The following is a 1,148,725-nucleotide window of genomic DNA, read 5'->3' on the forward strand; positions in this document are numbered from 1 at the left end:
ATGAAACGATTATATAAGCCGAATGACAACAAATAAAGTAGTAAAGACGGCAAGAGACGCTCCCCAATAGGAAGTCGATCAGTAGAAAGACCACAAAAACGATGGAATGACAACTTACTGGAGACACACTGAAAAACAGACAGGGTCGTGTCTATATGAAAAGAAAATATAGAGAAAAAGAGCAAAACTCAAAACCGTTTAATTTCCATGTAATATTTGTAAGTTTATCTTGGGATAGAAGATTTTATTTTTCTCGAAACTGAAAAAGACACTGCACAAAGAGCCGAGATAACTGATATTCCAAAAGAAAGATTCAGTGCTTTCACCAGTCTTAGGTTTCTACTGAAACATTTAGGCGTCGAATGTCGCTGTGGACCGAGCGCCGGCGACTGGCTACTAACTGAAGGTTTTTTCTAGAAACCATTTACCAGCTGTCTGTAAGCATCTATAGGGCCAGATTTTTAATTTAGGAAGAACGACAAATTGAAACTTGTTTTATTTAATATTATTAATGACGAAATAAGAAGAAAATGCCTAAAATAAGTTTATTCAAAATCAGCGAGTACTTTTAGAAACAAGAAACAATATCGCAACACCACTTCAATTAAACCACCTAATACTTTGTCATAATAATTTCTAAAATTCAAGCATAACTAGGCAAGAAATAGAACAGTAGTATGAAACGATTATATAAGCCGAATGACAACAAATAAAGTAGTAAAGACGGCAAGAGACGCTCCCCAATAGGAAGTCGATCAGTAGAAAGACCACAAAAACGATGGAATAACAACTTACTGGAGACACACTGAAAAACAGACAGGGTCATGTCTATATGAAAAGAAAATATAGAGAAAAAGAGCAAAACACAAAACCGTTTAATTTCCATGTAATATTTGTAAGTTTATCTTGAGATAGAAGATTTTATTTTTCTCGAAACTGAAAAAGACACTGCACAAAGAGCCGAGATAACTGATATTCCAAAAGAAAGATTCAGTGCTTTCACCAGTCTTAGGTTTCTACTGAAACATTTAGGCGTCGAATGTCGCTGTGGACGAGCGCCGGCGACTGGCTACTAACTGAAGGTTTTTTCTAGAATACCATTTACCAGCTGTCTGTAAGTATCTATAGGGCCAGATTTTTAATTTAGGAAGAAGGACAAATTGAAACTTGTTTTATTTAATATTATTAATGACGAAATAATAAGAAAATGCCTAAAATAAGTTTATTCAAAATCAGCGAGGTATTTTTAGAAACAAGAAACAATATCGTAACACCACTTCAATTAAACCACCTAATACTTTATCATAATAATTTCTAAAATTCAAGCATAACTAGGCAAGAAATAGAACAGTAGTATGAAACGATTATATAAGCCGAATGACAACAAATAAAGTAGTAAAGACGGCAAGAGACGCTCCCCAATAGGAAGTCGATCAGTAGAAAGACCACAAAAACGATGGAATGACAACTTACTGGAGACACACTGAAAAACAGACAGGGTCATGTCTATATGAAAAGAAAATATAGAGAAAAAGAGCAAAACACAAAACCGTTTAATTTCCATGTAATATTTGTAAGTTTATCTTGAGATAGAAGATTTTATTTTTCTCGAAACTGAAAAAGACACTGCACAAAGAGCCGAGATAACTGATATTCCAAAAGGAAGATTCAGTGCTTTCACCAGTCTTAGGTTTCTACTGAAACATTTAGGCGTCGAATGTCGCTGTGGACCGAGCGCCGGCGACTGGCTACTAACTGAAGGTTTTTTCTAGAATACCATTTACCAGCTGTCTGTAAGCATCCATAGGGCCAGATTTTTAATTTAGGAAGAAGGACAAATTGAAACTTGTTTTATTTAATATTATTAATGACGAAATAATAAGAAAATGCCTAAAATAAGTTTATTCAAAATCAGCGAGGTATTTTTAGAAACAAGAAACAATATCGTAACACCACTTCAATTAAACCACCTAATACTTTATTACAATAATTTCTAAAATTCAAGCATAACTAGGCAAGAAATAGAACAGTAGTATGAAACGATTATATAAGCCGAATGACAACAAATAGAGTAGTAAAGACGGCAAGAGACGCTCCCCAATAGGAAGTCGATCAGTAGAAAGACCACAAAAACGAGGAAATGACAACTTACTGGAGACACATTGAAAAACAGACAGGGTCATGTCTATATGAAAAGAAATTATAGAGAAAAAGAGCAAAACACAAAACCGTTTAATTTCCATGTAATATTTGTAAGTTTATCTTGAGATAGAAGATTTTATTTTTCTCGAACCTGAAAAAGACACTGCACAAAGAGCCGAGATAACTGATATTCCAAAAGAAAGATTCAGTGCTTTCACCAGTCTTAGGTTTCTACTGAAACATTTAGGCGTCGAATGTCGCTGTGGACCGAGCGCCGGCGACTGGCTACTAACTGAAGGTTTTTTCTAGAATACCATTTACCAGCTGTCTGTAAGTATCTATAGGGCCAGATTTTTAATTTAGGAAGAAGGACAAATTGAAACTTGTTTTATTTAATATTATTAATGACGAAATAATAAGAAAATGCCTAAAATAAGTTTATTCAAAATCAGCGAGGTATTTTTAGAAACAAGAAACAATATCGTAACACCACTTCAATTAAACCACCTAATACTTTATCATAATAATTTCTAAAATTCAAGCATAACTAGGCAAGAAATAGAACAGTAGTATGAAACGATTATATAAGCCGAATGACAACAAATAAAGTAGTAAAGACGGCAAGAGACGCTCCCCAATAGGAAGTCGATCAGTAGAAAGACCACAAAAACGATGGAATGACAACTTACTGGAGACACACTGAAAAACAGACAGGGTCATGTCTATATGAAAAGAAAATATAGAGAAAAAGAGCAAAACACAAAACCGTTTAATTTCCATGTAATATTTGTAAGTTTATCTTGAGATAGAAGATTTTATTTTTCTCGAAACTGAAAAAGACACTGCACAAAGAGCCGAGATAACTGATATTCCAAAAGGAAGATTCAGTGCTTTCACCAGTCTTAGGTTTCTACTGAAACATTTAGGCGTCGAATGTCGCTGTGGACCGAGCGCCGGCGACTGGCTACTAACTGAAGGTTTTTTCTAGAATACCATTTACCAGCTGTCTGTAAGCATCCATAGGGCCAGATTTTTAATTTAGGAAGAAGGACAAATTGAAACTTGTTTTATTTAATATTATTAATGACGAAATAATAAGAAAATGCCTAAAATAAGTTTATTCAAAATCAGCGAGGTATTTTTAGAAACAAGAAACAATATCGTAACACCACTTCAATTAAACCACCTAATACTTTATTACAATAATTTCTAAAATTCAAGCATAACTAGGCAAGAAATAGAACAGTAGTATGAAACGATTATATAAGCCGAATGACAACAAATAGAGTAGTAAAGACGGCAAGAGACGCTCCCCAATAGGAAGTCGATCAGTAGAAAGACCACAAAAACGAGGAAATGACAACTTACTGGAGACACATTGAAAAACAGACAGGGTCATGTCTATATGAAAAGAAATTATAGAGAAAAAGAGCAAAACACAAAACCGTTTAATTTCCATGTAATATTTGTAAGTTTATCTTGAGATAGAAGATTTTATTTTTCTCGAACCTGAAAAAGACACTGCACAAAGAGCCGAGATAACTGATATTCCAAAAGAAAGATTCAGTGCTTTCACCAGTCTTAGGTTTCTACTGAAACATTTAGGCGTCGAATGTCGCTGTGGACCGAGCGCCGGCGACTGGCTACTAACTGAAGGTTTTTTCTAGAATACCATTTACCAGCTGTCTGTAAGCATCTATAGGGCCAGATTTTTAATTTAGGAAGAAGGACAAATTGAAACTTGTTTTATTTAATATTATTAATGACGAAATAATAAGAAAATGCCTAAAATAAGTTTCTTCAAAATCAGCGAGGTATTTTTAGAAACAAGAAACAATATCGTAACACCACTTCAATTAAACCACCTAATACTTTATCATAATAATTTCTAAAATTCAAGCATAACTAGGCAAGAAATAGAACAGTAGTATGAAACGATTATATAAGCCGAATGACAACAAATAGAGTAGTAAAGACGGCAAGAGACGCTCCCCAATAGGAAGTCGATCAGTAGAAAGACCACAAAAACGATGGAATGACAACTTACTGGAGACACATTAAAAAACAGACAGGGTCATGTCTATATGAAAAGAAATTATAGAGAAAAAGAGCAAAACACAAAACCGTTTAATTTCCATGCAATATTTGTAAGTTTATCTTGAGATAGAAGATTTTATTTTTCTCGAAACTGAAAAAGACACTGCACAAAGAGCCGAGATAACTGATATTCCAAAAGAAAAATTCAGTGCTTTCACCAGTCTTAGGTTTCTACTGAAACATTTAGGCGTCGAATGTCGCTGTGGACCGAGCGCCGGCGACTGGCTACTAACTGAAGGTTTTTTCTAGAATACCATTTACCAGCTGTCTGTAAGCATCCATAGGGCCAGATTTTTAATTTAGGAAGAAGGACAAATTGAAACTTGTTTTATTTAATATTATTAATGGCGAAATAATAAGAAAATGCCTAAAATAAGTTTATTCAAAATCAGCGAGGTATTTTTAGAAACAAGAAACAATATCGTAACACCACTTCAATTCAACCACCTAATACTTTATCATAATAATTTCTAAAATTCAAGCATAACTAGGCAAGAAATAGAACAGTAGTATGAAACGATTATATAAGCCGAATGACAACAAATAAAGTAGTAAAGACGGCAAGAGACGCTCCCCAATAGGAAGTCGATCAGTAGAAAGACCACAAAAACGATGGAATGACAACTTACTGGAGACACACTGAAAAACAGACAGGGTCATGTCTATATGAAAAGAAAATATAGAGAAAAAGAGCAAAACACAAAACCGTTTAATTTCCATGTAATATTTGTAAGTTTATCTTGAGATAGAAGATTTTATTTTTCTCGAAACTGAAAAAGACACTGCACAAAGAGCCGAGATAACTGATATTCCAAAAGAAAGATTCAGTGCTTTCACCAGTCTTAGGTTTCTACTGAAACATTTAGGCGTCGAATGTCGCTGTGGACCGAGCGCCGGCGACTGGCTACTAACTGAAGGTTTTTTCTAGAATACCATTTACCAGCTGTCTGTAAGCATCTATAGGGCCAGATTTTTAATTTAGAAAGAAGGACAAATTGAAACTTGTTTTGATTAATATTATTAATGACGAAATAATAAGAAAATGCCTAAAATAAGTTTATTCAAAATCAGCGAGGTATTTTTAGAAACAAGAAACAATATCGTAACACCACTTCAATTAAGCCACCTAATACTTTATCATAATAATTTCTAAAATTCAAGCATAACTAGGCAAGAAATAGAACAGTAGTATGAAACGATTATATAAGCCGAATGACAACAAATAAAGTAGTAAAGACGGCAAGAGACGCTCCCCAATAGGAAGTCGATCAGTAGAAAGACCACAAAAACGATGGAATGACAACTTACTGGAGACACACTGAAAAACAGACAGGGTCATGTCTATATGAAAAGAAAATATAGAGAAAAAGAGCAAAACACAAAACCGTTTAATTTCCATGTAATATTTGTAAGTTTATCTTGAGATAGAAGATTTTATTTTTCTCGAAACTGAAAAAGACACTGCACAAAGAGCCGAGATAACTGATATTCCAAAAGAAAGATTCAGTGCTTTCACCAGTCTTAGGTTTCTACTGAAACATATAGGCGTCGAATGTCGCTGCGGACCGAGCGCCGGCTACTGGCTACTAACTGAAGGTTTTTTCTAGAATACCATTTACCAGCTGTCTGTAAGCATCTATAGGGCCAGATTTTTAATTTAGGAAGAAGGACAAATTGAAACTTGTTTTATTTAATATTATTAATGACGAAATAATAAGAAAATGCCTAAAATAAGTTTATTCAAAATCAGCGAGGTATTTTTAGAAACAAGAAACAATATCGTAACACCACTTCAATTAAACCACCTAATACTTTATCATAATAATTTCTAAAATTCAAGCATAACTAGGCAAGAAATAGAACAGTAGTATGAAACGATTATATAAGCCGAATGACAACAAATAAAGTAGTAAAGACGGCAAGAGACGCTCCCCAATAGGAAGTCGATCAGTAGAAAGACCACAAAAATGATGGAATAACAACTTACTGGAGACACACTGAAAAACAGACAGGGTCATGTCTATATGAAAAGAAAATATAGAGAAAAAGAGCAAAACACAAAACCGTTTAATTTCCATGTAATATTTGTAAGTTTATCTTGAGATAGAAGATTTTATTTTTCTCGAAACTGAAAAAGACACTGCACAAAGAGCCAAGATAACTGATATTCCAAAAGAAAGATTCAGTGCTTTCACCAGTCTTAGGTTTCTACTGAAACATTTAGGCGTCGAATGTCGCTGTGGATCGAGCGCCGGCGACTGGCTACTAACTGAAGGTTTTTTCTAGAATACCATTTACCAGCTGTCTATAAGCATCTATAGGGCCAGATTTTTAATTTAGGAAGAAGGACAAATTGAAACTTGTTTTATTTAATATTATTAATGACGAAATAATAAGAAAATGCCTAAAATAAGTTTATTCAAAATCAGCGAGGTATTTTTAGAAACAAGAAACAATATCGTAACACCACTTCAATTAAACCACCTAATACTTTATCATAATAATTTCTAAAATTCAAGCATAACTAGGCAAGAAATAGAACAGTAGTATGAAACGATTATATAAGCCGAATGACAACAAATAAAGTAGTAAAGACGGCAAGAGACGCTCCCCAATAGGAAGTCGATCAGTAGAAAGACCACAAAAACGATGGAATGACAACTTACTGGAGACACATTGAAAAACAGACAGGGTCATGTCTATATGAGAAGAAATTATAGAGAAAAAGAGCAAAACACAAAACCGTTTAATTTCCATGTAATATTTGTAAGTTTATCTTGAGATAGAAGATTTTATTTTTCTCGAAACTGAAAAAGACACTGCACAAAGAGCCGAGATAACTGATATTCCAAAAGAAAGATTCAGTGCTTTCACCAGTCTTAGGTTTCTACTGAAACATTTAGGCGTCGAATGTCGCTGTGGACCGAGCGCCGGCGACTGGCTACTAACTGAAGGTTTTTTCTAGAATACCATTTACCAGCTGTCTGTAAGCATCTATAGGGCCAGATTTTTAATTTAGGAAGAAGGACAAATTGAAACTTGTTTTATTTAATATTATTAATGACGAAATAATAAGAAAATGCCTAAAATAAGTTTCTTCAAAATCAGCGAGGTATTTTTAGAAACAAGAAACAATATCGTAACACCACTTCAATTAAACCACCTAATACTTTATCATAATAATTTCTAAAATTCAAGCATAACTAGGCAAGAAATAGAACAGTAGTATGAAACGATTATATAAGCCGAATGACAACAAATAAAGTAGTAAAGACGGCAAGAGACGCTCCCCAATAGGAAGTCGATCAGTAGAAAGACCACAAAAACGATGGAATGACAACTTACTGGAGACACACTGAAAAACAGACAGGGTCATGTCTATATGAAAAGAAAATATAGAGAAAAAGGGCAAAACACAAAACCGTTTAATTTCCATGTAATATTTGTAAGTTTATCTTGAGATAGAAGATTTTATTTTTCTCGAAACTGAAAAAGACACTGCACAAAGAGCCGAGATAACTGATATTCCAAAAGAAAGATTCAGTGCTTTCACCAGTCTTAGGTTTCTACTGAAACATTTAGGCGTCGAATGTCGCTGCGGACCGAGCGCCGGCTACTGGCTACTAACTGAAGGTTTTTTCTAGAATACCATTTACCAGCTGTCTGTAAGCATCTATAGGGCCAGATTTTTAATTTAGGAAGAAGGACAAATTGAAACTTGTTTTATTTAATATTATTAATGACGAAATAATAAGAAAATGCCTAAAATAAGTTTATTCAAAATCAGCGAGGTATTTTTAGAAACAAGAAACAATATCGTAACACCACTTCAATTAAACCACCTAATACTTTATCATAATAATTTCTAAAATTCAAGCATAACTAGGCAAGAAATAGAACAGTAGTATGAAACGATTATATAAGCCGAATGACAACAAATAAAGTAGTAAAGACGGCAAGAGACGCTCCCCAATAGGAAGTCGATCAGTAGAAAGACCACAAAAATGATGGAATAACAACTTACTGGAGACACACTGAAAAACAGACAGGGTCATGTCTATATGAAAAGAAAATATAGAGAAAAAGAGCAAAACACAAAACCGTTTAATTTCCATGTAATATTTGTAAGTTTATCTTGAGATAGAAGATTTTATTTTTCTCGAAACTGAAAAAGACACTGCACAAAGAGCCAAGATAACTGATATTCCAAAAGAAAGATTCAGTGCTTTCACCAGTCTTAGGTTTCTACTGAAACATTTAGGCGTCGAATGTCGCTGTGGATCGAGCGCCGGCGACTGGCTACTAACTGAAGGTTTTTTCTAGAATACCATTTACCAGCTGTCTGTAAGCATCTATAGGGCCAGATTTTTAATTTAGGAAGAAGGACAAATTGAAACTTGTTTTATTTAATATTATTAATGACGAAATAATAAGAAAATGCCTAAAATAAGTTTATTCAAAATCAGCGAGGTATTTTTAGAAACAAGAAACAATATCGTAACACCACTTCAATTAAACCACCTAATACTTTATCATAATAATTTCTAAAATTCAAGCATAACTAGGCAAGAAATAGAACAGTAGTATGAAACGATTATATAAGCCGAATGACAACAAATAAAGTAGTAAAGACGGCAAGAGACGCTCCCCAATAGGAAGTCGATCAGTAGAAAGACCACAAAAACGATGGAATGACAACTTACTGGAGACACATTGAAAAACAGACAGGGTCATGTCTATATGAGAAGAAATTATAGAGAAAAAGAGCAAAACACAAAACCGTTTAATTTCCATGTAATATTTGTAAGTTTATCTTGAGATAGAAGATTTTATTTTTCTCGAAACTGAAAAAGACACTGCACAAAGAGCCGAGATAACTGATATTCCAAAAGAAAGATTCAGTGCTTTCACCAGTCTTAGGTTTCTACTGAAACATTTAGGCGTCGAATGTCGCTGTGGACCGAGCGCCGGCGACTGGCTACTAACTGAAGGTTTTTTCTAGAATACCATTTACCAGCTGTCTGTAAGCATCTATAGGGCCAGATTTTTAATTTAGGAAGAAGGACAAATTGAAACTTGTTTTATTTAATATTATTAATGACGAAATAATAAGAAAATGCCTAAAATAAGTTTCTTCAAAATCAGCGAGGTATTTTTAGAAACAAGAAACAATATCGTAACACCACTTCAATTAAACCACCTAATACTTTATCATAATAATTTCTAAAATTCAAGCATAACTAGGCAAGAAATAGAACAGTAGTATGAAACGATTATATAAGCCGAATGACAACAAATAGAGTAGTAAAGACGGCAAGAGACGCTCCCCAATAGGAAGTCGATCAGTAGAAAGACCACAAAAAAGATGGAATGACAACTTACTGGAGACACATTAAAAAACAGACAGGGTCATGTCTATATGAAAAGAAATTATAGAGAAAAAGAGCAAAACACAAAACCGTTTAATTTCCATGCAATATTTGTAAGTTTATCTTGAGATAGAAGATTTTATTTTTCTCGAAACTGAAAAAGACACTGCACAAAGAGCCGAGATAACTGATATTCCAAAAGAAAAATTCAGTGCTTTCACCAGTCTTAGGTTTCTACTGAAACATTTGGGCGTCGAATGTCGCTGTGGACCGAGCGCCGGCGACTGGCTACTAACTGAAGGTTTTTTCTAGAATACCATTTACCAGCTGTCTGTAAGCATCCATAGGGCCAGATTTTTAATTTAGGAAGAAGGACAAATTGAAACTTGTTTTATTTAATATTATTAATGGCGAAATAATAAGAAAATGCCTAAAATAAGTTTATTCAAAATCAGCGAGGTATTTTTAGAAACAAGAAACAATATCGTAACACCACTTCAATTCAACCACCTAATACTTTATCATAATAATTTCTAAAATTCAAGCATAACTAGGCAAGAAATAGAACAGTAGTATGAAACGATTATATAAGCCGAATGACAACAAATAAAGTAGTAAAGACGGCAAGAGACGCTCCCCAATAGGAAGTCGATCAGTAGAAAGACCACAAAAACGATGGAATGACAACTTACTGGAGACACACTGAAAAACAGACAGGGTCATGTCTATATGAAAAGAAAATATAGAGAAAAAGAGCAAAACACAAAACCGTTTAATTTCCATGTAATATTTGTAAGTTTATCTTGAGATAGAAGATTTTATTTTTCTCGAAACTGAAAAAGACACTGCACAAAGAGCCGAGATAACTGATATTCCAAAAGAAAGATTCAGTGCTTTCACCAGTCTTAGGTTTCTACTGAAACATTTAGGCGTCGAATGTCGCTGTGGACCGAGCGCCGGCGACTGGCTACTAACTGAAGGTTTTTTCTAGAATACCATTTACCAGCTGTCTGTAAGCATCTATAGGGCCAGATTTTTAATTTAGAAAGAAGGACAAATTGAAACTTGTTTTGATTAATATTATTAATGACGAAATAATAAGAAAATGCCTAAAATAAGTTTATTCAAAATCAGCGAGGTATTTTTAGAAACAAGAAACAATATCGTAACACCACTTCAATTAAGCCACCTAATACTTTATCATAATAATTTCTAAAATTCAAGCATAACTAGGCAAGAAATAGAACAGTAGTATGAAACGATTATATAAGCCGAATGACAACAAATAAAGTAGTAAAGACGGCAAGAGACGCTCCCCAATAGGAAGTCGATCAGTAGAAAGACCACAAAAACGATGGAATGACAACTTACTGGAGACACACTGAAAAACAGACAGGGTCATGTCTATATGAAAAGAAAATATAGAGAAAAAGAGCAAAACACAAAACCGTTTAATTTCCATGTAATATTTGTAAGTTTATCTTGAGATAGAAGATTTTATTTTTCTCGAAACTGAAAAAGACACTGCACAAAGAGCCGAGATAACTGATATTCCAAAAGAAAGATTCAGTGCTTTCACCAGTCTTAGGTTTCTACTGAAACATTTAGGCGTCGAATGTCGCTGCGGACCGAGCGCCGGCTACTGGCTACTAACTGAAGGTTTTTTCTAGAATACCATTTACCAGCTGTCTGTAACCATCTATAGGGCCAGATTTTTAATTTAGGACGAAGGACAAATTGAAACTTGTTTTATTTAATATTATTAATGACGAAATAATAAGAAAATGCCTAAAATAAGTTTATTCAAAATCAGCGAGGTATTTTTAGAAACAATAAACAATATCGTAACACCACTTCAATTAAACCACCTAATACTTTATCATAATAATTTCTAAAATTCAAGCATAACTAGGCAAGAAATAGAACAGTAGTATGAAACGATTATATAAGCCGAATGACAACAAATAAAGTAGTAAAGACGGCAAGAGACGCTCCCCAATAGGAAGTCGATCAGTAGAAAGACCACAAAAATGATGGAATAACAACTTACTGGAGACACACTGAAAAACAGACAGGGTCATGTCTATATGAAAAGAAAATATAGAGAAAAAGAGCAAAACACAAAACCGTTTAATTTCCATGTAATATTTGTAAGTTTATCTTGAGATAGAAGATTTTATTTTTCTCGAAACTGAAAAAGACACTGCACAAAGAGCCAAGATAACTGATATTCCAAAAGAAAGATTCAGTGCTTTCACCAGTCTTAGGTTTCTACTGAAACATTTAGGCGTCGAATGTCGCTGTGGATCGAGCGCCGGCGACTGGCTACTAACTGAAGGTTTTTTCTAGAATACCATTTACCAGCTGTCTGTAAGCATCTATAGGGCCAGATTTTTAATTTAGGAAGAAGGACAAATTGAAACTTGTTTTATTTAATATTATTAATGACGAAATAATAAGAAAATGCCTAAAATAAGTTTATTCAAAATCAGCGAGGTATTTTTAGAAACAAGAAACAATATCGTAACACCACTTCAATTAAACCACCTAATACTTTATCATAATAATTTCTAAAATTCAAGCATAACTAGGCAAGAAATAGAACAGTAGTATGAAACGATTATATAAGCCGAATGACAACAAATAAAGTAGTAAAGACGGCGAGAGACGCTCCCCAATAGGAAGTCGATCAGTAGAAAGACCACAAAAACGATGGAATGACAACTTACTGGAGACACATTGAAAAACAGACAGGGTCATGTCTATATGAAAAGAAATTATAGAGAAAAAGAGCAAAACACAAAACCGTTTAATTTCCATGTAATATTTGTAAGTTTATCTTGCGATAGAAGATTTTATTTTTCTCGAAACTGAAAAAGACACTGCACAAAGAGCCGAGATAACTGATATTCCAAAAGAAAGATTCAGTGCTTTCACCAGTCTTAGGTTTCTACTGAAACATTTAGGCGTCGAATGTCGCTGTGGACCGAGCGCCGGCGACTGGCTACTAACTGAAGGTTTTTTCTAGAATACCATTTACCAGCTGTCTGTAAGCATCTATAGGGCCAGATGTTTAATTTAGGAAGAAGGACAAATTGAAACTTGTTTTATTTAATATTATTAATGACGAAATAATAAGAAAATGCCTAAAATAAGTTTCTTCAAAATCAGCGAGGTATTTTTAGAAACAAGAAACAATATCGTAACACCACTTCAATTAAACCACCTAATACTTTATCATAATAATTTCTAAAATTCAAGCATAACTAGGCAAAAAATAGAACAGTAGTATGAAACGATTATATAAGCCGAATGACAACAAATAGAGTAGTAAAGACGGCAAGAGACGCTCCCCAATAGGACGTCGATCAGTAGAAAGACCACAAAAACGATGGAATGACAACCTACTGGAGACACATTAAAAAACAGACAGGGTCATGTCTATATGAAAAGAAAATATAGAGAAAAAGAGCAAAACACAAAACCGTTTAATTTCCATGTAATATTTGTAAGTTTATTTTGAGATAGAAGATTTTATTTTTCTCGAAACTGAAAAAGACACTGCACAAAGAGCCGAGATAACTGATATTCCAAAAGGAAGATTCAGTGCTTTCACCAGTCTTAGGTTTCTACTGAAACATTTAGGCGTCGAATGTCGCTGTGGACCGAGCGCCGGCGACTGGCTACTAACTGAAGGTTTTTTCTAGAATACCATTTACCAGCTGTCTGTAAGCATCTATAGGGCCAGATTTTTAATTTAGGAAGAAGGACAAATTGAAACTTGTTTTATTTAATATTATTAATGACGAAATAATAAGAAAATGCCTAAAATAAGTTTATTCAAAATCAGCGAGGTATTTTTAGAAACAAGAAACAATATCGTAACAACACTTCAATTAAACCACCTAATACTTTATTACAATAATTTCTAAAATTCAAGCATAACTAGGCAAGAAATAGAACAGTAGTATGAAACGATTATATAAGCCGAATGACAACAAATAGAGTAGTAAAGACGGCAAGAGACGCTCCCCAATAGGAAGTCGATCAGTAGAAAGACCACAAAAACGATGGAATGACAACTTACTGGAGACACATTGAAAAACAGACAGGGTCATGTCTATATGAAAAGAAATTATAGAGAAAAAGAGCAAAACACAAAACCGTTTAATTTCCATGTAATATTTGTAAGTTTATCTTGCGATAGAAGATTTTATTTTTCTCGAAACTGAAAAAGACACTGCACAAAGAGCCGAGATAACTGATATTCCAAAAAAAAGATTCAGTGCTTTCACCAGTCTTAGGTTTCTACTGAAACATTTAGGCGTCGAATGCCGCTGTGGACCGAGCGCCGGCGACTGGCTACTAACTGAAGGTTTTTTCTAGAATACCATTTACCAGCTGTCTGTAAGCATCTATAGGGCCAGATTTTTAATTTAGGAAGAAGGACAAATTGAAACTTGTTTTATTTAATATTATTAATGACGAAATAATAAGAAAATGCCTAAAATAAGTTTCTTCAAAATCAGCGAGGTATTTTTAGAAACAAGAAACAATATCGTAACACCACTTCAATTAAACCACCTAATACTTTATCATAATAATTTCTAAAATTCAAGCATAACTAGGCAAAAAATAGAACAGTAGTATGAAACGATTATATAAGCCGAATGACAACAAATAGAGTAGTAAAGACGGCAAGAGACGCTCCCCAATAGGAAGTCGATCAGTAGAAAGACCACAAAAACGATGGAATGACAACTTACTGGAGACACATTAAAAAACAGACAGGGTCATGTCTATATGAAAAGAAATTATAGAGAAAAAGAGCAAAACACAAAACCGTTTATTTTCCATGCAATATTTGTAAGTTTATCTTGAGATAGAAGATTTTATTTTTCTCGAAACTGAAAAAGACACTGCACAAAGAGCCGAGATAACTGATATTCCAAAAGAAAGATTCAGTGCTTTCACCAGTCTTAGGTTTCTACTGAAACATTTAGGCGTCGAATGTCGCTGTGGACCGAGCGCCGGCGACTGGCTACTAACTGAAGGTTTTTTCTAGAATACCATTTACCAGCTGTCTGTAAGCATCTATAGGGCCAGATTTTTAATTTAGGAAGAAGGACAAATTGAAACTTGTTTTATTTAATATTATTAATGACGAAATAATAAGAAAATGCCTAAAATAAGTTTATTCAAAATCAGCGAGGTATTTTTAGAAACAAGAAACAATATCGTAACACCACTTCAATTAAACCACCTAATACTTTATCATAATAATTTCTAAAATTCAAGCATAACTAGGCAAGAAATAGAACAGTAGTATGAAACGATTATATAAGCCGAATGACAACAAATAAAGTAGTAAAGACGGCAAGAGACGCTCCCCAATAGGAAGTCGATCAGTAGAAAGACCACAAAAACGATGGAATGACAACTTACTGGAGACACACTGAAAAACAGACAGGGTCATGTCTATATGAAAAGAAAATATAGAGAAAAAGAGCAAAACACAAAACCGTTTAATTTCCATGTAATATTTGTAAGTTTATCTTGAGATAGAAGATTTTATTTTTCTCGAAACTGAAAAAGACACTGCACAAAGAGCCGAGATAACTGATATTCCAAAAGAAATATTCAGTGCTTTCACCAGTCTTAGGTTTCTACTGAAACATTTAGGCGTCGAATGTCGCTGTGGACCGAGCGCCGGCGACTGGCTACTAAATGAAGGTTTTTTCTAGAATACCATTTACCAGCTGTCTGTAAGCATCTTTAGGGCCAGATTTTTAATTTAGGAAGAAGGACAAATTGAAACTTGTTTTATTTAATATTATTAATGACGAAATAATAAGAAAATGCCTAAAATAAGTTTATTCAAAATCAGCGAGGTATTTTTAGAAACAAGAAAAAATATCGTAACACCACTTCAATTAAACCACCTTATACTTTATCATATTAATTTCTAAAATTCAAGCATAACTAAGCAAGAAATAGAACAGTAGTATGAAACGATTATATAAGCCGAATGACAACAAATAAAGTAGTAAAGACGGCAAGAGACGCTCCCCAATAGGAAGTCGATCAGTAGAAAGACCACAAAAACGATGGAATGACAACTTACTGGAGACACACTGAAAAACAGACAGGGTCATGTCTATATGAAAAGAAAATATAGAGAAAAAGAGCAAAACACAAAACCGTTTAATTTCCATGTAATATTTGTAAGTTTATTTTGAGATAGAAGATTTTATTTTTCTCGAAACTGAAAAAGACACTGCACATAGAGCCGAGATAACTGATATTCCAAAAGAAAGATTCAGTGCTTTCACCAGTCTTAGGTTTCTACTGAAACATTTAGGCGTCGAATGTCGCTGTGGACCGAGCGCCGGCGACTGGCTACTAAATGAAGGTTTTTTCTAGAATACCATTTACCAGCTGTCTGTAAGCATCTTTAGGGCCAGATTTTTAAATTTTTAATTTAGGAAGAAGGACAAATTGAAACTTGTTTTATTTAATATTATTAATGACGAAATAATAAGAAAATGCCTAAAATAAGTTTATTCAAAATCAGCGAGGTATTTTTAGAAACAAGAAAAAATATCGTAACACCACTTCAATTAAACCACCTTATACTTTATCATAATAATTTCTAAAATTCAAGCATAACTAAGCAAGAAATAGAACAGTAGTAGGAAACGATTATATAAGCCGAATGACAACAAATAAATTAGTAAAGACGGCAAGAGACGCTCCCCAATAGGAAGTCGATCAGTAGAAAGACCACAAAAACGCTGGAATGACAACTTACTGGAGACACACTGAAAAACAGACAGGGTCATGTCTATATAAAGAAAATATAGAGAAAAAGAGCAAAACACAAAACCGTTTAATTTCCAGGTAATATTTGTAAGTTTATTTTGAGATAGAAGGTTTTATTTTTCTCGAAACTGAAAAAGACACTGCACAAAGAGCCGAGATAACTGATATTCCAAAAGAAAGATTCAGTGCTTTCACCAGTCTTAGGTTTCTACTGAAACATTTAGGCGTCGAATGTCGCTGTGGACCGAGCGCCGGCGACTGGCTACTAAATGAATGTTTTTTCTAGAATACCATTTACCAGCTGTCTGTAAGCATCTTTAGGGCCAGATTTTTAATTTAGGAAGAAGGACAAATTGAAACTTGTTTTATTTAATATTATTAATGACGAAATAATAAGAAAATGCCTAAAATAAGTTTATTCAAAATCAGCGAGGTATTTTTAGAAACAAGAAACAATATCGTAACACCACTTCAATTAAACCACCTAATACTTTATCATAATAATTTCTAAAATTCAAGCATAACTAGGCAAGAAATAGAACAGTAGTATGAAACGATTATATAAGCCGAATGACAACAAATAGAGTAGTAAAGACGGCAAGAGACGCTCCCCAATAGGAAGTCGATCAGTAGAAAGACCACAAAAACGATGGAATGACAACTTACTGGAGACACATTGAAAAACAGACAGGGTCATGTCTATATGAAAAGAAATTATAGCGAAAAAGAGCAAAACACAAAACCGTTTAATTTCCATGTAATATTTGTAAGTTTATCTTGAGATAGAAGATTTTATTTTTCTCGAAACTGAAAAAGACACTGCACAAAGAGCCGAGATAACTGATATTCCAAAAGAAAGATTCAGTGCTTTCACCAGTCTTAGGTTTCTACTGAAACATTTAGGCGTCGAATGTCGCTGTGGACCGAGCGCCGGCGACTGGCTACTAACTGAAGGTTTTTTCTAGAATACCATTTACCAGCTGTCTGTAAGCATCTATAGGGCCAGATTTTTAATTTAGGAAGAAGGACAAATTGAAACTTGTTTTATTTAATATTATTAATGACGAAATAATAAGAAAATGCCTAAAATAAGTTTATTCAAAATCAGCGAGGTATTTTTAGAAACAAGAAACAATATCGTAACACCACTTCAATTAAACCACCTAATACTTTATCATAATAATTTCTAAAATTCAAGCATAACTAGGCAAGAAATAGAACAGTAGTATGAAACGATTATATAAGCCGAATGACAACAAATAAAGTAGTAAAGACGGCAAGAGACGCTCCCCAATAGGAAGTCGATCAGTAGAAAGACCACAAAAACGATGGAATGACAACTTACTGGAGACACACTGAAAAACAGACAGGGTCATGTCTATATGAAAAGAAAATATAGAGAAAAAGAGCAAAACACAAAACCGTTTAATTTCCATGTAATATTTGTAAGTTTATCTTGAGATAGAAGATTTTATTTTTCTCGAAACTGAAAAAGACACTGCACAAAGAGCCGAGATAACTGATATTCCAAAAGGAAGATTCAGTGCTTTCACCAGTCTTAGGTTTCTACTGAAACATTTAGGCGTCGAATGTCGCTGTGGACCGAGCGCCGGCGACTGGCTACTAACTGAAGGTTTTTTCTAGAATACCATTTACCAGCTGTCTGTAAGCATCCATAGGGCCAGATTTTTAATTTAGGAAGAAGGACAAATTGAAACTTGTTTTATTTAATATTATTAATGACGAAATAATAAGAAAATGCCTAAAATAAGTTTATTCAAAATCAGCGAGGTATTTTTAGAAACAAGAAACAATATCGTAACACCACTTCAATTAAACCACCTAATACTTTATCATAATAATTTCTAAAATTCAAGCATAACTAGGCAAGAAATAGAACAGTAGTATGAAACGATTATATAAGCCGAATGACAACAAATAAAGTAGTAAAGACGGCAAGAGACGCTCCCCAATAGGAAGTCGATCAGTAGAAAGACCACAAAAACGATGGAATGACAACTTACTGGAGACACACTGAAAAACAGACAGGGTCATGTCTATATGAAAAGAAAATATAGAGAAAAAGAGCAAAACACAAAACCGTTTAATTTCCATGTAATATTTGTAAGTTTATCTTGAGATAGAAGATTTTATTTTTCTCGAAACTGAAAAAGACACTGCACAAAGAGCCGAGATAACTGATATTCCAAAAGAAATATTCAGTGCTTTCACCAGTCTTAGGTTTCTACTGAAACATTTAGGCGTCGAATGTCGCTGTGGACCGAGCGCCGGCGACTGGCTACTAAATGAAGGTTTTTTCTAGAATACCATTTACCAGCTGTCTGTAAGCATCTTTAGGGCCAGATTTTTAAATTTTTAATTTAGGAAGAAGGACAAATTGAAACGTGTTTTATTTAATATTATTAATGACGAAATAATAAGAAAATGCCTAAAATAAGTTTATTCAAAATCAGCGAGGTATTTTTAGAAACAAGAAAAAATATCGTAACACCACTTCAATTAAACCACCTTATACTTTATCATAATAATTTCTAAAATTCAAGCATAACTAAGCAAGAAATAGAACAGTAGTATGAAACGATTATATAAGCCGAATGACAACAAATAAATTAGTAAAGACGGCAAGAGACGCTCCCCAATAGGAAGTCGATCAGTAGAAAGACCACAAAAACGCTGGAATGACAACTTACTGGAGACACACTGAAAAACAGACAGGGTCATGTCTATATAAAGAAAATATAGAGAAAAAGAGCAAAACACAAAACCGTTTAATTTCCAGGTAATATTTGTAAGTTTATTTTGAGATAGAAGGTTTTATTTTTCTCGAAACTGAAAAAGACACTGCACAAAGAGCCGAGATAACTGATATTCCAAAAGAAAGATTCAGTGCTTTCACCAGTCTTAGGTTTCTACTGAAACATTTAGGCGTCGAATGTCGCTGTGGACCGAGCGCCGGCGACTGGCTACTAAATGAATGTTTTTTCTAGAATACCATTTACCAGCTGTCTGTAAGCATCTTTAGGGCCAGATTTTTAATTTAGGAAGAAGGACAAATTGAAACTTGTTTTATTTAATATTATTAATGACGAAATAATAAGAAAATGCCTAAAATAAGTTTATTCAAAATCAGCGAGGTATTTTTAGAAACAAGAAACAATATCATAACACCACTTCAATTAAACCACCTAATACTCTATCATAATAATTTCTAAAATTCAAGCATAACTAGGTAAGAAATAGAACAGTAGTATGAAACGATTATATAAGCCGAATGACAACAAATAAAGTAGTAAAGACGGCAAGAGACGCTCCCCAATAGGAAGTCGATCAGTAGAAAGACCACAAAAACGATGGAATGACAACTTACTGGAGACACACTGAAAAACAGACAGGGTCATGTCTATATGAAAAGAAAATATAGAGAAAAAGAGCAAAACACAAAACCGTTTAATTTCCATGTAATATTTGTAAGTTTATCTTGAGATAGAAGATTTTATTTTTCTCGAAACTGAAAAAGACACTGCACAAAGAGCCGAGATAGCTGATATTTCAAAAGAAAGATTCATTGCTTTCAGCAGTCTTAGGTTTCTACTGAAACATTTAGGCGTCGAATGTCGCTGTGGACCGAGCGCCGGCGACTGGCTACTAACTGAAGGTTTTTTCTAGAATACCATTTACCAGCCGTCTGTAAGCATCTATAGGGCCAGATTTTTAATTTAGAAAGAAGGACAAATTGAAACTTGTTTTGATTAATATTATTAATGACGAAAGAATAAGAAAATGCCTAAAATAAGTTTATTCAAAATCAGCGAGGTATTTTTAGAAACAAGAAACAATATCGTAACACCACTTCAATTAAACCACCTAATACTCTATCATAATAATTTCTAAAATTCAAGCATAACTAGGCAAGAAATAGAACAGTAGTATGAAACGATTATATAAGCCGAATGACAACAAATAAAGTAGTAAAGACGGCAAGAGACGCTCCCCAATAGGAAGTCGATCAGTAGAAAGACCACAAAAACGATGGAATGACAACTTACTGGAGACACATTAAAAAACAGACGTGGTCATGTCTATATGAAAAGAAAATATAGAGAAAAAGAGCAAAACACAAAACCGTTTAATTTCCATGTAATATTTGTAAGTTTATCTTGAGATAGAAGATTTTATTTTTCTCGAAACTGAAAAAGACACTGCACAAAGAGCCGAGATAACTGATATTCCAAAAGAAAGATTCAGTGCTTTCACCAGTCTTAGGTTTCTACTGAAACATTTAGGCGTCGAATGTCGCTGTGGACCGAGCGCCGGCGACTGGCTACTAACTGAAGGTTTTTTCTAGAATACCATTTACCAGCTGTCTGTAAGCATCTATAGGGCCAGATTTTTAATTTAGAAAGAAGGACAAATTGAAACTTGTTTTGATTAATATTATTAATGACGAAATAATAAGAAAATGCCTAAAATAAGTTTATTCAAAATCAGCGAGGTATTTTTAGAAACAAGAAACAATATCGTAACACCACTTCAATTAAATCACCTAATACTCTATCATAATAATTTCTAAAATTCAAGCATAACTAGGCAAGAAATAGAACAGTAGTATGAAACGATTATATAAGCCGAATGACAACAAATAAAGTAGTAAAGACGGCAAGAGACGCTCCCCAATAGGAAGTCGATCAGTAGAAAGACCACAAAAACGATGGAATGACAACTTACTGGAGACACATTGAAAAACAGACGGGGTCATATCTATATGAAAAGAAAATATAGAGAAAAAGAGCAAAACACAAAACCGTTTAATTTCCATGTAATATTTGTAAGTTTATCTTGAGATAGAAGATTTTATTTTTCTCGAAACTGAAAAAGACACTGCACAAAGAGCCGAGATAACTGATATTCCAAAAGAAAGATTCAGTGCTTTCACCAGTCTTAGGTTTCTACTGAAACATTTAGGCGTCGAATGTCGCTGTGGACCGAGCGCCGGCGACTGGCTACTAACTGAAGGTTTTTTCTAGAATACCATTTACCAGCTGTCTGTAAGCATCTATAGGGCCAGATTTTTAATTTAGAAAGAAGGACAAATTGAAACTTGTTTTGATTAATATTATTAATGACGAAATATTAAGAAAATGCCTAAAATAAGTTTATTCAAAATCAGCGAGGTATTTTTAGAAACAAGAAACAATATCGTAACACCACTTCAATTAAACCACCATATACTTTATCATAATAATTTTTAAAATTCAAGCATAACTAGGTAAGAAATAGAACAGTAGTATGAAACGATTATATAAGCCGAATGACAACAAATAGAGTAGTAAAGACGGCAAGAGACGCTCCCCAATAGGAAGTCGATCAGTAGAAAGACCACAAAAACGATGGGATGACAACTTACTGGAGACACATTGAAAAACAGACAGGGTCATGTCTATATGAAAAGAAAATATAGAGAAAAGGAGCAAAACACAAAACCGTTTAATTTCCATGTAATATTTGTAAGTTTATCTTGAGAGAGAAGATTTTTTTTTTTCTCGAAACTGAAAAATACACTGCACAAAGAGCCGAGATAACTGATATTCCAAAAGAAAGATTCAGTGCTTTCACCAGTCTTAGGTTTCTACTGAAACATTTAGGCGTCGAATGTCGCTGTGGACCGAGCGCCGGCGACTGGCTACTAACTGAAGGTTTTTTCTAGAATACCATTTACCAGCTGTCTGTAAGCATCTATAGGGCCAGATTTTTAATTTAGAAAGAAGGACAAATTGAAACTTGTTTTGATTAATATTATTAATGACGAAATAATAAGAAAATGCCTAAAATAAGTTTATTCAAAATCAGCGAGGTATTTTTAGAAACAAGAAACAATATCGTAACACCACTTCAATTAAATCACCTAATACTCTATCATAATAATTTCTAAAATTCAAGCATAACTAGGCAAGAAATAGAACAGTAGTATGAAACGATTATATAAGCCGAATGACAACAAATAAAGTAGTAAAGACGGCAAGAGACGCTCCCCAATAGGAAGTTGATCAGTAGAAAGACCACAAAAACGATGGAATGACAACTTACTGGAGACACATTGAAAAACAGACGGGGTCATGTCTGTATGAAAAGAAAATATAGAGAAAAAGAGCAAAACACAAAACCGTTTAATTTCCATGTAATATTTGTAAGTTTATCTTGAGATAGAAGATTTTATTTTTCTCGAAACTGAAAAAGACACTGCACAAAGAGCCGAGATAACTGATATTCCAAAAGAAAGATTCAGTGCTTTCACCAGTCTTAGGTTTCTACTGAAACATTTAGGCGTCGAATGTCGCTGTGGACCGAGCGCCGGCGACTTTCTAGTAACTGAATGTTTTTTCTAGAATACCATTTACCAGCTGTCTGTAAGCATCTATAGGGCCAGATTTTTGATTTAGGAAAAAGGACAAATTGAAACTTGTTTTATTTAATATTATTAATGACGAAATATTAAGAAAATGCCTAAAATAAGTTTATTCAAAATCAGCGAGGTATTTTTAGAAACAAGAAACAATATCGTAACACCACTTCAATTAAACCACCATATACTTTATCATAATAATTTTTAAAATTCAAGCATAACTAGGTAAGAAATAGAACAGTTGTATGAAACGATTATATAAGCCGAATGACAACAAATAGAGTAGTAAAGACGGCAAGAGACGCTCCCCAATAGGAAGTCGATCAGTAGAAAGACCACAAAAACGATGGGATGACAACTTACTGGAGACACATTGAAAAACAGACAGGGTCATGTCTATATGAAAAGAAAATATAGAGAAGAGGAGCAAAACACAAAACCGTTTAATTTCCATGTAATATTTGTAAGTTTATCTTGAGATAGAAGATTTTTTTTTCTCGAAACTGAAAAATACACTGCACAAAGAGCCGAGATAACTGATATTCCAAAAGAAAGATTCAGTGCTTTCACCAGTCTTAGGTTTCTACTGAAACATTTAGGCGTCGAATGTCGCTGTGGACCGAGCGCCGGCGACTGGCTACTAACTGAAGGTTTTTTCCAGAATACCATTTGAGAAGAAGGACAAATTAAAACTTGCTTTATTTAATATTCTTAATGACGAAATAATAAGAAAATGCCTAAAATCGGTTTATACAAATTCAGAGAAATATGCTTTAGAAACAAGCAACAATATTGTTATGCACTAGTTCTAAGACCACTTCAATTAAACCACCAAATACTTCATAATAATAATTTCTAATATTCAAACACAACAAAACACAAAAATAGAAAATCACCAGGAGAGGACATAATACCGAACAAACTTCTAAAGTAAGGACGACCAGATCTGACCAAATAACTATTAAAAATAATCCAAAATATATAAGAACAAAACAGAATTCCTTAGTAATAGACATCAAACATCCTAATGCCTATAATTTTAATGCGGAAATTACAAAAGAAATCATTAGAATATTACAAACCGCCATATCTATGTTTTGTGGATTTTACAAAGGCATTTGACCAAGTCAAATTAAGAGACTATACCCACTTACTGTATGTAAGAGATATACGTCTAGGAATAATCAAAACGATCAAAAATATCTACCGAAACAACACAATAAAAGTAAAAGTAGAAGAAGAACTAACCGACCCTATTGAAGCTGGCAATTAGATAAGACAGAGAGATTCCCTGAGTCTTCTATTGTTCAACATGATAACGGATGAAGTAGTAAAAAAAGTAAGAACTTAAAAAAAAATAAAAATGGGAGAAAAACAACTTAAAATAATCTGCTATGCAGACGACACAATACTACTCTTTCGAAGTGAAGTTGATTTATAACGTATGCTGCACCAATTTAGTAAAACCGACAGAAAATTTAACAGGACAATTTTCCCAAAAAATACAAAATGCATGGTTACAACAGCAAATTTACTAAGATGTAAGTACGAGCGGGGGAGGTCGAATAATAGAACAAGTGATCGAGTTTAAATATATCTAGGCATCACATTATACAGCTACGGAAAGCTCGAAATCAAAGTGAAAGATCAAATAAGTACAGTAAACAGAGCCGTAGGCTGCCCAAATGAAACAATATAAAAAAATAAAAATATCGGGAACGAAACGAAAAGCAGAATTTACAAAACATCATCAGACCAATAATGACCTACGCGACAGTACCAAGACCTGACACAAAGAGGACAAAAATATGTTAGAAATAGCAGAGATGAAAAAAGTTAGAAACATTGATGGTAATACACTATGAAACATAACTAGAAGTGCGGATATACGACGTAGATGTTAGGTGAAGGACATCACAAACTGGTTAAGAAATAGAAGAGTGGAATGAAACGATCATATAAGCCGAATGACAACAAATAGAGTAGTAAAAACGGCAAGAGACGGTTCCCCAATAGAAAGACGATCAGTAGGAAGACCACGAAAACGATGGAATAACAACTTACTGGAGAAACAATGAAAAACAGACAGGGTCATATCTATATGAAAAGAAGAAAAAGAGAAGAAGAGCAAAACACAAAACCATTTAAATTCCATGTAGTATTTTTAAATTTATCTTAAGATAGAAGATTTTATTTTCTATCTATATGAAAAGAAAATATAGAGAAAAAGAGCAAAACTCAAAACCGTTTAATTTCCATGTAATATTTGTAAGTTTATCTTGAGAAAGAAGATTTTATTTTTCGCGAAAATGAAAAAGACACTACAGAAAGAGCCGAGATAACTGATATTCCAAAAGAAAGATTCAGTGCTTTCACCAGTCTTAGGTTTTTACTGAAATATTAAGGCGTCGAACGTCGCTGAGGACCGAGCGCCGGCGACTGGCTACTAACTGAAGGTTTTTTCTAGAATACCATTTACCAGCTGTCTGTAAGCATCTGTGAGCCAGATTTTTAATTTAGAAAAAAGAACAAATTGAAACTTGTTGTATTAAGAAAATGCCTTAAATAAGTTTATACAAAATCAGAGAGGTATGTTTTAGAAACAACAAACAATATCGTTATGCATTAGTTCTAACACCACTTCAATTAAACCACCAAATACTTCAACATAATAATTTCTAATATTCAAATATAACAAAAAGCCACAATAGAAAATCACCAGGAGAGGACAGAATAACGAACAAACTCCTAAAATACGGAAGACCAGATCTGACCGAATGAGTAATAAAACTATTCCAAAAAAAAAAAATTGAACAAAACAGAATTCCTCAAGAATGGAGATTAAGCATCCGAATACCTTTCTTCAAAAAGGGAGGCAAATCGGACCATTAAAATTTCAAAGGAAATAATTTATTAAACACAACAGTAAAATTAACAACCAAAATGACAACAAATAAATTATAAATAAATAAGTAAAAATAAATAAATTGAATGAGATTATAACTGAGGGTTTTTTCTAGGATACCATTTATCAGCTGTCCGTGAGCATCTATAGGGTAAGAGTTTTAATCTAGGAACAAGAACAAATTGAAACTTGTTTTATTTAATATTATTAATGCCAAAATAAATAGAAAGTGCCTTAAATAAGGTATAAATTTTCAATTATCAAACATAATAAAACACAAAACTTTTCCATATATTGTGTCCAACGTGACAACGTGATGGTGCAACAAATATACCAAAGATATACATCAAAGTTTTAAGTTAAAAGTAGAGCTGAAATATTAACAAACATGAAAAGAAATTCAGGTATATTGAAGACTCAGTTATATAGAGGAAATAATTTACTCAAAATTTGTTGATCTTATCACTAAAACGTTTTGCTAGAATACCATTTACCAGCTCTCTGTGACTATCTATAAGGGCAGAGTTTTAGGTAGGAAGATAAATTTAACCTTATTATAGGGAATATTTTAACCGGAAATAATCCATAAAAAGAATGATATGCAATAGAAAGATGGACAATAATAGAAATCTTTTGTAAATACGTATTTCTGACTCATTGGTCGTCATCAGTACGGTGTAGCCAACTAATAATAGCAGAGAAAAGTTAATAAAACGGGTGAATGAATAAGTATATATTTTTAAAAAATAAAAAAGAATTAATGGCCAAACTTGTTCAAAAAGAATTTATAAAATTTAATAAAAATATTCTAGGCAACCGCAAATACATATTTACTAAGATTATGCAGGTTTTTTGCAGTTGTTTTTCAGCTGGTCTTCATTATTCATGTTCATTGGTCCTTTTTAACTAAACTGTGAAATAATTTTTTCCGTTGCTGTACAGGTTTTGCAAGTACGGTACAAGTGTTGACTCCGCATTCAATAAAGACCCTTATCCTACAATAAATGTAACCTATCTGTAAAGTTTTATGATTAGAAAATATTCTTTGAAAAAAATGTGTAAAAATACGAGAGAGAATGAAGAAGAAGAAGACATGACGATACCAAACTTAATAGGGTTCTAACACCAAATAGAACCTATATGATAAGTTTTAAGGAAGATTTAAAAATATGTGAAAGAATGAAGGAAAAGGAAAAGAAGACAAGTCGATCGCAAAATCAAAAGATCATTATTACACCATGAAAAACTTATGTGCCAAGTTTTAAAACCCCAGAAGTTTGCTTTCAACAAAATTAATAGGCCTTAGAAAATTAAGAAGAAAAAAAAAACATGTTAAACCAAAATTAACAAAAAGACTGAGAAGAAATTGACGCCAAATTTACTAGAGTTCCAATATGCTTATACCAATAGAAACGTACGTACCAAGTTTTAAATACCTAAGATTTTCGTACAAAACACAAAACAATCTGAGAAGAAGAAGAAAATAAAACAGTTTATTTATAATATATTATTTATATTACATTACAATAATCCAACTAACTTTCTTCTCAATATTTAGTTTAATACACAAACTGACCTATAAACTATAATAATATTAAAATTTTTAAAAACTCACCTGAAAAAAATTTCTAGAAAAATCTTCACTGGAATTCCTTACCTGCCAGCGAATGGCCAATAACTGAGGGGCTCCTGGAAGGTGCGCTGTATATATTCCTGATTTGCATGCTGGATTTGTACCGGTTTGTTCTGGTTCGATATTGGATTTTTCTATGTGAAGGATATGGGTAATGGAGGTGATTAGATTGAACATAAGGAGCGGGAATAGAAATGGTTCATGAAGGTTTGAGGATGGGAATAAGAAATGATAAACGAAATAGTGTGATTCACTTTGCAGTGGCATGGGGTTTGGCTGTCATTAACGTTTTTTATCACGTTCTTTATGAAGACTGAAGACCAATATGTTACCTATAGTGGCGGGGGAGGGAAAGTGAGATCGATTTTGTTCTGGAGTGGAAGGATGAGTGTGTAACTAGTCAACATCGATTGTTGATAGTGAATGCGGAGATAAAGTTAAGGCGGACAGGAAAGCAAGTAGGATACCAGAAAGTGAAGTGGTGGAAGTTAAAAGATAAGAGTAGAGTGCTGGAAGAGATTGAGGAAAAAAGTAAATGACTGGTAAGATGCGAACGGTAAAGTTGTGGTGCGAGAGGGAGAGGAAATACTAGATTAAACATCTGGTAAAGGACCTCCTAGAGACAAATAAACTTGGTGGTGAACAGTGTAATAGAAGGTTAGAGAGAAGAAAAAAGCTAGAAAGCGGTATGGCAGATCTAAAAGAAAGGAAGATAAGGATATATACAGGTAGCAAAGCGCGCTATAGTTACTACTAAGGAAAGCTAGTCTGCACAGCTCTATGAAGAGTTTGAGACACACGAGGGAATTGCTAAAACAAGGGACCAGTCATCAAAGGACTTGACCCTCGTGAGGCAGATTAAAAGTGCAGATGGAAGAGTGTTAAGAACCGATTAACACTTAAACGATATTGAAATAAAGCAAATGAGTACTTTAGATAGTTGCTAAATGAAGAAAAATAGAGAATAGACAGAGGATGTGGGTTCCCAAATGTAAATATATTACCAGGGATAGCTAGACACGCAAGTTGTTGAGGGGTTAAATAGGATGAAAAATGGTAAGGCAGTGCGACCTGATGAAATACTTGTAAAAGGTTCTTCGAGAGGAAGCTGTTGATATTTTGTAGCAAACCATGATTAGGATATATGAAGAAAAAAAGGATGTCCAATGCATGGAGAGAGGGTGTGATGATATCATTGTAAAAAGATAAAGGAGACATTTAGGACTGTCAGAACTATAGAAGGATAAAGTTAATGTCGCATACAATAAAAAACTGAAAGAACACTGTAAAGTAAAGGTTAAGGAGAGAGACATCCATAGGAGAAGAACAGTTTGGGTTTGTGCCAGGAAGAAGAACAACGGATGCCTTGTTTGCTTTGAGACAGTTGAGTTGAAAATTGAGCGAGAAGAGAAGAGAGCGAGAAGAAAGAGAGCTATATTTGGTATTTATAGATCTTGGGAGGGCGTACGATACAGTTCTTAGACAAGGTCTATGGAGATTTATGGCAGAGAAATGGGTTCCCGAGAAGTACATAGGGCTCGTGAAGGAAATGTATGAGGGAACATACACCAAAGTAAGGACTTGTGCGAATAGACGACCGAAATCTTACCATTCACGGTTGGTTTGCATTGAGGCTTATTACTAAGTCCTACCTGTTTAATGTTATTATGTATGTACTGACAGAAAAAGTAGGGCAAAGAGCTGCTCGATCAATGCACTTTGCATTATATCGTGTTAGTAGACAAGAGCAAAAAAATGTTGAGGGGAAGTTGGGGTGTTTAAGAAAGGCTATTGAAGAGGGAGAACTACGGGCTGGTTGGTTTAACTGGAAGCGAATGAGCGAGTTACTTTGTGATAGAAAAATTAAGGAAGAGCTGAAAGGAAAGATATAAAGGAGTGTGGTGAGACATACGTTGGTGTAGGTTTAAAAGATTCAGGAAAATAAGATGGAGGTAGCTGAAATAAAAATATTACGGAGGATGTTGAGTAAGACTTGAAATGACAGGATCAGAAAACACTTAATTGGGGAAAGAGCCGAGGTGACTACAGTTTTAAAAAATACTCCAGAAAAAAGGCTGTGGTCATGTCAGACGTAGACATGAAAACTATGTGGGATGAAAGATCAAGCTGCTAAAAGTTGATGGAAGGAGATGTAGAGGAAAACCGAGGAGAATATGGAAGGACTGTATGGAAGAGGACTTGAGAGAGAAAGATTTAGATGAAGAAGAACCGGTAGACAGAAATAAGTGGCGACGAAGAGTAAGGAACAGCGACCCCTGGAAATAAAAAAAGCTAAAGAAGACGAAGAAAAAGGATAAGGATGGTAAAGCCTTATTTTAGGCTACTTGCTCCAAGCATTCCTCTTCTTGGAGTTTTTTTGTATGTTTGGGACGATTTTCTGTTAATGACTTAAGACCGACGTCGGAGTCGAGGTGGGAGTTTGATGGAGTTTAACGTTGTACAATGAGTTTGCGAAACCACAGAAAACCAATCTTCCCATGTCCTTGTGTAAATAAAATCGACTATGAAGGAGTTATGTAGTTTTGTCGATGGCTAGTGGGTGCATTATAGGAGCTAGAGCGTAGGTGAGATATAACGGGATTAAAATCTGGTTTGTATAAATCTTTGATTTATAGAAAAGTTGAAGATTGACACTACGATTGCGTGTCCGTACATATTTCGGAAGATCTCATTAGAGATATTGGTAGGAGTTTTTTCAGGTAAGACGTAGAAAAATATCATGGGAATGAGATTAATTATCGATTTTATGTCGGAAGTGAGTTCGTATGAAAAAATTTGTTTAGGGTAGTGACTGTAGGTGTGTGTTTCTATGTTGTGGAAGCACTTTTTCTGGCGGGACATTTGTGTGAATATACCGAGTATGTGCCGCAATAGTTTAATCCGGATGGTGCATCTGCCATTTATATTTGTGATTTTGTTCGCAGTTTTGAGAAATAGTGGCTCTTTGTTGGTATTCTGTATTGTGACATTCGCTTTGGCAGCATCTAGAACAATATTTTAAGCGCAGGCGGATGACGTTATTCGATCCAGGGATCTCGCAACGAATAATCTTCAGTGTTTCAGTGCTTCTACGAATTTCTGTTCTCAGAAGTTCTCGAGTTTAGAGTTCTCGAAAACTTGGACAAAGTGTACAGGGATGTTATTTTAGCGGACAATTATTCTTACAATTTAAATGTTAGGGAAATGGCCTTGTGACTAATGGTCTTCAATGTTTTTTTGTGAAAAATTTTTATTACCGCCTGTCATGACGAGATGGAGGTTTGATTGGATTTTGGTTGTAACTTTTGTGGAGTGTTATTAAAATATATAGAGTCAATAGTGATTACCACGATATTGCTTCTTAGTTTTGTCTAGAATTCGTGGATATTTAGGGGTTAAGGTTTAGGGTTATGTGTTGAGGGATGCTGTTATGTCTAATGAATAGACTTTTAAGTGGGCTATGTTATTGGGAAGAAGTTCGTTTGATTTTAAAATATTGTTGAGAAGTGTTTTTGTTGGCAATCGTTTGGTGGGATGTGTTCTATAAGGTATTTGCTTTGTTGTTTTGTTGAGTTGTCTTGTGTTTTTTTGTTGCTGTGTGTGTGATAGTTGTAGGAGATGGATTTGATGGGTTGTTTGAGTTGATTGTTGTGTAGATTGAGTTGTATGTGTTTAGTTTTGTGTTTTTTGATTGTAAGGTTGGGGGTAAAGATTCAATGTTGTGTATTATGTGTAACTGTAATGTTAATGTACTGTAATATGGAATATAAGGTATAAGGGGTGATGTGTTGATTTTGGATTTGGTTGTAAGTGTGGTGGATTTGTATTTGTAAGGAGAGTAGACTGTAAGTGACTTAAATTTTGATAAATGGGTAGATTTTGACTTTTAAATAAATAATCGGTTGAATCTGTCTTGATTGCGGAATTATTAAGGAATGCGTGCGTTTATATTTGTTTATGTGATGTTTTCTGGGACTGGACGGCGGTGTGGGATGGGTGTGTTTTGGTTGGATTTGTTTGTGATGGTTAGGTATTTGGCTCCGGGTAAAACTTTGAGTTTTTTCTGCAGAGGTTTGGTATTAATGGGGTTCGTTGTATAAAGGTAGGCTATCTTATTCAACTTGTTCACGTAGACTGCAAAGAAATTGTTTTCGTCTTCTATCATATGCGAAATGATTAGGATTAGTGGGGTTTGACTGCAGAATTTGGTTAGAGATGTGGTTTATCATGTATTTTGTATCGTATTAGTGTGCTGCATTTAGTGATACAAGGGAATCTCCGTTCTACTAATCCTAATAGTTCCGTATACTCACCACTGCTTCCCTAAGTTCCTCTGTTGTTTAAATCGGGCGTCCATCTATATTAATGGTCACTCGGAACAACTGGGATGACCGTACGTATACCGACTTGTTGTTAATCTCCTTTAACAGGAGATTATTATTCGGCTATTAATAACTCGACTAGTCTATTTGTATAAGTTTTAAGTTGAGATCCTTTGATGGTTTTGTTACATAAAGTTGTTTGTGTAGTGTGTTATTTTTTTGATGTCATATTTTAAAGAGTTGCCTAAGTTTGTCTGTGACTGTTTTGAATGTCACTTGATGTGTAAGTTTTTTGAATATCAGATCTGAAATGATCCAAACTATGACCTAGAGGATGGTAATTGTTGTGTTGTGTGTTTGTGGTTGCGTTATATGTAAACAGAGGATATAGTTTGTTATTGGAAGATGGCTATTTTTAAGTAAAAACTTCTAAAGCGATGTTGAACACTTTTTTGATGGGAAACAAATCATTACATACGCGACAGATTTTTGCGACCGTCATCAATACGTAAATTGTTCGCAAAGTGGCACAGCTCGAGAACTGTTATTCGGATCGTGACATGTAAGGTCTTGTCGGAAAGAGAAAAAGGTAGCTAGTACAATTAAGGAAAAAACAAACGTATCGGCAATTCCAAAGGGGCATTACGTTAGATCTCCGTTTTTATTGGTCCTATTGCAGCATGTGGTACATTAAATGAAAGAAGAGGGGATAAAATTATATTAAGATAAAAACAAACAAGACGACTACCAAAAAGGCACTGCACAGTATCTTGGTTATTAATAAACGTATAATTACATACGATATATAGACACTACGGATGAAAATAGATCTACTAAAAACCTACTAAAGTCAAAAAATTTTAATTTATTGACTTTAAGACTCTGTTTGAAAACAAAATAAACAACGGATACAATTCTAACATGTGATATATAAATAAAAGAAGAGGGGATAACGATTATATAAAGAAAAAATAACAAACAAGACGACTACAAAACGAGCACTAGGCATTATCTTCAATCTTAATGAGTGTAGAGTTACAAACCAGATGTCATAGGTTACTATGCATAAAAATAAATTTACTATAAGACAAGTTTTGAGTTGTTGACTTAAAGAAGGCCTCGGGCTAAGTACAAAATAAACAACCGATCGAATCTTAATTTGCGACCTAAGATATAGCAAATATAGGTATTAAGATAGCAAAAATAAACCAAGCGAATCAAAAAATTGCACTACACAGCATCTTCGATATTATTGAACGTATGGTTATGGTTATTGTAGATCGGAGCAGGGCCGAATTGTGAGCCCTTCAGACACTTAGACCTGACTAGTACTAAAGGGCCCTCCAATCACAGGTTTGAGTCCCACAGGCAGAGTAGATGAGCCCTGTATTGTCAGGGCGTCGGCCCGTTCGTACCCCTCCATGTCTGTGTATCTATTGGTCACCGCATTATCAGTAAGTGCTCTTTAACTTGCTGATGATCGTTTTTACACTTTTAAACTCAAAAACCAGCTTAGAGTATCCTAACCGATGCTAGAATGCATCCAATACATTTCTTCATGTTTTTCAAGAATTTAATATGGATTCTTCGATAATTTTTTGCCTTAGCTTTGCAACACTTGCTGGTTTAGTTTTATAAATTTTACTTTTAAAGTATGCCAAATAAAAATAGTTTTTAGGATAAAAACAAGTGAACGAGAAAATATACGGAAAATGCCTGATCTAAAGAAGGCCGAACAGTTACACAAAGATAAGCTAGAGCTTCATTTTCTTCAAACCGCATCTCATTAAGATTGGCTCCAAACTTATTTTTCAGGGCACATACAATTTCATTACTAAATAACAGTTCATAATTATTTAAATTTCCTTTTATAAAAAATGACCCAATTAACTGAGTACTTACTATTTCCGATCATACATTCAGTTCTGGTGGTCTTTGAGTATTGTTTTCACGTATCTACTGTGGATTTACCTCACTTCAATATTTTAAATTTGCCCGATTTACATTCCCACAGAGTGTAAATATTGCTTCGTCGGAAAAACATTTCTACTGAAGTTCTCGTCATTTTTATTACACCATTAAAATGTAGTCTTCAGTCGTAGTCAACTTCATTTAATTCTTGTAACAACTGGATTTTGTAGGGTTTAAATTGATTCTAATGTAAAACACGTAAGTCTGAAGAATGACCTACATCATGTATTTGTGTACTTTTGCGTAAAGATGTATGTGGATTTTTGTCGAAACTCTGCATTCAATCTAAAGATTTTATAATTTAAATGGAAATAAGCCACAATTAAAGGTTAAAGTAAATAATTTATTGACGTTTCAATTTCCACTTCAGAAATCGTTCTCAAAATACAAACATTTCTCAATACTTATATTTGTAACAAGGAAAAGACAGTTAAGACTTATATTTGTATTTTGAGAACGATTTCCGAAGTGAAAATTGAAACGTCAATAAATTTACTTTAACCTTTAATTGTTGCTTATTCCTTTTAAATAATAATTACTTTAAAATGTAACAAGAAAATAGCTTCAGAACAATATCTAAAGTTTTATTGTAATGTATAACACTTCATGATCAATCTGTTCGAATGCCACCTTTTATTCGTTCAGTGTCCTCAAAGCGCTTTACAATTTTTTGTACCGTCGTCTTATGATAGAAAAATAAATTGGGAGAGTATTACTGAACAAGTTAGGTACTTTACAATTCGCTCTTTTTTATTAAAAACTTTCTTTATTGTAACTCATAAAATAACTATTAGCTTTAGTTATTAGTACAATTTATTTTTCAAATCTTTTTAATAAACGTCAAGCTATTGTTAGTTTTAAAAATTATTGTCAAAATCACAGAACTCTCACTTTATTGAATTACTTTAAAACTCTTTGGCACTAATAAGTTTTATTTATTTATTTAAGACCTTCACGACCAGACAAAATACCAAGTGTTAGATATTGTTGAACTCGTATTGAAGTAGGAATTACAATAATAATACAATCTACAGAGTATTTTATATAGAAAACCAAAGTGATTAATAATATCAAAAAAACCTTAATGCTGGCAACATTGCAAGAATCACATTTAAAATCTCTATATTACAGAATAGGCGTATCTTAGTTCCTGTACAATTCGGACCATCCATGAGATAATTAGGCGTTTTCAGACTTTTAATCCACTCTGTATATACAGAGTTGTGAATCGTCAAATCGGCCATAGGAAACCCAGTGGAAAATTCTAAATTATTAAATTCCTGCTTCCTTAATTATTTTACACCAAAAGTCAACAGAAACTGTTTGTAGGGGACTAAAATATGTATCGAAAACAAATATTAAAATTGTTCTACGAATTAAACGTATTCCAAATTTTTGCAAGAATATAATATATTTTTCAATCCACCCCTTAAAGTCAAGCCACACGCTGTGCAAGAATGTGTATGACATGTTGCGTGTGGTCATATTGATGTTACTGATATTTGACAATATTTAAATTGCCATTGCAATAAATCACAAAATATTTATTTTGTGATTTATTGTTTAAAAAACAATAAAGTTGATTAAAAATGTATTCAGTTTAGGAGAAAGTAGCAATAATAAAAATGTTTTATTCAAGCAATAGTGCGCGAATTGTCAGTTCTTTATTTTGCTTAAGATATCGCAATAAACTAATTCCAAGTCATTCAGCAATTCAAAGGATTTTACAAAATTTTGAAAATACTGGGATCGTGATGTCTAATTGTGCCTTTACAAACAATATTGCTGAGGTACCAAGAAATTAAGAAAATCAAAATTAAATAAATGTATCTCGGATCATTGAAGACCAGTTTAATATTCATAATTCCATGGTCTTAAAAATTTTGAAAATGAATAATTTCCTTTCATATAAATTTCAATGTCATCAAGAACTTAGAGAAAGAGATGTTGAGTGACGAGCGGAATTTTTGTTATGAAATTTTAGAGAGGGCTAATGCAGACAGACAATTAAAAAAACATTTTGTTTAGTGATGAATGTACATTTAGTTTCAATAATAAACCAAATGTTTAAAATTAAAGGATTTGGTCGACAAGAAAGCCTGAGGATATTATTGAAAGCCATACCCAATATCGTCTACAAATAAATGTCTGGTTAGGAATAAACAATATTATTGGTCCATTTTTCTATGAGAAAATTTTTAATTCAAAAATATTTTAAACTTGCTACAAGAAGAGATTTTACCCGGACTTCTATACCCGGAATCCTATTTTTATCACAATCACAACCAATAACTGTGGTTTAATTCCATAAAACATAATATTTATCTTCACCATGCTACATGACGGTACACTGAACGAGAAAAAAGTAGCCATCCTATAAATTCCCAAAAATAAAAATTCGAGCAGTAAATGCAGTAGTTCCATTTGGTTCATTTACTGAGACAATTTTGACTTAATGCATGATAATAACAATTATCAATTAAATGAATATGAATTAAAAATCGTAACAACTTATTTAAGGAGAAATAGGAATTAATACTCTAGAATGGCCAACCTGGAGCCTTATCTGAATATCATCGAACATCTTTGGGATAAACTTCATCGTAGGGTTAGAAGTCAAACGGGCCAGCCAGAAAAAAGAAGAAGCTTCCTGAAAAAGCATGTTTTTATTTAAAATTTGTTCCTTTTCCTCCTAAATCGTATGCAAACGGTTATTGATGTTTTAGGGCATAATACCCGATATAAGACAATGTTGTTCAAGTTCACCCTTAATTTTTGTTGTTTTTTAATTCGTTTCGATATTACACTATTTTCTTTTGAAGCCTTCTAATTAAATAAATTATGCTAAAGAATCAAGCATTAATGACTATTTTTTGTATTAAAAACAAAAAGATATTGAGTATACAATATAAAACAGTGCATAAAACTTCTAATGAATTTTTATTTTTAGAAATTTATTGAGTAGCCACTTTTTTGCCGATCAGTGTAATTTACAGATCAGTATACAGTATTTACAGAAAATACGTAACTTAATGTCTTATTGTTATCGCAGTCTAGTAGCTTCTTCTAGAGAAGCTTAATAAACTAAGTCTATCAAGATACTATAAGAGCAGGTAATTCCAAAACTATAGTGGATTTGCAAAAAATGCCAACTTACGCCAAAAATCAATTGCCGACTAAATTTTCAGAGTACAAAAATCAAAACTGATGGTTTCAAATCACCACACAGCTGTATACTAATTGTGGTATTAATTGTGGATTTTATCACGACTTAATTGAATTAAAAGTATAAATACTGCTTATATAAATACTATAAAAGAATCTGTAATTGTTTTGGTTTGTCATTTGTTACCTCGGAAACCTTTTTTGGATGATGCTAGAAAGGTCACCAATGGAGACACTGCGGACGGCAGCCAGATGGTTGGTGGAGAGCGAGTCGTGGGTTTGGAAACTAGCTTTTGAAACCGGGAATGGGTCCAACGGACGAAATAAATAAAGATAGGATAAGAAATATTAGAAAAAATACAGAAATAAACAAAAAGATAGATGGGTAAAATTACCAAAGATACGATAAGAAAGGGAACAGGGCGCCACTTATTTTTTGGGGTTTAAGGAGAAAATTAAGAAACCTTAGCAAAGAAAAGAAATAAAGAAAGATATTTTGGTTCTGAGACCAAATCGGAGGAAAGATACCAGCAGTTAATTATTAAATTAATTTGGTCAACACACTATATAAACGAATAATAAACATATAAGGTGGACTCCGTCCATCTACTTACCTACGAAACTTAATCGGCCTGATTTTTCTTCTGGTCGAAGTTATAATAATATTTAAAAGATAAAAAGCAAATATTCAGAGTTATTATTGTATTAGGAAACTTGTTAGGAGTCGACAAATAAAATACATACATAAAACAAAAACAATATATTCAACAACACAATGATGTCGGTAGCTGAATGTACATACGCTGAAGTAATAAAAATTGACCATCAATTATGAAATGGTGGTGTACATACAAAAATAAGCAGTAATATGAATAATAAGTACCTTTACAAATACCACAATGTAATAATGCACACATTCAATTATCAACGAAGAGAGCCTGATAGTGAGTAAAAAAAATTCAACCAAAGTTAATTAAAGAACGGTCCCTCTTTGCTGTTTAATGGGCATATCTCGAGACACTGGGTTAAAAATGTATAACAATTATAAGTTGATTATCTATCTCACACTGTTATTTAATGATGGAAAGTTCGTAAGAAAATATTAAATGTTCTTTAAATTGAATGCAAAAATCAGTAGTTACCCTCAACTACAGGTGAAGACATGTATGAACTTGGATTCGCCCAGATGATTGAAAAAATATGATACCATACCATATTATTCGCCCAGATAAGTGGAGATACCAAGATTATGGTAACTTACAGTAATTCCTGATGACTGTTGCACTATTTCACTGAAGTTAATTTAATTTTCTATATTACTTTAGTTGTATCAAGCACTGAAGTTAATTAAAATTAAAGGTACTTTATACCAATATTTAATATAATATGATAGTAGATCAAAAAACTCAAATATACAAGAGTATACACACTTAGAAAGAAAATGCACAGATAAGGTAACACAGAGACGATAATGAGCGAAGCGCCCCACGAGAAGTAGGTCTTTTCTCAACGAGTGTCCAACAAGAAGTAAAGTTCTTCTCTCCAAAAATTTGCGATACTACCCAAGAAGGTGGAATATCTCCCACTCAAAAATGATAGGACAGTATCCATTTCTGAGAAGGTAAAGTTCTAACGACTATCGGAAAATTCGAGGTAAATACAGTACTAATAACTTGAAACGTATATATACTTCGGCGATATTTAATAAATATATCAAAAGAAACAGACGAAACCGGAATGAAATTAACTAAAGATTAACCGAACCGTCGTCTTTAAATAAGTAAGTAGATTCTTTCGTAATATTTCGGTAATTTTCAATAAAATTTCCTAATGTTCAACACGACCACCCGCGTATATACATATTTGCAATTACGGCCATCGGCGTTTCATCCACAGGTGTAAAGGGATTAGAAATAATTTAATATATTAATTGTAAAAAAAATGTTACACATTATTATATGGGACTTAACCACAATTGATTATAATGAGAAATAAATTTTACATATTTATGTTTGATTTTTCGAGTTTGATTCAGAAATCGTTTTTTACTTTTTTTAATTCATTCCTTGACTTTACTGTAAACATTTTTGAATTTCTAATTACAATTTCTATAAATATCTAATTTCTCATTGGTTTGTTTATAAAGTTTTATCCGTTTTACGGGACATTTCCCGGATTATTTTCATAAGTACTCATCTGCTGACTAGAATTAGACTGTCGTTACATTGTCTCCATTCTCGATTAGATCGTTTTTGATCTTTTTAAACTACTAGAACCTTCTGCTGGTTACACAACTTCTTCACTATAAAATATTTTAGCAACATCGTTAATCTGAGAGTCGCAAATTTTTAAAATAAGTCATAAATAGTCTGCACCAAAAACAAAAAAAATATTTTTTTTTAAAAAGACAAGGTTTTTTTAACTTGGCTAAAGTGCTAACCTCACCCAAGAACCTTCCTCCTTTTTCCGGGATTAGGACCGGCAACAAGATCATTGAGTTAGTATGTCAATGATCCTGTAGGCGGAGTTAAAAAACCTGGACTTACCGAGATACAAAACTACTTCGCTAAAATTAAAATTTTCAACAAAAAATAAAATATTGCCTTTTAAAAATTAACAAAAATTAACAGAGTTTTATAAACCTGTCTATATGTTTAATTTATTAAATAGAACTATTTAATTGGTATCATTTGAAAGATATCATCCTTATACTAAAACAGAAAAATTCCGCAGTACTTTCTCAACACGCCAACGTATTAACATTATAAAAACTAATTTACAATACAAAAGATCTAAGTGAAATTAAACTCCTCTATAAAAAAAGAAGAAAAAAAGTGTTGAAATGGCTAACTTGCTGCTCAATTAACTTCCAATATATTATATTAAACTAAACAACTTGATTTAAACACAACGAATGATCCCACAAAAGACATATCAAAGATATAAGGTAAAAGTAGAATTGACAATTCACAAACAAGAAAAGAAATTCACATATTTAAAAGACTTAGAACAAATTAGTATAAATTCTAGAAAACTTTCTTTTTCTCAAAAATAAAGAAGAAACTACACAAAGAGCCGAGATAACTGATATTCCAAAAGGAAGATTCAGTGTTTTCACCAGTCTTAGGTTTCTACTGAAACATTTAGGCGTCGAATGTCGCTGTGGACCGAGCTCCGGCGACTGGCTACTAACTAAAGGTTTTTTCTAGAATACCATTTACCAGCTGTCTGTAAGCATCTATAGGGCCAGATTTTTAATTTAGGAAGAAGGACAAATTGAAACTTGTTTTATTTAATATTATTAATGACGAAATAATAAGAAAATGCCTAAAATCGGTTTATACAAATTCAGAGAAGTATGCTTTAGAAACAAGCAACAATATTGTTATGCACTAGTTCTAAGACCACTTCAATTAAACCACCAAATACTTCATATTAATAATTTCTAATATTCAAACACAACAAAACACAATAATAAAAAATCACCAGGAGAGGACATAATACCGAACAAACTCCTAAAGTAAGGAGGACCAGATCTGACCAAACAACTATTAAAAATAATCCAAAAAATATAAGAACAAAATAGAATTCCTTAGTAATAGACATCAACCATCCTAATGCCTATATTTTTAATGCGGAAATTACAAAAGAAATCACTAGAATATTACAAACCGCCATATCTAAGTTTTGTGGACCTTACCAAGGCATTTGACCAAGTCAAAATAAGAGACTATACCCACTTAGTGTGTGCAAGAGATATGCGTCTAGGAATAATCAAAACGATAAAAAATATCTACCGAAACAACACCATAAAAGTAAAAGTAGAAGAAGAACTAACCAACCCTATTGAAGCTGGCAATTGGATAAGACAGGGAGATTCCCTGAGTCCTGTATTGTTCAACATGATTACGGATGAAGTAGTAAAAAAACCAAGAACTAAAAAAGGATAAAAATTGGAGAAAAACAACTTAAAATAATCTGCTATGCAGACGACACAATACTACTCTTTCGAAGTAAAGTTAATTTATAACGTATGCTGCATCAATTTAATAAAACCGGCAGAAAATTTAACAGGTTAATTTTCCCAAAAAATACAAAATGCATGGTTACAACAACAAATTTACTAAGATGTAAGTTCGAGCGGGGGAGGTCGAATATTAGAACAAGTGATCGAGTTTAAATATATCTAGGCATCACATTATACAGCTACGGAAAGCTCGAAATCAAAGCGAAAGATTAAGTAAGTACAGCAAAGAGAGCCGCAGGGTGCCTAAATAAAACAATATAAAAAAAAATATCGGAAACGAAACGAAAAGCCGAATTTATAAAAGAATCATCAGACCAATAATGACCTACGCGACAGTACCAAGACCTGACACAAAGAGAAAAAAAATATGTTAGAAACAGCGGAGATGAAAAAAGTTAGAAACATTAATGCTAAAACACTATGAAACAGAGCTAGAAGTACAAATATACGACGTAGATGCTAGGTGAAGAACATTTAAAACTGGTTAAGAAATAGAAGAGTGGAATGAAACGATCACATAAACCGAACGACAACAAATAGAGTAGTAAAAACGGCAAGAGACGGTTCCCCAATAGAAAGACGATCAGTAGGAAGACCACGAAAACGATGGAATAACAACTTAATGGAGGAACATTGAAAAACAGACAGTGACATGTCTATATGAAAAGAAAAAAAAAAGAAGACGACCAAAACACAAAACCATTTAAATTCAATGTAATATTTTTAAATTTATCTTAAGATAGAAGATTTTATTTTTCTCGAAAATGAAAAAGACACTACATAAAGAGCCGAGATAACTGATATTCCAAAAGAAATATTCAGTGTTTTCACCAGTCTTAGGTTTCTACTGAAACATTTAGGCGTCTAACTGAAGGTTTTTTCTAGAATACCATTTACCAGCTGTCTGCAAGCATCTATAGGGCCAGATTTTTAATTTAGGAAGAAGGACAAATTGAAACTTGTTTTATTTAATAAAATTAATGACGAAATAATAAGAAAATGCCTAAAATAAGTTTATTTAAAATCAGCGAGGTATTTTTAGAAACAAGAAACAATATCGTAACACCACTTCAATTAAACCACCTAATACTTTATCATAATAATTTCTAAAATTCAAGCATAACTAAGCAAGAAATAGAACAGTAGTATGAAACGATTATATAAGCCGAATGACAACAAATAAAGTAGTAAAGACGGCAAGAGACGCTCCCCAATAGGAAGTGGATCAGTAGAAAGACCACAAAAACGATGGAATGACAACTTACTGGAGACACACTGAAAAACAGACAGGGTCATGTCTATATGAAAAGAAAATATAGAGAAAAAGAGCAAAACACAAAACCGTTTAATTTCCATGTAATATTTGTAAGTTTATCTTGAGATAGAAGATTTTATTTTTCTTAAAACTGAAAAAGACACTGCACAAAGAGCCGAGATAACTGATATTCCAAAAGAAAGATTCAGTGCTTTCACCAGTCTTAGGTTTCTACTGAAACATTTAGGCGTCGAATGTCGCTGTGGACCGAGCGCCGGCGACTGGCTACTAGCTGAAGGTTTTTTCTAGAATACCATTTACCAGCTGTCTGTAAGCATCTATAGGGCCAGATTTTTAATTTAGAAAGAAGGACAAATTAAAACTTGTTTTATTTAATATTATTAATGACGAAATAATAAGAAAATGCCTAAAATAAGTTTATTCAAAATCAGCGAGGTATTTTTAGAAACAAGAAACAATATCGTAACACCACTTCAATTAAACCACCTAATACTTTATCATAATAATTTTTAAAATTCAAGCATAACTAGGCAAGAAATAGAACAGTAGTATGAAACGATTATATAAGCCGAATGACAACAAATAAAGTAGTAAAGACGACAAGAGACGCTCCCCAATAGGAAGTCGATCAGTAGAAAGACCACAAAAACGATGGAATGACAACTTACTGGAGACACATTGAAAAACAGACAGGGTCATGTCTATATGAAAAGAAATTATAGAGAAAAAGAGCAAAACACAAAACCGTTTAATTTCCATGTAATATTTGTAAGTTTATCTTGAGATACAAGATTTTATTTTTCTCGAAACTGAAAAAGACACTGCACAAAGAGCCGAGATAACTGATATTCCAAAAGAAAGATTCAGTGCTTTCACCAGTCTTAGGTTTCTACTGAAACATTTAGGCGTCGAATATCGCTGTGGACCGAGCGCCGGCGACTGGCTACTAACTGAAGGTTTTTTCTAGAATACCATTTACCAGCTGTCTGCAAGCATCTATAGGGCCAGATTTTTAATTTAGGAAGAAGGACAAATTGAAACTTGTTTTATTTAATAAAATTAATGACGAAATAATAAGAAAATGCCTAAAATAAGTTTATTCAAAATCAGCGAGGTATTTTTAGAAACAAGAAACAATATCGTAACACCACTTCAATTAAGCCACCTAATACTTTATCATAATAATTTCTAAAATTTAAGCATAACTAGGCAAGGAACAGAACAGTAGTATGAAACGATTATATAAGCCGAATGACAACAAATAAAGTAGTAAAAACGGCAAGAGACGCTCCCCAATAGGAAGTCGATTAGTAGAAAGACCACAAAAACGATGGAATGACAACTTACTGGAGACACACTGAAAAACAGACAGGGTCATGTCTATATGAAAAGAAAATATAGAGAAAAAGAGCAAAACACAAAACCGTTTAATTTCCATGTAATATTTGTAAGTTTATCTTGAGATAGAAGATTTTATTTTTCTTAAAACTGAAAAAGACACTGCACAAATAGCCGAGATAACTGATATTCCAAAAGAAAGATTCAGTGCTTTCACCAGTCTTAGGTTTCTACTGAAACATTTAGGCGTCGAATGTCGCTGTGGACCGAGCGCCGGCGACTGGCTACTAGCTGAAGGTTTTTTCTAGAATACCATTTACCAGCTGTCTGTAAGCATCTATAGGGCCAGATTTTTAATTTAGGAAGAAGGACAAATTGAAACTTGTTTTATTTAATATTATTAATGACGAAATAATAAGAAAATGCCTAAAATAAGTTTATTCAAAATCAGCGAGGTATTTTTAGAAACAAGAAACAATATCGTAACACCACTTCAATTAAACCACCTAATACTTTATCATAATAATTTTTAAAATTCAAGCATAACTAGGCAAGAAATAGAACAGTAGTATGAAACGATTATATAAGCCGAATGACAACAAATAAAGTAGTAAAGACGACAAGAGACGCTCCCCAATAGGAAGTCGATCAGTAGAAAGACCACAAAAACGATGGAATGACAACTTACTGGAGACACATTGAAAAACAGACAGGGTCATGTCTATATGAAAAGAAATTATAGAGAAAAAGAGCAAAAGACAAAACCGTTTAATTTCCATGTAATATTTGTAAGTTTATCTTGAGATACAAGATTTTATTTTTCTCGAAACTGAAAAAGACACTGCACAAAGAGCCGAGATAACTGATATTCCAAAAGAAAGATTCAGTGCTTTCACCAGTCTTAGGTTTCTACTGAAACATTTAGGCGTCGAATATCGCTGTGGACCGAGCGCCGGCGACTGGCTACTAACTGAAGGTTTTTTCTAGAATACCATTTACCAGCTGTCTGCAAGCATCTATAGGGCCAGATTTTTAATTTAGGAAGAAGGACAAATTGAAACTTGTTTTATTTAATAAAATTAATGACGAAATAATAAGAAAATGCCTAAAATAAGTTTATTCAAAATCAGCGAGGTATTTTTAGAAACAAGAAACAATATCGTAACACCACTTCAATTAAGCCACCTAATACTTTATCATAATAATTTCTAAAATTTAAGCATAACTAGGCAAGGAACAGAACAGTAGTATGAAACGATTATATAAGCCGAATGACAACAAATAAAGTAGTAAAGACGGCAAGAGACGCTCCCCAATAGGAAGTCGATTAGTAGAAAGACCACAAAAACGATGGAATGACAACTTACTGGAGACACACTGAAAAACAGACAGGGTCATGTCTATATGAAAAGAAAATATAGAGAAAAAGAGCAAAACACAAAACCGTTTAATTTCCATGTAATATTTGTAAGTCTATCTTGAGATAGATGATTTTATTTTTCTCGAAACTGAAAAAGACACTGCACAAAGAGCCGAGATAACTGATATTCCAAAAGAAAGATTCAGTGCTTTCACCAGTCTTAGGTTTCTACTGAAACATTTAGGCGTCGAATGTCGCTGTGGAACGAGCGCTGGCGACTGGCTACTAACTGAAGGTTTTTTCTAGAATACCATTTACCAGCTGTCTGTAAGCATTTATAGGGCCAGATTTTTAATTTAGGAAGAAGGACAAATTGAAACTTGTTTTATTTAATATTATTAATGACGAAATAATAAGAAAATGCCTAAAATAAGTTTATTCAAAATCAGCGAGGTATTTTTAGAAATAAGAAACAATATCGTAACACCACTTCAATTAAACCACCTAATACTTTATCATAATAATTTCTAAAATTCAAGCATAACTAAGCAAGAAATAGAACAGTAGTATGAAACGATTATATAAATCGAATGACAACAAATAAAGTAGTAAAGACGGCAAGAGACGCTCCCCAATAGGAAGTCGATCAGTAGAAAGACCACAAAAACGATGGAATGACAACTTACTGGAGACACACTGAAAAACAGACAGGGTCATGTCTATATGAAAAGAAAATATAGAGAAAAAGAGCAAAACACAAAACCGTTTAATTTTCATGTAATATTTGTAAGTTTATCTTGAGATAGAAGATTTTATTTTTCTTGAAACTGAAAAAGACACTGCACAAAGAGCCGAGATAACTGATATTCCAAAAGAAAGATTCAGTGCTTTCACCAGTCTTAGGTTTCTACTGAAACATTTAGGCGTCGAATATCGCTGTGGACCGAGCGCCGGCGACTGGCTACTAACTGAAGGTTTTTTCTAGAATACCATTTACCAGCTGTCTGCAAGCATCTATAGGGCCAGATTTTTAATTTAGGAAGAAGGACAAATTGAAGCTTGTTTTATTTAATAAAATTAATGACGAAATAATAAGAAAATGCCTAAAATAAGTTTATTCAAAATCAGCGAGGTATTTTTAGAAACAAGAAACAATATCGTAACACCACTTCAATTAAGCCACCTAATACTTTATCATAATAATTTCTAAAATTTAAGCATAACTAGGCAAGAAACAGAACAGTAGTATGAAACGATTATATAAGCCGAATGACAACAAATAAAGTAGTAAAAACGGCAAGAGACGCTCCCCAATAGGAAGTCGATTAGTAGAAAGACCACAAAAACGATGGAATGACAACTTACTGGAGACACACTGAAAAACAGACAGGGTCATGTCTATATGAAAAGAAAATATAGAGAAAAAGAGCAAAACACAAAACCGTTTAATTTCCATGTAATATTTGTAAGTTTATCTTGAGATAGAAGATTTTATTTTTCTCGAAACTGAAAAAGACACTGCACAAAGAGCCGAGATAACTAATATTCCAAAAGAAAGATTCAGTGCATTCACCAGTCTTAGGTTTCTACTGAAACATTTAGGCGTCGAATGTCGCTGTGGACCGAGCGCCGGCGACTGGCTATTAGCTGAAGGTTTTTTCTAGAATACCATTTACCAGCTGTCTGTAAGCATCTATAGGGCCAGATTTTTAATTTAGGAAGAAGGACAAATTGAAACTTGTTTTATTTAATATTATTAATGACGAAATAATAAGAAAATGCCTAAAATAAGTTTATTCAAAATCAGCGAGGTATTTTTAGAAACAAGAAACAATATCGTAACACCACTTCAATTAAACCACCTAATACTTTATCATAATAATTTCTCAAATTCAAGCATAACTAAGCAAGAAATAGAACAGTAGTATGAAACGATTATATAAGCCGAATGACAACAAATAAAGTAGTAAAAACGGCAAGAGACGCTCCCCAATAGGAAGTCGATTAGTAGAAAGACCACAAAAACCATGGAATGACAACTTACTGGAGACACACTGAAAAACAGACAGGGTCATGTCTATATGAAAAGAAAATATAGAGAAAAAGAGCAAAACACAAAACCGTTTAATTTCCATGTAATATTTGTAAGTTTATCTTGAGATAGAAGATTTTATTTTTCTCGAAACTGAAAAAGACACTGCACAAAGAGCCGAGATAACTGATATTCCAAAAGAAAGATTCAGTGCTTTCACCAGTCTTAGGTTTCTACTGAAACATTTAGGCGTCGAATGTCGCTGTGGAACGAGCGCCGGCGACTGGCTATTAGCTGAAGGTTTTTTCTAGAATACCATTTACCAGCTGTCTGTAAGCATCTATAGGGCCAGATTTTTAATTTAGGAAGAAGGACAAATTGAAACTTGTTTTATTTAATATTATTAATGACGAAATAATAAGAAAATGCCTAAAATAAGTTTATTTAAAATCAGCGAGGTATTTTTAGAAACAAGAAACAATATCGTAACACCAATTCAATTAAACCACCTAATACTTTATCATAATAATTCCTAAAATTCAAGCATAACTAAGCAAGAAATAGAACAGTAGTATGAAACGATTATATAAGCCGAATGACAACAAATAAAGTAGTAAAGACGGCAAGAGACGCTCCCCAATAGGAAGTCGATCAGTAGAAAGACCACAAAAACGATGGAATGACAACTTACTGGAGACACACTGAAAAACAGACAGGGTCATGTCTATATGAAAAGAAAATATAGAGAAAAAGAGCAAAACACAAAACCGTTTAATTTCCATGTAATATTTGTAAGTTTATCTTGAGATAGAAGATTTTATTTTTCTCGAAACTGAAAAATACACTGCACAAAGAGCCGAGATAACTGATATTCCAAAAGAAAGATTCAGTGCTTTCACCAGTCTTAGGTTTCTACTGAAACATTTAGGCGTCGAATATCGCTGTGGACCGAGCGCCGGCGACTGGCTACTAACTGAAGGTTTTTTCTAGAATACCATTTACCAGCTGTCTGCAAGCATCTATAGGGCCAGATTTTTAATTTAGGAAGAAGGACAAATTGAAACTTGTTTTATTTAATAAAATTAATGACGAAATAATAAGAAAATGCCTAAAATAAGTTTATTCAAAATCAGCGAGGTATTTTTAGAAACAAGAAACAATATCGTAACACCACTTCAATTAAGCCACCTAATACTTTATCATAATAATTTCTAAAATTTATGCATAACTAGGCAAGAAACAGAACAGTAGTATGAAACGATTATATAAGCCGAATGACAACAAATAAAGTAGTAAAAACGGCAAGAGACGCTCCCCAATAGGAAGTCGATTAGTAGAAAGACCACAAAAACGATGGAATGACAACTTACTGGAGACACACTGAAAAACAGACAGGGTCATGTCTATATGAAAAGAAAATATAGAGAAAAAGAGCAAAACACAAAACCGTTTAATTTCCATGTAATATTTGTAAGTTTATCTTGAGATAGAAGATTTTATTTTTCTCGAAACTGAAAAAGACACTGCACAACGAGCCGAGATAACTAATATTCCAAAAGAAAGATTCAGTGCTTTCACCAGTCTTGGGTTTCTACTGAAACATTTAGGCGTCGAATGTCGCTGTGGACCGAGCGCCGGCGACTGGCTATTAGCTGAAGGTTTTTTCTAGAATACCATTTACCAGCTATCTGTAAGCATCTATAGGGCCAGATTTTTAATTTAGGAAGAAGGAAAAATTGAAACTTGTTTTATTTAATATTATTAATGACGAAATAATAAGAAAATGCCTAAAATAAGTTTATTTAAAATCAGCGAGGTATTTTTAGAAACAAGAAACAATATCGTAACACCAATTTTAGGCGTCGAATGTCGCTGTGGACCGAGCGCTGGCGACTGGCTACTAACTGAAGGTTTTTTCTAGAATACCATTTACCAGCTGTCTGTAAGCATCTATAGGGCCAGATTTTTAATTTAGGAAGAAGGACAAATTGAAACTTGTTTTATTTAATATTATTAATGACAAAATAATAAGAAAATGCCTAAAATAAGTTTATTCAAAATCACCGAGGTATTTTTAGAAACAAGAAACAATATCGTAACACCACTTCAATTAAACCACCTAATACTTTATCATAATAATTTCTAAAATTCAAGCATAACTAAGCAAGAAATAGAACAGTAGTATGAAACGATTATATAAGCCGAATGACAACAAATAAAGTAGTAAAGACGGCAAGAGACGCTCCCCAATTGGAAGTCGATCAGTAGAAAGACCACAAAAACGATGGAATGACAACTTACTGGAGACACACTGAAAAACAGACAGGGTCATGTCTATATGAAAAGAAAATATAGAGAAAAAGAGCAAAACACAAAACCGTTTAATTTCCATGTAATATTTGTAAGTTTATCTTGAGATAGAAGATTTTATTTTTCTCGAAACTGAAAAAGACACTGCACAAAGAGCCGAGATAACTGATATTCCAAAAGAAATATTCAGTGCTTTCACCAGTCTTAGGTTTCTACTGAAACATTTAGGCGTCGAATGTCGCTGTGGACCGAGCGCCGGCGACTGGCTACTAACTGAAGGTTTTTTTCTAGAATACCATTTACCAGCTGTCTGTAAGCATCTATAGGGCCAGATTTTTAATTTAAAAAGAAGGACAAATTGAAACTTGTTTTATTTAATATTATTAATGACGAAATAATAAGAAAATGCCTAAAATAAGTTTATTCAAAATCAGCGAGGTATTTTTAGAAACAAGAAACAATATCGTAACACCACTTTAATTAAACCAACTAATACTTTATCATAATAATTTCTAAAATTCAAGCATAACTAGGCAAGAAATAGAACAGTAGTACGAAACGATTATATAAGCCGAATGACAACAAATAGAGTAGTAAAGACGGCAAGAGACGCTCCCCAATAGGAAGTCGACCAGTAGAAAGACCACAAAAACGATGGAATGACAACTTACTGGAGACACATTAAAAAACAGACAGGGTCATGTCTATATGAAAAGAAATTATAGAGAAAAAGAGCAAAACACAAAACCGTTTAATTTCCATGTAATATTTGTAAGTTTATCTTGAGATAGAAGATTTTATTTTTCTCGAAACTGAAAAAGACACTGCTCGAAGAGCCGAGAGAACTGATATTCCAAAAGAAAGATTCAGTGCTTTCACCAGTCTTAGGTTTCTACTGAAACATTTAGGCGTCGAATGTCGCTGTGGACCGAGCGCCGGCGATTGGCTACTAACTGAAGGTTTTCTCTAGAATACCATTTACCAGCTGTCTGTAAGCATCTATAGGGCCAGATTTTTAATTTAGGAAGAAGGACAAATTAAAACTTGTTTTATTTAATATTATTAATGACGAAATAATAAGAAAATGCCTAAAATAAGTTTATTCAAAATCAGCGAGGTATTTTTAGAAACAAGAAACAATATCGTAACACCACTTCAATTAAACCACCTTATACTTTATCATAATATTTTCTAAAATTCAAGCATAACTAGGTAAGAAATAGAACAGTAGTATGAAACGATTATATAAGCCGAATGACAACAAATAGAGTAGTAAAGACGGCAAGAGACGCTCCCCAATAGGAAGTCGATCAGTAGAAAGACCACAAAAACGATGGAATGACAACTTACTGGAGACACACTGAAAAACAGACAGGGTCATGTCTATATGAAAAGAAAATATAGAGAAAAAGAGCAAAACACAAAACCGTTTAATTTCCATGTAATATTTGTAAGTTTATCTTGAGATAGAAGATTTTATTTTTCTCGAAACTGAAAAAGACACTGCACAAAGAGCCGAGATAACTGATATTCCAAAAGAAAGATTCAGTGCTTTCACCAGTCTTAGGTTTCTACTGAAACATTTAGGCGTCGAATGTCGCTGTGGACCGAGCGCCGGCGACTGGCTACTAACTGAAGGTTTTTTCTAGAATACCATTTACCAGCTGTCTGTAAGCATCTATAGGGCCAGATTTTTAATTTAGGAAGAAGGACAAATTGAAACTTGTTTTATTTAATATTATTAATGACGAAATAATAAGAAAATGCCTAAAATAAGTTTATTCAAAATCAGCGAGGTATTTTTAGAAACAAGAAACAATATCGTAACACCACTTCAATTAAACCACCTAATACTTTATCATAATAATTTCTAAAATTCAAGCATAACTAGGCAAGAAATAGAACAGTAGTATGAAACGATTATATAAGCCGAATGACAACAAATAAAGTAGTAAAGACAGCAAGAGACGCTCCCCAATAGGAAGTCGATCAGTAGAAAGATCACAAAAACGATGGAATAACAACCTACTGGAGACACATTGAAAAACAGACAGGGTCATGTCTATATGAAAAGAAATTATAGAGAAAAAGAGCAAAACACAAAACCGTTTAATTTCCATGTAATATTTGTAAGTTTATCTTGAGATAGAAGATTTTATTTTTCTCGAAACTGAGAAAGACACTGCACAAATAGCCGAGATAACTGATATTCTAAAAGAAAGATTCAGTGCTTTTATTCAAAATCAGCGAGGTATTTTTAGAAACAAGAAACAATATCGTAACACCACTTCAATTAAACCACCTAATACTTTATCATAATAATTTCTAAAATTTAAGCATAACTAGGCAAGAAGTAGAACAGTAGTATGAAACGATTATATAAGCCGAATGACAACAAATAAAGTAGTAAAGACAGCAAGAGACGCTCCCCAATAGGAAGTCGATCAGTAGAAAGATCACAAAAACGATGGAATAACAACTTACTGGAGACACATTGAAAAACAGACAGGGTCATGTCTATATGAAAAGAAATTATAGAGAAACAGAGCAAAACACAAAACCGTTTAATTTCCATGTAATATTTGTAAGTTTATCTTGAGATAGAAGATTTTATTTTTCTCGAAACTGAAAAAGACACTGCACAAAGAGCCGAGATAACTGATATTCCAAAAGAAAGATTCAGTGCTTTCACCAGTCTTAGGTTTCTACTAAAACATTTAGGCGTCGAATGTCGCTGTGGACCGAGCGCCGGCGACTGGCTACTAACTGAAGGTTTTTTCTAGAATACCATTTACCAGCTGTCTGTAAGCATCTATAGGGCCAGATTTTTAATTTAGGAAGAAGGACAAATTAAAACTTGTTTTATTTAATATTATTAATGACGAAATAATAAGAAAATGCCTAAAATAAGTTTATTCAAAATCAGCGAGGTATTTTTAGAAACAAGAAACAATATCGTAACACCACTTCAATTAAACCACCTAATACTTTATCATAATAATTTCTAAAATTCAAGCATAACTAAGCAAGAAATAGAACAGTAGTATGAAACGATTATATAAGCCGAATGACAACAAATAAAGTAGTAAAGACGGCAAGAGACGCTCCCCAATTGGAAGTCGATCAGTAGAAAGACCACAAAAACGATGGAATGACAACTTACTGGAGACACACTAAAAAACAGACAGGGTCATGTCTATATGAAAAGAAAATATAGAGAAAAAGAGCAAAACACAAAACCGTTTAATTTCCATGTAATATTTGTAAGTTTATCTTGAGATAGAAGATTTTATTTTTCTCGAAACCTAAAAAGACACTGCACAAAGAGCCGAGATAACTGATATTCCAAAAGAAATATTCAGTGCTTTCACCAGTCTTAGGTTTCTACTGAAACATTTAGGCGTCGAATGTCGCTGTGGACCGAGCGCCGGCGACTGGCTACTAACTGAAGGTCTTTTCTAGAATACCATTTACCAGCTGTCTGTAAGCATCTATAGGGCCAGATTTTTAATTTAGGAAGAAGGACAAATTGAAACTTGTTTTATTGAATATTATTAATGACGAAATAATAAGAAAATGCCTAAAATAAGTTTATTCAAAATCAGCGAGGTATTTTTAGAAACAAGAAACAATATCGTAACACCACTTCAATTAAACCACCTAATACTTTATCATAATAATTTCTAAAATTCAAGCATAGCTAGGCAAGAAATAGAACAGTAGTATGAAACGATTATATAAGCCGAATGACAACAAATAAAGTAGTAAAGACAGCAAGAGACGCTCCCCAATAGGAAGTCGATCAGTAGAAAGATCACAAAAACGATGGAATAACAACTTACTGGAGACACATTGAAAAACAGACAGGGTCATGTCTATATGAAAAGAAATTATAGAGAAAAAGAGCAAAACACAAAACCGTTTAATTTCCATGTAATATTTGTAAGTTTATCTTGAGATAGAAGATTTTATTTTTCTCGAAACTGAGAAAGACACTGCACAAATAGCCGAGATAACTGATATTCCAAAAGAAAGATTCAGTGCTTTTATTCAAAATCAGCGAGGTATTTTTAGAAACAAGAAACAATATCGTAACACCACTTCAATTAAACCACCTAATACTTTATCATAATAATTTCTAAAATTTAAGCATAACTAGGTAAGAAATAGAACAGTAGTATGAAACGATTATATAAGCCGAATTACAACAAATAGAGTAGTAAAGACGGCATGAGACGCTCCCCAATAGGAAGTCGATCAGTAGAAAGACCACAAAAACGATGGGATGACAACTTACTGGAGACACATTGAAAAACAGACAGGGTCATGTCTATATGAAAAGAAAATATAGAGAAGAAGAGCAAAACACAAAACTGTTTAATTTCCATGTAATATTTTTAAGTTTATCTTGAGATAGAAGTTTTTTTTTTTCTCGAAACTGAAAAAGACACTACACAAAGAGCCGAGATAACTGATATTCCAAAAGAAAGATTCAGTGCTTTCACCAGTCTTAGGTTTCTACTGAAACATTTAGGCGTCGAATGTCGCTGTGGACCGAGCACCGGCGACTGGCTACTCACTGAAGGTTTTTTCCAGAATACCATTTACCAGCCGTCTGGAAGTATCTATAGGGTCAGATTTTTAATCTAGGAAGAAGGACAAATTGAAACTTTCTTTATTTAATATTCTTACTGACGAAATAATAAGAAAATGCCTAAAATCGGTTTATACAAATTCAGAGAAGTATGCTTTAAAAACAAGCAACAATATTGTTATGCACTAGTTCTAAGACCACTTCAATTAAACCACCAAATACTTCATAATAATAATTTCTAATATTCAAACACAACAAAACACAAAAATAGAAAATCACCACTAGAGGACATAATACCGAAGAAACTCCTAAAGTAAGGAGGACAAGATCTGATCAAGCAACTATTAAAAATAATCCAAAAAATATAAGAACAAAACAGAATTCCTTAGTAATAGACATCAAACATCCTAATGCCTATATTTTTAATGCAGAAATTACAAAAGAAATCATTAGGATATTACAAACTGCCATATCTATGTTTTGTGGACCTTTCAAAGGCATTTGACCAAGTCAAATTAAGAGACTATACCCGCTTATTGTATGCAAGAGATATACGTCTAGGAATAATCAAAACCATCAAAAAGATCTACCGAAACAACACAATAAAAGTAAAAGTAGAAGAAGAACTAACCGACCCTATTGAAGCTGGCAATTAGATAAGACAGGGAGATTCCCTGAGTCTATTGTTCAACATGATAACGGATGAAATAATAAAAAAAGTAAGAACTAAAAAAGGATAAAAATGGGAGAAAAACAACTTAAAATAATCTGCTATGCAGACGACACAATACTACTCTTTCGAAGTAAAGTTGATTTATAACGTATGCTGCATCCATTTAATAAAACCAGCAGAAAATTTAACAGGTTAATTTTCCCAAAAAATACAAAATGCATGGTTACAACAGCAAATTTACTAAGATGTAAATTTGAGCGAGGGAGGTCGAATAATAGAACAAGTGATCGAGTTTAAATATATCTAGGCATCAAATTATACGCTACGGAAAGCTCGAAATCAAAGTGGAAGATCAAGTAAGTACAGCAAACAGAGCCGCAGGCTGCCTAAATGAAACAATATAAAAAAAAAAAAATTTCGGGAACGAAACGAAAAGCAGAATTTACAAAACAATCATCAAACCAATAATGACCTACGCGACAGTACCAAGACCTGGCACAAAGTGGACAAAATATGTTAGAAACAGCAGAGATGATAAAAGTTAGAAACATTGATGCTAAAACACTATGAAACAGAGCTAGAAGTACAAATATACGACGTAGATGCTAGGCGAAGAACATTTCAAACTGGTTAAGAAATAGAAGAGTGGAATGAAACGATCATATAAGCCGAATGACAACAAATAGTGTAGTAAAAACGGCAAGAGACGGTTCCCCAATAGAAAGACGATCAGTAGGAAGACCACGAAAACGACGGAACAATAACTTCCTGGAGGAACATTGAAAAACAGACAGAGTCATGTCTATATGAAAAGAAAAAATAGAGAAGAAGAGCAAAACACAAAACCGTTTTATTTCCATGTAATATTTTTAACTTTATCTTGAGATAGAAGATTTTATTTTTCTCGAAAATGAAAAAGACACTACATAAAGAGCCGAGATAACTGATATTCCAAAAGAAGTATTCAGTGTTTTCACCAGTCTTAGGTTTCTACTGGTGATAAATACCATTTACCAGCTGTCTGTAATCAGCTATAGGGCCAGATTTTTAATTTAGGAAGAAGGACAAATTGACACTTGTTTTATTTAATATTATTAATGAAGAAATAATAAGAAAATGCCTAAAATAAGTTTATACAAAATCAGAGAGGTACTTTTAAAAACAAGAAACAATATCATTATGCATTAGTTCTAACACCACTTCAATTAAACCTAATCTAATACTTCGTCATAATAATTTCTAATATTCAAATATAACAAAAAGCAACAATAGAAAATCACCAGGAGATGACAGAATAACGAACAAACTCCTAAAATACGGAGGACCAGATCTGACCAAATGAGTATTAAAACTATTCCAAAAAAAAAAAAGAACAAAGAGAATTTCTCAAGAATGGAGATTAAGCATCCTAATACCTCTCTTCAAAAAGGGAGGCCAATCGTACCAGGAAAATTTCAAAGGAATTAATTTATTAAACACAACAGTAAAATTAACAACCAAAGTGTTAACAAATAGATTATAAATAAATAAGTAAACATAAATAAATTGAATGAGATTATAACTGAGGTTTTTTTTTTAGAATACCATTTACCAGCTGTCTGTGAACATCTATATGGTCAGAGTTTTAATCTAGGAAGAAGAACAAATTGAAACTTGTTTTATTTAATATTATTAATGCCGAAATAAAAAGGAAGTGCCTTAAATAAGGTATAAATTTTCAATTATCAAACATAATAAAACACAAAACTTTTCCATGTATTGTGTCCAACGTGACAACGTGATGGTGCAACAAATAATACCAAAGATATACATCAAAGATTTAAGTTAAAAGTAGAGATGAAAGATTAACAAACATGAAAAGAAATTCAGGTATATAGAAGACTCAGTTATATAAAGGAAATAATTTACTCAAAATTTGTTGATCTTATCACTAAAATGTTTTGCTAGAATACCATTTACCAGCTGTCTGTGAGTATCTATAGGGGCAGAGTTTTAGGCAGGAAGATAAGTTAAACCTATTATAGGGAATGTATTAACCGGAAATAATCCACAAAAAGAAGAAGATGCAATAGAAAGATGGACAATAATAGAAATCTTTTGTAAATACGTATTTCTGACTCATTGGTCGTCATCAGTACGGTGTAGCCAACTAATAGTAGCTGAGACAAGTTAATAAAACGGGTGAATGAATAAGTATATATTAAAAAAAAAATTATTAAAAATATGCTAGGCAACCGCAAATACATATTTACTAAGATTATGCAGGTTTTTTGCAGTTGTTTTTCAGCTAGGTCTTCATTATTCATGTTCATTGGTCCTTTTTAACTAAACTGAAATAATTTTTTCCGTTGCTGTACAGGTTTTGCAAGTACTGTAAAAGTGTTGACTCCGCATTCAATAAAGACCCTTATCCTACAATAAATGTAACCTATCTATAAAGTTTTATGATTAGAAAATATTCTTTGAAAAAAAATGTGTAAAAATATGAGTGAGAATGAAGAAGAAGAAGACATGACGATATCAAACTCAATATGATTCTTACACCAAATAGAACCTAGAAGTTTGCTTTCAACAAAATTAATAGGCCTTAGAAAATTAAGAAGAAAAAAAAACCATGATAAACCAAAATTAACAAAACGACTTTGAGAAGAAATTGACGCCAAATTTACTAGAGCTGCAATATGCTTATACCAATAGAAACGTACGTACCAAGTTTTAAATACCTAGGATGTTCGTACAAAACACAAAACAATCTGAGAAGAAGAAGAAAATAAAACAGTTTATTTATAATATATTATTTATATTACATTACAATAATCCAACTAACTTTCTTCTCAATATTTAGTTTAATACACAAACTGACCTATAAACTATAATAATATTAAAATTTTTAAAAACTCACCTGAAAAAAATTTCTAGAAAAACCTCCACTGGAATTCCTTACCTGCCAGCGAATGGCCACTAACTAAGGGGCTCCTGGAAGGTACGATTTATATATTCCTGTTTTGCATGCTGGATTTGTACCGGTTTGTTCTGGTTCGATCTTAGATTTTTCTATGTGAAGGATATGGGTAATGGAGGTGATTAGAATGGACATATAGGTAGAGAAGGAGCGGGAATAGAAATGGTTCATGAAGGTTTGGAGATGGGAATAAGAAATAATAAACGAAATAGAGTGATTGACTTCGCAGTGGCATGGGATTTGGCTGTCATTAACGTTCTTTATCACGTTCTTTATGAAGACTGAAGACCAATATGTTACCTATACTGGCGGGGGAGGGAAAGTGAGATAGATTTTGTTCTGTGTAGAGGAAGTCAGATAAAAGACTTTACCAACTGTAAAGACATAAGGATGAGTGTGTAACTAGTCAACATCGACTGTTGATAGTAAATGCGGAGATAAAGCTAAGGCGGACAGGAAAGCAAGTAGGATACCAGAAAGTGAAGTGGTGGAAGTTAAAAGATAAGAGTAGAGTGCTGGAAGAGATTGAGGAAAAAAGTAAATGACTGGTAAGATGCGAACGGTAAAGTTGTGGTGCGAGAGGAAGAGGAAATACTAGATTAAACATCTGGTAAAGGGCCTGCTAGAGACAAATAAACTTGGTGGTGAACAGTGTAATAGAAGGTTAGAGAGAAGGAAAAAGTTAGAAAGGGGTATGGCAGATCTAAAAGAAAGGAAGATAAGGATATATACAGGTAGCAAAGCGCGCTATAGTTACTACTAAGGAAAGCTAGTCTGCACAGCTCTATAAAGAGTTTGAGACACACGAGGGAATTGCTAAAACAAGGGACCAGTCATCAAAGGACTTGACCCTCGTGAGGCAGAATAAAAGTGCAGATGGAAGAGTGTTAAGAACCGATTAACACATTAACGATATTGAAATAAAGCAAATGAGTACTTTAGAAAGTTGCTAAATGAAGAAAAATAGAGAATAGACGGAGGATGTGGGTTCCCAAATGTGAATATATTACCAGGGATAGCGAGACACGTTGTTGAGGGGTTAAATAGGATGAAAAATAGTAAGACAGTGCGACCTGATGAAATACTTGTGGAGGTTTAAAAGGCTCTTGGAGAGGTAGGGGTTGATATTTTGTAGCAAATGATGATTAGGATATATGAAGAAAAAAGGATGTCCAATGCATGGAGAGAGAATGTGAGGATATCATTGTAAAAAGATAAAGGAAACATTTAGGACTGTCAGAACTATAGAAGGATAAAGTTAATGTTGCATACAATAAAAAACTGAAAGAACACTGTAAAGTAAAGGTTAAGGAGAGAGACATCCATAGGAGAAGAACAGTTTGGGTTTGTGCCAGGAAGGAAGACAACTGATGCATTGTTTGCTTTGAGACAGTTGATAGAGAAATAGATCGAGAAGAAAAGAGAGCTATATTTGGTATTTATAGATCTTGGGAAGGCGTACGATACAGTTCTTAGACAAGGTCTATGGAGATTTATGGCAGAGAAATGAGTGCCCGAGAAGTACATAGGGCTCGTGAAGGAAATGTATGAGGGAACATACACCAAAATAAGGACTTGTGCGAATAGATGACCGAAATCTTACCATTAACGGTTGGTTTGCATTAAGGCTCATTACTAAGTCCTACCTGTTTAATGTTGTTATGGATGTACTGACAGAAAAAGTAGGGCAAAGAGCTGCTTGATCAATGCACTTTGCTGATGATATCGTGTTAGTAGACAAGAGCAAAAAAATGTTGAGGGGAAGTTGGGGTGTTTAAGAAGGGCTATTGAAGAGGGAGAACTACGGGCTGGTTGGTTTAACTGAAAGCGAATGAGTGAGGTACTTTGTGATATAAAAATTGGAAAAGAGCTGAAAGGAAAAATATACAAGAGTGTGGTGAGACATACGTTGGTGTAGGTTTAAAAGATTCAGGAAAATAAGATGGAGGTAGCTGAAATAAAAATATTACGGAGGATGTTGAGTAAGACTTGAAACAACAGGATCAGAAAACACTTAATTGGGGAAAGAGCCGAGGTGACTACAGTTTTAAGGAACAGCGACCCCTGGAAATGAAAATAGCTAAAGAAGACGAAGAAGAAGGATAAGGGTAATAAAGCCTTGTTTTAGGCTACTTGCTTCAAGCATTATTCTTCTTGGAGTTTTTCTGTATGTTTGGGACGATTTTCTGTTAATGACTTAAGACCGACGTCGGAGTCGAGGTGGGAGTTTGATGGAGCTTAACGTTGTGCAATGAGTTTGCGAAACCACAGAAAACCAATCTTCCCATGTCCTTGTGTAAATAAAATCGACTATGAAGGAGTTATGTAGTTTTGTCGATGGCTAGTGGCTGCATTCTAGGAGCTATAGCTTAGGTGGGATATAACGGGATTAAAATCTGGTTTGTATAAATCTTTGATTTATACAGAAGTTGAAGGTTGACACTACGATTGCGTGTCCGTACATATTTCGGAAGATCTCGTTAGAGATATTGGTAGAAGTTTTTTCAGGTAAGACATAGAAAAAGATCATAGGAATGAGATTAATTATCGATTTTATGTCGGAAGTGAGTTTGTATGAGGAAATTTGTTTAGGGTAGTATGTGTGTGTTTCTATGTTGTGGGAGCATTTTTTCTGGTGGGACATGTGTGTGAATATACCGAGTATGTGCCGCAATATTTTAATGCGGATGGTGCATCTGCCATTTATATTTGTGATTTTGTCCGCAGTTTGGAGAAATAGTGGCTCTTTGTTGGTATTCTGTGTTGTGACATTCGCTTTGGCAGCATCTAGAACAATATTTTAAGCGCATGGGGATGACGTTATTCGATCCAGGGATCTCACAACGAATAATCTTCAGTGTTTCAGTGCTTCTGAGAATTTCTGTTTTCAGAAGTTCTCAAGTTCAGAGTTCTCGAAAACTTGGACAAAGTTTATAGGGATGTTATTTTAGTGGACAATTATTCTGACAATTTAAATGTTAGGGAAGTGGCCTTGTGACTAATGGTCTTCAATGTTTTTTTGTGAAAAATTTTTGTTACCGCCTGTCATGACGAGGTGGAGGTTTGATTGGATTTTGGTTGTGACTTTTGTAGAGTGTTATTAAAATTATAGGGCCAATAGTGATTATCACGATATTGTTTCTTAGTTTTGTCTAGAATTCGTGGATATTTAGGGGTTTTAGGTTTAGGGTTATGTGTTGAGGGATGCTGTTATGTCTAATGAATAGACTTTTAAGTGGGCTATGTTATTGGAAAGAAGTTCGTTTGATTTTAAAGTATTGTTGAGAAGTGTTTTGTTGGCAATCGTTTGGTGGGATGTGTTCTATAAGGTATTTGCTTTGTTGTCTTGTTGAGTTGTCTTGTGTTTTTTTGTTGCTGTTTGTGATAGTTGAAGGAGATGAATTTGATCGGTTGTTTGAGTTGATTGTTGTGTAGATTGAGTTGTATGTGTTTCGTTTTGTGTTTTTTGATTGTAAGGTTGGGGGTGAAGGTTCAATGTTGTGTATTGTGTGTAACTGTAATGTTAATGTACTGTAATATGGAATATAAGGTATAAGGGGTGATGTGTTGATTTTGGATTTGGTTGTAAGTGTGGCGGATTTGTAAGGAAAGTAGACTGTAAGTGACTTGAATTTTGATAAATGGGTAGATTTTGAGTTTTAAATAAATAATCGGTTGAGTTTGTGTTGATTGCGGAATTATTAAGGAATGCGTGCGTTTAGATTTGTTTATGTGATGTTTTCTGGGACTGGACGGCGGAGTGGGTTGGGTGTTTTTTGGTTGGATTTGTTTGTGATGGTTAGGTATTTGGCTCCGGGTAAAACTTTGAGTTTTTTCTGCAGAGGTTTGGTAATAATGTGGTTCGTTATATAAAGGTAGGCTATCTTATTCAACTTGTTCACGTAGACTGCAAAGAAATTGTTTTCGCCTTCTAACATATGCGGAACGATTAGGATTAGTGGGGTTTGACTGCAGAATTTGGTTAGAGATGTGGTTTATCATGTATTTTGTATCGTATTCTTCTTCACGTGCCATCTCCGCGACGGAGGTTGGCAATCATGGCTATTCTGATCTTAGATGTATCGTATCGTATGTATCGTATTAGTGTGTTGCATTGAGTGATACAAGGGACTCTCCGTTCTACTATTTGTAATAGTTCCGTATACTCACCACTGCTTCCCTGAGTTCCTCTGTTGTTTAAATCGGGCGTCCGTCTATATTAATGGACACTCGGAACAACTGGCATGGGCGTACGCATACCGACTGGTTATTAATCTCCTTTAACAGGAGATTAATATTCGGCTATTAATAACTCGACAACTCTATTTGTATGAGTTTTAATTTGAGATCCTTTGAGGGTTTTGTTACATAAAGTTGTTTGTGTAGTGTGTTATTTGTTTGATGCCATATTTTAAAGAGTTGCCTAAGTTTAACGTGTCTAATAAAATTTGTAGTTGGTTGTAATACAGTGTGATTTATAGAGTGACTATGAAAGATTAGTTTTGATGTGTATTTCAATGTGTGTAATGTCTTTGTTGTATGTAGTTAGGAATTTGTGTGTTGTATGTCGTGTGAATGTTTTGAATGTCACTTGATATGTAAGTTTTTTGAATATCAGATCTGAAATGATCCAAACTATGACCTGGAGGATGGTAATTGTTGTGTTGTGTGTTTGTGGTTGCGTTATAATGTAAACGGAGGATAAAGTTTTTAATTAGAAGATGTCTATTTTCAAGTAAAAACTTCTTAAGCGATGTTGAACACTTTTTTGATGGGAAACAAATCATTACATACGCGACAGATTTTTGCGACCGTCATCAATAAGTAAATTGTTCGCAAAGTGGCACAGCTCGAGAACTGTTCTACGGATCGTGACATGTAAGGTCTTGTCGGAATGAGAAAAAGGTAGCTAGTACAATTAAGGAAAAAACAAACGTATCGGCAATGCCAAAGGGGCATTACATTAGATCTCCGTTTTTATTGGTCCTATAGCAGCATGTGGTACATTAAATGAAAGAGGAGGGGATAAAATTATATTAAGATAAATACAAACAAGGCGACTACCAAAAAGGCACTGCACAGTATCTTGGTTATTATTAAACGTATAATTACATACGATATATAGACACTACGGATGAAAATAGATCTACTAAAAACCTACTAAAGTCAAAAAATTTTGATTTATTGACTTTAAGACTCTGTTTGAAAACAAAATAAACAACTGATACAATTCTAACATGTGATATACAAATAAAAGGGGAGGGGATAACGATTATATAAAGATAGAACAACAAACAAGGCGACTACAAAACGAGCACTAGACAGTATCTTCAATCTTAATGAGTGTAGAGTTACAAACCAGATATCATAGGTTACTATGCATAAAAATAAATTTACTATAAGTTTTGATTTATTGACTTAAAGAAGGCCTCGGGCTAAGTACAAAATAAACAACTGATCGAATCCTAATTTGTCCTAATTTGTTTGTTTGTGTATCTATTGGTCAGCGCATTATCAGTAAGTGCTCTTGGACTTGCTAATGATGGTTTTTTCAGTTTAAAACTCAAAAACCAGCTTAGAGTATCCTAACCGATGCTAGAATGCATCCAATACATTTCTTCATGTTTTTCAAGAATTTAATATGGATTCTTCGATAATTCTTCGCCTTAGCTTTGCAACACTTGCTGGTTTAGTTTTATAAATTTTACTTTTAAAGTATGCCAAATAAAAATAATCTTTAGCATAAAAACAAGTGAACGAGAAAAGATCCGGAAAATGCCTGATCTAAAGAACGCCGAACAGTTACACCAAAATAAGCTAGAGCTTCATTTTCTTCAAACCTTATCTTATTAAAATTGGCTCCAAACTTATTTTTCAGGGCACATACAATTTCATTACTAAATAGCAGATCATAATTATTTAAATTTCCTTTTATAAACAATTACCCAATTATCTGAGTACTTACTATTTCCGATCATACATTCAGTTCTGGTGGTCTTTGAGTATTGTTTTCACGTATTCACTGTGGATTTACCTCACTTTAATATTTTAAATTTGCCCGATTTACATTCCCACAGAGTGTAAATATTGCTTCGTCGGAAAAACATTTTTACTGAAGTTCTCGTCATTATTATTACACCATTAAAATGTAGTCTTCAGTCGTAGTCAACTTCATTTAATTCTTGCAACAACTGCATTTTGTAGGGTTAAATTAATTCTTATATAAAACATGTAAGTCTGAAGAATGACCTACATCACGTATTTGTGTAATTACTATTTAAATTAAAAAAATTCCGAGAACAATTTTCGAAGTGGAAATTGAAACGTCAATAAACGTACAACTTTTAATTGTGGCTTATTCCCATTTAAATAGTAATTACTTTAAAATGCCACAAGAAAATAGCTTCAAAACAATATTAAGAAACCGTATTTGTGTAGTTTTGCGTAAGGATGTATGTGGATTTTTGTCGAAACTCTGCATTCAATCTGAAGTTTTTATAATTTAAATGGGAATAAGCCACAATTAAAGGTTAAAGTAAATTTATTAAACATTTTTCAAAAACTATGTTTGTATTTTGAGAACGATTTCCGAAGTGGAAATTGAAACCTCAATAAATTTACTTTAAAATTTAATTGTTGCTTATTCCTTTTAAATTATAATTACTTTAAAATGTCACAAGAAAATAGCTTCAGAACAATATCTAAAGTTTTATTGTAATGTATAACAGTTCATGATCTATCTGTTCCAATGCCATCTTTTATTCGTTCAGTTTACTCAAAGCACTTTACAATTTTTTGTACCGTCGTCTTATGGATAGAAAAATGGTTTGGGAGAGTATTATTGAACAAGTAAGGAAATTTATAATTCGCTCTTTTTATTAAAAACTTTCTTTATTGTAACACATAAAATTACTATCAGCTTAATTATTAATACAATATATTTTACAAAGCTTTCTAATAAACGTCAAGCTATTGTTAGTTTTAAAAATAATTGTCAAAATCACAGAACTTTACTAAATTACTTCAAAACTCTTTGGCACTAAGAAGTTTTATTTATTTAAGACCTTCACGACCAGACAAAATACCAATTGTTAGATATTGTTGAACTCTTATTGAAGTAGGGATTCGAATAATAATACAATCTACAGAGTAGAAAACCAAAGTGACTAATGATATCAGAAAAACCTTAAACCTGGCAACATTGCAAGCATTACATTTAAAATCTCTATATTACAGAATAGGCGTATCTTAGTTCTTGTACAATTTGGACCCTTCATTTAAGAGATAATTAGGCGTTTTCAAACTGTTAATCCACTCTCTATATACAGGGTGGTGAATCGTCAAATGGACTATAGGAAATGGAAAATTCTAAATTGTTGAATTCCTGCTTCCCTAATTATTTTACGCCAAATGTCAAGAAAAACTATTTGTAGCGGACTGAAATATGTATCGAAAACCAATGTTAAAATTGTTCTACGAATTAAACGTATTCCAAAATTTTGCAAGAATATAATACATTTTTCAGGCCACCCCTTAAAGTCAGGCCACACGCTGTGCAAAAATGTGTATGACATGTTGCGTGTGGTCATATTGATGTTTCTGATATTTGAAAATATTTAAATTGCCAAAATTTTTATTTGGTGATTTATTGTTTAAAAAACAATAAAGTTGATTAAAAATGTATTCAGTTGAGGAGAAAGTAGCAATAATAAAAATGTTTTATTTAGGCAACAGTGCGCGAATTGTCAGTTCTTTCTTTAGCGTAAGATATCGCAATAAACTAATTCCAAGTCATTCAACAATTCAAAGGATTTTACAAAATTTTGAAAATACTGGGACCATGATTTCTAATTGTACCTATACAAACAATATTGCTGAGGTACCAAGAAATTTAGAAAATCAAAATTAAATAAATGTATTACCAGCAGTTTTAGAAAATCCTAAAATAAGTTCTTGGACCATTGCAGACCAGTTTTTAATATTCATAATTCCACCGTCTTAAAAATTTTGAAAATGAATAATTTCCGTTCATATAAATTTCAATGTCTCCAAGAATTAAGAGAAGGAGATGAAATTTTAGAGAGGGGTAATGCAGACATTAAACAACATTTTTTTTAGTAATGAATGTACATTTACATTAAATAATTAACCAAATGTTCAAAATTATCGGATTTGGTCGATAGAAAAGTCTGAGGATCTTATTGAAAGCCATACCCAATATCGTCGAATAATAAATGTTTAGTTAGGAGTATTTAAACATAATATTATTGGCCCATTTTTTTATAAGGAAAATTTAAATTCAAAAAAGATTTTAGACTTGCTACAAGAAGAGATTTTACCTAGACTTGCAGAAATAGCTCCAAATGAAGAAGAAATTTGGTGTCAAATGGATGGATGCACGGCACACAATAACTGGGTGGTTAAGGATTTGTTAATAATAGCTTTAATAATTGTTTGATTGGACCTGGCTGTAACATTAAGTGGCACCCGAGATTGGGAGATCTAGCCCCAAACGATTATTTTTATCTTTGTTCTGGCTAACGTTAGACGAGAATTTGACAATCGATGGAGATACTGCTTAGTACAAAATGGCTTATTGTTTGAACATTTGTTATAGTTTTATGTTTGGAAATTATCATAAATTATTATTAGGAAGGATCATAGTAAAACTATATTGAAATTCTTTGAATTGTTTTACAACCTTAAGTTAAATTGTAGTGTATTATAATATATTACATTAGATAAATATCTGGCAGTGCTTTTACGTGAACTGAGTACATTTTATTAACTTTATTGTTTTTTAAACAATAATATTTATTGCTTACAAAATACCATTTATTGTTAACTAGTAGTAGTACTACCTTTTAATGCTACAGATCTTTTAAAGGTAAGATCATTTACTTAATTGTTTTTCATATTAGATGTATCGTTAATAACACTCTTTTAGATGAACTGATGATGCCCATTGAACACTGGACGAAACGTCTTTAATCAGTAGATAAAGTAGCACAAGTCTTGTCTTTTTTATCTCTAAATTGACCGAAAAACATCCCATTCACTTACGAGTGCACTTTATATATATATATATATATATATATATATATATATATATATATATATATATATATATATATATATAGATATATATGTATATATATACATCCACACATCAGGCTACTTCACTAATAACTTTTCAGTTATTAGTGAAGAAGATGTGAAGGTTAGTATAAAAAAATTAAAGCCAAAAAAGGCCACAGGTAGTGATAATATCCCTGCCTATATATTTAAAGGATGTTCTGATATATTTCAAAAGCCATTATCACATTTATTTAATCTATCTCTTAAAACTAACACCTTTCCAGACAAACTCAAAGAGGCTACCATTACTCCAGTTTTTAAATCAGGTAATAGAAACAATATAGAAGACTATCGTCCTATAAGTATCCTTAATTCACTGGCTAAAATATTTGAATCTATTCTCTATATGAATATACTGAACAATTTTGAAAATGATTTTGCTCCAGAACAACATGGTTTCTTGCCTGGGTTATCCACAACTAGTAATCTATGCATTCTGTCTAATTTTGCTAGTGAGGCAATAAATAATAAACTCCAATTAGATTTAATAATGACTACTGATACAATCACTGATAACATCATCCATGACATAGCTACTTAGAATTTATAATAAATTAATATATATATATATATATATATATATATATATATATATATATATATATATATATTAATATATATATATATATATATATATATATATATATACATATATATATATATATATATATATATATATATATATATATATATATATATATATATATATATATATTTATATATATATATATATATATATATATATATATATACATATATATATATACATATATATATATATATATATATATATATATATATATATATATATATATATATATATATATATATATATATATCTTCTCTTCCAACCTTTGAATTGGCATGGCCTAAAATAATTTTAATATCTTGTCTGGGCATTTCTTCAGACAATGACTCTAATATTTTATAAAATTCATCTTTCACTTCTTCTCCTTTTTCTTCTGTTGGAGCGTATATATTTATCAGCGATATCATGTTCTCTTTTCCTTTAATTCTAATTGCACACACTCTGCCAGATTTTGTTACAAGTTATTTTACCTGCTTCACATGTTCATGTACCAGAAAACCAACTTTAAAATTCCTATTATCATCTCTTGTATAAAACGTATATGGATTAATATTTTCAAGGTTCTTTTCAGTTAAATGTGTTTCTTGTATTGTTATGGTGTCTATTTTTATATTTTTTAAGTTCTTCTATCAGGTTAATTAATGCTCCCTGCTGGTAATGGCTCTTACATTCCATGTCGCACTCATTTTCCAGTTCATCGCTAGGGTCCTTTGGCATAATGGGTCTTCCTTTTTTTCCACTGCTATATGCCGTTTTTTGGGTTCGTATTTCTAAAATTTTTTCGTTTCAAAGTACCATTTCCGACCCATTCCCATTTTATGCCATCCACAGTTAGTTTGCTATACCCTATTTTCACGTTTTTACCTTCTCTTAATTGCTTGCCTTTATTTACAAGTTCTTGCCTCGTCTATCTTTCCTTTTCAGTCATCAGGTCATCGTTGATGAATATATTTTCTCCAGTAAAAAATCTGACTTTGCTTATTTCTTTCATTACCTTTTTTTTGCCATAATCCTTCATTTGTACCAGATATTGTTTCTCAGCTTCATTGCAGATTCTATTTCGACATCCTTTTTTAGGTGCTTTTGTTTCAAATATTTCACTTTATTTTTTAAGAGTAATTCATCTCTTGCGACTATTGATTGGCCCATAATTACTATGTTATTTCTTTTCATCTGCTTTTCAAATATTTCTACTTTGTTTTCAACCTGGGTTAATTTGTTTTTTGTTTCTTCCAATTCTTGTTTTATCTTTTTATTTGCTTTTTTCATTTCTTTCCTATATTTCTCATTTTCTTTCTCGATTTCTTTCAATATCCCATCATCTTCTTGAACTCGTAACGTCGTCCTCATCCTATGAATCTTTTTCTCTTGGTTTTCTTTTGCTTGGGGTCCTAGCAGTTTTTTGTTCTACAGGAAAGGTGAAGTTAATCCTCTATGTTTTCTCCTAGTATTTTCTGACACATAATAATCACTGTTCGTGTGCATTATATCTGTTTCTAAGGACCGCGAAAGAAACTAGATTCGCTCAAAAATCCAGTCATATCAATCCTCAGTTAACAGAATTATTTTTAACTTTGGCAACTTTGCAAATCTAACGGACAGTGTTCCACCGATATGGCTGTTTCGAATTGTAAATAGCCTCACTTACTCATATCACTTTATACAGTGTTTACTGAGAGCGAGTTTTTTTCAGAAATTTTTCACTGAGCTATTACGAATTCTTTTTAAATTCACGTATGTAAACAAACCGTAAATTATTTTTCGCTAATAATCGCGATATTTGGGGTTTTAGTCGGAGAAAAACAAATTTACTTTATAATAGCTTAGTACACCGTTGCCAGTCATGACAGTTCAAGGCTATGCTTAAATGCTTCGAAGCCTTTGAGGTTTGAGTATACACACAACTACAAAAGATAATTTTTGTTGGCAGAGTCAAAAATGAGGAGTGTTTTAGACGGCTGAACTATACAACACAACTGATCAATATAATAAAAAAACTCCAGCTGGAATATTTTGGTCACATTATGAGGCACCCTGTAAAATATGAACTATTGCATCTCATCATACAGGGATATATCCAAGGTAAACGAGTTTCTGGCAGAAAAACAACATCATGGCAAGTCAAGATGATGGTACGTAAAACTTACTAAATCATTATTTACAGCTGCTAGCAGTAATGCGATCATAGCGAATATGATATCCAGCATGATATTCAATTATCCAAGCATCGATGACGATCATGGAACTAGATGAAGAAAACTCAGTTATTAAAGCTCGTGTAGGACACATTACAAACTACAAAAATTATGTTTAAAAATTTGCAATTTTAAATTCTGTGTAAAATTCTGAAAAAAATTTATATTAGGCACCATAGATCAAAACTTTATATTTTTTGAATTATCATCTTTTTTCAAACAATATGACAGATTTTTTAGACAGACATTTTCAGACATTTACAAACATAATGTCTTGAAAACTTTCACACAAAGAATAGGTAACGTTATTTAAGGAATTAATATCGAAATCGAATTTCTAAATACAGGTTGTTCACGAATAATACGCCATATCTTTAAACTTCAAACCATACTAAGTCAATAATTTTAAATAAAACACCCTGTATTGTATAATTTTAATGAAAAAAGAAATCAGTTTTCTTTCAAATAGTATAGGAGTTCTCTATACCTCAAGGTTAATACTTTTTAAGATAATTGTGGTTTAATGTTAAAGATAAGATATTTATTGTTTTATTTTATATGTATATATATGTCATAATTATCATTATTTTTCGTTAATGGCATTTTTACAAAGTGATATAAATTGCTCGTCGAAACAATCAGTCCAGTCGTCAGATAGTTGACCCTTAAAAACCATACCAACAAGCTGAATTTTGTAGAGAATATTTATTTTGGGACCTTAAAAAAGATGCGAAAAAGTTTAGCACTTTTATCCCCGGACTTCCTCCTAAAGCACGGGGGTAAAAACCCAAAAAAACCATTTTCAAAGAATCTATACACCCTAGAAAAAAATAATTTAAATAAAAAATGTAGCTGAGATAATTCTAAACAAAAATGTTTATAAGCATTTTTTCTGTAGAATAAACCGTTCCCTTAGAAACAACGCTTGAAGCGACCGTCGATTTTGCATATCAGTTACTTGCGCGAAATCAATGTTCAATAAAATTTGTATCAGCTCGACGGTAAAAATTAGATATCTTTTGATCCAAATGTCCTATCGACAAAAATCAAGATTCGTTTTAAAGGCAAAGAGTGCAGCTTTTGTATGCAGGTTTTGTATTTTGCCGAGAATAAATTTGGCACCTGTATAAAGATTTTATACAGGTGTTAAATAAATAAACGTGGCGCAATTTTTGATATTTTTTATGATTTTCACGAGATCAATACAATATATCTCTTTCATTGAACAGTTGTAGTAAAATTTCCATTTTTAGATATTTATCTTTAAAACCTATGACATAAAATTTCAATTTTGAGTTGTGGTAACAAATATGAGGCATTCGAAATATGAATAAAAAACGCAGAATTTAATTTTTTACATTACAAATGATTACACGCCACGGGAAATGCATGTAAGAAGACGGATTTGGGTGTAGTTTATTGCAAATGTTCTGTTCTTTTGAAAAACGTACCAGTGTAATTGAACAAAAAAAGGTTTAAATGTTTTAGATCGTTTGTTGTGTGTAAGTTTAAATCTAGCGTTTTTTAAGCATATTTCAAAAGCCTCACATTTGTTGCCAAAACTCAAAACTAAAATTCCATGCTATAGGTTTTAAAGGTTGGGCGCTAGCAATCGAAACTTTATAGTGACCAGTCAATAAAAGGGATATATTGCATTGATCTCGTGAGAATTATAAAAAATGACAAAAATCGAGCCACGTTTATTTATTTAACACCTGTATAATATTTGAGTTTATTTGCGGAAAAATGCAAAAACTGCATACGGAAGATTCACTCTTTGCCTTTATAACGCATCTTGATTTTTGTCGATAGGACATTTAGATCAAAAAATATTATATACAAATTTTATTTCACATTGATTTCGCGCGCGTAAGTACCAAGTAAAAAAGACGGTCACTTCAAGCGTTGATTCTAAGAGGACGATTCACTCTAGACAAAAAATGCTTGAAACATTTTTGTTTAAAATTATATCAGCTACATTTTTTATTTAAAATATTTTTTTCTAGGGTGTATAGATTCTTGGTAAATTGATTTTTTTGCGTTTTTACCCCCTGCGAGGCGGGTTTTAGGGAGAAGCCCGGGGGTAAAAGTGGTAAACTTTGTTGCGTCTTTTTTTAGGTCCCAAAATTAATGGACTCCGCCAAATTTAGCTTGTTCGTATGATTTTTAGAGGTTCACTGGCATTTTTGTCTCTGACGACCGGAGTAAATTAAACAATAAAGAATGCTTAAATTTAATTTTTCCGTCGACCGTCCATTTTTGATCAATTTTAACACTCTTAAAATCATTGATTAATGACCCCTAATAATGAATTATTTTCTATTAATGAATGATTTCATTATAAGCAACACAACATACATTGCTTGCATAAATTAATTAAACGCTCTGTGATTGGCAGTGACCTGTGGTGTAGGCAACCAAACATATACCTATTTATATTCCCACTAAAAAATTTAAAATAAAGTAGCCGCTGTTAGTACTATCTGTCATTGTATGTCATTCTTTACTTTATTGTTTAAAATTCTGTGTATTTTAAAAATCAAAAGATAGATATTGACGAAGAGTTTAATTTAACTCCACCAGAAGTGGCAGAAACTGCAAATGAAATATCTTTTATTTTACTGCCTCAAAAAAGCAGCGTGTTGTACGAAAAAACATAAGCTGAATTTATTGCATGGTGTGATGAGAGAAAAATAATACGACATTCAGAATCTATATTGACATATTTTTCAAACATTGCCGAAAAAGTACTAATAGCAAGTTTATGGCCCAAATATTTGATGCTAAAATGAACCTTAAGTTTAAAATCAAACATTGATATAGCTAAATATAATAAGTTAATTATATTTATCAAGAAAAAAATAACATGTTATGTACCAAAGAAATCAAAAACACTTGAAAAGAGCCCTTGAAGTCCAGAAATTGATCTCTGATGCTCCTAACAACGTGTTTCTAATGATAAAGGTAAACCAGTAAATTAAGTTTATATATTTAATACTCAGATGTTATCAATACTACTCATAAAAGTCAGAGTAGGCAAAGAACTTTCGAAGGAAGTAGAGATAAAAAGAGGCGTAAGGCAAGGTTGCATACTCTCCCCCTTATTGTTCAATCTATATTCGAAAGAAATAATTAGAAAATCACTAGAAAATGTAACAATTGGAATAAAAGTCAACGGCAGACCCATTAACAATATCAGATATGCCGATGATACTATACTAATTGCAGAGAATATACAAGATCTACAGACACTTTTAGATAATGTAGTAAATGCTAGTGACGAAAGCGGACTAACGCTTAATGCTAATAAAATAAAATTTATGACAATTTCCAAAATACAACAACAAGACATTTTAAACATAAGAGGGGTTCCAATACAAAAAGTAAAAAAATACAGATATCTTGGTACAATTATTAATGAAAATAATGAGTATACAGAAGAAATAAAAATGAGAATTGGACAAGCTAGAGCAACATTTAATAAGATGAGAAAAGTATTATGCAGTAGATACCTTAGTTTGCAACTCAAAATAAGAATATTACGTTCATATGTGTTTTCAGTGCTGCTGTATGGGATGGAGGCCTGGACCTTAAAGAAAGAGGTGAGCGATCGACTTGAAGCATTCGAGATGTGGACATACCGAAAAATATTAAAAATAAGTTGGGTAGACCGAATAACAAATGTTGAGGTCCTCAGAAAGATGAAAAAGGAAAAGGAAATCATGAATACGATTAAGATAAGAAAGTTACAGTATCTCGGCCACGTTATGAGAGGGGATAAATATGTGTTGCTATAAATCATAATGCAGGGAAAAATACAGGGAAAACGAAGTATTGGAAGAAGACGCATCTCCTGGCTCAAAAATCTGAGAAAGTGGTATAATTGCAGTTCCGTCGACTTGTTCAGAGCTGCAATCTCAAAGGTGAAAATAGCTATGATGATTACCAACCTCCTTAGAGGAGACGGTACCTAAAGAAGAAGATTTAATACTCGTATTTTATAACATTTCATTTTGTAAGTTGCATTGATTTTCGTTGCGTTAAGAAAGGATGAACTATTGAAATTAGAAACAAATAACGTTCAAGACTTGGGGTCAAAGTTTCTCGTCACAATAAAAGTATCAAAAACACACACAAACAGAATATTTACCATAGTAGATAACAAAGCAAATACTATTCTCAATGCGATCAAAAACTATATTTCTTTAAGATCGGCACACACACCACATAAACGATTTTTCATTTTTTATAAAAATAACAAATGTTTCACACAGTCAGTTGGCATAAATACGTTTTCCAAAATTCCTTCCGTTATTGCTAAATTCTTAAAATTAGAGCACCCGCATCTCTACACTGGGCATTGTTTTAGACGTTCCTCTGCCTCAATACTGTGTGAGAGTGATGCAGACTTTTCAGCTTGTTATATAGATAATTACATGCAGAATAAACTTGAGACGGCTGAAAAACTCTTGGGACAAAATACCACTAAACCTTTTCAAAGTACTTCCTTCAGCACCACCACTTCTTCTTCTATCACAGAATTTACAGAGGTCCAAGAAGACTTAAATATAAATTTGTCAAAATGCTATACAGCAGATAATCATTTATCAATACCTTCCTTTAGTTTCAGTAATTGTACTATCTCGAATATTAATGTTTACAATAATAAAACTACCACGAAGGAAAATTAAACATTAAATAAAGTTAATGAAAGCTGAAAAAATTGTTGTTTATCGTTAAGTTAATAAAAATTTAAACTAAGATATCTTTATTTCTGAAAAGTACGGTTGACGAAAAAGTTTTGTAACGAACTCGTGAATTAAAATGGCGATTAACAATCTCGAACACTAACGCGCTCGCTCCGCTCATACGTTAAACTATTTTAATTGTTAATCGCCCTTATTAATACACTTGTTGGTTAAATAACTATTAATACATTGAGTTATTACTATAACATGTATATTATATATTATAGATTATTATGTAAACATTATGCAACACGTGTTTTATTTGCTAAAAGATATCCAGTTCGACCACGACTTACTCGTGACACTGTAAAAAGATTAGTTACAAATTTAACACATTTTGGTTGTTTTCAACAAAAAGTTAACAAAGCCAAGCATATTGTTGATAATAATAAGCATACCATTAATGTTATTGGTTAATATGCTGCTTATTTCGAAACGTCATTATGTTGAACATAATATGTTAAAAAAAAAACAAAAATTTTATTCCTATTCTACCAACATAGCTCAAAGATTAAAGAAAACAGACTATAATAAATGAATAGAATTTGTAACGATAAAATGTTAAGAAGAAATGAATTTTTGAAGAATATTATATGGTGCGAGAAATTAAAATTTACAAATAACGGAAGGTTTAATAGACACAATTCGTATTACTGGAGCGAAGTAAATCAACATTTGACAAGAATAAATGGGTTTCAGGAGCGATGGAACTTTAGTGTCTTTTGTGCGGTCAAAGACAACCATGTTGTCTTTGACCAAACTTTGTTCCACTTTTATGATGGTGACTTAAACTACTTTTTTTAGGTGTAAGATATCTTAATATACCTATTTAAAGTTAATTTTATTAATGTTTATTGTTTCATTCTAAACGAGTCTATCACTTTACAAAAGTGCCAATAATAACAATTAATGACAATTATGACATTTTCACACGGCCTGATAAAATGAAACAATAAATATCTTACATTTAAAATTAATCCACTTTCATTATACCTATCATCGAATACAAGGCATGCATCTACACCTCCCTTAAGACCTACCAAATCAATGCCTCACGGCTACCGAAAGACAAATTCTCAGATTCTGCATGAGGCAGAGCAGGCACTATCAATTAGCACACATATACATACTGGCAAATATAACACCTATTAAGGACAGAATCCTATCCCCCAGCAGGAGGTATTCGATCCATTCGAACCAGAGGTTCCTTCGAACCATTACAGGCTCGAATAACAGAGCAAAGCAAATATTAAAGACACCTTGCAATCGCCGAGGGCAAATACTCACCAGGTTTCCTCAAAGAAAAGTTCCGTTCCCTCCAGCTAAACTTCTTTACAACACTGGACACGAACTTCCTGATGAGTATTTTGAAATTTTAGAAACATTCCCCATTAAATATCGCAGCTAACAACTGCACGCCAAAAATGCTGATTAAGAGCCGTTCCTATTATATGGCTGGTAACTTTCTAACTAACTGAAGTACCTCCTGCGACATGTTTGGCATATCTCACCTAAATTCCTCTTGTGCGCTTCTCAACACATCGTCCACACATACACTCCACCTTCTGAACCCCAGCTCCACAGCTCCATTACTCCGGAAAAAAAGGGGTACCCCTTCCTTGAAGAGGCGTAAAACATAAAGAAGGTTAAAACTGGATCCATTAATCCACAATTATCTCCAAAAGTATTAACTTTAGTTCTAGGGAACCCTAATACCAACCCTAAGACAATTGATTTTTGTTTTTACTAAAATAATAAAATTTAGGGTGTCTCATTTAAAATTATCGACTTACTGTAGTTTGGAATTTAAAGAAATAGCGTATCATTTGTGAACACCCTGTATACAGAAATTTGATTTCGATGTCAAGAATATTACCTACTGTTTATGTGCAAAGGTTTTTAAATTATTATGATTGTAAATAGATGAGATATTAATTTTGAAGAGTTTGTCATCTCCATCTGTCAATATTTTTGAAAAAAGATTAATAATTCAAAAAATATAAAGTTTCGAACTACGGTACCTTATAAAATTTTATCTAGAATCTTACTCATAATCTAAAAATGCAATAATATACTGGGTGTTTCATTTAAAATAACAGTTGCTGTTTACTTTCGGTATAACGGTATATGAAGTGAGAAGGCGAGGTGTAGGCCTCGAGACCCTAAAATCCGGTCACTTGTTTTACTATCACGGAGAACAACATGAGTCAGTAGGAGGTGTCGGATTCTTCATAAACAAACAGCTAGCAGGAAATCTAAAAACTGTCCACTAGAGTATCCACTAGAGTTACATATGCCACGTTCAAAATAAATACTAGATATAATCTAAAAGTTATCCAAGTCTATGCTCCAACAACAGAATATACAGACGAGGAGATCGAAGTCTTGTATGATCATTTAAGCACAGCCATCACAAACAACCGTACATATTTCACAGTTATATGTGGAGACTTTAACGCCAAAATAGGAACAGAACTGCATCCAGCAGAAACTGCTCTTGGAAATTTTGGAAGTCAGGGACAGAACGACCGTGGCGACACTCTTTAAAACTTCCTGCTAGAGAAAAACCTATTCCTAATAAACAATTACTACTACAAGAAACCTCACCGCAGATGGACGTGGAAAAGCCCAGATGGGAAGACGACAAACGAGATCGCTTACTTTATCACTGATAAAAGATACATATTTACAGATGTGACAGTGCTAAATAAATTTGCGAAATCAAGCGACCATCGTATGGTGAGAGCCACCATTGTGTTAAATACCAACTATGAACGACACAATATGATAAAAAAGAAGCAAATAAACATATGGACACATCCAAACAACGAACAAAATTTTGAAGATCATATCGGTAAATTCCTTCAAGAAAAATCATCAACAAATGATATTAACATCCTAAATGACATAATAGTAGAAGCAATAACAGAAGCTCAAAAGAAATGCTGTCCAAAAAGCGTCAAGGAAGAAAAAATCAGTCTGGAAACACAGAGAAAAATGGAACAAAGAAGAATACTGAGAAGCGACGAAAACTCTAGTAACGACGATATAAATAAAATGAACAAGGAAGTATCAAGAGAAATCAGAAAAGACCTAAGAAAATACAAAGATATGAAAATTATCAAAACCATTGAGCAAAATAAGAGTATGAAAATAATGAGATGCAAACTCACAAATGGAAATAAACAAATAGTCAAACTCGAGGATAGAAATGGCAACATCACATCAAACAGAGAACATTTATTACAAATTGTGGAATCATCCTATGAGACATTATATAGGAACCAATCGACTCTGGATATAGTTGAATATCAGCAGAGGAAGGTTCAAAATCAGGGTTCCGAAGATATCCCAGAAATCTCCTTGGACGAAATTTACAAGGTTCGGGAACAAGCCGGTTTCCGCCCTAATTAAGGCACAAACGATCACCTGCAGTGCCTAAAAACCCTGATACAAAAAAACTAACCAATATAACCGTTCCTTGGCATTGATATTTGTAGACTTTAAAAAAGGCGTTTGATACAGTGGAACTACCGTCCATCTTAAGAGCACTACAAGATTGCAGGGTCGACCACAGATATTGTAATATAGTTAAAAATATATATGAAAATGCCACAACAACCATAAGTCTACATTCAGCAACTAATAAAATAAAGATAAAAAGGGGAGTCAGGCAAGGTGATACCATGTCACCAAAGCTGTTCATTACCGTTCTTGAGTATGCATTTAAAAGACTAACATGGCAACAGAAAGGAATATCCATCGATGGAGAAAGATTAAACCATCTACGTTTTGCGGACGATATCGTGCTTCTGACAGATAATCTGGGAGAGATCAAAGACATGCTCCAAGAACTGAATGACATACTACAAGAAACTGGGCTGCAGATAAATTTCGAGAAAACCAAAATGATGAACAATATGGTGCCCAGCGAAGAGATACAGATCAATAACAACAAGGTAGAATTAATCGATAAATACACATACTTGGGTCATGAAATTAGAATAAACAGAGACAACAAAACTATTTTATAATAATAATAATAAAGACATTTTTAAAACAAATACCCCAATTCACCTGAAAAGGAAGGCATTTAACCAATGCATCTTACCAGTCTTGACCTACGGAGCAGAGACCCTAACTTTAACGAAAGCTACTGCCGAAAAACTGAGGGTAACACAAAGGCGAATGGAGAGATCAATGTTGGGCCTGACCTTGAAAGATTGCGTGAGAAATGAGGAGATACGCCGACGAACTGGCGTAGTCGATATTATACTGCGAATCAATAAACAAAAGTGGATGTGGGCTGGACATGTTGCTAGAATGGAAGACGGAAGATGGACAAAGAGATTATTGGAGTGGAGACCAAGAGCCGACAAGCGAAGTCTAGGCAGACCACCCACCAGATGGACCGACGACCTAAAGAGAATAGAAACAAACTGGGTTGCAGCAGCTAGAGATAAAGAGAACTGGACACGTTTGGAGGAGGCCTATGTCCAACAATGGATGTGAAAATGGGGCTGGATGATGATGATGAACGGCAAGTGGTATGTCTGTCAAAATATTATTCATAAGTTCTTCATAACTTATAATCCACATAAACCAATTTTCATTAATATCGTGTAAGTAGTTTCTGATATAAAAATAGCTTAAGCTCATCGTGAAGCACCCTGTACACTTACGTTCATTTTCAAAAGAAAGGATAAAAAATTAATTCATTTAAACGATATTTAAAAACATCCCTGAATTTTAACGAGTAATTTATTTAAAATAATATTTATATCAAATCCAATATTAAAGCCGTTTAACACAAAATTTTTTTGGAAGCCGGGTTATTTACAGAGCTATTTTAATTTACTTTATTAAAGACATTATTAGTTTTCTGCACACATAACTTCAACTTATTGTTTTCGTTTTCGTTTTTGTTCATAGCTGACCGCTCAATGCACATTTTAATTTGAAAATTCCAATCTCTAGCAATAATAATTATTATCTTAATTTCAATTCTTTATCGGAGAGTAAATTAGATATTATTTCCTAAGGAATTTTTCTTATGTATGGCCCTGATCTAAAAATAATATTGATATATTTTTCAAATTATATGACATTCTGTCTGTGTTTCTATTTATATTTTTATGCTTTTCTTTTAACAAGGATATAAAATTTAGTATACACGGTTAACTGATCCCAGTTCCAACTATCTAGTAAATTTAGTAATTTATTTTTTGCTACTTTGGCAGTTTTGCCATCATGATCAAGAAGAAATAGGCGCGATCACCAGTTATTTATAATCATTTATGTTTTTTTAAATAACGTACATATAAAATCAGAATTTGGTGTTTATCGAGAGTACCTAAAGTAAATGTAAGGCCAAATACTTACCATGTCGGGATAGTATTATGAGGTTTTTTTCCTGGTTTTCTCCTCATGACTTACTATGGAATCATTAACAGGAGAATTTTACAATCATCATGGCATGTGGTTGTCTTTAAGACGAATCCGAATTTTTCTAACGTATATTCTCAAGTTAAAGTTCTTCTTCTTGCAGTACCTTCTCCTATCGGAGGTTGGCTACCATCACAGCAATCTTTACTTTGTTGGCTGCAGCTCTGAACAACTGTATTGAACTGCACCCATACCACTCCCTTTAATTTCGCAACCAGGAAATCCTCCTATGTCCCACATTTCTCTTTCCCGAGATTTTTCTTGGATTATGAGTCTAAGCAGAGAGTACTTTTCTTCTCTCATTATGTGGCCCAGATATTCCAGTTTTTTCGTTTGTATGGTTTTTATGACTTCGCATTACTTCCCCATCTTCAGTAGAACATCTTGATTTGTTACCTTTCTGTCCATGGTATTGTCCACATTCTCCTGTAACACCACATCTCGAATGCCTCAATGTTAAAGTTGATTTCATGTAATCGAATGAACTATCTTACAATAAAGTCGTCCCAGGAAGACAGCACAGCAATATTGGCAATATCATTTTAAAGTCGTCTACTTTGAAATGTATAATATGTGTCTGAATTGTTAATATAAATAAGTCAGATGAAATTAAATTATTAGAAGAATTTTTCAGCAAGTAACAAAAAACAAAATTTGTTTTATTTATTAATGTTTGTATTTTGAGAACGATAATACGACTTTGAGAACGACTAATACAGTAGAGAAGTTATTAACGCTAAAATATTAACCATCGTAATTTTTACGACGTGAATGATATTGTTGTAGGATATTGTTAAAGGGATATACCAGTTTTACAAGTACAGTTACGCCTATATATGTTAAGTGAAGTGCCTACAAGAGGGCACAACTTCGTAAATGTTTCGAAGGTAAGTAATATTTTTTTATAGTGTAATACGAAAAATAAAGACACGCACAGAGCTTGTCGCCAGATGAATTGGATAACAATTCTGATAAATAAGAAAGTGGATCTGAAACAGAAGATAACGTTTTAGAAGCATTCAGTCCATCTGAATCAAAGTTCGAACCATTAAACGAAAATGACTCAGATTGCGACCAGGACTTGCCATTCAGTAGTAAAAAAAGAAAATGAAATTCTAAGATAAGTATGAGTCGGAAAAACAGTTTACATTACTTCTAAAGTAATGGCTCTAGACATGAAAAAGAAATGTCCTGCTCAGCAAATTCCACGAAACGAAGAAGAATCTCCAGAAATTGCAGCTAAAGAGAAGCAAACCCGGTTACCATCGAGTCTAAAAGGTAAAAATGGACACAGATGGTCCACTACTAAAACTCCAAAACGTAACTTCCTACAATTTATTCAAGGTCTCACTAATAACACCAAGGAAGCACAAACTCCCTTAGATGCTTTTCGTTGTTTAGGAGTCCAATTTCTCTGGACAAAATTGTAGGATATACAAATATTGAAATGTTTATATTGAAATTTAAAAACATATAAAGTCGAAAAGTTTAAAAACTCGAAACCCAATATTGACGAATTGCATGCACTCCTAGGACTACTTATTTTTGCTGCTGCCCAAAAAGACGAGCAGCTACCGACTTTTAGGGGAAGACGTCCTTTCCGAATGTACATCCCAAACACGCTAGCCAAATATGGACTGAAAATAGATCCAGTAGAATGTGATCCAACAGAAAAGCCAGATATCATTATATTTTTTAATGCAACTGTCATATACTTGACATTTTGGTGGTTCTGTGACATGACACTTGGACGTTGTCAGATTTCATGGGACGTTGCTCACTTGATTGCTTACCACACACATGTTTTTAATTAGTGAAATAAAGGAACATAAAATACATTCAATCATTTGCATTACATTACACGTACATATGCAACAGCTTGGCGACGAGGACGGCCAAATCTACAAGGAAATACAAATATTAAGACCAGTATACATACATAACCTCACTGCAGCGTGGTGACCTACAGTGAAAATTTACAAATAATCTACATACATAATTGAAATCCTGTCTAATTTACAATTACATATACATTTAAAAGATGACTGAGACTACAATCCATACAGTTCACACCGTACTTAGCATTGAACCTTACGATACATCCAAGAATTTTGACCGGTGGTTACAACGTCTTTAGAGTGAATTCAATGTCTTTGCAGTACCTGAAGCCAAGAAAGCTGCATATCTTCTACACTACATGGGTCCAGTGCATATGATATTCTTCATTAGATCTATAGGGGAACATAGATCTGTATACATTAATATACAACCGACACATTTTGACCTGGGTAATAATCCAATTGTTACAAATACTTTTGCGTCAAATGAAGCAGCACCATGTTCTAGTTCAGTGCAAGATACAGATGTGCATGATTCAAATAATACTTCAACTTGCTTACCACAAATACTAGATACTACAAATACTGCAGCCAGCTCAGATGACGCCCCCGTACTACGAAGGTCCCAATGGGTGATAAAAAAGCCTGTAAGGCTGGACTTGTTAGTATTATGTTTTTGTTTTTAATTTAATAACCTTACAAGTTTAGTATTTCCTTACGGGGAGGAGAGTTGTCGTATACTTGAGATTTTGGTGGTTCTGTGACATGACACTTAAACGTTGACAGATGCCATGGACCGCAATTAAAATACATTCAACACGTTTGAATTAAAATACATTTAACACAGTAGACACATTTGACCAAATGTGCGGAAACATGAACATCTCTAGAAAAACAAACGGATGGCCCCTTTGCCTGTTTTATAAAATATTAAATATAGCTTGCATAAACTATTGAATAATTTACAATCATAACCAATAATGAAAGCAGAAAAATACTATCACCAGAAAAAAAATTATGAAAATTTTGTCTAAACATCTGACCAAACCTTGGCTATAACATCGTGTAAATTGGCCAACTTTGAACCGCTAGGTAAAGTTGCTTATTAAAATATTTTTAATATGTAGCTGTAGCAAGAACGAATATGCCTTACTGTGTCAAAACGTGCCATGTGTAAATTTTGTCCGTCTAGAAAACGTCGAATGACAACCCATCATTGCGAACACTGCCAACGTCCATTTTGTGGTGAACAACTCTTTGTTGTCAGCCGTTCAGTTCTAAAATGTAGAATTTATGATTCTTTTTGTGATTTTTAGGTTTTAGAAATATCTCCTTGTTTAAAATAACTTGTAAAATTAAGTTACATAAAATAATTTTTCAGCAACCACATTTTTTTTCTTAGCGTAGTAAATTTTAAGATGGTTGATGTAAATGAAGGTAAAAATAAGGTTAGTATTCTAAGGTTAAACATGAACTTCGGTAATGCGATACGTGCCACTACAAATAGAGATAGATTTAGAGAACGTGTAAAAAGAACAATAGGTACCATCCCTGGAAGAAACGCTACACTCATAATCACTACTCATCGGTTAAGATGAATAAATTGGAGGGAGGTATTTTAAGAACTAACCACAATTTGTGATAAAATAATAAAAGTTATACATCTATTAAAATAAATAAATTATAAAAGTCTTACTTTTCAGATAAAAATTAACCTGTTCGAGTTTTTTTAATAATATTGTAAAATAACCCTTGTCGCCCCTGACCAGATAGTTGAATTAATCCAAAAACGTTACTGGCTGTTAAACTAATATCCAAACGTAGGTGGTCATAACATTCAATTCAATGTAAGCTTACTGCAAATATGCAGTATAATAGTTACACACACTTTAAATTAATGTGTAGTGCATAAAACATATTTTGTATTGTGACAGTTTTAAAATTAATGACTCATTAAAATTTCGTTGGCTTAAATTCATAGCGATAAGCTTCATTAGCTAATGAAAGGGTTTGATGAAAGCTAAATCGTTTTTCAAAACATACAGATGATTAATGAAATTTAATTATAAAATACACATAATAAAACTGCATCGATACGGACGTCTTACATGATATGTTGTAAGTGATATTTTGCGTTGTTCAAAATAAAATAATAGAAATTTAAGACTAGATATTAAGTGCTAAAAATTTAATTTTTAATTATTTTATCATTTGTTATTTCGATGAAAAATTTTCGACAAAATAACTATACAAAGCGATAAAGCCATAGTTTTCTTCTAGATGGCCGTTGAACATTCTATCTGAAGATCCTTCTCAAATATATACCTTATACTCTCCAAGGCCTCCATAAAGGTACTAACGATTCGACAAATTCTGTAGGTCTTAGTTCGAGTACTTCAAAATCCTTGAACTTAAATTAATTTTATTTTAATACTCTTGTCCGAAGCTATACAAAGTTGAGATTTATTCGAAGGAATGATTTTTCTAAATATTTCAAAGTCTGCTTATGGGAGCACTTTAGTTCACAGGCAATGGAGTAAACAAAATTATGAGTGTTTATTTTCTTTGGTCCAAGTTAAGATCTTATTTAAGTTGCTACAAACAATTACCGTTTTCCAAACTACGTTTTAGTTAATATATACGATTGGGTGCTAGCTATCACGAGACGAATCTGACTTAATTCTTTCGGCAAAAAGCCGACTTGGGAAATTCACATCGCCACTTAATACTAAACTTTTGTGTAAAGTGTACATACAGTGTGTCTTCACTTCATCTCAGTCCACCAGAAGGGGAAAATATATAACACCTTGTCTATTTCACTAATATTCCTTCTGGGACAAGCAAGCAAGCAATTTAAGTAAACCTAGCCAGTGAGACATGTTCCCCTAAGAATTACGCTCGGGTGTAACAATTCATTGGAGTGATGTGTATTAACTCGAGTTAAAAACAGGAGTCACTCCACCGCGCTCCAATACTCTTGGCCATCCCTTTCCCCTATAGCACTCTGATGCGCGATAGGGGCACAACTATCAGCCAAGTGCTTTTCGTGTGGAAGTCCTGGGTACAAGAATCCAACACGATATTCTAACCTGATTAATGCAGGCTAGGGTGACGCGCTATTTTCAGCTATTTTCAGCCTTAACCTGATATAATTATTTCAACACCATGTTAAATGGTTTTAATTTCTTACTTTTTGTTCAGTTTTTTTTTAATTTGTGTAAAAATTATAATACTTTATTAGGAAATATGTAAGATGCTAGCTCATAAAGAATAATTTAATTAGGTAACATCTGTTAATACATATTATAAATCACATAATACTAAAAATACAGTAATATGTTGTTCACCAAAGTGTATTTGAAAAATGAAGATTACACCGAACTTCTTCTTCTTCATCTTCAGCCTTAAGTAATCCAACTTTGGACATAGGCCTCCCCCAAATCAATCCAGTGTTTTCCATTTTGCGCTACTTGCTTCCAGTTGTGTTCTCCGATCTTCTTAATATCATCAGCCCATCTCATTTGTGGTCTTCCTCTGCTTCCCTTTCCTAACCATGGTCTCCATTGTTGTATTTCGTGGTTCCATCTTTTATCCTTTAGTCGGGCATTGTGTCCTGCGAAGCTCCATTTTAATTTGGCAGCATGCCACCGAACCGTTTACACCGAACTAATACGAAAAATGAATAATAAAATTATAAAATCCTTTGCGAAAAATTTATCTCAGGCGGAGATTTTAATGCAAAGCACACCTACTGGAGCTACAGGTTAATCAGCCCCAAAGACCATGCACTATATTCTGCAGCTAGAGAGAATAACTGTAACTTTTATTCGATTGACAAGCCAACGTACTGGCCTACAGATAGAAATAAGATACCAGACCTATTAGATTTCTATATTGCTATAAAAATCCCTCAAAATGATATTAAAATAGAAGAGGGACTAGACAGTGTATCAGACCACTTCTTAGTAATAATGACAGTATGCGATACAATAATTATAAAGAAAGATAACCCAACATTGTCTAACAAGATCGTGGATTGGATAGGCATCATACAGGAAGAAAACAGAATAGAACTAAACGTAAATTGAAACAAATTCTTAAGGGGGCTTACCTATAAAAAAATATAGTGATTATTCATTATACAGATGAATATGTTTTCTATTCCTTTCTCTTTTCTATTTATCTATTTTTTAGCGTCTGCATTAATTTTGCATGCTGCAATTTATCGAAATTTTTGTAATAGAATTATTACCTCAAAAAGTGCCTCCCTAGTTCCTATATAATTTCTAAAACCAAATTGGGTTTCTTCGAGATCTGTTTCGCATTTGCATCTGCATCAATTCTGTTGTGAAGTATTATTAGGAAAATCTTGTGTGACTCATTAGGTTAATTCATTGGGATTCTGGGCATTTCCTAGCATTATGTTTTTTTAGGTATTGCGACAAAGATTAACTTGATCCAGTTTGTGGCAATTACTCCAGTGTTATATATTATATTATAAAGTTTTACTACTACTTTTATGTTATATTCATCTATTAGTTTCTGCAACTCAGTCGGTGTACCATCCTGATAACAAGCTTTCCTAATTTTAACATGTTTTATTATTTCTGTACCGTAAGAAAAATTTATTAAAGTAGAAGAGGGACTAGACATCGTATCAGACCACTCCTCAGTAATAATCACAGTAAGAGCGATACAATAATTATGAAGGAAAATAACCCAACATTATCTAACAAGACCATGGATTGGATAGGCTTCGTACAGGATTAAGAAAACAGAATAGAACTGAACGTCAACTTGAAAACAATTGAAGAATTGAAATAAATTATTAAGAGAGCTTACCTATGAAAAAAAAAAAAAAATAGTGATCACTCATTATTGAGACAAATATCTTTTCTCTACTCCTCTATATTTTAGTATCTGCAATAATTTCACATGTTGTAATTTATCGAATGCCTTTCGATATCTACAAAGCGTGCAAAGATGCTTTATCACGGAATTTTTGGAATAGGATCATTAGTATCAAAAAACTGCCTCCCTAATTTCTATATCAATTTTAAAACCAAATTAAGTTTCTTCGAGATCTGTTTCGCATTTGTTTCTGCATCAATTCTGTTGTAAATTATTATTAGGAAAATCTTCTGTGGCTCATTAGGTTAATTAATTAATATTCTGAGCATTTCCTAGCACCAATTTTTTTTAGGTAGGTATTGCGACAAAGATAGACTTGAGCCAGTTTGTGACAATCACTCCAGTGTAGTATGTACATTGCATTATAAAGTTTTACTGCTACTTTTATGTTTTTTTCATCTATAAAGAATCGTTTCTGCAACTCAGTCAGTGTACCATCTTAATCACAAGCTTTTCTAATTTAAGCAAGATTTATAATTTCTGGACCGTAAGTAAAATTATTTAGGTAGAATTCAATATTATTATTTCTGTCATTATCAAACAACTCTGATATAAATATATAAATATACAGTTAAATACTGTTAAATATAGCAATGTTAATTAAGCACAGCAATTTTTCACAATAAAATTTTTCCGTTAGTTACTGAAGTGTAACCAACACATCTTGCGTGATAAATAGGATTTTTTAAATTTACAGCTGTTCCAATAAATTAGCTATATTATTTTTATAATTCATTTTCGGATCTTTCGTAACACTAACGGTATATCTTTTTAGTTATATCGGTATTTACTAGTCATTCTACAGGGTATTATCAATGGATTCGTAAGTTGATCAGTTTATCAGTATTGTTTTATTATTTCGGTTCTCTGGTATTCGCATAATGTGACCAAGCCATCTACATATTTTTGTCGTAGTTATTGGTTTTCCATACTGTAATATTTTTAATAATCTAATTTATTATCTTTATTTATTATCAAGGGTTCTACATTTATAACACTTACAAGTTTATTTAAAGTCTTTATTTGTACAATATAACTAATTTATTTAACACTAATAATTATATAATTTATTTACATTTATTACAATACGCGTTACAATTTGAAACTCGGCGCGATATTATTTTTTAGACCAACTGTCCTCAACAAAATTCGCTCTTTAAATATAAAATGCCGTTAATCGAGAATTCCGGCGATTCCCTTCGAATAGACGAGAAGGTAACTCGGACTGGTTTTGTTCGACCTGCTACTGGAAACTTCGACCCATCAGAATTTACCTGGGGTTTCTGCCGGCTAGTGTATGATCTAGAAAAGACTTGAATGAGAAAGGATTTTTACAGTTTAGATATTATGCGTCATTATTTATCGTAACAATACATTCTCATTATTTTTGTATTTGTTCGTCTTCGTCAAATATTCTGAAAGTTACAATATCTCGGCCACGTTATGAGAGGGGATAAATATGTATTACTACAAATCATAATGCAGGGAAAAATACAGGGAAAACGAAGTATTGGAAGAAGGCGCATCTTCTGGCTCAACAATCTGAGAAAGTGGTATAATTGCAGTTCCGTCGACTTGTTCAGAGCTGCAATCTCAAAAGTGAAAATAGCTGTGATGATTACCAACCTCCTTAGAGGAGACGGTACCTAAAGAAGAAGTGAAATATTCTTTGCCTCCTTTATTCTTCCGAAGATTTTTCTGAGCACCTTTCTTTCCCAGATCTCTACTTTCTTCTCTTTCTTCTGGTTTATAGTCCACGTTGCGCTGATCTATAAATTGACTGCGAGTCATATTACTGTCTCGAAGACTCGCAGTTTAGCTGTTCCTGACACATTTGTTGCTTTCAGGATTAAGTTTAGTGACCCTATCGCTCCGCTTCCCTTTATTAATATTTTGTATATCTCTTTTCCTTTTTTTACCGTATTTTTTAAGTTTACTCCGAAGTATTCAAATTCTGACACTTTTTCAAAACTATAGGCAGCCTCTACCATTTTCATTGTGATATATTTGCTATTATTTGTTAAGTCTTCTCTTATTTCCATATATTCTATTTTTGTTTGGTTTATTGTTAATCCGTATCTTTTCACTTCTTCCTCAAATTTCTGAAAAATTTTTGTAGATGTTTTTTTTGTTCTCGCTAGTATCACCACATCATCCGCGTACGCTGTTCCTTGCTATCGAAAATAGTCCTGTTTGTACCCATATTTAATATTCTTACTATGTGTCTTAATAATAGGTTGAATAAATTCGTTAAAAGAGGATCCCCTTGTTTTAAACCTCTATTCACTGTGAACTGTCTTGAAAAGCTTTCCTATGTGACCTTATTAATAGTGTTCCTAAGCGTCGTAGCTATTATTTTGTATTAATTAATTTTAACATACTTATTTAATCAGTACAATAATCTCTTCCTAATAATTTTTGCAAGTATTTTATAAACTACTTTTAATGGTGCTATACCTCTATAGTTTTCGCACTTCGTTTTGTATCCTTTTTATAGATGGGACAAATAAGAGCAAAATTCCATTGTTTCGGCATTTCTTCCTTTTGCCAAATTACTAATCTCAAGCGAAATATTCTTTCCTTTTGCAACTTTCCTTAAAAAACTTGTTATTTTTTAGTTTTCTTATTATTTATTTGACTTCATTCAAACTTGGTTCCTCGCACGTCCCTTCTTCATCTTATTGCCCTCGTGTCTCCAATTCTTATTTCCCTCGAATCCTCTTGTTGGTTTGTATTTAATAGATCTTATTCCGCTCATATGTTTAATTTTTCTGTCCTTTCTTCTAGAAGTAAACCTTCTTTGTTTCTGCATTACTATGAATAATTGTTTTTAGAAACTTTTTAGTTTCTTTGGATTTCTTAACTTTTGTGAAAATTTTTTACCTCTTTGTTTATGTAGGCATCTTTTATGTTTTGCAATTGCTTTTCTAGCAATTTTTTTATTTTTTTTTCTTTCTGCCAAAACATTACTATATTCTTCATCGAACCAGTCTTACCGTCTCTTTTTATATGCTCTCTTCCTATACACATGATTGTCTGTATGGTCTGCCATTCTTCTTCTATTTCCTATTTGACTGGATTCTCTAGCTTTTTATTTATTTCTTGCTCTAGTCTGTTTACTACCTGCTTCTCTTAAAGGGGCTCTAGTTAATAATTTAATCTATCTCATAACAGGTTTTGTGTTTCGTTGTATTCGTGATAAAGTGTTTCGAATTGGTAACATCTGAGTAAGATTTCTTACAAGGTCCGCTTTTCTGTGTTTTTACTCTATGCATTCCATTACCAATCAGGTACGCTCTACAACCTTCCGTTCCAACCAATTTTACTTACCGTCATATATTGAAACTTGCACATGATTATCACGCAAAAAATGCTTAACAGTCTTTGAATTATTATTCTGTTTTGTCTAAATTAAAGATCAACGAGTTCACAATGCTCTTCCAAACATAAAGTTACAAGGAGCTTTGCGTGTTAGTATGTGTGGAGCTGTTCTACAACTTAACAATCAAGATAACAATTTCTGCTCATTTCATCAGAATCAAACTTACTAGATAACAAAGCTTTCATAAAAGATTAAACTGCATATTTAGCAACTGTACGTTCAGCTTAACCATTACTGGTTGAGCGGTATGGAGCAGTACACATATCCTTTATATTGTTATTTTTAGAAAAATTACTGAATTCCTCTGAAATCCACAAGCCCAACTTACTAATAATTGATTGATTTCTCAACCCATGGACAAATTTATATCTGAGCTGAAACTTTTAGAGAGTCAACAATTCTGGAACATGGCTGCTGATAAAAATTTACTGATATAAATAAATTTGACATTTGATATTTTTTAAAATTAAAAAGAAATTAGTATTTATATAACAATTGAGATTGTTTCGTATGTTCATATACAATTTAAAAAGCTAATATTGCATACAAATTTCCACGGCACTGTTTAATTATTAAATATTTTGATATTTTGTAAAGAAGCCAAACATATTCAAAAACATTTTTGAGAATCTGATGAAACCGACATATTATGTATGTATTAAGTCTCGTACGGTGTCTGAACTGTTTAAAAATAACTACTAGTCTACGTCGCGGGGAGGAGAGAAAAATGAGAATAAAATAAATGGACTCTGTTAGACATTTATATCTTCGATGACACAATGAAGGCACGCTATACCATAATAATAGCCGCAGAAGTATTATGATATAAAAACATGCAACTAGCTTCTTTTAATGTTTGTGTATAATGTTGTACAATGTAATTATATAAAAATTACTTACTTACTCCAGAATCGTTATTTTGTTCGAAAATTGCCTTGCGAATCAATACTAGGGTTGTTTGGAAGTCTTTGCCCCATTATTTACCAATGATACCTCCTGCACCCCAATATCGTTTACTAATTATATTAGTTTATCTATCTTTAAGGCCATCCAGACGAAGCTGCCAAATGACAAGTAGGGGAATACTCATACCGGTAGTTACTCGGTGAAATTTTCGCCATATCTAGCTATCCTCACTTAGTTTAACCTACAGACCAATGCAATTGCCGGTGTGTGGCACGTAATCATAAGTGAGAGCTACATGTCTTATGAGAAGCAGTGAAGAACATTCACAAATAGTGCCCTTATTATCTTGCGGCCTCTTAAAAATGATCGTAAAGTAATGAAAAAGGACCGACTTAAATCCTAATTAAATAATTCTGCAAATTTTTGAGGTTGTCAATTATAAGAATTTGAACTTGGTAAACTACTTTAAATTAAATCTTCACTTCCTTGCTGTTAGGAATAATTTTGGCGTTTTCAGTGAATTAGTATTTAAAGATATACAGTGCTAGTCAGTTTTTCTAAAAGAAAAACTGGAAAAATCCATCTCAAATAAAATCGGACAAGATCAGGCGGGGTTCACGGCAGGAAGATCTTGCATAGACCACATATATACACTCCAACAATTAATTGAAAAAAAATGGCAAAAAATAGACCAGTACACATGGAATTCATAGATTTAAAAAAGGCATATGACACGGTCCCCCCAGAAAACAACTATGGAACACGATGAAGGAAATCGGAATAACTCAGAGGTTAATAGAAGCCGTAAAAAACCTTTACAACAACAACAAGGTAAGAGTTAAAACCGGCAATAAATACTCCAACGAATTTAAGACCACAAAAGGCTTATTGCAGGGATGCTCTACATCTCCGACACTGTTCAAGATATTCCTAGAACAAATATAAAAACCATGGAAAAGGAAATGTGAAGAATTGGGAATACCAATCCGGGACAACTTCTTATACACATTAAGCTTTGCAGATGACCGAGTGGTAACGGCTCAAGATGAAGAAGATCTGTGCTATATGCTCCAAAAATTAGAAAAGGAATACACACTGGAAATAAATCTAGAAAAGACCGAATATTTAACAACAGAGCAAGAACCAGTGAGAAACTTGGAAATGGACGATATTAGGAAAATTAACGGCACTGACAAATTCAAATATTTAGGATTCATACTCTCAAAAAATGGAACCACCGAGCAAGAGATAACCAGCAGATTAGCACAGACAAGAACATGTATTAAACAAATGAACGGGGTACTGTGGGATAGACAGATTATCAAAAATACAAAGAAGAGAATTTATAACACCTTGGTACGCAGTATAATGATCTATGGAGAAGAGAATTAGGTAATAAATAAACGAAACAACAAAATCACAGCAACTGAAATAGAGTTCATGAGAAGAAGCTGCAGAGTGACAAAAATGGATCGCATCAGAAATGAGGAGATAAAACGAAGAATGCAGTAGAACAAGACATACTCAGCTACATCGAAGAAAAACGTTTAATTTGGTATGGACATGTGAGAAGAACAGATCATACAAGGTGGATAGCAAATATTTCGGATTGGAGCCCAATAGGAAGGACGAAAAGAGGTAGACCCCGAAGATCATGGAGGGATGAAGTGGACAAGGCCATGGAGAGACGAGACCTTAGAGATGGAGATATCTCGTATCCTTTAAACGGTTATACTTATAATAGTAAAATTTGGATGGAGGTAATAAACAGACGTAGGCTTCTTAACTAGTCATAACAAGTAACCATCGGGTTAGAATCTATGAAGAGGGCATTACGTGACTAAAAACGACCTCACTTCGGTCATGTTGTTATGATCGTTTTGACAGATCGTGTATGATCGTTTACGTTTGTTGTTATTCGAATATTTTTAGTTTTATAATACTTTTATAAAAACTGTAATATTAGATATATTGTGATAGTGCATAATAATGGTTTCTTGTTCTCAACGTAGTTGCAGTAGCAGAAGCAATGTTAATAAAAAATCTTCAGGAATAACGTTTCAGGTTAGTATACAAATATGTAAACAAAGTAATGGCCCGTACTTCAGAAAATAAATTAATAGTATTCATAAAAAATCTTATAAGTAAGGTAGATCGTGCTATTCTTGAGAATACTCAAATATCTTCATCATAAATATCTGAAAATTTCTTATTAACTACTGCAACATAATTATTTTTATTTCTACACAATATTTCCATTGTGATATTCGGCAGATATTCAATTTTGGGGCAATACGCAATACAGGACACTCTAACCTAACCAAGCTTTTATATGACATTTAACATACCCTTAAATGGTGTCAGAGTTGCCAAGTCTCCAGTTTTTTCATACTCTCACATAATATAGAAATGCATATAAAAATTCATATATTTTAGTTAAAATAAGGATAATAATCAAATGCATATACAATAAAATTGAATAAAATGATATAAAAAATTAATAGTATTAATTAAATTACCGTATATAATAGAAATGCATTGACATTATATAAAAATTCATAGATTTTAGTTAAATTAAAGATAATAATCAAATGCATATATGTACTATAAAATTGTGCTAATTTACAATGTTTAACTGCATTTAAAGTAACAGAAAATATTTTTTTTATACTTATTCAAAACTTGTAGCTTCTCATAATACAAATTATAATTTCGTAAAAGTAACTTATATTTTAAACCTTCATATACATTTTACAAAAAAATATGGCAAGTTTTATACTTATGTGAAATTTGTAGCTTCTCAAACACAAATTATTATTTCGTAAAAGTAACTTTATATTTCTAACATTCATATACATATTTTACTAAAATAAATACGGCAATACTGTGACGCGGTGCCTTGAGGAAAATATATTTGGTTAGGTTAGAGTGTACTAAATTGCATATTTCCCCAATTTTGTTTTTTTTAATAATAACTTTTCTAACTTTGTTAATTGAACTAAATTTTTAAGTGTCAGTTAATTTGTAGTTATCAAATCTATAAGTTGTAAAACGAACGTATTGCTTTCATTTCATACCGCCTATTTATTTTACCCTTTAAAATATTATTTATATTATTATGTCTTTCAGATACACCTTGTTATTTGACTGTATTAATTTTTCTTTATGTATAATATTTCGTGTTTCTAGTGTTTACCGCGGGATAAATAAATCATAGTTTATTAAAAATGTGTTGCACTTTTTTAGATTATGATTAAATCTTCTGAATAACTAGTCATATTTGTATAGTAGTTTTAATAATATTGAGTCAGGCTCTGATTCCACCGCCATATTGGTATGATCGTTACTACACCCACACCCACTAACGTCGTTTTTAATACACACGTTAACGTTAAAGCGCCACTGTGACAGATAATTTTAAATAGGACCCCGTAAGTCATACCTCGTTTGCAAGGTATTGAAAATACCTTTTCAATCATACTAATTTTATTTGAGTTTAAGGTCATTTTGATGAATATATTAAATAAATAATAAAATTATAGTTTCGCATTTAATTAATAAATATTAAAACCTCCGCCTCTGTTTTTTCTCTCTCTTTTCAATTCTCTAATTGTTTTTACGTCAACCTCAACTTTTTTGACAATTAAAACCAGAGGCGAACGTTAGAATATTTATTAATTAAATGCGAAACTACAATTATTTTAATATACGTATTCAATCATACTAATTTTATTTGGATTTAAAATGGTTTTGACTAATAATTTTTTGATAATAATTTTGATACTTTGACGAATAAATTAAATAAATACTAAAATTCTAGTTTGGCAATTAATTAATAAAAATTCTAACGTCCACCTTTGGTTATTTGTCAAAAAAGTTGACGTTTGTCAATTCTCTAGTTGTTTTTAGTTTGCGAAAGTGTTTCTAGCTCAATATTTACGCGTTTATACCTGAATATTTAGTTTCTGTTTCTGCTTAGTTTGGTCAATTCAAGTTTAGTCAAGTTGTTTTTAGTTAGTTGTTCTTAGTTAATATTTATTTTAATTATTGTTTAACGAGACGTTTAAATTTTTACAAAGGCAGAATGGTACGTACTGTGGTCGACAAAGTAGCAGCTGTGTTAATAATTGGTGAATGTGGAAATAATTCCCATTCAGCGAAACGTCCTTTTAATGAGAGGTATCGATCGTCTTACATCGAGAGCTTATTTGAGGAAGCTTCTTCGGAAATTTAAACAAAGAGGTAGTGTTCAAGATGTCAAACTATCTGGTAAACAATTAGTGATGACAAAAAAATTGACATAATTTCAGAAATGGTAGTGAACCCTACTTCTTCTACAGCCCAACTTATATGTATCTATGGAATCAGTCAAAAGACAGTACACCGACTGTTGGTTGAAAACAAATTTCATCCATACAAATTAAAAATTGGGCACCAACTTTCAGATGATGACCCCGACTGAAGACTAGAATTCTGTAAAAATACGTCCAATAAAATTAACTAACAGCCCGATTACATAAAAGCAATTTGTTTTAGTGACGAAAGTACCTTTTCTCTCAATGGAAATGTTAACACACACAATGTGAGGTATTGGAGTGACACAAATCCTCACCTCTTTCATGAAACACATACTCAATTTGGGCAGGTATTTTGGGAAACCACATAGTTGGGCCTGTTTTTCTCAATACTAACTTAATCGGTAAAGTGTATCTAAAGATGTTACAAAATGCAATTGAACCGTTAATACTTGAAATTCTGGAGGATAATCCAGATGGTGCTCCTGCACACCATTATGGTGCAGTAAGACGTTACCTAGATGAGGAATATCGTGGTAGGTGGATTGGACGACGAGGTATGATAGAATGGCCAGCTCGGTCACCGGACCTCACACCATTAGATTGTTTTCTGTGGGGATGCTTGAAATCTAAAGTTTACGCTACAGTACCCGACAATATTGACATTTTGAAACGAATTGTTGACGAATGTAAGGGCAATTTCGCCCGACACATTTGAACGCGTACGGCAATAGTTTAGAAATATGATGCATTACTGTCAGAAAGTAGATGGAGCACATTTTGAACACTTACTATAAGCACTGATTGTTAAAATATTTATTAATTAAATGAGAAGCTACAATTTTAGTATTTATTTAATTTATTTATCATAATGAGCTTAAACTCAAAGAAAAATTAATATGACTGAATAAGTATTTTCAATACCTTTTAAACGAAGTATCATTTGCCATAAGGTTGTATTTAAACTTATCTGTCACAGTGGCGCTGTAACGTCATCTGTCACTATTACGTCACCTATTATGACTAGTTAAGAAGCCTACTTCTGTTTATTACCTCCCTTTGAATTTCACTATAATAACAATAACCGTTCAAAAGATACGAGGGAGGGAACAGACTTTTGAATACCACGGTGTAAAATATATAAGTAATATAATAGGCGAGTCTTTTTCAGCTGGAGCCGTTTCTCGCATCCTAATTTCCAGCGTTTTCTGCCGAAGCAATCTTCAGTTTTTAAATCTCTGGCGGTCGTTCGGCATCTTCAACATATCCTTATGACCGTCTTGATCTACCTCATTTTTTTTAGTGGGCGGAGTCCATTTTTATATATTTTTTGGCCATCTATTTGCAGGCTTTCCCTGCAGTTTGGTCTTTTAGCTTCGATATTGTTTCTTATGTCTACGTCAATTTCCATTTTTCTCCTAATGTCTACATTCCTCATCCCATCAAGTCTAGTGAGCCAGCAACATCGTCTACAATAGTTCATTTCCATGGCCTTAATCTTTAAGATAGGTACCATTAATCTGTAAGTTTACATTTACATTTACATTAAAAACAATCAGTTGAAAAAGAGTCTTTGTATCAACAAGCTGTTAGAAGTTGTGATATTTAGCGAATTGTTCTTACAATGTGGAGTCCGTGGAATTGTGATAACGATAACACAGAAGAAGCTCTTGATGAACATGCCATTGAAAGTTATCATTTAAAAGAAGCTGCCCCAATTCAAGGACAAGAATTAGAAATGTGCCAAAGAATCCATCCACTGTCATTTAATGCAAAAGAAATAGTTATTAATATTTTTTAACTTTAACCGATAGAAATATGCAGGACAATTGGTACGGACAATGGACAATCTGCTTAAAACACTCAATGCAGATGACACAGGAATTAAGTGCGACAGGACAAGTATTTGGGGTGCATAGGATTTAGGTTTAAGAAAATAAACAAAAGGTAGACAATTAGAATAGGAATATTTAACGAGAATGAAACAGTACCAGAGAATAAATAAATCAATTATTTGTATACATAAGACGTGGTTCGATACACACGAGACTCCATCAAAAGGTTGGTTTGACAACAGCGAACACTTTTCAACAAAAGCACCTTACAATAAAGGAAAATGTGTAACGATGTTCCAAGCCGCATCAGTAGACAGATGGGTTCCAAACGCTGTTTTTACCTACCAAAAATATTGGGGAATCTTGCGTCGATTATCATCAAAACAAAAACGCAGATTGTAGGTATTTAAGACTAAGACTAGTTTAAAAATAATTTAATACCAATTATACCACCAAACAGTATAATTGTTATGGACAAAGTGTCTTATTATAGTCGGCAATTAGATAAAGCTTCTTGAGGCAATGATATTAAAGTTACTATGCAAAATTACATGTTCGATAAAGATATTTATTTTGAAGACACGCATTTTTTTCGTATAAATATACGACTAAAGATTTCTTGCAAATTTTGAAGATATTATCTATAAAAAAAGAATATGTTTTTGATCAGTATGCAGAAAGCATGGGTCATACACTTTTAAAACTGCCACCATATTATTGTATTTTTAATCTTATAGTCTAAGCACTTTTGTAATTTAACTTATTATTAGTGAAGTACAACATATTAATATTAGCAGCTGACAAAATGGAAAATAGTTGAAAGACCCTTCTTATAGATAATTATAAAGTATTGTAAGTTTAGCAGATGATAGTGATAGTGACACTGACGTCACACATTATATTTTTGTATAGCTGTATTTTAATTTTGTGAATAAATAGTTACTTGATATTAATTAAATATTTCATATGCTTTTATTTCTTCAATTTTGTGTTCATGTGCCTAACTTTTTAAAAAAAATTGGTATTAATTTTATAATTCTAATTATCTATGCAAATCGGGATATCTCATATAAAATTCGTACCGTCCTTGGGCTTAGCACGGGCCTCTAAAAGTTCAAAACTAATAAATTTCCTTCTTATACTCCGCTGCGTTTATTGCTGGGTTTACCACTGATTTACCAAAGTTATGCATAGGTCAAAGCACTATATTTGCGGATTTACCTTAATCAGTAGCACCAATAATACAACCCTACATCCTACAAGTAAATAGGAGTAAGAATATTTAATTATAAAACATTGAAAATATCTGAAATAAAGAAATGAATAAATAGTTATAATATACAATTATATATATTTTGTGTTTAGTATTTCTGAACCGTAAATTTTCAATTAAACCATTTAAAATTCCTTCGTTTATCGGTCTGGAATTAATGAAATAATCAAATTGTAGCTGTAATTAATCTGGAATATTTACAGAAATTTTGGGAAATTGTGGATTAAAACCACACTATTCTAAAAACAAAAATATAGTATTTTAAAATCACGTCACTTATATTTAAAATTTACAGAACGTCAACCTTAGAGTTAAAATTTTCCAAACACAGCTAATAATACGAAACCATCGAGCAAAAAGACAAAAGAGGGAATGTAAAGGTAGTGGGGGCAAAAATATTGTTAGACGGGAAGTGCCATCTTGAGAGGCCAAATTAAACAAGGAAAGAGAGTCTTTCCTTGTTTAAGAAATCAAATTTAGTTGGGTTATGTTATTATTTATCCCAACTGTCACATGAAATCTTATTTATATTGAAGATTTTTAACAATTGTTTCACATTTTAGACTGTTATCGTTAATATTTAATTAAAATTTTCTCGTCTAAGACACATTATGAAAACTATTTTATAGCTACTGTTAATAAGTGTCGGAAAATATAAATTTGGCGCATTCGCATTTCCGGATATGTCCGTCATCAGAGGCCACTTTTTTGGTCGCCTTTTCATAACGATTAGATTCCCTCTTTTGTCTTTTTGCTCGATGTACGAAACCCATACGGTATAATAATCAGAAAAATGTAATCATCATTATATTGGGAATTTTAGAATTATATTGATTAAATAACCAAAAACATTTGTTATTATTAATAATATAAATTTTATGAAATAACTCTTTAAGTCTAATATTCCACAAAATAATAATTTTAATTAAATATATTAGACAATTGTACGCAACTGATATGGGAATACTTTAAATTTTTTGACAATTCAGCGTGTGGCAAAATTGTTTAAGGTATTGCGGCTTTTTTAAAGTAAGAATTTTGTTTATGTTTCGATTTCTTACACAATTTGATCATAATAAATTATATATTAATAAATTGTATTTATAAATACATATTAAATTTAGATTAATAGCTTTAAAAACTAATTATTGTTGTGTATTGTGATTGTGCTATGATAAAACAACTAAATAGTGTATAGAAAGCTCATAAACTTTCATATAAGATAGATTATTTTGAATAAGAAATAATGGCGGGACGTTTTTACTATTAATGCTCTAAATAGAGGTAAGTTTAAAATTTAGAATATATAATTTTGTGTTAAAATATTTTCTTATGTATTTTAGTGTGTTGCAGTAGTTTTAAAACTATGTGTATTTACTGTTTATATAATAGTTTGGCAAATAGTTGACATTTTAAAAATTCCTCACTTACTAACTATTCTGTGGGGTTTTGAGGTCGTAAAACTTGAATAATGTGCACGCATTTTTATATGAAAAATACTATATACATATATCATATTCATCTTAAAATAATCCAATAAAACAGACAAACAATTTAATAACTTCTTTATTAGTCCATGATATGATGGTAAAAATACTAGAAGACCTCTGATAGATGATTTTTAAAAACAATGCGTTCCTTAGTTTAAAATATATTGTGGAAAGTTTCTCTCGCAGAAAAATTCAAGTCTCGCAGTCTCTTTGGTCCCTTCTATTCTTGCATAATTTCTATTCCAGATGATATGCTGTTTCTGATGTAAACAACTATTTTTTATTTTTTTATATATAATATATTATATATTATAGAATTATATATAATATTGATAACTTTGACTTAACAAGGTTATTGAAAATTTGGCTTAATCAGAAAAATGATTATATTTTTAAAATAATCCTTATTTTGTGTTGATGTTCATTGTCTACTTTGGATTCTAGTAAACCTACATAGATTTATAATTTATAACCGATACCAGTCTCATAGTAAAAGAAAAACGGACAAAAGGAGAATTAATAGATTTACTAGCGGACCAACTCGACATCGACCGGAAGTAAAAATATTTTTATCAATAACTCAAAAACTATAAATGATAATTTCGTGAACTTACATTTTTGAACTCTACGTTGAATTCTCTATTGATTTGACTAATAAAAATGAAACCGGAAGTCGACCTCAAAACCGGAATGTAATTTTTAGTTCATCAAATGTCGACATGGATATCATTTAGCAGTTAATTTTGCATGCTGATCACGAATCCGGTGTCAAATTTGCTCTATCTAGACGGTTTATGCGCGTTTCGGGTCACTTCCGGTGTCGGATCGCAACCGGAAGTACATATTTAGATTCGTCTCGACGAGACCTTTCGATCCATATATACATTGTGGGGTCTAAAACTTAAAGTAAATTTTAACTTCCGGTCATCTCAAAACCGGAAGTGAATTTTTGTACCAAAAGTATATCTTGACAATCTCATACGTAATACTAATAATATTCCGAAAAAATATTTTAATTATCTAATATGGTTTTTGAGTAAAGTGGTGGACAAGAAAAGGGCTTAGCGTTTTAGTATATAAGATGAGATTGAAATTTTCACCGTATGATGCAGAGTCATCTTGGCCCATATATCTTTGACAATTTGAAAACACAGGACAAAAAAGAACAAAATTAAACATATTTAAGTTCCAAGAGAAATGTTATTAGACCTTGTTCTATCAATTGAAAAAACGTTGTGGAGATGCCCAACTACAAGTATACAAAGCACGACTGAGAAATAGAATCTGATCTATCTTACTCATATGGTGCGGTAAGCAGTAGATACGTTCACTTAGGCGAACACTGTTACAGGTGTGTTGTAGATAAGGTGAAGCACTTACTATTAAAAGAAAGATAGTTAAGAATTATTTTCACGTACAGTACCTCTGTATATTCGCTTATAAGTATTTCATCCTAACAGTAATCATCAGAGCAACTTGTACAGAAGCTCTAAACGTGTAAATAAATATTTCCCGTCGAAAAAAGCAACAATAAAATGGCTTCAGTATGGACGCTGTTTTATTGTTGCTTCTTTCGACGATTTCTTTCTTGAAATACGTACAAGCGAACATACAGGGGCAATATACGTGTAATCTGAACTATCTTTCTTTTATTTCGATATACTCTTTATGAGTATTAGAAACCAATTCGTCAACGATTTTTACTTAGATAAAAAGATATGTTGTAGAATGCAACTTTTAGATTCTCCATATCTTTGTTCCATCTTTTAGCATCGTCTGTTTTACCTTGGAATTCTTAAAAGGTACAGATTAAAGCAAAAATCTGAATTTTAATTTCGTCAATAGAAATCTTTGGATTTCTACTTTTGCCACATGAACATAAAGTAATTAATCAAATTTCACAAACAACATGGAATAAATACGAGGGCAATAAGTTAGAACCATTGAGGAAGGAGGAGAAGATACAGCTCCCTTGGTTATTAATTCTATCAGCTGATTTCAAGTATCCCTCGAATCTAATATTACCCCAAGATACTTTACTTTTAACCATATTTATATGTTTCTATTTAGGCTTAGAGGACCCAGTCTCTCTCAATTCCTCCTTCTGGTAAATTTTAGTATTTTGGATCTCTGGGAGTTTATAAAAAGCCTTATATTTGAAGTCCATTTCTTAATAATAGTTAGAGCTTATTGAATTTTATCTCCGACTGTACCATTAAATTTACCGTAAGTTAAGACAATCAGGTCATTCGTATAGTCCAGGATATGATGCCTGTCATTGCTGAGTCTAAAGATCAGCCGATCCATGTCCAGATTCCATAAGAGAGGAGATAAAATTCTACCCTGCGGTTAGCCTCTGGCTACTTGAGCTGACAAGCTGGATTTCCCCCAGTAATCTTGCGTACAGCACACGGCTTTATTAGTATTCAGTCTATTTTTTTCTAGAGCCATAAGTCATGGTTTCCACTTCAGTCTGCTGATATATGTTTAATGGTATCACTTTGGTTTTAGACTCTACTAAAAAGGGCACCCTAAAAAGTTGTTTCAGGGACGAAATGCTTATCTGAGGGTCCTTTGGGAGAAGGTTATGGAGTATTAGCATTTCTGCATTCTCTTCTATCTCCTTGAATTGCCTTCTTTATTATATTATATTTGGTAATAGATCAATTTTTGACATTTAGTAACATACTAAACCTGTTCAAAATTTTACGAAGAATCTAAAAGTGTAATAATATGCAAGATGTTATTAAAAATAACAAATTGGATTGACAAAATCACCGGAAGTAACAGTGACCTGTTAATATTTGTTCCCTATAGATTAGCTACAATTATGTTGACTTCATTTTGATCTTAAATCAACACGCTACAACCAGAAAGATTAAGGTCAGCCCTTATTGCCCACATTAATATTGTAGATATTCCAGCTCTTTGTACAATAAACCACTCTTAAATATTTAGATTGATGATCCAGTCAAAGTTTTGTTAAATTCACTTGTATTTTCTTCGTAAGTTGCACTGGGTATTTTAAATTTATTTATCTTCAGATCAAGACTACATTCTTGTGCTATCGAGAAAATTGTGTAACATTTATTGCTCATTATTATTGCAAGGCATCAGCATAATATGTGATGTAGCTATACTCGAGACTAATATTTATGCACCTGAATAATCCATACATGACATGAGACAGTCCGTCTGTGGACAATCTCTTTCTGTGGTCACTACAATTCACTCAGTTCCAAGTATGGTTCTTATCTAAAGTTGTTAAATAAGCGAGAAAACGAAGTAACGAATCTACCAATTTTTCGTAGCAAGATGAATTGTTGTAAAACTTTTTGTATTGGATTAGGGAAATTATTAGGAATAAGATAGTACAATGAAAATCTCATTTTATGCATAAGAAAAATGCATTTTCCAAATGCATAGAAAATAAAAAATTTGCAAGTAAAAAAATATTGACAGGAATAAGTTTAATTTTAAAGGTCTTCTTAAATTATATTCCTGTCACCTCAGCCAGTTGGTCTGTGTCGTCTTAACTGACAAGAACCACGTGTTAAAAACCGAGCAGAGAGACATGTAGTTAATCAAGTATTAAATTTATCCATTGTCATCGACCTAGAGTCAACATATAATTTAAGTTTGGAAAGATGTAACCCATATATGGATGTCATAGCCACAAATTTCATTGTTAGCTTCAAGTACATAAGGCACTGAAGAAGATCTGATTAGATCGAAAACGTTATGCTGCTACTGTATACATTTTGACGACACTTGTAAAAGTTTTAACTACATGTTTATTTTATATACCTTAATACAATGGTGAAGTGTTTTAACTTCTGTATGTTTTTTTAAACGACGGTATACAGCCAACTACTGGGATTTTCCCATTAATTTTTATTTTTTTTAAGTTTAATTTTGTTACACAGGAGTTTTCGTGGTCGCTGAACACGAATATGGTAACAATGATGGCCCTTGAGCTGTTTAGTGCCTAGGACTATGGGCACCAAATACCTCATCTTCTGAAGTGTGTTAATTTCATTCTAAATCAGGTGATAGTCATAACTCGTGGGTTTTAGAGGTCGCTGAATATAAATATAATATCAATCACCAGCTACCTGGTTCCGAGAGTGGCCCTCATCTCCTAAAGTTTTTTGCTAATTTGGTATTTCAGATTTTTATAAAAGTGTGGTATCAAATATTAGTTAAAATATGATTTTTTGAATATAGACTGATCGGCAAAAAAAGTGGTTACCTTATAATTTTTGAAAATAAAATTTCATTGGAACTTTTATGCACTATTTTATATTGTATACACAACATTTTTCGTTAAAAAAAATGGCCATTTTTGCTTGATTCCTTATATATAAATTGCATAATTTATTTAATTAAAAGGCTACAAAAGAAAATAGTGTAATATCGAAACGAATTACAAACAATAAAAATTACGAGTGAACTCGAACAAAATTGTCTAATATCAGGTATTATGACCTAACACATGAATAACCGTTTGCGTACGATTTGGAAGGGAAAGGAACAAATTTTGAATAAAAACTTGAGGAATACGTTCATATTCTTCACGAATCATGTTTTAAAGCTCTGCAAGATTTTTTGGCTGGCCTGGTTGACTTCTAACCCTACGGTGAATTTTATCCCAAAGATCTCCAATGCTATTCAGATCAGCGCTGCAGGTTGGCCATCCTAGAGTATTAGTTCCCACTTCCTCCAACTAATTTGTCACGATTCTTGCAGTATGCGGCCGTGCATTATCATGCATAAAGACAAAATTGTCCACAATAAAATTTTAAATTTAAAATTTTTTCTCTGGGGCATGCAAGCTTGGGCATATCTTTAATTTTTTTATCTCCAAACCCTCTCTCGGCCATGGCCAGACTTCAAACAGAACCGCGATTCTGTATATCCTGTATATCCCAGTGTTGATGTTGTTGAGCAAAAATTAACCGATTCCTACAATGTCTGGGTTATAATTCGGGAACAATTGCCATTAGTTCTTTTATTAAGGCGACTTCTAACCGTTCTCCCACCCACATTCACATTTCGAACCTCCTGCAGACGGTTTCTAGCAGCAATTGCAGTAGAATGGCGATTTCTTAACAGTTGTATTACAATAAAATGATCATCTCTTTGCAAGGTAACTCTTTTACGACCGGAACCAGGTCGGCGTGAGTATGTACCAGTCTCCATAAAGCGATGGAAAACTCACCGTACTGTGCTTCTCGGAATACTTAAAAATTCGGATACAGACACTTGACTTCTTCCGTCTTGTAGCAATGTAATATTTCTAGAAACATCTACTGTAGATAACACTATATTTTGATTATTCACTTTTGAAATCCACATTTGAAAAGCTATTTAGTGTTTAATTAGATGTTTTCAACTTAGAAGATAAACAGCGACTACAGAAAACAACAACATAGACGTCAAAACTGTCAAAGATAAGCATACATGATCGCAATAATTATTTAAATTGAGACGCAATATGAAACAGTGCATAAAACTTCCAATGAATTTTTATTTTCGAAAATTTATAGGATGGAAACTTTTTTTTGTCGTTCAGTGTAAATATAACAAATATTTATATTAAGTTGAAAAAGGTGATTAGCAAATAATCTTATCATTCAAATTAATTTCTTCTCCACCTTCTATTCTTCCTACATCCACATTTTTATATAAAGAAACAGGGCTTTTCATAATGATTTACAATTGAACAGAAAGAAGAAAAACGCACTTAAAATATGAAACTTGGAGGATACCTGTGTACTAGTACGTGTGGGAGAATAAGTATACGAGCACATGTAAAAGTAAAAGGTGGGAGTTGTTACAGGGTAGGTTATAATATGTATCACCTGGGACTTCATCAGTAAAGCTCGGATTATAGGCAAAATGCCTTTTTTGCCTATTTTGCCTATTATAATTCGTTTTTGCACTTTTTGACTTTTTTCGTAAATTCTGCCTATTTGTGCCTTTTTTAAAATTTCATGGTACTACCCATGATATTATTCTATTCCTAAACCACTCTATAATAAAATTTTGGGTCAATAATAAAATATTAATGGTTTGTTTATATAACAGATTTCTAGGAAAATGTACCTGATCGAGACTTGAGGGTTAACTATTTGGAAATCCCTAAACTTTATTAGTTTATTTTTAGTTGTACAGTCGGTTACTGTATCAGAGTTTAGTCACAAATTGCTATATCCTAGTTTAGTTTTGTTGCGTATACCGAAAATCAAAGAACACGTTTTAAAACGTTTTAGACATTTGTGTGAAAAGATGACATCTAAATTAAGGCTATGGATCGCACCTTATTCGGAACTTTCTCTAGAAGGAGATGGAGCATTTTGTAAACCATGCGGCAAATCGGTAAGTTTTATTTTTCTCTTTTTTTCTTGTCCCACAACATAACTAAATTCTAAAGCGGTTTTAGAATTCTAATTATTTTTTTTTAATTCTCAGATTTCAAGTAGAAAAAAGTACTTTATTGACCAGCATTGTGGAACCCCACTTCATAAACGTAATTTGGAAAAATTAAATTCCTCCAAATTCGCCCAAATATCTCTGCGGGATAGTTTAAGCAGTTCAAAAAAAAAAAGGAGGAAGACGCATTTAAATTTGATTTATGCCAGATGATGATTGCATCTAACATTCCTCTATATAAAGTTAATAACCCTAGTTTTAAATGATTTTTCGAAAAATATCTTAATAAATTTTTACCGGACGAGAGTACATTGAGAAAACATACTGTGGAAAAATGTTATGTGGAATGTATTTCAAAAATTAAGCGGGAGTTAGAGGGCAATTTTTTGTATATTGTGGATGAAACGACAGATGTATGCGGCAGGTATATAGCTAATTTAATGATTGGAATTTTAAATGAAATCTTTGCGAGAAAACCTTATTTAGTTTTCGTTAAAGAATTGCAAAAAACAAACAATTTAACAATAGGTCGATTTATACAAGATAGTTTAACAAACCTCTTTTTACCCAACGCTATACCAGTGAATAAAATAGTTTTAATGCTTTCAGATGCTGCGGCATATATGTTAAAAGCTGCTGTTAATTTAAAGATTTTTTATCCTAATTTAATTCATTGCACTTGTGTAGCCCACGGGGTAAATAGAATTGCTGAAGAAATAAGAAATCTGTTTCCGTTGGTAAATAATTTTATAAATTTTATGAAAAAAGTTTTTGTAAAGGCTCCGTTGAGGGTGCAAATATATAAAGAAAGACTTCCCGGTGTCCCTTTGCCACCCAAACCAGTAATTACAAGGTGGGGAACCTGGCTCGAAGCAGTTTTTTTTTACTTTGAACACTGCAATGAAATAGAATTAGTTATGTCAAAATTTGATGATGATATTTCCGAAGCCATTCGAGAAGCAAAAAAAAATATTAAAAACTCCCAAATTGAAACAGGAACTCGCTTATATCAATGACAATAATTATAAATTAATACTTACCACAATTACCTTATTCGAAAAACAAGAGATAAATTTATGTGAGTCAGTAAAATTAATAGATAATTTAAAGTCGAAAATGAAATCGGCACCTGAAAGTTTTCGACAAGAATGAAGGTTTTTATCTAATGTTGCTAAAGTTTTGAATGGGACATTTTCCGAGGAATTTCAAATTATGCCAGATTTATTATCCGCTCTGAAATATGCTCCAATTGCATCTGTCGATGTCAAACGTTCGTTTTCAATGTACGTATGTAAGTGATCGAAGATATAGTTTTAAGACCGAAAATATTGAAAAACATTTAGTTGTTTCCATTAATGATAAAATTTTAAGTGGTTACAATGTTTAATTATTAATTTACAGTTATTTAGTTACTAGTTTATTTATACTAATGTTATGATTATGATGTGTAAATATACCTGCCTTAAGTTAATATTACGTTAATTCACTTTGTACAATAAATAATAAGTTATATTCCTTTATTGCCTATATTTTGCCTAAATGTTATATTCCTGCCTTTTTTAATAAAAATCTTTGCCTATATAGGCGCCTTTTTCTTCAATTTTTGTTGAAAACTAGTTGCTACCAACTGCTTAAGAGTGCCAAACTTAACACATAATAATTTGGATAATTTTTGAAGTTTTATATAAATTAACATGGGGTTTTCTGAGGTCATTTATCAATGAAATATTCGTGTTCAGCGACCTTGAAAACCCGCAATAATGTATGTTGACTGATTTAGAATGAAATAAGCATAAAACTCCAAAAGATGAGGTCAACTTGAGAACTAAATACCGTTTACGACCATTTTCGTTGTAATATTCGTGTTCAACAGCCCCAAAACCCCCCAAATAATTTTGACTGATTTTGATTGAAAATAACATACTATGTAACCTCAAAAACCCCCGAGTAATGGTTGTCTATTGGTTTAGAATGAAATTAAGACGACGAGGTCCATCCTGGGCACCAGGTAGCTCGTAGTATATCGTTGTTATCATATTCATATTCAGCGACCTCAAAAATCCCCGAGTAACAAAATTGAACTCATTACTGTTGATATTTTATGAGTTGCAAATTTTTTCTTTTCTATGTACTTTGGAAATGCATTTTCCTTATGCACAAAATGTAAGTTTCATTTTACCACCATGAATTTTGTTCGCAAACATTCCTGACACACTCCTGAATCGAATACAAAAAGTTGCACAGCGATTCGTCTTGCTGCGGAAAATTGGTAGGTTTAGCACTTTGTAGTGCTTTATTTTCTTGCCTTAAAACAATTATCCAGACAATTACGGCGAAAGTACAAAAAAAGGAAAAAACAATATGCTTTACTTTTTTCTAGCTGGATCATAAATTTTGACTTTTATAAGTTAACTATCCATTCACACTTTTGTAATTTTATATTTGCGTTTAAGATGTAGATTCTATATAATTTAATCATTAGAAAACATATTAACCAATAAATTATTACATTAAACTTTACAAAGTTTAATAGGTTAATAAACTTTATGTCCTATATTAACATTTAAAAGGATTTATCACCAAATTTGCATAAAATACAGATACAGTAAATGACCGGTTCTAAAACGAACTTTATTTTATTTTACTACAGCTTTAATTTAATATAATTTTATTGTGATTGAACTATAAATTTGGATTTCACGTAATCAGAGCAGTTACAATTACAAACACCATTTTCATTAAATTAAATCCGTGCTCACATCAAATAAAGTTAGGTGACATAAAATGCTAATTTTTGTAAGCATGGGCGTCGTATGTTTTTGTATTTATACGAATCTGTGGTTTTTAAAAAGGATTTTAGTTAAATTTTATTTATTTTAACTTAAATCGGGATTTATTTTTTATGCTGGTAATTTGTTGTATCCCTGGGACATTCATTTGTTAATCGGCGTAATATTTTTACTCTCGATGTAAAAGTGAAAGTTTTTTATTTGCTTGGATAGCCATATAGCCCAGTCTGGTTATACAAAAATTTTTCGCAGATATCTGAAGCTTTTAGGACATAAGTGGGGGTTACTAGATGACGAATAGATGAAAAAGTACTCGTATTTTTACCTTGCGTTTTTTAAACAATAATTTATGGTCACAATTTGATTTTTTGTCTTTAAGTTTTTTTCCTTATATTTTATATAAACAATATTTATATCATGTTTTATATCAAGAATATCTTTATTTTCCCGTTTTTTTAAGTTAAAATTGATAAATAATTTACGGAGATATTTGCAAAAAGCAGTTTTTTTGCACTAATTTTTAAATTTTAATAATTTTTTTATTAACAAAATAAAATGTTATTAATACATTTGAACAACGAGGAATTACCGTCTTTTAAATTTGTGCGAAATTTTCCCCCTATCGGTCAAATATTTTAAAAGTTATTTAATTTATTTATCCCTGATGCTAAATATTTAAACTACGGAACTTGCTCTATTAATGATGCTAGACACATTTAGCAAATTCCATAGGATTCTTTAACACTTAAACTATCTCAGAAGTTAAATGCATATTGCGTTTTCATCGAGATTATTTACAGAATAAACGTTTGAAAAAGGGGTATGTTTTTTACTTATAAACAATTGTAATATCTTCTATATTTTTCCTTTTAATCCTTTTTAAAAGGTTTTCATCTAATTAAGATATCTTAATCTTATTAAAATGCAATACAAGTGAAGTAACAAAAATTTGTAATATCTCTGATACAACGCTAATATGGTATATTCGAACTCTAAGGTTCTTACCTTTACTCTGCTTTCAGTTTGTAGAGTCATCATTTTAATTTGTTTTTATTTTTAGCAATAAGACATATATCAAACTGCTAATCTGACTTCCTAAAAAAATGTAAAACTATGCTCTGATTAGAGATAAACAACAATTGTGCATGTGGTAGTATAAAAAGCTGTAATTATTTTATTAAACACATGGAGTTGATTTTACTGCTATTAATGAATCATCGCACGATTGGTTAATGAAAGTAATAAAAATGATGATTGAAATTAAATTGCATTCTAACGAATTTAAACTAGGAAAAATTTATTTAGTTTGGTAACTTCAAACAGTAGTTTTATCAAAGAATTATTAATAGTTGTTACAAATGTCGCTTTATCCTTAAAACCAGAAAAATAAAAATTTGTTTTTGGTTTGAAACTTACTTACTTTTACGTTACGTCTAACATTTTTTAGGCAAACAAGCTATAAACTAAATCGACTATACATAGAATATAATCTCACACTAAAAGAGATATAAATACAAAGAAAACTTACGAACATAGCCGGAAACGAAAGGGTACAAACGATATTGGAAAACAGAAACTTACTAAGATATAGTGGAGTAAAATAAAAAAAAAAACTCAGACAGGGTTAGAATGCACGATAAAAAAAAATATCGTCAACAAAGCAATTAATTGGATATATTTTAATGAGCATATACTTAGAGTCACCTTAGGGTCAAACTCATAGAATTTCTTCTGCAACACAGGCTATAAATATGTCATGAACGTACCTTGAATACCAATAATTCCAATAATTTTCAATAATTTCCCTTGGATAAGGGTATTAAACTATTCTAAGCGTATAATAACTCTCCTAAACTATTTACCGCTTTATTACAGAGAGTCATGAGAAACAATAATTGGAAAAATATTGGAGTCAACATAAATGGAGAGTTTTTGAACAACTTGAGGTTTGAAGACGACATAGTCCGTGGTATATCATGCCTATCAACTTGTTCAAGACATTCTGAGCTGTTGTATACGAGTTGACCTTAAAATTAACTTTTCTAAAACACAATACTTGACTAACCTTGTAGTGCCAAAAACATTTCAACTAATGGCACGTAAATTGAACAAGTTTAGATCTATAAGTATCTGAGCCACGACATTAAATTAGGAAGAGACAAATTAAACAACAGAGTTAAATAAGAGAATAGGACTAACATGGGCAGCTTACGGAAAACTGAGGGAAGTCTTTAGATCAGCTATTCCCATGTGCTTAAAAGGAAAGGTCTTTGATCAAGGTGTTCTTTCAGTTCTAATATATGAAGCAGAAACATTGACCTTACAAGAAAAGTAATCAATAAGATACAAGTGGCACAGAGACCAATGAAGAAGCCAATGTTGAATCCCTCAGAGACAGAGTTTCAAATTAAATAATTGTGTTACGGACGCAGTTAAAAAACTTACAACGTTGAAATGCAATTGGGAAGGACATGTTGCCAGAGTACGATATGGAAGATGGACCAAGAACATTTTAGAATGGAGACCTAGACTCGATGATTATCGTAATCGAGCAACCTTGTCTTTTAACAAGGTGGTTAGACGACATCAAGCCCTTCCAACACGGGAGGCCTATGTTAAGCAGTGGACTCAAAACGACTAATGATGATACTTAGATATAGAGATAGGCACAAAGGAAACGAAATAAAAAATAAAAAGAATAAGCTTTGAGATAAATTGCAAGAAGTAATAAATGATTAAATATTTATAGCTGGTTGCATTTCGATTCAATTTGAGTCTCTTACCATTCTCCTATACGTGTTTTAACTTTTAAGTTTCATCAGGTCTTTGCAAGTAGCGTGTACCGCCACGGGTAAAGGTGCGTGCGATCGCTGGCAGTTCAGTAGTATATGTGTTGTAATTAGGCAGTGAACATTCGAGCTGAGCCGCGACGTGCAAGCTACAAGCTACCACCAAGCGACTTGCAAGCGGCGTGGGCCGGAAGGATACCAGTTTCTGCTACGCCGCCACGTGAACGCGACTTCAACAACAATACAGGCGGTTTGGCAATCAGCGCGTACACATTAACGTCGCGATGGATTTCAACGTGGATACAGAACTGTTCATTGCTGCTGTTAAAAACCAGCCTGCCATATGGAATACAACTTCGGAATATTACCATGACAGGATTAAGAAGAGATGAATCTGGTTCATCGTATGTGAGATCTTCGAGGGATTTAATGAGAAATTCGACCAAGAAAAAAATGAAATATCTATTATATAAATACTCATACATAGTAAACGAAGATGTAACACGTTGCCTATGATCATACATGCTGCTTGGGAGGCGTAATGAGGCAAGTGAAAAGAGTGTGGTAAGCTGAACCAGTAGGAAAACACAATAGGGACAGACCTTTAAAAGAGTGGAATACCCACTTTGAAGGGATATTACAAAATAAGGTTAAATCTTGGCAAGAAGTCATACAAATACCGCAGAACAGAAAATAATGGAGAAAATTCATCAAAGGGTAACCGCACCTCCCTAGACACCTAAAGGTAGAAGAGAAGCAAAAATATATGTATGTAAACAATATGAGGTAATAGATACAAAACATAATCTATAAAATACAATAGAGTGGAAAGACATAATAAAAAAATACAGCTTTGAGATCGAAACAAAGTACAGTGTAAAACTAGAATAAAATCGTTTACAAATATGTAATCTAAGAAATGTATTTATTTAGATAAGAAATAAATATATTTATATCTTTTTAGGTAAAAAAATTGTTCCGTCAATGCTCTACTAAATATGAAACAGACAAAACTCCATTTAAACTAAATTTAATTCCATACGACAAAAAAGTATATTTGTCAGATGAGTTAACTTTTACATATTTATATCTTTTTATACATAGTAATATAATTTGCCAAACAATGACCAAAATTTGCTTCCTACCAAGTATCAGAGCCCCGTGGTTTAGAATTGTTCCATAATATATACTTATTGAATTTGTGAGGGAAAAGTTTCTGAAGTATTGGCATTTAGGGAAATCATGCACAAATACAGTATTTACTGGAGAAATCATTGACGGAGACAGGTTTATTACAAAGAAATATTGTATTGTATTCTTTTTGTATAAGAAAAAGTTTCTTTTTGTACCATAAATATACTTATATTTTTTTTTGTTGCAGGTTTGTATAAAGTTTAAATATAATAACAAAGTTTGGTAAGTAAGCCAAGACTTTTTATAATAACAACAAACAAAACAAGCTTTGAACCGTATTTTAAACATATTCTAATCGATTATGATGTTATAACGAATCAACAAGAAACCAAATAAATCTACAGGATACCTTCCAATAATTGGAATTTACCGAGAGGTATGCTGTACAACGCGACGGTAACATTAAAATAAACTATTTGAGCTTAAATTGCTTTATCCAAAAGTTGTTGGTTTTTATTTGAGAAGATGTTTAACAAACATGTCTAAGGAATATCATTATTATTTCACTTATTTCAATAAAAAATTTGTAAGTGCTGTGTAGAGTTATTTATTTAACTACATAATAAATACAAATATTGTTTGTAGCAAGTCTAAAAAAAATTCATAGTATATTAAAAAGAAATACAAAACGTAACTTATAACATATAGAAACAGGAACACATATTACACAGAAAAATATTCATGGCAAAGTTACGGTAATGTGGTTACAGTCAGTGGATGTTCTGCAATGAGTCATATATTTTCAGAAGATATTTTTTTAAAACTTTATCGTAACTATTACAGCTTACCTGTTTAATACTTTTAAGACGTAATCTACAGTGATTTGTTCGGTAGTAACACTTTCGCGTATTGTGAACTTGGACATCAGACTGCTTTTTTAAATGGGCATGTTTTCTGTGAATTTCAGTTAGAACTTGAAATCTCAACAGAGTAGGTTGCAGCATAATTTTGAATTTCATAACGAAAGGTCTGCAGTGTTGTATACAGGTAACTAACCCCTAGTTAAGTGAAATAAAGAAAAATATGTCATCTTTATTGTCTCAAAGTTGACAACCCCTGGCTAGTTGGCGAATAACAAGTAATGAACTTGATAGCTTTTTCTTAAGTTGTGAGAACAGAGAAACAGTGACTTTCATCAGGTCCTCGTAGACACATCGTCTCAGGACCAGCAACTTCACGTGGAGTCATACGTCGTCATGTTACCAAATCCACTGGTAACTTAAACAACATAGAATTTATCACCATATAAGGTAAACCAAAATTAAAAAACAATTTTTAACGGGTTTTTACGCACATATTTAGTGGTTCAATACATGTATACCCATCTAGTGGACTGATGATGGAATATGGATTCGGAACACGTTTTGTGATATAGCCCGATTGGGTTTTTAAATTATATACCTTTTATAAAAGATTTTTAATAAATTTTTTTGGGCAATTAAAGTTTATATGGGTTGTTCAACAAGGGAGGGGAGAATTTAATGCGTTTTTTTTTAAATAGGTTTATAGAGAGTCTCTGACCCGACTCATTCTATTACATATTTTATATAAATATCTTTGTTATAGTAATTGATATTTAGTTGCTATTCGGACACATATTAGTCCTATCGGTGAGTACCTCACCCCTTTGCGTTTGCTAGGTAAGGTATTCATTTATTGTAACCAAAGTTATTCTTTTCTTACCTTTAGTACCTTACCTAGTCTAGGTTTACTTTGTATTTTAATACTAACCTTTAGTGTTAAAATATTTCGCTTTTCTCCCGGACTTAAGATCATTATTTTACTAATATACTTGTTACTTACCAGCACAGTAGTGGTGGTATTTTATTTGTTCGTGGCTATTAGGCCGTATACACCCCCACCACTACTGATATTTTAACTTTTCTTTTACATGTAGGTAAATTATTTAAATTGTGTTTAACAAAATTTATAAATATAGGGCCTGCGTAGCGCAAGCGCTAGGATGCTTGCCTCGCAAGCCGGTGGTCCGGAGTTCGAATCCCACCGCCGGCAAGAACATCTAGACATTTTAAAAATGTCTATAGGCCCCAGGTCGACTCAGCCTGAATAAAAATGAGTACCTTGGGTAAAACCAGGGGTAATAATAGACGGTTGAAGCGTAGCACTGGCCATGTTACCTTCCTTGTATACCGTAGGCCCTAGATATAGCAGACTACCCTGCTATACTCCCAAAGCCGCGACAGCGGTATAAAACGGGAGACTATTATTATATAAATATAGTTGTCAGTAGTAGTTAGCTTTTTATTTCAGTGTTTACTAACCAGTATGTTATAGCAATAAAAGGTAAATAGGTTTTTTTTAAAGTAATCCCAGGTTATGTATTAGGTATACCTGTTTCTTGTATTTTCTTCATTTCTAAATTCTCAATCTAGTCTTGAGTGGCGCTCACATTCAGTACCTTAGACAACTTCATATATTTACTTATAGTGCCTTCAATAGAAGAATAAATTCCAAGTTGTCCTACCTAATTTCATTGTTTGTGTTATAAGGTCTCATTTTCTCCCTTGTTTATATAATTTTATCATCCCATATATTGGTCTTTTATCCCAAAGCCAATCCTAAGTGTAGAAAAGTTTGACTGAATTCTCCCTTGAGATTTGGTGTCTCTTTTGCCTTCTAAATTAATTCCTCTAAGCTGAGCCATTCTTTATTAGTACATTCAATAACTTTACTCCAAATTCTCCTTTTTGCAAATTCTTATTCTTAAAATTACAATGCCCCAGAGTATTGGAATTTCAGCATCAAACCTTCGTGATGACCTGTTGAATTTGTATTACAGGATTTTGTGTAGTAGCTGATTCTTTTTGTTTGTCTCTTATGAGGGTGAAATTATACACAACACTATGCTTCATCGGTTTATTTTAATTCCACGATATATATTTAACTTATAAACTTTCTTTCAAGTCTTGAGCAACTTGACTTAAATAACCAAAGGTGACTATTTTTAAATACAATTACAGGTACTGGTTAGTACCTACCAAGGGGTGTGCGGACTGGAGAGGTGTCAGGTATGCTGACGATCATCAGACCTTTTACCCGCAGTTGTTGCACACCACAGTGGCCGCGTGAGCTTAAATTGGAGTAGTGACAATTGTAGCTCAAGATATAGTTGGTTTTCCCATAGTCACCAAACTTTGAGAAATAGATAACATGAAACTGACCTGCACGTTAGACATCCATTGAGGGTTTCCATGTTACTTCATGGAAATCGTGGACTCAGATTCAGGTGGGCACAATAACATGTCAGTGGGGCTTACAATATTGCAGTTTTATGTTATTGACAGATGAAAAGTGAGAGTTCGGAGAGGACCTGGATATTTATCATGTTATATTTGATGTATAAATTAGACTGACATACTGATATTAAAGTATTTTCATTCATTTATCTTACAATTTTTTATTCGATTAAAAATGACTCATACAGTTAACATCAGATTGAAGCTAGTCTATGGAATCTTACTATCTAATTTAAATTTAAAATGCACGTACATATTTCTATTATATCTAATTTTATTTACTCGTCATGATTGACTGACTATTGATTAATTCTTCTGTACTACTCAAATACTTGTCCATATAATTGTCTATATATAATGCACTAATAGTTTAGTCTTAGTTTCTTGAGGACCTGAAGATGCTGTAAAACTTTATAAACAGCGAAACCGGTAGCCAATTCTCTTTTTTCAACTTTAATAAAACCTATAACGCATGGCGTGTAAAAGAATTATTTCCCTAACATTTATTATTAATTTATAAAACAGTTATCAAACCAATATGGACATAGAGCTGTGGGTCTGTAGGAGTAAATCCAATATTACTATAATGAAAGATGTCAATCAAAAATCTTAAGAGTAATTTTTGATGCACCCTAATACGTAACCAACCAAAGAATATATGAATATCTCAACATCTTAATAGTAAAAGAAATAATTTACCACAAGAAACCACAATACATTCAATAAGTGCATATACACTCCAATCCATTAATTTCCGCAATACCTCAACATCCAGTTATCAGAAGACTAAAGCGACGTTGGCTAACAGACCAGTAGCATGGACACGTGATTCTCTCACTGGAAGGGATTACATCACGCCAGAATCAAGGGACAGGACCTAAACTCATCACAATAATTTATAGAATACATTTTTTATTCTGATTGTTAATTTATTAGTTATAATAAAAAATCTCCACTTTGAAAGATTAGTATTGCATCGTCTGCATAACAGGTTATTTTAAGCAGTTTTTCTTCCATTTGGTATCCTTTGTTAGTTCTTATTTTTTTTATTATTTCATTTATAATCAGGTTGGACAATAGAGGATCAGAAAATCCCCCTGTTTTATCCCATTGCCAACTGCAATTGCGTCAGTTTTTCTTCTATTTTTACTTTTATTGTGTTGTTCTGGTAGATAGGATTTTGATTATTTTTATCTACTCTTAACGTATCTTCTATTGGAATAACCACTTTTTAGAATTAAGCACTTTAAGCTAAAAACAATAATTTTTTAAGTTTTATTTAATTAATATTTTTATAATTTCCATATAAACCAAAATTGGAAACAAAATCTAATTAAAATAATAAAAAGAATAATAAAAAATCTTTAACAGATTTTTTTAACGTTAACGCCTATTAACAGGTTGGATGCCGCTATTTTGTAACTTACTTTTACGTGGTCCCAAATTACAAAAATAGAAAAAACGGTATGCTATTGCTAACCATTATGAATAATAATGTTTTATATGTAATTGATATTTTAAATATTTAAGAAAAGGAAAAACAAAAATTTACTCTCAAAAGCGGCAGTGGTACTGAGTCTCGGCGTTCATATCCGTGTACTGTTGACGCTTATAAGCGTTGCCTATACTCTACAGTAAAATATTATTTATTTCAAAACATGTAACAAAAACAAACCTAAATATTAATAAAACTTTGGCTGCTATATTCTATTTGTGATTTATGATGCTGCAATTTAAACAATATCCTGGATTTCCAGGACAAGTTTCGCATACGTATGTTGTATCCGTCCGTTTTTTTTCTTTGGAACAGCTTTAACATCTTTTTCTTTCGAGTTGCTTTTTACCTGGAGTCGCTTCCCTTTTTATTAGCCTATGTTCCATATTTGATGCTTTTTTTATTTAAATTCTCATAACGAGGCAAAAGTTCATTTATGATTGCCATTCTAAAGTCAAATGATGACATTTTCTGTCCAGAATATATATTTAAGTGAAAAACATTATTGGGCATCATGTCCATAATATGGAAAAAAAGTTTCTTTGGTCATCTTATTGTTTTTCTTTCGTGAAGGTAGTATGAAAGCATTTGATCAAGGTAATTTACACCTGACATATGTTTATTTATTCGGCGACAGGCAATGGTTTAGTAACTTTTTATTTTCTTTTATTTTCTACTTCAACCATTGTATTTACATATTTATTTAAAATATATAAAACATCCCTCTTATCCTTCCACTTTCCTATCATTACTCTTTTAGAATATTGTGCAATGTTTTCTCCCTTTTTCAGCTTAGTTGAAATATCAGCTTTGGGTTTCATTTTTCTATTAGACCGAAGTGTGCTGGTGCAGTGAGTCTGATTCTTAATTAGAGTTCTGGCTAAAGAAAAACTGTTGCAATAGTTGTCCATATAAATATAATGGCCAACATTTAATAATCCATCCACTAAATGTAGGACAACTTTTTCGAAATGTCCTTTACCGCCAGTATCGTCTAACATACCAATATATACAGCCAATTTCTGAGCAATACCTCTAGGGTTTGTTAATAAATACAACTTAATCCCATATTTGTGTTTTTTGTTTCTAATGTATTGCTTGATCATAAGCCTGCTGCGAAAAAGAACCATGGATTCATCTAGGGATAACTCACATCCTGGATAAAATATTCTGCCATTTTTTAGTTAAAGAAATTTATTATCGGTCTTATTTTGTAAAGTCTATCTTCAGGTCTAGATTCACCTGGTGGGGGATTTCTGGGGAAATCAAGTGCTCGCAGTATCAACAAAAACCTGTTTCTACTCATACTAGAAGAAATTCTGGCATTATTGAATAAAGAGTCTCGTTTCCAATAATTCTTGGTTTCCTTGGTTGTCGTACAACACCCATATGTAAAAATATTCCAAAAAATATTAACAACTCTTTCTTCAGAATCAGATATTACTTCTCCGATTTCATTCTCACTCTCCGAGTCCGTTCCTGTCCATCCGCGAATAAATTCCTCCTCCAATTCACAATCACAAAACTCTTCACTATTTTCCAACATTTCTAACAATTCTGCTTCAATGTACTTATGATAACGACTCCTTTTAGGTCTGGAAGGACCAGCCTCAACTGATTTTGCATGATAATAAAACAATAAACATATTTGAAACATTAAATCACGTGTATTTATGAGTAATAAATATCCTTCATTGAGTGCCTACTAAGAAAGATGAATCCGACTAGGAAACGTAAATAAATATATAAATACGTACTGTTATAAGTAGACTTCGGCAAATATGCAAATAAAAATGTAGAAAATATGCGCATAAATATGCACGTGTTTACCCGAAAATATGCAAATATTTTACAAAATATGCATACAAATAAATAAAAAAATCGTAAAATAGTAACAATTTTATTTACAAAAAAAAGTGTACATAACTAAATATTTCCTACTATTCATTAAGATTTACATTTATTTTAAGTAACTACATCATTTTTAAGTATGAATAAACTTATTTAGAATTATGGTAACAATAAATGACCAAGTGGTGTTCAAAATTTTCTAACAAAAACTTGTGGCTTCTGTCTGAGTACATATATTTATATATGGAAAAACTTCGTTCAACATCAACTGATGTAACGGGAGCATTTTTCAAACTAACCAAAACATTTGGTTCTAAATTAATTGTTTCCGAAATATTTCCAGCTAGAACACTGACTACTTCAGAAAGAATATGGTAACCTTTATTTTTTTCCATAGTAGCTTCAAATTTTTTTAAAATATCTTTTCCAATATTACCTCTAACGTTCCGACAACATGACGCAAATTCTTTTATTAATGCTGTACTTTCGAACAATGACAGTTTTGGTGATTCTAACTGAGTAATTGTTTTTTGAACAAAACTAAAATTTGATTTTATAAATGAAAGTTCTTGTTGAAGCAAGTTACTCTGAAAAGTTTGTTTAGAATCCAAAAGAGATTGGGAACTTTCATCTGTTAACGTATCAATTATGTTCTTTATTTTAACAAAATGATCTGCATAAAAATTAGCTGCTTCTAACCATGTTCCCCATCGCGTTAAAATAGGTTGTGGTGGAAGAGGAATGTTAGGTAGCATTTCTTTATCAAGTTGAATTCTTATAGGAGATTTAAGAAATACTTTTTTGACACTGGATATCATGGTATTTTCAAGAGGAAACTTTTTTCGTATTTCCTCTGCAACTCTGTTTAATCCATGCGCTACACAAGTAACATGTATTAAATCTGGGAAAAATATTTTTAAATTTTGTCCTGCTTTCACCATATAAGGAGCAGCATCCGATAAAATAAGCAGTAATTTATTAGAAGGAATACTTGTCGGAAGAAAAAAAGTTGCTAATGTTTCTTGTATAAAACGCGAAATTGTTAAAGCATTTGTTTTCTCAAGTTGCTGGCATGAAATAAGATGAGATTTTGGTAAGGTATCTTCTTTAAGAACACCAATCAATAAATGAGCAATATACTTTCCTGAGGAATCAGTGGTTTCGTCTACAGATATGTAAAAATAATTATCTGCAATTTCTTCCTTAATATTAATTAACACCGACGAGTATAGCCCGTTCACATTATTTCTTCTTAGAGACCGATCACTTGGAACATTAAGTTTGCAATATTTTTTTAGAAACGAACTAAAATTTACATTTGCTAATTTTGAAAGCGGTACGTTTGCAGACACTAATGCGCGACACAAGTCTTCATTAAAAGTTTCTTGCTCATCTAATTTTTTTGAAGTAGATTGGAAACATTTAGCCATTGAAGTTTGATGTTTTCCTCCTATTTTTCCTTTTTTTGCAATGTGTGAAGCAGTTCTCACATGTTGGTCTATCTGAAATTTCTTCTCACATGCTATCTATAAATAAAAATAAAAACCTTTATTTTAACCCAACCTTTAAAATATAAAAATATACAAAGTGTTTTTGGTTAATCAAATAACTGGTTTGGAAAAAAAACACTCGCTAAGTGTTTTAAATGCAGTATTAATCCACAAATTAGTTTTTGTTACTAACCATTAGTACATCATATAACTTATTTTAAAATTCAACAAAAGTTTTTTTTACAATAAAAATAATTGTGTTTTAGAATAGCTGACTTCATAAAAAAAAGTAAAGGTGAAAATTTTTTCTAAATACACACCATTGTATTGTACCATGGACAATTTTTTCTCACTAAAGGAAGCTATTTTTCATTTAAAAACAACCTACGAGTACTAAATTTCAAGTAAATACGTTTATTGGTTTTAAAGTTATTGTTGTTATTAACTAAAAGAATTTAATTTTTTTTTTAATTTTAACACCCTGTATCTCGAAAAGTAAATAAGTTTGACCCCTCATTAACTATATCGTTTTGTTCAATTTTTCGAGAAGTATCTACAGTCAAACGTTGTAAGTGTCATTTGAAAACACCCTGTATGTATGAAATATATATATAGATATATAGATATTTATATATAGATATTTAATAGAAAATATTAGATACTTACAATTTTGCCACAGACTGAACAGTAGATTTTTCCCATATCCATAGACAGCTCTTTATAAGGTTTAATCCAAGTTGAAGCACTGGTTGTTTTAGGCATTATAAAATTACAATCTTCCTTTTTGTTACGCACAACGAGTGTTTACGCTTTGAATATCAAAACAAAAATGATTTACAAATCTGAGCATCAAATTAGAAATGTTTAGGTACCTAATTCAATAAACTGGGAGATTTTGGAAAATCCCTAAATTAGGAACAAAACTATTAACCGTTTACCTGCTGTTAAGATACAATAAATTGTAGATAGATTTGGGGATTAGATCATAAAATGCAAATGAGCGAACCCTTAGCGATTATCCAATTACTGAATGCCTCAGTGACGGAGACTTTCTAAGAATGTTGAGGGCTACTTAAATTGATCTTCTTTGAAATTGTAAATGTTTTGTACCTGTAGAGATTACGTACTTAGATCATTTCTTGATTAAAATGACTACAAAATTTTATACAAGAATTGAAATAAATTGGTATGTTTAAAAATTTTCAAATACAGTATAAAAATCTGAACTTTTATGCACTTTATGCAAACTTTTATACAAATATGCCAAAATATGAAATATTTGCATAAAATATGCACAATATGCAAAATATGCAATATGCATATTTGCCGAAGTCTAGTTATAAGCGTCAAAGGCATTCAACCTGTTAAAAGATCTCTAAAGCTAACATAGATTATACGCCACTGAGAGACATGGAAAAAAATCTATATATTCAAATCCAATAAGTTCGAAATATTGTTATAGTAGTCATCGAGGCTTTATTTTCCGATTTCCTTCTCTGAAATTTAATTCCGAAAATTCGCAAACTTTCGTTGAATATTGACAAAAATTTACCGGGGTTTTGCATATTCCACAATTCTCGTTTCGAATCCTGGATCTTTGTGAATAATTTACATTACAAATGAGTGCCATTGCATGGAATAAACTTGAGGTCACATGGGTCGCAAATGGATTGTGAATGCTCAAGAGGATGCTAATGTCGTGTACCGATTTGAATTTTTGTCCAGTTGACTAGAGGTGTGCTAAATTCTTACTGAATGTTTTATAAGAATAAAACCACAGTTTGAGACATCATGTAGTTAATGACTTCGTTCAGTAATTTTAAAAACATACGAATTTTTAAATTCATTTCAGGGCTCAGGTAAATGAAGGTTCTTTTTCTCTTGGCAGTGAAATCATATGAAGATATTAATATCATATTTATCATAATATAAATTAGTCATTCCAAGTTACTATAAATTCTCTTTTGCATTTCCATTTTAGAATCAATGTAGTTATTCTACCGATGTAATGGCAGATCTAGTACTTTCTGGAATGAAAATTTTTTTAAACCAAACTCCTTCCTTTTTTATTTAAATTCTTACTCAACTGTGACGGGCAATGATCAACATAGCCATGTGATATGATTACTCGAGTCGCAGGATCGCTATGCGTTGTTATACATGGTTTTTCATGATCGGCATAGAATGCCGTCGAGCATGAAACATTTCAGGGTAAAATTGTAAGTGGTAAGGGATAAGGGAAGAATACACTGTAAACACAAAAACCAAAAACTTATTGACTTGTATGTTATCACTTACAAATATCAGAAGCTTGTATTATTTTTTACGTTAGTTTTTAATAAATTCGTTTCAAACTATACTCAAATTTTATTGGTAAAAATCTTATCTAGTTTATACATATATTGATTAGGTTTACTATTAAATGATATTTATTAATATTTTATTAATAATTTATCATTTACAATTCGTCCCAAACCCTTCTTTCAGTGCGTCATAGTTGATCGAATTCTCTCTAACACATTAAGCTAGAAGTGACAGAAAAAAACGTAAGTCTGTGATTATTATACATGGAACTTAGAAAATTATTTATCGTAAGCTAATTCTACTTACGGATGTATAATTGGTTGGAGTTTAGAATACGCTAAATAGATATCCAATCAATGATGCGCATAAATATAATTTGATGCAGATTGTCTCGATCGTGACAGTACTTTCACAATGTCAACTGATAAAATGATAATTGACATTCCAGGTTAGTATTTTCAGACATTTTACAGTGAAAATTTAATTTTGTATTTATTTATTGTATAATAAAAATATTTTAAATATGCCGAGATATATCGAGAAAGAACAAAGACTAATATTAAAATTATTAAATTATTTTCAATTATAAAAAGACAGATTCGATCCACAACTGTCAAATTTAACTAAAATGTCATGCAATAATTCTCGACATTCTTAAAATCTTATATGACGTCAAAATTAGTGACGCACTGAAAGAAGGGTTTGGGACAGACTGTAGTCTGACTTTGACGGGTCTGTCAGAAGTAAACTACGTGTGCTTGTGCTTGGCAACAATACGTTTATTTGTTAATACGTCTGTAGGTGGCGTTGCAAACATAATAAATAATTGAATTATTTTAATTTAACATATTGTTTAACGTTCTGTTTAAAATCTAAATAATAAATAAATAATAAAATTATTCTCTTCAATTTTAAAAATATTATTTAAATTTTAAAAATAAAGAAAACATAGTATGACGCTTTGTGCTAGTCTACAGTATCGCATACTGTACCACCTTTTTTATATTTCAAATTAAATTTGCTAGTTTTTGAGATACAAGCCGCTGAATGTTTGGAAAACCCGAAGATTTGCTATTTTCAACTCCGATAAAAAATGCAAAAAACGAAAATTTTAATATTGGCAAAGTTGTTAGATATTCTCTAAACATGGAATAACAAAAATCCTGACCGTTTTTTGCAATTATATATCTCAATTTGTTTTTAATTTTTAATTAGGTGCGCGAATCGATATTCTTGACCGCAGTCTACCGCTTGTATGCTGTATCTCTCTCGCACTCGCACTTACAAAAGCGAGATTAACCTGTGTTATTACTTTAAAAAAATATCTCTATCTAAAAATATATGCATGATGTTTATAATAATAATTAATAATTATTATTAAAATCTCAAATATTTAAAAAATAATTGGAACCTGTTATGCAACAAGGAACCAACTAGCATTTTTTCGAAAATGAAGTTCTTGTTTCGAATAGACTGTAAATAATATTATTCTTTCTTTCTTTCTTCCCTTCCTTTTACCCTATCAGGGTGTCGGATTTGGGCTAGCTATTTTAATTTTCATTTACCCACCTCTTCCATTCTTTTCTGTTTCCTGCCATTATTTTCAATTCCTCGAGTGATTTTTGTTAAAGTTTTCACGCCTCTACTACTTGCTGTATCCATTTTTTTTTTGGCCTGGCTCTTTTTCTTTTTCCGATGCTTTTTGCTTCATAAATTTTTCTTGTTATTCTATTGGATTGCATCCTCATCAGATGCCCATACCAGTTCATTTGTCTCTTTGCTATTTTGTTAATTATCGGTTCCTGGTTGGCCATTCTCCTAATAGTCTCGTTGCTTAATCTATCCCATTTTTTCTTTCCAACTATCCTTCTTAGATGTCTCATCTCCATTGCGTTTATCCTGCTCTTATGTTTTTCCAGAATTGTCCAGTTTTCACTTGCATAGAGCACAGTCGGTATCACTATTGTGTTATATATTTTTATTCTCTTTCATTTTTTCCCATTATTGGGCCTTACGCATAATATAACTTGTTTGATTTCTGTGCTCTATTTGTTATTTCCCAGTCTATTTTTCCGTCATTAGTTATTATACTTCCCAGGTATTCGTAAGTTGTTACTATTTCCAATTCTGAGTTTTTACATTTTATTTTTTTTTTGATTATCTTCCTTATCTCCTTTGCCGCTGATTATTATTATCTTACCTTTTTCCTCGTTTATCTCCATTTTTAGTTCTTCTATTTGTTCTACCCATATATCCATTAGTTAATGCATTTTATTCTCGGAATCTGCTATTAGCACTATGTCATCTGCGTACATTAAGAACTCTATTGTTACCGGTTGTAATCTGCGGTAACCTATTATTATTGTCTGTAGTTGATTGGTTCTGACTCTACTATTTCTTATCAATTCGTTCGTTACTATTATGAATAGCAAAGGGCTGATACTATCTCCTTGTTTAATACCTCTCTTCCAATTAAATGCTTCCGATCTTTTCCCTGTTATTTGTACCCTTCCTTTTACCTCTTTGTAAGTACTTTCTATAATTTTTATCAATGCATTAGGTACGTTTATTTTCCTCAAGTTTTTCCATAATATGTCTTTCTATCGTGTCAAATGCTATTCTTAGGTCTATGAATGCTAATACTAGTTTTCCCCCCGTATCTATACTTCTTTCTATTAGGTTTCTAATGATATATATGTTTCTCCCAATACCATTTCTACTTCTTGTCTCAGTCTCTTCTCTATTATTTTCGTATATATTTTAAAGCATACCGATGACAGACATATTGCTCTATAGTTGTCGCAGTTTACATGTTCTCCTTTTTTGTATATTGGCACGATGACATTGTTCTGTCAGTCTTTAGGGATTGTTTGTTTTTCCCACACCTCTTTATATATTTTCCATAGCCAGTTTATTCCTTTTTCTCACATGTATTTTACTATTTCCGGTTCAATTTCATCATCTCCACCTGCCTTGCCTATTTTTATATTTGTAATCCTTCTATTACTTCTTCTCTACTTATTTGCTCTGGCTCTGCGTTTTCTTCGCCTTCATTGATTATATTGTCTTTCTTTATCACTTCGGTATCAAATTTTTTCTCATAATATTCTTTCCATACCCTAGCTACTTGTTCTGGGCTTATTTGTATTTGGTTTGAAGTATATCTTACTGCGTTTATTTTCTTTTGTTTTCCTTGCCTTAGGTGTCGTATTGTCGTCCAAAAGTTTCTATTATTTGTTATATATTCTTTCTGAAATTCTTTCCATGTTTTTGCTTTTGCTTGTGTGACTGTCTTTTTTACCAATCGTCTCTGCCTATAGTATTTTTCTTTATCTTCTTCTAATCCCGTTTTGATGTATTTATCCATGCTTCTTTTTTATTTCTGTCTTCACTTCTTTATTCCACCATCTTGTCCTTTTCAACTGTTTATTATATTTTTTGATTCCACACACTTCAGTTGCTGTTGTCTTTAATACTTCACTGTATGTATTCCATATTTCTTCCATTGTCCATCTTTATTTTTGGCACTCTATTTGTCTCAGTCTTTTGTTAGTTTCTTCCGTGTAAAATTCTCGCACACTTTTTATCTTTAGTTTGTTTACATTTACTTTCTTGTACTCTTTTCTTTCCACTTCCTCCATTTTTTCATCCTCCAGTTTTAAAGTGACCATCCTTTGTGGTGTAGACAGTTCCGGTTCCTTTTCCGTTAAGATGTTTTTTATATTTTGTTCTAGGTTTCACAAATCTATATTTGTCGTTAATGATTTAATCACTGAATGTGTTTCCTATTATCAGGTCATGGGTTTGGCAGAATTCCAGCATTTTAATTACATTTTTATTTAATGTTTCTTCCCCATATTGTCCAATGCATCCTAATCCCCTCTTAATGTCCTTACCTACTCTTGAATTCCAATCGCCTAAGATTATTATTTTTTCTCTTGTCTCTCTTTATTTGTCTAATGCGTTTTGGAGTTCGTTGTAGAATTCTATCATTATCTCTTCTTCATTATCTTCTGTTGGTCCGTATATTTGTATTATTCCTATCTTGTCTTGTAGTTCTATTTGGGCTGTGATTATTCTAGATGATACTGCTTCGTAGTTTGTTATTCTTGATTCTATTCTTTTATTCACTATTATACCGACTCCTTCTTTTGCTCTGTGATCCTGTGGTACTCCGGAATAATATAGACTATATTTCTCATTGATATTGATGTATCCTTTCCCTATCTTTTTTGTCTCGCTTATTCCCATTATTTGTACCTTCATTTTTTCCATTTCTTCTGTAGCTTCTATTTCCTTGCCGATCAGAGATGTCACATTCCATGTCGCTCTTCCTATATGATTTGTTTTGTTAAGATGTATTTCCTTATTACTATATTCTTCTTCTCCATTATTGGTGTTCATGCTCCCTGGTTTTTGTATTAACATTATATCCGTTATTTATTTTATTACCGTTTTTATTTTTAATGGTAATATTTAATTTTTCCCTACCTTCATTACTAATGCTATGCCCATTTTTGGTATTCCCCCTAACTATAATATTATCACTACTGTTAGTATGCCTAATACCCATTTTCTTATCACAAGTCATATTTCTAATGGGATACTTATCATTTACATTTCTAATCCTATTCCTATTACTAGTTAAAACTAAACATTACTTATCAGTATATGCAAGTAAGCATAAAAAAGGAAACAGGAAGAGAATCTTCAACTGGGTCATAGTTTGCCACGTATTTGGAACCATTGTGACCTAAAGGAAAGCCAGTTTAGGAAGCAAAACTTAAAGATATACAAAGGTATCTTCACTTAATACCCTTAAGTTTCACGATTTCTATACAAATCTTATAGCAGATAATACTATAATCGGGGATATAGACGGATTTAACGGAAATCCAGATTTCAAACCAGATAAGGATTGTTAATGTTATATTTAACAACAAAGAACCACGTGATTTTTTTCTTACTTAGGAGTTAATTTTTTAGTTGTTAATTTGATTATAGCATTAATATCCATAAGTTATAATAAACGTGTTTACTTTTGAGTCGTTTTTATTTTTATATCCAAATAATATCCTCAAATAAATAAAACATTTTTCTTGATTTTCTCAAAACTAAGTTAATGTCAGTTGGTTCCTTGTTGCATAACGGGGTCCAATTGTATTTATGTTAACATTAATTTTTGTTATTATATTTGTACAAGTACAAATTGAAATTGGATTTAAAAAATAATTTGCAGTATCTTCACTTAATTATTGGTAAAAAGCTGAGGCGAGCGTCACGGAACTAGCGCCACGAGAAGGCGTCACGGGTAGCGTTACGAAATAGCGGGTTTTCACATTGATTCACTACTCTTAATCAATTCGTTTCTACTCATCATATATTAACCTACTCTAAGCAGGATTCAATTAAAAACTGCATAAAATATAATTAACAAAATACAGATAATAAATGAAAGGTAAAAAATTAAAATAATATATATGTCAATAAAAGATTCGTAACGATTGTCAAAATTCAAAAGTCATTAATGTCGTCCAATGAATAACAATACTGAATCATTTGTTTATACTTTTATGACTCACCTCAATTTAAAATAATTTAATTAAAATTTTTATTTAGTTTATATAATAATTAAATTTACTATTAAATGATATGTAAACTCGGTTCGCTACTCCCAGTCCGAACTGTCTAGTACATTTAGTAATTATTTTTTTGCGAAGTTAGTTACTTTTTGACAGACTAAAAGTGGCTGGAAATTACTATACAACAAAGCACACGTACTCACAGCCAATATTAATAGTAAACAAACTAAATAGTAAATAAAATAGAACTTTGCGAATTACCGACAATTAATATTTATTTATCTGCACCATATAATAAATGGTTATGTTAAATTATAACGACTAAAATATATTTTTTAAATATATACTACCCAAAATTTGATGATTAAGAACAGCTTAGCTATTTGTAGATAGTTTCACTGTAGAAGCGATTCGCGTTGATAAGTTTTGTGTAATAATACCCACGGAGGAAGGGGCAGCTACCTAAGTAAAGGAATGCCTAACGTGAAAATGTTTGAAACAAATAGAAAAGATTAATGCGAGTAAATAATAAAGATAAAATCTAATGTTAATGTAATTTACTCAGGTAGCTGTAGCTGCCTTCGTGGATATTGTTAGTTGTTGGTTGATGGTTTCTAGGGCCGTCTAACTCCTTCATTCAGTCTTCATTGCTCCTTGGTGATTTTTTCCATTAATTATTTTGTAATTTGACTGCACCGTACTGACGACGACCAAATAGTCGTGAGAAATACGTGTTTACGGTTGCCTTCCTTGCTATTACATTTTACCTTTACTATTTACTCGCAGTAATCTTTTCTATATATCATCATCATCAGTGGTGCTACAGCCCTATAAAAAAGCCTCGACCTTCCCAAGTCTATTACGCCAGTCAGTTCTATCCATTGTCAACTGTTGCCAGTTTGCTGCGCATATTTTTCGACCACCCTCATCTACACCATTCCTCCATCTGAGTTTTGGCCTACCCCTACTTCTACTTTTCACAGGTTATGACATAAGGATTCTTCCAGGAGGGTTGTTCTGCTGTGATGTTGCCAGATGTCCTGCCCATCTTATTATTTTTATACGGAATACTACGTCTTAACCACCAAATAAATGTTTATATCTGTGATATATCTCGTAATTGTACCTCCTTCTTCAAACACCATCTTCACAGATGCCACCGAATATTGTCATATGTCAACCATATGTCAACACTGGTTGTATAAGGGTTTTGTATATGGCTATTTTTGTTTTTTGGCTTAAGTTTCTGCTTCTCATATGTCTACTCAGTCCAAAATAGCATTTGTTTGCTAGGATTATTCTTCGCTTGATTTCTTCCGTCATGACGTTCTCCTTGGTAATCAGGCAGCCTAAGTATGTGAATTTGTCCACCACTTCCAAGGTAGAGTTATCAACTGTGAATTGGTGGCCGATGTTTCTGGCTCTGGCTCTTTCTATATATATATATATATATATATATATATATATATATATATATATATATATATATATATATATATATATATATATAAACCCTATACAAAAAACTAAAAATGTAAGAAATATCCATATACAGCAATCATTTAATTTGAAACTTAAATGTACCACTCGTAATCCCATTAACATAATAAGAAAATTTTGGTTGAAACAACTTGGTTACACAACAAAAAGTTTTTTTTATTACTTCAAACCATCTTCGTAGTCATCATCATGCAACCTCTTCTGTCCACTGCTGGACATAGGTCTCTCCCATTTTTCGCCACTCTTCACGGTTCTGTGCTTCTTGTTGCCATTTCTTGGATATTCGTCTAATGTCGTCCATCCAGCGTGTTGGTGGGTGTCCTCTGCTGCGTTTGTCTTCTCGTGGGCGCCAGTCAATTATTTTCGGGTCCATCTTATGTCTTTCATCTATGGAAGAGAATAAAAGTCTGAAAGTCCTGAGAAGACGACTAAACAATGGAAAATGCGAAATACACAAACTAAAGAACAAAGAAGGAGTCCCCACATCAAATAGAGAAGAACTACTACACATAGTTGAAGACTTCTATCAAGAACTATACACAAGCCAAAGAGATGACCAAAAGAACTTGGAAGCCGCCGCATCACGCAAAATTATCAATCAGGGTTCAGAGCTCATGCCAGATCTTCGTAGTAATCATTGCAAATTATTGTGGAAAGTTTAAACGAAAGTAGACGATTGCATCTCTTTTTATTTCAAGTTCTACCATTGCTCTACATCTGTTTTAAAGTATTCACCTCTCATCAGGAACACTTGTGTTAGCTTGAACTGAAATGAAGTGCCCGTAACTATGTGGCCGTTATATTATTCATAACATGCTGAGTACGCTCTAGTAGTGAGCTTTATATAAAGCAACGAGAAGTTAAGAGAAGCCAAGGGTAAACTTTAGAAGTATTGTCGGAATAAAGGGATATTTCTAATATCGTCCAACAGCTTCCATCAAGTTTGGATTTGCAGTTCACCCAATTTGTCATCACAGAGAAGCCTCCTGACGTCAACTGTTTTAAAAACTGACTTAAGTCTGAGTTGTGAGCATATAGCTAAGCAACTCGAATCGTGAGTCATTATTTTTTTAATCGACAAAATATACGAAAATTAAAAACTAATCAAAAAGTAAACAGCTTTGTTAGATTATTTCTATAGTATAAAGAATTTATATTAACTGAACACTGTTAAATAATTAAATGCAACTCATTATACAATCATTATTTTGTATAATACTCCTCCAGTTTGCACGCAGCTCACGTCTATTGGTGTCCTGGGCGTGTCCTATACCTGATAAACTTGTTTTGAATATCGCGTCCAAAATTTAGTTGTGTTATCAATATTACGAAAAAAATATTACTACTACTACTATTACTACTAAATATTATTATTTTATACAATATTTACGCAAAGTATATAATAAAAGTTAAATCCTTACTTCAAATCTACAAATTGTTATAATTGGTTGCTACATAAACTATTTTTCTTCTTCTTCTAATGGAGCTACAACCCTTTGTGAGTCTTGGCCTGCTTAATAATGTTCTTCTATTCTGCCCTGTCTGATACTTTCCTTCGCCACTGCCGGATGTTCATGGTTTTAAGATCCCTCTCTACGGCATCTATCCATCTTTTACGGAGCCTTTCTCTTGTTCGGTTTCCTTGGGGCTTCCATCTCTGGACTATATTTACAGCTCGATTATCTGGCATTCTTTTTAGGTGACCAAGCCAGTATTCATCAAGTACAAATGCTTTTGACACCCAGGGATTCTCAATTGAAATGACGTTATTACAGTTTTTTATCATTCCTCAACGTCATTTAACTTAAAGCCTACATTTCTTGTGCCAACGACATTTTTGATTGCAGCCCAAACTAGTTCGTTCAATCAGATTTGCATCTGGATGGTACGATGGTAGTCGTAATAACTTAATATGTGCAAAACTTTAAATAAAATGGTCAATTGAATACTTAACTAATCGAGGATTATGTACTTTATTCAACTCGTATAACTACAGAAAAAGCATTTTATCATTGTATAATATATTATTTCCCATAGTTCCTTTTTTATGTGTAGAACTTGGGTGTTTAGTTTGGGGTATGGCGTAATGTCTAATTACTATCTTACCTCAGATTTCTATCCTAATACATCGATTTCAACGAAATTTTAGTCTACTTATCTCCCTATTTTAAGTCTACCCTATGCCGATATATACTTATTACTTTTTAGGGCTAAAAACTACCCTTTATTTCCAAAAGTGAATAAAACTAGTTGTAACCTGATAAAAGTACTTTTTAAGCTTTAATAGCATTTGATAAAGTTGAATAAAGGTATTTTTATACTTTATGATTGTTAGGTGTCTGAATAATTTAACCCTTATAAACCATAGGGCTTGCCGGGCTATAAGATCCGGCAGAGGAAGATCATAGGACCCGGTCGCTAGCAAGCGAAATCCCTCGCGAGAAAAATTCTCTTAAGTTAAATAAACAAAAAATTAAAATATGCACGTGGAATGTTAAAACGTTATATGAAGCAGGAAAGCTTAGAAACCTCTTACTTGAAATGGACAGACTCGATATTTCTGTATTAGGAGTCTGCGAAACAAGATGGCCAAACAACGGGCAGTACAATTCTCAAGACTATCGGATTTATTACTCTGGGATAAACGATGAGTCACATCAAAACGGAGTAGCGGTCATACTAAAGAAATCACTTGCAAAGTCTGTAAGAAAATTTGTCCCATTATCAGACCGAGTAATGTTAATTCAATTAGCTGCATTCCCAGTGGATATAAATATAATACAAGTATACGCACCTACTGCGGACAAAGAAGATGCCGTGACTGAAACATTTTACCAACTTATATCGGAAGCCTTAGCTATGACAAAAAAACATGAATTTACTCTTATCATGGAGGACTTCAATGCAAAAGTGGGATCAGAAAGCACTCTCAATATTACTGGAAAGTTCGGTCTAGGACAACGCAGTGAAAGAGGAGAACGGTTGGTGCAGTTCTGCCAAGAGGAAAAATTAGTAATTATGAATACATGGTTTTCTCGACCAAAACGTAGACTATATACTTGGAAGTCTCCAAGCGATCGAGGAGACAATATTGTAAGAAATCAAATTGAGTATATAACAGTCAATGAACGATTTATAAGCTGCATAAAATCGGTCAAGACTTACCCAGGTGCCGATATTCGGTCAGACCATACTCTACTGTGCTCTACAATCACAGTTAAGCTAAAGAGAGTCTGTAAAAATCTGAAAACCTCCAAAATATCACTAGATGCACTCCAAGACCCATGCACTATAAATAAGGTTTCTCAAGAAATTAACGACAAGTTCCACGAAATTAGACTAGAAGATACCAACAACATAAATGATTGCTGGGAACAAATGAAAACGACAATAACCACTGCATCTCAAGAAAATCTTCTAAGACGACCAACAGTTAAAAATGACTGGATGACACAAGACATCTTAGATCTAATGGACGTTCGGAGGCAGTATAAATCCATAAACAGAGAAAAATACAATGAAATACATAAAGAAATCCGAAAAAAAATTAAAGTAGCAAAAGACCGATGGCTACAAGAATCCTGTTTAGAAATTGAGAAACGGGAGCACCAACACGACAGCTTCCATTTGCATAAAAAACTAAAAGAATTAACAGGCAAAAGCAGAACTTATGGGCAAAATATATTACAAGACTCTGGTGGTAGAATTTTAAGTGATAAAAAAGAGCGCTGTAGCGAATGGGGAAATTACATAATAGAATTATTTAACGATGGCCAAGGAATCTACCAAGAAATAACATCTAACCGAGATACAGGCCCACCGATTCTAATCTCAGAAGTTCAGAAGGCTATCGACCAAGCGAAACGAAGGAAGGCTTGTGGTCCTGACGAAATACCTGCAGAATTGTTAAAACTATTAGATAATGAGAGTGTTGCGATTATCACATCCTTCTTTAATAAGATATACAGCAGCGGCACATTACCAGACAACTGGTTAGAATCGATATTTATAAGTATTCCCAAGAAAAAGAATGCCAGACAGTGTAGCGACTATCGACTTATCAGTTTAATGAGTCACACGCTCAAAATTTTTATGAAAATATTGCATTGTCGCATATATAAACTTTGTGAGGGGATAACTGGTGATGAGCAGTTTGGTTTCCGAAACGGTATGGGTACTCGAGAAGCTCTTTTTTGCATGCGAATACTCTTACAAAAGAGCATTGAGTTTAGGAAAAATATTTACGTATGTTTTATAGATTTCGAAAAAGCCTTTGATAGAGTACCACATACATTATTATTTCAATGCTTAGACTCAGTTGGTCTGGACACGTATGACATTAGATTGCTTAAAAATCTTTACTACAATCAGACCGCTTATGTTAAGGTGGACCAAGAGGTTTCAGCTAAAGTTTCTATTAAGCGTGGTGTCAGACTGTGATGTGTTATGTCACTGATGTTGTTTAATACCTACACTGAACCAGTTTTTGAAATAGCGTTAAATAATCGCCGCGAAGGTGTTAAGATCGGTGGTGAAATTATTAACAACATCAGATACGCCGATGACACCGCAATAATGGCAGAGAGTCTAGAAGATCTTCAAACCCTGTTGAATGCTGTAAACAACGAATGCACTGAAAAGGGTTTATCAATCAACGCAAAAAAAAAACAAAATGGATGGTGGTTGGAAAAATTAATATCGAAGATATTAGTGCTAAGTGCTAAGATTAGATAACAAAATCCTGGAAAGGGTGGAACACTTTAGATATCTGGGTAGCTGGATTGACTGCAGGGTTGAAACTGACGAGGAAATTTCGACCAGAATAGAACTCGCACGGAAAAACTTTATCAACTGGCGTTCTGTAGTATGCAGTAGAAGTCTGTCGTTGACCACACGTCTAAGAGTATTAAAGTGCTACGTCTGGTCTACTTTGTTCTATGGATGTGAAACCTGGACAACAAAAATAAAAAATCTCAACAAATTAGAAGCGTTTGAGTTATGGTGTTACCGTCGCATGCTCAGAATCCGGTGGACAGCACACATATCTAACGAACGCGTGCTAGAGATCGTGCACAAAGAGCGAGAATTGATCAACATCATCAACATGGGAAAGGACCAATACTTCGGTCATATAATGAGAGGACCTAAATATCGCTTACTCCGGTTAATCATTCAGGGCAAAATCGAAGGAAAACGTTGGGTCGGAATAATACAACTGTCCTGGCTGCGTAACATTAGACAATGGACAGGTCGAACGGTCGAGGAACTGTTTCATCTAGCTGCCGACCGAGAATCATTTCATCAGCTTGTCAATATGACGATAGCCAACTCTTGAATACAAGCACGACACACAAAGAAGAAGAAACGATAACCTTTGATGATAAAATGTGTAAAAAAGTAATTTATTAATCTTTTTAATTAACTTAATATCTAATTTAAATCAATTTTTAGTGTCAGAGTGTGTATTTTTATATCAAACTTTTACTAAATTCATTACTAGAAATAGTTCTCTTTTGTTCAAGAAGAATCGGCTTTTCAAATTATTAAGTCTCAGCGAGTTGGTTTTTCAGAAAGAAAGTTGCAGAAAACTCTTAAGTGCACAATAAGCGTTTTCTTTTCAGAACATTGTCTGCGTATATGTAAACTGAGAACAATGGAAGAATGTTGATGGAAAGTCAATTTTAGATTTAAAGTAAATTACAGCTCGCAGGCGGTCTGCCATTCAATAACAAGATTTTGAAAAGAGGTTCAAAATAAAATTACTTTAAATCACTTTACAAGTGATTACTGTTGGAGGATTCAAATACAAATTTAGTTGTTTTATTTTTTGGGGATGGATGTTTCAAATTGAATACGTCTTTGAATAATGAAGGTTGGTACACACAGGGTGAATCACTACCAAAGGGACATGTTAATAAAGTCTACGTTTTTAAATTATTGAAGCGAAGCTTTTATACTGCCGTTGTAATACATTTTTCTCTATAGTAAAATGCTGAGGCTAGACGTCACGGAACTAGCGCAACGAGAAGGCATTACCGGTAGCGTCGCGAAATAGTGGCTCTTCACATCGATTTATTTCTTTCGATTAATTCGTTTCTAGTCATCTTATATCTATTTTAAACAGGTTTAAATTGCAAAAAGATTAAAAACTGCATAAAAAATAACTAACAAAATACAGACCTTAAATGAACAGTGAAAAATTAAAAGAATATCTGTCAATAAAAGATATATTGAAACAAACAGAAAAATAAAAAGATTGATACTAGAATTCGATTTGTAACGATTGTAGAATAGTCAATATTTAAAAGTCATAAATGTCATCCAATTAATAACAATATTGAATCATCTGTTTAAACTTTTAAGACACTTTTCATTTTTTTAAATGAAATTTTTAAATTTTTCATTTTTCGTTTTTAAAATAATTTCATATAAATATAATGTCGTATTTTTACAATTACCAGTTCGACTATTGTATTAATGTGCAACAAAAAGAGTTATTAATTAGTTAAACATTTTATGTTGAACTTTCATATTTATACAGTCATAGCAGACAATTGGAAGAGTCCATTTAGATAACAAAGGAAAGTCCGTTATACAAAATATCGAAACTGGCCATAATTTGTTATTTTAATTTTTGAAATGTTTTATCATATTTTACTTAATAAATAAAATATTTATTTATATTTTATTATTAATTTAATATTTAATTTGACTTTGACATGTTTGTCAGAAGTAAACAACGCATGCTTTGTTAATAAGTTAGCAAGTGGCGTTAGGAGCAAACATAATAATTTATTGAAATATTTTAATATAATATAATTTGTTTAAATTACAAATAATAAATAAATAATTAAATTACTTTCTTAAATTTTAAAAATATAATTAAAATTTTAAATATATATATATATATATATATATATATATATATATATATATATATATATACATATATATATATATATATATATATATATATATATATATATATATATATATATATATATATATATAAAGTAGTTAGGTATTATTGACTGACACGTTATGTAAAATAAAGTTTTATTTTGAGGTTGCAGTCATTAATAGGGCAGGAAAGTAAAACTCCTTGTTCTTTAATCAAGCTTTCGCAAAATTTATTTGCTTCTTCAGGATATGCTAAAATATGGTATCAGTAAATACAACGAAATTAAGTTTTAATGTTTTGTAAATTTGAAAATTTAATGGATTAACCTCATGTTGTAAGTTTTTATACTAGTTTTATACAATGCTATTTAGTTCTAATTTCGTTGTATTTACTGATACCATATTTTAGCATATCCTGAAGAAGCAAATAAATTTTGCGAAAGCTTGATTAAAGAACAAAGAGTTTTACTTTCCTGCCCTATTAATGACTGCATCCTCAAAATAAAACTTTATTTTATATATATATATATATATATATATATATATATATATATATATATATATATATATATATATATATATATATATATATATATATATATAATAGGTCTGCTATACCACCTACCATACCACCTTTTTTTAACTATGCACGATGTACTAATATACTGTGGTGGCTCAAAGTTTCTAATGTTTCTGTGATATACTTTCGAGATCCTCTTTGATGTTTACTTAAGGGGTTCCGAGGTCTCAGTCTCCCGAGCCCCCAGATACTATTACACTGATTACTAATCAATGCATTACTGCTACTGGGAACAGAAGAGGGTTCGGCGCGAATATTTTTGACAATAGAATTTTGATTGGCGCGTGGAGCGGACGATATTTTCTTAATTAGATGTCTCCATGTCGAAGGTAACCGTATGTCGTCATTTCTTTTATTGCCAAACAAATTCCAAAAACCACAACGTTGAAACCCACTGCAGTGATAAATAACTTTTCTCATACCCCTATTTCGACCATTGTTACTTGATCATTGCCACTCAAGCTTTAGCAAAAGGTTCCCTTTCTACAGACAAAAATCAATTAGAGGCAAAATCAATTCTACAGACAAATAAATGGTGTCCCAATGGCTCCCCACTATCTCCAGTAATTGCCAATATCTTTATGGAAGACCTCGAGACTCCAGTACTATCCACATCAATGCTCAAATCCACATATCGGCTACGATATGTTGACGATACTTTTGCCATTTGGCCCCATCTGAATGGTATACATCCTACTATCCAGTTTACGATGGAGGTGGAAACTAATTTATCCCTACCCGTTAAAACTCCAAAACCATAGCACCCATCCGCTTCTATAAACCAAGAAACCACTTTGACATAAGAAAAGTGCCGGGGATCTTTGTCATAGATGTTGTTTCCCTCTATTATACACGCTGCCGCCAGAGCTCCCGTCCTATCATAAGCGTATTAACGATTAAAAACAACGTTTCAAAATGAAATAAACCAAAAAAAAACTTATCGCGAGATGATAGAACAATGTTTGAACTTGAATTAAGGTGCTTGGTGAATTCAAAAATATTATTTCTTACTTGGGTTTTTAATCCATAAAAATTGTAACTTTGCGTGTTTTCAGTTATAAATTGTTTATAACTCGAAAACAATTAAGATTACAGAAAAATTACAAGAGACCTATTTGGCTAAGAATGATCCAAGAAAAAAAATGTTAGGGTCAAACAAATTAATTGTTACGATTTGTTTAAAAAAAAGTGTTTAAAAAAATTTGAACAACTTTTCGCCTGATCGACCTCTTGAAACTTATTTTGGGGTATCTTATGAAAGTGATTATACAAAAAAATCTTATAGGAATATTTTTCTGAAGGAACTTTTTTGCGTCTTGTCCATTTTTAAACTTTACTTATATCAACTAAAATTACATGTTCTTGCTAGTTTTTTTTTTGATATTTTTGTAAGCTAATTAATGTACTTTTAGATTGAACTGATGATGTGTATGGATTTATATATGAAAAATTTTCAGTAAAGGATAAAGCAGCAAGAACCTTTGTTTTCTTTTCTCCCACCTGTATCCATGTAAACTAAATATTTATTTTAAATTGATAAACTTCGTATCCGTATTCTTCGTATTCGTAATGTATATTCTTCATCTATTTTTCGCAGCCCATAGTGGATATCATCTTGATCTTCTGCAAGTATTACTTGCTCATCCACAAAATGCAAGCTGTACAGTTTATTAGCTTCAATTTTAATATCCATAGGTTCACATTTTCTTTTTAAATATTTAAAGCCCACTCTAAATAGATCTTAAAGAGCGTAGGTGCAATGTAGCAGCATTGGCTAAGTCCTTTGGCATCGTTATCTTTTTTGTCGCTTTTTGTCCAATCTTTTGGTGGAATTTATTCCAGCAGTATCCTTATGAACTAAATATTTAATTTAAATTGACGGTCGTACTCCTTAAAACGTTAAAAAAACAAAATTATAAAGTACAAGATGCCACAAGAAAACAGCTAAAAAATAAAAGCGATTTTTTTTTTCAAAAGCTGTCTTTAATACGTTGTAAGGTCTAATTTGTGTACTTTTTTTAATAAACCTATATTATTTTTCCTTATTTCTTTAAATGAAACTGTCTTTAACGTTTTGCTTTTAATGGTTATTTAAATGTCAAAGTCTTTTCTTGCTTGACGGGCAATAAATATAAATAGCATCAAAGGAAGATTGCGGTATTATACTATTACCTAGTTTCTTGCAATATTCTATAACTGAATCAAACGTATATTTTGGGACTATTCAGTCGTCTTATCACATGCATCACCAACCTAGTTATATTTTAAAGAACACGTTACCTATTTTATTTCTGACGCAAAATTGGATTCGTGTAATGTAGCAAAGGCCCGAGGCTGTCAAGCAAAAAGTATATTATTGGCAATATCCGTTTCTATCTTTCCGCTATTTTGACTTGCTCAAGGAAATTCAACTAATTTGACGCCATGTGTCGCTTGAGCTTTTATTTGAAATGATGTCAGCTCATTGATACAGGTGAAAAGTTTTATTATGCATTTTTATATTCATACATTATAGTATACTAATTAAAAAAAACAGCGGATGGAAATAAAATTAAAAATTTTTAATTATAAGCAAAATGAAATAATTGTTGTTAAATATTATGTTTATATGGGGTTAAGCCGCAATTTATTGTAATTAAAATTACATTGCTAAACCATTAAGGCCTACTTGTTAAAAACATAATAAAACCAATGGTTTTATTATATTTAATTAAACACAAGTAAAGATAATTCAAAACACTACATGAAGAAAAAAAAACAAGTTGTTAAGTTGCGTTATGTTTTTCAAAACTGATTCTTCACTTAATTGACCTCGATTCGATCTTGTAGGCAGTAGCCTTCGTTTGGTTGACAAATATCTAAGGGTGGTATTTTTACCCTCCAAGTATTAAAAAAATATTGGATTAACGATGAATGCAAGAGTGCACCAAAAGAAAAAATGACGCCTACAGAAAGATGCTTACCCGACAAACAAGAATAACTGTAGAGAATTACCAGACAAAGAAAAGAGAAGAAAAGACAAACGAAAAGAAAAAAACGAAACTAAATAAGGAGCTTAAATATATAGAAAACCACAACAGAGACAGTATTTAGAATATTCTATAAGAAATTTAACATCAACAGAAAATAATTCAAGGCAAAATGGTGACCTATTAACAGCAAAGAAAGATGTATTGAATATTTGGGTGGAATAAATTAACAAGGTATTAAGTATAGAGGAGAAAGACGAAAATCCGAAAGACGAAAGAGATGAGGTAAGCACAACAGATGAGAGATAAAAGGAACCACCGACGATTCTGCAAGTACAACTTAATAAATAGTGTACCTATATTAATCGAATTGTTAAATGATGTTAACTGCGTAGATAATTTAGGGAAGGAGATAAACCTATTAGAAATCATTATATCTAATATAGTTCCAACTAAAATTTCAATCTATGACCAACTGAAGCAAAAAGGGTCACAGTTTTATAGTATTGCTGTAACGAACGTGCTTAAGACCATTAATCAAATCTTCACATTCAATATTTGAAATACTTTAATGTCACTTTTCTGTAAAATCAATCAAATATAAAAAACTCCCCTTTATTAATGCTCTAACTCATTCTATCATATCCATATTCAAAAATGTTCCCAATATTAGCATAGCTAAATATATAATACCATGAACAGCAAACAACTATTTCAAAAATCAAAGACCCAGTACCAACCTTATATAAAAGTAATGTTGTTTATGAAATACCGTGTCGAGAATGTCAAAATAGCTACATTGGCCAAACATCACAATGGCTGAAATAATGCATCACACAACATAAAAGTGATTGCCGCTTGGGAAAAAATACTTTTGCAGTAGTTGAGCACTATGAAAACACCGGTCAAATGCTTGACTATAACAAAGCTCCACATTTTGGCATAGACTGATAACTATAAAAGTAGATTATTTCTTCAGATGTATCACAGAACAAAAAATAAAAACACTTTAAATTATAAAACGGACACTGGACAGTTAAGTAACATATATTGTAATATATTGAACAAAATTTATAAATATTCAAAATAGCTAACATTCCCCTTAATAACAACTAACCTTAATAATTCATCAAAGAAATATCATTCTTCTAACGTTTCTTTTATTGTTATTTGTATTTTTACATTTGAAGTAATTTTAATTTTTTTTATAGTATTGCTGTAACGAACGTGCTTAAGACAGTTAATCTTGATATTCATATTTTACATACTTCAATGTCAGTTTTTATTTGTGAAATCTTTTAATTTCTGTGAGTGTTTTTAAATCTATTTGTACATAATTTTTTTGTAATGTTCAAATTGTTTTACAGTTTACTTCTGATGAAGCTATCAAATAAATAGTGAAATATTGAGTCTTAGAAATAACAAAGATTTTATTAGAGACCACTGTACCTGATAATTCCTACATATTTATTATATATATATATATATATATATATATATATATATATATATATATATATATATATATATATATATATATATATATATATATATATATATATATATAAAACCTAGAGCTAAGATTAATACCATTAAAAAAATTAGTATTATTAAACTCAAAGGTCTTCCGGGTTGAACCGCGTTGATTTCCATTGCGCCGGGTTTTCGACATCCTCTCTGATGTCTTCCTCAGGGCTTCCGAGGTCTCAGTCTCCCGAACCCCCAGACACTACTACACTGTTCACTATTCACTTCACTACTACACTGTAGTATAATAGTCTAATATTAGTCTAATATAAACATATTAGAATAGTATTTTACAAGAGTTAGCTTAGATCGATATTGTTATTGTCTATACGTTCCCGGCCGATATTGTAAACAAGTCAGTAACCTAGTGTACAGAAATAAATACAGTGTCAAGATGTAATTAGTGCCAAATTATTTACAACCCTTAACAATATCTATCCTTTGATCTACCACATGCTCTCTTTTCCGGCTTTCTACTTTTACATTAATTTACAGACACGTAGAAATATGCGATTTACTTCTTAAATTCCGATTTTTTTAGATGGATCTTTATAACAAGGTCTATTATTTATGTATTGAATAATCTATCTTGAATAAGTTTCATTTTAATTTGATATTATTTACTTAATTTTATGAGAATAAACTACGAATATAATTACATATATTATATATTTAACGTTTTGATATACTAGCTGGGAACTGAAATCTCAAATATCAATTATTTTAATTACTATGGTTCATTTGCATAAAATTAAACAGTTAATAAGTTAATAGTTTTAATTTTTTTTATGTACCTATGTTCAATAACGCCGCTGTTGATACTGCGTTGTTGCATCGGTGATGACGAGAATTTAACAATAATGTGATCAAATTGGTATTCTGCATTTAATCATGTGTTGAATAAGCTGCAGGATATAGCTGTCGTTGAATTAACTATGCGATTGTCAAACAAATTTATGCGAGGGATTCGCGTAACAGATTGTTGCAGACACAGAAAACGCCAAATAATTGGAAATTATTTCCACTATACAAAATAGAAATTGATCTGTTTTTCCTTTGGTATAACAAATTTCAAATTGTTGCGGACACAGAAAATGCCAAATAAATGGAAATTATTTCCACTTTACAAAATACTAATTGATCTAGTTTCCTTTGGGAAATAACTGAAAACTTTTATAAATTAGCTTGACCAACTGTTCAAAAGCGAAAATGCAGCAATTAATAATTTCATCACATTCTAATTTAAATAGGATTGAAAGTTTGGACGGATGGTGAAATTATTTTAAAAAGAGACTTCGTTTTTCTCAAAGTAATCGTTCTCAAAGTAAGTTTTTATTTATAACGTTCCTAAGTACTCCAAAAAGTACTTGGAATCGTTATCACAGGTAACTAGTATTTTGTGAAAAATTTCATCCAGAGGTAAATTCATGGTTAAATTAGTATTGGACGAAGAACATCCGATTTCAAGGAAAGTAGACCCAATCCTGATAATTTAATTCCATCGAAAAGGTATCAGATAAAGATACCGTTAACTTGGTTAATACTGTTAGGGCCGTAGGAGACTGAGGGCCATTCAGTAGTTTCGTCTTTCATGGAAAATAACTTTTGGGGTTTTAAGTCATTAAAACACCACACTTGGCTACTGCGTGTTAGCGAGTTGGTTTGGAAGTGGAGGGAGGAAAGGGTGGAGATGAATTCTTTGGGTTTGGACATGCTTTCCCAGGGGTTAAGAGGCTTGGGAAATCCATGAGCTTACGTGGACAGGTGTGCTATTCCTTAAATAGATCTTTTTCCTGCCGGGATTGTAGAGAAGTATCCACCCGTTACCCTCTGTTTGGTATAATGTTTAGTAAATAGATATTATATATGGTTATTGGCTTTTCCTCTATCAAACGTCTTCCTGTAGTCGAAAAAAAATATATACGTTACAGTTGACATCTCCGCATCTCTGAATAGGAACTGTTACAGCGAAAAGAGTCTCCCGTGTAATTAATGCACCGCGGAATCCAAATTGTGTCCATAATACTTGTTCTTCGAATTTTTTGTATAGCCTACTATTTATTACTCTTAAAAATGTCTTAAATAAACGGCTTTATTATATACAAGAAGGCGTATTAGTCAACGGAATACGTCTAAACAACATGAGATATGCCGACGACGCAGTAGTTTTTGCAGATAGTCTGGACGGTTTGCAAAGAATAATGTCGCGTATATGAGATATAAGTAGAGAACACGGACTTGATCTTAATACGAAGAAAACAAAATATGTACATGGTAGTCAGTAAGCGCGAAATATTAAATACACAGTTTTTGGTTAACCAACATCCAATTGACAGAGTGGACAGCTACACATACCTTAGTACCAACATTAACAGCCAATGGGATCACTCCAGTGAAATAAAACAACGCATAGGAAAAGCGAGATCGGCGTTCATAATGATGAAGTCTTTTTTCAGAAGTCACGATTTACCACTTGCTACCAAAATCTTTCTCATTAGATGCTGTGTATTTTCTACGTTATTATACGGAGTAGAGGCCTGGACACTTTCCGAAGCTTCTTTAAGAAAACTCGAGGCATTCGAGATGGGGTGTTACAGACGTATTTTAAGAATTTCATGGGTGGATCGTGTGACTAATGTTAAGGTCCTACGTAGAATAGGCAAGGAATACGAGATTATTAACAATATCAAAGAGCGCAAACTAGAATATCTTGGCCATGTTATGAGGAATGAGCAGAGATACGGCTTGTTGCAACTCATTCTTCAGGGCAAGGTATTTGGAAAGAGAGGACCAGGGAGAGGAAGAATATCTTGGCTTCAAAACCTGAGAAAGTGGTTTAATACATCGACAACCGGACTATTCAGAATAGCAGCAAGCAAAGTTAGGATAGCCATGTTGATCGCCAACATCCGGAACGAATAGGCATTGTAAGAAGAAGAAGAAATAAACGGCTCATCAGACTAATTATTCTATAGTCTTCGCATGTTTTCACATTTGGTTTTTTAGTATAGTTACGAAGGTCGAATTAAACCAGTTTTTTAGAATTCAACAGTTTATTTAACCATTTTATTCTTTGTTCATCCATAATTTTTATGAATTCTATACAAAACTTGTCAGCTGATACAGTATTACTATCTTTAATCTTTCTTATAGCAGGTATACCTTCTTTGATTGTAATTGTGGCTACTGTTTAACATTCTGTCTCATTAACAGCTGAAATGCTGTTCCAACTAGACTATAAATGTTTATACTTTTATCCGTATTTGGTGCATAAAGTGTTATTATCAATTCCCCATATTAATTTTACCTAAATGTAGCCTCTATTGTTGCCGCTCGATATTCTATAACAGTTTAGTCTGATAAATCAATTACCGTTAATGATTTTATAAGCTGACCAGTACTAGTTATCTATATGCACAGTAAAGGTTATGGTAGAATTCGTGTTGTTGAAGATAATTTTAGGATAATCTGATCACTTCGATTTTGTGCGTGTATTAGTAGTTGAATGTGCTGGCCATTAAATTAACCCTATTATTGTTAAACCATAATATCTAGCAATCAATAGAAAGCATATAAAAGGACCAAAAAGCAATTAGTGGGAGCTGAAATTACAGATCAAATTGCATTGGGAAAACACGTACAACAAGGAGACTCACTCTTTTTGATCATGGATGTAATAATAAACAAAAAAAAAAATAGCAGATAAGGCATACAGAGATATTCGAAATAAACAATATTGGTTATACTGAAGATATGTTTTATGATGAAGCTCTGGAAGGGTGCAAAAAAGAAATTTTTATGAATAGTGGCTAAATAACATCAGATACGCAGATCACACCATAATTTTTGCAAATAGTTTGGGCGATTTCCGTACATTAACGAATTGCATAACTAAAGTGAGCAATTTGCCCTCTCCCATATATTTCGGTATAAAAGTGTCCACCGAAATACAAAGATGAGAATCTATAAAACTTTAATTCGGCCAATAGCATGTTATGGCAGCGAAGCATGGGTCCTGAAAGAAACATCCAAAAACAAACTCGACACATTCGAAAGAAAAGTACTGAGGAGAATACTAGGACCTGTGAGGGAAAACGGAATCTTCAGAATTCGATATAACAACGAGCTCTATCAACTGTATAAGGAAACACCCCTGTCAGACTTCATTAGAATACAAAGATTGCAATGGGCCGGACATGTGATACGAATGGGAGAGGATAGGCTACCAAAACGAGCACTGAACGCCAGAATGCAGGGAAAGAGACCAGTTGGAAAGCCAAGAAAGCGCTGGGAAGACACAGTAAGCAGCGACGCACAAGCACTTTTAGGAGTCCGTGTATGGAGAAGAGCAGCCACAGACAGACAAGGGTGGAGGCAAAAAATAAAGGAGGCCAAGGCTCATTTTGGGCTGTAGTGCCGTAGAAGAAGAAGAAAGTGAGCAATAGATACGGGCTAGATCTTAACATAAAAAGACCAAATTTATGATAATTACTAAACGTCCAATCTTAAACAGTCAACTAGTAGCAACAAAAATTTAAAAAAGTCAAGTATTATATATATTTCGGAACCAATCTAAATAAGCAATCATTCAACAAAACTTACTTTTTCGTATCCGAAAAACTATATTTTTTGAGTAACACTTGGTGTAATTTCTATTCTGCAGGCCCCATTTGAGAAGGTTTGACGTGGTCGGTGCTACGCCAATTCATAACCGGTTAAGCATGTGCACATTGACGAGTCGCTTAAAATCAGGCTTTGTGAAGTTTCTTTTAGTACGTAACCAGCTGGGGGTTCATCTAGCAGGGCGCTAAGGAAGCGCTTTCTTGATTTTAATCCGTTAGGATTCAGTTCCTAGCCAAAAAGGGACTGGCGGTAATTTACGGCAGTAAAGATGCGAGAAACCTGAAGCATTATAGAGTTTATCCAGAGGACTTGGTTTCATGTAGCGCGTTTGTTTAGGTTAACACTTACTTTCTTAACATTCGCAGATCCGCATCCACCTTCTTTGCTTTTTCGGTGGGTACTAGCATGTTGCTATATTAGTTGATGTTCAGTTTGCGTTTGGCTTATCCGGACTAAAGGTGGAAAGTGCAAACCTCAGTTTTAGTTGAATTTGGTTTTCACCAATTTATTTCATAATAATCTGAAATCAAATTTAGGGCAGTTTTCAATTTTTGTTCCAATTCTTGAAAACTTGAACCTTATATAACCTGGATAGGTTAGGAAATCCCACACAAAAAATTTAAAATAAATATATATTACATAAATCCACAAGTAAATATTATATAAAGTTTTATTTAAAAATCCTTTATAAAAGCTATATAATTAAAAAGCCCTTTCGAACTACATCAATATAGAACGTTGTCGAACTAACTAGTCCATCGTCAGTGCATTTACCAGGTGAACATGAGTCAAGCCACTAATATGTGGGTAAAAACCAATAAAATGGTACAAAATTTGTTATTTATCACATCTTTGCTAAAAAGTTTGTGTGATGTTAAAGTTTTTAACAGATACCCTGCTTGGCAACGTCAGACTCCCAATTTGGAGGTTGCTGACCCTGCCACGATGTCTCTGTACGGGTTATAGATAGCAACTGAGCCCATACAGAGTTAGCCCATACACATTTCAAAGAGTTTTTACAAACTTAAAAGAGTTTGAAAGAGTTAGCCCATTCACATTTAAAATTGTGTGAGAAACATACAATTTTAATACTTGGAAGTAATTGTAAATGGAAAAAATAAGAGAAATGAAGAAGTAATGGAGCAAGCTTTAGCAGGCAACAAAACATACTGAAGATACCATAGACTAATGAAGGACAAGAACTTATCCAGAAATACAAAAGTGAAAATATACAGAGTTACAGTCAAACCAGTAGTTACGTAGATGAAGCAGTAGATAAAAAAATATTAGGAGTATTTAAAAGAAAAATCCTAAGAAGATTTGGGGGCTCGATAAAAATGCAAAACGAAGAAATAAAAAGAAGAATAAACCATGAAATAAGAGACATAATGAAGGGAGAAGTTATCATCATCATCAGTACCATTACAACTCGTTATGAGCCAAAGTTGTCTTCAGAACAATCTTCCACTCGCCCTTGTCTCTGGCAACTCTTCTCCATGCTTTAACTCCGATGTATTTTAGATCATCGTCTATGTTATCTTGATACCTAAGTTTTGGTCTTCCTGTGGCTCGTCTTCCCACTGGTCCTCTTCGGTCGAAAATTTTTCTGATCATTGCATCTTCATCTCGTTTAATTACATGCCCTATCCATCGAAGGCGTGGTAATTTAATACATTTTACAACGTCAGGTTCCCCAAAACTTCTATATAACTCAAAGTTGTAGCGTCTACGCCACGAACCCTGTTCTTGGATTCCTCCATATATTTTCTTTAGAATTTTTCTCTCGAAATGTTTAAGCAATTCTTGGTCGTTCTGTATAAGTGACCACATTTCTGACCCGTATGTTAACACTGGCCTTATTAGTGTTTTATATATGGTAACTTTAATTTTTCTGGATAGTTTTGGGGCCATCTGTTTCTTCAAGCCTTACTAGCACGTGCTTGGCAAGCACTATTCTTCTTTTAATTTCTTCGCTGACATTGTTTTATTTGGTCAGCAGCGAGCCCAGATAGACGAAGGTGTCCACACCTTCTAGTTCCAGATCATCAATTAATAGTCTAGGTATCTGGTTGCCTGATCTAGTACAATACATATACTTGGTTTTCTGTGCGTTTATTTTTAATCGCATTCTCAGTGCAGATGCCCTTAGTGATCGAAATGCCTCGATAAGAGATTCTGTGGACGTAGAAATAATGTCTATGTCATCTGCATATCCGACCACTTGTACAGATTTATTAAAGATGGTACCATTCGTATTAATATGGCTCTCTCGAATTACTTTTTCTCGACTTCGAACTCAAGCGTTTTCTCAAGAATCTGCCTGACTGTGAAGATTTGATCCGTTGTTGATTAATTGGGTCGGAAACCCTACTGGTAGTTCCCAACTATTTGTTCAGCATAGGGGATCAATCTTCTGTACAATACATTGGACAATACTTTATATGCCACGTTAAGTAGAATGATGCCCCTATAATTATCACATAGCATCATATCTCCCTTTTTGTGAAGAGGGTGCATTACACCTAATTTTCAGTGCGCGGGCGTTTCCTTTCGTTGCCATATTTTGGTTATAATAATTTATGAATGTGTTTAAAAAGGGTATCACCACCATTTTTAAAGAGTTCGGCAGGAAGATTGTCCAAACCGGGAGCTTTGTTATTTTTCAGTTTTGAAATTGATTCTCTTCGGTGGAGGCGGCTCTTGAACGTTTTCATCCATTTCAGGCAAAGTAATTTCTATTTGGTCTTCTTCACGACTATCGCTAAGCAGTTCTTCAAAATGATTCGCCCATCTGTTTAGTATCTGTTCTTTGTCACTAATTATGGAACTATCTCTGTTTTTACATGCTGTTATTCTGGGTTTGAATTCTTTTCTGTAGCTGGAAGGAAGAAGTTATAGTTATATTTATTAAAGCGCAGAAACTGAGATGGCTCTGACACGTAGAGAGAAGAAAAAACGACCTACTAATTATGAAGGTCACTAGATGGTAGCCAGAATATATCAGACTAAGGGAAATACCTAGAAAGAGATGGGAGGACCAGGTCATGAGAGCTGTCTTGAAAGTGAGAAACTGGAGTGATTTATGCACAGATCGAAATAAGTGAATGAAATTGTAATGAAGGCCGAGTCGTATAACAAACTTTTAAAATACATAAGAAAAATGTGGAGTGATTTAAAGCAATGAGCGAATCATAAAACTCTAAGTTGGAGCGGCAAATGTTCCATCAGTAATGAAAGGTCTTGATGCTCATGATGATTATCGTCTGGAAGTGTCTGGAATATTTGTTGTCTGGAAGTGCAAATGGCACTCTGATTGAAAAGAGAAAGGTAAATTCGACAGATCATGTTTCAAAAAAAATCCTTTAATAAGGAAAAGGAACATGTTCGTAAGAGGTGTACTAAATATAACAAAAATAAAAAGACGGCCTAAAAAACACGTTTCTCGATTTTTCAAACAAATTTATATATTTATTTAGTTATGGTTCAAATGTATTATTTTACATTAAGATGTACTATTTCTCATGATGCTTTTCGATGTCATCTACCTCTCCACAAATTTTTAATTACGAGAGGGTGAAGATATCTAGAAACGTCATTGTCCTTATGACACTAGTTTTGTTTTTTTTTTTTAACAAAAATAAACAAAACGTCGTCACCACAAAATTAGTCAAAACTCTCATTTTTAAAAAAATAAACACTTCCTAAATAAAGTAGTAGATTATGGGTCAAACCAACAATGAGACTTAAGTTTTATATTTATATTGTTATTATTTTAATTAAAATTTATGGCTGTCATTATTGTATACGCTACTGAAATCTGTTTAACCGTTTGTTCGGTGCCTATGATTGGTCGAACTTTCAGAATTCTATCGATACTGTTCTATACTTATTAACAGTTTTTTAAATATTTTTGATTGCTTCTTGATCATAATTTGATTCTAAACGTTTACTGCTCTTCCATTCTTCTTTAGAAGAAAGCTGGTGATAGCTACTGCAAATTCTTCCCTATTTGAGAGTTTATAAATTATATAATCAAATTCTTTTTTCACTATGAAAACTGTTACAAGAGATGGTTAATAAATACTTACTATGCTATCTAGAAATAAATAATATTATCGACCCATTTCAAATATGCTTCAGATCAAATCGAGGTAAAATGGATAACTTGGTCACTCGATACACTGACATTGTTAACGTATTTTCGATTATAAGTGAAAACATATTAGTAACTTTGGATATCCAATGTGCCTTTGACACTGCACAAATCCCGCAACAATATTGTTTTTCTTGGTAAACAATTCAATGGTCCATACCATCATATCTTGAATGTAAGACCGTGTTGGGATTATGTCTTGTTGGCCGCATTTGGTGCCTTTTTTTGTAGGTTTCTAGAAGGTTCCAAGCTATTTGCCTTCTAAATTCAAGCTGATCAAGGTTTCCTCCGTCTTTTCAGTTCAATTGCCACGCATTTTGACTAGCCATGTCAATTCTATGTACTATCAACGGAAAGTACCAATTTTTCTTTCTTATAGAGATCCGGTAAAGATTATTGTTTTGGTCACAAGCGGTCTACGCCACCCATAAACTAATTGTTTTCCTTTATAATATTTGGTTGAGAAACAAAAATCTTACTGCATTGAGTTGCCCTGATACGGTGTAAACCATACAATATAACCTAGATGGAGTGAACCCATCTAGGACTTATAACCCCAGCAAATAGGTTTCTTATAAATTGTTCCGTAGAATGCCTTTCAAAATATGGTACCATAGCTTCATTTAGGCTCTGTTCTTTTTCGAAAGCAGCGCGATTTAAAAAATTGTATTCAATGCATCATATACTGCCGTATTTTGGCAAACTTGTTTGTTTTGTCCTAACGACTATTATCACATACATAAAGAATTTTCATTATTTGGAAAAATCTATCTCTCGATAGAGCTCCAGTGACTTTTTCATTACGATTTTCCCAATACATATATATTTTTGGTAACACCACGTAGCCACTCAAAATAGGCACACAAAACACCTAACTTCATTATCTGTAACATCACTAATCAAGATTTTTTGTGCCGCGTATATATTTGTTTATGTATTTATTATATTGAATAGGTCCATGTCAAAAAATAACATGAAGAGCTGTAATGGCGTACTATTTTGTTTAGGCCCGATTTCTGGTCTCCAGTATACATCTTTAGGATGCTGGTAGAATTACATATAAGCCATTGTGCAGATCCTAGTTTTTCGAAAATAATCGAAGGTTTTGTTTCTTGTTTGCGTATTGTTACAAGAGGTATATCGTCTTCATCTGTCTCAAGTTCTACAATTAACTTATGCAATTTTAACGGTCTCCTAAAAAGTAACCATTTTATAGTACTTATTACTACTGTCCTTTTAAAAGAACAAAAATGTCCATACACAAGAAAGTAACAAAAAACTCAAACCAATATTTCAAATATAATTACACGTAAGTAAAGTAATGACTAGCAAATCATGTAAAACGCCTAAATTTGATCTGGAATTTAAAAAACCTTAAATCCAATTAGCAATATCCATGTTTAATTAAAACTAAAAATAATTAACTAATTAAAAATAATTGTCATCGCAGGTTAGTATTTTCAGACATTTTACAGTGAAAATTTAATTTTGTATTTATTGTCATAAAAATATTTTAAATATGCCGATATATACCGAGAAGGAACAAAGACTAATATTAAAATTATTAAATTATTTTCAATTAGAAAAAGAGGCTGAGACAACTTTATTACCAGTTTCTGCCGTTCATTAACTAATAACTATGAACATGTTATTAGAACTCGTGTACCTATACAGAATGTTTAGTGAAGGTTTGTATCAAAATATAGTTTGCCATAACCTACTGAAATATCACTAGCGTCTTTAAATTTTTTTTTGTTCATTTTAGGCCAACATGTTACCCTTCATACAAAAATACCAAATTCAAGTTGGACTAAACACTCTTTAGTAGAATGGTTAAAAGGTAGACATATACGTGTTCAGCTACACCACTAATAATTGTTAACACCAAATGTTTGTACTTTTAATATGGATACTGTTGTAAACTGTACCCATGCCAATGACCACAAGCTTTTTGGACACGTTACTTAATTACAAATAAAACAATTTCTATCTATTTATTGATCTTACTGAGGAGAGTTCATTTGTACTCTGCCAACTGTCGTTAATTCTTTTATATTTAGAATGTATAGAATAGTTAGCCACAGAAAGCTTATACATTAAAATAAAGGTATATTTTTAACGCTAATATAAAACAGGCATATTTTTTAGTTAAAAATCTAAAATTACGTCCTAATACTTTAAAATATACACATGACTATCACATATCGACCTGGAACATCCACACGGTTAAAATTTAAATATTTAATACACGTTATTCTGTTACTTCTTTTACTCCAAGCCGCGTCAAATTATTCTCTATAATTCAGGTATGTTTAAAAATGTAGCAAATTAGGTTTTTAAGTACGTCAATGGTTCTTTATTTGATTTAGAGACTAACCATTGCAAGCAAGAGAAGCCGTAGACCATTTCAAATTTATGCAAATTATACATGTACGTTCAACGTGGAAAATTGGTACATTACGGCAACTTGCAGGGCACGAAGAGGCGTATACGTACCTATATAAGTTTTAAGCTAAACAAAATTGTTGAATAAGATAAAATGCAGGACGAATACAAAATTACTTTAAAAAGATTTTACTTTTCAAAAACGTGCCTGCATGTATGTAGTTTTTTAATAACTGTTTATAATTAAAATAGGTGTTTTATTCAAGGAAAAAATAATAATATTCCGAGAAAAGTATTAGAAAGGTATAAATGAGTTTCAAATCATTAAGTGATAAAATAGCTTCCCAACTAATGATTTACAAGATTAATAGTGAAATATTTCAATGATTTATGTCAACTGTATGATTTAACTTCTTTTAATTACCAATAATAAAATTACATTCACACATATCAAAGTAGATAAAGAAATTTATGGTTTATAGAAAAATATAAAATTAAAATAGCCCTTTCCAAAATTTTTATATAACAACTACTGGACTATTTCGAACATCGGTGAATAAGATACGAGTTGTCATGTTAAGTACCAATATTCGAAACGGAAAGGCATCGAAGGATGATTCTAAAACTCATCATCATCATCAATGGCATTACAACTCGTTAGGGATCAAAGTTTTCTTCAGAACAATCACTCGGTCTCTGACTACTCTCCTCCATGCTCTAACTTCAATATATTTTAAATCATTCCCTAGGTTTTCTTGATACCCAAGTATCGGTCTTCCTCTGGCTCGTTGTCCCATTGGCTTCCTTCAGTCAAAAATTCTTCTGACTTTTGCATCTTCTCCTCGCCTGATTAAATGCCCTATTGATCTTAGGCGTACTACCTTAATGAATATTACAACGTCTGGTTTTCCAAATTTTCTTTACAACTCAAAGTTGTAACGACTGTGCTACAAACCTTGTTCATTTATTCCTCCATATATTTTAAGGATTTTTCACTCAAAACGTTTAAGTAGTACTTATTCATTCTGTGTAAGTGACCACGTTTATGCTCCATATGTTAGCATTGGTTTTATTAGTGTTTTATATATGGTCACTTTAAATTTTCTGGGTAGTTTTGAGGACATAGGTCTTCTTAAGCCATAGTAACACTATTATTTTTTAAATTTTTTTGTTAACGTTCTTTTCTTTAGTCAATAGAAGGCATAGATATATGAAGGTACAGACCTCACAGTACTAAATCGTCAATTAATATTCTTCTTGGTATCTGGTTGCTTAATCTAGTACAGGGGTCGGCAACACGTCGATCGCGATCGACAAGTCGATCTTAACCTAAGTTCGAGTCGCTCGTCGTGCGAATCGAATAAAATAAAAAATAAATCCGAAAATTATCCGATGGTCCACGAAATTATCCGAAAATCGGATGATTATCTGGACATTGGCCACACTGCGTGCGATGACCCCGGCCATCTCGATCCCCGGCTGTCTCGATATCGCTAAAACGTGCCGGGACTGAAAATACTTATCTTTAGCACAGTTGCGCAATTCTTAGTCTTCACTGGCGGTTGTCGCTTAAACGTGCTTATCGGCTTAGTTACTATTATTTGTTAGTCCCTTCACGAGTGCTAGAACATAGTTTTAATCGTGACGTGAACCCATTATTTATAAAAATGAATCCTTCAATGAAATCAAAACTTTATCAAATCAATTTCATATAGATTGGGAAGACGATTATTTTTTTTACTTAAGTGAAAGGCAAGTGTATACGTCTATTGTGCCACGCAAGTATTGCAGTTGGAAAAAAAGGTAACGTCGAAAGACATTTTAATAGTACTCATCCGAAAATAAACACAGAATATCCCGCCAAACCACCAGCCACCACTCTAGCTTCTTACAAAGTGTCTCAAGTTATTGCGAAAAAGAAGAAACCTTTTGAAGATGGCGAGTACATCAAGGAATGTTTTATAGAAGCTGCAAACTGCCTATTTGAAGGTTTTAAAAATAAAATGAGAACTTGTTAAAATTATTCTTTAAAAGGGCGGACTCGAGGTCAAGACCAGCCAGCGTTTACTGGAGTGAATAACGGATTCATTGCAATTTGTCGCAAAGATAACACGTTTCAAAATTTTTTAACATACCACTGCATCGTGCATCAGCAAGCACTTTGTGGTAAATTTTTAAATACCGACAATGTTATGAGAGTCGTTGTTAAACTTGTAAACCAAGTAAGAGCTCATGATTTGCAGAGAAGACAGTTCCGAACTCTAATTGTAGAAATGAATCTAGAATACGGAGAATTGCTTCTGCATACAGAGATACGCGGGTTAAGCAAAGCGAAGATTCTTCGGCGCTTTTATGAACTTCTACCAGCTTTAATCGCTTTTCCTAAGGAGCGTAAAGAAGACTACTGAACATTAGAAGAACCCGCATGGTTGAAAGATTTTGGATTCTTGACCGATGTCACAGGAAAGCTAAATGAACTAAATTTGCAGCTTCAGGGTAAAGAACAAAGTATTCTTCAAATGATTTCCAAAGTAAAGTCATTCATAGCAAAACTTGAACTAAAGGGAAAAAATCTACTGGAAGGAAATTTAAAACATTTTCCTTGTTTAAAAGAAGTATTCGAAAAAGAAGTAGTAAACGTTCAACCTTACACAGGAGAGGAGCATATAGAAATGTTGACCAGACTGAGGCATGAATTCGATATCCGATTTAGTGACTTTAAGAAAATTGAAGCGATTGCTCAGTTTGTATCTTATCCGTACATGCCCCTCGATGCAGAAAGCTTATCCCAAACCATCGAACAGCAGACCATTTCAGCGAAAGCAGACCAGAGACTGAATTAGAAATAGTCACATTGCAGAATGATTTGTGTTTGAAGAGCGTTACCGGAAAAGAAAATTTTTGGTGTCTAGTGTCCAAACAGAAATACCCAATCCTAATCAATGTAGCTTTGAAAATTAGTGCCCTGTTTTGTTCCACCTACCATTGTGAATCAACGTTTTCAAACATGAAGTTCATTAAAAACAAATACAGAAGCCGACTAACTGATAAACATTTGGACTCGTGTATTAGACTAGGAATAACAAACTATTAACCGGATGTTAAAAAACTAACAGACATGATGGACTGTCAATCCTCCCATTAAAACAAAATATGTATGTATTTTTTTTTACCATGTTTAATTTTTACTTCCTATTCTCTTAAGTGTACGTCTATAATAAAGGTTTTTAAAACAACGTAGATCTTTGGTGCTTGGGATTTTTTTAGTAGCTCTTTCCTGTAGTGCGGTTGCCGACCCCTGATCTAGTATAACACATATATTTGTCTTGTGGATGTTTATATTCAGTCCCATTTTCAGTGCGGACGCCCTTAACGACCAGAATGCTCTCTTCTGGTCAGAGATTCTTAAAATTATTACATTAAAAAAGTGTGTATCTTTTGTTTAACGCATTATATTAAAAAAGCTAATACCGGTGATATATTCAGCTTACTAAAAAATATAAGAAAACACATTGTTTACGAATATTAAATAATGCTTTAAATATCTATTACAAAACCCGTCAAGAATAAAAGCTCTAAAGATGCGTAAGAGATTTTTTGAAAATTTCATTTTTTTGAGTTTTAAAAATCTGCTGACGTATAGGGCTAATTTGGACAGCATTTTTGTGTTCTACAACCCAAAATACATATAGAAGCCACGGTCTGGTTCATGAGACATTCCAGTCTTAAAATTTTGTTGTTGGATGTATTAGTAATATTTTAATCTCTTAATCTCTTAATCGCTTACTGCCTTTTGTTTTAAATAGAAACGTCATTAAAAGTCAACACGGAAACAAATATTTGGCTTAAAGTTTTGTAACATTTTATATAATGCTTCGTTTAAGAACTCTAAATCAATAATTTGAAGCGTTGATGAAAATCTATCAGTTTTACACAAGACTAATTCAATTAAATATACTTTAATTCAGAGAACTAAAACTCAATTATCATTTGAAATGATGAGATTATATTGCCAATTTTCCTTATTTGTTTTGTTGTCTTTTTACTTTCAACCTATGTTAATAAAAACGAATCACCGAAAAGTTTATACGGGAGCACTTCAGAACGACTGCACGAAATTAGATAATTATGTATTGTTGTGTTTGGTATTATCAGGAGAAGGTTTTTGTAAAAGATAATTTTCAAAAAATTGTACAGAAAAACTTCAAAAATAGTTTTTCTATCAGTTTAAATTGTAATATAATAATAGATGGCCACATACTATGACTTACAAAGGAAGCTAGGATTAACAAAATAAATGTCAGTATTGATAGATTGTGCAACAGCCATACCACACTGAATATACCGGTTCAATTTGATCACCGAAGAAGTCAAGCAGTGTCGGATGCGGTTGATAATTGGATGGGTGACCGCTTGGGAACACCGCATGTTGTTGCTATATGAAACCTTCCTTCTCCGAAAACGCTGGACCGATTTTAATGAAATTTTACATGTGTATTCTGTAGGTCTGAGAATAGGTTGTTATCATTTTTTCATACTATATTTCCATAAGTGGTAAGGGTGGTTCAACCCAAACATTTTTTTTTATTTTTTAAACAAAATTGTTTATTTTGATTTTTTTATGATGTGGCATTAAAAATACATACAGCGCTTAATTTTCACTCGATTTTTATAAAATTTTACACATATATTTTGTAGGTCTGAAGATAGGTTGTTATCTATTTTTCAGCTCTATCTATTTATATCTCTAAGGAATAGGGGTGGTTCACCCAAAACATTTTTTTTAAAACCCTTAATTTTGATTCTTCTAGCTCCAACTCCTTTTTTATAGCGAAATTCGTGTGCCAGAATAATTAGTGTCACAGAGATAGTTGCCACACTCCTTCGAAATTGCTTGACAGATTTTAATTAAATTTTATATCTATATTCGGTTGAGTATACTACTCTGAATTTTCTTTCGGGCAAGTTGTTTTTATTTAAATCAGTTGACACAGTTATAAATCAGGATTACGTAGTCAACTATCCTACAGAGTTTTTGAATTTATTGGAATTGCCTGGACTCCCACCTAACAATTTACAATTAAAAGTAAGATCATTTGTCATTATGCTGTGTAACATTAATCAACCTCGACTATGCAATGAAATGATTTTACTGTAAAAAGACTAATAAATAATGTTATTGCGACAGCGATGATCAAGGAAAAATACAAAGAAGAACGAAGGAGGTTTCAACGAACGTACCATTTGATTTTAAACGTTTAAAATTTCCCGTACTATTGGCTTTTGCAATGACAATAAAAAAATCACAAATCCAACCGTTGGAAAGTTTGCGGAATTAACTTGGAGTTTCCATGTTTCGCTTATGGACAATTATTTACGTGTCGGAAAGCCGTCATCGTTGTATATTTATTTAACGCAAAAAGTAGAAATATTTTTATCAGAAAGCATTAAATTGATTCAAATTTTTCGTTCATAATATGTTTAGGTGCTTGTTTTTTTTTTTTGGTTTATTTTCTGTAAATTTTTAAGACACATTATTTAATTCTAAGGTGGTACGAAGTTTATCGAGTCAGCTAGTACTTGTATAAAAATTAAAAAGGTTTTATTATTACTAAATTGAATTATTTAATTTCAAACATAACTGCAGCTTACATATAAGTAAAAATTGTTGTGAGAAAATGTTTTTACATTATTCTGAGGAAAGAATAGTAAGACTGATATGGGAAGAAGTCCCAATTGAAAGAAGACCACGAGGACCCCCTTGACTCCGTTGATGAGGTAATACGGCACGGAACTTTAAAGCTATGGGCATGGAAAATTTATTGAAGATTACACAAGACAGAAAGAAATGAAAACTTTTGATAGCAATAGTGTCATATTTTATTCTCTATAAAAAATTTTCTTTATGCTTTTTGGAGAAGGTATGCTATAAAAAATGCACGTACCTTACTAACAATGTACAATTCATAATAAAGAATGCGAAACTGACGTTCCCAAAGTACTCAGTAGCTGTAATACAAACTTGCAATATTGTTGACAAATTGAATATACCACTACCAGAAAAATATACAGCAAGTACAAATAATTTTCTCTTTGGGGATTAAAAGAATAAAAATTTTTTAAACCTAAAAACTTTTGGAAAAACTTCGGTTGCTTTAAATAGAAAATATTTTTTTAAATTTTAATTAATATTATTCAGCTTTTTTATTGGTGTATCAAAATAGGCTTCAGTTGCTTTATTAATCAGCTATTCTAAGGTTTCCCTCCTCTAAGGTATGTTTCTAAGACAGGAATGTAGTTTTCTTGCCGGACATTTTCTACGCTCAATGTGAGTATAGGTTTTAAGAGGCAGTACCTTGAGAAATATGAGACATAAATAAGAAACCTCGCACTGTTTCAACACACTCAACAGTTCCTGGACTACATCCATCCCGTTCCTATTTTAAGTAATCTACTCAAAATACAGATTTCGGATGCTTCAATTCTATTTACTAATTTTACTTTTATTGACCATGTCTCTGTAGCATACAGTAATATTGGCCACATATAGTAATTTTAATATAATGATCATTAACAGCAATCATAAGATCGGAACTGTCATTTGGCGTTTCAACTTCTAGGAGATATCCGATTTTAAAATGCAAGAATACGATTGTAAATGCATTTCGATCTGGAGGCAAGCCTAAATATAAAATAAAATAGTTTTAATTTTATAATTGTGCTTAAGTTCTAGTAGCCGATATATATGTAAATTACAAAAAAAATAACGATAGCGGCTACACATACTTAATTTGTTGTACTGAAATTGACAACAGTATAAATAATTGGATTTCAACAAAAAATTGATCAATTTCTTGTTTACATACATTCACCCAGATTGACTGAACTGATAAAAAAGCCCATTACCGTGAATCATCATCCGTCTAGAGTTCGTTAACTTGCGAAGAAAAAAATGGTAGAACTGTGGCGGCCTAATGTAATCCAACAAGGTCAATTTGATGCAATTTTTACGCAATTCTGCTTTCAGGAAATTACATACCATAAATATGTAATACGTGGATAATAATCTTTTTCGCATTTATTTCATATTACAGTAAATCATCTTTTTATTAGTAGTCATTATACAAAAAATTACAAAGCAAACAAAGGAATATATTTTAAAATTAAAAACTGTATTTTGATTATTGTTATAGTCTATATTAATACGTTATTGGTACAAATATAATATATTGGAATAAATTTGCACAAGGTGTTTTTATATTATTAGAATACATTAAACACTGAAGCATGTCTCATTGGAATCTCTCACACTAATGAAAATAAATAATGTCATGATCACCGAGTCCTGATATAATCCTATTCTCTCACAAGAAATGAATCAGAATTTTCTATATTTGTCCTAAAACCAATTAATAGTTTGTTAGTCATAGAGGTCACAATTTTGAATTACTTATCAAACCTTTTTTCTATTTAGTACCTTTCACAAAATCTCTCGAGTTATACTATAAGACACTTTCGCTAGATCAATGAATACTATATTTTTGTTTCTATATTCGTATCTTACTTCGTTAATTTCTTTATTTTCGTCTTAATCTCCCCCATCTCTCCAATTACTTCCTCCAGACCTTTCTGTGTTCTCTTTTTAAATCTTTCATCTAAATGATGTTTAATGTGATAGTGACCCCGTGACATTTCAGATTTTTATGTCGTTGACTATTCCCTAATAATTTTTCGGCTTTTAGGGTGAAATTATTTGCCTTAGGACAAAAGGTGCAATACCACTTTGCAGGTCCTCCTTTATAGCTGTCGGCTAGTAAATGGAGGATTGCTTCTACGTAGCGAAAAATACAGTACGAATATGATCCAAATTGCTTCGTTAAAAACATGTAACAGCAACTTGTTTCAAAAAATTAAATAGTAGTAGTTACTTAGTAGCAAAATAAACCAATGAAAAAATAATTTTTTTTACGAAATAGCTTCTGAACAATAGTATTAAAAAAAGTTTTTTTAAAGCGAAGCTTTTATACTGGCGCTGTATTTCTTTTTTTCTTTATAGTAAAACGCTAAGGCGAACGTCACGGAACTAGCGCCACAAGATAGCGTCGTTACGGATAGCGTCACAAAATAGCGGTTATTCACATCGACTATTCTCTACTCTTAATTAATTCATTTTAGTTATATATATTTATTCTAAACATGTTTAAAATTAAAAATTCCGTGAACAATAATTAACAAAATATAGATATTAAATGAGAAGTAAATAAAATAAAAGATTCCATTCCGTCAAAATTTAAAAGTTATAAATACCATTCAATGAATAGCAATATTGAATCATCTGTTTAAATTTTTATGACATTTCTGGTTTTAAAATAATTTCATATAAATACAGTTATTATTTTTAAACATCTTATTTATTTTATACAATAACTAAATTTACTTTAATACCAAATGATATTTAATTCTATTTTATTATTAATTAAATCTTTTGTCTGAAGTTTTGTTGACAAGTTTTTTAGAAGTACACAACGTATGCTTTGTTAATAAGTTACCAGGTGGCGTTACCAGGACTTAATGATAGCAACTCCTCAGTTGCTATCAGTCCTTATAGACACTTTGTCTCAGGACCAGCATCTTCATGTAGAGTCGTACGTTGCCATGTTATCAAATCCACTAGTAACTTTAACATCTTAATACATAAGATAAAATAATGTAAACCTAATTTTAACCTACAACTTTTAACGGGTTTTAACCTAGATATTTAGTGGCTTTAAAGTGGAAAAGGAATTGACCTATTGGATCTCCAGACCTTCGTGGAGATCAGATAGGTTTTCTTATGTATACAAATGATTACAACAGATAAAGAGATGCAAAACCTACTGACATTGCCGAAATCAAAGCCTTAATTGGTCTTCTTCATCGTGCTGCTATTAGAAAAGCAAACCACATGAATTTGGGGGATCTCTGAAGAACAGATGGCATTTCCATTGAAACTTTTCGGCTTGTAATGAGTAATGAGATTTCACTTTCTTTTGCAGTGTCTGCGATTTGATAACATTTACACAAGAAATGAAAGAATACAATTAGATAAACTAGCTAGAATACAAACATTTCTAGAAAAATTTAACAGCAACATTAAAAAAATGTATACTCATTCTGCTTATGTTACCATTGACGAGAAACTAGAAGCGTTTCGAGGAAAATGTAGTTTCCGCAGTACATCTCTAGCAAGTTGAATAAAAATGGCATAACAATTTTTGCTATATCCGATGCCAAACAGTTTATACCAGCCACTTAAAAGTATACGTCGGAAAACAACCAATTTTCCCCTTTCAAGTTAGTACAGCGACACAAGACGTAGTAGAAAGACTTTGTAAACATATTTATGGGAGTAACAGGGATGTTACTCTGAATAATTAGTTTTGTAGTGTCCCTCTAGCTGATAGCTTTAAATCAAAAAAATTAACTGTAGTGGGTACAATTCGAAAAAATAACAAACAGTTGCCATTAGAATTTGTACAAATTAATGGCCGGTGCATTGGCTCCTCAATGTTTGGTTTTTTACGACGAAATCACCTTAGTTTCGTATATTTCGTAACTCATCGAAGAGAAATCGAAACATCCTACTCATCTCTACAATGCACCATGGAGATGATATTGATCCTACCACAAATAAACCTGAGATAATAATTACATATAATGAGACGAAGAGCGGAGTAGATGTGGTGGATAAATTATGCGAGTAATATAATTGCACTTGTGCCACAAGACAATGGCCTAAAGTTCCTTTTTTAGTTTGTTCAATTTAGCAGGAATAAACTCTTTTGTAGTTTATAGTAGTCTAAATGAAGAATCTAAAACACCACGTAAAGAATTTTTACTGCAACTCTCGATGTTACTAACCAGAGACTATCAAAAAGTACGGGGTATGTCTACCAACTCACCCGAAACCATCAGAATGAGGGCACAAATTTCAAAAAAAAAATTTAAAAATATTACTGATCCATATTTTTGGACCCGGTCTTGTGCACCGTGTGCGGGTATTGGATTAGAGAAAATTGGCGAGAGTAACGGAAGATTAATTGAGTAGTCAGGGATGTTGTAAAGTGTACGGCGTAGTTTTAACCATCGTATGACTTGTTGTATTGAAGTAAATGGAAAACATTTTGAGAATCTGCTGTAATCGTCTTTACTAATTTTCCAAAATTCTTAATTTTTCTACTACTCAAATATTGACATACCACTAACATTTCATTTGTTTTCAGCTGCTGTAAGTTTTCTGTGTTCTGATTGCGGTAAATCTTTTACTGCATAAGCTTCGCCTAATTTTGTAGTAATTTATTGTTAGTAGACCTTGTTATGATTTTATTAAGATATAAATTATTTAAGATTATTCAAATTAACAGGGTTTATTTATCTAAATGTCGTAATAACTTCAAAATTATGGCATTAAAGTGTATAGAACATTACATGAAAAATATTCATTATTTCTTAGAAACAAAAGGCAAAAAATATACAGGGTAATCTTACTCATACTTACTGTTCGTCTCACGATTAGTTTACCGTGAGATCTATTTGCTATAAAAATACTATTTTATCAAATTAAAATAATATACGACGACAATTTTGATAGGACTTTTATTGACTAAGCTAAACGTGTATACAGAACTGAGTTTCGATTAATACTCCTAAAAATACATTACAAAACGTCTAACAGAAGCTCCTAGTGGAGGGGAGGGCATTTATAAAAACTATAAAATTTTATCTTGGGAAAGCACGAATTGTCCTTCTCAGAAATACAAAAATACATAGCGGGCACGAAAACAATGAACCGCTTGATTCGATTAAAGATAGTTCAAACACTCCTGACCATGGAGCTGCGCGAAGGCGGAGTCAAATTCACGTAAAGGCAGAAAGGTTCTATTGTAAGTGGAATTATACAGTGCATAGTACAATGCGCTTCGCATGGAAGTGGGGACTAAACCAAATTTCGTCTACTGCGCCGTGGTCAGGAGTGCTTGCACTATCTCTAACTGTAAATGTTAAAACTACCTAATTTCTAAAGACAGGGATTATTATCTACAAATTTTCCCCAGAAATATATAAAACTGATAAACATTTTAATCTTTTAATATATTTCTGGAAGCTAATTTACCCAAACTTTAAGAATTACCGATATCAATCTAAAATAATGAAGTAAAATCGACAAACAACATGAAGTAAATTATAATGGGACGGAATACTTACCTAAAACTTACCGTGTAGATTAGGAATAAAAAAAATGTTTTAAAAGTATAAAATAAGACTAAATTTTTGTTTTTTAAAAAGGTATGTAGGTGCTATTGAACATTTACAGTGATTTTAAGTCGCCACATTTTTACACTCCAAAATCACTATTATTTCTCCCATTCAATTTTTGAAAGTTCACAAAAAGACATGATTACCGGCGTTCCGGGTGGCTGCACAATTTTTTTCTTTAGTTTTAATCACAAGACTCTTTCACGCTAGAATCTATAAAAATTGTGCAAGCCGTTCCCGAGATAATTTACGCGTTCCATACTTAAAACTCACACTGTAGATTAAGAATGGAGATAAAACAAAGGCATTATTTAAAAAGTATAAAAAGTCTTTCATTCTTTCTTTTCAAGAGTTTTTAAAGAGATTTGTAAGTGCTTTTGAACAGATTCCACCGTGATTTTAAGTCGTGACATTTTACACTACAAAATCACCATTATTCGCTTATTAAGTTTGTGAAATTTCGCAAAAAATACATGATTGCCCTCGTTCCGGGTGGTGGCACTATGGTTTCTTCAGTTTTAGGCACTAAAGAACAAAAAAATGGGTCCCAAGAGTGTGCACTCAAAATACAAAATCAATGCTTTTGGCATCAAAAAAGTGGATATTTTCTGTGGAATGTGACATTATTTTCTTATCTGTCTTCATGTGCCCTTTAGCTTATGTTCAAGTTTATTTTTTGTTCTTTGCAATTTTTATTTTTATTTATTTCCTTTATCTTATCTAAAATTGTTTTTATAGCTCCGATTTTTAAGTTTTTACCCTTTATCTATGTAGTGATTTACACATTTAAAACATTTTAGACAACCAACTTTTCTGGTTGCATCAAAGACAAAAAGCAAAGATAAAAGTTAAAGGCCAAGATAAAAAAGAACCTCCAAATATCTTAAAAAATGCTCATTTAACTAATAGTGTTTTCTTTCAAACACTTATCTAACCCATTTTATTACTTATTTCTTATAAACCTTGCGAAACAGAATCCCGATTTCAAATCACAAACTAATGAAACAGTAAAAACATCCTAAATCCGAAAAGATCCTCTAAGATCGTAAAAGTCAAAACTAAAACTTCCTAATCCTCCCAGGAATTCAGGAATTTATCGGAAACACGAAATATTTCCCGATTTCCTTAATCAAATTCTAGCTACACAACAGCAATACAAAGTATTAAGCCAGCCCGGATGGACGTGAAGCTTTTATATCGTTGTTTTAGTAGTTTTCAACGGTTTTTCTTTGTGTGAAAGTTTCTAAACGTGTATAAAGTAATTTTTAATTTGATTCCGCAGTCAATGGGGTTTGTGTAAAGTAGTAGCAAACAATATAAATGAGATTAAAAATAAGATTGTTTTTAAAATTATACAGTTATAGTTTTATTAAACAGCAACAATAGTTATCATTTTACTATCTTATGAAAACAATTTATTATAACTTAACTAAAAATGGTTTTTATTTATTTGAATAGCAGGAGATTATGTTAAAATTAGGATAAATAATAGTTAAATTTTAAAATTTAACCTATTTTCTAAGTTTTTTTTTAACTTCATTCGTACTACGAATTTTAGACGTTTGCTTGTCTTTACCTAATCTTACTTTGTGTCTTATGTACAAATTTACCATAAATCTGTACATTGTAAAAACTTTTTATTTTTATTCAAATATTCCTCTTATTTCTAAACTTAGACTAGTCCCTCAAAACCAATCCATTCTCGGCCCTGAATGATTAGCAACGAAAGACAAACAAGTTCGTCAAAAATAATACAGTCGTCAAGCAACCTTCGTAAGGAAAGGTCCGACAAGCAAGAGCTTGTGACCAGTCAGTTCATTTTTTAATGTTACACTATTTCTCTATTACCTAGTTTCGTGGCCAGTATTGTTGGCAGTAAGTGAGTGTGCTAAAAATAATTAGATGCTGTCCCTATTGTAAGTAAAAAAGTTTTTTTTCGAAAGTTCATAAAACGAATATACCACTTAGACCTACTTGTAAACCCTATTCATTTTACAAATTCGCAATCGTCAATAGAACCACGTGTAAGCCAAACAGGGTCGTACTGATATACGACCTATGTATCATATGATTTTTAAAAATATTTACTTTTGAAACTGATAGTGTAAGAATTTCTTGAAATTTAATCATTTTATCACAATTAAACTAAAATCTAAAAAATAACACAACCAGTAAATAACTTAACAATAACTAATAACATAAATATAACACAATATATTAACTTAAAAATCAACACGATACAATTTGAATTTAAAATGCTCGCAAGTTGGGATCTGTAACATGAGAATCTGGCTGGCTTAATGTAATAAATTATATTTAATAGCCTCTTAATGAGACGACGAATATCAACACGTGCTCATATTTACTGATGGGAATTTGCTAAATGGATGTACTTTAGTACCATGAATTCTCCTTGTATTGAACTATCAAAATTTTTATTAAATATTTTAAAACCAATTGCAAATAAAAATGACACATTTATAAAAAATAAACAACATTTTTTAAATAAATCATCCAATATTGAATTTAATTCAAATAATACTTTGGTAAGTTTTGACATAAATAGTTTATTTACGAATGTGCCATTAGATAAGACTTTAAATATAGTCAAGACAAAATTAGAGAATGATGATACATTGACAACTAGAACAAGACTAAACATATCAGCTATAATGGAGTTATTAACATTATGTACTGATAATACATATTTTCAACTAATTAATGAATTCTATAAACAAAATTTTTTTTCTAGCAATGGGCTCTAGTTTTTCTCCATTATTAGCCGATATATTTATGGAAGATTTCGAAACAAATATTATTTCTAAACAAAATTTAAAACCCACAGTATGGTGGAGATATGTAGATGATATATTCTTAATACGGCCTCATGGATCAGAATTGTTGGACACATTCCTTAATGATATAAACGATAAAGAAGAGACAATAACATTTATCATGGAAAAGGAATATAATAACACACTACCTTTCCTGGATGTTTTAATCTCTAAGAACGATATTGGATATGAGACTCAGGTGTATAGAAAACCAACACACACCAACAGATACTTAAATTTCAAATCAAATCACAATATTAATATTAAAAAGGGAATCATTAAATCCTTATATGATAGAGCCAAAATTACTTGTTCTAACGAAAATTCGTTCTTGGAGGAAAAACATTTGTTAATATCTGTTTTAATAAAAAATGATTATCCCTTATCGTTTATAAATAGGGAGTTTTCAACAATCGATCGAATAGAACAGAACAACTTAGAACGAGATCCTACAGCATATACAGTATATAAGGAATAATACGAGGAAAATAACAATACCATACATAAAAGGATTATCAGAAAAACTTAAAAGGATAGGAAATAAATTCAACATTTCAAACAACATTTAAAACAACACGTTGAGATCTATTTTGTCCAAAATCAAACCTAACAATGAACAAGGAATGACAAAGAATAGCATTTATAAAATACCTTGTGAATGTGATCAGTTTTATTAAGTTGAAACATCAAGGCCATTAAATGTTAGAATAAGTGAACATCAATCTTACATTAAAAATAGAGAATTTGATAAATCTCAAATATGTAAACACACATGGGATAATGAACATAGGATTCAATGGAATGATTCAAATATAGTCCTAAAAGAAACGGATGGTAAAAAGAGAAAAATCAAAGAAGCGGCTCTAATTATGCTAAATGAGACCAATTGTGTCGCAAATTCCTCGGCAGAATGTCGTAGGATCTGGTTACCCATATTGAAAGAGGAAGTTATTAAAAGGAAAGGAAAATACCAATATTAGTAAGTCAGTAACATATAGAGCATACATCATTTATGTTTTTTAAATAACAAACATATAAAATCAGAATTTGGTGTTTAATGAAGGAAAACTAAATGCACGACCAAATATTTACCATGTCGGGATAGTATTATGAGGTTTTTTTCCTGGGTTTTCCCTCATAATTTACTATGAAATGACTAACAGGAGAATTTTACTGTCATCATGGTATGTATTTGTCTTTTTAAAGACGAATTACATGCTATGACCTTTTCTGATGAATATTCTCAAGTTAAAGTTGATTTGATGTAATCAAATGAACTATCTTATAAGTAAAGTCGTCCCAGGAGCACAACTCAACAATATTGGGAATATCATTTTAAAGTAGTCTACTTTAAAATGTATAATGTATGTCTGAATTGTCAATATAAATGAGTCAGATAAAATTAAATTATTAGAAGAATCACTAAATAACAGAAAAACAAAAATTTGTTTAATTTACTAATGTTTGTATTTTGAGAACGATTTCCGAAGTGGAAATTGAAACGTCAATAAACATAATTTAACCTTTAATTGTGGCTTATTCCCATTTAAATAATAATTATCTTTAGGATCATCATCATCATTGGTGCTACAGCCCTATAAAAGAGCCTCGACCTTCCCAAGTCTATTACACCAGTCAGTTCTATCCATTGCCAACTGTTGCCAATTTGCTGCGCCTATTTTTCTACCATCCTTATCTACACCATCCTCCCATCTGAGTTTTGGCCTACCCCTACTTCTACTTCCCACAGGTTGTGACATAAGCATTCTTCTAGGAGGGTTGTTCTGCTGTGATCTTGATACGTAGATAATACGTCTTTACCACCAAATATATGTTTATATCTGTGATACATCTCGTAGTTTTACCTCCTTCTCCAAACACCATTTTCACAGATGCCACCGAATATTCTTCGTAGGATTCTTCGTTCAAATATAAGCAGGAGGTTTTCATCTGCCTTCAAAATGGTCCATATCTCCGATCCATATGTCAACACTGGTTGTATAAGGGTTTTGTATATGGTTATTTTTGTTTTTAGGCTTAAGTTTCTACTTCTCTTATGTCTACTCAGTACAAAATAGCATTTGTTTGCTAGGATTATTCTTCGCTTGATTTCTTCCGTCATGACATTCTCCTTGGTGATCAGGGAGCCTAAGTATGTGAATTTGTCCACCACTTCAAAGGTAAAGTTATTAACCGTGAATTGGTGGACGATGTTTCTGGCTCTATTGTTGAGTGTTGATACCATTACCTTAGATTTCTCCTCATTTACTTGCACGCCCATATCTTTTGAGGCATTTGACATGGTGGTATACATTTCTTCTAGCTTGCGTGTTGTGCGGGTAACTAGATCAACTGCATATGCCAAAATTTGGGATGATTTATTAAAAATGTTTCCTCTGTTGTCTATTTGGGCAACCCTAACCGCCTTTTCTAGAGCTGTGTTGAAAAGGAGATACGCCAGCGCATCTCCCTGTCGCAGCCCAACATGCGTTTCAAATGCCTGTGATTGTTCGCCCTGTATTTCGACTTCAAATAACTTTACGCATTGTAGCCTTAACCAATCTTATCAGAATTCATCCATGGCTTCAAACAATTTATTTCGTAGGACACTATCATAGACCGATTTAAAATCTACGAAAAGATAGTATGTGTCGATATTGAATTCATTGGTTTTTTCCAGTATTTGCCTTAACACAAAGATCTGGTCTATTTTTGATCGACCAGGCCTAAAACCACTTTGATATTCACCAAGAAGCTCCTCTGAATATGCACTCAGGCGACCATATAAAATACTTGAAAATATTTTGTATGCTGTATTAACACATTTAGCGCCATGCTGTAATTGGTTGTTCACTCCCTGGGACCAAATATTTAAAATGTTTTTTTTTTCTAGAAACCTGCTTTTTAAATGTTTATTATTGTATTTTAAAAAACACTTTTTTTTAGCTTTGTTTTTTGTGATTTTTTTAGTGCCCATAGGTGGTCACGCGGTCCCAGGTTGTAATTTTACATTGTGGGAACAAATGTCCACCAGTGGTCATGAATTTCATTATTTCTTTTGTTGCAGATTTTAAACAATAATGGCAAGAAGAGGACTTACAGAAGAAGAACTGCTTTGGGGGTTGGAAAATTTGTCTGATGTTGAAGCAGCAGACTATTCCGAGGATGACTTCATTGCAGATCGAGATTACTTATATAATGAAGGAAGCTCCGATTCAAGTGAGGATGAATACCCCAGACCAACTGGGAGCCAGTGGCATGGGACAGATTGAAATTTAATTTTCTTTATGCCTACACCGGTGTACCCGAACATATAATCCAGAAACTTCATGGAGCCTCTTCTATAAGTTACTTTGAACACTTCATAGACGATGAAATTATCTCATTGTTTGTGGAAGAAACCAATAGATTTGCTGCACAAAGAAATACTGCGAATGAGCCTGCCCCAGCAGGAAGCGGAACTCCAAGACTTAGTAAATGGGTTGACACTGATCGTACAGAGATGCGCAAGTTTTTGGGCATTGTCTTGTGGATGGAACTTATGCATTTGTCAAAATTGGGGGATAACTGGAGTAAAAACAGAATTTATAAAAATGGAATTCCAAAAATATTGGGCCGCAATAGATTTGAGATGTTACTTTCAATGTCTCATCTATCAAACAATGAGCAACCATTAGATCCGGAAGAAAGACTCCACAAAATCTCTAAATTTTTAAACGTATTAGAAAAGAAATTCAAAGAATCGTATATTACCGAAGAAGAAGTTTGTATAGACGAAAGCAACGTACCATTTCGAGTACGTATTTATTTCCGACAGTATATTCCCAATAAAAGACATAAGTATGGGGCAAAGGTTTTTAAACTCTGTATTGCTGGAGGCTAGAAAGAGCGGACGATATATCAGTTGCCGAAAAAATTGTCACAACACTGATAGAGGGACTTTTGGATGCAGGTAGAACTGTATATACCGATAACTGGTACACTAGTGTTTCACTGTAATAGTCTAATTCAACGACAAACACATTTAGTAGGAACCCTAAGAACAAACAAAAAATATAATCCCCCAGATGTGGTAAAAGCTAAATTGAGAAAGGGTGAAGTCATAGCCCAACAAAACGAAAATAAAACAGTTGTCTGCTAATGAAAGGATAAAAGTGATGTTGTTATGCTCAGTACTAAACATGACGACTCTATAGTTACAGCTAATCGCAGAGGACAAGAAGTTCATAAACCAGAGATGGTTGTACATTACAACAAAGGAAAAGCTTTTGTCTAGACTTCTGTCCAGATGGCATCTTATGGGGTATAAGCGACTCTTTTTAACTTTTTTTACTTCAACAGCTATGGTAAATGCTCTGCATCTGTATAACAAAATTAATAACAAGAAATTGGAAATAATAGAATTCAAAGAAAATATCGTCGAGGCTCTGGTTTATCAAGATTTAAATTCAATTCCAATACAATTAAGGCCCTCCAGTTCCAAGATAAAACACTTCTTGAAAGAATACGAGGGGCAAAAGAGGGTTACCAGAAAAAAGGTGCAGCCCATGCTACAAGACTATGTCTCAGCGACAAAATCCAGTTTATGCTCGTAAAAATGCGAAAAAAATTAATACGTATTGCGATACCTGTAACCTGCCAATGTGCCTCGAATGTTTTCAAAAGCATATCTAGCAACTATCTCATTTCCAGAAATTTAATTTTTATTATTTTTGTTGTATTACAAATACGTTAAGATTACTTGTTTTTTAATAACATTTATCTAGGTTTGTTCGTTTATTTTTATTTTTATCAGTGTAGAATTCAATTTATTTTTTTAATAAACGATGTAAAAAAAAGACATAATTATATTAGTTTTTGCCAAAAATCACAACCTATACATTCATTTTACCCAGTCCACGTAAAATTTTGTTGTTTCCTGGGACCACTGAATACCTCACCATACGTAAAACTAATATAAACCGTGCCCACATATGGCCACAGTGACTTGAAGTAAGTAACATCAAATGTCCACGGGTGGGCACGCGGTCTTAAAGGAAACATTGAAACTGCCCACCGGTGGACACATGGCGCTAAAGAGTTAAGGAGGGTTATTCCTCAACAGTTTCTTCATTTCAATTGATCACCCTTTTTGTGTAGCGGGCAAACGATCCCAATACACCACTCTTCCGGGATTTGTTCCTCATTCCAGGCTCTTAGTATGATTTTATATATATGATTAGTCAGAGTAGCACCTCCACATTTAATGAGTTCCGCGGATATACCATCAGTTCCTGGAGATTTATTATTTTTTAGGTGTTTTATTGCATCCCGTACTTCCTGAATTGATGGAGGCTCCAATGGTGTATTCTTGTTTGCTCCTGGGGGTGGTTGATTTGAATCTTCTACTTCGATAGTAAGTAGTTCTTTATAGTGTTCCACCCACCTTTTCAATACTTCTTCTTTTGTATTGAGTATATGCCCCTCCTTATCCTTACATAGTCCGATCCTTAGTTTAAATTCTTTTCTTGCATTATTTAGATTTTTATAAAGTTTCCTTGTTTGATTTTCCTTTTTTAATGCCTCAAGTTCTTCCAATATTCTATTTTCTTCAGGATATATTATCTTGGGATACTTGTTTATATATAACTCTCTGTAGGACTCTTTAACAGTTTATTTTATTTTATTTTTTGACGTTACTATTCTCTTTTTATATTTAAGTTGAATTTTTGTTTTTTTACCATATCATATACGTGTTTTCTTACATCTATTTTTATTTCCTTAGATATTTCCTTATTTGGCCTGCTTGATTCTTGTTTATTTACGTTACCTGGCACATTTACTGCTCATAAAATACAAAGAAGTGATATTTAACCTTTCCGAAATAAAATAAAAGATGGTAATAAATTTTCAAAGACTACAAATTAATGCTTACAACTGATATTTCACATGTATTAGTATCATATCATTTACTTGGTGTGACAAATGTGATAAAAAAAAGGTGACTAATTCTTTTATATTTTTCTCAAAATTTAGACATTTTTTACTAGCTCTTTCCCTTTTCTAGAAGATGCTGCTGCCGAAAAAGGTCTTCTGCCGCTGTTGCTTTTGAAAGCTTGAGCACGTTCTTGCTGTTCGGTTTTTATGGCTTCTTTTAGATTCCATCAACTTCTGAATGACCAACTTAAGATAAACAGTTCTCCCTTCCTTAACCTATTTCGTAATGACTATAAATTGTAAATACATTCAAAAATAGATCACTTGAGAAAGGCACTCTGCCGAAACAGCTGTAGTGATAAAATATTATAATATATTTTGTAGAAGTTTTGAAAACAAAATTTTCAGTGTTTTATTGTTATATAAAATGAATTTACATCAAGTAGCGGTAGAATACATCACTTATATTTTATAAAATTACCAGACTTTGGTACACACTGCAGACTGAATAGTTTTCCCATTATCAAGAAAAGTAACAATCCTTAACCCATCAAATTTATTTGTTGTTCATAAATTCTATTTTCTTTGAGAGTAAGTAAATACCTTTTTTCCTTATCTAATGAATGAATGAAAATCCGTCCTACTCAATTTATACATGATTTATCATCATTCGATATTAAAGGAGTTTTGAGCTACTGCGGCTACAGTTTATATCCCCTTTACATGCAGCCATTGCTGCTGCTACTCGAGTTGCCCAGTGTCCTGCCCGAAATAATTCCACGTCAGCATTTAAGGCAAATAACTGTTTACATACAGCTATCACAGTGCTGCATCAGTGTACCATCAGAAATGAAGAGCATAGAAATTACTGCGGCGACAGCTATGTGTGTTTTAAGTTTACAAAATTATTTTAACATTTTAAAAACAAATGAGGTAGAAAAATAACGTCGATGTCGAAAAAGTCTTATTTTGATGATAATCTGGAAATGGCTTCTAACTTTTTTTACAGAGGAAATATGACAAACTTTTTCAATGAACTGGCTTGTGAGGAGTCCGGAAAATTTTTTAACATTTGCAGAATGTCACGCATAGATTTTGAATTTTTGCTTTAGAAAATTGTGCCCACGATAAAAAAAACAGACTAAAGTAAGAATTCCAATACCATGAAAAAATACGCTTGGCAATATCATTAGGATATTTGGCTACTGGGGACAGTTAGCAAAGTTTGCATTATTTATTTAAAGTATCATCACCAGCAATTTCGCTGATTGTGCGGGAAGTGAGTAAAGCAATTAATATCGTTTTAAATGACCAAATTTAAATTTAAAGGCCAAACCGCATCCGATACATTGTGCTTTTTGTGGTCTTCATGTGAAGAATCCCACAACAATCTCTCACTAGTATATAGCCATAAAAACTTCACTTGGTCATTCCTCCACTCAACCATAGTTAACGAAAAATGTACAAAACAATAAACAAATAAGTCCGTGCACCGACAAGACAGCTAAAATAGTCACTGTCACTCGCACTGCAAGTCCTTTGATTTCCGTTAAAAAAACGAAGGGACCGTACGACAGTGGCAGTGACATAAGTAATGGCAGCGCGAGCGACGTATTTACATACTCAAGCTGCCAACTTCCCTGCTTAATTCCCTGCTCACTGCCGCGGAAGTGAGCTGCACGTAAAGGGGGTAATTAAATGCAGTCATCTGATTAAAATAACGTTAATAGAACGATTAACTATGAGTATGTAAAAAAAATTACAAACAGTTGAATTCTGAATAATGTTAATAAACTTAATACATGAATTTTTAAAGTCTAGTAGTAAGATGTTTATTGCATTCAATAATTCGTATCTTTTATAAAATTATCATAATTGGGTAGACACGGCAAACTGAACAGTTTTCACTTTACCAAGAAAATAAACGTCCCTTAAACCGTCAAAGTCGCTTGTTTTTAATGAACTCCATTTTCTTTGAGAGTAGATGTCAAAACAGATTTCGATCCGACTTTATAGTTTTTTATTTATTATATTTATCTGTAAGGCTAAGAAACGGAGCTTCACTCCGTCAGTGTGAGTCGAGAAGAGGCGACTGAAAACTCAATTTATCTCCTTTGAACTGCTCTCATCTTCCAAATACGGTTGGATATTAGATCAATTATGTGTAGAAATGCTGTCGGGATTACTTAATCTCATTGGGATACTTCCAACATTTTTTCTACTATTCTTTGACAGATTTCTGTTTGGAAAATTCAAGAAAAAGATTTGTCGATCCTAAAAATTGATAAAGAATTTTATTCGTGCAATTAAAAAGTATAAAAAAAATTTATGTAACAGTTTTGTTTTGTTTAATTTCGAAATAATGCTCCATACTGCTTAGAACGAAGCAGATCCATAATAAGATGGAAAAACCAGATAAACAGCAAGATTGGTAAACTTGGAAATATTCAAATCATTGAAATCAAGGAAGAAAAAATGTAAAGACAGAAAGGAAAGATTGTAGAGAAGCAAGTGAAGCTGGATTGCTTCCAGTTAACAAACGAATTAGAACGGCGCTAAAGGCAACAAACATAATATTTTGAATTTTTTGACTTCTCAATTTGAAATTCTCAATCGTGTTCTGTAATTGTTTCCATATTTCTGTGTCTTGTGCAACTCTAAAAATGGTTTACTGGGGCTCCGATTTCGTTTGTAATGTGGTTAACATTCCTTGTTGGTGTTCTTCCCCAGATTTTCGCTCCTTGCAGCATTCGCTGCAATGTCAGCTTCTCCAAACCATATCTATGCACTACATGACCAAAGTAAGAAGTAATTTTATCGGTAATAATGTTTAGGAGCCTTTGTTCTTCTTGCGATCCAGGATATTCGTAACAATTTTCGCCAGCAAAACATTTTAAACGCATCTATAGTACGTTTATCAACTTTCTTTAAGTATCAGCATTCAGAGCCATTTAAAAAATGAAAAAAAAAACATTGTTTTACAGTAATTACTATTTAAATGGAAATAATCCACAATTAAAGGTTAAAGTACGTTTATTGACGTTTCAATTTCCACTTCGGAAATCGTTCTCAAGATATAAATATTATTAAATTAAGCCAATTATGTTTTTTTGTTACTTGGTGAAAAATTCTTCTAATAATTTAATTTTATCTGACTCATTTATATTGACAGTTCAGACATACATTATACATTTTAAAGTAGACGACTTTAAAATGATATTGCCAATATTGGTGAGTTGCGTTCCTGAGACGACTTTACTTGTAAGATAGTTCATTCGATTACATGAAATCAACTTTGACTTGAGAATATCCGTCAGAAAAAATCATATCATGTAATTTGTCTTTAAAAAGACAAACACATGCCATGATGACAGTAAAATTCTCCTGTTAGTGTTTCCATAGTAAATTATGAGGGAAAACTCAGAATACTATCCCGACATGGTAAGTATTTGGTCGTACATTTAGTTTGCTTTCAATAAACACCAAATTCTGATTTAATATGTTTGGTTTTTAAAAAACATAAATGATGTATCCTGTATATGTTACGGACTTACTAAAACTGGTATTTTCCTTTTAATAACTTCCTCTTTTAATATGGGTAACCAGATCCTACTATATTCTGCCGAGGAATTTGCGACACAATTGGTCTCATTTAGCATAATTAGAGCCGCTTCTTTAAATTTTCTCTTTTTACCATCCGTTTCTTTTAGGACTATCATTCCATTAAACCCTCAAAAATAAACACGCATGGGATAATAAACATAGGGTTTAATGGAATGATTCAAATATAGTCCTAAAAGAAACGGATGGTAAAAAGAAAAAATCAAAGAAGCGGCTCTAGAGCAATTGTGTCGCAAATTCCTCGGCAGAATGTAGTAGAATCTGGTTACCCATATTAAAAGAGGAAGTTATTAAAAGAAAAAATACCAGTTTTAGTAATTCAGTAACATATAGAGGATACATAATTTATGTTTTTAAATAATAAACATATTAAAACAGAATTTGGTGTTTATTGAAAGTAAACTAAATGTACAACCAAATACTTACCATGTCGGGATAGCATTATGAGGTTTTTTCCTGGTTTTTCCCTCATAATTTACTATGGAATCACTAACAGGAGAATTTTACTGTCATCATGGCATGTGTTTGTCTTTAGGAATTATATGCTATGATTTTTTCTGACGGATATTCTCAAATTAAAATTGATTTGAGAACAATTTCCGAAGTGGAAGTTGAAACGTCAATAACTTTAAAATGCCACAAGAAACTAGCTTCACAACAATATTGTTTTTACAAGCCTAATCTTTCCATTTATAATGATGTGACTATTCTATATTTTGGAGAGCTTCTTCATTGCTCCATTGGCCATTGCGGATATTCTCTTGATTTTTGGGTGCTTTCTCCAGAGTGGGTTATGTAAGTCACCACTTCGATGTCATTGATTTTGACAATTTCTAGATGGTAGTTATTTCTTATATGTAGGATCATAATTTTTGGTTTTAATTTATTGATAGACAGTCTGCTTCAAAACTACTCGTTTTACTCGCTCTAGTAGCTCCAGTCAATTCTTCCATGGATTCGACGAAAAGCGTTGTATCATCTGCGTACTGAGTGGAGCCATAATAAATAAATAAATAGACATTATCGAACAAAAAAGTATCTACACGATAATAATAGGTAGCTGTAATAATAAAATGTAAGATATTAAAACATGTATAGGGGCATTTAGATACGGAAAGAGAGATGAAGCAACTATTAATTGACATATAAAAAACAAAAAAATATATACGATGAACTTTTTTTCTAAGGAAAAACTACAACTTAAAGGGACGTGGATGTTACAAGACAAAAACACTAATTAAAAAAGACCACATATTAACAAACCACAATAACTTGATGTCTCAAACATGTCAGTAATAAACTCAATCTCTGCAAAAACCAACCACAAAATGGACAATATAATGCACTTCATGAAAAAATAAATACAAACAAACTAATGGAAAACATAAAACAATATCAAAATACATTAGGGCTACTAGGGAATTTAAAACTAGCAGATTTAAATCTGGAAGAGCTAGATAAAACAATTCCTTAAACAAAATGCAAACAGTAGAACAAAATCTAAGAAAGAGCAGAGATTTCAAAACGCTTCTTAAAACTAAAATAAGACAATAAAATAAAACAAAATCTGAAAAATAAGAATAACAATTTAGCAAGAAATTACTTATTGGAATAACACAGTAAGGTAAAAGTACCTATGAACGACCTATACAAATTCGTGATGTAAATCCAGCCTATTAAAAAAATTCAAATTCTTGCCTGCAAATTATTACAGAAAATATTTTTTTTCCTACATAAAGTAGATTGTTCATTAGAAATAGTTAATTATTGTATTTGTTATTAAAAACGTTAGGTTTTAAACCAACACAAAGCAGAATTTACAAAAATAGTAAGCCGATCTTAGGGCACAATTTTAGTAGGTAGCTAATCTAATTCCGGCCCATTGGGCTGTAATTACAAATGTTGGTGTTTTTTTTTTCAATTTAACTTTTTGTTCCTCAATATCAAAAATTATTAAAAAAAGTAATATATTTTTTTTAAATATTGCGAAAAACGTACTATCAAATTCCGTCCCATACTTTTTTTTTAAACAAGCAAAAAAGAAAGTTTACAAATATGTAAAGTCAGGTTTTTTTAAATTACTTAAAATAAAATATATATTGTCTGACAATTTATTAATTAAAAAAAAAACATTAAAATAATTTTATTTTATTTTGGGCGATATTAGATTTTATTATATTTGGCATGTGCTCTAATTCCGGCCTAACCCAAATTTATCTTGACATGGTATCTACAACAAAAGACTCATTTATTCACATTTGATTTTTTTTCTAGAATCATGGACAGAACTAAAAAGACTAAAAAGCCAATGCAAAGAAAAAAATATTCACAAGAGCTACTGGATCGGGTCTTAAATGATATAAAAAGTGGCATATCTACCGATAAAGCATCCAATACTTAAGGTATACCAAAAAGTACATTGGAAGATAAAAGAATGCAAAAACACGTGGACGCAAATATTGGAAGACAACCAGTTTTACCTAGTGATGAAAACCAACTAATTGTAAAACTGATATTTTTTTGGCTGTCGCCGGTTTTTCCGTGACTTATTAACACCGTAGAAGTGCTGATTTAATATCTAAAGAGAGCCAATCAATTTAAGAATAGAATTGCTGAAAATTGATGGTACCAACATTTCCTACCCCAACATCCAGAAGTAAGACCTCATGTATCGCAAAATCTGGCAGCTAACCGTTCCTCCGTTACAGAGGAAATGATATGAAATTTGTTCTGGAAAGTATATAATTATTTCTGTTAAACTGGCAACATCCAACAATGTCATGTCCAACACAGATGTGTTGAAAGATCGAAGCCGAATATTCAACTGCGACGAGACAGCCTTTTTCATGCCTACACAGAACAAACAAGTGTTAGTTAGAAGAGGGTGTAAAACTTAATATAACAGAACTGCTAATGACGAAAAAGAGTGTCTGACCGTAATAGCAACAAAATTCGCTAGTGGCGATATCCCACCACCAATGGTTTTCTTTCCCTTTATAAGGCTACTAAAACATTTACTTCCAACTATGCCAATGGGTTGGGGTATCGGATAAAATGAAAGTGGATGGAATACAGAAATGTCCTATGAATATGTCGCAGTGTTTTAATAAATGGTTGAACGAAAAAAACAATAAGCGAGTTATCGTGTTATTTTTGGATGGACATGTTAGCCATATATCTCTGGCATTGAGCGTGTTTTGCTGTGAAAATTGAATTGTTTTGGTTGCACTAGTTACAAATGCAGTCACTTGATGTTGCTGTATTCCGACCTGTCAAATCTATACGGAGCCAAAGAATTCATGATTTTAAAACAAAAAGCAATAACTACAACAGAAACTCAGGACAATTCAGGACAACCAAATGGAAGTCTCAGCTCATTAGTAAAAGGGGTCTTTTTTCTATACCTGAGATAAATAATTTGTAGGTCTTTCATAGCTCTTTGCGCTTATGCAATAATTAAAAAAATACTGTTGGCAAGTAATTTATGAAAGTATTTTTTGTTGTTTTTTTATTTCGAAAACATTTAATTTAGGTTTAAAATGTATTAAGTACGTACATCGTTTTATGTTATTTAGTTTTTCTATGCCTATTCATATAAAAATGATGGTTTTATGCTTCTGTATTTTTTATGCCTCTTTAAAAATGTTAAAATCAATATTTAGAAAAATTGTGTGTACAGTAATATTTATTTAAAACAAAAAAAAAATTCTTTTGGTATACAGGCCAGAATTAGATCAACATTAGGCCGGAATTACCACTAATTTTTCAACATAGGTCGGAATTAAAGTTTTTTGCATGTTAGTGAAAACAATTTTTTTTGCGAATAAAAAACACATTTATCATACTTTAATAATTATTTTGATAAAGAAAACGTCAAGCCATCAAATATACTTTAAAACCATTACTCTATTACAAACCTATTTCTCTATTATTTTGTGTCTTTTATATTTACCTCTAAAGTCAAATATTCCTTAACTGGGCCGTTATTACTTCGGTTTACCTTAACTTAAGAATAACTTGGGCCAAATTAGGAAACAATAAAGTCATAGAGATAGATAGAACCATTTATATCGTCCGTCGTTTAGTCGTCCATAAATGTTGCGGGATTTGAAAGTAGTCCAGCAGAACCTATCACTTTTATACTACATATTAAAATGTTATTCGAAAAAATCAATAAATACTTTCCGACTATACCCAGCATTCACTGTCTACCAAAATATAACTTCGATATCATACAATACCATAAAACTAAAGATGAACCAGAGAAGGAATGATATGAAGATAGAAGAAGATTTAACTATGATATTAATCTTATAATTGAGGAGAAGACAAAGACTTATCAGGGATAAAATGGAGACTGATTTAGATCAGTTACTGAGGGTTTTTAACTCCGAATTCTTTATAACTGAATCGATTCATTTGAAATTTTGTGTCTTGGTAAATAATTACCCAAGGAACAAAAGTTATATAGTGCCAATGTGCGCTTCCACCCTGGAGGTGTTTGCCACCCCTTTTCGAGGGTGGAAATTTTTTCACTCAAAATAACCACGCTATTCGATAGAAGGACAAATTTTTAACAAAAAATGTGGTTAACATTTTTTTCGCTAGATCGATACTTTTTGAGTTATTCGCTGTTGAAAAGTGTCATTTTTCGTTAAAAAAACATGTTTTTCAAAGGTTTTTTAAGAATAGCTCTGAAACTAAGAGTTTTTTTATAAAAAAAGTGTAACAATTAAAATTAAATCTGATAAAAAAACAAAAAGATTGGCTTTTTTATGAATATTTTCAGTTCAATATTAACTGAGTTATGGCTGTTCAAAGAAGGTTTGTTTGTGTTTTTGTCTTTCAATACAAGTATTTAACGTTAAATAACGGAAAACGGGTACATTTTTCGACAAAAACTCATATATTTTTAAAAGAGCTTGAACAGGCCTTTAAAATGAGTGGTGGTAAAATTCCTCTGCACTAACTGTACGTGAGATATGATCAAAAAAACGATGGGTTTCTCAAATTTTTGTAAAAAAAAAATCAAACTAACTTCATGTTCACTAGGATTGAAATAAATTGTTTTCCTTATGGAATTCGCTTTATTTTAGTGTTTTTTGTATGATCCAAAAGTTTAGCCACTTTTAGAATACCCAGTTTTTGAAAAAAGTATGATTACATTTTGTTTTTTTTTTGTAAATATTAAAAAAAATCTTTTTTTTTAGAATAACTTCAAAACTATAAAAGATACGTAAAAGATAATACAATACAAAAAAAATGGTTTTTTTTTTCAACAAAAATTTTCATTTATTAATTTTTTTTGTAGCTTAAAAAATAATGGAGATATAGTTGGTTGAAGTTTGCTTTATAGCGCATGAACCACAGGTCTCCGACCGTTTGACACTTCACCCTGTAAAGATGAAGGACTTTAGAATGTTTTAACATTCCTATGCTTATAGCCCGTTAAATCACCTGTAAAATCGGTTTTTTATGCATGTTGTAGCATCAAAATTAACCTTGTTATTGTAAACCTTAAGTTATTGTAAAAAAAAAGGTTGCGGATCAGCGTGTGGCTGTCGGAGGCTGGGATTATTTTGTAATGCAACATGCGGAACATGCTGTGGTGACAATTGTCAAAATTGTCCTCCAGTAAACGAAGACCAATTGAACGGTGAAAATTATGATTCCGATGATGAATAGATATTCATTTATTTTATACCTCGTTTTATATAAATATTATTTATTTTTAGTATTTTGGAAAAAAAAATTGTAATATATTATAAACTAAATTTTTTCTATTTATGTCCATGTCTAAGTTAAGGATCTAAGGATTTTATTTTCATCAAAAGGGTTGCTTGTAAGTGTTGAAAAAAGTGGGCTCATTTTATAAGTAAAAAATTAATTTTTGTCTACAAACAATGCACTCTAAAAATGTTTCAAATCGTTAAAAATATTTTTTAATTCATTTTTAATTCATTTTTGTCATAAGGGTGGTTGTAAGGGTTGAAAATTTCCAATAAATAAAATATTATTGTATAGCTAGGGTATTAATTTATATTTGTATTTAAATACATATTTGAAATGTCTCAAGCTGCTACGACTTTTGTTTTTCGTATTATTTTTATAAAAAGTATTAGCTTTTAAGGGTTTTTAAAGGGTTTTAAGGGTTGAAAATTGTGAATAATTAATTTTCATATTTACCTTATGCGAATAAACAAGATTTAAGTGCATAAAGTAATTAAATCCGTGTTTTTCCCAGTTTCTTCAATAAGGGGTAGTTTTCACCCCTTAAATACAAAAAGCGCACCTAGAGCGTATATAACTTTTGAAGTGGAGGTTAAGATAAGCTTAATTTGAAATTTTCAAAGAAATCGATGCAGTTATAAAAAATTTGGAGGTTTTACCATATTTTAAGCCTCAGTAACTGGATTGATTGGAGAAGCTATATTCATAATACAAATAGATAATGTACTATAGATTGGTACATAAATAGATAGAAATTAAGATTATAAAAATTTATAGGTAAATCATTGCGAAAATTACCCTTTTACTGGCCTATTTTTAAGCTGTCACAAATTATAAGCGTAGGAAGCTAGCAGCATATTAATTATAGTTCAAATGAAAAATATTGTTATTACCTGAGGCGTCGCATTTGGTCTCCTGTTCACAATAAAAACAATATAAAGTCATTCATTACTATGATAGACAAACGTGAATGAATTTGTAAATGTTTAAGGTTTAAATTATTGCGTAACATATACAGTGTGCTGCAAATGTCCACAGAGACATCAAATAAAATATCTGCTAACTTCTGAAATGTAGATAGAATGTGATTCATGCTGGGTCAAATGACCCATTAAAAATCTCCCACGGGCTTGTAGTCTATAATAAACAATACGGTTTTCCTGTAATTAGTAAAATTAATAAAATAATAAATATAGTAACTTTGTTAAATAACAAATAGAATACGGTGCTTTTAATTTTTTAATGACATAAATATCTACAAAGAAAGGTTGGTTGTACAAAAAATGTTGTTTTTTTATATATACCTATATTAAATTGACTTTGGATTTTAGAAATGTAAAAATCTATAGGGAAATTGCGCAGTATCGAAATTTGTGCCGTAATACCATAAGCCTATTGCGTAAAAAACCGCAGGTATCCAGTCACCGTTGAAAAGGGTCTACTACAAGGTCAATAACAAATATACAAATTAAATTAAAATATATTTATAGTCCACTTCGCGGTTTTTTTTTCGATGAGTGACATCATACTCGAGGCATATTTGGAGTTAAAGTTTGTTTAACAGTAAATGGTTAACTTCAATTAATATAATATTATACCGATTATAGAACTATACTATAAACACCCTGGGTTAACCGATAATAGTATAAAAGGCCCTGTTTCAGGTAACAATGATTTACCTAAGGTACAAGGCCTTAACAATGGACCAAGTCAGATTAATTTAATAATATTTACGACCGCACTAATTGAAGTCAACCATTTTCAGCTAAACAAACTTTACATCTTTGTCAGATACCGGCAAGTTAAAATTTTAAACGCGGACGTAAGTTTTTTAATTTTTGTTCTAGGCAATGGACTACCTAAGCTCTAACGTCACAATGAGCGGGGTTTTTAAAAACCTTTCCAAACATTTCTTTGTCCCATAAAAAGCTGGAAATATCGGTTTTTTAAATTATTTGAAGAATAAATAAGAACTTTTGGCTATGAACGTTCATTGTGTGTGATAGGTATTATTTGTTGTTCGTGAATTTGTGAGGTAAGAATATTAAAGGATTGAGATATTTACTATGAATGTTTATATTTTAAGGTTATGTTCTGGTTTAATTAAAATTTTAATTATTTTTTACTGCATTTCACATTTGATTCACAAGATCTCCTAAAGGGGATGTCCAAATGCCTGTGTGTATGATTTTGTGGGGAAATATGGTAGAACTGATTATCATGTTTTTACTAGCTGTAAAGTCAATAAAATATTAGCCATTTTCATTCGTGTTTCTGTGTAGGCTATGCCTCCCAATTATTTTGAAGTATTTTTTCAATTCCTTACTTGGTTTTTGTCTCACCTATAACGATTTTAATGTCGTTTTTTAGTGTTAAGTCATATGTTTGCTCTAGTAATTGGTAAAAAGTTACTTTGGTGTTTTGATCTTTATCATTCTTGGGGCAGTCAAAGTTTTTTAGGGATAAGTTGAAAAAGTGATTCTTTATTCGTATCCTACAAATTCGTTCACTAACTTCTTGAAAATCTGTTGTGATAATTTCACTGCAGGGCATCTGCATCCACTTTCATGTATTGCAACCTTATTAGGTATTATCAGAGCGACATATGCAGAGGCTCTGATGCATAATGTTCTGTTATGGAGTGTTTAAATTTATTATCGACTATAAATGCTACCCCAAATTCCTTATTTCCAGTATCTTAACTACTGGACAAGATGGTTTGCATTTTTGTGTCCCGGATACCCTTCCCTAGTCATCTTGTTTTCTGAGTGGTCTGTGTAGTCAAACCAACCTTAAATCTTTTTAATTCACTGAGTAGGGCGCTCAACACTAGCTCAAGGAGTCTATTCAAAGTTCTGACGTTCCAACTCCCAAAAGAGAAATCCATGTGCCGTTGCCAATATCTTTGCCTTAATATCCATCCATTCCAAGGCTTATTTGTAGGTTTCGTAGTAATGGTTTTTTTCCGGGGATGGATTACTAGCCTGTCGTCCAACCCTCCTTCTTTATCCGGGCTTGGTAGTTACTGAGCTACTCAATCCGCTCAGCATTTGTTAAAACCAGCAGGACCAAATGAAATATACATAGAAGTAATATAACTGCTAAATGATTAGAATATGGATGCACTGTTAGAAATATTCAACAACATCTATAAGACGGACGATATACCGCCTCCTTCAAAATACCGTTGTACCTATTCCGAAGACCCCTTAAGCAAACAGTTCTGACCGGTTTCCAATGATCAGTCTATTAAGTTCAAGCCCAAAACTGCTTTTAAGAATAGTAATACAAGAATTTATAACAGATGTGAAACAGAGATTAGCCCTACTATTTCTACTTTGTTTAAATTCAGACGGCTTTGACACATGTGACGCACGTGTTTATCGCTCAAAATGAAGAAGAGCTTACGTTAATACTTAACATATTAAACAGGTATCGGGCATGGATTATGAATTAATATAACAAAGATAAAAGTAACAATTACGGGTATTTAAAATATTTCTGGATATGATAATTATTTTTTATCTCTTGGTAGTGCCATTAATAAGGAAGAAAAAAAAAACAGTGGCAAACTACTAAATATAAACTTTGAGTGCATTACGAACAGCCTAAAATAGAGAAAAATTAAAAACCAGCTCAACGATAAGAATAAGAACCCTCTAAAAAGATTAGTATTTATAATTACTTCATTTCTTCATATCTTTCATTATCATTCATATAATATGTAAAGAACAGAAAAAGAATATTAACGTAATGTAAACGTCAGAATGATTGTGTTAGGATGAACTGGGCTGTAAATAGCCTCTCGGCTTTTATACTACAAATTAACAGTTATTTATTTTTAAATAGTTCACCATAAATTTATTGTATGAAGTACCTTGTATATATTCAACAGATGTTATAAATAATGAAATAAACGCATTTTCTGCCGAATACGATACAATTAAGTTACAACCTATATATCTAACGATGTTCCGTTTACTGCCTTCAAACTGCCAGTAAAAATAAACGGAAACCCATTGCTTTTATTAGTTGTTACATTTTATTGGCATTTAAAAATTTCTCGTCTTCTACATCCAGTTTACGCGCTACATTACTGCTGTTCGTTCCTGAGACAGAATCGACAGTGATTTCGGGATAGATTTTCTTTATGTAGTTTTTATCAACAGCTGGTGAAATGGGGAATATTTCAGACGCTCGTGGAAAAAAAGGAAATGGTTGGAATTTCGTTACGTATACCAGGATAATAAGTAAGTTTTGATTTATTTTAATACAATTTCTGATTTTGCTTTAAAGTGATTTTGATTATCTTCACTTATTAAATAATATAATGTTTGTGTCTTCAACTGTCAAAATAAGAATAGATAAAAGTGTGTTTTAAACTGTTATTTACAAATTAATTCAGTATGTTTTTATTACAAAATATCAATAAGAATTAATAGTCACAGTCAACTTAAACAATCTGCCATCTTCTTCCATGCAATAAACTTGTTCATATTTTTATTTGATTCTAAAGTCTCTTTTAATGAAAAAATATCATAAAACATTACTCTATCTCCCACGATAAGAGATCATCAGATCTGTCTCTTACGTTTAACGATGCAGCGCTTAAACTCTCAAATAATAACTTCTCAATTACACATCCAACTAAACCTATCATAAATAAACAAACAAGCTGTACTGCCGTACTAAGGAAAACCACAGCATCTGCAGTACTTATAGTAATGAGTATAAATGGACTTCAAAGAATCTGCAACTTTTTTACTTTATATCAATAGATCTGTAGATAAACTATGTTTAAAAAAAGGAGCAGTAGTTTCTCCTAATTTTATACTTACTATGGCAGATACTGGGAAAACATTGTAAGTAATATTAGGCATTACTAAGTAAAACCACAGCATCTACGGATATTGTTTATGCGATGTTTTTTCTTACCATAATCCAGAAAAAACCCTTTTCTTACCATACCAGAAAAAATAATTAAACAACAAAATAAGTTTTTGAATAATTTATTAAAACTATATATTTAATATTTTAAATTTTTACATATTTTAGAAAACCATCTAACAGATATATATCTCTAAAAATTGCAACTTTCAATGCAAGAACCCTGCTATCAGAAGAAAAATTCATAGAAATGGAATCTGAACTTGATAAAATCAATTGGGACATTGTTGGAGTCGCTGAGGTCAGAAGAAATGGAGAAAGCCTAACCACTTTAAAATCCGGTCACATTTTCTATCATGTCGGAGAAAACGATGGGAATGAAGGCATTGGGCTCTTTATTAATAAAAAACTAGCTGAGAATATCATATCAGTAAAAGCAGTTGCCACAAGAGTTATACTTGCAAAATTACAACTAAACACCCGTTACTCCATAAAGATCATTCAAGTCTATGCACCAACATCGAGTCACGCTGACGAAGAAATAGAACAGTTCTATGATGACTTGTACACAGCTGTTTCAGAAGACCAAGAACATTTTACGGTAATATGTAGCGACTTTAATGCCAAAATAGGAATAAGCACTGACCCAGCTGAAAATGCCCTCGGAAATTTTGGCACACCAGGTAGAAACGAAAGGGGCCAAATACTCTTAAATTTCCAATTAGAAAACAATCTATATTTAATGAATAGCTTCTTCTATAAGAAGATCCATAGAAGATGGACTTGGAAGAGCCCCGATGGTAGGACAAAAAATGAAATCGACTTCATCATTACTGACAAAAAACATATAGTCAAAGATGTTACAGTCTTAAATCAATTTTCGGTTGCAAGCGATCATAGAATGGTCCGAGCAACTGTAGAAATCAATATTAAGCAAGAAAGACTGAAGATGATAAAAAGTAAAACATTCAAACCTAAATAACCTAAACGAAGAAATAGTAGATACATTAACACAAGCTAAGGAAAAATTTGGTCCTAAACATGGAAAAGAACAAAAAATTAGTAAAGAAACGAAACAAAAGATCGTAGAATGCTGAAAAGTCAAGGAAATGTTGACTCGCAAGATATAGATAACATCGATAAAGAAATCTCTAAAGCCATCAAACGGGATATTAGAAAATACAACAACAAAAAAATTATAAAAACTATAGAAGACAACAAAAGCATGAAAGCATTGAGAAGAAAAATGGAAAATGGCGAAAAAGAAATCTTCCAACTTAAAGACAAAAATGGAAATATTATCTCAGATAAACCAAGCATATTACATATAGTGGAAAGTTTCTATGAAACATTATATAAAAGTCAAGTTATTCCAGAGCTCATCGAACAACCAATACAAAAGGTACATAATGTAGGATCGGAAGATATACCAGATATATCACGAGAGGAAATTCAACATGCCCTCAAAAATATGAAAAAAAAATAGAGCTCCGGGGGAAGATGGTGTAGTCATTAAGACAATTAAACTAGGAGGTCCACTTTTGATGTCCCGAATCCAAACACTTTTTAATCTATGTCTGCATAGTGAAAACATTCCAAGTAAATGGAAGAATTCGGTTACAATCCTCCTTCACAAAAAAGGGGATAAATCAGATCTCGAAAACTATAGGCCAATTAGTTTGCTTAACCGCCTATACAAGCTCTTTACTTGAATACTGACAAACAGATTAGAAGCAAAACTCGATTTCTATCAATCAGAAGAACAGGCAGGATTTCGAGCGGGACACGGAACAAACGACCATTTGCAATGCCTTAAAACTCTAGTTGAAAAGTCTATCGAATATAACAGACCCCTTGCTTTTATCTTTGTCGACTTCCACAAAGCATTTGACACGGTCAAAACAGTTGCTATTTTAAAAGCACTATCAGAATGCAGAATAGATCACAGGTATGCAAATATTATTCGAAATATATACGAAAATGCGACAACAACCGTTAACCTCCATTGCATGACTGAGAAGATAAAAATTGGCAGAGGGGTGCGGCAGGGAGATACCTTGTCGCCAAAACTATTTATAACAGTTATGGAGTACGCATTTAAACGGCTAGATTGGAAATCAAAGGGTATTAGCATCGATGGAAAGATATTCAATCATCTCAGATATGCCGATGATATTGTTCTTATAACAGACAACTTAGGAGAAGCCAGAGTTATGCTACAACAACTACAGCAAGTAACCCAGAAAGTCGGTTTAAAAATAAACTATGGAAAAACAAAAATGATGACCAATCTCGTCCCCAATGAGCTAATAGAAATCGAAAAGTCGCCCATAGAACTTGTGGAAAAATATGTGTATTTGGGTCACGAAATAAGGTTGGCGCGAGATAGCCAAACATGCGAGCTGCTCAGAAGAATAAGTCTGGGTTGGGCTGCATTCGGAAAAATGAGAGACGTATTTAAAACAAATATACCGATCCATTTAAAAAGAAAAGCTTTTAACCAGTGCGTTCTACCAGTCCTCACATACGGAGCAGAAACCTTAACTCTCACAAAAACATCAGCCGAAGGGTTGAGAGGGACACAACGAAAGATGGAGAGATCAATGCTTGGAATAAGCTTAAGAAATAGAATAAAAAACGTAGACGGACCGAAGTGGAAGACATTATCGAACATATTACAAGGCAAAAATGGAGATGGACAGGACATGTTGCAAGAATGAAAGACGACAGTTGGACAAAAAAATTGCTTAAGTGAAGACCACGGGCTGACAAGAGGAAAGAGGAAGACCCCCAACGTGATGGACCGACGACCTCAAAAGAGTCGTGACCAGTTGGATAGCAGAGGCGCAGAACAGAAGCAGATGGAAAAGTCTAGAGGAGGCCTATGTTTAACAATGGATAACTCAGGGCTGATTGATGATGATGATGATGATGATATATTTAATAAAAAAAAAACACATTTATTAGACCGGATAGGCCCTAACAAACAAAATTTTATACAATAGAAAAAAAATTAAATATAGAAAGAAATTATCTTATTAATCCTTATCTTCCTCAAGGTTTTGCCAAAATTGTAATCTATTTGAAGGCACTATAGTCTTGAAATTTTTAATAAGGGTTTCTTTTTTATTTTTTGATACCCCACATGGAGATGTAAATGTCTGACGGCTGGGAAGTTTTTTATTTAAAACTTTATTTTAAAGGAAATTCAATTTCAAACATACTCTCGGAGTTATATTGTTAACTTGTACTTTAGAGAAAATGATCCCATGCTGGCAACAATTTCTGTTATTTTCGCCAAGTAAGGACGAGGCTCTAGGTTTTAAACTTTTGATTGTGACGTGAAATCTTGACACTAAAAACAACTGTATACTGCATTGTTTTTATTGTAACCTTTTTTTGGTTAGAATAAAAACAACTTGTTGGTGGAACCTATCGACGGACATAAAGGTGTGTCCTGGTTTGAAATACTTAATACAAATATCTTGAGCAAATATAGCGTCAGAATTTACAATATATACAAGGAAAGATAAAAAACTCCAATTTTTATTTTGACCTGAGCAGTTATCAACCCAAAGAACAGAATGTTCAATATTCCTGTAAAGTAAAAAGAAAGCATTACATGAGCTAATTATTTCTTATTTTCCCCGTCCAGCAATACCGTCATGCCATAGACATGCAAAAGTTTTTTGTTTTTTTCCTTTACCCAGGGCTACAAAGCTTTCATTGAATGTCGATATTTTTTGGGTAAATAGTGCTTTCTTAAACATATCGATCCTTGGTAACATTATGACTTTTTGTAAGTCAACAAGGGTCGTAGATGTATCTGGTTGAGGTATCTGGAATTTGCGTTGTTTTTTGATCAATTTTGCAGACAAAAACTAACACAACTGCACCATACACAAGTTAAGAAGAAACTAAATTAATAAATCGCGCTAATTACATAGCAAAAACACCGCGATTGTGTACTGATTAGAATAAACACAGTAACTGCAGGCTCTGTCAACTATAGAATTTATCATATAAAAAGAATTGCACGCCATTCAAGTTTTACGACATCAGAACCCCACAGCGTTGCCAAAACATCAGAATTAGTAAGTGAGGAATTTTTAAAATGTTAACTATTTGTCAAACTGTTATACTAACAGTAAATACACTATTGTAAGACTACTGCAACACACTAAAATATATAAGAAAACATTTTAATATAAAATTATATATTCTAAATTTTAAACTTACCTCTTTTAGAGCATTATTAGTAAAAACGTCCCGCCATTATTTCTTGTTTAAAATAATCTATCTTATATGAATGCTTATCAGCTTTCTACAGACTATTTAGTTGTTTTGGCATAGCAAAATCAGAATACACAACAATAATTAGTTTTTAAAGCTATTAATCTAAATTTAATATGCATTTATAAAAACAATTTATTAATATATAATATATTATGATCAAATTGTGTAAGAAATCAAAACATAAACAAAATTCTTACTCTAAAAAAGCGTCAACACTTTATACAATTTTGCCACAAGCTGAACTGTCATTAAAATTTGAAGTATTCCCGTATCAGTTGCATACAATTGTCTAATCTATTTAATTAAAATTATTATCTTGTGGAATATTAGACGCAAAGAGTTATTTCATACAATTTATATTATTAATAATAACAATCTATTTTTTTTTAAATTTTTGTTAGGAGTGTTAGGTGGAATTTTAATCAATAGATTGACGACAAAATTCGAGGGATACCAGTCGAAAGAACAAGCTGGTTTTAGAAAGGGATTCAGCACAAGTGACCATTCACTAAGTATGAAAATACTTATAGAACGAGCAAATGAATACCACATTCCTCTATATCTAGCGTTTATAGATTTCGAAAAGGCTTTTGACAGTTTCGAACATTGGGCAGTGAAAAGTTCTTTGATTAACAGCAGAATTGACCACAGATATACGGAACTAATAGCCAATATATATAAGGAAGCCAAAACAACAATTAAAGTATATGAAGGAACAAAATCAATACAAATAAATAGAGGCGTGAGAAAGGGTGACACAATATCACCGAAACTTTTCAATCAGGCTCTGGAAGATATTTTTAAAAGATTAGAATGGGAAGAAAAATGTATAAAAATTTGTGGACAATGCTTGAACCATCTAAGGTACGCTGATCACATTGCATTGATAACCGATAAAAAAGAAGAATTATTTGAAATGATGAAAGAACTGGACGTAGAAGCTGGAAAGATAGGCCTTAATATGAATTACAGCAAGACCAAAATCATAATAAATACAGATGAAGACATCACAATGAGGATCGGACAAGTTAAAATAGAACAAGTTCAGGATTATATATATATATATATATATATATATATATATATATATATATATATATATATATATATATATATATATATATATATATATATATATATATATATCTGGGTCAAACTATAAAACTAAACAAAGAAAACCAAACAGCAAAGATAAAAACACGAGTAAGACTGACATGGGCGGCATTTGGCAAACTAAGCTACATTCTTAAAAACAAAAAAAACAAAAGATATCCACAGCATCTTAAGACCAAAGTATACAATTAATGCGTACTCCCTGTTCTCACTTATGGTTCCCAAACGTGGACATTTACAAAAGTAAACATGGACAAAATCATAAAACCCAAAGAGAAATGAAAAGACAAACGTTGCACATAAGACTAATGGATAATAAGAGAAATGAGTGGATAAGAGAGAAAACAAAAGTGAGGGATGTTAGACAAGAAGTTGCAAAATTAAAATGGAGATTTGCCGGACACAATATAAAACAAAAGGAAGACCGATGGAACAAACTTCTCATAAGTTGGAGACCGTGGATATATAAACGAAGCAGAGAAAGGCCCCAAATGAGATGGCAGATGATATCAAGAAGCACATGAGCGCTAGGTGGATGACTGTGGCGACAGACAGAGAAGAATGGAAAAGGATTGGGGAGGCCTATGTCCAAAGATGGACCGAAGAAGGCTAATTATATAGATAGAATAATAACAAATGTTTTTGGTTATTTATTCAATATAATTCTAAAATTTCCAGTATAATGATTACATTCTCCCTAATGATGATTATTATACCATGTTGACGCCTATGAAAGATCGAGCAGTTCCGTATGGGTTTGGTATTATTAGCTGTGTTAAAAAAATTTAAACTCTAAGATTGACGTTCTGAAAATTTTAAATATAAGTGACGTCACTTTATATAAATTGTGACGTGCAACGAAAAATGGTATATATGCGGGGTTTTAGCTAAGTAATGTTGTAGTTGCGGGGTTCTTCCTTAGTTCCACGCATGTTTTTCTAGATGTTAGGTTTAATATTTATTTCAGAATATATATTTGGGATTGTAAATATTGTACTTTTCTTAAATAATCATGTAATATAAACTCTCTAGATCTAATTTTCGCGCCCAATTAAATTTTCATAATTTTTGCATATGCGGTGTTTTTTATAAGGAAGACAGTATAAAGGTCCATACTAGAAAATTTTTCTTCACCTAGCGATCATATTAGCATAACTGAAGAGATTTCCCAGAACGAACCAACTAAAATTCAGGTCAGTTTCTTTAACAACAAATAAAAAAACAAATACAACTGTACAAACTCTGATTAATCTTTAACCATAATGACAATATCTCTAATACATTAACTTGATAAAAAAAACCCAGAAATTTTCACGATTCTTGTAGATAATATAACGGCTTTTCTCAAAAATGTTTATGGCATTAATGATCCATATACAGAAGCGCTGCAAAGAATATGAGAAAAAGATCATTTTCCTGAAGAATGGAATATTAGGTAGCTGACCACTACACAAGAAAGTCTAGATTGAATGTGATAACTGCAGATGCCATATATTTACTCCTGGCCATCATCTGAACTCCTTACACTAAATAACTGATGATTAGATACCGGAATATATGCAAAACGCATTTTTTTGTATACCTGGCATATTTTATAATAAAATAAAAATAAAAATAAAAATAAAAATAAAAATAAAAATAAAAACGTTTATTGCCTAATAAAAAATTTACATGTCATTCATTTCATTCATTTTAGCCTTCTTTCTTCTTCGGCGTCCCGCTCTTGCACCGCCAGCTTCTTGATGATTTGACCTCTCGGCATCCTGAACATCTTTGTGTGGATATATCCTCGTCTTCTTCTGTAGGTACTAATTTAAGGCACCGTACCTACTTCCCTGCATGGCTGTTTTCCGGCAACCATCCGGCTAGACCCTGATCAGATGGTCGATCAGTCTATGGGTAGATCTATGCATCCTCTGGATCCTGTTATTCTCGAGGATGCCCCTGGTCTTATGGAGTCTTCTTGTGGCCTGGTGGAAGAAATATCTGGTCCTTTTCTCAGCCACCTCCCTCAGTGGTGTGTACTGGAGCCTTTCTCTGATGGTTGCGTTCGTGATTCTATTCTCCCATGATGTTCCGTCGATGATCCGGTAGCATGATGTTTCCGTGGCTTCTAATCTTCTATAGTGTGTCTCTGCTGTGGAACTCCACACTGGTACAGCATATAGCATCACCGATCTAACATAGGCCTGGTATAACTGAATCTTCTTGGCCTTGGACAGTGGACTGGTCCTAAAAATGAAAGGGAGAATTAGTCTTTTAGCTACATTAGCTTTTACCTTACTCCTAGGTACTTGACTGAATTTTCTTCCTGGATCCTGTTGCCTCCTACTCTGATTTGGTTTCGTGGTGGTCTGGAACTCTGGCTGAAGGCTATGAATTGCGTCTTTTGGGCGTTGATTTTTATCTTCCATTTTTCGGTGTATCTCGTGATTTTGTCCAAGTGGTTTTCCATATCCCTGATTATTCTTCCTTCGTCTGTTCCGGATGCATATACTGCTGTGTCGTCTGCATAAAGTGGCATATTTTGCATAAATTTTATAGTTTTATAAGAAATTCCATGCATCTGTATATTTTCACAAAGAAATTAACACTGTCAATATTTTCCGAATGTGTCGACCTTTTCTCGAAATTGTTGATTCAAATCCCCTGAGTAATAAAACCTCTGATTGTTTAAATAATTGTGGACGTACTTGCTATTGTAATAAAAAGTTATAGGTAAACTGGTAAATAACTAACAACCCCAATATACAAAAAAAAATAGAAAAGACGTAAACACTTTTAGTGGGACGGGTTTTTCCAAAATCCAAAATGGACGGAAGTGTTGGTGAAGCTTTTTAGGAATAGGTAGCTGCATGAATCTCAGAAATTTACATTAATTTCATTTATGGTTTTTGGGTCAAACCGTGTAAACGTGTGTATTAAGACAAATTTTAAACGTGCATTTATAGTGCAATTTTATAACGTAACCCGTGACTTCGTTAATTTGTTTATATAGCGATATCCAAAATAAATGCTTGGATTCAGCCATATCCTGAATTAAAGCTGGATGAAGGCAAAGCATTTTGTCGAGCTTGTCCTTAAAATTTAAATAACCTCACCTTAAAAAGTGTGAAAAACTCTTTAAGGGCCTAATTTAAAATATGGTAATTGACAATGGCGTACTGCTTAGGGACTTTTAAAAACCGAGCAGCAACTTTTTAACCAGGACCTTTTCGATGCCTTGTTATCTTCGGAAATTCCAATTTCAAAAGTGAACAATTTTGCAAAAAATGTTGCCTCATTTTTGCAGAAATATAGTAAATTTAACATTCCCGATGAAAGTACTTTAAGGAAAAAATATATGGAGATTTGCTACGATGAGACCATAAGAAAAATTTGAAAAATTGTTGCCTATAACTCCATTTTCTTTATAGTTGGCGAAAGTACTGAATCACTTATTCCGTCAAAGCAATTGGAAAAAACCATCAATTTGACCTTTTAAATCAAAGCAAACACAAACCAAAAAACGTGTGAACAATGGATATAACACAGCGAACGAATTCGTTGGGAAGTACTATTTTTAATGCTAATTTACTTACAAATTAGTTTGGGAGGGCTGTTTGTTGTGTAGTGCTGAGAACTTGTATGCGTAAATAATTTTATAGTATGGAATGGAGGATAAAATTACACTTTAATTAATCGAATTAAATAGAAACGAAGAATGTTTATGGAATCCGAAGTCGAAATTATATGAAATAATATACAAAAAAACTGATGCCTGGAACAAAATTTCTACTGATATGAATTGTGATTTCTCTAAAGAAAAAAAAGATTACTTTACTTCTGGCATCGTTTAGACGAGAAAGAGCTTAAAAAACTCTTCAAAAAAGTCAGGTAGTGGGACTGACACAATTTATAATTCTACGTGGTTTGGTTTTAAATTTCATTTCAAAATCATCCATAGATATTTTACAAAAATTTGTAACTTGACTTAAATTGTCAGTCGTTAAATCAATTAACCAGACATCATTTCCTCTTTTTTTCTCTTTTTTAATAAAATTGAACACCACTCTCTCTTCTTCCTTTTTTTTAAGTCCTGCAATAACTATAAAACTCGCAGCGCTAATGATTACATCTTCATCTTTAGATGAAAAATCGCCATTACGAGTTCAATTTTACCAAGAACGTCTGGGTAATATTCCATTACCCCCTTTACCTATTATCACGAGATGGAGCATTTGGTTACAAGCAGCATTTTTTTATGCGGTGAATTTTCAAGAAATAAAAAGTTTTATTACAGAAGTAATAGATTCCACTTCAGCAGCTCTGGAGGAATGCACAAATGCACAAAAACGCAAATTAGGTACCCTCTTAAATCACAATAACAGGGAAGCTACATGCGGATGGGGGACTAATTCAAGTGTGCCTCTGACTATCAACAGCAGAATATATTTGCTCCGTTGGGGAGTAAAAAAGACAAACTTTTCAAATAGATAGTATAATAAACGAGACATGTCGACTGATTACCGGCTACCTGAAGCAACAAGAGTTTAACACCTTTACTCATTGTAAGGCATCGTTCCCCCGTTATAAGAAGAAAGACGTACAACATGACAGGGCGAACTAAACAGATAAATGATTACCGCCATCCCCTATTCTGCCATATTCCTGTAACTAAACGACTTGAATCCCGAAGATTATTCATTGACAGTAAGCCATAATTCCACAACGTAGAAGCCACGAAATCGATTAATACTTCAGAAGTACTTTCGCCAGGTACAGAACCTAACAAGCAAAGATGAAAGATGCTGTTAAAAAAGATAAAGCTGTGCATGCGGAGTGATCCCCAATCAATAACACACCAACTACTACGTTTCGTAAACTGTGAGCAAGAGTACTGCGATGAAGACTTAATGGCATGCAATGACGTAGCATTAGCTTACGTCAACCGCTGGATAAACGAAATATGAAATTTTATTGTTTTCATTAATTTTTTATGGACTTACATCTATTTGAATATTTTTGATTTATAAAACTTTATTGTGCTATATTTGATTTGGATTTTAAGTTAATTTAAACTGTAAGACTTTTGAGCAATTTAGTTTCTACACGAAATAAATAAATATTTTGTGGTACATACACATTACATAAAATCGTAATGAAAAGTATCTATCTAATGTGGTTTGTAAAATAATACAATTATTAATTATAAGTAAAACCACAAATTGTAAAAAACAATCTTTATTTTCTAACACATACGTAGGATGCGTTTCGACATCTCTGTCATTACCAGCTACAAATATAATATATGTATAGTATATAAAAAATAGGTGTATAAAAAATTATTTAATGTATAAAATTTGCTACTTACAGAGTAAAATTAAAAGAAACTAGCTAGGTTGTCAACGCCTTAGGGAATAATTATTAAAAAGAACTCCAAAAGTCCAATCGTTTTTCCATGGGTACTATTTTGGAGAGAGAGAGGATGGGACCAGAATTAGTGACATGTGTTAGTATTGTCATACCTCCTGTTAATCGGAATCAAAACTATTCAACAGTACAATTGGTAATTATGATCTCTAAAAGGGTATGAAAATTTATGTAAAACCTAATGGATGTTAACAATATGTGAGACAATTACAAAAGATGGTAAAACCAGAAGTGCAGCTATGTGGTTTTCGAAAGGGAATTTAGTTGCAAACTTAGACAGGCAACCAACACTTTTACTTTTACTTTTTTAAATTTAACAAAAGACTGGTAAAGAGGTAACGGTAGCAATTATTGAAATTCTTCCTTTTGAAGGTTAAATGGTGTGATGAAAAGTGTATGCCAAGATGGATATAGTACTATTAGGAATTAACCTTCTTTCAAATCATTGTGTACTCCGGCGCATCCCACGCCATAACTAGGTATTTATAATAAGTCTGTTAACAACACCGTTCGAGCGATGTAATAAAAAGCACACATTAAGTAATCTAGTAAGGTAAGTTCACTTGAACTACCGCATTTAATTATCTTAAAAGTTTATGTTGATGGAAATGGAAGGCTTTAATGACAGAAGCTGTTTGTTAAAAACTATTTTAATGTCATAGAAAGATGGTTTTAGATTTATATGACGCTCTGATAATACCTACTAAGGTTGAAATACGGATTAACGGATAGCAGATGCCCTGCATTAAAATTAAATCTAAAACCGTCTTTCAGTTGTATTTCTTTACTCGGTTTGGAGTACTAGAAACTAATTCACTAAGAATTTTTGCCGTGTGAACCACACGTGGAATGCAAATTGTAGATTCCCTTGTCAACTAATTTATTAATCTGTCTGCTTTGCAATTTTTAGAAAGCTCAGTGGTAAAAATTAGAATTTAGTTTCGTTAAGTAGGAAATCTTTAATTTTTAATTTCAATATTATTTGATTTAGCTCCACTAATTTTATAAGATTCCAAAATATTCAATCTATTACTCTTCTTGCACGTCTGTAAGAGTTTAACATCTAGATAGGAACATGAGTGGTTTGTTGGCAGAATATGGTTGCAGAAACCACAGTTAGTATTGCAAACGTCTGTGTTTTGTCTTTAATAATTAATTTTAGATGTTTTGAAATGCGGGTCTCTATTTTCCTGCCACTAATGCCGAGGTAAACTGCTTTTAAAAAAAGCACAACAAAGCTTATAAACTCCAAAAAATTACATAAAATGAAAATATATGCCACTTACTGTGTGTGCCTATAATGTCACAATACTCTTTAACCATTGCCAAAAATGGTTAAATTACTTTGTAATTGGACGTGTTTTACTGAGAGTGTGTTTTGGAAATTAAAAATTTTCAAGTGGTTCATATCTTCATCCCTTATTTGTTCTCCTTAAAACGTTTTAATATTTAAAGTTGGTAAATCTGTAAGTATTGATTGCTAAAATTACAAGAACATCACGTTTACCTTAATAGGGTAAAGCTATATTAAGTATTAAAGTGAAAGTGTTAGACAACGATGACGTGCAGTTCGTGTTAATTTCAAAATTATTTTAATTAAATCCTTTAAAATAATTTCACGGAGATGGTTTATATCGCAGTAAAATGAGAGACTGGTAATTAAAATCCTTGAGACGGATTCAGTTAAATTGTGGTTAGGAATAATGGAGGTAGAGAACATGCCTTAAATTAATTCATATAGGATATATACACAGTTTTTATAATATTATTACACTTCTTAAAAATAACTCTATTCAACACCAACTTGTTGACTTATCAACAATACTTAAATACCATGACAACTATAAACTTCAAAAACCTAATTACCACTGTTTTCCAAACTGTCAACAACATAATATATGTTTATATACATTTTCATATAAACTTCACTAGACATTACAGGATTTTTCGATGTCATCTTCAATATTTTAGAAATTTATTACTTCGTCTTTTTCGTCAAGGGAGTTCTTTTATGCGAGATAAATCTTACGGAACTGTCATAACACTGCTCCCTCATTTATAGTTATTCGCCTCAAATAACTGGTCTATCAGGGAACGATTGAAGCTTACAGGGTGGATCAGTTCCATGGTATGTAGCTAATCTCTTGATATGCACTACCTTGATTTTTCTTCTAGATGAAAACTGGATGCAGTAGATTATATCGTTTAGTTTCTGGAGGACGGTGTACGGGCCTTCCCAGTTTGGTTAAAGTTTCGGACCAAGCCCTTTCTGACGTGTAGGATTGTATAACCAAACTGGGTCACCTCTTTTGAATGTTATATATATGCAGCATGCAAGTCGAGCCTGGCCTTGGTTTTATTACGTTGAAGCTTCAAACTTTTACGAGCTAATTCGTAGACTTTTTCCAACTTTTCTTTCAAATTTTTGATATACGTCAGGGATGAACATTCTTCTTCTCAGAGAAGCAATCTTCCAAAGATCTATAAAGAATAACCGGTTGATTCATGTTAGGAACTTCTGTAAGTTAACAGAAATAGAGGTATCAAAGTATCTCAATATTTTTAATTATTAGCGACAAACATAGAAAGGTATTGACAAACAATTCTATTATGTCTTCTGACAATTCCGTCTGATTAAGGATGGAGAGGCGTAGTGCAAGTTTTCTTAATACCCAAGATTTTCATTAATTCTTGCCATAATTCTAATCCAAAATTTCATTCTTGATCAAAATGTAACTCTAAAGAAACTTTCTGTTTTGATACGACGTTTGTTATGAATGCTTATGCTACTGTAGGCGCTTCTTAATTAGCAAGGGGTGCACTTTCAGGCCATTTTGAAAAATCATTTATTGCATGAATTAAATACTTGTTTCCTCTCTCTTTTATTGAAAGTGGACTAAGAATATTCACTACAAGTCATTGAAAAGGCTTTCCGAAAAGATATTGTGCCAGTTTACCACGACTTTTTATTCTAGAGCCCTTTTCTACCGATACATAAATTGCATGTTACAAAAATCTTTTACATCCGATGACGTGGTCCAGTAGAATCTGTCTCAAACTCTGGCCCATGTGCTTTTGACTCCAAAATGCCCTCCAAAAAGACTGCTACGAAGTTCACACTTTTATTGTGTGATATTGGCAGTACCACTTGTACGGTACTTACTCCATTGAGACTTTCCCACTTTCGAGCTCATTGAGCTCAGTACGTCTTTATACTTGTACGCCACTGTATTTTGATTATTTCCTGCCAAATAAGTCTTACTCCATTTTTATAACTTTTAAGTCATTATCTTTCTTTTGACTCTTTTCCAGGAGGTTTTCCAGGAAAGTCTGATCATTATCTTCTTCATGTTTAATTGTGGTGCTCCGGAGACTTACTTCTTTGGTTACATTATCTGTCTCTTCAAGCTGACACTGACTTTAAACCTGTAATTTGTTCGACGCTTTTTGGAATTCTTGTAAATGTTCGTTCTGCAAAATTTACACCGGTCGTCTTAAGTTTTCTATTTCATTTTTACTAATCGCTGGTTGCTCCTTCAGATTAGCAACTTCAAATTCCAGAGTACTTTTTTCACTTCTGTGGGCACTTGTGGAAAATATATTTCTTGGAGACATAGGTATATCTACTAGTATTTCTAGTAGGATTTTGAAACGGGCTTCTAAATGTCGATCTGAGCGACCTTCTGACCTCATTATTTGGTTGTTTTGTCCTCGCTCGGGATCAACTTCTGCAATTATTTTGCAAATGCCCTATTTTTCCACAATTAAAACATTTTCTGTTTTCGTTTTTTGTTTTTTTTTTGTTGAAAATTTTGCAGTATGTTTAAAATTTGGAATAAGATAGGTTGTTGGTTATCTGCTGTCCTGACTTCTTCATTTTCTCAAAATCTCATTTCTTTTATTTTTGGGCAAGATCTGTAAATGCTTTTTGCCGCTTCATACTCCTGGTCTGAGATTAGTGCACCATGCTCCATTTTGCTCAAGAGCGTTTGGTGATGCTGTAATCGAAGGACTTGTTGCATTTTAACATCCTGTAGTCCATCTATGCATACCTGTATACCAATTTGTTCCTAGCGTCTATATTCTTTGCTATAACAAACGAGGTATGCTCACTTGCTGTTCTAATTTTAATCGACTTTGCGCATGACGTCATAGCGAGACAAAGCCAGGGGACTTGTGTGGATCTTATTTTAACGATGCATCATATGGCAACGTTGTTCCATTACTGTAATGAACAACTTCGAAACAATTAACGGTAAGTATACCTCGATGCCATATCTTGCACTAAGAAGTCATAACAAGTTACTTTCTGTGAAAACGTGGTTTGAAAATTAATTAGTAATTTGTAAAATTAATTAAAGAAGTATATGAATCTTCGATTTGATTGTGTGTATTACAAACAAAATAGATATTGCTACAAAACATAAATTAAATATAAAAGACCGGTAAAATGTAAATAATTTGAAATATAAGGAAAAGCAGGTCATACTTCAGACTTTATGAATATCATTTAGACATTTATTTTACAATCTTCGTGATTTTTCTCTTGCGGATATTATAATTAGCTTTAACATTTTTATTTAGAATTAGTATTTTAAAATACATTTTACATATAAAAAAAGTAATTTTACATCTTCGCAACATTTACATATTTTGCAGCTTCTATTAGGTTTTTTAAATAATTTTTAGTTATTTTTAATTTGTTGCCATTATAACTACTAAAAATATGTTCCAGTTCACTACATTTAGTTACAAATTCCAGTGTTGGTTTGAGTAAACCACCCTCAGAAACGTGGTTTAGCCAAGTAAACGATTTATCGATTTATCGATTTATCCGGAATATATCCAAGTATTTCTTTTTTTTTGTAACTTAAATGCAATGAAACCGGCTAAATTTTCCAATCCATCTCATTTCAGGTCTTTTATATTTGAATTAATAAAATCTTGATGACTGTAATTAAATCTTCAGGGTTAATTTCTGTATCACCACTAGGAATGTTTAGCGAGGAAAAGATCTCTTCAGTGACAATTTCATAATTAATTATACTATTAGTAGTAATATTCCACTATAGTTTATTTTTTTAAACAATAGTCAGCCTCTGTAAAATGTTTTGATCATATTCTCGCGGTTTCTACATTAAATTTGTCTCGCTGAAAACACTTGAAGACCCATACTTTACGCATTTGTTTGTCTCTAGGAAACACAAAAAAACGACACTTTGAAAAAGATTTACTTTTTAGTAGTAATCGAGAGGAAGTTGCGTACGATATATAAATTAGGTGATATTAACACAGTAAACTGAATGTTTTCACCACAAAATTTATATAACAATATAATATACAAAGTCTTTACTACATCAATGAATAAATAAAAATCTCATTCGCTACGTTTTGAAGCATACAGGATAGCAACAGATAGAGCATTTAACTTGGCATCATTAAAGTTGTCTCGGGTTTACGTCACAGGTATGCGAGAGAGATGCAAGAACATGCCCGTTGACTTATCTTGTTAGTTATAGTATCATGCTATCAATATTATTATCTTCGTCTTACACACGATGCGCGAACTTGCGCGCAGAACGCTAAGTGCACTGCAAGGTATACCATATGAGTGCTGCCCACGATACACAGAGACATACACGCTGTGTGTGTGTGTGTGTGTGTGTGTGTGTGTGTGTGTGTGTGTGTGTGTGTGTGTGTGTGTGTGTGTGTGTGTCGTGAGCGCTGTCTACTTAATTTTGTTCCAAACCTTGATAAGATAATATGTACTCGGTTTCTTTTTGCAATGTTTTCTAGTTTTTGTAATGTGACGTACCAAATTAGTATTATTATAATTTTGTTTCCATAATTTCTTAACATGGCATTGCAAAAGTGCAGAAATTCACCTCACTATCTGTTTTATTTCTATCAACAACTCAATATAACAGACTTTTTAAATAAAGTGTATTTTGCATATGTTAGCCTGAAACTTAGTAATCAACACCAAGTCTGGGTTCCCCATAAAGTTTGCAAAAGATGTGTCGACAACCATCGAAACTGGTTTAAGGGTAAAAAAAACTTTTGGTAACATTACCATAATGAACATTCTTTTCAAGATCTAACAATATGTCATTTTTAAAATAAACAGATGCCAAATAGTATTAAAATCGGGTAAAAAAATTATAAATGGAAACGAAAAAGGTAATAAAATACAGTGTGTCGTATTTCGTAATAATTTTATTTATAAAATGTGGAATCAATAAATTAAAAATAATAATTAACTTTGAACCAACAATGAACAGCTAAGTATTTACTTTCCGTTAAAGTAAGGCAGGTACTGATTTTATTTTTGCTACATGAAACTGTTAATGATTTGTGTATCCTGATAATATAATGTTAAAATGCGTTCCGAGTGTTATATTTTTAAGTGCCTTTAACATGATGTCGACTAATAACATTTTATTTGCAGAGTAGCTCCTACGACTAAAAATAGTATTATAATATGTCATATCAGGTAAAAGAGAATTAAAAATATAAACGAAAAATGTCAAAATAAATAGGGCCCCATAAAAAAAAAAACAAGTTGGTATTACAATTATTTCCTAAGTGGGACTCACTAAATGTTTGTACTCCACTGATCCCTTCTATCTATATCTATCTATATCTTCTATATCTATCAAAAGTTAGAATAAAGTTGTTTAATATTTTTCTCAATAAAGATGCCTAAGCCTGTAGTTTTCGATATTTTTCAATACTCACCCTGTATCTCGCTAATGTGGGGAGCTGATGATTTGATTGAGCAATCTTTACTTTAACGAAAAAGACTTCATGATAGTTTAACTAGTTTTTTTCTATTTCTACTAATTTTCGGTGTACCTATACCAAAACATACCAATTCGGGACACCCCGTACATTAAGCTTTTAGTGTTGTAAAGTATATTGGTAGTAGATTAAATTATTGTAGTTATAAACCTGTATGAATATCAAAATTACCTGAGTATATTTGCATAGTACTAGCCTCCTAAAAAGTATTTTGCTAATCTTGTGGACCTCTGTCTAATGCATTTAAAAACTTTACCTTTTAATCGTTTTCATTTTTTACACAGTACAAAGCATACAAAAAATGCTATTTCTTATCAAATAATTCGTCAACGGTGGAGACGAGGAATAGGAAGGACAAAGTAATTGCAGCAAAACAATTCCGGCTTGCTGATATTCTATTGGCATAAAAAATTCTCGAAAAAATAAACGACGGAAGCAGTAAGTCTACTGAGAAAAACGACGTAAAAGTCAATTGTCAGCAATATGTAAATTTTTTCAAAATAAGAATGTAAGGAAAATAAAAAGGAAGTATATATTTTATTCATCCAGGAATTTCTTTTAGTGTTCATTGAAACGAAAAAAGGTAATTGTGATGAAATAATTTGTAAAGCTTTTCAAAATGAATAAAAGAAATTTTTAATTAAATTTATTATTTGAATATAGAAATTTTTTCATTATTCCCAAAACTATTTTATAGAATCCATATCTGTTGATTTTTTGCATGTGTTATCATTCAGTTTATACCAACGATGTCATATACTGAGGATAGAACATGCTGATACTTTTATATGTACAGATGGTTCCTAAAAAACTGATACAACACTTAATAAGATTTGATCATTCTGAGCAGTGTAGTGGATTGGTCTGACATTATATTATAGTTATTATGACAGACAAATAATAAAATAAACAAACAACAAACAATTGATTACATATGTTAATTCATAAATTGTAATAATTATTAATGTCTAAATTTTGATATTATTTTGAATTCCTGCATTTTATAAAGAGTATTATAAATGACAGTTTTTACATAAAATAGGGTTGTTATTATTTTTATTAATATTAAGGAATAAAACAAACAACTTAACTCAACAATATATTAAAGCAAGAATTGTAACCAAATTAAAAGATAACTAACTGAGCACTATCACAGGCAGTAAAACATTTTAACTTAAGCAGAACCAGTTTCTCTATTAATAAAAAATGGAGGGAACAAGAAACTCTCGAAAGAGAGCGAGGGTCTGGAAAACCAAAACTATACTAAATTTAGGTATGTAAAAATAAAATTATTATTTTGTAATATCTCCATCAGCATTGATAACAGCTTGTAGTCTTCGGTCCATCTGCGTAAAAGGAACTATGAAATTGTCTTCTTCAGAGAGCTCTTCCCAAACCTGTTGTATACCGTGCTACAGCTCCTTAGCATTTTGAGGTATAAAATTACGCCGATACAACCGTTTTATAATAACCCCCCACACATTCTCGATTGGATTTAAATCTGGACTGTAGCTGGGCCATAGTAAGGTTTCGATGTTGTTATTCTGGAGCCACTGGTTTATTATATTTGCAGTATGAACAGTACAATTATCTTGTTGGAGGATGAAATTATTTTCTGGATACAACTGTTTTACACTGGGAAACATGATGTTTTCTATAATATTCAGATAAGTCTGCCCAACAAACCTGCCATCAATACGCCATACCATTCCCATTCCTCTGGATGAAATCCATCCCCATACATTGGAGCTAAAATGATCAGCTGTTCGATATCTATCAACATATAGAGGATTAAATCTATTATTGTCTGGTCTATACACCCCAATTTTGCCAGAAGATTGAAAAAATTTCTCATCTGTAAATATTACCCTGTCCCAAAAATCTTGATTTTGTAGCTGATGGTTTAAAGCAAATATAAGTCTTGAGTGTTTCTGTTATAGTGTAAGAGCTTGTTTTTTTGCTGGAGTTTGGTACCTCAGACGCGATGCTTGGATTCTGCACCAAGTTGTTGTCTTTCTTTCTAAAAACTGTGACATAAGTTTTGCAGTTTTTGAATCTTCAAAAGGATTGTCTTCTTATCTCTCCAAAAGAGTACGAACTTCATGAGCGGTAGATATTTTTGGTCGTCCAGAACCTTGTTTTCTTTCGAGAGTTTCTTGTTTTCTCCATCTTTTATTAATATTAAAAACTGTTGTTCTGCTTACGTTAAAATGGTTCGCTAGGGCAGATTGTGACCAACTATCTTCTAATTTCGTTACAATTCTTGCTTTTAGTTATTTGCTAGCATGTGGAGCCATTTATTAAGGTTGAACAGAGTAAGTTATCTGACAAATTTTAGGGTTTGGACAATATGTAAATAATAAGTATTTATCCTTCAAAATACACTGCTTAATTTTCTACAAAATACGCTTTAAGCGTCGTATCAGTTTTTTTAGGAACCAGTTGTAGCTAATCAACGACGGAACTGACGTCACATTGTCGCTACAATATTCGAAGTGAATTTGACAGGTGACTAATTTGAATACAGTTATCCCCGATATTTTAATTTGTTTTAATGTTAAACAGGTAACATTATATGTTAAGTCAATAATTTAATGTATTCTTTTTGGTTATACAATAAACATTTATATAATTTTGGTTAGATAATATGCAATAAGTTCGTTAAATTTTTAATATTTTGCATCCAGTCACATCTGTGGCGTGGGATGCGCAACTACGTACCTGTAAAATATATGTTTCATATGTTTTTATGCTATAAAAGTAATAATTTTTTAATTGTACAATATTACACGTCATTATATATTTTACTCAAATGTAAATAACAACGAAAATAAATATATATTGTACATATATAAATATGTTCCAAAAGAATTTTTTTCGTAAACCACTGATATTCCGTAAACAAGGGTCGACCATTGTTACTAGCTACTTTGAACGCAAGTATTTATTATTTCTAGCTTCCATCCTTAGTATATTACATCGTCGGTTTATAAGAATTAAATCCATACCGTTAATCGAACGAGTATGGTCAAGGTAAAAATTACGAAATGTCTAATGTATCGCTGAACATTTTTAAAGTTTTATTTTAAAATACTCTATAAGATTTTTGGGATAGGTAGTAGAACTTGGTACAAAATTAGAAATGTTATTTTTAAATTTACTAAAACACAAAGGTTATCCAAAAATGATACCAATAGAAAATATTTATTTAAACTATAATAATCAGAATTTTAGTACTTGAGTTTACTTCAAGCACCAGCAAGTCCACTCCTCTCTTTTGTCCCGGGGTTAAGAAATTTACCCCTAGGGTGGAGGATCCAAAAAATGATCAACGGCATAAGGATGTAGAAAGCAATTAGGGACCACTGCATTAAAGACTCATAGATTATCCTTAGTTATATCAGCATGCCAAAAATATTACGTTATAGTACTATTGATCATGGAAGTCAGATTCCAAGATCCTCTAGAGGAAGAAAATCAGCAGACTACAAGGCTTCCTTGGCTTAAAAATAAACAGAAGTGTCAGACAGGGTGACACACTATTACAAAGCTTTTTATAATTGCCCCAAAACGTGCTGCTTTTAAAACTTTTTACTGGGATCATAAAGGGATAAGTGTCAACGGGGAACGTTTGCACCACCTGAGCTAAGCTGCTGACATAGTTTTGACAGGGATGACCTAGGTGAAATCAATAGCTTGTTAGAACTGGAAATGGCCTGCAGAGAAATCGGTTTAAAAATAAATATCGCCAAAACAAAATACATGACGAACCTCTTGCCCAGTAATAATTTAAAAATTCGAAAAGACGAAGTAGTCCTTGTTGATAAATACGTATACCTTGGACACGAAATAAAAATAGACAAGTCTAAATAAATGTGGAATTAAAAAGAATAGCACATGAATGGGCAGCATATGGAGCTCTTAGAAACGTATTTAAAGACGGTAACATACCGAATAATCTGGTGTCACATACGGTGCGGAAACACTGTTTCTAACAAAAAACAATGCTTCAAAACTAAAAATAGCACAAAGTAGGATGGAGCATTCAGTGTTAGAAGTAACAATCAAAAACAATACAATACGTAAGGGTAAAGGATGGAAGGTGGACACGCAAGTTAACCAAATAAAGACCAATAACAGATAAACGAAACAGAGGCTACTGACCTACACGATGGCAAGGTAATCTGCAAAAGATGACGAAAAATTGGATCCATACTGCACAAGACCATGCACTCTGGATACAAACAGGGGAGGTCTATATTCTACAGTGGACTTAAAACGGGCTGATGATTTATTTGAAAATGAGGCTGAAAATTGTGTTACCGTTAATTCTGAGCATTAGGTTGCAATAATTCAGAAATTCCTTATATCGTAACTTGACCACTTTCCAGTCAATGAAAACACACTTTTTCAACTGCTTAGGGTAACAAGCCACATTGCAAGAATTTCAATAAATGCTCCCAATGTTTTGTTTCCAGGGCATATTGTTTATCGAAACGGGAATATCAGTTGGCCCCTTCAGTCACCCGATCTAACTGTCTGCGACTTACGTGGGGATACACAAAATCAAAAGTGTTTGCAAGTGAGTCACACTCTGTGGGTACAAATTCAGCCCACAAAAAATGAATTCTTGACGAGATTGCGGCAGTACCGATCTATATGCTGTAAAGAGTTAAGCCAAACTTTCAAACTCGACTTTAACAATGCATAAATAATAACGACAACCATTTGGTGTTTAAAAGTTATTTTTTTTACATTGGTTCAAATAACTAGTCTATTACTTCCTATTAATGTATTAATAGGTAATAAAAAATAATTCTTTAACAATTAAATTATTTACCAAATACCTTCGTTTCATTGGAGGACCCGTTACCTTAGAAGAGGTGATGAGACCAAAGAGGACAACATGTCACTGTCATAATGGAAGATTTTAATGCTAAAGTAGAGCAACGTAAAGCTGGAGAATATATCGGAAACTATGGCCTTGGTGACATAAACGGGAATATCGATCTATTAGTATAATTTTGCAGGTCGGAGTCAATTTTCTGCCCTGACCACCGAGATCCTCAGATTTATCCCGAATTAAACACGTATGTGAAATGTGAAGAGGTCAGTGGATGGAGTCAGTTTGGTTTCAAAAATTTTTTGTATGCAAACATTATTACAGAATTGTTTAGATCAAAGAAAGGATGTTTTTGTCTGTTTCATCGATTATGAAAAAGCATTCGATAATGTAAAACACGAATTGATGATAAAATACCTACAAGAGTTGGGATTGGACGACAAGGATATAAGAATTATTGCCAATCTGTATTGGAACCAGAGAGCAACAGTACGTCTTCAAAATTCAACGAAACAGAAGATTTCTCTATTAAAAAAGGAATAAGGCAAGGTTGTATACTGTCTCCAATGCTGTTTAATTTATACGTAGAAAAAGCCTTCGGAGAAGCAGTGGCAGACTCTAATAAGGGTATTAAAGTTAACGGCATATTTATTAATAACATCAGGTATGCCGATGATACAGCCATAGTGGCAGATAACATCGAAGATCTTCAATGCCCTTTAAATGATCTAACTCTTGCAAGTGAAGCTCGGGGTTTGAAAATAGATATAAAGAATACAAAAACAATGATTATAAGTAGAAATAATTACCCCAACGCAAAGATATATGTCTCTGGAGAAGAAATCGAACAGGTCAGGCAATTTAAATACTTGGGTTGTTTGCTAAACGAGGGTTGGGACCCCGAGAATGAAATAAAGAGCAGAGTTGAACAAGCCAGAAATGCTTTTATGAGGCTTCTTAAGTTTCTGACTGATCGCAAATTGAACTTTAACCTTCTTACACACAAGATGCTTAAGTGTTAAGTGTGGCCTATTCTCTTGTACGGAATGGAAGCATGGACGTTAAAGGCCAGTTCCATTAACAAACTTGAAGTGTTTGAAATGTGGTGCCTGCGTCGAATGCTTAGAATATCATGGACGGACAGGGTCAGAAACGAGGAAGTACTCAGAAGAGCGGGCTTACAGGATAGGAAACTTTTTAGTTATGTAAAAAGTAAGAAGACTGCATACTTGCCACACATATTACGAGGAGAAAGATATACTTTTCAGTAACTGATACTCGAAGGGAAGATAGAGGGTAGGAGAGGTCTGGGACGTAAAAAAATGTCATGGCTGCGCAATTTTCGACAATGGACAGGAATCCACAGCTATAAAATGCTTCGCAATGCTGCTAAAAACAGAATTATTTAATCCTGATTATTTAACATCTCACCTGACAAGACAATGTACTGTGGACGCCTACGCAGAAATGTACGGCACCTTAAGAAGAAGAAGAAACTTTAATTTAGAGCATCCTCCTCAAACTTCACTAGCACTTCGGAAGGAGTTAATTTATGCATGAAACAAGATATCCCAGGATATATTAGAAGCGATCCAAACGCATCCAATAATATATTATTCACCGAGGTGCATCAACACATTATTAATTGATTTACAGCTGTAAGTTGTTTCAATCACATTGAAATTTTGATCGTTTATGTATTTTGCTACCTTGAATAACTTTTATTAGTTATTATTTAACGTTTTGTTTATTATAAGCAAATATTTTCAAATATAACAGTTTATGATGGGTGTTCAGATTTGTTTCTCACCGTATATAATATCTACATTTCTGAGAGCAAATATATTGCATATTACTTACTTTGATATATAGAGTGATATAGGCATTAAAAAAATTATTTTAAAAAAATAATAAATTTCAGGAACGAAAATTAATTTTAAAATTTAAATAATACGAAAATTAGTTGTCGAGAAATACATGTTCAATCACTGCTGCGTTTGTTTAATATATTCTAGAGTATAGAGACAAAAACTGCTTGATTTTATGGTATCTGTAGTACAAAGAGACATAATATAAAATATAATTAATTAATAATACCTTATTTATGCAAAGAACAGGGGGAAAATTAAAACATTTATCTTAAAATTCTAGAAACGGTGTTTTTTACTTTTATACGACCTTAAGTGTTGTTAAATTAGTTTATTAAAGTAGCATACTTACTAAGAATGTGTATCGAGGGGATATTAAATCGAAAGCTCATTCTCTTCCTGAATCTCACTAACAACTTTGTCAAACTCTATACCTGATTATGAATAACCCCACACTAGACATAAAATCCTTGTAATAATATCAGTTACGACTCATATATAACTTGTTGATTACAGGAGTTTAAAGCGAGGGTTACTTCTCGACTTTATTCATCCCTCGTTACAGTAAAGCTCACAGCGCCTTGTTCTACAATGATGTGTCTTTATAAGGTAGGGCTTTGCATGGAGCGGCTCTTTTGATTTGAAACTTTGATATGAGGTATATTAAGGGTAGCAAAATGCCTGAAGATATTCGATGCGTATATAAGGGGTAAGAATAATGTGTTGTTTTCTGAAGAAAACATCATAAACAAGAGTTAGATGAAGTTTAACTTAATAAACGTTAACCAAATTATACGGCTTCATAATTAAGATTTTGTTATTAAAAATACTTTTTATATTACAAACAATAAAGACTAATTTATGTCACTATTCACTTATTACAGTTATATTATATAGTACAATATTTTTGATTGTATATCAAGCGTCCCGAAAAATCAAAAACTTTACGTTAAAGTATGATATTCTTTTAATATAAAAATTAGATTATAATTTTTTATAAAATTAAAAAAAATAATGAAAATATTATCAATTTAAATTTAAACAGGCGAGATGGCGAAAATGCGTCAACCAGCGTACGATTATTTGATAATTGGAGTCGTAAAAGTCACCGAAACAATAATAAATAATCATAACAAGCAAACTTCCAAATGGACTTAACAACTACGCCCGAGATGCAGCTACTCCAAAGAACGCCACAAACGACCGAAAATAGAATGCAACCTACCATGATACAAACAAAACAGTATAAATCTCAAATAATGCAATTCGCACAACCACAGATGCTCACTGAACAACAACATATACAAGCTAATGCACCAAACTTTTCTTTTATAACTATACCATACAACCAACAATTAACCCAACAACTCCAAAACCTTAATCAAGGTCAAACAGAAAAATGGGAAGCAGTTGCAAACAGGAAAAAGAACAAACAGTTCTGATAAAAGAACTGTGAAGCAAACGAAAATAAATGATTATTGGTTAAATTCATTACTTTCAGATTTCAAAGTCTAGATAATCATTTATAGAACAAAAAATACAGCAATTCACTGACAGGTGTTACTGAAAAACATAAAACTGCCAAACCACCTTCAATATTTATTAGTTAAGTTAAGAATGTCACTCCTTTAATAGAATTGCTGAACGAAATCACCAAACATAACTACGAAATACACAATTTTATACATATAAACTAGAAGAAGAACTTAGCTTCCAAGTAGTAAAAGAAGCTATAGAAAAACATGGACACTGTGTAGAGAACGTTTGGAATGTCAAACACTACAGAACTAAAAATCTAGTACCCATCTTAATCTTAAACCAGCACTAAACAACAAAACGATATATCATCTAGAGCTTCTGCTTCATCACAAGATAAAATTTGATCCGCCGTGACAGAAAAGTAACACAATGCACTAGGTGCCAAAGATACGGACATACAAAGAAATATTGCAATTAAAGGTTACGCTGCGTCAAGTGCACCGGGACCACGCGACAGACAAATGCCCAAACAAGGAAAGGTCAAATAATGTGAAATGCATACTATGGGAATTCAATGATCTAGACAACTAAAAGGGCTGCTGAATATACAAGGAATTACAACAGAAAAAAATATTCGACACTTCGTTCAAACCAAGTTAACTCTACCAGTATTAAATAACCAATATCTAACAACTCTAACCAATATATTCAACCCAGCATCATATGCTCAGGTAACATCCAACAAACAAATGGAACTCCCTAGCACAAGTCTGCAGCAACATCAAAACCAGATATCACACGAAATCAAAGGCGATATGTTCGAACTACAATAAATGATGAAAGGACTCATTGAACGTTTGAGTACGATCTTAAACCTTTTGACAACAGTAATCGCTACAATGCCCAAATCACCAGGTTTCTCAAAAGTTCTTCAGGATTCTCTTTTTTAGGTTTTCCTTGCCTGGTTGACTACACGAAGGCTTTCGATAGAATCAGACATGAACAAATGATGGAAGTACTAAAAAGGACAGGGATTGACAAACCGGACCTAATACCAATGGCTATCCTGTATTTTAACCAATCAGCGGAACTTCGAATAGATGGAGAATATACAGATCAGGTCAAAATCTTAAGGGGAGTGAGACAGGGGTGCATAATTTCACCATCTGTACAATTAATCTGTACTAGAAGCACATTTTTGAAGAGGCTCTAAAAGATATTGATGAAGGCATTTCAATAAATGGAGTCCATCTCAATAACCTGCGGTATGCAGATAATACAATAGTGTTTTCCCATACCATAGAAAGGCTGCAAAACTTAATGAACAAAATAACGGAAACAAGTAGAACATATGGACTGGATATAAACACCAGCAAAACCAATCTAATGATCATCAGCAAGGAAAACTTAATCAAAACAGGTAAATCTGTATGTGAACGAAATGAGAATTGAACGTGTCTCACAGTACAGCTACTTGGGAACTACAATCAATGAGTCATGGGACAACACCCAAGAGATTAAATGTCGGATCAAAAAGGCAAAAAGTGCATGCTTGACTATGAGCTTTGTGCTCAAGAGCCATGACCTCACACTAGAATCAAAAATAAGGCTCCTTAAATGTAACGTGTACTCAGTGCTTCTGTACGGAGTAGAAACGTGGACATTGAAGCGGAAACTCTATAAAAACTTCAGGCTTTTGAGCTATGGTTAAACAGAAGGATCCTGAAGATACCATGGACAGACAAAGTCGTCAATGAAGAAGTCCCACGGAGAATGCACACAACCGCAGATTTTATCAACATATCGTGAAGTACTTGGAATATCTAATGAGAAATCATGGCAGATATGAGCTACTTCAATGCATTTTGCAAGGTCAAATTGAAGGAAAAAGCGACCCAGGACGAAGAAGAATGGTTTGCTAACCTGAGAGCATGGTATAGAAAGACCTCAACACAGCTGTTCCGTATAACAACCAACAAAGTGATTATAGCCAGAATGATTCGCCAATGTTTGGAACGGACAGGTATCCTAAGAAGCAAAAGCACTCTAGAATGCCAACCCAACATGCCCAAGAGGTCAAAGCCTTTATGATCAACAATAACATTGACATAATGCTGTCGCAGTATTTCAAATACATGTATAGAAACTTTTTAATTCTTGGGTTTGTCGGTCTTTCATAAATAAAGCTCCAAATTCCTGCATCACCATTTTAGGTAAATAACTATAACAATTTTATAATTTATTCATTATGAACTTACTTAATTTTACGAAGTTTTAATGTTAGAGGTAATTAGTATGTACCGAATGTCAATACTTTGGAGATTAGCATAAAAATCCCTTTTTAGTTTAATTTGATTAGAGTTTTAGTATTATTTGTATTTTCTATTATATTTTTCTGACTACACTCAACCATAGAAACCAATCTTAACTTATAAAATATATACATTCCCTACCGAAATCAATCCAAAATCTATGCGCTTGATGGTTTTCAATTACTTTAGAAAAAAATACATGTTTTAAAAAAATACATTCCCGATATATTTTGCATTTGAAAATTGCCCACCCCTTTATAATAAACTAAACTTTCAGCAGACAGCGAAACATTTAGGATCCAGACTGGAGTTACAAGCGTATATAAAGTGTGTATTGTCTGTAGCTTGCTTATTTATGAGGGTAATATCTGTTATGGGACCACTTTTAAGAGATTTTCATTTACGGTTAAGTTTACACCAGAGAGTGTTGGGAAAGGTTTTACGATCAAGCGAACTGTAATAAATTTTATAGGGACAACGCCGTTTTTGTGATTACATGGAACAATGTTACAGAAACAGTTTTTGTCTTAGAATTGATTCTTTAAAAAAATATATTGCTTTGTCAAAGTTGATGCTTGAAGATGACCTCGAATTTTTGGTTGCTCTATATTTTGTCGTTCGTCGTTTGTTTCAGTCTGCTGTTGGCGTATTAATTCATAATTCATTTGAAAATATTGCTCAATTTTTGGCGATTAAATTTATTATTTGCTAATCATACATTGGTTATTATAATAACTTTTAATTAATGCAACTATGATCCTTAGAAGTATTGTGCTTACGTAGGCATATTTTGGATGCGTTTGTCAAGAAACAAGAAGATATTTTTGTTCATACCTTCGATAGTAAGGTTCATGATTGGTTATACAGATAAGACATAATGTAAACGAAATTTCAATTAGTAATTTTTAAAGGGTTTTTACCCCGATATTTAGTGGCTACATTCATGTATTAACCTGACACTGATGATGGAATATTTATTTCGAAAACGTTTTGTTTATTGAACATAGCCCGACTAGGTTTTTATATACCTTTTTATAAGGGATTTTATTAAAAAAAAATTATTTTTTTTAGTTTATGTACAAAATAAATGTAGTATTAAAAACTGGATTTCGAAAAATTTATCATAATTTATCTTTTTAACCCCAAACGGGAAAGAAAGGAAAAAATCTAGTATTGACAAATCAAGTTTTTCATGTGGAAGAGGATGTTATTAAAAACAGTAATAGTAAAAGTTAAGCTAAAGTCATCAGGCAGTTAGCTTAAAGCCTTATGAAGTATCATTTAAGTAAATGATTTGAATTTATCCTATTTCAATTGCATAAAAATGAAATTATGTGATATTTACTTTTTCATACTAATAGCACGAATCAATTTTTTTCTTTTCTCTAATTTATATGTAATCTTTGAAAACCTATAAAAACTACACTTACTATTTTTGCTATTATTAGCACAATTAGATACGCAATCTGTATTTGCACCCATTTTTGATAAAATTTATGCGTAAAAAGATAGGTCCAATTTTGTCATATTTCGCCGCTACGTACGCTGGCATCGTTTCAAGGTACCCCTAACATGGTTACGCACGGAGCTAATAGAATATAGAAGGTTGACAGTTCATCTTTTGCGCATGACCAATACTTTTTATTTTTTTTTAACCTTTTTTTTCTCTTTACTATTCACTTGTTTATATTTTGTACGTTACATTTTCTTGTGTATTCACTTCTTTTACGATCTCTCAGAGTATTTCCTATAATTCCTATCAGTATGAAAGAAAAAACCAAATAAAATAGAAATGATAACAATGTACATACTAAGAAACAAACAAATGGCAACAGTATTTTAGATAAAAGCAAACAAAAAACAATAAAAGAAATAGAAGGCAATAGTGATATACATAACCCATGGAATAACTATAAAAATCTAAGAAATAAAAACGCAAGTAAAAATGAAGAAAAAAAAAGAAAACTATAATTACAATAACCATAAAAATGAAAGAAACAAGGTAAAAATATTAGTGACAGCAGCAAAGATAATTGCATAATTGGGAAAGATTCGGAGATAAAATGGAAGAAGATAGCTCAAGTAATCAAAAGTTATTCTACAGAACCCTGAAGATAATAAGAAGAAAAAAAACATAAAATATAGACTAATGAAGATAAAAAAAATTAATAATAGAAACAAAAGAAATAGTAAAAAGATGGAAACATCACTTAGAAGAAATATTAACGGATATAAACCAAGATTACATTAATAAAGAACAAACTAATATATTGGAACATAACACAGAAAACTTAATAAACGAGGAAGACTAGAAGAATTAATAAAAACGCTGAAGTATGGAAAATTACCTGGAGTAGATAGAATAGTAGTAAAAATTATAAAAAACATGGGCAAAAATGGAGAACAAATATTACTAAAATATCACGGAATACAAAAATGAAAATTTTCAAAGCAGTTTATAGACCTGTTCTGACTTTTGGTAGCAAATCATGGGTACTAACCGATCGGCAACAGAGCAAGATACAGGCCATAGAGATGAAGTTTTCAAGAAGAGTTAAAAGTGCTACCAAAGGTGAGTTGGTGAGATCATTTACACCGAATGAAAAATACCATACCAGGTGTTTCCTGACCCGGGAAACTAGTACCTGCTCAGGGTCCCTTGTCCAGGGTCACGGATGAAGCCCACAACGGCATCCAGGGCGGAGAAGAAGATCTCTACAACGGTCTGGAAGGCGGAGGTGGCAGCCCAATGGTTTTAGGGCTTGTATAAAATCGAGGGGAAGATTGATCTCTGAAGTCCAGAAACACAGTCAATCTAAAGGATGAAAACCTTAAGACAAATTTTCTGGCCCTCCAGGCTGGGGGTTAAATCAATGAGCTAGCTCCTTAATATCTAGAAAAAAAAACTACTGCTAAAAATCCCAAACCAAGCCTCGGAAATATAAACAGATCTAAACAAAGACGAAAACGGCTACGAAAAAGGACCATGATGATAGGTATATGGAATGTACAAGGAATAAGGGGTCAAACTGAAGAGATCATTAAAGAAGTAAAACAACTTGGCCTCAACATAGTGACCCTCACTGAAACAAAGAAGAAGGGCGTTGGATCAGTAATGATAGGAGACTACATACACCTGTATAGCGGCGTACCAAAGGAAGAAAGAGCTAAGAGAGGAGTATCCGTAATTATTAACAAAAAGTTTAAAAGGAAAATTACCAGCTGGACTGCAATGGATGAAAATATCCTGCAAGTAAATATGACCCTACACCATAAAAAACAACAATACTAACAATCTATACCCCCTCAGAGGGTGAGAATGCAACCACAAAAGACGAATTCTTTGCAAAATTAAACGAAGTTATTAATAGAGTTGGAAATAACCGAGAAATATTTTTATTAGGCGATTTTAATGGAAGAACAGGAAACAGGCGCCACAAAAATGTAATTGGACCTTATGGTGAAGACGTCGTAAATGATAACGGAGAAAGACTTATCAATCTCTGTAAAAGTAATAGACTCAAAATAACTAACGGATATTAACGTCACAAAAACATACACAAATATACATGGTTCCAACCAACAAGGAATCTTAAGTCTATAATAGATTACGTGATAGTTAAACAAAATTCACAAATACTCATTAGAGATATTAGAGCTATGAGAGGAGCAGTATGCGGATCAGATCACCACATGGTCAGGGCAAAAATTGTTTTCCCATATAGATTAAAGGACAGTGTTTCATCAAGCCAAGACGAACAACTTTTAGAAAGAATTGATCTTCCTCAATACAATCTGTCCAGTTTAATTCATGAGAGCACCCGCACACTATATAAGACTCGAATGGACTCCAAACTTGACGAAACACTAACAAATACCAAATGCATATATGAGAACAAAATAAAATTAGTAACAAGCTTTGGTGGAATGAAGACGTCGAAAATGCGGTAACAAAAAAGAAAAGATTATACCATAAGTGGTTGAATACAAAAGATGACGCAGACAAAGACCGATACAATGAAATGAAGAAGAAAACTAGAAAGATAATTATGACCTCCAAAAATGAGATATGGGATAGAAGGTGCAGAGAGATAGAATCTTATATTGGAGGACGACAATGCACTGAGGCGTGGAAGTTTATAAACTCTGTTAAGAAGCCGACTAACGAGAAAGTGATTCTAAATCCCATAAATCCCGAGGATTGGACACATTATTACAAACATCTATTAAATAAGAACAGAGACGAATTTAAAGAAGATATGAATTCATCAAGAATCGAAATTCTGGGAGAGCATATTACCATAGATATCAACATAGTTCAAAAAGCTATAGCAGGGATGAAGAATGGAAAAGCAAGTGGAGTAACTACGGAATTAATAAAGAATGGCTCAGAGAAATTACACAGAATGATCACGGTGATATTTAACGAATATAATAATGGACATCCAACACCAGATAAATGGAAAACAGCATATATGACCCCAATATATAAAAAAGGTGACAGGAGAAATTGTAAAAACTATAGAGGGATATCGGTCACAAGCTCAATGAGTCGACTATACGGTCGAATACTACGGGACCTGATAGAGGAAGATTATCAATCGTCCGAAGACGAAGAACAAGGAGGATTTAGAGCAGGTCGTTCATGTACAGATAACATCTTCTGTCTTAAACAAATTATAGAAAAGAAAATTGTGACAAATAGAGAGTTACATATGACTTTTGTAGATCTTGAGATCTACAAAAAGAGTATCTCTAGATAAAATTAGTAACAAGCTTTGGTGGAATGAAGACGTCGAAAATGCGGTAACAAAAAAGAAAAGATTATACCATAAGTGGTTGAATACAAAAGATGACGCAGACAAAGACCGATACAATGAAATGAAGAAGAAAACTAGAAAGATAATTATGACCTCCAAAAATGAGATAGGGGATAGAAGGTGCAGAGAGATAGAATCTTATATTGGAGGACGACAATGCACTGAGGCGTGGAAGTTTATAAACTCTGTTAAGAAGCCGACTAACGAGAAAGTGATTCTAAATCCCATAAATCCCGAGGATTGGACACATTATTACAAACATCTATTAAATGAGAACAGAGACGAATTTAAAGAAGATATGAATTCATCAAGAATCGAAATTCTGGGAGAGCATATTACCATAGATATCAACATAGTTCAAAAAGCTATAGCAGGGATGAAGAATGGAAAAGCAAGTGGACCAGAGGGAGTAACTACGGAATTAATAAAGAATGGCTCAGAGAAATTACACAGAATGATCACGGTGATATTTAACGAATATAATAATGGACATCCAATACCAGATGAATGGAAAATAGCATATATGACCCCAATATATAAAAAAGGTGACAGGAGAAATTGTAAAAACTATAGAGGGATATCGGTCACAAGCTCAATGAGTCGACTATACGGTCGAATACTACGGGACCTGATAGAGGAAGATTATCAATCGTCCGAAGACGAAGAACAAGGAGGATTTAGAGCAGGTCGTTCATGTACAGATAACATCTTCTGTCTTAAACAAATTATAGAAAAGAAAATTGTGACAAATAGAGAGTTACATATGACTTTTGTAGATCTTGAGAAGGCATATGACACAGTCCCGCTAAATAAACTATGGGAAGTCCTGGGCACATCAAACATACATCAAACATTGGTTAGTGCTCTCAAAGATCTATATTATGGTTCAAACTCCCAAATGAAATTCGGAAACCTCTTAGCTGAAAAATTTGCAGTTACTAAGGGTCTCAGACAAGGATATTGTATCTCTCCGACTCTATTTAAGATTTATATCTCTGCAGCTCTGAAACAATGGAAAAGGAAAGTCAAAGGAATGGGTATACAATTGAATGATCAGGATTACATATATACTTTACAGTTTGCAGATGATCAGGTGGTGATCTCAAATGACAAAGATGACATGGAATACATGTTTAGAAAACTAATTGAATAATACCAGAAATGGGGATTAAATTTCAATTTAAAAAAGATAAAATACCTCTCAATTGGAGCTGAAGCAAAACAACTCGATATCGATGACAATCAAAAAATAAATCCATGCAACGAATATAAATACCTGGGCGTCATCTTCGACCGTAGTGGAAAAGACGAACGAGAAATAGAACATCGAATTGTACAAGCACGAAGAGCTATAGCATATAGCTTCTTTAGCTATAGCTAAAGAAATATCAAAGAAAAGAAAATGGAACATCTATGAGACAATAGTTAAAACTAGCCTACTTTATGGAGCCGAGACATGGAGAATAACCGAAAAATATAAGAAAAAGATCGAAGCCACGGAAATGGATGCCATCAGAAGATCGATGAGAATATCAAGAGCCGACATAATACGGAATGAAGTGATAAAACAACAAATGGGTATAGAGGGCACTATAGTTGAGGATATTGAGAGAAAACAGCTCATATGGTATGGGCATGTGAGCCGAATGGGGGACGAAAGATTGCCTAAAAAAACGATGATGTGGCAACCCCCAGAGAAGAGGAAACGAGGAAGACCACCACAGATCTGGAACCTGGGAGTTGGAAAAGCGATTAGCGCTCGAAATCTGGACGAAGACCTAACTCAAGACAGAATACAGTGGCGTTTGGGAGTCGGACAACGTCGTAAGACGTTATAAAAAAACCGAATATATATATATATATATATATATATATATATATATATATATATATATATATATATATATAGAGAGAGAGAGAGAGAGAGAGAGAGAGATACATTGGATGAAGTAATCGGAAAGCTATTTGAGGAGTGACACGGACAGACTCAAGGATGTTAAGACAAAATCGCAATGAATAGAAGAAATTTATTACGAAGTACACCAATAATAGACATACTCCTCTGAACCGGCTAAAACGATTGTTATGAAATTTTATATGTGTATTTGGTAGATCTGAGAATAGGTTGTAATCTATTTTTTATACCCCTAAGTGATAAGAGTGGTTCACGTTTAACGTTTTTTATTTTTAATTTTTTATGATGGCATTAAAAAATACATACAACCCTAAATTTTCACCCTTCTATCAGCAACCCCTACATTTTAATAGCCATATTAGTATCACAGAGTTAGTTGCCATACTCTTTCAAAACGACTTAACCCATTTTTATGAACTTTAATATGTATATTTGGTAGGTCAGAGAATAGGTGGTAATATATTTTTCATTTCCCTAAGTTATAAGGGTGGGGTATAAAATTATTAATTTTTATTTTTTTATTATGTGGAATTAATCAACCTTGAATGAAACGAAACTGACTATAAAAATTCTAATGAAAAGTGTGAGGCAACGATTATCAAGAAAAAATACGAAAGAGAGAATGTCTTAATCCCGCGTATACCGATGATTCCAACGAACGTACCATTTGATTTTAAACGTTTACAATTTCCCATGCGTTTGGTTGTTGCAATGGCAGTAAAGAAATCACAATGCTAACCGTTGGAAGTTTGTGGAATAGATCACATGCATGTAGGTGGCGCTGGCGTCAGGGTTTGGTAATAAAACATATAATTATTTTATTCTGCCATTTATTTTCATTGTTTGGTACTCGTTTCCTAGTTGGTATCCAATTTTGTGAATAATTTAAGTTTTGATAAGTTATTCAGGACATTTTAATTGTTTTGACACTTTTACTAAAACTTTACAGTATGACTTACAATTGTTGTGTGCCACAATGCAATTCAGTTTCCAATAAAACTGATAATGTTAAGTTTTATAAATTCCCCTTGAATAAAGCTTTACAAAAACGATTAGAAGTATTAGCAAATACACAAAAATCTGTTCCAGGCACTTTTCAAATGAAAGTTATACCGTTACAAGTTAAAAAATACTTATCATAATTTCTTGCATTGTCATTGTCTTGGGTTTCTAGGACAATGGAGGATCCTTAAAAAAGATGCAGTACCTTCAGTAAATTTACCAAAAAGAAAGTTCCAGTAAAGGACTCTGGGAGAAGTGATAGATATAGAACAATACTTTATGCAGCAGTATTGCCAGCAAACAAATAAAAAGAGCAAACAGAAACAGAATTATTACAAACAGTTAAGAATGGTACACAAATGCGTGGTCCAACAGAGACACCTTCTAATGAAAGTAAATCAGAGAGTTCAAAAACATGTATTACAACTCAAACCCTAATAACATGGAGTCGAAGTCAATTCATTTCTTATGACCTTTTGCCAGAAGAAACATTTACTGGTTTTTCAAGAAAATTATTTACATTTTTTTGGTGAAGTTTTTGGAAAATCATACATTAAAATTCATAGTGCTCTTTCAGTGGAAAATGAACTGTTAATAACGCTTATGCAATATAGACTTAATTTGTTTTATTCTACATTAAAGCATTTTTTTGCAATAGACATTCGAACTGTCCGAAAAATATTTGTTAAGTGGACCAAGCCTATTTACACTTGCTTAAAAAAATGAACTTTTGAAATATTGCAACAACTTCAGAAGACCAGTTCAAGCAATGACCCTATTATACAATAGGTGACATATTCTAGGCAGTATTTCAGATAGACAAATTACAGTAGAATGCGGAATTTAAGGACTTATTGAAGAAGGAGAATTTATTTAAGCTTATAGGGGCTTTGATATATCAGATCTTTTAGGGGAAAAAGGAATACATTTAACTAGACCTCTATTTAAAAAGGTGCTCAGTTAACAGAAGAAGAAGTAATAAAAACGAGGGCCGTTGCCCATCGTAGAATCATTGTTAAAAATATTATAGGATTGGCAAAAAAACATAAAATACTGAAGGATAGAAAATAGAACAAGTAACACTATGTGAAAATTATTTTCCTATCTATAGATCGTCTTATATCGACCAATTGAATTCCTGGTGGGACAGCATTTATTTTTTTATTAGTTTTACATATTATAATATTTGTGACTTGTTACTATTTATCAACTATAATTTGTTTTAAACTTCGAAAATTAAAGACTTAAACACGATTTAATTTGCGTTATTTTATTGGTTAACTATAAGACAGAAAATAAAAAAAATAAAGAAATATCCATTATCCAAAAATGTTCAAACTAAAGATTAAATAACTCACTAATTTCACAAATTTTAAAAACTGTGAAACTATTGCTGAAAATCCGCAAAAATGTATTGAAATGTATATCTAAATCTGAGGAATAATATGAGGTTCTGATTTAATACCAAACCTCGACGTAAGCGCCCCTTAGGGATATTTTTTTAACTGACTTATGGCATGTGATCTATTAATATTTCTCGCATGGTTGCGCGCAGGAAAACCGTAATTGTTATATGCTTATATCGTAATACGTTAAAAATAAAAATATTGTTTAACAAAAAACATTAAATTAATTCGCCATATAGTTTTACTAAAAAATCCTGCCGGTCTATTTGGTTTTTGTACTTGATGTCTAGCTTATCTCTTTAGCGTTCCATATAATATGTATTTACATTCCAAATATTTTACTTTCATTGCTTATTTAATGCTAATGCAATCGATATCTAATTTAGGTTATTTATTTTTTGTGTTCATTGGAGTTTTAATATATCAATTTACATTTTTATAGAAGGTAAAAAGCCAAACACATATGAGGCACCCCATCTAAAACGCAAATAAAAATATGCTAATATTTGGGTCTTTTTATGTGCAAAATACAATTCAAAACAACCATAGCCTTTCAATAAAATCTATATTTATTTGATTTAAATATAATTTAATGTTTTTCGTATATAAAAAAAAACAATAAAATAATGTTTCTTCTCACGTTCGTGTTTCAATACAAATATATCAAAAAAGCTATCTGGTACCTACAATTCCCTCGAGAAATCTTATTTTTCGTGTTTCTTTTCATTTTAGGTTATAATAGTATCAATGTAACATCTTCCAAAGAAAGTGTCGTTTTATTTCCCACTTGAATTCCCAAAGTGACATCGACCTCGACATAACTTTGTGAATAACCTATTTATTGACCAATCTATTTATGAAGAAAATTGCACGAAAAGGAGTAATTTGATAGCTGTTTTCGATTTATACAGGATGCCTCTTTTTTCTTGTATTACGACTAATAAGAAATTTTAATGTTTTATATGTAGTATATTTTAATTTATATACATCTTTATGGAATTCGATTTTATTTCCAATACAAATAAAAAAGTGAACGATTAATAATTTTTTGCCGTTATGTAAATATAAAGATAATGAATGGATACTATTAGCACAAGGATTTTACGTGGAGTCAACCAATGAAAAAATCAAAATCAATAATCTATCACTGCATATGCAAGGAAAACTCCAAAATAAAAATGAATACCATTAGAGTGAACTCGGCGGTAAAAATTCTATATCCAAGTAGGGGAGAGTCACCCAAGTTGGGACAATTTTTTTTATAACAAATACTTGAAAATCTATATATATATATATATATATATATATATATATATATATATATATATATTAAAAAAAGTTGAGGTAATAAAATGAAACTTTATTCTAATTATTAACACATTTTAGATATAAACTAAATAAAAAATAAAAAATATGCTTCGTTTTTTGTTATTAAAAAAAAAGTGTGAATGTCCCATCATGAGAAACCGGAATCCTAAGATGGTCCGTTGGGTTTCTCAAAAAGGGACATTACTCTATACAACTTCGACAAATAAAATAGAGATCATCCATTACTCCACAAGACTCATGAGCCCAATTTGAACATATTTTGCAGTTGTACCAGTCTTCACTACTCTCTGCGTACTTCTTTCCACATACAATGTAGTTTGAATCATCTTTAGGGTCCATAACTACAGTTCGTTTCACAGATTTAACCTTGTTAGTAGGGATTGTGGATTGCAACGTCTCTAATATATTTTTATACGGCGATTCTTTGAGTATCGTGGATTTCAGAGAATGTCTAGAAAAGGTCTTACCTTTCTTTTTCTGTGCCTTTGGTAGCGGACTAATATCAGTCACTTTTACCTTGGATGTCGGAAATTGGATAGGAATGATCTCTATCGGTCTGTTATCTTCGGAATCGCCATCTTTAGGTGACCTTAAAACAGACTGTTTTGAGGTTGAAGGAATCGGATTATCATACATTTCAACTTGATTTACGCCTTCGGTATGAGCCATCATTACGGGTAATTTATTGACCTGTGATGTAGTTTCATTGTCCACTGATTGTTCCGTCGTTTTAGAGGGAGCGAATTAGCAGTCTTGAAATACGTCTTCGTTAAAAGGCCAAATTCCGGTTACTCGGAATCCATTTGTCGCTATCTGTACAGAAGATGCCTTTGAGAATGCTTCTGCAACAGCCCCTGAGATTTGATATATTCCAAATGTACGACCACAATGATTTTTTAGCCATCTAGTAAGGTACAAATCATAATAACTCATAAATGATTTAAAATACGAAACATCTAGGGGTTGCATTTTATGCGTACAGTGTGGTGGCAGGCATAATAAAATAATACCATTCTCGCGACAGAAGTTTATAACGTCTAAACTTTTTGTATGTGAACAATGGCCGTCCAAAATAATAAGAATTTTGCACTCCTTCGAAGGTCTGGTTTGTTGTGCAAAATATTTTATGAATTTTAACAAAACATCACGATCCATCCATCCTTTGTCCTGTGGAAATGCCGGACTACCGTTAGGTGCATTGTCCATCAGCTCTGGTTTTATTTTCTTTCTGGTTCCATTTCAAGAATATGATCTCAAATTTCGTGTTCCTGTTCAACTAAGAATATTTGCCTAAACCGACCAAGATATTTGTCATTTTCGGCCACGATTTTATTTTTGTTTGTAATTCGTCTTTGAAGAGTACTTTTAGGAATATTATATCTGTCAGCAGCTTCTCGAAGCGATAGTTCGTTATTCCGAACTTTTTGTACTAGAATCATATTTTGAACGGACCAGTTTCCACGATCAGTTTTTCTTTTGTAATAGGAATTTGGATTTCTATTTGTCATCTGTAAAAGAAAAATATATCAGTGCCACTTACGAGATATAGAGTCCACTGAATAAAACATTTTTTAATGACACATTATCTTTACTTAGCTATAATCAAGGTTAGAATATTATGACCTCCTTGGGTATAATCTAATTACTGAACCCCTACTTATAAATGTTTTTAGAATGAATTACCGTTATATGTAAGAATTTATGAGTAATTAATGATTTAATTAGTTAAAAGTAGGCAGGTATAAGAAGAATATCTGTAGCCATATTTTAGTTCCTAAGAATGGGACGTCCCGACTTAGGAAGTTTAACTTTGTCCCATCTTAAGAGATTTGCACCCATTTTGTAAAAATCTTAACCGATATTAAACAAAAGCTTTAGTGGCAAATACTTTACAGTGAAATGCAATGACTATAAACTCTGTTATTGACTAATAACGTTAAGTTTCACAGATACTTACCATTAATGCCATATTGACTATAATGTTGTACGTAAATAAATTTAAAAAAATATGTAAACATTAACAACTTGTTCTGACGAACGCTACCGGTATGCTAGCCTCGTGTCGTTTACGTGACAATACGACTGAATGGCGAGCTTTCATTCTTCCAGTGCAGGTGTTGCGACTTGTTACAGATTTTCTAGAATTGCTAGTGTCCCTACTTGGGAACCGTCCCGTCTTAGGTAACTAACTCTCCCCTACTTCTCAAAAAACGTATGCGTTACTACATAAGTACGAGGATTATTCGTAAAAACAAGGTTCTTTATGGCGCTGAGAAAGAATGCGACGTCCTGGGAGAAATCTGACAACACTGCCTTATGCATCAACTATTCCTCTCTTACTCCACCAGTTACGTCAAGCTGCATTGCTCAGTGTCGGCCTAGCAGTCTTCGAAAATGGATCTCCCGGTCACTGTTACCGCCAGATGTGAAATTCGTGCTGTGATACGTTTTTTAAATGTAAAACTGATTTTACATATTGACAATCATCGTCAGTTAATCAAAGTTTATGGTGAAAAGTACATATCTATTCAGCATGTTCGCAAATGGTGTAGAAAATTCCGTGAAGTCCGAACGAAAATTCACGATGAAGATCGGAGCAAAAGGCCTTTAGTTTTAGACGAAATTGTCTAAAAAATTGAAAAAATATTGCTTGAAGATCACAGGTTCACCATTAACGACGTTGCTTTGCGTATTTCTATCTACACCACAATTTATAGGACATTAACAGAAAAATAAGACTATCACAAAGTGCTTGTGTGGTGAGTATCGCGACTGCTTACAGAATATCACAAATAGCAACGTGTCGAATGTGCCCAGCAGTTTTGCAACAATGTGAAGACAACGAGGAAGAATTTTTGGATTCCATTTTACAGGCGACGAAACATGGGTGTTTTACTTTACCTTCGAAACCAAGCAGCAATTACGTAAATGGCGTCACTTAATTTCACCGAAGCCGAAGAAGTGTAAACAACCGAAGTCTGCTGGGAAGGTATGGCAACCGTTTTTTTGGACAGGAAGGGCCTACTGTTCATTTGCCTCATGGAAGAACAGTTAACTCCGAGAGATATTGCGAGACATTAAAAGGACTAAGACGTGCGATCCAGAACCGCCGTCGAGGACGATTGTCCAGTGGTGTGAGGCTTCTCTATGACAACGCTAGGCTTCATGTCTTACATTAAATTAAACAACTGCTTAGAAGTTTTGTATGGACTGTTGTGCCATACCCACCTACAGTCCGGACCTAGCACCAAGTGATTATTACGTATTCCCAAAATTAGAGGAACCCTTGGGAAAAGTTGGAGCATCGTCTGCAAAAGTGTTTGGACAGAAACGGAGATTATGTAGAAAAATAGCGTAAGGTTTAAGTTTTAAAATGATATATAACACTAAGAACAAAAATAATAAAAATATTTTACGAATAGTCCTCGTATTCTGAGGACGATTTTCGAAGTGGAAATCGAAACGACAAATAAACTTAATTTTAAAGCAAAATTGTGGTTTATTCTCAACAAAAATAGTAAATTATATTTATATAATTTATTTTATGACAAAAAGTATATTAGAAACAGCAGAGATAAAAACACTTTTGAAGGTAAATAGAAAAATTGATGGTAAAATACTATGAGACAGAGCTAGAAATATAGATATACGACGTAGGGGCAAGGTGGAGAACATCAAGGACTGGGTAAGAAATAGAAGAGTAGAATAGAACGATCATATACCGAATGATAACAAATACAGTAAAAAAGACGGCAAGAGACGGTTTCCCAATTGAAAGACGATCAATAGGTAGACCACGAAAACAATGGAAGGACAATTTCCTGAAGGCACATTGAAAAACAGACAGAGTTATGACTTCATTAATTCTCTATTATTTCAATTGTTAAGAAGTTACCCATTTGTCTTTTTCGATTATTACGAGTATATTATGTATAATCTGGGTTGATTATTATTACGTACGAACCAAAAAGGTTTTTCGGTGAACAAATTTCGGTCCATAACTCTTTATTTATAATTTTTGAAATTTTAAGTAACAATGAATTGACGCACAAAGAAGTTTGTCCTAAAGACAATCGAACTAATACTAAATAGCGTGTGAGTAAGACTGCTGGAATACCATTATACACAGAAGAAAGAATCATTCGAAAAAGTAAAATATTAAGAAATAGAGTCAAAAGGTACTAGTACTTTTTGCTACAACAGTTTCTAAAAGGGAAGTAACTGTCCAGGAATATCTAAAATACTACGGAAAGCGAGTCATTAGAAACACGATTCAGTGTTTTTGCATTTGCAAAAAATATTTAGTTTTAGGACAACCTTAAATATTACGGGAGCCAAAGTAAGCTAATTGTATATGTTGATGACATTTATGTACATAATATGCATGCACAAATAGGTGGTAAAAATGAAAGGGAATTGTTTGAAAATATTTTGAAAAAAAGGATAGTAATGAAAGTTGGAATTTTGGTTATCGCGTACATCGTGGTGGTGAATTAAGTTTCATACCAAATACTCTTTTAAAGTAAATGATATTGCTCGATATGACAATGTACAAATTAATAGAGCATCTACCAGTAATTCTACAGAAGCAGATGATGCAGATGATATCTTCAAAACTGTAAGAAATTAGAAAGTTAAAAAAATTAAAAAAAAATAGAGATGAGAAACAAAATATTTAACTAATTAACAGATTTATTATTTAACTCCTATATTTTTTTTGATATAATCAAAAATAAATACTTTAAGACTTTTTGAAAGGATTACACAATAGAAAAAAGTTGCTTATATGACTGTTTATTTTTCAAATGACTATATTTTAAAATTAAATTGTTTATTCTTCGTTGAACTTGTTATATTCTTGTTTAGTGTTAAGGTAGTCATAGCAGGGGATGCTTAGTAACATTGTCATGGTAACAATTGACAGAAGGTATGTCATACTTTTTGGGTAAGGGTTAAGTAAGCTAAGAAGTAGCGAACGTTGTATTCCACCATATAAAAATGATTGTAGTACCTACTTTATGTTAAATATAATTGTTAAATCGAACCAATAATCTTTATTTATCAAGTAATATACACAACATTTAGCGGCGCGGTCAGTCTTAAGCAATTTAAAGTTCAATAAATGCACTTCGTTTTAAGGTTATGGTCGAGATTTGCGCGATAACTACAGCTTTAAATATTGTATAGTCTGTCAGCGATCGGTGACAAATAATCGTGGTGAGACTTCTGTGTCAATAAGGTTAAATAACCTTGTATTTGCCCATACATGGGAATCCAAGCAGAAATTCATGGTACTAATAGGAAATATGGAGCAATTTAAAAGGCGAGGAATATTTCATTTCGTATTTATAAAGAGTAGAACACCTATTCACAGTAAATCTTGTAGAAGAAAACGTAAAGGTCTCGCTGTTCATTACACTTGCAGGTCCTATTGTGGCAGATTAGTGATTACATGGTGGAACTTAAGAAGCTATCATGTCACCTCGGAGGAACAATTACGGGTCTAACCACCTTCTGATATCCCCGGGTGCTCTGTAGAGGGCTTCGGAGTAAACGTCGGGAGCTCCTGTACTAAGTCCATTTTCAGGTTATGGACTTGTAAATATTGCGGTGTCTTGCCTTGAAAAAGGCAAGATATTTTTTACATGACAATTTCTTCGTCGAAATAAAACACCAAGTTAAGTTGAACCAATTCTCAGCCACAGAGTATGGAAAATAAATGCAGGAAGCAGAGGCCCGAGAGCACTAAGCTCTCGAAGAGCCCGTGAGGGACTGACCTGGCTGACCTGAAAATCGCCAATATTTATATGCGCTGTTCAAACGATAAATAGGGATTTCCAGGTCAAGAGCCAATGGGAAAATTCGAGGCAGGGCGATGCGCATCGAAATGCGTACTAGTCCACAGACTATGGCATTCGATGACAATCAAGCACATGTAATTTTGGACAATTTTTAGAGGATGCATTGAGGGGTAGGTTTGTTTGTGGCATTATGGACAAACAAATTCAGAAAAAGTTTCTTGCAGAAGTAGATCTTAGGTTTGCTAATGCGTGTCAAATACCCCAAGCATCAGAAGTAGTTCAAAAACAACTTATAAATTTAGCTGACACATGCAGTAATGGTGTCAATATTCTAATAAAATCAGGTTTTAACCAATTGCAGCAGTCTATCAGTGATAAGGTAAAATGTCCTAAGTGTGGAAGGACGCATGAGAAATGAGATTGTCCAGGTTCTAGGTGGAAATGTTATAATTGTTCTAAGGTGGGACATGTTAAGAAATTGTGTCTTAACAAGAACCGAAATTCATCTACCATAGATATTGTAGAAGAGAGTCGAAATAAATAAATACTTGTGGAAGTTAAATAATTTAAAAGGTGAAGCTTCAACACCACGCAAATTAAAACTTTTAATAAATGGTGAGTTGTTTATTGATTTCGAGGTAGATACTGGAGCATGTCAGTCAGAAATATCTGACGATGGTTATAAAATAATTTTTGGTTATCAGGTACAATTAATTCCACTAAGTTATAAGTTTAATGTAGTTTCAGGACAAGGCAATAAAGCTATTGGTGAATGTAAGTTTAAAGTTGAATTGGATAAAACAATTTTATTTTGCCATTAACAGTCCTATGTAGAATCTCAAAAACAATTTGCCCCCTTATTAAGTAAAAATTGGCTCGATATCCTGTTTCCTGGGTGGCAACAGAAGTTTTCTTCTGAATCTGCAAATTTTCTTCGGGGCTCAGATACAATCAGTGAGTTAAAAGTTAAATTTCCCGTAGTATTTGACAACAATTTTTAAAACCCTATTATTAAATTTAAGATTAATTTTGGTGTTAAAAAGATACTATTCCTACTTTATTAAAACATAAAGTAGAGGAAAAATTGGGTCAAATGAAAAAAGTTGGGATTCTAAAACAAGTTAGTTTTTCAGAATGGACTCCACCCATAGTAATAGTTCCAAAAAAATGTACAAATAATGTAAGAATCTGTATGTATTGAGTCACTGTAAATAAGGTATTGAATGTAAATCCTCTTTCTGTGCCAGCAGACATTTTTGAAAGCTTGGCAGGGGGAAGGATTTTTTGTGTCTAAGATATGTCTGGAGCATATTAGCAACTTCAGACACATCAAAATTCTCAAAAATATCTTACTATTAACACTCATATGGGTTTGTTTAGGTCAAATTTTCTGTGGTATACAAGGTATTAGTGTATACCTGGATGATGTTTTGATTGCTGGTAGTTCTTTGAAACATGCAAAAGAAATTTAGGTGAAGTATTAAGTACATTATTTGAATTTATTGTAAAATTTAATGTAGACAAGTATAGCTTTTTTTAAAATCAGGTCGAGTATTTAGGGCATTTAATAGATAAAAATGGTATGCATCCAATACAAAAAAAAGTCAAGGGCCATTGTGGGTGCACGAGAACCTAGAGATTTGACACAGTTGCGTTCATATTTCAGTTAGTCAGTTAAGACCGTTGCATAAACTTTTGGAAAAAAGTAAAAAATTTTCATTAAATGGGGAGTGTATTGAAACATTTAAAAAAAGTATAGTTATAGCATGTGATGCAAGTGCTTATGAAGTGAGAGGTGTTGAGTCCAAGTCCTGATTATCAAAACAAAGGAAATATGATACTGGTAAAATCTTCCAGCCAAACAGAGGCACACCATAGTATTAGCCTGACAGAATCAGTTAGTAGTGACTTTATATTAAACTCACCTACAAAGAAAAAGCCCTAAGACGTAGTTTCAGGATATGCAAAGAACCTCTCAGATTAAATCTTTAGTTTAGGTTCAAAGTAAATCCTTATTTTTTTGGTTTTTTTTTGTTGGGGATGCAACGTTATATACCTGTTTAGTGTTAAGTTAGTTATTGCTGGGGTTGCTTGGTAATATTGTCATGGTGTCCCCAACAAGAATCCGTACATCGTAGAAAAAAATATTTTCAATAAAAAATGTACCTGAGATAATTTTAAACATAAATGCTTATAAGCATTTTTTGTGTAGAATGAACCGTTCTTTTAGAAACAGCGCTTGAAGCGACTGTCGATTTTGCATGTCAGTTACGCACGTGAAATCAATGTTCAATAAAATTTGTATCAGCCAGACGGTAAAAATTCGATATCTTTTCATATAAGTAACCTATCGACCAAAATTACGATGCATTTTAAAGTTAAAGAGTTCAGCTTTCGTATGCAGTTTTTGTATTTTGCCGCAACTAAACTCAGATTTTATACAGGTGTTAGATAAATAAACGTGGGGCGATTTTTGCCATTCTTTATGATTCTCACGAGATTGATACAATCCATCCCTTTCATTGACTGGCCACTATAAAGTTTTGATTACTAGAGCTCAACCTTTAATACCTTTAGCATGAAATTTTTTACCCCCGAAAGCCCGGGTGTAAAAGTGGTAAACTTTTTTGCATCCTCTTTGGAGTTCAAAAATTAATATTTTCTGCAAAATTCCGCTTATTCGTATGATTTTAGGGGTCAATTCTCTGGCGACTGGACTATATTTCGAATACAAGGTACAAATCTACAGCAAAAATAAATAATTTTTGTACTTATAGTACCTGCTAATAAATTAGTAGGTACTATAAAAACATGAAAGCTTATACACAAAAATAGGTCACACATAATATATTCAGTTTCAACTAAAAAATCTCACATACGTTATTTATTTTATTAAATATAATTTGAACTCGAACAACACTGTGATTTGCTCAGCGTGCTTTGGTGTTTAGGGTTTAGCCTTAATAAAGCCCCGCTTAATTAAATTTTTCGCCCTTTAAGCCCCGAAGAGTTTGTTTCGCCGCATCTGACAGATAATTACGTTTTACGTTTTGTGAGTCAGGTTGCTCTGCTCTTATGACTGATTAGACCCTATCCGTTATAGAGGTCAACGCTGAGATTAGCCAGAAAAAGCGAAAACAATATTGGTTATGTGAACACACAAAGCAGATCTGTCAGATTCATTCAAAGCGCGGTCTAAAATTAAAAGCCTAAAATGCTAAACAATAACTTTAATGGTGAAAACGTTCTAAAAATAATTCCAAATGATTTATGACACACGAATTTTATATTGTGTTTGTGAATAACCTATTTATTGACCAATCTATTTATGAAGAAAATTGCACGAAAAGGAGTAATTTGATAGCTGTTTTCGATTTATACAGGATGCCTCTTTTTTCTTGTATTACGACTAATAAGAAATTTTAATGTTTTATATGTAGTATATTTTAATTTATATACATCTTTATGGAATTCGATTTTATTTCCAATACAAATAAAAAAGTGAACGATTAATAATTTTTTGCCGTTATGTAAATATAAAGATAATGAATGGATACTATTAGCACAAGGATTTTACGTGGAGTCAACCAATGAAAAAATCAAAATCAATAATCTATCACTGCATATGCAAGGAAAACTCCAAAATAAAAATGAATACCATTAGAGTGAACTCGGCGGTAAAAATTCTATATCCAAGTAGGGGAGAGTCACCCAAGTTGGGACAATTTTTTTTATAACAAATACTTGAAAATCTATATATATATATATATATATATATATATATATATATATATATTAAAAAAAGTTGAGGTAATAAAATGAAACTTTATTCTAATTATTAACACATTTTAGATATAAACTAAATAAAAAATAAAAAATATGCTTCGTTTTTTGTTATTAAAAAAAAAGTGTGAATGTCCCATCATGAGAAACCGGAATCCTAAGATGGTCCGTTGGGTTTCTCAAAAAGGGACATTACTCTATACAACTTCGACAAATAAAATAGAGATCATCCATTACTCCACAAGACTCATGAGCCCAATTTGAACATATTTTGCAGTTGTACCAGTCTTCACTACTCTCTGCGTACTTCTTTCCACATACAATGTAGTTTGAATCATCTTTAGGGTCCATAACTACAGTTCGTTTCACAGATTTAACCTTGTTAGTAGGGATTGTGGATTGCAACGTCTCTAATATATTTTTATACGGCGATTCTTTGAGTATCGTGGATTTCAGAGAATGTCTAGAAAAGGTCTTACCTTTCTTTTTCTGTGCCTTTGGTAGCGGACTAATATCAGTCACTTTTACCTTGGATGTCGGAAATTGGATAGGAATGATCTCTATCGGTCTGTTATCTTCGGAATCGCCATCTTTAGGTGACCTTAAAACAGACTGTTTTGAGGTTGAAGGAATCGGATTATCATACATTTCAACTTGATTTACGCCTTCGGTATGAGCCATCATTACGGGTAATTTATTGACCTGTGATGTAGTTTCATTGTCCACTGATTGTTCCGTCGTTTTAGAGGGAGCGAATTAGCAGTCTTGAAATACGTCTTCGTTAAAAGGCCAAATTCCGGTTACTCGGAATCCATTTGTCGCTATCTGTACAGAAGATGCCTTTGAGAATGCTTCTGCAACAGCCCCTGAGATTTGATATATTCCAAATGTACGACCACAATGATTTTTTAGCCATCTAGTAAGGTACAAATCATAATAACTCATAAATGATTTAAAATACGAAACATCTAGGGGTTGCATTTTATGCGTACAGTGTGGTGGCAGGCATAATAAAATAATACCATTCTCGCGACAGAAGTTTATAACGTCTAAACTTTTTGTATGTGAACAATGGCCGTCCAAAATAATAAGAATTTTGCACTCCTTCGAAGGTCTGGTTTGTTGTGCAAAATATTTTATGAATTTTAACAAAACATCACGATCCATCCATCCTTTGTCCTGTGGAAATGCCGGACTACCGTTAGGTGCATTGTCCATCAGCTCTGGTTTTATTTTCTTTCTGGTTCCATTTCAAGAATATGATCTCAAATTTCGTGTTCCTGTTCAACTAAGAATATTTGCCTAAACCGACCAAGATATTTGTCATTTTCGGCCACGATTTTATTTTTGTTTGTAATTCGTCTTTGAAGAGTACTTTTAGGAATATTATATCTGTCAGCAGCTTCTCGAAGCGATAGTTCGTTATTCCGAACTTTTTGTACTAGAATCATATTTTGAACGGACCAGTTTCCACGATCAGTTTTTCTTTTGTAATAGGAATTTGGATTTCTATTTGTCATCTGTAAAAGAAAAATATATCAGTGCCACTTACGAGATATAGAGTCCACTGAATAAAACATTTTTTAATGACACATTATCTTTACTTAGCTATAATCAAGGTTAGAATATTATGACCTCCTTGGGTATAATCTAATTACTGAACCCCTACTTATAAATGTTTTTAGAATGAATTACCGTTATATGTAAGAATTTATGAGTAATTAATGATTTAATTAGTTAAAAGTAGGCAGGTATAAGAAGAATATCTGTAGCCATATTTTAGTTCCTAAGAATGGGACGTCCCGACTTAGGAAGTTTAACTTTGTCCCATCTTAAGAGATTTGCACCCATTTTGTAAAAATCTTAACCGATATTAAACAAAAGCTTTAGTGGCAAATACTTTACAGTGAAATGCAATGACTATAAACTCTGTTATTGACTAATAACGTTAAGTTTCACAGATACTTACCATTAATGCCATATTGACTATAATGTTGTACGTAAATAAATTTAAAAAAATATGTAAACATTAACAACTTGTTCTGACGAACGCTACCGGTATGCTAGCCTCGTGTCGTTTACGTGACAATACGACTGAATGGCGAGCTTTCATTCTTCCAGTGCAGGTGTTGCGACTTGTTACAGATTTTCTAGAATTGCTAGTGTCCCTACTTGGGAACCGTCCCGTCTTAGGTAACTAACTCTCCCCTACTTCTCAAAAAACGTATGCGTTACTACATAAGTACGAGGATTATTCGTAAAAACAAGGTTCTTTATGGCGCTGAGAAAGAATGCGACGTCCTGGGAGAAATCTGACAACACTGCCTTATGCATCAACTATTCCTCTCTTACTCCACCAGTTACGTCAAGCTGCATTGCTCAGTGTCGGCCTAGCAGTCTTCGAAAATGGATCTCCCGGTCACTGTTACCGCCAGATGTGAAATTCGTGCTGTGATACGTTTTTTAAATGTAAAACTGATTTTACATATTGACAATCATCGTCAGTTAATCAAAGTTTATGGTGAAAAGTACATATCTATTCAGCATGTTCGCAAATGGTGTAGAAAATTCCGTGAAGTCCGAACGAAAATTCACGATGAAGATCGGAGCAAAAGGCCTTTAGTTTTAGACGAAATTGTCTAAAAAATTGAAAAAATATTGCTTGAAGATCACAGGTTCACCATTAACGACGTTGCTTTGCGTATTTCTATCTACACCACAATTTATAGGACATTAACAGAAAAATAAGACTATCACAAAGTGCTTGTGTGGTGAGTATCGCGACTGCTTACAGAATATCACAAATAGCAACGTGTCGAATGTGCCCAGCAGTTTTGCAACAATGTGAAGACAACGAGGAAGAATTTTTGGATTCCATTTTACAGGCGACGAAACATGGGTGTTTTACTTTACCTTCGAAACCAAGCAGCAATTACGTAAATGGCGTCACTTAATTTCACCGAAGCCGAAGAAGTGTAAACAACCGAAGTCTGCTGGGAAGGTATGGCAACCGTTTTTTTGGACAGGAAGGGCCTACTGTTCATTTGCCTCATGGAAGAACAGTTAACTCCGAGAGATATTGCGAGACATTAAAAGGACTAAGACGTGCGATCCAGAACCGCCGTCGAGGACGATTGTCCAGTGGTGTGAGGCTTCTCTATGACAACGCTAGGCTTCATGTCTTACATTAAATTAAACAACTGCTTAGAAGTTTTGTATGGACTGTTGTGCCATACCCACCTACAGTCCGGACCTAGCACCAAGTGATTATTACGTATTCCCAAAATTAGAGGAACCCTTGGGAAAAGTTGGAGCATCGTCTGCAAAAGTGTTTGGACAGAAACGGAGATTATGTAGAAAAATAGCGTAAGGTTTAAGTTTTAAAATGATATATAACACTAAGAACAAAAATAATAAAAATATTTTACGAATAGTCCTCGTATTCTGAGGACGATTTTCGAAGTGGAAATCGAAACGACAAATAAACTTAATTTTAAAGCAAAATTGTGGTTTATTCTCAACAAAAATAGTAAATTATATTTATATAATTTATTTTATGACAAAAAGTATATTAGAAACAGCAGAGATAAAAACACTTTTGAAGGTAAATAGAAAAATTGATGGTAAAATACTATGAGACAGAGCTAGAAATATAGATATACGACGTAGGGGCAAGGTGGAGAACATCAAGGACTGGGTAAGAAATAGAAGAGTAGAATAGAACGATCATATACCGAATGATAACAAATACAGTAAAAAAGACGGCAAGAGACGGTTTCCCAATTGAAAGACGATCAATAGGTAGACCACGAAAACAATGGAAGGACAATTTCCTGAAGGCACATTGAAAAACAGACAGAGTTATGACTTCATTAATTCTCTATTATTTCAATTGTTAAGAAGTTACCCATTTGTCTTTTTCGATTATTACGAGTATATTATGTATAATCTGGGTTGATTATTATTACGTACGAACCAAAAAGGTTTTTCGGTGAACAAATTTCGGTCCATAACTCTTTATTTATAATTTTTGAAATTTTAAGTAACAATGAATTGACGCACAAAGAAGTTTGTCCTAAAGACAATCGAACTAATACTAAATAGCGTGTGAGTAAGACTGCTGGAATACCATTATACACAGAAGAAAGAATCATTCGAAAAAGTAAAATATTAAGAAATAGAGTCAAAAGGTACTAGTACTTTTTGCTACAACAGTTTCTAAAAGGGAAGTAACTGTCCAGGAATATCTAAAATACTACGGAAAGCGAGTCATTAGAAACACGATTCAGTGTTTTTGCATTTGCAAAAAATATTTAGTTTTAGGACAACCTTAAATATTACGGGAGCCAAAGTAAGCTAATTGTATATGTTGATGACATTTATGTACATAATATGCATGCACAAATAGGTGGTAAAAATGAAAGGGAATTGTTTGAAAATATTTTGAAAAAAAGGATAGTAATGAAAGTTGGAATTTTGGTTATCGCGTACATCGTGGTGGTGAATTAAGTTTCATACCAAATACTCTTTTAAAGTAAATGATATTGCTCGATATGACAATGTACAAATTAATAGAGCATCTACCAGTAATTCTACAGAAGCAGATGATGCAGATGATATCTTCAAAACTGTAAGAAATTAGAAAGTTAAAAAAATTAAAAAAAAATAGAGATGAGAAACAAAATATTTAACTAATTAACAGATTTATTATTTAACTCCTATATTTTTTTTGATATAATCAAAAATAAATACTTTAAGACTTTTTGAAAGGATTACACAATAGAAAAAAGTTGCTTATATGACTGTTTATTTTTCAAATGACTATATTTTAAAATTAAATTGTTTATTCTTCGTTGAACTTGTTATATTCTTGTTTAGTGTTAAGGTAGTCATAGCAGGGGATGCTTAGTAACATTGTCATGGTAACAATTGACAGAAGGTATGTCATACTTTTTGGGTAAGGGTTAAGTAAGCTAAGAAGTAGCGAACGTTGTATTCCACCATATAAAAATGATTGTAGTACCTACTTTATGTTAAATATAATTGTTAAATCGAACCAATAATCTTTATTTATCAAGTAATATACACAACATTTAGCGGCGCGGTCAGTCTTAAGCAATTTAAAGTTCAATAAATGCACTTCGTTTTAAGGTTATGGTCGAGATTTGCGCGATAACTACAGCTTTAAATATTGTATAGTCTGTCAGCGATCGGTGACAAATAATCGTGGTGAGACTTCTGTGTCAATAAGGTTAAATAACCTTGTATTTGCCCATACATGGGAATCCAAGCAGAAATTCATGGTACTAATAGGAAATATGGAGCAATTTAAAAGGCGAGGAATATTTCATTTCGTATTTATAAAGAGTAGAACACCTATTCACAGTAAATCTTGTAGAAGAAAACGTAAAGGTCTCGCTGTTCATTACACTTGCAGGTCCTATTGTGGCAGATTAGTGATTACATGGTGGAACTTAAGAAGCTATCATGTCACCTCGGAGGAACAATTACGGGTCTAACCACCTTCTGATATCCCCGGGTGCTCTGTAGAGGGCTTCGGAGTAAACGTCGGGAGCTCCTGTACTAAGTCCATTTTCAGGTTATGGACTTGTAAATATTGCGGTGTCTTGCCTTGAAAAAGGCAAGATATTTTTTACATGACAATTTCTTCGTCGAAATAAAACACCAAGTTAAGTTGAACCAATTCTCAGCCACAGAGTATGGAAAATAAATGCAGGAAGCAGAGGCCCGAGAGCACTAAGCTCTCGAAGAGCCCGTGAGGGACTGACCTGGCTGACCTGAAAATCGCCAATATTTATATGCGCTGTTCAAACGATAAATAGGGATTTCCAGGTCAAGAGCCAATGGGAAAATTCGAGGCAGGGCGATGCGCATCGAAATGCGTACTAGTCCACAGACTATGGCATTCGATGACAATCAAGCACATGTAATTTTGGACAATTTTTAGAGGATGCATTGAGGGGTAGGTTTGTTTGTGGCATTATGGACAAACAAATTCAGAAAAAGTTTCTTGCAGAAGTAGATCTTAGGTTTGCTAATGCGTGTCAAATACCCCAAGCATCAGAAGTAGTTCAAAAACAACTTATAAATTTAGCTGACACATGCAGTAATGGTGTCAATATTCTAATAAAATCAGGTTTTAACCAATTGCAGCAGTCTATCAGTGATAAGGTAAAATGTCCTAAGTGTGGAAGGACGCATGAGAAATGAGATTGTCCAGGTTCTAGGTGGAAATGTTATAATTGTTCTAAGGTGGGACATGTTAAGAAATTGTGTCTTAACAAGAACCGAAATTCATCTACCATAGATATTGTAGAAGAGAGTCGAAATAAATAAATACTTGTGGAAGTTAAATAATTTAAAAGGTGAAGCTTCAACACCACGCAAATTAAAACTTTTAATAAATGGTGAGTTGTTTATTGATTTCGAGGTAGATACTGGAGCATGTCAGTCAGAAATATCTGACGATGGTTATAAAATAATTTTTGGTTATCAGGTACAATTAATTCCACTAAGTTATAAGTTTAATGTAGTTTCAGGACAAGGCAATAAAGCTATTGGTGAATGTAAGTTTAAAGTTGAATTGGATAAAACAATTTTATTTTGCCATTAACAGTCCTATGTAGAATCTCAAAAACAATTTGCCCCCTTATTAAGTAAAAATTGGCTCGATATCCTGTTTCCTGGGTGGCAACAGAAGTTTTCTTCTGAATCTGCAAATTTTCTTCGGGGCTCAGATACAATCAGTGAGTTAAAAGTTAAATTTCCCGTAGTATTTGACAACAATTTTTAAAACCCTATTATTAAATTTAAGATTAATTTTGGTGTTAAAAAGATACTATTCCTACTTTATTAAAACATAAAGTAGAGGAAAAATTGGGTCAAATGAAAAAAGTTGGGATTCTAAAACAAGTTAGTTTTTCAGAATGGACTCCACCCATAGTAATAGTTCCAAAAAAATGTACAAATAATGTAAGAATCTGTATGTATTGAGTCACTGTAAATAAGGTATTGAATGTAAATCCTCTTTCTGTGCCAGCAGACATTTTTGAAAGCTTGGCAGGGGGAAGGATTTTTTGTGTCTAAGATATGTCTGGAGCATATTAGCAACTTCAGACACATCAAAATTCTCAAAAATATCTTACTATTAACACTCATATGGGTTTGTTTAGGTCAAATTTTCTGTGGTATACAAGGTATTAGTGTATACCTGGATGATGTTTTGATTGCTGGTAGTTCTTTGAAACATGCAAAAGAAATTTAGGTGAAGTATTAAGTACATTATTTGAATTTATTGTAAAATTTAATGTAGACAAGTATAGCTTTTTTTAAAATCAGGTCGAGTATTTAGGGCATTTAATAGATAAAAATGGTATGCATCCAATACAAAAAAAAGTCAAGGGCCATTGTGGGTGCACGAGAACCTAGAGATTTGACACAGTTGCGTTCATATTTCAGTTAGTCAGTTAAGACCGTTGCATAAACTTTTGGAAAAAAGTAAAAAATTTTCATTAAATGGGGAGTGTATTGAAACATTTAAAAAAAGTATAGTTATAGCATGTGATGCAAGTGCTTATGAAGTGAGAGGTGTTGAGTCCAAGTCCTGATTATCAAAACAAAGGAAATATGATACTGGTAAAATCTTCCAGCCAAACAGAGGCACACCATAGTATTAGCCTGACAGAATCAGTTAGTAGTGACTTTATATTAAACTCACCTACAAAGAAAAAGCCCTAAGACGTAGTTTCAGGATATGCAAAGAACCTCTCAGATTAAATCTTTAGTTTAGGTTCAAAGTAAATCCTTATTTTTTTGGTTTTTTTTTTGTTGGGGATGCAACGTTATATACCTGTTTAGTGTTAAGTTAGTTATTGCTGGGGTTGCTTGGTAATATTGTCATGGTGTCCCCAACAAGAATCCGTACATCGTAGAAAAAAATATTTTCAATAAAAAATGTACCTGAGATAATTTTAAACATAAATGCTTATAAGCATTTTTTGTGTAGAATGAACCGTTCTTTTAGAAACAGCGCTTGAAGCGACTGTCGATTTTGCATGTCAGTTACGCACGTGAAATCAATGTTCAATAAAATTTGTATCAGCCAGACGGTAAAAATTCGATATCTTTTCATATAAGTAACCTATCGACCAAAATTACGATGCATTTTAAAGTTAAAGAGTTCAGCTTTCGTATGCAGTTTTTGTATTTTGCCGCAACTAAACTCAGATTTTATACAGGTGTTAGATAAATAAACGTGGGGCGATTTTTGCCATTCTTTATGATTCTCACGAGATTGATACAATCCATCCCTTTCATTGACTGGCCACTATAAAGTTTTGATTACTAGAGCTCAACCTTTAATACCTTTAGCATGAAATTTTTTACCCCCGAAAGCCCGGGTGTAAAAGTGGTAAACTTTTTTGCATCCTCTTTGGAGTTCAAAAATTAATATTTTCTGCAAAATTCCGCTTATTCGTATGATTTTAGGGGTCAATTCTCTGGCGACTGGACTATATTTCGAATACAAGGTACAAATCTACAGCAAAAATAAATAATTTTTGTACTTATAGTACCTGCTAATAAATTAGTAGGTACTATAAAAACATGAAAGCTTATACACAAAAATAGGTCACACATAATATATTCAGTTTCAACTAAAAAATCTCACATACGTTATTTATTTTATTAAATATAATTTGAACTCGAACAACACTGTGATTTGCTCAGCGTGCTTTGGTGTTTAGGGTTTAGCCTTAATAAAGCCCCGCTTAATTAAATTTTTCGCCCTTTAAGCCCCGAAGAGTTTGTTTCGCCGCATCTGACAGATAATTACGTTTTACGTTTTGTGAGTCAGGTTGCTCTGCTCTTATGACTGATTAGACCCTATCCGTTATAGAGGTCAACGCTGAGATTAGCCAGAAAAAGCGAAAACAATATTGGTTATGTGAACACACAAAGCAGATCTGTCAGATTCATTCAAAGCGCGGTCTAAAATTAAAAGCCTAAAATGCTAAACAATAACTTTAATGGTGAAAACGTTCTAAAAATAATTCCAAATGATTTATGACACACGAATTTTATAAAATTTTAACGATATAAAGGTATAATTAAAAGAAGTTATGTTTGTTCATATATATCATATACACCAATTATTCTCTGATAAAATCTGCAGAAACTGAAAGTGATTTATTTCGATGAATCGTAAATTCACTAAACAGCAATATTTTGCAACCAAAACGTGATTTCTATATATGTTTTCGGTCATAGAACACAAAAATACTGTACAAATTAATCCTATAAAATTTATTAGTAGATGTTTTAAATCGCCAAAAATTGATTTTACAAATTATATTATACTATAATTCCACTATTTGGAAGAGTGATTTCATCGTTTGAAGGCAGAGAAGTAGGGAAAGACGTATGAAAATCCAGTGGCGTAAACTCACTTTTATTTCAACGGTAATTATATTATACTTTTTAAATATTATTTGGTCGAACTAGACCACAATATAAATTTATTTACAGGTTTTTACTGACGCTTCGATCTCTATATCCAAAGACCGTTTTCAAAGAAATATACCATAGTTACATTTATTTTATTTATTTATTATTATATATGTATATAATATTATTTATATAATCTTATATTATTTATTTCCTTTTTTTTTTCTAACTTTAAAAACGGTCTCTGGAATAGAGATAGAAACGTTAGTAAATTAAACATTTGAATATATTTTGTGGCTTATTCCCTACATTCCCCTAAAAATACAGAATGCCATAAGCAAAAAGCTATAATTGATGAATTAGACCGTTACTTGATGGAAATTCATTTTATGTAACAATAAAACACTGAAAGCTTTGTTTTCGAAACTTCCACAAAATTTATTATAAAATCTTATCACTACAGCTGTTTTGGCAGAGTGCCTTTCTCAAGTGATCTATTTTTGGTATGCCTTTATACTTTATAGTCTTTAACGAAACCACTTTATAGTCTTTAACAAAACCACTTTATAGTCTTTAACCAACTTGAGACAAACAGTTCTCCCCTCCTTAACCTATTTGGTTAATGGAACCCAATATATTTAAAAACTCTCCATAGACTTACCCTGGAAATTTCAAATGCATTTCTGTTTTTTAATGTTTTTCAGTTGTTTAACACTGTCTCTAAAAAAACATGTTCTTTCTTTTCACCCATTTTATATATAATATCTCGAATTTTAAACTTTCAATCCTCAGGACGATCTTTAGTCTTAGGGTGTAATTTAGGTTTAGGTATATAGTGTGACCTCCACTTTACTATTACCACTTTTTTTGTTTTGCAAAACTAATTTGAGTTTTATCTCACTGTAACAAAATAAAGTTGAATTTTATTGGAATGGGTCGTTGGTGCATCAATATAGCAAACTATGAGAAATGTAATTTGATGCATCAAGGTAACAAAAATGTGTGAATGTAACAAAATCTGATATTAGCTAGTCAGTAAACTTACTGACAAAAATATACCTACCTACCAACAAAAGCTTTTTTGTAACCAATAAATTTTATGAATTAAATTATTACCTCAAAGTGAATTTCCTTTAGTGTTATTTCTTATTATTATTGTGTTATTTCTTATGTTGTTATTTCTTTAGTACTTTGCTCCCCAAAAAATTCTTCCCTGTTAGAAAATACCTAAAACGTGAATCATAAATTTTCCACACAAAATAGAAAAGTAAATTAATAACAAACAACTAGAAAGGTACACAAATAGTTTATTTACTTTCTCATTTACTAGGAGTTAAAGGACGTAATGGCATTATATTATTATTGACGATTAAGTCAGGGGAAACACAAATTGCGGACGTTAATTTACTTGTACTAGCACCTTCGCTAACTAAAGTAAATCAAATATAATAATTTGTATTTTTACAAATAACAGTAATAACTTACCATTTTTAGAAAACAATCTACAGTTTTCTAGTATTGTTAAAGTTCTTTTACTCATATTGTACAATAATATGCCCTTAGCAAGAAATGCAAAACATTACACTACAGCCTAATAAATTTTTTGAGGTTAGAAAAACAACTGTCAGAATGTCTTAGGGCCAATGTCCACGAAAAAAAATGAATAAACGGCCAATTTTCAGCAAGGTAGTCATTGGCCCTGTTTAAAATAATAATTAAAGGGCCAAACTCTAGTGAGATTTACATCGGCCTTTTTTTATTTTAACGGAAATGGACTTTGGCCAAATTATGATAAAAATAACTTGAAAACTAAATACAATGTACATACTTTGCTGTGCGAAGTACGTACTTACTACGTACATAAGACGTACATTTTCCAATTGATGATACATACCTAGTACGTACTGAAGGTACATACCTAGTCCATATTGAAGGTATGTACCTAGTACATACTATATACATATTATGTACATACTATACACACTTATGATGATTTATGTAAATAAAAGTAAATATAAGTGAATATATCTTTATTATTTTTTTTAAAAATAAATTCAATTTTAATTCCGATTCCTTTTCCTTGAAAGTTTTTAAGCGATCCCCGGCTTTATCTAACTTCCTCACCCACAAAATACATTTTTTGTCAGTATGACTATATAAGTTAAAAATCACTTGACTGAATAAGATAACAGGAAACCACATTATAAGCACCAACACCAAAAATAAGTAAAAAAAATCTAAATGAAACTGCCTTGCAATGAATTATAACATCAAAACTGTACTCGAGGTGGAAAATTCCCAACTAAATAAATTAGGTTAGGTTAACATAACCTAACATAATAAATATGCTTTAGCTCTTCTTTCTCATGGTACATACTTAAGATGTAATAGTACGTACTTTTCTTTTACTTTACTTTCTACTTCCTTTCTACTTTACTTTTCTGTACGTACTTATATGTACCCTAGTGTACGTACTTAAAACTTACATTTTACATCATGTAAGTACAGTACCAAAATTGTACGTACTCGAAACGTATTGTGCTGTGCTACACAAAAGTCAGAATTTGATATCATTCTGAAAGTACAAACACCACCGCCAGAATTTTCAACTAAAATTGCATGGGTATGTGCATACAAGATCGAGGTCAAGTAAGTCATCTTGTCAAATTTAGGCCAAACAAAAAGCGCCAACTAATTCAACAACTCCTTACTTTAAAACAATCTCGTTTTTAAGACGTGGAAATGTGGAAATCGAAACGGCAAAAGAAACGCAAAATGTAATTTTGATTACAAACAAATGTGGTTTAATCCTATATATAGAATATATGGAAATATTAAAGTATAATAATAACAACGGTAACTCGCAGAAACGTTTAAACCACAATAATATGTTTTAATAATCCCAGAACGAGAAACCAAGGAAATTCAGATAAAAGTGTTATTGAAAATTCACGGTCGGAAATACAATAAAAACATTGTTTAAAATTTTTTTTATTGATTTATCAAGTTAAGCCCCATGTGCGCAACACTGGTGCACAGCACGTTTTTACCACAGACCTTGTGTACCGATTTGGCCTCAGTATTTATTAGTATTTAAGACACTGTAGACACGTCAGGGACGCAGTTTCTGTATTGTTATATGATAAATTAGAAAGGTTTGGTCTATAGAAAACGGAAATCTATCTTGGTCCGGTAAAACCTGCCTCCAGTTTTTGTATGTTAGTATTTTTGTTGACATTTGTATTTCACTGTGGTATCATCAATTATAATATATCAGATTATGACTCTGATACTGATCCTGCTTATCGAGAGAATGACAGTGATTAACTTTATTCGAGTGGTAATGAAGAAACTGGACCCAGTAATTCTATTGATAAAGTGGTATAGGTAACTGATTTCACTCACAGTACAGATTGGTATCTTGATTGTTTTATTACTTTATAGAAAGGGGTGACGATGTTAGTAGACCGAGAAAGAAACAAAAGTTGTATAACAAAGTAGGTCCTTCTAATTTAGTCGATGATTTAGTAATTGGTAAGATGTCTTATTTGCAATTTTTTTATTTTGTATTGATTTGTTGATTATTTAGAACCCAAAGAAACTGAATGAATCGTTAACATAGACGATGTTAATTTCAGAGCAGATAAAATAATGTGGAAAGAAATAGATGCCGCGGAAGAACTAAATAAATTTGAATTTACTGACAGTTCAGAAAGATTCAATATTGACGAAAAGCAACTACGTCGCCATGAACCGATTGATTTTTACTCCGTATTTGTTGATAATGAAAATCAAGACTTTTTAATAACAGAAACAAATAGATATGGTCAATAGAAAGTAGTTGAGGGGATTGTAAATGAAACTTTGAATTACTTCGTTTTTTAGCAGTTATAATTACGGGATTAGACAAGAAACCAGAGTTGAGAGACTATTGGAGCAACAATCCACTTTATAAAAATGCGATTTCTTAAAGTTGAGGTTTTAGCAGGAACCGATTCGAGGCCCTTTTACATTTACATTACTTTTTATAATGAAAAGATTGCACTAAATAATAGACTATACAGAATCTCACCTCTTATAACAATCTTGAATAGTACCTAAATTTCAGAAAATTTGTACTGGTGATGAGACAATGGTGCCTTTTCGTTGAAGATTAAGTTTTCTTTAATAAATACCTGAAAAAAGCTTAAATATGGAATCAAGCTATTTAAATTTGTGTATCTGAAGGTTATATATCAGCGGTGAAACTTTACGGGGAAAAAGAAATACCATCAGAGAAATCCTTAGCTTCTAGGGTAGTTATGAAACTCATGTAACCTTTTTTAGGTACCGGAAGAACAATATTCAAGGATAATTTTTATACAAGCGTTGAACTAGCACAAAAGTTAAACAGAGGAAGTACACACCTAGTTGGTACAATGCGCGCCAACAGGACAAGCAATCCAGAAGCTGTCATAAATATTAAGCTCAAACGAGAAGAAATTAAATCTTTACAGAGCAACACAAAAGTTATTGTCAGCAAGTATAAAGATAAGGGAGACGTTATCTTTCTAACCAGTAAGGATCCTCCTTCAATGATCGAAGTAGAGACTAAACGTGGACCTGTTACTAAGCCATCGACTGTTGTCGAATAAAATACAGCAAAAGCCTTCATTGATGTTTCGGACCAAAAATCGGCATACAGTTCTCCCATTCGTAGAAGTATTAAGTGGTACCGGAAAGTCGCTATCGAACTTTTGACTAATACGGCAGTTGACAATATGCATGTGCTTTACAAATATGTTACGGGTAACAGAATACCTATTACTTATTTCTAAAAAAAAAAAAATAGTTTTATCATTGCTGCACACTAGGGGTGCTCCCGAACCATAACAAGAACAATCTGTCTGATACTGCATTATAGAAAAAGAGAATAGAGAAAGATGCCCACTTTGTTATAAATCTTTTCAGAACGCGATGGAAGGCAATCCGCAATAAAAAATGCTAAAAAAGTACATACGTGTTGTCCAGGCTGCCCCTCAACTACTTTTATTTACATGCCGTGTTTTTTTGATACCCATACAAGTACTGTTAAGAAGTTAATGTAATGTAATAAAATATATATGAATATATTTTGTTCATGAATTACAAACTGTGTGGAACAACCTGGTGCACATGGTCTGGACTAAAACCAAGAACAAAAAATATTATCCGTAGACCGTGCGCACAAAAAGTGACCACAATGATTTTTCCTTGTCAATTAATTGTCAAAACGTCAAATTGTCATGCACGCACAAAAACTATTAATACAATTTTGTTATCGGAAGTGCAAAAAAATCCTTTGGTTCAAAAATACGGAGCGCGTTTATGATTTGGGGCTTAACGTGTTAAAAATCTTTATTCACTTCATTAAATATTCATGTTTAAACGAATTTAGATCTTATCTTATTATTCCCTTTTATTATATTTTCATTTTTAAGGAACAAAACGCACTAAATTCGTTTGAGGACATTTCCATTTGGACTAGATAAGCACTTTAGCGGTATAATGACAGGTTAATATTAGAAGGCGCCTAGTTGGCATAGTTCCCTCAGAACCAACAATGCGATCAGCATGAGAAAGCAAATTAACCAACACAATCATACTGCGAATCGAGAGACGTCGCGTCGCCGATCTTAGTGGCTTAATTAAAAGTTAGAGAATTTAGTTCCTCTAAAGTTATCTCTATTGCCAACTCTATAAAACGATATTGATATTTTATAAGTTGAGGATAATTAGAGTTGTCGCCTTGTTAAAAAGCTAAGTCGTAAGTTTATTTGGCTCAAAAGCCGGTTAAAGGAGTCTAATGCACGGAATCCGGATTAATTCATCTCCAAAATATTTAAATTTAACTTCTGCTATCATTTTCCTTATCACAAATTAGAGAAAGTAAATGTTAACTCGATTTTATTAAGTACCGAATAACTGCAAGGATAATGAAAATAACTGATTATCTTAAAAATTCATTTCTTGTATTTTTGATTATTGGTAATCTACACTTAAAGTGTGAGATTGCAGACAACTGAATAGTTTCAAGGAACATATATCAATCTTATATTTTTTTGTACAAAACCAAGTTTAAATATCATTCGTTTATACAAAATTAAAAACATTAATTGCGCTTAATTAATTAATTAATATAAGGCACAATAACGATAAATGTATAAATATATGTATAACAAACTTACTCCAGTCGTCAGAGACGAAAATGCCACTGAACCTCTAAAAATCATACGAACAAGCTGAATGTTGCCGAGAATATTAATTATGGGACCCCAAAAAAGGTAAAAAAATCGATTTACCAAGAATCTGTACACCGTACAAAAAAATTTTTTAATTAAAAATGTTTTTGTCATTTTTTGTGTAGAATGAACCGTTCTCTTAGAAACAACGCTTGAAGCGACCGTCGATTTTGTATGTCAGTTTCGCGCACAAAATCAATGTTCAATAAAATTTGTATCAGCTTACATATATATGTGTATCAGCTTTTATAATAATTCAACCTATCGCTTGACGGTAAAAATTCGGTATCTTTTGATCCAAATGTCTTATCGACAAAAATCTAAATGCGTTTTAAAGGCAAACAGTGCAGCTTTCGTATACAGTTTTTGTATTATGCCGCAAATAAACTCAGATTTTATACAGGTGCTAAATAAATAAACGTGTCGCGATTTTTGCCATTTTTTATGATTCACACGAGGTCAATACAATATATCCCTTTCATTAACTGGCCACTAGGAAGTTTCGATTACTAGTGCCTAATCTTTAAAACCTATAACATGAAATTTTAGTTTTGAGTTTTGGTAAGAAATGTGAGGCATTTGAAATATGCTTAAAAAACGTTGGATCTTTCCACTTTCACACAACAAACGATCTAAAACATTTAATACTTATTTTTCAATTACCCTACTACATTTTACAAAAGAAACTTTTGCAATAAACTATACCCAAAACCGTCTTCCTAAATGCATTTACCGTGACGTGTGATCGTTTGTAATGTAAAACATTAATTTGTGTGTATTTCATTAATATTTCAAACGCCTCATATTTGTTAACACAACTCAAAATTTAAATTTCATGTCATAGGTTTTAAAGATTGATCTCTGAAAATGTAATTTTAACTATAACTGGCCAATGAAAGTGATCAATCTTATTGATCTCAGGAGAATCGTAAAAAATGGCAAAAATCGCGTTAATTTATTTACCACCTTTAAAAAACTGAATTTATTCTCGGCAAAATACAAAAACTGCATAGGGAAGCTGCAATCGTTGCCTTTAAAAGGCATCTTGATTTTTGTCGATAGGACATTTGGATCAAAAGATATCGAATTTTTACCGTCAAGCTGATACAAATTTTATTGAACATTAATTTCGTGCGCGTAACGGACATGTAAATCGACGGTCACTTCAAGCGTTGTTTATAAGAAAACGGTTCATCCTACATAAAAAATGCTTATAAACATTTGTGTTTAAAATTATCTCAGCTACATTGTTTTTTTGCGTTTTTACCACCTTGCGAGGTGGGTTTTAGGGGGAAGCCCGAGGATAAAAGTGGTAAACTTTTTTGCATCTTTTTTGCGGTTCCAAAATTAATATTCTTTGCAAAATTCAACTTGTTTGTATGATTTTTAGTGGTGAACTCTCTGACGACTGGACTTATAACTATATATACTTTGGAACAAATCTCAGTATTATACCAGGAAAATCCATGTAGTATTTATGGATTTTAAAAGTGTGTTCAGCACGATAAAAAATAGAGAATTTATAATGAAACATAGATGAACTTATAATAAACTAGATATAAAACTCGAAATAAAGCAGTTTTTAAAGCTTAGTGTGCATGCTGTCCGCGAGGTGTCTACAAATAAAGGGATAAAAAAATATAAACAATGTTTGAAATTTTATTTGTTCCCCGTGCCATTTACATGGAAATTTTGTGAAAGTGGTTTTTAGAAAAGAAAAACGTTTGTCAAAGTTGATTAATATTATATATGTTTGTTAGCCTTAAGCCTATTCATTAGATTGTATTACATTATTAGTATTTTAAATACTATATATATATATATATATATATATATATATATATATATATATATATATATATATATATATATATATATATATGTGTAGGTCTAATTAAGTTTTTTTATTATTTGAAGAGGAATTAACGTTATAGTAAAAGTCCGCGATCTATGCGAGAAGTCTTTATTACATAAAATAAACTGTAATGATGTTATTTACATGTACCTACACAAAATTACGGATAATTGTCTGCGAATTAAAATATCGAACACCCCCGTCGTTAATTGGTTTCGTCTTTCGTCTTTTTCGGCGTGCACGATAATTTAAGTCTACTCAGTTCGGGCGACAAAAATCGAATCCTATTTAGCTCAGGAGGAATGTGTGTTCTCGTCTACATATCTCCTGTTCCCTTCGCCCCTGAATCCCGTCTCTCTTATAGCGACTTAAGCATATTGTTTAAGTGGTATCTTGCAGTGGCGTAACTAATGAATAAAACTATGCTAAATACTTATACTAAGAAATATTCCTATATATATATATATATATATATATATATATATATATATATATATATATACATACATATATATATATATATATATATATATATATATATATATATATATATATATATATGTATCTGCAGTTATACTCATCTGAATATTTACTGTTCATTTTATACACCTCTCCAAATAATATTGCAATATATTAATGATTGGAGTTGATAGCGAAACAACTTGCATCAACCGAGGAACAACCAACCAGGCTCTTCGTGGGACGAGTTTTTACTTGACGACTGGATAGAGAAAAATTATCTTGGGAAAAAAGATAAAATTATTATTTTAACAAATTTGACAATAAGATTTAAAACTAGAAAATTTCTGAATCTATTTATATAGGAATCATTTTTTTTATAATTAAGTTTATTTATAATCTATATCATTACAGAGTATTAAGTAAATGTCTTACAGGTTTTGGGCGTGAAGGAGAGACGTCAAAAGATAACCTTATTCTATTTTGATTTAGTTTTGAAGTAGGTCTTGGGGCCAGGTTCTATCTAGTCTTCTTGTGGCTAGATCATTATTGAATAATCCCCTTACTAGCTCAGTTTTATGGTGGCTCCGTGGCTCGATGGATTTCTTCTCTGATGAAAGGAATCTTTAAGTAGTAGTGAAGTGTTTGATTACTTACATACGTACCATGGTGCATCCACTATCGATCTTAGCACTTAAGACTGGAATTTTTGGATAATATTCAGAGACGTTGGCTTTGCACAGCCCCATGGATGTAGTCCGTCGAACCAGATAGGTTTGAGTATGGCTTTGCATAGAAGAATTTTGTTTTGGATGTTAAGTTTTAATTTACGTCCAAGGAGCCAATACATTTGCCGAAATTTTAAGTCGAGCTACCTTATTTTGATCTGGATATGTTTCTTCCAAGCGATACGTTAGTCAAGATGGGGGCCAAGGTATCTAGCGTCTGTTATTGTTGGTATTCTTACATTTCATTCTTACAGGTAGGCGTATGTTGTGACGGTTTGTAAATGTTATTTGTGTTGATTTTGTTTTATTTACTTTTGTTCTCCATTTCGTATACCAATCACTGAGTATGCTCAGATGATGTTGCAGGTTTTGTGAGGCTTGTACGGGATCTTCATTTACAGCTAATATTGCTACATCGTTACCAAAGGAAGCGATTGTAGTATTATTAGTCTCTGGTATATCGGCTGTATAAAGTAAGAAAAGCAGTGGCATTAGAACACTACCCTGCGGGACTCCGGAGTTGATAGGACAGAGGTTGGATTGTTGGTCTTTGAATTTTTTAGAGAAATATCTACTTGATATGTAGGATTTAAGTAGAAGGAAATAGTTACTGGATAGTGCTATTTTTACTTTGTAAAGCAGACCTCTGTGCCAGACTTTGTCAAAAGCTTGTGAGATGTCTAGAAATACAGCGTTGCAGTATTTTTTTTCTTCAAGTCTTTTTAATATTTCATTTATCATTCGATGGACTTGTTGGGTAGTGAAGTGATTTTCGCGAATATCAAACTAATGTTTTGGAAGTAATGTTAGGAATTTATGATCTGCGTATATTCTTTGTAGCAGTAATCTTTCAAAAACTTTGCTTACGGTTGGGAGTAGGGTGATAGGTCACTAAGATGTTACTTCGTTGGGTTCTTTTCCTGCCTTGAGGATCATAACCACTTCAGCAAATTTCCATATTTTTAAATATAACTGTTAGCAAAGTAATGGTCTTGCGAGGAAGTTGTTTTAGTACTTGTGCCGAGATTAAATCATAACCTGGGGCTTTTCGTAAGTTGAGTTTGTTTATTTCTTTCTTGACTTCTATAGGAGTAAAACTTTTAATTGGGAGGGACATTTGATATGCTGCGCTAATTAGTTCTTCCATTTCTTCATCAAAGTCTGATGGCTCTGTTTGAAATACGCTTCTAAGATGTACAGCAAAGACGTCCGCTTTTTCTTTTTTGAAACAGGCCCCTTCGCCAATTTGGTTAACGAATGGGAGGGATAGTTGTGTATGGTTTCTTAAGCTTCTTGGTCACCTTCCATAACGTCTGGTCATTTGCTGTAAGGTTTGTAATGTAATGTTCGAAGGTTTCGTTGTTTGCGGCTTTGATGGCTACTCCAAGTTGCCTACGTAGTCTATTGAATATAATATGTAGATCTCCTCGCACGACGTTTTTCAGCACTGAGTTGGCGAATGCGCAGGGGAACTATTGTGGTATGTGTTGGTTTGCGTTCAGTTCGTGGTATAGATTGCCATGCCGCTTTTTGCATAAATTTTGTAAAGTATTGAGCTGCTGTAGCTATGTCATGTGTAAATTTGATCCGTAAGATTGGTGTTTTCTTCTAGGTAGGATTTAAAATCTGCCCAGTTGGTGTTTTTTAGTCGAGGAGGTGGTGGGTTGTTTATAACTGTGATACTCAGGCTCATAATAACCGTTGTATGATCCAATGAGAGATCATAGCTGGATTCTATTAGACAGTTATGTATTAGACAGTGTCCAGTAGATTTTGAAGTTTTCTGGAATCACTCAGCCAGTACGTAGGGATTCCGTTGGTGTTGCAATCATAGTTGTTGTCGGTCATTACTTTTAGAAGATTACGAACTTTTGTTGTTGTGAGTCTGGAGCCCCAATATGTGTGTTTTGCATTCCAGTCTCCCCCGGCTACGAATTTACTGCCAAGTAATTGAAAGAAGGCTTTGTATTCATCTGTGGAGATTGCGTGATGAGGTGGCAGATATGTTAAAGTGCCATGGCGTTGCATTTACTTGAACGATTGCTGCTTGTATTGTTTTCTGTTGCATATTTCGGCAATACATGATATGATATGCAGCTGCGAATGATTACCGCCGAGCTACCATGAGCTGTACCGTCAGGATGAGGTGTGCTGTATGTGGTATAGAGCGGAAAATTGAACGTAGTTAGATCGGTAAGTGGGTTTCTGAAATAAGCAGAACATCAATTTTATTAAGGTTTCAGAAAGTAAATACTTAACCTTATAATAATTTTTACCTTCTTTTACAAATTTCAATTACAGACAAAAAAATATATCCTACCACGTTAGAAAAGCTGATTGACAAAAAGTAGGGAGTGACTACAATGAAGTATAGTACAGATACCATAGTACGTATGCCTATGATGGAATTAGCTCTTCTGTCAATATAGAACAGAATATTTTAGTCTACCAGACTGAAAGAGAAAGGGCGAATATTTATTCTACCGGACAGAAAGAGAAAGGCTGCCAACTATTTTTTGAAGAAAAAATAGTAAAAAAGAAACTGAAGTTTAAGGAAGTTTTGATGTAAAAGGTGTCATCGCCTTTCATTACTTTAATCATTTGCATGTCCTTCAAGAGGATGAATGAGCTTCATCTTCGTTGTTTTGGGTATTACCCTTCATCAGACATTTATGCGTAATTAATTTTATGTTTGCCAATGTCGAAACCGCATATTTTTACACGGCCATCACATAGTTTTTTTGCTGTCCGCAACAGTTGTCACTATAAAAAATTACTGCAATTGCGCTGCCAGCTTTATCATTTAACCTTCGGAGTACCAAGATTATTTGACTTACTTAGATTACCATGATGGGTCAAGCGTGACCCATTCTCATTTTATTTATAAGGATGTTTTAAATAGTCAGTATTGTTATACAGTATCTTTAATTTAACAAAAAACAAAGAAACAAAATAATTATAATACTAAATTTTTGTATTTAAATTTTTAAGATGGTTCACCATCCTGGTCTTTTTGGCAGTAGTTGCATTTAATTTTGACAATATGTACTTCTTCGCGTTTTGAATAAGTATTACAAATAAATCTTTTACACATGTCACACCGTTTTGAATATTTATTGTCACTATCCCTAAAATAATAACAACGACCTCGTTTTGTTGCAGATTGCGGCACTTCTATTTGCTTTTTTACACTAACACCGGTGGTCTCTATTGCAGCGATTACGGATTTATGGTATCCGTGGGGTTCTTCTTGTATTGCTTCCGCTCTTCGTTTTATATTGGGTGAGGTTAATTGTTTTCCAAGCTCCTCCAGAAATAGTTTTCTGCGATGTTTTATATTTACTTGGTTATTCCATTCAGGATTTTTCGTATTCCATAGAACGAAAGCATTGTAGCACGCAATATCCAAAAAGTTGAAAAATATACGTAAGGGCCATCTTCTTGTTGCTCTTTTACATGTGTACTCTCGAATCAATTTATCTAAAATATCGACTCCACTTTTGGTTTTGTTGTAATCCAAAATAATCCTTGGTTTAAACTTTTGGTTTTCATCAGAAATTTCATGTTCATTGTGAAATTGGTTACATATGAAACTAAGGTAATGTTTTTAGTGAACAAAAATTTTGAAGAATACAGTAAGCGATCTGTCATTTCAAGCAATGATTTGGGTAAACTCTTCCTATTTTTTCTGATAGTACCCAAAAGAGTTAAATTTTTGGATAAGAGTTCTTCAGATAAAGCAATGTCGGTAAAAAAATTATCAGTTGTAATATTTCGACCAGACCTATACCAATGTTCTGCAAGTGTTTTGACAACTCTTGGGCCTTGGTTACGTTCACATTGATCACCAATCTTTCCAGTATATATCTCAAAGTTACAGCAATAAAAATTTTCAGCGTCACATAGGGTCCAAGCCTTTATACCATATTTCTTCGGTTTACTTGGTATATAAATCCGAAATGGACAACGTCCCCTAAACTCAATAAGCTGCTCGTCGATAGTACCAACAGCAGATGGTTCATATGATTTCCTACAATTTTGGGCAAATAGATTAGCGATTTCTCGAATAGGAGCTAATTTATCTCGTTCTCTTCTTTCTGCTCTCGTATTCAAATTATCAAAGCGAATATACTTCAAAATACTTAAAAATCTATTACGGCTTAGAGATGCTTTATAAATAGGACGCGTAAATGCATTATTTGTATTGGGCCATAAATTCTGCACTTTCTCATGGGACTCTCTGAACCTTCCACATAATATAAGTATACCAAAGAAAGCACGCAGTTCGACTAGATCAACTTCAATCCAATCCTTCATGTTTTCCTCGTTCTTACTGTTATACGCAGCTATGAACTCAATAGCTCTCTTATTGGTATACTCGAGAATCATTGACATAATACTATCAGAAAAAAATAAATTAAAGGCATCCATGCATGTCTCAATATTTTGACTTTTCTTAGTTAGACCTACGTTTTTCTGTAATAAATTACATGCCAATGTCTTACCCTTTTTTGGAGCTAAATAACGCCATGTTCGTCCTTCGCACAAAACATCAGATACGTTAGATCTTTCACTATCTATATTTTCAGAAGTTGTCGCTACAACTTCCTCGTTCTCGAGTTCAGTAATTGATAAATTACCTTCATGTGCTTCTGGCTTACAACCGTCATTATCACTCGCTTCACTATTGCTTTCATCAAGCTCTGCAAGGCCATCTTCTTCACTATCTGATAGGAGTAAGGCATACAACTCAGCTTCACCCAAAGGTTTATTCTTTTTCCACATTTTGATATAATACTGCACACTTCAAGATCGATGCTTGATTTCAATTTATAAACAAACGTGAAATACCGCTTTACACCAAAGTTGGACCTCTCGTCTCGGACTTTCTTGTAGAATATGCCTATTAGACACTACATTTACTCCCAAGGTTAACTTCTATCGACTAATATTTCTACAAACATAATCATTTGGCCTTGAATACGTTCACTGGTAAACAGAGACGGCTGCGTTTTACGTGTACCTACAAACATATTGAAAAATCCTTCGAAATCCCAAGAACGGGTCAGGACTGACCCGGCATCATAGATTTTACGTAGAGGAAAAACTGTAATTTGCATGTTCACGAATGATTCACAAAAAAATAGATTGAAACAGATAAGGAGCACTTACGATCAATAGGATTTGTAAAAAAATTATTTCAGGAAATATTAAGAAATAAGTGAATTTCGGGTCACGCTTGACCCAGTCTTGGTACTCCGAAGGTTAAGCAACGCAAATATTTGAGCACACAGCTTGTAATTTTTGTCAAATTTAAATTTTTCCAAAATTAAGTCATATTTTTCTTTCTTTTTCACCCAGGTGTAGCATTGCACCTCATTTTGTTACCTTTTAGGTTCGGAATCGTAAACTTATAAAAGACTAGTTTAGATATGTATTAAAAGGATGAAGCTTTCTCCTACAGACAAGAAAGCACTGCCTGAAGGTCGTAGACTGTAACGATTGTAGAATCAGTTGATTTTTTGTCATTTTCCTTTTCGTACCTGGACAAGACTTTGTCAATAATATTCCAAATTAGACAAACTTCGCATTGGTCCTTTTTGAGTTTGTAGAAAATTAGACTCTATGATTGAAAAAGAGCTTTTTATTTTTAGGAGCTGACTACTTGGAGGTTTATTATAACCCACCAATATACTCTCGTGAATTCTTAACTTGCATAATTTTTTCTATGTGAACTTTTATAATATTCATGAGTTATTCATCTAACTTTCAATCGTTTCCTTTCTTGCCCGTAGTTTCTACACTCAGCACACATGAGTTTTTTTATTTATATAACACTTTTATGGTATATTTTTCCCTTGTCATATTTATATAAATATGTACTTTATAACAACGCTGTTTCGATTTTTCTTTCCTATGCTCATAATTCTCAATACTTCTGTTTGATATATCAAAACTGTTTCGATATTTGACTGTTTTTATTGCTTACAATATTTTATTTATTGTATATTCGATCTTTTATGTTCCCGGTATAAACTTTTTCTCGTAACTATATACACAATTTCTATCGTAAAACAGAGTGTGAAATTACATAGAAAATGTTACACATACATCACATTCCGTCAAGCATACTTACTGTGTGCGGAATACAACACTCAAAATCGTTATATGTAAATGAGAATAGGTTTACATTTAATGTCAGAAGATTTTATGCAAAAAGACTTTGTAACACCTCTGTTATATTGACCTAATTTGAATGTTTAATTTTCTTCCATCCAAAATTCATTTTATAACATTATGATAAAAAAATCATAAATTAATATTTATTTATATGTATTAAGAAAACTTCTAAAAAAACTGAAAAAGTCTAGACGCACCAAAAATTAAGTTTTCGTCAACTTTTAAAAAATATAATATTCATCATAGGTACCTACATATCACACCTGCATATTACAGCTAAATAGGAGTAAGACAAAGATCATGATAGTAGACAGAGCTCGGAATAATCTTCAACACATTAAAGAAATTGGGGGCTTTGAAGTAGTAAATAGTTTCATATTTCTGGGGTCCCTAATAACAAATGACGGAGAGTGTGACAGAGAGATACGTAGAAGGCTGACTATTGCTAGAACAGCTATGATGAAACTGGTAGCAATTTGGAAAAATTCTAGCATAACAATACACACAAAACTCAGGCTGGTTTTCCCATAGCGACATATGCATCCGAAACGTGGACCTTAAAGAAAGCGGATAAAAATAAACTGGACGCTTTTGAAATGTGGGTATGCCGCCGCATGTTGAGAATATCCTGGATTGATCATCGCACTAACGTTTCGATACTAGAACAACTTAAAGTGAAGGATAGATTGCTTAAACAAATACAACAGAGATATTTGCAGTATTTTCGGCATATTGCTAGAAGAACAGGTACGATGGAAAAACTGATAGTCGAGGGTAGAGTTGGGTAGATCAAACAAAAATACTGATTAACCAAGGGTTACATGAAGCCGAACAACTAGCCCAGAACAGAGAAGGATGGAGAGAAATCGTAAAAAAAATGTAAAGGTCTGATGGTGTCACCATATCCCAAAGGAGATTAGGGCTGAGGAGGAGGAGGACCTACATATCCTATAATGAACTTTATAAATATAAAATTCATTATAGGTACAAATTCAAAAGTAAAAAAAAACACCAATAATATATTTATATTGTAACTTTTACCACATTATATTACAATTCTCATTTTTATCAAATAGAGTTAAGTTTCTGTGAATTAATAAGAAATACAATCATTCATACATACTGGATTAAAGGAATGCCGATACAATAAAATCGTACAATCAAAGAGCAGGTATAAACTTTCTCATTTCTCGGTATTGGCGTCCGATTCAAGTAGAATACCTTCACAGCTTCTCCGTTTGCAGTAAATGGTGACTAGGAAATCACTGAGAATGAACGGATAAGCATACGGCAGGCGGCTATACATCATTCTAATATACCGCCACGCTATCCCAATCTTAAGATGTAACACTACCGTACCTAAGGGGAGCACGGCAGATAGAGAAAACTGGATGTCAAGCGATGCCCAAAGAGGGCGACAAACTGGAGGGGATTATAGACCTGGCGGAGTTTGAACGCACTGACCCGCTGGACCGAAGAATAGACAAATATAGTAATAGAAGATTCTATGGACGATAAAGCCAAAAAGGGGCTGGCACCAATACAAGAAGATTAAGAAAACGACCACCGGAAGAAGGAAAATAATAAGACAAAAGAGAAGAAAAAATGGAAAAACGATGACACATGTAAAACAAAGGAGATATAAAGAAAACGGAAGATAGTAATGATGAGAGTAAATGGACGACAAATAATAATTGAAAAAGAGAAAATCGCACTAAAAGCAATAAATAGATGCGGATGGAAGTAAAAATGAAAGTAAAATAAATCAAAAAAGTAGAGAAACAGAAAGAAATGTTAAAAATGTAGAAGGAAACCACCAAAGAATTAGTAAATATAACAAATGCTGTGACGAATGCGAAGAATGAAATCAAACAGAAAGTCACAAAGGGACGGCAGATGGTGCAAAATAGAAAGAAACATTAAACCATTAATGGGTAATGGTATGTAGGAAACTAAGTAAAGGGAAAGGATAATGAGATATGTGACAACAGCAAAAACACAAAAAAAATAACCGTGAGCTAACTACACGTTAATAACTACGTGGAGCCTATGGACATAGGTAGAAATAAAGGTGGGACGTAGGGACATAGGAAGAAATAAATTAAAAAAAAGGAGGGAAGAAACTACAGAAGTAAATGGGGGCGGCAGAAAGTATCAAGGTAGTAATGTAAATATTAGGCGAAAAATTGCCATAGGTCGCAGCTAACGCAAAGAAAGTAGAATTTTTAATGCGGAGGTGAATTAGAAGATAGGAGACTGCTTCGTTTTATCGTTTTCGTGGTCTTCCTACTAATTGTCTTCCTATTAAGAAACCGTCTCTTGCCGTCTTTACTACTCTATTTATTGTCATTCGGCTTATATGATCGTTCCACTGTACTCTTCCTACTCAGTCCTTGATATTCTCCACCATGCATTTACATTGTCTATCTGTACTTCTATCTCTGTCCCATAGTGATTTACTATCAATAAATTTTTCTCATCAAGGAAATTAAAAAACAGAAAATCACCAGGAGAGGACAGAATACCGATCAAACTCCTAAAGTACGGAAGACCAGATCCGAACAAATAACTACATAGACTAATGCAATAAATAATAGAACAAAACAGAATTCCTCAAGAATGAAGATCAAGAATCCTAATATCTCTTTTCAAAAAGGGAGAAAAATCGAACCCGGAAAATTACAGAGGAATTAATTGATTAAACACAACACTAAAGTATTAACCAAAGTAATAACAAATAAACTGAATGAAAGTATCACACTAGCAGAAGAACAACAAGGAATTAGGTCGGAAGATCATGCACCGACGCTATATTTTTAATGAGGCAAGAGCAAGAGAAATCGTTAACACACACACACACACAATCACGCTAAGCGATCAACCCAACCTCTAGGAACATGTGTATACCATACTAAGCATGGGATCCACATGTCCGAAGATCAAACCGGTCACACTTCGCTAGTCGAAGTGGTACCTATCTGACCCCCAGGTTTTTCCACCACCCCTCCTCATCGTGTGACATACGTGAGGAGGCTTATGATCTTGAAAGTTACTAGAGTTGCCTTGGGTAATGAGACAACTCCCGTTTTTAATTATTGTGGTTATGCCACCTAACTGTAGGGGTAGCCACATCTAGGCTTTTCTCCCTAATTACTTTACTGATTCGATACTCTGATAAAGAGTGTGGGCTCGATCACTCAGCCGCCGATTTGGCAAAAATAAATTTTGTTCTCCTCGCCGGCTGGGTGTCCGATGTGGGTCCGGCCACTGAGCCCATGTTTGCCGCACATGACCTCAGTGCTCGGGTGTCGCGAGAGGATCAGTATCACTCGATCCGCCTTAAGGGCCTATTCCGCATCAGCGGTATATAGAAGGCCTGAAGGGTCTTCTATATGGAGAAATTAGAGTGACTGTACGTTAAAACGTTTAATGATTAAAATTGATTAAAAACTAACTGAATTTAAGAGAAAACAACCGATTTTTTTTTTTTTTTTTTTTTGTGGGGTCTTCCTTGGCGTTGGGACTTTAAAATGCCGGCACAATTCTTACCCTTTTATTTCTTACATGCTAAATTGTGTGGGTGGGTTGGGGTGTGCATTGCAGGGTGTATACGGCCTCCACACACCCCGGTGTATAGTGTCCTTAACTAAGTGCCTTGGCACCTGTATCCTCTCGCCAGAGTCCTAAAAGAGAAGGATTTTTTTGGGTGGTTGTTTTCTGATGACTGCATTCTTTTATTTAGACGTCTTTGCGACCATCTCATTCTTCATTTATTGGTTTGGGACCCTATATCCGGCTATTTGCTGTTTAGGTCTTCTGTGTACCGTCCTGGTGTTTGCGTTGTAGTTTGTCAGCTCTCTCAACATGCTGCTTGGGTGGTTATTTAGTCCATTGAAAAGTTCGTATGCCTTTTTGTCCATTGTGTGTAGGATCCTCGTTTGTCCTGAGTCTCTGTATAAATTTCTCAGAGGTACATATCTTGGCAGATTCAGGGCGTCTCTTATTAATTGATTTTGCGCTGTTTGTATTTTCTTCCTGTTAGTTTTACAGGTGTGTCCCCACGCAGCGGAGGCATACGAGAGGACTGGTAGGATAATGCTATTCGCCATCCTAATTTTGGTTTTGAACCTTAATTTGCTTCTTCTGCCAATTAGCGATGAGAGCTGACTTTTCAGCGCTTTGGCTCTATACGTTTGCTGATTTATGTGCTGCGTAAATGTAAGCTTTTTGTCGAGTAACACTCCTAGGTATTTGGCCTCATTTGTCCATTGTATTGGGGTGTTTCCAATTGTTAGTTCTTGATTCGGTACACTTTTTCTGTGACTAAACATTACAGCCTGTGTTTTATCTGGGTTTATGGCTATTTTCCATTTGATGCACCATCTTATGAATCTGTTGAGTGCTCTCTGCAGATGATTAGCTGCATGGTTTGGATTTCTCCAGCTAACAGCTATTGCCGTATCGTCAGCGTAAAGACTTAACAGGGATCCTGGTTCTTTTGGCGTGTCGGCCGTATAGATGGTGTACAAGTAGGGCGACAAAACAGCTCCCTGAGGCACACCTGCCTCCAGGGTCCCGACCTCGGACAGGGTTGCCCCTGTCCGAACTCTGAACCTTCTGTTGGCTAGGTATGATCCAAGGAGGCATGTCATCGCCTCGCTGTATCCCATGGTGTTCATTTTATAGATGAGTCCATCATGCCAGACCCTGTCAAATGCTTTACTGACGTCCAGAAATGCTGTTGCCGTGTACATTTTTTCGTTATATCCTTTAGTTGTGAATTCTGTGAAACGTAGAACTTGTAGTTCGCATGAATGTTCGCTTCTGAATTCAAATTGAGCTTCTGGTATGGTGCCTAATGCTTCCGATTCTTCATTGAGTCTTTTTAGTATAACTCTTTCCGCTATCTTGCTTATTGATGATAATAAGCTGATAGGTCTATAGTTTTGCGGAAAAGTGCCATCTTTCCCTGGTTTTTTGATCATAATTATATGTGCCTCCTTCCATCTGTCTGGGAAATATCTTAATTTGAGCATGTTGTTTACTATGTTCGTTATGTAGACAATAGCTTTGTTGGGTAGGTTTTTGAGTGCCCTGTTTGTGATGTTGTCAGGTCCTTGGGCTTTTTTGGCATTAGAGAGTTTAATTAGCTCTTTAATTTCATCAGGAGATGTATGAGTTATTACTATTCTATCCTTTCTTCTCTTTAATCTTCTAGCTGTTCTTTCTACCTCTTCTTCGAAGTCTATGTCTTCATTGGGATTTTCGTTGTTTCTGCATGCTCTTTCTAGTTCGTCCTTTAGGACTTCAGCTTTATCTCTCTCCGTATGAACAATCCCGTTTTCTCCGTGTAAGGGAGGTATGGGTTTCTTGTCCTGTCGGAGTATTTTCGATAGTTTCCAGAAGGCGGATTTGTTTGGGTCTAATTCTTGGATATAGTTGTCCCAGTTTTCGCTTCTATGTTCTCGTAGTTGTCTTTTAACTTCCCTGTCTAGCTCATTTGCAATCCTTTTATCTTCTAGAGTTCTAGTACGGTAGGCTCTTCTTCTTTTTCTATTTTTTTCCTTTATTAGGTTTTGTAGTTCGAGACTAATATCTCCGAATCTTCCTTTTTGTCTGGTAGTGTTTTCGATTTTTGAGCTGGCATCGATAGCATTATTTATGGTTGTTTCTAATTTAGTTACACTGTCTTCTAGTTCTGTGATGTTGTTTATTGTTGGGATGTTACCGATGTTTTCGCTAAAAACCCTTCTGAAGTTTGACCAGTTTGTAATCTTCTTTTGGTGGGGCTGCAAATAGTTTAGTTCTATTGCACCCAGGGTCAGGACGATTAGATTGTGCGTTGAATCGCCTTCATTTAGAGATTGTATCTCGTGTTGTTGACCCACGTTGTGTAGGATTGCAATGTCTAGATGTGTTGGGAGTTGTCCGTGAAAACAGGTCGGTCCTGTTGGTCCGATCACGTAGGTGTTTGGTCTGTTTTCGAGATGGCCGCAGAGTCGTCTCCCGTTGTTATTGGTTGCTCTGTCGAACCATAGGGGAGATCTCGCATTAAGGTCTCCTATAATCACTGTGGGCTCTTCTGTATCGAGGATAAGGCTCAAGTCTTCATCGAATATCAAATCGTTAGGTCTGACATAAGCTGACACTATTTTTAGTGTTTCGTTGTTGGCCTTTAATCTGACTAGCGTGGCTTCCATTGTCACCAGTCCATCTGGTGTTGGTATGTGTTCATGTTCTAAGCCTTTTTTAACTAGTATGGCTGTTCCTCCTGATATCGCTCTATGGTCAGTTCTATAGATATCGTAGCCTGGGAATTTGGTTTTCTTCCTTTCCACTAATTTGGTTTCTTGAAGGGCTACGATATCGAGCTCTAATCTATTGATCATCTCATCCAAAAGGTTGAGTTTTTTGAAAATTCCACCGGAATTCCAGGACCCTATGCGTAGATCCTCCGTACGGTTCGCTAGCATTGTCGATTTATTTCTCCGAATGCAGTCATCATCTTTGTAGCTCTATCCATCATGGACATCATCTCCATCATTTTTTTGTTATATTCCGTGTGGAATGTAGCAATAAGAGTAGCGGCGTCATTCATTGTGGAAGCTGCTTCTTCTGGGGTTGTTTTAGCTGCTTGAGCGTAGCTAAAGCTCGTGGAAGTTGTTGCTGGTTTTATTGGCCTGCTCGCCGGTTTTACTGGGGCAGGGGTCTTCTTTTTAGGAGCTTTTGAGCATCCTCTGTAGTTAGCCGTGTGCGCTTGATCGCAGTTGGCACATTTGGGAGCCGTTTCTCTACTCTTCTCGCAGTCGTTGCTGAGATGATTTTCACCACACTTCACGCATCTGGAGCTGCAGTGACAAGCCTTGGAACTGTGGTAATATCCCTGACAGTTAAAGCACTGTAGGGTGTCCTTCGTTATTTTAAGTTCGTCTTCGAAACGAACCCTCATGTAGCACAGGTTTGTAACTTTTCTTATTTTCTGTATGTCATCCTCTTTGAGGGTGATCATGAAGAAAGGCAGTATTTGTTTACCTTCTTTTTTGGAGTACATGTTGCTGACTCTTGTTACGTCAACATCCTTTTGTTTTAATTCATTTAGAATTAATTCTGTATTTGTGCTTGCAGAAAGCCCTTTTAGTATCACCCTCTTTAGTTTCTCACTGTCTATTGGGTAGGCAATATACTCTACCTTCGGTGTGTATTCTTCTAGTATTTTAACTACTCCTAGGTAGTCTTCCCTGGTTTTCGTATTTATTACGATTGATCTTCCGGATCTGGCAAATTTATTGTCAGAAAAGATACCTTGTTTAGCCGCTTTCTGCAGGATCGCTTGGTGTTCTGCGACTGTCTTTAGTATGATCGCAGGAGGTTTAGGTCTTTTAACCTCTACAGGTATCTGAGGGGCATCGTTGATTTCTTTATCAACTTGGGTTACCTTTTGTGGCTCCAAGTTTTTCTGGGCTTTTCTTTGCTCACTTCTTCTTTGAGTGTCTTTGGCGGCTTTAGTGAGCGCTTCGTCGTTCCTTTCTTGAATCTTTTGAGTTTGTTTTTCAACAACACTCAAAGATTTTTTTGGATTCTCGCTACTGTTTGTTGGTTTATCAGTAACGGTGCCTTTTTTTTGCTTTTTCTTTTTTCTGGACTTTTGTCCAACCTGCGTCGTTTTTTTCTGTTTCTTTTACCTGTGCTTTTTCCTTAGGCTTTACTGCACCTCCAGACGTAGAGGGAGTGGTTTTTTCCATCATTTGTGGGGTTTCCTTTGGTTTGTGTATCACCCACATTTCTGCATCTCTTTTCTTTTCTGTTTCCATCATTTTTTCATTCCTCTCGGTCAGAGCCATTATATGGCCGACCAATTTCTTAATTTCTTCGTCCTTTGCCTGATTTTTTTTTCTTAACTCAGTCATTTGAGTTAAGAGGTCTTGTATTTGGGCTTGTGCCTGTTTTTCTCTTTGGCGGCTCTCTTTTTGGAGCTGCCTGATTTGCTCTGTCAGTAGATCTACTGACTTATAGAGGCCACTGTCGTCCTTCTCTTTTGATTTTTTACTTGCTTCCTCTTCTTCTGAAGAGTCAGCGGTAGCAGGCCTTTGTCGCTTCTTTTTTTTGCCTACCTCCGGCTCGGCATCGTTGTTGGTGGAGATGATGTCCACTTTGGGGTCTTTCATTTCGATGAAATCTAATGGGGGCGGGGCTTCTACGCTTAAATCTGCGTCAGACTTGGCGTTCAGTTGTTCGTCCGTCTGAACGTTCAGGGCTTCGTCCGACTGGACGTTTAAGGATTCGTCCGACTGGACAGTTGTTTCGGTCGATTCGGTGGCCGGGCTCAGCTCCTCGTCGGGGGTGACCTCCATGGTGGTTGAGACGCTATCGTCTGTTTCCACCTCGCTGTAATTTTCTTCTTCGTTCGGAATGAACGATTCATCATCTGAGGTATCTTCGATGATCTCGGCTTCAGGGGATAATTTAGAAGTGAATTCGTTATAAAGTTTTATTGCTGAAGCAACCGTAGGGGTGAGTGACTCGGGATAGTTACCTTCTTCTTTTTCTTGTGATGTCACCTGCGTGACATCACTTTTTTGGGGGGGAATTTCACTCATCTTGCCGTAAGGCAGTGAACATAAGTGTTCAAAACTAAAATTGGAGTTTATTACTCAGACGACTCTGTTTTTTTCTCTCCGCCAAGCCGCTGCCTGACGGTTTTCCTGGGTGTCGTCCCAGCAACCTCACGGTAGTTCACTCCCTGATTTCTCAGGGAGGGATCCTCTTGAAGTTTCTCTCACCTCAGAGGCAGGGGCCGTTTCTGTCCGACTTAGAATACAAATTACTAAGCCTTACAGTGTCATCCCTGTCGACCCACTGAGATGAACCCGAATTTTTCGTAAACACGAAGCTATCAAAAGCCTCCTACGAGGAGCCCATAAAGGCAACCCCTCGAGGTTTAACTTAATGACAGCCTCGCATCCACTCTTCGCTTATTTGAAAAACAAGTGCCTGTGTCACGCACGGTGTCTTACACACCGGGAGCTGAGAAGCTCCGTTGGCAACAGGTCAGTTGTCCCCACCTAAGCACACTTCGCTGACTCGCGTCCGTATCGTCCGACTGCTAGAGCCGAACTGAGAAATCGTTAAAATAAAACAAACCGGCATATATATGTTTCGTGGCCCTATGAAGGCATTTGACGGAGTCAAATTAAAGGACATTATCTACTTATTGCATATATACATTAAAGTTTAAAAATAAACTGACTTATCGAAGAAAACCCAATGATAATTTTAGAGCGTGAAAAATATACGTATTTTGGATCTCTCACACAACTAAAGTACGCATAATAGTTTTGTTGATGAATATTTCGGCACCAACAAATAATATTAAGTGATTCGTACTGTTATTAGCATAGGGGGTAGTTCCTAGGGGTTAAAAAAGTTGCAACCTAAAAAATAATGTTTCATAAGCAAGGAACCATTTTTTATTGGTTTAAATACATAAGCTTAAAATTTTAATGTATACAAAACTATTTTTGTCTTTGTGGGTGATTTTTATGCTTTGAAGAGTTTAAATTAAAGAAATATCATTTCATAAGCAAGAAATGAATTTTTAGTTATTCAAATGTAAAATTAAAACACTTTAAAATATAAATAGGCTTTTTAAGTATTTTTTTCATAGAGGTATGCTTTCTGGGGGTTAAAAACTTGAAACCAATGAAACATAATTTCACAGGCGATGAATGAATAATTGTTATTGATTTGAATTCATAAGCTAAGCATTTTTCAACGTAAAAAATAATGTTTTAACATTATTTACTTCATAAGCGGTGGTTTCCAAGGGTTGAATATGTTTATTTTACTTAATTTAATTAGATTTTAATGCATGAACACTGAAATATGTTTTTATTTTTTTTTACTTAGGAGCAGTTTTTACCCCTTAAAAACAAAAAGCATACTTTGTCCATACATAGCTTTCGCAAAAGACAAGCCTAAATCCGAATTTTCAGCTAAATCAGGTAGATAAAAATGACATTCGAATTAATGAGAATCCTTCTTTCTCAGATTTAAAACGTAGCTTAGGCTCTGAATGCTTATTAAATAAGTTTATAAATGTTTTTGGGAGTTGAACATTTGTATTAAATAATATTACGTACACCTTCTAGATTAAGTAGCAAATGTTTATTTACTTTTGTAAATTAATATAAAATATAATTTTTCATTATTTAAACGTGTTATTTAAATAAGGTTTTTTAATTAGATAATATAAATAGAATAGAACACAAAATTTATGTTTATTTAAATTTGCTTTTAATTTATTATTTTTTCAGTAATTTGTTATTTAACCCTAGAACAACAACGTGAAAGTAGGGTTACGATACTACTTGGCGTCGTATATGAGTCCAAAAGAGCTGGCCGGAAAGCATAACAGAAGTACATTATTTTTTAAATAAAGTGTTTTTATTTTTGGTTATAAAAGTATATATTCACAAATTTTATACAAAAATGTTTTTGCATGAATATCAAATGAGAAACTTAAAACAAAACTGTGGTACTGGATAAAAGTATAAAATCATAATGACGATAGTTTTTTAACAAAATGCAACAAGTGAACACATTTTTTTATATGTAATGGCACATATACTAGGTTCGCTATTCGCAGTCCAAACTGTCTAGTGAATTAAGTAATTATTTTTTTGCGGAGTTAGTTACTTTTTGACAGACTAAAAGTGGCTGGAAATTGCTGTACAACTAAGCACACGTACTCATAGCCCATATTAATAGTAAACAAACTAAATAGTAAATAAAATAGAACTTTGCGAATTACCGACAATCAATATTTATTTATCTGCACCATATAATAAATAGTTATGTTAAATTATAACAACTAAAATATATTTTTTAAATATATACTACCCAAAATTTTATGGGTTTAGTATCCACTTCCACTATTTAGAATAATTCTTCTTTTTTTAAAGAAAGAAGTCTGCAATAGTAGTGTATTTGAGCTATTAATACTAGGAAGTAGGAATTTTTGTGATGTAGGTTTCCGACAATGAATCTGTCAAAATACGCCCGAGCTAAGCGAATGGAGTATAACAAACCAAAGGATACACTTTTATAAACAAAAAGTAATTTACTTGCAGTCACTGTAAATGCACAGGCGGTGTTCGGAGCAGACCATTTTCGGGCAGTGCTCACATTTATCATGCGCTTTTCGGTTTTTGCTGCTTGGGCAGAAGTCACATCGACCCATTGAACCTTGGGGCTTTTGTTCTATTATTTCTTCATCTTTACAATTTAAAATGTCGTTGATACTGCTGCGGATTTGTTTTGGAAAGTGATTATTATACATTTTTTCTTTTAAACAATCTGTAACCAAAATGAACGACAGCTCCTTTAGAAAGTTTGATCGAGACAGTGGTTTATTGACATTTAGTTTATGTATGACGTAACTGCTGACTCTAAACGAATGACACTAAAGTGTTTTTCTCATCAAAAGCAAATAGAGATGATAAAACTTGTTTTTCTTTTGTTTCAATTAGTTGTAGTGGTATTTCTGGCTTGTTTTTTTCTAAGGGTTTCCACTACAGTAAGGCCTTTTTCTCTTAACGCTTCTGATACTTGATACAAAGTTAACCAGTTATCCATGGTGAAATTCCTATTGGTTCCGTATATATCACTTGTACTATGTAAGATGCAGTACATATTATGTTGGAATTGAATATTGTGAACAACGGACTTCTTTTCCCCCGTAAGGCTTGGCTGAACACATGTAATAGGTCTTGGCATCACACATTGTTACTATTTTGAGCCCATATTTGTCAGGTTTATTAGACATGTACATTTTAAATGGACATCTACCTCTAAAACCTAACAAACTTTCATCAATGGTGACATGTTCGGACGGGGTGTACATCTGTCTACACCGGCCCTCGAAGATGTCCCAAACTTCTCCAACAGCAGAAAATTGCCTTTCTTGTTAATCTTGTGGTTTTATCATCAAATCTAAGGCATTATATTAAAAATTTAAAACGATTTTTGCACATCGTAGCTCTAAAAACAGACGGACCAAACTGCTTAGACCATAAATCGTTAGTCGTAAGATTTGAAGATTTCAAGACACCACTGAGATAAAGCAATCCTAATAAAGTTTGTTTGTTTGTTTGTTGGTTGAAGATAACGTTGTTCAGAACAAAAGCGAGCTTTTTTAATGCCCATTTCACAATTTGTGTACGTGACAACAATTTTTAGCAGATTGTCTGTAAAAAATAACTGCCAAAATTTGTCTATATTCTTTTCATTTCGAGCTGCTCCTTTTGGTTCAGGAAGATCAGTAATTAAATTGTGCCGAGATGTTCTTGTATTCTTAGAATGAAAAGGTTTTAGATACCATTTGTGAACGTTCGTTGAATAAATTGTTGTGTTACGGCTTCTTCGGACAAAATTTCTAAATTACGTGCTTCAAATTCATCTTCCGCGTAATCTTTAGTTTCCTCCAAATCTTCAGTCTTGCTTTCTTCGCTGTGAATACATATGTCGCCATCGTCAGTGTCGTCCAAAAGCAATTTCTCAAGTTCATCATGAGTTAAAGGCCGCTTTCTTTTATAAAGATTGTTCATGTTGGGGTTGTACTAGTATTTACCTAATCAAATACCTCTTAGTTTTTAGCAAAATAATAAAATAACGTGGCATCGTCTACGACAAACAGCTCAGATTTCACAACTTCAAAAATTTATTTGCACGTACCCTCTTCCTGGGTGATCGTTGTCACTAAACTAAAAGGTACTGGAAATGCAAGCGATGTATGTACAGAAGCGCGTGAGTACAGAGTGATTACATTTTTCACCATTCATCGGTGACGCCACGTTGTTGTTCTAGGGTTAATATTAAAAAGGCACTAGACAAAACAAGTTTTTTTTGGTAAAAAAAATTACTCTCAGTTCGTTTATTTCGATCTCATTGATACAATACACACCAAATTGCCTATTATACAACCTTTAATCACTACCTTTTCATTCTTTCTTTTACAACCCGAACTTTATTTTAATATAAATAAATCTGTTTCAATTTATTCATGTGAAAAAAAAATAATAATATATAAAAAGTGACATAGGTATTTTATACGAGTACTTTGCAACTATCTATATATAACTCAGAGGTGACCATAAATTTTCGCACATCCTAAATAAATATGTTTTAGCCGGATTGTTATCGTATACGGGTATATTTTATTTATGATTGAGTACGTTTAAGGGTAAAAAACCAATAAAGTATTGAAATAAGTTTAAAATAAAATTTTTGCCCCAATCTAAAAATTTCCAATCCACTTTCTTAAAGTTTAAGGAAATTGTTGAACCATTAATAAATATTCCTTTAAAAAAACTCGGAAAAAAATCATGAAAATATATTAAATTATCAAAAAACTGACTAATAATACTCAAACAGTACAGATGTAACACAAAAACCGGTTATTGCGAAAGTTAAATTGGATTTTATCGTGAAAATTAAACACGAACATAGCAATATTTTAATTTTGTAGGGTATGAATAAATTCATAATAAATTTTAATAAAACACCCTTTAACACCTACCAGATATAGATTATATTATAATATAAATGTGGCAGTTTTTTTAATCCTTTGATGCTCAAAAGTAAAAAAATAATCAGTTTTTGAGTAATTTTTTTATACATACTTTTAAATAAGCTTAAACGACATTAATTTTTTTTAACTTTTTTATTTTCTAAAATATCTTTGGTATTTCTTAAGGTAAAGGAAGAGAAACATTTTGTATTAAAAGTCATCTTTATTATGGTTTTCTCAACTTATTTCAAAGTTCAAAGGATGAAAATTTACAAAGTATATACCGCGAAGTTCTATACTGGCGTTGTATTTTACTTTTTTCTCTATAGTTAAATACCAAGGCAAGGATCACGGAACTAGCGCCACAAGATGGCGTCGTCACGAGTAGTGTCATAGAATAGCAGGTCTTCACACCGTTCCACTACTCTTGATCAATTCGTTTCTAGTCATCATATATTTACTCTAAGCAGGTTTAATTTAAAAACTACACGAAAAATAACTTACAAAATACAGACATTAAATGTAAAGTCGAAAATTATAAATATATCTATCTGTCCATAAATGATCGATACTAAAATTCGATTTGTAACGATTTTCGAACGTCAAAAGTCATTATAAATGTCAAAAGTCATTAATGGCATCCCGTCCAATTAACAATATAAAATTGTCTGTGTAATAATATTCGATATTATAATTAATTTAAAGTGAACATTAAATAAATTAAAAGTACAATTTAAGTGTAAATTTCAGTTTTATAATACCTATCTACTACTACCCAACTTTAACTTAAATGGTAGAAATCTGTATATTATATCCTCAAAATTCTAACAATCTTCTTTGTTTTAAGTTTTTTTAAAATGTTATTAAACTTCGTAACAAAGAGATAAGTAATATCATTAAAATAATAAAATTTTTCATCATATTAACATTCGTGGATATAAAAAAAAGTCCGACCAACATTAATGTTCTAACGTATATATGTTTATTTACCATATTATTTTTATATTTAAGGTTGCCCTATACATACATAAACAAAAATTGCCCCTATTTGTATAGTTTACAAAAAAATATTATTTATAAGCTAAATGTCAAATATGTTACCTGTCACTTGAAGGGCTGTCATCAAAAAGACCAACGCTTTATAATTTGGGGATAACTATTAATATTTTTTTGATAGCAATAAGTTCTTTTTGTATTGCTTTTTTTCTAACAGTTACCAGTTTGTCTTATATATCATAAATAAAGAAATTATTCTAAAAATTCTTAGTGTCACCCCAAACATGGTCAAATATGTTACCACTGACGTTATACGATTTTTGTAAGACTTGGCAACATTAAGATTCAATGTCAGTTTACCGAATGCAAGGGTAACGTTTTTCGTTTTTATTTGTGAAAAATTAGTAGTGTTTTTTAGTAAAATTTTACAGTTTTTGGCAACAAGCTATTGATATCAGGTACGTACGCTTATTATATGTCAAATATGTTATTATAATAATTACTTTAAATCATTCTAAATCAAATTGAGTACATTGTCGCAAAACTTAACCTTACATATGCATGCTTCTATTGGTTAAGCAACCGTCAACATCTGAATGAATTTGGCGACAATTTTAAAATATATATTGTAAAATGTCAAATATGTTACCGTGAATTATGTTACCACATCCATGGTAACATATTTGACACTAGGTAACATTAATAAAGATTAACCAAGAACACAACCAGAGCGACGAATTGAATTTCTAAGAAAATTGCAGGAGCATGCAAAACGATGGAAAGACCTTAAGATTGATAAACCCATAAATGAGTTATTGGAGCGAGAACAGAGACGTAAAAAAATACTGGAAAGAAACTCAACGAAAATATCGTGAAAATAAGAAAGTTCGTGCAAGAAGATTGGAAACTATTGTAAAGAATACACCACCGAGTAGCCCATCCTGCCAATTACCACTTTTACAAGTCAATGCATCTACAAGACGCTAAAAGAAAGTAAGAAGAGATCGAACAGGAGCTTATAGAAAAATAGCAAGGCTAAAAAAGGAATTAGAAGATACAAAGTCTTCTCTATCTAAATTCAATTGAAAACTTAAAGACCAAAAAATTACAAAATCGGTAAAACAAAAATTGTTAATAAATAAAGAAGCCATCCCTTTCTGCCACAACTGCAAGACACAAATCACTGTGAAACATATTCTATTAGAATGCAAAAACATACACCCCAGAAAGAAGAAAAAATAACCTCTCTACCAACATGAAGGATCTACTAAGCTGCCAGTTTAACCAAGTGCTGAAATATTTGAAAGACATTAACTTTTACAATATTTAATAGAATATATTTAAGTTATATATACATTGTAAGAAATTGAATACATGTAATTTGTGTTTGTACCCCCTGCTAATAACTCTTAGTAGTTGATGCAGGGTCATTTTTGTTTAAATAAAAAAAAATTGTTATTTCAAGACATTCTTGTTGTAGAATTAAAAACGACTTACAAAAGAAATCTTACTGTAAAAAGGACTGCAGATAATTTTGTTGCTAGGGGATACGATGTAAGGGATACTAAGGCTTTCTTTCAACTGGTACAAGATCAAACCAAAGCCATAAAAATGTTTTTTTTACTAAGGATGACATAACATCTATAGAACACCAAATAGCTCTTAATCAAATAATGAAAATTTCAGGAATAATGAAAGTCCATCATTTTTTGTCAGTTGGCAATAAACAAAATCTCTACATTCGAGAATACTCATGTTTTTGCAAAAAATTGTCGGTTTTGGATTTAATGTGTTTTAATTGCAAAGAAGTTAAAGTTTTTGAGTCGAGTACGCTACCAATAGAAAATGAAGAGAAAGCAACTGTTGGAGAAGTAAATCATACTCCGCTACACGAAAAAAATACAGCTGAGCTTTTTGACTGGGAAGATAATATTCCACTATCATTAATAAAAGACCTAACCAAGTACCTGACCGTGGGCAAATTTGTTGTTTGCAGATTCACTTATGATGAAGGAACAAAACATGAAAACAAAAAACATTTCGTTGGTGCTATTCTCGAGGTCAATGATGACACTTCATATTTTATAAGCTGTTTAAGGAAAAAAGGAAATGAATTTGTTTTTCTTAATATTGAAGACTGATTAAAGAATGTTGTTACATTTGAAAATATTATTTGTGTTTTACTACAAGCTCATATTAGGCGGGGACGTTACAGTTTTGGAGAAATACTTCCGGAGAACATACAGCTTTTTGAAGGTATACTTCTATACGCGCGTTCGACGTTGGAAATTTGTACGGGAGTGAATCGGCAAAATCATTACATATGTAAGATATAGGTAAGAGATAGACAGAAGATATATTTTCTTTCTCTTTCTCTCTCGAGAATAAAAATGTTCTTTTTGTAAATATATTTAATATTTATTAAAGATAGTTCAAACACTCCTGACCATGAAGCTTCGCGAAGGCACAGTCAAATTAACGTAAAGGCAGAAAGGTTCTATTGTAAGTGGAATTATACACTGCATAGTACAATGCGTTTCGCATGAAAGTGGCGACTAAACCAAATTTCGTCTACTGCGTCGTGGTCAGGAGTGCTTGTACTATCTCTAATATTATTACTATTTTTCCATTCTGTTCAGATTTGTCTTGAGCCTCGTTAGGCATGTTAAATTATAAATTAAAACTTGTAAATATCTCAAGAAAGTTCAAATGTGTACTTATACACAACAAACAACAATTAAATTTTGTATCTGTCATGACAGTTATATCACGAAACAATATGTTTATTTTATTAATATTATTATCATGATAAATTAAACATATGCGTAAGTAAGTTATGTAAATTGTCATTTTTAAATACTTGCATTTAATTTAAATGAATATTGCATTTTAATTTGTATTGTATTATTATATTGAATTATGTTGCAGTGTATTGCATTGTATTTTTATACTAATATTATTTTAAACTAAATAAACAATGAATTTTTTTGCAGAGTATGTGTAAAAAACATTTTTTTGCATTCAACTCCTTTCATACATATATGAAAACGAAAAAAAATACATTTTAATCAAAATATTGATTTAATCCATCACTTACTATACTCGTATTACAGGTCAAATGTTGTTTATATAGAGCAAACGATGCACCATATACCTATATACCTAATTTTGTTTCTCTTTCTGCTCTCTCTTACCTTTAGCATTACATATGTAATGATTGTGCAGATTGACTTCCATATAAATTTTTAACGGCGAACGCGTGTGTAGAAGTTTAACTTCTCCCGGCAGTCCCACTGGACTACCACACCGGTTTTTTTTAATGTTTTCACAATTTATGTTACTTTCGCTCACTTATGTTACCACTTTTCAAAATCAGTATATTTCATAGATTTATAAGTCCATTTTTAATTGCCAACGTATTATTTGTTTTTAGAGATAAATAAACCATATATTTTTAGTAGTTTTACGTTTATTTAGTGTGCGTTTATACTTCCTTTTTTAATCAGTAACATATATGATCGTCATTTATATTACGATCATAATAATAAAAAAAAAAACAAAATTATTATAAAACCTCACTTCTAATACTATATTTGTGGTCTCCTATTAAATTACTTTTGTCTATCACCAAATTTAACAAGAAAGAAAAAACAATTTCTTTCTATTTTTCTGGTTCAAAATTTCAAGTTATCTTGGAATTACCCATATAGACAAAATACTAATCAGCACATATTTTTAGAAAAGAAGCTATTACACCAGTATAATAGTTATTTTTTTCATTAATATTTTTTACTTCTGGAAAAATGCAAATATGGGTACATCAAGGACAACAGCTTCAAGAATTAAAAATATATCAAAGAAATGATGAAATGGTACAAGTTGAAGAAGAGTTTTGTATCATTCTATGATTTCCAAGATGCATAGCTGCAGGTATTTGTACTTTAATATGAATTGATTCTTAGAGGTGCACATGCAGAAATATATCGTTCAGAAAAAGAATTGTTTCGTTAAATGTCCAAAAACATCAGTGACTACTTTAAAAAATAGAAATATTATTGCAAAATCGCTGGGTTTTGTACATGATCAAACAACATTTAATAATAGTGGCTTACAAAAACTTGAAGCTGGAGACTTTGTTAGGTTTGTACTATTTTTTATTGTTCGTAACAAAGCAATTTCAACTGTACGTCTTCACGGATTTTTCATCAGCTATCTCTCATATACCTTTTGGAACCTACAAATATCTGTATACGATTTTTACGTTAAGTCAATGATTTTTTCCCAGAGAGCCTAATGGATTAGGTTGTATTCAAAAAAACAGAAAATCAAAACCCTAAAATCTTTTTTTGTTTGTTCAATTTTTTTGTTTAAATTCTATTTATCTGATAAAATTATTGAATTGCTGTAATATTACATAAGAGATACATTGCCAAAAATACTTTCGTTTCTTTGGTGGCGTTTCCAACTGATTCATTCTTTTGCACAATTATTGGTGGTATCCTTTAATTCTTATATAAAGAATATAAGCGTAAATATATTGTTGACTCTGCATCTCTGCTCTTGTTATGAGTACATTTTTTTGTGGCATTGACTTTCGATATGAGTACATGGTATCTTCTAGTTATGCTTGCCATACTTCTTATATATATATATATATATATATATATATATATATATATATATATATATACCCGGTATTTAGGCGTTCCACGCCCTTCCGGTAGGGATCTATGGAGGAGTATCACCTAGACGCAACCCCTAATCTCTTGCCGTACTGCTCCACCATAGACCGATCAGATACCAGCATATTCTAGACTAAGCCGCAGATCCATTTTAGAATTTTAAACTACTGCGTTAGCCTTTTTGTTTTCTATTCACCGGGCCGGGGATTTGAACTGACATCTCTCGCATTGAAGCGAAGGAGAAGCCAGCCGCCCAGCCCGCTTGGCTATCCGATCGCCATACTTCTTAAATTCTGCTAATTCTAGTACACTTTTGTTCATTTTATTAATATACTTTATCATTTATAATGTAAATGGTAATACATATAAATATAATAGATCTAATGCAAATTGTATATCTTCTGATTTTGCTCTCCGCTGTCATGTATTGGTTATTTTAAACTATGTCAATTAAATATATTGATAAGGTTTTTTTAAGTCTACTTATAAGCGAAAGTTTAATTTCTTTTTAAGCAATAAATATAAAGCAGTGTATCAATGGGACCGAGTTATGCATAACTCGACCAAGCGCCACCTCTACATTTTTTGAGAAAAATGAATTTAAGTTTATGGTTTTCTGAAAAATCTATTTAACATTTTGAAAATTTGCTATATCATCTTTCATATTTGGATCACCAGTCAATTTTTTATGAAACCCTTTGGCATTTTTGGAATAAGGCTAAGCAAAAATTTTAGATTATCAAGTTTTTTATCTGGTATTTGCTTCTCATTTGGCCATGGCAACACAAGTAATTCTTTAAATGTTTGATAAAGTTATGATGATGGTCTTCCATGTTTCTTTTCTAGACTTATCTCACGAGCTTCTTCGTGGAAAGAATATTTTACAAAAATCTTTTCGCGACATTCTTTTCTGAGTTCAATCTCTTTGAATTTAAGCCAATTAATTTTATTATTAAATACATCCACTTTCCTATTTTCCCAAATTACAAGTACCGAAAAAGTGTTCCTTCTTCATTTTATGAACGATTAGAGGATTTTTTTTCGGCACGAACTCATTATATTCGTATAGTCCATCGGCGAATACATTCTTTGTTGGAATTTTAAGGCGCATTCGATGTCCCAAAATCTGCATCATTTGACAGATTTTGAATTCATTGAAGTCTTTGAAGCATCATTTGAATTCTTTGAAGTAACGAATGCACATCAAAAATGGCATTTAACATCAAAACTATTTTAATGTTTCGGTTCTGCCCGACCACAAGATTAAATGTTTACATGCCTCCATATCTCTAGCTTCCAACACATGTCTAAATAAACAAGAGCCAACTTCTTGAGCCCCTCGGCCAGCTTCGCCTTCTAACCAAACATAACAATTGCCTTTATTATGTTAAGCTGTATGTATACCTAGATTATAAAGCCAAAGTTGGTGTTTGTAAAAAACTACATTTGTTAGGTATAAGGGAATAGGTAGTGTTTTTTTTATCAAAACACAATACTTCAAGTTGTTCATCAAATTTTGCACAATTTCTGTCTGCATTTAAAGCTTGCTTCTTTAGCAGAATCGATGTGGTTATTTCTCAGTTCTATATTTAAATTGTTCTTCTGTGGTGCTGTTGTTTATTAGAATTTCTAATTTGTCACAAAGATTACAAGTATCTTTTTTTTAGTGGTATTTTTTTGAAATTAAAATGACTTAAAAAAACGTTTTTGTACTTCGAAAACACCACAGGTGAATGCACTTGCTGCTTGCACAAATCTTACATAATGGGCAATGTAATGTCTGGTCGTACATGGAACTTGTTTGTTCCCCTGCATAATGAGGCTTATATTTTGGAAATTGTTCAATATGTTCTAAGATTTCTTGCAATCGTTCTTCTAATATTTTATTTTTTCCGTCTGCTTTTCCTCTTAAGTCTTTAATTCCTTCTATCCTTTTTATATTTTAATGCATTATCTTGCACTCGAAATTCTTAGGGTTTCCAACAAAAATGTTTTGCAAACTATGTGGTCATTAATATTGTACACCCTGGAGTGCATTTTTTTATTAGAATTTTGTTTTCTTTTTTTTTATTGGACCTTCTTAAACCATGGTGCAAATTAAGGCACGTTGAGCATCATGCATCAAGCATCATCTTAGTTTATAAAATTTGTCGTATTCTTTTTTAGCATTTTTAATGCCAACTTTCGATAGACAGTCGCATTTGCATAAATAATGACGAAACTCTTTTTTTAGTTTTATTTCTCCTTTTAGTGTGAAGTATGATTTATTTTGAATGCATTGTTTTTTACCGATTTCTTTATTCTGACTAGAGAACTTTCTTTTTCTCCCTTTTTTGGACCGCCCTGATATTTTTTTTTCTTTAGATTTTACACCATTATTTTCCCCATCATTTTCTTCTTCATCAGATTGCTTCATCTCTACTATATTGTTATCTCCATTAATATCTCTGTTGACAAAATTCAAATCTGGACGATATTCTTGCCGACCCGACTGTCTGTCTTCTTCTTGATTTTGATTATCATCCATTACTCTTATGTCACCTATTTGATTTTCCTTGTTTGAATATCCATCCGAATTATTTCCTCCCTACAAATAAAGTAAATGAAAATTTAGAAATCTACTGTTTATTTAGGTTTTTTTATATCTCAAAATTTGTCTTGTAATTTTGTAATTTTTGATTAAATTCCACTTGCTGTTGTAAATCGCTGTAAATCTTTGGGGAAACAGCTGCTTTATGAGTACGTTCTTCCTATAAATAACCATAAATAAAAATTAACAAAACTTATAATAATATACCTCACTTATATTTTGTTGCTGAGTTAAAACCAACTTCCGGTAACGGTTCTAAGTTGGTATAAGTCTTAAGCGAACTTGTTTTTTGACGAATACCTTCTTCCTATAAATAAAGTAAATAAAGATAAACAAAACCACTATAAAAATTAAAGTTTTTAAATTATACCTCAAAAATAATGTCTGGTAATTTTTACAATACAAGATAACTTAATAACATATAATAACGCGACACTTCTTAATTATTGCTCAACAGAACTAAAACATTGCTCAAACTGAACTAAATTAAAAAAATTAACAAAACGTAAACAATGCTGTCAAAATGGCGCCGATTTCCGTTTTTGCATAAGGCGACCAAGCGCCAATAATATGTCGCATAGTCTTATTATGCTAAATCTAAAAGTCGCTTATTGTCAAATGTTTACACACACTTAGTCAATTTGGTGTTTAGCTAAAAGTAAACTATTTTTAAAAATACAGATTTCTAGGCTTTGGTGATTTTTTCCCAAATAGATAACGTCATCACGTGATAGATGGCAGCAATATTTCAATAAACTTGGCGCGAATTTGGCGCTTAGTCGAGTTATGCATAACGCGGTCCAATGTAATGTGAAGGTAAAATGAAGGCATACTCATGATGACCACATACATAAGAACATCCCAAAGAGATGAAAAGGGTGTAAATAATTCAGCTTAATTATTTGTTCTAATTGATGTTTACGCTTTGGTTAAGTCAAAGAAGGATAAGTAGGGGAAAATATTTTTATGAAAAGAATATAATATTTTGGGTTTCTTTATAGGTGTTTGAGAGCAGGATGTGGCGAGAGAGACAAGAACATTAAGCAAGATTTTAAGTTTGTTTTCCTTTTATATATACATTTCTCTTCTTACTAGTAGTATTACTAATAGGCGAGCGGTTTACCCCTATAAGCAGAGCATCAACCGACTAAAATTCTTTTTGCATTTCTAATGCACCAAACCTTTTTTATTCGATTCTATATATTTTTCCAAGATGAAATGTATTTTTTTTTTAATTTTTACAAGTGGGCCGGAATTGTTATTAACAAATAACTTATACAAAAAAACAATTTTACCGAATTGTTTCAGAATAAATTTTTTTTAGATGTATCTCATCAAAATAAACACTTTTATCTCTTGATAATTTTTCGAAAAATGCTTCCTTTTCGAGTTATTTGCATTTTTTTGTTGAAAAAATGCCTTAATTAGTGATTTTTGGGATTTTTTTTCTAAAAAACTACTAAATGAATTGCAATTTTACAAATAGCTTTATAATCTTTAAACCGTCGAGTACAAGTTAGAATATTTTGACAAGGATAAATGGTTTTTATCTCGCTAAAAACGTGGACCCAAATATTTCGAATATGCCTAAAAAAATTACATTATTATAGCATTGTAAAAAATTAATTTTAATTGTTTTAATTATCATATGTTTATATAAAAATAATTAGAAATATCTTTTTTTTTAATAAATTGTACGTAATATTTGTATTGAATTAATTTTTTAAATTTAACCAAATATTTCTACGCGCCGCACGCCTGTATCGCCGCAACCGCTGTACACACTATATTCGAAATATTTGGGTCCACGTTTTTAGCAAGATAGAAAAAAATTATCCTTGTCAAAATATTCTAACTTGTACTCGACGGTTTAAAGATTATAAAGCTATTTGTAGAATTGCAATTCATTTAGTAGTTTTTTAGAAAAAAAATCCCAAAAATCACTAATTAAGGCATTTTTTCAACAAAAAAATGCAAATAACTCGAAAACGAAGCATTTTTTGAAAAATTATTAGGAAAGAAAAAGTGTTTATTTTGATCAAATACACCTAAAAAAATTGATTCCGAAGCAATTCGGTGAAATTGCTTTTTTGTATAAGTTATTTGGTAATAACAATTGCCGGCCCACTTGTAAAAATTAAAAAAAAATACATTTCATCTTGTAAAAATATATAGAATCGAATAAAAAAGGTTTGATGCATTAGAAATCCAAAAAAAATTTTAGTCGGTATATTCTGTTTCTAAGCGTCTTTTGAGGGGTAAACCGCTCGCCTATAAGTATTTATTCAATTTTGCATTTAATGTAGTATCCGAAAGAAATTTAGATTCTCTTTTTATATATTGAATTTAGATATTTTTTATTAACGAATGCGGAACCCAAAGGATACAATTATATTTTTACTTATTTAACTGTTTTTTATAATGTTAATAATTGTCATTATTTGTTACAGTGGATGGGATGGAACTGGAAACGCTTTACCAGAGATATTGCATACGTTTGAAACATGCCCTATATCTATCATGTTTAACGGTGGCCAGTATTACAAGCGGTGGATTACTAATAGCGACGTGTGTTTTGCATGTACAGGTAAGCATAATTGATATACGGCAAACGTAACAATGTTTCCACGTCAAATCAATGTGTAGTATATCCTGGAGTTAACCAAAACCTGTGGGAGTACATGGCACCAGATTTATGAGAATTAAGTGTCACGGTGTTACTTATTGTAAACAGTTTTAAAAATTCCATTTTTAATCCAAAAAGTTTATTACAATAAACGGTATGTAATATTAAACAGTTTTTTATTAGTGTAAAACTCATAACCATAAAACATTGTGATAACTTTAATTAAATTATAAACAAAGTAAAATTCTAAAATGATTTATCCATTTTTTTAAATTTAAAATCCAGAAATCGTTCTAAAAAATTTCTAAGAATTTCTTACATACTTGATATAAACTGTAAATATTTGATTAATATTAATAGATTATATTAATACTAGCATGTTGCCTAATTCTAATGCATCGAGATTCTAGAACTGTTCTACTAAAATGCTTTATTTTGTCACACCAAAAATATTCTATACAGATGTATTTTGATATTATTAATTAATATGAAAAATGCAAAATAAAACGTTTTTTAAGACGCACAAAACGGTACACCAGAAATAAGCTTTAGTATCGTGTTCGCCACTTAGTAACAAACAGACTTCGGTCTAATAGTCGTCATTGTTTCTCCACGGGTGGTAAAAACTAAAAACTAATGGATTTTTTCTATCTTAATATATTCTTTATTATTTTCACCCCTTTCATTTTCTATGTCACATGTTAGGATTCAATCGGTTGTTTATTTTGAATTCAGCCGGAGGCATTCTTTAAGTCAACAGATCAAAATATATCTATTTTTATTTATAGTGCCCTATGATATCTCGTATGTCGCTATACGTTCATTAATAATAATAATACTGTGTAGTCCCCTTTCGCCTTGTTTGTTTTTTCTTACTTAATATATTCGTTATATCCTTCTATTTTATTTGCTATGTCGCATGTTAGGATTCGATCAGTTGGTTATTTTGTACTTAGTCTTCTTTAAGTCAATAAATTAAAATTTGTCTTATAGTAAATGTATTTTTACCAATAGCGTCCTCTGACATCTCGTACGTCGCTATACGTTCAATAATAACGAAGATGCTGTATAATGTCTTTTTGCTAGTCGCCTTGCTTGTTTTTTCTATCTTAATATATTTGTTATATTCTCTCCTTTCATTTGCTATGTTGCTTGTTAGAATTCGATCAGTTATTTGTTTTGTATTAAGGCAGATGCCTTCTTAAGGTCAATAAAGCAAATTTATGTTATAGTGTGTCTATTATCTTCCATACTGTCATGTGGAATCTCTTATGTCATTATAAGTTCATTAATAACGAAGATAAGATGTAATTCCACTTTGGTAGTCGCCTTCTGGTAGTCTGGTAGTTCATTATTTCTGTTTTCTGAATATATTTCTTATTCCCTTCCCTTTTATTTAACGTATCACACGCTCTAATCCCACAATAATAAGATGTAGTGCCCTTTTGGTAGTTGCCTTTTTCCTTTTTTGTGTCTTTTGAATATATTCCTTATCCGCTCCCCTTTTATTTAATCTATCACACGCTCTAATGCGACAATAATAAAGGATATATAATGTTATGATGGCGTTGAGTTTTCATTACGGACAGACAGACAGACAGACAAAATAATCAAATTATATATATTGGTACTATCATGTTATATTCTCGTATATCACTATACGTTCATTAATAGCTAACATAATGTGCAGTACCCTTTCGCTAGTCGCCTTGTTTGTGTTTTCTGTCTTAATACAATCTTTATTCTCTGCTCTTTCAATTTAACGCATCACACGCTTCAATCAGAATAATAACAACAGAGATATGATGTTATGCCGGTTCCTTACGGACGGACAGACAGATGGAATAAGCAAATTATATTTATATATATATATATATATATATATATATATATATATATATATATATATATATATATATATATATATATATAGTCTTCTTCGTCTAGCCATTCACGTCCACATCTGAACATAAGCCTCTTCAAGTCTTCCTTTCCATTGTTTTTTATTGTACGCTACTTGTAGCCAATTTTTCCCGGCAGTCCTTTTCAGATCATCTGTCCGTCTCATAGGAGGTCTGCCTCTGGGTCTTTTGTGTTGGTATGGTCTCCAGGTTAAAATTGATCTGTGCCATTTGTTTACATCGCTCCTAGCTACATGTCCAGCGTATTCCCATTTTAACTTTAACGATTTTTGCACCACATCGGTGACTTTGGTTTTCTGTCTTATCCATGTGTTTGTTTTCTTGTCCTTAAGTGATATACCTAGCATTGCTCTTTCCATCGCGTGTTAAGTGACTCTAAGCATATTCATATTCTTTTTTGTGATTGTCCATGTTTGTGCCGCATAAGTTAATATCGGAATAATGCATGCATCAAAAACTTTAGATCTAAGATGTAATTGAATTTGTTGATTTTTGAGTATATAGTTCAGTTTACCGAATGCTGCCCAAGCTAACTTTCTTCTTCTTTTTATTTCTTCAGTTTGAATTTCCCTATTTAGTATTATTTTTTGTCCTAAGTATATATTCTTCAACTTTTTCTATAACTTTATCGTTTATTATTGTCACGGTGTCTTCGGAGTGCATGACTTTTGTTTTGTTTTATATATATATATATATATATATATATATATATATATATATATATATATATATATATATATATTGAGATGATTATACATCATAATATATATATATATATTATTACTGTTATGTGATATCTCGTATGTCGCTATACGTTCATTAATAACGAATAATAACGAAGATAAGGTGTAGTGCCCTTTTGGTAGTCGTCTTGTTTGTCTTTTTTACCTTAATATAATCCATATTCTCTCTCCTTTTATTTATTACATCACGCGCTCCAACCGGACCAATAACAACGGAGATATGATGTAATACATAGATATGATTCGAAGATGAGCATTTGACAGTCTAATAAGACTAGATCTAATAGAAGATATGAAAAACCTAGATATCTAAATAAAACTTATAGAGCTTACAAAAATCACAATGGAGGGATCGACGGCAGCAATCATAACACATGACGGCATCTCCAAAAATATAGAAATAGCAACTCCAAATATATAGAAATAGAACGACATAGCACTGATTAGTAAAAACCTTAACAATTTAAATAAAATAAAATACCTAATGTGCTCAAGAAAAAGTACAGTTAATGTGACAAGGTTAAATATTGAGGAATATGAGTTTAAAAAGGTAAAACACTTTAAATATCTTGGAGTCCCTGTTAATGGAACTAATGAAAGAAGCATAGTAACCAATGAAAGAATTCTGGCGGGAAACAGAACTTACTGGAAATATAACAACTTACTCAAAGATAAGAAGCTTACTTAGAATACTAAACTGAACATTTACAGAGCAGCCATTCGACCAGTAATCACATATAGTGCTGAAGTAATGTGCCTGACATAGAAAGATGAAGAAAGATTGAAGATCTTAGAGAGAAAACTCATTCGGAGAATAGCAGGCCTACTAAAGTTAGGTAATAATTTGAAAAGAAGACTTTTGAAAGAAAAAGACATCGTCAGATTGTAAATTGCAACCAATTGTAAAAAAAAGTTAATGCGGACTGTTTTCCCGCGACAAATGAATCGGAAGAGCTCTACCCAAATAGCAAATGATGTAAAATGTACGTTTTAAGTAAATAAACTGGGGTACATACCAGTACGTACAGAAGAGTACGTACTATTACGTCTTAAGTATGTACCATGAGAAAAACGAGCTAAAGCATATTTATTATGTTAGGTTATGTTAACCTAACCTAATTTATTTGGTTAGGAATTTTCCACCTCGAGTACAGTTTTGATGTGATAATTTATTGCAAGACAGTTTCATTTAGATTTTTTTACTTATTTTTGGTGTTGGTGCTTATAGTGTGGTTTCCTGTTATCTTATTCAGTCGAGTGTTTTTTAACTTATATGTCATACTGAAAAATGTATTTTGTGGGTGAGGAAGTTAGATAAATCAATTATTAAATAAAAAATAAGTATATTTAAACAGCGGCGGCTCGTGGCCTGAAAAAGTGGTGAAGACGAGGAAAGCTTGCCGGAGCCAAAAGAAGTTTTGGTACCTACTTCGCGCCCAAATCTCATTAAAAATTCGTTAAAAAAAATGTATAGAGTTTAGGGCCCTAATAACTTGAAAACAGTTTTTTGAGGTACTTATACTAGATACGATTCGTTCTGCTTGCCTGGGGTACTTTAGTTCTAAACCTTGACATTTCATTGACGGTTTTTTGGCGATTAAAACGGATTGATGAGTTTCGATTCAGCCGCCCACTCTAAGTCAGATGTTGATTGCAGCCGACCACTCTAAATCAGACGCAGATGTTTAAAATACTGGTTGGTCGACCATGTAAAAGAACATCCTTTTTATCTTCATTTTTCCAATGCCTAAACGGAGTCTCTAATATATTACACACGAAGTCATTAATTTAGCCACCATTTAGTAATAGGTAGAAAGTGGAAATCATGACTGCGAAATATTCGAGACTGAACAAACATAACTGTAGACGAATTATTCCACGTTACAAAAGACTTAGACTACAAAAGTTTAGAAATGTGGTCGCCAACCTCCGTTAATGGAGATGGGATAGGAAGAAGAAGAAGTTATTAATTGGATTTATGTCTGTCTAATATTATTTTTCGAACGAAATCCACGAGAACACTTTATATGCGAAATCCGAAACAAACCACAGATAAATGTATTAATAAAGTGCACTAAACAAATAAAATTAATACTGTGACTAAACTAAACTAATAAATACTATACTATACACTATACTTTATAAAAAATATCTATATCTATATATCTATATAATAGACCAAATTTTAAAATATTGTCGCTGAGAGAAATTTTCGAAAAATAGGAATACCAAATACACAGCCAACAGTGGGTGAAGACGGATAATATATTTTTAGACGGAACTGCATTCACCAGTTTTCTCAGCTATCACTAAGGATAGGCTGACGTCACGTTCACGCAACCGTGAACGCTTATGCAGATGGATTTCGCATTTCAAAAATGATATTCACTCACCTATTCCTGAATCCTACACGGCTAGTGACACAGGTCAACAAAGCTAGTTGTTTTTTTTTAATTTTTAGATTAATTAAAAGAGAGTAAATAATTGATTTCAGAATTTAGATATGTTGCTTTCATTTTTTATTTATTTGTCTCAATTTAATTATGTTTTTTGGTGAACCTCACCTTCACCTACTTCACCTGGCCGGCCGCTACTTTATTTAAGACAAAACCATTTGGTAAACTTTAAGATTTATAAGTTTTGCTTGTTTTTGTACTTCAAATTTGCATAATAAAGATATATTCACCTATATTTACTTTTATTTACACAAATCATCATAAGTGTGTATAGCATATACATGTGTATATATAGTATGTACTAGGTACATACTTTCATAGGTACGTACCTTTAGTACGTATGTACCATCAATTGGAAAATGTACGTCTTATGTACGTATTAAGTATGTACTTCGTACAGCAAAGTACGTACATTGTACATACTTTATGTCCCATCAGTACGTACTTAGTTTGTCTTATGTACGTACTTGTACTTACTGGGAAGAGAGGGGCAATCACTCTGCTGCAAGTGTAGATGCCATGACGATGATGATGTATGAAAAGGAACAACGAAGCGATGTCGTTATCGAGTATGTAAGAGTAATAAACGCTCTAAATCATTAAAAGACAATACATATTATTTTACAAATTTTGTAAAGCCTTTATTTCTTTATAAAGAATGCTATTTTTTTATTAAATAAAAAATATTTATTCAGTCTATCTTCTACTATCAGTACAGTACTATCTTCCTTCAGTGGTTTTAATTTCCAAATCGGCAAAAAGGCTGAAAAAACCAATATAATGGTAGATTTTTAATCCGCGGGTTTTATTTGGCAATTATTAAAAGAATTAAATCCACTTTGTGTGATATTAGTGAACATTAAACTTATGGTAACGGTGCATTGTATTTCTAGTGTATATGCTCTGTTCTGTAATTGTTTCTGGCGTTTCATGCGCATTTGGGCAATTATTATTAAAAGCACTGTATGAGCAGACGTAGACATAACTTCAAGTCACTCCGCTTTATAGTGAAACTAAACAGAATGGAGCGAAATGTAGAATTGAAAATATATACAAAATATACGACAATAAAAATATAAACATAGTTTGATAGTAGAACAAAAATAGAAGGAAAGAAAAATTTAAATTAAATACATAGAAAACAAAGACACTACACGAAATAAAAAAAGAGCAATACCGGGACGCTATGTAAAGTATAGAAATTATTCTCCAAAGAAAATTCAGCGTCGGACTGTTAATTTTTTGTAAATTCAATATCTTAAATATTTTCAACTGTTTTATACGTTAATTCCTTGAGTTTATTAGCTGGTCAAATCAGCCGTATTATACAGTGTGTTCCAACGAAAATTTGACCCCTCTATAAACCAAGAGTTTCTTTAAAATAAAAAAAAAAACCCGTCAATTTGTATTTGAAGGAGACTAATTTTCATGCAAAATTCATGTTCTTAGATGTAACGCTCTACTGCCCCTCATCAATCCCCAGTTTTTTTTTTTAAATAGCAAGTATGATCGAGTGGCACTTGAAAGGTATTTTTTTCTCTACACGACACTCTATTTTTTTTTAATTTACGGAATAACTTTGAAGATAATTTTGGATTTAAATAATTTATTGGTTGACATCAGTAATAAAAAAAACATAAAATTTCATCAAATTTTTTAACCAATTAAATGTTTGAAATGACCCGAAATCAGTAACCTCTATAGAATAATACAGTCTATTTTCAAAGCCTCTTCGTACATTTGCAAATAACTCCATTGTCAATAATTGGCATTCTGTCACAATTATTTGTCGCAAGTCTGCAAGATCTGCAGGCGGAATGGCTTATATTTTTGATTTTAGCTATCCCCACAAAAAAATCCAAAGGCGAAAGTTCCGGTGATCTGGCCGGTCACTCTATTGGACTTCTTCTGCCAATCTAACGCCCTGGAAAACGTTGATTTAAATATTGTCTTAGCGTATATCATAATGTGGAAGTGCCCCGTCCTGTTGTAAAGTCAGTTCATCCTCTAAAAGAATATTACCAGATTCCAATGTGTCAGTGATCAACGGATCAATAACGTCTTCTAACATTTAAATAGGTTGTTCCGTTGAAATTATCTTTAAGAAATCTATGGTCCAATAAGGTGATTCCCTAAAATGACAGCCCATACATTTAATTTCTGAGGTATTTGTGTATGTGTCTTCATTAATAAATGAGGATTACTGTTACTCCAATAACGACAATTGTCTTCATTATGACAATTAACTTCACCATTTAACATAAAAGTACACTCTTCGGAAAATCAAGTTTTGTACAATTGATGTTGGTTGTTATTTATGATTTCATCAAATTCTTCACAAAATTGAAGCCGACGATCAGGATCATCTTCGTTTAATTGATAGAGTAATCGTATTGTATAAGGGTAAAATTTATGAAATTTTTTAAGTCGATAAACACTAGATGCACTAGTCTGGTAGACTATCGATTATCCATTTGTAAATGATCCAATACCGTCACTTCAACTGCTTCATTTCGTACTCGACAGTCTACTTCATGCTTTGTGTTGTTAAATGTTTAACGTATTGGTGACTTACGTTTTTTTCTGGGTGGTTCGTATTAAAGATCCTTGCCGTAGCCTTAGCACAGTGACTATTTTCATAGTATAGCTTAACTAACTCTATTATTTTTTCACTAGAATATCCCATTTTTGTGAGGCATTACAAAAATATCTCTAATTAATCAATCGTTGACAAATCTCAAATCAAAGATAACCTGATAAACACTAGAGAAGATAACTAGGATTCATTATCTTTAAAAAAAATCATATAGAAAAGTAATATTTTTACAAATACCGATATTAACACAGTGGCGTGTCAATATCGATTTGCAGGTTGATTGAATTATTGTATTGGAGGTCATTAAGAACATTTAATTGGTTAATTTGGTGAAGTTTTATGTTTTTATTGTTATTACTGATATTCAACCAATAAAATAGTTAAATACAAAATTATTATCAAAGTTATTACGTAAATAAAAAAAATAGAGCGTTGTGTAGAGAAAAAAATTAGCTTTCAAATGATGTATCACTCGTCCACACTTGCTATGTAAAAAAACTGGTGATTGATACGGGTCTGTGGGGGGTTACATTTGAGAGCATGAATTTTGCATGAAAATTCGTCCCCTTACCAATAAAAATTGACATGTTTTCTTAAATTGTACTTACACTATATATTTCACATTAAAAAGAAAACCTTAAATAATGCTGCAATAAACAAAGACTTAAAAAAAGAAAAATAGAGGTAAATATACTATACAACTTATTATAGAATTAATATTAATATGATAGATATTCATCCCTAGACATGAAGTCTAGGGAGGCACTGATTGTTCTTAAGATGAGAGAGCATATGTTCAGGTGGTTTGGTCATGTTCAACATCGAGACGTTAATCACCGAATACGACGAATTGCTGGTCTGCCGATCCCTGGCAGAAGTAGAAGAGAAACACCAAAGGAGTACTTGGGAAAGACGATTAGACAGGACATGTCGGTAAAGGCGATTGAAATTGGTGTGATCCAAATATTCAATTTTTCACATGCCAAATAGAATGTTCTATTTTACGCTATATTAATTCCTATAATTCTCAACCTAAATATTAAAAATCCTTACCTAAGTAATAATTCCTACTCCAATCATTAGTAATATTTCCTACTCACACTCTAACCCCACCCTCAAGAAATACAGACATACCTTAGAAAATTAAAAATAAACTAACTCTACGACTAACTCTAACGACTGTTGACTCTCGATAGCAACAGACTCTCTCTCATCTAGCTGAGTCCATCGCGAACGGACTTTTTCATAATTTCTCTTTGATAATGATTCCGAAAAATACCACGAATCCTCTTGACTTTTAAATCGTAAAGACAGCGGACCCAAATGTGCTCTTCTCTTCGGTCTTAATGCTATTACCGAGAGACATGTGTGTAAAAACCGCTTAAGACAGCTCCCCATAAGAGAAACAACTCCCCGTACGAGAAACAACCGCGAATAATATCGCGAATAGAACAATATGTACAAAAAAGGATGTACATATAATTTCAGGGTATGGAAACTGTAGTAAATATAGCTGGTTAAAAATAATTAGGAGAGGTAATAAAGGGATATACAGATAACAGCCAAATCAGGTTTATAAAAAAAGTATTACCAATATTTATATACGAGGAGCTGTCTTTAGCAGTTTTTACACACGTGTCTCGTGGAAATAACACTAAGACCTAAGAGATAGAGCACGTTTGTGTTTATTGTCTATAAGATATAAAAGTCAAGAGGATTCACGGTGTTTTTCGGAATCACTATCAGAGAGAAAGCTTATTAGGAGTCGGACTTATTACTAAGGGTAGAAGTAGAAATAATTACTAAGGTAAGAATTTTTAATAATAAGGTTGAGAATTATAGGAAAAGGTTATACACCGAAATATATAACATGATTTTTGGTATCTGAAAAATTTAACTTGTTGAATTTATTTGAACAGTTATAAGTCTAAATCAGTATGTGTGTTGATAAAATAAAATGTTCAGATTGTGATCTATCTACATAGGAAGAACATATAGATCATCTTCATGCTCTTTAGAGCACACAAAAAGAGAAAACACTTTATCATAACATCTAAAAGAACATATTCCCAAAAAAACTTTCTTAAACTAGACTTATATAAAGATCTTGAAATTATCAAAGAAAAACAAAAAAGTCCAAATTGTGTTAATCGCCATGTCTCATTCATTCGAGACGAACTTTCACTCCATCGCCAACTATTTTCATGAGCCACACCCTCAATTTCTACTATTACATTAAAATTTACATTAATCATTCTTCTCTTGTTATTTACTCATCTTCCTCAGTTCACTCCAAACCTCTCTTTCAATGCATCTAACTTTCCATCTTTCCCCACTTCTTTCTAGGAATCTAAACTTCAAGTCTGACCCCCTATGCCTAATGTTCTTTGTGCTCCTTTTTGACAAAACTAAATTCAGATCAGATTATTTTACTTTGACCTTTCAAACCATTCACAGTCATACATCTTCACCTTCATATCCACATATCCAATAATTTCATGATCCACCTAAAGTCTAGCGACACATCTGAATCTCCGCTTATCAATCATAACTCTTTAGTAACATAGTATTTAAATCAATCAATCTTTCTGAGTACCTCCTACATCAATTAATATAATTACACACAACATTCAATCTTTCACTCGGTAAAAATACAGACAATTCACAATATACAGTAATCCCCACACATTTGCTTAACTAGATCATCACCTGTTCATCTTTATAACACACTTTATTTTACGTATCCACATATACTACCCTCAGGGTATAGTTTCGGATCTTTGGAGATCTCAGCCTCTTGTAGACTGAGATCTTTACTCTTTTCACACCAATATTAAAACATCACATATAAGTATAAATCCATTGTCAGACCTGTAATAACATACGGAAGCGAAACGTGGACCATGACCACAAACCAGTATAAGATCAGAACCAATCTCGAATTAAAAGCACTCTACAATGACGCCGATATTTTCCAAGAAATTAAATCACAGCGACTAAGATGGGCAGGCCACGTGCACAGACTGCATAACGATAGACTTGTAAATCTGGTATGGGAAGAGATTCCCACAGGCAAAAGACCACTCGGACGTCCCAGAATGCGATGAAGAGATAACATCCAAGCAGATCTCCGGAAAATGAACATTCCATTTGACCCTAGGTTGATGGAAGACCGAACAAATTGGAAAAAAGTTTAAACTTAACAGAGCCACCTACAGCCTATCTACTTTTGCTGTTTTTACATATCATGTCAATACACACCAACATTAATAACTTTATCTATCCTCCTTATACTCACGAACTTAAAACTTATACTTCTTACATTTTTCAGGTACCAAGTGTTGCTTTTTAACATATAGGGCCTTTTCTTCTTAAGTTATAAGTTGAGTAATATATGAAAAATACAAATTACAAAACCACCTCTTGCCCATCAATTTTTTGTTTGTTTTTATATATTTTGTTAACACACAATAACATTTAACTAACTTTATCCTTTAATACTTAATTAGTTATTTATGTTCATGAACTTGTAACTTATATTTTCATATTTATCAGGTACCAAATGTTGATTTTTAACATAGAGAGCCTTCCATGCTTAAGTTATAAGTTAAGTACTACATGACCAGTACATACTTTTTGTCTAACCTACGGAATCCGATAGATTCTTTTCCTTTTTCTCGGTTATTGCGAGCTGTTCCGACTTCTAATAAATCAATATCATTTGTAGTGAGATGGAGATTATTATTACCGTGTGATGAGGATGTTTCATCGATTACGAGAAAGCATTCGATAATGTAAAACATGAATTGATGACAAAATACCTACAAGAGTTGGGATTGGATGCAAAGGATACAAGAATCATTGGCAATCTGTATTGGAATCAGACAGCAACAGTACGTCTTCAAAATTCCAACGAAACAGAAGATTTCTCCATTAAAAAAGGAGTAAGGCAAGGTTGTATACTGTCTCCAATGCTGTTCAATTTATACGTAGAAAAAGCCTTCGCAGAAGCAGTGGAAGACTCTAATAAGGGTATTAAAGTTAACGGCATATTTATTAATAACATCAGGTATGCCGATGATACAGCCATAGTGGCAGATAACATCGAAGATCTTCAATGCCTTTTGAATGATCTAACTCTTGCAAGTGAAGCTCGGGGTTTGAAAATAAATATCAAGAAGACAAAATCAATGATTATAAGTAGAAATGATTACCCCAACGCAAAGATATATGTCTCTGGAGAAGAAATCGAACAAGTCAGGCAATTCAAATACTTGGGATGTTTGCTGAATGAGGGTTGGGACCCCGAGAATGAAATAAAGAGCAGAGTTGAACAAGCCAGAAATGCTTTTTTGAGGCTTCGTAAGTTTCTGACTGATCGCAAATTGGACTTCAACCTCCGATACAAGATGCTTAAGTGTTATGTGTGGCCTGTTCTCCTGTACGGAATGGAAGCATGGACGTTAAAGGCCAGTTCCATTAACAAACTTGAAGTGTTCGAAATGTGGTGCCTGCGTCGAATGCTCAGAATATCATGGACGGACAGGGTCAGAAATGAGGAAGTACTCAGAAGAGCGGGCTTACAGGATAGGGAACTTTTTAATTATGTAAAAAGTAAGAAGACTGCATACTTGGGGCACATTATACGAGGAGAACGATACACTTTTCAGCAACTGATACTCGAAGGGAAAATAGAGGGTAGGAGAGGTCTCGGACGTAAAAAAATGTCATGGCTGCGCAATATTCGATAATGGACAGGAATCCACAGCTATGAAATGCTTCACAATGCTGCTAAAAACAGAATTATTTAATCCAGAATATTTAACATATCACCTGACAAGACGATGTACGGTGGACGCCTACGCAGAAATGCATGGCACCTTAAGAAGAAGAAGATGAGGATTGATATTCGTCTGTCTTTAGGCTGCTATTACTTTTGCGTCTGGGAGTAGCTGAGGGTTTAAGCTGATTAAGCTGATTATACGTCTGCAAACATTCCAGTAGTTCATCGGAATCATACAAATTGTCTTCATCCGAAACTGGGTTGTAATCACTTCCACTAGACATCTTTTTCCACAAGATATTTCAATGTTCTGTAAAGACAAAAAAGAATAATTGGATTATTAAAAATATAGGTAGAGATTTAATATGAATAATACACAATAATTAATTTAAAAACCAATCAATCAAACTTACTATATTATTTCTTTATCTCCAATTTACCATACAACACACTGTATAATTTAGATTTTGTTTAACTGCCAATAACGTCGTACTAGCGCATCTAGAATTTGCCTCTTGGGGGGGGGTTTATGATGTTACCTCCATTTTGAGTCCTTAAAATGTGTGAGTAACAGTGTCGGAATAGGGTCCTATGGGGAGAGGTTTTAACCCCCAAAACCCCCCCTGAGTGCGCCACTGACCTTATTGTCAATTTGGGTTGTATGTAACTTCCCGTAATGTCAAATTACGAACTAACGATTTAAAATAAATGAAATTATGACCATCACAAACAGAAAATATATCAAAATTAATTGATTTTTTATGGAAATGTAACAAATTTAATAAATTAATCTTAAAATAAACTTTGTACTTACCAAAATTCTAAAATCTCGATGCAAAACTCAGATCACAGCAAATAATGAACAGAAGCATGGAAGTAACTGACGATATGGTGTGTTACTGACCAAATGACAATGTGGGCTATTACATTTGTTAAGGTAGAGCGCTCTCTAGTGGTTATTTTTTAATACTTGTAGCACTGGTAAAAGCGCCTTCTCAATACGAATCCAATAATAGGCATAACTCATATTCGTTAAAAATGACGTTAGGGTATGTTGCTCTGACGATGACGATATCACATGTAGGTACTAATTCTGCGACTTTAATGTGGCACTTTTGATTACAACTTTTAACGAAAAGTAATATAGAAATAATATAGAAACCAAAAGTATAAATATTACTTGTCCTCTTGCTAATAGTAATATTGCTTTTAAACAGTACTTCCCATTGCAAATCTGGAACAGTAAGTCCGAGGTCAAATTGATTATCTTTAATACCATCTTTGGGTTATAGGCTCTAATTCGACACCTCATTTGTCATATCTGTTTAATTAATGGAGGAGTTGTGTTCACGGACGATGTATAAACAGACAGACATGGATAATTCAAGGTTTTCACATTTTAATGTTGTAAAATGGGTGAAAACACTTTTGTCAATTAGCTACAATATGCCAATTTTAAAAAGATTTTTGCCCATTATTTTTTTACCGTGTAATATACGTCTAAATAATTCCCTGTGTGGGATATATAATACATTTCGTAAATCATGGTCTATTTTGTGACTAAACTTAAATTATCCCATTACTTTTGTTATAAAACGCAATAGAACTGATTTCTCCATGGTGAGTAGAATTCATGCCAACACTTCATTAGGGTGGTGTGTACGTTGTAACTCAATTAGTTGATAACTTCATCAATGGCGCTGCTCGCTGCCCATCGGAGCTCGAAGTTAATTTGGTTCGATACTATGTAGCGCCAGAACCATGATTGGCAGGAGAAATTGCAAAGGTAACAGGAAATGGACGTGATGGAGTTCTGTATGTTTATCGGAATATGTACATGTCGACATAACATTGATGCTGACATAAATCACAACATTAACTAGATTGTTGTGCCTAGTTTACGAATCGTACTGGTAAGAATTAGAATTTTAAAAAGGCAGGTAATATTATGAAAAGTAAAATGAGAAACAAAAAGCAAATTTATAGCTAGGTAAAATTATGAGTAGGGAAACAAGTTCGGAAGTAAAAAACATAAAAAGACAATGTGTAGCAAAATTAACGAAATCGTTAATATTTCGAGTCTTCGTTCAGTACACACACAAGGAAATTACAAAAAGAGAACGGATTCTGCTACATGAATATGTGATCCTTAACAGATAAAAGACAAATTCCAATATCTAGAAATTTCAAATCGAACTTTTTCTTCATATTAAAACAGTAAATGATTGAAGAAACGTTGACAAATTTTAGCGTTCATCTTCAAACTTACGAAGAAGACACAAAAGACTATAATGTCTGTCAAAGATTTAAGAGAACCTTTTTCTAGTTTATGAATTTACCTTATTTACGGTAATTGTGTTTCAGTTTTTATTGGAACAACAGTACGTAGTACCCCGTTTGACAGAACACTAGAGAAACTATCGCCTTGGTTACTATGAAAGATCAGCTGTTACACAACACAGAACCACATAAGACTACCGTCTGATTTTTACTTCAAGAAACATCTTTAAACCTACGAAGAAGATACAAAAGACTATAATGTCGGCCAAAGGTCTAAGAAAACCTTTTTTCAGTTTAGGAATTATTTAGAACCTTATTCATGGTAATTGTGGTTTAATTTTTATTAGAACAACAGAACGTAGTACCCCTTTGACAGATAACTATAGAAACTATCGCCTTGGTTACTATTGTAATAAATACCGCTTCACTTATGGTATCGTATGGTACATTTATTTAAAACACTACAGTACACTCTTACAAAGTTACTTATCTTAAATGTAATAGTACTTAGTTGACGTTGTGCTAATATGTGATACATTAACTTGCCATCTTGACGTTAATTTAGTTCTGATCTTAGAGATAATAATTGTTGTCTCTTTTAAAATAGTCCTTGCTATATCAGCAGTCATTCATTAGTGGGTCAAGTTTGTTTTATCAACCTACGATAACAATACGGTCGCGATTCACAATTCTGCTGACTTACACATTCTAATCGAGGCTATTTTTATGAATGTTCTCAATTCGAATTATTAAACATATTTTATATAAGCAAATGCGAAGTGTGTTACACGTTCCTCTCAGCTTCTTCTTTTTATATATTGTAATATTTTAGGTATAATACCACACTATGAAAGATCAGCTGCTGCGCAATACAGAACCATATAAGACTACCGTCTGATTTTTACTTCAAGAAACATAAGTCCCTAGTTGAACATCAAACTACTATCCACGTATGTTTAGATGTGCGTGGTGACACTTTTATTTTCAGCCAATTTTTTTATCTTCAAGGAGGATTTTTTTGTAAAACGCTTTACCGTACAACGACAACAGGCCTCTTACGCAAGGTCGGCTAGATCTTTTACGATCACTTACTCCTCCCGTATACACGCGTAATATTTAACGGTTTAAGTAATTCCAAAATATTTCTCCTTTTCCTTCTATTCCACATTTAAAAAGAATGACTGTAAGAGTAATGACTGCAATACGGTTCTCTTTGTCTGTCAGCTCTACCGTAGTGGCTCAAACTAGACTGGAATGTTTTGGCGTGTTTATATTGTACATGTCAACAGTGTCAACATAACTTTTAGCTGCGTTAAGTATGTCAGCCAAAAAAAAAAGCCATGGTTGCACTATCAATATTTAAATGTTTCTAGAAACGCACTGCGATCTTAAAAAGAATTAAAGCTAGTTTAATATTATTCAAAAACATTGTAATATTATATAACGATAAGAACTTGTACTAGAAATCCTTAAAAGTTTTCAATAGTAAACAATAGTAAACTGTAATATATTTAGTTTTATGTCTATTTTCAGAAAACGACAAACAAAAGTAAAGTTGGAAACCGTCTACATAATAATAAATACTTTTTAGATCTCAAAGGGATCGTTTAGCCCCATATACCTTTCCGTACTGCAACCTAAACGATTTTTTTGTCATATATACTTTGAAAACTTTATAGAAATATTGGAAAATTTTATAGAAATAGAATATTAGAAAAATGTAACAATATAAATTCTTTCAACACGAAAACTACTAACTTAATAAGAAAATAATATTTTAAGTTTAAATCAAACTTTAACAGACTAATATTTGTTATCATATGTATACTTACGTCAGAAAACTATAACAACTACTACTAAACTCCTACTTACGTCAGAAAACTATAACTAAACTGTATACTTACTTTCATTTTGTTTTAACTACCTCAATGTAGGTAATTTATATAGTTTTTTTCTCCACTATAAATACGAACCTAACACTATAGCCTTAGATAAACATTCATCGGAAAATACCATTCTTTTCAATCTGACAACTACAGATTGGTAAAATACGTATGCTGATTAGATAGTATCCAAGTAAGGACTTTCATGATATCTTCTTGGGAATTGGTCTTGGTTCTTGGTAAAGCCATCACCATCAATTAACCAATATTTGTTCACTGCTGAACGTAGGCCTCCCGTAAAATTGTCGACCTATTTTTATCTTGAGCTTCTTGCATCCAGTTTGTGATGATGCGCTTGATATCATCCGTCCATCTAGTCGGTGGTCGCCCTCTGCTTCGATATGCCTCTTGCCTTGGTCGCCATTCCAGAATCTTTCTGGTTCATCTATCATCCGTTAATCTGAAACATGTTCGGCGCAAGCCCATTTAGCCATGTCTATTTTTTCAACTGCATCTGTGACTCCTGTTCTTCTTCTTATTTCTAGGTTTAGTACTTTATCTCTGATGTTAATACCTAATATTGATCTTTCCATAGAGCGTTGTGTAACTCGTTTTTATCTGTTGTTCTTTTTGTCAGAGTCAGTGTTTCTGCACCATATGTAAGAACCAGTAAAACGCACTGGTTAAAAACCTTTCTTTTTAAACAAACTGGGATAATAGACTTGAAAATGTTATTCAATCTACCAAAGGCAGCTCATGTGAGACCTATCCTTTTTTGTATTTCAGTTGTCTGATTATCTCAGCCTAAGCGAATCTCATGCCCTAGTTATTTTTAAGCTATTACTTGGTCGATGCTATGGCTCTCAATCAGAATTTTACCGCTGGCTACAAAGTTGGTCATAAATTTCGTCTTTGAGGTGTTAATTTTAAGAACAATTGTTTTTGATACTTTATAGAGCGTGTGCAGCATTTTTTTAGCTTTTTCAACTCTATCAGATATTACTGATAGAGTATCTGATAGAATATCTGATATATGAATATCTGGTAAAGCCATACTGGTAATAAAATACTTGTAGGAGATCTCCCTCTATTTTTTTTATAAATCGACATAGAAAAACTTAGTGTGGCTTTATTTAAAAAAATATTTTTAGACAACTTTGAGAAAAATTAACTTTTTTAAGATGGCGAAAAATCGGGCGCAGTTTATTGCATTGGTATTGGCCTTTCACAAGTCATCCACGGTCTACGAGAACGGGTATGGTTGCACTTAAGTAGGGGGTTCCTGTAGAGGGTGTATGTATAAGGAGCTATTTTAATCGAGTTGACTCCAACTTGCTCTGTTAATCCTCATAGCGGCAACGTCCGATCTTGTGACAAGATATTAATATATTAAAATTCATAAATAATCTTATCATAAATATTATTGTTTTAATTAAAATTGTTTTGAATTGGAAAACTGGGGGGCACGTAATTAATAACAGAGTGTGTTAATTTCAAAATATCTGAGTTGCATTCCAAAATTCAAACTTGCACCATCAGCAATATTGATTGTTATTTTAAACTAAATAATTAGAATTAAAGCGTCTCTGCTTAATGTTATATACACTTTCGTCCAAAATAATGAGTGTCATAATAGAAGGTATACATTTTCGTCCAAGCCCCTAAAATTGAGGTATACAAGTTCGTCCAAAGGGTCAGGTAAATTTTCGTAATGCTTTTCGAAGAAGCAATTAATAAATATTAAATATATAAATATGTATAACGAATCTTCGAGTTTACTCATTTGTGAAAATTTTCTCAAAGTGTTTATATTGCTATAGTCTTGAATTGTGTTATAAAAATCATTTATTCTTGAAACGTTATGGAGAATTTCGACAAACGTCGGTGAAAAAAAGTGCAACCAAAGGAGGTGCTCCCCTTTTATTTGTGAATAACTTTAAATTCAATTTTGCCGAAAAGATGTATCAAAGGTTATAACGCTGCCGTCTACACAATTGGGGATAACGTAGTAATTTCTAGACAAAACTTAAATCATTTTTATGAAAGTCTGGAGGCCAACTGCATTCAAAAACACTTTGTAAGAGTAGCAGCTAAGCGTAAAGCTGCAGAAGATATAAATACTCAACCCAGGTAAATTTTACATCGCGTTTTAAGTGAAGAAGAATATACCAATTTAACTATTATGAATTTGAAATCAGTGAAACGAAGTATTTATAATGTAAGAAGAAAATTACTCCCAGTTTTACCCAAAAACGATAGAAGAAGTACTGGAATCATTGGAAAAATTAGAGGACCCCATCATCACGTCTAGAAATGAAAACTTTTTATTGGTAAATGATAAGAGTGCAAAATTGACTATTATATCTTGTGAGATAGTTGTATTCTAGAATATATATGTATGGTACATTTAAATGTTGCCCAAAATTCTATTATCAAATGTTTACAATTCATGGATACTACAATGGCCATTACATTCCACTAGTATTTTGTTTATTGCCAGATAAATTATCATCTAGATATGAAACATGTTTCAATTTGATAAGGGCCAAATGTTCAGGGCTAACTTTAAATTTTCTTCCAAAAGATTTTGTCATTGATTTTGAAAAAACAGCCTTATGGTTAAATCAGTTTGGGGTCAATCTAAAATAATCGGATGTAGATTCCTCCATCTTTCGCAGGCTTGGTGGCCTAAAATTCAAGAAGTTGGCTTAACAAATGATTACAAAAACAGAACTGAAGTGGGAAAATGGATTGGTCATTGCTTTGGTCTTCTTTTTCTAGATCACCAAGAAATCGGTGATTGTTTAGTTTTTGATTTGATCGAAATTATACCCGAGAGTGTTGAACTAAATGCTTTTGTTGATTATTTAGTTCATCGACATTTGTCGATGAAAACTCAACATTTCCACCGATACTCTGGGCTTCAAAATCATCAGAAACTACGAGAACAACAATCAATATCAAAATGAGGTCTACATTAGAATTCAAAGTATTCATAAATGTAAAAGACCTAATAACAAAACTGTAGCTCGTGAGAAATTTTTGAAAAGTAAAATAGAAAATTTTAATAGAAATACTATTACTAGGCTGGAATATGTTAAATATACATCCCACTATTTTAGTTTTTAAGTAAGTTTATTATTATTTGCTATTTATATTGTAAGTTGTAAATGAAATTCACTAATCTAAGATAATAAATTTTATAACGCAGTAAGACAACTTTTTTTTGATCCCCGCGGACCTCGACCCCTGGACGAAAGTGTATATGCAAAAATATTTAACTTGGACCAAAGTGTTATTTCTTCAGGTAAAAATGTAAGGCAAAACTGAACTCATTACGATATTCTGGACGAAAGTGTATCTGCTCCTTAAACGGACCAGCAGTCGGACACATTATTCATTCAGTCATTACACTTCAGTCGTGTTTTGTAAGCAATTATAATAAATAAGTAACGTCATCGATACTCTATTCTATGTATACAGGGTGTCCAGAAACTCTCGTGACAAATGAAGACGAAAGATTCCTCAGATAATTTTAAGACAATTTAACCCAATTCACCTAGTCCGAAAATGCTTCCTAAGGGAGCTAGAGCTCTTTGAAGACGGCTGCTTGCAATTAGTTTTTTTTAAATACCTCCAGAGCGGCTCTAGAAAAACAAAAACTGGTACAATTATTTATCCATCAGATTTAAATCGATTCCATTAATTGCTAATTTCTAGTACTGGTCATAGGCGTCCGTTTTGGGTAGGTCAATGGTTATTTTAACGCATAACTTTTAAGAATTCTTGATACTAGATTTTTAGTTTTTAGGTATTCTAGTACTCAAAGGTACCCTTATTTCAAGTTGGAAGGATACACCATCTTCGAGAAAAATCTTTCGTTTTTTCGTCATAAAAGTTAAATTAATATTTTTTGCACTAGTTGGCTTTGAATTGCCAACAGAAGTGTAAACTACGTTTTTCATTGTCAAATTGTTGTCAGTTCGTGAAGTTTCTCTTTTAGTTTTTTACTTTGTGGCTTTCAAACATAACAATTTCAACTCAACAAAAATGGTTTTTACTAATGAGGAATACGCTCATATGCAAGCAGTTTATTGCAAAATGAGGTGTAACGCTCGAGCAGTAACGTAGATACTATGAAAAATTTGCCGATCAAGAGAAACTAGTTCAGTGATCCCAAAAAATTATGAAACAAGGCGACATAGTGATCACATGAAGATGTTATTTTAATGAAAGTTTGGGAAAATTTAGAAATTAGCGTTCGAAGACTATCTGCCGTGTATGCCACAATCAAAATTTGCCCGCAAGAAATATCTTACACAGCGAAAATTTAGATCCTTTACATTTAACAAAGAAACAATCACTGCTACAAAGAGATTTTACTGCTCGTGAAGAAGTCGCTATATGGTTACAAAATTAGAAAAATCTAAAAAAAGATTTTTTCAGATACATTTTGTTTTGCGACGAAGCTACATTCACAAAAAATGTAATTTTTAATACATACAAGTACATAATGCACATTGTTGGTGACAATCCCTACGTTGGTTAAGAATTTACCCATCAGTATATGTTTAGCATAAACGTCTGAATGGGAGTAGTTGACGATTATCTACTTGGACCCTTGGAATTGCCTGCTTGTTTTAATGGGGCTGATTATTTACATTTCTTGCAAAATATTTTACCTGATTTGTTAAATGATGTGCCTTTAAATATTCGGCAAAACTTATGGTTTCTACATGACGACTGTCCAGCCAACTTTAGCTGGAGTGTACGAGAATTTCTTTGTAATAACTACGAAAGCCACTGGATTGGCAGAGGCGGTCCAGTTGCTTCGCCAGCAAGGTCACCTGATTTGAATTCTTGCGGTTACTGCATTTGAGAATATATAAAAGCATTTGTATATTCCACTTCAATACAAATCATGCACAACTTTGGCATCGAATTTAGAAATTTGAAAAACAACTTTGTAATTTTTGCAAGAATTCGGCATTTTCTAAGTAAAATGGGAAATTTATACATAGATACTAATGGTTATCACATTGAGCATCTCTTGTCACTATCTGCCTTTGATACTTGTGCTTTTGTGTTACTCGTAGTTTTGTTCCATCGTAATAAATACTTTGTTTTTAAAAACCTTTAAATAAAATTTTGTTTCAAATTGATTTTTTGCTTCTTTTTTAAAAATTTTTTTACAAATTGTGTACAGCATTTATTGAAACAAAATGTAATTTATGAAATTAATTTAAAAGATAACTATTAATTTAACTTTTATGACGAAAAATCGAAAAATTTTTAAATCGATTTTTCTAGAAAACGGCGTATTTTACAAACTTAAAGTAAGAGTACCTCTTAGTACTAGAATACCTACAAATTTAATAATCTAGTATTACAAATACTTAAAAGTTTAAGATAAAAAAGGTATGCGTTAAAATAACCGTTGACCTACCCAAAACAGACGTCTATGAACGGTACTAGAAATTCGCAATTAATGGAATCGATTCAACTCTGAAGTAGAAATAATCTTGTTAGTTTTCATTTTTCTAAATAGAAGGGTTGTGAGGGTATTAGAAAAAAACTACTTACAAGAGCTCTAGCTCCATTAGGAAGAACTTTGGGACCAGGTGAAAAGGATTAAATCGTCTTAAAATTATCTGAGGAATCTCCGGTTTTCGTTCGTCAGGTGAGATTTTGGATACCCTGTATAAGTAGTGAATAAATCGATACATCACAAATTTAATAATGTGATATGTGTAAAAATAACAAACATGTGACGTTTATAACATATGTGTCCGTTAATAAGATAAAAACTATGTGTGGACAGATCAACTGATTTCATCTTCTTAACAATGTGGTCACCGCAGCATGAGGTAAGATGATTTATAGTACAAAATATTTACTATTATTCCAAACGAGTAAATTTGTTTATTCTAGTTTTATCTTTACAAAACCAGAGGCACAGGGTGCCGGTTTCATAATTTTTCTCTGTAAAAATTTTGTTGCTGAATTCGAATCTGTCATTGGTGTTTTAAGCAAAGATCCTATACTAGCGTTGTATTACTTTTTTTTCGCTATAGTAAGATGCTGATGTGAGCGTCACGGAACTAGCGCTACAAGATGGCGTCACGGAGAGCGTCATAAAATGGCGGTTCTTCGCATCGATTCACCACTCTCGATCAATTCGTTTGTAGTCATCATATATTTATTCTAAGCAGGTTTAAATTAAAAACTGCATGAAAAATGACGATAATGTCGGTCAGATAGCCAAGCGGGCCAGGCGGCCGATTCTCATTCGCTTCACTGTCGAATGGTTCTGTGGATGTGGGTTCAAGACCCAGCTCGGTGTACAGAAAAATATAAAAGAGTAACGCAGCAGTTTAAAATTCTAAAACGAATCTGCGGCTTAGACTAAAATATGCTGGTGTCTGATCGGCCTATGGTGGAGCAGTACGGCAAGAGATAAGGGCTTGTGTCTCGGTGATACTCCTCCATAGATCCCTACCGGTAGGGCGTGGCGCCTAAATATCGCTGTATATATATATATATATATATATATATATATATATATATATATATATATATATATATATGTATATATATATATATATATATATATACATATATATGAAAAATAACTAACAAAATGCAGACATTAAATGAGAAATAAACAATTAAAACAATATTTGTCAATAAATGATTCGATTCGCAACGATTGACAAAATTTAAAAGGCATAAATGTCATCGAATTAATATTAATATTGAACTTTTTGTTTAAATTTTTAACAATCTTCTCGTTTTAAATAATTTCAAATAAGTAAATACAATTAATATTTTTAAACATAATATTTAGTTTATATAATAATTAAATTCACTGTCAAAATGATATTTATTTATATTTTATTATAATTTAATAATTTCTTTGAATTTGACAGGTCTCTCAGAAGTAAACAACGTATGCTTTTTTAATACGTCAACAGGTGGCGTTAGGAGCAAACATAATAATTTATTAAATTATTTTAATATAATATAATTTAATATTGTTCTGAAGCTATTTTCTTGTGGCATCTTAAAGTAAGTACTATTTTAATGGGAATAAGCCACAATTGAAGTTTAAAATAAGTTTTCCAAAGTGGAAAATAATTTCCATTTCGGAAATCGTTCTCAAAATACAAACATTAATAAATTAAACAAATTTTGTTTTTTGTTACTTGGTGAAAAATTCTTCTAATAATTTAATTTTACCTGACTCATTTATATTGATAATTCAGACATATATTATGCATTTTAAAGTAGACGACATCAGAATATAATTGCCAATATTGTTGTTGCGTTACTGGGACGACCTTATTGTAAAATAGTTCATTCGATTACATGAAATCAACTTTAACTTAGAATATCTTTCAGAAAAATCATAGCATGCGATTCGTCTTTAAAAAGACAACCACATGCCATGATGACAATAATATTCTGCTGTTAGGGCTTCCTTTTAAAGTCAAAAATATGTTTTTTTGACAAAAATATAAAAAAGTAAAAAACAGGAATACACACGAGGGTGTAGGTATAAGCATTACTTTACTTAAAATAATGTTTATTAGAAGTCCTTAATATTATTTAATTCCAGATACGATTTTTCAAAGTTCGCCACTCATACCATTTTTTGGATATTTTCTCTATTTTTTCGCAAACCTTGTTTTATACTTTTTTCTAGGCAGTTTTAGGTAGGTATATCAGTGGTATATTTAGTAAAAAAAATAATTTTCTTTAAAATGGTCTATTGTAGAAGGGTTTAGAACTAATTTTAAGCAAGATACGGTTCTCAAACTTTTTTCTAGTACATTTGGGTATATGCATTATTAAACAGAAAAACAAACTAATTTTCTATAGCTTTTAGTACTACTACTAAAATGGTCTATTGTAAAAGATTCTAAGACTAACGGTAACCAAGATATAATTAAATTGTGATACTTGCAACAATTTTTATATATACCTAAATGTACAAGAAAAGAATACTATAATCGTCAGAGACAAAAATGAAACTGAAACTCTAAAAATTATAGAAACAAGATGAATTTTTGTGATAATGTGAATTGAACGATCCCGAAAAAGATGCAATAAGGTTTGCTACTCCTACCCCCGGGTTTCCCCGTAAAACCCCCCTCGTAAGTGGTGGAAAACGGAAAACATTGATTTACAAAGAATCTGTACGCCGTAGAAAAAAACCATTTTTGACAAAAAATGTAGCTGAGATACTTTTAAACAAAAATGTTTATTAGCATTTTTTATGTAAAATGAACCGATCTCTAAGAAACAACGCTTGTAGCTACAAACGATTTTGATTGTTAGTTTAATTCGGCACACGTGAAATCAATTTTTTAAATAATATTTGTATAAACTAGACGGTAAATATTCGATAGCTTTTAAACACAGTGTACTATCTGTTGCGTGTTACAATAAACCCGAGGTCATAACATCTATAAAGATCGGACTTCTGCGCTGGATGGGCCATGTGGAACGGATGTTGGAGACTGAAACACCAAAACATTTAATGAGGAAAACACCAGTAGGGAGAAGGTCAAAGGGGAGGTCCCAACTTAGATACATGGAACAAGTGGAACAAGATGTGAAAACACTTAAGATTACCAACTGGAAAAACAAAGCAAGGGACAGAACAGCATGGCGAAAAATCACAGAACAAGTCAGAACCCAGAAAGGGTTGTCGAGCTACTGATGATGATGATAACTATCTGTTGCGTAACAAGAACATTTAATATTTTTATTCCAATTTGTATTATATTATCATATCACACTGTATAGTAGTTTTAAGGTTTAGATTTGTGAAATTCTTTTGTACCATTTAATAATCTGTACGGGCGCCGATAGATTGTATTCAAAAGAACTTTCTAGACATAAGCTTCTTAAGTCGTCAAAGAATCATAACATTATCGATCTGATCAACTATATAATGCAAGTTAAAAAATAAACTTTTCTATTGACCATAACCCTACTCAGGTAATTTTACCAATGAAAGGAGAGTTGAAGGTTGCGAAATGTAAACAGATCCTTCCTATACGTCGAGGTGAGTTGATCCACAATGAGGTGAGAGATCAGTTTCAATCCAGCATTGGGTGAGCTTGAAGCTCCTGTTCGCGCTAGCCCCACTTCATAAAGTTTAATCCAGTCGGAATATTAATTTTTTTATTTAATTTATGTCAATCGTATCAGCTGCAAGTTCTCTAGTTTATTTTTGTTTATACATACATTCAAGATGACTAAATTTCGTGAATCAGCTGCCGTAAGCAAATTATCGACGTAAAAAATACGCAGTTGTAACTGTTTAAATAGACTTGTTAAAACGTTATTTATGAAGCTTTCGTTTATTTCAGATTTCTAGGCGGTCCTTTAAAAAAGTATATAAAAGTGAACCTATTTCCCTTGGCCAAACCTTGTTCCCAATGAAAAAAGCAGCGACCTATGACTGCTGCGCTAAACAAAGGCATTAGGACGAGGTGTAAGGACAAACACACCTGCATCTTGGCACACTATCGACATCGACAAAAATTAAAATGGGTTTAAAGGTGAAAAGTGCAACATTCGTAAGCAATTTTTGCATTTTGCCGCAAATAGCAAAAAATCGTTAAAACGAGAAAATTTTGAAAAACCATATCTTGCTTAAAATTAGTCCTAGAGCCTTCTAATGCAGATCGTTTGAAATATAATTTTCTTTTCTTTCTTTTTAATGTACCTTTGCATATACTTAAAACTGCGTAGAAAAAAGTTATAGAAGAATGTTGGCGAAAAAATGGGGGAAATTACCCAAAAATGAGTGACAAAGTTTAAAAAATCGTATCTCGGGTAGTGTGAATACGGGACTAATTCATCGCTTTCTTAAAAACGCACTCCTTCTTAAAAACGTTTTAGCATATTTTGGGGATCCATTGACCATATGAAATAATAAAACCCCTTTAACATTGTAGTTACTTTCTAAAGTAGATAATCCATACCCTATATCTGTTGTAGTTTTGTTAAAATTAATTCGTATATTGGCTAACGGATCGCAAAAAAATTAAGATCAACATTTTTTCAATATGTATTTCTATCCCGTAAGGAGCATCCACACTGTATTAAATTAAGTTGAAACATTCTCATTACTAAATTATGTTATCTAAGATTATTCTGTCACTCCATGAATAGTTGAATGATGTAGAAGGAAATATAAAGGAATATTAATTATCGTTTAATACTTTCATACAAATTGCGAGATATTAATGAAAGGATAAATAATTAACGACTCTCCAAGTATGCTGAAATTGCCCCAAATTATTGATAGCTTGATTATTGTGTAAATAACCAAGTAGTAAATTATTTACTCAAAGAAATTTGTCTAAATGATCAACCTGTTCGTACAATTTCTAAACATTTCAACATCAAGGGAATAAAATCGAATAATTTTATTTCGTTAATAAGCACTGTTGTCAAGTAAGAATAAGAGATATTCATTGCCATAATTTATATATCCAAAGTTCTGAATAAAAAGTCGTTTTGCTTTGGGAGAGTTAATCTTTTATTATGTGCACTAAATTAAGCTCTAAGAGCATATCGATGTATTATATTACATAGATAATAATAGAGTTTATTATATACCATATACAGTAAGTGGTGATAATAGCTGTTTTGATATTAATAGAGAATCTAGTTTCAAAAAATCAGTTTCCAAGAAAAAAAAAAGCATACTTGTAAACTCTTAAAATAACACAGTGTTAAACAAAATAATAAATTATATACATTTATATATATATATATATATATATATATATATATATATATATATATATATATATATTTATTTATTTATATATATATATATATATATTATATATATATATATATAGATATATATATATATATATATATATATATATATATATATATATATGTATATATATATATATATATATATATATATATATATATTAGGGTGGTCCTTAAGTAATTGTAAAAAAAGAAACAGTAGATTCTACACTTTAAAATATTACGATTTAAGCCAAATTGCTTTTATAAAATGGTGATATTAAGAAAGATACAGAGTGTTCAAGTTACCGGTATTAGTGATAAAAACTATTAAAGATACATTATTTTAACAAAAGAAAGGTATACCTGTAAATAACTTTAAAACTCAACAGTTGTCGAGATAATCGCATTTTACAGAGCTGCATAATTCTGATTTAACGCAATTACTCCAGGCAACAAAGAAATAGACAAAAACATCAAAACTTCTGAATTTTTGAAGTCCTAATCAAAACATTTTATTTACAAAATAAATTAAAAAATAGATAAACCAGATAGGTAACATTAAACTTTTCGTTAAGTCGAAAGTAAGTGTTAGATATGTTCACTATTTTCTTTATTTTATTTGGCAATGCATTCCATAAAAGATCGTCTCATATTAAATAGCATCATTGATTCTAAAAAAACTGCTGCAGTATTTATTGTAAGTATTATAAGTATAGTTGGCACAAGAATTCGGGCTAGAATCTCAAATACGAAGAAGGAGAGAAGTACCAAAACAAGGCGCCTTAATATTGAACTCCTCAAAAACCCGCAAACGGTAGAAAGGTTTCAAAACTAATCGAAACTAAATACATAACTAAAGAGAATCTAACAATTAGTGAACAATGAGAAATGTGTAAAAATTACATTAAAGATGCAGCAAATAACATTCTAGGGCCGCAAAGACCACCACCACGCAATGAGTGGTTCGATGCTGAGTGCGAGGACATTACAAGAGTAAAGAACAATGCATATAAACTGATGCAGCAAAGAAGAACCCGAGAAAAAGAACAAAAATATAAAGATCTCAGAAGAGAAGAGAAGTACATCCATCAGAGAAAAAAGCGAACTTATGAAAATATAATATTGGAAGAACTTGAGGCATTAAAAAAGGAAAATAAAACAAGAAAATTCTATAAAAATTTAAATAAAGCAAGAAAAGAATTTAAACCAAGGATCGGACTATGTAAGGATAAGGAGGGGCATATACTCAATACAAAAGAAGAAGTATTGAAAAGGTGGGTGGAACACTATAAAGAACTGCTTACTATCGAAGTAGAAGATCCAAATCAACCACCCCCAGGAGCAAGCAACAATACACCATTGGAGCCTCCATCAATTCAGGAAGTACGGGATGCAATAAAACACCTAAAAAATAATAAATCTTCAGGAAGTGATGGTATACCCGCGGAATTAAATGTGGAGGTGCTACTCTGACTAATCATATATATAAAATCATACTAAGAGCCTTGAACGAGGAACAAGTCCCAGAAGAGTGGTGTATTGGGATCGTTTGCCCGCTACACAAAAAGGGCGATGAATTAGAATGTAGAAACTATAGGGGAATAACCCTCCTTAATACAGCATACAAAATATTTTCGAGTATTTTATATGGTCGTCTGAGTGAATATTTAGAGGAGCTTCTTGGCGAATATCAAAGTGGTTTTAGGCCTGTTCGATCAACAACAGACCAGATCTTTGTGCTAAGGCAAATACTGGAAAAAACCAATGAATTCAATATCGACACATACCATATTTTCGTAGATTTTAAATCGGCCTATGATAGTGTCCTAAGAAATAAATTGTATGAAGCCATGGATGAATTCCACATCCCGATAAACTGATAAGATTGGTTAAGGCTACAATGCGTAAAGTTGTTTGCAAAGTCGAAATACAGGGCGAACAATCACAGGCATTTGAAACGCATGTTGGGCTGCGACAGGGAGATACGCTGGCATGTCTTCTTTTCAACATAGTTTTGGAAAAGGCGGTCAGGGATGCCCAAATAGACAGCAGAGGAAACATTTTTAATAAATCATCCCAAATTTTGGCATATGCAGATGATGTTGATCTAGTTGCCCGCACAACACGCAAGCTAGAAGAAATGTATACCACCTTGTCAAACGCCTCAAAAAATATGGGCCTGCAAGTAAATGAAAATAAAACTAAGATAATGGCATCAACACCCAACAATAGAGCCAGAAACATCGGTCACCAATTCACAGTTGATAATTCTACCTTTGAAGTGGTGGACAAATTCACATACTTAGGCTCCCTGATCACCAAGGGTTGGTAATAGAAGGGTGAAAATTAAGGGTTATATGTATTGTTTAATGCCACTAGTGGTCATAAAAAAAGAAAAATAAACATTTTGTCAAAAAAATAAAAGAATGTTTGGGATGAACCACCCTTAGGGGTATGACAAATAGATCACGACCGATTCTCATACCTACCGAATATAAATATAAAATTTCGGTAAAAATAAAAATTCAGCATCGGTGACGCGGTTTCGGAGGAATATGGCAACTAACCTTGTGACGCTAATGTAGCTATTAAAAAATAGGAGTTAGTAATAGAAGGGTGAAAATTAAGGGCTGTTGCATTTCTTAATGATACATCATAAAAAAGTAAAAATAAAAAATTTTGTAAACAAAATAAAAAAATGTTTGGGCTAAACCACTCTTACCCCTTACGGATATAAAAAATAGATAACGAACTATTTTCAGACCTACAGAATAGACATGTAAAATTTCATAAAAATCGGTTCAGCTAACTCTGTGACACCAATATGGCTATTAAAAAAAGAGGTTAGTAATAGAGGAGTAAAAATTAAGCTCTGTATGTAATTTTTAATGTCACAGCATAAAAACATAAAAATAAAAAAAATTGTTTAAAAAATAAAAAAAAATGTTTGGGTTGAACTCCACTTACCACTTAGGTGTATGAAAAAAAAAATAGATGAGAACCTATTCTCAGACCTACAGAATACACATGTAAAATTTCATTAGAATCAGTCCTGCCGTTTCAGACAAGGAAGGCAACAACATGCGGTGTTCCCCATCGGTCACTTGTCCAAGTACTAACCGCGCGTGACGCTACTTGACTTCGGTGATCTAACGAAAACTGATCTAATATTCATTGTGTTATGGCTATTGCCAATCTATCTACACTGACATTTATTTTGTAAATCCTAGTTTCCCTTGTCAGTCATAGTATGGCGTCATCTCTTAGTTATATTGCGATTTAAAATAAGAGAAAAACTATTTTTAAAGTCTTTCTGTACAATTTTTTGAAAATTATCTTTTACACAAACCTTCTCCTAGAGGTAAAGTTGTATATAACATTTTGTATAAAAGTATAATGTAACTACTTGTATGAAAAATAGATTTGTTGCTTCTACTATTGCCTCACCTATTAGATCTTCCTAGGACTCATTTTATTATATGGATACACCAGTTCCAAAGTGTAGCAAGTCAGAAATCATTAGTTACGAGAAAACAGGGAAATTCTATTCTCCAACATGTTTATGTCAGAAAATTTTATTATTTTGTTAATATATTAACAATCGACATATTTTTTAATGTTTCAAGAGATACAAACTAAACTATGATGCTATTAAAAAAGAATTATACACATATACAATAAGTAATTTGAAGGTATTTGCCTAGTTGTTATACTTTGTAACTAAAGTTTTTTCATATTTAATTGAAAGTTCAAATAAGATATGAGATTTGTTTAAATAAAACCAAAACATACGTATGGTGCTATATTTATTAAATATACTACAAAACCTTAATTTATTAATCTGATAATATGTTTTCTTCGTCTACCGTTGTAAAGGCTACCGGAAAGCCGTAATAAAAATCCCAATATACTCCTAATCCTATTATAATGAAATGGTTCTATTTCATTGAATAGATTTTTAAAATATTCACAGAAACAACATGCATCTTTTCTTGACTAAAAAAAAAACGAAATAATATATTCAGTATTAAAAATATTTTCATATAAATGCTTTTTAATAGGCTGACAATTATTTTCTGTACACTGCTTCAAATACAATCGATACATTTCAGATCAGTTTAAGTCCCCCTGTAAATATGTTATTTGTGTGTGTACTCAGCAGTAATAAGATTCTATTACAGGGAAAGAATCTATGTGCCTTCTTGCAAAATTCTTTCTTTCATCATATATCCTTGGACGTCTAGCCTTTTCATTACAACCTTTTCTGTCATTTTCTATAAAACCTGTATTTGTAATCTTCTTTAAAGCTTCGTGTATAACTCTGTTGATTGTATTCAATATCATTTTTATGTAAATTGAAATAGTATCCATGATTGTTTAACCTTATAAGTAGTAACCTTGTTTAACTTGTAGAATCTTTCATTTTGGCGAGCTAACTGTAAAATACACTCAGATCTTGTTAGAAAATCTCGTTTTTGATCCATATTATTCAAAATGTTCAAAACACTCAAAATTATGCAAATAACTTTGGAAGAACTCATTGTTCTCAAAAAGTCAACCAAGTCTAAGCAATGTTGCCAATTTTGAAGTGTAAAATTTAGAAATCTTACGGTTTGGAACTGAAAAAATATATCGCTTAGGAAAAGAAATCAGTTACAAAATAAAACAACTCGAATTGTTACACTTTGGAACTCGTAAATATTGGTTATTGAAGCACTTCCCAATACTTTACTTGAAATCACTAAAATTCAGACTTGTTACTCTTTGGAAATAATGTATCGATCTGTTATTATAAAAACAGTTATAAGAACATTAAATGACATTTGTTAAATGCCATTTTCATAATATCAAAATAAATCTCCATAAAATATTTTGGTGTGACAAAACATCATAAGTTCTAGAATCCCGATGCGTTAGAATCGGGCCACATTTTATAATATACATTACTATTGAGATCAAGTTTTTTTTCTAAACCATTTGTCATAATCCAACAAAATTCCTGCCAGATTTTAATTGTTTATGGTTGAAACAAATTAGCAAACTTTATTTTCTCATTCACGAGTTGGAAAATACCTCATGTTTATAATTCGGTCCCCAGGAAACACGCAAAATCCTTATAAGTTAATCAACTCCACTCAAAATTAACATTCTATTTGAGCGGTTTCCTTTCTAATTACGTTCTAAAAGGCTGTGTAACACAACACAACACGAGACTCGGAAAGAAGAGGAAGGAACAAGGACGAGCCGAAGAATCTACTCCGAAAAGCTTTTATTGTACGGGTTTGTTTTGGAGCCTACTGGTGTGATATATAAAATCTCGTTCGGGATGTAAACTGATCGGTTTAGCGAGTAATTATATGGGTCACTGGTATTAAATGTAAAATCTTATATGCAATTTTAGTGCAAAATATAAACTAAAAACCAACACAACATCCAATTAAAACGATAATCAGCTATTATCTTATGGGTAAAGGATATGGGTTTTGTGTCATGGACAAGCAATAACATAATGTAAACTAGGTGTTTTTTGCACATTTAGTAATTTTTCGTGAAATCCGCCTATTTGTGACTTTTTTTTTAAATCGTATGCTACTATCCATGATATTATTTATACTACTATTACTAAACCTTTTTATAATAAAAATTTTAGGTCAATTAAAATAAATAGATTTCTAGGAAAATGTACCTGATCGATAATTGAGGTTTAACTAATTGGAAATCCCTAACCATTTTCACTTAAGAGGGGGAGAGTAGAGTATTTATTGCCTTTTTAAATTTTTTTTATTTGATAGTATATGTAACTTTTCAACAGTATCCAGTTAAAATTTTAGAGTGGCCGGAGCAAAATTGATGGAGTTATAGGCATTTAGAAGTGAGTGAGTTGAGAATTGTTTATAAAAATGCTTACCAATATTACTGTTATATAGATAGTAGGACAGAGAGGTAATAAACAACGTCTGTTATATATATTATGAGAACAAAAATCAGAAAGGCAAGCACAGCGTCTATTGTCTCTGGGAACAAACAACAGAGAGAGAGAGAAAAAGAGAGAGAGAGAAAGAGAGAAATAAGTTTATTTGTTACGGGCACCGAAATCAGAGAGAGGTGAGAAAAAAGCATCTGTTGGTCTATGGGAACCAGTAATAAAGAGAGAAATTTTTCATTTGCATTATCCAAAAGTGTCTGTACTTGGGTAGGGGGAATTGTATTGTTTGTATTGTTTTTCGCGTGTGAAAAATTGAACAAGAACTATTTTCGATTGTCTCAGTTTTTGTAATTTTCTCTAGTCTTTTTAACCCTTTCAGACCTGATTGTTTTTTTGTTTCTACAATGTGTTAGGGGCAGTGGTCCTAAAAGTCATATCATATGTATATTTTTTAAAATTTTCATTTAGTTTGAAAAAAAATATCTGTGCACTATTATTATGCACATTGGGGTCCTAGCGTAAATAAATTTTATCGATAGAGGTAAATAGGTAGTAATATGAAAATTGAAATGTAGTTCTACTGTAAAAAAAACTCACTTCTCAGAAGTGAGTCTTTTTGTTACAGTTGGCATGCTTACTTACACCTTTTTCCTTCTTTGTTTCCATCCAGCTGGGGCATATGGTCAACGGAGTCGTATTGAACTTTACGGACTGGTCTAGTTTCTTCAAGGTTATATTTTAATTTTTTTCGTTATTTGGTGATGTTGAAGTACTTGGCCTACCTCTTTTGATGCGAGAAATTGGTTTGTTTGCCTCGATCTGACTTTCAGCAAGCCTCATTTTGAAGTCTAGAAGGGATAATCGGTCCTTTTTTGGAATTTTTAGTGTGCCACATTATTGTCGATATTTAAACCAGCTATTTACTGCAGCCAAGTCTACGGCATGAAAAATCATTCGAAGTGTCAATTTTTTTGAACGAATTTAAATTCTGTATATACTGATCATTTGATCTAATAGATCAACGCCACCCATCGAATGGTTATAAAGCTTTAACACCTCAAGGCTTTCTACATCCATATACTTTTTTCTTTCTTGTCCCACCGCTTAACTACATCCGTATTTGAAATTCCAACAAAGTTAGGAGCCTAAAGCATACTCCGATTATCCATCCATTTGACTAAAACTACAGTGCCATCTTTATTTGTTACTTGTTCTGTAGTTCCCCTACCATTTTTCGACATTTTTTCTTTATCGGTTTTCACAGAAGGATTGTTGAACGTATTGCCTCGAATTGTTCCAGCTGCTAATATTTTTTTGATTTAAAGACTTGAAAAAGTTGATACAAGGAAAAGTAATTTTCTTAATATAACTTGTGGCATTTGTTATTTATTATTTCTGTAAGATAAAGAATTATTGTAGCTCCAAATCTAAACCGTTTGGTTTGGATTTGGTCCTACAAAAGACTTTCCGCATAGTACAATTTTTTTTACCCCCAGGGTATTGGTTTACCCTTTGAGTATTGAATTACAGACAAATGGCTTCTATATGCTACCATTTGTTCATCAATACATAGGTTTTCTTGTAACTTTAACTCTAAACATCGTGTCTTGATACCATCGTACAAAGGACGTACTCTATAAAACTTATCGGTACAATTATTGGGGATTGTCACAATGTAAATTTGATCGAAGTTGAAAAAATAGGCCTCTTGCCATTGTTTCAGTAAATATATTGATATGAAAATTTTTGTGTCAATATAAAAAAAAATACTAGAACTTTTAGACAACTGGAAATAATGTGTAATCCAAATAAATTTGTAATTTCATCTGCATATGTATTCTTGAACTATATTTATTTGTTATGAAAAGTATACATATTGGTAAAAGTGGCCATCTGCTTAAACTGCTGTTCGTCTATTTAAAATATATATATATATATATATATATATATATATATATAAAGGATCATGAGGCTCTTCACTTGGGGCCGTTGTAGGGGTAGGTTGTTGTTTCTTATTCCAAACCAAATCTGGAGGTTCGCAATCTTTCTTACGCCATTTAACAGTTTTTTGGTTGTTAAAAAGCTAAAATTGCCTTCTTTTGAAGTAGATGGTCGATCAAATTATACTAAGCCCCTTTGTGGGCCCTGCGTGATCAGGTCCTACACGAACTTCTTTTTTCTTGCCGGACAAGGGCTCTGAAATGTCAGCTTTATCTTTCTCCTCATTCCAGTATGACTCAGATAACTTATCAAGAGTGGGTACCAATTTATCGACACCTACACAAATTTTTATTTTACTTAAGAAGATTTTCGAAATATCTTCCTCCTCATCCTCGTCACTAATTTCAATATCAGAAACGGTATCCAGTAATTCCAATAAAATAGCTGCATCTTTTTCATTTTTTTGATCGTATTTTCCCTCTGAAAATAAAAATAATTACATAGACTTTTCTAAATCATCTACTAAAACCCACATTTAAAATAAAAATATGTAAAAAACAAAAATAGATACTTTTTTTAAAATATGTGCATCTATATTTCGGTACCTCGGAGGTAAAGGACACTATGTCCATTTTCTTACTTTTTCAGGAGAGCAGTTTTAAAATTTTTTAAATTTGTAATCAGTAAATACTCAAATGTTTCTTATATTTAACCAAGATTAATATATTATTATTGTGGTGTGTATAATCGTTTTTCATTCCATGAAGTGTTATATACCTGAGGTTTACCGTTCATTATTTAAATTTTTTTAAAAAATGTGTAGTTGGACATAGTGTTGTTTACCTCTAACAACTTTTTTAAATAATATGGCATTGCATGTTAAGGTCTTTACGAAATAAACAATACAAACACATTAAACAGCCGATACTATTATTTTATTAGAGGTAAATATTATACTGTTATAATAATTAAGTAAAATTATAGACGACAAGTTTCAAAATTGTTAAAGATGCTCCATATCATCTTCATCTTCTTGCGGGTAATCGTTTGTGGCTACATCGCTGTGTTAAATTTTGATAAAACGCATGACAAACTGACGGAACAAAAGGCAGTAGTGCAATTAAGTCATTGTACTTTAGTTTTGTAATTGGTGATGTGATTACTGAGACTTGATTTAATTGGGCTGGAAACGTTACTTGCTGTCTTCGATACCTCATGAAGTCCACTTCATACATATTTTGATCATTGATATCGGTCTTATAAAAGAACTTTCCAATTTTTTTTTTTTATTTACAAAAGGAGGATTAAATGACAATTTCTTATCGAACAGCGTTTTGAAGTTTTTAAAATCTGCAAGTTCCATATTGTGCACTGTGTATTTACCTGATGTTTGCCTAACTAGCTGTTGCCAGTTCCATGGTATTAAAATGGCCAAATTGGAGAGTTTCTTTCTTTTTCTTTCGATTATAGCATGAACAGTGTCTTCTGCCATATGTGTGCCCTTTCAGTAAAAACTTTTGAGTGATCGTCTTTATCTGCAGTATCCAAAAATAGCACATTTTAATACTTATATTTTTATTTTGTCCATAGCAGTTATCGGTCCAAAGAGTGATGTCCTCTACTTGACTACCTGGAATTGTATTGTCAGCCCATTTCAAATTTGACGAGGCAATTTCAGTCGCACCTCGGGCCCCTTTCGATTCGTCCCACATTATACATTATGCAGAAGAATCACTGGCATCATGTAATGTAAAATTTAATGTCCAAAGCTTCCTTTTGTAGAAACTAATACAATTGTTTGTTAGTGGTGAAGGCAAACATTTTTGCAAATCACCAGATAGTACTTTGTATTTTGGTGACTCTTTAGCTATTATAAAGTCCAATTGTTTTAAGTTATACCGAGTTTTAGATTCAATTAGATGAGCATCATAATCAGCCTGTACACTGGTTAGTTCATCTGCAGTAAGATTATTTTTTAATTGAGCGGTGAATGTACTGCATGTATCGCAAATGTCTCTTTCGGGCGGTTTAAACGACAACTTGAAGTCTTTATTAAAAATATCTGCGTACAACCACTTTTTTGCTCTGAGCTTTGGATCTACATGTCTTGCATTGCATTCAGTAATGTACAGTTGATATATCTTTTCTAGTGTAAGTCCTGTGCCCAGATAATCTATCTTACTCTTTTCTCTGGAATAATGACTCTCGTATTTTGGGAATGATTTAATATGTTGATGTATACTATTTTTGGTTTCGGTATGAGTTTTATTGGTTGGCGTGTGTCTACCTCTTTGATCAGTTTTTAATAAAACTCCTGGCTCAATATTTTTCAACATATTTACTACTACTAAATTAGATATACAAAGTGTGTTTACAAACATAACCTTGCACACCTTCAATAGCTGATTGTTCACTGTAAAATGGTAGTGTAGTGTATTATTTTTAGATTTGGAAGAATTTAGATCTTTTTTTCTTGATCGAAGAGTAGGTTGGATGTCGATACATAAGAAGATAAATTGCTTTTTAAGATCTGAAACGTTGGTATCAGTCCAGTATGAGTTGAAAATTTTTTGTCTTTCGTATTCTGGCAATCTTTCAGAGCATTTCATGCGACACATGCAAGGAGGCTTTAACATTTTTGCAGGCATGTCTTTGCCTCTTTTACAGAGATACTCTTTTCCACCAGCTATTTTTTGTTTGCGAACATTACAGGCCCAATTTTGTTCATTTACTACACGTTTTTTTTATCTTTTTGTTTGCACTTAGTTATATTTTGTACCTTTCTTTTAACACTTTTCTCTTCTAAAATAACTTCATTACGTTCATTGAAATTGCCTGCATCACTGCTTAGGGATAAATCTTCCTGAAGAAGATTTTTTTATTGCCCCACTAATCGTAGGAGTAATAATAGCTTTCTCTTTTACCTTTGTTTTCGCTCGTTTACTTATACGTCTCATATCTTTGTCGTCCGATTCTGAGCTTTCACCACTTGGAGGCTCATAGATTTTATCAATATCCGAATTTTCATCACTAAACAAATTATCATTTTCATCCACTTCTTTCTTATAACGAATATATTATATCAAACCAGCTAAAAGAAGGACTTGAATCGTGTTTTATTATAATTTATGAAAATATTTTAATTCAAAAATAATGTTAAAAAATAAAAAAATTAGACATGACTTTAAATTATTATGTTTAATTTCAAATCAAGAGCTGTCATTCGTTTCTCGTAAAGTGTAGCACAAAACTGTATTGAGTTGTGACATACTAGAATAAATAAAACACACTGGAAAAATTGAATTTGAAATTAATACAAAATAAATAACTTTTACAGTGAACAAGTATGGAATTTAAATATATGTATTATAATTCGAAACTGCTGAAATAATAGTATTTTGTCATATCTCCATTATTAAAAAAATTCTCCAAACATTTTGGACATTAACTTAACCGTCTATCTGGTTATTAAATTTATTAGATACCGTTTTTTGTTGTTAATAATAAAAATAATATTTATCTAAACACATTTTTGAACGTTACTTTTGTATTTAGATTTAGTGCAATTCCGTTATCTGTGATGGCAACAATGAATTGTTTCACGAACCATAGTCTCCAGTCTGAACCAGATATATGTAAGAGAGGCTCTCTTATATATCTCTGGTCTGAACACTGGTTTACATTGGGAAAAAAAAGTGTACCATTTTTATATGACGGGAAGTGTGCAAGGGTACATATTACTATGTCCGGATGGTAAATGACGGTGCACACATATAGTAGAGGTAAACAACACCAAGTCCACATGGTGTTGTTTACCTCTGACTGGAAGTGGACTTGGTGTTTATTAAAAAGTCGGTAACTTGCCGTAAAATTGTCTCTGAAGATAGTATGGTTTACCTATGTGTAGAGCCAGAAAAGTTTTATTTAAAAGAGCAATAATCTAAATTTCGATAAAAATGGACATAGTGTCCTTTACCTCCGGGGTACACATTTATTACTCCAAGCTCAAAAAAAAATTAATTTGGATATATATGAAAATATATTGATTTTCATTTCAGTCCAATCTTAATGTTCATAATTAAGTCCAACAAATAATAACCGATTTTTTATTGGTATAAATAGTTTTTTTCTACAAAATACATAGGAACATCAATTCTTTTATCGTTTTACTAGACAATGAAATTATAAAATGATAAAATTTTATAAAAGCAAGCGGATTTTCTTGAATTTTTATTTACTTACCATGAGAAAGTTTTCCAGCGTCCGACATTGCCAATAAACTATAAAATAAGTTCTCGTTACAACCACTGTTGCGTCGCGATTATGATTTAGTTTTAAAATAAAGGCTCCTACAAGTGGTCTACGATAGTTTCTCACATTAATATTCAAGATTTCTTATAGGTAGCTGAAATAACTGTGCATAATTATGACCGGAGGGTCTAAAGGGGTTATTGTTTGGTGTTCGCGATCCAGTTTCCTTTTGATTGGTTCCAACATTATTGCTAACGTTATTTATTCCGTAAAAGTGTTTCTCTCCCACAAAAGATGTTTTTTTCATATTTTTTGGCCGATTTCCTTTGGCTCCACTCAGGTATTCCCATTACGAAAAAATACAGCAACGCCAAATATACTATAATTATTATAAATTTAATATATTTATCTTTTTTATTTTATACTAAATTCTAATTTTTAGTTTAGTTGCTTTTTTAATTGTTTATAAACATAAAAATAAATATGTACTTCTTAAACATTTTCATTTAACTGGCCTATAATTCAATCCCAACTCGACAGAGTTCTGAGATAAGCTCAATGGTTTTCTTCAGACTGGAGGCAGAGCGTGGAGTGTCGTATCGTTGTGCTGTTAGTGACATGAATTGCAAATGTAATTGGGGCTTCCATTAATTGGATGGATTAGTTGGTACACATACCTACTACGGTTTGATACCTGCTTATTTATTTGTACCAAGGGCCTTAATGGAAGTTTATCCGCTCGAGATTATCCTTGGAGATAATTTTGTAAGTTTTGAAAAAGAGTTATAAACGACTTTTTTCCTTATTACGTTTTAAAGACTAAATAAATAAAAAGTATGAAGCCTAGTAAAGTAAATATAGCCAAAATTGAAACGAAGGTTTTAATTGTAAAAAAGTAGTAACTCACCAAATAAAATTAGGTTTGTTTACGAATTTGCTGTAAAAGCCATTTAAAAAATATCACTTTAAATAACGTAACAAAACTTTTGGATCTAATAAATGTTTCTCCTTCTTTTTGGATTTTTTAACAAAATTATTAACCAAAAAATACAAATAACTCTTAATGTCATGAATGCCAACTTTGAGAGAAATTGAGAAATTTAGTTTGTAGTTTAATTTATTTTTGACAATTATTTATATTGCCAACATGAAAATTATTTGTTGTTTAAAATGTTTCATAAAATTTGTCTTTAGGAAGTGCCAAAACTAAATCATTTACATATCTTTTTACAAATAATAACATTTATATATTTAGATCAATCAAAATCCTTTTGACCATCATTGAGTGGTATGATTATTGATTTAATATAAAAAAATAAATCTTAATCAGAAATTCAAAATCTAAGTAAAATTTATAATTATTTTATTTCTTTATAATTCATTCATAAAACCAAAACAACATATTTGTATTTTTATTTTCCATATACTTGTTACGTGTTTTCGGGTATCTTTGAATAATAAATAAATCTTCTTCTTTCTTATTAAAAACTTTTTAACAAAATTTTCATGTTGGCAATATAAAATGCCAAAAATAAATTAAACTACAAACTAACTTTCTCTTCAAGTTGGCATTCATGAGATTAAGGATTATTTGTACTTTTTTATTGGTTGCTATTCTAATTTATTTATAATTTATCAAAATTAATTTTTTTTTGTTTAAATAATTTTTTTGAAAAATTCAAAGAGAAGGAGAAACAATTGATGGATTCGACCGTTACTTGATGGAAATTCATTTTATGTAACAATAAAATACTGAAAACTTTGTTTTCAAAAACTTTCACTAAATTTATTATAAACTCTTATCACTACAGCTGTTTCGGCTGATTGCCTTTCAAGTGATCTATTTTTGGCATGCGTTTACACTTTATAGTCTTTAATGAAATATGTTGAGGAGGGGAGAACTGTTTGGCTGAAGTTGCTCATTCAGAATTATATTTGTGTTTTTTAATTTTTTAATTTCCGTAGATTCTAACGAAGATATCTTAAGGCCTTTATTTTGAATGTGAAGAATTTTAAATTCGTCATTTAAGGAATGATTATGATCTAGAAGGTGAAGTGCGTACGTAGAATCTGTTTTTCTATTATTGAAGGCCCTTTTATGTTCTGCTATTCATTTATTAAAATTTCTACCAGTTTGACCGATGTAAGTTTTTGGACAGTCGCCACATTTAAGTTTATATACACTACTGTGTAAGTGCTTTTTATTTTGGCTCTTGTTGTTTTTAATATATTTGACTAAGTTGTTATTTGTTCTGAAAGCTGATGTTATTCCTTTCTTTTTTATGTATTTGACTATTTTTGTTGATATTTTGCCTATATATGTAATCGAGCAAAAGGTACTGGGTTTTTTTGTGATCAGTGGTGGAAATACTAATTTCAATGCTTTCTTGTGTAGTTTTTGATTTAAAATTTTATTAATTGTTTGTTCGTTGTATCCATTGTTTACTGCTATTTGCTAAATGTTATTTAATTCTATTTCGAAGTTGTATTTTGACATCGGAATTTCTGTTAATCTATGTAACATACTATGATAGGCTGCCAGTTTATGTTGTGTGGGATGGGATGATGAATTGTGTATAGTTGTGTCAGTCTGGGTAAGTTTATGAAATATGGAGAAGTCATGTTTGTTTTTAAGTCTCTTAATTTTTAAATCTAAAAAATTATTGGATTGATTTTGTTCTGTTTCTATTGTAAATTCAATAAGACTATGGAGTGAATTAATATACGATAAAAACTGGTCGAGTTGCCTGTTAGTTCCTTTGAAACATACCAGTACGTTGTCTACATATCTCCACCAATATAAAAACTGTTTGAATATGGGATGTTTTGAAATCTTTGTCTCTAGATTATCCATAAAAATATCTGATAGTAATGGGCTTAGAGGATTGCTCATTATAAGTCCTGTCCTGTTATTTGTATATATTTGATTATTAAATCCAAAGTGGTCCTGGTCAAATATATTTCTGAATGACCGACTTGAGATAAACAATTCTCCCCTCCTCAACCTATTTCATTAAAGACTATAAAGTGTAAACGCATGCCAAAAATAGATCACTTGAGAAAGGCAATCAGCCGAAACAGCTGTAGTGATAAGAGTTTATAATAAATTTTGTGGAAGTTATTGAAAACAAAGTTTTCAATGTTTTATTGTTTCAGAAGGAGAAACATTTATTAGATCCAAAAGTTTTTATAATACTGCTTTTTAATTCGTTTTGCAGAAATTTCGTTAACAAACCTAATTTGTAATTTTTACAATTATTTGTTTCACTTTATCAGATGATTTGTATTTTTATTTTAAATTTGAAAGCTCTTGAAAATAATTTTAACCACAATTGAAAGCTCGAATAAGAAAAAATAGTTCTCTAAGAGCCACTTTTTATTGACTCCAACCCATCCAAACATAGTTGAAAATGAAAAAAAAAATTGTTTATAACTTTAAAAATTCCTTAGGCTCTCCTAGTTAACCGATTTCATTTTCTCAAAATGCGTTTGAAATCTTAAGACTTTCTTTATATGTAAAAAAATCATCGATTATTGAAATTACTTATTTTGGGCCCAGCAAAATTTTAAATATGCCATGATCCTGAGAAATTTAGCACATGTTTCAGTGGTATGATTAAATTTTTCTAGGCGGAAAATAAAAAATGTAAGTTATATTTAGGGGTCTAAAAAATGTTAAGTAAAAACTATTTTTTTCACTTATTTCCCACATATTGCTATTTTTTAAACAATAAACATTACAGTTTTAATTTGGAGCTAGTCAAATAATATGTAAAACTAAAAAACAAAAACTTTCACTTTGTATAATTCTTTTGTAGGAGTAATATCTCTCGAGTTATATGCAAACATATGGTGACAAAAAGCAAAAATTTTTGATTTTTTTCAGATTTAGTTAAATAAAAAATTAAGCACAAGCTAATTATTGGTAATTATTGGTACAAGGTACATCCTGAAGTAATTCCAGCAAAAAAATAGACTCATGGAAAAATCCATTATGGTCTGCTTTTCGAAAGATCCGGCCTGGACTATGTTAAATGTTTCCGACAACGAATCCGTCAAAATATTCCCAAGCTGAGCGAATGAATTATAATGGGCTAAAAAACAAACGTAAAAAGTTGTTATGTCAGTGAAATTTGAACTTGTTAGAAAAGTGCTGAGTGTGTATGCACCTCAAATCGGGCTAACTAAGGATGAAATATTTTTTTATTATCAATAAGGAAATACAATTACATATATTTTAATAAAATAGATCAGAGGGGAAGGGAGAATATTTATTAAAGATAATTTAAATGTATATTTAGGTCACCATAATTGCGGAAAAAAGAACAAACCAGAAAAATAGGTGATTTTCTCGTATAGATCCCTACAAGGAAAAATATGGCCGGCGTAATTTACCCACATTTTACCTGTCTATTATTTACACATGTATGACATGATTTATTAAATGAAGACAGCACCATTATCATTGAGATTTGATTATCATTAGCACTGGAAAATTCGTGGTTTTAAAATGTCAAAATGACAGCGATCTTGTTCATATCCAGGTTGCGTATTATTTAAATTTTAAATTTATTTTGAGGAGTTGAAGTTATTTTATTTGTTAACAATAATAATATTACAACCACAGAATACATCACCAAACAAGAAGCGAAACGAAGGGCTTTTTCGCAATCCAAATTTTTGTGACAGTCCGCCATGTTCTAAATAGTTTATCTGTCAACCTATAAAAACTGAAGTTTGTTATTTATTTACCTATTGAGAAGTGTTGTTTCATGTGTGTTGTTTAATAGTAAAAAGAATAATACTGTTATACATATTTTTGTAATAAACTCATTGTGATTACTGTACGAAAAGAAGGATTTTATTGTGTTGTTCGTGTGTGCTCATCTAAATCTGGTGAGGAAAAAGGTAAGTCTCTCTTCAATACCGAGAGATCGTAGCAGGTAAACAAATTAAATTTGAAATTAAACGCGTTACAAAAGTTATGAACATTTATATTTTAGTCAAATACACTTTTTTAGAAAAAAATACAATTTATACAAAACAGATCTACTTTAAAAACATTAGTTTTAATCATTACTTCGTTTCTCAGTGTAACTATTCCTTCCTCATTACTTTTCTTCGTGTACTAGATAGTTTAACTGTCGTTTTCACTCCGAAATTTCTGTCATACGAGCATCAACGGTACCGACAAAGCTTTCGCTTTTTGTTAGGTGTGGAGTATTCTGTGTTACAACGATTAACGGTTACATTAGAGTTCGATTTCGTGAGTTAAGTACTTACATATTTATAAACTAATAATGGATAATAACATTCTAAGAACTAATTAATATTTTAAGGTCTAATTAATTTGAAATATCATAACTCTTACAGCGACCACATATGTTTTACTTACCGTTTTGATTTAATTAGCAGAAATTAAATGATGACGCATATATGTAATGGCTGATATGATAAGGCCCATGTCGGATCGAGGCAAAAAATGATAGCCATGATCGAAAATACATACAAAAATACTGTGCGTATTGTTATTCAGTTTTAGCAACTGAAGATTGTCCGCCTTCTTGTTTTTCTTCTTCTTCTTGTGTACATACTACGTACGTATATTTTTCAGCCACGAAATCCTTCGCCTTCCTGGTCATCGTTTCCCTTCTACTTTTCCCTGTAAAATTAGTTCCAGCAGTCAATATCTTTCGCTGTTTCTCATCATATAACCGCGGTATTCGATTCTGGCAGTTTTTATTGTAGTTAATAGATCTCGTTCTTTTTGTATTCGTAATCAAAAATCCTGATTATAATGTGGTTAGTATAGAATATCTTCAGGGTTCGACGATAAAGCCATAGTTCCAAAGCCTCAATTTTCTTGCAGGTAGCGTCTGTGAGAGTCCACAACTCAACTCAGTACAATACTGTAGAAAATATATAAGATCGTAGTAATCTGATTTTTAGGGATATTCATAAATCATGACATTTGAATAGCTTAGCCGCCATTTTTTGAAATGCAGATCTTGCTTTCTCTATCTTACAGTAGATTTCTACGGAATGGTCCCAATTTTAATTGGGGTTCTGATATTAATACGATAGGTAAAAAGAAAACTTGCGAAACAAAAAGTGGTAAAACACTTTTAGGAAACACAGTGGTAAAAATTTGAATTCGGTTTCGCTAGGTAGAAATCGTTTGATTTCTCTTTTTGTTTTTAGATGGTGTAGTTACGTCCGTATATAGTTATTTTGATAACTATTGTCTAGGACGGGAGAGATTTTTGTTTTGGTTCAGAGCAGTGGCTATACCGTTCTGAGGAGACCTAAAGAGGTCGAAATACGTATAAGCGGCTGTCGCTGTCCTGTATCAAAAACAAAAATCTAATACCGTCATTATGTTTAATTATATTAGTTTTTGGTTTTTTTTGTTGGATTCGTTTTAACCTTAGTTTAATATCTGCTACAAAGTGGGTGATCCGATTCAATATCTGCTCCTGGAAATGTAGCGACTTTTTTGACGGCATTTTCGAAACGCTCACTTACATGTATATAATCTATTGGGTTTCTCGAAGAATTAGGACCGCTACCATCATCAAATGAAGCTTTCCAAGTATATAGTCGACGTTCATACAATCTCTTGTCTTCGATCGTTAGGTTGTCCAAGCCCAAAATGACATACAGTTTGAGCTAGTTGATCTTTCGCAGTGTTAGCATTGAATTCGACTATAATATATAAAATTTCATGTTTATTAAGCTTCTGTAAGATGTCTAGGAGTTGATCATAGAGCTTTTCGACTTTATCGTGATATTTCCTATCTGCAGTCGGGGCATATATTTGACATGTAGGGAGTAAATTTAAAGTGAAATAATACTTTATTTCTTTCACTAATGGCAGACGATACAACATATGTTTCTACACTTAGACGGTATCGGTCCTTCGTTTCTTTTTTGACGGGAAAATACATGGGTGATTTTAGGAGTTTTTAAGTCTGGAAAGTCAAGATGCTGGTGTTAGGACATTTTTAGAAAATTAGTTTAGTGCGGCAACATAGAGCCTGTCATATGTCTGTGCGTTTTATGCTCCAAGATCACACAATCTGACGGGATCAAGTCGGCAATTGACAATTTGACATTTAATCAAATAATTTCCAAGAAGACGCCACGTTTTTTAGTATTTTCACAAATTCACATGTTATAATAAATAGTTTGTATAAAAGTTAATAAATAATTCTATTTACTCACACAAAAGATAATTTACAGTCCACACCATTAATTACTATTATCTACCACAAGATAATCCAACATATTTTGGTCAATTCTAGCCGGATAGTGTGAGTAAAATAGAATCCATAGTTGTAACTAGAGGCTGTTCAGAGGTCGAAGACAGTCCCATTTACCATTTAGGGGATCCAAAACCATCAGTACATGTGAGTTTGTTCCATTTCTATTATCTTTAAGATTTGATCAAACAGTGTATTTGAATTTAAATTACCATAAACAGATTTTTCCATATTTTGATTGTATAACGCCATAGATTATCAATCAGCTAGTATTAGTATTCTAGCAAGGTATTTCTTATTATTATTCTTAAGTGTTGTTTTTGAAAGATTGCCATAAATCTTAAAAATGAGTAGCTTAGCCAACAATATAAGAATCAGAGGTTCTTATAAAGCCAAACTAACAAGTTTAGAGAACTTTGTGAATATATTAAAAAATGCTACACCATCTAGCAAACCTGAAATATCAGAAGTTCAGTTAAGACATGACTCTGGTAGCAATTTGTTAGTTGAATTTGATCAGATCCAACTACAAATTGAGATTGCTACCAGTGAAGATAAACTACAAGAACAAGTTGATGAAAGAGATGCTTTTGAAAATAGGTATTTTAAAGCAATTAGTTTTTTAAAAGATTACATTAACACTAATACAGTAATTAATACATTGCCTCCTAGTTCTACACCACATGTAGACTCATTAAATCATCTCTTGATGCCAAAAATGAAAATACCTGTTTTTAAAGGTGATTTTGAACAGTGGTTGGAATTCAAAGCCACATTTACCAGTGTAGTTCATTCAAATACCACACTTCCAGATATTCATAAATTTCAACTCTTGAGACAATCTGTGGATGGATATGCCAAACGTATTGTAGATAAAATTGAATTCTCAGGAAATTATTATCAGACTGCATGGGATGCACTCTGTATGCGGTATGATAATAAAAAATTATTAGTCAATAAACATATTAAAGCCATTTTCAATTTAGATTCCATCCAAAAAGAATCACCTAAACATTTAAGGCATTTATTAGATAGTGTCTCAGATAGCATGTCATCCATTGACAGTTTACAGATTACAAAAAGTAGTTTAACTGACCTTTTATTGATTTATATTATTTCCAATAAATTAGATAAACAAAGTTATAGAGAGTGGAAGGAATGTCATATTAAAGAAGAGCTTCCTACTTTAACTGAATTTTTTAATTTTCTAAAAGTAAAAGTGGACACTTTGGAAGAAATTCAAGACCAAAGTAGTCAAAAACCTAATAACAATTATAGTAATAATTCTGGTTTTAATTATAAACATGCAAACCGTGATAGTCGAGGTGAATATCAAAAAAGAGTTTTCCAAGTTAATGTTGCAGAAAGAAAGTCTTGCGTTTTGTGTAAAGGTAACCATTTAATATATTCATGTATTGAATTCCTAAAATTAGATACAAAAAATAGATTGTCTAAAGTCAATAATTTAAAGTTGTGTCATAATTGTTTGAGACATGGACATAAAGCTGCTGAATGTACTTTAAGACCATGTATAAAATGTAATTCCAAACATAACTCATTAATACATTTTGAAAATAGTCAGCAACATTCAACTGACACTGCTTTAAAATCTCCATTAGATTCATCATCAGTTAACTGTGTACAAAGTGATGAGATGCCACCAACGGTAACCCATCAGTTTTCTGCACAAACAATGAATATTAAACATACCCAAGTTCTTTTATCAACAGTGGTTTTTAATGTTAAATCCAATAATCATGAATTAATTCCATGTAGAGCAATTTTAGATAGTGGTGCTCAAACAAACTTAATAAAAGAAAGTTTTTGTAAAAAATTAAATATGTCCATGATTCCTACTAACCTAGCCATTAGTGGTATAAATCAAACAGTATCAAATATTACCAAAAAATGTCAAATTACAATATGTTCCAGAGTTAATAATTTTAGTATTTCATCCATATTTTATGCTGTACCAGCTATTTCAAATCAAATTCCTTCAACCAGTTTTGATATTAAAAACTTTAATATCCCATGCAATATTCAATTATCTGATCCTTTGTTTAATGAATCTGGTAGCATTGATGCTATTATTGGTGCCCACCTATTTTGGGACCTCCTTTGTGATGGAAAAATCAACCTAGGAAAAGGTTTGCCAAGTTTACAAAACACTAAATTGGGTTGGATAGTAAACGGAGCTGTCCCCTATGAGACAACTCATGCAGTGTGTCATTTCACTAGAACTATAGCCGAAGATGAGCAGTTAAAACTATTTTGGGAAATTGATTCAATCCAAGATCCCATACCACCATCAAAAGATGATATTTGCTGTGAGCAAATATTTGAAACCACTACCACTCGATCAGAAAATGGACACTTTATTGTTCAGCTTCCATTTAAGTTTTCACCTGAATTATTAGGAGAATCCTTAGATACAGCAATTAGCAGATTTTTGTTACTAGAAAAAAGATTTTCGAGAAATAAGGAACTTAATGATTTGTATAAACAATTTATTAAGGAATATCAAGAACTAGGACATATGGTTAAAGTTAACCCCACTGTTAGCTTACATCCTTCTAGAAAATCATATTTTTTACCCCACCATGGAGTACTAAAAGAAACCAGTCTTACCACAAAACTAAGAGTAGTTTATGATGGTTCATGTCCCACTACATCTGGATGGTCTCTTAATGACCTACAGTATACAGGACCAAAAATCCAAAATGATATTTTTGACATCCTTATTAGATTTCGGCAGTACACATATGTGGTGTCTGCAGACGTGTCAAAAATGTATCGACAAGTATTTGTACATGAAGAAAATAGACCACTACAACAAATTGTCTGGAGAGACAATCCAACAGATAATATTGATGTGTATCAATTAACTACTGTAACCTATGGCCAAAAATCAGCTCCATTCTTGGCAATGAGATGCATGCGTCAGTTAGCCTTTGAACATGAATCTCAGTTTCCTTTAGCTGCAAAATCCATATTAGAAGACTTTTATGTAGATGATCTGTTGACAGGATCAAACAATTTACAAGAGTTACAAATGAGATGTAATGATATTTTTAAAATTTTAGAGTCTGGAAAATTTATTTTGAGAAAATGGATTTCCAATAATCCTGAAACCATTCTTAACATTAATTGTAATGATATTTCCAACAATGTTATTAACATAGGAGATTCTGATAGTTTTAAAACTCTTGGAATCCAATGGATGAGTCAACAAGATATTCTTTGCTTCAAAATTTCTCTTACTGAAAATTCCAATCATTTATTTACTAAACGCCAAATATTATCTATCATTTCCAAAATTTATGATCCTTTAGGTCTGCTAAGTCCAGTCATATTAATTGCTAAACTAATAATTCAAACTCTATTTCGACTTCAAAAACCATGGGATGAAATAATCCCTCCAGAATTAAATAACAGTTGGACCAAACTGTATAATCAACTACCATATCTAAATAAATTACACGTTCCAAGACCAGTACTTGGATCAGGTCATAAAATTACAAGTATCCATTGCTTTTGTGATGCTTCAATGCATGCTTATGCAAGTTGTATTTATGTATGCAGCATAGATCCAGAAAGCAAATACCATTCTCACATTCTGTGTTCAAAAACAAAGGTCGCTCCTATCAAATCAATAACAATACCTAAACTTGAATTGTGTGCAGCTTTGTTAGGGTCCCAATTAATTGACAAGGTCACCAAATCTTTATCAATTCTAAATATGCCGATATACATGTGGTCTGACTCAAAAATTGTATTAAGTTGGCTAAAACTGGAACCTAACCAGTTACAAGTATTTGTTGCCAACAGGGTAACAAAAATACAATCACTCACCAGTAGTGATAGTTGGCATTATGTCAATACAAAGGAAAATGCCGCAGATATAGCTAGTCGTGGAATCTTTCCTGAATCCTTTCTTGAATCACAACTGTGGTTCCAGGGACCGCAGTTTTTAAGACAACATCCTGATTTGTGGCCTAATGATTCAACTGATGAAGTAATTGAATTACCAGAGCTTAAACGATCTGTTCATGCATCACTTCATTCCACTGTTCAGAACAGCTGGATTACTAATTTTATTACCAGATTTTCCAATTTGCATAAAATGAAAAGAGTTTTTTCATATGTAATGCGTTTTATTAGAAATATTAAAAATAAAACAAGAGCCCCAAGCTTACTTTTAACTGTCCATGAAACCAATGATTCGTTTCTGCTATTAATCAAACTTGTGCAGGCAGAATCCTTTCATGATGACATTTTCTGTTTGTTAAATGATAAACCATTGAGCAAAAAATCCAGATTGCTTCATTTGTCTCCCATATTAGATAAAGGATTACTTAAAGTAGGTGGTAGACTTATGCATTCAACATTGCCAGAAAATGTAAAAACACCAATCCTATTGCCGAAATTTCATGTATTAACCAAGTTAATTTGTACACACTACCATGTCAGTAATTTGCATCCTGGGCCACAGCTTCTATTGTCATTAATCAGACAACAATATTGGCCTATTTCTGGCAAGGTATTAGTAAAGCAAATTGTAAGACAATGTGTTAAATGTTTTCGTGTGAAACCTCCTCACAATTGTGTAAAAATGGGACCTTTACCCAATGAACGCATTATTCCTGCCTATCCTTTTGAAAACGTAGGACTTGATTATGCAGGTCCATTTCCACTGAAAGAAAAAAAAGGTCGTGGAAGTAAAATTTTAAAATGTTATGTTTGTGTATATGTTTGTTTTGTAACAAAAGCTGTACACTTGGAATTACTCACTGATATGACAACTGAATGTTTTCTTGCATGTTTTAAGAGATTTTTATCACGAAGAGGAATTCCTACCAATGTTTACTCTGATAATGGTTCAACCTTTAGAGCCGCTAATAAAGAATTGAGGTCTATCAAAACCTTTTTATATGAAAACCAAAATAAAATTAATGATTTTGCTTTAACAAAAAATATAATTTGGCATTTTTCCCCACCTTATAGCCCAAATTTTGGGGGTTTATGGGAATCAGCAGTGAAACAAATGAAGTTTCATATGAAAAGAACGCTTAAGAATATAAATTTGACATATGAGGAATTTCTCACCTTGCTTACCCAAATTGAATGTATTTTAAATTCGAGACCATTGTTTGCCAAATCAGAAGATCCATCTGACTTGGAACCAATAACTCCTTCCCACTTTTTGACATTACGTCCTTTAGTCTCCATTCCTGAACCAAATCTCTTACCTATCCCAGTGAATCGACTAAGCAGATTCCAACATGTTCAACAGCTGCATCAGAGATTTTGGAACCGCTTTTCCAAAGAATATATCAGCCAGCTACACCAATCTTATAAATGGCACCACAGTTCTATCAACAATATTGTACCCGGATCCTTAGTTATCATCCGTGATACCAATCTACCTCCATGCAGATGGATTATGGGAAGAATAATTAAATTATTTCCTGGTAAAGATGGAGAAAATCGAGTAGCTGAAATCAAAACTTCCAATTGACTCATCACCAGATCTACACGACATTTGTTTCCACTGCCAATAGAAGATTAATAGTGTCGCAGTGTTTTATCTCGGGGCTAAGTTTTTTTGCTTTAATATTTACTTTTTTCCTACTATATTTTGAAGCATACTTCAACGCCGGGAGTATGTTAGGACATTTTTAGAAAATTAGTTTAGTGCGGCAACATAGAGCCTGTCATATGTCTGTGCGTTTTATGCTCCAAGATCACACAATCTGACGGGATCAAGTCGGCAATTGACAATTTGACATTTAATCAAATAATTTCCAAGAAGACGCCACGTTTTTTAGTATTTTCACAAATTCACATGTTATAATAAATAGTTTGTATAAAAGTTAATAAATAATTCTATTTACTCACACAAAAGATAATTTACAGTCCACACCATTAATTACTATTATCTACCACAAGATAATCCAACAGCTGGTAGGATGTCGATTACCTGTATTTTGGAACAAATTGATCTTATTTTAAAATACTCGCCCGAGAAATTAATTACATAGATTTACGACGGCGACAGTGCTGCTGTAATGCGTAAACAGTTGCGGGGAGTTTATATTAAAATCCAAAAAATTTACAAAAATACGTTTTATTTATACTGTTATTCCCACCAATTTAATAAATTATTGAAAAATGCGATGTCAAGCACTCATACTTTTCGTATATTTTTTGGTAATATAGGCGGCATATCTGTATTTTTTTTAATTCTTCGGAAATAACAACCTCGTTAAAACAAGTGATGAACAAATGAATTAAAAAAGCTTCGAAACACGATGGAATTTTCAGTTTAGAGCAATACAAATTGTATTTAAAAATAGAGACAGCAACCTAGAATGTTTAGAAAATATTTAGTCCGGAAATCGTAAAATATATAACATAGAGACTACTGTTCAAACCGCCGGTTTCGTCAAATCGGTAAGAGATCCTATATTCCAGTACTCGCTGGATTTCTTTTACAAAATAATGCCACATATTTACAAATGATTTAACGAATTGTAGAAAATTAAAACGGACTGTGTGAATGTGAAATTAAAATTTGCTATTGAAAGTTTTAAAAAACTAGTTTTTAATATCAGAAATAGCCTACCTTATGTAACGGAAAATATGCAAGAATCGAGGGGACCGAAAACACGAGTACGAAAACATGTGAATTAAATTAAGGATTGATTTGCTTTTAAAAATCATTTATCCGGTGCATATTTGTTTCAAACTGAAAATTATAAACATTTTAGAAAGAACTACCATTAGAAGGCATTGATATCTTCCACAATGCATTTGCAATGGTTGAAAAATGTGCCCTGAAATTAGAATTGACAATTTTACTCACAGCCAGAAATAACCAATAAAACATAATCGTAAAAAAATCTAATCTGTTGCTTACGTACTTTAATTTCAATAGTGTCATATAATTTGTATTCAACATTTTGTAAAATAAGCACAGTTTTAATTATTTTAATAACGATGCCAATGACAACTGCAGCAACGTTAAGACTTTTCTAAAGAGTGCAATATCGTAACAAAGACTGAGGACTCTTGCCATGTTGACCACCAAAAAAATTTTAGTTGGGAAAAAACTGACTTCAACAAAAAGGTGATTTTTGATAAAAACAAAAATGTAGTAAGTAAAATATAGTAAGTAATATAGTATACAGTGTAGGTAAAAGTTTATGGTCGGCATGGACCTTACGTGACATGGAGTAAGAAACACCTGTTTAAAAAGAGAGAGGTATATTAGGTCCGCCCTTTAAATATCGCCGAAAATACATGAGTGGAAATAATAAAAAAGAGGAAATTCAACGTTGCAAAACTTATTGGTTTTATTTGACCTGTTGTCTGTTTAGCATTTGAACAATGTTCTAAGATAATTAAATTTGGGCGAAATGGATTTAAATGTCAGCTTAATGTTTTTTATTGGGAATATGCCACAATTTTACTTTACAATAAGTGTTATTTAACATTTTGATTTTCACTTCGGAAATCGTTTTATATAAATAAAATTTATTAGTGTTTCGTATTTTAAGTACGATTTCCGAATTAAAAATCTAAACATCAAAATAAGTTTATTGAAAAGTCACATTGTGCCTTACTTCCAATAAAAATAATAAACGGCATTATAACGCCAACAATAAAAAAAGCTTCATACAAAATTATTTAGCAACGTCGCGTTACAACACCAATACCATTTTGGCAACAGCTGAACCGGTATTCGACAGGCGATAACTAAGAAACTAGAGGAAAGACATTGACATTTTTATCGTTAACTAAACTGAATCATTTTTCGTAAACAAGTAACTAGTTGATTGTTACCAGTAGTTTCAAATAATCGAGTACATAAACAAACATAATGGTTATTATCGTTTATGTGTATATTAATCGAAGTGAAAAAAACTAATGAAGGATATATTTATTATAACTTGAAAAATAAACTAAACAATACAAATAGTAAATCGTATTTACATTTACATTGCACGTTATTATTAAATCGCGAATCGTCTAAATTGACATTTAAAAACATAAGTTTTTCTACCTTACTTCTTGTTAACCGTGTTCTTCTTTTATTTAAAATTAAATCAAATTTTGAACATGTGTTCATTTACAATATTTTGTGAATATAGTGGTTAAGTTAGGATATACATGGCGATGGTTTTTCCACCATTGTAATGGACTCTCGATACAGGTCTACGTTTAGATGAGTCGTGTACAATTAATTGATCAAAAATACTTAAGTCATCTTTATCGGTTTCTTTTTCTTGTACTGGTTGTTTTTCAATAGTACAATCTTCTTGTTCTTTAATTATAGAAGTAACCAGCTTCTTAACTCTTTATTTTATTTTTTTAGCGTCATTTTTGTCAGAAAATCCCTGCACTTTAAATCGTGAATCCATAAATGTACATAATGATAATATGCCACTCTGTTCTATCCCTCTAAATCTTTTTGCTAAACCCGATATTAGTAATTGTACTACGTCGAATACTATGGATGTAGGGTTACCGTTTGCTAAAATTTTATTGCAAGATTCTTGCAGGCAGCGTACCATAACAATCACTGAACTACCCTTCAAGTATTTTTGGCCACCCTTTAAAAGGCCGTAAAATTTGGGAAAGTTGATAACAAATAATCCAGTCTTTATTATTTAGATTTAGTCTAAGTCTAAGTCTGTATTAACTAATACCAATGTGGAACGGATTGCCTCTTCTAACTCGGTCTTTCTTTTTAACATGTAATAGGTAAAGTTCTACCTAGTTTCCACGTCTTGGATTGGCCGTTTGGGAACTTTATTATGTTGTATTTGATATTTCAAAGCCTTTCTGAAGATGAGGTACTTTTTTGAAATGTGTTTTTTGCCGAATTGTCGAAAAAAGACATTTATTTTATCTATTTGTACACGACAGCATTTAAGTGCGTCCTCCACCAATAAATTTAACGTATGAGCAAAACAATTTAAATGTTTTCATTCCAAAACATATTTAATAGCTTTGACCATATTTGAGGCATTATAAGTTACTGCAAAATGTACTTTTCGTTTTAAACCCAACTGATTAATAATTTCACTAATTTCAAAAGCGATGTTTTCTGAATTATGGTTTCCAGAAAAATGGCAGCAGCCTAATAAAACCGTTTTAAATTCTAAATTTTCGGTTAAATATTGTCCTGTTAATGCGATGTACCTCTCAGTTACTCCAGATGTCCAGAGGTCAGTAGTATTACAGATATTTTATACTTCTTTAACAACTTGTGATCTAATAATTTGCTCAGTTTTGATATAACATTCCTGAAGTAATGAATAAAGTTTTTCTTGTTGGCGGTTTATATCCAGGAATCCACCCTGCAAACTTTTAAAAAGCTCGTTCTTCAACTATGGAAAACGGATGAAACGAGTCTTTGCATAGGGTTAGTAAATCCATATCTATTTGTTTCTGGGAGTATCCATCACCTTCTAAAATGCAGATAAGTCGTAAATCGAAACTCATTCATTTATCAGAATACCTAGTTATTTTATTTTCAACGTTAACCGATAGTCCGACTGTCCACTGTCCCGAAAGAGTTATTTTTAGTTTTGTAGTCCTTTAGATCAAATAATCGTCCTCGTCGACGTAAAGTGTTCGTTGCTCCTCTGTTTACGTCTACACAAAACGTAGTTTTTTTGAATCAACCATCAACTAGTTGGCTTACCAGTGAGAAACCGTAGATTCGTAAATGACAAATAATGATTCAAAATGCAGGGATTTTCTGATAAAAATGAAAAAAAGAAATGAATTGAAAATCAACCAGTACAAGAAAAAGAAACTGATAAAGACGACTTAAGTCTATGGTGTATTTTTGATGAATTGGACATGACTCATCTGAAGATACACCTGTATCGAGAGATATAAAAGAAGTCGGCATGTATTTGTCTGATGATATTTTACCCACAAAAAAATTCGAACGGAGATTGGAACTATCCATTACAGTGGTGGAAAAACCATCGCCATGTGTATCCTAACTTAACCACTATATTCATAAAATATTGTAGTATTGTAACAAAATATGTTCGATGTGAACACATGTTCAAAATCTGGTTTAATTTTAAATAAAAGAAGAACACGGTTAACAAGAAAAGTGGAAAAACAAAAAAATGTTTTTAAATGTCAATTTAGACGATTCGCGATTTAATAATGTGTAATGTAAATGTAAGTACTATTTGTATATTTAAAATGTCAACGACCCACCGCTAGTTTCTGAGGTATATTAGGATCGGAACCAGAGATGTAAAATATCTCTGATCGGAACTAATAGGAACTAATCGTCTCACTAATGGGCAATGGGCGTCAATAAGAAAGAAAGAGGGGAGACCAAGGGGAAATATGATTGTTATCTTTGTCTATTCGCTGAAAATATGATTTTATATCTGTGTTAGATATCCTGTTAAATTTTACCATACCGACCATAAACTTTTACCTACACTGTATAATAAGTTTTATTTTAAGAAGTAGGCTTTGGGTAAGTACCAATTTTTTTTGTATTCTCGAAACAACGGCCCCCTCAACAAAATTATTACCAGGCGCCACTTTTACTCGGTTGGTCTATTTTTATTATTTTTTCTTTTTTATTTTCCAATGTCAATTAATTTAAAAAAGTTGAAAGTTAAAAAATATTTGAATTTTTAAGTTTTACTAAAATAAACGACTATAAAAACCGAAATCCCGTACATGACACTTTTTATTGACGCCAATAAAAAGTATTTTTTCCCTTAAATCTGACGAAATCCCTCGAGTTCTTAAGGATTCCAGCTCTCGCGATCTGAATAATATCGGAAATATGCCTATTGTCACTCGAGCCGTTAAAGAGCGGCGATATTTCTCTTGAATACTGAAAAAGGAAGCAGCTTTGTCACTAAAATTCCATTTAAGATATTTCATTTAAGCCCGATTTGTCGTTGTGGTCGTACGAGTGACTCTTTTTCGATATGCGTTGAACTTTTCAGCTTTAAAACTCAAGGTATCACAGGAATACTCAATAGAATTAGGAACAAGTTATAATCTGTAGAAATAAAAGCAGCTAAGTTTATGTAATAAACATCAAAAGCTTATGTGTTAATACAGATACATATTTAATTGATGTTTTACAAAGGTGGAACCACTGAACCTATTTCAGTAAAATTTTGTGAAAGTGTAATTTTTGGTTCAACTTAAGATATAGGAAATTTTTTATCTCGATGAATGACCCTTAAATGATTTAATAGTAAATTCAAAATGTTTTATACGACGCCACCTCTACAGTTTTGGTTCATATAATCCAAAGATAAACATAAAATGACGTTTAACAAACGGCGAAAAAGGAGAGTCTGTTAAAAAAACATAAACATTTCAGTTAATAAGCTACATTACATATATAGTTAATAAAATTTACTACCAAATGATATTTATATTTTAATATTAATTTAATATTTAATCTGACGTTGACATGTCTGTAGGAAGTAAACTATCAGAAGTAAAAGTTTGTTTGTTTACGTTAGCAGGTGGCGTAAGGAGCAAACAATAATTTATTAAATTATTATTAATTATTATAACGTATTATTTGTTTAAAATATACATAATAAATAAAAAAATAAAATAAATTTGTTTAATTTAAAAAATATTATTTAAATTTTAAAAATACAGGTAACATAGTATGAAGATTCGCTCTAATCTATAGTATAATCTACTATACCTCCTTTTTAGATTAACTCGAAAACTACTGGATCCATTTGGTAAATTTTGATTTTAAAATATTTATTAAAGTCCAAGGGAAGGTTTAAAAGGTGAGAAAATATGATGGAATTATAAAGAAAATAGTAGAAATAACTAATTTATTTTCCCATATAAACAGTTCCTTTAAAATCTTATACAAAATGTTTTATACAACAGTAGTAGTTTATTTAAGTATACATAAACATAAAATGATGTTTACCAAACGTAATTTTTTGAAATATTGGAATATTTGTAGAAGACTAAAAAAGGTTTAAAAGGCGAGAAAATATGATTGTAAGGAAAATCGCAGAAATAATAGTTTTCTTTTTCCATACAAATACTTACATAATACTCCATGGATTGAAGTCACTAAAGCCGTGCTTGTCTCTTTACTTTGTACGCGAATTGGACGAGTTGGACGAGTTACGAGTATACATAATATATATACATAATCTTACATATACAGGGTGTTTCAAAAAGGTATGTCATAAATTAAATCACGCATTCCGGGGACAAAAATAAATTGATTGAATCCAACTTACATTTGTAGAAAAGTGTACACAAAAAAGTTACAGCCCTTTGAAGTTACAAAATAAAAATTGTTTTTGTGCATTATCTCCTAAACTACTTGACATTTTGTAATAAAAATGGACACTTTATTTTTTATTCTGAAAGCATTTTTCATACAAAAGAAACAACAAAATCTAAGCGCACAGAAAAATTTTAAGGAGGGTGTGCAGCTCTAAATCACTCCAAACTTTTGACTACGTTCAAATCAAATGAATTTTGTAGCATAATATTAACACATTATTTTTAAAACTTTTTTGCCTCTTATCACTTTTTTGAAAAACTAGTTTTTTCCTAGTTGGCCATAAAATTACAATTAGTTTCTACGAATACAATAATTACAAACAGTTCCATCAATAATAGTGAATAATTTGAAGCTATCATTTATTGTGTGAATAAGATTAATATTAAAAATTTTGATGTTACAATGGCCTACACATTTCAGGAAATGGCAGATATGCATTTAACTTTGGGTAAGTTGGATCAGATTAAATTATGATTTCAATAAACTATCGGGAATATCGTAGGTGAATGTCAAAGAAATAGTGCAGCAGCCGCAAGGCGTTATGCAGTAAAATACCCCAATCGAAATACACCCGATAGACAATTATTTCTGACCATTGATCTTCGTTTACGGGAAACGGGTACATTTCAACCGCAAGTTGCTGGCAATAGTCGTCGTCCAATAATGAATGCAACTGATGAAGACATTTTAGAAATCATTAAAGAAGTCCCTGGAACAAGTACAAGGGTAATAGCTGCTCAACTAAATGTTCCTCACGTAAGGGTTTGGAGCCGTTTGAAGGATCAGCTGCTTAAACCCTATCACTTAACAACGGTTCAAGAGTTATTGGTTGAAGATTATCCTAAAAGGATTGGATTAAGCGATTGGTTGTTAATGAAAAACATTCGAAATGTTAATTTTATTAGAAATATTTTGTTTACCGATAATGCTACCTTCAGTAGAAATGGAATAACAAACCACCATAACAAGCACATTTGGGCCGACGAAAGTCCTCACGCCAAAAAAGACGACTTATCACTAAAGGATATCAAAGTTAATGTTTGGGCAGGAATTGTGGATAACAATCTAATAGGCCCAGTATTTCTTCCCAACAATTTAAATGGTGATACTGATAATTATTTGCAGTTCTTGGCAAACGATTTACAGGAGTATTTGGAAGAAGTGAATATTGTAATAAGGCAAAATATGTGGTTTCTACAAGATGGCGCTCCACCGCATTACAGTAATGAAGTCCGGGAATACCTTTGCAGGCAGTATCCTGGTCGGTGGATTAGAAGGGGTCGTGACGCACCTATTTCTTGGCCGCCCAGAAGTCCAGGTCTTAAACCCATGGACTTTTGCTTTTGGAGGTTTATGAAAGAGAAAGTGTATTCTGTAACAATAGAGGACAAACAACAATTAAGGGTTAGCATAATTGAAGCTGCAAATCAATTTCGTCAGAAAAATATGTTTTTTCAGCGCATTCGATTTTCCTTATTCCTAAAACGATACCGAATGTGTATTGAAGAAAATGGGTCATTTTGAACATTTATTATAATATCCTATTTATAGAGGTTATAAACATTTTTTGTACTTGTTAATTCATATAAGCCATTTATTTAGTTGCACGTAATTTTTTAAAGGTTAATGAAAAGGACCGTAACTCAATAAAAACTGTTTTTTGAAAAGAGTGATAGGAGGCAAAAAAGTTTTAAAAATAATGTGTTAAAGTAATGATGCCACAAAATTAATTTGATTTAAACGTACTCAAAACTTTGGGAGTATTAAGATCTGCCCACCCCCTTTAAAATTTTTCTGTGCACTTAGATTTTGTTGTTTCTTTTTTATGAAAAATGCTTTCAGAACAAGAAAGTAACATGTCCATTTTTATTACAAAATGTCAAGTAGTTTAGGAGATAATGCAAACAAACAATTTTTATTTTGTAACTTCAAAGGGCTGTAACTTTTTTTGTGTACACTTTTGTACTAAGGTAAGTTGGATTCAATCAATTTATTTTTGTCCCCGGAATGCGTGATTCAATTTGTGACATACCTTTTTGAAACACCCTGTATATTACCCTGATCATAATATATAATATGTGAGTGTTTTTGCAGCAATTATTGTCATTTTGTGTATTCGAAGCAATCCTTAGAAATTGAAAATGGTAAGATCGCTATTAACACATCGACCGGATTAATTACCCACATATTTTAGTTACTTCACAGACTCGAAATATGAGCTTATTGAACTTTTGAAACGTTATCTAAGGCGGTGCGAAGTTCGCCGGGTCAGCTAGTATAGGTAGCTATAGTATATATATATATATATATATATATATATATATATATATATATATATATATTGTTATGATTGTTTATTTTGAGTTCAAACTTAGTTTATTGAGCCAATAAAAAAAATTATAACTTATCTGTTATCAAAAGTAAAATAATCCTTATATTACCTGTGTTCGATGGATTCAAAAGATTTTCTAGTTGTCTTTTATCGGAAAGGAGAAGAAAGGATAATAATACAAATATATTATATTACAAAGATTTACGTTTCTTTATTTTATATGAACGAAAAAAAACAATTATTAAATTCTGTCGTTATCTTATCAATCAGCATACAAGAAAATAAATCAAATTACTATGATAATAAGATTATAAAGCTACATACATTCATATTACGCGAAAAACCAACTTTACTTAAAATTTTCTTTACTTGAAAAAAAAAGAAACCACAAAACTTTAAACCTTTGATTAGCCTAACAAAAACTTCAGTTCTTAAATTTTAATGCTAATGACCATGATGTCGAAACGATCCTTCACAGATATAAAATTCAATTGTACAAACACTTACAGTTTATTTTCTTCTTGAGTTGTATGTTGGAACATACCCAGAAAAATCCAGTCTCCTCCAAGATGTGATCTCCCCTCTTTGGCACCTCGGCTCCTTCTTTACGTCTCTGCAAACCTCCTTCAGACTACACAAAAAACACCTGATTCACTTCTCCAAACTCCGCTACTTATTTATGACACCAGGACTTCCTTTTGTCAACTTGATGCCGTAAGAATACTTTCACATATACTTTATAAAATGCCCACGGTAGATACAAGGACCTCTTTTTCTACTTGTGATCTCCTTCTTCAAACTATTCACTTCTTTTCGTTACGCCGGTATCCAAACTCACGAACCACACCTCTATCTTGAGAAAAACGACTGTTTCCTTTCGATGACCAAAATATGACTGACTTCTCCTCTCTCATGATCGACTCACCAAATTCCCATTTAAAAACGACCGTCCAATCAAAAAGCTTAAATTGTGTTTACCATGATTTTGGAAAAGCCTAATTTCGGTTTCAGAGAAAACTAAATAGCTTACTTTAAAATTGGTTTTTTTCAATACATCATTTATACATATTTCAAAAGATTATCTAAATTAAGGTTAAAGATTAAATATGGTCATTTAATACTCGACTATACAAACAATAAAGAGATTAACTTACAGGTAAAATGTCTTCTAATTCTAAACAGAGGTTTTTTTGATAATTTTGTTTGCAACGGAAACAGGTCGTTTGCCAAACAAATTTCTATTCTTATCTACACTAAATCTTATCTTAAATTAATATATACATTTTTGTTTATAATGATTTCTTAAAATTTTATTCCGATGGATATTTTATTTATTTTTCTTTGGTTGGGAAAGAAAAAGTATGACAATATATATAAATATATATATATATATATATATATATATATATATATATATATATATATATAAGAAATACTGGATATTAGTGACTGTCGATATAAACAAACAACACAGTTTATTAGGATTGCAGTCAGAAAATTGGCCGGGATGTTAATGAAACACTCTTTTGACTTTTTGTTTAGCTTTCGGAATGGTTTTATTCCTTTTTCAAGACACTATAATAAGAAAAATATGTAAATATTTATAAAATATCACAATTCTTCAGTGCAAAAAACATCCAAAATAAAATAAATATTTACCTGTACATAAATTACACTTGTATGCATAACATGTGGCATACCATTAAGACATGTTTAAAAATTAAAAAGTAAAATCACCCAAGATGGGCCTCTAGTATTCCTTAAAAAGAATATTAAGTACACCTAATTACTTTTTAATCATAGGGTTTTTACTTTCTGTTCTCTATGTGTCAGAGTTAAAACACACCAGTAAAAGATGCCATAAAATAAGTTTTACTATTTTTACCTAAATTTTAAAAATTTTAGAATGTATTTTCCATTATTTTATATTTTATGTGTGTTATTAATGTTGGGTGTCAATTCTTTTATAAATAATCTCAACGACTAGTCAGTTGCACTGAAGAATTGTAATATTTTATAAATATTTACATATTTTTCTTATTACAATGTCTTGAAAAAGGAATAAAACCATTCCAAAAGTTAGACAAAAAGTCAAAAGAGTGTTCCATTAACATCCCAGCCAATTTTCTGACTGCAAACCTAATAAACTGTGTTGTTTTGTGTATATATATATATATATATATATATATATATATATTTATATTTATATTTATATTAAACCTAAAGCTAAGATTATGACTATTACAAGAATTAATATAAAACTCAATGGGCTTCCGGGTTGAACCGCGTCAAACGTTCTTTATCACTACGCCAAGCTTTCGACATCGTCTTTGATGTCTTCTTTAGAGCTTGCGAGGTCTCAGTCTCCCGAGCTTACAGACAATACCACACTAATCAACTAATCAATGCACTACTGCTGCTAGAAACAACGGACGGTTCATTTATACCGTCGATATTGACGTGGTTCGAGTAGAGGTTGGCGTGTGTATTGGCGTGGGCGTTGGCGCGAATATTTCTGACGGCGGATTTTGATTAAGAGGGTGGAGAGGAGGATATTTTCTATATACGAAATCTCCATGTTAAAGGTAACCGGATGCCGTCATCTCGTTTATTGAGACAATTTGGCCTTTTTTTAATTTGTATGACTAGAAGTATTATATAATCAAAAGGGAACTAGTACATAATTAAAAGGGTTTTTTGACCTCGGGAGCGAACTAGTATGCTCCGATCAATGTTGTGTATTACTAGTATTATTTCGTTATATATTTTCAGTTTACTTAAGGTATTTAAGTTCACTTACGTTATCTTAAAGTGTCGTAAGGTAGCTATATAAGATTGTCTGATTAATCTGTCTTGATTACGTATAGTTGAATTATATTGATTTAATTGAGAATAAATCCTCTTGGAATAAACTCTAACATACAAAACAACTGGATGAAAGCCCACATAGGTATCAAACATAATGAACACGTGGATAAACTAACAAAAGATAGTATAGAAATAGAAGAACTAAAAACTGAAAAGAATTGTAAATCAAACTATATAAAAATGTATAATAAAATATTAATCAAAAATGGACAGCTTCTTTTGTAAATTATTGCCACAAAAATAAAACACAGTAGGTATATATTGATTCAAAAAAGTATCCCGAGAACCTACTGGTACAACAATTGATTAAAGAGCAATTGATCAATTAAAACGCAATGAATACTGTTTTTTCAGAATTTGAGTTAAATTAATACCCAATAGCTTTGTCATAAAATCTATCCAGTAGTCACAACCAATTCCTTCCAAACGCAATATTTCCAATACAAAATAGCTAACGAAAGTGTGCAAATCAATTAAAAGGCAATAGATCCATTTGTGTTCCTAGCGCCAATCCAAAGTGCCATTAATCCACCATAGCTACATGTATTCAAAGAAAGTAATATGGATCTAATCCAATATAGTAATATAGATATAATCTGGCATTTGTCTACTAGATGGGGCAAGTACTCCTTAATAACTTGTGACGATATTCTGTCTCTATATTTCTAACCTAAAACTAATTTAATATGAGACGTTGTTTTGGTTTTTGGTGTTAATATTATTTTTGTAGCTTCATTTTGTTTATAAAATAACCGATTCTAAGGTGTTAAATGTGGCTGTTAAAGAAAAAGGTGGTTGGATAAGGAGTGACAGTGTTTCTAAACATGTGAGTAGGAAACGCCTAAGATAAAATGTTTTTTTTTATAACATAAGATGTCCAGTTTAGAGGTATTTCTTTGAATTTTTAGATATGGTGATTCAGATGTAGATTTGAACAGTTTAAAATGACCATGTAATCATGACGAGAGTAGTTAAGGGTATAATAATATTACACTGGGTGATATTAAAAGATATAAGGAATACAGCTCAACTAATAGAAATGAGAAAGTTAGCAGTAACATACTGCTTAATCAGTTTATCCAAAAAAAATTTTATCTCAGTTATGGGTCTATCAGCACGGCGCGTAACCAGAGTTGCAAATACCATTCATGCAGGGGAAGTACCAAAAGACAAGAAAGGAGGAGATCAAAAGTCAAAAAAAAACAATAAGTTATAAGAATTGCGTTAGAGAGTTTATCGGCAATTTGAGAGGTCTAGAAAGCCATTGCAATAGATCAAAGTCTTAAAAATTTTATTAAGACAGCGATTTAAGATTTAAGTATTGCAAAGAAGGTATATAACACAAAGTTCAAGACAAAACAAGTTTCACTGTCAATTTTTTCAAGAATTTTCAGAAAAGATTTTAATTTAGGCTTTTCCTCACCTGCTTCAGATGTATGTGCCACATGCATAAGAATCACGAACCAAATTAAAATAGAAAAAACTGCAGAAAAAAGAAGAGAATTAATTGTACAAAAGCGCACATTGTACCAAAGAGTTAAAGCATTCTACGAGTTATGTAAAGATCGCCCAGAATTTTCACTATGTTTTTGTTTTGACTTGCAGCAGGTCCAGCCACTACCTAAGACGCCCATCTCTGACGAATTTTATGCACACCAAATGAGTTTTTATGTTTTCTGGTGTGTTGATATGGGATCAAAGAGTCTCAATTTTTATGGACTCACTCAATCTAGATGGAATAAAGATGCTGCGACTTTTTTGTGACAAATACGAAGGACAAACTAAGAACTCACACATAATCCATGCATTGTATTATTGGCTTAAAGTCAATGTACCTCCAGAATAAGAACAAATTAGAATAACTTTTTCGGTACGTGGCCACAGTTTTTTACCAGCAGATAGGGTGTTTGGTGGGGTTGAGCAATGCCTAAGAAAACAATCTGTTGTAAAAACAAAAGAGGAATACATTATGTTGATAATCATTTGGGAATCATTTAGTAAAGAATCTTGGAACATTATCCTTTATGATATTAAGTCTCTTTAAAAGAACTTACAAAAAATTGGTGAAATACTCGATTTAAAAAGAATTTATTAAAAAAAACTAAAAGATGATACAATAAAAGTTTGGTGTTTGCAAAACTTTCGATTAGAAAGTCTTCTAGAAGTTGGAAAAACATTGATAAAGGCGCGAAAAACTGATCAGGGTATGGAACTGATTCCGCTGAATAACGCCCTTATTAAAAAGAAGAAAAAATCTCTAAAACATCTTTTGGAATAGAACTTTGTCGATGACTGGATGAACGATGAGTCTTTAGATTGGTATAAGTAACTCTTAGTAACAGAAGTCTGCAATAACGAAGAACAACATCAAAACCCATGTGACTGCCTGAAAGACAACATATCTAGTGTAAAATTATTTTTTACTTTTGTAACTTTTTGAAAATACCAATATATGGTTTTATATTGCTAAGTTTAATATTATTTAATGCTCTCTGGGACCTGCAGTACACATATTATTATATTATTATGTTTTAAAAATCATTCGTATCGGTACAAATCTACTTTTTCTTTTTTTACATATAATGATACATATTGTACGTTTAATATTTCTATTGACATATAATATTAAACCACCTTTGTTCTTTAAAATATCATCAGATTTAAATTTTGTAACACAATGTCCCACAAGAGATAACATTTCTGCATTTAACTTCTAATCAGTTTTAGTGGATTTATTGCGTTTTGATTGATCGCTCCTCAATTGTTCCTTTAGCCTAAGATAAATTGTCTTATTAACAAGAATAAAATTTAGTCATGCATCATACCCAACCCATCTGAACAAAATAAGAATACTAGCTACCGATATCTGCGGAGGATGCAACGAAAGAGCCGAGCTTAATCACGTATTCCTAAATTGTAGAAAACATTTCACCCATATTAACGACCTAAAGGAAAACCGGAAAACCTTGCAAAAATTGGCATTAAATTTCCAACAAATATACTTTGTCTTTTAAACAAGAATAGAAAATATGTGTTTGAATCTATAGGATAGGGACCTTTCAATATTGCATTTAAGACACACTGGGCGGGGAATAACATGGTTTAAAAAATATTAGGATGTTATGACTAGCTACATAGCACAATTTTTTTTTTATTTAATAAAACCCCAACAGGAATCTTATGATTATTGCTATCTGATCATTCACTATGATCAATAAGCAAGTTAGTTCTATATACAAAATATTACAAAAAACTTATCTAAGGTTACATTCAGCAATATTCCTTAGGCTCTAATACATTATAGTACTACTAGCTAACGTGTACACTTTAGCCGCACTTTGCTCTGCTTTTTTACTTTCACTCACTTATAGCACTAACTCAAACGGCTTCGTTCTCTTAAGTCTTCTTATCTGGTTGGCGTTATCTAGAAGTTCGATGGCCTCGACATTCACGTGGTTGGTGAGCCTTTGTTCACGACTCTCGGCAAACTTACTTATTGTCTGGATAACCGTATCCATCTGGAGGTCTCGATAAAGATCACAGTTTTTCGAGTACCATGGAGCGTTAACGATGTTCTTTAATAATTTATTCTGATATATATATATATATATATATATATATATATATATATATATATATATATATATATATATATATATTGTGACGATTATGGTTTATAGAAAATAATTTATAAGTTATATACTACATAATATTAGATATTTGGTTGTTTTAAATAAGTTATATACTAGAGAATTTAATAAAAATATATTTATGTGAGGGCATTTTTAATAAATTAGTATATTATAAAATAATAATTGTAAAAAGTTGTATTTTAATATTGTAAATATATATAAGTGAGCCATGTGCTTAGGCAACCAAAAATACTCTCGGAGATTGACAGATATTTATACTCTGAAGTGACGTTTAAGAATATTTACGAATATAAGTGGGTTATAATAATATATTGTTTGAAATGTGTATTTTATTAAATTAGAATGTTAAGTTACTAATTTAATTATATATTCTGATCTGAAAAGCCTAAATGTAAACAAAATTATTAATAGAAAAGAATGGAATTCTCTGGATCTCCGGAGATGGCCATGTTTGCGAAATGGTTTGTTCCAGAAAATTCAGACATGTATTAAATAGAACTGAATAGAACATGATCTCTTACGAGATGGTTCTAGAATGTCCAAAAGATATAAATACCCGTGATTTGGATTCAAGATGGCAGTTTTTGGCAGTTTTTGAAAGTTTTTAAGTTTTTAGTCAGAAGTCAGGCCAGTTTATTATGAAAGTTAGTAGAAAGATACAATTAGTTAGTGAATATTGAAGTAAATTGTTCAGAATTTTCAAGAAGTCAGTCAGAAAAGTTTAGTAAGAAATATGAAAGTTAGTTGGAGTCAGTGAATCAGGTACAAATAGTCGAATTGTTTAATATAGTGAGTTAAATGAAGATTAAAAATTATGCATATAATTAATGCACATTTATAATGATACACAAATAATTATTGGAGATTATAAAAGTATATTGGAAGAAATTAAATTATATTATGGTTGGAGATTAGTATAAATCAACTTATAATACTTGGATATTGGTATATTGAAAAGAAGAATAAATATAAATGGTGTTTGCTGGTGGTGTATAGATGCTGGTGAAGAAAACTATATCTTAAATTGGTAGAAGCTGATAATTGAAAAAAGTAATTTCACAAAAACAAGGATAACCGAAGTACGAAGACTTTCAGTGGTGATTAGAATCTATATACTTAGTGGAAAATAGTTCATTTAGGCATTCAGTGAAAGAAAGGTACAAAATTTTGTTAATATAATTTAGTTAGTGTCATAACAATTTCAATTTTGAAGATAGTTTGTTTAAATTTTAGATTGTCTATAGAATTTAATTAGTTTTATAAGAATATCAATTTAAAGATAGTTTATTTTAAATTTACATTGGCTAGGTTAGATATATATATGTGTGTTTCATAATAGTTATAATAAAGATAATTAAAAAAAGTACTTACAAGCTAATTCTTTGAGAACCGCGATAAAAACCCTATATATTATATTATTAAAAATACTCATTGCTCATCATTCAAACAAAAAATACATCATAACAATTTGGCGCCCAACGCGGTGGCTCTCTATTTAAAAGAATTAGTTTGGGAAGATAAGTGCTCTTATATAAATAAATTAATTATCAGTAGAAAGGAAAAATTATAGATTTTATTTTTAATTATATTTGAACAAGTAAAGTCTCAAAATGTCTCAAGGAAAGAAAGGTACAAGAAGCAAAAAGAATGAAGAAGATGTGGAAGTAGAAACACAACCTATACAAGAGGAGAGTTTAGTTCAAGTTCCACAAGATACTGCAGAAATGAATCCAGAAAGAGAGGAAAATGTCAATATGGCAGCTTTGATGTCATTAATGATGCAGATGAACAAGACAATAGAAGAGAATTCAAAAGAAATCAAAGAAGACATGAAAAAAATGGAACAGAAAATGGAAGAGAATTCAAAAGAAATCAAAGAAGACATAAAAAAATTGGAAGAGAATTCAAAAGAAGTCAAAGAAGACATGAAAAAAATGGAACAGAAATTGGAAGAGAATTATAGAAAATTAGAAAAGAAAATAGAAGATAATAATAATAAAATTGTAAAACAAATGGATAAAAAACTTGAAGCTGCAGAGAAAAAAGTAGCAAATGAAATAAAAAGTATACGGAATGACTACAAGAAAAGGATAGACAATGAGAGGACAGAAGTAAAGAGGATTATTCAAGATAATAAGATAGATATAGAACAGAAGATAGAGCTACAGAAATGTAACTTAGAAGTAAAAATTAACGAAGACAGGAGAAACACAGAAGAAAAATTAGACGATATACAACAAAATATCCAAATAAATAGTAATCAAATAAGAAATGTGGAACAGAGAATAGATGATATTTCACAAATGAGAGACATAGGGAGACCTTACTTAAATTTAACAAATGAGACTGGGATTAAATTCTCTGGTAATATAAAAAATTTGCATCCTAGAGTATACATAAATAGTTTAAAACATAAATTAAGATTTGTGAATAATATTAATGATATTAAAGATTATATTAGAATGACATTAAATGACAATGCAGCAACTTGGTTTGCTAGTATTGAAAATGATTTAGATAACTTTCAAACATTTGAAAATAAATTTTTAAATTATTATTGGGGTGAATTAGAGCAAGCAAAGTTTAGAGAAATTCTATATTTTGGAAAGTATAATCAAAATTTAAAATCAAATATGGTAGATTATGCATTGAAATTGATAACAGTTGCAAAATATTTAGAACCACCACTTAGAGAGGATGAAACAGTCTTAAATGTATCTAGACATTTTGATGCTGATGTTGTGCAAACCGTAACTGTACAAAATATTCAAACAATAGATAGTTTTATTAATTTTATTCAAAGAATACAAAGAGGCAATATGACAAGTAATAATAACAACAGAAAAAACAACAATACTTTTCAATATAATAAAAATGATAATCAACAATATAGACAATCATATAACAATAATACTAGGTATGGTGATAATTTACAAAATTTTAATAATACTAACACTAATCCAAATAGACAGAACTTTAATAATAATACTAGTTATAATAGACAAAATTTTAATAATAATACTAATTATAATAGACAACATTTTAATAACAGTACTAATAATAATAGACAAGATTTTAACAATAGAAGAAATACAGAGCGACCTAACTATAACAGACAGGTAAATTGTGTTCGAAGGAATAGGAGCTGCGAAGACAGGGAACGAAATCGTACAAGGCAAGAAAATGTGAGTAGAAGTCATAGTAGGGAAAGACATAGTACATCAGATCCAAGTGGTCAGATACAATCTGAAAATTCTAATAATCAAAATTTTGTGCAGTAAACTTTCTGAATTACAAGGTAGGCCATTGCTATTATGAAAAACCTTCTGAATTTATTTCTTTAGATGAAGAGAAAATTATTGAATCTATTAATTTAATTTATATAAATGCTTTGGCCAAAAATAAAATGATTAAGATTATGATAGATACTGGTTCAGAAAGTACTTTAGTCTCGGAGAATTTTATTTTTAATACATTAAAACTATCAGATATAATAAAGATTCCAAAAATTAAAATTATTGGTGCAAATAATAAGAAGTTGGGTGAAATTGATAAACTAGCCAATTTTAAAATTAATATTCTTAATAAAGAAATTAATATGCAAGGATTTATTGTCAAGGATTTATGTGTTGATATATTAATGGGAAATGATGAATTGGAAAAGAAGAAAGTAAAGATAGATTTTGAAGAAAAAATGGTAACTTTGGAAGGGCAAATAATTAAATTTATGCAGAAAGATGAGGTAGAAGAAGGAATAAGAGTTGATAGGATATTATTAAAAGAAAATAATGAGGTTTATGAAGAAGAAATGTATTTTGATGATAGGGAAATGTCCCAGAAGAATGTAAAGAATAATTATTGTAGTGAATATTTAAGGAATGGAAATTTTAAGCAGATGGATGCCTACGAGGCGGAGTGCGTAAAATTGGAAGCAAGGAATAATGAGTACATAATAAAGAATAATTTTATTTGTAAAGAAGAAGATGTGATAAAAGTTTTAAATTGCCCTGAAGAATATAAATCAATAGTCATTTCCATATTGCAGCAACACAAGGGACTTGTCAATAAAGAAAATAGAATTGCACAAAATTATATCCATAGTATAAAAGTTAAAGAAGAAAAAGATTTTAAAACAAAATCATACCCAATACCATATAAATACAGAGAAGAAGTAAACAAAACAATTAATAATATGTTAGAAGATGGGATCATTGAGAAGGCAGACACACGTTTTATTAACCCCATAGTAGTAGTACGAAAAAGATCAGGTGAAATCAGGTTATGTTTGGATGCAAGGAATATTAACAAGATTACTGAAAAGCAATTTGAAGCACCAATGAGTATAGATGGAATATTAGGAAGAATTACAGGAATGTCATTTTTCACTAAAATCGATTTACAGCATAGTTTCTGGTTAATACCTCTAGAAAGAAAAAGTAGACAGTATACAGGATTTCAGATAGATGGAGTAGTATATCAATTCAAAGTAGTACCATTTGGACTTCAATCATCTTGCAGTGCTCTATGTAGATGTCTTCATGATATTTTGGATCAATATGAACATTTTGTAATTCACTACATTGATGATATCTTAATTTTTTCTAAAACGGCTGAAGATCATGAGAAACACCTAAAAATTATAATAAATAGATTAGACAAAGTTGGACTAAAAATAAATCAAGAAAAATGTACATTTTTTCAAAAAGAAGTAATATATTTAGGTTATAAACTTAATACTAAGGGAATCGAAATGGATCCAGAACGGACACAAGTCATTCAGGAATATAAAACACCACACAATTTAAGAACTTTAAGAGGATTTATTGGAATAATTAATTATTATAAAAGGATGATACCAGATCTAAGTATAAAAGAAATTCCATTACTTGAACTACTGAGAAAAGGTGTAAAATGGAGATGGGATCAGAGAAGAGAACTAGCATTCCAAGAAATTAAAAACATTTTTCTGTCAAATTTGAAAATATACTATCCTGACTATACACAGCCATTCATATTAAGAACAGATGCATCAATAGAGAGATTATCAGGGGTATTATTACAAATACATGATGGGGTCGAATACCCAATACAATTCATTTCAAGAATCACAAAGCCACATGAAAAGGGTTACTCAGTTTCAGAATTAGAACTAGCAAGTATAATACACTGTGTCACAAAATTAAGATTTTATTTGTTGGGTAATGAATTTACAATAGAAACAGATCACCAAGCTTTAACGTCTATATTAAATAACAAATATGGAAACAGTAGAATACATCGGTGGAGTCTAATACTTAGTGAATACTGCTTTGAAATCAAATACATTTCTGGAAAATCCAATATAGTGGCAGATGCTTTATCAAGGTTAGAAAATACACCACAAAAAGGGCAGCGAACAATAAAAATTGGATTAAATCAATTAGTAGAAAATACTGGATTATATTCTAAAGAAGAAATTATAAGAGATCAGATCAATTTGAATGAAAAACAAAAAGTCCTTAGGAAAGATGGGGTATATTATAAAATAATAAATGGCATAGAAGTATATGTAATAACTAGAACTTTAGCAAAGAAAATATTGAAAAATTTACATAACAATTATATGCATATTGGTTCAAGAAAGCTATGGATGCTATTTAGGGACAATTATTTTGCAAAGAATGACATAAGTATAGCAAAGGAAATTACTACCCAATGCCCAATATGTCAACTAAACAAAGAAAAGAATTTCAAAAATCAGAATGGACTAAATAGTTATGTGTTAATAGATGCAGAGAACAGACTAAGAGGCATATTTCATATCAACGACATTTTTCAATATCATGAAGAGATTGAATAATGATTTCTATACCTTTAACACAAATATAATAACACTAATAACTTACTGATAGATCCATTTCATAGATAGATGGTAGATTTCTTTGTTGTGAATAAATTTAACATCATACTTGTTGAATTTTGTACATATGGAAATTGTTTGGTACCCTAAAAATCATAATTTGGGGTTAGATACTATAATTGCTATAAAAATGTCTTTCTAATATAATAAAGTGGAAAAACTTACCAATTTATATTGATGAAGTTATTTTGAATGGAAATAATTCCTAGATTTTGTCTATAAATAAACATAACATAATATAGATTATATTTTTAATTAAGGTTATATTTTATTCTCTCCATTTGACATGACAGTTTGACCATAGAATAGCCGAACTGTGATCCATTGTTCTCTGTTTTGATATAGACACCGAACAGGGATGTATTTAACACACTTTAAATAATAAAAAAAAATTGAATTATTAATTTATTAAATTTAATAAGGTATGAGAAAATTAATATTTAAAAAAATAATAAGTAAATTATTTATTTTAAATATTATTTTTGGGGTATTGTGACGATTATGGTTTATAGAAAATAATTTATAAGTTATATACTACATAATATTAGATATTTGGTTGTTTTAAATAAGTTATATACTAGAGAATTTAATAAAAATATATTTATGTGAGGGCATTTTTAATAAATTAGTATATTATAAAATAATAATTGTAAAAAGTTGTATTTTAATATTGTAAATATATATAAGTGAGCCATGTGCTTAGGCAACCAAAAATACTCTCGGAGATTGACAGATATTTATACTCTGAAGTGACGTTTAAGAATATTTACGAATATAAGTGGGTTATAATAATATATTGTTTGAAATGTGTATTTTATTAAATTAGAATGTTAAGTTACTAATTTAATTATATATTCTGATCTGAAAAGCCTAAATGTAAACAAAATTATTAATAGAAAAGAATGGAATTCTCTGGATCTCCGGAGATGGCCATGTTTGCGAAATGGTTTGTTCCAGAAAATTCAGACATGTATTAAATAGAACTGAATAGAACATGATCTCTTACGAGATGGTTCTAGAATGTCCAAAAGATATAAATACCCGTGATTTGGATTCAAGATGGCAGTTTTTGAAAGTTTTTAAGTTTTTAGTCAGAAGTCAGGCCAGTTTATTATGAAAGTTAGTAGAAAGATACAATTAGTTAGTGAATATTGAAGTAAATTGTTCAGAATTTTCAAGAAGTCAGTCAGAAAAGTTTAGTAAGAAATATGAAAGTTAGTTGGAGTCAGTGAATCAGGTACAAATAGTCGAATTGTTTAATATAGTGAGTTAAATGAAGATTAAAAATTATGCATATAATTAATGCACATTTATAATGATACACAAATAATTATTGGAGATTATAAAAGTATATTGGAAGAAATTAAATTATATTATGGTTGGAGATTAGTATAAATCAACTTATAATAATTGGATATTGGTATATTGAAAAGAAGAATAAATATAAATGGTGTTTGCTGGTGGTGTATAGATGCTGGTGAAGAAAACTATATCTTAAATTGGTAGAAGCTGATAATTGAAAAAAGTAATTTCACAAAAACAAGGATAACCGAAGTACGAAGACTTTCAGTGGTGATTAGAATCTATATACTTAGTGGAAAATAGTTCATTTAGGCATTCAGTGAAAGAAAGGTACAAAATTTTGTTAATATAATTTAGTTAGTGTCATAACAATTTCAATTTTGAAGATAGTTTGTTTAAATTTTAGATTGTCTATAGAATTTAATTAGTTTTATAAGAATATCAATTTAAAGATAGTTTATTTTAAATTTACATTGGCTAGGTTAGATATATATATGTGTGTTTCATAATAGTTATAATAAAGATAATTAAAAAAAGTACTTACAAGCTAATTCTTTGAGAACCGCGATAAAAACCCTATATATTATATTATTAAAAATACTCATTGCTCATCATTCAAACAAAAAATACATCATAACAATATATATATATATATATATATATATATAAATATATATATATATATATATATATATATATAAATATATATATATATATATATATACCCGGTATTTAGGCGGCACACGCCCTTCCGGTAGGGATCTATGGAGGAGTATCACCGAGCCGCAAGCCCTTATCTCTTGCCGTACTGCTCCACCATAGGCCGATCAGATACCAGCATATTCTAGACTAAGCCGCAGATTCATTTTAGAATTTTAAACTACTGCGTTAGCCTTTTTGTTTGACATCTCTCGCATTGAAGCGAAGGAGAAGCCAGCCGCCCAGCCCGCTTGGCTATCCGATCGACATTTATTTCATTTATTCTGATATCGTTGTATAATTTGGATGTTACTTTCTTTTGTACAGCCCCATAGCTGTATCCCATATCGGTTTAAGGACTTGCTTATACAATAACAATTTGTTATAAGTAGACAGAGTGGATTATTTTTTCCATCAACCAGTACATCTTTCTGAACTTAATTTCCAATTCCTCTTTTTTTTCTTAATATGTGCTTTCCAACGTAGCTTGGAATCTAATGTCATACCCAAATATTTGGTTTCTATGTATACTAACTGGGATATGTTGTCCTATTTTGTTAGTAAAATTGACATGAACAGATTTTGTTTCATTCAATTTGATACGCCATCGCCTGGTCCAGAGGTTAATTTCTTCAACAGAGTTCTGTAGCATGGTTGCTGCATCCTCGCGGTTTTGTACGACTGCTATAATGCATGTGTCGTCTGCAAATGTCGCAATTGTGTTAGGTTCTAATAATGGAATATCGCTGGTAGGTATTTAGTTCTGTATCCCATTTCCTGATAGTGCATAATATTTTCTTTGATTATTACTGCAACTCCTTTGGCTGAATTATCAGGGTGAGTAGTATGATAAGTTTTATAACCCCTAAATCTAATATATGACTTATTCGTAAAATTTGTTTCAGAAATGAGGCATATGTCTATTTTTTCTACATCAAGTATTGCTTGTAGTTCTTGCTGGTGTTTCAAGATGCCATTTCCATTCCATTCTACTATTCGTAAACTACCCGCCATTACTAAGTCTTTTAGGTATAGCTCCTTTAAAGCTATATTCTATTCTGGTTATACCTACAAAAATAATTTAAAAAGATAAAAAATAAAAGAAAATAAAAAAAAATCAAACAACATAACAAAGGATAATAGTGCAAAAATAATATGATACATCTATAACACAAAATAATTCCATGAAGCTATATTTCCCTGTTTACCCTGATGGAATCAGTCAATCAATCATAGTAATTAGTACAGATAACATTAATCCTAAGTAGATAATTGTGTCTAACATTGTTTATTTGCTAACTAAACACTCTACAAATATCTACCAGTACTATTCAGCCTAATCAATATATTATTACAATTAGTAACAGTGTTCTTAGCTGTATGGATCCACTACTAATGCCAAGAAAATAAAAAAAAATTACTTGGGTGAGTATTATTGTGTTGAGTATTGGGAGAAAATTACTGTTATATTTGTTTATATGTTTACTTAAAATTATATCTACGCCATATATATGTCCCCTTCAGTGTTTCCCTATTATATATAAAGATATTCTATACCTACTTATTCTACTTCCGACATCAGCCCATCATATTTTACTGATGGTAGTGATATTTATTTTAAGCCTAATAAATATGTTTTTGTTCTAGGATCTCCACAAAAGCATCCTTCCAGTAACGGCAATGTCAATTTTAACTGCAGCGTTAATCCTGATTCTCCTAGCTTCCCACTTTCCTCCGGTTTTGGAATCAGAAGCTTGGGCACTTCTCTCATCACTCGTATTAACAGCTGGAGTCACTGCAGCGATGCTATTATTGGCAGGACGTCATGCACCTCTGCCTCTTTTTGCTCTACTGATTGCTATCCACACAATGTTGCCGCTCTCGAGAGCAGTGGCTATGGCATTGGCAACGATTGTTACTGTTGCACATCTTGCTACTTCTATAGCCTACCGAATTAATGATGGAGTAATAACTAATTACATACAGGTAAGCAATATATAGGGTGGAAATCACTTATTAATAAAATAAAATTATTTCTGTCCTTGTTTTAAAACATTATAAAAAACGCTGGAACCCGTCGACTTTTATATTATAAATATGCGCTTTTAAACATAAATTTATATCCGTAAAATAGTTTCGAAACACAATTCAGATAACTGCCTTAATCTGAGCCTCCTATAAATTGCAAGCCATAGCCAGACGTTGATAAAGATGTTAATAGAGACATGGGGAATCTAAAATTTGCATTCCACGACATGTCTCCCCAACTAAGCAGAAATCGTTAGCGAATTGGTTTCTTCTACTCATACAGAGTAGATCCAAATAAAATGAAAAAGACAGTAAAGATTCCATTTCACGTACAAATCGTCTATGTATCTGTTTATAGGTATTTCGCTTTAATAAAGCTCATCAGAACAATTATTCATAGGCGTTCTCAACGTGAAAAATAGATCTTTCCTGTCTTAAGAAGCAACAATAAAATGGCTTCGAAACGGACGCAGTAGCGACATCTGATATTAAATCCGTAAAATAGTTTCGAAACACAATTCAGATAACTGCCCCTTAATCTGAGCCTTCTATAAATTGCAAGGCAAAGCCAGACGTTGATAAAGATGTTAATAGAGACATGGGGAATCTAAAATTTGCATTCCACGACATGTCTCCTAAACTAAGCAGAAATCGTTAGCGAATTGGTTTCTTGTACTCATACAGAGTAGATCCGAATAAAATGAAAAAGACAGTAAAGATTTCATTTCACGTACAAATCGTCTATGTATCTGTTTATACGTATTTCGCTTTAATAAAGCTCATCAGAACAGTTATTCATAGGCGTTCTCAACGTGAAAAATAGATCTTTCCTGTCTTAAGAAGCAACAATAAAATGGCTTCGAAACGGACGCAATAGCGACATCTGATATTAAATCCGTAAAATAGTTTCGAAACACAATTCAGATAACTGCCTTAATCTGAGCCTTCTATAAATTGCAAGGCATAGCCAGACGTTGATAAAGATGTTAATAGAGACATGGGGAATCTAAAATTTGCATTCCACGACATGTCTCCTCAACTAAGCAGAAATCGTTAGCGAATTGGTTTCTTGTACTCATACAGAGTAGATAAATTTATATGTACAGGGTGACTCATGCAAGTCAAGTATAGTCCGAAAGCTTTATTTTTAGTGGAACACCCTGAATATTTTATCTAGAAGTTATTGGAATATGTGTTGTTGACTCCTACGTTTACTTATTTATTGTGTTGGTTGACATACAGATAATTAGATGTTCAGGGTGCCTACTTTCTTTACTATGCGTCACATTGTATGCCACTTTACATTGTCGAAGACTTTCGAGTAGTCGATGAAGCACAAATAAGTTTCCAGAATAAATTCGCTAGGTAGGCTTAGTTGAACCTGATATTCCTGAAGAGTTATGGACGGCTTCATAAGAAACAAAAAAATACAACTACACAAATACTCAATATCAAAGTCACAGGAAGTGGATGATCTGTTTCGATCTTAATTCTTTAATTTCAACTCATAATTTTGGAAAGAAGTAGGAGCTGGTTATCGATTTCACGATTTCAATATAAAATATATGGAATAGCTAATAAAGTATTCGGATGTAGATCTGTTCTGTTTTTTTTTCATTGGCAACCTTGCTCAATAATTGCTTGATTCAAGCAGAAGTAGCAGTCATCAGTTAGGTTTTCAGATTCTTGCCGCCAAACCATAAGAACCACACAATATATAGATCGTTTTTTAGTTTTCAGATATTCTCGTAATATATCTGAACAATATATATTAAATATGTAGCCCAAGTCTTGCTCTAACCTAATACCTAAATAAAGGTATTAGGGAGTTTTTACAGTAAAGGTAAGGTTTCGTGTCTTTCGTATCACCACATATATAACAGATATTTATTGAATTAACAAACTTCGGTGAGATGTTGAATTCCACAACGCGTTCACAACTTACAACAAGGAAAGCATTCTGAAAATAGAAATGTTGCTATAGCATGCCATTTCTTGCTATTTCTATCCTTGCTCTTATTTCGGTTGTTTGATCATTATTGTCTGAAATCTTTAGGGATCTGGATAGGTATTTATATTTATCAACCTTTTCTATCGGTACATTTCCCAAATGTATGTTTGTTGGTATATTTGTTTTCTTTGTTATTATCATGTATTTGGTCTTTTTTATTTCATTTTTAGTCCATATTTTTCACAGAAACTGTTTGTTTTGTTTGTCAGTAATTGGAGTTGTTCAATAGAGCTTGCTATAATTACGGTGTCATTTGCATATCTTATGTTGTTAATAGATCTTCCGTTAATTATTATTCCTTCACTTTGAGTTAGTAATGCTTTTTTAAAAATGGCTTCACTATATACATTAAACCTTGTCTAACTCCTCTCCTGATTTCAATTTCTGGACTGGGTTCGTTATCTATTACGATTTGTGCTCTTTGATTTCAGTAGAGGTTTGTTATTATTCGTATTTTGATTCCCAGAAAATATAATTCTGCAGGGGGACGAATATACGTATCAACAGTGCCTACTAAGCTGACTAGAGCTCAGACTGATTACCACAAAAGCCACAATTTCGATAAAACCTCAGTCCATTATTAGGAGAACATAGCATATATACTTGTACTAGATCAATTATTTTTCATATCTTAAAATGATAAAGCTCAGGTGCCTATTAGTGTAATTGAGGCAAATAAGCAAGCGACTTTTCTAACGCACATAAAATAAAAAATCAATACATCGCTCTCCGAAGTGGAAAACATAGTTCATCTACTGCTAATACTTATGCTCAGGATTTTGAGATGCTAGCAATTTAATTAAACCCAGCCTGTGAGGCATGTTCACCCCTAAGAATTACGTTCGTGTGCAAAAATTCATTAAAGCGAGGTGTATTAACTCGAGTAAAAACAGGAGTCACTCCACCACGCTCCAATGCTCCAGACCATCCCTTTCCCTCCTATAGCACTATGATGCGGGATAGGGGCACAACTATCAGCCAAATGCTCTTCATGTGAGAGTCCTGAGTAATAGAACTCCAACATGGTTTCCTAACCGAGATCAAACTCAGGACAGCGCATTGTCGCTATGATCCTATTATCTTAATGTGGCTTATCCGCGAACTAAAAATTGCTTTCTTGAGCCTCAAGTCTCCGCCCTGAGCTAGGCTCAGTTCGGAGACTTGGTGCTCAAGGGGTTGGGCCCTACGTGCCGGGATTTTGGGGTTTTTGTTCATATTTTTTGTTGGCTTGCGCCGGTTTTTGTAAGTATTTTTTAAATTTTTTTGGTGACAGAGGCTGTGTTTTTATGCGTTTTTTGGTTTTTTTTTGTAGGTTGCCTGAAACAGAAAAATCTTAATTAGTACAATGTTTATATTATAATATTGAAAAGGTATGACAATATAAAGTTTCTCCACTTAAGGCAACTGGGCTCACAATATTTGTTGCGGTTGTCCACGTGTTTTTTCAAGCTACAAACTGTCTTCTTCGTGTGCAGTTATGTTATTTTTGTATGTTTTCTCTCTGGTGAATTGTTTCTCTGTGGTGTTTTGTTATCTTTTCTCTACTATATGTTTGTTGTTATTCGATTATTTGTTGTTTCGGTCTTTTGTGCTTCCATCTGTGGAAAACGTCATAAACCTCATCATCTCTCGCATTATGTGACTTGGATGGTTCTCTATATCTGCAAACTTTGTTTCTCTGAAGAGGAATCTTTCTGCTACGTATCTACGTTTTGCACAGTCTCTTGTTCTTCTGGTTACTCATGTCTCTTTTTAAAAAGTACAGCCTGCGTCTTTTCGGTGTTTAAAGCTATTTTCCATTTTAAACTCCATTCTTCTATGTCGTCTAACGCTGTTTGTAGATTATTTACCGTTATGTCTATGTTTCTATGTTTGGCTTCTATCGCTGTGTCGTTGGCATATAGATTTAGTAATGTACCTACTGTTCTAGGTATATCTGCTGTGTATATTGTGTATAGTAGAGGTGACAGTACCACTCCCTACGGTACTTTAGCCTCCGGGTTTTCGAGTTCGGACAGGACTTGTGCTATTTACACTCTGAAACTACTATTGCTTAGGTACGAAGAGATGAGTCTTGTCATTGCTTGTCATTGCTCCACTTTAACCGTAACCCCTTATTTTATAAATCCTTTATGCCAGACTCTGTCGAAAGCTTTGTTTACGTCTAGGAATGCAACTCCTGTGTAGTGTTTGTCGTTGGATCTAGCTGCTATGTATTCTGTTAATCTGAGTACTTGTAGCTCACTGGAGTGCTCTGACCTGAAGCCGAATTGTGGTTCGGGTATGATATCTAGTCTGTCTGTTTCAGCTTGGAGTCTGCTTCTCTACAATCTTGCTGATTGCACGTAGTAAGCTTATTAGCCTATAATTTTGCGGGAATGTGCTCTTTCCATCTGTTTGGGAATTTCTTAAATCTTAGCATCGCTTTTATGATATTTGTTAAATCACTATGATTTTGTTAATAAACGATGATTCGTTGAGATTTTCAGGTCTTTCTCTTTATCTTTTGACTTCTTCTATGAAGTCGATGTCCTCGTCTGGGTGTCAATTTAATGTATACTCTCTCTCGAGTCAGTTGTGCTTTCGTTTAATGTTTGTAATTCTGTTTGTAGCCCTAGGTTTCTTGCAACTGCAATATCTATGTGTGTAGGAAGTCCGTTTCTTGGGTAGTGTGTCGGGTCTGTGGGGTCCATTGCCATAACGTCGTCGTTGTTTTCTAAATATGTATTTAGTAATCTTCCATTTCTGTTCTTAGCCCTGCCGTTCCAATTTGGGGATCTTGCGTTTAGGTCTCCTATTATAATTAAGGGTTCGTCGTTTGGGAATATGTTTAAGTCATTTTCGATCAGTGGATCTTGAGGTCTTACGTAGAAGGAGGTAATTCTAACTTCTCAAGTCTTTTATTATTTATGGTATATCTTTAAATCTACCCGTGTGGATTTCTACTTTCTTTTCTGTAGTGCTGTTTTTAAGTGCTTGTTTGATAATGTTTTCCAATTCTAGGACTCTTGTCTTCTATTTCTCGTGGGTTGTCTCTCACTGGAACTGTGTTTATTCCAGTGCTTACTAGTCTTTTGAAATTTGTTCACTTTGTTTTCTTTTTACTTTTTTGATTATAGTTTCTTCTTCCCACATTCCTAGTTCTAATAGGATGGGGTTGTGATCCGTTATGCCTTCGTTTAATGTTTGTAAGTCTGTTTGTAGCCCTAGGTTTCTTGCAACTACAATATCTATGTGTGTAGGAAGTTTATTTCCTGGGTAGTGTGTCGGGTCTGCATGGCCCATTGCCATAACGTCGTCGTTCTTTTCTAAATATGTATTTAGTAGTCTTCCATTTCTGTTCGTAGCCCTGTCGTTCTAGTTTGGGGATCTTGCGTTTAGGTCTTCTATTATAATTGGGGGTTCGTCGTTTAGGAACGTGTTTAAGTCATCTTCGATCAGTGGATCTTGAGGTCTTACGTAGACGGAGGCAATTCTGACTTCTCCTTGCCTCATTTGTATTCTTACTGTTGTTGCTTGCATAGTATTCAGTTGTGGTGTTAGAATTCTGATGTGACTTATGCCTTTTTTCACTAATATTGCTGTGCTACCTGATCTTCCTATGTTATCGTTCCTGTCTTAGCCCGGAAACTTGATATTAATGTTGTTCGTGAGCTTTGTTTCCTGTATTGCACTACATCCATTTCGTACATGTTGACCAGTTCGTCCAGTATATTCTGGTTGGTTCTTATGCCTACTGAATTTTAGAAGTATATCCTCAAGTATCCCCTATTTGCTTGCACTAGTTCAGTGCAAGCTTTATATCGGCGATCGCCTCGTGGACTATCCTAGTAACCAGTTCTTTTACTGAGTTTACTAGGCCGTCTTGTTGTTGTTTAGATATGAGAATTGTATTCTCAGTGTTTTTCCCTTTGGCTGTCTAAGCGTATGAAGGCTCGCTGGGTGTATTTTGCCGCCTTCTTGGTGTGGCTTGTGGTCTTTCTTTTTGAAGTTGCTGTTGGTGACCCCAGGTTGGACATCTGGGGCACTGTGTAAAGCCGGGTGCTGTCCCTGGCAGTTTACACATTTTGCCCTTTGTTCTTTAGGCATCTGGCAGTCTCTGCTTTGGTGGCTTTCGCGACACCTTACACATTGAGGTATCTTAAAGCATTCTCTTTGTGCGTGATGGTATCCCTGACAGTTGAAGCACTGTGTGGGCTCTGTTGCCTTTCTAAGGTCCTCGTTAAGGACCTTCATGTGCATCAAGTTTGTGATGCGTTTTGCCTTTTCAACGTCTTCCCTTTCCAGTGTCATGATGAACATAGGAAGGTGTCTTTTGTCACTCTTCCTAGGTATCATATTTTTTATTGAGACACATTCTATATTGTGTTCGCCTCTTACTGATTCGAACATCTCCGTGGTATTTGTGGTAGGAGGTAATCCTCTTATTACTATACGTGGTTTGATGTCTTCCTCTAATGGGAAGGCTATCCACTGAATCGGCGTGGTTTCGTTGAAATTCTCTATTATTTTATTAATTTTCCTGTAATCTTCAGGACTTTTTGCCTAAATAAGTGTCTCTCTTCCGCTTCTTGACAGCTTGTTTGCTGTAATTACGTTTTGTTTCTGGGCAATATTTAGAATTGCGCCAGTTCTGTTCACGCTCGGTAATTTAATTACAGGCGGCTTTGGTGACCACGCTGATTTTGCTTTTGGAGTTTCTCCGTCTGTTTCCATTTGACACGGAGACGAAGGACGCTGAGCGGTTTGCGCACCACTCTCTTGTGCATTTTCGTCTGCTGTTGACTTTGGGGTCGTTAGTGGAGGAAAATCTTCTTTCTTCTTTCCTTTTTTGTCTCTTTTTTTTTGTTGGTTTGTTTTGTCTCTGGCTGTGTGCTTGTTGTCTTTTTGGCCTGGTTTTCCAGGTTATCTTTGAATTTGGAGTCTATATGGCCAATGATTGACTTTTGTGAGGCAACCATTGTTTCTTGCAATTCCTCTATTTTCTTCTTGACGGCCGTAATTTTGGCATCCTTTTGCTTTAATAGGATTTTTAGCAATTCTAGTTCGGACTTTTAATCATCACTACTCCTCTGTATTAATCTCTTTGTGGCAGGACGTTTGTCTATCGGTACGTCGTCATCCGTTGTGTTGTTTTCTGTTCCGCGGTTTTCCTCCGCTCTGTCTTTTGTCCTTTTTTTCTTGTTTTTGGAACATTTGAAGTCCCCAAAAATGACAGTACGTTGGTAAAACCAGTATTCATGACAGTTTTTGACGGAGGGTCAGGTGAAAATCCGCGATATCAAGAAGTTGTATGGTTTGCTATACAACACTGTAAGCGACATCATCTCGATGTATTGCTTTTAGCTACCAATGCTCCTGGTAGAAGTGAGTATAACCAGAACAGAGTGCAGAATGACTCCTCTTGATCGTGAACAGACTGGTTTAATATTGCTCTATGACCATTGTGAATCTAATTTGGATGGACGTGGCGTTATAATAATTAAAGAACATTTAGAAAGATCCAATCTCGAGTTTGCAGGAAATGTGTTAGCTGAAGTATAAAGTTTAATAGAAATTAATGGTTATCATATTACTGCAAAATATGTTGGTCCAAGCAAACAAGATCTTTTTGATTTCTCAGACATAAAATAGTATTCAGAACCTGTTCGTAAAAGCCAGTACTTGCTTTAAATTGTAAAATGTAGAATTATAGAATGCTGTTATCTAAGAGGTGGCCTATTTAGATTACTAGAAAGCAGGTTTCTTCTACCACCAGTAAAAGTTAAACAAAAAAATAATACCTTAGTTTTGGATGATGGAGGGCAAAATATTGCAGTCAATTTGGCTCTACGATTAAATGCTTTACTTAAAGATTTCCTGCAAATTCCCTGCGATTATTTTTATCCGACGGGAAATTTGAAGCTAAGAAGTCGAAAACGCAAAACGTCTGGTGTTAATCATGCTTTTATCAAGTCCAACACGCAGACAGTCTTCTATCAAGACCAAAAAATCCAACACGCAGACAGATTTGAAAGTTAGGTCTATAAGAGTGGCTGCTCGTCGTGCTAATGAACTAATGTGCTTATTTAAATATCGTGAGTACCACGATGTTGAATGACTCGATAAGGACGATGTAGACTTTCCAAGATTGGACGAAAGTGAGTAGAGACACAACACTGACAGCAAACATCTAATATAATCGAAAGCTTATAATCATGCATTCGGCTGTCATGGACTTAAGACTGTTAATGGGAATAAACATATATACCAAAAATTTAAAATAAATTTGTTTTGTTTGTAATATTACTTAAGATTATAATATTATTTATACTTTATTCTGTTTTAAATACCGTGTCAATAAAATTTGTTTAATTGGATATTATATGCGTTTAAGTCTTCTATCCCAAATCTATTTTCTTATTTTTAGAATTATAACTGCTGTTCCTGAATAAAAAAATAGAATACAGTAAAAAAAATGCTGCGTATAACAATGCTTACATTACGTGTAAGGGGGGAGGCGAGTAAGAGCTTTGCATACTTCTGCTAAGAAGGGAAATGGGGGAGGGCAAATAATTGTAATAAATCTACGTAATACTTGAACGGCCCCATGTAACTTTATCTTTTAATCAAGAGTTAATTCAACAATTTTATGATGTTCTCACCTCATCATATATTCTCACCAACCAAAAATATAAATCAGCTATTTTCAAGCCAGAAGCAATAAAATTGTTGGGCTGTATTATTCATAAAACTAATACACCAATATAATAAAAGTTTAACAAATAAATATTTTCAACATTTATGTATTATATTTTTAAAATTTCCATCTCTTTTGAATAAAAACAAATCTTAATCCTTTCTGGTTTATCTTCATTCTCATTTAAACAAAACATGTCTTACTCCTTTCTATTTCTGCGTTACCTTACCAAACAGTATATGCTTAAAACAAAAACGTAAAAACAATAGCATGGGATGTATTGTTCCGCTAACTAACCGAGAAGATAACATCTCTGTTAATCCAACAAATTCTAAATAAGGAAAATCCTAAACAGGGATCCTTTTTGTGTTTTCTTAAAAGACTTCGTAAAATATTATTATTAGATTGAAGATAATTTTAAATCCGGTATCTAAAAGTTAATTACTGATAAGGAAAAGAATGAAAAGAAAAATGGCAATTCTATTTTAAAAAGGTAATTTTTTAAGCCAGTTTTAAAGGCAAACTGTTTAAATATATAAGACTGAATACATTAAATAAATGTAAATTTTTTGAAGATATGCGAAGTTTAGAAGTCCGTGTGATGTTAAACAGTTTTTTTAATTTGCAAAAATAGACAAATACATGATAGTTGCTCGTATATACTGTCGATTACTAAGTTACTAAAAAAAGTAGATTTGTAGAAAAGTAGAGTGTGTTGTGTACTAAAACGACTGAAATTACTTGTTCTTAAAAAGAAAACGTATGTGAAATAATTCCTTCTTACACTCTTATATATGACAGGCACGTCATTTTCGTCTTAAATTCACTTTAAATATTATTGCGAACACGCCGAGTATCAACTGTCCATTGACTACCTGTATCGGATCATATTACTTAATTATTTCGTCTCCCTATTAGTACTTAAAAATTGGTTATTATGGCGAAGGATTGTATTATGTGGTAATTAAAATTATTTTCATTTCGTCTCGAGCTAATCTGTTCATATTAGGATGCAGGGACGCAAATAACAGAAACTTAAATAATAATATGTAATATTTGATGTCCTACATTCAGCTATCCTGTTAAGAATCCGACTCGGACTCTGCGTAATTCTCTATCATTGGCTTCATAAATTTTGCACACGTTGCTGGACTCCAGCAACGTTATTAGGAGGTCCATTACGACGTAATTCTTTTACCTTATACGTTGTTTGTATTAATTTTTACTACCACCTACGGTGCTAAATATTTCCTTATTATCTTGAGTTCTCCACAAAACTGTGTTATATTGAATGCAACTTAATCCCCTTGTTTATACTTTCTTAATTTTTTTTTCCTATGTAGATTCGTCTATTCTCCACATTGTCTGTTTCTCCATAACCTATGTATTTTTCCATTCTCATTTTCTTTTGTCAGTAACATTTTTATTTCGGATCTGTTTTTTTTCATTTCTTTTAAGTCATTATTCTCGTTTCCTTGGTTTGGATTTGCCTTCATCTTTTCGCTATTTTGCTCTATTGATACATCCTGACTATCTTTTTCCTCTGTTTTAGTATTATCTTCCAGCTGTAAGCTGTCATCTGCTGTATATATCTTATCAGCTGTAGTTTCTTTATGAGCAAAATTTACTTCATCAGCTGTTGTTACCTCTTCATAATCTCTTCTTTCTTCTTCATCTTTTACACTTACTGGATTTTCATTTTCTATTTGATCCTTTTTATATTCTATTTCATCGTAATTTTTATTTTGTTTGCTACAGTTCTTGTTATAGACGTTAATTTCCAACATTGTCATTAAACAAAGTTAGATTATTTTTTCCCCGTATAATAAAATTTATAACCGGAAACGTCGTAATTGTAGTCTCTTTTACTTTAAAATTTGATTCAAATTTACTATAATATAATAAAATTCCAGTGATTTATCATATAAATTATTGCAAAAATAAAACAATAAAATTGTTACCTCAAAACAACAAGTTAATCATTAAATAATTTTAAATAGTTCTGTCTTAAAATTCACAGTTTATAAAAGAATTAATTGAAAAAGACAGTCAAGATTTGATTTGACGTACAAAGTGTCTATGTATCTGTTTATACGTATTTCGCCCTAATAGGGCTCATCAGAACAGCTATTCATAGGCGTTCTCAACGTGAACAATAAATCTTTTCTGTCTTTAAAAAGCAACACTAAAATGGCTTCGATATGGACGCAATAGTGACATCTAGTAATAAATCCGTAAAATAGTTTCGAAACACAATTCAGATTTCTGCCTTAATCTGAGCCTTCTAAAAATTTCAAGGCAAAACAGACGTTGATAAAGATGTTAATAGAAACATGGGGAATCTAAAATTTGCATTCCACGACATGTCTCCTCAACTAAGCAAAAATCCTTAGCGAATTGGTTTCTTGTACTCATACAGAGTAGATCCGAATAAAATGAAAAAGACAGTCAAGATTTGATTTCACGTACAAAGTGTCTATGTATCTGTTTATACGTATTCTGATAAGCCCTATTAGGGAAAAAGGGGGTAACTAACTTTGCAAAAAAATAATTACTAAATTCACTAGACAGTTAGGACTGGGAATAGCGAACCGAGTATATCTATAGGTTTAGTGATTTACAGTTTTTCATTGCATTACCCATTACTGCAACTCATTAAAAAGTTCGTTTTTTTTTTGTTTTAATAATTTCCCATTTGTTATAAGTTAATTTTTTTAATTTTCTCTGGGGACTAAATTATTGTTCCACAGTAAAATCTGTGTAACCCGGAACTTATCTAACACTTTGTGTATCACGGTAATTTTGATAACTATCTGTATATTGTTATGTATAAAAATAAGATAGGAGGAAATCCTGTATATGGCAAATTTGATGACGACCGTGTGTTTTTGTTTTAAGTAAGTTTATCTTTATTATTCTTTCGTTAATTATTGTTTTTCCAATTAATTTTACTTAAAACGCAAACCATTTGTATTAACCTTCCTTTAATATAAAAGTACTTATTTTACTAAATATTTAGCACTGTCCCGTAATAGCTTGCAGCTATTTGAAGTTCAGTGTTTATTTAGACGTAAAACTTGGTTATCACGCCGGTATCCCGCAGGATACTGCATATATACACTAATATACCGAGCGTAAACCCTGATAATCTGGAATCGACCATGTGCTAATAATTGGTCACGTTTTCTCAATTTATATGAAATAGAAATTGCCAGATGCTGGACTACCATAATAGTTGTGTGCTCAGAGAATGGTATTTAATTATTAGGAGTGTAATCTTGTGGGGATTCTCTAGCTGAAAACTACACTGATATATTTGATAATACCACTATCTTCCAGAATAAAATTTCTGTCATCCGTTACATAATTATGTACTAGAAAGCATAACTATCTGCAGTCTCTCTTTATAAATCCTTGGATGTTATGACACGTTTTGTCTTTGTTGAAAACTCATTAGGTAGAGTTAAAATTAACGCTATTAGGGACACTCAGAATATCATTTGCTCTGATGTTCCATGGTGCAAGCTAGCTTATTTTGAGTTCACATCTTCTTTGTCGATCCACTTTCCTGATCGTAATGAGTGGATAAAACGAGAACTAGCACTACTGTAATTTACAGGTGAGCCCAAGATCGACAAGCGAGCAGGCGGTAAAATATCTAAAACTTTAATCAAACTTAAATCGAGCCAATGCCTTAGTTGCTATGAATCAGACTTTTAGAGATCAGTCTTATCTCTCATAAGCTTTACTACCATCGTACATCCTACATACTAATATCTTATGATTAGAAGAATGAACACAAAATAGGAAATCTTCATATAAATGTATAAAAAATACATATTCCTAAAAACTGAAAATGTAAGTTGAAGAGTCAAAGATATGTGGAACATACCACAAGTTACAAAATAACGGTTATTCGAGCTTAATTAAATTCTATGCTAGATATGTAGATCACACTATAGCCTTTGGGACAGGTAGACGAGACCTCTTATTAAAATTTCTTAATCATAGTAATACAATACACCAATCCAGTATATTCACTTTCGAAACACAACATAAAAGGGGTAGCTAGAATTTTAAAGGCAGAGTTTTTAAAAATTCGACATATACAGCTACTGTTATCTATCTATATAAAAGGCTAGGATGACACGTCACGCAGTTTGTCCTGGACGATAATTCCTAGTATTACCTAGTAAAGAAATCTGAACTACCAACTGACATTTAAATCATATTCTGGTTTAGAAACGATAGGGTTAATTTATTGCTAATTCATTCTACAAATTGATGATTCAAATATCCTTTCTCTGACATTTTACTACTTCATCAGGAATTAATTTTTTCTCAAAATTGCAAAAATTATAGGTTACTTGTAATTGTAAGGTAAAATTTATTAAGCAAAATAATTTAAAACTTTGTGTTAGAAGTAAAGAGGCTACCGTTTCTGCATCATTTCCCATGTAAAATCCCATCAGAAAATGGTAAGGTTCATTCTGTTCTTTTTTTTGACCGTTTTGTGGTGGGGGTAGAATAGTTCGTTGGATCGTCACGTATGATGCATCCTTGAAAAGGAGAGGGGACAGCAAATATGTTGAAATAAAAAAAACACACATGGCGACATTGCCAAAAGCTCATTACATCATATCTTCGTTGGTATTGGTCCGATTGGAGCGTATGATGCGTTAAATGAAAGGGAGGATATAACAAATATACTAAGATAGAAAAAACAATTAAGGCGACTGTCAAAAGGGCACTACATAGTATATTTAATACTAGTGAACGTATAGTTATATTCTACATATCATAAGACACTATGGATAAAAATACATTAGCTGTATGACAAATTTTAATTTATTGACTTAAAGTAGGCCTTTGGCTGAGAAGAAAATAAACAACTGATTGATTTCCAACATGCAAACTATCAAATAAAAGGGAAGGATATAACAAATATATTAAGATAGAAAAAACAAACAAGGCGACTACCAAAAGAGTACTACACAGTATCTTCATTATTAATAAACGTATAGTTACATACTAGATATCATAGGGCAATATGGATAAAAATATATGTTGATTAGCATAAAAATGTGTGCTAATACTGTAGTTTTTGTAGGAAATACTAAATAGATTGAGACGCATGCAGGATGGATGAACTGCAAGGAAGCGAGTGGTGCGTTGTGTGACAAAGATTCGAATATAAATTAAACGAAAATTTTATTAACCTGCCTTAAAATCAGATATGATGTATATAACTAAATGTTGGAAATTTAAAAAGAAAGATGAACATGCATGTGATGGAAATTAAAATTCTTAGTTATACAAATGAAAAAATAATTAATATGATTCGGACGTGTTTAACGCCGAGACATTAATCACACAATATGAAGAATTGCTAATTTTCAAGTTCCTGGTAGGGGAGAAGTAGGAGATGGAGACCAACGAACATCTGGAGGCAGATGCTTAGGCAGGATATGTCGGTAAAGAGGATTTATATTGGTATGATCCAAGACAGAAACTTGTCAGAAAAAATAAATGTAAAAAAAAACAATATAACTTTCACGAAATCCATATTGTACTTTTTTTCTCGTTTTTAGGATACAATGCTTTTATAATATTGTGTATTTACATTGAGCAATTACATTAACACAATAGTAAATTTTGGCTAATCAAAACGACTTAAGAATTATTATGCATTTATATACCATAAAAAAAAAAGAATTATATTACAAACTTACCTTTTAATCAACTTTAGTTCAACAAGTTTTTGTTAACCTTTCTGGTACTGAGCCCGCACCCCACGTTGTATATTTTCTTTGATATATTTAGTCCTAGTTAGCCGAGCTTCATGGTATCCAATTACATTGTTTTTTGTTATGTTTGAAACAAGATAAAAAAATAAAAAATTGAAAATTTTTTAAACGGACCGAAAATGCGTGTGGAGTACGCTCGCGCCCACCCGAAACTGGTTGTACGTCAAAGTTGACCACTAATTTTGTTTAAAGTTTGATATATTAACCAAAATCCAGATTTTTGCTTTAATCTGTTTAATCTATGCCTTCTAAGACTTGCAAGGCAAAACAGACGATGCTAAAGATGTAAAGAGATAAAATGGGGAATTTCCTTCTGATTCCTTAACTAATTATTTTCGAAAATCCAAAAGCGTTATTAGTGTTTTTTTTTATTCTTCGTGAAATTTTGGATCATTTTCATACTGTTACTGTTCATTATGATATTTAGAAATATGACCTATCATTCCCTTATCATCCTTATTGTGTTAACATTTCTGTTTGTTGTTATGTTTTGTATCTTGGTCACAGCATCACCACAGACAACTGCTTCACCCCTTAGAGTTAGCCGAGGAATTGGTTGAAAGAAAATTGACAATAAGTGGAACTGTACGACGCAATAGGAATTACTTTGCTGTAGATTTTTTGCAATCTAGAAATCGACCTTTATATTACTCAATTTTTAGATTTCAATCAGAAGTCAGTATAGTATCGTATTTACCAAAAGTAAATAAGGACTTTATATTACTATCGTCAGAAAATCATGATATGTATATTTCTAATGAAGAAAAAAGGAATCCAGAAATTATATTACATTATAACGCTACCAAGGATGCGGTAGATACCCTAGACAAGATGGTAGCAGAATATAAATGAAATAGACAGTCTTAAAGGTGTCCAGCAGTGTTGTTCAATATTAATCTAGTTGATATAGCGGCAGTAAATGCTTTTGTGGTTGGTTAATCCATTATTCAGATATTTGACGTCTAAAAGCCATACAAACAAGCTGCATTTTGTTTAGAATGTCAATTTTGACACCAAAAAAATGCAAAAAATTTTAGTACTTTTACTCCCCGGCCTTTCCTTAACCCCCCTTTATAGAAGAAAAACGGAAAAAATCGATTTACCAAGAATATGTATGCCGTAAAAATTCAAAGTATTTCAAATTAAAAATGTAGCTAAGATAATTTTGAACAGAAATATTTACTTATTAGCTTTTTTTATGTAGAATGAACCGTTTTCTCGTAAAGAACGCCTAAAGCAGCCAGCAATTTTAAATATCAGTTCACTGGCATTTTTGTCTCTGATGACTGACGTATATGGAAAAATCTTAATCTGAAATGGAATTTAGCAAATTTATATAAGATAGTAGCTGTTTCTTTTGAAATTGGTAAAGGAACTACTAGAAGCCCATATAAGAAACAGCATTAGAGATCCTGCTATATGCTCCAGACTAACTAAGAAGACAAAGGATAATATAAAGACTGTATAATATACAATGTGACCAACAAACACGAAATCCTGAAGGACCACATTCAACCCAATGAAGAGTAGCCAAAAAGTGGAAGGTGTTACGAGTGTCCAAGGAGCAAAGACAACAAAGTAAAAAAGAACATGTGCCCAGTGCAAGAGGAACGTATCACTACATAGCACAACTGTTACAATGTGAAAAGATTGTAAAAACTAATCATAAGTATGTATATGTTGTATATTAGACGAATTTTGTAGATACATACGATCTTTTTTGAGTAATGTTTTATAATTTATTACTACAAACATTAAAGTTAAATAAATAAAGGGGAACTTTAGCACAATTAAACATTAGTGACAAAGTTGCTAGACATACGGTGCTAGACGTTTTAGAATTCACATGATATAAGGAACGTTAAATAAAGGCTTTTAATACTTCAAAAGCTCCATATAAAAGTCTTCCACAGAGCTTTAATGCATCAACCCTTACTAATTAGTAAACTACCACTTTCTGTATAAAATTATTCTATTCAAGTCACAGTGCCACTTAAGAATTAACTGCCCGTAGTTTCAACAGACAAGAACAAAATAGTGCACTTATCACTAATTTAATAAATTTATCCCTATTTATATTTTTTTATTTACAAAAAGCTACATCAACCGTAAAAGGTATTTAGCGGATGTTTAAAGATTAGAATATATGTATGGTTGTGTACACATAAAGTTAACATAAAAATTTACCACCTAAAGAAATTATTACATTTTATGAAATACGTTAATGTACTTAAGATATTTAATTGTATTGGATAAGTTATAGTTCAATATATTTTTAAGCTGACTTGGTTCATCAGGAATGTTGTTGATACTTCGTTCATACGAGTGAAGTGGACATTCCATAAGTATGTGCCGGACTGTTTTTGGCATCTACAGTATGAGCATTCTGGTGGTAGCTATTTCGTTAATAACTGTTTGTGGGTTAACGTTGTATGACCAATTACTAGACGATTTATAACCACCTGTTCTCTTCTTTTTTTTGTAAGTTGAAGCCAGACACTGATAAAACGTTTAATCACTTTACAATTTGAGGTATTCGAATCCCAACAACTCTGCCACACTGCTGTACAGTGTTGTTTGATATTAAGGTAGATATTTGTAACTGGATTATTTTTTATATCAAGGCTTTATTTGACGTTGATTTAACCGCTAAGTCGTCGACCTTTTCATTACCTGAAATATCTATGAGTATATATGATGGTATGCAGAAGTGAATGCTTACATTTTTGCTTTGTAGATAATGTAGCATAGATTTTATATTCTAAACGATTTTATGCTTTAAAGCACTAATTAAAATCTGAGATAAACAGAAGATTAGTATTTATATATTTTTGACAAAATTCAAGTGCTTTTAAAATTGAAATAGCTACACTATTTCTTGATATGAGGTTGTAACGAGGGTAAGATTTGTGGTATTCTTTGAATGAATCTTCTTCTTCAGGTTCCTTCTCCTATCGGAGGTTGGAAATCATCATCGCTATTTTAATTTTATTGGCCGCCCTTCTGAATAATTCTAATGAGCTGCAACCGAACCACTCTTTCAAATTTCTTAGCCAGTATATTTTGCGTCGTCCTGGGTCTCTCTTCCCTTGTGTCTTCCCTTGCATAATTAACCTAAGTAATACGTACTTTTGCCCCTCATTATATGACCCAGATATTGAATCTTTCTAATTTTAACAGTTTTTATGACTTCACATTCTTTCTTCATTTTTTGTAACACCTCTATATTAGTTACTTTTTCATTCCACGATATTCTGTGGATTCTCCTTTAGCACCACATCTCAAACGAGTTTAATTTTTTGATTTCATACTGTTTTATTGTCCACGCTTCCATGCCGTATAGTAAAGTAGAAAAAACGTAACAACGTAGCATTCTTGTGCGGATCTCTAGATTAAGGTTACGGTTGCAAAGTAAGTTCTTCAATTTTATGTACGTGTTTCTTGCCATTTCTATTCTAAATCTGATTTCTTTTGTTTGATATCCATCTTCGGTTAGCCACGTTCCTAAATATTTATATTATTTTGTTACTCTTTCGATCGTATTATTAATGATCAGATTATCTACGTTTTGTGGTTTTTTTGAGAATATTATTGATTTCGTTTTCCTGAGATTCATTTGCTTTACCTTTTACATGCATTGTATACATGTTGTATTATGTACTGTAGATCTTCCATGTCACTTGCAAATATGACCGTATCGTCCGCATATCTAATATTATTAATGCTATTTTTCCGTTGACCACAATACCTTCCACAATATTCAATAAAACTTCTTGAAATATCACTTCACTGTAGACGTTGAATAAGAGTGGTGGAAGTATGCACCCCGTCGAACTCCTCTAAGTATACATTTCTAGTAGCTTATTCTTATGAATATGTCATCAAATTGGTGTTATATCCATAACTCAGCACATTGCTTAATCTCATTTACTACGGATAAGTGACTGATATGAATATAGCAGAGTAGTTGTATCAGAACCCCAATTTCTATTAGAAAGTATTTTAAGGAGGTTTATTTTTGACTGACAGGATAAGGCATATTTCTAGTATGATCTTTAATATGATCTGTCCATTACAAATAACTGTCAAATCTCAATCCTAAAAAGTCTGTTGAATCTACTTGTTTTATGTTAATATTATTTAGAATTGGGGCTAACAAATCTAATATTTAAGAGTTTTCCTAAGTAATTTACAAATATTATTTGTGAGAGAAATTGGTCGGTAAAATGAAGGGTCAAATTTTTTTCTTATATGGTTTTAAAATAGGGATGATTATAGATTAACACTAGATTATAGGAAAAGTTTTTCTAATGAAAATATAATTTACCTCTATTTAGTTTTCCTGAAAGTGGAAACTCTTGGAATTTGATATGCAAATTTAATTACTCATTATTTTCTATTATTGGGATATTTTTTTGTCGCTCTCTAATTTAAAATTTAAAAATTTAGAGTTAAAATTTGTACTGCTAGAATTTGTTTTATATATTTTTGCTAGTGTATTACTGATTTCCTGTTTGTATGTTATTAAAGTTTTATCATTAAGCAAGGTACTAATTTGAGTTGTTTATGTTCTCTGAGTTGATGAATTCATAGACAAAACATATCGCATCCAGGTTTCTTTTTTACTTTTTTTTTATAAGATGTTTAGTTTTAGCTCTGAAACTTAGATTCTCAGAAGTTTTATGTTTTTTTTTTAATATTAAATGCATTCTTGCTAGCTTTCATAGCAACAGATATTTCTTGATTCCACCATGGCACCGGTTTTCCTTTACATAATTTTGTTTTTCCTATGGATATATCAACAGTTTTTGTAATAATATCATTAAAAGATTGTATGTTTGTACCTGTTCAAAATCAGGGTTCCGAAGATATCCCAGAAATCTCCTTGGACGAAATTTACAAGGCTCTAAAAAAGATGAAGAATAACAAAGCTCCGGGGGAGGACGGTGTCGTCACGGAAGCGATAAAGATAGGAGGCTCAGTACTGATAACCAAAATTCAAAAGCTCTTTAATCTATGTCTATGGAATCAAAATATCCCAACAAAGTGGAATAATTCAATAACTGTACTCTTACACAAGAAGGGAGATATAGCAGACCTGGAAAGATACAGACCAATCAGTCTCCTTAACCATCTTTATAAATTATACACCCGAATAATAACGAACAGATTAGAGACAAAGCTGGATTTTTACCAACCTCGGGAACAAGCCGGTTTCCGCCCTAATTACGGCACAAATGATCACCTGCAGTGCCTAAAAACCCTGATAGAAAAAACTAACGAATATAACCGTCCCTTGGCATTGATATTTGTAGACTTTGGCTACAAAAGGCGTTTGATACAGTGGAATTACCGTCCATCTTAAGAGCACTACAAGATTGCAGGGTCGACCACAGATATTGTAATATAGTTAAAAATATATATGAAAATGCCACAACAACCATAAGTCTACATTCAGCAACTAATAAGATAAAGATAAAAAGGGGAGTCGGGCAAGGTGATACCATGTCACCAAAGCTGTTCATTACCGTTCTTGAGTATGCATTTAAAAGACTAATATGGCAAAAGAAAGGAATATCCATCGATGGAGAAAGATTAAACCATCTACGTTTTGCGGACGATATCGTGCTTCTGTCAGATAATCTGGGAGAGATCAAAGACATGCTCCAAGAACTGAATTACATACTACAAGAAACTGGGCTGGAGATAAATTTCGAGAAAACCAAAATGATGACCAATATGGTTCCCAGCGAAGAGATACAGATCAATAACAACAAGGTAGAATTAATCGATAAATACACATACTTGGGTCATGAAATCAGAATAACCAGAGACAACCAAACCTGCGAGCTAAATAGATGAATCACGTTGGGATGGGCGGCATATGGAAGGATGAGAGACATTTTTAAAACAAATACTCCAATTCACCTGAAAAGGAAGGCATTTAACCAATGCATCCTACCAGTCTTGACCTACGGAGCAGAGACCCTAACTTTAACGAAAGCTACTGCCGAAAAACTGAGGGTAACACAAAGGCGAATGGAGAGATCAATGCTGGGTCTGACCTTGAAAGATCGCGTGAGAAATGAGGAGATACGCCGACGAACTGGCGTTGACGATATTATACTGCGAATCAATAAACAAAAGTAGAGGTGGGCTGGACATGTTGCTAGAATGGAAGACGGAAGATGGACGAAGATATTATTGGAGTGGAGACCAAGAGCCGACAAGCGAAGTCGAGGCAGACCACCCACCCGATGGACCGACGACCTAAGGAGAATAGAAACAAACTGGATTGCAGCAGCTAGAGATAGAGAGAACTGGAGACGTTTGGAGGAGGCCTATATCCAACAATGGATGTGAAAACGGGGCTGGATGATGATGATGATGATGTTTGTACCTATATTTTCTTCTGAAGTATAGCCTAAAATGTAATTGCTTTCAAGATGTTGATATAATTCCCAATCGGCGGAATCTTTTTTCCACTTTTTTCCCCGGTGTTTGGTGGGTCAGTTATAGTGGTTTTCATTGTTATAGGATAGTGATCACTATTATAAAGATAATCCAGACTATTCCATGAGAGGGAGGTTGATACTGAGGGGGCACATAGGGAAATATCTATGGTGGAGGAAGTACTATTCTCAGAGCTGAAATGTGTAGGTTTACCATTATTCATTTGTATTAAATGTTGGACATCTATAATTTCCATGAGCAATCGACCATTTTTATCTATTTTTTTGCACTTTCGCGCGATATTGTGAAAATTCATATCACCTACTATTAATTTGGGATTAGGAATTTAGTTAATTAGATACTAAAGATCTTTTAGTACAGTTTTCTTAGGATAAGGTAGATAAATATTGCAAATATTGATGTTTTTGCAGTTAATATTACATAATACTGATACAGCTACAACTCCTAAATTGGTAGGTTACTTTGTTTGGCCTGTATGTGATTTTTACAAAAATATTAACACCTCCAGTAGCATAGGTCACGATTTTTAAGGAAATTGGAACAATTCATATTCAAATTATTAGTTTTAAGGTGACATTATAGGTGATATTATAAAAGGAGATACATCGTTTATAAGTAAATTAGGAGATTTTAAGCTAACCAAATTAATTAAATAACCATTAAGAGTCCACTGTAACATAAATATATTATCCATTTCATTTTACAACGTGGTAAAGGGATATATCGCTTTCAATATCCGATGATGAATCGATAACTGTGGATTGTATTATTTTTCGGAAATTATATCGGTTGTGTAATTTTGTACTATGAGGGTAGGATATTTTAAGTTTAATACATTACATATCGTGTCACAAAGAAAATGCCGGGTATTTAGACTCGATTTTACCTTTAATTGATTCAAGTAATTTAAGAATATCAGATGGTAATAATTTTGGCCGCTTAACCATATTTTTCGGTTTGGTATAATTTTTTGGATTATCTGTCATTTCATGTATGTCAGGAGAGTCACTAGATATTTTTCTCTTTCCACAAGGAAACAAAGTTCCTGTATTTGGCTGTATACTATATATTAAAATTTTTTGAATAAAATCCTTTATAAAAAGGTATATAAAAAACCCAGTTGGGCTATGTTGAATTGACAAAACGTTTTCGGAATAAGTATTCCATCATCAGGGTCCTAAAATAGTATTTAACCACTTAATTAAAAAGAACATGAAATAATTTAAGTTTTGACTAAGGTTAATGTAAAATGTGGTTAATACTTACTAGTTAATACATGGATGTAGCCACTAAATATGTGGGTAAAAACCCTTTAAAAATTATTAAATAAAATTTAGTTTACATTATGTCTAATTTACAGTTGAGATGTTAAAGTTACCGTTGGATTGGTAACATGGCGACATATGACTCTACATTAAGTTGCAAGTCCTGAGACGGTATGTCTACGAGGACTTTGTCAAAGCAACTGATTGAAATGACAATCTTGGCAGGTTATGACGGAAGTTATGACAGAGCAGTCAGTGTAACTGTATATGTCTATTTAAGACAGAAGCCAACGTTGTTTAAAATTGTGAAAGTTGAAATAAAATAAAATTATAACAGTATCAACCATCAATGTTATTGTTTTAAATTATGTATGTGACATGAAATTGTCACAATTTCATTTCTCTGCGGTAGTGTCATTTTCAGTATTGACGAACGTTCCCAGGTATACAAATTCGTTAACTGCTTCGATGACGTCATTTTCTATAACAAGTGGCCGTAGTGTTTGTGGTTGCGTACCTATTTTCATGTATTTTGTTTTGTTGGTGTTTATTATTAAACCCATTTTTTGTAGCCGCTTCCTTTAATGCTACGTACGCCTCTCGTGCTGCGTTTTCCGTTCTCCCAACAATATTGATATCATCAGCATATGCTAAGATTTGCACAGATTTGTTATATATTGAACCGGTAGTTGTGATTTGTGACGTACGTATTACTTTTTCCAGAGCTAGATTGAATAGTATACAGGAGAGTGGGTCTCCCTGACGTAGCCCGTTATTTGTTTTAAAAGGTTCAGAGAGTTCCCCCTGGATTCGTACTTTGCATTCAACTTTTTCAAGGGTTAGTTTGGTTAAACTTACCAACTAATTTGGTACTCCTAGGTCTATCATTGCTCTAAACAATTCTCTTCTATTTACAGAGTCGTAGGCTGCCTTGTAGTCTATAAATATGTGGTGCGTGTCTACACCGTATTTCAGTGTTTTCTCTAGAATTTGTCTTAGGGTTGAAATCTGATGAATTGTTGATTTACCACCTCTGAAACCAGCCTGGTATTGTCCTATTATTCGCTCTGCATATGGTGCCATACGATGGCATAGTATATTGGAGAATATTTTATACGCTGCATTTAGGAGCGTAATTCCTCGATAGTTAGAGCATTCAAAGATATCACCCTTTTTGTGTATGGTGCAAAGTATTCCAATATTCCAATCATTGGGAAGGGACTTCTGTATCCATATTTTTTTTATAAGCTGCTGTAGGGCTATTATGATATCGTGGCCACCTTCTTTATATAATTCCGCTGGGAGATTATCTATTCCGGGTGATTTGTTTCTGGCTAGTTTGTTTACAGCGTCTTTAACTTCCAGGATCGTTGGTGGATCCTCCTCCCTCTCGTCTGCTCCGCTTACCTCGCAGCTTTCGTCTTCCGGGTTTTCTTCTTCCTCTATATTAAGTATCTGGTTAAAATATTCCGTCCATCGGTTTAGTACGTCTGTTCTTGTTGTTAAGAGATCGCCATTTAAACTTCTACATTGATTTGTGTTTGCCTTAAATTCTTTTCTGTTGATGTTAACTTTCTTATAGAATGTTCTGAATTCTTTCTCTCTGTTGAGGTTTTCTATATATTGAAGTTCCTTTTTTAAGTGGTTTCGTTTCTTCATTCTGTGTATTTTCTTTTCTTCTCTTCTCTTTGTCTGGTAATTCTCTATACTTGTTCTAGTTCGGCGGGTAAGCATTTTTGCATAGGCTTCATTTTTTTTTCTGTGTTGCGTCTTTGCATTCATCGTCAAACCAGTGATTTTTTCGGGTACAAGTTTCTGTTCCTATTTCATTTTGTGCTGCTGACTGAATATCTTCCCTTATCCTGTTCCGGAATGAGTCTATATCTCTCTGGTCTTCTTCGCCTAGACTTTGATTCCTTAACCTATTGGTAACATTTTCCCAGTACTGTTTTGCAACAGTTGCATCTCTCAGCTTCTGTACATTCCATTTCTTTCTATTTATTTCTTTTTCTTTGTTGGAGTTGTTGGAGTTTGAAATTCTAGCCCTTAGTGTTGAGATCACTAAACAATGGTCTGAGTCTATGTTTGCGCCTCTATAACTTCTGCAGTTTATTATGTCCGTTCCGTGTCTTGAATCTATTAAGATGTGATCAATCTAACTAGTTGTTCTTAAATCAGGGGAGGTCCAGGTTACCTTGTGTATATTCTTGTGTTCAAAATAGGTGCTAGCGATGGTCATGTTCAGTGCTGCTGCTAAGTTTATCAGTCGTAATCCATTATCGCTACTGATGTTGTGTAGGCTATGCCTTCCTATAGTCGGCATAAAAACATGCTCTCGTCCTATTCTTGCATTCATGTCATCTAGCACTATTTTAATGTCATTTTTGGGGCATCTTCTGTAGGCTTGTTCTAGGTCTTCGAAAAACTGTTCTTTAATGTCTTCTAGTTTGTCGTCGGTCGGGGCATGTGCATTAATTAAACTGTAATTAAAGAATTTACCTTTTAAGCGTAAATAGCACATTCTTTGACTGTAGGCTTTAAAATCAATAACTAGGCCTTTTGTTCTTTGGTTTACTATAAATCCCACTCCATCTATGTGTTGGTTTTCATTGCAGCTGTAATATATGGAGTGGGTTCTCTTATCAAGAATGCCTGTTCCCGTCCATCGCATTTCCTGCAGTGCCAAAACATCTAGTCTGTACATGTTCACTATGTCTAGTAGAGATGCGAGTGCTCCAGCTCGGTACAGGTTTCGGGTGTTCCATGTTCCTAATCTTAATTCCATTTTTCGTTTGCAGTGTCGTCGTCGTAAGTTCCGTCCGGCTAATAGTCCTTGAGGTTCCGTAACATATGATTTTTACAGGAAGAGGTTGTTAGCCTCTAGCCTAACCCCCAACCTGGAGGGCCAGGGACTCTGTTGGGTTGCCATGCCAGTCTGTTTTGGTTCACGGGTGGTATTTTATTTCCCACCTACCCGCCAGTCCTAGGACTGGTAAGGGCGTTCCCCTATCCACCACCTGGGGACGCGTCCGATGGGCGACAGACAACATCCACACGGAGTTGAATTCTTCTATCACCATATTTAGGTGCTGTAATGGATTTTTGGCTATATAATCAGCAATAGTATTACCCAAAATAATGTCCTTTAACCCATACAAATTTAACACTATATGGATCTGATAGTTTTAGTAACTGTTGAAAAATTTCTAATATGAATATAATGCTATTGATTGTATATTTAAAGTTTTGTAAGGAGTGTAATACTGACAGTGAGTCACTGCATATGACAATTTTGTTTCACTGGTTTTCACAGCACAATTCAAGGGCTTTGTTTATAGCACATGCTTCAGCAGAAAAGATGCTGGATTAATTATTTAAAATAAATGATTTTTTAATTTTCATTTTTGGTACAAAGTAAGCACTGGTTGTACATGTTGGTGATTTTGACCCGTCTGTATAGATCACAATATGGTTTGAATAGCCACTTAAGATTTCTTTATGAGTAGTGTAACAAAATTCGTTTTGGTATTAAGCAATAATAATATTTGTAGCTAGAACATTGTTAGATGTGGTATATCCAACGATTCCCAGATTAGATTAAAAGGGGAATTTGTTAACTTAAGTTCTTTGCAAATTATAATTGCTCTTGCAAGTGATGGAGAGTTTTTTTTAATGAAGTATGTGGATGTTAAACCATCTGTATTTAATTCATTTATTATTTTTGCATTAAAAGTGCCACGATAATGTTGGTTTGGGAAATATTTGCTTGTCAGATATTCTCTGCGGAATAAGAGTGGGTTTTCAGATGCTAGAACTAGGGTGGCTTTATTTGGAGTACTTTTCATCAATTCTAACACAATTCTTAAAGCTTTAAATTGGATTCTATCAAGTTTACGTAAATTGATTATGCTAGCTGACCCATATACCAAACAGCAGGAATCTATAATAGATCTTATATAGGCTTGATTAAAATTCAATGCAATGTTTTGATCTGCACCCCACGATCTCTTACACACCATTTTAAGAAAATTAATACCTTTTTAGCAGCGACCAATTGTACAATTAATATGTTGAGTCTAAAGCCATTTTCTGTCAAGTACGACACCAAGATATCTAAATTCCGAAACAATTGGAATATCATTGCCATGTAAGGTTACAGCGTGATCTTTAATAGGGTGTTTTCTTGAAAAAAATACTACGGCACATTTTTGGTACGATATATTGAATCCATTTAATCAAGTCCAATTATCCAAGTTGTACATAATATGTTTGCAGTCGATGGATAAATTCGTTAATTGGTGTTGTCAAAAGATATAAATCTGGGATAGTGATATTTTCAATAGAACTTATAAAAATTTGCCATCGAAAGCTTAAAACGTATCAGTGTCCGGCATTTCAACTCGCAGAAGAGTCATCTGGGATACAGCATAAAGCCCTAATTTTTTCAGCTCAACTTGTAGTACCGAATTTGGTATTGTGGGACAAACATTTAAGATGACCAGTCTTGTAGCAGAAATATTTAGACGTCTTACTTTAACGTGAAACTGAAATTGTGTCTTCCTGTTTTAAAGTATCTCCATTTATATTAAATACTACTTACATATTTTTTTCAAAGGAGTTCACTTAGTTCTAATTAACTGGCAATTGAACAGGCCTGTTAACGAGAAAGGTTCGATGTAGATTCCTCAATAAATGTGTTAAAATATACTTTTAACTGTATATTATTTATTTAATTGGAATTATTGGAATATATGGAAAATCATATTTAAACTTTGATAGATTTTTGACAATTCCCTATTTGAATTTAAAACGTATTAAATGTTTAAAATTAAATTAATCAGGCACAAAAACTGTTAATGGATTCGAATTAAACTCTGGCTAATAAAAATTATGCAAGTCGAAGTTTTTATTTAAAGTTCTGAGAAAACTAAAAAATTATATTTACGCGTAAACCTTGCGTAATAATTAAATATATGTGGGGTATTTTGCCGAAGTTGTGGTTATATGTAAGTGTATGGATTATTCGAGTTTTGTATAAACTTGAGCCAAATATTTTACAATTTTTTTTTTAATTTTTTATGCAATTTTGGAATGTAGTCGCTGAAGATTATTAAATTTTCTATTTTATTTAAATTAACCGAATTTTTGCCATTTCATCCACTACCTCAATATTTTTGATTTCGATATGTCCTTTTACCCAAATAAAGACCAAGTCATTGCTACTATATTTAAATTGAGCGATTAAATTAATCGCTGATACTTAATACGCCGATCAAGTAGTAATCGATCGGCCAACTCTATCCTAGACTAAGTATTGAATAGTCTTCCCCGGATTTTGAGTATTGACCAAAACGTCGTCCTTTGCTACACCATCCTAGAATCGTTTATATTTATTCTTATCAGGTATCAACAGTGACTCGTATTTTTATTTTATCGTATTGATGTCTAATAGAGCTACCCGTCACATGTATCTAAGCATGGGATTATTGGTCCTTATAGTGTTGAAGATGAGAACGAGCGTCCAGTTACTGTTAACTAAGGGCGATAGAAATAAAACGTTATTACACCTTTTTTTTACGAAATCTTTGCCGCGCATGTAATCTACAGATGCACAGGTAATGGTTTTAACAGGATGGCGCAACGAGAAATACGGCTGTACGCTCCTTAGTCTTACCTCACGAACATTTTGAAAACAGAGTAATTTCTCATGGAACAGATTTCTAGTTTTGAGCTCACTCACCTGATCTGGCAACATCAATTTGGGCCATGCTAAAAGAATGAGTATATCAGTCAAAAGTTCCACCAGCAGATATTGAAGAACTACGACAAAAGATAATAACCTGATTTCAACAACTGCAGCAACCACTATTTATAAATATATTAGATAATCTGCAAAATCGTTATGAAGCATTCAGTTCACATTTTAAACATGTAAATTGAATTAAATGTTCACATTGTAAATTTAATTGAAATGTTAACTTTCGGTATTGTTTATTTTCGCGAATACTTTATAATCCTGATAATAATTTAGCGTTATGGAATGCAAATTGTAGATTCCTCATGCCAATTCATTTACCGTCAGTTTGCTTTGTAAATTTTAGAAAGAACAGATTTGTCATTTTTTAAAATTGATTTCAAACGTTAAAGAAATCTTCGAATTTCTATTAGTCTTTTAAACAATTTAACCTGTGTACATTTTTGTTTTATTTTTGTTTATTGTTAATATAATTCGTTTTTTGTTTGTTATAGTTGATACCCGAAACAGTGATGTTGATCTCAGCAAGTTGTACAGGATTGTACTACAGGCATATGACGGAGGAAGCCCATAGAAGGACTTTTGTAGGAACGAGAACTTGTATTGAATCTCGCGTAAAATTAGAGTGCGAAAAAGAACAACAGGAACAACTATTATTGAGCGTTATTCCAGCGTACATAGCAGCAGAGGTAAGTTTAAGACAAATACTTGCAAACTTTTAAAGTAACTTTGCATAAAGTGAACCAATTTAATCTTTCTCAGAATAGTTTGTGCTGCTGTTTCTTAATTATTAAGTATGTTAATTTTAAAAGAATGTTATTTTAACAGGTAAATATTTTTGTATAATACTTTAAACCGTTTTATTATTATTAATTATTATTAATGAATAATAATTACTATTAACTACTATTAATGACTATTAATTATTATTAATTATTACTAATTATTAATCTGGAGACACCTGTAGTTTATTATTTTTGCTTATGACTACATCGTTTTATTTTTGCAAATTTAAATTTAACAACATTTTACAAATTTATGGTATGCTATTAACGCATTATTTATAGAATTAACAATATAACACCAAAAATAATTTCAACAAACTACAATATTCAGGCAATATGGAAATAGATGAAACAAATGTGGTTAAGTTAACACAGACAATGCAGTCACTCAAATTAGCAAATAGAGGATTGCCGTCAAAATGGTTTATTTGACCCACTTTAAGATATAATTTATCCAAATTTTTAAATTCTATTGGAATATCCTGATATTGTTGAAAGTTCCTCCATTCGTCTTTGATCTTTTGCATTGTTTTTAGGTGATTTTAAAGATTATAAAGTAGCTTACAGGGGCTTAAAGTAGCTGTTAGTAGCTTTAACAAAATAATAAAGCTACTAATATTTTATTTAGAATGCGTATCTTGCTCATAACTACATCTGCCAAATTATTTTATCATTTTGTTTTACTTCCATACAAGCTGTAATCAAGAAACGCCCGAATGTTTGTAAAAATCCTATTTTAATTCATAGTCTAAATCACTAATATTTTGCGTCACCTAAATTTCTTAATACATGTTGTAAATGTTGACAAATTTTGTAATATCTTCGAGGATCAATTGTTTTAACATTAGTTGGTCTCAAATATTGTGGGGCCATGTAAGTCAGCAATAGATCCTAATACATTGTAATCATTTCGCAAGGCAAATTTGTGATAACTAGGTACTTTATCGCTTTGGAAAAAATCATTCCAAAAATAGGTAATAAAGTCCCCATTTCAATTTAACCATTAATTTTAATTTTATTTTACTTGCGCTGCGTTAAAATGTTGAACGATACTTGAGATAAATATTAAAGAGGACGATAATAGCATCAACTGAAATTAGCGTATACCTATTTACTATTATGGATACGTACCAACGTTAAAGTTATCGCATAAAACGATAATTATCGTACACTTGGCAACGCCGGACGGTATTTTAAACAGTATTCAATTGGAAACATTCGGGAGACTGGGAGGAAATATAATTGTGATCTCTCTCTAATAAGTGGAAATATAATACTAGTATCTCTGTATCCCAACACAATGCATTACAATAGCTAATAGGGAACGTCCTATGTATAAATGAAATAGGTGTGAATAAGATATAACTAAATCAACACCCGTCGATCAACTGACAACATAGCGAGTCGCTGAGTATGTCTCCAATACTTGCCAGAATGTAATCCGAGAGCAGACTCTGTGCTAGTTATAAAAAAACACCTCTCTGAAAGAGAGGTCTCGTCCAAAAGAGGACGAGGAAAAGACATGTAGCAATGTCACAAAAGTATTCAGGATGGCGGTGGCGCAGAGACACCAACCTGATACTCAACTAGATCAGGCTCAAGCAAACCTGATTATTAACAAACGGGAAAAAGCAGTTAATGAGGCTCCTATTGGAAGTCAGAATCAACTTCTGCAGTTCAATAAAACAATGTTTAGCTCAGGAACACTGGGGATTAATTGTGCTAATGTGTATACAAAAAAATAGGTTTAGTATGCGATACTGTAGACTGACGCGAAGCTTTATATTAATCAACAAAAGTGCTGTGTTTATTATTCTCTTTACAATTTCATAATATTTTCAATCAAATTTCTATTCAGCAGCAGTTTTTGTAGGTGTATATTTTTTAACCGTTTTTTATTAGCCAAAAAGTAGCTAGCATACATTATCAATGTATTGTTCTACTAATTTTAATTGTATGTAAAAACGTGAGTTTAATGCACTGCGTCATGAACGTAGTGATCCTGCAGTGGGGTCTTGTACCAAATTATAAAATATAAATAAATATCATTTGATATTAACTTTAATTATTATATTAACTAAATATTATGTTTAAAAATAATAATTGTATTTTATAAAATGATTTTAAAATGAGAATTATTATAAAAATTTAAACAGATCATTCGATGTTTTTATTATTCGGATGACATAATTGACTTGTAATAAATTTTGACAATCGTTATGTATCGAATCTGTTAGTGACAGATATTCTTTTAATTTTTTACTTCATTTAATATCTATATTTTGTTAGTTATTTTCCATAAAGTTTTTAATTTAAACCTGCTAAGAGTAAATATAAGATGACTAGAAACGAATTTATCGAGAGCAGTGAAGCGATGTCAAGAACCGCTATTTTATGATGCTGCCCGTGACGACGCCGTTTTATGGCGCTTGTTTCGTGACACTCGCCTCAGTATTTTACCTTAGAGAAAAAAAGGTAAAATACTGAGGCGAGTGTATAAACGCTAGTATAGAAACTTCGCATCAAAAATAACTGCTGAGGTGGTGAAGACTATCGAGGGCCTGTGAGAAAGAGAGGAGAAATACAGTCGATCATTATAATATGCCCCCGTAGCCCACGCCCACTTCCCAAAAAAACACCCTAAACAAAGGAGTTATCAGGATTTATAGGAAAACAAAATCAAAACCTGGAAGACTTGTTATTGAAAAATCGGAAGATCAGGGACTTCGCACAAATCCTAGTCTGCACGATCAACGAGACTTTCTACAACTTTGAAGGACTACAAACTTTGAAAAATATTTTTCAAACCTATCAAAGGCCTCGACGGCTCCAATCAGAGTCCTGTCGACATATATACAGCATACTAAGCCAGCTTATTTTGTGGCGCTAGTTCCGTGACGCTTGCCTCAGCATTGTACAGTAGAGAAAAAATAAGTAATACAACGCTAGTATTAAAGCTTCGCTTCAAAAATGACTACTCAGGTGGTGAAGAGGGCTATCTAGGGCCTGTGAGAGGGAGCGGCAATGCAGTCGATCATAATAATATGCCCATGCCCCCGTGGTCTACACCCGCTTCCTCAAAAATACCCCAACAATGGAATTATCAGGATTTATCTAGGAAAACAAAATCAAAACCTGGAATACTGTTTATTGAAAAATCGGAAGATCAGGGACTTTACAAAAATCCTAGTCTGTACGATAAACGAGACTTCCTACAACTTTGAAGGACTACAGACTTTGAAAAATATCCTTCAAACCCATCAAACGCCTCGACGGCTCCAATCAGAGTCCTGTAGGCGAAAGTCTAGCATAATAAGCGAGCTTATGTATAGCCGATCATTTAAGGTTCGAAAACCTGTATATATCGTCTATTAAAATAGTATCGTCTATTAAAATAGTTAAAACACGTATTTACGTAAATATAGCTATTTTATTAAATTAAATTAAACTCGTTCACAATGGTCATAATTAAATCACACCAAATTATTATCTCTCGTTCCGCTGTGTTTATGTGTCATCACCGAACTACTCGTGACCATATAAGGCAATTAGTGACCCAAGCCAATCACCGTATTAGAAGTTGAGTGTGACTTCACAATGTCATAACAGAACTACCAGTATTCCATCTTAAGCTGATTAGGACATTAGGAAGTTAGTGACTTAAGCTGATCAGCGTATTAGGATAATAGTGTGACTGCATCGACCATCCTGACGTCACGATCGTCTTCGATCGTACAACACCTATTAAAAAAAATAATATGTTCTTTATAAGAATGCCAATTTATAGAAAGGCTCCATCATTCTGCAGAATGACATAGTCTAAATCAATTCGTTTCAGATAGCTACAACTATCCATACAAGCTCATTTTTAAACATTAAAACATTTGTTTCGAATAGCTACGGCTATTCAAACAAACTCATTCAAGACATTAAAATATTTGGGTGTCATTTTACAGAATGGTGAACTGAATATCCATTCAGAACATTAAAACATTTATTTGTCATTTTTCAGAATGACGAACTGAAAATCCATTCAGAACATTAGAACATTTATTTGTCATTTTTCAGAATGACGAACTGAAAATCCATTCAGAACATTAAAACATTTATTGGTCATTTTTCATAATGACGAACTGAAAATCCATTCAGAACACTATAACATTTATTTGTCATTTTTCAGAATGACGAACTGAAAATCCATTCAGAACATTAGAACATTTATTTGTCATTCTGCAGAATGACGAACTGAAAATCCATTCAGAACATTAAAACATTTATTTGTCATTTTGCAGAATGACGAACTGAAAATCCATTCAGAACATTAAAACATTTATTTGTCATTTTTCAGAATGACGAACTGAAAATCCATTCAGAACATTAGAACATTTATTTGTCATTTTCAGAATGACGAACTGAAAATCCATTCAGAACATTAAAACATTTATTTGTCATTTTTCAGAATGACGAACTGAAAATCCATTCAGAACATTAGAACATTTATTTGTCATTTTTCAGAATGACGAATAAAATAAATTTGCTTCAAATAGTCAGAACTACTCAAATAAACCCATTCAGATCATTGAAACACTTTGTTGTCATTTTTCAGAATGACAATTAAAATATATTTTTTTTTTAGTTCCAGCTATTCAAACAAATTCCTTTTAAACAATAGAATATCTTTATGTCATTCTACAAAATGACTAAACTATCATGTAACTAACCTGAATAATTTTAAGATCTTTGAATCTTAAATCTCTTGATGTTTTCTCCACCAACAACTCCTTCATAAGGACGCCTTGTTCTTGATGAATGTACATCTTCTTTTACACGATATCTATCATTTGGTAGAACCTCAACAATCCTGAATGGCCCTCTATACTTTTCTAAAAGCTTCTTACTTTCATTGTTTGCTGGAAAACTTGTAACTTTTGTCAATACCAGGTCACCAACAGCATATTTCACTGGAGAGCATCTTTTTTTATTAAATTCGTTATTCTGTTTGATTCTGTTTTCTTCTAATCGTTTAGCTACATCCTTTCTCAATGATGTTACATCAATAATGTCCATATCATTATCATCTATGTATTTGTCTCCATCAACTCTTAATTTGTACCCGAAAAACACTTCACTGGGAGAAGATTTAGTTATTCGGTGTTTTGTCCCGTTTATTCCTTGTTGAATGTTTTTTAAATCCTTATCCCACATATCGGACTCAAAATTTGCACCCATTGTGGCCATGGTATCCAGTAATGTTTTATTTGCCCTTTCTACTTGGCCGTTGCCTCTTGCCATTCCTACTGCAGTTGTAAACACTCTAATTCCTCTCTCTTCCATATAATTCAAAAATTCTTTTGAAACAAAAGCTGATCCCGCGTTTGATATCATTCGTTTGGTGTTACCAAATATTTTAAAAATTTCTTCTAAAGCACAAATAACATGTTTACTTGATGTATCTGGGACAGCTTCAACAAACACAAATTTAGAAAAGGCATCAATCAAAACCAAGACGTATTTATTTTGAGATTTCGTTAACACAAATGGCCCTAAATGATCGGCATGGAGTGTATGAAACGGTCTAGCATATTTTCGAATGGAATGTAGATAGCCAGGCTTTTTTCCTTCCGGTTATTTATGGTATAAACAGGCAAGACAAGCCGAAATGTATTTCTTAATAAATCTTCGCATTCGTGGAAACCAATACCGTTCTTTTATTCTTTTAATTGTTTTATCCAACGCAAAATGTCCAATATCGTCATGATTCATTTTGACAATTTGCCAACGACAATTTTTAGGCACATATCATCTTCTACCATATTCCGTTATTTTATAAACTTTGTTTCCTCTTAAATCATATTTCTTGAAAGTATCCTTATGATTTTCCTGATCTCCTGACAAAAGAATAATCTTTTTTTTATTTATTTCCGTATCTGTATCCTGTGCTTCTCTTAGATAGTCGTCTTCTTTGATGAGCATCACTTTAATTTCAAGACTTTCCTCTGCTTCAGTTCTTTCAAAGTTCCTACTTAAGGCATCTACATGTTGTAGTTGTACTCCTGATGTATGTTTTATTTCAAAACAAAAATCTTGTAAACACAAAACCCATCTTGCTGTTCTTGGGATTATTGTTTGTTTTAAAAATGCATTTTTAACGGAATTGCAGTCTGTTATTACAGTAAAAGATCTTCCTGCCAAATATTATCTATACCTTTCTAAGGTTTTGACAATAGCCAAAAGCTCTAGTTCAAAAGAATGATATTTCTTTTCTTCTTTTGTGGTTTGCTTGCTAAAATAGGCAATTGACTTTTCACGACCATCAACAATTTGAGTTATTATGCCTCCAAATCCTTCTCTACTTGCATCCGTGTAAACTATTATGTCATGTTTCGGATTAAATATTGTTAAAATTGGTTCTGAGACTATAACTTTCTTTATTTCGTTAACAATTTTTGTTTCTTCTTCTGTTCATGTCCAATTTACATCTTTTTTTATCAATAAGAAAAGAAGGGCTTGCGAACGATGAATTACTCTTTTGAATAATATTTGCATCCAATAATTCTTGTATTGTTTTTTGTAAAATTTCTTTGTCAGCTGCAGGTGTTCTGTAGGGACGAAACTTAAATACATCTGAACTTGTAATATCGATTCTCATAACAACAGAATGCGATTTTTTTAGAGCTTTCAAATTTGTATAAAAACAGTCCTCGTGATTTAGCAAAATATTTTCCAACATCATTTTCTCGTGTTTAGATATATTTCCGGTACTTATTTCTTTATCTAAGTCTTTCTTATATTTAAATGTATAAATATTTTTAAATAAATATTTACATCTTCTGTAAAATTTCTTCCTATTAGAAGGTCATTAACCCAATCTTTATCCATGACATACAACATAATATTTAATTCTACAAAATCGATTTTTATTTTAGCAAATACATAATATTCAACTGATAAAGAATTTCCCAAAAATCCAGAAAGTTTTACATCTTTAGTTAATGATTTTATTTCTAATTTAAACTTATCTGCCAATTCTTTTGAAATTAGCGAACAATCGCTGCCAAAATCAATGAATGCAGTATGGCTGTGCTTATTTAAGAAAATAATTTTATTAAATTTATTTTCGGAAGAATCAAACTGTATTTGTTTAACAGATTTATTTTTTTCTAAATTTTTGTTCGTTTTATTTACTTTTCTCTCTTGACATTCTTTGTTCTTTTTAAAACAGTATTGTTCAATATGACCTTTAATTTTACAAAACCTGCATATTTGGTTTCTGTGGTGACAATCTTTTTTTAAATGACCCTGAATTCCACAGCACATACAAGGTTTATTCTTGTTAAATTTGTTATTAACAAATTTGTTATTATGTAACTTCAATAGCAGATTTAATATGTTCGTCTCCAATAGCACCAATTATTAAACAAATCTTATCTGACTCGGAAAAATTTACTTTAAGTTTATTAATTTTTGCTAAATGTTCAAAATAAAATTCATATAATGAAGAACCCTCTGTTGGTGTATGATGGGCTACGTCCATAAAAAGTTCATAAGTATTTCGTGTACTTTGAAAAGTATTTTCTAACACTGATCTCCATTCTGCCCAAGAAAATTGAGACCATGCAACTTCATTTTCAATAAAACTAGCGTACCATGTTTTAGCGGTACCTCTAAGCTTAGAAATCGCTTGAAATATAATGTAGTTATCAGACCAACTATATGTCTAATAGAGCATTGTGCTCTATTATTTCAATCCATCGATCTATTTCTCCAATTAGTGGATCAAATTCAGGAATAAAACTGACGGATTCAATGTTTCTATTCGTACAATTATAAGATGCAGATGGTGAATTTATTTATGTGGCATTTTCTTTAATTTGCGGCAAAGGCGAAGACATATAGGTTCTATTTATTTTTGAATGTTTAGATCTTTTTCTTGACTTACGTGTTCTTTTCGTTTTCGTATACCTTGACTCCCTTCTTGGCGAAGAATCGGTAGACGAAATTGTTGTGGTTTTACTACTGGAACTACTAATTACTATTTAACTGGGAATAAGCCACAATTAAAGGTTAAAATACGTTTATTGACGTTTCAATTTCCACTTCGGAAATCGTTCTCAAAATACAAACATTAGTAAATTCTATTTAAATTCTATTAGTAAATTGTATTTTGAGAACGATTTCCGAAGTGGAAATTGAAACGTCAATAAACGTATTTTAACCTTTAATTGTGGCTTATTCCCAGTTAAATAGTAATTAATTTAAAATGCCACAAGAAAATAGCTTCAGAACAATACTGGAACTACTATTTCGCTTGGACTTTTTCCTTTTCGGCATTTTGGACACTTTCAATCACTTAACATTAAAAACAGTTCACTAAATTCTACCGTAGGTTCTTTAACACACTTCTGATATCGTCTATTAAAATAGTATCGTCTATTAAAATAGTTAAAACACGTATTTACGTAAATATAGCTATTTTATTAAATTAAATCAAACTCGTTCACAATGATCATAATTAAATCACACCAAATTATTATCTCTCGTTCCGCTGTGTTTATGTGTCATCACCGAACTACTCGTGACCATATAAGGCAATTAGTGACCCAAGCCAATCACCGTATTAGAAGTTGAGTGTGACTTCACAATGTCATAACAGAACTACCAGTATTCCATCTTAAGCTGATTAGGACATTAGGAAGTTAGTGACTTAAGCTGATCAGCGTATTAGGATAATAGTGTGACTGCATATAGTAGTCAAAAGATATAAATCAAAACACTGCCGTTCATGAATATTTTTCCCTTCTTTGTTCAGAATATATTTTTAATATGAAAAAGTTAGTATACAAATTACACTAAGCCACTAAAATGAATACCCATTAATAAAATATTAGATTGTTGCATTAATAAATGAACAATAAAATATAACTTTTAATTTTCAGTTTACTTTCTACGTTAGGTATAATGACTATTGCATACTCTTATATTGATTATATTAAAAATTTAAAACATAATGAGACTCTTATCGCACTGTACTTTAGACTACAGTCTTTTTAATCATATTATTTTTATGTTACTTCAGCACACATCAATCTAAACTACTGCTGTAGAATATTAACGAATCATTTAATTACACGATGCATCAAAGCATTCTCAGAATGAGAGTGACTCACGTCTGGAATCGTATGTGAACTAAAAATATTTCTTAACTAAAACCGTTGATTGAATACGCTAAAACACAATTAAAATAGATTAGAAATGTCACTAAACATTGATTTTGTCTTCCATAGTCATCGATATAAAATATAAAAGCTAATGTCCTACTATTACATATATTTTTTAATAAAATAAATAAATTTAATTTGCAATTCACAAATTCAAAAACAATAAATTCGTTAGGTAATTTTTGTAGGTCTGTTTTACTTGTATTTTATCCTATATACCTAAATAATTTTTTGCAGATAAATTATCAAATATAGTACACTTTAAAAATTATAGCAAAACAATGATATTTTTTTTCTTCTTCTTCTTCTTCTTCCCCCTCTTTAGAAGGAATTCTGCTTGTTCATTGGCAGATTAATACCTCTATGGAAGGTTGTCACTCCATTTTTTGCGAGGTCGTCTGATATTTCTTCTGCCGATTGGTTACCTATCTCTTGCTATTTTGACGACGCGAGTCTCCTCCATTCTGCTTATGTGGTTATTCCATTCTTTTTTTTTTCTATTTTGTGTTCGTTTATTTATACACTGTACGTTACATTTTCTTCTAATATGTTCACTTCTCTTTCAATCTCTCAGCGTATTTCCTGTAATCCTTCTCAGTACTTTCATATCTGCAGTTTCCAGTAGCCTTTGCGTTGTGGCTGTGTTGGGTCTTGTTTCTGAGGTATATGTCATTATTGGTCTTATACTGGCTTTGATATTTTTAGTTGATACAAAGGCTTCCTTCAGAGAAATCTTATCCCCTCTCCTTTTAAATCGTGTCATAGATGGGCTGATAGCTAGAATCAGCAACGATAGACATTAAAACCTGGGCTATGTAGATGACCTGGTTATCTTAGACCACAGCAAAGTTAATGACACAGTAAGAGACATACTGCAACAGTTTTTGACTGTAATTACAGAATAAACTTTAAATATATAACATAACATAAGTCTCAGAACTCCAAAATCATAAAATTTACCAGAAATAGGAATTTAAAGAGATTTCTCTGAACCTTAATAGTAGAAATCTAAATCTGGTAAATAAAGAAAAGTAGCCTATAGTCTATTTAATATTAGCCTCGAGACTCGTAAATACCTTCATTCTAGAGGTCATAACTTAAATTATGCAAGACGCAAAGACCTGCTTACTCTTAGGGACTCTTAGGAGATTTATAGAATATTGCATTGTGTATGAGGGCTTTTGAACTTTAACGAATCAATATAGGCATAGATAGCAAAGAGCCTACAGGGGTTTTATAATTCCAAAAATTAACTCTAGACTAGCTTAGCTTCAATAGTGTTACCGTGGGATGAGTGCTAGGTCATTGAGGAATAAACGACAATGAAAGACCTGATACACTTGCCAAAATAGGATTAGTTACAAAATAATTCGGTCCACACCTGGTGCGAAAACGGCCAAAAAGCACTGGAAAAAACCTGGATCCACATTCTGGCCTCTCACTAGAAACTATACCCAGTCAAGCACATGATAAAATCTATACTGGATGAACAAGCGCTACTACAGCTAAAATACAGCAAAAAAAGCAGGAATTAGTTTAGAATCATAACAGACTCCCTTACTGGATCTGGTTAAGTCAATAAACACCTGTATACAATTGAGACTTAGTTGCAGACTCGATGGTAGAGAACGTGAAACAGTCATTCAACTTGCAGTCGGAAAACTAAAATATCTCAGCTTTACACCACTGTGTATCTATTTATTGTTATCTAAATTCTCTATATTGTAATACCACTACGTTAAATGTTTTTTTTATTTCTCTCTCCGAGCCTGTCTTCAATTCTGGCACTACCTGATTAGTTTTAGTAAAGAAGAAACATCTCGTGTTATAGTGTAAACTAAGCAAGTCAAATTTAGGACACATCTACAAATTAGATATTTAAATTACATTTTTAGGTCATATTTTGTTTGATATCCTTAATACCATTAACACCATGTAAAGATCAATTTGTGATGTAATAATTTTTATAGCACTCTAGATGAAAATGCCAATACACAAAAATACACAATTATTTTATAAATTATTTCTTAGGTAATAACTACAACCGACAAAAGGACTTCTACAAGGCTGTGCTACGTCCCCTACTCTGTTTAAAATATTCTTGGAAAAGACACTCAAACCATGGAGGAGAAAGTGCGAAGGAATGGGCATACCAGTAAGAGACGAATACCTATACACCTTAAGTTTTGCCGACGATCAAGTAGTCATCGCACAAGATAAAGAAGATCTCAGCTTTATGCTCAGAAAACTAGAAGAAGAATATAAAAACAACGGAATGGAAATAAACTTAGAGAAAACCGAATACCTAACAACAGAAAACAAGGATATGAGAAACCTAGAGATAGACGAGGGAAGATAAATAAATGGAACAGATAAATTCAAGTATTTAGGAACCATAATATCTAACCAGGGAACAACAGAAGAAGATATAAACAACAGACTGAGACAAACAAGAAACTGTATAAGACAACTAAACTCAGTGTTGTGGGATAAGAACATTACGATAAAGACAAAAAAGAGAATATATAATACCCTGACAAGAAGTATCCTGACATATGGGTCCGAAAACTGGACAATAAACAAGAGAAATAGAGGTAGAATAAGAGCAGTAGAAATGGAGTTCCTGAGGAGAAGCTGTAGACTTACAAAAAGAGACAGAATTGAAAACGCAGAGATTAAGCGGAGAATGGGAGTGCAATCAGACATAATCGACTATATAGAGGAGAAGAGACTATCCTGGTACGGCCACGTCAGAAGAGCGGACAGAGGACGCTGGATAAACAAAATCACAGAATGGAGCCCGATTGGAAGAAGAAAGAGAGGAAGACCCCGAAGGTCATTCAGAGATGAAATCGACGAGGCTATGAAGAAAAGAACCCTGCGAGATCGAGACTGGAATGACAGGGAAAATTGGAGAAAACGGTTGAGTGAAGGAAGACAGTGAACACTGTGGAAATCCTTAGTAGTAGTAGTAGTAACTACAATCATCACGGATGTCAAAATTTTTTGGAAATATTTTTAGAGATATCTACAATAAATGCGAGAAATATCAAGGAGACACAGTTAGGTTTCCGTAACGGATTTGGAACGAGAGGGGCATAGTTCTAGATGAATGTCTTATTCAGAGACATTCGTATAATTGCAAATTTATATTTAAATCAAACATCAGTTTTAGTAGACGGCCTGGAATCACAGGCTTTTAATATTAAAAGAGTACAGCAGGGATGCTTCTTGTGTCCCCTGTTTTTCAACGTTTACTTCGAAAGAATTTTCAGAAATGCACTTTTTGAAAAACAAGAAGCAATATGCTGACGACACACTGCTCCTAGCTTCTACTCAAGAAGATCTGTAAACATTACTTGACAGTTTCGTTGAAAGGTATAAGAGAGCCGTTTTCAGACGAATGCCCATGTCCATGGTATGTATGTATTATGGAATACCATAATATTGTGGTATTACAAGTAATCAGAAGCTGCTTACACAAAAGTATAAGCAGCTAAAACAGATGAAGATGGCGAAGAAGTAGAATACTTCTATGCAGACGCAAAAATCATAATATTATTCAAAACCAAACAAATTCTCAAGACATTACAATTATTATAACAGATTATAGTGCTAAGTTTGGACAAGAGAAATTAAAAAAAATATGTAGGAATTAAGATCTCCTAATTATAGATGCGACTTGCGCTCGCAACGCGAGGCGCCTTTCGAACAGGTTGGGTTCCGCTCCAGATACGGAACAAATGATTATCTACAAGTTATTAAAACGCTAATAGAAAAAAAAACAAAATACAACAAGCCTATCTTATTTATATACGTAGACTATGAAAAGGCGTTTGATACTATTGTTGCCGAGAGGGGGCATTTGGGCCTGTAGGACCCATCGCCGGCTCTTCGAACTTTTTCCTGTCTCCGGAATTGGAACGGGTGTTTACCATCTTCGTTTGTCGCCAGTGAAATGGGTCAGTACTGTTGCCGTTACAGAATAACCGTTACAGCGACAAGTATCTGTTACAGATAACGGTTCCAAGGAACAGTTACAAAATAACAGATCAAAAATGGAAAACAGAACAGGTAAAATAATCTAAGTATTCCTTGACTTACGGAAGCAATAACTTGGTAAACAATAAAATAAAATGGTATGATAAATGTAGTGCAAAGAATATGTTTCTAAGTGTTTCCTGACTTACGGAAGAAACAACTTAGAATGAAAAGTAAAAATGTACAAGATCAAAGAATAGAAAAATGCAGAAATATGAGTAAAAATACACAAGGTAAAAGAATGCAGAAATGTTCTTAAGTGTTTCTTGACTTACGGAAAAAACAACTTAAGAGAGGAATATAAACAAATGAAATAAGTAAATATAAAACAATATGTGAAAATATGTCTAAGTGTTTCTTGACTTACGGAAGAAACAACTTAGAACAGAAAAACAACAAGAGAATCAAATATGCAATAGAAGAATATAAATATTTACAAGTGTTTCTTGACTTACGGAAGAAACGACTTGTAATATAGAATAGAAAAAAATAAAATGCAAAAATAAGAATACAAATATTTACAAGTGTTTCTTGACTTACAGAAGAAACAACTTGTAATAGAAAATAAGAAAATAAAATGCGGAAAAGATATAGAAATATAGCTAAGTGTTTCTTCACTTACGGAAGAAACGACTTAGCGTGAAAATGAAAATAACAGAGACAAGTATACGAAATATCAGAAATAAGAGTGCAAATATGGAAATACTTCTAAGTGTTCTTTTGACTTACCGGAAAAGAACGACTTAGACACACAATGAAACACAAGTGAAATATCAGAAAAATATTTCTAAGAGTTCTTTAACTTACCGGAAAGAACTACTTAGACACAAATACAAGAAATATAAACACTCAAAAATAATCAAATAAAATAGTAAATAAATCAATACATGAACAATAGTAATATTCTAGCCTGAAAAGGTCTGAATATACGACAAATGCTAAAATAAAAAGGTACACAGGAAATCAGAAATAAAACAATAGCTCAAGTTGATACAATAAAGCACCGACTAGGTCTACAGTAAGAAGAGGCAAGCTCGACTGACCGATGAGAGAAAATCTACCTGCTTTTATGTAAAACAAATCCTTTGTTTTACGTAGCGAAAGTGGAATTTCCCTGCATCGAATCAATTAGAAATTTGGATTTGGCCAACCTTGGAATTCCCAAGTATTTTAACCGATATCCAAATTCCTTGATGCGTCGAGGACACTATAGATCATCAAAAAATGCTTCGAGCACTGGCTGACTGCCGCGCCGACTACCGATATATTGCCTTGATTAAGAGTATCTACGAAACTGGTACAGCTTGTGTTCGACTTCATGAAGATACCAAAAACTTCCGAATAGAACGTGGAATTAGACAGGGTGATACTATCTTCCCGAAATTTTTTACAGCTGAACTCGAATATATGTTCAAGCAAATGGTACGAGAGGATAATGTGGGAATTAATATAAATGGAGAAGATCTGAACCACCTAAGATTTGCCGATAACATCGTTATCTAATAGAGTTGATAAAACTACAAAAAATGTTGGAAACGCTCTATAAAGCATTAAAAACAATTTTTCTTAAAATTAACACCTCAAAGACAACATTTATGATTTACCTTATAGTCAGCGAGTAAAAGCCATAGCATCGACCAAGTAATAGCTTACACATATCTAGGACATGATATTCGCTAAGGCCGAGATAATCAGACAACTGAAATAGGATAGGTCTCACCTGAGCTGCCTTTTATAGATCGAACAATATTTTTAAGGAAAATTTCAGTTTGTTTAAAAAGAAAGGTTCTAAATCAATGGGTTTTACAGGTCTTGACATATGGTGCAGAAGCACTAACTCTGACAAAAGGAACAATAAATAAAATAAGAGTTACACAACACGCTATTGAAAGATCAATGTTATGTATCACCATCAGAGATAAAGTACCAAACCTAGAAATAAAAAGAAAAACAGGAATCATGGATGCAGTTGAAAAATAACCATGGCTAAATGGGCTAAATCACCACAAGAAGCTTAAAATAGAAATAGATGGACAATTTTACGGGAGGCCTACGTTCAGCGGTGAACAAATCGCCTCTGGTGATGAATTAGAGGGGCGACTGCATGATTAAATGTTTCCAAGGACACGAGAATATGATTTTTAAATCTTTTAAATAAAGATTTACACCTCGACATTATCAGATAGACTAAAAATAAAACTTTTTTTCTTTGATTGTTCTTCTTTTTCATCTAATTTCTGCATTAATTCCTCAATAAAGTGATTGTAACAGTTTTGGCTTCAATCTTTTATGCATTTCCCTTTCAGTTTTTCTACAATATCCAGGTTTACCGTTTGTATGGTCTGATTACTGTCTTAAGAGCCTTATTTTAGATTTTCTTGTTTAATGGTTGTACTTTGTAATATTCGCCCGATATTTTTGTTTTCCTTTTGTAATTATGACCTTTATTTTTACTCGTAAATAGATAGGGGATCGTAATAGGGTAGCTTTACTAGATATCAGACTCAGTAAAATGCAAGTTTAATTTAAATTAAAATATATTCAAATAAATAACAAACAAAATAAAATTTACTTCAATATAATAAAAAAAAGACAAATTCTTTAAGTAAAACAAACTGACTGGGGTCCTCAAGGCTGGTATCGGTGAGAAATAAATGTTAGTGGCGTTTGGATGGGTACGATGAAGAAAGATCTTTGATCAATACCCAAACACCGGAAACGACCGATCAATACTCGGTTGAGGTGAGGGGCGGTACGGAAGAGATTGATCAACACTCGATCGCATCAACGGGAAAGGACGGTGGGCTCTGCTCAATACTTAGAAATCGGAAATTCTTGACAGATCAATACTCCGGATCAAACTTAGTTCTCCTCGCTCCATGCAATTTTATAAACCTAACCGGTGTTCCATTTCCAGTGCGCATCGATGATAGTAGTCGGTTGTTGGTGGGAGTGTGGGCACACAGAGAGTTGGCAAGAGATAACGGCTTTATCGTTACAAGGTGTCGTGTAATGACCCGTGTTATTGTTTAAGTATATTCCAGCCTATTTATTCTTATAACCGCTATTTCCTGGTATTTTACCTGTGATATATTCTTTCTTTATTCCTTAAATATCTAGAAATATCTAACTTCTAAAAGTATTCATGTATCTATAATTTGGGTGTTGTTTTTTTAGATTTTAAATATGTCTTTTTATTATTTCTTGTATAATGTAATAAAAGGTAAATCCCACTTGTTCTTCGCTTTAATTGTGTTTGTGAAGTTTATTTTATATATAATAAAAGTATATTTATATTTAAATTAACTTATTAACTTAATTGAACATTATGCTAATTTTAGTTCCAATGCAAATTCCAAGTTTCTGAATTAAACAAGTAAACCTAATTTTATGTTTATTAAATATCTAACAAATGTTCAAAATGTTTGTCGTTTGCAATTAGTGCTTCCAATTAAGAATGTGTTTAATTTTCTTCCATCGCGACATAATGTCCTCACATTTAGAAAAGTTTCGCCGTTGTCTTGAAAATTAAGCACCACTTTAATTAAAGTCCATCCAATCTAGTCCTCAATTTTCTCTAAACGCTCGCAGCTTTTATCTCATACACTACCTAAAGTTGCAGGTTTAAAAATAAAAAGAAATGTATAAGTTACAGCAGAAACTAGACACTGCCTTTTAGTTTTGTTAGCGCTTTTATCAGGAAAATCATTTTAGGAATACGGCGACCAATGTAGGTTATAAGGGCGGTTTTCGTCTAGAGAGGATTGTTAATGACAGCACACTGGCCGCATGATGAAATGCACACAGTAGTCTCGTTAGCTATGTATCATGACTTGTATTAATTATATTATGTATATCTACGAGATTGTGGTAAAGTGTCTAATGGAAGTATAAAAAGTAGTTTTAGCACGATTTTGATGAACTAACCTACATAGTTGGGGAACTAAAGGCCCAATAAACGAAATAAACTATGATCTATACATATATATATATATATATATATATATATATATATATATATATATATATATATATATATATATATATATATATATGGAAAAGGATAATGCGAGTGAATAATAAAAGTAAAATGTAATGGCATGTCTCGCAAAACAGAAAACCAAAAAAGGTATAACGATGGAAGGCAACCGTATATACGTATTTCTGACTCTTGGTTGTCTTCAGTACGGTGCAGCCAAGTTAGAAAAGGAGCATGTTAACTTGGGAAAGGATCACTACAGGAGCATTGCGACCAATATGTGGCGTTAGAGTTAGCAGACCCTGATGGTTTCCAGGGCAACAACTAAAAATAACCACGGAGAAAGCTACAACTACCTGGGAAAAGGAATGCCAAACGTTAAAACGTTTAAAACAAATGGAAAAGGATAATGCGAGTGAATAATAAAAGTAAAATGTAATGGCATGTCTCGCAAGACAGAAAACCGAAAAGGGTATATCAAGGGAAGGCAACTGTATATACGTATTTCTGACTATTGGTCGTCTTCAGTACGGTGCAGCCAAGTTAGAAAAGGAGCATGTTAACTTGGGAAAGAATCACTATAGGAGCAATGCGACCAATTTGTGGCGTTAGAGTTAAAAGACCCTGATGGTTTCCAGGGAACAACTAACAATAACCACGGAGGAAGCTACAGCTACTCTTAAAATTTTTCATATTAATTTTTATTGTAATTGTAATACATTTTAATCGTAATTTATAATCATTTACAGTCGTTGATTTGCGCCAAATGTAGGTAACTTAGAGTTGTTGATTCAGAAAATAGTTAGATGGTGGGCGAACAGTACATTCAGTACTCAAGCTGCCATTAGACGTTCATAACAAATTAAATGCAATATGTAACATTAAAAGGCAGCAAACCACTGTAGGCTGTAGCACCAATGATGATGATGATGATGTAACATTAAAAAAAGAAGTGTAATGATTACAGTGGCTCATAAAGATTTACTCAAAACATGACATAAAAGTATAAAAGATTTAAACGGCAACGACATCGGTCAACTATTTGGTGATGCTGTATTACTACTGTCTGGTGACTTCCCACAGATATTACCGGTTATGCCTCTGTTTACATATGCGGATAAGATTAATGCATGTTTAATACAATCGTTTTTATGGCGCAATGTCAAAACAGTTCGGTTGGCTATTAAAATAAGAGTACAAGTGCAAAATGATATATCAGCGCAATATTTTTCAAATATTTGCTAAATATTGGATTCGGTAAAATAAAATTGCATCCAAATACATAATGCATTAAACTTCTAGATAATTTCTGAACTTTTTTGTGACCAAACATAAATTAATTGTATGTATCTTCCCAACTATAATGAATAATTACTTGAATCATAATTTCCTCATTAAGCGCGCAATTTTGGCAACGAAAAATGTTGATGTTAACGAGACTTCCATATTCAACAGTTGTTACCAGGTGATCTAATATCTTTTAAATCAAGTAATATAAGGGTGAATGCTCGAATTAATAAATTTTAATGAAATAAAAGGCAGATATCGAGCACAGTTCTTAATAAATCTTGCCCAAGTGCTTTCGCTCCTAGAGCATTTTCAGGGGCATTTCGTCAAATTAGGCTATCCAACAACATATAGAATGTCATACACATTAAACGGTACATTGACACAACACGATACAAGGACAAACAGTTTAAAAATTATTGAAATCGACGAAGCTACATGATGGGTGGCATCAGGAGAGAGAATCTCATTCTAAAGTTAGTAGGTATCGGCATAGCTCGCAAAAAAAAAAAATTAATAAAATATGTGTAGAAGATGGAAGACATCCGTATATACGTATGCGGTTCAATAACTTAAAATTAACAGAAACCCAAAAATATATGGAAAAATACTCAAAAATATATGGAAAAAGTTAAATTAATTTAATTCTTGCTGATAAACACGCGACTTATAATTGACTATGCGCGACACATGGAAACTTGACCATGCTCGAAATCAGCTCGGTTGATTCCGCAAACTTCCAACGATCGACTTTGCGATTTGTTTATTGACAATGCAAAAGCCATACACGGGAAATTGTAAACGCTTAAAATCAAATTGAAAGTCCCTTGGAATTATCGGTATACCCGGGGTCAAGAAATTCTCTCGTTTGTATTTTCCCTTGATGATCATTGTCTCAATAACATTATTCATTATTTGTTTTACAATCATTCGTTTCATTTCACAGTCGAATTTGACAAATGTTACGCAGTATAATAATGACAGCTAATCCTACTTTTAAGAAGTCCATGCAATTCCAATGATTTAAAGACTGTATACGCTATTTGAGTACGTCGTTCTGGTTTATCATTTTATCAACCGATTCGAACGAAAACAACTTTCCGGGTAGAAAATTCTCAATGTTCGCCTTAAGATCATCGATATCTATATTTGACCAGATGAATCCGGTCAAGGTGTCAATACAGTATATAGAAATAAGCATAGTATATAAAAAATAGACACTGTCTGGGACTGTGCCAAATCCAGATATCTGAAAATTTTTTACTTATTATAGGCCTATACAAAGAAAGTTTTTAATTATTAACAATTTAGTGTCATTTAAATTGTTCATGTTAAATTAAAAATTTAAAATGCCACCTTTTCGATTTTTTTGCTTACCAAAAAAAGCTTAATATTTAAGGCACAATTAAAAAACTTTATCTTTTAAAAAATAAAAAAGCTTTAAGAGGGCGATTGATAAAAGTTTAATGCTAAATTAATTAATTTTTGCTTCGAAAACTGCAAAATACGGCAAAATCATTATATAAAAAATTAATCTAGATATTTGTTATGCCCAAATTTGGGTATTGTGGTCGTTCCATCTATATAGACGTATTTAGTTAATTTATAAAAGATACTACTTACAGTTAGGTCATGTTCTTGACCTAGTAGTCTTGAGAGGTCTTGACATTTTAGGACTAAGAAATTTGGAAGTTCATTTTTTATATTGCTTCAGATATCAAAAGTGTCATTTAGATAACGGACCCAACACAATTGTTCTAATTTTTTCTATATAAAAGTTTGCAATAACCGTACTCAACATAGCACAAAGTACATTGTCACCCAATAAGTACGTATGTAAACGGAACTTTTATTTTAATTAAATAAATTTGGATAATTTACTTTTTAATTTTAACATGTTTATTATATCCTTATTATTTCTAATCATTTTACTAGAAATATTTTCTATCGGTTTTTTTCCAAAACGAAAGATAATAAAATATATTTGCGGAATTCTTAAAGCCATCAGATGTTGTCTTTCGGTTCAAAATTAATTTACTAGCACTAGAGCTTTAGCAGTAATTATTATTGAAAGTGCTTTGTTAGAAAAATAAAATTGTAACATTTAAGGATGCAATGATAGATGTTTTCACTCGACACAACAAAATCTGAATTAGAGAATTACACGTTAAAAATTAGATTAGAATATTTTTTTTCTCTGCATATATACATTTGGGATAAATTTTGTTTTATTTTACACTTTTGTATAGTCTACTAAATCTAGTTGTCATTTCTTATTATATTTATCCTTATTATAGTTATTAATTTCTTCACATTTTATTGCATCCCTTACTTGTTTTCTCCTCTACGACCCTGAATATGATCGATAGTAAACTCATTACTTAGGTCAGTAACTCACTTGGTTAATAATTTTATAAAGAAAGTTTTGTCATTGTTAGGATTTGTCTACGGATTATAAAATAAAACAGACACATCTTAAATTATCGATTTATTCGACACGTCGGAAAGGAAATCCGTCCTTAGAAATCCTTTCATAGTTTCTAGGGAAATAAACTAAGTATATTATTATTATTCTTTTCTTCTCCTCCTTCGTCGTTGGACATTAATGATCATTTTGGTGCACATAAATTTGTTTGTAACGCAAATTAAACCTATACTAGATAGGTAGAAATGATGCCCAGAAGTTGGACATTACTTTGGGTAAGGTAAAAAGTTACCCAAGGGAAAGGTGTGTATTGTTGAATTTCTTTATTACGTGCGTGTATTTTTTGTTAACTATGTCTTAGGATTATTAATTTTTATCGCTTCAAATACGTATGAGTGTTTAAAATACCGTGAAACTTAAGAAAACCATTTAAGTAATAAATTTTTCCCACAACACTTTATATCAATATGAAGTACAGTAACTGTCAACTCTAAGGTTGATATTATCGAAATTTTAAATACACGTACCATCACTTTGTATAAATCGTGACGTGAAATGATTTTAGTATAAAAAATATACTATATGTCGTCTTTTTTCCCTTTTCCAACTTTTCTATTAAAATCTCCCATTAAATGTTACTTCTATTGTTTTCGTATTTTTAAGAGATTTCTAAAGGTCTGTATAAAATTCTTCTATTTGATCTTTTTCACATATTGCTGTCGAAGCATACACTTCAATATGTAAATGCTGCTTACACTTTAGAATAGCTACTCTATCTGATATTGGTATGAATCCTGTAATTGACCTTTCCAAACAGCCACTCCATTTCGATTCTGGCCGCTGTTATCTCCAGAAGAGAAAATCTCGAAATCGAAAACTATAGATCTTCTATACTGTGGCCATCTTACTTTACTACATCCAACTACTTGGAACACACTTTGCACATTCCAAGTAACGATTTTTAAGTTGGTGTTGTAATAATATATATATTGTTGCTGGATTCTAGTTGAATGACGACCCTGGAGTCTGAAAACTATATTACATTGGAGGCCCTGTATTATAGTTGTTTTTTTCTCTCCCCAGCCGGTCTTTGGTCTCCAATAATCATGGACCGTATTTTTTTCTTCAGACTCATGTCTTATAGTTGTGCTGATCACACTAAGTTGCAAGCTTTTAATGCACAGGTTTCCTGTTTCCTTCTGCATCCTTATGATATTCACCATATTTTTGGCTCATCTGTCTTCGGGGCCAATTTCTCAAGTCTAGAACAAAAGGGTGCCATCCACTTACTACTTCATCGGCTCGAAGCCGTTGGTCATTAAGTGGAAGATTGGTTATACCGAATAAATCACAGGGTGAATTTTTCACCATCTCTGTCTGTCTTAACTTAAGTTTAGCGTGAAACCAATGTCATTGCCCAGTATGTAACACGTGGAGCATTAAGTGAGAGTTAGGTGTGTTATGAGGACCAGTTATTAAGAAGCACTTCCAATCTATAACCCTCAATGATGTGGTCGTTCCGATTAAAGGTGCTACCTCTATAACACAGCGCTACACACTTGATATTGTTTTCTTGATATGTTTATATTATAAAGTGCTTGAAAATTAAATCCTCTAAATTGTATGGGGTAAGTGTGTGGATTTAAAAAAAAGGTCAAAATAATTTCCGTAATTGAATATTTTAGTTTAACGTCTCAGGACTAATATAAATAAACTTATTATATTAATTTGACATCATGACATACATCTAAAACATTAAATAGAGAATATGATTCGAGGCTTGGCCGTCATGAGTATACCATGGCGGCCATGTCACCGAACAAAGAATATTAAGTTTATTTCAAATTATCTTAAGCCTCCTTATAGAAAAGTAATTTTTTAGTTAAAGTCTGTAAAAACAAAGCTCTTTACTGTGTTTGTTTAGTGGAATTATTGAAGTTTAACGTTATTTGTGAAAAAAAAGTTTTTTAGTATTGCAGCATTGCTTAGAGCAGCGGTTCTCAACCACCGTGTCGCGACACACTGGTGTGCCGGAAGAACCTATCAGGTGTGTCGCGAGATTTACGAATACGATATTTTTATTTATATTTTTTTACTTGTTCTAATATACCAATCATGAATTCAACTATTTTTTTAACTATTAAGTATATACCACGTTATACTAATCAATAAAGTGCCAATCCGTAATTGTTTCCTCTCTGTTTTTAAAATTTAACCGACATAACTTGCGTTATGAATAGTTGCGCAAAGCGAGAGATCTTGTTTCTTATCTTTAAGACGAAGCAACACGTGACGTACGCCGACGCGATCCGATTAACCAGTTTTTGCTTTACGCTTTGCATTTGGAACAAAATCATCAAAGCGTTTCCCAAAAACCGCGCTAGTATTTTCAACGTCTACGTTGTTCCATTCAATCATCCTCAGTTATAATGGAAAAATGAATAAAACTCCCAGATAAGGCACTTTTAGCATCATATAAAGTTTCTGAATTGATTACCAAAAAACAGAAAGCCCATACTATTGGTGAAGAGCTTATTTTACCGGCATGTGAAGAATTAGTTGCTACAATGTTAGGTCCGGAAGCTGTTGAACAAATATCAAAGGTACCTTTATCAAATGACACAATCCATCGATGTATATTAGTTATGTCAATCGATATTCAAAGTAATGTTAGGGAGGTATTGGCAAATACACAATTTGCTTTACAACTGGACGAAAGCACGGACATTTCGGGAAAGGCCCAATTGATATATTTTGTAACATTTGTGTACGGACCGGAAATTATTTAACGGTTCCTATTCTGTCGTGAATTGGAAACAACAACCACTGGAACTGATATATTTTCTACTGTTGACACCTTCTTTCAGGATCACGGACTTAAGTGGACGGATTGTATTGCGATATGTACAGATAGTGCTGCTGCAATGACGGGAAATGTCAGAGGATTTTTAAGTTTCGCACTAAAGAAAAACCAGTTGATAATAATTACTCATTGCTTTTTACATCGAGAAGCTCTGGTAGTAAAAACTACGGATGGAAGCCAACTGGGTGAAGTTATTCATACTGTTGTTTCTATGATCAATTATATCAAAACTCGTACGGTGAAATCAAGGGTGTTTGAGAAACTTTGTAAAGACATGGGCGCAGATCATAAAGTCTTGTTATTTCATAATAAAATTCGTTGGCTTTTGAAAAAAAAATACTAAACAGAGTTTTAGAACTTAAAGACGAACTACTCGAATTTTTTAAAACAGAAGATGGCTAAAGTGGATTTTGTAAAAATCTTAAAAACCTTCTTTGGTGTGCTAAGTTGGCTTACCTTTCTGACATTTTTAATAAGCTAAATTCTTTGAATGCAACTATGCAAGGACGAAAGGAAACCATAATATCATCAACTGAAAAAATAAGTGCGTTCTCCAAAAAACTTACATTCTGGAACTCGGTTATAGAAAAAAACGATTTGACTGCTTTTCCCAAAACCTCTATAACTTTAAATAATTTTAAATCTGAAGAACAGACTTTACTAAAGGAGAGAATAAAAGTGAAAGAGCACTTATGTAAGTTGCAAGAAGGGATAACTAAATACTTTCCCTCTGTCTTGAGTGCTAACTGTGAATGGTTGATTGCATTTGACGCGAACAACGTAAGCAAGGCAGAAATAACCTATTATGAAAAGTAACAGCTTATTGAAGTGTATTCTGACACAGTTTTAGAATCAAAATTTAGAGAAGTAGCTCCGGATGATTTTTGGATTTCAGTTAAGAATGAATATCCAGAATTAGCAAAGAAAGCAGTATCCCTTTTACTGCCGTTTTCGACGTCGTACTTATGTGAATCTGCATTTTCTACTATGAAAAATATAAAATCTAGCTACCGGTCTTGACTACTTGATGTGGACAGCGAGATGAGAGTGTATCTGTCTACAATTCGTCCTCGGATAGATATACTTTGCAAAAGTCATCAGGGTCAAATTTCACACTAATTTTATGTATTCTTTCTGTTTTGTTTTTTGCTTGTTATGTTCTTACGAAATAAAAAATAATATGTTTAATATATTCATCTGTACTTACCTACCACTAGCAAACATTTGTACATATAAGGGTGTCGCGAATCTGTAAGGAGAACGTTAGTGCGTCGCTGAGTAAAAAAGGTTGAGAACCGCTGCCTTAGAGCAAGACAAACTGCAACACTACAAAATGCGCTGGCAGATATACGAGTATGCAAACCAATAAATAGAAAAAAGAAGATGAAAAAAATAGAGAATATAGAAGAGGATATAGACCTTTTATTATTCTTTTGTTTACTACTTGTACTTGACTATTTTTATTATTTAAATTATAAAATCCATGATAACTCCTGGAAAAAGACGAAAATTGACTGTATCATTTTAGTTATTGTTAATATACTTTTAAAAAAAGAACCAAATCCTAAAATCCTATAAATAAGTCATAATCGTAATTCAAATTAAATCATCATCTGTTACAAATCTAATCCTTAATGATTCAATGCGGCAGTTATATATCGTGTTATTCTCTGAGGTGTAGTAGCCACAAACATTAATTTCGGCAACTGAATCTCGGTGTCGGTTAAATTGTAACTAATGACCAAGCTGCAGTAATTAAATCTTTTATTTTGTGAAATTAAAGATATTATTTGGCTTTCAAAAAGGTATATTGCGACCGAAATTAGGAGTTAATTAGAAGTAAAGTAGTTTAAAGTGGATTTTCTAAATTCTTGAAAAGAGCACGGACTTGTTAACACAAAAAAAGGAGTAATCATAATTACAAATAATAATGCTTATATTTTTATACGGGCATGGAATATTAAAAATCTAGTAGACAAAAAGCGTAGTTATTGGCTAATTATCAATCTCTCTAAATTGCTTTTTTCTGTTAAATGCCATATTCTTTTATTTCTGGGGCCGTATGTTTATCCCTACATTTGAAGCCCATTCTGTAACTAACTCTCATTACTGAGTGTAGGTATCAGCCTATCCATAACCAAATTTATTAAAGAGAAGACAGCTCCTTGCTGCGGAGGATCTCTTGCTTCCTGTACTGTTTCCCCCAATATCGTTGGGTATATCATACGGCTCCCCATCATTCAGTATTGTTATCTGAAGCTTTTGTTAATTAACCACCTCTTAGGAGGTGTTGTCAAGTACTCCTTCTTAATTGAGAAATGCACTCAGTCATCCCTTGCTTTTCCAGAATGTATTCCATCCTCTGTAAGAGATGGTGCAGTACCATTTCCATAGGAAGTCTTGCTTAATACGCATAACGTTCCCGGTGTATCGGACTTTTAACCAATACACCTTCCCCAATGTGCTTACTGGTCAGTTGTTCTTCAGTAAGAATGTCATTAGACTTATCTTATGGTTTTCTAGAACTTTTTTATCTCCTGTTTTGCCAGTTTTGGTATAAAAGCTACTCATAAGCTGTGTTTCTTCTTCTTATTTTTCTTTTTAAGTAGACATGACTCTGTCTGTTTTTCAATGTGCCTCCAGTAAGTTGTCGTTCCACTTTATTCTGGTTTTCTGTGTTTATATCTTCATTCTAACCCAGTATAATCGAGGAGCTGAATGAATATCCACTTTATTCTTAAATCTCTGGATGATCTGGATATTACTTGAATTGGCACAGCTCCTTAGTTGGCAACCATGTGTCCATACCGGTCTTGGTATTTGTTTTTATAGCAGTTGTTTGTTATTTATGGACAATCCTGAGTTTCTGCTCATCAGCCAATACATTTTTTTTGGGTTACCCAGTTTTTCCCTTTTCTTTTTGATATGAACTCTCCAGCATCAAGTATGATATCCAAGTATTTTGCGAAAGACGCATATGGTATTTGGGCATCATTTATTCTAATTGGAATGTTTTGAATTTTTTATAATTGTAACGTAAATTGATTAAGATTAAATTAGTTTGACTCCGTTTTTTAGTTCAATTATGGCTTTTATTTATTGACAACTGTAACGTTTCTGCTGCTTCTTCGCTGGTATCACCTTACTTATTATTATAATAACAAGAATAACAATCAAACTAACATGGTAAAGAAAAACTATATCCCTATATAAAAGGTTTATTAAAATAACTTGCAAATCGTCTGTGTAAACATAACAGTACAGTTGCTCATAAAGGGCACATTATTTTAAAAAAAATTTACAAAACTAAAACCAAAAACCCCACAATTAAAAAAATCGTATATGAAATTCCCTGTTCAATTTGCAATGGAGTATATAATCGATAAACCAGTCAACTACTTAACTCAAGAATATTTACTCATAAATGTGACAAAAATACTCAACCGCCCCCACAAAAAACATGATAACCAAAAGAAACATAAATTTGATTTTGACAAAACTAAGATGCTAAAAAGTGAACATAACAGAAAAAAGAGGGAGCTCCTGGAGTCTATAGAAATAAAAAAAAAATAATGCAATTAATGATAAAAAAATATGTCATTACACAACATTAACAAACAACATATTACATTTTAAAATAAATTTTACATGTGGTGACTTAGTGGGTCATAAGTTATAAGTAACAAAGTAAATTTACCGGCCAAGGCACGAGGTCAACACTTCAAAGGTTGAATCAGAAGAGATCTAAGACTTTAAAAGGTATTAGTTTAAAAGTTTATCAACACACGTTGAATGTATACTAGTAGCCAAAATGATCGATTTCACGGCAAAATGTTTCGCAGATATCTGAAGCTTTTAAGACATAGGTGGGGGTTACTAGATGACGAATAGATAAAAAGATACTCCTATTTTTACCTTGAGATTTTTTTAAACAATAATTTATGGTCAGAATTTGATTTTTTATCTATGAGTTTTTTCCCCTATAATTTAAATAAACAATATTTATACCATTTTTTTATATCAAAAATATCTTTATTTTCCCGTTTTTTTAATTAAAATTGATAAATAATTTACGGAGATATTTGCAAAAAAGCAGTTTTTTGCACTAATTTATAAATTTAATTAATTTTTTTATGTTATATTTTTTACTTATAAACAATTGTAATAACTTCTATATTTTTCAAGCTACAGACTTGCACGTACAACCATTAGATATATATATATATATATATATATATATATATATATATATATATATATATATATATATATATATATATATATATATATATATATATATATATATATATAATGGCTATACACCCCAGTGTGGGGTTAAACCGCAAATGCTTTCTAGATCCGATTTCTTAAGTGGATCAGTCTTTTTTGTTTATCTTATCTTCTTGACAATATCTCTCCATTTTTTCCTGTCTCTAGTTCTTCCTCTCCATTCTCTGACTCCTGCCCTTTGGAGGTCTTCTTCAACTTCTTGCAGCCACTTTGATCTAGGTCTTCCCCTTCTCTTTTTTCCTCCTGGATTCCATTCCATCATTGCGTATGTCACTGCCTCATCGCCTGCTCGCCAAATGTGACCTAACCATCTAACTCTGCATTGCTTTATTTTAGTTACGATGTCTTCCTTAAGTTCTTCCTTAATTTCTGCATTTGTTCTGCTTCTATATTCATTTTGCTCTGTTCTGATTGGTCCTAGTATGGTTCTCATAATCTTTCTCTCTGCTATTCTTAAGTCTTCTTCATCTTTTTTAACCATCGTCATTGTTTCTCCTGCATATAATAATATTGGCCTAATTATGGTGTTATAAATGCTCATCTTACTTTTTTTAGTCAGTATTTTGCTTTTAAGTAATGTTTTGTTTGCAAAATAAGCTTTATTCGCTGCTAATATTTTTTCTTTTATTTCGGATTTCCTTTCTCCGGATTTACTTATTGTAACTCCTAGGTATTTGAAGTATTCTACTTCTTCAAACTCAGAACTTCCTATTTTGATTTTTTCTTTCATTGGTTTTTTCCCTAATCTTAATATTTTTGTCTTTTCTTGATTTAATCTTAGCCCCATTACCTCCCCTTTCTCTCTTATTTCTTTTAGCATTTCTTTCATTATTTTTCTGTTCTTTGCAATAATAGCAATATCGTCTGCATATGCAATTATTTGACCACCTCTTGTTCTGAGATTTCCTTTATTTATATTTCGTAGTACATATTCTAATGCTAGATTAAATAGCGTTGTTGATAAGGCATCTCCTTGTTTCATCCCTTTATTTATAATGAATTCCTCTGTCTCTCCTCTTTGTGTCTTTATGCTTATTTTTGTAGTTCTCATTGTCATTTCTATTAATTTTCTGAGCTTATGTGGAATTTTTAATTTTTTAAGTGCTATCATTAATCCGTTCCTTTTAATTGAATCAAATGCCTGTTTGAAGTCTATGAATAACATTTCCAATTCTAATTTATACTCGTTTGCTTTTTCCATTATTTGTTTTATTGTGTGTATTGCATCTATTGTAGATCTTCCTTCTGTGAATCCACATTGGTACTGTCCTACTGTCTTGTTTGTGATCTTTGATAACCTCTTTTTTATTATTGATGTCAATATTTTATATGTTGTATTTAGTAACGTTATTCCTCTATAATTTTCACAGATTTGTTGGTCTCCCTTTTTATGTACTGTTATGATCTGCCCTACCTCCCAGTCCGCTGGCATTTTCTCTTCTTTCCATATATTTTTCAATAGTGCCAGTATTTTTCCTCTTAGTTCCCTTCCCCCGTATTTTATTAGTTCCATATTAATGCCATCTTTACCAGGGGCTTTTCCATTTTTGCTTCTCTGTATTACTTCATCCAATTCCTCTAATGTTGGTTCTTTTGAAATTTCGATATCTACTTCATCTGCTTCTTCTTCGTGCACCATTTCCTCCTCATTATGCATTTCTTCTTCTGTTGTTTCCTCTGTCAAGAGCTCTCTGTGGTAATCTCTCCATACTTGTTTGTATTCTTGGTCCTCTATTATCACTATTCCCTCTCTATTTTTTATTCCGTTTGTTTTGCCCTTGTATTTTTTGTTTTGTTCTTTAATTTTTTTGTAAAAACTTTTCGTATTTCTGTTTGTTCTTTCCTGCTCTATTTCCTGCATTTTTTTGTCTACCCATCTTCTTTTATTTTGCCTTATCACTTTCTTAGCATTCCTTCTTAATTTTTCATATTCTTCTCTGTCTTCCTCTTTATCTGTTCTTAGCCATTTATTTCTGGCTTGCACTTTTTTTCCTGTTATTTCTCTACATTCTTGGTTATACCATTCGTTTTTTGTTTTAGCCTGACTTTTACCTATCTGCATATTTGCACCTTCTTCTATTGATTTTTTGATCGTCTCCCATTCTGTGTTTATATCTTCTGCTTTATATTTCTCTTTTATTTGAACTGTTACTGCCTCTTCATATTTTTTTCTTACTTCTTCATTACTCATTTTATTGACATTCCACTTTTTATGTTGGTTTTTTTGTTTTGTTTCAATTTTAACTTTTTGTCTTATAGTGGCTGTGACCATGTAGTGGTCTGAATCTGCACACGCACCTCTGAACGTTCTTACATCTTTTATTGACGATTGCTTTCGTTTATTAATCATTATGTGATCAATTTGACTATATGTTTTCTGATCTGGTGACCTCCATGTTACCTTATGTATTTTAGGGTGTTCAAATTTTGTTGAGCTTATTAACAAATTTGTTCTTGTTGATAGGTTACATAGTCTTTGCCCATTGTCATTCGTGTTTTCGTGTATTGTATGCTTTCCTGCAATTTGTTGTAAAAAGTCCTCTTTTCCAATCTGGGCGTTGAGGTCTCCTAGTACAAATATGACATCTTCTTTGGGTATTTTTTCTATCTCCTCTTCGACCCTATCATAAAAGATTTCTTTTTCGTCTGCATTGCTTGTTTCTGTGGGGGCGTATAAATTCAAGACTGATATATTAAATGGTTTGCTGTTGACTCTAACATAGGCCATCCTTTCGCATATTGGCTTGAAATTTATAATTTTCTCTCTTAGGTGCCTTAGTATCATGAATCCCACGCCTTTTTGCCCTTGTTTCTTTCCTCCTGAATATAACATTGTAAAGTCTTGTTTGTCAATCTGTCCCTGTCCCTCCCAGCGTAATTCTTGCAGTGCTGCAATATCTATTTTATACTTTTTGAGTTCTTTTTCTATTTCTAGCATTTTTCCTGGAGTTAGCATGGTTCTTATGTTCCATGTGCTTATTTTCAACTCTTTATTTTTTTTGTTCTGTTGTCTTCGTTTTTTATTTTTGTTTTCTTGTCTATCTTTCTTTATTGCACTTTTGTTGTACCCGGGTTTATCTGCAGTCATTTCCTGTTTCTTTGCCTTGTCCGTCAACGAATAATGCATCGTCTCATCCCTTGCTAGTTTTTTGAACCACCTCCATGATGGTCCTCCAGCTGGTTGGTGTTTCTATTCCATCTTCTTTCTCGACCATCTATTATAAGTTTGTTGGCTTTAATTTGGACACGTTTACCTTTCTTTATTTCATCTTTTGCTATTCTTCGTATTTCCTTCTGTATTTGTAATTCCTCTGTCGTTAGATCATTGTTTATATATATTTTTTCTTTTTTCACTTCTTTAAGTTTACTTTTGTTTTCCATAATTTTTGTTTTTTCTTCTTTGTTTGGCAGTCTGACTAAACATGTTTTATCTCCTAGTTTCACTGCTTCTTCTATATTTACGGTAATATTTAGCTCTTTTGTCATAAAATTTCCTATTACTTCTTTTAGTATTCTTCTATCTCCAGTTTCGATTGTCATTCCCTGTATTATCACATTATTTTCTTTTCTTATTCTATCCAGCCTTTCAAGGCGTCCTTTTGTCTCATTCAGATCCTTTTTGATTTGTTCATTTTCTTTCCAGATTTCACTATTCTCTTGTTTTAGTTCTGCTAGTTCAGTTTTGAGTTCCCTCATTTCTTCTCTGTATTGTTTTTGTTCCGTTTTTACTTCTTTTATATCAGTTTTTAATTCTTGTAACTCTATTGTTAAATTTTTTATCATATTTAGTATTTGATCTATTTTGCTATCATCTTTGTGACTTTTAACTGGACTTCTTTGTACTTTTTTACTGGGACCAAATAACAGTCCCTCTTCTTCTCTATTTCTTTTCCGATTGTCATCGGATGTATTATCATCTGAATCCATATTTTTACTGCTACTACTCGCGATAGAGCCAACCTCCCCACTCAACGCGTCGAAGGAAGATGGTTCTCTCAAGCAGTAGCTTGTAGTACTTTATTTTCACGTTTTCTTCCTGAATAAATTAATTTTCAATTAAAATAATTGTCAGTTACTTTGGAACGGTTTGATGTGGCAACGCCCACCTCTAGCTTTTAAAACTGATATAGCGTTAATTACCTGGGCCGGTTTTGTTCTTAGTTTTTTGTGTTGAGAGTAAATAAAATTTCCTTCGCCTTCCTAAATTTATCGAGGTTATGCACTTACCTCTCTTCCGATGTCTTTGCTATAATTACCATTAACACTTTTATTCTTCTATTACACACTGCACGCAAAATCAGCAAAATTATCGACTCACAATAACCAAAAATTGAAATTATTATGGAGCAGAATTTACACACGTCTATTTCTTACACTAGAGATGTGGAACAACCATTAGATAGCTGGTAAAAAAACTCACATTTAACAAAAAAAAATAAACATTCTATGTACAATAGGAACCAAGTTAGCGACAATTTTTTTGTTAATTATATCTCCATTGTTTATAAACATTAAGAAGTAAAATTTGCAAAAATTTTGAATGAAAATCTAAACTTTATATTGAATTTTAGAGCTATAAAATTCATCCAATTTTTCGAAACTTAAAACCTTTCGAAATGAAGTTACTTTCGAAAGATCGACATGGGAAAGTGGAGGGGAAACTGTTTTAGCTCCTCGCTGCAAAATTTAATATTATGGTAACGGATTTATCATTCAAAAGCTTCAACAGCTCTGTGGGAATTTCATCAGGTCCATTTGCTTTTCCATTTTTAACGTTTCTTATTGCGTATTCTACTTCTTCTTTCAATATGTGTGGCATAGTTGCATTGATTATCTGAGTTAAGTTGTTTCTATCGTCTTCAAATAATTCATTCAGGTATTCTGTCCAACTTTTTATTTTATTCTCTAGATCTACAATAAGATTTCCATCTTTGTCTTTAAGTTTACCTATTTGGCATTTCTTTATGCTTCCTGTTATCTCTTTTACTTTTTTGTGCATATTGAACGCATCGTACTTTTTCTCATAGGTTTCCATTTCTTCACATTGTTCTCTAATCCACTCCTCTTTGGCTTCTTTAATTCTCTTTTTTATGTGTTCATTTATTTCTCTGTATTTGTCTGGGTAATTCTTCATCTTTCTTCTTTGTTCCATCAAGTCTAGTATATCTTGTGTCATCCACCCCTTATTCTTTGTTGTTGTTTTTGTAAGATGTTTCTTTCCTGCTGTATGTATAGCTGTATTTATGTACTTTAATTTTTGGTTAACGTTGTTTGTATCGTTAATTTGTTGCTGCACTGAACGGAGGTTTTCATTTATTTCTTCTCCTGTTTCTTGTCGTATATTTTTGTTTCTAAGTTTATTTAAATCTAGTGCCTTTCTGTGTAATCTTTTAATCTTTTTTGGTCTCGCCTCTATCACAGTAACTACCGGGTTATGATCTGAGCCTATATCAGCTCCTGGGTACGTCTTAGTACATTTAACAGCATTATGATACCTCCTTGCTATCATATTGTAGTCTATTTGATTTCTCACTATTTTTTATTTGGTATTTTGTGGAGATGTCCATGTATATAACCGTCGAGGAGGTAATTTGAAAAAGGTATTTGTTATTACGAAGTCTTCACTTTGGCAAAATTGAATCAATCGATCTCCTCTGTCATTTCTGTTTCCAAGCCCATATTTTCCTACTTGTTCTCCTACCTTACCTTGACCCACCTTGGCATTAAGATCGCCCATTATTATGTTAATGTATGGAAAGACTGACTTAATAAGTGAAGATAAACAACCTGCAACAAAAAGGTTCAGACCTGACAGTGAAGTCGAATTAATGAACCAAATTTTAACTTTTAAACCAATGTATGTAAAGAAAATAAAAAAAGTAAAGTTCAATAAACATTGCAAAATTTAATAAGGCAAGTGATGAAAAAATCGACTTATTTTATCAAAGCAGTAAGGCAGATTAGATTAATATTGTATATCATATTTGTAAGAAAAATAGAATAAAAATCAATATTGTTAATTATAAAAATACAAACAATTATAATTAATATAAGGAATATAACAATATAATCTGTAAAAAATTACCTGAAATTTAATTTATAAAATATATAAGTATTATTACATCATTGATATAAAATGAAAAAACATATGTTGATTTTCCGGGATTTTCCGAGATTTATGGGGGGTGAAAATTATGTCATCATTATTAATACTGCGACAGACTATTCGAGCAAATTAAAAAAAAGTAAGTATTTAGGGTGAATTTCAAATGGACTCAATTTTTCCGAGTTTCCCATATTTTCCGGCCAGTGAAAACTATGTAGTTATTCATATTTCGACGAGCTACTCCAGAATAAAAAAAAGAGGCTTGCAGCTCCAAAGGAAGCCGAGATAATGTAAATTTTTCCTACGTGTTGCAATTTGAAGTTCCGATGCCGAAAAAAAACGGAGCTGAAACAGATATCCTCTCCACTTTCCTATGTCGATCTTTCGAAAGTACCGTCGTTTCGAAAAATTAGATAAATTTTATAGCTATAAGTTTCAATATAAAGTTTAGATTTTCATTCAAAATTTAAAGATTCAGTTTTATTCAATGAAGATATGATTTTTTTAAAAATAGTAACTAACTTTGTTCCTATTGGTCATAGAAGGTTTTTTATTTTATAATGTGAGCTTTTTACCAGCTATCCACTGGTTATACGTACAAGTCTGTAGCTTGAAAAATATAGAAGTTATTACAATTGTTTATAAGTAAAAAACATACCCCTTTTTTAAACGTTTATTTTGTAAATAATTTCGATGAAAACTCAATATGCATTTAACTTCTGAGATAGTCTAAGTCTTAAAGAATCCTATGAAATTTGCTGAATGTGTCTAGCATCATGCATAGGGCAAGCTCAATAGTTTAAATAATTAGCCTCAGGGATAAACAAATTAAATAACTTATAAAATATTTGACTGATCGGGAGGAAATTTCGCACAAATCTAAAAGATGGTAATTCCTTGATGTTTAAATGTATTAATACCATTTTATTTTGTTAATAAAAAAATTAACATTAATAAACAACCAAGTATAATGTGTGTTAAATCCCCCAGTTCACAACAGAAATATGAAGAACCGTCACATTGCATGATTTGTTCTAATTCTGTTTATAGTAATATTAAAGTTCTTATTGTCTTGATTGTGGAACCATATTAGTATTGGGATTTGGACTTAACATCATTTATACTTTACTCCTGTTTGTTTGCTGTCATACAATTCTTGCCATTTAGTTTTTAGGAAAATTTTAAGTGTGGTTTTTGAATCTTTATCCTGTGCAAAGTATTGCACAGGAACTATTGAAGTACGAAGTAGACATAGCAGCCCGCCAATAAATCAGATTTAAAGGGCATGGTTGCATAAATAAAAAAGAATACAGTATGTACTACTGTGGAGCAGAAAGACAAGGGAACTTTGGAGTGGGTTTTATGGTAAACCATAAATGCCGCAGATCAGTATTGGGTTTCACTCCAGTTAATGAAAGAATATGCAAAATACGTCCAAGGGGAAAATTTCATAATATTACAATTATTAATATTCATGCCCCAACAGAAGCAGCAGATGAACTAGTAACCGATCAATTCTATGACCAACTACAAGTAGAATGTGAAAATGCACAGAAGAGAGATTCAGTTATCTAGGTGATATGAACGTGACGCTGAGAAAAAAACCAATATATGTATAAGCATAGTTTAGATGATATTACCAGCAACAACGGTATAAGAGTAAGAGTAAGTCTCCTATGAAAGAGGAGAACAAAACAACATTGAAGAAAAATGGAATGTCATCCAAACGACAATTACAAATATGGCAAAGGAAACATTAGGTGAAACCTCAAGCAAAAGAAACGAGGAATGGTTTGACCAAGATTGCCAACAAGTAATAAATAGCAAAAATATAGCTAGACAGAAATGTCTACAAACGGATTCCCGATTGAATAGAAGGGCATTTGAAGAACTCAGAAAAGATGCAAAGAGAATATGTAGAAGGAAAAAGCAAGAAATGTTGAAATGAAAAATGCAACAAATTAAAGATTATAATAACAGAAGAGAGACTAGAAAATTTTACAAGGAAACCAAGCAATACACCCAAGGATAAATGACAAGATCAACAGTTTGCAAGGACAAAAATGGGGTAATTATCAGCGAGAAAGAGGAAATAATGAAAAGGCGGAAGGAGCATTTTTAAGAGCTATTAAACCCAGAAAAAGAACAAAACGAAGATAAAGAAATTCATCACACAGCAAAACAGCTAGTTGAGCAACCAACATTGGAAGAAACGATAAACGTCATAAAACATCTGAAAAATAAACAGCTGGCATAGATGCAATAACTGCAGAACTGATAAAGAATGGTGTACATTCGCTATGGAGGCGTATCCATAAACTAATCGACCGCATATTGACGTTAGAAGCCATTCCAGAAGATTGGAGAGTAGAAATCATACTTCCTATGTATAAAGAGGGAGACAAACGACTCTGCAAAAATTATAGGGGCATAACAGTTTTAAATGTCATCTACAAGATATTATCAGGAATTATATACAGCCGCCTGGAATCGTTTTCGGAGGAGATGATTGGTGACTACTAATGTGGCTTTAGACCAAAGAGGTCAAATATAGACCAAATACATATGTTAAGAGGTATATGTGAAAAATGTGTTGAATATAACATACGTATTTACAACTTGTATATCGATTTCAAACAGGCGTTTGATGGAGTAGATCGACAAAAGATATTAAAGCAACTATCTATGTTAGGGATACCCAATAAGTTGGTTAAACGTATACGAATGACTCTGGAGGGTTCCAAAGCTATGTTGAGAATAGATGAAGATATGACGCAGGACTTTGATATTGAAAATGGAGTTAGACAAAGTGATGCCTTATCAACAACACTTTTTAATCTAACTTTAAAAGCTGTTGTTAGAAAACTGAATATAAACGGATGTATTAATACAAGATCAATCCAAATATACGCATATGCGGATGATGTTGCCATAATAAGCCGCAACAAAAAGATATTAAACGAAAAAGTTGTGGAACTGAAATGAGAAGCTGCTACGTTTGGTCTATATATAAATAAAAGCAAAACAAAATATATGGAGTGCACAAAATCGAATTAACATGAGAATCTGAAGGTAGACAACCATACCTACAAATATGCCTCCACTTTTCCCTACCTAGGCTCAATAATAAATGACAACAACAACATCAGTCAAGAAATACAAGCACGGATTTTAAGCGGTAATAAGTGCTTTTATGCATACATAAGACTTAATGAAAAATAAGTTACTGAATCGTCAGTCTAAGCTTAGAATCTACAAAACAGTAATTAGACCAGTGGTCACATATGGATGTAAAACGTGGACCCTCTCAATCACTGATGAAAATCAACTGAGAATATTTGAGCGCAAAATACTAAGAAAGATATTTGGACCAACCCAATGCAGCGATGATTCATGGAGAATTAAAATGAACCACGAGCTGGATGAACTAATGCAGAGCGCAGATATTGTTAGATTTGTAAAGTTACAAAGACTAAACTGGCTTGGCCACCTAGAAAGAATGCCAGATAATCGAGCTATAAAAGTAGTCCAGAGATGGAAGCCCCAATGAAACAGAACAAGAGGAAGGCCCCGTAAAAGATCGATAGACGACATAGAGAGGGATCTTAAAACCATGAACATCAGGCAGTGGCGAAGGAAAGTATTCGATAGGGCAGAATGGAAGAACATTGTTAAGCAGGCCAAGACTCACAAAGGGTTGTAGCGTCATTAGAAGAAGAAAAAGATTTAAATATTTATATGGAATACACTGGTTTATAAAATCACTGTCTAAGTCTGAGGCGGATTTTGCAAACTTATCGACAAGTCCGTTCCTTGAATGCCCGAATGTCCTTTGATTCCAACTATTATCACCTTTTGTTGCGAGCTAAGTATTTATCTTATATTTTTTAGTCCCTTTGCGACATCTTTAAAATCTGTAAATACAATACTTTTGGGTTTATGAGTCCTAAGTATTATTGTAGAGTTCAGATTATTATTACGCTCTGAAAATGGTGAATCTTCATATTATTATAAAGATATTCGGCAACATTTAACTACCATTTTCACTTAGGGATGGATTGGTCAAAGAGGTGTGATTGAGAGGCTGGAAAAATTACCTAAATTGACACAACTTGATTTTTTCTCTGTGATTACCTCAGTATGTTAACAGAACAATTTAACTCGCATTCGTCGTGATTTGCAGCGAATTATTGTAAAAATGATCAACAATTCTATTCGGAGTTTATACGGTATATTGTATTATCCCCAACACACGAATGGACAGCATTTTGAAGATTTGTTGTAAAAAGTAAATCGTAATTTAGTTGAATTGTTCACTTTTATTTTTTGTAAAATAACATTTGTTTAAAATTACACTTTGTATAAATTTCCTTAAATTATTTAATTCTTTTATTATACTGTTACATAACTACCATTTTAAAAAAATGGAAGAAGTAAGCTTTTCTGGGATATCACTTAACCTACGTTGCCTTTTAATTAAAAAAATATAAAATTTCGGCGATACAGGAAACAGTGACGCCATACAAACTTAAAGTATTCCCTAAAAAATCCAAAACACAATATCATTTCGTATCTCACAATTTCATAATTATGAATTTATTCATTTTAACAACAGCTTTGTGTTTCCAATTTTTTTCGCAACCCTGTATGTATTTATATATTCCTAAAACATTTTCTGTTGGTTTAGGATAATATCACAAACTCTTTATTTCTTATTTATTCGCTTGTTTTATCTACACTCATGTACACCTGGCATTCCTAAACTAGAAAACCGGTGACCTAACTCTTTTAAGATATTTTTTATTTATCTTCGTCCGTGTATTACAGTACGGTTTTACTGTTCTATCGCTCATTGGACAGCGCAATATGAATAAAGAAAGCTAAAAAAATAATTTTCTGAATACTCTCCTTAAATTAGAATAAAAGATTTTGCAGCGTCGGTTAATTTTAAAATCAATATTTTATCAATCACAATATTTTCGATTTTTTTATTATACCAAGGTTATACTATTAATAAATTTAAGATTAAGAAATTCTAATACAAGCGTAAAGACTTAACTTCCTTGTCTCAAAAATAAAATTAAGGGAAAAAGATAATAAATTCCAAAAGTTCTAAGGCCAAAACTCAGTTACTTAGGATAAACGTGCTGAGGCTTCAACTTGTATAAAACAAGAAATGGAAAGATGAACATTAGAAATGATATGATGCGTAACACTAAGAATGTGAACAATATATAGAGCAAAATCAAAGATTCTGTTGGAAGTCACACAACTAACTCTACAAAAGAAAGAGAAAGACACAGACCTTGTATGATTGAAAAATACTGGAAATTATGGAACAAAGTAGAAAATATAAAACCAAAATCCAGATTTGTACAGAGAAAAACATAAATTAAAAAAGGTAAAGGAAAAATGGATTTTGAAAACACGCAATGAGATGGAGGAATTACTGAAAAAAATAAGATCATTATCATAAATCAAAGTTAAAGAATTATCTAATAAATCACTAACAAAAATACCTGGAGCTACCTGGACCTAATACTGGAGTGATGCTAACCCGCATCGATTCAGAGAAGGTCACACTCAATATCCTGAAAAACTTAATGTTTGGTCAGGAATATTAGGCGATGCTATAATTGGTCCCTTGTTTATACCAGGCAATTTAAGTGGCGACATTTTTCTCGATATGCTGGAAAACACCATCGAACCTTTAATTGCGCAAGAATTAGAGAACCAAAGGGACGATCAAGGCAACCTAGCTCTAGACGAAGATTTGCTGCACTTCCAAGATGGAGCACCTCCTCACTATGCAGCTCTAGTTAGGCACTGGTTGGATACTAATTATCCGAACAAATGGATTGGAAGGAGAGGTCCTATTGAGTGGCCACCGAGGTCACCCGACTTATCGCCACCTGACTTTTTTCTATGGGGTTACCTCAAGTCAGTTGTTTGTAAAACTCAACCTGCGTCACTTGGAGAATTGCGAGAAAGAATTACGAAAGCATGTTGCGCTATTACTAGAACAACATTTGCCAAAGTTCGTACAGAATTTGAAAATTGACTGTATTATTGTTTATAAAACAAAGAAACCCACTTTTAAAATTTACTTAATTGACAAATTTGTAGTTCAATAAAAATTTTCCAAAGTCAAAATTTCGCAATTATTGCTTCACACTGTATAATAATTATTTATACTATTGGATAGCATTTTTATAGTCTTTTCAATGATGTATCTCAAGTAGGGGTTTGCAATAAACTTTTTTGGTTGTGGTAGGTGGGGCCTAGGGGGTTGATGGGGGTGAGTTCTCTTTCATGTTATTTTAGTTCCCCCTTACTATTCTAGAAACGATTTCCAGCATTTTTCGATATCAGATTTTGTTCGTAAGATATAGCCCATTGTAAGTTTTAAAATTGACACACTGTATATGTAAAGTATAGAAATAGAAAGTGTAGAAACTCTAAATAATATTCGTTATGTAGAGGATTATCGCTGAAAATGAGAATCAGATGCTACTAAAGGGAAGCGATACTGGTGAACAGTTTGGTTTAATAATAAATATAAAGAAAAAACGTAGCTAACAAATACTAACAATACTTTTTAAGATTCTCTAATTAAAATAAATAACATATATTTGAATGGCCAATATGGTTATGTAAGATAAAATTAAACGGTTAGAAGAATTTTGAAGCGAAGCTTCTGTACTGCTGTTGTATTACTTTTTTCTTTATAGAAAAATGCTAAGACCACCGTCACGGAACTAGCGCCACGAGAAGGCGTCACGGATGGCGTCACGAAACGGCGGTTCTTCACATCGATTCACTACTCTAGATGAATTCGTTTCTAGTCATCATAATAATTTATTCTAAGCAGATTTAAATTAAAAACTGCTTAAATAATAACTAACAAAAGAAAGACAATACATGAGAAGAAAAAATAAAAATAATATATGTCAATGAAAGATTCGATTCGTAACGATTGTCAAAATTTAAAAGTCATAAATGGCATCAAATTAATAACAATATTGAATCATCTGTTTAAAGTTGTATGACACTTCTCGTTTTAAAATTATTTCATATAAATACAATTAATATTTTTAAACATATTATTTAGCTTATATAATAATTAAATTTACTATCAAACGATATTGATTTAAATTTTATTATTAACTTAATATTTCGTTTGAATTTGACATGTCTGTTAGAAGTAAACAACGTATCCTTTGTTAATACGTTAGCAAGTGGAGTAAGGAGCAAACATAATAATTTGTTGAATTATTTAAATATAATATAATTTGTTTAAAATGTAAATAATAAATAAATGAGGAATTTTTTTTTCAATTGTAAAAATATTACTTAAATTTTAAAAATACGTAACACCTATGCAGCTTCGCTCTAGTCTACTGTACCGATTACTGTACTATATTTTTTTTTATTTGCAGTAACAAAACAGAAAAAATGTTTAATTTATATTTTAAAGCGATTTTCAAAGTGGATTCTCTTGGCAATATTAGCTTTTCTATAATCACTATTATGTATTTATGTAGGTATTGTTGTTTTAAATTTAAACATTAATACCTTATTATCAAATTTCACACAACAGGATCAATTACGTCTGGTCGTTAAACAACGTTGTATCGTATAATGAAATTCCAACACCATGAGGCGGTTAAGAGACCATGAAAGCCATCTGGAATTCTATTACGCACTATATTACAGCATCTAATCGATGCAACAGTACTATATCACACGATAATTTTACCAAACGTTCATATAGTCAAGGGTAATAAGGTTTTTGTCGTGACACTAAAAAGCCAGGGTACTGAAAGATTTCTATGATCTATAATACTTATACAAACATATTTGTTATACAAACTTATGTGTTGTTGTGATCTTTCGGTATAAGTTATTTTAATAAACTGTTAAGAAATTGTATATTCTTGTAGGTTAAAAATAATTCAGTTAATAATTATTGTAAATTTTTTTGCTTTTCTAAAGTAATAACAAGTGTTATATTTATAATTTTTGAGTCCTTTTAATTAAAAATTAGAGATATATTAGACAAATTCAAAACAAGTTACTTAAATTCAGGGTGTTTCAAAAAAGTATGTCGTAAATTAAATCACGCATTCCGGGGACAAAAATAAATTGATTGAATCCAACTTACCTTAGTACAAAAGTGTACACAAAAAAAGTTACAGCCCTTTGAAGTTACAAAATAAAAATTGTTTTTTTGCATTATCTTTTAAACTACTTGATATTTTGTAATAAAAATGGATACTTTACTTTCTTGTCCTGAAAGCATTTTTCATAAAAAAGAAACAACAAAATCTAAGCGCACCGAAAATTTTTTGAGTACGTTTAAATCAAATGAATTTTGTGGCATTATTAGTTTAACACATTATTTTTAAAACTTTTTTGCCTCTTATCACTTTTTCGAAAAACTAGTTTTTTCCTAGTTGGACATAAAATTACAATTAGTTTCTACGGATACAATAATCACAAACAGTTCCATCAATAATAGTCAATAACTTGAAACTATCATTTATTATGTGAATAAGATTAATATTAAAAATTTTGATATTACAATGGCCTACACATTTCAGGAAATGGCAGATATGTATTTTACTTTGGGTAAGTTGGATCAGATTAAATTATGATTTCAATAAACTATCGGGAATATCGTAGGTGAATGTCAAGGAAATAGTGCAGCAGCCGCAAGGCGTTATGCAGTAAAATACCCCAACCGAAATACACCCGATAGACGATTATTTCTGACCATTGATCGTCGTTTACGGGAAACGGGTACATTCCAACCGCAAGTTGCCGACAATAGTGGTCATCCAATAATGGATGCAACTGATGAAGACATTTTACAAATCATTGAAGAAGTACAAGGGTAATAGCTACTCAACTAAATGTTCCTCGCGTAAGGGTTTGGAGGCGTTTGAAGGATCAGCTGCTTAAACCCTATCACTTAACAACAGTTCAAGAGTTATTGGTTGAAGATTATCCTAAAAGGATTGGATTTTCCGATTGTTTGTTAATGGGAAACCATCGAAATGTTAATTTTATTAGAAATATTTTGTTTACCGACGAGGCTACCTTCAGTAGAAATGGAATAATAAACCATCATAACGTACATAAGTACAGCAATATACTGAATTCTCAGCATGATATGCGGTGTGCACTTTCCATAAACTTACCTTCACGTTTAAATTTCCTTTGCTTAAAAATACAACATCAGAGTAGCCACTAATCACAATTAGTGATGCTAACCCTCAGGTATATGCTTTTTACGTTTGAATACTGATTCAAAAATAAAAAACACATTTGTAATATGGATCATGGACAAACCACAAACTTTTAGTTATTCCTATTATTTGGTTATCACGCTTCTTTTCAGCTTTTCCAGTTTCAAGGGTTCGCTGTTCCTTACTCTTCGTCGCCCCTCATTTCTGTCTGTAGCGTCTTCTTTCCTAAAGCTTTCTCTCTCAAATCCTCTGTAACACAGTCCTTCCATCTTCTCCTTGGTTTTCCTCTACCTCTTCTTCCATCAATTTCTAACAGCTCTATCTTTCGTCTCACACATAGTTTTCATCTCTACGTCTAGCATGACCAAACCATTGCAGTATTTGTTCTTGAATCTTTTTTGAGACCTAAGTCACCCTGACTCTTTCCCTAATCAAGTCGTTTCTAATCCTGTCCCTTCTAGTCATACCCAACAACCATTATAACATTTTCATTTCAGCTACTTCTATCTTCTTTTCCTCGATCTTCTTTACAGGTTACACTTTACCGTCGTACACCGACGCAGGTCTCATCACACTGTTGTATATCTTTCCTTTCAGCCCTTCTATAATTTTTTAATCAAAAAGTACCCCGCTCATTCGGTTCCAGTTAAACCAACCAGCCTCTATCCTCTATCCTGTAGGCAATTTCTCGATATAATGTCCCATTTTCAATATGTAGGAGCCAATGTATTTAAATTCTCCTACTCGTCCTAAGTCCTCCCTCTTTAATAGCCCTACTCCAACTTGTCCTCAAACATTTCTTTGTTCTTCTCTACAAACACGATATTATCAGCAAAGAGCATTGACCAAGTAGCCCCTTCCCTTACTTTCTCTTTCAGTACATTCATAACAAGCTTAAATAGGTAAGAACTAAGTAAAGAGCCTTGATACAAACCAACCGTCACTGGAAAACTTTCGGTCAATCCGACAGCAGTCCTTACTTTAGTGCTACCTGGTGCTTTACGCTCCCTCATACATATTCTTCACGAGCCTTACGTACTTCTCAGGAACCCATTTCTCTCTTATACATCTCTATAGCTCTTGTCTAGGAACTCTGTGGTACGCCTTTTTAAGATCTATAAATATCAATAGAATATATTTTCTTCTCGCTGTATTTTTCTATTACTGCCTTAACACAAACAAGGCATCCGTTGTCCTCCTTCCTGGCATAAACCCAAACTGGTCTTCTCCTATCGATGTCTCTCTCTTTAACCTTTGCTCTATAGTTCTCTCCTAAATTTTCATTTTATGCGACATCAACTCCTCCCCCTATAGTTCTTAGTCCTGAATATAGGACTGTGAGCATCCTCTGTCTCTCCTCTAATATTCTTCATTTAGCAACTTACTAAAGTACGCATACCATTTTTGCTTTATTTCAACATTGGTTCTTAACATTGGCCCTTTCTTTCCCACGTGCACCAAAATTTTATGGTTGGCTTCTCACCAGTCATTTACCGTATCTTTTTCCTTAAGCTCTTCCAGTACTCTACTCTTAAAGACTATTGTCAAATGCTTATCCTTTAATATTGTTCTGAAGCTATTTTCTTGTGGCATTTTAAATTAATTACTATTTAAATGGGAATAAGCCACAATTAAAGGTTAAAATACGTTTATTGACGTTTCAATTTTCACTTCGGAAATCGTTTTCAAAATACAAACATTAGTAAATTAAACAAATTTTGTTTTTTAAACAAAAAACAAAATTTGTTTAATTTTCTTTAGGACTATTTTTTAAACAAAAAACAAAATTTGTTTAATTTATTAATGTTTGTATTTTGAGAACGATTTCCGAAGTGGAAATTGAAACGTCAATAAACGTATTTTAACCTTTAATTATGGCTTATTCCTTATCCTTTACCTCCACCACTTTACTTTCTGGTGTCCTACTTGCTTTTTTTTTCACTTCTTCTTTATCCCCGTATCGACTATCACTGGTCGGTGTTAACTAGTTACACACTCACCCTTTATTACTTTACAGTTCGTAACCTCTTTTAGCTGACTACTACACACCAGAAAATCTATATGATTTTCCCTTCCCTCGCTAGTAAAGGTAACATACTGGTCTTCAGTCTTCATGAAGAACGTATTAATGACAGCCAAATCCCATGCCACTGCAAAGTCAATCATTCTATTTCCTTTATCATTTCTTATTCTCATCCCCAAATATCCACATAAAGTCTCTGTATTTCTGCTCTTTCTGTACCAATAGGTCTATTCAAATCACCTCTAATAAAACACTTTTCCTTTTCTTTACACCCTACCTGTGGGGCCTAAGCACATATGATGTTTACGTTGGTATTGCCTGTATTCAGTTGGCAACTCATCATTCTACCACTTCTTCTGGCTACCCTTACAAGATTTTCCTTCCATTCATTATTCAAAATAATACCCAGTGCATTTCTGCCGTGACTGTTCGAAACACTAAATATATTAATTTGCATTCATATCCAAGATCTCACGACTTATTACCTTTCCAAGTGGACTAGCTTCTTTCATCTCTTTCGTCCTCTAAGGGGTAACCCTAGCTCACTTTTCGCAGCGGTCAGGCGAAGCCGCAACTGCAAGTCGTTTACGGGGAACGCCCTAGCCTCTGAACTGTTTATCATATTCCTTCTTTCCATGGTTTTAGCAAAGTTTTTACTGCCGAATACCCGTCCTGTCGTAAAACTTTCTCATTTATCCAGGTTTGGAACAGGCACTGATAGTTACAGAGCTACTCAGTTCACCCAGCAACTACCAGAGGCGAAGTTTTATTTTATTTTGATTATCATTGAAAGATAAATAAAACGTAATTTATTTATTTTTGAGTCGCCAGCTAAAAGTGTTAAGATTAAGATAAACTGTACTAGTTCATCCTTGTTATAGAACAACGGTTAAATGATTTTAACTATAAATATTTTTAATTTTTAAACTTCGAACTTTTAAACTTCGGTGTGACATTTCGATTTTTTAATTTTACCATGATAATACTTTAGAAAATCAATTTTTTTATGTTAAATAATAATTTTATCATATAATCAGAATTCATATAGTGCGATTGGATTATCATACGGAACGGCTGCTTACTTTACCACAGCTTTTCTTCTCAAATGGTAGCTAAGTTCTTTTAACGTTAAACTTGGGAAATAATAGTGTTATTTTTTACCATGTTCAAGAAAACAAAAGACTTTGCTTGTTTGCTGTATAATATTGTATTGCTTTCTAGCGATTCACTGAGTGAATTCTAGTCTTTTTGAGTTTAGTAAGTAAACTGAAAAGACTTCCGCAACAGCACAAGCGTAACCTACTTGATTAAAATTTCACATCCGACTGCTTCCAAACAAACAAGTTCGGCATTTTCCACCAAAGTTGTTAATTCAATAACATAATAGATATTTATTAGGTCGAGAATTATGTGATTATTATGACATTATTATAATATTGATAATGGGGTTTATTAAATTTAAAGCCTAAGAAATCGAATTATTTATACCTATACATATATACATATTCTAAAAATTGTTAGAAATATAACGCTTCACATTTACATTGGTTTGATTAGTAATGATGTATAAAGTATCCGTCATTTATTATTACAAAGATTACCATTTCTGTGACCATATAAACCGTCCAAGCAACTTTTGGTCGATAAAAGAAACGTTTTACTCTCTACTACTTTGCTTTTCAAAGTGACAGCTGAGCTAGAATTCTTGAAAACGTTAAGAAACGTGATTTTAATCATCACGCTATTGTAACACTATATGATATGGGGAAATATTTCGCATTTTCATTGTATATTATTGCCTACCCATTCGCTGAATATCATCTTGTTTTTTGTTCAGTATAACACTTGAACTAAAAAGACGTCCGCCTTAGCATCATCGGAACTCAAGCGTAAACTACTTGATTAAAATTTTACATCAGAAAGCGTTCAAACAAACAACTTCGATATTTTATATCGAACTTGTTGATTTAATATTAAACTAGGTGTTTATCAGGTCGTAGCTTATGTGATTATTACAATACTGTGAAAATATTTTCCACCGTTTATAGTTATATAAATAGATTTATTAAATTTAAAAAATAATTCAATAATAGTTTTATAAAGAAGTCTTCCATAATAGGCTCTTCCAAATCTTTGACTATTTCGGAAATATTAAGTAAAATGCAAAAATCCACATTTAGAAAAGAAAATTATCTATTTGCCGAAAGTCGCTACAACATATTCAAAAACTTCTAAATAAAATCCAAACAATAACGTCAATGTAGATGTTTAAAATTCTCCCCACGATTGTCTTGGCAACACCCTAACCGTGAATAGAAATTTCTTCTAACATTACTCAACATCTCAGATGTGATCGATCTAATCGCAAGCGCTATTCGTCTTCGTAAATCAGCTAAGTCAGTGAGTTTAGTTTTGTATACAATACTTTTCACATATCCCCATAAGAAAAAGTCTAATAGCGTCAAATCGGGGGATCGTGGTGGCCATTTCATCGATCTTCGCCTCCCTATTCACCGATTTGGAAATATTTGGTTGAGGAACTGCCGGACATGGGGAACTTGTAGGTTTCCTGGATCATGATAATACAAGTTGGCCAACGTTGGCACTACATTATTTTGGAGCAATGCTAAATAATTGTCGCCATTCAAATTGCCATCTATAAAAAAGGAACCTATGATCTGATTTTCAATAATCCCTGCCCACACGTTAACCTTATCAGGATATTGAATATTGCCTACTTTCATCCAGTGAAGATTTTTCCTGGACCAATAGCGGCAATTTTGCCGATTAACATGACCGTGAAGAGTAAAGGTGCACTCATCAGAAAACAAAACATGTTCTACTTGGATCACATTGCTGTCTAACATTACCATTATTTGTTTAGAAAATTACGTTTTTTTGTAATATTCGAATAACCTATGAATAGCTAATATCAAATACTGGGGCTGGTTTTCGAACAGATGTATGTGGGTGTTCCTCAAACTCAAGCATAACAGCCAATTTGGTATCGTCACTTACTGCATTGGCAGCTTCTTTTTTTACCTTCCTGACATGACCCAGCTCGTGAAATTGCTTCTCTCTACTGACAACTACTTCTGTCATGGAACAATAAAACATTAGCGTTTTATAGGTATAGGACATTGTATTCAAAAAATGTCTAAAATGATCTGAGGAATTTAAAAATTAATTAATATACAGAGTGTTCGATTTAAAATAAGCAAGTTGGTATTGTTCACTGTTATTTGATACACCCCGTATAAAAAGTTTTTATGTAAAAAAATGCGTAACTATAAATACTAATCGACATGTTCGACCGTTTTTTCGAATAGTCCCTCATTTATTTATTAGCTAATTTATTCCATTTGACTGACACACAGTGTATATTGATTGAAGAATTTAACACATGTGATCTCATTGCGTATGTGAAACAGCATATTAAATTTAAATTGGATAGACGTTGGATTCAGTTCTGTGAAACTACAGGCACTAATTTGTTTACATTACAACCAACAGTAGCTGCCAACCAATTTTATAAAGCTGTTGCACTAAGTAGAAATGCAGTGTCGACTATCCTAAGATTAAAAATAGATCATGGATGTTTTCCGAAACATCTACATAAAATCGGAGTTTTCCCGACAGACATATATGTGAGTGTGGAATGATCATAGCTGATCTAAATCACATATTCTTAAACTGTCATTAAACTTAAATGCACTATTGTGTGAAGATAATATAAAAATTTTTAAATTGATTATGGTATTTCTGCAAAAAATTAAATTAAAATGTGAATGAAAAATTGATCGTTTGAATGGATACTTCCTTTGTATGTGTATCTATTTGTTGCTCACCTATCTTACCATGGTTTATGCCGTGTGTGTTATAATAAAATCGCTCTGATGAACTCCTCAGCATAAAAAGTGTCTTCCCTGTACAATCGTGAATAAATGAATACTAATATTTGTATGTAATTACTTGGCTAAACCAAGGCTTATATCGAAAAAATTAGACTAGAAATATAAAAATAGGAGATAAATCATCAGCTGGGAGGAAAGGACGATAAGGCTTGGAAAACGATCATAAGACTTTTTCACAAACCGAGGAATAATCCGAAGAATAATCATTCAGATAGAAATAATAAAAAACGGGTGTGGCAGTCCAGTGGGACTGCCGGTAGAAGTTATACTTCTATACACGCGTTCGCCGTTAAAAATTTATATAGGAGTCAATCTGCACAATCATCACATATGTAATACTATAGGTAAGAGAGAGCAGAAAGAGAAAAAGAATTAGTTATATAGGTATATGGTGCATCGTTTGCTGAATATAAACGTTTGACCTGTAATAGGAGTGTAGTAAATGAAGGATTGTATCAATATTTTAATGAACATATATATTTTTATTTTTATACTACTACTACTACTAAGGATTTCCACAGTTTTCACTGTCTTCCTTCACTCAACCGTTTTCTCCAATTTTCCCTGTCATTCCAGTCTCCATCTCGCAGGGTTTTTTTCTCCATAGCCTCGTCGATTTCATCTCTGAATGACCTTCGGGGTCTTCCTCTCTTTCTTCTTCCAATCGGGCTCCATTCTGTGATTTTGTTTATCCAGCGTCCTCTGTCCGCTCTTCTGACGTGGCCGTACCAGGATAGTCTCTTCTCCTCTATATAGTCGATTATGTCTGATTGCACTCCCATTCTCCGCTTAATCTCTGCGTTTTCAATTCTGTCTCTTTTTGTAAGTCTACAGCTTCTCCTCAGGAACTCCATTTCTACTGCTCTTATTCTACCTCTATTTCTCTTGTTTATTGTCCAGTTTTCGGACCCATATGTCAGGATACTTCTTGTCAGGGTGTTATATATTCTCTTAGTATATTATTTTATTATTTTATATTATTTTTATATATGTATAAAAGGAGTTGAATGCAAAAAAAAATTTACACATACTCTGCAGTACAATTCATTGTTTATTTTGTTATTAATATAAAAATTACAATACAATAAATACACTGCAACATAATTCAATATAATAATACAATATAAATTAAAATGTAATATTCATAAGTATTTAAAACTGCCAATATACTGTAACGATGCTCTGATCGTTTAACAGTTCGAACCGTGGGAGTGTCAATATTTGCGCATCCACTTCTACAACGTGACGGCGAAGTGGGATTCAGAACGGCTATTTAAGGCGTGTGAATAGCGGAATTAGACAGTCTTGTAGCTAGCGCTCTAGGCTCCCTGACTCGCCGGTGTAGTGAACCTGCGAGCCATCCCGGACAGAGAGATTTCTGTATTGAGGATCATACTCTGTCCTTAACCAAGCGGAACCCATCGGTACTGTGTATTGAACATTACCGTGGATCTGCACAGAGCCAAGCGGGACAGAGAGATTTCCGTATTGAGGATCATACTCTGTCCTTAGCCAAGCGGAACCCATCGGTATTGTGTATTGAACATTACCGTGGGTCTGCTATTTCATTTCTTTATTAGTAATAACTAGTTTCTTTTCTTTTATAGACGTTCGCCGGGGAATTCATTCCTCGTGGGACCCAGACGGGAACGTAGAATTTATTTTATTTCTGTTTTATAAGTATACAACGTAGAATTCCTTTTTTATTTTTTATTTATTGTATATATACTAAATAGATTTATTTTTATTTTAAACCTGTGTTTTACTGAGTCTGTCGCTCCGAAAAAGCTACCCATCACAATACATAACTTACTTTACGAAGATAAAAATAAAAAAACCAACAACTCGGATTGTTGTAAATTTTCATTTTATTTTAAAATTTATGTTTTTTGCGTATATTACATATATTTAATAAGATTAACGTGAGGTTTTTAAATATTGTAAAAATAAAAAAGGAAATTCATATTTGGGATTCGAACTCACAACCACCAGCGTATGAACCAAACACGTAAAGGATTTGCCAATTAGACATGACACTAACAGATTTTAAAATTGACAGTTCTCAGTAAAACAGTGATTATTTTGAAATACAAAAGCCTAAAATAAAAACGTTTAATTTTAAATAATACAAAACATATCACATAAATAATAATATTAATACATATTATATTATATATAATATTATATATATATATATATATATATATATATATATACAATATTATATATATAATATATATAATATTAAATATATATACAAAAGGAATATTTTTATTCTCGAGAGAGGAAGAGAGAGAAAATATATCTTCTGTCTTTCTCTTACTCATTTTCTTACATATGTAATGGTTTCACAGATTCACTCCCATGCAAATTTCCAACGCCGACCGTACGTATAGAAGTATAACTTCAAAAAGAAGAAATTCTTCTTTGTTATCAACCAGTAAAACTTTTCTACTAACCCCTTTTGTGAAGGAATATGCTCATAGAATTCGCTATTATCCACAAGTTTCATAATTGGGATATGTAGTGATTCAGAGTCTGTACGGTTCTTTGCGTTTGACAAAGCACGGTCCGACGACGTGGTCTATTGACCATGTTGCACCTTTTGACTTCTTGCTACTACTAGTACTAGTTTTTTACATCATCAATATATTTGATATTAGTCTGACCAATTTTACTTTGTTTCAGGTAAAACGCAGTATAATGCTGAAAATGGCCGATGCCTGCCAAGAACATTCCAATCGAAGTTTTCACGAAATGTACGTGCAGCGTCACAATAACGTTTCGATCCTCTATGCAGACATCGTGAATTTTACTCCTTTGTCGGAACAATTATCAGCTTCAGATTTGGTTAAAACTCTCAACGAACTTTTCGGGAGGTTTGATCAAATTGCGCAGGTAATATTTTATACGTTTCTTACAAACACGTTATTATATGGTGATTATGGATTTTGATTTTATAAACATTTCATAAGGAAAATATTAATGATTTCCGTACCAGAAAATTTTAAAATTATGTAAAAACGTAATTTGCATTTTAATATTTCCGCACACACACCTTCCGTTTGGATTACATAAATGGTAAATTCAATGAAACTCTTTAAAATAATTAGTAGGTTCATTTGTACATGTGAACAAATGTTGTGTATAAGGGTTAAGGATACCATTTTTATATCTACTACAATTGTGCGAGATTTTAATGACACTCCTTTACAGACAAGCATATAATATCACCGTTAATCGACTGTATAACCTACTTTGTACAATGTCAGTACGTCTTCTTTAATTTCGTTTTGACCCAACTTGCGATATGGTAACGTAAATTAAACCTGAATGGAAAGAAAGGATAGCCTAGAAGATTGGTTCTATTCAAGGGTAACGTAAAAATTATCCCAAGGGAAAGTTTTGTCTTGGAATTTAAGTTAGGAGAAGGATTCCACGTTAACAAACGTTCACTATGCAACGGCTTCTAGGGGTTTTGAAGAGCACAACGGCGAGCTTTAAAAAAGTGTGAATATTGAAGTAAGAAACAAAGTAAAAAAAAGTAAACCGTACCAACTGAAAGAAAAGTAGATATAAAATAGAACTAAATAAAAAGTAAAAAAGGTCGTCACCTTATTTTTTCTCTGAATGACAAGGAAAACTCAAGGGTTCTATATTTTAGAGGATTCATAAACAAAAAATATAATAAAGCAATAGAAAAAATAGGTTAAATTGTTTCCTAAAATGTTCACAGTAAAAAGTAACAATCACATTTAACTTATTTGGAGTTTATTAAAAATTATTAGATTATTTATCAGTTGTACAAGAGAATTTTAGTTTAGTAGAGGGAAAAAATACAAATTGGTTACCTACTAACTGTATTTATTACTGGCTAAATTATAAAAACTCAGTTTAACTCAGTTTATTTTACAAAAACAAAAATGTCCATTACAAAATGATACCTTTAAACATATATTTATATAAACATTTAAATTTTATTTTTCTTGGTGACCTGGTAAAATATTTGTTTTTAAAAATGCTCTCAATAATAAATGTTACTTAAAAAAATGAAAAATTAATAAAAAAATCTAGAATTTACCTTAGATAATATCATATTTCAAGATATGTCGGTAACAGTAGGTAATTTATGTCCTAATTTAATCTACATACAAATTTAGTGTCGTATAAAAAAACATTGATTATTCAAGCATACAAATAGAATTACGAAAATACAACCCATCCAAAAATACTGAAATACTGCACTGACACTGGTTATAATGTTGAAAAATAAAAATAATAACAAGTGATTTTTTGCATCTATCATCATCAGAAAATATTCAGCTTTGTAATTGGAATAACTGTAGCAGGTTTTAATTGAATCTGCTGTAGCAGGAAATTAAAACGGATAAAAACTTACAGTGAATTATGTCTTCACCACAACTGAAAGTAAAGCATACTGCCCTTTAATTTTTATTTCTTGTTTCATATTTTCTTACTGGGTGTTACTGGATAAAACAACAAGTTATTAATATAAATTGATTTTTCGTTTTTACAAATATTGACTTCAATCTTATGTGACAGACGGATTAAGTGCCTTATAAGGGCGTTGGATTATAACCACTGACGCCGGCCTGTCGACACTTTTAGATAAAATTTGTTAAAGCAAAGAGTTTATCGCAGCTGTGAATGTGAGTCTCAAGTTGCTAGCCGAATGTGCGGTCTCTCATCGTCTCCAAAAATGTAGTAAAAAGTGCATCAGTTTTCGTTATATCCATGAGCCACAAAAACACCGGTATAAATAATAAACAATGTGGTAAAGCAAACTCTTTAATTACTAATAGTTTGTAAATATTATATCGTTATTAAATGTGTAGTATCGATCGATTACGCTTTATTTTTCTCTAAGTAGAACCCGATGAAACCATACACACGCAAGAATCATCGCCTTGAAGTCTGCTCACGTACCTATATAAAAGTAATACCTTTAACATTTCCATGGCCCTAAAATATTTGGAACTGTACCCTCTAAAGAAAGGAATTCAATAAGCCTTCCCCCAACAATTGGTGGAGATTACGGCAAAGTTCCACCACTAGTGTTGCTACATACTTTAATTTACTTCAAACTATTTTATTTACTGCATACTATTATTAACACCACTGCCAGACATTTATAACCAATAATTCCAGCCTCTATAATACGTCGCTTATACCGGGATGATACAAGCCGACACCGCTTCACTGGCGGACCACCAAATTCAGAATTCGACGTCACGATGTGAATAGGAATATCTTTCCTATTTTTGTATATTTGAATATTTGTAAGACGTAAATTAAAGCCTCATATAGAGTAGAAGAAAAAATGTACTACAATATTAAATAAACTTTTGCCTCGTTTGATGTCAGAATCTTTTTTATGGATTGCCTTAATACCATGTACATTATATCCGTGGCTATGGATGATTTGCTACAATATTAGATGTCTATGACTATCGTTCATAACGGAAAGATATATAAATCCATTCATTCGGATCTTTGGTATATTGCGTTCATCCAGAAATTATTTAACAGTTCACACATCTCACTTCTCATATCTACATCAATTTTGATTACATTATAAAAAGTGATATACCGTTATAATGCTTGGTTACTCAGCAAATAATTCATCTTAAATTCAGTGTAATATAATTTGTCTACGATGAAATAATCAAACAAAAGTTAAGAAGTACACTAATCTAATGTAAATTTTTAACATAAAAGTCAATATAAAACATAAAAAATCGACAAATATGTTTAATAATATGTGTTCCCTTCGGTAGCATTAATCACAGCTTGACACCACCTTGGAATGCTAAAAATTAAATTATCAATTTCGTTTTTAGGCAATAGGATCAATTCCTATGTAAACAGATCTTAAAGACCTTGTCTAGTATGACCATTGGGCAAATAAGGAGACATCCATCTCCTCATTTGCTCAAAATATATGCTCGATGGTATTAAGATCTGAAGATTGTGCTGGCTACGGTAAAAGTGTGATATCCTGCATATAAAGCAAATTAGGAGCTGTAGCAGTGGTAAATGAAAGAACAACAGATTCTAAGATACGATCAATATATTGGTATTGATTCAAAGTTCCTTCCACAAAAACGAGAACAGTTTAGTAATGAAAAGTTATTCCAGCCCTCATCATAACTTGTAGATCACTATAATGGACAAACACCCTGTATATGGCTGAGTCTCTCTTCTGAGTCGACTAGGTTCTCTTCAAACTTTTACTCTTTTGATTCACGAGAGACAAAACCTAGCTTCATCTGTAAATAACACAGAACTCCATTTTTGTAATCCCCAATGCACTGTTGCCCACTTTGATCTGCGCCCACGATTCATATGACTTAACATGGGAACCCTCAATGGACATCTGACATGCAGGTCAGCTTCATATAATCTATTGTAATATTTATATTAATCTAATTTATTGTCTTTATTTTTTATCAAAGGTTCTACATTTATAACACTTACAAGTATATTTAAAGTCTTTATTTGTACAATATAACTAATTTATTTCACACTAATAATTGTATAATTTATTTACATTTATTACAATATGCGTTGCAATTCGAAACTCGGCGCGATATTATTTTTTAGACTAACTGTTCTCAACAAAATTCCCTCTTTAAATTCAAAATGCCGTTAATCTAGAATTCCGGCGATTCCCTTCGAACAGACGAGAAGGTCACGCGGACTGGTTCTCATCCGACCTGCTTCTGGAAACTTTGACCTGTGGGTTATTACCTGGGGTTTCTGCCGGCTGGTGTATGATCTAGAAAAGAATTGAATGAGAAAGGATGTTTACAGTTTAGATATTATGCGTCATTATTTATCGTAACTCTATTCTATAGTCAAAGTTTGGTCACACACAGTAATATTGTGGGTATTTTATTTGACCCCACAGACTTCACGTACATTTCCAGAAGCTACTCCTACCACATCTCGATTCTGTCGAGGAGTAGTTTTACGTTGACTACCTTCATGTCTTACAGCGAAATTACCACTTTGTTCATATCGACACCACAATCACGAAATCTTACTTCGAAACATATCAAAATCACGTGTTACATCAGCTTGTGAAAGACCAGCCTCAATCTTAAAGACTATCGTTGCGTTTAGTAATCTTATTTTAGTAATATTTTAAAATAAATGCAGCTTTGTGAAGCACTGTTTTTATAATTAAAAGCAATTAATCTTACGTATTTGAAGCGCAGCTACTATGGCCTTAATAAAATAGTGCAATTGACAGATTCATTTTCATGGAATATCTTGATTTGTAGAAAACAAGTTTATAAATCGAATGGTAGTGTTAACAAAAACGTGTTTTATACAAAAAATATTAATTTTATTTTAAATAATCGGAATACAAAATTTGTTGCAATAAAAATAAATACAAATAAAAAAATAATACAATACAAATACATAAGTAAATACAACAAAACATCAAATCCTGTCCTAAATTGAACCTTCGTCACTTGTAAATTTCAATCCAAAACTTGTAAATTTCATCTTGAGAGCCGGTAAATTCAAATTTTAAAATAGAATTTTTATAGTGAAAGAATTAAAAAGAACATTTAAAATCTTTTTAAAATCACTACTATTGCAAAATAATTTACTACAAAATAAAAGTCTTCTAACCTTCGTTAACAACTATTCCGAATTTGGAATACAATTGATATATCTTTTATTTTGTTTTAGCCGAACATTTTTGACTTTTCCAAAAAGACTAATATTGCCGTTCGAAAAATGCTTCAGTTTTGGATAACCGGCAATGTTATCTTTTTTTGTAATTGCAGGATTGCCAGATTTCAGTAAGAGCCTAAGAAGGTATCCATTGAATTCTGGCAGGCAGCGGTAGAGAAAACCTTTTTTAGATATCTAACGTCACGGAGCAAGACACCATGTCATCTTTCGGCCGAATAGGACACCAGGTCAGAAGAATTACCAAAAGAAATCAGAACAAAATTTTTTTCGTGAGGTCATAAATTTTGGTACTTACCATTTCTTAGCTCTTGAGAAAAAAGAAACTAGATTTCAGATCCCTAGACAGTGTACTTCTCTTTATTCTTTCTCTCCTCTTATCATTACGTTTACCATGTTTCTTCCATCCAGTCTAAAACTCATTCGCCCCTCGAAGTCTCCACTCTCATTTGCCCATCTCTGGCAGTTAAAAATATGGGAGGAAGCGTCCAGCACCCCACAAAAAGTACAGTCCGCCGAGGCAGATTTGCCTAACCTATATGTGAAGGTGCCAAAACTACCATATCCAATCAGAAACTGCGCCAAGAAGTAGTCTAGTCTAAAATTACATTCCCACCACGGCCTCACATCAAGGATAAGCTCCTTCGTCCAGCTTGCCTTTCTGCTATCATGCCCCCATTCTCTCTGCCACTCCTTTTTCGTTCTTTTTTTCTCTTCCTTATCTGTATTTCCATCCATTCTCATCGCATTCACCCTCGCTTGCTCTTTATACAACAAGACGATTGATATCGCCTTCATTTGATGCCGTCCTGTAGGCGCTAGATACTCTTAGGAGCATTCGCTTTTGCGAAATTTCCATCAGCTTGGCGTAATTTGCAGTGTTCAGTGCGCTAGATTAACACGGTTAGTAGTTAGGCAAAATTACCTAGTGTTTAGCACATAGCACGCTTATAAAATAACCATAATGTGGAGAACTTAAACCAATCTGTTAATTGTGCTAAGTAAACTAAAAGCAAATTTTCTGCAGGCTTTTATCTTGTTTCAAGAATGTCAGCACATCAGCGTTTCCCAACCCTGCAGTATTTGGTGCCAAAATTTTAATTACACTTTTTATGGCCACCCTATCTTTATTTTTCATTTAATAGTATAATATGACGTATATTTTATATCGAAAATTTTAAACCTAGTAATTTCCTTAAGTGTAGCGTCTTGTTAGTGTCTAGTTAGTGACTAGACTCTAGTCCTACAGACCTTCAAAATTATCGAGAATGGGTGAATTTATTAAAACAATGGCAATGCTGCTGCGCTACATCCCACATAGATAAACTAGTGTCTCCTGGTCACGTATTATGCTAGCCAAATGTTTCTCATCTGCTCCTTGTTATTTATGACGAATATCGAAAATCGTCGCGGCTTACCGTCCCTACGAAAAGTTTTGATTGTGGTTTTCGAACAACGCAGCTCCCAGTAAAAGTGTTAATGTTAGTGATCGTTAAGAACTTTCATAAGATTGGTAGTGTGTTGTGTCGGCAGTAATTATTTGTCAAAAGATAAAGCACGAACAAAATATTATATTAACTAGATTTAGTAGCTATATCACCAAGTACAAACAATACAAAATATAAATATCGAAAAATTCCAATAACTGCAACTCAATGAAATATTACATTTTAATGTTGGTAATTGTTTGCATATCAGTTAGTGAACAGGCGAGTTTACGTGTACAGTTGGTACAGTATAAATCCCGATGCACGTCATTATCTACGTCAGAGTTCTAAGTTGACATTGTTGCCAAATCCCAAAAAATTCATGAATTCATTTTAAATCAAAGATATATCACATAATTATTTGAGAAGTGAATACAACAAAACAAAATAATATTCAATGTAAATAAATGAATTGTTATTTCGATGGAAAAAAGCCACAATTGTAGGTTAAAATAAGTTTATTGACAAATAAAAAAATATATAAAATTTTTAAAAAATTATAAAAATTAAAAAAAAAACTGTAAAAAATTAAATAAAATTATAAAAAAGTATACCAATATAGAATTATATTTTTAAATAAAATTAAGTAAAATTAAATACAATTGAAAAAAATTAAATACAATTAAGTAAAATTAAGTAAAATTAAGTAAAATTAAGTAAAATTAAACAAAATTAAATAATATTAAGTAAAATTAAGTAAAATTAAGTAAAATTAAGGAAAAGTAACATTAAAACTAAGTAAAATTGCGTAAAATTGCGTAAAATTGTGTAAAATTAAGGAAAACTAAGTAAAATTAAGTAAAATTAAGTAAAATTGGGTAAGATTAAGTAAAATTAAGTAAAATTTAGTAAAATTAAGTAATATTAAGTAAAATTAAGTAAAATTAAGTAAAATTAGGTAAAATTAAGTAAAATTAAGTAAAATTAAGTAAAATTAAGTATAATTAAGTAAAATTAAGTAAAATTAAGTAAAATTAAGTAAAATTAAGTAAAACTAAGTAAAATTAAGTAAAACTAAGTAAAATTAAGTAAAATTAAGTAAAATTAAGTAAAATTAAGTAGAATTAAGTAAAATTAAGCAGAATTAAGTAAAATTAAATACGATTGTATACAATTATATAAAATTAACCAAAATTAAATAAAGATAAATAAATTACCTATATAAAATTAAATATAAGTAATTAAAATAAACAACAGTTTCTTTTAGAAATTTTAGAGTCGTTTATAGATAAGTATTTACAATTGGAAAGCTTTTAATAAAATTAATTAACATACTTTCCCACTATTCATGAATATTTTTAGAATATAATGATAAAGAAAATAAAATAATTAAGCATAAATACAAGATAATATACAAATAGTAATAACACGCTATAGGAAGTATTCACTTCTATCGGCACTCCTCAAGTCACAGCTGCTACTGGAATCACTGTCACCGTTTATATTAATTATAATAGGTAGAATTTCCTGTCCATCTAGTGTATGCTTTCGCTCGTACCACTTTCTAATTACATTTTCTGTGTTACTAATAGAATTTTGCCATATCTGGGGACTAACAGTTTGTAAAGTTTCTTTCCACATGTTTAACATCGCATTCTTCATAGCCATCTCTACCAATATGTCGGTTACAATATTTTTTGGCATTTTCCCATATTAATTCTATATGGGAATTATAATGAATATAATGAATCAAAGAAGCTACCATATGTGACATTTTGGAATTAAATCACACTAATTTTGTTCTAAAAAGAAAAGAATTTAACTAATAAAAAATAATAAAAACAAATCTGAAGTGTAAACACCGCAACCGTCAAATAAGTGTTACCTACCAGTGTATGCCAATTTATGTCACCTTCGATCACAGTTAAAATGTGATCCGAACAAGTGTGCTTCATAAAAACGCTTCATAATCCACGTATATAAATTAAATGAAACAAGTTGTGGTGTATTTTTTTTTAAATTTACATTAATAGCAATCTTCAAATATTATTTCTACGCGTATATAATAAAATATGTATTTGGATAATAGATTCTAAGAAGGAATAGACCCAAAACTTAAATATTTTGTGTTAAATAATGGCTATCAAACCCGAATTTTAATATTTCATGATTAGTCAGCATCTAGGTATTTTGTTTATATGTAAAATTAACTAATCAAAAAAGATAACTATGTTCAACAGGTATTTAATTAACGTTTGTAAATAATTAGTACGAGTATATCTTTCTCACTAATAATAAATTTGACTAATAAATTATTTTTCATTACCGTGAGTCGTCGTAAAAACACATTATATATACTATTTGCATTTAATGGCCAATAAGATGCCCATATTCTCTGCAAAACTTGGCAAAGTACCTAGGGATTCATGTAGTTTAGCTCTCATAGTTGCACCTTAGTTACTATTATTAATACTGGTTGCATCATAATAACATTATTTATTAAAACATCGTGTGCGATTAATTTTCACGTGAAAATCAGACACTCTTTTAATCTTGATAATAAAAAAATACTCGCCAGCATCAATGAATATTATATCGAAAATAAACTATACATTAAACAACAATTAAGCGTTTACATGTCAAAGGACTTTATACTAAAAAGTACGTTCTATAAATATTCAGGCCCATCCTAACAATAGTCCGGTCCTTGGTCTTTCTCGTTAAAGTTTTATAAATATTTCATAAGTTTCGGTTGAGGGATTTCCATCAATAAAATGCCTCTTTCTCTTTGTGGGCAATCGTTTGGAAATTCCGTGTTCATTTCATTTAAGCGACGATAATTTTGGGCTGATTCACTTTAAATGGAGAGAAAGGGAACCAGCAAACGGACAGAGAGAGACACCGCTATCAACACATAAAATTTTCAGGCCGAATTAATCATCAGCTGGAAAATTCGTCAAAACACGGCCTCGTATGCGCACCTGAGGGATAAGACGGTTAATTAGAGTAGACAATATGTTTATGCCAAGTTTAAAACACGGTATTATCGAGGGAAATTAGAATCGATAATATTTACACGTTTAGAAAAGACATTTGTTTTTCCACGCAAGATTCTTAGTAGTTGCACTATTCGAAGTGTTTTTTTAAACTACATAATACATAATAGTAAACCTGGCTACATATTAAGTTAAATTCTTATATATAAGGTAAATTTCTTATATATATATATATACATATACATATAAATGTATATATATATATATATATATATATATATATATATATATATATATATATATATATATATATATATATATATATATATATATATATATATATATATATATAAATGGAGCTTCGCGAGCCACACTGCTAGACAAAAAGACCAACGTTGGAATACTACAATACAACATTGGAGACCTTACGAAAGTAAACGTCCAAGAGGAAGACCACAGATGAGATGAGTTGATGACATTAAAAGAATAGCTGGAACAAATTGGAAATATGTTGCTCAGGATAGAGACCGATGGAAGGAGTTGGGAGAGGCCTATGTTCAAAAATGGACGACAGAAGGCTAAAAGAAAAAGAAGATACAGGGTTACGTAATTGAACTGTTACCAACTTCACATCAATATATCTGGCAAATCGATAATGACAGCTACGTCAAAGTTGGCCTGATAACACTTCAGTATGTTTATAAGCCGTTAAAAGCATTTGCATTTAAGTTTTATACATACAAAAATAGTTATTTGCAATGGAATTTAAACGTAATAGTGTGATTGCATTATATTTGGCTGGAAAATTACAACCAGCTATTTTTGGTTAGTTCAAACACCTTAAAGTGAATAAAATGTTTATGTATCGCACCATAGCTCGTTATAATCATACTAGTAGCATTGCCAATCGCTATGGTGGTGGACGAAAAAAAAACAGCAACATCACCTGAAATGGTTCGGAAAGTGAAGGCTCGACTTCCACGTCGTAGTGGTAATCAAATGGCCAATGAACTGAAAATATCCCAGCGAAGCATGCAACGAACATTGAAAAAGGAGCTCAAGGTCAAGCCTTACAAGTTCCAAAAAGCACACAATCTTACACCAAAGTGTTCTCTGATAAAAAAAATTTCCCTATTGAGCAGTTCATAAACTCTCAACATGATCGTGTTTACTTGACCGAACGCACCTACGAAAGTTTGAGCTTACGAACGGCCACCCGAAGTAATTTCCCATCTCAAGTAATGGTAAGGCAGCTGTAACCGCCGATGGACTCTCTCCAATCTTTTTTATTGAATCTGGTGTCAAAGTCAATGCAACTTATTATCGGGAAAATGTTTGAGAAGCTACTTCAGAGCCGTGCACAGGCAAACATTTCGGTTGTAGACCATGGACGTTCCAACAAGTCCCGGCACCGCCTCATAAAGCTAGTGTGAACCAAGAATGGTTAAAAAACCATGTTCCACACTTCATTTCATCCACACAATGGCTTTCTAATTCGCCAGTCGCACATCCGATGGAATAATCTATCCATTCTATAGTCCATTTTGGAGAGCAAGGTAAACGTTTGAATAGGTAACAGTTCAATTGCGTTATATATATATATATATATATATATATATATATATATATATACATATATATATATATATATATATATATATATATATATATATATATATATATATATATATATATATATATACTATCATCATAATCAGCCCGTTTTAAGTCTACTGATAGACATAGGTCTCCCTGTTTGTATCCAGACTTTTTTTTTCGTCTTTATAGAGGGGGGGGGTCTAGAATCTTCAAAAGATATCTCAGTCCAGGACTCCGCCTGACTGACCTCTTAGTGCAGGATTCGTTCTTCGTACTCCCGGCGATAGTTCTCGAGGTACTTTAAAATGCCCTCTCGTCGCCAAGTCTACGCTGAACGCCTACCTGCTAACTGCTAAACCAGACCATCCTCTGTGATCTAGCGATCCAGAAGCGGAATGGCCGCTATAAGGCCGGCATCACTTCCAAAGCATTACCTTCATTTATTTATTCTCCATTCATCCACATCTACACTCCAATCATCAACAAGGAGGCTCCCTGTCTCGTTCCAGGTAGCGCGTAGAAGACCCTCATCGCTCCTAGTACGGCATCACTCCTAGACGGGCATTTCCTCCTTCCCCACAGTCTGACTCAAGCGTTTGTGTCCAAACTGCACAATCTTATGCAACGTGCAGTATGGATTCAATGTTTCGTCATCTTTTTTCGCAGATTATCACGCCATCGTGTAGGTGGTCTTCCTCTGTTTCGTTTATCTATTCTTGTCTTCATTTGGTTAACTTGCGTGTCCACTTTCCATCTTTTATCCTTACTACGTAGCCAGCCCACCTCCCTTTCAATCTGTAAGCTCTCTCCACAACATCTGCAACTCTGGTTCTATTTTGTAGGTGTTCATTTCGTAAAGGGTGTTTTTTTAGAGGTTTAGAACTTTGAAACGGAATAGAACAAACATTAGTTTTTAAATTTTCATGAAATTGCCGTTATTCAAAAGATAATCTTTTGACATTATAATTTATATATGATTTCTGACATATAACTGCAACGGCTAGCTCTGAAGTAGTCTAGTCGGAGGTCCAATTTTCGATAACTGTTTCCAACATTTATGGCCGTATATCGGCAATAACGCGGAGAATGTTGTCCTCCAAGTGGTCAATCGTTTCAAGTTTATTGGCGTAGACTAGCGACTTCACCTGCCCCACAGAAAATAGTATAGCGGTGTTAAATGACACGATCTTGAATGCCACTTTACGGGTCCGAAACGTAATAAATCAATTGTGGCACGAGCTGCGTGAAATGTTGCGCCATCTTGTTGAAACAACAGCTTTTGCACATTATGGTTGTTCAGTTGAGGAATGAAAAAGTCAATAATCATGGCCCTACAGCGATCATCATTGACTGTAACGTTCTGGCCAGCATCGTTTTTGAAGAGATACGGACCAATGATTCTACCAGTTCGTAGAGCACACCACACAGTCAAATTTTCTAGATGTAATGATTTCTCAACATACACTTGAAGATTATCGTCACTCCAAATATGAAGGGTTTGTTTGTTGACTAGATATTCAACCAAAAGAGAGCTTCGTCGCTAAACAAAATTCGCTTATGAAAATCGGAATCAACGGCAATCACGTTTTGGGCCCATTCACCGCATTTACGCATTGCTAGATGATCGTGTAGCTTTAATTCCTGCACGAGTTACATTTTGTAAGCACACAAACTAAGATATTTTTACAAAATCTTCCATAAAGTGGATGGACACATATTATCCAACTGCTGTGCATGATGCCAGATAGACTGATTCGGTTCTTCCTGTATGCTACGCTCAACAGCAGCAATAACTTCTGTACGACGTGTCTGTGGATGCATATTATCATTTAGAGTAAACATGATGCAAAAACGTTCCATGGTTAATCGAACTACTTGCTCTTATGGACTATTATGTTGATCCTAAAATGGAAGTAGTGCGCGATACGTATTTCGAATAGAACCATAATTTTTTTCATTATAAATTTGCACAATTTGGAAGCGTTGTTCAGGCGTCAAGTCTATTGATGCTGAAATGCCAAACCAAACTTAATATAACTTAACCGCTCTCAAAATGGCCTACAGTTAAACAAGTGTTGCTAACTTAAATTTCTATACCTCTAAAAAAACACCCGTTATAATGGTATATATGTAGATACATATATACATATATATATATATATATATATATATATATATATATATATATATATATATATATATATATATATATATATATATATATTATATATATATATATATATATATATATATATATATATATATATATATATATGTATATATATATATATACGTATATATATATATTATATATATATATATATATATATATATATATATATATATATATATATACACCATTATATTGATTAAATTTTTCTATGTTCATAAAAAAACGACAATTTATTCAACTAGTCAGGATATTTCAAGAAGTTTTTAGCATATAATTCCAGAAAGTAATGAATATTATCATTTGAAAATTGGGAAATGCCAAATGGACCTACAATACTATCAATTAATATATACATATGATCTGTGAAGCAGAAGCTGTTTCTACATGAAACTGTTTAAGAAGTTCACGTGTACATGCCGCATGTATCATCTTAGGCATAGTCAGGGTTACTTGTCTTATTTAATTTTTTAAATATCTATATATGTAGATTAATCGATATAAACGATTCCTTTTAAATAGCCCTATATAAACAAATCTAGGAGTGATATCACAGACGATCTTTGAAGCCATCGAACGGGTTTGTTAGTTCTAATCCATTTGTTTAAAAATGTCGCAATAAGTTATTGATTACAATATCGCTGTTATGTGGGAATACGCCATCTTGTTGCCATACCATTACTTCTTTTTTGCGTAAAGGAATATTCTCTAGTATACAAAGGTATATTTTTGACCATTTAAATATTCTTCAAAAAAATATGGACTTATTAAACGCCCAATAAATAACCTACACCAAACATTAATTCCATATCTAGTTTACTTAACCAGTGCGGCTTTTCCACTGAACGATAATGGGAGTTATGGTGATTTACAATCCCATTATTATGGAAACGAGCTTCATCAATCCGCAAAATTCTAGTTAAAAAATCATGAGTACTTGTATTATGGCTATGAAGATTAGTCTTTAATCCTCATCAGTGAACGATGAATCAAACATAGTTTAAATGGATGGTAATGCTGGTTTTTTACAAACCTTTAAACTGTAGTTGAAAACACACCAGTTTCTAAAGCAATGAATCTTATAGATACATGTGGATTAATCATTACATATTTTGCTAAAACATTCAACAAGTTTTTTTTGGTATTATTGATTTGACATGATTTCTATGTTTACCGTTTGGAAATAACCTTGCCTTGTTAATTTTGGAAAAGAGTTCCGTGTATAAAGCTTAAGCATTTCGAGCATTTTTTCTACATTCACCATAAATCAACAACATATCTACGTATTCATTAGGTGTAAATACGAAAGGCATTTTTACTATTGTATGAACTCACGATATTGCAAAATTCTATGTTAAAACTACTTACAATGAACGTATAAGGAGTGAGTGAATGTGAGCATTCAGTGAGTAAAACAAAGAAATTATAAGAGATTATAAAAGAAATTATATATATAAATTAAGGATCACTCAAAGAATGGTTGGTTTTTCGGTCAAAAAATGGAGAAAAAAGACAAAGAAGTTGGCTACTTCATCTATTTATTTGAAGACGTTTCGCTCTCTAATTAAAAAGAATCATCAGTTCATCTATGAAGAACAATATGAAAAACCAAACATCCATAAAAAAGTCAATATAAATGTGTTACCTCAAAAAGACATGTAGCAGTAAATGGTATAATATGTAAAGAAGATTAAGATATTAGACATTAAATAGTTAGGTTGTATAAACAATTAATTGAAACTAAATACAGTTTACAATTTAATTCAAACATAGAACAGCAACAGACCATGTGGTTATTGTACATGTAATTTAAAAAAGTATATAAAAAAAACTTATGTAAAAAATAAGTATTTGCCGAGAACTAACAAGATCATAAGATCACACTTCAAAAGTATCATATTAATTTTATTTTATTTTTACTTTAGGTAACATTATTGAAATGATTAAGAGTTTATTATGGTAATATTATAAAAGGTGTAATGAAGTTATCACAAAGGCGAGATACCAACCGCTAATGCAATAAAGCGGTAAGTTTAAAAAATATGAAAAAGTAGGCGAAAACCTTGTCTGTACGAACCATTAAATGAAAGAAAAAGATGGTTAAGAACACCATCTTCCCTTCAGCGAATGGCTCGGAGAAAAAGAACAAACAAGTGGTGTCGTTCTCTACATATCATATATAAGTGTCAAAATTGTAGCTGGTTGGCCAGCCACAGGTGCAGATTTAATTCAACTTCCAACAGTCCAAGGTTCATAATAATTTGGAACTGAAGTTCCTGTAGTTGGCTGTATACCATATATCACAAAAAATTTGATTTAAAATCCTTTATAAAGACAAAGAGAGATCGAAAAAGAGTAGAATGGATCAGCCAGAAAACCAAGGTTACTGATGTAATCTATAGCATTAAATGCTTAAAATGGCACTGGGCTGGGCATTTAGCGAGAAGAACTGACAATAGGTGGTCCACTAGAATTACATTTTGGTATCCAAGAGGCATCAAGAGACCAATAAGACGTCCAAATTTAAGATGGGACTATGACATAAGGAAACAAGCCGGTACAACATGACACAGAAAAGTGAATTTTTGACAATCGTGGGCAGATATGAAGAATGAATATGTAAGGAAGGCTACACCATAATTGGTAGAATATACTGAAAATGATGGTGATGATGATGATATAAATATATATTTAAATTAAATAATATTAATATTAAAAAAATATATAAAAATCTCAAAATTTAGTGTATTTAGTAACATTAATACCCTCATTGTGATATACCATTGAATTTGGGATAAAAAGCCTTTCAGTTCACCTAATTTTCACCCCCAATATCCATTTAATTTTTTCCATTGTCATTGAAATCACAACGCCTTATGTATTTATACATTAATTTATAGTATTGTAATCATCCCAATTTTCAAATAAAACTATTCGTTACTTCGTGAATTATAGGCTGTTAAAAATATCTTGGAACACCCTGTCTTTAGCGAAAAGACTAGATTTTTATTGTACTTGTGCAATAAAAATTTTATTGTGAGTTTTGTGACATTGTTTTATGTTCTAAGATCATAATTATATTTGTTACATCATGTTAGCATTTTATTCATAATGTCGTTGGTTACTATGATTGCAAATTGTGAACACACATGTAACTGACTTAGGCCAGGTTTCTCCAAAAACAGTATTTTTTTAAAATATGAAATTAAACAACAGTTCTACAACTAAAAAATATCAAAATAAAATAAACTCACAAACATATCCTTTAGCAGCTTGAAAACTTCTAAAGAATTTTCCGAAAAATATAATATTTTCTTTTAGATTATCTAATAACCGCATATGTATATACTTATCTAATAAATAAATGGTGGATAATTTTATGAATAATCATGGCCAAATATATAGTGAAATTGTCAGAGCAAGAAGGTTAGTTACACCAGCGGAACGACTTGTTCTCTCCAACGTATGCCCTACAATACCTCACGACTTGTTTGTCAATGAGTTAGAAAAAATCGATGTAATTGCTGTTTTCCTAATAATATTCCTAAAAATTAGTGTTTTTATGCCGGAAAACAATCACATTCTTAGATTTAGAAGACATATTTAAATCAGTTCCCACAGTCTAACACTACCAAAGTCATTTACGTTTGTTTTTGACAACAAGTCATAAAGATTATTCATCTCTTAAGATGACTTAGTATGCTACAACTGAAAAAAGTCAGGTCACATAGCGCCGCAGTACTCAGAACCACCAGCTTAATTAATCCCCAATCATATCAATGAAAACTCGTTATCCAGCACAACAGATATTGTTTGTAAAAACCCAATTTTACAAACCTATAAAGAATAGGTTAAAACCCAGAGATACCGAACAAAATAGATGCAGAAATAAGAACAGGCACATAATTAATCAACCAAAATGTAGCTTTGATGAAATTATTTCACCTGAAGCAAATCTATCGTCAAAATAATGTAACACTTTGCAAACATCTAAAATCCAATTAAAATAAAAAAAAAGTAAAGTTAGTTCAGTAAACGCTTCTGACTGGTGAGTATCTCACTCGCTTGAATGTGATAAAAACTTATAATAGAAAATCACTCTTCATCTTTCATTCTGAACTTTGACCAACTTAACATGCTACCGATGAATATTACTGGATCAACAAATCCTATAAGGGTGATTCAATAATATATCACAGACGTACGACCGCTATGCTTAGTCAAATTTACCCCCATTTAAAGGAAAGATCCGTAAAAGGCAAATTCAAGTTTATAACGAAAAAATCTTTCATTATCTTGGTAATGATATGATGCATCAGAGAGGAAAGGGGACACATCTCAATTAAGCCAACATTAAGTTTCAAGTCTATTTCAATGGAATATTGATGGATTTTTCCATCACCTTTCTATGCTCCAACATCTATTTAATGAACAATCTACTGATGTAATATGTCTACAGGAAATAAATTTGAATCCCTAAAAACAATACAATTCCAATCAATATAACTGTTGTCGCAAAGATAAAATAAAATAATAATTTTTCTTCAGGCGCCATTCACTTCAGCCACATTAGTAAAAAATCACTCTCAGTATATCACATTAACTCCTAATCTGAAAGCTGTAGTTGCAGAAATACAATCTCCATACAGGTATTTTATTTGCAATGTTTACTCACCTAATTAATATCAGAGATTATTCAGCAAATGATTTAACTATTTGTGACCCTTCACTCACACCGCGATTATTTTGGGAAGTTTTTCAGTATATTTATGGGAGCGGCCAACATCCAATACATGGCCATGAGATTTTCATACACAGATGAAAAATTAAAAACGCCGATTGGTTAAAATTCAAAAATTATATCGACAAGTCCATGCCGTACTGAAAACATCAATGAATCCTTAAACGACGTAACAACATTATTATGAGTAGTGCTAAGGAATTTGTTGAGAAACCAAAAAAAGACAAAAAAATAATTAAATTCCTTTACCTTGGTGGATCTCAGAATACGAAGCTGCTATTAAGGCAAGTAATTTAATAAATATAAGAGACATCAAACACCTAAAAATAAAATTATATTTAAAGCTAAATCACAGCTTATTATAAAACAAGCTAAGAAGTCCTCCTAGTCTAAGTATATTTCAGAAATAAATTTCTCAACTCCTGACAACGAAGTCTTCTTCTTTGTCAACCATTTTCCATCCACTCCTGAATGTAGGTCTCTCCCAATTGCTTCCATCTTTCTCTATCTTTTGCCAATCTAATCCACTGTTTGCCTGCCACTGTTCTTGTGTCATCTACCCATCTTTTTTGAGGTCTTCCCATGCTTCTTGTTGTCGTCCTTGGTCTCCATTCTAGAATTCTCCGTGTCCAACTGTTGTCATTATATCGGGCTACGTGACCTGTCCAGCGCCATTTCATTTTTGCAATTTCTTCCACAATATTCCTAATCTTCGTTCTACGTCTTATCTCGGTGTTTCTAATCTTGTCTCTTAGTGATATTCCAAGCATGATTCGTTCCATTGCTCTTTGCGTTGTTTCTAATTTTTTAGCAGATTTTTTGGTAAGGGCTACTGTCTCCAAGCCGTAAGTACAAACTCGTAGTATGCATGTGTTATACACCCTTTTCTTTAAGTTTATAGGAATGGAGGTGTTTTTCAAGATATATGCTAATTTGCCGAAAGCGCCCCATGCCAGTTGTGTTCTTCTTTTAATTTCAGCATCTTGATTTGGTTTTCCTAGTTTGATAACATGACCTAGATATACATAATGTTCAACATTTTCTATGGTATGATTTTGTATTATTATATATGTCTTATTATAAGCTTACCGCTCCTGAAACTGCATTTAATTGTTGTAACATATCATTTAGTTCTTGGATATTATCGGCTATTAAAACTATGCCATCTGCGAATCGCAAGTGGTTTAAGTATGATCCGTCGACGTTGATACCCTTATTGTTCCATTCTAGTTTCTTAAAAATGTCTTCTAGAGCAAGGGTAAATAGTTTGGGAGAGATGGTGTCTCCTTGTATTGCTCCCCGTTGTAGTCTTATGGGATTAGTTTTTGTGCTTTCGTCCAGCTTTATCTGCATGTTGGCATTTTCATATATGTTTTTAATTATGTTAGTGTATCTTGAATCTATATGTGCATTTTCTAGAGATTCAAGCACTACCCATAATTCGATGGAATCGAATGCTTTATGGAAATCGACGAACGCCATATGAATTGGAACATTATACTCGGTGCATTTTTCTATTAGTGTTCTTACGGTATGCAAGTGGTCTATGGTACTAAAATGTTTTCTGAATCCAGCCTGCCCGATAGGTTGATAGAAATCGAGCTTATGTGTTAGGCGGTTGGTTATGATTTTAGTTAGTAATTTATACAGATGTGAGAGCAAGGCTATTGGTCGGTAATTCTCGATGTTTGCTTTGTCTCCTTTCTTAAATAGTAAAATGACTTCGGAGTTGTACCATTCTTGAGGAATCTTTTCTTCATCAATTACTTTATTAAATAAAATATTTAATACCTGTTCTATTTTTCTTCACCCGATTTTCAACATTTCGACTGTAATTTTATCCTCTCCCGGACATTTATTCGTTTTTAGTTGGTTTAGGGCCATTCTTATTTCATAGTCGGTTATGTCCGGTATTTCTTCTGAGCCGGTGTTAATTATTGTTCGTTCAGTACGTCGTTGTTGTGGTTGTGTATTTGCCGAGTATAATTTAGTGTAGAATTTTTCAATGGCCTTGCTTATTTCCTTTCTGTCTCGGACGGTGACGTTTTTCTCATTTTTTATTTCTATGATTTTTTTGTGCCGTTTGAGTTTTTTGCTTTGAGTACTTTCATATTGTAGTTATCTTGTATTATATTTTTTATTAGATTATTAGTATAGTTTCTATGATTGTTCCCAATTTCTTTCTTTACGTTTTTGTTTAAACTTTTAAAGCTGTCCGAAGTTCGATCTGTTCTGTTTCGTCTTTCTTTTAGTAATTTAATTGTGTTAGGTTGAAGTTTAGATGTTTTGGCTGTTTTCGTGTTTGAGCATATTTTCTTAACCGATGTTGTTACAGTTACTTTTATTTTATTCGCTAGTCCGTTTATATCCATTTGTCTCAGTGTCTCTACTGATTTTAGTCTTGTGCTTACCTCTTTTTGGTATTCCGTTTGTTTTTAAAATAGGACATCGGTGGTTGGGTATCGTTCTCGTTTAATAAGTTTGTTTCATTCTACTCTCGTCTGTATTTTAATATTCGCTCTAACCAATCTATGGTCACTTCCGGTATAGAATTTGTTTAGTACTGTCACGTCGGTGCATATGTTTTTGTTATTGGAGAGTATATAGTCTATTTCGTTCTTAGTTTTCTTGTCTGGGCTGATCCATGTCCATTTACGTTGTTTAGATTTTTTAAAGAAAGTGTTAAGACAAAATAAATTTTTGTTGTTTAAGTAGTTGTACAACATCTCACCCCTTTGTTGTTGGACAACGAAGTATGGAAAATAATAAGAAAAATCTTCAAATAGTAACTACAATGATACATTCCGTGAAAATAAAATAATAACAAAATACTAACCTCTTTGTATAGTGTATTTTTATGTATGAGAGAGTAATAAAACAATAAATTATGTATGCAAATCCCTAAACTGTTGATACGGGTGACTCAATGAAAAACAGATATTTGTCAACAAGTTTACAGAAGTATATAGGAAAACAATTTTAAATTGAGTATGACCACCAGGTATAAAGGTTGGAGCAGAATAGAATACAATAGTTGTGAGGGTTACTAATCCCTAAATAAGGTTGCCAGTGTCGGAGTGATGGAGGTTAACAGGTACTAATGAATTTGCAAGAAATGTAAGATGTTTATTTTATTGGTTATATATAACCAATAAAAGTTTAATAAGTACCTACCTATTTGCAAAATAAAGTTTAATCCTTTAGATAAAATAAAACGTTTTATTTTATCTATTTGCAAAATAAAGTTTAATTCTTTGCCTATTTGCAAAATAAAGTTTAATTCTTTAGATAAAATAAAACGTTTTATTTTATCTGAAATGAGTGCATTCCACGAAGTAAGGGTTTCAACAATCAAACATTTAATTCTTTAATTCCAGGAATCTACGACAGTAATTGACTAGATAATTACCTTCTAAACTTATTCCACAGAAAATGTGATAGTGGGTTTTTCCATTTTGTATATAGGAAGGTCCAAGTGGCGTATTCAAAATTCTTAACAGTTCACTAAAAGTAGGTACTTCAGTTGCAAGGTGCAGTTTATTGTGTATACTAGTGTTATGGAAAATTTGGAAGTGCCGTGTAAACGCCGAAAAATTGGTCCTCTAACAGTTAATGAAAAAACATTAATATTTAATTGTTTTAAATCATTTACAGACAAATGTTTATGTGAAAGTGATGAGACCGTTGAGTTAGTTAGCAGTACACTTGGTGTTGGGAAATCTACGATTTACAGAGTTATTAAAGAAGAGAAATGTGGTAGTTTTCAAATGCCACGTAATGCTCCAGGGAAACGAAAATTTCAAATAGAATATCATTTTAAAGAAGGACTTCGACGGAAAGTGCATGAATTCTTCTTTAGACAAGAATTTCCAACATTGGATAAAGTTCTTGTCTCAGTTCGAGATGATAAGGATTACCCAGAAATGAGTCGAAGTACGTTATGGAAACTTTTAAAAGAAATAGGCTTCCGCTGGAAAAAGAATCCCAGAAAGTCTATTTTATTAGAAAGAAGCGATATTGTCATATGGAGAAGACATTTTCTAAGAACCATAAAGGAAATGAGAAACCAAAAAAGAAAAATATTTTATCTTGATGAAACATGGATCAACGAGGGTCATACACCAAATAAATTTTGGCAGGATGAAACTGTTACAAGTCAAAGGCACGCTTTTGTAAATAACTTATCTACTGGTTTAAACCCACCATCAGGAAAGGGACGCAGGCTGATAATAGTACACATTGGCAGTTCAGACGGTTTTGTTGAAGGTGGTTTATTAACTTTTGAATCAACTCGTACCGGTGACTACCATGAAGACATGAACGCTGATGTCTTTCAAGAATGGTTCGAACAAATGATAGATCTTCTTCCTAAGAACTGTGTAATAGTAATGGATAATGCAAGTTATCACTCCAGACTTATAGAAGGACTGCCCACAACCAAGTGGTTAAAAAAAGACTTGCAGAATTGGCTGAGTTCAAAAAATATTACGTACCATCCCGGATCTATAAGAAATGAACTTTATTCGTTGTGTGCCCTTCATAAAGAAAAATTTAAAAAATACGAAATTGATGAAATTGCCAAAAATCGTGGAATGACAGTACTTAGATCCCCACCATATCATTGTGAATTAAACCCGATTGAACTGGTATGGGCACAGATAAAGACTGAAGTTTTAAGAAAAAATACCACTTTTAAAATTCATGATGTTAAACAGTTGTTTTTGAAGGCCGTAAATAATGTAAAACCTGAAAACTGGGAAAAGGCAGTAAATCACACTATTAAAGAAGAGCAAAAAATGTGGAAGCTGGACAATATTACTGATAAAATGATCGAGCCAGTTATTATAAATCTTGGTTCTGAAAGTTCATCTTCTGAATCTGATTTGGATTTGTAACAAGTAGCTGTAAGTTTTATATTAATATTTTTATTCATCTATTTAACATACCTTAGACGGTTTTAAAAACTCTTTTTCTTTTTGTAATTTTTAAAAATTAAAAAAAATGTGAATTTTTTAAAACCCTTTTTAATGTAGGCCAGTCAGTTCTAATATAGTGTGTGATAAAAGAGGTCACTTTTGTTTACATACACATAACACTTTATAACACTAAAATAATTCATTTATTTTTTACAATTATTCAAAGTAATTTTTCAATTAATCTTGAGCACGCCCATGGAGTGGTCGGAGCTACCAGTAAAAATTATGCTAATTACTCTCTCGTTCATAAAAATAAACTATAAATAATAATCTAATCGATTCATTAGATCTACCTTTAACTATTCAATAACTGGAATACACTTCTGAGTGAACAATTACTGACTGAGCAATTACTGGGCAGGAGATAGCGTAAGCAAACAAACCGAAACGTTTGCGAACGGCGCTCTTGTTTTGGTGGAAGAGCTGGGTCGTAAGTAAGTATCTTTATTTGAGGGACTGGAAAGGGTAACTACACATAAAGAAATCAAAAAAATACTTAATATATTTCCTGGGCAACAAACACAAGAAGGTTCCTAAATTATTTGAATTGGACGCTGGTTAAAAGAATCCTCTTGATGAATAGAAAGAAAGGCTTTTCTTTCCTAAAAAAATTTAAAAGGGTGAGAATTTTGTTAAAGGAGATAATTTTATAACTCCTGGTTTAGAGAGAAACATTACATATTTATTATTACTTCAGACACTCTTCAAAATTCGGCCGCTCAAACGCTCCTGCTTTAAACCATGTGGACCTCTCAAATTGTTGTAACGCTACTTACAAACTCCTCACATGGGACACAGCACGGCAAATCAGTGATTGGGTGATTAATTAACTCATCAAAGACTGCCAAATAGCATCTTGAGCTCAAATTCCTGTCTACAAAAAAATTGCCGGCTTTGAAGAACTACACGCCATAAGCTATTTTTTTCGAATCTAAATCCTAACCTTCACGACACTTCACTATTTTTTGATGACAAAAAAAAACAATAACGAATTTGAAGAAAATCTGGACTAAACAATGAACCCGACTCCTATCGTGGTCCATAGTATAGTCATTTTATCATTCAAAAACCGGAAAGATTCCTGTTTATTTGACGCGCAATATTCAACAGGCGGAATCCAGATTAAAAGAAAGCAATTAGTGTTATTATATACAAACCAAAAAAGTTTATCGGTGTTTTACCATATACTAGGGGAAATAGAAATGCTACAGCAGATTTAATAAGCAATTTGATGGAAAAATGGTAAATCTCAGATTAACGTGGACATTCGAATCATCAAATTGCTTAATTCCGGAATAAATTGGTTTTAGACAAAATCAATCAAACAAGTCTAAAACTATTGACAATTTTCTTAATATATTTTTATTATCTGTTGTTTGTTTATCTGTTGTTTCAATTTCTCAAGTATTAGTCTTATACTACTACATTTCAATTTGATTTAACTTTTTGTCATTTATTTTTTTTAACAGTTAACATTATAAGCAGCCGGATGTGGTATGTACAATAAAGTAGTACACAGAAGTAGTGTGTGCATACCCATAGTAGTCAAGGAACTAGTGTATTCCCTAATGGCAATATAAAAGTTATAACTATAACGGCTTTCAGAAACTAGACGCCCAACCTTTAAAATTGTTGTACTGAAAAAATTTTTTTAACGCACCACATGTGTCGTCTGTGCCATCGGTATGTAGTTTGATCAACAACTTACATGGTACGAACATATAAAAAAAACAGTCTTAACATGTCACAACAAACTGAATCTAATGAAAACCTTGGCAAATCTAAACTGGGGATCGGATCAGGAAACTCTGTTGAATATTTATAAAACATTAATTAGATTTAAATTAGACTATGAATCAATTGGAAAACTTGGTAGCATACACAACGCTGGTATTAGAATTGCATTTGGAGCCTTCCTGACAACTCCCACCGAAAGTATACTGAGCGAAGACGGCGAAACACCAAAACACTATCGAAGAATATACTTAGCTCTAGCACATGCCACATCCATAACCTCAAATATAAACAAACTTTTCTTTTGTAATACCTTTAAGAGGTATATCAATTATTATAATAATAAGCCCTGTACCCCAAACATTACTACGAAAAATCTGAGTATATAGTTCTAGCCCAAATATTCCTTGGACTATCGAACAGCCCAGTCATGATAGCGTTATGTATGTATATACAATAAACATAAAACTGAATAAAATATATACAGATGCATCCAAATGTGAACTTGGAGTCAGAGTAGCAGTCGTAACCTCAAATTACTCTTTTCAATTTAAACTTTCTTAAAATTCCAGCATCTATACTGCAGAACTATTTGGTTGTCTGGTCCTTTCCGACTCGCTCAGTGTAGTCAAAGCTATACAAAACATAAACCCTAAGCATCCAATTGAAAAAATAATTTAGGCCGAACTAATTCGTGTTCAAGAAAATTTCAGAAGAATCCACTTCCTGTGGATACCACCTTATATCGACATCGAATGGAATGAACAAGCAGATAATAGTGCTATCACCAATGACATACTAGAAATCAAGTCTCGCAGTGTCGCTAGCGAAAAAAATTGCACAATGTAGGTATACTCATTCGTATCTCTTATCAAATAGTGAACCTCCAAAATAAGAAACTTGCAGTGCAGTAGACAGTATACAGCACTTCCTGATATACTGTCTTAAATATGTAATTTAAAAACATTCTTACAATTTTTCAAATAACATGAAAGCATTACTTGATAAAAAATGTTGTTCCGGACAATTTATTAGGTTACTTAAAATATATAAACATGTTACATAAAATTTAATTGTTACAACTGTCGCAGGAACGTCTCTAATAACCTTCAGGTGGATACGACTTTGTTCTTTAAATAAAAAAATGTAAAAATTCTGCGTAATAAATTACTGTTGGCCAAAAACAGTCTATACCAGCGGTTCTCAAATTGTTTAGTGGCGGAACTCTTTTAAAAAATTAAATTTTTAATGGAATCCTTAACCATATAACTAAAATTAAAACCACTTATAGGTATATCATTTTTTAATAATTACATAAAAAAGGACTTACTCTGTAAGTAGTGAGTTAATAAACAAATGTAAAAAGTTCATTTTTTGGGAGACATGAAATTCCTCATCAACTGGGTAATGTCAGGTTTGATAATAGAAAGTTGAATTTTCATTTCTGGTTAACTCTACTGCAGTTCTTGCGATTAGTTCACACTATTGCGGTATTTTGTTTTTGTAGCTGAATATGCTGAAAATCATTTCTTCTACTTTTTATGTAGACTTGAATCTGTCTGTTTTTCAATGTTCCTCCAGTAAGTAGTCAATCCATGATTTTCGTGGTCTTCCTACTGATTGTCTTCCTATTGGGGAACTATCTCTTGCCATCTTTACTACTGTATATGTTGTCATTCGGCTTATATGATCGTTCCATTCTACTCTTCTATTTTTTACTCAGTCCTTGATGTTCTCCACTTTGCATCTACGTCGTATATCTGTACTTCTAGCTCTGTCTCATAGTGTTTTACCATAAATTTTTCCATAAAAGTGTTTTCATCTGTGCTGTTTTCAACATCATTTTTATCCTATCTGTGTCATGTCGTGTTTCTGCCGCGTATGTCATTAACAAGTACGTTATTGGGACCGACAGAAGAAAATTCAAAACCTTTACAGGATATTTAGTCAAATTGTTTTGAACAAGGATTTCATGCTTGTGTCTGATTCATAGATTTGATATATTATTAGGTTTCTACAAATTGATGAAAAAGTGTTTTAATTCATGAGTTTATTTTCAGTTCGGATTATGTTTTCTAGCAGAGTAATATTCAAAAGTCGCTCACGGATCATTAAGATTTTGCACGATTCAACAAATATTTAATTTCGAAATATTCATATATCACTAGGACTGAGGTGATTAAGAAACTCAATATGTTTTCACGTAGCTCCCACGAAAGGATTTTTGCCTAGAAATTATAAAATCTTCATGCCAGTGCATTCCGGTGCATTCGTAGTCTGTTTTGTTTTGCAACGTTTATAAAACACAGATTTAGGCTGAATCCTGCATTAGATTTCCGATTTATATACTCGTTAGTAAATGTAGCTGTAGCGTCTGTCGGTAAATATTTTAAATATTAACTTTTACGGATGGAAAAGTTTTTATTTCCTTAGAGCTTACTATGAATTCGCTCTGAGGATGGCAAGAGGCAGAAATGTGCATATCAGGAATGGTGGTACGTGGTACCGAAATTAATCCTTAACTACCTATTACATTTTTATATTAACAATTTTATATTTGCTGCAAAACATACAGAAAGGTGAGTCGTTAAAATCAACAAATCCGAGATTAACGTATAATTCATCATACTTTAGTTATTTTGGCTTTACTGTATCATTAGATGTTCTACTACTGAACTTGAAACCATAGAACTATAACTTGATGCCGTCTTAATAATATTGATTCAACTCCATTCTTCTTCAACATTAATTAGATTTGGCTTATGTGGAAAATAGAATATCTTCACGCACGAAATACAAGACTTTACAATTACTACTACCAACACAAGCGAACATAAAATACTGAGCGCAATGCAAGTAAATTTTGCGTTAACTCTTGTTATACATGTGTACATACTGTGTTAAAATATACATTTATCGGATCATATTTAAAAAAGAACCAATAACGATGACAATAAGTCGACACAACATGCAGATGATCTTTACAGAATTTTTTACTCTCATATGTAAATTAATTTTGGAACATACGCTTTTCCTGAAGCAATAAGAAAACTAGAAGAGTTACTCAAAATTTATTAGAAAAATAGGAAAATGTTTTTAATATATCATATATTATAAGATTTTATAAAAGTAATACAGAAATACATTTAATAGTTAAACAAAGAAACCAGTTTTAGAACGCAAACCACTGCATTTTGTTTTTTATTCTGTAATTGCTAACGTTGCGTTGGTTTGGAATTACGTAACCGCACAAATTAAAATGAATCACGTTTTGAATACAAAATTTTGCCACAATAGTGAATTATCGAAAGGAAAGTTTAAAACCAATTTAGGTACATTTCCCGGCGTAAACAATTTTCAATTTCAAAGGTGTCGCTGGCGGATGCATATAATTTGTTAGTTATACAAAGGTTATACGTAAAACTTACGAAACAAAACAATTGATCAAAACAATAATGATTGCAGCCAGTAATAGAGTTGGAGTAGTAATAGAGGTATATCGTGTATATTCAAACTACGAGACGCTTTTGTTCTAACTCAATACTTGTGCGGCAAACGAGCGACCTCACTTGTCAACTTAGTTAGACGATCTCAATTGATTAACTTTTTCGGTAATTGATAGAAATTTGTTTTATTTAAACTTTATCATTCAATTTTTTAAGTGAAAATAATATACAATTATTGGATTGTGCTTTTTACTGGAGAGGTGAAAAATGATTTGAAGAGTTAATAAAATGGTTGTTTTGCAAAATAGTTGGCTCAATTTGTTTAAAATTATACCAAAAACATTGTCTAAATAGTTTTTATCGCATTATTAGGGTATTTTTTGTTTTGCATGACTTATATGCTGCTCTACTACTAAGCGAAAAGGGAGTATCTACACTTTTTTCCAAAAATGGAATATTAATGTCTAGTCAATAAATACACCTTATTCTATCTGATACTAAAGCGAATTGGTCGTATCTACTTTACAAATATTATATTTTAGGCTATATATTTAGGAGTATCTACAAAGCATACGTTATATACTAAGCAATTTGGCGGTAACTACTGATACTAGGCAATAATGGTTGTATCTACAGGAACTTATGCAGTTACGGTTGGAACTGCTTAGTACACGTCACTTATTGCCAAAATCGCTTAGTAATTGTATATAATAAACTAAGCACATTCATTCATCATGTCTAGACATAGCATACACAAAAATAGTATTTCTTTTAGTTTATTTGTTTATTTTTGGTGTAATACAACCTAGTAATATTAAAGTGTGTATTTAAATATTGAATTTTAAACATTGAAATATTGAATAGTGAGTGATTTACTACAGATTTAGAGGTAAGTTGTTTATTTTTCTACCATAACGTCAAATTAAAACGTGTAGACTGATTTGTTTTACACGACAAAAAAGCGAATTTACTTATTTCATTTAGTTACTGATTCTTTGCAATGTTTTTAGAAATTGAAGATACTTAATAACGAAATAATTTGTCATTTATTAATGCATTTTATTACAATCTAATTTTTGCGATTATGAATAGAAAGTCGTGTAAAACATTTTTTTTTATTTCAGATGAATAAAAGTAGAGGAAAAAGGTTGTGTGACTTAGCCAGCTTATGGCCAGCTCAACATACATTAGTAGTGGTGTGGAATAAGAAAATATTATTGAAAATGTGCCAATTGTTTTATTGGAGAATAGTGATATTCAAATTCCAGCAAATTCTGTTGATACAACAAACATTACAAATTTTCTTTCAGATTCAGAAACTTTCATAAAAGCTGAAGTAAATACGTTGGAACTACCTGATTTGGGAACAAATATGATAATGGAGGTCGTATTGGAGAATAATCCTGAATTAGCCATCGATAATTGTAAAAATGAATTTGAGCCTGTTAGTTTAGAAGATGGTGGAAGAGAAATCGAAGAAAGAGATGAAAAAGCAATAGACACACGCTTTACTAAGAAAGGGGAACAACGAAGACGTAAAAAAATTAAATATTCAATTAGAGAAAGAAAAGTAATTAAACAGAATAAACTAAGGGATTCACATTCTGTTAAGGATGGATGTGGTAATAACTATAAGAAAACATGTAACACAAAAATAAATCAGGAAAGAAGAATTGATATAAACAATCAGTTCTGGAATCTAGACCGTCAACAACAGCATCAATTTATGTTGTCCAGCATCAGCCAGACAAACGTAAAACGTAAAACTGTTGGATTAGATTCTCGAAGATCGAATACTCTAAGCTACTCTCCGTCTAACGGCAGACGGAGAATATAAGTCAGTTTGTAGAACCTTTTTTCTTCGATTAGATTCTCGAAGATCGAATACTCTAAGCTACTCTCCGTCTAACGGCAGACGGAGAATATAAGTCAGTTTGTAGAAACTTTTTTCTTACAACTCTAGGGTTTCACAAAAATAATGATATAATCCTACAGAGGTTTTGTAATTCTTCGAACTCATTACTCTCTCCAAAGCCACATAAAAACCGTGGAAGTCTACCTGGAGTGATATGGAACAACACTCTAACCAAAGAAAACAAAAAGAGGATCTTTCAAAGCATAGTGATGAATATTACCCTATATGGAGCGGAAGTATGGCCAATGACAACAACAATACGAAATAAAATAAGAACAGTTGAACTGGACTTTATGAGAAGATGTCTACAAATCACAAGAGCGGATAGAATAAGAACGAAGGAAATATGGAACAGAATGAAAGTTAAATGCTCAATTACAAAAAAGTTGGAAAACAGAGCCCTGCAGTGGTACGGGCATGTACAAAGAATGCCAGAGCATAGGTGACCGAAAAGAATATTAAACTGGGACCCGCCGGGAAGAATACGGAGAGGAAGACCTGCTACAAGATGGAAAACATACGTCGGAAATGCTATGATAGATAGAGACCTCAGAGAAGGTGACTGGGAGAATAGAGTGCTGTGGAGGACGAAAACGGCGAACTCATAATGGGAAAAGCCGAAGAAGAAGAAGAAGAAGTTTATATAATAAACTCAACTGATATTTCTGCTGAAGTAATAGAAATAAATTACTTCGAATCAGGTCACACATTTATGAGTGCCGACGCATTCCACCATCAAGTAGAAAAATCTCTACGAAAAACTAAGAAAGTTTACGACTTTCCAAATTTTAAAAAAGTTATTCTACAAGCTCATTCTGGAAGGGTTATAGTTTTGGAAATGGAACTACTTTTCATCCGCTTATAAACTTAAAAAAGCACATAGTTAGCGGCCATATATTTAGGATATAGTTCAAATCAATGTCACTAATTTATAAAAACAATTTTAGTGGCCCTGATTTAACATTAAATTTTTTGAATGCAAAAATTACAAAGACTGGAATAATACCAGCTCCAGGAACAAAAGAAAACCCAAAAGGCATCACAGAAGAAAGACGAAATAATATTATCTCAAAGCTTTTAGAAGCCGACAATGCCATCATGCAAAAAAAAAATCGTCTAAATTTTTGGAAAGAAATACCTACCACTCAGTGCCTTGAGCAAAATAATGATGATGATTAATAATTAATTTAGTATTTGTGTTATTTTGTGGAAATTACTTGGTTATTTAAACCAAATCATTTAAAAATAAATGTGTACATGTAGATACTGTGTTTTTATCTTAGTATCTAACCTATAATCGTTTCTTAATAATGGGGGTAACTACAATTTTTTTAATAAAAAATTTAAATGGCCTAATTTTATTATTTTTATAAAAATAAACAAAAAACTACGTATATTTTCAATTTAAACTTAAATATTATACACAAAACAACAATGCGAATAAACGAAATCTAAATACCTTCTTAACTCAAAACAATGTAAATTACAGATACCCCCTTTTCGCTTAGTAGGGCAGTATGGTTAGGCATGATATGTTTGTCTAATTTATATGCTTATGATCAAAGAAAAGGTGAGGAATGAAAATGTATTTTAAACTTCTATAATCATTTATTTGTATCATAAACAAAAAACTAAACTAAAAATTATTAAAAAAAATATAATAAATAAACATAATAACAAAATTCAAAAAATTAATCTTACGAATTTTATCATTTCACAAAAAAATACAGTGCACTTGGAAAAGTTATTTAATTATTTAAAATATATTTTCATCGCTTAAAAAGTTTGGATCGGTATCTCTATTGACTGTAGCAGATGTTTTTAAGTTTGTATAAAAAGTATGAAAAATATTTGGAATGAGTGGAAGGAGTGACATCATATCATCTTTTTTTCTTTTGAAATAAGAAATGTTTGATTGGATATTATTGGTATATCGGCTGAAAGTTGACCATCTCGTCTATTTAACTCTTTAATGTGGAATGGTTCTTCATTGAATAGTGTTTTCTTAAACTGTATAATACTAAATTCATTTGTGCAACGTAGTCATCTAGTTTTCAGCCATTTAAAACTATTTCCTTCAGTATCCTTAGTCCTTAAAACCAAATGTACTTTTAATAAAGAAGAGAAACTAAAAAAATCTTGTTTTTTCATTTCAAAAACTAAAGTTTTTGCTGCTAGAGCTGACCAACTGCATCCAGTCATGTGGATGGAAAATCTCTAATTCAGTATTTTATTTCTTTTTCTCAAGAATGCCATAATCCGTATCTACGTCTAGATGGCTGTGTCCAGTTGTCCAGGTATCATGAACTTCTGGTCTTTAAATTTCAAATTGCTTAAATCTTTCATAAATCAATGTAAACATGGATGTCACATGGGAATGACGATTCTGTCCACCGCATACCTCAGAATTGTAAATAACATGCTCTACTTGGGAGGGTACAATAGTCTTGAGATGGCGATATAAGCAAGAAGCAATGTGATTAGCACCCCTGCCGGCTATTGATTCATACTACATGTAGCATATTGCTTTATAGGTTGCATTGTCGTAGACCGTTAGACTGTATGTCCACAGCTGACGCTTATAAAAATTACAGAGGGAGCCGGTAGGCATTGCTGCAAATCAAAAGCATATGTTTTAATCAGACTGTTAGTTTTGGATATCTGGGTATCTTTTCTTTTCTCTTCATATGCAGTGTAAGCGGCTCTTTGTGCTCTTCGTGTTCTTGAGAGATGCTTATTTTTTTTGTCCCATCTGTACAATTTTCAATCTCATATTGAATTTATCATAAGTGAAACAAGTATCCACCTGAGGTTTTTTAAATGATAAATTAAATTTTTAAACTCCTATGCGTATATTCTCATTGAAACGTGAGATGAATACGTTTGTTAATAGTTGATGCATTTTTTGTAGTGTGAGGTGTGAAGGAAGATATTTTTTTTGAAAACCTACAAAACCAAATAACTGCAATTATATGATTTTGTCGATCCAGTGGTAGAACAAAACTATACGAATAGTTTTGTACATCGGACATTATCTTAACATTTTGTATAGATTGACTTATATGGTTTTGTCGGTCGAAGCAACGCATTTTTTAGGAGTCTGTATAAAAAACTTAATATCACCATTTTATAACTTATTTGTATATGTCGCCCGATCATTGAATTTACAAAGAAACATCAAGTTTTTAAAAGGTTGGCACATATTTTTTAAAAGTTATTTAATAAATATATCGTGGGATTTACCGATTAAATAGAAGAATCTACCCAAAAGTGGATCCCAATGTTGTTTTTAAGTTTTTGTTAAAATAGGTATAGTCTGAAATTCACGCTTGTGAGCATTCCATGTATACTTTATTTAGTTGTCCATAGCTTCAAGTGATGTTTTCAAGAGTTTGAAATCCTTTTCATATTTAAAAAAAAATTCAAAAATAGTTTTCACTTTTTTATTTTGAAAAATGGTTGCTAGTTCGAACCCCTTATAAAAATATTAACAGCCGACTGATTAATTGTACCTTTAGTTGGGCTAAGTTGACCATCCTTTCGAGTAGGGAAGATGGATGTTCCCTTCATGTTAATGACCTAGACTCTTAAATGTATTAAAATTCACTATGATTTTCATCTAAGAAAAGGGTTTCTACATATGTTTATGTACCTATGATGGTTCGACTGGACAAAAAACGTTTTGAAGATTTGTAATCTTTTTGGATAATTTTTGAAGTTATACTTCTATATGCGCGTTCGACGTTGGAAATTTGTACGGGAGTGAATCGGCAAAATCATTACATATGTAAGATATAGGTAAGAGAAAGACAGAAGATATATTTTCTCTCTCGAGAATAAAAATGTTCCTTTTGTAAAGATATTTAATATTTATTAATATTATTATTATTATTTTTTATTAATATTATTATCATGGTAAATTAAACATATGCGTAAGTAAGTTATGTATATTGTCACTTTTAAATACTTATGAATATTGCATTTTAATTTGTACTGTATTATTATTTTGAGTTATGTTGCAGTGTATTGTATTGTATTTTTATATTAATAACAAAATAAACAATGAATTTTACTGCAGAGTATGTGTAAACAATTTTTTTTGCATTCCTGTCCTTTCATACATATATGAAAATAAAATTATACATTTTTATCAAAATATTGATTTAATCCTTCATTTACTATACTCCTATTACAAGTCAAATGTTGTTTATATACAGCAAACGATGCACCATATACCTATATACTGGCAGTCTCACTGGACTCTCACACCCGTTTTTTTTTAATTATTTTCAATAAATAATATAGCCATTATTTACAAGAAGTCCTTACTTCTATGTAAGTTTTTTAAACTATAGTTTACAGACAACCACGAGGATTTTCTAGGCTATTTTGTTAGGCTACATCCGCCTAACAAAAACCTGAGTGAAAACCTGGGTATTCATTTGGACGATAGTTTTACTGGGGTACTTCTAGCTGGAACACTTAAAACAGATAGAAAATAAATATATAACATTTAAAATAACCAAAGCACTGATATACAGTTAATTTAAAACAAAAACTAGCAACATACGGATAAGATAAAAGAACTGCACATATAAAATACTTTTTGAATTGAACAACTTTTACCTGGGAAAAGCTTCTATACCAGTAGGTGTAAGGTGTAAGGATAAATAAGCAATAATCTCACATTCAAAACAGATATTTTAATATAGTAGATATGTTAACACGCTTAGGACAATGAACACATGAATCTAATGAAAGGGTCAAAAGTTATGGTTGAAACAGGTACTAAAAAGAGAAAAATCTAAAATCTACTAAATAAAGCACATTGTGGAGCAGAGATACCAAAAAAATGTAACAAAATCTAATTAACAATACTTAAAGACGTTAGCAGTAAGAATATAACAACACCAAAGAGTTAATATCAGATCAGAGAAACATCTATAATCACTAGACTTCGGCAAATATGCATATTGCATATTTTGCATATTGTGCATATTTTATGCAAATATTTCATATTTTGGCATATTTGTATAAAAGTTTGCATAAAGTGCATAAAAGTTCAGATTTTTATACTGTATTTGAAAATTTTTAAACATACCAATTTATTTCAATTCTTGTATAAAATTTTGTAGTCATTTTAATCAAGAAATGATCTAAGTACGTAATCTCTACAGGTACAAAACATTTACAATTTCAAAGAAGATCAATTTAAGTAGCCCTCAACATTCTTAGAAAGTCTCGGTCACTGAGGCATTCAGTTATTGGATAATCGCTAAGGGTTCGCTCATTTGCATTTTATGATCTAATCCCCAAATCTATCTACAATTTATTGTATCTTAACAGCAGGTAAACGGCTAATAGTTTTGTTCCTAATTTAGGGATTTTCCAAAATCTCCCAGTTTATTGAATTAGGTACCTAAACATTTCTAATTTGATGCTCAGATTTGTAAATCATTTTTGTTTTGATATTCAAAGCGTAAACACTCGTTGTGCGTAACAAAAAGGAAGATTGTGATTTTATAATGCCTAAAACAACCAGTGCTTCAACTTGGATTAAACCTTATAAAGAGCTGTCTATGGATATGGGAAAAATCTACTGTTCAGTCTGTGGCAAAATTGTAAGTATCTAATATTTTCTATTAAATATCTAATATTTCATACATACAGGGTGTTTCCAAATGACACTTACAACGTTTGACTGTAGATACTTCTCGAAAAATTGAACAAAACGATATAGTTAATGAGGGGTCAAACTTATTTACTTTTCGAGATACAGGGTGTTAAATTTAAAAAAAATTAAATTCTTTTAGTTAATAGCAACAATAACTTTAAAACCAATAAACGTATTTACTTGAAATTTAGTACTCGTAGGTTGTTTTTAAATGAAAAATAGCTTCCTTTAGTGAGAAAAAATTGTCCATGGTACAATACAATGGTGTGTATTTAGAAACATTTTTCACCTTTACTTTTTTTTATGAAGTCAGCTATTCTAAAACACAATTATTTTTATTGTAATTGAATTAACAAAAAAAAACTTTTGTTGAATTTTAAAATAAGTTATATGATGTACTAATGGTTAGTAACAAAAACTAATTGGTGGATTAATACTGCATTTAAAACACTTAGCGAGTGTTTTTTTTCCAAACCAGTTATTTGATTAACCAAAAACACCTTGTATATTTTTATATTTTAAAGGTTGGGTTAAAATAAAGGTTTTTATTTTTATTTATAGATAGCATGTGAGAAGAAATTTCAGATAGACCAACATGTGAGAACTGCTTCACACATTGCAAAACAAGGAAAAATAGGAGGAAAACATCAAACTTCAATGGCTAAATGTTTCCAATCTACTTCAAAAAAATTAGATGAGCAAGAAACTTTTAATGAAGACTTGTGTCGCGCATTAGTGTCTGCAAACATACCGCTTTCAAAATTAGCAAATGTAAATTTTAGTTCGTTTCTAAAAAAATATTGCAAACTTAATGTTCCAAGTGATCGGTCTCTAAGAAGAAATAATGTGAACGGGCTATACTCGTCGGTGTTAATTAATATTAAGGAAGAAATTGCAGATAATTATTTTTACATGTCTGTAGACGAAACCACTGATTCCTCAGGAAAGTATATTGCTCATTTATTGATTGGTGTTCTTAAAGACGATACCTTACCAAAATCTCATCTTATTTCATGCCAGCCACTTGAGAAAACAAATGCTTTAACAATTTCGCGTTTTATACAAGAAACATTAGCAACTTTTTTTCTTCCGACAACTATTCCTTCTAATAAATTACTGCTTATTTTATCGGATGCTGCTCCTTATATGGTGAAAGCAGGACAAAATTTAAAAATATTTTTCCCAGATTTAATACATGTTACTTGTGTAGCGCATGGATTAAACAGAGTTGCAGAGGAAATACGAAAAAAGTTTCCTCTTGTAAATACCATGATATCCAGTGTCAAAAAAGTATTTCTTAAATCTCCTATAAGAATTCAACTTTATAAAGAAATGCTACCTAACATTCCTCTTCCACCACAACCTATTTTAACGCGATGGGGAACATGGTTAGAAGCAGCTAATTTTTATGCAGATCATTTTGTTAAAATAAAGAACATAATTGATACGTTAACAGATGAAAGTTCCCAATCTCTTTTGGATTCTAAACAAACTTTTCAGAGTAACTTGCTTCAACAAGAACTTTCATTTATAAAATCAAATTTTAGTTTTGTTCAAAAAACAATTACTCAGTTAGAATCACCAAAACTGTCATTGTTCGAAAGTACAGCATTAATAAAAGAATTTGCGTCATGTTGTCGGAACGTTAGAGGTAATATTGGAAAAGATATTTTAAAAAAATTTGAAGCTACTATGGAAAAAAATAAAGGTTATCATATTCTTTCTGAAGTAGTCAGTGTTCTAGCTGGAAATATTTCGGAAACAATTAATTTAGAACCAAATGTTTTGGTTAGTTTGAAAAATGCTTCCGTTACATCAGTTGATGTTGAACGAAGTTTTTCCATATATAAATATATGTACTCAGACAGAAGCCACAAGTTTTTGTTAGAAAATTTTGAACACCACTTGGTCATTTATTGTTACCATAATTCTAAATAAGTTTATTCATACTTAAAAATGATGTAGTTACTTAAAATAAATGTAAATCTTAATGAATAGTAGGAAATATTTAGTTATGTACACTTTTTTTTAAATAAAATTGTTACTATTTTACGATTTTTTTATTTATTTGTATGCATATTTTGTAAAATATTTGCATATTTTCGGGTAAACACGTGCATATTTATGCGCATATTTTCTACATTTTTATTTGCATATTTGCCGAAGTCTAATAATCACCAATCACAGAAAGATAAATATAGCTGATACCTTTTAAGATCGAGGCCAAGTAGGTCAAATTTGTGTCTCTCCTACCGGCAATCATAAACATTTATGGGTTAAAAATCATTTTTAAAACCTCAAAATAAAATAATAAAATATAATTTTCATTACAATTATATAATTTAAATAAAAGTAAACTTAATAAATGGTTTTGTTTATTTAATAAAAATAGACAAAAGTTAAACATGAACAAGTATTTCAGCAATCTTTGCCAATATTAAGCCAAAGATACATATTTATGGATATTTCCAGTGCTGACGTCTCGAAGAACTGAATAAATAACATAAATAAATTTTGATCTAAAAATACGTCGGATTAATTCTAAGCCAAGTCAAGTGGAAAAAATGTGTTTGCAGGCACAAGTTCGATCGATTATGTAAACACGAACAAATATCCAGATCTCTTACGTTTTTATCTTCCTCCCCCATGTCTATCTAGATATTGCTCGGGAAGTTGATTTCCATGATTTCACCTATATACATGCCTATACATATACGTATATATATATTTATATATATATATATATATATATATATATATATATATATATATATATATACATATGCATATATACAGTAAACGTAAAGGTTTGCATCGATTCAAAATTTTTATAACTAAAAATATTTTGATGAAATCCTCGGATAGGTCGATTTATATTTTGGATTGCGCTTGGCTTGTAAAATTCAAAATACTGATGACGTCACCATTTTCATGTACGTGACGTCATCGATGTTTTTTCAAATGAAACGATAATATTCTTTTTTCGTTTTTGAAATTTGCTTTAAAAAACCATTTCAAAAATGTAAGACACTTTTGTTAACTCTCCCCCTCCCCCTATTAACTTATTTATTTAAAAGGAAAATGCTTGGATAGGTCAATTCTTAAAATAATTAAAGTATATGATAACATGAATGATATGAACTTTACGTGATCCCTCTTCAGGTGACAGTCATAGCTTTGATTTTTTTAATGGGAAAGTACATCATGTTACACCTCATTTAAAAGCTTGATATGTAATGATTTCAAAAATGCATAATACTTGTAAGTATACTTGTATTGGTAAGAAAATTAACAGAATATAAATTGTGCGAGAAAGACGTTTAATGTACCTACGTACCTCTAGATCTGGTCTAAAACTTACCTAATGATCTTCTTTCGATATATAGCAACTAAATTGTTTTTGGCAGCTTTCATAAATAAACAGTATTAATAACTTTGGTTTTGTTGCTATTTTAAAAGAATTTTTTTTTCTTGATCATCGCGTATTTCTTCGTCTGGTCGCCTTAAAAAATTCCCTGACGTCGCGGCATTTAAAGCTTTTACATAGGGTAAAACAAACGGTACTGTATCTGTTAGGTAGTAAGGCTTTTTTGATTTATCTGAAGAGCCAATTGTCGTTGGTTTCATATGTCGCACAAATACAGTTCTTAAGTTTTACCATTTTTCCTTGACTTCGGTTTCTGAAACAAAAACATATTTATAAACTATGTATTGCTTTCAGATGTACCTATTTTACTTATTTAATTTTTTTGTGCCATATCTGTAAAAAAAGAATAAAAGAACAAAATCGTGGACAAAATTATTAATATTGAATGTTTTTCTTCTTCTTCTTCTATATATGGACACATGATTCTGTCTATTTTTCAATGTACCTTCAGTAAGTTGTCGTTCCATCTTTTTCGTCTTTATTACCCTATTTACCGAAATTCTACTTTTTTATTTTTTATTCAGTCCTTGATATTCTCTACCTTGTATCTACGTTGTATATCTGTACTTCTAATGCTGCCCATAGTGTTTTACCATAAATAGTGTGTTCAAAACGTTTTCATCTCTGCTGTTTCTAACATCCTTTTTCTCCTCTCTGTGTCAGGTTGTGTTTCGGCCGCATATGTCATTATTAGTCTGATGACTGCTTTGTAAACTCTGCCTTTCATTTCCTTGGTTTGTTAATTAATTTCAAATTATACATTTTACCACCACTTAACATTCGAATCACCAAATAATGACATTGAAGTGAAAACATACTGTGTCTGTGGTGTTATATGATTTGAGTGATCAGATGTTATCGAAGATGAAGAATAATGTGTCGATACTGTCACTGTACTCGAATTATTAAATGACGTTGAAGCTGGGTCCTGCGACCTTGGGATAAACAAATTAAATAACTTTTAAGCTCTTTGATCGATCAATTTTGATCTTATTGTAAGCACCACAAGACCCAATATTGTGTGTAATATAAAGGTTATAATTTTTTTTTTTAAGTTATTAACATTTATAAAAAACCGAAATTTTTGACTTATTTTGCCACTTTCTAAGCAACAAATAAGGATAGGAACATTTAGAAAACGCCATTTTAAAATTTTATGACTTATAAGTTTCTTCTCTTCTCAAATTTGTTTCAAACGCTTTAATTTTTGCTGATTTTTGTAAAAATTTACCGTTTTTGACCTTAATTTGTTAATAATTAATTAAGTCCAAAAAATCTTGCCGGAAACATATAGGTTCTTGTCATAGGGGTCTATACTACTACAAAACAACTGTCAGTTGCCTGGCCGGGCGAGTATCACAGGGTACTTTTTTTGCTTATTTTCCTGATCTAAGAAGTTATCCCGAAACTCCAACAAAGCAACACACAACGGCAAATCATCCTAAATCAGGATAATGAAAGTGCTCACACTGCCCCAAAGGCTGGGTTTTTGGAGTTTCAAAACATCGAATTGTTAAATCATCCACCGTATATCACCGACTTAAGTCCCAATGACTTCTTCACGTTACCAAAAACTAAGAATTCAATGCGTGGGCAGCGATTCTGGTCGCCAGAAGAAGCCATCTAGGCCTTTAAAACAGAGATTTTGCAGGTGTCAACTGAAGACTGGAATAAGTGTTTTACCAATTGGTTTGAAAAGTATACCAATCTTGGTGACAGATATTTTGAAAAGCAATAAAGTACTTCAAGTATATATATTTTTTGTCTTTATGCCTATATGTAAAACTAAAAAGACAACCGTCGTATTTAGAGGTCGATACAATAATACTTCAGGTCAATACATTGTATTTAAACTAATCTCCCTACTTGGTAATTAAATAGAACATCTCGTGACATATATAATATCTTTGTATTGAACCATTTGATTTCATAAGCTGATCATTTTTTGCTTGTTACTTCTGGTAAAATTGATTACAGATAAAAATGGGAAAATAGAAATACATCAGAAGTTAAGCTATGTACAGGGGTACTTACAATATATTTTTCAAATGAATTTTGTATTCAAATATTACAGATAATAATTATCGTCGTAAAGATAGTTATTGGGTCGTCATTAATATCTATATATATTTAGTTGTTCGGCTAGCTTTCAGAATCTGAATAGTTTTGTATTTAATTAATAGATCACCGTTTTCAATAAAATGCCCTGACATATAAATGAATTGAGGATATTTGTTTGCACTAGATACATGCTATGCTTAAAAATTAAGTTGTAAATACCACCATCCTTGAAGAGACGATGTTGGCCTGGTTTGACAGGGGATGTTCACAAGGGGAAGTTCTATTCGCACTGCTGTCAAATCTGATGATGGACAAACTAATAGAGATTTTAAAGGAAAATGTTAAAAAATCAATTGGATATGCGGATGATTTGGTAAGCATCCCGCAAGGAAAGTATCATGCGGTAGTTAGGGATCGTATGAACGAGGTCCTAGAACTAGTGAGACTATTGAAAGGCGCTAAATATAAGTCACATAAATACAGTTGCAAGAAATTCAGTTAAGAAAAGAGGTAAAGTATCTTGAGGTTATTATAGACTCAAAACTTACCTAGAACCAGCAGTTAGAAAAAATAACAATCAGCGCAGTGACAACCGTTATAAATGTCAGACGCATTGGAAATTACTGGGGATTAACACCAGATATGGTCCACTGGGTATACACCATGGTGACCAAACCTTCAATTATCTATGCAGCGACGATATGGTGGACTAAGATATTTCAACCAGCTGCAAAAGCCAAACTCAGCAAGATGCAAGAAATTTCGTGTATGGGGATAACTGGTGCCATACGTACCACACCTACAGCAGCTATGGACGCTCTACTAGTCCTGCCTCCCTTGCATTTGATAATGCAAGGAAAGGCAATATGGAAGTATACAGAATAAAACAATCACTAAATCTTCGCAATGAAGGGACAGGGCATATGATTATCGCAAGGACTGTAAATGAGGACATCTTTATTAAAAAATTAGAGCATATGACAAGAAGATACAATTTTAAGAACTTATACAGAGTGTCTATTCCAAAAATGTATGCAAAAATAATAGGTACTATAACCAATAGGCAAATATCTGATACACAGATAGATCTAATACTAGGGAGGGTGTGTGGATAGTAATATACTTCAAAAATCCCAGAATTGGCAAAATCTTAGGGAGGGGCTGCACCATTTTTCAAGTGGGAAGAAAAGAGCAGATCCATATATTGTCTGAGACTCACTCAGCACTGGATTACTGGTATATCAGGAAGTGACCTTCAGACTGGTGTGTGACTATACATCAGAGAACTGAATAAATTTAAAGACTGAAGCAAGCTTAAGCTTCTCTAAGTACTTGGCCATAGGGCATAGAAAGCAACGAAAAAGCATAGCAACTTGCTAAAAGAGGATCGAATAAATTAAACTGACCAACTGTGACCGTGTGAGCACGAAAGGTTGCAGTGCATAGAGCTGTAGAGGACTATATTCGAGGAAGTCATGAGCGCTATTGGGAGATAATCCTAAAACAAACACATGGGAAAATCTTCATTGGTGGACCATGTACAAAAAGAACAGAGGGACTGCCCCATATGCGCAGGAATAAACTGAGAACAGTAACATGTTGACCGGGTTTGTACCAGTAAGAGAATTCCTGAACAAAATAAGTATTTATTATGGAGAACATAACCGCAGACTTTAAGGTACAGGAAATGCTTTAAAAAATTGAACGGTATGATAAACACAATCTTTTGAAAAAATAAAATATAGGGTTTTACATTTAAAAAATATGAGAAAATGTAATTTTATTTTGTAGTTTACCCTGTATACGAATATTCGACAATGATTTCTGTTACACCTAATTTAAAAACTAGAATATACTGTGTACCTTATTATGTAAAATTAATAACTATTAATGTATTCCTTCTTGATATACCAACAGTGGGTTTATTTCATAGTGATCTCTCGAAAAAAATGGTCATAACTCATTAAATACCTTGTATAGTAGTATGATTTATAGAAGTGTAAATTTCATATTGTAAAAGCAGGGATTATCAGAGTAATCCAAAGATGTGAAAGTATACAGGTTGTCCTATTTAAAAAATTATATGTTTGCTTCACCACGTAGTTATTATAGCCCAGGGAAATAAGCATTTTTTCATGACACTTGTCCGGCCAAGCAAACGACAGTTGTTTTGAGTAGTATGGACCTCTGTAACCAAAAGCTATATGTTTCCTGCAGTCGTTTTTTTGGACTTAATTAGTTATTAACAAATTAAGGTCAAAAAACGGAAAATTTTTGTTTTTTTCGTCCATCAGCAAAAAGTGAAGCATTTTAAACAAATTTTACAAGAGAAGAAACTTTTGAGTCATATAAATCTTCAAAATGGCGTTTTCTAAAAGTTTCTATCCTTATTTGTTGCTTATGAAATTGCAAAATAGGTCAAAAATTTCGGTTTTTTATAAATGTTAATAACTTTTTTGAAAATAGACTTATAACATTCATATATCATGAAATGCTGAGTCTTGGAGTGCTTAAAATTTTGTTAAAATTTCAAAGTGATCGGTCAAATAGTTTAAAAGTTATTTTATTTGTTTATCCTAAATTAATTTTTTTGCAACAATATAAGTCAGAAAATTATATAGTTTTAGTAATTGTAATGATAGTTTCTGGAAGAAGCAGACTTGTTCTCTTATTAACACTAAAAAAAAATTAAGGTTTTTTGACCTTAATTTCTTACTAACTAATTAAGTCCAAAAAAATCGACTGCAGGAAACATATAGGTTTTTGTTACAGAGGTCCATACTACTCAAAACAACTGTCGTTTGTCTGGCCGGACGAGTGTCAAAAACAGGGTACTTTTTTTTTGCTTATTCCCCTGGCCTATTAATCATTATGTAGAATTTCAAATATTTTCCAAAACTGAAGAATATGATTGCCTACATTTTTTCTAAATAACTTTTTTGGATTTTCTGTACCATCATGAAATTATCGACCAATGTCACACTAAAAACTAACCCTGTAGGTATATTGAACCCAAATCCTTTTTAGACATTTATGAAACAGAAGACTAGAAAATTCCTAGATATTTAAAACATTTCAGAGTAAATCATAGTTTATTAATAAAAAAAAATACGTAAAAAAGAATCCAATAACTGGAAATCATTTTTCATTAAAGTATTGTCAGAAAAACATCATGACAAAAGAATATTATTGTTGTAACAATAAAACACTGAAAACTTTGTTTTCAAAACTTCCAGTTTTCAGTGTTTTATTGTTACATAAAATGAATTTCCATCAAGTAACGGTCGAATCCATCAAATATTATTGTTATTATAGAGTATGCAAACGATGTTTAAATTTTTAATTACAGTATAATTCGGATTTTAGTCAACAAAGTATGAATATACGTTGTGAATTCCAATGAACAACAAGTAAGTAGACACTCAAGAAGATAATAAAGGTTTAAAGCTGTGGCATTAAAATTTTAATGGTTTAAATCGAAACCTCGTGTATGGTGCACAATAAAAAGAAAAGATTTATGTACTTTTTCGAGCATACAAAAAAATAAATCGATGTAATTTATATACCTCAATTAAAATAAATTTTTCAATGTCCGCAAACTAGGACAGCTATTCCATCTTTCAGTTTGATTCAAATAGAATGTGACTGATTAAAAAAGCGTCGCAATCAACTGTGCCAATAAAAGAACCATTTTAATTCCCACTAGATAATTGAAAATAAATTTGAACACGTAACAAACTCCAGTCTTAATTAAAATTTGCATCTTTTTCAAAAGAAGCGCGTGTCCAATTCATGACCAAATGTTTTTCACAAAGTTTTAAGCTTTTGTAGGGTTGTTGTTTAACAATTTTGAAATTCTTTATTTTTATTTTCCATTACAAACAAAACGAATTCAAGCCATCAATGCGATGTTACGATGAAAATAATTACGAAGAAAAAAACATTGCAATATTCTGAACACATGGGGAAGTAATTATGTACTATTTTAGAATACTGCATTACAAAACTATTGATAAAGGAAGTATCAGGAAAATATTAGTAATGTATCTTTGAAGTTTTTGGTTTTTGTGACTAGCTTATTAATAATTCAGTGTAGCTCTTTAGATCTGCAATTTTAAATAAGGGTAGTTCATAATGATTATTGATTTTAATAAAATAGTTAGATATTGAATAAAATAGTTAGTTAAGAATATTGAAAAAATCTGGGTGATTATGAACTTTAACACCATGATAACTATAAACTTCATAACTATTAGTACTGTTATTAAAACTGCCAACTTCCTCTGTTTATGTATATTTTCTGACGTTCCAGACATTACTACCTATATATTTCTGGATTTTTCGATACCATCTCGAATTTTCTAGATATTTTTAGTACTTCTTCTTTTTGTCAAGGAACTTTTTCTATGTGGAATAAATCTCAACGAACTGTTGTAAAACTACTCCCTTCTTTATAGGTATTCGCCTCGAATATCTGGTCATCCCGAGACTTACTTCTTTGGTTACACTCGTTTTTCTTTAAGCTGACATTGGCTTTGAACCTGTAATTCGGAAAAAGCATATTCTTTGTCATTCTGCAAAATTGACAAGTGTTCTATTAACTTTTCTGTATTTCTCTGTATTTTTACTAATCGTTAGTTGCTCCTTCAAAAAAGTAACTTCAGATTCCAGAGTACATCTTTCTTTTCTGTGGTCAGTTATGAGAAACTGATTCTTAGAGACATATCTCTACTAGTATTTTTAGTAGGACTACATCACGGGTTTTTGGATGTAGATCTAGGCAACCTTCTGACATCATTCTTTGATTATTCTCTGCTTGCCTGGTGATCATCTGCGGTTGTGACTTACTTCATTTTCCCAAAATCCCAATTCGTTTAATTTTCGGCGAGACCTGAAAATGATTTTTGCCGCTTTATACTCCTGGGCTGAGATTAGCGCTTCATTTAGCGTTTTGTAATATTGTAATCAGAGAGCTTGTTGCATTTAGACATTCTGTAGTCCATCTATGAATACTTGTATACCAATTTATTCTAGAAAATCTATAGGTGCCTGAGGGTAAGCCAAGTGCAATAATCTTAAATATCGGCTTCAAATTCTTTCAGGTTTTGATTATGCTTTTGATATAGAATTTTCAGCTGACTTTGAAAAACCTGCTTTAGATGCTGCTGGCCATATCGTATCTCTAAAGCTTGAACAAGGAAGGTATAACTAGGTGCATTTCTGGGAAAGAAATTGTAAGACCGTCGCTACCTGTCCTCGAAGCGACACTATCAAGAAAGCTGCCATTTGTTTTTCAGTTAAGCCATTTGCTCTAGATGCAGCTTCGAATTGAAAACGATAAGTTTCCCATGCTATTTGATCACCATCGAATGTGGCTAGTTTTAAAATTTTGCTAATTATAATTGTGCCTGGTTCAACTATAAATGATGATGAAGCTGTTTGTTCAGGTTAAACATCAGTTACTAAAACAAAATAGTAGATGAAGAAGCTTGTGAATTAATTTTTCTTTTTAACTTAACTATTTGCTTTCTAAATTAAATATTAAATCGTTCTTTTAAAGTTATACTTCTATACACGCGCTCCACGTTGGAAATTTGTATGGGAGTGAATCGGTGAAATAATTACATATGTAAGATAATGAGTAAGAGAGAGACAGAAGATATATTTTTCTCTCTTCATCTCTCGACAATAAAAATCTTCCTTTTGTATATATATTTAATATTATATATATATATATATATATATATATATATATATATATATATATATATATATATATATATATATACATATAATATAATATAATATTTATTAATATTATTATTTATGTGATATGTTTTGTATTATTTATTAAATGTTCATAATTATTTTAGACTTTTGTATTTCAAAATAATAATCTCAATAAATCACTGTATGACCGAGAAGAAAGAGTTCGAATCCCAAAAAGGATTTTTTTTTTATTTTTGAAATATTTAAAAATCCCACGTTAATTTTATTAAATATGTGTAATATACGAAAAAATGCTAAATTTTAAAATAAAATGAAAATTTACAACATAATCCGAGTTGTTGTGGCCGAGGTAACCCAGGTTCTAATTCTGGTCACGGCAATGTACTAACATGTCACGGTGAGGCAATTTTTTGTTTTTTGTTTGTTAAAAAATATTTAAAAATATTAATTACTGTGCTTAAAATAATAAAATGTATTTTGAACAATTTTTTACAAACAGGTGTATATAAAAATACTCTAACCCGCTCCAAAAAAAATTTGTTTTGAAAAAATTTTTGTTGGAAACGAAAAATTCGATAATAGGGTAGGATTAAAAATGATACTATTGTCTATCTATATAAAAATAACGATTTTACAAATTTTTAGTGAAGTTTAGAATAAAAATTCAGCGATTCATTGCTCAGTTTTTGAAGTTATATGCGTATATTAAACATATGCGTAAGTAAGTTATGTATATTGTCATTTTTAAATACTTATGAATATTGCATTTTAATTTGTATTGTTTTATAATATTAAATTATGTGGCAGTGTATTGTATCATATTTTATATTAATAACAAAATAAACAATGAATTTTACTGCAGAGTATGTGTAAAAAAATTTTTGTGCATTCAACTCCTTTCATACATATGAAAATAAAAATATACATTTTTAATATAATAATATTAATATTTTGATGAAATCCTCCTATTACAAGTCAAATGTTGTTTATATACAGCAAACGATGCACCATATACCTATATACCTAATTCTGTTTCTCTTTCTGCTCTCTCTTACCTATAGCATTACATATGTAATGATTGTGCACATTGACTCCCATAAAAATGTGTAACGGCGAACGCGTGTATAGAAGTATAACTTCTACCGGCAGTTCCACTGGACTGCCACACCCGTTTTCTATTTTATTATTTTAAATCATTTTGTTGAAGTTTGAAATTAAAGTTTTTTTGTTTTAACTAAATCACTTTTCATATCGTTCTGTAGTGGTTCTAATTTGTCTATTTTATTAGTAAGTTGACTTACCTCCAACTTAAAATTTTCGTATACATATTTGAAATAAACTATTTATGATTATGCTTTCTACCTCTATTTTCTACGCCTCTCTTTCTCTTCCTCTTCTGATCTTCGCTTATTTATCAACTCTTTCTCTTCTTACCTACGGTTCTGTTCTTCCTTTTCCTCTTCCATTTTTTGCTTTTTTACAATACTTTAACACAATGACAACTATAAACATAATTAGTACTGTTATTCAAGCTGTCAACTTCTTTCTATTTAAGTATATATATTTTCTGACATTCCAAACATTAGTAGACAATTTCAGGTTATAGATTAGAATTTATTTACTTTACTTGCAAATTTTTTATTTGTTCAGAGTTAAACAGATAGTAAACATTCTTTACTAAATTTGCATACGGAAATGTGCTTTCTACAAACATCTTTATAAATGAAGTATTCATAATGGCAGTTCTTAAAACTATCTGGATATTATTCGTTAAAATTTTTTATAAGGGGTTATTTTAGCTCTACATCCGATTCAAGAAATCGATTAAGTTCTTTCTAATACGAGTAAATAGCAAAATTTTAAATGAAAATTTCGCAAGAGTTAGCTGTATTCTATATGTGTGTGTGTGTGTGTGTGTGAGGATCTGCAGCATTGACGTTGATTCTGAAGCCTTCCTTGGACCACCAACACCTCCACTTTGTGATCACTTCGATGTATATGACCAAAGAACTTTAAAATAGATCTTTCTAATAAAAAACTAAATGGAACTTTAGATTACCTATTAACTGTTTAAAAATATAAATTGAAACGACACCACACACCTGCATATGGGTTGTTCAGAAGACACCAGCCATATTACTAGTAGAGGAGTTCATTTCTTGACGTGTTTTTAGTTTCATCAGATACAGAATGGTTTTTGTAGAAAAGATTTTTTCAGTTTTTAAAGTAGAGGATATCATTAGACATGATTCTTTGATAGTTAACCTTTTAAGGACTGTGTCAGTCAATAACTATTCTTTATACTGCAGGTTATGTAAATTCTGTCACCACGCCAAAGTATATATTGGACACGACAAGAATCTTTGCCGCTTGCTAAGAAAATATGGCATTTTAATAAAAAAAAAACTATTAAATTATATTTATTTTTTTGGAATCTTCTAAACTTAGTCGAAATCTGCGGATTACTCGGTTTTTATTTTGGTCATTATAGTTGTCAGAAAAAAATCTAAACTTAGTTAAAGTATCCCTTTATTTTTTATAGCGTCACATAAAAAGGTACATACTTTATTTTGACCGTCATTTTCATGGTACATATAAAGCTGTGGTTTTGCGATATAAAATGTACTTATACTACCTACTTAACGAAATAAAAATAGAGAAGAAAAAAGAAAAAATATTTAGAAATAAATTGCAGAATACCGCGCATGTTACTTTATCTATGAAGTATAAATATCCACACAATTTGCACATACATTTTTCTCTAAATTTCTAAATTTCATTTTATAAAAGTATGTTTCCATAAAAAGAAACAACAAAATACTTAGTGATTAAGTCAGCAGTAAGATCACCATTCTCTTTGTCTTTATTAAAACGAGAGGTCGGCTTCACAAATTATATTGGTTATATTGAGCAGCTCTTTTAGACAGTAGACTCAGTAAAAATAGGGTTTAATTAAAATAAAAATAATTTTAGAACAAATAAACACTGTTTGATACCTGCGACAAATAAACCACAATGTCAATACACTCACCTCGATAAAAGGAAAGGACAGGTCAGAGAAATACAGATGGAATCGACCAGTCAACACTCGGTCCGGCGGAGATAGGAAAGCGACTAATCAGTACTTAAGCACGGGAAAGAATAGGTCTGTCTCAGATCAATACTCCAAAATCGGATACGGAACTGCCACTAGATCAACACTTTAGCCGAAGCGGTTGGCCTTCAGTCAATATCCTATGGCCAGTGAAGTTGTTATCAGATCAAGACTCTGACGGAACTCTGGACGGTTGGACTCCAGTCAATATCCAGAGGCCCGGTGGAGTTCCCACTAGATCAGCACTCTAGCGGAACTCCGGTGCTCTCGCTGTCGTACGATCGACGCCTACGCTGTCGTATGATCGTCGGTCTTCAATCTCCTCTAGCGCGTATAGATCGAGGTGGAACTTGCGGTATAATTGCATGTATACGGAGAGTTGACGGGACGGAGGCTGTGCATATCGTTATATATTTTTGCTTTCATATATTTTTTTTAATCTGCTCTAAATCTATTGCATGCTTTTCCATGTATTTCCTCATATCTCTTTCTTAACAATAATGTTAATGTCTATCTAAGATTTTGTTCCAATAGATGTTTTACAGTTTTATTTAAGAGCATGTCTCCACTGTTGCATTCTGCCGAAGAATTTGCGACACAATTGGTCTCATTTAGAATAATTAGAGCCACTTCTTTGATTTTTTTCTTTTTACAATATGTTTCTTTTAGGCCCATACTTGAATATTTCCATTGTACCTTATGTTTATTATTCCATGCGTGTTTATATATTTGAGGTCTATCAAACTCTCTATTTTTAATATATGATTGATGTTTACGTATTCTAGCATTTAATGGTCTTGATGTTCCACCTAAATAAAAATGATCGCATTCATAAGCTATTTTATAAATAAAATTATTTGTTCTTTCTTGTTAGTCATTTTAAAAACGAATCACATGCTTTCTGACGAATATAATCACGATAAAGTTAATTTCATGTAATCGAATAAACTATCTTATAATAAAATCGTCCCAGAAACGCATCTCAACAATATTGGAAATATCATTTTAACATCGTCTGCTTTAAAATAGGTCTGTACTGTCAATATGAATGAGAGATAAAGTTTAATTATTAGAAGAATTTTTCACCAAGTAACAAAAAAAAATTGTATTATATTATTAATGTTTTGTATTTTGAGAACCATTGCCGAAGTGGGACCCGAAACGGCAAAATAAACTTATTTTAAACTTAAATTTTAGCTTATTCCCAATAAAAATACTAATTACCAATATATAAATATATATGTATTGTATCTTAAATATCGCTAATAAGGTAGGTAGTCGTTACACAAAATAAAGACGAATTAAATTGTATGATTGGAAAATTAAAAGTGGCAACATTAAAACCTGAAAAAGAAGTCTTTTCCCATAGATCTACTAACGGTCCTTCAACATTTAAAATTTTACATATCTGTCATATATCCATAAAGATCAAAAAAATTAATTTTAGAAATGATTTTCTAATAAAGTCAAGAATTTAGACCTTAAAATAATTTTTATTTTAAAATTGTACATTTTTGATTAATTTTCAAATCTATTGGTAACTAGAAGGAAACTTACTTCCCTACAATAGAAACTGATAGTTTCTTCTCAAATGAAGTTTAATGTAAAGAAATGTTGATTTTTTGAAAACGTGATATTCAAAATATTAAAATGTACGACCCACGAAAATAAACTTACATTGTGTAAATGCTAGTTAATTGGAAGTAACTTTTTTGTTTATTTTGCAATATTTAAATATGTTTATTTAAATATGTTTATATATATATATAAATATATATATATATATATATATATATATATATATATATATATATATATAAAGCAATAAATACGTGTTTTTATTTATAACAGACCGATATATCCAGGAATTAAAAAAGTTTCTATTTAGAAATTTACGGTCAGGAAATAACACACAATTTTGATTATTCATGGGAATATTCATGGGAAAAACCTTTAACTTGTTTTGCAGGTAACTTGTAAAGTTAGTTATGCAGGTTCTATTATTGGTTTGTTTATCGAAAACAAAAATAAGAAATTTCAGTGATTTTTTGAGAACTCTGGAAGTTTGGATGTTTTTGAAAAACTAAAAAATTATTGGTTTAAAAGAGAGGGTGAGAGGAGATTTTGGTGGGTGATAAATTTTAAAAGTCGAGAAGAGGGTTATCTGTTGCTAACTGTGGGAAGAAAAACATCCAATCGTGACAAGTGAAGTACTGCCGGTAGTTTTAAACGGTGTAAAACTAATTTGTGAATAAGAGTATAAAATCTGGTAGCATTTTTATGAGCTTATTGGGAGTAGTTTGCAGTAGTTGAGTTTTGCAGTATTTGTAAGTCCAAATAAATTTATCATTCAACGAGAGAATGATAGCCAAGGATATTTTAGCAGCCAAAAAGAAATAGGAAGGATTGTTAGGATATTTGGTTTCGTGTGAGCAGTACAAAGAAAGTAATGTAGTTAGAGATTTTAACAAAAGACTATCAGGGACATTTTAGAATAGAAAAAAATTGAAAGTTAATGGGATGTGGAGAACAAAATTATAGAGGCATAAGGTTTTGAAACGGAGCAATAAAATAAAAGTAATTTGTATTAATTTTCTTTGTTAATTATCTGTAAAATAATATTTATTTTCAACGCTAGTTTAACTTGGGCTGCACAGTTTAATTTATCAGGCTAGGATAACATTAATATGTCTAATTGAGTTGTTTATACGAGTAATAATTTTCCAAGGTATTTTACCACAATATTTAATTGTGTATGTATCATTTTTGTTTCAGGATAACCAGTGCATGAGAATTAAAATTCTAGGAGATTGCTATTATTGCGTTTCAGGATTGCCAGTTTCAAGACCAAACCATGCATATAATTGCGTCAATATGGGTTTGCAAATGATAGAAGCAATACGGTAAGATAATATTTTATTAAAATAAGTTTTTAATTAAAAGTGTCATTGTAATAAATAATTTAATCTTGCATGTAGATAGTCAGTAACAGAGTTCTGATTTAAAAGCATAAAGAAACGAAAAAAGCGCTTAAAAATATAACGATTTTATGAAAAAATGCATTTTATTAAACCAAAAAGCATTAAAATAAGCATATAAATTTTGACAAACTCATCTTTACGGCAATTAGCCTCAAACATATTATATAATAATTTCTAAGCTTAGATCAAGAACTGGTAGGTACCTATTTTAAATTTAAAAATAAAATATGGGGAATAAACAAAAAAAATAGATGCTTAGCTAAAACAATAATAACCTAATTTTTTATCAACCCACCTTTGGTAAAAGAAAATATAACACATTTATTTAAAGCATGAGATATCTAAATACTCTCAAATCCGTGTTGTTAAGGAGCTGGATGGCCTCAACATTAACATTTTGAAGAAGTCGTTGTTCGTGACTCTTGTCAAATTTTTCAAATGTCTTGTTAACCATATTCATTTGGAGATCTCTATGGTGGTCACTATTCCTATAGCACGAAGGAGCATTGACAATGCTTATTAGCACATTGTTAAATCACTGGATAATGTCTAAATTACTCTTCCTAGCAAAACTCTACAGCTGGATACCATGTGCCCATATAGCTTTAAGAATCTGTTTATACAAAAGTATTTTGTTGTAGATTGACAGGGTGGATTGTCATCCCATTGATCAGCCAATTTTGTTGGCACCTAATAAAAAAAGAAAACTTGAGAAAAAGTAATGCCACTAGGGTGAAAAAGCATTGTAATTAGGATTTCCACAAGTTTAATAAATTCTAGATTATTTTTATATTTACCTTCCTATAACTTTTTTTGTTTTACCGTTTAACAACTTTTTTACTAAAGTAAAAAATAATTCTCTTAGTAAAAAGGGAAGCTTAAAAATTTCCAAAGAAAGAAAAAAGAATTAATGTATAAAATAAATCACATGTTTATAAACTAAAAATAAATTCTCATTCTTAAAATTTAAAAATGTTGCTCGATAATGATCGAGTCTAAAAAAGTACAAATCAAAACTAATGAACCAAAAAATAAGAATTATTCTAATAACACCTCGATGATTCACTCCCCTGTTGCTTGTTCCAGATTCGTTAGAGAAGCAACTGGTTTCAATGTAGATATGCGAATCGGAATCCACACGGGGAATGTGCTGTGCGGCGTGCTGGGGCTCAGGAAGTGGCAGTTCGACGTCTGGAGTGACGACGTTACCTTGGCTAACCACATGGAGTCCGGAGGGATTGCAGGGTAAGTATGTCTGTGAGAAATATAAGCCGGAGAGAATTTGAAGTAGGAACATTTATCGCAACGGTAAACTTTTGTATTTGGGGAGATTTAGACTAATTAGTTTTAAAAGTTCATTTAATTGGAGAATTCAAATTGAGAATTTTGTAATCTCATTACTGAACAGATCAATAAAAAATGTTCTATTGTTTTTGAATTAAAAAAGTTGGGTCAAACTAGTAACAATCCAAAATTGATTTATTTGTCGTAAGACATTATATTCACATCATTAAACACAAAATTGAACAAAAAAAAGCGTAATTAAATCATAAACAGAAATCTAATTTATTTAAGTAATAAATTGCTTCATTCATAGCCAACACAAGATCGAGATATTTCGAATGTCTAGTTATCCCTGATAGACCAATCAAGTTAGTAAAAAATAAACATCTATACGAAGAAATAAGAAGTCCAGAGACCTCTCTGATAGTAAATTAGGTAAACCGCAAATTCAAAGCCTCTTACTAGAGACATTTAACGACGCTAGAAGTATCATTTTACTTCAACATGCATCTACGAATCACCTTTGAAAATTACTATCTTTTTCACTCTTTACGTAGAGAAAGACGTTTAAATGAAAGTAAAAGATTGTATTTCATTTCAATCGGAACTCCACCATTGCTCTACACGTGTTTCGAGTTATTCAACTCATCATCAGGAGCACTTGTGTAAGTTCAACTGAAATGAAATGGAGTCTAGTATTTGGTTATTATAACCAAAATAACAGCCAGGTACGCTAGCAGCGACATCTATACGAAGTAACAAGAAATATAAAATTACTTAGTTCTCGGGATGAACCGCGTTGAGAATTTATTACTCGATGTTTCGGCACCCATTTTGGAGCCATTATCAAGAGTGATACGGTTCCGTTCGAGTTCGGGGTCTCAATCTCCCTCACTCGAGACGTACCAGTATCGTGTTCTGTATAAATACAAGAACTGTCTTTCGGCACCGAGGTCTCAATCTGCTTACTCCTCAGTGTCGAGTGACAACCGGTCTTACCCTGTGTGGCTGCTTTTATACTCGCTGTATGCGCGGGAACGGTATGCGCTGACGTGGCCTGAGCGGTGTGGGCGGGAGGTCGCTGAAGCAGGGGTCGCCATGTTGCCGGCAATCGTTTCGCGTCATCGCGCGTATTTAAGCTGTTAGGCCGTTTTTCGATTTCGACAGCTTCACGAATTATTCTTGATTTTAAGGAGCGGATGGGGGCGATGGTTTTTACTTTTTCGAAATCTATTTTGTGGCCTGTTTGAATATGATGTTGGGCTAGGGCTGAAGTAGTATCGGAATGTTTGACAGATATAGAATGTTCGTAAATACGGTTATGGATTCTTCGGTTTGTCTGTCCGATGTATGTACGTGGGCAACTGGAACAAGGTATCTCGTAGACACCATGGTCTTCATTAGGGATTTGGTCTTTTACGGATCTTCACTTTAGTAGTGAAGATGGTTTTGATATTTAGAGGAAGAAGAGTTCTACTAATCTTGTCAGTGACACCTTTAATAAAAGGTAGGAAGATTTTGGGTTGATCCGGCGGCAAGGTTTCTTTTTTGGATGGAATGGGGTTTAGATGTTTTTGAATGCTCTTATTGATTTGGGTTTTGTGGTAGCCTTTTTTGTAAGAGTGTTTGCCTTATTGAATTAATTTCGGATGACCTATGATTGTTGTCGCTGTCTTATGGAACGAGAAATGAGAGTGTTGACAACTGAATTGAGTTGGGCTGGGTGATGATGTGACTGAGCATTAAGATATCGGTTTGTATGAGTGGGTTTCCGGTACACGGAATAGGAAAAACTATGAGGTAAGTTTTTCTGAATAAGAACATCAAGGAATGGCAAAGACGCTTCAGACTCAACTTCCATCGTGAATTGAATACTAGGATGTATTCCATTCAGGTGGGAGAGGAAGAGATCTAACGTGTCTTTACCATGAGGCCAAATGACAAAAGTGTCATCAACATACCGTAACCAGCAGGTGGGTTTGAGATTTGATGAGGACAGGGCTGCTGTTTCGAAATGTTCCATGAAAATATCAGCTATTACGAGAGAGAGGGGGATCCCATTGGGGCACCTTTGATTTGACGATAGAAATGATTTTGGAATGAAAAGTATGTATTAGACATGCAGTGTTTTTCATGCTAAAGACACGTTAGATCTCTTCCTCTCCCACCTGAATGAAATACATCCTAGTATTCAATTCACGATGGAAGTTGAGTCTGAAGCGTCTTTGCCATTCCTTGGGGAATATATAGGGCGCCACCTAGTCCCTTGTCTACTTGAAAACTCTCGACACTTGACCTTTAAGAAGATTGGTTTAAGAAGGATAAAAAATAGACTAAACCTCTAAAAAAGCAATATGCATACCTACAGTGGTGTAGCTAGCGTGAGAGGGGCGGGGTGGCGGTCTGAACCGGGCCTCTGATATGTGAAGCCTCCAAATTGGCACAAAAATTATAAAATAAAAATTACGAAATACCGAAAACAAAATTTTTATAATATAAAAATACAGTCTGGTACATAACATAAAATAGTTTTAATGGATACTTTATGTTTTCTTTTATAAAAAATTAGTACACATTGTAATATACGTTTTAGTCACATAAAAAGCTTATTCAAATATTGAATAAGCAATGATATCATAAATGCACTGGAAAATGATGGATTGGATCTACAATTCAATTGTGAAGGAGTCAAAGCTATGATAATGAAATTCACTAATTCAGGCGTCCATACGGGTGTCCACGCAAGGATCAAGGAAATAATAACAAAATCATGTTTGTGCCTTGTGCAAACCATTCTCTTAATATGTGTGGAGTTCATGTATTTAGAATCAACTCTAGCTGTGTAACGTTTTTTTGCAACTTTAGAAAGTGTATATAATTTCTTCTCGTCCCCTCCACATAAAATTTTAAAATTTTAAAAGTTATACGTATATCTGTAAAACAGCTATCTGACACTAGATGAAGTGCCAATCACGAAGCTGTGAAACCTATTTTACAACATTTTGATAAATTAGTTCAAGTTACAGAAAAACTGTGTGACGCCAAATAAAAAATATTATAACAGGGGGCTCTGCTGAAATTTTACTTTCAAATATCTGTGATTTCAAATTTCTTGGATTCCTTTATTTATGGGGTACATTCTGCAAAAAATAAACAGTCCAGAGAGGTATTTACAGATGGAGTGTTTAAGCATTGAAAACGTCGTAATAAAACTCTGAAGTTTGAAACTCCTTTTTGAAGACAGTCGATATGATTTGGTCACGAAGGCTCTCCAGTTTGCTTCATAGAAATATGGTGAAATGGGAATCCCCCTTGAAAAAAAAAATGGAGACGTTTAAAAAAGATAATGCCTGGAGAAACAGCCAAAGATGCTGGATTATCTCTCGAAGATGAAACTAAAAGATGTATGCTTGAATGTTAAGACAAGCTACACCAAGAGCTTCAAACTATAATGTAAAGAATAGAGACTGTATTCGAAAAATTCAAAATCGTTTAGGTCGAGCATTTACTCAATGATTGTGAAACAGAATTCGATAAGTAAGAAATTGTAAATGAAATCAAAAGAGGTCAGAAATTAGACTATATTGAAAATAGCACACTTTATTCTTGATATGGAACTGATGGAATCTGTTCCAAATGTTATTGGAACAGTATGTATCTCCATTGCTTCTAATGAAAGGACCATTTGATAAATAGTTTATCAACACTCTCGATTAAACGTGAAGTAGCAATCAACATCAACTTCGACAACGTAATAAAACAATTTTTAGAAATAAAAATAAAAAAAAATGTAAGTAAAACTAAATAAATTAGAATATAAATATTAACAAAATAAACTTGTGTTATGGTCAAAGTCAGAATACATATTATAGTTAGAACTCTTTCAACAATACTTAATATTAATTAATATTAAAGTATTTATCACAAATTCGTTTAGTAAAACTGGTTAAAAACTAAGTAGTGTGTAAACTTCGGCAGTAAAAAGGTAGTAAACTTATTGGAGAAAATCTTTATAGTGCTACCTTCAAGTCAACCGAGTAAACGTTACTTGAGTACCAAAAATCACTTCATAGTATTGATATTAATATTAATATAACCTATAACGTTCCGAAGAAATAGAAACAAATCCAGTTTTGGGTCAAAATCCACACCGGTTTTCGAACCGGTGATAGTGCCGGACTTATAATTAATCAACCATGACTTCGAATAAAACTATGAATACTACGCACTCTTCATCTCACGTCTCATATTCCAGTGTTGTCAACACATTTAAAGATCCAACAAAAGAACAAGCTAAAATACTTTGTATTGAAGGAACTAAAGTTCATGACTACATCATCGCCGTTGGTTCACTAGTTGGTCCACGTAACGTATCCTTCGCTTCCAGAATTGCCAACAATAGAATATGTCTATATCTATCATCTAAAAATGCAGTAGATTTACTACTACATTCCCACAAATATGTTAATATAAAAGAAACTCAAATAGAAATAAGAAGACTTATCTCTCCAGCTCAAAGACTAGTCATATCAAATGCTTGTCCAACTGTTCCAAACTCGTTAATTGAACAAGAACTACATCAGATGGGTATAAACTCCGTCTCAAAAATTACTTTTCTAAGAGTAAGTATGCCTGAAAGCGAATACAATCATTTCTTGAGTTTTAGAAGGCAAATATTTATTACACCTTTAGACAATATATCTATTCCTGATTCTTTCATTATCTCTTATGATAATACCAATTATCGTTTATACCTTTCTATAGAAGGATTTAACTGTACAAAATGCAAGACTATTGGTCATCAGGAAGCTGAATGCTCTAACCAAGCAAACCCCACTACTTCTAATGTACACTCAGAAACTTCTCAAAACATATTACCTACAGTAAATACATCTAATAACCATCTAATAACCAAACAGAACTACAAAGTTCTGACAAAGCTAATTCATCCACTGCTAGTGCACACCCAGAAACTTCTCAAAACAGATTAATTACAATAAAATCCTCTAATAACTAAACAGAACAAATTATGGAAACTAACAATAACCTGACAAGATCCATAAGTAATAGAAGTGAAACACCTTCCTTAAAAATTCCAACATCATCAACCTCAAACAACATCAGAAATTATACTCCAGTAGAAATAACACCAAATTCAATTAATACAAACGTCCCTAATCAACTAAAAAGGTTTATCTCATCTTCTTCAGACACTAAAGAAAATACCCCACAGACCGATTTACAGATATTTACTTCTCCTGTAGTAAGCAAACCAAAAAAAAAGTCAACCAGAAATTCCCGCGAAGAACTTTTACTTTCACTAGAGTCAATTAAAGTCAAAATAGAAAACAGATCACCACCGTTTATCCTAAATTATAATGAAATATGTGACTTTCTAGAAAATACAATATATGCCAAACACCCTGAAATAATTTCAAAAGATTACTCGAATGAAACTACCGAGCTAATTGAGATCCTTAATTTTGTTCACGCTTATACCCACAATTCAAAATTAAAAAATAATATAACTAGATTAAAAAAGAAACTAAAGCCCAATAATATCTCTTCCACAGAAGAAACAGATGAACAATTATCTCAGGCAGAATTCTAACATGTCCAATTCCTTTATTTTACAGTGGAATCTTAATGGGTTTTATACCCATTTGGAACAGTTAAAACTATTAATAAATGAATTATGCCCAAAGATCTTATGTCTTCAAGAAACTCATTTTAAACAAGTTAATATAAATCTTCGAAATTATCAATGTTTTCCAAAAAACAGAGTAGCACAACAGGCCAGTGGCGGAGTAGCTATCTTCATGCTCTAACCCACTGACTGTGAAACACATCCTGCTTGATTGTCCTCAATTCAAGGAAAAAAGAAGATCCCACGGATTCACAGATGATTATCTCAAGACAGTTCTTACCAAAAAAATTTCGACAGTGTTAAGCTATTTAAAAGACATTAAGTTATTCAATTTTATTTAATGTAATATTTCATGTATTTATTATATCCACTAATAACCCTGCGCGGTTGATGTGGTTTTATGTTTAAATAAAAAAAAAACTTGTGTTATCAATGTTAACCCTTATTTTAATGTTTGGATAATGAATAGAACCAACCCGGTTTAATTCAATTAAAAGTAATTTTTAGCATAGCATAGGTATAAATTTTATTTTTAAATTTTAAACACATTGTATTTAGGTAGTTCCTATATAGAGGTAAGTCTTAGCTTTTGCTTATATTCGGAGAGGGCTTCTTCGGTTACTTCCGCCTCGGGCTTCCTGAATTCTCTCCTTATAATATCTCTCTATATTTTTATCAGATTAACCTTCTTATTAGTTACCAGAAGAAAAAAAGATTATATGAGAGCATTTAACAGATGGCTACAAATTATAAATTTTCTAAAATTAGGTGGAATACCTTTATAACTGAGTTAAACTGCAACATGAATTAAAATAGCAAAATTTAGCAAAAAACTTAGGTATCATCTCAGTTATAGCATACTATCATTATATTATAGGCATTATATCTTATTATCCATAAATATAAATTTTACATATTAATTAGCTGAATAAAGGGGCACAACATTTCCCTTTGTTAAGCTGTATTTACAAACAAAGATTATTACGGGATACGAGAAAAAATTAAAAGTACATAATACCCTGTATAAAAACTTTGCACTGCACTAGATATGTAGGCAATAAAAGTTAACATTTGTATTTAATCAGCTGACAAGAAAGAAGACATTTAGCAATATTATCTCCACCATTCGGACAAGTTTTAAAATTAATTTCAAGTTAATATTACTGTTATATATGTCACTGACTAATATTTTATCTTGGTTTAACTATTGTATTTTATTCGTACTACTGCACTACATTCTCGATTTTCCCATCTTTCTTATGGGCTACGTGCCCAATTGCAACAAAAACTAAAAACATACCTAGCCTGAGCGGCACTTCATGTACTCCGTCGTACCTTGACCAACATCGATGTCTACGATGACAAAATTTGGTCCTCCACAATGAAAGCTACCGTTTTTTACTTCTGCTTCTCCTAGAAGTGAAATCGTCACCTAAAAATCATTCTCTTGCCAGCATAAAAGATAAGATTCTTATTTATTTCCTGCCTAAATATCTAGGCGAAACCAAGATCAAACAAAAGAGCAATTTGTGTATTATAAACAGACTCCAAAATGTTTAGATTATCAATCTCAGAGACGCCAAAAGATTAAGAATCTTTTTAGGTTTTTATGATATACGGGATAAAACGAAAATACTGCAAAGTTATTGTTAAAAACTCTTCGGGATCTTGTAAAATGGAGTAACTTAGTATTTTTTTTTTCACGTGGTTATCGAGCCTTGAAAATGGGTTATAAAAGGACTATTTCAAGTAAGATTGTGCGAAAATATGAAATTCGAATTTCTTTGCAAACCTTTAAACCAAAAACTGGATAAGAAGCCTTGAAATTGATCTTCCCACCACCAGAAAAAACCCAGTACGATCTGCTCGATTACATATACAGGCAAGATATAAACAGCCATAGCCAAACACATAAAAAAGAAAGCAACAGCATCAGCTTTCAGAACAAACAACAACTTAAGCAACTATATTAAGAACAAGAGCCAAAAGAAAAAGCACTTAAACAGTGGTTTATACAAACTTACATGTGGTTAAATGCTATGTATGGTTCATATTATTATACGGCATGGAAACATGGACGTTAAGAGTACCTTCCATTAATAAGTTGGAGGCCTTCGAAATGTGTACGTTGCGAAGAATGTTCCGCATACCATGGACAGATAGGGTAACAAACGAGGAAGTCTTAAGAAAGGCAAATACTGAGGGAGAACTACTCAATTTGATCAAAGTACGAAAAATTGGATACCTCGGCCATATTCTGACAGAAAAAAAATACGCAATCCCGCAACTAATCATCCAGGGAGAGATTGAAGGCAAGAGAGGAGTAGGTCGCAAACAAATGTCGTGGCTACGGAACATAAAGAACTGGACAGACATAAATATTACTGGCGATCTTTTGCATGCCGCCAAAGACAGACGTCTGGCCTTAAGAGCGTAGTTGCAAAATTTCGGGCCAATGCTTTTTAAATGCATTCATTTTTTTCAAATCCTAAAAAAACTAATAAGTATTTTTGAAAAATTTAAACGCAGAATGAAAGAATACATTATTACTGAGGGCCGAAAGTCACTGAAAACTTCTATAATGTTTATTTTAATAAGTTACAGGGGTGAAAAAAAAAGAGAAAATTTAGTGTGATTTTTAATTTTAAATATCTCATTCAAAAAAACTTTTTGTTTATTCTAAGGGACTTTAGGCCCTCGGTAATAATGTAGTCTTTCATTCTACGTTTAAATTTTTTAAAAATATTTGTTAGTTTTCTCAGGATTCGAAAAAAATGATTGCATTTAAAAAGCATTGGCCCGAAATTTTGCGCCTACGCTCTTAAGATAATTCCCCAACGAACTATAGGTGCACGGCACTATAAGAATAGAAGACATGTGGTGAACGCCCCAAAAATTAAATTGGTCAAACTGGTAAAACCTTTAAAAAACATATAACAGAACACATAATGGCTTTCAGTTATAGAAAAACAGATTCGACGTACCAGCTTCACCTTCTAGATTATATTCATTATTTTAATGATCCATTGAAAATTCTCCATATTCAAAATAGATGCCGTAAACTATCTTTATTAAATTCTATGGAAATTAATAAATTTAAAAATACAGATATTGTTCTGAATGACCAACTTGAGACAAACTGCTTTCCTCTCGTCAACTTATTTAAATCTAGTGTAAGTGTATACTCGCAATAAAAAGACATCACCTAAGAAAGGCACTCTGCCGAAACAGTCGTACTGATAATAAATTATACTAGATTTTGTGTAAGTTTTGAAAACAAAAGATTTCAGTGTTTTATTGTTAGATTTTAAATTATCTTTTATTTGCAGAATACGCTTTATTGGTTGCCAGTATTTTTTCTTTTATTTCTGGCATTCTTTCACCGGTTTTGCCTAGTATAACTCACGAGTATTTTAACTGTTCTACTTCAAATCCTAAACTGCCTGTTTTGATTTTTTTCTTTTATTGGTTTTTCTTTTCTAATAAAGCAAGGAAAATGATATTTTTTTAAACATGTAGTTAAATTTGCTAAACAGAAAGATTTAAGTTGAATATAAATATAGCTAAATATAAGTTCATGCTATTTCTTCTGTTTATTGTGCCATCTTCTAACGAAGGTCGGCGATCACTTCTTTAACCCTACGTTGGTAGCGTATAGTGTACTAACGTTGTTGGTCGCGTGGACTACAATCGCAATCCATTTTCTTTTAAATGTAAGATGTCTATTTTTTGAAGTAAAAAGCTTTTTTTAGTTAATAAGAATTTATTTACATAAGCTTTGCAAAACTATATTTAACTTATGTATACACGGTGTCCCGGAAAATAGTGCGTTCCTTAAAGGTATGAGTGTAGCATTTAAAATAAAAAAGTCATAACATTTTTTTATAAAGTCAACCGTTTTAAAAAAAAAATATATATTAAATTAATCCATTTGATTAGTGTCCACAGAAAAGCAAATACATCCGGCAACGTTGCGCTCCAAAAGGTATGGGCAGAATGCGATAGTTTAATTTATTTTGATACAGAAAAGGTACATTATTTGTAAACAGTTGTAATTACCCGTAGCTCAAGAATAAATAGTATTGTCATGTTTTCGATTCGTGAGTATCACGATATGTTAATTACGTACGGTGAAGCCCACTGTGACAGTAATAGGGCTGTTAGACTTTATGTTGAACGCTATCCCGAACAACGACATCCTAATGCCCGAAGTTTTGTGAACGTGTCCCAAAGGTTATTAGAGACGGGTTGTGTGAAAAAACTAGCGGTAGAACACGAAGTAACCGTAGACTAAATGCAGAAGATGTGATTTTGGATATAGTCAGTAATAATCCAAGAGTAAGTACTCGATCTGTGGCTAGAATGGTTGGCATTTCAAAAAACATTGTTCACAAGACATTTACGGAACAACTGTTACATCCTTACCATTACCAACGAGTGCAAGATTTACACCAAGGCGATTTACCTCGAAGATTAAGATTTTGTAGATGGTTTCAAAACAAAATCGCCAGAGAACCCGAATTTCCGTGCAAAGTGTTGTGTGCAGATGAAGCTTGTTTTACGAGAAATGGTGTGTTTAATTTTCACAATTGTCACGTGTGGAGTGATGAAAACCCGTATGCTATACGTAGGACAAATTTTCAAAAACAATTTAGTATAAATTTATGGGCTGGGATTATTGGTAATCATCTGATTGGACCGTACGAACTTCCCAGAAGATTGAATGGAGAATCCTATTTAAATTTTTTGCAGCATATTCTACCGATACTTCTTGAAGACGTTCCGTTACAAATACGCTCTGAAATGTGGTTTCTTCATGACGAGGCTCCAGCAAATTTTACGAGACATATTAAAGATTTCCTCGACATCACTTTTCCTCGTCGTTGGATCTGTAGAAATGGACACGTTCTGTGGCCACCCAGAACACCAGAATGCAATATTATGGACTTTTATTTTTGGGGACATCTAAAATCATTAGTATACGACAACCAGGATGAAATTAAAACAGAAGCTCAATTGCGACAACGAATTTTTGATGCTGCTGAAATAATCAGACATAATTTACATACTTATAATATTACGAATAATTGGATTCGTCTAATAAACGCGTGTATCTGTGCAAATGGTGGCCATTTCGAACACTTATTGTAATAATAATTTTCCATGTAAGTAAAAACAGTATTCAAACTTTAATTATTAAATATTTAATAAAAACAAATACATGCTTTTTCTCTATCACTGTTATCAGTATCAATACATATTATGCTTAACGATCGATGATAGCTGATTTACAATAATTAACGAAGAATAACAAGGAACGCAACGTTGCCGGCTGTATTTCCTTTTCTGCGAACAATAATCAAATGGATTAAAATTTATAATTTTTTTTTGAAAACGGTTAACTTCATAAAAAAATGTTATAAGACTTTTTTGTTTTAAATGCTACAATCTGCACATATCGTTAAGGAACACACTATTTTCCGGGACACCCTGTATACAACATTGTAATTCACGGTGACAGCAAAAACAAAATCTTTTTGTATTTTTAGACCTTTATTTACACTTTGTTATTAAATAGGTGAAAAATCAAACGCAATTTTAAAAAACTAAACAACTTTTCCTTTTTTTAAACTATAAGCATATACAAATGAAAACATAAACTCGTTTGACAAATAATATATACATACATATACATAAAAAACTATGAATGGTAAATATATCAAATAGTTAACTCTGATAAACATGCCGGACAGACATCTCGCATATGTTCTCTGCAAGCATGCTTGCCACATTGTTGGCAAATTTTTCTTGTCGATTTATTACGACTTTTTGACATATCGGGATGGGGTTAAGGGGGCAAAATGTCTTCGAGCCCAAGTATTTGACGCGCTTGACGTCGAAGTTCCTTTGGTGTAAAAGAAATAGTTGACCTTTGTTCTATTTGGGGTTTGATAAGTTCTCACGCAAATGTTTCAATAAAGTCAGGGGTGGTGCAAAAGTCTTCATCAGAAGATGAAGATGAAATTTCTTACAAAAATTCGTCATCAGATAACAAACAAAATGAGAACATAGATGCCAATGAACAATGCGATTTTGTTATCTGTAAAGTGTTTGGAAAAGCAAAATAATTTAGATATTATGTAGCAAGAATCGAGGACATATCAGATCGTGGTTATTGGGTTTGCTTTTTAAAGGAGCATACGGCTTCTATCGGATTTAGGACCTCTGAGGAATCTCCGGCATTTGTATTTTCTTCAGAAATAGTTCTTAAAGTTCCAAAACCTCTTTTTGATGCGAGAACAAGATTTTTAAATATTATGCTTTATTTTAATGTAGACTAAATAAATATAGTATACAAACAAAAAGAGAAATCAAACGATTTCTACCTAGCGAAACCGAATTCAAATTTTTACCACTGTGTTTCCTAAAACTTGCGAAACAAACAGCTGGATAAATTACTCGGCAAGGGAATCTAAAATTGCCTTCCACATGCCGTTCATCCTGGTCAAAATTCGTAGTGAATTCAGTTTCTGGTACTCCAAACGAAGTAAGTAATAAAACATAATGACGGTATTAGACTCATACGGATTAGACGGATTCATAATGACTAATACCGTCATTATGAATATAGTTTATTTTAAAACGTTTTCAAAATTTCTATTGGCTTCTTCAATCTATTATTTTTTATTGAATCTTGGTCATTAACCGTTTAATTTTTATTTTCCGATATTAAATAAGATGTATTATTGCTTTTTTAATTTAATTTATATGTGTCCAAATCCTTCCCATGTATGGGGTGGATCTGGACAAATGATATCCTGGCACATTTATTCTCGCACTATCACGATTATTGAGCTTATCTTTTCCGAATTTATGTTATAGTTAAATGAGATGCTATGTAACACTTTCAATTGAAAAAACAAATTATTTGCCTTAAAATTTATTTGAAAAAAATATTAAGCAAAAAACTGTTCAGTCCTCCCCGACCTCCCCTACTTATCGCAAGAAATCAAACACTTGGACAATCGGTTTACCATCGCCTCTTTGAAAGAAATTAAAACTTTAAGGCATAGAAATATTTTAAAAATTTAATTAACAGGGTAATTATACTTCATTCACAATTATAAGAACTGACTTATGCAGAATTTAAAAGTATCCCGCTGATAAAGTGGAAGCCATAAAGGGATTTGCCTCTTCAGGTAAATAGTAAAAAGGGCCGGCTTAACGAATTTTATATTTTATTTGTCATTTACATTACATATTTAATTTAAATAAATATCTAGATAATTAAGGGAAAAAATACATAAACTGATGGAGTGTGAGAATTAATTAATTATTATATTTTCTGTCTCGATTCTTTATTAAATATATCAAAATTTTGAAAGTCATAAACAATTTTTGTTTTGTTAAAAAATTGCAAGTGAAATAATAAAATGGTGAAGTAAAAATTAGTTGGCAACAATGGCCTTTTAATGATGTATCAGTAGGTGCATTAATTTTTAATTTTATTTCTAATTTACCTTATTCAATATACAAAATCAACAAATGCAAAAGTATTTTTTTATTTACTTTTTACTTTAAATATATTATTTAATTATTAGAAGGCCATGAATCTAAACTTGTACATAATTTTTAATAGCTACAAACATTTTAAAATTACATTTTCTTGCATATCTAAATTTAAAATCACTTTCCTCTTCAGTATTAATTAATAATTTTGATTTTTCCTATCTACCACTTAATATTTTATAATATTATCTGTTAATGATTTCTATGTGATTCATAACCTTTAATGAAGAATAATTTTTTTTCGTAAAATTATTAATAAAGAATATTTCCCATTTTTTGCCAACTTTTTCAGACATGAAACGGAAAACTTAAAGATAACAAGTCAACATGAATAAATATGAACCTTTTAAAACGAGTAAATTGGTACTCACCGAAGGGACCTCAGACGTTCAGATACAATTAGCGTCTCTTTGTAAAGACAATGAAGTCGACTTTACTAAAGTAACAAGACATTTACTTAACACAGACACTACACAGTACTCCCCTGAGTTAGTGATAAGTTATAGTCTAAAAAAATCATTATGAAATTGACTGGCCAGTGTGAAAACTAGTGCCAATAAAACACAAAACACACACAAAACATTTTCTTCGTTGAGACTTAAAATAATGATTAATAACAATAATTATGGGAAATTTGTATGTTTATAAAAAGAGTTTTTTGACATTATGCTTGAATGATAATATTTGATCTGATTATATATACCTATATACAGTCGTGCTATGCTTGGCTATTATGCCGGTCCTGGCAGCTTTGGTAGCTGTGATAATTATACAACAATAGAGTATTTAAAAGGGATTATTCAGTTTTACAGCTGTTATTAAAATAACTTTTATAATGAGACACTAAATTTCTGGATACAGATACCTTTTGTTTATAAAAAATAATTCGTAATGATGGTCATATAGATACAAAAAACCAGGTTTCAGACTATCTATTAATCCAGTTCTAACGCAGCATAGACTACATCACATGAAATTATTGTATTAAACTAATAGTGCTTACATACTTTTTGTAAACCTCGTATAAAATCATTTGATGTTGAAAACCGTCTTAAAAATATAATCGTAAAAAGGGACAGAACAATTTCCGTTTGATCATGCAAACAGCAGTTCCATAAGTGGTCGGATATCTTTCAACTTTTTAAAGCCCAAAGTGCGATTTTCTATAAAGCTGGATAAAATACGATGTCATCGACTGTTGAAGCCCATTTGTGTGGCACTATTGAGGGCATGGGCCGTGCAAAGGACATTCAGGCATGCTCTGATGCCCTTACATTATAGTTGACGATTGAACCATCAATGTTAATTTAGCTATCAAAGGTAACTGGTGATTAAATTTAGCTAGCAATAAATCCAGTCATTTGGCATTCAGTGCGGCAGGTGAGGTTGCTAAAATTATTTCCGTAATGTATAACAATTTTATTGCACAGGGTTGCCACACGTTTTAATTTTATTAATATTAAATCGTAAATAAACTAACTGGTGTTAACGTTTTATTCTGACAAATATGTTATCGTCGTTTTTCTATTTAGTAGGTGGAAAATGCAATTATTATTGGGGCAAAGTAAACGTGTCTGCCAAGATAACGTGCTTGTAAATTGGCACTATTGTATATGTCCGCTATCAATATTTAGTTCTCATGCGGGTTTAATAGTGAGTTGAACCTTGACATAATCGCATTAGTGACACGTAAACTGCTAACAGGCACATCAGTACCATACAAATAAGAATACAAGAATTATAAAGGCTTATATTTAATTTGAAGGTCTTTCTCGTAAGCTTTTTATGTGATTCAAATCAATAAGGTAATAAAGAAATTTTTAATTTCCTAGAAGTGTTCACATTCAGAACAATAATTGTCAGTTAATATTACGACTACGACTAACATATAGGGGTGGGGGGGAAAATTTTATGCATTGGATAATTATAAGCAGAGGCGATTCAAATATAAAAGACCTTAGCTGATGTCATGTGCACAAGTCCAAATATCTAAGAGAGTACATGTACTTACAAATTGCAGTTGGTATTGAAACGTCAATGACAGTATACATAGGATTCTATAAAAAATAGCCGTGCTTACAAAAGGACCCCTCACAAATCTGTGGAAAAATGCCCTCGATTAATTCTGCCCAAACCTAACCATGTTGTAGAATTCGATGTATAAAACAAAAGTCTCAATGCGCAAAGGATACAAAAATCAAAATTTGAGGGCGATGTTTGTAGGTCGTCAAAGTGGTTTTTTAGTGCAAGAATTTAATGGCGTTCGCTCGTTCTCGCGGATGATATTACCAGTCAACAGTACCAAGACAAAAATAGCCCTTATTAATTTAATTAGACTTTGAAAATGTAATCAGCCGTGGAATTTACTGCCCTTGAGATTTTTACAAAGGTCATTTGGAGGTCAAAACGTCTTCTTTGCAAAAATCGGCATTTCTCTTCATTTTTTTAAAGATGTATCACAAGATTTGGTAAAATCATCAAGTTCTAAGATATTTTAAGCTTTATCTAAAGTTACCCGAAGATCCTCTCAATGCTATATTGAAAATAAATAAAATCGAAAAATGTATACTTTATCCGCAACCTGAAAACGCGCTCTGTAGCTTTGGACTAGCTTCCATGTCTCTCGGCAATTAAAGATCATATGGCAGAGTTTCTGGTATGTGTGTGTGTGTGTGTGTGTGTGTGTGTGTGTGTGTGTGTGTGTGTGTGTGTATATGTGTGTGTGTGTGTGTGTGTGTTCTTGTGAGTGAATATACAAGTCTATAGGAGTGCGACTGAACATTTAGGTATGTGTGCATTTGTTTGAACCTGTGTTTAAGTTTATGTATCGGTTACCTTAAAACCGTAATTATAAAGTCTATACTAATGACTCGTTAACAAATCATTAAGGACATATAAAGAACTGATAAGAATCATTTCCGAAAATTTTTAGTCACTGAATTTAAAACAAGTTATTTTCTCATTATATAGTTAGGTCTCAAAAAGAAAGGTGCTAAAACGCGCATTAGAACTACAAGTATTTTGTAGAATAGAGATGGTTAAGTGTAGTATGAGTAAACAGATCAGATTGACACTAGAATTCAAAGGAATAGTTTACAATGTATTTAAATATACATAAATACTATTTCCTGAAGATAATCAAACCAATATTAAACAACGTTTGAGCTAAGCTTATTGGTGTATCTTTATGTACAGTAGAAAGGATCATTCAAGAAACGAATATGTTAACAAACGCACAGTTAAATATTTCACTTAAATTTCCAGCTACAACACTTACTAAAAGGAAAGCAACCGTGACAGACTTGAGGGAGTATGACAAATAGTTCAAAAGAAATACCATTCACCATTTTCATGAGAGTGAACGTTGTGATGTATCATTGAAGCTTTAGAAAAAAAAGCTTGAAGAGATATACGAGTGGACTGGCAGTGTGAGTTCTCTCTACAGAATTGTGAAAGATTTGAAGAAAACTAAAGATAATAGACGTTTATTATATAAACGGAATGACATTTGTGCTCTATGTATTAAGTATTTGGACAAAATTAAATATTATAGAAGCGAAGGTAAGTCGATTTTATATGCTGACGAAACCTACATACATGTAGGACACACTAAGCTAAATAGCTGGACAGATGACAGTGGTAAAGAATTGTTTAAAAATATTTTAAAAGGAAGTAGGTTGTTTATCCTACATAATAGGAGCCAAGATAGACAATTATAATGATGATATAAATTTGATTGAAAATGGATAAAAGAACAGTTAATCTTCAATTTGCCTGTAGGATCTGTTGTTGTTACTGATAATGCGTCATATCATAAGTACAAATTAATAAAGCACCCACCAGTAATTCTAAATAAACGGATGTGATATATTGGTTGACAAAAAATATTTACCATTTGTAACATCAATGTTAAAACCGCAAATTGTATGAACTCATCAAACGACTTAAAGAAGATCATATTCAATATAAATTTGACAAAGTACTTCGCGAATATGGACATGTTTCTTTAAAACTCCCTCCATATCATCCAGACTTGAACCCCATAGAAATGGTTTGGGCGCAACTAAAAAATAAAGTTTCAAAGCAAAATGTTTATTTTAAGTTAGAAGACGTAAAAGTGTTGGTGGATTAGGAATTTTCTAGAGTAACTGTAGATAACTGGAAAAAAGTGTGTGAACATGTTGTTAAGGTCGACGATAAGTATTTGGAAAATGAACGTCGCATAAATGTAACTACTGAAGAATTAAGAATTGATTTAAATGATTCTAGCATCGACGGCAGTGCATCTGATTATGAAAGTGAATAACATAATTTAACATTATTATGTAGATAGATAAATATACGTTTTTAAAACTGTCCCATATGTATGTATTATTTTTTACTTTATTACCATCATTCCGTATATTCTTCTAATTAAAATCCTGAAGTCACAAACCAGTCTTTTTAATTAATATTTATTAATACTGTAATACACATCTACCGTTTCACATTGACAAATATAATCTAATATTATTGTTCAATACATTTTGTTTACCTATCTTTAACAATTTGATTTGAATCATTAGTACTTTGTGGAGCGCCACTGCTTTGTTATCTCAGGTTTAATGTTCCGAGAAATTTCCGCCACTACCTTTGAAATCTTCTTCTTTTCTTATCCTTCTCTCATAAATTTTTGGACAAAGGCCTCTCCCAACTCCTTCCATCTTTCTCTGTCCTGAACAACATACTTCCTATTTGTTCCAGCTATTCCTTGAAATTTAAAGTACCCTCTACCAAAAAAATAAAATAAAATAAAATAAAAAATGAAAATAACAAAAAAAAAAACTTAAAAGTGTCTATGTAAAACGTGTAGAATTTAGCATTATTCTGTGTGTTTATTATATTGAAATAATAATGAAGATGGATAGAAATTAATACAAAGAGTTTTTTCTTTTACACCGCCAGAAATTATAGAGTAGCAACAATTCTACCTTAATACAGAAAACGTCCATTTATGACAAAACGTAGGCTATCTTCAAAGAATGGTATTTCCGTAACGATACAAAACCATTTTTCGAAAATATTCTGGCCTATTTCATCGAATTATATACAAAATATAAACCATCTCAATGATGTTCACTCTCTGCAATAATTAAATGTATTTTGAGAATATACCATGACGTTGATGTGGAAAAATATAACAAACTACCAACGTTTTAAAAAGAGAATCTGGGGGATTTCAAGCAGAGAAGTCTGCCACAGTAATCTTGGAACAAATTAGGACATTTATTGACAAAACTTCTGTTTTTGTATAAAGTAAATTCATATACATATTAATCTGATTTATTTAAAAACTTATTTAAAAACAGAGTTATTTGTAGCAATATACCCAAGACTAAGGCCAACATTGTATGAAAATTCGTCCATCCATCAAAAAATCAAATTATTATTTCTAAATTCCAAGACATCAAACATCAAATTTGTAGATATTGGTAGATAAATTGCAATATATTTAAAGCTTCTCATGCTTAATTATACCAGCCATTTTTATAGCATATTATATTTGTCCCTCTATACGTACATGATGGAGGAGGCGATATAAGTGGATGAAAGCGTCATAGAGGCTAGAAATGTACAGAAGTATCTGAAGAATATATTGATCAGTCTGTGAGGAATAAGATAACTACATCAAATAATATCACTAAACACAAAAGTAGTAATAAAGCATGTTCTTCCGTTAAAGCAATCAAAATTCAAAATATTTGTATTAAAATCTCTTCCAAAATTGTAATTATTATTAGTGCTAATTCAATTTATTAATTGTAATATTACTAATATTAGTCCTATTGACAAATAAAGTTGTTTATTGAAAATATCAAACTAATAAATTAGTGGCAGATAAAATAAGTATATTACTCGCAATAATGGCTATTATTCTCTCGTAATAATACTCTCTGGAAGCTAACCTGGCTCATTTTGTAAATATTCATCGGGAGTAATAGCTATCATTATTAACTCGTTAGTATATTCAGTATAGTATAGTAGTATATTCAACTGTTACCAAAAAAGTAACCAAAAACTAACTTTGATATACTTGTAAAGAGCTTTTTCAAGGGTAAAATAGAAAGAGCAGACTTCATTTAGTTTTAAGCTATATGCACACTTAAGTTATTTTAAATAGTTACTGAGAGATTGGTTGAGAAAAATTTTGAAAAATTAGTACTGATGGATTAATATGTATAATAGAAAAACATATATATGTACACAATGTAAAAATAATGCAGATGACAAGCAGCAGCTTTATTTAAAGTATCTGTCAACTAAGATATTTTTGCCCATTTTAATTCTTCGTTTTCCTATAAATATTATACACTGCTCTCATATATGAAGAATATATGTTTGTTTGCCTGACTATCTGAAGTTACTTCTTTAATGGGACGCTATCTTACACCTTTTCAATTTCTTCGAAAAAAAGATAAGTATCTCTGATTATTTCTCATCGTTTTTAAATAGGCATTATCAACCGGATCGAAAACTACTTTATTCCTGAATTCTTTTCACTATGCAACAATACAATTTCGCTAAATGTAGTAAAAGTAACACCTATAGAGTTTGCATAAACTTTTTTGTTTGTTTGTGTATTGAACAATTGGAATTGATTTTTCCGAGTCTGGGGGTTGTTGAATAAAATCAACTTTTGTTGGGCTCTGGAAATTAGGTTGGTCAGATCTTTTGGCGTAGCCTGATTGGATACGAATGGCGATATATTAGAGTACGTGCCGATGTACGACACATTGAAATCAGAAGGGGATGGGATGCTTGTTAGAGAGAGATGCGGAGGGGAGTTTAATCAGACGCTGAGTCCTCCGCATCATAATGCAAGGACCATTCTCTAGCCAGAAAGCTGTGATATCTTAATGATTTTGAACTACTGTTGGATAAGATTTTGTCTTTTTTTTTTTCTACTGATTGGCAGTTGCCTGCCAATCGATTTCTGGATGCTTAATCTCAACTATGCCTACTTGTGTATAACTTTACGTCATACGCGTTTCACTGTCGTTTCGTCGACAAAAAAGGATCGGTTTTCCAGTTCTTGCCTTGTATGTTCGGTCTTTGACAGTCTTAGATGAAAAATCCTCTACTCTCAATATATCTATGGGTGGATTTGTGCTTTAGAGATAGTCTTGAGAAAGATCATTTATTCTTATGTTTAAAATAAAACATAATTTTGTTGGAACAGCAAAACCAGGCTTAGAGTCTAGGCTGAACTGGAAGATGGCCGGAGCCGAAGCTCTGAGTGCTCATGGACTGGGTCGGGATGATGACTTAAAAATCACCTATATTTATATACGAGAGTTGCGTCCATTTCTAGCAATATTGAGATTTTAAGTCCAATAGGCCAATGGGAAGGTTTTCGTGGCGGAGCGATACATATCGGCGCGCTACTAAAAGTTTGCGACGACATTCTCCTCTTCTAGAGATCCTGTAACTGTGTTGAAATTTTTTGAAAAAAAATCCAAAATATTACAAAATATTCAGAAAAATATCAAATAAAACAACAGCTTTCCGGTGGTGGTATCATTTTCTTCTCCTGTAGTTGCCGTCATTGGCCAATGCATAACCTCCTTTGACGACTTCGTCATCTCCTTGGTCTTCATGTTGTCTATCGCTACTGTTCTTAGTCGAGTATATTGGACTTGAGCAAAAAGGGTCTGACCTACTCCGTGGACTTGCGTAACTTCTGGGACTCCCGACTTTAAAGAACCCTGCCTCGTCGAAGATATCTGGTGTATTGAAGGTATCTGGTCGGCAGAAACTCTCGATGTATATATCTATTAGATGATCTATTTTACGGTAGCTGCTGGTGTGGAATCTTGAAGAAACTTGGATCTTGGGTTCATGTCAGCAAAAAATGAACTGTTCTCGGTTCTTGCCTTGTGCTATTGATCCACTTATGGATGTATTTGTGCTTTATTTATAGATATTCTTGAGAAATACTATCTATTTTTAAATTTGAAATAAAAAACAATTTTGTTGGAACAGCAAAATCAGTCTCGGAGTTTAGGGTGAATATTGAGGTCAGGGATTTGTGCTAGCTCTGGAACGAAATATAGTAATACCCTCGTCTATCAATCAGTTTAACATTTTACTTGTGACATGTGGATAAGCATTATCATGAATAAGGTGAAGTTTTCGCCCACAGCACCTGGAAAATTAATGAACAAAAAGTTAAAGGATGAATAAAACATGTAATTATGTTACATTTTTATTTTATATAAATATCATTTGCTTTCACAAATACGTTTTCCTATCGAAATCGTCTGCTATAAGCTCTTGAGTTGGTATCATTTTACAGAGATGCATTTTATTATCTTTTAGTGATTAAATTATCGATAAGTGACCAACATCGAACATTGGGGCTGCTTTTTGACTAGAAATATGTGAATTTTTCCCAACCTACAGCATTATATAAAATTTGGTATCATTATTTATTTCATTTTCATTTTTCTCACATATCCAAGCTCATGAAATTTATTTCTGTGTTACTAATAATTGTCCCTTGGGATATATATGAGAAATTTAGAAATTATTCATAAAATTAAGCAAGCAACTTCCATTTTTGTCCGTGAGTTATCTCCGTAACAAATTGTCTGTAGAATTGTTATTTTGTAAATTTCACTTAAATGAACCATTTTTCTGATGTTATTGTGCATTATCAAGTCCTAAATGGGAAATAAGTAATGACGTGTCTTGCAGCGAATAAATACAATAATTTTTTTTAATATTAATTTTTAAATCCTAAAATATTTAATATTTCCTTAATATTTCGGAAACATGTAAAGATAATGTTACGATAAATATGACTCATATTTAACCCGTAAACATTTTATTATTCTAACAAGTATTTTCGAGTAGGTTCTCCGATCCGCTAAAAACCTGTCTGGCGTTCCATCCTATTCGAGAACGGTCAGCACAGGTCACCGTCCGAATTCAAGGGGACTCCAGAATAACATAACGGCTATTATATATATATATATATATATATATATATATATATATATATATATATATAGACATTTTTATTTGACAAGTAGTTATTCTGAATAATGGTATCGAGTCGTCGAATTGTAATTCGGAAATAAATTAGTGTAAATAGTCTGAAAATAAATGTTGTAAATAAATAATATAAATTAAAGTAGTTGTGTTCTAGTTTTTAGTGATAAGTGTAAGAATAAATATATAAATATATATATATAAATTTAATAAAGACGTTAATAAACTAAGTGTTAGAACATCATTTTATAATAAATTAGATTAATAAAAACAGTTCACTAAGTATATGACCTTGTACATACAATATGTCTAGAATATTCTGAGGCAGCCAACAATTAGATTATTAAGTATGTTGTATTTAAAATAATAAAGATAGTATCGGCCACTATTACATAATATATTTGTAAAAAAATTAATCGTTGAAAACAGTTTTTCCAAGATTAAAGTTTGCATATTTCTATATAGTCAAAATTGAATTTAAACTTTCTTTCTTGTACCATAAAAGTTACACAAGAACTTTTCTCAATCGTTTTTTCACCAAAAACAACAACTATTGTTCTGTTGTTACTTTAAGTCTTTTACGTTTAATTTAAACTTTGATATTAAGCAAACGCTGTTTTCATATATATTTGAAGGTGTAAACTTGTAACATTTTTATGTATGTTTAACCAATTCATTTATTATTGTTCTGAAGCTATTTTATTGTCCCATTTTAAAGTAATTACTATTTAAATGGGAATAAGCCAAAATTAAAGGTAAAAGTACGTTTATTGACGTTTTAACTTATTATTTTTAATTTTAAATCATTTATTAACGCAAACTACCTACTTTAATATTGTTGTATACATGTTATGCTTGTAGTAATCTGTGCTTTACTACTTTTATTGCTTCGATTTCTAGTTCGTCTTTTTTTGATTGGTTTGCTGTTTTTCTGTGATGTCGGCTAGTGTAGTATTTTTGACAGAGCGAATTTGTCCTCTAATCCTTGATTTCCTTCCTATTTATTACTATTTTGGTCCAGTCGTCAGAGATTTAACCACTAAAAATTATACGAACAAGCTGAATTTTGCCGAGAATATCAATTGTGAAACTTAAAAAAGATGCAATAAAGTTTTTCACTTTAACCCACATGCTTCCCCCTAAAACCTCCCTTATAAGGTGGTTAAAACGAAAATAAAAAATTGATTTATCAAGAATCTATACGCCGTAGTAAAAATTGTTTCAAATAAAAACTGTAGCTGAGATAACTTTGAACAAAAATGTTTATTAGCACTTCTTGCGTAGAATCAACCGTTCTCTTAAAAACTTGCGTTCAAATGCGACAAAAATCAAAATGCGTTTTAAAGATAAAGAGTTGAGTAATTTTTGTATTTTGCCGCAACTAAAGTCAGTTCAATTTATTTCAAAAAAATTTATCTCTTTCATTGACCGGTCGTAATAAAATTTCCATTATTGGAGATCAGTCTGTAAAACCTATAACATGAAAATTCGATTTTGATTGTGGGCAACAAATATGAGGCATTTGAAATATGACTAAAAACGCAGAAGTGAAACTTTTACATTACAAATGATCGCACGTCACGGAAAATGCCTCCAAGAAGACGGTTTTGGATGTAATTTATAGCGGAAGTTAAGACTTTTAAAAAACGTACTAGTATGATTAAAAAAGAGCAGTTTTTAACGTTTTAGATCGTTTGTAATATGAAAGTTTTAATTCAGCGTTTTTTAAGCATATTTCAAATGCCACATTTGTTGCTAAAACTCAAAATTACAATTTCATGCTATAGGTTTTGAAGATTGGGTTCTAGTCATGGAAAGTTCATAGTGCCCGGTCAATGAAAGGGATAAATTGTATTGATCTCATGCGAATCATAAAAAATGGCACAAATCGCGCCACGTTTATTTATTTAACACCTTTATAAAAACTGAGTTTATTTGTGGCAAAATACAAAAATTGCATATCAAAGCTGCACTTTCTACTTTTTAAATGCATCTTGATTTTTGTCGATAGGACACTTGTATCAAAATATATTGAATTTTTACCGTCGGGCTGATACAAATTTTATTGAGCATTGATTTCGCGCGCGTAACTGACATTCAAAAACGCAGATCATTTCAATGAATGTTTCTGAGAGAACGGTTAATTCTGCACAAAAAATGCTTATAAACATTTTTGTTTAAAATTATCTCAGCTACATTTTTTATTTAAAACATTTTTTTGTATGACGTACAGATTCTTGGTAAATCGATTTTTTCCGTTTTCCCCTCTCTACGTGAGGGTTTCAGGGAAAAGCCCGGGGGTAAAAGTAGTAAACTTTTTTGGATATTTAGCGTTCTAAAATTGATATTTTCTGCAAAATTTAGCTTGTTCGTATAATTTTTGGAGGTTCGGTGGCATTTTCGTCTCTGACGACTGGAGTATTTGTCCTCTTGTGTTCCTTAGTTCTCTTCATTCGACAAATTACTTATTGGCATCTTTTGTTTCTGTCACAATGCTTTTGTTAAGTTTTTTTTTTAATTCACAATACCATTTTCATGTACTGTACATCGTTTTTGTGTTTTAGGAAATCTATCTTTTCTATTATTTTTTTTAGTTACCGTTTTGGATAAAGCTTTACTTTAAAATATTTAAACGATTCTATAGTCGTAAGCACGCGTAAAATTTATCAAATTATACAAAATTCTTGCCCTTTTAACGGCTCACCGTTTTAATCATTCGTTTGTTAAATTCTATTGTATAACATTTGGTTGTTGTTCATTTGAAATATAATTATTTTCACTGTTTGCACAAACGTACAAGTATATTATTTTGGTATACATTTGTAATTAATTTGTAGAAAACACCAATTAACCTCATCCCTTGGGGATATTTAAAAATCATCTCATGAGTCTTTACTAACTTTACAAACATATTCAATTTACAGCGTTACGGTTACAGCGAATTTTAATTTGTTGCGTGTAGAATCGGAAATATCTGTGTATACAGAGAAAAGCGGATCTGAAAAATAACATTCTGAAAACAGAAACTACAAGCTGTTAGACATAAGAACATTTATCACAAGTTATGGAATTGCCTACCAAGACAATGTCTTCTGTATGTCTTCCGAAGCGATTTACAACATGGGTGGATTATAATTTGAATTTTGATATACATAAGTTACTAAATCATTTATGTTAATCACACGTAATCATATGTTGTTTGAAATACGATTTATTTTAAGTTTCTTACCTTAATAATAAAGAGCCCCATCTTAAGAGACAAAACTCCAACGAACATAAACAAAGAAGCACAACAACCTTTAAATCCAGGGTTCACTTACGCACAAGCTACATCTCAGCAAACACATGCTGCTAATAATACAAATCAGTAACCAGCACTTAGATCTCGCTGACTTGCAAGTAATGATGAGAGATCTTATAACACAAATAAGAACAATGGCCACAATTTCATCCTGATTACAACACTTGCAGCTAAATTATCGAAATGACGATACGGCTATTGAAGATAGTAGAATGGAATTCCAACGGAATAAGTTCACACGCACATGAAATCAGATCATGTATCATTAATAACAATACTGATAATTTACTAGTTGCAGATACACACTTTACAGGTAACAATTACTTAAAAATACCGAACTGTATTTCATAGCCATCCAGATAATACAGCCCATGGGGGAACAGCAATAACAATACGCAATTATATAAAATAATATGAACTGGGAGGTTATAAGAAGAAACATACAAGCCTTATCAGTAGCACTGAAAAGTAATACAGGCACACTGATAATTTCTGGAGTGTATTGCCCAGCTAAATTAAATGAATATGAAAGCTATATCCAAACGCTTGTAAATAGATTTATAAGCAGCGGGCACTTTAACGCCAAGAACACACTACAGGGATCCCAATTGACAAACACAAAAGGCAGAGAACTGATGCTCACTATCATTGACAACACCTTAAACTCGACAGCAACAGATGAACCTTCATACTGGCCTACAGATTTTTAAAAAATCTTGATGCCATTGACTTCTTTATTACAAAGAGTTTTAATACCAGACATCTAAAAATAGACTTCAACTTTGATCCGATCATTATCCAATTCTGCTAACCTATTTCGCTTAGTTACTACAAAAAACAAAAAACTACATCTATTCATCAAAAACACAACTTGGGTTGCTTTTAGAAAGTGGAACAAGAAAACATAACATTAAGAATCCAAACTGCTGCTTGGTATGCAACTCCATATATGAATAACGATACATATAAGGAAAGAAACCCAATTGTCGTTTGAGAAAAATTCGCAGAGAAAAGAAGACTTTGCAAAAATTACAAAAATGCAGAACTTCAACAAATAAATGAAACTATAATAAAGCCACATTAGAACTAACTCAATTTTACATACGAATAAAACACAAACTATAAAAACATACTCGGAAAATTTAACATCAACAGAAGCAACAGTTTATTGGCGTAGAACACAAAAAATCAAGCAACCTACGCAACAAATTCCCCGATAAGAGACAACACTGGACTTTGGGCTAGAAATATTAGGAAAAAGGTAAATGCATTTAAAATGCTAAATATTAAAAAATGTTTGCTGAATATTAAAAAAAACCTACGACTACGTATAAACAGAGGAAGATAACGAAATACATTGATTCCTCGAAACACATCATCAGATGGATTTGCCGATTCAAAAATTTACTTGCAAAGAAATCACTCATGTAATAATCGAAAGGCCCCTGGAGTAAGTAATATTTAGGTCCTCTCATTATATGGCCGAAATATTGGAACTTTCTTATTTTGATGATGTCGGTCATCATCTCGCTCCTTGTGCATGGTCGTTACGATCGTTAGATATGTTTGCTGTTCACGAGATTCTAAGATTGCGACGGTAACACTACAACTCGAACGCTTCTAATTTATTAAGATTTTTTTATTTTTGTTGTCCAGGTTTCACATCCGTAGAACAAAGCGGACCAGACTTAGCACTTCAATACTCTTAGACGTATGGTCAATGACAGACTCATTTTGCACAATACAGAACGCCAGTTTTTTTGTACAATTTCTATTCTGGTCGAAATTTCCTCGTCACTTTCAACCCTCCAGTCAATCCAACTACCTAGATATCCTAAGTGTTCCACCCTTTTCAGGATTTTGTTCATGATACTAAAACCTGCAGAATGTGCTATTGAGTTGACATTGGTAAAATAGATAGATAGTAGATAATTGGTAAAATACTTATATGGCATATAAGTATTTTACCAATTATCTCTAAAATATTTTAAAAACTTCCCATAAAACGGTTGGAGCCGATCCTCTTAAAGCAAAACTTAATCCCACAACATCAATTTGGTTTCCGCAGCAGATTGTAACAAAATTTATCTTACTTTACTTTGGGCGCTACTGTAACGAATATAGTAGGCAGATCCCTTGGGACTATGTCCCTGATGTTATAAGATCTGTAGAGTAGTGTGAAGATAAGTTTGAAACTAAATTAAAATAAGAGTTGAGACTGAATGCAGTTCGGCTAGCTGGGTATGCTTGAGACTGGCCCGTGGATACTCAAGGTAGGGTTAGGCCTATTTGCATGCCCTGAGAAAATAGTAAAGAAGAGGAAAGATGTATATTAACTAAGGAAATATAAGAATAACCAAAACGGACTAAGGGTAAGTACTGACAACAGGAATATATGAGAGAAGAATGATTTGGGCGCCAGGGAAGATGTTTACTGGACTCTTAGTCTAACAAACACTTCACCTAGTGACTTTATTGCTGCTGCTAACTATGTTTTCTGTAACTGGATATAACTTTATTAAAAAAAAGGTTGTTTAATAAAACAGATTATTACTTATAACCCAATTTAATAATAATAAAATAGAAAAACCTGTAAACCGTAATATACAATTTAAAATAAATACCCTATCATACAAAAAACCTATTGATCCCTATTTACAATATATTTACACCCTCTAATATGCTAGAAAAGTAGGAACTTTTATTATGAAGTTTTATTCATTAATTAAAACAAAATTTACTACAACCAACCTATTTATATATTCAAACAATTATTACCCTTCCCTATATTTAACACAATGTATCAGTTCGACAATTTCTAAGTTGATTCCAATCAGATAACCTGTAGATATATTTCAATTGGTCTGTTCAGAAAGGAACAGATCCAAGATGAATCAGTGACGTTACCAGTAGGGCTGTAAAAATACAAAATGGACCTTTGTGCACAAATGACCTTACAAAGTGTATTAAAATCCACCCCTACCCTGTTATTACTAATACATATATATATTTAAAATATTTAATGACACAAAAAAAAATAAGCAAATGATGTTAAGAAAAATTGAATGTAATATATATAATGATACGCAAATATGAATTATGAAAATTGATTAGAATTATTTTTAAGTTTTGGTTCGTTCACTCACTAAAGTTTAAACAATATTTAAGTAACTTATTTTTAAGATATTACAAAAAACAGGAAAAAAAAGAAAAAAGAACCTGTCTACTCTCAAGCCCAGAAGGTTCTTCTTCCGGACGCCTTACGCCGCCGGGACTCGTTCGGGTGAAAGCTGTAAGCCCACTGTTCTAGCACCAAACTGAACCGCTATTCCAATATTCGGGAAAAACCAAAAAAAACTCCAAACTAAACTCAACTGAAAGCTATTACCCCAAATCCAAAATAATGTTTATTGTATTGACTTTATATTCTTTCTTCCTCCAACGACTAAAATAAAATCAAAGAAGCTCTCATTAGCTTTATTCAGAGTTGATAAACAACAAGGCGGTTAGGACAAGAAAAACTAGTCAGAAGATGATAATTAGTGAAGGTTTCGTACACTTTTTGTGACCTTGGAAAATTAATCGAAAACTATGTATTTAAAAAAAATGTTGGGAATTTACTATGAATATTTCACTGAAGAACTAAAATTTAGCTTATCACGAATATATTATAGGCAAATAGTAATGAAGGATCTCCTTACATTACCGAATTGCTTGGATATTGATGAGAACGTGTACTTAGGAGAATTTCTAACAGAAAGTATTCTGAACGTGATTTGACTAATATAATTAAGGTAAAATTATTGAATAAATGATTTTAATATGAAACTAATAATGGTTAAAAAAAAATGATGTACTTTAATTAAAATGAAACTCACCCAACGCAACAATATTTCAACAATTGAACCAAAATCTTCTTTTTCCAAAACTTCTAATATAAAAAAAACGCCTTCTTTAACTTAATATCACCTCTGAATAACTTAAAATTTCTTTTCTGATAACTTGAGCCACGCGGCGTTGGTCGTTGAAGGATTACTCTTCTGACCCGTTCGAAGGTTGGATATAAAGTGAGCTCTTACACTTTTAAAATCGTCGGCTTCCGTCAGTTCCAAGTTAAACGGAAGCGGCAGGTAAGCAGTTTGACCAATTGAAAAAGAATTGATAATACGATTACATGTATAGTTGGTTGCATACCTTACAGGCAGAATTAAGTTATTTTAAATTTCTCAGTAACGATAACGTAATCTTATCGTTACAAGATATGGAACCATAGAATAAGTTTATCGTTTAGTGAAACAGATAAATAATGACCAAGAGGATAATAGGTACTGTAGTGCAGCCTTTTTGGACATCAGTCAAGCTTTCGACACGGTTTGGCACACCGGAATTATATTTATATAAACTCACGACACCGTTATTGAATCTTATAGTATTACATATCTGACCGGTATTCTGTAGATGAGGATGGTAGACAAATAGGCGCAGCAAACTGGCAACAGTTGGCAATGGATAGAACTGACTGGCGTAATAGACTTGGGAAGGTCGAGGCTCTTTTATAGGGCTGTAGCACCAATGATGATGATGATTCTGTAGTTAAAGAGCGCGAAGTCCGGTCCGAGCTATTCGAAGTTAATTTGTCTCAAGACAGTGTTATAGGCCCTGTTTTATATTTGTTATCTACTGCTGGCTTACCAACTATCAGATTAGAGACAGCTGATACATATACTGATAACCCGGGTGTTCTTGCGTCACATATAAACCGGCAAAGAGCATCACAAAACTTGCAAATGAATTTGAACAAAATTCAAAAATAGCAAAATCATATCAGATGACATTGGCAACGTGACGGGAAACTTTCTCCAGTTTATGTAAATACTAGTCAACTAACACTAGCAGACACCACAAAAGATCTAGGTATACATTTGGATAGAATAATGACTTGGAGGAAACACATCTTTACAAAAAGGAAACAACTTGGACTCAACCTTCATAAATTCTACTGGATAATTGGAAGAAAATCACAACTAATAACAGGAAACAAAATACTTATCTAGAAATCTATAATATGGGCTATGTGGATAATAGGATACAATCATGGGGTACATCCAGTAATTCTTACTTCTTTAATTGAAGAAAAATTCTTCAAAAATTTCAAAATAAAGTTCCACGAATGATAGTAAATGCCCCGTGTCCAATAAAGTGATGAGAAGAGATCTAAAAGTTCCTACTATCAGGAAAGATATCTCAAATTTTAGGAAAAATTACATGGAGAGACAACTAGGCACACATGATCATCGAATTTTTACGGTCGATAAAAGTTTAATCGAAGAAATTTCTTTGATGACGCGAAGAAACGGCTCGATCTTTGTCGACCGACCAGAGGACCATTTGCGTTTTTTGGACACTGCTCAAGGTACGTGGCTCCGTGTTGCTACGTAGTTCTGTGTTGTTCATTGTAATTTTGTGTAATCCACCTAAACTTTGTGGATTAACAAACGTCATCGAATAAATGTCGTGTAGTGTGCGTACAAAGCTTCATGGGCAAAGCCTAGTCTTAGTGTACATCCCAACGCGCTCGAGAGTGAGTTGTTTGACCTCAGTGGTGAAATGCGCAGACTAAAACGATATATACAAACAGACTTGACAACCAGATTTTAAGATCAGGGGTTGAATAAAAAAAACCTTAATAAAATCCTCTAGAACATTGAGAATGGCTTTGCAAACTTAAGGTGTTGTCAATGATATGTTACAAGGTTGTTCTGTATATCTCCATAGGAGACTTAGAATACCTACTAAAAGAAGTGTAGCTAGGTAATGTAAAGTGATTTGCAGCTTCAGTTTTGCTGATAATACTGCCCTGAAGACTATATAAGCCATCTGTATTGTGATGTAGGACTAAGAGCTTCAAAAAAAAATCAAACTGATTTTCAATAATTCTGCTCAAATGTTTCCGGTACGCCTCAGGATCTTGCCCAGCTAATTCGGTTAATAATTGTGATGATGCTCCTAAATGTTTTCGGAGCTGAATCCATGGCTATATGTTTAACCGACGATGACGTCATGTTTTTTTGGCTTAAAAATTGTCCTACATTATAATAGGGCTGAACTGTTTATTTCCATTCCGACACTTGATAAAATGGATGCAAAATTGAATAAATTTATTAAATAACTGGATTTTACTGTTACTTTAACCCAATATGAATCATCCGTAGCGTACATCAAAAGTGCATAATGTAAATTCGCCTTAACCTGACTAATTAATAAATGTAAATCATTTTTTAAGAGTTTTAAGATTTAAAGTAAATTGTTAATATACTCCCTGTAAAAAGAATAATTTGCAGTGGTTTTCATGCATTACCTTGTATAAAAAAGAATTGATCATTTTCTCCGCTATTATGGTAAAAAGAAAAAAGGTTATAAAAACTCTTTTATATAAAGTACCAAGTGCTGATTATCATTTTGGCTTTTGTTCTGCTATTCTCTTCAAGATAACAGATTAATTTTAACCATCAAACGAGAAAATTAGCCCAGATACAAAAAGACTGATTAAAAACGTTCCTTTTACGTTTAACATATTTTTTTCTATTACTTTGATACGATGAGAAAAAGTATTAAAAAGCGAAAAGATTAAAAAATTATTTAAAAGAAAAAAGAATTTTATTGTTTTGCATGCAAGTAAAAATGAAAGTTAATCTTATTTTACCATGCATTTATTTATACTTGACATAATATTAAAAAGCAAAAATTTTAACAGTGTTAGTGTTATGAAAATTATATTTTATCTATATTAGAATCAAAATGTCAAATATCTACAGTGAAGGGGTATTTAAAAAAAAAAACGCTCTTAGATTCAATAAAGAGTATATATATATATATATATATATATATATATATATATATATATATATATATATAATAATATCAAATATCTAAATAAAATCAAACAAATATGTCATTTATTTAGATATGCCAAAAAAATTTAAATTTTCATTCTTATAGTTGTAAGTATTAAAATATTCATTTTTGTTTACATATAATCATTAATTATTCTAATAAATTTACAGTTTTCTCCTGAAGAAGTCACAAAATCGTGACGAAATATTGTTGAACAAATAGAGTTTTATTTCCTGACCGATTGCTGATACTATAAATCAATATTTAAAACAGTACGGTCGAAAAAATAATTTGAAAAAAAAAAAAAAAAATACATATATATATATATATATATATATATATATATATATATATATATATATATATATATATTTCAAATTATTTTTCGACCGTACTGTTTGAAATATTGATTTATAGTATCAGCAATCGGTCAGGAAAAAATAAAACTCTATTTGTTCAGTCTCAATATTTCGTCACGATTTTGTGACTTCTTCAGGAGAAAACTGTAAATTTATTAGAATAATTAATTATTATATGTAAACAAAGTGAATATTTTAATACTTACAACAGTTGTAAGAATAAAAGTAGTTAGTTAGTTAAAAGAATATAGTAACTATAAGAATAAAAATTCAAATTTTTTTTAGCATATCTAAATAAATGACATATTTGTTTGATTTTATTTAGGAGTTATGGTAACCGCAATATTTTATAGAGTGAATTCCCATTGTACAATTGTAAAAACCTACTCACTGAAAATTGTACAATAGGAATTCACTCTATAAGATATTGCGGTTACCATAACTCCTAAATAAAATCAAACAAATATGTCATTCATTTAGATATGCTAAAAAAATTTAAATTTTTATTCTTATAGTTGTAAGTATTAAAATATTCACTTTGTTTACATATAATAATTAATTATTCTAATAAATTTACAGTTTTCTCCTGAAGAAGTTATAAAATCGTGACGAAATATTGAGACTGAACAAATAGAGTTTTAATTCCTGGCCGATACTATAAATCAATATATACATATACATAATATATATATATATATATATATATATATATATATATATATATATATATATATATATATATATACATATATACTGTACTATAATATGATCTTATTTAATGGTATATTCTAACGACTTATTTACTTTAAAAATATTATTTTCTTCTATTCACTAAAATCTCATTGTCAAACTGGCTAGCACATACAGTCTGTTTTTAAGTTCAAAGAAACTGATTTCTCTTTTGTTATTTGGAAATTACGTCGCAAGCACCGAAAACGGTGTAAAATATCATATATCTGCGATCATTTAGTTAGATTATCGCCATTCAAAAGCCATAAAATTATTCACTGTTTTTCTGTTACAAAAAACTCACTCCTTTGTTAGCTTTGAACACCAGTCATCTGCGTGAACCTTCCGCAATAAATCCAGTTAATAATCATAAAACCTGTGTTTAATTATCAATGGCTAGTTAAATTCAATTTATTCATCCATGTAACTTGTGTGTGATCGCCAATATTCTGGAAGTGTATTTTCGAGTCGAATCGAAATCTAAAGCGGTGTGATTACAAAGTTACATAATTATTAATCCACGATAATCTTCAGCATCATCCACTAGGAGATAAAATAGCAGGGTTTATTTCTGCCTCAAAACAGTTACAGACAGCAGGTATTTATCCAACTTATCAAAATATACAAACATATCGAAAATAACAGGAAACAAATATTTTTCATTTCTACAAATTAATTTCAAGACAAGTGTACCTATTAATTAAAAGGAACAACGTTATTGTGTATTAATTTAAGTCATTTTGTAATTTAGTTAGTAATAATAATTGTAATCATTTCTCCCATTTGTTAATAGTACCTAGTTATATAAATTTATAAAAGCAATTCAACTGTTTCAATTATCTTTTTCACGGTGAACCCCCTATGAAGTAACAAATTTACTCATCAAGTACAGTGCATGTGTGAGGGAGGCTAGGCGCAGATGAATTTGAACGGTCGATAAAAGTTCGATCGAACTTTTATCGATGATGCTTTGCACGCACACTACACGACATTTATTCGTTGTTGACCGATGACGTTTGTTAATCTACAAAGGTTTGTTAGGTGGAGTAGAAGCAAATTTGTACGAATTACGTCAAAAAATCATTTAGGATTTTCAAAGTATAACACCCGAAATGTTGTCGAACACCCGAAGGCAATTAATTATACAATAGATTGGGCTACTGCTTGGCTGAACGTAGTGGACTTTTTGAAAATTTAATTTAAAATAATTTTAATTAAAATTATAAAATTGTTATTTTTTGGAATAAATTGTGTTAATTTATGCTGTTAAGGATTTATTATGTTATTTTTTATTAATTGAGATTAAAGAAACTGTTGATTTAATCTAAGATATGAACCTTCTTTAAAATCTTGTAATCACATTGTTGAAATATTTCCCCAGATCATCTTAAAAATAAACTTTCTTTCTGCAACAATGTACAGACAAGACTGCCCGTAGTGCTTACAAGTCTATTAACAGACATATGTGGTTACATATTATTCTCTCGGACATAAAAGTCTATATCATATTTTTTCTCAGTTCGTTGCGTTGTCTTAATGCCCTATGGTCAGATAATTTTTTTACATACATGTATATATAAATATATATATATATATATATATATATATATATATATATATATATATATATATATATATATATATATATATATATATATATATATATATATATATATACTGTTTTGTGTAAAACTTAGAGGTCGCTGGTTAAATGAAATTATAATAATAATGAAGAAAAATGCAATATTTGGATTGTAAATAAATTAGCAATTAATTTAAATATTACGAAAATTAGCTAACTTAACTCATTGCTGTTATCTGTACAAAAAAACACTTACCCTTGAAATTAATATTGGTGTATTATTCATAGCAGGCAGTAGAATAGTAGCTGCGCGTCGCGACGCTCGGCGCCGAGGCACAAAAAAGGGACGTCCCGATAAATTCAAGATGCTCCTCGTACGCTGTCTCGATCTAAAGTATGTCGAGATTGCAGAAAACCCTCTGAAGACTCTTCTTAGGTGGTTGGTAGGGCAAGTGAGTCAAGTGCATACCCATAAATCAATTCTATATAATGGCGCTTTTGAATGGCGATAATCTAACTAAATGATCACAGATATATGATATTTTACACCGTTTTCGGTGCTTGCGACGTAATTTCCAAATAACAAAAGAGAAATCAGTTTCTTTGAACTTAAAAACAGACTGTATGTGCTAGCCAGTTTGACAATGAGATTATATTATAGTACAGTATATATGTATATATATATATATATATATATATATATATATATATTATGTATTTGTATATATATATATATATATATTATGTATATGTATATATTGATTTATAGTATCGGCCAGGAAATAAAACTCTATTTGTTCAGTCTCAATATTTCGTCACGATTTTGTGACTTCTTCAGGAGAAAACTGTAAATTTATTAGAATAATTAATTATTATATATAAACAAAGTGAATATTTTAATACTTACAACTATAAGAATAAAAATTTAAATTTTTTTAGCATATCTAAATGAATGACATATTTGTTTGATTTTATTTAGGAGTTATGGTAACCGCAATATTTTATAGAGTGAATTCCCATTGTACAATTGTAAAAACCTACTCACTGTCTGTAACTGTTTTGAGGCAGAAATAAACCCTGCTATTTTATCTCCTAGTGGATGATGCTGAAGATTATCGTGGATTAATAATTATGTAACTTTGTAATCACACCGCTTTAGATTTCGATTCGACTCGAAAATACACTTCCAGAATATTGGCGATCACACACAAGGTACATGGATGAATAAATTGAATTTAACTAGCCATTGCTAATTAAACACAGGTTTTATGATTATTATACTGGATTTATTGCGGAAGGTTCACGCAGATGACTGGTGTTCAAAGCTAACAAAGGAGTGAGTTTTTTGTAACAGAAAAACAGTGAATAATTTTATTTGCAATTAAGGACGCAATGCTTTTTTTGAAGTGTATTGTAAATTGACTACGTAGTTGTTTTTATTAAATTTTATTCAGTGGGTTTCTGTGGTTACCTATGGAGTAGGGCCGAATTGTTGTATTTTACACAAGTTATTTTATTCTATTCAGTTTGTACCATGGACGTATAGTTTGAACCTTTTTTATACTATAAACTTAAAAAAGAGAGATTGAACGGAGAGCATAGAAGATTTGAAGATTATGAAATACCAGACAATACTAAGCTTGAGAAAAGATTAAAAATAAAACCAAAAAATTAAAGAATAAAAAGATATAAAAATCTCGTGTCACGATGTTTGTCCAAGCTTATATTAAAAAACCACTGAACCGATTTCAATAAAATTTTGTGAGAGTGTATTTGTTGGTCCAACTTAGGAGATAGAATATTTTTTATTTCGATGAATTAACCTTATTTTTTTTTTAATTTTAAATTTAAAATGTTTTATACGACTTCACCTCTACAGATTTAGTTCATTTGATCCATTTATTAAACGTTATCTTATGAAATGTTATAACTACATATAAAAGATCATAAAATGAAGTTTAACAAACGTCATTTTATGTTTTTATAACTTTTTTTATAATAAATCGAGAATGATTAAATCGATTTGGCTTATTTGGTTTTGAAAGAATTATTTGAAGTCCTAGGAAGGTCTAATAGGTAAGAAAATATGATGAAATTATAAGGAGAATAGTAGAAACAACGTTTTTATTTTCCCACAACAGCAGTTACATTATACCCTTATACAAAATATTTTATAAGACTCTACTCTAGTACCTTCTACTTCAGTGGTAGTTCATTTAACCATACAATGACGCATAAACTCGAGAAAATATGATGAAATTGTAAGGAAAATAGTAAAAGCAGTTTTAATTTCCCATAAAAACAGTTATAATATACTGATCTCTACCATATATCATCAGATATTAAGTTTTGTTAGTTGTATATAAAGTGTTTTAGAAAAATGTGATTTTTACTCGAGAGTAAAATATTTTTATTTTTGACAGAATTATGTACGAAATAATTTTAAAATGTTCCACATTGTTTATTTACAATAAAAAACGATTTTTCAACATTTTCTCCGCAAATAAAATATAAATTTGTGTATTAATTCAATACATTTTAACAATTATAAATTTAATGAAAGAATTCTAAATAAACTTAAATTTTAAAATCTACTGCGAATGTTAAAAAATGTTAAAATTTAATTGAGTATACTAAATCCATAAAATTTTCCATATATGTTTTTACCGTAATTGTAATATATTTTAATACTAATTTATGATAATTTAGTCTTTGGGTTGCACCAAAGGTAGGTAACTTACAGTTGTTGATTCAGAAAATTGTTAAATGGTGGGCGAACAGCACATTAGTATTCAAGCTACCATTAGATGTTCAGCAACCAAATGCAATATGTAACATTAAAAATAGTTGCAGTGTACTAAGGCTCATAAAGATTGACTCGAAGCATTACATAGAAGTGTGCAAGATTTAAACGGCCACGACAAACTATTCAGTGATGCTGTACTACTACTATCTGGTGACTTCCGACAGACATTACCGGTTATTTCTCTCTTTACAATGCGGATGAGAATAATGCATGTTTAACACAGTCGTTTTTATGGCGAAATGTCGAAACAGTTCTATTGACCATGAAGATAGAAGTATAAGTGCAAGATCTATCAGCGCAAGTTTTTTCCAAACATTTGCTGGATATTGGAAACGGTAAAATAAAACTGCATCCAAATACACAATGCATCAAACTACCAGATAATTTCTGCACTTTTGTTGAGACAAAACATGGATTAATTGTAAGTGTCTTCCCGGCTATACTGAATAATTACTTAAATCATAATTGGTTTATTAAACGCGCAATTTTGGCGGCGAAAAATGTTACATAAAAATAGTTAAATTAGCTTACAGATTCAACAGTTGCTACCAGGTGATCTGATATCTTTTAAATCAGTCGAGAGCATTGTTAATGAAGACGAAGCCGTAAATTATTATCCAAAAGAAATTTTTAATTCTCTGGATATACCGGGAATGCCATCACCGATTTCATGAATATTTATTTAACTGTTAAATAAATTGAACATAATATTAGTCGTATAATAACGAAACCACAGCAAAGTGTGGCCGGGTCAACTAGTTATTTAATAAAATACTTGAATACGCTGAGCTACCGCAAGATTAGCACGCAAGGATAAATTTTTCTATCTCTCTCTCTCTCTCTGTCTCTCTCTCTTGTCTCTTGTCTCTTGTGGATGTCCAATTACTAACGACAGTGATTTTCCTCAATACATTTAACTAGATAGTTCCACTGCTACCTCTATAGTTTTCGCAATTGTTGCAATCTCATTTTTTAATCAGTGATATAACCTGTACAGTTTGTCGTATTTTAGAATTTTAAACTCAAACCAACATTGGTGTATTAAATGCAGTATTTTTTAAGTGCAGCAAGAGATCTCAATATTTCAGAAGTTCTTATTTTATTTTTTTAGTTCCGGTTCCTTTTCTATGCTTTGATGTTGTAATTTCCTTCATACATATACAAGTAATAGGGTTATACCACAGTTACACATAGTGTTGCAGCCATTTCAGCACAAATATAAATGAGTACTAGATTAGACGACCACGGAGTCTCAGTTTCACACTTTACAGGCAAAGAATTTATTTATGTGTAAAACAATGCAAGAGAACATTACGACAGTTTTTTACAGAATCTTTAATTGTAAGTTGAAATAGAGAATTAAATTCCTATTACGCATGTCTAAGACTATCTAGGTAGACATGCAAGCAGAACGACCTAAGGACTATGTAAGTAGACGAATTAGAGCAACAAAAATTAATTGCATGTTACCATTTTAGAGTAGTAGGAGAGAAAAGTATACTTTAAATGAAAAAATACGTGCTTAAGAGTAACACGAAGTAAATACGATAGAAAGTCTTAGGTATATAAAACCATCCTGCAGAAAATTAGGGTTTTTTAAACAATTTTAAACAAGTAAATTGTTGTAATATTATTTAAATTAAACCCATCTTAAAAAACAGTACTAAAAAATACTTAAAAGAGGAACTTTAATTTCTGTGCAAATAATATAATTTGTTTTAATTTTAATTTGGCTGCTCCTGGTAAGAATTTGAGTTCGTTATTACCTCCCTTGGTAGTCGTAACTGTAGAACCCCGTATGCAAAAAATATTCATTCTCCTCCATTACCGATTCGCACATCTTTCGTTCATTTTTAGCATCGGTTTGGATTACACTGCTATCTTAAGCGGTTTTTTCATGTACTATTCTCAGAGGTGTTGTATCCCTTAATGGAAGACATCCTGACTTGTGATGAACACGATAAATAATTCAAAATTGATGCATTGCTAGTAAATTTGTTTCGTCTTTTTGATAGATTTTCGCATTCAAGACGAAAGATTGGATTTTGATTCAGATTGTTGGCGGAATTTTATGCCTGACATGTCAGCTTATTGGAAACGAAGAAACGTGACACGACGGTTTTCGAAATCGGTTTTTTAGGTAGTATAGTCAATTATTTTTCTTTAAGTTCCTAGAAAAATCTGCACATTCATTTTTTTTTAATTTACTTTTAAGTTGTATGTATATATTATGAGATATAAGTTTAATTTTTATATGTAATTTTTTTGGGTTATTCTGGTACCATTTCATAAAAAAGCTTTGATGTTTACAAAAAACTTCAGCATATTGTTTTTAACATAGTTCTTATAATTTTGGAAGAGTCGTACAATACTATAGTTGAAAATAAGCTAAAGGGCGCATTATTCCATTATTTACACTTAGTATAGGGTCCGGCACTAAGGACGGGCGTTTTTAAAAAAATCACAAAATCGGTAATTTTTTCTCAAAAACAAATTTATTGACAGATTAGGGTTAACGATGCAATAGCATTTATCACAATTAAGTGTGGAAATTACGTAAGTTATAGGGTAACTCTTTTTGACGATGCATTGATAAATGCGTTCTTGACAGTTCGCGTAAGCGCTTTCCAACTTTGTTCTCTAAACTTGGACACAATTCATTCTAATTGCTTCCTTCAAGTCGTACAGAGTTTAAGGCTTGTGCTCTCATAGCTTGTTTAATAGGCTTGTGCTCTGAGCCTTGAAGTAGTCTCATAGGAAATAATCGGAGACTGATAAATCTGGGGACCGCGGAGGCCAATGAACATCACCAAACCTGGAAATAAAGTGACCACAAAAGGGAGTGCGAATAACGTTTATCATTGCTCTGGCTGTGTGGGCGGTCGCCCCATCCTATTGTACTTAGATACGTCGGAATGTAACACATCGGTGGTCATCGTAATTTAGGTGAAAAGAAGTTGGTGATCATTTCAACACAGCGCTCCGAGTTTACGGTAACAGTATTGCCACTACCGTTTTCAAAGATTTATTTCTCACCTATACCAATAATCATCGAACTGATAAATACAAGGTCCCACGACTTTGGTCTCACCAGACGTAACTATCCAAAGTGAGCTCTTTGCTGTCAAAACGTGATCGTCGAAATAAGTAAAGGTCCGGAAGGGACTTATTCCGCAATCCTTGACCAATCTAAGAGTCGACACTCTGCCGGTATTCCTACGTATTGAAAAGAGTAATCTCGATTATACATCGATGTCTGATTAACCGACATCTCTGTTAACAATCGAAGTGCCTTCTGTGCATAGAGTACTAATAAACCTTTAATGTAAGATATATGTAATTAAATTTATGAAATTTTGAACTGACAAAGTACTCTACATTGCCAGTAGCACCTTGTTGACAATAGAGCCCCCGATGAACATCTCGTTGGTGTAAATCGAAAACATATTATTTCTCAATTAATAAGAAGATGGAATACAAGAACCTTCGTTCATCCTCACTAGCGGCAGCTGGCAATCATCCTTAAAAACCAGGCATAATACTGAATGATCTAACCATACTACAAAACGTTGTCATCTCTTCTTATGAACGATGCTAAACGCATTTCTTGATGGTCAAGGTTATGACAATCTCAAGACAATATTGTTCCTTATAAGTAAATATGATGAGTGATTTACTTACAGCGCGTGTAACGGCGGGTTAAATCACATCCAAATAGACTATCTGAGATGTAGTGCGAAGTTTTCAATATTTTAAGAAACGAAATTATTGTAAGCCAAAGGAGGAGCAACGGAAAATTTGGATAGAATAAATACCAGAAGGCTATATTATTCGGCTAGCTATTACCAATGCCAGCAGAAGGATGCCCAGCAGGTATATATCATTGAACCAAATCCAAACAAAAAAGACGCCATTCATGAAACTTTGCATGCAAGTACAATAACACATAACGCAAGTTACAGTACAATGACCGCTACCATCCAGTAAGTTCCACCACGTGGATTCCAACACGGGGCTACCGCTTGAACATTCTGGACTAAATTGCGACGTATTGAACAGCAAGATCAGCAATTAATAAATTATAAAAACACCATGTTAAAATCAATATTTTTCAGTCTGATTAATTAAAAGTCTGATTTAAAATATAGTCTGATTTAAATTATTATTGTTGTTACTAAAATCTTTGTAAGTCGAAATAAAAGTTTTAATTGTGAAGTTCAGTTTTTAAAAAAGTGTTTTTCCCAAGAACATTCATAATTGGCGCAGAGTCAGTACGGAAGTGGAAGAGTCTTTACAGATCCTCGTCACTTTTAAGTGTTTGTCCACTGTTCCAAGAACCAGCCCCAGGGAAACCGTCTGCAGAGTTCACCCGAGGGAATTAGAGAATTAGAATTTAGAAGAAGCCTTCAGGAGCAAAGGAATGCACATCGGCATCGTCTTTATCCTGTAAGCGATTTTATTATTACTTAGAATTAAGAAGATTAGATTTTGAAAGAATTTTTAATAAATCAAACTCCTCTGAGTCCTTAGATTGAATCAGAGCTAAATTAGAAGATAAATAAAACAAAGATTTGAATAGATTAACAAAGATTAAAGTAATTTAAAAATATCTCCTCTAAGTCCTTAGATTGACTTTAGAGTCAGATTTAGACAAAATTGAATAGCTTAATAAATACTATATATTAATAAACATAGAGATTAATAGATAGAAAATAAGTAGATTAAGATTACATATTTATATATTGATTATTGAAAATTACTATACCGATTTGACTATTGACTATATATTATATTGAAAATTTTTAAAATATGGCAGTTCCACAATTTGACGTTAAAAATTTATGCATTCTTCCAAATTTTGACGGAAATCCAAATGAATTACATGAATTTATTAAAGTTTCTACAATACTTCTAAACCATTATTATGACAGACTTAATGCAGCTAATATACAAAACAAATTTTTGCTTCATGGTATTATCAGTAAATTAACAGGTAGAGCCAAGGAAGTTATATCTGTATATGGATGCGAAAGTTGGGACGAAATAAAAAACGCATTAATTCAAAATTTTGGAGACCAGAGAGACGAAAATTCGCTTACAAGGGATCTAGTAAATTTAAGACAAGGCTCAACAGAATCTATTATGCATTTTTATGAAAAAATCATGGGACTTTTAAGCTGTATTATATTACCTAGAATTACATACGATAAATGCCGATATTAAAAGGAGCAAACAAGAATTTTTCCGTCAACAAGCTCTTACAACATTCTTAGCAGGCCTACGAGAACCAATGGGCTCTGTTATCAGAGCAATGAGACCAGGAAGTTTAGCCACGGCAATACAGTACGTACAGGAAGAAAATAATGTTCGATATCTTCAAAAAAATCAAATAAGTCAACCTTCAACATCAGGAAGAAGCGAAAATTATCAAGAACGCCGACCTCAGAGACAGCAGATGCCTGTACAGATCCAGAAACCATTGTACCAACAGACAAATTTTGCACCTCCACGATGGCAGCAACCAATGAGATAATTCTATCCGCAGAATCAGTTTCAGCAACCACATCGGCAACAAAACTTCGATTAATTTAGACAAAATTCAAATCCTCCAGCATTCAGGACCCAGAACCAGTCAAATGTATGGGCACCCAAACCCGGACAGTCAAAGCAGTCTAGACCAACGCCTATGAGTGGAATATCAGAAGCCACAACCAGAGGCCGTCAAAATTTTACACCAAATTACCGGGTACAGCCAAAATTCACCGTAGAAGAACTTTACAATATACAATGCCACGGAGATGAGCAAGAAGAGAATGCCAACTACAATGATTACTACGAACCCGAATACGACAATTTTCTACAAGATACATACGAAAATCAACCAACCGAATACGAAGAAAACGTAAATTTTCGAGAGGACCCACCAGAAGCAATCGGAACGTAATTGAACTTCATTCATTTCCCGACAAGAAGGAGCTACCCTACATCGAAATCTCTAAGCCTTCTTTACGACTTTTAATCGATACAGGATCCACAAAGTCATTTCTTAACCCAGAAATAGCTTCTTCATATTTTCCAAGTTACATAAAACACGAACCCTTTGTCGTCACATCAATTTTTCAAAACTATTCCCAAAAATATTGTGCCGAAATTCCTTCATTTTCAGAATTTAATTCTGACAGCAAAATGAAATTCTACCTCTTTAAGTTTCACAAAACTTTCGATGGTCTTATTGGCCTCGACAATTTAAAACTCTTCGAAGCCCAATTAAACTTCCCTAAATCGCTCCTAGTTACAAAAGATTCTACAATCCCCATTAAATATTACGAAACAAATAAAACACAATTTTATTCCATTCATTTGGAAGCAAATTCTATTAGCCAAGTGAAAATTCCTGTCAAAGAAGAAAAAGGAACCATCATTATTCCTACCCAAAAAGTACAAGGCGTCGTAGTACGAGAAGCCCTTACTAACGCCGAGAACCACCTCGCCTGGACCGAAATTGCCAACTTCACGTCAGAACCCATTCATCTTTCTCTTATGGAACCACTCGAAAGCAATAAAATAGACATTCAAGATTTCCATATATATTCCATGGAAACAACCCCCGGACCAGACTACAGACAAGATATCGACGACTTAATTAAAACCGAACATCTTAACGAGGAAGAAGAGGAACAAGTTCGCCACCTATGCCGAAAATTCTCCGATATATTTCACCAACCAGACACTCCTCTCAGCTTTACTAACGAAGTTAAACACCACATCAGAACCAAGGATGAAGAGCCTGTATATACGAAATCATACCGGTATCCGTATGTGCACAAGGAAGAAGTAAAGAAACAAATCTCTTCAATGTTAGAGCAAGGGATCATTCGACCAAGTCAATCGCCATGGTCCTCGCCTATTTGGGTCGTGGCAAAGAAACCAGATTCATCCGGTAAAATAAAGTGGAGAATAGTGGTAGATTATAGAAAGGTCAACGAGAAGACAATTGACGACCGATACAGAATTCCTCACATTAGCGATATTTTGGACAAATTGGGAAGATGTCAATATTTTACGACCCTCGACTTAGCAAGCGGATTTCACCAAATAGAGATGGCTGAAGAAGACATTCCCAAAACAGCATTTAATGTGGAAAATGGACACTATGAATATTTAAGAATGCCTTTTGGACTTAAGAACGCTCCGTCCACGTTCCAACGTATGATGGACAACGTATTGAAGGGACTTCAAGGAGAAATATGCCTCGTCTATATGGACGACGTAATAGTATATTCAACATCACTACAGGAACACATAGTAAATCTCACAAAAGTATTTCAACGACTAAGAGAAGCCCGACTAAAAATCCAAGTCGACAAATGCGAATTCTTAAAAAAGCAAGTTAATTTTCTAGGACACGTAGTCACACAAGAAGGCATAAAACCGAATCCAGCGAAAATTGAAGCAATAGAAAAATATCCAATACCGAAAACAGCGAAAGAAATAAGAGCATTTCTTGGACTACTGGGATATTACAGGAAGTTTATTCGAGACTTCGCAAAAATCACAAAACCTCTAACAAGATGCTTAAAAAAGGATGCAAAGATCGAATATACACCCGAATTCGTAGAATGCTTTGAAACGTGCAGGAAATTATTAATGAATGAGCCATTATTGCAATATCCAGATTTTTCCAAACCGTTTAACCTCACAACAGATGCCAGTAACTTCGCTATCGGTGCAGTACTTTCCCAAGGACCAGTTGGCAGTGATAAACCAATCGCCTTTGCTTCCAGGACACTAAATGAAACCGAAACCAAGTACTCAACAATAGAAAAGGAAATGTTAGCAATGGTGTGGGCAACTAAGTATTTTCGACCTTACCTATTTGGAAGAAAATTTAAAATACTTTCAGACCACCGTCCTTTGCAATATCTATTCTCCCTAAAGGAACCCAACTCCAAACTAGTACGTTGGAGATTAAAATTAGAAGAATTTGACTACGAAGTAATTTACAAAAAGGGCAAAGCTAATACAAATGCGGACGCACTTTCTCGAATCGAAATACACACAAAGGAAATTAAGGACATCGATTCACAAATTAAGGAAGTCTTTGATGATTTAGTAGACATGGAAGACGATGGATGGTCAACGACTAATAATCCAGATGCAGATCGAATAATCGACGAGATTGTAGAAGAAAAAGCAACAGAATTAATTCCAGAAAACATCCCAAAAGATACTGTTGAAAACGAAGATCAAAACATGGACGAAGACGGAGATGAAACAATACATACAGCAGTAGAAAACCCAATTCTTGGTATACCTATTTCGGAAAAACCACTTAACTTCTACAATAACCAAATTATAGTCAAAATCGTCAACTACAATCCACGACCTCCAGCAATTATACAAACCTTTCCGAATAAAAGACGTTATCATATCCAGCTGTCGAAAGATCAGTTAAAAGCTGATACCATAAAAATTTTTAAGGAACACCTCAACCCGAAAAAGAAATATGCAATTTTATTTGAAGCAGAAGAAGAAATTTTTGCAGAAATTTGCGAAATTATCAGGAAAACTTTTAAAAACAACGCATATGACTTAGTAAAGTGCAATCTTTTATTAGAAGATGTTAACCTAGAAGAACAACAAAAAGAGATTATAAAAAACTATCATGAAGGAAAAACGAACCATAGAGGAATAGCTGAAACAGAAAGTCAAATAAGAAAACGATATTACTGGCCTAATATGAAGAAGGACATAGAAGATATCATAAACTTTTGCGATATATGTCAAGAAAATAAATACGACAGACTTCCTCCCAAACCAAAATTTATGGTTACACCAACTCCCACTAAACCACTGGAAATAGTTCACATTGATTTATTCCAGGCTGATGGACAGAAATTTCTAACCATAATAGACGCATTTTCGAAGTATGGGCAAGCCTACCCAATAAATGGAGGAAATGCAATCAATGTACTCAACGCCCTATTGATTTTTATAACACATCATGGACTCCCAACAATGATAGTAGCCGATAATGGTACGGAATTTAAAAATGGAGTAATACAAGAATTTGTAGACTCTCATAAAATCTCAATCCACTATACAACACCAGAGAATCCGCAATCCAACGGGATGATTGAGAGATTTCATTCTACGTTAATCGAACATCTTCGAATCCTAAGGAACACCAAAGCAAAGCTCTCGATTAAAGAACAAATGCTATACGCTATAATTGGGTACAATAATTCCATACATTCAGCAACGAAGTTAAGACCCATCGACATATTAAACGGACATATCGACGCAAAAGATCCCTTTGACGTTGACATACAGAAAGTAATACTGAACAATTATATCCAAAATCATAGAGAGATAACAAAGGAATTATACAAGGAAGTAAACCAGCAAATACAAGACAATAAAAATAAAGTCATTGAAAATAGAAATAAATCGAGACAAGACCCTATTACGTATAAACCGAGCACAAAAATCTATACACGAAAAACAGTTACCAGAAATAAATTACTTCCGCGATATTCCGCAAAACATATAAAAAGAATCGGAAATTATGGAACCATAGCCATAACCATTTTTGGATGACTCCTTTATATATCTTTATTACAATAATCTGCCTCTATATATGTTACAGGTATAAAACAAATAACAAAAAAACCCAACTCTAGCGACGAAACTCCAGAAGAGGCCAACTCAACAGTTCTGTTCGTCCCTCACAAAACTTCTTCAGGGGATGGAGTAGTTACAGTACAATGACCGCTACCATCCAGTAAGTTCCACCACGTGGATTCCAACACGGGGCTACCGCTTGAACATTCTGGACTAAATTGCGACGTATTGAACAGCAAGATCAGCAATTAATAAATTATAAAAACACCATGTTAAAATCAATATTTTTCAGTCTGATTAATTAAAAGTCTGATTTAAAATATAGTCTGATTTAAATTATTATTGTTGTTACTAAAATCTTTGTAAGTCGAAATAAAAGTTTTAATTGTGAAGTTCAGTTTTTAAAAAAGTGTTTTTCCCAAGAACATTCATAATTCGCATCTGATGCCATACTTTTTATTAGTACACTACTTCTGGTTTTACTGGAAATACCCTTAACTTGTTTAATTTAAATGGGATACTCCCATTTGCAACAAATCTCCTGGTTCTGGCGGGGTCCCTTACGAATTCTTAAAACATCTACCTAACAACTGGATCTTATACCTAACTTCACTTTTTAATGAAATGCTTGAGGAAAAGCAATTTCCTTCATCCTGTGGTAATATAATCACAAGAGTGATACATAAAAAAAGACCAAAGAAAGACCCTAACAATTACCGAGGCATTGCGTTATTTATGTAAACTGTTTGTGCACAGTTTATATAACTGTCTCATGCCATGGTGTGCATATCATACAATGATACATAAAATAAGACCAAAGGAAGACCCTAACAATTACCAAGGCATTGCGTTAATAAGCTGTTTATGTAAACTGTTTATGCACATTTTATATAACCGTCTCATGCCACGGTGCGAACAGTTTTCTATACTTCCAGAATATCAGTCAGAGTTTCGGCCAAATAAAGGCTGAACTCACAATCTATACACACTCTCCTCCGCTATACACATACGGCTCCATCGTCGAAAACGTAATGTTTGAGCCATATTTGTTGACTTTAAACGCACATTTAAAAAAGTTAAACACTCTTTACTCTGGCATAAATTGTATAGCTGCTTTTATTCTCAATATTTCTGCCTGACATAGAGTATTACTTTAAAGACAAAGGTTGCCGCGGCATTCCTATACATGAAATACTGAACTATTAATGGTATATGCAGATGATATTGGTATCCTCGCAGACTCGGAAATAAATGTCAGAAATAAACTCAATATTTTGCATAGACACAAGTATGTAGGTTCAGAATGTTTCTATCATCATCATCAATCAGCCAATCCCGTCCACTGCTGGACATAGGCCTCCCTCAGTTCTTTCCAGTGTTCTCTACACTGGGCCGCTTGTAGTCAGTTTCCCGCTACTCTTTTTATGTCGTCGGTACATCTAGTCGGTGGTCGTCCTCGGCTTCTTTTATAATTTCTGGGCCTCCATTCCATAATTCGTCTTGTCCATCGTCCATCTTGTGTTCTGGCTAAGTGTCCTGCCCAGTTCCACTTAAGTCTCGTGGTTCTTTCGATGACGTCTTGAACTCCTGATCTTTGCCTGATTTGTCGGTTTGTTATGTGGTCTCGGAGGCTCACATTCAGCTGAATGTTTCTATAAAAATCATAAAATCGATGTCACTAATAAGTTCACCTATCTCGGTGTTGTTTTTACCTCTTCAAGTCCATTTCGAGAAATGGCAATAACCTCAAAAGTAAAAATTGTCGTCGTTTCTGTTTTACCACTTCTTATAAGAAGTAAAATACGTTTTTATACGTCCATAGTTTATCTCTTTAAATCACTAGCTTTAAGTATTGTTGCTAACTGTATACCAGTTTGGGGACACCACTATTATCACATCGAGGAGAAAATTCAAATCCAGTTTTTTAAAAGAATTTTACTTCTACTTTTGAACACACCAGATTAAGTTATTAGATTAGATACTGGCCGTGTTAAAATTGTATAGAATGTACTTAAATGGTGCTTGAACTGCTACTGAAAATTCTGAATGAAATACTGAAAATAAATAATAATCGACTTCTTAAGATTTGCTGTCTACGTCAATGAGCAATTACTAATCTCCGATTGCACTTTAATGGAGAGATCCTTCTTTTTAACTTTTTACAATAATTTTTCCGTTCTCCCTTATGCCAAAAGCTGCCTTCTCTTAAATTTACCGATCCCTATAACCCCTATAATAGCTCAGTTAAGAGTCTGCAATAACCACAAATTGAAACTTACTCTTGGTCCAATCCAAATGAAATTTGCACTATTTGTAATAATAATAGTAAAAAATTTAAGACAATCGAACGTCTTTTATTTAATTTTCCAATATATGCATCAATGAAACCTGAAAGTGGGGACTGTTTATCCAGTTGAAATAATTTTGTTCTTTCTCTTGACAATTCAACACCCGATTCCACTTAAGCAATTTTTAATTTTATTTCGAAATTGCTTAAATTCAGGTTATTTAAAATGAATGAATGATATAGGTACTTTATTCTGTATCTAAAATCTGATTATTATAAAGTTTTGTTCTTTATTTTTTAAATTGAAGATATTGATACGTTTTGTGTTTGTGTTTAATTGCATTAATTGCACCACTGTTGTAATGTAACTAGCTATTAAAAGCAGTAAAGTAAATAAAAATCAAAACTGATTGCTTTACTTTCTTTCTCAAGCTCTGGATATCTTGTGTCAAGCTAATGATTAGACATTAACTATTTCTATTAAAATTATAACTTCAAGGCACTAAATTAAATTAAAATTTCAATAATTAATCAGGATCATTCGTCCTTCTTTATATTAATTTATTTATTTAATTTATTATTTTGTTTCGGTAAAATAAAATTAATTTCATGGTTTTAGGTTCCTTCGATGGAAAAAAAATAATAAAAATATTATTTGTAAATAATATCACCACACGTGTTCAAAAAACCTACGGCAACGGAGTGATTTTGACAGTATAGTTATGATATTGACCAATCTCTCAAAAAATGCTGTAAATTAAGAAAAAGTATTTAGTTCTTAGTGAGAAACGAAATTATATAATTAGGTGAAGTAACCACTAATCTCTTACTAATTGTACAAACGGCTTCAAATTGAAATGGAATATTCCTTTGAGTACAAATCATCATTTGGGTGTGAGATACGAAACTTGCGATCAAATTAGGTTGCAGAATAGGAAAACGAGATCCCCGCACACGGTAGAATCGGATGTATATAAATAGATCGATATCAATTTACACTATGGCACTTGGAGTAAGTGAAGCGAGACGAGTTTCGATTAACTATAGATAAATAGTAAACACGCCAATGGTCCTAGACAAACGTTGTTATCAAGCGGGTTGTATGCTTTAGACATGTAACTGTCTATAAAGTGTAGAACTCAAAGTTATTTCATGAAAATGCGTTTAACAGTTTAATTAAGTAATATACTGACCAAAACAGTTATTTTAAATAAAACCAGGGGCGGCTGGTGAAGAGTATAAAGAGTTGTCATTGGCATCGATATCCAAATAATCAAAACGTTACTTATTTCATAACATGTTGAATCCAAACCATATGACACTATTACATTTAATGTATGTAAGCAACCGAGAAAAATTTTGTTTTATTGTGTTATGTCTGACCATAAGTAAAATATTATTAAGTAATTTCAATTTCAGGGCATATTTGTCAACCATTGGAAATGCATTTTTTCTTTGAAACAACTTTGTACCAGATAAATGATTTTTAACCCTTTCGCCACTATCGGGACATATATGTCCCGACGTATATTTCAAAATAAACTGTTGGACTATATTCTCCCAAAAATACGTAAAAGTTGATGTATTCAGTGTTTCTGGGGGAGGGGGTAGTTAATACAAAATACAACGTATATTGTAATTCATTTTGAGTTGTGGCGGCAGAAAAAATAGTACACGTGTTATATCGCTGAAGTATAAAAGTGAGATTATTGTAGAAATCAAACTGCTGACGCTTTGAAAAGCCAATTCTATATATATATATATTTATATATATATATATATATATATATATATATATATATAATATCCTCTAAAATAACAGCTGAACTGGTAGATGAAAAAGGGGGGTTGAGGTTAATTGGGTATACAGCTGATTAAAAGCCAAGTGTACTCTGTTTAACAATTCCTTATATTTCGCCAATTTTCATTGGCATCATCAGATGAGAGCTACAATTATTTAAAACATGGTAAAATACAATTTAATAATAGTTTGTTGTTTATATACTTACTTAATTGAGGTTAATGGCAGTGCGATTTATTTTAATACCATCAAGTAAAAATTTTTTTGTTGGAATAATGTTGATTGTAGTTGATGTTGATTACAAATTAAAATAATATAATTACTTACTAAAATACTATTCAACACAACAAATGATACATTATCTGTAACACAAACCATCTCTAACCACACACCACAAAACACTACACCTACACTAGACACAACCCCTAACACTAATTTAACTCCTTTTAAATACTTTAAATTACCCTTCATACAAGACTTAACACCGAAACTTACACGAATTTTCAAATCAGTTGACGACAACATAAAAATCGCTAATTACACAGTGTTAAATATTAATTCGATATTCACCAAACTAAAAGATAAAACACCTACTGATCAATTATCTAATATAGTCTATCGTATCACTAAGTCGCATCACTTCCCACAAGAGTGACAGCAGATTATATCCTGATAGATGTTCCCTTGCAAAACACGTACATGATGAACACCACATAATGAACTACAGTGAAACAAAGATTCTTGCAATGGAAAATAATCTCAATAAAAGACTCTTCCTCGAGATGGCAGTTATCACTCAAATGGATAATTTAATAAATAAGAAATCAGATGTTGAACATCTGAGTGAGATTTTTGCTTATTTACTACACATCGAAAAACAAACATTATAAATAGACACATATAACTATTAAATAATTAATACAACACATAATGTAATTTAAAAAAATTTTTCAACTATAACACACCTTACAGTAAATATTAATCAAATAAACAACTACTACGTCAACACCATAGAACTAATCATCTTCACAAAAGTCAATTAATAACATTCGATATTTGATAGTTCTAGTACTTAACCTTAATGACATTTACCGAACTAAACGTTGTGTCTGTTTTATTTTTAATTTAAATTGTATTTGTTTCCTATATTTTAATTTGTAATCAACATCAACTACAATCAACATTATTCCAACAAAAAAATTTTTACTTGATGGTATTAAAATAAATCGCACTGCCATTAACCTCAATTAAGTAAGTATATAAACAACAAACTATTATTAAATTGTATTTTACCATGTTTTAAATAATTGTAGCTCTCATCTGATGATGCCAATGAAAATTGGCGAAATATAATGAATTGTTAAACAGAGTACACTTGGCTTTTAATCAGCTGTATACCCAATTAACCTCAACCCCCCTTTATATATATATATATATATATATATATATATATATATATATATATATATTGTTATGATGTGTTGTTTGTTTGAATGATGAGCAATGAGTATTTTTAATAATATAATATATAGGGTTTTTATCGCGGTTCTCAAAGAATTAGTTTGTAAGTACTTTTTTTTTAAATTATCTTTATTATAACTATTATGAAACACACACATATATATATATATATATATATATATATATATATATATATATATATATATATATATATATATCTAACCTAGCCAATGTAAATTTAAAATAAACTATCTTTAAATTGATATTCTTATAAAACTAATTAAATTCTATAGACAATGTAAAATTTAAACAAACTATTTTCAAAATTGAAACTGTTATGACACTAACTAAATTATATTAACAAAATTTTGTACCTTTCTTTCACTGAATGCCTAAATGAACTGTTTTCCACTATATAGATTCTAATCACCACTGAATGTCTTCGTACTTCGGTTATCCTTGTTTTTGTGAAATTACTTTTTCCAATTATCAGCTTCTACCAATTTAAGATATATTTTTCTTCACCAGCATTTATAAACCACCAAGCAAACCAGCAAAACAGCATTTATATTTATTCTTCTTTTCAATATACCAATATCCAATTATTATAAGTTGATTTATACTAATCTCCAATCATAATATAATTTTAATTTCTTCCAATATTCTTCTAATACACCTTTTTAATCTTCAACAATTATTTGTGTATAATTATAAATGTGCATTAAAATATATGCATAATTTTTAATCTCCATTTAACTCACTATATTAAACAATTGGACTATTTGTAACTGATTGACTGTCTTGAAAATTCTGAACAATTGACTTCACTAACTAAATGAGTCTACCTTCTACTAACTTTCATAATAAACTGGCCATCTTGAATCCAAATCACGGGTATTTATATCTTTTCAATCTTCCAGAACCATCTGGTAAGAAATCATGTTCGATTTAGTTCTATTTCTTCTATATGGATGTTCTCGAAAAAAGTATCTATTCGATCCACCGACATAATCATTATTCCAGAATGTTCCAACATAAACACAGGTCAAATTCTGCATTCTGGAGAATTCGTTAATGTTCTATTGATAATTTTGTTGACATTTAGGCTTTTCAGATCAGAATAAACATTTAAATCATTAAATATATATAAATTAAACATTTTAAACTAACAATATTATTATAACCCCACTTTATATTCCTAAAATTCTTAATTTCTGTCAGTCACTTACTGTATAGTTGGTTGCCTATGCACATGGCTCACTTAAATATATTTACAACATTAAAATACAACTTTTTACAATTATTATATGCTAATTTCTTAAAAATGCCCTCACATAAATAATTTTTATTAAATTCTCTAGTATATAACTTATTAAAATAACCAAATATCTAATATTATTCTATCTATATATATATATATATATATATATATATATATATATATATATATATATATATATTAGTGGATTTAACAGTTACCTACAGGTGTGTCACTATAGATAAAAAACATTTAGTTCTTTGTTGTAAATGTAAGTTTTTTTTGCATAAAAATGTATGTGGGACATATACGTCCCAATAGTAATATTAAAGGGGATTATTTGTCCCAATCGTAGGGAAATATATTAAAATGATTTCTACATTTTTGCTGTTATTACGTGTTTTGTTGATTTGTTTATTTTTAGTATGGACCGCAAAGCATTAACAGAAAAAGAATTAGTGGAAATAGCTGGTCATTTGAGTGATATCACTATATCCTTTGAATCCGATGAGCCATTTGATGGTTCTGCTGAAGATAGCGACTTTGAGTTGTCGGATAATGACATTACAATAGATGAGATAAGTATAATGGATGAAAGTGAAAGCAAAACTGTAATAGATCCAAAGGTAACTAACACAACATACTTTCAACTAACACAAAACCAAGGTGATAATTCTAGCAAGAATGTTAAAAATTTTAAGAAAGTTACATGGAAATCTCAAGAAAAAAGCTTTGTACCTAAAAATCAAATTCCAACTGAAGCAAATGGTGTAGTTTTGTTAGATTTGGACAGATCATCAACAGAGTTAAATTAAATTAAATTAAATAACATCTGGGAAACAATTTATAAAATCGTTTCCCAGAAGTCTACTAGTTCATATAGCTGATTGTATGAATGTACGAAATAATGCTTGTTCTTGGCTGCACGTTAGTAATGAGTTATAATCGTGTACTCAGTTTTTATGATTACTGGTCGTCTAATGAATCTCTTTCCAACTGTTTTATAAAGCGGTCTATTAGCAGAGACCGATGTACGTTGCTTTTGTCCAAAATGTATTATACTATTCCGCAAAAACCAGAATATTGCTCAAAAACTTATTACTTGGATGACCTTGTATCTTGCTTAAAAAAACATTTCAACAAGCTCGATCTAAAAGTTCTCACCAATCATTAGATGAGACCATGACATAATTCAAAGGACGATCTAGTCTAAACAATATCTTCCAATGAAACCGATCAAAAGAGGAATAAAACTATGGCAAACATCAGGCGCCAAGAATGGATATATCTATGACTTTGATATATATGCAGGTAAGGAAGTTTTACACTCAGAGGGCATCCTTGGAGAACGAGTGGTCAATAAGCTGGCAGCAAGTATCCGATCTCCAGCAGTGTGTATCTGTTTCGACAGATTTTTCCAATTTGATGCAAAACTTACCGTTTGCATGTGTCGGAACTTATATGAAAAATCGACAAAACACTGTTGTTTTCGAAAATAAACTTGCGAATAGAGGTAGTAGTGAATTCTTAGTCACTGAAGATGGCATAACTGCTGCAAGGTGGTTGGATACCAAGGAGGTATTACTCATGTGGAATTGCCATTCTACTGCAATTGGTGTCACTAACAGGACATTGAAGAATGACAATAAAGCAGAAATTACATGTCCTGAATCTATTATATTTTATAATAGTTTTATGGGTGGAGTTGATCTCGCAGATTAAAAAGTATCAACCTATGATCTGGACAGAAAATCAACCAAATGGTGGAGGAAGGTTTTTTACAAACTTATAATGACAGCAATTGTTAACTCTTGGATTATTTATCAAGAAATCCAGCATAAGAAAATACCTCTTATTTCATATCTTGTGCCACTTGCAGAACAGATGATACAAATAAGTAAGGAAAAGGCTATGGTAAAGAGACGCCTTAGTGCAAAAAGTGCTCCCAGAACAAAACGTCAAAAATCAATGAATAATGTGGGGGAAAAGGAAACTAGAACAAAGACAATTTGTGTTGCATGTAATTTACCTGTAACGATGTGCTAAACGTTCAACAGTTCGAACCGTGGAAGTGTCGATAATCACGTATCCATTTCCACGACGAGACGACGAAGTGGAGTTTTGAGCGGCTATTTAAGGCGAGCGACTGGCGGAATTAAGGGAGTCTTGTGGCTAACGCTCTAGGCTCCCTGGCTCGCTAGTGTATTGAACCTGTGAGCCGACCTGGACAGAGAGACTTCCGTAGTGAGGATTATACTCTGTCCTCAATCAAGCAAAACCCGTGGGTATCGTGCATTGAACGTTACCGTCAACTGTGACTCAGAGTATAGCGTGGATCTGCACAACCAAATATTTCGATTGCGAGTGCGTTTGGCGCTTCCGCTGGATTGAGGTGGAAGCGAGTATAAATCTGCCTGCAATTGAATTCGCGTATTCCATTTTATTTTTGTTAGTAATAATAATTGTTCTTTTACAGGCGTCCGCCAGGGAATTCATTCTCGCGGGATCCAGACGGGGACATAGAATATATTTTGTTTTTATTTTTGTATATACGTTGAAATTAATAGATTTATTTTTATTTCAACCTGTGTTTTACTGAGTCTGCCGCTTCGAAAGAGCTACCCGTTACATACCTTTGTGTAAAAAATGTTTTTTACCGTTCCATTCGTAATAAATAAATATTCTTCCTAAAACATTGAATTTATTTTGCTTCTATTCTATAACTAGAGGGACAAATATGGTCCCAAGGAAAAACACTACTGGGACAATAGATCCCACCGCCATATTGGTTTTCCAAATTTTTTCGAGAATTTGTTACCAGTTTGAAATGTTTGTATACTTTTTTTAATAATTTCTACTAAAAACATGTTCAGTGGTGAAAGGGTTAAATAAGTTCTAATTCATTAGTCGATGTAAATAGACGTGTTCGAGTTTATAGTGAATTAGCTGGTGATGAAGCTTTTGTAAATTATAAATATAATTAATTATTGTTTTTGATATTTGTATTTCCGGAGAGTATAATTGAATTTTAAGGTTTAAATAATGTCATTAGATATGGAGGCGATAAGCTGTCCGATGAGAAAAACACATTTAATAATAATGATACATTTGCAGGCAATTAATAGATTTTAATAATAGATGTTAACCAGGTGATAATGGGCTAGATAAGCCGCTAAAGACATTTAGCGGCTTATCTAAAACAATCTAGAATGGATTAATAAAATCAATTAGTTACATTTTGAGTAACGTTATTGAATCTGAGATTCAGGAAACCATTTGCTTTTCACTAGAAGTAGATGAAACTACAGATAATATATCATGTCATTTATAATTATCAATTGTTGTTGTGTTTTAAAGGACAGATTAAAATTTTTTGTTATCAAAAATAAATTGGTAAGGCAAACTTATGACGTGCGCTGCCGTGATGTCTGGTGAATTGAATGGTCTAGGGATGGCGGTTTTTGACAAAACACCGTATTTCGGTTATACCGTTTTTTTTTGCTTACGGTTTAACCTGGCGGTTATAACCGGCCAAAACAAAACCGGTTTTTCAAATAACCGGTTTTCTGTTTTTTTAATCCAATAGGTTACAAAGTTACAACAATGCACTTTAGTTTGCGATACTTCATTCGACTCAATATCAATATGATCAAAATTATTCCTATCAAAAGAACATCAATATCAATATAAATAAAATACAATTTTTAATAAAACCATTTTATTCTATTAATTATTATATTTATTTATTATTATTATTATATATTTATTGATTATTATTAAATATAATATAGCGTAAGATTAATATATACATATTGCAATAATATACAATAAAAGTATATTATAAGTAGAATGAAGTAATATTTTAAGTAAAAAAGTATAGGTTAGATGTTAGAAGGTTACGAATAGGTTATATTATATGAAATAGATTTAGCATTATGTTGGCCAGTAATTTTCATGAAGCCTATTGAGAAAAACTCGTTCATATATATGTTGGTCGGTTAAGCGATTTCTCTCATCTGACACAATATCATTCAATGATGACACCAGTCTTTTTGATGCCACCGAACTTCCGACCAACGACATGTATTTTTTAGCTATAAAAGCCAAGCCTGGCATGCAGTTTCTGTTCTGCTCCCAGAATGAAAACGGGTCACTTAATCTCGGCAGCAAAGGCTGCTGCAGATATAGAGTCAGTTCATTTAGAAAAGAACTTTGAATCCGTGTGTCCTGAGAACTTGAACTGGAACCACTGTTCACCAACTCCAGATTGTGTAAAGGCCAAAGAGGGTTTGATTTTAAACTCACTTTGCCTTCATCATTCTGGAAGGAGCAGGAAGGAGTAAGTTTTCCGATTTCGGTAAGGTACGTCCTTACTTCCGAGCCTAAATTGGATGTGACTGTCTCCGCTGTAGACGGATTCAGATATAGTTTTTTAAACCTCGGGTCCGTGATTGTAGCATGGCAAAGCAGAGGGTTTCGTAAAAGCTTAGTGCCCCTCTCTTGAAGGCTAGTTATAAGCTTTTGGCATAACTTTTGGGCTGTACTAAGGTTGGACTTGAGGTTTTTTAAAGATCTTTCAATAATAGACACAAGGGGGATAACAAGGCTAGAAGTAATGTACTGGGAACCCGAGATCTCCTTTGTGGCCTCATCAAAAGAGGATAAAATGGCTAATCACCGTAAAAACCTAATAACCGGTTTTTACTTTAAAAATAAAAAACCGGTAATAACCGGGACAAAAAAACAACCGATAAAACCGGTTATTGCGAAGTAAAAAAACCGGTTTTCGGTTAAAACCGGTAGGTTTTTCCCATCCCTAGAATGGTCGCCAGGCAAAAGTTAAAACTATTTGCTTTATTTTTCTCAAGCTCGCCTAAACGGACTAATTTTTTTAACAGTTTGTTTCTAAAAAAATGCAGTGTGATAGAATTTTAAATCTCGGTTAGTTTTCACTGTAGCAGATTTTCGTGAACAGCTTTTGGAAGTTTTTGATTTTATTATTAAATGCGACGATTTTGGAAGTTAAATGATTACTCTTCTAATATACTTTTAACTATTTTTAATAAAGTGTTTATCCAAATCGATTTAATATTCAATGTTGTTCAAAATTGGTCAACTGACATTATTCGTTCCAAAAATAGAATAACAAAACTGGTGCATAATCTCAAAGACTTTCGTAATGATAGTAATTTCCAGAATATACGCAGTAACGTTTTGGACTCGCTTGATATTTCCGAACCCCCCAAAAAAAGACAAAGGCATGACACAGACACAGATCTCGAGAAACGACTATATTTTGAAATTTTGTTACTATTATTAGGCAAATAGATACTCGTTTTTCGAATTTTGTTAGATTCTTGTTAGATTTTTATGTTTTTTTCTAAATGTACCCTACGTAATTTATGTCGTTATAAAGAACGCGACTCAAGCACAGAAAAAAAAGAAAGACAAAAACGACTCAAGTATTCTTAAAAAATTCTTTTCTCCCAATTTTATAAAAATATTTTTGATAATATTGTGTGACCATAAAAATAGCTATACCTACATACATATATCGATTAACTATAAACTAAAAAAAGAACATTACCTAATTGCCTTAGACGCTGGCAGTGTACATAATAAAATTAGTAACGAAACAGCAATAGAATAACGACTCTATTCAATGTTTTGCCCTGGACAATAAAAATATCCTCCGCTATTCAAATATAGAAATATATTTTTATAATAGAGCTATTGAGTATTGAGTATCGATTAACTTTTAAAGATATATGTGTTTTAGTTTGTTTTATTATAAAGAAAATGTAATTATTCACATTTTTAACAGTTTAAACCCCATTAACAACCGATACAATTTGTTCATAAATTTGTTAGTATTCTACGGTAATTGCTGTATAATAGTTAGTATAGTAATTGCAAAAGTAGTCCAGGATATGACGGTAAAAATACTGGAAAACCTCTGAATTTTTTTTTAGATGCATCGATTTTCTTGAAATAATAGTAGTTAAAAAAATCAAAAAAAGCTTAAAGATCAAAGTCTACCATATGCCAATGTGTGCTTTCTCTTTAGGGGTGGTTACCAGTCTAACTCGGGGGTAAAAAAACAAATTACACATCAAAAAAGCATGTTTTTAAAGTACCGATAATCTATGCGACTTTCCTACAACGCTATCATTACGCTGTTAATTTCTATCGATTTGTGAAAGTCTACGAACCACCAGTATAGGTGGTCGTTGGCTGCGTTTTCTTAAAACCTGTCTGTTCCCTAGGTTGGTAATAATCTAATCTTGTTTCCAGTCTATTTTTTATTGTTCTTGTCTCTTTGTGAGTGCACTGTGCCACCTTGTAGATGTTTCACTTTGGTGCAGACATAAATTAAACAATTTCTTTATATTATCTAAAAGTTTGTCTCCTCCAATCTTTACGGTTTCTATAACGATATTATATTTTTCCCACGCTTAATTTCTTTTCATTTTCTTCAGTGTGTTCCTTATTTTGTCTGTTGATACATCAGGCATTAATTCCGATCCTTGGTTGACTTGACTAATCTTTTTCCTGAATTTTCTACATTTCTATCTTCTACTACCCTTAGTAATTCATCTCTTTTGGTTATGATATTTCCATCTTTATTCTTTAATTTCATTATTTCTTTTTTTATCGTTTTTCAATTTTTTCCTGAAAACTTTAAGACTTTTGTTATTCTCAATCGTTTGTCAGATTTGTTTACGTTTATGCTTTAGGTTTTTGTATTCTTTTACTTATTTCTCTACTTCTCTATCTTACTGTTGCTTCTATTACTTTGCATTTCTCTCTTCTCTTCCATTAATGCTTATGTATGGGAACTTATTCTTTCGTTATATATTTTCTTTTGGCAGTGTATCTTCTGGCTTTCCTCTATAGCTACTATTATAATGTCATTCAGTGTGTTGATATTCGTGTCTGTATTCTTATTGTTTTAGAGAATGCTATTGATGTGTTCTTCAAATACATTTAGATTCTTAGGTTCTGTTCAGGTATGTGTAGATTTCCTTTTGTTCCCTCGATGTTCTTTCTTGTAGAAGAAGCTGGAAAAACATTGGAAAAACAATCAGGGACTTCAGTAGGTATAAGAACAACAACACGAATGAAGCTATGGTAGACTAAAAACGACGTCAGCAGAAGTTAGATATATTCTTAAATAAATGCAGGAAAATATTATGGCAAATATTTGTTATAAGTATAAATAAAACTACACCGGCAAATAAATACCTTTTCTAGCAAAATACAACAAAATTATAAGCAACCGAAATTAAATTCTAGCTATTCGCCAGTGAATTTTAATCAAATTCAAGTAAAGATAGCTATTCACCGGACTTTAAGCTTGAAAAATAAACCGCAGAAAAAAACAAGTTGTACTACTACCCTCACGAGTATAACATACTAAATGCACCGATTACAATTCAAGAACTTAGGGATGCCCTAAGATCAACTAAAAATTTCGCTCCAGGTCAGGACAGTGTACCATTAATTTTTTTGTTAAACCTACCAGAAAGTGGAAGGTCTAGGCTGTTAAAATTATCCGATTTTATTTTGACAAAACACGGTATTTCCATCTGTATGGTTAGACAGCATTATAATTCCTCTGCTGAAACCCAACAAAGATAGAACAAACATAGACTCGTACCATCCTATATCACACACTAATGTATCATGTAAAGTTCTAGAAAACAATATACAAAAGACTATTGTGGTACTTGGAACAAGAAAAATATTTAATTCCTCAGTAAAGTGGCTTTTCAAAATAGGTTATGCGTAGACAACTTACTAGATTAGCATTTGTCACTCCACCACACTCATCTTTCCAATTTAAATTAATATCAGCCACCTCTACTCGTATATACACAGCAGAATTATATGCAACATTATAAGCCCTAATGCATATGAAAAGTACAAACCGTTCTTCCTCCGTCATTATCACTAATTCTCTAAACTCGTTAACAACAATTGGTCAACTATACACTAAGAGCCATATAGCCTTACTTGTCAAGAAAGAACTTGCTGACTTACAAAAATCTGGTTCTGAAGTTAAATTATGTGGATTCCATATGATATTGCAATACAAGGTAATGAAAAAACAGACCTCCAAGCAAAAGAGGCTACAAAATACACGACACGATCATGCTACGATAGTGTCAAAGACTATATTTCGTGATAAAACAGTTTGTCAAAGCAAAAGTGATCTGTGCGTGAAAAATAAGTGAGACTTATCGGAATCTAAATTAAAATAAATCAAATCAACAGTGAAACCTTGGCGCCTAGTAAACCTAAAAAGAGCTCACAAAGTCAAAATTTCTCGACTTCGATTAGGTCATACCAATATTACGCATAAGTACCTAATAACTAATGAAGACATTCCAGTGTGTGGATATTGTTAAGTCAACATTACTGTTAAATACCTTCTAATAGAAGGTGGACAATATACAGTGAACAGACAAAATAACAATATTTCCAGTGATTTAAAACTTGTATTAGGTGAACATTTAAATACCAAAATAGCTTTCTTAACCCCTTAAGAAACTATCCCAAGATAATTCGTCTTGCACTTGTTGTACCTAAAATAACCAAATCGAGATATCTCGTTGTGAGCTATTTAGTGGGAATTTAAGCGATTTATTTCGTTCTTTCGAGTTAGGATTTCGGAATTTGTACGAATTTAAAAGGAATAGTCGTTACAAGTCCTGGCTGTGTAATATTAGACAATGGACAGGTCGAACGGTCGAGGATTTGTTTGATATACCTTCTGACCGAGAAATATTATTTCATATCTTGCGTACGACGATAGCCAACGCTTGAAAACAAGCATGGCACACAAAAAAGAAGTTATTACAATGTTGTATTGCTTCAATAAAACGGTGGAAGGGGAAAGGAAGCTTGTAAACGACCTCAGAGTGTAAACAACACGTGCTGCGTCCAGCTGTGTCTACGTAAAGACATTTTATGAAATTAAATCGTTATTTTATTCACTATGAATTCTAGCCAGGGTAGTGAAGATTCAGTTGATAGTTTTGAACTAGATGTATCCGGGACATCAGAAAGTGACGGTAAAAGTGAAATATTATCAAGTGACTCAGATTCCAATGAAGATGATGATGGTGCAACCGATTTACTTCAAGCAGTCCGGCAGTGGGTTAGATTGGATGTAGACCGGCTAGGCCGAGCTCCACTGAGGTCTCCTTTAACCGAGAAATAGGAGTGTCATTTGAATATGCAGGATGTTGAAAATAAGGTCGAGTTTTTCAATATGTTCTTCGATGGTGAACTAGTGGACAAAATTGTTCAAGAAACAAAATTGTTTTGCTAATTAGAAAAGGCGATCAGGCTTTCGCAGAGTTATAAAAGAGAACAAATGGACACCAACAGATAGGGATGAAATGCGAGTATTTTTGTAATTATATTACTGCAAAACTTGGTGAAGAAACCAGTGTACTGGATTTATTGGTCCAAAAAACCAATAATTGAAACGCCTTTTTTCCGTAAGATTATGAATTATAAAAGGTTCCTCCAAATTTAACAATACCTGCACTTCTCTAATAATGAATCTTACGACAGAAATACTCACCCAAGTCCGAAACTGTATAAGATCTGGGAAGTTTATGAATACCTAAATGCTAAGTACAAATCTTTGTATTATTTGGAAAGGGATGTAACAATTGACGAGAGCTTACTTCCCTACAAAGGCAGACTCGGATGGGTTCAATACATTCCAAACAAAAAATTACGATTTGGTATAAAGAACTACAGGCCGTGTGAATCCTCCTCCAGATATATTTGGCATAACATAATTTATACGGCAAAGCATACAAAGTTTGACGAACAATACAAAGATCTTCCAGTATCAACACGTATTGTTATGTCGCTAGTGAAACCTCTACTGTCGAAAGGTCACTGTTTGACTACAGACAACTTTTATACATCCCCTGAACTAACTGACTTTTTATTAGCAGTTCGCACAGATACGTATGATACTATTAGAATGCAAAGAAAGGGTCTACTACCAGAAATAAAGAACAAACTGAAGAAAAACGAAGTTATCGTGTTTCAAAAAGAAAAGGCAATAGTAATGAAGTGAAAAGATTAACGGGAGGTTTGTGTGCTGTCAACGCTGCAAAATGCTGTAATTGGTGCTGAAGAACGGCGAGGAAAGAAGATAAAAAACCTAGGATTGTTCAAGTCTACAACAATACTATGGGTGACGTCGACAGAATCGACCAACATCTTGCTGATTACCCTATAACCAGGAAGCGTGGAAAGAGGTATTCCAAAAAAATATTCTTTCACCTTCTCAAACATGCTGAGTGGAACGCTTTTGTGTTGTACAAGAAAAGCAGATGACTAGAAACGCATCTAAAATTTCGAATGGGTTTGATATCGCAACTGATTGAGGTTTGCTACAAAGATAAAGGTGTGTCAAAAGGAAGACCTTCAATGCTTCCAAACCCACTTAGACTTACCGGTCGACATTTCCCAGAAGTTGTTCCTATCACAGGGAAAAAAGCTCATCCAACTAGAGTGTGTGTTGTGTGTAGTAAGGCGAAGGATATATGCTGAAAGAAGTTGATGCGCGAATCAAGGTACTACTGTCCTGATTGCGATGTGGGACTTTGTGTGACGCCCTGCTTCAAGACGTATCATACGGTAACTAACTTTTAGTTTCTCTTGTTTGTGTTCATTACTCTTGGCGTGCATGTGCTCTTAGAGCGTCATTTGAGATTTTGATTGGGGGTGGGCAAGCATTATATGTACAATACATTATATATGCAAACATGATACAAATAAATCAGGGGGGGGGGGCAAATGCCCCCCTGACCCTATCAAATGACGCCTCTCGTTTGCTAGGAATGGCTTTTAGATGAAAAACTAACATACAATAATGCTCGAGGCTAGCAAGGCTTGCACTAGGAGATATCTCGGGATAGTTATTACACATATCTTCAACCGTTAAAAAAATTTAAAAAAAAAAGTAAAAATAAATATTGTATTTTATAAATAATAACATTTTTGAATTCTGTACAAAGTGAAGAAGTAAGTGCATTAATAAAAAAAAAATGGGTTTTTTGGGACCGTTTTTGGAAAAATAAATGGTTCGTTAATCGTTAACGGGTTATAGATACATTTTTATATATTTTTTAATATAATTTAATAACTAATATCGCTAATGACTCAGGTCGACAATCAACTATTGTTTGTAAATAGTAAAAATTGAACTACTTGAAAATTGCTTCATAGAATATTTTCTTAATTCAAATAATTTTCTTAGAAATTTATTATCTAATTCTTTTTCTTTTGGTATAAAATATTGTGAACTGTAAAATAAAGAGGAATAATTCCCTTTTGAATTGATTGAACTGAAAAAGCTAATGTATAGGTCCAATAAGAACATCAAAAAGATAAAAGGTCAATATCCTTATATCGTCTCTTTGTACTAAATATTTATTAACGAAAAAATGAAATTACGCTCTAAAACGTGTTGCTACTCATCCTTTCAAAAAGTGCCAATATTCTGAGTCTCTCCGTTTATTAAAATTATACGAGATGGAATTTTGACTGACAGAATATAAGATGGAATGTGATTTTTATTTAAATATATATATATATATATATATATATATATATATATATATATATATATATATATATATATATATATATATATATATATATATGTATATATATAATTTAATCATTAGCACAGAAAATAAATAATTTATAAATACATATATTATAATAAATTATAATTTACAGAGAAATACAATGAATTGGTAAAACTATGAACGTAAGCTATAAGAAATTTAAGATGTGGTACATTTGTTCTTCGGAGTATTGGAAAAATAGAGCGAAGAAAAAAATATATTTTAATTTTTCTTTGTTTTAATATAATAATATATAATAATATATTATTTTAATTATTGATCCTTCTTATCAAGCATTTGATACTTAATCTAACATTTTATCCACAATTTATCTTACTTAGGTAATCCACAATTTAAGTTTAAAATAAGTTTATTGACGTTTCAATTTCCAATTCGGGAATCCTTTTCAAAATACAAAACATTAATAAATTAAACAAATTTTGTTTTTTGTTACTTGGTGAAAAACTCTTCTAATAATTTAATTTTATTTTACTCATTTATATTGATAATTCAGACATATATAAAACATTTTAAGATGTTTATATAAATGTTAAATATCCGTCAGAAAAATCGTAGTATGTGATTCGTCTTTAAAAAGACAACCACATGCAGTGATGACAATAAAATTCTCTTATTAGTGATTCCATATTAAATCATGAATAAAAATCTAGGAAAAAAACTCATGATACTATCACAACATATTAGTATCGGGTCTTACATGTAGTTTACTCTCAATAAACACCAAACTCTGATCTTATATGCATGTCATTTAAAAATATAAATGATGTATCCTCGATTTGTTACTGACTTACTGATAGTGGTATTTTTCTTTTATTTACTTCCCTTTAGGGATTAATACATCGAGAAAAGGTAGTGTGTTATTATATTCCTTTTCCATGATAAATGTTATTGCCTCTTCTTTATCGTTTATATCATTCACGAATGTGTCCAACAACTCGGAATCACAAGGCCATATTGAGAACACATCATCCTCATATCTTCACAATACTGTGGGTTTTAAATTTTGGTTAGAAGTAATATTTGTTTCAAAATTTTCCATAAATATATCTGCTAATAATAAAGATAAACTAGAGCCCATTACTACATTAGATTAGATTAGATTAAGAGAGGTGGCCTTTCGGCCTATTCCACTGCGACCTTTTCAGATAATATTGTGGTCCTCTAGTCTTAGATAACAATCTCTAGCCTAACCCATTTTATAAAGTCTAGTAGTTTCGAGACTGTACTTTTTATGTAGCTATTTTCCGGTGGATTTTCTTTTTCTAATGCAAAGAATCACACATTTGCCAGACTGTCACACTGACATAAAATGTGCTCTGCTGTTTCTTCTTCGAGGTTACAGAATCTGCACAGGACATCTAAGATAATCCCATCAGCTTTAAGTGCCTATTCAGCTTACAGTGCCCTGTTAGAAGACCTACTATGGCTTTTACTGTTTTCCTGTCTTTGCTTATTAGGTCTGCCGTAAATTTTGGCAAATGTTCTGTAATGAACTGTTTCGCCTGTCTTTGTCCTGGTGAATTTCTCCACCATTCTAGAACGCAATCCCGCAGAAGGGTTCCGGTCCAATGAATGGCATTGCTTAGCCTTGTTTGGCAATTTCATCTGCTTTTTCATTGCCCTAATTACCGTCGTGCCCCGGTACCTAGGCTACCGTAACCTTGCTAGTTTATTTAGGGCACGCACGCAATCCCATACTAGCTTATAATTGACTTCTACAGAATTGAGTACGTTAAGCGCTGCCTGACTATCTGTGAAGATAGCAACTGAACAAGAACATTCTTTCCTGCCTTTCTATTTCTGTCACGCAGTGATGGATTGCAGTTATTTCCACCTGGAAATCTGTCACATCCTTAGATAGACCTACCGGGAAATGTATCCCTTGATTTGTCCCTACTATGCCGGTTCCCACACCCCCCGATGTTTTTGAGCCATCCGTGTAACAGGTAGCAGCAGCTTGTATGGGTACACCTTTATTCCAGTCTTCCCTGCCTGGTATCTTAATTGTGAACTTATTGTTAAAGCTATATCTCGTAGCTGTTGCATCGATAGGTTTCTCCATCACAATTTTAGACTAAAATTTTGTTTAGTTAAAAATATCTATTATTATTATCTGTATTATCTGTACATAATGTCAATAACTCCATTATAGCTGATATATTTAGTCTTGTTCTAGTTTCCAATAAATCACCATTCTCTAATTTTGTTGTGATTATATTTATCTAATAGCCCATTTGTAAATAAACTACTTATGTTAAAACTTACTAAAATATATTTTATTTACAAAATATTCTGTATTTTTTTATGAATGTGTCATTTTTATTTGCGAATGGTTGTATAATATTTAATAAAAATGTTGACAGTCCACTACAAGGAGAATTCATGGTACTTCAAATAGGTATAAGTTGTGTTTTCGTTTTATTATCTTTCTAAAGTCCATAAAAATGAGATGTCTTGCTGTAATGAGGTGTAATTAATCTTCTTTGATAATTCGTTAAATAATCTTTAAACTTAAATAAGTTCTATATATTTTGTTTTCCGAAGGCTTCGTTGGATCCTTTGTTAATTTTGTATAAGGTCCGTTTGTTAATAGATTTTTAATTTTGTTTTCGTATTGAATTTTATCGTAATCGTAATGGTAAGATAATTAGGAAGTGGTTATTTTTTAAAGTTCTTACAGCCTTTAGTTGCCCTTTGCTTATGTTTTGTTTAATTTTATTAGACCAAGAAAAATAGTAATTGCATTAAGATGCCACAAGAAAGTGACTTCAGAACAATATTGATATAACATAACTATTGCCTTTCCTGCCCAACTGGTTTCTTATGTAGTTGCTACGTCGATATTAACGTTATATAGCTGTTTTTTTAGTTCTCTTAAGCGGTCCCTAGATAGTCAATATTAGCGTCAATATTATTGTACCATATATTGAACAATAATATTAGTAGGCCAATACACACGAATCAATATTATTGCACCATAAATTAGTTCCCAACTGAAACTTGTGCTATCAATATGTGGAATAAGAAAACGGCGAGTTGTGTGGCTATCGCATTAGTTGTAGCTTCACAAGGGACAAAAAAATAAACGCAGGTGGATGAAAGAATGGTTCAAAAAAAGAAATAAGTACATTCATGAAATTTTTTTTAAATGATTTAAGAATTAGCGAACCATGTGATTTTTAAAACTTTCTGCTACTAGATAGTATATTCTTTGATGAACTATTAAGAATGGTTATACCTGAAAATCAAAAAAGGGATACTGTTATGCGAGATGCTATCTCACCAAGTCAGCATTTATCAATAACATTACGTTACCTAGCTACTGGAAATACCTTTGAAGATTTAAAATTCACAAGTGCTGTGTCACCACAATCCATAGGAATAATTGTAATGGAAACTTGTTAAGCTATAATAAACTGCCTGAAGTATTACAATAAGATTATTTTAAACACAAAACAAAATTTATTTTAAATATCTCAGTTTACTATACATTTTATAATTTTATTGAAAAGTTGAAAAATAGTTACAAACAGTAGGGGACTCCGACTTGTTCATAATCTGTTGTTCAATTAGTAGTTGATGTTGCCCACTGTCAAAATAGACATGACTTGGTTGCCTATTTCTATATGAAGTAGATGTAGGAGAAAAAGTATTAATTTGCACAGAATTCATATGCAGTGTTCCCATTTGACCTTCAAATAGTATGTTAATGGCCTCTTTCGCAAAAATGTGCTGAGGCGTAATTTTTTCAAGTTCTACTGCCCAAGCAGAAGCAATTTTTTTATAATCCGTTTGTGGTTTTTCAAGGTGTTTACGGTCTAAGGCTCCGGTCTAAGGTCCTAGGTTATAATTGTTTGAACTCATAAAGTTTTCTTGCCTTCTTTTTTGGTGGTCTTCCTTTGTGCGCTGCTGGAAAGAAAAAAAACATTTATTAAATTTTTGTTAGTAGTTGCCAACAACAAAAGCTGTATGGAAAGCTATTGCCAATGGATTCAATCTTCAATGAAATTTTCCTAATTGCCCAGGAGCTACAGATGGAAAGCATGTGGCAATCAAAAAACCTCCACATACAGGTTCATATTATTACAATTACAAAAAGTGTTTTAGTATTGTAATGAAGACAGTTGTAAATAACAATTATGAATTTATTATGGTAGATGCAGAATAAATGGACGAATATCAGACAGAGGTGTTTTGAATTATACTGCATTTGGAAAAGCATTATCAGATAAATCACACAAAATCACAGAACCTAATCTGTTGCCAAATAGTCAAAAGATACTACCCTTTGTCTTTGTTGGAGATGATGCTTTTGCACTGACAGAAAATTTTATGAAACCCTACAGCCAAACAGGATTAACGATGGAAGAATTCTTTTTTTAATTATCGACTTAGTCGTGCGCGTCGCATTGTGGAAAATGCATTTGAAATATTAGTATCAAAATTTGGTTTATTTTAACAACCTATTGCATTATCGCCTGAGAAAGTGTAGCACTACGCTACCTTAACCGAAGCCATTTCCATATCAATTAATGTATCGAGCATAAAAAAAAGAATTCTAATTATACGGACTAACTATTGAACTGAACGCCTTGTTTGAAAATGATGCTAGTTGGCAAGCGATCTGAAGCAGAACTAGATGGGAATAAACACAAATGATATTAAGTAGATAATTTTTTGACTGTTCTAACAACCATTCAAATTTCGTCATTTTGTGTCATGTGGAACAATTTCACCCAATCATGTCAACATTAGACTGATAATTGCATTCATTCAGTGCAATTTTCAATCCCTATGACAACACGATCGAGCTTGACAACTTCATCCAAATAAATTTATAGATCTTCTATAGTAGAGAACAGCAACGAATCTAATGTTAACTTAAATTTTAATAATTGTACTTTCACAAACTGTACTTTTAATAAATAAATGTTTCGTTATGATTTTTTTTTTTCGAAAAATTATCCGCCGAATATCTCTCGGACATTGATGAATGCCTCATAATTTCATGACAAATTTCTCAAGCTCGTTGCTTGGTAACAGCACTCAGACTTCGGCTTCGTGCTGTTACCAAGGAACGAGCTTTCGATTGTCATGAAAGTATCTCGTCTGTTATCAATGTCCTAGGGATATTACTACTGAAAACAAAACCGGCAGATGAGAGACACAATTAATAAAATGGATTAAATAAGGATGTTATATGCTTAGTAAATAGAAAAAACACAAGTAAGCCTATATAAAATAAACTTCAGGGACAAACTTTAACGTCAGTGTTAGTAACTCATCTATTTGAAGTTTAAATTTTTCTTCTTTAGTTCGCATCAACCATAAGGATTTAAATCAAATTTATCTTTTAATTTCACTTCATATTCACCGTTTTATTTGTATAATTGAATTAATAAATTACACGATATTGTTTTGCATCACCGAATACATGTAAAGGGGTATAACTAGTTATCGACCTAAGCATTGGTATTTAAAAAAAATGGTATTAAGCTAATTAAGTATTGTTATAGCTATAATTTTTCATAGTACAACCATGTATGCACTAAGTCACTAGCACTCAAAATTTTCTGTCTGTATCTTGTTAAAGGTTTGGTATGGAATCACTGAGGTTTTCTGTTTGTATATTATAAAAAAAAAATTTTATTTAAAACAAAGGGAACAATTTAAAAAAAAAGAGTATATCATATATTTTTCATTCTCTATACATTATATATTATATAGCCAAGCCATTTTTTTTCATTTTTCTATAATAAAACCACATATTGTACATATTTCGTTTTACTTTACCTACACCTGGTATCTCTTAGCTACTTGGGTTTTAAATAGTTTTTAGGATTAAATCATACTTTTATCGTTTATCACTAAACTTTCTAGCACTCCAACTGTAATATCAACGGAGTAGAAGTTCCGACAGACCTTTACTCCTGGCGCCCATCCTTCTTTTTGTTATCAACTACTTTCCTCTTCTGCGATCTTCGGTTTTTATCTGTTGTTTCTTTATCATCATCTATTTTCTTCTAAGACGGCACGAAAAGCCAGCCGATCTCCATTCCCTGAATATTTTTGTCTCATCCTCTTATTATTGTTCTCTCTTTCTTTTTTTTTCTTTTCTCTCGCCGATCCAGTCTTTTATCTTTATTACCAAAAAAATAACCTTACAACCCCAAGTTATAAGGTTATAAATGCTTAAACCATCGTCTTATCATGTTGCTATTTAGACAATTATTTAACAAGAAACCAGCCTCAGTCATACATGTACAATAATACTGTGGATGTAGAAGATTTTAAATCAGGAAATATTGTTGAAGGAATTTGGAGAACAACTGGACAATCAATATCCCTTTATACAACTTATGCCAGAAATTCAGACACTGCACCAAAAAGTGTCAGAAATAGTTTTTGTGATATTTTTAATAATGAGGGGCAGGTTTCATAGCAACATAAATTTGCTTAAAATATAAACTTGAATTATTAAACTTCATATACTTACACTGATTGTTGAAATAGTATTTGAATTATTTTTGTCCACATTGTTTGTATGATTATCTTCTTTTTCCTTATCATTATCCCCTTCCTGTATAGTACTTTGTAAAGCACTAGGTTCATACTGACCCACGAGCCACGAGAAATTTCATTTCGCTAAAATACCATAATTTTGGTTGAATTACATCGTCTGTCCCTGCACCGCTTTTTTTAAAGTCTCTTATACGATGAAATTTCTTTTTCAAGTTTGTGCGCAACGGATTGAATTTTTTCACTAAGTGCAACTTATCAGCATCTGGATAATATTCTCTTTAGTCTGTTTATTGAGCAATTGATCGTACTGTTTATTTTTTTAAATGCCATTACTATAATATTTACTCTTAACATTCCACAAAGCCGGTAACGACCGATACACATCGATGCACTCTATAATAAACTTTTTTTCTTCCCATTTTCCCGTTACAGACAGATTTCTTACCGTACCCCGATGTTTACATCAAGGAGGACCGAGAACGGAGATTGGTACCGCTTGAATGACTATCCCACGTGAGGATCGAGAGAGGAATCTATCAAATGTCGCTTCAATCCAACATTTTATAGCAAAAAGAGCCGCCAAATTTCAATGGGTTCTAAAAAGCCAAATTTTTTTATACATTTACGAAGAAACTGCAGAATAATATTATAATAAAACTAAAAGATTTATTGCCCTTTTAAAAGTTCCGAGAACAAATAAACATTATTGACCCAGTTCTAGGTAGATAAAAAACTTGTTTTTTCGAATTAATTAGCGAAGCATTTGATACTAGGAAAAAAATATATGACCAGTTGTCGTGAAAATAATAACTTTTCTATTCACAAAAGGAGAATTGGCGGTAACATAATATCGAAGCGTGTTTAGATACCAAAAGAAACAACCTGTTTTAGCAGGCATCTCAACAGAAAACGGATGAGACAAAACCTCTTATTATTCGAGCTGAGATATATCAAGAATTAATAAAATATATTTTCGAGTTTTATTAATAATTGTAACAAAAATAATGGGAGATTATTGGTAATATTTTAAGACTTTAACACCTTCTATTGTAAAGTAGTTTAGAATAGTATGATAGGACAATAGCAGGGAATGTTGGTGTTTGTGACGTTAATCTTTCATTTTCTACCCCAAGTCAAATTATCAAGAAAAACTTGCAACCTAGTCGTAGAAGATACAGGAACTCGGATTATCTTCTCTCTCGTGAAAGACTTAAAAGTTAATCGCAATTAGTGGGGCAAAAGGCACAAATTCTCGCGTGCCTCATCTCGTAGTGTGAATTATATCACGAATCAGAAAGTTTAGAAGTTACCTCGATCCGCTACTAACAATAGCATCCGGAACTCGTAAGTGTACGTTTAAGTTGTACATGGATGCGTAACAAGATGCAATATATCTAGGCAAAAGATACCCAAGGACCCAACAGATAAGGTAAAGGCATATGACTTATGAACTGGTATAGTATCTACCAGTAAAAGCCTGGAGCAAGAGAATATCAGACTTTATTAGTGAGCGGTACATTATACAGATACGCTATCAGTTTTATTCTTCATATTGCGCAGTCTTCTTTCGAAGGTTGGCAAGCCAAATGGCAATTGTAACTTTGGAAACTGATGCACCAAAGATTTCTGTGGATGAGCGGTCAAACCATTTCCTGAGGTTTTTCAGCCACGAGTTCTGGCGTCTTCCAATTGATCTTTTGTTTTATACTTTACCTTCCAATATGATTTGGAGTAATTCATATCTTTCATCTCTCAACACATGACCCCAGTATTGTATTTTCCTCTCTTTGGTTATTCTGAGTAATTCTTTTTGTTTACTCATGCGTCGGAGTACCTCACTGTTGGTAACTTGTTGTACCCATGGAATTCTCAGCATCTGTCTGTATATATACATTTCAAAAGCATCTATTCTTTTTTCTGTTTCAGAGTCCATTGTCCAACATCAGTGTACCTGATGTTGTCTATGCGGGTTCCATTAATCTTAATTTCAGCTTGAACCTTGTCTAATGCTTTTCTGAATATACAGAGTGGTCCTTAAGTAATTGTACAAAAGGAAACAGTAGATTTTACAGTTTAAAATATTTCGATTTTAGCCAACTTGCTTTATTAAAATATTGATATTAAGAAAGATACAGGGCGTTAAAGTGGAAATTTAAAATTCTATTTTTCGCTACAACTTTAATGTTTGTGAATATTTATGTATGAAAATTTACAACTGAGTGCTCATGAGTATGTGAAATTATAAGTTGATGCACATTTTGATGTAGCTGGTGGAGGGCGCCACATTTGCCAGATATGTGGCATAAATTTGCTCTTTAAGTTAGCGCTATTTGTGTTAAAACATATTAAAGATACATTATTTTAACAAAAAAAAAATGTATACTTGATATTAACTTTAAAACTTAACAGTTTACGAGATAATCGCATTTTACAAACCAGCTGCATAATTCTGATTTAACGCAATTACTACAGGTAACGAAGAATCATCATCATCATCTTGGTGCTACAGCTCTTAGAGGGCCTCAATCTTCTCAAGCTTTCTATGCCATTCTATTCTGTCCCTCGCTTGCATTTTCCAGTTGCCGACTTCGATCTTCTCGGCATCTTGTGTTACCCCGTCCATCCACCTCAGCTTTGGTCTACCCCGTCTTCTCATTCCCACGGGTTGCGCTGTTAGAATCTTTTTTATCATGTTTGACTCAGGGGCCCGGGCTACGTGTCCTGCGCACTGTAGGCGGTTTCGCTTAATTATAGTGGTAATATCTTTACCACCAAACGTATGCTTGTAGATATTCTGCAGTTCAAAGTTGTATCTACGCCTCCATATTCCCTTCTCACAGACCGCTTCGAATATCTTGCGTAGCACCTTTCTTTCAAAAATGGATAGAGCGGATTCATCTGTTTTCGTTAGCGTCCATGCCTCTGATCCATATGTGAGAACGGGGACTATCAGTGTTCTATACAGCCTTATACGAGTTTTTTGAAGTAACGAAGGAAGAATAGACAAAATACCTTTAACTAAAGAAAATAGTTAACAAAAATATTAAAGAAAATAAATATATCAGTTGAATAATTAATAATAGAATTTGACAAAATAATAGAAAAATAGAATTTTACATCAAACATTTTATGGTTTATATTAAATTGAAGTCATAATCAAAACATTTTATTTACAAACCATATTAAGAAATAGTTAAACTAAAGAAATTAAACTTTTTGTCAAAGTAAGTCTTCGATATGTCCACCATTTTCTTTGATGCAGTTATCAATACGTTCCAAATAGCATCGTTGGTTTAAATGAAACTGCTGCAGTATTTATTTCTTCCCAAAGTTGGTCGCGAATGTTATGGGGTTCTTATAGACACGCTGTTTTATTGTGTTATATACACCAAAATCGAGAGGATTAAATTCTATGCTATGTGATGTCCAAGGAAAATGACTACGAAGTTGGCATTTAAGTATGTTCTCACTGTCCTCGTATAATATGGTGGTGCACCATCTTGTATAAACTACACAGTTGTTCTCAGAATTTCGATCATCTTTTGATGATTAACGCAGTTAAATGATTTTCGATAATCAATAAAACATGCATATACATCTACATTCATGTCTCTGCATCGTTGTGTTAACACATTTAAGGCGAAAGAAAAGGGCTTCTCTTGTTCCCAATTTATTTCGAAATCCGAATAGAGTGTCCCTCATCTGAAACTTACACTTCTTGTAAATTCGTGTATGAATGATTCTGAGAAAAGTTTTAAGGACATGAAACACAATGCTAAATATTCGATAGTCATCGCAGTATAAGGCATTGGATTTGTGTGGTAATGTTACGAATGTTGATTTTAGCCAATCTGATGGTATTTTACCTGTCATACCTTATTGAATAGTGCTGAAGTGGAGGATTTTACTTTCGTTGTCTGCAATTAATTTAATTATTTCGATTTAATATTTAAGTATTTAATATTTTTCATTGTTATTTAGCTTCCTTATATATTAACGAATCCCTTTGTTAGGTTTTTAGTTAGAATAAATGTGTTAAAATCACTTCTCTTTTGACATTTATTGGGCTAGATTTAAGCATTTTAGCAAGCACTCTCGCTGGTACATTAAGTACACAGCTAGTTACTTATTCTCAGTGAACCATTATCTATAGAACCTTGGATAAATTAATAGTTTTATACTATAATATATTATAATTATCCAAAAATTATCTCAACAGATTATTAACAAATGCAAAAAAGAAATATTTTAATGACTTAATTGATAAAAATACTGGCACTTCAAAGGCTCTTTGGATTTGTGTCAAAGAATTGTATGGTAGTATAACATATGGTGTATTATAGTATAACAGTAGTTAAAACAGCAATTGAGCAGATAAAGACATATGATAATTTAATAACAGATCATGGACAAATTGCAGATCTATTTAATAACTATTTCAGTGATTTGGGATAAAAATATGCTGAGAGAATTGACACACCTCTCAATTATGTTGAAGAGATTGAGTATGTAAAAAATAGCATACATTTATTTCCAACGAATGAAGATGAAGTCATTAAAACTATACATACACTAAAAAATAAAAAATCGCCAGGTATAGATACCCTCAGATCAGAATTGTTAAAAGAAGTTGCAGAACAAATTGCTAAACCATTGACCTATATAATTAATAACTGTTTCAGATTAGGTATATTTCCCAATGTATTAAAAACAGGTATCATTAAACCGCTTTTGAAAGGTGGATATCGTAGTGAACTTGGAAACTGTAGACCAATAAGCTTGACTTCCAATCTTAGTAAAGTAATCGAAAAAATTATAAAATCTCGTCTAAATAATTTTTAAAGAAGCATAATATATTATCTAAAAGTCAATATGGCTTTAGAGAGGGAAGGTCTGCGGAAGATGCAATTGGTAAATTGGTAAAACATATTTACAATGCTTTAGATAATAAAAAAGCTTATTTATGTATATTTGTAGATCTCTCTAAAGCATTTGATACTGTAAACCACAAAATACTGTTACATAAACTAAAAAATTACGGCATCAGAGGTGTGGCCTTCAAATTGTTAGAGAGCTACTTAAGTGACAGACAGCAAAAGGTAACTGTAGATGGTAAAATCGGCATGACCAGAACTGTGACTTACGGAGTCCCGCAAGGAACGATGTTGGGGCCGATTTTATTTACTATTTATATAAATACATTACTTACATTGCAGACTTCAGGCCAAATCATAAGTTTTGCTGACGATACAGCTATTTTTTATAGCAATAATAATGACTTTGTTAAAATAAAAAAATGGTTTCAACATAACCAGTTAACATTAAATATTGAAAAAACTAAATACTTGCCATTTTCGTCATACACCACTGGGTTACCAAATTTCAACCAACTTGAAATTGACAACGATACAACAATTCCAGAAGCAGAAAATATTAAGTACCTTGGTATTGTAATAGACAGACACCTAAAATGGGATCATCATATCAAATATGTAGTCCAAAAAATAAGAGGTTTACTCCCAAAATTCAAATATCTTCTCGACTTCTTAGATGTTCACCACTTAAAGATTTTATACTATTCTCTGATACAATCACAATTAACCTATGGGATTATTGGATGGGGTGGAGCGTACAATGTTCACCTTAAAAATCTAAACGTTATACAACATTGGATAATTAGAATAATATATAGAAGGGGTATAAGATCTTCAGTGGACCAATTATTTACAGACAGTCATTTTATGGATTTAAACCAGTTGTACTAATATAAATCATTAATATATTTATACAGAGAGAAATTATTTCTGAATTGTACCCACCATACATATCAAACTAGAAATAGAAACTTAACGATATTAGTACCAAAAAAAGGAAAAACCATTGGCCAACGTTGCATTGATTTTTGGAACCAAAAATATTTAACTGCTTACCATCTACCATCAAAATAATACATAACTATAAAAAATTTAAAAAAAAATTAAAACAATGGATCCATGGTAACAGATATAAATTGCATGAAGTCATGAACAGCTATTAATGAGGTTTAATTTCAAATAAATGTTATATTTTTAAATATTATGTTTTACTAATTGTTATTTGTCAACAGTTTGTATGTTACTACTTTCTTCTTCTTCTTAAAGTGCCCTCTCCTCAATGGAGGTTGGCTACTACAATTTTAAAATCTTCTCTATCTTCAGCTGTTCTTATTAGATGTTCAAAATTTATCCCTGTCCATTGTCGGATGTTTCTGAGCCACGATAGTCTTTTCCTTCCTAGGCCTCTCTTTCCCTCGATTTTTCCTTTCACTATAAGTTGGGCATATTGGTACTTATTATTTCTCAGTATGTGGCCTAGGTATGATGTTTTTCTAACTTTTACTGTGTTAAATGTTAAATGTTAAATGTTACTACTTTAAAAAATTTATAATTGTAATTTGTGCGAATATGTTAAAAAAATTCAACCCTCACGTACAAGTTGTAGTCCATGTGACGAACAACTTCTGTGAGAAACTGGGTTTATTTATTGTATAAAATATGTAAATTTATATTGTAACGAATTTTTTTGTTATAAATAAACTATATTATTATTATCCCAGATTTAGCCATACGGCTCTCACTCCCTCTAAGGGGAAAATTCACTCATCCCAGATACCTACGGTATCAAAAGGATTGAGCTCTGGTGGGACTCTTTCCGTGTTATCGAGCCCTAGGTGACTTGGTATGCTGGAGTATCTCCCAAAAATTTTCGTACACATCTGGATGTTGAGAGAAGTACAGCTTTCTGCATGGTCTTGTAGAGATGTTCATTCAGACCTAGCTTTCTTATGTTTTCTAGGAGGTTCTTCGGAATAACTCCAGTAGTAGAGAGAATAATAGGTATTGTCTGGGTACTTTCCATTCTCCACTGTCTTCGTATTTGAATTTCCAGATCCTTGTATTTGGCGATCTTTTCGTTTTGTTTAATACGAAGATTATTGTTGTTGGGTATTGCCACATCAATTAGTGTTGTTTGTCTCTTTAGTTTATTAACTAGTATGAGATCTGGTCTATTATGTGCCACTGTTTGGTCTGTGAGCACAGTGCGGTCCCAGTATAGCTTGTAGTTATCATTCTCAAGTATACTTTCAGGAACGTATTGATAATATGGGAGATGGTTTGTTTGGAGAAGTCCCAGTTTGATGGCTATCTCTTGATGAAGGATCTTTCCTACTGAGTCGTGCCGTTCCTTATATTCAGTTGCAGCAAATGCCTAGCAACCCCCGGTAATGTGTTGGATGGTTTCTTGAGCTTGACATCCATATCGGCATTTGTCATTTTGGACCTGAGGGTCTTTGACGATATATTTCAGGTAATTTTTTGTTGGTATAACCTGATCCTGAATGGCGAGTAATGAACCTTCTGTTTCAGGGAACAACTTTCCTGATGTCAGCCAATAGTTCGACGCTTTATTGTCGACGTGGTCTTGACTGACCTCATTAGGATGTCGCCCGTGAAGAGGTTTACCCATCCAGGTGCGCATTTTTTCATCCTTAGTAAGATGGTTTATGCGCATTTCTGGTTCCCTCAGTTTGATCGGTGTTGTATCATCTACTGCACAAATCGCGCGATGTAGAGTAGATGTCTCAGCCTGCACCTGAAAATAAGTTCTTAAATTAGTAATGTGTTTTTCTAGTTGCTCACTTATATCCATAAGTCCTCGTCCTCCTAAATACGGCGGTAATGTCGTTCTTTCTACTGTACTTCGAGGATGGTGTTTTTGTGCCTTTGTGAGGTGTGTTCGTACTTTTCGCTAAAGATTTTCTATATCCGTTTTTGTCCACTTAACAATACCAAACGAGTAGCTAAGCGCGGAACATGCATAGGTGTTTAGTGCCTTAAACAAATTTTTACTATTAAGGTGTGAACGAAGCAGCTGTTTTACCCTTCGTATAAACTCAGTTGTTATCTTAGTTTTCATTTGCTTATGGTCAATCTTCCGCGCTTGCTTTATTCCGAGGTATTTATACATATCATTTTTACCCATAGCCTCGATGTTCTGGCCGTTTTGCATATCGAATCCACCGGGCTGAACCTTTCCTTTAATTAAATTTAAGACACGGCACTTATCAAGGCCGAAGTGCATACTAATGTCATTAGAGAAATTTTCCACTGTTTTCAGCATCTGATCCAGGTGGCATCGAGTAGAAGCCAATAGTTTTAAATCATCCATATACAATAGATGATTAAGCTTTGCCACAACAGTAGTGTTATTTTTGATGCTAAAACCTGTGTCAGTTGAGTTCAGTAGCTAGGATAGGGGGTTCATCGCTAGGCAAAACCACAGTGGGCTCAACGAGTCTCCTTGAAATAGGCCCCGGTTGATTGCAATATTTGCAGTTTCGATATTGTTTTCACCAGGTATTTGGAGGTGAATTTTTGTCTTCCAATCTGACATTATATGTTTTAAAAAGGTCACTATGTTATCATCGACTTTATATTTTTTAATATATCTACAAGCCATTCATGCGGCACTGAATCAAACGCTTTCTTGTAGTCGATAAAAAAAGTAAAGAGATTCCTTTTTTTGCTATATGCTTGGTTAGAAATGACAGAGTCGATGATAAGTTGTTCTTTGCAGCCCATGGAATCCTTAGCGCACCCTTTCTGTTGGGGCTCTATGATATTGTTTAGAGCACAGTGTTGGTAGATACGCCGGGCTACACAGGATGTGAGCAATTTATACAGAGTTGGAAGACAAGTAATTGGGCGATATTTGGTTGGATCTTGGGTGTTATTTTGATCTTTTGGTATTAAATAAGTTGTTCCCTGGGTTAGGCAAGATGGTATTTCCTGCGGATTAGAAATACTGTGATTAATTAATGCTGATAAGCACTCATGAACACTCCAAAACTTCTTAAGCCAGAAGTTTTGAATGCCGTCTGGTCCAGGAGATTTCCAGTTATGAAGCTCTTTGATAATATTTGAAACTTCTTCAGTAGTAAAGGGTTCGTAGGGAGCAGTAACGTAGTGTTGGCAGTTGTGCGCCGTATCTTCAATCCATCCAGCATTGGTGTTAAGAGCAGCTGGTGTGGAAAGTTGATTTCCCCAACACTCATGGATTTCTTCTTGGCTTGGGTACGATTTATTGGCACTTTCTGCAGTAGAATTGAGTTTCCGATAGAACGCCTTCTCGGCATTCTCAAAAAGCATATTGTCGGATTTTCGTTTGTTACTACTGTTTGTTACTTGTTATTATTATTATAATTATTATTATACACATAGGGGTCTAATTATCAGCCTCCCAACAAAGCTAATGAAAAATTATAGGAGATTATACTATATATATATATATATATTATACTATAGAAGATTAATATCATGATTGGGTGGTATAAATAAGCTCTCAAATAAAAAGGTCTAAAACTTATATTAAAATTTAAGTTCCAACTGATTAAATTTTATAACTTTATACGTAATTGTTAGTCTTTAACCGTCTTGAGTTGCAGTATAATAAAAATTTGCTTTGCTAGGGATCTTAAAATAAAAATTTTTCTTACTACAATAATTTCGGATATACTAAATTAATAATATCCAGGATTGAAATAAGTCTCAGAAAAATATCAGCAACAGTTTATGTTCGTAACGCGCCATGCAGACGAACGCTCCATAAAATTGCTCGGTGAATATTTTACTAACAGAATAATTTCTTATTCAAGAGACTTTTAGTATCTTCTTCATTCACCGGATATAACGCCACCTGATACCTACATTTGGAGTAGTATGAAGTATTCAATGTTTCAAGCAGAAAATCCACTAAAGAATATTAGAGAATAAAGAAGATAACGATTTAAAATTAGTTTTATTCAAAGATTAATAATTTAAGTATTCGCCGTGTCATCATTCAATCTCTACAAACAAAATCAAAATGTTTAAGTCAAACATGTATTGTTGATGTAACAATTGAGAAATAGCCCTGTGAAGGTTTTTCAATTTTTTTTTTATAGATGAGTCAAGATCGACCAATTTATGGGTGTTAAGGTGTGGATAATAAACAGTCGTACTTTAATAATATTAAGGCTTTATTTCCTATAACATACATACTACTCACTAACCTAACTTAAGCCTATATCTCCATGATTCTTACATCTTCTACTACATGACACTCAATTTCATTGACATTACTGTCTATCATGTCAACCCATGATACTATGGGTGCGTTCCACTTACACTCACACCAATATACACTGCATATACAATATAAATGTATTACATTCTCAACACGCCTCCTTTCATTTACATTGTATTTACATTAATTCAAATTTAACATACTTCGAAATTTTTCAAATTTATCTTGGCACAAGGACTTCGTAAAAATATCTGCAATATTATCATCAGAATCTACTTTAACCACATTTATAATATTTTACATAATCATTTACATAACGATAATGAATTTCAACATGGTTAGAATTTTTTGTAAAATTGCCATAATTAGCTATACTAATCGTACCAGTGTTATCTTCATAAACATCAATTGGCTTTATTTTTTCAATATCAAATATTTTCAACAATTCTTTTACAAATATTAATTCACTTACTGCTTCTGACAATGCTACATACTTTGCAAAAGTTGAAGCTTTTGTAATGCTTTTTTGTTTTCTAGATTTCCAATAAATTACATTACCAAACAATCTTATTACAAAACCAGTTGTAGATTTTCTATCTAAATGATCACCTGCCCAATCGGCATCCACGTAACAATCAATAATACCTACTTTTGTTATAAAACAATTTTAAATCTTTAGTTAAGTATAAATATTTCAAAATTCGTAAAGCATATTTAAAGTGCGTTTCATTATAGCAATTTTGAAATCTACTTAGATAATTTACGCTGAAACTTATATCAGGCCTTGTTGCCGAACTTATGTATAATAGTGCACCAATTAAATTTCTATATTTAATATTTCTTTCACAATGATCAGATTTATCAATTTTTAAATTGACTTCCATAGGTGTATTATACAGTTTACCTTTTTCTAAATTATATTTTTTACTTAATGATTCAATATATTTATTTTGATCCAATCTCATTTCATGTTTACTAGAATCATAATCAACAGTAATACCAAGATATTCTTTAATTTCACCAATATCTTTCATTTTAAATTTTTCTGATAATAAAATTTTAATTCTTTTAATTTCATTTAAATTTCTACCACAAATCAATAAATCATCAACATAAATTAATAAGTAAATAATATCATTTCCATTTTTATAAACATACAAACAAGGATCAATATTACTTCTTTCAAAACCTAAATTTATCAAAAATTTATCTAGGCACCCATACCATGCCCTTGGACTTTCTTTTAAACCATATAAAGCTTTAACTAATTTACAAACTTTACTTGATCTATCTTCATAACCCTTATTTTATTTAATATAAACTTCAGAAATTAATTTACCATTTAAAAAGACTGTTTCAATATCCATTTGTTCAATTACCAGGCCCATTTGACAACAATATGACAATAAAATCTTTAATGTTTGCATTTTAGCCACAGGTGAATAAATATCATCAATTTCATCAGGTTGTTGAAAACCTCTCACAACCAATCTAGCTTTATAAATATTATCAGTATATATCCTTTAGAGGATTTAGAGGATATATCCTATAGAGGATTTTTGGCTCTGTGAGATCTAGGTAACTCAGATTCATTTTTATTCACACTATCATCCATACTTTCATTTGTACTTTCAAAAGTTACTATTGAGTCATTTTCAGAGCTTTCATCAATTTTATCAGGGTAACACTCTTCATTAATATCATTATCTGATTCGTTAAAATCTAAACCTATACACTTTTCTTCAACAATATCCACGTGTCTAGCAACAATGACTCTGCCATTTAATAATACACGATAACCAATATTACTATAACCAATTAAAATTCCCATATCAGCTTTCTTATCCCATTTAGAGATTCTCTTCTGTTTTGGTCTTCGTACAAAAACTTTACTCCCATACAAACGCAAATTAGAAACATCAGGTTTTTGTCCAAAAAATATTTCATATAGAGTTTTCTTTTCAATTGTATCAGATAAAGTACAATTTTTCAAATAAACTGCAGCACAAACTATTTCAGGCCAATATTTTTTATCGACATCTGCTTCAGCCAACAAACATCTTGACATATCCATTATAGTTCGATTAAACCGTTCTGCACTTCCATTCAATTCATGTACGTATGTAGGATAATTATCAATTACTATACCCCTTTCTTTTGCAAATCTGTAGACTTTGCCGTTTAAATATTCTTTCCCATTATCACATCTTAAAATCTTTATTTTCTTTCCAGTCAAATTTTCACTTTCATTCGTATATTCACTCAAACAATCACATACTTCTGCTTTTGATTTTATAACATGTACTTTAGAAATCTTACTATAGTCATCAATAAAAGAAACAAAATAATTTTCACCTTTAAACCCAGTAGTTCGAAAAGGCCCACGAACATCAGTATGTACAATCTCTAAAATATCTTTAGCTTTTTTTCTACTATTTACAAACGGAATATTATGCATTTTACTTTCAATACAAATCTTACATTTTATAAATTCAGATTCAAACTCTTTAGGAATTCCATTCAACAGTTGATCTTTAGATATAATATTCAAATATTTAAAATTTACATGACCTAATAAACGATGCCATTTTTCCTTTTGATTCATATTATTCATATCTTTATTTGCAACATTTACATGTAATTCAACTGATTTTAATTTACTTTTCATAACATATAAGCCATTATTTTTTAAAGCAACTGCTGTTATATTACCAAATTTATCAAAATTTTTTGAAATATTACCTTGAGAAATAATCTTATTATTTTCTGTTATTTTGCTATAACTTATCAAATTTGAGTTGATATCTTTAACATAAAAAACATTTTGCACATCTACTAAATTCTTTTTACCAAAAACATCAAAGTAACTTAAAACATTTCCAATTTTAGTAGCTTTTACAACCCTATTATCTCCTAAATAAACATTAATTGGATCTTTAAGTAATTTACATTTATCAAAAAATTTTTCATCATTAATAATGTGATCCACATACGTCAAATAACTGTCAAAGTTAAACTTGATAATTAATAGTTCTCCTATTAGTTTTTAATAATTGTGTGTATATTAAACAGTATTTAATAGTTATATTACAATTAATAAGTATTCAAGATTCCCATTAAGGTAGCCAACGGAGTGGTACGGTGGTTAACGTGTACGGAGTGTAAATAGCTCCCCCCTAAATGGGGGAAGCTTTAAAAAGAAAGACGCCGTTAGGTGTAACTATTAACCAGACAATGAGTGCAAATAACTCTAAAAGTGATGCGGAGTCAGGAAATTATTTATCGGTCCCTGTACAAGACATGGATACCACTTTAAGTTCTGAGACAACAGCTGAAACCAGTCGCCAGGTCATTAGTGATAAAGAAAAGGATATTTATAAACAAAATAAAACACCTAAAGTTTTTAATCTAAGAAATGGAGATAAGTATAATTTGAGTAATATTTGTGTTTTTATCGAACGAAAAAATATTGAAAATGCCGGTCGTCTTCATCCCTTATTTGTGGGAGATATCTTACACAAAAAACTAAATGTTAACAATATTAACCAAATTAGATCTGTTGGAAAAAATAGAATAAAAGTTAGTCTAAAAACATGTTCTGATGCCAATGCTTTAGTAAACAATCCTCTTTTATCAGAAAATGATCTTGTAGCGTTTATACCAAATCATTTATTAGAAATTAAGGGTTTGATAAAAGATATTGATACTCAATTCGATACGAAATATATTTTAGATAACATAAAATCTCCTTCAACAGTAGTTGATGTTAAACGTACACATCGTAGAATAGAAAAGGATGGTGATATACAGTATGTCCCCAAAAAAACCATTATTGTAACTTTTGAAGAGAACACTTTACCTAATTATATTTCAATAAATAGTGTATATTTTTCAGTGGAGCGGTTTTTTAGCAGAGTTACACAGTGCTTCAGATGTCTACGCTATGGTCACATTTCTAGGCAATGTAAAAATATTGAAGAGTTATGTATTAAGTGTAGTAATGTAAAAGCTGAAAATCATGTTTGTCACGATTCAGAAATTCGCTGTTTATATTGTAAAACAAATGACCACGTTTCTATTTCAAGAAAATGTCCTCATTATGAAAAACAACGTAAAATTAAGAATGTTATGGTTGAACTAAATATTTCCTTTATTGAGGCAAAAGAATATTGTGAAATGTCTTATTCTGGTATATCTGTAAACAATAGTTTTTCTATTTTATCCAACTCCAATTTTCCGCCTTTACCAGCGATTGAATCTAAGTCTGGAAATTCTAACTCCCTTTTACACTCAAATTTTAAGAATAATAGCAATTACGTTTTGCCCACCCATCCTACACGAAGTCCTACCGGCCATAGCAATAAAAAACGTCGAATTTCTAATGACACTCCTCCTCCACAACCGATGTTTCCGTTTCAGTTTGGCCCTAATCAACCACTGCCTCGAAATAATAATCCACCAAATTATCAAAATTTAAATAACAAAAACATTGTAAAGTCAATTGCAGATTTTATAGTTGAATTTTTAAAAGGTATTCATACCATTGAAGATATCAAAAATTTGAATAATGATTTAATTCAAACAGGAATAAATAAAGTGTTGGAGGACACATGTAAAAAGTAACCTTCACTCCATTACCAAAGACATTAAATATTTGTCAGTGGAATGCACGTTCTGCTGTTTCGAATAAAAATAGTCTAATGCATTATCTTGTAAATAATAATATTGATGTAGCAATAATAAGTGAAACATGGTTTAAACCCAAAAAAGTATATAGTTTCGTAGGTTATAATGTAATTCGTAAAGATAGACAAGATGGTTTTTCAGGAATTTGCATTTTGGTCAAAAAGTCGATTTCACACCAAGAATTAAGCATAGTTTCCAATTTTAATGTCGATCTTCTTGTTTGTGGTATTAATATCAAATTCAACAATAAAACTTTAAGTATAATTTCCGTTTATAGGTCACCGGATATTAAAACCAACACAACTGATTGGGTAAATATTTTTTCGCAGTTTTCAACTCCATGTATTATTGGTGGGGATTTTAATGCGCATCATGCTACTTGGGGATCCCATAAAAACGATTCTATTGGTAAACAACTCATTGAAGCAAGCAATAATTGTGATTTTGTAGTTATGAATACTGGCGAACCCACGTGTATTACCCGGCCAGGATGCAATGATTCTATGATAGATGTTACCTTTTGCTCCTCGGACGTAGCTAGTGATATAGATTGGGCAGTTTACTCTGACACACTTGGATCGAATCATTTTATGATAAAAATAATTCTTGCAAGGCAGCAAATTCCGCAGGACATCACAATTCCGCGATATAGATGGAACCTAAAAGGAGCTAATTGGGAACAATATAAAGGGTTTGTGGAAGACTACTTTTATAACTTTACTGATGCAGAATATCCAACCACCAAAGAAAAATATGCATTCTTAATCAATTGTATAAATAATGCGGCACAAAGAACTTTAAAAGAATACAGACCGTTTAAGTGCAAAAATCGAACACCTTCACCTTGGTGGGATGCAGAATGTGACAACATAATTTCTGAAAGGAAACATGTACTGCAAGTATACAAAGCAAACCCCACAAAAGATAATTTTCTTGCATACCAAAAATGCATGGCACTTACTAAACGAACATTAAAAGAAAAAGCTAAAAAAAGTTGGATTGAATGGTGTTCCAATCTCAACAAAAATACTCCAACTAGCATGATATGGAAACAAGCAAAAAAAATGAATCGTAAAACAATAAACATTGGTAAGCCACATAATGATGATTTAATAGATGAGTTTTTTAATCATGTAGCTCCCCAGACTGTTCCTTTCACTGTAAATATCGAACATACGATCTTAGATAAAAAACATTTTTTGGCAAATAATTTTTACATTAATGAACTAAATTATGCTTTAAGAAATAAAAAAAGTACTGCCCCGGGTTTTGATCAAATAAAGTATCCGATGTTAGAGAACCTACCAATTATAGCAAAAAGTTTTCTTCTACAAATTTTTGATGAGATGCTTGCAGGTGAGTGCATTGAAGATTTTAGGAAAATTATAATCACACCGATTCCTAAACAAGGTAAAGACCCTAACTTGGCCCATTCTTATAGACCAATTTCTCTGCTATCATGTGTGCAAAAAACTTTCGAACGTATGATAAAACATAGGCTGGAATGGTGGCTACATAAAAAAGACCTGCTTACGCCCTGTCAATTTGCATACAAAAGAGGAGTGGGTACGCTAGATGCACTTACAACCTTAGTAACAAATATTCAAAATAATTTCTCTAGAAATAACTTTCTTCCAACAATTTTTATTGATATTGAGAAAGCATATGACACCTTAAACTTAAATATTTTGAGTAAAAAAATGATTATTGATTTTAACATTCCTAAGGCAATAGTGTATGCTATTATCGGATTATATTCAGAAAGACATGTTTATGTCAGGGATTTTAACAACCATTTATTAGGCCCAAGATATGTTTTCACAGGAATTCCACAAGGAGCTGTCTTAAGTCCTTTTCTTTTCAATTTATACACAGCTGACCTACATAAATTAAAGTTGGAAAAATATCCTTTTAAGATCATCCAATATGCAGATGACTTCTGCATTTACTGTGAAACAAAGAAGAGAGATGAAGCTTTTGGATTTTTAATGGATACCTACAACGTTGTAGAAATATGGTTGGAAGAAAATCACCTTCAGCTGTCGGCCACAAAATCAGCAGTGACCATTTTCAGTAGACATAATATTCCCAATATCGAAACATTTATAGTAAAACAGCGAGAAATTCCTTTTAAAAAGGTAATTAAATATTTGGGCATTATACTGGATCACAAGCTCACATGGAAATTTCACATAGAATATATGTTAAATAGATGTGAAAAAGGCCTAAACTTTCTGAAAATGACAACTAAAACTTGGTGGGGAACAGATGTTCAGACTTCCTTACTTTTTTATAGAACTTACATTCGCTCTATCATAGATTATGGATGTTGGTTATATGGATCTGCCAGCAAGAACTTACTAAACAAATTAAACATATTTATAAACCAGTGTTTGCGTATCTGTATTGGTGCCATGAAGACAACTCCTATTGAGCCCCTTTATGTTGAAGCACGTGAGCCTCCAATTTCTCTTAGAAGACATTTCTTGGCCGAAAAATTTTTACTGAAAATTAAACACCAGAACACTTTCCTTTATACCGAATTAACAAATTTAAACAATTATGATTTAACGAATAAATATTGGATTAAGAAAAATTCTCCAACCCTATGTGAAGCTCTTAGAGAAAACACAGTTTGTGCCGATGAAGCTATTAATTTAAAATCACACACAGATATAAATGATTTTGAAGCTCTTTTTTATAGCGTTAAATTTATTAAACCAAATTATGTTAACACTGGAAGAGCAAATAACAACATTATAACAAGCATCTTATCCAATTGGGATTACTACAGTACTATCTACACGGATGCCTCCAAATCAGAAGACGGTACAGGATGTGCCTTTTACATCCCCATGGAGAAGGTAGAAAAAATGTTCAAATTAAAAGCAAATATTTCCATATTTAGTGCGGAAGCAATTGCCATATATCAAGCCCTACTTTTTGTTTCTAACAGAGATTCCTCCGTTATTATTGTTTCAGATTCCATGTCAGTTCTCACAGCCATTAACCAACCTTTTTTTCCAAACTCATACTCCAATCCCTACATAATATTAATTAAAAAATTAGTTAAACACTTTAAGGAAAATAAAAAAAATGTGATATTTATATGGGCGAAAGCACACAGTGGAATTAAACATAATGAACATGTGGACCAACTAGCCAAATTAAGTATTTATTCAGTGGATACCACAGAATTTCTACCCAGTATTTCTGATTTGGTTGCTTCACGCAAGGCAGTTTTAAAATATAAATGGAGTGACCTATGGTCTGAGTTTTGTTTTACCAACCCAAATAGATACACTTCTTTACACACAACTGTCCCTGTTGCACATTGGCACAGAACTTATAATGTCCCTAGGCGTTATATAACAACCATATTTAGGCTTAAATTTGGACATGCTTGTTTTCCTGCTCATCTTGCAAGGATTCATGTGATCGAGAGTAAAAACTGTTTGGAATGTGGAGTAGAAGGTGACCTAGATCATGTAATTTTTGGTTGTGCCAAATATAATTTGGAGTCCACCTTATTATATAATAATATAGTTCGTATTACCGGTAAATCTCCGTTTAACGTTTTATCTGCCCTAGCGACTCAAAATAGATTAATTTACGATTGCATAATCGATTTTTTGACCAAATGTAATATTTTTCTTTAGTTAAAAAAAAAAATTTTTTTTGTTTTACTTTTTACCTTTGTTTTCTCTCCTTTATATGTTTAATCCTATTTACTGTGTATGTAATATATTATAATGTCCTGATGGTCCCCTGGACGTGAAACGAGTGACCCATGTTAATTGTATATGTTTGTGGATATATATGTGTATGTATTATTTATATTTTTTCTCTTCTTTTTGTTAAATGTTGTAAATTTATCTATTTTAGTCTATTCGATTGCAAATAACTCAAAAACTTTTTACTGTACCTAATGAGATTAAAAGATCATGTAACTGGCTGTATGGCAAACTGCCGAAGCCATAAAAATAAATAAAAAAAAAAAAAAAAAAAAAATAATGTGATCTGTACAACCACTATCTAAAAGCCATTTTATTTCAATACAATTATTTACATTACCTATTTCAGTATTTTGCGCATTAACTGGCATATCCTGAGCAAGAGCAACTGTTGTAAGCCAACAAGCGCTGTTCCGCTCTTCGTTCTTCTGTCCTTGTCGGTTGCACCGCTGTGCACTTGTTCCATGTATTCCGCGCTGCCCACGTGAATGGCCATGTCCCCTGAAGTAGCTTCCTCTTCCGGCATGTCGACCTCGCGTTTCTCTCCACGAGCCACTGTTTGTCGTTTGTCTGCCATTACCCGACGCTTGATTTGCGCCATGTTTGCAATCTCGCTTGAAATGACCAACTTCGCCACACTGGAAGCATGATCGATCCTGTCGAACTTTATTCACCACAAATGTACTGGATTTTCTTCCAAAATCATTCTTTTGATTTTTTAATTCGGACATCATAACCTTAGTTTTTACGTAGTCTGCAGTTTGATCCTCTTCTTTTAATGTAGCTATTAAATCACCAATATAACTGTACGACTCTGGCAACGTGTTTAACATATAGTTCAATTTTTCCTTTTCAGATACACTAGCACCCGCGCTTTTTAACTCGTTTATAGCTTTTTCGAAGTCACTAAAAAATGTTGCACAGTCTCCATAGATGTTCAATTTTAATCTCTCCAAGTTATTTCTACATACTATCTGCAATGCCGTTGACTCTTTCAAATATAAATTATCAAATTTCTTTATCATCTCATACGCCGTAGTTTTTTCGTCGATATACTCCATCTGTCTATCCGATATTGCACCACATATATAATTCATTGCTTTTACATCATCGTCATCCCAGTCTGTATCATTTTCATTTTTCGGTCTGGTTACCACAACATCACACTTCTTCATTTTTAAAAATAGCATAAGACGTTTTTTCCACATTTTATAATTTTCCCCATCAAATATAGGTATTCTAAAATCACTACTACCGGCCATCTTGTGTCACACCTTTTTTTATAAACTGTACCAAACTTGTTCTGTTGTAAAAGGTACGACTTTTTAACCACGGACCTCTGCTTCCATGTTAAGGTGTGGATAATAAACAGTCGTACTTTACTAATATTAAGGCTTTATTTCCTATAACATACATACTACTCACTAACCTAACTTAAGCCTATATCTCCATGCTTCTTAGTTCTTACATCTTCTACTACATGACACTCAATTTCATTGACATTACTGTCTGTCATGTCAACTGATGATACTATGGGTGCGTTCCACTTACACTCACACCAATATACACTGCATATACAATATAAATGTATTACATTCTCAACAATGCGCAATACCTTTCAATGTTTTCGCTGATAATCAAAAAGATTGGAAAACTTTGATAATGCCTGTTATGAAAAATTCTGAATTGTCTAGTGAAGTGTGGAACGTTAGAGAATATATATTAACAGATGTTGTTGACATTTTGTAACAGTTGTAATTGAAATTTTAAAGTTTACAGTTATCAGTTTGTTAAAGTATTGTAAACAAGTTGGTGTTTGAATAAAGATATTTTAAAGAAAAGTCACAATAAAATGTTTCTCCATGCGTCTAGCATTTATCCAACTTCCATAATGCATTAATTAAATCTTACCACACATCCTCAGAATATAATGTGGTCCAACTACTTTTCCTTTCTTTATTTACTGAAGTGCTTCCACGTTCGTATATTATTCTGGTGACGATGACTGTTACTTATCTGTTAACTTAATTGGTTTTTTTTTGTCAAATTCTTCACTTAATAAACTGTTAATTAGTATATTAATGTTTTCATCTTGGATATATTTAATCTGATTAAAATCTTTAGTAAAAATCTATTATTATAATATATATATATATATATATATATATATATATATATATATATATATATATATATATATATATATATATATATATGTAAATACTTTTTTCTTTTTGGGTGTGGTAGTCAATAAAAAATAGAGCTTTGCTAAGGCGTACTATTTATTCTGAATCCAAGCTTTCGGTGGTTTTTTGCCACCTTTATCAAGGTCTACAAAGAAAATTACTATGTTGTAACAAACTGAATGGTGCCAAAAAGGCTGTAAAAAACTATAAAAAACTTACCCGAATGTAAGATTCGTGGCATAAACAACAACGTTAAATAACATGATAAAACTGAGGTTGCAACTAAACTTAAAAATGTTACTGTTAAAAAACACTTTAAAAATTACTAAAAACGTTAAAAGTTAAAAACAAAATGAAGGACGACATGTTGAAACAGTCGTCGTTGCAGGCTTGATTTCAGTCACATTTCACGAGCAGAAAGAGAAAGTGAGTGGATAATTATTGTTTAAATAGTTTGGAGAAAATACAAAAAACAACTTTGAAAATAACGTCTAACAGAATACTGTTAGTGAATTTTTAGTACTGCCAACTGTATTACCAACTTGAAATTAAGCGGGAAATTAAAAATGTAAATTATAACATAAGCAATCGAAAGAAAATAGTATTTAGTAAATAGGTTTAGAAAAAACAACTCAAAACAAAACAAAACTGAATTAGTAATTGCAGTTTGATCGTAAATATTCAATTAATAATGAAATTTCAAAAAAAGGAAAGAACCAAAGAAAACTCTGAGATGCAAAATAGCTCAGTCAAAAGTCAATATAAAATTGTAAATTTTGCTAAGATTCTGGATCTCAGATCTCTTATTAAGATTGTTATTATCACTCTTGCTGATATGTACCATCTCTAAGAAAGTTCTCTTGAATTTATTTTTCTCTCTGGCTAATATTTTTACATTGTTGAAATCTATCTTATGGTCTAGATCGATAGTATGCTCTGCCAAAGCACAAGTAGGTTTGTTTAATCTACAATCACTCTTATGAGAAATAATACGGCTAGACAGATTCCTTCCAGTTTCACCAATGTACGTGGATGGACATTCAGTACATTGAATGCAATAAACAACATCTGTAGTCTCTAGAGTGGTTAGGGGTTGTTTTATTTTGCTATACAGCTGACGTATGGTTTTGATGTTCTTGTTAGCTATTTTGATATTCTTAAAGTCTTTAAAAATCTTAGTGAGTTCAACGGTTAGTTTCGGAATATATGGAAGGGCATAAAAATACACACTTGTTGGAGCAGAAATATTTTGTGCTGAGGGCACTGATTGTGACATAGTAAGTATGTTGTTTCTATTAGCAAAGGGGACATTAAAAATTAATTTATTTATCAGTCTTAGAGGATATGAATTTTCAACAAAAATATTGCGTAAGAGGTTGAGATCATGTTGGAGATAATCCGGATGAGACAACCTTTTGACACGTTCTTTCATCGCTAGGACTAAATTAGTTTTCATCCTTGGGGGGTGGTAGGAGTGGTAGCTTATGAATCTATTGCTACATATGGGTTTTCTATACCATTGTGTTTTCACAACATTATCCTCACATCTATGCAAACTCATGTCAAGGAAAGGCAAAGATCCCTCCCGCTCCTCCTCGCATGTGAATTGCAAGTGTGGGTTTTGTTGGTTGAACACATTTAACGTAGAGTGTATGGAGTCTGCAGGTAGTGCCAAGATTAAGTCATCCACATATCTCTTTATGAACGGTATTTCAAAATTGATTTGTTGCAAACTATCTTCAATCAAATCATCTAAGACATAATTGCACAGTATTGGTGAAATACTGGAACCCATTGGAGTACCAAAGACTTGTTTGTAGTAACAGTCATTAAAAATAAAAACATTAGAGTCAAAAACAAAAGAAATGAGTTTTTTGATATTAGCTAAGTTAAGGGTTGTGTGTATTGATATGTCATCCCAGTGTTTCTCAACGCTAACCAATATTGTGTGTAATGGTAAATTAGTGAACAGAGACACTACATCAAAACTAACGAGCTTATAGTTCGTAGGTAATTTAAAGTTATTAATAAAAGAACTGAAACTGAAAGAGTCCTGAATGCAAAACTCGCTGTTATTACTGTACGTTTCTGTGAGAATATTAGTTAAAAAACTTGCTATGGGGCCATTAGGTGTACCTATTGAGGACACTATTGGTCTCATAGACAGAGTAGGTTTATGAATTTTTGGGAGAGCATAAAATCTAGGAGCAATTGCATTGTAAATTTTCAAACTTTTACCAACTGATTGATCTATTTGATTCTCCTTTACCAAATCAGAAACTAGTTTATTAGCCTTTTGTTGCAAAGTACACACGGGATTATTGTTCAACTTTTTATAATATTTAGTGTCAGTGAGTAAGTCTTCACATTTTTGTATATAGTCCCTAGTGTACATTGCTACAGTGACATTGCCTTTGTCGCTCTGGACAATCTTGATCTCAGGGTGATGTTTCAAAAAAGTTTTGCATTTGATATAATATTTATTTAAGAAATGGTCTTTTTCATCTTTGTTGAGAAAGTTAGTAATTATATTAGTGCATTTGGACCTCAGAATATCCTTATCGACATTCTCAATTGGTCTTAAAATGTTTTCGATGTCTGCCAACAAAGAGGAAACTTTAAAATCTTTTTTGTTAGGAAGTAAAGCAAACTTAGGGCCTAAAGCCAACAACTTTTTAACTTCTACAGGAAATTCTAAGTCTGTGAGGTTTTTAAACCAACTCTCCCTGAAATCAATACTGTCAAAACTATCTAATCTGAACTTATTAAATTTATTGATATTGGTTCTCTTAATTTTATGAAAAAGATTGTTATAAATTACTTGTTGTCTACGTTTGAACTCAACATATGTGTAATAATTAAGTATAGATTTTGATTTGGCCTGGAGATCTTTTAGCTTATTTTCTAAATGATTAATATCAGCAAAAGTAATCTTAATTTCTAGATTGAGAATATTTTTTCCAAACCTTTTACTAAGTCCTTGAGCACGAAAATCTATCTCTCCTCTCCTATGATGAAGTAAATTATTCACATTTGTCAAGCTGTTCGTGATATGGTTCGGAAAACAATCTGCATTTCGACACTTAATTAAAAAAGTCTTTCTGTTCCTTAACGCTGCCAGTTTGGTGTTCACATTAGCCCATTCCTTTAGATACGACACAAGTAATGGTCCGTATTGGAGTCTGATGTCCTCATAAAAACCCATACTACAAAGTAAGAAAAAGTAGTCCAAAGTTTTTTGACTAGCCAACCACCGAAAGCTTGGATTCAGAATAAATAGTACGCCTTAGCAAAGCTCTATTTTTTATTGACTACCACACCCAAAAAGAAAAAAGTATTTACATATATTTTTTCCAAACTAGTCAAAAAACTTTGGACTACTTTTTCTTACTTTATATATATATATATATATATATATATATATATATATATATATATATATATATATATATATATATATATATATATATATATATATATATATATATATATGGAATAAATTCATTATTTCAAAAACAGACGACTTTTAAACTTTAAATCTTAAAACACGTCAATTTTAATTTTTGAATAACTATCAACTGATATATAATTATGTGTTGGACATTACGTCATCAGTGTCGGCGTAATGACGTAATCGACGATTATTTTAAATACAAACCGAGGTCACGCGACAGTTCATTTGAAAGGTCTTTGCAACGATGTAATCACTTGAATATTTATTTCTACAGGGTTGACCAAAATTATGAACTTTGTTATTTAACATGGAATTACAATAAATATTCATTCACTGAACTAAAATATACTAAGAAACTCCACTGGGAAGAAAATAAAATAGTTTTTTAGCTGTTTCCAAAAAATACATTGATAAAAAACAATGCTACATTATAATCTGAAATAATTATTGTAGTAAGTATTTAAAGTTATTTTTCAAAAATTAACATTGTCATTGAGTCGTCTTTATTTGTCAATGATCTGTGAGTCTGTCAAATAAAAGACGTCAAATTTTTACTCTTAAGCATTAAAACAGTATTTACAAAGCTGAAACTAACAGAAACAGAACGAATCCAGATTTTAATCATGATTGGTTATGGGTATAGCGGAAATTCGTAACTTATTTAATGCTAAATGCCCTAATCGCGAAATAATTACTTAATCAACAGTAAATAAAATTGAAAAAAAAATTAGAGAAACGGGCCGTGTTAAAGATCTTCCCAGAAGAGGTAGACAATCAATATCCGAAGCGAAGAAACTGGACGTTGTACTGGCGCTTCAAGAAAATCCCCGTACCAGTTCTAGGCAGGTCGCACTAGATAATAATGTCCACCGATCAACTGTTGTAAGGGTGGTAAAATAGGAGAAGTGTCATCCATACATAGTACATCTGGTCCAGGAGCTATTAAAGGTTACTTTGATAGAAGAATCGAATTTTGCGAAACGGTTATGAAAAAATGTAACAGAGATCAGGATATAAGGGGGCCCATCGAATGACCACCAAGGTCTTCATATTTAACTTTGTTAGACTTTTTCTGTAGAGATATTTAAAGAGAAGAGTGTATCAAAATCAACAGAATAATGTAGAAGAGTTGAAAAAACGTATCAGAACGAACATTGGACAAATAACACCTGAAGTCATCGAAAACGTTAGGAAAGAATTTATTGCCCATCTTACACCTTCTACTATTGCTGAAGGTCGTCAATTTGAACATTTGTTGTAATTTAATTGTATTTAAGTAAACATTTATTGTAAGTTAATTGTATTAATAAACCAACAGTTTTGGTGAACCCTGTAGAAATAAATATTCAAATGATTACATCGTTGGAAAGGCAATAAGGAGACCTTTCGAATGAGCTATCGCGTGACCTTGGTCATATCTTTATATATATATATATATATATATATATATTTATATATATATATATATATATATATATATATATATATATATATATATATATATATATATATATATATAAAGATATTTTAAATTTTAACATGCTTTTTATTAAATGTACAGTGTCATCAACAATAATGTTATTTTAGTATTAATTTTATTTATGTGTATAATCTTCCAATTTCTGTAAGTATTGTAAATCTAAGTGTACGTCAGTGTTTTGAAATGTTTGTTTTTTACAGTACTTCCGATGAAGCCATCAAATAAATGGCGAAATATTGAGATTTAGAAAAAACAAAGATTTTTTATTTAATAGACCACATACCCGATATTTCTAACATATTTATATATATATATATATATATATATATATATATATATATATATATATATATATATATAGACGGTTGAAGATAACCGGGAACGACCCAATACTAAGGAAGCAATAAAAAACGGGCGCTTCTTAGTGAGTGTCTTTCATTAAGAGTCAAGCTTTCGCCACATAATTTTGGGCTTCATCAGAACTTGCTGTAATGGAAAAGCATTCTTTACAATATCATAAGTAGAGATGTTATTTTAATCTTACCTTAATGTCGACATTATCTCTTAGTGTTTTACGTTTTTTACATACTTTTTTTTTTAATTACAGGTATAATAACCACATGGTTCTTCTGCTGTTCTAAGTTTGTGTTAAATTGTAAACTGTACTTAGTTTCAATTTATTGTTTATACAACTTAACTATTTAATGTTTAATGTGTTAATGTTGTAATGTATATGTATATATTTGGAATATATTCAATGGTTGAATAGGAGAGGTTTTATCGGTCAATAATTGGCAAATAAAAGTCGTCAACTACTTTATTGATTTATTCGAATACGTTTCGCTTTTATTTTTAAAAGCATCATCAGTTCACTACAAATAAAAAAGCTTTTAGAATATAAGTAAACAACCAACAGGGTTCATACTTACAAAAACAATTTGTAGGGTTTTTTTTATAGATGTTATAAAACCTCTACGATAACTATTAAACTACATCGTATGTTTTGCTATATATGTATATATATATATATATATATATATATATATATATATATATATATATATATATACTTTATTATTCAAATTATCCACAGAGAATTATTTGAAATCATAATTAAAATTTAATCATAAAACTGATTGACCAGCTTTGTCATTAACAGAGAGTACAGAATGTATTTCCATAGAACACTAAATAGTGAACCAAATATCAAATATAATTTTTGTATTTTACTTTCATAATATTTACAATGAAATATAAAATATTTAAACGATTGCGATTCTGTTAATGGTTTTACTTTTTAATATGAACGTCATATTATGTCCTATTATGTCATATTATGTCCTGTAAAAACATTAATCATTTTTATTACTTTTTTCAAATAAAACTCGAGTGGTTTAAAATTAGCTGAATAAAAGAATCTCATATTTCATATCACTTGACGTTTTCCCGTGTCCGGTTCAAAATTGCAAAATATTCCCTTGAAGGGAAAGAGAAAAGAGTACAAACACTCAGAAAGTAAAATAAATAAAGCTGAACAACAGACACCGACAAAACTATTAATCTTCACAAAGGCATTCAAATAGAAAAGAATTATTTGTGTTTGTTAAATAAGGAAAAGCTTTAAAACTGAAGCTTTAATTATTATTAGGTATATAACTAGATAAATGGACTAGAATTTTTAAAGTAAAATATTTTTAAAGTAAAAGGAAAAAAATATAAAAACTGTGTTTATGAAAAAACTAATGTGTTTAATATCTGCAACGTTCTGCTGGTCTACATGTCTGTAGATAAATTGTTATTTATTTGAACTAAAAAATATAATTTTCCTTATTTCTGGACTTCAACCAATATCTATGGTTTCGTGGTAGCTGAAATAGCTGAAGTAGCTAGACAGCTGAAAGCTATAAACAGAAACGAACCTAAGACCTTTATTATTAATTTTAGCAAAAATTTAAAGAAATCAAAATTGTATAAAATATAATTCTCTTCATTTTTATTTATATACAGTTATGTCTAAAATTATTAATAAACGAGACAATTCAATAATTTATGCTTCCCCCTTCCTTCCACTATTTTCTTCCTTCTTAACTCGGAAAATATTGACCGCACGAAAAAAAATGTAAGAAAAGTTGTAGAAAATCGCATTTGCAATAATTTCGGTCGGTACCATTTTTGTGGAAAAGTAAAAAATGGAGTAAATGTTAGTCAAAAACGGTTGTCCTTTAAATTTAAGATGGCGGCTAACACAACGGCGGAATTCAGTCGCGATTTAATTTACGATTAAATTTACACTACTATTGTCCCCCGCTCTAAGGGTATAATATAGACCCATGACTCTAGGTAGAGTAGAGGTTCACTGGTTTCTGCTTCTATTTTTGCCATCTACGAACACCTCAAGTATTCAAAGTAATCGACCCCCTGGAACTTATTTTCACCGATTTTTATTTATGCTTTTTATGATTTTTTCTCTCTCTGATCTCCTTGTCTTACGCTACGTTCTATATTGATGTCATTTGTATCTCCTTCGGTTGTTTTGACTCTTGCTGGTGAGTCCTTTATTATCTCTAGTAAGTCTTATTAACTTTGCTGGTATTTCCATTCTTTTCATTTCTTTTAATAATTGTTGTCTGTTTATGCTGTCGAAGGCCTGTTGGAAGTCGATGAATAATATGTGTAATAATATAAATAATAAAATTTGGAGTAGCTCGCCATGCAAGGTCAAATTTCATCCCAACTAGACTAATATGAATATATAAAATAATAGGACGGGTGTGGTAATATGGGGTCGATTACTACTCTCGCCAACCCCGAGGTGTAAGACCGTCATTATCGGGTACGTAGCACAGGTAAAATACGTTTGCCTAAGCGATGCCACAGAGCTGAAAACTTTTTGAGTTGTTATAACGTTGGTATGGAATGGTCGCACTGGTGTTTAACAATTTTTCATCTCAACTCGTGGAAATAAAATAGACATAGCAACAAAAAGAGATGACCCAGAAGAGTGACTCACAAAGGAGTGAATCTTCTGGATCTACAAGTATAAAGGGTGGCCACCTCAATCGTGAACTCTGTCTTTGCCTCAAATAGGTCTTCATACGCAATCAGGGTACTAAAAGTAAACCTTCAGCAGAGTAAGGCCTTGATACAAAAGACGTGAATATACTAAGGCCAATAAAAGATCTATCGGTAATTGGAGGCGAACTTGCATGTTAATGAATATAACAATTATTATAACTCGTAAAATTTTATAACAAACAAATTTCGCATAAAATAATTATAGGCAAATTTTGGTATGATTTATTGATGATGATGATGATTTATTTTAAAAATATTTACAAATAAAAGTTTTTCAGAATTCATTTTTAAGTTTTTCTATTTTTACAGCCGTGTCCATATCACACGAGCCACGCTTAATCAACTAGGCGATAAATTCCAAGTCGAAAATGGCGAAGGAGCAAGCAGGGAAAATTATCTGTCAGATCATAAAATAGAAACGTTCCTTATAGTACCACCAAAGGTAAGATGTATAAGTTTTTATGTTGGCTTTATTACTAAGTGTTAGGCATATTTTATTTCTTTTGTCATCTATCAAAATATTTTAGCAATTATAAAAAGACCGCCCAGCAAAACTAACCGAACACTAAAGTTTAAGTAAAATTAAAAAGCAATAGAAAAGGAGTATTTCCTCCTCGAGTTCGTATAATAGCTTTCATCCTTTCTGGCACAGATTGGATCAAAGCAGCATTACCGTTTTGCGGTATTAGTCCTTTGAAAAATTAAATTAGGATTGCATTTTTGAGAGGACGCAATTTAATTTTTTTTATGTGGGGGGGGGGGCGGTAAGAATAAGCTTGAGTTCTAAGTTTGTGGGGGTCGCCCCATGCTTTCTGTTTTGTATACTGTGTATCTTGGGATAATGTTGGTACGGTGATCTTATTAAACTGTATCTCTTTCGATTGGTTCTTTTTCGTGCAACGCAAGTGCACGAAAAAGAACAAATTTTTATTTATTTTTATAACTTTATTTTCCACTTTACAATAAAAGTAATAGAAATAGAGTTGTAGACAATTTAATTTGCTACAAATAATTTTTAATATCATTTTCTGTAGAGCTGCTAGTTTACGAGATACAGCGCAAAAACCCTTTGCACCGCTTTTTTCAAGATGGCGGCTGAAGGACCAGGATAGCGACGCCACAAACTTGAACCTAAGCTTATACTTACCCTCCCAACATATCAATGTCCTTAAAAAGTTACATTTGGGTGGGCTATATTTATTCACTTTTGTTTATCAGCGACTGTTCTGAGCCTACCACAGTTTCTAATTCGCTATAATTTTGCCCAACTTTTATCTCAAATTGTCACACTAAGGTTCTATGGGGTTAAGGTCGGAAATGCTAGGAGGCCAGGCTAGTATCCGAATAGCAACATCTTTAAAGTTATTGTTACCCCGGCTATATGCTGCCAGATCTGTATGTACTTCCAAATACTTGCCGCTCCATACCATTATACCTCCACCCTCATTCTGTAGTCTACGAGAAAAGCAGCATTGGATATAGCATTCTCCAGACTTTCCCTACAATTTTTGGCGACCATCAGATAAAAATTTTTAATAACGAGACTCGTCTGTAAACAGAACGTTTCTCCACCTTTTCATATCCCAATCTGAATAAGCACGAGAGAATTCCAAGCATTGTTTTCGATCAGTCACGTCCAATAAAATGCACGTAACGGATACATAAGATGATACATTTTATTCGCTTAATTCTCTGCGTATGGTATCTAGTGAAACTATGGTACTATGAATATCGCAAGTATCCTAGTCAAAGCTGTAGCAGTAACTATCCGCTCTCGAAATACGTGCAGTCTAATAAAACGATCTTTCATGACGTTTGTTGCTCTTGGTCTTGTCTGTTCAGGTCTTCAGAAGTAAGAAGTCCATCCATGTAGAGCAAAAGCCTCTGCATAATGGTGCTCTAATCTGGCCTCATTGTAAATTATTCTTTAATATTAAAAACACTTTTATACGAAGTAATTCAACAAAACTAAAAAAATGGAATTTCAAGTATCTGATTAATTTTGTGGGCAGGGTTAATGCAAGATTAAAGATGGGAACAAGAAAATTTACGAACTTCTAAAATATATGTACGTAAATAAAAGTTGGAAATAAGAACAAAACTTGGATAAAAAAAACAAAAAAATTGTTCAATGACTAATATAAACAAGCCATACAAAAAAGAAATGAAAAACACTAAAAATATGTGGAAACAAGAACCAGAGAAAGAAGAGCAAGATACGATGCCGATAAAATATGCTGAACAGAGAGAAGAAAGTACGAGAACGCTAATATACAGAAAATGGCAGAAAATCTCAAAAGCAACGATATAAGGAAAGCGTATAGATATCTACGCAATTTAAGAGAAGAATACAAGTCCCGAACAAAGCTATGCAGAAATACAGAAGGGCAAATAACCAGTGATCCAAAAGAAATAAAATCAATCTGGAAAACCTGTTTCCAAACTCTCTTAAGCACGCAAGAAAATGAAGAGCATATGGACATGCATCACATTGAGGGAGACACAGAAAATATAGAACCCTTGACCATGGAGAAAGTAAAACAAGCAAGACGAGCACAGAAGAATAACAACGCTCCAGGTATTGACAACGTCCCCTCTGAGCTATATAAATGAGGTGGCGAACACCTAGTAAAACAAATGCATATGAACAAGATTTGGAATGACGAAAAGATTCCTAGCGACTGGAAAACCGGGATTATATGCTCAATCTATAAAAAAGGGGATAAACTGAAAATTAAAAATGATCGCGGTATAAGCCTCTTGTGCATAGCGTACAAAGTTTTTACCTATAATCTAAATAAACGACTCCAACAATTAACTGAAAATATTGTCGGAGAATATTAAACCGGTTTCCGACAAAGAATATCTATAACTGATTAGCTATTCACAGTGAAACAAATTCTAAACAAATCGTGGGAATACGATATTGACGTCCACAACATATTCATAGATTTTAAAAAAGCCTATGACTTAATTACTTAAACAAAAGTTTTATCAAATATTGCATAGCTTTAACGTCTCCCAAAAATACATCCAACTAGGAAAGACAACAATGGACTCGTCAACAGCAACTGTTAGAGTACAAAATAAGCTCACTGAGAACTTTTCAATAGTCAAGGGATTAAAACAAGGACACGGGCTGGCACCGATACTATTCAACCTGACTTTTGAATATTTGATAAGACAGCTGAATATAGGAAGTGGTAATCTCCTAACAAATAAATCAATGCAGATTGCTGTCTATGCCGATGACATTAGCGTTATGTCCCGCTGAACAGAAGAGGCGATAGAAATATATTCACAGTTATAAACAGTTGCAGAAGAGACCGGACTAAAAATAAATATTTAAAAGACAAAAACAATTAACACAGACAAGAGCTAGGGGAAACAGACGCACAGTTGAATTAAAGGACAATATTAAATTTGTAGAAAGCTTCACATATCTCGGAGTTATATTAAATACGGATGGAACAGAAGTACCAGAAATTCAAAGAAGAATAGTAAAGGGACACAAAGCTTACTGTTCTCTCGCCCATGAGTCCCGCTCCAAAAACACACACTGGACATCTAAAATTAGGGTCTACAAGACTAATATCAGACCTATAGTATGTTATGGATGTGAGTCATAGGTAATGCAGAAGACACAAAACGAAAGCTGGAAGTCTTTAAAAGAAAAGGCCTAAGGAAGATATTTGGACCTATTAACGAATACGAAGTATGGAGATTTAGGTACAACCATGAACTCGACGAACTGTTCAAAAATGACACTGATCTCAGAATTCGTTTAACTTTAGAGACTAAGATGAGCTGGTCATGTAGTGAGAATGGAGAACGGAAGATTGCCATAAAGAACCCTATATAGTAAAATACAGGGCACAGAACCAAAAGAAAAGCCACGGAAAAGGTGGGAGGATGAAGTGGCAGCGGACGGGCAAAATTTGCTAGATATTTGGGTCTAATAATAATAGTCTAATAATGGACAAAACACATTCTAAAATTTTTAAAATTTAGGTACAGATAGTAAAACTTAGTTTGCCATCTTTTACTGGTGTGTTTTAACTCTGACACATAGAGAACAAAAAGATAAAACCCTATGATTAAAAAGTAATTAGGTGTACTTAATATTATATTTCTTTTCAAAAAATACTAGAGGCCCATCTTAGGTGATTTTAATTTTTAAACTTGTCTTCATGGTATGCAACATGTTATGCATATAAGTGTAATTTATGTAGGTACAGGTAAATATTAATTTTATTTTGGATGTTTTTCCAGTAAGTAACAATAAATGTTGTTCAGTTTATCTATGTCTGACTTTTTATTGATACAAGGCGTACTAGATTTTATGGAACACATTTCTAAGAAAACACGTTTTGATAAGGTTGAATCATGCGATGATTTTGTCGAAAATGTAAAATATCTACCTATTGTTAGTACTGATTCGAGAAATTCGGCTCAGCCGTTTAGAAGTTATAAACGGTTAAAAACGCATGATTCTTACCTTTATTATTTTCGCTGCTGGAGGATTCACTGGTGGAATCGCTTTCTGCAGTAATATGCTTGTTTTGGAACTCACGTCTGTTGCTTGTGATTCCAGAACAACTAGGAGTAGCTAGTTCTACTTCTGTAAAAATCATTAAACAACTTTAGATAAATAACTAAATCCAAAAAAGAACCAAAACACTTACCTCCTGTATTTTTCTGGCCAGTATCACTTCCAGTCCAATACATAATCAGGATCATCATCACTATTATCAAAAAACAGGATCACTTTCGCAGCCGAAAACACTCTCAAAACTACTCATATTTAATTCTTAGTTAAACAGAGCTAACATCTTTAGCTCTCACTACCTACTAGGAGCTGCATGTGCAGCACCTACTGTCTGTGTCAAGTTAAGAATTCATAAAGGAGCCTTATGGGAAGCGGTGATGCCAGAACTACCGATAGACTGAGATAGGCGAGAGTAGTGGAGTTGCAGCGAAAAAGCAGGGCCGAACTGCATGTTATATTGCACATTAGACGTTTTTTCACTTAGGTAACTTTAAATTTTTTTTGTTTTTTTGAAAAATAAAAATTAAAGACATGTCTTTTTCTCACAACAGTTATTTATTAAATTTCGGCTTAGGTCATCATCAGACTCTTAAAAATATTCTTAATTGTTTAATGAACAAATTGAGTGAGTATTGTGGTAGATATTATTAGTGTCAGTAAAAAACATAAAAAAACAATAAAAACTTCTGTATATTTTAAAAAAAATACAACAGAACCATAGAAATGTAACAAATTATTTGGTTTTTTAGTTTGACATTTATATATTTACAATATTACAATTATCAAAAACTATGTACATTCTTCGTCCATATCCAAATCGGAATTGTCACTACTATCATATAAATCTATAACTATGGGAGTTACGTCTTCCATTAGACCGTCCACTTCCCAAAATTTTTTCTCCAGAGTCATTACATGTTGAATATAGTTTTTCCAGTTATCAGACGTAACATTTGAAAACGCTTTTTTTATGAGGTCCTCCATATCCTTCGCTTTGAAGGTGCTGTTATTTACGGCCACATGCCTTTTTACTTGGCTCCATACCATTTCAATTGGATTTAATTCGCAATGGTATGGAGGCAAACGAAGCACTTTGACATTATTTTGTTGTTTACAAAGTTCTTCAATTTTGTAATTATCAAAATTTTGTTTAAATTGCGCGACTACCTCCAAAAGCTCGCACTTCAGATAATTTTCTTCAAAAAATATGTCTTTTTGTCTTAACCAGTCCATAATGTTATTCTTATTCCACGATTGGTTAGGCAACAACTCGGTTTTTACACTATGATATGGAGCATTGTCCATAACAATAACCGTTTTTCGAACTAAGTTGGGCAACAGTTTGTTTTCAAACCAGTTCTCAAAACACGGACCGTCCATTTCGTCGTGATAATCAGCGCTGTTTTTTTTTTGCAAGGAAAAACATTTCAGCACCGTTTACAAAACCATTTTCACTTCCGGCATGGACAAGGATGAAACGTGGTCCACGCTGAGTGGGATGCTTTAGTCCAGTACTTAGCCCTTTTATGAACGCATCTCTTGCCGAGGTGACGGTTTTGTCTTTCCATTCTCTGGAAACCGAGTGCCCCACATTGACCCATGACTCATCCAAATACACAATGTCATAGCCCTCAGCCCGATATTGTTTAATGGCCCTTAAATATCCATGCCTCCATGCAATTATATCAGGACGTTCTATTAGCACGGCACTTTTATCACGTTTTGCATAAACAAAGTTCATGTCTTTTAACAACCTGTACATTGTACTGCGGGTAAAATTTGGCAAGTTTTCGTCTTGGTTCACTTTTGGCAGAAGACGATTCAAAGTAGGAGGAATGTTTTCAAAAAAAAAACTATGCACTGTTCGACGAACGCCGATACGAACACCTTCATCGTAAGTATAGTCTCTGGAGTTGTTTCGGCAACGGGTTCTTTTTCTGTTTGTTTTTACCTCAGAAAGCTCACCTTCTTTGTCTTCCTGTACGATTTTTTGAATCGTACGAACTGACACTCCTGTCATCGCGGATACTTTGTCGAATACAATACGTTGACTTTCATCTCGAAGCAAATTAATGTGGTATCTCACTACGTTTAAGATCACTTTTTTAGCACTCAGATGTAAAATTTGACCACTTTTAAACGGCAAAACTGGATCCATTTTAACAATATAATTTTTTACACTTGAGATTTGAGTGCGCGATGGTTATGCCTTAACCCTTGTCCGGGCAGAAGAATTTAAAAACGTAATCGGGCAGTTTGGGCTTATGTATACAGACAAACATATAATCTCCACTTCACCTAATTACACTATTTTGAAAAACATACCGCTCATTTATCTATAACTCATAAATCTGTCTGCTTTCCAAATGACACTATTGTTTGGAATGACTAAGTACATAAAGAGAATTAGAAAACTATTAATAGTCAATTATAAAGTAATCAATATTGTTTACTGTTAGGGCCTGTTAGCCCGGCTTGCCCGATAATGGAAGTTTAAGCACAATATCTTAATTATTATTGCTTTCTATTTATTAACTATTGTGAAAGTAATATTTTATAAATAATTTTGAGAGTTGACACCTAAGCTGTCAGAATTACCTGTGCCATAATAATTAACCAATTGCGTAAAACCTAATATTTTAACCACTAATAAAGACATTTTTCTAATAATCTTTAAAATCACTTCCCTGAAAATGTAACCATATTTATAAGTAATTGTAGTCGTTAAGCTTATTAAATAGATACGTACCTATCTTTTTAAAATAAATTTGATTAACATTGGAAAATATAAATAAAAATTTGAATATAAATAAAGAATGGGTTATTTCGGCCGGCCCTGCATAGTCCCGTGAACTATTGGCAACATACGCCCGTAAGAAATGCACTGGCCTATCTGTTCAGTTGTGAATTCTTAACTTGAAACAGTCTGTAGCTGCTTTTTCTATCAATAGGATCGATTTTCTCAATAAAATTACAAACCGCTTGGCGCAAGAATATGACACTTAAGGATAGGTAACCAACTATACATTATACGTTAAAGGCTCATGCAGCAAACAACGCGGAGTATTTTTTTGAGTAAAAATCAGCGAAAATCTCATTTTTGGAAAAAATGGTCTTTAGCCGGATTTTGCACCAAGGCAATTAACAGTGTGTTATTAACGGCCAACCAAAAGGACCAAAGTATGTCTCCGAATTATTGTTTCTTCCTTATTGGAAGCATGTATATATATATATATATATATATATATATATATATATATATATATATATTATATGTATATAATATATATATATATATATATATATATATATATATATATATATATATATATATATATATATATGTATATACAGTGTGGAAAGCACTTACGGAATAAAATTGTTTGTGTTCTTATTTTAGAAAATAATAAAAAACGTTGAGATACCTTAACTTTTAAATTTAAATGTGCGCTTTTTAAACATAAATTTAAATGTACAGGTTGATCCACCCAAGTCTGGCATAGTCCATAATCTGTATTTTAAATAAAACACCCTATATATTTTTATGTTTTTAAAAGCTCCTTAACAGCCTGTTCTCAACGAACTATATCATGTAGGGCCTATTATGAATAATACAAGGTGAAATTGTGAAATTAAGTATAACTATCTTCAAGACTTCATAGAATACCCGAGGTAATTGATTGGATTACATTAAAATAAATGCTCAAAATGTTCTTCACTTTGTTGTTGTTTCTTTGAGGTCTTCAATGCTAGTTGGTTGTATTGCATATACTTTGTTCTTGAGATAACCCCACAGAAAAAAATCCAAAGGCGTAAGATCTGGCGACCTAGCTGGCCACTCAATAATACCCCTTCGTCCAATCCATTTATTGAAGAAGATTTCATTCAAGTAATTTCTCACCATTAAAGCATAATAGGGTGTTGCACCGTCCTGCTGGAACCAAACAATTTCGTGCAGAAGGGTTAGATCTATTGGACTGGGATATATAGTCCGTCTAGAAAGTATCCGGAAAAGAGAAAGCAGAATTACAGTTTTACGGTAATTATTTCTATCACTTAAAATATAAAATTTCAACGAATAATTCATCACATTTACTTATACAACCTCCATTTAAATCTAAACACTTAACTAAATGTCCAGATACACCCGAAACCAGGTCAAGGCTATAATTTTTGGTAATGGTGTTCCAGGCCTGTAAAACTGACCTAGTCAAACCTTCTTTATCTCGTGGCGCTGCTCGTTCCACTTCAATCTTCATCAGTCCCTATATGTTTTCAATGGGGCTAAGATCTGGAGATGCTGCTGGCCCCGGAATTGATGCTAATTCGTGTTATTGCATCCAAGCTTGAGTATGAGCAGAAGTATGGCATCTTACATTATCTTGCTGAAAACGCCACCCCTGAATATAAAACATGAGCCGTTTCAAGAAGAAAACCATTTAGGATGTCACAATATGTCGCACTATCAACAGTATCATTAACTATACAGAGAGGTGTAGCACGATGCTGAGATATTGCTCCCCAAACCATTATTTTAGTGGGAAATTTGGAAATTTGAACGGTAACATTTTCTCTTGATAGGATTTTTAGATAATTTGCACCACGATGGAAACAATTTTCATCAGATATAAAGACATTATTAAAATTATCTTCTCGAAAACGTTGACAAAAATCTATTCTTCGTTGCCTTTGCAGAGGTGTCATTGTAGGGATTTTTTTTTTGATTCCTTGATATGTAGCCTTGCTTTTTCAGTGATATGCGGACAGTTTCTGGGCACACTTTATTCTTCGTTGATTTCCAAATCTGTTCGATAATTTTCGAAACCCTAGGCGCGGATTTTGTCGTCCTTAAGCCACTAAAGCATTTAAATTCTTTCCGCGAATCTTACGCGGTCTACCCGAAACTGGTCTATGTCTTATATCTATGCCATTTTTTATCCTCTTTATTGTCTCATACACTGCACTTTTTCCGAGTTCAGTCACTTGCAATAATTTTTTAACGTTTCGGACACTCTTTCTATACAAATATTCCACCCTATTTCTTTTTTCTACTTGCGATATTATTTCACAAATCTTAAGTCTGTTTACAAACAACAATATTTGACAGATGGTGTTGTCATGCGATTTTGTCCATAACCTACTGACGGCACAACCTACTTGATGCATTACTTTTGTCTTAAAATGTTACAAAAAGAAAATCTATTATAATTAGGAAAAATATAAAATTCCGTATACTTTCTAGACGGACTATAAGTTAGCCAACTGAGAAAGCACATGGTCTCTTAACATGCTTAAATATTTTTCCGCTGTCAAATTACCATCTACAAATATAGGACCAATAATATGATCTCCTATACTTGCCCAAACATTCAACTTTTGAGGATACTGAGTGTGTGTCTCACGCATCCAATGAGGACTCTCCGCTGACCAATATCTACAGTTTTGTCGATTTACCTCTCAGTTCAATGTAAATGTGAATTGATCAGAAAAAAGAATTGTGCCAATAGCTATTTCATTTGTGTTACTTTAATCAATCATTCTTTCACCGAAATCCATTCTACGATCTGAATCGTCTTCTGTTAGCTCCTGCACAAATACAATTTATATGGAAGTTTTTCTTCATGGAGACACCTTAAGACAGTTGTGCAACTCACATTATTTGGACGTGAACTTGACGGTGGATTCTCTACGACACTTAACAAAATATCCACTTTCACCTCATCTTCAATGAAGTTCGGTTTTATTTTTAATGGTTTTTGACATGTCCAAGTTCCCCGAATTGTGCATAAATTTTAGACACAGTACCTTGTGCAATATTAGGCAACTGAGGATACCTCTGATTAAATAAGTTTGCTACTTCAACTTGACTCCTACAATTCTCCCCGTAACCGATCATCATTAAAATCAATTCGGTGGGTCTCAGTTAAATATTTCATTTATATTTCTGCAAGAAATTAGCTTTTAATTAGGAATTTATTATTTTAATGTAAAATGTCAACATACCAACAACTGATTGATAACAATCCGCATCATTTACCGATTTAGTTTAATTAGCAGACTATTTAGACAGTTTTTACCTATTCATGACAAAAAATGTTAACACGATTACTAAGCAGAAATTTTCCTCCATATACTGATTCTTAGAAGTAGAGTAGAAGGAGAGTAGAGGAGAGTAGAAGTGTATTGTCTGTATTTGGCTAATTTAAAATAATACCATAACACGTGATAAGTTATTAATTTCAAAATTTCACCTTGTATTATTCATTATAGACCCTACATGATATAGTTCGTTGAAATCAGGTTGTTAAGAATCTTTTAGAAACATAAAAATATACAGGGTGTTTCAGTACAAATAAGGATTATGGACTATGCCAGACTTGCGTAGATCACCCTGTACATTTAAGTTTATGTCTAAAAAGCGCACATTTAAATTTAAAAGTTAACGAGTCCCAGATATTTTTTATTATTTTCTATAATAAGGACACAAACAATTTTGTTCCATAAGTAGTTTCCACACTGTATTATACTCCTTTATTTCAGTTATTCTTATTTGGTTTCACTATATTGACGAAGACCAATACTTTTATACTTAATTTTTTTATCCTTTTTCCCAAACATGCTGTTATTCCTTTTACCTAGTTTACTATTTACTTGCAGTAATCTCTCTTTCCCATTTCTATAGATATGATATTTCCCTCTTTCTCTCCCCTTTCCCTCTTTTTCTATTTCTCTCTCGGTCTCTCTTTCTCTCTCTCTCTCTTACTTTTTCTCTATCTCTCTCTAGATCAACACTAAACGTGGTGTCATAAAAACAGAATCTGGTGTAGTGTACCAAATGTTTCCGTTATTAGACTGATCAGTAGATTAGAGTGAAATAACAAGCATGCGTGACCACGTTAACAGGTTTTGTACTCTTTTTATTTCATTTTATTAACATCTTTAATATCGTTAATAATCCTATAAGTGATATAAACTTGTATGTAAGCCTAAATTGATCATTCTCTATACTAAACATTCTAGCCTGAGGTGCCGTTTTAAAAATAATTGGGTATCTAACAGTATCGCGTACCAATTATGTCTAGTCGTTTATAAAAATTAGGGAGGAGAAAGCATGTGATGTAACGCAGTTACTTGGCCATGCTTATGATAGATATATTATAGGATCTTAGTGAGGCTTTGTAGCATCTTACAAAGCCATGACGAGTGTTAATGGTGGACACAAAGAGTAAGATCAAAATCTGTAAAGCTATAAAAAAAAAGTGTGGAAGCCTATACTATTACATACTACAGGATCCAGAACCTAGAAATAAAAAAAACTAATCAGAATTGAAAATATTAAGAGCTGTCAAGGGAGTAACACTTTGGAATAAAATACGAAGCCAGAATATTAGACAAGTATAAGTATAAGATGTAGTCATGTGGGCTAGAGACGTAAATAATCATATTGATAATATATTGGAAGATAGATGGACCAGATGGGCTAAGACCAAAATGACGGGACGATAGTTTGAACTAACCACTACTGGAAGAGCTTTGAGACATGTTAAAAATAAAGGAATAAACGGATCTAGTCCTATTAACAGAAGAAGAAAAATGAAAAATCGATGGTTATAATGTCTAAGGTTAAAGGTTAAAAATAAAAAAAAAAGTATTTATTATTTTTACAGTTTGACTTCTTCTTCTTCTAGTTCCATGACCGTTATCGATCGTTGGATATCATGTTGGCTACCATATTCGCTATCGTGACTTTATTGACAGCCATGATGTTCTTCTTCTACCAGGACCACGATTACCTTGGATCTTTCCCTGAATGATCAGATGTAAAAGATCATATTTTTCAGGGTGTCTCATAATGTGACTGAAGTATCCCAGCTTGCGTTTCTTTATTATATTGACCAGTTGTGTTGTTTTGTTCAGCCGTCTAAGGACCTCCTCATTTCTAACTCTGTCGACTCAGCTTATTTTCAGTAGTCGTCTGTATACACATCTCAAAGGCTGTCAAGCATCTAAGAATAGCCTCGGTTAGAGTCCACGCTTCCCTCCATACAGCAGGACAGGAAATATGTAGCAAGATGTCATTCGAACTCTAAGGTCAATGCTAAGATCGTCCTGCAAAGTACGTTTCTCATTTTTACAAAGGCAGCTCCGGCTTGTTCTATTCGGCTTTTAATTTCTGCGGTTGGATCCCAGCTCTCATTGATATTACTGGGGAGATACACGAGTTTCTCTACTCTGTCCAGTGTGGCATCTTCGACTTTTATACCGTCATTCTGTATATAATTTTGTTTGCTATCATATATTTACTTTTCTTAACGTTAAGTTTTAATCCATACTGATCACAAGTCTGTTTCATTTTGTTCATTAGATTTTGAAAGTCTTCTCCGCAATTAGCAAGCACTAAGGTATCGTCGGCATATCTAATATTGTTGACGGTTACTCCATTCACAATAATACCTTCGGTTGTCTCCATTAAGGCTACCTTAAATATTTCCTCCGAATATAAGTTAAAAAGTAAAGGCGACAATATACAGCCTTGTGGTCACTCCTCTTTTTATATTTATTTCATCCGACAGTTCTTGTTCAACCTTTATTCTTGCAACTTGATGCCAGTATCGATTTGTAATTATTCGTAGATTTTTATCGTCCAATCCAGCTGTTTCCAATATTTCTAGCATTTTGTTATGTCGGACTTTGTCAAAAGCCTTTTGAAAATCGATTGCACAAATGTACACATTTTGATTTATATCTCTACATCTCTGTACTAGCACCTGTATACTAAACAAGGCTTCTCTTGTACCCAAGCCACTCCTAAACCCAAATTGAGTATTGCTAATTCTGTCCTCTAACAGCGTGTAAATTCTGCTGTGTATTACTCGCAGGAAGATCTTCAAAACGTGACTCATCAGACTTATTGTCCGAAAATCACCGCATGTCTTTGGACGATGTTTCTTAGGTATTGTGACAAATGTCGACTTTAACCAATCAGTTGGTAGTATCCCAGTGTTATAAATTCTGTTAAAGAGATTAAACAGAGCTTTAATTCCATTTTCTCCCAAAAATTTTAGTATTTCAGAACTTACTTCATCGGGGTCAAGTGCTTTTCCATTTTTTGCCGTTTGTATTGAACGTGTAACCTCACTTTCTGTTATAGATGGACCTGATATAGCAATCGGTGTATAGTTTTCTACTCTCTCATCTTCAAATAATTCAGAAATGTAGTTTTCCCATTCTTTTAACTATTCATTGATGTCTAATATTCTGTGTCCGTTTCTGTCTTCTAAACTTTGGGATACTTGTTTCTGTTTCCGTTTGTTTCCAGAGACCTCTTTTAATTTCTTGTGCAGATAAAATGTATCGTGTTTCTTTTCATATTGTTCAATTTCATTACATTCTTTACTATGAAATTGTTTTTTCGCGTGTCTTATTTTCTGCCTGATTATTGCGTAAATCCTCTTGTATTCGTTTTTATCTTTATTTCTGACTTCTCTTCTTCGATCCATAAGTCTCAGTATTTCTTTTGCCATCCACCCTTGTTTTTTTTTACTTTGAGCGCACTCAATTTTGTTTCTTGAACAGTCTTTAAGATGTCTTTAGTTCTCGTCCAGTTTTCCTCAGTACTTTCCTCTTTGCTTGATGTTAACTTCATTGTTTGTTCTAATATACTAGTTATTTCTTGTTTTACAGTATAATTTAACATCTTTTCTCTATCAATAGTAACTGTTTGCTTATTCGTCCTTGCAACTCTTTTTAATCTCAGTCTTATTGTTACTACTAAAATATTGTGATCTGTTGGTACATCTGCGCCTGGATATGGTTTTACTGCTAATACTGAATTTTTTTTATACATATGAAGTCTATTTGGTTACGAACAACTCGTTTAGGTGTATCTGCTGGTGATTTCCAGGTGCAAAGACGACGTTTTGGAAGTTTGAAAATTGTGTTTGTTATTACTAATTGCTTTTCTACGCCAAAAGATGCCAACATATCTCCTCTTTCATTTCGTATTCCCAGACCATATTTTCCTATGATATCTTCCTGTTCACCTTCACCAATCTTTGCATTAAAATCTCCCATGATAATATTGAGATCGTGTTTCTTTGTAGGTGCTAATACTTTTTCTAAATCATGATAGAATTTTTCAATTTCTTCTTGTTCATAGTCTTGTGTGGGTGCATATACTTGTAATATGTTCACATTGATTGTTGTTGATTGTATTTGTATCATCAGTATCCTGTCTGACAATAGGACGACGTTTTTTACAGCTTTATCTGTTTCCTTCGACACAATAAATTCTTTATCATTTTTGTGTTTTGAGCTGTCTTCTCCCGAATAGTATACAATGTGATCATCTACACTTACTTTTCCAGACCCTGGCCATCTCATTTCACTTATTCCAAGGATACTTATATTTAGACGCTTCATTTCTTTAATGGTTCGTACATGCTTCTTACATTCCATGTACCTATTTTTCTTTCTTTAGAAAATGTGTTCATGTTTCTAGCTGATCGGGAGATTCTTAGCACCCCTGCTCGATTTAAGGAGCGCCCGTACTCGGGGCCGTTGTATTTATCAGCCATTTCCATGATTTTTTTCAGTTTGACTACAATATATTATATTTAAAAAACAATATTTAACAATTTGTTATGGTGTTATATATCTATATTACATTGGTAAATATCAAGAATCAAAGTGTAAAACCTGCAATAGAGTTAAACTGGCAATAGAATAGAATTTACCATATAACCAATTTCATTCACAAACGAGCTGGAGTATATATTACTTTTTTAACGCGACCACAAATCCGTATCGCTTTAAGCGAAAAAGCGTGTAATGACTACTATTCCAAACAAAAAAGAAATTTTTCAGAGCTTTAAACTTCCTATTTGTTTTCGACGTCAAGAGACAAATTCTGCGGACCTATTATGTTTGTCGGTAAACAACATTTTTCAGTGACATTTTCAATTTTCGTGGTGTTTATTTGACCATAACGTTATTTGCCAAGAAGAGCTTCAAAAATGATCATTTCTCAAAAAGATTAATGTTTTGCCATCGTTGGAGCGCATTGCTTTGTTTGAAGACGTTAAGTTAATCTTCTAATAATTAGAGTAAACTTTTGGAGAGAGCTTTAGAGTAACTTATTATTTCAGCTAGAATAAAATCCCCTTCTCTATTAAGACTTGCATGTAAATTATGATTAATTTTAGAATATATCACATTAAAATTTTTACTGAAACTCTACTGCATTCGACTTTAACTAAGTTAGTATATTCGATAATGAAAGAGGTATTGTGTCTAAAAATTGTAATGTGCAACCACTTCATAACACTCTTGCCTCTTGCACTAATTAATTTTTTAAACGAACTCGGTACTTGTCCTTGTATAAGGTAAATAATTACAAAATAAGCTGGATAAAACATATATTTAGATACTAGAGATAAAGTATTTATTAAAATACTAGACATGCAACGCTAGTCAAGTTTATAAATAAACACCTTCGTTAACTCTTGTATATTGTTGGGTTTGGTTTTGAATAAAAGAGATCTTAAAATGTTGATTGTTTTATTGTATCTATTTCCTATTTTTTTAAGTTCTTCCCATAAGTCTTTTATGTATCGTATTGTTGTTTTCTACGAACCGTTTCTTTTGTTGAATTTTTTTTTAATATGTGTTGTTTAATTTTCTCTATTTTGTAAACATACTTATTTCTTAGTGACAACGGATAATTATTTTTTTTTTAAAGATGGATATTAACATTTTTTAATATGTTTGTAAAAAGGCGTTTTCTCCGTTCCTTTACAAAGCCGGCTTGTTGAGTAGCTATTGGACATGTGGTAAATGGATCTATAGTATATTTGAAAAATAAGCTGGAGTAAATTCTCAGAAAAAAAACTAAATTGTTAAGCATATTGTAGTACGTGTGCTTTTCGTACAACGTCAATATTATTTTAGCTTATTTTACGTTGGGTTTAACTATTTAGATAGAAATTTTTCCACGTCACATGGACTATCGTAAAATTCAGTTACCTCCTATTGTTAGAACAGTAGGCTAGGGATTATTCAGTAAGTCATAGACGTACTTTAAGGGAATTACATTATTTGTTTCGGTTTATTAGATATTTAAACCATTTTCAAAGCATATTATATTTATATAAATCTGTTTATTTTAATAACCTTATTTATGGTTATTTTTGTCGTTTTTTTTTGTCCTTATAATAATGACCTATTAAATAGCAAAAAATAAAGAAACTTTTAAAATAAATAGGTATTTAGTTAATGGTCTTTTGATAGTTTAGATAGAAAAAGTCGATATAGTCGATATAAAAATAGTATAAATTTCGATTTTGTTTGGGAGACCAATGATTAATAAAATGGTTAATTGTCTTTAAATAGTCGTTCATTAATATAAGAATATTTTTGTTTAGTCGATTATAAGCGAGTGAAGAGATCTGACATACTTAGTTGTTTTTTGCAAGAGTGAATAGTGAGTTTATAGAATATGGAATTAACGTGTGATTATACACCAGTAAATGGCCGCTACCTCAGTAATCTACGATTTGCAGATGACATAATCCTGATAGCTACTGACCTACAAGAAATGCAAACCATGCTTTTAGGACTACATACCGAATCTTCTAAAATGGGACTGAAAATGAATTTAAACAAAACAAAAGTCATGCACTCCGAAGACACTGTGACAATAATAAACGATAAGGTTATAGAAAAAGTTAAAGAATATATATACTTAGGACAAAAAATAATACTAAATAGGAAAATTCAAACTGAAGAAATAAAAAGAAGAAGAAAGTTAGCTTGGGCAGCATTCGGTAAACTGAACTATATACTCAGAAATCAACAAATTCAATAACATCTTAGATCTAAAGTTTTTGATGCATGCATTATTCCGATATTAACTTATGCGGCACAAACATGGACAATCACAAAAAAGAATATGAATATACTTAGAGTCACTCAACACGCGATGGAAAGAGCAATGCTAGGTATATCACTTAAGGATAAGAAAACAAACACATGGATAAGACAGAAAACCAAAGTCACCGATGTGGTGCAAAAATCATTAAGGTTGAATATTGAAATGAATGGGAATACGCTGGACATGTAGCTAGGAGCGATCTAAACAAATGGCACAGATCAATTTTAACCTGGAGACCATACAAACACAAAAGACCCAGAGGCAGACCTCCTATGAGATGGACAGATGATCTGAAAAGGACTGCCGGGAAAAATTGGCTACAAGTAGCGTACAATAAAAAACAATGGAAAGGAAGACTTGAAGAGGCTTATGTTCAGATGTGGACGTGAATGGCTAGACGAAGAAGAAGAAGAAAAATACACCAGTTAAAAAATTAAAGTTGAATTATTTATCACTTAACGAAAAGAGTGTTATCCTCAATGTCTACAATTATTTTAAGCAACACAATCCTTCCAATACTGTGGATAGTATAGTTGAAATTTCGTCTAAAGTAATGGGACATTCAAAATCAACTGTATATAACATTTTAAAAGAGGAAAAATCAGCTAGTATAACCCCACCCAAACCGCTAACAGGAAGACCAAAATTGTCGAAAGCGAATGTGGATGAATTTTTCAAAAATGCAATTCGTAGAATGGTCCACTCATTTTTTTTAACAAACAAATACCAACTTTAGATAAAGTTTTACAAGCCATTACCGATGATCCCGATTTACCCACAATAAGTAGAGACAAACTTTGAAAAGTTTTGCATGAGTTAAACTTTAAGTATAAAAAAGTTGGCAGACAGTCAATGCTTATCGATTCCGAAGAAATTGTGTGTTGGAGACGAGACTACCTCAGAAAAATAAAAAAAAATGAGAACAGAAAATAAGACCATTTATTATTTAGACGAAACGTGAATTAATGAAGGGCATAATGTAGGGAGAGTTTGAAAAGACAAAACTATAAAAACATGTCGACAAGCATTTCTGGAAGGATATTCAACTGGTTTTAAGGAACCAACAGGTAAAGGTTGACGGTAGTATAAATGGATTTCTTAAAGAGGGTTTACTTTTGTTTGAATCAAAAAAGACCTGTGATTATCACGAAGAGATGAACGGAGACGTGTTTGAAGAATATTTCGAACAGATGATTAAATTCATACCTAAAAATTCAGTTATTGTGATGGACTGCAAGTTACCACTCTAGATTAGTTGAACATTTACCAACTACTCAATGGAGGAAAGATGAAATTGCAATGTGGTTAACTTCTAAGAATTTAATCTTTGACGATACAATGACAAAAGCAGAATTATTAGAGCTTGCTAAAATTAATAAACTAAATTATAAAAAATATGTCATTGAAAAGATAGCCAAAAAACGAGGAATTGAAATACTTTGCCTACCACCGTATTATTGCGAGCTAAATCCGATTGAATTAGTATGGGCCGAAGTTAAAGGTAACGTTGCTCGAAGTAATAAAACTTTTAAATTGTCAGATGTTACTAATCTTTCATAAATCAATATCCGAAGTAACGACTGAACATTGGCAAAAATGTATTAATCACGTTATGGATATTGAGAAAAATATGTGGGAGCTTGATCATTCAATAGATAGCAGTATAGAACCTATAATAATTCATCCTGGATCTGATAACACTTCGTCTGAAACAAAATATGAGGAAGCTTAACTTTAAAGTGTAGCTCAGAAGTTTATTTTACATTTGAACTAATTACCGTCAACTTCATTGTTTATTTTTTATTTATTTATTTTTTTATTGCTAATATAATTTTCATTCTTATTTCCAATATTATTAATATTATTAATTATTAATAGGAATGTATAAAAACTTACAGTTTTTGTGTATGTATTTTACGTTTCAGTATAATTTATTGTATTTTATTATTTTATATTAACTGTATGTTTCACAATTAATAGAATTTTTATTCTTTTTATGTCTATCTTTTTATTCTAAACCATTATTGGATTGGATTAATTTTTTTGTTCAAAATATCCAAATAAATTTAACGCAAACTTTTCTTTTAAGATTACGTTTTAGTTAGAAGATGTGCAAGCCTATGTATTCTGAGAATGTACTCCAGCTTATTTTTCAAATATACTATAACCTATATCTATAGGTTATCTATAGATATATAGTTATATACTATATAACTATAAATATCATAGAAGGATTTTATTTAAGTGATTTTTTTCTCGTCTTAACTTTATCTACCAAACTTGGCATATCTGAATTAAAATCTAAAAGTTTTTTAACACCTGCAAAAATATACAGGATGTCCAATTTACTTTTACTTTACTACTACCAACCTTTTATTAAAAGAATTTTTGTTGGATGCTCTTGAAGGGTATGACCAGGTTGATGTCATGTACACCAACGAAGCCATTTTCGAAGGCATTCGGTATAGTTAATCATACTCTTCTAATATCTAAACTTTATAATGCTAGTTTACATGAAAGATTATTAGGCTGGATGAAGAGCTATCTCACAGATAGAATTCAAGTTGTAAAAATTAATCAATGTTTGTCATCTACTATCAATGTAACCTCTGGTGTTCCACAGGGTAGACATTTATCTTCTCTGCTTTTTAATTGTTTTGTAAATGATATAAAAAATTGTTTTTATCATAGTAGTATTTGTCTTTATGTTGATGATCTAAAAATTTATAGTCATAAAAAATTCCAATGACTTTAGTTTATTACATAATGATTTAAGTAGATTATTGGATTGGTGTAACTTAAATGGTTTGAATTTGAACATAAATAAATGTAAGGTAATGCGATTTTTTAGAAAAAAACATCCGATTACATTTGAATACTACATTGGACCGAATATTTTAGAAGTAATCACTTTAGTCATAGTAATACGTATCACGTAATGTAAGTAAAAACAGTTTCAGTAGGAGTATTTTTTTATCCAAAATTAAAGTATTGATCAAAAATAAACTATGATTTGAGACGTCGCATACACTCTTCTCAATACAGAATAATTATCATAGCTTGTTATTCTGTATTCGTCAACACAGAATTAATTATTAAATGACTACTAATTAAACTGTTTATTTACATTTGCTTTATTTTTTTCAATTAGTTTTTACTTTATGCGAAATTTAAAATATGTTAATGTTCGACGTCATACTTGTAATATTATGACTGAAGTCAACTAGCTCATAAGCTAACGTCTAAAGGTGGGAAACTATCGATAGTCCCAATATAATGTAATGTAAATTAGAGGTTTCTATCGATAGTTTCCCACCTCTACTACTTTCATCTCTTTTTATTTCACAACTTATTATGTTTTCTATCTTTTGCGTTATTTTGCCGGTTCTTAAGGCACTCATCACTATATAAATTAATAAGAGGAAAGGTTTACTTTACTTCCTATAGAGACACCAGATCCCAAGCCTTATTTTATTTAGAATTTCATAATCGAACTTATAATGTAAATAAACACTTACAGAGAATATGTAGAAATGCAAACAAGTTTAATAATAATGATTTTTTTCATTTATCGCTAAGTAATATTAAGAATAAGATCGAAAATACCTTCGAATACCTCGATGTAATCACATTGTGCTTTAATAGTATAAGCTAAATTTAAGTTGATTTGTAAAAAAAATGGCAAGTCCGTAAATAAACATTACATTATATTACATTTAAATAAAATAAATGAAACCAAAAGTAAAGTAGTAACATAAAATATGGCATTAAATACGTTACTGTCATTCCATTTGCATACAACGTTTCATGGATATTATCTTTTTAGTTTCAAAAATATTTATTTGGTTTCATATTTTATCCTAAATCCACTACAGCTGTTTCGGCTGATTGCCTTTCTCAAGTGATCTATTTTTGGCATGCGTTTACACTTTATAGTCTTTAATGAAATAGGCTGAGGAGGGGAGAACTGTTTGTCTAAAGTTGTCCATTCAGAATTATATTTGTGTTTTTAATTTGTTAATTTCCATAGATTCTAACAAAGATAGCTTAAGGCCTTTATTTTGAATGTGAAGAATTTTAAATTCGTCATTAAAATAATGATTATGATCTAGAAGGTGAAGTGCGTATGTAGAATCTGTTTTTCTATTATTGAAAGCCCATTTATGTTCTGCTATTCGTTTATTAAAATTTCTACCAGTTTGACCGATGTAAGTTTTTGGGCAGTCGTCACATTTAAGTTTGTATACACCACTGTGTAAGCGCTTTTTATTTTGGCTCTTGTTGTTTTTAATATCTTTGCCTAAGTTGGTATTTGTTCTGAAAGCTGGTGTTATTCCTTTCTTTTTTATGTGTTTGGCTATTTTTGTTGATATTTTGCCGGTATATGTAATCGATCAGAAGGTACTGGGTTTTTTCTCTGATGGTGGAAATACTAATTTCAAGGCTTTCTTGTATAGTTTTTGATTTAAAAGTTTATTAATTATTTGTTCGTTGTATCCATTGTTTACTGCTATTTGCTTAATGATATTTACTTCTGTCTCGAAGTTGTATTTTGACATAGGAATTTCTGTTAATGTCTGCCAGTTTATGTTGTGTGGGATATGATGATGAATTGTGTATAGTCGTGTCAGTATGGGTAGGTTTATGAAATATGAAGAAGTCATGTTTGTTTTTAAGTCTGTTAATTTTTAAATCTAAAAAATTTATGGATTGATTTTGTTCTATTTCTATTGTAAATTCAATATGACTATGAAGTGAATTAATATACGATAAAAATTGGTCGAGTTGCCTATTAGTTCCTGTGAAACATACCAGTACGTCGTCTACGTATCTCCACCAATATAAAAACTGTTTGAATATGGGATGTTTTGAAATCTTTGTCTCTAGATGATCCATAAAAATATCCGATAGTAATGAGCTTAGAGGATTGCCCATTATAATATATAATAGGAGATAAGGGATAATATAGCATACTATATTAAGGATAAGAGTTTATAATAAATGTTGTGGAAGTTTTTAAAAACAAAGTTTTCAGTGTTTTATTGTTACACATTTATATAAATTAAGAACCGCTCGTTTTATTTAAATACGCTACACTATCATGTACCTTTGTAGGTCAGCGAAAGTTAGAGGAACTGGTCTGTTCATTTTAGATTGTTTTTTAAAAATATGTCGATAAAACAAATATATTATTGATAGATGTACGCCCAGCCACAGAATAAATAACAATCACAATGCCCACTCTCAGATGCCGCCTTTGAAGTGTGTCAGCATGCGATCGCCATATTTTAAATGGAAACATAGACTCGAATCGAGAAGTTTGTGACAAGCTACGACAGAACTGTAATTTAAATTTTTAGAGAATAATAATTTAGTACATTTGAAATAATTTAATCTATTCTTCAACTAAAAGTACGAATAAAATAGTGCATATTATGTCTATGGTTGCCCTGAAATAAATTAAACCGGGTTAATTTTGCTATCACATCAAATAAAATTTCACTAAACAGCACTGGTTCCGTTTAAAACATGGCTGATTCCGTCTGCGCGAACGAGATGCGCGTACTTATCTTGACAAGCAGAGCGGGCATTCTGATTGTTTGTTATTCTGTGGTCCAGCTATGGGCGTAAAATCACTTTGCTCTTCGCTTTTTCTCATATTATCTTCTATTTGAGTTTTAATAATTCGTTCATATAGACGTCCAATCAACCACAAAACACGGATACCTCGATTACTGCACTTTGACCTAATAGGTTTAAGTTTTAGGATTAATATAGCTATTAATATGAATATTGTAAGACCAACCGAAAAAAAGAACGTTAGACCATTCACTCTACAATTCACATTTATCATATTTCGTTTTCTTTATACTAATTTATTGACTTAATTTTTATTTATTTTAGAAAGCAGAAACCGAAGCTCAAAATGGTAACCTTAAGCCACGTTTATCCAATGTGTCAGAAAGAGCGAACAGCATTTGCGACGGCAACTTAGGATTGTCAATTCCTCATGCAAGAACTAGGCCATCAAGTAAAATGACCAAATACGTGGAATGTTGGGGTGCTGACAAACCTTTCGCAAACATCGCAGAATCTACTCTGGCAAAAAATATTGAACTAACGGTAAGGAGAATTTTCGTTTTTAACCCAGTTACCGATATAGCGATACTTAATTACAATGTAATTAGATTTACTGGCAATATTGATTTTATGTTTAACTAATAATCAAGTAATAATTGATTGCATTATCTTGTTAAATTAAAATTTTCGTTAGAGAGCCACGATCTGACTTAAAAACAATAAAACACAAATTAAGAAATGTCAAAATGTAGATGTGAGCTAAGATCATTCTTGAAACATGTCCTGTACGTACACAAAATGGCAGAATTTGTTATGAAATAATTGTTCAAATTTTAATATATATCTTTGTATATAAAAATTTCGTGGCACGATGTTTGTCCAAGCTAATATTGAAAAGCCACTGAACCGATTGCAATAAAATGTTGTGAAAGTGTATTTGTTGGTCCAACTTAGGAGATAGGATATTTTTTATCTCGATGAATGGCCACTATTTTTTTTATTCTAAATTTAAAATGTTTTATACGACTTCACCTCTACAGTTTTAGTTCAGTTGATCCATGTAGTTATCAAATATCATTAAATGACGTTTAACAAACATCATTTTATGTTTTTATCACATTTTTTATAAACTATTTGGTCAATCGAGTTGGCCAATTTGGGTTAAAAGACACCTATCTGACTAGTCCTTTTAAGTTGGAAATGCTATCACTTACCTTGTTTTACCTGTAAATCTAAATAAATCAGTTACTCTTCAAATAACATATTTAACACAAATATAATAAACCATGTACAATATTTTCCAGTTTTGTGATCGAGATATGAGGCTTTTACTAGGTAATCGCAATATTTTAAGGTATTAGTCGATATTTATGACATTTAACTGGTTTTCCCTGAAAATTATATTAACAGCTATTTGTAGTTATAGTTATTATTTATATGAATTATAGGCAGTTTTATAGAAAAAACAAATTTATGTCGAATATAATAATAACAATATTATATATTATAATAACAATATTATTATGAGGCTTCCTCGTCCGATTCACTGAAAGCAGGCTCTGGCAAGATGTCTGTTATATCATTTCCCGTTTTCAAATTACGATACTACCCGTAATATTCCTCCGGTATCACTTCCTTATCACATAGCTGTACCAAATCTCTAATTGCTCTAATTGATAAATGTGCACCATAAAGTCGCTTAAGTTCTTCAAGATTGCTTGTTTGTATTAGTTAATAACTTGGCGTGCTTTTTTCTTGTTGATTGCCGTGCAATATCAGTAAGAAAATAATTGAAGCTTGTTGACATGTCATAATTAAAATAGTTTCTGTTTGCCTCTCCTTTCACAAATCTTATTCTTTTTATTTTCAACCACATTATTTTTTCGCCGTTTTGGTCTTTTGTCAGGTTTTTAATTAAAGTGTGTGACAAATTTTTTAAATCATAAAAGTCGTAGTATTTAAATTCTTTACATTTGTATGGTTCTATACATACTTTTTTATCATCAACCTTGATCTGTGATTGATAGATCTGTGTTTTTTAGCGGTTTCGATACTACTATGCATAGAGTCAACTTCCATATAGGAATGCCCAGACTCTAAAAATTTGTGTTTAATAGTATTTAAATGGTCTATGTTTTGAACATCCCATAATAGTAAGGCTGCAATATGCTGATTACGATTCTGTCCTCTGTAGGTATCAGAAAATAAACTTATTTCACTTACATAGTCTGGAACACATTTTGATAAGTAGTGGAGTATAATGCTTCCTATTTCAGAACTTCCTCGTCTACTGTTAATTTCCGACCAGACAAAACAGTAAGCTGCATTTGGTAATGCGGCTTCATATACACACAAATTGTAGAATTTCATTTTTCAAGATTACATGCTTCTTTTCTTTTCTGATGTTCTCTGTAACTGTCTTCCTAATTCGATTTGTCAGTTGGATTGGCCCTATCATATTTATCACAAACTAAACATTGATCTTTTTTAGGAACAAAAAAGCTTAAATTATAGTCGCTAGAAAATATTCTTTGATATGTAATTTCGCTAAGACCTTCCAGTTTCTTCTGTCCACAGTCATTTATATAAAGTTGGTACATTTTTCTTATACTTAAATTTTTGTCCAAATATCTACGCTTTGAACTTTGGCGAATATAATGTGGGCCCATGGTTGGAAAAGACTCAATATGAGCCTTCACGATTTTCCGGGTGTTACTGCTTGTTTTATTTGGCGGTGTATGCTTGCCTCTTTTATCCGTATCTGCATAATAGCCTAGAATATCAGTTTTCTTACAACATCTTGTATTACCGACGCTGATATACAAAATGTCTTACAAAAAAATTTCTCACATACCTGTATGTCTTGACCACTCAAAGAAAAGTAACACTTTTTGGAAAATGCACGTGGTTTTTTTAAACTTCGACAAACTGCAACGACTCTCTTTGGTGGCTCCATTTTAATACGTCCAAGAAAATTTTTCTGGCCTATATATTCTAACGTCCAATAATCACGACATAGTCTTTGTGTGTAATCTTCGCTGAAATAACTGGCACATTTGTAAACGCACTCTGAACAATTAATTGGTTTGGCAATTTTGCTGGTCTATTCTTTTTTTTATCTCATAAGTCAAACCCTTAGCACGCCTCCTTTTTACGACATTTATTACCCATTCTTTGGAGTTAGCTTTTCTCCGTTTTAGTGGATGTACGTCTTTCCATACTTTGTCAAAAAGTAGATATAATATCCAACTGGCTATTTCACTTGACACTAAATTGTTCGTGGGGGCACCTATTTCAGTATTTTCTTTCTCATCATTTAGGCTATCAAGGTCAGCTATTTGTAATTCATATAGACTTCCTAGAGAGAGTGATCCCTCTTCACTTGGCTGATATGTGGGGTCTACATCTAAAAAATAGATTCGATCATTGAGACTATATTGTTCTTAGAATCATCAAGGATTGAACTGCTGTCTTCAGTTTCAAAGAAATCTAAAAAACTCAAGATATTTCACAACAAGTAACTAATTAATACCTATTAACAAAGTATTTCCAAACTTTCTTCCTAGTCACAAATATAGAAGACGAGCAATTTTATTTAATAGTCTGCTTAATTTTAGCATATTCTTTTAACTTAACACCATTAAGATCATTTATGGTTTTAGCTTAGTAATCATTTCTAAATTTTAACTCAACCCGTTTTCAGGTACAATGAAGTAAGTGTACTTAAAGGTTTTTACTAGTCGACATGAAAGAGAAATTTTAATAATTCATACACGTAAAATGTATTTGAGACACTTGATCACCTTTTTACTGAATATGGTATGCAGTAGTAGAAATATATTGTTGTCCGGCATAATAATATATGTGGGCTTACTTTGTTTTACATGCAACAGAACTTTAATTTTATGGAAGTAAGTAGCTATATATTGTTTTATTTGAAAATGAAAAGTTGGTTAGGTGTAACTTATTTGTTTATTACACAAATTATTTGCTGAATGGTAAGTCGTATCATTTATTGGGTTTTACCTGTATGTAGAGCGGAAAAAGCTGAGAATTTTGGTATACCTACTTAACTCAATATTTTAAAATTTGTCATTTACCTGGTTTTCGCAGTATACCGACGATATACAGTGCTTTTCAGATAAAACTATCCACTTTAAATAACTTTTGAACTTCTTATTTTTTGGAAAAACGCAAAAACACGTCAATTAATATTTGAAGGGGGAGACATTAAATCATATTTAAGGTTGCTGGGTAATGCACCCTCTCACCCCCCGTATCATCCCTTTATTTTTTTTTAATTATTTCCCAGTTTTTTATTTTATGTTTGAATTCTCCTTTTCGTACTGATTTCAAAAATGTATAATACCTGGACTTTAAGTGATTAGCTTATGAGGAAGACAATTTTTCTTTTAACAAGATGGTATCTCTCTCAACTTAATTGACTGTAACAAAATAGGTTGTAGCATAATTTAAACTTTTTAAATATTTAACGTTACTATTTGTAGTTCCTTCAAAAACCAAAAAACAAAAAACTTCACATTTTTTTAAAGTTTGATCAAAGGTTTTCGATATTATTTGGACGTTTATTTTAATCGGTTAATAGCCAATGACAATTTGTTATTATAACTTGTAACAGCCTATTTTGATACGTATGCAATATGATCGCTGAAATGATTTACACCTTGCAAGAAGAATCGAAATTAGGTTTATACTAAAAAATAATAATTGTACAAGAACTGCTGCTAGAATTTTTAATGAAACACCACAATAGACATGCAACTCATAAGTATGTGATTGAACTGATGCAAAAATTTAGACCAACAGGGTCAGTTTGCAATAAAAAATATAACCGACAGGAACTTGTAAATAACGAAACAATCCAAGTAGTTGTTTTAGGTTAAGTTAACTTAGAGGATGAGAAATCACAGTCACTGTCAACAATAAGCAGAGGAATTGGTGTTTCATCTTCTACAGCGTTCCGAGTCGTCTATAAATTTAAGTTTTATCCATATAAAATTAAATTAGTAGAAGAGTTAAATGAAGAAGATTTTGATCGTCGTCTTTAATTTTGCGAATTAATGACACAATGCATCATTAATAATCCACAATTGTTAAGCAATATTTGTTTTTCCGATGAATGCTGATTTTCATTAAATGCCTTGGTGAACAGACATAATTGTCGATACTGGGCTGAGAGTGGTTCGCTACGCATATTGTGCGTGAATTTCACACACAGATCACTCAAAGGTTAAACTTGGGGTGTGGTATCTTAGGAGATCACATTATCGGACCCTTTTTTACCATTGGAAACTTAAATGGTGCATCGTGTCTTGAATTATTTAGGCAAGTGGTTGATCGTATTATAATAATAGTAGAAAATGATAATAACCTTTTCCAAGATTTGGTTGTATTTCAGCATGATGGAGCTCCTCCACACTTTGCTTTACCTGTGCGACAATTTTTAAACGAAACGTTTTTCGGTCATTGGATAGGTAGAAGAGGACAGATGATGGATTGGCCACCTAGGTCACCGGATTTAACACCCCTAGACTTCTTTTTATGGGGGTATTTAAAAACAAAAATGTATGCTACACAACTAGAATATCTAGATGATTTACGACAAAGAATAGAGGATGAATGTCGACAATTAAATACAGACGTATTAAGCAATGTCAGAGAAGAATTTCAAAATAGATTGTACTATTATATGGAAGTGAATGACAGTCATTTTTAACAATTATTGTAAAAATTTTTGGTAGTGAAATATTCATTCTAAATGTTTGTAATAAAATTGTTAAAAAATAATTTTTTTTTAATCCGGTTTTCTTGCTTGTGTGTTTATTTTTCTTATAAACTAATCACTTCAAGCATCATGTGTTATACATTTCTGAAATCAGTACAAAGAGGAAAATCCAAATGTTAAATCAAAAAAGAGGAACTAATTTAAAAAAAAATAAAGGGATGATACGGGGGGTGAGAGGGTGCATTTCCCAGTAATCTTAAATATGATATATCTTCCACTTTAAATATAAATTAACGTGTTTTTGCGTTTTTCCTAAAAATTAGAAGTTCAAAAGTTATTTAAGGTGAATAGTTTTCTCTGAAAAGCACTGTATACTGATTTACACCATATACCATCAGATATCAACTTTTATTAATTGTATATGAAGTGTAGACATGTGTTTTTTACTAAAGAGTAAAATATTTTTGTTTTTGACAGAATTATTTTTGTCTAGAATTAAAAATAATTTTAAAATGTTCATCATTGTTTATTTACAATAAAAAAACTATTTTTCAACATTTTTTCGAAAGTTAAAATTTTAAGTTTATGTGTTACTTCAATATTAAAATTGAAAATTAAAAATATTTAAATCTACTGAAATGATAATAATTTACAGTCGTTGAGTTGCGCCAAATGTGGACAACTTACAATTAGGGAACGCTGCGAAATTATTTCACTTAATATTTCCTTAAAGTAACGAATAAAATTCAATATTATTCAATATTAACATCTCAAATTCAAAGTAATGATTCGAAATATTTCATTGTTTATTGAAAATCGAGTAACACTTTTTTGTGAATTTATTATTTGCTCAATTGATCAATACATTATGTGGTGTAAATAAATAAATTTTGATTGGCGGTAATTAGTTTGACTATACACCAAACAAAGAGTGATGGTCCAAAACCTATTTTGTAAATAGTAATCTTTCTATTTGTAAATCCAAATCTATAGACAATAACAATAAACCAGAACAATAACAGAAATAACCACTTATATAATTTTAAATAGGTGCATAGCTACAAGAAATGTTCAAAATTACCTCCCTGAAATGTGACACAAGTTGCAACTCTTACCCTCTTTAATTGTTGTATTCGTGCAAATATTCCTAGTGTTTTCTTATTTACCTATATAAAAATGTGTCAGTTAAATTGGCTAAAACTTTGCAAAAAGATAGCTCTGGTCATGCTAATTATCAAAAGTTCTCATTGCCACAAGGCTCAGAAATCATTTTTTTAAAATAATGAATTTGGAAACGTAGGTACCGGGATATTCCACCGGAATATCCACGTGGATATCCTACCAAGTACATCCCAGTTTGTTGTTGACAGAGAAACATTAAGAAATGTCATTCCGATATCATATTCGTGTTTATTAAGATTCAGATGCCGTATATAAAATGTGTAGGGTGATATGTTTCCAAATGATTTTAAAAAATGGACCAAAAAACCGATACTCTGAAGCTCCATAAGTCCGAAACAATTTATTTCGGAGTCTTTGGTCACATTTGATCAGCATGACCAAAACTATCTCTCTGCAAAGTTTTAGTTAATTTAACTTACTTACACTTACACTAACTTACACTTAATAAGAAAACACCAGCAATATTTGCACCAATCCGACAACCAACGAGGCTAGAGTTGCAACTTGTGTCACGTATTAAAGAAATGAAAAATTCAAAAATGACTTTTAATTTGAAAAATCTCAGTGTCGAGCCTACCATTTTTTTCTTAAAAAAAATTGAAACTCTTACTCGTATGCACGCCAATGAATATAAAATTTGTAATTTTTGTCAAAAAATGCACAATAAACAACTCTTAAAACCGTTCAAATTCTATTAACATATCTTAGCCAGTTTCAGAGCAATAAATAAATCGTTAATTTGTAAGAAAAATTTGAACACGCCATATCTCGGAAAAGGAAGCATTTGAGGGCATACGTTTATATAGCAAATTGGCAAATTGTTTTTCATGCAGAATCGCTCCCTGCAGTTAGTTGCACGTATTTATTAAAATTCTGTATATTTTACAAATATGTATGACACTTTGAACTCTATACCTTAGAAACAAGAGATTTCTGAGTCTTGGCGCAATGATAAATTTTGATCAGCATGACTCTCTGCAAAGTTGAAGCTCATTTAACTGAAACTACTTTGGTGTTAGAAAAGTGCTGGGGTCTTTATACCAATTAGACCAAACCAAGTCAAGACAAAAGTTTTCACCAAACAATAAGAAGAAACACTTCCAGTACGACGCACATATTTTTCTGAAATTCAAGGAGTAATCAAAATGAAAAGTTCTCACAATGCTCCAGAATATGACTTAGTAGTCGGTGAAGTTTGTAAAATTTACCTAAAAAATCAATAGTCTAACAACACTCTTTAACCGAATACATTCACTTTCCTATTTTCCATTCAATAGAAATTTGCCGAAATCATAATAATGGCTAAACCAAAGAACCACCTAGTAAAACTACCTCGTAATATCACTATTGAACCTATAAGTAAGTTACCCTTATTACACATAATATTCGAATTATTACTTTAGAAAAAAAAATAAATGAAGCAATTCTACTTAATAATCCAATGTCTGCTCCCACTTTGAATTCAAAACCACCAATTCACCGTAAAATAATGTCTTAGAATAGTGAATTTAATTCAGGATGAAATAGAAAATCAATAAATGTGTACTGCAGTATTCTTTTATATAGAACATGTATTCCAGATTGTGGCATCAGGAATTATTATTTAAGATTAAGAAGACTATATCTGATTAGATGTACTTAATATTAAATATTTATTTTTTCTACATATATTTCAAAATTTAGATTAATAATATTAATTACAATTACTATCCGACACGTACGGGAGTACCACCTGGGGCCACATTTGTATATGATATCACACAATCAACTAAACGGACCTGGATACCTTCGTAGAGAAGTATCAGATAAACCTCAGAACCTGAATCTGAATTTGCGTCAAAACTGCCTTTCTAAGTGGAAAATTTTCAAGTGAACGCTGGTAAATTGACACAAATAACTTTGATGACCAGACAAACCTTATATTCACAAGTTAGAATAAATGAATAAACTACACAATATACCAATATGCAACCAAACACAGTATCAACAATTTAAACTGCAACAATCAACTAACCAAAGTACTGATTAACGCTCCACCAATAATGTAAAGATTGAAAAAACAGTGACCTAAAGTCCCGATTAGGTAAAATAAGGTAAACTGGCACTGCTTGGTAACACCAACAAAGAATGTTGTATAAGCAAAATTCACTAAATACTCTAAATGTTATAGATTATATATACAGTATAGGTAAAAGTTTATGGTCGGTATGGATCTTACATGAGATGGAGCGAGAAACAGCTGTTTAAAAAGAGAGAGGTATATTAGGTCAGCCCTTTATATCGCTGAAAATGAATGAGTTGAAATAATAAAAAAGGGGAAATTCAACGTTGCCAAACTTATTGGTTTTATTTGACCTGTTGTCTTTTTAGCATTTGAACAATGTTCTAAGATAATCAAATTTGGGCGAAATGGATTTAAATGGCAGCTTACTGTTTTTATTGGAAATATGCCACAATTTTACTTTACAATAAGTGTAATATAACATTTTGTTTTGATTTCCACTTCGGAAATCGTTTTATATAAATAAAATTTATTCATGTTTCGTATTTTAAGTACGATTTCCGAATTGGAAATCTAAACATCAAAATAAGCTTATTTTAAAGTCACATTGTGCCTTATTCCCATTAAAAAAATAAACTGCATATAATGCCACAATAAAATATTCTTCATACAAAATTATTTGGCAACGTCTCGTTTCCCGATCTCTCGATTCGTCAAAGCACCGAATCAAAGTAAGGACAGAGGTGGGTCTTTAAAGTTTTTATCGTAAACCGATTTTCGTAAACAAGTTGTAAACCTATGATTGTTTAACAGTAGTTTCAAGTAAGAGAGTACCTACATAAACAAATATAATGGCTATTATCGTTTATACACAATATTTATTGAAGTGAAAGAAACTAATGAAGGATATATTTATTATAACTTGAAAAATGAAGTAAACAATACAACCCGATATTAGTAATTGTACTACGTCGCATACTATGGATGTAAGGTTACCGTTTGCTAAAATTTTATTGCAAGATTCTTGCAGGCAGCGTACCATAACAATCACTGAACTACCCTTCAAGTATTTTTGGCCACTCATTGTACTTGTTATTTCTTTAAAAGGCCGTAAAATTTGGGAAAGTTGAGAACAAATAATTTAGTCTTCATTATTTAGATTTGGTCTAAGTCTAAGTCTGTATTAACTAATACCAATGTGGAACGGATTGCCTCTTCTAACTCGGTCATTCTTTTTAACATGTAATAAGTGAAGTTCTACCTAGTTTTCACGTCTTGTATTGGCCGTTTGGGAACTTTGTTATGTTGTAATTGATACTTTAAAAGCCTTTCTGAAGATGAGGTACTTTTTTTAAAATGTGTTTTTTGCCGAATTGACGAAAAAAGACTTTTTATTTTATCTATTTCTACACGACAGCATTTAAGTGCGTCCTCCACCAATAAATGTAACGTATGAGCAAAACAGTTTAAATGTTTTCATTCCAAAACATCTTTAATAGCTTTTGCCATATTTGAGGCATTATCAGTTACTGCAAAATTTACTTTTCGTTTTAGGCCCCACTGATTAATAATTTCACTAATTTCAAAAGCGATGTTTTCTGAATTATGGTTTCCAGAAAAATGGCAGCAGCCTAATAAAACCGTTTTAAATTCTAAATTTTTAGTTAAATATTGTCCTGTTAATGCGATATAACTCTCAGTTACTCCATATGTCCAGAGGTCAGTAGTAATACAGATATTTTCTACTTCTTTAACAACTTGTGATCTAATAATTTGCTCAGTTTTGATATAACATTCCTGAAGTAATGAACCTGACGTAATGAACAAGTTTTTCTTGTTGGCGGTTTATATCCAGGAATCCACCCTGCAAACTTTTTAAAAGCTCGTTCTTCAACTATGGAAAACGGATAAAACGAGTCTTTGCATAGGTTTAGTAAATCCATATCTATTTGTTTCTTTTGTTCTAAACTAATATTTTTATTAATGGAAGTATCCATCACATTTTGACGCTTGGGTGGCGATGGCAGTATGTCAGTACTTGTAGTAGAAGTAGTCGAAACGGACAGAAATGCGTTAGGAGAAGTTTCAATCATTGCAATATTCAGAAAGCGGACCATAAAAGCTGCATCTTCTACAAATGTGCATTTTTTGAAAATAAAATGATTATTCTTATACTAGGTCAATAATTTTGACTAAGAAAAATAATTCCTAATTGAATATTTACAATAAATAAATCCTTTGACAAACTATCAATAAAGATTTGAAATCGAAAATGCAGATCAATCGTAAATCGAAATTCATTCATTAATCAGAATACCTAGTTATAAAAAACAAAAGAAAGAGTTAAGAAGCTGGTTAGTTCTATAAAAAAAGAAAAAGAAGATTGTACTAGTGAAAATCAACCAGTACAAGAAAAAGAAACTGATAAAGATGACTTTTGTCTGATGATATTACCCACAAAAAATTTCGAACGGAGATTGGAACTGTCCACTACAATGGTGGAAAAACCATCGCCCTGTATATCCTAACTTAACCACTATATTCATAAAATATTGTAGTATTGTAACAAAATCTGTTCCTTGTGAAGACATATTCAAAATCTGGTTTAATTTTAAATAAAAGAAGAACACGGTTAAGAAGAAAAGTGGAAAAACTTATGTTTTTAAATGTCAATTTAGACGATTCGCGATTAATTAATGTGTAATGTAAATGTAAGTACTATTTGTATTGTTTAATTTATTTTTCAAGTTATAATAAATATGTCCTTCGTTAGTTTCTTTCAATATAATAGCCAATATGTTTGTTTGTGTACTCGCTTATTTTAAACTACTGGTAAGCAATCAACTACTTACAGTTTACGAAAAACGGTTCCGATAAAAATGTTAACGACCCACCCCTAGTTTCTTAGGATCGGAACCACAGATATGTAAAATATCTCTGATCGGAACTAATCGTCGCACTAATGGGCAATGGGCGTCAATAAAAAATATGGAGGGAAGACCAAGGGGAAATATGATTGTTATCTTTGTCTATTCGCTGAAAATATGATTTTATATCTGTGTTAGATATCCTGTTAAATTTTACCATACCGACCATAAACTTTTACCTACACTGTATATATAAAGTTTAATAAAAAAACCTTTGTTTATAATGAATGAATTTTCAATAATAGTTTGAAGAATAGGATAGGGAATAAAAGAGGGACTAGTTAAATGTGCTTGCTTAGTCTTGATTGTTATATTACATAATGTTTTCCTTTTAGTATATAAAATCTAATTACATGCATTACTATTTATAAACGCAGCTATTTTTATTTTTCTTGCAAATAAAATAGTATAGTCTTTCGCAAGGAACATTATTCCAAGAAAATCCGCCTTTATCTAGAGTTCGTATTTCCACACATCTTTCGTTTGTATCTGAACCACTGGCGCCCAAATTCGGTTCTCCTGGATACCAGTTCGTATATCTAAATAGTTTTCCATTAGATAACCAAGACCATTCTTGAAAATCATGGAGATTGTTGCCTGATGTCCAAAAGTGGTCATGTCCATATCCTATTCAAAATCAAAATGAAATAAGAGTACAATTTATAAAATCAAAATGTAATAAATTTGAAAACTGCGTTACAAAAATATTATAATATATTGTTCTTTATCCTAGTAAGTTGTATTCGAAATGATAGCAACAATATTAAACACCAATATAAAGTGAAAATTTACAGAGTAAACTACTGAAAATAGTTCAGCTTGGTATTAGCTAATGTTCATTAGCCCATTAGTTCCCAAGAGCAGAGGAAAAACAAATTTTGTTTTTTTTTTATTGCATTTTATTGCTAAAATTATATCTAAATACTCATTTATCAAGTTAAAAAAAAAATAAAAGTTCTTAGTTTTTTAATAACAAAATGTTGCTCATACGCAACGATGGGATTTACCAAAACAAAAAAATTTTAATTTAATTTTTATTTACTGTGAAATGATTCAAAGCAATTTGGATGTAGATGTATTTTACACTTCGCATATATATATATATATATATATATATATATATATATATATATATATATATATATATATATATATATATATATAGTTGTACTTTTCCACAGTCTGCATCTTCTTTTCTCTACAATGAAGTGACCAACATTCAGCCCTATTCTGTAACTACAAATCGAATAGAAATGATGCAAATCGAATAGAGGTCAGCAAGTCGGATCGGAATTGTAGGAATCGGTATTCTGTAACTCATCTCGACCTCTACTATCGGAATGTTGTGTAGAAATTGATTTCGACTAGATAAGCTCTGTCGAGAACAAGTTTCGACATCGAAATTGGTCTTGACGCGTGCGCATTGGTATCATTATTGTTTTGACATATTTTTGTTGACTTGTTGATATAAATTAGCAGTTAATTCATTTCTGTAGCTGCTTCATTTTTTAATCTGTGGTGTTATTTATTTAGATTTATTTAGATAAAGTTTACTAAATAATTTAATTGCTCAGCAGTTGTCTTTTTCTTTAGTGTTCCGATTGCCATTTTGTATTCTTGTAACGAACTTTTTAAACTTAACCAAAACAAATCAAAACTACTTGACGACAAGCTTAAAATATAATCTTCTTTTTTGATGAATTTTTCGCGCGCACTAGCCTTTCCAGTAACACAGAATACTTATTTCTCATTTTAGTGCGGGGTTGCCACCAACTTCTGACCGCGTCTAGTAGAAGTTGGCGTTTTCGATTTACACCCATTACGATGTGAGTTACAGAATACCAATCCAAATACAAAAACGACGCGATAGATATCCAACATTCCGATTTCGAATAATTACGATTCGACTTGGTCATTTCTATTCGATTTGTTAAAAGTTACAAAATAGATCAGATTATTACCAAATATAACTTCTGCTAACAAACTGTTTCTGGATAGTCGTCTACAATTGGATCTTGTAGATTGTTGATTGGATCATTTGAAGCCAATATACCCTCTCCTTGAACGTTATCTTCGATGCGCAGTACTTCCATTTTCATAAGGGTAACTGCTATGTAAGACTTAAAATCTAATTGTGACATTTTGGTTTTATTTGCCACGTTATATATTTTCCACGCATTAACAATAACACTATCAATCACATTTATAAAAAGGGGCCACCACCATTTCTTTCCTTTTACCTTTATTCTCTAATTTGATATGCTGTTACCATGCAAATTAACACCACCCATGTGTTGATTATATTCAGCTATCAATTTTGGCTGAGGAATTAGTTGGATTTTCTATTCTTTCCTGTTATATCTTTTTGCACTTGCAAGAAGTTCAATGGTACAATTATTTGTTGCAACTGTCACTACAGAATTGTCATTCCATCTAACTAACAATACACTTTGTTCAGAACCGTAAGAAAAATCGTAAGTAACATGATCTTGTTTTTTAATATTTTTTACACTTTCCATTGTACTATTACAAGTACGGTTTTCACGGATCGTCCCAGTAGCGTAAAATCCTTTTTCTTTTAGCAAACCGAATAGCTTGTAAGATGCGAAAAAGTTATCAAAAAGTATACGATGATTAGATTTTCGTTCAATCACTGACAACAAATCCAGCACAACGTTTTCTTCTAGACCCAACTCGTTTTCATAAGCACTTGTTTTTCCACCATAAGATAAAATTTAAATAAATAGCCATTTGAACTACATAGACACCATAGTTTCAACCCAAACCTAATTGGTTTTCCTTTTATGTACACTTCCCGTCATATAAAACTGGTACACTTTTTTTTCCCAATGTAAACCTGTGTTCAGACTAGACACAATGGTTTTTCAATCAATTCGTTGTTGCCATCACAGACAACGGAATTGCACTAAATCTAAATAAAAAAAGTAAAGTTCAAAAATGTATAAAATTTTAAGATAAGTATTATTTTTATCATTAACAACAAAAAACCGTATCTAATAGATTAAATAGCCAGAGATAGGGTTGAGTTAATATCCAAAATATTTGAAGGATCTTTAAACCGTATTGGCACAGGGAACATTGCAATGCATCTACTGTAATTTTATACTTCAATTACCTACCAAATACGAACTGTATTTTGTGTCAATAAGTTTTGTAATAGGCAAACTACCAAGATTAATTTATTATTTATTAGAAGAACGATAAAAAATGTGTAAAACTAACATTATACTTTATCCTACGTATTATAAACTATAAAATATTCGGGGCGAAAAAACGCTTTTCAAAACGTGACAGTTACAATCCAATATCTCACAGTAATGTTTTATTATAATAATTTAAAGTTATGTCTAGATTGATTACTTAATTATCTATCATTACTTTTGAGTTGAAATATTTTCATAAATTGTTATAAAACACAAATCGATGTATGGGTACTTAATTGAAATGATGGAAAATTACAAAATTAATAAGAGAATTTTTTAGGATGAATGTTTAAACAAATTTAATTAGACTGACTGATCGAGAATGCTCGATAATGTTTTAGTTTTTAGTATACTCAAAACTGGCGGTGTGTCACACAACCCTGCTTTCAGTTGGTTTCATATAATATTTTCGTTGAACTGACAACGGTGCCCTAGAAATTAGAATGACACATGTGACAAGATCAACGTACACAACTTAAAAAACATGATTTTTGATTATAAGAGTTGTACCAGTTTTTTATGACGCGAACGGTACATCTTACGACTGGCTTCCAAAATATGGCACCATTTCCTCATCTATGGATAGATTATGAGAAAATACTCCAATTACATGTTCTTTTCATTTATCTAATCAAATTAGAATTATTGTACAAACAAAAATGCAAAATCTAAATTTTATTATCTAAATCCGTTATTCTGTCAACTTAGCGGCGCATATTACAGGAAATCTCAACGTACCGTAAGTGCAACATTAATGAAATCAAAAACTAAAAAAGATTTTTGAAATATCTACACACACTATCTTTTTTACTAATAGATATATCAATATAAATTGATCATTTCAGAAATATAATTTTATGTTTAGTACGGAAATTACATCGACAAAAATATAAAAAAAGAATTTTCGATTTTTTCAATATTCACTAAATTAAAAAATATATACCTTTTTAATTATTTCAAAATATTTTATTAGATTCGTATTTTATGTCCCGTTTTAAATAAAATGTAGCAATAAAAATTATATTTGAGTAATGATACATTTAAAAAAAATACAATTAAAAATGTTGCGTTTACGCAACGTTGGGAACTAATGGGTTAGATATTGTGAAAATTCTTAAACTCGTCGATTTTTATTTTACAGGAAATACCTTTTAATGGTATTTTAATGATATGAAAGATATCTGTCATTCGTCAAATTCCTCCCTTTATCAATAGGAAAATACCATTTGTGGCTCATTACTAAAGATATAAGTACTACTTTGAAGTTTTCTTTCTGTGAACTAAATTTTTGTGAAAAACTATTAACTTTGTAGGATAAAAAAAAATTTAAACATGATTAATGGAATTTATAAACTGTAATCTATTTACTTATTAGTCATCTTTATTGGAAATCATTTTGACCAACTATGTAATCACAGATAGAAACATATATTTGGTGGTAAAGACGTAGTATCCTTTATAAAAATAGGAAGACTAAGATGGGCAGACATCTGGCAAGATCACAGCAGAACAACCCTCCTAGAAGAATCCTTATGTCACAACCTGTGGGAAGTAGAAATAGGGGTAGACCAAAACTCAGATGGAGGGATGGTGTAGATGAGGATGGTAGACAAATAGACGCAGCAAACTGGCAACAGTTGGCAATGGATAGAACTGACTGGCGTAATAGACTTGGGAAGGTCGAGGCTCTTTTATAGGGCTGTAGCACCAATGATGATGATGATGATGTAATTAAGTTGAGAGACTTTAACATTTAATAAAGTTCTGAAACTGTTTTCTTGAGGAATTTTTAAGATAATATTGTGTTTATATGGGATTAATCCACAATTGATTGTAATGAAAATCACATTTTAACTGAAAATTTAATGTTTTGATTTCCACTCCGGAAATAGTTTTTAAAAAGATTATTTAAGGATTGTGTGAAAATGCGATAACCGCCCTAAGAAATAAGCTTCACCAAAAGATGATATCGTTATGGAAGCCGCAACAAATGGAGAAGACAGAGTTTGAGAGAATATAAAGAAACTGCAACATATCTGCACCAAAGTGAAACGCCTCCAATCTGACAGAGTGCACGTACACAAAAAGGGCGATAGAACAGACTTTCATAATTACAGACCCATAAGCATGTTAAACCACCTCTACAAGTTATTCACAAGAATAATAACAAATAGAGTGGAAACAAAATTAGATTTTTACCCACCATTGAACAGGGAAAAAAATTTAAGAAAAATTCATAGAATACAACGTAAAGAAGGTATTTTCTTGTGGCATTTTAAAGTAATTACTATTTAAATGGAAATAAGCCACATTTAAAGGTTAAAGTAAGTTTATTGACGTCTTAAAATACAGAACGATTTCCAAAGTGGAAATTAAAACGTCAATAAACTTACTTTAACCTTTAATTGTGGCTTATTCACATTTAAATAGTAATTACAACGTAAAGCATTTGATACAATACAAATTAACAGAGTAATGAGAGCGTTGGAGAAAAGTAGTATAGATTATCGGTACTCCAAACTGATCGATTTGGAAAAACAAAAATAATGATCACAGACAGTGCAAATAATAATCTACCACACGTATATTAAGTGGCGAATACAAGCATAGACTAGCAAAGGCCTGAACTGCAACAGCTAAACTGATTAAAATATAGAAATACCGAACAATAACAAGAAATAGTAAGCTCAGGTTGCCCATGTTCTTCTTCTTATTGCTACATACGCAGCTGAAACATGGACTCTGAAAAAAAAATGTGGGTCTATGGAAGAATCCTGCGCATAGCCTGGACAGAACATAGAACCAACCTGACAATTTTGGAAGAGCTTCATATAAGGCTATTAAAAAAAGTAAACCGAGCATACCTAATTTACTTCGATCACATAGCTAAAAGAGTGGGAACCATGGAACTATTGATAGTAGAAGGAAAAGTAAAAGGCAGAAGACCAAGAGGAAGATCTCCAATACGATGGGTAGAGTAAATGACGACTCTGTTGGGAAAATATCAACCATATCGAAAAGTCCACTGAAACGAAATAGCATTAATAAATAATCATAAATACTTGAAATTTATGAAATTCAAATTGCTAGGGACAACCAAATTCATTGAACTGCAAAGAAGAATCACTTTAACATGAACCGCATATCGAGATCTATCAGACGTCTGTGGCCCAGATAAGAATGGAATAGTCGTTACTTAGACTGACTCTCAAAGACCTGGTTAAAAACAAGGAACTAAGAAAAAGGACATGCGTCGCAGATATAATAAAACACATAGTATGGCTGAAGTGAAACTGGGTGGGCCCGCGGGCAAGAATGGACCCAAAATGTGAAAGGACCACGAGCACGTAGAAGAAGCAGAGGTAGATCACTTACACAATGGAAAGACGATGAAAAAAAAATCGCTGGAAATTAGATGCACGAAACCTCAAGACTTACAGAGCTGGAAGAAATAAGAGGAGGCCTATGTTCAACTTTAGATGTTGTGGGTTTGAAGATAAACCTTCAACAACTGCAAAAGTTGCTAAAAGTGCAAAAAACTAATAAGTGAGAAGATTTAGAGTAAACGTATTTCGCGAAATTGATTACAAATATTCCACAACATTCTTGATGTGACTAAAGCAAGAGGAACCTATATTTATGAAAAATTATTTTTAATTTATAATATTAAATAGAAATTCATTCAAACAAATTCGAAAAAACTTTCACGTTACTTTATATATTATTTTTATTGATTTAAAAAAAAATGAAACCATAAAAATATTTAATTCAAATATATATATATATATATATATATATATATATATATTTGAATTTATATATATATATATATATATATATATATATATAATATAAAATTAATTCTTTAACAGGCATTAATATGATTATGAGTGCGTTGTGGGTACCTATATAACATAAATTTATGATTTTTTTGTTTTATAGAATGTTTGATTAGGATGGATGATTCTGTAACTTACCTATTTGAGTTGCAAATATTCCTAATCGCTCATTTTCATCAAACGTATCAACATATAACAAGTCCATTCCATATAATTTACATAATCTGTGAGCTTGAAAAAAGTTTACCTAAAATAAAATTGTTATGATGTCATTTCAAGAAGACTATTCACAACACCGAAGTCTACATAAATTAAAAAGGTTTCGTAAATCATTGACAAAACAAGAGATCAAAGATATATACATTGGGGTTAATAGTGAATAAAATACAATACAAAATACAATATAATACAATAAAATATAAAATTCTTTAAGATATCCTTAATTTAAAATCTGAAGAAACCTAGATATTTTTGTCTGGACTCTAAATCTTTTATTGGAATCCAAAAGGATAACCTTAAAATTTTTTGTGAAAAAAACAAAATATACATACAGTAGACTCGCGATTATCTGAGTCCCGATTAACCGAGCCTCTGGATTTACCGAGGTAATAATTGAAAAGAACAAAGTGTCACTAACGAGTGTTATTGTTCTAGCCACCATGCTTCTACTGGCCGCCTTACCAGCCACTTCTTTACCCGTCAGTTTGAGTCATAACAGCTAGCTGTTCGGTTTGTCCTACTGTAAGCTCTTAAAAGTTCATGTCTTCTCTTTGTGTATTTTCTACGTAACTTGAAGTGCAATATAAGTTTAAAATATAAACTAGTTGTGGTTTTTTTAGAAACAAAATTGTGTAGAAAGTGCTATAAAACGCTTGGATAAGGGTGTCAGGAAATAAGGCTGCTGTTGATCTAGATGTTGGAGAAGTGACTGTGGGAGATTGGAGATGTAAACAAAAAGATATTGAACAATATGTTAATAAAAATGTGAGTATTGGAAATAATTTTTTGAGAAAAATTATGAAGAAATGAGAATACGAACAGACTTCTGAAGCCTTATTTTTAATCTTTGGGTTTGGAAGTCCAATAAGGCTGTCGAATTTCACAAACTGTTTACGGATTGCGAGGAAAATTTTACTGCAAGTGATGGTTGGCTCGACAGATGAAAGAAAAGGTATGGTATCTGACAACTGAACATTTCGGGTGAAAAAGTTTCGGCCGATTCAGCTGAAACTGAGCCGTTTTATTTAAAATTGAGAGATCTTATTTTAGAGCATGGCCTCACGTCAGGACCCAATCTTCAATTGTGACGAAACGGGTCTCAATTTCAGAATGCTTTCAACCAAAACACTGGCAGCTCGAAGTAAAAAAACTGCGCGTGGATACAAAAAAAGCAAAGAACGAGTAACTCTTTTGATGTGTAGCAACCCTTCTGGATTCTTAAAATTAAGACCATTGGAAAATCAAAGAATTCAAGGGCTTTTAAAAATATTTAAGTAAACTGCCTACCCACCATGTACAAAAATTAATGTAGTGCGTGGATGGATTGCCAAATTTTTAGGATTGATTTTTTGATGAGTTCGTTTGCGTTGTTGAGGCCTACTTAAAAAAGGAAATCCTACCAAGAAAAGCTATTCTTTTTTTGGACAACGTACCATCTCATTCAGATGCAAGTTCGTTGGCTAGCGGTGATATTAAAGACACTAAAACTGTTTTCTTGCCACTAAACATTACATTCTCATTCAACATTCGACCTGGTTGGATTGACTATGACAGCAGCATTTAAAAAAAAATCACCTTTAGGGATGTGTCTTAGCTATAGCTTCAGCGTGGGATGATGTGACAGTAACAACTTTGCAAAAGTCATGGCCAAAGATTTTTCAAATTGAAGCGACAAGTGATGGAAAAGATAACAATAACTGTATTGCTATAACAGTAGACCTCGCTAATCAGTTACCAACTGAACTGCCGATAAATGATAAAGACGTCAACGAGTGAATTATGCAAGACCAGCTAATGGAACTGATTGGTGATGCAATCGGCGACATGGTTATCAACCCACACAATGTCACTTAGGATGACACAGATGTGATAATCGAGAAAATATCTCACTATGAAGGATTAAAGATGATTGGAGCTGCCCTCGCCTACATTGGGCAACAGAAAGAGTCAACCCCTACCGATGTCCTTTATCTTTGGCATTGGCGCAACATCGCAGCGTCAAAAGGAGGCCGGAAGTTGACGCACAAGACTTTTTTAAAACATGAAGATGATCCAGTACGTTCTATCTGTATATTTTAACTATGTACTCTGTATACAGGTTTACATACTTCAATTGTACATAATAAACTAATTACATACGTCATAACTTTTAAATTTTTCGTTTATTTTAAGCAAATATCCAATCTCCGCGTTATCCGAGTTTTTCGGATAACGGGGAGCGTTATCCGAAATAATCCCATAGCCCATAGCTCGGATAATCGCGAGTAGTTTACATTGTATATAGCGAATACTTCATTACACTTTATAGATGATATTTAGAAGATACAGTAAATATCCGTTTAATCTGACCATAAATCTATGTTAGATATATATATATATATATATATATATATATATATATATATATATATATATATATATATATATATATATATATATATATATATATTGATATGATATAGGAGAAAGAAAAATAGTGATAATATTAGATATTAAAAGTAGTTGGTTATTTTAATAAGTTATATACTAGAGAATTTTATAAAAATTATTTATGTGAGGGCATTTTTAAGAAATTAGCATATAATAATTGTAAAAAGTTGTATTTTAGTAATTATGATTTTGTAGATATATTTAAGTGAGCCATGTGACTAGGCAACCAAAAATACTCTTTAAATTGACAGACAGGAATTAATAATTTGCGAATTATAAAGTGGGGTTATAATAATATGATGTTTAAAATGTGTAATTTATTAAATTAAAATGTTTAATTTATATAAGTTACGGATTTAAATGTATACTCTGATCTGAAAAGCCTAAATGCCAACAAAATTCTCGATAGATAAGTAAGGAATTCTCTAGATCACCGGAGATGGCTTTGTTTGCGAAATGTATTGTTCCAGAAAATTCTTTAGATATAGATGGAACAAATCGAACATGATTTATTGCCAGATGATTCTAGAACATGAAAAAATATATAACTACCCGGTGATTTGGATTCAGTCAGTCAATCAGTGATGAGTTATCAGTTACGGTTCAGTCAGATGTCCAGTTTTTAGTATGAAAGTTAGTTAGAGTCAGTCAATCAGTTCAAATTGTTCAATATAGTGAGTTAAATGAAGATTAAGAAACAGTATAAAGAAAATAATATTGAAGATTAAAAATTATGCATATATGTGTTAATGCACATTTATAATTATACACAAATAATTATTGAAGATTAAAAAAGTATATTAGAAGAATATTGGTTGGATATTGGTATATTGAAAAGAAGAATAAATATAAATGCTGTTTGCTGTTTTGCTTGGTGGTTTATAAATGCTGTGAAGAAAAATATCTTAAATTGGTGGAAGCTGATAAGTGGAAAAAGTAATTTCATAAAAACAAGGATAACCGAAGCTGAGAAGAAGACATTTGAGTGGTGATTATAATTTATATAGTGGAAAACAGTTCATTTAGGCATTCAGTGACAGAAAGGTACAAAAATTTTGTTAATATAATTTAGTTAGTGTCATAACAATTTCAATTTTGAAGATAGTTTGTTTAAATTTTACATTGTCTATAGAATTTAATTAGTTTCATAAGAATTTCAATTTAAAGATAGTTTATTTTAAATTTACATTAGCTAGTTTAGATATATATGTGTGTGTCATAGTAGATCTAATAAAGATAATTTAAAAAAGTACTTACAAACTAATTCTTTGAGAACCGCGATAAAAACCCTATATATTATATTATTAAAAATACTCATTGCTCATCATTCAAACAAACAATACATCATAACAATATATATATATATATATATATATATATATATATATATATATATATCTACGGCATTAAGTGAACTCCGCCCATGTTAAAATTCAGGTTCAATTGAGCTCCGTGGTCAAGTGGATACCGATATACGGAGCTCACTTGACAATTCCGTAATATTGGTTCAGTCGATTCATTAACATGTAGAGTTTAATAATTTATAAAAAATTTTTGGAGCCCGTAAATACCCCTGTATCATAAATGTATATCGTTTAGTTCACGTGTATATATTATAGGGGTCGTTCAGATCTTTTTCATTGTATATTTGAACCATACGTTTATCGGTTTAAGTAAGCTCTGAGAGTTTGGCAACTGTGCGATTATACCGTATATTTTCAACATATACCCTGAACGGTTTATATGGGCTCCTTATTTTTATCTACTATTTGTAGACAGTGTAATGTCATATGCATTACACTGTGTAACAGAGGATATCTTATTACCTGGTATAACTACGTACTAAAAGGTAACTGGTTCTTTAAAAAACAGGTATATAGATACAAAAGGATTTCGGCTTATTATTTAATGGAATATTCGCTTGCATAGAAAATTTTATTTTTTCTGCATTTTTAGAAATGTTGTTTTTTTATTTAATATAATTTTATTAGTTCAATGCCGAATTCGATGCTTTTTTTTATTACAGAAATTTCGTAATGTATTTTGTTTACGTGAGTATGTCTTTGTACGTTTTATGTAAGCACCCGATTAATAAAAACTACTTTTATTTCATCTACTCTTCTGCGATATCTTGTATAAAGCTTTTTTATTATTTTAGTTCTGGTCTTATTTGTATACTCATATGATATCTCGATAGAAGGTTATCTCAAAATAAATATGGTTAAGTGCTGCAATAGATATTTTTGTGTTTAAATGGGTAGTAGTGTGCACAAAAAAAAAGAATGGTTAATTTGTCTATCAAGGTATATTCGGCAGCAGAAGCATATAGTGCAAGCGTCTATGTTTTAAAGGCGGAAGGACGTACGCCTCATTTTTAGCTGACAAGCTTGCGAAGAATATTATTTCTGGTCCTCAATTTACCTTTTAGTTTTAAACAATGATCTGTGACTGATCCCGTGGGATACAAACTATTTTCAAGAAATTTATAGGAAGTCTACAGTTTTACAATTTCATGACATTATTGGATGTTCAGTTTGTGAAAGCGTCTATGTTAGGGAAATTGAGGAGCGCACATGAGTTTTTCAGGGGTTTTGGCTGAAAATTGATTCATAGTTTATTTTTATTGTGCAATAATAGGTGTATCGTCTTTATAATATTAGTCCTATTATCTACCGGTATGAGTTGATCGTTTGGGTAAATGTTATACAGTGTAGGTGCTTTTATGCTACCCCAAGCGAGACCGTTTTTCATCTGCTATTCTTAACATTGAGTGATACAAAAAATATTCTCTTGTGTAGGCATACGCAAATAATATAAGTGAGTTTGTTATCTAAGGGGATATCATATAGTTTTTTGAGAAATATTTGGTAATTTAAGGTGTTGTAAGCGGCATTTAGATTGAAAAATACCACCCCTGATACCCGATATTTTTCGTACCCGTCTTTGATGTGTTGGGTAAGATTTAGCATTTGTAATCTACATGATCTTCCCTATCTATAGCCACTTTTGTTTACAGATTTCGTAATAGTGCTCAGATCCTCAATGTCGGTAGTTGTATTATTTTTCATTAAATATGTAGATGGTGGATCCAAGCTGAACATCGTTGAAAGGTTCTCTGAAAGCTGACTGGTGTTGTCCTTTCTTACTTTGAGTTATTCTTTGCTTTTTTTCCGACAGAGATAGCATGTCTATATCTATAATGTGGTTTTCAGCGATAAGCTTTATACCAAATACCCTACGTTAGGCCCTATATGTGTTTCCTGCACTAGAAATGAGACAGATTCGTATTTAGCGCATATGATAAGTTTAATAAAGTAAAGTTTCTTGATCTCTAGATATACCCTTAACAGTTATATACATATGTTATTAAAATAGTTGGTCCTAAAAAGGACCAATTTGACAAAATCATATTAAAGGGGTGACTGACGAATTAGCCGATTAATTATTTAATCATTACCCTGGGTATGCCCGATTGTTCTGATCTTCTTAGTACTTAAATTTTCGTAAAGGCTCGTTCTTTGAACCCCGTAAGTAATGCCTAATATTTTAGTTTTTATTGAAAATTTAAATTTTACATGCCGTGTATTACTTTTTGACGATATTTCGAATCAGATTTGTATAGTAATAATTTAAGGTATTAAAGAGCCTGTTTGTGGAAAATAAATAAGTTTGTGATATCGTTCGTAACTCATATATAGATAATAAAAAAATAAACAGTTAAAATAGGTGTAAAAAATTTCAACTTCATACATGGCGCCATTGTTCAGGTGATGATGTGTTTATCACAGATATCAAAGGTTACATTTTAATTCAAGGTTCTATTTGCGTATTTTCAATATTAAAAGAGTAGGAAAAGACATGTTTATGCTTTTATTTATTTTTTAAATCTATTCTATTTTCTTTCTAGAGTTCCGTCTTCTTTGAACGACCTGTGGTCTTTTTTCAATTAGGCACTTGTCTAAGGCTATGACAAATACTCTGTCCTCTGCTATTCTACATTAATATGACTGATTCATTTTCTCTTTCTTGGAGCTATTTTATTGTTTATCCTGTCAATCCTGTGTATCTTTTTCTTCTTCTTCTTCTTCTTTTTATATAGATATTACTCTGTCTGTTTTTCAATGTGTCTCCAGTAAGTTGCCGTTCCATGGTTTTCGTGGTCTTCTTGCTGATCGTCTTCCTATTGGGTAACCGTCTCTTGCCATGTCTACTACTCCATTTGTTGTCATTCGGCTTATATGATCGTTCCATTCTACTCTTCTATTTCTTAACCAGTTCTTAATGTTCTTCACCTTGTATCTACATCGTATATCTGTACTTCTAGCTCTGTCCCATAGTGTCTTACCATCAATTTTTCTAAGTGTTTTTATCTCTGTTGTTTCTAACATCCTTTTTGTCCTCTCTGTGTCAGGTCTTGTTTCTGCTGCGTATGTCATTATTGGTCTGATAACTGTTTTGTAAATTCTGCCTTTGGTTTCTTTCCCGATATTTTTATTTCTTCATATTGTTTCATTTAAGCAGCCTGCGGCTCTGTTTGCTCTATTCAGTGGATCTTCCACTTAAGTTTCGAGATTTCCGTAGCTAGATAATGTGATACCTAGATATTTAAACTCCATCACTTGTTCTATTATCTGACCTTCCAGCTCCAATTAACATATTAGTAAACTTGCTGTTGAAACCATGCATTTTGTCTCTTTTGAAGAAATTAACATGTTAAATTTTCTGGCGGTTATATGAAATTGGTGTAGCATACGTTGTAAATCATCTTCACTTTGAAGGAATAGTATTGCGTCGTCTGCATAGCAGATTATTTTAATTTGTTTTTCTCCCATTTGGTATCCTCTTTTATTTCTTACTTTTTTATTATTTCATCCATAATCCGGTTGAACAATAAAGGACTCAGGAAATCTCCCTGTCTTATCCCATTACCAGCTTCAATAGGGTCGGTTAGTTCTTCTTCTACTTTTACTTTTATTGTGTTGTTTTGGTATATATTTTCGATTGTTTTGATTATTCAATGAAATTGACATTAATTTGATAGTTTTCATTTTATTAGTACTGATGGTATATAATTAGCATCTGTTGGTACTATATATCAATTTGAACATGTATAAGTAAGAGCACTCTCTTGTTAGTAATTTCAGTGTAAATTATGACGAAACCAGAAATAACCCATAATATTATCCCACACCTCAAAGGTCTGCCTCGCGGTATCTGGGAGACGCAATAATTCGCTTTTGATAGATAAAAACAAAAACCCACTAAGACGAACACAACATAAATAAAAAAAATCCGTCAACCTGTCAATAGGGACATACAATATTAGATCAATGTCTACGGATGAAAAAGTACATGAATTGGAAGAAGAATTAACAAACATAAAATGAGATATCATAGGCCTATCAGAAACTCGACGAAAAGAAGAAACCCGAATACAGCCTATGTCATACTTAAAATAAGAAGAACATCAATTAAAATTATCCAGGTATATGCCCCCATGACAGCTTATGATGACGAAGATATCGAACTATTTTATGAAGATATATCAAAGGCTATGGAAGAACATAAAAATCGTCTTATACTACTAATTCGAGATTTCAATGCCAAACTGGGTAGAAAACTAAACAAGGAAGAAACTAAAACAGGAGATTTCGGGTATGGTCAGAGAAATGATAGAGGTGCTACTTTGATGAACTACCTAGAAGAAAAGCATCTATACGCAATGAACTCCTTTTACAAAAAGAAGCCCCAACGAAAGTGGACATGGATCAGCCCTAATGGATCCACAAAAAATGAGATCGACTACATACTGTCCACGGAACGATATATCATTAAAGTTGTAACAGTTCTTAACAGATTCACAACAGGTAGCGATCACTGGATGGTCAGAGCAAAAATTAGTGTTGACGGTAACTACGAAATGAAAAGAAAAATAATTAAAACCTGGGATCTAGTAGATAGAAACAAACTAGGGCAATATAAGGAGATATACAAAGACCTATTAAAAGAACAACTTACTTAAAAATTAGACAGTGATGACAAAGATATAGATGAAATAGACAACATACTTACAGCAACGATGATTACATCAGGAAAAGAAATAGCAAAAAAGGATCTAAAAAAGAACAACTATATATCAACAGAAACAAAGAAGCTTATGGATAAAAGAAGGAAGCTATAGAATATGTAGAAATCAATAAAACAATAAGCAGAATGATAAGAGAAAATAAGAGAAAAGAACAAGAAATAAAAATAGAAAAAGTAATACAAAACAACAAAAATATGAAATGCTTAAGACCGAAATTAGGTAAGTGTGAAATAAACAAAATAAAAGATGAAAACGGACTAGAAACAAACATTAAAGATGACATTATAAATATTATCCACCATTTCTACTCAGAACTATATAAAACAAAAAAGGAACCACCAGAAACAATTAAAAACCAACTTAAAGCTAAAGTAAAAAATGTCAACTCAGAGCTACAGCCAGAAATAAGCAAATCAGAAATAAAGAAGGCATTGAAAGAAATGAAAAACAACAAATCGCCTGGAAAAGATGGAATAACTGCAGATATGCTGAAATATGGTGGAAAAGTGGTAATTAACACTCTACATTTCCTTTTTAACAAGATATTAAAAGAAAAAAGAATCCCAAACAACTGGAAGGAATCCGTAACCATTATCCTACTTAAGAAAGGGGATAAAGCAGATATAAAAAACTACCGTCCCATAACACTCCTCAATGTAATATATAAACTCCCAACAAAAACTTTAACCAATAGATTGACGACAAAATTCAATGGAAACCCAACAGGCTGGTTTTAGAAAGGGATTCAGCAAAAGTGACCATTTACTAAGTATGAAAATACTTATAGAACGAGCAAATGAATACCATATTCCTCTATATATAGCGTTCATACATTTCGAAAAGGCTTTCGACAGTGTCGAACATTGGGCAGTGAAAAGTTCTTTGATTAACAGCAGAATTTACCACAGATATACGGAACTAATAGCCAATATATATAAGGAAGCCAAAACAACAATTAAAGTATATGAATAAACAAAATCAATACAAATAAATAGAGGCGTGAGACAGGGTGACACAATATCACCGAAACTTTTCAATCAGGCTGTGGAAGATATTTTTAAAAGATTAGAATGGGAAGAAAAAGGTATAAAAATTTGTGGACAACACTTGAACCATCTAATATACGCTGATGACATCGCATTGATAACAGATAAATGAGAAGAATTATTTGAAATGATGAAAGAACTGGACGTAGAAGCTGGAAAGATAGGCCTTATTATGAATTACAGCAAGACCAAAATTATAACAAATACAGATGAAAACATCACAATGAGGTTCGGACAAGATGAAGTAGAACAAGTTCAGGATTATATATATCTGGGTCAAACTATAAAACGTAACAAAGAAAACCAAACAGCAGAGATAAAAAGACGAGTTAGACTGGCATGGGCGGCATTTGGCAAACTAAGCTACATTCTTAAAAACAAAAGATATCCACAGCATCTTAAGACTAAAGTATACAATCAATGCGTACTCCCTGTTCTAAATTATGGTTCTCAAATGTGGACATTTACAAAAGCAAACATGGACATAACCATAAAAACCCAAAGAGCAATGGAAAGACAAATGTTGCACATAAGACTAATGGATAAAAAGAGAAACAAGTGGATAAGAGAGAAAACAAAAGTGAGGGATGTTAGACAAGAAGTTGCAAAATTGAAATGGAGATTTGCCGGGCACAATATAAGACAAAAAGAAGACCAATGGAACAAAATTCTTATAAGTTGGAGACCGTGGGAATATAAACGAAGCAGAGAAAGGTCCCAAATGAGATGGGCAGATGATATCAAGAAGCACGTGGGCTCTAGGTGGATAACTATACCGACAGACAGAGAAGAATGGAAAAGGATTGGGAAGGCCTATGTCCAAAGATGGACCGAAAAAGGCTAATTAGATAGAGACAGATTCTCCCCGTGTGATCTTAGTATTTCCGTTGATTGAATAGTATAGGGTATCCAATATTTTAATTAATGGTATGTCAGAGTTTTATAAATTTTATATATATTTGCAAAATGAAGAAGAAAGTTAAGCACAGGCAGTTAAACAGCTGATCTGTCAATTTAGAAGTAAGAGCAAGTACCAACTTGCTGAAAAGCATACCATACACAAAAGGGATAATAAAATGTACTACACAAACTATAGCGATATAAGCTATATATAAGCTATATATCTATTAATTATTAGGATATACAATATTTTTTCTAATACACCTGGAACGATTGAGTGAATAATCAATTATTGACTATTAAGCAGTTAATTAGAAATGTTGGGAATACAAAAAAAACATTAAACTAGTTATTTATAGATTTTAAACAAATACTGATATAATCATAAGAATAAAACTATGAGATACCATGGCAGAACTAGGCTTACCTAATAAACTAATTAATAAAGTATCTTACTATCGACTGATTTTCAAATGTACTGCAAAGAGCTTTAAAAAATGTGAACGAATTATTAACAGCTGTTTTGAAAACTAAATATTATGAGACGAATTGGGGATATTATATTACACAAACTAAACCGCTTGCCTACAAAAAATATTAGGAAAATATGATACGACGCGAAAGACTAATGACTTTACAGCTAATTGCCACATAAGTATCAATGTAACTATAGCTCGCAAAATGGGTTCAATTACATTGCAATTTTTAAATTTTTCGTGATAAAATGAAGTGATTGATTGTTGTTTTGAAAAGGTAAGTTGTTTTTTATTTTTGTATTCCTATCATCTGGTATTGTAATATCAACAACATTTTTCATAATATATTCTGAAATGCGCTTTCTCTTACTGATAACGAACAAAAGTTTTATTAACTTCTCGTTAATATAATTATGTAGGAATTAAGAATTTTATCTTGTTCTGACTATAGTGCTAAAGCACAAATGTAGTCATAGTCTACCGTATTTTTTTCATAGTGGTCATAGTTTTTAATTGTAGTATAGCTTATGTGTTTATAATCACTAGTGCAGAGAAAATAATAAAAATTTTTACCCTGTCCTTTATGTTTATTATCCTTTATTGTATTGGAACATCTAGAAGTATAGCAATACATTTTAATTGTTGAACAAAAGAGAAAATAAAAACACTTTTTGTGGTGTGCCACTTAACCATACACAAAATTGTACACAAATAGTCAAATGGTAGTAAAAGTTTCCGATATAGGCCGCCAGACGGTAGAGGCACCGCCGCGCTCTATGTCTATACTATGAGATGTTTTTCATACAGTTTTCGGATCAGATTTTTTCAAAACATCAAATTACATTTTCTTTTTGCCTTTCTTTATTTAGGCTAACCGCTACTGTTTTTTTCTTCAGCGTTTCTTCTTAATCTACATTAATGTTATTATATTTACAATTCTTTCTGGAACGAGCTATAATTTTTCTCAAATAACCATTTTGTGTGGTTTAGTCGCCTTAAGGTTTAGCATGCTTTGTCAGATGCTCTTTAAAGTCCCTTTTAATATTAATATCGTTTGAGAAATTTTTGCCAGATACTTATATTTCGTTTTGATTTTCAATCTTCTTTTAATGTTAGTTTAAATGGTCCAGTAGTGTGTTCGTACAGTTCAGTTATAAGCAAAATTAGGTGTTGTTGTACACCTAATTCTTTTAGTATCAGTCATAAGTGTATCCATTTGACTCTGTCGAACGCTTTACGATAATCTATAAAACAAATCCATAGTGGGGTATTGAATTCCCTAGACTTTTATACTTTTTTTTGGACTATTATAATAATAGCTTTAAAATTAAATGTTTAGTGAAAATCTCTACGCGACTTTAATGCATTAAATATTTTAATTAAAAATCGACATATCTATTGAAATTAGGCAGTAAAAAAGTATGTTATTAAAGATTTACTTATAAATTATTGTAGTTTAAATTCAACTACGCTATAAAACAAACATTGCATGTCATAAACTGCAGTAATCCAAAAACTACAAAGATCTCCCTGTTGTTTGAGTTTTCTTTAATTATATTAATAGGGTAACAAGCATTATAATCCTACCGAAGGGGCTTCTACTTTCATAAACTGTTACACGATTACTCTATCCGATGTACGTACATTTATATCTACGATAACTAAATGTTTTAGTGACAATGACTTTTAATAAAAAATACTAATTAATAAAAATGGAAACTTAACTTTTCCACGTTTATAATAGACACTTTCTTATGTTTAAAAATATATAAATCAAGTAATATAAATTACCGCCTTGTTTATTAAAACTAAAAAGTAAAATAAAGTTATGTGTCGGTTAACAATTTATATTTAACTACATTAGCCAAATAATCCTGAAATTCCTCCATGACTAAATTGATGGATATTTAAATAAATTTCAAGTTCCAAAATGTACCAGCTGTAAAATTTGAAAATCTACTACTAATACAATTATTGGCAACATCTCAGGAGATTAGAAGTATACGCAAAATGGTAAATACGGATCCCACAAATGATTTATCCTGTTGTGGAGTCCACTTAATCCTACATGTTGGTCGGAGTCTAAATAAAGCGCTACTTAGATAATACTATACACGGTGTATATTCTACTGGAGTTAGTATGATACCGTTTTAGAACGGAGCTCAGATTAACCGCTAGATGTATATATATATATATATATATATATATCTAACAAGATCTACAATTCCAAATTATGAGATAATTTTGAAAGATTTCAACCAAACAATTAAAATGAAATCAACCTTTCCATCAATTTTTGTCAAAACCTAAAGATATCCATAAAGTAATCGAAACATATCGTGACCACTACATTACAAGAGACAATAATAAAAAAGCAAGAAAGTAGGTCAGAAAAATAATATATATATATATATATATATATATATATATATATATATATATATATATATATATATATATATATATATATATATAATAAACTGTCTGGCAGCTTTAAAATCAACAGTGGACTCAAACAGGGTGATGCGTTATCTCCATTACTTTTTAACCTTGTATTAGAGAAAGCCGTGAGGTCGGCCAAAATAAAACAGAATTGCTATCGGTTCAAGGTCCCAAGCTATTACTGCAAATGACATAGATCTCGTTGGAGACTCCATCCTATCCACGAAAGACATCTTCAACAAGGTGGAAGAAGCAACAAGTGAAGTAAGACTGAAGATTATTGAAGAGATGACGAAATATATGTGTATAAATAGAACAACACGAAGAGACAGAATAGGACAAAATGTGACGATCAACACCTTCAATTTCGAAAGAGTACAACGTTTTAAGTATCTGGGGGCCATAATTACAGCGGATAAAAGACAGAATCCAATCTGCAAACCGCTGTATATTCGCACCGGATAAGCTCATAAAATCAAAAAATCTTCAAAAAAGAAGTTCAAAGATCAAAATCTATAAATCCATCGTCAGACCTGTAATAACATATGAATGCGAAACGTGGACCATGACCAAAGCAAACGAAGAAAAGCTCAGACACTTTGAACGAAAAATACTTAGAAAAATTTTCGGACCTCACCATGACACCACCACAAACCAGTATAATATCAGAACCAATATCGAATTAAAAGCACTCTACAATGACGCCGATATTGTCCAAGAAATTAAATCACAGCGACTAAGATGGGCAGGCCACGTGCACAGACTACATAACGAGAGACTTTTAAAACTGGTATGGGAGGAGATTCCCACAGGCAAAAGGCCACTCGGAAGTCCCAGAATGCGACGGAGAGATAACATCCAAGCAGATCTCCGGAAAATGAACATTTCATTTGACCCTAGGTTGATGTAAGACCCAACAAATTGGAAAAAAGTTGTACAAGTTATTCAATTAACTTTTATTTGTCAGTTCATTAATGTCTGAACATAAAATTAGGTTTCACATAAAATTAGTTCTTAGGTTTAGGTTTAATGAGTAATATTAATTTTGGAACTAAATTTTATTGTGCCATTACATTGCTCACAAAGCCAACAAGCTTTTAAATAAATATTTTATCATACTAAAAACAAAAACTCCAAAACTCAAAAATCACATGTTGTTTACGAGATACCATGTACTATTTGTGAAGGTGTCGATATTGGGCAAACCAGTCAACTGCTACAATCCAGAATTTGTTCTCACAAATATGACAAGAACAACATAACTGCTCTCACAAGGCATGAGAATAAAAAGAAGCATATATTTGACTTCGAAAACATCAAAATTTTAAAAACCGAGCAAAACAAAAAGAAGATAGGGATATACGAATCAATAAGTATAGGGATATACAAATCATGTAAAAATAATTATATAATAATGAGAGTAAACCATGAGATATTAGATATCAATTTTTACTCTGTATCAATTCATTAATTTCAGTGTCTCACTTTACGTTTTGGTAAGATTTTTTTTTTCTTTTTTACAATAACCTTTTGTTCTCAATCTTGTACATTTTAGAATACTGACAGAGGCAAAGTTTACCTGCAGAAACGTTGATTTCACAATATGGTATGTATTTATAAACAAATCGTATGGTTAAAAAAATAATTTAGTAAAAAAAAATTGCATATTCGCAATGTAAGCTAAAAGTAGATATTAAAATAAAAAATATTAAAATCCATCGAGCCGTTTCAGAGATATAAGCGACTGAAAATTTAGTATTATTTTTGAATAAAAATAATGCACACCAATAAAATACTTTCCCTTGCCCTTCCAAGAGGTCAGCGTTTGTACTTTATTTTGAAGCTTTACCGACGACTATGTTGAGGTGCAAATTAAACAAATTTTTTTACATAAAGTTTAAATATTCAAAATTAAAATGGAGCAAATTACTTCTCTTAACTGTTATAAACAAATAAACAGTTATTATTTAAAAAAATTTGGCTAATTTTTTCCCTAATTGACCTAGATAAAATATTTTTGTTTTAATTGATAAAAAATATACGCTTTCCGAACAAGAACAAGAACTAAAAGGTTATTCTATTTGATAATAAGTAAAAAATTAGCATATTTTTGTAAAATTGTTTTCTAATAATAAATATTCTGTTTCTTCAATTTTTTTTTACTATTTTTAAAGAACAATACTTACTGTTTCATTTTGCGAAGCAAAAATTGTTCTAACTGTATTTTTTCTGAATTGTGTTATTGTTGCAAAAAACAGCTTTCTGTGATAAACAAACGGAATAAAATTTAAACAATTTAACGAATCGCTCTGAAATTTTGATCACACATTAAGCACTACAAGATCCAACTTTGAGCAGTGTTTCAAAGCCTTAGAGCGATTTTTGCAATAGTTATAAATTAATTATTTTTTTCGAAATTTTGCTCTATTTGCATTTATCAAAACAACAAGTACCTAGGAACAAAAATTTTTACAAATTGTTATTTTGAAGCTGTTTACGTGCTCTAAAAGATGGTTATGCCAATAAAACTTCAAACCACCATGTTTTTCAAAATATAATGTTTAAATACCAAATAGTACATTTTTTTACACCAATTTGTTTATAAATAAAAATTGTCAATAAATCTCACGCAGGAATGGTTAAAGTATGTCTGTATACGTATTATACATAAAAAACCTTTCAGTAACCTAGGTTTTTAATTGTCACAAATTGTTGGGTATATTTTTGTCTTATTATCCTGGACTATAAGCTAAAACTTTATATCCTCCAACATTTTAAACATCAAAAAATGCCTTATTAGGTTCGTGAACAAAAATGAAGTAATGAAAATTAATGAAATGAAATATTTTTGACAAAGACAAATTTATCTTACTTTTAGCGTAGTTTCGTAATAGAATTCAATTCCTTGGAAGTTTAAGCTATTAGTATTGTTTCGTTTTGGTAAAATTGGTGATGTATATGGCACTGACTCTGCTTTACATTTAACGACAATAAAAAGCACCCACAAAACTGAAAACAACAACATAGTGAATCCTTATCTTAAAACACAAATAGCAGCAAATGTTTGCTACTAAGTATATTCACCTAAAGTCTTCGACTTGTTCTTGTCAAACTGGTCTTCATGTTTTATATCCCACGGCCCTGCATTCCCAGGGTATAAAAAATATTGATGTCTTATAAATTGTTTCAGATAAAATACACTTCACGATATTTTCTAGTTAATTAAATATATTTTTTTGTTATTTTAAATAGCAACGAGTAGGATAGGTATTATAAAATATTACAAAAATTTAACAACGAAAACAAAACGAAAGAGTAATTAAAAATTAAGGTTAAAAGATTTTTAAAAACAAAAAAATTAAATGCTTAGTGTATGCAAAAACTACTCTGCATAAAAAATACTACTAGCAAGCGATGACTAAAGAACATAATATAATAATCAAGACAAAATAGAAAGAATGTGAGTAGATACTAAAAGCAAATTAGCATAAATTTGCTATATATCTAAAACTACTATCGAAGAAAGAGTAGATATGAGTTTTTTTTTGAAGCCGTTTGTTGTACGACAGCGTTTCTGTGACTAAATTGTGGAAATCACTACAAGAAACTAACATTAGCTACACTCTAATTAAAGCTTTAAAAAATCTATATGAAAATTCTACATCACAAGTAAAAATTGGCAACAGACCATCTAAAAAGTTCATCATTAACAAGGGTTTGCGCCAAGGATGCTGTATTTCGCCAACGTTGTTCAAGATATATGTTGCAAAAGCACTAAATCGGTATAGACCTCGAAGAGGTTTGTTTACATACCTTACAATTTGCTGATGACCACGTCGTCATAACTAATGATAAAGACGATCTAGAGTATATGGCAAGGAAACTAAAGGAGGAGTATGAACAGTGGGGTTTGGAAATTAATGTGGAAAAAACTAAATACCTACCGATGAGTTTAGTTATCCAATATCGAACTGGAGAATAATAAAGAAATTACATCCTGTAGTGAATACACGTCCCTGGGAGTAATCTTCGATAGAACGGTAAAAGACGATAAGGCAATAAAGAAAAGGGTAACACAAGCTAGAAGAACAATTGGCTGCCTAAATGGAATACTTTGGAGCTCCGAAATAGGAATAAAGCGAAAATACAATAGATATGAAACACTAATTAAAAGCAGCCTACTTTACGGAGCAGAAACTTAACGAATAACCGAGAACAACAGAAAAAAATTAGAAGCTGTAGAAATGGATGTGTTTAGAAGATAGAAGTTTAGAAGAAAAGGATGTGTTAGGTATAATCCGCAGGGAAAAAGTTCGAAATGAGGAAATAAGACGACGAATTGGAGTAGACGGTTACTTAACAACGGATATTGAGAGAAAACAGTTAATTTGGTATGGTCATGTTCAAAGAATGGAAGACACAAGATTGTCCAAAAAGATTATGCAGTGGGTACCATAAAACCGTAAAAAACGAGGAAGACCTAAAAAGACTTGGAAAGAAGGGGTTCTAAAACCGATATATATATATATATATATATATATATATATAGATATATATATATATATATATATATATATATATATATATATATATATATATATATATATATATATATATAGAACCTAGAAAATTTATGGATTGATTTTGTTCTGTTCTATTGTATTTTCATTTGTATTTTCATTCAATACGACTATAGAGTGAATTAATATACGATAAAAATTGGTCAAGTTGCCTGTTAGTTCCTGTAAAACACACCAGTACATCGTCTACGTATCTCCACCAGTATAAAAACTGTTTGAATATGGGATGTTTTGAAATCTTTGTTTCTAGATGATCCATAAAAATATCTGATAGCAATGGGCTTAAAGGATTACCCATTATAAGTCATATACTGTTATTCGTATATATTTGAATATTATATTCAAAGTAGTCCTGGTTTATACAAATTTCAGGAAGATGTAAAATTTCAGATGTAATGATTGGATTTCTAATATTATGGTCTAAAAGGTTTTTTACTAGAACAAAAGTTTCTGTAGGAGGAATGCTAGGAAAAAGATTTTTTACGTTTTTTTTAAGTTTATATAACGAAGCTGTATAAATAGAAACTACAAGTCTTATTGGGTGATCAGGTTTGTGTAGTTTAATAGATATACTTTAGGAAGCTGTGGGTTCATGATATTGAGGTATTTCTATTCTATTGAATATAATAATATAATAGAATTTTGAATTTTCTTAACGCCAGTTTAATTTGTTTATGATACCTTTTCGTCGGATCTTACTTTTTTGTTTAAATTTTTTGATTATTTAAACAATTCCATTGATTTATTATATTCTAATTGATCTATCGTCTGCTTCTGTATACACTGTTACTATTTAAATGGGAATAAGCCACAATAAAAGGTTAAAGTACGTTTATTGACGTTTCAATTTCCACTTCGGAAATCGTTCTCAAAATACAAACATTAGTAAATTAAACAAATTTTGTTTTTTTTTTGTTTTGTTAAACAATACTATGTTGTTTTCTATTAATTTATTTTTAATTAAAATGGCTGTTTGATTCTCTTTGTAACAGATCTTTTTAGTTTCACTACACACATCGATAATATATTTTGCAATGACATTTTTTTCGATATTGTTGGCAGTTTTATTTGATGCTATTTCACATTCTATACCTACCTACAATTTTTAGGAAATTGTACATAAAAAGTTATTTGTTTATCTGAAAAATATTCTATTAGGCGGTATTATTTTATTGTAACGTATTTCTAAAGGGTAATTCATTTAGAGGTACTTTTTTCAACAAGAAAAAACAATGAAAAAAATAAATTTTATTTGAAAATATTTATTATCATACAAAAGAACCATTTTTTACAATCACTTCTTAAAGATAATTTCTTTAAAATGTTGGCCATGACTGCGATTAAGTTAGTTCATTCTGAAGTTCCAATTCTCGATGACCCGTTCCAGCATTTCGATTAGTATTTTACCAATGACTCGAGTAATATTGGCCTCCAATGCCTCAATCGTATCTGGTTTATTCATGTAGACTTCGGACTTTAGGTAGCCCCAAAAAAAGAGTCTAGAGGTTAGATGTCACAGGATCTAGGCGGCCAATTCATTGGTCCAAAGCGTGAAATAATTTGTTCACTGAATCTTTCTCTCAGTAAACCCATGCTTTCACATGTTGGGTTGTATGGCAAGTGGCGCCATCTTGTTGGAACCAAATGTCGCCGAGACCACGAGCTTCAATTTCAGGTACCAAATAGTCCGTTATCATGGCACGATAACGGTCTCCATTCACAGTAACATTCTGGCCGGCCTCTGTTTTAAAGAAATATGGATTAACGATCCATAGTTGTTAGAGCTACTGCCTCAAAATTAAAATAGCTATGATGATTGCCAACCTCCGTAGCGGAGATGGTACCTGAAGAAGAAGGACCAACGATTCCACCAGCCCATAACCCACACCAAACAGTTGATTTTTCAGGATGTAATGGCTACTCTTAAACCTCTTTGGGTTGTTCTTCACCCCAAATACGGACATTTTGTTTATTAACCTACCCATTAAGCCAAAAATGGGCCTCATCTGAAAACAAATTTTTTCTCGAAAACAGTGGATCTTCTAAAAGCTTATCAAGAACCCATCGACTGAAACGGTGACGACTCGGAAGGTCGGTCGGCTTCACTCTTGCACTAATTGAATTTTGTATGCTTTTAAACCAAGATCCTTACGTAAAATACGCCAAGTTGTTGAGAACGGATTCCTCACTATTTTCGAGTACACGGTCCGTTACCGCCGCTATATTTTCTTCAGTACGGGCGGAATGTGGTCTATTTGGTCGCGTGTTATTCAATAATGAAAACTGGGTTTGAAACTTACTAATCGTAAAGCGAATTGTACGTTCGATAGGCCGATTATGTGGACCATAAATTGCTCTAAGCGCACGAAATACATTCCTCACAGAACTCCGATTTTCAAAATACAACTTAATAATTTCTAGACGCTGTGTCGGGCTAAGTCTTTCATCATGAAATGTCAAACAATACTGAACAAAAGCGAAATGTCAGTTTGACAGTATTCATGCACGATCTCCAATCAAATCCCGAGCAAAAAAGTACCTCTAAATGAATCGCCCTTTATAAACAAATAAAATTAATAACGAGTAAACAAATTTCTATTCCTTAAACCGGGATATTTAAATGTCAGTTACGCGCTCGATGGTAAAAATTCGATATCTTTTGGTGCAAGTGGCCTATCGTCAAATCAGGATGCATTTTAAAGGTAAAGAGTGCAGCTTTTCCATGCAGTTTCCGTATTTTGCTGAGAATAAACTCAGTTTTTATAAAGGTGTTAAATAAATAAACGTGGCGAGACTTTTGCCATTTTTTACAATTCTCGTGAGAACAATAAAATTGATCACTTCCATTGACCATTTGTAGTAAAATTTCCGTAAATTAATCTTCAAAACTTATAACACGAAATTTCAATTTTAAGTTGTGGCAACGAATATGAGGCATTTGAGATATAAATAAAAACGCAGAATTTAATGTTTTACATTAAAAACGATCGCACGTCACGGGAAATGCCTTCAAAAAGACGGTTTGGGTGTAGTTTATAGCAGAAGTATGGTTCTTTTGAAAAACGTACTAGTGTAACTGAAAAAAAAAGTTTTAAACATTTTAGATCATTTGTTATGTAAAAGTTTAAATTCAGCGTTTTTTAAGCATATTTTAAATGCCTCACATTTGTTGTCAAAACCCAAAACTAAAATTTCATGCTGTAAGTTTTAAAGGTTAGGCTCTAAAAATGGAAACTTTATAGTGGCCAGTCAATAAAGGTATGGATTGTATTGATCTCATGAGAATCATAAAAAATAGCAAAAATCGCGCCACGTTTATTAATTTAACACCTTTATAAAATATGAGTTTTTTGCGACAAAACACAAAAATTGTTTACGAAAGCTGAACTCTTTACCTTTAAAACGCATCTTGATTTTTGTCGATAGGACACTTAAATAGAAAGATATCGAATTGTTACCGTCGAGCTGATACAAATTTTATTGAACATTGATTTCACACGCGTCACACGTTCAAAATCGACGGTCGCTTTAAGTGTTGTTTGTGAGAGAACGGTTCATTTTACACTAAAAGTGCTGCTGATAAACATTTTTGTTTGAAATTATCTCAGGTTCATTTTTTATTTAAAACATTTTTTTCTACGGCGTACAGAATATTGGTACATTGATTGTTTTGCGTTTTTACCCCCCTACGAGGTGGTTTTAGCGCGAAGCCCAGGGGTAAAGATGGTAAACTTTTTTGCATCTTTTTTGAGGTCTCAAAATTATTATTCTCGGCAAAATTCAACTTGTTCGTATGATATTTAGAGGTTCAGTGGCATTTTCATCTCTGACGACTGGAGTATAACCGGTATTCTAATAAGTTCGAGTGTAGTACGTAAAATTCTTCGTATGGTACAGTTAGTACGAGTATGTAACTTACTTTACTATAATTTAAAGTTTTAGTAGATAAAAATTCGTATAAATAGATTATATACCTTTTTCAATAAAAAAATAGTGGTTTATAACTGTTATACCGTTATTATAGATATTATTTTAATTATAATATTAATTTTTAGTTTTCAAGCTGGTAGGTTTTCCTTTAATTTGAGATAACATAAAGTTATTTTAGTCAAAACTCAATCGAGTTACAGCTGAAAAATCGTCTAAATGTAATATTTTTGCACTAATTTTACAATATCTCCGGTTTAAAGTATTATATCAATGTTTATCAAACATCCTTTAGTAGATTTTTATTAAGGAAACAAACTGGATTTTGCAAAAATTATTTATATTTGTTAGTTTACGAATTATAATAATCTAAACAAATAAATTGTTTATAACAAATTCTTGTCACTTTCGACGAAAAAGCAAGTTTGAAATTCGAATTCAGCTGGTCAAAATACATAAGAATGCACTCTGAAACTCCGTGGACTTTGATCGGCCACGAAACAGCCCTGGCCGATATAATATACATATATTTTTATCACAAAACTTTTTTTTTTATTAACGCATCAACCACGCAGGGTCATTAGCGTAGAGAAAACTTTAAACAGCACTTTAGTCGTTTATTGTACTATAATTGTAATATGAAGTTTACACACGACACACTATGTCGAATGGTGTCGTTCGACTCGGTCAACCGACACTGTCGAACAAGTATGGACATGTCCCCCGGTTTTGTTGAACCATGTCGGGTCGAATCGAACGCAATCCGAATCAAGTCGGTACGGATCAAAGGAAGTCGAGCGACATGTGTGGACGTGTTGAAACGTGTCGGTCAACTTTTTCAGTAAATATTTAGGCTGTTTATTTGTGTTTATATCAAAATTATTCCATTTAGCTGTTTATTTGTGTTTATCAAAATTATTCTATTTAAAATAATTTTATTTTTAAAACATTTTTATAAACACGTATTTATAAATGGAGTTTAATGATGAACAAACCATTTCATTTATAGAAATGTATAGAGAACGTGATTATTTGTGGGATCAAACTAACTCCCTATACAAAAATCGGAATAAAAGACATGATGGTCTTATGGAAACTGCGGTTTCTTTTGCAATTAAAAAATCTGATGTTGAAAAAAAAAATTAAAAATTTGCAAAGCCAGTTTTCCAGGGAAAGAAAGAAGGAAAAGTGTACCACTGGGATGGGGGCAGACGAAAAGTACATTAGCAAATGGTTTGCATACAAAAGTATGATGTTCTTGGCTGATAAGAACAAACCAAGAAATACTCAGGATAATAAACTCTTTTGTACTATACTTTTCCTGCCTCGTACAAGGCTGAGCCTTACCCAAAATCGCCTTGGGCGACGACGACAGCGTTGTTGTTGACTTTCTGCAACTGCAATGATAATTGCAGCAGCCGCAACTGCAGCATCTTCAGAGTCACGGCTTAATGATATTTAATCGTGTGAATACTAGATTAATCAATATGCTCAAATTTTTCCCTTTTTTAATTTGCATATTTAAAAAAGTCTAATGAAATAAAAAAAAATTATTTAAGTAAAATATAGTTTTTATTGTCCCGCTTTAAATAAATAATAAAAACTTAGCTATAATAAATATTTTGTTTATCTAATATATAAATAAACCAAAACAGATCGTACACACGGCTCTACATAGACGAAAATCATATAACGTAGTTTAATGAATAAATTACCCTTATTTACCTTCGGTTAAGGCACAAGAATGAGCTCACAAATTACGAAAATTATAAGAAAATATTTGTTTTAATGGCTTTTTCCTTGCCATCTCCACCTTAATGAAAATTTTCATCAAATATTTTTGTTTACAGTCGACGTCGTATCTTCAGGTTAGTCTCCTAAATAAAATTGCGAAATACACGTTTTTATACTAACATTAGCGTATGCCTTTTGTTTTGTGTTCTTACTTTTATGTTGCTTAGACCAGTCAACGCTAAACTTGTTTTTGTTTATTAATAATATGTTGGGTCCTCTTCCAAGGACTCGGACATATATGCTTTGTTTTAAGTAGAATTAAGGGTTTTGCAATTAATCATATTAGGGATAATACACACCACTAGTAATCGTTGTGATATATAATCCAGACTAGAAATTAAAAAATGATCGATTTTCGCGAAGATTTATCAGATATCTGACAGCTTTGAACCATAGGGGAGCCCTATTTTTTAAAAAGAAAGACAAAGTTATTCTATTTGCATTTTGTTAAGCAAAAAAAATCACTTTTTTATGGCTCATTTAAAGATACTTTTTGCATAAATATTTTTTTTACATTTCTTTATGGTTTTATATTCAGCAATCTATTGTTCTTTATTAAATAACTGTAGAAGCTTACCACTTATTGTTGCTTTTTTGATAATATTTAACAACAATTAACGAAAACTTGTTAACTTACAAAGCGATTTGTTTGAAATTTTGCTTTATCATCATGGTATAACGTTAAAAGTTATTAACATTGATTCAATAGCGAAATAAACAGGTTTTTACAATTATCTTGGCAAACTATTGATGGATTTGGACTTGTAGAAATTCAAATTACCTATTTCTTCATAACACTAACAATTTCTTAATATTAAAATTGCCCCTAATATAAAAAAAAATGCTAGAGGTAAAAAAGTACATTTTCGGACTTTGGCTTTTGTTTACAAAAAAAATAGGGCTGATTTGACAGTATATCGATACGTATTTTTCATTTATTATTATAACCCTATGACTTAAAGCTATCAAATATCTTTAATATATGAGACCTATTTTTGCAAAACAACCAATCCCCACCCTGGCAAAATTGCCGTAAATCGTAATTTTTTACGTACTAATTTACGTAAATTAGTTTTTTGTCGCTAGTTTCTTGGTTGTTATTAAAATACTCTTATAATTAAAGAAAAATATTTGGAAATTTTCTATTTTGCAACTAACAAGTAGATACTTGCTATTTTGAAATGAACAGACCAGGAGATTGGTTATTTTGTAGTAAAAACACAAATGTTTAATAACAGTACTTAATACATTAAAATAATTATTAATACTAAAATTATATACTCTAAGACTTCTTCGTCGTTGTCATTATCGAGTGGTTCGCAATAAACGTCGTCTTCTTCAGGGACGCTTGAAACATTTTCGTAATGTAGGACTTTTTGGAATAAGCCATATTCCTGACTGCTATTTCATTTGGATTGATGTTAATAGTCGATCTTTCTTTTTTAATATACTTCTAAACAAACCGATGCTTGAGTTCTAGCTTTCGTCCCCTTTAACCAATACATTATTTTGTTTTCTTGATCTTGCCAAAAGTTCTTTTTATTTTCGATATCTGAAAGTGCCAACCCTGCAGTGCTTTGAATGTAGACAACGCTTGGGTTTTCCAATCGTAGAACTTGAAATCCATATTGGGGCGCTGCAAAGTTGTACTTTTAGATATTATGTTAAAATAGTCCTCAGGTGTCTGAATAACTTGCATTTTTTTAAGTTTTTTCTCGATCGTCCCAAACACCCTGTCCGACGGCAAGAATGAATGCCCTCGAACGGATTACACTATTTCAATATATTTTATGTTTTTTGGAGCTTGTATCAGCCAGTGACTTGCCATGGATAACATTATTTGGTTCTTATTCTGGCCTCCAACATCCGTCACACATTAATCTTCTTCTTCTTCTTAAAGTGCCTATCCGTTCCGGATGTTGGCGATCATCACGGCTATCTTTACTTTATTTATTGCAGCGCGGAACAGTTCAGTGGTAGTCGTGTTATACCACTTTCGTAAATTTTGAAGCCAGGAAATGCGTCTTCTTCCCGGTCCTCTCTTACCATTTACTTTCCCTTGGAGAATCAGCTGGAGAAGGCCGTAACGTTCTGGATTTCTCATTACATGTCCTAGATATTCCAACTTTTTAGTTTTGACGGTCATGAGAATTTCACATTCTTTCCCCATTCTACGCAGGACCTCCACATTAGTAACTCTGTCAACCCAGGATATACGTAAGATGCGCCTATAACACCACATTTCGAAAGCTTCGAGCCGATTCATAGATGCAACAGTCAGTGTCCATGCTTCCATTCCGTAGAGCAGAACTGTGATCATTAATCTTACGACACTGATATCTTTTAAATCAGTATTAGATAGCCTGTGATACATTGCCGAATCCACTTGATTAGAGCCCTTGCCATATTCATTCCCTGACCATACATAGCTAAAACAATTTTCCTTCGTTAATGGGGCTTTAGAATGTCCCACTACAATTATCAAGTTATGTACATATATCTTGAGAACTTATTGAGAACTTATTAACAGAGAGAAGAGAAAGGTTTAAACAGACAAATGAACAAGTGGAAGTAGAAGGAAGAATCGAAATATCAATAGAACAAGTGAATGAAGCAGTTAAGGGAATGAAATTAAAAAAATCTCCAGGCCCAGGCGGAATAAATCCAGAGTTGATTAGGTATGGATCATCAAAACTGTTTGAGATGATCCGAAAATTATTCGAAAGATGCTTAAACGGAGAAGAAGTTCCAGAAGAATGGAGACAATCGTATATCTCTCCAATACACAAGAAAGGCACAAAGATGGATCCTAAAAACTATAGAGGGATCGCAGTGATTGCTACTATAGGCCGACTATACTCAAAAGTACTACGAAACCTGATAGAAAATGATATTAAAGACAAACAACCCGAAGAACAAGCGGGATTTAGGGCCGGACGCTCCACTATGGATAATATCTTCACATTAAAAATTGCAATGGAAAAACGAGTGCAGAGAAATAGAGAAACTCATATAGCTTTAATAGATTTGGAAAAAGCATATGACAGTGTACCGATCTCCCAACTATGGATAGAAATGGGTAACTTGAAAATAAACCCAATTCTTATTAACGCCACTCAAAAATATTACGAACAAAACTTTGCAAGAATTAAAATGGGACAAGAAATCACCTCTCCTTTTCAAACAACAAAAGGACTAAGACAAGGCTGCTGTCAGTCTTTCACCTTATTTAAAATCTATTTGGACAGATCCTTAGTGAAATGGGTAAAAAAATGTAGAAACATGGGAATAACGGTGGAAGAAAACAAGCTATATACACTTTTCTTTGCGGATGACCAGGTAGTAATTGCCGAAGACAGCTACGATCTTAGCTATACGGTAAGAAAACTGCAAGAAGAATATGAGGTGGCAGGTCTAAACATGAATATGACAAAATGTGAATATCTTTCAGTGGGAACAGATGAAATATGTGACCTAGTCTTGGAAGACGACAAAATCAAAGGCGTGCAATTCTGCAAATATTTGGGGGTCATTTTCAACAAGAAGGGAAATAGCGCAGATGAAATCAGGGAAAGAATAAACAAGGGCAGAGCAGCGACCCGTGCCTTAAACTCTCTTCTCTGGCAAAAAACAATTCGACGAGAAACCAAAAAACACATTTACGGTAGTATAGTCCAAAGTATTACACTTTACGGTTCGGAAGTATGGGACGTCACCAAAGCTAATAGAAACAAACTTATGACGACAGAAATGGATTATCTGAGACGAAGCTGCGGCAGATCGAAACTGGAGAGAGTTAGAAACGAACAAATAAGAAACGAAATGAAAATGGAGAGAAATATCAATGATGACATAGAAAGAAAACAATTAATCTGGTTCGGACATGTTAAAAGAATGCCAGAGTACAGATGGCCTAGGAGAGTACTGGAATGGATCCCTCCTGAAAGAAGAAAGAGAGGACGACCACGGAGAAGTTGGCGCAACGATATTGATGAAGCAATGGCGGTAAGAGACTTAGAAGAGGCAACTGCATATGACAGAAAAAGATGGAAATTGGGGGCGGAGAAGCGGCGACAGCCGTAATAAATCCGTTATTATATATGTACATATATCTGTCTACTGTAGTACGCTGCTTGATCCGGGACTTTATGCAGCGGAAGGTTTTTTTTGCAAGTCGAAGGATAAAGTCAATAATTCAGGCTTAGATTTCTTCAATAATGCAACAAATGCTTTCGATCTAAGTTTGTGAATTCTTTTGGGGACCATGAGGGATTGCTTCACCGCTAGTGTCGTTTCATTTGAGATTTTTTAGTAAGTGAAAGGCATGTCGAACACATGTCCGTGTGTGGCGCCTTAAATAAAATGTTGAATTTTTTATTAAAAATCATTCTAAAGTATCCTTTTTACCTGTGTGTCTGGTTTGGCGTGAGCATTATAAATTTTCCAAAGTTTATTAATACTCAGATCACCTGATGCATACTTGCGCTCACTTTGACCCTACGGTAATGAGACTCCACACATTTTATACATTTAATACATTTGACCACGCTTCTCAGTTTCTCCTTATAGAAATGCGTTCGTTTGTCTCCTGTTTTATTCTCGCATGGAAGATTACTTTCCCCTCTAAAATTATTTAATATAGTTCGTAGTCGGCCTCTTGTGACCCTTAAGGCATTAGTGAAAGTCTTTTGGCAAATGGATAACTTGCCATCTCGACCTTTTATGAAACACTTGCATGTAGTCGTCTTATTACAGTATTATTCCAGTTTTTGGGCGACGTCTGTGAACAGGATTTAACTCAGGATACAGGAACAGGATAAAAATTGCAGTATAAAGGTGTCTTGTTTTACTTTCTCTTTATTTTTATGAAAAGTTTTATAAAATGCCATCACATCCGCCATATTAAGTTTTGTGCACTGGTAGGCTCTCCCGTCGGGCTTGCATGTTGGCATTTTAGGCGCCTTGGTTTCCCCATACCCAAAAATAAATTAAATTCATATTCTATTTTAGATATCTAGTAATTATATGTAAGTCAGTTTTTGAATATAAAAAACAATTAAAATTATACATGTTTCCTGCATTTTAAGAAAACTGCCAAGCATGTTACACTAACGACAGATGAGATTTTTTCTTCTTTGTAGATCTAAAAATATACTAACCTCAGCGGTTTCCTTACATTTCTCGCCCATTTCTCTGGCTGTGCGACTCTTTTTCTACACTTTGTAGGCGTTAATACTTCTGGTGTTGTCTCCATTTATTACTGAATTGCAAAAACTTTAGAGAAAAATGTTTCTTTTCTCAGCTTTGACACTAGTATGACCGCCATCTTAAATATCGCCGACCACGTGATACAATCTATCGCCCTGATTGGTGCAGATGGATATTGGTTGTTTTGAAATCTACACGACCTTGTAGAATGGTTGTTTTTAAACAATAACCAATTTTCTCCATTTAATTTCAATGGGAGTTTGGTAGTATGTTACGAAATTTATGCATAACTGGATGCGTCTTTTTACAACGCATCCAGTGGTGTATTCAGGTCAGATTGTCCAAAAAGTGGAGATTGGTTGTTTTGCAAGTAGAGGTCTCATATTCTTTCACATATTTCGTTTTATATTCAGTGGTAATACACAACGTAGAAACCACTTATGGAATAAAAACGTTTGTGTCATTATTTTAAAGAATTCTAGAAAAACTCAGAGATCGGTTAACTTTTAAATATAAATGTGCGCTTTCTAAACATGAATTTAAATGTACAAGATGATTCATGCAAGTCTAGAATCCTCCATAATCTTTATTTTTAATGAAACACCCTGTATATTTTTATATTTTTAAAAGCTTATCAATTTGATCACAACGAACTAGGTATATTATCTATGATCTATTATGAATAATACAGGGTGAAATTTTTAAATTATACAGTGTGGATAACATTTATTAAATAAACTTTTATCCAATAAAAAATTATAAAAAACGATGGGACCAGTAAACTTTTAAATTTAAATTAGCAGTAATATATAGGTAGAATTATCAGAACTATCAAAAGAAATATGTGTAGTATATCAGAGAGACAATTGATTCAAAGAATCATTGCAAAATAAATACTTATTGGGAAAAACAAACTGAAAAAATTCAGATTAAATACCAAAGAAAATTATATGGTACTTCTTATAGTCCTCCAAAACCAAAACAAGAACAGATATATCAAAACGTTCAGATTAAGTTTAATTATGGTCCTTTTTTCTTATATACTGTCTATCCGATACTTGTCTCCATTATCTCAAATCCAATCTCATTACTCTTGATTTGTCCCCAATGCTTTTTCTGTTATTTTTCTTATAATTCTCATTGTATATGTTTCTTCATGTTGTGCTAGTTCTTATTTCTGCGGTGTACGTTATTTGCTCTACTTACCTGTACCATAAGAGCTCCTTTTGTTGCTTCATCCATTATTGTGCCTTCTATTCCCATTCGCTTCCTCATTTCTCTTCACTTCTTATTTTTTTCCTTCTCTATTGTGTTACATTTTTATTCCAGATAATTCCGTTAAGGCATCTTATAGTTTTCTTGGCTTTTAATTTCTTCTAAACAATACAAATTCTTTTCATAAAATTCTTCTTTATTTTTGATACTGACATCCCCGCTGGAGGCGTACAAAAAAATATAACTGGGTTATGGTAATTTTTAACTATAGGATAATAACTTGCTCCTCAACTTCTTGCTAGCTTTTTGTAAATTATAAATTCTTTACACTTCGTTGTGCTCCAAGCTTAGAGTACCAGAGTTTTCTGTTTGAAGGAGCAGAATATATAGATCTAGCCGAAATGTTTTAATATTTAGACACCGTAGACCAGACTTTCAGCCCCACTCGTCTGCTGCATAACGTTCATCTATTTTGGGCCATACACCCAGTGATTACGCGACATGGATATGAGAGTAGCATTTACTGGAACAGCTCAACTGTATTTCAAGAACCCCCGAAACTTTCTGAAACATTGGACATTTCTCTTTGTTGTTGAAGTATGAAGTTCAACACGTCATTGATTTGGAGGTCCAATATCAGCATCACAACCACCAATACATAATAATATTTCAGAAGATAAAATAACTTTTCGGGAATTCACAAAGGTATTTAACAACGTAGGTAAGATGCTATACATAATTATATGTTTAATGCGAATAAGTTTTAATACCTAATATATAAATAAAATTCGCCTTTGGTATAAGTTTTTATCAGAATATAATTAATAATAAGGTGTGGGAATTTAAACGTGTCTAAAAAAGTTAGTAGTTACATGTTTAAAAATAAATGTAATTATAAGATAACTAACACTTAAAATTATAGCACCGATTGACTGGTCTAAACAAGCTTTGGGCTTCTGCAACGTTTTTAAACAAATTTTGCCGTGTACATGTCACATACATTCAACTTACAGCGTGCTTTAACCTCGACAGCTTCACATTAAAGTGTGCGTTTGTGTGTGTGTGTACTTTATAAGACTAACCTTTTGACCGAAAATTCCTTTGTGGCACTTTTCTGTGATAAATGTTTCCTTAAAGAATTGTATAATAAATACTGACATCGAAAACATCACAGTTATAATGGTTAAACTTACACGTTATTTTTAAATGTAGATTTAGCACATATATGGGTTATAAAAATTAAATTTTTAACCTAAAGGTAACTTTTTATTATTGTTTATGTAAATAGGTGTAAATACTTGTAAAGTAAAAATCCAAAATAGCTTCTCTAAAGAAGTCAGTACAAATAGAGGAATGAGACAGGGGAATGCGCTGGCGTGCCTCGTTTTAATACTGTCCTTGAAAAAGTTATAGAAGATGTACAACTAAACAACCGAGACACAATTTTTAATCAATTTACCCAAATACTAGCACATGCAGATGACGTCGACTGTGTCGCACATACGAACTGTGCACACGAGATGTGCACTGCACTTGCCAACGCGGCAGGAGAGATAGGTCTGGGCATTAACGAAAATAAAACTGAGCTCATAGTATCAAGGAGAGGTCAAGTTGTTCAACAATTCTCTTATCTTGGAAGCGTGGTAAAAAGCATTTTCAAGTAGGTTTGGTGTCAAATATTAGTCCTAAAATCTTTATTCTGCATAAGATAGGTAGACAAGTGCCATTTATAGTTATTTTAGGATATATGTATAGCTCTAGTTGTCCTGCTAGAGTTATCATTCCTGTCATGTGCCATAATTTTTTTCCAAGTATTTTTTCCTGAACTATTTTTTGCTCTTTTTTATTATGTACCTAGATTTGGCGCTCAGTTTTTTTAAGTTGATCAGATTTTCTTTAGTTCTGTCCCTCCGGTATTTGTTTAATGCAACCTTACTTTGTTGTATGGTAAAAGAGTATCTTTCATTCCACTAAGGTGTTGATTAGCGAGATGAAGAAATTACAGTTTGTCCTATATACTTTATCAGTGTAGATTATTTAATTGTTTAATGCAGCAACACTTTTATTTTAATATTCCAAAAACTGAAGCTGAGTTAGTTTGCTTTCTGTATATAACAGAAAGCCTTCCCTGTCGAACTGTTTTTTTAGTTTTTTTAGATATTAGAATAAGGAAATGTTTACGTTCATAAAGATAGTCGACTAGTTCTATGTGAAAGTAGGAAGTATTCTTGGATGGCATAAGCTTAAATCTATTGAGGAGAATACTTCGGTAGTAATAATAAAATGAGTTTTGAAATGATTATTCATTATGTAAGTGTCGATATATAATATTCAATACATTCCCGAAAGTTTTTTCAGAACCACACATTATGTTGTGGCCAATGAAATCTCCAACGAAAAGGAAAGGTATATGGAAGTTCCACCACTAGCTCTAAAATAGTCGGTTCTCAAAAAATGGTATAGACTACAATCCCATGTGACATTTTTAAGGGGTCATTTGATCCAACATGAATCACATATAAATCAGTACTACTATATGTAATAACAACTTTAGAAACTATGCCGTCAATTTTTATCGGTACAGGTGACTACACAGGTAATGTAAACTTACCACCCAAGGGGGGTCATTTTGGTTAAACATATTTGTAGGGCATTTATAACTTAGGTTTGTAATACAAAAATCTGCGACCTAATGCCGTACAAAAATATTGGTAGTAGGAGCAGGCACACTCTTTGATTTTCGGAATATTTGGACCCCATTTTCGGCAATTTGATACAGTACGACATTCATACACAAAGTTTCGGATCGTTATTAAGATTACTTTCTTTTGCAGTGCCATACATATCGGCTGGTAAAGGGGTGACAAATCTAGGGCGCAATCTTTGATTTTAACCTTCATTCGTTGAGGTCCTTGGAAAATGTACGGCATCAATTCCAAATGATTCCTTGATGAAAATATGACAAAAAACTATCAAACTAATTTATTCTTCTTAGCCTTCTTTTGTCCATTTTTGGACATAGGCCTCTCCTAACCACTTTCGTAGATCTCTATCCTGAGCACCAAACTTTTGTTCAATTCAACACCAATTTGTTCTTTTGACTATGCTTAGCTATATCTTTTTGGCTATTCTTTTGATGTCATCCACCCATCTCATCTGTGGTCTTTCTCTTGGTCGTCTACCGTTGTAAGGTATTTAATGTTGTATTGTAGCGTTCCAACGTTGGTCTTTTTATCTAGCAGTTCATTTGAGTTTGGCAATTTTTGTTGTGATATCTTCAACTTATGTTTTTGATCTTACCCAATCGTTCTTCTTTTTATCCGATAGTCTTATACCTAACATTGCTCTTTTCATTGTCCTTTCTTTTGTGACTAGTTTATTCATATTTGCCTTGGTTAGGGTACAGGTTTGACATCCATATGTCATGATAGGATGGATGCAATGGAATACTTTGCTTCTCAAGTATTGAGTTATTTTGCGGTTTTTCAGGATCCAACCGAGTTTCCAAATCCTGCCCATGGCAGTCTTGCTCTTCTAGTGATTTCCGCACTTTTTGGTTTTCTTTGTTAAGTTTCAGAATTTGGCCTAGGTAGATATATTCCTGGACTTGTTCTATCTCACTGACATTTATAGTTATACGTCTGGGATCGTCTGTGTTCATTGTTTTTGTTTTTGTCATATTCAGTTTAAGGCCGACGTATCGTTAGCTGTATGTTCCTTTATCATAATTTCTAATTCTTCGAATGTGCTCGCTATAATCACGGTGTCGTCAGCGAATCTGAGGTGGTTTAACTTGTTGTCATTAACGTTGATGCCATATGTTGACCAATTTCTAGTTTTGAAGACGTCTCCTAGGGCTAGATTAAAAAGCTTTCTTCTTCTTCTTCAAGTGCCATCTCCGCGGCGGAGGTCGGCAATCATCATAGCTATTCGGACTTTTGAGACGGCTGCTCTGAAAAGTTCATTTGATGTACATCCATACCACTCTCTCAGGTTGCGCAGCCATGACATTCTACGCCTCCCTATGCTTCTCTTTCCTTGGATCTTTCCCTGCATAATTAGTTGGAGCAAGGTGTATTTCTCTCCACGTGTAATATGTCCGAGATATTCTAATTTTCTTGTTTTTATTGAATTTAAAAAGCTTTGGAGATATAAATTAACCTTGTCTAACTGCTCTCTTAATGGGGATGGGATTTTTATTTAAGTCTAGTTGACTATTATAGTTGAGTTTTCATATATACATATATATATATATATATATATATATATATATATATATATATATATATATATATATATATATATATATATATATATATATTATGTATTAGTTGCCCATATCTCAAATATATTCTACAATTATTAATAGCTTGTTCTATATCCCACATCCAGTTACTATCAAATGCCTTTTCATAGTCTATGAAGGCAAGAAATACGGGTAGTTGGTACAAACTAATTCATAGCCGGTTATAATAAATGGTACAAATGAAAAATTTGAAAAAAAAAAGAACAAAAAAGATAAGGTCCACGAAACATAGATATGCCGGTTTGTTGTATTCTAATGATTTCTCTTGCACTTGCCTCATTATAAATATAGCGTCGATGCATGATCTTGCCGACCTAAAACCTTGTTGTTCTTCTGTTAGTGTTATTATTACATTTAGTTTATTTGTTATCACTTTGGTTGTTAACTTTAGTGTGGTTTAATAAATTAATTCCTCTGTAATTTTCCGGGTGCGATTTGTCTCCCTTTTTGAAAAGAGGTATTGAAAAGGATGCTTGATCTCCATTCTTAAGAAATTCTGTTTTGTTCTATTATTTTTTGGATTAGTTTTAATAGTTGTTTGATCAGATCTGGTCCTCCGTATTTTAGGAGTTCCTTCGGTATTCTGTCCTCTCCAGGTGATTTTTTATTTTTTATTTCCTTAATGCTTACTTTACCTCTTCCTCCTCAATATTTATTTCTTCGTTTGTCGTCACCTCTGGTGTTGGTGGTTCATTATTGTCACCTTTATCAAATAGAAATCGAAAGTCTACTCATGTTTTCTTTTTGGATGTGTTTAGTTCTTATTAGTTCGTTCATCCTTTTCTCTGTCCTCTGATCATTCTCCATATTTCTTTTTGTTTTTTGTAGAAGACGTGTTCCATCTGTTTTCCCTTTGAAACTCTGCCAGTGTTCCCTTTGTATTTGTCTAACTAAAGTATACGTTTCATATCTTATCATATATCATATCGTATACGTTATCTTCAGTTTCTCTTTAAACCATGGTATTTTCTTTTTTGATATGTTAGTGTTCATTACTTTTCTCTCTCCAAGTAATTCTGTTGCTCCTTTAATTATGTTATTTTTTCTCAGTTTCCTAGACTTAATTGTTTTCTAATATTTTATTCCCAGCGATCTTCTCTGATATTCTTTTTCTGTATAAGTATTCTGTGGATTCCGTATTTAGTCCTTCGACTTTGATTTTTGATTGTGTTGCCATTGCTCTCTTGAGTACTAAGTATTTCGGGATGATTTTTATTGTACATAAATGTAAATTTCTGTTAGTTATAACATAATCGATTATAGATCTTTATCCAGGGGTGTTATTAAATGTATATTTATGTTGTTCTTTGTAGTCAACAAGTTTTTGTTGATAATATGTTATGCTACTTAATTTAAATCAGTGAGTTTTACATATTAACTCCGAGAATTATTGATTGTCAATGCTCCTGATACCAATATACAAATATGTTTTGGCCAAAACACCCCACCTCCCTTGAGTGGTAAGTTTACCTTAGGAATGTAGTTACCTGTAACGATAAAAATTTTCGGCATAGTTTCTAAAGTTGTTATTACATATTGATTGTAGTAGTATTCTATGGGCTTGTAGTCTAGTATTCTACAAAAGCCTTAGAAGTTTATTGCGATGAGATTTGAAATAATTCGTTTCTTGTAAACAGACTATGTTGGCAGTAACATTAAGGATTTTTATTATTTAATCAGTAAATAAATGCGCAAAATTATTGTTGTAATATATTTTTGGAATTACATTTCGATAACCCGTTAGGTGAAACGCCACATGACCAATTTGCTGTTAAAAAAAATACAGCAAGTTTTATTTTCTGCATTTTATATATTTCAATAAATTTTAAAGTTTGGTATTTTTAATTCCCTCTAATTACTCGTATTTATAAATATTTAACGTTGAATGATAAAATATTATAGAGAGTCCAGAAAATTATATTCCATTTTATTTATTCTATTTCAGTATTTTAAAAAATGTCAATACCACTATATCCACTTACATAAAGAGAGTCATTAAATTCAAAGCAGATATCGATAAAAAAATATGTTAAATATATAGTAAAATTTGTTGCGAGACCAACAATATCTCTATAAAAGAGTAAAATAAAGGTTATAAAATATGAAAATGAATACAAAATCATGTATGTTTAAAAAAATAAATCATTGTGAAAGTTTTATTACGGAAATCACATTATGAATATTTTTTTTTTTATTTTGATTTGTGTGTCCCGACTGTTGGGGTAAATCGCTTGTTTGATAACTCGCTTGCGTAAAACTGATACACTAGTAGACTTTATTGTTATTAAAAGAAACTTACAAAAATCTCATTACACAAAATTATTTTTAAACTCAAATTAAATCTGTTTCTAACTTCATTGTCTTCTTTTTTCATCTGCTGTCACTTCACAACTAAAGGTGTGGACAACTGCACCCACTCTCACCGCCAACTGCACTTATTGTTTTAATTCTCCGTAACACCAACTACCCTAGTCGAAGACTGCCTTACATTTTCTTCTACAATTTTCTGTTACATTATAGTTTACGGTATCCTTTTCTTGGCAAAGTTCTTTATACAAATGGATGCTTTTTAGAAATTAAAAAGTTTTAAAAATTAGTTAAGAGTAGGTACCTAAGTATTAGTTTTTTACAGAATAATGAGATTATATTGGGATTTTTGTATATTGTAGCTCCAGTTTTGAGTTTAATAATTTTACAATATAGAAGTTTAATTCAAATACATATTAATTAATTAGCAAGAGCCGTAGATATATTGGTTTTATGTGTACTACATAAACAATCTTTTTTTTGTCGTTTCCCATTTACTGAGGATCGTGATTTCTTCCAATATTCCTAACAATTTTTCTCCATTGGTCTCTATCTTCAGCTGCTCTGAGAGCTTCGCAGAATGAGTTCCCAGCTGAATTCTTAATTTGGTCGGACCATCTAGTTGGTGATCGTCCTCTTGATCTTCCCCCCGGAACGTTTCCATAAACAATTAATCTCTCCAAACTATCGTCACCTCTGCGAACCACGTGACCGAAAAATTGCAGAATACGTTGCAGATATATTGTGGACAGCCTTTTTTGTTTATCTCGAGTTGGTTAAGAATGGAAACGTTTGACCTATGAGCTGTCCAAGGTATGCGCAGCATTCTTCTCCAGCACCACATCTCAAAGTCATCAACTTTTTGACGCTTGCGTCCTCTGCCCCCTATAAAAATATTAAGAGTACAAGGCACTCACCAGTCTTATCTTGATGTTTTGAGAGATAAATCTGTCTTTCCAAACTTTAGTTAGGCGACTTAGATACCAATACGTCTTCGAACTTCTGCTTGACATTTACCATCGTTAGGTTATACTAGACCCGAAATGGACAAAACTGTCCACTATCTGGTATTCCTGTAACATGTTAGTCAGTTGAATAGTGTAGAATCTGTCGACCACCATTATTTTTCTCTTAGCTTTAATGATTTTCAGACCAACTTTATTGCTTTCGTACTCAATTCTTCGTGGGAGATTAAACATTTCTTGCTCATTTGCTGCTATAAGTGTAGTGTCATCAGCAAATTTTAATTTGGAGATTTTTTACACGCACATTTTTTTTAATGTTGACAGTCAACGACCTTGTCAGTTGGTCTGTGTCGTTAACTGACAAGAACCACGTGTTTAAGTCGAGCAAAGAAACATGTTGCTCTTTAAGTATTAGCATTAGCATTAACATTAAGTGCAACCATTGTCATCGACCTAGGGTCGCATTATAATTTAAATTTAAATATGTAAACCATATATTGATATCTCCACTGCAATTTTAGTGTTAGCTACAAGTACCAAAAGAAGGCACTGAGAATGATCTGAGCTAAATCGAAAACGTTATGTATCTATAAATTTTGGACGACACTTTTTACAAGTTTACTTCTGTATAAGTTTTTTAAAAAATAATGATGTTATAAATTATTAAATTTACAGAATTAAGAGTATTTTTAAACATTTGCATGTTCAAAATAGTACATATATATATATATATATATATATATATATATATATATATATATATATATATATATATATATTGAGATGATTGGTGTTTAAAGAAAATAATTTATAATTTATATACTAGATAATATTAGATATGAAATGTATTTGGTTATTTTAATAAGTTATATACTAGAGAATTTAAGAAAAATTATTTATGTGAGGGCATTTTTTTAAGAAATTAGCATATAAAAAGTATTTTTTTATAATTATAATGTTGTAAATATATTTAAGTAAGCCATGTGATTAGGCAAGCAGATATACATACTCTCCAAGTGACATTTTAAGGAATGGTTGCGAATATAAAGTGGGGTTATAATAATATGTTGTTTAAAATGTGTAGTTTATTAAATTAGAATGTTAAGTTACTGATTTAAGTGTATATTCTGATCTGAAAAGCCTAAATGTCAACAAAATTCTCAATAGAAAAGAAAGGAATTCTCTAGATCACCGGAGATGGCCTTGTGTGCGAAATGGATTGTTCCAGAAAATTCAGACATGTGTTTAATGGAACAAATCGAACATGATTTCTTGCTAGATGATTCTGGAACATGAAAAAAGATATAAATACCCGGTGATTTGGATTCAAGATGTCCATTCAGTTAGTCAATCAGTTATGAGTTACAGTTACTATGGTCCAGTTTAGTATGAAAGTTAATTAGAGTTAGCATGAAATAGAAGTCAGATCAATTATAGTCAGACAGAAGGTCCAATTGTTCAATATAGTGAGTTAAATGAAGATTAAGAAACAGTATAAAGAAAATATTATTGAAGATTAAAAATTATGTAATGTATAAATGGTGATTGGATAATGCAAGAAGTATTAATTGAAAATTAAAATTATATAATATATTTGGTGATTGGATATTGGTATACTGAAAAGAAGAATAAATATAAATGCTGTTTGATGGTTTGCTTGGTGGTTTATAAATGCTTAAGAAGAAATATTTTTTAAATTGGTGGAAGCTGATAATTGGAAAAAGTAATTTCACAAAAACAAGGATAACCGAAGCAGGAAGACATTGAGTAGTGATTAGAATCTATATAGTGGAATACAGTTCATTTAGGCATTCAGTGACAGAAAGGTACAAAATTTTGTTAATATAATTTAGTTATTGTCATAACAATTTCAATTTTGAAGATAGTTTGTTTAAATTTTACATTGTCTATAGAATTTAATTAGTTTCATAAGAATTTCAATTTAAAGATAGTTTATTTTAAATTTACATTGGCTAGGTTAGATATATATGTGTGTTTTATAATAGATATAATAAAGATAATTTAAAACAGTACTTACAAACTAATTCTTTGAGAACCGCGATAAAAACCCTATATTATTAAAAACACTCATTGCTCATCATTCACAAACAATACATCATAACAATATATATATATATATATATATATATATATATATATATATATATATATGTATATATATATATATATATATATATATATATATATATATATATATGTATATATACTCCAACCCATCCAAAACATTTATATATTTTTTCCAAACGAGTCACAAGTACTTCTTTTTTCTTACTCATATATATATATATATATATATATATATATATATATATATATATATATATATACATATATTCATATACGTGAATCGTAAATGCATGTTGAAGTAAAAGGATACTTCTAGCGTCGTTAAAAGTCTCTAGTAAGAGGCTTTGAATTTGCGGTTCACCTAATTTACTATCAGAGAGAGGTCTCTGGACTTCTTGTTACTTCATATATATATATATATATATATATATATATATATATATATGCTGTCACTATTTTTCCGGGTTTGACTCCGCGTTGTAAACGCGGAGTCAAACCCGGAAAAATAGTGACAGCACATATAGCTCCCGCGGAAACCTCAAAACAAACATATATATATATATATATATATATATATATATATATATATATATATATATATATATATATATATATATATATATATATGTTTTTCACAATATAAAATTAAACGACTACTACACAAGAAAGTCTTGAAATACTAGGTATACAAAACAAATAAATATGGCCAAATATTTGAGGATATTTGAGTTTAATTTTTTTTGCATGTCATCTTCACTCAACAAGTAAAAGTAACAGAACGTTTTATTACATAAAGTTTATTTTACGCCACAAAAATTAACATTCCTATCCAAAATCCTTCTAAGATAATTAAAGAAGGGACAGTAATTGAATTTATATTTACTTTCCAGACTTTGGCAATGATCGAATCCAACCTGCTGCCGAACCGCACGACGTGTCTAGAATGCAAGTAAGTTTATGTTACTCTCATTTTAAACAGCAACCGCAGAGTCCAGAAAGAACTCGTCTGTGGAAGAAATTTATTCCAAGACTCTGGTGTCTGCGCACTTGCAACCAATTACTTTAGAATGTTTATTTCCATTTAATTATCATTACAATGCAAACATCTTTGTTTCAACATATTAATAATAAGTTTTAGTAACCCTGACATTTCTTTAAACTGCATAGAAATGGAATATTATTTAATATTTTCTTTTAATTTTATTTCATTACCGAAATATTAAAACAGTCACGATGTTGATATTATTTTACTATAACGAAGAGAGGTTTGAGTCGAAAAGATATATATATATATATATATATACATATATATATATATATATATATATATATATATATACATATATTCAATTGAATATATATATATATATATATATATATATATTTCAAATTATTTTTTCGACCGTACTGTTTTAAATATTGATTTATAGTATCAGCAATCGGTCAGGAAATAAAACACTATTTGTTCAGTCTCAATATTTCGTCACGATTTTGTGACTTCTTCAGGAGAAAACTGTAAATTTATTAGAATAATTAATGATTATATGTAAACAAAATGAATATTTTAATACTTACAGCTATTAGAATGAAAATTTATATTTTTATATTACTATCTATTACTATTACTATCTATTACTTTCCTTAGCCCCCGCACTAATATTTATAAGCCGGGACATTTTAGGCAAAGGATGCCCCTTTGCCTAAATGATGCTCTTCCTATGGAATAGATGAAAACCCATTTTGCAAAATATAATTTAAAAAAAAAAAACCTTTAACCTTTAACTATTTACGGCAGACGTTACGTATCACAGTATTACTTTAGAAAATAAAAATAAATCACAGAAAGAAAAGCTAGTTCGTGCAATCAATATCAATTCACTTCACTAACTAAGTTCTTAAGTACTTATCCATCCCGAAATAACATTTCATCTCGCGCTCGCAAGGTACAGTTCGCGACCAATCACCAATCCAAACGAAACATCGGCAAATTTAAATTTGCCGAATTTGGTAAATATATTTATATGGAAAGAATGTTTAGTTGCTCATCAACTAATATTCCGTTGATTTTTACATGTAAATCGTCAAACTTGGGATCGGCTTGTCGAAACCCCGAAACGTCTCTTTTTAAGAATTCACAGGCGGATGGATGTCTCCGATGTCGGATCATTAATTTGAAAAGTGTCTTACACAGAATGCACTTAACGCTCAGATTGGACGAATTCTTTTAAAGACCATGAATAAAATTTCGTCTGGTCGAAATCTTTTAAAACCCATGAATAAAATTTAGTCTTTATTATCTCACAGATATTTTATTTATTTCACAGAAACAAATGACATCAACTTATTACCTGCCACAATGAATTATTGAAATAGTGATTAAATTAAATATTAAAAAAAACCTATAATATCTATAAAGGTGTGGGTCGGCACTGCCGACTTTGCCGCCCCTGACCGGCCGCCACTGTGACGGGCTTCTAAATGTCGATTCGGCCAACCTTTTGACTTCATTATTTGGTTTTTCTATCCTTGACTGAGATCGGCTTCTGAGTGAAAGGTGAAGAAATCCTTGTGAAGAAATTTCAAAAACGGTTGTTGCCTGTTCTCGAAACGACACCACCAAAGAAGCTGTCATTCTTTTCTTATTTCAGTCATTTGCTTTAGCTGCAGCTTCGAAGTAAAAACGATAAGTTTCCCAGGCTGTTTAGCCATCGAATGTGAATGGTTTTAAAAATTTTGGTTTTGGTTTTTAAAACTATGGAAATGGTTTGTTCAGATTCGACAGCTACTGAAACAATATTAGATAAAGAAGCTTGGGTATTAATTTTTATTTCTAACTGAACTATTTGTCATTCTAAATTAGATTTTAAATCATTTTGCTGTTATTTTAAATCGTTTTGTTATTGTTTCATTTTTTATTTTCAAAATCGTTTTGTTTTTCTTCTAGTTTTGTTTTTCTTTTAATTTGTCTATTCTACAAGTCATTTGACTTAGCTCTTAATTAAAATCCTCGAGAAGTTGAGATAAACTATGCATGATTTCTACCTCTGCCTTTATACGCCTCTTCTATTTCTCTTCCTCTTCTTGCCTACGTTTCTCTTTATCTTCTTGCCTACGCTTCTCCTTTTCCTCTTTCTCTTTTTGTCTACTTTTTGGATTTTGCTCTTTGTCTTCTTGCCTACGTTTCTGTTCCTCTTCTTTCATTTTTAAAAACCATGCGGGGGTCCAAGCGTATCCATTTCTGTATCAAAATCTGTGGATCTTGTATTGATCATTAATAACTGCTAAATCTTTCTTTGATTCTACCGCTATCACCAATGTCATACTTCCTGAAAATTAACTTTATTTAACACCAACAATATAACAATATTTGTTTACAAATATCTCAATGACCACTATAAACAGTAAAACTTAAAATACTACTGTTACGAACTGTCAACAACATCTTTTTATATACATTTTATAACAACCTAAACTTCACTAGACAGTTCATAATTTTCTTCGTCTTCTTTTTCTTCCTTTATTGGATAATTTAGGGGGGATATTCTCAACTTGCTCTAGACTAGACAATCGAATATCGCCCATATAACACTTATTGTTTATTGAATAAACACTATGTTGAAACTTCTTCTTCTTGGGCCAAACAGTTAATATAGGAAAGACAATACAACACAGGATAAAACTTTTCTCGCTTGAGGGTAGCAACCAAGCTGAACACATACCAGAAATGCTACCAACGGCAGATATTCAGAGAAACCTGGTGTAAAAAAAGACAGGAATTTATAAGGTTATGTTATGGTAGAATATAAGAAAGGAATATGTATTATAGATTGATTTTAGCTAGATTAAAAAAAGTAATCAACAAATTTAGTCTTTGAGGATTAAGATTGGATAGGAGAGAGCAAATCTCTATAGAAGTTTGCAGTTTTGTTTTAACCAATTCTTTGTAGAAGTCAAAATTTGGAGAAACGTTTATTGGACACTCTAGGATAATATGATCCAATTTGATCACATTTACAGTATGGGTTGTCCCGAATACTTATGCGAAATAAAAAATGAACTGGAGTGGAGCAATGTCCTGTTCTCATTCTAATTACTGTGGTGATATGCCTTCTATCTTTATAAGGAAATTGATTGAACCATGGTGATTTGTTCCATTCCATCCATAAAACGACACTTTTGATCTGTTTAAATTCCATTCTTGTGCCCATATTTCATAACCATATCTTTGTTAGCAAATCTGCAACTAGTTCATAATTTTTCTATGACATATTGAATATCCTTGAAAATACTTCTTCGGTTTCGTCATGGGACTTCTTCTATATGGAATAAATCTCACGGAACTGCGGTAACATTACTATAAACAGAAAAATAACAAATCATGTAATGTTACCAAGCTATATATATATATATATATATATATATATATATATATATATATATATATATATATATATATATATATATAATATATATATATATATATATATATATATATATATAAACTCCTGGACAAAATTAACGCACCACTTTAATTAATATAAATATTTACAATATGAACACAAAATAAAACTAAGTTACATTGAAATAATAATAAACACCTACAAATAAGTTCAACATGACTTTATCATGACCTTAATTTACCTTATTGTTTCTTTAAAAATTTGTTTTTGTTGGAAATGCGTAAATAGGCTAGCATAACTCCAAATTGCAAAAAGAAAATAATCAGTAAAATAACAAAATAAAATACATCTGGGTCAACACTAATACCGTGTAGGCCCTCCTCTACTTCTTATGACTGCATGTATGAGTCGAGGCATGCAGAGAAAAGCTTGCAGAATATTCCCCCATTCTTCAATAACGGCCTCAATGAGTTGGTTGTGATTGCCAATAGGGGGTCTACGACTTCGTATCTTTTTTTTGAGATAGTCCCATAGATGCTCTATAGGATTCATGTCCGGACTGTTAGGTGGCTACTCTAATAATGGAATATCAACATCATTTTGTTAGCCAACAACCTGTCGAGCCACATGAGGACGAGCGTTATCTTGCATGAATAAAAAATTAGGTCCAATAAACGGAGCAAAAGGCATTAAATGTTCGACAATAATGTTGTCGTAGTAATAATGGGCATTCATAGACCTCGTACGTATGGAAACCAACTCCGTACGAGCTTCAAAACAAATTCCCCCCCAAAACATTTTAGAGCTACCACCAAAAGGTACTTTCACTTACTAGGAGAGATATTGCAGCTGGCAAACCTTTCTCCTCGCCTTCGCCAGACACGCTCACAACCATCTGGAGCTTTTAAACATACTCTAGTCTCATCGGAGAAAAGAACTCGTTTTCAATCATCAATGGTCCAACTTTGATGCAATCTTGCAAAATTCAATGTCTGAACCCTGTGTTCTCCGGTAAGCAAGGATTTTTTGGCCGGTTTCCTGTTGCTCAATTCTGCTTCATGTAAACGTCTTCTAACTGTTCGAGATAATATCGCGACATTTCGAACATCTGCTAGTTTCTTTTTTAGCAAATTGTTGATGACTCTCCCATCTCTGAGAGCACTTTGTCTCAAAAAACGATATTCAATTTGATTAGTGCAACGTTTTCGCCCTTGCCCTGGTCTTTGATGGTACGGCCCTGTTTCATTATATCGCCTCACCTTGCGACTGATGCTGGAATTATGTCTTCCTAACAAACCTGCAACGTATCGCATTGAATATTCTTCATCTAGGAGAGTCAATGCTCGCACTGCCTCCTCCATTGACAAATTTCTTTGGCGGTTCATTTTTTTATTTGATTTTTATGCAAATAAACTTCCAAACATACATGTGATGAAAAATATCACAATAAAAAGCTTGTTTCTCACAAGCACTTTGGTTTAATCGGCACTTTTTATGAAAATTTTAACTCACTTTTAGTCTAAAACGAACTTTAATACAAATTATTGTTAAAACAAGACTATTGTTAGCTAACATAACAACTGTCACTGTCAAACAAGGTCCATAGGCAACTTGTTGTACAGTACAGTATCAATAAATAAAGATTATTGAGAAAAATATGAGTGGTGCGTTAATTTTGTCCAGGAGTTTATATATATATATATATATATATATATATATATATATATATATATATATATATATATATATATATATATATATAAAATTAATTTAATAACTTTAATTGATGATGATGCTCCTACAGCAAAAAAACCAGAAAGAGAAGTACGAGAATTCTACCAAGAGATCAAACAGCCAATGAAGATCACAAAGAAAAACGCTGTAAACATTATTATGGGAGATTTTAATGCCAAAGTAGGTGAAGGGCGGTCCGAAAACGTAGTAGGAAACTTTGGTTTGAGCCAAAGAAATGATAGAGGAGAATTACTGATCCAATTTTGTCAAGAAGAAAATCTAATGATCGCAAACATCTGGTTTAAACAACCAAAAAGAAGATTATGTACATGGAAAGCACCTGGCGATAATCAAAACCGCATAATAAGAAACCAGATTGCTTATATATTAATTGACAAACATTATAGAAATGGAATCAGGGGAGTTAAAACATATCCCGGGGCGGACATCGGTTCCGATCACAATCCTGTTGTTGGTAAAATTTCAATTAAACTAAAGAAAATCAAATACAGAGAGAAGATAAAACCTAGCCTCGAAAAACTTAAAGATCCAATAGTGCAGGCAGAAAGAGAGAAAACATTCAATGATACACTCAAAGAAAAGTTCAATGAAGCACCCGCGGAAGCAGAAGAAACAATATAAAGTATTTGGCACACCTTCAAAACAACAATCACAACTATACAAAGAGAACAACTACAAGACAACATCAGAAAAACAAAGAATACATGGATGACAGAAGAAGTCCTAGAACTGATGGACATAAGGAGATCTTACAAAAATCACAATGAAGAAACATATAAAGAAACCCAGAAAATCATCCGAAGCAAAATCAGGAAAGCCAAAGAAGAATGGATGAGCAACAACTGTGAGGAACTCGGAGATTTACTAAAAAAGCATGACTACTTTAATGCATACAAAAAGATTAAAAAAGTCACAAATATGAAGAAAAAAATCACTACAATAACTTTAGTAGATGATAACAACCAAATAGTATCTAGTCCAGAAAATGTAGAAGATATCTGGGAAAAATACATCAAAGATCTGTTTGATGACGAGAGAACAGAACCACAAATGAATACAGTACAAGAAACAATACTTGATATATTAACATCGGAAGTTACAAAAACAATCAATACCCCAAAGCCACGAAAAGCCTCAGAATTTATTATGAAATATATTTATGAAACATACGTAGAGATGATAAAACTTATCAATGAAGAAAATCTTCAGACGTTAACACTATTATTTAACAAAATATGTACCACTGGAATCTTCCCAGAAGACTGGTTTAGGTCGACATTTATACCTATACCCAAGAAAAATAAAGCAAATAGATGCTCACAGTTCAGATTAATTAGCCTGATGAGCCATTTTCTGAAAATTTTACTCAAAATTGTACATCAACGAATATAGAGAGAATGCGAAAGAAACCTGAGCGACAATCAATTTGGATTTCGTATGGGGCTTGTTATAAGGAAGGCATTATTTGGCCTCCAGATATATTACTACAAAATTGCCGAGATCAGCGAAAAGACGTTTTTCTCTGTTTTATCGACTACGAAAAAGCGTTTGATCGAGTAAAACACACAGAACTTATAGAAACCCTAACACAACATGGTATAGACCATAACACTGTAGCACTTAACACATTACACCATTAAAAAATACGACCATAACACATTAAAAAACTATATTGGGATCAAATGGCGTCGATCAAAATAGACAATCGTCTGACAGCAGAATTGCCAATAAAAAGAGGAGTTCGTGAGGGCTGTGTACTTTCTCCACTGTTATTTAATATATATTCCGAAAAGATCTTTCAAAATGCTCTCGAAAATATTGAAGAAGGAATAAAAATCAACGGAGAATACGTAAACAACTTAAGATACGCAGACGACACCGTCATTATTGCGGACAGTGCTGAGGGTTTACAACGACTTTTGAATGTCATAACCAGAGAGGGAGATAGCTTGAGACTAAATATAAACACAAATAAAACAAAAGTAATGGCTGTTACACGTGCACCAAATGTCGACATTAATATTTCTATTTATAACAAACATATAGAACCAGTACAAAGATTCCAGTATCTTGGTTGCTGGATATCAAACGATCTTGACCACGAGGTCGAAATACGTGCTCGTATAGAATATGTTAGGTCCGCATTTCAACGAATGAAAAAATTCCTAATAAACCCTACGTTATAGTTAGATATCCGATACCAATTTGTAAAAACCTTTATTTATTCCATATTGCTATACGGAGTGGAAACATGGACTCTCGGAATTACAAGTATGATGCGTATAGAAGCCTTTGAGATGTGGGTTTTTCGAAGGATGCTGAAGATCTCTTGGACAGAGCACGTGACCAACAACGAGGTGTAAGAAGAATGGTTACTGAGAGAGAACTCCTAAATATTGTACAAAACAGAAAAACGAGTTATCTAGGACATATTTACAGAGAAGAAAAATACAACTTCCTACGACTTATAATGGAAGAGAAAGTATAAGGAAAAAGCGGTCCAGGAAGAAGAAAATGCTCCTGGTTGAAGAATGTAAGAGACTGGACAGGCATGGACACACATTCAATACTAAGAACAGCTCAAGATAGAGAGCAATTTGCTGTAGTTATAGCCAACCTTCAGTAATGGAGAAGGCACCTTAAGAAGAATTGATGATTCCTTATGTTTATGGAGTGAACTGGGGGACTTATACTTGGCTGTTTATTAAATAGTTAAAGTAATTAGCAACAAAATTTGCTTACCATAAATTTGAAATGTATAATTTTCAATAAGAATAATTAATATACTGTACTGCGTATATAATCACACCAAGAGGTGCAAGATGAAATTGTAAATTACTAACCAAATCTTTGTTAGCAATTTTGCAACTAGTTCAAATGTGTAAGCGAGTACCGAAAAAAGAAACACAATAAAAAAGAATAAAAAAACTTATTATAGTTAAATAAAAAAATTGTTTTACTAATTGGTCTCTACCAAAGTCATTTATAATTAAGTAAAAAAAAATGTAAAGGACATGATTAACAATTTCTATGATACAGTGTATACTTTCTAGCTTATTCCACTTAAGAAAGTTACTAATTTCATTTTTAATCTTTATATTTTATTACGATCCTGGAGAAGTAACTTTCCGTTAATCTTATAAACTCGGTGTAGGTAAAGATATTGGCGGATTATTGAAATTCTTAAATGGGAAGAACCGCGAAGAAAAATCCTTAAAGGTCATGTTTTACTAAAATATGAATGATTCATGAGTAACTCAGTCTTCCTCCATATTTTTCAATTTTACTTCTCGCGTTTTATAAAAAGAGCCGCAATTTTTGCTTTGATATAAGCGGTATCAAAGCGGACATTTTAAATTACATTTTATAAATTTTTGATTTGTATTCTCTATAGAACAAAAGGATGAATAATGCTATTTAACAGAAATTTTTTAACTCTAAATTGTGTTCACTGTCGATGAATACACAATAATTTTTATTCTCTTTTTCAATAATAGAATTACATTGAACAATAAACCTTAGTTTACACTCAATAAACTTTTTTTTTAATAAATCTAATTTTATTAGGTGCACCCATAATGGGCATATATTATTTGAACAATTACTTAAAATAAATTGCAATAACCACAAATAATGACAACTACAACATATTCACACACGGCCTGCTAAAATAAAACAATAAATATGTTACCTTTAACGTTAAACCATAAGTATCTCCAAAAATATTAATTTTAGGTATTGGAAACTCCAATACTATTTGAAATACAACAAGACAACTAATTTCTTTTTTTATTAAAATTATAATATATATACAGAGTGTTTCAAAAAAAGGTAACCCCGTCTCTAGGGTAGGTAAAAAACTGAAAAATAATTGGAGTTTGCTTAGTAAAAAATTTGGCGTTGAAGAAAAAAAAATTTTACGCATTTTTTACGATTTTGCCGAAACTACTGGCAACACTGTAATGAAATTGTATACGAATATATTTTGGAAGCTGATACATCTCATAAATTTGTTTTTATATCTGATTCTCATAGAGGGCGCTAGTTACACGGATCGTACTAAGTATTAGTCAATATAACTTTTTTAAGAGTATAATTATTAATCAAAATTTCAAGTAAACTTAAACATCATTCAATTTTACACGAAAAAGGTACTCTTGGTAAAACTCGATACTGTGTACCGTTTTCGGAATATTTTGATTTGAAAATTATGAAGTAATAATTGATGCTGGTAGTAATGATAAAGTTCTTATAGCCTTTATTTATACCTTTATTTTCTCCAAGTGTGCCATGGAAATCTGTTATTAAATTGATTGTTATGACGATAAATCAACAATAATTAGAGTTTTGAAACCTTGTTATATTTGTAAAATCAAATCAAAATGTACTCAAATGTTGAATACACTGACCTGTTATTAACCTTAGGCGAATGTTTAGGATGTTCTAGTGCAGCTGTGACACGTTATGCAGAAAAGTTTCCTATAAGAAACTTACCAAGTAAAAAAACATTTAAAGCCGTTGAACGACGTTGTCGAGAAACTGGGAAGAGACCAAATAAAATAAATTCTGGTAGACCAAGAACAATTAATAAAGAAAATAATATTTTAAATTTACTTGATCAAGATCCAACAGTTAGCGTAAGGAATATAGCAAGACAAACAAATACTTCTTCTTCAAGTACTTGGCGGATACTGAAAGAACAAAAATTACATCCTTATCATTACAGACAAGTCCAAGAGCTCTTGCCAGATGATCTACCGGTTAGAGTGGATTTTTGTGAAACATTGCAACAAAGGACAACCCGCAATCCAATTTTTTTAAAATGCATTCTTTTTACGGACGAGGCCATCTTTACGCGACAAGGTATGTTTAACTCCCATAATGCACACTACTGGTGTGATGAGAATCCACGAGTCAAAAGGGTATCACATTACCAACACTCATTTAAAGTTAATATTTGGGCAGCAACTTTAGGTAACAAATTAATAGGTTATTATATTCTACCTGGAAATTTAAATGGTGATATGTATCTTGATTTTTTAAACAATTCCTTATTCGAGATATTAGAAGATTTAACGCTAAACGAGCGAAGATCTTTATTTTTTATGCACGATGGAGCTCCACCACACTTTGATAGAAGGTGTCGCAGTTGGTTGAGTAATCATTTTCCGAATCGATGGATTGGTAGAGGTGCAGAAGCTCCGATTCATTGGCCTCCTCGGTCATGCGATTTTAACCCTTTGGACTACGCAGTTTGGTCGTATATTAAGGAAAAAATCTATGCTACAGGGGTAAATTCACGCCAAGAATTGGAAGAAAGAATTCAACGTCAATTTAATGACATCATAGCTGATCTCCTACCGTTTAGAAGATTAATGGAATATTTAGAAAAAAGAATAGACTTGTGTATTCGCGAAAACGGAGGGCATTTTGAACACTTATTGTAATTGAATTTTATTTTATGTTCTTAGTCATTAATTTAATTATCTTCTTGTGAGTTTTGTTTAATTACTAACTATTTTATACCAGCATCAATTATTACTTCATAATTGTCAAATCAAAATATTCCGAAAACGGTACACAGTATCGAGTTTTACCAAGAGTACCTTTTTCGTGTAAAATTAAATGATGTTTAAGTTTACTTGAAATTTTGATTAATTTACTCTTAAAAAAGTTATATTGACTAATACTTAGTACGATCCGTGTAACTAGCGCCCTCTATGAGAATCAGATATAAAAAAAATCTTCCAAAACATATTCGTATAAAATTTCATTACAATGTTGCCAGTAGTTTCGGCAAAATCATAAAAAAATGCGTAAACTTTTTTTTCTTTAACGTCATGTATCTTGAAAACGGATGACGTTACAAAAATTTGTTACTAAGCAAACTCCAATTATTTTTCAGTTTTTTACCTACCCTAGAGACGAGGTTACCTTTTTTTGAAACACCCTATAGAGTTTCATTTAAAATTATTAACTTACTATCGTTAAAAGTTTAAAGAAATGGCGCATTTGTGAACACCCTGTGCTTAGCAATCTAATTTAGATACAAATTTCTGAAAGATCGTTATCTATTCTCTGTGTGTAAAAGTTTTCAAGATATTATGTTGAACTTTGTTAAATTGTGTAAACTTTGAAGTTTGTCTTTATTTTTCAAAATTTTTGAAAAAATATAAATAACTCAAAAACTATGAAGTTTTGACGTATAGTAGTTTTTACCATTTTTTATAATTGTTTTGCAAAATATAAAAATGTAATAATATTAATATAGTGTGTTCTAGTTAAAATAATAAAGTTGCTGTTTACTTCCCATATAACCGGAAGTGACATGTCTATCAAAATATTGTCTTTAAGTTTGTCATAACTTGAAACCCCCATAAACCAATTTTCACAAATATCGTGTAAGTATATTTCCGATATATAGGTAAGTGTACGCTCGTCGTGACACACCCTGTACAGCAGAGGACATGAAAAGATGCGCAAAATAATTTCAAAACGACGGCGACGTGAAAAATTAGCAATAATACAAATGCGACGAATACAGGAAATAGCAAAAAACAAATAATACAAGATCCAAACGAAGATTAGGTAAAAGAAGTAATAAAGGTAGAAGTATAATAAATTTTAAATAATAAAATAATTAACACCCAGGATCAGTTCGAATATAATTTACTGAAGTAAGTTTATTATTACTACTATGGTTTTTGGAGTCACTGAACACGAGTATCATGACGGCGATCGTCTCCGAGATACCTGGTGCACCTGGGCCCTTTCACCTGAAGTTTTGTGAAAATTCGATACAAAATCAGTGCAAATTCGTTACTCGGGACTTTTTGGGATCGCTTATCACGAATATGATAATGGTGATGGTCTCCGATTCCCCTGGTGCCCAGGACGAGCCCCGTCTCCAGGAGTTTTGTTAAATTTGCTACAAAATCAGTGCTTACTCGTTACTCGGAGGGTTTGGAAGTCGCGGAACACTAATATTATAGAATAAGGGCATCTTCCCCTTTAGTTTTATGGAAATTCGATACAAAATCAGTGCGCACCCATTACTCTGAGGGTTTTTGGGGTCGCTTATCACGTATGTTATGACAGTGATCGTCGCCGATGCCCCTGGTGTCCTGGAGTTTTGTGGAAATTCGATACAAAATCAGTGCAAACTCGTTACTCGGTGTATTTTGCGGTCGCTGATCACGAATACCACAACGGTGATGTTTTCCGATGCACAAACTCCAAGGCCGCGGACACCATTGCCGATATGATATTAGTGTTCAGTTACTCCAGTAATAAGTTTTGCACTAATTTTGAATCGAATTTCTACAAAACTTTAGAATCCGAAGACGTCCTGAACACCAAGTGCCTCGCACATCATCGGCGACATGGTATTAGTATTTGTAATTTCCATAAAACTCTAGTAGAGTGCCTTGTCATTGCACCAGGTATCTCGCACAGCATTGCTAACATGGTATTAGTATTTAGCGATCCCAAAAACCCCTGGTTATTGAGTTTTTACTGATTTTGTTTTGAATTTTCACAAAACTTTAGGAGCAGATGCCGTCCTAGACACCAGGTGCCTCGCACATCATCATAAACATGATATTATGGTTTAGCGACCCCAAAAATCCTTGAGTAATAAGTTTGCACTAATATGGTTTCGAATATTCACAAAACTCTAGGAGCAGATGTCGTCGTAGGCACCAGGTGCAGGCACATCTGTAAATTAGGTGCCTCACATACCATCGCCAACACGATATTAGTGTTCAGCGACTACAAAAATCCCTGAGTAATGAGTTTGCTCTGATTTTGTATCGAATTTATCATTTTTCATCACTTAGAAATGAACTTTGGGAAATGTATTTTCCTAGTTTAATAATGTAATTTTTATTTTTACCATCATCATTATTGTTCACAAAATTTCCTGACACTTATACGTATCGAATGCAAAAAAAATCTGCAAAAAAATAAACTGCAAAAATTTGGTAGGTTTATTGATTCTTTGCCTCGCCTCGTTACCACGTGCTACGGCTCTGTCCTATACACTTAATGATACCTCCTACTCCATCAGCTGAACTTTTTCCGTATCCGGGTATTTTGAACTAATTATGCTTCTTTTTATAATTTTAATCATGAATTTCTACGAAGTGAACTCCGAAAGCATCCGAACCACTTCTTTTTTTATTAATTCAATCAGCCCACTCACCAGAACATTACTCATATTGCTTTACCCTTACTTACGCTATAGCGATTTTTTTTTAAAGATATACTCTTTGATTTTTTTATTCTTATGTTAAAAATGACCTACCCACAAAATTTCGTGAATGTGCGTCAAAAATTGTAGAATTAATAAAAATGAAACCAGAATAATGTTAAAACAAAAAAGGAAAATGAAAGTCAGTACCAACATACAGAGAATATAATACACAGAAATTTGTAAAACAATAAGGAAAAATAGTAAGGAAGACATAACAAATTACAATGAAAGACTAGTAAAAAATGCAACTAAAAACCGGAAAAACTGTAAGAAAACAATAAAAGCATTATTCATTGGAAAGAAGCAAGAATTACAGACAGAAATTTAATAATACAACTGGTGACTTAACTCTACAGCTAACTATACAAAGCTCCTGAAACTCTTGAAGAAGCAATTAATAACCAAAAAGATGTAAGAGAAGTTCTTCCGGAAGAAATAAAATCTCGCCGATTAGAAAACTGAAAAACGGTAAAGCAGCTGGAATAAATGGCATAATAGTGGAACTGCTTAAATACGCTGTCAAAAAAACCTGGAAAATATTGGCAGGCATATTTACGAATTGCCTAAGATCGAGATGTATAGCAGATCACTGGAATACAGCAAATATAATTATCATTTATAAAAAAGGTAGCAAAAAGGATATGAAAAATCATATACAAGATATTCACAAAGATCATCAACAGCAGATTAACAAATATATTAGATAGAGCACAGCCAAGAGAGCAAGCTGACTTCAGAAGTGGATTCAGTACCCTGGATCATATCCATACGCTTCGAGAGCTAATACGTAGAGCTAAAGAATATGAAATACCGCTAGCATTAACCTTCTTAGTGTGCGTTCATAACGAGGCGCCGACCCTCGATCGGACCATAGGATGGTATTATATTATCATCGCCACGTAAAATAAATGCATTATTTTAAATGCGAGCGTTCACTGTCAGTGCTATGCTCTAGGCGAGGATACCATGCCATGGTCTCCGTAATGAACGCACCCTTAGATTTCGAGAAGACTTTCGATTCTATTGTTACGATAAATATACTGGCCTAACTTTTATGACTAATTATTCTGTTTTATTGTAGAAATTTTGGTGGAAGTCTAGATTCAAATTATGGTGAATTCTCCAACTTGATGTTCTCGACTATTCCAGTATATCAGGATTTCGTATATAAATACAACACTTTTATATGGAGGGCCAGTTAATACTCAAGACCCGCGCTCGCGAATTTGTACGTACGGATATAATAAATTATTGTCAGATAAGTTAATATAAATAAAGAAATAAATTAAATCCGTAAGTGTTATAAATATTGAACCTTTTAATAAATTCACAACAAATGGTGTCAGAAGTGGGATCGAACATAAATTAGACTTATAATAATAATACAAGTGAATATAAAATAAATTGTGAAAATGACGACGATTTATGAGCTGACAGTGACTACTTTAAGAAGACATCTAGAAGACAGAGAATTAGCTTCTACCGGAAAAAAGGCTGAGTTAGTCCAACGACTAAAGAACGCTTTGCTAGAAGAAGGACTAGATCCAGAGACTTATATATTTGAAGACAAACATGATGCTGTCATCTCGTCGATTTCGAAATTAGAGAACAAAGTTTCTGGCGATATTTCGAAAGTTTCCGGCGACATCGCTTCTTTAGAAAGCAAAGTCACTTCTGAGATGTCTGCCCTGGACGATAGAATATCTTCGTTAAAAAACCAAGTTGCTGCCGATATGTTAGCCTTCGAAGAAAAGATTAAAGAGATGGAAAGGAAGATGGAAGAAACAGGGACAGCAGAGAGAGGTAACAATCCGATTACAGTGGAGATAAAAGAAGACGAGACAAAATTTAAGTTGGAGACACGGCCGAAATTTGAAGGAAGTGGAGGTTCTATTCATGTTAAAGTCCCAACTTTCGACGGAAAATCATCATGGAACAACTACATGAAACAGTTCGAATCAGCCGCAAGAGCAAATGGATGGTCTGAAAAAGAAAAGGCTGTAAACCTGACTATCGCTCTTCGAGGAGGTGCCTTAGATGTGCTTCAGACCATAGCCATAGAGGAGACCGATGATTTCGAACAACTGAAGAAGAGGTTAAATATGCGATATGGCCACGAACATTTGGAGCATGTATATCAGTCACAGCTTAAAAATCGTAGACAGAAGAAAGATGAGGCTCTTCAAGAATATGAGGTAGATATTGCCAGATTAGTACGATATGCTTATCCAACAGCTCCCGAAGACATGATGGAAAAATTGGCCGTTCAAACGTTTATTGATGGTCTTCGTGATCATGAAATGCAGAGAACACTACGATTAGCTCGCCACAAGACGCTGGTTGATGTCTTATCCGCCGCCCTCGAATACGAGTCAGCTACGCAGGCCTCTGGCGGGTACAGTAAAGTTAGGACTGTAAAAGAGGAAGGAGATGAAGATAAACTTGACCAGCTCGTTAATATGATGAAAAGTATTACATGCAAGAAAACGAAGACCATAAAATCAAGAAACTCACCATCAGGAAAACCAGAACGAGTCGGCTTTAGGGGAGCAGCTTCAACCCGGAACTTTTCCAAAGACCCTCTTATACTAATAGCTTCTTTGAAATGTCGTGAAGATAGTGTATATGTAGATGGAGACATAAATGGTAAAAAGCATACGTTGTTGGTGGATACCGGAGCGACCAGAACCATTATACGCCCGACAGTTATAAACAGCCGAAAGAAATTGTTACCAACGAGGTTACGACTTCGGACCGCTACAGGTGAAAATGCCAACGTTCATGGAGAAATCCAGGTACAATTGGGAATTGGGGCAGAAAAGTTTGTCCATACTGTTATAGTTGCTGACATCGAAGAGGATGTTATATTAGGAATGGACGTAATGAATATGCATGGATTCCAATTGGATTTTAAGAATAAGGTAATCAAAGTTGGCAACGAGGAGGTATTTCTCCATCCACATAATGACAACACTGTGCAAGCAGCCATTACAGAAGATACAGTCGTGCCTGCGAGAAGCGAAACGATCATAGTAGCGCGACTACAGGGAATTGTAGACGAAGGGAGACCTGTTATGATGGAGCCTTGGAACCACGACGATGAGGTTGGCCGTGGAATCATAATTGGAAAGGAATTGGTGACTTCGGCTAAAGAAATTCCTGTGAGACTTATCAATGTCAACGACTACCCAGTGACCATAAAGAAACAGACAAAAGTAGGAACTTGTGTACCTGTGACATCCATAATTCGTCAGGCGACAACATCTGATAATTCCAACGACAAATTCGACCAAATGGTTGCAGTTGCAGGACAGTCTCTAAATCAGATGGAGAAAAGGAAATTAAGGGAATTTCTTCGGCAGTATCGTGATATTTTCGTACCGAAAGGAGGAAAGACGGGAAGAACTACCGTTGTTAAGCATAAAATTGATACTGGTAATGCTAAGCCAATTCGTCAAACAGCTCGACGATTACCACAGGCGAAGAGAGAGGAAGCTGAAACGATTGTTCAGGAAATGAAGAAAGACGGGGTGATAGAACCTTCTACGAGTCCATGGGTCTCTCCGGTGGTCCTGGTTAAGAAGAAAGACGGAACGACGAGGTTCTGTGTGGATTACCGTTTGCTGAACAACGTTACCAAGAAAGATAGTTATCCTCTGCCTCGGATCGATGACACATTGGACACATTGGCTGGAAGTAAATTGTTTTCTACTTTAGATTTGAAGTCTGGATACTGGCAGGTAGAAATGGACCCAGTCGATAAAGAAAAGACAGCCTTCACCACAGGATCTGGATTGTGGCAATTCAACGTTATGCCATTTGGACTTTGTAATGCTCCTGCGACATTTGAGAGGCTTATGGAAAATGTGTTGAGAGGGTTATCTTGGAAAACATGCCTGGTTTATTTAGATGACATAATCGTCTTGGGGGAGACATTCGAAGATCATTTGAGGAATTTAGAAAACGTTTTTAATCGACTTAAAGCTGCCCAATTGATGCTAAACCCCAAGAAGTGCCAGCTATTTCAAGGTAAAGTCAATTATCTGGGTCATATAGTCAGTAAAGAAGGAGTGGCCGTGGATAAGGGAAAAATCGATTCCATTAAGGAATGGCCAAAACCAACTGACAAACATCAAGTGAGAAGTTTTCTTGGACTATGTACTTACTACCGGAGGTTTATTAAGAAGTTTGCAGATATCGCTAAGCCATTAACGCGACTTACGGAGGAAGCAAGAGATTACCGCTGGGATACAGACTGCCAAAATGCCTTTGAGACCTTGAAAAAGCATTTAATAACAGCACCAATTTTAGGGTATCCACTGCCAGAAGGAGAATTCATCTTAGATACAGATGCAAGTAATGTGGGAATTGGAGGAGTGCTGTCTCAGATTCAAGGAGGACAGGAACGAGTCCTCGGATATTTTAGTAAAGTTCTTTCAAAACCTGAGCGGAATTATTGCGTCACGAGAAGAGAACTTCTGGCAGTAGTGAAATCAGTAGAGCACTTCTATCAATACCTCTATGGAAGGAAGTTTTTAATCCGAACCGACCATGCCGCCCTTAAGTGGTTGATGCAGTTTAAGAATCCAGAGGGTCAGATAGCCAGGTGGATCGAACGACTCCAAGAATACGATTTTAAGATTGAGCACCGAGCCGGAGTTAGCCACAGAAACGCTGATTCTCTTTCCAGACGGCCATGCCCAGCAGAGTGTCCCCACTGCAACAAAACGGAATCCAAGGAAGCAGCAGTGCTAAGAACGACGATTGTCAACGACGACTGGACGCCTACTAAGATAAGGGAAGAACAAGAGAGAGATCCAGTTATAGAGAAAATCCGAAAATGGAAAGAGGAAAACCGTCGACCACCTTGGCAGGAAATATCAAACCTATGCTCAGTAGTTAAGACGTATTGGGCCCAGTGGGACTCATTTATCATCGAAGATGGCTTGCTTAAACGAGTCCTGGAAAATGATGACGGTTCAGAGAAGAGAAGACAGTTGGTGATCCCAAAGAGCAGAATAGCCGAAGTACTTCGTCAGTTACACGACAGTCCATCGGGAGGGCATTTTGGTGTAAGGAAAACCCTTCAGCGAATTCGGGAACGGTTTTATTGGATGAACAGTTCCGACGACGTAAAAGACTGGTGTAAGAAATGTACTATTTGTGCTACGAGTAACGGGCCTCACCGGAAAAGGAGAGCTTCTATGAGACAATATAATGTTGGAAGCCCGTTTGAAAGAATAGCTTTGGACATTGCAGGGCCATTTCCAGAAAGTGAAAATGGGGGCAAGTACATGTTGGTAGTAATGGATTACTTCACTAAGTGGGTCGAGATTTACGCACTTCCAGACCAGAAGGCCGCCACCGTTGCAGATAAGTTGATCCAAGAATATATCAGCCGATTTGGAGTGCCTTTGGAGATCCATAGTGACCAAGGCAGGAACTTCGAAAGTGATCTATTCCAAGGAATATGTGATAGACTAGGCATGAAGAAAACAAGAACTACCGCGTATCATCCGCAATCGGATGGTATGGTAGAACGAATGAATAGGACAGTTGGCAAGTATTTGACAAAGATGGTGTCCGATCATCAGCGAGACTGGGACCAATACCTTCCGTTCTTCACAATGGCCTACAGATCTGCTGTTAACGAATCAACGGGCCAGACACCAGCCAGAGTCCTATTCGGACGCGAAATGCGACTACCCTGTGATCTAGAATTTGGGTGTCGACCTGGAGAAGATGTAGCCGGTGAAGATTATGTGATCGAATTACGAAGAAGAATGGACGATGTACATGAGTTGGTCCGTTCCCACCTTCAGATCGCTAGCGACCGAATGAAGAAACGGTACGATACACAAGCCGAAAAGGGTTGCTTTAAGAAGAACGACAAAGTATGGCTGTATAATCCCAAGAAGCGAAAAGGTTGTTCTCCCAAATTGCAGCAGTTTTGGGAAGGTCCATACCTCATCATGGAGAAGATCAACGATGTCATCTACCGAATAAGCAAGATTCCGAGGGGAAAGCCGATGATAGTACACCATAACCGGTTGGCATCTTTCGAAGGTGACCACGACGTAGATGAAGAAGTGGAAGTAAACCAAGTCCAAGATGTGTCTGACCTCACGTTTGAGGAATTCATGGGTGCCTATGGAGGTACCGGTAAAGCGAGACATGGTGTTACCACTGAAGAAAAGCAAGATCTACTCGCGCTCCCCGATGACTACTCGCTGGCCCTTACCATCCCGGCCAGTATCAAAGACGCACCAGGGTTGGCATCCGTCTTTCGAAGGAAGTTTGGTCGAGTTGCAGAACTTCAATGCCAAGTGCCAGCTCCCGGTAAAACCTTGAAACTCCAAGATGCATCACGTTACCTTTTCTACCTGGTAACAAAAGACACTGCCCGTGACCAACCTACCTACCGAGATGTATGGGAAGCCTTACTTCAATTGAGAGGGCACGTACTAGAGTCCGACGTGCAAAAGTTAGCCATGCCAAAGTTGGAGTGCCGCCAATTAGATTGGAGGGTTATCCGAAATATGGTGGAGGAGATCTTTAAAGACACCGAAGTCCAGGTGTTAGTCTGTTGCAATCCGCATAGTTACTGGTGCGGAGAGAAAACCGTCCCTTGTCATTTTTATACAACTGGAAGTTGTAAAAGAGGGTCCAGTTGCCGATACCAGCATACAGTTCCGGTTCCAGTCCCGACAAGGTTCCAGGAGGAACCATCTTTTAAGAGGGGGGCAATGTTACGATAAATATACTGGCCTAACTTTTATGACTAATTATTCTGTTTTATTGTAGAAATTTTGGTGGAAGTCTAGATTCAAATTATGGTGAATTCTCCAACTTGATGTTCTCGACTATTCCAGTATATCAGGATTTCGTATATAAATACAACACTTTTATATGGAGGGCCAGTTAATACTCAAGACCCGCGCTCGCGAATTTGTACGTACGGATATAATAAATTATTGTCAGATAAGTTAATATAAATAAAGAAATAAATTAAATCCGTAAGTGTTATAAATATTGAACCTTTTAATAAATTCACAACACTATATATCCCAAGATAGTAGCTTTTACCAAATAAATTGTTCTAGACGCACCGTATTGTATTCACAAACCGTACATAAAGACTTTAGCAAATATATTTAGATAAGCAAAAGTTAAGGTAAAAATTTATGAAAATACTCCAGAATTTCCCACTATCAGAGGCGTCCGACAAGGAGACGCAATATTATCAAAGCTCTTCACTGCAACTCTAGAAAATATATTCAGTAACTGGGAAAAAGGCTTATTTATTGATTCAAAATACCTCAGTCATCTAAGATTTGCTTGATGACATCGTTATGATGTCATCAGATCGAAGGGAACTTGACAAAAATAATAACCATGTACAATGAGCTAGTGGATGTGAAATATATAATGATAAACAACACTTTACTTCAGACAGTAAACAAGTATCTATACCTGGGACAATTATTACATTTTAAATACACATACATATTAAATTTGGGCAGATGACTTACTCCCAGATCTCAACAGAAGAATGAAACTGGCTTGGGCATCTTTTGGTAAAAAATGCAGTTATGTTCAAATCCAGAATGTCACTCACAGTGTATACTATCAATCATGACATACGGCTGCGAAACTTGGACCTTAAAGAACGAGATAATAACGAACCTCAAAGTCACTCATTAGTCAATGGAGCGATGCATCCTAGGTATAACAAAGAGAGATCTAAAAAGAATAGAATGCATCAGATATAAAACCAAGGTCACTGATGTGATAAACATAATTAACTCTTTAAAATGGCAGTAGGCGAGACATTTAGCAAGAAGAACTAACAATAAATAATTCACTAGAATTACACTGAGGTATCCAAAAGGCGTCAAAAGACCAAGAAGAAGTCCAAACTTAAGATAGAACTATGACATAAGGAAACAAGCCGGTACAACATGACACAGAAAAGCGAATATTAAACAATCGTGAGCAGAAATGAAGAACGACTATGGACCACAGGGCAAATAATTCAATTCTTCTTCTTCCTTCCTGTATGTAGGCTTTAAATTTAAACCCTGTTTCTTCTTTAATATTAGCCGCCTAAATCGTTTAAATTATCGCACTATTTTTTTCTTGGTCTGCCAATACTTCTTCGTCCATTTGGTGACTTATCTGCTGCCATTCATACTATCCTATCCTCCACCATTCTACTAATGTGTTCAACTTCTGTTTCAGTTTTGTCACCCATTTATTTATGCCTTCTGTATTGCATGATCTTCTTATGTTTTCGCTTCTCTCCCTATCCAACAGACTTTGCCCTAATATTCATCGGAGTATTTTCATCTCTGTTGTTTGTGGTAGTCGTCTCGTTTAGATGTGTCAGGTCTTGTCTCCGCCGTGTATGTTAATGTAGGTCTAATTGCTGCTTTATAGATTCTTGTTTTTGTGTCTTGTCTTAGGTGTTTGTTCTTCCAGATTGTGTCATTAAGAGCTTTAGTTGCTTTTAAGCTTTGTTTTCGTACTTCTTTATCATCTCCATAACTAGTTATATATGTATTCCCAGATATAAACCTTGATTGCTATCAATTTTGATTTTTTCGATTTTACATCGTAGTGGATATTTAGATGTTGTCATACATTTGGTTTTTTTCTGCTGATATTATCAGATTATATTTCTTGGCTGTTGTACTGAAGATGTGTGTAAATCTTTGGAGCTCGTCTACTGTCTCGGCGATTAATGCGGGGTCGTCTGCATACCATACTATTTGGATTTCTCTGTTTCCCATTCTGAAGCCATGAACTTTACGTACTGCTTGTATTATTTCGTCTATTATTATATTAAAGAAAAGTGGGCTTAACGAGTCTCCCTGTCTGACTCCGTTTTGTACTGGTATACACTGTGTCAGTTTTTCCATTTATCTTTGCCTGTATTCGATTATAGGAGTAGATGTTTTCGATAGTTTGTACAATATTGATTGGTATGTTTCTTTTATACAATAGGTGTAAGACGTCTTCGAGTTGAATGCGATCGAAAGCCTTTGTCAAGTCTATAAAACATAGATATGCTGGTTTATTATACCCAATGGCCTTTTCTGTGATTTGTCTTAGTACAAATACGGCGTCTACGCAGGATCTTCCTAATCTGAAGTCTTGTTGTTCATCTGATAAAGTTGTTAGTTTATTGATTTTGTTGATTAGGACTTTTGTGGTAAGTTTAATTGCGGTGTTCAGTAGATTTATACCTCTATAATTGTTGGGGCCTTCTTTATCTCCATTCTTGAACATTGGTATCATTATACTGTTTCTCTATGCGCCTGGTATCTTGTAGTGCAATATTAGTTTTTGTATAAGTTTTGTCATCTCTAGGGTTATACTTTCTCCTCCGTGTCTTAGAAGCTCGTTGTTATTCCGTCTGGTCCTGGTAAATTTCTATTTTTGAGTGAATTTATGGCTATTTCTACTTTCTGAAAACTGATTTCTATTTCGTGTCCTAATTCAGGTACGTTATTGTGTTGATTATTATTTATCCTTTAAACAGTTCCTTCAAGTATCTTTCCATTTCATTTGCTGGTATGTTATTGTATTCCTTCAATTTTGCCATTTCTTTCCGTTAGTTTTTTATGAATCTCCATATTTGTTTTTGTGTACCCTAGAAGTCCCTTTCCATTCTTTTTGTAAACTGTTCCCAGTGTTCATTTTTTGTTCTTCTTGCCAACTGCTTTGTTTTATTTCGTATTCTTTTATAGGTGTCTCGGGATGGTGGAGTATTTTATGTTTTGTACTTCATGTAGGCCTCTCGTTTCTCTTCAATTCTAAATGAGCTAAAATTTCGCAAGCGGCTATCCAGCAAAGTTTATCTCCAAAAATTAAAATACTCTGAACATGTTATGAGATTAGACACAGAAAACTTGGAAAGACTTTGGCTCCAAGGAAAGGTAGAAAGCCGAAGATCACGAGGAAGATTTCCAACAAGATGAATCGATCAAATTACAGGATGCAAGAGTTTAAAGAAATGGCCAGAGACAGATCGTTGAAAACGAACAATACTCATTATGATGACCACTGCGCTCCCTACAGAGGTCAGGATTAAAGAGAGAGAGAGAGAGAGAGAGAGATACTTTATTTAAAGCGTCTTATTATTATTTATTATTATTTCAGGCGACTTTCGTCTTGTATTCTTCATACAAACCATACATGTTACAGGTCATGATTTTCAATTTAATAAAGAATTTTCAAAAATATAAAATTATAGCGGTGTCCCTTTATCATCCCTTTAAAAAAATTATCGGCACACCTAGACTCACTATATTAAGATTTTTGTTTCAAAAACTAGTATTGAGTTCTAAAGTTGACCGGTTGCAGCGTTTATTAATTTTTTTTTAATATGACCAAAAAACCTTATATTCCATAAGTGATTTACTCACTGTATATTTAAAAATATAATACAATCTATCAATTTATCGCTATGGAACATTGACCATCTGGTTAATACGATTCTTTCAATAAAAAAGCTACTGATACCAATAAAATAAACAAAAATGCATAAAATAATCGCTTTAATATTACATCATTAGGTTTCAATAACTTTATAATATTTCCTTATTCTGGTAAAATTTCTATTCATGTTTTCATACTTACGGTATATCTACAAATTGGATAAAACAAGTGTGTCAATTTTATTCCATAAAATATAAACCTATCCAACCATTAATTCAGTTTTAAACATAAATTTTTGAATTAATCCTTGTCATCGTTTCACAACTGTACTTCCTTTTTTGCAATTTATTGCTGATATTTGTCAACCGAAAGGGTTGCGTATATGGGGTCTGGCTATTATCGATAAAATATAATAACTAGAACGGGAAATTAATGGTGCTGAATTATTTTATATTTTAAAAAATTTCAACAATTACCTATAATTTTTAGAACTTTATAACTAACCAAGATTGTTTATTCTCATATTGAACGAGATACTTAATAAAAACACTGTGACTCGGCACGGTTTAAGCTAAGATATCGATGGCGTCACGACAAAAAGGCATAAGCGCCAAAATTTATAAATTTATGTTTTGGTATCAAAATAAAATACATTTTACGTCCTATCGACTATTAAAATGACGCAGCTGTAAAAAATTCCAACTCGACTAAAACAAGCTTTGAATTTTCTAACCGCCAAACGAGTTTCTTAAAAGATGAGATACCGAAATCAGTAAGCGACAAGATCCGTAGTGGAAGGTGGTGCTTACGTCTTGGGTCTGAAAACGTGGTTATATCAATAAGGTAAACAATAATTTGAAATATTATTAATATTTAATGTTTTGTTAAGCGTTTAGTTAGATTATTTATCTTGAGAAATCATAATATACCATAAGAATGTACAATTTTACCAACTGTCGGTTAGGCCTTTTCAGAAAAAATTTTTTCGTTTATCTAACCGCCATTTGGCCATTTAAAATACACTATGACTTAGATTTGCCATAGAAAAGTTACTACTTAACCGACTTAAATAAGGTTTGAAGCTAAATAAAATATATATTGACTTTGTTGTATATTTTTCTTTTTTTTAATTTTAAAGTTATATTTTGGTAGTAATATTATTTTAAAAAACTAACATTTGAATGGCGCTTACTTCTTTTTTTTTAATGGTTTTTAGAATGGTTTCTCGGGGGCATAAAATAATGAATCTTGCATTGCAATCCATTTGGGAAGATCAGGAAAGCAATGTGCAGGAAATCCAGCGAAAATAATAAAAACCATGGTTCATTTTCCACTAAAAATGAGGTCCTCAATGAAGCGCTAAAGCATGATGTTCTTTTAGAGCCTGTACTAAAAGACTATGAACAAGAACTCCAAATGCCTAGTTCTGTTCTAGATGATGATGCCATTGTGGATTTCAGTTTTCCTCTAAGTCCAAATTTGAATATTGACAGCCGTTTATTTTCGAATATTGATGAAACTGCCGAAGAAGAGACTGATTTATTAACCTGTGATAAAAAGCTTGTACCTTACTCAGATAGTGATGATACTGATGATAGTAGTAATAATGCCGCAATAGTATTTAGTTCATTAGTTGATGATAAGATAGGTTATAATGATTTTATACAACAAAATGATTCTTTAAACTCCGAATCAGATTCATCATCCTTGACAGTATTTTTTAAAAATGAGACTGAAATTGACAGCATTAGTTCTAGCTCATCAACTGGTTCAATTTTCTGTTATATCGGTCCTTCGTTTCTATTAGTTTGTTTTGTTATTGATAAATGTTATTTTCTGTTATCAAATTTTGATTTGTATTTTAATTCTATTAGTTTTATAATACAACTTACTTAGTTATCAATGTAGAAAAAATGGTACGTTTTAATAATTTTTATTGTTTTTTACTTAATATAACGTGATAATTATATTAACTTTATTTTTGTATTTTTTTACACTAATATAACTCTAAGAAACTCATAAATATATTATTGTGTATTGTTTAATTTGTATTATTTTTACTTAATTGTTATGCTTAAAAATGAAAAGATTTATTCTCCATTTTTGTTATAATTCCGTAAAATTAAAAGGCGTACAAGTTCCTAAGCGACATTTTTTGATCAAAATAATTTTTTCCAAATATGGTAACCGCCTTTCAAAAAGGCTTAAACACCACAGAACCTAACATTAAAGGCGTAAGCACCAAAATGTTAAATATCTCATGTTTATAATAATTGTTTTATAACTAACATATGGTAAGTCAAAATGCCTCAGTTCGATAATAATAAAATGCCAAAAAATGTAAAAAAAAGAAATATTAAACGTTTTTTGTCTCTCCTGAAAAAAACTGTCAATGGCGCTTATGCCTTTCTGTCGTAACACCGTCGATATGAAGATTTTTTAAATAATTTATTTAACTTATTTGCCCTAAATGTACTTACTCAGAGATGTTTAAATGGTATTCAGAACCTTTCTGTTTACTTTATAGGTTATAACAAAGATTTTTATATTGTTCACCACGATAACTTAACAAAGAAAAATCTTGACCATTTCAACTCTGTAGTGTGACCAGCAGGTCATAATAAAAATTGGAACAAAAAAATATCATAAAATAAAAATACAAAGGGGAGGCAGTGAGAAAAGGATGTATACTGTCACCTTTACTTTTTAATATACATTTTCTGACACCTTCTTTGAAGGTCACTAAAGCAGGTTACCTTCTCTTTCTAAAGGTGCCTATCTTTTAGAGATATGGGCGACCACATTGACCCATCTTATTCTTGAAATACATCAGTTGACTAGTCCATTGCTTGTAAGCATTGTAAGATTAGCCATTGATTAGGATATAGTTCTGCATCCAGGGCCTCAATACTGCCTTGTAGAATCAATTCAAGTGAGTGCTTCATATAATTTAAAACTCAATAGTTTTTTAATAGTTTTTTTCTTAAAATCTTAAGCAACAATTTTTAAACTATTTTCTCTTTTACTAGACCCTGTATGCTTATGTATTTGGCAATATTGCAATAATGAGAGCATATTTGAATTTTCCGCATGTTGTCATAGGAAAATTTTGAATTAACTAAAATATTTCCATCCATGCTGTTTGAGCTCAAAGTTAATGAATATTTAACATAGCTGTATAAGCAGAGTATAGAGTTGTCGTTTGTTATAATCCCGAACACCAGCACAATTTACTATGTTAAATGTTTATAGTTGTTGAAAATATACTCGTATAAGGATTTGTCTTTTATGTATATTTTTTCGTACTTATTTTTTTTCCGTCACTAATTTATATATCAGTAAATTTTCTAATCCAGTTGAAGAGCTTATTACTAAATGATCTTAAACTCATGAAATAGCGAAAACCAAATATCACTTTTTTTGGTTATAAAAAAAATGGCTTAATATAAGTCAAATATTATGTTTATATGGGATTAAATCACATTTTTTTTAATTAGTTTATTGTGTCTCAACTACAAGGTTATTGTTAAAGGGTCTATTTTGTTACTATACATTTTATATTACATAAGGTATAATTTACAATAAAAAGAATATGTAAACGAAAAAATAATAAAAAAGAAAACACTAAATTTTGTAATACAAGTTCGTTTCTCGAAGGAAATCCAGTACATTCTGAACAAGTTCTAATTGGCTGAGGATCACATTTGTAAGACCTTGTATAAAGTTTTTTTTTTGTTCTTGCTCGTATTTGACACACTGTGTAAGAATATGTTGAATGGTTAATGATTCACTACACTTTTTGCAAACAGGTGATTTCTCGAAAGCCATTAGGTGTCCAGGTGTCAGCCGTGTGTGACCAATTCTTAGCCTGCGAATGATTAATTTGTCTCTTCTACTTAAGTTAGGTAGCTGAAAAGTTTCAATGGTAGGTTGTATTTTGTGTAATTTCGAGGTTGAATTCTTCAATTGATTTTGCCAGGACTTTTTGATTTGGGGCCTGAAAAGGGGTTTTAGATCTGATGCTAGTTGATTAGATTTGATGTCTGATTTGGTAATAATTGCTTCTTTTGCAGCAGTATCATCAGTCTCATTACCTAAAATGCCAATGTGTGAAGAAATCCAGATTAATGTTATGTTGGTTCTAGAAGAAGTGAGACAATTTGTTGCTTCATGTATGGCATGAACCAATGGATGTTTGGAATATATATTTTTAATCGAGTCGATCGAAGACATCGAATCTGTACATATCAGTGTTCCTGGCTTTAGTTTGGTTACATAAGCTTTTTAATGCTTGTAGGATGGCGGACAGCTCTCCTATATGGATAGAGGTGGATTGTGGAATGCAGAACTTTTGAATGATACTATTTGAAGTTGTTACAAAACATTCGACGCCTGTCTCAGTTTTAGATGCATCTGTGTAGAGAATCTCGTCTTATGAGTTTGTGTTGACCAGCTCTAGGAAAGATTGCCTCAGAATTTGGCTGTGATTTTAATTTTTGTGATAATTATTAAGCGAAATGTTAATTTTTGGTATGTTATTAATCCAAGGAGAAGTTGATGACAGTATATGAGTATCTGTTATTGAAAGATCAACAGGTCGTGACAGGGAAAGTAAAATTAGAGGTAATGTCTGGTATTTATTGTAAGGCTCACAATTATAGGGTATGTAAATAAGCTTATATATAGAAAAATTTATTTAAAAATTCCTTTATAACAGATGTAAAATTAAAATACCCTATCGGGCTACATCAAGAACGTTTTCGGAATTAATATTCCATCATCAGTGCTATCTGGATGTACATGTTTGAAGCCACTAAATATTAGGGTAAAAACCCTTTAAATGTTGTTGTATTAAATTTAAGGTACATTATTTGACTTTATAAACTAGGATGTTGAAGTTACAACAGGAATAGATAACATGTAGAAAGTCGAAGTAGAACGTAATAGAGTGTTGAAGGCGCTCTCAGTGTCAAATTACGTTCCTATTAAATCTTGCTTATTTAAAAGGCGGTTGTGATCTCTGTTTGTAACCTTACTAAGTTGTCAGGCGGGCTTTGGATGGAAAGAATCCAGATTGAGTGAAATTTTGTGTTTTTCTGGATACCTCTAAGTCTTTTGTTTATTAGTTTTTCTAGCAACTCATACAAGGTGCATGTCAGTTAAATAAGACGGCAGGAATTTGGATTATTCGGGGATTTGTCCTGTTTCTTTATTGGCGTAACGATACATTCCCTCCATAATATTGGAAATTTCTGATTGGATCATATTATGTTATACAGTATAAGAAGTTTTTTTACGGCATATATGGCAAGATTTTTGAGGAATGTGAAGGAATTGTTATCTAGACCTGAAGCTGAATTTTTGCAAGTTGGAAGAATATTTAATACCTCCTGTATTGTTAATGGAGTATTTAAGACAGTAGAGTCAAATTTAAAAGATTGGGAAGGATATTGTATAGGAGGATTTGTTTATTTGAGTACATTCTTGTTTTTAAATGGTTGATAGAAATTTTCGGCGTTTAGATTAACGTTTTTTTTTTATCATCGGTTACTAAATTACTTTTATGTAAAAAAGCCGAAATTGCCGCTTTATATATTGTAAAGTTGTAAGCACACAATTTGAGAAAATAATACATTTTCGACACATCTGAGGATGGTATTTGAAATATACTTTGTAAATCAAACGAAGTACTTAAAAATTTTTTTCTTCAGCTGCTCGAAGTTTGTCAGATTTTTTTGCATCGGCCTGTTGCAAATTTCACACTAGTCTTTCTTAGGATTAAAAAATGACATTATAGTGTTTTCCAAAATTCTACTATAAGTAACTTCAATAACATGAGCTTCATCTTGATTTTTGCACTGTTCCATTTTAAGCTCAAACATTTTGCTGATGGAAAAATTGGGATCCAAATATAACCTTCTTAAACTTTTCGACAATAGGGTGATTCCATAGTCGGAAAGCTCTCAATGTGGTACTCAACAAGTTTATTTGAAGTTTTATTGTAAGAAGCCTGCCTTCCCCTTTTATCCTTCATATTAAATATCCTGAAAAATTGTTCTTTCTTCTTAAGGTGCCATGCATTTCTGCGTAGGCGTCCACCGTACATCGTCTTGTCAGGTTAGATGTTAAATATTCTAGATTAAATAATTCTGTTTTTAGCAGCATTGCGAAGCATTTCATAGCTGTGGATTCCTGTCCATTGTCGAATATTGCGCAGCCATGACATTTTTTTACGTCCGAGACCTCTCCTACCCTCTATTTTCCCTTCGAGTATCAGTTGCTGAAAAGTGTATCGTTCTCCTCGTATAATGTGCCCCAAGTATGCAGTCTTCTTACTTTTTACATAATTAAAAAGTTCCCTATCCTGTAAGCCCGCTCTTCTGAGTACTTCCTCATTTCTGACCCTGTCCGTCCATGATATTCTGAGCATTCGACGCAGGCACCACATTTCGAACACTTCAAGTTTGTTAATGGAACTGGCCTTTAACGTCCATGCTTCCATTCCGTACAGGAGAACAGGCCACACGTAACACTTAAGCATCTTGTATCGGAGGTTGAAGTCCAATTTGCGATCAGTCAGAAACTTACGAAGCCTCAAAAAAGCATTTCTGGCTTGTTCAACTCTGCTCTTTATTTCATTCTCGGGGTCCCAACCCTCATTCAGCAAACATCCCAAGTATTTGAATTGCCTGACTTGTTCGATTTCTTCTCCAGAGACATATATCTTTGCGTTGGGGTAATCATTTCTACTTATAATCATTGATTTTGTCTTCTTGATATTTATTTTCAAACCCCGAGCTTCACTTGCAAGAGTTAGATCATTCAAAAGGCATTGAAGATCTTCGATGTTATCTGCCACTATGGCTGTATCATCGGCATACCTGATGTTATTAATAAATATGCCGTTAACTTTAATACCCTTATTAGAGTCTTCCACTGCTTCTGCGAAGGCTTTTTCTACGTATAAATTGCACGTATAAACAGCATTGGAGACAGTATACAACCTTGCCTTACTCCTTTTTTAATGGAGAAATCTTCTGTTTCGTTGGAATTTTGAAGACGTACTGTTGCTGTCTGATTCCAATACAGATTGGCAATGATTCTTATATCCTTTGCATCCAATCCCAACTCTTGTAGGTATTTTATCATCAATTCATGTTTTACATTATCGAATGCTTTCTCGTAATCGATGAAACAGATAAAAACATCCTTTCTTTGATCTAAACAATTCTGTATCAATGTTTGCATACTAAAGATCGCTTCTCTCGTGCCAAGTCCATTTTTGAAACCAAACTGACTCCATCCACTGACCTCTTCACATTTCTTAAACAATCTAGTGTGAAGTATTCTCAGGAAAAGTTTCAAAAAGTGACTCATTAGGCTTATTAGTCGGTGGTCCTTGCAGAAGTTCGCACGTGGTGTTTTTGGTAGGGCGATAAATGTAGATTGAAGCCAATCTTTTGGAATCTGGCCCGTATCGTAGATGTCGTTAAAGAGCTTGACAATAATGTCTAGGTTTTCTTCATTAAGTAACTTGATTGTTTCTGCGTACATATCATCTGGTCCTGGGGTTTTGTTACTTTTTAATAGTTTGATAGCGTGTACAATTTCAGCTTTCAAAATACTTGGGCCATACAAATGGTCTCCCAGATGTGGTGGTTTTTGTGTTCTGTCATCATTGAACAAATTGGCTGTGTACATTTTCCAAGTATTAAGTATATCGCTAGGGTCCGTTATTAATTCATTTTGGTCATTATGTATACCAGTGACTTGTTTTTTCTTGAAGACACCAGCAATTTCCTTAATTTTCTTGTGAAGATTGAAGCTGTCGCCGAGTTTATATAGGCTTTCAGCCTCGGCGCAAAGTGTAGTCATCCAGATCTCCTTCGCCGCTATAATTTCTTTACGAATTTCACTGTGTATATTTCGGTACCCTACTTCGTCCTGCCTGATCTTACACTGCCTGCGTTGTTCCATCATCTCTAATATTTCTTCTGTCATCCACTCATTCTTGGTAGTTGTTTTACTCTCGAGTAGAAAAGTGTTGTTCAATTCGTCAAATGGTCGTCAAATTGTTCGCATACGTGAATAATTTACTAATGTTAGAATTTACTAATAATTTTTGCACTTTTCTTAAAATGGCATTTGCGGCTGGATTCTTTTCTAGTACCTGTGCCGGTACGAATTGTGTGAACTTTTGGCAAGTAACTTATAACACATAATAAAATAAAGTCTTTTAAGCATAAATAATCCAGTTTCCAATAATTTTAAGGAATAGAAATTCTGTCCTCTTAAGTAAATTTGGAAGTTCTCTTAAATTTGCAATTTTTACAATTCACAACTTTTATACTTTTGGCTGGTTGTATTTGTTTTTGCTATTATACGGCATATACAAAGTTCTTTTTTCCTTACTTACGTCTGTTTTCCATTTTTCTGGTTCTGATTTTCTCAAACGTGATCTTTTCTTTGTCAGTGGCTCATCACCTGATTTTTCGTCGCCTTCTGAAACATATTCATCGCTGCTCTTTAAACACAATTCCCTAGTAACTTCCGGTTCACTATACTGTTCATAATTACCTTTTTGGTGATTACTTGTAGAAAGTGTTTCGTTATCGGTAAATGTAGTGAAGTTTTCTGAAGATTAAAACTCTACAGCTGCTGTTCCTTAAATATAATGTAAAATTAAAAAATCTAGAGGTTTCACCTTTAATATATATTTATTATTAAATTCCTACTTAAAGGTGGCCACATAGAAACTAATAAGCACTAAAATTGTAACGAATATTTTACCTAGCACATATGGTATTATTATAAGGGGTTGAAAATTGGGGACAGAAATTATTGGGGTTAGAGATTGGGCAAGCAAAATAAACAAAACTTATGCGAACGGCACTCAGGGTTTATTTGGAGTAGCTGGGACGTGGATAAGTAAATGGCAAGGAAATTGGATTGGGGCAACTACAAAAATAAAACAAAGGGGTACTTACGTGAATCTCCTGGAACAAATGGACAAACAAAACAACAGGAAGGACCTCTAGCTTTTTAAAATAAGGACGCCGCTTCGAGGTGACAAATTATAACGATTACAACAACTATTTGTAACTATTGAAATAATTATTAGAAATGCAAAATATATATTTTTAAATGAAACTCAAAAAAAGGGTTATAAACATTTTTCTAAATAAATTTAAAAAATAGTTTAGAGAAATAAATCAAACATTAATTGTTGTCTCACCACAAACAGTTATAAAAATAAATGGCACAAATTACTAGATCAATAGTTACAAAGATAAATACCAAAATAACAAAGTAATACTTTAAAATGAAACTATTCATAAAGAGCTTAACCTTCTTTAAAAAACCAAAAACAAATTAATAAATCAAAAATAATAAATCGAGCTCTCATATGTCAACATTAAATTTAAAACAGAACAATTAAAATGACAGCTAATCACGCCCTAAGACATATATTTTTAATTATTACAAATTCATAAATTTTAATGAAAGCAATTATTATTAAAAAACGTCTATTTTTACTTTGAAATTTAAACACAAAAAAAGTTACCTTGATTGCACTAAATTGCACTTTAAAAGATTTCTGGGGTTACCTTCCCTGCTACACGGTCAAATCCATCTCCAAACTGTGAAAGATGCTCTGAGACGGCTTCTAAAAACAAATACAAACTTGAGGTTGAAAGTTTGGCAAACAAACTTTGGACTGGGCTTCTTAAACAACTGTAACAGTTAGAATTAGACTGCAACTACACATTGAACGTTACAATGTGTAACGTAAAGAAACAAATAAAAAACATTTACGAATCTGAAGAAAACTCGGACTAAATACTAGAAGTAGTTGTCTCTGACAACGCTTCGGCGAGAGTGAGTAAATTCTTTAAAATCCGTCGCTTAACTTGGTATAAACTAAACACTAAACGGGAATATTTATTTAAAACGCAGTATCGAGCTGCTTAACGATCAAAGAATACCGAGGAAATAACCAGCTGTGAAATAATAAACAAACTCTAAAATGGACTATAATCGACCTCGGGAAGCAATCAATATCAACGCAAAGAGGATTGAAAATATTTTTGAATGTTTTAACTCGTATGATAGGAAACAAAAATACATGGAAATTATTCTTCGGTGTTTTAATACATATACGAGGGGATTTCAATTTATATCAAGGAATTTAGAAATGCTACAAAATAGGTGAAGAGTAATACGGAAAACGAACCTAAACTCAATTTCTTAAAGAACGTCAAGAATTACTTAATGTTAATATTTACCAGCAGTCGCATGCTCTTCAGTACTATTAACACATAAGGACACTAAATATTTTCCTCTGGTCATCCTTTTTTTAATATCTTACACTTTTTGAATTGTAAACAATTCTAAACCATAAACTAACAACCCACAATAAACGGACAAGTTCAATCTGCTGAGAGCCAAAAATGACCAAATTGAGTTGATCAGTTTTGTAAAAATTGTCTTATGCACATAGTCATTATAGGCGAGTTTTGTGTGACAGTTGTATTTCATTAAATGACTTGGTATATTTTTCTGGTAGAACTAACAACTTCTCTTAGTGACTTGGTCAAGTTAACTCAAAACTGAGAGGATATGTCACATCCTTGTTTGAGACCTTCTGTTACATCGACTGTTTTGTTAATTTGTTACCTATCTTTGTTTGTGCTTTTGTCGCCTTAAATAATCTTTGTGTTATATTTATCCATTTTCCCCGACGTTCATCCTTCTCATAGTTGTTTCCTGGGTATACTATCATACGCTTTTTCCAAATCTATGAAGTCATTTAGATCAATATATAAGTGTCCTCATTTTAGAAATAAGGGGGCACTCTTCTGTAACGATAACTTGAAACTTCAACTTCGAAAATTCATAATTAAATGTCAAATATGGTCAGTTGTCTTACTTGGTGTAGAAGCATGGACCTTAAAAGTATCTACTATTAACAGCTTTTAAAATGTGGTTGTATGGACGAACACTAAAATGCCGTGGACGGCTACGCAGATAAATTAAGCAGTTCTCGATAGATCAGAAACTACTCGTCAGTAAAATATTTTTCGACTATTATGATGGGTGAAGCCAAAGAACGCATGGAAATTGGAAGAAAATAAGCCTCGTGGTTGAAAAATATTAGAGAATGGACCGGGACACTTAGAGTCAAACAATTGTTTAAAATAGCTTAATACAGAGAGAGTTTTGTCGTGTAATCACCAACGTCAAGGGATTTGATAAGGAACGTTAAAAAGAAAAAGAACGGAGGACACGTGTGTTTCAATGTTTCTCTTTGTTTATTCTGGATGACTGGTCCCATAATAAATAAATTATCAAACCATGATCTGGCTTTCCGGAATCCAGATTTTTCTTTACTGTAGTTATCCATAGGTTGTTCTATTTTATCTTTTAATATTTCAAAAAAAATTCTTGCAATTGAATGCAAAACAATAAAATTGAAACAAAATTTTATTTAAAGGGTTTTAAAAACAAAGTATTTATTACGATGGAACGAAACTTACACAAAAGAACAAGTATCAAAAGTAGTTAGTTACAAAAGATGCTCGATGTTGATGACCATTAGTCTCTATGCATAGATTTGCCCTTTTCCTTAGAGAATTCCAAATTCTTTCAAAAATCATAAAGTTATTTCTAAATTCGTTGCAAGCATCTTGAATCCTTAGCCAGAGTTGTGCACGATTTTGTATCGGAACGGAATAAACCCAAGGATGATCGCAAGGATTAAAATCCAACGCTGGTCAAGCAACTGGATAGACTCTTCCAATTCAGTAGTCTTCGTAGTTATTGTCAAGAAAGTCTCGTAATTCCTGCTAAAGTTGGCAAGACAGTCATCATGTAGAAACTTAAGTTTTGCTGAATATTTGAAGGCACATCATCTAACCAATCAGGTGAATCAGTTTGAATGATATGTAAGTAATCAGCACTATTCAAACGAGCAGGCAATTTCACAGCTAGTAGATAATCGTTAATTACTCCTATCTAGACGTTTCTGCTAAACCTATGCTGATGCTTAAACGCTTGAACAACGTGAGGATTGTCACAAACGTACGCAAAAATCATCATTTTGATTTTTCTCATTTTGTAACCATCTAGCGAATTCTTCACGGACAGGAAGATCTCCTTGTAGCAGTGCTTGTACAGTATCAGTGCTTTGTAAAATAAAAAGGATATAAATTTTGGTTGTGTAAAATATTTCCTACGGAAGATTTTTTAAATTGTGGGAGACACGTCAGTTTTCGAACGCTAATTTCTGGATTTTTCTCAATTTCCATTAAAATAACATCTTCATGTGCTGATTTATTATTTGTTGGAACCACTGAACCTGTTGAAGTGCTATAAATGTTAAGTGAGTGAAATCACGAATGGGAATTTTTCCAGGTTATCTACGTTGTGCTATTAAATGTGCTGCTTTTTGTTAAATTAAACTTGTTACATTTGAATGTTACCAGAGTAAAAAATAAAAAAGTAAAAGATAACCTTCGCGAACTGACCACAATTTGACAATGAAAAATGAAGATTATTCTTCTGTTGACCGTAACTAGTGCAAGAAATGTTAATTTAACTTTCATGACGAAAAAAAGAAATATTTTAAAATCTATTTTTGTAGAAAACGGTGTATCCTATCGACTTAAAGTAAGAGTACCTTTTATTACTAGAATACCTGAAAATTTAAAAATTTAATAATCTATTATAGAAAATACTTAAAAGACAAAAAGTTATGCGTTAAAATAACCGTTCACCTACCCAAAACGGACGCCTATGACCGGTACTAGAAATTCCCGGTTAATGAAATCGATTCAAATCTGAAGAATAACTAATCGTACCAGTTTTCGTTTTTTCAAAATAAAAGCGTTCTGGAGGTATTTAACAAAAACTAATTACAAGGCGCCATCTTCAAAGAGCTCTAGCATTTTCGTACTAGGTGAATTACCTTAAAATTATCTGAGGAATCTTTGGTCTTCGTTTGTCAGGACAGTATCTGGACACCCTGTATTTGTGAATTTAATGTATATACCAAATAATTATATTTACGGTGTTGCTCTTTAATGATATTCTGTCATGTTTTGCACATTATTCCTAATAATTTTTCATAATATTTCGATTAAAATAAGCTTTACTTCTTCGTAGCAAACGTCTATCATAATAAAACCAATAGGCCCACTTTTACTAACTTTTGTCAATTGGCAGCAGTTTCTCAAAGCTGCAGCAAGATTTCTTTAATATTGCAAGTGTGATATTTTATTTTCAGGATGCCAATATTGCATTCCATGTGTGAACAAATTCTACCAATATTTCTTCGGCGTCAAGCGTGGACGGCAAATTGAGGCAAGGCACTCTATTAGATCAACATCACTAATACAGCGTAATTAGATCAGTCTGTTGAATGTCCTTTGTGTTCTCACTTTCATCGTTGCACACTGTACAATGTATCATGTCACCATCAGAACGTTAATGAAACCACATGCTATGATATTGAGTTCAGCTGAGGCTACAAGGAAATATATTTGTTCGATTTTCTCGTGCTTTGCCGTATACTCGTAATTGTAGGTTATTAAATCCTTTATTAGGGAAGGGTATTTTCGAAAAACAAAGAATGGTGTAACAAAATATATATTGATTAATTTAATCATAAACAATACATTCCTTAATTTTGTATTTAATTATTGATGTTTTAAGGTTTTTTGAATTTTACTTTTTAAAATGTTAAACAAACTAATTTTAACTTTGGATAGTAAATACTCTCCTTAAAAATATTTTTTAAAAGTTATTATATACAGAGATCCCAATTATATTTGTATAAATGTAAAATATTAACAATTATGCACATTTTGTCTAAACATTTGCTCTCTATTCTAGATAACTTAAGAGCATTAACGCAAAGAGTAGCGTGAAATAATTAATTAAATCTATATTCTTTTCGTCATGCCATCTTCTGCAAGAAGGTTAGCATGAATTTCGTGAAATAGTTACCAGATTGTTAACTTAAACCGGTAAAATGTCTTATATTTTCGAGCCATTAACATTGTTTTCTGCCCAGATCCCTCCTTTCTTCGATTTTACCCTCTATTTTTAAACCAAAAATTTGTAGTTTGTAAACATTTTTGGAGCTTCCATTTTGGAGCCATTATCAAGAGTGATACGGTTCGGTTGGAGTTCGGGGTCTCAATCTGCCTACTCCCCTCACTCGAGACGTACCAGTATCGTGTTCTATATTGCAAGAACTGTCTCTCGGCACTGAGGTCTCAATCTGCCTACTCCCCAGTGTCGAGTGACAACCGGTCTTACCCTGCGTGGCTGCTTTTATACTCGCTGTATGCGCGGGAACGGTATGCGCTGACGTGGTCTGAACTGACGTGGCCTGAGCGGTGTGGGCGGGAGGTCGCTGAAGAAGGGGTCGCCATGTTGCCGGCAATCGTTTCGCGTCATCGCGCGTGTTCAAGCTGTTAGGCCGTTTTTCGATTTCGATAGCTTCACGAATGATTTTCGCTTTTAATGAGCGGATGGGAGCGATGGTTTTTGCTTTTTCGAAATCTATTTTGTGGCCTGTCTGAATATGATGTTGGGCTAGGGCTGAAGTGGTATCGGAATGTTTGACTGATAGAGAATGTTCGTAAATACGGTTATGGATTCGTCGGTTTGTCTGACCTACGTATGTACGTGGGCAACTGGAACAAGGTATCTCGTAGACACCATGGTCTTCATTGGGGATTTGGTCTTTTACGGATCTGACGAGATTGGACAATTTGGAATGAGTGGTGAAGATGGTTTTGATATTAAGAGGGATAAGAGTTCTACTGATCTTATCAGTGACACCTTTAATGAAAGGTAGAAAGATTTTGGGTTGATCCGGCGGCAAGGTTTCTTTTTTGGATGGAATGGGGTTTAGAAGTTTTTGAATGCTTCTATTGATTTGGGTTTTGTGGTAGCCGTTTTGTAGGAGTGTTTGTCTTATTGAATTGATTTCGGATGACCTGTGATTGTTGTCGCTAAGTCTTATGGAACGGGAAATAAGAGTGTTGATGACTGAATTAAGTTGGGCGGGGTGATGATGTGACTGGGCATTGAGATAGCGGTTTGTATGGGTGGGTTTCCGGTACACGGAATAGGAAAAACTGTGAGGTGGATTTTTCTGAATAAGAACATCAAGGAACGGCAAAGACGCTTCAGACTCAACTTCCATCGTGAATTGAATGCTGGGATTACTACTGGGAAGGCTACTGTTTCGAAATGTTCCATGTATATATCTGCTATTACGGAAGAGAGGGGCGATCCCATTGGGGCACCTTTGATTTGACGATAGAAATGATTTTGGAACGTGAAATATGTATTAGACATGCAGTGTTTTATAAGAGATAATGTGTCTTGGGGAATTTGATGTTTAGAGTCCAAGATGGAAATGGTTTCATCGATCGGAATGTTGGTGAATAAAGAAACAATGTCAAAACTGACTAGTATGTCTGAAGGTGAAATAGAAAAGTTTTTCAGAAGATTAATGGAATGAAAAGAGTTTTTGACAAAGGACGAGGCGTTTTCGGATAATGGTTGTAAGGTTGTAAGTGCCGAAACGTCGAGTTTTAAATTCTCAACGCGGTTCTTCCCGAGAACTCAGTAATTTTCATATATATATATATATATATATATATATATATATATATATATATATATATATATATATATATATATATATTGGTGGAATTTCAAATGCCGCTTCATCTTGTTCAACTAACGGAACATACACTCACAGATGTAGAAGACGTAGAGAGTGTAATCAGAATCCAAAACGACTTTTCATGACCATTCCATTGTAAAAATGGACTGAAATAGGGAAATGGACTGTCGTGTCTCTTATTTAACCTTGCCCTAGAAAAAGTAATTCGAGAGTGCCATGTTAATACGAATGGCACCATCTTTAATAAATCTGTGCAAGTGGTCGGATTTGCAGATGACATAGACATTATTGCTAGGTCCACAGAGTCTCTGATCGAAGCATTTCAATCACTAAGGGCGTCTGCACTGAGAATGGGATTAAAAATAAACTCACAGAAAACCAAGTATATGTATTGTACTAGATCAGGCAACCAGATACCTAGACTATTAATTGATGATCTGGAACTGGGAGGTGTGGACACTTTCGTCTACCTGACAGCAATGGCTGACGTGGCTTTCTTATGGTAAGAATATCTTAAAAAAAATAACAGTGAAATTTGTACACCCCATTAAAATTTTGTGGAGGTTTTGTTCCTTTATGCCCCCCCCTAATATTTGTATACGTTCTAATTAAATTATTATTGTGATACCATTAGTTAAACATATTTTTTTAAACTTTTTTGCTTCTTAGTACTTTTTTGATAAGCTAGTTTTTATCGAGATGCGGCTTCTTTTTTAATATGTTTCAAAATTTCAGAGTACCTAACAAAATGTAAAATATAAATAAATTTAGATATTATTACCAGGTCTCTATAATCTTGCTTAACCATTTACAAATGTGTGGTGGATTATATAAATGTTTAAAATGACCTCCATTATTTTGAACACACAAAAAGGAAAATTCCATGATTATATTCCTTAGTTGTTGTCCGTTTGTAATTGGTACGGAATATACGTACCCTTTTATAAAATCCCAGAAGCAAAAGTCAATTGGGTTAAGATCTGCACCTCTGAGTGGTTAAGAAATAGGCGCATCCGGGCCCCTTCAAATCCAACATCCAGAATACTAATCGAAAAGATATTCTCTTATTTCATTATGGTAATGCGCTTGTGCGCCATCCTGTAAAAACCACATATTTTTCCTGACTGCCAGATTGGCCTCGTCTAAGTATTCTGGTAACACGTTTTCTAGAAAGTGTAAATAATTTTCACTGTTTAAGTTTGGAAGAAATACTGGCCCTATTAAGTAATTATCCAAAATTCCTACCCAAAAATTGTCTTTAAAATTTCTTTGGTGATGAGAGACTTTTTTGCGTAGGGGTTTCTTTGTCCCGTAGCTTCGTCGGTAAACAAAACATGATTAATAAAGTTGACATTTTGTATGTTATATATATATATATATATATATATATATATATATATATATATATATATATATATATATATATATAAGATATTCCTGCCATAAGAAAGCCACATACCTATTTTTAATATAAAATATCTAACAGTTTTCGATATGTTGGAAACAATTGATTTTTATTTTGTAACTTCTTTTGTACTTTTGTAACAAAAATATAAAAAGACATATAAATTTGGTAAAAATATTTTTTAATACATACACTCACCGGCATGAAAAACGGAACAATTGCATTTTTAAAATTAAAATTAAAAATTTTAATTCTCATTAAACTTTTATTATTATAATAACGAAAACACAAACGAAACAAACTGTTTTAAGTAATTTCTAATAAAATTTAAGTGCTTATCTAAAAAAAAATGCATAAAAAATCAGAAATAAAGAATACACTCCTCTTATCACTTTTAAAAGTTCAGATGTAGCTGTTGGTATTCTATTGTTATTCTTTTGTTTTTGTTGATGTGAGTAAACTATCAAGTGAAATCAAGTATCAGACACAATTTAAAGTTGAATTGCGTTGATTTATTCTCAAGAATTATGGTTGTAAATCCCGAAACAGCGGCTGCTATTGTTCAGTTGCTTTAAGACGGAAGAAGTGAGCGATATGTTGCTCAAAAGTATCAAATATCCAATACTGTATTTTCACACGTTTCTTGGCAAGTGGAGCTTACACTAGACGACTTGGAACCGCTCCCCAACTAAGAACTAGTGCCCGTGATGATCGGTTCATCATTTTACAAAGTCTACGAGATCGTTGTGCCAAGGCTGTACAAATCCGAAATCAACTTCGGTACGTCTGGAATACTAACGTAAGTGAACGAGCAATTAGACGAAGAGAGAAGCAAATTTAAGCAGTCGCAGAGCTGCAACGGGCCTACAACTTCTCAGGCGCCATCGAGTTGCGCGGATTTAGTTTGCCAGAAACCATGCTCATTTTCCATGCTCATTCAAAAAAATCACTCGAAAATGTAACAATTGGAATAAAAGTCAACGGCAGACCCATCAACAATATCAGATATGCCGATGATACTTTACTAATTGCAGAGAATATACAAGATCTACAGACACTTTTAGATAATGTAGTAAATGCTAGTGAGGAAAGCGGACTAACTTCGACTTGAAGCATTCGAGATGTGGACCGACCGAAGAATATTAAAAATAAGTTGGGTAGACCGAATAACAAATGTTGAGGTCCTCAGAAAGATGAAAAAGGAAATGGAAATCATGAATACGATCAAGATAAGAAAGTTACAGTGTCTCGGCCACGTTATGAGAGGGGATAAATATGTGTTGCTACAAACCATAATGCAAAGAAAAATACAGGGAAAACGAAGTATTGGAAGAAGACGCATCTCCTGGCTCAACAATCTGAGAAAGTGGTATAATTGCAGTTCCGTCGACTTGTTCAGAGCTGCAATCTCAAAAGTGAAAATAGCTGTGATGATTACCAACCTTCTTAGAGGAGGCGGTACCTAAAGAAGAAGAAGATGCTCACTTTACTGTAAATAATAGGCACGTTTTATTTACCGATGAGTCAAGCTTTACCTTGCGTTTTCCAGATAGCCGTAAGAGAGTATAGCGAAGATCACATGAGCGTTTTGCAGAATGTTCCTTCAGTCTGTTTCTACGTTAGGGTATCAAGGGGTCTCCATTATGGTGTGGGCTGGAATTTCTCTAGAGGCACGTATATAATTGTACATCGTTCCGAGAGGCTCCATAACAGCTGCCAGGTTTATTAATGAAATTCTATAAGATTTTGTTGTGCCTCATGCTGGTTTTGTTGGAAATGACTTTGTTCTGATGCATAATAATACCAAGCCTCACAGAGCGAGAATCACTTAACAGTTTTTAAATGAAGTAAACATTCCTGTAATGGATTGGCCAGCATTGAGTCCTGACGCAAACCCAATGGAACTTGTTTGGGCGAAGGTTACAAAGTCGTATTCCTGCCCCTTTAACCTTAGATCAGTTACAAGAAGCCCTTTTAGTTGAATGGGAACTTATTCCTCAACAGGACATTTCTCATTTGATTTTAGGCATACCAAGGAGTATTAAGGCAATAATTCCAACACAAGAAGGAAACATCATCATCATCATCATAAGTGGCTCGACAATCCGTTGTGGATCTTGGCCTGCTCACAAAGAAGTCGCCACTCCTGTCGATTCCTGGCCACTTCCCTCCGTCTTCTAACAAGAAGGAAACATTAATTATTAAAATCAGTTTGTCCGGACACATGATTTAAGTTTTCATTAATTGATTGTCATTTTGTTATCACATTTACTTACCATTTTTTCCTTAATTTTTAAATTGTTATCTACTGAAACAGTTCTTTGTTCAAAAGTTAAATTTTTATTAAAAATTACTTAAAACAGTTCGTTTCGAGTTTTTAGTTTGTTTCGTTTGTGTTTACGATATTATAATAATAAAAGTTTTTCGTGCCGGTGGGTAAATATTTTTTTTTAAATTCACTTTAACAGCATAAGCGATACGCTACTGGTTATTAAATGAACGCCAAGAGTGAGTGATATATCTCTCTCTAACTTAAGGCTTCGATGATGTACTGTTCTTTTGTATTAATCAGTGTTGCCATATTTTAATAGATATTTCAATTTAATTGTTAATACAGAAGTTAATAAATTATCTATAATCACAGCTTTTCAATATCAATTATCATTTCTCAGAATTAAGTGCCTATAATTTTAAAACTATACTATAGATAACGTAGAAATGCCACAAAAATATAACTTCAATACTATGGAGGTATAATTTGTCCTACTCTATTTTGTCTGACTCACTCTGTATAGTGTAGAACTCTCAGAAATGTATTTCCTTAATCAAAAATAAATCTATATGAAGATTAAAGTCCTGCAACATTTGTTTAACATAAATCATCATTACAATCTGACTAGCTTCTTGATAATGCTCATAATTCAAAAATTATGGGAAAACTTTAAATTAGATATTTCAACATGTAATAAATCTCTCCCAAATATGTAGTAATAACTTCTCAGAAGATGAATCTGCATTTACCATTTAGCCTCAAAATCTGATATCGGTTTTTGTTTGTTTTTCGCCGAAATATAATTTTCAACTTTATCATAAAATCAAGCAGTCGAGAGAAATGGAAGGAATGAATTGTTCCTCTAAGTTGGGAAAATATGTCGTTTGGTACATACCACTAAACATAAAGAACTTCCTATGTTTAATGTTTCTGAACATCCAGACCTCTAATAATAGCAATAACAATAGTACCAATAAAACGTAATCATGTTAAAAAATAAAAAAAATTCTAAACGTCAACTTTCTATGCTTTCTTTCACTGTATATCATCCAAACATCTATTTTTTCAGTTTTTAACTCGCTTAGAATATACTTATTCATTATCTTGTTTTATATCACAATATATTAGGAAAAAGCTTGGACAGGATGTTTCACGTAGATTGCTCATTCGACAGCAAATCCACTGCTTCTCGGGGTTGAAAAAACATACGTTTGAAATGAGTTTGGGAGTGGATAAATTGACATTATAAGTAACTTTTATTCCGTCTTTTCACTAGTCAATATATTTTGAGTTAATTGCGAGTGAACATGTTTATTTTCCAAAATAAAAACCACGTTTTCAGACGGTTTTTTACAAATAACTTAAAGATTAGGTATTTATCGAAAAAAATATTCTTAGTAAAAATGTAGCTTATAAAAAACAAAAAAATGGTGTACTTATGAAGTCTGTACACAGTACAAGCAGAGTTGTAGTTCATGAAAAGTAAGGTCTTATTTGTTTCTAATTTATCTTAAATTACAAATCAAATATTTCACGTGAAATAACAAAAAAATTAAGCACTTTTCGGAGAAAAATCATCAAAATTTTTTGAAATTGTTTAAAAAAGCTTTATCTTTTTATTTAGTTTCGAGAGTCAAAGTTAAGCTCAAAATAAAGTTGATCCTTTTTTTTGTAAAAACATCGTGAAAATCACCCCCTCATTAGCACCCTAAATAAAATAAATCATTACCGATTTACAATTTACTTAATTTGTGTATTGTTTATAAGATCTGAGAGGAAAGAGAAAATTTTTTGAAATTTAAAAAAAATACCTTTTTTTTAAATAACTTAAAAAATATTAGTGATACAAAACATTTTTTTAATTTAAAAAAATATAGCGTTTGTTTTTTTTTTTCTTTAACGTTTCGTTTTTTTTTTTTGTTTTTCTGTAAGAGTAAAATTTGTTAAAATATTGCTTTTTAAATACACCATAATGTGCTGTTATGACACAGATATACTTTCACCCATCCTTACAGACTAATAAGGGTCGTTTTTTAAGTTAAAATAAAATAAATAGATAACATTTTGATTAAAAAAATTATTGTATTTACATTTACAATGAAAAAAAGACATACTACAACTATTCAAATTCCGTCGCAAGGAGTGGTTTTTATAAGTGTGGAAATTATGTGGTAAAAATTAAACCCATAACGAAATATTAATTTGATGTCACTGCGTAATTAAATAATTTCAAATTGCTTGAATTTACAACTATATGATTTTTTCTGATAGGAGTGGTTTTCACTCCTAAAAAATAAAAATCAACAAAGTCCAATTTTGAAGTGGAAAGTAAGTATCATCTAAATCTAAATTTGCATGCAAATCAGTGGGGACAAGGTTTTGATGACTTTGTTTGAATTATAACTAATCTAGGGGGTGAGATTTGGGGGTTAAGCTATAATTAAATCTTAAATTATGTTGTTTAATGTTAATTGACATCCATTCGCTTTTTTAAAAAAAGATTTGAATCAATATTATACGATTTTTTTCTAATATGAGTAGCTTTCATCCCTAAACATGAAAGGCAACCAACGGCACAAGTTCAAAAGTGAAGTGGAGGGTAAATAGAAGCTAAATCCAAATTTTCATGCAATTCGGTGGTGATACGGAAAATAACAGAGTATCGCCGTATTTCACGTTCATTTACTACAGTAGAGGCTCGAGCTACAATATTAGAGAGTGTTTGAAACCGTAAAATATAAGGCGCCTTTATTAACCCTTAAACACCCAAGGGTGAGAAAAAAATGTTTACCTAATGCGTATTTGTAACATATTTATTACGTGTTCCAAAATTTCCCAAAAATATTTTATGCTACAAGTGCGGCCCTCTATCGAATGTTAATTTGGTTCTACCGGTATTTTGAAAATGAAAGTAATGTCTTGAGTTAAATATGGGTGGGCACAGAATTTCCATCCTTGGGAAAACTTGTTACTAAAGGTTTCTATATAATTTCTCGTGCAGGAATTTGTTTAGAGTTGCCTCTCCTTTTAAAGGAATTGGACTCGTCTTCGGTAGAATTGCAGTTGCCGCGAGCATCTTGGGCTTCGCTTATTTATTTTGTAGGAATGCGTAGGAGCTGTTAAGTGCTTATTTATATTTTGAGCTAGGAAGTAGTGAATATTTGACTAAAATTGATTAAAATTGAGCAAGTATTTGTCAGAACGCGAGTTGGAGTTAGAAATAGAGAAGATACAGAAATAGTGTTAGTGATTCAGACATTGAGTATGATGATGATGATTCCGACGTAAGCGAAACAGATTGTATTTTACCAGATCCTCACAACGAAGATTTCAAAATTGATGATTATCAGAATGACAACTCGGATGTAACTTCTGTGCATTAGTACCTATCTAGGTAAAATAGGTAGAGCATACTTGGCTTACCCTCCACGAATTAGTAGACGATCAAAGCAGAATATCTTTCGAGAACGAAAAGGTCTTCGTAAAGAAGGTATTATTACATCTATTACAGAGTCACTTTAAAAATTTCTCCACGATGACATAATAGCAGAAAAGCGTTAGCAGAAAAAACTATATGAAGATTTCGGACTTACTATGGTTGGTACAATGCATCAAAACCGCAAACATATAACTGACGTAATCAAAAGATCTCAAGATAGGAAACTATACTCAAATATGTTAGCCATTACAGATTTCCAATCAGGAACTCCACCAGTTACCCTTATTTTTTATATCCCTAGGATAATGAAGCTAAATCTGACGACAGACCTCATACTACAAAATCACGATGTTCCATCTGCGTCAAGGAAGCTATTATAGAGATTAAGATGTAAAAAACTGTCAAAGGCGACCATAGTGTGTGCGAAGTGCAATATATATATAATATAATATATATATATATATATATATATATATATATATATATATATATATATATATATATATATATATATATATATATAAAATGTATTAGTTGCCCATATATATTGAAATGATTTCAATATGTTAAAAAGGATACAACTTAAATGGATTTTTATATGAGTTTGTTGTTCATGAATTTCATGAAGCCATCACAATGTGGGTTCGACTCTGAAATAAAAGAGAGAAAAAGATTAGTAAATTGTTAAATAAATTAATTTTGACTTACCTGGTATGGTGTTAATAATTTATGAATAGTATAGTTGCCTAGTGTATAGGTGAATCGTCTAAACCTTAAAAAGAACAAAAAAAGAAGAATTCTTAAAAAATATTTAAACATAGAAATTTAAAAAAAAAAACGTCAGAAAATAAACTGTCAAGCAAGTCTGTGGGAGCTAAATTAATAGGGGTTTTGTTAAATAAGAAATTACAATGATGTGGAGATGAAAATAATAAATTGTATTAGCATTGTAATAGAATAAGTTTTATATCTGAACATTTTTTTTATAAATTCCCAAATTAGATGTGATTAAAGTGATTATGAGAAATTAATGTGGATTGACAAATGTGTCAGAACAGGACAGTTTTATGGTTTAAAAAAAATAGAAGAAAAAAAGAAAAGAACGTTGGTTGCTGTTAGCAACGAATGATAGATTTTGGGAGAGGCCGACAAGAAATTTTGAAAGGAGAGTCCTGAAATTGTGGAATAGGTCGGGAGTGTTTTTTTAACTCGTCTAAAGAGAATTTTAGTTTTTCCACAGTTTCCACAGCAGAGATATCCAGAATTTGTTCCAGAGAGTAAGAGAAACAATTTAACTTATAAATTATTATTGGGAGTACAGAAATGTCATTTAAATTGAGAAAATTAAAATTCATGAATTAACATAATTGCGATAGGCCTTAAAAAAATTGAAAATATTAATGATCATTAAATTAAAAATAGAATAGTACGTACCTTAACTTCCGAAGAGAGGATTGATATTCCAGTTTCACCAATTATTTTGCGAGTAGTTAGTTTTCTTTAAATAAATCAGAACTGTTTTAAAGTAAGGTTGGATAATAATTTTGGGGATCATTTGAAATTTTGATTATATTTGAATGCAAGTTAAAAGTCAGCGGAATAAAGTGTTCATTTTCTTTTCTTTATAGTTCATTTAAACACTTTATAAAGTTGCAATATTTATTTAGTTTTTAGGTACTTGTATAGAGTCTCCACATTTTGTAATAAATTTTATTGTCACGACTCTAAACCACATTAAGATTTATACGATTCCTATTTTTGTAAATTTTTAAAGGCAACCCAAGTTGCAGATGAATTTTATTGTTTATATTAAATTTGTTCAATATTAATAAATAACGTGCTTCATTTGGGTTAATTTATCAAAGGTCTAAAGTAAATTTTGGTTTAATTTCTTTTTGAACTCTACCAGGAGACTACAGAGTCGACGTCACACAGTGACAGATTGCTTAGAACACATAATTGAGCTAGCTGAGGTATATATTAAATTAAACAACGAACCACAGATTTTAAAAATTACAACATTTATTATAAATAAAAATAAAATTAATAAAATACAACTTTTTCAATATATATATGTGTGTGTGTGTGTGTGTGTGTGTATGGCAAACACTGTGAAAAAACCAATGTCTGTTTTTGTTGCAGAGATGCATCTGCAGTTGTACATTGTGAGTCAGATTAGCTTTCTTATTTCAGACTGTTTTTTTAATAGTTCGTTAGTCTCGTAAGGTTTGTACATCGTTTATACTAATATTTCAGAAAATGCTCCATTTACTACGCATAAGATTCTTAAGTTCAATCCATTTCTAACATTTGTAACAAATCTTAATAAAAAAGGTAAAAGAAATAATAAATTAGACTTACTCACAATCAATTTAATTTAACTATCCAGACAAACGGTTTCGCTTTCTACAATATGCAAAGCATCTTCAGGTCTCGATACAAAGTTAAATAAATGCTGAAATAATAAACCCATATTAGGGTGTTGTCTAATAAAGATAAACAAAGATAGATGATATAAATTACAGTAATTATGCCAATATTACATGTCTGTGGTTTTTCAAAATGAATAAAATGTTTAAGCAGACAAGTGTTTATTTGAAAATGTTTATTTTACCAATTTGTGGGTCTTACCTTGTCTGCTTAAACATTTTATTCATTTTGAAAAACTACAGACATGTAATATTGGCATAATTACTGTAATTTATATCATCTATCTTTGTTTATCTTTATTAGACAACACCCTAATATGGGTTTATTATTTCAGCATTTATTTAACTTTGTATCGAGACCTGAAGATGCTTTGCATATTGTAGAAAGCGAAACCGGTCGTCTGGATAGTTAAATTAAATTTATTGTGAGTAAGTCTAACTTATTATTTCTTTTGCCTTTTGAAATGGACTCACACAAGCAACACATTCAAAATCTTAATAAATATATTAACAATTTTCGAGTTATTAAAGGATACTTTAATAAAGTACAATATACTACATGTTAGAATAGAGTTATCGCTAACATTTTAGAGAAATTTATTATTTTGATAAATGACATTAAATATTTTTGTATAGTATTAAAATAAGCTATAAGCTCCTAGATTAAAAATTAAAATAAGATCATTAAAAAAACGTTAAATTTAATTATTTCGTCATTTAAAGAATAGCATAATCCATAATACTCATCTTACAATATGGAATAGCAATTAAAAATAGCTATTTAAGCTGATTCAAATTACGAAAAGTTGTTACTTTGGCATAATAATATCGGTACAGAGTAAAACAATAATCATAAAGATTTAATAATTGAGAATAATAATAATACTAAAAATAATAATCTTTGAACAAAACAGAACATCCAACCAATCTGATCAAATATCCAAAGATACACACAAAATGTGATAAATAAAAGTGAAGTTAGACTTTTTCTTTTTTCTACACATATTTTGGCAGGTTACGTTAAAATAACATCCAACCAATCTGATCAAATATCCAAAGATACACACAAAATATGATAAATAAAAGTGAAGTTAGACTCTTTCTTCTTTCTACACATATTTTGGCAGGTTACGTTAAAATAAGGGTATACTCAAATAAAAGTTTTCTGAATTTTATTTAATTTAAATATAGGAGACCTTTATTTTAATAAAGAACAGTAATAGATTAATAAATAAAATAATCAGTACTAGAAAGAATAGTTGATTGGGTTTAGTTTCATCTAGAACCAGGACATTCGTACTGCAAGCAGTGTGTGGAATTCGAAGCAGTCGTCTCCATGTCCACATTTCAAAAGTGTATATGCGTCGGTCGTCTATCTGATTCTTTGACTGTATATATCTCGCATGCATAGTAAAATATGCAGAAGACCAAAGTTGAAACGAGTCTCTTCTTGTTTGTCATAGTAATCCGATGATCTCGCCATACCCCGTTTAGTTCGGTCATTACTGCTCTTGCTAGCTTTATGCTTCTTCGAATTTCGGGTTCACAACTGCCTACGTTGTCATCAAACGTAGCTTAATATAAGTATGGAATTAAAATATATTTTAAATCCAGATGCTCAGCAACAATATTATTTTCCTTCGAGTTAGGATTTTGGTCTGCTATCCTACATACATAAAAAATAGTAACTTTTTGTATAATCTAATTGGATTTCTAGAAGAATATCAATGACTTTTAGATCACCACAGAGTTTCCACTTGTGTTTCTCACATTTGATTGAGTCTAGAAGTTCTTTTAACTATAGATCTTCTTCATGCGGGCTGTATAACCAACGGGAATAGAAAACAGATGGTTCTAATTTTAAAATAATACATCTTTTAAACTCAGTTTGGACGAATCTAGGTATAGCCTTCTCAAAGTTGGATTATAGTCCAAATTTAGACATTTCATCAGATCATTAACTTCTTTAGAAACAAGGTTATCTTTTTAAGTCAGCAGATCCCGCTACCAATGTATTTAATTTGATACCCTGATATCACGTTGGAGAAGATTTCATAGCTGTAGTCTAGACGTCAGAAGCTCTGCTTCTTCTGTGAAGTCAAGATCTGGAATGAGGGTACTCAATTCTGTCTTACTCAATATATGCGGTTTATCATCGTTTCCATTAAAATTAGAGCATAGAATGTGGAAGATTTGTTTGGTTCTTTTTCTTCCATAATTTCTTCTTTTTTAATAATATCTTATTCATATGTAGAGACCAAGTCTTATCCTGGTTATTTATTTCAATACCAAAATAACGGTAATATGCAGTTTCCACAACAAGGGTAGGGATACTGCTCTGTGACGAAAATAGTATTTAATGACATATATAACAGAAATTGTTTAATATAATCATTTTATAAACATAACTTTCTTGGCATATTGAATTTCATACAAGCAAACCTTTCTGATACAAGAAATGTTACCACTCACATAAACTTTTCACGAATCGAAACAAACAATACCAAACTCATAAATATGAAATCAGCTGTGATGTTTGTAAACCACTAACAGCTTGAAAACCTTCTGTTTTGTCATTTAGTCCGTATGTTAACGTCCAAATACTAAATTTCGCACAAACTGAAAACATGTTTTTTAGCAAATAACATGTAAGTTTATCTTTTAATCAAGCTAATCTGTATGGGAATTAGCTGTTTTGGATCCCTAAATAATTACATTGTTATGCAGTGTTATCTGCAATATTTATTTATTTTCGCGAGACTATTAGTGCAACTAAAATGTTGTCCCAATTATCGAAGTATTTTCTCCCTGACCAGGAAACATCTGGACTGAAGTGAGTGGCGGTTCATATAAACTCAAAATTTTTGAAATCTATCTTGTAAGCGCCGATTTGTTCTATATGCACAGAGTGATCTAGGTTTGTATTCATCTCTACTCGTTTGTACTCATTCTTTAAAGATTCCTTTAATTTGTTGCGGATTCCTTCTTTTATAGTCAAGAGAAAATAAATAATATTTTAAAAATGTAAACATTTGATATGACAAAGCAAATGTTTTAGTAAACGGATTTTTAAAAAACGTTTTATTGGTGAATGATTGTAGACAAACCTTTATGTGTGTATTTATTGATGATAAGAAGATACCGGATGTACAAGTAATCCAAGGTAGATTCCGTATAAAAACAAACAAATCAATGGAGCTCCTAAATTTTGTTTTGGAGGCGATTAAACATTGTGAATGCAAATGATAAAAATACATAGGACAAAACAGAAATAGTATTGTGTGAAAAAAACAGAAAAAAATAACAATAAAAAAAGAATAAAAACAGAAGTAATAAAAAATTCAAAAACTTAATTATTAAACTTAATTAAAAAGATAAGTTAAAATTAAATAATAAAAATAAAACAAAAGATTCATAAAGATGCATAAAAAATATTTTAGTTAAATAAAAAAATTGTCTAGCTAATTGGTCTTTATCAAAGCCATCTAATTAAGTAAAAAAACTCTTTAATAAATAAAAATAACTTTCAAAAGAAATATCTACGTGCTAGTCAAAAGTCCGCTCCCCCTTGTATCTTTTGAACGGTTTTACTTATAATAGTGAAATTTGAAGGGAGGTAATAAACAAATGTAGGCTTCTTAACTAGTCATAACAAATGACGTAATAGTGACAGATGACGTTACAGCGCCACTGAGACAGATAATTTTAAATAGGACCTTATAGCAAGTAATACCTCGTTTGAAAGGTATTGAAAATACCTATTCAGCCATACTAATTGTATTTGAGTTTAAGCTCATTTTGATAAATATATTAAATCAATACTAAAATTGTAGTTTCGCATTTAATTAATAAATATTAAAACCTCCGCCCCTGGTTACTTGTCAAAAAGTTGACGTTTTTTAATTATCTTATTGTGTTTGCGTCAACGTCAATCTTTTTGACAATTAACCAGAGGCGAACGTTAGAATATTTATTAATTAAATGCGAAACTACAATTATTTTAATATACATATTCAATCATACTAATTTTGTTTCAATTTAATATGATTTTGACAAATAAATTAATACTAAAATTTTGGTTTGGCATTTAATTAATAAAAATTCTATCGCCCGCCTTTGGTTAATTTTCAAAAAAGTTGACGTTTGTCAATTCTCTAGTTGTTTTTAGTTTGCATGAACGTTTATAGCTTAATATTTAGTTTCTGTTTCTGCTTAGTTTAGTCAATTCAAGTTTAGTCAAGTTGTTTTTAGTTAGTTGTTCTTAGTTAATATTTAGTTTAATTATTGTTTAACGAGATATTTAAATTTTTACAAAGACACAAAGGCTACGTACTGTAGCCGACAAAGTAGCAGCTGTGTTAATAATTGGTGAATGTGGAAATAATTTCCATGCAGCGGAACGTCTTTTTAATGAGAGGTACCCCGATGGCCCTACATCGAGAGCCTATTTGAGGAAGCTTCTTCGGAAGTTTAAATAAACAGGTAGTATTCAAGATGTCAAACGATCTGGTTGACCAACAATTAGTGATGACAAAAAAAGTGACATAATTTCAGAAATGGTTGTGAACCTTACTTCTTCTACAGCCCAAGTTGCATCTATCTATGAAATCAGTCAAAAGACAGTACACCGAGTGTTGGCTGAAAACAAATTTTATCCGTACAAATTAAAAATTGTACACTTTTTAGATGATGACCCCGACCGAAGACTAATAAATGAAAATATGAAAATATATCCAATAAAATTAACCAACAGCCCAATTACATAAAAAAAATCGTTTTAGTGACGAAAGTACTTTTTCTATCAATGGAAATGTTAACAAACACAATGTGAGGTATTGGGGTGACATAAATGCTCACGTCTTTCGTGAAACACATACTCGATTTCAAAAAAAAAATAAATGTTTGGTCAGGTATCTTGGGGAACCACATAGTTGGGCTTGTTTTTCTCAATACTAACTTAACCGGTGAATTTTCAATACCTTTCGAACGAGGTAACACTTGCCACAAGGTCACATTTAAAATTATCTGTCACAGTGACGCTGTAACGTCATATGTCACTATTACGTCACCTGTCATGACTAGTTGAGAAGCCTACGTCTGTTTATTACCTCCTCCAAATTTCACTATTATAACAATAACCGTTCAAAAGATACGAGGGGAGGAACGGACTTTTGACTAGCACTATATTTCTGTAAATCTTTTACAAATTTCTTACAGCTCAAAAAAAATAGAAAGTGATAGTGGTAAATTGTTTTCGTTTAAGGCCATCAAAATACGCATTTGGCGCATTTTACAGCTTATCACTCGAGAAGTGGGACATAGCAGGACAGTTCGTGTAAATATATTGTTACGAAGAGCAAGCAGTTTGAATTAATCTAAAAAGTGTTTATTATTGTATAAATTACAATATTCATGTACAAATAATATAACAAATATACGAAACTAAAAGGAGAATCAATAAAAATGCTATCCAATATCTACTTTATAAAATGTATTTAAGATTTTCATTTTTATTTGAAATGAACCTAGTCTTACTTCGCCATGTTTGTTTTCTATTTAGTTTTAATATATTTTCCACATATGCCCAATTTTCCTCTTTTAAATCAGAATTTTCTATTTTTGTGATATAGTTTTTATTATGTTCATGATGTACCGAATTCTGATAGGCTATTTGTTTATATTTTTGTAGTTTGTCACTTCAAACAGTTCCTCAAGACCAATCGGATAGGCTTTTTCAAAAACAATTGTGCTGGGCTATATCCGGTTATGAAGTGATCAATTTGATTGTATTCATCCATATATTCGTCGGCTATTTTTGTCGAACTGAATGTAATGGACAAACTAAATTCCACATAATCATCATCATCATCAATCTGTATGCGTCCGCTGCTGGACATAGGTTTCCCTCAGCTCTTTTCATCTGTCTCTGCCTTGTGCGGCTTGCATTCAGTTATTGCTAACACCCTTCAGGTTGTCAGTCCATCTAGTTGGTGGGCGTACTCTGCTCCGTATTGCTTCTTGCCTTGGTCTCCACTCTAAAATATGTTTTGTCCATCTGTTTTCTGAGAATCTGGCGACGTGTCCTGCTCAATTCCATTTTAACGACCCGATTTTTTCGATAGCGTCTGTTGTTTTTGTTCTACGACGTATTTCTTCGTTTGTGATTCGGTCTCTCAAGGAGACACCCAACATCTGATGCTCCGTAGCCATCTAAGTCACGCGAATCTTATTAACTACCTTTTTTCTAAGTGTTAATGTTTCCGCTGTATAAGTGAGTACAGGTAACACACATTAGTCAAAGATTTTCCTTTTGAAGCATGTGGGTAGATTCAATTTAAATACATAGTTTAACTTACCAAACGCTGCCCAGGCTAATCCTATGCGACGTGGAAGCTTACATGTCTGGTTATTTCTGCAAAACCGAATTTCTTGTCCTAGATACTAATACGATATAGTCTGCACAATATCCCTTCCATCAACAGCAATATTTAGATTTAGCACCAGAATACTCATTATTTGCATCTTGTTCATATTAATATTTAGTCCGATCTCCAAGAAAGCGTGATATAATTTTTCAAAAATTATTAATGCATCATCCATACGATCGGCTATAAGGACGATGTCATCTGCAAATTTCAAATGACTGAGCTTCTCTCCATTTATGTTGATACCATGCTCGTTCAGATGTGCCTTCTTACAAGTATGTTCTAAAAGCGTCGTGAATCGCTTTGGAGAGATGTGTCTCCTTTCCGTATTCCTCGCTGTATACAGAATGTATTTGTTTCTTGTTTCCCACAATATGTCTCAAGTAATTTATTTCTTGCAAAATTACAGTTTTAGAATTAATCCCTCTTCGAAAATTGCTTCCATGCGTCTTTCTATATGATCTAAGTATTTTTCAAATGATAATAAAAGTATTAAAATGTCATCTACGTAGTTTATATAAAATGAATTTAAATGATGTTTTCTGATAATAAAACGTAAAATTCTTTGAAATATTGTAAGTTTTTGAGCTATTAGGTATGCATTGTGATCATCCAGTAGTATTGTTTCATTCATTTTCTAAAAGTAGATATTAATTGTTACGATCAAGGAAAGTAATATTTTATCAAATCTCAATAACCGAGAAAAATAAACCGTTCTCACTGGGAAGTAAACACAATAAGTGAGACAAATCTTTCTTCCTGTCCTCACACATATCCAGTAACAAAGTTAATCCATCACCGACCTCGCCACCCTTTTAAATAATACACCAACTGACGCTTCTCGGCACAACAATCGTCTTTACATAATTCAGCACATTCTCGTAATTCCTCAAGAAGAAAATTGGTGTATGTTTCAGGAAATGGTGGAGTAGCGAAGAACTACATCCCGCGCTGTTGTGGTTCAGGAACAGAAAACAAGAGCAGGAATATCGTGGCCAACCCGATTCAGAATTCCGCTGTTACGTCACTTGCGCTTCGTTTTTGTTTCTGGCGATGTGTATTATGCAGATTACGACGATTCCCAGGTAAGAACAAAATTTATCGTTCGTCTCTCTTACATTTAATATACAAATTGATTAATTAACATAGTATATTATTAAGAATTAAATTAACTGGCACCAAATTTTAGCACGGTATTATTTATGAATCCATTAATAAAATATTTTTTGTGTGTTTTTGACGTTAATTATTCGTAAATTATTTAAACAGCAAAGAAAACCGTTTTCGTTTTCTAATGGGTGGGAGTATTTATATAGATAATTCTCTGTTTTATCATTGATTTGATTCAGAAGATCTTCGTATTTTCTCTTTGATATCCCGTTACCTATTTTATTTAGCAAAATACCTTTCTATTCTACGTGACCAGGACTGGCCACTCAAAAGAGGCCACCTAATATTTGGCAATATTAATTGAGAAGTTTGCTGTAAGAAGGATGCAGCTCCATATTTGGTAATTGTTGGGAAATTGAAAAAAACTGTTTTACTGATATAATATCAATCGATAACAAACAGATTTAGTCAATACTTGAGATTATTTTCAAGAAGATAATTTTTGAAAAAATAAGAAAAAAATTGAAAAGAAATTGGACCTGCATCTTTCTTACACCAAACACGTGAACTAATGCTTCTTTACCATTATTTTTGAAAAAAAAAACAAATTCCCAACAAAGACTTTTTTATTCGGTTACAACAATCAAACGACTATGGTTTGCCTACTACACAAATACGAAAAAATCTGTAAAAAGAAACAGGTTGGTGTCAAAAAAATAACATTCAGAAAAAAAAAACATTAAACACACGGGCAAACACACCCTTCATTCATCTACCTGGTCGTCATCATCCGTTCCAGATGATTCGGTTTCCTGGTTCTCTGCCATGGCTGCATCACTTGTGAGACGGGTGTAAAAAGCCATTTGGTCTATAGGAACGAATCGTGTTGCCAACTGCATTACATCTGTATATTTGGTTTTGACGTGACAACGTCTTAAATTAGGTTGTGGCTCGGAGTCACTCATGAAAAAGTGTAACGCCCGCTCACGTCTGTTACGATGAGTCACCGAACGAGAGAGAGGCCCGCCGGACCGGCGAATGCCTTGCGTCTCTCTCCCATTCAAACATGATCGGTCCGCTGGTGCGATGCTATTTGTCCTATCATCGTCCTATCCTCAACAAAATCACTCAAATAGAAATTAGTTAAGTTTAAGTTTACATGTACAATGTTTTAGTAAACAAAATATATTTCTATAGTTAAAATTTGTGCAATTCTTATTTTCATTCAATTCCTTGTTCCTATTGTGCAATTTAATAATATTCATATCAATAAATATTCTACCGAGAAAAAGACGTTGTCACGTAAAATCTTCGCCCGTAAAACCGACTTTACAGGCAACCGATTTTTTTTGACATGTATAGGATTGCAATAGACAGGAATATCAGAAGAAACTGAGAGGTCGCTGTCAAGGTTTCTCAAGATTTGGAATAAGTGAAAACTCGGAAGGCCAGTATATATACTGACTTTAATACCATCTAAATGTTCATTGCTGTACTGGAAAATTAGGTATTTGGAAATCTGGAATCTTTGCTTTTCTGCATCTGAGATAACTTTTTTAAAATGTCCTTCATAGTGACCACTAAAGTTCAGGATCATATTTTGTTTCACCAGAATGAAAATCCAAAACTGTTTGGATGATTGTTTAACAAAATCAGCATATTGTTGCACAGGGAAGAAAGCTATGTCCTGGCTCAGGAAAGCGGTGCTCTATATTGTCAATAGACCTAGTTCTCACCAGCAAATACAAAAACTTAATCATTACTCAGTTTTTGTTTTGCGCAGCAGCGTTATCGGAAAAAAGGTATAAAACTTTAACATTTTTAGGGAGTATATTTTTTATATAGTGGTACAAAAATGATACTACCTCGTTTGGTGACTTTCGAGCCGTAGTTTCATCATACATATAAAAGTGTGCTTTATTGGTCTTACCAGAATGGACGCAGAAGTTGTATGTCCACAACTGGCGTTTGTAGAAAGCTTCCCCAGCAGGAATTTTTGGAAGTGGAAGGTTTTGTTGAAAATCAAAGGTCAGAACCTCCACTTCGTCGCTATGCTTGCAAAATGTGGTTTTCTCCTTCAGCTCCTTGAAAAACAAATCGGCCTTAATTTCTTGCAACTTCTTTTCTGCTGCTAAAACTTTTCGTTCATTTTCGTCGAGGGTCACTTCTTTGAGTTTGTTATCTAAGACATCAAATTTTTTGCACGTATCTGATAGAGGTGAGCCAAACCTGTAGTTGAAGTTTTCTTTGAAGTATCGATATAAGAAGTCATGGGGAACTTTAGGTTTATATCTAGGATTGCTAACACTTTCTAGTTCGTAAATTTCTAAATAGAGTTGATGCATATTCTTTACATTTAGATCTGGAGATAAATAGAATCGACGGGATTTATTTCTACTATAATGCGGTTCGCGCCTTGGAAAGCTCTGGATGTGTATGTTTACATTTTTGAGTGTTTCGTTAGATTTTCGGTTGAGTCTATTTGTATGCTTTCCTTTGTTACTAGGTGACGCTGCAATATATTTGTCACGAAAAGTTTGAGCAATGAGATCTACACGCTTCCTTGATATGCCGTGGATTGAACGAAAAGCATGTCTACAAACTCGTTTGGATAGCTTACCCAGCTTTATAAAGTATTTGTGGGAACAAGTGCGGTCTTGCCTTTCATTAGTCTTTTGTCGAGTTCTTTGATTAGAAGCAGTTTGAATCAACCCTACCAAATAGGTATTTTGCAAATCTTTGTCGCCTATTTTGTTAAACTTTTGTATGACAACTTTTCTTGTTTCTTCGTCCACATTCTGAAAATCTTATTTTCCACGTCCACCTGCAGTTGCAGTTCGATCTAGTTAGTCTCGGTCCCTTCTGTGTTCTTTCCAGTTGGTATACATTTTTCCTTCTGCAATAGGTTTTTTTCATATTTCTTTTCCAGAGAGTGGGGTTGGCACTTTTTATATTTTTGGTTACAGGGACAATCTCTTCCGTGAGCTCCATGTTAACAACAGGTTCAATGTGTTTTTTTTTACAGAGGTACGTTTCTTCTTTGGATACTTCCTCCTGGTTGAAGGTCCTGCGACATCACTATTAAAAAAACTTTTATCAGAGCTTGTAGGTTCATAGCCTGACTCACTAGCGCTTAACGGATCTGACTCAGTTTCACTCATTTTTACACGATGTTAAATTTTTACACGAACAATTAAACCGCATAATAACGCACGCCACGCAGTAATGATAGCGACTAACAAGTCAAAACAAAACAGCTGCCCTGGTGGCCCAGCGCCAACAGAAGATGACCTTGCATTCCACGAAAATCACCGAACATTTACAATCGTTTGGTGCAAAAAGGGTGCAGGTCCGGAGCTGCACCCTTCTTGTACCAAATGAGTAAGGAGTCAGATCCATAAAGATGTATAATTCCTTTATTTATTATCGGATCTGCATCGTTCTTATACCAGTCAATCCGCCAATTTTTTTTAATTATGGCATATGTTTCCTTCCAAAATGGTCTAAATATGAAGTTGCATCCTTCTTACAGCAAACTCCTCAATTTTGTTTTGTTAATTTTTATAACAATTTAATTGCTGTCCAAGGTAAACGATTTTATCAACTTGCTCAAGTTTGGTATTATTTACATATCTAGACGGTTTTATATGCTGTTGTTTACTTATTATGAGTATTTCGGTTTTCCGTATGTTCAGATCCAGACCTGCCTCCCTACAACTCTCAACGACACTATCAAGTAGTTTTTGCAAATCTTCTTGACTATAAGCTAGGAGTACTGTATCGTCCGCATATCGCAAATTATTGATGACTTCACCGTTCACAAGTATTCCTTCTTGTTTTTCAGAAAGTGCTATTCTGAAAATTCTTTCGGAGTAAACGTTGAAAAGCAAGGGTGACAAGAGGCATCCCTGCTGTTCTCCTCTTTTAATATTAAGAGCCTATGATTTCACACCATCTACTAAAACTGATGTTGTTTAATTCCAATATAAATTTGCAATTATTCCAACATCTCTGCCATCCAAGCCAATGTCTTTTAGAGCTTCGATCAATATAGAGTGCTTAACACGATCAAATGGCTTTTGGAAGTCAATAAAACAACAGTTTATGTTTACAGATATATATATATATATATATATATATATATATATATATATATATATATATATATATATATATCGACATATTTGAGCAAGTACGTTCATTCCAAACAGTGCCTCTCTCGTTCTAAACGCGTTACGGAAACCAAACTGTGTGTCATCCAGGTATTCCTCGCATTTATTGTAGATACGACCATATATTACCTTCAGAAAAATTTTCAGTAAGTTGTTTAACAAGCTGATGGTTCTATACACCAATCTGATGGTTGTAGAAGACAACAGCATAAACTTTATGCTGTTGTCTTCTTAGGTAGAGCTATAAACAGTGAATTAGATCAACCATTAGGTAGTTATCCGCTGTGTTTGTTTCCTGTTAATTTTTAAAAATATAAATTAGTGACTTCTCATCGACAGTGATTCAAGTATGAATCACTGTCGATGAGGTCATGTATATATATATATATATATATATATATATATATATATATATATATATATATATATATATATATATATATATATTTATACATATATATATATATATATATATATATACATATATATATATATATATATATATACATATATATATATATATATATATATATATATATATATATATATATATATATATATATATATTATATATATATATATATACGTTAAAGGAGTTTTATTGTTTCATATGGCCAATGGACTACCAAATATAAAAACCACGGAGTGCTACCATTTAAAGGGTGGGTTTTTGAGAAAGGGATGAATTTATCCTCATGCATTAGGATACATAATACATAGCTCCAATGGCGCTACAGCCAAAATCGAGCCTTGGCCTTCTCCAAACTATGACTATAACCTTGCCGGTCTTCTTCAGTTTCTCGTCTAGCAAATTTTGAGCTTATCCCACCTTTTCCGCGTCCTTACGTTTGGTCTTGCGCCCTAATAGGCGGCAATCTGTATTGATTTATTTATTAGGAGATTACTTCTTCCTATATTCATCTGTCTCATCACATATTCGAGAGTCAGGTTGAATAGTGTCGGTGCCAACCCATCTAATTGCTTTAATTCTTGCCTATTTAAAAGTTCTTAGTGAGCTCATTTTTTACTCTGATAGTTGCTTTTGTCAATTGTTGCTTTTACTATTCGGATGTATTTTTGGAGGATATTAAAACTATGCAATATTAAATATAACTCTACTATTAATTGAGTCTATGACTTAAGTCGTAGGCGTGTTTAAAATCTATGAATATGTTGTAGACGTCAATGTCATATTCCCACTATTTGTTTAGAACTTGTTTCACTGTGAATAGCTAATCAGTTGTAGATTTTCCTGGTCGGAAACTGGTTTGATATTCCCCGACAATATTTTCAGTAAATTGATGGAGTCGTTTTTTAGTATGTTAGTAAAAACGTAGTAAGCTGTGCACAAGCTGCATATCCTGCGATCATTGTTGCATTTCAGTGAATCCCCTTTTTTATAGATTGGGCATATAATCCTGGTTTTCCAGTCGCTAGGGATAATTTTTTTTCTATGCAGTGCTGGGTATATGCAGTGGTACATTGAATAAAAATAAAAATTAATTACTTTTAAAATGGTTTATTGTAGAAGGGTTTAGGACTAATTTTAAGCAAGGTTCTTTAAAGTTTCCTACGTTTAACCGTTTGTGCTATAAGTTTGATAAGTGAATAAAATTATGTGATAAGTTTTATTAAGTTTCACATTATAATTTTTTTTCTAGTACATTTAGGTATATGTATTACCAAATTAAAAAAGAAAGCCTTTTTCCCGTACTTTAAAATAGTCTATTGTAAAATATTTTAAGATTAACGGTAACCAAGATAGTCCTACAGTACCGTCACCTTAAGGTTTATCAACAAAAAAATCAAAATGCTAAAAGGTACATGTTTAATACTTCCTGTCATGTATGAAAGGACTATTATGCTGTCAATGAAAGTAATAAACAATCATAATGTTTCAAAATAATCACTTTATTAATGAAAATTAAAGATAAGGAAAAATCAAACTTTATAAAATTGGCCTCCAGTACCGGCCAGTAAATATATTACCAATTAAACAATACAGAAATCACAAATATATTGTTTGGATAGCTCTGATATGTTCGCACACGGCTCATGAACCCAAGTATTACAGTTTCCACACTGTATCCAATCCTCTTCATGAGATTCAGTACACAAAGGACAAACTGTCTCTTCTTCAACCGGTCTGCTAGGAGGAGGTAGGTTTTCATCTTTATTTTTCCTACTTTTCTTACTAACATATCTTCCTGACAACAAGCTTTTACCTTTTTGAACATATTTTCCTGAGACCTTATTTTTTTTGTTAACGTCATTTTCCACAAGTAAATTCTTCCCTCGTTTAAGTGATTCGACGCTTGTTTTGCCTGCTTTTTTCTCTTCCAGCATTTTTTTGTATGGAGAACCAGTTATAATCTCGCTTTTTTCAGCTTTACGACTCCGGGCAGTTGCTCTTCTTTTAGAAGCATCAGGAACCGGTGAGAGTTCTGTAAGTGCAGCTTTAAAATTGTCTGTGGATAGGTGGATAGGTCAATTGTAGCTTCTTCTTGAGATTCTAATTGCCGCAAAAAAGCAATTTGTGATTCTCCATTAGCAAGAGTAGTTTGGTTGTCGGAATGCACAGAATTTGTAATATGGGCTACGAGATCAGGAGCAGGAGTAGTAGATGTTGGTTCTAGCAGTTGGGAAGATGACGGCAACGGTTCTGATGTTGAAGGTGTTGCTTCTAGCAGTTGGGAAGATGAAGGCAATGATTCTGACGTTGATTGTTGTTCTGTAATGTTGGTTATGTTAGAACAAATAAAGTCCAAATCATTAAAGACATTTTTATCAAAGGGGTGTATGCCTGTGCAACGAAAGCCACTAACTGCGATTTCCATTCGAGAAACTCGATTAAAAGCTGAAGCAACTAAGCCAGCAATCTCGTATTCACTGATTCTAATACCGGGATTTAATCTCATCCACAAGTCACATGCATTATTATAAGCAGATTTAAATGGCTTCATGAACGTACGATCTAGTGGCTGTAGCTTATGGGTCGTATGTGGTGGGGTGCTAAGCATATGGATGTTATTTTTCCGGGCAAATTTGTAGGATTAGAATACTGCACAAAATGATGCATCCATTTTAAAAATAATTCGGCATTCATCCAGCCGTTTGGCTGAGCTTCGCCTACGCTCTCATTTGGGGCGTTAACCAGTAGTCTTTCATTCATTCGGACTCGTGGAAATATAAAATATGGTGGAACAAATTGACCTCCAGCGCTCATTGCAAAAAGCACCGTCACGTTCTTTCACGTTCTGCTGAAGTCAGTTTTCCTACTTGTTTTTGGTTTTTAGTAGCTAAAACTTTGGCATGTTTTTGGACAATGCTGACACCAGTCTCGTCGCAATTCCATATTTTATAAGGAGTGAATTTAAACCTCTGTATCAAAGTCTCTAAACCATCAAAGAAACGCTCAACCTGAGGTCTATTAAATCCTACTGCTCTTATTAAGCTCGTTGATTCAGCACTCCGCAATGATAAATCACTATGTCTTTTCATAAAAGAATAATAATAGTTTTTCCCTGCCATTTCTTTTTCTTTATTAAACTGGTGAGGTAACTTCAACTTCTCTGCCAGTTGAAAAGCAAGACGTAAAAATTCTTGCCTGTTTAAATGCCCATTAGTCTATTGGCCAAGTCTTTAACATGTGTCGCCAATGTTTCTTCATGTTCAGGTGAAAAATTATTTTGAAAACGACCCATAACTAGCTCAATGAATATCTCTTTATTATTTTTAATAGCACTTACTCTGTCATTCAATGTAGTTCGTGGTATCTGATAGCGTTCGGCAGCTTGGCGTGCACTCATCTCATTATTCAGTACCTTTTTCACGGATTTTCGCATGTTCGCAGGATCCCAGCTGCCCTTTTTTTGCCTCACATGAACATTATTTTTATCACTTGGCATTTTTGCGTACCTGTAAGTAAAAGAAACCTTTTAAAAACGAACTTTATTATTGCCCGGTACTGCAGGACAATGCAGTGGCCGGTACTGGAGGAAACGAAAAAAAAAAATAAGTTTGTTTACAGGTAAAAACCAACGCACAAATTGATTTAAAGTATACTTTTTTATAGTTATATAAGTACACTATACATACCAGGAGTTATTTGTTTTAAACTGGATCTTTAAATGTTGAAAATCACCAACAGAATTTTAAATATGCAGTGTACGTCTATGATGCCCAACACAAATCTTTGCACTGACAAGAATCCTGTCGCGACAAGTTGACACCGCGCTGGGCTTGTACTTATACGAGTATGTAGCACTAATACCGATAATCATCACCGTACCATCTATTATAGGTTTGTAGAACTTTCAACTGGCCGGTACTGTATGCCGGTCGATACTGTGGGACTCTCCCCTAATCAAATTGTGAGGCTGGCAACCATTTATACAGTGTTTCCGTAAAGTATGGAATAAATTCGATATTTTCTAAATGAAAAGCCTTTTTAAAAAAATCTAAAACACGTCGGTTTTTAAATTTAATGTTCTACATTTTACAATAAAATTTCATTATACAAGGTGATACACATTACAGTGATGACGTCATCTGCTCTTTTTTAAATGTAATACCCTGTATTTTAGGACATTTTTAGATTTTAGATTTTTAAAAATGAGTTGGTTCCAAAAAAGTATAATACTGGGAGGCTAACAGATATAATTTGAAAGATATGCGCTTAGAAAATTAATTTTTATTGATTTATAATATTAATAAATTATAAATAAATTATAATAAATAACTTGAAAGTAATTCAGTAATTAATACATGACTTAATCTTAAATATTCGAATTGTAACCCTTGTTGTATTTGACAGTAACCCAAATGTTGTACAAATTATTCTATAACTTTGTTTATGCTTTCTTGAGAAATATTGTTTATTTCTTTACGAATTCTTGTTTTTAAATCTCCAATATTTGCAGGTTTCATTTTATAAACAACATCATTTAAATGACCCCACATAAAATAATCCAAAGGATTGAGGTCTGGCGACCTCGCTGGCCATTCAATACGTCCACGTCTTCCAATCCACCTGTTCGGAAAAATTTGTTTAGGTACCTCCGAACATGTAAAGCCTTATGCGGAGGCGCACCATCCTGTTAAAACCATAAACTTTTATCAAAACCTCCAAGATTAATTGTACTGGGGAATAAATTAACTAAAGTAGGTACGAGATACCCACTTAAAAACTGAAGGTATGCTGGCCCGTTTAAATTGCGGATGGTGCGGAGGCGCACCATCCTGTTAAAACCATAAACTTTTACCAAAACCTCCAAGATTAATTGTACTGGGGAATAAATTAACTAAAGTAGGTACGAATAACCACTTAAAAACTGAAGGTATGCTGGCCCGTTTAAATTACCTTTGAAATAGTAGGGTCCAATGATTTTATTTCTTACAATGCCAGCCCATACGTTTACCTTTTGCGGGTATTGTGTATGATGTTCCTGCATCCAGTCGGAGTTTTCTTTTACCCAGTATCTACAATTCTGGCGGTTGACCTCGCCATTTAATTTGAACGTAGCCTCATCAGAAAAAAAAAATATTTTGAACCAAGAGAGGGTTTCGGTGGCTGTTATCTATCATTATTTCGCAAAATTGTATTCTTTTATCTGGATCATCCTCTTTTAATTCCTGTACAACTGTGCATTTTACTTACATTACTTACTTTTACGTACTTTGTGTACCGTTGTTTTGCAAACATCGAGATCACTACTAACCTTACTAACAGAAGTGTGCGCATCTTCTTCAAAAGCAATTAGAACATCTAATGTTGTAACATAATTTACAGAGGGACGACCTGATTTGCGTGCGTTTTCAACCGTACCCGTTTCTCGAAATTTCTTTTCAATCTTACTTACTGTTGATTGTGTGATGGGTATTTCTGGATATTTATCATTAAATAAATTACACACTTCCATCTGAGTTCGCGATTTGTCTCCATACCCAATCATCATGAGTATTTCAATTCTTTGCTTTACACTCAAATGCATTTCTACTTAAAAGTAATTCTAAGCAATAATACAGAACATTTACGAATTAATACAATTATTGTACTACTTAATTGTTATTAAACGTTACTAAAAATAATTACTGTTTACCAAAAATTGTAAATAAATAATTTATTCTTTAAACGCATATCTTTCAAATTATATCCATTAGACCCAGTATTATACATTTTTGAAATCAGCTCATTTTTATCGATCTAAAAATGTCCTAAAATAGAGGGTGTTACATTTAAAAAAAGAGCCGATGACGTCATCACTGTAATGTGTATCATCTTGTATAATGAAATTTTATTGTAAAATGTAGAACATTAAATTTAAAAATCCACGTGTGTTAGATTTTTTTAAAAAGACGTATTTTAGTTTTAGTAGATATCGAATTTATTTCATACTTTACGGACACACTTTATATACCTAAATGTACAAGAAAAGAATACTCCAATCGTCAGAGATGAAAATGCCACACAACCTTTAAAAATAATACATACAAGCTGCACGTTGTTGAGAATGTCAATTTTATGACCCCGAAAAACATGCGTGAAATTATTTTTTTAAATATAATTTGTTTTAACTCGGCGGTAAAAATTCGATAGCTTTTAAACAGTGTGTCCTATCGACAAAGATTGAAGTGAGTTTTAAAGGTGAATAGTGCAGCTTTCGTACGCTTTATTTGCATTTTGCTGTAAATAGCAAAAACCGTTAAAAGTAGACAAATTGAAGAACCGTATCTTGCTTAAAATTAGTCCTAGAGAGTTCTGCTGAAGATAATTATTTGTTCTTTCTTAGTAATGTACCATTGTATCATTGTACCATTGTAGCATTGAAAAAATAGAAGAATGACCAAAAAATGGTGTGAGTGATAAACTTTGAAAAATCGTATCTCGGATAGTGTGAATTCTAAATATTTCTACCAAACGTTATTTTAAATAAGAAGGATAGAAGTTTTTTTTTGTAAAGCAATGCCTATACCTATACCATCCTAAAAAATATTACAGGACAAAAAAGAGAAATTGCGTGTTTTCGTGTTTTTCTTTTGTTTCGTTTCTTGAATATATGTTTGTCAAAAAAAATTATTTTAAACTTTAAAACGTGATGTTTAGATAGAAAATTTTATTTCAGGCCCCTTTTCTGTAGATGTATATATGTAGAAAAAGTGCATTGAATTTACGCTAATGCACCCTAGTGCATAGGGACTAATTCGCCCCTTTAAATGGTAGTACCCTAAATTCTCGTAAAATTTTCGGACCGGTATATAGATTTTTTTTTGCAACGGCATACATTTTGGGTGGGACAGGGCTGAGAAATCTAAGGTACAACACTTAATTTGAACCCCCATGCTTTAAGTACCGATAAGAATTGGCGGCATAGTTTCTAGAGTTGTTATTACATATATTATGTAATATATACGTGTATGGAATATAATGTATACAATGTATTATTGATTTATACGTGATTCATGTTGGGTCAAATGGCCCCCTAAGAATGTCCCGTATGCTTGAAGTATATTTTCTTACAGTAAATTATTAACCAAACGTCGACTTTCTTTAAGTTAGACGATGCTGTATGACATTAAAAATATAAAATCGATTCGATGAATTTACACGGGTTTCCGATTAAGTAAATAAGCAACAGTTTAACTGACCATCTGTATAAATTACTGTATATAGATTAGTATCTTTCAGTGGGTAATGACCGTATAAGGCTAGCCGTTAGTCTCAAATTCAAATTTTAATTTAATCTCTTGCTGGAAATTCCAATTATCTTTAAGACAGTAAGCTAAATATTATTACCCGGCTCGAGTAGGCCCGAATACAAACAAAAAATTGTTTTTTATAAAGTTGCAGAAATTTAAGTGATATGCTAAAGAAGCTGCAATGCAGCCGTTAGTTAATAATTATGTAAAATATATATTTTTTAATTTTTATTTAAAAATTTATTTTATTTTTAATTTACAAACTTACTTATGACATAGTTTCGACTTTTTAACAAACACTAACAAGAAATATTGTGACCTGTGGTTGTGAAACATTGATTATGCTGAAGAAATACGAAGATGTCCTAAAAAGTTTTTAAATGAAAGTGCTCAGGAAGATTTTGGATCTGCCCGGGAGCAGTATGGGGGCTATAGAATTCGCATGAAATTTGATTTCGACGAGTTAATTAAACACGCGGACATAGTAAAGTTTGTAAAATCTCATAGAATTCGTTGGTTTGGCCACTTGCTTCGAATGAAATGAAAAAAATATTACTGAATGGAGATCCACCGAAAATTTTTTATAATAGGTTCGAAGAGGAGATAGAAAAAATACACAAAGAAGATGTCATATTTATGCTAGGTCACCTATGTAACCTAGCAACAAAAACAAATTTGTTAATGAGCTCAACAAAATTTGAACATCCTAAAATACATAAGGTAGCATGCAGGTCGCCAGATCAGAAAACATACAGTCAAATTGATCACATATTGATTAATAAACGAAAACAATCGTCAATAAAAGACGTAAGAACATTTGAAGGTGCGTGTGCAGATTCAGACCACTATATGGTCACAGCCACTATGAGACAAAAAGTTAAAATTGAAACAAAACGGAAAAACCAACATAAAAAGTGGAACGTCAATAAAATGAGAAATGAAGAAGTAAGAAAAAAATATGAAGGGGCAGTAACAGTTCAAATAAAAGAGAAATATAAAGCAGAAGATATAAACACAGAATAGGAGACGATCAAAAAATAAATAGAAGAAGGTGCAAATATGCAGGTAGGTAGAAGTCAGGATAAAACAAAAAACGGATGGTGTAACCAAGAATGTAAAGAAATAATAGCAAAACAAGTACAAGCCAGAATTAAATGGCTAAGGACAGATAAAGAGAAAGACAGAAAAGAATATAAAAAATTAAGAAATAATGCTAAGAAATTGATAAGCCAAAATAAAAGAAGATGGGTAAAAAATGCAGGAAATAAGATAAAAAAGATTAAAGAACAAAACAAAAAATACAAAAGCAAACCAAACGGAATAAAAAATAAAGAGGGAAGAGTGACAATAGAGGGTCAAGAATACAAGCAAGTAAAAATGGATTACTACAGAGAGTTCTTGGCGGAGGAAACAACAGGAGAAGAAATAAATAACGAGGAGGAAACGGTGCACGAAGAAGAATCAGACGAAGTAGATGAAGTAGACATTGAAATTTTAAAAGGACCAACATTAGAGGAATTGGAACTAACTAATAAAATACGAACGAAGGCAGCTGAGAGGAAAAATACTGGCACTATTGAAAAATATATGGAAAGAAGAGAAAATGACAGATGACTGGGAGGTAGGGCAGATCATAACAATACATAAAAAGGGAGACCAACAAATTTGTGAAAATTGTAGAGGAATAACGTTACTAAATACAACATATAAAATAGTGAATCAATAATAAAAAGAAGGTTATCAAAGATCACAAAGAAGATAGTGGGACAGTACCAATATAGATTCATAGAAGGAAGATCTACAATAGATGAAATACACACAATAAAACAAATAATGGAAAAAGTAAACGAATATAAAATTAGAATTGGAAATGTTATTTAAAGACTTAAAACAGGCATTTGATTCAATTAAATGGAAAAGATTAATGATAGCTTGAAAAATTAAAAATTCCAGATAAACTCAGAAAATTGATAGAAATGACAATGAGAATTACAAAAATTAGCATAAAGACACAAAGGGGAGAGACAGAGGCATTCAGTATAAATAAAGGGGTGAAACATGGAGATGTCTTATCAACAATGCTATTTAATCTAGCCTTAGAATATGTACTACGAAATATAAATAAAGGAAATCTAAGAACAAGAGGTGGTCAAATAATCGCATATGCAGACGATATTGCTATTATTGCAAAGAACAGGAAAATAATGAAAGAAATGCTAAAAGAAATAAAAGAGAAAGTAGACGTAATGGGACTAAGATTAAATCAAGAAAAGACAAAAATATTAAGATTAGGGAAAAAGCCAATGAAAGAAAGAATCAAAATAGGAAGTTCTGAGTTTGAACAAGTAGAATACTTCAAATACCTAGGAATTACAATAAACAAAACCGGAGAAAGGAAGTCCGAAATAAAAGAAAAAAACGAATAAAGCTTATTTTGCAAATAAAAGATTACTTAAAAGCAAAACAGTGACTAAGAAAACTAAGATGAACATTTATAAAACCATAATTAGGCATTATATGCAGGAGAAACAATGACGATGGTCAAAAAAGATGAAGAAAACTTAAGAATAGCGAAGAAAAAGATTATGAGAACCATACGGGGACTAATCAGAACAGAGTAAAATAAATATAGAAGCAGAACAAATTCAGAGATCAAAGAAGAACTTAAGGAAGACATCGTGACTAAAATAAAGCAATGTAGAGTGTGATGGTTAGGTTACATTTGGCGAACACCAGATGAAGCAGTGACATACGCAATGATAGAATGGAATCCAGGAGGAAGAAAAAGAAGAAGAGGAAGACCAAGATCAAAGTGGCTGCAAGAAGTGGAAGAAGACCTCCAAAGGGCAGAGTCAGAGAATGGAGGGGAAAAACTAGAGGCAGAAAAAAATGGAGAGATATCGTCAAGAAGATAACATAAACAAAAGGGACTGATCCACCCAAGAAATAGGATCTAGAAACAGTCGCGGTTTAACCTTACGCTGGGGGGTATAGCCATTATATATATATATATATATATATATATATATATATATATATATATATATATATATATATATATATATATATATATATATATATATATATATGAATGAAAGTAAAAGATTGCATTTCATTTCAATCGGAACTCCACCATTGCAACTCTACCAGAGCAATGGTGGAGTTCCGATTGAAATGAAATGCAATCTTTTACTTTCATGTAAACGTCTTTCTCTACGTAAAGAGCGAAAAAGATAGTAATTTTCAAAGGTGAATCGTAGATGCATGTCGAAGTAAAAGGATATTTCTAGCGTCGTTAAAAGTCTCTAATAAGAGGCTTTGAATTTGCGGTTCACCTAATTTGCTATCAGAGAGAGGTCTCTGGACTTCTTGTTACTTCGTATATATATATATATATATATATATATATATATATATATATATATATATATATATATATTTACGTCAAAATGCTCGTTTGCAGTGGTTGCAATGAAGTGACGTCATTCTTCTTTTTTTGTAGGGACAGATGTAGCATGTCATACATTTGTTAGAAGGTTAATTGAGGTCAGCAACTTCCAAAGGAATTTAAATTTAATCGCTAATCAGAAGCTTCAACGAGCGTTGGAAAGGCGGCATCGCAAAACGCTTTTCAAGCCATAATCTTGTGTTGTTGATGTAGATTGGTTAGGATGGAGAAGGTTTTATTGTGAAAAGTTGCCTAAATTATTCCTAGCATTCTCACCAGCGAAGTTTCTTTAATGTTAAAAAAACCCAACAATCGTCTCGTCTGTTGCCTGGCTACGAGAGGTAACCGAGTACCAAGCAACCTACCTGATTTTTGTAAATGTCATAAACTCGTAATATTAAAAAATCTCAAAAGATTAATAAAAGAACATAATGAGGTATAAATTACTATATAAAAAATTCTGCAGCAACCTCTTATAACGTAAAATACAAAATTTAGTCTCTTTTAAGTATTATCCTTAATAAAACTGCTCTTAGAAAAATCAAGATTCTAAACGTAAATAAAAGCTCCACATTTCGTTTCCACTTCTTGGATTTCGATTTGTGTCAAAAGTGCCTGTTACTTTTCCCTTTCTGTAAATATCAAATTTGCGAGGCGTAGAAATACGAAGCGAATATGTCGTCTGATTACTGATAGAATTGGAATCAGTGTTTGTAAGTTTTTTCGGAAATGACAGTTGTTGGCAAAGAACATTCACTCAGGTAGAACTAGGTCATCTGAATTATCCGATTTGGGAAACTAGAAACTTAGTTCAAATATGCGTGAAGTTTAGTGTTAGGACAAGATTGGAATTTAATATAGGGTATTTTTTATTGACTTGTAAGATATTGAACGAAATAGTTCAAGTTAAGGATTAAAATACACTATCTGTATAATTAAAAATGTCTTATTCAATCGCCATTGAAATTTAAAAAAATACAATATCGATATCATGAAAGTTTTGAAATTAGGCCATTTTTAACGAGCCGTTTTTAATTAAAAGTCTTTCTTAAAAGAATACTCCTTTTTTTGGTGTCATTGGAACACGATGGATATAGATTTTAGAGAATTTTCAGCAATTAAATTATATCCTGTCCTGCCAACACATCCTTCAAATCAGATTTTACATAAATATTTTATAATTTAAAATTTGGTCCCCTATCGTTGTCAGTATTATCCTTGCTTCGCATCTATCATATTTACAAAAACCATTTCGTTTAAGCAAAATAAAGGTATTTATTATTCAAAGAAGTAGAATTATGGGCGCTGACATTTATCTTTTTCTTCTTGACTGTTGACCATTTTTGTACCCCAATCCTAGATAAATCGGCTTCAATATCATCCTTCCATCTTTTTTTGGGACGGCCTACTGATCTTCTACCATCTAGTCTCTCAAAAATCATTGTCTTTAGCATTCTGTCTTCCTCTGATCTTACGACATGACCTGCCCATCTTATCCGATTAGCTTTTATATGTCTGAGGATGTTTTCAGTAGGTACCGTACAGAGTCATCAATTCAGCATTTCGGCGCCTTCTTAACTCTCCTGTCAATTTATCTGTTTGAGGTCTAAATATTATTTTGAGAACCTTCCTTTCATATTCCAGCAGCTTATTTATTTCCCGCTGAAGTAGAGTCCATGTTTCATATGTAACAACTGGGCAAATAATTGACTTGTACAGTCCTAATTTAGATTTTCTTTTTAACAGCTTAGATCTTTATAATGATGATAGGGAGTATAATGCGTTATTCCCCGCAGCTATTTTTACCGAGACCTCTTTGACGTTTATAGATAAGACATTTAATAACACCGTAATAAAATCTAGAAAGCACCTTTCATAATCAAGTGGAATCAAACGAATGGAACCACTATAAAAAAAAGGTTACTAAAAAGGTTGTTAATAGTTGTAGACAATCCCTTATCAAAGCTCCAAAGACAAGAATTTTATTTTATTGGTAAGGATAACAGTAATATTTTTGATTCTTTGCAAGGTATCTTAAACCTTTTATTTTTCATATTTTAAGAGATCGGTGAGAAATCTTCTTTCTTCAGTCTACTTGAACTAAAGCATCTGACTCACGAATGTGTGGGTCCTTGGCCACGTACCTTTACCCTCACACACAAAACCAACACCATTTCTTCTCTGCAACTCTAATCCATCTACACTCCATATTGCACATTTCAACAGTGTATGTGACACAGTGTTGACCAAACCACAGTATGGGCAGTTCTCTGGAGCTGCTTTCTTAAACCTGAAGAGGTGTGAGCGGAAACACCCGTGATTCGTGCGCACCTGCGACAGGAAATAATCCAAGCGCCGGTGCCCACATTCGAGACACGTCTGTAGGTCCGGTATGAGTGAATTGGTCCACTGTGCGCTATCCACAGTTGCTTCCCATTCAGCTTACCACATCCCTATGTAGGATTATAAATGATCATGTCATAGACATTTCCACAAAGATCGTGAATTTAATCCGTGCGAAAAGCTTGCAATTGATACTAAAGACACACCTTACTATCTTAGAGCTTACCTTGAATAAAAAATGGGACTCGTATTAGCAAACGTAAAAGTGAAAAGAATAGGAATGGCTTAAACTGCCTTTAGTAAATTTAATAACTACCTTCTTCAACGTGAAGTGCCTTTAAATCTTCTAATACGAGTCTTAAAATGTTACATAAGGCCCAGCCTGATGTACGGAAGTCACACTTGACTGCTTAAAGTAAAGTCTATGAATTATTTTATTGTATTGTCTATGAATATCTTAGAAGGTTTCACAGGATGACCAAGTTACAAGTGAAGAGGTCCTAAGAGATGCTAATATCAAAAAAAAACTACTAATTCTTATTAAACGGCGAAAGGTTTCATACTTATGTTTCATACATACATATTAAAAAAAATAAAAAATTAAAATGCTATTGAATGTTATCTTAATAAGCAAAATTGACGATCGAAGCGGATATGGAAACCTGTATTGTAACGTAAATTTTTGTAAATTTAAAACCTTTAGCACAACTGTACTTTAACGTTAATTCTCTGTCTAAAAATTAATTTTTTATTTGAATACAGATAAGTATTGATATTTCCATTTATATTGATGACGAATAGATGAAAAAGTACTCGTATTTTTACCTTGCGTTTTTTTTTAAATAATAATTTATGGTCACAATTTGATTTTTTGTCTATAAGATTTTTCCCCTATATTTTAAATAAATAATATTTATATCATTTTTTATATCAAGAATATCTTTATTTTCCCGTTTTTTAAATTAAAATTGATAAATAACTTACGGAGATATTTGCAAAAAAAAGCAGTTTTTTTGCACTAATTTATAAATTTTATCAATTTTTTTATTAACAAAATAAAATTTTATTAATACATTTAAACATCGAGGAATTACCGTCTTTTAAATTTGTGCGAAATTTTCCCCCGATTGGTCAAATAGTTTAAAAGTTATTTAATTTATTTATCCCTGAGGCTAAATATTTAAACTATTGAACTTGCTCTATTAATGATGCTAGACACATTTAGCAAATTTCATAGGATTGTTTAAGACTTAAACTATCTCAGAAGCTAAATTCATATTGCGTTGTTATCGAAATGATTAAAATAAACGTTTGAAAAAGGAGGATGTTTTTTACTTATAAATAATAACTTCTATATTTTTCAAGCTACAGACTTGTACGTACAACCATTGGATAGCTGGTAGAAAAAACTCACATTTAAAAAAAACCTCCTATGACCAATGGGAACGAAGTTATGGACTATTTTGACGAAATTTTGGAGCGTGGCAGCTCCTACTCATCCCGCCTTTTTTACGCATACTAAGATATATTACCGGTTTTCTATTATATAGATGACCTTACTCCTATTCACATGAATACATATAAAATGTACGGACACGAGGACGGTATATTCTGTGATCTTTGAGATATTTAGATCTAAAAACATAAATAAATGTATTTACCGTACTCGTACTGTACATATACCTATACACATATATAAACATATAGATCGTCAAAGTAGTAAATAATTATAATTAAGATAAGGAATATAATAATGTGTAAAAAATTACCTGAAATTTAATTTATAAAAAATATAAGTATTATTACATCATTGATATAAATTGAAAAAAAAATATATGTTGATTTTCCGGAATTTTCCGAGATTCTCGGGGGGGGGTGAAAATTATGTTATCATTAATAATAGTGCGACAGGCTATTCCAGCCAAATTAAAAAAAAAAGTATGTTTTTACGTGAATTTCAAATGGACTCAATTTTTCCGAGGTTTCCCATATTTCCTGGCCAGTGAAATATGTAGTTATTGATATTTCGATGAGCTACCCCAGATTAAAAAAAGGGGCGTCTAGCTGCAATGGAAGTCGAGATAATGTAAATTTTTCCTACGTGTTTCAATTTGAAGTTCCGATCTCGAAAAAAAAAACGGAGCTGAAACCGTTATCCCATCCACTTTCCTATGTCGATCTTTCGAAAGTACCTTCGTTTTGAAGGGCTGTAAGTTTTGAAAAATTGGATGAATTTTATAGCTATATAAAGTTTAGATTGTCATTCAAAATGTGTGCAAATTTTACTTATAATGTTTATAAACAATGAAAATATGATTTTTTTTTTAAATAGTCCCTAACTTCGTTGCTATTGGGCATAGAAGGTTTTTTTTTAATGTGAGTTTTTTTACCAGCTATACAATGGTTGTAAATTTGCTAAATGTGTCTAACATCATTAATAGAGCAAGTTCAATAGTTTAAACATTTAGCCTCAGATATAAATAAATTAAATAACTTTTAAACTATTTGACCGATTGGGAGGAAATTTCGCACTTTTAAAAGACGGTAATTTCTCGATCTTTAAATGTATTAATTTTATTTTGTTAACAAAAAAAATTAATAAAATTCATAAATTAGTACAAAAAACTGCTTTTTTGCAAATATCTCCGTAAATTAGTTATCAATTTTAATTAAAAAAACGGAAAAATAAATAAAGATATACTTGATATAAAAAGTGATATAAATATTGTTTATGTAAAATATAAGGGAAAAAACTTATAGACAAAAAATCAAATTGTGACCATAAATTATTGTTTAAAAAAAACGCAAGGTAAAAATACGAGTACTTTTTCATCTATTCGTCAGCTAGTAACCCCCACCTATGTCTTAAAAGCTTCAGATATCTGCGAAAAGTTTTTCCGTGAAATCGATGATTTTTGCATAACCAGACTGGGCTAATTAACATACTTGTGCGAGTCTGCATTTTCAGAAATGAAAATAGTTTTTTTTTCCTCTTTTTTCCTTTGGGGGCTGTGCCCATTTAACCAGATGAAAATAGTTAAAGCAAAATATTGCAATCACCTAACGGTCGAACATCTCACGTCGTGTTTGCGTTTGGCACCCAGTAATTACGTAACGTCTAGCGAAAAATGTGTGGTTGATATGCAGTGCCAATTAAACTAAAAATTTTAAGTGTAAGATGAAATCTTTTAAACACTGATTGTTTTTTTTTTATAAAATAAGAATATAAAAGTAATGTATCATAAAACCCATAAAAACTGATATGGTATGTAAATATGCCATAGTATAAATCATATCTTTTGTTTCCTTTAAATTTAACATTGTTCAGTTTATTTATGTTGAACCGTTATACACTTCCTATCCCCGAGCTATAAAATATCTACTTTTTCAAATATCACGTATTTGAAGAATTTGTAAAACATTCGCAAAATGTTAAATTTACTATTCGCAAACCGTAAAACGTTTGTGGGTCGTAACTTTATAGCGGTAAGATAATTCATGTCATGTATTTTGATAGCTATCTTCTATTACAAAAACATGGCTCCTTTGGTCCTTTGACTCTTTTGGAGTAAAAACCGTTAATGTGTTAATAAGTAATAAACTTAATAACTTTTATTATGCGTAAACTTACTTACTTTAAGAGAAAAGATATCAGCATCAGTTTGTCGCAGGGTGTTCCGCAGGGTTCAGTACTAGGTCTATGCGGCTAACACAGCCCTGCGTCACATTAGTAGTGAGTCAGAGAGAACGATCTACAGCTAGCGCCTCAGAAAACTGAGGTCTTAGTTTTCAAAGGGAGCCGGGAAAAATCCTCTCTTTGCTTTATAGTGTAAAGTGTGGAGGTTGCACCGGTTAAATCGATTAAGTATTTGGGAGTCTGGTAGTCGGAAGGACTAAGGTTTGGAGTACACATCCAAAAGACGGTAGAGAAGGCGAACCGAAATCTGGAGGCGTTGATACGGCTGATGCCAAACATTGAAGGCCCAGGTAGCACCAAGAGAAAGCTGTTAAATGGAGTTTTCCAGTCGGTGGTAAGCTACGCCCCCCGTGTAGTTACTAAACACTGCGAAATACGCTAAGCTCATGGAGACTTCGCAAAGGCGAATGCTCCTCAGAGTATCTAGCGCATATAGGACAGTTTCAAATGAGGCTCTATATGTCATTGGAGTGGTGATACCGATCGTTTTGTTGTGCAAAGAGCGAGGGTGTATGCTAGGAGGATGGATGTAAATATAGATGAAAATGAGAGAGAAAGAACAATAGTAGAGTGGCAGAGAAAATGGGCGAATGATAGCGGAAAGGCAAGGTGGACGAAGAAGCTTATTCCCGATCTGAGGCCGTGGTGGGAATGTAAGTTCCGGAAACTAGACTACTTCCTGACACAGTTTCTGACAGGACATGGTAGTTTTGGAACGTTTACAAATAAAATAGGTAAATCTGCCTCGGCAGACTGTACTGTTTGTGGGGTACCGGACGCTCCCGCCCACATTTTTAACTGCCAGAGATGAGAAAATGAGAGGGGAAATTTCGAGAGGCGAATGGGTTTTGGGCTGGATGAAAGAAGCGTTGTAAACATAAAGTTGAGAGGAGAGAAAGAATGAAGAGAAGTACACTGTCTGATTTCTGGGGTGATGAAAAAAAAGAAGCAGGAGGACAGAGGAGAAAATTGAGCCAGGAATCTAAAATTTATGGTTAATATTATTTATTTGTTTATGGCCTAATGTCTGAAACATTTTCTGATTTACGGTAATAGGTATGGTTATTTATAAATTTTTAGTTTTTTATTTTAGTTGTTCATTGAGTCCACCTCTCTACCTCTCTGGAACGGTGGTTAAGGTTTTAGCCGGAAAACGGTTAATCCGGCACTACCCTGGGGTCTTCTGACCTAGTATCTTACTCGGCCGAAAGATGCCAGGGTGTTTTGTTCCATGACGTAGATCTCCAAAAAAGATTTCCCCCACCGTTGCCTGTCAGAATTCAATGGATACCTTCTTAGGCTCTTACTGAAATCTGGCAATATGGCAATTAAAAACAAAAAAAAAACTTACTTACTTACTAAACAAAAGTAGTAACATTGACAAAAAGGATTTTACCCGCTGCTAAATCAAAATACAATTATTATAAAGGAATATTTAAAATAAATATACTAACATGTTATAACTACTAACTGATTAGTTTACAAATTTACTGTGAACGGTAAGTCCAGTGGTTTTAATATCTTCAAACTACGTTGTTCCTGAGAATTGTCTTGGAGGTTAAGTGTAAACTGTCTTTCATGATCTTTCAGCTTGGTAATTATTGCACTGCTAATTGGAAGCGTTGTATGATTTCAAAGTTCAAAGTGACTAGCTGTTCCCCATAGTTCCAACCCATATGTCCAGATGGGTGTAAGTATTGCCTTATAGAGCAACAATTTGTTATCCAGGGATAATATTGATAAATAATCCATTAACCAATACATATATCTGAATTGGAGACCTAATTGCTTTCTCTTGGTCCAAATGTGTTTCTTCTATGTGAAACTTTCGTCCAAATGAATACCAAGATATTTTACCTCGTTGGCTAAAAGTAATTGATGATTATTTAAAGTTACCAAAGATCAGGTTCCTCTTCGTGATGTAAGTGTAACACAAATAGATTTTCCTTCGTTGACTTTATCTTTCCATTCCAAAAACCAATCTTGTATTCTGTTAAGATACGCTTGAAGGAAATGTAGGTAGTCTCTCCTCTAGTTGTTTCTGCAGAATTGTAGGTATATTTGCGGTAAACAAGAGATATAAGGTAGGCACCAGCACGTTTCCCTGTGGTACGCCAGCTTTGGTAAAATACAGTTTTTAAGTTGCATCTTGATATTTAATGAAGTAACACCTACCTGACAATTATGGCTCAGGAACAGTGTAAAAGCTGTGCAGTAATATCTTTTTTAGCATGTATAAGAGGCCTTCATGCCATATCTTCTCAAATGCCTGCCTAACGTCCAGAAACGCAGCTGAACTGTTTGTTTGCCTCAAAATCGTCATTTATATGTTTTACCACTCTGTGAACTTGTGTATTGTTAAGTGATGAGTTCGATATCCAAACTGGTGATCTGTAATTAGATTTTTGATCCAAGGTCCGAGTCTTTTGAGTAATAGTTTTTTGAACACTTTAGACATGATAAGCAAGAGGCTGATTGGTATGTAAGATGTAGTTTCTTCTTGAGGTTTTTCCGGTCTTAGAATTGTTATTATCTGAGATAATTTCCATTGATCGGGGAAGTAACCTAAGTTTAGTATTGCACTAACTATAAACGTTACAAGTTATACTCTGGAGATTTGGTATAATTTAAATTGTTAATAGCTAAAGTGACTTCAGACGATTTACATTTCGAAATAGTTAAACTCATTTATAGAGGCTTTTAAGAAATAAGGATAGGTCTACTTCCATGGAATAGGTGAATCCATCAGGTTGTGAGTAAATACTTTGAATAAATGCTCTGCAAAACAATATGCTTTCTCTTGTAGAGTATTCGCCTATTCTCTGTCCAATTGTGTGATTGAAGATAGACGGTTTCTGCGGTTGCTTCAGTTTTCTTTCAGCTTTTTATAGCGAATTATTGCTATCTTTAGTGGAATCTAAATTTTTAAGTAGTACTGAAGTGACTGGTTTTTTAAGTATTGGAATATTTTTTAATTTCCTTGTTCACTATTGTGCACTATTGAATCTAGGCTTATTAGCAGGGATCTCCGATCTCTTGCCGTTTTTTCCTCTATCTTCTCTTTGGCGTAATTTTTTCTTTGACTATTTGTAGGCAGTCTTTTGTTATGCGCTTGTCTTGTATTATTGGTGTTGTTTGCCAAGCGGCTGATTGGATATTTATGGTTAATTGTTCCACAGCAAGGAAAAGTCCTCTTTGGTTTTTAGAGGAATGACTAGAGTCACATGATTCTCCAGGATGGATCAGAATTTTGGCCAGTTTGTGCGTCTGTTATGAAGTGAGGGGGATATTTCTTTAATAAGACCTGGGTTTCAACTGTGAATGGTATAGGTGAATGATCAGAAGATAATTCGCAGCAAAATCGAAGAACTTTGGTTCAATTTTAAATTTTTAATTACAGTAAAACTTTTTGATTGCGCTAAATAACACCATAAATTTTGGCTGCTTGGATTTGTTAGCGCATTAAATTTTTCATGATATACTACTACTTACTAATTCTTACTAATTCTACTTAGTTATTTCGTAGACAAGGGGACAAATCCCTTCTGATTTACCTTCAACTCTCAGTTTCTGGGTCTTTTCAATTAATAGTTGGATATATTCAAGAGTTCTCGTTACCTCATCGTATTTTTCTCTACTAGGCTTGTTTCTCTAATTTCTTTAATCATGTCTTTTTTTTATTGTTTTTTTTTTCATATTTACCTTTTTCTCTTCGATTTCTATTTTCATATTTTCCTTACTCACTTTTAAGGTTTCTGTTTTTGATATATTTGTCTTCCTGGTGGCGTTTCTCTTCAGCTTCCTTTTCTTGCTGACGACATTTCTCTTCAACTTTCTTTTCATCCAGACTTCTTATCAGCCTCCTTTTTCTTCTAGACGACGTACCTCTTCGTCCACTTCCCATCGGCTGTGACATAAGGATTCGTCTATGAGGGTTTTTCTGCTGTGATCTTGCTAGATGTCCCGTCCATCTTAGTGTTCCTATTTTTATGAGAAAAATGACGTCTTTACCACCAGATATATGTTTGTGTTTGTGGTATTTCTCATAATTGTACCTCCTCCTGAAAATACCGTTTTCATATATGCCACTGAATAGTCCTCTCAAGATTATTTATTTAAATATGAGAAAGAGGTTTTCATCTGTCTTGGAGATGTAAAGATTATAAAAATTGATATTTTTGGCTTAAGTTTCTACTTTTCATGTTTCTACGCAACCCAAAATAACACTTGTTTGCTAGAATTATTTTTCGTTTGATTCCTTTTGTTATAAAGTTGTCATTAGTCATCAGTGAGGCTATGTATATGAATTTGTCGACCACTTTAAAACTAGAGTTACCAACAGCGAGTTGGTGACCAATTGTTACTGTTGTTGGGTGTTGATGCCATCATTTTGATTTTTTCCTTATTCATTTGTAGTTTCAAATTATTGAGACATTTGAGAAGGTGGTGTAGCTATTATGGTTTTTCTAATTGCCTTTTTCAGAACAATGTTGAAAAGGAACTACGCCAGCGCATCTCTCTGTCACAGTCAGATACGTGTTTCAAACACTTGTGATTTTCATCATATATTTCTACTATGCAAAGAACTTTACGCATTGTAGTCCTTACCAGTCTTATTAGTTTATCATGACTATACAATTCGTGCATAGCTTCATAAAATTTACTTCGTAGCACATTATCATAAGCTGATTTAAAATATATGAAGAGGTGGTGGTATCGACATTGAATTTGATTTTTTCCAATATCTGCCTCAGCACAAAAATTTGTTTAAATTTATGTGTCTGATTAATAAAACTTCCCCTCTCATATTTGAATTAATAAGTTCTGCAAGTATTCCTTCACTTCCTGAAAATTTGTTATTTTTTAGATATATTACATCCCGCAGTCCTTGAAGTGAAGGAGGTTCTAAACCAGTAAATACACTAAATGTGCAATCAGCCAGTTGGCTTATTGTACATTTAATAAGTGTTTATGTATGAAAGAAGACGCGGTAGGCTAGTAAAACTCTGAAGTTGAACTGTTTAAATGTGATAAGATACAAATAGAAAATTACACACACATACCACTTATAATAATACCTTATTTATATAAGTTTTTCAGCCAAATCGACTTACACCTACGATGAATTTCTATCAACTGGTCAAACAAGCCGCATTTAGAAAACTTAAAAACTTAGCATTAGCAATCTAGGAAAAAAACTAGAAAAAAATTAAATAGACGTGAACATAGTCGTGGTTTTAGTGACGTCAATGTAAAGAAGTATAATATATAACTGTTTGTTTGTGAAAATCAAATTATTGATTTTACTATTCTTACAATTTTATCATATTTTCTTACCTTTTAATCCTTTTACTTCTACAAATATTTCAAAATCAAAATTAGCCAAATCGGTCCAGTCGTTTTCGAGTTGTTAGGAAAAAGTTATAAAAAAATAAAATGACGTTTGTTAAACGTCATTTTGTTTTTTTTTTAATAGGTGTAATATGTATTTTTATTAGGCATATTACTGTATACACCAAGGTTATTGCACGCGTCTCGATATTTCGCGTCACGCTGAATATTATTTCAGGCCTGTGCAAACATATCATACCGAGCGATAGGTAGTATTTATTAGAAAAATGCTCTACATACGTTGTATTCATTTATTTTGTATTTCATGTAATTTTAGAAGAGTTGCTAGAGTAGAGTTACGAACGATCATATTATATGCTTAAATTCATTAATACATTCAAAAATAAATTCAAGATATCTTAGACTGGCTGACGATATTGTTTTAATAGCCACTAGTTTTTTTAAAAGATAGTTTTGAAAAATCTATAAAATAAACAATTTTTATCTTGTTTAGAGGTATTGTTCTATTTGGAACACTTGGACCTACGCTGGTGGTTCTTTTGATATTCGTCTACTTATGCTGGTTGGATGGATGCTGTGGTCCTCGGCCACCTTCAGATACACCCATAGATGAACTGGGGGCATGCTCGCCTCCTGGGCAGATTGTAGCCGAAAGTCGATGTCTTAGGCTTTCGATTTTCTTGGTATCGGTTACTTTAATATCGGCATGCGCCGTGTTGAATTTGGTAAGTACAATATAGATATGTCTTGAGAAATCGTGAAATAATATTAACACGTTTAAAAATATCTAAGGAGCATAACGTTTTCTTTTCATTTAAATTTCGATGTAGCTTTTATGAAATAGCGAAACAAAAGATAAAAACTTGCCAACTTAATATGGGATGTTACAAATTTGTATTTCACAATTGCATTTTTGCATTTACTTAAGCAAAATAATATAAACGAACCAAACAAAGCGAACGAACATTTTCTACAAAACCTTCTCAGGTCTTTATAGAAAACTATTCGCCTGATTGGATTTGTTGTGTTTGCGTCGGTATATATGTATACAGGTGAATATTGACTCACTTAACAAATACTGTACTACAAAAAAACCCAACCAACCAAATTCATTTTCTAAGAGAAAACTTTCGCATATTCGTTCGCTGTATTTATTGTTTTGTTTTTATCGATATCGGAAATATTTTTGACACATTTTCTTCATTCGAAGTAAAATATTACTATAGGTGGGTCCGGACTTGAACACTTTAGCCCGAACGAACAAGACAAACGGAGCGCGCAGAAATAAGCAGAACGAACAGTACGAACAAAAAATCGTGTGGTTCACGAGAATTCCGTTCGCGTAAAAAGTTCTAGTTGCTTGCAGTATTTGGAGTCTTCTTTTCTCAAAAATTAAAAGTTTACTTATTAAAAAAAAAACACTGACTTGGCAACAGTTTTAGCACCTTTTTTATTATTTGTAAAATTTCCAAAAAGGAGAACAAACGACGTAGTCAGTGGGTACGAAAATTGTATCTACATTATACTGATAATTTGTTTTCTTAAAGAAAAGTCTCTTAAAGTCCACTTAAAAAATTAAAAAATTAAATTTCATTGGACCTATAATTAAAAAGAAGAGCACAAAAATACGGAAAGGTATATCGGTTAATGAGAAAAGTTTTAGATGAATGAAATGGAGGAATCGCTATAGAAGGCAAAAAAATCAGTAACCTGTGTACGCAGATGACACACTTATACTAGCAGCGAATGAAGTCGAAATAATAACCGTCACCGAACGGCTAAGTCGGATAAGCAAAGAAGTCGGACTTCAGATCAACACCTCTATATAAGCGGTGTTGATCTGAAATAAATAAATATTGATCGTAGACAGAGCAAGTCTACCGCAGATACATAAAGTTTCGAATTTCTAAGTGGTAGACAGATTTGTATACTTGAGCTCCCAGTAGCCCGAACCGCAACAGCTAAATTATGGAATTGGAATTAAAATATAGAAAGACCGAACAACAACAAAAAATACTATTGTTTATGTCCCTATTTTGCCCATTGCTACATATGCAGCTAAAATATATACTCTCAAAAAAATCGATAGGAGTAAGATCGAAGCCTTTGAAATGTGGGCCTATAGAAGAATTGCGTATTATGCGTATTATACATATATTGCGAATATGCGTATTCTGGCCAGCACGTAAAACCAACCTGTCAATTCTGTAAGAGCTTTATACAAAATACAGGCAATTAAAAAAAGTAAACCGAGTATACCCAAATTACGTCGGCCATATAGCTAGAAGAACGGGGATTATGGAACTATTGGTAGTAGAAAAAAAGGTAGAAGGCCGAAGACCAAGAGAAAGATCTCCAACACGATGAGCAGACCAAATGAAGACTGTGGTGGGAAAATCTCTACATGAAGCCATGTGGCACAGGAATGCAGTCAATAGAGACAGCAAGCTAATAATATTTAGAGTATCACTACGTCCTGCCAAAGCTTAAGGCGTTTCAATCAAACTGTAGATTGTATCGTTTAAAATATTCAGTTTATATTAGATACTTAAATTTACCTGTTTATTCACTTCACTTTTCACAACTTTAAATTGTCCTACCTATTTATATAATACTTAACCTCCTAGTAAAAAACAAAAAACAATTATTATAATTTCACTAGCACTTGACAAAACAGACCCTTTAACCTTGTTCAGAACAAGTGTTATAGATATGAATACAAGGAAACTTTTCGAAACTCTTCGAAGGCGCCCGATCAGAAGGAAGCCTATCAAAAAAAAATCACAATTCACAGCTTGTTAGATGTGCTGCTCGACCTAAGCGTAAGACAGACATATACGTCTTATTCTATTTTCAGGCGAAAATTTGATGTGCATTTTACTACTAGGAGCTTAAAATAATTAACTTCTAAAAGAATATAAAAAAATAGATTTTTTATTTTAAATAGGTATTAAGTCAAAATTAATAAATCACAATTTTGAATTAAGTAATTTATATTAATAAATAATTTATTATTGTAGATTTTAACAGTCAAACAGGGTAGGCGGCGCCTACCTTGCCATACAAGAGCGGCCCCGACGGGCCGCTCTTGGCTATGGATATGGAAGAATTCTGTATGTGAACTGTATTTGATGTCTGTTCATATCATCACAGCTAGTTGCCCATGTCAACTTGAAAATGTGTGTTGTTGAAATAATACTGTACTACAGCTCTGTTTATATTCTCTGGTTGAATAAGTTCTGAGCTTATTCGCCACATGCTCCCCGTAATCACCGCAAGGATTAGATATTTTTGCTGGTTTTGTGTATATGCTTTTTAAGATCTCAAATGCTTCATCAACCAACTAATTCCAAATAATAAATGTTTCAAACACAAATATACACGAAGAAAATACGAATCCCGCGAGCAGCCCAAATATGCTATTTTCCCGTCAACTCAATGAGTTGGCGAACACTAATATCTATTGGGCCGATTTACCGACAGCTGCCGGAAAACGTTTGGCTCGTTCTGTTGACGAATTCTACTCTGCGCGCTTAGTTCGTTTTGTTCATTCGGGTTAAAATGTTCAAGTCTGGACCCACCTTTAAGTAAATTTCTCTGAATATTCCGAACAATTTTTTTTCATCTAAACCGAGAAAATGTACATTCAAGTACGTATAATATAAATTGTCTCTGCATTTAATAAAGGACATTCAATAATGTACAATAAAATAAAATAAATAAAATCTTCAATACATAATGAGATATATATATATATATATATATATATATATATATATATATATATATAGAATATATATATATAAATATATATATATATATTCTTGCTTTGTGTGAAGCCGAAACAGCAAAAATCACTGGGCGCTTTTTTCAATTTGAACATCTGAGGGAAGTCAATAGAAAAGGGTGTATAGGTATCGAAATTTTTAGTGTGTCATGGTTTTTTATTAAAATTTAAGCAAAAAAGCGACATTTTTCATTCTTTTCAATATTGTGAAAAAATTACGCATTGTATATGAAAACGTTCAACTTACGACTTTCTTAAAAATATTGGCTCTTTAAAATGAGATTTTCTAAATTAAAAAATGTTTATAAACAAAAAAGTTATTGCAAACTAAACCCGAAAGTAAGCAGTTGTCTTTTTTGTCAATTTTGTTTATATTTTTTATAATTATTATTAAAATAAACTATAAAAATATTTAAAACATATTTCACAATGTGAGTAGTTACTATATTAATGTAAAAGCTGGGTAGATCGGTAGAGTAATTTTTAAACAATTCTTTTGTTTATTCCATTTAAAAGAAAAAGCTTATTTTCAAATGGCCTTACAGGGCAGGGTACCTCTCCAAATATTTTGCAGACATTTTGGGAAATGCAATTGGTAAAAACAAGTATCATATACAGGATTCATGGAATTTTCACAATTTTATTTCAAAACAGTCTGTACCAATTAATCACAAACTTATATCTTTCGACGTAAAATCATTATACACTAACATCCCAATTGAAATAGCTTTAAACAGTGTCAAGACTAGATCGAATGACATCCAAACACATACTTCTCTTCCTCTTGACGAATTCCTAGAGGGTGTAAAATTCTGACTTAATTCAACATTCTTCCAACATGAAAATGAACACTATTCTTAGATTTCTGGAGTGGCCATGAATTCACCTATCTCAGTACCAATCGCAAACTTAGTAATGGATATATTAGAAAAAACAGTCATCTCTAAATTGAAGTATAACATACGTTTCTACAAACGATATGTTGATGGCTGCTTACTCTGCATTCCGGATCATGAAATCGATTATACTTTTCAAATGTTCAATAATTGTCATACTAACATTCAATTTACTTATGAACTAGAAGAAAACAATAAAATTACTTTTCTTGATTTAAGTTTAGAATATAACAACACTAACCGAATGATAACAACTAACTGGTTTACAAAAGATGTTTGGTCCGGAAGATATCTAAATTTTAATACCAACACGCCCATAGCCCATAAAAGAGGTGTTGTGTTCAGTCTTACTGACAGAGCAATTAAACTATCTAGTACATAGTACCATTCCGCAAATTTGAGAAAAGTTAAAGATATTTTAGAAAAAAATAATTATCCACCTGAATTTTACGACCCTCTTATTAAAAAAAGAAATTATATTATCAAAAATCAATCCAATTCCAATAACATACCAAAACAAAACCCAAACCATACCTAGCGATAAGAATAATAATGTCACTAACTCCAACAAATCCTATATATCCTTACCATACAATAATAGATTTTCTGAACAACTGTCAAAAATTTTTGCAAAGTATAATATTAATGTTGGACATAAATCATCAAAAACGTCTGGAAAATATTTTTCAAAATTTAAACTTAAAGTTAATAAAGACCATCAATCAAATATTATTTATAAAATGAATTGTAAAGACTGCAATTTAACATATATTGGACAAACACACCAATACCTACATAGAAGATTGGTTGCACACAAACATAGTATACAAACCAAGGCTTTAAACACAACAGCCCTAGCCAAACATTCTCTAGAAAATAGCCATTCTTTTGATTTTGAAAATGTACAGATTTTGGAAAAAGGACAAAATTACAACAAAAGATGCATATTGGAAATGATTCACATAAAAAAAGATCCAAATTCCATCAATAATAAGACTGACATCAAAGATCTTTCCAATATGTATCACAACTTAATAAATTGAGTTGTTTTTTAAATGATAGTGCTTATCACGCACTATCAGTATATAGATGCATTATATAGATGCAAAGTCACGTTATTTGAAAAAAGATTAGCAATAACTCTTGGAGTATTGGTGTTTTTAAATCCAACCAAAAAGCAAATGATCGGAATGATTTACGCTATGAGTACTAATATAGGACATAACAGAAAACCTGCCAAAAAAACTCATTAATATTAAAAATGAAATTCCTTATGTAAAAGAAGTACCCAGGATTAAATTGTTTAAACAGTATTTTGATAGCGCTCCAGCTATTGATATCCATAACCATATAAGACAGTCAGGTTTAGCATTTGATCACACAGAATTGGAAACACCGAATGTACGCCTCACTGTTTTGTATTATACTAGTTCTTTCTTAGCCTGTAAATACTTTAGTAAAAACTTAGCCTCGCATGAGTCTTTTACAAAGAAATTAGGAGTACACGTAATAAAATATGCATGGCCCGACGATAAAAAAACGCAAATGGTTTTATACGAAAGACCTACTCCAATACCTAATAACAATGAAAATCGCCTCGACCATCCATTAAAAGCATTGAACAGTGAAAAGGATAAACAAAGAGTATAAAGAAAATGTGTCGTTTGTTCCCGAATTAATCATAAACAACAAAAATCAAGTTTTTTGTGAAAACTGTGGAATTAAATTGGTGTTACATGTTCCAATAACAGTTCACAATTGTTTCGCATACCATATTTTACATGGAATTCCTTTCAAAAGAAAGCGAAAATTTTCATTATAAAATAAGTTCAGTCCATACTATCTGCAATATTTTGTCTACTCAATAATTTTTACATATGAATAAATTTTCATTTTATTTCCGTATATTTGTTTTAAATGAAACATTTTGTCGGACGCCAAGTGGACCTTTTGTTTTTTAAATAGATTTAACATGATTTGGTAAATATTTGTTCTTAAAAAACCTCAAAGGTTACCTTAAAACCGATATGCACGCAACTGATAAATGTCTTTGTACTGCCGGATTCTTTTAAGTCCTGCTGTAAGGACAGATCATATAACAATCGTTGAGTTCTTCTGGCAGGACATAACCTCTTCCCAACTCTCCTGTCGGAAGAGGCTTCTGGCAGGACAAACCACTAGCCGTTCTATCATTAAGGCTGTGGAATTATAAATATCAAACTGGTCTGCAATGGTTCGAAAACGTATTGTAGGATTTTCAATTACTGTTGTTAAACATTGATTTTCCAAATTTATTAGTATCTTTAGCCCAGTCTGGTTAAAAAAAAGGTGGAAAAATGTTTCGCAGATATCTGAAGCTTTTAAGACATAGGTGGGGGATACTAGATGATGAATAGATGAAAAGATACTCCTAGTTTTACCTTGCGTTTTTTTAAGCAATAATTTATGGTCACAATTTGATTTTTTGTCTATAAATTTTTTCCCTTACATTTTTAATAAACAATATTTATGTCATTTTTTTATGTCAAGAATATCTTTATTTTCCCGTTTTTTTAATTAAAATTGATAAATAATTTACAGAGATATTTGCAAAAAAGCAGTTTTTTTGCACTAATTTATAAATTTTATTAATTTTTTTAATAACAAAATAAAATGGTATTAATACATTTAAACATCAAGGAATTACCATCTTTTAGATTCGTGCGCAATTTCCCCCCTATCAGTCAAATATTTTATAAGTTATTTAATTTGTTTATCCCTGAGGCTAATTATTTAAACTATTGAGCTTGCCCTAAGCATGATGCTAGACACATTCAGCAAATTTCATATGATTCTTTAAGACTTAGACTATCTCAGAAGTTAAATGCATATTGAGTTTTTATCGAAATTATTTACAAAATAAACGTTTGAAAAAGGGGTATGTTTTTTACTTATAAACAATTGTAATAACTTCTATATTTTTTAAGCTACAGATTTGTACGTAGAACCATTGGATAGCTGGTAAAAAAGCTCACATTAAAAAATAAAAAACCTTCTATGACCAATAGGAACGAAGTTAGTGACTATTTTTAAAAAAAAATCATATCTCCCTTGTTTATAAACATTAAGAAGTAAAATTTGCACAAATTTTGAATGAAAATCTAAACTTTATATTGAAACTTATAGCTATAAAAATTATCTAATTTTTCGAAACGACGGTACTTTCGAAAGATCGACATAGGAAAGTGGAGAGGATATCTGTTTCAGCTCCGTTTTTTTTTGGGCATCAGGACTTCAAATTGCAACACGTAGGAAAAATTTACATTATCTCGGCTTCCTTTGCAGCTGCAAGCCTCCTTTTTTATTCTGGAGTAGCTCGTCGAAATATAAATTACTACATAGTTTTCACTGGCCGGAAAATATGAGAAAACTCGGAAAAATTGAGTCCATTTGAAATTCACCCTAAATACTTACTTTTTTTTAATTTGCTCGAATAGTCTATCGCAGTATTAATAATGATGACATAATTTTCACCCCCCATAAATCTCGGAAAATCCCGGACAATCAACATATGTTTTTTCATTTTATATCAATGATGTAATAATACTTATATATTTTATAGATTAAATTTCAGGTAATTTTTTACACATTATATTATTATATTCCTTATATTAATTATAATTGTTTGTATTTTTATAATTAACAATATTGATTTTTATTCTATTTTTCTTACAAATATGATATACAATATTAATCTAATCTGCCTTACTGCTTTAATAAAATAAGTCGATTTTTTCATCACTTGCCTTATTATATTTTGCAATGTTTATTGAACCTTACTTTTTTTATTTTCTTTACATACATTGGTTTAAAAGTTAAAATTTGGTTCATTTATTCGACTTCACTGTCAGATATAAACCTTTTTGTTGCAGGTTGTTTGTCTTCACTTATTAAGTCAGTCTTTCCATACATTAACATATTAATGGGCGATCTTAATGCCAAGGTGCGTCAAGGTAAGGTAGGAGAACAAGTAGGAAAATATGGGCTTGGAAACAGAAATGACATAAGAGATCGATTGATTCAATTTTGCCAAAGTGAAGACTTCGTAATAACAAATACCTTTTTCAAATTACCTCCTCGACGGTTATATACATGGACATCTCCACAACATACCAAAGAAAAAATAGTGAGAAATCAAATAGACTACATTATGATAGCAAGGAGGTATCATAATGCTGTTAAATGTACTAAGACGTACCCAGGAGCTGATGTAGGCTCAGATCATAACCCAGTAGTTACTGTGATAGAGGCGAGACCAAAAAAGATTAGAAGACCACACAGAAAGGCACTAGATTTAAATAAACTTAGAAACAAAAATACACGACAAGAAACAGGAGAAGAAATAAATGAAAACCTCCGTTCAGTGCAGCAACAAATTAACGATACAAACAACGTTAACCAAAAATTAAAGTACATAAATACAGCTATACAAACAGCAGGAAAGAAACATCTTACAAAAACAACAACAAAGAATAAGGGGTGGATGACACAAGATATACTAGACTTGATGGAACAAAGAAGAAAGATGAAGAATTACCCAGACAAATACAAAGAAATAAATAAACACATAAAAAAGAGAATAAAAGAAGCCAAAGAGGAGTGGATTAAAGAACAATGTGAAGAAATGAAAACCTATGAGAAAAAGTACGATGGGTTCAATGTGCACAAAAAAGTAAAAGAGATAACAGGAAGCATAAAGAAATGCCAAATAGGTAAACTTAAAGACAAAGATGGAAATCTTATTGTAGATCTAGAGAATAAAATAAAAAGATGGACAGAATACCTGAATGAATTATTTGAAGACGATAGAAACAACTTAACTCAGATAATCAATGCAACTGGGACAGACATATTGAAAGAAGAAGTAGAATACGCAATAAGAAACGCTAAAAATGGAAAAGCAAATGGACCTGATGAAATTCCTACAGAACTGTTTAAGCTTTTGAATGATAAATCCGTAACCATAATATTAAATTTTGCAGCGAGGAGCTAAAACAGTTTCCCCTCCACTTTCCTATGTCGATCTTTCGAAAGTAATTTCGTTTCGAAAGGTTTTAAGTTTTGAAAAATTAGATGAATTTTATAGCTGTAAAATTCAATGTAAAGTTTAGATTTTCATTCAAAATTTGTGCAAATTTTACTTCTTAATGTTTATAAACAATGGAGATATAATTAACAAAAAAATTGTCGCTAACTTCGTTCCTATTGTTCATAGAAGGTTTATTTTTTTGTTAAATGTGAGTTTTTTTACCAGCTATCTAATGGTTGTACGTACAAGTCTGTAACTTAAAAAAATATAGAAGTTATTACAATTGTTTATAAGTAAAAAACATACCGCTTTTTCAAACGTTTATTTTGTAAACAATTTCGATGAAAACTCAATATTCATTTAATTTCTGAGATAGTATAAGTCTTAAAGAATCCTATGAAATTTGTTTAATGTGTCTAGCATCATTCGTGGGGCAAGTTCAATGGTTTAAATAATTAGTCCCAGGGATAAACAAATTGAATAACTTTTAAACTATTTGACCGATCGAGGGGAAATTTCGCACAAATTTAAAGGACGGTAATTACTCAATGTTAAAATGTATTAATAACATTTTATTTTGTTAATAAAAAAATTAATTAAATTTATAAATTAGTGCAAAAAAACTGCTTTCTTGCAAATATCTCCGTAAATTATTTATCAATTTTAATTAAAAAAACGGAAAAATAAAGATATTCTTGATGTAAAAAAATGGTATAAATATTGTTTATTTAAATTATAAGGGAAAAACCTTATAGATAAAAAATCAAATTCTGACCATAAATTATTGTTTAAAAAAAACGCATGGTAAATATAGAAGTATCTTTTTATCTATTCGTCATCTAGTAACCTCCACCTATGTCTTAAAAGCTTCAGATATCTGCGAAACATTTTGCTGTGAAATCGATGATTTTTGTATAACCAGACTGGGCTACTTAGCAATATTGTTTGTGTAGGTACAATTAGTAATCACGGTTCCAATATTATCAATTTTTTTTTAAATCTTTTGAATTGTTGAATAACTTGGAATTAGTCTATTGGGATATATTATGCTAAATAAAATGACAGTCAGGCAATACTGCCTGAATAAAACTTTATTATTACTACTTTCTTCTCAACTGAGTACATTTTATCAACATTATTTTTTTGTAAACAATAAATCATAAAATGGAATATTGACAATTCAAATATTGCTAATATCTAATTTCATTGTATGTATTCATCACCGAGCTTAAAATGTTCGCCATTACTTGGCTAAACAGTAATTTATCAATCATAGTTTTTCTTATCACATTTTTAATTTTTTATATAGAAATATGAATGCACAATATCTAATTCATTATTTGTTTATTTATAATACACGAAATATATTCTGCTTCCACATTCATCAAGATAAAATTTTAAGCTACAAGAATGGAGCAGCTGTTTTTATGAATTTAATCCAACTTGGAAGCTTGATTTATAGCCGCAAACATAAATACTTCTTGAAATCCTCAAGATTTCCACCAATATCAAAAGTAATACATATTCCTTTCATTGTTCTTTCCATTTTAAACTTTGGAAACTGTAAATAAAGCTAAAAGCTCTCTCTGTCTTTACGATAATTAACGCAAAGATTTGTCTCAAATACCTAATGGCGACCGGAGACTAAGGGTGAAATAATCGCTCAAAATCGAATTAATCGTTTCATAACCATTTGCTCTTGTTCGAAGGCCATATTGGCAGAATTCGCTTCAAAGCATAATTGCAAAGGGTTAATAGCCAAATATAGGTAAAGTACTGTGGATTAATTCATTTTTACAATCTCTTGGAAACTGCATTAGCCAGAGATCTATTGTCACTTTTATATTCATTATTATACACTAAAGTAAATGGACTAGTAGTTGACATTATAAAAGTGAAAAAAATAAATTTTTGGGCTCAAACCGACAGTGTTGAACATTCAAAAAAATATATGTACATTCAGGTAATTTAATCTTTTCTAAATATTCAACAAAAAAATTATAAAAAAAATTGCTTTTACATATGTCTTATAAAATTTGCAAAAAGTGTTGCAAAAGTGTTAGTAGTTGACATATCCAAGGGTTAATAATTAATACTCAAATAGGTACTGAGAACTTTATTAACCTCCTCAGTCCCAGAAAATTTTTTGTCTTTTAATTTGTATATTTCGGTGTGTTTTCTGTTACGTTAAGTATCAAAATAAGAAAAAAAAATAATAAATTTTTTTTTCATGGCAGTTGTTTTTAAAACCCAATGTTTCGAATATAAGCGACATTGGGTTTCAAGATAATCAAAAATTCTCAACAGCAAATTTGTGTTTTATAAGTAACATAGCCAAGATTTTTTATGAATACATTGGAAATAAATACATAAGATTATTAAGTAATACAACATGATAACAAATAACTGGTAGATAATGCACTGGTGTCAGTTCATTCACAACATTGATGCTGTTTCCGTTTTCTTGGAGGTAGAGGAACACCTGAAATGTAGAACATAGATTCTGGCTGAGTTGACGCACTGGTTATAGTTCATGGTATAGCTTGAAGCAGTTTCTGTTTTCTTGGATGCAGAGTAACACCTGGCATGTAGAACACCTGATTCTGGATGAGTTGGCTGAACAACCTGGCATTCGGCATCTATTTTTTTTTGGCTGGAGTTATGATTTCTGGTAAATGCAAAGTGTGCTTTTTACGGAGGAACTCTGGAGGGTGGGATACCCTGGGTTGCTTCCGAGGAAACACTCATAATCTGGATCACTATCCTCCGAACCATGGGCCAGGAAATATGCATACTCTTCTTTAAAACTGAAGAGATCCATAATACCTTTTCTGTGGGTTCCAAAAAGTCGCTGATCTTGTTGGTATTCGATACATGATGCTGAAATTGCAAAGTCAAACATATGTATGATAACTCTGACTGTCCATTTCCTAGTTCGCGCAGAAGTCCTATAATAACTTATCATTTGGTCTAAAAAGTAAATGCCTCCCATATTGGCATTGTAAACCTTAACTGCCAGACGTCTGTTGACTTCAATGAATCTTTTTTGTATTTTACACCATCTTCTACACTTATCGACAGGTTGTGAGCCCTCTCTATTTGACATCAAAATTACGGCTTTATTATCAAATCATTCTACAACAGACACTTTCCGTCTGATCTTATACTCTCATAAATTACTCCCCTAACTTTTTTTTTAAATCAGTATCACTTCTTAGCTTGGAGTTCTTGGGTATTCTTATTTGTTTTAAAGTGCCAGTACCTGTAGCTTCTCTTTCTGAATGCAATAAATCTAAAAGATGTTAAAAATTAAAATATCTATCCATATAAACTGAAACTCCAAGAGGAAACGTACACAGAAGCTTCAACACAGCCTTACCACCAACATCTAGAAGTTCGTTCATCATCAACTAGAGGGTCACCTTTTCCCTTGTAAAAGAAAAAATTCAGTGGCAGTCTATCTGGAGCAGCTACAACAAAATTAATTTTTCAACCCACATGGATTGGGCTTTATTTTGATTACTTCTCTGGCTGGACAATGCCCCCAGAAAGAAATCATTTGTTTATCTATAGCTACTACTTGAAGTTTTGGATTTAGCAAACAGTCTGTTTTAACTGACGTGATCTGTGGTTCGACTTTCCAAAACTTGTTGGTGTTCTTTGCTTCATCCGTTACGTCACCATCATATACATCCTTCAGATACTTTCGTAAACAAAAATATTTATCCCTTCGCATGAGGTTACTTACACACAATGCTTTGGTTTTTCGGGCACAATACATCCTAATCCGAGAATATCCCATAATAGACATCATCAAACTTGCTGAAAAAAACTATTTTACATATTCCAGACCATCCATCCATATTTAGTTTATCATTTCCCACTGTAAACTTGGTTTACAAAAAGTATTCCAGGTTTAGAATAGCATATAAAAATATTTATATCATAAAAATTTAATTGGCTTAATAGTTTTTATTAGTATTCACTTTAAAATGTTACCAGGATGTCACAGATTTAAAGAAAAAAATTCTAATTGTATATTTTAATAATCAAATCCAAACAGATAAAAAATATATCTAAAATCCCAATGACTCCGTCAGACGACATAAACGTTTCCTTGGTAACAGCTTAAAAAATATATACGGAAGGATAATAAATTCTCTATTTACAGATGAAAATAACAAGTCTTCAAGATAAGTGTTAAATCATTAAATGCGAATTTTATGCTAAGTAAAAAACAGAAAAAATAATTATAGAAACTTGAACATGGAATTGGCCGGTGGGGATAGTCCGCCATTTTTACTTCTCCTTCACAGTCGTCAAATGTGAATGAATGGACTAAAAACTCACTCTAGCAGGTGATGCTACCTATTGGCTTTCCAGTAAACTACTTCTCAAGGCTGTCAACCTAAATTGACATTCCAAAAAAATTCCTAAACAAGGCATGTTTTATGTCGCTTGTAAACAACGCTGGGACTAAGGAGGTTATTAATATGTTAGTATAGTATAATATATTTAAATTTAACCATCTACATCCACTGAGTCTGGGAACTGATATACTTTATTCTTTCTCCTGAAAGTACATGATTATCTGAGGTTGCGGCATCATTTTTATAATTTGATGAAATGTTATTACACTGACATCTTCATCATTAATTCTAAATGGAGTTTTACTATCATCAAAATAATAAATATTGACAACTTCAGCTTCACATTTATTGAAAATTTTTTTGTAGTACACATAGGTATGTACAAATGTATTATTTCCTTTTTAATGCAAGTACATAGTCACCCTCCATATAAGTTACATGATCAGTATATTCTTTATCATTGTTATCCATGATTTATTATTGTCACTCCATGATGATTCTTCTTTTTTGTTAATAACTTTTTTTTTCTAATCACTTTCGGTTTGTGTTTTTTTAGCAAGATCTTTTTCGTCTCTTTTCTTTTGCCTGTCTTATATGTTTTTCTTTTTTTCTACAAGGAGCTTGATCTTATTTTCTTTATTTTCATGCTCAAGTTTATCATTCTTTTCAACTAACCGCCGCGCCGCATGTACTTTTTTCGCTCTTCTTTTTGTACTGAGGATAATTTAGGTTCAGGCCAAAACAGTATTCGGTTAAAAGGAGGTATAATTTCATTTGACGTAGAAAATGTAAGTAATTCTACCATTATCGCAGACAGAACATGTGATTGTGTTACTGAAGTAGCAGATGTGTCTTGGATAGTAAACAAATTATCGTGTTAAAGATTTTCCTTAGTTAGAATAGTGTGACATTTCAAAACATCCGATATAGTTATATTTGTTTTAGCCTCAGATTGGTTCAACAACTCACCTATTTCGTTACGTTTTTCCGGTGTTTTATTACGTTTGTCCTATATGTAAGTATCTTCAAACACACTTTCAAATTGTGTGTTTTTTATTCTAAAAGGCTATATTTATGAAAGAGAGAGAGAGAGTTTTTGTAAATGTAAAAGAAGATTACATCTTTATTGTTATTGTTCCATTTTAAACTTATTTTGGAAGAGTTAGTTTTTCTTTTTCAATATGTTTTATACAAAATAGTTGCTTTGTTTCATTTCCTATAATTTCTGCTCTTTCTTTAAACTATTTATTTTCTTATTGGGAGACATAATAGCACCAACAATCTAGGAAACTAAGCCACATTTTTAGAAACAATTCTCTAAAAATAATTGTACTATTATTTTCTGCAGTTCTTTTTTCCAAAGAGTAAAAAAGTAAGTTTTTCTTAAAACTGGAAAAGTCTAATTATCAATCCGCCACTGGTGTAGTGCATCTTTCCAACCCCCTTCCAAAATACTAAATACAGCAACATCTATTGTCTGAATCAAAGGTGTTGCATTCGGATGAAGGGTTACCAATATAATACCATGTTCAACATAAAACCTACTAATGTGTAATGTTAAATGGAATGAATATTTATCAATGAACAGAAGTAGCGAAGAGAGATTTTGCTTTGTCAACCACTTATCAAAAATATTTGTAATGAACTCATAAAAGGTGCTTCTGTCATCTATCCAGTTTCTGACTTCATAATACCTCATTATTCAGGAGCACTAAGTGCCTTTGTTGAAATTCGCTCATATTTAAAGATTTCGATTGGCATTGCCAGTTTACCAGCTGCATTATCTGTTATAAGAAATATTGGACAATACTTTTGATTAGGATTAATTTGTTAGTAAACAGTTTTGTCACATCTTCTTGCCAACACTCCGTTTCCTTTGGGGTTCAGGAAAAATACCGTTTAGTATATATTAAATACTCGACTTGGTTCATTTAGAACCTACTCACAGTTGTTATCTGTAAAATAATTTTATACTTTACTGAACTATTTTTAAATAGTTTCATTTGTTACCGCTGACCACGTGGATGTTAGTTTTTGAGCAATTTTATTACTTATTTACCCATCTCCTTCTTAAGCATCCGAAATAAGAAAAATCACTATTTAATAAATTGCTCTTTAAAATAATGATAAAACTTGAAGTACCTAAACACTGCTCATAATCTAAAATGAGGAGCTAAAAAATGTAAGATAAGACATTTTGAGGAGAAAGATACAAGTGTTAAAAAATAAAAATAAACTTAAAGATATTACGGATCATGGAATCTACATCGAATCAGACTTGATAACAGGAGAGGGAAAATTACGCAAAAATTAGGAAAATAGCCAAGAAATAGTGTAGTAGTAGATAAAAATAGTATAAAAGAGCCATATTTGGATCATAACCACACCTGCTTACAAAAATGAAGATAACCCAAATATGCAAAAAGCAGTGGACTGTACTGTAAATTTAAGTAGTAATAAGTTATTTAAGAATAGTAATATAGATAATTTAGGAAACCTAATTAGAAGATAGAATCAACGTAATTCTAAAGAAAGCAAATCAAATCTAAGCACCTTGATTCTGCTTCTGCTTTTTTCACTGTGAACCCTTTATGTCATGCTAAGGCAAGGAAACTATCTCAAACCAGGAACAGAAAATCGAACCGAGGATCAATAGTGAAGAGAACAAGGCAGATGAAGGAACACAAAGAGGGCATTAAAGGACGTTAGAAAAAAAAGGAAAGTCTAAGCAAAAACAATACTACAGGCATTAGAACCTGGAATGTTACAACCACAAATGAAAATAGGAATGGACAATGGAAATTGTAGAAATGTATAAATTTTTGCACACGACTCTTGGCACTAAGTGAAATAAATGGGTCTGGACAAATATAGATGGGCAATATTTTATGTACTACTCTGGAGTTACTGTCAATGAAACGAAGATGCGAGGAGTTAGATTGATACTAGACAGAGGAATTCGATCATAGAGTGACTATAAATGAACCAATATCACCGGGAATATTAATCTGAAGAATAGAACTGAACAATATATAGTTAGATATAATTCAGATATGTTCACCTGCAGGGTGAACAAAAGAAAAAAAATGGAATAGTTATGAATAGTTTTCTTTCTAGAGAAACAAACTCACACCTAATTGGAATAGGAGATTTAAAATCAAGAGAAAAATGCCATATAAGCAGAGGTGGTGGCTGTATAGGATATGGAGAGGATATAATGAACAGAAGTGGAGAAATAATAATTCTCTACGATAAACGAGAAGATCGGAAATTCATTTTGGAAGCAATTAAAAGAAGACAAACATACTTATGTGTCGTAAAGAAGAGATACGAAAGGTATTATAATCTACATCGTCTGGATAAATTTCTGTAAGAAATGTAACCTAGTGTTGCTACGCCACTGGTAGCAATTAACTTACACGTCTTTAATTCTACCTAGGTAAATTCTCCAGCAAATTCTCATGAAAGCCGAAAATGTATTCAAAAGGATATTTTTACCCACAGATTAACTTTCTCCGACCAATTCCCAAAATTTCCCTGTTTAAAAGAATTCAAAAGGTGGGTTTTACCCACCTCTGTATAGAAATATCGAAGTTGTCCCCCGCCCCCCGCAAATCCCTTGCAATAGTCAGGCATTGAAAATCAGAATTTTAAGTAGACAGTATAAAATTGTATCCTAGCTGAGCTGGTCGCTTCTTGTTTAGAGTTTGAACTCTCGCATATTAGTGATTGTTACATAGCTTATAGTTAAAATCTAAACGCTCATTCTTAACCAAGTATTCTAATATTGAAAAAAACATCCTTAGTTGAAGTGATAATTATTGGTAACATTTTAATCTGTGTCAGCGTACGTGTAGTGTGTCGCTAGTGTAAGGTGGACAGTTATCGGCGGTTTCAATAAAAGAACTTGCGCTAAAACTTTGGCTTGATATTAACTTAGTTCTAGTAACATTTAATTATTAAACTATGTATTATTTAAACTGCTTGTGTTCTTATTTCCCACGCCAGTGGGTGGTCCTTCAAGTTGGAAGTAATTACATTACTTACTATGCTCTAAATGGTAGCAAGCTCGCCATCCTAATTTGTTGAACAAATGTCCGTTTAATTCTACCATCGTCTATACGGAAGAAATGGAACGCCTAATGAAGAATATCCCCCTTCTCATTCCTTGAGCCCTTGCCAGGGCGTGGTGACACTCTAAACAATATTAGGTTGCTGTCTTCATTGGCTATGAGTTGGCTATTGGCTAGAGTGTCCCACGCCCTTGTCAGGGCGTGGTGACACTCTAAATATTATTAGATTGCTGTCTTCATTGGCTATGATCCTGTGCCATATGGACGGCTTCATATAAGGCTTTTTCCACCACAGTCTTCATTTGATTTGCCATCGTGTTGGAGATCTTCCTCTTAATCTTCGGCCTTCTATCTTTCCTTCGATTACCAATAGTTCCATGGTTCCTTGTTCTAGCTATGTGGCCAAAGTAAATTAGGTATGCTCGGTTTACTTTTTTTAATACCCTGTCTTTTATAATTATGAATCTCTTCCAGAATTAACAGGTTTCTATGTTCTGTTCAAAACATGCGTATAATTCTAACACATATATACCCACATTTCGAAGGCTTTGATCTTACTCCTATCGATTTTTTTGAGAGTTTATGTTTCAGCTACGTATGTAGCAATGGGAAAAATAAGGACATTGACCAACCTGAGCTTAATATTCCTTGTTATTGTTCGGTCTTTCCATATTTTAATCAGTTTAGCTTTTGCAGTTCAGGCCATTGCTAGCTTGATTTCTGAGGAGTAATCCTCATTGTTGGTTATCAGGGAGCCCAAGTATACCATAAATCTATCTACCACTTCGAATTTTGCCACTCGGTGTATGTGCGGTAGATTATTATTTGCTCTGTCTACGAATGAAGAATATACAATTGGATAAATTCACTGAAAAAAGCACAAATCATAGATTAGTGAAGCAGAGGTAATACTAGACATTGAAATGAATAAAGAAACAGAATAGTACAGAAGATTACGTATAGCTAAAGTAAACACTCGTGAGCTATCAAGTTAAGGCGAAATAAGATTTTATAAAATTGCAAGAATCAGAAAAGGAATAATACCTAGAAGATAGATGGACGGAGGACACAAGAAAATACTTTCAGAACAATATTAACTTTCTACACTGCAACATTCAATCGGAAATTTCTCTAGGATAAATTTAAGTGGTATAATCCCTTTTCACAGTTTCTGCATATGTCCTACAATTTAATTTTAAATGATAAATTTATGCTTGTCAAGCTTTATCGTACCTTGTGTTCTTTTATGCATTTTGTATTTGATGTGTATGTTCCAGGTTTCTATTATTTTATCGTCTTTCGGTAGAAATAAGCGAATCATTTCACCTTATATTACCTCACCTTATGCAATACTACATTTATTCATCTTATACCCCTGATCTACATCTTATTATTCTTTCGTCCATCATGAAATTAAACGAAGACTTAGAAAGCCACTTTCTCCTTAGTAGGAATATTTGGGAATAGATTTGGTTAGCTTATTGTTAATCAATAATTGATAATTAAATTAATCCTTTTGTTAAATCTATGAAGCATAAGTAGTCTAGTCTATTATACATATCTGATCGATTTCTCAACTAACTGGCGAAGAACAATTGCCACATTTACACATGATCTTCCCTTTCTGAAACTACCTGATACCATATTCATTACATAAATTACGAGTATGGAAAGTCTTGATTATATTTTATTAAAACGTAAACTACTCTGAACTGGATAATTTTTGCGTAATAAAGATTCCAATTCCATGAAAATTAACCCATTTTCACATTATCGAAACTATCATTTCAGGTAGCTTCAAGGTACTTACATGTTTCAATCCGTTCTATGTCTCGATTATTTATTTTCAACTGAGCTTCCATATGGAGCTGTCTACTGATTATCATCAACTTGGTCTTTGAAATGTTGATATAAAGTCCTTACTCCTCTTCCACTCTATTAACGGTTTTCATTATCTCTTTCCATTTCTCTATATTCTTTGCTATTACAACTATGTCATCGATTATTGATATCATTACTATTTAGTCTGATATCCTTTCCGTTATGTCCTGCAAACTGAAATATCTTTTCTACATACAAAAGTGGGGAGATAATACAACCCTGCCTCATGTCTTTCTTATTATATACCCATTAGATGTTAAATCCGTTAAATATAGTAGATAGATACCAGCCAACAGTTGGTCCGACCAACGTCCTTGTTTCGAGGAGGGATCAGTATGTTCCCTTAAAGTGAAATCTATCGACCTCGCGTCACATCAATTCTAAAATTTAAGAATTTCAATATGTAATCTAAGGGTTATTAGACCTTACTATAAGACCGAAAACATTCTGAAATGCTTTAATCCGTTTGAATAATTTAAATTTTATAACAAATCAAAACAAAAACAAAACGTTGTTTACTTGATTGTATTTTTTTTCTAATTTTTTTTAACGTCTTAAGAATGTTACCTTCGGAAAATAGTAAATTTTATTAAATATGTAAATATATTTTGTTTTTTGTTTTACAATACTTCCTTTTCACATTAAGCATATACTTCTTGTTTTACATTTTTTTGTTTGTAAGGGATGAATAATTAAAGAAATGAGCAAAACGGGAAAAAAATCACCATATATCTTTGTGATACATATTCAGAGATGAAATAAATATAGGTGATCTAGAACCATCCCGGATCCCCTATGTGTCCCTAATGTATACGAATTTCTCATTAATTACTCTGGAGGATAGGGTACTAAAATATAGTTTAAAAATATTCACATTAGTATCCAATTTTATTCTTATTCAAAGAAAATCAAATAAATATGCGATATATCGTTTTAGAAGAATTATGCAATTAATATATTATGCAACATCCATAACAACAAAAAGTATATAACGAAGAAGTTACAAAACTTTACGTTTTAACGTGATGATTTTTATTTCAGGTTGATTACAATCCAGAGATACCGATTCCTGTTCCACTATCGACAACAGAAATACCAGAAGTGGATAAAGGTAATTCCACCCAAACATGGAATTTTACGTCAATCATACCAACAACCGCAGAAGACATTCCAGATATAATTGTGGTGCAATACGTTCCAGTAAGTAATTTGCTTAGTCTGTCAATAATATCAACATTACTTAGGTTTATTCTCAAATGCCTTGAGAAATTTTAATGTACACTACAAAACGTTACAAAGTCCAACTTAGATTTAGAAGTTAGTTTCACTACTGAATATTTTATGTAACTTGTAATGACCTATCCATAAAACATCGTCATTTCCAAAAAATTATTTCATATGGGGAGAAGAAAAATAAATTATCCATATAGTTGCGATTGTTGTAATAAAATTTGACGCCAAACTCTTCCATTCTCTTCCAATCGCATTTTATGATTTGGTAATAAAAAGAGTTATAATAACTTTTGTAATTTGCCACGTTTTTGCCAACATTGTATCTTTCATTCTTTTCTGACACTTTAGTTTTTTTGTCATTTTAAATTTTAGCCGTTTAAAAAATGTCTTTTTTCTGCTTTCTGTGCAATTTTTATATTTATATTTTAATTTGTTTTTTTTTTCGCATGTTCTTTTTTACAGTCTTATCTGTGGGAGTGATTATTTCATCCTAGTGTTGGCATTACTGTAAATCTTTATTATCATTAATATTTCTGAACGACCAACTTGCGACAAACAGTTCTCCCCTCCTCAACTTATTCAGTTAAAGACTATAAAGTGTAAACGCATACAAAAAAATCGACCACTTGAGAAAAACACTATGTCGAAACAGCTGTAGTGATATCTAATAAATTATAATAAATGTTGTGGAACTGTTGAAAACAAAGTTTTTAGTGTTTTATTGTTAGATAGATTTCTTTACCAACTCAGTGGACGGGATCGGTAAATAAACATGAAAGCTTGAATTTCTGGCGAAGTAGTCAAGATTAAATTTTGCTGGAAAAACATGTAGGTGTTTACGAATTAAGCGAACAGTTTCTTAAATATATAAAGAGGGAAGCACGTGATTTTTAAGTGGCTTCTGCAATGCGTTGTTCTTCTGAGGCCAAGCAGATACCGTATTGCTGTTTTTTGTAATTTAAAAATAACATCAGATTGAGCAGCTGTACTAGAATCCCAAAAAGGAAGACAATATCGAAGATGAAACTCGAACAAAAAAAATATGTCATTTTGGAACATGCAAAATTGATTTCGTTCGGAACAGATCTTATTTCATAGCAGGCTGAGGCTAGTTTCTTACTTAACAAATCGATATGAAGGTTAACCCAGAAACTTGAAAGTTATTTCCAGCGATTTCTCTTGGCCACTTTTTCTAAGGAATTTTTTCTCCTAAAGGTATAACATGAATAGTTTCTGATATATAGCCAAGAGATCAGCTTATTGGACCACCCGGTACAAATGAGCGCCCGACATGCCATACGCCCTCCATTATCATTTAAAAAACAATGGTTTAATAGTTATTTGTGCACCAAGGGTGTTGTTAAGATCATTATGCCCGGAGAGCAATATAATCCAGCCAGAACGCCTCCGACCTGAGGGATGGATGTTGTTCGATGAACGGTATCATCCAGTTACACCAGTGGTATATACAAAATATGTAGATATATTTTGTAGGTGCAGTAAAATAAAAGGTAAAAACGTCTTAATTTTGGTTTTTATATTATGTGAAGTGAAAAATAAAATATTGTATGTACCACTGGTGTTACCGGATAATTACGCTCATTGAGCAATATCCATCGGACGAGAGGTCCTCTGGCTGGATTATATTGCTCTCCGTAATTATCTTATTAACACCCTTGGTGCATAAATAACTATTAAACCAATGTTTTTAATTAATAAGAAAGCGTGTATGGCAAGGCGGGTGCTCATTTATACAATGAGAATTTAAATTAGCAAAAATGTGTGCTCTAGATCTTTCGTAAGCGCTTCATTAACGAATAAAAAACAATGTTTTAAAATAAAATAGGTCCAAGATACTTATCGGAAAATGATGGAAAAAGCGTTTAACTTGAATTTAGGTCCTTGGTAAATTCAAAAATAATGTTTTTACTTGCGTTTTTGAGCCTTGAAAATCGTTTTTTGTGTTTTTCTCAGTTTTAAATTATTTATATTTCGAAAACGATCAAGTTTACAGAAAAACTACAGAAGATCTATTTTGTTCAGAATGATCTAAAAAATTAAAAAAAAATTGTCTGAGCCGAAAAAATTTATTGGTACAATTTGTTTAAAAAAGAATTGTCTGAGCCGAAAAAATTTATTGGTACAATTTGTTTAAAAAAGAATTGTTCAAAAAATTTTAACAATTTTTCGCCTGGGCGGCCTCTTGAAGGTTATTTTAAGGTATCTAATGAACGTGATTGTGAAAAAAAATCTCGTGGAATATCTTTTCGAACGAACCCGGGCTTTTTGCCTTGTCTATTTAGTTTTATACAATAAAACATATAATAAAAAATGTGGCCAAAACAGACACATTTTTTTTTATTTCCTGCAACATAATCACTCTTTTAGATCAGTTACTTTTTTGGTTTAAAACGATTATAATAATTATTTCAGTTCAAACATTTTAGTTACACATTGCCATTTTGTAGTCTGTGAAAAAGTAGACTGTCAATCAACGTTGGACCATTTACGTAACACATTCGTGAAAGATTAGTTAAAGGGTAAACAACTTTTAAGTAAAGTATACCCAACACACATTTGACAACATTACATCCAACTTGGGATGTTTTTTTTTCGAGATAAACTATATATTATGTGTTTTATTCTGTCTCGAAACATATCGTTTATTTTTTAAAGCTAGTGACTAAAAAATGCACCTGGGTATTTTCTTCCATGACCTTATTATCAAAAACCATTTCGTTGTTGTTAAATGTTTTTAAACCAATTACAAATAAAGTGGAATTAAAAAAATATATTGAAAGAACTAAATATACTTTAAGCAGAACGAAACATCAATATTATATATCCATTCTTTTTGTCCTTTCACTATTAAATGTTTATCACGTGTGTTTTATTATTATTGATATCTAACTTTATTTTTAAATCTACGTGTTTCTTTTAAATTAATACATATTTTATTTGCAGACATACCTTTACAGTTCAGCACTGGTTTTAGCAGCAATATCGGTTTTCCTTAGAATGGGATTTTTGCTGAAACTCTTACTAATGGTGTTGTCAGTTGTAGTACATATTCTGATATATAGTTATTTGGAATTTTTTCAAGAATATCATGATGTCCACGATGATGAGTAAGTCTAATATTTAAATATTTTCTATAAAAATAATAATGTTTAATTATAAGAATATTATCAGTCTAAAGAAAGTCAGAAAACAAAATTTATAGGTAGTCTCTTTATATCTAATATATTTCAGAAAGTCTGTAAAAGAATTACGTAGTATAATGAACTAATCATACTACTATAGCATAGTTTCAAAAATGTAGACACTAAATTCCAAGAAATGGTGATAAACAATTTCGTTCAAAAATTGTTTGTAAGAGTTAGAGATAACGCTACTTGTACAAAAACGCTACAGATTTTTTTCAGATTATATATACTATACTAAAACAATTTTTAATTGAAGGTGATTACTTGGCAACATCGCACTTAACGAAGCCCTTAACGATAACTTTTCAACGAAATCATATTCCACTTATCAATTTTATTTAAACACATAAGTAATTACGTAAAAATTAAATCTAAGACCAATATAATTATTAAATTATCATGTGTCTTTTGACAGGTATCTTATAGTTGTCTAACAAATTAAAGTAAAATTTTATTCTTATTAGAGAGTACCTAATACAGAACTTCAAAAACAGAAAACTTTGGAAAATACTTATTTTTTTCATTATACTAATCAATCTGAAATTTTAACATACGATCTCGTCATTACACATCATTCTCTCTTTATAGAATTGCTGTATGCTGTAAACGTTGTATTTGTTTTTCTTAATTTGAAAGTTTCTATTTAAATGGGAATAAGCCACAATTAAAGGTTAAAATACGTATTTTAACCTTTAATTGTGGCTTATTCCCATTTAAATAGTAATTAATTTAAAATGCCACAAGAAAATAGCTTCAGAACAATATTGAAAGTTTCCTTGTGTTTATTTGTTTATATAAATATAAAAATATAGTATGAGGTTCATATAAATTAAAATGAAGTAAGCTAAACTATTATCATGTGAATACGTGTATATAGTAGTGCATTTGTTTATTTCAGTAAATTCTCGGAATATGAAATGAAGATGGCACTAACTACTAAAGAGTTAATAGCTTTGTTAGAAGAAGACTCAGATTGTGAAAATGCTGACTCCCTTAATGTGGTTTATTTGCCGCTGAGATTATATTAGAAAGTTTCTGATGTAGAAGACATTGATGATAATATTATTTGTGAAGAATCAATAAAATCGGATATTGCAGGTACATATGAAATACAAGTGATTGGGAATTCTGACGAGTCTGATTATGATATTCCTTTGAACCACAGATAAAACGTTTAAAGAAAAAACCAGGCAAAAGTAGTAAATCCAAATTTGTCTCAAGTTGTCACAACAGGATATTCCTTCGTGCTCAGTAGTAATTCAACATCAGTCTTATTGATATTTAGACAATATAAAAGCCAACCATGGAGGCAAGTCATATATTGAAGTTTTTTCACTCTTTTTTGATAAAAAAGTAATTGAGAGCATTCTATATTTTACAAATATTTATACATCGCAGAATAAGCGTCACTATTTTGAAAAGAATAACATAGATATAAAAAAAGTATTATCATATGTATATTATCTCGTTCACACTCTGCTTCAAGTTGATATGCATTGGTCAAAGGATGAGGATGAAGAAGTGCACATTATAACAAAAAGCATGAGCCTACATAGATTTATATTTATAATTTATAAAATAGTGAAGAAACCGCTATATCAGTGTCAAACTTAGTACATGGACGTCAATCTATCCAGATGAAACAATAATATAGGATAATAATAGAAACAATAGGATATGCAAAAGTAATACTATTTATTTACGTAAAAGGTGTAGAATGCAACTACACCACGAATGTTTCGAAAATTTTCACCTTAAAATTTAATTTAGATTTAAGATACAATATGTTCCTTTACTAAAAATTGTACTGTTTTCCTTGAAAATGCGAAAAAAAATCTTTTTGGTTATAAATTAGTCTTATCTTATGCGATTTTATTCCAATCTAATAAATTAATTTTCAAATTTCTTTTTGTATATTGAGCGGTCATTAATAGGGATAATACTATATAAAGAATAAAGTTGCCTCAAATTTACTTTACTTACCTCAAAACTATTTTAAAGTTAATAATAAAGTCTATTTAATAAATATATTCCCAAGAAATAGAGCACACTCTTTAATGTATAACGAATAAACTAAAATATCAAATTTCTCTCATTCTTATTCTTTCTAAGAACTTAAATATATATAGACCAGCAAAATATTGATAAGTTTACCGATGTTTTAAACTATTCAATGAACTTGTTTCACTATACACTCGTGAATCGCACCAATTTAGATTGTTACGGGGGCAAATTTTTATGAGACTATCTTATTTTTTTACATATTCACATGGGCGAAGGATAAACAATAAAAATGACCCCGGTAAGAATTTACTTCTGACATTTTACATGGTTGCCGCAACCGTTTAGTTCAATTTGTAGATTAGTCAACTTTAATTGAAAATTGTCCGACTATACTATTCTCTCTCTAGCGCTACGAAATTTCTAAAGAAATATGTGGAATCGGCTATAAGGTAACTGAATAATTAAGACATAAGATTATATGGACTAACAAAAAGGGAAAATATGCATAGTATGCTCAAATTTTGTGGTTAACCCTGGATTGTCGTCAGGTCCACAAGATCTGGTATTTTAAGTTATAATTCGTCTTGGGTTAATGGACATAAAACCATTTTTCCTCGGTTAACGGATATAAAACCATGTTTGTTGCTGAGTTATCGTTAACACCATTATCAAGTGCACATTGAAGACCTTGCAAAGTAAAAATTGGAAAAAACATTATCGATACATGAAATTGAGGTATTTGCCACTCTAGTTGACCAAAAGACATTATCACGAAACCCGTACAGTAAAAATATTTTCTCAAGTTAATTGTAGTTACAATTATTCGTTTTATATTAATCGAAATTGAAATCACCACAAATAATTAAGTATATGTATTGTAACGAAATATTTTGCCTACCACATAGGGTATTACTACGGCACTCAGGGATTATTTGGAGTAGCTGGGTCGTGGATAAGTGAATGGCAAGGAGTTGGATTGGGGCAACTACAAAAATGAAACAAAGGGTACTTACATGAATCTCCTGGAACAAATGGACAAACAAAAAAAACAGGAAGGACCTCTTGCTATTTAAAATAAGAACGCCGCTTCGAGGTGCCAAATTGTAACAACTAATTGTAACTATTGAAATAATTATTCGAACTGCAAAATATATCTTTTTAAATAAAACTCAAAAAGGGGGTAGAGAGAAAAATAAACAAAATGCTTTAGGAAAAAAAATAAACATTTATTGTTGTCTCAGCACAAACAGTTAACAAATACAAAAATAACAAAGAGAAACACTTACTATTAATACTGGGCTATAAACTGTGGCAGAAATAAATTATTGCAAATAAAAATTTATCTTTACAAACTCCCATGAAAGCAATTATTTATAAAAATATTTATTTTTACTTTTCCTTTAAAATTTAGAAACAAAAGTCACCTGGATTGCACTGGGGTTTTGCACAAAAATGCTGGGGGTGGAAACTAGACTTCACTGGAATTTCTGAGGGTAGAACTAGACTTAAACTCTCTGCCACACGAACAAAAAAAACTGCATCTATAGTCTGGAATGACGACCAGGAGACAAGCAAAACAAGGATGGAAACAACGATTTTTACAAACCTCACTTAAACTGCAACTACACATTGAACTGCTACTATTAACTGTCACCAAACTACTTATTTTCCATAAAAAGGGACAAAAAACGAGAAAACATTTTAAATTTGACAAAAAATTTGGACAAATGCTGGAAGCAGACAGCTATTGACCACGCCTCAGCGAGAGTCTCGCAATTATCTTTTCGGCAAAGCCTTCTCGGCGATCTAAATGGATGTTTATTTGAAACACAATATCGAGCGGCTTCGATCAAAAGAAAATACCAAAGAATATGCGTCTGTGGAATATAAACAAACTCTAAAAATGTGTTTATATCCACTCGGCGACGCTAAGAAGAATTGAAAGATTATTTTTCGGTATTTTAACTTGTACGAAAAGAAAGAGAAGTACACTGAAATTACTTTTTCGGTGTTTTAATACATATACGAGGAGATTTCAATATATACCAAGGAATTTGCAAATGCTACAATGGTGTATATCCAAACTAACTTGGAGTCAATTCGATTCAATTTCAGTGCCTTTAATGCCGCCTTGTTATTATATATAATTTTTTTAGACCTGCCTCTGTAGTTTCTATTTATTAGCTCCTGAAAACACATCTCTATAGCATAAATTTCCGCTATAGTGGAATACGAGTGAATATCTAGGCTTTCTCTAAGACTTAGCTTTGTTTTCCCTCCGTATACTCCAGCTCCAACTCCTTCATCGGTTGTAGAGCCGTTTGTATATCAGCATTGATCTGCCATTATAAGATTCGTTTTATTCGACTCCCATTCGTCCCCTCTTGATAACGGGAAGGTAAATGGCCTTTCAAAAGTACACTAAACTCTGCGTCAACCGAAGTATGTTTAAAAATTATATTTAAAAAGTAAAATGACGCAAACAGACAAAGTAGTATTGTTGCTACCTAAGGTTCATATAGAGACAATGTCTAAGGGCCAGCAATTCCAGTTGGGAGTTTTACATTGCCATGAAGTAAATATGTTTAAAACTTTAACATCATATAAATTTATCAGCAACAATATAATATCTGTACCGTCGAGGTAAAGGGTAGTAACTCCATTTTTTGTTTAATTTGGACTTAATACTTTTGCTAAGCTTACCATATTCAAATTTTATTTATGGCAAAAGATGGTATACGAATTATTATTGGTGGCCTATATATTCTTATAAGAAAAAGTAGTATATCCTTTGTAGAATGAGGTAAAGCGTGGTAACTCCGTCGGCTCTCGGATTTGTTTATCGGATGCGCTATTTCGTGCCCGATTTTTTTAAACACTCTAAATATTTTCGAAATAGTTGTACGCAATGTTCTTAAAAACGATAATATGAGAGGCTTTGTGACGCAAGGTCTTAGATAAAGGCATAAAGCATTTAACAAAATACATGAAGCAGTTTTGAATTGAGTACGAGAACATAATTAATCCGTGAAAAATGTACGAATTATATACCTGACGTGTGAGGAAGACAATATTCCAAAGAATGAAACTGCGAAGTTACGGCTGTATAAAAAATTTTCAATGCCAATTTTAATTTAGCATTTAAATCGGTTTCGATGGAACGTGTGATACTTGCGTTCATTTTATGCTACAAATAAAAAACTGTTCCGAAGAAGAAACAATACCAATACAGCAAAATTATGACTAACATCTTCAAGATGCGGAAAATTGATACAAAATGAACGCAAACGATAAATACGAAAGCAGTCAATCAACTGAGAAAACTAAAGTTATAATATGTGATTTACAAAAATACTTACCTACGCCTTGTTTGTCCAATAATCATAGTTTTTACAGGCTTAAATTATGGACTGTAAATTTCATGATATATGACACCACAGAAAATAAATCTTATTGCCTTATCTGGAATGAATCCGAAGCTGGAAGGAATGGCACAAAATTGCCTCGGCATTTACTAAATAGGCTATGACAGTTATATCACAAACTGATGTGAAAGAATTGGTTATTTGGTAAGATAATTGCCCCAATCAAAACCGCAATGTTATGTTAATGATAAGATATTTTTGACGTTTGAATATCTGCCTAATTAAGAAGTAGGTAGTTGACTATAAATATTTATTAAGAGGACACACTCATTTACACAACAGATCGTAACGCCTTGGGATTGGCAGCAATTAACCAGTTACGTAGGTCATCAGGTGATTAAAATGGACAAATATGACTTTAAAAGTGAATTTTGAAGTACTTTACGCTCAGTCTCAATCCCCACTCATCAGTAAAAAGAAAAATACTGACAATGAGAATTTTTTAATTTCAAACATAGTCCAATTCCATGTAAGACACACCGACTATATTTTTTATAAAGAGACTTTTAAAGAAATTAGACACAACGAACTATACGTGGCTAGAAGAACAGCAACTGCGACCAATCTTCCAAAACAGTTACTACTACGTTATGGAAAACCGAAGGTATAAGGTATAAAACAAAAAAAATCATTTACTAATACTTTTACACTAGATCCCCAGTCAGTTTTATTGTTTTTATAGAAATTTAGTGGTCGCCAGACAATGTTAGTGATATCGATGATGAATAAATATTTTTTATCATTGTTTGTGTTTCTATTTACGCTTACGTAGGCACTTACTATTTTCTACACTTTTTTGTCTGCTGGTAAATGCTGAGGCAAAAGACCTTAAGTCACAATGTTATCCAATATATAAACAAATTTTTTATCACCCTAGGACAATATTGTTTAACTAATATACAATGTTACCACTATATAAATACATAATTTCATATGTCTTCAGATTTAGAATGAGTGCAATAATTTTTTGGAATTCATCTTTTTTACTCATTATCTCAAAACTTCCCTAGATGGACATACTACCATTTACCTCTATATAACAAATTTAATAATATTTAAAGGGCTTAACCCATAAATTTAGTGGCTTCACTCATGTATACCTAGTAACAGCGCTGATGATAGAATTATCATATCAAAAACGTTCTGTGATGTAGCCCGAAAGGGTTCTTTTTAAATAAGTATACCTTTTTATTAAGAATTAAAAAAATATATATATTATTACACATGTGAAATTAAGCTGTTATATATCAAAATCGCTAAATTTTGAGTTTCGTTAACAACATTTATCGAATGAAATGATTATTTTTCCCGTATCTCATACTTTCTGACAGAACATAATATTTATTAATGATGTGTAACTTGACATATCAACCACTATGTTTTATGAAAATGAACCACAATTATAATGAAAAATATTTTGTATTTGACGGATTTGTATAAATAGAGGTATAAATAGAGAAAGTCAAATATTAAATTTGTTTAAATATATTTGTGGTTTAGGCCATACAAATGTCTTCAAAAAGAAAATAGCTTCAGGACCATATTACCATATTAGATATATTGAATAAACTTTTAATATATTTAATCTCTTTCCAGATTTCCAGCAATACCATTCGAAATAAAGACAGCACTAGCCCTATCATTAGTTGTAATATTTTTCCATATATTGGATAGACAAATTGAATTCACTGCCAGAACAGATTATCTGTGGAAAGCTAAATTGAAGGTAGAACAGGATGAGGTAGAAACAATGCGGGGAATTAATAAGGTAATAATTACTAATGAACGTATTAATAAGATTTGTTATATTTCTATGGTTTATTTTTATCTACTATTAGTTATTATAATACTATTCAATAAATATTTTGAATTTTAACTTAAATCGCTATACACAATCAGTTGACGACACACTTACAAGTTTTTTTTATTATAACTTATAAATAAACAATCAGAATAAAAATAAATTTTTATATGTTAATGTGATGAGTTTAGATCCTTTCCTCCTTTCCCTTGATTCTGGCGTGATGTGGTCCCCTATAGTGAGAGAATCACGTGTCCATGTTACGGGTCTGTTGGCCAACGTCGCTTTAGTCTTCTGATGTTGAGGTATTACGGAAATTAATGGATTGGAGTGTGTGTTCACTTTTTGAATGTTTTGTGATTTTTTTTTGCTGGATTACTTCTTTTACTGTTGAGATGTTGATATCCTCATAATTTTTTTGCTTGGTTACGTACCAGGGTGCATCAACAGTTGCTCGTAATATTTTTGATTGACATTTTTCCATTATAGCAATATTGGATTTATTACTATAGCCCCATAGCAATATAATTGATTTTAATAATCGCTGGTCACCTGAATGTGATAAAGTATTTCAAGAAAGTAAGAAGTGGTTAACATCTAAAAGTGTCATTAAACATTACAATCCGTCTCTTCCAACTTATGATACATGTGATGCAAAGAGTTATGGTGTTGGTTGTGTCTTAAGTCATAAAATTGGTCATGTAGAGAAACCTGGTCATGTTTGCATCAAGTATACTATCCAATACGCAAAAAAGTATAGCAATTTGGAAAGGGAAGCTCTCGCTACTATGTTTGCTTTAAATAAATTATATAAATGTCTTTATGATCGCAAATTTACGCTGATTACGGATCATCAGCCATACCATAACAGTTTATCTTTGGCAAAAATTAAGAAATTCCAATTTCAGCGGCTGCAAGAATCATAAGATAAGCTATCACTCTGTCGTGTTATCAATACGATTTTCAGTATAAAAAAGGGGCAGCAATTAATAATGTTGATGGTTTATCACGATTAGTCTGTGGTGAAAATACAACAATTACAGATTGTTTTGGATTCTTTTAACTTGTAAGATCAAATACCTTTAAATGCTTGTCATATTACGAATGAGACAAACAAGGATTTGTTGTTATTAAAAGTAAAAAATTTTATTTTGTCGGGTTGGCCCAGAGAAGTGAGTGATGCATCCTTGAAACCATACTTTAAACGTAGAAACGAATTGTCAATGAAACAAAATTGCATATTATTAGGAAATAGAGTAGTTATTCAAAAAAAAATATTAAAAGATAGTGTGTTATTCTTATTAAAACTACATTCATTTTACATATTCCCAATTGTCAATAGAAGCCCGTGAAAGCCAAACAGGGTCGTGCTGATGTGTATCATATGATTTTTAAAAATATTTACTTTTGTAACTATTAGTGTAAGAATTTCTTGAAATTTAATCATTAAATTACAATTAAACTAAACTCTAAAGAATAACACGACCAGTAAATGACTTAACACTAACTATAACATAAATATAACACAATATACTAACTTAAAAATCAACACGATACAATTTGAATTTAAACATGCTGGCAAGTTTGGATCTGTAACATGAGAATCTGTCTGGCTTAAGGCAATAAATTGTATTTAATAGCCTCTTGACAAATGAGACGGCGAATATCAACACGTGCTTATGTTGACAGATGGGAATTTGCTAAACGAATGAACTTTTTAGACTTATTTTATGAACAACATAATGGTATTGTTCGTACTAAAATGTTGTTACGTTCATATTGTTGGTGGCCACATGTAAATGAACAAATTGAAAACTTTATATCTTGTTGTAATGTATGTCAACAATGTCAAAATTTCACAAATTCAAACAAGAAATTACGTCCGTGGGTGGCCATCAGCACCAAACTTCTTTTACAGAGTATATATATATATATATATATATATATATATATATATATATATATATATATATTTCTTATTTATATTTAAATACACATTTTTGATTTTAATTGATCAGAAATCAAAATAGTTAGATGTCAAATGTCACAGATGCATCAGAGACTAGATCAAAATTAAGAGATATGTTTACTATAATTGGTCTTCCGATCGAATTAGTCTCAGACAATGGACCTTCTTTCAATTCCAGTGAATTTGAGGCATTTTGTCAAGCAAATGGAATAAAACCAGTGAAGACACCTCCGTATTACCCTCAAAATTCACCACCAAATTCGCGCATGCAACTGATATAAGAAAAGACAGAGGTGACGATAGAATCCTAAATTCTGACGAGACCCAAAAGTCAGAAACTTTTATAGTGTGTGGTAATATGCCAGTGTTACGTCCGTTACGGACGTAACACTGGCATAACGTATGCCAGTGCACTGTTAACGTATGCCAGTGTTACGATAAGCCCATGTCTATCTAGAGTTGAAACATCCACGGATTGCAACATTAGAACGCGCTCCTGAAGATTAGTAAAAGCTCCCATGAAGCTTGATCTCTAATGAGGGATACGTATTAATCTTGCATCGGAACAGTAGACACTTCGGCAAGATTAGACAGGCTTGGGTGAGGTTATGTTAGGTCGATGAGCAACTCACATAGCCACGCTTCTATGATTAATTGAATTATATGTAACCGTTTTATAAATAAATAAATAGTTATGTTTTGTTAGTAAGTATTTGGTTGTTCTAGTCCTGGGTATTTCCTCATTTTTGATATATATGGGTGGTGCTGTTTCTCATCGTAAAGTGACAGTTGTGTGGGTTGACTTGCTTGCCATTATTTTTATTTTCCATTGTTCCAGCCAGTTTTCAAGCCCATACAAGTAGTCGTGGAGTTGTTATATAGCTATGTCGATGTGTTTATGACTTTTGAGTGCTACTGTGTCATCCGCAAAGGTGACAATAATTACTACGTTATTTGAGGTCGGTACATCAGACGTATATGTATAATAAATATATTAGAGGCCCCTGGAAGCTGTCTTGTGGAATTCATACCTTAATGGGATGCATTTTTTGATATCTCCCCATTTACTATTGTTCTGAACTGTCGGTTTTCCAAGGATGATGTAAGTATTCGAAAAAATGGTGTTAATATTTGTTTAATTTTAAAGTCGTTTATACCAAATTGTATCAAAAGTTTGACTTACATCTAGTGATATTATTGGGCAATATTCCTTTTCTGCTAATGCGTAGTTTATTTTATGGGTTATTCGATGGCATTTCTAGATAGTTGAGTGTTCTCGTCGAAATCCAAACTGATAATTTGGTATCCAGTCTGCGCATGTAAATTCTGGATCTATTCTTTTTATTAAAAGCTTTTCTAGTTATTTCGATACTGTTCATAACAGACTAATAGGTTGAGACTTCATTGGAAATCGGGAAATACACGGCAATAAAAAGCCTAATGAACTTGTCAGAAGATTATCAGCTACAAAATAATTCGCTCCAGAACCAACATTAGGTTAGTCAGGTCAATATTTTAATGACTCAAAGCTTTTATTATTTTTGCCCTAATAGAGTGGCCATAACTTAAAACGATCCTATAATCTTAGGATGATCACAAAGAAAAAGTACAAAAATAATTGATTGAATTATTTAGTGCCAAGATTAGTCCAGTTTAGTGCGTTTGGAAGGCAGATATAAGTGGCATATTTATTTGTCTCTTGCAGTGCGTTAGTTATTTTTATAGTTTTTTAATTCTTTTATCTACTGCAAAATGAGTAGTGATGAGTATTTATTGAGTTGAGATGTATTTAATGTCGAATCTAGTATGGACAAAAGTGGTTCAGATACAAGTATCGACCTTTCTTCAGAAAATTCTTCAACTTCGGTTGATACTGTGAGTATGACTATGACTATGATACGAACATGGTGGAAATTACAGCCAAATGCTCCTGCACCCCCATATTTTCCTTTTACTGCTGTTTCGGGTATAAATTTTACTGCTACCAACTAGAATATATTGCAATTTTTTGAAAATTTTTTGATATGTGGAATAAAGCCTGCGATAACGTAGATAACGTAGAAAATTTTATGGGTACAGCAAGAAGTAAAGAAGCCTGGAAAACAATTAGAGGTAGTAGAACAGATAGAAAAAAATGCAGTAGGTTAACTCTAATAGCCCCAGAATTCTGGGTCGAATGTTATGAACAAATGCTGACAGAAGATCGAACAGAATTCCAAGATATTGGCTACCAAAAATATGATATTTCCTACCGCGAAGAAACTGAAATAACACCAGAAGAAATTAAAAAACACGCCAACGCTATGAAAAATGGAAAGGTTCCAGGACCGGGGGGAGTACCCATTGAACTGATTAAATATGGCCCTGACAAACTATTTCAGCTATTGGCTTATACTTTTAATTTATTCTTGAGAGGAGAAGAGCTACCCCCAGAATGGAAAACGGCATATATCAGCAATCTATACAAAAATAAAGGCGACAGAAAAGATTGTAAGAACTACCGAGGGCTTAGTGTAACTAACTCAATCTGTAGAGTCTACGGGAAGATAATTAAAAGCCGAATTGAAGATTGCTGGGAAGACGCTGAAGATCAGAGTGGCGTTCGTACTGGTCGTTCTTGTATAGACAATGTGTTCTGCCTAAAACAAACAATAGAAAATCGTTTGGAACATAATATGGAGACACACATGGTATTTATTGATCTTCAAAAAGCGTATGACAGTGTCCCATTAGCCAAGCTATGGCAGGTGCTAGAAGACAAGAATATTCCACCGATTTACATTAATGCTGTAAGGGAGTTGTACGATGATATGACGAGTGTAATAAAGATTGGACAAAAGTGACAAAAAAGATAAAAGTGACCAAAGAACTTCGCCAAGGCTGCTGCATTGCACCTACACTCTTTAAGATTTATTTGGAGGGGGTTTTGGATATTTGGAAAAGAAAATGTGAACCTATGGGTGTTAAAGTTGGAGACCATACACTGTACAGCTTGCATTTTGCTGATGATAAAGTAATACTTGCAAAAGATCAAGATGATATCCACTACATGTTACGAAAAATTGATGAAGAATAGGCTAAGTGAAGCTTATCCATTAATCCATCAAAAACAGAGTACGTAGTAGTGGGAGGTGAAGGAAAGCACTTAGAACTAGGAAGCAAACAAATTCAAAATACTGATAGCTATAAATATCTCGGTGTACACATTACAAACAATGGTCGGAATACAAAAGAAATAGCTACTAGAATTGGTCAAGGAAATGTAGCAATACGTCAACTGAATAGTATACTTTGGAATAACCATATCACCCGAAACACAAAAATTAGGATATACAAAAGTATCATAGAAAGCATTGCTACATATGGTGCAGAGCTTTGGGTAATAAATAAAAATGACGAATCCAAAATAAAAGCAATGGAAATGAATTATTTGGAGAAGATGTTGCCAACTCACTAGAAGAGATAGAGTAAGGAATACTGAAATCAGAGAGCGTATGGGCATAGACATTGACGTCCTGGAAACTATAGAATGCAAAAGGCTGAAATGGTATGGCCATGTAGAAAGGATAAATGATCAACGATGGCCAAAGAGAATGTTACAGTGGATCCCCACCAACCGCAGGAAAAAGGGAAGACCAAGAAGATCGTGGAGACAAGAAGTAACAGGTGCAATGGAAGATAGGGGTCTACAAGTAGATGACTGGAACGATCGCAAGCGTTGGAAGCTAGGTTGCGAGAAACAGCAGCAGCTGTAATAAACTCGTTATATATATATATATATATATATATATATATATATATATGAAAATTTCTTGGATTCTTGGATTGGAAAATTCCATTGTAGAAGAAACTAACCGATATGCTTATCAAAATAATAGAGACAGTAGTTGGTATCTGGTAACTTCGGCGGAACTGATAGTTTTTTTAGGCCTCTTTATTTTGCAAAGCATAATCAAGACACCTGAAATACAACAGTATTGGTCTAAGAATCCACTGATGACGACACCTTTTTTGTCAAAGTGTTTAAGTAATAAACGGTATAAAGTTATAAACCTTAACCTTCATTTTAGCAATAATGATAATTTCAGTGACACCTGAAAAAAATGTAACCATCGATGAAAGCCTACTATTATACAAAGGTTGGCTTGGATGGGATCCAGTATATTCCAATGAAAAGAGCCAGGTTTAAAACAAAAACCTATCTATTGTGTGAATCAAAAAGTGGTTACGTGTGGAATTCTCTCATTTACATAGGAAGACAGACCAATTTTAATCCATATTACGCAGACCTTCCAGTTTTTACTTAAATAGTCATGACTATTTCGAAGCCATTTCTCAATCAGGGATACTGTTTGACTGTACACAATTTTTATAATCCACCACAACTTGCTGATATACTGATTTCCAATAAAACCGATATGTACGGAACATTGAAGGTATCCAGAAAAGAAGTTCCAACAAAATTAAAAAATACAAAGATGCGAAAAGGTGGTATTATTGTCTTTCAAAGAGGCAAGATGTGTGCTCTCAAATGAAAGGATAAAAAGGATATTAATATCATTGATTTCAACTCTCTATTCCACGCTACTCGAGAGATAACAAAAAGAAATGAGACAAAAGTTAAGCCTACATTTGTTATCGACTATAACGATACGATGGGCGGTGTCGACCGTGCCGATCAGCGCCTAGCAAATTACAATCTTCCACGAACAAGAGGAAAAAGTATTATAAGAAAATTTTCTTTCGCCTATTAGATTTAGCTTTGTGGAATACCTTTGTATAATTTCGCAAAACTGAAGGGAATAAATCATCATTGGTTTATAGACTGGAACTAATACAACTTAAATTGAAAAAATATCATCCAGATGATTTCGCATGTCGCAAAAGACGTCCATCAACGAGTCTGACACCTCTTAGACTCACAGGGCGTCATTTCCTCGAGTATATTCCGGTTACAGCAACAAAACAAAATCCAACTCGTCAATGTGGAGTATGTAGCAGAGTTCGAGATGCGCGTGGAAAGAAAATTAGAAGAGAAACAAGATATTTCTGCCCTGACTGTGAAGTACCTCTGTGTGTCACTCCTTGTTTTAGAGTGTATCATACTGTTACCAAAATTTAAAAATACGTGAATTGTGATTTTCTTCTCTTACTTACTACTAAAGATAAGACCCGAGTTAAATCGGGTGAGCGCCTGGGGGTAGTTGTTATTTTCTATTTTTCTAATAAGCTATGCATTTTTTTACTTTAATATGGTTGGTTGGTTGTTTATTTTACTGTAATAAAATACATAGATAATTTTGTGTGAAGTGTTTTTGCAATTAAATCTGTGTGTTAAGCGGTTAATTCAGTTGATATTTAATTTAATGTTACAATATATTTTTAAATATTGTAAAAGTATATATCTAAAAATAAATCTTTATTTGTAGATTCTGCTTGAAAATATCCTTCCCGCTCACGTAGCCGAGCATTTCTTGAATACCAGGATAACTGAAGATCTCTACCACGAAAGGTATTCCTGCGTCGCTGTTATGTTCGCATCTATCCCCAATTACAAGGAATTCTACGATGAAAGCGATGTGAATAAACAAGGGCTCGAGTGTTTGCGGCTACTTAACGAAATAATTTGCGAATTTGATAAGGTAAAGTATAATATTATTAGATTTCCAAAAATTTCTTTAAAAAGTAGCTATTAGGAAATGACGTTAATACAGACACTCTGTTATTAATTCATGAATAAATGGAAATATAAACACAACTCAACAGTCATTTTGATACCAGAGAAATAAGAACTGAATGCAAATATTTTTAAAACTCTCAATTCAAAAATGTCTACATTTTTTTCGTAGTAACTCCAGTTTTTAAGGTAGCTCTGTAATTTTTTAACTTCTATCGATTTTATGTTATTAATTGGCAATAAAATACACAAAATTATTAATTGGTTTATTTAGTTATATTATTAGACAAGACGAAGAGCTCGGATTCGTTTGGAAAAATATTCCAATGAGATTTTTTTACATAATTACTTTTATGAGATCCCAAAATAAGGTTAAAGAGTTCCCCCAGGCGAAAAGTTGTTCAAATTAAAAAAACATTTAAACAAATTGTAACAATAATTTTTTTCAGCCCGGAATTTTTTTTTATTTTTTGAATCATTCTGAACAAAATAAGTCTCTTGTATTTTTCTGTAAACTTGATTGTTTTCGAGTTATAAATAATTTAAAACTGAGAAAAACGCAAAATAATACTTTTTAAAGCTCAAAAACACAACTAAAAAACATTATTTTTGAATTCACCAAGAACATTAATTCAAGTTCAAGCCTTGTTTTATCATTCACCGATATAGTATTGGTGGTAATGACAGTATTTTGGGCCTATTTCATTTTGAACGTTTTAAAGCATATAATGACGGAGTGAAAGACTAAAATTCACCTTCAAATAGCCGGTGAAAACAATATCGAAACTGAAGATATTTTGACCTTGGATATTGGGCCTTTTTCAGGGGGACTCGTTGAGTCCTCTCTGATTGTGTTTAGCAATGAACCCCTTTCTTAGTAACTGAATTCCACTGACTCAGGTTTTGGCGAAAATAACAATACTGTTTTAGCGAAGCTTAATCATCTGTTGTTTATGGATAATTTGAAATTAATGGCTTCCACTCGAAAGACTTAGATTATATGCTAAAAACTGTAGAAACTTTCTCAAATAATATCAGTACGCATTTTGGACTAGACAAGTGCCGTATACTTAATATAATCAGAGGAAAGGTTCAGCCCAGAGGTTTCGATATGCAAGATGCCCAAAACATCGAGGAAATGAGTGAAAATGATATGTACAAACATCTCGGAGTAAAGCAAACGCGGAAAATTGACCATGAATAAATGAAAACTGAACTAACTTCCGAGTTCGTACGAAGAGTAAGACAACTAAATCGGTCATATCTTAATAGTAAAAATTTGTTTAACCCAGATACTCCTAAAGTCCGTTAAAACATACGCTTTACAAATTCCTGTGTTGTTAGACTTTTACTATTATTCACTAGATGTCACAACGTAGCCTGCTTTTTAAATATGCATCAGTAGTTGTTGTTTACATTTGGTAAGTAAGGTGTCGAAAGTTGGATAAAAGAAAGTAAGTATTTTGAACATACTATGGCATTATTTTCTTAGAAAGTTTTAACATTTACTATCGTTTTTGATTGTATTTTATTGTTATCAATATTTATTCCCTTTTTTCGGAAAAATAATGCTAAAAAACGCGACTGTATGTTATAACATATATACGGTAGGATAACAGGCTACTTCATAACATTTTGTAACTTTTTAGTTATTGGACGAAACCATTGACTCCCAATGAGTTATCCCATTCACTGCCAGTAGTCAGTTTAACCTCTAAAGGTGGGTACACATATGCGAGCCGAACGGTATACGTACAGTACGCGTACAGATCCTTGAAAAATATTCTACATCGTACTAATCGCATACTTATCTCAATCCATGGAAAGCGACAAACCGTTGACAAACCAACAACGAACACACATGTGCGAAATGACTCATTTTATTTATAATTTTGGTACTGATTTATGTTCCTGTTTTTGCTTGTTTAACAAAAATAAAATTATGTACAGTAATCATCGACGTATAAATAAAGATTTTATCTTTATTTATACGTCCATGACAATAATCAGTTTACTGTTTTCTCACGTCTCTCTAGGAAGGAACACGTCATTCACACAATGTCGATTTGATGACACAATAAAAATGTTCGCTGCGTCTAGTAAGCTCCGTCCAAACTGAAAGCCGAGCTTCCTTTGAAGTCGTGAAATAAACCGCAAAAATTTGGTTCGCGACGAGTCACGATGAAACAGTACGCAAGCGGTTTTTTCTGCCGTACACATTAACGAATATAGCGTTCACAAATGGTTCGCGAACAGTTCTGCTCGCAAATGTGTACCCGCCTTTAAGCGCGCCGGGTCGCCTACTCAAGTGAAACGCTCGAGTCGTGAATTCGCGTCATTGGCGTGTGGAATGAAAACGTGAATTCGCGTCCTTGGCGTATCATTATAACTTCGTGACAAGTTAACTTTATTAACATTAAAACTAAATAAATAAAAAAAGGAGTGTATTTTTAACTCGTTCCGAATGTTCCATTTCATAAGCATCTTTTGATGTACTTGGACGATCAATTAGAACACTTCACAGTTATCTACTTCACCCTCTAACAAAATGACAACTGACCCAAACAAACAACCCACCATCTAGTAATATAGGTCACCCTACCACGCCAACCAAATATTATACCTGCATATTCAGCGCTGCCAATATTATAGTCAATATACTTTACAATGTCCGAAAATGCTTATTCACGTCCTTGGCGTTACAAATGAAACACAGAAGACGCAAATTAGCGTCTTTGGCAGTGAATGGGTTATTAGATGAGATTGAACACCTAGATGATTCGTCTTCATTACCCCGATGGTATTATTGTCTTCCCTTCATCCGATAAATATGATTCCGATGAAGATTCCGGGGATGAAAACCACATTGGCATAAATAACTAGGTAGTCAATTAGAAGTACAAGCTGAACCGTTAAAGGATGAAGGACAGAATGAACTTATCATTTTGGATCTAGAAGATATTCCAATTGAAGATTCTGATAGTGAAGATAACCTTCCATTGTCTGTGCGTGTGTCTCGCTTTGGTGTAAGTGCTCCACAACCAAAGCCACAGAAAAAAGGGAGTATTCCTGAAAAAACCAAAATATTGATCTTAATTTTCCCCACTAGAAGCCAGTAAGTGAACCAAGAAATTTTCTTACTCCTTTACAGTTATTTTCCCTTTTCATTGATGATGAAGTTGTGGACCTAATTACACATTTTAGTAATCAATATGCATCTCAACACAATCGCTCTGGAGATATCAATTAAAATGATATTAGGTGTTTTATTGGGATATTACTTCTAAGTGGATATTACTCATTTTCTCGAAGGTCCAAGTACTGGGAAAACAACGATGACGCAGGGTGTAAGTTGGTGTATTCGGTTATATCGCGAGATAAATTCAATTTTATTATGCAAAATATACATGTTTCTGATAATACCGAATTACAAAAAGGCGATAAATTTGCTAAAATTCGTCGGCTTTTGACATAATTAATAAGAATTTTTATATGTTTCGTCCATTTGAAGAACATTACAGTGTTGATGAAGCGATGGTCCCTTACTATGGGCAGCATGGATCAAAATAGTTCATCCGAGGTAAACCCATTATATGGGGCTATAAACTATGGGCCAGAACCACAAAACAAGGATATGTCGAGTGGTTTGGACTTTGTCAAGGTGCCACCACTCCACTTTCTGATACATACAAGGAATTAAGATTAGGAGCCAGTGTCGTATTGTCATTTGCAGATAAATTGCAGTCTGATAACCCAGTTGCGCCGTTCCACTTATTCTGTGATATTTTTTTACCCCACTTCCATTACTACGTGAGCTAACAGCAAGAAATTTAAAATGCACTGGAACAATTCGAGGAAATCGATTTTCGGGTTGTCCTCTGAAAAATTCCAAGCTTTTCAAAAAGGATCAGAGGGGAGTATTTGAATACTCACTCGCAGAAGACGAAAATATTATAGTATGTAAATGAAACGACATTAATTTCGTTACTATTGCATCAAATGCTATTTCACCACTGCCAACCCTACAGGTGAAAAGATATTCGCAGAAAGAAAAAAAAAGTATACTCATCCTACAGCCATTTATGATAAAAAAAATATAACGAAAATGTGGTGAAAATGTGTGAAAATATACAGAATAGGTATCAGAAGCAAGAACTGGTACTTTAGTTTATTTTCGCACTGCCTTGATATGGAAGAGCACAATGCCTGGAAATTGCATAAAAGTAATGGTGGGAAAATGGATTATCTTACATTCAGAAGATGCATAGCGTCAGGGTCAGGGTTACTGGAAATTTATAAGAAAACAACTAAACGCGGACCTTCAAAAATAAGTTAACTTACACATTTTGAGTCAAGGTACGATAGATTAGACCATATCGTCGACCTCATCACCTATTTTATATATAAATAACTAAAAAGCACCTAATAGAAAAAAAAAACTAGAAACAAATTACCAAAAAAAAAGACTATGTACCTATTAGAGATCAATACTACTTAGTAATAGATTTAGGATAAGATTGTATATAAGAAACAATGACTAATGAAAAAATGAGTAAAAATTGTAAGATTGGCGAATGGATTTAGTGTCCGCACTCATATAAACGCAAACAAAAAACAAACAACAAATTTATCAAAAAAAACAAACAAGGTGTGGTGTATATCCTAAGCAGGCAGCGTTCAGATGTAACAAGTGCGATGTTGCACTTCATCCTAAATCATGTTTTTTTTTTTTAGCTATAATAATAAAGAATAACTTTAATTTTTATACTTGGTTTAATTTATTTTATAATGAAATTATTGATCCTTAAGTAGCTTGGATTCCTACTGTTGGTTATAATATACACCTGATAATCAAAAACGGCCAACCTAAATGAACAATCTAATTTGTAAATATATGAATATAATTCATAGCAAAATTTATTAAAAATTTTGAGGTAAAACTTTTAGGTGTATCGGGGTTAAGGCATTAAATACGTACGCCTGTTCTGCGCTGAGCTACTCATTTGATATTATAAAGTGGTCAAAAACGGATAAAGAAGGTCTTCAGCGAAAATTAAGAATACTTCTTACAAAGGCGCAAAAACACCATCCACGCAGTGCAGTAGAGAGAACATTACCGCGATATCAAGGGGGAAGAGAACTTATAGACATAGTTGAGAAACTGGATAAACAGGTTGCTAATTTAAGAACTTCACAGTAGACGATACAACGCCGCTAACTGAGGGAACAAAAAATGCACGTAGACCACCTGACTAAGCAAGAAAAAATGCTAACCTGGATGAGTAAACCTCTGCATGGACGACATCTTAATGAGATTAGCCAAGAATATGTCGACAATAAAACGTCGAACTATTGGTTGACATCAGGAAAGATGTTTCCTGAGGCTGAGGGTTTCCTACTTGCCATTCAGGATCAGGTTATTTCAACTAAAAATTACCTAAAATCTATTGTTAAAGATTCTTAAGTCCAAAATCACAAACCATCCAACATCTTACCGGTGGCTGCTAGGCGTTTGTCGGTACTGATTATAAAGAACGCCATGACTCGGTAGAAAAGATTCTCCATCAAGAACTAGCTGACAATCTGGGACTTCTCCAAACCAACCATCTTCCTTATTATCAATACGTCCCTGACAAAATGCTTGAAAATGACAACTACAAGCTATACTAAGACCGCACTGTACTCATAGACCAATCAATGGCACATAATAGATCGGATCTCATACTAGTTAATAAACTTCTTAGGCAAACAAAACTTATTGATGTGGTAAAAATACAACGAAAAGATCGCTAAGTACAGAGATCTAGAAATACAAATCAGGACACAATGGAGAATGGAAAGTACCCAGACAGTACCTATTATTCTATCTACTATTGGCGTTATTCCCAAAAACCTCCTACAGCACATAAAATAGCTGGATCCAAATGAACATCTTTATAAGGCCACTCAGAAAGCTATACTCCTCGCGACGTTCAGATATGTACGAAAATTTTTGGGAGATACTCCAGCATACCAAGTCACCTAGGCATCGATAACACGGAAATAGTCCCACCTGAGCTCAATCCTTTTGATATCATAAGTATCTGGGATGAATGAATTTTCCCCTTAGAGGGAGTGTAAGCATTATGGCTAAATCTGGATAATAATAATAATAGAATAAGATCCCAGAGCGATCAGACATAACTTATTTTCACATAGATGAAACCTTAGAGTCTCAATAGCGTCTCGCGTGCTTTGAATACCTGCGCATTTATGAAACTTGCTGAGTGACACCTGGGCAGGTACCAGGTGAGAAAGGTAACTAAAAATAAGAGCTATTTAACTTAAATTTACATAACTGATTATTATTCATATTTTGTAGAATATTATTTTGAAAATACTGTAATAAGTGTCAGACACTTGTCATGGACCAGAACTTTTGTCAGACGCTTTAAAGCTCCACTAAAATTAAATGAACTTTACTTACTTTTACATGTCTGATTTTTAAATATGTTATTGATGGAACTATAATAAAGTTATATTAATTCAGTTAGACAAATTAGAATGACCAAATATCCCTCAAACACAAAAAATAGTTAACCAGAAGTATGAGCGCGAGAGTGCTGTGCTTGCATTTTAGAGTGAGTGAGAAATTGCGATAATTATGTAACGATATATGCATAATTTAAAAAATGATGATTCGAATGTATGGTTAAACGCAGGCACCGAAAATAACCAGAGATACATTAATTTGACAAAGGTTTACGAGTACTTGGGATCATCTTTATGTAGAAGTTTGCCAGGGTTTCACGCTCTAACTGGATGTGACTTTAATCCCGCCTTTTTTTAAAAAGGGTAAACAAAGACCATTCAATATATTAATGAAGAAACATGAATATCAGCGAGCTTTCATGCAGTTTGGAGAATCAGAGTTGTTTACCGATGAAGCCACCCAAAAAGATATTTTCAAAATAATCCAAAAATTTCTCTGCGAAATTTATAGTTTTCCTGATACGTGCAACATTAATGCTGCCCGGCTTCAAATGTTTTTAAATAATTACAGCGTATCTAATATTAACGAAGAATTCGATCGCAAAAATTTAAAAAATTTTGATGCTAGCAGTTTACCACCATGCTAAAGTGAGTTATTCCAACAATTCCGCCGTGCTAAATACATTCATTTTTAGCATATGGAATAATGCAAATGCAAAACAACCAACCATTTTAACTCCTGAACACAATGGGTAGAGATTAGAAGAAAACCAATATCACTTTCATTGGTTTGATGGTGACCAATTACCAGCAAACGTTACTGAATTCCTTCAAACTTCAGGTATTATACTTTGATTTCAGGTTTAGAATTTATTATGTTTGTGATTTTCTGCTTTTTAATTCTTTGAACTATTTTTTGCAGAACAACCAGCCAGCAACAACATAACTGATAATGATGAAGATGATGACTCGGATGAGCAGCATCATGATTGGTTGAATGATGAAAATTGTAATCATTGCCACAATGAATATGATGATTAAAATATAGAAAAATGTTTGTTTCAATCAATCCCAGTTGAAGATTTTTTACAAAAATTATTTTTTTTTAATTATCCTAACTAGTATCTTTTTTACAATAAAGTAAATATAATTTCTTATAAAACCAAAGTGCTCCGAATTAATTAATTATCCCAAATATCAATACATTAATTTACTTTAATATTTATCTTAATGCTAGAGTTCATCATATTAAAATAGAGATGCAAAAATATTTAATCGGATCGAAAACAGTAAGTATTCTTAATGAATTTGAATTATTTACTCTGAGGCTCATGCGCACAGCACTCTGGCGCTCATACCTCTAGTTAACTAATTTTTGTGTTTGAGGGATGTTTGGTCATTCTAATTTGTCTGACTGATTAAATATAACTTTATTATAGTACCATTAATAACATATTTAAAAATCAAACATGTAAAAGTAAGTAAAGTTCATTTAATTTTAGTGGAGCTTTAAAGCGTCTGACAAAAGTTCTGGTCCATGACAAGTGTCTGACACTTATTACAGTATTTTCAAAATAATATTCTACAAAATATGTATAATAATCAGTTATGTAAATTTAAGTTAAATAGCTCTTATTTTTAGTTACCTTTCTCACCTGGTACCTGCCCAGGTGTCACTCAGCAAGTTTCATAAATGCGCAGGTATTCAAAGCACGCGAGACGCTATTGAGACTCTAAGGTTTCATCTGTGTGAAAATAAGTTATGTCTGATCGCTCTGGGATCTTGGACTATAATTTATGAATGTGAATTGTGCTACTTTTTGGATTATTTTATTATGTAAAATATGTCTTCCAAATATGTTTACAAGAGCTTCTTACTTGAGTTTTTTTTTCCAACTTGGCATTTACGTAATCTAATATTACATTAGCAAACTAACAAACTTTGTGTGTTTTGCTACAGTCTCTAGTCTATATTTATATTTCTTGATTTTAATTGCCTGAAACATTTTTTAATTTATTTTCTAAATTTAAGTCTTTGTTTTTCAGTTGCTGCTAAAACCAAAATTCAGTTGTATAGAGAAAATTAAAACCATAGGTAGTACGTATATGCTGGCCTCTGGATTAAGGCCTGGTAAAGAAGACAGCAAAGTAAGTAAATTATTAGCCAATTTATTTCTATTTTTAAATTTAAATAAATTGGTTTCTTAAAAATGTTTTACCATTTTCTATAATTTGATAAGAATATTTGTTACATCAGTATTTTCCCAGTTATTTCGTTATTTTGACATTTACCAATCATAAATATAGAATCTTAATAAAAATTATGTTTTGTAGTAATGTTAGCAGGGCGGACTGCTGATCTGGCTGATCTGATTTCCTAATTATTTAGTTTATTTAATATTTTATCAATCTTAGGCGAATATCTTGCCAGTACAGTCTGTATCGTGTCGTACAGACGGTTACTGCCCAATATTCTCGATGTTTTGATTAATGTGTAATTTCAAGGAGCCGAGTGGTCGTTCCTGGCCATTTACTACTATTCCTTAGAATTATGTAAACAATAAAAGAACAAATGTTTTTCAAAATTTTCCAATAAAAACATGGTTTCTATCTGTGTACATATACATATTTATAAATTGAGAAACTTCTTTTCACATCAATGGATGTAATGGGAGCTTATTTTAACCAAGAAGCATTCACAAAAATATTTGGTTTCTTAATCTATTTCTTCGTCAGCTATCTCAGGATGTTCTGAAAACCATTGATCTTTTGAATTATTGTTTCAAATTTTAGAAAAATATCATTTCCAGTATCCCCTTTAAAATTTTGACAAGCTGATCTAATTTTTTCTAGTAAGACTATGCTTTCTACCAAGGACGTAATGATTCTAATTGAGTAATAGTTTTTTTAGGCAAACTAAAATTTGATTTAATGAATGAAAGTTGCTGCTGAATAACGTTGTTTTTAAAAATTTGTTTAGCATCTAGCAGAGATTGGGATCTTTCATCCGTTAAAGCGTCAATTATATTTTTTAAATCTACGAAATAGTCTGAATATAAAGAAAAAGGCTTCCAACCATGTTCCCCATATTTCTGGTAGAAGTAGAATGTTTGGAATCATTTCTTTATAAAGTTAAATTCTTATAGGAGATTTGTGAAATATTTCTTTTATGATATTGATATTAGGGATTTTGCAAAAGGAAACTATTTTCTAATTTCTTCCGCAACTTTGTTCGTTCCATGTTATAAACAAGTAACGTCTATTAAGTTGGTATAAAATATTTTTAAATTTTGTCCTGTCTTGACTATATATGGTGCAGTATCGGATAAAAAAGCAATCATTTATTACTAGGAACAGCTGCAGAAGGAAGAAATTGTGATATTTCTTCTTGTACAAAACGTGATATTGTTGCAGAGTTGATTTTTTCTAATTACTTGCATGAAATTAAATAGGATTTTGGTTTGGATGATCACTTAGAACACCAATCATTAAATGAGCGATAGATCTTCCTGACGAATCAGTGGTTTTGTCAACACATACGTTGAACTAATTGTCACTAATATTAGTTTTTATATATCTATTACTGACGAGTACAACGAATTAACATGGTTTCTCTTTAGAATCCTTTCACTTGGAATATTCAATTTACAATATATTTTTTAAGAAGTTCAGTTTTTATTGGATAATTTTGAAAGTGGTATATTTGCAGAGATTAATGCACGGCACAAGTCTTCATTAAAAGCATCTTGTTCGTTTTCTTCTTTCTTACGAGATCGAAAATACTTGGATAACCAAGCTTGATATTTTTATCCAGATTTAAAATTTTTCCAGATTTTAGTTTTGTGCTTTTTGGCTAAATGTGACGCAGTTCTGACATGTTATCTATCTGAAATTCTGAAAATATCACTGAAACAGTCAGTGATATTTTAGCAATAGTTAAAATATTTATTTTGTAATAAAATATACATAAATAGGTATTGGTATTACGAGTATATTAAAATTTAAATATATTAATTCCATTTTATTAACGTTAATTTATCATCATCATCCAGCCTTCATTTATCACGTCCACTGCTGGACATAGGCCTCCCTTAAACTCCTCCATTCTTTGAGATTTTGTGCTCTTTGTTGCCAATTTTTGGTGATACACCTGATGTCGTCAGCCCAACGTGTAGGTGGTCTTCCTCTACTAAGTTTGTCTGCTCTTGGCCTCCAATGTGTAATTTTACTCGCCCATCGTAAGTCATGCAATCTCGCTACATTTCCTGCCCACTTCCATTTAAGTTCCGCTATGCGTTCAACAACATCAGCAATACTCGTCCTTCTTCGCAGATCTTCGTTTTTTATTCGGTCCTGCAACGTCACTCCCAGCATAGATCGTTCCATTCGTCTCTGTGCGACTCTCAATTTCGAAACCGTAGTCTTGGTTAGAGTCATAGTTTCCGTCCCATAGGTCATGACCGGTAATATGCATTGGTTAAATACTTTTCTTTTAAGGCTAATTGGTATGTTGGCCCTAAGTGTGTCTCGCAGTTTTCCAAAGGCTGCCCACGCTAAAGTTATTCTTCTTTGGATTTCGCATGTTTGGTTATCCCTGCTGATTCTTATTTCATGACCTAAATTCGTCTATTTTTCCACCAGTTCTACCACTTTGTTTTTAATAGTTAAATGGTTATTGGGGACCATACTTCTCATAAACTTAGTTTTGGACAAGTTCATTCTGAGGCCCACCTTCGAACATGCAAAGTCTAATTCATTTAACATATCTATGGCTTCTTCTAAAGAATCTATGATAAGGACAATGTCATCTGCGAAACGGAGATGGTTAAGTTTTTCACCGTGTATAGTTACTCCTCTGTGGTCCCAATTGACCATCTTAAAGGCATACTCTAATGCCGTTATGAATAATTTCGGTGACAATGTGTCTTCTTGTCTTACCCCACGTTTTATTTTTATTGGTCGGGTTTTATCGTGTATCTTAACAGTCATAGTGACATTTTTGTAAATATTGTAAATAAGTTCACTATACCTATGGTCAATCCTGCTGTCATTCATTGCTTCTATAAGGCTGTCTATTTCGATCGTGTCTAACGCTTTATGAAAATCTATGAAAGTAAGGACAAGAGGTTTGTTGTATTCTATAGATTTTTCAATGAGCATCTTTACTGTATGGAGGTGATCATTGGTACCATAATTTAATCGGAATTTTGCCCGCTCTCTCGGTTGGTACAAATCTAATTTTCTCTCCAATCTTGATGTCACTAACCTAGTGAAGAGCTTGTATATATGGTTCAACAGGCTAATAGGTCTATAATTCTCTAGGTCCGTTCTATCTCCTTTTTTATGCAAAAGAATGGTTATAGCCTTGTTCCATTCTGTGGGCACCTCTCTTTGCTGCAAACATGGATTAAACAGTTTCCTTAATTGATTTAATAGCATATCTTCTCCATTTACGATAGCTTCTATTACAATTCCATCCTCTCCTGGGGCTTTGTTATTTTTCATTTTTCTTAACGCTTGTCGAATCTCATCTACATTTATTTCTGGCATTAGTTCGGAACCTTGATTCATGATCTTCTTTGAAATGGCTGTTTGTATTCGTGTTTGATCTTTTCGTCTACTTCCATATAATTCCTCGTAGAACTCTTCGACGACCTGTATTAACTCGTCTCTACGAGATATTATTTCATTTTGCTTGTTTCTTAATTTATGAATTTTTCATTTCCTATTCGTTAGCTTTCTACGTAGAACTTTTTAGCTGTTATTTTCCTGTATAAAACGTTAAATATTATCGGTTTTAAATTTTCTTAAATATCTTCTAATTGCCTTCGAAACAATTTTATTCATTTCTCTTAGAGTGTGGCTGTCTGCATTCTCATCGCTTCTCATTTGTCTTCTTTGATCTAGCAGCGTTTCAGTATATGGACTTATTTTACTATCTGATTTTCTTTTACGACAGTCCACTCGGTGACTTTCTTGTAAGGCGTTTATGATTCAATTATTCAAGTCGTTAAGATTGTTCTCGGAGGTTTCATGCAGTAGTAGCTTATTATTGATATAAGCCTGATATTGGTTGATATTTAATGGGGGTGTCCAAATACCATTAGATTTATGTTTAATCATTATGTTTCTTTCTCTTTTTGTGTTGATTTGTACTTTCGCTAGTATCATTCTGTGGTCACTGCTTGTGGTGAACTTGTTGAGTACTGTTACATCTTTAATTATTTGTTTTTTGTTACTTATGATGTAGTCAATTTCGTTCCTTGTTTTAGCGTTTGGACTTTCCCAGGTCCATCTTTTGTGCATTTTTTTGTAAAAGAAGCTGTTCATGATGAATAAATTATTCTGGAGTAGGAATCCTAGTAGCGTTTCTCCTCTGTCATTTCTTTCTGGAGAACCGAATTTTTCCAAGGATAGAAACATCCTCTGCATCTTTTACATCTATTTTTGCGTTAAAATCGCCACATAAAATTGTAAATTGAGTACGAGAATCATTAAGCGCAGTAGATATGTCGTCATAAAATATTTCGATTTTTTCGTCTTGTGTCTGTATACTCTGTTGTTGGAGCGTTTACTTGGATAATTTTGAGTTGATATCTACTGTTCAACTTCAGAATAAGATATGCCACTCTAGATGATATACTTTGAATGTTTATTATTTTGTTCGAGTGATTTTTATGGACGAAGAAACCGATGCCTCCAACTGATGTAGTTTCAGGGCCAGTCTGATAGAATATATGCCCTGATTTCAGTGTTTTTAAAGTTCCACCTCTCTTTCTAACTTCGCTGAAACCTATGACATCCCATTTAATTTATTCATTTCAGTTTCCATTTCTGTGAATCTCTTCTCGGACAGTAGACTTCTGGCATTGTATGTACTAATATAAAGGGTTATGGGATTTTTTGGGTTTCCAATTAGTCAACTTTTTGTCAGAATCCTTGGGACAGACTGATAAATCAGTGTAAGATTGTGGACGCATCCTACTCACCTGGGGTAAATCTGTGTGGTTTTAAGGGGTATATTGGCATTTAAAACACCACGCCTGCCAGACGGGTTGGTGAGTGTTCGCAGTATCACAGCTGGTTAAATCCACTTGATTGCCACCTGTGACTTTGTGGTACCGCACCTGTTGTCTAAGCCCTATTCTTACCTGTTTTTCATAAATACAGGAACTTCCCTATTTAACCTATTATCTAACGTTAATTTATGCAATCATTAAAATATTTTAAACAACATCAAATATAGAAAAGTATTAAATATTTAGTACTTACAATTTTAAACTGAACAATAAACTTTGTCCATGTCCATAGATAGGACAAAGGTTTAATACTCTGTAAGGTTTAATCCAAATAACGACACTAGTTATTTTCGGCATTTTAAAATCAAAATAGTTAACAAAATAAACAAGCTCCACTGACGATGCTTTAGTTTTCACTTTCACTTTTGAGAACAAAATGATTTGCAAAATGACAATTTTATTTATACCCCACGCAATAAACTTTTGAAACACCCTTTTATTACGGGATTATAATCAGTTACCTGCTACAACAATACCAAGAATATTAAGTAGTATCTTAGGTAGGTACTATCGATAACATTGGAACTTTGGAATTTCCAGTTACTTAGTCATACCATTATCTACGATTATAATATACATCTATAGATGTATATTATTTAAAACTCACAGTTTTAAATAAATTGACGTTTATGCTTTTTATGCAATTTTTTGTATAAATATGCAAAATCCCCAGATATTTGCATAAAATAAGCATTTTGCATATTTGCCTAAGTCTAGTTTAAGTTTATATTTTTCTAGGCCTAGATGATATGCGTAGAGATTGATTAAATAAAGCTCACGGGCTTCCTGTTTTGTTTTTGTAGTTATTTTTTAAGTTTTTCCTATAACTATTTTATTAATTATATTTTTTAATATATTTCTGCAGTCTCAGGACTTTTTGAAGGTAAGAAAATAAAGAGTAAGTTTCTTTTTAAGGTAATGTTTCCAAATCTGCAGTTTTTTATTTTATATTTTACATATACATCTGCTTATATTTTACAATGGCGAAAAATTGTTTCTGGTCTGATTACACTGCTACTAAATCAATTTTAAAATTTTATTTTAGTTTTTTATTAAGATTTACGTGTCTTGACATAGTAGGTACAAAAGGTACAATTTTATTAAATTACGTTACAATGATACACAGTTAAATTACAATGAATAAATAAAAACTTTATATGTTTACAATTAATAGTTATTAAATTCTAAACCACATGTCTTGTTCTAAATTTCCTGGTAAAGCCAGGATTCGCAGATAGCCCAAGAAGTGGTGGAAAGAAAAAAATTGATTTCATGCACTAATTAGTGAATTTTTTAAACCTATTCTGTGTTATAACGGGCGATATCAGGAACAACTCACAGTCCTTATAACAGCAATTTTCTACTTTACTTTAGGATTCTTAGTAGCAACAGTAGAAATCCAGGTTATAAATTTGGTTTGATGTAAAATTGTATTTTTTTTTTCTAACGTCTTTTAATACATAAAAGAACTGAGAAACATTTTGCTGATTGAAGGCTGTAAACGTTGCAATGGACGTTGACTCGGGCGTTCTTAGTGATAATTTGTATTTTTTCATAAACCACTCCACAAAATATCGACCTGCTTTCTTTTTGGCTTTGTTGAATCAATTAGGGATTTCACATGTCTCTGTGTATTTAAAGATTATTCTACTAAAATGTTCTTTAGTATTTCTCATTTCTTCTAGCTGTTCATCAGAAAACCTATATTTGAAAGGTCCTGCGTTGGAGGGAAAAACCTGAAAATATATTCTTATAAAAGGAAACTATTTTGAAAAAGGAGCGAATTTTATTTATCGTATGTCAATTACAACACATTTAGAACAAATACACAAACACTAGTAATATAGGTATTTGACAAACTTTAAATAGTTACAAACAAACATCAAGTGTATTTATATAATCAATTGACTCTGAAGTTGCAAACATGAGGTCTTCAGGGCTACCGTTGTAGGATCTTGAGTGACACTCTTCAATAATGTGGTCGATGGTTTAGTTCTCCCCACAGTCACATTGAGGAGACGGGTTCTTTCTCCATTTATGTAGCATGTATGCACATCTGCCATGTCTGGTTCGGATCCTATTTAGAGTGGACCATGTTTTGCGTGGAAAATCAAAACCTGGTGGCTTATGGGTAATGCAAGGCGTGTTATTTTGCCATTCGTTCCATTCTTGGGACCATGCATTCGTGATGTTGAACTTCTCATGTATCATTCTTGCCGTTTTCATTGGTGGTTTTCTAGAACGGAGACGGGTATTTCGTGTATCATCGGTAAATTGGTTGATCGGCAGGTTTATATTGTTCATGATCTTTTTGTATTCACATGTAAGTGCGTCGAGTCGTCGTAAATGTGGAGGTGGGATGTCACTTAATACTGGAAGCTATTGGGTGGGAGTTGATTTAACTGTACCAGCTATCATCCTCATAGTGCTGTGCAGCTGATTGTCGACCTTTTTTACGTGTGGACTGTATAGCCAGACTAGAGCACAATATTCAGCAGTCGAGAAACTTTTGGGCAGTTTTTGTTAAATGTTCTTTAAATGATAGCGTTCTGTCTAGTGTTACACCCAGGTACTTCGGTGTTTTGTTGTGGGTAAGTGTGGTATTTTCAAACCGTATGTTGAGTTCCTTTCCAGCAAGTTTATTGTTAAGGTGAAAGTAACTAACTTCTGTTTTGGATGCATTTGGTTGAAGTCGCCACTTGCGAAAATATTTGCCTAATATATATATATATATATATATATATATATATATATATATATATATATAAGTCTGCCGTCAGAACTTCTTCAGACGTTTCTAGTATTCTGCATCGTGTAGTGAGGGCCCAGTCATCGGCGTATCCGAACTTTCTTGACTGGTTTTCCGGCATATCTGCTAGGTATAAGCTAAATAGTAGTGGAGAGAGCACTGACCCCTGTGGTAGGCCATTCTTAAGTTTCTTTGGTGGGCTGATATCTGTGCCCATCACTACATGAAACATTCGGTCGTTGAGCATGCTATTTATTAGGCGTGCTATTAGTTTACAGGGGATTGCACGGAGAATTTTGTATATAAGGCCCTCTCTTCATACTGTATCGTAAGCTGCCGAGAGATCAATAAATGCCGCTGAAGTTTTAAGTCTTCTTTGGAAACCCACTTCGATATAGGTGGTGAGTGACATTACCTGGTCTGCACAGCTTTGTTCTGGTCGAAAACCCGGTTGTTCGACTGGGATCGCCTGAAACAGTTCTGTACTGATTCTATTATATATAAGCCTCTCTAATAGTTTGTAGATTGCAGAGAGAAGCGGAATTGGTCTGTAGTTTTTTAGGTTGGCTTTAGTATGGCTATTATCTTAGAGCGCTTTAGTTCTTGTGGAATATTTCCAGTTTCCATGATGTCTCTGAAAAATCGTACCAGAAAAACTTTTGTATACTTGCCACAATTTATTAGGAATTTAGGGTGAATATTATCAAATCCTGGTGCTTTTGCTGGCTTAACGTCTTTAAGAGCCTTTGATATGTCTTCGCTGGTAAAGGGGAGGGAATGCTTCGTTTCTGTGGCTACATGTTTTAAAGTTTTAAGTTCTCTCTTTACGAAGATGGTGTGTGCTTTATCCTTTGGTGCCCTGGATGTTTTTACTATATGTGATGCTACGGCATCTGGCTTTACGGCTGCCTCTCGGCGTTTCGTACGGACACCACTCCCTAATTTTCTTAAAAATAACCATGCCTGTCTGTTTGATTTCTGGAAGTGTAGACTTTCCACTGTTTCGCTTTTGGCTTCTAGCGGCATCTAGGCTGTACAGTAGTTCATCCGCTATTTCTTGGTCACCAGTTTCAAGAAAGCTCTGATATAATTCCTCGCTATTTTCCGACGAGCCAGGGATATATTCTTTGCGATAGCCTCTTGGTATGTGTTTTTTTTTTTCTACACTTAGGACGGCACCAACAAATCTATGATAGTTTTTGATATTAGGTGTCATCCACCCAAGGCATTTATCCAGATCCGCAGAGAAGTCAATCCAGTTGGACTTTTTAAAATTCCATCTTCTTCCGTGGGATAGAACTAATTAAAGGGATTTGCGTCCCTACTTCTATTATTACTGGTCGATGTTGGCTGTGTGGGAAATCAGTTAGAACTCTTCGTGAAGCCCCTTGTTGTCGGTCCAAACGAAGCATAGGTCGGGGTTGTATTTCCGCCTCTATGCCGCGGATCTGAAAGTTGGTTCGTCGTCGGCATCAAACAAAAGGTACAGGCGTTCGTCTTCTGTCCATTTTATTAAAGCATTCCCATTCGCATCATTATTTTTGTACTTCCACTGATCATGATGGATATTGTAATCTCCAACAAATACAGCAGGGTGAGGATGTACTTCAGTTACTTGGGCTGGTCACGACGTAGCAGGTGGCTTGTAAATGTTGGACACGGTAATGCTAGCGATTTTTGTGACCATATTATAAATACAGTCATCAGTGGAAGAAGAGATTAGCGAAGCATTTTCAATATCTTCTTTGACATATGTGGCGTATGTTCAGTGGTAAGTTGCGCCTAATAGTTCATAGTCCGGTATTTTGCCCCTTTTTTGTAGTTGCTTCTCTGTTTCGCAGTGGGTTTCCTGTATAGCAACTAATGTCACTGTTGTCACCTTTTAATAGTTTTGATAAAAACTGGCTTTTAGCATAGCTACGCCTTCTATGTTTATATGGCAAATTCGAACTATAGGTCCGATTGGTCTGGTTGTGCGGTCCTCACAAGGACCGTTTATTTTGTTTATCACCTTTCGTTGGAAGTGTTGTTTGGTCAGGAGATCCTAAGGATTGTCTGACTGCCAGTATGTGCTAGTTCATTTAGCGTTACCCAAGGTGCACGTGTAGTATTCTACTACGGACGCGAACTAGCTCTACACCCCAAAGGGGCGAAAAATAAATTGGATTGTTTTTTACCTTAACTGGGATTCCAACCAAGACCTTTGGTAAAAATCCCAGTTTCTAAGCCACAATTTATTTTTAATTAATTTTTCACTCACTGTCACAAACATTTTCTTTTGAATTTAGGTATTGTTAAATATTTATTTATTTTGAAATTTGAAATAGAGTATGGCTGTTTTTTTAAGTTACCTCATTGGGATACTTCTTTAAATATCTTCGTAAAGTTGATTCTGGTATGTTATACTTTTTAGCTATCGAATTCACACTTTTATGACTATCTCTAACATCGCTAAATACTTTATTCATATCTTCTTTTGTCCAAGATTGTAAATTTGTTTTACTTACATATACTCTGTCTATTTTTATAAGCTAACAACCACACAAAAATCATAAAAAATGTCAGAATAAAGGGTCGTGGGTAAATTGGCGAATTCTTTACCTTACCTACTTTATTTTTCGCCAACTTACTCTCCTACACTATTTTAAACAAAAACGTTGGTAATAAGAAAAGTAAATAAACTGTTTTGTTAATTCGTTTCATAAATCACATTTTAAACATGCATGAATTTGCTTGTAACGGTAGATAGAAAGATAACACTTACCTAGGCACCAGTAGAGGTTATTTTCGCAAAAATTTATAACGCAGAATACGTGTTGCACTCTGCTGTCTGTGGCCAACTACTTGTTCAACCAAATACTCGTACTGTTGGCACGGCTTTGGAATTATAGCAGGGTGGTCTTGGCTACAGTATACAAGGAGGGTACTTGTGGGTACTTGCGGGTACAAGTAACCTACTTGTTAAACGATACTTTCCCAAACCATTCTCCTATCTATAAGGCGACGGTACAAAAAATTGTAAAACGCTTTGAGGAAACTGGATGAGTAAAAGATGGCATTCCAACAGGTAGACCAAAAACTGTTATAAATAAATTACAGTAAAACTTTAGATTCAGTGCAGAGTTTCGTTGAAGATTCACATACATCTTTATGCAGAGCTGCACAAAGACATGATTTAGGTTATTCTTAAGTCTTACGAGTATTACACAAGAATTCATTTAAACTCTACAAATTCCAGTTCTTGTAAGAATTAAATAAAGATGACTACGGCCGTAGTCATATTTATTTAATACTTCTAGATTGAGGTAAATCCACACTGGATACGTCAAAACCATACTTAGAGACCACAAAAACTAAATGTATAGTCCTATATAGAGGGTACTCAGTTAATTGGGCCGTTTTTTATTGACATTTAGGATACTGCCAAATTAACAATGGAGGACATTTAGAACTTTTGGTTAGGTAGACATTAATTTAGCAAGGTAGTAAACTATTAATTATGTTCAAATTTAGTAGTTTGAATCAAACAGTTTATTGAGACAATTAGGCGTTTCTAGGCTTTTGTTTTACCTTTTTAAGATGTTCCTGACTACATAAATTCGAAAGTTTTGTATACAGTTAAACTGGTATTGAGGTGGAGATTTCATAAAGGTACAATATACAGGGTGTTCTTTTTAAAAAACCAAAGTAAAATGATATAAAAAAAAATGTAAATCTGGTAACATTGCAAGCATCAAATTTAAAATCTCCATATTGCAGAATAGCCTTATTCTGGTTTGTATACAATTCGGACCATCTATTTAAAAGATAATTAGGGGTTTCTAGATTTTTGGTCCTCTCTATATAAAATATAATACACTAAAAAATATCACGTAGTAGTAATTAATAATGCTAAAAATGTTTAAAAAATTGGTAAATTAATATTACTTTCAGGAGGCCAGTAGAAAAGAAGAGCACATAATTACCGCTTTGGTTGATTTTGCGGTTCTCCTGATGACAAGTTTGGAGCAAATCAATCGAGATGCATTCCAAAGATTTAAACTAAGAGTTGGTAAGTTACTTTTTTTGTGATCTTCGCCATTTGTGCCATATATACATATACAAAAATTAAGAGAAAACCAAAAAAAAAATATTCAAAAATATAATGTATGAAAAAAGTTGAATCAATTTAATGCTTTCTGATAAACAATATTTTTGTTGTTAATTCTCGGTGCAACTTCCAACGGTTGGCCTTGCAATTTGTTTATCGTCATTGCAAAAGCCAAACGCTTGAGAAATTGTAAACGCTTAAAATCAAATGGTCAATTCTTATCGGTACATGTAAGTCAAAGGTAAGTTAAACTTACCACTCAAGTGGGTAAGTTTTTTTGGCCAAATATTTTTGTACGGCATTTATAACTTAAACCTGCGACCTAATGCGGTACAAAAAAATTGGTACCAGAAACAGGGAAAATTTTTTATTTTCGGAAAAATTTTTCCCTATTTTCGGTAATATGGCGCTGGCACTGTACGGCATTCACACACAAAGTTTCAAATCGGTATATAAAATATTTTTTTTGTAATGCCGTACGTTTTGGCTGGGACAGCGGTGAGAAAACTAAGGCACAATATTTAATTTGAATCCCCATGATTTGTGTACCGATAAGAATTGGCAGCATAGACTCTTTATTGTAGTATTGATTTATATGTGATTCATGCTGCGTCAAATGACCTATTAAAAATGTCCCATGGGTTTATAGGCCATAAGATAACAATGACATTATTCATTATCTTTTCACAGTCAGTCTCATGCCATTTCATAGTTGAGGCTGATTATTATTATGCAGCATAATGACAACTGATCTTACTTTTGATTATACATTGTGAAGTGGAATTCTGGTCAATTCCAATGAATTCAAAAACTCAGTAGGATAGTTGGGTTAGTCTGATTTATAACTCTGTCAACTGATTTGACCGAAATCAACTTTTCTGGAAGAAAATTCTGAATGGTCGCATTTAGATCATCGACATTTGTATTTTTGCCACTAATATTGCTTAAACACAGACAATTATGGTTATTGATCTGTTGCGCTTTGTACTAAAAACACGTTGAATAAGCTCCTCTTTCTGCTGAGTCTGTGAAGTAATAGAAATATGTGTAACAGACAATTTCCTTTAAGTTTCTTTTTATTAGAACCTTCTATATTATCGCTGGAACTTTATTTTATGTAGTTTTTAATTAAATTTCTATTTTGTTTTAGGTCTAAATCACGGACCTGTAATAGCAGGGGTCGTTGGTGCTCAAAAACCACAATACGATATTTGGGGAAACACCGTAAACGTAGCTTCCAGAATGGACTCATGTGGGCTTTTAGGTAAAACTAATTTAATTTTAATATAATTAAGTATTAAAAGCTTTAAACATATACCCGTATTTAAAAATTAAAAAGTTATATGAACTAAAATTCTCCTTCATTGCATTGGTCATAATAGTGTATTATGATTCTATTTTCAAAAAAAAAAAATTTCTTCTTTGTTTTCGCACTAGGTTGTTCTAGTTGCTTTTATAATATTACTTCTTCGGTTCACACAAAGCGGCAAAGGAACTTTAGGTATCACAACGAAAAAGCGAGAAGTTTTAAATTACTGCTAGAATGGTCAGCTGAAAGAAATGAAAAACATAAGCAGGAAATATACTATAAATGGCTAAATGACAGAGAAAATGAGAATAAAAAAAGTGAATATCAGCAAGTACGTGCAAAATTCAAAACCGAAGTAATAAACGACAAAAATCAAAATGGGAAAACAAATGTCAGAATGTAAACACGTACATCGAAGGGCGAAAATCTAGAGAAACCTTGAGATTTACAAAGAATGTAAGAACCAACAAAAAGGAAGAAACTGTTATAAACCCCATAATAACAACGAAATGGGAAGAGCATTACAAAACACTAATGATAGAAAAAGGACCACAATACAGTCCCACATCACACAAAATAATTGAAATCCCAGGACAGTCAATCAGTATGATTAACAGACCAAAAAAGCAGTAGCCTTATTACAAAACCACCTCGCCCCAATATTGTTTACCAGAATTTTAAATAGAGATCCGGTACCACAGACATGGAAAGAAGGATGGATAACATCTATACATAATAAAGGTAGTGAACAAGAGCCAAATAATTACAGAGGTATTACTGCAGCTAGCGCACTAAGTCGACTGTACGAAAGATATTAAAAGACCTCATATGTCAAAAGTACCATCCATCCAATGAAGAGCATCTCCAAGGCGATGTTGAAAAGAAATTTAAGAAATAAAAATTGCCATATTAGAAATGAGTGGCAAATAGGAACTGAAAGGCATATAACGCTATAAAACCGGTTTAATATATACTTCTTCGGGTGTTTTTGGTGTACCAATTGACAAACCTTCTAAATCTACGGATGACTATCTTAGAAGCAGACGTGCCATATAATTTTTTTTATTTGAATTAAAGTGTCTCGACGACGAGGTCATTGACACGATGACAGTATAATACGATATAAGGATATTTTAAATATAGTTTTACATTTGACAATACACAATACTTATTTTTTACAAATTTAACACTTATACATAATTATAATTCAGAGTTTATAAAGCACTTGAATGTCTTTTAAATATTTAAACAGACTTGCATATTTCTGTTTCATTCAACATTTCTTGTATATTACCTCCCAACTGGTGTTCTTTTCTTTTACTAGAAAGATGTGGACATTCTTTAAGGAAATGCTTGACGGTTAAGGGACTGCTGCAATGGCCGCATGTAGGTGAATCGCTAGATGCCGTGAAAAAGCCATGTGTAAGCCGAGTGTGTCCAATTCTTAATCTTCTTAGAATAACCTTGTGTCTTCTGGACATAGGTGGTAGATCCAAGGAAGGTATAACTGGTTGTATATCGTGTAAATGACTCGAAGTTGTGTTCCAATTAGCTTGCCATTTGTCATATATACGCTTTTTGAACAATTTTTCCATAAGCGATATTCTCATGCTGTATTATAAGTTACGTTTGATTCTCGTAGTTTTCAGTAGCTGGGGTAACGTAGACTTGTCGTCTGAAACTCATAATATGCGAGTACTCATCTCTTGAGATACCTGCCTTTAATAATGATATTATAGGCGACACCATTTGAATTCCGAAATCTTTGAGTGTCTGTTCTATGACCTCATTAGGTATGGACGGACAGACATTTGATATCAGTATTCTCTTAGCTGGAGAAATCAGTCTTCTGATACTCAACTCAACGGAATTTACAGTTACAGTGGAATGCTCTAATATAAGCTGGTCTACAAGCTCGATTCTTGATAAGTAGATACACACTCGGTTGTTTGAGATTTTCGATGCAAAACAAAACATTTTTGGGATTAACGATGTTTTCAACTGCTTTAACGTAGTCCAATAACACAAGATTGGGATGAGTATGTATGATAATTGCTTGTTCTTTTTTTGGAAAAATAGGTTTAGATCTTGGTTTAGCTGCAGCAACATATGAAGTTGTAGGTGTATTGTTTTCTCCGTCATTCGTTAACATTATTGATTTTATTACATTTAAAGTAGTTTGTTCAATTTTGTTGCCCTTGTAGTCAAAAGCAACAGGTTTAGGATTATTCATAATTGTTGTAATTTTTGACCAGTATCTAGATAACAACAACACACCATGTCGTATTACCGGTTGCCTATAAAATTGGCGTAAAGCGAAAGGTGATTTGAAATGTATTAGTGTTTCACTAATGAGCACAAAAAAAGTTCAAAGATACACAAAATAAACAGTTCGATGCAACAATTATAGTCAGATTTTAAATAATACCTTTACGCTTACTCGTAGGCAAAAGTTAACAGCAGTTTCCAATACGCTACACCTTTATGTTTAAATGTCCAAACTCACCATATAATTTAAATTATAAATAAAGAGCGATTTTCAGGTAAATAGAAGTAGTGGATTCAGCGTACTTGGACTTTTCTATACTGCTCTATGTCTGCAATTTCTGTACACTAGTTTGTTCCACTTTTATTTAATGGGAACCCAACCTTCATGTATTCTAATTTTGTGATGTATTATTCCTTCATGTTTCAGGCAAAATCCAGACTACAGACGTCACTGCGGAAGTTCTAATGAACGCAGGCTACCAATGTGAATGTAGAGGGCCGACATATGTCAAAGGAAAAGGTACTTTGACGACCTACTTCGTGAAAACCCCTTTCGATGATAAGAATCATTGAATATAATATGTGATAATGTAGTTTAGAGTAATTGAACAAGCTAATAACTGTAGCACTCATAAAGTACTACTTATTCAAATCTCAATAATTGTAATTCTAATGCTCTAAAAGTACCATTTGGTTAAAAAAAATATTTATATATCTAGAAGCATTCGAATACTCAATTTTGTTTTAAGGTATTTATTTTAAAAGGCATTGTCGAGTTCTTTCTTTTTAGTAGAACCTCTATTAAGGCTGATACAAAATTAAGCGATATAACTTTAACATCAAAGATATATTTTTAGATAGGTTATTGAATAAAATAACGTATAAAATCTTTCGATAAATATTTTGCATTGGATCGCATATTTTGCATTTTATTTATTCGTTATATTTTTTGTTTATAGAACAAGTGGCGCATTTGCTTGTTACTGCAATGCTTGGCATACTGACTTCATTCATGAACGAATAACAATCTGCAACTGATTGTCCGCACAAATATATTGAGAAGCCCTAACCTTTTAGGTACTGCACCATCTTATATTCTGCATAAGTACCTATCTCTCTTTGGCAAACAATGGGATTACACTGAGGTTTCCGTCTTTTGTATTCATGAGAGTCCTCGAATGTTATTACAAAATCTAAGCTATATCAATACTTGGTTAGGGAATTGATTGGGATCGAAGTTTTAAACCCTTTACAAATTATTTAACTTAAAACAATCACTTCTGAATCCACTTCTGAGATTTTTTTTCTTTTGTCTCCTTGTCTTTCTGGGGCATAGTTAGGCAATACAAGTCAAACTGCACCATGCAGTCTTCGTGCGGCTATCTGGTGATTTTCCGATTGATCATGGTGTAGGTGTTTATGTGTATTTTATGTTTGTGCATGTATTTATATGTGAGTATGCGTATGTGTGTGTTTGTGTGTGTCATTTCATTTTCAACAATTCTACAATTAATGACATAGCTGCAACCCCTATGTTCCGCAGGTATTTATTTGCTTATACGTTATTAAAACCTGTCTTTTGTCCTATATATCAATAGAACTTCCCCCTATTAGTCATTGGAATGCACCGTGTAGTGAATGATAACTTCTCCACCCAGTCTTTCCTACGCGGGGTACTTCTACTCACTTCAGAGCTTCCTCCTTCCCCTTACTTAGTCCCATACATGCAAAGTGTCCTACAGGCTACTGGTTAATTAAAATTTAAAGTCACATCTCTCTTCCTCTCTGGTATCGTCTCTCCTAATGGAGAACTGGATGCTTTTTGAGGTTCTTAGACAATAAAGGAGATGGTTGATTGGCTAGATCATTTAGACACATAAATAATTAATATAATTGTGTTTTTGAAAACACCAATATATTCCAGAACCACCTCTCAGTAATTCACTTAGAGCGGCATATAATGCGTAGAAGGCATAAGTCCCTAGCTTTCTCCCTAAAAATCTATTTTCATTCGTACTACATATGTTAACCTATATTGGATCACATTGGATAGTGGTAGAAATCGAAGACAGGCTTAGAAAGAGGAAAGTAGGATTCTTGACCAAATTTGCCACTTCTCTAGCGCGTTTACTTTGTATGGGCATCTACTTTGGATGACAGAAATAGACACCTCTGTGGCGTTGAACTACAAGCAGCCGCTAAAATATTTGGAAATACCTCGAAAAATTCGTTTTATAAAGACGACGTATTATAAACTAGAAAGCACTTATGCATATATTTTCTCTCGGTCTGTTCGAATTACAGAAATTTGATTTGGGAACACAGAGGTATTATCAGTCTCTACAGTATTTTCCACTCTGTAAAAGGAAAAATGGGATCAGGAATACTACGATTATACAGCAGGACGACTTTATACCGCATGCCATACCTGTCCGTCGTGTGAGCAATCCTCCTCCCACTTGTCTCCGATGATATACCGACATTATTGACTATTGGTATTCCTACTGCGGGACGCTGTCATTTGATGTTGCAAGTTTTCCGCGTTGTTATTTTCTTAAAACTAAGATTACTGTACCATGATAATAAATTCCTTTCTTCTTTTTTATTTACATCTTAAAGGATTAAATCTAATGGACGCTCGGAGGCAGTACAAATCTATAAACAAAGAAAAAATGTATTGAAATACATAAAGAATTCAGAAAAATAATTGAAGTAGCAAAAGACCGATGGCTACAAGAATTTTATTTGGAAATTGAGAAACTTGAGCAACGACATGACAGCTTCCATTTGCATTAAAAACTTAAGAGTTAACAGGCAAAAGCAGAATTTGTAGGCAAAGTAATTACAAGACTCTGGTGCTAGAATTTTAAATGATATTGAAGAGCGCTGTACCGAACGGGAAAATTACATAATAGAATTATTGAAAGATGACCAAATAATCTACCAAGAAATAACATCTAACGGAAATAATGGCCCATCGATTCTAATCTCAGAAGTTCAGAAGGCCATTAACCAAGCGAAACGGGAGAAGGCTTCTGGTCCTGACGAAATACCTTCAGATTTGTTACAACTATTATGATGATGAGAGTGTTGCGATTATCACCTCCTTCTTTAACAAGATATACAGCAGCGGTAAATTACCAGTCAACTTGTTAGAATTCATATTTATAACACACGCTCAAATTTTTTATAAAAAGATTGAGTTTAGAAAAAATATTTACGTATGTTTTATTAGATTTCGAAAAAGCCTTTGATAGAGTACCACATACACTACTAACTATTTCAATTCTTGGGCTCAGTTGCTCTGGACACGTATGACATTAGATTGCTCAAAAGTATTTATTACAATCAGACCGCTTGTATTAAGGTGAATCAAGATGTTTCAGCTAAAGTTTCTATTAAGCGTGGTGTAAGACAGGGATGTCTTATGTCACCGATGTTGTTTAATGTCTACACTGAACCTGTTTTTGAGATAGCGTTAAATAATCATCACGAAGGTATTAAAATCGGTGGTTAAATTATTAATAACATCAGATACGCAGATGACACTGCCATAATGCCAAAGAGTCTAGAAGACCTTCAAATTCTGTTGAACGCTGTAAACAACGAATACACTGAAAAGGGCTTAACAATCAACGCAAAGAAAACAAAATGGATGGTGGTCGGAAAAATTTATATCGAAGACTCAGTACTATAATTAAATAACAAAATCCTGGAAAGTGTAAAACATTTTAGATATCCGGGTAGTTGAATTGACTGCAGGGTTGAAAGTGATGAGGAAATTTCGACCAGAATAGAACTTGAACGAAAAAGCTTTATTAACTGGCGTTCTCTATTGTGCAGTAGAATTCTGTCATTGACCACACGTCTGAGTATTGAAGTGCTACATCTGATACGCTTTGTTCTCTGGATGTAAATCCTGGACAACAAAAATAAAAATCTTAATAAATTAGAAGCGTTCGAGTTATGGTGTTACCGTCGCATGCTTAGAATCCCGTGGACAGCACACATATCTAACGAACGTCACCATCGTCAAAATGAGAAAGGTCCAATACTTTAGTCATATAATAAGAGGACCTAAATATCGCTTACTCCGGTTTGATCGTTCAGGGCAAAATCGAAGGAAACCGATGGGTCGGAAGAAAACAACTGTCCTGGCTGCGTACCTAGCTGCCGACCCAGAAACAGATCATCATCTTATTAATACAACGATAGCCAACGCTTCAAAATAAGCGCGGTACACAAAAAAGAACAAGAAAGGATTAAAATTAGTTTATTTAAATGTAACAGAAAAAGATGTTATATGGAAGTTACTTACGCTAGGCGCACACACATTGAATTTGGACGGTCGATAAAAGTTCGATCGAACAAATTCCTTTGGTGGCGCGAAGAAACAATGTGAGCGTGCATACGCATCGATCGCCAAACGGCACGACATCTATGCCGTGTGATGTTAGATCACTCTATCGCATGGACGGCTGCTGTGATCGTTGCCGTCCTTTCAAGGCGAACGGTACCAAATGAAAGCGCGCACACATATCGATCTTTGTCGACCGATCAGAGGACTAGTTGCGGTTTTTGAATACTGCTCAAGCTACGTCACTCCGTGTTGCTGCGTAGTTCTGTAGATTAGAAACCTTTGTAGATTAACAAACGTCATCGAATAAATGACGTGTAGTGTGCGTGCAAAGCATTATCGACAAAAGTTCGAAGGAACTTTTATGGACAGTCCAAATTCGATGTTTGTGCACCTAGCCCTAGTCGCCCTATTAAGGATGAGTGGCGGTGCGTAGTGAGTTGTCTACAAACTACATTAAAGCTAAAAGAACACACGGTTATTGAAATGTTTCAACATTTCGCGCACAGTATCTTCTACAATCAACTGGCAAGATAGATTAATGTAAAAAATCGAAAAGGAATATGAAGTAAGCATGACATGTATGCTCATCCATTTCCGATTTGCACCGACCAGATTATTGTAAAATAATCAGACCTGAGTATAATCGGAAGGCTGCATGACAGGTGTGTCCAAGTCCAAGTCTATCTTTATAGAATCGGACTATATAATACACCGCCCTATATATAAATTGTATTTTTTTTAAACATTACAGTATTTTCTATATTAAAAAATGTACATATTATATATTTTTCTTATGACAAAATATCGGTTCAAATGCATTTTTATATTAAATGCGATTAAATGTCTAAATTTGAAAATCAAAATTTCTCTCTCAAAAATAAAATTATTGAGATTTTAATAAATTTGCTCTACTTACATGAGCCGTATTTAATTTTTTTATTTTGATGATAGAAAAACAATATCTTCGGAACCTTTAAAACTATTTTTGGATATTACTGATAGTAAAACAGCAGCTAATTATGTGGAATGTGTTAATTTAGGTAGACTAGTTACATTATTTTATATTTTATCGTGTGATGTAAGTCTAAAGATATTTGATACAGTAACCAATTCTTTTATAGTTATACTACTTTATAAATCACATTGAAAAAATTTATATTCAAGATCATATTGTTTTTATCGTCCTTATTAAAAAGATGAAAATTTGAGTTTTTCTGATTTCAATTAAAATGACTAACGGTATATAGTTTGTTTTTTTACCACAAGCTGATACTGTTCATAATAATCTATATATTTTTAATAAATCACTATAGCTTATCTTATTAATGGATCGCTTAGTTTGCTTGGCCCTACATAAGAAACATTGAAAATATGGATTACTGTTAGAATCTCCAAATACATTGTTTACAAGATTGAAAGTGTCTTCTCTTATAGTGAAGCCACTAATTACCAATTATTATTTCCTTGGTCAAAATTATAATTCTAATTAATATTAATTTTATCATTTAAATTAACATTTGTAATGTTGATGGAAAATAAACTAAGAAACAGTCTATTTCAATTGAAATATATTTTGGCGAGATCTGTTGATGTTGTAATTAACAAATGAGCACTCACAATAAAAAAAAATACAGAATAATAGCCGAACAAGTGGTAAAATAAGAAAAAATACAAGTCATTAACATGACCACATAGTTATTGTCTCTTTTATATTAGGTTAAGTTACCCGCCAAACTGTCACTTGTTAGTTTAAAGGTGCATTCACATTATATTCATCTTGCTACATACTCCACCTTTGAATGTGACCAAAACCGACCCGAGTGTGATACAATAAAACAAGCAAGAAGAATTGGCACTCGCGAAGAATGACACACTTCTGAAACTGGTGTACAAGACCCACTATTGTGAGTCTTTGGAACATCTGGATTCAAAGTGGGCGTTGTAGTAGTCTGGTGGAGTGAATCTGCAATTGATACTAAATTCAGACCCTCGACTGTAGACGAAATCTGTCTGGGATATCCGCGATGTCAAATGAGATGCTCCGCTCTTGTAAGGGGCGCATCAGGATCGGTGGCAACGTATCTGGATAAAGGAAACACGTTTTAAATCCCTAAAGGCCCCTATAGAGTATCTATATTTACGATTTCATATGAAGTAGGATTAATACCTCTATAAATGATATCAGGTCCATCTCTGTGGAGTTCAAACTTTAAAGTTATACTTGCTTTAGCTGTGCTTAATTTATGGGTCTTTACCAATACCAAATATAATACACGGAATATCTGATCGACGTTTATTATCAGCATATTTGTTCCTAACATCTTGTTGGCTTTCATAAGTTTCTCTGACTTGACTTAAAGTATCAGTACGTAAACGTAAGTAAGGCATAATCTAAAGAACGAAGTTATCACTTTCAATTATAGCTCAAAAATCTCGTTGAACGTTATCTGGGGTACGTAGTTCCCATCCTAAGGTAAGATACGCAGCTGTGAAACCAGTAGACTGACAAACAGTAGTATTTATGGCAAAACCAACACAGGGTAGCTTTTCTTTCCAGCTAGTATGGTCAGTTGAAGTCAATATAGCCAATTGGGTTTTCTGGTCGCGGTTCTTGCGTTCAACAAGATTTGAAACAGGGTGGCATAAACTGAAATCAGACTCTGACTAAATCCTAAAGCTTAAGTTTAATGTTACATGGCATTACTGACAAGCTGTACTCCATTAGCGCTGATAACTTTCCTAAGAGTTTCAAATCGTAACACAATCTCGTCAAATAGGCTTCTGGTGCAAATGTCAGAAGTCATATCCTTAAAAGGAAAAATCTCCGCCTATCTGTTACAGGTGTCTTTATCAATAAAAATTCACTTTTCTCCAGTTGGCGTATCTAGTAATAGACGCTTCTTCTTCTCATGACACCGTCTCCTTTCGAAGGTTGGCGATCCAAATGGCAATTGTAGTTCTGGAAACTGATGCGCGAAAGATTTCTGCGGATGAGCGGTCGAACCATCTCCTCAGGACTTTCAGCCACGAGTTCTGGCGTCTTCCTACTGATCTTTTGCCCTGTATTTTTCCTTCCAGTTTAACTTGAAGTAATTCATATCTTTCGCCTCTCAACACATGACCCAAGTATTGCATTTTCCTCTCTTTGATTATTCTTAGTAATTCTTTTTGTTTACACAACACATCTATTCTTTTTTCTATTTCAGAGTCCATTGTCCAACTTTCACAGCCATACAGTAAGACAGAAAAAACGTAACATCTGATCATTCGGATTCTAAGCTGTATACTAAGGTCTGATCTTGTAAAAAATGTTTTCGTGCTCATGAATGTTTTCCCTGCTTGTTCGATTCTTGATAGGATTTCTTTTTTTGGATTACACTGACTATTGATATTTGCTCCCAACTATTTTATGGAATTTACCTGTTCTATTATTTGACCCTTGGCATACACCTGTACGTTTATTGGTGTCTTTGAAAATACTAAAGTTTTAGTTTTGGAAACGATTAGATGTAAACATTTCGCTGTGGTGAACTACCGCATTTATTATATTTTGTAGTTTTTGTGCGTTGCTTGCTATTAAGTCGGTATCATCAGCATATCTCATGTTGTCTATGCTGATTCCGTTAATCTTGATTCCGCCTTGGACCTCGTCTAATGCTTCTCTGAATATAGACTCCGAATACAAATTAAACAGTAGCGGTGATAAGACGCAACCCTGTCTCACTCCTCGTCGGATTTGTATGTCTTCTGATGTTGTGTGCTCTATTTTAATTGTTGCCGTTTGGTGCCAGTATAGTTCTGAGATAATTCGCAAGTTTTGTTCGTCAACTCCAGTTGTTCTCAGAATTTCGATCATCTTTTGATGGTTAACGCAGTCAAATGCTTTTCGATAGTCAATAAAACATGCATATACATCTAAATTCATGTCTCTGCATCGTTGTGTTAACACATTTAAAGCAACTACTTAAATAGACGCTACAGTCTGTAATGGCCGGCGAGAGGCGAATAGTGAGTTTCTAGTAATACTTCCTTATGGAACATTTTGGCTCACCTTCCTCTCCATCGTGATTAGCACAATAACGATATAGGATGCCATTCATGCTAATATTATATCCTCTCTCACTTCATCTTTTAATTTCAACAGCACAACTCGCAAGAGTCTCAAAAGACTTGATAATAGAGGCCACATCTGAATCACATAACTGTTTTCTCGAATTTCTCTAGCTTCGACTGTAGGCATGTTCTCAGTCACAAAACAAATATTACATGAATCGTCGTTGGCAATTTTATGACAAATGGGGCGATAAAGTATCTGCTAGGGAATTTTGTTTTTCTGGCACATATTCAATTTTTAGGTTCATCATATAGATGTAACTACAAAACCCATCTAGCCAGTCTCCCAGCTGACTACGTAAATGACATAAGCCAGAGTAAGGACTGATGATTATTCTTAACAATTACAGTGGATGACTCTATGTATCCACAAAATTTCGAAAAGCCCATTCCACTGCTAGAGCCTCACATTCTGTTGTAGAGTAATTCTTCTGAGTATCAGTCCGCAAACAACTCGCATACTTTATTGGTCTTTCTTCGGGACCCTCCACCTGGTGTAAAGCTGATAAATGGCTTTGTAGGCTCAACCTGACAGAGTCTAGAGAAGTGAGTCAATAGTCGTTTTAATCGGTGAGGGCATTTTCTTGGGAGGAACCCCATTCCCAAGTAGATCTGTTACGAGTAAATTGGCTTAAAATATCTAGATATTTCTGCAAAATTTATCAAAAATCTCTTGAACCAAGAGCAAGTTTGAAGAAAGCTAAGAGCCTGTTTTACATATTAAGTAGCACGGATGTCCTTAATTGCAGCTATGTTGTCTTGGCAGTGGGTGAAACCATCCTTATGAACAATATATAGATATTTTACCTTATCGGTGCTAAAAACGCATTTTTCACGATTCATGAAGTTTAAAAATTTTTAGAATTTGAAAAACCTCATTCATGTCCTTGAAACGGCTTTCAAAAGTAGGAGACAGGTAGATGAGGTCATCCAAATAAGCAAGAGGTATGTGGCACTCCTGATTTGAAACGTTCAATAAGCCGTTGAAATGTAGCTGCTATTGTCCATGTTTTATTTCTGTCTTTCTTCTTTACTGGTATTCGGTGATATCCACTTTTTAAATCTGATGTGGTAATGAAAACAACCTTGGCAGTAAAATAAACTAAATCATTAATTCTAGATAATGGGTATTGAATTCTTCTTCAGGTTCCTTCTCCTATCGGAGGTTGGAAATCATCATCGCTATTTTAATTTTATTGGCCGCGCTTCTGAATAATTCTAATGGGCTGAAACCGAACCACTCTCTCAAATTTCTTAGCCAGGATATTTTGTGTCGTCTTGGGTTTCTCTTCCCTTGTATCTTCCCTTGCATAATTAACCTAAGTAATACGTACTTCTCGCCCCTCATTATATGACCCAGATATTGAATCTTTCTAATTTTAACAGTTTTTATGACTTCACATTCTTTCTTCATTCTTTGTAACACCTCTATATTAGTTACTTTTTCAGTCCACGATATTCTGTGGATTCTCCTGTAGCACCACATCTCACAGGAGTTTAATTTTTTGATTTCAGACTATTTTATTGTCCACGCTTCCATGCCGTACAGTAAAGTAGAAAAAACGTAACAACGTAGCATTCTTGTGCGGATCCCATGTGCGGGTATTGAATAGGAACAGTAATATTGTTTAAATGTATATAATCAACACAAAGTCTCATGTTTCCACCAGGTTTTGAAAATAACACCACTGGAAATGCATTAGGGGACTCACATTCTTTTATTATTCCATCTTCTAGAAGTTCATCTAGTAAATAACGCAGAATTTTCTTCTGAACAAGAGCAAGATGATAATGAGGTTGAAAAATTGGATTATCTTTTGTTTGCTGGATACTATGCTTAGCATGTGGGGTTTGTTCTTTACTCTATTCAAAGAACCTCTGCCATTGAGGTATATTTAACATCATTTGAGCATCTGAAATAAAATCTTTACCAAATAGTTTTTTTTTATTAGAAAAAGATGTCGCATCCACCAAAAGGTTATTAGCGACGGAACAAAATATAAATAACAAAGTTAAACACCTACAGATTATACAAAATGTTTATGGATCTGAGATAATTCACTATATTGTCACAGGAACAGTTTTGACCTAGAGCCTGTGGTAGAGCGTTTGGGATCTTCACTCTCACCTTGCTCACGGTACACAGTTTTTTAAAAATTGTATATTATGGCATGTTTAAACTATAAGAGGGACTTAAATCCTTGAAAACATTATCCCAACTACGGATTGTGGATTAAATACTTTGTTATCAAGTTTCAACATCATGATCTTATAACATCGGCAAACCTTTCATTGCATTTTCATATAAAATGTTTTACAGCCTTTAAAAATCGTTATGGCACATATAAATACTTCATCTTCATTTTTGTTGCCAGAAAATCTGTAAGAACAATTGGAAAAGTTTCCACGTTCAGTAGGGCTTTGAGCTGATTTTGGACAACAACTTGTGTCATGCTATATTAGGAGCCTTATTCTGTTGCATGACTACAGCACTTCTCAGTTTATACTTACTCATTACACGATATCCAAATCACAAGATAACCCTAACTGATATTTATATACCACAATTAAAGCAAAATGTTGGAATAGTAGCACAAGGCAGTTTAAAAGGATATTCAATTGTACTCAAATGTACATTGCTCACTCTTGAATCTAGTCAGTGTAAATTACTTTTATGTACAATTCACAAATCAACAATCTCACAAAGTGTGAGAGTTCTTTTCCTTCGCACAAAGGTACTGATTCTTGTGTTGAGAAGGTCCGACGTTGGAATAGCCAGTGTAAGGTTAATGAGAAATAAACTAAGAAAGAGTTCACTTCAATTTAAATATATTTTGGTGAGATCTTTTGATGTTGTTATTAACAAATGAGCACCGACAATAACAGAAAATAGAGATTAGAAAAATGGGATGCTCAAGTTGAACATCCAGAAGAAGTGTCTAGTAGTAAGCAAGCAAAGTTACATATTACCTAGGTGTTCTAAACTGTGACGAGAGATCCATAGGACTCTTTGAGCAGTACAAATATTACAGTAAATTTTTCTAATAAAAAATACCGCTAATAAAAATACTGCATTGTCGACTACAAAAAAGTTACGTAATATCTGAGCAGTAAAATTATTTAACTTAAAATTCAATATGCGTTTCCAATCTAAATGACTCACATAGTATAAAAAATACCATGACATAAAAGAAAAATGGTGGGTAAGTGCCAAAAAACTGAATTGAAGATATAAAGAGGTAATGTGGAGTGAAAAGCAAATAATGATCTCTAAAAAGAAAAATATGAATATTGCGTCGAAGACGTAATAGTAGTTTCTGGTAATTTAAATCTTTTGTAATTCTTGTATTCACACTTTGTCAATTACATCTTGCAGTTTAGATGATTTTTTTTGTAGATTTTATTTATATCAAAGATCAGTAATAATTGCCTTGATTTATTGATAACAGTTTAAAATAAAGAGTGAAATAATGGTTACTGTGTATCAATCACCTCTGGACAAAAAATCATATTAGCGATCTCGCTATTAAAAATGTCATATTAGCCCAGTCTGGTTAAAAAAAAAAGGTGGAAAAATGTTTCGCAGATATCTGAAGCTTTTAAGACATAGGTGGAAGATACTAGATGATGAATAGATGAAAAGATACTCCTAGTTTTACCTTGCGTTTTTTTTTAAGCAATAATTTATGGTCACAATTTGATTTTTTGTCTATAAATTTTTTCCCTTATATTTTAAATAAACAATATTTATGTCATTTTTTTTATGTCAAGAATATCTTTATTTTCCCGTTTTTTTAATTAAAATTGATAAATAATTTACAGAGATATTTGCAAAAAAACAGTTTTTTTGCACTAATTTATAAATTTTATTAATTTTTTTATTAACAAAATAAAATGGTATTAATACATTTAAACATCAAGGAATTACCATCTTTTAGATTTGTGCGAAATTTTCCCCCTATCAGTCAAATATTTTATGTTATTTAATTTGTTTATCCCTGAGGCTAATTATTTAAACTATTGAGCTTGCCCTATGCATGAAGCTAGACACATTCAGCAAATTTCATAGGATTCTTTAAGACTTAGACTATCTCAGAAGTTAAATGCATATTGAGTTTTCATCGAAATTATTTACAAAATAAACGTTTGAAAAAGGAGTATGTTTTTTACTTATAAACAATTATAATAACTTCTATATTTTTCAAGATACAGACTTGTACGTACAACCATTGGATAGCTGGTAAAAAAAGCTCACATTAAAAAATAAAAAACCTTCTATGACCAATAGGAACGAAGTTAGAGACTTTTTTTTAAAAAATCATATCTCCATTGTTTATAAACATTAAGAAGTAAAATTTGCACAAATTTTGAATGAAAATCTAAACTTTATATTGAAACTTATAGCTAAAAAATTTATCTAATTTTTCGAAACGACGGTACTTTCGAAAGATCGACATAGGAAAGTGGAGAGGATATCTGTTTCAGCTCCGTTTTTTTTCGGCATCGGAACTTCAAATTGCAACACGTAGGAAAATTTACATTATCTTGGCTTCCTTTGCAGCTGCAAGCCTCTTTTTTTATTCTGGGGTAGCTCGTCGAAATATGAATAACTACATAGTTTTCACTGGCCGGAAAATATGGGAAAACTCGGAAAAATTGAGTCCATTTGAAATTCACCCTAAATACTTACTTTTTTTAAGTTGCTCGAATAGTCTGTCGCAGTATTAATAATGATGACATAATTTTCACCCCCCATAAATCTCGGAAAATCCCGGAAAATCAACATATGTTTTTTCATTTTATATCAATGATGTAATAATACTTATATATTTTATTTTTTTTACACATTATATTATTATATTCCTTATATTAATTATAATTGTTTGTATTTTTATAATTAACAATATTGATTTTTATTCTATTTTTCTTACAGATATGATATACAATATTAATCTAATCTGCCTTACTGCTTTTACTACTTAAAATAAGTCGATTTTTTCATCACTGGCCTTATTAAATTTTGCAATGTTTATTGAACTTTACTTTTTTTAGTTTCTTTACATACATTGGTTTAAAAGTTAAAATTTGGTTCATTTATTCGACTTTACTGTCAGGTCTGAACCTTTTTTGTTGCAGGTTGTTTGTCTTCTTTGCATATTAATGCCAAGGTGGGTCAAGGTAAGGTAGGAGAACAAGTAGGAAAATATGGGCTTGGAAACAGAAATGACAGAGGAGATCGATTTCAATTTTGCTAAAGTGAAGACTTCGTAATAACAAATACCTTTTTCAAATTACCTCCTCGACGGTTATATATATGGACATCTCCACAACATACCAAAGAAAAAATAGTGAGAAATCAAATAGACTACATTATGATAGCAAGGAGGTATCATAATGCTGTTAAATTTACTAAGACGTACCCAGGAGCTGATATAGGCTCAGATCGTAACCCGGTAGTTACTGTGATAGATGCGAGACCAAAAAAGATTAGAAGACCACACAGAAAGGCACTAGATTTAAATAAACTTAGAAACAAAAATATACGACAAGAAACAGGAGAAGAAATAAATGAAAACCTCCGTTCAGTGCAGCAACAAATTAACGATACAAACAACGTTAACCAAAAATTAAAGTATATAAATATAGCTATACAAACAGCAGGAAAGAAACATCTTACAAAACAACAACAAAGAATAAGGGGTGGATGACACAAGATATACTAGACTTGATGGAACAAAGAAGAAAGATGAAGAATTACCCAGACAAATACAAAGAAATAAATAAACACATAAAAAAGAGAATAAAAGAAGCCAAAGAGGAGTGGATTAAAGAACAATGTGAAGAAATGGAAACCTATGAGAAAAAGTACGATGCGTTCAATATGCACAAAAACGTAAAAGAGATAACAGGAAGCATAAAGAAATGCCAAATAGGTAAACTTAAAGACAAAGATGGAAATCTTATTGTAGATCTAGAGAATAAAATAAAAAGATGGACAGAATACCTGAATGAATTATTTGAAGACAATAGAAACAACTTAACTCAGATAATCAATGCAACTGGGTCAGACATATTGAAAGAAGAAGTAGAATACGCAATAAGAAACGCTAAAAATGGAAAATCAAATGGACCTGATGAAATTCCTACAGAACTGTTGAAGCTTTTGAATGATAAATCCGTAACCATAATATTAAATTTTGCAGCGAGGAGCTAAAATAGTTTCCCCTCCACTTTCCTATGTCGATCTTTCGAAAGTAACTTCGTTTCGAAAGGTTTTAAGTTTCGAAAAATTGTATGAATTTTATAGGTATAAAATTCGATATAAAGTTTAGATTTTCATTCAAAATTTGTGCAAATTTTACTTCTTAATGTTTATAAACAATGGAGATATAATTAACAAAACCTTCCTAAACTTCGTTCCGATTGTTCATAGAAGGTTTATTTTTTTTGTTGAATGTGAGTTTTTTTACCAGCTATCTAATGGTTGTACGTACAAGTATGTAATTGTTTATAAGTAAAAAACATACCCCTTTTTCAAACGTTTATTTTGTAAATAATTTCGATGAAAACTCAATATTCGTTTAACTTCTGAAATAGTATAAGTCTTAAAGAATCCTATGAAATTTGTTAAATGTGTCTAGCATTATTCATAGGGCAAGTTCAATGGTTTAAATAATTAGTCCCAGGGATAAACAAATTGAATAACTTTTAAACTATTTGACCGATCGGAGGGAAATTTCGCACAAATTTAAAGGACGGTAATTCCTCAATGTTGAAATGTATTAGTAACATTTTATTTTGTTAATAAAAAAATTAATTAAATTTATAAATTAGTGCAAAAAATCTGCTTTTTTGCAAATATCTCCGTAAATTGTTTATCAATTTTAATTGAAAAAACGGGAAAATAAAGATATTCTTGATATAAAAAAAATGGTATAAATATTGTTTATTTAAATTATAAGGGAAAAAGCTAATAGATAAAAAATCAAATTCTGACCATAAATTATGGTTTAAAAAAACGCAAGGTAAAAATAGGAGTATCTTTTTATCTATTCGTCATCTACTAACCCCCACCTATGTTTTAAAAGCTTCAGATATCTGCGAAACATTTTGCCGTGAAATCGATGATTTTTGTATAACCAGACTGGGCTATATTTATATCATTATCAGCTAGAATCTAATACAGATTTGGTATATAAGTATTCAATACTTCTGATACGTAGACTACTAATACCTACAGTAAACAGGGTGTTTCGCAACGAGCTTACACTATTTATATATCGGAAACTACTTAAAATATTTATAAAAATTGGTTTATGGGGATTACAACTTATGACGAACTTAAAGAAAATATTTTAATAGGCATGCCACTTCCGGTTATACCGGAAGTGAACAGCAACTTTGTTATTTTAAATCGAACACCCTATATATTATTGCATTTTTAGATTTTGTATAAGATTCTAGATAAAATTTGCATATGGTACTATAGGTCAAAACTTTATAGTTTTTGAGTTATGCATATTTTTTCAGAAATCTTGACAGATAGAGATAAACTTTTCAAATTTAATATATTACCCATTTACAATTATAATGTCTTAAAAGCCTTTGCGCACAAAGAGTAGGAAAAGTTCTTTCAGTAATTTATATCGAAATCGAATTTCTAAATACAGGAACACAATTATCTCCAAAATTATTAACTTTTTATATAGGGAACCCTATAATATTTTAAAGACAAGTGATTTATTTTTTTATTAAAATTATAGGGTGTTTCATTTAAAATTATCAACTTACTATGGTTTGAATTTAAAGAAATGGCGTATCATTTGTAAACATCCTGTACTTAGAAATTCGATTTCCATGCAAATTCCTGAAAAAACTTTAACTGTTCTTTGTGTGCAAAAGTTTTTAAGATATAATGTTTGTAAACTGATGAGGTATTAACTTTGTTAGTTTATTAAGTTTGTCTCGGTCACAATTTTTGAAAAAAGATGAATAACCCCGAAAAATATGTTTTGGCCTATAATACCTTATACAAATTTTGTCTAAATGTTTACATAGTATTTAAAAATGCAATAATATATAGGGTGTTTTATTTAAAATAACAAATGTATATCAAAATATTTTCTATAAATTTATTATAACTTGTTATTCCCATTTACCAATTTTTATAAATATGGCGTATTTAATAATATAAGTATTTTCCGATATATAGATAGTGTAAACTCGTCATGAAACACCCTGTACTATTATTTACCAAATATAAGTAAAATTACAGATGATTCATAAAAATTTAATTCTAAGGTATTTATACTTCCGTTCGCAAAATGTCTATAAACCTATTACTCAATACCTGGAAGAAATGTCTTCCGCTGTGTGTGCCTATTCATTATAACTTCAACTTTAGGAAATTTATCTTTTCAATTGAAACCCATCTTTGGTCCAGAAAAAAATATTGGCAATATATATATATATATATATATATATATATATATATATATATATATATATATATATATATATATATATATATATATATATATATATATATACAGTAGACTCCCTCTATACCGAGAACTGAAATGGCAGACTAATTACCTCGTTATAAGCGGATCTCGTTATGTCCAACAACAATAATATTGTGCATACATATGAATATGTAGTTTTCTAAAGCATTAACTTTCTATAGTGAAGCCATTCGGAGCAATATTAGATGCTAATAAATATTGTTTGAATGTCGTTTTTAAAACAAAGTTGTTTACTTTTATTGGCAATGAAATGCATTAAAACAAAAAAGAGTTGTTTACTTTTACTGTCAATGATATATGTTAAAACAAAAAATCTGTATTCTGTAAATATGTATAAAGCGTATAAAGTTCTATCATCATATTTTCTAAAGATGTGAAACAGTTTTATGCTTCTTTATTTGCGTTTTGTCCTTGGATAAAGTTTCTGACAACCTTTAAAACACTTACCACATATTATTAGGTGTGAATGGTCAATCCAATACAATGACACTTGTGAATCATAAATTTTACATTTCCGACTAAGAATCATAAATTGTAAGAAGTTTATTGCGGGCGGCCCGCAGTTAAAAAGGGTATTTATTTATAGCTACGGCCGGGCCAAAACGTAAAAAACACGTTTTGCAATCTTATTTTCTTTCGTTATAAGCAAATTTACCTCGCTATAAAGGGTTATAGTTCAATAGAAATTTCACGGGACATCTAATGTACCTCGTTATAAGCGAAACCTCGTAATAACCGTATTCGTTATAAAGGGAGTATACTGTATATATATATATATATATATATATATATATATAAATAAATCCGTTAACTAATTTTTCAAAACCAAATTCAGATTTCTGCTTTAATCTATGCCTTCTAAGAATTGCAAGGCAAAACAGACGTTGATAAAGATGTTATTAGAGACATGGGGAATCTAAAATTGCACTCCACAACATATCTCCTTAAAAAATCGTGTTTACACTGCATGATAAGTTATGACTTATGATATGAGTGAGAATGAGTGAGGTTTTATTGATTTTTTTTGTTTATGGTCATAGAGATATTAGACACAGTATAGGTATCAACTATTAAATTTTTAAACTCTTATAATGGAAAATAAATCTTTGATTGCATTGGCTTCCCGACTTTTAATAATAATACGCTGGCAACAACTGCGTACAGCGTACAACAGTAAGAAGAAAAAGATCAGACGCATTTGGGCTTGCAGGTGGCTCTTACGAAGAAATCATGGACAGGGTATATCAAATTTAGTGTTGATATTATACCAAATTAAAAATAATTAATAAAGAAACTAAACTAAAATTATATCTATGACTAAGAAGACTATAAAACACTAAACTAAGAATAAAATAAACTAAATAAATAATAAAAAAAATACGACACAATAGCACACATTAGATAATAGGTTCAATACCAATGAAACAAACAATAAATAAATAAAGATTGTCTCTCGGTAAGGAAATGTTGCTGAATGGACATAAGAATAAAAAATCATATGATTTTATCATGCGGAATAGGCACCGTCATATTCTCCTGTGACAAGCTATGACGAGCCGCATGACAGTGCTTATGACAAAATCATATGACAAATCACACAGTGTAAACATGTAAATTTCACTTTATGACCAAATCATATGACAAACCACATGATAAATCATGTAGTGTAAAGTGTGTGTAAGCAAAAATCCTTAGCGAATTGGTTTCTAGTCATGGTACAATGAACACAAGGTATGATAAATAATGTTCCAAAATCGGTTCGTGTCGCGCATGACGTTGTCAAGACCGCTTCTTCACGCAACATTTGAATGTAGTGTTTTTATATAATTTGGCTAATTTAATTATAGTAATTATAAAGAGATGATAGAATTATGTTATTATAATATTTATTCATACATACAATTTTGAAGTTAATTTAAATTTATTAATTTTTGGTACAGTTATTTTGTTAACATAGATATCCTTTATAAAACAAGTTTTAATTATCTTTTATTACACGTAGGTACAGGTTAATCAACTTATACTCAAGAGTTTGATATTTCAGATGTTTAAAAAGATACGAAAAAATGGTAACGAAAGTACACAAAATTTGTACGTATATACTGAACTAAATACAAAATCAAAATAAATAATGATAAAGTCAACTTTATTTAGATCGGATGAGCTAGCTGGCCATCGAATATGAGTGTAGTAGTAAGGTCACACAATATTGCACAATATTTTAAATGACATCTTTTGTAATTTTTACACATAAAATTATCTTGGTATTGTTTAATAATGATAACATTATATATTTTAATATTGATAACATGATTTAACAAAAAAAAAATATGTTATTTTGGAAGATGCTAAATTGATTTCCTCCGAAACGGATCTTATTGCAAATTGCATAGCAGGCTGAGGCTAGTTTCTTACTTAATAAATCGATATGAAAGAACCATTTAAGGTTGCTGTCTAAAAAAAAATAACAACAATTTTACAGTAACATGTTAAAAAGCTTTAAAGTGATATCTTCTTCAGCCTTCATTCATCCATTGTTGGACATAGGCCTCCTCCAATTGTTTCCACGCTTCCCTATCTTTTGCAATTCTCATCCACTGCTTTCCAGCTACAGCTGTTATATCGTCTATCCATCTCTTTTTGGGTCTTCCCACGCTTCTTTTTGTTTCTCGAGGTCTCCAGAATGTCACTTTATGAGACCATCTGTTGGTCTCTTGTCTTGCTACATGTGCTACCCATTGCCATCTCAATGTCGCTATTTTTTCCATGATGTCGGTTACTTTAGTTCTTCGACGTATTTCGGTGTTAGGAATTTTGTCTCTGAGGCTTATATTTAACATGGCCCTCTCCATGGCCCGTTGAGTTACTCTTAATTGTTCTGCCATTTTTCTTGTTATTGCCACAGTTTCCAATCCATAAGTTGCAACTGGTAGTATACAAGTGTCATAGGTTTTTCGTTTTAAGTGTATTGGGATTTTTCTGTCTTTTAAAATGAAACTCAACTTCCCAAAAGCAGCCCATGATAATTGTGTCCTTCTTTTAATTTCTAGGGTTTGATTTTCCTTTTCGATTTTAATTGATATATTCATATGAATTCTGGTTCTTCGTTAATCTACAAAATGAAAGATATTATAATGGAGTTTTTTCTAGTTGCATAACTATGCACATCACTCAGTTTATTCAAATGTTTTTAAAAGCACCTATTTTAACACATAACAAACATTCAAAAATAGCGATGGTTTTTGGTTCTTGGTCTAAACTGACTTGGACACTTAAAAATAATGCCAGATAATCGAGCTGTACAAGTAATCCAGAGATTAAAACCCCAAGCAAATAGGACAAGAGGTAAGCCCAATAAAAGGTGGATAGAGAATATAGAGGAAGATCTTCAAACCATGAATATCAGGCAGTTGTGAAGCAAAGTATTCAACATGGTATTCAACATTTTACCCATCAAATTTTTTAATCCCTTGCGAAGTGGATATTTGTATAAAGAGACATATGTAAGCATATATCTAAATTATTTTTCTATTATAAAATAGATGACTCACTCAGTATTGAGTTACTTTAAAATATATTTATTGCCTCATAACTTGCAATTTGCAGTCGTCACCATTGATAACCGATATTATTGTCGAACTTTTTTTTTATTATAAGCCTTCTGTCTTGCCCGTGTAAAGTCATCTGAAGTCGATATTTATTGTGTTTTGCGTTTAAAGTAATTTGTGCCTTATTTTCATAGTATATTGTTTAATCATCGGTGGGTTATAGTAATGGGTATATATTTATTTTACTAAATTTAAAAATAAATAAATCTAAAATACCATATTGAATTACAAATCAGATTTTTCTTTATTGTAATCTATTGTGTTTTTATTTCAGTAAAACTGCTTGGAAATGAGTGGCAGTGAATCAAAATACGCAAATCTACTACTATTTAGCTATACAAAAATAGTGCGTATATTATTAGTACATGTATGAAAACAAAAATAAATATTTGGCCTGAACGCTCAGGAAAAGTAAAGGTTTTACGCTACTGAAAATATATTTTTTATTCAATTATAACCAAAACAAAACATTTAAAAAAAATTCGATCATTTTTTAACCATAATTTCAAAATTAATGTGTACGTTAAGCTGTAATAATGGGTTCGAGTGGTCTTGACTACATCACACTCCTGGGCCAGCTGTCAAATGTCATGCGCAAAATCATTGTACTTGTATTTATTGTACCATGGTTTCTAGTACTTATAAAGAGTATAACGGAATAAAAGGAAAAAGACAGTTAAGATTTGATTTCACGTATAGTACGTCCGTATATCCGCTTATACGTATTTTACCCTAAAAGGGATCTTCAGAACGGCTATTCACAGACGCTCTGAACGTGAAAATAAATATTTCCTGTCTTGGTAGAAGCAACTCTATATGCTTCATATGGACGTAAATAGCGACATCTGATAATAAATCCGTAAACTAATTTTTCGAAGCCAAATTCAGGTTTCTGCCCTAATCTGTGCCTTCTAAGAATTGCAAGGCAAAACAGACGTCGATAAAGATGTTAGAGACATGGGGAATATAAAATTGCATTCCACAACATATCTCCTCAACTAAGCAGAAATCCTTAGCGAATTGGTTTCTAGTACTCATAAATAGTATACCAGAATAAAAGGAAAAAGACAGTTAAGATTTGGTTTCACGTATATTGCGTCTGTATATCCGCTTATACATATTTCACCCTAAAAGGGATCTTCAGAACGGCTAGATATTTGTATTGTGTGTCGTTTATTAAAAACAGTATTTTCAAGTCGAAGTTATCAAGAAAAATATTTTTAAGAAGTATGAATGGTTAACTGGCTGTAAAATTGTATTGGAACTTAGTGGGCATTAGAGATTTAAATAATTTTCACAAAACTGTAAAACGCCACGTATAAAGTTAAGTGCTACAATTAAAGAAACAACATTCGGGACATATCGCATTAAATATAGTTTGGACAATCATTTAAAAATAAGCCAGAGACTTTACAATGAAAGCGTAAAAAAACAGGGATGTGTTAAAATGATTAATTGATGTAACTCGTTTCTTGGAAGAGCATGAATTAAGTTTAAAAGGTCATAATGAAACAAGTGATTAAGCCAATCGGGGAAATTATATAGCCTTGTAATTTTTTTAACAAAATGTGATGAACAAAATGATGCTGTAGATAATTTGCTGAAACTAGCAATAGCAATAACAATTCGTTTCTAAAGAGAGAAAGTTAACATATCACGTGCAAAAAGTAGAGAAATCATTTTAAGATAAATTATTTTATTACAATAAAATATACGTGAATGTAATGATGGTAAGGTAATAGTTAGTAAGATCGTAGGGTAATAAAAATAGAAGAAAAAATAAGTTGTACCATGAAAGGAAATCCTAATGTATGAATGTATAAATGAAAAATTATGGCTTGTACCTATTATTAGAGAAACTACAATTAAAATACTTATAAAAAACCTCAAGAGAAATTTAAGATTAAAAGGATTTGGTGGTAGTTAAACACAGTTCAAGAAAAAATATAAAAGATGGGCAAACTCCGTAAATGCGGACAAGAAAATTGATAAAATCAAATCTTCAAAATTGTAAGGTTACCAAAAGTAGCTGTAGTAAAGTTAAAATATTAATTAAAGAAAAGCAAAAATCATTTTAACTAGATGATATCCCTGGAGAAGTTAGCGTTAGCGAAGAGTCCAGTGTTAGGAGGGGCAGTAATATGGTGGTTCGCAGGTTTGTTTAATAGAATTATGGAAGAAATAATGCTCAAATTACAAGACTATCAACTTTCTTAGTACCATCATGAAAATACGGGAAAAATAAATTAAACATTGTGATTGTATGGAATTAAACCACACTTTATTGTAATGAGAATTACATTTTACATTTTTTTTTCACATTTCGTTTTTCACAAAAAATTTATAAAGTAAGAAATTGCCAACCTGTGAATGTTTATCAATTTAGCGCTTTGTGGCAGCCAAATTTTTTTAAACCGATTCCCGGATTTGAACTCGAAGCGTCAAGACAAATTTAAAATGTAATGTAATATATCAAGACAAATGTAATATATATATCTATATATATATATATATATATATATATATATATATATATATATAAGCAGTGAAAAAACAATGGAAAGGGCTGTAACTCATAAAAATCTCAGATAAGAGAAGAAAAGAAATAAGCTAGATGTTAACTATTCCATATATTAGGATAAAAACAGGGTGATGGGCTGGCACCAATATTGTTTAATTAAGCACGGGAATACTTAGTTAGAAAAGTATCAGAAGGAAACAACACACTTATCAACAACTGACAGCATATGCAGATGACATAAATATCATAAGCAGAACCAAAACAACAACTGAAACTACGTATAAGGAACTTAAATCACATGCTAAGCAAATAGGTATCTCAATAAACAAATAAAAGACTAAATTTCTAGTACAAAGTCGATCGGAGAGAGCAACACAACACTAGTTACTAACAGAAAAGGTAGATAGCTTGATATATTTAGGAGTCAAGATCGCAAAGGACAACATTGACGAATCTACAAGACCACAATCCGACCGCAAGTGAGCTATGGTTGCGAAACTTGTGTATTGACTCAAAAATCTGTAAACCGCATAGACATCTTTGAAGGAAGGTACTGAGACGAATACTAGGCCCTTTAAATGATAACAACAGGTGGCGAATCATATATATCATATATATATATATATATATATATATATATATATATATATACATATTATATATATATACATATTATATATATATATATATATATATATATATATATATATATATATATCACAGTATGTCCGCCTACCGCTTCTTCAATGGACAGGCCATATATTTAGGATGGCAGAACTTATACAAAAACTAATATTGGACTGCAAGATACCAGACGCATGGGGAAACAGATTAATGATACCAATGTTCAAGAAAGGAGATAAAGAAGACCCCCACAATTATAGAGGTAAAGATCTACTGAACACCGCACTCAAGCTTACCACAAAAGTCCTAACCAACAAAATCAATTAACTAACAACTTTATCAGATGAACAACAAGAACACAGAGACGTCGTACAGTGCGTACAGAAGATGTTGTTGCTGCTGTTGAGCGTAGTATAGAGGAAGACCCGAATCAGTCTATACGCCATCGTGCACAGCAGTTGGATATGTGTCCATCCACTTTATGGAAGATTTTGCGAAAAGATCTTGGTTTGCGTGCTTACAAAATTCAACTCGTGCAGGAATTGAAGCCACACGATCACCTAGCAAGGCGTAGATTTGGTGAATGGGCCCAAAACGAAATTGCCGTTGATCCCGACTTTCATAAGCGAATTTTGTTTAGCGACGAAGCTCACTTTTGGTTAAATGGCTACGTCAACAAACAAAACTGCCATATTTGGAGTGAAGATAATCCTCAAGTGTATGTTGAGAAACCACTATATCCAGAAAAATTGACTGTTTGGTGTGCTTTGTGGGCTGGTGGAATCATTGGTCCGTACTTCAAAAACAATGCTGGCCAGAACGTTACAGTCAATGGTGACCGCTATAGAGCCATGATTACTGACTTCCTGAATTGAACAACCATAATGTGCAGGAGCTGTGGTTTCAGCAAGACGGCGCAACATGTCACACAGCTCGTGCCACAAGGGATTTATTGAGGGAAACGTTTGGTAACCGCATAATCTCGCGTTTAGGACCCGTTAATTGGCCTCCAAGGTCGTGAGATTTAACACCGTTAGACTATTTTCTGTGGGGTTATGTGAAGTCGCTAGTCTATGCCAATAAGCCTGAAACGATTGACGAACTGGAGGACAACATTCGCCGCGTTATTGCCGATATACAGCCACAAATAGTGGAAAAACTCGTCGAAAATTGGACCTCCAGACTAGACTACGTCAGAGCCAGCCTTGGTGGTCATATGCCAGAAATCATATTTAAAATATAATGTCAAAAAATTATCTTTCAAATAAAGTTAATTTCCTGTTCATATAAAAAATAATCTTTGTTTTATTTCACTTTAAAGTTCTATAACTCTAAAAAAACACCCTTTATATTAACATACACGGTGGACACAAGATCTGACACATCTAAAACGAGACGACTACCAGAAACAACACAGTTAAAAATACTTCGACGAATATCGGGGAAAAGTCTGTTGGATAGGGAGAGAAGCGAAAACATAAGAAGAGCATGCAATATAGAAGACATAAATGAATGAGTGATAAAACGAAAACAGGAGTACAGGAGTACAGGAAAACATTAGTAGAATGGCAGATGATAGGATAGTACGAATAGCACGAGGTAAGTCACCAAATGGACGAAGAAGTATTGGCAGACCAAGAAAAAGATGGTGCGATAATTTAACCAATTTAGGAGAATTTAGGAGAAGAAGAAGAAGTAGACTTTAAAGCCTACATAAAAGAAGGAAGAAAAAGAAGAAAACAGGCTTCTAAAAAACTGTTAAATGCAAGAATGCAGTGAAAGGGATCTCTTAGAAAACCGAGAAAGCAATGGGAAGATGACGTGGATAAGGACGCTAGAAATATCCTTCAATCGTCAATCGTGGTGGAGAATGCCTATAGACCATAACAGATGGATAGGTTTGATTAGGGAGGCCAGGGCTCGAATTGGACTGTAGAGACGTAGGATACATGTATGAAACGCGCACAATGAATGTCAAGTAAATGTCAAATATTCAATAAAAGTGTCAAATTTTGAAAAAACAAAGGTCTTAAAGTTATTAACATTTAAAAAAAAAAACACGTTCTGCTATATCCTCCACTAAGAGTTCTGAACACAATTTTTAAAATTCGGTTCATTCAAATGCAGTAGTTATTTAGTTATCTGTATTTTAATTAATTAGAATGCCGAATACTATTTGGAACTACCCTAGAAAAAGTGGATAGTTTGTGTTTTTCTATTACCTAGCTCCTACATAGGTAAATTTTAACTACTTAACTAAATCATCCCTCATATATCAACCCTTTTAATTCTAACAATATTAAGATAAAAAAATACAATGTATTTGCAAAAATTAGGATGTTTAAACATATCAATTAATTTGTTTAAATTATCAATTTGGCTCAATTTAATATTAAATTTAACTACTAAAAATTTATTTACGTTCAGATTTAATGTATAAGAAAATTCAAATCAAAATTAGTAACAAAAAACATACTTATTACTGTATTTTGTAAAGTAAAAATAATTAGTCGTGCGCTGTCGATTTTTCACTGTTATTTTATGTATTGAGTACCTGACTGAGTATATAAATGTATAATATTAGTTGTTGTTACAAACGGAGAATAATATTAATGACGTTATGAATTTAAATAATACACGATCAAGCATTAAAATCAAACGAAATATGGAAACGACGACAAGGAAGCTAATTAAAGATTACTTGCAAATCTTATTTAAGTAAAAATAATAAAAAGATGATGTTGCAAATTATTACTTTACAGAATTAGTGGATTTAAACATCTTCATTTTCAAAACAGTAGGTATTGACAGACAATATCACTTAAGTATATATATATATATATATATATATATATATATATATATATATATATATATATATATATATATATATATATATATATATATACATATATATATATATATATATATATATATATATATATATAATTAGTGATTAAAAAACACAAAAAGCAAACATAAAAAAAACATAGGTATATATTTATTAAACAATAAAAGTATATATATATATATATATATATATATATATATACATATATATATATATATATATATATATATAATTAGTGATTAAAAAACACAAAAAGCAAACATAAAAAAAACATAGGTATATATTTATTAAACAATAAAAGTAGTCAGTTTTATACATGTTAAAAATATACAGAATGGTTAAAACTTTTTATTGTTTTACAAAAAAATTTATTTATGATATTAAGAATATTACAGTAGATATTGTTAATTGTACCGAGTCTGCCTTGTAATTTATTGCCTCTATTTTCAAAAACAATCTTTTTTTTGTATCTACTTTTTTTTGTCAACTGCTGCACACGTATTTTCCTTTTCTGTAAAAACCGTTTTGTGTTGTCTTATTCTCTCTTTGAGCCATTGTGAAGTTTGGCCAATATAACAACTCTGACAATCCGAACAAGACAAGTTGTAGATATATATATATAAGGTTCTTGAACTCATAAGTGGAGCATAGAGCTTCAGTGAAAACGCGCCATCGGGTTCTATTTTGCGCTAAGGCCTTTACCTCATTCCAAGACTTTCCTTGGCCTCTTATCTCGTCCATGATGGATCTTCTTCAAGTTTGTACTGGGCGAACTCTTTTTCTTTTCCCTTGGGGATTCCACTCTAGGGCAGTCTTTGCGATACTGGAACCTTTTTTGTCGGAGTGTGTGACCGATCCAAACCCACTTTCTGGACTTAATTTCATTTTGTACCCTCTTTTGTTCGGTCAGGTGTAGCAGATCGTCGTTTCTGATGGTGTTAGGCCAGAATATACGAACAATTCTTCGTAGACATTTGTTAACAAAGACCTGCAGTTTGTCTGTGAGGGTGTTTGTCACTTTCCAGGTTTCACATCCGTAGAGTAGAACAGACATGACATTTGATCGGAATATTCGAATCTTTGTCCTTGTAGTATACTCGCCAGATCTCCAAACAGGGTTGAGCGTGCTGAAAGCTTGTTGGGCTTTTCGTATCCTCATACGAATATCGTCTTCCGTACCTCCGTTTTCTGTTATGACACTTCCAAGATACGTAAAGTTTTCCACATTTTCAATCTGCATATTGTCGATAGTAAATAGCGTGTTGTTCCTTGCATTTATTCTCATGGACTTGGTTTTACTAATATTGATTTTCAAACCTATTTTATTGGCTTCGGTGGAAAGTGTTCCCAATTGGTAAGCCAGATCTTGGAACCTTTGACCTAATCGACAGATATCGTCCGCGTATTCTAGATCGCTTAGGCGTGTGGTTAACGTCCATTGTATTCCTCTTGTGTCGGAGTCTAGTTTAGAGAGAACATAGTCAATAGCTATGTTAAAAAGAAACGGAGAAAGCACGCATCCCTGTCTAACTCCAGTAAGTACGTTGAATTCGTCACTGTTGATCCCATTGTGTGTCACGCTGCATTTCGCATCAGTATATAGTGATTTTATAATAGAAATTATTTTTTGCGGAATGTTTCTTAGCTCTAAAATTTTCCATACAGCAGCGTGAGACAAGCTATCAAAGGCACGTTCAAAATCAACAAAGCCATGTATAGGGGTGTGTTCAATTCAACCGATTGTTCCATTATTACCCTCACAGTATTAATGTGGTCTATGCAAGTTGTAGATAACATTAGTTTAATAAATGGTCAGAGCCGTGTATTTTACTTTTAAAAACCGTTGTCCATTTTCTAATACATTATATTTAACAATTTTTCTATTAGTAAATTGTTTAAATAATCCAGTCACAGAAGGGGTAAAATGCTTTATCAAAGGCAGTTTTTTATATTGAATTAGTTGTACAGCTCCGATATGAGTGGGACTGTCAAAAATGTCCGAGTTAAATATCAATTGTTTAAGGATATGTTTTGGAGATCCATTATTTTCAAAGATGTTTAATAGCAAGTTTAAGTTTCTGTTCATAAAATTTTAATCACTAATATGAATTACACTAGTTTTCATTGCAATTACTGTATTAAAGTTTTAATGAGTAGAATGATTTGAGAAATATTTTTTCTCAAATCTTATTAATCTTAAATTAATCTCAAAGTTCTTATTAATTTTTTGTCTAATGATATGGAACACTCACTTTCAATCTCTAAAGTAAATTGTATTTGTTTATCAAAAGTATTGAAAATGTATAAAGTGTTTTTAATTTGTAAAATAACGAACAAAACAAATAAGATCGTCTATAATTCTTTTAGTAAAAGGCACAGGAATAAATTCCACATAATTGTGAAATTACCTTTTATCCTTTTCAGATTGTCAGAGTTGTTATGTCGGTCAAACTTCACGATGTCTCAAACAGAGAATAGCACAACACAAAAGTGACTGTACAAAAAAAAACATACGTGTGCGGCAGTTGACCATCATTTAAAAACTGGGCGCCATTTTGACTACTCAAATATTAGGGTTTTAAGGCAAGAAAGTAGTTTATATAGTAAAAAGTATATTTTTAACATGTGTATAAACCTAACTACTTCTATTTGTTAAATATGTACTTGTTTTTTTTATGTTTTTTTTTGTGTTTTTTTATCACTAGTTACATACTTAACTGATATTGTCTGTCAGTTTTGAATGTGAAAATACTCCAATTATGTAAGGTAATAATTTACAACATCGTCTTTTTATTATTTTTATTTAAAATTTTATTGTTTTTTATCCTGATGAAGCTAACAAACAATTACCGAAATATACAACCGAACGCATACCTAACAATTCACTACAAAACTATTTGTTTACGTTTTGATCAATAATCCTACTAGTTTTGCTATATTTTCCCAACGTTTGCTGTTAGTTTTATTACGCTGATAGATCCATTAAGGCGGTGTTCTCCAATAAACGCCGTATGCCTCGTGTAGCATTACATCACATGTCGCGTCTGTATGCGTGTACAGTAGTTGCACGCTGCTTTCAACGTGCAATAAGAGACCGCATCCATTACGCATAGGTACAGATGCGACGTATGGAGTTTATTGGAGACGACCGCCTTATACTATTATACCATGCGGTCCGTATGTATGGAATAAATTCATTTTTAGCTTTATTATGTACTATCTGAAAAAACCTGAAACAGGTCGATTTTTATTCTTAAATTGACAATTTACAGTATGAAAATATTATCCCCTTTCAGCAACCCCTTTGAATTATAAGCACCCCCTCGAAAATTTTAAATGACAAAGGGGGTCGTGTGGCACCTTGTTAGAAAGAGATATTTTAGTCCTCTGTTCAGCAATATAAAGTTTTTTGAGTTGAGTGCAATCATACCGGAGAAAATTGATTTTTACAATTAAATTAAATGTTCAACTTGAACACCATTATTCACTTCTTGACAATAACCGATGCGATTTTGGAATTCTCATACAACATTTTGTATGACCTCGGGGGTTATTTTGTTAGTTTCGTCCATCATCCTAACTTTTAAATCAGCAATATTGCCTGGTCTATCAAAATATACTTTAGAAATAATCAGGTATTTTCGTATCTGTTCTGCTAAACATTAGGGAAAAAACTTTGAAGATAATATTAGTCAAAAAGCCAAATAAACAATTGATATGAATCTAGTAGGCTGCCTTCATTTAGGTATTTAAAGTTACTATAATATTTTTGTGCGCGTATTAAATTTAATTATGGCTCATTTGTCCGAGACTCAAAGAATAGACATTTTAATTTTGATTGGATTTGGTAATAAAACATGAACTCAAAAGGAGGTTTGTGAAATGTTTAATAATAAATACCCTGCTCAACAAGTTTCGCAGTCTACAGTAAGAAAAATTTAAAAGAAGTTTCGTTATACTGGACATGTAAAAATATTGATAAACCAGGTAGAAATGTTAAATTTACTGATGAAAAAGAGTTAGATGTACTTCTAGAGATTGAGGAAAATCCACATAAGAATACTCGAAAACTGGCCGCTGTCAATGATGTAAGTAAATCATCTATTTTGAGAGTTTTGCATAAAGAAAAATACCACCGTACAAAGTTCAGTTGGTTCTGGAGTTAAATGAAGATTATCTCGATAGAAGACAAGAGTTCTGTAAAATAATGATGAACAGAATGAACCCAGATTTGCAGTTCATAAACAAAATAGTTTTTTCTAATGAAGCGACGTTTCATTTAAACGGAACGGTTAACAAACTCAGAGAAAATCCTCACTTAGTCTGTGAGACTCACGCAATATCCTACGAAAATTAACATTCGGGCTGGTATCATTAACAATAAAATTATTCGTCCTTATTTTTTTGAGGGCACAGTTGATTGTGAAGTTTATCTAAATTTTTTGATTAACTTTTTAGTGCCTACATTACGAAGATTTTTCCCTGATGTCAATCATCCAAATAAGATAGATCGATCTATTTACTACCAACAAGACAGAGCTCTTCCGCATTTTGCAGGTATAATTAGAAATTATTTAAACGAGGTTTTTCCCAATAGGTGGATTGGAAGACGTGGAACGATCGAATGGCCGGCTAGATCCCCGATTTGACTCCTCTCAATCACTTCTTATGGGGTTATTTAAAATATAAAGTATATTTTAATTTAACTTTAAAAAAGAGAAAAGGAAGGCCAAAAAATAGATGGAATCAGGAGGTAGAAAAAAGATATGGAAGAAATTGGACTAGAAGGCCAGAAAAGAAAAATGAATAACAAGAAGAAATGCCAGAGAAGATCTCAGTACATAAAGGAAAGCGAAAATGAAGAAAGAACAAACTTTTTAAGCCATGGGCCTCTAAGGCCTTTAGGGCTATTGTATATATATATATATATATATATATATATATATATATATATATATATATATATATATATTTATATATATATATATATAAATATATATAAATATATATATATATATATATATATATATATATATTTTAATAGAACAAACAGTATTGCTGTAATTTAATTGAAAATTACATTGAAAAATACATTCTACATATTATGTGACATTATTATCTTTATTCAACCTAAAGTTTTGTGAAAGAGACATTATCAAAATTTTACATTTTCAAAATCAATTTTCTCAGTTATGATTGCACCAAACTTAAAAAACTTTATATTTCTGAACAGAGGACTAAAGTTGCTTTCTAACAAGGTGCCGCACGACCCCCATTGTTATTTAAAATTTTCGAGGGGGTGATTATAATTCAAAGGGGGTGCTGAAAGGGAATAATATTTTCATACTGTAAATTGTCAATTCAAGAATAAAAATCGACCTGTTTGTGACAATAACCGATGCGATTTTGGAATTCTCATACAACATTTTGTATGACCTCGGGGGTTATTTTGTTAGTTTCGTCCATCATCCTAACTTTTAAATCAGCAATATTGCCTGGTCTATCAAAATATACTTTAGAAATAATCAGGTATTTTCGTATCTGTTCTGCTAAACATTAGGGAAAAAACTTTGAAGATAATATTAGTCAAAAAGCCAAATAAACAATTGATATGAATCTAGTAGGCTGCCTTCATTTAGGTATTTAAAGTTACTATAATATTTTTGTGCGCGTATTAAATTTAATTATGGCTCATTTGTCCGAGACTCAAAGAATAGACATTTTAATTTTGATTGGTTTTGGTAATAAAACATGAACTCAAAAGGAGGTTTGTGAAATGTTTAATAATAAATACCCTGCTCAACAAGTTTCGCAGTCTACAGTAAGAAAAATTTAAAAGAAGTTTCGTTATACTGGACATGTAAAAATATTGATAAACCAGGTAGAAATGTTAAATTTACTGATGAAAAAGAGTTAGATGTACTTCTAGAGATTGAGGAAAATCCACATAAGAATACTCGAAAACTGGCCGCTGTCAATGATGTAAGTAAATCATCTATTTTGAGAGTTTTGCATAAAGAAAAATACCACCGTACAAAGTTCAGTTGGTTCTGGAGTTAAATGAAGATTATCTCGATAGAAGACAAGAGTTCTGTAAAATAATGATGGACAGAATGAACCCAGATTTGCAGTTCATAAACAAAATAGTTTTTTCTAATGAAGCGACGTTTCATTTAAACGGAACGGTTAACAAACTCAGAGAAAATCCTCACTTAGTCTGTGAGACTCACGCAATATCCTACGAAAATTAACATTCGGGCTGGTATCATTAACAATAAAATTATTCGTCCTTATTTTTTTGAGGGCACAGTTGATTGTGAAGTTTATCTAAATTTTTTGATTAACTTTTTAGTGCCTACATTACGAAGATTTTTCCCTGATGTCAATCATCCAAATAAGATAGATCGATCTATTTACTACCAACAAGACAGAGCTCTTCCGCATTTTGCAGGTATAATTAGAAATTATTTAAACGAGGTTTTTCCCAATAGGTGGATTGGAAGACGTGGAACGATCGAATGGCCGGCTAGATCCCCGATTTGACTCCTCTCAATCACTTCTTATGGGGTTATTTAAAATATAAAGTATATTTTAATTTAACTTTAAAAAAGAGAAAAGGAAGGCCAAAAAATAGATGGAATCAGGAGGTAGAAAAAAGATATGGAAGAAATTGGACTAGAAGGCCAGAAAAGAAAAATGAATAACAAGAAGAAATGCCAGAGAAGATCTCAGTACATAAAGGAAAGCGAAAATGAAGAAAGAACAAACTTTTTAAGCCATGGGCCTCTAAGGCCTTTAGGGCTATTGTATATATATATATATATATATATATATATATATATATATATATATATATATATATATATATATATATATTTATATATATATATATAAATATATATAAATATATATATATATATATATAAATATATATATATATATATATATATATATATATATATATATATTTTAATAGAACAAACAGTATTGCTGTAATTTAATTGAAAATTACATTGAAAAATACATTCTACATATTATGTGACATTATTATCTTTATTCAACCTAAAGTTTTGTGAAAGAGACATTATCAAAATTTTACATTTTCAAAATCAATTTTCTCAGTTATGATTGCACCAAACTTAAAAAACTTTATATTTCTGAACAGAGGACTAAAGTTGCTTTCTAACAAGGTGCCGCACGACCCCCATTGTTATTTAAAATTTTCGAGGGGGTGATTATAATTCAAAGGGGGTGCTGAAAGGGAATAATATTTTCATACTGTAAATTGTCAATTCAAGAATAAAAATCGACCTGTTTTAGGTTTTTTTCAGATAGTACACAATAACGCGAAAAATGAATTTTTTACATACATAATATGGACCGCATGGTATATTACAAATATGCATCGGAATTTACATCTCTACATATATAATGTTACATATTGTAATGTTTTTTTGATATTCTTCCATTTTTCGCCTAAAATTGGGTTTTTGCATTATTATTAGTAATATTCTAATTTTGCCGTCTTATTTGCTTCTGTATTTCGATTTGTCTGTATTTCCTCCTGCATTTTTTAGTTGGTATGTTCACTTATTAATTTATAAGATTCGATTATGATATGTTCCCTTTATAAGATAAATTTACCCTCCAACTGCATTAGAATCTTTTTGTTACACGCCAGTAATACGCCAGTCGTGTCCTTCCATTGCATACATCCCGTTCGAACTGTATTGTATGTTTCTCCATATATTTCCCTATTGCTCTATAATATCGATTCTATAAGAAGTATTTTTTTTACATTGAAATATTATATAATATCTCTTTTCACAAAATTATAGTCCGTCTAGAAAGTATCCGGAAAAAAGAAAGCAGAATTATAATTTTACGGTATTTATTTCTATCACTTGAAATATAAAATTTCAACAAATAATTCATTTCATTTACTTATACAACCTTGATTTAAATCCAAACACTTAACTAAACGTCCAGGTACACCCGAAACTAGGTAAAGGCCATAATTTTCGGTAATGGTGTTCTAATCCTGTAAAACTGACCGAATGAAACCTTCTTTATCTCGTGGCGCTGCTCATTCCACTTCAATCTTCATCAGGTTCCATAGGTTTTCAATGGGGCTAAGATCTGGAGATACTGCTGACTACGGAATAAGCAATTGCTGGCTAAGCAATTGTTTCCGCAAATCTTACTCGGTCTACCCGAAACTGGTCTATGTCTCATATTTATGCCATTTTTATCCTCTTTATTGTCTGATACACTCCATTTTTTCCGAGTTCAGTCAATTGCACTAATTTTTTAACGTTTCAGACACCCTTTCTATGCAAATATTTCACCACTTTTCTTTTTTCTACTTGCGACATTATTTCACAAATCTTAAGTCTGTTTACAAACAACAATATTTGACAGATGGTGTTGTCATGCGATTTTGTCCATAACCTATTATCGACACAACCTACTTGATGCATTACTTTTGTCTTAAAATGTTACAAAAAGGAAATCTATTAAAATTAGGAAAAATATAAAATTCCGGATACTTTCTAGACGGACTATATTTCACCATCCAAAGATATCATTTTATTTGTAGTAACTTCATCTTTCAATGAACATTCTAGATAGTCTGTTTTTGTCCTACTAAGCATTAAATATTTTTCTTTCTAAGTATTTGTCTCCAATGTTCCAATCTTTGCACTTATTCATTTTAGTATTTCCCACTAACACCACTATATCATAATGATGGTGGGTTTAAATACAAAACGGTCATCAACGCATAACATTAAATCTAAACTCTGATTAATGAAAGTTAAGAAAAATCGTGTTTTTAAATTTTTAAAATTAATGAAAAAATATTGAATTTTGTATCGAGGTTGTTTTATAAGTTGGTATGATATATTTTAGTATTTATTAAAAATTTTGTCTGTACTGGTTCGTATTTTGCAATGACTATAAAATTTTTCCATATAGAACCATTAAAAAGATAACAAATTTCGCATACATTTTGAGCTGAGTTACGCATTACTTTTGTTCTCCTTTTAGATATTTAATAAATAGCCTAACTATGTTAAACAATAGTAATTATCAATAATAAATATTAATATAACGCTGCTTTAATAGTTAAAGTAGGCATAAAACACCAAATTGTAATAATCTAGTTAAGATTTATGAATGTATTACAAAAGTTTTATAATAAATGTACTTAAAAATATTTATTTATTTACCTTGTAAAGTATATGTCACAAAAAAGAATTTTAGAATATTTTTGTCTAAATGTAAAACCTAGACAATCTTTATTATAGCAAGTAAATTTATTTTTGAAATTTTAAAATAAATTATTAAAAAAAAAACGCTTTATTTATTTACTTATAATTTATTGAATTTAATTGATTTATTTAATTTAATTTACTAAACTTCATTCGTTTTACATATTCCCATCAGTCAACAAACGCACGTGAAAGCCAAACAGGGTCGTACTGAGTTATATTATATGATTTTTTAAAATATTTACTTTTGAAACTATCAGTGTAAGAATTTCTTGAAATTTAATCACTGTGATCAAAATTTAATGTTCCATTGAAGGAAAATGTGCTAAAATAAAATATTCATTAACTGAGAGATACATAACAAAGTAAACATTTTGAATAAAAAAGCAACATGTTACAATTTGAATTTAAACAGAATGGCAAGTTTGGATCTATAACATGAGAATCCGTCTGGCTTAAGGCAATAAATTATATTTAATAGCCTCTTGACGAATGAAAGGGAGAATATCAACACGTGCTCATGTTTACAGATGGGAATTTGCTTAATGAATAAACTTTAGGTAAATATTCTGAAACTCCTAAACCAACACCATCTTTAACACTGGATATAAAACAAAATGGTAACGTATGAATGCGAGTAATACGTGAAATACCTACAAAATTAATTTTATAATAATAGATATTTTATAATAATAGAAAAAATCATCGATTTCATGTAAAACTCTAATATAGGTTTTTAAAGGCCCTAACAGGTATATGAGGGATAGTTGATGACAAATTCTTGAAGACATACATTTTGCTTTGTTTTTGGAACAATCATAAAAAGTGAAAAAACATCATTTTTTGCCTATAAAACGTTTCTTATACATTTTAGAAAAAACTGGTTCAAATAAAAGTTGTATAATTTAAAAAGTTCTTTAATTTGCGAGTTTCAAAATTTGAATACATGTACCATTGACCGAGATAATTACAAAAGACTCTTATTTTTGCAGTAACTTTTAAATTTTAATAACTCTCCTTTTTGACTAATGACTATTTGAAATTATGGCAATAAATAAGCTATTGAAGTGTGCTAACTCTCAAGTAGATCGATCAAATGGTTTGTAAGTTGTTAAATTTGTTTTATGCAAGTACAACCGTACTTGCCCAAACAGTGACTTTAGAGGTATTTAGCAGAAGGACTATTTGAGACTTAAATTAACATTTTATCAAAAATAAAAAAAATCGTTTGAGAAAAGGATTTTTAGCTTATAAACATTTAGAATACCTTTGATATTTTTGATGTCACAAGCTTGTAAGTAGGCTCGCTGAAAAGATAGTGAAAAACACAATCTTTATTAGGAACCAAGATATCATATTTTTCTTAAATTCATATTTCCATTGTTTATTAACATTAAGAACTAAAGATTGAATATATTGTAAGTGAAGATCTAGATTTTATGATCAAATTTATAGATAGCATATATAGAGAAGATGTAGCAGTTACAACACGTTAAAGTAATCGTACTCGTAAGATACTGCCACGTTAAAGTGGAGGGGAGAACTTTCCGATCTCCGTTTATTTTTTAGAATGAAGTTTAAATTGAAGCGCGCTGGAAAAATTTGTAAAATCTCTCCTTCTTTGGCACACAGAATATTCAGCTTTTTAAATGGGGCAGCTTGAGAAAATATAAGAACTGGTCTATTTTCACCTTTCGGAAAAATCGGAAAGTCCCTTAAAAATAAATTATTTAATTTTTTCATAAAAAAGTTATTGAATTTCACTATTATTTCGTAAGAAATATTTACATTTTAAAGATTAATATATATTATTTATATACTGTTTCCCTATATAAATATAATTCCCTATAACGATGAAAATAGTAAACGTTGTTTGGTTCGTCATAAAGACAATGTATTAATTCTTTCTCTATACTGATATCGTTCTCTCTTTATAGCGATGACTTTTCGACGTTCAATAGTCAACTTAATTCACGACTTCTCACTTCCAGTTTCAGTTGTGTCCCAGAGGGCGGTAGCAGGAAGAAGGTGCGGAAACCTTAGCACGAAAATTTAGGTCGCGCTATGCTTCGCGTATGAACCATATTCCACTTTTTGAGCCTGTTGTCAGGATAAAAGCTGAGTCTTTTACAACTGAGCTTAGAATTGATAATAATTTTAAGCCATCTGATGGTTGGCTGAGCAAGTGGAAACTGCGGCAGAAGATCAGCAGATAGGCTCGCGATGTTAACAGAAACGTAACGAATGATAGGCTAGAAAACGTATGGCCTGGACTGAAGGCACGATATGAGTCAGACGACGTTTTCAATGCTGATAAGACTGGATTGTTTTTTAAAATGACACCAAACAGAACTTAAAAATTTAAATCGGAAGCGTTGGTAACAAGCTCTCTACGGTTTAAGTGGCCGTTAACATGACAGATTCAGTGAAGAGAAAATTGTTAGTGATAGTGAAGTCGAAAAAACCACGTTGCTTTTGACATCCAAAATCTACCCGCGACCTACAAACCAAACAAGAGTGCGTGGATTACTTCGGAAATTTTCGAAGAAGTAAATGAGATGTCGAGCGTAAAGGGAAAAAATTCTGCTTGTAGACAATTGTCCTGCTCATCCTGTACTGTGCGACCTTCAAAACATTGAACTTTATTTCCTGCTAGAAAACGCAATAAGTGTCCTTCAGTCCACGGACCAAAGTGTCATCAAGATTTTAAAAAGCCATTACAGGAGAAGACAGAACACCTGATGGAATCGGTTGAGAACAATGGCGATTTCAAACTAAACGTTTTTGACGCCATCCTAATGATTAGTAAATCCTGGAACGAGGTGACGATCAATACGATAAAACATTCCTTCAAAGACGCAGGATAGCTGGAAGATCAAGGATTGACTGAGAATGAAAAAGACCTGCCGTTAGCTATTTGGGCCAGACAGTTTGAACTTCCTCTCACCTACGGACCGCAAGAGCTAACTTGATAAAAATGTAGCTACAACATCTGAACTTTCTGACGAGGACATCCTACAAGCAGTTCGTATAGAAGAAGAAGAACCGGTGAACCGGAAGTGGAAGCAGAGCCAAAACCAGCTCCAACCCTTTAGCAGACATTGGATACAACAAACGTATTTCATCGACCAGAAAGACGATATGAGTGGTGTGGTGGAAGATGCTATGCGTCTTCAAGACAAGGTCAGGTCAGTTCTCTGGAATGGTAAAAGGAAACAGACCAAGGTGACAGACTTTTTCGTTAATGTAGGCTAAATATAGGATATAAACTTTTTTTTCGTGCTTGATGAAAATACTGCACAGTACCATATTATTTTGTTACTGTACAGTATACATTTTTTAATTGTGCAGTCATTTTTTTATACTGTATTGCTTATATCATGCTTTATTAAATCTATGTTGTGTACATTATATACAGTGATAATTAATTTATAATCGTTTTGATCAATGTTTTAAATTACAATAGGTTATTTAGCACTGTATTATTACTACAGTAACGATTTTTGTTTCTCTCTGTATAACGATTTCTCCTTATAACGAAGAAAATTCCCGGTCCCTTGCATATCGTTATAGAGAGAGAGGACTGTAAATATACAATATTAATTATAAACTAATACTCCAAATGTTTTTATTTAAATTAAAATATGAAACGTCTTATTTTTTAAGAAGTTTTTACACTCTCTGAATAAAGAGTTTTTACACCCTCTGAATATACAAATTTTGAAATTAATGTACTTAATGTAATTAATGTGAAATTAAAGTAATGTAATTTTGAAATCGTAGGCTTCCACGGCCAGAGTCAGAATTATAGTTTATTCGTCTTCCGGGTTTGGACCGTGTCATTTGTGAGTGACCCAAAAGTGGGTTCATCTCGACGTTTCGCTACAATTGTATGTAGCTTCTTCAGGAGAACAAAAAAGAAAAAGAGACAAAAGACAGGAAGATGGGTAGTTAGCAACGGTAACTCAGTTACTCAACGCAACCAGAGGCGAATACTAACTACCAAGATGGGCATTTGGTCACAGTAACTCAACTACTCAACGCAGCCAGAGGTGAAAACCAAATGCCAGGACAGGGATTCACGTCCAACAGCTCAGAACACTAACGCGTCGAGAGGCAGGGAGTGAATCCGACGATTACTCCGCTACCGCTCTATTTATAGTCGCGGTGACCTGTCGTGTCGGGACGTATCGGCACACTCCGTGGCGCGAACGTCAAGAAGCGCGCGCTGGCCAATCATGTGGCTGCATCGTGGTAGCGGGACCGGACGGCGGCTCTAGGTATTAGTTCCATAGGCGTGGAATCGTTACCTACATGCTTCATCACACCACCATCCTGCCCAAAAGAATTCTGTGATCAACTCTCTCATCCATCGGGCCATTTCGATTTCTGAACCTGACAACCTTAGAGAAGAACTTGGCCATCTGCAAAAAACCCTTGTCGCCAACGGTTACTCCAAGTCCACTTTCAAAATATTACACACCGACATCTACATCCCCCTTTACACCCTAGGACGACAAATTCAGAATCTTCGGGTAATACTCCTGTGGCTTTTCTTCCGTATATTCGAAGTGTCACTGATAGGATTGGCAAAATTCTTCGCAAAGAAGGTATCAGGACTACTTTTCGACCACCCAAGAAAATCTCACAATATCTACCCTCTCCTAAGGACCCATTACCGCCCCTATCTTCCTGTGGTGTCTATTCTATTCCTTGTTCATGTGGACAAGTGTATATTGGCGAAACTGGTCGTTCGTCAAAACTCGGGTTCAAGAGCATCAAAGATGCATTCGATCAGGTCTTTTCTCCCATTCTGCAGTTGCAGAACACTGCCAAGAAACCGGTCATTCCATATTGTTCGAAAAAACTCATATTATTTCTAAGAGCCCTTCTTTTATTCCAGGAAAATCCGCGAATCTCTAGAGATCCGAAAAAATCCACATAATATCAATCGAGAGGAAGGATACTACTTGTCTCCCATCTGGAATCCCAGTCTAGAGCCGCCGTCCGGTCCCGCTACCACGATGCAGTCACATGATTGGCCAGCGCGCGCTTCTTGACGTTCGCGCCACGGAGTGTGCCGATACGTCCCGACACGACAGGTCACCGCGACTATAAATAGAGCGGTAGCGGAGTAATCGTCGGATTCACTCCCTGCCTCTCGACGCGTTAGTGTTCTGAGATGTTGGACGTGAATCCCTGTCCTGGCATTTGGTTTTCACCTCTGGCTGCGTTGAGTAGTTGAGTTACTGTGACCAAATGCCCATCTTGGTAGTTAGTATTCGCCTCTGGTTGCGTTGAGTAACTGAGTTACCGTTGCTAACTACCCATCTTCCTGTCTTTTGTCTCTTTTTCTTTTTTGTTCTCCTGAAGAAGCTACATACAATTGTAGCGAAACGTCGAGATGAACCCACTTTTGGGTCACTCACAAATGACACGGTCCAAACCCGGAAGACGAATAAACTATAATTCTGACTCTGGCCGTGGAAGCCTACGATTTCATTTGACCAACCTCTACGGGGAGGTTATATTCCGCAAAACCTCAGAGTTCTCCAATCTTCGCTCTAAAGTTTCATCTCTACTTTCTTCGCTCACCTTCCTCTCTAGATGTCGTGATAATAACTTGATTCCCAATTTTCTTGTTCTAAAACATCACATTTCCTCTTCATCTTCTTCCCGAATTCTACATCGAGCCAGCCTATCTCTACTTCGTGAACGGATTCAACATATTCGAAAAACCCTTAATTTTCAATGCCAAAAACTTTTTAAGCTGCATCTTGAACTCTCCAGTATTCTTAGTGTCGATGATTGGTCACTTTTAGACCGCATTTCCTATCATCAAGCCGATAAAATCCTTCTTCTAAGCAACGAAACTCACAAAAAGAAATTCCAATCCCTTGTATCTAAGAAAAAATCACATTCCACCACTTCTACTTCTCTTTCACCTCTTACTAACACCGTCGTTAATCTTTCTTCTCACCAATTAACAAGTGCAGAAAGCAGTCTTCTATCTAAAGGTCTTAATTTTGCTATCACTCCTTCCAGAATTCCTACCGAAGAAATAGTTTCAAATGTGGAAGCGGCACTCCGCACAATTCCCAAAATTCCAGCCGACCGTATCCGCTTTGACGTCGCTAAATGTCTTGATACAGCCAAAATCCCTACTTCCAATATATCTCGTGAGGAATTCATAGCTCTCAAAAATCTCCGTTCTCTTTCTGAGATAATAATCCTTCCTGCAGACAAAGGTAATGCCACAGTCATCCTGGATACTCCTTCCTACATAGAGAAAGTAAACGACTTACTTAGGGATACATCCTGTTATAACACAATTTCTCGAGACCCCACTCCTAGAGTCGAACGCGAAATTTCCCATGCCATCAAACAATCCGATCTTTCCGATGATGTTAAGAAGTCCATAGTTCCGAAAAACTCCATCTGCCCCAGAATTTACGGTCTTCCCAAAATCCATAAAGACAACATACCTCTTCGTCCCATTGTGACTACGATTAACTCTCCTACCTACAAACTCGCAAAGTACTTGTCGAATCAGTTTAAGACCTATACTGGTCGTACCTCTTCTTATGTCCGAAATTCCACACATTTCATCACCTTAATCTCCTCCCTCACGGTCGATCCCCAAGACATTCTCGTCAGTTTCGATGTATCATCCCTATTTACTAATATCCCCATACATGACTCTCTAGTTGTTCTGCGAGATCACTTGACCAATGATAACAAATCTTTGGTTTTGGCAGATCTTGCGGAAAAATGCCTCCTTTCAACATATTTTTCTTTTAGAGGCAATTTCTACAAACAAATATCTGGAACACCAATGGGTTCTCCCCTTTCCCCTGTCATTGCTGACATTTTCATGGAAGCCTTTGAGTCTTTAGCCCTAGAATCTTACCCCTTAAAACCAAAAGTCTGGTTCCGCTACGTTGATGATACATTTATCATCTGGCCCCATGGTCAACATACCCTTTCTCCCTTCCTAGATCATCTTAACTCACAACATCCGAGTATAAAATTCACAATGGAAGTAGAAAATAATCGGTCCCTTCCCTTTCTCGATGTGTTAGTCACCTCCAAGCCCAATGGCCGATTGGGTCACTCTGTTTATAGAAAAAAGACTCACACGAATCGTTACCTACATGCTTCATCACACCACCATCCTGCCCAAAAGAATTCTGTGATCAACTCTCTCATCCATCGGGCCATTTCGATTTCTGAACCTGACAACCTTAGAGAAGAACTTGGCCATCTGCAAAAAACCCTTGTCGCCAACGGTTACTCCAAGTCCACATTTCAAAATATTACACACCGACATCTACATCCCCCTTTACACCCTAGGACGACAAATTCAGAATCTTCGGGTAATACTCCTGTGCTTTTCTTCCGTATATTCGAAGTGTCACTGATAGGATTGGCAAAATTCTTCGCAAAGAAGGTATCAGGACTACTTTTCGACCACCCAAGAAAATCTCACAATATCTACCCTCTCCTAAGGACCCATTACCGCCCCTATCTTCCTGTGGTGTCTATTCTATTCCTTGTTCATGTGGACAAGTGTATATTGGCGAACTGGTCGTTCCGTCAAAACTCGGATTCAAGAGCATCAAAGATGCATTCGATCAGGTCTTTTCTCCCATTCTGCAGTTGCAGAACACTGCCAAGAAACCGGTCATTCCATATTGTTCGAAAAAACTCATATTATTTTTAAGAGCCCCTTCTTTTATTCCAGGAAAATCCGCGAATCTCTAGAGATCCGAAAAAATCCACATAATATCAATCGAGAGGAAGGATACTACTTGTCTCCCATCTGGAATCCCAGTCTAGAGCCGCCGTCCGGTCCCGCTACCACGATGCAGCCACATGATTGGCCAGCGCGCGCTTCTTGACGTTCGCGCCACGGAGTGTGCCGATACGTCCCGACACGACAGGTCACCGCGACTATAAATAGAGCGGTAGCGGAGTAATCGTCGGATTCACTCCCTGCCTCTCGACGCGTTAGTATTCTGAGCTGTTGGACGTGAATCCCTGTCCTGGCATTTGGTTTTCACCTCTGGCTGCGTTGAGTAGTTGAGTTACTGTGACCAAATGCCCATCTTGGTAGTTAGTATTCGCCTCTGGTTGCGTTGAGTAACTGAGTTACCGTTGCTAACTACCCATCTTCCTGTCTTTTGTCTCTTTTTCTTTTTTGTTCTCCTGAAGAAGCTACATACAATTGTAGCGAAACGTCGAGATGAACCCACTTTTGGGTCACTCACAAATGACACGGTCCAAACCCGGAAGACGAATAAACTATAATGTAATTTTTGTAATTTACAAGAAGAAATATAAATGTAATTAGTATTTATTTATATAAATAATATAGGTACATTAATCAGTAATATTATTTCTTATTAAATAATAGTAAAATTCACCTTTTTATGGAAAAATTTAACTAATTGATTTTTCCGCGATTTTCCGATTTTTCCGAGAGGTGAAAATAGCACAGTTCTTATTATTTTATCGAGCCACCGCAATTTAAAAAAATCAAGCTTTTGCGTGCCATAAAAACCGAAAATTTTTTTAGCGCGCTCTTTAAAATTCCATTCTAAAAAAAGCGGAAATCGGACACGTTGTATTTTACGAGTATCATCATTTTAATGGGTTATACCTTTTTATTCCTTCTCGGTATACACCATATATAAAATGGATCATAAAATTTAGATCTTCGTTTATAAGCTTTTCAATGTTCAGCTCTTAATGTTAATACACACTGGAAATATGATTTTAAGAAAAAAAAATTCCATTAGCTCCTATTGGTCACAGAAGCTTCTTTTTTTAAGATTGTGTTTATTTCATGGTCTTTTCTGTGAGCCTACTTATAAAAGCGTGACATAAAAAATATAAAAGTTATTATACATGTTTATGAGCTAAAAAGTCAGCCTTTTTTCAAACGGTTTTTTTAATAATAATTTTAATAAAATAAATTTTTTTTAATATATCTTAAAATTAAAGCCTCAAGGAATTAATTTCGATTTGCTTAATACCTCTAAAGTCACTATTTGAGCAAGTACAGTTGTTTAAATAATCGCTCTCCGGAATAAACAAATTGAATATGTGGTCCATCTAGCTGAGATTTATGGCACTTTAATAGCCCATTAACTGTCACATTATTACATGTCGTAATTTAAAAAACCAAGTAATTAACATTTATAAATTACTGCAAAAATAAGGGTTTTTTGCAATTATCTCATTCAATTGTTCATGTATTTTAATTTTTATGCTTGCAAACTATTGAACTTTTTAAAATCTACAACTTTTATTTGAACTATTTTTCTCTAAAATGTATAAGAAACGTTTTATAGGCAAAAAATAAATTTTTTGGAATCAGCTGTGCTTCTTTACGGATTTTTAATCAGCTATCCCTCATTATACCTTTTAGAACCTTAAAAATCCTGTATAAGTTTTGTTCAACGGTTTTTCCTTTACTGGCCTAAACTTCCATTTCAACGATGTGATACTGATCGATACATCAGCGCTACATATGAACTAACCGTTTTTAATATCCTTCCATTTATATTATAGAATTCCATTTATATTATCCTGAAATTTTCATGTATTTACATGATAGTAGTACACAGATACTATCCTGGCACTAAAGTACCTAGATAAGGCTGAGGCAGACCTGATCATCAACAAATAAAGACATGAGGCTTTTATCGGAACTTAGAATCAACTCATAGAGTTTCATAAAACAACGTTTAGCCCAGGGAGCCTATAGGTAAACAGTACTAATGTAAATACAAAAAAAACTGTTGATGTGGTGAGGGGGCTATAAAGAACTTTTGGGATAGAGCAAACTTCACTGTAGTCGATCCGAATAATACCTATGCCTAGGTACCCGTGACCTCAAGAAGGAGATTGATAAGGATAATTATTAAGACGCGCCTAAGGAAACAAAATTAAAACCTTAAAACGAGAGACCGGTTGTTGAAAAACCGGAAGATTGGGAGGTAGCTTCGGCAAACCTCCGATTACCTCTTTCTACTGGACTACGATGATGATATTTTTGTGCCTTCGTGAGATTTATTCGTACTTCACACTGAAGATTTTCTATATCTGTCTCTGTTTTAGCCGCATTATCCATTATTATACCTGTATGATCTTATGCAGATTTGAGCCATACAAGCCTCACTCCCGCTAAGAGGAAAATTCACTCATCTCAGATACATACATCCCAGATATTAAGAGCAGTATCGCTTTCTTCATGGTCTTATATAGATATTCACTAAAATTTAACAATTTTATGCTCTCTAGGACGTTTTTCAGAATAACTCCAGTTGTAGAGAAAATAATAGGCATCGTCTGGTTACTTTCAGTTCTCCGTTGTCTCCTTATTTGTATCTCAAGATCTATTTACTTAGCGATCTTTCAGATGTATTTAACAGGCAAATTATTTTTATTTGGTATTGCCACATCAGTGAATCTAGTTAGTCTAGTCTTTGAGAGAATTTTGCGAGAAAGTAACATTCACACTAAAGGTTCAATATATCATCACAGGCAACAATGTGTAGCATGTACGGTTGGTCTTGTCTTAATCACAAGGAGACCCGCTTAATTAAAAGAAATTTTTAACAAATTGGAGAAGATAGCCCTTAGTACGTGTTAGAACTAAATGAGGAGAAACAAAATGTATGGAGATGAGGGGTATTCCGAATCATTTAGGGCAGTTCTGATACGGAAACCTATTAACGATTATAATTTAAAAATTGTTAGACATTTTAATTATTTAGGAGTAAACTACAAATAGTAACGAAGAAACCCAAGACATCGTAAAAAATGGCTAAAGATAGAAAACTGCTGGGAGTTTAACTAAGATGGTAAGGTTAAAGAAAATCTTCAGAGCTACAAAAATACAAATATATATTTATAATAGATATCAATAGTGTGGTAAAATTAGATTCATTGAAGAAAAAGATGAAAGAATATACAAAATTTTGATGTATATATTGAGTAAGTAATGTAGACTCAGTAAATATTGAGTATGTTCTTAAATTGTTGAGGATACAAAATTGGAATATAGACTATGGCATGTATGCTTAATATATGCATTTGCATTTTTTGGTAATATTAAAAATAATGACCATGTGTCAAAAGTATGAGATCTATCATTGTATTTTTAAGGAAATAAACTGCCTATTTGTCATTAGAATTTCACATTTATTTTTTCATTCTGCGCAAGAATTCGGCATTGGTAACTGGGTGAACCCTGTATATACGTAGGATACGCAAATTATACCACATCTCAAGTTGATTTATAGTTGCCACAGTTAATGCCCATGCTTCTATTCTGTAGACTAGAACTATGCATATGGTTTTGCTTTTATTATCGGCTGTTTAATTTCTGTTTAATTATTTCATGAGCTATTTACATTTGAATTTGGATTTTTTATGTTAGGATCTAGCCGATTGTTAAGATCGTTAAGATCAATTGTTAAGATTATCTGCAAAATATATGACGTCATCTGAATTTCTGATGTTATTCAGATATTCACCGTTTATCAATATTCCTTCGTCGCACCCTTACCTAGGCTTTCGAAAAGACACATAGGGGAGACATAGAGGTGGGGCACTTTTTAAATAATATATTTTTTTAAAGATTTATTTGCTCCTCGTGAAGTAATAATGCTAGGATATGTTAGAACAAAAGTCCTTGTCCTGAGTAAATTTTTAAAAAATGGCTGATACAATATTCTTTAAAATGAAGATAGTATAAGGAGCTGCAAATGTCTCCACCAAACCAAAGCACCTATACCATTGGGAGGAGTGGGACACTACTAGGGAGGTCGGGGACAGGATGTAATAAATGTTATTTTTCAACATAATACAAGCTTTCCTTTATTTTACATTGTACCTATTTTGATAAATTAACCCGAAATATAAACAATGATTTGACTCTCTCTCTATCCGTCTCTCTCTCTCTCTCTCTCTCTCTCTCTCTTTCTCTCTCTCTCTCTTTCTCTCTCTATCTGTACCTCCAGAAGATATTGGTGCAGGCAATTTAATAGACATTAATCATCATTTTTACTCATACGAGTGTAGGAATATTTTAATCATAATTAGATGATACATAGGTTTTATAATATAGAGTGGTTAATATTTGTGTTTGTAGTTTAGAATAATTGTATAAAATTGGTTCTATTATGCAGTGCATTGGGTTATACTACAAGAAATTCCAAGACAGAATATGTATTTTGGTATCAAAGCCGATTAATTTAAACTATGCCTAGCATCTTCAATATTATGAATTGAAATGATATCCTATTACCCTCTAAAAGTGACGGCTGTAGCGCAATGGCTATGTTACTGGCTTACCAAGCTAGAGGGTGAAGGAGGATAGGAATATTCTTTAAAAATAATTAAACAGAAACTGACGTAAATCTGCTTTAGGAAGAGTTGGACATTGTATTGGTAGGAGATAAGAAATCTAAATTAAAGGAATGGAAAATAAATAGCTTCAGAACAATAGGTACTAAATTAAAGGATTGTATCCTTTTTTATGTGTGAATTTATTATAAGGATAATTTTTCGACTGTTCTAACAACCATTCAAATTTCGTCATTTTCGGAACAATTTCACCCAATCATGTCAACATTAGACTGATAATTGCATTCAGTGCAATTTTCAATCCCTATGACAACACGATCGAGTTTGACAACTTCATCCAAATAAATTTCAAAATGTCACGTTTCGGCAATGAGAATGTTCAAAGTATAAATGCGCTAATCAAAGAAAAAATTCCCAGAAATACAACCTACAGTCACAAATATATTTTATAATATAATAATTTTGTAATAGATCTTCTATAGTAGAGATTAGCAACGAATCTAATGTTAACTTAAATTTTAATAATTGTACTTTCACTAACTGTACTTTTAATAAATAAATGTTTCGTTATGTTGAGTTATGATTTTTTTTTTCGAAAAATTGTCCGCCGAATATCCCTCGGACATTGATGAATGCCTCATAATTTCATGACTCAGCCTTCGGCTTCGTGCTGTTACCAAGGAACGAGCTTTCGATTGTCATGAAATTATCCCGTCTGTTATCAATGTCCTAGGGATATTACTACTGAAAATTGTTTCCAAACTTAATTATTTAGATTTTATTTAATATTTATTTAAAACACAATCCGATCATTCTTAGAGAGGGAGAGAATTTTTGTAAAAGAGAGAAACGTATGCTTCTGTTGGAGAATTTAGCAGGTTAGTAAATTTAAAAAATAATAGTGGGTTTTAGGAAAAACACTTTTCAGATTATAAAAAACACAGAAAAAGCCGCGTTCTTGGCAATTGGTGACTTCAAAAATGTTTCGTGTATGAATGCTAAGATAGTCAATGGCATTATTCTCTCTATAGTCAATGGCATTGTTATGACTGTAGTAAATAACCTTTTTTCAGCTAATGTTTTCTCTTTATGTACTGTAGTAATAGACTTCAGTTGCCACCGTATCGAGCTCATTAAGATGGTTAGCCGTGATACCTTACCTTACAAATTGTGTTGTAAAAAAGCTGCTTGATGAAAGCTTAGAGGCTTGAAAGGGGCTGCCGTGTTCTGTCTGTCCAATGATAAAGTTTTTGTCATTGCTGAGTTTTGAATTCAGGTCTAAATCATGTGTGTGAAAAATTAAAGATTAGATGGATGGATGTACCTATTAGTCATTGCTTGTTAATGTAATTATGGAGATAAGTATATACGCAGTAATTAATTAAATAAAACTTTCAGTCGTGGAAGAAAACAGAAAAGTTCCTAAAATGTATTCATCTCATCTAGACCTAAGTGTAATATTAAAGCCGCGGAATAGGTATTTTTTGTCATTGTTTTGGCATAAAATAATTGTTTTGATTGTTTACAAGTTTAATTTGATAAAGCAAGTCTCAAATTTCATTATTCCAAGACAAAAATAAAAAATAAAGATAACATAAGCGAGATCTCTCGAAGTTCTCTTATATCCAGTTAAGTTTAATTTTAGAAGATTGCCTCTTTTTTTCGCCAAAAAATAGCGCCCTCGATCCTACTCAACCGTTTTAATAAGATCATTGGGAGTTCGACTATTATAATAGGTTTTTAATAGAACTCTTTAATAAAACCTATGGAGTAGTTAAAAAATCGGTTCCAACAAATAGGTAGAATTAATTATATTTTGTACACATGTTAAAGTTTACACATGTTTTACAGGCGGAACTACTAAAAAAAGGGGGGGAAAGTTCCACCTTGAGATATATCATCTTATAAGAGAAGTCTGGGAAAGAGAAGAAATACCGAAAGACTGACATGAAAGCCATATAGTATTATTCACAAGAAGGGAGGAACTATAGAGGAATATCGTTAATCAATACAACGTACAAAATTATATACATAATACTGTCTACAAGGCTAAATCCATACGCAGAGGTAATAATAGGCGACTACCAAAGCGAATTCAGACCGGGAAGGTCGACCATAGGCACCAATAGACGTGTACACCAAATCTTCGTGGACTTTAAACAAGCTTACGATTGTGTTAGCAGAGAAGCATTGTGGGGGACCATGGTAGAAATGGGAGTACCTGGAAAGCTGGTACGATTAGCACAGGTGAGAACAGAGAACGCTTCCGCACGGATCAGAATTGGCAGCACTACGTCGGAGGAATTCCTCATTGACACCGGGCTTAGACAAGGAGATCTTCTCGCCCCCATGCTATTTAATTTTGCAATGGAACATGCGGTAAGGAAAGCTTAACCACAACTGACAAACGGATTTGCCGCCCAAGGATCAAAAATACTATTGGCGTTTGTGGATGACGTGGACACAATTGCACAATCCACCAGAGATGCAAAAGAAGTTTTCACCCTATTCGAAAACGGAGCCAAGGAAGTTGGTCTGAAGGTCAACGAGGACAAGACCAAGTATATGGTGGTTACGAAGAACCCAAGACCAAGGGTTAGACAAACCGTAACAATCAATGAATACAACTTTGAAGTCAAAGAATTCAAGTACCTTGGGAGTGATCATAACATCTGAAAATAAATATGAAAAGGACATGGCAGCCAGGATTATTGCATGAAACAGGGCATATTACTCATTAATGACCGTACTTAAATCAAAAATACTCTCAATACCAGCAAAAATAAGAGTGTACAAGACAATAATTCGTCCCACAATAACGTATGGAAGCGAGACATGGACTCTGAAAACGACAAAATTACTGGTACTGGAAAGAAAGATACTGCGGACTATCTATGGGCCTTGCAGAGAAGAGACAACAGGAGAATGGAGAAGAAGACACAATGATGAACTCCAGACAGTATATGGAGATGAAAACATAGTACGCTACATTAAAGCAAACCGAATAAGATGGGTGGGCCACGTACTAAGATCGAGTGACGAAATACTCCTGAACACCATATTCTGGGAAAGGCCCGATGGCAGAAGGTCAGTTGGTCGCCCAAGAAAGAGATAGAAGGACGCAGTAGCCAGTGATCTACACAAAATGGGAATACAGCAATGGGAAATAGCTGCTCAGGACCGACAACAATGGAGGAAAATAGTAAACGCGGCCAAGACTCACATAGAGTTGTAGAGCCAAATGATGATGATGATGATGACACATGTTAAAATTCCATATAAAAAAGCCTAGTTTACCAAGTTCTCAAACCTGGGGAAGGGTATAATTTTACAAATGTGTCGTATGAGGAGTGGACATTGCAGTGTTCTAGTTCATTTATTTAGTGATCAAGACAGATCAGTCTTCATGTGGTGGTTTAGGCACCTTACAGCATGTTTATTGGAATGTACTAGGTACCAAAGAGAGTCCCAGTTGCTTAGAAGTAAATTACCAGTGCAAAAGTTTTTAGCGTCATCAAGGATACATCTGTAGTTTGTTAATATAAGTACTTTATAAGATTTTATCTGATTGCTTGGATTGCATGTTCTTATTAGTGTCGTTTGGTACTACTACTGGAACTAGAACTTATATAACTTATATGAAAGAACTTTTAAACAATTAAATTTTTAATTTTTTTTCTTTAACTATTGTTGCAGGTTCAGGAGCTATGAGCTTAAGTCCAGATGTACCTTAGGTACGGCTCTTGAACAATCAGTATAAATAAACTCATCCTGACCGGATAGCCTCGCTATCTAAGGCTAAATAAAAGAATCAAAGAATGGAAGAAGAAGGTATTATGCCGCGGGAATTTATACATTTGATTGAGGTTATGTAAACAAATTCAAAAATCCATGGACATAATAAATATAATACAAGAATCCTAGTATATTGAATTTTGTATATTGGAAATATATTAGAAATTAATATCGCGATAATGCCAGAAAAAATGGAAACAGAAAGACCATCATTAAAATATCAGAATGTTTCTGAAAAATATGCTGAACAACCAGAAGACTACAACAGACAGTATTGTAGTATATATTTGGCCCGCTTAAATGAAATGGAAATAATACTTAAAAACTCAATTAGGCATAAATGGGGTGATACTTATCCAATCATAAAACTGCATAAATTAACGGAAGAAGACAAAGATAAGTGTATAGTAATTGGAACTATCTTTAAAGATCAGAAACTAAAACCATCAATTCTCAAGGAATTGTCTGAAGCTAATCAGCTTGTAGCAGAAACCAATCCTATTATTAATAATAATTTTACAGATGATTCTGATAAATTATTTATAGAGGATGAAGTTCAAAGGTATGAGATAGATGGTGTTCCTTTAAGTGATGTAGTAACAGGAATAACAATTGCTCTCCTGGGGTCAGATGCTGGTAAAGGGAAATTTATAGCTGAAGATTATGTATTTGCAGGACTAAGAGAACAAATAGAAAAGCCTTTACTTCAGGAGGACAACTATGTAGTATTTTTAAGCGGCTTAGATCTTATCAACTGTGAAAAAATAATGTGGAACTTGGAGTTGTTAACATTCTGGTTGAGTGGCATGTTAAATGATGAAAGTGTAGTACCAAAAATTGCTAGAATAATTATTGCTGGAAATAGTGTCAGAATACATTCAGAAAAAAGAAAACCAACTATATCTCTTATTAGTAGAGTTGCTGAAACTGATGAAAGTGTAGAAGCTGTTAAGGCTTTTGATAACTTCTTGTCTCAAATATGTGGATTAGTAGAGGTGAGAATTATTTTATGATGTGCCAATTATAATTTAATATAATATTCATGTTTCCAAAAAAATTTAAGTATAGATTTAATATGAATTGATTAAGTAAAATAATATGATAAAATAAATAATAAAAAATAGGATAAAAAAGGGGCATGTTCAACATAACAAAAATAGGACATTTTTCAAAAATACATATATTTATGTTATAAACTTGACTATTTTGGCTATATATAAAACTGCATTGATTGGTCTGTACTTAGACAAGGAAAGAGAGGGGACACATAATCGTATAGAATTGACTGAAGCCTAAATTGGCACCAACCGGCACCAGAAAAGTTGCAAGGTCATATTTTATTTCTTCAATAGATTGAGAATAATGGATATATATCAATAAATAGATTTTTTTTAATTTATAATTGAACACTGACATAATGATCACTTGTTGAAATCAGTAGATCTACTGAAAAATCAGTAGACCTTGTAACCCTGCCAGCAATAGTAATTGACAACGTACAAAGGTTTATTAAATGTAGAACATCAGTAATAACAAAAAATATAAAATTTCATCAAATTAACCAATTAAATGTTCAAAATCCATGTTCCATGTCAAAATGTTCCATACAATAATACAGTCTATTTTCAAAGCCTCTTCGTACATTTGTAAATACCTCTGGTGTCAATAATCAGCATTGTGTCACAATTCTTTGTAGCAACTCTGCAAGATCTGCAGGCAGAGTGGCATATATTTTACCTGTCCCCACAAAAAAAATTCAAAAGCAAAAGAGATCCGGTGATATGGCTGGCAACTCTATTGGATCCCTTCTGCCAATTAAACACCTTTACACATTAGAGTGCCCGCTGGCAATTTTTTAGAGATTTATACTCTCTTGAAACTTCTTATACGGCTTTCTTAGACCAAGTCTGCCAGTTTTTCTCTTTGAAGTTTTTTGGTTTGGGGGGGTTTACCCCCCCCCCCCCCCAATATATTCCGAAACATGACTGTTGGCATACTCTTGCCATATTTATTGAATGGCTTGATTTCAGTGAATAATAAAAAGATATTCTCTGATATTCTAAATAATATTCTCTGACGCCATAGATGGGATGGTAAGGGTGTCTCCATCCCCCCCCCCTCCCAAACATGATGAAGAAACTAACGGTTCTATTATTGTCTGACACCAAGAGCAAGCCTTTTTCAGTCTGACGCGTCAAATGTGCCCTTCTCATGCCATCTCTAAAATGATTAATACTCGTCAGATATCGATATATATTGTCAAAAAAAAAAGCAATACTTATTTTTCTTTAATGATCGTACTGAACTTTTAGTAATCATACACAATATAAATTAATGCAGCAAATTAATTCTACATCTAATATTATTATTAAAATTGCATTTCGAATATTTTTTAAATTATGTATGCATATTTTTGCATTATTCTAATTAATTAATTAATATAGTATATTACATATTGTAAAACTTAAAACTGGAACAAGGAATTTTTGTTTCGCGAAACACTAGTAAAATTTTAACACATGAGTAATTTATATAATATGATGCATATGATCTAAATTATTTGTTAAAAATAAAATTGTTTATTTATCAAAAAAATTTTAATTGAAAAATTTGAATATACATAAGTTAATATTATTACGAATGTTTAAAAAGTACACAATACAAATCCTAAACAATATCTAACTCGTCACGATTTTTTTCAATTTTTTAAAATTATTTGTTCGTTTTTAAACATTTATTTATTTTATTATTATTTATTTATTATTTAAACATTCTAATTTATAATTAAACAATTATTGCTGTAATAAATATATGTTTAAAAAAACACCTATTTATTAAAGAATTAGTCTGAAAAATAGACGCATACACTAGGCCCAAGTGCTACTGAAAAATTATATTTTAAAAAATGTTTTTTTGAAATTTTACACTATATGCCCCGTTTTGGGTGTCAGACAATTTATGAAATGTATTCAACATTTAATTTAAAAGAGAAATATGTTTGAAAAGAAATGTTATTAATCATTTTAGAGATGGCGTGAGAAGGGCACGTTTAAAGTGTCAGACTGGAAAAAGGGCTTGCTCTTGGTGTCAGACAATAATAGAACCGTTAGTTTCCTCGTTAAAGCAAGGCATACAGAAAAAATTAACTAGTTATTTATCATTTTTGCACTGACCGTTTTTCGGTCATTGGGGGGGTGGACACCCTTAATGTCCCATCTATGGCGTCAGAGAATATTATTTCCTTTTATTATTCACTGAAATCAAGCCATTCAATAAATATGGCAAGAGTATGTATCATTTTTGCACATGTCGTGAAACGGTCATGTTTCGGAAAATATAGGGGGAAAAAGCCCCCGAACCAAAAAAAGTCACAGAGGAAAACTGTGGCAGACTTGGTCTAAGGAAGCCGTACAAGAAGTTTTAAGAGAGCATAAATCTCTAAAAAATTTGCCGGCGGGCACTTTAACTATTATATCTTGTGCTTTTAAATGCATTTTTTTATCTGATTAGCAAGGACCAGTTGTATTACCATGTATTGAAAAAAAGAAAATTATACTTTTATTTAAATTTTCAGGTAGATGTGATGCCTGGGGAAAATGATCCCTCTAACCAAATCCTACCACAAAAACAAATGCATCACTGTATGTTTCCTAACTCAGCCACATACAAATCCTTACACCTAGTACCCAATCCATATGCTTGTTCTTTGGAAAACATAAATATTTTGGGAACTTCTGGCCAACCTGTGCAACATGTTATGTGGTATTCAGAAAATAATACACCTATTCAAGCTTTAGAAAAATGCTTAGAGTGGGGACACATAGCTCCTACTGCTCCCGATACTTTAGGATGTTATCCTTATTACAAAAATGATCCATTTATCATTGAAAAGTGTCCCCATGTTTTCTTTGCTGGAAATCAGGATGAATTCAGTACGAAATTAATAGAAGGTAAGGATTTATTGCCTTTATTATAAATATACCTCTCACTAGTCTTGATTTTTATAAAATTGAGCTGTCTTGCTTTATTATTTATATAATCTATTGTTACTTATAGTGCTCAATGTATTCTTATGAGCTTATTAATTCTATCTTCCATCAAAGCTTTATATGCAAAGTTTGGTACTTTGTAATGCTACATTATATTTAGGTATGTAATGGTGCATTATATTCAGGAAACTCATCTTTATAAATCAGAAACTTGACAAACATTTTAACTAAATCGTTTAAAAAGCGATCTCACATTGTTAAAAAAGGAACAATCAAAGACATAAATACTGGCAAAGAAATTTTAATTTTACATGGTTATAAAGGAAATGCAACTATCATACTAAAAACCAAGTATTATAGCAATAAAATTAAAGAGCTTATGGACACATAACTTAAAAGTGAAGCACAACCAATTGTAATTTTTCTGAGGAAAACTAATCAACTTATCCAGGCTACTTCCACGGGACAACAAATTACGAAAAATGTATGAAAGACGGAAGCAATACCACCACGACTGAAATCTCTTCCGAAAATTCACAACGAAAATGTTCATTTAACAATGTTGCTAAAGCCATCCATTGACTAGTCTGAAAAATGTCAGGACTTTGAGAAAGTATGAATGATATCGTATAGACCAGCTGATGTATTCAGGATTTGTGACGTGATTTTAGTGTTTTCCATGGTGCCAGTTGGTCGGGCATTAGTCAGCAGTTTCGATAACATATTACAACCATTTCCATCACAGTATTACTGCAATATATTGCCAGTGGCACTGCAGATTTTACAAAGATATAGAGTGGCAATTGAATAATACATTGATCCCTTTTAGTGAAAACTTTTTCATGGAAAAATGTGAATAAAAAGTTCTACAACTAACAGATTTCATTATGTTGGTTTTACTAAGTGGATGGCACTATTGTGATCTTTAGCTATAAGGAAGGTAAACTTACGAAGTTCTTAAATTTGATGCTGTTATTCTTATATGAATTACTAAATGCTGTTATAGAACAGACCATTATACATGACAACCACTAAAAGAAGAAATACAGGTATTTGTATATAGGGTGGTCCTTAAGTAATTAAAAAAAAAAGGAAACAGTAGATCTTACACTTTAAAATATTACGATTTAAGCCAAATTGCTTTAATAAAATGTTGATATTAAGAAAGATACAGGGTGTTAAAAGTGCAAATTTAAAATTTTATTTTTCGCTATAACTTCCATGTTTGTAAACATTTATGCATAAAAATTTACAACTGGGTACTTTTAAATATGAGAAATTATAATTTGATGCACACTTTGATGTAGCTGATAGCGTTACATATGTGGCATACATTTGCACTTAACTTTTTTGCTCTTTAAGTTACCTGCATTTGTGACAAAAAATATTAAAGATACATTACTTTAACAAAAAAAAGGTAAACCTGATAATAACTTCAAATCTCAACTTTTTGAGATAATCGCATTTTACAAATCAGCTGTATAATTCCGATTTAAGGCAATTACTCCAGGCAATGAAGGAAAAATAGAAAAATACTTCTTAATTTTGGTATGAAATACCTTTAACTAAAGTTAATAGTTAACGAAATATTAAATAAAATAAATATATCAGCGGGATAATTATTAATAATAGGATTTGACAAAATAACAGAATAATAGGATTTTATATCAAACATTTTATGTTTTATAATGAATTAAAGTCATAATCAAAACATTTTGTTTACAAACCAAATTAAGAAATAGTTAAACTAAATAACATAACTTTTTGTCAAAGTAGGTGTTCGATATATCCACTATTTTCTTTAATTCATTTGTCAATATATTCCATAAAAGATCGTCTCATATTAGATAGCGTCATTGGTTCTATAGAAACTACTGCAGTATTTATTTCTTCCCATGGTTTGCTGCGAATTTTTATGGGATTCTTATAGACACATTGTTTTAATGTGCCCCATACACCAAAATCAAGCGGATTAAATTCTGGGCTTCTTGGTGGCTATAATGTATAATGGATGAATATATTTTTTTGGATACATATCCAAATCTTATGGTATATTATGAAACTACATTTTATTTGTCGCAGAGGTTAAATAATGTATTAAACTGTGATGTATTTCGTTGATTGGTTACTTATATACACACAGAATAACCTATCGATGATATTACTTATTTATATAGTTACGTTACAGCTTACGAGTAACTATATTTGTACCAATATTGGTTATTAGGCCAACGATGATGTTTTGTAAAAATGCTGAGTCTTTAAGGTTAGATTTGTAGCAGAAGTATTGTGAAATAAGACATGTGTGTTATTCAATACTTGTGCTCTAGTTTCTAATTGTCCTAATAAAAATGGATAAACAATTTACGTAATGAATAATAAGTATTCTTTTGGGATTTTTTATGAAATGAATAATTATATCAATATCTCACCACATTGCCAAGAAATATGGCAATGTTGTATTTAAGTATGTTCTCACTGCCTTCTCTCTAGAATGTGGTGGTGTAGCATCTTGCATAAACCACATATTTTGTGTTTTCAGCATTTTACAATAGAGAAAAAGTAATACAATGTCAGTAGAGAAACTTAAGAAGCGATAGAAAAGGGAAATTGTAAACATGATGACGGCCAACGTCTGAATACGAACACGGCACCTAAAGAAGAAGATGAAGAATCGTTTCTCCAATAAGACATTTAGCAACCATAACAAAGCATTTTGTGATGTTACATTCTCATCTTTGCGTTGTTTTAATAAGAATAAACTATAAATTATGCTTATCTACAGGTATTCCGTGCTTAACCGCACAAATATAACAACTGAATTATTATGAAGCTGACTTATAAAATGCGATTATCTCGAAATCGGTTGAATTTTGAGGTTACTAACAAGCATACCTTTTTTTGTAAAAATAATGCATCTTTAATATTTTTTAACACAAATAGAGCTAACTTTAAGTGCAAAACAGTTAAGTCCAAATATATGCCACATATGTGGCATATCTGGCGCCCTCTATCACCTACATCAAAGTGTGCATCAAATTATAATTTCTCATATTTAACACTTTCACTGCCATGAGAAGCATAACGTGATGCACGGGTAATATGACTTTACAGCCACGAGAATCAAATATCGATTCTCACGCATCACAAATTATAAAAGCTGCGAGAAGCAGTTTTGGTCCCTCATATCAATGTATCGTTAATGCAGTTTAAAAATAGACGGCTGTAAGCAACAGAAACTCTATTTGGCCTCTGAAATATGTTAACCAATGTTTGATTCTCACAGCCTGAAAAGTGGGTTACTGATAAAAACTGTATACTCAAGTCAACTATTATTTATTTATTTTTTAACGAAAATTATCATTTTCATACATTGTTATTTTAATAGGAAATTAACAAAAACTTTATTTATTAATGAAAATTGCAAAATTTTAAAAGTTACGTTTATTTTGTACATTTGTGTATTTCAAAAAAACAACTCAAACAATAATGCTTATTACATTGTGTACAAAGATATCTTGACTGAGGAGTTTTCAATTGAGCGTTTTTTCGTCCAGTTTTAGCAATATTTTCATAACAAACAACACACCTTCGACGATTACTGGAACCTACGTCTTCCAACAAATGACTGTCGTTAGGATTAGAGTTTTGTTGAATGGACTTTACTAGGCTTACTACAAGGTTCTCTTTGAATTTTGTTATAGTCATTTTCTCATTTGAAACTTCTTGGTGTAATATATACGAATTTACTAACGTAGTACCCACAAGCAGTTCAATTGCTAACTTTCTATACCACTTTACTCCCTTTCTCAATGAGGTGGTGTATGTTTTCATTTGGTCAGACATATAGATGTATATTTTATGTTTATTGTAGTCAGTTACAACTTTTGGCTTTTGGCTGTGTTCTGTGAGTTCGGCAGTGTGTTTTGTACTTAGAGTATAAACATCGAGTTTGTCTTTCCATTTTTGAATCACCACTCCTGTATTACTTTCAGCTGCAACTGTTTGTCCTTTTTGCAATTTTGTATCAATTATATGTTTGGGATTTAATTTTCGGTTGATTCTCAGAGTTCGAACTAAATGAGTGTTTCTGTTCTGTAATTTATGGGCTAGAGAAATACTGGTGTAATAATTATCTGTATAAATTGTACGTCCCTTATCCAGTAGGTTATTAGACAAAGTCAGTACTACATTTTCAGAGGACGATTGATTTGGTAGTTTATCCTTGCCACAATAAATTTGGAAGTTATAGGTGTATCCTTTTTCAATGCATAATTTGTACAGTTTTATACCAAATTTATATCTTTTATTACTAATATATTGCCGAAAACTTAACCGTCCTCTAAATGGTATTAATGATTCGTCTATACATATATTCTCTTTGGGAACAACATGTTTTTGAAAAATTTTTATCAACAGGTTTGTCAAAGGAGAAATTTTTTGTAATCTATCATCTGTTACTATTTCGTTGTTATGAAAATGCCATGTCTTGAGTAATAATTGGAAACGGTTGCGAGGCATCAAATTTTTCATTTTATTATCGTACAGACTACTTTTAGACCAATAACTTTCAATTGTAGGAAAACGACATAAGCCCATCCAAATCAAGATCCCAATAAAACATTTTATTTCCTCAACATTTTTATCGCGCCATTCAGAAATTCTGGCATGGGGTAATTTTACAGTACTTTTTAGCTGATTTGCATACCTGTTTGTTTCCGTCACCATTAATTCCAATACCTCGTCAGTAAGAAATAACTCATAAAAATTTAAAGGACCTTTATTAAAATATTCACCGTGTAGTTCTGCTTTTACACCAACATCTATTTCAGTGAAATCAAATAATTTCATATACTGTCCACTCACGTCTTTCCACGATAAATTCGCACTATTATCAATGTGTTCACTTTCTTTATCCTCATCTTCACTTTCTTCTAAATTGTTTTCAATAACATTATTTATTGTTTCCATTACACTATCAGATATATTTCTTGATGTGCCAGAAGTACTTGGTTGATTTATTAATTTTACTTTTTTTTTAATTGGTTCATTATCTAAAGAACTATCAGAATTAGTAGGGAGAAACTCATCATCAGAATCTTCAAATGGTTCATTATCTTCATCTGAAAGATATTCCTGCCACAGACGATTTAATTTTTCTTGTTCTTTTTCGTAATTCATTTTCACAGTATAAAGATTTACACAAAATACTCAGAGAAATCGACTAACACCTACGGGCTAACGCTTGGAAATGAATAATATGAATTTATAGCGAAATTTGCGAAATTGCATTTTTGCAAGAAATGACTCATCTTATGGGAATGGGCATAAAATTGTAATAAACGATATCAGATAATAAAACCGCGTGAATTATATGGACTTGTTTTTGTGTGAATCGGCATATGATGCACACGGCTGTAATAAACGATATCAGCCAACAAGGCCGCGTGAATCATATGGTGATTCTCATCTCTAACAAACGCAAATTAACGTTTTTTTGAAAAGAAACGTGTAAATATATGCTTAGTTTTTAATTGTGTGTGTGTATATAGAGGGGAAAATATTTACGGCCGGAAGGACACTCTTTTTCTCACTATGGTGGCAGTGTAAGTGTTAAAAGTACCCAGTTGTAAATTTTTATACATAAATGTTTACAAACATGGAAGTTATAGCGAAAAATAAAATTTTAAATTTCCACTTTAACACCCTGTATCTTTCTTAATATCAACATTTTATTAAAGCAAGTTGGCTTAAATCGTAATATTTTAAAGTGTAGAATCTACGGTTTCTGTTTGTACAATTACTTAAAGACCACCCTGTATAATAGAATCACACTACTATTTATGGATGTCCAAAGAGACTATGAAATTTAAAAACATCCTATTAACTGTAATTATAAAGAAGGGGTACTCCAGAGTCACCTTTTATAATGTCTAGCGCAATTATAGACAAAATTTCAGGAAGAAGTAATTCCAGACCTCCATCTGGATATTTTTGAACAATAACTTAATTAATTTTGTTACATTTACGTTCGCTTTTCATGTGTTAAATTAAACTTTTAATTCATTTCGGTGCTTCAGTAGGTCGGGTGTTAAAATGTTGGGATTTATCCTGAGTGCATTTATGATAGTACCTTTAGGAAATCTTACCACTAGTTTTTGTAGTTGATATGTCAACAAAACGTTTCTGTCATTCACTGACTGGTGTAATCTAATCTAGTTTAAATAGAAGCAACCCTACTACATTGATATTATGCATTGACATGTTTTTTAGGTGTTCAAGGTCAAAAAGTGAGATTAATAAGCATTCCAAAGTTTTGTGCTAGTCATCAAGCAGTACTTCTTAACCTGAAGAATCTGGAGTGTACTACCAAGATTTTTGACACACTTTAATTTAATTTAATATTTATATTTTTTTAATAAATAAAACAAATTTTTGTTCATATATTTTATTGAAATTAATTAAACAAATCTTGTTTCAGGTATATATATTCTTTCTAATAGACGGAAAATTACCTTATTTAATATTGAGTGAAAATACCATTTCCAACTTTTCTGTAAATGAAAGGTCGCCTTCTGTTTCTTGCGCTGAAATACAATTAAAATATAATAGTTAAAGTTAATTATCTGGACACTATATTTTCATTTTCATAGTTCATCAAACTCACATTTTTATATACATTTAAAATTAGTCATCAAACTCACATTTTTACGTACATTTAAAATTAGTGGAATACATTTATAATAGGTTGCCAGTCAAAAAGTGGTCGCAAATATTTTTAATTCAATTAATAGTAATTAGTTTTTGATAAATATTTTATTTCGTTCATTTATTTTTTAAACAAAATACGCTGCTCATAACGTATATGCATGTTTTTTATAATAAATTAAATCTAATTTTTTTATTTATTATTTATATTTTATCTATAATAAATTAAATCTAATTTTTTTCTTAATATGATGGTATAGCCTGAGAAAAAATGGTCGAAAATTAGGGTTACCAGCTCTTAAAAACGAGAGGTATCAAAGATAAGGTACAATAGAGTTAGGGCGCAACCTTAGATTAATGATTCGAGATAGTTGTGGATTCTGACACGTATGGATGCCCTTTATAAGAGTCTTATCCTAAAGTGTAGCAAAACGTGCTTATTTGGTTTTCTTGGTTCTCTTGGTTTTCACTATATAAAATAAGAGTTGGTATCAAAACTAGTTGTTTCTATGTATAAGTTGGTTGCAAAACCAGCTCGTTGCATATTCTGCAGCAAAACTCGCCCATACATTGTTTTAACGAATCTAACCCAACACCGAGCACAGCTTTGCACGAAACTGAAAAAGGTATTCTACTAAATGGTTACCGGCTAAACAACATCAGATATGCAGATGACACCATAGTATTTGCGGACAACTTAGAAGACCTACAAGTTCTTATGAACAAAATCACGTACTACAGTCAACAATATGGACTCAATATAAACGTTAAGACGACAAAGCTTATGATAATTAGCAAGAAAAGGATATCACTACGTCAACCAATCCCCTGTAGAAAGAGTGACGCACTACAACTACCTCGGCACCATAATAAATGAGGAATGGACCAACAACCAGGAGATTAGAGCACGCATCGGAAAAGCTAGATCCACCTTCAATGGGATGGGGGCCTTCTTCAAGAGTCACAACCCCTCTCTAGATACAAAAGTAAAAATGCTGCGATGCTACGTCTTCTCTGTCCTTTTTTATGGTGTTGAATCGTGGACCTTGAACGAAGATATGTGCAGAAAACTGGAAGCATTTGAGATGTGGCTATATCGAAGAATACTTAAGATCCCGTGGACTGACCGAGTCACAAATGAGGAGGTCCTCAGAAGAATGAATAAGAACCGAGAGGTACTGACCACCATCAAATCTCGAAAGTTACAATTCTTCGGACATATTATGCGAAATTAATCCAGATATGCTCTCCTTCAAGCCATCCTGCAAGGAAAAATATTTGGAAAACGAGGTCCAGAATGAAGAAGCACATCTTGGTTAAAAAAGAACCTCAGAATCTGGTTCAATACAACATATGTGCAGCTTTTCCGCGCTGCTGCAGATAAGATAAAGATTGCCATGATGATCGCCAACATTCGTAACGGATAGGCACATCAAGAAGAAGAAACCCAACATTTCATGCGTGTATTTGCTTTGTTGCAAACATTAAAAAGTTTACTTTTTAAAATAAAAGTAATAAACATTTTATTTTAATTATTATTTTTAACAGTGTTAATAGTAATGGATTTTAAACCAAAGAAATCAAGAATAGTTAAAAATAAGTGGAAGAGGAATATTGCGAAACGAAATAGGTAGGTTTATTTGTATTATGTTTAGATAAATATTTTTTTGCTTCAACTATTCAAACGATTTATTAATTTTATTTTTAGTTATTATAGGCATACAGCAAAAGGCTTTCCCTCATTGCCAACATGCACTCATTCAAAAACATTTTATTGTTCAAAACTGAAATCTCAACATTTTTATAAGACACCAAATAAGGTGGAACACGATAATTTTATTTTAAAAAATACAATACAGTAAAGTATAGAAAACGAAAATATGTATTATGAAAGACTAACTAACAATATAGCGAGAACAAACTGTATATCCATAAAATATTTCCTGTCAACTCGGCTCGAGGAAAGGGTACAGGTTTGCTCCAAAGCATTTCTTAAAATTTTGGGTATTTCGAAATACCGTGTTCAAAATATTGGCAAGAAATATCGTTTGGAATTTCAGTCTCCCAGAGAACGAAGGCGAGGTGACAAAAAAACTGAAAATTTTAAAGGTAAAAAGAGGCTGTTTCAAATTTCCTAAAATAACTAGCTTCATATAAAAGGAAGAGAAGCACCAGACAGTAAAAGGTATTAAAATTAAAGGAAGACAGATAGGTGCACCATGCGCAAACACATGTAGACTAAAATGTGCTACCAAAGTAGCTAGAGAAGTTTTTTTACAAAAGAGACCTTTTTTCAATGAATTTTGGAAGTTAAAAGATCATACGAGAAAGTGGGATTTTCGGTCTCGAAGAAATTACTCTCGAGAATATGCTACATTGGCAATGAAGAACAAAGTGTTTGCAAAACTATGTTCTTGGAAACCCTTAACGTTTCAGAAACTTGGATCACTACAGCACTAAGAAAACTGAAAAATGGTGGATCATTAAAGGAAGATAAAACTGGAAAACACACTAACAGACCACATAAACTATCATCACAACTTATAGAAAACGTAAAAATTACATAAATCGGTTTCCTGTAGTACCTTCCCATTATACGCGTAAGAATACGACGAAGATGTACCTTGAAGAAGCGCTAAATATCCACAAAATGTACCGATTGTACAACGACTATTATGAACAAAATAACATCACTACAGTTGTACGTCACCCCAGTATGGAGATATTTTCAATGAACAGTTGAATATTGGGTTCTTTAAACCAAAAAAGGACCAATGTATCGTTTGTTGTATTTTTAATATGGCTGAATGTGCTAAAAAAGAAAAATTTCTCGAAAAATACGAGTCCCATATGAAAAACAAAGAAGTTATCAGAAACTTAAAAGGCATAGACAAACAGCTTGCACTAAATGATAAGAGCTTATGTGTGGCTTGCTTTGACCTTCAAAAGGTTTTAGTTACCCCTTTGTCTAACGTAAGTGATTTTTACTACGAAAGCAAATATTCTACATATAACTTTACAGTTTATGATGTTGGAAATAATCAGGGTTACTGCTATGTCTGGCATGAGCAGGTGGCTAACAGAGGTCCAAATAAAATTGTCAGTTGCCTCTGGAAATTTTTAGATCTCAAGGTAAAACATAGTGTTAAAACGATAATATTCTACTCAGACAACTGTGGGGGACAAAATAGAAATGGTTTTGTGTTTTCGATGTTTGCTTTTGCCGCTGCAAATTTTTACATTGATATTGTTCAGATTTCTGGAAAAAGGCCACACTCAGAACGAGGGTGACAGTATGCACGCTGTTATCGGAAATGCAAAGAAAAGGCAATCGGTTGTGTATGTGCCAGAACAGTGGGTCACATTAATCAGAATGCCTAAAACCAGGAAGACTTTATGATATTACAAAAATATCCCAAGATAAATTTTTTACTTTAAACAACTGACTGATACCGAGAATTGGAAAGTTGACCACGAAAAAAAATCAAGAAAAGTTAGCAAAATACAAGAAATAAAATTTTCGCACCAAAATTATATATTGTTAAAGATGAATTCGATGATGGTTTTAAAAGTTGTGAGATAAAATTAAATCGAAAATGCAGAAGACGACCTTCCACTACCATCAAATTTCCACCGAAACTATATGATGCACCATTACCAATTGAAAAAAAGAAGCTAAAAGGATTACTGTACTAGCAAAATACCCATAATGTGAAATAGATCTTACCGGTTGCACATATTCTGTTCTTGACGTCGCATTGTAGAGATGGACAAAAGAAATCGTACGGCACCTTAAATGCTTTCAGTGGAGACGACAGATCAATGAACAATCTCACAAGCAGTAGTGAAAACGTGCATGATCCTTTATCTAACTGACTAGGTACCACGAACTTACTTGAGATTTGAACGATTGGGCAGGTTGTCTGCAGGAAATCTGGAAAGACAGATTTCAATGCACTCCTCGAGCGGCAACAGTAGCATTCGTCCGCGCATTTAATCACTTGCAAGAAATATTGCGATTTACGGCTGTGAGTGCTATCTTGCAAGCCATCTTCAGGTTTTCTATATTCCGCCAAAACATCTTAGTTGTCAATTTTCACTTTTTTTTCAACGTTTGATGACATTTACTGATGATAGTATGAATTTAACACCGACTACAGCAACCTGTTTCTATGTATTACTGACAACGAAAAGAAAATAAAAAGGACGTACAATACAGCGAAGGATTCCCTGTAAAACATAAACAAGAGGAACAAAATAGCAATATTGTACAATACAATCGAGGGATTCCCTGTAAAACATAAACGAAAAGGATTGCCAATTTGGGAGATTTTAATTTCATACTTTTTTTATTTAAGTAAAAAAACAAAATTACGTAACGCGTTGTAGGAACCCTTCCCCCCCTCCTCTCCGCCTCGACTACTTTAAAGTCTGAATTGTCAATATGAATGAGTCAGATAAAGTTAAATTAGAAGAATTTTTCACCAAGTAACAAAAACAAAATTTGTTTAATATAAAAAATAGAAACGTCAAAAGTGAACTTATTTTAAACTTAAATTGCGGCTTATTTCCAATAAAACTAATAATTGCAATTTTAAATATTAAATGTTTAAACACACAAGGAATAGGAACTATTAGGGGAAAAAGAATTAGGACGAATGTTTGCAAGTTTAACAACGAAGTAATTCGAACTGTAACAATCATGAATTTACGTAGTAGATTATGAACTTACCTTACGCTTTTAACAAAAGTAACAGTTTGAGGAAACTCTTTTGGATTGGTTGTCTCCAAATAAACGTCGAAATATGAACACAAACGAACAATTTGTAAAGATAATACCGATGGTGAAAGTGCTTCTTTGACACTTACATTCAATAACCGTTCCATATCCTGAAACAATAAAATTTTTATAATATAACAGCTAAACAAGTAATTTAGTTGGCACGCTATCTTCACATGACAATATATCTGAATATGGCATGACAAATATACGGGATCTACAGTAGTTTGTAGATTTTTAAAAACTAAGTGCTGGATAGTTTGTCATTATTTTCCGAAAGATGAGATGCCCATAAATTTAGTAGCTGTGATGTCTTATTACTTATGATCGAAACATAATCATGTTTTCCAAGGTTTTAACACTTTCCTGTAGTGATCAATTAATAAGCGTCATGGAGCCGCGTGACAATTTAAAGTCGCAAATCAATTTTGGATTTAATATTGTAGCGTTTGTAAAATTTCTGGATGTAACCCATTCTGGAAATGAACCGATTATACACACATCGAAGGATATCCGAAACCATGCTGAACCATCAAGCCGACGATCTCCATTATAGTACCATGCCATAAAACTTTTTATCTATGTTTGTTTAAAAATGTTTGGCTTTGAAGCTTCTTAATTTGTAAAATACACAAAAAAGCTTAGGGGTACACAGATGATGTCTACTGAACGGAATAATTATGTCAAAACTTTCATAATTCGTTGTAATACGAATGAGCGAATGCCAATTAGATCCTTCTATGGATTTTAAGAAAATATTACAAAAAAATGCAGTGTATTGTCATGTGAACATAGCTTAAGGTATATAAGTGTTTCCTTACTCTTATTTCATCGTCATTTTCTGAATGGTGTACTCCATTATAATTAACACAAACTGAAATGATAGGCAAAGTACTTGGGTAGTTGCTTTTAATCACGATAAATGCTTCCAGGGAGGCTGAAACAAATAACCTTAATTACTTTTACTTTACATAAGTACTTAAATGGTAAATACATACTGTTGCAGTTTCGCAACTTTATATAAATGTTATTTAAATATTAAATGGAAGTTATTTCTACGTCGCATCAACAACCCCATCTGATTGCTGGTAGTACACTCGTTGCAAGAATTAAAAGACATTAGTTAATGGTAGGACAACTAAGGGTAACCCCTACCTCTATTTTCGGAATACGGTCGCCCTGGACGCAAGCTACCCTTCTTGCAAAATCACTTTTGGTTCCCGCCTGTCCAAAAAGAGGTCGCTTGCGCTCTTGTCAGCGCCGGTAGCTCCTGCTAGCAACCTCATGTGGTAAGGTACAACTTTTATACACGGTTTACATTGATGCTGATACATATGTGCGTTACGTATCATGCATGAAAAAAGTTGAATTAATTTAATGCTTTCTAATATTATTATTTGATTTGCATTGCATAAATATACAACGATGACGGTTTTCTAAATTAATTACGTAAACTTCCAACGGTTGGCTTTGTGATTTGTTTATTATCATTGCAAATGTCAAAAGAAAGGGAAATTGTAAATGTTTAAAATCAAATGATACGTTCGTTGGAATTTAATTGTAAATTGTTAGGTTACAATTCCAATGAATTCAAAAACCCTGTAGGATAGTTGACTAGGTCATCCTGATTTATAGCTGTGTCAACTGATTTGTACGAAAACAACTTTCCTGGAAAAAAATTCAGAGTAGTACAAAAATTTCAGCAAAATCGGTCAAGCTGTTTTGAAGGAGCATGGCAACTCATTATGTGATACTAATACGGTTATTAAAAATAGGGATTGGTGATAGGAGGGTGAAAATTAACGGCTGTATGTATTTTTAATGCCACATCATAATAAAAATATAAAATTTTGCCCAAAAAATAAAAAAAGATGTGTGGGGTGAACTACCCTTGCTTCTTAGGTGTATGAAAATAGATTACGACCTATTCTCAGACCTACCGAGTATATACATAAATAAGAGAAATCATATATAGCATGAAAAAGAATAAACGTGCAGGCAGAGCAATGGTATTCCTGCAGAACTAATCAAGCATTGGAGAGAAGCACTTATAACGCGGATATGTAGCCTGCTGACGAAAATTTGGGAGCGAGAGGAAATGCCGGAAGTATTAAGAGAGGTAATAGCATGTCCCATTCATAAAAGGCGAGATAAAGCAGGGTGCGAAAACTACAGGGGATCACTCTTTTGGATGTAATATATAAGGTACTCGCCAGAGTCATAGGAAGTAGACTGAAAAGGCACTTAAAAGAGCAGGTTGGTGAATGCCGGGAAGAATTCACAAAGGGCAGATACATCATAGATCAAATATTTGTGTTAAAAATGATTCAGGTCAGTATGTACGAGCAACAGATAAAGCTAAACCTCTCCTATATAGAGTTCTAACAAGCTTACGATCCAGTGATAAGAAGGCGTCTGTACCATGCCCCACAGATCACTAATAACTAGACATTTCACGCAGGTAGCTCAAAGTCAAACTAAACTAAATGTCATTTGTAGTACCGATACAAATCCATCATCATATGCCACATCATAAAAAAAATAAAAATAATAAATTTTGTTTAAAGAATAAAATAGATTGGGTGAACGACCTTTATCCCTTGAGGTATGAAAAATAGATAATATATTCTCAGACCTACCGAATACATAAAAATGTCATAAAAATCGGTCAAGTCATTTCGCCGGAGTATGGCAACTTACTCTGTGACACTAATATGGCTATTAAAAAATATGGTTAGTAATAAAGGGGTGAAAATTAAGGTCTGTATGTAGTTTTTAATGCCATATCATACAAACATAAAAATTAAAAATTTTGTTTAAAAAATTTTAAAAAATGTTTGTGAGTCACTCTTTCCCCCTTGGAGTATTAACAGTAGATTACAACCTACTCTCAGATCTACGAATTACACATACATAATTTCATAAAAATCGGTCCAGCCGTTTCGGAGGAATATGGCGACTAACACTGTAACAGAAAAATTATATATATATATATATATATATATATATATATATATATATATATATATATATATATATATATTTTTAACACAAAGGTTCTTCTTCTTAGTTCAAACTTCAAACGAGACACGTTAATCTCTGGAACTTGGTCATAAGACCTTTGTATCACATTTTTTTTTCTTCATTAAACTCCAATAAGTGCTTTGGACTCAACGAATAGTTTCCTCGTTTTAGGTTCTTTTCTGGTTCAACCCCCAGTTGATTCCTGCCTCACATTACTTAGGACATTGCAATGGGATAGGATGTGTATGGCAGTCTCTTCTTCAATTTACCTTACCTATTTTGGATAGGTGTCTTCTTTTGTTGATTCCTTATCAGTCACTTCTGAACCTCGATTCCAGCAGCACCTTTGGTGATACCACACAATGGTTCTGAGCCTACAAAAATTTCTCTCGAGTCTTCCAATAAATTTGTTCATTATTCCCATACACCCCTTCATGACCCGACACCCATATTAAAGGTACTTTATTGTCTTTTGCCAGATTGTTGAGACGATCTTCGCAGATTCTCATCAGTTTTGATTTGGTCAGTGGGTTCTTTATGGCCAGAATAGCCGCTTGTCTATCTATATAAATGATGATTCTATTTGCTTTAGGGTCTCCATTAATTTGAGGATTTCATCAATACAGGCCACCAAACCAAAAATTTCTGTCTGGAACACAATTGTATCTTGACCTAGGGTGTAAGATTTGTTATACCTAATTACGTGTTTGCCCAAAGACTCCTGATTCAGTACCATGGGCAGTTTTAGATCCATCACTGAATCATATTAAGTCCTCATTAATGTCTGGGACTTTTTGTTCTCTACAATTGTGTTAATGTTCTCAGTGAAGATTGGTAGTGGTCATCGTTCATCTGAAAGATGTATTCCTTAAATATAGTCTCAGTAGTATCTGTGAAAGATTTTATATGGCTTAATATTTATTTTAAAATTCCTACATATTCTACCATTCTTCCAGAACCAGAATACATACCAGGAAATTGATATATTCTTGACTTTTTGTTTGCATTAATTTTTGTATGTTGTGAAATAATGTTTCTTCTTCTCACCCTTCTCTCGTCCATTTTTGGATATAGGCCTCTCCCAACTCCTTCCATCGATCTCTATCATGAGCATACTTCCAATTTATTACGGCCATTCTCTTGATGTCGGCCACCCATCTCATCTGTGGTCTTCCTCTTGGTAGTCTATCTTTGTAAGGTCTCTAATGTTGTATTGTGGAGTTCCAAAGTTGGTCTTTTTGTCTAGCAGTGTGACCTGCGAAGCTCCATTTGAGTTTGGCAATTTTTGTTGTGATATCCTCAACTTTTGTTTTTGATCTTACCCATTCAGTTCCTCTTTTTTCTGACAGTTGTATACCTAACATTGCTCTTTCTGTTTATTCATATTTGCCTTGGTTAGGGTCCAGATTTGACGTCCATATGTCATGATAAGAAGGATGCGTTGGTTGAACACTTTGCTCCTCAAGTATTGAGGTATGTTGCGGTCCTGCAGTATCCAACTGAGTTTTCCAAATCCTGCCTATACCAGACTTGCACTTCTAGTGATTTCCGCACTTTGGTTTTCTTTATCATGGTTCAGATTTTGGCCTAGGTAGATATACTCCTGAACTTGTTCTCTCTCACTGCCATTCATATACGTCTGGGATCGTCTGTGTTGGTCTTTGTTTTTGTCGTATTTATTTTAAGGCCAACGAATTTGGAGCTGTCTGCGAGTTTCTTCATCATAATTTGTAATTCCTCGAATGTGTTCGCTATAATCACGATTTAGTCATCGAACCTGAGGTGATTTAACTTGTTGTCATTAATGTTGATGTCATATGTTGACCAATTTGTAGTTTTGAAGACGTCTTCTAGGGCTAGATTAAAAAGCTTTGCAGATATTACGTCGCTTTGTCTAACTCCTGTCTTAATGGGGATGAGATTTGTATTTTCGTCTAGCTGTACTATCATAGTTGCCTTTTCATATATTTATATTATGTATTGGTGGCCTATATCTCGAATATATTCTAAAATTATTATTAGCTTCTTCTATAGCCCACATCTCGATACTATCAAATGCCTTTTCATATTTTATGAAGGCAAGATATACGGATAGTTGGTACTCATTTGCCTTCTCTATCAGTGTTCTCATTGTCAGCAGATGGTCTGATAATATCTTTTGCAAAAGCCAGTCTGTTCAACCGGTTGGTAATTATCCATTTTGTAAGTCAGCTGATTGTTAATAATTCTTATAAACAGCTTGTATACTTGACTGAGCAAAGATATAGGTCTATAATTCTTTAGGTCACATTTGTCCCTCTTTTTTGTGTAAGAGTACTACTAGCTCTCTTTCCAGTTTTTAGGGATTTTGCTATTATGGAGACATATATTAAATAGCTCTGTTAGTATAGGTCTGTCTTGCTTGTTTTCATGAACTCGGCAATTATACCGTCGTGTTCTGGAGCTTTATTATTTTTTAGCTATTTTAAAGCTCTTTCTATTTCGAATCCCTCCATATTTGGTAGTACCTCTGAACCCACGTTTTTGATTTTTATTTTGACTATGAATTTCACTATAGGTGTTTTCGTTGGAGCCAGATATCGAATCCGTTCCTTCTGCGTAACAGTCAGATCCAGAGAACTACTTATCAAAGATTGTTGTTGTTGTTGATTGCAATTACTTATTAACATTTTACTTACCACTGCCTCTAGATATCTGAAGAGAATAAAATAAATCAGAAGGTGCCACAAGTTCCTCTTCAAGAAATGTTTTGGTAAATTCCAACTGACAATACTTTTGATACGATATTGCGGTCCATTTGGAAATAGCGCATGTAAAGCTGACTGGACAATCCGCAGGTTTGGTAATTGGAATACTATTTTGCTCTACAAAAAAAAATATCATAAGCATATATATATATATATATATATATATATATATATATATATATATATATATATATATATATATATATATATATATATAGTATAACATTAAGTTAAAGCCGTTAAAGTCTTTTGGATATGCCCTTACGCCACCTGGACAAATTCGAATGTAATTATAAGTTCGAAGTGTTTCTAATTCCCTGTGTCCGATTCTTCTCGATCGACGATGATAAAATACAATGTTGAAATCGTGGAGTAAAATATAGTTTTACTTACAGCTACTTAATTATTATACTATAGTTGTTGTTGAGGTAAAATTTTATAATAGACTGCGTCCCAAACTAGTCCCGAAGCTATATTTATAATCTCACTAAAATGGTACGATTCATCAAATAAGAACAAAAACCTTTGACTTTTTAAAGCTGGCAAATATAATTTGAACCGAGGAAATGTTTGCAGGCATTTTCTCAATAAATATTAGGCAATCTATAGTTTTCAGGAAGTTGAACAAACTGTAATTAAGCTACTAATCGATATGTTTCACAATTATACACGGTGAAACTATACAAATTCAGGAAATTAAGATTAATGTAAGATTACAAATTAATGGACTAATTTGTGATTGAACATCACCATTCCTTTTACCGAAATTTGAAATACACTGGAACATCAACGGCTGATACTGCAAAACCAGTAATAGCTGCACACAGAGACAATTAGAATTTTATTAGAGTCGGATTTAGAATGATACTATACCTTGTACTATTAAATATTAATTATTATTATTAATATATATTATATATATAATATATATATATATATATATATATATATATATATATATATATATATATTAATAGTAATATTTGATAACTAAGTATCGGTTCAAGTACATTTTTTTAATTATAAAAAAAGGAGGATATATCAAGATTAACTATATACCCTGAAAATTGAAAAACACCTAAAATAACTTTTAATCTGAGTATATCAGAACTATAAAAACTCTACTTAAGTCGTATTACTTCTGATAACCCCCCCTCCCCCCATAGATTCATTTCTATATTTTTTTAATATACAAGTAAGTTAGTAAGTACACTTTCGTCACAATAATCAGCACGATTGCATTTGTTTTAACTTATATTATTGACGATAGTGTTCTCATTTTGCCACACAGGAGTTTGATTAAATTATTAAAGCAATGTGTCAAGTTTGTTTAACATACCTAGTTGTTGTAATTGGGTGGCTAATTGATAGCGAGATTCCAATCTTTTAAATATTATTTTCATTATAATTTCAACATTAGTTCTGCCTAATTCATCAGAATCCATCTAAAACAAAAATACTGTATTCATAAACAAAAAAAGACAAAAAAAAATATAGTCACATATTTCCCAGTATTTTGAGAAAAAAATAAAGTTAAGTTGCAAAATTGATAAGCGGAATATGATTTCGTTGAAAAGTTATCGTTAAGGGCTTCGTTAAGTGCGGTGTTGCCAAGTAATCACCTTCAATTAAAAATTGTTTTAGTATAGTCAAAAGTATTGTCAAGAATTGTCTACAAGAAGACGACTACAGGGTATTGTCAATAACTGGAAAACTTCAATTATATTGTAAAATGTTTTTTATGACAATGTTTGCTCTATTTCTGTGTTTTACTTTTTACAAAAAATAGACAGCCAATGATTTTATAGTGAAATAACGTGATTAGTCCTTTATGGGGGAAAAACTTGTTAAGTCCATATAGACAAATAAAAAACAATTAATACTTGTAATATGCGATAAAAATTAAAAAAAAAAACTAAAACGTAAACCAACAACCGATATAGCAAATGTTTTTCTTTTTTTTATTACTTTATACATATTAAGATGTATTTTAACATATTCACAAGTATTTTAAATTTTAAAAACGTACTCCTTAACAAAACCAAACCTGTGACTTATCAAATTATTTTTCTGTGGTATATATATATATATATATATATATATATATATATATATATATATATATATATATATATATATAAATTTGGAAAAATCTTTACATGTCAATTTGCCAAAAACGTACATTTATAAATGTAGATATGGAATTAAACATATTATTTAACTAAATAAAATGGTTATGTTTAATTGCTAAAATGGCTTGAAAAGAAAGTATATTTCTAAAAATAAAAAAAGAGAAATTTCAAAAATAAAATAATAATAATTATAAACCCTTTCCAATTTGAAATTATAAACAATATTTGGAATCATAAATGTATTTAAGTATAAATTTAATAATTCAAATAATACCTAACGAACACAAACAAAATTGATGTTAATAAAACATTATTATTATCTGCACAAAAATACAGAATTACGAATATCCAAAACGTAGTTTCAGGAAAAATTTGTAGACAGAACAACACTGTCGGCGTGCCACATATGCTACTACAAACCGCAGACGATAGGCAATCCAGTGGAATAAATAAATTAGTTATAAAACATCGCGACGTTATATTGAAATTTACACTGGTTAATTGCAAATCAGGGAATCTGAGTTATTGTATTAAAAATCCTATGTTCCGAAAAAAAATCCAAATATGTATATACATATATTAAGCTACGGCAACTTAATGCGGAACTTTGTTGCTATGTCGCATTGGACGGCATCTTTTTTTTTCGTCTTTATACAGGGGAGGGGTCTGGAATCTTCAAAAAGAAATCTCAGTCCAGGACGCCGCCTGACTAACTTTAGTGCAGGATTCGTTCTTCGTACTCCCGGCGATAGTTCCCGAGGTACTTTAAAATGCCCTCTCGTCGCCGAGTCTACGCCGAACGCCTACCTGCTAAACCAGACGATCCGGAAGCGGAATGGCCGCTGTAAGGCCAGCATCACTTCCGAAGCACTACCTTTATTCATTCATTCTCCATTCATACACATCCACACTCTATTCATCAGCAAGGAGGCTCCCTGTCTCGTTCCAGGTAGCGCGTAGAAGACACTCATCGCTCCTAGTTCGCCATCATTTCCAGATGGGCATCTCCTCCTTCCCCACAGTCTGACTCACGCATTCTAACTCATACAGTGTAACCCACTTTTCTAGCTTCACCTTTCAGCATCATTCACTCTTACCTTTAGCGTTGGTCCAGCTGTCTTTCTTCCTCTTCCTTTTTCTTAATCACTGCACGGATATAGCTGTGTATGTTAGTCCAACCTAATTTATTTTCAATCATTCTCTCACTGTAATAAAATTCACACCTGTCTCTCTCTCTCTCTCTCTCTCTCTCTCTCTCTCTCTCTCTCTCTCTCTCTCTCTCTCCATTCTGTTCCTTTCCACTATCCATCTGCTGCAATCTAACATCGTATGTGTCACAGTGTCCGAGTATCCACAGTATAGGCATTCATCTGTATCAGCCTTTCCAATCCTATAGAGGTAGGCCCTAAAACACCCGTATCCTGTGAGCACCTGCGTCAGGAAATAATCCAGTCGCCTGTGGCCACAGCCCTCCCAATCTCTTATGTTCGGGATCAGCATTTTCGTCCACTGTGCCACATCTTCCGTGTTGTTCCATTCTTCTTGCCATCTTTCAACTGACCTTTCCCTTTCCTGTCTTCTCTCGGCCACAGTAAGGTTTGTGCCTGTTCTCTCATAATGCTCTTTTCTTTCCACCGCCAAAACATGCAACGGAACACATCCAGTGATGGTCAACAAGGCTGCCGCAGACACAGTCCTGTAGGCGCATGCCACTCGCAACAGACTTGTTCTGTCTACTCGTGTCATGAGACTCCTATAGGCCGTTATCTATACCGCCTCGCTCCAGACTGGTGCCGAGGACGATCGACTGTACAACACCGTGTAACCCTCCTCCTTTCGGATTTGGGTCCTCCAATGTTCGGCATCACCCTCCTCAACGCAGCCGCACTATTCGCAGCCTTCCGGACCACCTCCCGCACGTGCTCCCCCCATTTTCCATTCTGGTGCAATGTCACTCCTAGATACTTTACTTGTTTCTTGGGGGACATTTTAATTCAATATTTTGTCTGTTCCTTGTCCCCTTCAGAATGATGGCTTCGGTTTTCTCTGTCGCAAGTTTTAATCCGTGCTGCGCCATCCATTTCTTTACGATTGCATTTACTAAATTGGACTGCACCTAAGGGCGTTTAAATATAGAGTGGACTAATACTGTTATCGCCTTATGTGCATTTGCAGTGCAAAATAAGTATGTGGAATATTTTGGTGTATTTTTGTTAGATAATCAAATTTAAAGATTGCAATGCAATAGCACGCAATCTCATGTAACGTAATGACAGTCTGTTTCGACCTTAATATCTGTCACGTGTGTCACAAGGCATGCATCACTGGATTAATTAAACCCGTGAGTAATGAACTATTACTCAATGGTAAAATAATGGGTTTTATTATCTATTTAAAAATAGTGAATAATGAGCATGTTATTAAACGGTCGTAGAAAAAAATATTTAATATAAATTTTCATATGAACTTGTAAGTACTTACTTTTTTATTGAGAAAATCTCTTCCGCATATTCTTTGAGCCCAATGGTATGCGTATCCGATCTGTGGTACTAACGATTGAAAAGATGTAAGGCCGATCTTCTTGATCTGAAATTTCGTTATTGGATTTGGACTTTCTAGGCCATTATCATCTTCTACCAACTCACTTAAAAGGTTCTCTCCGGTTAACACTTCTCTAGCTGAATTGCCAGTTATTTTACATGCAGAGCAGTTCGTGTTAGACATTACTGTAATGATTTTTAATTTTATTAGGTAGGAAAACTTGATAGTCAGCAAAGGACCATCCTTCAATTTTGCCACCATTTGAACCTGTAAGGGATGTGATTCTAAAAGCTTTTTTCTTTTCTCTTCCATTGGGTCTATCTGTTGCACCGACTTCCTGTGACGTCGTTTTTTAATTTCCACGACTTCCTAAAAAAAGTTACATTCTGTTACTTTTGGATTTAATTCAAAAATAAAGTGCGTGTATTTAAGCGGTTTACTAATAGGGACTTCCTAAAAAAAGTTACATTCTGTTACTTTTAGATTTAATTCAAAAATAAAGTGCGTGTATTTAAGCGGTTTACTAATAGGGATATAAGTTATATTACAGTTATCGAATTCATTGCTTAGAGAAAGAACAACTGCAAAATAGAATAATTACAGCGAACACCTTTTTGTGGTGGAATTTAAAGCTGCAATCAAAAAAATGCTCCCTCCAGGCTTGTCCGTAAAACCCCCGGCGGTGAACGAAAAACATTGATTTACCAAAAATCTGTACGATGTCCAAAAAATGTTTCAAACAAAAATTGTAGCTCAGATAATTTTTAACAAAAATTTTTATTAGCACTTTTTGTGTAGAATGAACTGTTCTCTCAGAAACAACGCTTGAAGCGAACGGAGATTTAAAAATTTTTAAATCAAATTTGTATCAAACCGACGGTAAAAATTCGACATCTTTTGATCAGAGTGTCCTATCGATCGACAAAAATTAAAATAGTTTTTAAAGGTGAAAAGTGCAGCTTTCGGATGCAATTTTTTGCATTTTGTCGGAATGAGGTCAGTTTATATAAAGCTGCAACGTTGCTCGATGTAATCATCATGGCATAACACCCTTGGTGCATAAATAACTATTTATATTTTGAATATTTAAACACTTAAATTTTATATATATATATATATATATATATATATATATATATATATATATATATACAACGCAAAAGTCTAAGGATATTTTAATAATTTAACAATACCAATGACCATATAAATTTGCTTGTACTATAATTGTTGATACAGACATCACTTCTTATCAAAAAAAAATTGTAAAACTGATAGCAATACGTGTTTTATAAGGGACAAATAAATAGAAATTTTTATGTTTTGTTTATTTTTAATTTTAGTCACTTTATACCATTTTTGCTTAATAGGTGAGTTAAAGATATTGTCTTTTTACCATGCAACGACAACATTTAAAGTTGGACGAGATGAATAGATCCGTGAGCCTCCTTCAAGCTGGTATGCGACAAACTCAAGTTGCTGACCAGCTGGGTGTCTCCCAAAGCGTCGTAAGTCATTTGTGGCGTCGGTTCAGAGACACTGGGAGTTCAGCCGAGCAATATCCAGGACGTGGTCGCTCTACAACCGTCGCTCCAGACCGATATTTAATTTTAAATGCCAGAAGGCAGCCAACAATCATAGCACCCGAGCTGGTTAATGAATTACAGCTTGTACATAATGTAACAATTAGGAGCAGTACTGTGAGGAATCGTCTCTATGAAGCCAATCTTCGTAGTCGGCGACCACTGAGATGTCCACCTCTATCTAGAGGCAATCGCGCTGCAAGATTAACCTGGTGTCAAGAGTTTCAGAATTGGACTGACAATGACTGGGCCACAGTTTTGTTTAGTGACGAGTCTAGATATAGATTTCATCCAGATTCTCGTCGGACAAGAGTTTGGAGACGACCCGGAAATGGAGAACGATTACGACATCTTCAAGAAATGTATGCATACAGATGCATTAATGGTATGGGGCGGAATCATGATTGACGGAAGGACTGACCTCACTTTCCCACGTAGCTTTCTCACAAGTCAGCAATATTTGGACACTATTCTTGAACCTGTTGTGCGCCGGTTTGCTGCTGCTGTTGGAGAAAATTTTTACTTTATGCGTGGTAACGCTCGACCACATGTTGCGCATATTGTAACAAACTGGTTGGATAACGAGGGTATTGATGTATTGCCGTGGCCAGCACAATCACCGGACTTGAATCCCATTGAGCATGTATGGGACATGCTCCAACGAAGAATTACTCCACATATGAGCAATATCTACAATGAGTTTCAATTAAAAGAGCTTCTGATAGAACAATGGGTACAAATACCTCAAGCAGACATTAACAATGTGATTCGGAGCATGAACAGTAGATGTAGAGCTGTGATAAACCAACGTGGTGGCCATACTTTATTTTAAGTTTATATTTCGTATTTTTGACATTTTATGGTGGTATGTGAAACATGGGTGATTTGCAATATATTTTTTTTTTGCTTCAATTTTCTGTTTTTTTTTGCAATTTATGGTTTTTGGCATATTAAACAACAATTTAAACTACAAATTTTATATTACTTTTTTTAAGTGGATTACAGATAAACAAAATACCTCTATTTATAAAAATATCCCTAGACTTTTGCGTTGTGTATATATATATATATATATATATATATATATATATATATATATATATATATATATATTTAACACAAAGTAACATTACTAGCTTTTCAATTAGCATAGGTACTTGAGAAAAAAATGACTAGTCTGGTAAAAATATCGTAAAAATCTAGCAGAGCACTTTTGTATTTCCAAAAAAATTTTGCATTCAACTAGTGTGAATATGTAGGTTGTGGAATGTTTCCCATTAACTGTGGCTTAGGGTGTCAAACATTATAAGGATGGATCAAATTTAGTAAAAACCTGGCAAACAATTTATACTTTCAGTTACAAGTAGAGTACAGTAAAATTGTAAAAATAGATTTTTTATTCCCTTAAATTTTAACCTAGCAGAATTATTCACTTCTCATAGAGGGTAGTTAAAGGGTTCACACTTCACCTACCTAGGGTGGTAATAAATAAGTACATATCTAGCACAATACTAGTATTTCGTATTTCCGAAAAGATTTTTTTTGTGTTCAGCTAGCGTAAACGTCTAATCCGTAAAAGCGTAATGTGGGGGAAAATAAGAATAATCCCGAACAATATAAAGAACTGGATAGAACTGTCAGCAGAAAGATAAAAGAATCCAAAGAGAAATGGTTACAAGAAAAATGTCAAGGGATAGAAGAGCTAGAACGAAGACACGATAGTTTTAATATGCATAAAAAAAGCAATGAGTTTACTTATACTTACAAGAAAAAACAGTTTGGTAGGTTAATAGATGAGAACAACAAACTTATTGTAGATAAAGAAGAACAGTTGCAGACTTGGGCAAATTACATAAAAGATTTGTTTACGGATTATCGTCATATTTCTACGAACACTCTTGATCTGAATGGACCAAAAATATTGAAAAGTGAGGTGATAAAAGCTATAGATCAAACGAAAGATGGGAAAGCAACAGGATGCGATGAAATGCCAGACGAATTTTTAAAAGTTTTTAACGAAAACAACCTGAATGTAGTATTGGAACTGTTTAATAAGATATACGATACTGGTCAAATTCCATCGGACTGGTTGAAATCTACATTTGTGCCTCTTCCCAAGAAATCGAATTCTAAGACGTGTAGTGAATATCGCCTTATAAGTTTAATGAGTCACGCCCTTAAAGCATTCTTGCGTATTATCCATTCCAGAATACGAGCAAAATTAGAACACAGCATAAGTAAAACACAGTTCGGTTTTAGATGCGGTTTTGGAACTCGAGAGCCGCTCTTTGCAATACAAGTCTTGAAGATGAATGGGTAAAGAGGTTAACAACTGTTAAAAGGAGGAAAGCGTCATACCTGGGCCATGTGTTCCGTAATGGTAAGTACAGTCTGCTACAGCTTATCGTGGAAGGCAAGATTGAAGGTAGAAGAGGTCTGAGCAGAAAGAAGAAATCCTGGCTGAAAAACTTGAGAGAATGGTTTCAAATACCAGAAGCTGCGAACATAATACATGCGGCACAAAACAGAGAAACCTATCGTTTGATGGTCGCCAACCTTCGGTAGAAGACGACACATAAAGAAGAAGAAATGTGTAACTGGTGGAATTGGTGTAGTTGGGTAACATTTAGTAAAAACTTATTAGAACAGTTTCTTATTTTACTTAAATAGAGTACAGTAAATTATTTTCACCTTAAATTTTAACTTATGAGAAGTCAATAACAGAATTATTGACTTCCCATAAGGGACAGTTGAGGGGTGAATAATTACTAGGGTGGTAATAAATTCGTAAAAACCCAGCAGAACACTGTGGTATTTCAAAAGCTAGCGGGAATGTTTACAAATAAGATTGGTTTACGGGTGGAAAATAATCAGTGTGGTCAAAGTATAGTAAAAACTAAACAGAATACTTTTTTATTTCACTTATAAGTAGAGGGCGGTAAAATTGTAAAAATAGATTTTTTCACCTTAAACTTTAACTTATGAGAAGTCAATAACAGAATTATTGACTTCCCATAAGGGGCAGTTGAGCGGTGAATAATTACTAGGGTAGTAATAAATTCGTAAAAACCTAGCAGAACACTGTGGTATATCATAAATATTTTTTAATTCTGCTAGCTTCAATATTAAGCTACCGGAATCGCTTCCCTTAGGGGTAGGTTTGGAGGTGAAAAATTATCGGGGTGGTAATAAATTAGTGAAAAATAGGTAAAAAAAAAATATGCCATAGATAATTTTTTTTTTTTTTAATTCTTCTATCTTGGACCTTAAGTCAGCAGAATCGCTCCCCTTAAGGGTTGTTTGATGGTGAAAAATTATTAGGGTGGTAATAAATTAGTGAAAAATGGGTGAAAAAATATGTCATAGGTTAAATTGGATTCCGCTCATGTGTTCCTGCTAGTTTAAGGATCCTACGAGGACAAAAGAATAACAAGGCTCCAGGTATTGATAACGTCCCATCTGAGCTATATAAATTAGGTGGCTAAGACCTAATAGGCCAAATGCATACGCTCATAAACAAGATTTGGAATGATAAAAAGATCCTTGGCGACTGGGAAATCGGGATTATATGCCAAATCTATAAAAAAGCAAATGAACTGAAATGCGAAAATAATCTCGGCAACCCTCTTGTACCCACCATACAAAGTTTTTACTTGCCTACTAAACACACGACTCCAAAAATTAACTGAAGATATTGTCGGGGAATATTAAACAAGGAAGATCTACAATTGACCAGCTATTCACAGTAAAACAAATTCTAACGTCAAACAGACCTACGACTCAATTAATAGACACAAGTTATATCATATTGCATCGTTTTAATGGATTTGTAAACAGCAACTGTCAGAATACAAAATGAGCTCACGGAAAACTTTTCAGTAGTCAAAGGATTAAAGAAAGGAGACGGGCTGGCACCGACACTATTTAACCTAGCTCTCGAAAATGTGATAAGACAGTTGAATATGGGAAGAGGTGATCTCCTAACCAATAAATCAATACACATTGCCGCCTATGCTGATGGCATCAGCATTATGTCTCGCAGTACGAAAGAAGCTGTATAATTATATTCACAATTAAAAACAGGAGCACAAGAGACCGGACCAGAAATAAATATGCAAAAGACAAAAAGAAACTGAAAGAAACTGTAGAAAGTTTCACATATTTGGGAGTTGCATTAAGCACAGATGGAACTGAAGAACCAGAAATTCAAAGAATAGTAAGGGAAAACAAAGCTTATCTTTCACTCGCCGATGTATTCCGCTCCAAACATACACTAGGGATCGAAAATCGGGGTCTACAAAACTATTATCAGGCCAATAGTATGTTATGGATGTGAGACATGGCTGATGACAGAAAATACAAAAAGAAAGCGGGTAGTATTTGAAAGAAAGGAATATATGTGGACCTATTAACGACAACAGAATATGAAGATCCAGGAACAACGATGAACTCTACCAACTGTTTAAAGAAACACCGATCTCAGAATTCTTTAAACCTTAGAGGACTTCGAAAACGGCAGCGGACGCGCAAAATTTACTATACGTAAAAACATGCAAAAGGTCGGCCCAAGACCGACAAGGTTGGAGGCATAGTTTGAAGAACGCCAAGGCTATAGATTTGGGCTGTAGCGCCATTGGCGTGAGAGAGAGGGGGAGAAAATGGAACCTAATCGCTGTGATCTCTTTAACAAAATTGATTACATGAGGATATTATCAACTGATTAGCCAAGTTAGCTTTTGTCACAATACAAAAAAGTACTGTGGCAAAAACATACGGTAATTACCGAATAATAAGTCTGATGAGTCATGTTTTAAAGATATTCACCCAAACAATATATAATAGAATATAGATGATATTAGAAGAGAGAATTATTAACACTTGAAGTAGTGCGAATAAGAGACAAGGCCTGTTCAGCATCCAATTAGTAATATAGAGGTGCAGAGATATACATAAAAATGTATACATCGGCGCAATTGATTTTGAAAATCCGGCAAAACAAAATGCTACAAATATTGTTAATGCAACGTTTGTAAAAATGAGAAACGTTTTTTACAGCCACGATCTTAGTAATGATCTTCTAGCTAAAATTGCACATTGTTATATCTGTCCAATCTAATCTAATAGGCTAGGACGACACGTTACACGAAAACGCAATTTGTCCAGGACGATAACTCCTAGGACAAAGAAATCTGAACTACCAACTAACATTTTAAACTTAATCAATCCGTCATTGTTGTTTATTTACGCACCGGAAAAAAAACAAAAATATTGTTTATTAGGAAGCATTAAATTAATTCCTTTTTTCTTGCATAATATTTTGGAGTATTTTCTTTTGGACTTTTTATAAATTTTTAGTTATTGAACTTTGACAAATTATTTAATTCCAAGGCGGTACGAAGTTTGCCGGGTTAGCTAGTACTATTATATAGAGTAAAAGATGAGGCCATGCTTAAACGCTTTGAAACCTCTGAGATATGGGTAACAGACAACTACTAAAGATAAGCTTGATCGAAAGAGTCAGAAATGAAGAGGTTCTTGGATGGCTTAACCAACATAATAAAGAGAGAATAAAGCGAACTAGTCAACATAATTAAGAAGCGCAAGCTGGAATACTTCGGTCATATTATGAGGCACACAAAAATATGAACTTTGGCATTTCATCATAAAGGGAAAGATCCAAGATAAACATGATCCTAGCAACAGAAGAACATCATGGCTTACAAACTTAAGATGATGGCACCGAACATCGACTACATATATACATTTAGAGCCTCTGTCAAACCTATGATAGCGAATATGGCAGCCAACCTAAGACGCAACGATCGATAACGGCCATGGAACTAAAAGAAAAAGAATGCCGTAGTAACGAGAAGCAATCATGAAATGTAAAAATATATACCTCTACTTCTGTGGCATCCTGTTCAGTCTCTTGGTTGTCGGACTCATCGTCATTGGCAAATCCCGTTCCAATTTTTAAATCTTTCCATCGGATAGCTTCCTCTTCGTCGCCGATGATTTCCACATCGAGATTAATATCGTAAACGACTTTATACGAGACGACGTTTACATATAAGATGTATAACGGGTCTGGTAGAAGATAAGCAAGTTTATGTTCAACCCTCAGGTCATTCGGAGACATTTCCAAATGATCTTGAAGCGGCTTGGTGGCGTTGATTACATTGACAAGTAGAGGTGTAAGAGCGTTAAGCTTGTCTTTTCTTAATATTAGATCTAAAAAAAAAAAAGTTATAGAAATATTAAACAACTTTTTTCTACTATTTTCTACTAGATGTTTGGTTTTGTATAAGCAGAGTGTGTTTGAGCGCAACAGATGCCAATATTTGTAAGCATTTGGATCTGATTACCGACCGACACCTACCTTAGCATGATTCAGAACCCACTTAGGCAGGACAGGAACCAATCGCAACAACTGATGACATCATATTTGTCGAGATATAAAGGTGTCTTCAGAAAAATATAGCTATACAGGCTGAATGAACTAAAGTTTCATATTTGCATATGGACTAAAAATTTCTCTTATTTTTAGATATACTACAGTGGCCTTTGAACAAATGAGAAAGTTTTAATAATTCGTTCATTTATTTTATATGACTTCTCTAAACTTATACAATGTTAACGTATTGACAATCTAAATTCGAAAATTTATTTTCCTTACCTTCACTCAGTTTCTTCCTCTGTTCCACAAACGCTTTACACAATTGTGCCAAATTCTTACGTTGGGTTAACTCCCATTCCAATCTAGAGAGACGTAAACTATGTTGTTGTTCTCTGTCATTAGAATCATACTAAAATTATAAGAAATGTATATATATATATATATATATATATATATATATATATATATATATATATATATATATATATATATATGTATATTAAACCTAAACTACAGTACTACAGTAGTGAAGAGATTTGGGAGCTCGTGAGACTGAGACCCCTGAAGCCCCGAAGAAGACATCAGAGAAGATGACGAAAGTTCGGTGTAATGAAAACCGACGTGGTTCCTTCCGGAAGCCTCGTGAGTTCGATATTAATTTCTGTAATGATATTAATCTTTTTTAGTTTTAATTATACTAACCCTACTTCTATCACCAACACCTATTTTTTAATAGCCATATTAGTGTCATAGTTAGTTTATAAGTATATTCGGTAGGTCTGAGAAATTGATCGTAATATATTTTTCATACCCCTAAGTGACAAGGGTGATCCACCTCATTTTTTTTATTTTTTGACAAAATTTTGTATTTTTTTTTTATAATGTTGCATTAAACAATACAACTCTTAATTTTTACCCTTTTATCATTAACCCCATGCCTTAATAGCCACATCAGGAATTTAATCATTTAACCCGGGCCGACAATTATTACTAAATTCGGATTCACCAGTAGATTTCAGCGTTGGATCTTACGGACAATGTTAATCAAATGGAAGAAAACGCTGCAGCGATGCTAGTTCATCGTCTGCCTCAACGTGGCAGAGCCGGCCTCGAACTTAACACTCCCTTACACACGGAGCACTTGCAATTTTGCACTAACATTCACTGATTTGCCCTAATGACTGTTCCAGAAAATATTCGGACGTCGTCGTAATATAGTGCTCAACAATTGATAAGGATCATAATTATGATTTCAAATATTTTAAAAGTTTGTTGAGATCCTAGTATGATGACTTGAATAGAATAAATGAAAATAGACGACTTTAATATTCAACTTTTTGCTGACCCTAGTAAAAAATGGCCATAATGGCAAAATTTATTTTATTTCGTTTAAAATTGATAATAGAGTCCGGGTATTAATATTACTTTAATTATATTAAATTTTTACAAACTTCGGCTATTTCTGGAGTAAAATATTACTTCGATCCTTATCAATTGTTGAGCACTGTTGTATAAATTATAATTTGACGAATAGAAAATTTTTTACATCTCTTGTTGTCATATTTACGGAAATGGATGTTTGGAGACCTTTTGAATAGAATTGAAATGAATAGAAAGAAAATGCCACGATTAGTAGATAAGTCAAAAATATATCGAGGATACGTCATTTATATTTTAGTATTATTTATACAGGGTGTTTCATTAACAGTTATCCACATAGTAACTGGAGATACCTTAGCACAAAATACGAAGATTTAACCTAAAACACTAATCACATGCTATGATTTTTGTGACTGATATTTTTAAGTTAAAGTTGATTTCATATAATTGAATCAACTATCTTTCAATAAAATCCTTGCAACTCGTAAATATTGGCAATATCATTGACAACAACAAAATTTTTTGTAATTGATTAATATTTTGTATTTCGATAATGACCTCCGAAGTGAAAGTCGTAGAATTCGTAGAATAGCTTACTGACTAATGGGCGTTTGTAGAAATGGTTTAACCGTGTAGAAATTTCGGTATTGTTGTAATTAAATACCCATTTAGAATTTTCCTGATAATAGTATGTACTAATTGTTATACGAGTGCGTATATCTATAACAATTTTGCAGTTTGTAGAAACGGTTTAACTGTTTTGTGTGTGCATTCGAGAAGGTACATTAACTTGTCAAAAAATAAGTGCAATTTATTTTTAAACTTTTTTTATGTACTGTGTCAAAAACATGGAGCATTTGGGGGTGAAAAGTTTCAAACAAGGACCAATCTTAGATTTATATGCGCGACAAATTATTTTGAATATGTTGATATATACAACAAAAACAAATTCCGATCTGACTCCAACACAAATTGTTTCTACAACAAGTACAGCGCTGGGTGTTAGCGATAGGACAGTCTCGAAAATTCGTCAGGAAGGATTGGATCATAATGAAGACTTACCCAAAATTCTGAAAAACCCACGTAAACGGACCAAGAAGAAAACCAATCGGGAGTTTACCTAAGATGAGAATATCAGAAGCCAATTGAGAAGACTTGTTCACACAAACATTTGCCTAAATTTTCCAAAAGTACTCGACTATTGCGAGGGATGTGGTTTGTTTATGAAAAAAGAAGAAAGAAAGCAGTAATAATGGAACATCCTGACATAATAAATTGGAGGCATAAATTTCTTAAAAAAATACGGAATTACCGAAATCAAGGATACAATATTTTCTATTTGGATGAAAGTTGGATAAATATCGGACATACAGTAAATAAGGTATGGATGGATTCAATCATAATCAGTTATAAGGATGCATTTTTAAAAGGTTTGACTACTGGTATAAATGATCCAAAACAAAGAGGTCCGAGATTTGTCTTGTTACATGTTGGATCTGATAGAGGTTTTCTATCAAATTCAGAATGCGTATTTTTAGCAAAAAAAGATTCAGGCGACTACCATGACGAAATGAACGGCGAGTCTTTCGAAGACTGGTTTGAAAATAAACTAATGTGGTAGTAATGGATAATGCTCCATATCATTCATGCAAACAAAATTTCCCAAGAAGCTCCTGGAACAAACAACAAATTCAAGACTGGTTACGAGAGAAGGATATATTTTATGAAGAAGATTATTCAAAGTCAGAACTATTGGATGTAGCAAACAGTCATGCAGATATATACAACAAGTATAACATCGAAACTTTGGTCTAGAAATACGGCGTAGAAGTATTACGATTGCCTCCCTATCACTGTGAGCTTAATCCAATAGAGATGGTTTGGAGCCAAGTTAAACATTACGTTGCAGCCCGAAACACTGACTTTAAAAAAGATCGTGTGCAAAAACTCATCCATGAAGCGTTTGCCAATGTCTCTGCTGAAGAGTGGCAAAATTATATACAGCATGTCATCAGAATTGAAAAAGAAATGTGGATAACTGACAACCTACAAGATATCCTACCGGTGATTATCACAGCCAACACCGGCAGTTCCAGTGAGGACGATTTTTCCGAAATGGAGTAGAGACCAGACACTGTTATTGTAAGTCTTATCTTTATTCATTAGGTAGCGTTTAGGCTACATAAATTTTTATTCTTTTATTAGCGTAATTATATTCTTTGGTGTATACACACTTTTCTTTGTAATAATTGTTGAGACTGTTAATAGTAATAATTGATCCAAGTTGGTATATATCGTGTCGGTATATAAATTAACAATTTAAATTTGTAGCCACTACGGAGCTACGAATTTTTTTTGTAGCAGTTTCCCTAGTAGACTCTGTTCTGTTGGTACACCCTGTATAATTTTGTAAAAAAGATTTCAAAGAAAATAGTTTTATTAAATTTTGTGTAATTTGCAAAATCTTGAAGTTGTAAATAATGTTACATTTACTTCTAATAGGATTGCATGATTTAATGTTATTGTACAGGAGGGCCAACGTGGTCCTGTATCACACCTGCAGACTATGAACGTGCCTAGCGGTCTAAGCGGCAACGTCGCTTCTCATAAGCACTGTACTGAAATCCTCTCGTGAATTTGTCTATAGATCAGTTATTCCCGCCAGGCATTCACGAGTGTCACTTCTCACCTAGTGACTAGCATGTAGTAGAGATTAGAAGTAGAGACAGTCTTCTGTCTCTCTTACACAATAAGCTTTTTCTCACTCCTAACCGAGTAATGCATGGGTTAGTGATCAGTGTTGTAGTTTCTGGGGGCTCAGGAAAATGAGACCTCGGAAGCCCTAAAGAAGACATCAAAGAGGATGTCGAAAGCTCGGTGCAATGATAATCGACGCGGTTCAACCTGGAAGACTGTTAAGTTTAATATTAATTCTTGTAATAGTATTAATATTAGCTATAGGTTTAATATATATGTATGGATTAGTTCGTTACTTACATCAATGCCTAAATTGTATATGTATGTTTATACTCACTGAGGAAAATTTCGAGGACAATGATTCTGGTGCTTCTCTCATAAATTCTTCAAACGGTACAAGTTCTATGTCTTCATCTTTAGATCTAAAATATAAATAATTGATATTTTAAAATATCTATAAAACTTATGTCAGTAGAATTACATGCAATTCCTGTCAAAATGTTAAAATTGCCACCAATAGGGATTGCGACGAATGAGTCCTCAAGAAAAATTTGAGAAGTTTGTCATCCAAAACAGTGTTACTACAAATATATGTCGCAATTGCTTCTAATGGAGCATTTTTAAAAATCAAGTTAAAAGTATTAGCTATTTCTACTTAATTAGTAATTATGTTACCCCCGTTTGATAGCGTTATGTTACTTTCATTTTTTTACATTTTGAAAGATCAGATATAATTTTCCAAGCACTTTTAGAGGATTATCAGATGTGTTTATTATACACTCACCGGCACGAAAAACGGAGCACTTGCATTAAAAAAAAACTTAAAATTTTAATTCTCTTTAAACTTTTATTATTACTATAACGTAAATAAGCGCGAAACAAACTGTTTTCAGTAATTTCTAATAAAAATTTAGCTTTTGAACAAAGAACCGTTTCAGTAGATAAAAATTTAAAAATTCAGGAAAAAAACGTAAGTAAATGTTGTAACAAAATTACGCTCAATTAATGAAAACTTTAATCATGTGTCCGGACAAACTGATTTTAATAATGAATGTTTCCTCCACGTGTTCGAATTATTGCCTGAATTCTCCTTGGCATGCCTAAATTCAAATAAGAAATGTCCTGTTAAAGAATAAGTTCCCATTCCTCTAAAAGAGCTTATTGTAACTGATTTAAGGTTAAAGGGGCAGGAACACGACTTCGTATCCTTCGCCCAAGCATGTCCCAAACGTGTTCGATTGGGTTTGCATCTGGACTCAATACTGGCCAATCCATTACAGGAATGTTTACTTCATTTAAAAACTGTTGAGTGATTCTGTCACTGTGAGGCTTGGCATGATCATGCATCGCAACAAAGTCATTTCTAACAAAACCAGCATAAGGCACAACAAAAATCTTGGAGAATTTCATCAATGTATCTGGCAGCTGTTATAGAGCCTCTCGGAACGATGTACAATTCTCTACGTGCCTCTAGAGAAATTCCAGCCCACACCATAATTGAGCCCCCTTGATAGCCTACCCTAGAACTGAAAGCACATTCTGCAAAATGCTCATGTGGTCTTCGCCATACTCCTTCATGACCATCTGGAGACCGCAAGGTAAACCTGGACTAATCGGTAAATAAAACACGTGCCTCCAATTATTTACAGTAAAATGAACATGGTTTCTGGCAAACTGAAGCCGCGCAACTCGATGGCGCCTAAGAAGAAGAAGAAGAAGTAGGTCTGTTGTAGGTTTGCGACTGCTTAAATTTGCTTCTCCAAGCCGTCGTTTAATTGTTCGTTCCCAGTATTCCGGACGTACTGAAATTGATTTAGGATTTGTACAACCGTGGCACGATGATCTCGTAAACTTTGTAAGAGGATGAAGCGATCATCACGGGCACTAGTTCTTCGTTGGGGACCGGTTCCAGGTCGTCTAGTGTAAGCTCCGGTAGCCAAGAAACGTGTAAAAATACGGTGCACAGTACTATTGGATATTTGATACTTTTGAGCAACATATCGCTCACTTCTCCGTCTTGAAGCAACTCAATAACAGCAGCCGATGTTTCGGGATTTATAACCATAATTCTTGAGATTAAATCAACGCAATTCAACTTCAAATTGTGTTTGAAAACTCTTGTTCAAACAAGAACAAAAGAATAACAATAAAATACCAACAGCTACCTTTGCTCTTTTTAAAGTGATAAGAATAGTGTATTCTTTATTTCTGATTTTTTATGCATTTTTTTTTTCGGATAAGCACTTAAGTTTTATTATAAATTACTTAAAACAGTTTGTTTCGTTTGTGTTTACGTTATTATAATAATAAAACTTTAAAGAGAATTAAAATTTTAAGTTTTTATTTTAAAAATGCAAGTGCTGCGTTTTTAGTGCCGGTGAGTGTATTTTGGTAGTGGCATTTTTTGGTTGAATTTAGAAGCTTTTAATAATCTGTTTTTTTATGTTTATAATCATCACGCAACTCAGGAAATGCTCTAGATAATTCATGCAAATTTTTCAGTTCATAACTGGATTGTCTCACCTCATTATTAACCCATTTATTACTATTTGGTTTAGATTTTTTATTTATAATAGGGAAGTTTATGTCAAAATGGTACATAAATATATTAAAAAGGTATTAAAAGCAATATATTATACTAAAATATCATATATTTGATTCCAGTCCTATCTTGAGATGTCCTTTATAAATTTAATAATATTAATGTCATTAAAATTTATTTTTTGATAGAAAACACTTGACTTGAATATCTTGTATGATTATTAAAATTGCCGCATACAATAATATAAGTGTTAGATTTGAAAATGAAATTTAAAACAGATTCAAGATCTTCTAAAAAAAGTATTAATATTACCGGATGGCGATCTATAACAGTTTAATATTATAACTATATTACTTAATTTGTCTTTATAAGAAATGCAACAAAATTCTGAATGTTTACTAGCACAAAACTCTTGAACATTGATTTTGTTTGCTTCGATTCCATCTCTAATCCACATCCCTACGCCTCCACCTTTGCTGAAGTTGTGACGGATGTAGTTACTTACTAGGTTATAACCTTTGAGGTAAACGTAATTTACCGAGTCAATTGTCTCCCATAGTTCTGTCAAACAAATTATATTTATATTCTTTTAAGTTTTTAATAGCTAAAGTAATTTCACAAGCTTTTTCAACACTAATACTTTGGACGTTGAGTAGCATAAGCTATCAATCTCGTAAAGAGAGATTTCCAAACAATTCGTGGAATAAAGCAGCAATCAAAGAATGGCTAGTTGATACATTGTTTTCGAGGAGTGCTATTTGAAATCCGAGCTATTAGAAGCAACACTTGCTTGCCATATACCATAAGTATAATGCACAACATGTTTCTATTTTAAGGCAACATGTTTCGTATCAATGCGAATAAATCCTACAGAAATGGTTTGGAACCAAGTTAAGCGATATGTAGCTACCTATAATACCACTTTTAAAACGAAGAGGTGCGTCAGTTGATCGACGACGATTTCGCACGCGTAACACAGCAAAATTGGCGTAATTATGCCACTCATGTTGAAAACACGGAAACTGAGATGTGGATCGGGGATAACCTCGAATAGTAGCGAAAGTGAATCCGACATCTCGGATGTAGAATGCGAAATTAGTATAATTAAATATCTATGAGTAACCTCGATTATTCTATAACCAATGAAACGCATTTATGTATAATAAGAGTACGAGCTTTTCTGGTATTGAGCTGGGTGCACAGAAATCGAGTATTTTTGGGTATTGTCCCGTTGGAAAACTTCTCAATAGCATATGAAAAGTTGGAATAAGAATATGCAAACCGTTTCGCTTTAAGTCAAACCGTTTTGATGTCACAATTGTCCAAAATGTGATAATGGCCACTTTTCAAATATCAATAAACAAAGAACAATTGAAATTAGATATGGAATATGATAGACGAAATCTATTATCTATCGAATTTTTACTAACCATAGTTTTTCCATAATCGATCGATGCAGTTCCCGGAGGTCCCACTCAGTAAATGCATCAAAAAATGTAATTTAAAATATATTTGTTATAGTCTAAGATCCCACTGCAGAATCACTACTTTCATAACGTAGTTAATGAAACTCTCATTTTTACATTAGTTTAAAATGAGGAGAATATATTGAAAATAGGTTGCAGTCAAAAAGTGGTGGCAAAAACCGCTGCTCATGACGCATATGCATGTTTTTTATATCAAATTAAAGCGATTTTTTTCCTTAATATGATGATATAAGTTTGCCTGAGAGTAAATGGACGAAAATTATGGTTGCCAGTTGTTAAATACGCGAAGTATCAAAGATAAAATAAAAGACAGCTAGCGTGCAATGCTACTGGTTTAAAGTGTTCTTAACCCTTGAGAAGAATGAATAATTCTGAAGAAGAATTCTTGAATGTCGTAAATGGAAATAATTTAATTCGCTCCTATCTTACGAGATCTTATCTTAGAACTGACCGTTTAAATTACGGGGAACAAGAATTAATTCTTAATATTTGTACTGAATATCCAGATAATATATTTTATGTAAAATGCGACCAATTTACATTTACAAACAAAATTAAACATAAAATCGAAACAAACAACACTAAAACTGTACATCAGTTCAGTTCAGATATCAAGTACATCAGGAAGAAGTAAAGACAATTCAAGAAACTGTTCGAGCAAAGAATAATTCAGCCATCTGTGATCTATTTCAGACATCTCCGATTTGGGTTGTACCGAAAAAACTAGATACATCAGGAAAAAATAAAATGGCGAGTCGTGATTACCACATATTTTAAGAACTATTGCACCAACTAGAAAAATACCAATACTTCACGACATTAGATTTAGCGTCTGGATTTCACCAGATTGAAATCGAGCCAAAAGACATCCCGAAAACAGCATTTTCCGTTGACAATAAACATTACGAATTTGTTTGTATGCCATTCGGACTAATCTATGCCTCTTCTATTTGTCAAAAAGTAATGGACAATATCCTTTTAGCAATCCAAAACAAACGATGCTTGGTATAATATATATGGATGACATAATAGTTTACTCACCCACTATCCATGACCAAATATCACAACTGAAAAAAGTATTTAAAAGATTGCTAAAGGTAAATCTAAAGATACAGTCACATAAATGTGATACTAAAATATAATAATGTACTCCACTGTACTTTCTGGAAACAATATAGATATAATTTATATATTTTAATGAACTGAGGATATATTGAACTACTTTAACCTCATTTTTTTTATATTTTAAAATTTTTAATTGTAAAATCATTTTTAAAGTAACCTATTGTAATACTGCCACGGTAGCGCAGTGGACAGATTGCTAACTTGATTGAAAGCTGAGTAAATCGCTCCTTCAAATCCGGACGAGACTGGAAATTTTTATATTACTAAAAGACTATATAAATTCCCATCTTCGTAGGATCAATACTTGCCCGAGGTATCACTCGATACCTGATATAATAATCGACTCTGTAAAGCCGATTAATCCGAATTTACTTAGGAATAAGGTATTTGTTCAACACACTATACAATACAAATTCCGCTAATAACCTTGATTGATTGATGCGAATAATTAGAAATAAAAAAAACTGTAATTACCTAAAAGCCAAACACTTGTTAGTTTCTGTTACCAAATGGTGACGTTCATACACCAAGTTCTGATAGGTCAGCTTTATGCTGTCACATTTCTGTTTTTCTGTAGTTAGAGTTTCCTTTCCATGTACATGCCTAATCTTGTCAGTTCTGTTGAGTTTTTTCACCATACACATTTTGACAACTATTTCTGTGTGAATATCTTTTATTTCGTTAGATTTTCTCTGAAAAATTTTAAAAACGACTTAATATATTTATGTACAAGCAAGATATAGTCGATCCGCCTGATCTTTGCACAAGTATGACATTTTTCACGAATTATTTTTTGAATTTTGTGGTTAATTCCGGTAAAAATAGTAAATAAGTGATGTGTTATCAACTATTCTTTCTAAGCAAATATTCAAGATGTTAAAGCCCAGGCGACATCTTTACAATAATATAATTAAAACCAGTACACCAAAAATATTCCATACAGGTTGTTTTCATTTGTCCACTATTCAAATTTGTCCCGACAATGTTTATCCATTGACAACTGATGACATTTATCATATTATGTAAAGTTTCCGTCAAGATATAAGAAATTTTGCCTGACGCTGGTGGGATCACCATACCGATTTATTATTATAATAACCAACAACAGACCCCCCAGGAGCGGATTCGCAAAAATTAACAAAAAAGTTCAAGTACATATAATATTTTAATAGAGTTGGAATAATAAATATAAAATTAAATATCATATATATTTATTACGCATTTATATCTATGTAGTTATAGGTATGTTATTATGTACAATAAAATATAAGAAATAAAAAAATTAAAGAAATTAAGGAAAATAATGTTAATAACAGTAAAAGATTAAAAGAGTTGTAGCAAAAATCAGAATTAAAAAAGATAACATAATAAAATTAGAAACAGTAACATAAAAAAAATAAAATTTGAAGTTTAGATGGAAAAAAATAATTAAAAATTACAACTCTATGTTACTACCGCTGTCATCTTCAGTAGAATAGTCATCATCTAATGTTATAATTATTGGTTTAATATGTGACGTTAATGTTCTGTAATGATCTTCCGTTTTTATAACATGTGAAACAAAATTTTGCCACAGTGTTGGGGAAATCTTTTTTATTTCTTCTACATGTGATACCGATTGGCTACTAAATTTGGGACAGCAGTTGTTTCGCCGTAAACTTCCCTTAAGTTGGCTCCAGATTAATTCAATAGGGTTGAAAACACATTAAAAAGGAGGTAATCGCAATATAATATGACCATCACGTTTGGCTAATTCGTCTATAACAAACTGTTTCTCAAATACTTTTGTGTGAAGAACTTCCAACATCTCTTTTTTTGTATATGTTTCTTCAAAGTACAAATCATTTTCATACAAAAAATCCGATATTTGTTTTTTCGTCGAGCCTACACTGGGGATTTTTCTAATTTGTTCGCTGTGATACGTCGCGTTATTCATTACAATGACACTTTTTGGAGGCAAATTTGGCAACACTTTCTTTTCAAACCATTCCTTAAATAAGTTACTCGTCATATTTTCATGGTAATCCAGCTTTGAATCTCTAATGTTTTTTGCCGATAGTAAAAAACTTTCTGCTCCAAGCCAGCCATTTTTGGATCCAATGTTCAGAATAATTATTCGTTGACGTCTATTAATTGGATAATTGGGTGCACACTTAATAGAGTCGTCTGTCCAACCTTTTTGAGCAGTATCGTGGGTATCGAACCATATTTCATCCAGATAAAATATCGGTCTTCCTTCATCTCTAAATTTAGATATAGCATCCACGTCTTCGTTTCTCCAGTTAATAAGTCGAGGGGAATCCATTATTGATGATCGCTTATTAATTTTCTTGTACCGAAAACCAATGTGATTCAAACACCGTGATAAAGTTGAAGGCGAATACGTAATAAAATAGTCTTTAACAAGTTGATCGTAGATCATACTAAGCGTTGGAACTAGGTTCTTTGAATAAAAATAATAAACTGCTCTTCTAATTACTTCAGCGTCTTTTTCATTTACTGCTTTATATGTAGAAAAGTCACTCCGCTTTTTACGAGGTTGAATTCTATCTATAACAATTTTCCACACTGTTGTATATGGCATCCTTGCCAATCGAGATGTTGCCTTGATGAGAAATTTACCGTCTTCTGGATTGGATTATCTTCTTTTACTGTTTGATAAACATTACTAAAAATTTCTTTGGTATCATCAGATAAATGTAAACGTGTTTTACACTTAGCACTAGCTTCGCCGATTCCTGCCATTTTACTTGAATAGTCGTGACCTAACCACCGATCTAAATGCAAGAAAATAACTACCTGAATGTGCAAATGTCAAACTTAAATATGTTTGCCCTCTTTCATGTTTCATAAATTATGTTTTCTAGATAAATAAATGATGCCTAATTATACCTAAATACCTGTTAGCACGAGAATCATGATGTGTAAAGCTATAGAATAATAAGAGGTATATCCATTGTATTTAAAGTGAAAACGACATAAAACAGATAATCTTCTAACTCCATAAAATTCAAGTAATGAGCCCGTTGAAGATGAAAATTGTTTGTGATCCTTAATAATAATTGATTCCAAGCAATTGAAATTCAGATACGTAAATCAGATGAGTAAGCAAAGATGACTAATTCGTGTACAGCAAAATTTTTTTTAATACGAAGCATTGTGAAGAAATTTTAATTTTAACAATTTATTTGCACTGATAGGTAACGAGTCAGTTCTGTAAATAATATAAAGTCCGGTCCTAGTAAACTGTTCCAAAACTATTGCTACCCGTCGCAAAGACAATTGAGGGATTAGTAACATCAATAGGTGTTGTTCATTATTATAATACTGCGGTCGACTGGGTTATCCCACCAGACTCAGGCCAAATTTCTTATATCTTGAACCAAACTATACCAACGTTATGTACTAATGTTTATTGTATATTGTATAACTGTATCATTTCCTCTTTCGGATACCATTTTCACAGACGCAGACGCCACCAAAAATTCCCCTCCCAAACGATCATTCTTATTATCTCATCAAAAACTTCTCATCTGACTTAGTGGTGGTTTATGGTTTGGATCATTATGTTAGTACTGGTTAAATAAGGGTTTTGTTGCGCGAAATTTTAAATTATTGCGTTTGTACTTACATCTTTCTGTCTTAAACTCATTGCTTCGGCAAGAAGGTTTCTGATATCTTCACAAAGTTCAAAATAAACATTTGCTTCCAAAGACGCTTGACTATTCAATGATTCCTTTTCTTCAAAATCTGCCACTTTCTGAAAATAAATATATAATTAATAAAAACTAAATCGATAAAACGGAGTATCGAATTTGAAATTAAAAATGGGCTTAGCCAGGATTTGAATCTGAGGCATTTTGCACTCAATGCATGGCATTATGAAGTCGTTTCTATTTGATGAGATTACTAACACAAGCAGGTAGCAGATATAACCATAAATAAATAGTCCTTTGTTTTGGTCTATTTGTTTATGGTAGATACCTCTCGAAATTTAACGACACCACTCAAATACAAATGACTTTTTAATAAGCTCAAGATAAGGTTTTCAGCACTAATTTGTTGGCAACTATACCTCTAGACCAGTGTTTCTTAACCTGTAGTCCGCGGACACCTGGGGGTCCGCAAGCATGTGTTAGGGGGTCCGTGGACTTATCTATGGACATTTGAATTAATAAATAAATGCAAGTTTCGTAATCGTTACGCTGGCGAGCGTGCGCCAATAAGCATGATCCAACCGAGATGACCGAAAAGAGAGTACAAGTGCACGCGGCGAACCTTCTCCCTGTCACACCTCTCGTGCCACTAAACCATACTTACCCGCGACTTACACTTGGGCCCGCGACTTACAAAGTAGATAAATTTATGGATATTACGTTTTTAATGTGATTTAAACAATGAAACGCCGGTTAAAGCCAAATAATTCCGTTTTAGACGAAGCATATAAGACCATCGACTTAAAACGCATGCTAATGTGCGTTGGCAGGGGCGTAGCTATCGCCGTATCAGCCGTATCAATTATACGGGTCCCCCGACATACAGAGGTCCTCGATACGTCAAAACAAAAATCCAATTTCCAAAAATTATTGGCCTCTTTTGTGAGGAGCTTAATTTTAATACAATGACTAATTTTACTGCTGCCATAATATTCTTACTCGATTTGGTTTGGACGACTATACCGAGAAATGAGAACGCCTTGTAGAGTTAGAACTCTTACAGAAGATGTCTAAATCCTGGCAATGAACTCTACCAAGCAGCCCTTTTAGCCTGAGTCATTAACGGTTTTTTCCTTACCCTGTCTTTTACCTGATTCTCAACAATTCAAAATATTTATCGACTTTGGTTTATAAGAGTTCATTTTAATTTGTGCACTCGATTGAAACGTTTAAATTCTGAAAATATTGTTAAGTTGTGAAAAAATCAGCGAAAGAAAAAAGAGAGCACCTCAGTGAAGCTATGGAAAGAGAAATGAAACAAAAAAGAAAGAAGCTTTGAAGAAGATGCCCAAAATTTCTTCATTTTTCCATCAACTATATTCCCAAAGTGATTTAGGTTGGAATGGTAAGTACTAGGTTTCGATCTACTAGTGTAACAATTCGCATCCAGTGTCTTCTGTAACTTAATGGAGGGCTTGGGCACTTTACAGTAAAGTAAAAGGGACCCTAAAAAGTATGATTAAAAAGAAAGATTCTTTTATTATAACTTGAAATTTATTTTATCTAAAGTGTCTACTAACACAGCGAGCTTTTTCAATTTATTATTGTTCTTACTTAAATAAGGCTCCTATAAAAATTTTAAGACTATGACTGTTATTTTAATATTTTAAACAAACCAAATTGTCATTTCTGTTGGTTGTTAGCAGATTGTCAAAGCAAATTATACTGTTCGGCAAGAGTTAATAATGTTTCTGTTAGAAGCAATTTCACACAATGTATGTATATCTGATCATGAAAATTCACAGCTTTATTTTAAAATAATTGAATACAAGATAATACAATTGAGTGAAATCAACAGTAAAATTACTTTCTGGCAAATGTACTGCACCGTATAATTAATGTTATAATTACTTTAGCATTATGCAATTTATCTTTGACGGGTCATGCTTCTGAATCTGAAAATTTAAATCAATTTTACGTTTAATATTAAATTATGATCCTTAAAAAAAGTTATTTTATAGCCAAAAGGTGAGAAAAATTATTTAAGCCCCTCAATTCAAGATGAAATAAATTATTCGTTTACTTGATACTGCAATTAGAGAAACAATAGTCTCGGAAATTAAAAATGCTCCATTTATGGCGATTATTTTGGATACAACTTAAGACTTGTCAAAAACTGACTAACTTTCGTTATGTCGGGTGCATATGGAGGATTACAAGCACTTGTAAAAAAAACATGTGCCAAACGCAGGTTACATTCATTGTACGGCAAATGCGATAAATTTAATTTTAAAGGATGCCGTGAAACGCGTTTCTGAAGTGTCATTTTTTTTGATAAATTTGGAAAAAGTATATACTTCTTTTGCTAATAGTATAAAACGCTGGTCAATGTTATGTAATGATAAATTTCTTCTTCTTCTCGTGCCACTCCTAGCGGAGATTGGAAATCATCATGGCCACTGCGACTTTGTTAGCAGCGCGCCTAAAAAGTTCAATCGAACTACACCCGAACCATTCACGTAGATTACGAAGCCACGATATTTTTCTTCTTCCCACACTTCTTTTGCCCTTAATTTTGCCCTGCATGATATTTCTTAAAAGTTCGTACTTTTCACCTCTCACAATGTGCCCCAAGTATTCCATCTTTCTAGTTTTTATCTCATTTAGAATTTCGCATCTTTTGTCTAAAGTTTGGAGTACTTGCGTGTTAGTGACGCGGTCCATCCATGATATTCTGAGAATGCGCCTATAGCACCACATCTCGAAAGCTTCGATGTTTTTTGTGGTCAACTGTTTTAGTGTCCAAGCCTCTACTCCATACAACAGGGTAGAAAAGACATAACACCGCAGCATTCGTATTCGTAACTTTATGTTGATATCACGATTGCAAAAGAGTTTGCGCATTCTATTAAAGACCGATCTAGCGATTTCTATTCTACATCTTATCTCTTTTGTTTGATCAGTATCGTCCGTGATCCAAGCACCTAGATATTTATAACAGGACACACGCTCAATCGTTGTATTGTCTATTACAAGATTAGCTCTGATGTTCTTGGATTTCGTGATTACCATAAATTTAGTTTTTTTCAAATTAATTTTCAAGCCGTAACTGTTACAATATATATTGAGACTTTGAACGAGATGTTGTAGTTCTACTAGCGTTCCCGTTAGGAGAACCGTATCGTCAGCATACCTTATATTGTTGATCGTCTCACCATTTATTATCAGACCAAGATCTTCTTGGTAATATTAGAATGATAAATTAGAAAAATATAAAGTTATTTTCTAGAAAGTAAGTTCTATAAGATAGTCTTCAAGGTACGGTGCTTTATCGGCTACAAAAAAAATATTTATTGACAATGAAAAATTAGTATGAAATAAATTTAATTTCTACTAAAAAAGACGAACGTGATGAATGTAAAAATATAATTACTGTTTTGGAAAATTACGATTTTATAGTACTTGTCTTTTTTTCATCATTGTTTAAAATAATAAACACTGTTTTTAAACTCCACAGCATGAAAACAATGATTTTCAGAAAGTTGGTATTCTACTAAGTAATCGTTTAAATATGCTAAAAGATACAAGAAATCAAAATTCATTTCATGATTTCATAAACGAGTCTAAAAACCTAACAAAAAAGTGGTGGGTAACAAATATTTTTAAAAATAAAAGACAAAAAGTAACAAAGCGATTTTTTGATGAGTTATCAGAAGATAAGAGGATGTCAGACACGAAATCGTACTTCAGGGTCAATATATATTATTGCTGTTTAGATATATCGATCTCTTGAAACCAAACAAAGTTTTCAAAGTTCCTGTGACATGAGTAATACATTTGAAGTATTACAAACCAAAAATTTTTTTGTCATTTTCAAATGAAATTATAAAAAAGCAAGTCGAACGACTGACTGCTATATACGATAAAGACATTTCATTTGATCTTTATAAACAGTTACTTGCTTTAAAAATCTGCTTGTAACCTGAAATTCAGAAAATTCAATCTGTTAAAGAACTTTAAAGAACAGAATTATTAATGATAAAACACAATATCCTTGCATACAGTTTTCCGGAGGTGATAATAGCATGTTTTCTGTTTTTAACCCTTCCCGTAACTACTGCCGTAGCTGAAAGAGGTTTTTCAAAATTAAAATTGATTAAAAACTACCTCAGGACTTCTTTGGGACACGAACGACTATCAGACTTGTTACTTTCTATAGAAACCAAAAATCTAGAGAAATTTAAATCTTCTTCAGCTATGGACGTTTTAATAAATAAGTTTGCCGAACAAAAGGCGATAAAAATTCATTTTTAAATTGTTCGGGTAATATATTATTGGCTCGCAGGAGCGTTTGTATTTGTAATTATATTTGTATACTTTATAACTATATTTAATAAATATTTGTTCAATATAAGCCTTTTTGCTTCTTTTGATCAACCTTTTTTAGCACTATCCCATATCAGTCGTGGAAAAGGGCCCCGCAACAAACTTTGACAAGGAGCCTCTGTTGGGCTAGCTACGCCATTGTGCGTTGGTTGTCCCGTGGCAAAGTCGTGTCGCGTGTTTTCTAGCAGGTGAAAGGAGATCAGAATATGCAGTGGAAATAAACATGCTGACAATTTTAATAACTTTGAACGGCTTACAATGGTGGTATATTTGGCTAAATCCTTCAGTGGCCTTAACGAGCTGAAATTAACTCTACAAGGAAGAGATAATAACATATTCCAAGTTAAAGATAAAATAGAAATTATGATAAAAAAACTTGACCTTTGCACTAATCGTACAAAAAAAAACTATAATCATTTTCCTACACTGATAGCGTTTTTGGAATCTTCTGGTGGGAAACGTTAGCAACGCAAGTAGATGAAGAAATGATTAAACACCTCCGAGGTTTGCGGTCTTCTTTTCGGGATTATTTTTGACAACCTGACAGAAATAAAACTGGATACCTGACCCTTTCAACGCAGTGTTTCAGATATCATCGGCTTGACCACATACAGGAAAATTAATTAATATAAATATCATGTGATTTAGCTTTAAACCGTCATTTCAAAGAATCTTCCTTATCAAGTTCTTGGGTGAATATGAAAACAGTTTATAAAGAAATATCAGAAAAAGTACTAAATCATTCACTGTGTTTCTCATCCACATACATCTGTGAAAAGGGATTTTCTGCTCTTGTATATCTCCAAAACAAATAAAGAAACAAAGTACAATTAGAATCCGATTTGAGATTACAACTAAGTACTTAAATTTATTTCAGTACTTGTTCTAAATTTATTCCTGTGCTCTTTATTAAGCGTGTCCTTAAAATTGTGCTTGATGTTCTAGGGGCCTGCGGACTGAAAAAGGTTCAGAAACGCTGCTCTACGCCATCGGGCCGACGTAGTTTTTAGTATTTTTTATATTTTTGACCTATTGACTGCAAATACAACTTTGTTCTTTGTTCGACCCTCTAGGACTATTCCCTCGAGAGTTATCGCCATATTATCGCACAGGAAGACAGACAGATAGACAGATAATGATACGATTTCAAGAGAGTCATGTCAAATCCTTAATAGTGAAAACCAAAAAAAAACTGATCCAAAAATGTATTCCTGGCAAATTGATGATATGTATGTATGCGATATGAATAACGATTGTTATGTGTGATTTTTGAGTAGATCCAGTTAATTATAGAATTTAAAAAGGTGAATTTGAACGAAATATTTTTTGAGTTGACTAAAGATATTTTGTTGATAAAAATGCTTTGAATTATTTAAATCTACTTTTGGGAGTTTAGTTCAACAAGTAACATCTGTGTTCGAAACGTGTCATAAATATTAGCAAAATATTACTGAGTTCCACATAAATTATGTGTGTTTAAAATAAGATCATTTACTAAAATACCATATCTTAAAAAACCGCAAAGATGAAAAATAATATTAACTGATCTATGATAAAATTATCTATTTTACCATAGATCGGATTCTATTTATTGACAACGTAGCCAAAACTAACAAATATAGTCGCTCATGAGACAAATATCAGCTTCTATTATGGGATTGTGCTGTGGCATCTGCATACTTTGCTAAAACATTCAGTCGGCCATCTAGAGTGTTTCTTGAAAATTATGTTATGCACTTAAGTGTCGAAAAAAAAAGTCTTAAAATAAAATAAAGTAAATTCATAAAAGCAACAATGCTCTATTGCTTCGAGTATGTCATGTTTTTAATTGTTTTTAGTTCGGATTTACACAATGTAGGATACAAAGTAGCTACGGCATTCCAAATATCGTAAATAAAATTTCGCAACTATTTCAAATATCAAAAATAGCGAAAATGAAAATTTTTTTATTTGTGTTGTAAGTATGTCTCACACTTGTTGGCACTAGCTATCCGTAAATTGTTTATTAAATTTAAAACTTGTTTCTACATAATTTTTAATATCAACTTGACGACTCACATTGTCAATACTCCCGAAAAAAATTTTTAGGTCCAATTTGTTTCTGTATGTATCCTAGACAAAGTAAAATTTTTTCTGCCTTTCTTTCGCTCAGTTAAGTTAACTGGATTTCCGGCAACAACCTACCCAATTGTTTAATGTCTAACCTCTTGACAGGAAGATCTAATCACTGTTACATGTCACTTTTTTTGGAATTCTGCATAGCTCTAAAGTCCTAGATTAGCCTTGGCTTCTCTTAAAAGACCCTTCAAACACTCACTATTCAGAGAGAAGTCTTCTCCATGATCTTATTCCCAGTACATGTAGATCTGCTTTTACATCATCCACAAAGCATTTTTTTGCTTCCATATTGTCTACGAGCCCTAACAATTATTAAAACAAATTAAAATATAAATCAAATTCAGGCGTTTGACTATTAATTTATTATTTTTTTAAATAGTTGTGATAATAATGCTAAATGAGTTTCAGAGTTCAGAGTCATGGAGAGTACTGTAAATGCTATGAAATATCAACAAATACCTCAAAATAGCCCGCTTCCAAGAATTGTGAAATTATATTTTTCAGCAGGGCAAAGCTACCTTTCATATGGTCACAACCGTTTACAACTGGTTTGGAAACCACAATATAAATGTCCTTTCTTAGGCTTCTAACAATTCTGACCTAAATTTCATTGAAACAGTCTAGCATAAAATGAAACAGACACTAACGAATGACCCAAAACAGACATGAAATTATATTAAACCCAAAATAAAGAAGATATACAATGAATTTTCCTCTGAACAGTGCACATCTTTAGTCAAGTAAAAGTACAGGTTTTTTTCCAGCGATAGGGGAAAGCAAGGGTAAATTAGTGCACTATTTCTTCTTAGAATATTATAAGTCATGACTTATAAGGAATTAAAAGACCTCTTAAAATATACTATGAAAAATAAGTTATCTATAGCTGTAGGACATTTTTTTATGGCTAAGATGAGAATGAAATAAGCTGTTGGATGAAAAAAATAATAAGCCCTCAACCAACTCATATTTAACTTCTACCTTATATATATCGTTATCGCCTTCAGGTTCTGGATTGGAAACTTTGCGTTTTTTCTTTATAGATGTGGTTGTTTCTTTTACCATTTTTTAAACTTGTAAAACACACTTTTTATTATACTGTGATTCCGATTTCCAAAAACTATTACTTCGTGCAATGCATATATTATTTTAATAGAGGAATAATTTTAAATATGCATTAACTGAATTTCAAAACAAATTCAGATTAAGAAGGTTAGGTTAGGTTGTTACTGTGTCAACTGTCTAGTGAATTTAGTAATTATTTTTTTGCGAAGTTAGTTACTTTTTGACAGACTAGAAGTGGCTGGAAATTACTATACAACCAAATCTGTGACCAAGCCATCGAGCAAAAAGACAAGACAATCGTCTTTTTGCTCGATGGACCAAGCATACGTACTCATAGCCAATATTAATACTAAACAAACTAAATAGTAAATAAAATAGAACTTTACGAATTAATGACAACCAATATTTATTTATTTATTTGCACCATATAATAAATAGTTATGTTAAATTATAACAATAGAAATATATTTTTTAAATATATACTACCTAAAATTTTATGGGTTTAGTATACACTTCGAGTATTTATAATAATTCTTCTTTTTTCAAAGGAAGAAGTCTGCAATAGTAGTATATTTGAGCTATTAATACTGAGAAGTAGGAATTTTTGTGTTGTAGATTTCCGACTATGAATCTGTCAAAATATGCCTGAGCTTAGCGAATAAGCGAATGAACATTACTTCCTTACTGTACCACTAGGGCACAGATCACCTAAGTGGTCTGTGTACTAGGGAGCACGAGCACATATTATATTAACAGATATTTTTTAAACAAACAGGTTAGGTTATGATCGTTATGATTATGAATTTCCTTTCCCTTTCCTTATCATTTTGCGAATAAATGGAGGAGCGGCTATCGGTTGGTTATATCCAATAAGATCTGAATCATCTTTTACTTTTCGTTTCCACTTTCTTTCGCTTTCAGTTTTTTCACTGCTTATTCAGTTTCTATTATTTGTTCTTCGTCATCTGTTTCCTCTTCACCTTGTATGTTTTCCTCAGTCTAAAGTATATCTCGTACTATACCTACTATTAGTTTATATTATTTCTGCTTGCGAATCTAATAAATAAAGTCGGTAAGTAAAAAAATTATTTTCATAAAAAATAACTACCTTTCTTCTTCTTCTTCAAAATCCTAGGTGTCAGTATTTTGGTCATTATCTAATGAAATCAAATCAAAAGCATCAAACTCGTCGTCTTCCAAAATCTCTAGTAGCTTGTTAGTGGTTAAATATTTTGTTTGAAATCCACTTTTTCTTTGCCATGGCTTGATTTTTTGGGTGGCTTGCGCCGGTTTTTTGTTATTGTTTTTAGATTTTTTTTATTGGCCGATGCCTTTTTTATGTTTTTGATTAATTTGTCATTGTTGGGGGCTACACAGTGCTTTGTGTTAGTCTGAATTGGTAGAGCTAGAGATAGTGCAAACACTCCTGACCAGTGAGCTGCGAGTCAAAATTCACGTAAAGGCAGAAAGGTTCTATTGTAAACCAAATTTCGTCTACTGCGTCGTGGTCAGGAGTGTTTGCACTATCTCTAACTGTCCTCTTTCTGTCCTTTATTTTCTCTCTAGATACATTTTATCTCTTATTTGTTGTTTTGGACGTTTGTGTTTCCGTCGATGGAATGCGTCGTATCTTATGATCTCTCGCAGTATGGGACTCGGGTGATTTTCCAGTTCTGCGAATTTTATCCTGGCTTTTTTCTTCATTATATCCGTCACCCTGATTTGTTGCAGTTCTCTGAAAAGGAATCGTTCGGCAACGTATGTTGGAACATTAACTGCTTCTGTTAAGCTGCTGTTGTGAGCCGCTTGTATCTTTTTCTTTGTTGTATTGCATACGTGTCCCCATGCGAGAGATGCGTACGTTAGTATCGGAAGTATGATACTATTTAATAGTCTCATTTTTGTTTTTGTCCTTAATTTGCTTTTTATAACTATGAGTTCTCCTATTGACGCTTTTGCCATGTTTGTTTTTTGTATTGTAGCGTCTACATGTTTTGTGAATGTCAGTCCTTTGTCTATTATGACTCCCAGGTATTTTGCTTCGCTTTTCTATTCGATGTGATTTTCTTGCACTGTTAGTTGTTCCTCTGGCTGTTGATGTCTCTTTTTGAAGAGCACCGCTTGCGTCTTTTCGGAGTTTATATTGTAAACTCCGAAAAGATATATATTTTATATTTTCTATTGTAAACTCCATTCTTCGATATTTTCCAACGCTGTTTGCAGGTTTTTTACAACTATATCTATATAACTTTTATTTATCTATTACATAGCTCGCTCGATAGATCTTATGTTTCACTTACTTCCAATCCCACTTCTTCTCTGCAAAGGAAATGCAATACATTAATCGCATCCTTAGCCTCTTCCAATGAGATTGACCGTAACACAAAGAAAAAACTAACAACATATAATGGGAACATTGCAAAGTTTTATGCTTTGCCAAAAATCCACAAACCAACACTATCGGTTCGTCCCATAGTAGCTTCCATTGGAACACCCACTGAAAATATCTCAGCTTTTGTTACAGACATACTTACTAATGCATATAATTATGAAAGTCAATATTACATTAAAGATTCTTTTGAGATGGTAAATAAATATAATGGCTAAATACTTCCATCAAATTATGTCCTCGTTAGCCTTGACGTTGTATCCTTATTCAGCAATGTTCATCTAGGAATATGTTTGACATCAATAGAGATCAACTGGGACCGTATTAGAGGTTGTTGTTCCATGTCTTGCGACAGATTCATCAGCATCGTCGAATTTCTCTTTAACAACACTTACTTCTCATTTAATGATAAATTCTATCAACAAACTTTCGGTACCCCTATGGGAGCTAAGATTTCTCCTATCATTGCAACTTACGTTATGGATTATGTATTAGACTCAGTCATTCCTTTACTATCCTTTAATATTCCATTTATTAAAAAATATGTTGATGATATCATTTTGGCTATACCCAATGACAAGGTAGATGAACTATTAGACACTTTTAATGGTTATGACCCCTACATCCAGTTCACTATAGAGAGGGAAGATGGTAATTGGTCCGTCCCCTTTCTCGACATAAGGATGATCAGGGAAACCAACAACATCAAAATAGATTGGTATCAAAAACCGACCCATTCTGGTAGATACCTTAACTACAACTCATACCATAATAATTCTACCAAAGTCAACTTAATCAAACAGATGAAAAATAGAGTAACAAAACTATCAGATCCTTCATTTCATACAAAAAACCTACAAATCCTACAGAAACTTTTTATTTCAAACGCTTATCCAACACCATTAGTTAATAAGATTTTGTTTAATACTATCCATGACGAAGATATTTCACCTTCCTTCGCGACTAACAATGCTGATCCTGATGTCTTAAGTGGGAACCCAGTTTCGGATACTCCTATAAACAAATATTTTTCATTACCATATTTCAGAGATATCACTCCGGGGTTAACAAGGATTCTGAAAAGTGTTGAAAATAGCTTTGGCAATAATAATAACAACATTAAACTTAATGTGGCTTGTAGATCAGCCCTAACAATTAATAATCTTTATTCTAAGATAAAAGATAAGACTCCCATAGATAGGCTTAGTAATATTGTCTACAACATTCCATGTCTCTCTTGCAACAATTCCTACATCGGTCAAACATCTCAATTATTGAAATCACGTATTACACTACACAAAAGTGATTCTCGATTTCACCCTGACCGTTGTGCATTAGCCAAACATGTCCATTCCACTGGTCATCTCATGGACTATACCAACACCACAATTCTCCACCGTGAGAACAATAAATCTAAAAGAGAGTTCATTGAAATGTCTTATATTTTCCTTAACGATTTCTCCATTAATGTTAAGAGTGACATCAAGAATCTAAGCGATATATACCACCTGTTACTTAAATCAGATACCAAGAACAATACTATATCACAGATAACTAACTTGACTGATATATCTATCAACAACTAACATACCTTTATAATTAATTTTCATTAACAAAAAATATATAACATTCCCTTGCTTTTCTTAGATACGTCTCAATAAGATTCAATAATACATGAACAATATAATATAATTAAATAAAGAAAATCAAAATAATATTTCCCTTTACTGGGATTTAAATTCATTCGTGATTTACCAATGAACCTTAACGACACAAAGATTCATACGAACTAATGAAGTTGTCAGCGCTTGCGTTCTGGCTTAAACAGAACCTCACTTTTAACTATCTAAAACTCAAAAATTTAGTTATTGCCGACAATTCAAAGAATTACCTCCTTTTAAATGTAGTTACATTGGGTTTTTCGATTAACCTTGGGTAAGCATTTACGTGTCAAGTTCGAAGCTACCATACATTTCAACGCTTATAAAAAAACTTTTTTTTTGCACATAGTAACAAAAAACACCACTATGTTACTAGCAAAGTTTTTTAATATTCTAACTCTACAATTCTAAGTTACGGTAAGATCAATAATGTTTTAATAGATAATATATGGTAGCTAATTATAATTTATTCTCTTTCAGCCCTGAAGAAGCCAAATTAATTCTCTTTGGCGAAAACGTTCGGCGAAACAATTGATACACATTAGAGTATTTCTTGCAGATTTCCCCAATATTTAAGAGTTTACTATTTAACTAATCTGCAAAGATTATATATATATATATATATATATATATATATATATATATATATATATATATATATATATATGTATATATATATATATATATATATATGTATATATATATATATATATATATATATATATATATATATATATATATTAGAAGTGATTATTTCGACCAAAAAATAATTTATAAATACGTTCAAATTATCGGGTAAAGTGGTCTGTAATAAAAATCTTTCTTTTTTCTAAATTACTCAATATTTCGCCATTTATTTAAAAGCTTCCTCAGGAGTAAACTAAAAACAATTTGAACATTACAAAAAATGGCGTACAAATACATTTTAAAACACTCACAGAATTTAAAAGATTTCGCAAATAAAAACTGACATTGAAGTATTTGAAATATTGAATGTCAAGATTAAATTGTCTTAAGCACGTTCGTTACAGCTATACGATAAAAAATTAAAATTATTTCAAATGTAAAAATAAAAATAAAGATGAATTAAAATATAAAACGGACACTGGACAGTTAAGTAACATATATTGTAACATATTGAACAAAATTTATAAATATTAAAAATAGCCAACATTCATCGTAATAACAACTAACCTTAATAATTCATCAAATAAATATTATTCTTCTAACTTTTCTTTTATTGCTATTTTTATTTTTACATTTGAAATAATTTTAATTTTTTATCGTATAGCTGTAACGAACGTGCTTAAGACAATTTAATCTTGACATTCAATATTTCAAATACTTCAATGTCAGTTTTTATTTGCGAAATCTTTTAAATTCTGTGAGTGTTTTAAAATGTATTTGTACGCCATTTTTTGTAATGTTCAAATTGTTTTTAGTTTACTCCTGAGGAAGCTTTTAAATAAATGGCGAAATATTGAGTAATTTAGAAAAAAGAAAGATTTTATTACAGACCACTTTAGCCGATAATTTGATCGTATATATATATATATATATATATATATATATATATATATATATATATATATATATATATATATATATATATATATATATATATATATATATATATATATATATGTATATATATATATATATATATATATATATATATATGTATATATATATATATATATATATATATATGTATATATATATATATATATATATATATATATATATATATATATATATATATATATATATACTCTGGGGGTATATACTCTGAACTCCGAACCAGACCCAAACCACCGTTGGTTAAGCTACAGTTAGAAACAATGACAGTTAGCTACCTCACAATTTAGTGCTAAATAATTCTTGTCTTTTTAAGCAATACACTGTGCCCAAACCACAGTTTAATGCTCAAGAAACAATAGGTAAAAGTAGGTTCACTCGAACGCCGGTCCTTTGTTCTCTATCATCGAGTTAGATTCCAACTCGGACAATGATTAGTTTAGTGCCATGTACGTTTTACCGGCCTTGTATGTTTATGCCTTGTAGCATTATTTATTTTGTTTGTAATATACACAATCAATTCGTAGATTCATATATTTCTTTAATTAATTTGACAAATTACTTATCCATTTTCAAACCACCTTTTCACGGACAGTAAATAGTTATGATTTTTTAGTGCAAGATATAGCATCAAGGCACAGTATAAAAAGGTTCCAAACCTCTGGAACCTCTTTATACTGTGATCAAGGTCTACTTACTGTTAACAGTTGTCTGTGGTTTAAGTCATTCAAGTTTCTAAGTTATTCATTATATATAATGAAACAGCATTGCCATATGATGCATCGTCAAAATAAGATACAGAAAAGTTCCCTGATTTTATCTTGCTATGACGTCATGCGCAGAGTCGATTAAAATTAGAATTGCAAGTAAGCATATCTTGTTTGTTATGGTATCATGGATTAGGTGGTAGTGTGTAACGTTTAATCAAAATATGAGACACATCGAACTTACCGTTCAAAAGCTTTGACGAATAGAAATTTCAGTCAAAATTCACAACTCACCCTGTATATTATTAAACAATGGGAGCAGACACTTTTTAATGGTCATTTGTTATTCGCCATGAGGGCTTTTACACGACGTAAGAGTATGTACAGTTCATCATGACTCACCCTATATAATTCCTTTATATCGTCAATCCATGCATCCTTTTCGATGTGTTTACGGTCTGTTGTTTTCTACATTTCCGCTCTTTGACCTATTATAAAGCACCATATTCCTTTTTCAAAAATCAAGCTCCAGTTCTCTTTAGAAGCGGTCCCAGTGCTCATTTTTAATTCATCCTACACGCATGTGTTTCATTTCTTCTCTCTCTCCAATGGCGCTACAGCCCAAATCTAGCCTTGGCCTCCTCCAAAATATGCCTCCAACCTTGCAGGTCCCGCGCCGATCTTCTCCAGGTTCTCACGTCTAGCAAATTTTGAGCGTCCGATGCCACTTCATCCTCCCACCTTTTCCGTGGCGTTCCTTTTGGTCTTGCGCCCTGCATTTTACTATCTAGATCTCTTTTTGGCAATCTTCTGGTTTCCATTCTCACTATATGACCAGCCGATTGAAGTCTCTTAAGTTTAACGAATTCTTAGATCGGTGCCTCTTTGAACAGTTGGTAGAGTTCACGGTTGTACCTGGATCTCCATACTTCGTTTTCATTAATTAAGGTCCAAATATCTTCCTTAGGACTTTTCGTTCGAAGACTTCCAGCTTTCGTTTTGTGTCTTCTGTCATCACCCATGTCTCGCATCCATACATACTATTGGTCTGATAATAGTTTTGTAGACCCTGATTTTCGATCTCCAGTGTTTGTTTTTGGAGCATAACACATGGGCGAGTGAAACGTAAGCTTTATTTCCCTTGACTATTCTTTCAGTTTCAGTTTCTTACAGTTTCAATATCGTCCTCTAATTCAACTGTGCGTCTGTTTCCCCTAGCTCTTGCCTGTGTTAGTTTTTTTGTCTTTTGAATATTTATTTTTAGTCCAGTCTCTTCCGCCCCTGTTTTTAGTTGTGAATATATTTCTGCCGGCTCTTCTGTTCTACGAAACATAATGCTAATGTCATCGGCATAGGCGACAATCTGTATTGATTTATTTGTTAGGAGATCAGCTCTTCCTATATTCAGCTGTCTTATCACATATTCAAGAGTCAGGTTGAATAGTGTCGGTGCCAGCCCGTCTCCCTTTTTTAATCATTTGACTATTGAAAATTTGTCAGTGAGCTCATTTTGTACTCTGACAATTGCCGTTGACAAGTCCATTGTTGTTTTGACTAGTCGGATCTATTTTTGGGGATGTTAAAGCTATGTAATATTTGATATAACTTTTGTCTATTAATTGAGTCGTATGTTTGAAATCTATGAATATGTTGTGGACGTCAATGTCGTATTCTCACAATTTGTTTAGAATTTGATTTACTGTGAATAGCTATTCAGTTGTAGATCTTGTCGGAAACCGGTTTCATATTCCCCGACAATATTTTCAGTTAGTTGTGGTGTCGTTTATTTAGTATATAAGTAAAAACTGTGGACGCTGTGCACAAGAGGTTTATGCCGCGATAATTTTCGCATTTCAGTTTATTCCCTTTTTTATAGATTGGGCATATAATCCCGGTTTTCCAGTCGCTAGGAAAATCATCTATCATCTCAATATCTTTTCACCATTCCAAATTTTGTTCATAAGCATATGCATTTGTCTTACTAGGTATTCGCCACCTAATTTTAATAGCTCAGAGGGGACGTTGTCAATACCTGGACCCTTGTTACTCTTCTGTGCTCGTATTGCTTATTTTACCTCTTCCATAGTTGAGGGTTCTATATTTTTTGTGTCTCCCTCAATGTGATGCATGCCCATATGCTCTTCATTTTCTTGCGTCCCTAGGAGAGTTTGGAAATAGTTTTTCCAGACTGATTTCATTTCTTATTCTCTTGTAATCGTAGTACGCTTGTTGTTCACGCCACTATCTGTTTTAAGTTTATTTAATGAACTTTTCCGATCCGGCAACACAGCAGTCTATGCGTATGCAGACATTAATTCATACGTGAAGATAAGGCGAGTCTCTAAAAGCACCCCAAGACGACAACACTCAAAATCGGGTCGAGATCGGTGATACAGCATTCAGAGCGAGCGGACATAATACTTATTAGCGTTCATATATTCATGTATTGTGTAATTCAAAATAAAGTCAGTTTTTCACACTGAGTTTGATTATTTACCAGCGGCACACGCGAAGTGCAAATCAAGTCATTTACACTTGTTGTATCTTGTTTGACATGTACATCAGGTAAGCTTTTTTCTTTTTCTTGCAGTTTTCCTTCACCTTTCTACCGAAACTCAGAGTGTTTCGCTTTGGGAGATACTTGATTTTATCAATCATTCTTTCGCCCAGAGCTTCCTTAGCTGAGTCTAAGATGTTTGCTTCAATTTTTGCCCAGCTTTCCTCGACCCCATCGCTTTAGTTAGACGATATATGTGTTTCTGTTATTCTTTTTTGTTGAGTCGACCTCCAGATTTTCAACTTTTATCTTTTGTGGTGTATTCTGCAATTTTATTTTTATGACATATACGTATTTTCAATCAGATTTTGCACAATACTAGCTTAAGATCGCTTCCTATTTCTGCTGATGTTAGTGCCCTTATATCCAAAATTTGGAAAGGGAGTACTTCTCTATTCGAAAGAATATACTCCATCATAGATCTTTGTCCCCTGGAATTTTGAAAGATATACTTATTTGTGTTGTTATTTGAGAGGAAAAAAAATTAGTTTTAATACGTAATTCATTTGCGCTGCAGAAGATCTCCGTTTTTATTTCTGACATCCTCGTTATATCGTGGTTTTATCCCTCGTACCATGTCATCACCAACACGGGCATTAATGGGTGACCCATAATGTACATAATACATTCATTCTGTGGCCTTTCGTTTACTGTGCTTTGGAGGAAATAAAAGTTTTCATTGTGTTCATAGAGGTTTTCGACTTCAGTGTAGTCATATAGGTCTCCTTTGTCGTTATAATTTATTTATAAATTTTGGGTATATCTGGGCACCCCACTTGAACTTACGTGACCTTACATTACCTAAGCAATTTTCTCATCTATATTTCTTCTATTATCGACTGATTTTTAATTGTATTATTTTAGAGAAGCATGATTTTATTAATTAAACTATCGGACATAAAATTATAGTCACCTCGCAATTTCACGTTATTTTAGATACTTATTTTTTCAATTGTGATCTACATAGTTGACTAAAGTCGACTTTACACTACAAGATTTGTTATTATATCATATGAGATTTTGTTATGATTCCTCGTTTCTATGATGTATTAAAAAATCATGTTTACACTGAATGATAAGTTTTGACTTATGATATGAATGATAATGAGGTTATGTTGATTTTTCTTTTTGTTTATGGTCATATAGATATTAGACACAGTATAGGTAACAACTAGTAGATTTATAAACTATTATAATTGAAAATGAATCTTTGTTTGCATTGGCTTCCTGTCTTTTAATAATAATAAGCCAGCAACAACTGCGTATAGCTAGTAGTAAGAAGAAAAAGATCAGCTGTCTTTTAGGTTCGCAGGTGTCATCAAATGCTTTTGATGAACTTCTATATATAAAGTCGAACCTCTTATAAATTTATAAACATTCGGGTACACAATTGCGTGAATGTCTATCATAAATCATAATGACATAAGAATAAGGCCCGATATTTAAATATGTTGGTGTTACCGGTATTACATGAAGAGATATTACTGAGAATCATATGATTTTATCATGCGGAATAGGTACCGTCCTATTTTCTTGTGAAGAGCGTATGACAATGCTTATGACAAATCACACAGTGTAAACATGTAAATTTCACTCCATGACCAAACCATATGACAAATCACATGATAAATCATGTAGTGTAAAGTCGACTTAACTGATTGCTTGCAAAAAGTTTATGTGAAGTTAATAAAAATGAACAATTTTATTTTGATACGCTTTTCGTTAAAATGAAATTTTAAAAACGAAGATTGTGCCGTTCCTGCATTTTTGTGTGGCGAAGCTCTAGAATTTCTGAAGGTCGCACATGTCTTTGTAAACGTCTCCCTATTTCATCACAAATATGTTCAATACGATTTAAATAAATCTCATGATTTGATCGCTTGGGAAGCTGCTGTGATCGTTCGGTTGCAATAGTAACAAGAAGGCGGTCGTTTAGCTGTTTTAGCCCTGCCACGCCGTGAACCAAGTTATCGAGTGAGCTCAGTTTCTTTCTCTCCGCCGACAGACTTACAGTAACGTTTCTCACAGTTTCTTGCTAACCGCGGCTAACTTCTTAAGCCGCAGCAACAAAATTTGTGCTCGTTGCAATACAGTAACAATGACAACACTACACAAGGGACATACCACATTTCTGTATTGTGAAACACTTTGGTTTGGTAATCAAAACAATGCCAATTGTTTTTAAAACTATGTATTATATGAAATTTAAAATAAATTGAGTTTACAAGTGAATATTTTAATCCACTAAGCTTAGATCAACTAGAAGTCTTTCGAGTTCACTAACAAATTAACAGCCGGATGCTTTTTTGTACCTTTCAGACACATCCTTCCAATTTACAATTTCAAAAATAGCATTTACATAATCTGCTCTGACGTTCTTATATTGCAAGTAATAAGCATGTTCCCATACATCAATGCCTAAAAGCGGTATCAAACCAGTAGTTGCCTGAAGTGGATCCTGGTTTGCACATGTGGCGATTTGAACTTTTTCTAAAACAAAAAAATAGAGTAGGTATAATTGTAATGTATAGTCACCGGTTTTGGATTAAGTAAATAAGCAACGGTTTAACTGACCATCCGTACATTTACGATTTATTAACAAAAAATGAGGGCAAACTGGCTTATCTTACAAAAAAAATTAATGAGATCCATAAAATAAATAACCCTGACAATGTTCTGAAGACCCTCAACATTTCGAATCAAGTCCAAAATTACTGCTGCTGCTAGCAACAAAACTCGAATATTACAAAAATTGTTTTGTATAAATTCACAAACAATTTAAGCGATATGTATAGTCAATACAGACAATAAATTTTTTTTGTATTTTCATTTACAAATTTATTTAATTTTTTATTTACAAATTTACCTAACTAGACAATCAACTTAAAAACTATTAATATCACATTTAATCACATATACTCTAATCTGTAAGCTACAGAATTAGGTAATCAAAATTAAGATCTGCAATAAAAAATAAGAATGGTAAACTGTCGGAAAACGATGACCGTAAATACCTCAACTCAAAATAAATAATATGTGGGAAGAACGAAAATTTGAAATTCATAATATGTACCATATTAATATATCAAATGCGTGCAATTCAGGAACATGTAACTTTAGATTAAATTTTGTTTAAATTAGAAGAATTAGAATAATTAAAGGTAATTTGGTGACATTGACAAAACAAGTTTATGTCAAGTCATACACATAACATAAATTTCAAACTTAAAAAAGATGATATCAGAACAGGGCTTTGAGAAAGATGTTCTGTTGTACATAAGTGAATTGTGTTTCTCAGGAAATATCCCAAATTTAAAGAAGAGGACTTTTTTTATATATTTAGACAAAACATGGATATTTTCTAACCACAAGAATATGGCAAGATGATAACATAAATTCGATTAAGCATACTGGATTACTTCTCCCTGGATTAAGTAAAACCAGCATCATTGTCTTAGACAATAGGGCTTCCCGTTGGAAAATATTAAACAAAAGTCCAACAAATTGGCGAAATGTAGACAAAATGAAAGAATGGTTGCCAAATGACTTCATACTGATTGCACAGCATGTATTAAAATCTGAATTATTGTTTGACAAAACAACATGCAAAAAGAAAAATCTTTGTGATAAATCAGATTACTGAAAGTTACAGTTATCAAGTTTTGTCTTCCACCATAACACTATCAGTTTAATCCAATTGAATATATATGGGGAATAATAAAAACTATTATGAAAACCATGCTGAGCCTAATGGTTATACTGTCAAGAAATATGGGGGAACTATATATCCAAGTGCGAAATATTAATTGAGGATTGATGGATTCATGAAAATAAAATAAATGAAATAAGCCCAATCATAATAACAATTAATGGTGACTACGGTGATGGCAATAATGTTATGAACAATGCTGATTAAACCGTTTTAGTGAGTGTGATTTATTTGAAATTGAAACTATGTCGTAGGTAAATTTGTAAATATAAAATAAAATAAATTTGTAAATAAAAATAAAAATATTATATTGTACATATTATTGACTATAGATTGGCATTGCGGTATTGAAATCAGAACTTTGAACAAGTCAAAACTTGTTCAGAACATGATTGATCATATTGTATGTTACAACATATATGTATATGGTTCTATTAGTGCTACAATCTGGCAAATGAGTGGTTCTTTACATTAGACGAAGAAAAGCCACCAGCAAAAGACTACATGGAAGGTTCAGTCTCATAGCTATTAGACATTTTAGAAAGGGTCAGGCTAGAGATTGTAATCCAAGACTAAAGGAGCACAACAGATATGAAAAGGTTGTAGTGGAATAGACCAAAAATTGAATCTATCTATTTATATGTGGCTTTGTACATCCTTGACTGAACTCAAGGTGTGGTATAACCTATATTTGGCCTATTTTGGCTACATAATGTTATTCAAACATTTTTTTTAATATTGGTATAAGTACTGTTCTAAAATCTTAAAAAACAAGAAAGTTATTAAAAACATGCATACACAGAGATAAACTATTTTTGGCCTGCACCTCAACAGAAATTAATAAGGACCATATATGACCTGTAACATGGTAACATGTTAAAATCATATTGGTGAAAGTGAAAGAGAGGCAGTGATGGCGGTATGACAGTTAATAGTATGATAAAAAATAGACCTTGTGGAATAAAAATACATGTTTTTTATTTATTTTGAAAATATTCAATCTGTATTAGTTTTTGGTGCAGCAACCTGTATAACTTATTTGTTATTATTAGTCAGTATTTGTTAAAAATTATTAATAAGAAATCAATAAAGTTAATATAACTACAAACTTGTACTAGGATGTATTATTAGTAATAGTTGAGATGAAATTAGAAAGAATGTCTTTAAAAAATGTTGCCAATATTTATAGAGGCCAAAATTGGACACTATGCCAAATTTTATTAAGGAACTTTTTGTTACATAAAACTATATTTTTCTAACTGAGAAGTGGAACTTCAAATTTATACAAATAAATAAACATATTTTATTCATATATTATTTGAATAATACTAAAATTCATAAAACCAAATGGTTTATGTAAGTTCTTTTTTTTTTTTTAATCAAAAATTAACTCAATTTTCATCCATATTTTTATGGAATAACTAATTGTTTCTTGTTTCCATTCTTATCCATTAAAACTTATTTTTTCTCATTAAGTTTTCTTGATCTCATTCTTCATTTATATGATCTGACTAGCCAAATTCTTTTTCATCTACTTTCCCTTTATTTTGTACAAGTCTACATTGCCTTCCTCAGATTTACATAAAATCTGTTCCCTCTAATATTACTTACCTTGTGCAGCAAACGTGGTGCATGTTAAGTGAGAACGAAAAATCTCTCATATTTTGATGTTAGAAAAAATGCTTAACTATCTCTTTTAATGAAAAAGAAAAAGAGTTGCTTTATTGAAGTCCTCGTAGACATACCGTCTCAGGACTTGCAACTTATTGCAGAGTCATATGTCACCATGTTACCAATCCAAAGGTAACTTTACCATCTAAATTGTAAAACAGACATAATGTAAACTAAATTTCAATTAGCAATTTTTAAAGGGTTTTTAACCCCATATTTAGTGGCTACATCCATGTATTAACTTGGTACTGATGATGGAATACTTATTCCGAAAACGTTTTGCCAATTTAACATAGCCCAACTGGGTTTTTTATATACCTTTTTATAAAGGATTTTATTCAAAATTTTTAATATATGGTATACAGCCAAACACAGGAACTTAGTTTCCTTGTGGATTTTGAAAAAAAAAACTGTTGAAAGTTAAATGTATTAACTATCTAGGTATGTTCATAGGCAGATTATGGTAGAATATATTCCTGTGACAATTAAATAGCTTGTAGTCACTCTTAGCAAGCTGCAATAAAGTATTAGTGTCCAAACAGTGTTTAAAACACTCAAAAATGAGAAAAATATAATTTTAGGTGCTTTGAATCATGACTCAAAAATAAAGTTATGGGCAATAATGTAAAATATAATGAACATGAAAAGAAAAGTTTAAAAGATAATAATAAAACATGACACCATTTTTTAAATTGCCATAGAATAGAATATAGTCAATTTAATATGTTTAGCTGAAAAATTAACTTCTTTCTATTAAATTTAAACTACCTTTCATACTAAGAATAAAAGAAAATAACTTGTAGTTATATAGTTATCATATAAAACACTGGGCTTAAAAGCTTCACAAAGCTAATATTAATTATTTACTATTACCAAACTATTACTTTACAAAAACTTGTTTTGAATGGTAAATATATTGAATGAATTCTTACTTGAATTGGGATTATATCCTAACCATCCCCATCCAGAGCCTTGAATAGCAGTAGTTACAGCTGAAAGTTGTTTTTTCATGTTATCAAAACTTCCAAAAGCTTCATTTACAGCAGTGCATAACTCTGCACTGGGATTTGACTTAGAAGGAGATAAATTTTGCCAGAAAATAGAATGGTTCAAATGACCACCCCCATTGAACTTCAATGCAGGTGCCAACGAAATAACAGTACTAAAAAATAGTGCAAACGTTTACTTACAGAATTTTATTTTATCTTTACCTTACTTAATATCTCCCTTAGAGGCAGCAGCTTGCAATTTTTCTTCAGCAGCATTTAAATTAGTTACATAAGTGTTATGATGTTTAGAGTGATGTAAGCTCATAATATCTCTTGAAATAATAGGTTCGAGAGCAGCATATTCATATGGAAGCTCAGGTAGGGTATGCTTGGCTCTGACGGCACTTCTAAAATTCCAAACAATTATTATATATTAAATAAAAACTTACTCTGAAACTTACCGAGTTGTAGTCCTTGCTACAGTTGCTAACTGCCTTGACACGAACATATTCTTTTACAAATTAAAAAATAAAATAGTAAAGTCCAAAAGCCGACAAAAATTCGGTTCGATCTCTGCTCTCCAGCTGAACAGATTGACAGTGACAGTGACAAAGTGACATAACAAGTGTGATTTTGACATAAGCGAATGTGACATAAAAACAGCTAATTACTATTTAAATGGGAATAAGCCACAATTAAAGGTTAAAATACGTTTATTGACGTTTCAATTTCCGAAGTGGAAATTGAAACGTCAATAAACGTATTTTAACCTTTAATTGTGGCTTATTCCCATTTAAATAGTAATTAATTTAAAATGCCACAAGAAAATAGCTTCAAAACAATATAAAAACAGCTACACCTACATTGTAAAAAAAATTAACAGAGTACATAAATTATTACCAATATACCACGTTATAAATACGTAATTATATTAAATATACGTATAATTTAGTGGTATTTTTACTGGTTTTTTTACATAGTAATTTTACTTCGTTCCTAGTTTAATGAGGGTTATAATTTCTTAGCGTATTTAAATATTTACTAAAAAAATTTTACAGTGTACGTAACCAATTGATTTTGTGTGAGGACATTACAGATTTTTCTTTTTTTTCGGGTTCAGGTGCATGGGAGACATAATTTACCAAAGGGACCATGTTAATTATATTTCTATCTAAACCACAGAATAATGAACAATTGTTATTTATTATGTGTCTAAACCACTCTAAACCTAATTATAGACTATAAATATTTCTATTACTGAATTTTTTTTCGCTTAATTTCAAAACACACAAACTTGTTAGGTCTATATTCTTTGTTGTTAGTTTTCGAAATCTATTAAAATATTTTTTAACTTTAAATTGGCTATAATAACGTTATGAACAGTTAAAACAATGTTCCCACTTAGAAAAAATTGTGTTATAATTTGGGTTGGGAAATAAAGCCAAGTAAGTTGAATAAACAAATTTTATAGACACATAGTATTTAAAGAAGACGAGCGGTCAATTTGAAGTGCCATCTAGTGTCACTGATCGGAGTAGAGCCACGTCACTTAAAAGAAGTCAGAATTCCAAAATAATATCCCAAAATGAATATTTTCAGACTTACAGGAGATTTATCCCATTTAGTGGCTATAATTATTCTTCTGCAAAAGATTTGGCATACGAGATCATGTGCAGGTAAGTCTCATTGGTATATTTGGTCATTTTTGCCGGTACAAGCTACGTACACAGATTTTTGTGTTAGTTTTCTGTATAATTCTTTTTCTCAGCATATCCTTCCCGTATTTGATAATCATATTGTAATTCTTAATATCTGTAATATAACAACCTGAGTTTTAGTAATAACTTTATTAATTTAATAACGCCCTTTTATATAAAACCTAACCTTCCACGTCAATGAATATGATAGTATTTTTACCATAATTGAAATTAGTACATATAGCTGGATAATGTACATTTATACATTGTTAATTAGCTACCCAGCTATAATTTTATGGCACATATAATGAAATGTTGGTTCCTTTTAACTAAAATACTGTAGTTATGTTTATAATTTATTATAAACATTTTTATAATCAATTTTTCAAATGAAAAATGGAACATGTATTAATAATAAGTGTGGCACAATTATAACTTAAAATAGAAATTTTTCTCCCTAAAAATCTATTTGAAAAACTTTCAGAGTAATGAACAGATAATTGAATACAAAAATGTTTTTTGTTTTTGCTTAAAACATGCAAATTCTTTTCATTTATAAATGTTATAAATGTAATGTTATAACAATATTTATATTGTTAAACAACAATATAATTATTGTCGTTTAGCAGGTGATTATTAAAGTCTGTTAGATATATCTAATAGATTTTCTAAGACACCTAATTTTTATATAGTGGATGGTTGTAGCTCAGCGACAAGATACTGGCTTTATAAGCCAGAGCGCATGAGTTTAGAATCTTGGCATCAACAATGACATTTTCATTTCTAAACATGATATGAGCTGTTCAATGTGCTTCAGAGGTTACATGAAGCCGTTAATCCCCCTTAGCTATTTAAAACAGGGTTAAAGATATAAATGGTGCCAGAACCTATCAGAAAGAATCTTCCTGGCAAAAATGCCATACAATATTACTTATTATTAATATTATTATATAAGACACCAAATTAATTTGATTGTTTTATTTAAGGATTCAAAGTAATTTGTATAATAAATTGTTTTTCTATTTACTACTAAATTTTACTGTTTTAAATAAGGTAAAATGACATTTTCTCTGAAACAGTTCTCTGTACAGGAAATGAGTCAATGCTCACAATCTTAAGTAGTTTTTATTGTTGCTAAATTTGGGCATACAGTTTTTATTACAGAAACAACAAATGTTTCAGATGGACATAGGTAATATACATTGAAGTAATTGTGGCAACTGCACTTTCTTAAGCCCACTGCTGTCATCAAGACCACATGTTGGAAAATCATACAATTCCAGCAGAGTGATTATTTCATTATTTTTTTAAGAATTGAATTATTTTATTATAAATTAACTCTATCATTATGTCTCTGTTAGTGCCTTTGCCACTCTGTGAATTTCATAATTACCCAATCTTACCTTACGATTATGGGAAAATAGGTATGTGACTTCCTATGTTTAAAGCTTTTACCGAATGAATTTCTTAAATTCACACATATCATTGAAAAATGATTATAGTCTGGATAATATCTTAACTGGTATATGATCAATAAATTGGCAAAAATGTTATTTAAAACATGCGAAAAGTTTTTGCAATCAGTATTTATCGTTGTTGTTATAATATAGGCTGTTATAATTATTGTGTTCAATTGCTTTGTCTTAATAGTTTTCGTACCTATTTTGTTAATTAGTTTTTTACTTTTATTTTGAAGTAAGATAAAATATTAGGTTAAAGTAACACAATTTTTTGTATATTTCATTAGTTTTTCATAGAATAAATATATATATATATATATATATATATATATATATATATATATTATATAACAAGTGGTATAAGTTCACGACATTCACGTCATAGACCTGTCTCACGAGACAAACAAAAACAAATTATCTGGACGGTATTAAACGTATTGTGAAAACCTGTTAAGTTAGATGAAGACCAAAAAAATCCTCTGCAGAACTGTACATTAATTATTCTTTTAAAATAGGGCTCTAACTCTCAAATATACGTGAATTATTATGAAAAGCATTACAAGAACTTAACTTTTGATGTACAAAACGATGCCGAAATTCCATGTTAACACATTTATTATAACATGGCGACATAATTATCTACGCTTCAAATTTCAATACAAGACTTTTAAGATGCTTTTATGATGCTTCTATGAAAGAATAAATAATTACGAATTCGGATAAATTGTGCCGACCAAATATTAATTTGCTAAAACGTATCGTGAATTCTTCTGTTGTTACAGCTGGCTAACTGAAAAAGACTGCATATTACCCATTAAAATGTAGGGAGAGCTATCAAAATGTAAACTGATATTATTTCATCAATTCGAATATCATATACCATTTATTAGTCACATTTTTTAATTTCTTTTCAGAGTAATTGTAGGCTGTCGCTTAGTGTCGTGGGATATATATTTTTTTAATTCATGTTGAAAATGTTTTTCTGTATACTTATGATGATTGACAAACTCATATTAGTAGTTATTTTGCCAATTAAATACTCATCTTCAAAAAAGTTAAAGGTGATATCAAATTCTTGTTATTGTCAAAAACTGTATGCTGTCAATTTTGAGTTGATTGTATTTAGTCATTTACAAATGATTATAATCTAGTATTCTGCTAGGTACTGTATGGTCCATTAGGTCTCTTTTTCTTTTAAACATCTTAAATTTGAATAGTTTGAGAACATTATCATATAAGAAGCAGCTTTTCGAAAAGTGGAATTGCATTGTATTCAATCTTTGTTTAGGAGCCAGAGCATAAGGAGAAATATACAATATACCTGTTAACAAGTGAAACATCATCATCATCACTGGCTCGACAACCCTTTTTGGGTCTTGGCCTGTTCTAGGATTCTTCTCCATTCCGATCTGTTTCGTGCTTTTTTTCTCCAGTTTTTTATTTTTAAGGTTGTTATATCACTTTCTATTTGTTCTAAGTATCTCAGTTTCGGTCTTCCTCTTGTTCTTTTTCCTACTGGCATCTGTTTGAATATTTTGTTTGGTATTTCGCCTTCTTCCATTCTTTCTACATGTCCTATCCAACGCAGCCGTCCTATTTTGATGAATGTTATAATATCCGGATCCTGGTATATTTTGTATAGTTCAGAGTTGTATCGTCTTCGCCATATTCCGTTTTCTTTTGTGCCCTTATATATGTGTCTCAAGATTTTTCTTTCGAAGGTGGCTAACAACGTTTCCTCTCTTTTAGTAAGTGTCCAGGTTTCTGAGCCATATGTGAGTACCGGTCTTATTAGGGTTTTATATATTTGGCATTTTGTCTTTCTTGCGACGTTATCTGATCTCAGGTGTCTAATTAAGCCATGGTAACATTTATTTGCAATAAATATTCGCCTCTTCACTTCCTCCGTAACGTTATTATCAGACGTGACTAGGGATCCCAAGTATATAAAGTTTTTTTTTTTTTTTTTAAACAAGTGAAACACCTAAGTTCAAATTTCCCCATTATATTTATTTTTATTATTTTATTTTAAGGTTAACTATAACAAATTCATAAAACAAATATTTGTTCTTATGCAAATAAGAACACATTGATAAGCTTATTTATGTATCTACTGTAAGAAACCAAATTTAAAAAGTCTAGAATAAAAATAAACTAATTGAAACAATTTATCAGCTAAGCAAATAATTATGTTGATTTTTGTTAACTTATAATACAGTAAAAAAAAATGAAAGTAAAGGTTGGTTGATCTATAATTTGATAGACTTAACTCATTTGAATAAATTATCCAAAAAACTATCATTTTCAAAACTTTACTTCAAAATTATTGTTACTTTATGTTTAAAAACTTACTTTATGTTTAAAAAAAAAACATATAATCAATACTTAAGCAATATATATTATGAAAGTTACGGGAAATCTTCCATATTTTATCTTAAATTCGCTATTAGGCGTTATGTATCAACAACTTTCATGTTAATTTAAATAACAGTACTGTAGTCTGCTTTACAAAAACATGGTAACTAGTTGGAATTAAAAATACTCCCATCTTTTAATATACTAAAGATCTAATAAAAATTAAATCCTCATAAATATTACTTTTTCCAATATCTACCTGTTGATGGTATTCTCAAAGATCCTAGCTCTATTTTCATAGAGCCATATTTCATTTATAGCATTGTATGTTACATCATATCTTTCCAACTGTATAACCTTCGTTCAACCTACATTTATCAAAATAAATAAATAAAATCTCGTAATGTTCTAAATAATTTCTCATCCAACATATAATTTCATCTTTTTAGATTAATTGAGACTTATGATTATGTTTTCCCATCTCTCTTCCTATTTTTTCTCTTGTTATTTCAGGAATATCTTCTGTTACTGTGTCCACAATTTTATCTAAAGTTGGAATTTCGTTATTAAAATAGGATGAATGTACTTTTCTTCCTCCATGTTTTTCATCTTATTTGATAGGTTTGTTTTAAGTCTTCTAAAATCATCCTAGCATGATTCATGGTTACACTTTTCTCTTCACATATAAACCGGTAGATGATCATTTTCCCAATTTGGATGATCTTTGAACATAGTTCCAGATACAGTCGACACTTTTTACACTATATTTTTTTATTTATAGCTAAGGCCATTTAGTTTCACGTTTATCCTGAATGAATCCTGAATGATTTTCCTCTCTTTGAATTTTCTTTAGGCCTTTAAATCTTGCCTGGGTTTCGTTTTGATTTGTGAACACATTGAGAATTCCACATTCGAGCAACTGTTCCATACACCCATAAATCCTTTTGTAAATTTTAAAATGTAAAGCAGGGGAATCCCCAAAAAACATTTCTTATGTTGTTTTTTTTTTTCTGTTTCAATACATTAGCTACCATGTAAAATAATTTTATTCGTTTTTCTAAAAATTGTCAATTTAAGAACACAAATTTGTCTATAAAAATCAACCAATTATAAATTCAATAATACTGTAAAGGAGTGGTTCTCAACCCTTTTGAGTCATGTACCACAAAATTCTATTTATTATTTTTTGTACCACCAAACTGAAATATGTACCTACTTATCTAGCTATTATATATAATATATTAACTATAATTTGTATGTTGGAATTTTAAGGAATGGAAAAAATAAAATTCAAAAACAGTAAAAATTTTTGTAGGTTATATTTATGTAGGTAGCATAACAAACTAATTAGTGAGAAGATTGTGCTTGAGCATTTCCACATAATTTATTAATATATGGTTCAGTGTTACTCCAATATAGTCGAAGATCAAGTTTTACATTAAGTTTGTTTCTTTATAAGTTCTTAATATTTAGCATTGTGGAAAATCCATTTCCCCGCAGATATGTTATCGAAAAGGGTATCAAGTATTTTAAAGCGCGTTTTGCAAGAGAAGGGAAATCATAATTCCGTCTTGCCTAAAATAATAAGATATTCGTATATCTCAGAATTAATTCTAATTTCATTATCTGTAACGAAGTTGTTAAGTGTGAAAAAATCGTGCATTAAGCTATTTTCAAAACTTGTTTTTACAAGTTCAAACTGTATTTGCCTTATTCCCCCAAAGGTAAACCCAAATTCAAATCGTTTAGTCTGGTAAATATATGCTAATTGGCACAACCAAATTTTGTCAAAAAATTTATTTTAAATCCTTTATAAAAGGTATATAATAATTATTTTATTATATACCTTTTATTTACCGTTTATTATATACCTTTTATAAAGGATTTGAAATAAAAAATTTTGTGATACATGGTATACAGTTAGCTACAGGACCTTACTTTCCTAGTGGATTTCAAATTTTGTCCTTAATAAAAATTTTGACTTAATAAAATTTACTGCTTTAACAGCCTCATTCAAGACCTGATTTTATTCATCTGGCATCTCTAGCTGCCAAAGCTTGTCTGGGTATGCCGCAGTGAATAAAGACTAATTCAGGTGCGACTGCTTTAATTCTTGTTACAACGCCTCCACGTTTTCCTGTCATTGCACGTGCACCATCTGAACATACCCCCACATACTTCAGTCAATCCAAACCATGATTTGTAATAAAATATTTCACTTTATTAAATATTTCGACTGATATCCTACAAGGAAGGGACTCACGAAATAAGAATTCTTTTATTTCATTCCCGTGCAAAAATCAAAAATAGACCATTAACTAGGCAAAATGTGTTACATCGGTACCTTCGTTCATGTGTAAGGCCAAAAAATACTGCACTTTATTTGTGCTATGACGGTTTCCTTAACACCATTGGCCATTTCAAGTATTCTATGACTAACTGTAATATCAGAAACTAAAACGGAAATAAATTGTTTGGTGTCTTTGGCAGCTGCTAAAATAAGTCTTCTCTTCCCCATTTGTATGGGGGTTTTCCACACTTGGCTATTCTTAAACTGCTCTAATATTATACATTGCGGGCGTGGCTTTTTATTAACATCGACAAAAGAAATCACATTTTTAAATAATTTGAATCCTATATGTCTGGTAGCTGTTTTTTGTTTTTTTACAATTTAAGTTTAATTCCAAGTTTGTTACCTTGCTTGAAATAAATGGTAAATCACTTGTTTCATTAACAGAACATTCTTCTAAAGCTTCTACAGGTCTCTTTAACCATTTATCCATTACTTTATAATTAAAATATCAAGGTATGCTGCTAACGTAAACTCACTTGTGTGTACTACCACTAACTTATCATACTAAACTTAAAGGCGATTGGCGACTACTCCGCGATTTCACAATCAGTGTTACGGGCGTGACCGGCATTTCGACAATGCCCCTTCTCGCATTTTAGTTTTATAGTCACCTACTGAACTTATCTTAAAATACTATTTTAATTGTTTTTTGTTATTTTATGCGGTGCTGATTTTAGTTTTTTTTGCGTTTTGCGTACCACCGCAATTTATGATACGTACCACAGTTTGAGAACCACTGCTTTAAAGGATAACTTACCAATAAGTTACATTTTCCATTTCTAATATGTTCACGATACATTCATATAATATAACATTATGTTACAGGTATATCAGGAAAAAGTCAGATCCTCTTTGCTATAGTCTACACTACTAGATACCTTGACTTAGTGACATCATATGTATCTATGTACAATACTGTTATGAAATTTGTATTTTTGGCCACATCATATGCAACTATTTATTTAATATATATGAAATTTAAAGCCACTTATGACCACAACCATGACACATTCAGAATAGAATTTCTCATTTTGCCATCGTTTGGTTTGGCTATGCTCATCAATCACGAGTTTTCATTTATGGAGGTAAGTCATTTTTTTGTATTTGTTTGTGTCTTTAGTTTAAAAATTATTTTTTTGAAGCGAAGCTTCTATACTGGCGTTGCATTATTTTTTTCTCTACAGCAAAATGCTGAGGCGAGCGTTACGGGTAGCGTCATGAAATAGCGGTTCTTGACATCGCGCATCGGTTCACTACTCTCGATCAATTCGTTTCTGGTCATCATATATTTACTCTAAGCGGGTTTAAATTAAAAACTGCACCAAAAATAACTAACAAAATATGGATATTAAATGAGAAGTAAAAAATTAAAAGAATATCTGTCATTAATAACAACATTGAATCATCATATCATTGACAAACTTATCAGGAAAATATAATTCAAATTACTTCAGCAATCGGCATTTATTAACAACCAATCAATGTCTCCTACTTATAGGTATTTACCTTTTCATAATTCAATAATATCAGAAAAAATTAAACACATCTTACTGAGTTGTTTTGACAACACTCACATTTCTTATAATGTTGGCAACATTCTTAACAATATATTAACTAATACCAGAGATTCCATCCACTATATGAACCGTAATGGAGTTTACATATTGTCTTGCTCTGATCGTGATGTTTCCTATATTGGCAGAACATATAGATCATTATCAACTATTTCTGCAGAACACTCTCAAACAGGAAAACACTTCAGCATTTTCCCACCACTTGAACATTTCTGATGGTGTCACATTAATTCACAACATACAAGACAAAAATATTTTACGTCTGAACCTGTATGAGGACCTGGAGATTGTTACAGACATGAGGTCTAGCCCCAATTGCGTCAATCCACTCTTCCTTTAATAGTGACTTCACTCCTATACACCCTCAACTTTTCTCCTAATTTTCAGTTATTTCTGTTCAGTCAGTTCAGTTACAATTCCCACTACTTGATTACTATGGCCCTTTCTTGTCCTCTTCTTAACTAGCATTTAACTTTGGACTTCCTAACTAAACACCCATTAAAACATTCATAAACTTGTTTCATTGTATCATCCTCTTTCTTACACTTCCCAACACACAGTAATTAATTTAATTCAGCCCATTTTTTCATATTCAATCCACACTTCTTCATATGATCTCTTTAAGTTCCATCTTCTATCATTTGACATTCCATTTTAGCCTGTATTTTTCACATCTTTACTAATACAACCCTTCGTTTTCTTTGATTCTGTTTCTACAATTTAAATATTTTTTCACCAATTCTAAAGTTACTCTTAATGATTTTTCACTTCATACTTTTAGTGTCCTGTTTTCATAACAATTTTCTTTCTCTACATTTCAATTTCATCTTTAGTTAACATTCTACAACAATACATCCTCTAACCACAATTCTAGTCCGCAAAGTTTATTTTATCTTTTTACATTTGTGCATAATTTGCACACTTTAACTAACATTACATAGGCAACCATCTTTACAATAAATAAAATATAATTTAGTGGGGTTTTTACATTTATTCTATCACTTTATTCAGTTTCCTACCTCCTTCATTGTCACGTAAACATAATTATTTTTAAAATATAGTAATTTTTCCTTACTAACTTATCATCACACAACATTATTTATTAACTTATCTCGATACATCATTTCTCAAATGTAAGATTATGCAATAACTGCATTTAATCACTTGTCGTTACTTTGTTACCTAATAACACTTATTTTACAATAAACTAATTTAATTTACCTTATTACTTCAATTTCCACTTAGTTTAATTTTTGTCTAAAGTACAAAATTTTAATTATTTAATACAATATTTTTACACACAATACCTATATGGTGTTTTTTGAGTGTTTGCCAAAAATCCACTATCCATTGTCTTGAGGAACTGTAAATTTTCAATTAATTTTACTTCCGTCTTGACTTATTCAGTTGGCTTGTTTCTCACGGTGGGCAAAGTAGTTAGTTCCCTTTTTCGAGCACAGAAAAAGTATGTTCCCTTTAGGTGAAATCTCGTAACATCGACCTTGTGTCATCACCTTAATAAGTATAACCATGATTGTCATGTAATTTAAAAATTTCAGTAGCTAGTTTCAACTACTTTTTAAAATATAAGTATTTTCCACATTTTTAGAAACTTAACCGTCAAAATTTTACCTGTTTCTTGTCATTTTAAAGTGGAAATATACTTTAACGTTTCACTGATGGTGGTCCGACTGGACCAAAAACATTTTGGAATCATTGTAATCCTTTTGGATAAATTTTAATTATTTTTAATAAAATAATATACCATTATACATCAGAAGTTTTTACTTCTTTGTAAGTTTTTTTAAACTATGGTATACAGCAAACTACACATATTATTTAGTTTATATTATAATTAAATTTACTATCAAATGGTAATAAAATTATTAATATTTGGTCCGAATCTGACAGGCTTGTCATAAGTAAACAACGTATGCCTTGTTAATACGTTAACAGGTGGCGTTAGGAGCAAACATAATAATTTATTGAATTTGTTTAAAATATAAAAAATAAATAAATAATAAAGGTACTACTATTTTAATGGGAATAAGAATTTAACTGAAAAACTGAAAAACAGTTTTGAAAGAAAAAAAATGGGGATATGTTACCGATATCACACGATCACACGTAAACATAGTGGTTCACAAGCATAAAGCCGTTAAAAGATTCGATGAAATTTATTCAGCGAATTTGCATGGTCTCGAAAAACTCCAATCTAGCCACAATAAAGAAACATCGCAACAAGCTGTCTAAGTGCTTAAAACATTAAGACATTAAGACAACCTAAGTCATGAGCTATACTTTGTCGCTATCAAAGCAACTACAGGCTGTTAACACAGGCCTCATTTTGCAACTTTTGAGATATAAAGTTGACGAAGAGTACCTCTATCTCTATGAAGAAGTAAAGGTGTTGCTTGAAGAAATTGATGGGATACTGCTTATGTCACGTATCGTCGGAAGGCAGTTAAAGGCACTATCTGGTGTGCTACCGTCAAATTTTGCGGTCGGTTATGAAGCTTTTAAGTATCAAATATCACAAAAGTTAATAAAATAAACACATGGTATAATAAATATGTTATGTAGACTTGAAATGTTGAAATGTTCACACTATTTTAGGGCCGATCCTAGCAGGAGTGTAATTCGTGTGCCTCTCACCTCACTTCCTCTTAAATTAGGTTTGGAATGCTTAGATAGATAAGTGCAACCGAAAACTATATCCAAATATTTACAAATTATTGCAAACGTTGGCTACCCTACCTGTTTCCACTGCTACCCCAGAAAGGACTTAAGCCTAAGAAGACATAAAAGCTACTTGTGCAACACAACGAGTAAAACAGATTGAACGGAAGAGACAGGGCAACTTTAAAATCTTAAATGAAAGCCCCTACTTTTAATGCAGATTCGGATTCTACGCGAATCTGGTTTTTTTCCATTCACAAGAGATGGCGCTGTAATATCAAAAAAAAAAATACAGTCAGAAGTCAGTGCAATATCAGAAGTTTGTAAACAATTTTTTATGGTAATAAATTTTTTTACGTAGAATCTGAATCTGAAATAAAAAATGGGGGTTTATATTTAAGATTTCAAATCTGCCTTCCGCTCCACCCCCAGGAGGTAGAGGTGAGGAGTTGTGTTTGGTGTCATTCGATAATTTTTTTTAAGATGGACGTGACTAATTTGCAAAGAATGATTTACCATTGCGGGTTACAGCTTGTTTATCGGAAAATAAGAGAATAATTATAAATCATAAATAAATGTAGTATAATCCAGGTAACTATTTGGATAAATGTTTTAAATATTTGAATCTGTAAAATAAAAATATCATTCATTTTGACCCGTTTAATTTTATTCATGATTTGGATTTGTATTCTCATTGTAAATAAAGTAGTTATAGCAGACTATCGGACGAGACTTGGCAACAACGTTCTAATTTGTTAAAAACGTGCATCTCCATCGTGTACTTCATTTTCTATCATCTGCGCACCTCGTGGCTCTTCGATATTTTGGGCTAGTGTAATTTTGCTCGAAATATTTAAAAAATAGAATTATATTACTAATGTAACTAAATACCTTTAGATTTAGACAAAAATAATGTTGGCAATTGTGGCACCCGCAATTGCGACCATGACGTAGGTAATTCTAGAAGCCAAACTTAGCTCTTTACCGGCAATCTTCTGGAATTTCGTATTATCGCATGGATTCTGCCGCCGTCCCTCCGCTAGCTATTCTATCTAGGTATTTCTAGAACAGATGTTCTTATTGTATAGGTCCCTGAGGTGGCCTTTGATTATTGAGTGTTGGTGAACTGTTTTATAAGCGATATCCGTGTGAATTGTAAGCGATAATTATTAATGTAAGAGAAAAACACAGAAAAACGAAACAATATTTTTGATACTTTCTTGTTCTCTATTACGATATACACTCATCATAAAATCCGGGTCATCTTGAAAATTTCAAGTTTCTTCAATATTTTTGCCTCTGGTGCAGTAATAACCTTTTTTTTGGCTAATGTATTTTTTATTTGTCATCAATGTTTGTTTTGAAAGAAAAAAAATGGTTTTTTATTGTTTTTATTGAAAAAAAACAGAAAACAAATCAAATTGTTGATAAAACAGACATACGAAAAAATATGGAAAATACAGAACGTGGTAAAAAATCAGTGAAATTTCAATGACCAATATTGTGTATTGCCTCCCCTTGCTCTAATAACCTCTTGCAGACGAAGGGGCATACTCTCAATTTTTCTCCGGATTACATGTTGTGGTATGTTATTCCACTCACTCACTAACAGATCCTTAAGCTCCTGTGCGTTGTTAGGAGGAGGTGTATGGGTTTGAATACGTTTTTTTAAATCGTCCCAGAGATGTTCGATAAGATTCAGGTCCGGAGACCTAGCTGGCCAGGCTACCCTCGTAATTACAACTTTGTCCATGCATTACATACTGATCCTGGCAACGTGCGATCGCACGTTGTCCTGCATAAAAACGGCGTTTTCTCCAAGCCCTGCCATGTTGGGCATACCATGTTCTTCCGGAATCTCCGTAATGTACCTTCGTGCAGTTAGGGACCCATTTTCGATGAAGGGTAATTCTGTGTGGAAGTCGGAAGATATACCTCCTCAAGCCATCACCGAGCCTCCACCAAATGGCATTCTTGGAGCAATGCAAGCTTGTGAAAATCGTTCACCGGTTCTCCTCCAAACTCTTACACGTCCATCGGATCCAGTTAGTCAGAAACGGGATTCATCTGAGAATAACACTTTGCTACAATCGTTAATTCCCCAACGCGCGTATTGTCGAGCAAAAGCTAGTCGTGCAACTCGAGGCACCCGGCGAAGTGGCGGTCCTCTAGCCATTACCCGAGAAAATAGTCAAGAAGAACGAAGTCTTCTTCTGACTGTTGCAACACTAAAATTGCGATTTCGTACTTCCTCTAGACGATTTTGATGCATAATCGCTGTTGAGGTCCGGTTTCGTAAAGACTGAAACACAAAGAAACGGTCATCTAGTGCCGTGGTCGTTGTTCTTCGTCCAGAGCCAGGTCGCCTGGTTAGCAAACTTGCCTCCTGAAAGCGTTGAAGCACTCGTTGAACCGTAGAAAGGCTTACTCCAACAGTTCTTGCGACTTGCCGTTGAGTGTGACCGTCTTCCACAAGTGCAACAATTTGTGCCGTTTCAACAGTCAAAGGCATTTTTGTCAAAAAATAAACACTAATAATGGCACTAATAAACACTAATGGTGGCAATAATAAACGTTTGTCCGTTGCATTTTAACAGAAAGTCGAAGCACAAACGAGACATTTAAAACAAGGGAGTTACAGGTAGCATTCATTTTGGGAAGTGTGCACTTTACCGCGAAATTGGCACTATTGGAATTCTTTGTTACAAAGGAAACCGCAACAATTCTCAGAAACATGCATTAGTTTGTATTTGTGTTATTATTATTTACGATAAAGCTCGTTAAAAATGAAATATCGGTGATTTTCAAGGTGACCCGGATTTTATGATCGCGAGTGTATTTTAATATTTTTAAACTTCCCAAAAGATGTTATATTTCAACTTTAATAAAATTTATAATACTTTGAGCTAGAAAGAAAGGCCTTGACGCTACAAAACATTTTTTAAATATAGAAATTACAGAGATTTTAACTTTGTATCTGATGTTTTTTAGGTCTTGTGGACTTTCAGTATTTATTTGGAATCGGTGGCTATATTGCCGCAATTGTTCATGGTCAGTAAAACAGGAGAAGCAGAAAGTATTACTTCCCACTACTTATTCGCATTGGGATCTTATAGGGCCCTATACATTTTGAACTGGATCTACCGCTATGCAACTGAAACTCACTATGATCTCATCGCTATAGTAGCCGGTGTTGTGCAGACTATATTATACTGTGACTTCTTTTATCTTTACATTACTAAAGGTAAGTTTAATTTTGAAAGTATGTACGTACCCCACTTTAAAACAGTTTTTAGTATGATAAATTTGGGTGTATAGTGAATAATTTGCTAATGTTCAGTAATCATTTATAAAACTGTTTATTCATTGTTGTCAATTAGCATTTTTATTTTGCTTTCTTTAATTATTCATTATTTACTACATGTATAGTCTTTTTTCTTTTTGAGTGTGGTAGTCAATAAAAAATAGAGCTTTGCTAAGGCGTACTATTTATTCTGAATCCAAGCTTTCGGTGGTTTTTTGCCACCTTTATCAAGGTCTACAAAGAAAATTACTATGTTGTAACAAATTAAATGGTGCAATAAAAAAGCTATAAAAAAACTTACCCGAATGTAAGATTCGTGGCATAAACAACAACGTTAAATAACATGATAATACTGAAAATGCAACTAAACTTAAAAATGTTACTGTTTAAAAAGACACTTTAAAAATTAATACATACGTTAAAAAAAGAAAAAAATAATAAAAATTAATTTTTAAACAGTAACATTTTTAAGTTCAGTTGAAATTTCAGTATTATCCAGACTCCTTCTGGATCCAGTATAACACCGGATCCAGAAGGAGTTAATAAAAATATTAATCAAACATAAACCAGAAGTGTTATTACCCTATCTGCAACAATTTTCTAAGACAAAAGTTTCCAGATGAACTAAATCCAGGTCAATGGACGAGATAAATTCGTTTAGACCAATTTGCTTGCTGGATACCCTGGGAAAAACAAATTAACTACTTATAAAAACATATTACAAAAGACGTTGGAATATCGAAACAACAATTTGGATTCAAAAAAAAAATCATCAATTGATGGAATAATAGTAGCAGAACAAGTTACAAAAAATTATGTGACAGTGGCAAGGAGTGTTGTCCAAAGAAAGAACTAAAGCAAATTTGACGAAGACGCTCATCTCCAAACGGGCTCATGAAGAAACATGAAGTCAGGAGAATTCTCACCGACGACGATAAAGTTTAGGTAAACTGCGAATCCAAGCTTACTAAAAGCTACAGTGAGGAAGCAAATAAAACTTGTTTGCTTCGTAGTGCGTGCCTTTTTATTAAATTAATAGTTCTAACCCTATTATTGCCACAAATTGGTTGCATTGCTCTTGTAGTGATCCTTTTCCAAGTTAACATGTACCTTTTACAATATATACATATATATATATATATATATATATATATATATATATATATATATATATATATATATATATATATATATATATATAAGAAAAAGTAGTCCAAAATTTTTTGACTAGTTTGGAAAAAATATGTAAATACTTTTTTCTTTTTGGGTGTGGTAGTCAATAAAAAATAGAGCTTTGCTAAGGCGTACTATTTATTCTGAATCCAAGCTTTCGGTGGTTTTTTGCCACCTTTATCAAGGTCTTCAAAGAAAATTACTATGTTGTAACAAATAAATAAATACGTTAAAAAAAGAAAAAAAAAAGAAAAATTAATTTTTAAAGTGTTTGTTTAAACAGTAACATTTTTAAGTTTAGTTGCAATTTCAGTATTATGATGTTATTTAACGTTGTTGTTTATGACACGAATCTTACATTCGGGTAAGTTTTTTATAGCTTTTTTATTGCACCATTCAATTTGTTACAACATAGTAATTTTCTTTGAAGACCTTGATAAGGGTGGCAAAAAACCACCGAAAGCTTGGATTCAGAATAAATAGTACGCCTTAGCAAAGCTCTATTTTTTATTGACTACCACACCCAAAAAGAAAAAAGTATTTACATATTTTTTCCAAACTAGTAAAAAAATTTTGGTCTACTTTTTCTTATATATATATATATATATATATATATATATATATATATATATATTATAAATATATATATATATATATATATACATATATATATTCATATATATATATATATATATATATATATATATATATATATATATATATATATATATATATATATATATATATATATGTATATATTGTAAAAACCACCTCTAGCACAACATACTAAACTGCAGAGATTACGATGGGCAGGGCACGTGGTCCGCATGCATGAGAATAGAATCCCCAGAAAATTATTAAATGCAAGAATGCAGGGAAAAAGACCTGTTGGAAGACCTAAAAAGAGATGGGAAGATGAAGTCGATGAGGATGCCAGGAACTGCCTGGGAACGCGTTCATGGAAAAGAACAGCGGTAAATAGAGATGGTTGGAGAAGCCTGTTGAAGGAGGCCAAGGCCCGATTTGGGCTGTAGCGCCATTGGATGGATGGATATATATATTATAAATATATATATATATATATATATATATATATATACATATATATATATATATATATATATATATATATATATATATATGTATATATGTATATATTGTAAAACGTACATGTTAACTTGGAAAAGGATCGCTACAGGAGCAATGCGACCAATTTGTGGCAATAATAGGGTTAGAACTATTAATTTAATAAAAAGACACGCACTACGAAGCAAACAAGTTTTATTTGCTTGCTCACTGTAGCTTTCAGTAAGCTTGGATTCGCAGTTTACCTAAACTTTATCGTCGTCGGTGAGAATTCTCCTGACTTCATGTTTCTTCATGAGCCCGTTTGGAGATGAGCGTCTTCGTCAAATTTGCTTTAGTTCTTTCTTTGGACAACACTCCTTGCCACTGTCACATAATTTTTTGTAACTTGTTCTGCTACAAATGAAATCGTAGGCTTCCACGGCCAGAGTCAGAATTATAGTTTATTCGTCTTCCGGGTTTGGACCGTGTCATTTGTGAGTGACCCAAAAGTGGGTTCATCTCGACGTTTCGCTACAATTGTATGTAGCTTCTTCAGGAGAACAAAAAGAAAAAGAAACAAAAGACAGGAAGATGGGTAGTTAGCAACGGTAACTCAGTTACTCAACGCAACCAGAGGCGAATACTAACTACCAAGATGGGCATTTGGTCACAGTAACTCAACTACTCAACGTAGCCAGAGGTGAAAACCAAATGCCAGGACAGGGATTCACGTCCAACAGCTCAGAACACTAGGAGGGAGGATTCACTCCCTGCCTCTCGACGCGTTAGTGTTCTGAGCTGTTGGACGTGAATCCCTGTCCTGGCATTTGGTTTTCACCTCTGGCTACGTTGAGTAGTTGAGTTACTGTGACCAAATGCCCATCTTGGTAGTTAGTATTCGCCTCTGGTTGCGTTGAGTAACTGAGTTACCGTTGCTAACTACCCATCTTCCTGTCTTTTGTTTCTTTTTCTTTTTGTTCTCCTGAAGAAGCTACATACAATTGTAGCGAAACGTCGAGATGAACCCACTTTTGGGTCACTCACAAATGACACGGTCCAAACCCGGAAGACGAATAAACTATAATTTTGTTCTGCTACTATTATTCCATCAATTGATGATTTTTCTTTTTGGAATCCAAATTGTTGTTTCGATATTCCAACGTCTTAAGTAGTAGTTAATTTGTTTTTCCCAGGGTATCCAGCAAGCAAATTGGTCTAAATGAATTTATCTCGTTCATTGACCTGGATGTAGTTCATCTGGAAACTTTTGTCTTAGAAAATTGTTGCAGATAGGGTAATAACACTTCTGGTTTATGTTTGATTAATATTTTTATTGACTCCTTCTGGATCCGGTGCCTTTTTGGACTTGAAAGTTGCTGCCTCTCTTAATTCCTCCATGGTGAAATCTATCGATGTTCTACTAATGTGGTGTATTTTAGTTCCACTTTGTCCTGAGAAGGGAACAGGTTTATTGCCACCGCCCATCTTCAATTTTCTCCAAACTTTGAGGCATTTCCGTTTTGTTGTTTTAACGAATATTTTGTAGGCGTTCCCCAGATGTCTTGTGCTAGTTTCTATAGTTATAGTTTGTCACATAAAGTTTTTCAGCATTCTCTTTTTTAGTCTTGTTTATTTCGTTCTTTAGAATCTTTATTTTCTTTGTATTTATTTTTTGCTTCTTTGACGTTGACACCTTTTCACCCTCCTCCTTGTTTCTACTCATTTTTTTATTAGGGTGTTTATTTCTTAGTTCCACCAATATGGTAAAAACACTTTTGAATTACTGTTAGGCGTTGCTAGTTTACAACGTTCTGTGTTTTCCATTATTTTGAGATCGCCGATGACGAATATTTTTTAATGTTGCTTTTATACATTTACGAATTTGTACAATTATAATTTGTTTTACTCTATAACAGTTAATTTTACAATAATGTCTGTTATTTTTGTTTTTTTAAGTTAAAACAAAAGAAATAACCAATTATTAATAATTTTGTTTTTTTTCTGTTTCAGTACTCAAGGGAAAGAAACTACAATTGCCCGCTTAAAACCCCTTATATAAGACTTAACTGTACAAACATTTTATTTTCAGCTAAACGGTATTAACACAATTATGCCTAATGATCATGTGTTTGGATAGCAATCAATATCCACATTTTATTTTTTGTATAAACGTTTACCATTTCGTCAGAAGTTTCAATTATATAGGATTAGAATTAAATAGTTTTTGTACAAATTTCGTTCATAATAACCAGAAAATATATATTTTTGTCTTTACTTTTAAGTATTTGTAATTAATTTTTTCGGGGTTGTTTAACCCTAGAGGAATTCTGGGCCCAATGGGTTAATAGTACTTTCGTGTTTTGTGATTGTTTTTAGAATTTTTTCCAAGAAAAAACTCGCCACCAAAGCATTTTTCGGGACAGAAAGTAATATAATAAAAATATTTAAAAATATATTGGTGTTCTTATTAAACTCCTGCAAAGTGCTTAATTTAAGGTGATTATTTATAAATTTGAATATTTTGATTTGCAAGCAATTTAAATGAAATATGATTATACTTCATTCCATTTTTATTTACGTCATGGAGAGCTTTGTACGCATGTAAACTAATGATACTTGCTTTAAAATTTTAAATCCTTATAGTGGTGTTGAAACATAATATTTGTATTCAATTTCTCTGCTATCAATGCGAAACATTTTGCATTTTATAGGTTAAAAAAATACAGGTATTCGACAAGGTGACAATATCTACCCAAAGTTATTCACTTTATCCTAGAAGACGTCTTTAAACGACTAGAATGGGATGATGAAGGAATGTAAACCCGTTACTACCTAAACTGTCTCAGATTATCTGAGGCATTGTTTTAATAACCATAGTCTTTTAATGATGTAAGGCTGAAAGTGACTTAAGTACAGAAAACAAAAATGATGAGCGAAGAGCTGCTAAGATCTCCATAATACATTTATTTTGCTGCACAGAATCAGAAAAGAAGAGATAGAAACATAATCAAAAACACAGATCTAATAGAAGAATCAACAAAAATGAAATGCCGGGAATGTGGCAAGAAAATTAGAAAATGAATGTGCTCGAAGGGTAATAAACTGGAAACGGAGACAAACGGAAAAAGATGGAATTAGGTTCCAGAAAAGATGTGTACATGATATCCGAACTAGAGCAGGATCACGATGGATACGCAAGGCATATGACCGAGGTCAAAGGAATAATTCGGGTGAAACCGATGTTCAGAAGTAGATTAATTGGGTTTAGGAGAGGCAATGAAGCAGTAAAAAGTCGAAAACCTACAAAATTTTTGCAGTTGAATGGATCTCAATGAAACTTGTTGTATTCGATTCGTATGAGTTTCAGGAAATTTTGTGATGATTTGGTGTTGAAGTAATAAAAAATTATAAATTTGTAATTAGTAAATAATTGACGGAAATGCGTTCAATATTACTACTCGGGCGTTTTTGGGTCGATACAAAATCAGTGCAAATTCGTTATTCGGGAGTTTTTGGGATCGCTGATCACGAATATCATGACCGTGATGGTCTCCGATGCCACTGGTGCAAAGGACGGGCCTCGTCTCCTGAAGAATTGATGTAAAATCAGTACAAACTCGTTACTTGTGGGGTTTTGATGTCGCCAAACTCCTTATATCATGTCGGCGATGAGGTGCGAGGAACCTGGTGCCAGAGCGGGCCTCGTTTACTAGAATTTTGTGGGAATTTGATACAAAATTAGTGCAAACTCGTTACTCGGGGGATTTTGGGGTCGCCGATCACGAATATCATAACAGTGATGGTCTCTGATGCACAAACTTAAAGAGACCAGCCCACTCCTGAGCACAAGGTGTCTCGGATACCATAGTTTTCAGCGACCACAAAGCTGCAAGTAACGAGTTTGCACCGATTTTGTATCGAGTTTCCACAAAATTCCAGGAGACGAGGCCGTCCTGTGCCCCAGGTGCTTCGCACACCATTACCGACATAATATTAGTGTTCAGCGACCCAAAAATCCCTGAGTAATGAGTTTGCACTGATTTGGTATCGAATCCCCAAAAAATTCTAGGAGGCGAGGTCCAGCTGTACCAGGTGCCTTGGAGAACATCGCTGTCATGATATTCATGTTCAGTAACCCCAAAAACCCCCCAATAGTAATATTTAACTTATTTCTGAATTACAAATTTATTATTTTTCATCACTTCGAAATGCTCTTTTGAAAATGCATTTTTCTTGTTGAGTAATGCAATTTTCAATTTCACATCATCATTTTTGTTCACAAAATTTCCTAACACTCATACGATTCGAATGCAAAAAGTTTCATTGAGATCCATCCTACTGCAAAAGTTTGGTAGGTTTATTGGTTCATTGCTTTGCCTAGTCGCAAAAAAAGGAGCGAAACTAGTAATTAGGTTTCAAATCGGTTTTTATTAGAACTTTCTAAGATAGATATACATTATTTATAAAATGATGTCGGATCGTACAAAGGTGTGGTGTTATACATTAAAAAATGGGAATAAAACCAATGGCTCATATCACGATTTGATAGAGGTTAGCTTAGCTTAAACTTACATCCAAATGTGGTGGTTGGGTTATAGGTAGATAGTAATTAAAATATTACTATTGTTACGAAGAGAAAAGTTTTCATATTACATAATACTTTTTAACTTTGTAAATACAGGCTTACTGTAAATATTTTATATGTAGTATTCACATGCAAAAATTAGACTTAAGTCCTTTCGACGTAAAAAATGGAATAAAGAATAAAAAAATGAATATACATGATAAATAAAAATTAGAAAACATTTTTTAATAGTTTTAGATTACTACTTTATTAAAATTATTTCTTGTGGCATTTAAAACTTGATAAGTTCGATTATTGGGAATTAAACACGATATAAAAATTGCAAATACTTTATTTTGGCCTTTCCTTCTCCAGATCTAAAGCTATTTTTACAACACAATTTTTAAAAAATTAAATAAAATGCCATCAAAATCATTGTGAAAACAAAACAAATTAATTCTTCTCATAATGACAGTTAAGATAAGTTGTTATACATTTTAACGTAGAACACTTCAAAACGATATTTTCAGTAGGTACTTTTAAGGTACATTCCTGGAATGAATTATCTGAGTGGAGAGTTCATTTGGTTGCATGAAATCTACTTTAATTATATAGAATAAATAATGAAAACATTAATCAGTACCACATATTCCATCGTATCTAATAATAGTAAAACCATTTTGTTAATAATTTCGTTGTAAATCATAAGTAAAAAACGCAAAAAACTTCACGATACTGTAATGTGAAGCACCTAGAAAGAACCAGTACAGAATTCTAATTGTTGTACAAGTTCCTCCATAATGGTGTTTACATCAATCACAGCACAAAACGACGTTAATATTATTCATCAATCTAAAGTTGACGAAAATAATAAAGATGTGGTTCTTCCTTGTTCTTATTGCGCCGTCTTCTTTCGAAGGTTACCGATCCAATTGGAAATTTCTGCACGAAAGATTTCTGCGCATGAGCAATCAAACCATCTCCTCAGGGACTTTAGTCATAAGTTCTGGCATATTCCTAGTGATCTTTTGCCCTGTACTTTAATAAATGAGTGTTTTCCTCGCTGTTCGGCTCTTGTTACAATTTCTTTTTAATCAAGAATCGAACAAGTTTTTCCTAGTGAGCGACTATTATATTTCAACACAAAGTTTTGTTGTTAATATTTAGTTTATTTCTACGTCGATATTGAATGCAAATTTCACATTGCGAAAAGTAGTTTTAAAGTTTAAGTAGCTCGATTATGCGTTTTTATTACTGGTTTATAAGCTTTCAACTACTGTAAGATTAAGGAAGAAATAAATATATGTATGCTAAAATTAAAATCAAATCAAAACTTCAAACTAGTATGATAAATAAATATTTCTGGAAAAATAGGTCGGCGAAAAAAATTATCGTCTTTTGGACAAACCAAATTTGTAGCACTGAATTCTATTATTATCTTGCAATACATTTTCCACGTTTTATCATTTATTTAGCCAGATATCAATTTTCTCAGTGTACAATTATTACTTTAATAAGCGATACGACGTGCTCTCCGGGTGATTTTTGATCTATTGCGTTTGGTTTTTCCAATTCGGATACGCTGCCTATCTTAATGGGATCTCAACTGAATTATTGTTAAAAATACTTTTAAATCTATATATTAAATTTGATTATTTGAAATTAAATAGAATTTTATGTCGATATTAGATAGAGCAAGGTAAATGTTATATTTAGTTTCATATTAGGATAGTGTCATTTAAAGTTGATTTCAAGTTTCAGATTTCAACTACAAGAAATTCTCGTATGCTCAATATATATATATATATATATATATATATATATATATATATATATATATATATATATATATATATGTATATATATATATATATATATATATATATCTTCGGTTGGTGTTAAATAATCCGTGAGATCATATCTCTTGTACTACTCAATCATCGGACGATTTGGTTAAACTCCTGACTTCCAACTTAAAGCCGCAAATTCATTAACCTGTCTAAACTATTAATATAAGCGAGGCAGATACAATGAAATTATGGGAAGAATTAAAATTTTAATCAATCTTTCGAATTTGCAATTTTTATATTTTGAGTAATGACCATCCAGTAAGTTAAGAAAATTTTAAAATAAGATATTAATTCGAGTCTTTTTGTTTCTTTATTAATTTGACTCAACATTACTCAGAAAGACTCATTGGGTCGAGCTTTCTTTATTCAAAAATTTTATGTAAGCTGTCCTGAAATTTATTTTAAGTTCCTAATTTCAGTATTTTAATTTTTTTAATGGTTGTCTACAGTTTTTAAGATTATAGTACACGTTTTTTTTTTAGTTCTAAAAGTTAGGTCAGAAATTAGATTATATATATATATATATATATATATATATATATGTATATTATATGTATATATATATATATATATATTATATATATATATATATATATATATATATATATATATATATATATATATATATATATTATATATATATATATATATATATTATATATATATTAGTTCGTTATTCCTGACCGTTACTTTTTAAATAGAAACTTTTTAATTCCTGGTTTGTTGGTAAAAATACTTAATTATTGCTTAAACGTTTCGGCTATTTTCCATTTTCAATAAGCACTTTATTGTCGCAAGACTAACACAATGATACTTATACCCTAATATAGTTATGATGCGGCAAACTACGAAATATATCAAGTAGATCCATTGGCGGAATAAAAAAAAATCGGCTAAAAAAAAAGTATTTTGATAAAATAGAAAATTAGAATATGTTAAAGAAGTAGAAACCTGAAAATATTGATTAACCTAGGTAATATACACTAAAAACATATCTAAAAGGCAAAAGTAGATATAATATAGTACGAAATATTTTTGTGGGACTAACAATTAAATTAGAAGCAAACGGTAGCTAATCTAGCCATGTTGTAGAAAGTATACTCCAAATATATGCATTTATTCATTCGTAATGAACAACCTTAATTTCATTGCACTTATAAAAAATATGCCAGTTAACTTCGAAGCTTCACAGTACCAGTATTAAGTACTTTATTCAAGCTGTTTATCGGGTTATTACTCATGAAAGCAAACCTGAAATTTGTAAACAGGCAGTGAAAAACCATCTCATCCTGTATCTGATTTGTCATTCTCATTAAGCCAATTCAGTTTTTGTTGTTTTGGTAAGGCTGTAAAGTTTTTCACTGTATATAACGGTCGATTTCAGTAGCCTCGTAGATCACCAACTCTTCCACCTTTAGATTTTTTTTATACGGCTATCTAAGAGATCTAATGTATACAAAACAATCTAGTTTATGTTGATTTTTGAAAACTACTATTACTATATTATTATTTAAACGATCGACGCTTGCGTCTAAGAAAAAAAAGCTCATTTTGAACACCTTTCATAACAATGATTATTTTATTAATTTATTGGTTAGTATTGTGAATACATTTGAGCTAATTTTTAACGTTGCTTTTTTCGACGTCGTATGATGGCCTAGCTCAGTGGCTATATTACTGGCTTACCAAGTCGGGGGGGAGGGGGGATTTTATTATCGGCATTGACATCGGAAATATTTCAATTTCTAATTTAACTAAGCTAACACTTCGGAGGGCACGTAAAGTCGGTCCCTGTTATGTAATTGGTCGTTAAGTCATGATAGGAGCGCATGCACGACTTGAAAACAATAACACTAGACCTGAGCCAGAAGGTTACACGAACTTTATGTTTTTGACATCGTAATCTGTAATACCGACACTGATTTCAAGTTTAGGTACCTACCTCAAAAAAAAGTGAGAAAGCTCTAATAAATATTTCCCAGTTTTAGTCTTAAAATGTTAAATAGTTTTTGTGATACAGGCTTTAAATAGTAACCTTATGTGAAGTATAAATATGCTATAAATATAAATAGTTATATCATTTTAAGTAGACACTATTAAAAAAATTAAAAATACTGGAACAAAATGTGCTCATTAGTATACTTCTTATGACTTAAGTCAGACTCGGAATGTTTTTTAGTACAATTGAGTTAAAAACTAGTATTTTCTACTAAAATTTTGTATAAAGTAACATTTATAGTGAAGTGCTGTTAGTTAAGGTAATAATAATATCTTTTTAGCAGATATCCCTCGTTTCTAATATTGCTCCGTCATTATTTTTAATACAGAATGTACAAAGAATTTCACAGATACATTATATGCAGTGTGTCCGTAAAGTATGGAATAAATTCGATATTTCCTAAATGAAAAGCCTTTTTAAAAAAATTTAAAACACGTCGATTTTTAAATTTAATGTTCTACATTTTACAATAAAATTTCATTATACAAGGTGATACACATTAGAGTGATGATGTCATCGTCTCTTTTTTTTTTTAATGTAACACCCTGTATTTTAGGATATTTTTAGATCGATAAAAATGAACTGATTCCAAAAAAGTATAATACTGGGGGTCTAATGGATATAATTTGAAAGATATGCGCTTAGAAAATTATTTTTTATTGATTTATAATATTAATAAAGTATAATAAATAACTTAAAAGTAATCCAGTAATTAATACATGACTTAATCTTGTATGTTCGAATTGTAGCCCTTGTTGTATTTGACAGTAACCCAAACGTTGTACAAATTCTTGTAGAACCTTGTTTATGCTTTCTTGAGAAATATTGTTTATTTCTTTACGAATTCTTGTTAATATTTGCAGGTTTCGTTTTATAAACAACATTCTTTAAATGACCCCACATAAAATAATCCACAGGATTGAGGTGGATCGCTGGCCATTTAATATGTCCACGTCTTCCAATCCACCTGTTCGGAAAAATTTCGTTTAGGTACCTTCGAGCATCTAAAGCATAATGCGGAGGCGCACCATCCTGTTGAAACCATAAACTTTTATCAAAACCTCCAAGATTAATTGTACTGGGGAATAAATTAACTAAAGTAGGTACGAGATACCCACTTAAAAACTGAAGGCATGCTGGCCCGTTTAAATTACCTTCGAAATAGTAGGTTCCAATGATTTTATTTCTTACAATGCCAGCCCATACGTTTACCTTTTGCGGGTATTGTGTATGATGTTCCCGCATAGAGTTGGAGTTTTCTTTTGCCACGTATCTACAATTCTGACGGTTGACTTCGCCATTTAATTTGAATGTAACCTCATCAGAAAAAATAATATTTTGAACCACAGAGGGTTTCGGTGGCTGTTATCCATCATGATTTCGCAAAATTGTATTCTTTTATCTGGATTATCCTCGTTTAATTCCTGTAAAACTGTGAATTTTACTTACTTTTACGTACTTTGTGTACCGTTGTTTTGCAAAAATCGAGATCACTACTAACCTTACGAACAGAAGTGTGCGCATCTTCTTCAAAAGCAAGTAGAACATCTAATGTTGTAACATAATTTACAGAGAGACGACCTGATTTGCGTGCATTTTTAACCGTACCAGTTTCTAGAAATTTCTTTTCAATCTTACTGTTGACTGCGTGATCGGTATTTCTGGATATTTATCATTAAATAAATTACACACTTCCATCTGAGTTCGCGATTTGTCTCCATACCCAATCATCATGAGTCTTTAAATTCTTTGCTTTACACTCAAATGCATTTCTACTTAAAATTAATTCTAAGCAATAATACAGAAAATTCACGAATTAATACAATTATTGTACTACTTAATTGTTATTGAACGTTACTAAAAATAATTACAGTTTACCAAAAACTAGAAGTAGGCTACTTTTTTGCAATTGATAATAAATAATTTATTTTCTAAGCGCATATATTTCAAATTATATCCATTAGACCCGAGTAGTATACTTTTTTGAAATCAGCTCATTTTTATCAATCTAAAAATTTCCCAAAATACAGACATTTTTCTAATGTCTGTATCTAAAAATTCATTCATTCATAAAATAAGATGTAAAAAGTTGCTAATTTCTGTTCGCAAATATAGATTATTCTGACATCGATATAATTTTGAATTTTATAAAGTGTGCACTTTATTCACTTTATGCACTCAGTCTAATTGAGATAAGCAGAGTAAGATAAGTAGTTTTAGTTCAAAAATCATATATGGTAAAAGCTATAGTCAACATCAGGCAAACTGTGATCTAAAGAAAGCTTGACAAGCATTAGAATGGATAGCTTAACGCAGGATATACAGACGACGGGTATTAACAACAGGAAGATCTAGGCACAAAATTATATAAACTAGGATATAGAGGCTTGTTATGTCAGGATAATAATAACTAGGAAAATACATAGGTAGATGGGATAGATAAAGAACTAAACTTCTACTTATTCTTGCTTAACTTTAGATACAAACAGAAGACAAGATCGTCATGTAAGGTTGCTCTTTTTGGCAACATTTGGGATAGGTTTATCTCTTTGGACACTCTTTGGTAAACAGTATGAAGACCTGCACTCTACTCACAACTATACTGCATTGAATTCGGGGGTAACAATTGTCCGTAGACTATTATAGGTCAATACAATAACAAAAACACAAGCCAATACAAAGCTTTATATGCATAAAATTCTAATTCATCTGATTTTATAAAAAGTTAAACAAATAAACAATTGAACTTGGTACGTCGTAGGTTTTCATCCAACGTGACCGCAAGTCGATATATGAACTCTTCAAACTTTGCGTCAATTGATATACGATTTCACTAATTTTGAGTAATTTTTGCCAAACTTCTGGTCTCAACTTTTTAAACGGGAGTATATATTTGTTCTCGTCTTGCTAAGGCGCGTCGAATAATACCTCTGGAACCGGAAGTCTGAGGTCAAATTTCTCACCTTTAATACCATCTTTAGGTTATAAGCTCTCATTCGACACCTCATCTGTCATTCTATCTGTTCTAATAACTTAGGAGATGTGTTTACCGACAGATAGTTATGGATAAGTCAAGGTTTTCACCATTTTTTTTAGGTTGGAAAATGGGTGAAAACAATAATTGTATATCATGGCATATGCCGGTGCGTTAAAAAATATTAGATAACTAGAATAATTTTTGAGCAATAAATTCCATGTTTTTGTTTAATTTTTTGTACAATTCTGTCATCTATAATTAAAGTGTGAATATACACCATAATTATTAAATGTACACCGAAAAGATTGTGTAGTTTATAAAGCGTAAAATTCATATGCCTTTTCAATAATGTAAATAGGGAAAGATACCAAAAACATTAATTATATCCTCTATATTTATATTTTAATTTAAACAAGAAAAAAATAATGCATGTTTTTTCAACGTTATGGGAATTATAATAAATTTTATCCAATATTACATCCGTGTTAAAAAAAGTCCCTTTTGTCGGGAGAATATAAATTTTGTTTTTTTCGTCATTAGACTTTTTAATTTCAATTATTATAGTTTCATTACCAGCACCTTCTTAGTATGGCATTTTATATATAATTTTAAAGATAAGGGAAAATGTTTGATTATATGACGTTACTGGTTTATACTAGTAGCGCTACAGGTGTAATAAATACAAAATTATGAAGCCGTTCGTTTTGCGGATTATCCCTTAGCTTTCTTTAAGTTATAACAGAATCAATAGCCAGCACTCTCTTTTCTCCTGTTTTTAAAATATTGCTCATTTCAAAACACTTATAGACACCTAACCTCTTCGATTTCTTGGTAAGTGAGTAACCTCAGCAATATAATGAATGATGACTTTCTCTCTGCTATCTGATTATCAATTCACAGGTGTCTTTCTACTAATACGGATCAGTATTTTAAATTTATGACTTGTCTATGGGGAAACATTCATTTCAATAGTTCCTGTTTAAAGGAACCTCACAAAACTATCGAAATATCGAATCTAATAGAGGTTCATTCATCAAGTAGAGTTTTTTACCAAATTCCTTCCTAATCAGTATTCTTAAATGCATTATTTTTTTCTAATTTACTCCAAATTTTAGTAGGGCTTATAATATATAATTTAAGTTAGTTCTACAGCAAACACTTGTGTTATGTAATAGCCAGTTTCTAAATTAACAATGTTTTTTAAAATCTTCCTAATAAAAGTAGTTTTTATGTTTTGGATGTCAGTCTATATTATTATAATACATAAATTCCATCAGTTGGCGCACTAAAGCGATAAGTATATTGTAAATTATAAGTAGATACTTAAAATCTAAAAGGAGGCTATAAAAAAGGTTCATATACATATTATGTACACATTCTTTCAAATGAAAGTCAATTTTGTCACATAAAAAGAGAACAAAGTCATTTATATTCCTATTCTCATTATTTTATGATTGATAATTTATAAGGAACGTCCTGTGGGCATAGGTGTGAATAAGGTGTAACGAAATAAACATGCAAAAATCAACTGAGAACATGACATGCCATCATTAACTATAGATTTGTTGCTTGAACATTGCCTACACGCAGGAATATTTACACCATGCTCAGTGGGCAAATTACAGACAGTCGCGCCACAACTGGCTCCTTAGACGGTTAGATTTGTAATGGACTACTGCGCTCCCTAATTTCGAGGTGCCATCGTGAGAAGACCATCGAACAACAGATGCAGAGTGTAAACAACAGTACATAGGGTAAAACGTGTTTCCTTTAGCGATGTCCCAGAGAGCAAAGATACATAACGAGACTAAAAAACAGAGATAGCCCAGAACGGAACTGAGGAATGAGTGACCCTTTTGAGTCCACAAATAAAAACATAACGGAAATGAACAGACAGCCACAGACTTTGAGACAATTATGACCAAACGTCTATCCGGAGTTAAGAAAAGGAAGATCAACAAACAGGAAAAATAGCTGCTGGGTCATCTACTAGAGAAAAACCGTACAAAACTAAAAGGCAGAACTGGTTAGATCTTAGGATAGAAAACAGGTTATTAAAAAGAAGGACGATCGAATAAGCTGGAAAATTACTGTTCTTTTCTATCTACTATTATAAATCATTGAGGAAACGACATTGCATCATCTCATACAGAGGGTGGAATACGTTATGGAAAATCAGCAGGTAATGCTGGGTGCATTTCACGATATAGAGGGAGCAGTGTACACACCTCTTATGAAGTAATCACAAGGACCATACGTCTAAAAACACAGCTACCCACAAGCTGTCCACAGAAGGAATTTTATCTCTTTTCGTGTGGAATCTGGTCACGGATGGGCTGATAGCTAGACTTAGCAACGACAGGTATAATGTTTTGAGCTATGCGGATGACCTGGTTATCTTAACCCGCGGCATATTTAATAGCAGACTTAGAGCCAAAATCATGAAATTTACCAGCAGGACGAATTTAGAAGGATTGGGTCATCTAAGCTTAAATTGTACAAATCTAAATCTGGTAAGTGAAGTAAAGTACCTTGGGGCATTAGATTCGAGGCTTACATGGAATCAGCAGATATAACGAATAACCAAGAAAGCGATAACTACGTTAATTGTAGCTAGTCGCACTGCTATACTAGTTGAAAAATGTGGGGTTTGAGACTATACATATTGTATTGGATTTATGATATGTGGTGGTAAAGCCAAAAATTACATATTCATCAATAGTAAGCAAGATTCAAACACTTGCTTGCCGTGGAATCACATGGTCTCTGTAGAGCATACTACAAAAACAACTACGGAGTCCCTACTGGCCCCCGGTTCTTTGCCCATCGTTATAAGTTGGGAGGCGACAATGGGATCTTATAGAATACGAGAAAACCTGAACAACCTTTTAGATAAGGACATAGTAGCATCATAAATTAAATCGGGGATACCTCAGCGAATCGAGTACCTTTCTAAGTGGATATTTGCCCACGGATTAGATGGGGTAGAGAAAACGACTCGACTCGGACTGTGGGATTATATCTAGATCATGTCTATACATATACCTTGTATCTGTTTATGACCCTGAAGGGTTGGGTGCAGGAATATTTAGTAGCGGTGAAAGTAGCAGTTCAACGGAAATTCATGGAAAATAGAGCTGTAGTAGAGGATCGGAAACAGTCGACCATATCTTGTATGCTTGCGAGTTAGGCAGTAAATAATTGAATACCCCAAAATGATAACTCGGTAAAAACCAAAAAGGTAATTTTACAGGAGACGATAAAAACGATTTTAATAAATCTGGTTTTAATTTTACCTACACATTGTTATTTAAATGCTTTGCATTAAAATGCCCTTCTTTGTCTAGGTCTCCGTAGCTAGATAGTGTAATTTCCAGGTATTTTATTTCCATCACTGTTCAATACTAATGCCATCAATTGTTGATGGCATCAGTATTGATTGAACAAGTACATGTTGAACATCAATAATTGATGGCATTAGTATTGAACAGTAATGGAAATAAAATACCTAGAAATTACACTATCTAGCTACGGAGACCTGGACAAAGAAGTGCATTTTAATGCAAAGCATTTAAATAACAATGTGTAGGTAAAATAAAAACCAGTTTCGTTAAAATCGTTTTTTTTTTAAATTACCTTTTTGGTTTTTACCGAGTTATAATTTTGAGGTATTCAATTTTCTGAGCCTTCTTCGGTATCGTAAATAAATGGAAGATGTACAATAAGCTAACTTGCTCTAGTAGGACCGGTTAATAACAAATTGCTTTAAAAAAAAAGACAACGTCGCTTCTGTACTATTAAGTCACATTTTCTAAAACCCTTAGTTATCAGTCTTTTTTAACTGGTGACGCAGCGAAAGTATTAATAAGTTAATAACACAAACTAAGAAATTCTGTGCTGTATTCACATGTTTTCTCCTGTATTTTTATCTTTTTGCTCGATGATTTTTATACATGTTCCGTGTAAACAACTAATTGGATGAATATGTAAAGCTTGTAAGACAGCTTGTGCGGAAGTAGAATTTTGAATGATCTGTCAACTGTCAGAGTAACAGCTGAGAACTGTTATTGAGTTTTGTATATTGATAAATCAAAATTAAAATGGAAAAAAATTTAGAGCATTCAATGGAACAACTGTAAGTAGATTACAATTTTTTTAAGCTGTGAATTAATATGTTTTATTTTTTTTAGTATCAACACACCAGGAGTGTATGGGTGTGTTTTTGCAGATAGACATGGACTCTGTTTGGGAAGTAAGTTTTTGTATATTTGAAAAACATTCATGTCATTGATCAGCTGAGCTGTTTCTTTTTAAATACGCACTAATTGATCTCACTCAAAAAGCACCCATCAAAATGTAATATAAAAAACCTAAAAATTCATTGGGGTAGGATAAATTATCACTTACATAAATCAAACTAATCAGTACATAGATATAATAATGAAGAGAAAAATGGCAATTGCTAGAATTGTAAATTTGATTAAAAATACCTAAATTTTAAGAATAAGTTACAGATCAATGGATAACTAATATCAGAAGAAATGATTTTCAGAGAACATGAGAATATAATACACTAGATACCTAATATACCTTGATAGACCCATTGGTCAGAGAAGAAGAGGAAAACCCAGAACAAAGTTCCTTGATAACATAGATGAAGACATGAGAAATATGGGAATATGTGCTTGGTGGAATAAGGCTATAGATAGGAGCTACTGGAGAGAAATTCTTGAAAAAGCTAGGACCCACGCAGTGTTGTAAATCCAGAATAATGATGATGACATGCCTAATATAAATATGTAAGAAATATAAATAAAAAAAATTTGATGAAACATGTGAAAATGTAAGATTAGATTAATGCAAACTAAGAGACAATTTGAAAGTAACTCAATCAAAATTGTCTGATTGATAGTTAAAATTATTATCATGAAAGCAACAAACCAATTAAAAGTTATTGGTCAAAACTGATTAATGTGAATGGTTTGATCAAACATGGCAAGAAACTGACATGATTTTTTAAACTCTTGCAGATATTTTTTTAACCATGTTGTAGTTGTTTTGAACCAGTGGCGTAGAACCTTTACTTTTCCTGGAGGGTTAGGCGAAATATTTATTTTTGTTTTAATACATATACTAATAATATACGCATATTATATATATATATATATATATATATATATATATATATATATATATATATATATATATATATATATATAATGCCAATGGTCTTTCACTATAGATGACAGTGGCACACTCTTTTTATATGCAAATCCGTTGAAATTTAAAAATTTTGTGCAGAGGAAATACTGTGAATAGGTATATAGTAGTATGATTTATATGAACAATGTAAATAATCCAAAATATTTTATTGACACACACACACACACACACACACACACACAATATGGTATTTTAGATAAATTATAATGAAATTTAGTAAAACAAAAAGTATACACATTACTCTAACCTACTGATTATTATATCCAAATTTACTTACAAAACAATATAATATGATGAAAATAAGGCACAAATTAGTTCAAACGCAAAAACACAATAAATATCGACATCAGACGACTTTACACCGGCAAGACAGAAGGTTTGTATAAAAACAAAAGTTCGACAATAATATCGGTTATCAATGCTGAAGATTGCAAATTGCAAGTTATGAGATAATAAATATATTTTAAAGTAACTCAATACTGACTGAGTCATCTATTTTATAATAGATAAATAATTTAGGTATATGCTTACATATGTCTCTTTATACAAATATCTGCTTCGCAAGACTTGAAAAATTCAATGTGTAAAATTTAACCGGTGCCCGTGTCCCAGACAAGTGTGTACAAAATTACCAGTAAGGCGCGCCCGTGTCTGAGACGGGCACGTACGTTAAGGGGTTAATGAAATAACTATAGGATGATTTTAATTATTATATATCGAAGTGACAAAGAATGTGGAAAATATCATGGGCACAACACATAACAAACACGGAAACATTGATAAAGATGAAGAAAGAAATAGAAATACTTAACACTATAAAGGAAAGAAAAATAAGCTACTTTGGTCACAAGAACTAAAAATATGACTTGATTTGATAATATTGGTTATACAAGGGAAAGTTAAAGGAAATAGAGGACCTGGGAAATGCCGAACATCCTAGTTGAAAAATTTAAAGCAATGGAGTGGAAAACAACAATAGAACTCTTCAGAACTGCTGCAGACAGAGTAAAATGGGCTGTGATGATCGCCAATGTCCTTAAAGGATGAGGCTCACTAAGAAGAAGAATCAAAGTGACACCTAACAACAAGTAAGATAAATATAAATGCAATTGTCAATTCATCAGCACACCACAATCACAATATATTACATCATACAATTAGGTGTTGTCTATTTAAGAGACAAAAATTTACCCAAAATCCTCAGTAAACATTTGCTTGTAAATAAATGAATTTTTTTGTTTTTTGTCAATACTTAAGAAGTTTGTTGAAGCTGATTCCTTATATGTTCTCAGTATGCAGGTACAACTTACATATAGTTTAACTGATGTGTTATATATTTATTTATGTTGTATATATATTTTTTCAAATCTCCAATTTCAGTCTTTTTTTCTTGACAGAAAAAAAAAACATTTGTTTACAAACAGAAACAATATATGAGATCCCGTATGAGAACATGATTCTGTCAAACACCATTTTCATTTCTATAAATGCTTTTGAGTCTTGGCCATGCACTTGGTTACATAATATAACTTATTAACTTTTTACTTTTGCAGTGAAAGGAGAAACTACGACAAACAGTGCTGGCATTATTGGTGCAATTGCAGAAGAAGCATTAAAAATTGAACCAAATAGTAAACCTCCAGTTATACATTTTGAAAATGATAATCGTTCATGTACTATTCAAAGGATTGGTACTATAACTGGAGCTATTTTCAAGAATTTACAAAGCTAAACTATAAGTCCCATTTTAATACAATATAAAATATCTGTTTTACAATCACTTTTTGGATGTAGCATGACCATTTATTTTTTGGGTATATCTAGAATTTTTTTAAGATATTTTTGTAAATATTATTGTAGAATGGTATAGGATCGTTATAAGATAAAATAAAAGTGTTTCGATATAAGTTTAATTCATTAAAATATATACTATTGGATACTATGTAATAGTACACACTTGTGTGCATACTTTGTTTACACATGAAAGCAAATACTTGTTTATAATGATTAGATAAATTATCTAATATCGAGAAAAAAAAAATCTTCAAATTCAATTGGATCACATTAAATATTGTTGAATAAAAATTTGTTGACAAAAAAATGTGTGGAGAGCTATTAAAATGTTTTCTTATTAGTAAAAGACATATTTGATTTGCACTTCGTACAATTAGAACATGAAGTTACACTTATGTGTCACTCTCCCCAATTTCTTGTATGTTTGCAGAAGTTAAAAAGTTTACATGCATCAATTGAAGTAATTGATATGTTGTATGCTAGAAGTATACTGAAATGTACTCTAGTGTCTCAATCATAGATGGATGGCATTATACATCACTAGACCAAGCGCTATTTTCTCAAATTGTGGATTATGGCGCTTTCTGGTGGGAAATAGCATAAACTATCTACAGAATAAATTCCATTAGTCTGCTAGTAACGGTTATCCAGATATATTTAAAAAGACCAAGTGCCTTTCTTCTTATTCTGGATTTTGAATTTTGCATAACTAGACCAAGCGACTAATTTTGTGTATTAGTTTTGCATCGCGTGGCGTTTTAAATATGCTAAAACCTCCCAAGTTGAAGATGTCGAGTATCAATACGAAATTACCCCAGGTGAGTAGAGTTAAACACTCAGAATCTCACACTGAACAATCAGTCAGCCTCATGGATTCTGGGGGAGGCAAATATTCGACTGAATCAAATGAGAAAAACTACTCATCATTGCTTCGTATAGCCACTTACAATATAAGAACTATGAGGACCCAAGAACACCTTGACGAACTAGAACAAGAGCTCTCAAATATCAAATGGGATATAATTGGACTGTGTGAAACTCGCTTACCAGGAGAAGTATGTACCATCTTAAAATCTGGTCACCACCTATACCAGAAAAACGCCGTAGAAAATCATCACATAGGCGGTGTAGCGTTCCTGATAAACAAACGAGCTCCCTATAAAGTAACGAAGTTCTGTGCAGTATCAAACAGAGTCATATATCTTGCCATCGCTTTGAACAGCAGATACAGCTTACAGATAATACATGGATATGCACCGACAGGAAACTCAACAGATGAGGAAGCTGAATCATTTTACGAGGATCTGACAACAGCAAGGAACCAAGAAAAATCACACTTCGTAATAATCACAGGAGATTTTAATGCAAAAAATTGGAACAAAAGAAGAGGGCGATACACAATATATCGGTCGCTTTGGGCTGGACAACAGGAACGAAAGGGGTGAGATATTGTACAACTACTTAAACAACGAAAATTTATTTTGTCTCAACACTTTCTTTAAAAAAAAATCCAAACAACGTAAATGGACACGGATCAGCCCAGACAAGAAAACTAAGAACGAAATAGACTATATACTCTCCAATAACAAAAACATATGCACCGACGTGACAGTACTAAACAAATTCTATACCGGAAGTGACCATAGATTGGTTAGAGCGAATATTAAAATACAGACGAGAGTAGAACGAAACAAACTTATTAAACGAGAACGATACCCAACCACCGATGTCCTATTTCAAAAACAAACGGAATACCAAAAAGAGCTTAGCACAAGACTAAAATCAGTAGAGACACTGAGACAAATGGATATAAACGGACTAGCCAATAAAATAAAAGTAACTGTAACAACATCGGTTAAGAAAATATGCTCAAACACGAAAACAGCCAAAACATCTAAACTTCAACCTAATACAATTAAATTACTAAAAGAAAGACGAAACAGAACAGATCGAACTTCGGACAGCTTCAAAAGTTTAAACAAAAACGTGAAGAAAAAAATTAGGAACGATCATAGAAACTATACTAACAATCTAATAAAAAATATAATACAAGTTAACTGCAATATGAAAGTACTCAAAGCAAAAAACTCAAACGGCACAAGAAAAATCATAGAAATAAAAAATGAGAAAAACGTCACCGTCCGAGACAGAAAGGAAATAAGCGAGACCATTGAAAAATTCTACACTAAATTATACTCGGCTAATACACAACCACAACAACGACGTACTGAACGAACAATAATTAACACCGGCTCAGAAGAAATATCGGACATAACCGACTATGAAATAAGAATGGCCCTAAATCAACTAAAAACGAATAAATGTCCGGGAGAGGATAAAATTACAGTCGAAATGTTGAAAATAGGTGGAAGAAAAATAGAACAGGTATTAAATATTTTATTTAATAAAGTAATTGATGAAGGAAAGATTCCTCAAGAATGGTACAACTCCGAAGTCATTTTACTATTCAAGAAAGGAGACAAAGCAAACATCGAGAATTACCGACCAATATCCTTGCTCTCACAACTGTATAAATTACTAACTAAAATCATAACCAACCGCCTAACACATAAGCTCGATTTCTATCAACCTATCGAGCAGGCTGGATTCAGAAAACATTTTAGTACCATAGACCACTTGCACACCGTAAGAACACTGATAGAAAAATGCACCGAGTATAATGTTCCAATTCATATGGCGTTCGTCGATTTCCATAAAGCATTCGATTCCATCGAATTATGGGCAGTGCTTGAATCTCTAGAAAACGCACGTATAGATTCAAGATACACTAACATAATTAAAAACATATATGAAAATGCCACCATGCAGATAAAGCTGGACGAAAGCACAAAAACTAATCCCATAAGACTACAACGGGGAGTAAGACAAGGAGACACCATCTCTCCCAAACTATTTACCCTTGCTCTAGAAGACATTTTTAAGAAACTAGAATGGAACAATAAAGGTATCAAAAGCGACAGATCATACTTAAACCACTTGCGATTCGCAGATGACATAGTTTTAATAGCCGACAATATCCAAGAACTAAATGATATGTTACAACAATTAAATGCAGTTTCAGAAGCGGTAGGCTTAAAAATGAACTACAGCAAAACAAAAATACTGAGCCGAGACCAGACAAATATAACAATACAAAATCATACCATAGAAAATGTTGAACATTATGTATATCTAGGTCATGTTATCAAACTAGGAAAACCAAATCAAGATGCTGAAATTAAAAGAAGAACACAACTGGCATGGGGCGCTTTCGGCAAATTAGCATATATCTTGAAAAACACCTCCATTCCTGTAAACTTAAAGAAAAAGGTGTATAACACATGCATACTACCAGTTTGTACTTACGGCTTGGAGACAGTAGCCCTTACCAAAAAACCTGCTAAAAAATTAGAAACAACGCAAAGAGCAATGGAACGAATCATGCTTGGAATATCACTAAGAGACAAGATTAGAAACACCGAGATAAGACGTAGAACGAAGATTGGGGATATTGTGGAAGAAATTGCAAAAATGAAATGGCGCTGGGCTGGTCACGTAGCCCGATATAATGACAACAGGTGGACACGGAGAATTCTAGAATGGAGACCAAGGACAACAACAAGAAGCACGGGAAGACCTCAAAAAAGATGGGTAGATGACATAAGAACAGTGGCAGGCAAACAGTGGATTAGATTGGCGCAAGATAGAGAAAGATGGAAGCAATTGGGAGAGACCTACATTCAGGAGTGGATGGAAAATGGTTGACAAAGAAGAAGAAGAAGAAGAAGAGTTTTGCATCAGTAGACAAAACGCCTCTTGCGAGCGTTTTAGTGATTGTAAATCGAATATTTGGCAACACATGTACATGAACGTTGTTGACAATAACTTGTTGAGGCGTTTAGGTTAAGAAGTAGTGGCAGTTATTGCTTAAATTTTTCTATAAAATAACTTGTCTCAGTGACCTAGTGTACGGGAGGTCCAAATAGTTGAGTACTTCCAGATGTGGAACCCAAAGACGTTATTCCTATTCCGTATTATATTTATTTAACTTTCATATTTTGTAAAAGAACTACTTAAAATACACTGCTTTCTCAAAACATAGTGATTTTTATTTATAAAAGTAAACCTTAACCCTCTGAGATTAATTAATCAGTAGTGTTACATGCTAGAGTGTCGTCCCAACGTGTCGCGTTATAAACCGTTATTAAGTATGATTGAAAATGAACAATTTTAAATCAAGAACGAGATATATGATTGCCAGTGCTGTAGTATCACATAAACTAGAAGATGTACAGGTAAGCAAATGAAGTAAATTATAAATTGTAACGATGCTTTGATCGTTTAACAGTTCGAACCGTGGGAGTGTCAATATTTGCGCATCCACTTCTACGACGTGACTTCGTAGTGGGATTCAGGACGGCTATTTAAGGCGTGTGAATAGCGGAATTAGACAGTCTTGTAGCTAGCGCTCTAGGCTCCCTGACTCGCCAGTGTAGTGAACCAGCGAGACATTCTGGACAGAGATAGTTCCGTATTGAGGATCATACTCTGTCCCTAATCAAGCGGAACCCATCGGTATTGCGTATTGAGCATTACCGTGGATCTGCACAGAACCAACCGGGACAGAGACTTCCGTATTGAGGATCATACTCTGTCCTTAGCCAAGCGGAACCCGTCGGCATTGTGTATTGAACATTGCCGTGGGTCTGCACAGCTAAATATTTTGTTTGCGAGCATATACGGAGTTTTCTCTGAATTGAAGCGAAAACGAGTATATTAGTAGTACTAATTAGTTTCTTTTCTTTTATAGACGTTTGCCGGGGAATATTCATTCATCGCGGGACCCAGACGGAAACGTAGAATTCATTTTATTTTTGTTTTATAAATATACAACGTAGAATTTCTTTTTTTAGTTTTTTTTATTTATTGTATATATATATACTTAATAGATTTATTTTTATTTCAAACCTGTGTTTTACTGAGTCTGTCGCCCCGAAAGAGCTACCCATCACAAACTGGCGCCCGAGCAAAAATTAATAACATGCCGACAGATAAAGACACAGACTCAGTAACAGGTACGTCGTGGATAAACCGACTTTGCAAAGAGGAATTGCAGAGCGAGGCCGAAAAATACGGCTTAGATCCCAAGGGAACCGTCGACGAATTGAGAACACGACTCAGAACCTATTTTAAAAATCGCGAGGAAGCGACAGGAACAATCCCAAAAGAAAAAATGTCCAAGGGAACAGAATCCGACACACTGACCCAGGAAATTTTGGGCATTCGAAGACAATTACAGGAGTTAGCAATAACGAAACAAATGGGGCAACCAGAATTGCTAAATCAAGTACGAAAGTGGAACACACACTTCGACAAGAAACATTCGGATGCAATAGAATTCTTAGAGAGGATAGACGAATTAAGCTTGGCCTACGAGATCGATAAACAAGATCTGCTAAGAGCATTACCAGAATTATTAGGAGACCACGCTTTGTTATGGTACAGAAACAATAACAAAAATTGGAAGTCATGGACAGATTTCAGCGAAGATTTTAAAAAAGCTTTCTATCCCAGGGGCTATTTGCTACAACTAGAAGAGGAAATCCGAAACAGAAAACAAAGACTGAAAGAAGCCAGATTACAGCTGAACTTCGAGAAATGCACGTTTTGCCAGTCAGAACTCAGATACTTAGGACATGTGGTTGGAGCAGAAGGAATAAAAACCGACCCGGAGAAAACCAACGCTATAACCGGACTTACAGCACCGAGAAATGTGCGTCAACTCCGCCGGTTCCTAGGAATAACATCATGGTACCGCCGATTCATAGAGAACTATTCGACAATAGCAGGACCGCTAAACATGCTTCTGAAGAAGAAGATAAGATGGAAATGGACCGATAAGCAGGAAAACGCGTTTGAAGAGCTAAAATCAAAACTTACATCGGCCCCAGTATTAGCATGCCCCGATTTTTCGAAAACATTTTACCTGCAAACAGATGCGTCGAACTGTGGACTTGGAGTTGCACTAACACAGAAATACGACGGCCAGGATAAAGTAATTGCATATGCTAGTCGAACCCTTACACCAGCCGAGACAAAATATTCCACAACGGAAAAAGAATGTCTATCCATCGTGTACGGGATAAAGCAAATGAGGCCGTATATAGAAGGATACAATTTTAAGGTCATATCAGACCATCAGTCCCTCAAATGGCTGAAGAACCTTAAAAACCCGTCAGGTAGGTTAGCCAGGTGGAGTTTAGAACTGCAACAGTACGATTTCGAGGTAATATATAGAAAGGGAGTCCTCAACAAGGTAGCAGATGCTTTGTCACGACAACCACAAGAAAACCAGAGCGAAGAACCAGAGTCGGAATTATTAGCATCAGAACTGGAATCATGCAGTTGGTACGATAATTTATATAGGAATGTACTCCAGAACCCAGACGATTTCCCGGATTTACAAATATCAAACGGGAAATTATATAAACACGTTTGGAGCAGCCGTAATTTAGCCGACCCAGAGTTTAATAACCCATGGAAATTATGCGTACCAAGATATAAAAGGAAAGATATTTTGGAGGAAAATCATGACTCGACCACAGCAGGCCACTTAGGAATTGCAAAAACAATTTGCCGAATAGCGCAAAAGTACTATTGGCCTAAGATGTTTAAACAAATTGCAGACTACGTTAGAGCCTGTACGAAGTGCCTCCAATATAAACCGTCTCAAATGCAACCAGCCGGGAAAATGCAACCGTCCACTGTAGAAAAGCCTTGGCATACTGTCTCAGTTGATTTAATGGGACCATTCCCAAGACCTGCAAAAGGAAACATTTTCTTAATAGTCGTGCAAGACCGGTTTACCAAATGGGTCGTCGCTCAGCCAATAAGAGCAGCATCTACGAACGCAATCATCGACACTCTACGATCAAAAGTAGTCATGCAATTCGGTATCCCGAAGAAAATTGTCTCGGACAACGGCGCGCAATTTACAAGCGGAAATTTTAAGGCGTTCCTAAAGTCCTATAACATAAATCACATTCTAACACCGCCGTACTCACCTCAATGCAATCCAGTAGAACGAATGAACAAAGTACTGAAAACGATGATAGCTACTTACGTGGAGGATAACCATAAAGACTGGGACAAATTCATACCAGAATTCTGCTACGCCATAAATTCGTCAAGACACGATTCAACAGGATTTTCACCAGCGCTTCTTAATTTCGGAAGGGAATTAGACACAACAGAGGCGACAAATGGACAAGATATACAGGGGTATGCAGAAAACTTAAACAAGTTAGAAGCGTTAAGAGAACTAGCGAAAGTGCACATGGAACACGCTTTCGAGGACCAAAAGAAACATTACGATCTAAGACGAAGAGACTGGCAGCCACATCCAGGAGATCGAGTCATGAAAAAGGAACACCATCTATCATCAGCTAGTGCAGCTTTCACCAGCAAACTAGCGCCGAAGTACTCAGGACCATACATAGTAACGTCAGTAATATCACCAGTAATAGTAAAACTGAAATTGGCCGATAGTAGTAGCCGCAAGCAGATGACGGCGCACGTAAAAGATTTAAAACCATGGGGAGGAAGATTGTAATAAAGATACCGAGAGGGATAGATGGCATCACGAGGCTGTAGACACCATCTACACAAAAAAAAGGGTATGTTACTTTTTTTTTTTTTTCAAAGAGAAGGGGGTGTAACGATGCTTTGATCGTTTAACAGTTCGAACCGTGGGAGTGTCAATATTTGCGCATCCACTTCTACGACGTGACTTCGTAGTGGGATTCAGGACGGCTATTTAAGGCGTGTGAATAGCGGAATTAGACAGTCTTGTAGCTAGCGCTCTAGGCTCCCTGACTCGCCAGTGTAGTGAACCAGCGAGACATTCTGGACAGAGATAGTTCCGTATTGAGGATCATACTCTGTCCCTAATCAAGCGGAACCCATCGGTATTGCGTATTGAGCATTACCGTGGATCTGCACAGAACCAACCGGGACAGAGACTTCCGTATTGAGGATCATACTCTGTCCTTAGCCAAGCGGAACCCGTCGGCATTGTGTATTGAACATTGCCGTGGGTCTGCACAGCTAAATATTTTGTTTGCGAGCATATACGGAGTTTTCTCTGAATTGAAGCGAAAACGAGTATATTAGTAGTACTAATTAGTTTCTTTTCTTTTATAGACGTTTGCCGGGGAATATTCATTCATCGCGGGACCCAGACGGAAACGTAGAATTCATTTTATTTTTGTTTTATAAATATACAACGTAGAATTTCTTTTTTTAGTTTTTTTTATTTATTGTATATATATATACTTAATAGATTTATTTTTATTTCAAACCTGTGTTTTACTGAGTCTGTCGCCCCGAAAGAGCTACCCATCACAAAATATGATTATACAGATCATACCTGTACCAACATTTTTGTGACAAAGTTGGAATTTTTATCTATGTATAAGAAGTGTGTTGTTAAATTAAAGTTGTGTCGGCAACTTCGTGTTGATTTATTTTGTAGTAGTGTTGTTTTGTTTGTAATACAGTGTTTCCCAATTAACTGTAAATAAGCAAACGCTCGCTAATTTGATGATATTTGATGATTTCTTGATTATGATTTGGTGAATATTTTGATCTAGTTTTATTTTGTATTTTTGTATTTTTTTTGCAGACTGAAGCACATCAATTGGCACTAGATGATAGCGTTGATCTTATAGAACTTGTTCCAGTTGCTTGGGAAACCCCATTAAATAATAAGAAAAATCCTGACAATGAAATTTCTGTTGAAAATACTCATCAAATTCTTGAGGTTGAACTACCAGAAGATGCACAAGAAGAATCACTGCAGATACATTCAACTTCTAAAGTAGAAACAAGAAGTAACATTACTCCTCAGCAGGAACAAAAAGCAGAGGAAATAGCATTAAACAGTGAAGTAATAAAAAACTATTCGCCCATGGGAAGACAAAAAACGGAATGAAAGCTATGAGACGTCCAATGGGTGTTCGAGATTGTCGTGGTCAAAGTGGAGGTCATAACAAAATTAACGATAATCGTGTACAAAAAGTAATTGCGCACATAACGAAATTCCGCAATTAGCAAAAGCGCAAATAACGAAGTAAAAGTCACATTACAGAAGAGCTAACACAGAAAGAGAATATTGTATATTGAAGAAGCAGACAATGATCCTGTTAAATTTTTGTTTATAAAAAAAATATTTTTAACACGATTTAATCTTCAAAGAAAAAACTTAAAAAAAGATACTTGTAGCAGATGTGATTGTTTTGAATTAGAAATTAAAAATTGTGCAGATAAGGAAAAATTAAGCAAGTTAAAAGAAGAAAAAAATGTGCACTTAGAAGAAGCTGAAAATGCACAATCTAGATGAAAGCTAGACATGAAGATGAGCAACGATTAACCAAAAGTGGAAACCTTGTGTTTTGACTTAGAACAAACTCTTCCCCTTCCGAGAATTCCAACAAATATCGTATATTATAAGCGTCAATTATGTATTTACAACCTTGGTATCCATAGCGGCAAGGATAACAAAGGTCATTGTTATGTTTGGATAGAAGGTGAAGCTGGTCGGGGAGCCCAGGAAGTAGGCAGTTGTCTTAAGAACCACATAAGAAAATGTTACTTTTGCAAAACATGTAATTTTGTGGTCACTCTTGTGGCGGCCAAAACCGCAACATCAAAATAGTTTTGATTCTGAAAACGATTTTGGAAACTCATCCTACCATTGAAAAAATTACATTACGCTATCTCTTTCCTGGTCATAGTTTTTGACCCAATGATAGTGATTTTGGAAATATTGAAAATGCCCTAAAATTTCAATGTTTATATACCGTTGATGATTACCTAAACGTGATGAAGAAATCCCGTAAGAAGAACCCACTAGTAGTTCATAGAATGAAAAAAGAAGAATTCGTTGGACCAAAGAAGTTGAAAACTATGATTACAAACCGTACCTCAGACAGAAAACAGTAAGGTAATCTGGCTTAAAACAAGAGAAATTGAAATAAGAAAGGATAAACCATTGAGTATTTTTATGAAAACTGATTTTAACGCTACTGAAGTTGAAGTAGATCTTCACAAGAAACTTCAAAAAGGTCGGCCCGTTGCAATGCAATCCCTAAGTAACCACTTGATTCTTCTTTGGCCACAGGCAAGCCATTTTCTGTACCCAAGCTTAAGGACTTAAAATATTTATTGCACTTAATACCAAATGATGCAAAACCTCTGTATCGCTCCCTTTTCAGTAACAATACAGTAGAAGATGACATTGACGAATTTGATGGAGACTTAGACTTTGGCATACAAGATGAGTAATGTTTATTTACTATTTTCATAACATTCAGAAAATTGTAACCACAGTTAACACTGAGTTTAGGTTTTTTTATATTTTTGATTAATTTCTTAAGTACCTAAAATATATAATATTCAAAACAACGACTTTTATTGTCATACCGAATTTCAATAGAGTGAAAACTTTGAAGTCAAATATCTCAAAATCAATTTTTGGCGCTTGGTCTAGTGATGCATAACGTCGTCCAGATACATTAATAATAAATTATTTTTAGAACTCTGTGCTACCAACAGTTATCATTTTGGCGCCAAATCAAAAACATTTTGAAATTAATTAATTAATTGTAAAGGCATGACAGTACATACTAAAAAGGAGTGTAAATATAGTATGTCTACTATAATTATAGTATGGTTGCTAATACTGCTTCTGGCATATTTTTTTATTAGTTACAAAAAAAAGTACACTAGTAATTTTAAATGGTAACTGGTCTATACACATAAACAAATTGGTATATCTGGATCTAGAAAATCAACAGGAATATAGTGGCCATTGTGTCCACTCAGCTACTACGTTAATACAGGCACGCAAGATATATAGAAAATGATGTGCAAAATTGAATAAATGTATCATCCGAAAACTTTCTCTCAATGCCAATTCTTTCTCCTACACGAATGTTATGATGTATGTACACGAATTAGACTCGGTCTAATTGTTTTAAAAATTTTGTCGGTTGTATAAGCTTTAACTGTAATAATAATTTTATAGACGTTAATCATTTAGAAGTAAATGTATATATAATTTTTTTTCTGTCACTTGGTTTAAATATAGTTCTTATTATATTATATTATATATATATATATATATATATATATATATATATATATATATATATATATATATATATATATATATATATATATATATATATATATATATATATATATATATATATATATATATATATATATATATATATATATATATATATATATATATATATATATATATATATATATATATATATGTATGTGCAGAAAATAACACTTATTTCAGTTCGTACGATTTGCGGTAATTTATTTTAATGTTAATTCTGGAATTTCACGTTTATACTCAGTTTCTGTTGTTCCGCTTATTTATCTGAGAGATGTTACTTTTTTTTCTTGTTATTATTTCTCTTTATAAGCAATTTTACTTGTTCATTGGCGGAATAATACCTCTATGGAAGGTTATCACTTCATCTTTTGCGCGATCGTCCGATACTTCTTCTGCCGATTCGTGACTTATCTCTTGCAATTTTGACGTCACGGGTCTCCTCCATTCTGCTTATGTGATTATTCCATTCTTTTTTTCTATTTTGTGTCAATTCATTTATACACTTTACGTTACATTTTCTTCTAATGTGTTCACTTCTCTTTTGATTTCTCAGCGTATTTCCTATAATTGTTCTCAGTACTCTCATTTCTGGCATTCTGCCATGATTATTCCATTCTTTTTTTCTATTTTGTGTCAATTCATTTATACACTTTACGTTACATTTTCTTCTAATGTCTTCACTTCTCTTTTGATTTCTCAGTGTATTTCCTATAATTGTTCTCAGTACTCTCATTTCTGCCTTTTCCATTATTCTTTGCGTTGTGGCTGTGTCGGGTCTTGGTTCTGAGGCATCTGTCATTATATGTCTTACACTGGCTTTATAAATTGATATCATCTCAGTGTTAATGTGTCTGTTTAGCCATATAGTGTTATTAAGGCATTCTGCCAGTCTATTTGCTTTTAGTACTTGATCTTTCACTTCTTTGTCCAGGTCTCCGTAGCTAGACAGTGTAATTCCCAGGTATTTTATTTCCATTATTTGTGCAATACTGATGCCATCAATTTCTATTTTACATCTAGTTGGTTCTTTGCTGACTACTATTGTTTTAGTTTTCTGAGATGAAATTGTCATAATAAATTCATAATGCCAGGTATTTTATTTCCATTACCTATGTGGTTATTCCATTCTTTTTTTCTATTTTGTATCCATTCATTTATACACTATACGTTACATTTTCTTTTCGATTTCTCAGAGCATTCCCTGTAATTCTTCTCAGTAGTCTCATCTCTGCCGCGTCCATTATTCTTTGCGTTGTGGCTGTGTCGGGTCTTGTTTCTGCTAATGGCATCAATTTCTATTTTACATCTGTGGTCCTTTATATCAATCTGTTTTGAACATTTTACAGAAAATATTTCCAATATACCAGATCTAATTTCGCTAATTGCTCAAACACTCCAAATATAAATATTAATTCAACATAATATTATCAATCAATAACTTGTTTTGTTAGGATTTAACTGTTTTTGATTCATACTTTCTGGTCGTGGAGTAAATAGAGTTTCGATATGTATGTTATTGATATTACAAAATTTTTTATGATCTAAACAAACCTAAAATAGTGCAAAAAGCAATTATTTATTGAATTTCTATCAACAAAATGCAAAAATAGCTTAATAGTCGGCAGAAACTGTGTCTTTATTAATTAAATAATTTGAAAAATACCATAAACAAAAGGTTTAGAAATTCTATCACCTCAACAAAAACCTATTCAGGCGCAGATGTCTTCTCAGATCATAGTCTATTGGTTACAAATATCAACATACGACTCAAAATAATTCATAAGAAAATGAGGCCCAAGATAGATATAAGACTACTAAAAGAAAATGACACCCAGAAAAAAGTAAAAACAGAGATTAATAAGAATTTTGCGAAAATAGTTGAAGACACTACTAGAGGCATATAAGAACAGTGGAACGAAATGAAGACATCTATTACCACAATTGCGCATGAATATTTAAAATCAAAAAGAGAAAAGAAACAAGAATGGATGACAAATAAAATATTCCAGATGATGGAAGAGCGAAGAAAATTAAAAGGTAGAAATGACAACGAATACAAAAAGTTGCATAAGACCATACTAAAGGAGATAAAAGGAGCAAAAGAAGCATGGCTGACGGAGAAATGTACGGAAGTTGAAACACTACAACGCAAACATGACGATTTCCATATGCACAAAAAAAATTAAAGAGGTACAGAATACCAGAAAACAACGCAATACATGCATAGTTGTAGATATTGAAGGCCAGATTTTGACTACCATTGAAGATAAATTACGAAGATGGAAAAAATACATGCAAGAATTATTCAAAGATGCAGCACGAAATCTGACTGAAATAAACAATCCCTACGGCCCAGAAATAACAAACGAAGAAGTAACTATGGCCATTAAGCGGATTAAAGATGGGAAATCACCAGGACCTGATGAGGTGCATGGTGAAATTTTAAAGCTATTAGAGGCACACCGAATCACTGGTCTTACGAAACTATTCAACATCTACGAGACTGGTTACTTACCAAAAGACTGGCTACTATCGATATTCATTCCACTTCCTAAAAAACAAAACGGTAAAAAATGTGAAGAACATAGATTAATTAGTTTGATGAGCCATCTACTTAAAATACTCCTTACTATCATTCACTCGCGCATATACACCAAATTAGAAGTTTAATTTGGATTCAGAGCAGGACTCGGAACGAGGGAAGCACTTTTTAGTTTGCAAGTTCTAATACAGAGAGCCAGGGATGTCAACTGCGATGTGTATGCATATTTCATTGATTTCGAGAAGGCATTTGATAAAGTTCCACATGGGAAGCTAATCGATATCCTAAAAACATTAGGACTCGATGGTAAGGATATAAGACTGATCCGAGATCTTCACAGACGAAAAAGGAGTTAGACAAGGTTGCATATTGTCACCGGCATTATTTAACATAAATACTCTGAAAACATCTTTAGAGAGGCCTTGGACGAATCAGAAGATGGGATTGCTGTAAATGGTCAACTTATAAACAATATTACTAACTATTAACTATTACTATATACTATTAACTACCGGGAAGAAGACGCATTTCCTGGCTTCAAAATTTGCGAAAGTGGTATAACACGACTACCACTGAACTGTTCCGCGCTGCAATAAGCAAAGTGAAGATAGCCGTGATGATCGCCAACGTCCGGAACGGATAGGCACTTTAAGAAGAAGATAAACAATATTAGATATGCAGATGTTACAGTGTTGCTAGCAGATCGTGCGCAGGGGCTTCAAAGGATGATTGATAACATTGTAGAAGCATGTAACAAATACGGCCTAAAACTAAATTGTAAGAAGACAAAAATAATGATCATTAGTAAGAACACCAACATTATTACAATAGGCGATACACCGTTAGAAAGAGTGGAAAAAATATGCTATTGGGGCTGCAATATTAAGGATACTTGGGATCACAGCTACGAAATAAAAACTCGTATTGAAAAAGCCAGAAGATTTTTCAATCAAGAAGATTCTCTGCAACTTATCTTTAAGTATCAATATCCGCATAAGAATTCTTAGATGTTACGTCTTTAGTGTCCTCCTATGTGGAGTAGAAAGCTGGAGCCTTACAGAAGATGACATAAAACGATTAGAGGCATTTGAAATGTGGTGCTACCGACGTATGTTGAGGGTCTCATAGATACACCACACAAGTAACATAACTATTCTCCAGAGGCTAAGAAAAGACAAAGAAATTAACACCATAAAAAACAGAAAATTGGCTTACTTCGGCCACATCATGCGTAATGATAAATACCATGAAGAGATCTTTTAGAAATACAAAAATGTTATTTATTATGAATCTTTTGTCAATTAGAAGTTTGTATTGTGTTTAAATTTAATAATACAAATTCTTCATTATAATAATTATTTTTTTCATAGCTTATATTCTGTTGTTCTAGGAAACTTACAGGAAAAATAACAGTCACTATATTGGGTAACAATTAATATATTACTGTAAATAAAAACTATGTATGTATCACATTCTTTTTAAGTTAATGGAAAGCTAATCAACTTTAAGTGAACTTCTTCGTTCCTTAAACTTGTCTAGGGCTAATCTTAATATCACAACATTGTCTAATGCCCATATGGAAATTGTGATAAAGAAAAATACTGCACCTACTCCAATGTGGATAATTAAGGATTTTTGTAGAATGTACATCTAAAAATTAAGAATCAATTAAAAAAATATATGCTAAACCTGTTGATTTTTATGAATTAACAAGCATATCTTGACAGTTCGAATTTACGTAGAGAAAGACGTAAAGAGCGAAAAAGATAGTAATTTTCAAAGGTGAATCGTAGATGCATGTTGAAGTAAAAAGATACTTTTAGCGTCGTTAAAAGTCTCTAGTAAGAGGCTTTGAATTTGCGGTTCACCTAATTTACTATCAGAGAGGTCTCTGGACTTCTTGTTACTTCGTATAGATGTCGCTGCTAGCGTACCTGGCTGTTATTTTGGTTATAATAACCAAATACTAGACTGCATTTCATTTCAGTTGAACTTCCACAAGTGCTCCTGATGATGAGTTGAATAACTCGAAACACGTGTAGAGCAATGGTGGAGTTCCGATTGAAATGAAATGCAATCTTTTACTTTCATTAAACGTCTTTCTCTACGTAAAGAGCGAAAAAGATAGTAATTTTCAAAGGTGAATCGTAGATGCATGTCGAAGTAAAAGGATACTTCTAGCGTCGTTAAAAGTCTCTAGTAAGAGGCTTTGAATTTGCGGTTCACCTAATTTACTATCAGAGAGGTCTCTGGACTTCTTGTTACTTCGTGTATATATATATATATATATATATATATATATATATATATATATATATATATATATATATATATATATATATAATTTAAAAATACTATAGAATATAAAATATAATTTAAATAACACACACTGATAATAACACTATAGAGATACAACAAAATAACATAAATCTCTAAATAGACTAAATGCTCAATGATAAATTAAAAAGTATTTTCATATTATGTTTAGTCAGCGTACAACTTCATTGTAAACACACACACAAACTTAATCATGATCAGTGGGTAAGTCAGACTGCCGCACCATAACTGGCTCATCATACTTGTGATGTACATCATATTTGTGCTGGGACTACTGCCAATTCCAATGTATAAGCACCATCGGGTTCAGGGAATGAATGGTGCAGGCGAAACAGTGTTGCCTTAAGCAACGCCTCCGAGAGCTGATAAATCCTCTGGGTATTATAGCCTTAGCACGGTAAAGATTCACTGTCATGCCTGACAGTATTTCGTCAAACTCATGAGAACAAAATACAGAGCGAGATAAAAATAAAAGTGATCGTTTAGAAAATGGCTCAGAAATGGATGTCTCTTTTGAACTCATAAGTAATAACATAAGGGAACGATCGGAAAGGTGACCACACTCCTCAAAAAAGGCTAGCTTATTGCTGTATATTACAGTTATCATTTGTACTGAATACTTCAGAAAAACTGCTCGATAGGCACTTTAGGGATGGTTTATTTGTTGAAAATCCGATATATCAGGGACAGTATGCCTATCGAGTAGGAATCTCTGCAAGGCACTGTACCATCTCGTATAGAGAGTGGAGTACGTTCTGGAAAACCAAGAGGTGATGTTAGGTGCATTTTTCGATATAGAGGGAGCATTTGACAACACCTAAGAAGCAATAAGAAGAGCGATTCGTCTAAAACGAATAGATGAAACAAGCTGCAGATGGATAGAATACATGCTGAAGAGCCGTATGATATATGGAACGTTACTGGGCGATACAGTGTCAGCACAGGTAGCCAGAGGCTGTGCACAGGGGTCTCACTTGTGGAATCTGGTGATAGATAGGCCAATAGCTAGTACTGGTTTCAGATCCTGGGCTATGCGGATGACCTGGTCCCTAAGCTCCCAGAAATCCAAAATGATGCAATTTAGCATGAAGAACTTGAGGTATTAGGTTCTCTAAGCATGAATGGTACAAATCTAAATCTTGTTCGGGAAGTAAAATTCCTTGAGGTAATATTAGACTCGAGGCTTACGTGGAATCAGCAGATCGAGCGGTGATTATAATGGTAGCTAGACGCATTTATGAACAAATGAGATTTAAAATCAAACATGTTATATTGGATTTATAACATTATCGTAAAACCAACAAGTACATATGCATCAGTGGTATGGTGACCAAAATTGCAGCAAAAAGTGCCATTTTCAAATTAATCAAGGTGCAGAGATTCGTTTGACTTAAAATCACAGGGGCACAGCTGTATGTGCACACACTGGACCTCCTTAAAATAAATAAATACACCCGGTCGAGCACATGGCAAAATGCATATTAGACGAACATCATAGACTCCTTGTAACAGGCTTCCTTAATAAGTAGTATAACAGTTATCTGAAATAGTTACAAACATATTTATGATCTATGTGAATAAGACAAACAGATAGAAGAATAAGTGAGCAAACGTCTCTCAAAAAATTCTTTGAAAATAAGTGTATATTGCGCTCTTCAATTGCAAAAATATTATAGTCATATCACCTGTAGGTTTATATTGTACATAAGCTTATTCTTTTCAGTAACAAGTAATTCGGAGGACACCGAATCTGGAAAACTACTTCTTTTGACTTTTTTAAGGTACAAAATAATTATTTGAATACCTGATGTTTTGATAAAAGATTTATATCATTATTTGACTTTGGAAAATAGTTCCAAGGATTGGGAACTAAAAAGTTATTATGGCCAACATATTATGCATTTCGAAAATCAAATTAGTATTCCACAAACATTAGTTGCTTAACTGGGTTTGTTACCTTTATAGAATATTGCAGACAGCAAAATGATGGTGGCTGTTACGAATTAGTTAAATAGTTACTTTACCGAAAATGTTAATTATAAAATACGTATGTCATGACAAACACACAATTCGGCTTCAGGGATGCATTGGGTACTCGAGAGGCACTTTTCGCAATACAAGTTCTCCTTCAAAGATGTAGAGACGTGAATTGTTACAGTTGGGGATCAGTTAACAGACGACATACAGATAAAAAGAGGTGTGCGACAGGGATGTATATTGTCCCCATTATTGTTCAATACATATTCAGAGCACATTATGAACCTAGCGCTAACGGGCATAGACGAGGGAATACTTATAAACGGAGAACGATTGAACAACATAAGATACACTGATGATACTGTCATTTTTGCAGACAGTCTTAAAGGCCTGCAGACACTTGTCTCCAGGGTGGCAGAAGTAAGTAGCAGGTTTGGGTTTGATTTTAACATCAAAAAAACCAAATACATGGTTATAAGCAAAAATAGGATACCACCTAGTCAATTACTAGTTAACCAACAACCTATAACACAAATCGCCAACTTTTGTTATCTGGGTGCAAACTTAAATGAACAGTGGGACCAATCGACGGAAATTAAGATAAGGATCGAGAAGGCAAGATCAGCTTTCGTCAAAATGAAAAAAATCTTTAACAGCCACGATATAAAATTGGAAATAAAAGTTCGTTTACTAAAATGCTACGTATTCTCCGTTCTTTTATATGGTGTGGAGTCATGGACCTTAACTGAAGCATCACTGAAGAGACTCAAAGCATTTAATATGTGGTGCTATAGACGCATGTTGAGGATTTCCTGGATAGACAGAGTTACCAACGAAGAAGTACTACATAGAATGGGTAAAGAGCGCGAACTAGTCATAACCATAAAACGTCGCAAACTAGAATACCTGGGCCATATAATGCGCAATGAACAACGATACAACCTACTTCGGACCATACTTCAAGTTAAAGTGCATGGGAAAAGAGGTCCAGGACGAAGAAGAATATCCTGGCTGCATAACCTGCGAAAATGGTTTAACTTGACCACTACCGGACTTTTCAGGGCAGCAGTCAACAAAGTTAGAATAGCCATTTTAGTGTCCAACATCCGTAACGGATAGGCACCATAAGAACCATAAGAAGAAGTTTGTAAGCGATACCCGTATTGTAGGCGAAAATTATTAGTGTATTTATAATTTTTAATAAGATATTTGTTATTTAGTGAGTTTTTTTTTTTTGTAATGAGTTAAATAAAATAAGTTAAAATACGTTCATTTAACTCCCGAACCCACAGAAGAACGTAACAATTGGTGTCAGAAGTGGTATAAGGCGATCTAAATACGCTGCCTCAGGTGTTGACTGCCCAATTCGAGAAATATCTCGGTCCAATAGCTGATTCTTTGAAACAAAACCGTCAAGGGCACCTAAACTATTACAACTGTGAATTGGTACAACCTTCAACGTGATTTCAGACAATGTATAAGAGCAGAGGACAGAAAATCGACCGGCAGACCATTCCCATCACAGCCACGCAGTCCCAGGTTCTCAATATCCACAATAAGATGAAGCAGCTACAGTTTAGATGCCGATGGACTTCTCAATAATCACCCGGCAGAAAGTCACGGGAATATCGATGGCCTCTCGAGAAGACCATGCGAGGAGTGCAACTCAGAATCTGCGAGCGCTAAGAAGAACGAGGGGGCCAGATTGTTGAAACCTATAGAGGACGAAAGTAACTAAGAAGCTCTAACCAAGGAAAACCTCTAGGCTGACAAGAAGAAAGATCCAGATCCAATTCTAGTCCGTGAGCAGAAGAAAGATCCAGATCTAAAGCTAGTCCGTGAGCAAAAGAACGATCTAGATCTAAAGCTAATCCGTGAGCCAACCAAAGATCCAGATCTAAAGCTAGACTGCGAGCAGAAAAAAGATCTAGATCTAAAAATAGTTCGTGAGTGGCTGGACAACGGAGCTAGACCACGGTAGAGACAGAGATTACCAAATATGGACAAGTAGTGAAGGCTTCAGTGTGACTCTTTGTGTCTGCGAGATGACTCATCACTCGTAAATGGGAGAGCCCAGATGGAACAAGATGTTCCAAGTTGTTCTACCAAAGTCATGTGTTAAGGATGTACTTGCAACACGAGACTTAGGGGAAAACTACAACAATACATCACCGGAACTCCATGGGAATGAGTTGCTTTTGACATTTTCTATTCTAGTAACATCAGGAAACAACTATTTAATGGTTGCTATGGACTATTTTTCCAAAGGGCCAGAAGTAATTGCACTACCCAACCAAGAAGCAATCACAGTTGGTAAGGCCCTGCTTGAGAATGTCGTTTCACGACATGGGATTCCACTTCTGCTTCATTCTGATCGAGGGCGCTATTTTAAATCGGAAGTTTGGAAGACCATCATGGTTTTATTGAAATTAAGAAGACATCAGTCCAACGGCATGGTAGAAATACATAACTGGATAATCAGCAACTACCTGTCCCTGTTTGTACATGAAAACTAAAGAGACTGGGACAAACTGGTGTCTCTGTTTCTGCTAGCCTACCGAAGCTCCCAACATGAAGCAACTGGTCACACTCCACCAATGTTATTGACTAGTCAATAGATGAAGAGATGAAGCTTCCCATCGATATCCTACATGGCAATCTACCAGACGGAGAGGCGAACCAAGAAACACTCCCCGAGTATTTCAGCGGTCTAAAGGGTCGATTGGTTAAGGTCCATGATTTTGCCAGGAATAAGCTACAACTCACCAGTGACTGGATAAAGGTTAGGTTCCATCAGAAATCCATTCCTGTTAGTTTCAAGGAAGGTGATGCAGTTTGGCTCTACCAACCAACCACAAAGGAAAGGTCAAGACCCAAGTTGCAGCGAGTTACAGTACAATGACCGCCACCATCCAGTAAATTCCACCACGTGGATTCCAACACGGGGCTACAGCTTGAACATTCTGGACTAAATTGCGACGTATTAAACAGCAAGATCAGCAATTAATAAATTATAAAAACACCATGTTAAAATCAATATTTTCAGTCTGATTAATTAAAAGTCTGATTTAAAAAAGTGTTTTTCCCAAGAACATTCATAATTGGCGCAGAGTCAGTACGGAAGTGGAAGAGTCTTTATAGATCCTCGTCACTTTCAAGTGTTTGTCCACTGTTCCAAGAACCAGCCCCAGGGAAACCGTCTGCAGAGTTCACCCGAGGGAATTAGAAGTTAGAAGAAGCCTTCAGGAGCAAAGGAATGCACATCGGCATCGTCTTTATCCTGTAAGCGATTTTATTATTACTTAGAATTAAGAAGATTAGATTTTGAAAGAATTCTTAATAAATCAGACTCCTCTGAGTCCTTAGATTGAATCAGAGCTAAATTAGAAGATAAATAAAACAAAGATTTGAATAGATTAACAAAGATTAAAGTAATTTAAAAATATCTCCTCTAAGTCCTTAGATTGACTTTAGAGTCAGATTTAGACAAAATTGAATAGCTTAATAAATACTATATATTAATAAACATAGAGATTAATAGATAGAAAATAAGTAGATTAAGATTTATATATTTATATATTGATTATTGAAAATTACTATACCGATTTGACTATTGACTATATATTATATTGAAAATTTTTAAAATATGGCAGTTCCACAATTTGACGTTAAAAATTTATGCATTCTTCCAAATTTTGACGGAAATCCAAATGAATTACATGAATTTATTAAAGTTTCTACAATACTTCTAAACCATTATTATGACAGACTTAATGCAGCTAGTATACAAAACAAATTTTTGCTTCATGGTATTATCAGTAAATTAACAGGTAGAGCCAAAGAAGTTATATCTGTATATGGATGCGAAACTTGGGACGAAATAAAAAACGCATTAATTCAAAATTTTGGAGACCAGAGAGACGAAAATTCGCTTACAAGGGATCTAGTAAATTTAAGACAAGGCTCAACAGAATCTATTATGCATTTTTACGAAAAAATCATGGGACTTTTAAGCTGTATTAATAATTACCTAGAATTACATACCATAAATGCCGATATTAAAAGGAGCAAACAAGAGTTTTTCCGTCAACAAGCTCTTACAACATTCTTAGCAGGCCTACGAGAACCAATGGGCTCTGTTATCAGAGCAATGAGACCAGGAAGTTTAGCCACGGCAATACAATACGTACAGGAAGAAAATAATGTTCGATATCTTCAAAAAAATCAAATAAGTCAACCTTCAACATCAGGAAGAAGCGAAAATTATCAAGAACGCCGACCTCAGAGACAGCAGATGCCTGTACAAATCCAGAAACCATTGTACCAGCAGACAAATTTTGCACCTCCACGATGGCAGCAACCAATGAGACAATTCTATCCGCAGAATCAGTTTCAGCAACCACATCGGCAACAAAACTTCGATCAATTTAGACAAAATTCAAACCCTCCAGCATTCAGGACCCAGAACCAGTCAAATGTATGGGCACCCAAACCTGGACAGTCAAAACAGTCTAGACCAACACCTATGAGTGGAATATCAGAAACCACAACCAGAGGCCGTCAAAATTTTACACCAAATTACCGAGCACAGCCAAAATTCACCGTAGAAGAACTTTACAATATACAATGCCACGGAGATGAGCAAGAAGAGAATGCCAACTACAATGATTACTACGAACCTGAATACGACAATTTTCCACAAATACATACGAAAATCAACCAACCGAATACGAAGAAAACGTAAATTTTCGAGAGGACCCACCAGAAGCAATCGGAACGTAATTGAACTTCATTCATTTCCCGACAAGAAGGAGCTACCCTACATCGAAATCTCTAAGCCTTCTTTACGACTTTTAATCGATACAGGATCCACAAAGTCATTTCTTAACCCAGAAATAGCTTCTTCATATTTTCCAAGTTACATAAAACATGAACCCTTTGTCGTCACATCAATTTTTCAAAACTATTCCCAAAAATATTATGCCGAAATTCCTTCATTTTCAGAATTTAATTCTGACAGCAAAATGAAATTTTACCTCTTTAAGTTTCACAAAACTTTCGATGGTCTTATTGGCCTCGACAATCTAAAACTCTTCGAAGCCCAATTAAACTTCCCTAAATCACTTCTAGTTACAAAAGATTCTACAATCCCCATTAAATATTACGAAACAAATAAAACACAATTTTATTCCATTCATTTGGAAGCAAATTCTATTAGCCAAGTGAAAATTCCTGTCAAAGAAGAAAAAGGAACCATCATTATTCCTACCCAAAAAGTACAAGGCGTCGTAGTACGAGAAGCCCTTACTAACGCCGAGAACCACCTTGCCTGGACCGAAATTGCCAACTTCACGTCAGACCCCATTCATCTTTCTCTTATGGAACCACTCGAAAGCAATAAAATAGACATTCAAGATTTCCATATATATTCCATGGAAACAACCTCCGGACCAGACTACAGACAAGATATCGACGACTTAATTAAAACCGAACATCTTAACGAAGAAGAAGAGGAACAAGTTCGCCACCTATGCCGAAAATTCTCCGATATATTTTACCAACCAGACATTCTTCTCAGCTTTACTAACGAAGTTAAACACCACATCAGAACCGAGGATGAGGAGCCTGTATATACGAAATCATACCGGTATCCGTATGTGCATAAGGAAGAAGTAAAGAAACAAATCTCTTCAATGTTAGAGCAAGGGATCATTCGACCAAGTCAATCGCCATGGTCCTCGCCTATTTGGGTCGTGGCAAAGAAACCAGATTCATCCGGTAAAATAAAGTGGAGGATAGTGGTAGATTATAGAAAGGTCAACGAGAAGACAATTGACGACAGATACAGAATTCCTCACATTAGCGATATTTTGGACAAATTGGGAAGATGTCAATATTTTACGACCCTCGACTTAGCAAGCGGATTTCACCAAATCGAGATGGCTGAAGAAGATATTCCCAAAACAGCATTTAATGTGGAAAATGGACACTATGAATATTTAAGAATGCCATTTGGACTTAAGAACGCTCCGTCCACGTTCCAACGTATGGTGGACAACGTATTGAAGGGACTTCAAGGAGAAATATGCCTCGTCTATATGGACGACGTAATAGTATATTCAACATCACTACAGGAACACATAGTAAATCTCACAAAAGTATTTCAACGATTAAGAGAAGCCCGACTAAAAATCCAAGTTGACAAATGCGAATTCTTAAAGAAGCAAGTTAATTTTCTAAGACACGTAGTCACACAAGAAGGCATAAAACCGAATCCAGCGAAAATTGAAGCAATAGAAAAATACCCAATACCGAAAACAGCAAAAGAAATAAGAGGATTTCTTGGAGTACTGGGATATTACAGAAAGTTTATTCGAGACTTCGCAAAAATCACGAAACCTCTAACAAGATGCCTGAAAAAAGATGCAAAGATCGAACATACACCCGAATTCGTAGAATGCTTTGAAACGTGCAGGAAATTATTAATGAATGAGCCGTTATTGCAATATCCAGATTTTTCCAAACCGTTTAACCTCACAACAGATGCCAGCAACTTCGCTATCGGTGCAGTACTTTCCCAAGGACCAGTTGGCAGTGATAAACCAATTGCCTTTGCTTCCAGGACACTAAATGAAACCGAAACCAAGTACTCCACAATAGAAAAGGAAATGTTAGCAATGGTGTGGGCAACTAAGTATTTTCGACCTTACCTATTTGGAAGAAAATTTAAAATACTTTCAGACCACCGTCCTTTGCAATATCTATTCTCCCTAAAGGAACCCAACTCCAAACTAGTACGTTGGAGATTAAAATTAGAAGAATTTGACTACGAAGTAATTTACAAAAAAGGCAAAGCTAATACAAATGCGGACGCACTGTCTCGAATCGAAATACACACAAAGGAAACTAAGGACATCGATTCACAAATTAAGGAAGTCTTTGATGATTTAGTAGACATGGAAGACGATGGATGGTCAACGACTAATAATCCAGATGCAGATCGAATAATCGACGAGATTGTAGAAGAAAAAGCAACAGAATTAATTCCAGAAAACATCCCAGAAGATACTGTTGAAAACGAAGATCAAAACATGGACGAAGACGGAAATGAAACAATACATACAGCAGTAGAAAACCCAATTCTTGGTATACCTATTTCGGAAAAACCACTTAACTTCTACAATAACCAAATTATAGTCAGAATCGTCAACTACAATCCACGACCTCCAGCAATTATACAAACCTTTCCGAATAAAAGACGTTATCATATCCAGCTGTCGAAAGATCAGTTAAAAGCTGATACCATAAAAATTTTTAAGGAACACCTCAACCCGAAAAAGAAGTATGCAATTTTATTTGAAGCAGAAGAAGAAATTTTTGCAGAAATTTGCAAAATTATCAGGAAAACTTTTAAACACAACGCATATGACTTAGTAAAGTGCAATCTTTTATTGGAAGATGTTAACCTAGAAGAACAACAAAAAGAGATTATAAAAAACTATCATGAAGGAAAAACGAACCATAGAGGAATAGCTGAAACAGAAAGTCAAATAAGGAAACGATACTACTGGCCTAATATGAAGAAGGACATAGAAGATATCATAAACTTTTGTGATATATGTCAAGAAAATAAATACGACAGACTTCCTCCCAAACCAAAATTTATGGTTACACCAACTCCCACTAAACCACTGGAAATAGTTCACATTGATTTATTCCAGGCTAATGGACAGAAGTTTCTAACCATAATAGACGCATTTTCGAAATATGGGCAAGCCTACCCAATAAATGGAGGAAACGCAATCAATGTACTCAACGCCCTATTGATTTTTATAACACATCATGGACTCCCAACAATGATAGTAGCCGATAATGGTACGGAATTTAAAAATGGAGTAATACAAGAATTTGTAGACTCTCATAAAATCTCAATCCACTATACAACACCAGAGAATCCGCAATCCAACGGGATGATTGAGAGATTTCATTCTACGTTAATCGAACATCTTCGAATCCTAAGGAACACCAAAGCAAAGCTCTCGATTAAAGAACAAATGCTATACGCTATAATTGGGTACAATAATTCCATACATTCAGCAACAAAGTTAAGACCCATCGACATATTAAACGGACATATCGACGCAAAAGATCCCTTTGACGTTGACATACAGAAAGTAATACTGAACAATTATATCCAAAATCATAGAGAGATAACAAAGGAATTATACAAGGAAGTAAACCAGCAAATACAAGAGAATAAAAATAAAGTCATTGAAAATAGAAATAAATCGAGACAAGACCCTATTACGTATAAACCAAGCACAAAAATCTATACACGAAAAACAGTTACCAGAAATAAATTACTTCCGCGATATTCCGCAAAACATATAAAAAGAAATAACGAAGTGACTGTAAAAACATCAAAAACTACAGTTCACAAGAAAAACATAAAACATCAACCTAAATCAAAAACTAATTCTAAACCGTCCGCACAGGATCACCCTGACGATGAGAGAAGAAGAGAAGATCAAGGACCTGAAAGACAACCCAGGATTAATTCTTCTCAACCTGGGACAAGCAAAGATTCATACTAGTACACACGATTTCATATACTTTTCAAACTACTACCAATAAAAGAAGAATTTGACAGAATTGAAACCAGTACGACGCAAAGACCACAGCAGTTCAAAATGGACTTAGCCATTACCTTTTTCGTGTAAATTGATTGAAAATGAAAATTTATCCTTCATTTTCTTGTCCTATCTTATTAATCTTAACTTATCCGTCCAAACTTATCTCATCAATCTTCCGCCCAGATACAAATTCAAAACCCCAATCCAGAGTTACATAAATTCAAGGACAACCATCCCAGAGCAACCGCTAATGCTTCCCAAAATAAGGACCATAGATATTCAAACAGCGATTAAATTCAAATCATTAAGGATTTGAATCATCAATTCTCTAAGGAAGATGAACATCTAGAGACAATTAATCCGAAATTATGGAACCATAGCCATAACCATTTTTGGATGACTCCTTTATATATCTTTATTACAATAATCTGCCTCTATATATGTTACAGGTATAAAACAAATAACAAAAAAACCCAACTCTAGCGACGAAACTCCAGAAGAGGCCAACTCAACAGTTCTGTTCGTCCCTCACAAAACTTCTTCAGGGGATGGAGTAGTTACAGTACAATGACCGCTACCATCCAGTAAGTTCCACCACGTGGATTCCAACACGGGGCTACCGCTTGAACATTCTGGACTAAATTGCGACGTATTGAACAGCAAGATCAGCAATTAATAAATTATAAAACACCATGTTAAAATCAATATTTTTCAGTCTGATTAATTAAAAGTCTGATTTAAAATTATAGTCTGATTTAAATTATTATTGTTGTTACTAAAATCTTTGTAAGTCGAAATAAAAGTTTTAATTGTGAAGTTCAGTTTTTAAAAAAGTGTTTTTCCCAAGAACATTCATAATTAACAGCAAGATCAGCAATTAATAAATTATAAAAACACCATGTTAAAATCAATATTTTCAGTCTGATTAATTAAAAGTCTGATTTAAAATATAGTCTGATTAATTAAAAGTCTGATTTAAAATATAGTCTGATTTAAATTATTATTGTTTTTACTAAAATCTTTGTAAGTCGAAATAAAAGTTTTAATTGTGAAGTTCAATTTTTAAAAAAGTGTTTTTCCCAAGAACATTCATAATTAGCGGCTCTGCATGAATCCTTATGAAGGGCAGGATTTACCGACCTAGTCCACTTAACAACTGTTCACGGCGAATAGCCTGAAAGAAGGGGGCGATGTTATGAGTCTCAATGCTCTAATTGAGGCCGTGGCGTAACGGTAATTTTAGAAGTCGAATGTCAGCAATGCACTCTGTCAGCACTTTGTCAGCAATGTTCTCGAACTCTCTATCTGCATTTTTCTGGAATCTCGTACTTAAGTGCTGATTCGGCATTCATACCCTCGATGGAACTCTAGAACATATGTTCGTGTATATAAACTGCTCGGCTTCATTGAATATAGAGAAATTAAATAAGTGTGTTTGTAAGCCATGTGTTAGATATACAATTTACAAAGTTTCTCTCTTGTGCATTATCCTAGTTTTAAGTTTACTACTTTAAATTAATTTATTATGTTGTAAATAATTTAAACAATATTAAAAACACAATACCTCTGACAACCTTGTTGCGATGCCTGATATAAGGAGAGCTAAAAAGAACTTCTTTCCTGGAACTAGGCCTTCTAAAGGTCTATACTTCGTGTCTTTGTACTGTTTGCTAATAAACCTTAAACTGAAAAAAGATAAATAACAGATGTTTATTTTTTATGTTAGGAAAATTTCGTGCAATTTTTTTTTATATACTACTTGTCTAATTATATTTTTAATTATCGACATTTACTGTAAACTAACACAATACACTACAAAATATGGCTGTTAGATTGTTTCCTAACAAGCCTCAACAAGGTAAACGTTTTATGACGAATTACAACAAGTAGTAGATCAAGTCAGAGGGAAGATGATAATATTGGGGGATTTTAATGCTCGAATAGGCAATCAAGTAATACCCGGAATCAAGCAAAAACATAACGAGATTGTTAAAAACGAAAATGGAGAACTGATAATAAACTTCTGCACAAATAACGAAATTAGAATAAACAACACATTTTTTGACCACAAAGAACAACACAAATATACATTCAATAATACCCGTGGACAAATGTATATGATAGATTATGTTATAACCAACAGAGATATACATCCATCCAAAATAATCGACGTAAGATGCCTCAACTCAGCTGATGTAGGTAGCGACCATAGCCTAGTATTATATAAAATAATAATCATCATGAAATACTTCACACCCAAGAGAGCGGCGCCAACACAACCAAAAATCAGAGTCGAAGAACTAAATACGGAATCCACGGAATACTTATACAGAAAAATAATATCGGAGAAGATTGCTCGGAATAAAATATTAGAAAACGATAACATCGAAAAATGCTGTAAAAAACTCAAAAGTAACATAATTAAAGCAGCAACAGAATCACTTGGAGAGTGGAAATTAACAAACACTAACGTATCAAAAAAGAAAACCATGGTTTAGAGAGGAAGCGAAGACAAAATGGTGAAGAAAAGAAGAAAGCCTTTTTATAATAAAGAACACAAACACAACAGGCATACAACGACTATACACGAATCAGAAATGAAACGAATACTTCAGTTAGACAAATAAAAAGGGAACATTGGCAGAATTTCTCAAAACAGATGGAGTACGACTTCTATGGAAAATATGGAAAATGATCAGAGAACAAAGAAAAGAGATGATCGAACTAATAAAAACGAAACACATTCAGAAGGAAATATGGCAGACTACTTTCGATCTCTATTTAATAAAGGTGACGGTAACGAACTACAAACACCAGAGGTGACGACAAACGAAGAAATAAATATTGAGGAGGAAGAGGTAAAGGAAGCATTAAGGAAATTAAAAAATAGAAAATCACCAGAAGAGGACAGAATATCGAACGAACTCCTAAAGTACGGAGGACTAGATCTGACCAAACAACTATTAAAACTAATCCAAAAAATAATAGAACAAAACAGAGTTCCCCAAGAATGGAGATCAAGCATCCTAATACCTCTTTTCAAACAAGGAAGCAAATCGGACCTTGACAATTACAGAAGAATTAATTTATTAAACACAACACTAGTGCAATTAATACAAAAAACCGGCATATCTGTTTCATGGACCTTAAGAAAGCGTTTGACCGGGTCAAATTAAGGGACGTTATCTACTTATGGTACGTAAGAGGGATACCTCTAGGAATAATTAAAACGATCAAAAATATCTACCAAAACAACACAGTAAAAGTAGAAGAAGAACTAACTGACCCTATTGAAGCTAGCAATGGGACAAGACAGGGAGATTCCCCGAGTTCTCTAATGTTCATCCTGATTATGGATGAAAAAATAAAAAAGTAAGAACTAAAAACGGATACCAAATGGGAGAAAAACAACTTAAAATAATCTGCTATGCAGACGACGCAATACTCAGGTCAGATAATAGAACAAGTGATGGAGTAAAAATCTAGGCAAGAATATCTAGTTACGGGAAGTTCGAAACATAAGTGGAAGATCAAGTGAATAAAGCAAACAGAGCCGCAGGTTGCCTGAATGAAACAATATGGAGAAATAAAAATATCGGGAAAGAAATAAAAGGCAGAATTTACAAAACAGTCATCAGACCAATAATGACATACGCGACAGAAAAAAGACCTGACACAGAGAGAACAAAAAGGATGTTACAAACAGCAGAGATGCAAACACTTAGATGCTAGGTGGAGAACATCAAGGACTGGGTAAGAAGAGCAGAATGGAACGATCATGACAACAAATAGAATAGTAAAGATGGCAAGAGACGGGTCCCCAATAAGAAGAAGATGAAGGCAACTTACTGAAGGCACATAGAAAACAGACAGAGTCATGTCTACATAAAAAGAAGATTGCTTTCTCGATGTTTATTATGTATGGAGACATACGTTTTGAAAAAAAAAACAAATATAGTCCGTTTCATCCTTTTTGACCGATTTGATATTCAAAACCACTGAAGTAAGATGAAACTGTCAATGAAATTACCAATTGCGGAAAGAAATATATTTTATACATTGAAGTTAATCAATCGAAGTTGAATTAAAAATACGTACAAATAATAGATATTCATACAATGTAAGGCCGGGAATCGCTGCCTATATGTGTTATTATGAGCCTCTGTCTTTTACCCACTGGTTGTTTTTAAACCTGTTGAAAACCCTTCAATGAAAGCTCGTCAAAGACTTTTAATTTAAAAATCTTGCCACGCCTTTGAGACAGTATGACCTTGAATCAGCAAAATTTCATCTAAATAGTACACTTTTCACGAAGATACTCTCGAATTTTTTGTAAGTAATGTCTCCGCCACAAGATAATTTCTATACCGATTTCAGAATTTTATCTTATACCGAAAGATGTACTGAAAGTTTACGTCTTTCTGTCTTCGCTGGCGAAAAAAACTACTTTGTAAAAAATGTAAAATATTTACAATGTGTTTATGTGAGTCATAAACGGCAAAACGGCAATTGACGGCTTTCATTAACGATCGCGGTTTTAAGGCAGTTTAACTATTACCTACTAACCTAAAATTATTTATTGTAATTAACTCAAATGTCAATAATAATCATATTTCTACATTAACGTGATACATATTATAAAGAAATTTTTAAAAAGAAAATTTGTTATTTCTTTAAAAGAAATTTTTTGTACGACATTAGAAGACCTACAATAGCGCTGAAACGCCACTATTACTTCTAAGAATTTACTGCCTACAATTTTGATTCTCTCATTTACATACGGTAAAACTGACACGCAATTTGGTTAAGAACTGTCTATGGTATCATATATAAACAAAACATCCACAGAGTATGGATACCCAACATTATACTAAATTCAGAATAGAAGAACATGTTGATAACCGCCTGGCGCTAGACCAGTTGTTGTCAACACAATGCTGCATCAAATAAAATGCACTGAAGCTAAAGCACATAAACAAGTAAAATAACAACTGGATATATGGAAGCATTAGAATAATTATTCTCTATCGCCGCGGAGCTTACGGTACATATGCATTGTCATTTGAGAATCTTTGATAGAACAAACGGGTTCTCCGTTCTTTTCAATTGAAATGGGAAGAAATAGAGTGAAGAAAATTACGCGATTTCTTCGCTTTGGTGAAAAAAGTACTATATCTCAATGTCTTCAAACCGATAAATTTGAATTAGCTTCTTATATTTGGAATCTTTATATATAATAATAACATGTAATCTACAAACCTAAACCAAAAAGTTGACGAACAAGTATACTGTGCAAATTTTATTTTATTTATATCCAGTAAAAAAGAAGAATTACAAAAAAAAATTAAATATTTTAATAACGAATCAATAAAAATAGAGTTAAAGATTAATTATGATAAACTTGTTCATTTTGAAAGCTTTTACATAGTGCAACGAAATATATTTTAATCTAATTCAACTCGAAAGTACTAAATATTCTTTATCTTACCTATGAACGATTCTAGCCGTCATATTAATACAATTGGCTAAAATGAATCCCACTGGTCCAAATATATAAGTAAATAAATAAGATATTATTAAAAACGATATGGAAAATATCACCATTATGTAGTTATACCTAAAACATAAAACACTACAATTTTGATATCTGTAAATATTTTTATACATATTTTGTGTGTCTGTCTACAAAATAGTAAAAATGCCTATTCATTGTAACACGATTATAATTTTCCTCTTAAACTTCTTTTTTCTTACAAAATTTCGTTTTCATATAACGCTGTCTACGTTGTTTCTTTCATTAAATTTCGTTAAACGTTATATCATCATCAACAACAAGCCACAAGCGTTTAAAAACCACCTAGTTTGAATCTTCGTAATTATGTGGTACGGATTTGTTGTGGAGTAATAGTGGAAATTATGCCGACTGACACATCCGTTTTTGAAGCGAAGCTTTTATACTGGAGTTGTATTAATTTTTTAACGTTAGTTGTTAATAAATTAATTTCAAATTTTATTTTTTTAAATTCTTATTTAGTTTATATAATAATTTAATTTACTATCAAATGACATTTAATTTAGATTTTATTATTAATTTAATATTTAGTCTGACTTTAACGGGTCTGTCAGAAGTAAACAACGTATGCTTGGCAACAATGCAGACGAAATATACAGCGTAACTTTGTTGATACGATATAATAGCAGGTGGCGTTGGGAAAAAAACATAATAATTTATTGAATTATTTTAATATAACGTATTTTGTTTAAAATATAAATCATAAATAAATAATAAAGTTTTTTTAACTTTAAAAATGTTATTTAAATTTTAAAAATACAGAAAACATAGCATGAAGCTTCATGCTATAGTAGAAGCCAAAATTAGAAGGAAGTGCAGGTAAGATAGGCAATGTATTTCTTACGGGAGAACGGCCGACAACGTTGCCGGTTTGCCCCGAGCGGCGCATCAGGACCGTATTTAAGAATCCATCATAGCACTGAAATATACGCGCACACAACAATTGCCTACTGTTGTATAAAAGACTATCATTATTCCTTAAACTAAAGCACGATTCAATCATCTGTGTATAAGTAAGAGAGTTACATTGTCGAACAACAACATGAAGAAAAAAACTATAAAAAAAGTAATATATATCAAAAACTCATTGTCGATAGCTTATTTATACTTATCAACTATCAATAGCTTCCATTGTAAACACATTCTTTGGGAAATAAAGATCATTATAAAGTCATTAGTCAAACATGTCTCTTTGTCGATTTAAGTACTGGCCATTAGACCAAAAACTTGTTGGCAAAAACTATGAAAGCTCAGTTCTATTTCATTTTCGCAAGCGGATGAAAGTACCTACATCATAGAGCCGTTGCCAGTGTCTGTCGTGAATTTCAAACAGGGTATGACTCTTAGTGTGCAAGTAAAACGTGTGGTGTTAAATGTGTTGAACTATCATCTGAACTTAAAACATGGTGACAGCTTGACTATTACTGTGGAAAAAGTTTCGAAAATGTGCGGTGCGAGTGTTCGCAAAATTTATGACATCCGCGAAGAGGCCCAGCAAATTGAAACCGGTACAAAAAGGAAGAAAAACAGTTTCCAGTCCAACTCATGTGAGAATACATACGATGAGGGAGTGAAATATCAAATAACGAAAATTGTCCAAGATTTTTTTTTAAACATACCACCAACCCTCGAAAACATAATGAACAGAGTGAAGGATGATGAGGACCTACCAGATTTTTTAAAAACCACATTTCGTAGGCTACTAAATGACATGGGTTTTGAATATGGTAAAAGTATGTCGAGATTCGACAATGATGGAAAGAAAAGATATTATATCCTGGAGACACAAGTACCTCAGACAAATAAAAACATTGAGGAAGAAGGATAATGTAAACCTTGTTTATACCGATGAGTCTTGGACTAACGTCGGTACTTCAGTCACAAAGGAATAGAACACAACGATTAAGAATCCACGAGATGCCTTCATAAAAGGGCTCTCTACTGGGGTGAAAGTTCCAGCCCAAAAAAGTCCTTGATTTAATCTTCTTCTTGCTAGAAGCGAAACTAATTTTGTGGCATGGGCCGAATTAACTTTCTTGGCAAAGAAGGGAACCGTTAATTACCACCACCATCACGACGAAATGGACGGGGATCTATATGAAGAATGGTCTGAGAAGATGTTATTCCAAACTTGCCGAAAGACAAAGAAAACGTTTTCGTTTTGGATAACGCGTCATACCACTCCCGCAAATTTGATTTCCCGAAAAAATTGTGGAACAAAAGTCAAATCAAGGAATGGCTAATCGAGAAGAATATTTTCTTCGAGGAAGATTACCTAAATGTGAATTACTGGATACTGCGGCCGCATTTATAGACGAGTATGACAATTACAAAATTGAAACAATTGCGGAAAAATATGGCGTTAAGATTTTGAAACTGCCGCCTTACTGATTGAGATGGTGTGGAGTGAAATGAAAAGGTATGTGGCTTCAAACAACGTCGATTTTAAAGAAAAAAACGGTAGAACGGGTATTAACCGGTGATAAATAATATAGGAGATGATTCATAGGATGAGGACGATTTAGATATGGATTGTATATATATATTTAGGGATTCTACAGTATTCACTGCCTTCCCTCGCTCAACCGTTTCCATCTCTCTCTGTTGTTCCATTCTCCATCGTTTAGTCCTCTCTTACTCATGGCGTCGTCTACTTCGTTCCTCCAGGATTTTCGGGGTCGTCCTCTTTTCCTCCTTCCTATGGGGCTCCATTCGGTTATTCTTTTTATCCATCTGCTGTCGCTAGCTCTTCTTACATGTCCCTACCACTTTAGTCTTTTTTGTTCTATATATGTTAGTATGTCTGTTTCTATTGATGTTCTTTGCTTTATTTCGTCATTACTTCTCCTATCCATTCTTGTTACTCTGCAGCATCTTCGCAGGCATTCCATCTCTGTTGCTATTATCTTACTGCTGTTTTTCTTGTTTATGAGCCAATTTTCGGCCCCATATGTCATAATACTTCGCACTAATGTTTTATAAATCTGCGTTTTTGTCTTCATATTTAGGTGTCTATCCCACCATACTGAGTTAAGTTGTCGGATTGCTGTTCTTGTTTGTCCTAATCTTTGTGTAATTTCTTCCTCTGTTGTTGCCTTTTTCGTGATTATAAACCCCAGGTATTTGAATTTATCCTTTCCTTTGATTGTTACGTTGTCATCAATCTGTAGATCTTCTATGTCTTCTTCACTTGTAGATAGGTACTCTGTTTTCGCGAGGTTAATATCTAGTCTTCATCATGTAGCTGAGGTCGTCTTGGTCTTGTGCAATCACTACTTGATCGTCTGCAAAACTTAACGTATATAGGTATTCGTTCCGTACCGGTACTCCCATGCCTTCGCATTTTCGTTTCCATGTAGTCAAGGCTTTCTCTAAGTATATTTTGAATAGGGTTGGAGATGTGGAACAACCCTGCAGGAGCCCTGCAGGATATGGATTGTGATTAGTATTAATCAACGAGAAATATCTTAGATTTAATGCTCATTTTTTAGTACTGTACGTACAGTACATTTCTGATATGATCTTCTTGTGTATATTATGTATACATATTTATCGTGTCGTATAGGGTAAACTACTTGCATTTTTTTGTATACATGTATATGTTACGAGCAATGTCCGAAATTGGACAATCCTAGCATTGTACAGAAAACCTTGTCCACTTCTAGCATTGTACCCCTTTACTGTACAATCTCCGAAATATATATAATCGTCGGACTTTGTATAAACGAATTGCTGTACAATGTTCGAATTTCAATAAGTAGCCATGCGTCAAAGTTTGAGATAATATATCAGATATCGATTCATATCGATTTTTACTATTATTCCCCATTTGTTATTAACGACAAACAAACATCAATTGAGGTTATAAATCCATAATTAACCAGCGTTTTTGACTTTTGGATTCGTAGAATTAAATTATTTTAAATTATCATACATATCTCTTGAAAATCTAAGATGTTTTACAAACATCTTCCCTATATTATAGTGATGTATCTATCTCTTGAAGCTTTGAAATGTTTCACTAACAATATCTCTATTGTAGAACAATTTCTTCTTCCATTCGATTTTTCAATTTTTGATTTGGTGTGTCGCTTGTCAATAATAATCGATTCGAACCGATGAGTGTCGACAATTATTTTGATTATTTCGGACATTGTACAGTTACAATGGGGGTACAATGCTAGAAGTGGACAATAATTTGTGTACAATGTTAGGATTGTCCAATTTCGGACATTGCTCGTAACATATATAAGGTATTTACGAGGTATTAGATATTTTATGTATACAGTCATTTTTTATAGGATTGATTGGTTTTTTGTCTTATTTAACTCAGTTAAATTAATGAGTAAAGATTCTTGAAACAAAGTGCGTACCGTACTGATTTCTCAGTCTATCGCCAAACTACCGCACACCTACCACTGTGCCGACATGAGCGGCATCGTTGCGCGCCGTAAAACCAACTACCAACTTCTACTATAGTTGACAGTACCGCCTACTGTATCATCTTTTTTTATGAAACATTGCTTCATCTCCGAATAAAACGAAATCGAAAAAAATTCTTGGTACAATTATTTTTTGTTGTTCCCATTCGCATAGAGCTCCCTTTTTTTCAAAATCATTGCAGTCAATTCTTGGTGTCGATGGATGTGGTATGTGGTGTGTTAAGAGAATTTACTGAATAGATCCGTAACTGATTTGCTCTCTTGAAATATTTCGGATATTTGTATGAGGATGCTTTATCACATTGAACTACTGCGATTAAATATATCAATTACTCTTTGAAATGCTCTCTTATTGCCGACGATCTGGATATCGCTCATCTTGCTGCAAGTAAACAGTTCTTATTACATTCACCTAATATTCATATCTCATTTCTAACACCTACAATAAAAATAACAATTTCTTTATTTTTTTGTGTGTTAATTTAAGATATTTGTAACTAGCGAAGTAAATAAAAATAACCCTTTTTCCACTACAATTTAAAATATATCCAAAACTATTAAGTATAAATATATAAAATACTTAAGAACAAATTACAGTACATTAACTTAAGTTTATGATGGTGATATAAAATATATGGTTATGCTTTTAAAAATACTGAGCAAATGATGAATTTGTGTTTTGACTTACCCTGTATTAGATTTGAAGAGTATTAGCAAAATCAATCATTTTTATGAATTTTTACAATCATTTAAAAACTATGACTACAATAAGTCGTTGCTTTTGTACCCCTTTTCAATTATACATAACACAAACAACTAATAATACAAAAAAACTTTGTGTTCTTGTAAGAGTTAAATTCAAAGAGAATAATAATGATCTTTTTTTACTATTTTGGCACTTTTTTACCAAATTGAGGTAAACCTACTTAAATTTTAAATAGGTTTGTCTCACACAACGCCATATTGCCAGCCCGGTTCGGAAATATAGTACATAATAATATATTTTGTAAACTGGCAACGGTCGGCAATGGATAGGGACGAAATAGACGTGGGAAGGCCGATATTCTACTATAGTGTATAGTATCTAGTCATAATTTAGTAGTACTTTAGTACAACATTGGAGTATTAATTATATTTACCAACACATAAAAATTATTTAAATAACATTTTACCTATCTAATTGTTGATTATTCATTGTAGCAAAAACATATCCTTCAGTAACGCCATTTATAGCAAGGAGAACTATTGCAAAACTATGGAACCTCAACAATATTACTGATAAATTATTCTCTACTAATTTGTAGCCTCCATACAAGAATAGAAACGAGTAGCTATATGCTTGGCCAAATGTGACAACTAAAAGCCCAATAGTCACTACTATCTTACACAATTGGCTCAAAACTTCTGCAGATTCTGAAATATTTTTCTAAAAACAAATATAATAACGGTTAATGTAATAAGTATATGAGCCCTAACAACTACATGTTGGAACAAGCAATTATTTTCCGAATCCAATACTCATTTACCAAAATTCTTGTATTTTAATTTTTTTAATTGTAAATATGAAATTAACAAAAATTTTTATGATGTGTGGAATTATTTTTGAAGTTTAATTATATATTTTATGTTGATTACTATTTATTTAATTGATAGCCAAAAAATGCTGACAACTAAATATTGGAACAAGAGGTTTTTAGCTTGAATAATAGCCTGAACTCTATTAGGCATTGTATCAACCAGGTCTTCATAGAATTCAGGGGTGAAACTATCCCATATTTCTTGCAATTTAGCACGTAGTTGTGGCAAAGTACGTTGAGGGTTATGTCTTAGACGTTGTTTAATTTTGTGTCAACGTGTCTATTGGATTAAGATCCGGGATGCTAGAACGATGTGACAAAACTTTAATGCCATGTTCTCTTATCCATTTTTGGACGACTTAGCCGTATGCCATGTGTCTCGGTCATTCTGAAACATAAAATCTCCGGATGGATATAACTTTGCCGTACTTGGTAGAAACGAATGTTCAAGAATATCTTGATATTTGGCAGCGTTTTTATGGCCTCAGTGTAATGTAAAGTCCCAAGCCTTTAGCCGACATATAACCCCACACCATGCTGCCCTGTTGAAAACTTTACAGTCCTTTTGAGACAATCCTTATGGAATGTTTATGTTTTTTCCCGAATCCCACGCTTTCGATAATCTCCCACATAGACATCAAATTTGCTTTTGTAGCTATAGATAACTTTGCCCCAGTTATGTTTGGTCCATGAAAGTTTTGATTTAGCCCAAATGTAACGATTCCTTTTTTGAATTTTTGTCAAAAATGGTTTTTCTTTGGCCTTGTACCCTCTTTGATGACAGATTAGAGGTTACACAAAGAACGGTACTAGGCTCGGGCTTAAGTCTGGTAGGGGTATCTTGGTCGGGGCTCTTATTACAGCTCAAATATAAAGAATCAGTTAGAGAAGTACTGAAGATACAGAGACGAGAGGTTAGAAAATAAGAGACGAGAAGTTAGAAGATAAGAGACGAGAATTTGGAAGATAAGAGAAGGGAATTATTTGGGCACCACCCTATTTTTAGAGGAACAGGGAAACCTTAAGACATAGAGAATACGATAACGAGAAAGATAAGATGCAGTTAAGATACGCAAGAATAAAATAAACCGTGAGAGTAAAGGTATTTTGATCGTGCGGTTCACACTTAATATTTCGACACATATACACTAATTATACGATAAAACAAATAATATAAATCAGTAAAAATGCCTGAAAGAGATACACCATGCACAATAATATATATTCATATCATAACAAAAAAAATAAAAAGCAAAAAGTTCGTCAACAAAATTATATTGAGGTATATAAAAAAAATACACTATAACAATCTTTACGCACTGTTAGATGACACGAGATAAGTGGTTGATTAATTTATAAGCGAATAAAAACAAAAAATATCTTTTTTGGAAAATAATTCTGCATAATGTAGTATTCTCAAGAATAGAAGAAAACAAGAAACATTATAATAGTCAATATTCGTCAAACAAATTATTATTATGCCTTGAGAACACTTAAACGTTTACCAAAAATTTTTTTATTGAATGTGATCACCTCAAATCTATATATGAAATTTAACATAAATATACCCTACATTAATATAAAAGAAATGGTCCGTAATTTATACATATATTATATCGTAGGTTCAAACTCATAATAGTTCGTTCCGTTTAACCATAAACAGCAAGGTCACTAAACTGAACGTTATAAATCAAATTCTTACGGCTTAGGTATCAAAGTTGAGCTTTAGTCAATAAAATTTACTACTCACAATTAATATGCCACAGGTGGATACAGATAGTGGCGTTAGGCCTTCAATAAAGTCACTTGACACTTGGTCCTCGGCAACAGGTAGGTACAGCAACGAATTACGGTTTTCAATCCGTAATTCCTCGGTTTGATTTCGACAGACGAGAAGGTAAACAACCAAACAGGAATAGCACAATGAATAGTGAATATTGAATAATGGCTAATGGCTAATCGTTAATGGTTAATGGTTAATCGGCAAACAGAAGTGACATCGTTCCTTTGAATTGGAACACGTCTGTTGGACAAAAGAGAAAATAGTTAATATAGGACTCACTGTGTAAAGATATTTTATAGAGATAAGGGTGAATTGAAAATACACTTACCGCCGTGTGATGGAGACAAACCGCTTGCTACTGGAAGCAACTCGAAAATGAAAATGAATTCTGAACTTGAGCGAGCTAAAGATAAAAACGGGGTGGGAGTATTGCTACTGGGTGCCACGCGAAATTGATATTCAATAACAGGGCTACTGTGATCATCTTTGTAACATAATCACCCTTTCCCGACAGGGATTATACTTTCTCCGAAAAACAACTCTTCTGGTTTTCTGAGAAGGTAGGACGGAGATTTAACAATAGGCACTGATTCTTTTGTTACTAGGAAAGATTTCTATTTAGCAAAGACTAGATAAAGAAAACAGAGAACATTTGGCAAAGTTATTTCCTTGTTAAAAAAAGGCGTAACAAATTGCTCGTTGATGTTAGGTTATTTTTACGGCTTTTAACAAAATATTTACACATAGGCGGCGTGAAATTAATTTTCTAATGGGAATAATTTAAAGAAATTTTAAACATGCTTCAGCCTACTCGAAAAAATCAAAAAATATAATATTTATATCGTAAAGAAGAACCTATCAAACATACCTTATTACGCGAGGAAAAGCAAAAAATGTTCCAATATTTAGTTGTCAGCAGTTTTCAATTATTAAACAATTAATTAAATACTAATCAATATAAAATATATAATTAAGCCGCAAAAATAATATTTACACAATTAAAAAAAAAATAAATAAAAGAATTTCGGTAAATTGGCATTATATTCGCAAAATAACTGCTTATTCCAACATATAGTTGTTAGGGCTCGTACAATAGCACTATTTTTTTTATAATTTATATTTTGACAATTTTTGGGTGCGTTCAGTCGACCTCAGCGGCAGCTGACTAAGCGGTAGCGTTCAGACGCCTCCAGCGCAAGCCGCTGGAGTCAGCAGCTGTCAAATCTACTAAGTGTATTTTATTTCCGATGGACGAACTCGCGGTTGCTTGGGAAGTCAGTAGCTGTCAAATTTACTAAGCGTATTTTATTTCCGCTAGACGAACTCAGCGGTTGCTTGAGCATGCGTGGTACGCAATCAACCTTTTAATTTTTTATGAGTTTTAATTAAAAATTTCTATTGATCTATAAAATTGATTTACAATGGAATAATGAACTTACAGTTTGGTATTGAACGAGAAAATATATTTATAGACCTATGTATGTAAATATTGCCGATAGATACGTCAAAACGTTCTTCATGAAATGAAATATCGACAAATGCGTTCAGAAGATTTTGTCTGCTGGATCTAAGCCGCTGTGCTTAAAGTCAGTCTCTGAGGTCGCCTGAACGCACCCATTCACTCTCAATTCAAATTGAACTTATTTATACTAGAAATATTGATTTGAAAATATCTCCATAACTACTAAATAAAATTCTCAGGGTATACAGTTATTTTGTCATTTAAAAATAACTATAGAATAATTGTTGCTTACTTCTTTTTGATTCTTCAGAACCACATCTCGTTTTATCATCTGGGTAAAATAAAAATATGCAGATTCTTCTATTGGTCTAAAAATGAACCTGAAACAATATGTTAAAAATATGTAAATACTATATTCCAAAATTACTGTTTGAAATAATCATGAATTTTCTTAGTCAGGAATGCGTAATTATATAGAGCAGCGTCCACTCTGAACAAAGGTCTCCCTCAGCTGTCTCCAGTGTTGTTCCCGATCTTCTCGTGTATATTCATTTTGTTGAAAGCTCTTTATATCATCCGCTGACCATTTCGGAGGTCTTCCCCTATCTCTATATCTGAAATGTCTGAAATCTAGAACCACCCCATTATGCACTTAGTCCTCCTAGTGTCATTCATTCTCGCCACGTATCCGGCTCAATTCTACTTCATAGATAATATCCTTTCCACAGCATCTGTAATCTTTGTTGTGGCTCCTATGACATTTGCAACATTCTCTCTGTCTCTCTCTCTCTAAGTCATTGACTTCTCTATTCTGATAGTGGCACTGACATAGCTTATCTACTAATCCCAACACCAAACATTTAAGTAAATTTAAATTCTGTAATGATTTGAAAGTAAACCAAAATTGCGTCCTATAATTCTTTGTGATCATATTAATTGAAAATTTATACTATTGCAAAGTAAAGTTGCGATTCCGTTATGGATTCAAAACGTGACCAGATCCGAAAATATCAATATGTTAGACAGAAGGTTGAAGAAGATAGTTGTTTGACTGTAGGTGAACTAAAAAGTGTTCTTCGTATTCCAAAAATTGTCCACGGCAGAGCAGGAAAAGAATCGCTTATAAATCGCTCCGGACAACTTGAAAATGGACGTTAATGATGAAAATATACTTCAAAGATTATCATCGGTCGCGATTTCATGGGTATAGTGTAAGATCCCACTGCAAGATCGCTACGTTCATAAAGTAGTTTATCAAACTTACCTTTTTATATACATTTAAAATCAGGAGAATACATTGATAATAGGTTGCCAGTCAAAAAATGGCCACAAATATTTTTAATTTAATTAATAGTAATTAATTTTTGAACAAAAATTTTATTTAGTTCATTTATTTTTAAATAAAATACGCTGCTCATGACGTATATGCAGGTTTTTTATATCAAATTAAAGCTATTTTTTTAATGATACTGTAAGGTTACCTGAAACAAAAGTTGGTCGCAAATTGGGATTACCGAAAACTGAAACTGAAAAAGGTATCCTACTAAATGGTTACCGGTTAAACAACATCAGAAAGGCAGATGACACCATAGTATTTGCGGACAACTTAGAAGACCTACAAGTTCTTATGAACAAAATCACGTATTACGGTCAACAATATGGACTCAATATAAACGTTAAGATGACAAAGCTTATGATAATTAGCAAGAAAAGAATAACAGAAGGTCAACTCTACGTTAACCAATCCCCTGTAGAAAGAGTGACGCACCACAACTACCTCGGAACCATAATAAATGGAGAATGGACCAACAACCAGGAGATTAGAACAGGCATCGTAAAAGCTAGAGAGACACAACCTCTCTCTTGATACAAAAGTAGGAATGATGCGATGCTACGTCTTGTCTGTCCTTTTTTATGGTGTTGAATCGTAGAGCTTAAACGAAGATATGTGCAGAAAACTAGAAGCATTTGAGATGTGGCTATATCGGAGAATGCTTAAGATCCCGTGGACTGACCGAGTCAAAAATGAGGAGGTCCTCAGAAGAATGAATAAGAACCGAGAGGTACTGACCACCATCAAATCTCGAAAGTTACAGTTCTTCGGGCATATTATGCGAAATATTATCCAGATATGCTCTCCTTCAAGCCATCCTGCAAGGAAAAATATTTGGAAAACGAGGTCCAGGAAGAAGAAAAACATCTTGGTTAAAGAACCTCAGAATCTGGTTTAATACAACATCTGTGCAGCTTTTCCGCGCTGCTGCAGATAAGAAAAAGATTGCCATGATGATCGCCAACATTCGTAACGGATAGGCACATCAAGAAGAAGAAGCCGTTAAAAACGTGAGGTATCAAAGATAAAGTAAAATTGAGTTAGCGCCCAACGCCCCTGGTTTGAAGTATTAGTTTTGAGTTTTTAAAGCATGCATCAATAGATAGTGTAATAAAATATATATTATCATTTGTCAAAACAGTGGCGTTGCGCGCTAACACTATTTTACTTTATCTTTGATACCTCGACCTAATTTGCGACTATTTTTGGCAACCTTATGTCATCATATCAAGAAAAAAATATGGATGCTGCCCGAGAAGCACTTGGAGCGAAAATAATAAACAAAAAGTGGTCAACGAAAACACCATGGTTTACACTAGAGGTTAAACAAAAATGTCACCAAAAAAAGAAAGCTTTCCTAAAATATAAGTCAGAAAAAACGAATGAATCATATGAAGAATATAAAAGAATAAGAACTGAAACTCATCAAATGGTAAGAGAAACAAAAACAGATTACTGGGAAAGATTCACAAAAGGACTAGAGATGGATTTCTATGGACAACAGAAACAAGTATGGCGCTTCATAAGACAACAAAGAAGCGAAATGAAAGAACTAGTTGAAATAGAACACATACAAGAGGATACATGGGTGGCCTTCCTGACAGAAATGTTTAAAAAACAAAACGAAGAACCTTTACCAGAAACGCCAAATATAATAACTGAGGAAAAGACCGAAATCTTCCAAAACGATGTGAAAGAAGGAATAAACAAATTAAAAAACAAAGTCACCAGGAGAAGATCCAATACCAAATGACTTCTTAAAATATGGAGGTGATCACCTTGTACAACAACTGCAACTTCTTATTAATAAAATAATCACCACGAACTGAATACCAGATGAATGGAGGAGAGCGATCATGGTGATGTTCTTCAAAAAATGAGATAAGATAGACCCCAATAATTATCGAGCAATAAATCTATTAAATACAACGCTCAAATTGACACAAAAATAAACGAACGAATATCTCTGCAAGAGGAACAGCAAGGATTTCGGACAAGAAGATTATGCACGGATGCAGTTTTTGTAATAAGACAAATAAAAGAAAAGTCGCTGGAATACAACAAACCAGCATATATGTGTCTGATAGGTTTGAAGAAAGCGTTTGATAGAGTGAGAATTCGGGACGCGATACATTTATTATATGAAAAGGGGATTTAGTCACTGGATTTAGTAAAAACCATTGAAAATATATATAAAGATAACATAGCTATGGTAAGATGTAAAGGAAAACTATCGCAACCTATCAAATATGAAACTGGCATTAGACAAGGAGATTTGCTGAGCCCATTAATATTTAATCTGATAATGGATGAAATCATAAAGAAAGTTAAAAAAAGAAGAGGATATAGAATGGTAGAAAAGGAAATAAGGATAATATGCTACGCCGACGACGCCATAATAACAGCCGAAAATGAAGATGACCTACAAAGATTAATTAAAGAATTCGAAGATACGGCGTTCATATACAACATGGAGATCTCAACAGAGAAAACTAAAGCGATAGTGATATCAGCGGAACCGAGACGATGTAAACTAGTCGTAGATAACAAAATAATAGAACAAGTGATGGAAAATGAATACTTGGGAATAAAACTGTCAAGCTACGGAAAAGTGGAAGAAGTACAAAAACAATTCAACATGGCAAAGAGAGCATCAGGATGTCTCAACAATAAGACACAATCTGGAGAAACAAATACCTCACAACGGAAACTAAAACCAGGATATATAAATCAACAATAAGACCGATAATGACGTACACAGCGGAAACAAGAGCAGATACGGCGAAAACACAAAGACTACTGGAAACAACAGAAATGAAAGTCTTACGAAAAATAACAAACCAAACTCTAAGAGACAGAGTAAGAAGTGAGGAAATACGAGCGAGATGTGGTATAGAGGAAATAAACGCGTGGACCAAAAGAAGAAAAGTGGAATGGAATCAACACATCGAAAGAATGACAGAAAATATAATAGTACGAATGGCAAGAGACAAATCGGCAAATGGAAGAAGATCATTGGGACGACCGAGGAAACGATGGCCAGACAACGTCAATTTAGGCTAAAAACCGAAGTAAAACAGGCATTAAGCCTATTTATAAAGTAGGAAGAAGAAAGAAGAAGAAAAAAAAATTAGCTTTTGCATATACGTCATGATCAGCGTATTTTATTTAAAAAATAAATTATCGAAATAATTTTTTTTCAAAAATTTATTATTAATTAAATTAATATTTGATTGAGTTATGCGTTTGATTATGAGTTTGATTAATTACGTTATGAACGTAGTGATCTTGCAGTCGGATCTTGTACTATTATAATCCCGAAACAACACAAGAATCTTCACAATGGAAGCTTCCATCTAAGGTTATGAATTATTCTCGGTTATGAAAAAATACATTCCATACATGAATACGCTCCACGACCAAAAGGTCAGAACGTTTTCGTCTTTTTTTGGAACAACGAAAATGCTGTTTAAAGAGAAAATTTTCAACGATACAGATGTGATTTAAACGAATACGACGATGGCACTCAAGGACATTACAACTGTTCCGTGACATAAAACAGTGACGAGAGTGTGTTATTAAGTCGGACGGGAATTACTTGGAAGGATGATACTATGAACTGGATGACTCAAGAATTGCGAAGTTACGAACGAAGGTGGGACACTTTTACGACTGACCTCGTATATCTATGTTGATTAAATCATTTTTAATAAGGTTGTAAATATTGTGTATAATCTACCCAATAGGGAGCTATGTTTTTAGAGTTTCTACATTTTGTATAAAATTGCATTAACTACTAAGTTAATAAAAAAATATTTTGAGTTTTTTTTTGTTCCAAAAATGCTTCACAAAAAAAAATTGTATTTTTTACTTACCTAGCAGCCAAACTTCCCAGATTGTTAACAATATCATACATAGATTGTTGACTGAAAGTCAATACGGGAGATATTGTCATGACATATCTTTCACCCTCAGTTAATACTTGTTTAACGACAGATTGTTTAAGAAAACTGACTGTTAAGAGACATAACTTTGTATCCAACATATTTTCCTAAAAGAAATGAAAATTTTATAATTTATTAATAAATAAAAGCTAACTATTTAAACGCATTTTAAATTGTAATATCTTCACTGCGCTATGAAATATATTTGTAAATATTATATATATATATATATATATATATATATATATATATATATATAAATATAAATATATATATATATATATATATATATATATATAAATATATATATATATATATATATATATATATATATATATATATATATAAATATAAATATAAATATATACATACAAAAAACACAGTTTATTAGGGCTGCAGTCAGAAAGTTTGGCCGGGATGTTACAGAAACACTCTTTTGACAACATCCCGGCCAAACTTTCTGACTGCAGCCCTAATAAACTGTGTTGTTTGTTTATATCGACAGTCAATAATATCCAGTATTTCTTATATATACGAGCGCTCTAATATACGAGTGGCGAGCCGCGGAGCGAATGATATTTTGCTTTGAGATGAGGGAGAATTAGGGTTTGGAACTAGAAATGATGCTGGAGATGATATGTTGGAATTAGCATTAAAAGGTAATAGTTATTGGGACTGCAAACCAATAACATACGTTGTATGCGCTAGACATTGAAGAAGTGAAACTATACCAACATATCGTACAGGACCTCAAAAAATTAAATGGTAGATGTTAAAATTGAGAAAAATTAGTAAAAAAAAAGCTGGCGCATGGAAGGGAGCCCTAATACAATTTGCAGAAAATGGCTAGTATTATTAGAAATACGCCTAAATGATAATTACCTATCACGAAGAATTGCTGAGTTACAAGTTACTAGAAGGAATAGAAAAGGAGAACCAAAGGAAACCTGGGAGGTTAGGTAAAGTCTTTGAAGTGGATTGACAATAGTATATATAGAAATGCAATTAAGGATGCCGACCCTGCATCTACATAAAAGCAACGAGAATGATAATAACATCTGAATGAGCAGGATCTAGTGAGAACACTTCTAATTACTACAAGTTCAGTTTTCCGAAGCTCTAAGAGTATTTTGCGTAGCGAGTAGAAGCATGTAATTGCTTTTTAGAAAGAAGCAACATTTTTGTTTGCCTTTATCCTGGAAACACTATCAGAAATCTTACTACTAGAAATTCCTGTCTATTCTAGTATCCTTAAGGAAGTTATTTTCGCCTGTTGCTTAATGAAATGTCTGCAGTTGAACGCTATTAAGGACTTTAGAGTCTTAAGTGCAGCTTGACCATCAGAGGTAATAATTATATTTGAATTTTTGTACCTGAGTGTTTCCTCAGGTACAAAAATTTATTGTTAGTTATTATGCCTTAAATGTTATAGGAATACTTCAAAGGATTACTGATAGGATCAATAATCCCTATTCTTTCTGCTAAAAATTGGGAACTTAAAGAGATCTTTATTATTTTGGTATCTATAAAATACGAATATAAGATATTAGATATTTACATTTGATCGCACTCTGCAAAATTCAATTATGGTGGCTGAAATCTATAAATATTAAGTGCTGCAAAATATGAAATTTAAGATGGCTTTGAAAATGTATTTGTGTCATTTTTATTCAAACTACTATATTTTTTGGGAACCAACCAGTTATAATTTAAACTATTCTATATATGACATTTCGTTTTCCAACTCGGAAATCGTTCTCAAAATACATTTATCCCCAAAAAATATAGTAGTTAATATGAAACTTAAGTACCTACTAATCAGATATTTCTTATCCCATCTAACCAACAATTACCTTAACATGTTCGAGAAAAGTTTAAAAAATATATGTTAAAATTACCGTATTATCCATAATTCCTGGAAATAGCTGCCAAAAGGAAGTGAATGGAAAATCTGCCATATCAGAAAATATAGTTTTAGCCTCTTTACTGTCATTTTTATCTTTACTTTCTTGTTGTTTTCTTTCCTTGGCTTTATTTAAAGCTGGAATGTACCAAATAAAGAAACAGTAGTAAGCAAGGCATAAAATCACGCCAGAAATAATCTGAGCGAGTGAAAAAGCGTTTAAAGGATAATCTGGATCTGTTTCTACGTAATAAACAAATATGATGGTGCGACTAACTACATAAAGTGTATCCAATATGACCTAAAAGAAAAATATGTATTACTACATGGAAATAGAGAAGTTAACACATTACTACAATAAGTGACAAAATTCACCAAAAAACTTTTATGGTACAGTGTTTTCTGGGATTGTAAGCCTGAAATATCTTTTTCTTGGCGTTTCTTTTGCAACTGTGGCATATGCACTCAATTGATAACTGAAGAAATATTCTTCAGTTGGGAAATAAAAAATAATAAACTTCTTTGTTGCGAGCTATGCCGATATCTTATACCTTTATTTTACTATTAACTCACATTAACATTTTTCTTGTTGTTTGAAAAGTTTTAAACGTTTGGTATTCCTTTCCTCAGGTAGCTTAGCTTCCTCCGTGGATGTGTTGGTTGTTGCTCTGGAAACCTCAGAGTCGTCTAACATTATTGCCACAAGTTGGTCGCATTGCTCCTGTAGTTATCCTTTCCCAAGTTAATATGCTCCTTTTCTAACTTGGCTGCACCGTACTGAAGACGACCAATAGTCAGAAATACGTATATACGGTTGTCTTCCATCTTTCCAACTTTTAGAATAAAGTATAGTTGCTCTTAGGTGTAAATTCAGTTTGTAGAGAGACCTTTATGCCATATTCTATCAAATACCTGTTGTATATTGAGAAACACTCCAGCGCAAAACTTTTTCTCTTCGAGAGTTGTTTTAAGTATATTTACTATTCTATGGCAATGTTGGATGGTTGAGTGTTCACGTCTAAATTCGAATTGGTGTTGTAGTATAATTTCGTTTATGGGAACAACTTGCTTTCTTTTTTTTTTGTTTGTTGCCATATGCGTTAAGGTCTTATTTTTCTCTGGTACAAATTATCTTATATAGAGGGGGATATTATGGTTTTCTTGCACACTTCTTTGACGCTGTGGTGTTGTTTCCCATTCTGTTGTTTGTAAAACTGTTGTTAAATAGTCTACTGCTTTCTCTACATCTTGGTTTTGTTTTATCCTAATATCTAGTTTAATCTTTGTATTTACAGAATTTTGGAAAACATCCCAGTTGTTGGGTGGTGGTATTCTCCATATTATGTGTGTGCTTAAAGTTATTATTATTGTACAAGTCCATCTAATTTACAAACCGTTGCACGTCATCGGCGTCATGACGTCACATGATACCAACACGAAATATTTAGGCGGTAGGTGTGTTCTTTTTTAGAATCACTTTGCCGAGTACACTGGCATTACAGCCACTAGAGATATTTTATTATATACGCGTAGAACTAATATTTAAAGATTTCTATTAATGTTAACTTAGATGTTAACTAAGAAATAGACAACAATATGTTTCATTTAATTTATATAAATGCATTATAAAGCGTTTTTATGAAGAACATTTGTTCGGAACACACTGTAACTGTAATCGAACGAAGGTGAAATTTTGGCATAAATTGGTAACACTTATTTGACAGTTGCGGTGTTGACACGTTTTGTACTTTATTATTTTAAATTTTAAAGTGAATACCTCTTGTTTTATATTTTTACCTCTTTAATAAAATCTGTTCTTTTTAGAACAAAATTAGTGTGTTTTATTTCAAAAATGTCACGTAAGAATTTAAATAGTCGTTGTAAAGAGTATAATAATAATTATGTGGCCTCATCGAGTTAGAATATATGGAGAAGCTATAAGCATATTAACGTGTGTATTAAAAACGGCGTAGGTAGGCGTGGCTAACGGTGATACCAATATGGCGGTGGGATCATGGCCGGAGTCAATAATATTAAAACTACTATAAAAATGTGACTAGTTATTCAAAAGATTTAATCATAATCTAAAAAAGTGCAATACATTTTTAATACTATGATTTATTTATCCCGCGGTAAACACTAAAAACACGATATATTATACATAAAGATAAATTAATACAGTCAAATACTATTAATTTATTCTCTGAAGTACGGGCCACTACTTTGTTTAAATATTTGTATACTAACCTGTAGAATGTTATTCCTGAAGATTTTTTATTAACATTGCTTCTGCTACTGCAACTACGTTGAGAACAAGAAACCATTATTATGCACAATCACAATATATTATTACAGTTTCTATAAAAGTATTAGAAAACTAAAAATATTCGAAAAACAACAAACTTTAACAAACATATACGATCTGTCAAAAGTGTCAAAGCAATCTTAACAATATGGCCGAAGTGAGGTCGTTTTTATTCACGTGATGCCCTCTCCATAGATTCTAACTCGATGTGTGGCCTATTTGATTTAAAATGGATTCAGGATTTTTTTATACTTTGGCAACTATGTCAACTTCGATCTCTGACGTAGATAATGACGTGCAACGGTTTGTAAATTAGATGGACTGTACTGTGGTCTAATGTTAAATCGAAGTTTTACTCTTTTGCATTATGGATGTCAGCTATCCCTTTTGTTACATCAAAATCTACCAAATCTGGGATTTTGTTAGGGTACATGGGCCAGTATGTTGGTTCTCCAGTTGATAAGGATCTTACGTTATTTTGTTGAATAGTGGACAGCCGTAGCTCAGCGGCAAGATACTAGCTTTCTAAGACTGAGTGCAAGAGTTCGAATCTCTGCCCAAACAACGACATTTTCATTGCTAAAAATTATACGAGCCGTTCACCGTGCTTCGGAGGGTACATTAAGTCGTCGGTCCCCTGGGTTATTGTTCATCGACACTAGCTACTTGAAACAGGGTTAAAGATGTAATTGGCGCCGGAACCTATCCGAAAGAATCTCCCCGGCAAAAATGCCCTACGATATTATTATTATTTTTGAATGGTATTCATTAATGCTTCTTTTTTAACCTTTAGGCGTGATTAATCTGGAACCCCATGATACTCTTCGCTTGAAATGGGATGTCTAGGTGAGTTGATTGATGCTACACTGACCGAGGTGTTTGTTTTGAGTTTAATGATTGCTGCTTTGATTCTTTCCGTAATATATGGTTGGACTGCATAATGTTTAATTTTTGACCTAATAATAACGGCAGAGCCTGCATGTGCTCCTCCTTCTCGATGGTTCGCATAATACATAGTATAGTAAGGTATCTTAATAACCTTTCTTGGTGAGGCATGGCTTTCAGAGAATAATAGAACGTCTATATAAATTTTTTAAAATAGTGATATCTCTAGTAAATGCCATTAGCAATCCACGACGCAATTCATAATGACTTGAAAGCTGTTTTGTTACTTTGTTAATGACTGTAGTTAACATAGTTAAAATCATGCTATTCTGATTTAAGAGAACATATTTTTGAATTCGTTAAGAAAATTTGATAGTTTATCTGCTAATTCATTGTTGTTATTTTTGTTATCTGCATTTATGTTTCCAATGGTTGCATCTCTATAACTGATTCTGTAAAAATTATGAGCATGATGTTGGGTAAGTATAAATATTTATACTAAGGCTGTTGACAGAATTTTAAGTGGTGATTTGTTTTGATTTGTCATTTTATCTGACATTTAGTAGTTCATGATCAACAGAACATCTTCTATAATTAGAAGAATGATCTCCGTTGCAGTGATTGCAAGTTGCTGATGTGTTTTTTGATTTCTTGCAGTGCTTTGTGTTGTATGATCCAGGGCATTTTACGAAATTATATCGTTTTTCACAGTGCATTCTAGTGTGACTATATTCTTGACATCTTGTACTTTGTCGTATATTTCTTTTAATTCTCGGTGGTTTTACCCTTATTTTACAATGCTGTATATACTGTACTTAAAATATGTCTTTGTTGTTCGTTTGAGGCTCGAGGTTCACAAAAAATAAGGGTAATGGTTCACTGCTCAATCTGTGTCTGACATTTGTAATGTTTCTTACCTTATGACCCTTTTTCTGTATTTCCGCTTTTATTTCAGCTATCGGAAAGGTGTATGGTGTAGGTCTCGAATAACTGCTCCGTTGATATCTCTTCCTCGGGTTGATATGTATGGTGGTCGATGTTTTCCTCTAGTACGTGATGTATTAGTTTTCTATAGGATACAGGTGTCTTTGGGAAAATTTTTGTTGTATTGTTTGTTAAGGCTTTAGTAAAGTAAGTCTCTTATACTAGCGCTAAATTATCTACCATTGTGCTATAATTATTCACGCCATTATATGAAAATTAGAGAGGGTTTTGAGATTGGTGGACTTTTATTCGTATTATTTACGGAGTATTCCTGTGGAAATGAATGAAACCTATTTGAGAGTCTAAGTAGAGATTATTATTAAAATTAATCAGAATATGTAATTTTTTACATAAATTCTGATCAAAGTGCTTGCCGACTATATGTACATATTATTACGTTTATAGAGTGTGGAAGTTATTTTGTATTTTGCCGAATTGTCAACTTCTTTGCGTGAAATCATATTGCCTTTCAGCGTTAAGCCGAGCCACATTTCATATTTGGCTTTGAGATAATAACAAATAAGAAAATAACAAAAACTTTTGGCATATTCTGATTAAAATACTTGCCGACTTAATGTATATATTATTAGGCAAACCGGGGGAATACCGCGCACGGGGGAATATCGCGCATCAGTATCTTGGCAACACGGCGTAAGTATTGCAACATTCAACACAGTACGCCGTCTCGTATTTGCTAGCCGACCACATGTTTGTAATAATGACTGCATTCGTAGTATTGGTTTAGACAAGGTCACAGATTGTTTGTTTTTCAAGACTTTGATGTAATTTTCGACTAATCTTTAACATTGATCAGATTCGAGCATTCAACCTTATATTTATTAATCTTTAACAAGCGGTAAGTGCTTTTGTTATTAATTTTCATTAATACTATTCAGTGATTATTTTGCTTTATATGTATAGATAATTTCACGTACAAAAATAATGCATTTTATTTAGTCATTAACGAACAGTGATAAATTAAGTTAGGTTACTCACTTAGGGGGAATACCGCGCAGCTGTGTCGAGGTAATTTCGTTCTGTGCGGTATTATCTCGTGTAAGAATTTTTGCTGATAGTGTTTTTATTGCATTTTAGATTCCAAAATGCCTCGTGCTTACGTTCGGAAAACTGAAAGATTAAAATGGACAAAAGATGAACTAAAAGCTGCGATCACTGCTATACGATCTGGGCGAAAAATAGGAGAAGTAGGTCGATCATTCAATTCAAGTGACAAACTAAAGTCCAATAGCGTCAATAGCCATAAAAAAATAAAACTTGGCAGGAAACCAATTTTTAATGATGAACAGGAATCCACCATAGCCAACCATGTTAAAAAGTTGGCGAATATGTTTTTTTTGGAGTCACACCATCAGAACTAAGGCGTTTAGCATACCAGTTTGCTGAAGAGAATAAAATAAAACACCGTTTCGACTCGATAAAGAAGATCGCTGGTGAAGATTGGTCAGAACTCTTTTTAAAGCGTCATCCAGACATTAGTGTTAGAAAACCCGAAGGTACCAGTCAAAACCGCATTTCTGTGTTGAATAAAGATGAGGTTGAACGATTTTTTAACAATCTGCTCACAGTTATGGAAAAGTTCAATTTCCTGAGAGTCAAATTTTTAATGTAGATGAAACGGGCATTTCTACGGTCCAGAAACCATCAAAAATTTTGACACCAAAAGGTCAAAAGCAAGTAGGATCCGTAATATCTTGAGAAAGAGGGAAAAATGTGACCATAGTATGCGCTGTAAATGTTTCAGGACAGTGTGTCCCTCCTATGTTCATATTCCCTCGAATACGTATGAATCCACAATTAATGAGAGGAGGCCCAATTGGAGCAATCTACAGATGTGCAAAAAAACGGTTGGATAAATGAAGAGTTATTTTTCGACTGGATAAAACATTTTTGTTAGCATATAAAGGCCTCGAAAGAAGATCCAGTGCTTCTCATATTGGATAACCATGGGAGTTACATTTCTTTGGAGATTTATACTTACTGCAGATCACACGGAATTGTTATGGTTTCACTTCCCCCTCATACCTCACACAGGCTTCAAACTCTTGACCTAAATTTTTTTATCGTGAGTGCGACTTGTATCTGAGAATTCATACTCATGAAAAGATCACACATTTTGAACTTGCTTCCATTTTTAACAGAGCATACCTGAGAGTTGCCACGATGGACAAAAGAATATCCGGGTTCCGTGCTGCTGGAATATGGCCCATAGATCCTAATCAATTCTCTGAAGATGATTTCAGCTTAATGGATCACACTGAAGTTTCAGATATTCGCATTGTAATGGACTTAGAAACCGATGTTATCAACGATGACAGGGCCCTTGATCAGTCGAGATGTGACGAAACTCTACAGAGAACTCCACCTAGAAATACCGAACCCCAACCGGGACCATCGAGATGTGATGAAACTATGCACAAGACCCCATCTTATAATGCCAAATTGAAATCAAACCAGCAAGCTGCACCCCAGCCTGGAACGTCAGGAAATATTAAAACTCAGTCTAGTATACCCATTGAAAAGCTAGCTCCTCTTCCTTCCAAATTTACAAAAAAACGTTCCAAATCACGTGCAAAACAACACTCAGAAATATTCACTTCCACGCCACTAAAAACTCAATTAGAAATAAAACAAGAAGAGAGAAATATTAGGAAAAAAGCTGAAGAGGCCAAAAAAATGAAACTAAGAAAAAAGCGACAGAAACCGTAGGAAAACTGGCTACTATAGCAAAGAAACTACCTGTACGCAAGAAAGCTGGAGTTAGAAACTTACATTTTAATGATTCTGAGTCTAAAAGTTATGATGAGAGTAAGCTTTGTGATGATGATGAATTAGATGATGTAGATCTAACATTAGAAAATGAGGAGTGTTTGGTGTGCGGTAAATTGAGACAAAAAAATCTGTCTCGTTGTGTAATGTGTTCGAATTGGGCTCATTCAGAATGTAGTGATTGGGACTCAGCAGTTAATTATACATGCGATATGTGTGCCAGGGTCGAACGAAAGACAGTCAGAAAGTAAAATTATCTCTTCAATGTTTTTTTTTTAATTTTGTCTTTAAGAAATCTGTTTTGTTTACAATATTTGCTTTATTACAATAATTTTCTTTTTCGAATAAAGATTTATTTAATTCTGCGCAGAATTACCCCGTACTTGGGGGAATATCGCGTAATGACAGTTTTTTAAAGTAAATTTTTTTCTTCAAAATCCGTTAAGTTATTTTGTATTTTGCCGAATTGTCTTCTTCTTTACGTGAAATTATTATGCCTTTCAGCATTAAGTCGAAGCACATTTCATATTTGGCTTTGAGATCTTAAAGTTGTACCAGATTACCAAAGCGAGCCGGGCCATAAAATACCGGATTAAAGGAAGTTTGTAGAATGCCAATACAATAAATTTACGGATTATAGAAAAAGCAGATCTCTGAAATGATCTCATTTATACAAAATACAAATAATAATAGAATGCCAAGTGATCTGAAAAATAAGATGCTACAAAAATAATTTGCTACTTACATTGTTACCTCTACAAAATACTGAATCGTTTTATGGATTCTAAATAACCATGTTTTAGTTAATATTGTTAATTATTATAAAACTGGAGCACATTTACATAGGAGTAAAATATAAAGCAACAACTATATACAGAAACTATGCTTACCTTTAGCCTGACAAAACAGAAGTTCTGGGAGACAAGAACTACAACCTGTGACATTTGCTCAACTATACAAGATAATGCGACAGCATAGCAACCGAGTATATATTGATATAGATATTTGTCTTCTATAGGTGTTAATACATATATCCACACGTACACCAACAATATGTTAATAACAATAGATACTGGAACTCTAAAAACAAACACCAATTGTGCCAGATGCAGACGTATACAAAAATAAATAAAATATAACTTACGACAGCCAAATTTGATTGATAACCTGCGCCCAATTTCTTGAACTTGTATTAGTTAAACAGGCTTTTAAAATTGGCTCTTTTGATAGAAATAGAATAGTAGATTCTAGGAGAAGTAGTCTCACATTCATAATGCCCAGTATTTCCTGGCCAACTGTCCTTATTATATAAGCATTTAAAACAAAAGTAATACATCTAAAAAATACCTAAAAATTTAAAATAACATATTATTAAAAAAATAGTAAAATATTGCAATAATAATGAATACATCTTTCCCTTATTAAGTAATTGCAGGTAAAATATATATACAGATACAAGGTCAGTACGTTAAGTTTTGGATATTGCACACTACATAAAGCGCTAAAATCGGCAACATTGCCTCGTACGAGGTAATTGTAATTGCCGATCTCCTCCAACACCACGACAGAAAATCATTTAGTAGCACATAACAACGTATGGGATTTACACCTCCGTCATTCGAATTCGATGTTTGTTTTCATTACGTACATCCGGTTCATTTCTAATGGTTGTAGGCTTATAAAGACCAATTTCAAGTCTACAAAGAAAATCAAGGACTGTTTAAGATCGGTGAAGGACAAACACGACCCATTAGCAACGGCCGGAGTATACCAATACCATGCAAATGTGGAATGGTATATGTGAGAACCACGAAAAGACACACAAACACAAGAATAAACGAACATAAAAGCCATTGTCGTTTAGGACATATCGACAACCCTGCCGTTGCCGAACACGCTTTGGGAAGCGGAGAACATCGGATACTGTTTGAAGAAACGCAGATGCTGGATAAAACATCACAGTACTACCCACGGTTGTATCGGGAAGAGTTGGAGATATATAAGCACCCAAATAATTTTAATCGGATAGAAGGACTAAAAATCAACAAAACATGGATACCAATATTAAAATCCACAAAAACCTTTCCCGCAAAACACGAACAAAGAAAAGCTACTACAAACGACGACACGCCCCCTCGTGACGAAACCAGTGGAGGGAATGCGAGTAGAAAATATAAATATGGCCTCCGCAGTACAACGCGGCGTCAGTTTCAGCTTACAAGCGAAGCAGTAACATCTCCAGAAGATGCCAACCCCTAGTGTCGGCGAAACGTCGAGAACTAATCTCAGAAGACAACGGCCTAACAGCCCGAACAAACAGTTTAACAAGGGGTAATTGAACCATCAAACAGTAATGGGCATCACCAGTAGTTCTAGTAAAGAAGAAAGATGGTTTAATGCGTTTTTATATTGACTACCGCCAGCTCAATGCGGTAACTAAGAAAGATAGTTATCCTTTGCCCAGAATGTGTGTGTGTGTGTGTTTTATTGGCACTGGTTTTGACAACCAACTGGCCAGTCAATTCTTTGCCCAGAATAGACGATACATTGGATACTATCTCTGGTTCTAGTTGGTTCTCCACACTCGATCTAAAAAGTGGATATTGGCAAGTAGACATGGAGCCAGCTGATCGGGAGAAAACCGCATTCTTAATAGGATCAGGGCTTTGGCAGTTCACGGTTATGCCCTTTGGTTTATGTAATGATCCTGCACATTTGAAAGATTAATGGTGACAGTTTTAAGAGGTCTATCATGAAAAACATGCCTAGTTTATTTGGATGATGTAATTGTGGTTAGGAGAATCTTCGATGAATATGCCAACAATCTGACAAAGTCTTTTAAAGATTGCTTGCAACTATTTGATTTAAGTCCGAAGAAACGTCACATTTTTCGACGAGAAGTGAAGTATTTGGGACATATTGTAGCGAGTAATGGTGTAACAGCTGATCCTGAAAAACTTGCAGTAATTAAGGATTTTCCAGTACCAAGAGATAAACACGATATTAGAAGTTTCCTTGGTCTATGTACATGTTTTGTCAAAAGATTTGCCAACATCTCTAAGCCATTAAGAAAGTTGAAGAAGAAGGCAAAGAATATATATGGAATGAAGACTACCAAAAAGCCTTAGAACAACTACAAATGGCTCTGATCAGTGCACCTATTTTAAGCTACCAGAGACAGGCAGGAAAATTTGTGTTGGACACCGATGCCAGCAACAGTGCAATAGGAGCTGTTTTTTCCCAAATCCAAAATGGGTAGGAAAAAGTCATCGTTTACTTTTGCAAAGTTTACGAGAATTACGTAAATTACGTAACGATTACAAGAATATGATTAGGAGATCGAACACAGGGCTGGAAGAGTTCACTTAAATGCTGATGTTCTTTCGAGACGGCCGTGCAGTGCAAATTGTAATCACTGTCTTAAATTAGAGAAACGACTTTGCCCCGTGAGAAGAACCAGCGTCATTAATGATCAATGGCAGCCTCAACAACTACAAAACGTCCAATCAGATAATCCATGTATAAAAAGAGTATTGGATTGGATGCGTTGAACTGAGAGACCTTCTTGTAGTCCAGAAGTCAAGTTCTACTGGAATTGCCTAGTACTAGTAGATGATCTTCTGTATAGAACCTTTGAGAACGATGATGGTACATAATCTAAGCTTCAGTTGACTGTACCTAAAAGTAAAGTGCACGACAGTGCATCAGATGGACTCTTTGGTATTACCAAGACTCTGCAAAATGTTCGAGAACGGTTCTAATAGGTGAACTGTAAAGATGATGTAAGAAAAAGGTGCCAGAAATGTGAACTGTATGCAACCAGTAATGGTCCAGTTGGTAAAATGAGGGCTCCCATGAAACAGTACAATGTTGATAGTCCTATAATATATAAAAATATATTCTTGTAGCCATGGATTATTTTACGAAATGGACTGAGGTCTATGCGATACCAAATCAAGAATCTTCTGTCGTTGTAGAGGTACTCGTTAAAGAATTCTTCAGCCGATTTGGTGTTCCCTTGGAGATCCACTCCGACCAAGGGCGAAACTTCGAGTCAACCCTTTTCCAAAACGTTTGTAAATTGATTGGTGTCAACAAGACCAGAACGTCACTCCTGCATCCTCAATCAGATGGAATGGTTGAAAGGATGAACCGAACGATGGGTAAACACCTGTCCAAAGTTGTATCAGAACATCAAAGAGATTGGGACCAGCACATTCATTTCTCGATGCATTGCATTCTCGATGCAATAATGAAAGCTATGAAGTAGGTGATCTTGTTTGGCTTTATAATCCACAACATCGTCGTGGCTTGTCTCCTAAACTGCAAAGACAATGGGAGGGTCCATATGAAATTAAAAAGAGAATAAATGACGTAATATACCGAATTAAGAAGTTGCCGAAAGCTCAACCAAAAGTAGTTCACATAAATCGTTTTGCACCTTATGCTGGCTCAAATGAAAAAGAAGAAGCCCGAACCCTTCAACATGAGATCAAAGATGACCGGCGACCAAGCTTGAATGAATTTATTACGCGAATTACGCAAAAACAAAGAGTACTAGATTCAGCGTGACCACAGAAGTTCAAAACGATCTTTTTAGTGTTCCGGAAAACCTCTCTCTAACCCACTGTGTTGCCCAAGACCTCGAAATGACTAAAGGAATCTCGTTCGTATTCAATAAGAAGTTCGGTCGCTTGGACGAGTTGAAAAATCGGCAGCCTAAAGTTGTAAGAGTGCTGCGATTAGATGATGGTCCTCGATCTTTGCTGTAGATGGTGACCAGAAAGTCTTATACATACAGGGCAAGCTATGAGGACTTATGGCGTGCTCTAACTAATTTAAAGAAAATTGTGTGCAATTATGATATCAAACATTTGGCTATACCATTGGATTGGAAGATTGTGAGAAGCCTGCTTGAAGTGATCTTCCGAGAAACTGGCATACGAATTACTCTGTGTTGTATTAACCTGAAGAGGTTGTGCCCTTCAAAGTCAGTAAAATGTTATTTCTTCTTGAGGGGTTTATGCAGAGCTGGAGAGTCCTGTAGATTTCGCCATCCTGGACCTACATGTAGAGTCGCTGATCGCGACGCTCAAATCTAAGAGGAGAGCAGTGTAACGCGAAAGATAATTTCGATATACCCTATATAATGGTTGCATCTCTTAGAATGATGACACATAGACCAGAATCTTCAAGTTGAGGCGGGGCAGTCCGGCGGGGCGTTCATAATAGCGACGCAACGATAGACATTGACTATTCTAGAAAATTCTGGAACCTTTATTTGTATATATAAAAACTGTGCTGCTATTAGTTAGTTTTGTTGATAAGATATTATTGTACTGTAAGCTTATAAATAAATACATTTACATGCTCGTTTTATTGGTAAACATGTTACAGTGAGTTATTAAATGCATTCAAGGTTGTTTCTGATATTCTCCTGTGGGAATGGAGTGATATATGCAGTGTGCATGCTGTTTAACTTATGACAGTTTTGTTGCAAATTCTTTCAGGAATATCTTGATTTCAAATCGAACATAGAGCATTCATTTAAAACTTTAACAAGTTAATATTTCATTATAAATCCTTGATTATTAGCCATGTGTCACACCAAGAAATAATGAGGTTTAACTAAATTTTCTTCAGATTATTTACAATTTTGCATTATGTAGATATCTATAGTCCTGTTCTATGTTGGTAGGTTGGTTATTAAAAAAAAACTGATTTGGTTGGCATTGTTAAATCTTTGTGTGAGTGATAAGCTTTAGTTATTGGTTTTTACTATTTCAAATAAAGCTTTTCAAAGAATTTAGCCCCAAGTAATGAGATATAAACTATTTTGGTTCTTTATTATTTATTTTTACGATAATTATTATTCATTGTTTATCCTCTGAATGTTTGACAGATGAGCTTTGATGAATAGATATTATTACCACTTCAAATGATAGCCTCATCATGTTATTTGCCTATTCACATTCTATGCACAAGAATTTGTTTTTGTATTACTCTTCCAATATTTTTCAATAATACTCAACTGATCAAATAATGATCATTTATCTATTCCAATTTGAACAGATTTTCCCAATAATTCAAATATATTAACAGTATGTTTTGACAGCAACAGCTCCTGTTTTACCACTAGTCACTGAACTTATCATGATATTCATAAGTTAAGATGTAACAATTATGTGCAATTCCTCTAATGTAATCTATATGTAAGAAATTTCAATAGGTTATTAAAAGATTTCTAGTACAATTTTCTTCCATTATATATTTTTTGCAAGTTGATGGGATATCTTCAAAATTGTGATTATATTTTTATACTGATATTCGCTATGTGCAACTTCGGAAGAGTGACAACTAGTGTCATAGATCAGCAAAATTTTATAGTACCTTTAATATATTAGTTGTACATAAACTGCAAATGAAATGGCCTAAACTTTATTTATTTATATTACAATATTTATTGTAATTAATATCCATAATTAATTTTTAAAAAATTTTAAGGGATTTAAACTGTAAAAATGGGTAAGTATATTTTTTACGTGTAGATTGCATCATTTGAAAATTAAATATAGAGATTATTAAAAGGTAAATATTTCAGAAGAGATAGATCAGTGAAGTTTTTAGTAAACTGCAAATAAAATAGTTTAAACTTGTTTATTTAATACAATAATTATTTCATTTGAAAATTAAAGATAGAGATTATTAAAAGGTAAACATTTCAGAAGATCAACACCTCATAGATTAGTGAAGTTTTTAGTAAACTGCAAATAAAATAACTTAAAATTGTTTATTTAATAAAATAATTATTGTTATTTATATTAGAAATCCACTTTTCTCTTTGCATTCATTTGTGTTTATCATTTGGAATAAAATAAAACTTGAATTGAATATTTCTTGTTGTATTTTTGCAAATTTATAACACAGCATTTGCGATATCCAATTTACATTGATACTACTTGAAATGAAATGTGCCAAAAAATTCAAGTTTTCACCACTTCATGCACATAATCGTTTCTGATATCCCCTCGAAGTACTTGCACACACAGCAAATAAATCTTATCATTAACTTTATGATCTTTGGTTCTTCTTCATTGGTTAACCACTAAAATATGTTTTCTGTTATACCCCTAATCACATTTCTTAATATCCTCATATAATTTTAAAGATCAATTAAGTATGTTGCTTTACAATTGACTAATTAGTTACACATTTTAAGCTCTGGGTTTTCTAGAATTTGCCTAGGGGTATAAATATGAATATTAGTTGAATAGACAGATCTAAATGCAATGATAAACCAAAGATGCTGATGAAACTTATTAAGTAATGTTTGCCTATATAATTGTTCAATTCTATATCTAAGGGAAGTTTGTCATAAATGCAATTCCTCATATATATGCCACTATTAATTTACTTTTGCTGATATTATTTTAAATATCTGAATGTAAACAATTTTAATTGAATTGGTCAGTCAAATAGGAATAACATAGCTTCAGAATAAATACTATGTTTATCCTTAAATGTAGTAAGTACTAATTACCTGAAAAATTATACTGAAAGAAGCGTTTTCAACGCTACTTTTTAGAACGTTGCGCCCCATATTTGTTATTTAATATTTTAAATCATCCTTATTTTAAGATAAGATTTAGATAAAGCCAAGAAAACATCATCATCTGTAGAAGTTGCCAACAAATAGTAAGGTTAATAACAACTTATTCTTTTTTACTCATGAATGTGATTTAATTTCGGCCTCGACTTTAGTATTAATCCAGAGATTCATTGTACTGGTTGTCTTTCTGTTTTGGATGGTTTTGGTGTCCTGTTTTAGGCTCTTTGCCTCTTTAGGACGTGTTTGTTTTTTTTGTGGGTTGTAGCACTGTCGTGTTCGTGGTTCACTGGTGGTGGTGGCCTGGTCTTCTGGCTGGTCTTTGGAGGAGCGCCTGGAGTCTGGACAATCAGAGGTGAAAGGCAGTGTGTAACGGTTATTTTCAGAATTTGTTTGTCTAAAAATAAAATATGTGAATTTGAATTTATATGTTCATTAATTGTAAATAGTGTATGTGTGAACGCGCCGCGAGAGGGCAGCTGTGCCTGGAGCCTCTTAAAATAGACAGGTATCGTTGTGCAATGGGATCGGGAAACCACAGAAAACCTATCCCCCCTGTCTATAGCAAGCTCGAAGTGAGCAATTTAGTGTTAATGGCGACGACGGTAGTAGAGGGGAGTTGCCTCCTGTATATAAATGTATTCATCAGGGAGTTCGTTGCTGGCAAGTGCCAGTAAAATAGCGGGTGGGAAAGGTAGTTTGGGTTTAGGATGTCTTCTGAAGACATTGCCGAGGGAAGAGCAGGCAGTTTTAAGGATGCTTTGGGCTCTGAGGTTTTAGCCCCGGATGGTGCTGATTGCATAACTCCTGCTCAGAGAGGAAAGCCGCTCATTGATGGGTTGAATATTCGACAGGTTATGAATTTGGGCGGATGGGTAGTCGCGTCGTTTGTAGTTGACTCTACGCAAGATTCTCCTCTCCAAAGCAAGCAATCTTTGTGTGTTGTATTCGGGCAACAAAGTATAGATGTTGGATCTATACTCGATGCCCGGTCTGATGTAGGTTTTGTATGTGTATATGAGTGAGCGTGTGTGTGTTCTTCCGAATTTACCACTAAGAGCATTGAGTAGTCCGAGACGGCTCCTGGCCTTGTTACAGGCTTTGTTCAGATCGGGCGTCCAATTTAGTGTTTGTGTAAACAATACACCGAGGTACTCGATCTGGTTGCGGAGCTGTAGTCGGTCTCGATAGAGTCTTAAGTTGTGCCTTGCGGAGACTATGGGTGTGATAAATTGACTATGCTTCGGATGTCTGAAGAGGATCATTTGCGTTTTGTCTGGGTTGGGTGTTACTCTCTATCTCCTGCACCACCTGTCGAGCAGGTTAAGGTGATTTTGAGCAAACCCAAGTGTTATATCGACGTTTTGTGAAGTAGTAATGAGTGCTGTGTCGTCTGCGTAGAGTAGAGTGGTTGTTCTTGTATAGCGTGGGTTTGGGAAGTCGCTGTTGTATATAATGTAAAGTATAGGAGCCAACACGGAACCCTGCGGTAGGAGTAAAAGAATCGGAGAAATGATCCCGCACCTTTACCGTTATTTGCCTATGAGAGACATATGAATGGATGAGTCTGACGGATGAGAGTGGTAGACCGACGTTCGGTAGCTTCCTGACAATCCTATTAACCCAGAGTATATACCCCCCTATATATATACCAGAGTATATATTTTTTTTATGTACTATGGTATTAATCTGACTATTTCGTCCTGTGTTGATCGTCTGTTTCGAAATAATCATATTGATATACATATATATTGTAGTTAAAAGTAAAAAAATATTTTTTTTATATTATATCACAACAATATATGGTTAACAGCTTCAATGTTATAGATTTTATAGCATGAAAACTCATGGAATAAAATTATATACAGTCCGAATAATGAAAGATTACCCATGAACGATCATATCAATCACTTATTTTGTATAATTTGCCGTCTTTTTATATATACAACAAACATTTGTTATAAAAAAAAGACAGCAAATACAAAATAAGTGATTAATGTGATCGTTCATAGGTAATATTTCATTTTTCCGACTTGTAACACGTAAGCAAAAATTGTTACTGTTTCTTTGCATTTTTATGTGTTCTTTGGCTTATAGGATGAAAGTAGAAAAGTAAATATTGTATTTATGTGGGATTAAACCACGATTAAACCACAATTTTTACATTGGGATTTTGTAAAAACCAAAGTTATTAAACGCACAGTCAAACTAGTAAAACTTCCATTCATATCACGCAAAGTAGAAACATTATTTTAAAAAAGGTTTCTGTTTCAGATCAATTTAAACATCTCAATGCTACTAGTCTTTTAACTGGAAACGTACTACTTTAGGGATATATCTATCTAAAAAATATATCAATCTGCTCGTGAATAGTGACATCAGAATCACAGAAAGAGCCCTTTCACTTCCTTCTGAATATCACATTTTTAATAGAATGTAAAATATAATTTTGAATGTAGTTGCTAAGATAAGTGCAATCCAAAGTCTCTATCAATCCAGACTTAGTACTGTCGTTCATGCAAAAACATCTGCACAAAAACAGAAAGCTGTATCTTTTGTTGGACTATATTCCAACCATTTGAAGAATACCAAGTGGGTAAAAACGACCGACTTCTCATGTTTTTGCTTTGCCTGATATTTTGGCTAGAAACTGTTCTAGTTTTGTTTGGTAAGAACCTCTTGTCCTCTTATATACCATTCTAGATCTTTCTAATCTTTCTTTTGCTAATTCTAATTAAGGGTCATCGGGCACGTTTCCTATTCTTTTTTTAACTCATAAATGCCTATCTAACAGAGATATCTGATTCTAAAACACTAAATCCTAAATAAATCCACAATAAAAATTATAAATATTCGAGATAACCCGTATTAAGTATAAATAGCAAGTTATTTTTAGTAATCAGAGGATAAAATCTTTAAAAAAATTAATTATGAAAAAAAAATGGAATCGATTAAAAACCTAAAACAAAAACGAATGGAACCCTATATATAGTATACTTACTTTACTTAATCAGTAGACCCATTTGTACCTTTCGGTGTTGGGCCAAATCGTTGCCAAATATAGTATAATTACTTTTGATTAGTTTGTTTTTAATATAAATAAATACTTCTTCTTCTTCACGTGCCATATCAGAATTATCCGACGCGGACGTTAGCGAATTGCGAAGGGTTCTCTTCTGCCACTTGGAATAATTGTCCTGCATTTGTTATGAGTCCATTTACGAATGTTTGTTTAACCAAGAAACCTGTTTCCTTCCTACACCTCTACGGCCTTCTATTTTGCCTTTATAAGTATTAGTTGTATTTATTCTACATCGATTTCTCCTCACTATATGTCTCAGATAAAACATTTTCCGGTGTTTAACAGTCTTTAGCAATTCTCTATCTTTGTTGACCCTCCTTAGTAATTCCTCATTAGAATTTCTTGATGTCCAAGGTATCTTCAGCATCCGCCTATAAATCCACATTTTCAATGCTTCAATTCTATTCATGCTTGATACTTTTAGTGTCCACACTTCTGCTCCATACAAAAGTACAGACTACATATAACACTTAACCATTCTGTCTTAGTTCTAAACTGAGATGATTATTGCATAAAATGTCTTCATTTTCATAAACGTAGTTTTAGTAATTGCTATTCTTCGTTTTATTTCCATGTCTGGATCTATTTGGTCCGTTATGACAGTTCCCAAATATGTAATTTTGTGAACTTTTTCAACTTTGACCTCACTTAATCGAAGCTCTGACTTTTACAATTTTTACGATAGCAGTTTGATTCCAGTACAGATTTTTAATGACACGAATATCTTTGTCATCTATTCTATTCCTATATTTTTTAGCATCTGTATTAATTCTACATGCTTTAGGTACTTTATCAGATGCCTTTTCGAAGTCAACGAAGCATGTAAATACTTATTTTCTTTGATCACGGCATTTTTGTAATAGGATATTTAGCCCAAAAAGTGCCTCCCATAGCATTTCTAAAACCAAATTGCGTATTTTCAAAATCTTCTTCGCATTTGAGTCTAATTCTGTTCTGGAGTATTCTTAGGCAAATCTTAAGAGTGTGGTTTATTAGGCTAATTAATCGATATTCTGAACATTTTCTAACATTGTGTTTTTTAGGTATTGTAACAAAGATGGACTTGAGCCAGTCTGAGGGAATCACTTAAGTGTTATATATTGCATTAAAAAGTTTTATCAGTAAATATTTTTATGTTATGTTTATTAGCAAATCAGTTGGTGTATCATCTGGACCACAAGCTTTCCTAATTTTAGCATTTTTTAAATCGTGTTCTACCTCTGATTTCATAATTTCTGGGCCGTCAGTAGGTACAATAATTTTGGTAGAATTTGGTTGCCATTCTCTTCTTATTTCGTTCTCATTTACAATAATTTTGTTGTTTTTGTCAACTAGTACAGAGGGGACTCGTTTTTTAAATATGTTGCTTATTTCTTTTACTTTTTTGTGCACATTAAAAAAGTCGTGCCCAGATATCACATCCTCAATTTCCTCGCACCTTTCTCTCATCCATTTTTCTTTGGCTAATTATATCTCCCTTTTATTTCTTCTCTGTAGATGTCTATATTCTGTTTCATTCATTTCAATGTCTTCTGTCAGCTATTAATGTTTCTTGATTAAGTTACTTCTAGACCATTGTTTGTGGAGATTTTATTAACTTGATTTTTAAATTAATTCCATAGTTCCTCTGGATCTTCTAGTTGTTCTCCGATATTCTTTATTATAGAGTTTTCTCTTATTCTTTTTGAATGTTATCTTTTATGGTTTATATCGTCAAAATTAATTATATTGGTTTTTGTCGTTAGATTCGTTTTCACCTTAGTTTAATATCTGCCACAAGGGGTTAGTGATTCGATCCAATATCTGCTCCTGGAAATTTAGTGACTTTTTTGACGGCGTTTCGGAAGCGCTCTGTTACAAGTATATCTATTTGGTTTCTTGAAAACCCAGGGCTACTGCAATCATCAAATGGAGCTTTCCAGGTATATATTCGTCACTTGGGTAATTTATACCAGGCGTTTAAAATGACCATATCGTTATATTTACAAAATTCATACAATCTCTGTCCTCGATAGTTAGGTTATCCAAAACCATAAGGACCTACAGTTTGACCTCGTCGGCCTTCCCCAATTTTTGCATTGAAGTCGTCTATAGTATATAAAATTTCATGTTTATTAAGCTTCTGTAAGATGTCTAGGATTTGATCATAGAGCTTTTCGACTTCATCGTCATATTTCCTATCTGCAGTGGGGGCACATATTTGAAGTAGGTATATTGGTTTTGATTGGTTGAGTATTTATTTGGAGTAATATTATTCTATCCGAGAGTGGTACGAAGTTGGTCACCTATTTACTCAGTTCTGATGTTACTAATATGCCTACACTTCGGTAATATATATTCTTTATCTATGGCCTACACCATTTTTGTGATGCGGGTCTCCTGTGCTGTTTCCGGAATAATATACACTACTGTCCTTTTTACATGTCCCTGACTCTGGCCATCTCAATTCGCTGATTTCCAGTAGATCTATTTTCATTTCTTGAACTTTATTGTCAAGTTCTCCAGCCGCAAATAGACTTCTGATATTTTATGTCCATATTCTCAAATTAGATTTTCCTCCCTTTAGGATTTCTTTACGAGGTTTTTGTATGTTTACGGCCTGAGAGGGCTCGTGGTATAAATATGTTTCCCTTCTCCTGCCGAATCTTGGCCTCCGCTTTTTATGATTAGTAACGGTTTGCAATTAATGTGTCAATTCCATGGTGATTTTCCTGAGGGTACTCTATGAGTCTTTAATGCAGTGGTTCCCCTTTGCCTTCTGCATTATTACGCCGTTGACCGTTTATTCATTCATCCGCCTTAGGGGTTGGCCAGTAAGTGAGGGGTTGCTTATGTGAGGTTGACATTTGGATAGGAGAGGCTATACGTTGCATCACTATCCCTTACATCCTTAATAAATACTATTCACCTTAAAACCCAAAACAAAAATTTAGAGCTATAAAAAAATATTAAAAGTCCTCTGGTAAATGCGTTAAGCGTTTATCAAAACTTCTTAATCTATCGCCCTCAATATTTTCTTCGAGCAAAATTTTGTATCCCCGCGTTCAATTTTAAAATATCTGCCTTATTTTTAACTTATTTATTACAAAAGATTTATTTTTTAGTTGAATAGCTCGTTTATGTAATATTATCCAAAATGATTACAGATTCGGTGTTTATAGATGTGGACAATCCCAATTTTTACACCCCTCGGAAGTTAGTGTTGGTTTCAAGGCACTCGCTGTGGCCACGCCTATGTCCATGATTAGTGGAGAAAATGTTTATCTCATTGACTCCAGCTGTTATAAGCGAGTGGGTGCCCTTTTCTTTAAAGGAACTTTTTTCCTTTGTCTGAATGAAAGGATACTACTCCCGGTCAGGTTTATATAACATTTTCTATGCTGCAATCATCATTATCATCATCATCAGCCCATAGTCGTCCACTGCTGAACATAGGCCAGCTCGAAAAACCTCCATTCAGATCTATCTTGCGCTGCTGCAATCCAGTTGGTACAAATCCTCTTTATGTAGTCAGTCCATCTTGTGGGTGGTCTTCCCGGGTTTCGTCTATCCGCTCTCGGTCTCCACTCCAAGATTTTTTGGTCCACCTATTATCCTTCATTCTAGCGACGTGTCCTTCCCACCTCCATTTAATTTCGGCTATGTGTTTTATATTGATTTCTACACCAGTTTTTCTACGGATTTCTTCGTTTCTTACCCTATCTCGCAACGTTATGCCTAACAATGATCTTTCCATTCTACATTGCGTCACTTGTAGTTTTCGTGTAGATGTCTTTGTTAGGGTAAGTGTCTCTGCGCCATATGTAAGGACAGGCAGGACACACTGATTAAAGGCTCTTCTTTTTAAGCTGATATTTATATCACCTTTAAAAATATCACGCAGTCTTCCATATACTGCCCATCCCAGTGTTATTCTTCTTAGCAGCTCAGCAGTTTGATTATCTCTGCTAATTTTTACTGTATGTCCAAGGTATATGTAGCTGTCAACAATTTCGATTTCGACGTCTTCTACCCTTCAAGGATGGCTCGGAACTAAATTAGTCATCATTTTTGTCATTTGGTAGTTAATATTTAGACCTACTTTACGTGTGCATCGCTGAGTTCATTCAACATATCACTGGCAGCCTATAGGTCATCTGAAATCAGAACAATATCATCTGCGAATCGTAGATGACTAAGCATCTCACCATCAATATTTATTCCTTTACTTTCCCATTCCAGTGACTTCAAAGCATGTTGAAGTACAGTAATGAACAACTTAGGCGACATAGTATCTCCCTGTCGAATACCTCTCCTGATATGTATCTTATCAGTAGGACCGTGCAGATTTATAGTTGTTGTAGCATTTCTGTATATATTTTCTATAATATTTTTGTACCTATGATCAATTCGACACTCTTCCAATGCTTTTAGAAGTGCGGGTAGTTCGATAGTATCAAACGCTTTATGGAAGTCTATAAATGTTAGAACTAGAGGTCTATTGTATTCAATTGATTTTTCAATCAAGACTTTTATGCACTGTAGGTGGTCATTTGTACCGCTGCAATACCTTCAAGAAAAAGCATATTTCAATACAATGAAAATCGCAACTATTTGTGTAATCCCAAACTAAATACAAATATCAATGCTCTTCAGATTGAAGACCAATTGCATTATCTCTGTGCGTTAATAAACTTGAAGAATATGATGAAATATAGGTAGATTGGTAGACCTCTTAGATTGAGTAGAAGGGTGATTAGAAGGGGTAGGGTATTTGCAAATCGCTGCAGATGCAACAAAAAAAAAAAGAGTTTGTCAAAAGCAAGAGCAAAACAATGCTCTAATTATTATTATATAATAATTTTTTTCAAATCAGTGTTCACTGTATCTCAAAAACTACTTGATCAATCCTTTTAAAATTTTGCACACTTCTTTTATACATAAATTACTAGATCGCAACGTCAAGACATTGTCCATTTTGTTGTTACAATTAATTTTACAAGATTAAATTAGTAAAATTTTAACAAATTTTCAAAAAAACAAAAAATTCGTCTTTTTTACTTCAAAAATTGGAAAAAAACGATCAAATGCGAACAATATCTCGACGTTGCAGCCTAGGGAAAGTCATAAACTAACGAAATCTATTTATTTTTTTGTCAACAGATGATCCAGTTTTTTATTTTTAATATTTTTGTACCAAAATTTCAGATAATACTCTTGAAATGTACTAATGTTATAAATAAATTTATATCAAACAATTGATAGCAAGCAGCTTGAGAATCTCAAGGTCTTCTAGGGCTATTATAATGATTGATTTGAAGGCACCATGATTATGACTACAAAAAATTATACCAAACAATAAAAGTATGTGACGAGTAGCTCTACTAGACACTAGACCAAGTAAAACATAAGCTAATTTAAACAAAAATATATTCAAAATAAATAACAAAATATAATTATTAATGTTACAAATGCTGTTTTGCATTTTCAACATTTAAGAGTTACTTAAACAGCTTTATTCAGGTGCGTTCATGCAGCTTATTGTGCTGAATAGGTTTTTATGTAATATTTAATATTGAACTGGTGATAACCAAACTAACTTTTCATTGAAAAAACCAACATGTTTTCAGTTCATTGTATTCTTTATTACAACTGTGTGTACCTCTTACTCTTACAAAAGTTATACTAGATTAGTTGCAGTTCCATTATGATTGACAATTAACTTTTGCAATATTCTGATGTGTATCTGCCATAGACATATAATACAAGATAGACTGATCCTTGCAATACCAGCCCGTTCCCCCAGTATGATAGAGAAGACTGACGCAAGGCAGTCCCTGCATCTCTTTTTAATTTGCCAGGTTTATCGACTATGTGACCTAAATGATCCAATGGGAAGGTTACATGCTTGATAAACCCAGCCCATTAGAAAGAGATGCAGGGACTGCTTTGCATCAGTTTTCTGTCACACTGGGGGAATGTGACTCTATTGCAGCAGTCAGTCTATCTTGTATTATATGTCTATGGTCTCTGCCATGTTATATAAAAACAAAATAAAAGGTTATATATGTATTCTTAAACTAAATTTTACATACTGAAAAATATTAGTTGTTATATAAAAAATATATATCAATCGGATCTCATTTTACATAAGTTTAGACCTGAGCCACCACAGCCATATATCCATTAATAAAGAACAAGGGGTCTTCTTGACTCTCAAACTGTCTACATGGCTTTCTATCAGAAAATGGATTTCGATGTGGGTCAACTAACACCTTTACTTCAGTTTTGGCATGATTCTTAACCTCTTTAATATCCTTTCTTATTTCTTCCAAAATATAAGCAGTTAATATCAAAGGAATATTTTTATTAAGAACCAAGTATTCAACGCTTTCTCTCCACAAATATTCAGGAAGATTGTCATTCTCAGATAAAAAATTTTCTACTTTATTAGCATGTATACCACTATTATAAGCTACAACTACATCAGGTTTTTTCAAATGGGTCACCATATTGTGATAAAGCTGTGTATGGAATGTTACAGTTGTTTTACATTTTCTATTTTTACAAGCACTACACAATTGAAAAGTAAATTTATCTGTTGTACCATTATGGTTTAGGTCAGGTCCAATTACAATAAAATCCAATGAATTTAGATTCTCTATCCAATGAAATATTAGTTCTGCCATATGTAGCCACAATCTACCAATTTCATACATGTCACCTCCAACAAAATGAATATTGAGCATATCTTTTTCAATTTTCCTATTAGATACTATTCCAATTTTTTCAAGTCCATACAATATTGTGGCAACTGGTGACAAACAATTGTATTTCCTAATTTTAGTCATAAAATCACCTTTTGAGAACTTTTTATCATATAAATTAGTAAGCTCTTCTAGAGTAGACGGTAAGATTAGAACATCACTAGAAATTGTGTTTGCTTCTATTTCAACTACATCAACATCATTAAATATTGGATATAATCCAATTTCCAGATTCAGTTTAAAACTCTTACAGTAGTTCTCATGTTTACTTTGAAATTTGTGCTTGTGATCTTCTGAACAAAAGAAAACACTTCTACACTTCTCGCATTCAATATGGACATCACTTGTGTAGCAGATCTCACAAATCCTTGGGAACATCCATATTTGATGTTCATAGTCAGATAAATCACGATTTAGATATTTGCAGAGTAATCTGTATTTCAGTTTCTTTACTGTAAGGAACTCATCAAAATTTGTTAATTCAATGAAAGAGCACTCATTGTTGACTCTTGTCAAAGCCGAACAGAAGTCTTTGTGATGTTTCCAATCAACTTTCTGATGATCTTTTGAGCAATACGCTACACTCTTGCATTGAGCGCATCTTTTCAAATGTTCTATTCCTTTGCAAACATGACAAATATTAGTATGAAAAAATAGACAATACTGATCTACAGTCAAATGAGAATTCATGATGTATAAGCACAATTATTTATCGTACATAAATGAAAATAAATGTACATTAAAGTTTTTTTATTCCTTCAAACATTACAAATTTTAAATTTAGGCTACGACCTAACCCTCTTATTACGACTACACCGGCTTTTAGGTTAAGTAAGTAAAAGTTCTCAGTTCTTCTTTCTTCTGCCTTCTTTTCGTAGCTTAGCCATATTTGGCCATATATACCTATTCATTTTTGGCGATATACTCCATTTGGCAATATACTGTCGCGTCTGTGGCTTGGCTTAGCTGCCAACGCCAAGCCTATGTGGCCAACTGGTTAGGATTTGTGGTTAAAATCGATGGATAAATATAATCCGAATGCCCTTATGTCCAACTTCTCGTTCGACGATGTGAAATAATTCCTGAAGTCGTAGAGTACATGTTTTATTGGTAGCTAATAAATATACATGTATGGGTGTGAGACGTGGACCTTGACCAAAGAAACTGAAAGAAAACTTAAGATGTTTTGAGAGGAAAATCCTCAGAAGAATCTTTGGGCCTTATCACGACATTAATAGCAACCAATACCGAATGAGAACAAATGCTGAGGTCAAGCAGATGTATAGAGCGAGCGATATAGTCCAAGAGATTAAATCCCAACGTCTAAGATGGGCTTGCCATGTCGATAGACTCCCTAATAACCGCCTTGCCAAATTAATATGGGAGGAATCCCCCACGGGAAGAAGGCCCTTAGGACGTCCACGAATGCGATGGAGGGACAATATATGATCAGATCTAAGAACAATGTGGCTACCCACTGACCCAACTATTATGGACGACCGTTCAAGATGGAAGCAAGTTGTGCAGTCAGCCAAAACCCACCCCTGGTTGTAGTGCTACGAGAAGAAGAATAAATACATTAGATGGAACTTATTCAAACAATGATTTCTGTATGAAGTGAATATTCTAATTAGACTACGTGCTAAAAAGCGTTTAACTCCAATTTATAATCTCACAAATAACACGCCAATTCATCAAAAAGTCCATTGCCTTGCACCTTAAAATTTGCAACTTTGTACTTTGTATAAGTATTTTCCGGACTAGGGAATGGAATTTTGAAATAATTCAGCAAGCTATCGAATTTTATCGGAAGGTGAACATCCTCGTAATTAAAGTATATTATAGATTCCATTACAATGATATAGGTACAGGTAAATTAGGAAGTTTGGATTAATGTGAGATTACAAGGGTATAATTTGTGATTAAACATCTGTGTACTTCTAAGGCGTGGTCTATCGACTATCTGCGCGGAGTACGCGTTGCATCCATAGACATATATATTAAATTATTAACTTGTTAATATCATAATAATTTACATAGGTACAATACGTAATTTTTTGGTCAGATAGCTTTGATGAAAATAATTGTGATGTGAATCGCTTGTTATATACGTCTATATGTTGCATCACCTTTCTACATGCATCTGCAGACTCCGTATATTGTGGCGATCTATTCAAAATGCGTGCTGCGCAATGCATTTGGTTTTTTTTTTAATAATAAATATTTCATTTTTGTCTGGAGTGTTGTTGGATGTAACTCAGTAATGACAATGACAAATAACTGACTTACACCATTTTTATTTTAACCGCCCCAAAATTACATTTGTATCTGTTACAACTCCATAAGGAGAAGCTTAGTTTACAAAATTTTCTAATCTGGAGAGAAGTATAATTACACAATTGTGTTGTCAGAGAAGTAGACTTTGTGGTATTCCAAATCCCCAAGTTGAGTGCCTAATATAATAAAGTGAGTTGTGGCGACAATAGCTCAGTGGCTATGTACTGGCTTAATGAGCTGGGGTACCCGAGAGGGCAGGCACCAGGAAATTTTTAATATCTAATTTAATTGAGCTGCCATTGTGCTTCGGAGGGCATGTAAGACACAGTCACGACTACGGAAGTAGTCATTGACAGTACAACCTGAGCCAGAAGGCTACACGAACGGAAAATATACAATAGGCCAATTGCCTGCAGTACGACAAGTTATAACAAAAAATGGCTTCCGAAAAAAAAAGGAATCTCATTTGCTTGGAAGGGAAATTTAAGGTGATCCAGCACTCATTGACGTGTTGTTCAAAAACTTAAACTCAAAGACATTCGCAATGAAAAAGTTTTTAGTGTTTACAAAGACACATGTGTAGTTAGCAGAGTCGTTTACAAGAGTATCTTTACTTGCATGGTAAAGCATGTAAGTGATTAGTGCGCGGTAGTGAATTCTAAATAACACAACTTATGAGAAAGAAGCTATTAACTGTCCTATTTTGGACATTTTTCACATTTGGTTCCGGTGAAGATAAGTCTCCTTGGACTTTTTCTTTAACTTAATGTTCCAGGTTCAGAAGCTATGAGTTCAAGTTCAGATGTACGTTAGGTATAGTTCTTTAATAATCAGTCTGAGTACTTACACAGATCCTAGTCACAGCTATAGATAATAACATTGAATAACTTACAAACTATTTGATAGACCTAGCTGAGATTTAATGCACTTCAATAACTCATTAATTGCCATGATCACAGCAATACCTCAAGCAGTTGTAGTACATGTCATTACTAAAAAAAAGTTATTAAAATTTAAAAATTACTGCGAAAATAGGAATTTTTTGCAATTATCTCCGTCAATTGTTTACGTATTTTAATTTAAAACTTTTTATCTACCATTTTTATTTTAACCATTTTTCTCTAAAATGTATTGAAACATGATTTTGACTTTTATGATCGCTTAAAAAAACAAAGCAAAATCAAGTAGGGAACAAAATTTTTTTCTATGCTGTGTTACGCATAGGCCTGACAGCTTAAATCCATAATCTATATAAGAAAGACAAGAAAGAGGAGGCAGAACAGCAGAAGCAGAAGAGAAGAACTTACTTAACCAGCTTAACCTAGAAACGCTAGAAACCGGTGTAGTTTAAATTTAAAATTTTATCGCACTATAAAGTTGTTGTCTATACTGTGATTTTATAGTGTACATTTTTCATTTATATAAGATAAATAGTGCGTACACCTACACATCATGAATAATCATTTGAGTGTAAATCAATATTGTCTATTTTTTCATACTAATATTTGTCATGTTTGCAAAGGAATGGAACATTTGAAAAGATGCGCTCAATGCAAGAGTGTAGCGTATTGCTCAAAAGATCATCAGAAAGTTGATTGGAAACATCACAAAGACTTCTGTTCGGTTTTGACAAGAGTTAACAATGAGTGCTCTTTCATTGATGTAACAAATTTTGATGAGTTACTTACAGTAAAGAAGATGAAATACAGATTACTCTGCAAATATTTAAATCGTGGTTTATCTAACTATGAACATCAAATATGGATGTTTCCAAGGATTTGTGAGATCTGCTACACAAGTGATGTCCATATTGAATGTGAGAAGTGTAGAAGTGTTTTCTTTTGTTCAGAAGATCACAAGCACAAATTTCAAAGTAAACATGAGAACTACTGTAAGAGTTTTAAACTGAATCTGGAAATTGGACTATATCCAATATTTAATGATGTTGATGTACCCGAATTAGAAGCAAACACAATTTCTAAAGATATTCCAATCTTACCTTCTACTTTAGAAGAGCTGACTAATTTGTATGATAAAAAGTTCTCAAAAGGAGATTTTATGACTAAAATTAGGAAATACAATTGTTTGTCACCAGTTGCCACAATACTATATGGACTTGAAAAAGTTGGAATAATATCTAATAGGAAAATTGACAAAGACATGCTCAATATTCATTTTGTTGGAGGTGACATGTATGAATTTGGTAGATCCTGGTTACATATGGCAGAACTAATATTTCATTGGGTAGAGAATCTAAATTCATTGGATTTTATTGTAATAGGACCTAACCTGTCATATAATGGTACCACTGATAAATTTACTTTTCAATTGTGTAATGCATGTAAAAAGAGAAAACGTAAAACAATTGTAACATTCCATACCCAGCTTTATCACAATATTGTGACCAAATTGAAAAATCCTGATGTAGTTGTAGCTTATAATAGTAATATACATGGTAATAAGGTAGAAAATTTTTTATCTGGGAATGACAATTTGCCTGAATATTTGTGGAAAGAAAGCATTGAATACTTGGTTCATAATAAAAATATTCCTTTGATATTAACTGCTTATATTTTGGAAGAAATAAGAAAGGATATAGAAGCAGTTAAGAATCATGCCAAATCAGAAGTAAAGGTGTTAGTTGAAGCACATAGAAATCCATTTTCTGATAGAAAGCCCTGTAGAGAGATTTGGAGTGAAGAAGACCCATTATTCTTTATTAATGGCTATATGGCTGTGTTAGCTATAGAGTAAACTTTTATGAAAAAAGATCTGATTGATATATATTGTTTAATATACCTTTTCGTATGTAAAATTTAGTTTAAGATTACATAATATATGTATATTATAAGCTTTTGTTTTGTTTTTATATAACATGACAGAAACATAAGAATATATTTAAAGTTAATTTTCAATCATAATGGAACTGCAACTAATATAGTATAACTTTAACCTTAGTAAGAGATACATGCAGTTGTAATAAAGATTACAATGAACTGAAAACATGTTGTATTTTCAATGAAAAGTTAGTTTGGTTATCACCAGTTCAATATTAAATATTACACAAAAACCTATTCAGTAAAATAAGCTGCAGGAAATTCATCTGAAGCTGTTGCAGTTATCCTTAAATGTTGAAAGTGCAAAACAAAAGTGGTTAAAGATTTCAGTTAGTTTAGAATCCTGTACTAAATTGTTACCTATACTTGTCTTTTCCATATATCTTGTTTGTTTTAAGTCATTAATAAATTGCACTCATCTTTCCCCATTATTTAATATTTGCAGTCATGCTGTATTGTCAGGAGCTCTATTATTTTTCATTTTATTGAATACTTCATTTATTAATTTCTAGTTGAATATCAGATTTTTTTGACGTGACAACGTCTTAAATTAGGTTGTGGCTCGGAGTCACTCATGAAAAAGTGTAACGCCCGCTCACGTCCGTTACGATGAGTCACCGAACGAGAGAGAGGCCCGCCGGACCGGCGAATGCCTTGCGTCTCTGTCCCACTCAAACATGATCGGTCCGCTGCGCGCGCAGCACTAGAGAATTAGGCGCGTTGAATCGGTGCGTGCTTGTGTCTCTGTCTTTCTCGAGCGTTCTTGGCGTTGGAAAACCGAGAAAGCGTCATAATACAAGTTCACACGTGTGGTTAAAGTATCGTCAGCTGTGTCTGTAGTGAAAATGTGGAGTGCTTAGATTCGTCATTTACAACAACTACAACAATAAAGGTAAATAATTGTACACTAATATTTCATTATCGTAAACTATGATTGATTGATTAATTGTTAGATTGACACAAAAGTTGAGAAACTGAGTTTATAGGTTATGTCATACTATTAATAAATGACTGTTATCCCATTGTATCCAGGGAAAATAATCGAACTAACGAAAATAAGCGATCTATCGTAAATTATCATCGACATCTACGGCGGAAGTGGTCCAAGTTGCGATTACAGACGCAACTCGTGTCATTAAACCCAAGGGTGACATGTGCATGACTGAAGTTACTTGCTTCACCGCTAATACTAGCTTCAAGTTTATACTCGGTGCTGTATATATTCATCCAGGAGCTAGTATGCAAGACATTGGAATGTTACTATGGCAAGGACTCGGTCCGTACGTTCACAACAGCCAGTACGTGCCACCGTTCGTGCAAGTTGATTCTAGTATACCGATTCTTCTGTGTGGTGATTTTAACAAAAACGTAAAGTCGGACAACTCGTTTCTAAATTTCATGAAATGTACGTATAATCTTGATTGCTTATCAAACGTTTCTAAGTCAACTACGTTAAAAGGAACAACCATCGACTTGACTTTCGCAAGACACATTACAGCAGAAACACTTCCTTTCATTTCATGTTTCTCCTATCACCGTCCTATCCTCAACAAAATCACTCAAATAGAAATTAGTTAAGTTTAAGTTTACATGTACAATGTTTTAGTAAACAAAATATATTTCTATAGTTAAAATTTGTACAATTCTTATTTTCATTCAATTCCTTGTTCCTATTGTGCAATTTAATAATATTCATATCAATAAATATTCTACCGAGAAAAAGACGTTGTCACGTAAAATCTTCGCCCGTAAAACCGACTTTACAGGCAACCGATTTTTTTTAATCTTAGTGCATTTGCTTTCTGTTGATAATTTTATTGTTTGCTTTAATTTTTTGTAGTTATCATCATGGTGTCTTTAGATCATTATGATACTCTTAAAGGGCCTCGTCATTCTCAAGCTGTTTGCATCATTCTACTAATAGCCTAAGAATCCTAAGATCCCACTCCAGGATCACTATGTTCATAATTTAGTTAATCAAACTCACATTTTTACATACATTTAAAATTAGAAGAATACATTGAAAATAGGTTGATAGTCAAAAAGTGGCCTCAAATATTTTTAATTCAATTAATAGTAATTAATTTTTGACAAAAATTTTATTTTGTTTATTTATTTTTTAAATAAAATACGCTGCTCATGACGTATATGCATGTTTTTATATCAAATTAAAGCTAATTTTTTTCTTAATACAGTGATATAAGTTTGCCCGAGAGAAAATGGTCAAAAATTAGGGTTGCCAACTGTTAAAAACATGTGGTATCAAAGTTAAAATAAAAGATAAAGCATGCGTCGATAGATATATAATAATATACATATTACCACTTGTCAAACCAGTGTCGTTGCGCCCTAACTCTATTTTACTTTATTTTTGACACCTCGCGTTTTTAAAGCTGGCAACCCTAATTTTCGACTATTTTTTCTCAGTTGTTGTATTACTTTTTCTCCACAGTAAAATGCTGAGGCAAGCGTCACGGAACTAGCGCCACGAGTCGGCGTCACGAAATAGCATTCGCGTAAACCTAAGCAGGTTAAATTAAAAACTACATGAACAATAACTAACAAAATACAGACATAAAAGAAGTAAAAAATTAAAAGAATATCTGTCAATAAAAGATTCGATTCGTCACGATTATCAAAATGCAAAAGTCATAAATGTCATCAAATTAATAACAATATTGAATCATTTGTTTAAATTTTTATGACTCTTCTCGCTTTAAATTAATTTCATATAAATAATTATTATTATACAATACAATAATTATTATTTTTGAACATCTTATTTAGTTTATATAATAATTAAATTTACTGTCAAATAATTTTTATTTATATTTTATTAATTTAATTGATTAAATGAATTCATTTTGTCTGAATTTGACAAGTCTGTAAGAAGTAAACAATGCTTGCTTTGTAAATACGTTAGCACGTGGCGTTAGGAGCGAACATAATTTATTGAATTATTTTAATATAATACAATTTATTTAAAATATAAATAATAAAATTACTTTATTAAATTTTAAAAATACAGAAAACACAGTAAAAGGTTCGCGCTAGTCTACTGTTCCGCATACTATTCCACTTTTTTTCTTTATACGTCACCTAAATATATCAATAATAAGAACACATAATTTATTATCCCTTTATTTTCTGATTTATGTACATGACTAGGCAAAACAAAATATACAATATATAACATACTTAATACTAAAAAATACAAACATTTTAGATTCATCAGTCGTAAATATTACAACATATTTTTATTACAAAATAAAACAAATTTCATAAGATTCGAGGTAGATCACTCACAAGAATTAAGAATATCTAGTAAACAAATAATACACAACATGATAAAGAGAAATTATTGAAAGGAAATGCAAATTCCATATCTGGCTGCAGTCAGTGAACTGTTTAAATAATATGGAACCGAAATATGTAATTAATAGAAAATAGTGTATTATTTTTAGTCTCTAGATACTCGTACTTCATTTATAGACATATTTGGATACTATAATGATTATATTTAAGATAAATAACCTCATTAAAAATTAACTGGAATCATTTAATGAACAATTATTAGATTTGGTACGTATTTAAAAAAAAAGTTTATTAAAAAATGTTATGTAAGCTGGGAACTAAATTGTACGCTAAAAAATAAAAGTATGGAGTTGTTATGTTTATAATCCTGCTTAATGACATGAGCTGTAATATCTAGATGTCTAGATGGAAGGAAAAATCTATTCATTACATTAAAAAGTCCAATGCAATCCTGTTTTTATTTTCTAAATTGGTTAAAAGTTCGGTGGCTGTTACTTTTCAACTAAATTTTTGGACGTGTACGAACTCATCACTTTATAGCCCCTCAATAAAATTATTAGACCCACCGAAATATAGCAAACTGGTCACCGGCACCCTATGGAGACCCGTAAACTAATCACCTCAGATAAGTAAACTCATCACCAGCATTTTTGACCCAAGACGCAAATTTCTAATGTAGAAGATTGCCTGTTACCTGTTACACTTCTTGTTTACGTGGTAATCTATTAAATTCAGAAATTATTTTAAGCAAATTGTTTAATTGACTATGTCTCACGGTTAGTGACCTATTAGACGTATCTGCTAATCTAAATGGAGTTGAGACTTAAAAAATTTAGCTGGATAGGTTTTCGATAGTAAAGTTTTTAATAAAAATATGTTATATTATTATTTATTAGCATTTGGTATTTCCGGGTATACCCCATACAGTCACTAACTTCGTTATTTGATTTGCATTGCATTTTTCGTTGAATTCTAGGGATATTTTGTTGAGATACAGTCGGTCTAAGTGTTACCGTTTTGGCGTTATTTTAGGTTTTTGAAAATAATAGGCGATTTTAGACACTTAGTGCTCTACAGTTCATGGCATCCTTGGCAAAAAATTTTAAATTTGAGGTAATTATCAATTTATTTATTATGTCAGAATACATCAAAATGTATATAATATGTATATTGAACATTGAAAAGTATCGTATGCTCCCATTTCCCTATAGACAAACAAGCCAATGAATATAAACGTGAAACGAATATAAACTTACTGTTAGACTTCTCAACTACTTTTAAATCTAAAGAACTTCAATCTGATTTTGTACATCTAACTCGGTTTATAGGTTGGTTATTAGTTATCCCACCCACAAGATGGACTGACGACATAAAGAGGATTTGTACCAACTGGATTGCAGCAGCGCAAGATATATCTGAATGGAGGTTTTACGAGGAGGCCTATGTTCAGCAGTGGAAGACTATGGACTGATGATGATTGGTTATCCAAATGTGATAGTGTAATAAATTCTAAAGAAGTATCCATAATATGTCTACATAAAATTAATTAATAGATGCCATCGTTTTTTAAATACTATAAGTACATTAAAGTATCTACTATGGTTTGCAAGTAAATACTTAAGTGTTATTTTTTCACTGTATAATAACTAACTTAGTTAGCTTCTAGAGTACAAGGCTGCACACAACCTCAGCTGGAAGTCCTTATATAGTAGTTTACCTCCTAGAGGAACTCTGCTAAGGAACATGCTGGGAGACATAAGGCAAAGAGCTTTACCATTCATAAGGAACCTTGAGGATGGAATCTCTGGAAGATTGTGTAGTGAGGTTACTTGATTAAGCCATTGGGCCACATTTTCTCTGGTCCACTGCCTAGGATCTGCAAAAAATAGATTTTCTTATTTAAACAATAAAAGTGATTTGGATTAAAAGAAAAACCAAAAGTGGAAGCTAAAAAATTGTTTTTTATTTTAAAAATAATAATCTTGTCAAATGTCAAGGAATGTACGCAGGTTTCTTGTAATGATACATTGTTTTCAGATTTTGTAGACGATAGGAGATTATAGAGGACGTAACCCTAACTGTTAAAAAGAAACAATTCTAAACCACGGTCCATAAACCTTGAACGCATTGTATCATTACAACATAAAGTTTTTATTAAACATCCAATTTACTAGAAAAAGAACAAAGTTTATAGAATAATTTTCTGAAATAATACGGGTACATATTAAATCATTGAATATATAAAATAAGGAATAATTAAAAATTATAACTCTAGAATGAGAAAAACAATGTTAAAAAAGAGAAAGGAAGTAATCTTTAACTAATAAAATACATAGTTGACATTACGGAGGTGTGATTTAAATCAGATTTAAAAAAATCCAACAAAAGAAAAGTTTACTTAAACGTACACCTTTCTAATTGCAGCACACGCAGATTATTATAAAGTATTATGAAAAAATTTGAAACATACACTAGTCTCAAAAAACTTGAAACATTGCAGAACCTTTTTAAAAACAAAGGAGACATATTTCTTTGGTTAGACAATAAAAACAAATATAATAATATTGGATGATCATTTAGAAAATAATATATAATATGATGGTGAAGTTAATACAATTCGCGAGTGACAGAGACAGATAGAGAAAAAGTGTATGTGGAAGAAGTAATAGAGAGACAAATAAAGTGAGGTAAAGATAAAGTATTTTCAGAAACGATTGCAGAATATAATGTACAAAGAAATATCTAAACAAATCGATAAGTATCACGGTAGCCAATAAGTTAGGAAAAAAAAACAAAGATATGAAGCAGCATACACACATGCACATTAAGTTAATATTTCGAAGGCTTCCTGTTGCTTGCACATGGCACCTGTGATTGTCCATGTTTTGACTACATACATTAAAATACTGATAAATGGCATCTAAGTAGCTGCATAGTAAAATCTTTATTTTTATAAAAAAGGCTTGAACTTGCTCTATTCGGGACCATATATGTTTAGTGCTTCGACCTCCCGCATGATTTTTATCTGTCTACAGTTAATTTTTCTGTCTAATGCCGGCAAATATTTACAATTATTCTTTTATCTTGCGTATCAGGATTTTATTTTCTTAGTATTTTGATACATTTTTCGTATTGAACAATCTATCTACCGATACATCCTGGCACCTTTGTACCAACACCTACATGCTGAAGAAAGTCTAACGTGTATCGATTCCACTTGTTAAACCGAGTATTGCCCATGTTCTGTTCACATTTGACATGAATTATTTTCAAAAAAATTTGAAAACATGACTCACGGGACTAATTTTGCTGTATTCGTTACAATATTAAATTTGGCTTTTTGTTTCTCAGAAAGTTTCACAAAAATAGGTAATAACCAAACTTTTTCTCCGAAGTTTTCTCACGTAAGTAGAATAAATTAAACAGCCTCAATGCAATTGAGCATTTTCATAAGTAGTTTTATGTTCGTAATCCATTTCGTCTGGCCTTGCTGCCTTATCTGTTTTTACTGAAAAAGAAAAGGGGGTAGACCAAGAATAAGGTGGTGGGAAGCGGCTATCACAAGATGTCAATAAGAGAAAAATAAATAATTGAACATAAACAGCTATAGGCCTACATACATATATACACTACCTACATCTAAAAATTACCTATATCTAAGAAAAGATTCAAAATGTTTTTGTAGTAAATAAATATTTTTCAAAGGGACCGAAAATACCGGAGTTATAATTCGTTTCATTGCATTTTAATTCTATCACCTTTTATTAGATAATCTCACCTCTTGGTAGTGCATCATCATAAGACTGATGTACATTTCTGTAATAGGACACCCTTTCCCATTCGGAAGTGATCGCATATCTGACAGGTGTTCCTGATGCTTGTAATGTCATCTTTATGTTTCTGTTGTAGTAGCCTATTTTGATAACGTTACTTGGTCAACACCTGCAAGGAAAAGTAAATATTAATTTGATATTATAGGTCTATAATATGTGGAATGTTGTTTTAGGTTAGGTCAGCTGGTAGCAGTAGGTATCGATTATTATGATATAATATAGGGCGGTTATAACTTTTGGACAAGCTGTCTATACATTTTTTTCCCAATTACAACATTTTTATCATACGTGATTCATGCAAGATACACGTTTAGAAGATTTGTATAATACAGGTTGTTTCATTAATATGATTAAATATTGTAACTGAGCAATTTCTATGTCAAAATTACACATACAATTATTACTGACTCTTTTTATAAACTTTATTCCTTTTTGAGATATATTATACATAGACCCTTTAAAAGACAGTTTTATTTACATATTATACCTATTACATCCTAACATTTATTTATGATATTATACAGTAAGTTTAAATATTTTAAAACGCATGAAATTATAATTAAACTTACTTTTCGGCTATTACCAGAAGCTTACGCCAGGGGCACAGGAAGATATATCTATTATTAAATTCTACGCTACTGATCAGATTGCTACGTTTATTACAATTTTTAAATTTCTTCATAGTTTTTACGTCAATAATTGTTTGTAACGATAAATATGACTTTTCGAGATCTTTCAAGTTAAACATACAACTGCCCAATTATTTTTCTCCAATATATATTTATCGTGTCAATATTTTCTGCTACAAGATAGCATGCACTACGTTAATTAAACTTCTTAATTACTTTTTTAATGTTTATAACTAAATTAAAACAGACTAAAAAAACAATTAACGACAGAAAAGTTACGGATATCCGGTAATACATAAACAATTGTCGATTAAAAAACATTTTTGTTACAATTTTTGTTTCCTATTATAGGAAACGTTTAAAATTCTTCGTAATGTCTGTTAAACGTACTTTTAATTTTAGAATTTATATTTGTAATATAATTCGTTTATATTAATATTAATTAATATGTGTTCAAGAGTACAAACATTTTTTCCGATCATTCTCTACAGTACGATACTGATGTTCTCTAATTACTTTTCTACAGAATTTCCTAGAGTTTTGAAACCGATACGAGACACAAAAGGGACCGTTAACCGCTTACATTTTGCTTAACAAGACCGTTGAGAACAGATAAACGGTGTTTCCCATGATTTTTGCTAAGAAACTAATTTTTTATTATACATTCCTTAAATCTATTAATATACTAAGTTTTACATTTCATCCACATAAGTCCATAATAAATCCATATTATTTTTAACACATAATACAAAGAACTGTATGTGAATATAATTCACTCCTCTATTTACAATCTACATGTAGAATTAACAAATTGTTAATTCTTCATGTAGAATTATTGGTTACCTATTCTTTCTTTTCTCTGTGTCTTAATTTATAAATATTTAAATAAAACACCTCTATCTCATAATATCTCATAAATCATAATCGTAAATCACATTAATGACACATCCTGCTTATAAAGGAAATATTTTTCGAAACATATCTACTCTTAAAAAATATTACTTTTTTGATATTGAACATACTACTTTTATATTATCTAGAAATATTTCTTACCAATCATTTTAGTTAGGTTATCTCAAAACCAATCAGGAAAAAGATTACATTAAATCTACTCTAATTCTCAGCCGTACAACTAACTCATTTAGAATAAAACAAATGCAATACTCGCATGTGAATTTCCAAATAGATATAGTTATTAAATATATTCACCAAGGTAGTACCCAGTATTCTTTTGTTCATTGTTAGAGATAATAAGGCATTATAAACATGCCGTCGTTCATTAACTACTTCCTCAGTTTACATTAAGGAAAAATTAACAAAAGACGATTGCTTGCGGACGTCATACGTTTCCTGAGATTGTCTTTGAAAAAAATTGCTGTTGTGCTTGAGAACCGCCGATTCCGCGTTCGACTCTCACAAATACATTCAGAAAAAAAAAAACAACGAAACATTAGGCATGTGATAAGTTAGCTTTATAGTTCATAAACTGTTACAGAAAACTGTAAAATTAAACAAGTGAAAGAACCTTATATATGTAATTTTTAAAACAGTCAGTTGTGGTTATTTTAGTGACTTAAAACTAATACAGTACTGTATATAAACAATAAAAACATTTACCTTATCAATATTACTGTTTTGACTACATGGAAAAGAAAATGCGAAGGCATGGGAGTACCGGTACGGAACGAATACCTATATACGTTAAGTTTTGCAGACGATCAAGTAGTGATTGCACAAGACCAAGACGACCTCAGCTACATGATGAAGAAACTACAAGAAGAATATACCAAGGCTGGCCTAGATATTAACCTCGCGAAAACAGAGTACCTATCTACAAGTGAAGAAGACATAGAAGATCTACAGATTGATGACAACGTAACAATCAAAGGAAAGGATAAATTCAAATACCTGGGGTTCATAATCACGAAAAAGGCAACAACAGAGGAAGAAATTACACAAAGATTAGGACAAACAAAAACAGCAATCCGACAACTTAACTCAGTATGGTGGGATAGACACCTAAATATGAAGACAAAAACGCAGATTTATAAAACATTAGTGCGAAGTATTATGACATATGGGGCCGAAAATTGGATCATAAACAAGAAAAACAGCAGTAAGATAATAGCGACAGAGATGGAATGCCTGCGAAGATGCTGCAGAGTAACAAGAATGGATAGGAGAAGTAATGACGAAATAAAGCAAAGAACATCAATAGAAACAGACATACTAACATATATAGAACAAAAAAGACTAAAGTGGTATGGACATGTAAGAAGAGCTAGCGACAGCAGATGGATAAAAAGAATAACCGAATGGAGCCCCATAGGAAGGAGGAAAAGAGGACGACCCCGAAAATCCTGGAGGAACGAAGTAGACGACGCCATGAGTAAGAGAGGACTAAACGATGGAGAATGGAACAACAGAGAGAGATGGAAACGGTTGAGCGAGGGAAGGCAGTGAATACTGTAGAATCCCTAATATATATATATATATATATATATATATATATATATATATATATATATATATATATATTACTGTTTAAAAAGTCTTTGATTGAGATAGAATGAGAAATATTTTGAGTTATCTGATCTGTATCATAGTATCTTCTTCATCTTCATGATTGATGTTTAGAACTAGATCGGCAATTTCGTCCTCTGTCAGTTCTATTTCGCCCCCATTCTTTCATTCGATGACATCTTGGTTTCCGATTGGATGTTCAACTGGTAATTGATTGGCCATATTGGCTATAGTATCAACTTCATAATCATCAGTTACTTTTTGAAGGTCCAGTGTTTTGTTTTCGATCTGAAATAATTTTTTCCATGATTTTTGAATAGTGAACACTTTTAGGTCGTCCCATGCAGATTATCCAATAGCAAACATCTTTAACCGTGATCTTCTTCAATGCGTCAATTACAGTTGATTACAGTTACAGTTCATCCAACCTGTTTAGCAGTATCTGAAGAAGCCTCCGCCGATAATTCCTCTTCATTGCTTCTATAACGTCTTGTTCTAGGGGTAGGATGAGAGACGTCACATTGGGTGAAAGGAACACAGCTCTTATGTCACCACTAATCAATTCACTCGCTTCTGCTTGGGACCGTGCGTTGTCCAACAACAATTTTTGATGCAGATTTTTGTTTTTTATGTAGAGATCAATGACTGACACAAAGTCATTAAAAACCCAATTCTTAAAAATGTTACAGTCCATCCATGCATTGCGTTGGTTTTTATAGGTTGTAGGTAAGCAATTCACTTGGATATTTTTGAATGCCCTTGGATTTTTGGATTTTCCTATTAAAAGAGGTCTTAATTTTAATAAACCAGAAGCATTGTTGCATATCACGATTGTGACTCTCTCTTTGCTTTTCTTGTAACTTGGTACAGTTCCTTCATTTTTAGCAGCTAGTGTTTTCGAAGGAAACATTTTAAAATTAATGCTTGTCTCATCACAGTTAAATATTTGGTCTGAACTTATTACGTATTCAAATGTAAACAATTTATAAGTCTTTCAGTATATTCAGTAATGAAATTATGTTCTCAAAACTTCCACAGTGGATTTGATTTTCAAATACTGTAATAAATTTAAAATGAACTGTTTGTAAACTTCCCCTACTTAATTTTTGATCAAATAAGAAAATACATTATATCATACATATTTAAAATTAATCATTTCGTATGCAAATTTATTTAATAATGAAATAATGTAGGTATTTGAAAGGTAAAGTATTTAATTGATACCAGGTTTTTTTTTCGAAAGCCGTTTGCTTTTATATAAAGCCTGTTTCCCGAAATTTTTGGATAGTTTTGGAAAACAGTTTAAATCAGCATACGATCTGATGTCATCTTAATCACATTTACAATGACGCAAGACGCAACTATACCGAGTTGTAGAAAAGAAAATTAAATGTGAAGCTTTAAAAAAGATCGGGAAATCCCCCGTTCGTAGACTATGCCGTTATGAGATAAGCGTCGCGAGCCAAATTGAAATAAGCGAAAGGCTACCGTGGCTTTACCGTACTTACTTTACTTACATTCTTTATACCGTGGCATAAAACTGGAAGTTATGTTTTTTTATTTCCTATATTTCAGGTTCAGACAAATTTGTTCATTTGCTCATTTGCTGATCAATTGCTTATTTTTGTGTTGCATTGTTTTGTAAAAATAATTTTTTAAATTTTTTAATTATTACAGGCCACAAGTCTTGGTGAAGCTAGATACTTAGTTTACTAGGGAGTTTGGAAGTATGGATGTAGAATAATAGTCAGTCGTTTACTTACAGATGTGATTGATCCTATCTAATGAAAGAATAATAGAAGACCGCAGTTACATATTAAAAATAACAGTATTGTTTGTTTGAAAAACATATTTCATTATTGTGATATGTGACGGTGCCATTGACATTTTTAAAATATTCGGTAAAATCTCAAACATTTTAAACTAACAACCTACTCTTAGGTGTTCCACACATTTCACACGACCTTTATTTTGTGAACTTTCTGGTCTACAAACTTCATCAAACCTAAAACGAGATCTCAAATACGTCACGGTTTGCTTCCCTATTGACTCTGTTTACAGTAAAATCATTTTGCGTAAACTGACAAGTTACTTACGAAGTCTGCCTTTTGTTTAAGCATGAAACATATGGATCCGTATGTATGCATTATGCGGTTTGATGAATGAGTGAGTCGGCGTAAGCAGGACCGGAGTCGAATTCGTAATATAGGTGCTGAAACCTCATCAAAGAGGCAGATTCATGTTTTAATTGAACAAGTGTTTCTATTGATTATAAAAATAATAGTTTAGGATAGTAAACTGATTCGATAGAAACGAACAAAACGAAGAAAGAACCCACTGGAAGTCGAGGCAGAAGTGAAAAATAACTCAAAAGTTTACATGAACAAATACGGTGCTCAAGTAGCTCATACTTGAGTGTCTGCATTTCCAAAGTCATCCGTTAAAAGGCAATAACGAAACACGAAACAAGTAGTAATTTGTCAAGTGCAACTTCTCTACACTTAATTATTATTACACGTAATAATACACACTACAGACATAATGTAGATGAACGGCCTAGGCCTAAAATTGGGTATGGCACCACCGAATAAAAGAAATAGTCCTTTAATTCAAAATAGGGAGTAAAATCAGAAAGTTTTGTCTAACTCGTCGAGTTCCTATGGAATATAGACAAAATATCTTAATCCTCAGGTATGTACATATATGTACAATACATGCAGATTGTTCAGGAAACTTAATCGGACAATGGTGAAACTTAATATCGTTTTAGTCAAGAATCTCTCTCGTCAGTCCTGACCCCCGGAGGAAGTGTAGTGGTCATCGGGATGTCGTGTATTGTCCGTCTCCAAAGATATCTGTCTCTGGTCATTTCTTTTAACTCATGCATAGGTCTGAATATTCCGGTAATGTGGTCGATCCATCTTGTTGGGGATCTTCTCTGACTTCGGGTTTCTACCTTTCCTTGATTAATAGGTCTTTCCATGTTTTTTTTTGTCTGCTCTCATAAGAATTTTAATTGTTGAACATGGACTTTGCTGGAAAGCCAAGGTTTGCTAACCTTTAGCTCATTTAAAATTGAATTATTTTTCCTGTGGTCGGTCCAAGGAATTCGTAACGCCCAACAGATATTTCAGTGGCGTCTATCTTTCTTCTTTCCTCTTGTCGCAAGGTCCAAGATTTATATCCGTATGTCAATATTGGGAATATTAAGCAGTTGATCAACCTCATTTTTAGAAGGCGTGAAATTTGAAAGTCCTTCTATATTTTGGCCATCTTTCTACAGTCGAGATAAATAAAAAATGGACTCTGATTGATTCGAAATGTTACAAAAAAAACATAGCACAGTTTGAGGTTTATTTACTTTGGATTTCTCAAGAAAGTAATTGAAGTTTTTATAGATAAATTGGTAATACCGATAATTCAGCAAGTTTTATGATCGTTGCTTAAGCATCAGCATAACATATTTTTATTATATAGTGTATAATATCACAAGACCCCGAAGGTCGTTCAGAGATGAAATCGACGAGGCTATGGAGAAAAGAACCCTGCGAGATGGAGACTGGAATGACAGGGAAACTTGGAGAAAACGGTTGAGTGAAGGAAGACAGTGAAAACTGTGGAAATCCTTAGTAGTAGTAGTAATATCACAAGTTAATAGAAAGCTTTTAAAAAACTGGCAAAGATGATAAAGACATAAAAAATCAAAATTAAACTAGGTCTAAAATCAAATAAAAGAAAAGAAGAAGAGGAAACAGATGATATCAAAATAAGTAAATGGGTTAGATGGGAATGAATATTGATCCCACTGTTCTTTATTCTGTACTTAGACAATGTATTTAATGAAGCCCTTAGTTTTGGTACCAGAAAAAATATGTATACGTGTGAATAAATTACATATCCGGTATAAATGTTATATCAGGTATCCTGACGATTCGGTGATATTCTCTGATAGTTACAAAAGTTTCCAAAGCCTAAAGCATAAAGTAACAAAAACAAATTATCTCCCAAAACGTATTATATATTAATAACAAAATTATAGAAAGAATAGGGGCATACATATTTTGGCACAGAAAATTTCCTTGGAGATCAGATGTAGAATAAAAAAGCAAGAACGTCCTCTTGAAGGATGTCGACATTATTTCGCAACTATGACCTTAAACAAAAATGGAAGTGCAGCTACTTAAAAGCTATGTTTTCCAGTACTTGTCTACACTGTCGAAATATGGATAGTAACAGATGCATTCACAATTGGAGGCTTTTGAAATGTGTGAAGGCAACATGAAAGTTGTCAACATTCAGTAACAAATTGGCAGCACGCATAGAAGATCTTATCAACCTGAATCACGTGTTAAAAAATGTATCATCCATTACGATAGAAGATTATCATTGCCCTTCAACTTTAATGTGTTTTACACAAAATAAGAGATAATATTGATAAAAAATCTCACAATGCACTTTTTCTTACTTTAAAAACCATATAGGACTTTGTTTTCATGGCGATATTGAAATAAGCGTAACTGCAATTAAACATATTGCTGAGGATATAACTTCAAATTATTCATGTTATATAGTTAGCGAGATTAAATTAAAAACTGGACTTTTTCACATCTGGTTCCGATGAAGATAGCCTCAAATTAGCTGTCAATTAAGTTTCACAGAACGAAATATTTGTTATATGCTTCAAATAAAAAGAGAAAGCTTTTAAAAAGTAAATTTTTTATTTTGTTTCATGGATTTTGAAATTTTATAATTTATATAATACACGAATGAATAAATATACTTTTTTAAACATTAATTCCAGTTAATTATTAGAATTTTTGTTGGCAATTGTCCTTTAATATGTTAGCGGATAGATTTGGCATTAGAGTTAGAACCCTCAAATCACCAATTGCCAGAGTTCAACAATGTCTTTTTAACGTTACTATTTATACTGTCATTTTACTATTTGGTTTTTAAAAACTGTTTTAAAACTATTTACTTTTTCTTTTTTAATAAGTCTAAACTATTAATTATTATATATCTTACTGCTATTTATTTTTATTTATTTAATGTAGATTTCAACACTGCCAAAAACCAATATTTCGTTCTGCTAAACTCATTTGAGGGCATTTAAGGGTTTGATTCATCGGGACCAAATGTGAAAAATGTCCAAAAAATTTATATTTCGGTAATTATACTTTTTCGACATTGGGTCGATAATTTTTGGTACCTACCACGTTCTCATTACGACCCTGTAGGTTGAGAACACACGTCCTTACTATATCGACAATAACCGTTTTAGCACACCCTTGTACGAATGCCTACCGCCGCTGTTCTTTCAACAGGAAGAAACTCTATGGAGGATCGAAGATAACGGTTGAAAAATACAACCAGCTGCTGTGTAACAGACTAATGCAATGTACAGCTGCTTTACCTCTTTTCCCGTAATTTCCGAAATAAATCATTTTGCGTTTTGCGTCTTGATGGATGAACGGCGTGATAAAAAGCTTTTAGAGATACCGGAAATGGATAAATTAGATTGATGTCACGGTCATATCAAAATGTATGGTAGTTCTTAATATAGTGATAATTCAAGGTTTTGAGTATGCATTCACTCTTTCATACATTTGCATGTCAAAAATGGAATAAATGAATCAGAATTGTCTAATATTTCTGAAAAAACTGCGTTATTAGCTAACTAATTAGACAAAAACAATTCAAAAGTGAGAGAAGTGGCAAGGAAGCATTAAAGAATATGATTTATTAACTACACTAACACTACATAACACTATTAAAAACAAAATTCACCTGGCGAAAAGAAGAAATTTGAAAATAATCTAAAATAAAATAGATTTAGACCCAAATAAGAAAACAGACAGAAACAGTACTAAGGAAAATACTATAGAAATAAGATCAACTCGTTATAAAATAGATTCTTACGTTTTGGATGATATCCGACAGTGAAACATCTTCCTTCTTTATGGAATGGTCTATAAAGCTTTATTTATAATAAATGTACTATTTAACAGAAAGCTATTATAATATATATTATACTATTTAAAAGATAATAGAAAGCGTAAATAAAACCAACATTGACTATAAAATTGGAAACTGAGTTTTCAGTATCCTCTGCTATGAAGTCCACCGCCTACTTTACATATTCAATATAACAGCATACAAGTTAAACGTGTGAGTATCCCACGAAAAGACCCAGTCAATAGTTATAGCCAAGAGCACCATCACATGTAAACTAATGATTAAAGAACACATAATAGAGCAAGTCATGCAATTCAACTATCTTTTCTTCTTCTTCTTTTTTGTAGACATGGCTCTGTCTGCTTTTCAATGTGCCTCCACTAAGTTGTCGTTCCATCGTGTTCGTGGTCTTCCTACTGATCGTCTTCCTATTGGGGAACCGTCTCTTGCCGTTTTTACTACTCTATTTGTTGCCATTCGGCTTATATGATCATTCCATTCTACTCTTCTATTTCTTACCCAGTCCTTGAGTATATCCTCTCCACTTTGCATCTACGTCGTATACCTGTACTTTTAGCTCTGTCCCATATTGTTTTACCATCAATTTTTCTAAGTGGTTTCATCTCTGTTTATAACATTCTTTTTGTTCTCTCTGTGTCAGGCCGTGTTTTTGCCGCGTATGTCATTGGTTTGTTGGTACTGTTTTGTAAATTCTGCCTTTCATTTCTTTCTCGATATTCTTATTTCTCCATATTGTTTAATTCAGGCAACATGCGGCTCTGTTTGCTCTATTCACTTGATCTTCCACTTCTGTTTCGAGCTTTCCGTAGCTAGATAATATGATGCCTAGACATTTAAACTCAGCATCACTTGTTCGATTATCTGACCTTCCAGTTTCAATTTACATCTTACTAAATTTGCTGTTATAACCATGGTGTGGTTATATTAAATTGGTGCAGCATCATCATCATCATCATCCAGCCCCATTTTCACATCCATTGTTAGTTATAGGCCTCCTCCAAACGTCTCCAGTTCTCTCTATCTCTAGCTGTTGCAATCCAGTTTGTTTCTATTCTCCTTAGGTCGTCGGTCCATCGGGTGGGTGGTTTGCCTCGACTTCGCTTGTCGACTCTTGGTCTCCACTCCAATAATCTCTTCGTCCATCAATCCGTCTTCCATTCTAGCAACATGTCCAGCCCACCTCCACTTTTGTTTATTGATTCGCAGTATAATATCGTCTACGCCAGTTCGTCGGCGTATCTCCTCATTTTTCACGCGATCTTTCAAGGTCAGGTCCAGCATTGATCTCTCTATTCGCCTTTGTGTTACCCTCAGTTTTTCGGCAGTAGCTTTCGTTAAAGTTAGGGTATCTGCTCCGTAGGTCAAGACTGGTAAGATGCATTGGTTAAATGCCTTCCTTTTCAGGTTAATTGGGGTATTTGTTTTAAAAATGTCTCTCATCCTTCCATATACCGCCCATCCCAACGTGATTCGTCTATTTAGCTCGCAGGTTTGGTTGTCTCTGGTTATTCTAATTTCATGACCCAAGTATGTATATTTATCGATTAATTCTACATTGTTGTTATTGATCTGCATCTCTTCGCTGGGAACCATATTGGTCATCATTTTGGTTTTCTCGAAATTTATCTCCAGCCCAGTTTCTTGTAGTATGTCATTCAGTTCTTGGGTCTTTGATCTCTCCCAGATTATCTAACAGAAGCACGATATCGTGCGCAAAACGTAGATGGTTTAATCTTTCTCCATCGATGGATATTCCTTTCTGTTGCCATGTTAGTCTTTTAAATGCATACTCAAGAACGGTAATGAACAGCTTTGGTGACATGGTATCACCTTGCCTGACTCCCCTTTTTATCTTATTTTTCAGTTTATTTGTTATCACCTTGGTTATCACCAGAGGAAGTGAAAAAACAAGTCAACAAGCCAGCCATAATATCTGGATACTTGAGAGATATCGTCTAGATTCTAGATGAACAAATATATAAGCGTAAAGAGCAAAATCTGTGCTCTTGAGGATGAGAACACGAATCCTCTAACGTATATCATTATTCTCCATAAACCATAGGTACATCTCACGAATGCGAAAATGGAAAATTGTATTAAAGTTTGTAATTTTTTAATGATATTTAAAATATATAAAAATGATTAATTTTGATAACATTCATAAGTCGAATACAGGGCAAGTCAAAACGCATTGATAATTTTAAATGGATCACCCAGTATTGTACATCACTTTTGAAAAGCATAAGTGAGAATCTTTCGAAATCAATCACAAGTAGGATATCGAAGCGTGGGCCGTCTCTAGAAGAGGTGGAGTAATGAGCTTAGCTAGTAAGAAGGTAGGTATATGAAAATAAAACACACAAAATAAAGAACAAGCAAGAAGCTGAATTTTAAAACATTTGAAGGCATGGAAATTAAAAGAAGACAAATAAATCGAATGCATTCATGGGAAGTACAATTGAAAAATAACTAAAAAAGAATATGAAACGATTCTAAAAATATACTAAAAAGCCAGACAGACTGGTTAATTTTAGTAGGCAAGATTAAGAAAAATACCATCCCTATATTCTGGAACTTTAATACATTTTTTTTTCTATGCATCAAAACTTACAAAGGAAAAAATTAAAAATATTTAGTGCTAGCAAGAAATTTATATACACAAAAATTACCCTTCAGTTTATGTGGATGACCTAAGCACCACTCTGACTGAAAATTTAAGAGCGTAAAATGGAAGTGATGTAAATCACAAAAGTGTCAGTTAATAGTAATTTTTACTCAAATTGGTGTCAAATAACTTTAATGGGCCAAGAAGATGCGAATTCTGTTCAAACCGATGTAAAAGAAGGAAACACCCCAATTACCGTCCAATTATAAAAACCCAAGAACTAAACGGCCATTATTGGTTACAACAGGATATATGTCTGTCAACCGGGGGTTAAATCGTCATCCCTTATCGTCTTCAAATAGACAGGAAGGGGTGTTTCCTTCGATACAGTGCTATTTCCGTCAGTTCTGCCGAAATCCGGTCATAATTTTGTTTTTCTATTTTGAGGAAACAAGCACGTGAATTAAGGCCTTCTCGAATTTCGCTCGTTCGTAAAAAGGTGCTCTTTGGTAAAGGCATAATGGTCTTTTTTCCTTTTAGGGGTTAAAAAGCCGACATCCGCAATAATGTTAGTTTACCTGATTATTATTTAGAAATATTGTAGAATATAATATTATAGAAATATTATATAATTAGAATTATTTTAATTACTTTGACTCATATAGGTACCTCATTTTCTCGATAAAATAATTTTTTTAGAAAAAAAATGAAAAAAGTTTAGTACCTACTCAAAAACAATCATTGAAAAAATAGTAAGTTACATTACCTTTCAACTATGGAGTGCAAACGATGTTAAAACAACTCAATAGCTCAATAGCTGTTGTAAGGAATTTGTGTCTTCATTACTAATACTTAACATATTTTATATTTTGAAAGAAAACGTGGTAATGAACGACCTTTTATAACACAATAACTGCTGTGATGGAGGTAAGTAATATGTTTAGAAGTGTGAAATTACTTTCAAAAATTCAAGGTGTTTTACATTTACTCAGTTTTGTTTTATTATAACTTTGTGCGTCTTAAAAATGATTGCCTTTTTGCTGTTAAATTCTTGCATATGTTGAATTGTTGAATTTAATTGTTGAATGTTGAATTGTTGCATAAATATTGCTTTATAATTATTATTTCATAAAAACGAAGATGTAATAGAAATTGGAAACTTCAGATCGATCAGCTTGTTATCTCATTTATAGATGTTAGTTAGTTAGTTATCTCTTTATGAGAATAATTACTAACAGACTGGGATCTAAGCTAGAATTCCACCAACCACTAGAGCAAACCGAATTTAGGAGTGGCTTTGGAAGGAATGTCAACCTAAAAGTAATAAACTCCTTGATAGAAAAAGTTATATAGAATACAACAGCCATTGATATTAACCCTAGAAAGGTGGACTATCGTAAATTTGACGACGCTCCTCGGTTTTCGCCGCAGTTCGGGTGCAGTCGCGTAACCTCTGCCCACCATACACTTCTCAGTAGCTGTTTCCTGTTTCTTTAGTCTTGATTTAACAGGCGGTGAGTGCGTTTCTCCACTACTGTATTTATGTATTAGATTTTTTGAGGGCACGTCGTCAATTTTACGAAAGTCCACCTTCTACGTTAGTTTTTTTCTCTCAAGTTTATTTGGACGCCGGTGACGTTTTTGGTAAGTCATTATCTAATTCTTTTTTATATTTGTAGTAAATATTATTTTATTTAATTGTAGCACTATGTCATCACGAAAACCTTTAACGGCAAGTGAAATAAACGATGAAATACAGCGTATAATGAATGGTGAAGATAGTGAGCAGGAACCTTTTGAAGATAGTGGAAGTGACTGGGAGTTAGAAGAAGATGCTTTGGAGTTTGAATCGGACGATTCAGATGAAGAAGATGACTCTAAAAATAGTGATAATTCCAAAATTTTCCAGCCATCCAGTGTATCCAGTTCATCTGTAAATTTAATGGATGCAGATATAAAAGCAATAGTGGTGGAAAGCGAAAAATCTACAGAAGAAGTACCTGGAACATCAGGTGAGAACTCCACTGTTTCTCAGTTTATTGTAAATCCGGGAAAGGCTCTAAAAGGTAAAAACGGGCATAAGTGGTCAAACAAAATACCTTCATTGTCAAAAAGAACGGCAGCTAGAAATATTATTCATTTTATAGCTGGTCCCAAAGGAAATGCCAAAAACTACACAAAAGTTGAAGAATATTTCTTACATTTTTTTTCAGAGGATATATTATGTCGTACTCTGTTACACTCAAATACTGAAATTACAAGACAATCTAAAAAATATGCCAGTCGTCCTAATATTTCTGACATGAGTAAAAATGAGCTACAAGCTTTATTGGCAATTTTGATAATGTCTGCAGCAAATAAAGACAGTCATCTATCTGTGAAATATATGTTTGACAGTAATATATCAGGAAAATTTTATCAGGCTTGCATGAGTGGTCAGCGTTTTAAATATCTCATAAACTGTCTTAGGTTTGATGAAAAAGAAACACGAAAAGAAAGGCAGCAAGATGATCCTTTTGCGCATATACGCGAAATATGGGACATTTTTATTACCACCTGCAGAGAATCATATACACCTTCATCCTATTTGACTATTGATGAACAGTTAGTAGGATTTCGAGGACGTTGCCCTTTTCGAATGTATTTACCTGATAAACCTAATTCGTATGGTCTCAAAATCGTAATGATGTGTGACAGCTCTTCGAAATATATGATCGATGCTATTCCTTATTTAGGCAAGAAAACCAACACAAATGGTTTGCCGTTGGGTACATATTTTGTAAAGGAACTTACAAAATCAGTTCATGGTAGTAACAGAAATATTACCATGGACAACTGGTTTACATCAGTTAGCTTAGCAGAGGAGTTATTAAAAGATCAGTACAAACTGACAATTATCGGAACTCTTCGCAAAAATAAAAGAGAAATTCCACAGGAATTGTTAAATGTAAAGAACAGAGTCCCCAATACATCTATGTTTTGTTTTGATAAAAGAAAGACATTGGTATCATATATGCCAAAGAAAAATAAGGTAGTTTTACTTCTTTCAACACTTCACGAAGGTGCTGATGTTTCCAAAATAAATGGCAAACCCACTATAATAACTGATTATAATGGAACAAAAGGCGGAGTGGATACATTTGATCAAATGTGTTCGAATATGAATGCGGGTCGTAAAACGAGGAGATGGCCTTTGTGTATCTTCTATAATATGATAAATATTGCAAGTATTAACTCGTATGTTATTTACACCACAAACACATTAAAAGCAAACAGAACAGTTTTATCCAGATACGAATATATGGTTGAATTGGCTCGTCATCTCGCCGAACCCTGGCTGAGAGAACGATTGTGTATTCCAACTTTACGTCGAAATCTTAAGCAAAATATTAAAGATGTCCTCAAAATTTCCGAAGAAGTGGAACGTCCGTTACCTGAAAAAAAGAAACGCAAGGCATGTTTCCATTGTCCGAGTAAAAAGAGGCGCATGACTACCACATATTGCAACCAATGCCATCACGCTATATGTGGCGAACACCGAGGTAATATATGTACAATGTGTGCAAACGAGTAGTGTACATCGACTTTATTTATATGTGTACCACTTACTAATACTTACATTTTTTCTAATTTATTGTAATAAAAGTGTTTATAATTATATTTGTATTTTTTTTCCAATTTTTTGTTAGATGTCGTAAAAATTACGATAGTCCACCATAACTGTCAGTAAATAATAGTCCACCTTTCTAGGGTTAATAGATAAAAAAGCATTTGATTCAGTCTAGCATAGCTCCATGTTAAGAGCGCTTACAGAGTGCAGTGCACTATTAGGAAAGGAGACACCATCTCTCCTAAACTATTCACAGCTTTGTTGTAGAATGCAATGAGAAACATGAATTGAGAAAATATTGGAGCCTACATAAATGGGGAGTTTTTGAACAATTCGGAGTTTTCAGACGAGATTGCAACACCTGGTAGATCATGCATGCCAACTTCTTTAAGTCGTTCAGACCTCTTGTGCACGAAGTTCGACTTGAAATTAACTTTTCTAAAACACAACACATAACCAACCTTGCACTGGCTAGAAACAATTCAACGTATGGCACCCAAATTCAACAAGTGTATACCTGTAACTATCTGGGCCACGAGATTACAAAGAAATTGGGAAGAGACAACCAAACAACAGAGTTAAACAGGAGAATAAGACTAGTGGCTTACGGAAAAATGGGGGAAGTCTTTAGATCAAATATTTCCATGTGCTTAAGAATGAAGGTCTTTGACTAGTGTGTGCTTCAGGTTCTAACGTATAGAGCGGAAACACTGACCCTTACAAGTGGTACAGAGAGCAATGTAGAGATCAATTTTGAATTTATCTCTCAGAGACAGAGTTTCAAATTAAATAGTTAGGAGAAAAACTGGTGCTACGGATGCAGTTAAAATAATTACAACGCTGAAATGGAACTGGGTAGTCATGTTGCCAGAATCAGAGATGGACCAAGAAAATTTTAGAATGGAGACCTATACACGATATTTATCGTAATCGAGGACATCCTCCAACAAGATGGACAAACGAGATCAAGCGCATCCAGCATACCTGGATTCAAAACTGGAAACACTGGAATTATTTACGGCAGGTCTATGTTCAGCAGAGGTCTCAAAAAGGCTACTGATGATGATGATCACAACTTTGTAACAGATTAACAGATTATATAAGTTTTTTTTATTGTTCACTTAATATATTTTCTCAAAATTTAATACAATTTCTTTAATTAACCAATGAAAAATTACGAATGGTTTTATATTAATTGTGATTTGTTTAGGTATAACAAATTAAAACACTATCAATCGGCATAGAAGCAGCAGAAAAAAAATCATATAAAATTTGGAAACATTTTTGATGAATCTTTTTTTTGTCGGCTAGTGTATTTGTATTCATTATTGCTTAAAACTTAAAATTTGTCAATGATACAATAATTGTTGGTTTTCTAGAAATGACTATATAAACATACATGTAACATTAATAATTCTGTAAATACGAAACATCCTGTGTTTGTTATAGAAAATCGAGCAATTTCCACCTGTTTTTTTTATAGATAACGATGAACCATTTAGACGGAAGTGATAGTGTATATCTTACGCAGCACAAAGGTTAAGTCAATAACAGGAATTAAATGATATTAAATTTTTGATAAAAATAGACGGATAGAACTGGAAAAAATCCTTGACTTTGGGAGTTTATTTAAGTATATTAATACAATTCAGGGCTAAGTTAACACTGTTTTATTAACAATTTTTGTAGATGATAAAATCTTCATAAATAATTTATCTTACTTGGCGCAAAAGCAAGAATAATATCAACACAGAAACACCAAAAGCGCAAGAGGAGCAGTTAAAATTTTATGAAAATAAGAGATGTATGCTGGTGCTGATGTTGGAAGCTAATGTTCACCAAGTACGATAAAAAATGAGAAAGCTGGTTTTATAGAAAAATTATAAACAAAGAAAATATCAAAAATAATCTATGCCTGGACGAACATATTCCATCTAACTGGAACAATGCACTGAGGACTCTACTCCATAAAAAAAGTCGACAATACCAACCCTAACAGCTTCAGAGACGTCAGACCCATTCGTCTCTTTGATCATCTGTATTACAACAAGGTTTTTAGAAAATTAGGACTTCTACCAAACAGGAGAAAAGACTGGATTTCGTAAGGACGACTATTTGGACAAATGAATAAAGGTTGTGATTCATAAAATAGTCTTTTGAAAAATTGAGGCGTTTAGTATGAATTTTCGTAGACTTCCGGATGACACGCGAAACCGACACGCTTACCATCACTAAAATATCAACAAACGAAGAGTCACCCCGAGGATATATCAATGGAATATAAATGAAAAGATATATCAATGCTTGGAATCACTATCAGAGACACAATTAGAAACGAATAAAAACGCCGAAGAAACCAAATATGTCACATCAAAGAAATTGCCAAACTAAATTGGAACTGGGCTTGTCATGCGGCAACACTGAATTGTAGCATGCAATGAAGAAAATATTGGAATAGCGACCAAGGATTAGGAAATGAAATAGTGACGTATGATCATATAAATTGGACAGACAATTTGAAATTGAGGAATGACAACAAACAAGATGCAAGCAGCTCTCTAGGCTGGATGATGAATGCTGAGAACACTTCACCATCCTTTACATTGAATAGTTTAATAACAGAAAACTAATATTAAAGGCGATTTATAATAAACAGTTCAAGCACTCACTCTTTCGTCAGTTTCCTATTTCTTGAAGAAATTACGTATAAGAAATCCTTCTATATACCTACTTTATGTCGTAGCTATGATGTATGATATAAATAGTTAAGATACTATAAGATACTATAGTCAAAAGCCGGGATGAACATTATATTCTCAGAGCTAGATCATGTTGTGCCATGTTAAAAAATTGACAACTGCCCTAGGTAATATACCCAGCAAAAACAAACTGACATAGGAATATATTCACAAGAAATGAAAAAATGGGCAATATTTCTTGGGCTAGAAACTAACAAAAATTCTTGCAGACTATTTAGGACTGCAAAATGGAGAATCTTGGAGACGCAGCAGAGATAATATTCAAAAGGAAGTGTTGAAAATAATATTCTCGAGAGCTGGATCAGGTTTGGAATAATGTATGGTGAAAAAAAATTAAAATGAGCAATATTTCTTACAAACTAACAGGACTTCTCACAGGCTATTTGACAAAGCTGACACAACTTTGATATTGGAATCTTAGAGAAGCAGCACGCATATTTTGCGAAAAAGGCAACAGCATTTTATACACACTACAACTGGCACGGTTTTATAAATGTGTGCAATTAAGTCCACACCATATAAGAAACTTTTTATTTCAAGTTTTATAAAAAGTTCTGCATGTTCTAAAACCTAAAATACAATCATCAAATATTAAATTTTTCAAATATTAAATTATTAAATTTTTGAAAAGTTACCAGGACCAGACGGAATAACCAACAAGCTTCCAAAACACGGAGGAGAAAGTATAACCCTAGAGATGACAAAACTTATACAAAAACTAATATTGCATTGCAAGATACAAGACGCATGAAGAAACAGCATAATGATACCAATGTTCAAGAAAGGAGATAAAGAAGACCCCAACAATTATAGAAATATAAATCTACTGAACACCGCACTTAAAACGGACGAAATAATACAAGCAGTACGTAAAGGTCATGGTTACATAATGGGGAACAAAGAAATCCAAATATTATGTTATGCGGACGACGTCGCATTAATCGCCGAGACAGAAGACGAGCTCCAAAGATTAACACACATCTTCAAAATGTATGACAACATCTAAATACCAACTACAATGTAAAATCGAAATTGATGGGAAAATAAAGCAGGACGCAAGGTTTAGATATCTGGGAATAGATATAACTAGTTACGGTTACGGAGATGTTCAAGTACGACAACAAAGCTTAAAAGCAAGTAAATCGGCGGGATCTCTTAATGACACAATCTGTAAGAACAAACACCTAAGAAAAGACACAAAAACAGGAATCTATAAAGCAGCAATTCGACCTATATTTACATACACGGTGGAGACAAGACCTGACACATCTAAAACGAGACGAGTACTAGAAACAACAAAGATGAAATACTCCGACGAATATCAAGGAAAAGTCTGTTGGATAGGGAGAGAAGCTAACACATTAGTAGACTGGCAGAGGATAGGATAGTACGAATAGCACGAGATAATTCACCAAATGGACGAAGAAGTATTGGCAGACCAAGAAAAAGATAGTGCGATAATTTAAACAATTTAGGAGGCTAATATTGAGGAAGCAATAGGCTTTAAAGCCTACATACAAGAAGGAAGAAGAAGAAGAAGTATTTAAACAAATATATTTCTTTATCTAAATAATAAAGAAGTATCTTAAGAAAATGGTATCTAAAAAAATACTTTTAGAAAAAAAATTAATCCTTTAAGACTTTCTTGAAATTTTGCCATATCATTGGTCTATAATAAGTATAACAAAAACAAAAAGGAAGTTTATAGATAGGCGTAAAATAATGAAGATTAAAAAAAAGTCAGTATTTTGTCGCTATAATATTAGGTTGAACAAATAACTCACCTCAAAAAAATAATATCGGTATCACTTCCGCTGCGCTATCAGCAAAAATAACAAAAAAAATGTTGAGAGTTTTGGTATCTATCTATGTATTTCGCGACCTCAGCGGTAGCGTGGAATCGCTAAGCGTTGTATATTCGTATGTTTACACTCAAACGAAAGCATCGTCGAAAATATAAACATACACATAAAGGACGTCGGTGTAGTCAGGACAGGATATCCGTATCCTTGTCCATATAAAAGCCATATAACAGGAAAAGGAAACATATTATCACCGATTTTCAATTGCCATTATCATTTTTCCGTTTTATTCATTTAAATACAAAATTCCTGTTTTGTTTATAAAATTATATTATTCAATTGGGTAATGATATGTCCGGATTTTTACCTATTTGATATATAACCAGCTTGCTATATCGTACAAGTTAGTATACCAGTGTTTATTACAATGATTATTATACTTATACTCGATTTGGTAATGTATGATAGCACATTGTTTATGGCAGGTCTTTCTACAGGACTGTTCAAAGCAGAAAATTATAAATATCGATACCTTCTTGCCTCAGTTTTGCACAGAAATTGCATATTATAAACACAATATGACCACCCCGACAAACTTCAAATCCAATACAATATAAAATCATATCGATGCAAGTCGTGTAGATACAGTGAATTTTTGAAATTAGCAAGTGGGTCGAAAAACAGATCTTAACCGAGAACATTTTCGAGCAATTTTTTACAATTTTCGGATAGGATTATCCCAATAGCAATGTCTCGATGAAATGGTTTCTGTGTTCGGGAATGAAGCACCATACCAGTCAACTATTTCCCGATGATATTGCGAATTTCAACGTAGTCGCTCATTGCAGCAAAACATTGATGCAGTTCGTCAGTTAATTTAGGATGACCGCCGTGTAACATACCGGGAGATAGAGGCATCTTTGGTTGGACATTTTAAAGACCTCGATCCAAAAGATCCTACATGAAGAGTGTTACCGTTGATTGAAATATTATAGGGACAAATATTTCAATCAACTGTGTTACGAAGTTGGTGTCCCTTTGGATTTCTCATTGCTCACAAAAGAGCAAACAGCGGTTCGCGTCAATTAGTGTCGAAAAACGTTGGAAAGATTCAACAAAGGAAGCTCAAAAAACGTTTATAGTATTGCTACTGGCAATGAATCTTGAATTTACTCCTACTAGCCGGAAAATAAACGCCAATCTGCTGTGTGAGTGTTTCATGATGAGAAAAACCAACAAAAGTGATCCGTTCTTGAAGTGTGTCAAAGAAAATGGTCGCAACGTTTGTGTCAAAATCTGCTCATGTCGCAAAAATTGCTTTAGAATATCGAAAAACAGTTACTTCTGGTTGGTATATAACCGTTTGTTTACCAGAAGTTATCGCGAAACGCCGACAAAGCAATACAGAACGGCGAAAGTGCTCCCACTGCCCAAACGTCTTTTTCACGTTCCCAAAGATCAAAAATTCACTAAGTGGGCAGCGATTCCAGTCACCAGAAGAAGCCATCGATGCCTTTAAAACAGCAATTTTGAAGATGTCAACTGAAGACTGGAATAACTGTTTTACCAATTGGTTTGAACATATGCAAAGTGTATCGATCTTGGTGGGCAATCTTTCATATTTTGAAAAGCAATAAAGTACTATAAGTCAATATATTTTTTGTCTTTATGGCTATATGCAAAACTAAAAGGACAACCCTCGTACAACCTATAAAATGTTGAAGGTTCTGAGATATGTATACCTAATCTAAACGACGAATGCCAAAGGTGAGATGGATTAGTTGTATCACACACATCTAGATCCATTATCAATATAGTGATACTTAATATCCCAATCTCATCTTGAACGCCACATTCAGACCTCTTTTGCATAGAATTTGACATCAATATCCTTGTACAAATTTTTATACGAATAATACAGCTACGAACAAAATAATAATATGTTATAACAAAATCAACAGACAGACAATTCGCAAGATTTACTCTACAGATTTAGAAAAATTGTTTAAGTACGCTAATATTTTACTAAGAAGACCCACCCATCAGAGCTCCAATAAGCGTAATATAATGATCAAAGAACATAAAACATAACTTATAAAGTTAAGTTGAATGGGGATAACATGGCCACTGGAGAAAACAGCAGAAGTAACGAAAGATGCAAACAAATCAGCCAGAATATCGGAATAACTAGAAGGTATGAAGAACAATGGAACCTACCTATGGAAGAACAAATAAATGAACAGATATTAATATCTGAAGAAAGGTAAGTGGAGGATAAAAAACGAAAAGAATGCGAACAAATGACAGTAGCTACTTACCAAAAATTTAGAATAGTTATTTTGCTGCACCTAAGGGCCCGATATGGAAAGAAGACACAGTGAGGAACGGGAAGGTATAATCAAACAATAAAGACGCGTATATATATATATATATATATATATATATATATATATATATATATATATATATATATATATATATATATATTATATGCGTCTATATTTTTTGGTATAATGTCAATACATACGGGCAGAATATCATAAGTTGAGCGTGGTGAAATGATGAAGAAATAGCAAAATTAGCCAAACATTTAAATATGATACTAAAATCAGTATTGAGACCTGTGCCGTTGTATAAAAAACATCTCAAAACCAGAAATGATATATCTTAAGGTATAGTCTAAATCTATCTATCACAAAACAGTGCTATATCTTAAGGTATAGTCTAAATCTTAAGTATAGTCATCGTTGAAAACTAATAAAGTATAAATACTCATTTTATAATTAATACTACAAACTGTTCAAATTATTAAAAATAATATTTAATAGTAAAAGTTATATTTAACGATATTCGTAATAATTTACCAGAATTAACATAGTAGCAACCGTGAATTCAGATTTAAAGGAAAAACAGGAAACTAAATAAACATGATTATAATATAGATAAATAATTTGTCCTCACCTTAATTTTTTCCTAGTCCAATTAAAAGAAAATCATTAACTTTCAGTAACAAAACTGTACTAGATTTCATAGAAAAGAATGTAAATATCGTACTTTTTTTGAAATACAAGCGCGCACTCTGTATAGAGAAGTCCTCTCCACACGTGAAGCAAATGAAAACTGAGCTGTCCTAAACAGCCGCGGGTTGGTAAACAAACCTTAATCTGTGCCGAACCGCCGAACGTTCAAAATTGACGGCGCGCGCAGCACGCAATGTGTTAATTTTTTGAATGACCAACAAAATTTTGAATAGCGTGGAAATTATGGAAGTAGAAAATAAAAATATAATATGGGTGGAATTTACCCCCAAACAGTACCGGTTCTTGAAATTATTTAGTACTTTAATAATTTAATGCTTTTTATTTTCTAATAATATAATTAAGTTCTAAAGGGCAAATCTATAGGGCAAGAATAGATTTCAAAAAGGAACGGAAACCTAGCTTGGGAAACATAATAAAATACTTAAGAACAAATGGCATTATTCTTTAAATCGTATATCCTTAGAAGCAGTGGCGGCTCGTGAGTAAAATTATCGGTGGGGCACTATTATTTTGAGCGGTAAATACGAAATTATGGACAACCAAAATACTCCAATCGTCAGAGACGAAAATGGCACTAAACCTCTAAAAATCATACGAACAAGCTGAATTTTGCCGAGAATATTAATTTTGGGACCCAAAAAAGATGCAAATACGTTTACCACTTTTACCCCCGGGTTTCCCCTCGCAGGGGGGTAAAAACGCAAAAAATCGATTTACACAGAATTTGTACACCGTAGAAAAAATGTTTGAAATAAAAAATGTAGCTGAGATAATTTTAAACAAAAATATTTATAAGCATTTTTTGTGTAGAATGAACCGTTCTCTTTTTATGATTCTCACGAGATCAATACAATTTATTCCTTTCATTGACTGGCCACTATGAAGTTTTGATAACTAGAGCCTAACCTTTAGAAACTATAGCATGAACATGAAATTTTAGTTTTGCGTTTAAACAACAAATGTAAGGCATTTGAAATATGCTTAAAAAACGTTGGATTTAAACTTTCACACAACAAACGGTCTAAAACATTTAAAACTTTTTTTTTCAATTACACTAGTACGTTTTTCAAAGGACAAAACTACTGCAATAATCTACAACCAAAACAGTCTTCTTAAATGAATTTTCCGTGACGTGTGATCGTTTGTAATGTAAAACATTAAATTCTCCGTTTTTTATTCATATTTCAAATGCCTCATATTTGTTACCACAACTCAAAATTGAAATTTCATGTCATAGGTTTTAAAGATTGATCTCTAAAAATGAAAAGTTTACTACAACTGGTCAATGAAAGTGATTAATTTGATTGATCTCATGAGAATCGTGAAAAATTTATACAAATTTTATTGAACATTGATTTCGCGCGTAACTGACATGTAAAATCGACGGTCGCTTCAAGCGTTGTTTCTAAAAGAACGTTTCATTCTACACAAAAAATACTTATAAACATTTTTGTTTAAAATTATCTCAGCTACATTTTTTATTTAAAACATTTTCTTTAACGATGTACAGATTCTTGGTAAATCAATCTTTTCACGTTTTACCCCCCAGCGAGGGGAGTTTTAAGGGGAAGCCCGGGGGCAAAAGTGATAAACTTTTTTGCATCTTTTTTGGGGCCCCAAAATTAATATTCTCTGCAAAATTCAGCTTGTTCGTATGATTTTTAGGGGTCAACTCTCTGACGACTGGACTAAAAAATGTTAGTAAAAGATTCTCCTTCTACTTGTAGTCGCCAACATCCGTTTTGGATGTTGGCGACCATCATGGCAATCTGTATTTTGCAAACTGCGGCTCTGAAAAGATTTGTGGTTGTTGTGTTAAACCACGTACGTAGGTTCTTCATCCAGGAAATCCTCCGCCTTCCTGGTCCTCGTTTTCCTTCTACTTTTCCTTGTAGAATTAATATTCCGAGGTATTCGAGTTTGGCTGTTTTTATTGTAGTAGTAAAAGATTACTAACTAAATTTGCATAGCAAACTTACTCATGTACCTAAGGATTTTAGTGAATGTGTATAGTCCTGGTTTATTACCTATTATCACCACTCCAATATAAAAAATTGTCTTATAAGCACCCTAAACAGTTTCTAATTAGCACTATTGTATTTTAGACGCAGGATTTATAATTATGTTCAATGCACTGTGTTTTCTAGCTTGCAAAATGGTCAATGATGAGTTCATTAAATTTTGTGGCAGTTGGATATTAATTGTTTTTACGCAGAAATGTTTTCGTCCTCTTTAGAGTTGAAAAGGATCTCTCTGCTTCTACTGTTGTCATAGGAGTTGTGCATGCAATGTTAACTAATATTATGCATTCTGAAAACAAGTCTGTAAGATTGTTTTCAACAAAGACCTCAAGCAATGGCACAAGATCACTTGTCGTTCCAAAGTCAGTCCTAGCAAATAATACACATAACTCGGATTTTAATTTGGTGGCATTTACAAATGGATAATGTTGTAAAGCAATCTCCAGTTTTTCTTCGGGAAAAGAAAGGTTGTATTCTTTAAATAATTTGAGATTGAATAGTGCCGCAAGAGTTAAAAAATGGCAGTGAATCAAACTTGGTCCTCAATAGTAACCTTATTAGATCACAAATTTCCTTCGCCGTCAAGTTGTTATTTTCCTGGGTTCGTTTCCTTTTTCCAGAAAATAAGCTTGGACTATTGTCGTCAATTATTTTCTTATCTCTGATAATTTGAATTTGATTTTTAAATTCTTGTATAAATATTTGAATTCTTGCAGGGTCTAGAGCTCTCATTTGCAGTTGATTATAAAGAATCTCAACTTGCGACATAATGTTATTAAAGAAATTTAGCCAGTTTAAAAACATTTCGTCTTTCAATAAAATAAGTAAGCCCGAAGCTTGTTGAACGGTTTGAGTGTCTCATTCCTTTCAATGATTTCTTTAAAACTATGCATACGATCGTCTTTGTTACTGAAGAATCAAGTAAAAAATATCCCCAAAATCGTTCAAAGATTTGGTTGCCAAGGGTATATTTCAAAATTAAAACTATTTGGTCTTGAACGAAAGCGTTCGTGGTCTTATCAGCCTCGATTGCCACATAAGAGCCGTTTCTACCTCATCATCATCATTTTGGCTTTACAACCCTGTGTCGGTCCTAGCCTCCCCAATAATTTTTCTCCAGTCGTCCCTATCCATCGCCTTCCTCCGCCAAGCACGTATTTCCATATTTCTCATGTCTTCATCCGTTTCTACCTCTTTGCTTATTAATCCATGAGCGACATATAACATTGAATCCAGCAGTTCGTTTTGAATAGTTTTTGATGTTTCCAAAAAGATTGTATTATTTTCGGTTAAATGTTTTTGCAATATGGTGTCAACTTGCATTTCACTTTAATGCACTCGATTATTCTATTTAAAATATAACTTTTTTGGCCACTATCTCGTTATGTTCCTTTATTGATCTTCTAAAAGCCGAATCTAACTGTGATTGAATATTTACTGCCCCTAATAATTAATATTCAATACAATAATGGATATGTTTAGAGCTAAACCTATATTGTTTAATTATCTCTGAAATATGTTTAATATAATTTACAACCCAAATCGTCCACGCTTCGTCCACTTGAGGTAAACACAATAAACACTTAAAACAATAGAAGCGATTTGTTTCCTCACAGCCGCATAACCAGTCTGCTAGCAAATAATGTTTCTCGTTGAATTTTCGATGAACAGTTCAATTACCACTTTTCCCGGCTGAATTATGTCCAATTTTGCTCTAGGAGATTTGCATTGCACGGCCGTCTCGAAAGGGCATCAGCATTTAAATGAACTCTTCCAGCCCTGTGTGCGATCTCGTAATCATATTCATGTAATCGTTCTAACCATCTTGCCATCTGGCCCTCTGGATTACGGAATTGTAGTAGCCATTTTACAGCAGCGTGATCCGTGCGAAGAAGAAACTTTCTGCCATACAAGTATTTATGGAAATGCTCGCAAGCCTTTACTACGCCTAGCAATTCTCTCCTGGTAACGCAATAGTTTCTTTCTGGTTTCGACAAGACTTTGCTAAAGTAAGCGATGACTTTCTCCTGCCCATCTTGGATTTGGAAGAGAACAGCTCCTATTGCACTGTTGCTTGCATCGGTGTCCAGCACAAATTTTCCTGCCTGTCTAGGCTAGCTTAAGATCGGTGCGCTAATCAGAGTCATTTGTAAGTGCTCGAAAGCTCTTTGACACTCTTCGCTCCAGTATATTCTTTGCCTTTTTCTGTCAACTTTGTTAATGGCTTGGAGATGTTGGCAAATCCTTTGACAATACGACGGTAATATGTACATAGGCCAAGAAAACTTCTAATTTCGTGTTTATCTCTTGGTACTAACCAAAACCTTCATTGCTGCAAGTTTTTCAGGATCAGCTATTACACCATTACTTGCTACAATATGTCCCAAGTACTTCACTTCTCGTCGAAACAAGTGATATTTCTTCGGACTTAACTTCAAATTCGCTGCCCGCATTCGTTGAAAGACTTCTGTCAGATTATTGGCATGTTTATCGAAGGATCTTTCAACTACAATTACATCATCCAAATAAACCAGGCATGTTTTCCATGTTAGACCTCTTAAAACTGCCTCCATTAATCTTTCAAATGTGGCCGGGGCATTACATAAACCAAAGGGCATAACTGTGAACTGCCAAAGCCCTGATCCTATCGAGAATGCGGTTTTTTCACGGACATGGAGCCAAACCGGTGCGGTTTGGCTTCATGTCTAATTGCCAATATCCACTTTTCAGATCGAGTGTGGAGAACCAACGAGAACCAGAAAGTGTATCCAAAGTATCATCTATTCTGTGCAAAGGATAACTATCATTTTTAGTTACCGCATTGAGCTGTCGGTAGTCAATACAAAAACGTGTTGAACTATCTTTCTTCTTTACTAGCACTACTGGTGATGTCCATGGACTGTTTGATCGTTCAATTACCCCTTGTTTGTTCATATCTTTGATGATATCTTCGGCTTCATTTCTTTTCGCAAATGGAAGTCATCTAGGTTACTGTCTGATTGGCTGAGCGTCTCCGGTATTAATTTTATGCTTTACTATGCTTGTTTTGCCATTGTCCTTCTTATCAATGGCAAAAACATCTTGAAATTCTATCAGCATAGACTTCACTTTTTTAGTTCGTTCATCATCAAGATCTTGGCACGTTTCTCATTAGTATTCATGGAACAAATCGAAGCTACGGGAACACACAGCTTTTGCCGTTAGGAACTCGGCATTGTTCACATTTTCGACCATCATTAGACTTCCCTCTCGGCAGTAACCATCAGGTCTGGTCATCAAAATTTTCCCACTATTACCGGGTATTGTTACGTCACAAGTAGTTATTAAGCTTATAACATTTCTTTGTCTTCATGAAACGGCAACTCTTCACCTCTGATCTCGAGAACTCCATCTTTGACATTCAATACAGCCCCAACTTTCCGTAGTAAATCCATCCCCAATATGAACTCGTCGGAGATCTCTGCAATTAATACTCTATATTTCACTGTGGTCTGGCCAATGGATACTAACATATTAGTCTCGCCATATGTATTAATTATCGCACCAGTTGCTGTTCTAAGCTTTACTGTTGAAATAGTTCTTCTTGCACCTGTATCTACCAAAAACGATCTACATTTATTATTGATACGACCCTCGATGTACAAGCTATGAATTCCACCGGAGGACGTAATGTTCACAGTTACTATGGGGGCTGTGTTTCTCGAGGTCGGCAGTTGCCCCTTAGTGTCGACCCGATCTAGTTTTCCTGGCTGTTGTATCATCTTATTGCAATTACGGCGAATGTGACCTACGTCACCACAATTCCAACATCTGGGCTCGCGTCTCTTCGGCATCGTGTTACGAACTACTTTTCTTACCATTTCTTCCAGACGTTCATCGTTTGGTTCGTCGCCGTCTTCAATGGTTCTTACTCGATGGGTCCGTGAAGTTTGACTAGCTGTTTCATGTTCCAAGGCAATAGCGAGGGCTTCATCTAGAACTTTCGGTCTTGATAGTTGTAAAGCTTTCTGTAATTCATTGTCTTTTAACCCATTGACGAAGATATCTACAGCAATTTCTTCCAACATGTTGTCTGGTGCCTCTGGATAAGCTAACCGCACTATACGACCAACATCTGCTTCAAACTCTTGCAAATTTTCACTTGCTCGTTGAATTCTACTTCTTAGTTGCGCCTTGTAGACTTGTTGTAGATGAGCATCTCCGTAACGTTTGTCTAGTCGAGTGAACAAGGTCTGGTAACATTTTTCTTGACCATTAGGAATCGATCTTAGGTTAACCGCAGCATCACCTCGTAAAGCAGCAGTTAAGAAAACAGCTTTTTCTTGTTCTGTCCAATGATTGGCTGTCGCAATAGCTTTAAATTGTCTAAAGTATATGGATCAAGATGACTTTCCATCAAATGGTGGCAATTTGAATCTCATATGATGTGTCGTTTCGTCTCTCGGTGATTCTTCTTTCACTACCGGATCCTAGGCTACTGTATTAACTGGTGGTAGCACTTTTGTATTAGTTATCATGCTCTCTAACTGTTTGATCCTCTCTTCTACTTTATCGAATGTTTTAGAAACTTCTTCGAATTTCTCATTGTTCTTTTAGAAGTTTCTTCCATCATTTGAGAAACATTTTCAAATTTCTCGTCGAATCTTCTAGAAACATTTTCAAGTTTCTCGTCGTTTTGTATACCTACTTCTTTAATAATTTGAGATGTTTCATCCAATCTTTTGGAAACGTTCTCGAATTTACCATCATTTTTCCTAGAAGATTCTTCAATCATTTGCGACACATTTTTTATTTTTGTTAAAACTGCTTCTTCTGCTGACTGGAACTGGAATGTCTCTGGGTCTTCTCCATTCTTGTTGAGAACAGTCTTCAGTCGTTCTTGAAGTATCTTCTTGGACTAAAGTCAGTTCGCCTGGAATATCAAGAAGAAGCAGAACTAATCTGACTTGACAATGGCAAGTGTGTGACCTTGCCGAAACGTCGCCAAAACAATGGTTTTTCTAAAAACCAAAACTATTTAACCCAGAGTCAATCTCGGAAACAACTGAAACATATATACATATATATATATATATATATATATATATATATATATATATATATATATATATATATATATATATATATATATATTATATATAAATTAACTTTACCTCTGTAGGTAAAAGAAGCTGTAGAGAAATGTAAAGAAATAGAAAGACTACAAGCCAAGCATGACAATTTTAATGTACACAAAAAGGTAAAAGAAATAACGGGTACTTTTAAAAAGAGAACACAAATGAAACTCATAGACACCAATGGAAAATTAATCATTGACACCCAAGAGATGAAGGACAAATGGAGAATATATTTGGAGACACTTTTTCAAGATCAAAGAACGGATTATAGGCATCCATTTTCAGAGAGGATGACGGGCCCGGACATACTTAAATCCGAGGTAGAAGAAGCAATAAAACGGATGAAAAGCAGAAAAGCTGTAGGGCCTGATAATATCGAAGCTGAATTTTTAAAACTCTTGGAGGATGAAGGAATAAATTGGATCACGGCTGTCTTCAATAAAATATACAATACAGGAATCATCCCTGATAAATGGCTAGAATCAGAATTCATAGCGATACCTAAAAAACAGGGGGCTAAAAAGTGCGAAGAATATCGAACAATCAGCCTAATGAGCCACATGTTGAAACTGTTTCTTAGAGTCATCCATGGAAGAATTTATAAGAAGTGCGAGGAACAAATATCAGACAGACAGTTCGGCTTCATTAACGCAGTGGGTACCAGAGAGGCACTTTTCGGAGTACAGGTACTGATTCAAAGATGCAGGGACGTTAACTGCGACGTATACGCGTGCTTGATCGACTATGAAAAGGCATTTGACAGAGTTCAACATCAAAAGATGATAAACATTTTAAAAGAAGCAGACCTGGATGACAAAGACCTCAGAATAATTTCAGAACTATACTGGAATCAGACCGCACACATGAAAATTAACGGAGAAGAAACAGATCACATAAAAATACTACGCGGAGTTAGACAGGGATGTATTCTATCGCCGTTGATATTTAATATGTACTCAGAAAAAATTTTTAACGAGGCTCTTTACGGAATAGACGAAGGCATCCTTCTAAATGGTGAAAGAGTAAACAATGTTAGATATGCCGACGACACCATGGTGATAGCAGATAGTTTAGAGGGACTTCAGAGGCTAATGGACAGAATAAACGAGTACAGTCAACAGTACGGACTAAACATTAATACCCACAAAACCAAACAAATGATTGTCAGCAAGGAGAATATAAATGGGGCTCATCTATACATTAATGGGACGCAGATAGAGCGAGTAAAACAGTATTGCTACCTGGGAACTATTATAAACGAACAGTGGAGCAATGTACAGGAAATAAAGTGCCGCATAGGAAAGGCAAGAACGGTCTTTAACAAAATGAGCGCCATCTTCAAAAGTCACAACATATCCCTGGATACAAAAATGAGACATTTGAGATGCTATGTTTTCTCTGTGTTGTTGTACGGGGCGGAGGCATGGACGCTTACAGACACCACTATTAAAAAACTTGAAGCATTTGAGATGTGGCTTTATAGAAGAATGCTGAGAATATCATGGACAGCAAGGATCACGAACAAGGAAGTTCTAGAAAAAATGAAGAAGGAACCAGAGATTGTGTTTACGATCAAACGCATAAAATTGCAATATCTGGGACACGTTATGAGAAATCAGCACCGTTACTCCCTGCTGCAGTCTATATTGCAAGGTAAAGTCAAAGGTAAGCGAGGACCCGGTAGAAGGAGAATATCATGGCTGCGGAATTTAAGAACATGGTTTAAGAAAACCTCAACGGAGCTGTTTCGAGCCGCAGCGAGCAAGGTCATGATTGCCAATATGATTTCCAACATCCGAAACGGATAGGAACCAGAAGAAGAAGAACTTTACCTCTTTGTAATTTCTACTATCATGATATCAGCAACAATGGACAAGGAATATCTACTCCCCTGCTGCTAAAGAATAGTTATGGGTTTAGCACTTTTTCTTGTATTTTAGTAGTTTACCTATCACATTTAATTTGCTTAACTTTCTTCATCTTCATAATTCATATACTCACTTTAAAGTTTTACTCTGTTCCCACACGAAACCTCTCGAGACATTCATTATTTAATATTATGTTTTCTAAATAAATACTATATGAATGTTATGATTTCTTTTATATTACTTTATTTTTTAATTAGCTGCCTAATAATGATATAACGAAAGAATCGACTTCAATCTCCTCTGATTCGGATACCTACGTCCTTGACCTTGGATGCATCCTGAATTCGGATCAACTATAGCGTGTGGAATATCCGGTGAAACGAGCGGCCGGCATCGTTTTGTCTGTTTATTAAAAACGTCGTGAAGGAACACCGTTTTTGATTAATAGACCATTAGCATTAGCTATTCAGAACGACGTTGCGCACACTGCACAGGATGTTATAAAATATCGGTTAATAAAGACTATAATTGTTCCTCATAATTGGGTTCCGTTTTAATTTGGGGATTTGGACTGACGCCCAAACACTTGACACCTTGCGAGTCAATGAGGATGTGGGTAGGAATTAGGAATTTGTCCTATCTGAAATAAATTTAGATTTTTTTTCTAGCTATATCTGTAGTAATTGAGTTTACAGTATACCAGTTGATAAGTAAAATCAGTTTTAAAAAATTTGCTATTATTGACAATTATTATAATACGGTAACAAAAATGTAAATAAGTGAATTTTTTATGAATATATGCAAGCGTTAAAATATATAAGGGATGAACTTACTAATCCTATTGTAGATAATATTCCAAAAAGCCTAAAATATTCATATCGCTCTTACTTATCTAATGGCTCTTTCTTCCATTCTTCCATTCTTTTCTAATTAAAGCACGTCGGCTTCACGTGGCAACGCCTAAGTATCTCAATTATTTTCGATGTCATCTTTTTAAATATCGTTTTTTTGGCCTTCATTTTTTCTCATTACTGGCTGCCGCAACTGTATCACTCTTGTTGGGACTGTAAGTCTAGTATTGTTTAATTTAAGAACTATCTTGGCAGTTCGTCTTGTACTTCGACTTTATTTACCACTTGTTTTATGGCGAGTTTAGTACGTATGGAGTTGATCTTCACTCATAATGTGTAAAGTGTTCTCCTTAACGTTGATTATCACTATATTCTGGTATCTCTAGGTGACTTTTTTTATTTTAATAATATCTCAAAGTATTCCAACCATTATTCCATAATATCTATTTGGTTGGTGCTGGTTAGTCGCTCACCACTCCCACTTAGACATTGTGCCTTATATAAAAATTTTTATATTCACGTTGATTTTTACTTTTTCCAGTTTTCAATCCAAATGTATTTACTTTTATATGTCGTTTCTTCTTGTTTTCTCTTAAGTTTTGGTTGACGTCAGATTGCGGTGGAAAATCAGGGTTCTTTATTGCTCTGGATAATGGATAATGCTCTTTTAGTAGTGCTAGATTGTGAGGAATCAGAGAAAGAGATTAATATAAGAAGTGAATTTTTTCCACTTCTTCCGGTCGTTTGCTCTCTCTCTCTCTCTCTCTCTCTCTCTCTCTCTCTCTCTCTCTCTCTCTCTCTCTCTCTCTCTCTCTCTCGAATTGTGCACTCCTATACCATTTAAATCACTTTTAACTGCTTCTAACCACTTTTTCCGTGGTCTTCCTCTCTTCATTTTACCCCCGCCTCCTCCAAAAGCACCGTTTTTACACAACGTTTCTCTGGCATTCGAGTGATGTGACCTAACCACCTGATTCTCTGTGCTTTGACGTTTTGTACAATTAGAGGTTTTCCATACATCCATTACCTCTTTATTTGTTCTTCTTCACCAGTTTCCCTCCGCCGCGCGCCGTCCTAATACCACCAAAAAATCTTCCACAACACCTTCCTTTCCCAGATCTCGATTTTCATTTCATCTTTCTTATTCATAGTCCAGGTCTTACAGGCATACACTGCCAGTGGCCGAATTACAGCCTTAGGAGCCTAGCCTGAATTACTTTTGGCAACTGTTTACTTATTTTTGCCATTGATGCAAAGAATAAGTCATTTTTATCTTGCTTTTCCATATTTTTTAGATCTTGCCTTTCAGCTATTTGTTTTAATAGGTATCTTTAAACATTCATCCGCAGATGTGGATGTAGGTATATATTTGCGTTTAGTAACTCTTGGAGTTTTTACAATTTCAGCTTCGGCTTCTTGAATATCTGAAATATCGTTGTTATTAATGAATGTGTTATAATTGTTAAAAATAGAAAAGTGGCCTATAATATATATAAAAACAACACAAACTTTGAAAATTATCTTAAATTTAAGCATATTCGAGCCAAAGCTGAATTGCTTTTTAAGCAAAAGCAGCAGGTATGTTGGAAAAATTTTATTAATAAATTAAATAAAAATACCCCAATCTCAAAAATTTGGAGCTTCATAAAAAATATATCTAACAAAAATTCAACTTTTAAACAACAGGTTATCTCTGAAGAACTAATAAACGAAATTTTTGATATTGTAGCACCTAGCTTTGTAGCAAATATGCTTAAAGGATCTAGCTGCAATTAACACCTCTAGATGTACTGCTCCTGGTCATTATTTTATTACATACATCATTAAAAATCTACCCGAGGTTGCTCTCGAATATATAATAAAAATATACAACGATTGGTGGCTAAACGAAAAATATATCGAACAGTTTAAACAAGTCATCATTTGTTTAATATTAAAACCTAATAAAGATAGAAACTTAGCTTCTTCCTATCGTCCTATATCCTTCCTATCGTGTATAACTAAACGTTTAATGATAAAAACAAGGCTAGAGTGGTATTTGGTATCTCGAGTACAATACTCTATTGGGGCTTATGATTCTGTTAACCTAAATATACTTAAAAAAAATGGTTGATATTGGTTTGAGTGAAATGACTGCTCTAAACATATTACAATTATATTTCTCCCGATGTAAATATATCAACGACCATAGAAGTGTATTGCATAGTTCAAGAATTGTTTATCATGGGTTGCCTCAGGGATTGGTACTTAGTCCTGCATTATTTAATATGTATTCTTCCAATCTTCATTCACCTTTCTCTAATTCCATCAAATGTATCCAATATGCAGACGTTATCTGTATATACTCCATTCAAAATATTTATGATGCTTGCATTGGGGCTATAGAGAACGTTATGAATACAGTGGTTGCATGGACAGAAGAAATAAGTATGACCCTCTACAGAAAAGTGCTCATTTATATATTTTACGCAGCATAGACTATATAATATTTTGTATCACACTTGACACAAAATAACTATGGTCCATTCATATACGTTACCTAATAAGCAAAAGCGAGAAAGGTTTTGGTTTACTTAAGTGCATAACAAATCTAAGTTGGGACGCAACCCCTAGCATAGCTTTAATGTTCTATAGAGCCTATGTGCGATCCATATACGGATGTTGCTTATACTGGGGAAGGCTTTCAAATTCTGGTGTCGATCAAAATTTAAAAGTTAGAATATCTAACTGCAATATTTACGTAGATGGAGTAATACGACTAACACTAAGTTGTTGGAACAATATCAGAAGCACCATGATTATCGGAAATATCCGAAACGGATAAGTATCATAAGAAGAAGACTCACGTAGTTCATTAGCTAGATGCTGGCTTGCCATGCCGGATGGCTAGGCTTCCCGGCAAAGACACCAGAAACATTTTAATTTCTTATTTAACTGAGCCGCTACCGTGTTTCGGAGGTCACGTAAAACCGTCGGTTCCGGCTACGTAAGTACAAGTAATAGTCGTTAACACTAAAGCCTGAGCCAGGAGGTTACACAAATGGAAGATGTACAATAAAAAAAATTGGAGCGCGCTTATGTCACTTATGACTCTTGTAATACATAAACTCTTGATTATAAATAATTTTTGTCATTTTTATCGGAAGCGGAAAAATCCTAGAGGTCAATTTCGTTTAACAATACTTATACTAAAGAAATGTTTCTATATTCATGAACATAATAATTATATGAATCTTTCAAATCAGTAGTTTTGATTTCTGTAAAATTCAAAATAAAATTTGAGTGAAATTTAATCTCTGATTTGATTTGATTTTTTCTTATGTCACAGTAAATACAAGATATTATTGGCAAGGTTATTCTAAAAGATAATCACTACAAAAAACCATCTTTACATATCCACTAACAATACATTTATTGGTGCCGGCAGCTACCAATAAAATTATTGTTTCCATTTCAAATACCAACATATTATTGTAAATATGTCATCAATTGACAGCTAAATAGAATACCGATTCTATAAATGTCACTTTGCCGCAAACTGTAAACGTGACTACAATTTTATGTTTAGATCTTTTGTCATATTTTGTATGTTTTTGGCTTTTATTAGCGGAAACATCTGGAACTTGTTCGGGTTCGAAAAAAATATTTTCCACCAACGGTTGATATATTCGTGTTGGCCGTTTATAAATGAATAATTTTTGTGATAATTTGTAAAGTACAATCTCTCATTCTGATATGCTAAGTACAATCTTAAGATAGTGTTGGCTTTATTATATATTGATAAATCAACAACTTCAATCTTGATCAACTTGGAAGTATAATGTTCGCCAAAAGTAAGCATTACCAAAATTAATAGGGCTATGAAATTACACGTGCAATATGTATTTGTCATATTTGACTCATTAATCATTAACTGTTAGCTTATATTAACATTCTTCTAGTATTAAAATCGTCTAGAAAATAGATAGTTATTAGGAGAAAGTGTTACTTCCGATCGTATGAAAATGGATGGGATAACGATCCGAGAAACAATTCTTAAAAAATATCGAGTATGTTATGTTAACGCAAAGGCTCTTTTGGTCGTCGAAGAACAATTTTTACGAACAATCAATGACGCGTTTTGACGATATCTTCAAAGTATATGGCCTCAAAAAAGTATATGGCGAACTGCTTTAATATTAGTGAATTGTTTCAATTGTCGTGTCATGTACTTGTATCACGTTGACTATTAAAATCTATTGGTGGTTAACTTTATCGCTATTAAATTGGAAGAAAACAACTAAACGTTATACACAAATGTATAAGACTAGTTTCTTGTGGATGAGTAGGGGAGTGGTTAGGAACACTAAGACGAAAAAATTTCAATGCCAATAACTTTTTTATTAAATGCTACTTTAAACTTATATTGTACAATGATATTTGGTATATAAATAAGAACTGAAAAAATCATGTCGTTTTCTCATAAAAATTAATGTTAAAACCTCAAAAATATAAAAATTAAAAATTAGTAAATGTCTCACTGTTCCTTTCAATGTGGGAACACTGAGATGTAACAATTAACATTATTTGACGTTAAGACTATCAAAGTTTAATTCAAATTTTAAAAGCGAACTTTGGCGCTTGGTTAACCCTTGCATTAAAGGGGGCGGCAAAATCATTTTAATGTCTCTTTTTAATACATGTGAGACATCTGGGACAACTGGAAAGAAGAACCTATTTTCACATTTAGCGCTTTTTCGCAAAAACGATATTTTAAAATCATTTTCTTTTATTTGAGACAAGACTTTGCCTACATGCTTAGAGTTGAATTCAACGAGCACATAATTCCCATCATTTGGACAACGATCAAGATCTTCGAAAATAATTGGTTCTGGATCTTCACCAATAAAATCCTCCCCTCCGCTGAAATCTTGTAGTTCCATCTCATTTTCGTCTTGCTCGTCAGAATCACTATCTAATACGCGCCGTGCTACTTTTTTCTGTTTTGGTGTTGTTTCTTTAGATTTAATCAGCTCCATTTTTTCCGGGGTATCCGTAGCTATCATCGTCCTTCCTTTGCGTCTTTTGTTGCCCTCTACAGATTTTCTTGTCGGAGCTTTAGGATAACCCTTAAAACTGTTGGACTAACAAAGGTTTTAGTAGTAGTAGCAGTATGACTTGGACCTGGATTTTCTACATCTGGAGATTCACTTATCTTTTCAGCAGCAGCTTCAACTGCAACAAGCGGCCTATCTGTCACAAAACTTGACAAAAAATCTTCTTCAGCGAAGACATGCCGATCGAATGGAAATATTCCAGATTTTCGAAAAGCGCTTGCGATGTTAACTGGCGTCATTGCTCGTGGATATGCTGTGCCCACACAGGCTGCTACGTTGTAAATTGTAAATGTCTGACCGGGATGGTTCATCATCCATGCATCTACTGCAGCATTGTAGAAAGTCTGAAATGGCTTAAATAAACCTACGTCCAACGGCTGTAATCTGTTCGTGCAGTGTGGCGGTATAGTCAGGATTGTAACGCCATTATTTTTACATAAATCGATTGCCTCAATCGATAAATGACTTTGATGATTATCCATTAGCAATAAAGAAGGGTTTTCTCTAGTACTACCAGTGTGCTTAATAAAATGCCTAACAACTTGCACAAAGCACTCTGTATTCATCCAACCTGTTTTTGAAGCTAGTCCTAAAGTTCCAGGAGGCGACCCATTTATCATAAAATCTTTAAAGTGTACTCTTGGGAATACCAGAGCAGAAGGAATAGCTACTCCAGATGCTCCAACAATACAGCATGTTGTAACGAGTGTTCCACGTTCGCCACTTGTGGCTTTACTAACCTGTCGTATACCTCTTTCTGCAAACACTTTTTGGGACTTTTGAACGGTAACGGTTCCTGTCTCATCTAAATTAAAGATGCGACTACCATCTCCAAACACAGGGAAACGCTGTAAAACGGTTTCAAGTTTACTGAAAAACATTTCAACATTAAATTTATTGAAACCGGTTGCCCTTGCAAGACTACAACCTTCTGGGGTCCGGAGGGATAAATTATTGGAATGACGTTTCTGAAATCCTTTCATCCAGGCAAGTGAAGCGATTTTTGAAGTATGCCAGTTTGCTGGAACCACTATGTTATTGTAGACTGCGGCTTCATATGACAGATTTCGGGTATCTTCTCTTGATAGGCCATAAAACATTTTAGAACATTTAATTATATATTCTCACAAGTTGTTCTCCTGTTCGATAGTAAAAATTTGTTTTACTTTGTAATTAGGACATAAACGGACGTTCTCATCTTGTTGATATTTTTTAACATATCTGTGGACTGTTTGGAAAGATACTCCTTTTATTCGTGCTGCTTGCCGTATAGAAGTGCCACCTTGTACTAATTCAACAGCCTGTCTCATCATATCTTCCTATTTTCCGATATGTTTTATTTCTTCTTGGCATCTTCGTTCTGTAAGAGAAATTATTTTGCAAATGACCTGGCTTATACAACTATAACGGAACAGTGAGACAGTAAAGGAACAGTGAGACGCGTCTCACTGTTCCATCTGCTGTGTTGTCTCACTGTTCCTTAAAAAATCGATAATAAAAATATATGAAAAAAACTAATAAAATATGTACAAAAATCGTTTGTTTTAATTTAATTGTTTCGTAAAATGGTTTACTTTGTAGTTAGAATAACCTACCTTGTCTAAGAAACTTCAATTTTCGTGAAAACAGTGGCCACGTGGATACGGTATATTTATTACGATGCACTCACTTCAAATGACCAGCGATAACTAAAACATTTCTTGTTGAATCTTAATGGTTTCTTGTTTGCTTCACTTTAAGGTGGTAATAGGCATGTTCGTTTAGTTCTACCTTATAATACCGAACGTGGTAAGCTCTACCGCGTTTGTCTCAGTGTTCCGATCGTCTCACTGTACCTACCTCTCCCCTACTGAACCTAGTTTATGAAAAAGTCACTTATTGAAAAATATTCACCTTAATGGTTTTATCATTGAACAAACAAATCGATTTCTTGGATTTCAACACTCAGATGTCGTTATAGAGATACCACTTCACAGTGAACGTGGTATCATTTTTGATGTGCTGTATTTTTACATGGAAATTCTGGCCCTTAATTGGTTGAGAAAGAGAACCGAAATCCAGTTATCAATCAATAGCATTCTAGTAAGAGCATGTTAGCATCTTTTGTGAGATATTTTTGTATGTAAATAAGCAATAGTTTCAATGTGAATAGGCAGTTGTACTGCGGCTATCTGGTGATTTGCCGATTTAGCATGATATAGGTGCGCATGTATGAGTGTCTATATAAATACGTGTCATGTTTAATCAACAACTCTAGACCCTATCTAAATCCTATGTCCTATTGTCCTACATATTCATAAAACGTTTTCTATTAGTCATTAGGATGCGCTGTGTTGTGGATATGAACTTCCCAATCTAACCTGTGGGGAGACTTACTTAATTTAGAGGGGTGACCATAGACTAGTCCAATATAATAGTGATACACTCCTTTGTGAAATTTTTAGAGGCATGCGTTGTTAGATACGTGTATAAGATACGGTTCAGAGTAATAAAAGAAAAGTTCAACAGATTTGCTGAAGATAAATTAAAAGAATATCAGGCCGAATTAAAGAGAAAATATTAGATATGGATCAGATATGAGCACTCAAAGAAATTCAGAATTCTGTTATAAGCACAAGATGATACTCCACGCTTTGATTGATTTGATTGTAACTGTATGATAGAACGTTAGTAAGTCGAATCACAACCCTCTTGTCGGTAAGCTTTGTTTGCCATTTAAAAAAATTCACAAATCTAATCCTATAAGAGATGATCTCAAACAGCTAAGAGATAATGACACCAAATAAAAAAATATGGGAATATCTGAAGAACTACATATCTAAGTCAGAAATACTTAATGATGTTGAAGCAGAAATAAACCACTAGGAAAACATTGGGAGAGAAATATTAAACCAATACCTGCAACCGAAATGACAGAAAAGAAAAAAATCGGTTGCCTGTAAAGTCGGTTTTACGGGCGAAGATTTTACGTGACAACGTCTTTTTCTCGGTAGAATATTTATTGATATGAATATTATTAAATTGCACAATAGGAACAAGGAATTGAATGAAAATAAGAATTGCACAAATTTTAACTATAGAAATATATTTTGTTTACTAAAACATTGTACATGTAAACTTAAACTTAACTAATTTCCAACGCGCCTAATTCTCTAGTGCTGCGCGCGCAGCGGACCGATCATGTTTGAGTGGGAGAGAGACGCAAGGCATTCGCCGGTCCGCGGGCCTCTCTCTCGTTCGGTGACTCATCGTAACAGACGTGAGCGGGCGTTACACTTTTTCATGAGTGACTCCGAGCCACAACCTAATTTAAGACGTTGTCACGTCAAAAACATAATTCTAGAAAAACCTTGTGAATAAATCGAGATGTTACAAAAAGAGATCAAAGAAGCAGCAGGTTCTATAAATCAAAAGTCCAGGACACTTAATAGACGCTCAAGAAAATTCAATAGTTGATATTAAAGAAATAAAAACAACAGATGAATTATGTGACAATGACATTTGAAGATAACAGGAGTGTCACTATCACACAAAATAAAAAAAAAAAAAAAAAAACACCTATTTTCGAAGCGGAAGTAGGAAAAGCCGCAGGGACGGCAACATTATGGACAAAGACGTTGTAAAAAGACTTACCTTGATCTTCAGAATATATACCAAAGTGGAAAAATATCCTAAGAGTGGCTTATATCAACTTTCATAACAATACCTAAAAGACCCAATTCGAAAAAATGTGAAGACTATCGAATAATAAGCCTTATGAGCCATCTTCTGAAAACTTTTTTTAATTATACATAAAAGAATAGGTATATAAAAAGTGCGAAGAACACATAACAAACACACACTTTAGCTTCAGGGATGCATTGGGTACTCGAGAGGCAAATTATTTTGAGATGTAATGAAAAATTTTTTGTTTGTTCTTTTCTGCTTTATGGTTGTTTTAGAACATCTTAAATAAAAAACTTTTTACAAAAAATGTATTAAAATTAACAATATAACATCATAAATCCAAGCATCTAAACAAACAGCTGATCTAAATAAACTAACATTATAAATTAATGACGAAATTGAAATTTTTAAAGTTGAAAATACTAACATGGCTTCAAAGTATTTTTTATAGTTGCCTTTGAGGGAAGAGTAGAAAATAAGAAAATAAATTAACAAAAAACAACTATGAAATTATTAAGGAAGTGTTATATATTTTCGAAACAAATAAAATATTATAATTTTAGAATATCAAATAAAAAATAAACCATACACGCTAATTAGAATAATGAAAAATCAAACATTTATCAAATCATACACCCAAAATTATCAATAAAAAATTAAATAATCTTATATCCAAATTAAAGAACTCTTATTTTATTTTTTAATTTACTTTTTTACTAGTTACTCAAAAATTTTATATTTATTTTAATTTTCAATTAAAAACAAATAAATTTAATCTAAATAGATGGTCGTGGTTGATAGTGTCTGTTAACTAAATAACAAAACTAACCTTTTGTCTTCAAAACGATTGACTCCATCTTATTCTCCTTCGATTGTGACTACTGGCCACCTCGCTCTTAATTCCCAGTTTCTCCAAATACGACGGCCCTCTCCTCTGCCTATCGTTTTCTATAAAACAATTCTACAACTGCATTAATCTTTGCTCAACACAATCTTTGCTCCACAAACCAAGAACACAACTTTTCACAAAATTTACTTTTTTGGACACTGCTAATTAGCACCGTCATTAAGAAAAACTGTAGTGTCGTCTCCGGGTCTTCAAACCACAATACCTATTTTTTCTACACGCAGGACTCACATCGATCACTCAAACCTCTCTCTATATTTTCTAAACCAATCAGAACGCACAAATAGCCCTCTCGTTCCAGTTGTTTTCTACCAATCAAATTTGAATTTTGTCACAAAAAACCCACTGCTACCAAAACCCCATTAATCAACATTTCTTAATAAAAGGTCTTAAAAATTTCTTCAATTTCTAAAAAAAAAGTCACAAAAAACCCACTGCTACCAAAACCCCATTAATCAACATTTCTTAATAAAAGGTCTTAAAAATTTCTTCAATTTCTAAAAAAAAAGATAAATTCACTAATCCTATGGTTTCATACATTTTCTAATCGTTCGTAGTACACCTTACAATACAAAGACATATTAACATTTTATTAATTTTTTTTTTATTTATCAGATGTCGCTATTGCGTCCAGATCGAAGCCATTTTATAGTTGCTTCTAATATGACAGGAAAGATTATTTTCACGTTCAGAGCGGTTGTGAATAGATGCTCCGAAGATCCCTTTTAGGGTGAAATACGTATAAGTGGATACACAAACGCACTGTACGTGAAATCAAATCTTAACTGTCCTTTCTTTTTCAAATTTTTTGTTTACAAAATTCTTATCTGCATAAATGGTCGAACTACCGCTATTGTCATTTTCCCTGTAAATGTCCTCTTTGTCTCTACACAATTATGTTTCACTAATTCGGAAAAACTCTTAATATCCATAATATCTGGTTTATATTTTACAAACTTAATATTACTGTGTACAGGGTGTTGCGATTTTGTCGGTCAGTAATTTGATTTTTTGTCTCAACATTTTCTTTTTATTTTTTAGAAATTTGAAGTCCTAATAATATATATGAACCTAGCGGTAACTGTTATTTTTGTAGACAGTCTGGAAGAAGCAGGTTTGGGCTTGATTTTAAGAAAAAACGAAATACATGGTTATGAGCAAAATGGGATAAAATCGGGACAATTATTAGTTAATCAACAACTTATATCACAAATCACCAACTTTTGCTATTTGGGTGCAAATTTAAACGAACTGTCGGAGCACTCGAAGAAAATTAAGAAGAGAATCCACAAGGCAATATCAGCTTTCGTCAAAATGAAAAAAGATCTTTAACAGCCACAATATAAAATTGAAAATAAAAGTTTGTTTACTAAAATGCTACATATTCTCCGTTCTTATACATGGAGTGGAGTCATGGACCTTAAGTGAAGTATCACTGAAGAGACTCGAAGCATTTGAAATGTGGTGCTATAGACGGATGTTGAGGATTTTCTGGATAGAAAAAGTTACCAACGAAGAAAATCTACACAGAATGGGCAAAGAGCGTGAACTAGTTATAACCATAAAAGGTTGCAAACTGGAATACCTGGACCACATAATGCGTAATGAACAGCGATACGACCAATTTCGGATCATACTTCAAAGTAAGGTGCTTGGAAAAGAGGTCCAGGAAGAAGAAGCAGAATATAATGCCTTCATAACCTACGAAAATGGTTTAACTTGACCACTATCGATAGAAGAAGAAGACGTTAAAGAAGAAGAAGAAGAAGAAGAAGATGATAGAACGTACCGGGCTAATGAGATTTGGCAATTGGCATAGTGTCCCAAAGGGCGTCGTTGTGAATTGCTAACTTGGATTTTTCGGTTTTTTAGCTAGTTATTTGAATTGTTCACAATATCACGAAACTGGAATGATTAAAACACTAAACTTAGAAAGAAGTGAGTACCTACTATAAAAAAGGGAGATATCACTAATAGTTATTTGGTTTTTAATTGTTCTTCTACCTAGCTACTTCCTGACGCTGTATTTGTAATACAGACTGCAAACGCTCGTTGGCGCAAAATTCCCTAACCGTTAACACTTTGCCTCAGTTTGAACATTACACGCTCTTTTCGGCAGGTGTCAAGCGTAAAATGGTAATAGAAATAAAAATACCTTTATTGAACTAGACAGCAAAGTTGTAAACGAATTAGTGACACACTGACAGATTCTGTTACGACTTTTTGACGAACGGAAGTATCCGAAAAGTTTTCTAAGAAAAGGAAGTTCTTTGTGAAATTTATTGGTATATGAGTTTACAATAAAACATGTTTCCGGAAGGAAGGGACCTTCCTATCTGTTAAATCATCGAATGCTAATAAGTCTACTCAATAGAGATTGTGAAAGAATTTTTACAGCTAAAAAAAAATGAAATGCTAATTATAGGAAATCTTAATAAAATTATCAGATTTTCTTATGAATGTAAAGTTTATTCTGTTATTCGTAACTTTCCCAAGGCTTGTCCAATTTGTTTTCTTAATGATCATCTACACTGTCCAAATAATAATTAATATGGTTTTTAATATATTTGCAGTTTGTACAGTACGGCGACGTAACGAACAATGTAATATTATAGCAGCACTCTTCTTCAATCATTATCCTTGGTAAATTAGTTTATCAAAGACTCACAAAACATGGGATTTTGAGAAATTTTCTTAATATTTTTTTTTATTCAATCAACAAAATTGCAAAGTAAGCTACCCTGTTCTGACTTCTGGAATTTCTGACAAATTTTTTAATTCTCTGTGGTACAGAAAAACTTGCAAACTTTGTTATTGCAAAGTTGACAATGTCTGCGTTGCACTATTTACACCGCGCTATTTCGACAGTTTTGACATACGGCTTACACATCACAAATAGAGATATTGCTTTAACTTATGCATACTTTGTTGCATTATTTACGCTGTTTACGACGCGTGATAGTGAAAAATCAACGAGCAAATTATATGGAGTTAAACGTTTTATGGAGAGACGTTATTGGAAGACACGTTTCTAGATCAACATGTCACCAAGAGGCCCACAAATTAAGATTTGGTACTTACAAAGCAAGTTTTATAGTTAAAAAAATAAGTACGAATTGTTTTAAATAAATTTCATTTTATTTTAGGCTAAGGAAAAGCCACTTTTAACATTACAACAAAAGAAAAATAGACTAAGATGGTTAAAAGAGCATAAAGATTGGACTTAGTCGCAATGGGATTCAATACAATGGAGTGATGAATCCAGATTTGAAATGAGTGTTGGAGACAGTAGGAGTCGCGTCTTTCGCAGGAAAAATGAAGCTTTCCATCCCTACTGAAGACTTTGTCTGAAGAGAAAAGTCAAATATCCTGCATCTGTCATGATCTGGAGCAGCACATCGTCTAAAGGTGTGGGAAAGTTAAATTTTATCGATGGGATTGTAAACACGGACAAATATTTGAATATATTAGAAGAATTTCTTTTACCGATTATGGAACACCGTTTAACATCAGCGGAACATAATTTTGTCTTCCAACAGGACGGCGCACGTTGTCATACCTCAAAAAAGAGTTAAAAATGGATTGAAGACGATGTCATACCACTTCTGGAATGGGTTTTTAACAGTCCCGACTTGTCCCCGATAGAGACTTTGTGGCGCGAAATGAAAAAAGCTTTGAGAAAACATCCTGCCAGGTCTGTCAACGTCTGTCAAATAAGGGATTCGTGTACAGTAGAATTTTATCAGAACTTGGTAAAAACTATGCCCCGAAGAATTGTGGATGTCATTAAAAATAAGGGGGATGTAACTCAGTGGTAAACTTTCACAATTTTTTTGTTAATATGTATTACATATTCTATGCGTTTTTTTAAATTTATTATTATTCTGTTTAATCAATAGTTTTCATTACGTTATAAATTATTTTCTTTAATTAGGAAATTCAAAATGTTGTTTAAAACTTCTAAAATTTACGCTGTTGTTTTATTTTTGTTCTCTATAACTTAATTTTCTTATCAATCTAACGTTGGGCCAACTGATATGGGAAGGGGCTCGTATATGATGCGTGTCTGTCGCACATATACATATTATTATGTACGCGAAAAATTCCCAACAAATATTGACATTTATTAAAATTTTGTAAAACTAGTACACAATAAATTTCAAAATCAACTGTTAAAAATAAATTACAAAATTTTAATAAATGTCAACATTTGTTGGGAATTTTTGCATGAGTATAAAATCCGATAGCACCTCAGACTCTTGAAACTGAATGTTTAAAGTTAAACTTCAATTTGGGCACTTGGCAAGCTTAAAAATAATAATTTACATAGTTTTTAAGCCTCGATTTTGTTTAAAACAGCACAAAAACTTAAAAAATGTTTTCGGGGCAAAAAGAGTGATTTTTGGAATTTGTTTTAAAAAATTGTTTTAACAATTTGTGCCCAAAAATTTCGCCCGTTGCCCATCAGATTTGTTTAAAAGTGACATTTTTGAACAATAATTCACAAAGCAACAATTTTGCTACGAGAGCGGTCTCACAACATGGACTATTAAATCCATTTTACTTTGGAAACAATCCGGAAACAATTGAAGATTATCCGGTTTTTTAAGGTTTTATTTTTAATTTAATAGATTATGTAAAATTAAAAAAAAGCAAATAAGAAGGTGTAGCATTAAATACTATATCTTCATTATTTATTTCATTTAAACGTATTAGAAATTGAAATATAGCACGTTACTTATTTTATATACTCACTGTATTACATCATTCAGGGCATATGTCTCCCCATTTGGTCGTTCTAATATTCCTTTGTTACAAATAAGTTATTCCCATAAATTCGTTAAAATTATTGTTTTAAGAGAGGCCATCGTACAGGCTCTTCAATTATAAACGACGAATAGAAGAAAGAAAGGAAGACCTCCCACGGAAGAACCCAAGCCACGCCGACATTTCCTGTTTTTCAAACAGGAATAAAGAAAACGAAATGAGTTTTGCTATCTGTGGGCAGAAGCGGATATAACTCGTAAAATTATTTACCATTACTCGTAGAGGAAGTAGTAATTACCAATAAAATATGCTAAAAGCTGAAATGTGAACAAACGGATTGTGTAACAGAAACAATCGTTAAGTAGATTAGAACGTTTATTTTACAAAATCGGCTGAAACTATACTTTTTATTTAAAATTTGAATTGACGCAAGTACTAAATATAACAAATTTATTACAAAACCAGCTAAAATAAACTATTTAAAATTGTAAAAACAGTCTGCTGAAAAATATAAAATAGACACTATTTTTATAAATGTGTTCTTGTGGGATTATATTTTTTAAATATTTATTGTTCGAAATAAACTATGTATAACTATAAAAATCGTTGTGTACGTTTTGAAAAAAAGAAAACTGTAATTAATAAATATCATTGTACATTGTAATATTTGACGTTTAATAATTTATGACTTATGACTTATCAGCTAATATCTTATACCATTACATACTAAGAACTCTTTTCCTCGTTTTGTTTGTTTAAGATCTTTCGATATGATAATACCGATTCATTGCTGTAATATACACTCGCGATCATAAAATCCGGGTCACCTTGAAAATTTCAAGTTTCTGGAATATTTTTGCCTCTGGTGCAGTAATAACCTTCTTTTTAGGCTAACGTATTTTTTATTTGTCATCAATGTTTATTTTAAAGGAAAAAAAAAACGGTTTTTTATTGTTTTTATTTAAAAAGCAGAAATCAAACCAAATTGTTGCTAAAACAGGCATACGAAAAAAATAGAAAATACAGAACATGGTAAAATGTCAGTGAAATTTCAATGACTAATATCGTATATTGCCTCCACTTGCTCTAATGACCTCTTGCAGACGACGGGGCATACTCTCAATTTTTCTCCGGATTACGTGTTGTGGTATGTTATTCCACTCTCTCACTAACAGATCCTTAAGCTCCTGTCCGTTGTTAGGAGGAGATGTTAGGGGATGAATACGTTTTTTCAAATCGTCCCAGATATGTTCCATAGGATTCAGGTCAGGAGACCTAGCTGGCCAGTGTAACCTCGTAATTGCAACCTCGTCCAAGTATTGCATACTGATCGTGGCAACGTGCGTTCGCGCGTTGTTCTGCATAAAAACGACGTTATCTCCAAGCCTTGGCATGATATGCATAACATGTTCTTTCAGAATCTCCGTAATGTCCCTTCGTGCAGTTAAGGACCCATTTTCGTTGAAGGGTACTTCTGTGCGGAAGTCGGAAGATACACCTCCCCAAGCCATGACCGAGCCTCCACCAAATGGCATTCTTGGAGCAATGCAAGCTTGTGAAATTCATTCACCGATTCTCCTCCAAACTCTTACACGTCCATCGGATCCAGTTAGGCAGAAAGGGGATTCATCTGAGAATAACTCTTTGCTCCAATCGTTAATTCCCCAATGCTATCGTCGATCAAAAGCTAGTCGTGCAACTCGATGCTCCAGGCGAAGTGGCGGTCATGTAGCCATTACCTGAGATGATAGTCTAAAAGAACGAAGTCTTCTCCTGACTGTTGCAACGCTAACATTGCGATTTCGTACTTCCTGTAGACGATTTCGATGCATAATCGCAGTTAAGGTCCGGTTTCGTAAAGCCTGAAACACAAGAAAACGGTCATCTCGTACCGTGGTCATTCTTCTTCTTCCAGAGCCAGGTCGTCTGGATAGCAAACCCTTCTCCTGAAAGCGTTGAAGCACTCGTTGAACCGTAGAAAGGTTTACGCCAACAGTTCTTGCGACTTGCCGTTGAGTGTGACCGTCTTTCACAAGCGCAACAATTTGTGTCGTTTCAACAACAGTCAAGGGTATTTTGGCAAAAAATAAACAATAATAAACACTAATAATGGCACTAATAAACACTAATGGTGGCAATAATAAACGTTTGTTCGTTGCGTTTGAACAGAAAATCGAAGCACAAATGAGACATTTAAAACAAGCGGCAGTTACAGGTACCGTTCATTTTGGGAAGTGTGCGCTTTCCCGCGAAATCGGCACCATTGAAATTCTTTGTTGCAAAGGAAACCGCTAAGCCGACAACAATTCCCAGAAACATGCATTAGTTTGTATTTGTTTTATTATTATTTACGATAAAGCCCGTTAAAAATGAAATATCGGTGATTTTCAAGGTGACCCGGATTTTATGATCGCGAGTGTATTTTGGGATGTGGACTACCAACGATCACTTCATTTCTTCGTCGATATTCCTTTCGTGCGCTTTCCAACTGGTTTACCCTCTAGTGTAATTCTCGGTAATCTGTCTACCTTAATTCTTTTCACGTGACTACACCATTGACATCGTCTGTGTTTTACATATTATTATACCTTGTACCTCACATTGTACTCGTTTATCTTCGTTTCTTATGTGTTTTTTGCTAGTTTTATCTGCTATTCTTTTGGTTTATTTGTGCCTTTTCTCAGTTCTATTCCATACGTCATAAGTAGTCTACATGTTCTACAATTAATTTTGAGTTCGCTATTTATTTGATGAGGTATATGAACTTTTTTATGTGGATCGTCTTTGGTTTCGACTATAATTGTTGAGCAATTTGCAAACTAGACTATGGTTATTCATTTACTGTCTACTTGGTATCCCATTTTGAGAGCGATTAAGCCTTCTTTCATTTTTCTTATTTTTTTTTGTCTTTCCATTCTGAGGGTAACCCTCCACTTCTCAAGAATAAATTAAAGGTATAAGCTAAGAGCTGAAATAGTTTGCCAGGGCCATATTTAATTCGTTCTATGACTGCTCCCCCCGGTCCTGAATGCTTCCCATTTTTCATAACGTTGGCGTGCTTTTTAATTTCTTCTGGTGTTATTTCAGTTTCTTCGCGGTAGGATATATCATATTTTTCGTAGCCAATATCTTGGAATTCTGCTTGATCTTCTGTCATTTTTTCATAATATTCGACCCATAATTCCGGGGATATTAGAGTTAACCTATTGGGCTCTTTTCGATCGGTCTGATACCTCTAACTGTTTTCCAGGCTTCTTTACTTCTTGTAGTACCTATAAAAGTTTCTACGTTATCGCAGGCTTTATTCCACATCTCATTTTTGGCTTTATTTAACTTCTTTTTTTACTTCTTTATTTAAACTGTTGTACTGTTGCCGATCGTAAGGGTCCTTTATTGCTAGCCATTTATTATACATAGCCTTCTTCTTCCCCATAAGATCGCCCCTTTCTTTATTCATTCATTCTAATTTTTACACTATTCACTTCTCCAATAGCTTCCATTGCAGCTTCGTCAAGAGCTTTCATGATTTAGCTGTACGTTTGTTCAAACGAAAAGAAATATAGTCCCACAAAACATTATACATGAAGATGGCATTGAAACGGTTAGAACGTTTACATACCTGGGAGTAGAAATATATGCTGACGGATCAGAAGATGGAGAAATACTTAAGAGAATAACGCAATCAAACAGAGCCAGATTCTTCCATATATTTGGGTCTAAAAATGTCCACCGAAATACAAAGATGATAATCTATAAAACCTTAATTCAACTAATAGCATGCTATGGCACTGAAGCATGGGTCCTGATAGAAACATCCAAAAGCAAACTCGATACATTCGAAAGGAAAGTACTGAGGAGAATACTAGGACCTGTGAGGGAAAACGGAATCTTCAGAAGTCGATACAACAACGAGCTTTATCAACTTTATAAGGAAGCACCAAATAGGATACCAAAGGGTACCATAAGGCACCAAAGGATAGGCTACCAAAAAGAGCACTGCATGCTAGAATGCAGGGAAAGAGACCGTTTGGAAAGCCAAGAAAGCGCTGGGAAGACACAGTATACAGCGACGCACAAGCCCTTTTAGTAGTCCGTGTATGGAGAAGATCAGCCACAGACAAGCAAGGGTGGAGGCAAAAAATAAAGGAGGCCAAGGCTCAATTGAATCGGTGAGTTGAAAAAGGTACACATTCCAAAATGGCTATTTTTCAGGAACTAAAAAAAACTGTTTATCTGCAAAACTAAATATGTTACAGAAAATGGTTCCATTATGAAGTTTCACAAGTAAATGGAAGACATTCAACTGTTATGGTTATTTTGGTTTTTTTAATACTATGTCTGAGTTATTAGCATTTTAGATAATGGAATGTGTCCCTTTTTACACTCAATATCTTGCAAATGAGATTTTAAGGCAACATGAAACAAAATAATTTGAAATATAGCAATGTAATATTAAAATACATACATGATTTATAAAAAAAGTTTACAGCACAATAATGGAAAGTTAATTTTCATCATTTTCATCAGGGGTCTCAGCTTCTGTCGTTGGCCAAGTACGACGTTCATCATAAAAGGGCAAGTATTCCTCTGGAATGTATTTGATGAGTTTCATGACGTCATTGATCTTGCTTGCCTTAATAGGTACCTTTCCATAATCGTAAGCCTTGCTTGAAGGAAGCACTACATCATTGGATTTTGTAAGTTTAAAGGTGTGTGAGAGAAAACCACCAATGAACGATGACGCTACCACGTATCCTTTCCGGTCACTTCTGTGAATCAGATAACTATATTTGCTTATGGCAAAAGATATTCTTTTATCTTCAAGGCTTTTTGGTAATTTAACAAAGTAAAGAGGCCACCACTTCTTACAGGCTAGTACATCTTCATTTTTTACTTCTTTTACTTTGTAAGTTGGTTGAATCTTTTTGGCGTTTTCTATGATGGCCTTGTATTGGTCTGGAGAATAAATGCGATCATATTTTCGTACTGCTCTCTTAATAACTGCAAAGGTTCTATCGCATGGCAAAAAGCTATGCCCTCTTACCGGGTAATATTGATGGATTGATGTAAATCTACCGGTCATAGTTAGGGCTGAAAGTACCCTCACCATAGTGTGGTTGCGGTTTTGGCCGCCACATGCGTCACTGAAAATGTGGAGTTCCGTAATCTCTGCAGGGATTTCATTTTGAAGAAAATCTAATACAAAAGAGGTGACTTCATCTGGTCCTTTGTTTGCAACACCTTCGGGGTATGTGTAGAATACTGCCCTATCGTTTTTAAAATCATAAACATTAAATACATAGTACCATAACTTTCTCAGAAAAAACATTTCTTGTACGGGCAAACTGGGTAGCGGTAAGGTCTAGTTTTACTCAACTCTTTCACTTCATTGAGCTTAGTGTAAAATTTTTTTGCACGTCTCTTATGCACTATTAGCTCTGCAGCAGCGGTACGTTTAGCGTTATCATTCAATGTAGTGGATTTTAGTTTAGTTTGAAGGTCTTCGCAAGTTGAACATACGTCGACTTGTGGCTTCCCAAATCTATATCCAAAATTTTCTTTGAAGTATTTTAGAAAAAACTCGTACTTTACTTTTGTTCCAAGGTCAGGGTGTTTTTGAAGAAACATATCATACATTTTCAGTACATCTAACTTAGCATCCAAATAGGTTATAGGTTGCTTAGTGTAATGGGTTAAATATTTAGGATATGAATCGATATGTTCATGTATTTTGGTAGTTATAGTGGTTGGAATAGTATTAACACGATTTAAATGCTTGCCTCTCATGTCAAGAGGAGACATTCCCTTCGCCAAGAGATTTGTGAGTCTGATAACTATTTTGTGTGAAATTGCATACAAACTTATGAATGCTTTGCGACATACTTCTGAACGATTTCCAGACACGATCACATAATACTTAAATGAGGCATTGATTTGTTTTGAATGATCAACTGTTGGTCTGTGCCGTTTGACATCGAATCTTTCAATACACCCCATTAAAAAGGTGTCTTGTTCATTTTTTGATTGGCCAGCATAAAGTTTTTCTAAAATACGTTTTTTGTCTTCATCTAATAGCTTAGACATACACTGTTTCTTACACTGACAGTCAGGGCCAGTTTGTTTAGCTTCAACTAGTTTACCTGATGGCGTAACAAACTCTTCACCCTTGCGTCTAGCAATTTTTTCCATCTCTCTGACATGTAATTCTTTATTTAACTTTCCCTTCTTCCGGCGTGGCTCTACATTTTCACTGTCTGAACTCGACATCGCAAATAACACACTATAACTATTCACTGTTAACTGTTTACGTTATAACACAGCTCCACACTAACTAAACAACAACAGATAAATGACTGGCCGTTTATGTGTAGAAGCCGGATATGCGCAAACGATAACTGTGCGGACTCCCACTACACTTGCGCTGTGTGACACGCGTCGAGTTGAAGAAGGGACACATTCCAGGAATGTGTTCCTTCTTCAACTCAACGGAATATTTTGACCTCTGCATAAGTAATATTTTGTAATGTAATGTGTACCTTTTTCAACTCCATAGATGGAACTTGATCTTAGAAACAAAATGGCTATCTCAGTTTAAATTCGCATTTTTTGGAATGTGTACCTTTTTCATCTCACCGATTCAATTTGGGCTGTAGTGCCGTAGAAGAAGAAGATTAATTGGTGTTCAATCACAAATTAATCCCTTAATTTGTAATCTCACATTATTCTTAACTTCTTAACTTTTTATAGTTTCACCGTGTATAATTGAAACATTGTGAAAACATATCGTGTAATATTTTAATAAGTCCATTTACCTGCAACTTAATAAATTGCCGAATAATATATTTTCAAATTGAACTTCCTAAGTGTTGCAATAATGGCCTAGATTAAATTGTATTGTAAGCTCATAGTTCAAAGTTAGTTAGTATGATAGAAGCACTAACCTCTGTGCTGAGGTATACATTATTTGTGAAATTATAAATTGGGGATTTGAGCTCATATGAGCGCAGTCTATTATAGAAAGTTACCTAACCAACATCTATAGTGTAACTATTAGTAGCTGTCAAAAAAACTATAATTTTTACTCCACGACTTCAAGATTTTATTGTATTACCATCGTCGATCGAGAAGAATCTGACAAAGGAGCATTACAAAACAATTCGATCCTTATAACTACATTCAAATCTGTCCAATTGGTGAAGAGTACCAAACATTTTGCTCCTCGATGGATTCTAACGATATTAACCTTTATTGTGGAGTTTTCCTTGCATATACAGTAATCGATTATTGATTTCAAATTTCTCGTTGGTTGGGTATATCTAAGTATCCATTCATTATCTTTAAATTCATATGATCGCAGAAATTTATTGATCTTTCACATTTATATTTTTTTTTTCGTCTCCAAATGCACTGACTACTTTGCTATTTACTTTTCTTTCGGTTCTAGCATTTAAATTACGTAGTATAATTACTTCCTTCCTAGTTCCAATATTCTCTACCAAGTTTGTCAATTCGTCGTACAATTTATCCTGTACGTCGTTCTTTTCATCCTCAGAAGGTGCATATGTGCCCACTAAGTCATGTCCTTTTAGATTCATCTCAACTTTTACTAGCCTTTTATTTATTTGTTTCCAGTTCTTAATATTTCGTGACAGCATTTTTTTTATCAGTATACTTACACCTGCTGCTGCTCTTCTGCACCTTAGTTCGCAATCTGCACTAGAATTTTTAGCTGGAGACTCTCCCTCGCCCTTCTCATTCTGAGGTAGAATTTGCTTGCTGACTATGTGTTAGCTGTTTCTCGGTATTTGGAATACCCACCTATCGGCATCATTGGGTACTCCGAGATCTAGAGTTAGCCCTTTCAGCCTACTCCTTTCGCAACCGGGCTTGGGACCGGGTACGGTGGAGTCAGGGATTAGGGATTAATTTTATTATAAATAATTCGTCTGTTGTACCTAAATCTGCCTTTTTTGATGCTCTTTGTCTTTCCTTGATTTATATTAGCTCTTTTAGTTTATCTTGCAATATTATTGTTCATGGTTTTAAGATCCCTCTCTACGTCGTCTATCCATCTTTTACGGGGCCTTCCTCCTGTTCGGTTTCCTTGGTGCTTCCATCTCTGGACTACTTTTACAGCTCGATTATCTGGCATTCTTTCTAGGTGACCAAGCCAGTTTAGTCTTTGTGACTTTATACAAATTTGACAATATCTGCGCTCTGCATTAGTTCATCCAGCTCGTGGTTCATTTTAACTCTCCACGAACCATCGCTGCATTGGGTTGGTTGATGATATTGTTTCTTATGCGACTTCTCTGATACAATTTTTAATTTCCATCCAACAATTCTGTTTCTTAATATTGTTCTGAAGCTATTTCCTTGTGGCATTTTAAAGCAATTACTATTTTATTGGTAATAAGCCACAATTGAAGGTTAAAATAAGTTTAAAGACGTTTCAATTTCCACTTCGGAAATCGTTCTTAAAATACAAACATTAATGTGACGACTTCTTTTTGTCTATATACACGTTTTCCTATTTTTACATGGTATATCGATTTTACTATTTTTTAGAAAAGGAATGTCATTTTGGTTCTGGCCATGTCTAGAACAACAAAAACAATAACGTAGTACAATATTGTAAAATTCTAAGTGAATCGGCTACTAAGACTGGAATACGATGGATTGATGATTGATCTGATTGATCTATGGATGGGCAGTATTGCAAGAGATGAGGGCTTGCGGCTAGGTGATGCTCCTCTATAGATCCCTACCAGATAGGCGTGTAAATGGCTAAAATTTATATGGTATATGTATTTATAAATGCCATTTTGTTTTATTTTAGAAATAAATATTGACACTACTTAGTTTATATTATCGAAGGTTTTTCTTTCACGTGTGCATTTTCCCATAACTTAACGTTCTTTTTACAAAATTAAATATTTTTATATCATCGCTAGGTATAATATAATAATAAACTTTTTCCGTCAATATTCCCACCACTATTTACTTTTCCACGTCTGTTTAGATTCTTAGACCTCCAGCCTGGACACCATCGCTGCCGGTAATGTACGTTTGCTGTCCGGAAATCCATTGAATTCGATTTAACCGGATACGTGTATGTGTATATACAAAGACAAGCGGGCAAGTAAATAAAACCGAATAGATTTTGTAAAAATATTGTCCGGCTAATTCCATAGAAAAGACGATTAGAAAATATTTCGAAACAGTGGCGTAGAGACAACGAAGCCTGTTTTAAAATATAAGATTGTTTTCACAATATTTAAAATTATTATCTTTTATTGTTCTCTAAAAAAGGGGAATACTGCAATTTTTGTCAAATTTTCTCTTTCGTATAATGTAAGTAACTACATATATTTTTCCTTCTACGTTTTGTTTTTCTTCCTTTATAATAATTGATTTAAGACAAAATATAATTTTTATTTCCATAAAACTTTAGTCAGTAATTCTCATGTTTTGTTAAAACATTGATATAAAAGTTACTTGTAAAAAAGGTACCAAATTAGTAAAAAGATAACAATATCTAATATCAATATCAAAACCTATCAATATTTAAAAGATTGGGAGCAAGGTTCATGCTGTTCAGCAAGTGCCACAAAGAGTATACTTTTAAGTATAGCTTGGTTGTTTTTTACTTTGTTAATTACTCAGCGGATGCTGTGGTTGCATGCAGGCATCTCGGAGATGAATTGTCCTGGGTTAAACCGAATAAAGCTCAAAATTCCTTTATAAAAGGTATAATAGAAACCCTATAGGGCTACGTCACAGAACGTTTTCGGAATTAATATTCCATCATCAGTGCTATCTGGATGTACATGTTAGAAGTCACTAATTATATGGGTAAAAAGCCTTTAAACGTTCTGATCAGTTGATCAGTTGCTATCAACAAGTTCTCACAGAACTTCGTCTAAGGAATAGCAACCTCCAGTGGAGTCTTATGTTGCCATGTAAGCTATCCCTGTTGTAACTTAAACATCATAGTTTATCAACTTAAATAATGTAACTCAAAGTTAATCTAACAACATTTAGAGGATTTTATCCATGTATTTAGTGGCTTCAAACATGTTACATCCAGATAGCACTGATGATAGAATATTAATTTCTGTGATGTAGCCCGATAGGGTCTTTAATATTATACCTTTTATAAAGGAATTTTTTAAATAAAATTTTTTGTAATACATGGTATGTAGCTAACTACAGGAATTTTTCAATAAAGCTCGTTAAGCAATTCGAGTTCTTTTATTATTCTACTCCAAAGGCTATTTAATAGTCCGTTATTATTTATTAATGTATGGCAATAAAATATGGGAAACTATAATGAATTAAATGACATTAATACTATACACAAAAAAGTTATTGAAATAATTGGGATTAAAACCTCCTGGTTGAGTCATGTAAAAATATTTTACGAAAAAATCATTTTCTCACTCATTACTGCGACATATTATATACACATATGTCCAAAAGTTTGGAATATTGAAATATTTCATATTTTTATTGATTTTTATATATAAACTGTTTTCAATAATTAAACATCATTTTGTTTCAATTCTCAACAATACTAAATAAATCTCAAAACCAGATAAACGATATGCAAAAAAATTATTTATTCTCTTGAAGTGAAAAACTTACAATGTATAACTTACATTTAAAAGTAAATTAGTATAGAAAAAAATAATTTTTAATAAAACTAATAATTAGTAAGTCCTCAATTGGCCTATATGCATGCCTGTAGGCGATTTGGCATGCTGCCGATTAACTGGTCGAGCTGGGCTTGCGGAATTCTCTCCTATTCTTCACGGACAGCATCTTTTAGTTCTCGAAGTGTAATAAGGGGATTGTTTCACTTCTTGATGCGTGTTTTGAGAATGTCCCAAGCATGTTCAATAACGTTCATGCCGGGGGAATTCAAGGGCGACTGTAATGTAGATATTTCTTCTTCTTCCAGAAAATTTTGTACTGCTGCTGTTCGATGAGGAGGTGCGTTGTCATGCATAAACACAAATTCATCACCTACTGCCCCTCGCAATAGAAGTACGATAGGATTTAAAATTTCCTCGATGTACACAGCACCAGTGACTCTTCTCTATAGAACCAGCAGTGGCGTCCGTGTACCACACATAATACCACCCCAAACCATCATACTGCCACCTTCAAATAGGACACGCGGTTGGGCTGTTTCTAGTCGGGTTTGTCGTCATGGGGCCCTCCAAACCAGTGTTGTTCGCGAATCAGATACCAAGCCAATTTTTGACTCATCAGAGAACATCACGTTATTCCAGTTAGGACCATTATGCACTATTTCTCTAGCCCATTGCAACCTTACTATTTTGTGTTGGTAGGTTAGTTTAGGAACACGTAGCGGTCTTCTACGATATAAATTTACTGCATTTAATCTGCGTGTTATTGTTTGCCATGAAATATTCAGTCCTTGAAGCCTAGAAATTTCTCTGGATATACCACTTGTAAATTCCAGACGATTTCTACGAGCTACAGTGGTATTTGCCGGTCTTGTGCTGCTATTGTACATCGACTTCTACCACTTCTGGGACGATCCTTAACGTCATTTGTATATTGGAATTTTTTTTAATTTTCGATACAGCACTCTGAGTAGCACCAACAATATTCGCGTTATAACTTTGACTAAAGCCCTGTTGTAACAAAGAAATTACTCTAGGTATGTCAAAATAAGATATCACGTTTCTAGGCATTTTTAAACGGCTCAATTCAAATTTAAACAAAAACTAAAAGAATGTGTAAATACGCTAATCAGCGTATGTGTATCAGAATGTGATCAAAATCATACAAAAACGATTCAAATTTTTTATCATTTTCATTTAAAAACGCTTTAGAATGAATATTAATAACAATTTTAAAACCACCATAGGCGTAGATATATTATTTGTACATATTCCAAACTTTTGGACATGTGTGTATATGTGGTAGTCAGTTAGTGATTTAGACTATGTGGCTGGGGCATTTTAGATACGTAACTACGTTTAGAAACGAGCCAAGCGAAGAACAATCGCATAAAGGGCTGAATTGTAGTCGCAAAGTCGCAGTCACTTAGTGATTCATGTATATAGCTCCGAGTGAGGAGTAAATGATTTACTTAGAGAAGTATCAAGTTGAATAATAGCGAAACTTTCCTGGAGATGAATTTGTGGGCTTCACATTTCCATTCTTCTTCACGTATAAGCTAGTAGATTTTGGACTTTCCAAATCGGGTCATATTTTAACATATTTCCCCTTAATCATCTACACTTTTTACAACATTTTGGTATTGAAGTACCTACTTTCCATTTTATTACCATAGAAATAACTTTAAAAACCTTTTTTATTCAATTTATCACGAATTAGAATGTTTTCTATGTACTGTGTTAGCCGAAAATCCTCTCCCCCTTGTATATTTTGAACGGTTATACTTATAATAGTGAAATTTGGAAGAAGGAAATAAACGGACGTAGGCTTCTTAACTAATCATAACAGGTAACGTAATAGTCATAGATGATTTTACAGAGCCAATATGACTGATAATTTTAAATGGAACCTTATGGCAAGTGATATTTCGTTTGAAAGTTATTAAAAATAACTACCTAATTAATCAATTTAGAGAGCAATTTTGAGAATTATGAACAACAAGGATACATCGAGGATCATTGGAACCAAATCAAAACGATTATAAGCAACTCAACTCCAAACTTAAAAGAGAGCAGTCAAAAAAGCAACAGTGGATGAACGACGAAATTTTGAACTTGATGGAAAAAAGACGCAATTTTAAGAACCAAAACGTCGAAATGTGTAAAGTAATTAATAAAGAGATAAGGACAAAAATAAGAGCTGCAAAACAAACATACTTCGAAAACAAATGTTTAGAAATTGAAGAATTACAGGGAAAACATGATCCATTTAATATGTATAAAAAAATAAAAGAACTGACAGGTCAGAACAAAAAATAGGCAAATAACATCGTTGATAGAGATGGAAAACTGATTATCACTAATTTGCATAAAATAGACAGATGGAAGAGTATATTGAGGAACTGTTTAGTGATGAAAGGCCCGAGCTTGAAATTAACGAAGTAGTTACAAGACCTGACATAACTATGGACGAAATTGAACAAGCAATACGATTAGCAAAGACCCGAAAAGCGACGGGACCAGATGAAATACCGAGTGAAATAATAAAGCTCTTCGAAAGTTCAGGTAAAACATCTCTCCTTCTTCTGTTTAATAAAGTTTATGAAACTGGCTATATACCAACGGATTGGCGGCTGTCGACTTTTGTGACGATACCTAAAAAAGCAAATGCAAAAAGATGTAGTGACTACCGAACCATCAGCTTGATGAGTCATATTTTAAAGATATTTCTACGAATTTTGCACTTTAGGATGTACCAAAAAATAGAACAACAACTTGGTGACACACAGTTTGGAGCCGCAATAACCTTGGAACAAGAGAAGCACTATTTAGTATTCAGGTTATGGTACAGAGATGCAGAGTTGTCGGACATCCAGTTTATGTGTTTTATTGACTTTGAGAAAGCCTTTGATCGAGTAAAACATACTGAAATGATAGCCATTCTTCAGCAGGTAGGTATTGATGATAAAGACCTACGCATTATTAAAAATCTTTACTGGCATCAACGTGCAAACATCAGGATTGGCCGGGACACTTCTGAAGAGCTTCAAATAGGAAGAGGAGTAAGGCAGGGCTGCATTTTGTCCCCGCTACTATTTAACATCTATTCTGAGTTCGTTTTCAATAAAGCAGTGGATAATGTTCAATGTGGTATAAAAATGAATGCCGTCAATATTAATAATTTGAGATATGCGGATGAGACAGTGTTAATTGCAAGAAATTACGAAGAACTTCAAAATCTAATTAATAGGATTACCACAACGTGTGATGAATATGTCCTTAAGCTAAACACCGCAAAGACAAAGGTGATGGTCGTCAGTAAAACGCCAATACAACCGGAAGTGGTAACAGCTTATGGCGAACAACTGGAGAGAACTAATAGTATCACTTACCTTGGTTGTAATCTAAATGAGAACTGGGACATGAGCAAAGAAATTAGAATACGGATAGAGAAGGCCAGAGCTGCATTCTTTAAGATGAAGAAACTGCTATGTGGAAACAATATTACTTTAAGTCTGAAAATGAGATTAGTGAGATGTTATGTGTTCTCTACTCTTTTGTATGGTGTCGAAGTTTGGACTTTGACGGATACACTTCTCAAGAAACTGGAAGCCTTTGAAATCTGGGTGTATCGGAGAATCCTACGAATAAGTTGGGTGGATAGAGTTCGTAACGAAGTTGTTTTGCATCGTATGGGAAAAGTTACGGAAGTCGTCAAAACAGTTAAAAATCGCAAACTTGAATATTTTGGCCATGTTATGCGCCACCCAGAGAGATATAATATACTCCATTTAATAATACAAGGCAAGGTAGACGGAAGAAGAGGGGCCAGGTCGAAGAAGAACGTCATGGCTTAGAAACCTGAGAGATTGGTTTAACAGATCCTCTGCATCTCTTTTCCGAGCTGCCGTCAACAAAATTACTATAGCCAATTTGATAGCCAACGTCGATAATCGAGCTCGGCAGATGAAGAAGAAGAATCAATCATACTAATTTTGTTTGAGTTTAAGCTGATTTTGATGAATAATAATTAATAAAGATTTAAGAAACAGTTCTTATATTAAGTGTTCAAAATGTGCTCTACCTACTTCCCGACAGTAATGCATCAACAATTCGTTGTTTCAAAATGTCAATACTGTCGGGTGCTGCAGCGTAAACCTAAGATTTCAAGTACCCCTACAGAAAAAAATCTAATAGTGTGATGTCCGGTGACCGACCTGGCCATTCTATCGAACTTCGTCGTCCAATCCATCTACCACAATATTCCTCATCTAGGTAACGTCTTACTGCACCATAATAGTGTGTCTCAAAAGATAAAGAGGAAGTTTTTAATGATATGCTAAAAACAATAAGCCTATAAATAAAATATATTTACAAATGGACGGAATATTCACATAATATTTTATATGCAAACGGAGACAAACGGGCTAAGTAGAGATGCACCTTAAATTGTTTTATTAATTCTAGACCGATAATTCCAAGAACTTTACAAAAATAACTATTTACCGTAATCATCCCCTCATCTTTTTGTGTGTACTTTTTTTCTTCGTTCAATAATTGCTTTTTTAGTTGTTAATACTAATGAGATATATAAACAAAACTAGTATTATAAACTAAAATTAAAAGCGAGAACTTTTTCCAACAAAGATTTATTTCAGACTAACTAATTAGGTATTCATTCTCTATCGGAAACGATAAATTCGTCACCAACAAAGAATGATTTCACATTTTTTACTTAAATAGGCAAAACTGACAAATCGTCTTTTTACGTTGTATATACAGGTCCGTCGTGACAGTCGGCCAAATTTCTTGGTTACATTATGTATAAATATGTTCATCGATCATTTTTGGCATAATAATATATATTTAAAATATTACTGAACCATTTTGTTATTAAAATTCTCGCTCCGATTCTACCTCCGGCACTGGTTTGTTGTCTTCCTCCCTTTATTGTATTCGGCGATTATAGAATAACAAATGCAGCAACACTTGTTGACTCAGAAATAGGATGAGGAAAGGGGGTTGTCTGTGGTGAATAGGGCGACGGGATACGGGATGTCCGTTTCCATCAATGAATACATAAAAGGAATTATTTCGGAGAGTATTTTGCTCTAGATGGATGTATGTTGATATAAATGTTGTAGGATGCTTTTTATTGTTAAATAATATTAACAAGTGACACAATTTAAAAACTACCATCGAATAGGATAGGATTTATGCTACTTGACATCTACATCTATAAGTAGATGGGTTCATAGATAGTACATTATGGAGTAGAGAACAAGTTGGCTCTACTAGAGTAGAGTATAAATTATACAAGATAATTACTTGGCAATGTACTACATTTATTGGAAATCAGCCATAATTTTACTTTAAAATAAGCTTATTTTAACGTTTCTATTTCCACTTGTGAAACCGTTCTGAAAATAAAAAAACAAAACATTAAAAAATTTAACAAATTTTGTTTTTGTTCCTTGGTAAAACAATTCTTCTAATAATTTAATTTTATCTGACTTATTCATATTGACCATTCAGACATATATTATAAATTTTAAAGTAGATGACTTTAAAATGATATTAACAATATTTTGGAGTTGCGTTCCTGGGACGACATTATTGGAAGATAGTTCATTCGACTCCGTCAGAAAAATCACAGCATGTGATTTGCCTTCAAAAAATAAACATATGCAATGATGACAGTAAAATGCTCCTGTTAGTGATCCCATAGTAAATCATAAGGAAAAACCACGAAAAACCTCATAATACTATCCCGACGTGGTAAGTATTTGGTCTTACATTTAGTTTACTCCTAATGTTAACACCAAGCTCTGATTTTATATGTTTGTTATTTTAAAACATAATGTATCCTTAATATGATATTGACTTACAAATAATGGTATTTTCTTCATGTTGATTTCTTCTTTTAATATGGGTAACCAGATGCTACTGCAATCGGCCGAGGAATATAAATTCAATAGAATTTTCAAACTCATTTGACACATCGAAGCTATTTTAAACATTCGAACTACATAAGCTATTACATAAATCATTCAGATGGCACGGCACATGGAGGAACCGCATTTATATTTGGTCGACAATCAAGCCTCACGAACTAAACCAATATTTAAAAGATCACATGCAAGCAACCAATATAAGCATAGAGGATTGGTATGGTTCACTGACAGTTTCTGCAATATATAGCGGCACTCAATAACTAGCAGACAATATGAGCAAATGTTTACTACACTTGGAAACATATTTCTTGCGGCCGGTGATTATAATGCCAAGCATACAAAATGAGGCTCTAGATTAATAACACCAAAAGGTAGACAACTATTAAAAGCAACAGAAAACAAAACCAACATCAATTAACACATGAACCAACTTATTGGCCAACCGACAGAATTAAAATCCCTGATCTTTTGAATTTGGAATTGACAAGGAAATACCCAAATATTTCGTGTTGGCAAACTCTTGTCTTAAATTGTCCTCTGATCATTCTCCAATTATAATTACAATAAGCACTAATATAATACAAAAAAAACCAGCGCCAACAAATCCACGAATTGGAATGATTTTTGTGAATATCTGGATACCTTGTTGCATCTTTATATTCATCTAAAATCCAATTATAAAATAGAGAATATGGTGGAACATTTTTCAAGATCGATACAGAAAGCGATATGGGATACAACTCTAACTCAAGTCTCAACTAGCACATCTCAAGAACTACCTTCGATAATTAAACAAAAAATAGCCGAGTAACAGAAAATGAAAAAAATGTAGCACTAGCAAAGAACTCGTGCTCCTGCAGACAAAACTAAATTAAATCAAGCTACCCTAAATACTAATAAAAACAATGAAGATCAAAATTATCTTAGGTACTTAACAGCTTCAGAAGCTACTGACTATGACTGTAGTAGAGTGAAAAAATTAAAAAGGCCTCAATTTAGCAACCCTCTTATACGTACTCCAGATGGTCAATGGGCAGAGATAAATCAGAACAAAGCCAATGTTTTTTCCGAGCACTTAGAAAAAGTCTTTCAACCATATCCCGATGAAAATTACTTCGACGTTGAAGATAAGGTGTCATTGTCGTTTTACGCTGCCGAAACAGCTGTAGAGATAAGGATTTATAATAAATTTTGTGAAAGTTTTGAACTCAAAAGTTTTCAGTGTTTTATTGCTATATAAAATGAATTTCCATCAAGTAACGGTCGAATTCATCACTTATTCTTTGTTTGTTTGATCTCGGCAGTATGACTTCTTCCTCGGAAATGAATTGATGTGGTCTCTTATTGCTTGAGGTACTTTTTCTTTGATCCTTTTCATTTCCCATCTCTTACCCGTTGATTTGTTAATAAACAGCCCTGCGTATCTTTCTTTTTAGTTGTAAAAATAGTCCTATTATTTATGGCTAATGTATTCTTGAAGAAAGTTGTATATACTTGGAATACTTTATCTTCAACACTGAAGGTATATTTTAGATTTTTGGATCTATTACTACCTTCTTTTGTAGTTCTGTATACTGGCGTTATTTCAGAAATATGTGAATCAATGAAGCCTCTTTGCCTGTCAATTGAAGTCAATTGCCTGTAAGCAATTATCGTATGTAAGTCGGCATTATCGTTACATGAAGTTAGCATTTTTCTTCTTTCAATTTTCTTATTTGCTGCATTGTTATACTCTTCTCCCAAATTTTGTTTTCTTTTCTTGATATTTTCCCCAGCCTTCAGAATCACTTAATCTTTTCCTGGCCAATTTTTTATTTTGTGATAAATTCAAATTTGCAGTACCTCTTCTCCTCACTGTCTACCTCTAAATTACTACATATTAAAGGGACATTCACATCATAATCCGCGGTAACGTAATTTCTATCGGCGATGCTGTCGTCACTGTCTTCAACAATACTACTCGTGTCACTCACTATCCCAGAAAAGATGAAAAAAATATAATTACTTACATATAGTAAATTTTATTTAATTAAAAGTAAAAAAAGGGCTCGAATCTAAACATAGCACTATTTTTAATTGCTATTAACAATGTTGTGTCGTACTGCAATGGCACAATTAAAACTTTTTTGGATGCTGATGATCTCGTAATTGTAGCAAGAAATAGAATCATATTATCTGCTCATAATCCGCATAATTGCTGCAGCTCTTCAAGTCGATAGAATCGTGTTCTAACAATATTGGACTCCAGTTTTCCACCACAAAAAGCTATACATTTTTCATGAAAATCGAAGCCACAACATCTCCAAAACTTTTTATACAATTCTCCAATATAATATTATCATCATCAACAGATATTCCATCCATCGTCGGATGTAAGCCTCCCTTAGTCTACCTGTGTGTCCATTCATTTCTGTTAGTTGTTTTTGCATCCATTCGTGACCAGCCATTCGCTTGATTTCATCAGTCCATCTCGTTTGAGGTCTGCCTCTACTTCTCTTGTTTGCTCTCGGTCTTCCATTCAGTAATTCGCTTCGTCCATTCTTCCTTTATGTCCTGTCCAGTTCCATTTTAACATGGCAATTTTTTGGATTACATCTGTAACTTTTGCTTGTCTTTGTCTTGACTCAAAATTAAGCTGGACAAGCCACATTCACTCGCTAAGACTACCGTACCAAGCTGGACTAAACATCATAAAATCTGTATTACATAAAAATTGGGGAGCCGATTTTCCAACTTCAATAAATTTATATAGAACTTTAAATATATCAAAATTGGACTACGGATATGTTGTATACAACTCAGCAAACCAAACATTGCTCAAAACTTTGGATATTCTTCAGAGTTCAGCCGTTAGACTTGCTTTTGGAGCATATTGCACCAGTCCCGTGGATAGTCTACTCTGTGAAGCTGAAGAGTCACCTTTAAACCTAAGAAGAAAATACTTAACTGTATTGTATGTCTCGTGTATAAAATCTAACCCTAAAAATCCAGCTCTCCATCATGCTCTGGCTAATAGATTCCATTTTAATATTGAACTACCTCCTATATCCTACCTAAAATAAATTTATGTTTTCCTTGGGTTATTTCCTCTCCGCCTGGTTATGACCTGGAAACCAGTTTTATGAAACAGAAACCTGTAGATACATATTCGCAATAAGGTCCTTAAATGTTATATGTAGTCTATCCTATTATATGGTTGTGAGACATAGAGATTAAAAACCATAATGCTTAACAAATTAGAAGCATTCGAATTGTGGTGTTATCGGCCTATCCTAAAAATATTATGAGTTTTGCACACTTCCAATGAAGATATTCTTAAAATGATGAATTCAGAACGCTTGCTCACAAACATCATAAAGATGAGAAAAACAGAATACTTCGTCCATATAATTAGAGGACCCAAATACCATTTCCTTCGCCTTATAATACAAGGAAAAGTGGAAGGAAAGAGATGGATTGATCGAAAGAAACTTTCATTGCTGCGTAATATTAGACAATGCTGTGGTACCACAGCAGAAGAATTATTTCGCGCAGCAGCCGATAGAGAACGGTTTCAGGAAATTGTAAACATGATGATGGCCAGCGCCTGAATACGGACACGACACCTAAAGACGAAGATAAAATGAATGTTCAAAGTGGATATATTTTTGAAACAATTCGAATAACTCTCGAATATAATTATTTTAAAATTTATGAAATGATGATCACTATGTTGATAACGAACAAAAAAAAACAAAAAAACTGTTGACTAATGAAAATATATGACAATGACATTCAAGAAAATCTTGTCACAAGCAAATGCTTTTGTAAAAACCTTTATCAAACCAATCAGAAATTATTCTTCAACACTATGTTTAGACAAGAAAGGAAAGGAGAATACAACAGTAGTTTCGGAAAGAGATCAGTTAATAATTTTTGGAAAATATGTAGCAGAGTGCATTCCAAAGTATGTGCAAAAAGTTCAAATAACTTCCACAGGTAATAGACTTATTAAAGGTTTAATTGCCAATTTTACTTTATTAAGACCGTTTTTAATAGCACCTATATGAAATTAATTTTGGCGCCATCATTCTCCTCATCATTCTCTTTAACTTTATACCTATGGGTGATCGGCTTTCATAATAACATTTCTCCATAATTTTTTAACTTAAGTAGTATCAATATCAATCCTTTTTCCAAACATGTCTTGCCTAAGCGTCTCACGCCAGGTCTTCTTTGGTTTTCTCTTCTAGATACTCCTTTCATTAAGTTACAATTCAGCAATTCTTGGTATTGGGTGATTTTCAATTCAATATTGCATATCCTCTAATTATCTTACCATATTACAATTCCTATACTTCCCTAATATTAGTTTTATCTAGTTCTTAATTTTATCCCATTCTTAATTTAATAATTTTTGGCACTTCATTCATCTGTTTAAGCATTCTTATTTTCGTCACATGAATTTATTTGTTTGTCCTAATTTTTAACTGCACAACGTTCACTTCCGTACAAAATAGCTGGTCTTATAGAGTTTTATAAAATTTTCCTTTCAGGTTCATTGGAATATTTCTGTCATACTATAGCATTTTTAAATTCCGTTCTGTATAAAGTTTAGTAAAACGTCAAGTCACACGTCCTACGAGTGTTTTGTTTATACAGTCTTAATTTCACCGAATAACGCTTTTTCTGTAATAACTGCGTCCTAACAGCGTCGATTGGAATAAACAATTTCGAATCATTTGCATTGGAAACTGTCGCTAAGGGAGTTAAATAGATTTAGGCATTTGCCAGATGCCACCTACCAGATTTCTCTAAGCGCGACCAATCGCTCGCTATGTAAAAATCATGGGAGCAGGGGAGCGGCTTGAGATCCAAGGTTGTGTGAATTAGATCTTATGACCCCTTTAAGATCTCATCCAGGAATAAAATTTAAAAAATGAGGATTATCACTGCGCCGAGCTTTCGACAGCCTCTCTGAGGTCTTCTTCAGGGCTTCCGGGTTCTCAGTCTCCTGAGCTCCCAGACACTACACTGTTCACTAATCACTGCATTACTTACTACAGTACTACTAAACAAGACACTTTATCTGACAGATGCTATTTTTTAACAGATCTAGACACGAGAGTTATGGCGAGTATTTCAATAACAATTATATTAATGCCAACGCTATTTTGTTTATTTTCCATAGTCCTCTTTCACAATTAGAAATTAATTTGTTAGTCAATGGAAACATGAATTATACAAACCGATTTTTCTCTAAATTGGTGTATCATGGACTTCAGATAAGAACATCATTTTTTTATAAAAAAATCTAAATTTGTTAAATGTTATGTCAAAATGATGAAATTTTGAAAGACAGAAAAATAATGAATAAAATGTTCAATATCCCTACTAAACCAGCCGCTTATGACTACAATTTAAAAAACGTGTTCACACCAAACGATTGGTACATTCCACAAAATAAACATGCATAATGTTATCACTTTAATGACAACTGTTTTGAAGGTATTTTAATTAAACCGATGTTAGCGCGCCATCTTTAAAGAGCTCTAATTCCCTTAGGAAGCATTTTTCGATAAGGTGATTCACGTAAAATCGACATAAAGCTAGTTCCAGATTTTGTAATTTTGTTTTGTGAAAAGCGTTTATGGAAACTTTGTATAATATTTTCAAGAATAATTTTTTTTAAATACAATTGCATGATTACTAAAGTAAGCATTTTATAATTATTACTTTTTACTAGTTTAACCGTTTTGTAGACGAATTGGAGATTTTAGTCGAACCAGATGGTTTGTTATGCGTTTCACAGTTTCTCAAAGACCACCACAACTGCCAGTACGAAGGACTAATGGACGTTACTGCAATTGACGTACCAAGTAGAGAGTACCGCTTTGAAGTGATCTACAATTTTCTATCATATCGCTATAATGCCAGATGCAGAGTCAAAACTTACACAGATGAGTTAACTCCTCTGGAATCTCTGACAGGTAATGTTTAGGGTAATCTACTGTTGAATTAAATAAAAATTCACTCATGAACAAACAATTTCGAATTGCTTAATTTTCGCCTGATTCGCGTGTCTCACAATTTCTGCATTCCTATTTATTTCCTACATCCTATTTCTCTGTGTTGCTTTCGTTCATCATTCGAATTTCTAATTTCTCTCATCCTTCTCTATTCCTTGCTATATTAATTAATACACATCGTTTAATACCTTTAAATCTGTTACAATAGCTTTTTTTAACTTGTCCTGTATTCTAAGAATGTTACTCGCATGTCGTATAGATTTTTTTCTTTGGATTTCATTCAATTTTCTCATTTGAGATTTAGATGTTATTTGACCTTGCATGGCGAGCTACCCCAAATTGTTGTTCTAACTTTTAAGGATGATCAATAGTAATGTAAATTTAAAATCGCCATTGAATCCCACTGTTGCATTAGCCGCCATCTTGAATTTAAAAGAGAACAGAAGGGACTCGTTTATTATTATTTCTATGATATTAATGTACTTAAACAAAAATGGAAAAAATAAATTATATTTTCTACAAGTTTAATCTTTTATTTTTTTGCCAAAGTCAATATTATTAAGGTCGTAGGCACAGACCACTGTAGGTTCGTTTGTTTTATGGCTTGCTGCAGATGACGTCAGCGTCTATGGTTCGTTATTCGCTTGTGTCTCGTTAAGCTTTTCATAGGCGTAAGACTTTAAAGTTGATTGTGGCACAAAAATTAAAGAAAATAGAATTATTTAAAATACAATTTCCTTCATTTTTGGTTATGTGCATTTATGTCGTAAAGTGAATAAACGAGATAATTAATTAATTATATAAAGTCACTATTTTCTCCCTTAACTCGAAAAATATCGACCGCACGAAAAAATTTGCAAAGACGAAATTGTGCGAAATCGCAATTGCAACAATTTAAGTCGTTACCATTTTGTCGAAAAGTTGAAAATGGGCGAAATATTAAATAAAAAAATTACTATAAAACCAATCCCCGCAAGGTCTTACGCTAGTGCCTTTATCGCATACGCACCACCTCTAATATTGATTTTAGCAAAAACATGAAGTATATCAAAATTGTATAACATATAATACTCTCCATTTTTGTTTAGGTATATTGATGTAAAGTTAATAATAAACGAGATAATCCAATGATACTTAGTCACCAGTTTCCCCCTTAACTCGAAAAATATCGACCTCATGAAAAAATTTGCAAAGAAAAAATTGTAGAAAATCGCAATTGCAATACTTCAAGTCTTTACCGTTTTGTCGAAAAGTTTCAAATGGCCGAGATAGATGGCGGCTAACGCATCGGTAGGATTCAGTCGCAATTTTAAATTTACACTACCATTGTTCTCCTTAAAGGTTAAATGAATAAAATTTGGGGTAGCTTGCCATGCGTCTAATCGGACTGGACTATCTTTCGCCTTAACTAAAATTTCCTATTTGTGATTCTTTCTCGTTTAGTTTTTTACAAAATTTTGCGTTAGAGTCACCTATAATTCTTGCATTTTCACGTAATTATACTAGTAGGAATCATGAAAGTCATGGAAAGGAAAGCGTGTAACAAATCTTAAATTTCCTTCAAACGCTTAAGTTCCCACATATTTTTTAATTATGTATGTATTGTATGTATTGTAATATATTTTTTTACTGATTGTAGGCATTTATAAAGGAGCCAACTGGCCGGAAAGAGAGGTTTACGATATGTTCGGTGTCCTCTTCGCCAACCATCCAGATTTAAGAAGAATCCTGACCGACTACGGCTTCCAGGGAAATCCTTTTCGAAAAGATTTTCCTCTGAGTGGTTATGTGGAGCTCAGATATGACGAAGAGAAAAAAAGAGTAGTCTGTGAGCCCTTGGAGTTAACACAAGAGTTTCGCCATTTCGATCTTCATTTCCCTTGGGAGACTTTCTACAAGTATCGGACGAAGCAAGAAAAAAATAAGGAATTGGACATAACAAAAGAGAAAAACGTAAATAAAGAAGATAAAAAATAAGAAATGTTATAAGTTTGGATTTATATAAAAAAGTTATAATTATACGTTTTCCATTACATAAGTTTTAAAATTACTGCCTATAAAAAAAGGAACAAATAGTACAGAATATAACGGTAAAAATAGTAGAGAACATCTGAATTTTTTTATATGCTTCGATTTGCTTGAAATTTTAACAGTACGTAGAAAATAGGTCAAAAAATCAAAATCTACCCTATGCCAATATGTGCTTTTCCTGTGGAGGTGGTTATCACCCCAATTCGAGAGTGGAAAAAGTTTATCAAAAAAACTACGATAGTCGCTAGAATAGAATTTACTATCATTTTAACGTATTTTCTTTACGTAAACAGTGAAAAAGCTAAGTGTTTTTCAAGGGTGAACTGTAGATGCGTATCAGAGTAAAAGGTTATTCCTAGCGTAGTTCAACAACCTCCAATAAGAGGCTTTGGATTTGCGGTTCACCTATATATATATATATATATATATATATATATATATATATATATATATATATATATATATATATATATATATATATATATATATATATATATATATATAAATATAAACTAAGGAACACTCGAAGAGTGGTGGGTTTTTCGGTCAAAGTGGAGAAATAAAAGACAAAGAAGGTGGCTACTTCATCTATTTATTGAAGACGTTTCGCTTCTTAATCAAGAAGCATCATCAGTTCATCTTAAAAAGATATGTAGCAGTCAAAGATATAAAATGTGTAAAGAAACTTATGATAATGGACATTAAATATTATGTTGTGTAGACAATTAATTGAACGGAATACAGTTTACAAATTAACTCAACTTAGCACAGCAAAAGACATGTGGTAATGGTACATGTAAATAAAAAATATGTGAAAACACTTAAGTAAAAAACATTAATTTATAGAGAACCACAAAGTTCATAATATGATGCACTTCCAACAGTATATAATTATTTAAATTTTATTTTAACTTTAGGTAACAATATTAAAATTGAATTATAGATATTTAAAAATAAAATTATATAATGAAGTTACCACTCTTAAGCTTCTCAGTCGCTGTCGGTGAAATGATTTCACCGAATTTTGATTTGTCGCCATTTACATACTAACGAAAATAAGTTCAGAGAATATTTTCGGTTGACGCCGGTCTTATTTGATTACGTCCCAAGATATATAAAAGACGATCTTTGTGCAATACCACTATTCCAAATCCATTGACTCCTGGGCAGAAATTATGCCTGTTTTTAAGGTATGTATTTCCATTACTATTGAATACATCAAACACAAAAGTAACACATAGTCTTAGATAATATACTTTTGTTTTGAAGAAATGTACATTTACTTGATAAATTTACATACAAGTATTTATAAAGTATTTTAGGCCAGGCTCCGCCACTACTGAAGTAGCGGATGGTCCCATTGGAGTTACATCATCGGCAGCAAATACTCTAACTAAAAGTTGGATAGACGGTGCATCAGCTGCTGATTGTCTTTGAGCTGATTTACCGACAAACAAGGGACATCAAACGCTTGTCGGTAACTGATATAACTCCCATCTTCTTCTAAAGAGGGAGAAGGCAAGTTAACCGCTCTATCCGTCGCTTGGAGTGACCTCAGAGAGTAAGGCTCTCTGTCGGAAGCCATTATTACCTAGCTAGGGATTAAATGCCTTTTTCAAAGAATAACACAGTAATAAAAGTTTATTAATTTAAAATGCACAGTAATTATAATAAGTAGAAATGATATAATATAACTTATACTAAGAATCTGAAAGAGACGTATAATTATCTCCTGATCCGGAAATCGGGAGAATAATTATACTAATTAGTCTTAAACTAAGAATCTGGAAGGGAATACACGTTAGTTATTAATAATAACAAAATACAACCAAAATTCAAATTAGTAAATATAGAAAATGTCACTTGTCAAAAGTACTTGGAGTAGGAAGGAGTTGAGCTAGAAACTCGGGATAAGGACAGGAATGTCGGTTGTTATGCCAATCGGGATAATCAACAATAAAATGGGGAAGAAGTACACTGTAAAAATAATTATAAGCAAAAATTCAATTATTTTTCAAACAAATTTTCTAAGTCAATTGGACCTGTAGAAAGTAATCAAATGGTGACAAATAGGCACAATTAATGTATATCAATTCAAAATAGCAGTAAATAAAATAAACAACAAGTATTAAGGTCATAAAAATAATAATAGAAATTTTAACAGTGTAGCTGAAAAATAAATATCATTAATTCAAAGATAGAAAAAAAAGTACAAGTTATTTTTAATAGTGTACCTGAAAGAGAAAGAAAAGAGAAATAGCATACAAGTATATATATATATATATATATATATCAAAGAGTTATATTCAAAGTTTAAATATCAAATACCAACCTTATGCAGTGTACCTGAAAAGGGAAAAGGAAGTAAAACACAGTTTATGTACGTTTATTTGCAAGTATCAATATGCCTGAAAGAGGAAAATAAAACAACACAGGAAGTCTTTATTAAATCTCAATCTTTGCAAAAGGATATATGCACCGTCCGGTGGCAAAGTCCCGTAAAGTAGGGACTTAGCAAATCTGTAAGAGAAATTTTCTTACATGACCTGTAAGCTTGTCGAAATAATCAGAATTTAGACTAAGTCCAAAAACACAGATTAATTCGGCGAAAAATGGCGACGCTCTTAAAGGAATTTATCAGCAAATTTGACTAAGTCAAAAAGCATAAATAAATCCTTCAAAAATGGCCGCCGTGGTTTGCAGACAAACCGTAGTTAAAGATGTGGAACGTTAGGTTCCGGGTTTTAGAGGTGAGCTGAAAGAAAAACAAGAACTCTCTAGGAACTGAATCAACCAGAGGATCTTACTTGCCTAGAAGGCTGGACCAGCGGACATATCCTGACCCGGTCTGATTTCCTGGCCGTCGTGCACTTCTTTTATGCAGAAAAAAGTAGGTCAATCGTAACGGTCGTTTTGGACTTTTTTACGATTGACCGGCACGGCGACCAATGCCCAATTTTCAGAATTATCATTGGCTGCAGCTCAGATGCAGTTCGACCAACGATAATTCAGAAAATGAGCAACAGACTTCTGAATTATGATTGGCTGCAATTACTGTTGCCATTTGACCAATCACAATTCAGCAGGCTGGGCGACATCCCCCCGCTTCGAAGATCCTTCTGGTGATTTTACTTTATTGAAAAAACAAGATTTACAATAATAAGTATAAAAAAGTTAAAGCAAACAATTGTGTAAGTTAATTGCAAAAATGAAAAAAAATGTCTCTGAAAAACAAAAAGATTGTCTTTGCACTTCTTCACTCGGCGTCTTCTCCGGCGATGGCGTCGACACGTGGAGGCGGTGCGGGACGGATGTCATCAACATGGATCAGCCGGTCTACGTCGTTGTCTCGGTGGACTTCGTAGGTATGGTTGCCGGCTGCCCTGATGATTGAATGGGGTCCTGTCCAGGTCTCCCCGAAGTTTCCTCTCTGGTGGTTCCTCACCAACACCTGTTGTCCAGGAATGTACTGAGGTGGAGGACGAGCATCAGGATTGTCCGGGAACAGGTTCCTGGCGTAGACGGTGGCTTTTTGGACCGCTCGCTGAACTCGTTGTTCCCTGTTCTCCCTCTGGTTGGCTTGGAAGTTGGTTTCCTGGGCTCGTCTTGGCCTATATCCGAGTAGGAGCTCCGCAGGAGTTTGTCCGGTGGCGTCGTTGGCTCTGGTTCGAAGAGTGAAGACGACGTCTCCGACGTAGGAGTCCCATCGGGGGTCCTCAGGTGATGACACTCTTGCCCGTAGTCCTTTCTTTAGCTCCTGGACTCTGCGCTCGATGGGATTGGCCCTCTGGTGGTATATGGGTGCCTTTTCGTGCTCTATGTTGTGACGACGTAGGAACCTCTCCCAGGTTGGTGTTCTAAACTGGGAGCCATTATCCGTGATGATGGTGTTCGGTCGTCCCCATCGGTTGCAGATTTCGTCCTGGAGGAAGGACGTGATATCTCTTGATTTTGCCGAGGTGGTGCATCGGTACTCAACCCAATTGCTGAGGCAGTCCGTGGCCAGGAGGATATAGCGGTTCCTTGTTCCTCGAGCAGGAGGATAGGGACCTAGAACATCGAATGAGATCCTCTCCCATGGATTGACGGGGGCCCTCGGAACTATCGGAGCTCTGGGTTGTCTCTTTGATGCTTTCGTTGTGGCACACTTCAGGCAAGATCTGATGTGGTTGATGATATCTTTGGACATGGTGGGCCAGAAGTAAAGTTCACGGATGGCCCGGGACGTCTCTTCTTGTCCCGGATGGTTAGCTTCCTCACTGTCGTGGTAAACTTGCAGAACCTCAGCTCGGAAGCAACCAGGGACAAGGAGTCGTTTTGAGCCATCCTGGAGGTAGTACGCAGTGTCGTCTTCTACCAGGAACTCATCGAGGAGGCTTGTCTCGACGTCATCACGAGGCCCTCTGGTCTGAATTCGACGCCAACGGTTAACGAAGCGCTGCACTCCATGGTGGGTTTGATGTGCCCTCTGGATTCGGGTTTGCAGCGGCATGTCGTTAAGGTCGTCCAGGATGGGGTGGTTGGCACCATCTT

The 1,148,725-nt window shown here is 32.7% G+C and overlaps 14 protein-coding genes across 17 annotated transcripts; 7 read left to right on the forward strand and 7 right to left on the reverse strand.

Moving 5' to 3' along the window:
* The first annotated feature begins 275,637 nt into the window (after nucleotides 1-275,637).
* LOC140437146 (adenylate cyclase type 2-like) lies at nucleotides 275,638-834,864 on the forward strand. 2 transcript variants are annotated; one of them, XM_072526486.1, is made up of 21 exons: nucleotides 275,638-275,718; nucleotides 284,983-285,119; nucleotides 362,730-363,068; nucleotides 391,596-391,790; nucleotides 443,972-444,181; nucleotides 496,777-496,904; nucleotides 498,069-498,227; nucleotides 599,855-599,987; nucleotides 622,930-623,148; nucleotides 665,485-665,502; nucleotides 682,408-682,466; nucleotides 738,963-739,130; nucleotides 766,359-766,590; nucleotides 786,982-787,140; nucleotides 790,138-790,301; nucleotides 797,405-797,576; nucleotides 805,008-805,220; nucleotides 813,773-813,874; nucleotides 825,488-825,605; nucleotides 826,795-826,908; nucleotides 829,649-834,864. In XM_072526486.1, exons 2-21 carry the CDS (start codon nucleotides 284,991-284,993, stop codon nucleotides 829,792-829,794), a joined length of 3,177 nt encoding a protein of 1,058 aa, XP_072382587.1. In that variant the 5' UTR covers nucleotides 275,638-275,718; nucleotides 284,983-284,990; the 3' UTR covers nucleotides 829,795-834,864. The 2 variants fall into 2 exon arrangements, with proteins under 2 accessions (XP_072382587.1, XP_072382588.1); XM_072526487.1 differs by lacking the exon at nucleotides 665,485-665,502.
* On the reverse strand, nucleotides 634,758-658,238 carry LOC140437147 (perlucin-like). The gene is made up of 3 exons (XM_072526488.1): nucleotides 658,000-658,238; nucleotides 641,664-641,772; nucleotides 634,758-635,089 (listed from the first exon to the last, which is right to left on the reverse strand). The coding sequence occupies exons 1-3, from the start codon at nucleotides 658,150-658,152 to the stop codon at nucleotides 634,824-634,826; spliced, it is 528 nt and encodes a 175-aa protein (XP_072382589.1). The 5' UTR covers nucleotides 658,153-658,238; the 3' UTR covers nucleotides 634,758-634,823.
* Nucleotides 834,865-881,306: 46,442 nt separating the features above from the next.
* On the forward strand, nucleotides 881,307-891,699 carry PolD2 (DNA polymerase delta subunit 2). The gene is made up of 3 exons (XM_072526490.1): nucleotides 881,307-882,263; nucleotides 884,843-885,218; nucleotides 891,531-891,699. The coding sequence occupies exons 1-3, from the start codon at nucleotides 881,448-881,450 to the stop codon at nucleotides 891,647-891,649; spliced, it is 1,311 nt and encodes a 436-aa protein (XP_072382591.1). The 5' UTR covers nucleotides 881,307-881,447; the 3' UTR covers nucleotides 891,650-891,699.
* On the reverse strand, nucleotides 891,690-935,794 carry thoc5 (THO complex subunit 5). The gene is made up of 12 exons (XM_072526489.1): nucleotides 935,536-935,794; nucleotides 928,029-928,157; nucleotides 924,872-925,089; nucleotides 919,581-919,665; nucleotides 915,446-915,575; nucleotides 914,669-915,000; nucleotides 907,130-907,558; nucleotides 903,856-903,961; nucleotides 902,448-902,633; nucleotides 897,567-897,682; nucleotides 896,698-896,855; nucleotides 891,690-891,844 (listed from the first exon to the last, which is right to left on the reverse strand). The coding sequence occupies exons 1-12, from the start codon at nucleotides 935,617-935,619 to the stop codon at nucleotides 891,778-891,780; spliced, it is 2,040 nt and encodes a 679-aa protein (XP_072382590.1). The 5' UTR covers nucleotides 935,620-935,794; the 3' UTR covers nucleotides 891,690-891,777.
* Nucleotides 935,795-946,686: 10,892 nt separating this feature from the next.
* Nucleotides 946,687-951,503, reverse strand: Sod2 (superoxide dismutase 2). The gene is made up of 4 exons (XM_072526491.1): nucleotides 951,342-951,503; nucleotides 951,108-951,287; nucleotides 950,824-951,053; nucleotides 946,687-947,001 (listed from the first exon to the last, which is right to left on the reverse strand). The coding sequence occupies exons 1-4, from the start codon at nucleotides 951,386-951,388 to the stop codon at nucleotides 946,799-946,801; spliced, it is 660 nt and encodes a 219-aa protein (XP_072382592.1). The 5' UTR covers nucleotides 951,389-951,503; the 3' UTR covers nucleotides 946,687-946,798.
* An 887-nt stretch (nucleotides 951,504-952,390) lies between these two features.
* On the forward strand, nucleotides 952,391-970,996 carry LOC140437151 (ER lumen protein-retaining receptor-like). The gene is made up of 4 exons (XM_072526492.1): nucleotides 952,391-952,556; nucleotides 959,571-959,830; nucleotides 965,990-966,242; nucleotides 970,554-970,996. The coding sequence occupies exons 1-4, from the start codon at nucleotides 952,466-952,468 to the stop codon at nucleotides 970,586-970,588; spliced, it is 639 nt and encodes a 212-aa protein (XP_072382593.1). The 5' UTR covers nucleotides 952,391-952,465; the 3' UTR covers nucleotides 970,589-970,996.
* Nucleotides 970,997-983,945: 12,949 nt separating this feature from the next.
* Lamtor5 (Late endosomal/lysosomal adaptor, MAPK and MTOR activator 5) lies at nucleotides 983,946-987,063 on the forward strand. The gene is made up of 3 exons (XM_072524694.1): nucleotides 983,946-984,068; nucleotides 984,124-984,185; nucleotides 986,710-987,063. The coding sequence occupies exons 1-3, from the start codon at nucleotides 984,034-984,036 to the stop codon at nucleotides 986,886-986,888; spliced, it is 276 nt and encodes a 91-aa protein (XP_072380795.1). The 5' UTR covers nucleotides 983,946-984,033; the 3' UTR covers nucleotides 986,889-987,063.
* A 651-nt stretch (nucleotides 987,064-987,714) lies between these two features.
* Nucleotides 987,715-988,395, forward strand: LOC140435999 (uncharacterized). Its single transcript, XM_072524711.1, has one exon. The coding sequence runs from the start codon at nucleotides 987,715-987,717 to the stop codon at nucleotides 988,393-988,395; it is 681 nt and encodes a 226-aa protein (XP_072380812.1).
* A 13,712-nt stretch (nucleotides 988,396-1,002,107) lies between these two features.
* Nucleotides 1,002,108-1,050,346, reverse strand: LOC140437152 (man(5)GlcNAc(2)-PP-dolichol translocation protein RFT1). Its single transcript, XM_072526493.1, has 10 exons — nucleotides 1,050,151-1,050,346; nucleotides 1,043,755-1,043,957; nucleotides 1,043,501-1,043,690; nucleotides 1,035,645-1,035,950; nucleotides 1,033,678-1,033,853; nucleotides 1,028,762-1,028,849; nucleotides 1,024,820-1,025,073; nucleotides 1,019,122-1,019,250; nucleotides 1,015,198-1,015,318; nucleotides 1,002,108-1,002,336 (listed from the first exon to the last, which is right to left on the reverse strand). Exons 1-10 carry the CDS (start codon nucleotides 1,050,208-1,050,210, stop codon nucleotides 1,002,181-1,002,183), a joined length of 1,683 nt encoding a protein of 560 aa, XP_072382594.1. The 5' UTR covers nucleotides 1,050,211-1,050,346; the 3' UTR covers nucleotides 1,002,108-1,002,180.
* An 8,987-nt stretch (nucleotides 1,050,347-1,059,333) lies between these two features.
* Nucleotides 1,059,334-1,060,962, reverse strand: LOC140435985 (uncharacterized). Its single transcript, XM_072524697.1, has one exon. The coding sequence runs from the start codon at nucleotides 1,060,732-1,060,734 to the stop codon at nucleotides 1,059,433-1,059,435; it is 1,302 nt and encodes a 433-aa protein (XP_072380798.1). The 5' UTR covers nucleotides 1,060,735-1,060,962; the 3' UTR covers nucleotides 1,059,334-1,059,432.
* A 1,251-nt stretch (nucleotides 1,060,963-1,062,213) lies between these two features.
* LOC140437153 (uncharacterized) lies at nucleotides 1,062,214-1,065,174 on the forward strand. The gene has a single exon (XM_072526494.1). The coding sequence runs from the start codon at nucleotides 1,063,774-1,063,776 to the stop codon at nucleotides 1,065,073-1,065,075; it is 1,302 nt and encodes a 433-aa protein (XP_072382595.1). The 5' UTR covers nucleotides 1,062,214-1,063,773; the 3' UTR covers nucleotides 1,065,076-1,065,174.
* Nucleotides 1,065,175-1,068,273: 3,099 nt separating this feature from the next.
* On the reverse strand, nucleotides 1,068,274-1,095,335 carry edl (ETS-domain lacking). 3 transcript variants are annotated; one of them, XM_072526495.1, is made up of 3 exons: nucleotides 1,095,172-1,095,335; nucleotides 1,072,252-1,072,415; nucleotides 1,068,274-1,070,349 (listed from the first exon to the last, which is right to left on the reverse strand). In XM_072526495.1, the coding sequence occupies exons 2-3, from the start codon at nucleotides 1,072,361-1,072,363 to the stop codon at nucleotides 1,070,129-1,070,131; spliced, it is 333 nt and encodes a 110-aa protein (XP_072382596.1). In that variant the 5' UTR covers nucleotides 1,072,364-1,072,415; nucleotides 1,095,172-1,095,335; the 3' UTR covers nucleotides 1,068,274-1,070,128. The 3 variants fall into 3 exon arrangements, with proteins under 3 accessions (XP_072382596.1, XP_072382598.1, XP_072382597.1); XM_072526497.1 differs by lacking the exon at nucleotides 1,095,172-1,095,335 and adding an exon at nucleotides 1,092,193-1,092,337; XM_072526496.1 differs by lacking the exon at nucleotides 1,095,172-1,095,335 and adding an exon at nucleotides 1,073,989-1,074,119.
* Nucleotides 1,095,336-1,110,182: 14,847 nt separating this feature from the next.
* Nucleotides 1,110,183-1,111,304, reverse strand: LOC140436000 (uncharacterized). The gene has a single exon (XM_072524712.1). It carries the CDS (start codon nucleotides 1,111,302-1,111,304, stop codon nucleotides 1,110,183-1,110,185), a length of 1,122 nt encoding a protein of 373 aa, XP_072380813.1.
* Nucleotides 1,111,305-1,139,902: 28,598 nt separating this feature from the next.
* On the forward strand, nucleotides 1,139,903-1,144,185 carry LOC140435987 (NADH dehydrogenase [ubiquinone] iron-sulfur protein 3, mitochondrial-like). Its single transcript, XM_072524699.1, has 3 exons — nucleotides 1,139,903-1,140,131; nucleotides 1,141,895-1,142,122; nucleotides 1,143,801-1,144,185. The coding sequence occupies exons 1-3, from the start codon at nucleotides 1,139,915-1,139,917 to the stop codon at nucleotides 1,144,136-1,144,138; spliced, it is 783 nt and encodes a 260-aa protein (XP_072380800.1). The 5' UTR covers nucleotides 1,139,903-1,139,914; the 3' UTR covers nucleotides 1,144,139-1,144,185.
* The last annotated feature ends 4,540 nt before the right edge of the window (nucleotides 1,144,186-1,148,725 follow it).

Source organism: Diabrotica undecimpunctata, chromosome 3 (genome assembly GCF_040954645.1).
Source record: "Diabrotica undecimpunctata isolate CICGRU chromosome 3, icDiaUnde3, whole genome shotgun sequence".
Taxonomy (NCBI): Eukaryota; Metazoa; Arthropoda; class Insecta; order Coleoptera; family Chrysomelidae; genus Diabrotica; species Diabrotica undecimpunctata.

Excerpts from the sequence above, each read along its gene's own strand:
- LOC140437146 (XM_072526486.1), top strand. The coding sequence starts at position 284,991 with ATGGAACTGGAAACGCTTTACCAGAGATATTGCATACGTTTGAAACAT. Across the intron at positions 739,131-766,358 it reads CAGATTACGACGATTCCCAG|AGGTATTGTTCTATTTGGAA; the intron begins GTAAGAACAAAA and ends TATCTTGTTTAG. Across the intron at positions 790,302-797,404 it reads CATGATGTCCACGATGATGA|ATTTCCAGCAATACCATTCG; the intron begins GTAAGTCTAATA and ends ATCTCTTTCCAG.
- LOC140437147 (XM_072526488.1), bottom strand. The coding sequence starts at position 658,152 with ATGTTGTTGTTTTCAGTTTTGTGGGTGCTTTTTATTGTCGTTAAATGT. Across the intron at positions 641,773-657,999 it reads ATTACGAAACTACGCTAAAA|GTAAACTTTTTTCAAGCTCA; the intron begins GTAAGATAAATT and ends ATTTTATTTTAG. Across the intron at positions 635,090-641,663 it reads AATATTTGCAACTCAAATAG|GATATGGACATGACCACTTT; the intron begins GTAAGTTACAGA and ends GATTTTGAATAG.
- PolD2 (XM_072526490.1), top strand. The coding sequence starts at position 881,448 with ATGCCAGAAAAAATGGAAACAGAAAGACCATCATTAAAATATCAGAAT. Across the intron at positions 882,264-884,842 it reads AAATATGTGGATTAGTAGAG|GTAGATGTGATGCCTGGGGA; the intron begins GTGAGAATTATT and ends TTAAATTTTCAG. Across the intron at positions 885,219-891,530 it reads CAGTACGAAATTAATAGAAG|GTGTTCAAGGTCAAAAAGTG; the intron begins GTAAGGATTTAT and ends CATGTTTTTTAG.
- thoc5 (XM_072526489.1), bottom strand. The coding sequence starts at position 935,619 with ATGGTAAAAGAAACAACCACATCTATAAAGAAAAAACGCAAAGTTTCC. Across the intron at positions 915,001-915,445 it reads GAGGAAGAAACTGAGTGAAG|ATCTAATATTAAGAAAAGAC; the intron begins GTAAGGAAAATA and ends TTTTTTTTTTAG. Across the intron at positions 897,683-902,447 it reads TCAGATATCTAGAGGCAGTG|CCTCCCTGGAAGCATTTATC; the intron begins GTAAGTAAAATG and ends TATTTGTTTCAG.
- Sod2 (XM_072526491.1), bottom strand. The coding sequence starts at position 951,388 with ATGTTCGTGTCAAGGCAGTTAGCAACTGTAGCAAGGACTACAACTCG. Across the intron at positions 951,288-951,341 it reads GTAGCAAGGACTACAACTCG|AAGTGCCGTCAGAGCCAAGC; the intron begins GTAAGTTTCAGA and ends TTGGAATTTTAG. Across the intron at positions 951,054-951,107 it reads GCCTCTAAGGGAGATATTAA|TACTGTTATTTCGTTGGCAC; the intron begins GTAAGGTAAAGA and ends ACTATTTTTTAG.
- LOC140437151 (XM_072526492.1), top strand. The coding sequence starts at position 952,466 with ATGAATATTTTCAGACTTACAGGAGATTTATCCCATTTAGTGGCTATA. Across the intron at positions 952,557-959,570 it reads GCATACGAGATCATGTGCAG|GTATATCAGGAAAAAGTCAG; the intron begins GTAAGTCTCATT and ends ATTATGTTACAG. Across the intron at positions 959,831-965,989 it reads ACGAGTTTTCATTTATGGAG|GTCTTGTGGACTTTCAGTAT; the intron begins GTAAGTCATTTT and ends GATGTTTTTTAG.
- Lamtor5 (XM_072524694.1), top strand. The coding sequence starts at position 984,034 with ATGGAAAAAAATTTAGAGCATTCAATGGAACAACT. Across the intron at positions 984,069-984,123 it reads GAGCATTCAATGGAACAACT|TATCAACACACCAGGAGTGT; the intron begins GTAAGTAGATTA and ends TATTTTTTTTAG. Across the intron at positions 984,186-986,709 it reads ACATGGACTCTGTTTGGGAA|TGAAAGGAGAAACTACGACA; the intron begins GTAAGTTTTTGT and ends TTACTTTTGCAG.
- LOC140435999 (XM_072524711.1), top strand. The coding sequence starts at position 987,715 with ATGCTAAAACCTCCCAAGTTGAAGATGTCGAGTATCAATACGAAATTA.
- LOC140437152 (XM_072526493.1), bottom strand. The coding sequence starts at position 1,050,210 with ATGGGGCGCAACGTTCTAAAAAGTAGCGTTGAAAACGCTTCTTTCAGT. Across the intron at positions 1,043,958-1,050,150 it reads CTTTCAGTATAATTTTTCAG|GTATTTTTTAGATGTATTAC; the intron begins GTAATTAGTACT and ends TTAAATTTTTAG. Across the intron at positions 1,028,850-1,033,677 it reads CTGGGAAGTTTGGCTGCTAG|GTTCATTTTTAGACCAATAG; the intron begins GTAAGTAAAAAA and ends ATATTGTTTCAG.
- LOC140435985 (XM_072524697.1), bottom strand. The coding sequence starts at position 1,060,734 with ATGAATTCTCATTTGACTGTAGATCAGTATTGTCTATTTTTTCATACT.
- LOC140437153 (XM_072526494.1), top strand. The coding sequence starts at position 1,063,774 with ATGAATAATCATTTGAGTGTAAATCAATATTGTCTATTTTTTCATACT.
- edl (XM_072526495.1), bottom strand. The coding sequence starts at position 1,072,363 with ATGACATTACAAGCATCAGGAACACCTGTCAGATATGCGATCACTTCC. Across the intron at positions 1,070,350-1,072,251 it reads TGATGATGCACTACCAAGAG|ATCCTAGGCAGTGGACCAGA; the intron begins GTGAGATTATCT and ends TATTTTTTGCAG.
- LOC140436000 (XM_072524712.1), bottom strand. The coding sequence starts at position 1,111,304 with ATGTTTTATGGCCTATCAAGAGAAGATACCCGAAATCTGTCATATGAA.
- LOC140435987 (XM_072524699.1), top strand. The coding sequence starts at position 1,139,915 with ATGACAATGACATTCAAGAAAATCTTGTCACAAGCAAATGCTTTTGTA. Across the intron at positions 1,140,132-1,141,894 it reads AGTTCAAATAACTTCCACAG|ACGAATTGGAGATTTTAGTC; the intron begins GTAATAGACTTA and ends ACCGTTTTGTAG. Across the intron at positions 1,142,123-1,143,800 it reads TCCTCTGGAATCTCTGACAG|GCATTTATAAAGGAGCCAAC; the intron begins GTAATGTTTAGG and ends TACTGATTGTAG.